The sequence below is a fragment of the Ambystoma mexicanum genome, chromosome 9, assembly GCF_040938575.1.
Source record: "Ambystoma mexicanum isolate Mex_15411 chromosome 9, UKY_AmexF1_1, whole genome shotgun sequence".
Taxonomy (NCBI): domain Eukaryota; kingdom Metazoa; phylum Chordata; class Amphibia; order Caudata; family Ambystomatidae; genus Ambystoma; species Ambystoma mexicanum.
The window spans coordinates 953411396-954375033 of NC_090931.1; the positions used below are offsets into that span (position 1 = coordinate 953411396).

The following is a 963638-nucleotide window of genomic DNA, read 5'->3' on the forward strand; positions in this document are numbered from 1 at the left end:
ATAGATCCTAAGAAGCTGGCCATTGCAGCAGACTTATGGGTGTCACATCGAGTGTCCCATAAGGACAAAACTCATCCTGGTAAGCAGGAGGAAGGGAAAAAGCCCAAAGATATGGAGGGTGGGGAATCTGCTAAATCTTCTTCCCATAAGGGCCACAAAAAGAAAAACAAGGGTAAGACACAAGAGAACTCACAGGGTAGTGGAGGTCAGCCTCCAAAACAGAACTCTGGTTACAATAAGCCTCCCTACGTAAACAGACCCACTGGGGCTTGTTTTTCTTGTGGAGCAACTGACCATGTGAAGGGGGATCCCCGTTGTAAGGTTAGACCTTTGGGGGTCCACTCCGCTAATCTGGCCTTCTCCTCCTACGAGGAAGAAGAGATTACAGGAGCATCCTTCTCCTCAGACTCATTTCCCAGCGGGATAGAGGCTGAGGTAGTTTTAGTGTCCCTGGGTTCCTGGGAGCCTAAAGTCGCAGAGGCTTATGCTAGGATTCCGGATAATACCAAGCACTACTTTAAAGACAGTGTGCTGATCAATGGAGTGGATACTCCAGCTCTTAGGGATAGTGGGTGCAGTCGCACTGTAGTGGATTCTACCTTGGTAGACTCAGAGGAAGTTGCCAGAGCTACTCTGATGCCCACTAAGTTGGCTGACGGCCCCCTCCGTATGTTTCCCGTGATCCCTGTAAATCTTACTTTAAATGGTACAGCAGTCAGGATTCCAGTGAGCATTCAGAGAAACGTCCCGGGAAAGGTCTTGTTGGGCAATGATCTCAGAGCTTTAGGGCTCGTAGGAGACACTGCCGAAAGACCCTACACACGGTCTCAAGCACGGGCAGCATTGGCCAAGTCCAATACGCCGCCCCAGCCAAAGGGGAAACCCAAGGCGAAAGGAGTCTACAAGTCAAGACGAGGGAAAGAGAATATTCCCCCGAGCTCGCCTACCACTGCGGTGGAGGAAGTTGGTCAATCGCCCGGGCCTGACGAGGAGGTGGCGATGCCTGAAGTATTCGACCCCAACGATCATCCTGAACTAAAAGACTTGTTAGTTGAAGGAGGTCCTGATAGGGACGAATTCAGTAAAGGCCAACGTGAGTGCCCATCTCTGGAAGGCCTAAGGAGACAGGCCTGCTCCCAGCTTGAGGGTGAACCTCCTGGGATGCATAGGATTTACCAGGAAGGTGGACTCCTGTATAGTGAGCCCACAGAGTCTACAGAAGGAGTCCATAGGAGGTTGGTGGTTCCCCTTGCTGTTAGGCCCTTCCTCCTGCAGTTGGCGCATGAAGTTCCCCTTGCTGGTCACCTCGGTATGAGGAAGACCAAGCAAAGGTTATCCATGCACTTCTACTGGCCCAAGATGGGGGAGCAAGTAGAAAGTCACTGCAGGAGTTGTGCCGCCTGCCAGTTGTCTGGTAAGGTTGGCGCGACAATCCAAGCTCCGTTGGTACCGCTCCCAGTTGTGGGGGTACCATTTGAAAGGGTAGGGATCGACATGGTTGGTCCCCTTGACCCGCAAACATCCTCAGGCAATAGGTTTATCCTGGTGCTGGTCGACCATGCAACCAGGTATCCTGAGGCCGTCCCATTTACAACTGTAACTGCCAAGCCAGTTGCAGAAGCTTTACTCGGCATGTTTACTAGGGTTGGCTTCCCTAAAGAAGTTGTGTCGGATCATGGCAGCAACTTTATGTCGAAGTATAGGCAGGCTATGTGGAAAGAATGTGGGGACACCTACAGGTTCTCTTCTGCATACCGCCCCCAGACCAATGGTCTGGGGGGGCGTTTCAGCAGGATGTTAAAGAGCATGATTGGGGCTCTGGAGGAGCCTCAGAGAAGGAAATGGGATCTTCTTGTTTCATGCTTACTGTTTGCCTACCGAGAGGTACCACAGGAGGGTGTTGGCTTCAGCCCCTTCGAACTTCTGTTCGGTCATCCCGTACGGGGACCCTTAGCCATCGTCAAAGAGGGATGGGAGATGCCCACTCCCCCTGTTGCTACCAATGTAGTTGATTATGTGCTAGGGCTCAGAAAAGGATGGTACTTCTGATGGGCTTGACTAGTGATAAATTGAAGGCAGGGCAAGCGCTGGTGAAACATTGGTACGACCAGAAAGCTTCCCTCATCAACTTTACACTTGGTCAGCAAGTCCTGATCATGAATCTCATAAGGCCTCGAGCTTTACAGGACAAATGGTCAGGCCCTTACCCAGTGGTGGAGCCCCTGGGTGAGGTTAACTATTCAGTGGACCTTGGAAGGCCTGGACAGGCTCCCAAAGTGTTTCACATGAATAGGCTGAAGGCTTTCGGCCCAAGCGTCGAAATCGCAGCACTGCTACTGGCTTCAGATGTTGAGGAAGAGGTGTCTGAACCTCTCCCCGAACTGTTCCCAAGCAGTCCTTCAGTTAGCTCTTTTGAGGGTGTCCGAGTGGCCCCTCACCAAAATGGACAAGGCTCAGTGGTTTACCTTGGACATGAAGTAGGTGGAGGGAGGAGACAGCCTCTATCCAGTAAGGTACAAGCAGTACAAGACTGGCCTACCCCCACTACGCAAACCCAAGTGAGAGCCTTTTTAGGACTCACGGGGTATTACCGCAATTTTGTGGCAGACTATGGCACCATAGCTGCTCCTCTGACTGCCCTCACAACTCCGAAGAAACCCAAGAAGGTAACTTGGACTGACGAGTGTGAGAAGGCCTTCAATGGCTTAAAAGACTCCTTGTGCCAGGCCCCTGTGCTCAGGGCCCCTGATTATCAGACCTTTTATCGTGCAGACGGATGCTTCTGACACTGGGATAGGAGCTGTACTATCACAAGTAGATGAGAAGGGTAAGGAACACCCTATCGGTTTTATTAGTCGCCAGCTTAAGGACAGAGAGCTCAGATGGTCCACGGTAGAGAAAGAATGTTTCTCTGTTGTGTGGGCCCTAAGGAAGCTGAGGCCCTACCTCTATGGGACCCACTTCACTGTGCAGACTGACCATAAGCCGTTAAAGTGGCTAATGAACATGAAGGGGGAGAATCCAAAGTTGCTTAGGTGGTCCATAAGTCTACAAGGCTTCGACTTCACTATTGAGCATAGGCCAGGTGTCCAACATAGCAATGCTGATGGGTTGTCCAGAATGTTTAACCGACCTGAACAAGAGACTCATCCAGGGGTGGATTAGTTCCCCCTGTCCATAGTCTGGGAGGGGCGAGTGTTAGGAAAGATTTCATGATTGCAGGTAATTTTCCTTCCATGTGGCAACCCCTAAACTTTTTGCTATTGTTTTTAACCTTGTTCTTGACTTTGCCAGAGAAGTACAGCCTTCTGCCGCACTTCTCTGGGCTTTCGCTCCTTTTCTTACGGGGAAACTGAAATGCCCTTAAGACAGTCAGTACCGGGGAACGCTGTTTCCCGTAGTTTCTTTTATCGTGTTGCGGCTTTAGTGCAACATGACACAAGAGGGCACTGTAAGCTAAGTTACAGCTCTCTTGGGTCTCTAGCCTTCTACAGACCCTAGATACTCTTTTAGGATGGTATTTGATCGGTGCAAGTCATTCAGGGACTCGAATGGTGGCAGCGATCGTTTTGTTTATTTTGAGCTCCTTTTGGCGTTCTGAGCACGTTTTTCGCACTGAACCCAAAATGGTGGCCTGGCTCCCAAAATGGCCAGACCACGAGGCTCCTTTGTCCTGTCCACTGACCGTCTTGCTCCCTTCACCTTCCCCGGGTCGGGCGACCCGGGGCCTTCCTTATTTGGGCATGTACTTTCCCGCGAAACGTGGTTGCTTTCGCGGGCTTCTACATGTCGTTTGTGTGCCTCCAGGGTGTGGGCTGGGATGTCTGGTCCCAATACACATCCTGGGTGCCAGAGAGTCTAGGGTGGTGTGAATGCCTGGGACCACCGTGGTCCGTGATTGGTCCACGTATGGTATGTGTGTTGATGAGCGGATCTCCCATTGGCTCCCCTCCGTTTTGGCGCGAAGGGAACCGTGGATAAGAGGGAGCTGGAAACACCACTGCCATGTCGATCTCCTGAGTTCTCACGAACGAAGGAATACAGGAGCCAAGTATCCTGCAACCAAGAGGCTGGACCGAGGAATCGCTGGTGACCCGCTGAAGGAATCCTCCTTTGCACTGCTGTCGTCCTGTGAAACCCTTTCCTCCTTGGATCGAACCAGAAGGCCTGTACTGGTGCTTCGACCTTTGGAATAGCAGGAACAGCTATTCCCGGCGACTTCATCATCTCCTGCCAAGTAAGCCTTCGGAAGTGTCTCTGGGCCATCCAGTTGACTGACCAGCTTACAAGGGAGTCCTGCTCTGTAACTGCCGCCAGGTTGTGCTGTATTTCGAGTCCTTGTCACTCTCCCACGCTTCGTACACTTGGCGTTCCCAAGTCTGAAGGGAGGAGTGTACATTTGGCTTGAATACACACGGCCGCTCCGTTGTCCTGCTGCGGCAACAAAACTGTGCTGGTTTCGTCGATTGGGACGTCTTTTTGCTCTACACGACTACGAGGCGTTCCCTGCTCTTCTGAACCTGCCAGCTGCTGAAACTAACGTGGAGAAGCCTGGGTCTGCTTGCTTCGGGGACCGGTGAGTAGTTTAGCTAGGATCTGGTCGCCCTCCTGCAGTATCCCATTGCTTTTCCCTGCTGTGTAAAAACAGCACCCTTTTGCCGTACTCGCGCTCTGCTTCTGCTCGCTGTGGAGGCTGCGCTTGAGTTGCGGAACCTGTTCTCCTTCTGCTGTGCACTAACCCGAACTGCCTGACTTCCTCCGAAGAGCTTCCCCTTTTGCCCGTTGGCACCGGCGTGGCAGGTACTTTGAGCACAAGGCTCCACTCTTCGCAGGGCTCGGACTTCCATCTAGTTAGGTGCCTCTAAAGGCGAACTGAGTCTAAAGCGTTATCGCACTGCCTGTTTTCCTTTCCTTTCAGGTGGACTACATATTTCATGCTTTAAACGCTTGCGACTGTGTATTTGTATATATATTGTGTTGATATGGTATGTGTTGGTTTAATATTGTGATATTGTGATTTTCTCGCTACGGTCATTGTTTTAAAGGCCTTAAAATAAATGTGTATCTATTTTTGATATAACAACTGTTTGGAGTAGTTTGTAAGCGCTCTTGCTTTGTGTGCTCATTGCGGGCTTTCAGTCACCCTCACCCCTCTCGAGACCTAGTCTTGACCGCCGCGATCGCTACCTTGATTGGTCTGGCTTGTCCAGAGGTTACCCTGTTCCAAGTAATTAGGTTGGCCTTCTGAACTTCTGCGCCACCAGGACAGAGTTCAGAAATCCGTCTTAACAGTCACAATGATTATTGTTTATCACTTTTGAGTTTGACTTCATGTTATTTTGTGGAATTTAAGACAGCCAAACAAACCTTGTATAATGTTGTTGTGTAGATTAGTGTGAGGGTCAGATCATTTTTGGACACTAGGTCATTTTTCTTCAGCCTTAGTTTGTTAGGCAGGGACATCCTTGTTAGGTTAGGGAAAGATAGTTGTTTGTCTCACCCCTTATTATTTTAATAAAATGGCAACTTGTGAGAAAACTATACCTTTGTGTCTGTCTCGTCATTTCTGACCCCTGACAATAGCTTGAGCTCATTTGTCTGAAATTTCACTTCTTTATTCACAAATGAAAAAGAATCGGGCTGGAGGGTTAGGAACCACCTCATTACTCTAGGGTATGCATCTTTGGCTCAGGATTACCATGTCAATGCAGTAGGGTCGATATATAGAGTAAATCTGTGGCTCATTAGGTAATACGTTCAATACTTGAATCATGAATGCCTGCTGTTAAAGGCAGCCCATGAGTGTTTGAATTAATTTGGATTCCAGCAGGCTGTTTTTACGAATGCACACGCTACTCTGTGGCTACAATGGTGCTGAACTACATGGCACCTGCATGCTGGTGTGTCAGTAGACCAGTCCCAGGCACGACAACACAAGCGTACCATATTTTTTCAGATGGAGCATTGGAAAGTGGGGTCTGTTAAGCAGCAATCACTTTCTGAGAGCGTCAGCATCATTTTGAATTAACACAAATCCAACAAGCTTGGGCTTGTACACCAACGCAGATGGCATTCTGTCACAGGGAAAGGCAGGGTGATGGAAAAATGGAGGACAAAAGAAATAGAGAAGTGGATAAAAGGAAACTGGATGAGAAAGCGGTGAGAAATGAGAGAAGGGAGAGGAAGAAGTGAGGGGGTGGGAAAAGTTTGGTTGAGAGAATGAAAGGTGGGCGTGCGAATGAAATTTGAGTGCGATACTTGTGAGCGACTGACAGAGTGGGAGCATGTTAGAGATAAACTGGGACAAGTGGATGGGGGGGCGGGGAGACCGGGAATGGACAAGGGGGGGGGGAGGGAGACCGGGGAATGGAAATGAGCAAGACCCTTATAGAGACAGAGGAGGCCAGAGTTAGACCTGAAGATGCTATCCACACTATGAGAGCTAGAGGTGACTGAAGGGCAGGGGAAGAGGTAACGGGATTTCTAAACTAGGGATTACTGCGAAATAAACCATCAGCATTATCCAAGGTGTGGTTCTTCAGAAATACAAGTCTGTTTTGCATCCCTTTTTAGACACTGCCAACTTTCCCTAAGTAGACTTGCATTTTTAACCAAAGGCATAGCTCTCAACCATTTGTGTTACAAAGGCGGGTGAAATCACCCAATTTTGTCTTTGGCGGGTGAGATGCCCATTGGAATGCATTGGCATGCAGGAGGCTTGGCGAGTGAGTCAACCCTTTACAGAGCGGGTGACACCCGGCGAAAACGTGTGAGTTGAGAGATATGCCAAAGGTACATACTTGCCAACTCTACCGATTTAGGCGGTAGGATACCGCTTTTTAAGCAGTCCTACCACCTACCGATTTATTAGCAACAAATACCGATTTAAGTCTTTCAAGGGCTCCCCGAGCTGGCGTAGCGGGAGAAGGCGCGGCATGCAGGCTTTTGATGTAAAAGGCCCCCACGGCGGCGGCCTAAATGCGCCCCTCCGCCGCGGGTGCCTTTGACAAAAGGCGCCATTAGCCCCCCACCACGCCAGCTAGGGGGAGTCTTTCAAAGGCTCCCCAGAGCTGGCCTGGTGGCAGAAGGCGTGGCAGGAGCCTCATTGTCATTGAATGCACCTGTGGCGGCGGGCTCATTCAATGACAATGGGCTGCTGACGCACCCTACTCCTATCATTACCTCTTCTCCTATTTTTGAAACTTTAAGATTCCTACAGATTTTTGGTCACAGAATGTTGGCATGTATGAAGGTATGATATTATTTTTTTACTTTCCCTGTTCCAAAATATCCCTGACTCAAATACAAGTCGGGAAGACTTCTCATTTTTATGTGCGTTTCAAATCTTGGCACATACTCTCTGAAAATGTTGCTCACTTTATTAGAAAAACCTAAGACGTGTTATTGGAGCCTGTCTCTTTAAGGAGAAAGAGACAGGAAGTCTGTGTGCTGGTTGTGCTGTAGTGCGGCTGAAAAGTTCTGTTGGGTACATATCTGCCGCCGAAGGCAGAGAAAAAAGAAGTTGGAGAAGTGAAGTCTGCCGGCTAGCGGGCCCCCAAAACATTACCAGCTCCTCTTGGGAAAGAAACCTCACGCTGTACGTGCCCCGGAGACCACGCCGGCGCACCCGTCCCCGCTGGACCGGGAACACGCGATAAGGGAGGTAAGCGAGCGATGGCTTTCCGCTGCCGCCTCGGCACACGTTGCAGAGGTTTGGAGACATACTTTCGCAGATGTTTTTGGAGAGTGTGTGGGAATGGGTGTGGCCTCGGGGTGTAACGGAAACGGCTCTGAGCTGTCAATCTCTGCGGGTGTGATAGAGCAGCAGGCGCACAGTGCCGCTTTAATCTTGGCTACGGGGATACACAGATTGCTCTGGCTGCAGCCATGGTCCACTAGAGACAGAAGACGTCTTAATGTTTGTTGGCGTTGTTGCACGAGGGTTTTTTTATGTTGCTATTTCAAAGTACAGGTTGTGATGTTGAGTTATGAAATGTGTGTGATTTGTTTACTAACGGTAAGTATAGAAACGCAGCTAGGCGTGCGATTAAAGAAAACGGTGCATAGCTTTTTAAACTATACCAGCATTTTTTTTCAACCCTGGCTACGTCCGTGGTTGTGTATGGGTGGTTGCCTCTCAACTCCCCAATCCTCCATTAAACGGTGCCACTTACTGCGTTTGCAGAATTGACTTCCACATGAAAGCCGGGACATGTCATCATCTTGAACATAAGTAATCAGAACCGCCTAGACTTTCACAATAAGTGGAGGAAAATCAGCACATTCTTTTGCGATCGCTGTTTCCTGTTGTTGTGTGGGTTTGTGAAACAGATCTCGCACATGGGTCAGAGGCGAGCAACCTATCCTGTCCTGTGTTATTCATTGCATTCTGACGCCTCGTTGTATTGTCCGTTGTAAATGGAATCCAACAATGTGTAAAGCACACTTGTAGCTGGATGTGAGAAACAACTGGCTTGTGGGTAGCTGGAGAGCCTTGGTCATACCTTCCATAACTGCATCATCCAATACGCATGATCCCACGGTAATATATGGGATACAATACCTCCTACTGTATGTTATAAGGATATTATTACAAGTCGCCACAGAGTTCTGTGACCATCTAGAGGAGCGGAGCAAGGCTGAGTTCCTTAATAAGGTCACAGAACTCCAAGGTATCCTCCAATATTATTTTTACATATGGTAGGGGTTATTTGCTCTTTATCATTTTTGGCCATCCACTGTTATATACCTGACCTTTCAATTATTGTAAGAGATCTTCCAGTTGCTCTTAGATGTATGTATTCAGTGTAAGAGCTCTTCCAGTTGCTCTTACATGTATTCAGTGTAAGGATCTTCCAGTTGCTCTTAGATGTATGTATTCAGTGTAAGAGCTCTTCCAGTTGCTCTTACATGTATTCAGTGTAAGGATCTCCCAGTTGCTCTTAGATGTATGTATTGAGTGTAAGAGATCCTCCAGTTGCTCTTACATGTATTCAGTGTAAGAGATCTTCCAGTTGCTCTTACATGTATTCAGTGTAAGGATCTTCCAGTTGCTCTTAGATGTATGTATTCAGTGTAAGAGATCCTCCAGTTGCTCTTACATGTATTCAGTGTAAGAGATCTTCCAGTTGCTCATACTTGTATTTCGTGCACAATCTGTTTTAAACAAAACGAATATGCAGCTTCTACTGTGTTGCAGAAAAATAGTTTAAGCAGTTAACTAAAATGTTTACGTTTTGTGCTTTTAAAATAAATAATGACAGAGATTCTTGCTCCCATGCGTTAAACTCCTTACAGAAGTTTGTGTCGGTTAACGTAAAGTGTCAGAGAAAGCGTTTTTTACAGGACAGGTCATTGTAAATCTCGTCACTGCTTTAATCAAGGCCTGCAGTGGCTACTGGAATCGGCTTCTCTGTGCTGGCTGAAACAACATGAATTGTGATGTCGCAGCGCCGCAGTAATAATTGATTACAGAGCGTTAGTGATGTCATTTTCTTATTACAGGTCCGTAGTGATGTCACAGTAACCTGTAATCAGATCATAATTTACAGGCGTTTATATAGGTATTGCAAGCTGCCATGTATTACAGAACACTGAGGTCTCAACTTTTCACATGTAAATTGGTTTGACCAGACGATCTTGTCTGTGGCATGAGACTTCCTATTATGCATGCTTCAAAGCTGTGATAACACCACGGTTGAAACATGCACAACCTGTTTACAGTATGAAACATTGAGGCATTTTATTTTGGCAGACATAAAAATATTTTCAAGTCTGGACCCAAACCAAAACTACTTGGAAGCCATTGCCCCAGGGGGAAAGGAGCAGCGAAAATGGAAGCCTCAACCCCAGCCTGACACTTTGTCCATTTAACCCAGCGGATCAAAGTAGCAAAGGAATCGCAGCAATATGGCTTCTTAGTGAAATAAATAGATCTATAGAGGAGGATTTCAAAACGGCCATAACCGATTCATACTGCTTCAGAGATGCAAGGACACATCATTTATGAAAAAGCCACACATTCAGTCACTGCGGAACCTGTTTTGGCTCGAGGGGACAAATGGAAACATAGGCCTACAGGTGAAAATACTCTGCCAGTTAAATCCAAAGCACAAATGTCCGAAACTCCATGAAAGTGACCAGCGACATCAGCATGCCCAATTTCCACGGCAAAGCTTATAGCGACAACTCAGCATTGCAAGGCAAGCGGCATACTAATGGATGTCCCCCCGCTGGAAACACTCTGCCTAATGCACATTGTGTAGAAATATCTGATCTGTAAAAGAATAGCAGTACAACAGGATGCTTTGGAGGCTAATTCTACTAAAACATGACTGCATGACTCCATTGCTCTCACACCAGCAGCCAATGGGCTTCCAGACAGAGCTGTAGGAAAGGACAGTACTAGCTGCTCATGATATCTTAATGAGCAGGGATGCTTTCTGCAAAACACACCTGGGTGCCCATCTTTCACCGAAATCAGCCAAGATATGAGTGCCAGACTCCCTGATACACCAGGCAGTCCTGTACTCATAGCCTCTCTGCCAGAATCCCTCAACAGTGAGGGTACCCATAAAAATGGACTTCAAATATTTTTTAAGTAGCTTTCAAGAACTTGTAAGAAGCCAGTGGGAATTTGGGAACAATAATACCAACTTTATAGGAAATTATGACACCCAAAACCCTTTTTGTATTCTTAAAAAATCTCATAGGTTTGATGTAGGATTAATGTAAGAACCTGACAAGCTCCCAAGAAGAAAATGAATAAGTAATTGTTGTATGATAGAAGTAATGGGTAGTCTCTGTCACATCTAATGTCATGGGGTAACACAATTAAGATGGTCAAAAGCGGGTAATCAACACCAAGCCTGTCCTCTGGTATTGGGTGTGTAGAAGAACACTGGGACTTATTACAAATAAAAGGACTCCATAATGTACTCTTGGACCCCATGTTTGGAAAATTGTGGTTGGATTATAGCCCAATGGGTTGAATCAGGGGTCCTGCAGGAGCATGTGGTCAATAGATTACCGATGGTAGTCAAAAGAGGAGTATGCGCCAAGCAAGAAGTAATGCTGTTTATTACAGCTTGGTGACCACAAATCAAACGGCACAGTGGAACAGAACTGGTTGATGAGAGGTGACAACACCGCCCACGACGGACAAAAAAATGTATACAGTGTTTGTGTGATTAGTAACAGTTCCACAATGCATTGAGTGATTGTGTGTTTCACGAAGCTAATTGGTTGAATCAGGTCAACCCCTTATAGCTAGACATAAGTTAGTCTGACATGATTGGAGCAAATAGTCTGATGTCCCCTGGTTTGTACCCTCCAATCGTGGCGCCACATATCCTACCACTACCCTGTAAATGAATGGTTGTTAGAACCTACGTAATTGTGCTGATCTCCAGCTCTTTATTAATCTGCCGTGGGCAGCACACAGAAAAATAACACGGGACACCCTGAGCTGGTGGGAAGGGAGACATTCACAGGGCATCCAACCAATGAGGGGCCTCGTAGACATCCTCGAAGACAGAGTACACTTGTTGCTTATCAGGGATACCAAAAATTACCCTCTGATTGGCACCTACTGGATCGCCCCTGCATTCCACATCCTTCTTCCCAGACCCACCTGCCAAGGGGTGATTTGAAACCGCTGGTTGTACTATGCATGTGTCTCCCTGAGCACTACATGGCAAATTTAATTTCACCAGTCTCCACAAGTAACCATGAGACTGGCTCGCCGACCCAGTATGTATCTGCTGGTTCTGTTCCCAGCGACTGCAGCCTACTGGGGACAGTCACCCTGAATACACCCCCATCCCACTGTCGTGGGGTGTTCGTACAGTTTTCTAATTGACCTGCTGTAGAGGGCCTGTGTAAAACGTCCCCATATATCCACCCACCTGTAGGGCTCCCCTTCCCCACGCTGTGCAGCAGCACCCCCACATGTTGTGTCCTCATATTTACCACGTGTTCCCCCTTGAACACCTCCACCCTGACCTCTCGGACTGTATACGTGTTCCAAGCACTTGTAATACACCCCTCACTGATACCCTGTCCCACCCTCGTGGGTGCCTTCTCCGGCCTGATTATTACTGCAACTGGTAAATGCCCCGCCCCACGACCCTCTGGACGACGCAGTATCAGCACCTTTATTGCAGGGTGGTCTCCAACTTTGTGTTGAGACAAAATGCAAATAAATCCAGTTGTTATGCACCCACATTTTAGTCCCAGAATGACTTTGCCAACTATGTTGAAATGTGCTCAAATGATCTATCCTTCGATGGATCATAAAATTGACTGTTTTTTGCAAAACTTTGAATAGCAAAGGGACCTACAAGAATATCTAAACACTTGCTATGCAGCCAGTATTCCTGATGAGCCCATTTCCCTCCATTTGAAACCGAACAACTTTTTTTCTTCTAAAGAGAAGCACACCTGCTCCACAGCACCGTAAGCAGGACGTTGGGGCTACTACCTGATTTGGGAAGGAGAGCTGGCGTGCGTAGTTATTTTGGGTAGCAATGTTTTTTGATGAAAGCAGTCCCTGTAAGCAACCATCTCTGACTCTGATTGGGAAGGATTATTATTATTATTGGGGTGTTTAGCATGTACCTTGCTTCAGAAAGCAACTGGGCGCTTTACAAATCGTGGGTGGAAGGACATGGGGATGGAGGTTGAGCTACCATGGAGCGGGGAACTACAAACGTGGGAGGGTGAGGGCGGGCTGGAACAAATATTTGTGTTGCCTGTCATTCGAACCATGCAAGTGACATTTCTGAATGTGAAACGCTTATCCGCAGCACCCACAATAGCATTGGCAGTTTGTTGTTGCAGTCAGCCATTTTGATTTCAAAGGACCTCAATATTCAGTGAAGTCATTGATATGAACCACTAAGTAATTTTCCGTCAATACTTTTCTATGGTTCTGCTGTATCAGCACAGGATTTGCTGTTCCTGGAGAAAGATATACTACAAGAGAGGTGGAGGATTTACAGGCAATGACCAAGGAAAGAACTGACTGTCGGAGTAGTGTTTTTATTTCTGACAAATTTCTTGCGTCTTTGTAAAAATAAATGCAAAGAAGGGTGGAGAATGCTTGCTTCCATGCCATGCAATCCCAGTATTGGAAACGGTTGCCTCTGTGCCAGGGAGTCATTTGATTGCCCTCTCCTGAATCAGTTCTGTGTTTAGGGTCCTGGCTCTCTGCACTGCTTTGGCCTCCCACATCACATAAAAAACCAAGGATATCCTGTCCTTCCTTTCCTCCACTCCCGCACTTGCCCTCCCGCACCTGCCCCCCCCCCTATCTCCCTTGGCTCCTCTCCTCCCACCCCCTCACTCAACTCCCTCCTGCCCATAGTACCGGATGAGGTTTCTAAAGTAGTCCCTTCTATGAAGGTCTCCTCCACTTGTGCTCCCCTGCTCCTCCAAAACCAATAAGGACAACATCTCCTCTCTTGCCCAGGCTCCTGCTGACTTCTGTAACCACTCCTTTGCCACTGGCTCTTTCCCTCTATCCCGCAAGCATTCCCTTGTGCATGCTCTTAAAAAGCCATCTGCTGACCCCTCCTGCCCGGCTAACTATCGCTCTAGTTCCACTACCCCCTTCCTGTTAAACTCTCAGAGAAGTTGGTCCTCTCCCACTGACCCCCAACACTGATCTTGTTGGTTGACTCCACGACCATCAATCTGGATTCCGGGCATCCAGAGGTAAGGAAACTGGTCACGGAACACCCGTGAAACCATGCTCGCAAATCTTGACTCCAACTCTCCTGCTGTTCTCATTCACCTTCCTCTACCTTTGACACAGCCAACAACTCCATCCTCATAAAACAACTCTGTGACACCCTCCGCATCACTGACTGGGCACTGAATTGGCTGATCTCTTTTCTCACTAACCACCCTTGCTTTTGGGCCCTTTCTCCTCCACCACTTCACTCCCTACCTGTGGGGTGCCCCAGGGCTCTATTCTATCACCACAGCTCTTCAATATCTATCTTGCCCCTCTTGCTCACCTGATTTCCTCCTTCTCTCCTCATTTCCAGTGTTATGCCGATGACACACAGCTTTCCTACAAACTTCCCTCTGCTACCTCCTCTTCCTCCTCTCTGATCCCTGACTGTCTGTCCACCATTCAGGCGTGGTGTGCAGCTAACGATCCCTGCCTTAGTGCCAGTAAGACAGAGATCCTTCTGATCGGAACACCTGAGCGTTCTTTTCCTCCTACCCTCTGGCCACCCTCTTTGTGCCCTCTTCCCAGACCATCTTGTGAGGCCAAAAACCTTGGTATCCTCTTCAATTACGCGTTCTCCTTCATCGCTTACATCATGGATCTTACTAAGAAGTCCCACTTGTAGCTCCACATCCTTAGAGGCATTTTCCCTTTCCTGACCTTCCCCCAGAATCTCAATGTCTCTAGGGCTCTGATCCTCTCCAAGCTGGACTACGGCAACAGCCTCTTTCTCAATCTCCCTCTTTCCTCCCGACGCCCCCTCCAGCTAATCCAGAATAGGACTGCAAGACTTTTCCTTGGCCTGAAGACCAAGGACCATATCTCTCAAGCCCTAAAATCTCTCCACTGGCTTCCGGTGGTTGCAAGGATCAAATTCAAGACCCTCTACATCATCCACAAGGCTGTTTTTGAGCCTGGGACTATGCTATCTCCAACTTTGTCTCCCTAGATACTTTCCTGCTAGATCACTATGCTCCTCTAACTCTAACTCCAACTCTTTGACTGTCAAACACTTCTCCAAGCAGAGAGTGTGGGGCAGTTCTCTCTCCTCGGCTGGCGCCTCCCTTTGGAACAGCCTCCATGGCCCTCTCAGACTTGAGCCGGACCTCCTGAAGTGCTGGAAATGTCTCAAAACCCTGCTGTTCTCTACCTCTTTCCCTTCCCTGCTAATCACCCAAACTGCTGTGCTGACTGGTGACCTGATCCTCATGAATCTCACAGGTTTCTGCAGGCCCTCTTCCCAGTCCCAGTCGATACCAGCAACCACCTAAACACCCCTGCAACCCCCGACAGCACTTCCCTTGCTAGCACTGTTGTTTTGGACCCAGGCGTAAAAAAAAACAGTCCTATCCTCATCTGGATACACTGAAGTTGTTCTCTAAAATGTATTTGTTCAATTTCCACTGACTGCTTCTTGCGACTACCGCCTGTTTGTTTTCAGCCGTCAATGAGTAGCTTCTGGGTATCGCGTTTCCTGTCTCGGGCACCATTTTCTCAAGCCTGACTTTTGAGGAATCTGTACTTTGCAAGCAGGGACTCACAGTGGCGCTTAATGCTATAAGGATGGATTGTGAAATTGCAGGGTGCAAACTTCTGTTGGCCAAAAAGCCTGGGCTGGTCGACGGTCACCCTTATGCTGTAGGGGCAGTTGACCTCATTAATGTACATTTTCCTGGCCTTGCAACCAAAAATAAAAGGAAAAAAATGAGGACAAAATATACAGACTTTGCTTGGTTTGCAATTACGAGGCACTTCTTGTACCAGTGGCTTAAAATACTTGCACGTCTTGCGATTTTGTCCAATGTTAGTAATGTACTACCGTGCGTCGCTGTCATATTAAAAAACAAAAGGCCAACATCACTAGTTAGTGGAACAGGGAAAACTAGGCTTCTTGGTACAGCTGGTCGGTTGGGCGAGATCATTATATATTCAGATCAAAAAGAATATGACTCTTTGTGACTAAATGTGGATGGGGACAGGAATAACCCCTTCCAAGGAATTTATAATACTTTGTCGCAGGTCACTGGATTGACGGTAAGCCAAAGTAAACTCGTCAAAAATCAAGATACAAGTATGTCAAAGACATAAGAAAGAAATCCAGGACAATGCGCCCTTTAAGGTTGTGAAAGTTGTATTTTTTTAATTTTCCAAAAAAGGAACATCCAATGTTTTAATATTCGCCCTTATAATGATTTGACACGTGTTTCGGCCCATGTGGCCTTTCTCAAAACAGGGCTAGTGCGGTCATACTGGTAATGTCAGACCACACCAAGGGTGAGTAGCTCCTCTTGCAATAGAGCTGGGGGTCGCGTAACTAAATACGTTGGGCCAAATCCCATTTTATATGTAGTCTTCTCAGCAAAGCTGCAATCACTCGCGTTGGCTTCGTACTAGCCCTGTTTTGAGAAAGGCCACATGGGCCGAAACACTTGTCAAATTATTATAAGGGCGAATGTTAAAACATTGGATGTTCCTTTTTTGGATATACTTGTATCATCACTAGTTAGTGTTTCCAGGAAGATTGGGAGATGGGACCAATATGAAATAGTAAGGATTATTTGCCCCGCCCAAAATAAGGTAAAAGTGTGCTTTGCGAGGAACATATAGGGGAAGGGAGAGAGGTGCAGTTAGTCAGGTGCTTTTAAGTGACGAAGAACTCTGCAGTCTAAAGTGCTAAAAAAAATAGAGACCCACTCGGACCACTTGACATTTGAAATATAAAAAGTTGAAAATGAGTTGCATCTGTAGCATCCTGTGGCTAAAAATAGCTGCCAGGCGCGTGTGTGCTGGGCTCGCTGGCTGCTCACTGCGTGGCGCTCGAGATGCTCGTCTCTGCTGACCGCAGCAGCCGTTTCCGCATTTTCGCCGGATGTACAGGATTCGGTGGAAATTAATTACCACAGGAGAAGAAATCTTGAAATACACGAAGTAATAACGGTTTTCAGGAAACCGTGGGGTGCATCAAAGATGGGCATTTCTTTGAACTTGAGTTAAAAAAAAATGGCTCGGAGCTTCGAATTTCAGACGTACAGGAGGAGAACACGAGGTTCTTCTCCCCAACCATATGGCTATCATTGGCTGCAGTCCACGGGTAGTGGACGTTCGAGCCTGGGCAGCTTTGTATTTTTATCCAAGTATATATGGAACGCTCAATGCATGTCATTTGCACACAAAAGCAGGTTGAACGAGTACCCCCAGTGACATGTACTTAGAAGTTGAAGTGAGCAATGAACTCACCGAATACACACTCTTGTTAATGGCCTATTATGGAATGCATTTTTAGGTCTGGTGTGGGAGAGCGTTAGCTCTCTGCTAGAGCCCTTGAAGAGGCATATTGGAGGCGGCTGTTGCTACTGAGAAGCTCCACGATGCAAGACAAGCGCGTTATATTGAAAGCTCAGTGGTAATCCATCATGACCCAGTGCAAACCAGCATTTGCAAAGCCAATAGATATGTCTTTTGCAGTTGTTAATTGCATTTTACCTTTTTAAAGGTTTGAATTTGAAAGAACAAACCTAGCTTTAAATACATGTAAGGTGAATGGCTGGGCATCACGTGACTATTCTAAAATGAGCTTTTACTCTCTGGTGGCTGATTAAATACTTCAAAAATGTTGATCTTCAGCTGAGGCATGAAGCCTGCAGTTTACACAGTCTCCTATAAAGGACCATAAGATGCTTTTGATCTCTGTAACACCCGCATGGCATCATCAACAATGTTAAAACACACCTTCATGTCCTCATGGCACAAGTTCATAAATGATGCACAACAGAATGGTGTAACCCCTAAAAATCTGGTTACCACATGGCCCAAAAGTAGGACTGTACTGCTCTGAAATAAAAAGTGGCAAACATGACGTATGCCGTCATTTCTATGTTGGCATATACTGCTTGATGACTGTTGTTTGGAGGAAGAGATGAATATTGTGCATACCAACACCCAGTACCAGTTTAGCAGCCAGGCAAAGTAGGTATCAACATGCATGCAAACATTCTGATTACAGCTGCTGTAAGGCAGATCTGCAAGTGGGAATGCTATACGCCCATTAACAGCTTCCAAACATTTGAGAAGCATCCATGCCTCCTCATTTACATCAGAAACCCGAGGCAGCTGCTCTACTCTGTCCTTGGCTGCAAGTTGTATGTCTCATGCATTACATCTCATTGTATACTTTCAGTATCCGGCCCCTTACAAACTTTCCATGCAGCTAGTTATTCTTAACTTTCTCTTACACCTTTTCCACCCCAACGGGAACCATTCTTCCCCTGTGAGAGAGGGGGGTAAAAGAGAGTAAGATCTACATTTATATGGAGTGGGAAAATAAGAAACAATAGTTTAAGTGATAGAGGGGGGCCAGAAAGGGGGTCTGTGACTGACTGGGAGACTGGGCCTGAGATAGTTTGACCTTTTCCAAAGGAGAGGGCTGCTGTCCCTGAGGGGAAGGGCTGTGGTGAATGGAACTTCAAAGAAGGGCTGGGCAAAGTAGAAGAACTGTGAAGGACAGAGCAGAAGGTGGCCTGTGTGCCGAGGGACTGTGATGAAGAACTGTGCTAAAGGGGGACTATGAAGGAGAAGGACTGGTCCAAAGGAGAAGGACTGAGAAAGGGGAAGCACTGTGCTGAACACAGACTGTCACGAAGGATGGTGATGCAGCAGGACTGTGATGCATGGGGAGGAATAATGTAGAGGTGTTATGAAGGAGAAAGACTGATGAAGAAGGACTGTGTTGGAGGACTGCAATGATAAAGAAGGACTGATGAATGAGAGGAAGTGTGACAAAGGAGTAGAACTAAAAACAAATAGTGATGAAGTAGGACTTGTGGAGTATTTTTATCCACGCCACTGTACCACACTGCACCCCTTTTCCAATGGGGAAAGGAAATTGCCAAAAATGGAGGCAATATCCCCTGTGCGCACTAAGTTTGCAAAATTGCACAGAATTCATAACCCATCAAAAAGAGCTGCACGCTCTGCCAAATACACCGGCAAAGTGGTGTAAAAGGGTCCGTTTCTCGAATGGATTGGGAACTAGCGAACTACTCTTTACGAAACGCGCATGTCCAGTTTCCAGGCAGCATCAGGTTTCTGGTTTTATCCTGAACGCTCGCATCCTGACTCACCTCTGCTACACGCCGAGTATCTTGCCGGCGTTCACCCACTTCCTGGAGGAGGTGGAGCTCTGCCACGGTCACGTGTGTTGTCACGTGACTTCTACCAACTTTAAAAAGCAGCCCCAGGCGCCCGAGCGGTGTGTTTATCCTGGACGCTCGCATCCTGACTCACATCTGCTACACGCCCAGTATCTTGCCGGCGTTCACCCACTTCCTGGAGGAGGTGGAGCTCTGCCACGGTCACGTGTGTTGTCACGTGACTTCTACCAACTTTAAAAAGCAGCCCCAGACACCCTCGCGGCGTTAAGCCCGACTGCGGAGTAAAGGGCACTGCATTTCACACGTAAAGAGCTGTTTGGCTGCTGTTCGGCTCTGGACGGCGCGGGTACCTGGAGAGGAATAGGCAAGTGTGCGGTAGGGTGTTGGGAAGCAACAGACGTTAAGTCACTTACTTACATCCTTCCGTGGCATACGTGGAAAGCCCCTCTCCCACCTAGCCTTAAAGCGGTGTGCCAACCACTCACGAACTCTCCCAGTGTGAGATGGCTTGTCCACCCCCGTCGGAAGATGACATAAGTCGCCGTCTGTGCAGCAGCAAACTGGCACTCGACACTGTTGACTCCCCAGAGTGCCAGGAGCACACGCTGTTAAATAAACACTCTCTGAAAACACAGAGAGCGCTGCCACGAGAGGGGCAACCACAAACTGGGAGTAATTCCTCCCCCGTACATCTCCCCTGCTCACACCCCTCACCTCCCGTGCCTTCTACGCAAATGAACTCACCCCTGTATAGGCATCGGGCCGACGTCAGGCCAAAGAAATTAGGCGGCTCCAAGAGTCCCTTTGTGGACCCCACGTATTTGGATGGTCCTTCGCTACCAGTTGCAGATCAAAGCGACAAAAGGGAAGGGGAGGCGAAGAACGGTGCAGTTTGGAAGGGGGTCCTCCCCCCCCCCCCCCTACTATCACACGGAGCCCTCTCAAAAATGCGGAGCACATAACGCCCGGTGGTCCAACCACTATGGCGAGTGATCTCCCGGCAGAGACTGTCGGAGTATGGGCGAGGCAAGAATCCATACGCCCTGATCTATCATCACGAAAATGCTCTCGAGACAGAAGAACCGCTGATCGACTTACAGAGCCAGGAGTGCGCTTTCACGCAGTCGTCCGGAAGTCGAATGCGGAGGGCGCCTCCAATCACCAAGTTATTCCAATTTACCAAGTTTCTACTACCGTCCAAATGCACCAATCACTGAAAAGTACACACTCACCTATTGGCTGTTCCAACCAGTCTAATCTACCTATCGCCAAGGCAATCCAAACTGAAAGTAGGGCAAACAGCTCAGACCTGGCTGAGAGCTCTGACCATGAAGCTGAAAAATCAGCAATGAGTGGCAGCCAATCAGATGACTCAGTATTTGAAGTACCCGAGGAGGAGCCAACTACACCCCAGGATGACTCGTTTTGCGAAAATTCAGACCAACACACCCCATCCGCAGCAGTTGAGGTGAAAACACTAGAGAAGGTCCCACAGCTCATGCAACAAATACAGGAACTACATAAAAGTGGCAGTGGAGGCCCCAGCCAACAGAACTTGGCCTCTCAGTACGAGATCCCTAAACCGTATGACCCACTTGTAAAATCTCCAGTACCACGCAGAACAGTTCCACCAAAGCAAAGAAAAACAGCAAAAGCAAGGTTGGAAAAGGCGCCAGGGAAAAAATCCCGCAAAGCCCCGGCACGAGTACAGGGTAGAATCAATCGCTTAGCAACTCCTCTGATATCATCATCCCTCAAAGACTATTTCATCCAACAGCACAAAAGGAAACACGAGATGGAGCCGGAACTTTCAGACGCTGAAATACTTGAGGCTATCACAGAATCCTCCCCAAAACTGAAATCTAGGAAAATCGAGGGCATCCCTCAAGGGTTCGCAAATAGCACCTCAGCGAACCTTGCCCCACCTATAGACAACGAGGAGAGCAGTGACTTAGAAAACATCTCGCCCCATCAAAGGACAAAGCAAAGTGCTAAAGAAACCTCCGCTCACCAAGCGATTGAGAGAGGTGAAGTGCATGAATCTCCAAAAGCATTACAGTCAGAGGAGGCTCTCTCAAAACCTCGGGATGATGGCCCACCCACTCCTAGTGAAAGAGAAGAGCAGACTTCATCTACCGCGAATGACCAATATGCTTGGATACACCCACACATTCTAGGAAATTCAGGGAGGCCACTAGGAGAAAGCAACTCAATGACTCTCGGTGCACCGCCACCAACAAAGCGAAGGACAACAGAAAGGCTGGTTCATCACATAATCGAGAGAGAGACAAAAACCCCCAAGGAATCGAGGCGCCTAAGCGAAATTCCAAGCATGACAGAGAAAGACACCCCCTCTAAAAATAAAGCTGATTTACTGTCAATAATGTCGGCGGTGACAATAGCCCTAAACCCCTTTTGCAAATTGTATGAGTCAATTCATGAAGCACTCAAGGACAATTCGTCTATGATAAGTACAATGAGTGAAAAACTAACCTTCATCGAAGGATATCTAACGGCCGTTGAGCGGAACTCAAATAGGATTGCCGCAAACCTTGAAGGGAAAATTGACTTACTGAGAGGCGAGTTAGAAGCAAAAAACAGCCGGACCACTTCCTCTCCTAAGGCTATACATGCAACAGAAAGTGGCAGCAGCATGGGTACCGCCCCCATTTTTAAAAAGTCAGTAAAAAAAACTGCACACCACGAACAGGAACAGGTCATAGCCGGACGGCTTACGACTAATCTAAAGCAAACAAAGGGGAAAAGCGTACTGGAAATGGACAAAAAAGCAAAGACCACTCAAAGGGAACTACCAGAATCACAGAAAAGCCGAGATGAGGGGAGCTTAAAACCTCAACCAAATAACGTCGTACAGCCAGAGAAACCTTCAACTATCTTGAGACCAGTTCTGATTTTCGATGTAAGTAGTGGGAATGAGTCCGATCAGGATCTATTGAACATCTCGCAACGCTCTGTCGGTGAAATGGCGAGGCCCTCAACATCGGAAAAAATCAGCTCACCAACGACAAGCTCGCAAAAACCCTCGTCGGAGAAATCGACCCCACAACCGAATAAGGTAACAAACATTAATGGGGGGGGGCGAAGGTCTCGTACTCATAGTTCACCGGCAAATTCACCAAGCATCGCCCTGGAGGCTTTAAAAACCCTTAACGAACAAGAAATACCAAGAACATGTAAACCAGACCAAGATACAAGCTGCGGGCCAAATCAACGGCAGCACCAGGAGAAAACTCGATTACAATCCCATAAATCGATGGGTAGTTACCGAAAGCCAAAGGAAAAGTTACGCGACTCAACACTCTTCAAATTAGAGCAAACCTCTGCAAAGGATACTTATCTAGTATTGAACCGAGGCACAGTCCTGAAATTGCTGCGAAAGATAAGCATGTTGCGGAATTTAAGATCAGCTGATCTTATACTTGTGGAACCATACCACCGGGACCACAGAGCCAAAGCCTACCTCCATGTGAAGAGTAAGGCAGCCTTCGATCTCTCCAGAGAAGTTGTAAAGGATCTCCATCGTATGGGCTTGAAAATAGAAAAACTTCGAATCCCAATGCCCTTACACCAAACCCACGAGAGAGAGAAAAATGGCGCGACCCTACATCATCCCGCAAAATACATTGCAGAAAAGACACCGTATAAACCCAAGTGGTCCTCAAAGACTAATGTAAGGGGAGAATTCAGGCCGTCTAACCATTATGAAAATAAAGAACATAGTAATTACAGGAACAGTCGACCCACAGATCCACCGAAAGCTCAAGGAATAAGTGACGAGAAGCAATACCAGGAAGAACTAGGCAAACAGACGAAAACAGTGCAGAACAAAGAGGGATCTCAATTGAAACCGTGGAAGTGGGTTCAAGACCTTATTGCCCGCCCCTCCAAAGCATAGCAATCACCATCGTGTTCCAACGCCACTATGGGACGGGAGGAAATGCCGCCCACTAAGCAAAAAGAACTACCCCTTCATATGGCATCGTGGAACACAAGAGGTCATCGCCATCTAATGACCGAAAGTGAGACTAACCTAGGAGCCTTCGATCTTATTTGCCTTCAAGAAACTTGGCTCCTGGGAAAACCGGCGTTAGACGGCTACGAAATTGAAGTTTCCCCAGCAACAAGGTCCTTACAGGGGCGACCATCGGCTGGCCTACTGACGGCAACCCGGGTAGGCTCAGGAATCTCGGGTATAAAGAAGATAGCTGAAGATTATGGCATGTTAACAACTCTAGTATCTTGGAATCACCGTCCCCGGGATCTAGCCATAGACGCTACATCAGAAGTAGCAATAATCAACCTATACTGGAACCCGGATAGAGTCTCCACTGAGGGCTTCTGTACGGAGATTGCGAATATCATCGATAAAATTACAATCGACCTAAAGGTCCCCCACGTAATAATATGCAGCGACTTGAATGCAAAATGTGTGACCGGCAAATACAAAGATGATAAGCCTTCCTATCCCGTGGCCGATGAAAGAGGTAAGGCGTGGTCAGAATTAATGAAATCACGTAAGCTGTACAATGTGGCAGAACTGGTGGAGCATAAATCCCAAATTCCAACATGGGAAAGGCCGGGTGCGGAGGCTACTCTCGATTACATTTTCATCACCGAAGTTTTGATCCCGTATCTGACGGACTTCACAGTATACCAGACACCAAAAAGTGACCACAATCTGCTGCAGATGTCCTGGGGCGGTCTTATGAAGGAAAGAAGGCACTACCTACCAGTGGTAAGCTCTAATATGCAGCAAAACCGACTTCGTCTCTCATCTAACAACGTGAGAGGGTTGGAAATCGCTCTAAAGCAAAAAGGGGGGGCCCTGCCGGAAAATCTAACAGAGGGAAGACCTGAATATGTATCGCTGCTTGTGCCCTACAAAACAAGTTTTGGAGGCAAGGTGAAAAACCCTCCAAATCATGTCCACACGTTCAACCAAGAGGTGGTGACAAAAAGACTGGAGCTGAGAAAGCAAAAAAAGAAAGCGATCAAGGCAGGGAAGAGGGAGGCATGGACTGAATACCGCACTGGTGAGAAGATTTACAAGGCTTGGCTAAAACATCATCGCCAAACACTGTACCAGAAGGATGCGGAAGCCATGCTGGTAATTGGGGCGACGAGAAAGACCAAAGATTTTTGGACATTGCTCAGAAATAGAAATTGCCAAAAAGTGCCACCACTCTCGAGTTCAGTATCTGAACAAAACTGGATCTCCCACTACTCAGACATACCGCGCACCAGGGGACTCGCCCCACCAGATTCAAAAAGGAGGGGAATACCCATGGATTGATTTAGCGAATCAGGAAAACATCTTAAGAACAATTGGCAAGTTAAAAACTTCAAGGGCACCGGGCCCGGATGGACTAACAAATGTGGATATTAAAAAGCATCCATCAGCATGGGCAAATGCAATCTCCGAACTCTTTACCCAATGCCAGACCCAGAGGCAAGTTCCAAAATCCTGGACAGAGGCAATTCTAGTCCCAGTATTTAAGCAAGGCGATAGAAACCAACCGGCTAACTACAGACCGATTGTACTTCTAGATATAATTGGTAAAATCTTTGCCTCGTTGCTGTTACAACACTTCAAGGACTGGGCCGCCATCTCCCCAGCCACGGACTGTTTCCAGACAGGATTCCAAAAAGGTACAGGAACGGCAATTAATCTTCTGATCCTGAGTATAATCAAGGCCAACGCAAAGAGAAGAGCTACTAAAGTTTACATGGCACTAATAGACCTCTCGCAGGCCTTCGATACAGTAGATCGTAATAAGCTATGGGCCAAACTGACAGCATGGAACTGTCCGCGACCAATTCTCGACCCCATCCCGGCGCTCCATACGGAAACATCGTTAAGGGTCCGTCTAAACCAGCAAGGGGCCCTCTCCGACATGATTTACACCAAACGGGGAGTCAAACAGGGATGCCCCCTGGCCCCGGCCCTGTTGATTGCATTTATTGGGGACTATCAAGAGTCTGAGAAAATGGTGCGAGCATTCCCTCCTAAAGTAGGAGGGGAGAAAGTGTCCAGGCTTTGGTATGCCGACGACCTGGTTCTACTGGACCAAACAGCAATCGGCCTTCAGCGCCAGTTGACCAACGTGGCGGCCTACATGAGCACGAACAATCTGCAAATCAACAAAACGAAAACCAAAATCCTGATACTCTCTAAATCAACAAAGAGCACAAAATCAACCTTCAATTGGACTTTGGGACAAACTAAAATCGAAGTCATAACCGAATATAAATATCTCGGAGTAATGCTTGATAACACGCTCCGTGAAAACTCACTCCAAAACTCACTCTGGTCGAAAGTGCGAAACCTAACTTCTCAAATGCGGGCAGTCGATGGGAAATTTGGAAAATTCTCGTGGTTCCCCGCCCTACAATTCTACAAAACTAAAGTAGTTCCAACCATTACTTATGGCATGGCGGCAAACCTCAATCTTCCGGATGAACTATGGCCGCGCCTAGAAGGCTTCATTTGGAAATCAGTATTAGGCTTGCCTAAGTCAGCTCCCCTTCCAGCAATCCGTCGAGATTTAGGTTTGCTATCTCTTGGAGCGGTGGTGACCATATCTGCAATGCAACTATACAGGAAAATCCTGCTCCAAAGCTCCCCCCCCCAATTTTCAAAATCGTGGCGGCTGAATTACAAGGACGGAACTGCAAAGCCTTGGTGAATTGGGAAAAAAAAATCAAGATCGCTATGGAGGCGGTAGTGTGTGATGAAGAAATACTAATTTCAAACCCATGCCGTGTCAAAACTAAGCTAGAGCAGCAAGACTGGATCTGTACAAACGAAAAAGCTCTTCTTTACAAATCACTAAAGCACCTACCCCCTTCGCACAATCGCCTAAAGGAACCCTTAAAGTACTGTGACAAGTTCCCGGAAAAAAATCTAAGACAAACTTTTATGCGGGCACGGCTGAACTTACTGCCTACTAGAGAAATTCTATCTAGTAGAGCGCTGTCCCCATCAGCGGAGTGCCGTCTATGTAGTGTGCCGGACAATCGAGAATCACTCCGACATCTGTTAATGATTTGTCCAGCATTATCCTATGAGAGACAATCCTACCTGACACCACTCTTCAACGAAGCCAAGATGTTGGATGAGGAAACCTCCTGGTCACGGCTGATAGCCGGGGACTCGGCTAAACGGTCCAGAACAGCCGCAAAATTTTCTTACTGTCTCTCTGCAAAGAGCTAATGGGCCTAATTGCAAGAGCCTCCACGTAGCCCCTGAGGAGGCACCCACGTTAAGCCCGCTCTCGAGTCTAGAGTAATGAAAGGAGTCCTCAGGAGTGGTGTCCTTAGGTAGTAAACAAACTGCGCAACAGGGAATGTGAACTTCGAAACATGTTTTGTAAAAACCTATGAGGTTATAAGCAAATAAAAAAAAAAAAAAAAGCAGGCCTCATTGCTGTTACCTGTCACTGGAAACAAGCCCACAGAATGGCTAAAATCTGAAAATGCCCCTAAATACAGTTTCCTAATCAAGAGCAACCTTCAAAGTGCTGTTTTGGCACTAAATTCAGTTATTTTCCCCAGTGAATTATTGAAGGGAGAGTGTGCTGGAATCATGGATCCTCAAGGCAGTCAGAGGAGTCCAGGCATCACAGCCTGAGAGCTGCCAAACGAAATTGGCTTTAAAACGTATCTTAAATGTATTTCTTTGTCCTGAAAAGTTGCAAAATCTACTATTTCAAGTATGTTGGTGAGGGGCTAATTCTGTTAAAATGGTTAAATCCTTCATAGTCTATACTTATATTTTATATGTGAAATGAAAAGAGTTTACTGTCACAGAGCCCAGTCTGAAGCCAATCCACATGTGAACTCTGATCTGACAGGGCCTGCCCTGGGAAAAATGACATCTCCTTTTGACACTCTCTTGAGAACAGGAAGACTAATGGCTGTTAACGGGTCGCGCATAATCCCAGCAAGCCACTCAATGGATTTGCCTTAGACATTCGTCTGCTGACTAATCAAAGAACAAAGGACATGCTGAGAATTGGCCTCTGCCAGGAGGAGCAGGAAATGGGGGAGGTTCTCAGTGAACTTCAAAGGACTGGTCACCTGTTCACTTTGGGAAGCAAGAGAAAACAAAACCTGGACCGGATCTTGAAGGGAAATTACTTGTTTTTGCCTAAAAACTTTGACATTTAACATGACAGCCAAAATAAGTAGACAAGTGAAAAGTGCAAACTTATAAGTCTGAACTCATGCTAGACAGTTGAAGAGGTGGTAGGAGTTTTTGCTGTATAAGGAACCAGAGATACACTAATACACTGATTGTGGCCATAGTATTAATTTTGCAAGCGTAAAATTGTATGTGCACAATCCACTGATCAGTGCCCAGAGGTGTATCGAATTAGAAATAATGAATCCAAAGTGTTCTGGGTAAAATGGATGAAAATCCATAAAATGACCAATACAGCTCTCACAAAGATGGAAATTGGATGCAAAGGTAGACAATCAAATCTGAAAACTATATGTCGAATTTTTTGAGGGTACATAGTGGAACACATGTATATTTGTGCAAAAGTATTCTTTGAGTAAAAATCCATGTTGGAGTTCCCAAATCCTGCCATAAAATGACAACTCTGTTTAACCTGCCAACCAAAATGAATCACACGCCTGTAGCCACTCACAGATAGGGAGGCGTGTTCTGAAGTTCTGCCCATGCCATAAAATGTATAATGAATAAATATAGGAAGGCACTACATATAGGGACTTCTCTACTCAACTCTACACTACACCCTTCTTCCAGAACCAATCCAGATGTCCATGCAGCACCTTTATTGCAGAACTTTTCACTTTGTAGCTGACTCCAGAATTCTTTGAGAGATCCAGATTTCTTTGCAGAATCCAGACTCTAGCATTGCAAATTATTGCTAGCCTGACCCAATTTTAAAAACAAAAAAATTCCAAACCTGAAGGGACTTCATTTGAATTCAGCTTGGCTGGCTACCATTAGGCTTACCCGCTGAAAACTTGTATCCGGCTATCTACCGCGTCCAGTCACCAGAAGTGGCTCTTCCATATCCAGTCTGATGTGCAGTCCAAATTTGACCAGAACCGCGCTGCTGACCCAAATCCCTCTAGAGGTGCCTGTTTGCCGGTGGACCTTCCCAATCCATGACGAGAACTGACGGTCCAAGTAATAAGTTATTCATTGTGTATTAATAGGAAGAACAGTGACCCATAATATATTTGCATTGTATGATCCCTATTTTAATCCTACCCCATTTCTAATTCAGAACCATCATCTTGCTAGAACTATTTTTGTGCTGATTTCTTTTCTCATCTGAAGAAGTAGAGTATCCATAGTGGGCGGTTTACGCTGATGACGTGACTGTAAGATCCTTCTGTGGCATTCTCATTTTCATAGTTCTAGTCTATTGTAATCAACCCATCTGTATTTTCAAAGTGCATGTGTTTTCCATTCTCGCGCCCATTTCACAAAAAAAACCTTTACTAAACACCTCCATAACTCCCTCAGTTTTCATGATAGAAAAGAAATTACAACTCCTACTTGTACCTTACATCCATAGCTATCCATAGAACCCAAATGTAAATCGGTGCGATTCTACCATTATCGCCAATATCGCACAAGGAAAAGTTTGCCGCGAATTACAATTCTGAAAGGTTTTTACACGTGTGAAATAGCTTTCAATTGTTTCTGACTTGGACTTTGAGATTTCAAATACTTTGGACTACATTATTGTTTGTGACTGTGTGTAACTGTTCAAAGCGGCTCCCACAGGAATTTACGACAATTTATTTTTGACCATATTTGGTGTTTTTGCCCAGTCAATTCTAAATACAGTTTAAAAGCCACGCTGACAGCTGAAAAGTCAATTCCGTTTTTCTCTTGTGTTTGAAGGGGGAAGGTGGGACTGATATTCTGTTTGATGCTATTCCTGACTACCTGCTCTCTCCTCACATCTATTTAATTGCCTATTGGGGGGTTGTGGGGTGTTGCAGGGGGAACCTTTAACCATAACCATCTGTCCAAACCAACACAAAAGTATTCTTTTCTCTGTTGCATTGTTTTTGTGCTCCTTCCTTGATTCATAGTGTATTAAAGATATGATTCTGTGTTCTGTCACCCCATTGGTGATTGTTGCTTACCTTTTTAAAATATACTGTGATTACATTTTAAATACATAAATAAATATGTACCTTTTGCAAACTAGCCTGATTCCTGGTTCAGTGTAACCGGTGGGGTGGGGGGGGGGTGGTCTCAGGAGATGGGTGTGATATGAGTGGCATATCATTCAGAATATTGAACTTGTAGATAAAAATTAATAAGGGTTTCAGTTGTGCAATACATGCTGGGCGAGACTTGGTTGTGTGCCGGATTGAAATCACTTACAGACTGTGATGAAGGAGAAGGTCTGTGATAAAAGGTCTGTGAAGTAGGACTAATGGGGAGAAGAAATGTGATGAAGGAGGACGACTGTGAAGGAATCTTCCAAAGGAGAAGGACTGTTATTGAAGGAGTTGTATATTAAGGGTACCTGGTGAGCCTTGATCATCGAGGCTAATCTTAACAAAACAAACCGTACCAGTAACCAAGGCTATTTATGTCACACCCAGAAAAATGCAAGTATTCAATCGGTATTTAGACTTTTCTATTTGTTCTATAACATATGTTTTTTTTATTCGTTCCAACCAACACATATTTTCTTAAAAACAATTCATCTATACACATTCAATGGCCTTTAATAGGGCCTTCATTCAGATTCCAAACAATAACTAGTCATTTCAATTTCAGACACAAAAGGACAATTGTATACAGTTGAGATCTATAGGTGACATACATCTCTCCTCTGAATGTAGCTTTATAAACCCTGACATCCATCATCCAGGGTAGATTCAATTTTTTATTTTTGTATAATACCTACCCTATCTTTGCAGTGTCAATGGTTGCTGTATTAGTAGTCAATACGGTATATTTTGGCCGTCTCATGAAGAAGAACTGTGGTTCTGCAACTACGTGGCCTTCATCAGGACGAGTTCAATTTTGGATACACAAATATTTGTTTTGGGTCTACAAGAGAAACAAATGTATGTGTATAATTAGTAAATGAGTGCGACATGTATATTCAAAGAGGACGGCTTAGTGTGTCAAAAGTAATTTAGCAAAACAACGTGGCATCCTACATTTTAGTAGTAGCCCAGCATCAATAGGCACTGCTGATGGCCCTCCTTGTATGGATGTAATCCAATCCTGTACGGACTGGCTGGAGCCTGTATTCAAATAAATATATATATATATATCTCCGTGTAAATATGGTTTAGAAAAAGTGCATAGTACTGTAGTGAAAAACGATATCTACAGGGGCTTACCTGCACTTCACTCGAAAAAAGCCTCAATGGAACTAATCTCTCTCATTCAGATTTGAGGGGGGAGGCAGAAATGTGTATCCCGTGTGTCCTATAAAGGACACAATGAAGGGTTAACTAGATTTTCTAAACCCCAAAAAGCTTGAAGGAGGACATTGTCACAGTCTTCTTTCACCACAGACATTTGGCACAGGGGAAGTGCTGCGCCAAAGGGCTATGACAAAGGAGCGGCACTGTGATGATTGAGTAGGACTTTAATGAAAGGTAAGGACTATGAAGAAGTAGGATTGCGATAAAGGAGTAGATCTCTGATAAGGGACTTTTACGGCAGAAGATGACTGTGCCGATAACGTGTGACTGATAACATGGTGTTAAAGGAGAAGTACTCGGATGAAGGGCAAAGAAAGACTTTGATGGAGGATTGTGATGAAGGACTGCGAGGAAGTGGAAGGACCAGGCTGAATGAGAAGATCCTCAGATGGATGGTCCTTCTTCATCCAGGACCATGAAAAAAGGATGGTCCTTCTTCATCCAGGACCATGAAAAAAGGACTACAATGAAAAAGAGAGACCATGATCAATAAGGAGTACAATGATAGAACTATCAAGGTCTGTCTTGAGGGGCCAAGAACAAGGCCTGTGGAAAAGGATTAGAAGAAAAGAACTGTGAGCTCAAGTGACACAAAATAACAATTTAGGATAAAGCCAATACATGCCCGTAACATTGCCAGTTGCCATGCCAGCCAAATATTCTGTTTCCCATTACACTTTTCCCCTACGCTCCTTTCTTTGTACGATTGTTTTTGTGACTTGATGGTGCTTTTGTGCCAATACAGTGGAATACCTCAAGCTTGGATGCATGCACACCAAGAAGAAAAAGGAGAATTGTATTATAATGTATCCATACAACAATCCAAAAGCCTGTATACAGAGAAATGCCTTAACAAATTCGGCTTTGCCAACTTTCAGCCAAAATTAAAAAGTTTTGCCCAATAATTTTACAAAGCCCAGATGTATCTGCTTTGCCAATGCTTGTTTAAACAGAGGTGTGCGATGTGACTTTTAATTGCTTTTCGTTCCTTGAAACACTGTTTGAAACTGGACCTGAGAACATCAGACAATGAACCATATTTCATTGAGCAGTTGTGTCCAGATTATTCCATCTCGAAGCATTGTACAATACGTGCCACTACGATGTCGGTCAGGCCATGGTGTGTAGCGAGGGCCACACACCTGACCAGGTACAGTTCAAATGGGAGTCGTTACTGAATGTTTAAAGCATTTTATTGTATAATGAGAAGTGAAACACTTCAAGCAACTCTTACCATTTTTAATAAATACAAGGTGTTTTTCCTTCTCTTAATGTGAGGAGGCTGTCTTTTGTGAGAAGGGGCACAAGTGTGGTCTCCATAGTGGTATGGCAGGGTTCTGTGACTCTTGGCTCTCCAGATTTTGTGGACTTCAACTTCCACAAGCTCTACCCATCGTAGTGAATGTTGAGTAATCATGAACGCTGTAGGACCTTTCCTTATGGTCACTGATATGCCCCCTTTTCAGCTTTTGCATGCGAGGGGAATCTGCATTGGGTATTGCTTGGAAAAGAACAGGAATCCTCTAGTGACGTAGTGCATTTGTGATGTATTTGCGATCGAGGCAGCCGGCCTTCTCGATTCCAAACCTAATTTAAGAAGCAGGCGGTTGCAGCAATTTTGTCACCAACAGCAGGTGGGACATGGAAGTTTAGAATTTTACTTGAAATTTTCATATCTCACATAAGTAAAAAGTTGCATCTCTCTTGTACCCCAATAAACCAGCTACGTCTGCCACTTGTTACAGGTCTGGCTGTAGAGCTTTGAGCCACTTGGAAATTTGATGTGTTGTCAGGCCCAGATAGCATAAGCTAGGGAATAGATTCCTTCATCCTGGCCTTGCATGCTCTTACTCTGTCCATTTTACACCTGCATTCTTCATTTGTTCTGACATGTTTCTACAAACTTTGATGTTGAATTCTGAAATGGGCGTAATGGCATACATTTTCTCTAAGGTAGAGGTTTGATACTGTCTTAATCGAGCCAAACGGCTCATTCAGTTGGCTTTGGTCACCTGTTGGAAACTTGTCAGGTCTAGCTCTCAGGGGTGGAGTGAGACAAACTAGGATATGGCAGTGATGAAAAGGAGTGTTCAGACTGATGTTTGAAAAAACGCCCCCACTCCCAAACATACCAACAATTGGGACACCTTCCACTCCATCGATTAAGACACCCTTACTACCAAAATAAAACTTGCATCGCCACCTTCGCATCATCAACTCCTGTCCCTCACATGGTAATATCCCATCTACACTCCAAACTGGACAAATCTCGCCCCTCCTCAAAAGAAACTCTCGACCCCATGCTCCCCAAAAACTATCAGCCCATTACTATCCTGCTAAACCTGGCCAGAATCATGACACACTTTGTCACTACCTAACTCCAACAACATATCGCCACAGACAACCACCTGAACGTCTTCCAATCCCTGGACAGAGCACAGAGACAGCTACACTGCACATCCTCAATGACCTCCTCAACATCACTGACAAAGGACACATGGGTGTGCTAAATATTATATATCCAATTGCCATGACGTTTTGGAGACCACATGAATTTCCACCATAACTTTAATTCAGAGCCCATCTTTAACAAGCAATTTATTGTGGCAATGGGACTCGTGTGAAACTAATTCTCAGATTAGGAGAGTACTTCTACATCATCTAAAGGACAAGTATAAAGGTTAGGATTTGTTGGGCAATACTTGGTTAAGCTTCCCAATCCAAAATGGAGATTTCATTTTATGAAATTTAGGTTTAATTTATTATTAACTAGAGAAGGTTTATGTATCTGTTAGGGAAAAGAGGTAGCCGCTGCATAATCTCGATGGTGCACAAAGGAAAGGGAAACCTTGAAACACCTGTGCTATACTGTCGTGTTTTACGTAATCTCCAACTCTTGCTCTTTAGTGGATTCATACATTATTTGAATTTTGTCTTGGTGGATAATTTATGGTCTAGAATGTGTGAAGGAAGCCAGACTTCACTGGCTTTAGATATGATTTATTACTTAAGCAGATACATTTTAATAAAAAAGATAATGCATCAGCCTTCAAACACGCTACCATCATCACGATCCTGAAGAAACCTTCTGCTAGCCCTCTTCTTGCCTCCAACTTCAGACCAATCTCCCTTCTTCCCTTCATCTCAAAGCTCCTTGAGCGCCTAGCCTACTCTCAACTCTCAGCTTTCGTCTCCTCTCACTCCCTCCTCCCCACCTCTCAATCTGGTTTCCCCCCTAAACACTCCACTGAGACTGCTCTCACCTATGTACTCTATTCTCTCCTCACCACTCACTACGCTAAGCAATCCTCAATTCTCATCCCCCTTGACCTCTCGGCAGCCTTTGCCAACGTAGATCACCCCTTTACTTCTTAGCACTCTGTCCTCCTTCTGCTTCAAAGGCTCTGTCCTCTCCTGGCCCTCCTCTTACCACTCCAACCGATCCTTTACTGTCTCCTGGGGCGGCCGCACCTCCTCCAACTTCCCCCTGAACTATAGCATTCCCCAGGGCTCCATACTCGGACCTTTCCTTTTCTCTCTCTATACCTCCCTTCTCGCACCCCGTCATCTCTTCTTTCGGCATCTCCCACCACTTCTACGCGAACAATACCAAAATCTTTCTCTCCTTCTCTTCCTTCACCTCTGACCTCCACCACACCCTCTCTTCCTGCCTTACGGCCATAAAAAATTGGATGTCATCCCATTTTCTTTCCCTCAACACTGACAAGACTGAAGTGCTTTTCTTCGCTCCCAACACTCTCACCTTCCCCTCCCCCCTTCATCCACTTTCCCCTTTCCAATCTCCACCCACACCCGCAACCTTGGTCCATATTGACTCCTCTCTCCTTCTCCAACCACATCTCCCTAACCTCGTGCATGTCGGCACCTCTTCAACATCCGTAAGATCCGCTCCTCCCTCACCTTTCACACTCCTAATCTCCTCCCTTATTTTCTCCCGTCTCTTCTACTGCTACTCTCTTCTCTTAGGACTCCCTGTCTCTCACCTGACTCCCCTAAAATCCATCTACCACTCCTCTATCCGCACTCTGTCTTCTTGGCCGTCAAGACTCTATCTCTTCCTCACTCTTTCAACTCGGATGGCTCCCCTTCCTCTCACAATTGAAATTCCAATTCCTCTGCCTTGTCTACAAATCTCTCCACAACTTCGCCCCCCTATCTTTCCTCCCTCCTCTCATTTTACTCTCCCTCCTGCTCTCCACCTTCTCACTGTACTCCCAGCCCCTTGTGCCTCCTCACGATTCCGCTCCTTCCAACTCTTGGCCCCCCTCCACTGAAACTCCCTACCTCTCTCTATTCACTCCACCCCTACCTACCCATCTTTCCGCTCCTCCCTGAAAGCCCTTCTTCTCCATTCCCCCCTGACTCTTCTTCCCTACCTCTCTTCCCCCCTCAGACCCCTTCCCCCTGCCCCTGATGACCCCAATTTGGATACTGTAACCACCTTAGTGCGTTGGAGGTCACCCGGGGTCCCCCCCTTCCCTCCTTCCCCCTCCCTCCCCTGTGTAAATTGTTCTAAATACTGTATCACTGGTTTGTTTCATGTTTGTAAATTATGCTTCATTCATTACTGTACCTGTTGTTGTTATTCTGTAAAGCGCTTTGGTGTAAAGCGCTATATAAACTCAATAAACATAATATTTTAATAACAGTTAAGTGTTTAATGAAGTAAATAATGGATATTTTATGATCTTGTATTTTATTTGTTATGTTATTGGTTTATTTGTAATGTATTAAGTATTTGATATGTTTCACCATATACATAGTTTTTATTGCATGGTCTGTGTAAGCCTTTGTTAAACCATGTACACAATAATATGAACAAACTTGCCATCTTACTTTCATGACCAACTCAAACCCATCACCCACACATACACCAGGCAAGCCAGCCATCTTCTACACACCCTGCAAACTAACATACACTCACAAACAATCATTTACCCAGTGGGCATGACACAGCCTACCTCTTCACATCCACACTCCACCCTCCATCTCCACTTTCAGAAAGAGCCTCAAAGCATACCTGCCCTCCTCCCACACATAACCCTGCCCTCCTCCCATGCTACCCACTTGTCTATCCTAGCCTGATAAGATGGCATTACTTCAGCAATTGATGCTACACTTGCCACATAATGGCAGTACCAGGGCCTTTAAGACTGTACCTAGTACAGGATAGCTATCGTACTATGTCATGTTTTCACAGTCGTCGTATGGGAGCACATTGGCATGTGAACTTCTACATCTTCTATATGTCGCATGTGAGTCTTTTGCAGGCATAAGATGTCGGTAATTGCTTATAAGAGTCTGTACTGATTTATGAAGGTAGTGCCTCGTAATGCCACTTCTGGTAATATCATGTGATGGCACTTCCTGTGATGTGTTCAAGTGTGTGATGTCACTTCCACTAACTTTGATTGTTTTTGGTGAACTGACGACCCTGAATTTATTTTCGTGTTGATGTTTTAAAAGGAGGTATATGACCTCTTTAATGGCAAAGTCCACAAATCAGCAAAGTATGGGGTGTCCCCAATTGTTTAAGTAATTTGGTTATTAAGTATGGCAAGGTTGAGGCATCCCAAAATACTTGTCAAGGTAACACACTTTTTTTTATCTGCCATTATGGGATGATTTTAGCTATGTGACATATGAGTATTATTCCCAACAGAATTTGGGTATAAACTATCAAAGTTGCTATAAGTAGAATTGTTGTCAGCTGATGACTGCATAACATTGAATCATTTTACAATGTTGGTTTCTCTTCTAACATATGGTAGCTGGGCATGGTTCGCTTAGAACTGAAATTGAAATTTTAATATCCCTGTCTGTCGTTTTTCTTCTCAGTATCAGGGGTCAAGTCCTAAAAATTAAAGTCGGGGGTCTCCTCAACAAATTCAATCGAATGTCACGTTGTCATAAATCAGCATATCAAGGTGAAATATGAACATTTCATTACATTTGCTTTCATTCATTGCAGAACCACCCAAATTGCACAGGACAAATGGCATTTGCCTTTCATAAAATCAACACACACACAAAACAAGGAGAGGATATTTTCTTCTAATAGCATTATTATTATTTTGTTTAATGTGATATAGTTTTTTAACAGCAACTTTACACATAAATTAACAGATTCATATAAACCTATTTCCAGAAATTATATATGATATATTAAGAATCCCAATAGTAATAAATTCATAAATCTATATAAATGCCACTTTCAATCCGACAAAAATGTAAAACATTAAGCAAACAAATACAAATAAGATAATAGATTTGTCTACCTTTCCTTGCATATAAAAAGCAGAATGTTGCAACTCATAGCTCAATTTACATTTCACAATAACCAATAGACCATTCATAGACAAGCAAGAGTAAACCAAATTGATGGTTCCCTTGACAAACAGTAAGTAAATGTTGTTGCTTCGATCAGTTATTGAAATACTGATTCACTGTATTATTAAGAATGTTCTCTGCATGCAACCACACTCTGTACAATGACAGATGAAGACTGGCATTAAGGGTATTTAAACATGAGTACCAAAACCTGCCATCCTTAATATAATCCAGGTTATGAACATATCTATCATAGTGTTTAATGTAGACAGGGACCATTTCTGTACATGCCGTTAGTATATGTCTGGCCGTTTCAGCTTGATTTTCAAAGATACAGTAAAAGCGTTTTTTTAGGTAATGAACGCTCAGAACCTGTTAACGCTAACCGAGGTCGATGATTAATGCGCATTAACAGTATGAATCGCCTTAGATTATCTGAGGGACATAGATTCAAATATTTCTGTGCCTTTCGGAAAGTATATAACCTGTATGTCACAAAGCTATAGCTCCTCAGATTCTCTAGATGAGCAAAGTTATTTTGCCAATCCCAGATATTCAGATGTTTGCCTAATTGATGTTTAAAGTGTTCAAAATCATCACCCCATTTCAGAGTCCAGTCTATTGCTTTAAATAGTAGGGCCATGTCTGCTGTCAGTTTAGTTTGCCTATTGCCCCTCATATCCTCCTCCTATACAAGGCAATAATGGGTTAGTAGAGATATTACAAATTATGATGAATAATTACACCCTCTTCTTTAACACCACAGATTTCAAGGATAAAATCCCCAGTTCCAGCCTTAGAATGGCCATAGGTATGCCCTGGGGGAGGCCCAGAAGTTTCCTCCAGAACTTCCCCTCTTATTATCTGTAGCCAATCAAGGTTCATATTAGTTAGTGACTGAAGTCCATAAGTTATCATTGGCACTAGACACTGAATGTACATCTCACGCGCCCCCCTGATCGAGTACCCACTCTGGGTGCGCGTGAATTGACAAATCATGGCCATTAACTGTGCAGCCTTTACTTTCCGGACTTGCTTACACACTTCGTAGTTACTCGTTGCCGACCCCCTGCTAAGACAGCAGGTAAGCATGCACCAACATGTGTTTACATCCTCTGTCCCCACAGGCCATCCCCAACCTCTTTGGTTTCCCTGCGTTGTTCCCTTGTGCCCCCCCCTTTTCCCGCACACAGGAGTCTGTCCTGATACATTCTGGTTTCACCATCGTCTTGTGGCCAATGCTGGATTTTACTTTTATGGACGTCACCCTTTCTCAACTCTCATGCTGGACTTCCTTTGCATCTTGTACTCATGGTGACCCTGAATCATGCTGTTCCCTTCTTCATCATGTATCCTGGCTTGCAAAATTATGTGTAACTACTGAATTCTGCAACTATATTCGCTCTCCCCTCTTGCTTCTCCACTCTCTCTGTTCTCTGCTCCCCTACCCTCTCCCTATTTCCTCCCCTGGACCTAGTATGGTAGCAACCTCGTCTGTCGATCCCCCAACCCCTTACTGTGCCCCCCCCTCCAGCACTATCTGAAACGTTGTCGGGCCTTGTACGATAGTCGCTTGTTTTGTTCCTCCCCTCCCTTTCTGCAACCCTCTCCCTCACCTTTTTTGTTTTTCTCCGGCTCTTCCAGAAATGTAGTCAGGCTTAGTACAGTAGTCGCCTGCCTGTTTCCATTTTCTTCCCACCCTCCCCAGCCCTTCCTTATCTATGGCTTAGCTCTTGCACTATCTGAAATGTCGTCCGGCTGAGTACAATAGTTAATTTCACATCCTTATGTTCATGGCCAGTAAGAATGTCATTGTATTTTCCCTTGTTCCCTCCCTTGCCTTGAAGCGCTTTGAAACACATTGTGTATAGGCGCTATATAAATAAACTATCATATCATACCCTTGTTATCAAATTCTATACCCAAGTATTTATACTAATGGGTATATTGGATCTCAATAGATTTTATATACATATTTGGGCGAGCAATCTTTCTGTGTGTACATTATTTCGGTCTCATGTTGATTAATAGTTAATTCATTTATCTTGGCATATTCCCACAACCGTTCTGCCGATCTTAGCAATCCGCTGAATGTGTGGTCAAAGATTACTAGATCGTCCGCATATGCCATTATCACACAATGACTTGAACCTATTTTAGGGGAACAATTATGTACATCCAAGATGTATTTGGGAATATCTGAGACAAACGGGTTGTATAGCAGGGGGACAGTGACACATCCCTGCTTTACACCTCTATTTTGCTTTATACGTCTTGTCAAAAAGCATCCTATGTTCAGTCTAAGTTGTACTGTGGTGTTGCTGTGAAGAATTTTCAAATAATACAATAGATCATCAGGGCAAGACATCTTTTCCAATTTATGCCACAACATGGTACGATTCACAATATCCAATACCGCCTTAAAATCTATATAGAGGGCGTAGAGAGGTGGACTATTAGGTTGCAACGCCTTTTCTCTTAGACTGTTCATTATTAATAGATTATGTGAGGTCGCGTATCCTGCTCTGAAACCACTCGATAATGTGTCGATAATAATACAGCCCACCTTAGCCTAGTCAAAGAAGCTAGTGAGACCCCTATCTTAAAGGAGCGCTTCTTAATGCAAGATCGCTTGTCGCCCAGGCCATTGACATAGCCGACATTATTATAGAAGGTAATCTGGATTTCCTTGCCATCACAGAAACATGGCTTCACAATGCAGCAGGCCCTCACTCATGCTAGCTATCCCGGATGGATATACTATAGTGAGACAAGACCGTGACGGTGCCCGAGGTGGTGGTATTGCCATAATTTCTAAAACTAATCTCTCCTTAAGATTGGCTCCTACCCACATGTCACAATCATGTGAAATCCTTTCTGCCAAATTCCAGATAAACAACTCACAATCTCTCACTATCTATTTAATGTATAGACCTCTTGGTCCTCTTGGCACCTTCGACGAAGATCTGCACAACCTACTCAAAAACAACCTTAAACTATCCTCCCAATTACTCCTATTAGGGGATTTTAACAAATTGGACGAAAACGCTTCTGATATAGCTAATATAATTAGCTCACTGGGAGTAAATGAACCTACCCACCAAAAAGGGAGAATCTTGGACTGGATAGCGGACTACAACTGTTCAGTTACCGTTTCATCCATCCTGCCTCTCTCATGGACAGATCACTCACTGGTGTCCTTCCACCTATCCACTAAAAGACCCACTTATCCAGCCCCCCCTCTAGCGCCACCGTGCATCACTAGCAATAAAAAAAGTATAACAGTTGAGAAAGTAATCCCTGCTATTCTCCCTACTCTTAATGCTCTGTTTGAAAATCTTGATCCTAGCACCGTAGTCCATGAATATAATAACATTATGCTCACCACTTTGGATAAAATTGCCCCCTTTAAATTAAGAGCTAGCAAACCAATAGCCCACCTAAACAAATGGTTTACGCCACAACTTAAAGACCTTCGGATTCTGAAGAGAAAGAGCAAAACTAATTGGAGACTTTGCCCCTCCAACGACAATAAAGCTAAGCTAACTTCTCTCCTCGCATTAATCAATGCCTCCTTTGCTACAGGCACCATCCCTGCCAATCCTAAACAATCTTGGGTGCTCCCTCTCCTCAGGAAACATACACTAGATCCCCTTATAATGACTAATTACCGTCCCATCACCACGGTTCCATTCTTACTCAAAATATTGGACAAAGCTGCCTATAATCAAATTCAACAGCACCTCGAACTGCACAAACTCCTAGGCAATAGACAATCTAGCTTCTGCCCACTACACGGAACGGAAATGGCCTTAATCGATTTAAAATCTCAAATAGATGAGCTGAGAGACAAAGGGAGGACAGTACTTCTGCTCTTACTTGATCTCTCAGCCGCATTTGATCTGGTTGATCATAGGGTCCTCTGCAGACACCTTGACTCAGCTGCCCACTTCTCCCAGGAGGCTATCAGATGGATTGAATCTTTCCTGAGCGAGAGAACAATGAGAGTTTTCGCCCCATTGACAGCTACTGACCTGACCCCTATTCTGTGCGGTGTTCCTTAGGGCTCTTGTGTCTCGCCAACACTCTACAATATTTTCACCAAGCTCTTGCTTGATTATCTGGACCTTCTGGGTGTCACCTACACAAACTATGCAGACGACACTCAGATTCTCCTCCCGCTTTTTGGGGATCCTAGTAAGGACACAGAGTTGGTGAACAAGGTATATCTTATCATCCAAGCATGGATGGCCACTCATGGCCTATGCTTGAACGATGATAATACTGAGTTGCTAATTCTGGGTTCACAGGCCAACATAAAAAAAACTAGGACAGGAGTTTGCCTCATTCAATATTGACGGGAATACCATCAAAGTCTCCAAGGAGGTAAAAACCCTTGGTTTCTATTTGGACTTCACACTGTCTTTTGACAAACCGATAAAAAGCCTAAACTCATCCACGGCTTACACCTGTAAGTTGCTAAGAGCAGGCAAACCTTTCCTCTCGGATGAGAGTTGTTTGATTCTGGCCAGAGCCTTAAAGGGATAGTTCAGTAAAAAAATGTATTTAAAAAATAGATAGGCAACATTAAAAAAAAAGTACTAGCACTTTTTTTTTTTAAACTTCCTATGTAAAATTTTGAGCTATTCAAGCTCAAAATTCGCAAAAGCAAGCACATGGGCGCATCCATTTTGTGATATGGATGCCCGCCTGTGCTGGCTTTTGCTTTTGAGGCACTAATGAAGGAAAAGCCAGCCAGCTGTAGGAAACAAAAGCTACCGCTGTGTGGCTTTTCCTTCATTGGTGCTGTACGCGGAGGACGAGGACCGGAGACCAGAGCAGGAAAGCTGCAGCTGAATCTCGGTAAGTGCTATTTTTTTTTTTTTTTTTAAATGAGCACTAGCTGTGTTTTTTTCTAAGTTTTCTGGGCTGGAGGAGCCCGGAAAATTTAGAAATAAAACCGCAGCTTTAAAAACATTGTATTTATGTTTGCGGTCGCTTTTAAAGCGACCGCAAACATAAATACAACGTTGTGTTTGAAAACGCTGCGGTTTTTCTTTCCAAGTTTCTCAGGCTCCTCCGGCTCAAAAGTAAAAGCCAAGGCAGGCAGAAACACAACGCGGTTGTGTTTACATGCCGCAGTGTTTCTGCCTACAGCTGATTTCCCATTTGGGGCTCTCGGGCTCCCCACAGGGGGCCCGGGAGACCCAAATGGGAAATGCTAAATGCTGCAGTGTTTCTGCCTAAATCTGAAACGTGCCTGTCAGTGGCTATCGAAACTATTTGCATTCCTCTGGATTTTTTTACTGGACTATCCCTTTAATACTCTTCAGAATCGACTATTGTAATGCCCTGTACAGTGGGGCCGATAAAACTACCACCCGGAAGCTCCAGATATTCCAAAATAATGCCTTAAGAGCAGCCCTAGGTACTAAGAAAAGAACTTGTATTTCATCCCTCAGACGCCAACACAAATGGCTATCTACAAGTAACAAAATTCAGCTTAAGACGCTGTCTCTGACTCGCAAAGCCCTTAACAATGCTGCCCCTAGTTACCTCTCAGATAAATTCCCAAAACTAATTTCTTCTAGACTAACTAGGGCTGTTAATACTAATTGTCTGACTATACCTAGATATAGGCTCACCACTATCGGTGGTAATGGCTTCCCTGTAAAGGCAGAGAAACTATGGAACACAATTCTCCAAGGCCTGCGTAGGGACCGACCTTTCCCATCCTTTAGGAAAAATGTTATCAAACACAATATCTCGACCGACCCATAGTCTCCTACCCCTTCAGGACTTTCACCCACTATCCCTACGTAACGGCATGTTACCATTGAATCACATGTGGTATCTGTTCCACCTGTGAGTCTAACTGCTACATGGTAGTGTAACATACTGTAATTTGTATGGTCTGAGGGCTCCACAGAGTGACTTATCCTTAATTTGCATATTTGTACATTATATATTTTTTGTAACTATATAGCTTCCATATTTGCACTTTGAACTGTACTCTGCATCTACTGTACCTTCTTTTACATTTGTATATATCTGTATACTGTATAACCATGTAAGCCTTGCATCTTCATATTGTTGCGTCCTATTACCTCTGGGTCTGGAGCGCGCAATAAGTGAATAAATAAATAAACAAACAAACACTCTAAAATCGATCAAGGATCCCAGTATTATCTAACCAAGATTGCAAGTTCTGTAGTAGTAATGAGGCAAACATTTTACCTTACCAATCAAGCATAGACAGAAGTCTGTAATTTCCAGGTTCGGTTATGTTCCCTTTTTTAAATACTGGGATCAATATCGCCGTTTGCCATGTAGCAGGAATTCTACCCTCCCTAAATATTTTGTCGATCAGAATTATTAATAGATTTGCCCAGAAATAGGGATTCTTTTTCATGACTATGTTGGATGAGCCATTAGGTCCCGGGGCTCTAGATGATTTAGGTTTACTGATCTTATTTATTAATTCACCACAGTAACTGTGAAATGCGGAAAGACGAATGTTTCTGAGAGGCAGGTAGGAGTCTCACTTTCAGTGCCATTACGGTTCTCAATGAATCTTACCCACTCTTGCGCACTTATAGGATTAATATGTGCGGTAATCCTGCTCCCCCGACCCGCACCCAGGAGTGCCCATATATTTTGAGTGTTTCTGGAGCATAATACCTTAACAGTATATTGCCAACTTTCAAGTTTTTTAGCTCCCTTCTGTAATTTTGACCAGAGGCGATATTTATTCTTTAGTTTCCTGATTTCACTATGGATATCCATCATTGATCTGCCACTTGCTCTGATTTTATGAATGTCCCTTCTAAGCTTACATTTAGTGTCCCGAATACATTTGTCAAACGCATAAGCTGTGCGAGAATCGCTAATCATTATGAGGGACCTAGAAGTGGCATGTTTACCAGAGAAGGTATTGATCCATTTTTCTATATCATCTAATGGCATAGAATTAAACAGACTTGAGTAGTTCATGTCCATACTTTGATTGCTTGTTCTGCTCTTAGAATATTCCTCTCAGACCATATTAATCTAGTAGTAGCATGGTTTGTTAATAGATTGCCTGTATTATTAATACTGGGGGCATGGTTAATACCTCCAATCATCAGGATTAATGCCTCATGGTCGCTGCAATCATTTACATGTATATTCTTATAATGTACTATCAATGCAACCCCACCACTGGTGAATATATAATCATGGGTACTCTGCGCTGTTCCTGCCTTCCAGGTATAATTACCCGGGTAGTCGCTGCGCGTGCGCCCATTTATTATTTCAAGGTTCCATCCTCCGAAAAAACTCAACAAACAATCTCTCTCTGGATCAGTAATACTGTGTTCCATATGACTATATGGTTGCAATAGCTCATTTGAGGTGGTACCACAGCCCCCTTTTAATATGGCAATTCAGGTCTCCTGCCACTAATATAAAGTTACTCTCAGTACCTCTCTTCCAGTGACCGATTAAGTCATGTAACAGTTCTTGAATTAGTTCTCTATGTAAAGCCCCTGGGGGATTATAAATATTCACCAATAACATTTTTCCCATGCCCCCTTCCCCAATACAGTAACTTCAACAGCCTTGATATACTCTTCTTTAGATGTAACAATTTGTCTGGGAGTTCTTCATTTCTCAACCCCTATTAGGAGACCCCCCTAAGGTCTCCCAAACTGACCCTTTACGGCGGGAGTGTGATATAACATATAACCATCGATCACAATGGGAGAGAGTAACCACGTTTCTTGAAGCAAAATTAAAGAATGGTTAGTAATGAGGGGTAAAGAACCAGACTTTGTAAGAGGATGTTTAAACCTATGTGTGTTCCACACCAATAACGAGCTGGCTCAAGGTTTATGCATCACTAACGGTAAGGCATCAGCTAGCCATTTGAGAGTGTTTTGAATGTCGCTCATTTGCAATTGTTTCCCTTCTGTCATAGTGGGTTTGTTATATTTGTTGGTTTTAGGGGGGTTGACTTTCACAGAGAACAGAGGATCTTCAGCCTCTGGGTCAACAGCCACACCCAGGCCCACTTGCGCCAGACTGGTCTCATGCGTGCGGATAAGTTGTGCTGAGGCTAGCACTTTACAGTGTAATGCCGTCACATTAGGGTTATTCCCTTTGAGAGGTTCCACAAATGCAAAATCTTCAGAAAGAATCACTCTAAGTTGGGGTATCTTATGTGGGCGGCATGAAAGAACTGCTGTCCTTGGCAGCCATTTACCTCTCGATTTCTGATTCAAGTTCTTTACTCTACAGAATTTATTTCCATCCTGAGTGGGGCCACCAGGGGTATCCGGGGATTCCGCTTCCAATACGGAATCCTCCCGCTCCCTAGCCTTGGGCTTCCAGTGTCAGTGCTGTCAGAAAGGTCAATGTCCTGGTTACTGCTGTTAACCAGTGAGATCTCGTTGGTCTTTTCAGTCTGCAAGGCACTTTTTAGTCTTAAAGGCTTTTTTCCCACACTTTTTTAGATAGAGGATTAGCAGTTTCCAGGCGCGGTCATACTAACGGCTTTTTATGCTGCAGCTTTTTTAGCCCTTCGTTGCTGCTTCCGAGGAAAAAAAAGCCACAGAGTTTTCATTAGATACCAGCGGCATCTCTTCAGTTAGAATAATTTCTGCATTTGCCAGTGCGACCTCTGAAGATTTATCAACTGGCTCCACATTGGCAGTAGTGAGCCCAGGATCAGGCAGGTTAAGTTGAAGTACAGTATTCACGTGGATTCTTCCACACAGCTTCAAAAGAATTTTGAAAGCAAATTGTAATAAGGATATAGACGCCTGGAGATCCGCTATTGCATCTGCATTAGACAAAGTAACTTCAGTTTGTGGACTCGCGTTCTTGGTAGCCGAATCCTCAATATTTATTTGAAGATTCGGGGACTCTGAAAGCCGCCCCGTGACTACTTCTGCAAACGGACTGTTTGCAGGGTGCAGAACCTGCGCCGCCACCGTCATTACTACTTTTTCCGGAAAGTTCATGTTATTTTCATTTTGTAACTCTCCTTTAGTAGTCGGTGGCGCCATCGAACGTTGGATTGAGAGACAAAGATCTAACAAGGAATTGTTATCAATGTCCTCATAATTTGTGGTGTCAACAAGATTAGTCTCGTTACTTACAGAGGTAGTTGCCTCCTCCAGCACTGTGTCTTCATCAGTAGGCAGGGTACGTTGGAATAATGCTGGTATGGTTCCTCGTTCATTCGGTCCCACTGTAGGAATCGTCGGCACACTGTCATTGCCAGGGACTGCACTGTCCTTTTTCGGCTTGCCTTTGTCCTTCCTCCAGTTGTAATTTGTTTTAACGGTTCTTGCTCTCGGGGGCATTTCGGGCAAGTTCAAATTGCAGCAAACAAGCCACCAACTAAAAAGGCGCCTCTCGCTGCAACTCTTTTCCTCCACCCGTCTCCTTAGACGTGATATTCTTTAATGCTCAAACTTATCGTGTGCAATACCACCGGTCGTGAGTAGATTCACAGGTCCACAGTTATTACACACAGCCGTATCAGACGGTAATATGTTGATGCAAGGGATGAAAGGAGAATGTTCTCCCGCGCGCTCCACAGCACACTAATCACACTTCTTACCGTGTGTTTGCTGCGATGGCAGATTTCTAGAGGATTGAGTCCCTTGGTAGACAAATGGAAGGGGAGTGGTCCTACCCTCGTCTGCCCGCGAGTGACCACGAAGGACCACTTCCTCACCACTTCGCCCCGCTAATAGTGGTTTTTGAAAACGTTAAAGGGTGTGCATGTTTTAAACTCCAATAACTAATACAAATGTTTTACCTGGAACTTGCGGTATCGAAATGGGACATTTCACCTTTAGTTGTTTGCTATTTTTCATGAGGTTGTGTAGTGTAGTGAAGTCTCCAACCTGCAAACCTGGGGACTGCACTTTGATCCCTGAGGTCGGATTTAATTCACAAATTCAAAAGGCACATTCAGTGTTTCTCGTTTTAGCTGGGGGGAGACTGAGTCCAGCCTCTGAATGAATTTGTTGCTAGGAACAATCGGCCACCGTAGGGTGTACAGAACATCTCGCAATTACTGTCCCCAAGGTGCACAAACACCAGCAGGCCCCCATGGTCACAATGGACGCATCCTCAACATCCGGGGTCTGCACACGTTGGTGCTCCAGTTGTTTTGGACAACTCCCATTCGCACTAACAAGTCCATGGGGCAGGATCATGGGAGTCCCAGTCCAAAGGATCTGGGGAGCTGCATGCTTCAAACCCTGCTCTGAATGCTTGTCTGGTTTCAAATTATTCAAACGCGCTAGGCCTACCATCTAAGCATTTGGCCTGCACACATCAACACAACCACTAAGTTGTCTTGCATTTTCTCGCCCTCCCCAATTACACACAAAAAAATCCAACCCCTTCTCAGTCAGATCTGACGGAGCGTCAAGGTACCGTGCAGATGGGGAGAATGGTGTGAAAGCCAAAACCTTAGAATGCTAGTACTGATGAGCTTCACCATAAATACCTGTTTTAGCTTTTTTATTTCTTTGGAATACACTTTTGTGTGAACTGATGGATCGTTGCCTTAATGCATTGGTTAATTTCTTTATATGTCTTCTGTTTCGGCCGTGCTGTCGCTGCAAAACCGCAAGGGACAATTTACAATCCATAGCTGGAGCCCAGGGTTGGACAGGGGTCCTGGGAACAAATGAAAAACTGCCCCACGGTTGCAAATGGGTTGTCTTCCTTTTGTGACAGACTGTTTGGATAGTACCAAGGGGCAGTTTTTTTAATTAAAATGTGGTGCAAATTGTGCAATTAAAGAATATTTACAATGGTCAAAACTACTCGCCGCATAGTGAAGTAACTCGTCAAACTGGCACACATTGGGCAAAAAAGTTACCCACTTTGACCCAAAAATAACTGGGCCACAAGCATTTTACGTTTTTGGTTCGGGCATTGCCCTATCGGACAGTCTGAGCCTGGTGGTGCAGTTGCCAAAAGATGACGGAAGACGAAAGGCAGAATTGGCTTTGGAAGCCAAGTCACCGCATTTATTAAGCATGTAACACTATTGTGATGCAATGATCAAACACTGCAAAAAGTGTGAAAACTTTAGGTTTAGCGCAGAAACCTCCTAATCCAGCCAAATGCAACTAACTTTACGGAATTAAAGTTGCGGGTCCTCCCGCACCCCTGAGCGTTCCTGGGCAACTTTGCGATTGCCCGCCCCGCGCCCCATGCATGCTAACAGGACCTGGACCTATCAGTGAGTGCCCCAAAGCCGACATCACCTACTGGCAGTGAGGCAGCAACAAAGACACATTTAATTGTGCAAAAGGACATGCACTGCAACAATTTTATAATTTGCTTCTGACTTCAGGATCAGTTTTCCAAAAATAATCTGAACGCACACGGTGGGGCAGGGGAGGGGCGATTGTGGGTTGGGGGCGGGGGAGCTGGGAACAAAGGGTGAACTCCATGTGGTGGTACCTCTGATGAAAGTATCAGAAGCTTTCCAAGAGTGCAAATTGGTAAAGGTGCATTGGTAACAAAGAGGGCGAGCTCCACAAGTGAGCAACTTTTATGACCCACTCCCTCTTCCCAGTGTGACAGTGACCTGACCGCACTGCACCACCGTTCACCAGAAATTACATCATTGCACTGTGCCTTGCTGGGAGGTTGCACCCAATTTATCATCCACCACAGAGCCTCACACTGCCCAGCCTTACTGCAGGCCTCAAAGTTTGCACTTGACACTAGCCATTGGTGAGTGGTAAATAGTGTGCTGTGTGCATGTGGAGAATTGAGGGAGAGAGTGACATTTTAGGCCTAGGCTTGCAAGCTGTCATTTTAACCCCTTCCGTACCTTATTGGCAGTACATGCAGGAACGAGAAACCACTCTGCGAAACGAAGGTAGACGGCAAAGAGACAGACTAATGGCTAACTCGGGGGCGGATGTAACCACACTGCCCCGGCCCTAATAGGGAGATGGTGGATTAGACAGATTTACAGTAACAAACACTAAGGAAAATAAAGCCCCAGTGTTCGGAGGGTCCAGTGTACATCTCTAGGAGGAAAAGCTAGTACAAGAGTAAACTTTGCTGAGAAGGGTCCCACAGCCTTGGACTGGGACACTAGGCTACGCCCCACTGCCACAGGCCAGATAGTGGCTCTGGAATGTAACAATGATGAACATGTTAAGCAAAATCCTTCAAAGCTTGTTTTCTGATTTGCTGACTTGTGGTAGACTATGTACAGCGCATACAGTTGAAGCCTGGGGCAATCCCAGTAAAGCACAAAGTTCCTGCCACAGCCCGGGGGTTGGCGGGTATGTGGGGGGGCACCTAAGGATCGGTTACAGGAAATGCTACAAGGTGGAAAAAGTAAACCGATTGAATCGTCGGAATGACTCAGTCCAGTGGTAATAACATTTTGTTTTTAAAACGCCGTTAAGTGCTTTGAGAATCTGCATCAACTTACTCTGCCTTTTCCAGGAAGTGGTTACTGACCGGAACCGTTTCCCCAGTACCAATGAGCTCATTCTGATGCTAAAGTCCTGGCCATGCCTGAAGATTGGGGCACACGACATCAGATACACCTACATAAACAATCTAGACCTCTGGCAGCATTTACCACCCCGACTGGAATATCCCACCTCCTCTGTGGCATCCGGCTTCCAAAAGGATGATGGGTTTGCTCTTTTGCACAGTGGCTAGCTTCTCATATTTTCAAGATCCTGGTGTGTGCTGCTGATAAGAAGACTTCTGAGCAGGCACTGCAGGAAGTGCTGACTAAATTGGAGAGCAGGCATCAAATTAAAACATGACAAATGTGTGTTTAAGGGCATTGAAGTGGCTGGCTATATTGGGTTACTCAATTATGTCGAAACAAATTAAGCCGAAACGGAACCTACTGCAGGCAGTTGTAGATGCATCTGCGCCCACAAATAAAGAACGACTCGGGTCGTTCCCTGGACTAGAGAAGATTGACCCACAGTAATCCGCAAAAACGGGAAATATGAGTCTGCTATTTAAGAAGGAGAATGACTTTGGATGGTTGTCAACATAACGGAAGAAGAGTTTTTTTTGGTTAATGTTAAAGGATATTTGTACCGTGCACTATCACCACCGGAGTGGTCCCCTGGCGCTCTGGCGGCTCTGAAAAGGGAAGGGGTGGGGGGGTGTTAGTGGGAATAAACTGGAAAAGTGCAAGAGAGCAGTGATGTGCTGTTGGCAGCTTCAGCCCGGTGGGTCCGTTGGCTGGGCTTGGGGTATTTTACGGTCCGTAGTCGTGTGCTTTTGTGCAAGTCTATGTGTGGTTTGTTTTGTTGTTGCAATTTAGTGAAGTTTGTGCGGATTGTGTTGTAGGCTTGTGGTTATGTTTGATTAGAGTTAGTGGATTGGTTAATTGGCATTGCTGTCCAATTATGTCTAGGTGTGATGCTTGCTATCATTCACTATTCCACCTGAGTGTGGCATTTGCTAATCTTCAATATCCTATCTAGATATGGGGCAGGCTAGTGATCAGGATTCCATCAAGTATGGCACTTGGTAACATTCACAGTTTGATTTAAGTGTGGCACATGCTAACATTCACATTTCTATCTAGATGTGATGCAGGCTAAAGTTAAGAATTCCATCTAGGTGTGGCACATGCTAACATTCATAATCCTATCTAGATGCGACTCAGGCTAATCTTCACAGTTCTCTCTCGGTGTGGCACTAGTTAACATTGGCAAGTATGTTAGTATGTAATGCAAGGCAACATTTACACTCCATGAATAGATTTAGCCAGGTGGTCATAAATCTCTCTGGTAGGCAGTGAAAAAGTCGAAAACATTATGTTGAAAGACATAATGTCGAAAAATAAAATGTTTTTTTGGGTTCCGCGAGTAACAAAAAGGGGTAAAACAAAAAAAATAAAAAGGGGGTTGGGGGAACCCCCCCATTCCGAACAAAAAGCAATAAAAAATAGATATTCAAACTTTTTGTTTTCAATGGGTTTTTTTTCGACATTATGACTTTCGACATAATGTCATTCGAATTTATCACTATAAACCGATCTCTCTAAGTATGAATGGTGTAAGTCTATGTCAGTCTACGTTATGGAAAGGTAAGGTAGAGTGGCAGGGGCTTTCCAGAGTAGAGTAATTGCTCTACACCCCACCCATGCCACACTTACAGTTTTTGTTGGTGTCTGTTGACTGCTGGCTTCATTGGCTTCCCCTGCGGACACCTCCAGACACATCTAGGGGCCGCCACTGTAGGAGCCGGCCTTTGCCTTGGGGCCCTTAGCTGCAGGGGCTGCCGGGCAGAGGGCAGAGGGCTGCCCTGGGGTGTCCCTTATGACCGCACAGAGCACCAATCGGGTCGCAGGTGATGCAAGGGTGGTGCGGGAGGCACAGGGAACCGGGAAGCAATGGGGCTGCTGCGGGAAGCAGGCGCTGAGTGCGCTTCACATGCTTTTTAAAGCACAAAATGTAATATGGTCAGCTCCTCTGCAGCGCTGGGGGCCTCAGGTTACTCACATCGCCGGGGGATTGACAAAATGGCGAGGGTGCGGTGAGCCAGCGAGGTCCTTTAGCCCCCCTGGTGGAGAAAAGAATTCTGGAAGCACCATGTCTTATACCATTTAACACCAAGTAGTGCATGCATACCACCACGGATACAAGTGCCTATGTCTTGGGCACTACCCTGATGCAAAGTCCAGGAGAGGTTGAGCACGTAGTCGCGTCCACATCCCAAGTGTTATCCATGTCAGAGAAACATTTTTCAACCATTGCAAAGAGGATGTTAGCTTGTGCCTGGGCAATTGAAGGCACGCCCCTCCATGCTTGCACCAGAAAAAATACAACCCGCTAGGGAAAAAGGCCCAAGACACCGCTTGCAAGGATAACAAGTATTTTCTACAAAATAGAAGTGCATCAGCAATTAACTCTCCTTCCGCCGAACGTTCTTAGTTCCGTAGGCATGTGCAGCGCATTATAAGCACAAACAACGTCACCAATGACGCAATTACATATAGTACAATTCTTCAATATGGATTGGAGGAGCCTTATACATGTAGGGCCTACTTCATATGGGATGCCAGCCCATTGGTAACAAGATACTGCACCTTAGTTTTAGGGTATAATTTGATGCCACAATGCACCTCGCTGCACAAATCACATGGCCCATTTCTGAAGGCGCAATAGCCTTGCCTTCTGATCGAGTGGTGTCAAAATTTTATGGTTGGTGGTCTGGGTTTGAATGGTACTGTGGCATGCGGGGGTCTCGGGGTAAAAGGATTGCAAAGCTGTATTTCTTATGTGGGGATCCTTGGGGGCAGGAGGGCCTGCTATCTTTTCAGTGGGATGGTACTGCCAACAGGCACGCTGCTCCCTTCTCATGACCTTGCAAGGCGCATTCTTCCTATTGCGTGAGGGCCTATAACTTCTTGGACAATGGAGGATTTAATGGATCTCAGAAACCTGGCCAGTGTAGGGGTGGTGACCGCGTCCATGCAAGGGATCTAATACTAACACAGATAATGCTGTTTGCCGTGCCTGGGCCTAACTTCTAAGAGGGCTACCATTCGCCAAGATGGCGTTCACACCCACATCTACCATATAGCTTGTACTGCATGCCCTATTGTGATCACGCACCCTCCTCTATGTGCAACCCCCTGCTCCCTGGATGTGCTCTCTTGGTGTTTATTTCTCATTCGGTCTCGCCTAAGGGGGTGGGGGAAGACTCTCCTCCTTCCTAACACAGTTGATTACTTATGGACATGTTTGGGGATACAGGTTCTGGCTAGTAATGAACCAGCCACCCTGCATCCTTCAGACTGTAGTGGAGGCCCTTGTGGTCTCACAGATTTATGGGGAAAATGCACTCCTGACAAGGCTCCCAGCAGCTAATTTGGTTCCCTTCAAAGCAGTCCACCACGCCGCAGATCATCTTATTACAGGTGTGTGGCCATTTGACCAAATCCCCCCCCCCCCCCCCCCTCCTCTTAAGCGAACTACAATGGCTTCCTCTCCAGGGCAGAATACTGTTCCAGACTGTATGCATCATCCACAAAGTAGTCACAAGTAGCACTCCAGCATACCTGATGACTAAGCTCCACACATCTGGTGCAGACGCTCCTCACACAGACAATTGACCAACCGTCTCGGATCACAACTTGTCCACAAAGAGAGCACCCGCAAACAATCCTTCTATTGTCATGCACCCACCCTCTGGAACTCGATCCCAGTATTGGCTTGGAATGTCGCCAACATTTCTCCAGTTTTGCAAATCTCTCAAAACATGGATTTTTCATCAACACCTGACCAAGGACTAATGCCAATGGATGCACAGACTGCAACTCAAAGTACTGCGCTACTGTTAAAGATGCCAGCCCAAACAGTGGTTAACCACAACCTGCACAGCACTTCACTGCTCTCGAAGCTAGGTCCACGCTTTAAACAATAAAATGAATACTAACAATAAGATATATAAACCGCACATTTATCTATTCAGCCCAGGTGGCAGCAGAAAGTCTACTTCTATACTTGACATGAGTGCTCCGAAGTTAAGAGTATACTTTCACTATTATACACCTTGCAGGTTGGAAGAATATGCAGGCAGGTTGTTTGTCCTGCATTCCCGTTCACTAAGTTCCTTCTAGATGAATGATAGGTGGCATCCATAGATGATATTGGGGAAGAAGAGTTCTATAGCATGTGTAAAGACTGAAGGGGGAGGGTAATCTGTATTTCTGCACCCTATACATTTTGGATAGAGGCACAGAACATCCCAGCCAAGTTTCTCTATATGGTAGCAATGGACAAGCAACTAAAGCTGAGACACAAGGGAGGTGATGCAGGCTGGTTTTTAAGTACAGTCAATTCCCCAGATTTAGAACTTTTGCAGCTCCCGGGGTCAAGGAGCACTATGCCAGGGTACCTCCTCTTCCGGGTGATACTCAGCAACCTGGCTTCCAGCAGTCACAAACACTGCTCCGGACCCTGGGTGACACAGATTAACTTCTTGGCTCCAAGAGGTTCAGGCATTCCTCTTCATGAAGATCCCTTCTTTGGCAGGCACACAGGACTCGCTTCCAGGGAACTTCGGGTGAAGAGCAGCAGTTGCATGATGTTCTTTTGTAGCTCGGTAAGAGGTAAACTATCTAGGTCCTCTCTGGTTCTGTCCTTGACACAGCACAGCAGTTTTCAGATTCTGTGAAGAGATGAAGCCGCAGACCTCTTCCTCCAGTTGCATTCCAAGATGCAAGCTTAAGATGACTTCAGCTTAATGTTTCTTATTACAGCTTCTGACAGGGAGGTAGTGTCATTTCCCCCCCACACCACCCTGTTATAATAAACACTCGCCCTTCACTCAGGCAGAGCCAGACTCAGCCAGCCAATTGCACACAAGTGTATTCATGCAGGCAGCAGCCAATCGAGCTCACAGACATTCCGGCTATTCACGAGAAACCAGACACCCACAACACAGAATGTGGATTGGAGGCTACTTCCAGCCTTTCAGTGCACCACACTGCATTCATTTCAGTTCCAGTCAGGGCTGTCTCAAGCATTGTGTCACACAATTAAAACCAGGCACTCTCAACACAGAATGCATATTGTCTACTCGCTCTATTCATTTAGGCTCCAACCCAAGGGGGTATCCACAACAAGCTGTTGGTGAGAAACCCGGTATGCTAGGATTGGGGTTTGCTAAGAGCTTACCCGTCCAGCTCTTAAGGGGCTAACAGCCCTTTCTCCAGAATGAACGGAAGACTCTGCCAAGGGCAAGTTAGAGCTGTCGTTTATTACAAAAACACGACGGGGACCATACAGGACAATCACAAATCTCCAGTAATTCTCAATTTCACAAGGCGTGCTTCTCAGTTTCGATACCAAATGACGTCATGGCCTGGCCTCCCCCAAACCTATCCCCTTTTCAGGTTGGGTGCTCGGAGTAATACACCCTATAGAGCACCTATAGGTGTCTTTGTTGATTGGCCTTTTCATGTCAGGTGGCTAGTCTACCCCTTCCCCATGAAACTCTTAATTACATTGTTACAGGGTCACAGACTTACATTGGCCCTTGTCCTCTGCCGCCCACCCCTGGATTTCTGCCTCCTAATTGGTTGGAACTGGTCTTCCCAGGCGTGGGACCCGATTTGGTTTTCAGCCCGCTGTGCACCTCACCACGGTGATGTGAAGTGACTGTGTCCCAAATGTATCTGGTAGTAACACCACCTTTGTCTGTGAGGGTGTGCTCCACATTGCAACATTTGTTTTACTTCTCGTCTGGGTTGCTGAGAATGGCTTGTCTTCCCACCATGCGTGAATGCCCATTGTCTAGTTCAGCTGCATCATGTGGTTGTGGACCACAAAATCGAGCTGTTTGGGTCTGCATTTATGAGGTTTTATTCTGTTTTCCTGCAGTTGGCCCCTTATCATTTGAAGCTTGGAATGCCCTTGTTTATCTCTGTCCTTGGCTGTGAACTCTGCCTTCGTGCAGCTTCACTCTGCTTCCCTTGTCTGGTGTCCTGCAGCTTGAGGCCTTCTGTGATTTTTCTTAGACTTATACTATGTTTTCTACACAATTATATTGTGCTATGTTTCCTATAGGTTAGTCGTATGTGGTCCTACCAGGCTCCATATATACTCCGGAGGTCCCATAGGGTTAATTGCTATAAGCATCTGCAAGCTTGCTCAGAATCTCTTGCCTTATGTTTAGTGTTACTGCACTTGGCTAATGAGAAAAATAATAAAAGCTTTGACAGTATGTATATGCATCTGTCCTCTATCTACAGAACTGTGTAACTATGTTCTTCGTGTATGCGAGTGTGTGTTTGTGTAAGCTGTGTATGGCTGCAAGTGTTCTTCGTGGCTAACGCAGCTACATCGTGGTGTCACTAGTGATGTCAGAACTGTGGATTCTTAACATTTTGATCGATGCAGTCCATCATGGTGTTCAGATCCATGATCACTGTTGAGTCACCTGTATCTGTGAGGACATGTATTGGATATGGTTGGAATGGCTGTCTGAAGGAATACCTCTCTGCATACGTGTAGGTCAATGGTGCACTTGGGATTTAGCGGAATAGTGAGTGACTTCGGGTGTTCTTGACTCTTTGTGCCGTCATGCTCACGGGGGTGAGGAGGGGTATTCCTGGGACCTTCACTTCAAAGCATCCCCTGGGAAGGCTCCAGCCAATCTGACAGGAGGCAGCCCCAGAGCCATATATGACTCTTCCACCCATCAACCATTCAGGAAAGGGAACAGAGACGGGGCTTCTCAGGACTTTGAGAAACAAGGGGGTAAGGCAAAGGAAACCAAGAGGCCACCAGTGACCATCTTGCCTTTGTGTAGGAACCATTGATTCCGATGGCAAGGCCTGGGTATCCCAAAAGTGGAGGATACGTAGAGCCACTGTTGCAGCAGCATGTAACTGCCACCAGCCCATAGCCTGGTCTGTGGGCAACACACATGTGCCCAAAAACATACACTAGGGGTACAGGGTTGTAACCTTACCAGTGTGTACCCTAAGGTCCCATGGGTACTGTTCACCAAGAACACAAAGAAGAGCTGCACTGCCAGGGGTCCAAACTGGACTCCAGTGCAGAAAATAAGCAGAACACATGGAATAAGGAAGTATAGGCTAAAGACGTGGAGGCCCTGTCCCTCCAATGCATTTCCAGCATCACACCATGAGTAAACGGACCTGGGCTAAAGAAATGGAGCTTGACACTACTCAGCTGGAGAAGTGGTTGACGTCAGGCTGGTCTGATGTAAAGATTATACTGGAAGGTTTATGACCATTGTGGAAGATGACGTCAGAGTTGCATGTGGAAAGCGGACTGCTGTTTTACATTGACAAAATTAAATCTCTGCAAAAACTTAGAGGTTATCGTGGAAAGGGCACTTTCGGGCCACTTTTTACAGACACAGCCTTCTCGCCCCTCGGGCCACTCGTCACATGCACATCTTGACACTCGCTCAACAATTAAAGCAACGTCCTCACACAAGCTCTCGACCGAATTGCCACTCATGAAATCACAAAAATCCTGAAGCCACCACCATGAACCATGGTTCAACAGATCCCTCCTCTCTAACAAGCAGGAAGCCAGATGCCTAGAACGATCCTGGCAAAGAAAAACATGACCCATCACCAGAACACCACTCATACACTGCCGCAATAAATACAAAACAGCCATACGCAATGCCAAAGCCACGCATTTCCTCCAAGAACACCAGTCTGATACCAATCATGCACAGAAACGATTCCACCTTGTCTAATCACTATCCAAACCACCATCCACACCCCAATGCACTGCAATATGCAACTCCCTCATGGACTCCAGAATACACATCAGGCAAGCCCTTCTCTGTGCACTCCTACTCCCACCCCCTGTTCCCAAACATTCCAACACATGGGACACCTTCCACTCTATCAAGACAGGCACCCGCATCACCCTTACTACCAGAAAAAGGCACACTTTCTAGATGATGCATGCCCACCTTAAACCACATTCAACTGTATTGCCACCCTCGCTCCTTACTGGCTCAACTGTATCAACTCATGTCTCTCACAAAGTACTATTCCCTCACCACTCAAATTGGACAAATCTCACCCCTCCTCAAAAGAATCTCTCAACCCCCAAACTCCCTGCAAATTACTATCCTGACATACATCTCCAGAATCGTGCAACCCTTTACCACTATGCAACTGCAACAACACATAACCACAAACCAACTACTCAACCCCTTCCAATCTGGCTTTTGACCTGGACAGATCAGAGACTGCTACACTTCACATCATTTTATGACCACCACAACATCACAGACAAAGAACACACTGCACTATGTGATGAATCCCATGAGATTATCACTAGCAAGCCAGTAGGGGATTCCTCTCTTGTGGCCGGGGAAAGGCAGCCACTACGTGATCTTGACCCTGGGGTTGATTTCATGTGGGAGGATCACAGGGAAAGAGACTCCTGCCAGGGTGCGGGGGGATCTCTTCATCTCAATTCCCCTATAATTCCCAAATTGACAATCGGTCATTATAAAATGGCACAGCTTAATGCTACACCCTCTTCTACGGCCTTTGGTACTACTTGGAATCCCAGCGGAGACGACTGGCTTCCAGAACAGTGTGTGGCAGGTGTGTAAAGCAGCAGAAGAGCAACGGAGCTGCCGTCGCTATTGCATACCGCCGCACAACTTACCTGAGGCATACAGTGATGTGGAAGAAAGCCGAATGGAAGCGGAAGCACCGCCATGAAGCCGGAAAGCCAGCAGGAGCCGCCACAGGGAACCAGTGATTTGGCAGAAAGGTAATGCTAACCCTGGGGTGCTCTGTGTATTAAGGCGGACACAAAACCCAATTTTTCAATACCAAACTTTTAACAAAACGAAGCAGAATCTCTTGGAAAATTAACTAGATAAAGAAAACGAAATGAAGCGGCAAAGCGGGATGTCCCCCCGCCCCCTCCTAAGGGAATTCGAGAGGTGGAACTTTGTAAACAACATTACCCACATCCAAGAGAATACCAAAAGGCTCTGGGTGAACTACCGGTGAAGGGAGCCTCCAGCCCATACTACCCACAGCCCAAAGGCTATGAGGAGTCCATATTAAAGCAATCACTGGGAAAAGTTCACAACCAGCAATACCATCAGCCAAGCGGTTGCCAACGACCCTTAAGAAAGCAACTGAAGTACAAATGCCCTTTTGAGAGATTTACTTTTGGAAAGCATATATCTCATCCTGCCAACAGCCAAGAGATTGTGAAGTTGTACCAAAGCTTTAGTCTGGAGAATGTTGTCAAGTTTGAAAGTTTGTTGTAGGAGTTTTCTTCCTGGCAGGTGAGTATAACAGGAAAGGGCTAATAGAGGTTAGTTCTGGGAGGTGAGTGGACCAGGGAAGAAGATGATGGTTTGATATCATTGTGGCAGAAATATATGTGAAAAGAACTTTTAATGTATGAAGAGAGTTCATGTACTTTATTGTTTTTTGACAAGTAGCAGACTCAATGAGACAAAATAGCTTTTTGCTTTCCTGACCAAAGTGTTCTATTTCAAGAAGAGGGGTTGAGAAAGATTGATGTGCTATCTTGACAAAGAAGTGGTTTAATTTGAGGAAAGTATTGAATGAACACAGAACAATTGTATTGGGTGGTTTTGGAACCTGTGTTTGGGAGAAAGTCAATCATCATTACAAGAATTATATTGTGGATTTATTTTGAATTATCAACCAAGTGTGATGGAAAAGACATTTGTTGTTTCTCCAAGAAGGACACTATGGTTAGAAAATACTTTTCTACTTTCCTTGAACAGAACTGTGTTGAAATAGAACTGTTATTTGAGTACTTCTGAATTGATCCAGGGGAAGGGAATATAACCCTGATCGCAAGGAGTGTTTTCAAGAATATTTAAGTTTTGAAACAGTTTTTTGTTGAACCAAATGCCGGCCATATTTTCCTTGTATGATTTGATTGTATGTATTGGTGTCAGGGCTTGAGGGCTTGAAGTATTTTGGACACTAGGTCCTCTTTCTTTAGTTTTTAGTTTGCTAGGTGGAGACTTCTCTGTTAGTTTAGGGAAAGTTAGGAGTTTATCAGAACTCTTTTTTACTTTGAATAAATGGCAAACTTTGAGAAAGCTTTACCTTTGTGTCCCTCTCGCATTTCTGACCCCTCACACTTTCTTGTACTCTCTGCAGCCTTCGACACCATCAACCACGCCATTCTACTCAACATCCTATCACACAGGATGAAACTCTCTGACACCGTCCTCGACTTGTTCACCTCCTTCTTTACTGACAGGACACAGTGGGCCTGATTCATGGAAGTGTTTCATAATGGCGCAATCCCATAGGAAAATGTTCCATGAATCAGGCCCAGTGTCTCCATGACCCCTTTTTCGACCCAACCCCCACGTTGATCAAGTAGGGAGCCACACAAAACTCCACCTTGTCTCCACTCTTCTTCAACCTATTTGTTGATTCCCCTGGACAGAACCGTAGCAAAAATAAGTTAATTTCCACCAATATACAGATGACACACAAATATACTTCCAAATCTCATCCTCCTTGCAACTCAACATCCTCAAAATCTGTCTCCAACTGGATGGCCACCCACGTCCTCAAGCACAACCCTCTAATAACTACTTATCTGCACCCCACTCCCTAAAGGCACAAACTCAAACTAATCCCCTGATCAAAGACCTCACCAGTGACAACCTGCACATATCCCTCTTCCCTTGGCCTCACCATCTCCCACAACCTTTCCTTCACTCGCATACCTTCTTTCACCAAAACATGCAATTTACAACTACACCTCCTACGTAAGACTTCTGCACTGCAGTCCAAGCACTAGTTCTCTCCAAGCTGTATTACAGCAATGCTTTCCTTACTGGACTCCTAGGCAGTAACCTTGCTCCTTCTTCAAGCCATACAAAATGCAGTAGCCAGGCTCATGCCCAGCTCCACTGGCTCCTCTTACCCAAATAATTGCCTTCAAAGGGCTGCATTGTTTTCAAAGCCATCCGCCACAAAACCCTATTTTACCTACACAACCACCTCAAACACATTACCCGAACTAACTCCAGACAAGCAAGCCAAGTTCTACTACATAGTCGAGTCTGTAAACTACTATGCACACAAAAACGAGCATTTACCTACTGGGTACCCAGGATACGGAACATCCTACCTCTTCACCGCTGCACTACATCCTCCATCACATCTTTCAGAAAGAGCCTCAAAAGATACCCCCATATTCCCCACACATAACCCCACCCCCCATCGCTCCTACTATCACTTATCTATTCTAACCTTTCTATCCTATCCTGAAAACCTGTTGTAACTTCTGTTTCACTTCACACCTTTTCAACCTTTGAGCCTTTTAAGGTGCTCTGATATGCTCTGGTAGGGCCAGTGCTGAACAGAAATTCTACTAAAGAAATATAGTGGCAACGACTGTAATTGTAGCACTCTGTGTTCTTCATGAGAGAATTTCTGCCCAAAGAGATAGTAACAGACAATGGGGTCCCAATCGCCTCAGCAGAGAGGGGGAGATTTCTGCAGTACCTCAGCGTAATACAGCCTTGGACCACCTCAAAGAAAATGGATTTGTCGAGAGAGCCAACAGGTTCATAGAGGGTTCAATCCAGTTAGCCACACTATGGGCTCATATGTGATAAACATGGAAACAATCACAGGCCACAGGATGGCTCCCAATGCTCTCTCAAGCATCTCTCCATTCCACGTTATGTGTAGTAGCAAGGCTGCTGCCACGTAAAAATACAGACATAGACAAAGAAGCTGTAGTGTGGTATGTCAAGAAGTCCATGGATAAGCAAAGAACTTAGTACAAGTAATGAAGAGTCATGACGAGGAAAGGTATTCATTAGGGTGACCCAGTAAAGAGAGGAATGCCATATAAAGACAGTGTCAGCACTACAGTAAACGTGATTGACAAAGGAACAAATCACATATGCACGCAAGATGGGCAAATGTGGAACTTGGGAAAGGTGGCATTAACTGTCGAGACTAATAAGGGATTCCATGCTGGGAAAGAAGATACTTAATGTGATACCTCAGAGCAGCTAAATGGAGGGTATGAACTCATGACAGACGCTGAGGAGCCATGGGTGTCTCTCTGAATAAATTTTCATGTCCTTGACATTTTAAGAGGGTGCCTCACAGGCACCTGAGCAAAAGACACATGGTTGTGAAATGCAAGCATCAAATTACTGTGCACTAACTCCTGTGCTGGTCACATGATTTTTCTTACTACCCATTGAGCTCTCGCTCAGATTTCCGCTCAGATTTAATGGATTCCAATCTCTCTGGGGTGCCCACGTCTAGCAAAATGCCTATAGTCAGTGATGTTAGCCTAGGGTTTTTCAATGCATAAGACGAATTAACTCGGAACCTCTGGGGTTGCATTAAGAGACTTGTGGTTGGAGCTAGCGGTCAACAACCCGTCGCACTTAGTCAAACTCTGCATAGGATACACTTCTCTTAACATACTTCAACCCGAGATTCAGTTGTTGCTTCTAGAATGACATGTGCAAATCTTTCTTACTGTAACACTCGCTGGGGTATGCCATAACTACTTCTAATGCGATGGAAACTCCGACCGTCCAAAAGGAAATGTTAACAATACCTTGTATAGCACTTTGCTACTTCCCAAAGCTAGGTCTGCACTTGATAAATACCCTAATATAATTAATAATTTTTAAACAATTATGCATAAACCAGTCAATGCGACATGCTAAAAAAGACTCACAAAACTTACATAGCCGACATCATGCTTATCCTAAGCAGATCAATGAGACAGAAAATTCCACAAAGACTATTTTGAACATATTAAAACAATTGTAGAAGTCTAACATGGCTAATAGGCTAGCTCAGTCTTCTAAAGCCTGGTGTGATGAATTGCAGGATTATGTTTTGAGAAAATTACAGCTGCTGTATCAGGTAGAAGGTGTCTATACACTCACATGCTTCTCTGAAAGGGAGCCCGTTCCCCGTTTCAGAACCGCCTCAATTACTCACTCCACGTCCCAGGGTCTGTAACCAAAGCGATGCTTCCAGAGACCGCTTTACAAGCATACAACTGACTACCAATCAAACTGTGAACCTCAAGAGCTTGGACATCACCCTTTGCCTTAATGTCCCGAGCCTGTGTTCAGAGCTGGATGTTCAGATGTACTACCACCACTGATTACAGATTTCTTGAACGGCTCCCTCCATGAGCGAACCTCCCCACTGTGTTACTTAAGCACCTCATTTGACCGCCTCCCTATTCTTCATCTACTAATGTAACACCATATGCTGTTCACCTTGATGATCTTGTATAACGCTGCCTTTCTTAAATTGCAGGCGATCATTGTAGAGCGCAAACTGCTTGCTGACTAGCAATCTGGGTGGAGACCTTCTATGTACAGGATCATTTGGGGGTTGGATGGGGTTTGGGTTGGGTGTCAGAAATGGCTATCCAATGGGTTGAATCCTTACTGTGGAACACACTCCCAAGAGCCAAACTAGATATTCATGAGATCAGTGTCCTCATGGTCACTTGTGGGGTTTCCCATGGCTCTTGCTGATCACTGCTATTGTTTAACACGTATGTCAAGTCGCTGCATGACCTTTTGTTACAGGAAGGTGTCTCCTTCCGCAACTATGCAGATGATGCATGGATAATCTTGATGCTTGCCAGGTACCCAGAGGAAAACTGAAGGCAAGTAACAGATCTTTTCAACATGGCAGATCCAGGGATGCTGCCATGTTGGTTCTCAAACAAATTGAGACTGAGTTGCTGCTACTTGCCTCTGTGAAGGCACTTCTGTCAGTCAAACAGAACTATGCCAACTCAATATCTCAGACAAACCTTGGGTATGATGACCTTTGACACCATGACTTCCTAAGCCTGCTTCAAGCTCTACTGTTATAACTCTTACTAACACCCCTCAAGTTCTGAGCAAATCTTGAAGTAACTTCCAAGGACTTTACTTGATCCACAAGACCCTTGATTGTTCTGAACAAGCTCTGCTTCTGTTCACCCATACAGAGCCGTATGCTCCGGTGATAAACATCTAGTTGCACCCTCCACTCACCCCCCATCCACCTCATTTCAAACTAGTCAGAGGCCTGGTCTTGTCATTCCTGTTATTGGCAGCCACATTTTGGAACACCCTGCCAGGTGATGTCTTTCTGATTCCTAAGCTGGTGGCATTCAGATGCAGAATTTAAAATACTACTGTTTTAAGCCTCTCACATGTCCTCACTTGCCTGCATTTGAGGGCCTGTTGCTTTTGTTAGTTCTATAGAAATGACATAAAATATTGGTGCTTGTCTACATATTCCTGTTTTTGTTGGTCCGCAACGCTTTTTAGTTGGGCTATTAGTCGGCACAGCCACCTATAAGCTGAAGCTATTGCATTAGAATACAGATAGGGAGCAGTGGCATGAGGAGAGGCAGAAAGCTTGTTGGTGTTGTTTTCCTACCCATTGACTGCTTATGGCCATTCCCACCAAGTTCCTGCCCCACCCCACACAAAACACATCCTCATGGGAATTCTTTAAGCTCGCTTTAATCAAGCATTACCAGCCCTACAGATAACGGGTGTGCTGGGCACTTTTACTCCCTCAAAATAGGAAAATGCTGCCAAAAAATAAAAATGGGGATTTCAACTACTCCCAACTAAAAAAATCCCTTGTTCCCCTTTCACCCACACAGGTCCATGGATATGTATAGATCCATACTGCTTGTAGTGCCACCGGAAGATACAAAAAATATTACTGCCTGATCAGAAGAAGTAGGAGAACCCTTAGTGCGAAACTAGTGTTTACTTGACTTGCAAGTGTATTCTTTGGTACAGCAGGCCGGGAGTGGTGAAGCACACGTGACCTCAGGCTAGGATGTTGTTGGGCCGCGCAGTCGCTACGTCCTAAAATGACAACGTGATTAGTGTGGCACAAGCGTGGCCTTCATTGCCTGCGCCGCTCTCCAGCTCCCTCCCTGGGCTGCTTTCAGGGTCTGGCAGACAGCTGGGCCCAGGAATTCATCCGATTTGTTCTGCCGACACGTCTCCCTTCCCCGCCGTAATAGGATCTGCAGAAATAATTGGAAGAGCTGGAAGGCATTAAAATATTCAGAATCTCGTGCGCACGCACACGCGAAGTGCATTCGAAGTGCCCTGCCTGTTTGGCTGCTCATACTGCTCTTCGTGGATTGACTCTTCCTGTGCCAGCCGTGGTTCACGCTGTATGCGCAAGACGAAGGTGTTTCCTTGCAATATTGGCGAAACGTGGAAACAAACATAAAAGTAACTTTCCATTCTTTTGCTGGAACTGGACTTTGTGCTTTGTATGTTACAAGTACTTGTTTCCGTGCTAACACACCTCCTACTTTTGTTTCTAGCCTCCCTCAAGTGTTTCCCACAACCCCGACCCTGCCCACCCACGCCCTGCAGCCTCTATAACAGCCTACGGCCTACGCGCGAGCACGTGAAGTGCGTTGGAAGTGCCTTGGCTGTTTGGCAGTTCAGCGAGGAGGCGACGGGCACGGGATTGGAGGCACAACACGTTAAAGTGAAGTACGTTAAGCTTGTGTCTTGACGTAAAGTTAACTCTTTACTTACTTATTGCTACTTAAACTGTCACTAGAGCTGCTGTGAAGTGTACGGGTGTACAACTCCCTGTGACTCTGTTTTGTTTACCAGGCTCTCTAGTCTTTAGCGACCATACTCGCTTATTGAACACAAAATTATGATCTAAGGTTTATTGTGCTGGAGTTGGGTCGAGTGTGTATATCCTTTTGTATTGGCTCAACTGTTGAGACAGGTTGTTGGTCTGATTAAAGAACGCATACGTAACTCTTCTGAACTGTAAGTAAATCCAGTAGTCAGTTTGACACGTGAATATACTGGTGAACGGCTCTTCTCAAAAAAACAGAATGGTGGGTAGTTTGCCTAGTGGCAAAAGCCTGATAGCGGGCCACCACCATATGGGACTAAATATAACTGCCCCCTTACAATCGCATGACTCTAGTATAGAGTTTGTTGGATCTACTTTGCATGTTTCTGCTTATGGTGAATGCGTAATACAAGCTGACACAGTCCCATACAGCCAACAATCCTTGGCAATTGAACCCAATGATGAGAGGATTTTACATACTACGGTTGCACAACTAGAAATGACACCATTGCACTTACCTTCTGATAGAAATCAATCTTTTGATCCGACTGAAGCATTTAATGTTCTGTCCGAGGGGGAGGTTGGGCAGCAAGTTCACACAAGAGAAATGGAAATGTTTGATAGCATGAATGATGTCTCCATTCTAGCCCCGACATTACATGGGAGAAACGTTGTAGAATTTCACTTGTGCCCTCTTCGCCAGTGGTCATCCTACCGTCTGAGGTGTAGAGAATTTCCCTGTATAACCTACATGGGGCTAAATTCACTGAGCTGGGGTTGTCTCATGATACAGATCTTGAGAAAAAGCAAGTGCGGCAATCAACAAGCTCCCCTACGAGCTTAACCCCGAGGCATAAATCCGGTAAAAGGATGTGACTCTGACTGACTATTCTGATTTTGAAGTAAGTGAACATAACGCCAAAAGCGCATCCAATAAAACAGTTGAACTGTCAAATGACAATCTGCTCCCGCAAGTGTTGGAAAATGAGTCAATTATGAAATTCCCAGTAGTGACATCACTGTTGAACCTATTGGATAAAGGCCACGAATTGACTCATGTACATCTAAACTCCATAAAAGACATGATGATAGGAATGTCTGAAAAAATACACAAGTTAGAGGGCTTTATGATGGCCTTCACCACTGGGCAAGCAGAGAAATGGAGTCTGATAGACGCAGGCTTGTTAAAAAGGATATTTCCAGATAAACCTGATGGCTCCAATAAAAGTACACAAACAATGGAAATAGAGAAAGGATCAGCTGAGAGCAGATCTTATCTATCTGCGATAACCGAAGGTGCAAATTACCCAGTTCCTTCTATGCCCTTTCAAACTGCTCCCATCATTGAGGTCATTCAGTCAAATGCATTGAAATTAGATGATATTCCTCGAGGCCTTAGATCCGTACACCATATGACAAAGGCGAGAAGTGATATGGGTAATGTATTGACTGAAAGGGAAAATTCTATGTTGGGAAGTTTGGGCTTGCACCCCAATAGTCCCTCACACCTAGTCAAAATCATAGAAACGGAACAGGAAAGCCAAGATGATTTGGTCGCTAATGATGAAGAGCAACAGATGTTTGGGGAAGAGGGGTCAGATATGCAGAAGGAAATTGGTGAATCACATGAGATGGACACTATTTTTTTTATTCACGAAAAATGAAGCGTGCACATGCGAAGGCATTGAAAAAAGAAAAACTAAACAACAAAAAAACAAGAAAAGGAGTGCAATTCAATTTGCACTGATAAAAAACATAAAAGAAAAGGGAAAAATATCCCAAAAAAAGAATTGATTAAACAACATCTCAAAAATGGTGACGTCTCAGGTAGTGATTTAGTAATTGACCTAACACAATTAAATGAAGAATCCAAAGTGGTTCTTAATCTTCCCCTCCCAAAACAGCCCGCTAAACAAAAAAATACAAATATGACTCTGAAGCCGACCGATACATCTTGCTCTGGTCCGGGAGATGCAGAAGTACTCGCAACACCAAAACAGGGGCGCCTGTCTGCTTTCTATCCTCTGGCTGCAAATAAGATTACGGGGGCAGCCTCCAAAGTGCTTAATAAGGCCACGGATGAATCTTTAGCCCCTCCGCAAACTACGCAAGCCGAGGACGTAGCTGATCATAATGCTATGGATCACTGCCTCGCAGGGAAGAAGGTGAAAGTAGAAAAAGGGGCAAAACTGCAACACCCTATAGAAATATCGACATTGCTGCCATCGGATTGCAAGTTAAAACCTGATTCAGTTAGAAAAGAATCAATAGCTGATTAAGATATCTCGATACTCAGAAATAAAGATAATGAGCACTCACCTAGAAATGATGGCATGCATGCGCAAAGAAGGGACTCTGAATTAGTTAAAGAAGACTGTTTCTTCTCTAGAGATGTGAGATATTTCTTGGGTTGGCGTAGTGACCCCAAGATAAATGGGCAACAAAGGCTGAATCGTTCCTTCCTGTTTAATGTATTCAAAGGCAGTCCACAGTTAAGAACATTGCATTGAGTTGGCATCGATTGGATAAGATTGGCCAATCATAATAACTTGCGTATGATATGTGCACCACAATCGGTCATCATACTAAAACTGCTTTGGGACCATGGGAGGATTTTGAATTACAGGGTCTGACTTTAGAAATATTTAGATCACTTGAGGAGGCGGATCAGTTTGTAGATTAACAGCTACACCAACCTGAGGTGAACCCCCCCCCCCCCAACGGAAATATAATTTATAAAGTCTGCAAACTGCAGACTTTATAAATTATATTTCCGCCCTGGTAGGGGCTGCATCTAATATCACATGGCTGGCCCCATTGATGACCACGATATTAGACCTCCAATCAAAAAATAAACAACCCTAGCCAGAGGATTGTTCTCTTATATGGTGGAATTGTTGTGGTATTAACAATTTTAGAGGATGTCTTGCAGATATTGACAGTCCTAAAAGTACTGCAATATACTTACTACAGGAGACCATGTGTATGACTAATGTAGTGGTAGAGGGATATTCAAGTTATTGTGTGCCTGCAGTCCAGGGATCAGCTGGCTGTCCTGCGGGAGGGCTTGTCACTTTAATAAGTAATGCCCATCAGCACGAGTCACACATAGTAAGAGCTGCAAATGGTCTTCTGATTGTTGAATACAAGCCTGAAAGCTCATTGTCTTTTTCTTATATATTGATAAATGTTTATTTTAATCCTGCGGAATCTATGGTTGATCTGATCTTTGACCAATTGGATCTGATTTTGGAAGATACGATGTCAAATAACCCTGATAATGTATTTATTATAGGGGTGATTTTAACTCGGTCTGCATGGACCAAAAAACTGTTACCGATTTTAAAATGGCATACGAACCAAGACCTATGCTAGAGGTTGTAAATGGAATTCTTATTTTTATAAAAGGAGCATCCACGTGTCGAATATAAAGACGGCATGCATGTCGGTACATGGACAAGAGGTAATGTTGCCTCTTATATTGATTATTTCTTTGTGTCATTGACCCATTTGGAAAATATCGATAAGGTGTTGGTCCATGAGACCCCTTTCAGTGATCATGCTCCTGTACAGATGATCCTATGACATAGGATTGAGCCGCTTTATGTCAATTCCCTTCTAACACTCATAGAAGTTGATTGAATGTATATCTCTGTTAGATGGCATCCGAGGTTATGCAGGGAGTTGACCTACCTGGTACATACAGATGTGCACTGAGTATATGAATATAGCACAAATGATCCAGATGCAAATCAGAGGGAGGAGTGGAACTCCAAGATAATAAGGAAACGCATTCTTACAAAACATTCAGTACCTTGAGATAACATAACGATATCCACGTTTTAATAAAAATATTGCTCACATTAAACGGGAAAGAAATCGTGCTTTGCGAGCCTTGGTGCGACTAAACCTTTTTACGCAGTTGAGTATGCCTAAATCGAACTTCAGATTTGTTTGAAATTTAGGAATCTGTTGAAATCTACTCACTACAGTTATAACCTGGAGGGTAATCAAAGGATGATAGGTTTAATAATTGAAAGAGATGCTCGCATCATATGGTCGTTATTAAACAATAAATGTTTCCTACAATCTCAGAGTTTAGCTAATTCAATCTCTGCTGAAGTGTGGGAAACTTAAATTTAAGATACCAGAGGTCTTTCGGAAAACTCAATCAGGTATCCGTGTCTTGTGTTGTAATGAGAAGATGTCCTTTTCCTTGGATGATATTATTCAAGCAATCCAGGTACTTAAACCATCGGACCGGATGGGCTTCCAGCATGTATATTAAAGGATGACCCTAAATTTTGGGCTGCTATTTTACAAACAAAATTCGAGTATATTTTAGCTACTAACAAGATACCGAAATCATGGCTAAATGCTATAATCATTCCCATTTTTAAAAAAGGGGACGCTAATAATCCGGCCAATAGCTTTAATGGATTCCTCAGAGAAGGTGTTTGCGATATTATTATTAAAACACATTCAAGAATATATTCAGGAACAGGACATCCTCTCAAAATATCAAACAGTTTCTCGTAAATTTATGGGGACCTCGCTAAATGCCATCATTAAAGCACATATCTCTGACAAATATAGAATGTATACCAGCGGCCCCATATATGCAGCAGTGCTAGATTTAACTAGCGCATTTGATTCCATAATTAGAGAACTGTTATGGATGAAAATGCTTAAATTGGAGTTTCCTCCAAGAATTGTGCAATTACATGCATTGCTGCATCATGACGCCACCGTTCAGGTTAGAGTCACCAAAGCTGGGGCTCTCACTTCTCCAATTGCCACTGGGACAGGAGTGAAGCAAGGGTGCAATCTTGCTGCGACCTTATTCAATCTATGGTGAAAGCTGGTGAGGTATGGTAAAATCACGTCACCGCCACGCAACTCACTCTATGCTGACATATATTTAATTCTCATGGAGCGCTCTTTGCCTTCCATGGGGAAATTTACAGATCAGATGAATAAAATCTTAAATATCAACTCCTCGATTGAAGAACTGCAGTTGGGCTTACCTAAGGTTAAGCGCAACTTGTATGATTTAGACTAGTCTAATACGCTTGACCGCAACAAAACATATAAATCATATGCTGATTATGTTTCAATTATGAGAAAAGGCGAGCTGCGTGCACCATATTTAACTCTATGCCCCTGCAATAAAATAAGAGCTATTTACATGCGTTTTAAATTAAATTTGTTTAAAACCTTGGAACGCATTTATAGCTGGCAACATGGTTTTGGGTGTGTGGGCAATAAGAAATGTCGGTTTTGTGTAAATATCACGCAACAAGAAACACTAAAACATCTAGTGCTCTACTGTCCTAGTTTTGAGAAAAGAAGAACAAAACTACTTGTAATTTATTACCCACAACCATCTGAAATGGCCAGAACTTGCTTTTGGGAAAGATGTCTAGCTGTAAATAGTGTATCCTTTATTGTGGCTCTATCACGTTTCCTATTTTGCATTGAAAAAAATTTAACACAAAAAAATGCCAATGCATATCACAGGATTTAATAAGGAGCCAAAAGGATAGAAAAATATAAAATCACTGCTGGCTAATGTTTATGATGAACTATGAGATGAAGTATGATTTCAATCTAATTGTAAACGGAGACTGAAGGTGGCGAAAACATTGATGTAGGTTGAATCTCTTGTTATGAACTATAACCTTTGATCATATTTGATTGAGGAACAATACGAAAAGTTGTATGATATCTGTATCTCATTGTTTTTATGAACATATGTTCATTCTGTGATACATATGTGATGACACTCTGATAGTATGTTTCTTCCAAATCACAACTAAATGACGAAAATTTCATATATATTGTTTTTTTTAAAAGAAATTGCTATTTTGTAAAAATGTGACAATTTACTGTGTAAAAGTTTGACAATTTATTTTTTGATATTTTGGACAAACTAAAAACAACTTTTAATTAAAAAAAAAAAGTAAGCCTGAGTCTGACTAGCTAGTTGCAAAGAAATAAATATGACAAAAACATTTCCATTTTCCAGTTAAAGCGCATTTTTATTAGCTTATAAAATACTTCCGTTGAGATGTGGACTTACTTTTTTACTCTCTAAAAATTCATTTAACTCCCTAAAAAATTATTTAACTTCCCAACTTCTAAAAATAGGGAGTAAAATACTCCCACTTCGAAATCTTACCTAGAGCACTGAGCCTTGCCATCAAACTTTGCGCTACAATTGCCTACCAGTGTTTTTTTTCAAAGCAGTCTTGGAGAGTTAATGACTTAATTGTAAATGCGCTACCGGTGTAAAAAAAAAGTCTTCACCAGGTCTGGCTTCAGCCGTTCTACTTATAATCACTATGAGTGTCCTTCAGTGAAGTGCTTTTAAAAACGAGCATTGGTAAAGCCAAAGGTTTTGGCTTGTGTGTAAGTTTTAGGCTTATGTCATGCACTGCTATTAGATGCCCAGGTACTCGCACCATTTTGCACCTGCTACCAGCAATGGCCAGTTAACTGCGTGCAGCTGTGCCTGGCAAGTGACTTTCCCATGCGTACACAAAAGCCAAAACGGTTGTCATTGCCAATGTTTGTTTTTATCCTCTGTTCCCTGTCCACTACATATCTGTGTATGCTTATTTTTTTAAGTGAAACCCTGTTTGCAGTGAAAAGGCCTCATCTTTTTATGTATTTATTTATTTGATTATAGTTAACTTTTACAATTTTTGTTATCACAATCCAACTCTATAAAATTCATACTTATTGAAATATTAATAAAATAATTTCATGATACAATCAATCACAAATCACAGATACTACAATGGTGTGCATCAACAGTGTCTTAATGAATTATCTCAAACAGCGTTTCCATTGGACTTTTGGCCGTTTGTGGGACATCGTCACCAGTTACAAATGCAAATTGATCACTTACCATTTACATAAAACCACTTGTCTTAAAATAATAAAAAGATAAAATGTGCGTTAAAAATCCTCTAAAATATACATTTGATATAGTAAAGTATGGGTGAGCTTCCTTCGTCAAAATACATGTTGTTCTCAATTTTCTTCTTATTGCATCTGGAGGCTTAACCTGCATTGCTCGCTCGGTGCTGTGCAACTGTGTAGATTTTCCAGTAGAGACCCAATACAGCATTGTATGGGCAGTGGTATGTCCAGACTCTTTTGACTGGGGTGGTGTAGAGACTGGAGCCTGGAGCCAAGGAACAAGGAGTGTTCAAAGTGCAGAAGAATCAGACATATTGCAATAGCTTGCAAGTGTAGAGGAAAGAAAGTGGCGGCATCGGTTCAGAGTGATGAACTCAGGAATGAGGCATCGTTGGAAGAAGAGGGTTGTCCAAGAAAGAAAACGCACTGAGTAATCAAGGTTGATGTAATGAAACAAGAGTGATGGCAGACTCTGGCTCAGACCTTACCATCTAATGCCTCGGCACATGCAAAAATATGGTCTGGAAGGACTGCTGGATGTCTGCACGACGAAACACAAGCCCGCAGTGTTTGGAGGTACCCACCATACATCCTTTGGAATATTATGGCCACAGTTGAATTCAAGGGGAGACTAACAAAGACCAAAGGCTGTTAGGCTGGGATGACCATGCCAAGTTACAGATCAGATTGGATCACAGTGTAGAGAGACAAGTGTTGTCCATCACCGCAGGAAGTGTGTTGGTGTAGAGATTACAAATTCCAAACCTATTCTCTGATAAACTAGGAAAAATTAAGAATTAAGTGCACACAATAAAGATGAAACAAGGAGCAATTCCGTAAAACACAAGGTGAGACATGTGTTGGCAACGGCAAGAAATGCGTTGCAAGCACAACTTGATTAAAATGCTAAAGGATGGAACTATAGAAACAGTTGAGTTATCCGAGTGGCTGAGCCTGGATGACGCACTTAAAAAAAACACTCAAATGAACTATGAATATGCATTGACTTTCGCAGTTTGAACCTTGAAGTAGTGGCAGACAGCTACCCAGCATAAATGAGTTGATCCTACTAATGAAAGAGGCCCAAGTCTTCTCCACGCTCGACATGAGAGATGCCTATCATCAAATTAATTTGCATAAAGAATTGACCACTGACGGCGTTCATAACCCCTTTTGGCACCTACCAATTCACTTGCTTGCCATTTGGCTGGTCCTCGGCCGTATCGGCTTTCCAGCGCAAGAAGGACTCTTTGCAACGAAACTTAGGGAATGTATCATACTTTCAAGACGATATCGTGATTTATGCTGAAGACCAGGAGACTCATGGCAGGGTGCTTTGGAAAGTGTTGACTAAACTACCGGAAGCAGGCGTCCGGCTGCACTTCTACAAATGTGTCATAAAAGGAGAGTAAGTGGAATACCTGGAGTACAAGATCTCCAGGGCCGAAAAGGAATTTGTTGCAGGCCATCGTGACCGCACCAGTGCCGGCCAACAAACAAGAGCTGAGATTGTTGAAAGGTCTGGCTGAATAGTATGCTAAATTTGTACCGAACTTCCCAGCGGCCACCGCCCCCATGAGGAAGCTACTAAAGAAAGGTGCTCAGTACCAGTGGGAAGAAGTGCAGCTAAAGGCGTTTGAAAAGGTTAAGGAGAGTATCACACATGCTCCCTGCTTGCAGCCGTTCAACCCTCAGTGGAAAACTATAATAACTACTGACACCAGCTTGTGTGGACTAGGGGCAACACTGACACAGAAGAATGGCGATGTGGAGCACACATCCAAAGCACTTTCCCAGACTGCAAAGAACTATTCAACAAAAGAGCAGGAAATGCTGGCGTGTGCCTGGGTGGTGGATTATTTCTGAGCATATGTGTGTGTGGCACAGAATTTCAATTGGTGACAGACCATAAACCCGGAGGCACACGAACATCCACTCCTCGCCTGTATTGCAGCTAAATTACAAGTATAAACCTATGAAAATGCTCACATTGCAGGGTGGAAAAATGCCCCAGTAAACTTCTTGTCCAGATTAGCAGAGTGAGGTGATACAACAAACAGTTCCCTCAAAGACGAGTGTATAGTGGCGTTGTTCGGAGATCTCAGAAGCAAGGAATTGCTCAAAATGAGCGAAAACTATTGGAAAGAGAAGTAGGCAAAGGATGGGACAATGAAAAACCTGACCGAATGGGTTAGAATTGGATGGCCGGACGAGAGGGCGAACCCTGAAGGCCTGCACCTTACTGGAAAGTAGCTGAGGAGATTTTCGAATACAAGGGCATGTTGATGAGAGGCGATCAAGCCATCCCACTGGTCGCGTGCAGGGCTCATGCAGGACACTTAGGGAGCAACATGACGAGGAGACTAGTGCGAGAGTCCTATTGGTGGCCCGGCTTGGACCAGCATATAAGGATAATGATGGAAAGATGTCCCGAGTGCCTCAACAGTGATTAAAAGGCTGAACTTGAGACAGGCCACATTGCACCCCACAAAGATGCCAGAAAGTGTGTGGCAAACACTGGGACTGGATTTTATAGGTCCACTGGAATTGATGCAGCCAGAACACAGACACGGAATTGTAGTAGTTGATTAGCTAAGTGGGTGGAAATAGAGTTTCTGCCTGACATCACGATGTCCACAGTCATTGGCATTCTTAAAGATTTTTTCTGAAGGGAAGGATTGCCCAAGGAACTAATCCCGGACAATGGAGTTCAACTCGTCTCCAGAGAGATGGAGATGGTCTTGAAAGACAATAACATACATCAGATAAAGGCAGCGTTGTATCATCCTCAGGCCAATGGGCTGGTGGAACGGACTAATAGGTTTATCAAAGGGGCAATGCAACTAGCTACGGCATCTGGGATGTATCCTTACAGCACAGTGAAGGAAGCCATTGCGGCCCATCGCCTGACCCCCAATGGTACCACCAATGTTTCCCCTGCTGAGAGGGCGCAGAGCAGCATCCAGCCTGGTTTTGCCCTGGTTGTCAAAAGTAAGGGTGAATGACAACATAGACATGGACAAACTAGTCTGGAGACTGAGGAGAGTCAAGTCCTGCATGAAACTCTAGAACGACGAAAGAAGAGCCACTCAGAACAATGCAGTACAGGAGGGTGATCTTGTTAAAAATAAAGCTGTCCCATAAAAACCCAGTAACAGGATCCAAGTTCAGCAGACCCCTCCGAGTGAGTCAAAGGGGGGACCAAACATGTTTGCACTCAAGATGGGAGAAGATGGAACATGGAACGAGTAGCACTGTTTGAAAGGGGGGGGGGCAAAGAATTGCATGACCCAGTAAATAGCAAGGGCACAAAGAGAAGTATACAGCAGTCAACGAGTCCATCAGTGAGGAATTGCAACTCCCAGGAGGCAAGAGGTCAAGGAACTCCAATGAGCATGAAGAGACTCGGAGAACAAGTCACAAGCTGCAAATCGGAATCGACCAAACATGCAGAGTAGTAGCAGAGCAGCAAGGAGTCCGGAATAATCTGCCCCCAGAGAAAGGAAAAGACCAGTATGATTTGCAGACTTTGCTTTGAAGTAGCACCATGCTGCCCAACAAAAGGAGGTATGTAGAGACCAGAGCCTCGCAAGAAGTCGTCAGTCCGACCTCTCGCGAGACTACAGAGCGAAAAGTGGCGCAGGCACACGGAGCTGTCATTCTGAGTGTGGGCTGTGCGCTAGCGACACTGCTGCCTCGGCGCTCCTCCCGAGAGACCACCACCCGGCTCCTCAGCATTACCCCCATCCTTGAAGACAATATCCTCCTGTTTATATGCACATATGCTTAATGATAACACAGTACTGTACCTATGTGGCTCAATATGCTGGTTGGCACAATAAATGTGTAATACCAAACCTGCTTGGCTCACAGTGATCATTGGGGGGGGCACAACAGGTGGCCCAAGTGGGGCACTGACTTATGCAGGGGTTGCATGAAGTACGAGTGCGCACAGATAATGATCATAGTTTAGATTAATGGGGTGGCCAAACAGATTCCAGAGCTAGCACGTGCCACCCCAGGCCACTCCCTGGACACGCCTCTCTGCATGGGCTCGCCATGATTTGTACGCCTCTGGAAGAATGTTTACTCCATTCTTCAGTGGAACTAGTGCATGTTGCCTGCTTAATGTTAACATTCATGTTTTAAAGGGTGCTTTATTATTTAAACTAAAATTATCAAGTCGCCTAAAAAATGGTGAATTTTTCCAGTATACCTTTGTGTAGAACAGTGTGTCTTTGCTTTCTTTCTCTGTGGTGTGTGCGACCAGCGTTTTGCGGCACCTTTTGAAAGTTAGAAAATTGACATTTGTGTAACACGTTTTTTATGTAGTGCTTGCTGACACAGACCTTTGCTCTTCTAACACTGAACTACACTCCAAGGGCCTGATTGTGTTAATATTTTGGGTTCAGGGGGCTGCGCCTGAGCACAGAAACGTTGCACAGAGTTCACAAAGATGATCTTCCTGTGGGCACAACAGATGCCCACATTCAGATGCAATTGCGCATAGTTTGGGGGCTGGGGGATTAAACAAATTGCAAAGTATAGCAAAAATTTTAAACTGGTTGCACTTTCCATGGCCAGAAAATAAACTCATTCTACTCCGCCCCTTTGGAGCAATCATGTTGGGGTGTGCATTGCATGACGGGGTAGTTGGTAACCTCTAAGTGCAGTTTTTTTTTTTACAGTGGGGGCTGCCCAGCCTCATTTGCGTATGTCCACAAACCCTCAGAAATGCTCATTTCATCTTCGTGAATAAGGCGATCTGCGTGCAGCAGCGACCTGTGCATCCTCTACTTTGTACTTGCATATTTTTTTTAGTTTTCTTTTTCTTTTGTTTATATATCCGGTCCATTTCTTTTTTTTTTCTGACGATATTGTCATCGCAAGTTTATAACCGGACTGAAACTGTGAGCGAAATTTACAGTAGGTGGCAAGTTTTGTCGTGTTCGCTCATTGAGCTAAAACAAGTGGCGGCATTTATTAGGTTTTTTAAAACGCTGCTGAGGAATGCGGTTCATAGAATTAATGATCGTGCTGTGCGCTGGGCTTTAGGTTGCACACACCTAGCTGCGAAGCAGCAGAAAGAACCCTGTGCAACAAGGGGATGCATTCATGAGGGCACATTAAATAGAGACACTGTTAAGCAGGGGTCAAAATGTCAAGTTGCAGGCCGCTAGCCCCCCCCCCTTCAGTTCACCACATGCACACAGCTCACAATGTATACTACTCGGCAAGTGTTCTTTTTTGTTCGCCAGTGGCGAGTGAAAAGCGTGAGGCCTGTCCTGTGTTCGGGGTACAGTTGGAAGAGCAGGGAGGGATACAGGTTAGGGGGGACAGGGCACTCTTTGCTCTTCATGGAAGTTACTTTGCCTTCGCATGATGTTGAATCCGGCGCTGGAGGTGACGGTAATTTATCAATAGATGCTGCCATTGAAAATCCTTTTGACTGACCCTTTTATAAAATTCGGGTCACTGGTCAGTATGGCTATTGAATTTGCATTATTGATTCTAAAAGTGAGCCTGTTGGGGGCCACTGTCGCTGACCCTGAAAATATAAGTTGAAACGTCCAGTGTGTCTGTAAGAAGCGTTGGTATAACCAAAATGCCTGCCTTTCTATATTGGACATCTTTAGTCTGCTAAACAGGAAGATACGTCGTGTGAACTGCGGGGGTAGTACGCATGTTACCAGTGCAGCATCTATGGTGGTGAGGGTTTAAGCATTTGAATGTAATATTACATGCCCAATTACCAATCGTGCCCTTGGTCTGACAGTGAAGTGTCATTAAAGAGTAATTAAAGTGGTTTGTCCGAGATACTACAATGTGGCTAAGTACGATTGTGGTCCGGCCAAGATCACACAGGTTCGTCAAGTGGGACTGCCAACAACCTAACACCTGCAAAACATCTGGCGGGGGTGGGAGGGGTTCAGTGACCCTTTGCCTTTTCCAAAACAAGGTAATGGGCAGCTTGTTGGTGTGAGATGGTCAGGTTTAAAAAAATAATAGTAATAAGCCCTACTGAGAGCATATACCCTATTTCAAAGGGTTTTCCTAATGTTGGGAGATGAGCAAATGTCTGTATCCAGGCTGAGAGACAATCTAGGGCTCTCAAAGAAGCGTGAGGTTAAAGGAGCGTAGAAGGATAATGGTTGGGAGTGGATGTCAATGGTTTTTGTTTTCTCAAAGCTGGAGGCCAGCCGAACATTCATTTACTCATCACCCCTATTAAACCGTACCTATTAGTGAACGGCCTCCTTGAACATTTCTCTTTTCATCAACTTCTGAAAGTTGAGGTAGTTTGGTTGGTTTGTCAATGTTAGGCACAAGGTATTGCAACATGTAGCGCTTTCCCACCAGAGCAGGGGTCTGCAACCTTTGGTTCTCCAGCTGTTTTGGACCACAACTCCAATCATCTTTAACCGCATAGCCACTAGCCAGATACCATGGGAATTGTAGCCTGGAACATCTGGAGAGCCAAAGGTTGCAGACCCCTGCCCTACAGTGTTTTCCCCAAATTCTTGTTGATTGAACTTCAGTTGGCAGAGAGTTTGCAGTTTGGAAGGTCTCTGGTTCCTAGACTTAGATATAGCTGCCGATGGGTGGTGGGAGGCAAAGGGGGAGTCTGATTCTAGTCTATGGCCATGCCCTTATTCCAGAATACCTTCTGCATGTTGCATGGGACTGTGATTGTAACTCTCGAGTTTACAGGGCACCAGTGCATGGTTTTATGAGAAGGTTTAATGTGGTCCTGCTTTTTCAAATTCTGAATCCTTCTGCATTCTCTGAAACATTTCTTTCTATTTCCTGTGTAGGCCAGGATATGCAGCATTGCAGTAGTTGCGCCGAGCCTTTTTGAGCGGTGTAGTTGGCTTCACTCAGAGATTTGAGGGTCAGGTACGAAGTTGGAAATGTGTTCCTTTTGACAACTTCATTGATCAGTACCACAAAACTAAGCTCCAAGTTAAAACTCACCTTCAGATATTTCACCCATGGTGTCAGTGTGGGTGTTCCCAGTGGAATGGGCCATTTAACGTGGATGTGCCACCATCTGTTTTGCTCATCAGAATCTGGCTTAGACCCATTAAGGCAGAGAAGACTTTCCCTCATTCAGTAAGAATAGGTTTTCCAAGCAATCTTAGAATACATATTTGCAAAATGTGGTGTTACTAAAGTTATGTAGAAAAGTTTCAATTCACGTCATAATTATGCTACTGTCTGAATTAACACGCCTATGCAAAATGAGTTCTCACTATGGAGACGCAAGGTGAATCAAGAACCCAAGCTGCATGACACACCTTTGTGTTTGTTTGGGTCTGTCAACGCCAGGGCACTCCGCAGGAAGGAGTCCAAGTAGAGATCGAAGTCTACTTGCAACATACTACATAGGCATCAAAACGGAATGCCCCTTGGAGTGGGAGGGGCAGAGGGGGAATCCAAACCATCCTCCTCGGGGCCAACCCCACATTGTATTTCTGGATGTCCAGGTTACTTGGCCGCCCAGCCTGCCATTCTTTCTTTCCACCCTTCTTGCGAGCAAAGTTTGTTTACTATGCAGAGCCCTACATATGAGGCAGGGTGCTAGTGCCGCACCTCTACCTGCCACCTTTGTGGCTTGGCTCTGTGTGATGTTAAACAGTAGAGCACCTCCAAAGCAAGGCCGCGGGGCAGCATGCATCTCCTGCGGCGCCTTGCAACATGATTAACCACCAAGGTGCAGGCTTGGGCTCTGTCTGTCTATATATCCATATCTGGACAGTAGCTTTGCTTGCTACTCGAGAAGTGCTGTTACCACCCGTCCCAACCCCCTACACTACCTTTCACCCCTAGCCATCTTCCCGCCCTGGTTCCCACCCGAGCATCATGGTTGCCACCTATGCTAAGACCCAATAACGCCGCCGGTGGATGAGTGTCCTCTCCAAGTCTCAGCCTGCAATTGCTTGTCCACTGATGTGGAATTTGGACTGTGTCTTTTCTGGCCTCCTTCCCCTCTTCCTAGCTCGGGTGCATCTCATTCATGAGCCTGTCCCTCACCCTCAGTGGGCCTTGTCTGGACTGAAAATCTGGAAAAGGCGGTCAGTGAGGGCTGGCGAGGGGTGGAAGGCTTGGCTATGAGGTCATGCTGAGGAGGAACCATGCCTCTCGCAAATCCAAGCTCTAGGGCTTCTGCAGATCTGAGCAGCAACGCATCTGACATCTTACGGAGGCTAGAAGGTCCACTCCCAATCACTTGCAAGCTGTCATAAAACGGCAAAAGATTGTCAGCTTGCAAACGGCTCCTCGCCAGCTTTATATGCGAGCCTTGCGGAGTCAAAGCTATTGGTGAGTTTATGCAGGGAGGGAGGGAGGGAGGGAGGGAGGGAGGGAGTGTGAGCAGGGTTTTTGGCGACGGGGTTCCTTTGCATTGATTGCATTTGCCCGCTAAGTATTTATTTATTTATTATTATTTGTATTTGTTTTGTTCGTGGCCGACCTTTACAAAATATTAACAATAGATAAAAGATATGCATTTGTTTGCAAAAGTCCAATCATAAAACGTTTTTGCCTGCTAAGTATGGGCTGCCATGACCAAGCTAACAAATTGTGAAGTGAAAAATTGTGCAAGTAGAAGAAATGGAATGTTCATTTCAAATGTACTCTGGCGTGAAAGGCACCCCCTATAAAGGAACAATAAAAAAACCATTCAAATTCATCAAAATAAAGTTAAATACGTACTCTTCAAGAATATGACCATACTCACCTGCAAAACTGTTAAAACAAATTAAACACACGTTTATTTTCATTACTAAATAAAACTAAGGTAATAGTATCAAGGTAACCTAGATCCATCAAAAGCCAAGAGGATCAAAAAGCTCCAGCCCCTCCACCCCCTTATTCTCAGAGAATGAATCCGATCTTGTTCTAATGCAATCCTCACACATCACTTGGAAGAGATGGGCAATGTGTACACATTCTCGTCCCTTTGAATCGGAAGCATTGTTCTTGCCCGAATAACCTCCTACAAGGGGCCAAATGACACAGCACGCGCCCCGTCTTCCGCCAGCATTGCATCCCACGTGCACCCACGTGAACCATTGCCTGCTTGGCTCCATTTACATGTCCCGCTTTTCAGCGGGAGCATTTTAAGTCTAAATTTCGTTATACGAGAATGCCCACATTTTATGCTTCAAAATTGGGCTTATCGATTGTGGATTTTCAAACCATGCCCCCGAGCTGAAGGTGGTACTTTTTTTTTTTTTTTAGCATAACCTAGCCGAGGAACATTTTTTGCCAGATGACTTTTGCACAAGTCATCCAAAATATGATGTGTTGAAGGGGCATGAGAATGAGTCACTGAGATGTTCGCCCGCCCCCCTCCGTGGTACTCCCTTAAAAATCGATAGATTATTATTTTTATTTTTGTTTTTTAACGTAGTTCCAATGGATTAGTCTTGGAAAAACCTCCAAATATCATCTCTCTATGTCACGGTTCCCACAGTATTGTAATAGTCATTTATACTGCACCTTTTGGAGGTGCTGAAGTGAAAGAACAGTAGAGTATCCCACCATAAAGAGGTAGGTGTGATAGAAAGCACTCGCCACACAATGAATGACCCAAATCTCTCTAGCAGAATAGGGATGACATGTTCAGGGTTCAGGCCATCATGTGCACCCTTACAGTGCATTCTGGGATTTGTAGTTTCTGCATGCCGCAGCATCAATGTCTATACCAAGGTTCACAAGTGTATATTCCTGTTCCAAGGCTTCCTATATAGTGCCACAGTGATTTGAGGCACATTTAGTGCTGTAAAGTGAATATTCATTAGCACAGTGTGGTGTGTGCAATGCTAAAAAAAAAAAAGCAACGTCAGGTTCAGGTTTTCGATTAAAAGAGAACTGTCAAGAGTGATAGTTGTAGTGATGAAAAGTATGTATTGTGGCTGCAATTATTGCAGTATACCACAGTGCATTCTGGGAGATGTGGTGTTTTTATGTTGTGTGCCAAATGACAAATATTGTTGATGAAGGCGTCTTGGGAGAAATTGCCTTCGCTCTCCAGTCCAGACTATAAAACGATCTGCTGGTCGTAGATCTAGATAGGAACACATGATTCTACTTATCCCAGAATTGTCTTTACATTACCCATTATACAAGGAACAGTGACCTCTGCAGCCCTCCCAGTCCTACACATTGGACCACCCACTCAAGCCTTCATTGGTTTTGGACTATGACGCGGAATCGGATGGCTGTCAAGCAGGTGACTCATTCAGAGAAGGCAGGGGGAGTGACCAGCCACTGGACAGGGCAATGGTTGGTTTCCTCCTCCTGTCATTACACCGTTCAATCATCCCACTTTACCTTAGGTACTTTTTAATCGAAGGAGAGACACTGAATACACCTTCACCCGGCTCCATGTGACTACTTTTGGCATCCCAGAACTTATTTCTTATTGGTTTTCTCTTTCTCAAATAAAAGTCTGTGGCTGACTTTAGCTCAGAAGGAGAACACCGACAATGCAGACATGCTGGTTCTACCTGGTTGTGTACCACTTATAAATGCAGCAGAGAGCTAATTTACGGGTGCATGAGTTTGCCAGTCAAGGCTCTACTTCAGGAAATATTCGATATTCATCTAACACATAGCCTATGAATGGCTAAATTCACCTCAGTGTTGACAACCAGTGTTCCAATAAGTAAACCAAGTCAATCATGGGCATTTTATCACCATAAGAAAAATAAAGGCGACAGTCTTAATCACTGAGTCCTAAGCCTAATAACATACATTCTGCAGTAGGCATACGATCAGGGAACAATCTTGGGTTATGCTACCATTGGACATGCGTGGGGGGACCACATTGTACTAAGTAACGACCCTTCTTTGACTCTCTATGTGATCCAATATAATCCATATTCGGTGCAGGATCCTTTTTTAAAAGATAGAGTAGATCAAATTGCTTCCGTGGCTGGACAAAACACGTGAGCATCGCTACCTAAGCTCTATGCAAGTCTGGATGGGAGGTAGGAATCTGGTTCCTGGAGGCCGGGAGATATTTCTGACTGGCTCAACTTTGTGACACAGTGCCCCCAGACAGCGTCTGTCATGACCCACAGAACGCGCCCCTTCTGAACTTCCTGGTCCTTATCGCGGCCGGGCTTGCATTCATTGTTTCTCCCAACATGGTGTCAGAATTGTACCAAAGGATCAACTGAAAAGGATACAATACTCAAAAGGATACAGGAGGTAGGGTCTTCCGGATCCCTGTTCACCCGACTTGATAGTCGTGAAGTCAACAAAGACCTTCCAAATGATACAACCCTCTGGCTGATAAAACAGGCAGAGCGATGGATCACTGGAAAGGGCGTGGGTAAGGTATAGTAATCCAGCCTAGGACAAATTAAAGTATCATGAATAACTGCTCCAACCTGAGTATGATGAATTAGATAATGACAGGAATGTTCACACTGACCTGTATCTCTGGGTAGAACAATCCAGAAGTCTCTTGATGGATTCGAAATGAAGAACAAAACGACAGGGAAGGGAAAATTAGTAAGGGAGACTTATCCCGAACGGAACGAGGCTCACGCTAGATACGGGTTGAATTCACCACAGGATAGCGTCCAAAGTTCAGTTCAAAGTCACTTCCAATGATCCTTGAAAGGCTTCCTTCCCACTTTAGGGATCAATCCTTCTGTTAATTCCACAGATGCAGGAGTTAGAAGAAAATAGCGTATGAAGACAACGTGCGCGTGTGGATTTACACGCGGGCAGGATTCGCGCAGCCTTGGCCAGCCGCACTTGAAGACGAAGAGCGCGTGTGGATTTTACACGCGGGCAGGATTCACGCAGCCTTGGCCAGCCGCGTGTGAAGACAACGTGCGCGTGTGGATTTACACGCGGGCAGGATTCGCGCAGCCTTGGCCAGCCGCACTTGAAGACGAAGAGCGCGTGTGGATTTTACACGCGGGCAGAATTCGCGCAGCCTGGGCCAGCCGCGTGTGAAGACAACGTGCGCGTGTGGATTTACACGCGGGCAGGATTCGCGCAGCCTTGGCCAGCCGCACTTGAAGACGAAGAGCGCGTGTGGAATGTACACGCGAGCAGGATTCACGCAGCCTGGGCCAGCCGCACTTGAAGACGAAGAGCGCGTGTGGAATATACACGCGAGCAGGATTCACGCAGCCTTGGCCAGCCGCGTGTGAAGACAAAGAGCGCGTGTGGATTTACACGCGGGCAGGATTCACGCAGCCTTGGCCAGCCGCAATTGAAGACAGAGAACGCGTGTGCATTATCACGCGAAGGGATAGATCCAGGAATCAGCGTGTGGCGGAACACACGCTATCGAAGGCCCAAAAGTAGCTGTAGGATTATGCCAGGAAGTAGATCAGAGGTTCAGCTACACAACGCCAATAGAGACGATCAGAAGCAGCGAGTGAAGTTTCTACGCTGCTTAAATACGTGATACCGTAGTTCACGTGACGAAGCAAAAGTCACGTGAAGTTAGCGACGTGAAAAGTGTAAACGTCGTTTTCCCGGTAACGTATCGAATAGCCTCCATTTGGAGTAGAACGGTCTCGCTGTCCTACGAGCGTAGCGACCAGCATGCATGACAGTGCCATCCCCCAAAGGGACAACCTCTCCCCTTCTTGTGTGAAAGCGCTTCAATAAAGCAGGAGCATGTATGTTGGAAAGAGGTTCCCAGGACCTATCTTCGGGACCATAGCCCTTCCAGTCCACCAGATAATATGGTCTACCAGAACGGAGTTTCATATCCAGTATGTCCTGTACCTCGTATTCATCAGACCCCCGCACAGAAATAGCAACAGGCCGTACAGGCAGTCTAGTAGAGTTAGAGAACGGCTTGATGAGCGAGACGTGGAATACAGGATGCACCCGCCATCGTTGTGGCAAAGCCAGACGTACAGCAGCAGGATTAAGAACATGGAGCACTTCATACGGACCGATGTATCTAGGCAACAATTTCTTTTTGCCTGGAATCCTTAAGTTCTTAGTGGATAGCCAGACTTTCATCCCAGCCTTATAGACAGGTGCGGATACCCTATGAGCATCGGCATAGAACTTGTCACGTCGTTTAGCCTGCTCCAATTGCTGCTTCACCTTTCTTTGTAATCTCTTCAGATCACGAAGAGTACGGCCTGCGGCAGGCGTGTCCAGGGATAGACCGGAATCCAGAGGTATTGATCGGGGGTGTTGTCCATAGAGAGCATAGAACGGTGAAGTGCCTATGGCACTATGATAAGAGTTGTTATAGGCAAATTCAGCCGCCGGCAGTACCGTGAGCCAATCCGATTGATATTGCAAACATAGACACCGCAGATATTGTTCCATAGTACAATTGACCCTTTCAGTCTGTCCGTCGGTTTGAGGATGATAAGCACTGGACATTCTATCATCAATTAGTAATGCAGATGTTAAAGCTCTCCAAAAGCGTGACGCAAACTGCGAGCCCCTGTCAGTAATGATTACTGACGGTAGACCAAAGAAACGAAATATATGTTGGATGAACAGTTCAGCCAGAACAGTAGCAGTTGGTAAACCAATACAAGGAATAAATAGGGCCAATTTAGTGAAATAATCCACTACGACCCATAGGGTATCATATCCCTGATTTGGGGGGAGTTCCACCACAAAGTCCATAGATATCATGTCCCATGGTTTGGTAGGGACAGGCAGGGATTGGAGTAAGCCCACTGGTTTACCAGGTGTATTTTTACATTGGATACATATAGAACAAGAAGATACGTAGTTTATAACGTCTTTTGCCATGGATGGCCACCAGCACCACCTTTTGAGCAGGTCCAGTGTTTTCTTCTGTCCAGGATGGGCTGCAATCAAGGAATCATGATTCCATTTGAGGGCTTTGTTCCGCATTGAAGGAGTTGGTAGATAAAGCACTCCTTGTGTGAATGGTAAACCGTTATGCACGTCCAGATTCATATCCTGGACTACTTGTGGATTGTTTTTTACCCACTCTTGTATTTCGGTTTTTAAGGATGGTTGAACCGAACAACTACAAATCACATGATCTGCCAACAGCTGGGTCTGTACTTGTTTTTCTTCCTGCGCCTCTTTACTCATACGGGACAAAGCGTCCGACTTAACATGTTCTCGGGCAGGACGATAGGTGACCTGGAAATCGTATTGGGCAAAAAAGACATGCCATCTGGCCTGACGGGCCGTAAGGCATTTCATGGATTTGAATGCTTGGAGGTTTCTATGGTCAGAGTACACCAACACCTGTTGTTTGGCCCCAAGAAGATGATGACGCCATTCTCGGAAGGCATCTTTGATAGCCAGTAGTTCCCGCTCAGTAACGGTGTAGTTCCGTTCATATGAGGTGAGTTTACGAGAGAAGAAAGCCACTGGGTGTTCCTCCTTGGTTTCCGTGCAAACTTGTGAGAGCACTGCGCCAATAGCGACACTGGATGCATCCGCTTCAACGACAAACTGGCGATCAGGATCCGGATGTTGAAGCACGGGTGCAGTGGTAAATGCTTCCTTCAGCTTTTCGAATGCTGCTTGGGCATGTTGGTTCCAACAGAAAGGTACTTTGGAACTAGTTAAAGCCGTCAAAGGAGTTACTGTTTTGGAAAAGGAATGGATAAATCTGCGATAGAAATTCGCAAAGCCCAAGAAAGACTGTAGTGACTTGACGTTATGTGGAATTGGCCAGTTCAAAACGGCCTTTACCTTGGAACGACTCATTCGAGCACCTAGATTGGTAATGTCGTAACCCAGGAATTCCACTTCCTGTGAATGAAAGACACATTTTTCGGCTTTCACATAAAGACGGTTCTCTCTAAGTCTTTGTAGGACTGTAGAAACATGTCTGACGTGTTCCGATAAAGATGATGAGTAGATCAAAATGTCGTCCAGATAGACAACCACAAATCGGTCCATTATGTCTCTGAATATGTCATTCATGAAGAATTGAAATGTGGCGGGAGCATTGCACAGACCAAAAGGCATCACCAGATATTCGTAAAGACCATACCGTGTCTTAAAAGCGGTCTTCCATTCGTCGCCTTCACGAATGCGAACCAAATTGTATGCACCTCGCAAGTCCAATTTGGTGAAGTAACTGGAAGTGCCTAACTGATCCAACAGAACGTTTATTAGTGGTAAGGGGTATTGGTTTTTGATGGTGATATCATTAAGTGCCCTGTAATCAATGCATGGTCTGAGGTCTCCCTCTTTCTTAGGCACAAAGAATAGAGGAGATGCAGCAGGAGATTGTGAGGGCCGTATAAAGCCCATTGCTAGCGCTTTGTCAATGTATTCTTTTAACACGACATCTTCTTTAGGTGTTAAAGAATAAACACGGCCTGTAGGAATTTTGGCACCAGGAATCAATTCGATAGGACAGTCGTACTGTCGATGAGGAGGTAATCGTTCTGCCTGGCCTTTATCAAAGACATCAGCATAATCAGCGTATTCGCATGGTATTATATTGTCGCATCGATGTACAACGCTGATAGCAGATTCCTCCACCATAGAGGCCAATATGTGTTGTTTATTTGACACCTCCTGACTGGTAAAGCAATGTTCATTGCAATGAGTCGAAGGATATTGGAGCGATCCCGAAACCCAGTCAACAGCAGGATTGTGAAGGGTTAACCATGCAAGACCAAGTATGATCTCGTACTGCGGAGTAGCAATAACATCGAAGATGATTTCTTCAGAATGGTTATTAGATAAAGTCATCTGAACCGGTGCCGTCTCCTGGGTTACCATACCAGAAACTAAAACAGATCCGTCCACGGTGTTCACCGTTTCAGGTCTTTTTTTGTTTACAAGGGGTAAGGAATGGTTCTTGGCATAGGTGATGTCTATATAATTGCTGGTGGCTCCAGAATCAACCATGGCCTTGGAAACCACTTCTCGCTCATCACAATGTAACGTCACCTGAACTATTACAGGTGCATGTTTAGGAATGGTACTGGAGTCCGATGAAACACTCGACATAGGGACTCCTGCTAATGTCGAGTTTTGGCGTTTCCCGCACGCTTGACGGGTTTTTTAGGACATGTTGCCAATAAATGCTCGGAAGAACCACAGTACATACATAAGTGGTTTTTTCTTCGGTTCTCCCGTTCTGCATTGGACAATCGGCCTCTCACGGCGCCTATTTGCATGGGTTCAGGGTCGTTAGAGACGACTGCTGGTGTCTCTGACCGCCCCGAGACTGGCATGAAGGGCTTTTTCTCTCCCTTTCGAGCATTCCTTCGGGCGTCGATTTGTAGAACCAAATCGAGCAGCTCTGGGAAACCCGTAGGAACCACAGGAACAGTAGATAAGGCGTCTTTCAGTTCTTCAGAAAGACCCTTGTAAAAAACAGCCGTTTTCTTGCTGTCAGGCCATTGGGTTTCCGCCGTCAGTTGATTGAACCGGGCAACGTAAGACATAAGGGGTTGGCTGCCCTGTTGTAGGTTAAGCTACTCTAGATCTGTGGCTTGAGTAGAGTAACGCATGTCAAAGACTTTACTCATAGCAGTCAAGAGATCGTCACAATCGTACAACAAAGGGCTATTAGTTTCCAACAAAGGGTTAGCCCAAGCAGCGGCTGTGCCCCCTAAATGGGAAAGCACGAAGGCTGCTTTTGTGGTTAGATCAGGAAAAGATGCAGGACGGCAAAGAAAATGGAGTCGGCACTGATTTACAAAGGTTCTGTAGGTTTTGGGATCACCCGTGAACCTTTCCGGAGGGGCCAAGGGAAACTGAGTGGGCATAACCACATTTATAGTTTCCTGTGGGGGTGCCGTAGTCCCAGATCCAGATGCAGTAGCCATCGGCGCCTGTGCTCCCTGAGGACTACCATGTAGGGCGTCTTGCATAACGTCCATACGGTGCCGTAACATGTCCTGTGCAGTAACCATTTCGTTTCTCAAATCGTTGATCAACTGTGTCAAAACAGTTAAAGGATCCGTACCCTCCATGGCTTCTGATTCTGTCAGAATTGTACCAAAGGATCAACTGAAAAGGATACAATACTCAAAAGGATACAGGAGGTAGGGTCTTCCGGATCCCTGTTCACCCGACTTGATAGTCGTGAAGTCAACAAAGACCTTCCAAATGATACAACCCTCTGGCTGATAAAACAGGCAGAGCGATGGATCACTGGAAAGGGCGTGGGTAAGGTATAGTAATCCAGCCTAGGACAAATTAAAGTATCATGAATAACTGCTCCAACCTGAGTATGATGAATTAGATAATGACAGGAATGTTCACACTGACCTGTATCTCTGGGTAGAACAATCCAGAAGTCTCTTGATGGATTCGAAATGAAGAACAAAACGACAGGGAAGGGAAAATTAGTAAGGGAGACTTATCCCGAACGGAACGAGGCTCACGCTAGATACGGGTTGAATTCACCACAGGATAGCGTCCAAAGTTCAGTTCAAAGTCACTTCCAATGATCCTTGAAAGGCTTCCTTCCCACTTTAGGGATCAATCCTTCTGTTAATTCCACAGATGCAGGAGTTAGAAGAAAATAGCGTATGAAGACAACGTGCGCGTGTGGATTTACACGCGGGCAGGATTCGCGCAGCCTTGGCCAGCCGCACTTGAAGACGAAGAGCGCGTGTGGATTTTACACGCGGGCAGGATTCACGCAGCCTTGGCCAGCCGCGTGTGAAGACAACGTGCGCGTGTGGATTTACACGCGGGCAGGATTCGCGCAGCCTTGGCCAGCCGCACTTGAAGACGAAGAGCGCGTGTGGATTTTACACGCGGGCAGAATTCGCGCAGCCTGGGCCAGCCGCGTGTGAAGACAACGTGCGCGTGTGGATTTACACACGGGCAGGATTCGCGCAGCCTTGGCCAGCCGCACTTGAAGACGAAGAGCGCGTGTGGAATGTACACGCGAGCAGGATTCACGCAGCCTGGGCCAGCCGCACTTGAAGACGAAGAGCGCGTGTGGAATATACACGCGAGCAGGATTCACGCAGCCTTGGCCAGCCGCGTGTGAAGACAAAGCGCGCGTGTGGATTTACACGCGGGCAGGATTCACGCAGCCTTGGCCAGCCGCAATTGAAGACAGAGAACGCGTGTGCATTATCACGCGAAGGGATAGATCCAGGAATCAGCGTGTGGCGGAACACACGCTATCGAAGGCCCAAAAGTAGCTGTAGGATTATGCCAGGAAGTAGATCAGAGGTTCAGCTACACAACGCCAATAGAGACGATCAGAAGCAGCGAGTGAAGTTTCTACGCTGCTTAAATACGTGATACCGTAGTTCACGTGACGAAGCAAAAGTCACGTGAAGTTAGCGACGTGAAAAGTGTAAACGTCGTTTTCCCGGTAACGTATCGAATAGCCTCCATTTGGAGTAGAACGGTCTCGCTGTCCTACGAGCGTAGCGACCAGCATGCATGACACATGGCCATATCACGTGACACGCCTCGCACCAGCCTTCATGGCGGATGTAGTACGTCCCATAAATGTGCCACGCCCCTGCGGCCCCGCGCGTCTCAACGCTATCAACAGGTAGTGACTAGACGTGTACTTCGCAGCTTGGCAAACCCTTCTGTTATCCAAGTTCCTGGACCCTTATCCCCACTCCTTCCACCCTCTCCTTTCCACCCTATTCCTGGAATCCACGTATCCTTGTGACCGCTTCTTCCTTCCTGGAAGTCCAGAACCCGCGAGTATCCTGGAACGCTGAATGCACGCTGGAGTCGGAAGAGACTCGTGCCGGCCTGTACAAAACCCGATCCGCCCGCAAGAAGAATCTATCCGTGGATCCCTGCAAGAAGCGATCTCAGGTGAGACGGGGGGGGGGAGATCCACAACAGCGTCACAAATACACTTAAAGCAGAACTTTTCTGTCCCCCACATACCCTGGTGGAAGCAGAAACCCGGTGTCCTAATGAATGAGGGGAACAGAGAGCAAACGGTTTCAAAGAAAAATTGCATTGAAATCCAAGATGGTGGCCTGAAAACATATGACCTCCCGTCCCAAGATCATGTGACTAGATGTCAGAAACTGAGAATTATGGGGAACGATGGGCAGCCAAAGAGGAGTTGAACAATGAGACCCAGGAAAGCAGGTTATGGGTCTCCCCATCAATGGTTTGAAGTAATGAGGCGTTGGAAGAGCCCCATCAGATGTGGGTTGGGGGAAAGTCGCATAACCCTGAAAGGCAAGGAAAAAAAGGTGATGGCTGCTGAAACCTTGAGGAAAAAAGTCCCCAGAAGTGTTCTGCACACTAGGCGTTCTGACATTGGTTAGCATGCATCCAGGTGGCAGACTGTACCATAGAACCTGTGTGTTTACAGGGGCTCTGAAGTCGGGATAGAAAATTCACAGTGAATTCTGGAGGACAGTCCCACATTGTTTACAAGAGTCTTTCAGGAAACTTGGCACAATCACAACACTATTTATAAAGACGTGTTCATTTGAAACACAAAATAAAATACCTGTTAATAGGAATTGTAACGGTCTATGTGAGCTTCTTCTCCTTACATTGAATGACCGGGAAGTCAAAGACCTATAGGACCCAGCCATCCATCTGGAGTTGGACTTTATGGCGCAACGCAAGACCTCTACGGCCTGAAGGAGAAGGTAGTGAGGGTGTTGAGGATGGCCGGCCAATGGATTAGATTCTCCCTTGGTGCAGGTCATCCTGTTTTCGTATGTTCGGCCTCTGCACAACTTGTTCAAAGAAGGGGCTATTTTTGGCATCTGCAAGAATGATGCACGATTTCTTATTGAACTTCCTGGCTGATACGACGATAACCTAGTGCATGAAATGTTATGGTGGATGTGGCACAACTGGCTCGCCTCAAATCACTGTAGAATCACATTTCTGCTGATCACTTCTTGATTAACCCGGCTGAACCGTCCATAGCAATACCTACCGATCCCTATAGCAAAGGTTGTCCACACTGTAGTTAACTGAGCTAAGACTCTAGGAATGATCTTAAATGCCACTTAAATACTCCTGCATGCGTTAAGGCCATAATCCGCTCATCAAACAATTATCTCAAGATGTTAAGCAAGCTTAGCCCTCTTTTTCCCCCAATGGGAATGGTGCTAACATGACCTGTGCTAGCATCAGGACTAATGTTGATCGTTTTACCCTACTATTCCTGGGCACATCTCAGAAAAATCCTTCAGTGTCATGGGTTTCTATTGAATAGGGGCGCTAGAAGTCGTTTTTAACACACATAGAAGAGTGGACAACTCTCCGGTATTGAAAGCACTTCACTGGCTACATCTTGTTACTACTATTCAAGCTCTTACTCTGATTCATGGACCTGCTCTTACATACTGAGGTCATCATTCTTAGGATAAGTGCATCATTTCCCTTTTGAGATTTTAGCAAGACTGGGCAATCACAACAACTCATAACGTAGCAGGTGTTTCTGTAGAGCCATGCATTGGGAAGCAGCTCTTTTAAAAATCTGGCAGCTAAACTGGAATAACGTTCTGGAAGTCACCTGCTCGACATTCAGAAGTTAAATGAATACGTTTTTTAAGCCTGCTCAAGGGCTGGGTTGCTGGCACTATAGAAGTGCAATAGATCGGAGTGAAGTGGCAACAAGCTCCAATTTTAGATACTTGCAGCTCAACTATCTCCCTAGACTAGTTAACTGCAAAGACAACTTTGCAAAAGGCATGGGACATGCCCGCCATTGTAGAGCCGAGGTTAGAGTCTTTGAATGTTTGATACAGCTGAGCTCAGATATCCAATGAACCCAACGCGAATGATACTAGGAACTTGGGAGCAGTGGCATGGATACTGAAGCCCCATAATCCCAGGCCCGGTGATTTACACAGTAGGTAGTCCCAAAGGGGACTACACAAACCTCTACATTATAACAATTAAGCACAGCAATGGTAAAACTTTGTCAAGCAAAGTGGGGTAAAAAAATGGTTAAACAATATAAAACAATCTGAACTTATTATTATTTTTAAATTATTTGTATTGGTTTATTCAAACCTTTAAAAAAGAATACAGTAACAACATTTCCCTCCCTCCTGTTCACATAGTCAAATCATAGTTCTGCAGTTAGCTCACAGTGCTCAATAGGTCCCACAGTCTCCTCCAACAAGTTTCTCTGATTTTAATATTTAATAACAATCTGAATTTAAGCAGTCCTAATCTAACAAAGTAAGTGTAAATTCCAGTGTTCCAAATATCCCCATGGAAAAGGAGGTCCTAAATGTTGGCGAAAGCCAGCAGGTAAGTACTTAAAAAGGAAAAAGCACACCCATCATCTAGTTTTCACCCACCACCCTCCAAAGTGTGTGTCTTGCGCTCCTGCTAGAGTCCCTTGTACCAGCGTACTCAGGAACACAATTGAGTTCTATGGTATAAATGTGTGTGTAGTAACCATTGTATGTGCAGAAACAATTGACTACCGTGACAAATGTGGGAATGGTAATAAACAGAATGAGCATCGTGTGTCCATTAGCAAATTCACACATATAGGAACACTTGTGCGTGTGCTTTCCAAATCTGTTCTTACACAGCAACTCAAAGAAGCCATGAATTCTGCAACTGGCCAATTAATACATCTGTAACCAGACTGGTGCAAAACCGTGTGACCAATAAGGAAGCACAGATTCACAGTCGCATGTTGCACTGTGTCGAGCAGAACAAAGGCACACCTTTGCTTTGGCTGAGCTCACACTACTCATGCCAGACTGCAGAGTGACACTGGTTACCAGCTTGCCGTAGTGCACTCGCATGCATAGAGGTGGTGTGTTATAATGCACACCGCTACTTACTGAGGCCTGCGGTAGGGAACAACCTTGGGCTGGTGTTTAGCTGTGCATCCTGCTCCCTTTTCAAAATGATTAAAATAAATATGAATGCATCACGTAGGGTTTTTTACTTGCCACTAATTGGGTGAAAGGCTCTCCACTACTATGGCCCGCTTGAGCACCCAAGTACATCACTCAACCACTTACCATCTAGTGCCATGCTTCGTTGGTTCTAGATATTGCAATCCAAATAAAACTTGGCTCTAATCTGAGGTGTACCCTCCTGATTATGGGCTCTCCCCATTCATCATCTGAAGCAAGAAACCTTGGAGTCATCTTCGACTCCTCTCTTTCCTTCATCCCTCACATTCAGGACCTTGCCAAGAAGTCCCACTTTCAACTCCACCTCCACAAAGGAATTTTTCCTTTCCTCACTTTCCCCCAGAAGCTCAATGTCTCTAGAGCTCTGGTTCTCTCTAGACTAGACTACTGTCCCCTTCTCTATGATCCCTCCAGCTAATCCAGAATTGGGCTGCAAGACTTATTCTTGGTCTCAAGCAGAGGGACCTAATCTTTCCATCCCTAAAAACTCTCCACTGGCTCCTGGTTGCTGCAAGGATCAAATTTCAATCCCTCTGCATCATCCACAAGGCTGTCTGGGCCAGCGACCATGCTATCTACAACTTGCTCTCACTAAATACTCTTCCCCCCTCGCCCCCCGATCTTTACGTTCCTCCGGCACCAACTCTGTGTGTGTTAAGCGCTTCACTAAACAGCGAGCTGGTGGCCGATATCCTCAGCAGGCTCCCTCCTATGGAACAGCCTCCCTCTTCCTCTTGAGCCGGATCTCCTCACATTCTCGGAAGCTCCTCATGGCCTCCCTTTTCACCTCCTCCTTCCCTTCCTCCCTACTCAGCTAATTCCCACAGTTGCTGTGATTGGTGAGCAGGGCCCATATGTGACCTCTGGGGTCTTGGCCTCCCACACCCAATCACCCACAGCCTCCACCCCTCTCAACACTTTGCCTTGGCACCCACGGGCCTATGCCACCACAGGCCTGCACTTATTTAATGGCGGCTGACCATACCCATAAGCACTTACAGCTGCTCAATCCCTAGCACTTCCCTCATGATACACCTAGGACCTGCCCCCCGCACCCCCATCCCTTCTCTCTCGCTGCACTTGCACTTTCTGAATGCACACAAGGCCTAGTAGGTTCGCCTCTTTCTTTCTTTGTTATATTTGATTTTCATTCCCATGTTTACTCCCGGCTGCCCTGTGGGTGCTTCGAAACACAATTTACTTAATGTTTAAGCGCCTTACAAATGCACAATAAGAGTCCTGCACTCCTGCTTATCAATAACCTTTTCACATTTGAGAATCATGCATTCTTACTTTGGCAACCATATTCCCTCCCACTCATCCCAATTGATTTCTTCTACGTTTTCGGTCATTCTGTTGTCTAGTTTCTCTTTCCTGTCACCTCCTCCCCTACCTTTCCATGACAGGGTCACAATATGCCACATTTCGGACAAGGCCAGGGCCTTAAGACCACTCTGGTGGTGATGGGCGCAGTATGAACATTGAATAACATAACGCAGAAGCTCAATGGGGTGAGTATATTGCAGATATCCCCCCTGGGATAGTGAGCACCTCTCTGCAGCTACCTTTCCATTGGCACTGCGCCCGATAGAATACAGTTGAGCTCCATGATACATTTAGTCCAACTGTACATGTAGCTCCTCCACCTCTTCCTTCTCATACCTTTTTGAGCATCTTATCTATCCTCTGCCCTCTTCCCAACGATCTACTCGACTTTGCTCCTCCCTACCACTACTGCATGTTCCATCATACTCTTCCTTTGCCTCTCTGATGGGCAAAGCATTTGGATTGAGAGTTTTATATTGCACATCTGGGATGAAACGAATCGTATCTAGGCACAGCTGTTACGGAACTGAATCAATGAAGCGTTACCAGATCTCTGAACTTGATATGTAGCCGTAAACCAGAGACCTTTTAACCTATTTAAAGAAATACATTTTTAGCTTTTTCAGATCAGGGAGGACTCTACTTTCTTGATCTCCAAGATTCCTTCTTTTAAACAATCTCCTGGATGTCGCAAAGACAGGCGTTGACGCAGGCTATCCCACTGAGTGGATGTCGAAATAACCAATAGAACCTACTACATGGTGTAACAGATGGTAGCTGGGGCAATGTCCTGGTTTTGTTAGATCTCTCAGCAGTATGTGACACTGCAGTCCATTATTGGGTATATTTGCATCTTTCCTAAGCAACTGTCAGCAGATTTGTTTCTCTAGCATCTTTCGCTGCCACAATAAGTGTGTTTGCAACGCTACTTTGCAAAGCTGATGAGGTTGGCCTATGAGTTTCTGAAAGGCCCATCTCTATTTGCAGTCCTTTTGATCTGCTCAGCCAGCAACTGGTGGAGCCGTTAGCCTGTTTTGGCTGCATGGCTCCAATACGTATACTCCCAAACCAAAACTGTTAGTGCTGCCAATGCTTATTCAGCTGTTGCCAGGTGGTAAGTACAATTGTGGCAGTGCCTGGCAAAGGCCTGTCCCGTGCCTGCACATTAGCTACTACTGTTGACTTTGTCAATGCTTGCTTCATTTGTTAGGTGGGGAAACAAATCTCCATTTTGGATGTTGTTGCAGCATGAACAATTATGTGGGGTTTTTCGGAATTGACGAAAAGGATGGCCCATAGTTTTCATGCTAATAAAAACACACAAATAGGCTGTTTGGAAATGTTTTGCTTCCTTTTGTATGCAAATCTAAGTGGCTTGGAAGCTAAATACTGACACGCTGTGTTGAATATGTGCCATTGTTGCTGAATAATGTTTTCTTCTTGGTGGGTACTGGGTTCAAATGGCAGGCTACAATTGATTTTGGCAGGATTTAGGGTATTTCGGTTTTGTGTCGTAGCTCGCTCGGTGTGGGTGGCTTTTTGAAGAGCTCCTGTTTAATCCTGAGGGCAGTTGTCACCTTGGATGAAAGAAGACTGCATCTTTCTACTGGTATGAATGAAAGCTGAGAGGTCACCCATAATTCTCTTGTCAAGCAAGACCGGTGAGTAGGTAATGCTTTGATCATTCTTCCTGGGTGCATTGAGGTTGCTAGGAAGCATTTGTTTTGATATGTGCTTATTTGATACCATAAGAATAGGAATTTGTGTGGGTATCGACCAGTGTAACTGAGCAATACAGTACTCTGCAACAGGTATTGAATGTACATTTAAAAAAAAAAATGTATGTCTGGAAGGGATTTAGAAAATGAAAGCATGTACCAAGAGCACCCTTTCCATGTAACACCGCCAACTATCCCTCCTCTTAGTTTCTCAGTTCTGTGTAGAATTCTGTTCTGCTGCAGTCGATGCATAGAGATATGTGCATGCACAGGGCAAACTTGGCCCTGATGGAAGTGCTAATTGGTTATCGGTTCATAACATGTTCAAAATATGATAATTGTTTTTCATGACATGCAAAGTGAGGTACAGGAAATTCAATGTGCCATCCTACTAACAGCTGAATTCATTTCATTACAGCCATAATTCCATCTTCATGGGTATGTGGTTATATACTCTCACCACGTGAGGAGTTGCTATGTTTGGCATTTGCAGGTCATTCAGGAAGGTGTTACATGATGTAAATATAATGTGAGTTGTTTTGTCCTTTGTATTGACAATTTGTAAGAACTGATCAATATTTATGACATTATGTTCAGATATTCATTGCATTGGGAAACAATTGAACATCCCGGAGGTTGATTTTCATCTTTGGGGATCTTGGATAGCACATATAAAATAGGTCTTGAGGATGCGTTTTACTGAGAGCAAATGCATTGTTTGCGGAGATGTGACCGCAGTCAATTCCTGGTATGGCAACATGAATGAGCTGTGGATTTCCTTGATGGGATCGTCTGCTAGTTTCTTGAACGTTGGGGTTTCTGATAATTGAGTCCAACTTTCATTGATGTAGTTTGGAGGTACCCGGAACTACCACTGCACATCATTTGTCTGTCCCTTTGGTGGTGATATTGGGATCATTTTAGAAGTGTAATTTCCTTCTGTGTCAGAGTAGATTTAAAACGTGTATTCCCAAAATCCAGTTTATTGAAGTGTTGTGGTACAAGTTCATGAATCTTTGCAATGTATGATGGTAGGAGTAAAGTAGATCTTTGCTTCGAATTCTTTGAAAACTGACCATGACGTGTCCATTTCATCAGTATTGGTAGAGTATTTGATTGTACAGAAAGATCGATGCGGCTCAATTTGGGTCCCAAATGCAGAATTAGTAGCAGGAACAAACGATTTACCAACGTTTAATAGTTCCTCTGCATGAGGAAGGTTTATCTTGGAAATATTGATCACTGGAGCTTGGAGTTCTGAGACTGTGTTGTTTTTGTGTTCCCCCTATCCCTCTCTCTGGGGGGCAGGGGGCTGTCTTGGTCTAAGTCTGACTCTTGTGCATTTTTCATGCTTTGCCATGCTAGTCTATGATCTTACATTTGTTTTTTCAAGATCGTATGTGCCATCAAAGTCTCTGACGTCTCCCCACTCTTAACATTCACAAATTCTACGTTCTAACACACACAAGGCATTCCAACAAAGCCACCCACACAACCCTCTCAAAAGACATCATGCCTCTGGAACACTACACCAAGCCCCTAATGATAACTGGTGTATCAACCACTTGTACTTGTTAAAAATAGGCAAATACTCTGAAAAAAGAAAAATGGGGAGTAAAAATACTCCCTATCAAAGTCACATCACGGCCCGTCCGCCTCCTTTCACAGTTTGGACCTATTGCACACATAGCCACAGGAAGAAACTCTAATGACCTCCCTTATCTTAAGAGGTAAAAGTGTCTCTTTTTAATGTTCATTAATAACCACGTGCAGAGAAATATTCCCCAAAAATGTGTTGTACAGTAAAAAAAAAAATGTTATTACTTGCTAATAAAATGTTCCCATAAGGGCCTTAAATATCATTTTACTCCCAACTTTTAAAAATGGGGAGTAAAAGACTCTCACTTCAAAATCTTATCTGGAGCACTGCCTACACCTATACAACCAACTTACATATGACCATTCTGGCCAATGCATCCTAGCACAATGGACACACAAGATTTCCCTTCCGACACAAATGCCTCTGTGCTCTTGATAAAAACAAATCTAGACACTGACCTGCCCGCAGAGCTCAGGGGGCTTCGGTCAGCACACATCAACACAACCGTGAAGCTGTCTTGCATTTCCTTCTCTGCCCACTCATCTAATACCATTCACCCCACTTCTTTCATACGTGGCAGATTACGTAGGGACCATGCAAATGGCAGGAGAGTGTGTTATAAATGACACTTATGTAACAAAGAAATGAATTGCACTCGGAGGGCCACTGGTGCTACATTTAACTTTATCACTGGATTATGTCGCTTTGATGGCTAGTGTACCAGAAAAGGTAGATTGATCCGATGTGTCGGAACGTGAGCTTCTGGACAACTGTTGACAATATTGTGTATGTTTCTTTTCAGTGGGCTCTTCCAGCCAAGAATAAACCCGATCAAATTTATTATCAAAAGTGTCCCTTTTGATATTCTGCAATAGTTTGTAAGACTTGTTCCAGCGCTTTATTCCAATCTGTAATATAGCTGAAAAGCAGCTCATGCTCTGCTTGTGTGCTATGTTGTAGACTTTGCCTTTGAATCCTGTGGAGCGAGCAATGTCACAAACTCAGTCTGTGGGTAAGCGCTGAGGAAGTACCTTCTGGCAGCAATCGCACCTTCTCATATCTTCTTGTTTGATTTGAGCCACTCATTCACGTGTTTTCAGTGTGCTTTAAACAGCTATCTTCTTTCTTTAGCATGCACAGACCATACATGTACTCTTATGCACCAGTGCTTAGTTTGCAAATAAATAGGTGCCAGGGGGCCAAATATTTTCTAGCAAACCTGTGCCATGTCAGGGCTGCTGCTCATGGTCCACTGCTGCCCCCCACAACGTCGGCATGCTTGGGGTTACAGCTGCAACTTCCACTGCATCATTGTGGGCAATGTGATGCCATGTTTGTTCATAGATTTTATATTGTGCAGTTCGGCCATTTCCATGGTGTGCGCGTTCAAAAATGTGAGACAGATACAAAGATAACGTTTTCTCAGGGTTTGCCATTTATTCAAAATAAAAAGGGGGGTTGATAAACGCCTCTCTTTCCCTAACCTAATAGCGAGCTCCCTGCCAAGCAAACTAAAACTAAAGAAAAATGAACTAGTCTCCAAAATATCTCTGGCCCTCACACTAATGCTCTACGATAAAATGATACAAGGCAATTATGACTGACTTTTTGTTAAACAAAACAGTTTTGTAATTCAAACTCAAATGTTCTTGAAAAGTTCTCCTTGCAACCAGGGCTGTATTCTTTTCTCCTGGATCAATTCAGGAATACTTAGTTTATGGTTCCGATTCAAAAAAAGTTCTGTTCAAAGAAATAGAAAAGCCGTTTTCAACCACTGTGTCTTTCTCAGAGATACCACACATGTCCTTTTCACCACAGTTGGTTGATAACGCAAAACAAGTCAATGGGCTTCATTACAAAGTTGCCAGAACTTTTTCCGGACCGGCATACTTTGCCGGTAAGGGCAGTGAACAACTGGCAGGCCTGACCAGCCGGTAGTTCAGGCCCCTATCGGCAGATAATTCACTGAAGCACCGGCACCGTTAACAAAGGTGCTGGTGCTTCAGGATTCCCGTTCCCATGGAGTCCTATAGGACTCCATGGGAATGGGAACTTACCGGCTTTCCACCGCCGCCTGTAATATACTGGTAATCCTGGGATATCGGGCAGCAGAAACAGTAAGCTGAGGTTTCTGTTAGGCGGTCTACCGGCAACCTCGTAGTGAAGCCCAATGCTTTCCCAATATCCCGCTTGAAAGGATGATTGATTTTCTCTCCAAAACACAGGTTCAAAACCAAATGCAATTGTTCTGTTATCATGTAACAGTTTTCTTCAAAGAAACTACTTCTTGTCCAAAGGAGCACTTCAATCTTTCTGAATACTTTTTCTTGAATAAAAAACATTTTTGCCAGGATAGCAAAAAGCAACTTGTCTCAGTGATGTTACCGCTTGTCAAACAAATTATACAGTACTTGAATTCTCTTAATTCAACCAATGGTCTTTCCACATATCTTTCTGCTATAAAGCAATCAAACCATCATCTTCTTTCCTGGTCCACTAGCCTGCCAAGACTAACCACTAAAAGCCCTTTCCTGGTATACTCGCCTGCTAGAAAGAAAACTTCTACAACTAACTTCAAACTTGATGGCAATATTGATTCCAAGGTTTTCCTCACCAATCTTTTAATATGGTGTCCCAATCTCTTGGCTATTGGCAATGTGAGATTTAAGCTTTTCCAAAAGTATATCTCTGAAAAGGGGCTTTATGCTTTGGTTGCTTTATTAAGGTTTTCTCACATCTTCTTGGCTGATGGTAATGCTGGTTATGAGCTTTCCTCAGTGGCTGTTTCGATAATGTATGCCGGTAGCCTCTTGGCGATGGTGTATTGCTCTCCTCTGAAAAGTGCACGGAACTACCATAAATCACCAATGCAATTATAGAGCAAATACTTCAACCCAAAAACAGACAGACACAATAACTCACAGCCATGCACGCTTTAGAAGATAATCAGCTCTTTACGGCTATTTATTCAAAGATTACAAGTACATAGAAATAACTCAGAAAACTAACATGGACATAAATCGCAGAAGAAGTAAAGAAGTCAAAGAAAGAATACATCACCGTGAGCGTATTATCATTCCTCATCTCGCCCATTTGCGGCTGGAAGACCCCGGGGACAGCCAGTACGAGAGTGCCACAGCTCACAGGAAGGCCAGACAGAGCGTCCTTCTCTGGCTGAAGTCTCACCTGACCCCTCCAGGTTTCCGCCTATATAGGCACTCCAAAAAAAGGAGTTAATTCTCGAACCTTCTGGAATTGCACCTGCGCAGTTGAGGAACAGCCGTCGGTTGCCAGCTGGGTCAATCGAGAGCTCCCCCCAAGGAACCAAGGAACGCAGGGCCTCCCTGCTCTAAAAACATGCTCCACGGAGAACAGTAGCAAGTCATAACAACTTTAGCTTTTCCCAGCAGAAATGGCCTTGACTGCATACCAAGTTTGAAAAAGCATGTTTGTCTCAGCACTGTGAATCTAACACTTCAGCAAAATGTGTGCAGCCTTTCACCGTGGAGTGAAGTAAATATCCAACATGGCTGCGAGCACTCCCAGAATGCATTGCGCCCGCGCCATTTTGAACTAAGCATAAATTGAGCAGAACAGGTGGGTAGTCTTGGTTCAATGTTTTTCCCAATGATAGTTCTTCAAAAGGCTTTTGACAGCCTCTTGGCTTGGGTTGTACTGGTTATAAACTCTACCCCCACTCTACCCTCTTGTAGCCCCTTATAAGGGAACTTTCTTGTTTGCCACTTAGCTTTGTTGTCTTTAACTATTCAGTATTCATTAAATAAGGATTTCTCGTTTTTTTCAGTTGCTCGGTATTCAAAATGATTGCTTTTTAACAGCTTTCATGTATGGGGTGCCCCAGGGTAAGTGTTCGCTCTCTGCCAACTCACCGGTTCTCTGCGGTGGCTCCCTCTTGCTGTTAGGCTTCATGGCAGTCCTTCAGAGTCTGTTCTGCTCTCTTCCGCAAGCCTCTGGAAAGTTGCAGTCGGTCACCGGGAGCGTTGGCAGCTCAGTTGACCTTCTGCGGCTTCGTCGGTCTGCCACACTTTGCTCTTGGAGCACATCTCCTCCTCAGCTGCGCTTCTTCCTAGTATGCCATTTTCTGTTATATGTACATTGCAGTTATGCTTGCTGTCACCTTTCGGGTGACTCCTGCTGGCAGGCTTCTCTCAGTGGCTGCCAATGCTCCTCGGATGGCTACAGCTTCTCCAGCTATGCCTCCCTCATGGCCCTTCACTGCTCCTTAGCTTTCTTCCTCTGCTTCACCTTCATTCTCTTCATCTCTCAGCTGGGCCTCATCTTGGGTTTTAGCTATGCCACTCAGGTGCTTTGAATGACAGCAACTAGGCCACACCTTTTGAATATTTACTATTCTGAGTCCTTATTGCCGCTGTGCTCCTCTTCCTCATCCCAGTACTTTTAGCATTATGGGAACTGAAGTCCATAGAAGAATGTGTAACATTACGTTTTTTCATGTTATTTTTCAGTAGGTTTGATTGTTCTATGAGCTGAGAGTTACTGGAGGAAAGGGAGATTGTGGGAAGTGTTTGAAATCCCACATTAGAGTAAACATTTCTCAATAAAGAAGAATTATGACAATTCAAGGTTTTCCTCTCTCATTCCTGAACCTTTGAGGCACCAACTTTGTTTTGTTTAGCTGACTTTTTAGAACAGGCTCTTTGGGCATTAATATTGGAACGATTGGTATATTGATAGCATGCCATTAAATATCTGGGAAGGATTTCATCTTCTTCCTCAGGCAAAGATGAAAACGGCGCCTCTCCTAGTGGGGTTATCACTTCCCCTTGATAGCTGGGGTGGGTTCCAAATATCATGTATCCAATGATGTCCGGAAGGTACTAATGGATAACTATGCAAAATGTGGTGCAGATTGGTGGAACGGTGTGGAAATGTATAAGGAACAAACTAACAGATTTTCTGTACATGCCAATACCTGCCAAGCCAAGCCCTGTGGTGGGAAATTCACTGAGATCAAGACAGTGGAAGAAAATACGTTTTTCATCAAGTGATGGGGATGATCTATGTAAAAGATGAGTGCAAAGTTTGAATGAAAAGCTGGAATGATTTGAAGGAGAAATAAACCCACAAAAGTAAAGGACATTTTAGAAAGGCAAAAAAGATTATGAAGGATGTATTTACACACTGGTATAGAAATGTGATCCCGACTATGGCAAACGGGCACGTAAAAACCCTCATTAACTCTATCTTACCACAAGACATTTTGTCAACTCTGATGTGAAAAAGTAAGGCTCGGACATGCAACAAGTTCATATTTCTTCATGGATATAAAACCAGCATCTCAGATTTTTAAGGGCACACCAAGAGTAAGAGGTCGAGCAAGAGAACCCTACAGGGCAACCACACAGAGGGACTCTACACCGCAGGGCAAGCATACTCGCTCTAGGAGAGGACAGACACATGAGACGAACAGTATCATGCGAAAAACACAATCCTGTGGTTCTTCACATTAAACATAAACATTTAGCACCAGAGGAAAAGGTATTACTTAAAAATGTATTCTTGTTGTGGTTACTAGAATTTACTTCTTAAAATGTATGCGGAAAAGAAGAGATGCAAAATATTATGCACCAAAACAAAGATGTGATATATTCAAGGCACCTCCAATATCTCAAGTACTCAACATCTTAACCGGCAATTATATTCCAGGTCTGATTGCCCTGAAAGAAGTGGAGTTACAAGAATGTGATAACACTAGCCCTACTGCACCTGTTCGAGAACTGTTCAGACCACGATGTCAAAAGAAAACCATCTCGAACCCAAATTGACCTTCCGTTCATCCTTATCTTGTGGACACATTGATACATTTTGATACATTTGAACAGAGATTACAGATTTGAGAGCTTTAGAAGACGCATTGTATGCTGACTATTTTCACTTTAAACAATGTTAAGCATTGGCTATTATGAGAGCTGATGCATGGAAACCCCACTGATTTGATTAAAAAAAAGAATATGATTTACTTCTTGACAGCTGTAAAATGTGGTTCTGTTAAATCAAGAAGAAAGGGGAATTACTTTTTCTCAGACCCCATTCTATTGTACCTATCATTTCAGCCCCAAATTCGCAAGGATCTGATTGATCCAATTGTCCGACCAATTGTATCATTGATCAGCTCTCTCCTCAATCCTACCTCACAATATGTTGGGTCTTATCTTCAACATTTTGTTTTTGGTCTTAATTGCTACATTACAGATAGAAGATATCCCTTAATTAAACTTGGAGATCTAATATGGGACAACTTGTTCATATTGATCACATTGGATGTGACCTTGCTTTACCCTAGAGTTACCCAGCCATCTTGTGCACAACCCCCTCTGTTTATTGCACTCTGATCATTATTACTAATGTATAGTTGATGACTTGTTAAATTCTCGCGCCCAATGTTTTGCTGTATGAACTTTGAAGTGTTCTGTTGCTCATGGGCTAGGGTTGTGCTTTAAAATATATAATGTAATAATAATAGTGCATGACATGAGATTGGCATGACTGGTTCTAAATACTTTCCTGACACAAATACATTTGGAAATGTTATTAGACATCCTGCTAATCTGTCTAACCTCCTATTTTCTCTGTCAGGATAATTAAAATAACCCAAAACAAGGGATGGCAATCGGGATCATCATTTGCATAAAAATGCAAACTTGCTTATGTAGTAGTGGGACAAAATTTGCATTGTGTAACCAATATGATAAATATTAGGACCATTTAGTAATCTGGTGTCGTTATATTGATGATGTACATAATATTTGAAAGGAAGTTGGGAGGTTTTGATGGAATATTTAAACATGCACAACAGTAACCCTCACAATCTGCACTTCGCACAACATCAGTGCACATGAACTTGAGTTTCTAGATATTGAACTAGTGATTCTATGTGGTAAATGTACTTCTCCAGCATTGGATCTTTAATCGATTCACATGCTCATGAATATTCCCCGTCAGGCTGGTAATCCTTGGTAATATGAAAAGAAGTTTAGCTTTAAAGCCTACAAACTGTTTGGTACTTGCGTAGACTATTGCTGTCACTTCGGGTCATGCTGCCCCACCAATGACAGCAGCCATCCATAGCTCCACTCTTGGAGGCCATCCTCGGATTTATAACTTACAGTCCTCGTTGTTTTGCTCCACTAATAATTTTTTTATCTATTTTTGCGATGATACTTAAACTTTTTTCTTCGCCATCCATCGTTTTTGTTGACTTCCAGTAGCAGGGATCCATTGCCAGTGAAGATCCGGACCATCGGAGGATCTCTCCCCTTCTTCTCCAGTTTGAGTCCATCTCCACGTGGCCATCATGGATGCTAGCAAGAGGAGCCATTTTAGGCCCTGCTCCAAGTTTCACCTCAAGAACATTTGTGGATGATCAATATGAAAAAATGCATTTATTGCCTGCACCCAGACCACAATGTGGCCAACCGCTCCATTTGCCAGTCCTTCTCATCTAAAACTCTGAAGGATTGTCATTGCAGGTTTGTGGTGTGCCTGGGGGAGGGTGCCAGGGCCTCTGACTCTGCCTTGGTCCGAAGTCATGCGTCTGTCATGGTTAGCAGGCCCGTACAATGGACTCCATATACAAAGAGGTTGCGTTCACATGAGGACAATTCCTTGGGGTAGAAACCCAAAAGAGGACATAAGTCACTAATTTTGACTAACCCCCTTTCAACATCGGTAGCTGCCCGATCTCAGGCTCCGTCTGCGTGGATGGCCCCTTCTGTGGCCACGTTGTCTATAACCACGACTACTAAACACTCATCCCGCTCTTCGGAGGAGAGACGTCCGTCAACATCCGTAATGATGACCCTGCTAACGAGCCACAGGCATACATCGTCGTTGATACCAGCTACTTCGTCCATGACATCAACAAAAGTCCTGTTGACGACTCTGATGATGACTCAAACATAATCTACCTCCTCGTTGATGACTGCTCATCCATGACTACTACCACAGTTACCAGAATTGCTCTGCCTCCGAGACCGGCGTCGGCACCATTGGCATCCACGGCACCGTTGTCACCTCCACAAGTGCCAGAGCTCTCCTTTTCCTAGGAATATAAGTGTGGACAAAGAGATGCCTCCAGCACTCTTTTCTACTGTAGCCTACAAAAGCCAGGCCAGCAGGGTCAGCTGGTACAGCACCACATGTCCAATTGATGCAAGGGGGTGTTTTCTCAGGAGATGAAGAGCCTTTGGAGGCTTTATGCTCTGAACATGAAGATATGGATGAAGAGCCAGACCCATTTCTGCCAGAGCCTTGCCAGCCAGTCTTACCACTTGTTCCATAAGCGGCTGTACCTGTAGTTCCAGTGGGCACACCATCAGCAGCAGGGATCTCTGATTAGATATTCTGTCCACTTTACAAATGTTGGTCACTGAATTGCAGCAGCGGCAACCTCCTATGCCCTGTCAAGGTGCCCCCCAATAGGAGTCATCCGCCCTTCACCTCACTTGACGATGTGGCTCTGCCACCCCACCCTCTCAGACACGAACTCCTCAGTTGTTTTCTGTCCTTGTGGCTACCCTCACAGATAATGGTCCAGAAACAGACACATCTCCAGACACGCATACTACTGAGTATGACGACATGGTACCAGCGGATGGGGAGCCCCTAGACATACCTTCAAGAGATTTGCCTTTGGACGAAATCGGGTCCTTTCATGCACTGTTTACATGTGCAGTTAAGCTTTTCGACCTAGTTCAAGAGAAACAATGGAAGGAAGGTTTCCTTTTTCAAAGGTGGGAAGCTGCCAGGAAATCGGTTGTCGCCATCCCTATGCTTGACATCTGGGTAGATGGGCTGCTGGTTATGAAAAATCCCTTATCGGCTTCTCCAAAGAAAAATCAGCTGGAAAAGGTTACAGATTCTGCACTTAAGTGTCTTCGCACTCAGCCAGGCTCTGACCCTGTGGTGTCCGCAGCTGCATGGAAAGGCCAACCAGCCCGTCCTCCCCTTGCATGGTTCCCGCAGTCCAGGAAAGCAAGCAACTGTGCACTTTAGGAAAGTGTGTAATCACTACAGCCCCTACAACCATTAAGGCAGCCAATTCCCTGGCTAATCTCTCCAGTTATGACAGGGAATTGTAATATAAGACGGGTCCCATTTTAGAATGTATGCCTGACCATAAGAGGGATGAGGCTCAAGCATCGCGACAGAAGGGGGAAGACTGCTTTGGATCATGCTGTCACTGTGGGCTGGACATGGCGGACACAGGTTTCTGCCAGATGGGCAACAGAGACGTGCTAAGGCGCCAATAGTGGTTGAAAGCCACAAACGTTTTCCCTGATGTGCAGTCTAAAGTAATAACCATGCCTTTTGAGTGGATCTCTTCAGGAAGAAGGTTGACGAGACTCTTCTAGCCTTCAAAACGGACACGAATACTGCTCGTTCCTTGGGTAGCCTGCAGCAAAGAAGGTAGTCCATACAGTCCCGTAAGAGTAGATTCTCCAAGACCTACAGAGACTTTCGACCTTCGTATTGTCAGCCGTCTTGAACCAACTCGCAGGATCTGTACAGAGGGAGGTTGCAGGCATATGGGGCTATGTAACGTGATGTAGTGCTGCCACCCATATACAAACGCCAAAATAATCCTGACTACACCAGGTCACTGGCCCCCACTTCAGCACCTCAGTGGTAGGCCTGTTATCGCAATTTATCAAACAGCGGCACTATATCACCACCGACAAATGGATGCTCAACATCGTTCAGCACAGTCACACGCTGGACAAATGGTTGGCCATACACTACCTCAACAATGTTGATGCTGTTGTGTGCTGCTTGCCTCTGTTCAGAGAAGCAATGCGGTTGTGAACTTTGGAGAACAACCTATCTCTGTCAGCAGCTCATCTGGCTGGCAAAGAGAACATGCTATCAGGTGTCTTAAACAGACATTCTTTGACCTCCCACAAGTGGGAGCTCTGCCAGGAAGTTCTAGTGGAGATTTATTTTCTCTCACTGGGGAACTTCTCCAGTGGATCTCTTCACTTCCAGTCTGAACAAGAAGTGCAAGAAGTTTTGCTCCAGATAATTTCTCCGACCGGGTGTTTTGGGGGACACCTTGATTGTCGAATTTGACTTTTACCTACTATGTGCGTTCCTGCTAATTCCTGTCATACCGCTGGCTCTCGGGAGGTTCGGGTCCATGATGACCTTAAATGCTCTGGGTTGGGTCTGGAAGACTTGGTGCTTGAAGTTGCTGGTTAGGGCCATTGCTACCGCAGAGACATGACTTGCTCCCTCAGAGACGGGTTCTGCACCTGAACAGCCACAGCCTGACCCTTCATGCATTGCTGCTGAAAGGTTGATGTATAAGGAATGGGATTTGTCGGAGGACATCCTTCATAGGAGGCCCGCCACCAAATCCATTTATGCCTGCAGTTGATGTACGTTTTCGGCTTGGTGCGAGGAGAGGTATATTTTTTGGGGGGTGGGGGAGGTTTACATTTGCAGAAGTGCACTCAACCCAGGGGGCATCGAGGCGCTGGTTACAGGAGATCAAGAAGACATTAGAGTTCAGTGGTGGGGAAGCAGGGGAAGGCCACTAGGTAAAGAGCCAAGTTTTGAGGTGTTTTCTGAAAGACCAGTATGACGGCTCAGAACGCAGGGGGAGCGGCATGGAATTCCAGAGCTTGGATGCAATGGCAGGGAAGCTGGACCCGCCTGCTCTAGAGCATCTAAATCTGGGTGTGATAAGATGAAAAAGGATTATGAAGAGCTATTTGGCCTTGTAGAGAGAGCCTTTTCACATTTTTGAGCGAGATAGCGAAGGGTAGACTGGGTGAAGGAGAGGGTGTTTAGGTGATGTGTTCATGAATGAGAAACCAGTGAACGTTTCTCCTGGTAGCTGAGATGTGCTCTGGTCTGGGGAGGTCTAGGGCAGCTTGTAGGGCGTTGTTCTGGATGACTAAGTTTATTGATGGCATGCTCTGAATTGCTGCAAAGAGAGCGTTGAAATAAAGTCTAGAGACTAACAGCTCGTGCGATGGTGAGGCAGCTGTTGGCAGAGAGAAAGGGTCTGCTTGCACTGATGAGTTTCGTAATGTGGGCAGCTGAGGATGCAATGGCCCTGATCTGTCACATTAATGCGAGGGTGGCATCCCGATATTCACAAAGTGTCTTCACTATTGGTGAGAAGTGGATAGAGATGTCATCAATCATGAAGGAGCGATACGCTGAGTCTAATTTGTTGATGAGGGGGATTGAAAGCCAAAAAGGAGTATTTCCATGTTATCATCTTTCAGGCCCAGTAAATGTGAAGCCATCTAGGTCTGGATAGTCTGATAAACTGAGCAGAGAGTAGCTGAGTCCTTAATGTAATCTCCTTTGAGGGGGGGGAAAGGATTTGTGTCATCTGCATAGTTTGTATAAGAGATGCTGCATAGTACAGGTGGTCGAAAATAGGTTTGGTGTAGGCTTTGTAGGGAGTGAGGGAGATGCAGGAGTGTTATGGTATGCCGCAGGATACTGGTGAAGAGTGGGGGATAAGGCATTTTCGGCCAAGACTCTTGTGGTCCTGTCCGCAAGGAACAAAGTGATCCATTGGTTGCTTTTGGCGATAAATTGACAGCAGTGGGGGGCTGCTGGCAGAGGATTTTGTGGCCGACCACATCGAAAGCTGCTGCATGGTGTAGTAGTAGTAGAAAGGCCAGTTTACTAGCATCATTGAAGTCATCTAGCTGGGTTTTCAGATTGCGTAGCACTGATTCCGTACCGTGGTCTGGGCAGAAGCCTGGCTGACGAGTGCCGACGATGTGGTTAAGCTCAAGGTAGTGTTAGATCTGGAGATAGGCTGCTCGGTCCAGTATCTTTATGATGAACGGAACAGTGATGATGGGTCAGTAGTTGGTAGGGATAGTGGCGTCTAGTGAGGGTTTTCTGCGCAGTCCTTAATGACTGAGGCTGGGCATAGATCGCCTTTACAGCGAGAGGGTTTGCAGCCTTTGGTGATGAGGGCCACATCTGACTCAGAAACGGGTGGATGCGAAAGGAGGAGGGGCAGGCAGTGGATGAGAAGGTGGGAAGGTGTGAACATGTTGTGGTGTGTTCCTGATGCATGCTTGTTTTAGCCGGATTTTGTTCTGTAGTGTGGCAATTTTATCCATGAGGGCAGCTTGGACATTAGTGCCCCAGGCCACATCTTTGATAAGGTTGGAAGGGGGTGTGGTGGGGGATTCAAGTTGCTGCATGATGACGAAGAGCTCAATGGTATTGGACTCGGCCTTGGACATTCTCGTGTTGTAGGTGGCAGTTTTGGCGTGGAGTGTAGCCTGTTTGTACTCTTTTGCTGTGATTCAGAAGAGGGTTTATTGGCATCTGAGGGAGCTTTCTGCCATGTAGCCGTGGCAGCCTGTTTCTTGGAGCAGAGGGCTCATTCACCTGGCGCTAAACACACATTCATATTGACACATGCACACAAGCAGTAACACATCCATACAGCCTCTTTTAATCATGAACATGACACCCACCAGACCACTTCACACAAGTTAGGGCCGGATTACAAGCTCCATGTAAAATAAGAAGTGTCTTCATCACGGTAGGACACTTTTCTTATTTTACATGGAGCTCAGAATCAGGCCCCGTCAGTCTAGAAATCTAATTTGAGACCGTAAACGCATTTTGGTGGCCGTGGGCCAACCGTCTCATGCACGATACGACAGAATATAGGTTTTCGATTTTTCTAATGAACAGCCATTTTGATGTAACAAGAATCGCCATTTTGTTTTCTAACCATGCTCATTGGTTTCTGTTCCTATTGCTTCACAGTATATTTTCCGCTTACACTGCTCGACTGTGGAACATTGTTGTCTGTATATGAAAAGGACAAGGCCACAGGGCCGAGGGGATAACAAGAGTTTCGCTGAAACACAAACGTAGGCAGCGCCAGGAAGAATGCCCGGCTCCCTCCTTAATGTAGCCTTGCAGCAGAGCTGCAGGGCATTTAATCATTTCACAGCTGCCAGCCAGTCTCGTTATATGGTAGAATATGTTAGAATAATACAGCTAAAGGCTTGAATTATGCTTTTATAACGGCCCCCCTTTCCGAGCCCGCTAGAGCATGTCGGCTCCCAGGACGCCAATAGCACCTGATAGATGGCAAGGTCTGGAATGCAACCCCCTCTGTATGTAGTTCTCTTCCAAGAACAGAGGCGCCATGTTGTATTCAATAACCGAAAGATGCCTGCGCACTCACAAATTGCAAATTGTTACTAGAATAGATGTTTGAAGGTGTCATAGTGGTCGGAGATGTCCATCATCACACCAAGTTCAAAGAAACCCAATGAAGGGGGGTGTTAACCATGTCATAGCTGATTGTTTGATATGCATTTTGTATATATGTAACTGATGTACGTAATTCGCTCTCTTGCATCCCTCGAGGTCTAGAGATGCACATCGCGGGGCATGAGACCTAGTTGGCCAACTGAGACTTTTGCTTTGCAATAAAACCCTAGCTTTGGGAATACAACCTCGTGTCTGGCGTCTCTATCGTGTGTGGTGACCCGCCTTGTTTCCATAGACGTCAGGGTCCCCTAGGGGCCCCTTTCAGCCCTCAATACAGATTCATAGAATTCACACAAGCAGCCACGCATCCATACCGCCTCTCTCGGTCATACACATGGCCCTCACCAGAACGCTTCATTCATGCAAATAAACAATCACTCACACAGGCATGCACACTTTAAACATTCAATCTCTCACACGCACGCACATACATTTTGTTTTTAGTTTCAAAACTTACCTGAGCGGGCCTCGGCTGTGATCTTTTCTCTTTGGCGTTATCCCTCTTCCCAATGTTATCATGTTGGGTGGGAGAGGGTCGGGGGTCAGAAGACGCTCTTACTGCCTATTCCTATTCAGCATTCTGACCCCGCCCACAGTCTGAAACAGGCAGGCAGAGGGAGGGGTGACGTCATTCAGGATGCCTCCAGGGCTGGATTCAGCACTGTGCATGAGGCATCTTGAAGGGCGATAGGACACTAGTGGTCTCCCTAATGCCTTTCACATAGCTTTACATGAGTGAAGGAGTGGGCGTTTTATTTTCTGGCCTTCACCCCTGTTAACTGCTGTGTAGAGCATAAGAGACACCAACAGTCTTTGCATTTGCAAAGAATTGAAAGGTTTTTAGATTGTTTGCAAATACTACATTTGCATTATTGTGGAACGAGTAGAAATCATTTGCTCTATAATGCTCTATAAATCTACAAATAATGGCCAGGGATACGTGGACAACGAGGCCAAGCTGCAGAAGATGACAGCGGCTATTGAACTGGCTCTGAAGAAGTAATGCATGGCCAAGGAAGGGCTGACATTTAAGCAAAGGCATTTTCATGACGCCGATTATATCAACGGCGGAAGTCGTAAATCCAGTGAGACTATGCGAGATACCATCGATAGGAAGTCTACAATAGAAAGCAATAAAGGTCGAACGAGAAATTCATTTTTTTATATTGGCCAGTTCCTGATTCATTGAAGATGTTTTGGCATCTTTAAAAGGACTCAACCCACATGCCGAGGAAGTAGCTACGCAAACCCTAACAAGATAACGACTTCAATTGCGAAGAACTATCTAACTTTTTTATGAGAATTTTAACCAACGTGACATGACTCCTAAAGAAGGTCCCCTAATAACTGTTGAGGACTGAAACATGTCGAGTTTGAAAGTCTAGCATTTGCAGACTTTTTCAGATGAGCACAAATTCATATTGATTAATAGAATACCATTGCATGTAAGATGTTCTCTACATTAAATTAACCTATTGTATATTTAGTCTTTAGAAAGGTTTTTTGTCACGAAGACTAATATTTATTTTTATGTATGTATTGTATTTCGAACGGATTGTGTCCTTCAACGTATTCCACATCTTTGACAGTAATTACCACAGCTGTGCTGCTTCGGAAAACTTTTTTGGCGTAGGCGTCCTGCTTCGATGACGTCGATATGCTGTCCCCCGAGGGCCTCCGTTGATGGTCGTCACCGGTTGCTATATCTAGGACGCACGACACCCGTAGCCTCAGTTCTGTTTTTTCAGCGAACGTGTTGCTTTGGAATCTCGACGCGCCTCGGTTCTTCTAACTTGATTCAATGATGTCTTTGTCTTCTTCTATCCCGAAGTCGGGCTTCAAAAAGTGTCGGGACTGCAGTTCCAAAATGTCCATTACGGACCCGCACAATGTTTGCCTCTGGTGCCTCTGTGAAAGCCATGCCACTGACGATTGCGATGACTGCCAGTCCCTGACTTCGAAGGCCTTGCGTTAGCGGAAGAGGAAGTTGTCGGTAGGTTGGGTTTCTAAAACCCGTAAGTCGAAATCTACTGGTCTTTCGACTGATTCGAGGGGCGACTCTCTGCATCGGCGTAATTCCAGGGAGTCTCGGTCTCGAAGTGGGTCCCACCATTCCTCTGCCTCTTCGAGGCATTCACGGAAGCGCTGTCCCACTAAACACTTGTCGCCGGCCAAATGGGATGCATTCCGCCAGTAGATGATGGTGATTTTCGAATCGCAAGCCACCGTTAGGTCTGCGCCTTCAAGAGAAGCCGGCAAGGAATGAGCTAGAGCCACCACTCGCACGCCTTTGGGCTCGGGCGGTCGGCGCGATCATCTGGAGCCGTCGAGGTCCTGATCGGACATGGGTGATCCCCATAGCCATGCCAGGCCCAGGTCCCGGTCCTCGACGCCGTCGAGACCGTCGGAGCCTGTGAGGCCTTCTAAGAAGGCACCGACGCCGTTGGCGACATGTCCGTCGAGGGACTCTGTTGAGGCTCCGACTTCGAAGAAGTCGTCGACGCCATTGGCACCGCGGCCGTCTAAGGACACGCTCGGGGCTCCGACCTCGAAGCCATTGTGGAAGTCGTCGGTGCCTCAGTCGACGCCGATTCCATCGGCGCCCTCGATGCCTTTTGAGGAGAATTTACAGGAGGTGCCCCGGAGGGCTGTGGAATCTCTGAGAAAGGCTCCCAGCAAGTCTGTGAGGCCTGTTTTTGTGCCCTACTCTTTTCCTCCTCCCAGGGTGGATTTGCTCCAACCCTTCGAGTATATTTCAGAGGTGGAGGAAGGGTCTGATGAGGAGGGGTTTGTGCCACCCGAGGTTCCTGATGACCTGTTGTCTGGTCATAGCCAACTGGAAGACCTTTGTCAATCCTTACATGACGCCAGTGATCTTGATACCTCTCCAGGGGTTGAGGTTGGCAGGCCTGAACCGCGTACCCATGCTGACTCCTCGTATAGGTGCCTCATGTCGAGGGTGACTGAGTATTTGGGGTGGTCTGCTCCATCTGCTGATTTTCTTCAGGATGATCTGACCGATATCCTGGATCAAGGTCCACCCACTGACCCGGTGTTGCCATTTCATATGGCGTTGCAAAGAAGGGTGGCGGCAGTGGCTTGGACTGCTCGAGAGAGTCTACCTGCAGTGAATAAGTCACTTCCGAAAAAATACCACCCAGCCAATGGTGACCCCTGCTACTTGTCAACGCACCCTACTCCGGAGAGTTTGGTGGTGCAGGCGGCTACGGCCCCAGCAAAGCAGGCTGCGTACCCTACTATCGACGACAAGATGACAAGCGCTTTGATGGTTGGACGAAGAAGGTATTTTCTTCTGGGGGTATGGCTTTAAAAGCGGCCAACTCTGTTTGTGCCCTGGCAAGATTCACTCACACTCTGTGGAATTGTGTATCGTTGGCGGCTGAGCATATTTCCGAAGGGGAGGAATGGAATGGTTTTCTAGCCCCCGTGCAAGACGGCAAGGATGCCATGTGTGAATCCGTTCAGTCGGGTCTGGACATGGCAGACTGTGTCAGCTGGTCCATGGCGGCGAGCACTGTGATACGCAGGTTTGCGTGGTTGCGTAAGTCGGGGTTTGCTCCAGATGTGCAATCCCGGCTCCTCAACATGCCCTTCGATGGTGTTCATCTTTTTTGGCAGCAAGGCTGACGAGAGCCTTGAGAGGTTGCAGACTGCCAAAGCTGCAGCGAAGTCTTTGAGCGCTGCAGTACGACAACCTCCGCCTTTTCGTCCTAGGGGACAGCAATGGAGGGGAGGTTCCTTTCAGTACTACTCTTCCTTTGGTAGATCAAGAGGAGCTGCCAGTCAAAGGGGCCACCGTAGAAGAACCAGAGGTGGAAAGCAAGGTACTCGAGGTGCCAAAGCCGCTCGGGCAGTTCCCTCTTTGCCATCAGGCACTGCTGCAGCTGCTTCCGTTCAGTCATGAGGCCATGTCCCATGGCTCGCCGGTTGGGGGCAGACTGGCGCAGCATCTTGGAGAACGGCGTGCCATTACTTCAGATGTGTGGGTTCTGGAGATCATAACCCACAGCTACTGTCTCCCCTTTCGGCAGAGGCCTCACGACAATCCACCGGGGAAGCTCTCTTTGATTCGTCCGGATTCTTTCCTTGCGCAGGAAATCGTATCCCTTCTGGAGAAAGGCGCCATAGAACTGGTGCCTGTAGCGGAGAGGAACAAGGGATGGCATTCCCCTTATTTATTGATCCCGAAAAAGACGGGGGATTGAGACCCACCATGGACTTGCGTGGGCTGAACAAGCTCCTCAGGAACGACCAGTTCAAGATGGTAACTCTTTCTCAAATCCTCCAGGCCCTTCAACTACAAGATTGGTTGGTGTCTCTAGACCTCAAGGATGCTTACTTTCATGTGCCGATTCATCCAAAGCACAGGAAGTACCTGAGGTTCGCAGTTGGCGACTCGCATTTTTAGTTTAGGGTTCTGCCGTTCGGATTGACCTCCGCCCCGAGGGTCTTCACCAAGCTGATGGTGGTGGTGGCAGCGTATCTCAGGAAAGGGGGGATTCACGTCTACCCCTATCTGGACGATTGGTTGATCAGGGCGTGTTCTCCCAAGCAAGCCCTGGATCATCTGTTCGTCACCTGCCACTCCCTTCACAAGCTGGGCTTCTCCCTCAATTTAAAGAAGTCCCACTTGATACCTACCAAGCGGCTCCAGTACATCGGAGCAGTGCTCGACACTTCCCTGTGGTTGTGTTTGCCTCCCCAGGTGAAGGCTCCTCACATTCTGCAGATGGTGGACAAATTTCAACGTACCTAGAGTCTCCCGGCGTTCAAGTTCTTGAGATTGCTCTGCCTCATGGTATCCTGCATATTCCTGGTTCCAGAGGCCAGGCTGCGGATGAGATCTCTGCAGTGGGCTCTCAAGATGCAGTGGTCACAGTTCTCCGGCAGGAAGTCGGATCCCGTTCAGATTCCGCCCTCGGTCACACAGGATCTTCTGTGGTGGGCCGTCAAAGGCAATTTGTCGAAGGGTGCTCCATTTCGGCAACCGTGGCCGGAGATAACGATCGTGACGGACGCATCCCTCACGGGTTGGGGAGCTCATGGCAATGAGTTGACAGCCAGCGGCCGTTGGTCTCTGTCGGAGTCCAGACTCCACATCAATCTGTTAGAGCTGCGGGCTGTCAGGCTAGCCCTGAAGGCTTTTCTGCCGTCTGTGCGGGGGAAGAATGTCCTGATTATGACGGACAATACAGTGGCCATGCACTACCTCAACAAAAGGGGGGGCAGGGTCACTCCCGTAGTGCAGGGAGGCAATGCAGCTCTTGTTCTGGGCCATTCAGCGGGAACTTTTGATCTCGGCAGTTCATCTGGCCGGACATGAAAACGTGGCGGCGGACGCTCTGAGCAGGCAGAGCACGGTCTCTCACGAGTGGGAGCTGGCTCAGGAAGTTCTGTTGGAGATCTTCGCCCTTTGGGGAACCCCCAAGTGGATCTCTTCGCCACCAGTATCAACCGGAAGTGCGAAAGATTCTGCTCGTGGGAATTTCCCCCAAGAGGAGCCTTAGGGGACGCGTTCGTAGTGGAGTTGTCCTTTCCACTGCTGTATGCGTTTCCTCCAGTCCCCGTCATTCCGCAGGTGTTGCGGAGGTTACGGAGGTTCGGTTCCCGGATGATCCTCATTGCTCCGGCATGGGCCAGGAGAGCGTTATACCTGGACCTTCGCGACCTGTCCATCTACCCTCCACGTCATCTTCCCTACAGAGACAATCTGCTCTCACGGGAGGGGGGGTCAGGTTCTCCATCCAGAGGTCAACTCCCTCAGCCTTTAAGCTTGGTATCTGAAAGGTTGAGGTACAAGGATTGGGACCTCCCCGAGGACGTGATGGAGGTGTTGCTTTCGGCCTGAAGGCCTGCAACGAAAACTCTGTACCGTTGCCATTGGAGAAAGTTCTGCGACTGGTGCAGAGTACAGAAGGTGGATCCTTTCCAATGTTCCATTCCTTTGGTTTTGTCTGTTTTGCTTTCTTTAGCCCACTAGGGCCTGCAAGTGGGTACCATTAAGGGTTACCTGGCGGCGCTGTCCATATTTAAGCGCTCGTCTGAGGAATGTTCTTATTTTAAAATCCCTTTTGATATCTGAGTTTCTAAAAGGGCTAACTAATGTGTTTCCACCGTCACCGTTCCAGGTGTCGGGATGGGATTTGAATTTGGTTTTCAAGTTCCTAATGGAAGCTCCATTTGAGCCCTTACGTTCTTGTCTGTTGTGACTATTGTCCTTTAAAACTGCATTTTTAGTTGTGGTTGTTTCCGCACGCAGAGTGAGTGAATTGCAGGCACTTTCCACCAAACCACCCTTCACTGTGTTCCATAAGGACAGGGTTGTCCTTAGGGCACGGCCTTCCTTTCTAGCGAAGGTTGTGTCTGAATTCCATCTGAGCCAGAAGGTAATTCTTCCGGCCTTCAATCCTCCTCCACATCCTGGGAAGGAAGAGAAGAGGCTCCATAGTTTGGACCCTACGAGAGCTTTGACTTTCTACTCTCACGGATGTCCCGGGTCAGAGTGGACGATCAGCTCTTTATTGGTTATGCTGGAAGGCGTTTAGGTCAGGCTGTTTCCAAGCAGACCTTATCTAGGTGGATCATTTTGACGATCTCCGAGTGTTACCGTTTGGCAGGAAAGGACCCTCCAGTAGGCTTACGGGCTCTTTCTACTAGCGGTATGGCTGCCTCCACTGCACTACAGAGGGGTGTTCCGATTCTCAATATTTGCGAAGCAGCCACATGAGCCTCTGTCCATACTTTTGTGAAACATTATTCCTTGGACTCTATCCATGGGCAGGATTTGGTCTTTGGTAAGGCAGTCCTCTATTCTGCAATTTGATTGGGCATTCTAAATTGATGCATTTGTAAATTCTTTTCCCACCTCCATACATTGGTACTGCTTTGGGAGTCTGTCAAAGATGTGGAATACTTCGGAGGACACAACCCCTTTGAAGAACAAGTTACTTATCTTACCTGGTAACGTTCTTTCGATGGGATGTTCCTCCGACGTATTCCACATCGTACCCTCCCTACCTGCCCCGCTACAGAATTTCTTATGCAATTGCAGCTTACGTTTCCGCAAGGCTTTCGGTAGTCATACTGGCAGGAGATTGGTGCCACACGTTCTGGGGGAAAAAACTACAACTGAGGCTACGGGCGTCGTGCGGCCTAGATATAACATCCAGTGATGTCGACCATCAGCGAAGGCCCTCGAGGGACAGCGTATCGACGTCATCGATGCAGGACACCTTCGCCGAAAAAGTTTTCCGAAGCAGCACAGCTGTGGTAATTACTGTCAAAGATGTGGAATACGTCGGAGAAACATCCCATCGAAAGAACATTACCAGGTAAGATAAGTAACTTGTTCTTTTGTACATTTATGTGTTTTTTTACCAATTGAATCTTAATAAAATTGTGAATTTATATTTGAGATAATCTTGTGGCCTAACTACTGATAGGTTCTATCTACCTCTATAATATTTTATTCACATGCACTCTATTACAGGTATAGACTTCATACATTAAGTAACTCATCATTTTCAGGTGGCCAGCTTTTGCCATCCAACAACAGTAGCTAGCACAATTTACTAGGCGTTTTTCATATGTTGGCATTGCACTTGCATCAGAACATTAGAATTCAGTGATTTTAATACAGCGTCATGTAGATGGGTCACTTCTAAGCCTTGTATTAATGTGCGTAATTAATACCCACTGATGGTAGTCTATTCATCGCACTGAGAAGGGCCTAGCCAGTGTCAGCATGGTTTCAAACTTATCACATGGCATTTTCGCATTCCCAAAACCAAAACCTAATTCTCTATACTTCTTCTCTTGTAACCTGCATATACCTGTATGTTTGAAAAAATGTAATTGAATACGTTTTTTATGCAACATGTAATGCGCCTAGATACCTCCGGGTTCAGAGCGCTTTATAAATCAATAAACAAATAGCATGTTGCACATGAGCTATCCGTCCGGCGTGCAACTATTTACCAGAAGTTAACATTATATGCCCAGGACTTGCATCATTAGGTAGCTATTGCCATCATATGCCTGGGTATTCTTGCTATTTTCTAGATATTGCAGTACTATACTCAGGTACTCTCTCAATATACCAGGTTTCCCCATTAGATGCTCGTGCACTCGCACCATTTGGCAGGTATTGTTATACATCATCAAGGTGCAGAACAAAGGGCGACATTACCGCTTCACCTCCTAGCCTACCTAATTCTCTGGTCTTCCCCTATAGCTTTTTGTAGTAACTTCAGGAAACTCTTTTTAACCTAACCTTACTTAATGTAGCTGGGAACTGCCTCCTTTTTCACCACTGCCTATTATTTTACATATGTTTTACACCAATCTTCCGCTAGAACGTTTTGAGTGGGCGATGTGTTCACCAACTGCAGAGAGCTCTTGGCTCTTGCTGCACTTTCAATTGAGCCAAAATTGATGGAAAATCGATCAGGCAGCAGCAATAGGTGCTCTTGCGGCAGCATCATCTAGGAGAGTGCCCTTCATTTAGACAGCAAACTAAACGATGAGCTTATAAAATGAAATCCTGTCTAAAATATTGTTTTATAGATTGTCTACCTATTCATTCCTCCTGGGTGTAATATTGTCTAGAAGCTCTCCTGCTTCCTGAGCATGCCTCAGCGGCAGCTCCCGCCCAGAGTGTTCCCCAGCCACCAAACCAAAGACAGACATGGAATTTAGTGGAAGCTCCCCCTCACTGACGCACACATGCACCCTGCCCCTCGCATCCACCACTGATGTCCACTAGTTGCGCCGAGAATGTGACGCAACAGTTGAGCCACGCCCCCACCGACTCCACCTGCTGAAATGTGGTGATTGAGCTATGCGGCAGTGACCCTCATGGCAGGACAGAGGCAGTCAGTCTGGTGTGCCCATGCCAAAATACTGCTGCCTGGCAAGCCCCTCCAGCAGATTGCCCAGATCTCCCCCACCCAGCGGCAGAGGTGTAGCCAGGATTGTCTAACTAGTGGGGCCTGAGGCTAATGTAGTTGGGCCCACTGCAGCGACATTAACATCTGTACATGCCCACACGGCACTGCTGAGTGGGCATTTACAGATTTTGGTTGGGTGATTGCCCACTCAGGCCCTACCTACCATGTCTGTGCCTCTGCCCAATGGTAGGTGCCCCCATGACGCCGCTATCTCTCTGAGTCACTCGCTCCCAAGCTGCTCCGAACAGCGGAATTGCAAAGAGCCAAGAACCCTGGGCCATACAGCGCCCGGGACCTGCTGTAATCTGCGCACACCATTGTGCTTGGAAATCCTGCCGTGCGACCCAAAAGCTCCTGCGCCGCCAGCTATTAGGGGCTCCAGATTATTTTCTCAGTTGTGTAGGCCCTGTCCCACTGCCCAAGCTCCCGGATTTGTCAGGCTGTGCCGCTCGCCCACATATATGGTCCCCGAGGACGTTCAACCCACAGCGCTTTGCAATCATACCAATGGTAAAAGACACTATACAAATGCCACATAACATATCTCCCGGGTGAAGGCCTGTACCCTTCCCCCACCGTCCACCCCCCTCAACCCCTGCCATCTACAGGTGGAGAGGGAACCAAAAGAGGCCCCGGAAATAATTGTCAAAGTGGCCCCATGTGACACAATTTCAGCAAACCCAACCCTTTACCTAGGAGAACATTGGGAAATAAAATAGATTGCCACAATAAAGGGGCCCAGGGTGCAGTGGCCTACCAGGAAATCTCCAGAGTTCCCTGTAGGCAGTCCACCCCTAACTTGAGTCCATAGCGCAGTGGTCTTCAAACTTTTTCGGCCTGAGCCCCCCTGAGCAAAATGTGGGCAGGCGGGGCCCCCCCAAAAATGCCAAATGGACAGTATGTATTGCGCGCTGTCACTGCAACCTACTCCCAGTATAGTCTAGTCCCTGGGCTCCCCCACCTGCTCCCATCACAGTCCCTGGGCTCCCTTATCCCACTTCTACCCAGTCCCTGGGCTCTCCCCACCCCATCACATATCCTGGGCTCTCCCCAACCTGCTCCCACCACTATCCCATGGTGCCCACCCATCCTGCTCCCACCACAGTCCCTGGGCTCCCCCATCCCGTTCCCAACACAGTGCCAGTGGCAGCTGATGAATTACTTAAGTGGAGCGGCATTACTATTTCCCCAAAAAGGCCATAGCGACGGAGCGCAGTGAGGGAGTCTGAACCAGTCAAGGGAGGTTTGGGGGTTTTTCCCATGTGAATTTATTTTTAAAATAATGGGTTAAAATGTTGCATTGTAGAGCATACTTTTAAAATAAAATGGGTAAATAGCCAAACAGTTTGCAATTGGTGTTGGGGGGCCAAGGGCGCAGGCATGACATTTTTTTTACTGGACATCAATGATAGATGTCCAGTAAAAAGATACCTTACCTGTCCCCTGGGCCCCACTGGGCCTAGCAAAATCAACAGGAGTATGTGTGTATGCAAGGCACTGGGGTGCCAAGGGAGAAAGCATGGTATTTTTGAGTGGACATCTGATATAAATCCAGTCAAAAATAACATCCCTGTCCCTTGGGCTCCACAGTGCCTCAGAAGGAGAGCTGATTTTGGCAGGTGGGTAAGGGGGATTGTGAAACAAAGGAGTTTAGGCATTTTTAAAATGTTTGTTGTACAACCCTCCTTCCCCCCTCTATCCACCACTTTCCAAAATCAGCTCAATGGACCAAAATAAACTAACACACACACATTCATACAGCAATCACACTATCATTCACACAAGCATCCATCACCATACACCCACTCATAACACAAGCATACACGCATCCATACACATGTTTAAATAAAAAAAAAGAACATAAACATACCTTCTGCTTTAGCCTGCATGTGGGTGCTGAAACGCCCTGCTCCAGAGTGCTCTCTGTCTGTGTGTGCGAGGAGGCGCAGGAGCACCCCCTCGCAAATACAGACATGCAGTGCCCCAGCCAGCATTCCCAATGAGCTATGCAATGCTGGCAAAGCAAAACGCCCCAGCCTTGCATGGCTAATGTGAGCATGTGCGGCTGGGAACTGAACTGAACTGTCGAAGGGAAATGATGTTTTCCTTTGACAGTTCAGCCAGCCCAGGAGCACTGCCTCAGCTGAGGGAGTGCTCATTGTTTCACTGGGCTGGCTCCTTAGCTCTTCCATAGTGGGCGAGAGGGCCACTGGGTGGCCGCCCCCTCGCCATTATGGATGAGTCGCCAGGCTCGGAATGGCCTATAGGGCAATTGGGCAATGCCTGTACCAAAAATGCAAAATCCTGGTGTAGGCCAGTCAAAAAGGGACACCTTTTTGGCCACTGTGGGCTAGTTTGAAGAGTTATTTCACTGTGCAGTTAGTAAGGTTGACCATTGTTGCTGAATAAATATTCTATAAATATCACAATTTACTTACATTTTAACATAAAGCACCCCCTTGCATACTATTCAAACAGTCTGTGACTAAAGGAGTGAATATCCATTTGTAACTGCGGGCCACTTTTTCATTGGTGCCTGAAACAGTTTCATGCTTCAGCTCGACCATGTGAGCTGCCCCTGCCCATTTTTTCCAATCTAAAAAGCCCCACAGTTTGAATACCGCTGGCCATAGTGTGTGACCCTTTGCACTTTTGGCGCTGAATTTGACATTTTTTTAATGTTATAGACTTAGAATACAATCTTCAGTTCCCTCGGCCTAAGCGATCAAACGTTCAGTACGTTTACATGAGCGATTTTAGCAGCAGTGCCGGCTTCCGCTATTTTGGGTTCTGGGGAAAAAGGAATGTTCTAGTCCCTTTTTGAAACTATTTATGGAAGCCACGAAGACGCATTCAGTGGCGAACAATGTTAAAGGCTCTATGGGAAACCAGTCCTCCTTTTTAATGACTGCAATGTTTCATCGCCCAAAGTTTGCCAAAATGTGTTGCCAAAACACTCATAAATTAAAACAAAATAATTGTTAACGCGTCCATCTGTTTTTTTTGTTTTTTTTTTATTCGCAACTGAATGAGTCCTCAAATATTGAGGCCTTGCGTGGTATGATGAGCGCTTCCACATTTAGTGAGTATGTCTAGTGCTGCATTGCCCCTCCCCTCCCCCCCACCCCCTCAGCCTCATAAGTGTTATGGTGCCGTGACTGGTAACAATACCACTGGTGGCAAGTGACACAATACCACCCATTCAAGAGAGGGAAATTAGATTACCACCACCAGCTCTAAAAGTGAAGTCCGTGATAAATGCAGTACCCCTGGCAGTCTCCATTACAATAAACAAGCCTGAAAATGCTGACAATTGCAACCTGACATGAACTGGCACTAAACATGGTAAAAACAAAACCAATATACCACTACAGGCAGTGTACATCGGGTGTGGTCAGCAAATCTTGGTCGCAGTTCCTCAGGGAATCTATCAATGTCCCTGGAATTCATGGATTTTATGGATGATGGCAAGTTATTAAATGCCGCAGAAACTTTAAACTCAGGCGGTATTTCTTCAAGTCCGAAATCATAAACATTTACAGCCTGATTCATGGAATTATTTGCGTGAAAAACGCAAATTTGCGCGTCTTTCTGCCGAAAATCCCTGTTTGAAGTATGGGGATTTTCAGGCAGAAAGGCGCGCAAATCTGTGTTTTCCACGCAAATAATTCCATGAATCAGGCTATTATTTTTTAGCTGTAATTACCACCCACGGCTGTTTCCCCTGGTGCTGACGGAATATTGCTGGCAGTATTGTTAAGTTTCAGCAGCGGTGCCGCCCGGTCCAGCACCTCTCTCGGCGGTAGTTTTTTTTTCTCTCATGGGGCATTTATATTTGAAATAACCCCGGTTGTTAAGAAACCAACTAAGTATGGTTTGTCGTCATATTGCAATATTGACAGAATTGGGGACATAGAAAGTACTGCACGTGATAAAACATTATTAATACTCACCCGTGCACTACTTTCTATGCAACCAATGGCGTGAGCATGAGAGGCGATCCCTACTACTAATTGGGAGGTAGTTCAAAAAGGGGAAGAAATACCAGACGTTTTCCCAGTTGGCAGCATACGCTTAAAGAGGCCCTCGGCTACGCATTAAATGCCTTCATTTGCACTCCTATGCTGTTTGCAATAGGCTCATTACTTTGGAACTGTTCGTCCTAACGCTCATTATTTGGAAACATGTTTTCTATGTGGTTTCCCTATGCATATTCTCCCTCCCCCCCAGGCCCCTCTTACGACAAAATTCATGTGCATTTCTGTAGCATTTGTATAGGCTTTTTATATTCAATGTTTGCAGAAGTGAGCATGTCTTAAACCAGGCTCCTGATTTTAATTTATACTTTTAAATTAAAAGTATATATCGCCTAGGCGGAAGTTAATATTCATGAACAAGTTGACAAGAGGAATCAAAGCAACAAATCGGTAGCATTATCACAAAGCAACCCTCCAAACCGCCCATGTGCTGGGCAGCAGCAACAGCCGCCATCCATGCCTGTGGCGTGCTCAACGAGGAGGGAGCGCAAACGATTAGAAGCCACATGTCTGCATACCCACATAAGGCTATTCTGAACCTGTAGGCATGGCACCCACATCCCTCTGCGCCACACCCATATGTCCACCACATACCAGCCTCGAGTCTAAGTCTAAGACCACAATTCCAATACATGCAATGTGTTCTTTGGCACCCACATCCAAGCAAAAGCAGCAAGAAGGGATGGCATAGTCCTGCACACTAACACCAGGAGGGAGAAACGATGTCCAACTCTGCACATGCAGTGTGTACCCAGCCATTGCAAAGGCACCCCTCCCTCCCCCGCTCATCTGTCAGTTTTACTTCCCCCTCTAGATATATACGGATAAAGCAGATTTATTTGCACGGTGCTGTATGCTTTGAAATATTTTAGCTTTATTCTGGGTTCTTGCTTGGCTTATGCTACTAACTGATTTCTGTCCTCTTGTGCCCGATAGATTAGAATTAGGCTGCCCCAGCAGAAACACATTATTACCTTTTTCATTCCAATTTTCCTACTTTCCCTTTGACCTGTACATCAACTAGTGTGCGGCCCACCTGAGCACCCCATAGAAGTATTGTGGCAGCACCCGGATCCACTCAAGGATCCATTTCGGCCAGTAGTGTGCAGTGGTATTGCGTCTGTAGCGATAGCAGGTATGCACTGTCTCTGGGCGCACCCCTTGCACTGAACAAATTACAAGAGCCAACCCATCTTGGATTCACCTTCATTACTGAGGAAGGTTATACAATTAAGAATTGGCCATCGGCCATGAAGATTTCCATATAAAAATGGAGAGCATGAGTAGTAGGTAGCACTGCAGAAAAAGAGTATCGGCTACCTTTCCCCCCTAAAAATAGGCAAATACTCCCAACAAATAAAAGTAGGGAGTACAAATACTCCCAATGCCAAAACTTCCTTGCGCCTAGAGGCCCCTGCGCCAAACTGGCTGCGTCTAACTGGGCACACCCAAACAGGACCTGCAGTGAAACGGTTGCGCCATAACGGCATGTGCCTCACTGACTGCGCCGAAATGTCCTGTCCCGTGCTCCAAGCCCCTTGTTTTATGGCCGGTCTCTTGGTGACTGTTGTGATACATCGCACAACCCCAACTAACCACATTTAAGCAGCACAGAAATGAGTGAAAAATGACCGGCTGCAAGAATAACATATGCCCAGGTACCTTCTGCGCCCATAGCTAAAATCAAAAGCTGGCACCCTTGAATATACACAAAGTACTGCTTAGCTTCAAAGTGAGAATGGTCTTATAACTTTGCCTCACTTATTAGGCACCATTGCCTCAGGGGGGGGGGCTAGCCTTTTCCTCACTTTGAAGCTAAGCAGGGTCAAACCTGGTTACTGCATGGATGGGAGACCCCGGTCACCAATGATGTTTCACCCTCGATGTAACTGTAGCTGTACAAATATCTCTTTTTTTTAAATTATGTATAAAAGATTGCAGGCTTTGAGAACAACCAGTGTTTTTAGTTAATGCACTGTGTGATTTACATATTTGCAGTGGATCACACAATTTGTTTAAGCAGCATTCTATAAGCCACTTGTTTTATGGTCATCTCTTGGTGACTGTTATCATATATCACACAACCCCAACTAACTGCATTTAAGCAGCACGTAAAATGGGAAAAAAATTACCAGCTGCAAAAGTAACATATGACCAGGTGCTTTTGCCCCGATAGCGAAAATCAAAAGCTGGCACCCATGAATATATGCACAGTAAGTGAACATATATCTTAAAGTGAAATATACAAATATAGTTCAATAGACCTACTCCTTAGATGAAAGTGCGCAAGTCAAAATAGCATTGGACTTTTAAAATAAAGTAATGGGCACCAGAAAAATAACCTGAGATAGGAAATGTTCCAATAAATATGCCGTTCCAATAAATATGCTGGCAAAGTATAAAAGGTGCTCACCTTTTGAACTCAGCAATCTGTCATGAAATATTCCCTGGAAAACTAAATCCCAATTTGAAACAAGTGTTTGTGGTCTTGTCAGTAAGCGTCTGCACTGGGAACATGACAACCTGAGTAAAATCCTGGTAGCTAAATACTTGAGGAAGCTTGCCAACCTCAAAAAAAAAAAGAAAGGGGGTTGCGTCCACCTCTGAAAAAAAGTTACGCTGTCCACCCACCTGTGTCCTTTACTGGTGTCCTGAAAAGCAGCCACAATCAAGGGAAAATAACTGCACCGGTGTCCAGGATTGCAAACTCTTGCCACATTGTGAACAAATACTCATGACTTACTTGCCCTCTCATAATTTTCCTGCCTCACCCCCATGTCTCGCTTTCAACAATACTCTGCTTTATAAAGCTACATTGAAAAGTACACCTACCATCGTGTCACTCCAATATATAAATCCTTATAAAACTGTTAGGCAAAAGGTGTGCAATTGTGTCATTATTCCCCCCATTTTAACAGTGAGACTAAACTACCTGAATGCAATTCAGCGAAAGGCAAAACAATGGTCTCCGAGTACAAAACCTTCGAGGTATGACAGTAGCACGGTTTAAAAAGAAATCTGGATGTTGTGTGTTATGAGATATTTAAAACTCAGAAAACACGTGGCATTTGGGACTGTGGACTGTCTCCCATTCATGCAGTAACCGGGCCCAACCCTGCTTAGTTTCAAAGCGAGGAAGGATCCAGCCGTAGGCCATGTTTCTCTAAGTGGTCTTGTAATTTGGGCACATTTATTATGCAACATGGACTTGGGGTGCCAACGCCTTCATCGCTTTGAAGCTAAGCAGGGTTTGTCTCAGTTACTGCTGGGATGGAAAACCCACTGTTGCTGTAACAATATCCATTTCTTTTTATTATTGACTTGGAGACTAAAAATACCAGAATGCAATTCAGAAAAAGGCAATAAATTGTTGAGTGCAAAACTTTCAAGCACTGACAGTAGCACAGTTTTAAAAAATAAAATAATTTGGATGCCCATACATGCAGTAAGTGGGGCTGACCTGCTTAGCTTCAAAGCAGGACTGACCCTGCTTAGCTTCGAAGTAAGGAAAAGGCCGGCCCGTTTCTCTAAGTGGTCTTGTAACTTTGGCTCATTTATCGGGCAACTTGGCCTGAGGAGGTGGGCCCCTTCCTCACTTTGAAGCTAAGCGGGGTCTGTCCTGGTTACAGCATGAATGGGGGACATGGTTGGCACTCACCATGGGCAGTGATTTTTCATCCCTGACGTCACTATAGCTGTAAAAATATCTTAAAAAAAACCCAAAAACTGTAAGCCGGCAAACTGAACTACACATACCCTCGACTATCCATAGTCCTTTTAAAGCATTGAATATAGCCACGAATATCAGCAAAACAGCCACAAAAATAAATGCTTGCCTGGCCCCCAGGCACTCACCAAGTGACCCCACTCACCTGTGCCAGCTCCCCCACTCCCCAGATGGCATCCTCGCCTACCCTGCCCTCTATTTTTGGGATAGGGGCATCCCCTTCTCCGTCAAATATTTAATTAACTACAGCACAGAATAACCCCAAACCATGCATGGATGTTACGCTCACCTGGCTCCCACAGAGGCGTCGATCTGGACTGGACTGCTGCGGTCTCCACCAAAGTGACACGGGGCAAAGATGACGGACTGGACTGGCCCACCTAGCTTCGTTTGCTTGGCCCGTAGGAATATTCTTCTGATGATTTGAAAAGATGAGCTATCCATCCGGCATTGAGCGCAGGGGGGGTAGATAACCAGTTGCTTCACTGGCTCGAAGGAATTGGTGAGTTCCAGGACAATATTGACTCCGATATTCCCGGCAAGACGCCGTAAGTATGTAGTTCGTAAGAGCTCAAATGCCTGACTTTCACTCTTGTCCGATTCCTTGCAGATTGACCCTACTGAAGAGTTCCGGTAATATTCTGGTAAGGATTTGTATTATCCAACACAGTTCGATAAAATAATGTCCATATGTAACTTGTTGCTTTCTCCCTTATTCAGGCGCTGAGAGAAAGTATGAATTCTCGGGGAATAATGCCTCCGGCGGTAAAATCAGTTAAGTCTTTTGTGGTGAGGAGGGTTCCCCTTGTTAGTCCCTTTGTTTCACCTTGCACCCTTAGGGGCCGGGGTTCGGCTAGAATGCAGTGGAAACTGCGCTGACCCGTGAAGAGGAATAGTACCCCCGGTGGTAAAATCAGGTAAGTCTATGGGGGGTATTCCTCTGTGTATTCCCTTGGCTCACCTTGCTGTTCTTGTCTTCTCCTTAGGTGCTGGAGTGTGGCGGGAACATGCAGGAGGATGCAGTGAAATGTGAAGATGCTGCGAAGGCCAGTGAGTTCAGCGCGGCGCATAAAATAACTTCTTTCTTCCAGCTCGAAGGCGCGATGGATCGGGAATTCAGGTAAGGATCAAAGGTATTCCTCTTGTTCTAACCTTTTCTCCTTCTTTCTCCCTTTTTCTAGGAGCTCCAAACTCGAGGCGGGCGTGGCAGAAGACTGGATGCAGACTTGCAGGCACGGTGAGCGTTACGCTGCTGGATGCAGAATAACGCGAAGCGTGTGCTGCTCTTCGGGCGTGGCCTTTAAATGGCCTCCAAAGTAGTTCCAGGTAAGTATTCCTCCCCAGCCCCACCAGAGTAAAAAATAGTCCCTAGGTAAAATAATAGTCCCTTCCAAGCCTCTTTTGGCTTGGAGCTCTTGCAGCATGGTCTGCATCAGGTAAGTTTGCAGCATGGTCTGCATCAGTTAAGTTTTAATCTGAGCCTGGCGCCTATGGTGCCAGGACTGACTCTCCATATGAGCCTGGCGCCATATGCACCCAAATAGCCCCTAGCAGGAGTTGTTGGGCTTGCTTGGGGTAACTTGATGCCTGCTTCCAGGGTTGCTGGACTTGGTCTGGGTCCCCGGGGGTAGGCATCATGACAATGGATCGCTAGTGAACCTTTCGTGCCGAGGTTCTTTTGGCCGTGGTACAAATCCATCTAACAGTTTGGGCTATGCGCTTTGCAAAAAATGTACCTTGTTTGTCTATGGGAAAATGAATGGGAAGTAGGCTGTACTTTTGGAAAAGAAATGTTTGGGGATGCTTAATAACTTTTTTATTATTTCAATGAGTCTTTACCAAACTTTGTAGTTCGTGGGAGTGGTCCACAGGTTTTTAATCACTTTTGAAATTTCGGCCAAAATCCATCACTCAAATCAAAATGTATTAAATTGAATTTTAAGGGGCTGCTATGGGTCCAACTCACCTTAACTATAGGCGATAGCTGCCCTATAATATATATGTATATTCACTGAAAAAACGTTAAAAGGACATCATGGTTACAAGTAAAACCGAAAAACCCTTGGAATTCACCAGTTATGGTAGGTTTAGCAACCATAACTCGCGCCACCTCCATGCACTGCTAAGATTAGCAACCATAATTTGCACCACTTCCGTGAACTGCTAAGACTAACACCCAGGACATCAAAGATGACATCACAAATGCCATTGATGACACAATGACGTCAAATATCTGGGCCACTTCATTTTGTTCAATTACATATCTAAGCCACGTGGTTTTGTTCAATGATGGAGACAATTTTAAAAATCAAAAGGTGTTGGATATATAGACATTAACCTTGTATGTTGTTAAGGCACTTTGCTTGGCATTTGGTCTCGGTTCATGGTGCACATACATGGGGAAAATAACCAAGCCTCAAACACACAATTCATTTTTGTACTTCACTATGAAGTCTAATGTCACCATCATTTTTTGGTGGTGGTTTTCTTTCCTCCTTACTAGAGGTTTCCCTGTATGTGCCTCAGATTTGTACGCATTGTATTGTTTATAGTAACACAAGTATATATTAAGTCTTGAATTATTAGCTATTTATTCCATCTTCACTCAAAGCTCACATAAGGCACCATTCATTATTTTACTATCCAAAATGACCCGATAAATAATATTGTACTTCTATAGTGCATGCTGCAGCCATTGCCGATGTGCATCTATTATAAGGTGCCTGAATTAACAACACTCCAATATCATGTTTTCTTCAGATGAGTACATTCTTTAGTACATTAAGTTGTACATGATGGGTCTCCCGATAACCCCTGACATCTTGTTGCTAACATTATGAACACCCCCTTTTAGAGACTTTTAATCAAAATAAATTTCATATGTGATGTCATATGTGATGTCATCAATGACATTTATGATGCCATCTTTGATGTTCTGAGTGTTAGTCTTAGCAATGTGCAGAGGTGGCGCGAGTTATGTTTGCTTAGCTTACCATAACTGGCGATTTCAAGGGTTTTTCGGTTTTACTTGTAATCATAACGTCCCTTTAACAACGTTTTGTCTGTAAGTGTCATAGGTTTCTATGAGTGAAAATGTTCCATGATGTTACATCACTGTTTATAAGTTCTTAATAATTCCTCTCAGCATATATGAAAGAACTGGAAACCTCCTTTAACAAACATATTTTTTGCAACGCATACTGATGTGTGTCGTTAAAAGCAGTGCATGCAAGTCATGGTTGAATTGTCTTGCACATGAGGCTCGACCATTACCCCAGCCCCACCAAACCACCCCCGTTATCCACTGCACCTACCCTGCATCCTAGTTCAGTGTTCACTATACACTCATAATGTGGCCAGTACTCATGGCTTGTATCCATGGTCAGTTTCCACAATCCATGCGGCATGGGCATTGGCCATGCCGCTTTCCCCAATAGGCAAATCAGAGTGGACTTGTGTCCTTGCCGAGGGCCAGGCCCACTGCTCAGGCAGCAAAGTTATTTCACTATTTTTTGACACTTTCTAAAAAGTAAAATGCAGAACAGATTTGCACTAGCATGCTTTCATATCCTTGCAGAGATGCTCCTCGCGCATGTTTGATGCAATCCCATCCAGCACTTCGCGCTGCAGCCACAAGCAGACATTTTTTTTCCTCATTCAAACCTGTGACTTCAGCCATGCCACATGCCCCAATATATAAATCGGAGTACACATTTGTCCTTGCCGATGGCCAGACCCACTGCCCAGGCAAGTTATATTACTATTTTTTGTTCTTAAAATTTGGACGCTTTAGAAAAAAGTAAACATAGGACAGATTTGCAAAACCATGCTTTGAGGTCCTTGCTGATGCTCCTCACGAATGTTTGCTGAAATCCCGTCAAGCACTTCGGGCTGTAGCCCCGAGCAGAATGTTTTTTCCCATTCAAACCTATTCCGATTTCGAAAAATGCTAACACATAGCCGGTCTCTGGTGGCCATGCCCACTTTAACCCCATTGCCGGTCCCTTGTGGTCATGTCCAGATTGTCCGTACCATGTCCTTTGGCCATGACGCGGACAATCTGGCTACTGTCCATGGCCACATGCTATACCTGAGTCACCAAAGGTATATTAGGATTTTGTGTACCTACATCATGACACGTTTAAAAAAAATAAAACACGGACACATTGGCAAAACCATACTTTCAGGTCCTTGCCAATGCTACTTGCACACAAGCTGCAAATCCGTCTGTTTTATTTTTTGAAGTGTCGCAATTTACGTACATAAAATAGACATATAACTTAACCCCCACTTGACAAAATTAATTCAGACTTTGCACATACATCTAACATTGGGTCTGCAATCGTTCTGCAAACTTGTGTACACATTTGTCAAGTGGCAACAAAGTTGTAAGCCATCTAAGACAAATTCCCACATAACTTTGCAAATCCATTCAATTCTGGGTCTAAAATCTTTTTGCAAACTTTTGTGCAGATCCGTCAAATGGCACCAATTTATAAGCCTTTCAAATATTTTGGGATTCTCCATCCACTTTTGCCTCCTCTTGGCAAAACAGCACCAAACTTTGCAGAACCATTCAGTGTCGGGTTTCATTAAGTGGCACTAAACTTACCAGCCATCCAAAAACTGCTTTTCACCAATCCTGTAATTCAGAAATAGGCTTGGATGTCCCAGAACATCGGAGATGTTTGCGAACATCGCAGGACTGCACCCGAACATCCAGACTGTTCGCGGACTTCGGCGATGAGAAAACGCCCGTTTTTTGGCTTCTTATGGCCATATCCCATCCTCATTAACCTTCGCCTCCCCAGAGACTGTTTCATTAGTTTGACAAGTGCAATGTTGTGTTTTTAATATGTTTTTACCGCAATGTTCACGGACAACTGGCGCTGTCCGTGAATTCAACATTGCGGGCGTTTCCCAAAAATATGACGCAGCTCACACTCTTCACCATCCAATCAGCAGACGCGTCCGATGTCCGCAGACCTTATGCTGTCCTCTGTGTCAATCAGAGGCCCGTCCGTGGACCGCACAGGGACATGAGTCTGTGGACCGAATATCGCACATTTATTTTGGACCTACTTTTGGGAAATTTAAAAAAAACTACTGGGCGGATTTACACCAAATTTACAAAAGCACGCTTTTGGGACCAATCCGCTGGTCCAGCTGCTTGGTGAAAATCCATTCACCGATTTTGGCTGTAGGCATGAGCAAAACATTTTTTCCATTGCGTCTATGGGAAAAACCACACATTTTGGCATCCCTCTATAACTTTGCCGGTCCTGGATGAAACCTCACCAAACTTCACAGAATCAATCTGACTGGGTCATATACCTTTTTGGCAACATTTTTGTGAGGATTATTCCGGGAGGAGCGAGGGGGTGTGTGTATGTATATGTATATATATGTGTATATATATATATATATATATATATATATATATATATATATATATATATATATATATATCCAGTGGAGGCAGTGCACAGTAGCGGATTGTTTTGCTTACACTCCACACACAAACCTTCCACAGATGACCATGACCGGCTAGCCATGAGCACATCATCACTAACCAAGCCATGCCTAAGCTCTCCTCCTTAGCCCTGTCACACTCTCCCACATCACTGCTTAACCAGACCCAAAGCACTGTAGTCTATCAGATCTTGGGCGCTTCCCTATGTATAACATACTTTTTCTCTGCCGCACCAATAGAAAGCAGATTGGCACTCGGCAACTGGTTACTTTCAACCTGCAAACCAAAAGATGGTGTGGAGCACGCCAAAATTAAATATATATAAATATGGTTTAGGATTATAGAGAGTGCGAGAGAGAATTACAACCCTGGCACTGGGTTTGGTATGACAAGAGCTAGTAGAAAGTGCCCATTGTCTGTGGGACACTCTCGTCTCCTGTCTTTTTGATAAAGATCCACACACTGGAACCTTTGCTTCACCACAGTTTCAATTAAAATTTAAATAATCACTTCCACTCTGTTTAACGCGTAGAGCTGACAAAAATCATCTTACTGGTTTGTGAAAGATGTGATACAAGTTCTTTTGTGTTTTTTGTCTTTAGTTTGTAACAGAAAAGAATATATCGATTCTCTTATGATAAAACTGTTTTTGGTGAAATTAAGGTCCCAGTGTGTGGATCTTTGTCGAAAATTCTGTATTCTGATTAAAGAATTGACTGGTACCCAGTAGCAAAAGGTGTGTGGGAGACGCAAGTGTCCCACAGATGGGGGGAGGTGCTAAACTGCACCCATCAACACCGCAGGTTTCTCATCTGCCTACCCCACTGATAAACCCCAACCCTCTCTTCCATCTGCGACTCACAAATGAACCACTGACACATTGATCACCCTTCTTCACTTGGATATCACAACTGCATTTAGCACCATCAAACATGAAATTCTCCTTGCAAGACTTGTAGATCTAGGAATGAAGGCAATCGTGCAATGATGAATGACTTCTTTTTCTTTCCCACAGGATAAAAACCATAAAAATGCCCGAAACCCCACCCTGACACCTACAGGGTACCACAAGGTTCCAGCCTAGCATCGCTACTCCTTCAGTACCAACAGACTCCCACTCTTGGAAATTATCAGCGACTCTTGGCTCACCTGCTCCAAATATGCAGATAGTATCCAAATTGTTTACAAAATAACACAAGCCTCAAATGAAAATGTACCACACCTCGGGCATTGTCTCATGAATGACAACCACCCGACTTAAACTGAACGCCTGATTTGCAGCCTATCCCACAAATGCTGCTTGGCTGTAAGATCTGGGATTCTGACCTACAGTTAAAACCTAGGATTTCTTGCTGGCCAGTCTTGCAGTCTGGAACCACAAGTTATAATTATAGTTGAAATGTGATTCTGTCATCTAAGATATTTTTTTCACAGCATGCCACATCTGCCATTCCCTCATAGAAACCTGGCAGTCATTGGCCTAGCACTCTAGAGACTTGATTATGCCTACAGCTGTTCCTGTAGCGAGGCCTCCTGGACTACCTCATGAGCCATCTTTGAAGAGTACAAAACTCATCAGCTAGACTCCTGCTGAGAATGGGAAGGCATCCATACCCTTTAGTGATTCCCAGTCCAACGCAGAATCCAGTTAAAGCTCATTTATATTGTCCACTATGCCACCCATTGCTGGGTTCCTGAAACTACTGCGATGAATTGCATCTTATACATTACTGTCAGACACTTCAATCCAGCAATGTGGCCGTAGTCCCAATCCTATGCTTCAAAGTGAAATGCAAAGCAACGGGGTGGGGATAGAAATGAATTTATGGAATGCTTTACCCTGGTGACACAGCAACTTGGATGACCATGTGACTTTAAGGACATTTCTAAAAACCTTGCTGTTCGTGTGCCCATCATTAAGCAAATGACCAGGCTTGGACCTACTCAAATTGATATCGCCCATTAATCCACTGCATCGGTCACAGGACACCAAGACTGTAGAGGAAAAGTATAACATGTGCGTCAGGGAAAGGTCTCAATGTAGTTGTTGTGACTGATATGCCCTAGACACACATGATATTCCAAGACCCCTCGTAAGGGACAGGACTAGTCTGGGTTCAGGACTTCTCGGACTGAATAATATCCTCATCGCTGGAAACCCTTCCAACTAACCTGCACATCAGTTCTTCTCCCCACATTACACTGCAAGCACCCCTCTCCATGCACACTGAAGCTGAACGGCAATTAGTACCCTTCACCGCCTCACACTAATTCTAGCAAACCAACCCTTTCTGAGCTGTCTGTGCACAACACTTCCACCACACAAACACTCCACAACTTCCAGACCCATCTGCTCTTCTTGCCGGTATTCTATGGTAGTGAGTCAAGCAGGGGACTGACACTTGAGAGTGGGGTGGGGTGTGTGTGTGTGTGTGTGTGTACGTACACACACCCTAAACGTTCTCGTCTCCAACCTTCCAGCACCCAGAAAATGTGTCCCTCTGTAAGGTGGACACCTGCCTCTTTCTCCTCCCACCCACTACCATGCCCCCGATTTCCAGAGCCATGCACCAAGAGGCTACCAACATGCTGGAATTCACCCTATATGAGACCACTTTACATTGTAGATCTTCCAACAGGCACGTGCATCCGCGCGCTCCATGCTGCTGCACCTGCCGTGTGTCTGCCTCTGCTGCAGCCCATCTGGTATCTGAAGTGACTGATCTAAACAGGCAGACCAATTATCCAAACTGGTTGATTCTTTTTAAAGAATGTTCTTGCTTAGGAAATGTCAGACATGGGATAAGGAGGTTCTCATGAAAGATGATAAACTCGGAAACTATTTGGCAAGTAGAATGCGTGCCGGTTCAGTTCTTGGGTGCGATGCAGTGCTGGGACATGAAAGGTTCAGGGGTCCTTCTGAGAAGCTGTGTTGTTGTACTGTCCAAAGCCAATTAAAAAGTATAGCAGTACTTCTGGTAAGTTCTGGCATTGTCCCAAGAAACGCTACCGGTAAATAATGGCATTATGCTGTTGAAAGCATAACAGACCTCTGATTACAGGCGTTAGCCCATTTAAAAGAATATGACGAGAGCCCTGATGGAAAGTGCAGGTACGGTCCTCACAAGAAATATTCCAGCCCTTCTGGCAAGTAATGGAACTGTAATCAAACTTATAGGACAACACTTTTGAGTATTGCAGGAAGGTACTTCTGGGTACATTTCCTTTAAATGTATATGTTTGCAGGGAACTTCAATTATTTTCCCATTAAACCACTGGCGGCCTAGTTAAGAAGTTCTGGCACTGGGCTATGAATTGTATAGCAGCCTCAATCAGAAGTGCTGCTACAGCACCTTTTGAAAGTACAGCAATCCTGCACCATTAAATGGTACCGTTGCCATGGTTACAAATGCTGACAGTGTTATATTAAAGACATGGTATCCCTGCTGAAAAATGCTTTTCCGTCCATTAAAAGTAGAGGTGTCCTGCTGGTAAGACCTGAGAACTACAGGGTTAATCGCAAATAAAATTTGACCACCCTGTTTAGAATACTGCTACTTTTCTATGAAAAGTATAGTGTCCCTACTCAGAATTTCCAAGGCGTATTTTACTTGTCCCTCATGAAAAAGGAATCTTCTGTCTTCCCAGGAATCCTTGAACCCTCTGCTGAGGCAATTGTGACCTGTTTGCTTTGTCAGTGCTTATTGTTTAATTGATATTGCAGATAATGCATTGCTTCCCAATCCTTTTGGAGGTTAGCAACACCGTCCACCTCAGCGTTACTAATCAATATTATGCAACGGGTGCTTTGGAACAAGATGCCAAGGTGTGCTGATCATTTCTCCTGTACAAAATATTCAGGGGGTAAAACATAGCTACCTACCCCCTTTTTTATTTTATTTTTTTACTAGGTATCCCATTATGTAAGTATGTGATATGAAAGCTTTGTCATGTTTCTCCATAGACATCCTGTAGCTCGGTTGCTGTTTCAATTCACACTTGACCAGATAGCAAGCAGTATTACACCCTTAAGAACGGACCGAGGTCAAAGAGGCCCACAATGCATCCATGAAGTCCAGGTTAACAAGTCGGAGTGTCTTCCAGCAATTGGCTGTGCAGGAAGCTGTTTTCCAAATATGGTGACATCATCGTTCCCTTGTATTTGCATAGTCCCAAAATTACCCTGCAAGATTGATCCAGAATCTGGAGGAACTTCACAGGGTCTCCAGCAATAGTGTGTTCCCCGATAGCCTAGTAGAATTCCCACCCAGAAAATCTGACACAACATATTCCAAATGTGTAAATAGTTCTGGAGTAAAATTTCTTGAACCTTATCAACATTTCATTAAAATAAATCTTCAAAAGAAACCTAAAATACAAAAGAACAATATTTCAAAGAGAATTTCTGAAATTCACGAATGCCAAATATCCAAAAGTTTCCTAGGTTGTCATCTGCCCTGATCAGGAATCATCGATTGGAATAGTTGGAATCCCCAAATGATCGCAGTCCAACCTCTCTAGCTGCCTCGTTGCAGGCCCCCATAAATTCTCTTCTGTAACCCTCAGCATTCTGTACTTGCAGTAGCATAACCTCCAATTAAATGTTTAGTTTTGCACAAGGTGCAAGTGTTCTAGTGTTGCTGCAGGTTGACATGCTTATTTTCCTTTTTGCAGGCACAATTCCAGTCTTCTGCCTGCACGTCAGAAACTTCCTTTTAAAGTAGCAATTCTCCATTATCTAAATTTAGGGGGAATAGCAATGGAAGTGATTTTAGACCAATCCCGTGTTAGAAGGGGCATTGCTCTTTCACGGTTTTGATCATAGTAGGGCAGCTCTGCAAGCTTAATTTACCCAACTTACCCTGTAAGGAAGTGTGGGTTCCCAGAGTTTTCGGGAAAAGTTGAGGTTGATCATCAAAACTAACAGTGGAGGGCGATAAGGATGGAATATTGAATTGGTTAGTGGGGTAGGTGAGTTGTTATAGAAATCTCAAATTAAGTAACTGTTGCACAGAGCCATCTAGTTGCAATTATTTTGACTTGCCTTAAGGTCAGAATGACTTCTGGATTTCTCTCGAAGCATTGTATTATCTCTACCTCTGTGATGGAGAGTATTCGATCCACTTCTCCCAACTAGGCAGTGCACTTAGGTGCCAATGCTCCTCACTTTGCACTATTGGTACTTCTTTGGGCCCCTGTCTCCCTTACACTCTTTGGGGTAAAATGAACCAGAGCTCCCATCAGATATAGCTCACTTGGGGAGGAGGGGAGGGATAGAAGATGGGGGGAAGAAAACAGTAAAAGCAAAGGGAGGGGATGAGAGTTTTAGTAGGAAAGCCAGCAGGCAGAGAGTAGGATAGGAGAATGAGGGTAGGAGTGGAGAGGTGAAAGAAAGGGGTCGGTAGCGTAGCTTCCAATATAAATTGGCTACATGTTCATTCAAATTTGACCAAAACCGTGTTTCACCAATGCGTGTATCAATGACCTCCTTCCCTGTATGTGTTGGATAATGCAATTGTGCCAGTGCTGGTTTCAATAGTGCTAGTAAAGGCATTTTCCGCGTATGAGTCTGACTCCGGAGCTTCAGCACTAAGGAGAGAGGAGCTGCGATCACACGTGTGATTTACACGTTTTTTGAAGACATGACATGAGTGTATGTTGGGCAAAGCACAATTTTGAATTTAGATGAGATGTACAGCCCTGAAGATAGTTTATAACCGAAATGCATTGGCACATGTACATAGAAAATCTAACCATTATATTTGTCTGGCCTCATGGAATGTGCAATCTAAATACTCAGTTTAATACACAAAGAGGAATGTGAATAAACCATTCCTACGAATAATTTAAACTCTTTTTGCAAGTGAATTATTTTTCAAATTATTTTTCAAACTATACAAGTACTTAACCATATACTTGTGCAGCCCTGACAGGGGCCAACTGAGACCACCAGTTTTAATAAGGTGGAGCCACCTTATTTTCTTCTTTGCATATTTTTTGGTCCTGATGCCATAGGACCTTCTCTCACTGGTAGCTCCAGGCTAAAACTATCATAGAAATTCGAAACACATTCCACTTAGAGTGTGAATATAAACAAATTAAGCAAACCATGTGGTGTCCACCTACTTCCTGCATTCAATAATGCTAGTGGCATGACCACTTTCCCAGTGTTGTTCTGTCGCCATAGGGCATCTGTTGGAGACATAGAACATCCTCTTTTTACCCATAGTTCCCTCTCCTCCTGTGGTGCAGCTCCATGCAGTTCCATAATCTGTGTTTCTGATATGCTGTTGTAACATTTCCTCACGCCTTTGGTTTCTCTTCCGATTCACACAATTTCTCAAAATACGCTGCACACTTCGCCTCATAATCTGCTGCTTCGTTCCCTTTTGAGATAGGATCTTCCCCTTTGGTGTGGGCCTGGCACTTCACCAGTGCCACGTCCCTTGGACATGCAATTACTTCAGTCAATTTGCCTAGCTGCACTGGGGTCGCATCTTCCCTCCTGAACATCCCCCTTAGCCATTGCACCAGTCCTGAATGTACTGTTGATGTGACGTAAGCACTGTCTGATAAATGGTCACTGTTTTTCTATGCTGTGTTCTAGTGGTAATATGAGAGCCACCAGTGCTGCTGCCTGTGCTGAGTAATGGGATGGTAATCGTGCACTCATGACCACCTCACTTGTCCTGTCCTCTTTCAGTCTCACTACTGCAGTTCCAGTCCTTATGATCCAGTCAGTCTGGTCAATAGTTGACGAACCGTCAATGTACAGCAGGTCTCCCCGCTGAAGTGAGTCTTCCTCTACCTTGTGTTTCTCACTGAACATCTGTTTTTTGTGCAGTCATGTGCATAGTCTCCTGGTTGGAGAATGTCTGCCAGGAATAATGCTGGATTTACTGTCTTGCATCGTACTATCTTCAGGCCTACATTGGATAGTATGACCTCATATCCTGATGCTCTCTGTGTAGTCAGTGTGCTCTTTGGCTTATGCAGTATCGCAAACAGGGCATGCTCTCCGTAAAGAGTGGTGGTGAACCCCTTTTGTTATTGCTGATGACTTTTCCACTGTGAAGGCTGCAGCTGCCAATGATTGTTTGCACAGATAATGTCCTCTCATCACTGGATCGAGCTGTCCACTGTCCACTGTAGTAAGCAATTGAGTCAGTACTACTTTCATCACTACACCGTCAGTACTACTTTCATCACTACACCGTCAGTGTGTTCTTGTAGTCTGGGGTCCCTAACTTTGGTGCTATGCCTATCTCTTGCTTAGTTCCTCAAAAGCATCATTCATCTCCGTGGTCCATGCCAGTGTCTTTGTTCTCTTCTGGGCCTCCTTCAATGCCGTCAATAGTGGTCTTGTGTATGTGCTGTAGTCAAAAACCCATGCTCTGCAGTAATTGCACAACCCCAAGAATTGTTGCATTTCTCTGACTGTTTTAGACTGGGGTGTGGTAAGTATTGCCTCTGTTCTTCTTGGGGGCAATGTGCCTGCCGTCCTTAGATATCAGCTGTCCAATGTAAAGCACCTCCTTCTGACAGTACGATGGTTTGGCCTTGTATACCGTGTACCCTTTGTCAGCTAACGCTGTCAGCATGTGCACTGAGTCCCTTCTGCACCCGTCTTCTACCTGACTGTAAAACTGTGCTTTCTGTCCCTATGTTGCCTAGATCCATCTGGATCACTCTGTTAAAGATAGATGATGACTCACAGTACCCCTTTGGCAAACGAGTATGTTTCCACTTCTGATTTTGGTACATAAAACTGGTTAATTCTTGTGAGTCTGGGTATAGTGGAACTGAAAAGAATGCATTCTTTAGATCAATCGCTGTGAAACAGGTGGCTTCCACTGGAATGCCACACAAAATTGTCACTAGATTTGCTGCTACTGGATACTCTTCTTCTACAATGTGGTTAAGAGGTCTTAACTCCTGAATGAAATGCCATGACCCCCTGTTGGCCTTGCGCTCGGGTACACTGCCATGTTGCATGGAGATTCTGACGGTACCAGAATGCCTCTCTCAATGAGGGCATTGATTGTTTCATAAATGCCCTCATCTGCCTCCTTGGTTAGGGGATACTGTTTACTCTTGGCAAAATTGCTCCTGGTTTCAATTTGCTCTTTACTACCCCTATGCTCTTTATGCACCGCACGTCATAAGGACTTGTGGTCCATAAGCTGTTTGGTTCCTTGGCCATACCCTCTTCCCATAATGTGGGCAGCGCCTCTAGCGCCATCTCCATTCTCTGTGGCACCTCTCTGTAATGAATCTGTAACCAGAAGGTTACTCATTACAAACATCTCCAGTTCCAGTCGTTCTTCTCCAAAAATGTCATCATCTGTCACTGTTGTTAGCCTGCACCTTTCCGCAACTGCAATAATTGCTCTCCATGTCCATGCCCTCCACGTGTCATTTGTTGCATGCACTGCAATCCAATCCTCTCTTGCCAATACTGCCTCTATCTCTATGGAAACTATTGTTCGCTCTGGCTCATCCAGTGGTGTCTCTGGCCTGAACAGATACTTGTTTGGTACTCTCCACACCTTTCCTGTAATGCCTGGCATCCATGCAACAGCAATGTCTGTCCCATATTGAAACATCTCGGGGTCCACTGGCACCCCTCTCTGTACCTTGTGTCCACAATATGCCTGGACCATCTGTTTTACATTCAACATGCGGATGGCTGGTGTTTAGCACACTATGCTCTTGTCTGTGAATGAAATGGTCATGTTTAATCTACTCATGATGTCTCGTCCCAAGATGTTTACAGGTGTCTGTCGAGAATAAAGTAAAGGTAGTGATAAGTCGTATATATAAGGAGATGTTATCAGTAAAAGGAACCACTTTCTGAGCCCCAGAGAATCCTTGAGTGTTCATGGCATCGCTTGACAGCGCAACTGTTCAGATAAAAAAGGCCTTACTATATGGGGTCCTGTATGTGCTTAGCTGTGTTTTCTATCAACTGTTGTTGTCATCTGCCTCGCTATACTGTTCTGTGTGTGTTATAAATACCAAATACAAATGTCCCTTCCCTAATGCATGAGCTAGTCGCCCCAATGTCAACAAGAAAGGAAAAAAAGTTTTGTCACCTATTGCCAATTGCCACCCCTATGTGAGGTTCCTCCACAGGGTTGGGTGTGATTGACAGGATGGGACACTTCAAGTTCATCTGTGGGCTGTCCTATTGAGGATACATTGATAACCCATTTCCTGTAAAGGGGTTGTTCCCTACCATGGTCCTCCCAGTCGTCTAGCTGGCATTGTTGCCATGTGTTCAGGTGTGTCATCCTCCTGTAATTGTGCTAGCTGTCCGTGTTCCCCCTGATCTGTGGTGCTTGCAAATACTGTGGTAGTGGTGCTGCCTTTGTGGTGCCTATGTCTCTATCTGTGCTGGTGCTTGTGTTTGTGCTTGTGGCATCTGCTGATACAGGCCTTGTATCTGCCCTTGTTGCAGTTGGTCCTGAGCATAATCTTTCTGCCCCCCTTGAAAATGCTGCTGCCCCTGATCGCCCCTCCCCCAATTCTGTGCTGCCCCTCTAAATCGGCAAGTTCTGGAAATGTGTCCTAGCTGCCCACAGGTCCAGCACTGCGGCGGTTCTATTCCTTGTCCTTGGAGACCCCCTGAAAAGGCCCCTGGGTTCGGTTGCATCTGTTGGCCATAGTTCCAAAATCCTCCTGGGAACCCCCCTTGATTGTGATGTGGCCCGAAGCCACGCCCGCTTTGAATCCTCCCCTTCCTCGGAATCCCTGCTGTAGGCTGCCCACCCCATGTATCCTCCCATGGGCGGTGCAAAAGGTTGTTTTTATTGGGACCGCTGCTGTTGTGCTGGTGCTTGTGGGGTGGGGCTGGGTATGACCGCCCCTTCCATTGCGTACTTTGATCGCTTCTTTTGCACTAGCTTGGCCTCATCTGCTTTTCTATCTTCTGCCTTTTGCTTAACCTTTTCCTGCCATAGTCTACAGTGGTGTACTATTGTGAGCTGTTTTATGGCCATCCCATTGCTTCCATCCCCACCAATCAGTGCTCCAGATAAGATTTTGAGGTGGGAGTGTTTTACTCCCCATTTTTAAACTTTGAGAGTAAATTTGATTTTACGAGACTAAAAATGACTTCTCCTTTGCAAGATAGTAAAATGTATGCGACATCCTGCCGACTTGTGCAAAAACTGTATGGAAATCATTACTATGCTGCAGCTTTCTGCATTGTGACAGAATACACCTTTCATTATTTCTCTAATGTCTGGCTATTTGATCTCCTGTATATATTAAAATGTTGAAAACACAAAAACCTAGCCAATTACACAGTAAAGCAACCCTGAATTGTATTGTGTGTTTGAGGTTCGATAGCAGAATTGTCTTTCGATGTTTAATGAAAGACCTCATTTCCTGGAGCTATTACTACCTGATGGTATGCCAATGTTATGATATAACAGTGCAGAGAGGCAAGGACTCCATGCTAAATTCTATACCTAATCTCGTGGTCAAATGGTTATTTATATGGTGCTTTTGGCAAAGCTTTGTACATCAAACATATTTATAACAATTATTACCAAACCGTGTTGGTACTCCTTTATCAACCTCGAAAGGATGAAAGGCTGAGTTGGCCTTGCCGGGATTTGAACCTGCAACCTACAGATCATGCACAGATTGCAGCAACGAGTACTCAACTGGCTGAACTATCTTATTGGCTAACATCCTTCAGAGGTCGGTTAACTGAGTATCGACTGAGGTATAATAATCACAGTACCTAGATGTTGGACGAACCATGTACATAAAGTTAAATACCTATCTGAATTATCACAGGGACAGGTTTTGCGGAGTTTCTATTTCAATTACATATGTAACTTTCATTTGTTGACTTTTGAATAGAGCTTGCTCTTCCTGGAGAGTCAGGTTTTGGATGTTATAATTTTAGTCTTGAAGATTTGAGAGGCTAGGACACCTGCGATTGGTGTAATGATGCTCACCCTTGAGCGAAGACTCTGCTGCCACTGGCCATTTATAATAATGTACCCCAGTGACTGCAAGGCTGAATGGATGTAAATTAGACCCCGCATAGTCATCATTTTGCACACTGTTTTTATAGTTGGAGTGTAAATTAAATTATAAGTGTAAAAATGATCTGCCTCTGCATGATTATGCACACAGCACCGGAACTCTGAAAAATACAATTGTGCAGCAGTGGTTTGCTTTCACTACAAACTATTAATTCTCAACTACATCTTAGTTTTCCATCTTATTAATTCTATAATCCTGAAATGCTAGGAAAATAAATATGCACAGTGCTTCTGTTTGTATCACACACACCACAGCAGAAGCGGAAAGGGAAGAAAACCATTGGTGTGCAGTTTCCTTTTTTGAAAGGCTTCAGAGAAATATATTTTTGTTTCAGAGGCTTTTATCCATGGCTTGAATTACATCATGTAGATAAAAATCAAAAGAAATGCTCTGGTTTCTGTCAAGTAACATGACCGTTGACTACCCTCTGATCTAAACTTGTGTTTAAATGTACACAGGAAAATAATAATAAACTGTTGTATTTACAATATTTTAATGCATAAAAAGGCCTTATCTGAAGGCCTGTCATCAATTTTTTTCAAACACTTTTGTACTGGCTCTGGTAAACCCTTCTGTATCGTCACCACTGGGACCCCTGCCTGCCATATGTCAGCAGCTGCGTCATCTAGTATCGAAACTAATAATCCCTTTACGTCACCCACTTCCAGTCTATGACCCGCTTTCAGTTTCCCCATAAATCAATTTCTCAGCTCCTGCGCTCAATGATGGTAACCTGCACTTCACTTTCTCATCATCTGTGTGTTTCCAAGGTACATACTGAGGTCTCCCCCCTCCCCTCTCTAGAAATGGCATCTGTGAGTATGCTGCCCTCTCTTCGGTACTGTCTAATTTGTATAGGCCCTATCTCATCTTCAATGTCTGTGAATATCTCTACTGGTTCTGGGGTAGGTACGTGTTTGCCTTAGTTATAAACCCCAGACAATCGTCCCCTTGAACATGCTAGCACTGTTTCTTCCCACATAACATCCTGGGAGATCTGTAAGTCTGTTGACCTATGCGTTATGTGTGGCGTGCTTGCTCTGCTTGTTCTTCTGCATCGTCCCCTCCTTCTCCCCATCTGGTCAGCCTACACTCCGATGATGCCCATTCGTCTGTCCCAGTGGAGTGGGGTCTGCTTTGCTCCCCCCTCTCGTCAACACTGTGCCCGCCGACCTTGTCAGATCCTGTGTCCATGTTACTACAAAAGTCATCTGCAAAACATAATCTCCTTGATAGCAAATCTGTGTTGGGTTTCATGCTAAGATCAATGTCTGATAGATTGTATTTGCTGTCTCCTGCCCAGGCCCCAGGCCTGTTCAACTGTCTGCTGCTGCACCCCTGCCTCGTGAATTTGTGCTATCTGGTTCTACTTGTCTTTTTCCTCACGTTTGTTCCTTTCCCCGTCCATTGCTACTTGTGTCTTTACCGCTCTTTTTGCTCGCTCATCTTCCTCCTTACGTGCTTGTTCTCCCGCTAGTCTGTCCAACTGCAACTTTCTCTGTTCCCTCTAGGCTAACTTGTGTTTTTCTTGCTCTATCTCCCTCCACCTCTCTGCCTTCTCTATATTTCTCTCCCTCATCTCCTTCTCTATTCTTTCTTCACGTTCCCTTTCCAAATGTTCTTTCCTCTTCCCTTCTATGCACCCTGACTTCGCACTCCAGCTTTTCCTCTCTTCTCCTCCCTCTGTCCTCACGTTCTAACCTCACTTCCCTGTCCTTCTCCCTTTTATCTTCCTCTTCCATTAGTTCTGCCCAGTCTGACGTGTCTCTGTCCCTCTTCAGGCTTTCTATTACCTCTGTTGTCCTTTCTGCCTCCCCAGTTGTTTTTCCCTTTAAGTTTTTGGAGTACCTGTGCTGCTATCCACTCTTTTGTGCTTATGCCCTCATATTCTTACTTTGCATGCTCTAGCCCCTCCACACTCGCTCCTGCATCAGCAGCTTGCTGCCCTGCACCTTTCGACTTGTCTTGTTTAGTGTATGGTGGTGGTTTGTATGTCGGATTTGAGTACCCCTCTGCTGCCATCAGTTCACTAATTGCGTACATCCCCTGTTCATCATCTGTGTCATCAGATACTACACTTGGAGGGTCTAGGGGATGTGCGGAAGGGTGAGACCCCTCTTCCTTCTCCTCATGCTGCCTTAGCATCCACTGATGCTTCGCCATTTCCCCCTCTCCCTCCTGAAACATGTGCCATAACTCAATTATAGCCATACGTTTCGTCAATTTCTTCCCCTTATAAGTGCCCTGTATGTGTGTTCATAGCATTTGCTGCACATCTTTGGAGAAACTGCCACAAGGCAGGCATGGTTTTGGTAATTTACCATCTGTACTTTTGGACCATTCTATGCTATATTTACAAATTTTCTTTTTTATAAGGTGGAAGTGTCTTACCCAAATGCTGAAGCGGAGTGACCCCCACTGTTCCCTTGATACATGGTAATAGCTCCTTTACCTGACCAAGTTCAGGCGCTCGATAATCTGCTGTTCCATTTTCTACGAGCCTCTCTGGCTCTGCATCTTACCAGGTGTGCTCCACGCACCGCCCCTCCTTCACAATCGCTGCCTCCTCAAGCACACCACCACAATCCTGCGCATGCGCTTTCCACGCACCACCACTGATTCACCTTGCCTGCCAATCCCAAATTCTCACACTAACTCCTCACTGTCTTAAAACTCTGTGTCCTATGTGCAAACCTAAGGGGGACGTTAACAACACAACCTAGGTAAATTGAATATTGCACGTGCACAGAATAGCCCATTGCCCCATATCCCACACAAAGCCCCCCCCCAACAACTGTCTTCCTGTTCTCCAGGCAGAGTATACCAAATTCTCTGGCGATCGAACTGCACCTGTTGTGTCACCTAATGTGTGAAACGCCTCTCTCCAGGGGACTTAACCAGTCAATTTACCTTCCACAATCTAGGATAGCTCCAGCTAACTCTGATGGGAATACCATCATCTATGACCCAAGCTAAAACGCCCAACCCACAGGAATACTTTATTCATAAACTCTCGTCATCCAAGCCCTCTAAGACCGAATGTGACCTAAACATAGAAAAGGGTACTAGACAATACTCTGAAAATACACGCTAATACTACACAATACCTCCCGGTACTCCACACCCTCCGTCACACCCACAATTGCTGTCAGACTGGATCAATACTTACGTTCTGTGCTGCACTGATGCTGCTCGGCTGCCGGCTTCCCCGTCAAGGCGCTCGCCTCCCTGTCTTGGTCTGCCTGGACAACTCGCTGATCTCGGGCGGGGTGTGGGATGATTTGCAAACGGCTCCCGACATCCTTTAAACAGGTACACGTTTCCCGTTCTCCTCGAAATACACGTGAGGGTCCGACAGCCTCTCAGGTTCAGCAGCGAAGTGGTCGGCTTAGTGCTGGGCTGGCGCAAGCAACCATCCTCTGGCTACCACCTTGTTGGGACAAAATCCGAGGTAGGTTTGAGGGCTGCTAGAAGTTCACGGACTTGCGGAAGGCCCAACACCTCCCCCCTCCCCCCAAAAGGAACGTAGACCCAGAAAGACAGAAAATCCTAGAACGTCTCAGCGATTTCTGGCTCGCTGGCCATTTTTGTGGGCACATTACATCATAAGGACATCACTACCTGGGCCCCTCTTAGAAAACCTATCACCATCTTGGATTGGGCGTTGAGTGATGGTCCCCCTATAACAGACCCTACATGTTAATTTACTGGCTCTCCCATGTCAGTTGTCCGGCCTGGCCCATCCCAATAATGCTAACATGAAACAATGTTGCAGTGTGAGGGTCTTATCATTGGTTCTCGCCCATTGCTACCCACCCCTAAGATACTGAACTGTGGTTGGCTAGAGCTGACGTCCCCAGTACTGGGATCCGAAATGATTCTCAGCTCGAGATGTTTCTTCTCATTACCGTAATAAGCACAATTATGTGTGTGCATTGTAACTGGTGTGCACCACCAAAGTCTATGAGAGTACCTGTTCACATCATGCAACACTCGTCTCTTGCTGTAACGACTTTGTTGCAATTTCTGTCTGTTGGCGTGTTGCAAGCTTCTCTTTCCCAGTGCTGGTTTCCATTCATTATCCAGCCTGTCGAGTCACGTGTTCAGAGGCCGTGTCTTGGGCTCCTGGAGCTCTGAATTACTCTGAATTATGTGCATTTATTTGTATTTATTGCAGCTGGTGTTACTGCCGTTCAGGGAATGGAATTTCATTTGTATCTTGGTGGCCTTGGCAGCCGGCTCTGCCCCACATGGTTGCTCTCCTGTTCAGTCTGAATTCAGCTTATTTTATCTCTTACAGAGATATTTGCGGCCTACTGTGATTCTCCCAAGCCATGGTATGGCTTCTACATATTCATGTTATTTTATAGTTCTCCATATGTTAGTAATACATTGGTTCTGTCCGGTCCCAAAGGTGCTCCTGCAGTTCCAGAAGGTTATTTGCATATAAGCATCTGCAAGCTTGCACAGGATCGCTTGATTCTTGCAGTTTCTGCTTTGCTGCGGTTAAGCTAATGACAAAAATGATAAAGCAAAGGTAGTATGTATATGTCCTCTAAATTATACAACTTTTCCGCATGTGTTCTTCATGCATTCGGGTGCGTGTTTTGTGTCCTGATGTGCGGATGGCACGTGCGTTTTGTGTCTAATGCTGCTATGTCGTAGTGTCTAATGATGTCAGTAGCATACCTTCTTGGCGCTTTAATTGATACTGTCAATTGAAGTCTCCTTAGTTGCAGTTTGAGGCTCCTCATCCACTCTAGGTAACGTTTTCACTGCTCCTGGGCTATAGGGTTGGCTGAGTGGTACCTCTTGACATACTTGTCTATTATAGGAGCACTAGGAATCGGTCCGAAATGGTATGGGCGATCGTGGTATCTGTGGTTCTTCTTCCGGGCCATGTGTTTTATGGGAGGGGGAGCAGGGGTAGGATTCAACCATCCCTCTTCAGTCGAATCACACCATCTGAACAAAATACCAAAAATAAGCATCAATGCATAATCATGATCCAGAGCTTTCATTTCTGACGAGAGGGCTGGCATCCGACCACCATCAAGCAGCAGCCACGATCAGCCGCACAACCAGAGAAACCCACAGAATTGAAAGGGAGGCTGCAGCGCCCATGCAGTGCAATGCTCCAGCCGTAAACCAATCCTGTCGAGAAGAGGGAGAACCCCAGAGAGAAGCTACATCTCTATGCGGACCACAGAAGGAACGCAAAGTGCTGCAGGCAAGACTTGGGAGCACATGCAATACCTTTGACAGTCCCTGGATCACGAGGGACAAAAGAAATGAATGTCAAACCATCTTCCCCGTTGTACTTCCCTCAGGGGCACCCAGAATCCGTCCCTGAAACACAAACATGAACAATTACCTTCTCTGCAATTTTTTTGTGGTGGATACGTGCAGAAAGTGGGCGGGACTTAATCCGCTGTTTGACTCATCTATTTCAACACGTCCCGGGTGGGGAAGACTGGGGATGTATGGCCAGGGATAGAAAACCAATGTCAGCAGAGAAGATGTGGGGAATAAAAAGATACAGCAGGAAGTAGCAAGTGTTGGTTATTAATGTGAGGTCAGAGGTGTAGGACGACCAAGAGACCAGCAGGAGGGTGGAAGAGCGACGGAGTGTGGAGTCGATATTTGGACAATGTGAGATATTGGCTCGAGAGTGAAAGTGCTACTGCTATGCGAGTGCATGTGTGTGCGTGTATTGGTGTGGTAAGTGAGGTTAGAAATATTAGTGTAAGGGGTGACTTTGAAGTGGATGGTACTGAGTGAAATGAGGGAGGAGTATTTTGGAGGGAGGAGCGAGTAGAAGTGTGGAGGCGTGAGTAGTCTTGGTCGAGGAGGAGGAGTAGTAGTAACAAAGGGCGGAAGGGAGACCTATAAAAAGTGAAAGACATGGGTGGACAGAGGAAGAGAGTAAGGCGGGAGGAGTGGAGTGGGAGCATAGAGAGAAAAACACAAGGATGAGAAGAGAGTAGTGTAAAAGAGAAGATTGAAACTTAGAAGGTGTCTGAAAGGCACAATACACCAAAATCACAATGGAACACAAACAGGTTAGAGTAGAGAAAGTTCATGAAATCCCTGAGGGAGTTAGTTCGAGAAGGCAAATCTACCTTTAATTCCTCATCCCCTTAGAGAAAATTAGACCGTAGTTGTCAACTTTCTGTGTATACTAAGCTGGGTCAGGGATGCCCGGGTCAGAGAGGCGGTGCTACACAAGTCAAGACAGAGGGGGACGGTTCTAGGCCCCCCAAAATAACAATAAAAACCCTTGCACCGCCTCTGAGATTTGGAGTGTTCCTTGTGCCATCTGTGTGGACTAACCATGAACATGCTAAAGGTTCCATGTGTTAATATCCCCGCAAAAATATCGCCATATTTTTGCTGTGATATTACGGCATGGAACCTGCGGGGGACACCCCAGCAACCCTCAGTTATTTTTAAAAGAGCGGGGGACACCCATGCAACCCCCGCTCCCAAAAAACCCAAAAATTATTGCCCCCCAAAAAATATCACCCATGGCCGCTCCAGACGATATTTTTGGTGGGGATAATATGTAGTGATACCCCTGCTAAGAGGAAAGCTGAGCTGCTGGTGTTTCCCACTCAGATGCTAGGGCAGGTTACCAAGGTAGGGGCTTGTACCTGAAGCCCATAACCCCATTTCCCCCCTCCCCCGCCCTCTGGTATGGCATTGAAAGCTAAAACCTGAATGAAAACCTCCTGAGTAGGTTACAACAAGGTATCTCGCTTTACATTATTCTCTGCAGGAGAATCTTTTTTTTTTTCATTTTGTATTGATTATGATTTTTTATTCCAGGTTTCTTCCAAAGTCTGAAGTAACTCGTTATAAATACATTGTACACTGCACAGGTCTGGCACCGACTCGAAACTCGACGCGCTCAATAACGGTGGTTCTCCCCTTAGCGCGCTCTCCCCAGAGAGCCACACAGCCCCTTACTAACTTGCTATCCTCGTGTGCTCGACGGCTGAGGGGTCTAAAATAAATGAAGTATATTCTTGGGGTTCAAATCTCAGAAAAGTGAATCCAAGGACACCGGAAGGAAGTACATTCAAAGCTGTTTCCTTAGTCCTGGGGAGAATAATTCCTGGGGGACCATGACACTTCATCTTAATATGCGCGCCGCGCTGTCGGCCCCCTTGTAAAGGGTCTTGCCCAGTGTTTGGCTTTTATTGATTTCTCTCGTTCATTATTTGACTGGCATTAACAGCGTGGCCTGGAGCCTCGGCAGAGGCACGCTGCCCTCATGATCGCAGAGAACAGTAACCCCACAGTTACACGGGCTTGCCTCACTCTGCAAACACTCTAGGGTTTTACTGGGTGCGTTCCCTCTCACATGACTCCCCCCTTCCCTAGCTTTTGTGTGCTTGCATTACAGCACGCAGTTATTAATATTCGCAACAAGCGACTCATTGAAATCGAGAGAGTGCATGCGTTCTTTTGTTCAGTGTACCCTTTTGTTAGTGGGGGCCTGGGGGATCCACTGAAACGTCATTTCTTGGGGTGGACGTCCGCAAGGTTTTGGAACAGACCCTTATGTTCTACCCATACTGGCCATAGCACTTAGAATGACCTTTTTTGGGTCCTTTTAATTTCTCAGAGAATGTCCTGCTTCCTTCTCAGACTTTGAATGAAACAAAACTAAAGTGGTTTTCATTCCCTTTCTTTCCTTCCTTTTAGACCGATATGTGAGACTCTGCATCTTCATTCCTGCTGTTTATTCCAGAGGAAGCAGTTTGCTGAATGACCCCACGCTGCATCCTGTTCGAGGTACGTGAGGGTACTGTTACATTTAAAAAAAAAAAAAAGGTTTGACTATCATTGTGTACAAGTGGCTTTCATTTTGGAAGGCGTGGAATGGCTCTTTTGAAGACCACAGATTTAATCCGAGAATAATGGCAATATACATTACACCACAGTGTAAATGGAGATCTTCTGGTTGAAGTTATTACACATGTTGCATGCGATCTGGCACAAGGAAGCACACGCAACAGGTGTAAGTGTAGAAGTGTCTGCAATGCAAACCTCGCTGCCAAGCAACACCGTGCTGTCAAGGAGGTGTGTGAGCACATACGTCGATTGGTGGGGGAGTTGTACAAAGGGGAAGCCTGTCACTCGCCAATCGACATACAAAGATGCGTTTCCTGGAAAGCAGCCTCTGCAGTTCCTTCCTTACCACAGGAGAGAAGGGGCAGATCTGTGTCTGGTCATTGTTCCAGAGTCTGGGAGTGCAGCATGGGAAGTGCTGAGTTCTGGGATTCCCTCTGGGAATCCCCATTCTCTGTTTTTCCTGGTGGTGTGGCGTCTGGTGTTACCTTGGCCACCCGAGAGGCCAGCAGAGGTAGAAGCTTTGTTTGCGACTCGACCTGAAGAGACGGCTATTGATTTTCAGGATAAATTGTATAGGTGGAACAAATCACCTGATTGGGAGGTTTGCAGTGGTGGGTTGGTCGGCAAAAACCAATGGCTTCTCACCTGCAGCTTTGATTGTGTTTTTTTGCAACAGTCTTGTAGATACCCCAGAGCTTTGATCTCATAAGTGGAGAGGCACTGGAGGACCCTGCTGTTGAGACACTAAAAGTGGCTGAGATTAGAGTAGGCCAAATATGCTCGGGCTGCAGGCACTGCAGTCATCTTTGGGAATTGAGACTGGAAGAGCAGCACCTCGTGTAGCTGGTCGTCGCAAGGCTGCACTCCACATATAGTCCTGTGGCACATAGAAAACTAGAGATAATGCAGATAATCCACGAGGTACGCAAAGAATGTCCAGCTACGAGCAGCTGCATAAAAGGATGAGATGCTGGAAATTGGAGGAGACATCGGATGGGATAGCGTGAGGGCCCTCGTGAGAGCAAAGCTCTTCTGCTATGCAAAGAATCTTCTGACTGGAAGATCAAAAGCATTGCAAGCATGGCATGACATGACAAGACTGGGAGACAGGGAAGCAGGACAAGGGAAGATCCTAACTTGGAAGTACCCAGGACTATCTAAAGCATGTCCAGAGACCAGAGTGGACCCCTATGTCATCATAGCCACCTGATTTAACAAATCACAAAATTGGGGCACAACTAGGACAACTGAAGTATTAGAATACACAGTCCAATTTAAAGGACAACGTGGCTGCAGCCAGAAGCGTGGCTTTTTTGCGAAATGCTGTGCAACAATGTAGAAGCACGAGTCACACCATAGGAAAGGTTGTGAAGAGCCCGGATAATCATTCCTGGTCCTGATGAAGGCCATTGGTAGCAATAGCGATATGAACTGCTATATGCCGAAACAGACGTGTTGACTGTTTATGAATATTTGTGTCCGCCACAGACAATGGACACTAAATCTTATGTTGAGTTCTACACAAATATTAAACCCTGTACAAAGGTGATGTATATTGTTAGTCACCAGACAGTCATTAAATGTGTCAACTTATGTGTAAAGTGATGTATATGCTTTTCTCATAGGGAATGTATTGGGCTTACTTACCTCTGGTGACGTTTTCGCCTATATGTAATGCACAATAATATATTTCTGTTATACGTGTCCAATTGTGTGTCTTCTTGTACAACTGGTGTCGCCCTGATTAATTGTTTATACAGAAAATGACTGGGAGAGGGAAACCTAAGAATATCACATAACGCGAACTCGCCCTCGCTCAGCTCTGTACTTGCGAGGACTTCACAAGGGTCATTTTAGCTGAAGCGAGGATCTGACTCACTAAGTAGGACTCAAAGTGAAAAGCTGGGACTTGTCTGTTAGTTTAAAGTACTTCAGAGAAACCAAGTTAGGCCCTCATAAGTTTTGAAAACACAAATTTGTGTTGGACAGTGATGTGGTCTAATGTTCTATTTTCCACTGTATGTGGATAAGTGGATTCTGGGGATGTATGTTAACTCCTATTTAATTTTTTACACATGCACTCAAAATGTTGGGAACACACAAAGAGAAAAGTCCAATGAATGTGAGAGAAATCAAATGAACAATGTGACAACATTTAATAGTTGATATTCACACAATATCGTATTCAAGACCAAGCCTAACAAAGAAATTCAAATTTAAAATGCACAACCGAGCATATGCTTGGACATTATTCGTCAGAGGCAACAACCAAAACAATGTGTGTTTGTCAGAGAAAACCAAGCCCAACCCGTGATGCCAAGAAGGCTAGTAAAAAGAAACCACAGCCATACACCGGAAAAGCAGTACATCAAAGCCCAAAAAGTAAACTAAAATAAAGTCCCTATTAGATTTTTACACCTTAAGCCACACTTGTGTGTTGCTCAATGCAAAATAGTTCTTCACGTTAAACCCAATGATCAAGTAGAATAGGGAACTAAAGTCGGAAGACTCTAGTTTCGGCTTTACATGCCCATGGTTACTTCAAGGGCCAAGCCTTCATCAGGGCAAGTATCGACTCAAAAAAAAAGAACAAGCTGGCATCTGATATCCATCTGGTCAAGTAAACAATTGGATATGGAGTATAACATTTATGAAAATGGGGCCGACACGATTATTTTTGATATGTGCATACCTAGCTGATCATTCATTGACTCGTTTATGAAACAACGTAGTTGAAGTGCAGCAGGATAAATCCAGAGGGCTGGAACCCCACTTCCCATCATGGACAATCTAAAAGCAAGTGCAGGTCACTCCTGAAGCAGATCCAGAGGTTTCAAAGGCACATATCAGTGGTGTAGATTTTCCATGATGTGAAGCGGGGTTCCAGCCTCACCAATCCCTGTCAACAAGTGCCAACCTCTAAAATGTTTCACCCCCGCTTCGGTGACCCTGCTAACTTTCTCCATGCCTGGCAAATACCTGGCTCTTCACCCACGCCTTGAGTCAAATATTAATTTTGCCACGTGCCATGACGCGTCTTGTGTATTTGCACCTTATAGATGACCAGGATAAAATAAAAAAAGACTGCGTATTTGTCAGCAGTGCGGTGGAGGGGCTGATAAGAGAGGAGAGTACCTTCATGTGGGTGGCTGTCGGTTTGATGTACTGTCTGCCTGCACCAGGAGGTGCACCCGAATTCCCCCTAACACATTTTCAAACGCACAGAATTAACCAAGTCAAAACCTGAAACTCCCACACAAATCCATTTGTCCGTAGACGACCAGGAGAGTGGGGAAACAAGTGCGAAATGGACATGTCCTTGCTGTTACAAAGAACCCCCCCCCCCCCCCCCAACTAAGGCAAAAAAAATAAAAATAATTATGCAACAAAAAAAAAATTAATTCCTGTAACAGCACCTCGATGCCCGCAGGCTGTGTGAGCGCTTTAAAATGCAAAATAAAAAAAATACAAAAATTTGGAGGATGAGGTGAGAAATGCCTGCGGTGCCAAATAGTGGCAAAGCTGGACAGAGCTCTCCTGATTGCTGCACCACCAACAGGCAGGTAACACGGGCAGAAGACCTGAGCGTCCCGTCGGCACTTCCATCACTTCCTATGCTTGCTAGACAGGAGCTCTATGTACAAGGCAGTAGAGTTCACACACTCAACAACATTGCAGGCAGTCATGAGGATTCTTAAAAAGGTGTTCACCGCACACATCACCTTGGAAACAATATGGTCCAACAGTGGGCTCCCATTTCATAGCCAAAAATGTCAAGTCTTCCCTGAGACAACTTGCCCAGGACGCAGGCTAATCACATCATACTGGCCAAGAGAAAATGGCGATGTTAAATGTTTTATGTGAACACACAACAAAACATTTAGTATTACACAGGAAAATGGGGCCAATCTCAGCTTAACATTCTAAAGATTCCACAGGGAGTAATTAAGCAATATTACACAGGCAGGGGGGCATTACTGGGCCAGGTAATATCCCAGGCCCGAGCCAAGCCTCCTCATTGGCTGGAAGGCTGGCACACCCCCATCACTGGGTACTAATAATGTATGACACCCCACTTTCCCACTAACATGGGTCTGGCAGAAGGGCTCATGAAGAGACCCATCTTGGGCATACTTCTAGCACATCTAGAGAGTACCCCGCTAGAATTGTATGATGCTGCTGACCCCTTCCAGCAGTTGGAAGTGAATTACAAAGAAAGGGAGCTCAGAAACGAGCAAGCCATAAAATGTTCTAGCATCTACAAAAATCTTATTAAAAAAAACACACCCTTGGACGAATTAGGTCTACCGTTTGGATCTCATCCTTTGACAATGGTGGCACCAAAGGGTCTGGTGATCACAGCCAGGGATGGCATTGCTCAGGCGAAGAGCAACAGGAACCGTTTTAAAGGACTTCAGGAACACCTGCTCTCTGAAGAGGAACCAGTTATTCATCCATGTTGAAGAGCTCATCTAAAACAAATGTTAGAAGCCAGCAGAAGCCAGGCTGAAGTGTCAGCCGAGGAAGACTTTAAGCTCAGAACAACTATCCAAACCTGCCGATACACTCTCCACAGCGCTGGTCCCTGAAATCTGCACAACCAGGCAGCAGCTGTTAACTATTCAAGGCTTACGAGCGTATCAGTAGTGTTTGTTATTGTTATTTTGGGGAGGGATTTTTTGGGTCGAGTTTAGATCAGAGATGCAATGCTGGTGTACGTACATGCTATCCACATCATGCAAAGAAAATAAAGACTGCTGGGTAACTGCTGTGGCGTGGTCCGGTTCATGATCCCATCAAGGGGGAACATGGACATCTATCTCGACCTGGGGCAGGAGACCTACCAAGCTTTTCAACACAGCCAGTCCTGCCCCTGTGGTGGGGAGCGTGTTGAGAGGGCCCTAGTCCTTGCCCCCTCCCACCCATGCCATGATTGTTGAAAGTGATATCCACTGTCGATCACCAAATGCCTGCAAACCCCTATTCTGGATAGAATTTCTTTTGTTTCATTGCAGGACTTCCAGTCCCTGAAGGCCATGCATCAACTGAAAGTCACTGCGCTGTGCAGAAGGAAACTGCCAGCATCTCAAGTGAATCGATAATAGAAGCAGAGAGTCAAACAGATAGTACCAACAACAAAAGGGGACTCAACCCACCTCTCAAATAGCAGCGCAGCAACTTTGCCCTGCACCAGAGAGATTAATGCAAGTGCTACGTGTGATACAGAGGGCTACTTGGGTGGGGGTGGGGGTTTGGAGCTTCAAAGTGTCGTGGCCCAACTCCAGAGGGACAATTAAACCTACATTGGCCTGAAGAGTCTAATGAACTGGGTAACCAATTGGTGGGGGAGGAAAGGTAAAGTAAGTTGGGGGTTTAAAACCTTGCGAGAGCCAGGAAAGGTGGGGGGATGTTCAGGCGAGGCAAGGGGACGTGGAGGCAGTCTGAGAGACCAGGTGGAGGAAGGACTGTGGAGCTCAGCACTGCAGAGATTGTGCTGGTGTTTTTTTGCAAGTGAGGTGTTGGCCGTGAGTGAGAGTGGTACCCGATTGGGAGAGTGAGGACGTGAATGAGTCATCTTTCAGAGTCTGGCAGTTACTGAAGCCATCCATGACACTGCACACAAGCAGTCACAGCGGGTTCACAAACCCTAACGGGTCAGTGATTTTATTCTGTTCCCCTTCTCACTTTGCCAACCATGTGTACTTCCAGATCCCACCTCAAGCCTTCATCCCAGTCCTATGTCGTAGACCTTTGTCAGTCTTTCTCTGTCATCAGTCTGTTTTCATGATTCCTCCTTCGTCCAGGTCCTTCATCACGGCCCTTCTGCATGGTCCTTCTCTTCCTTGACAGTCTGCCATCACCTCCATCCTTCTACATTCCTTCTCCTTGCTGCAATCCTTCAACACAGTCCTTGTCCTTCAACACAGCCCATCATAGTCCTCCTCCTTTGTCACAGCCCTTTTTCTTTGTTACTGACTTGGACGAAGGAGGAACATTACAATCGCCCATTCCCTTGCCTGCCCTCTATCACTTTATCCAATTTTTCTTCTTTCCCTCCTTCAAATGCCCCTCGTTTTCTCTGTCACTTTCTCCGCTGCTTGCTACCTATTTTTCTCAACATCATGCCTTTTTTGTGTAGCAAAAGCCCTTGCAGTACAATACAACGCAACACAATACAATGTCATAGAAATATACACTAAAATTATAATGGGTAGACTTCAGTCTATATAGTAAGACATAATCATACTTAGAGATGAGCAACAAACATTACAAAATCCATAAAGTAGTAGTAAAAAATAAGGTATTAAGCGTAACATTATTGAAATTCAGTTTCAAGGTTCTATACAATACATTTAGACACCAACAAACGTTTTTAAGTACACAGAAATAATAAAAACAGAATAACATTTTATGTAGACATGATCGATATCGGTAGTAACGTTAGACAAGGTATTCGCAATAAGTACAAATGTTCCTTTAAAACACTCCCTACATTCCTCTTTCTGTCACAGTGAGGCCTGCAGTTCTAGGGATCAAGGATCCTTCTTTTGTGTGTCTGCAGTGGGGTAGTGGCCCATTTTTTGCATCATCCGCTCTTCAGTGGATGCGCAGTATTCCATGAGCTCCTTGCATGCTTTAATATTGTTTGAACCAAGGAGGAATAGGAGCACCTTCCCTCTCCATCTGCCATAACATGGGCATAAATGTAAGAAGCAAACTATGGTCTGAGCACTCTTATTGCGCTCAGAACCTGACCTTAGGCACCTTCCCTACTTGGCAGTTGGGCAATGAAGAGGGAAGCATCACAATTTTAATAGATTCGCTTCCTGGCTAATTTTTTGTATACTTGAGGCCACATAAGTCTCCATCTCCATATGTCCTTATGTTTCAAATACCAGGAAAGCATGGGATTTTTTTCTGAGTTACCCAACATCACCTCCCTTCTAACATTCCAAACTCTTGATGGCGCTCACTCCCCACATCACCAATAAAACATAGAATAAAAGACACATCCCAGTAGGGAATGAGACCAAGAGATTGGTTTGAGAATCATCAAAGGTTTATATAAGATTCAGCATTCAGAGAACTCTGCTGCCCCGAGAGCGCTCTGGCAAACAATACAGAAACAATACATTTTAAAGGGTTACAGTGTCATCCGTGATGATTTCTATACAGTCTACAAGTTACATTTCCATCGGTTAGGGAAGGGGTGCAAGTGTAGCGCTGTAAGGTCCGGCTCCACGAGATTGGCTGATGACTTGGCGGGAGGTTGGACATCACGTGGTTCATCTGGACTGGTCCGTGTGAGGTGAAGGTTGGGTCAGGTCCGGAGAGGTGGCTGGTTCTGGCTAACTAATCTACACACTTATCCTAGACATACAATAAATAATGATCATTACTACACCTTTTAAAGTTTATGAGAGACCTATAAATTATACACGTATGTTTGCATTATCTCACTCTGGGTCATTGGCGAGATGAAGGATGTGGGGGTCTTGCCCCTTAGGTAACCTGTAGGGGTTGGATTGATAGCTGTGACGTCTGGTACATCACAGCTGGAGGGGGTGGAGTGACACATGTTAGCTTAGGACAGAATATACTGTGACAGGGGTCTGGTTTTATTGGGGGCACTCTAGGGTGGTCAGCAAGGAAGGGTCACCATTCTGTTACATCAAACGAATAGCTTTGGAGGGGCACAGGGTTGAACAGGCAGTCATTTTCCAACAGTGGGGGTGAGAGGTGCAAGAGCAGGTTTGTTGGGATTGATGAACTACAAGTCATGGTTCAGCCCGGTCACACACAGGACAGTGATCTCAGAGGAAGAATGAAATGAATATATTGTTTGTTTGCAACATCTTTAGGCATCCATGAGAAAGGGACTTGGGGAGGCAAAGACGCGTGAGGAAAAGGTTGGGGACTGTCGGTGCTTGCTGTGCACGGCACTGCTTGAGGGGAGAGAAGACTTTCCAATACCAGAATGTGGCCTAGTCCAAAGATGGAGCCGAGGGTACACAAAATGGAGTCCAAGTTTGTCTTGCAATAGCCCCTCGTATGCTTATGCTAGGGCCTTGTCCCTTGAGGCTGCAGAAGGGCATGGAAAGCGTCCATCCACTTGTGCAAGAGTTAGTAGTCCCTTTCGCGTAGAATGTATGGGGGGGGCTAAACTGACCCCCTCCTTCCTTATAGTCTCTCTCCGACTTCCCTAAAGAAATCTCTTTTCATTGTAGTTGGAGGGTCCCACAAGGTTCCGAAGTCTAATGAATACAATGCTTTCTTCGCCCAGGCCAGCCATGGTATCTTCATGTAATTAGCCAAGCCTCAAATGTTGTTCCATCTAGCCTCTGGGTTAACTCGTAGGCTAATCCAATATGCAATTGCTAGAAGGGCGATATGATCAGCGATGGGGCACACCCTTATCTCTTAATGCAGGGGAATTGTTTGAGTTCCCTTCGACAATTAAGGGAAGTGTATGATTTCTTTTTTTTAGCTACCGTCTCCATGGCACATGGTGCCCAACACCCTACATAGCCAAATGGACAGACTTCTGTTAATGGACATCACAAAATTATGTGCTTGAATTCTCCCAACCTCCGAACTGTGATGGCAGATTGCTTTAATCTATTCCTACTCCTTTCCCCGTGTGGCCACCCCCCTGTTTTATTATCAAAGCGGACGCCTATTTAGTCAAAGTGAGATACAAACTCAACCAAAACCTTTACAATGGAAGTTTGGAACAGTTGAGGAAATGTAGGTTGGCCATCACCATTGCCTTTGTTTTTCTCTAGTTAATCACCTGGTTTTTAGAATACAGAAATTACAAAAGTTGCCAGCAGTTTGTGAGGGACTAGAATATCGTCCATAAATAGCAGGTGCAGAATTACCTATCTTGCTCCCTCCTCTGACCACATCCAGTTGGTGACCAACCTGAAACGATTCTATTATTCAGGTACAGGTTAAATAGTACCGTTGTAGAACAACCATGTCTGACACCCATTTCTACAGAAAATTGGCTTGTCATTTCTCCATTCAGAGCACATGTGATTCCAACCACATTACAATTTGGAACCTCCTAGTATCTCCTTGTACCCTTCCCTCTAAAGTGACTTCTACAACACCCTATTCAGAGTCAAAGGCTGCTTTCACATCCACACACCTTTCTCTCTTTCCCTTCATCCCACTGAGGCGTGTGCTGCCGGTCCGGATGGAAATGGTGCAAGAGAAAGCTGCAAAATAATTAAAGGCTGAATTGAGAGTTCATAAGAGGGCTGGAAACGGAAAGCTACAAATCTGATATAGTGTATGGTTACACGTCCTGGTTCTGCTGAAATAGCCCACTCGCCCCCTCCAAAGCCTGCATATTGATCTGTGTGTGGCATATCTACAATTTGCAACTGGGGCCTCGCTTGGTTGAAAAGTTTGAGGTCTGTATGAAACTAGCTTGGTCATTAAATGTGCACATTGCAGGCAAGGACTGAGTAGAGCAGCTGCTTCGTTTGTCCCAGAAGTAGATGGTAAGGCATGAGAATGTATCATGAATGTCTGTATCCTCTTTTGATGTGGTGTATTAATTCTTTCTGGCCCTACAGTAAACGGATTATTACGGATTATACCATTATTTTGTGCATTGTTTACAGCCCAGGTAAATTGGATTTAAAGTTGTGTTGTAACATTGATGATTGCATGCTAGATGGTACAGAGATCAAAAGCATTTTGTGGGACTTTGCACCAGGCTCTGTAAGCTGCAGGTTTCATGACTCAGCTGCTGTGTTAGAATGTTAGAAGTATTTAATTAGCCAGCAGAGGCTAACCGCTCCCCTAATAATAGTTTGATGACGAACCGTACTTCAGCTTACATGTTCCTTGAGGTGTGCCTTTTCTCTTTGGGGGCCAATACAGATTCATTTCTATAAATGTATAATGTATTGAACAACTTCAAAAGCTAAAGCTAATTACTTTGCCAATGATGTTTAAAGATTTAATATAGTAGCTTTCTCAAGATTTCTTATACCACATGTGACGACGTCATCTGCCTGGTTCTGCGGATGGTCACGAGTGAGCTCCTAGGTGCTGGCTGCCTCTCCAAGCCAGTGGATGATGGATCCAGGGAATGGAATTGGGTGATTTGCAGTTCACTGTCTCTTCCCCAACCAAAGACACACTAAGCAGATGCATGATGGGGTTGGTTGGGGGGACTCTGGCCACCAGAATACTTCAAATCCACTTTTTGCGGGTTATGCTGGCTTGCGGACCTGCCTGTGATGTTCGTGGACCAGAAAACCAGAAAAACATCCGTGATCTGCTTGAGGAACACTGGAGTGGTCTGGGAACCAACCTGACCCAATTCCTTGGTGTACCATCCCTGTACCCTGAAGCTTAACTAGCTCAATGTTTGTGGCCTCATCCACTTGGTAGACTTCAGAAAGAGGATGGCAGGAAGTCTTGCTAAACTTTACTGAAAAACACCTTCCTGATGGCCTGGGCGAATAAAAGTAAAGAAGTTCCCAGACCAAAAAAGGATTGAAATGTCCCAAACAAAAAGAAAATCGGTGAATCACCCTCGGCCAATTGTTTTTGAAGAAATCACATAGAACCTCACAGAAAAGGTGGGTGAAGGAGACATTAAAATACAGGGAGGAAGACAGGGCTGAGGAAGAGCTTGGCCTCCTTAGCTGTAATAGAATGTGTTTGGAAGGCGAGGTCAGCCCTCCTTGGGAAGAGGAACAAGAAGGGGTCAAGGAGGTTATGGCCAGTTTAGAGCAGCAAGAAGAGTGACTTTATCTCGAGTACCTTTTAATCCTAGGAAGGCATCGCTCTCTGGCTGTGCCTGCTAGCTACCACTGACAACGCATCTGCCCACAACACCTGGTGCCTGAATTAGTCGAGGGGTGCAGGACACCAGAAAGCTTGTATCTGGAGCAGTCAAGAGAAGAGGGCTCTGGAACTCCATGAGCCTGCAACGTCGGGGAAATGGGAAGTCGAAGCAACTTCCTAAGGACTCAAAGGTCTTGAACATTGACCTCAAAGGCCTGTCGGCCTGATTAGATACACCTGTTGGGAGGGAGAGTTGTTTGGGAAGGCCATCCTCATATTTGTATTGTTTGTTGTGGGAATCCCCAATTCCATATGTTTTCTCCATTATTGTACCAAAACCTCTGTAATAAAGTGAAAAGACTTTTCTGCCTCCTTAATCTCCATTGTCCTACGTGACACAGATTTGGTCATTGAAAGCATTGATCTTCAGCACATTATAAATAATTGGAAGAAGACTCGTGGTACTGTTATGTTTATGTACGTTACGGCTCTCCAATGGAAAGGCATGACATGTTATAATAACAACAACAATTTGGTGTTTTATATACCGCTTCCCAAACGGACTGTTCCTAAGTGCTATAATGCTCCATGTTATTACATTTATTCACCTCTGAAGAATGTAAGGCTGAGTTGAATCGCCCATTGATTCAATTGCATGTCTCCCAGTATCGTCCCGCTCCAAGACATGCATGTTGCACTTGAATTATTAGTCCGTCTAAAACCCTGCAAAGTCATGGCATGACTGCTAGAGCATTTACACTTGATTATTGTATTTATTGATTGGACATTTGCATTGCGCCTATACAAACGTGTTTCAAGGCACCACAAGACAATGGAGTGGGGAGACAGAGGAGAAAAACAGTGATGATCCTATTAGGAGATTCGGGTTGTGCTGGTACAGTGAGATATAAGTGCAGTTATGAGGGTGCAGGTCAGGGAGGGTGGCAAGGGGAGGGGGGAGCAATGGGGGAGAAGAAGTGCAAGAAGGAGGGGGGCCCAGAGCCAGAGCTTGGCAAGTGCTGAGGTGGCCTGTGAGGTTAAATGGCAGTGGGAAGAGGGTAGGGGAAATGAGTGCAGGGAACGGGCAGACCAAATACAGGCTGGGCGTTGAAGGGGACCCAAGGGTAAGTACTGGTGGGGGTACTGTGTTGGACTGGGTGAGGAGGGCCTGGCTCCCCTAAGGGCACATTGGGGCCATGCACCAGTCACAGCGACAGGGGGATGGATGGATTAGCAGGGGAGGGGGAGTGGGAAGGAGGAGATGAAAAGGAAAGTCGTGAGGAGTTTCCAGAACTTTAGGAGATCCAGTTCAAATCTGAGAGGGGCAGGGATGCCGTTCCTGTGGGAGGTTCCTGCAGAGGAAAGAGATCTAACCCCCAAACTCTTCTTGGAGAAGCGTCTGATTAGCAGAGAGTTGGAGCCAAAGGACCAAAGGACTCTAGAAGGGAGGTATTTAGGAACAGACAGTTGGATGTAGCAGGGTGCCAGACCCCAGTAAGTCTTATGGATGATGCAGAGGGTCTTGAACTTTATCTTAGCAGCAACCGGGAGCCAGTGGAGAGATTTTAGGGCAGGAGAAATGTGGTCCGTGGGCTTGAGGCCAAGGATAATTCTTGCAGTCCTATTCTGGATTAGTTGGAGGCGAAGGGAGGAGAGAGGAAGATTGAGAAAGAGTCTGTTACAGTAGTCAAGCCTAAAGAGACATGGGGCTCTGGAGACATTGAGCTTCTGGGGAAAGGTTATGAAAGGGAGAATGCCTCTGAGGAGCTGGAGCAGAAAATTCGACTTCTTGGTAAGGTCTGTGGTGTAAGCGGAGAAGAAGAGAGGGGAGTTTTAAGATTACCACTAGGTTGTTTGCCTTACAAGGGGTGAGGGGAGGGAGCCCAAGGAGGGCGGCCATGGAGTAGGAGGGAAACGGGGAGCAGGGGTCCCAATGAGAAGGATCTCAGTCTTACTGGCATTAAGACAGAGATCATTTGCATAACACCAAGCCTGAATGGCTGTCAGGCAGTCAAGAATGAGAGTGGAAGAGGAGGAGGTAGCCGAAGTAAGCTTAAAGGATAGCAGTGTGTCATCAGCATAGCAATGGAAGTGAGGAGAGAAGGTAGAGATCAGGTGGGCCGGTGTCAGGTACTGTTAGGATACAGTGACATAATCTGAGACATTAGGTCTGGGGAAAATTAGTATAGAAAGGTTTTTGGAAGCTATTATGAGTTTAATTTTAAAACAGCCAATTTTGCCCTTAACATTCATTGCAGTCTATGGAGAATGCCCCAAGCCAAGATGGAGGTCCTCAGTCTAAGTTCTGATTGGCTGGTGATTGTTTATAGGGAAGACAATGAACATTCTAAACTGCCTTTCATCGTCTTTGCCCAGCTGAGAGGTCGCGTATTAAGATGCTCCTGCTTAACTTGTTCAGGGGTTTCAAGTTTCAAGCGGTCGAGCGGCTTATTTGGAAAAGCAAACAGGAATCTTGCGGAGATTCATTTTGGCACTGAACAGGAGTAAGAAGATTTCGAGTTATCCAAGAAAAAAGAAAGGTTTCAAAGACTCTCCACAAGATAAGTCCTTTTAAAACTCAAGACTCTTTCTATAATGTCATTGTAGAAGATTTAATCTGATTTTCAAGTTCATATGAAAAATATTTACTAAGAACTTTATTGCTGTCGCATGTTTGGCTTTGTTACGCTACGTTTTCTATCAAGCGCGTGGTTTTTCCGTTAACAGAAGCCTGCGCGTGAGAGACTTCGCTTGAGTATCTAGCGCGAGCTCTTTGGTGTCGCGTGATACTCTTGTGCGTGTGTTTTTTACCCGCGGTTGAACTTCAGCGCGTGTGCTCGCATATTGGATTAAGCGCGTGTGGATTTTTACCCGCGGTTTGTCGTCAGCGCGTGTGCTCGCATATTGGATTAAGCGCGTGTGGATTTTTACCCGCGGTTTGTCGTCAGCGCGTGTGCTCGCATATTGGACTAAGCGCGTGTGGATTTTTACCCGCGGTTTGTCGTCAGCGCGTGTGCTCGCATCTTGGACTAAGCGCGTGTGGATTTTTACCCGCGGTTTGTCGTCAGCGCGTGTGTTCGCATCCTGGACTAAGCGCGTGTGGATTTTTACCCGCGGTTGAACTTCAGCGCGTGTGCGTGCTTTCGTTTAATCGCGTGTGGATTTTTTCTGTGGTTTAATCTACAGCGCTTCAACGATCTTCACTCAGTTTGGATCCCTATGCGAGTTCAAGAGATTTCTACGTGAGATTTTTGACGCAAGTTTCAAGAACTGTTAATTTAAGTAAAAACACTCTAAAAAGAAATTTATAAGAAGAAATATAAATACTTTCCAGAAACACTAGAACTTCCATTTACTTTTAATGAACTTAAGACTTTGTTCAAGCTTCTTGAGTTTAAAGAAGATTACCTGCAAAGTTAATTTCACATTCATGGACCTACTAAGAAGGCTGAATGATCGTTGAGATTCAAGTCAACTAGTAAGGAAGTCTAGTCAGCTTATCACTTCTCTGGGCATATTGTAGAGAATTCCAGGTATGGTTTTTACTTTATTTGGTAAAGGATATTGATACTTAAGGTTAGTATAGTGCCTCATGAATAACAAGGTGTATTATATGTTTATGTTTTACCACAGGTGAAGAACCAGCTAGTCTTAGCTTCCAGCCTGGTGTTTGTTAATTTGTTCTTTCCCCCTTTCCCCTGGAAGTGAGGTAAACTGAGCAGTTTATAGTATCAGCTCAGAGTGCCACATTTTGGGTGGATTGTCGGGGGCTCAGCAGCTTCTGCAGACACCAGGATCTCAGCCTGACAGAATGAAAGGCCTATAAAAAAGAAAAAGTCTGCCCAAGCTGTATGAACCCCGACGAGACAGCCATGGAGGCGTTGGGAGAAATGGTTAGGGAAATTAGAGAAGAGTTACGGGTGGCTCATCGAGAATACTCAAATCTTAATAAAAGAATAGATGAGTTAAATTTAAAGGTAACACAAATACAAGAAAAGGAAGTTTCGGAAGGTGCAGGAAACCCACCTGAGCTAGTGAGAGTAGGGGAAGAACAAGAACCTAGACTTTCAAGGGAAGTGGTGGGTGGTTTAGGAACTTTAGTTATGCCTGTTCCTTTGGCTGCTCCTGAGCGTTTTTTGGGAGATCCGAGAAAGTTTCAAATTTTTCAGACTCAGTGCGAATTACATTTCTTAAGTCGTCCCGAGTTATTTTCAACGGATGCTTCCAAGGTCACATTTACATTATCTTATTTATCAGGAGAAGCATCTGCGTGGGGAAGTCTCTTGGTGAGTCAAAAGAGTTTGGCTTTGAATAATTATTCCCTGTTCCAGGCCGAATTTAAAAAGATGTTTGATAAGAGACAGGTATCTCTAGAGGTAGATGGAGAACTACTGGAGTTGCGTCAGGGAGGAAAGGAGTTGATTTCTTATATCACTCAATTTAGAACTTTAATTTTAGAGAGTAGATGGCCAGAGGAGAAGAGGGCTTCCTTATTTTATCGGGGCTTAAAAGATGAATTGAAAGATGCTTTGGCTGGTGTTTTGGAACGACCAACTACTTTAGATGCTCTAATTGATTTGGTGGTTCGGTTAGATTTTCGTTTAACCGAAAGACGTTTAGAGCGTAGACGTTCTCAGGGGGAAGTTAGGTTTCCAGGAAGAGTAGAGAGATCTAAGGTTGAGGTGGTGAACAGGGAAGTTAAGTCAAAGGGAAATGAGCTGCAGAGTCGGGTGAGAGGTCCGTTGTCAAAGGAAGAGAAGACAAGAAGAAGGGAGAATAATTTGTGCCTATACTGCGGTAGGAGTGGTCATTTCCTTGAAAACTGTCCTTTTACCTCCAAGAAGATCTTCAACTCTTCAGGCAGAGTACAACAAGTTGCTAACACGATACAGACAGCTGTTCCTCATATAACTGTGAACGTATCCTTAATGTTTGAAAAGAAAATCTTAGGTTCTGGGCCAATTATTATTGATTCAGGGGCTACAGGAAATTTTATGGACAGAGGATTGGCAAAGAGTTTAGGTGTTCCTTTAGTGGCTAAGAAAGAAGTTGAGCAGGTAAGGGCAGTTGATGGTACATCTCTTTCTTCAGGTCCAATCACTCATAATACAGAGGTACTTGAGATGGAGTTAACTGGAGGTCATAAGGAAACTATCTCTTTTGAATTAATTGATGCTCCAATCTTGAAAATAATCTTGGGTATGCCCTGGCTTACTCTGCATAATCCTAGAATTGATTGGAGTGCAAGAATTGTATCCCTAGAATCAACTTTTTGTAAGGAACATTGTTTCTTAGGGAAAAGTCATGGAGAGGAAGAAAGATTTGTGAATTCTGTTTCGTTTATCACTTGCAGAAAGAGGGGCAATAGGTTTTGATGTTGGAGCAGTAGTGGGTGAACTTCCTACTTGTTATCAAGATTTTTGGGATGTATTTGATGAAAAGGAAGCTGGAGAGTTGCCTCCTCATAGACTGTTTGACTGCAGGATAGATTTGGAGCCTGGAGCTATTTTACCTAGCAGTAGGGTTTATGCCCTGACAGAAAAAGAGAATGACTATTTGAAAGAATACTTAAAGGAAAATTTGGCTAAGGGTTTTATTCGGCACTCTCAATCGCCGGCTGCCTCACCATTGTTTTTTGTGCCAAAATCTGACGGTTCCCTCAGAACTTGTATAGATTATAGGGCGGTAAATAGAATGACAGTAAAAAATAGGTATCCGCTCCCTCTCATCTCTGAGATGTTAAATCAAATTCAAGGTGCCACCATTTTTTCTAAATTGGATTTAAGGGGGGCTTATCATCTGGTACGAGTTCAAGAGGGGGATGAGTGGAAGACGGCATTTAAGACCAGATTTGGCCTGTACGAGTACCAAGTGATGCCATTCGGTCTTTGCAATGCCCCAGCGGCTTTTCAATTTTTTATCGATGAGGTTCTTCGGGAATTTCTTGATATTTTTGTTATTGTTTATATTGACGATATTTTGATTTTTTCCCAAAGTTTGGAGAAACACAAAATTCACGTTCGACAGGTCTTGAGAAAATTGAGAGAGAATAATCTTTACGCTAAATTGGAGAAGAGTCAGTTCCATACGAATTCGGTGGAATTTTTAGGTTTTGTGATCACTCCTAGTGGTCTGGAAATTAATCCGAAAAAGGTGGAAGCGGTTCGTGATTGGCCTATTCCAACGAAGGTGAAGGAGATCCAGAGTTTTTTGGGATTTGCCAACTTTTACCGAAGATTCATTGAAGGCTTCTCCAGTTTGGTGACTCCAATTACTCGACTTTTGAAGAAAGGAGTTCCTTTTGTTTGGGACGTTAAGGCTAATGAGGCTTTTAAAGTATTGAAGGAGAAATTCATAACTACTCCTATCTTAATTCATCCTGATACTTCCAAGCCATTTTTTGTAGAGGCTGATGCTTCCAATGTGGCAATGGGAGCAGTGTTGTCGCAGAGGCATAATGTTACTGGACAATTGCATCCTGTGGCCTACTTTTCTCAGAGGTTCTCACCAGCGGAAGAAAATTATACCATTTCAGATCGCGAGCTTCTTGCTATCAAAGCAGCATTTGAAGAATGGCGACATTTTTTAAAAGGAGCACTTCACACTGTGACAGTATTAACCGATCACCGAAACTTACTCTTTTTGAAGACAGCAAGAACTCTGACACCTCGACAACTAAGGTGGTCTTTATTTTTTGCAGATTATGATTTTATAGTTACTTTTAAGCCAGGAAATCAAAATAAAAAAGCAGATGCTCTGTCACGACAATTTCCAGAAAGTGAAGTTAAGTCGGTTTGTGAGTCACTTCCTCTGATCGCTCCAGAACGTTTTGTTCTTGCTGGAATTGAGAAAGAAAACGAAATCTTTAAACAAGTACGAGAATCCATATCTGAGAGACAACTTGAACATTGGGTTCGTTTGGATCCAGCTCGCAAGATTAAAGATGGTTTACCTTATCTGGACGACAGACTCTATTTACCATCTATTGAACTTAGAGAAAAGATTTTGAAGGAATGTCACGATTCAGTTCTGGCAGGACATCCAGGATATCGAGAAACACTTGAGTTGGTCAGAAGACATTTTTGGTGGGAGAAAATTCGACAAGATACTCTTAATTTTGTTAAGACCTGTGAAGTTTGTGCTAGATCTAAGAACCTCATCGGAAAGCCTTCTGGGTTATTGGAACCGTTGCCCGTTCCACCGCGGCCTTGGTATTCAGTGTCTTTAGATTTCATCACGGATCTACCACTAGATAAGGGGTGTACATCAGTATTGGTTGTAGTGGATTTACTCACTAAAGAAGCACATTTCATTCCAATGAAGGGAGAGGTTACCGCTGATAGTTTAGCTCACAGTTTCTTACAAGAAGTAGTTAAACTGCATGGAATTCCCAGTCAGGTCATCTCAGACAGAGGGTCTTAATTTATTTCTAAATTTTGGAGAGCTTTCTGTAAGAGATTGGGAGTTGAGGTATGCCTATCATCCGGTTACCATCCCGAAACCAATGGGCAAGTGGAAAGGATAAATCAGGAGTTGGAGAAATATTTGAGGTGTTATCTGCAGACAGGGGAAGAATGGGTAGATATGTTGTGGGTGGCAGAATTTGCATATAACAACTGTAGTAAGGATGCCACCTCAATGTCTCCATTTTATTTGGGACGAGGTTTTCATCCTCGTTTTCTTAGTATAGAGATCGATTATGATGCTGAAAACCCGGAAGTGGAAAAGAGACTAGAGATCATGAAAAGAAATTTGGAGAAGGCAAAAGGGGTGTTGGTGGAGAGTAAACAGAAATATAAAAGATTTGCGGACCTTAAAAGAAAGACTAGTCCCCAGTATAGGGAGGGAGATTTGGTATGGTTATCAACCACATTTTTGAGAATTAAGGGAAGAAATAAGTTTTGCCCTCGTTTTGTAGGGCCGTTTGTGGTTGAAAGGGTGATAAATCCAGTGGCTGTTCGCCTTAGATTACCAAGACATATGAAAACTCATCCAACTTTTCATGTTAGCTTGTTGAAACCAGTGGTTAAAGGAACTAGATTGACACCTACTCCTTCACCAGTTGTATTTGAGGAAGATGATTCAGAAGAATTTGTAGTTAAGAAAATTCTGGACTCTAGAATAGTGAGAGGAAAGCTACAGTATCTCCTTGATTGGGAGGGTTTTGGTCCTGAAGAACGCACTTGGGAGAAAGCAAGTGATGTACATGCTCCTCATTTGGTTAAAAAATTCCATAAGAAATTTCCATTGAAAAAAGGCCCAGGGACTGGGCGTTAGAAGGGGGGTACTGTCAGGTACTGTTAGGATACAGTGACATAATCTGAGACATTAGGTCTGGGGAAAATTAGTATAGAAAGGTTTTTGGAAGCTATTATGAGTTTAATTTTAAAACAGCCAATTTTGCCCTTAACATTCATTGCAGTCTATGGAGAATGCCCCAAGCCAAGATGGAGGTCCTCAGTCTAAGTTCTGATTGGCTGGTGATTGTTTATAGGGAAGACAATGAACATTCTAAACTGCCTTTCATCGTCTTTGCCCAGCTGAGAGGTCGCGTATTAAGCTGCTCCTGCTTAACTTGTTCAGGGGTTTCAAGTTTCAAGCGGTCGAGCGGCTTATTTGGAAAAGCAAACAGGAATCTTGCGGAGATTCATTTTGGCACTGAACAGGAGTAAGAAGATTTCGAGTTATCCAAGAAAAAAGAAAGGTTTCAAAGACTCTCCACAAGATAAGTCCTTTTAAAACTCAAGACTCTTTCTATAATGTCATTGTAGAAGATTTAATCTGATTTTCAAGTTCATATGAAAAATATTTACTAAGAACTTTATTGCTGTCGCATGTTTGGCTTTGTTACGCTACGTTTTCTATCAAGCGCGTGGTTTTTCCGTTAACAGAAGCCTGCGCGTGAGAGACTTCGCTTGAGTATCTAGCGCGAGCTCTTTGGTGTCGCGTGATACTCTTGTGCGTGTGTTTTTTACCCGCGGTTGAACTTCAGCGCGTGTGCTCGCATATTGGATTAAGCGCGTGTGGATTTTTACCCGCGGTTTGTCGTCAGCGCGTGTGCTCGCATATTGGATTAAGCGCGTGTGGATATTTACCCGCGGTTTGTCGTCAGCGCGTGTGCTCGCATATTGGACTAAGCGCGTGTGGATTTTTACCCGCGGTTGAACTTCAGCGCGTGTGCGTGCTTTCGTTTAATCGCGTGTGGATTTTTTCTGTGGTTTAATCTACAGCGCTTCAACGATCTTCACTCAGTTTGGATCCCTATGCGAGTTCAAGAGATTTCTACGTGAGATTTTTGACGCAAGTTTCAAGAACTGTTAATTTAAGTAAAAACACTCTAAAAAGAAATTTATAAGAAGAAATATAAATACTTTCCAGAAACACTAGAACTTCCATTTACTTTTAATGAACTTAAGACTTTGTTCAAGCTTCTTGAGTTTAAAGAAGATTACCTGCAAAGTTAATTTCACATTCATGGACCTACTAAGAAGGCTGAATGATCGTTGAGATTCAAGTCAACTAGTAAGGAAGTCTAGTCAGCTTATCACTTCTCTGGGCATATTGTAGAGAAGTTCCAGGTATGGTTTTTACTTTATTTGGTAAAGGATATTGATACTTAAGGTTAGTATAGTGCCTCATGAATAACAAGGTGTATTATATGTTTATGTTTTACCACAGGTGAAGAACCAGCTAGTCTTAGCTTCCAGCCTGGTGTTTGTTAATTTGTCCCTTCCCCCTTTCCCCTGGAAGTGAGGTAAACTGAGCAGTTTATAGTATCAGCTCAGAGTGCCACATTTTGGGTGGATTGTCGGGGGCTCAGCAGCTTCTGCAGACACCAGGATCTCAGCCTGACAGCCGGAGGGGCAAGGTAAGTGTTGAAGAGCCACGGAAATAGGATAGAGCCCTGAGGGACGCCAAAGGTAGCAAGTGAAGTAGAGGAGAGGAAAGGGCCCAGTTGCATTTGCGATGGGCGGTTAGAAAGGACGGAGGTCAGCCAGGCTAGTGCCTGGTCCGCAATGCCAAGGGTGTCATGGATTTAATTTATGAGGTTGTCATGGTTGACCATATCAAAGGCAGAGGAAAGTTTGTGGAGGATCAGTACAGAGGGAGAGTTAGAATCCAGGTTTAAGAGCAGGTCTTCATGGGTGTCCAGGAGGGCAGTAGAAGAGAGGGGAGAACAGGATGTTTTGGATGCGAAGTGCGAAGCCAGTGGGGTGCAGAGGACCTGAGAGGGGAGGGGAGAGGAGATGAGGAGACTACTGTGTGATTGGCACGTTCCTTTCAGATTTTGAAGAGTTCAGCTGTGTTGTTGGCCCCGGAAATGCAGGCTTGGACATGGGCCATTTTCTTGGGATGGATGAAGAGCAATGGCGGCTCCTATGGATGGGCGCAGGGGCAACACCCCCCTTTTTTGCATGCTAGGTGAAAGATGTACATTTAGAATAAAAACTAACTTGCATCTTTCACCTAGCATGGTTTTCCAGCATTCTATTTATTTCTGTGTGTCAGAGAGTGGCAATGATCTTCATTATAAAAAACACAAGAGTGGTGGAGTAACGAAACAGCCTGGCACGGATACAGCCTGTGTGTGCAGGGGTGCGACTCTCATCAAGCAAACTTTCCCTCGATTTCTGCATAGAGCACGAAGTGCTCCACGCAGATGCCGTTGTCCTATAACCTTGGAGTGCGACGGGCCATAGTAGGTCTGGCCCCGCAGCCTCTGATAATACGTCGACAGCGTAACTTGTGCCCAAGACTGTGACTGACAGCACCCATGGGCAATCTGAGGGCAGGAACTTCAGTATATCATGAACACATTCAAAAGTCCATTGGCTGTTATTTTGAGTCATTGGAATTTGAATGCTGTACAGGCCTGGGTCTTTCACATCATCTGACTGCGCGTGCAGCAAGAAGACAATTTGAGCCAACATCTCTGGCCACTGAGGTATGTAAAAACAAGTGGGGTCCTGGGAGTCGCTCTGCCAGACATTAGTCCTGGTTACGAGAGCCTTACTCAGATTCTTTGGCTCGCTATATTTCACAGAGGAGAGATATCCAAAACAAATCAGTCTTTGCCCTGCCTTGAGGTAGTCCTGCACCGAAATGCTGGGCAATTCTCCTCTGAACAGCAACCCCAGACACGTGTTTCGGCCTGGTTGGACCTCATCAGTAGGGTGGAGCTGTGCCTCTCTAAGAATAATGAGCAAGGGGTCCATGTCTAGATTCCCCTCGTAATTTAGGGTGAGACCCAAAGTTACTTAAATTATGCAAAAAACAAGGGAGGTCCCGGTTACGAGAGCCAAAACACATCAGTCTTTGTCCTGCCGTGGGGCAGTCCAGCACTGAAATGCTAAGGTATGTAGCGTACTGACCTACTGATTGAGCCTCACTCAACACCTGAGGAAAAACATGCACTGCCTGTCTGTTTACTGCTTTTCAGACCATGATATGCAGGTTGATTTGGCTCCCCCAGGACTCACTCGGTGGTTAGTGAGGAAAGCCTGCTCCACTCTGTTGATCTAACTCTCTGGTTTGTTATTTGTTTGCTTTGAGGTGGGAGCATAATTTGACTTGTTTTAGAAGCAGGGTCAGCAGCGAGCACAATGTTAATTATTTACTTGTTTTTTCGCCCCTCTCCCTGTCTAGTGAAGTCCCTTAGATCTGCGCAGAGGTGAGCAGCAGCTTCTCTTCAAAGAATCTGCTCCACTAGAGAGGCATGGCTGGGAACCTTACGCACCTCACCCTTTCTGGGCTGATGTTATGTTTTAAAATTCATGTTTTGGTAAGACAAATTCAGATCAGCTGCTGTCCGGTCTGGTAGGTATTAAGGCGGGCGCATAATGGCTTATGCGCACCGTGCAATTTGTTAGGTCCGTTGCACTGATGCAGGCTGATGTATGAAGCATACATGTTAATGGAAAGGCTCATTTTCTGCACTGCTGCAGATCCTATTGATGGGACTCAGACTGTAGTAAGAAATAATTTGTTTTACATGAATAAGGCAGTTTTCAGCTGCTTCCGAAAAGCCAGATAGTTCTCGGTTTTGCGCAACTGCATGGGTAAGGCGTTCCATGCCCGCGCTCCCTGAACATGGAAGGCCCGACCACGGGCTCGTTTGACGCGGTGTGATTCCAGCAAGAAACCTTCAGATGGTCGCAGGTTTTCTTTTTTGGATGTCTATAGGCTGACCTATCTATATTTATCTATATCATACGAAACTTAGTCTGTAATTCACCTTTCTTGAATAAATCTTTCTTCAGTAGAGAAACCTGACTTTGTTTTAGTTGATTTGCAGCCATATTAATAAACCATCCTCCATACATAAACTCAAGGGGTGATTTCTCGCGTTTCCTGTTGGCGCTGCTGCTGCCGCTACCCCAGTTCAAAAAAATAGTAAGGGGGCTTCACCAAATATTGTGTCATGGGCCAGGACCTCACCACACCTTGTGACCGCCCTGGCTTAGGCTACAGCAGTGCTTTCCAAAAAAACAAGGAACTTGGAAAGAAGTGGCTGAGCTGAGTTCTTCTCTTTAAGCAAAACAAGTGCAAGAACACGTTCAACAGTTTTCAATCCGATGCTGCCACCATTCCACACAGCATAAAAAAAAATGCACACTGTTTTTGTGAGAAACAAAGGCAATCGAGGCCCTGCATTTTCTGATGTGCAAAAGGAAGTAGTTTGGACAGTTTCATTGGTTTGGACAGTAGGCCTTTGCATGTTTCATTACTTGGCAGGCATAATTGACACATGGGAAGGTGAAGAGAAAACCAGCTCTGCTGCTTCAAGATACGAAAAAGCACTAGGCAAACACAAGGGGCACTTGTGTAACAAAACCATTATAGATTTGGAAAAGTATAACTTCTTCTCCCGAAAGCAACTAAAAGGGAAGGAGTGGATAACTGTTGGCCAGCCTGGGATGGGGGTGAGGGGTCTAATGAGTGAAGTATTAGTATTACTATGAAGTAATATGATTAGAAAAATTATATACAAGGTGCATTCACCGGCTCCACAGCGTTTCTGCACGTAGTGAGAAGGACAGGCTTCTGTCCTTCTCACTACGTGCAGAAACGCTGTGGTTAATTGCAACTGCAACAATATAGTGGAGCCGGTGAATGCACCTTGTATATAATTTTTCTAATCGTATTACTCCATAGTTTCCTGGTTCAAGCACCAACAAGCCTGAAAAAAGAGCGTTGAAGCTCGAAACACGTGTCGGCTGGTTTTGGCTGTTTTTGATGAGCTTTAATGACCGTGTTTGTGTGCGCAATTAATGGTAGCAAACCCCTTCTTAACATAGATAAGGAAATGTTCACCAGTACACACTCTGGGAGAATGGAGGCGCTGCTCAAGGCACACAGTATGCCAAGAGGCTATGCGAAGAGCCCTCTCCACATTCCGGGTTAAGTTTCAGGGACATGTCTGTGGTGAGCAGGTTGTGTGTGTTGAGGGAAGGATTGGCTCTGCTTTCTTTAGATAAATCTGCACCCAGGGGAAGCATGCCCGGTCTTTTCTTTCTCAAACAATTGCTGAGACACAAGCCCTTAAATATTAATGACAAAGTATTCAGTGACTCCATTGGGCTGCTACATTTTTACAAGCACAAGATGAGTTTCATGAGTTGAGCAAAACTCAAGACACACTAAATTCGGTGAGGTGCCATAGGAATAAAGGAAGAGGTATACCTATAATTGAAAAGGTTGTGCTACAGCTGCATAATTGAGCCAATTGAACCAACAGAGTAGTTGGCCTCGATGGGAACAGTCCGCAAACCAACTCAATCAGGATATGTATGAACCTGAGGGTCTTAAACTCAAGCATTTGGGTCAGCCGCCATTCTTTGCCAAACATTAACCCATTGCTGGTAACATTGAAGCAAATGGGTCCCTTTTCCATTTAATACCTTTCTTTGGCAGATTAAATTCTGTGAACAGACTCGCCATTTGAAATCATTTATCACGCTGTTTTGGAAACTATAGAATCGCTGCATGCCAATGGGTCTGTCTTCCTGAGCGGTGTGAAGGCATCATGAAGTAGACACATTCAGCTGAATAAGATTTTGGTTATAATCTTTTATTAACTAAAAGGAGGTGTTTGAAAAAAGGCCTAACTTGCCCTATGCAGAGGTGGGATTTCCCTACCTGAATAAAACTAATGATAGTCTGTGTCAGGAAGTCCGAAGTAAATATCTGTCTGTGTCCAAAACCTATACTTGCCCTCACATCTAATTGTATACAATGTCTAGCGATGTTAGCACCACATAAGAAGTGTTCAAATAAAAGTTCAGAGCTTCGTCCAGCTCTTGGATGGAAAGAGGGCTTCCCTTCCCCAAGGTTCAAACAGTTCACTTTACAATAGAGGGGTTCCCTTCCCCAAGCTTTCAGGTCTGTCAATGTTCCAAAAACAACACAATTCCTTAGGATTTTCAATGTTCCAAAATAATACCGTTCCTTGGGACACTTCCCTGCTCTTCGGGCCTGGCTACTTTTCACCAGCTTACAACATTTAGTTGTCAGTTTCAATTTGCTCAGGTTTTCTTTTATTCAATTACCAAGTGGCTTTTCCGTAGGTCGGTGTATTTAGTCTAGGCGCAGTTGTTGGAACACACAGTGCACCAATTACAGGTCACGCAACCAACACACTTTAGTATCTGCTTCATAAGTATTTCGCCACCATCTCAGATTCACAATAACGTTTGACTCATTCTCCTTCCAAGTGCTCTTGAAGCATTATTGTTGCTTCTTTTATCACCATTCACTTGTTTAAAAGTTTCCGCTTGCAATAACCAACACAAGCTTCCTAGTACGCTCTCCTGCTAGGAAACATATTCACTGTTTCATGCCTTCTGCTGAAAACCTCTGATGACCTTTTGCCAGGTTTCTCTTTTATACAGGTTTTCTGCTTTCAACCATTCATGTCTTTCCGTAATGCACTATAATATCCACTTGAATCGTAGAAATGCTAACTTGACTCTTGACAATGCTTGTTTGACTCTTGAAAAACGTAAATCTCAAACATTCACTTATGCTTGCTTATTTGCCTCTCTTTGTTTACATTGCTTTTCGTGTTAGTTCATAATCAGTTTATTGGTTTTATCACAGTTCATTACTTCGTTGTAATTCAGTATTTGCACCAAATGTACTTATTTCAGGAAATGCACTTCATGTTTCTTGTATCCACTTGTCATACATGGTAATTAGCCCATTGAAACCTGTGTTGGTATGACCTGGGACTCCCTGCAGTCCTTGGCATGCTCTTGGTGTTGCTTGTCGTGTCCAACGTTGGAGTACTTGCGTCTCCGGGAAGCGTTCCTCCCGCAGCTTCGTGGACAGCTTCTGTCTTGACCGCCGGTCTGTCCAATGCACCTCTCTGCCTCTGTGATCCTGCAAGCTTCTTCTCTGCTGCAGTTCAATTGCACTGCTTCTCCGGCTCTCACCCGGCCTCTCCAGCTGCTTCTCCGGTTCAGAGGGAAGCTCCAGCTTCCTCCTGCAGAGCTTTCTCACACTGGCCTGCTTTCGACTTGGCTTCCTGCTGCGCTTGCTCTGCATCCCTCTTCGGCTTCACAGGGCTTATTGGGCTTTAGCTCCCACATGACTGCTCTCTCCTTCAGGTTCCTGCACTGGCCTTTAAATATACTGCCAGTTTGATTTGACATTTGGCATCTAGACTGCGCAGGGTGAGTGCTGCAGTCTGTTGTCAGTCTTAGTTTCATCTTCCTCGTCCCAGTACCAAAGTGGTGTTAGTGTGATTGAGTATTAATAAAGAGCGGATGTATAGCTCTGGTGTGTCTCTTCCTCATCCCATTATCTGACTGGTCTTTACTAGGAGATACTTTAGGTAATACATAGGGAAGGGATTGGTAATAACCTATAAGGGCCTGTGGGATATTAGGTTCCTTAGAAAAGGGAAATGGGGGGGGGATGCTGTGTCTCACCCAAGGGTGCCTCATCCACACTCCCCAAGATGATCCTCCCTCGCATATCCACCCCTAGGGTCAGGATCTGATGGTAACTGCCTTTCCCTGGCCACCTGGGAGCAGGATATTTTGGAGGAAGAAGTGAGGACGACCTCAGATTCCTCACAGCGGGAGTCTTTTAAAGGAATGGTTCGGTCAAAATTGTTTATTGCCCCTTCGGGTCGGCCATGTGTCGCTCGATTTTAGAAAAATTTCCTATGGACCTTACCCGAGTTTTCGTCCATTAAACGCACGCAAAAACAGGCACCAGGGAGCTGCCATTTTGTGATAATCCTATCATTTCCCCCATCGCCCTGGCTGACCTGCTTTTGCGGCACTAAATCATATTCCCCGCCCCTGAGCCTGACATTATCAAAACATTCATATTCCCCGACTCTCTCCGTGACGTTACTGTGCTGCGTAGGCAAACGCGCCCAGTCGTCTTCTATGCGACTTCACACAGAATCCGAAAACCAACACATATCAGCTCACAACACAGCGCGCCACAATTCGGAATATGAAACTGTACTTTAAAATCAAACGGCAACACAGTAAATTTGGTCAAGTACATTTATTTGACATTAAATGTTTATAGAATATTCTGCAATTGCCATATGAACTCCGAAAGTCATTTATTTTCTTTTATATCTATCCGCAAATCCTTAAAATGTTATTGTGAGTCACGCGCTGTTGCTTTATGGTACACAGGGTGTTGGTTTTCGTTCAAAGAGGCATTTTTGTCGCACGTTGAACCGCAAGGCTGTTCCATCAAGTAGACACTAGGCCAGCGTAAAGGTTGATATGTTGCTTCTAGCCGCTAGTACCGCGTAAGGGCATATGGGCCATTGGCGATTGTCCCATAAGATCATCAGAATGGTGCAGTTGTTTACATTAAGCTGCAGCTGGCGGCTGAAGAAACCGTCTGCCGGTGTCTGAAACTGGTGGCAGGGGCAAAAGGGAAGGATGTACCTATTTTGAAAACATAACATTTATAATTAGTCTCGCCAGCCGATCTTTATTAATATTATTCATTTTATTTATTACGGCCGAGCTGAAACTATTTGCTTTCAAGGATAGTGCAATGGAGTATGTTCGGCTCTAAAATCAATGTGAAAACTAACTAAATAAATCGAGGTTGGTACACAATGAGAAACGACTTTTTGTCTACATGCGTGTGGAATGTGGACCTGCATGCCCATGTGCCCGCTACAAGGACAATCCCACAAACCTTTTCAAAGCTCTTCATTCATTCATTCATTTATTCATGCATCCATTCATTAATTCTTCATTCCGGTATAAAAGCGTCTAAAGAGTTACTTACATTATATTTGCAATTTCCATTGTGTCTCTGCGTAATGCAGTCCGTAAATCCCACTGTGCTCTTGACGATTTTTCATATACTGAACTAACATGAAACTCGGTCTAGTTTAAGAATTTTCTGCCTTATCATCTCAAACGCTATTGCACCCCCCAAACCCCCTTCAAATGAAGTTCTTTCTGCATGGTCCCTGTCTCTCAAGGTCAAAAAACAATAGAACCTTATACTGCCAGTGCGAGTTGTGGGCCTCTTCAGGGCGCAAGCTGAAAATCAAAGCCGCTGACCTTCACTAGAAATTAGCATACATTCTTTCTTTGCAACATCCCATAGTAAAGCCATCTGTGAGAACTTGAAGTTTCGAATCCATCTAGTGCGCCTCAATGTGCAAATGCGAACTGGCTTCTCTCCCATCTGCAACGGCTCGCTTGGCGTGTTCTAAGGCCCCAATTTTGTCCTTGTTGTCTGCCAGCTTTGAAGCCCCAAAGAACCATAACTATTGACACTTTTAATTTTTTGGGGAAGGTCAGGTGAAAGTATAAAGTACCCGAGCAGTTGATTTGAAAGTGAGATTTATTGTTTGTTTGTTTTATTATTTGCAATACGCAAGCCTCCCCTCGGTTAACAGTGCCCAGCATTTATAAGAGATTGCGAAAATTAGTTACATCAACAAAAATATATTCATACACATATAGACAAGGTCAGCAATATGAGGTGAATAGAGAGAGAATTCAAAGATGACACCCAGGTAGTTCGGCATCCAGGATGGTGAAGGTAGGGGTTAGGGTTAGCATACTTTGTACGCACACTGTACAATAAAATTTATTTACAAAAAGACAATCGTATTACAGTTATTTAAACCGGGATTTGTACTTCACAACCAGCTCTCCTTTGGGTGGACATGGCACAGTGGCAATGTTGGGTGGCAATGGATCAGTGCTCTGCATAGAAACGTTCAAAATTCCATATCTGTGCTTCTCTAATACAGCAACAATAAGGCTTTTGACAAAGTCAAACTCTATTTCCTCATAGACTGGTTTGATCACCCATTGCTTACTTCTTTTTGAAAAGGCCTTAGTGTAGCGAGGCATCCTTACATTACCCTTAGTACTAGATTGTTCACGGCCGAGATTCTCGTTATGGGCCAAGACGGCAAGTAGAGTCCTATGTCTCATGCTCTGTATGCTGAAATGCAAGCGCTTTGGCCTGTACTTTAGGCACATATTGTGGAACACCTCCAAACCTCCTGTGTAACAGAATTCTGTCAGTCCCCTCAAATCTCTTGATAGAATTTTATCGAAAACAATCTTCTCAATGGCTTTGTGTGTCGGTGAAGATGGTTTCAACCACTTCTTCTTCCGTGCCTCCACTGGGGATAAAGGGCCATGTTCACATTGGTGGAAATGTAGGTTTTCTGACCAGCGGTGCACGTTGGTACCGTGGCGCATCAGTGACCGCCATTTTTCAAGTAGTATTTCCACTGACTCTTCACAAGTTTTGGAGCTCCACCAAAGATGGTTGCTAATAGACTGGTACCACTCTGAAATACTTTCCAAACCTTTTTTTTTCCCCTGCAGTCGAGATTTTCTTATTGATTGATTTAGCAAGATGCCATACGTCAAATTGATGTTTAATATGTGGGAACTGCTCTCTCATTGTCTTGGCAATTGAAACATGTCTGTCCGTGGCTATGAGGTCGATGTGTATTCCCCTCGATTGTAGATATTCCACTGATTTTATAAATCCTAGTTTCTCCATGGCCACTGAGGATGCACATTGTGTTACCTGCACGACCACCGAACTCACAATTTTCTTACTATTCATGTCCTGAAAGTGGTAGGTGCAGTACTTGGCAGAAAATCCAATGCTGTCGCACTGTCCATCGCCGGCTAGCCTGAATCGTTTGCCTTCGAATGTACTTGCTAGAGACAATTGTTCAATTTTCCAAGCATCACTAATGGCTGGAAACAGATAATCATGTTGGTATTTGTAGTACTGTGTTTTTTAAATGAAATGGAGTCCCACAAACTGAAAGAAAGACTCTAACTTTCTAAAACTGGAGCCACTAAAAAGTGATGCAGCTGCACACAGTAGATTGCCTGCTGGCAGTTTCCCCTGCATCGGTTGTGCAGACCATGAGAACGTATGATGTAATCTACAGGCGGCATGTATTGTGACGTTACTGCCTTGTTTTTGACGAGTCACATGAATCAATGGCTTCCCACATACTTTCCCTCTGATGGAATGCCCACATTTCAGCATACTTCTAATATCCATCAAACAACTGTCGAATACTATGTATTTGCCCTCTTTCATTAGACTGTCATCCTGCGTCAAAGTTGATTCGGCCTGTGACGTTGAGGACATATCACCACATTTGAAAGAAATATCGCTGCTATCAAGTTCTGATGCGTCGGTGAATGCTGCTGCTGGTTCATTCTCTGTCATTTCAATATCTGTTACTTCAACATTGATGGGAGAACACAACAATGTCGACAGCTTTATTGGTGGCAATTTTTTGGCGGGTGTAGATTGTGTGAATTGATATGCGACTACTTCAGAGCTATCTTCAATACTTCCAGTATCATGTTGTTGCGGTGGTGCGGTCGTACTGTAGCAATGGTCCAATAAAACTTAGCTGGATTCTCCGGATACATTCATTTCATGTTCTGGCCATTGGACATGAGCATCCCGAGTCTCAACACGCCGCGTCTGAATTAATAGTTCCTCCATAGCCTCCATAGTATAAAAGGTCTGGCAAGCAACATCTCTCATTTGCTTCACTGTCTGTGTAAGTATAGTTCGTAGACCCACGGGTAACTAGAGGACAGATTGGAAAAGGGATGTTCAGTTTAAAAGTATAGTACAATTGACTGGAAAAAAACATAAAATAGTCCCCAGCACAAAAAAATGTCTAAAGTTATGAACTGTTTGTAACTAACCTTATTTTGGTTTCTTTTCTTTACAACTTTTTTGACTCGACCTTCAACATCTGTACGCTGTTGCTCTGATACGTATCCGCATGTCTCCCCTTCCTCTTGCGCTGCAACGACTATATTTTCTGTACCCGCATAGACCGCACGGAATGAGGCTCCATCGACTCCCTGAAACATAGTATTTTCATTACTGTGTATCAAAATATGGTTAGCGTAAAACGCACGTGAGGATGAACACACATGTACATCTCAATAGCCAAACACGATTTAAACATTGTGTGGAACAATCAAAGGACAAGTATTCGAGCTCTGATGACCTAGTTCGATGGAGATGTCAGTATACATACCTCTGGCTCTACATGGACTGCCACGAATGATTGTATTGAAGAGGAGGCATCAGCAACTCCCTGAAACACAGTACTTGCGTTAGTATGGTTTTCAATATCGTAAACATAACACACACTTGGGGTCGACGGCACAGGTACATATAAAGAGATAACCACAAATGTTGCATTATCTAAAAGAATCAAGGAATATTTAAAAATGATCAGATTTAATCGACTTATTTCTCCGATTTCTTTAAATCTGCATCATCTAAATATGATCTTGTGATTGTAGTGGAAGCTCCATCATCTCCCTGAAACACAGTACTTGCGTTAATAGGGAAGAAAGTATAGCAAATGGAATCACGTTATATGATCACTCGCGATGGAGCTGTCAGTATCCATACCTCATGCTGCTGAAGAATATCTAGGGCTGTTGTCAATGTGGTGCGCACTTCCGAAAGCTGTTGCGCCGATTCGTATCCGCATGGTCCCGCTTCCACCGCAATTACTTGAATGTCAGGCTCCACATCAAGTGTGTGGATTGACGATTCAACAACAGCCTGAAACATAGTATTTGCATTAGTAAGGATTACAATATTGAAAACACAACACACGCTTGGGGTCGACCGCACAGGTACATATCAACGGCTAACCACAAATGAAACGTGGTGTAGAACAATCAAACGACAAGTGTTCCAGTCCTGATGACCACGGTCAGTTGAGCTGTCAGTATCCATACCTCGGGCTGCTGAAGAACATCTAGTGCTGTTGTCAATGTGGTGGACGCTTCAGCATCTCGCTGAAAGGCAGTACTTGCATTAGTATGGATAACACTAATTATAACTGAAAACAAACACCAGGGGACGACAACTAAGGTGTATATCAATTGGAAAGCACTAACCAAACAATTGGTAAAATAATCACACGATACATACAAACTATTACTTGACATGCATAAAGCAAGTCTGTAGCGGAATAGCCAAGTATGATTACCTGATAGGCGCTAGAAGTGGTTGATAACTGCGAGCACGTGATGGAAATAGAATGTTCTTGCTTCAGATTCAAGGGATAGTCAAGATTTTGTAAAGGTAAATTATTGTTTGATAATGAAATGCCAATATTTAAAATTGCCATGTAAGGAGACAGAATACTTGAGTAATGCGCAATATAGCACAGTTCCCTGTGCCCATATATAGATTTCGTTTGTGGGTTATGAAATCTAAAAATAATATATTGATAAATGTCATTATTCAAAAAGCTATACACTCATATCAATGTCGAAAGTATTACAAATTGGAAACAACACCTAAAATATCAATGAATCCATTCGGCTACCTACACACTACTGCAAGGCCTAAAGCTAAAAACGGACACTTGACTCACCAGTGGCGGATTGTGGATGAATAGAGTGGGAATAGCGTTTGCGAGCAATTTTCGTGTCGATCGCCGTTTGTTCTTCTTTGTTACCCAAAATGTGGTGTACATGTTCGAGGGAAAGTGCCGGCTGCAGATGCGGTATCGATCACCCCTCTTGTCCTCAAAGACTTGTTGGACTCTACTTTCCAGCTCATCCAGTGGATATCCGCAATGTCTGACCCATTCTCTTATTCGATCAACAGTTTTCGGGAATACATGCATTGTAGTGCCTTCAGATTTAGCATGGGTCTTCGAAGGGCAACCGCTAATCGAACAGGCAGGCATTGTTGAAAATTCTGAAAAGTAAATATCAAGATTATTATAAAACCTTGATGAATAAAAATGTCATAAAAAAGTAAATGAACCATACCATGCTCAATGCAAGGTTTGTTTTGGTCGCCGGAACTATACCAGTTCATCATGTGCGGCTTAGTATTTGCATAAGTTACAGAAATTTCTGTTTTGTCTTGCACGAAAAGGAACTATGCTTACATTATAGAATGGACCCCCGAAGGATGCAATTCCATGACAATTGACACAGATGAAAATAAATAGATCTATTGATAGCAGAACAATTGAAACTCAAGTCAATTACAATGAGACCAATGACCATAGCTCTATTGGATACTGTAATAGCAAATAGATTGAAATGTGAAAATGACCGAAATATGACTAGGATACATGGCCTTACCTTGACCAACAAACAGTTGGATTCAGCAGGCCAAGCAGTATGTTGCAGGAGAACAGGTAGATGGCCACAGGTTGCACACTGACGAGTTTGCTCGAAGCGGTCACAGATAGCACGGCGACAAGCAGATTAGCATAGATCTCAGTGCTTCTCAGGTAGAAGGTTCAGGAGTTGACTTGCAAAGCACAAAGATGCTCTCATGAGACATATCAAGTGGTTTATAAAGTATTAGAAACAGGGGTGTGTTTGTGAATGAATGACGTGTGTATGTCGTGGTATTATGTTTATTGCAGGGGGGCGGCCTGCCTCAGGGGAGGCCTGCCTGGAGACACGGGGTCTGAGGAGGCCATGTGAGCGATGGCCCCTGGGCGTGGGATACCTTTTGAAGTGTACATGCTGTTTGGCACCTTGGCTGTTTGCGCCTGTCGCAGCCCCCCATGCCAGCGCTCATCCCCGGGTGCGAACCGCCTTTGATAGAGGGGGTGGGATGGATGGGCCTGGGGCGTGCAGATAAGGCACAGGAAGACTGCTGTATGGAGACACACTTATGTGGATTGTAGGGGGGCGGCCTGCCTCAGGGGAGGCCTGCCTGGAGACACGGGGTCTGAGGAGGCCATGTGAGCAATGGCCCCTGGGCTTGGGATATCTTTTGAAGTGTACATGCTGCTTGGCACATTTTTGCACCCCCTTTCCACTCCATTTTGGTGACCAGGCCTCACTGCGATAGTACAGCGCGCAGAGGACATGGCCCACAGCCTCGTTCCCACTCTGACTGGAAAACTCCAGAGGTGTTTGTAACAGCTAATAAATGTAACACATCACTCTCTGAGATCACGGTCCTGCATGTGAACCGGCTTGAACCGTGCACATGGCTCGTTCATCTCCACAAACGTGTCCTTGCCCACGCACCCTCGCCAGTGTAAAGTAACTGCCATTCTGGCCCTGTGTCCCTGCAAGGTATTCTCTTCATGTGCCAGACCACTGACCACGCCATGATGGCCACCTAGCAGATCCCCAACTAACATTAGACCCCTACTGCAGTATATCATTGCCTATCAATAACAAATGCCACATATCAGAGATTCTTGTGAGCACAGACCCACACTTCAAACACTGTATTATAGTGGTCAAGACCCTTGACCTAAGGCCTGTATAATCCAATGTTCATTGATAGTATTGATATATGTGTGACTTTTATAGAGACATAACCGACTGAAAGACTTTGAACACGTGTTATTTAGTGCATGCATTATTGATAATATATTTGGTTAGCTTAGATAGTGACCACCCCGCTTCACAGCGACCTGAACTTCACCCATTCCGAGCACAGGTGTCGGACGTCCATCCTTGAATGGAGACACACTTGATTGATTTAAAAAATCAAAACAACCGTTGTTAAAATATATGTGGTGTTTTATTTTGTAGCTTATTTTGATGACACAAAAATACAAAAGTTTTCACATTGCACAGTTCAAGGTTGCAGCACAGCGAGAGGAAATCCCCTGTACTGACCGCTGTCACTCGGGAATGTTTCTCTTATGGCACGAACGGCACAGGCGGGTATCACTCTTCGAACGCGGTGTCCAAGCCTCCCGTGAAGCCACCATGTAAAGGAATGATAGGCCACCAGCCTGTACCACCTGGGAAAAGGAATGAAACAAACTGTTTTTAAATGACCAAGATAATTTTAATAAACGTTTGTTGTCAATGACAATTCTTGTAACTAATGGCATTCTGCTCGGACAAATGCAATCTAGACAATGCACACTATTGAACGACTTTCATGCGTTACAATGATATGTATATCTAATTTTGGATATAGTAGAACACCATGAAATAGTAGTGGCATCACAAGCAGAGTATACTTACTCGTTACTCGGATTACAAGGACGAACAGTTGCGCGAAGTTCGTGCATAAGCACCATCATTATCCTCAACACGGACCGTGTGAGGCAGGCTGCCCTGAAGTCTGACAGCTCGGTGATGCATTGCAGTCGTGGCTCGCCTTCCGAAATGTAGGCCACGCATCCCGAGTTTTCACAGCAGCAGCAGTTCTCCTCCTCGGTCAGCATTAGCTCGCACCGATTGCATGTGCACCAGGTGGAAACGCCATCCATGCGACTAGGTCCAGTGTCTTCATCCGTTGATTCGTCCTGCCAACTGCTGTCCGAAGCCCCATTGTTTTCACGTTTTTTCCTTTCCAGTAGTTCCTCCTCGGTATACTCGGGCTCGTACATGTAGGGCATTATTGTATCCATTGTGTGTTGCGCAAACTAAAATAATTGATAGCGGTGGTACTGGTATCTGTCCACACGGGCTACAAGCAACGAAGGTAGCTGACCAGAGCACAGAAACGAGTCACAGAACACTCAAAGTAACACAGAGAGAGGGATGGAATCGAAAATCTGCTGCTGTGTGTTGTGAAACGGTCTGTTTATACTTATTGAGGAAAGAGGCGTCCAGCCATTTCCATGGCGACACGTCATTAGCTGAAGCGCAGCGAATGTTGACACGAGACGTGCTTTGGCGTTGTGAAATGGGCGGTACGCGTCTGCTGATGACAGGCTCAGGGGCGGGGGATATGATTTAGTGCCGCAAAAGCAGTTCAGCCAGGGCGATGGGGGAAATGATAGGATTATCACAAAATGGCAGCTCCCTGGTGCCTGTTTTCGCGTGCGTTTAATGGACGAAAACCCGGGTAAGGTCCATAGGAAATTTTTCTAAAATCGAGCGACTTAGGCTTAAAAACACATGGCCGACCCGTAGGGGCAATAAAAATGTTTGACCGAACCATTCCTTTAACGACCGATGAAAGAGCTTGTCAGTGGTATCACACGGACATGTTTTTCTTTTCCAACATGACATTGACGTGTTCAAAGAAGCGATGAGGAACATGATGCCCACATCAAGGCAAAGGGTACAACTGAATAAATGCTGAACAAATGTGTTTTTAGAACTGATACATCTTTTGTGGAAAGTGAATTGAGCCATAAAATGCTAGGAATTGCTAGTCCCACTCACCAGGACCAACTGTGGTCCTTCTTCGGACTAGTTGCCTATTAAGCCACATTCATAATGAGATTATTCAGCAGGACAGAGTGTATGATGCCTCCACTGAAGAAAAGTATTTGTTATGAGTGGATGGAGAAGTGCCTGGAAGGACGTCTGGGTATGGAGAATGAAAAATGAGCTGCACCCACCATGCAAATGGTTTACACTTGTTAGAAGACCACAACTACTCTGGATGCTCGTGACAAAGGCCTGGGGGGTGTACTCACTCAGGTTCACTATGGCAGGAAGGCAATGTTTGCTTTTGCGTCCCATATCTTGAATGGTTACAGAGACACATTTCCACAGTCGAGATGGAAGTACTGGCAGCCCGCTGGTGTCACAACCTTTTAAAAATGTTAGTATGGGAGTTATTGGTGACTATATGCATAGATCAAAAACTGATTGTACATATGGTCAGTATGAAAAAGGCTGTCTATGGCATCACCATGCATCCACAGATAGATGGAATAAATTGTAGAGAACAACGCGAAGACTGCTAGTTCCGAGGAAGAAGAAACCTTGCTCTCCAGAAATGTATCTTTCATGGATTCACACGCTCTTGAATATTCTGTCATGCTGGGAATCCTCTGTAACATTGAAGCTGTTCACCTTTACATTTCTAAACTGCATTTTGGGTCATACTGCCCACAGCCAATTAGAAAGGTCCCATTAGCTACTCCCCTGGTTGCCATCTTCAAATTTCGGCCTGTGTGTTAAGTGTGGGAGTCCTTGAGAAATCGCTCTTCAGATATTTGACGATTTTGTCTATTTTTGATTTGTTTTTCCATAATATCTGGTTTGCTGCCGTGTTGCTTCCCGCCGACTGGAGTGAACATTCGGCCCATTCCATCGGCTCCGGGATTGCTGTATTTTTTCCATCCAATTTTGAGGACTTCAGAAGGTCGTGGACGACCTAACATACGCCTGTTCAAGGCATGTTCGACTTGTCACCTTAAGAACGTGTACATCCAGGATCTTCAGGGCAATGTCTGTACCCGGACAATGGCTTGAAGAACTGTACCATCTACATGTTGTTCTCATCCAAAACCTGCAAGGACCGCCACTGAAGGTTAGTGGCCTCGTTGGATGAAGTTACCAGGGCCTCTCACTCAGCCTCTGTCCTCAGTTATGCCTCTGCCAGGCACATAAGACCCCTAGAGAGCACTCTCTCATCAAAGAGGTTTCGGCCCCATCAAGAATCTTTCTGTAGGAAGTAGTCAGAAAAGGGACATGCATCACATGCTTGGGCTGCCTCCACATGTTCGTCTACGCCAGCGGTCACCGCGTTGACCACTACTGTACTGAGAATGTGTTTCAGTAGTTTCATCATCTAACCAGTCTTTGGAGAAGTGACACTCAAACAGAACTACAGTTCCTCTGTCTACGCCATCCTCGCCGACGACCAAATCGATGACCCCTTTGACGACTCATGGTTGGTCCAAGTCCTCTTAGTCAATAGTGACAACACCTGTCTTCGAGTCGACAACTCCATTGACCACCTCATCGACGACCAAATAATCATCTATGTCGAAATGCACTGAGGCTACTACCTAGTCATCTCGACCAATTTTGACACCAAGCGCGTCTTCTTGGCCACAACACCTTAGTTTCCTCTTTTCCAAAGGGAGTTGCTGTGGACAGGGTACGCCTTCCCCCTGGTCACAAAGGTTGGTTAATTCACAAAGGACTGTTTTGCACTTTTCCTCCTGTCAGATCTCCTGCCAGCTTGGGAACTCAACACGGTCCTTTTGAAGCTAATGGACCCTCCTTTCAAGCCTCTACACAGAACCTCCTTGAAGTTTCTCTCCAGGAAGACGGTGTTCTTAGTTGCCATCACTTCAGCCAGACGAGTGGGTGAACTACAAGCACTCTCCTGCAAGCCTCCTTACTTGACTTTCCATCAGTCTAAGTTGGTTCTTCGTACAAACACTTCCTTCATGCTGAAGGTCCCATCTGCGTTCCACCTTAATGAACCCTTTATTCTACCAGTGCTCTTTGGATCTCCTTTGTCTCCAGTGGAGCAATCCATACATTCCCTAGATGTTGCCCGAGCCCCAAAATTCTATGTGGTTCGCACTAAGGAATTTTGCAAGTCATCACAATTGTTTGTTGCCTTCGAACCCGTCGGCAAGGAGATCGTCCTTTCCAAGTCTTTCATTGCAAGATGGCAGATAGCGTGCATTTCCCACTGCCATCATCTGTCTAACGGGGGCATTCCAGGAAAACCAAGGGCGCACTCGACGAGAGCCAGGGCTTCTACTATGGCATTCCTGTAAGGTGTTGGCCTGCTCAACATCTGCAAGGCAGACATGTGGAGGTCTTTCCATACCTTCATATTTTTTTTTTTTATTGTTTAAAGTGCTTTTGGTTAATTAAAACCTTATACACTACAAAATTTTAACATTGACCATACATAGTTACATATTTCACATAGAAAATCATTAATAAACACATTTTAAAATTAATTCTTGTTTACAAACTAAATTCTAAAAAACACATTTACCAAATACCTCCCATTACACACTTCCAAATATAAAAGGCTGCCCCAATAAAAACCTAAATTTCTCCGTCATAAATAACTGACCAGAATTGGTCTGATTCAATTCTTTGCATGTCCCCTACTAAATTTGAGTACCCTTTAGTGTAGTATTCTTTTAAGTTTGAGCAAAGAGTTAAAATATGTCTTACTGTCTCCACCTCGATATTACAGTATCTACACAATCTTTCTGCACGAGGAATTTTTGTTCTTACCCCGATAATTTCATTACACGGGAGAATGTTCAACCGTAATTGTAATATGAATCTTCTCATAGCTTTATTTCCCGTGCTAAGCAGATACTGTCTTGGTGTAGCAGGCTTGAGGCCTTGGAGAGCATAAGAAGAATATCTAGACTTTTTGTATAAATAGGACTGATTGTCGCATAAATCCCAGATAAAAGCCTTATCTTTAAGGCTTTTCTTAATGTACATAATGTTATCTTTTCCCATATGTACATTATATCCTAGGACTTCTAGAAATGTTAATACTATTTTTTGTAAATTTAAAAAATAGGAATTCTTAAATCTGCCTTCACTTTTATTTTTACCTATAAGGTTGAGCATGTTACCTTCATCCCCATCCCCCAAAATTATTCTTAAATAAAGTTTGCAACATTCTATTTTCCATAGGGTCGAAAGGGATATTAGCCCCAATTCGCATCTTATCGCTTGTATTGGTACCGAATTTGGGAGTCCTAAAGCTGGTCTCCAAATCTTCCCTTCAAGTAGATGCAGTTTGCACAAATATTTGCTTTCTACAGTTTCCAATGCATACATAATTCCAGGAATAATACAACTTTTATATATCTCGAGTAGACCTTCGACAGAGTGACCTCCTTTACTGGTGATATATTTTCTTATAACTTTCCATTTCTTTACTATTTTAGAACTCACCGCCTCTTGGAAAAATTGTATGCAGGGATTGCTCAGAATAGGCATCCCCAAATAAGGGTAGGCCTCCACTACCTCCAGTTTAATCAAGTTTATCTGCCACCTAGAAATAAGCCTTTTCTTTTCAAGCCTGGTGGCTCCAAATACCATAACCTTAGTTTTATTTATATTGATACTTAGGTTATTCTTTTCGGAGTACAGTAATAGTCCATTCAACATTCTTTGCAACCCTACTGGAGTTTTATCCAAGAGGACGGTATCATCCGCATACATCAGGCCACAAATGGGTTTTCCCGCTACTATTGGTGGAAAGTTATTTATAGTCGAAAAACTTTCCCACATATCTGAGACATACAGATTGTATAATATGGGAGAGGTCACACATCCCTGCTTTAGACCGGTGTTAGTGGCAATCTCTGGAGATATCATCCCTCCTTTGCCCAAACAGATGGAAACCGTAGTTTCCCTATACATTTCCCTCAAAAAGTGCAAAATTTTGGGACAGATATTTTTCTCACTTAGTTTCTTCCACAACAACCCCCTATTGACACTATCAAAAGCTTTTGAATAATCTACAAAGCACACATACAGTTTTTCCCCCTTATCCTTTGCCCCTGCTATAATGTAATTCAGCATTGTTAGGTTATCAGTGGTACTGTACCCTTTCCGAAAGCCAGTTTGAAGAGTAGATAGAAGTCCCTTTTCCTCTATCCAAATGTTTAACCTCTCCACTAAAAGGGAGCAGAAGATCTTACAACTGCTGTCTGCCATAGCCAGCAGTCTATAATTATCAGGCAGTTTTCTATCTCCCTTTTTAAAAATAGGGACCACTATGGCTTTCCTCCAGCTATCCGGTATGCGGCCTGTCTCCCATATACCAGTAAACAGCTGGAGCAAAATCACTGCCCATTTCTTAGGATTTTGTTTTATGACAGCATTTGCAAGCCCATCCGGGCCTGGGGCACGTGAGGATTTCATTTTAGAAATCACTTTCAGAATATCTAGGATACCAAAGGGGATAATGTCTTGGTCATATGAGTTTATCCCATTGAAATTAGCAGACATGTCACTTGTCTTGAAATAGAGGTCAGTAATATAATGCTTCCATGCATCTTGGCTCACATTAGTATTTTCCCTACTATCCTCATCCATCAGATACTGTCTATATAGGTACCAAAATTTTTTTGAATCATGGCTTTTACATATCGTGTATAAACACCTCCAATTAGCATTGCTGGTGTTATACTTGTAATCCTTGATCCAATTTTTGTAATGAGTCTTTATGTTTTTAATTCTCTTACTTCTCTCTTCTTCATCCAAGTCACATGTCTGCTTAAGTTTACAAATCTCACCCAACATTTCTTTTTTTCTATCATAGATCATTTGATCATATTTATGGGAGTGATTTTTGCCCCTTATATTTTTCACAATAACCTTGCTGTTTAACCTCCGAATTATACCCAACAGATTAGTTATTGGATTAAGACCATTCAATGCAATATCCTGCCCTCAATGGGCAGCCGATCAAACAGCTCATTAAAGATGGTTAAATTTTTATCCGACCATGTAATCCTATTTCCGGATGCTGAGAATTGTATGTCCATCTCATTGCACACTTCCCAACATTTACTTTCCGGGCCCTTAGTAAATGTGCCCCTAATGGGTGTATGGTCACTCAGAGTGGTAGCAATATGTTCAAAGGAGATAGTGGATAGGCTTAATTGTTTACTTACAAACATATAGTCTAACCTATAACCTACCTTCCCATTAGTCCAAGTTGCCTTCATATGGTTCTACTGCACAGATAGGGATTCCAGGGAGGAGTCCTGAGTTGGCCAGGTAGTGCTTCGCAACCTGTTCGCGTGAGGCGAGTGTTCGAGAGGTGAGTTGGTTACTTCTGTTGAGCTGTGCCTCCGCCCATTTGGTTGTGTATATGTACTGCTGTGTAATCCTACTCAAGAACATGTGAATCCATGAGCAATCCATTGCTGGAGAAGGAGTCAGTCACTTACCTGTAAGTCCTGTTCTCCAGCATTGGTATTGTTTATGGATTCACCTGCAACCCTCCCTCCTACCCCTGGCTCTTCTTGGTTCTTACTGCCCACATTACATGCACTGCCAAATCTGAAGATGACCAGACGGGGAGGAGCTAAGGGCACCTGTCTAATTGGCTGTGGGCAGCATTACCCAAAATGACACTAAGAGTACTAAAGTGACAAGCAGTTTAAACGTTTTAATGCAAACTGATTTAATGTTACCAAGGATATACAGCCTGACAACTGGGAATATTCAAGAGCATGTGAATCCATGAAAGATACCAATGCTGGACAACAGGAGTTACAGGTAAGTAACGTATTCTTTACTGATTGTCTTATGAGATTTAAGATCCTGGAAAACGTATAAGAGTCTTAGAAAATCAAACCAAGTATGTGAAGAGAGTTAATGGTCAACCCAGGCATTGGGAAGGAGGACTGGGAGGTAGTGTGACAATGGGCCTCATTACGAGTTGGGCGCAAAGGGATACTGGGCACCGGTAAGGACACCGGTGCCGGTAATCCCTTTGCGCCCTATTCAGAGGTCCCTTTGCGGGTCCCGCTAAGGCCCCCTGGTTTTACCAGGCGGCCTTAGCGGGAGCCGCAAAGGGTCCAGGGAGCAAATAACGGTGCGCAAATTGCGATAACGTTATTTGCACCTTCCCCATTCCCATTGAGCCCTATAGGGGCTCAAATGGTAATGGGGAATGGTATTTTCAATGGGGACGTACCGGTCCGGCAAAGGTCCGACTAGACCGGTAAATCCCCATTGAATGAGGGCAGACTCGGTACCGTTATTGGAGGCAGCCATGGTGCTATTAGCTCCATGGCTACCTCCAATCTCGGAATGAGGCCCAATGTCTTATCCTTGGGAAAGGGGACAAACTTAGGGTAAGGTCTGATAGGCCATAGTGTTTCTCTGACTGATACGGATGAAGTGAGAGAATCCCTGCAGGTTCGGCCCTTACCTACTTGTGTAAGGTGGCCAGTGCCCTTGAATAAGATTGCACAGCAGCGAAAGGTAAAAAGGGGAGTGACCAGTCAGTGTGTGGGGGGTTGGCTTATTGGGCTAGGCATGCGATTAGCTTCTGGACGGGCACCAGTATTCTAAATAATTCAAAGTCAGGGTGGACTAGTGAATACTTTTAGTAGAAGGGCATTTCTATTTTCCCCAAATTAGGCAAAGGGTTTAGGGGCTCAGGCTTCTCCCCTTAGATTTTGTTAGATCATGGGATGGTATGCTGCATTTTACAACACCATTTTTGAGACAAATGGGGTGAAAAGCAATACAATTTACAATTGGTTCTGTAGGGTAAGAGATGAAAAAATCCAAGCTCACAGCGGTACACAAGGGCATTTTCCAACATGTTCTTGATGAAGTTGACCACAATATATACCAGCATTGCCACTGTAAACCACTTATGCCATGCCTCATAAATATTATAGTCTAGCAGTGCCACAGAAGATCACCTTCGTGATAAGGCATACATTTGAGCATTGCCACTGTAACTTACTTTGATGTCCTGCCCGCATTAAATGAGAGCATTGACACGATCCATCACTTTCATGATGCTGTCCATACAATGTATGACTGGCATTCCCATTGTATATCTTTTGTGATATTGTGCCTAAAATACATGCAAGCAATGACACTGTAAGCCACTTTCATGATCTTGTGCCCTTTATATATGCCTTCATTCCCACAATAACTCACTATGATGTCATGCCCACCACAAAATATGCAAGTCTTCCCATTGCAACCCACTTTCATGATGTTGCATGGCCATTATTTGCTGACTTTGCCACTGTAAGTCACTTCGTTGCTTGTTAGCCCCTTCAAGACACCACCACACACAAATGCACACATGCATGCATAATGTGCACATACGCACACACACCTAGCCGACACACTCATCCAGTCAGTCACACTCTTTGTGACAAGGTCATTGTCAAGAGAGGATGGGAAACACTCCCAGCCTGGTGTTGGAGGCTTACCACGGAGGAATCCAGAGCCAATCCTACCCGAGAGGGAGGCGCTGGCAGTTGGGAGGTCCCAGTTTCCTGTCCCCTCTCCACGGGTCAATCTATATATGTGAAGTACCAATTTGCATCACCCCATACCTCAGAACTCAAATGCTGGCCAAAATGTCTTTGTTTTCCATAGAAACCACGGACATGGGAAAAGACCTCTCCCAAGACAGAGAACAATCGGCCCCCTACTCTCGGGAGGATAGCTCGGGGGCAAAGTGCTTGCCTTGGAAGCAAAACGACAGAGCAGCACAGGTTCGATCCTTGGGTCCACACTTAGAAACCTCTGGGTATTAATCGCGTTATAAATAACCTATCATATCTATGCAAATCCATCTAAATACCCCTCTTCAGAGAGAGAGAGAGAGATAGCTAGCTGGAAGGAAGTGGAAGGCCCTGCTCACCTGTCAGGACTCCTATGCAAGTGGTCTACAGACCCGCCGGGGGAAGAGAAGCAACAGGAGGAGAAGCTGGCGCTCCAACGTGGCTGTTGGTGATGCTGTAGAACACACGCCAGCCTCTGCCTGCTCGGTAATGAGACCGGTTTGTGCCTCCTAGATGACCGGGGACATGCAGCAAAACCTCACTAGACAGAGTTTGGACTTACCTTTGGGGCCTCTAGGCACCCTTCACCTCACCCCCTCCGGAAACAGGAACTTGTACACTGTGCAACACGAACCTCATGCAGAGAAAGGGAACGGGGCATAAAGCGCTATGTGAAAACATTGCTGCATGTAGCACCTTCCCAGCAGGTAAGATGGGGCCAAATTGGCCAGGGGCACAGGACTAACCCGAGGATTGATAGGGTGTGAAAGGTGATCCCAGGAGCAGGAGGCCACGGGTTGTTCGGTGAGAAGGAAGAAGAGGCGGTGTACCAGGAGTCTGGAGGCAATTTTTGGAGTAGGTGAGCATTGGTTAGTGAATGCAGGGCATACTGTGTTGTGAGTGTGCCTGAAAGACTGGCAATTGTTAGGAGAGGGAGTGCAGGGTGTGAATGTGAAGTACTTGGATGAGTGAAAGGACGGTGTCCGAGTAGAAAGTGGGGTTGAGTAGTTGCAGTAGTGTGCCTTAGTAGTAGTGTAAAGGATGGAGTAGTAACTTCAAAGGGTAGAGGCAAGGCTTGGAATGGGTGAGACTTCGGGTGGACAAGAGGAAGATGATGCAGGGAGTAGAAGAGGAGGAGGAGGAGAAGGCAGCTGGAGTTGGAAGGAGGAGAGCGGTAAGAGCGAAACCTCTGAGAGGGAGTGGAGTGGAGTGGAGTGGTGGGAATAAGACAGAATCCGCAGTGTCTGTAAGGCACCACCCATTATTCTTTTTTTAGGCAATTAACAACTGGATTGACGTAGTGTCATTCTAGGAAGTCCCTGAATGAGGTTGGACCCATAATCACTGGCCTTTAGGTTTTCACCTCTAACATATGTAGGAACGTTGACCGTAGAGGACAATACTCAGTATAACATGGGGAGTAGAGGTGCCTAGGCAAAGGGAGGATTGGTGCTTTCTAGCTGAGAGGGACGTCCCTTGGGTCATGAGACATCATTAAATAAACACTCTTAAACCATCTGAGACTGAGTATTCCTTGATCCACCCTCGGTGACATCGTACATAAACACGTGCACACACACATTCCCTTGCTAATACTCCCACCCCTGCACAGACATTCATGCTCTCTCACACAGACAAACCTAGCATGACAATCAAAAAACGCATTCGTGTTTTAGTTTTTTACACACATACATTTACAAAACATGCCTTTCATGCATTTCTATGGGGCAGGCCAGGCAGCAGGAAGCGTCGCTTAGTAGCAATCCACAGAAGGAACACCTGGTGGTCCTGGGCCCTGATCTCCGATTGGTTGCCCAGCAGATCTCAACCGCACTCGCCTTTTCCTGCATGCATTTCTGTATGTAAGTACAATTAAAGCACATGGCCAGGGCAGCTCCAGCCAAATGGCAGCCCGGGGGGTGTAGGGGCGGGGGGGTGCACTGGCATGCATGGGGGGGGGAATGGAAGGACAGATACCTTCCAAAGCTCTTTCTCTGAGGCCAGTTAGGATCCCCCAATGAGAGGATAGGAGGAAAATGGGTGGGACGGGGAGAGGGCATAATCAGAAAGGAGTGAATGACGGGTGGAGACGCGCAGAGGGCTCAAGCAGGAGAGGATGTCCCGTGCCAAACAGAAGGGGTGATGGTGGAGTGAGGTTAAGTGGAGTCAGACCGCGGAAAGAATGGAGGAGAAAAGCAGAAAGACAAAAGAATACAAGCCTGGGAGGAGATCTGGCCAGATACTGAAGGGTTGCTGAAGAAAGGGAAAGAGAGAGGAAGTAAAGGTCAGATGAGGGGAGACTTGAGGGGACACAAACTAGAAAAATCCCAAGAGAAAAGAGCTTTGCGAGGTGGCAAGGAGGGAGACTTGGCAAGCCCAATTGGGAAAGTGGAAGGAAGGACTTTTTTGTTTTTGTTTTTGCTTGGCCCAGTGAGCATGCCCAGGCCACAATCCTTTATGCGCCGCTTGCACAGAAAGGCAGTATTTATGCTCGGCAAGAAAGCGAGGTTTGAGCCCATTGAGCACAGAAAGGCTTGAGTACATGTTGTTCGTGCGCTGTTGACGGCAGACACCAGTAAGCCCAAGAATGTGCCATTGCGATCGGTTAGCAGGCAGGACTGCATTCCATTAGACCCGGATAGCTAGCAAGGCCATACTCCACTGGAGCCTCTTGCCATGGAATGTCTAGACAGCAGCATTACTTCCTGGTCAGTACAGCAACACCTCATCGCATTATGTTCATTCGGGCCAGAATCACCGGGTTGATTCGGCTCAGTTTGTATAGACTGTCCAGAATGCACTGTGCCCAATTCGCAGAGCAATCCCGGATGTCTTATGCCAAATAGCCATTAGGCCAGTTACCAGTGCAATGTTTAACAAGAAGAAGAAGGTGTTCCCACCAGGAAAGAATATCAATCGACTACAGATGGAGTCTAAGCACTAGTTGCTTACCCACGAAAAGGGTTAAGCAAGCCCCCCATGTCACGAAAAGGGTTAAGCAAGCCCCCCATATCACGAAAAGGGTTAAGCAAGTCACCATATCACAAAAAGGGTTAAGCAAGCACCCCATATCGTGACAATGGTTAAGCAAGTACCCCATATCACTATCATGAAAAGGGTTAAGCAAGCCCCCATATCACGAAAGGGGTAAAGCAAGCACCCCATATCGCGTAAAAGGGTTAAGCAAGCCCCCCATATCACGAAAGGGGTTAAGCAAGCCCCCCATATCATGAAAAGGGTTAAGCAAGCACCCCATATTGTGAAAAGGGTTAAGCAAGCCCCCCATATCACTATCACAAAAAGGGTTAAGCAAGCACCCCATATCACGAAAAGGGTAAAGCAAGAACCCCATATCACGAAAAGGGTAAAGCAAGCCCCCCATATCTTGAAAAGGGTTAAGCAAGCCCCCCATATCTTGAAAAGGGTTAAGCAAGACCCCAAATCGTGAAAAGGGTTAAGCAAGCACCCCATATAACTATCACGAAAAGGGTTAAGCAAGCCCCCCCATATCGCGAAAAAGGGTTAAGCAAGCCCCCCATATCGCAAAAGGGGTAAACCAAGCACCCCATATCGCGAAAAAGGGTTAAGCAAGCACCCCATATCGCGAAAAGGGTTAAGCAAGCCCCCCTATATAGCGGAAAGGGTTAAGCAAGCAGCCCATGCATGAGCACTATGGAAATCTATCTTGAAGAACAATTCTCAGAAAATATTCAGTAAGTTACAGCAATTCATGAAATTGCTGTAATTTATTGCACATTTTTTTCTGGTGGGAACACCTTCTTGTTGTTGCTCACATTGGTCTTCCCCGGTTCCCAGCGGAGTCGGCGCTTGCGCTTTGGTTTGGACAGTCATTGCAAAGCAGGTTTCCTGAATGCCAAAGCAGCACAGCTTGGCCAGAACCCATTATTCTCTCGAAGGCCTTTTTCAGTTAGAATCAAATCTATTTTATTTTGATTTCTCAATTTCCATAAAAAGCAATAACATGTCATAATTTCTTTAAAACCATTGCAATAAAACTACAAAGATGTTGATGAAATGTTATTGTTTTTATGGAAATGGAGAAATCGGAATAAAATATGTGATTCAATTCGGCCCAACTATCACTGCAGAGGTACATGATTTGCTCTCCCTGCTCAGGCCAACTACTCCACCCATGGCAGGCTGCGTGGTCCATGGAACTATTGAGAAGCTGGTCACAGGAGAGTAATCTTGCTGCCCCTTACCCCCGCTCTCCCACTCTCACTGCCTTAGGCAGCAGGGCAGGCAGGCAAGCACAGCACACCGAGAGTTGGAACATTGAAGGACCCTTCGCATGATGCCCTTCACTTGCACTGCCGTCGCCAGCAAACTTCCTGCCATGCTTCGATTGATTGCAGAGCCAGGCCGGTTGATTGGGCTGGCAGAGTTGGGACACTGGAGCGAGGCCTCTATGTGCTCGCCATAGCTGGCAAAGCCATGAAAGCCATCCTTCCGTGCTGGTACAGCTAGATGGGAGGAGCAGGACACTGAAAGGGGCTTCCCTGCACTCCTCACCCACCGCTTAGTGCTGCCGCCCTGCTGCTCTTCACTACATCCTCAGTTAGAACGATGGGCACAGGCTGTGCGGAAGTGGCATGACATTGCACCCCATTGGAATATCTGCTTTCCTGCCTTTGACAATGGGGGTTCTAGGGAATTGAGCAGGACATGGCTCAAATGACATGGGCCAAAGGGATTGTAGAGGCTCTGCCCTTTTCCTGAGAAGACCATTGTGTCCCTACTCTCCCTCTGCATGTCACACCATTGGATGCTTTGCGGATCCTTTGCACGGCATCAGACAGATTTGTGAAATACGCTGCTTTGCCTCATGCCAGGCATAAGGATGCACCCAGCATGCAATCCTTCGGAGTTAACCAGCAAGTCCAGAAAAGAGTGAGGCATCGACGGCCTGCACAACCGATTAGCCTAACCTATCGAAAATTGCCACCCTTTGAGGTTTTCATGACGTTTGGTAGTAAAATCTGATGGGTAGCTGTTTCTTCTTCCTCTCTCTTCCATTGCTCAGTTTCCCTTCCTCCCCACCTCCAGCATTGTTCTCCGCATCACTACACTTGCAAGTAAAATCAGCATGACAAAGAGATGATTTGAGCCATTGTAGGAGAAAAGCTGGTGCACGAGGAGTATTCAGATACCTTGTGTGTGAAGAGGCTGTCAGGGCAATAATTGACTGGGCATGCTAACCGATCTCTAGCCGTACCCTGCTAAGCAAGTAGAATGCACAGTAGGGGTCATTTTGAGCAGTTTACAGCACTTCTTACAAGAACGGCGATACTTCTAATTTGGATGGTACCAGCAGTTTCTCTGCAGGGCTGCCATACCGTCAATGTGACATTACCAGGAGTTCTCGTCCGGGCATTTGGACTATTGTAATACTTGTTAGCATGACCTCTATATAGAATACCTGGTCTCCTCTGAAGGGCTTCAAGTCTTTTCTGCTTCGCTGCTAAGTCTCTCTTTTTTTTTGTTTTGAAAGATACTTTTTTGCAGGATTTAAGTCTACAACATATAGCACCTCCGGGTGAAAATGCAATGGCTAAATGGGTAGTGGGAAAGACGGATGTATACGATCTGCCAGCAAACATTTTGTTTGCGGGCAGACTGGCCCGCATTAATACGGCTCGGGCCCCCGTTTTGACCATTCATTGAAAACGGGGACCCAAGCAATTATTGTCCCCCCGCCTCCATTGTTAAGTGTGCACGGGACACCCCTGCTACTCCCTTTTGACCTATACACATGAACATGAGGAGCGGGGGACTCCCCTGCAACCTCCACACCTCATGTTCAGGTAACTAGGTCAAAAGGGAAAATGTTGAAAACGTACACCTATAATTAGGTCAAAAAGACCTAACGAACAAATAGAAACTATTAAATTAGGTAATTCCGGAAAGACTGGTATGAACAAAATAATATGCAAAGTATGAGACATCCCGTATTAGTGCTGGTAGTCCAAACAATCGAATATATATTTATATATATATATATATATATTCAGTGAACAAAACTTTGTTAAAGGGACATAACGGTTACAAGTAAAACAGCCAGACATTTGCTAGTTATGGTAATCTAAGTAACTATAACTCGCACCACCACCATGCATTGCTAAGACTAACACCCAAGACATCAAAAATGACATCACAAATAACATAATTGGCCCTGACCCGGACAATCTGGCTGCTGCCAATGGCCACAGGCTATAACTAAGTCACAAAAGGTATATCACTATTTAGTGTTCCTACATTATGATACTTTTCAAAATGTATGCTGCAAATCTGACAGTGTTTTATTTTTTGAACAAAATGCATGCACATAAAATAGTAATATAACTTAGCCCCCACTTGACAAAATCCATTCAGACTTTGCAAAGACATTCAACGTTGGGTCTGTAATCTATCTGAAAACCTTTGTGCAGATTTGTCAAATGGCAACAAAGTTATAAGCCATCTAAAAATGTTGAGACCCCCCTCTAACTTTGCCCCCTCTTGACAAAATCCAACAAAACCTTGGAAAAACATTCAATTCTGGATCTAAGTCTTTATGCAAACGTTTGTGCAGATTCGTCAAATGGCACAAAATTTAGAAGCCTTTCAAATATTTTGGCACCCCCCTCTAATTTTACCCCCTCTTGGCAAAACAGCACCAAACTTTGCATAACCATTCAGACTCAGGACTAACATTATATTGCAGTTTCATTGAGTGGCGCAAAAGTTATAAGCCATCCATAAACGGCTTTTCACCCACTGTGCTTTTCGTGGACATCGCAGAAGACAAATCACCCGATTTCTGGCTTTTTATGGCCATATCCCATCCCATCCTCATCACCACTCACTTCCCCACAGATAGTTTCATTTGTTTGACAAGTGCAATGATGTGTTTTTTAAGCAATTTTTACTGCGATGTCCCCGGACTACGGGTGCTGTCCAGGAATTCCAACATGGTGTCCGTTTCAAATGCTTTGACGCACCTCCCATTTTTTAACCGGCCAACAGTAGGTGCGTACAATGTTCACGAATGTCACGCTGCTCTCTGATTGGTCCGTAAATCAGTCTGCAGACCAGACACAGTTATCATAATTTTCTTTTACCTACTTTTTGGCCATTTTTAAAAAACAGATTTACACCAAATTTGCAAAAGCATGCTTTCGGACCAAGTCGCAGCTCCTCACGCAGGTTTGGTGCAAATCCGTTTCAGAGGTTTGGGTTGTAGGTGCTGTAAAGGAGGCATGGTATCAACAGTAAGAGAGACACTAGTGACCACAGTTCAAGGGTGTTTATTGAACTTAAAAAAGGGTGTGATAAACTCCTATTCTAACTCTACAGATGGCACTACGACCATCAAATAATAATAATGTAGTCCTAGTGGAGTCCGTCAAAATAAAAGGGCCTATACTAAAAAAAAAATAAAAATATTGCCAATCCTTACCTCTAAATACAAATAGCGTAGGGTAGTGTTCATGAAAAATAAAGAAGTGTTCACAAAATTATTTCAGGATGTTTAGGTCGTTGGCCTCCCTTCCTGACGTTTTCAGCACGGGACAATGCAGTTCACTCGAGCATAGCACACTCTCTGGCTTCTTCAGCACAAGGATATAGTTCAATTGCCAGCATCAGAGCCTTCTGTGCCCAGTCTCTTGATTCAGAGGGCCTGATGTACCAAAACAAACGAAAAGTTCTGGTCTTCTTACAAGTACTCAATTGAGGTGATTTACTCTTCACCCTGGATCCCCCTCTTTCGGGCTCAGATCTCCTTTTCCAATGTTCAGAGAATATTCTTTCTCGGGTGACTCACGGTTCACCCCCAGATCTCCCTTAGCTGGACACTAGGGGTGTCACGGTATTAGTTTTATGACGGTATGATAACCTTCTTGCCAAATGACGGTATATCATGGTTATCGCGGTATAGCAGGTGATGTTAACTAATCTTAACAAATATTTTCTAAAAGGTCATAAATTGTCAGATTTATCATCACAAACAAAATCCGGCACCCGGGGCCAGAATTGGGCTTTTCAACATACTTCCCACTGAAATGCCATCCCTTGCTTCCACCAAACACACGTGTGGAGAGGAGGAGGGGGGGGGGGGGAAGCCCTGCTGCGACTAGCAAAGCAAACTGAATAGCTTTTCTTAAGTGGTCATTTAGGCTTTTAGCTCCCCCACTGGCTACTGGTGAAGATGAACATGTTGCCATCTTGATAACCTGCATGCCACAGCTCAATGGAGGCTGATGGTAGTATACGCTTGTGTACACACTCACACTCACACTCACACTCGCACTCTCTCCCTCTCCCTTTAGTTTACTTGCGGGCCAAAAGGTGTTCAGTAATCACGGACATGTTACCCTTTGGTATGGCAGCAGGGAATACCCACAGAGATGAGTACATTTTACAGTGTAACTTATTATATGTAAATTCAATGATAGAACCAGGGAAATCCCCCATTGTCATATGTTTAGCAAACATTATCCATTATAAATATATAAACCCCAAAGCCGCCATCCCAAAGTAAACCCTTTTCCTTCTTAGCACTGTATTTATTCTTCCTATTGCTAACATATTGATTTTATGTCAGGCACGTGTGATTTATGGAATGGCATTAAAAACTGCTCCAACTGTAACTACTTGGCAGATGGCACATCCAACAGTGCAAGACCAAGACTGTGCAGCACTTGCTTACTGCAGCCTTTACAAATCAGATTGAAAAGCACACTTAACGGTATAAACGGTATACCGGTATACACAATGTGACGGTTATTATTATTCAATTAAGTGGTTCACGGTATCTTTAACGGTATACCGTTACATCCCTACTGGACACCGATCCTTCCTGTTACACAATTAGTCTCCCTCAGCCGGGCTCGGACCAATTTCAGTTTGTATTAACTATCGAAGTCTTTCGAATATGCACAGGGTTTAGCTTGACTCGTTGCAGGACCATTTTGTTTATTTCACAATTCCTTTTTACCGTCTTTCTCCTTGTATTAAACTGAAATCTTGGAACTGCTGCTTCCTTGTGTGCTTTGCCTTGCTCAGAGTGTTCTTTTGTGCTCCAACTTTTATCCATGTGGGCAAGTGTGATGGATGTCAGGTGTGTGTAATGATCAGTAATTGCCTGACTCTACCTGACTATTGTGTTGGGACATGTCAGTTATACAGCTTGGTTGTTAGTCTATTTTCTCTCACATTGAGCTGTTGGTGAGAAAGTGTTTGTGTCGGGAAAGGGGGGGTCCCCCCATTCAGGCGATCCTCCCGCACTGGTCCACACCCAAGAACTGGATCCAAAAGCGATGGCTGTGTCCAGGCCACCTGGATGACAGATCCCCGGGGACTAGTCAGACTCTCCAGCTTATAGCGATTTTGCGATCCCGCAAAATGCCGGGAAAACAGCCGTTTTGCGCAAAATGCTGCAAAAACGGCCGTTTTCTGCAAAATCAGCATCTTTTTAAAAAATATATATATATTTATTTTTTTAATTTAATCAGCAGAAATTTCTGTTTTAAAAAAATAATACTTAGGGTGCCAGGTTCTCAACTTTTTTTTACACAAGAAATGAAATGCGCTAACACATCTCATCACTTGCGCCCCAAAAAAGTGCTGCCCAATACACAAGGGACAAATGAATGGGCACATTTTAAATGCGCGCCCATTCAGATGGCCTTTTTCACCTCCTTGATCAAATAAAGTGGCGTTTCTGTCAATTTAAAAGTGCATCCCTCATTGATGTGGGGCTGCCACTACTTGACAGGGTCTTTCCTGACCCTGTCATGCATTTCTTTTAAGGTATGAACCGCTGCTGTGTCGCTTGCATTTCTGTTCCTCAAACAGGATAAAAATGCATTTTTTGGTCGCATTTTACAGCGCCAGGCACCTGGAGGACCTGTCCCTTTGAAAGGCACTGGGAGCTTGCAGAACACTGTCGGGAGAGCGATTCTATTCAAAGTACTGCCCATTTTGATGACAAAAATCTATTGAATGTTACAATTTGACCTATTTCTTCCAGTACTATTAGATCGATTTTTTATAAATACTGAACATGTGATGCCAGTATTTTGGTCTAGGGTGGTTGCAGAAGTGTTTTCCCCTTTTTCCTCAAAATTGGAGGTGGGGACAAAAAAAAAAGAAAATAACGAAAAAGGGATCCTGCGGAGTCGGATCCGACCTGCGTTAGAGGGACGGATCTGGCACCGTAGAGTTGCAGGGGAAGCAGCAGAGACCAAGCAGTTAAGTAGGGGAGGGGGTAGGTGGTGGTGAAAGGTACATTTTGGGTTGTTTGGCTGAAGTGCAAATCAATTCGCAGCGAAATTGACTACGGTCAATTCCGCCGCAAATAATTACACTTCGGTCAAACAACCCAGAACACCATTCAAGGCAGCTGGCCAGTGCACAATTTGTGCTACAGCTCAAGCCTGTGGAAATGCGCTGGTCACCTTTGCGAATAAGGTGACCTGCTCATTTGCAAAAATGGGTTGTCTAAAAATAAAATAGCATATCCTCCATTCTTTTTTTAAATGCCCCATTATTTGAGGAAATGGGTCAAAATCTACATTTAAAAAAAATTATAAAATGGTTACACTATGAGAGAGAGGGAGAGTGATGGGTGAGTTGTGAAGTGATAGGCAAGAAAGCAGAGGGAGAGCAGTGGGTCACAGGAGGAAGCGGTGCACAAGAGAGCAGAGGAAGCAGTGATGCGGTGGGCAAAAAATCTGAGCGCAAGTAGAGGTACAGAAAGTAGAGGGAGTGTGTGGTCAGTGAGCCAGAAAGCAGAGAGGAAGCGGTTGGCCAGAAAGAGGCAGTGAGCTGCAGATTGGGAAAAAGGATGAGGGAAGAGTGCAATAGAATGGGAGAAAGGATGCACGATGCAGAAGCAGCACAAAAGAATGTATTTATTTATTCAGATTTGTAGAGCGCACGTCAGCCCGTGTTACAGACAATGTCTTAGTTACGTAGGATTTACATATCATTACAATATTTACAATAGACATGTACACATTAGCAGAGCAGTATATTTACAAGGATTCCTGTAAGTTTCCTATTATTGTGCAAGGAATGAGGTTTTCAGTTTCCTGCGAAAAACAGAGTGAGAATGAAGGACTGTATATTGCGGGAGGAATTGTAGAGTGTAAGGTGTGAGTTGGGAGTATGATTTGGAGTGTGGCAGGGGCTGGGCAGTGCAAATTGTGACTTGACAGTGTGACATAGCACGTGAGTATTTGTATGACAGAGTGAGAGGTTAAGGAATGTAAGTTGTGATGGAGAGTTGGTGAGATGTGTGTTGGTGAGAGAGGTGTGTGGGTGTTTGGGGGATTGGAGAACATAGAAGGGGAATATTTTCAGCATTACAATTGATAATGATCAATTTAGTTAATACTATTAAAGAGGCTTGTACATTTAACGAGAAATGTAGCCAAATACAACACTGTTCTGCCAAGCCAGAGACATCTGGGACTCTTCCTATTAAATTAATACAAAAGATACCTTATAATGATACCCTGGCTCTCTTGTAGCCTTGCACTCTGCTTATTTCCTGCAATGTGGCAATCTTACACCCTCCAGCTAATACAAAATGTCCTGCAAAAATGCTGCAATAAATAAAGGTTTGTGACGCAAAATTTGCCATTTCATGCCGCAAAATTTGCCATTTCATGCTGCAAAATCCTGCAAAGTCTGACTAGTGGGTGAGACACCTTCAGGTTTCTTACAGCACGAGCAAAATTTTGTTTCTATTGTGTCTAAGGATTTCAAAAATGTTGGGACCCACCTACAACTTTGCCCCTCCTGGACGAAACCACACCAAACTTTGCGGGAGGCATATACTTATTTTGCAAAGTTTGGTGAGGATTCTTCCAGGGGGGGCAAAGTTAGAAGTCCCCCAAAAAATCCTCTTTCGGTTTTACTTCTAACCATGATGTCCCTTAAACAACGTTTTATATCTGAATTTCATAGGTTTTTATTAGTGCAACTTAACCACAACGTCCCTGAACCCGGAGGTCCTTTAAGAGGAGGTTACAATATCTGAGGTTGATGGGGATGCAGATCTTACTCATGCATCAATAATCTGACCGACTCAGGAAGTTGCCTAAAACACAACTGTTTTAGTTGCAATTTTCTAAAACAGGCAGTGCACGGACATCAACGGATGCTGCACAGAATTCTCTCTCAAGAATTCTCAAATATTTAATAAAAAAGCACAACTTTATACAAAAAATGTGTCATCACCGACTTCCTACTATGTGGCAAAATAGGAAAATCTACAGGGGTTTATGATAGGCTTAAAGAAATACTTTCTATAAGGGCTGGGATTGTGATTGGATCTCTAAGGTCAGGTGGACAGCTGTGCAAGTCATCTTCTGTGTCATACGAATACTCAACGTTCTATTGGATTCTCAAACTATAGGGCTCCTTGCTACGTGGCCCTCTACAATTGGTTGGCACGCTTGCACCCTTCTGGAATATTCCACTCGCTAGCAGCTTGCAAGCTGGTACACCCAGGTGCTGGAGGGGTGGCTTGGTCATGCCTCCCCTCCCAATTTGCCCAACATCCTCATCGTCATCATCAATCCTGTGGTCTGCCATTCAATTAGCTTCTTTGAACTCTGCCTTGCAAAGGATCACTTTGCCTGGGAATAAAAGGGAGTGAGAGCATGGCCTTATCTTCTGGTCTCGATGTAGCTCACCCCAATGTCTATTTCCAAATTGACCCTGTGATGGGAGACCATGTTTTGAGCTCTTTCGCTGCATTTAATACTATTGGATGAATAAAACCTGCCACTTGTAGTGTTTTTTCCATTACACCTTAAACACGTTCTTTGTGTCTCCTTGAGTAGATAACCAGGCCCTTGGCGGCCACGACTCTTGACACTGGGCCAGGCAAGACTTCTGTAATCTTCCTTCGCCACTAGTTGTTTTATTTTACTGCGCCACACATTTAGCCCCTCTATTCATGGTGTCCATGTTTGCTAAAATGTGTCATAGAACAACCAGAATCTATAAACACACACACATATATATATTTCTGAGGCTTGTGGAATCTGCTTAGATCACATGCTGTGCATAGGCCGACATCTAGTGGAAGCTGCGGAGTATTACAGTTTGTTTTTCAAAACTCGAAAATGGGCGTCGACACAGGGCGTGCCAGTAATACTATCCCTAGTGTGACGTCCACTGTACCCAAGATCCCTCACGCGTCTAGGATCCTCAGATTGTTTTTTTCCGCCATACTGGTCGGAAGCATTTTGCAGAGTCCCCTGGCCTTAGCCATACTTTTGCTAAAATATTAATTTATTTACATCCTTCCCCATCCCAACGTCGAACTTCGACACTTGACGCCGGCTGGAGAAGAAATCGACCGTCGGCTGCTGCACGACGGATTTGGGCCTCGGAAGGCCTCTGGCCTCGGCCCGGGCCTTGGAAGGCCTCTGGCCTCGGCCCTGCAAGTAGGGAGAGTGGGGGGTTATACATACTCTACACTCTTGGTATATAGGTACACCTTATACATTTCCTACACTTAACAGCCCGCTGCCTCAAGGTGCATATGGAGGGTACCCCTTTTCAATTCTGCCCCAAGTGCAATCGCAAATACCCTTGGGTCGACTGGCACGCCACGTGCAATCTCTGCTTGCCGAGGGACCACCCCAAAGCGAACTGCAGAGTGTGTAGTAGGTTTAAACCTAAGACACTTAAGGACCGTTCGAAGAAGCGTTGGGCCCACCACGCCAGGCAGGCGGCCATGGCAGCGGAGGGCGCCTTCAGCGACGGCAGCGACGCTGTACTTTCGGACGGCGAGGGCATTATGGCATCGATAGACAGCCGAGCGCAAGTCCCCGACCTCGGAAGGTCGTCCGGCAGGGCGGCTATGGGGAAGACCCCCGGCGACACAAGCGCTTCACACACCACACACACTAAACACACGAAGTCCAACCGAGACTCGACGACGTCGAGTTCTCGGAAAGAGGCACAAACAGAACGGTCCGATTCGGTGTCCTCTGGGCGTTCTCGATCGAGATCGCCGCATGACTCCAGGCAATCATCCACTCTTGCCAAGAGTGCCTCGCTCCCTAGGCTAACAGAAGTTCGATCGTCGGAGCACGAAGACGACTTCCACCCCCAGGCCGCGCTCCATGAGTCGGAGCCCGCAGTCAAAATCAGCGAGGCCCCACGCTCGAAGGACAGGGACCCTACCCCCGATCCTCGACGCCAGGCGACGAAAACCTCCGGAGCCACAAAAGGACAGGGAAAACATTTTTCCACTCACGGGGAGGGGGGAAAACAGCAGAAGAAGCAGCCTTTGCACTCTTCCACACCTGTGAAACACACCACTCCCCCTAAACAGACAAGACCAGGTCTGCTGATAGGTCTAAAACCAGCAAATCTACTCAAGATAAATCCCAGAGACTTGCTGAGAGAGTCATTCCCAGTTCCAAAAAATGGTCGAGTGAAGACATAGATAGGGTCATGTCAAGGATGTCTTCTTTGGCTGATTTTTACGATAAAAATCCAGACCATTTCCTTTCGTATGATCCACAAGGGGCGACACCCTCAGGCTCTAATGATCCTATCCCCCCGAGTAAGAAGCCCTGGTTTGAAACACCAATGAGGTCTACAGACCCCTTCGAGGTACAACCATACTCAAGAACATACTTACTGTATCAAGGAGAGGCTTCCTTTGGTGAGGACCAAGAATTTGGCATGGTAGAAGAGCAAACCGGGACGGGCTACTATGGGGATGATGAGGACCAAGAAGAGGAAGAGGAAGACCCTGAAACCTACAGAGTAGATTCCCCGGTAGAAAACGAAGCCCTGGTTACCGACTCCCCTGTCGATAACCAACCCCTCCTAAACGAGGTTCTCGCACGTGCACCAGAACATTTCCATATTGACACCCAAGGTGTCCAGGAGGAGAGGGACTTCGCAGAGGAGTTAGTGGGAGAAAGGAGGCCTGTTGCCCAGACCATCCCTATCCTTAAGTCCATTCAGCGAAGAATAGACCCGTCCCTGGTGAACCCGAACCTCACCAGAGCAGTCAATCCCAGGGTTGAAAAACTTTTCAGGGCAGCCGAGTCTGACCCTCTCTATATAAGAGGACATCTGAAGCCAGACTCCCTAGTTGTCACTAACACTCGTAAGAGGGCTGGAACACCCTTGTCATCGTCCGAAGCTCCTCCCGACAAGGAGAGCAAAAAACTATATGGGTTCGGCAGGAAAGTAGCCTCAATGTCCGCCTATCAAGCAAGGATTGCAAACTCCACCACCCTGTTGGCCAGTTACAACTGCCATCAGTGGGAAGAAGTCGCGGCACTCATAGCCTCTGCTCCTGAACCTTTAAAGGGCCAGTTAGCTCGGATTTCCGCAGAGGGTAGAGCCGTGTCTGGTTGCATTTTGAAAGCAACCTTTGACGCCGCGGACAACGCAGGCAGATTAATAGCAGAAGGCACTGTTATCAAGAGACATGCGTGGTTACGGCAGTCTGGTTTTAAGGCAGAAACCCAGGCATCATTGTTGGACAAACCGCTGGAAGCCGATCTGTTGTTTCGTAAGGTGGTCGAAGACGCACTGAAGAATGCCAAGGACGAATACGAGACACTCAAGTCCCTTGGCCAGTTAACCAATAAACCCCCTAACCAGAGAGGGAATAGTAATTTTCGTCGCCCACGCATTTCCAACTTCACCCAGGCTTGGGAAGGGATCACATCAGACAGATGGGTGCTGTCAACAGTATCCACAGGGTACTGTATAGAACTACTGCAGCGTCCCCGGAACCATCCTCCACGACAAAGAGTACACTCTTTAGAACATCAGAAGATTCTCCTCGAGGAGATCGCCATTCTGCTAGAAAAGGACGCGATAGAACTCGTCCCGGGACACCAGGTAAACAAGGGTATTTATTCAACTTACTTCCTCGTGCCAAAGAAAGATTTGACAATGTGCCTAGTATTGGATTTACGGCCTACCAACAAGTATGTCAAGCCCCAAAAGTTTTGTATGACTATGCTACAAGAGGTAATCCCCCTCCTAAAAAAGGGGTATTACATGGCAACCTTGGATATGAAAGATGCTTATTTTCATATTTCCATGTTCTCAGCGCACAGAAGGTACTTGCGCTTCAAGGTGGACAGTCAACACTACCCATTCAAGGTACTGCCCTTCGGGATAGCTTCAGCACCAAGGGTATTCACCAAGGTACTGGTGGTGGCGGCTGCACACCTACGCAGGGAGGCAATCCCGGTGTACCCTTATCTGGACGACTGGCTCATAACGGGGGAAACCCCAGTAATTTGCAGGACAAACATTCAAAGGACTATCGACCTCCTCCACGAGTTAGGCTTCTCAATCAACGAGAAAAAGTCAAGCCTGGTGCCAAGCACCTCCAAACAGTTCCTAGGAGCAATCCTAGATACTCAAGAGGGGTTGACCTTTCCTTCAGAGGAAAGAATTCGGAATATACTACTGCAAATTCCGCATTATCAGTCCGGTCACCAAATAACGGTACGCAAAGCAATGCGTTTACTGGGCATGATGGCGTCATGTATTTACCTGGTCCCCCACGCGCGCCTGCGCATGCGTCCCATGCAGGAATGGTTGGCGAAACAGTGGTCTCAGGCAAGTGGTCAGTGGGACGATCTAGTGGTCGTTTCGCCAACACTAGTACAAAGCCTTCACTGGTGGACAAGAGAGAATCTCGCACAGGGGAAACCCTTTTACGATCCCGAAGTACAGGCAGTAGTCACTACCGATGCATGTCTGACGGGGTGGGGAGCTCACCATCTCCACCACACAGCTCAGGGTCTCTGGTCTCCCTCAGTGGCCAAGAACCACATCAACCTGCTAGAGCTTCTGGCACTATTCAGAGCGCTTCAAGCGTTCGAGCCCCACCTACTAAACCTGTCAGTGCAAATCCGGACGGACAGCACAACAGCCATGTTCTACCTGAACAAGCAAGGAGGGACTCGTTCGCCAAATCTGTCCAAGCTTGCCCAGAAAATCTGGATATGGGCACTCAGACGGAACATCTTCCTGTCATCACAACATGTTCCAGGGGAGCTCAATTCCCTAGCGGATGGTCTGAGCAGAGACTCCCTCCCAGAGGAACACAAATGGGTTCCACACAGAGAGGTCCTAGAAGATATCTTCTCTCAGTGGGGTTTCCCCACTATAGATTTATTCGCCACAAGCGAAAACAGACAATGCCCAGGATTTGCATCCAGGTTCCCCCAACCAGACTCCCAGGGGAACGCCCTGTGGATGAACTGGTCAGGGATGTTTGCGTACGCTTTTCCACCAACTCCTCTCATCAGGAAAGTGGTGAACAAGATGAACAGAGAGTCGATGACGCTCGTCCTAGTTGCTCCCATGTGGGCAAGACAACCGTGGTTCCCACACCTACGCAGGATGGCGGTGTGCGAGCCCATCAAACTTCCAGCCTGGTACAACCTACTGTCCCAGCACCAAGGTCAAACAGTGCACCAGCAACCCAACTTAATGAACCTGGCAGCATGGCTCCTGAGGTCATAGAGTTTGGACATCTCAATTTACCACAGAGGTGTATGGACATCCTAAAGGAATCTAGGAAACCAAACACAAGGCACTGTTACTTTGACAAGTGGAAGAGGTTCGTTATCTGGTGCCAGAGTAGACAAATCAACCCTGTTGATTGCACTCCTTCCACTATTGTTATATACATGCTCCACCTGCTAGATGCAGGATTGGTTTTTAACTCACTGAAAGTACACCTGGCAGCCCTGTCGGCATACACCACTTCCCATAGCAAGGTCTCGTGGTGGAAAGTACCAGTAGTTAAAGCCTTCATGGAAGGAGTAAAGAGACTTCACCCTCCTATTTCAAACCCACCACCAGGGTGGGACCTTAATGTGGTGCTAGCCAAGCTCATGGGACCCCCTTTCAAGCCCATGCATAAAAGCAGTCTCAAACACCTGACGTATAAAACGGCCTTCTTAGTAGCTATTACTTCTATAAGAAGGGTCGGTGAAATTCAGGCTCTGTCAGTGCAGGATCCCTTCTTTACTGTCCATAAAGACAAACTGGTTTTACGCACACACCCTAGGTTCTCACCTAAGTTTATATCAAAATTCCATGTAAACCAGTCCATCGAGCTTCCGGCTTTCTTCCAGGACCCTCAAAACTCGGCTGAGGTGAAACTACACACCCTAGATGTGCGTAGGGCGGTCCTCTACTATGTAAATAAAACCAGACCGCTAAGAAAAACAGATCAACTGTTTGTCTACGTAGCTACAGGCAGAGAGGGGGATCGCGTCTCTAAAGGTGCCATCTCGAAGTGGATTATTAACTGTATCCAGCTGTGTTACTCACTTTCTGAAAGAACTCTGCCTTTCACGCCAATAGCCAACTCTACTAGAGGCATTGGGGCCACTCTGGCTTTCATTGCAAATGTACCCCTTGACACCATTTGCAAAGCAGCTACTTGGAGCTCTATTCAGACTTTTACTCAGCATTACTGCATTGACACCCATTCCAAGGCAGATACACAAGTGTGACAAGAGGTTCTAAGACACTTATTTGCTCATGACCCTTCTCACATCCCACCTCCTTCTTCAGGTACTGCTCACTAATCTATGCACAGCATGTGATCTAAGCAGATTCCACAAGCCTCAGAAGGGATACATTACTCACCGTAATCGTATTTCTGATGCTTGTATCTGCTTAGATTCACATGCGACCCACCCTTCCTCCCCTCTGAGAGAAGGCGCATGGTTGCTTGTAGTCTTACCTTTCTATCTATCTGCTTGGATTATCTGTACTCGCGCTACTCCTCATGCTACCTCATGTCAGAAAAAATACAATCTGAGGATCCTAGACGCGTGAGGGATCTTGGGTACAGTGGACGTCACACTAGGGATAGTATTACTGGCACGCCCTGTGTCGACGCCCATTTTTGAGTTTCGAAAAACAAACTGTAATACTCCGCAGCTTCCACTAGATGTCGGCCTATGCACAGCATGTGAATCTAAGCAGATACAAGCATCAGAAATACGATTACGGTGAGTAATGTTTTATTTATATATATATATATATATATATATATATATATATATATATATATTTAAAAAAAAAAAATTTGGCTGTACCACGTGCAGTCTATTCTATACGTATAGCCAGCCTTATTATTACTTGGTCTACTTGGGTTACTGCATCTGTACAATTATAAAACAGCTTTGCTTTTTCTTCAGTACTTCTCTGCACGTGCAATCTTCATTTTGCTCCCAAAATGTTGCTTGATTCTTTACTTTGCCATCAAATTCTATAAGGTCTATGTAATCTCTCTTCATTGGCATCTCTTCTGCGAGCGTCATTTCTGCTTAATGTGACATCACCAGTCTTCTCTTTCGTTTAATCTTCACACTTCTTCCGGAACTTCCTTCAGAAGACCGTCATTTCTTCGGGGATACATCATATATGGTTTTCTCAATGGATACCTTGTTTCGAAGACTCTTCGTAGTATAGTACCATTACTGGTGTTGCGCTTGTCGCAATTTCCGGCTGCCAACATATAAGCAGGGTGGGGGCGGGACTTCCAGTAGAGGTACTTGTCTCCTCCTCTACATGCCTTTATAAACGTTTGTTTCTGTGTGTATATATATATATATATATATAATTTTTTTAATAAAACATTATTGTAAAACATTTTATAAGTACAAATACATTGTAATATCATGTAATAACCTCATTACATCAAACAATTATTAAATTAATCCTATTCAAAAAACATAAAACAACAAATATGAAGGAGTGGAGATTACCACTACAAATTATTTCCGAAAGGGATTCGGACAATATAAATGAGGGGTCATGAAGCAAAGTATTAACATGCAACAGATGTAGGTTATTTAAAGCTGGACACATTACAATCCGATGTTTCAAACTTTCAATGTCATTTGCACAAAATCTACACATCACCTTTGTGATTTCTGATGTCTCATGTATAGAAATTCTTTCATTAGTCGGAAATAAATTAAACCTAAACTTCATAAAAGCCTTTCTATAACATGGACTGGGAAAAACGGACGGCGGTAGAATTCCCTGATACGATAGAGTATAGACTCGGGGATCTGTAACATGCGGCTCTCCAGATGTTTTGGATTTCAACCCCCATCAGATCTAGTCAGCATAGTGAATGGTAAGAGGGTCATGGGATTTGTAGTCCAAAATATCTGGAGAGCCAAAGGTTGTAGATCCCTGATGTAGGAGATTAACATATGATATGGTATTTATAATGTGCCTGTACACAAGTGTTTCTAGGCGCCATATCTAATGTGTCTGTCACCCTTTTCAACCTAGGGCCAAGAAAATGTTGTACAGCAGATCCATTTGTCCCCAGATATATTGCATTGCTATCTACCTCATATTAGCATCAATTTTCTATAGGAACCTTTTTGTATCAAAGTACCAAATCTTGTCCATGGTTTAAGGTTGACATTGAAAAGCTGTAACTTTTTATGAAGTACAAATCCAATGTTGCTAGGTAATTTCCAAGAAGTTACTATTGCTTTCCTGGTTGTGAAGAACAGTCTGTTTCCGCTTGGCCGATTTCAAGTGAAGGGATTCCATCTGCAAAGTGTAATAGCTATAGGCAATGTGCGCTATATTAAATGAAATGCACCTGTTTTTGTTATGAATTTCTTTTTGACTAGGACATCCCCATGTTATATGTGCTTATGCGATTATGTAGGCACATCATAGCGAATATTTTGGGCAAGTGGTAGCCCATTTTCAAATGTTTGAGAGTCGTGACGATCCTTTCTATTTTGGATTTTCCTATTCCTCTCAAAGAAAGAACTATAACTTATCATAACCCCTTAAGCAATTAAACCAGTAAGATTTAAATATATTTCTAGTTTTTCTGCCCATATATTTGCAAGAGTTAATTGCATGGTTGATTGTCCGGGTTTAAATATGTGACCTACCACTAGCTGCCCCTTAATGCTAACAGACTAGCCCAAGGCAGAAACATGTTCCCCTGTCTCCAAAGGGACCGTATGATTGCCTTTAAAGTCACTCCAGACTTTCCAAGTTTAGCTGCCCGCCTCCCAGAGTGTACCATCTGGGCAGTCTCATGGTAGCACCCAGCATCTAGCCATCTAGCAGTTCTAATCCTCTTGTGGGTGGAATGCCCTTGAACAGTAAGACATGTGTTGATTCTTTTCTGCATTATAATGTATCATTGATTCTGTTCATCACTTTCCTTCAGAATTCCATGAGAATCACTTAGAATAAACATAACAATTGTGTATGGAATTCATCTGCAAAGCACTACATCTGCCTTTTAATATTTGGGGAAAAATAGTCTCTCTTCAGAGGTTCTTGCTGGCTCCACAGGGTTGTAAATAATGACATACTTAATTGGCAGATTGTTTAGAAACCAAGTTAGGAGGCATTTTTTGTTGCTAAAAGTGGGTATTCTAAAATGTGGATGACGTGGGAAGCTTTATTTTAGATCAGATAACCATGACAAAGTTCCATACTCTTGCAGGAGTGAAAGAATACCTGAAATGGTACTCCGACGTCTATAGATATAGAGGATCACATTGTCCACACATAGATTTGCTGCCGTTTTTTCTCGTTCATGAACGTTCTTTTAATGCCTGTTGCCTAATTCTGCATGCAAGAGTTTCGATCACCAATAAATGCAGGAGAAACCACTTTTTTTCCTGGGGCGAGAGTACAACTGATGTGGGTGCAGAGAATGCCATTCAGGAATTGTGACGAATCTCAGGGAAACGCCTCCCCGTGAGTGTAGGAAGGTGAGCCCACTGCGCAAAACCCTCCCTAGGGGTTGAGGCAAGTGGGAACTCACCGGGAGAAACTCCCTACATCAAGGAATTTAATTGCATACATAGGACTACCTGATAAGCCTAAGAATGTCTTGGGCTGAAGGCAATGCAAGAATAAACCTAATGGCACGAGAAAAGGAAGATGCCTCTTTAATGCAAGATGCATATTTAACTGTGCCAAGGAGGAAGAGGAGAGAGGCACCTGCTGCGCAGGAGAAGCCCACTGACACTACGCCTGCAGGAGGCAAACTAGTCTCTGAGCCCATGGCTTGTGGAGTCGGAGAGAGCGAGAAGACGAGACGCTGGAGAACCAGCCTGTGCAGATGCAGGAAGAGTCTCGGGTCGACCGAGAGAGAAATAAGCAACTTACTGGCGTGTCGTGACCATGTGCTGGATGTTCTGGGAAGGACACCCCAAGAACAGCGCCAATACCACCCATGAAGAAAGCGGGGCTCGCTTCCAACCAGCAGCACCAGTGTAGAGCAGGATTCGGACATGGACCTGAGAACATGATGGCGAGAGAGAACAATCCCAACTGAAAGCCGAGCCCAACCACTGTGCCTGTGGGATATTGCAATCACTCCTAAAAAAATGTGTCCCAGTCACATGAATGAGAAAGCAGAGCTAAAGTTATGTGATGGCAGTTGGAGGCAAATACGAGTGACCGAGAGGGACAAGAGACTTTTTATATGAAGCTCTTGCCTCGTTCCAGTACAATGGATGAGTTATCAAATACAAAACAATGTCAAGTAAGAAGTGGAAAGCTTAGAAGAGAAGGGCTAAGTTCACACAATTGCTGTATGACCAATAAGCAACGAGATACTTAACCAAGAGGTGAAATGCCTTGAAGAGAGGTGCTTAATCAATATGGCTGGGATATAACCAGTCAGATCAGAGACATTCTGAGACTGAGGACTGATGATGATAGAAGCTTATGTCAGAATAATCCTGATCGTCACTCAATTCAGATTCTTCTGAACTGCTCGGAAGATTCTTGCCTCCTTTCTTTCTGAGAGTGTGCTGCTTTTTTCTGGAGAGATATGGCCTCCCTCGAATTGAAGCCACTATGCCGCCTTACCAAAGAGGCCGGCTAGGGACCCCTTCCTGAGGAAGCCAAAAGGAGGGAAAAGCTGTTGGCAGAACAACCTCTTTCATTGAATTTGTCCTTGTGTAGATCCAAGATGAAGAATGGCCACCAATGCTCTAGTGTCGAGGGCGAGGACCTCCTCACCAAGAGAAGGATACTTCACAGCATTAGAGCACGACGAGTAGAGATGGGTATAGGATCCACCTGACAAGAGCGTTAGCTTCCAGAACTGTGAGGACCGCAGGAAAGTAGGTCCAGTAAGCCTGGGTGGAGTGCTGTTGAAGGCAGGAAAGGTGGCCAGTAAGGGCTCTGGTGCAGACGAGCCACTCTGGCAACACTAAAGTGGTTCAATATGATCCGGGAGAAGAGAAAGCCCAGTCGGAGGAAAAGTGGCAGAGAGAAAAAGTTAAGGGCGGCTCACGCAAGACAGGAGCCGAGAGGGATAGCTCTCCGAGGATACGCTGAAAAGAAAGAGCAGAGCGGACAGGAGCCTAGAGGGGCAGAGCGGGGTGGCGGTATGATAGCTACTTCGGACCAAGTTTCTGGCTGCTAAAAAACATATGCGTGTGCATTGTAAACACTAAAGAACGGCTGTTGAGCCGATCGTATGAACATGGCTGAGAGCAGAGCGCCACCTTGGCCTGTCTCCAGTGTATTGTTGCAGTAAATGAATACATGTAAGCATTTGAAACTAAAAAGGGGGCCCGTGCTGCACTTTGATGAGGACCCTTTAATAACATGGACTTGGAGAGAAACTATAGAAAATAATGTATTTGATGTACAAATTAATAAACTGGTAGCCTGATAACTCAACTGCTGTGGATACCGTGATATTCAGATTCTATGAACGAATTACGTGCAAGTTCTCGAGCGGTGTGGCAATATTGTAGCCGCATTGTAGCACATTTTCCATTGCTTGGCAACGTTACTGGATGTATGTAAACACTGAAGAGGGGCTGTTGAGCCTGTCGGTTGCATGTTGCTGAAGACGGAGTGCTGTCTTGGCCTGTCTCCAGTGCAGTAGAATAACATGACTGTTGTTGCAGTGAGTGTGCACATATTAGCACTGTGAACTGGATAGAGGGGGGCCAATACTGTACTTAACGATGGCCCTTGTATAGCTTCAACTTGGAGAGAAACTATGGAGGACAAAATCTATTTTGTGGCCAAACAATAAACTGATAACCTAATATATGGGTACCATGACCCATGTGCATTGAGCCATGATGGTGGTAAGATGCACTGGCCCATTGGGGCTGCTTTTAAATGGATAGGAGCCAAGTACATTCTACTGCTGTTTCCACATTTTAATTACCAAATGCTAGGTGGAGCCGTTTAGGCCACCCCAAATAACCAATTATTGTGTGAAGGATTCTGACCAGCTGTGCTGAATGGGGAGTTCCACACCTCAGATAACAAGATTATCAGTGATTGGAGAGTCTCATTCACTAGAGGCACATTTCCAATATTTGGTGTTGGTTTAAGGATTAATAAAGTTCATGATCAGTATTTAACCCATCTCTGGTGGCCTGTAATTCATTTGATGGTATGTTTTGCAAAGCACAGAAATAGTTGTACAAAACAAACATTGTGGTGGGAACATATGTGATAAAATCCCAGGCTTTGCTCAGATCCAGATTTACCCCTCAACCAAAGCGTGTGATCTGAGGGAAATCATTTAATCTCAGTGACTCATCTGCCAAAATTGTGAGTCAGTTTATGTTGGGAAAAAATGTCTCACGCATAGTTTAATAGACCTTTCCCTTCTCCTGTTGACCTTAAGGGTTTTTATTACCAACACTTTGGGTACTTTTGAAAAAGAGAGCCTTACTCTGACAACACGCCATTAGGTATTCCGGCATCATGGGAATGTCACCTTACAAAGAAGATGGATACTATGTCTCTCCTAACTGAGTCATCTCATTCCCCTGTTGGCCTTCTGCTCCCAGATGATCCACCTGGCTCCTAACATCCCCAGGGTTAGGTAAGGTAACGACTGCCTTCCCCCGGCCACCTGGGAGGAGACTTTAGGCAGGGATTCAGTGAGGACTCTGCAGGATTCATCACATCCCTCTCTAGCCTGCTGGTCTCTATGGTCGCTCTGAGAGAAGCAGCTTTCTCTTCCCAGCAGCTCTCTCCAGTCAGCTGCTCCAAATCTCCTGGGCACAGATATGCACCCGCAACGACTAGAGTGTAGTCTCTGCTCCTGGCCTTCCTTGATCTGTATTCCTCTATTCATTTTCCGTGTTGCAGTTTACTGGTAGTTATGGGAATGCAAGTCCATTCTAGAATTTCTATAGGTAAAGGCTGGCTGGTGGTTATTTAACGGTAAGTAGATGACTTGTAGGTAGAAGGTGTTTTCCTTAATTTTAGAGTGTAAGTCAGAATTTGATGACTTGCATACAGCTCTCATTAGGTCTTCAGCATCTTTCCTAGGTGGATGAGGGGAGGTGTTAAAGTATGCCATTATGGCTTTAGGCAGGGATGGGGTATCCTCAAAAGAAGAAGGGGGATACCATGTCTCTTTTGATGGCGCCATGATATACTCCCGGAGGTTGACTACCCCATGTGATCCTCCTTTATATAGCCACCCGAGGATCAGGATTAGGTTGTGGCTGCTGTCCCCTGGCCACATGAGGAGAGGTCACCGCCGGGAAAGAAGTGATGACACCATCAGATTCATCACAGAAGGCAGAGACGCCGGAAGGCCGGTGCCGACAAAGACGACACAGTAAAGTAGGAGACTGGGACGGAAGGTCTGGGGTTGCTTGTGTTTCAGTGCAGAGGGGACCTGGCCTAGCAATTCAGGAAGTGCTGCTCCCATTGGTGCCAGTTCCTGACTGATTTGTATATGGCTAGACCCCTTTTGCAATGGCGCAGGCGAGCTAAAAAACAGTGGTGTGGACGGTTGCCCAGAGCAATGCCAGTGGTTCAGATTAATTTTAAACCTTACACCGATCACTGTTTTGGTTTTAGGCATATAAGGTACCAGGTTTGTCCAGGGTGGATGGAGGCGAGAGGAACCAAACCTGAGAGAAAGAAACTAACAAGAAGGTTTTAGTCATAGAAACCTGAGTATTAAATGTTGGCAAGAAGCACATATACAACCAAAGAGGTTAAGGAAACTTGAAAGCCAAAGGGGCCTGGAGAGTCCCCGAGAAACAAGTGTCTTGAAATGTCATCTTTGAGTCCGACTCCTTCTTCTGGTTCGCCACAGAACCTATTCTTTATTAAAGTCATTGTTTCTGGGGATTCAGTGATATTCATACCAACTGATTTAGTAATCTAATATTACCTTTAAGCCAGAGACCTTTCCAAAATAATTTTAAGTGGGCATCGCTACTGGAAGTGAAGAAAGGTCTTCTTGCATAAACAATATAATATTGTCTGCATATAATCTTTATTTATGGGCTGTCCAATGAGATCAAATCCCTTTAATCTCTAGATTATTACAAATGCATTGAGTCAATCGCACTAAATATTATGGCGGATAGTGAGCATCCTTGATGAGCGCCCCTATCTATCCTCACAGAGTTGGACCTTGGGTCCTTAATCTTTAATTTGATGTGCAGAATTTGAAAGTTAGATATTTATTTCAGGCTGAAATGCCTGCAATAATAAATGCCCTCATGGTGCTCCTCAATCATGTCCAGGTCATACTATTGAAAGCTTTGTTAGCACGAAGTGCCAAGATTCTGAAAACGTTGTACTGATTGCGATTCAAATAGCACCAGATCGATCACCCACCTAATATTGTCATAGGCTCTCCTGCCTGCTATAAATCCCATTTGGTCAGAATTTACCACAGAGGGCAAAACTGTCATCAAACTTTAGCGTCTCCATTAACAAGAGATATAAGGCGATAGAAGGTACATTCTTTGGTATCTCTTCCAGATTTCAATATAAGGGCAGAAGCAGATTCAGCCAGTGAATGTGTCACAGAGCGAGAGGCATAGATTGAATTATATAATACAGTAAGATTTGGCACAAGGATGGACAAAAGTCACAAGTTGGAAAATACATCCGGCCCTGGGATTTTACCCCCAGGAGGGACACAATTGCTTGCTCTACTTCTTTTAAAATGTGCGACTCAAGTCTGTCTGCTTGGGATAATTGCAGGATGGTAATATAAGAGTTCACTCTCATCCACCAGGACCGCAGCCAGAAATGTTTGATAAAAGCCTTCCATTATGGCTGTCCTTCTTTAATAGTCTATTATTCCACATCCTTTAAGACTTGCTTCATATAAAAGACAGACTTAGCAGAATTATCCGTTAAGTATGATTCCAGTTGAGTCCTTGCTAATTTAAGCTCCCTCAAACTCTTATGAGATTGCCTCTGTTTATGTTCTCTCTCCCCCAAATTAGCCTCATCTTCCAATGCCTAATTTCTCTTTCTCTGGATTTAACAGATGCCACCATTTTAGCTTATTATTACTCCTCTCTGAACTTCTTTTCCTGTGTCCCAAATGATGCCGGCATGTATATTTCCATTTCCATTTTCTCTAAAATAATTGTTCAAGGTATCTGCTGTGTGAAGCTTAGTCATGAGGTCACGTTGGAAGAAATCATTCAGATGCCATTGTTGATGGAAAGAGCTAGGTGGCTTGACAGTTATTAAATCTATGGGCTTGATCAGATAACACCATCTGACCAATCTCAACAAGGGTTTTGGCTATGAAGGTGGTAGGCACCAAAAATAAGTAAATTCTTGAGAAACCTTTGTGCACCGCAGAATAATGGTTGTAATACCTTTCCCCTTAATGGTACATCATCGAGATTTGTACCAGCAAGCAATCTTGAAGCATTTAGTCGATCACCTGGGAGTTTCTCCTATCAGCTTGAGATGGTGTAATGTGTATTCCAATTTAGGGACAAAAACACAATTAAAATCCCTAACTATTATTATTTTTGCCTCAAAGGGGCCAAACTTAGAAATCAATTCAGTAATAAAGCATTCCTGGCCTATGCCGGGCAGTCCGAGAGCCCACTCCACTAGATCGATCGCTGCAATGACGGCGTTCACTTCAGGTGTGCCCCTGCTCGACGTCTGCAGGCCTGCAACATGGAGGTCCACGCATACCTTCACAAAGTTCTACTGCGTCGACAGGGATTCCAGGGAGGAGTCCAGAGATTCGCCAGGCAGTGCTACGCAACATGTTCTCTTGAGGTGAGTCTGTTCCAGGGGTAAGTGCTAATTGCTTCTGTTGAGCCTTGCCACCTCCCCTGGTTTTGTAAAGTATACTGCTGTGTATTCGTTATTCATGAGCATGTCAATCCATGCCAGACCCCATGCTGGAGAAGGTTCGAGTTACGTACCTGTAACTATTGTTCTTCAGCATGGGCCTGGCATGGATTAACATGCAAACCCTCCCTCCAGTCCCTCTGCAGCTCTTCTTGGTTATACTGCCACATTACGTGCTTACCAAATCTGATGATGGCTGCCAGAGGCGAGGCTTAGGAGAGGACTGTCATTGGATGAGGGCAGTATGACCCAGAGGACAGTGATTGGTTAAGAGGAGAAATACAGTTTTAAAGTGAAAGTGAAACTGGTTTTCTTTTACCGATGATTCCCAGCTTGACTGGGAATATTCATGAGCATGTGAATCCACGCCAGACCCATGCTTGAGAACAATAGTTAGAGGTAAGAAACTTAACCTTTTTTGCTTATTAGGCAAATTGAGACCCTGAACATTCACAGGCGCTAATTAAGAAAGAAAAAAACATCCAAGTTATCTGCCATCATTAGAGGAAACATCATCCCATAGCCTGAGTAATCTCAACATTCGCTTTCCAAAGAACACTTTGGCAAGGTGTAACAGTAAATTGATAAAGTACTTTGCCACGCTAGTACCCTCTAAAAAGTAATAAGTTTAATACAATTCACAATAATAGAATGGAGGTATAATAAAAAATAATACAAGCAGGGCTCATATCAGCCATTTCCAAGGTTTGAGTCCCAAACCTCATCATGAGTACATAATCCCAGTGATCTTTGGCCCAAGCCCATCCGCAGTTGGATTTACTTCCTCTCCATCCTGGCCAACAATAATCTTGCCCCTCAACTCTTTAAAAGGCTCAATGCCATAGATTCTTATACAAAACAAAATCACAATGGAGGCAATCTATAAACCTGATATTTTTTTATTTGTATGTTTTACATGGAAACTGTAGGTAGACAGGACCTATGAACTTAACTTGGCATGTCTTATTCAATATCCAACATTAAAACCTATTTCGAATCTATCCTAAATAATTATCCATTTCCTGGCAGTCTCTGTGGGTTTCTCATTCCGACCCTCCAGTGTTTGCTTTAGCAGTCCTTTTGGGCTGTCTATTGCTCTGAGGATTTTTCTTTCTCAGTTGGTTTCCACCTGACGAGGTCGTCTTCTCACTGTTGATTGTTTCGTCATCTGAGTGCCATCTTCCCATCAAGTCTTCCACTTCTTCCAATGAGGGGAGTACATAGTGTTGATTTCTGTATTACAGGGGAAGCTCCATCTGTAGTTAACTTTGTGGTCACATAACCAAGATCTAACAATAATTCATTTTTTTTTCTTTGAGCGGTTGAGTTGCACTAGATATTTTAACATTAAGGTCTTTGCATATTGGTGCTTTATGATGCCAAGAGACCTAAATGCCAACATTGTCTCCTTTTTCACACATTCTGCCATACTGCCATGTCTCCAGTACAGCACACTACTATCAAACTGCTTATTAGCTTGCAAATCAAGAGCCAGCTACCTATTTTCACTACAGTATCCTTACGGAGTTTACCACTGAAAAGGCTATTAGTCCCAAATAACAAGGAGAGGTGGACATGCTATATTCTTTATCCTCCCTTCCACTCAGGGTGGTTTTTCCATTTTGCAGAACTGTTCTTGTTTTCAAGTGGCTGGTTTTCCGCCTACCATTCTTCTGTATTGCTCCTCACTACTGCTGGAACTTTATTTCCCGAAATTCCTTTAGTTATTCTGCCACTCATATTGCCAGGGTCAATTCTCTGCAGACTTGTTTTCTATTCAGGACTTTGTTGCCTTGATGGGGTGGACATTATGGTCTATGCATGCATGCTAGTTAGCCGTGAGGAAATGTCTACTTAGGCACACGGCCTGACTCTGTCCTCGCTAAGGTATCTTGGGTTCATTGGGATTAAGGGAGGAAGGTAATATTTGTTGCACCCTACTGTGAGGACCCTGATGATGTCATCACTCCTTTCCTGGTGGTAGCCTCTCCTCATGTGGCCAGGGGCGGCAGCTGATACTACGCGGGTGGCTATGCGAGGACAGACCACATGAGGCGAGGAGTCCCTCAGTGGGATGGACAGGCATCATCAGATGAGACATGGTATCCTTCTTTCCTTTTAGGGATATCCCCTCCATTCCCCATGCCTTAATGCCATATTGTGAGAAACTCCTTCATCCTGTAAAAGCTGCTGACAGAACTTATGGACACTTTATACATCTAGTAAAACATGTCCTGAGACGAGAAAGAGGACGACCATGGGAAAGCATGTGAACCATAATGCATAGTCTAGTGTTTGTCAGATTTGATTGGTCCAAGACACTTTGCAACGTGGAGGCGGGAGTTTGAATAAGCCACCACTGAAAGATGGAGAGACCTTGCTTTTCCAAGAGTCGGCTTGAAGACCGACGAGAAATGCAGGGTGCAGAGCAGACAGTGTACCAATCTGGGCGCGAGCCCCAAAGACAGGCGAATGGAGGCAGGGAGAGAGACAGCCGACCCAAGCACTCCTGGACAGTCAGGCAAACAAGGAAGCAGATTCAAGTCGTGGCTGCAGAGCACTGCCGGCGAGAGGTAGGTGAGGTGAGCTCCGGACCCGCTGCGTACGGAAGTAGTGCCAGTTGATTGCAGGATTGTCAGAAGAAGAAGCATGTCATGACAGGAACTGGAAGTCAGGACGGTTTTGTTCGGATGCAAGGAGTGATGTCGCTCTGTCCCACTGACTGGGGAAAGCTGCTGAGTCAGGAGATACTGAGGGGAGTACCCGAATGTGCACGAATGGAGTGAGAGAACGCATATGTTGTCAGTGAATCCAGCGAGGAGAAGGAGAAACTAAAATTGAGGCAAAAAGACCCTGAAAGAGTGAATTGGTTGCCAAGAGCGGGAAAGAGAGTAATCCTCATTATAATCAGTGTCATCTTCGTCATCACAAGTACTTTGCCATAAAGTCCGGCCAGGAGAGTATACTGGGCGAATTGCAGATCTCGGATGCACACCCATAAACAATTGAACAGGAGAAGCTGGCAGGATAAAATACAGAGACAATATAAGAATAGCAAAGGCTAACTATTTTAACAGGGAAATAGAAGCTGCAGCTAATTCTACGAGTAAATTATTCGAAATATTGAAAAATATAGAGAAACCTAAGATGCTCACTCCACCCTTCCTTCCATCCAAGGAAGACTGCGATGTGGCACAAGAAGCTTTTGCTGCGAAAATTGAAAAAGCAAGACAAAATCTAATTAAGGCTAGGAATGTGCTGAAACAGGAACACCGGTTAGCGGACAGTAAGTCAGAGGAACGACTGGAGAATTTCAATTTTTCTCCTATCACGTAGGGGAATTAGCTGAAGTCATGGGGCACATGAAACCCACGACGTGCGCAGAAAACGTATTACCCGCTCACATCATACTTGAAAATAAGGAACAGTTCGCACCTATTCTGGCGAGAATTATTAATGCCTCTTTCAAGGAGGCTACAGCACCTAAAGAAATAAAAAAGGTCACAATCACTCCACTGGTGAAAAAAGTGGGTTTTATCGTAAGGATCCAGCGAACCTCCGTCCCATCACAAATTCTAACTTTATACTTAAAATAATGGATAGAATTGCTACTCTGCAACTACAAGAATATGCAGAGCAACAGGAAGTATTACACCCACAACAATCAGGTTTCAGGGCTTCTCACAGCACTGAGACTGCAATGTTGGACCTCCAGAAGCACATGTTGGGGCTGATGGACAGAGGAAAAAAGGGATTTTGATGCTGCTGGATCTAAGTACAGCTTTCAATCTGGTCGATCATGAATTGTTGCCAAAGGCCCTGAGAGATAACGTGGGTTCTTCCAAAGTAGCACTAAGGTGGCTCATGTCCTTTCTCACCGACCGCCAAGCTAAAGTACATTGGGGGAATAATTTCTCTGACCCCATGGCAATAATATTCAGAGTCCCTCAAGGTGCGAGTGTCTCACCTATGTTGTTCAATATTTATATGCGTAGTCTGTGCGATATCCTGGTGAAAGCTAGAGTGTTTTCACGAATTATGCGGATGACACGCAGTTGGTCATTGAATTAAAAGGATCATATATTGAGGATAGTGAGAAGATCGCATCTGTCTATAGGGAAATAAATGAGTGGATGCAGAGGAACTGGATGTGCCTTAATGACATGAAAACAGAACTTATGTTATTTGGACACAGTAGCTCTCTCGACAAACTGGGAACTGAGTATGGGATTTCAGGATAAATGAAGCCAAAATTCAGGTATCAAACCAGCTACAAACCCTGGGAACGATGGTAAACTCTTCACTGAATGCGGAAGCACAGGTCAACTACCTACAAAAAAAACTCTGCTTACCATCTACGGCTAAGGAAGGCCATTAGCCCTTTCCTGGATGAAGGCTACATAGCCACAATAGGTAGGGCTATAGTGCTATCAAGACTGGATTATGACAATGCTCTTCTTGTTGGAGCAATGGCAAAAGACTTAGGGAGATGTCAGGTTTTAGAAAACAATGCCGTAAGGATCTTAAAAAAACTAAGAAGATCGCTACATTGGCTCAGAGTTGAGGAGAAAATTAAGTTCAAGACTTTGACACTCGTCCACAAGTGTCTTTTTGGCAAAGCTCCCAGCTACCTAAAAAAACGATTGTAACGGTACATTCCACAGAGAGGGCTAAAATCAGAAGGCAAAGGACTGCTTATAGGGCCTAAATATAAGCTGAAGAGAGGGCTGGGCAGATCATTTGTGGTGCTTGCGCCACAGCTGTGGAACAGTCTTCCCCAAGTCCTAAGATTGGAAGAAAATCACTTAAAATTTAGGAAAACCTTGAAAACTTTCTTGTTTAAGTGAATTACCTCTCACTTGTTTGACTATGCTACCATTGATGAGTTAGAATTGGTAGACACTGTGGCAGTGTAGCGATGTATCATTGTTTGTTGAATGGTTTTGTTTGTCAAAGCGCCCTAATGCCCTTGGGCTGCCGGCGCTATAGAAGCAGATATAACATAACATAACGTAGTATACCAGCTGTTTTGTGGGTCTGGGATGCGCACCAAAGTTGTGTAAAGGAACTCTGCAAAAGAAACTTGCAGGGGAGTATATCAGGTGTTTTGCGAGTCTGGGACCCGCACCTAAATTGTTATCTTGGAAATGGAATCCTAAGGAAGACCCATACCCTTAGGATTTGAATGGTATTGAATGTGGAAAAAGCCGGGGGAAAGGGAGTCATTTGGCCTGAAGTGAATTGCAACACAAGAGGAGGGAGTTATCCTTTTGGGAAATAAAGAACTTGGTTATTCTTTGAACATTTGTTTTGGTGGAGAGAATTCTGGGCAAAGTAGTCATTCCATTTGGAACTGCGAACATTATCCATTTGGAACCTTTGTTGCATTTATACCTTTTGTTGAACTTGAACAGTTGCACACTTTCTAAGCCAAAGACAATCCTCTTAACACCTTAGAGTTAGTTTTAGAATGTGAGTGCTTGAATAGGATTTCGGTCACATGACACTTTTGCTTTGGACATCTAGACACTTGACATACCCTTAGTTTTGCTTGAGGTAGTGAAATACCTCCTAGATTAGGGATAGTGAGGCATTTTCCAACCCCTTTACTATTTAATAAAAGTCTATAGCAATCACTTTGAGTTCTGTGTCCGTGTCTCAATCCTTGTTCCTCACACTAGCTTAGCCATTCGATTTCTCTTGCAGCCTGGGAGAGAGCGGTCTAGCATTTCCTATCACCACTGACTGTTCACCACTGTGGTTGTTTATCATCCCTGTGTTGCTTTGTTGAGAAAAAATTCTTGTTGCCTTCTTTGGAAAGCCTAAGTGGACCAATGAACAATCATCAGTGGACAACAGTAGGGAAAGGTGGGTACATCTTCTCAGGGATACATTTCCCAAAATGCCCTTAGGCATTTGTCAAAGATGAGCCTGGAACAAAGCCATCCGAAAAACCAAAGTGGGGCACAACTTGAGATCTTAAACCAGTAAGCAAAGTGAAGTTAGCCACACTGCTGGCTCCCAGACAGACCGACCTCAGCAGCCCATTACCTAAAGAAATTTGAATATGTGCTGGTTTCCAAGACTTAATACCCAACTCCAAAACCAGGTATAGGGGCTATAGATAGCTACGGGGACAGAGCGCTATATAAGTAATAAACAAAACAAAATAGAATGGGTGATGCATAGGAAGTGGAAGACTCTGTGGAAGTGCAGACACAACAGTACACTGAAAGTTATATACCATGGTGCAGGAGGAAAAGGCCCATTAATCAAAAAGGAGTTGAACCAGCATTTTCAGATGCTAATCACCTGCCTGTGTTTTACTATTAATTGATGTACTTGCACATCCTTGCCATCGCGCATATCCCTCAGAGGATACACTGATCTCCCTGCCTTGCACCCCCTTCACTGCTTCACTTACACCAACAGTCTGGATATATTATGTTTGTATTTCTCACCTCGGGAACCTTTAAACCCAACACTTCACTTTCACATCACTTCACATCTCCTTTCCAATGTCTGTATGTGTTGTTCTTGTATGCAAAGGCCTCTGGGATGAATGGCTAATATAATATTGGAACGGCTCAGTCATTACGATTCTGGGCCTATACCATTTTATTCTTTTTGGAATCTGTTCACAGTGAACCCCCTTGGTCAGAACAGGTGCAGTATGGACAGCATCGGTACAGATTTCCCTCAAACTCTCTAAATCGAGCACATGCAACAGTGGGCATAATTAACTTTTCTCTATTAAATGTTTTGAACCCAATAATTATATACTAAAAAAGAAATGCATAGTCCTAAGTTATAAATTACATAAATACAAAGCAATGGAGTTGCTTTGGTGAGTGCTTCCCATTTTCAACCAATATTCGGAGAACCCCAGCTCATTAAAGGTTCACCTATTATGGGACAGTTATGGAATCAGGCATGCATTCTTCAAACTCCTTGCATTTGCAACCACACTCTGTTATAATGGTATCTGTGCATTAGACTTGGAGATTTGGATCCATGATAGTAGAGATAGGCGCTGAATGAAGTCCCCAATGCTCTGAATCCACCCTAGTCCAGGTGTGAATAACTGCTGGCCTCCTCAGTACTTCTGGAGGTCCCAAAGAAAGGCATTTTATGCTCTTGTTAACTCGGTCTACCTGCAGAAGGCCACGATTTCAGCCCTGTAGACCACAGCTGAAACTAATTTAGCCCAATGCATGTCTAGGATTTATACTGGATTAGGTCACCATCCTCTTGGCAAAACTCAGTACCCCATTTGCTGCTTCCATAAGGGTAGTCAATGCTTTTCCTTCCTGCCTCTGCCAGGATACAGTTGCTTCTTTCAAGACCAGATCTTACCGGTCTTCTCCCTTTTTGGGTGGCTTGCAAGTGTAGACCCTGATTTCTTACCCTGCCAGGGGGTAAGCGTGTTCACCTCCCTCATCCCAGGCTTGGGACAGCCCCATGGCACCACACACCCCCACACCAGCAGGATGGGGAGCAGTGCTGCACCTGCAAATAAACATGATGCTTATTTATTTTTTTCATTTGTAGAGCAAACACAAGCGCGCAGGCATCTAGGCGCTATCAAGGAATCATATTGCATACAGTTACATCCAGAGAAAACAAGTTGCATTAGAATATAGAGAACATAGCATCCCAAGGGGATAAGTGTCACAGGATACAAGAGTTTAAGAAAACAGCCACATTTTGAAGGCGTTGCGGAAAGCCCGGAAATATTCCCCCACCCTCAGAGCATGGGGCAGAGTATTCTATTGTTTGGCTCCTGTTAAAATAGGTGATGAGATACTACCTTTGTTCTTACCTTCTCTACGCCCATGGGACAAAGACGCCAAGGTGGATATTTTTAGGGCTCGCAATGGTGATCACTATTTAGTTATAAAAACAAATAAAACTCAATTTCTGAATATTCACTTAACATTTCCTCATAACACTAACCTTCTCCTCTGTTCCCCTGGCGTGAGTTCTTTATAAGGGATCTCCCCCATATGCCCACTCTCCCTTACAGGGATCACAGAGGAACCCATAGGGTGGACTTGACGGAAATGTCCCCTAACCTCTATCTGGCACCACCATCTGTAGAGGAGTTGGAGGGGGGGGTGGAGTCAGTAAATGCCCTGACTACAGTGGGTGGTCGCATCTCTTCTGGCAGGCCTCTGCTTCCATCACCTGCCTCATGCTAGGGTACTGGAAGGGTGAAGAATGAGGAGATTGACACACAGGTGGCACGGTTGTTGGCATACACTTTCATTGTGCCAAAAATATGAGAAAACCTACCTCTCCCTAACTTTAATAGAGGTTTCTCTACCTCAACTAAAATATTAAGGGTTCAGTCCGAATGTCCATATAAATGAAGAGTCCGCTGTCCTGTGTCAAAATTCTATGTCTGTCCCTTACACATATAACTAAACTAATGAAGTAGTGGATCTTCTTGATCAAGAAGAATGGCTCCCTTCTTATGGATAATGGATCACAGTTCCAAGTCTTTGGTGGGATCTTTACCTGAGGGAATGACCCCTTCCCCAGGTCTCAATCCTTTTCCACGGCACAAAACAAAGTTCCAGGTTGAAATGTTAAAACGCAGTTAAGTTTTCAGTTCAAACTCAAACGGTAAAGTTCCAGTTCAAACATCAACATTCCTTATTGCTCATAGTTTCTTCACTATTTGGATCCTGGATAATGCCTCCCTTCTTTAGGTGTCTTGTTCTCAGTAGTTTCACACTACCAGGGGAATGACTCCCTTCCCCTTCCCCTGGCCTTCTCTCAGGCTTAAGTTGAAGTTCACAAAACCAGGGGGAATGTATCCTTTCAACTGCCCTTTTCTCACACTTTGTTTCAGAGTTCCGAACACCAGGAGAAATGACTTGCATCCTCTGGCCCTTCCTACCCTTTGTTTCACAGTTCACAGCACCAGGGGGAGTCGCTCCCTATACACCTTTTTCAGTATGGCAGACCTGGGTCACTCTCCTCCCAGGTACTTTCACGAAGATGTCTTATGCTATTCTCCCTTTGGAGTCATGGGTCCCAGACCCAAGCTTTCCTCTGGTTTCTGTTTGGCAGACCGGGTTCACACTTCTGCCAGGTACTGGCATGAAGAAGAAGAATTATGTTTGTTGTTTTTTGTGGGTGCGGGTCTCAGACCGGCATTGTTTTTCTTCTGGCAGTCTTAGCACACTACTTTGACAAGTACTGCCATGAGGAAGATGATTGGAGACAATCTTCCTTTTTGGTTGAAGGTCCTAGACCCTGTTCTCTATGCTTTCTTTGGCATAATTATTAGTGTCCTTTGATATACTGTGGCGACTTTCCATCTTTCCCCTGTATTGAGTAACATTTATTTTGTTCCCCTCCTGTTGCCTCTGCGACCCTTTTGCCCTCCCAACAACCATTCTGGTTACCCCTGTACCTTGAGGGTTGGACCTGGCATCTCCTGGCCGGTCTTGGGATCGTCTCCCTCTGTGTTTGGGTCTTGCGCGGCTTCCCTGGCCCTCTGAGGTGTTGTGGCAGCTCTGCAGTTGTTGGTCCCTTACAGGCGGCGTGTTGTTCTTCGACCACACTGTCGGACTCCTGCACTCGCCTGGACATCTGCTCTGCCCGCTTCTCACCTGGTCTATCCCTCTAGGAAAGCATGTGGACACCTCTCTCTCTGCGTCCTGGTCTTCCCACACCAAAATGCTGTCTCATTCTCCTTTCCTTCAGCGAGGGATTGACAGTTGGGGAAGCCCTTCCTTTGACTTTATTCAGAAGGGCCACTACAACTATAACACTCATTCACATTTCTCCAGATGCTCTTCAGTGCTCTGCACCTCCTCCTCCTCCTCTCGTTACATCTTAAGGAAGTCCTTGTTAGATCATCCCTACTCTTCCTTGTCTCAGTGAATGTTGGAAATTCAGTCTTACAGACATACATAGAGGTGGCTGATATAGAAGTATGGTTCATGTGGTAGGAGGATGTATAGGGTGCTAGGTGAGGGGTATCATACTGTGTTCTACTTGGATGGTCGTCCTTGTCCCCAGAGGGGGAGTCTCTCCCCATGAGATCCTCCCACTGTGTACCACCCCCAGGGAGACTGTTGGGTAAAAGCCTCACCACCTGGCTCATGGGAAGGAGCTCCCCCTTGGGGAGAAGAGACAACATCTAAGAATTTGTCACAGTACATAACATAAAATACTACCCCACACTGTATACATTCCCTACTTGATAACATGCACTATATATTATGTGACGAATCACGGGGTATTGTCACGGCTTCCATGGGGGAAGCCCCTTCCCCTGAGGCCAGGGCGGTGAGGCCGCTACCCGATATTCCCCCTGGGGGTGGTACTAAGCAGGTGAATTTCATGGGGAGGGAAACCCTCCACAGGACCAGTGACGATCACCTTGGGAGAACGTGGTATTCCGCTCCTTCACTTCTGTCCTCTCCTTCCTTTCACCCCACTCAGTACTCTGTGGCCCCCTCACACCTCTATCTACCTGTCTAGAGTTGAGGAAACCTAGTCCCAACCGAATACTGAGATGAAGAAGAGTGCTACTGAACTCTGTGATGATCATCAGTTCAGTACTGTGACGAGGACAAAGGTGGATCAATGAGGGATACCTATAGGAACCACAGTATAGTTGCTGGAGACAGCCTATAGTTACCCAAAGTACAAGTACTAGACCAATTGTCAAGCCTGCCCCGGAGGAACCAAGAGGGAAGTTTGCATGCTGCAGATGGAGAGACACAGGAAGAAGCTGTGGGCCAGGATGATGGTGGAATGCAGCCGTCGTCCCTAAGGGTGCTGCCAAGAAAGGGCAAGAAACCGAAAGGAAACCAAGTATGTGGAAGACTTGGGACGCCTCCTGGATGGAAGCCACGCTGCCCAACTCGCCGAAGCAGAGACGCGGACAACAGCTGGAGCTGAGACAAGAGTATCGGAAGGCTTCCCAGAGAGTCTGAGGAGCCCGAGCAGGATGCCACGCAGTAGGAACCTGGAAACAAGGTGCGGATGCTGCCCGAGTCCATGAGAGGGGCTGGGGCCCGAACGAGGGGAGCCGAAGGAGAGTCTAGGACCTGATACAAACTGATACTGATGATATATGGCTCAAGGATCCCAATAGAAATATAAGGACACAGACATATGCCACATCAATAGACACTTGGCAGGAGAGTAAACAAAATGTACTGGAAGGCCAATACAAAGGGGTTTGGGATCCAAGCGAACCACAGAAGTAAAGCCAAAATAAATGTGTTGTGCACCCGAAAGAAATACAAGGGCAAAGCCAACGTAAGAGGGTCTGGGACCCTGACAATATCAGAAATGGAGAATTAAAAGTTATGCTTGGCAGGAGCTAATATCCCAATAGGCATAAAGGGATAATGAATGAACTGTAAAAGCTGAAATGCACTTTATAAAATATCCTATGTGAACAGTGCCTGGCAGAAGAGTATACCAGGTCTGTTCAGTTGGACATTGAGTGAATCAGGGGTAGAGAACCTGCGAAAGCAACGGACCAGGATCTGGGCCCCTTATGAAGTAAGCGAGGCCCACAAAAGCAAAGGGTCTGGGACCCATACAAGAGTGAAGAAACAGATAAAGGGGCTGAGGTCCAGAGTAAGTAAGAGACCACCTAGAGGGATCTGGAACCCATGTGAACAAGAACAAGAAGTGAAAGAAGCTGAAACAAGTGGTTGAGGACCCATTGCCAAAGGAAGAGATATTTTCTAGGATTCTGAGTTCTTTCGTCAAGTCTGGTAGGATAGTGCACCAGACTTGGTGCTACAGGAAGAAACAAGGGGAAGAGATCCCCCTCGCCCCCTGATCCAAGGAAAATATGTTTTGTAATAAAAAGGTCTACAGTTAAGTCTGGCAGGATAGTGAACTAGACATAACACTATGCTTGGGAATTGAAGACAAGAACAAGGCGAAGATCCCCCTCCCTCCCTCCCTCCCCCGATACTTGGCAACTGTGTTTAGTCACTCATTGTGTTTTCACATCACAAACTGAACTTTGAACGTCTGTATCCAGAGCGAGAGAAGCCTCCCTCTGGATCCAGAAGACGCCTAGTTTTTCCTTAGTTTAGAGTAAGGGACATAAATGGGTCTGGACATGGGAGGACGGTGGACGATTTAGTTTACAAGATATCCTGAAAGAGCATTTAGTGTTTTTTTTTTAGGTAGAGCAACCCCTCATAGAAATAGGGCAAGATAGGTTTTTTTCCTTTGCTTTACCATTCTAAAAAAAGTCTTTGCCAACAAGCATACCACCACTGTGTCTGACTCATACTTCTCTACCCTTACAATTAATACCTATAAACAACAACATATGACCTAAATAAACATACGTATATATATGTATATGCACATTTAACTATACTACTAACAATTACACACAAACATATATATTTAAGTTGTGCTGCTTTTACGCAACAAAACCCTTGAAATTCAGCAGCTGTGCGAAGTCATGACCAGCTTAGCTGTGCACGCTCATGTTGATGTCCCCCATAATGCTATTTTGTGTGTCATTGTGAATCTATTTTCTTATAATATGCATGTGCTCATGGGCTTTGGAATGGGAATGAGCCGATTTAGGCTAGTCATAACTTCCCACATCTGCTGCATTTCAAAGGTTTTGTTGCGTTAAATCTGCGCAACGTAGCTGCACCTCAACTAAGGTTTGTTTAGTGAATTTCAAGGGTTTTGTTATACCATAGTTTTTTTTAAGGGAAACTGGCCATGGCCATTGTTCTCCCAATATGTTTCTTTTGGACCTACTAGGTGGCCATGGTCTTCGGCCGTGGTCCCTATACATGTCTTTTGGGCCCACCAGCCAGGTATTCACATCGTAAACTTGGATGGAGTTCATCTTCAGTGTTGTTTTTCTTGGTCCAGTGCGATTGGCTGGTCTCGCTAGTCGAGTTCTCTCTGGAACGAAAGTCTGAGCAGTGGGAGAGGGGCCTGGAGGAACAGGGGCTGATGTATGATTGTCTGTCATTGATGGAGTGCGGAGGGGGATGAAAATTTGTCAGTGTGCCACTGCAAATGCTGCCAGCATCCATTAGGGGTAGGAGTGGTGTTGTATTTGGGCCAGTTTTTATGTGCCAATCAACAGTATAGTTCGAGAGGGTTTCAAGAGAAGGAAGGGAAGAGCCAGGTTTTGAGGGCCTTTCTGAATGGCAAGTGACTGTCAATATTGCGGATGTGCAGGGGGAAGAGAGTTCCAGATGATCAGCACTTGGACAGAGGAGGTGGATCTGCCCAGTCTGGTGGAGTTGTAATGTGGGACAAATAGGAGAGATGCTGTGCCAGATCTGGGTGTCCTTGAGGGGTGGTAGCAAGTGACTTTGTCTTGAAGGAATTCCGGGCCGGAGTTGTGGATGGCTCGGTGAGTGATGCACATGGCGTTAAAGGTAGTGCATCGACCAATAGGGAGCCAACAGAAGACTCTTAGTGTAGGACTGATATGTTCTCTCGCAGGTAGGTTAATGAGCAGATGAGCTTCAGCGTTTTGAATTCTTCGCAGTTTCCTAAGCTGAAACGCTGGTGCGCCTAGGTAAAGGCAGTTTGCATAGTCTGAGCAGGAGATGATGGCTGAGAAACGGCGAGGATAGGTGAGGGATGGGAAGATACGCCTGAGGATGAAACCGGTTCTGAGTACAGAGTTGGGTGAGGGATAAATCTGTGTCCAGTGTGCATCTGAGGTTTTTCACTGATGTGAAGGTTGCCGGTGGTGGGTCTAGGGATTGAGGCCAGGTAATATGTTGAAGGAGCGCTGTTTTCCCACAGACTAGGATTCCCTTTTACCCAGTATTGAGGATGAGGTGGTTGGTCATCCATTAGTGAATATCCGAGAGGCATGATGACAGATCTGGACAGTGGGAGTCTGGCGATTTTGGGATTTCCAGGATGATTGGGGTGTCGTCTGTGTAGTTGTAGCAGGTGAGGTTGTGGGAACGGATGAGTGTGGGGAGTGGGTTTAGATAGTTGTTGAAGAGGAGGGGAGACAGGGATGCTCCCTGTGGGACCCTCTTTGTTACTGGTTGGTAGGTAGAGCTGAAAAGGTGGAGGAGTATGATTTGTGAGTGATTAGAGATGAAAGAGGAGATGTAACAGAGGGCAGTGTCTTAGATTTCTATTGAGTGTAGCCTGTCTAGGAGAATGGTGTGGTCGATGGTATCAAAGGCGGCAGAGAGGTCAAGGAGGATGAGTACAGCACAGCCTTCTGCATCCTCTGTTCTTTTTAGGTCGTCCCAGATGGACACTAGGGAGGACTCTGTTCCTTGGATCCAGATTGGGTAGCATCCAGGAGGTTGTTGGTTTCAGTGAAAAGGCATATCTGCTTGTATGCTGTACGGTCCATCAGTTTGGCCATGAAGCAGGTGTTGGAGATAGGCCAGTAGTTCTGGGGGAGGAGTGGGTCAAGTGTAGGTTTTTTGAGCAGGGCTTTTATGTAGGAGGTTTTTAAGCCTTCCGGGAAGGTTCCCGATGTTATGGAGTAGTTGAGGATTGAGCATGCGAAACTGCCTGCACAGGTTGAGGCTAGGATCTTTTTGAGGAGGGTGGATGCGCAGAGGTCCTCCGGGGAGCCTGATGGACGGCTTTGTGCTAGGAGCACAAGGAGCTCCTGATGTGAAATTGGAGACAAAGGTGAAGGTTTGTGTTGGGAGGGGGTTTGGGCGGGGGTGGGGCTGTGGATGGGTAGAGGGCAGGAGGGCATGTATTCCAGTTTAGACTTGATGGCGGAGTCTCTGTTGATATCGACGTTTGTGGAAGTATTCTGATAAGGTGTCACATAGAGATTGTGAGTGGGGTGGAGGCGGGTTAAAGAAGCCAGGAGAATTTAATTCAGAAATTATTCTATGCAGTTCCTTGCTTTTGTTGCGAGAGTTTACGATTCTGTTCCCATAGAATGCTTTCTCTGTTTTTCTGATTTCCAATATATATATGCTCTCGTTAGTCTTGCTAGGGCAGTTTTGTTCTGGGCAGTTGGATTGGTTCTCCAGGTCGGTTCCAGACAGTGCTTGAGAGTTGTTAGTAATTTGAGGTTGGCTGTGTTCCACTTGGGTGTAGGTCCTGATCTCTGAGTGACTTTTTGGGAGGTTAGGGGTGCTAGGGCGCTTGAGAGCCGAGGTCGAAGAGTTTGATGGGGGGAGCTTCGTGGAGGGAGAGTGAGGAGGGAGTTGGCGAGATCAGACTTTGTTCCAGAGTTGAATGGGAGGTGTGGAGGTCGGTGGTGATTGGCCGTGGGTCGTGTTTGTCAGTGGTATGGAAAAGATTGCTGAGTCATCGGTCCATGATAGGGGACGTGGAGGCAGTGTGGATATGAAGTTTGTGGTGCTGAAGATGGTAACGATGTGTGGCCTCCAGTGTGGGTTGGCGTGGATATGCATTGTCAGGTTGAAGGTTTCTTAGTTGTCTGTGAGAGAATGGATCATATGGTTTGAAGGTGAGTCAAACCAGATGTTGAAATCGCCTAGTATGGTAAGTGTTGGATGTAGATTGAGGTTAGTTGTCAGAGCATCGCATAGTTTGTCTGCACAGTTTTTATTGTAGCCAGGGGGTCTGTAAATGAGTAGGAATCTGTGCGAGGTGGAGGGTGAGAGTGGGGTCTTATCAGAAGCGATTCATAATCTGTTCTGGTGGCCGAGCTGTCCTTAATTAGTAGTGGGAATTTGTGTTTGTGTAGTATTGCAAGTCCTCCACCCCTTTGCGATCTGTCCCAAACATTAAGGTTGTAGCCGGTTGGAAAGGCATTGTGCACAATGGGCTTGTAATTGTCAGCAAACCAGGTCTCTGTGATGGAAAGGACGTCTGGGTTTTCTTCTGTGATCTGGTCCAAGATGTGGAATTTGTTTTTATAGACCAACCTGGCATTGATGAGGATGCAAGGGAATTGGCAGGGTATGTTTGCAAAAGCCGGACGGGTCGTGTTGGGGATTGTAGGAGGAGCAGTGTAGGAGTAGGAGTAGGAGTGGGGAAGAGTATTGGTGGAGGGTGTGGCCATGGGAGGTATTGGGAAAGATTTCCATTTATGGGTAATTTTCCCTCCAGTTGTGAACCCTCCAACTTGTTGCTTTTGTCTGACCATCTTAGCCTGACTTTTACCAGTGGAGCCCAGCCTTCTGCTGTACTACACTGGGCTTTTGCTCATCTTGTTATGGGGAAACTGACATACCCTTCAGACTGTCAGTACTGGGTGACTTTGTTTCCCTTAGTCTTTAACTTTGTTGCCATTTCTTGGCAACATTTTATCAGGCACAATGTACCTTGCAGTACAGTGTGCTGGTGTCTCTTTTTCATTTTCAAGGGCCTAGACACACTCGAAGGATTTTTGGTGGATGTACAAGTGTGTCCAGGACAGCAGTTACCTTCAAAGTATTGTTGACTCTTTTCATTGGTCTAAACCACATCTACTGTGTTTGGCCACGGACAGTGCTAGTGCCTAAAATGGCCATGCCACAAGGTCCTTTGTTCTGTCCTTTGGCCAATTTGTCCCTTTGCCTTCCCTAGACTTGGGAAATTCCTTATTTGGTCATGCAGACCCCCAGGCAAACCAAAGCTTTTCCAGGCTTCTGCATGCCTTGTGTGTGTGAGCGCCCAGGGTGTGGGCTGGAGCTGTCTAGTTCCAATACACATCCTGGGTGCCAGGATGTCTGGTGTGCTAGGATGACTTGGACCACTATGGTCTGTGATTGGTCCACGTCTGGAATGGTTGAACGTGAGCAGATCTCGTATTGGTTTCTCTTTGTTTGTGCGCAAAGGAGATTTCGGATCAGAGAAGGCACTCTAGACCTATTTCAGTTTGATATTCTGAGTTCACACTGAACTTAGTAAAGGAGCCAAGTATCCTCAAACGAAGAAACAGATCTGTGGAACTGCTGGTGACCAGCTGCAAGGTTTGGCACCCTGACCCCGCTGTTATTCAGTCGGAGCCCCAGTTTCACATCAATCACAGAAGGCCTGCAAGGGCGTTACGACCTGTTGGAGTAGTTGGACTAACTACTCTTGGCACCTCCTGCTTAACCTGCAAACAAGCCCATTCTAAAGTGTTCCTGGACCACCCAGTGAACTGACCAGCTAGTACAGGACCTTTGCCTTGGAACCCCTGTCTCGAATTTCAACCAGAGACTTGGGGAACGGTAAGCTCTTGGTAGAAGGCGCTCTCCGACCGAGTTTTGTACACCTAGCATTCCTAGGTCTGGAATTAGGAGAGTCCGCCTGAACCCAAGCCTATGCGGTACCCGTGTTGCCCCGCTGTGGTGACCATCTTTGTGGGTGCCTTGCTGCTGCGCCCCCCTGTGCCGTAAGACAAGCTGCAGTGGAATTGGCCCGATCCCTTCCCCAGAAGTGGAGAAATCGGCAATGCCCCGCCACGAACTGAGGTCCGCAAACGCTGCCTCTGAAAGCCAGAGAGACTGCTGAACCCGAACCTGCAAGCAAATTGGACTTGACTGGCGAAGTTTGGTCTGGACTGCGTTGAGGATCAGTGAGTACTTGCAACACTTACCGATGGCCCCTGGTGCATCCATAGACTTTTATGCACGATTGTCCCCCAAGGGCCACTCACCTTAGTAGGGATAGTCTGAACTATCAACCTATTCTCGGTTCCTGAAAATAGCTCTGCGCCCTTCTGAAGACCCTCCTTGAATACTGGTACTCCGTTCTTTATCACCTTACCCCCATTACCCCAGTCGACTTTGTGCTTTGAAACACTTGTGTATAAGTGCATAATAAATAATCGATCAATCAATCAATCTTCCTGCAACACTACAGCTCCTTGAAGAGACCCCTGGTGTACTTTAACGCACAATCGAGTGCTGCTACGCTGAAAGTACTTTTGAGCACAAGGCTCCACACTTCGTAGGGATTGGATTCCCTATTAAGTTAGGGTTGATACTCGTGAAGAATTGCCTAAAGTATATTTGCAACGTCTGACCCTCATCAGTTACAGGTTGTGGATCTTTACTTATTGAATATTCCTTTAGGCCAATAGTTACTGTATATGTGTTCCCTAGTATAGTGTTGTGTTAGTATTGTTAATATTGCTGTGGTTTCATCTGGTGTTTGAGTTAAAAGGCCTTAATAAACGTATGTGTATTTTTTATATATACACCTGACTGAGAGTAATTTATGCTTTCATTTACTGTGTGTGCTCATTGTGGACTTTCGATCACCCTCACCCCTCCTGAGACCCGGTCTTGACCGCTGCCAATGCTACCTTGATTGGTCTGGATTGTCCAGAATTTACCCTGTTCCAAGAAACTAGGCTCGCTTTTGAACCTCTGCCCACCAGGTCAGAGTTCAGAAATCCATCTTAACAGGAGGGCATTAGGGGATGAGGGCTGGTCAAGGTGGGTAGGGAGAAAGGGGAAGGGCTGGAAGGGTGTGGAGGGGTGGAGGTGGACTAGGGATGGGTGAAGAGGGGAATAGGGCTAGGATGGGGTTGGGGGCGGGGGCGAGGCTGGGCCCTATAGTGAGGTGGCAGGGTTTGGGATCTGGGTTGGAGAATGGGTGATGCTAAGTGGGGCCTAATATGGCCTGGTTCTAGGCCTTTCATTGGGTGAGAGTGGAGGTGGCTGTGGAGGTTGGGGTTTTGGCCAGAGCTGCTCTTGCTGCGCTAAGGGATGGGAAATGTGAGTTGGGGTGGGGTTGTTATGTTGTTTGGGAGAGGAGCGAGGAGAGGGTTCAGGTGAGTAGCTAGCGGGGATGGGAAGTTTGATTAACTGGGTCACTGGGTGGTGTGGTATGATCCAGGGGTCAGTGTTTTCGACTCCCGCTCTCCATCATGCCGCTCTCGATTGGGCAGAGCGAGATCTACGTGGAGGCTAAAGTAGGTGGGGGGTTGAACAAGCGAGGAGGAGAGGCATGTACTTTGGAGTTTTGGCTGCGAGACGAGGTGGAGGGTTGGGAAATTGGGCAGTGCATTGGCAGGGGTTGGGTTACGGTGTGGTGGATCTTGTCTGGCCTGCTGGGGCACCAGCATGCGGCTCTGATTTGGGCAGTGTGGCATGGATGGTATCCTGTGGGTAGGATGGATGCATCCTAAGTTGGGAGATCACACACGTATGGACGGTGCGGTTGGGGTCAGGTGTGGGAGTAGGGTGGTGGTTAGGCTGGTAAGTGGAGAACAGAAAAACCTAGATTTGGGAAACCTGAAAAGAGGGGCACACATCCAACTGGGGATGCCACAGTAGATGTAGACCCACATGGCCTTGGGACCCCTGCTTAGAGGGAGAAACGCCTAAATGTGGCACAACAGAAATTGCAGTAGCAACAGGTTTTGGGACCGAGTAGAGTTGTGTACGTCCAAATGGGCTACAACAGTAGAAGTATATTCATCTGGCCATAACACCTAGATTTGGGACACCTGGATGGGGGCTAGAAACATCTTAATGGGGGTACCACAGAAGACAATAAACGCCTTTCCACCTAGATTCGGGACAGCTGGATAGAGGGAGAGATGCCTTGCTTTGTGTACAACAGTAGACGGTAGACAAGTGGCCTAAATGCAAATTATGGTGAACTAAAACAATTTGCCTAAAAGTGTGAGATTTTGCTACCTGACCCAATTTGTCTGAATGCGAGATATGGCTGACTAACACAATCTAAAGAAAAGGGCTGTCTGGTGAAACAATCACCAGACCTGGTGATGCCAAAAGGGGGGTAGAAAATTCTACCATCAGGAATGTATAACATCTCACAATATGTATACATTTAGAATGTGAAACAATGAAATTCTGGAAAGCAAAAGTTCAGGGTAAAAATATCTTCCTTTTTATTCTTCTTTTGCTCTAATGAGAGTACAGGAGCCAACAGCGCCGATATATTTCGGACCACTGTCCATCATGAGGGTGATTTATACAAAATAAATGTAATACGTATGTTTTACCAAATTTTTTTTATCTCATTTTAAGATTCCGACATATGCTACCATATCTGTTAAACTGCAAACCACAAAACCATATAGGTACCTGTTGACCGATGGAAGATTCTGGGAGGGTCTATGTGTCTGAGCTGCAGTACATGGGGAACGTGGTGTACAACCTACAAGGGAGAGATGGGTGTTTGAGTGCTATGTGGTCTCTAACGCCGAATGTGCCAATTCCAAAAAGTATAAAGATATGAAAAAGGAGCTCAACCAGAACGGTGGAATTGAAGCGAGAAGAGTAAGTAAAGAAACAAAATTAAAGCTTACCATAAAGTCACAATGGTGTAAAGACGTAGGGTGGGCATAAGCCTGCAGGTTCAAGTTGCCACAACTGACCTGTTACTCGTAGGTTCTGAAAAAAATGTGTGTTTAAGTATGGTGGTCACTATAACATCGAGGCACATGGATGTTTGTGTGTGTGTGTATAGATATAGAGGAATGAAACCGTCACAAAAGAACACAAAATGAAAGCTTACCGCGCAATCACAATGGTGTGCATGCTCGGGAAGAGCATATGTTTGCTCGTTCAAAGTGCTACATAATGCTGACAGGCTCTGAAAAAATATGTGGTTTATAACTAAGTCAGGGGGTCGCTGTTACATCGAGGCAATTGGATGCTTAAGCACGTATAAAGAAAAATAAATGAAGCCGTACGAGATGTACACACACAGCATACCTGCTAGGTGTAACATGAGGCTTGTACAGTCATTGTGCTAGTAATTGCCATGAATCCCCCATGGGGCTTGCTTGTCCAGGACAGACAGTAGTCTGTGATCCTGCACAGTCACGGTCCGTATACGATGCGTGCTGAGTGTTGTCTCGTAGGCAAAACACTGGATGCAGAGCCAGCAGCGCTGCGTTCTGGCGACTAAGCTCAAGAGATTGTGGGTCACCATGAAAACCACACATGTCGTGAGAGGGTGTGTGTGTCGCTACGAAATGCGTTGGAGCGTAAAGCTCCGGATGCCGTGGTGATGTATGGCATTACAGTTGAAGCGTATAATGTACTAGCTGTTGCTATGGTGACATATGCGGCTCACGGTATAATGTTTAATGCGGTGTATGGCTGAAACCTGTGAGAAACAGGGTTATTGAACTCCGTAAACCAAGAGAAATTCAGATGAGGCAATAAGAATGCATGTAAAATATCTCTGTTGTGAATGCTGCTGGATTGGAAAAACCTGGGTTCTAATGCACGGTGCCTACTGATGCCACTGTGGTTAAGAATACGTTTCTGGCATTCAGCACATACAAACATGCAGATACAGATTTGGGAATGTTTAACTATGAGCGTGGATGACACGAACAAAATAAAAATTTACATTGTTATCTCAACACACAGCTGTATTTCTCCGAAGTACGCGACAGGCTTGTGCACACATTTTCAGGTCGTTATCGCGCAAAGCATGGGATATCAGAGGTTGGTGGACTAACCTACATTACTCTTGTAGAAAAGTGGGATAATCAAATAATGTTTCAGGTTCTGCATGAGTAGTAGGCCTGTCAGGAATGCAGCATCCTGATACTGTATGGAAGCGTTATACATACAATTCTGGTGATAATAAAATTAAACATAAGATTACACAGAAATGAAGAAATGAATATGTAAAAGTGCATTTGCTCAAGTGTTCTTTGCGACTGCTGTCTCGCTGTGGATTGCTGCCATACTTGCCAGGACTCGCATATCTAGTGCTGCATCAGGACTACCCACAGTGGTTGAAACACGTGACCGCTACTCACTGTGTATTCCCCAATAGGAGCAAGTGCTCTGGTCCCGCCTGTTTTTCCAGAACTCCATTTAATCATAACGCACGCGCATTTGCGTGCGCGCATTTGCAAAAGTGCATTTGCTCAAGTGTTCTTTGCGACTGCTGTCTCGCTGTGGATTGCTGCCCGTACTTGCCAGGACTCGCATATCCAGTGCTGCATCAGGACTGCCCACAGTGATTGAACCACGTGACCGCTACTCGCTGTGTATTCCCCAATAGTAGGGTGACCAGATTTAAAAAGTAAAAAACCGGGACAGGGCAACTAACATAAAAGTAGGACTAACTCTTGAAAGTTGCTGTCAAGGCACTACACTTCAGTATCAGTTGGAGGAGAAGGGGGTTTAAGTGTTACTGTTCAAAAATGTATCACAAACTAACACTATCTTAAGTTGTAAAAAGCAGCATTTTTTCTGTGCTATATTGTGCATTCATGCCTGTCAGCAATAAAGAGCAACTAGCAAAAACCGGGACCACTGCAGTTTCCAAAGGAAACATAATCTTGAGAAAGGGGGACAGAGCACTAAAAACCGGGACAGTCCCGGAAAAACCGGGGCGTCTGGTCACCCTACCCAATAGGAGCAAGCAGTACGGACTGTTGAATTTTGAAATTTTGGAACCTTGGAACTCCAACAGGAGCCTCCACAGAGTCTTACCTAGCAACGTAGCAACCATTTTTATTGCGTTTGTTTTCTTTTTTTGTTTTCAGCTTTGGTCCCTCCTGTTTTCCCAGAACTCCATTTAATCATAACGCACGCGCATTTGTAAAAGTGCATTTTCTCAAGTATTCTTTGCGACTGCTGTCTCGCTGTCTAGCTGGCGAGCGGGGGGCTGGGCAAGCAGGTTAAGTTGCGAGAGGGTAATTTTATTTTATTTTTTTCCTTTCTTCTTCCTTATTTTTTTTTACTTATTCCATTTCCTTGGGTTGTTTTATTATTTTCATTTTTGGTTAACTTGCTTAAATTAATTAGGTGACACCGTGTCAATTTCCAGCTGTTCGTTAAAAGTGGGAATGCCACCCAATACCGATTTTGAAAAAGGTATATCCACGAATTCCTACAATCATTTGAAAACGTCAATAGTAGGCATTAGTAAATTGCGTGGGCCAAGTAAAAAACATCAAAGGGCGATCTCCTTATCAGCTGATATGTTTTTTTTGTCGCCTGGATTCGCAACAGTCACCATCTAATTCTAGATTTCCAAATGGAAAAATCAATCCTATGATTGTAGACTCTTCGGAAAGCATTCCAATTGTCACAACGGCATGCTCAACACTCTCTAAAATGGTCTCAGTGCTGAATGAAGCATGCCCACATTCATCAGTTGAGATATCTGATTCCATTTTAGAAATTGCATGTCAGCATGGTAATATTCTATCTACACAACCTGAAAAGTGCCAAAATGATCGACCTCTTCAATCTATCCTGCAATGTTATTAAAATCGCCTCCCATCTGCTCAGTTGAATTGCAACATGCTTTACGTGTAGCCTATGACAAATTAACTGTAGCAGGTGAGATAGATGACGAGGCCATAGCATTTATGAACACTTCAAGTGCTAGAAGTCCGGAGCCTTCTGAGGTTCAATTCATCTGTTCCAACACCGGAGATCTTATCCAATTACAAGAAGGTTTCAACTCACCCCCTTCAAATATATTGAATAATGAAGTACCACCAGTGGAAAGACCAGATAAAATTACATCTGTGCATGAATTATCTAAATCGTCAATCTTATTCGAAAAATCTGATAACCATTAATTTAATAACTCATTGTCCTTCATAGCACCAACTCCAAGAAGACCTAGATTCAGTGATGCACCGGGCGATCAACAATCTCGGTTGCATAACTGTCAATCTCAGCGCTTCTCTTTTCCTGAAGCACCGGCGCTAAATAACACGCTATGCGCCATGAATACAGCCTTATTAACGATTGCCAAACTATATGAAACTCTAGACTCAACAATTACGAGGCAAACAAAATTGCTACTCAATGTTATGTCTGATAATGCGCAAACAAAAGCTATATGTCAACAACAAAGGCTACTACTGACCTAATTGACAACATATGCAGCTGAGAAATCTATTTATGTTCAAAATGTTAACATACCACTTGATCAAGGAACAAGTAAAACAAATATGAATGTTGAGTGTGCCATACAAAAAACTTCTGATGCAGATGTTGCACTAGAGGTTATTTCTCCCGTGATGTGATGTGGGTAAAACTACCAAAGTCTCAAGCTTGACAGAGCTAGAGATAACAGCACCTGAAATAGCCATTCCTAACCTCGTAGTTGATCTCGAGTCTCAAAAAAATCCTTTTAACATCTTTGCAAAGAAACAATCTACCCAAGCAAAGTATATGCTACTTTTGAAGGGTCCTTTGGTCCTTCGGAGGGATGACAACCAAACCCAAAAGGCCACTGAACCAACTAAATTAAGCCGAGAGCCAAGTGTGGCTCAAAGATTTACACAACCAGCCCACATAGGCACTAAATCAAATATTCATTTGAATAATCTGATAAATTGTCGCGTTCAACCATGTTCTGTGCTCAATACGATCTAAACCGAAGTTGTATATTGAATATTTTTTGAGATATTCCACATCTGGCTGACTTGTCCTCAACTGACATTGAATTAGTAGAATTTACAAATGACACGGATCTAACTCAAGCCAGACTATTTATAAAATCCGGACTCATTGCTAATTCTTTATGGCAAGCGAGAGTGGCCTTGTACAATTTGGGTTTCAGCCTCTCCGATGACACAACTTTTCATGATTCAAATAAATGTCAATACTCTGCTCCAATAATGAGAACATATGTAAATTCGGTACACCGCCAAGATCTTGACCTCGCTTTCAACGGGAAGCCTGAATGTTTGAATCAACGACTCAAATTCAAAAATTCATAACAACCCGAACATCAGGAGAGCATTAACCTAGTATCCTGGAACACGAGAAGTTACAGACCTTTTATAAATAATGGAAATAATAAGCTTTATATCTCTGATATTGTCGTGCTCCAGGAGACCTGGTTGACCACTATTCCGATATGGGATGCCTTCGATGTTCATACGATTCCTACGCTAAAGAATGAAAGGGAACGTCCCATGGCAAGCCTATTAAAAGCCATTAAAGAATCTAAAGGCTTTGTCATTGAGAGCTATGATCCTATTAGCCCCTACATACAGATGTTGAAATTAACAAAGAATGGATCCTCAATGGTTATCATAAATATATATTGGAGTCGATCACAGCTGGCTCCAAACATATTCTTTGAAAAGATAAATATGTTATTGGATTTAGTTGCATTGGACTTGACAAGTAATCACACAATCATCATGGGAGACTTAAATCTTCATCTAATTGCAAGTGCTACAGTTCTTTTTAACCCGTGTGAGTTACGATGGCTGAGTCTAATGAAATCCAGGAATTTTTCAATGTTAAATGGTTCCATTGTGGGAGATATTCTTGCAAGCACCACTTTGAATAGAGGTATTTTGGAAGCAACATTAGATTATATGTATTGTAATGTCAAGTCATTAAATCTAGCTCAAACACTATGCGTGGAACCAAATGCTCACAGCGATCATAAACAATTACATCTCCAATGGCTCTGGCCCAGGCAATACCATACTGTATACAAAAATTCAAACTTAGCAGCTATAAGCATAAATAATGCAGGTAATCTTATCAACTGGACAAACCGTAAGCTAATAAAGTTTGATCAACTGCTTGTAAAAGAATGTAGTAGGTATAACTTCTGCTATATACAAGCCATGCAAATATTTGTGCAAACGCGAACACGTACTGGACCTTATCATTATAAACATCTGCACACACTAGATATGGAGGTGAAACAGAAGAAAATAGAATTGAGACAAGGCATAAAAGCGTTAAGTGATGTTCCTTTAGAATTAATATTGAGACAAGTTAAAACCTTAAAACAAATTTACCATACATGGGTACGAGGAAGGAGATCACTTATGTATCAAAAGAATGGGGAAGATATGATGCATCAGATTATTCAAAAATCAACAGGAGGGATCTGGGCCTTACTCAATAATGCACTAGACAAATCACAAATGGCCATCCAAACTAATTCAATTCCAGAGAGAATCTGGCATAGTCACTTTAAATCAGTCTACTAATCTCCCTATCCAAATTGTCATATCAACTTTGACCTGATTCAGCTAGATCATAGGTTACCTTTTGATCTAGATGATATAAGGTTTTGTATTCAGAAGCTTAGTAATTCAAGAGCTGTGGCTCCAGATGGGTTACATAGTCGTACAATGAAGGAAAATACCAGTAAAAATCATGACGTACGCGGACGACACCATCCAGCTGGATAAGACACCCTCAGGCCTCCAAAATAGCTTATCACAACTAGACCAATACATGAAGCTCAACTCTCAATCAACACAAAGAAGATGAAAATCATGCAACTGAGCAGAATATCCAACAAAAAAGAAAAACAACAAAAAATGTACCTAAACGGCAATCAACAAGACGAAGTATCCACATTCAAATATCTGGGCATCTACTTTAAACCAATCCAAATCAGAAAAAGAATGGACAACAAAACTGGAAGAAAAGATCCAATCATTTGCAAGGCAAGGATGTGTGATCCAGCGAAAATACGGAAAATACTCACTCAAACCCGTAACAACATACTACAAGCAAAAAGCGATTCCAACAATAGTCTATGGAACAGAAGCAATGATGAATGCCACCGCTTATGACTGGACAAAAATAGAAGCCTGCTTCTGGCGCAAAATCTTGCAACTGCCGCTCTCCTTTCCTATGCCCAGGATCAGGCCCGAAATAGCAATCCAATCGATCGGCTCAATCGTCCTGTGGAAACACCTCGATCTATACCGCAAAGCTGCTGACGGACCAAAAACACCAGCCATTCAAATTCTAAGATCTCGCCCTGGAGCAATGAACAACGCTACACTAAACAAATGGAAAGACAACCTAGAACGATTGATGATAATCGAAGAAATTTCCCACGAAATGCTCAAGTTACATCCTCAACATGCAAAAGTAAAGCTGGTGAGAAACGATTGGATAAAAACAAAGAAAAAACAAAATACAGTCTGAACATACACTGCACAACAGACATACGAGCAATCAATGAATTTCCAGCCTATTTGACCATTTTACCGGACAACAAAATGTGTGCAATGTACCTGAAAGTTCGGATGAACATCATACCAACCAAATTTTACCTGGTAAAAACAAGACAAATCCACACAACATAGCACTTCTGCCGATTCTGCTTGGACAAACAGAAATCAGAAACATTATACCACCTCCTCATGGAGTGCGACAATCTCTCTCTGAACAAAGAACCAAATTCGGAGCTTACTACAAAATCGCAGAACAAACAATGGAAGCAAAAGGAAGATGGACGGCAATGCTCAACGGCAAATCAAACAAACTCATCTTTATGATATTTGGATTTCTACAAGAAATACTAAAACTAGACAAACAAACCACAAACTGAAAGAAAAACCTGCTAAATCGAGACAAATGAAAAGTTTAAAATGAAACTATAGCATTTTAAAAAAAAAAAAAAACATGAAGGAAAATCCTCAAGCCTGGGCCTCTATCCTATTTCAAATATTCAACCAAGTTATACAAACTGGCAAGGTTCCTATATCATGGAAGAAGTCCTATATCCTTCCGATTTTTTAAAAAAAGGCAACAGAATGGATCCCAAGTCATACCGACCTATAGATCTACTGGACTGTCCTGGTAAACTATTTGCTCCCCTTGTATTAGCCGAATTCAACAAATGGCTATCGAGCAAATGTTTGAGAGATCCTTTCCAGACAGGTTTGTTGCAAGGTCTTGGAACTGGTATTAACTTGATAACTTTACAAGCAATTATTTCACATGGGAAATGTCGGAATCAACCCTTGTTTGTTGCATTTGTTGACTTTAAAACCGCATTCGATTCCATACCTCGTGAACTTTTATTCAAAAAACTACTAGACAATAAATGTCCATGGAATATTTTGAAATGGATAGTCGAACTACATACTGGAACTTCAATTCAGATTCGCTTGAGCCAAGAAGGATTGTTAACAAACTCCATCTTAACTGATCGTGGTTTAAAGCAGGGTTGTCCATTGGCTTCAGCCCTATTTAACTATTTTATCGCAGATATTAATAACAGCTTTGAAGAAATGAATATTGACGCACCAAGGATTAGCGGACAACCCGTACATTTACTTATGTATGCAGATGATATGGTTTTACTATCAAGAACACCACAAGGCCTAAAATCTCTTTTGTTGGCGACACAACCAATCATCTTATTACAATCAATACAGATAAAACCCAGATTGTACAATTTGGGAATAATAATCAAAGGAATGTAAAATATAAGTGGATTCTACATAGCATCCCATTGCAAGTAGTATCAAGTTATAAATATTTAGGTGTCTCTATTAACAACTATCCACGAGATACACCCTATGAAGCTACACCCATTATACCCATTATATGATCACCGCTTTCCCCTCCCGTAACTGCAATTAGCCAGCCTCTCACGCTGCCCCTCAGGTCAGATCGACACCCAATGCACAGAGTACCATGCTTGCACATAACTCGTACACGCCTGTATCCCTGATTACCGGATCTGCAGCTTAAACACTCGTTTGCTGAACACTATTTGCCTTGTGACCTCTCGCAGGTTTCTCACGATCCATGGCACATGAACTGCTTTCCCATTACTGACCATTCACTGCACACTGCGAATACACAGCTGTTATGTGATATATGTGCCTAATGTAAACTTTTTGTACTGACCTCGCATTCTCAATTAACTGCCTGCACCTGCTGATACCCATTACAATCTAGCCAACCTGGTGTTAGCCATTGCTTCTAGATGACTTTAGATTAGCCATTGCTCCCTGTTAATTTGCGCCATAACTTCTTGCCGCGAGTGACGATTCTGCTCGTCGCGCTCCATAATTGTGCCTTTTTAAGATAACTACTTGGTCCGTTACCCATATCTGCCAACCTCGTATCAGCCAGATCAGCTGCAGTTCGTCCTGTACTAACAGCACATTTACACTGCTCCTTACTATGCCTAGCACAAGGTCATTGCTTCCACTATAATTGATATATACCTGCCTGCACTTCTTTGCATAGCCCGCTTTAACCTGCCTGCGATTTGTGTCACCCAGACAAGTGACTGGATATTAAATGCTTATATCTGACCTTTTTTACGGCCTGAATCTGCCTGGTTTTCGCAAATGCAACTTGCCCTATAGTGAACAATAAATGTATTATGTGCTGCCTTCTGACTTAGCCAACTGCAACATATGGATGCAACCCCTTACTCTCTGCCAACTTGCATTTAACGTAATGCACGTGTCGCTCTATGTATTGGTAGTCAACCTGATGTTTAAATGAATTAAGGTTAGACATTACATGTGCTAGTCTGCCCAACCTGTACTACGTGCTGCTAACTTGAATTTATGTACTGCCTGTGCCACTAGCCTCATGCCATCACCTAATGTTATCCACTGCATTCAGACATAGTACCCACTACACGCTCTGATTCCTCCATCCTTGCCCACAGGCTTAGCTTACTCCCACTATGTATTGGTGCCTGACCACACTCCTCCACCTATTATACGTTTACACTAGACGTTGGACAGGCCAGCCCCATCTACATACTAACCAACCCACAGACACTAGCACACCTAAATAAGATATTACCCACACCTTCCGGTCGACTACTATGGACACGGCCAACCCTTACTTGGATGACCCAGCACCCTGGATATGCCATTTTGCTACCAGGCCAATTCCTAATCAATAGTTTTACAAAGGTAGCGGGCGCCCCTCTCTCGCAAGAACAGACATGATAACCTGTTCAGTGGTTATTAACCACTTGAGAGTTCGCAGCCACTGCTTTTACTCACTGTGCCTTTCACAGATGGGAAATATCCATTTGCATATCAGTCTTTGTCCTGCCCAGGGGCAGTCCAGCACCGAAATACAATGGCAATTCCAATCTGAACGAGAGTACCACCAGCAACCCCATACACGTGTTTCACCCTTGTTGGGGATCATCAGTGAGGTGAAGCTGATGCCTCTCTAAGCACAGTGAGAGGGAGACCACGTCTGGTTGCCCCCAGGAGACCTAGGGTTACCAATCCCAGGTTCCTTAATTAATAGTTTTACAAAGGTAGCGGGCGCCCCTCTCTCGCAAGAACAGACATGATAACCTGTTCAGTGGTTATTAACCACTTGAGAGTTCGCAGCCACTGCTTTTACTCACTGTGCCTTTCACAGATGGGAAATATCCATTTGCATATCAGTCTTTGTCCTGCCCAGGGGCAGTCCAGCACCGAAATACAATGGCAATTCCAATCTGAACGAGAGTACCACCAGCAACCCCATACACGTGTTTCACCCTTGTTGGGGATCATCAGTGAGGTGAAGCTGATGCCTCTCTAAGCACAGTGAGAGGGAGACCACGTCTGGTTGCCCCCAGGAGACCTAGGGTTACCAATCCCAGGTTCCTTAAATAAGTGTTACAAAGGTAGCGGGCGCCCCTCTCTCGCAAGAACAGACATGATAACCTGTTCAGTGGTTATTAACCACTTGAGAGTTCGCAGCCACTGCTTTTACTCACTGTGCCTTTCACAGATGGGAAATATCCATTTGCATATCAGTCTTTGTCCTGCCCAGGGGCAGTCCAGCACCGAAATACAATGGCAATTCCAATCTGAACGAGAGTACCACCAGCAACCCCATACACGTGTTTCACCCTTGTTAACCCTAGGTCTCCTGGGGGCAACCAGACGTGGTCTCCCTCTCACTGTGCTTAGAGAGGCATCAGCTTCACCTCTCGTTCATTGGATTTCATTTCTATGCATGCTATATATAAATGGAAGATCTGTTGCTTATACAGGAAATTTTTCATGAATGAATATACCAATGGTTTATTGATATTAATTGCAAAATATATAAAAACATCTAATGACGAATATGCAAAATCATGGCGACATAGAGCCATGAAAATGTTGTTTCATGCTGACATATCGCTTGATATTTTGATAAATAACCCAGAAAAAGCTAATCGAAAGTTATATGAACTGGATTGGTGTCTAACGTGTGATTGTTGCATAACATATGTGAAATTTAAGCAAAATCCATTTTATTTGAAAAAAGTTTGGGGAAACAGCATCTTATCTATTACGATCACCTAGTCTGCAATATCGCTCAGATTTTTAGCGATTTAGGCTGAATTTATGTTACACCAAGGACTTAATGGTAAAATTAATCGGGTTAGACGATAGCGATACACTGTGCAGATTTTGTAAATTACAGCGTGAAACATTACAACATCTAGTAGTTAATTGTAAGGAACTACTGTCATTAAGATGTTTCTATTTTAAATGTCATATACAGCTGTGGGAGTGTCATGATGCCTACCCCCGGAGGACCAGGCCAGGCCCAGCACCCCCGGGAGCAGGCATCATGCCCCCGGGTAAAAGCCCAGCGGCCCCTTATAGGGGCTCTTTGGACTCTGTCCTGGCGCCGTTGGCGCCAGGCTCATATTGGACATCAGTCCTGGTGCCATAGGCGCCAGGCTCATAAAGGAAGGTTTTTTGTGCACTTACCTGATGCAGACCATGCTGCAAGATTCAGGCCTCCCTGAGACCTGAAAGGGACTATTTTTTCATTGGGACTATTTTGCCACTCGGGCGTGGCCAGGGAAGGACACTTACCTGTAACTACTTTGGGGGCTATTTAAGCCACGCCCAGACAGTAGCTCACGCTTCGCGTTGTTCTGCATCCAAGCAGCTGAATGCTAACCGTGTCTGCTCCTGCATCTGGTCTCCAGCCACGCCCGCCTCGATCCTGGAAAACCTGTAAGGAAAGAAGAGAAGAGAAAGGTGAAAACCAAGAATTTTATCAAACTTCTTACCCGCATCCGGAACCTTCACGCCAGCGTTCTTGAGAAAAGACTTTCATTTAAGAGCACTGCGTTGCTCGCTGCAGCGCCGCGCTTCACTCCCCTGTCCTCGGGAGTTCTTCTGGCTCCACCGCGACTGTCTGCACCGGTCGTCACATCTCTGCGCCTAGGGGAGAGAAGAAGAGACAAAAGGTGAGCAGAAGGAACATATGAGGAAAGCCTAATTTTCCGCCATAACACTTACCGGTCTACTGTTGGTGGATCATTCCTCATTTCGGGTCGGCGCCGCTACGTTGGCAGGTACCGCACCCCGGCCCCTATGGGGAAAGGACAAAAGACATTACTGGAGGATTATAAAGACATTAAGAGGGATCGCCCCCATCGCTAACTCACCTGAGTTTACCATCGGCAAGTCAATCCCTCAACGCATCGCCTTCATCTGCACCTGAAATAAAGGACAGATCACAGGTTAGGAAGGCAACATAAAAGGAGGGTCAACACTTGAACTTTTGTAATCTTCATACTTACGGCATTCCGCTCGGAAAAGTCAAGTGGATTTTGCCAGCGCCATTCTGAAAACCAGTGAAGTAAGTGGACAAACACGCGCCCCTGCACCAGAAGCAGGATGGAGAGTTCATCCTTTCAAACCATAAGGTGAGCTTCAACCGGGGATTTCGGAGGAAGTTAGAGAAGAACGAAGGGGGGAAGGGGAGCAAGCACACTATTCTGCAGACTGTTATCCCCTTTCTCATCTGCAGAAGGATATTCCTACGGGCCAGACAAGCAAGATTTAAGGGTCCTGTTCAGTCGGTGTTCCGAGTTCTGCGCATCACGCTCGAAGAGGCCACAGCAACCCAGACTAGACCAGCGCCTCCGTGGGAGTCAGGTGAGCGTTACAGGGAGGCCCTATTTCATACAGTATACAATTAGATACGCAGTCACAAATTTCTTACGTAAACTTGCCCTTAACAGCATTGTTGGTGGAGAAGTAATCAGATACAGATAATGTAAAAAAAAGTACGGATTTTAAAAACAGATTGAGAACAGTGACATATACTAATCAAGATGTATGTTGAATATTTTTAATGTTTTTTATCTTGTTATTTTGTATTTTTTTAAATCTTTTATGTAAATGAATGTTAATAACGAATTGTTTTGTAAAACATAATTATTTCATTCTTTGCGTTGAAAGGCTAACTTGTGTTGGCCAAACAACGGTAATAAAAAAAAAAAAGAATATTCTGTCGCAAAAGAGATTTGTGAAATAGGCAATATTGCAAGTTCTCTTATAGGCGTGCCGCCTAGTACAAAATGGCAAGGCAAAGATCCATTCTGTATTTTACCAATCATTTTTTGGGATTGACATGTGCTGATGTACCATGGAATTGTCCACTGTGTTGTACCAGGTGCAATCTTGAATAACTGTAAGTATTATCTAAAGTAACGTCAGATATCCTACTGAGTAATTGCAGTACTGTTGTGCCATGAGGACACAACCAGACCTTGATAGATTTGGAAGCTGCTGGGCAAACCTTGTTCCATTTTTCTGTTAGGTGTTAAGTCAGGTAAATGCTAAGGGTTCAACTCTTATTCAATGAACAATAGTTTATGTAATTGATTATAGAAAGCAGTGGAGATCTATCTCCTCATTCAGACTAACACAATCTATCTAAGTGCGAGATATGGCTGACTAACGCAGTCTACCTCGATGCGAGATATGGCTGACTAACACAGTCTACCTCGATGCGAGATATGGCTGACTAACAGTCTATCTAAATGCGGAATATGGTTACCATACAACTGTGGGCTGCAGGTATTGGACTATAAGCTAAAAGATAATAAGAATGGTGGGTCCGTTTAATTTGGTGCAGTATTGGCTGTGCCCCGTGCCCGTACCATACTTATCTTGTAAGTCGCTGCTAGTTGATGGCTGCAGGCTTCACAGGCTAACATGGGCCAACACGTTCTGGAGCTGCTTCTTCAGGAGCTGCCATTTGCCTTGGGCCCTTAGCTGAGGGGGCTGCACAGGCAGGGGGCTGCCCTAGAGACATGGCTTAAAGGGCCAAAGGACCCAATCAGGACACTGGGGAGGAAGGGTCTGGAGTGAAGTGAGGGACTAGGCGCAGGCCACAATGCGGCGAAACTATAGGAAATAAACAGTTGTACCACCAACAAAATATTTCGGACAGCACAGAAAAACTTTCTAGCTGCTTACCATAACTGAAGGAGGTTGGGCAAATGAGGCCTTCAGTGCAATCTGCACTCGGTTACACGGAGTGAAGGACAAGAAAAAAAGGGCCAAGGACCCAATCAGGACACAGGGCGGGCTGGGTGGTGGTTGCAGGGGACTTTGCCAAACATTTGGTTTTGAGTTTCATCCAAATCCACCCAGCTAGACAAAGATTATTAGAAATCGAATTTCAGTGAAAAAATGGCTGCTTTTTTATTTCAAAAAATCCTGTCGGCCTCTCTGCTGCAAAGCACCATGGGAGATAGAGCTATAATTTTGGGCACCCCCTTCTCCGTCAAATATTTTTAAATTTGCTGGGCACAATAACCCCAGACCCCTCTCGGAAATAGTCAACACTTCATGCCCAAGTTGTTTCTTACCTGGTTCAATTCCATCCAGCGTTTTGGCTGTGCGCTTGAGCAAATATTTGACTTCTGCTCTATGGGAAAATGAATGGGAACTAGGCTGAAACATTGTTTTTGTACTTTCTTAATAACTTTTTTTTTTTCAATGGATCTTTCCCAAAGTGTCCATTCCTGGGAGGGGGTGGGAGTACCTGGTCTATGAAGTTGCCCCCCCCCCCCGCCTGTGTCTTCATTCTGTTGGCGATGCCCCTTCACCACATGGGGAACCACATCACAAACCTCACTCCGCACTTCCATATAGATAATTTCAGATGCCCCGTTTTGGTGTCTGGGGTCTCCTATTGTCACCCTGACCCAGGGCCTTTTCTTCTCTTCTTGGGTGTCACCATTTCCTTGGGGGGTTGCAGGGGGGGCTGCCGGTCACCACCACGCATCGCAGCTTATAAATCCATCAAACAGCGTCCCCAATGCAATGAGGCTGCTGCTGCGCCTGATGTTCTCCCGACGTACACCACCCCCACTCTTCACAGTGCTTGTATTGCACAAGAGTGCAGGCCTGTCTGTCTTCCAGGAGCCCACGTTGGTGTGACCCAGTGGCCCCTCAGCTCCTCGTGGCCCCTTGCACTCCAGAGCAGCTCAGACCATACAGCCCCATCCCGCTGAACATGCAAGGCTGCACCCCCACATGCAGCCAGGTTTTTTCAAGTTTCCCAAATTTGTTGGACTGGTCGAGGCCACAGACCCCCAGGCAGGTACCACTTTCCACTGCTGTCCTCTTATTTTTTTATTTCAAAGGTTATCCTTTCCTCTTTCAATGGCTTCTTTAAGAATGTACAATCTCCCCTGCCTAGCCCACTCCTAGGCAGGGCAGTGCTGTTCTTTGTTCCTTTCTTCTTTCATTCCATTCATCCCCATGGTGGGCTGGATAATTCAGTCAAGGTAAGTCAGTAAGACACAAGCACAACACACAAACACTAAACAAAGTATTTTGTCTCCTACACCCTGGTGTATGTGCCTTTATTTCTTTATTTGCCTTAGAGGGCAATTATGTATCCCTGCTTAGCCCGGCCTAATTACAGCCACAGCTACACAGAGTAGGTCCGGATCCAGTTGCCAGGATTTTAAGATTAACACTTCTTCAAGCTCCAGCAAGGCTTGCTTGATTTGAGAGATGGTGACGGGAACCAATAGGAATCCTGAATCGTGCAGAGGAAACCCTACAAGCACAATGGATTGCATAGCATGAAAAACCACTGCAGAAAATAATTTCCTTTATATAGTATGCATAACAGGAATAACTCCAGTCACAGGAAGTCAGCGTAAAGTGTTCTCGCCACTCCTCCCTGGGAGAATGGACAGACAGAGAAGGTATATGGTTGTAGACACTTTGGGAGACGTGTGGCTTGTAGATGGAACACGTATTGAGAGAGGGGTGGGAATGAAAAGTCATTGTCTCCTGCACTAAAGACTGTTGTGCAATTCGTCTGTCTCTCCTGGGCTTGCCTTTCTTACTGTAACAGAACTTTGCCGATTAACGTTGAAGCAGATAGCCTTGCTCTTTAATGGAGGAGAAGCTCGTCCAGTTAGTGCCTTGAGTTGCCTGGAAGACCCACTTGGACCACTTCTGAAAAAGGAGCATGTGATGGCTCATCGCGCTGCCCTCCATCTTGAGTGGAAGAGCTGGTCCTAGCCCCCATAAGAGATGCTCAGCCGGAGAGTAGGTGCTAGTGAGAATGTTCCAGCCATCTTGTGGAGCAGCTGCAGAAGGCATCCTGTAGGAGGAGGTTGCCGCCCCAACGTTATGTCAGCAAGCTGGTGGCTCGGGGAGCCGCAGAACTGTCTTTACCTGAGGAGAAAGGGACAGCATGTGGCACCTGCGTGACACAAGGCACAGTGATGGCTCCATAGGACAGGCCTAGATAATAACAAAAAAAATGAAAACTTTTGCAGGCAGGTTAAAAGAGCCACCATACATGGGCTCCTCCCCATCTTGATAGTGGTACAAGCCCAACCTTTCTCTCACATGTACAGTATAGGAAGGAGTAGAGCCACGCCCAGGCACAAGCAGCGTAAACGTCACTCGGCCTGAAGTACAGTACAGTTACAAGCAGTGCACACTTACTTACTACAAAAACACACACACACTCTGACACTCCTTTCTTTCCCTCTTTTTTTTCTTTTCTTTTTTGCATTTTGTGATATAAGTTACGAGACTGGCACCCCACTGAGGAAGTGCCGACATTTCTCTGAGGGAAGCGTGTGATCTCACTAGGGGAACTTCTACATTTCACATAGTTTAGCGTGTGTGCGTCACTGAGGGGAGTTTCGTCATCTCACTCAGTATTGCATTTCCATCTCACTCAACGTAGCCTGTACATTATTAGAGGAACTGCATGCTTGTGTAAGCTGGATGTTCTCGGGTTCCTTAATTGCACCTGCACCACCATTGGGGATAGACGACTGGTGGTTAAAATTCCTGAGGGGACAAAGACACCCAATGGTTTTTGCGTTGATAAAATTCCTCAATGGAATACCTTTGGAGTGTTAGCACTGATGTCATGCTATAGACAGAGTCAAATATTGTGAACCCAGAAGTCTGTACAACAACGGGGTTGGTGAGAGGGGTTTAATAGCCTATTTGATTTTCTCATTTATGCTTTTCCTCTTTTTATTGGAAATGGGGGTGTTTAATTTCTTTGTGATTTTCTCCTTTTTTCGGTTTTAAATGTTTCTTCTTTTTTGTGATCTGTTGCATGTTGAAGTATTCTCGGCTATTTTAACTGTTGAATATGAGGATATGGATGGTTTCTCTATTTAATTTTATTTTAATTTTAATTTTTCAATTCTTAAAGGTTTGAAATAAACCAACAAAACAAAAAAGAATTAGCTGAATTTGTAGCTTACTGATAGGAACTTTTGAATTTCTAAGGTGAGTGCTTGAATGTCTCACTAAGGGACAATGTTGTTACCCTGGAGGGAGTTACTATGTCCTAATGAGGTGCTTGGGCATCTGCGAGGCAACGTGTACATCTCACTGGGTGGGCCTTTGCCAGCCAGTAATTGATGTGTGTGTGTGTGTGTGATGGTGATATTAAAAAAGACTTCATCTATGACAGTAGAGGGAGCACATGAATATCATATAACCGAGAAACATATCCTAAGCATTCATAGCATTCACATTGTGAGGAGTTGGAAATGAAAGCCGGACACAGACTTTTATTAACATATACAGGTTGGGAAATGCCTCTATGACCCTGCTCTATGAAGAATTTCCCTACCTAAAACCCAAAACAAAGGATTTGTCTATGTCAGGCTGTCATAAATCAAAGCCGTCCTTGTGTACAAATGTTCTATCCTGACACTCACACTATAAACCAAATAATAAAGGAAGAAGGGAAATGTCTTTAACCTGGTGTTTGAAAAAAGTATTCATAAAAGAAAATAGAACAGCCCCAACAGAAATGTAACAGAAAATTGGTTCCAGGGGGTGGTTCCCTTACCCTGGATTCTTCAATGGTATGTCAATGTTTCTTGGTCTACCAGTTGTTTGTGCCTTTTTCTTGGCCCACAACAATCCTGTTGGGAACAAGCTGCTTAGCCTCGTAATTTCTTCTTCAAAATGTTTCTTCTTAACTGAACACAAAATTCACAAAAATCCCTCCATTGGCTTCCTGTGGATGTGAGGAGTAAATTTAAAATCCTCTGCATTGTCCACAAGGCTTTCTGGGGCCTGGGGCCAAAATACCTTCAACTATTCCTCCGTAAATACCGCCCCACTCGAGCCCTTTGCTCCTCTACTTCGAACTCCCTCAGTGGTAGTCGTTTTACAAAGAAATGAGCTGTGGGTAGATCTTTCTTCTGCTCGTGCCTCCCTTTGGAACAGCCTCCCAGCCACTTTGAAACTTGAGGAAAACAATCTCCGGTTCTAGAAGCACCTCAAGTCCTTTCCCTTTGCCTCTGCCTTTGCCCCCTTTCTCCTGTGTTAATCTTTTTCTACTCTTGGCATCGTTTACCTGGCCACCCTCTGTCATTCGGCCATTGCAAAGCAGGAAGCAGTCCAAGGTGAGGTGTTCCCCAGGGCCATGCCCCAGATGCCACACAAATAGTGTTTAGCACTGTAAAAAGATGGTGATCTAGCGCGCTCGGCTCTCCACTCTTCTTCCCCATGTCCCCTTCCTTCCCCAGCCCAATCCCACCTCCCAACCCTCCCCTGCATCCTGATTACTACCCCCCCATATCATGAACCCTCCCAGGGCAGCCCTCGGCCCATCGCAGCCCCAGCCGCTAAGGGCCCCAAGGCCAAGGGCGGCTCATACAGTGGCGGCGCCAAGGTGCGTCAGCAGGTGTCCACAGGGGAAACCATTGAAGCCAGCAGTGAATAGACACCAACAAAAACTGTAAGTGTGGCATGGGTAGGGTGTAGAGCAATTACTCTAATCCAGAAAGCCCCCACCACTCTACCTTACCTTTCCATAATGTAGACTGCCATAGACTTACACCATGCATACTTAGAGAGATTTGGGACTACCAGCCTAAACCTATTCATGGCTGGACTGTAAATGTTGCCTTGCATTACATACTAACATACTTGCCAATGTTAACTAGTGCCACACCTAGAGAGAACAGTGAAGATTAGTGTAAAGACTTGGCGGGGGTGTCTTTACTCCTGCTCTCTATATGGCAGAGGAGAGGCACAGAGGACCGCAGCCAAGATTCTCTATAGGTTAGCGTGAAAGGGGCCTCTAGGGGTCCCTCGTGCTATGGAAACAAGGCAATAACCATACACGAAAAGATGCGCCATACACGAGGTTCAAATTCCCAATGCTAGGGTTTATTGCATGCAAGAATAGTCTCAATTGGTCAATTCTGGTCTCACGCCCCGCGACGTGAGTTTACTAGACCTCGAGGGACGCAAGAGAGCGAATTACGTACATCAGTTACATATATACAAAATGCATATCATACAATCAGCAATGTCATGTTTAACACCCCCTTTGGTTAGCGTCTTTGAACTTGGGATGATGGTGGACATTTCCGACGGGTATGACAATTATGACACTTTCGATGGCTATTCTAGTAACAATGTGCAATTTAGAAAGTGCGGAGGCATCTTTTAGTTGTTGAACAGAACACGGTGGTTCTGTTCTTGGAAGCAAGCTGCACACGGGGGAAGAGCCACATTCCATACTTTGCTATCTATGAGGTACTATTCGTGTCCTGGGAGCCGACACGCTCTAAAGGGTTTTGCGAAGGGGGCCGTAGGAAGAGCATAATTCAAGCCTTTAGCTGTTTCATTCTAACATATTCTACCATCGTACAAGACTGGCTGGCAGCTGTGAAGTGATTAAATGCCCTGCAGCTCTCTCCCAAGGCTACAGAGAGGGAGCATGGGCATTCCTTTCTGAGGAGTTTGAACAAACTCCTCAGTCCCGCGACCTTGTCCTTTCATATGCAGACAACAATGTTAACAGTTGAGCAGAGTAAGCAAAATTCGCAAGAATTGCAAGCTGCAAAGCAGTTTAGACAGAAAGCAATGAGCAATGGTTAACAAGCAAAATGGCGATTCTTGCTACGTTTAAAATGGCTGCTTGTTGGTCAAGCATAGCAGTCTATATTTCTAGAATTCGGTGCATAAAACGGTTGGCCTACGGCCATCAAGTTACGTCTGTCATTCAAATGAAGAGTATTCACTTTTCCAGATTGACAAGCGCTGGTCGAGCAATCGAGGCCTAGCTTCTCAGGAGGTGATGCGGGCTGGTTCTTGAGTACAGTGTAGTCCCCATGACCCCACAAAGGAATGTCCACACACTGTCATGTTAAAACAGTCTTTATTTAGTTAAGGTCAAGGTTATTTTCACAATCACAATAACTCACTTTGTGCTCAGTGAATCTACAATGGCAAATATATACAATTCTAAGTGGTACCACAATTATTATTAGTTTACATTAAAATGCATCAACTGTACTCTGGTTAAAAGTCACACAAATCAATTAATAGAGGTAACCAACAATAGACTTGGGAGGAAAGCAGTTGGTTAGAACAATTGGCAGAATACTGGCCTCTACCGTTAGACACAGTTCTGTGTGGAGATCCTCCCCTCCTGGGCAACCTGTTAAGTAAAGATATATCACACGATGAGTCCATATATTGTTCTAGAAGTCTTATTTCCTTCTAAGATAGTTCTACAACCCCAATGTACCTGGAATAGCAGAGTTTGTCATCAGGTCTGTGACGGATCCTTCTTGAGCAGCTCCCTTTAAGGCCGGAGCCACGGATCGTCGAGATCCCATGAGGAAAAAGGGGTGAACGACGACTGGGAGGTGGCAGCTTCATTCCTAGTGGTGCTCGGCGACGGCGGGGCATTGGCGTCCTGCAAGGAAGAGGCATGCGGGGCACCTCGATGACGATAGTTCAGGACCGCAAAGAGATTGTGAAGAACTGTGGCCCAGCAAGGGCGTAGAGTCGTCCGGCATCTCTATGGTCGTCGGGTGGTGGGAAACCCACCAGCGGATGCTCCTCGGTGCGTACGGGGCCTCGACTTTCTCCGGCGGGACAAAGCGGTCGACGGTGCAGGCGAGAGCGTCCTTGGATCAAATTGTACTTAGGCAAAGGGAGCACGGCGGCTCCGGTCGGCGATGGTTGTTGGTGACGGTGATGGACAACAGTGTCCGGGCACTTCTCCTTGTGATTCTGCAGCGGTCCCCGTCTCCGGTTGGCAGCCTGTCATAGGTCTGTCTACCAGAGAGCTTTGGCAAAGATCAGCTGGTGCACGATGGTCCCTCGTAGCTCGGGAAGAGGGCGCCTAACCAGGTCCTCTCTGGGTCAGTCCTTGGAGACACAGCAGGTTTCAGATCGTCGATGTAGACCAGCAGCAAGACTTCTCTTCCAGCAGGGCTTCAAGGTTAAGCTTCAGTTTCAACTCCAGTTTCTCTTCAGCTTCTGAACACGAATTTTAGCAGTGAGAGGCTCCTAGATATACTAGTTGATCTCCCATTCATTCTGCGGGTAACACTCGGGCATCCAACCGGTCAGAAGGGCATTCATGCAGGCAGGCAATCAGGTGCATAGGGCATTCAGGCCATTCACTTCTCTCCAGACACTCACAACAAGTTATGTGTATTGGGACAAGTACCCAGCCACTCAACACTCCATCCTGTTTTCATACCAGTTTCGGGCAAGGCTGTCTCAGTCATTGGACCTCATTACACGGTAGGCGGTGAGCCATGGCGCTATTAGCGCCATGGCTCATGCCGGTAAAATACCGGCACCGCCTTGGCGGAAAGGGGATTTACCGCCCCATTCCAAGGTTGGAGGGGCGGTAAATCCCCCTTCCGCCATTGCCCTTCCCCATTCCCATTTCTGCCCCATAGGGCTCTATGGGAATGGGGAAGGCGCTAATTACGGCACCGCAATTTTGCGGTGCCGTAATTAGCTCCGAGGTCCCTTAGCGGGTTGGTTTTTAACGCCTGCAAAAAGCAGGCGTTAAAGCACCAACCCGCTAAGGGACCTCGTAGTAAGGCGGTAATGGTTAACGGTCACCGTTACCATTAACGGTGGCCGTTAACCATTACCGCCATCCGTATAATGAGGCCCATTCTGTCAAACACCAGAAACTAGACATCCAGAACAAGAAGTGCATATTGGTCACACACTCCATTCACCCAGGTCCCACCTACAGGTGTACCCACAACATACGGTTGTTGGGAAGGCTCCAGCCAGGCTGGTCGGCACTTCACAACAACACCATATATGGAACTTCCACCCAACAGCCAGTCAGGGGAAAGGGACAGAGTCAGTGCTTCCCAGGACTTTGAGAAAACAAGGTAACAGGCAATAGAAAGCAAGAGGCCACAGGGGCCATCCTGTTTCCTATCAGGAATCGACTGATTCCAATGGCAGGGCGTGAGTATCCCAAAATGGAGGATACTCAGAGCACCTGTCAAATTCATCATGGAGCTGCCACTAGCCCATACCCTGCTCTGTGGACCACACACAGGTGCCCAAAAACATACACTAGGGGCACAGGGTTGCACTCCCACCCATGGGTGCCATCAGGGTATCCCATGGGTCTGTACACCAAACCAAAAAGAGGAAGAGCTGCATTGCCAGGAGTCCCACATGGACTCCTGGGCAGAAAACAATACAGAACACAAATGAAAAAGGACTACAGGACAAGGACATGGAGGCCCTGTCCCTCCAATGCATTTCCAACATCACAGTTAGCCTGCCTCACATTTAGACAGATGTAACGATGTTAGCATGTGCCACACTTAGATGAAATTCTCAACTTTAGCCTGTGCCACATCTAGATAGAAATGTGAATGTTAGCATGCGCTTCACTTAGATGGAATTCTGAACTTTAGCCTGCATCACATCTAGATAGAAATGTAAATGCTAGCATGCGCCACACTTAAATGGAACTGTGAATGGTAACAAGTGCCACACTAAGATGGAATCGTGATCACTAGCCTGCCTCACATCTAGACAGGATATTGAAGATTAGCAAGTGCCACACTCAGATGGAATAGTGAGTGATAGCAAGCATCACACCTAGACATAATTGCAAGAACAGCAATGCCAATTAGCCAATCCACTAACAATTTAACTCCTCTGCATACACCTCTCAAACTCTAACCAAACACAACCACAAGCCTAAAATGCAACAATCTGCACAAACTTCACTACACTGCACCAACAAAACAAACCCCACACAGACTTGCACAACAGCAGACGACGATTACCGACTGTATAACGCCATAAGCCCAGCCAACTGACCCACTGGGCTGAGGCTGCCAACAGCACATAACTGCTCTCTTTCACTTTTTCAGCTTATTCACACTAACTCACCCCCCCTTCCCTTTTTTCAGAGCCGCCAGAGCTCTAGGGGACCACTCCGGTGGTGATAGTGCATGGTACAAATATCCTTTAACATTATCATAACCCTCCTGCACTGCCACCAGGCCACCCCTTGCACTAGGGTTCTGTATCTGTGATATACCTTATCTGGCTAACTTTCACCTGCCACTTGCTGGCTGCACTACCACGGTTTATTGCTTTGATTCATTTATTTTAATATTTATTCTGCTTTGGTCCCAGAGGTCGTACCCCCCTGCCCCCCCTTTCCCCTGTATTCTTCTCCAACATCAGTGACTTTTGGTCTGGCAGTTCCTTTCTCACCAAACATGGTACTTTCTCTAGAGTTCTTGTAGATTCTGCCACTGCCTGGTATACTCCCCTGCCAGGACGCTTTATGCACTTTCGATTGCTTGGTATACTTTACCAGGACTTCTTAAAACTGCCTGGTAAGGTCCCTTGCCAGGATTTATTATATTCACAAGCAACAGTTCCTCTTTTACTTCCACAATCTTTATTCAACAAACAGTCTTTTCATGGGACTTTTTGTAGGTTTGCAATTGTTGGTATACTCCCGTGCCAGGGTTTACTATGCACTTCCAACTGCCTGTTACCCTCTCCTGCTATGACTTCTTATTTCCATACATATATAATAGTTTCTCTTTACCTCCAAAATTGCATATATCTTCCTTGGTTCGGTATATCTAGTTGTTTCAATGCTTGCTTTAACTTTTTCAAATACCTGCATTCCATGCACTCATATATTGTTGGTCATGTTTGTGCTCTGGCGTTTTGACTCTCAGATAATCTTCTTATTGTTTCTGTCTGTGCAGCTTTACAATGTTCTGACAGTGTTCGGCACTGTAACCGAAATGCCCTGGGGTCCGCACTTTGTTTGGGCTGACTCACTGGCTCTGTGTGGCGTCTTCAGTCCTGCCCGCACATACGCGGCGTATCTTTGCCGCCTGCTTTCCACTCTGGACTCTTTTGAGGTCTCTCTGGCTTCACTTTCCATTAGGCCCTGGTGAGGGTAACTCTGCTTCCTCCAGCTGCCAAACACCCAGGGATCTTCCTTCCTGTCGTTTCTGGCGTCTCTGCAGCACCTTCTGCTCGTGCAAAGTTACTTTCCCTCTCCACTGGCAAGCCTCTTTGCTCTGCCACACTGGCTCTTGCCTCTGGCTTCTGCACACCTCTGAGGGAGATGCAACGTCTTCTCCTGAACAGCTGCTGCCAATAGTTTGTTTCCATCTTTAAACCTGCATGCCCACCAAATGTAGAATTCCTAATACTGTGCCAATCAGCTTTGCAAAGACCCCGAGAGCTGTCCTTGGTTCACACAGTAAGAATTTGAACTGTAAGTGCCCCTCTCTGATTTCAAATCAGATGAACTTCTGATCCTATGAGCTGATCAGCTCATAGTAGTAGACATCTTGAAGGTTTCTTGACACCAGCCACTCTACCCTGTTAATAAAGGACAAGAGCCTTTGCACTGTTTCCATTATAAAATTATTTTTGCATGTGAACTTCTTTTTCAGGGCTTTGGGGTATAACACTACTCTGAACTTTCCTGAGGATTTCAGCAGCATAAATATTATGGAGTAGATTCCTCAGGATTCTTAGTTACTGGGAACTCATTTTTTCTTGCATTCTTTTCTAGAGTTTGTAGCTATCCTCTTGGCTTTGCTCTTTGTTGGTGTCACCACAAGCATGGGCTGGGTCACTTTAGATTTTTGCAGATTGGAAACGTATCTTGTTTCAAGAAATAAATATACATACACTTATTCGGATACAAATATATATGCTGCTTTTTTTAACCACATAAAACAATTTTTATAGGCGCATTCTTTAAAACTGCACTCAAATGACTCCAAATAATCCCACCACCTTGATTGTGCGTGACCCACCACCAATTGACTCAGCCACATACCAATCCTGGGAGCACAATGCCCAGTTGGTACTTTCCCACACTTCTCAGCATAAATGACACTTATAACCAGATGAGTATGTCACTACTCCATATTCCTTTGCTCAACATAAGATGTTTGTGTTCTACGGCCTACAAAGTGCTGAACATTCATCAGGAGCAAAACTGGTAGTCACACTGTACTGCACAGTCACTAGTCTCTCGTGGACATTAATTTTTCACCCAAGGCAAGGATTCTCTCCGACAGAACATGGTCCAAACTGCAAAGCAAAAAGCCAAAGAACGAATATATAACCATTAGTGATTTGCTCAACACTCACTTTTAGGAAAACAAACTCTCCAACGGTAGCACCACCGAGATGGCAAAAATTACCTCTATGGGTGATCAGGGATGTTAATATATGTTGCGCTCCACTGCGCGCCCCTTTGGCATAAACCCAGCACTTGCAGGAAATACAAAATGTGTACTCAAGCTCTCTCCGAAATATATATATTTTAAACAAATCACTTACACCATCATGACAACAAAGACTTTTTTTATGTTGCATTAATAACAAAGTCCCACTCAAGATCTTTAAATTTCTTGTGAACCTTTTCCTCCAGGGAATCCTTGAAAACCTTCTTCCCTTTGAAGGTTTTTAGAGCAAATGTTTGGCTGCAGCTTCTCCTGAGAACCCCATAAACTACTTGGATTTGGATCTAACATCTTCTTGATCCAAGTATTTCCTCTTGGTGATCACCAATCCTACTCTGAGTTGGAGGACAGAGAAGAAGACGTCAAAGGAGAGGTGTCTGAAGAAGAGGACAAAGATGATGAGGAGGATGAAGGAGATCTTCTCCACCTTTGACCACCATTTGTTCTTGCAATGCACGTTTAAGATCCTTTTTTACTTTTTCTGAAGGCGCATTAGAGTATCTTTTCTTATGAGGCTTGCCCTTCGGGCTCTTTCTCTTTGGGATTTCTTTCACAGTGGTCTGGGACTCCGTATTCACGCCGTGCTTGCGCTTCTCCCTCCTCATATTTAACAAGCTCTTCTCGATCCATGACCGCAAGATTACAACAATGTAACCCTTCTGTGTTCTGGAGAGGATTTGCATCCCATCCTGGGTACCTACGCGCAGCCCCTATCTTCACCCCTCCGCTAGATGTCTGCCAGTTCCCTTCACTAAAAGTTTACAAAGCTATCGCCCGCACCCCGTCCCATGCACATCCTCCACCCCCATCTATAGGAAGGGTCTTTGAGCTTTCTCCAGCCCCCCCCCTCTGCCAATACAGGGTACTTGGGTAAGACAAAGTGTTTTATCCACAGCTGCTACTCTTTTTTTTATCTTGCCCACCCTCAAAACTCTGGGATTGAATCTGGTGGCCCAGATGGTTGCTTTTGAATTTGAGCTGGCCCTTTAGCCCCCTGCTCATCTTTCTCCTCGATCCACCTTATCTTACTGCTGGTCTCGGAACTACTCTCCAGCCTCAGCCACAGGCAATGCTTTACCCGCCCCCGGTGAACGCTTCAGTGAGCTGTAGTGGAAGCTCCGACTACCGTTTGCCCCTTGCCCAGCAGTTGTCTCTCGTAGTTTCTTCATCCTGCTCCCTGCCATGCTGCACACCCGGATACTGCGAATGAAACCGGAACTGTTGCTCCCCAAAAGCCAGGCTGTAGGAAGATTTTTGGAACATCCTACATTTTTTAACTAGGGGATTGGGGGATTCTGAGGGTTGTGTATCTTCGGGAGGAGAGGAGAGGAGGCAGAACAAGAATTTGTAATGTGGTCTTCTTGGGAAGGCTGCATGGTGCCTCTTAGATAAGTATTGGGATGAGGAAAAGGGGCGGGGGTAATGCAGTGTTTTCCGGGTTGGGGGCTTCGTGTAACTACTGAACTATAGGACACGGTCTCGAATTCAAGATTTAGAGTACTCTTCGTTAGCTGACGAGTGCTGGAACCAACAAAAAAAAAACATAAAGAATTGCATTGAGGAAGTGAGCTGTCACATGCGCATTACAGGAAATGAGCTGCTGGGGACGGATTTAGAGGAACTGCACATCTTGGTGCTGACGAGCAGACTGAAAAAACAGGTTAGTATTATTTTAAACGGCTTTTTCTAAATTCCAAACCGGCCTCGTGTTTGCTCAAAGCTGTGCAAACGATGCGGGATTGTGTTTGTGTAAGATTTTGTTGTCGGTGAGACGGCTGTTCCTTGTTTCCCTGGGCCTGGCTCTCCCCACTAACCACAAGTTGCCAGGGTAGGGTCCATTCGTGGTGCCCGACGAGAGCCTCGGCAGCGCGGCTGCTTCGTGAAGCTCAAACGCGGCTCGCTGGAAGCTTCTACGCAGCCCGCGTGCTTTATGTGAAGCTTCTTTCCAGAGTTGGCCACTAGTTATTTGACGGAAGTAATGCACTCTCTAAGGGGTATTCGCAATCCCGGGAATGGGTACATGCTACCTGTGCGTTGAGCCTTCACGAAAAAGGGAACGCTGTGTGCAATCATGCGTGTTTTGGGGAATTTCACAGATAGGGTTTGGCTCTGCAGAATTATTCGTTATGTTTGTGAGCGAACGGTTCTTTTAAATCCTTGCTGCTCGAAATGCGCAGTTTAAAGCCTGTATTTTTCAACGGAACTCGTTTTGTTTTTTGAATTGCACGAGCACGGAAACCTAAACCCGTTTTGTGAGGGATTTTGGGGGGCTTTCTGTGTTTCCGTGCTATGGTGGTAAATAACCAAGATTCCTAAATCGCCACTCTTGCATATTGCCCCTTGACCCCTCTCCTAGTTGTCCAGTGCGCGGTTTCCTGCGAGCTTTCTCACTTGATGAGTTATTTCGATGGCTGCTGTTGCGAGACCAGTCTATAAACAGATAGGACCTCATTACACGGATGGCGGTAACCATGGCGCTAGTAGCGCCATGGTTGCCCTGGACTCCGGCATGGTGAATGGCGGAATTACCGCCCCATTCCAAGGTTGGCGGGGGCGGTAATTCCCCATTCCCCATTCACCATGGCCCTTCCCCATTCCTATTTGCGCCCCCATAGGGCTCAATGGGAAAGGAGCAAATAACGGTAGCGCAATTAGCGGTACCGTTATTTGCTCTGAAGTCCCTCAGCAGGTCCCGTCCTTAACATGTGGTCTGACCACACGTTAAGGACGGGACCCGCTGAGGGACCTCGTAGTAGGGCGGTAAGGGATTACCGGCACAGGTGCCCTTACCGCCATCTGTGTAATGAGGCCAAAGTATTGACGTTTGATGGCTCAACCCTTCTTAGGCCTTTCTGAGAGCTAGCCAGTGGTAAGTAGCTTTGCATGGCTGATAGTTTGTGAAGGATTTATAATTAGAAAAAGTACATGCGCTTATCCAAATAAGTGGATATAGAAATGCGACAATAAATGCTAGATTTGATCATGTTACTGGCTGGGGTACCTTCTGCTGTGTTGCCCTGTCAGGGTCTAATAAGTACACCGGCGGCTGCTCTGACGCTTGCTTCGTTGGTGTAATAAAGTCCAGCCCAAGTTCAGAGAAGGCACCAGCTCCACTGATCAGCGCGTCCACTTATTCCCGAGATCGATGACCTGTGAATGTGGAGGACAGAGCTAGCCAATCCGCATGAAACCCAAAAGCACTGCTTTGCTGTAGCGTTGCTAGTCCTGCTTTCATGATTCTTCCACCTTGAAAGGCCTCTGGACCGCCAGAGTAAAAGGCTAATCGCGTGACGGATTTCCATCTTGCAGGGGACAGCTCCCAGATGTGTTTACATTTTACGCGCATGGACTCTGCCATGAACGTCGGCTCTTCTGAACGTCTCACTTTCGAACAGTTGTCTGTGTTTTGCAAGTAGGTGTTAGGGGGCTTGTACCCAGATGGGCCCGCCGTCCACTTGGTTCATTATTTAACTTATTAGTATTCATGTACATGACACCCCCTTTACACTTGCTGGAAGGCATCAGCAGCTGGCATGCCAGCAGCATCTTAACCGCCCTGGTGTGTCACTTTAAAAAGTGCTCCCGCCAATTGTTCTCTAGAAAGTGTAAATGGGTTTTTGATTTCCAAATCTACTGCGAAAGAGGTAGCATTCCATTCATGAATGTGCCAGGAAGGTGCCCTTCAAAGGATTTATCGTTGGCATGAATGGAACCCACGTTTTTCCTAATGTTCACCTTTGCAAGTGCCGCTTACCGTGTTTAGAGTGTGCATTGTCTACGTGTGACGTAGGCCTTTGATAGGTGAGGACGGCGGTGCAGCGCACAGCAGAGAATATGCAAAGCCCCAGGTGTGCCTATTCCGAGGGCATGTGTGCAGAAGGACTGGTTATGGGTGGGGAGAAATTGTATGCAAAAACTGGCGGCACGCTCAAAACTCGTTTTCAGTGCCATGATATCATGGGCCCTCTATTGTTAGTATTGCTCCCTGAAAATGGAGGTGCCAAGAGCCATTTGTTTTCCGCGCAAAATGAAATTGGTATTGGACCCGTGTAGTAGCTAAATTGCAGTTCAGGTTGCTGAAAATGAGCAAATCGCTTTCCACGTTACACGTTATTACAGTTCTGCTTTGGCATTGTATAGCCTACAAGCGTGCCAAGAAGGTGATGTGGAGAAAGGGCAGAGGGGGCGGGGAGGGGGTCCCCGGGGACGCCCACCTCATCGACAACCCCCGGCACAAATGCAGATCTTTTTCGTGTTAAAAAAGCCCACTACTTGCAGAAGTGCATGGATTGCCGACCAGAGCAATCAGTGACACTACAGCAAGAGGCACAGAAGTGTATACAACCCTTCAAGTACCCGAACTATGACCAAGTTATGTAGCACATGGAATTTCATTCGCATGCTGCAGCAATGACAGGAATGCAGTTGTGCGGCCCGTCCTTCATGCACCCTTCATGAAACCGAGTAAAAAACGTGGGAACAGGTGTCTGAGGTTCGCATTGTGAGTCATGCAGCACACCAGGGCGCCGGCAGATGGGGGCCTCTTCATTCCTGGGCACAGCGGCCATAGTGAGGCAAAGGTTTTCCTATTATTTCACGAACCACTTCCTTTTTGTCATAAATTGAGTTTTTTGAGGAATTGCTTTTCTAAAAAAGCTATTTGGTAAGTTTTTGAAAACTTCAGAAATTCAGAAATCGTTTTTTAACAAATCGAATGCCTTTCCTTTTTTGTTACAGAGAAAAATTCGGGTGAAAAGGGTTCATTTGCAATTCACGAATTTTGTGACAAAAATACCCAATTTGTTTTTGTGCAAATTAAATTCACCCACATCTAACACGATCAACAGCACCGCATCCTGAGCTTGTTTTCTTAGTAATATTGAGAGTCATAATGCTATGGAACTCCCAGCATGCACCATGCTTGCAAATATTAGACTGCAAGATGTGTCGCCCCCAAGACCTTGAATTCAAGGCCCACGAGAACAGCTTTACCATAGCACTACTGTGCTGACGTGGAGACGTGTCATTACTACACTAGCATGCATTGGGGCCCAGGCATGCATTGGGGCCCCAGCATACAATGGGGCCCCATGTATATGTATATTGGACCCTGCAACATGACTGAGGTGATTACTGTTAACCAAGGGCAATGCAGTGCACTCCTAATTACATTTGTTTTGAATCCTTAAGGAATATATCTAAATATCTGGGTGCTTGGTGGGTGGTGGGGGGGGGCTGGGGGAGGCATTGAACACCTGTTCTGTCACGTGGCCAGAAAAATATCAAACAATAGAATACATCCCCAAAGATATGGAGACACTCGTCCCCTGCACACCTTTGTCCTGAAAATACAGGCAACCTTTCCAATTCAAGGTTCAATATTAATGTAAAACCAAGTTTCTCCATAAAGACACATTTTTTCACAACTTGTATTCATTCAAATACTCTTCTTTTAATTCTCAATCTCATGGGGATTTCCAACCCAAATCTTTGCGGGAGTGTTCTCCCTTCTTCAAGGGTTATCTACAACATCATTCAAAAACAATACTTTTACAATCTCATCAGAGTTTAAAGTCAAGAAAATAACATGCACTTGTATTGTGTCATTAAGAAACTATGGTCAGTATAGATTACCAGACAGGTCTATCCATGCCATTTTCTCTGTTGTGATCTTCAATAAATGCCTCTTATGTTGGGTAAAGTGATAGCATGCCTCATCAAATCGTTAAGCACCTCCATCACCCATTACTTCCCATTGGGAACCAACATATGTCCAATTGGTCCTCCTTAATTGAAAACTCTCTATCCTAAGGCTATACATAGTGTATATTCGTAGAAAGTATTGACATTTGGAGAAAGCAGGTAATGTTTTTTTACCTGAATACCAGTCCAGTAGTGAACAGGTTCAGTAGTGTGTATCTCTAGCCAAATTAAGAAGATGTAAAGAGAACATGAAAGAACAAAAGTGCAAGTGTTAGAACAGCACGAGGTCCGCATCTCAAACCCAATGTGTGCGGGACGCATAAAAAACAACGGAAGACACCTGTTCAGCTGATCCCTGGTCAACATAAAGTGTGGAAAAATGACATTAAAAAGTGAGTACGGATAGAAGTAAAGTTTTAACCGCCATCAGACCATCTCCTATGTTAAAAAACATACCCAAAGTATTCCACGGTTAGAAAAGTCAGCGTACTGTTGCTCGATCAACTCCAAGGAAGTGTAGAATATCTCTGTGGTAACTTAGTTTATTAACGTACTGTAGCTGGCTATTCTAATTCTATATGAAGCGTGTTGTCAGCTGACTGGACCAGCTAGGAAACGGAGAGAAAGGACGGAAAATGCTTGCCAGTGTCCCAAAGGGGATCTGCTCACAGCCCTGTTAGAATCACACTTAGTCATATAATACACTAGTGAAAATGTATGGATTGATGCAATATATCAAGTATTAATATCCAAAGAGATGTTAACGATAAAGTATTCCCAATATCCCGGAAGTTCATGTATCAAAAACATGAACAGAACTTATGCTCTTCTTGCCGTAATATGAATACTTCTGTGCTCGGAAGAGCAAACGAATGTGTCAATAAGTATTGCTGGGCAAGTCTCATATACAGATCGTGCCACATGTCTGCTAAATGCTATGTATGAATACATGGGAGAATCTAGTTCAACTCCTGCACAAGATAAAGGACAATAACTGATTAAATGTTTGTCTAAAAAGTTCCAGTCAGTGACGTTCTATATCCGCATACCATGTTCACATTATATAGTTCAAGAATCCAGTTAAATGTGCAATGGGACGTACATTAGAATGAAGCTGCTCGAACACAATAACCAACTGCGGATCTATAGGTACAATATCGCTCCACCAAATACTTTACAATCTGATTGCATAAAAATCTTTTCGACACATTTGTGGTATCTACTTATGGTACTCTGTTCCTTCCCAGTATTTATTATTTCATAACACCATATATTTTGTTAAGGGGAACATTCATACTCCATTTCATCAACACTAATGAGAAACCTGGTTAGGAGTACAGAATACAACAAAAGGATGAATCAAATATTCAAACCCTAAAAAATAAATTGTACGTAAAAAGTAATATCCAATAATTGCAGTCCATCACATTGTGTTACTAACATTCAGTCTGGAATTTTTCTCATAACTGATTGCCCCAACTCAGGTGGTACCAATACATGGGATATTCATAGGCAATTCTCTCCATTCCTACAGAAAGCAATTTGGACTAAAGTCTTCTTTCATACCCTTTGGGGTTATAGTATCAAGCTTATCTATCAAGTAGGCTTCCCTCTAAAGCTTTCTCGTCAGCATATCTCTGGCTCTTAGAGAGGTGTGTACCACTTCCATAACCATAAAAACACCTCTGCCACATTGAGTCCGTGCTCTGTGAAATGTTTGGCTACAGCAGATTTCAAATGCCATGTTCTTACATTAGACTTGTTCAATCCACTGTTCTCTTGCTTTTCGGGTGGTTTGACCAACGTACAACAGTCTGCATGGGCATTTAATTGCATAGATGACATTAGATGTGACACAGGTTGCATAGTCTCGCAGTTTAATCTTTTTCCCCGAATGTGGGTGCTGAATGTAATTCCCCTTTATTATGCTGTTGTAGCTGCCACAATTTAGACAGGGGAAGGTACCCTGTTCTTGTTTGCTCAGAAACATGCATTTCCTCTTAAAACACTCTGCTTTAATCAATTTATCTCTACAGTTGGTTCCTCTTTTGAAGGCCAACATAGGCCTTTTTAGGAAAGAGTTTCAAGAGCAGAGGGTTATTATGTAAATTGTTTCCATTCTTCTTCATAACTCATGTAATTTGAGTAATTTTTTGGGAAAATTTGGATTCATATAATAGGGGGATTTCTAAATCTTGTTTCTTGTTCTTTAACAGATCTTTCCTGTCCATCAATGAGGCCTTCGTTTTAGCTTTCACTGACTTCCTCCGGGTAACCTCTCTATTTGTACCTTTCAGTTAATTCATCGAATGTGTTTTCTAAATTTAATGGTTCATATAAAACACACTTAAGTCTGAGAAATTGATTGTATGGTAGGCTGTCAATCATTGATCTGGGGTGAAAGCTAGAATGATGTAGCATACTGTTCACATCTGTGTCTTTCCTGAACATCGCTGTCTCAAATCCTTTTCCTGTTAAAGTTATTCCTGCATCTAGAAAATGTATCGATGGGTTCCCAATTTCTAATGTGAAATTGATCTGGTCATGTATGGAGTTGGGAAACTCCCAAAATTCTTCAGTGGTGCCTATCCAGAACCGAAATACATTGTCTGTGCACCTTTCCCAGCACAGAGGTTTGTTTGCCCGAAATGTGGTTATTCAATATGTGGTTCATCTCTAGGTAAAACATAAAGGTGTTGGCATATGCTAGTGCCATTGATGAACCCATTGTGGTGCCTGTAGCTTGGAGATAGTAAGTAGATTCAAACCTTAAGTAAATATTGTAAAGAATAATATTCAATAGTTCCAATATAAATTTGTTTGTAGCAAAATCCACTGCACTGCTTCCAGTCCATCCCCATGTGGGATGGATGTGTATACGCTTTGGACATACATAATGAACAGAATGATTTCAGGTGGAACAAGGTAGAGCTGGTCAATGTAGTTTAAGGAATGGGTCTTATCTTTGGAATATGTTTCTGTATTTTTCACTTTTGGTTGTAGGACTCGGTACGCATATTGAGATAAAGGTTCAAAAAGGCTTTCCGTACTCGCCACAATGGGGTGGAATGATGGATTGGTTACAAGCTTATGGATTTTAGGGAGCACATAAAAAAGAATCTGTGTTCATGGGAATTTCTGAGTTAAAAATGCCCTTATTTTTTCAGATATCCATTCATTCCTGAGTGCTGTGTCCAATGTCTGTTCTATGATTTCTGCAATCACTTTTGTAGGATCTTGTTCCAACTTGACTTGTCGATTCTTCATTCAGTTGTCTTGGATTACTTTCCCTATACCCTATAGAATGACATATCCATTACCACTGGCGCTCCTACTTAGCCTGTTTTATGGCTACATCAGGGTCCCAAGACAGGTTACCAAGTGCCATAAATTGACTAGAAAATCTGCGTATATATACTTAGCATTTAGCAGACATGAGGTACAATCTGAATATGGTACTTGCACAGCAATATTTATAGAATCATTAGTTGGCTCCTACCAGCACCCAAGTATTCATATTATGGCAAGGAGACCATACATTCCATTCATGGTTTTGATACATGAACCTCCGGCAGTTTGGGGATACTTTATGTCTAACATCTCTTTGGATATTTATACTCGATATACTGCATTAATCCATACATTTCGGCTAGTCTTTTATGTAAAGAAGTGTGGTTTTAACATGTGCGAGACAGGCATGGTATCCAGTGAGACAAACTCAAGTATTAAAGTTTCAGAACCTTTATTTACTAAAATGCTGTGGTTGGGGCAATACCTAACTGCCCCCAACTCTACAGGGATGGTTCCCTCAACTGATGTTTCTAAGGGCCATCGATGTCTGAAAGCCCCAAACCAAAATTCATCTGTTTCTAAACCTATGCTTGCCGTCACTCTCTGATAAAATGTGGTAAGAAGTCCCATTAAAGGAAAAATAGTGATTCAAAAAGAAATATATGCCAAGGCTGGTTCCCGGTGGTCTTCTCACCAGGTGTGTCTTGGCTAATGTCACAAAAATGACCGGGCCCTAGCAATATTCTCAAATACTTTCAATATCTTTGGTTCCTTGGGATTCCCTTGCCCAAGCTTCAACTTGTCCAAGCTCAAACACAACAAAAGAAATCTAACACAGTTTCTCTTTCAACTTCTTGGGGGTTACCTTCCCCAAGCTTCAATTCTTTCAGTGTCAAAATTGTTAGGCCTCTTAGGGTTCCCTTCCCCAAGCTCAAGTCCCTCTTATTTCAGTCTTTCTGTGAAACACTACTGGCTTCCTTTTAGCCAAGGCAATGCTGGGGTTTCAAGTGTTTCTTCTTTATTACATGGGTCCCAGACCTCATTGGCTTTCTCGCATAACTTGGCTCTTCACTACAAGTCCCACAATGTCCCTCTTCCTATGGACACTAGTGGACTTTATGTTCACAAACTGATTATTTTCTCTCGCTTTCCTGCTTGGTGTCACTTTACACTCTATTCACTTGCTTTCTCTTTGCAATCTGTCACTTGCTTTTCGTTTCGTGCCGCTTTACAGTTTGTGCCTTTCTCTCGCTGTGCTGCAGTCAAACAAACACTCCCGAGTTTCTCTCTTATTGACTTTCACAAAACTCACAGGGCAGCATCGCATTGACATGCAGTGCGTTCAGGTTACACAGGGTTGAGGTCAGGGTCTCACCAACTGCCCCTCAGACGTCCTTGTGGCTGGCACATGTCCCAAGGGAACAAGCATTCCACTGAACGCCACCAGCCAGATGCAGGCAAACTCACTCCGGCTCCTTGGAGACATTGCTCCCTTCCCACGCTGCAGCCCCTCACAGACACTGGGCTAGCGTATCGGCACACTGTTCTCCGGCTCCTGCCACTCTCTGCAGCTTGACTTTTCTGGTCCAGACAGCACCCCCAGCTTGCTCTCTGCTACTGACAAACATTGGACTGAGAAGCGATCCCAAGCTGGACTTAACCACACAGCCTCCCTTCTGCTCTCCCAACTGCTGCTCTGCCTGCTCTCTCAGCAGTCTCCTTTTATACACCTGTGTTGTATCAATGGGATACAGGTGTGTGGTCAGTGCTAGGTTTGCCTGACCTTCAATACTTCAATTAACAGGACATGCCTTTCCTTCAGTACTGAAAATAGTCAAGTGGAGTTTGGTGTAAGTGATCATTATTAAATGCCTGACCATGCCTGGCTCTATAAGTGGAACAAATTGAGGAGTTTCTATAGTAGGTTGCCCTTTCCCCGTGTTGTTTCTATGGGTAATCCGCACTACTCTAGGCTTCCTCTTTTTCTTCCCAGTATTTGTTGGAAATTGGGTGGGGGAGATGAAATGGGATTACAAATATCCCATGAGGGCTGTGGAAGGGGTTTCTGATGGCAAATGGGATTCTAATGGCAAATGGGGAGAGGGTGAATACCATGTCTCTCCCTTGTGTATTCTTCTCTCAATCCCCCGTGACCCTCCACTCGGGTAATCCTCCCTCGCTTGTCCACCTCCAGGGTCGGGATCCAAAACAATGGCCCTTCCCTGGCCACCTGAACAGATGATCCCAGGAGAGTAGGTGTGAGAACGAAGTCGGGTTTCTCACACATGGCTGTGAGCAGATCCCCATTAGGTACACTCGCAAGCATTATTAGCCATCTGTTCTCTTTGTTTCCTAGCTGGTTCTGGTCATCTGGCAACACGCTTCACGTATTATTAGAAAAGCAGGCTACGGTCCTTTTATAAACCGCAAATTACTGCAGAGGCATTCTACACTTCCTTCGAGTTGATCCTGCAATGACACACCAACCTTTCTAATAGTGAAATACATTGGGTTTGTTTTTATAACATAGGACGAGATGGTCTGATGACAATTAAATCTTTCTTTCTATCCGTGCTCACTTTTTCTATCTCATTTTTCCACACTTTTATATTGTTAACCAGGCATCAGTTGAACAGTTATCTCCCCTTGTTTTTCATGAGTCACGCACACAGTGGGTGTGGGATTCGGACCTCATGCTGTTATACCATTTGCGCTTTTGTTCTTTCATGTTCTCTTTAGATATTCTTAATTTGGATAGTGATAAACTCAGGTAAACCATACCTGCTTTCTCTAATTGACGATACTTGATACGAATATACACTATGTGTGGTGTTAGGACAAATAGTTTTCAATTAAGATAGGAACACTTGAACACATGTTGGTTCACAATGGGAAGTAATGGCTGTTAGAGGATTGTGAATTGCAAGTGAGAGGGGCACTAATCAATGTATATAGATTCTGCAGGTACCCGAGGATTGTGCACATTGCATGGAGATGCTTGATTTGATGAGGCATAATATCACTTGACCCAATATTAGATCCATTTATTGAAGATCAAAACACATGAAATGACATGGATAGACATGTATGGACATCCATGGTAATCTATACTGATGGTCATTTCTTAATAACACAAATACAACTGAATGTTATTTTCTTGACCTTAACTTCTGATGATGAGATTGTAAAACTATTGTTTTTGAATGATGTTGTAGATAATCCCCGAAGAAGGCAATACGCTCCCGAAACTCGTCGGGTTGGTCGTACCCCATGAAATTGAAAATTAAAAGAAGATTTTTTGAAGAAATGCAAGTTGTGAAAAAATGTGTCTTCATGAAGAAATTAGTTTTTTGATTAATGAATGAAGTATATTGTATCTTGAATTTGAAACGTTGCCTGTAGTTTCAGGACAAAGGTGTACAGGGGACGGGAGTCTCAATGTCTTTGGAGACTTATTCTATTAGGTGATTACTGTTGAGTCAGATCTGTAATATGGCACCAGACGTCTAGTTCAGCTCAAACTCTCAATTGCATCTTGAAAGATGGGTATCAACCAAGTGTGTACACACTGGTCCTGGAGGACATCTCCCCAGCTACACATTTGCAGTCCTTCAAGATGCAGAGGGATAGAAGGATGTGTCCAAAACTTCCACAAGTGCACCACAGGCATGAAATACTCTAATCACAATCACCACCAATGGAAACGTACCAGGGGCATTGAGCCCAGCCTAGACCGAGATATTTCTGGTCACTTGAGTGCTCTATGCCACACATGCAAAATCAACGGCTGGGTGAACTCTGTATCAGACCCTGTAGGATGTGTCCAAGAGCATCAAGGACATAAAGTCTTAGAACCGTAGTGCACTCAAAGGGAACACATGTTCCAATTACCTTTTTGTGATTGCAATGCTTTGTTGTAATGCAAGCTAAATCAATGCTATAGAATGTGGCAAGTCAGCCCACTCAGGGAAGCAGTGTAAGGAATATACATACTTGTTATGTATTTCAGTCCCCAAATGACCAAACCTGCAAGCCCTTCACAGAGACAGAAGAATGCAGAGCATAGATTGTTGGCATCTAAAAGCCAAAATCACATTTCCTTGAAGTAGGAAAGCCATCCATATCAGTTGCACCTGGAGGAAAAATTGCAGAAAATGTTATGACATTGACTGATGTTGACAAAGGCTGCTGAATAAAGACACTAGAAAGAAAGCAGAACACGCAGACCAAATCATGGGTCCATGCATAGAAGCAAAGCCTGAACAAGCAGACCTAGCAAAGGAATAGTTGAGTGGGAGAGTTGGATGTAGACTTCGATAACCCGAACAGCTGTGATATCCAGAGTCTATCTGATGGAGAGTGAGAGGAGGTTGGAGAGCAATTATTGAGCGCCATGGAGAGATGAAAAAGTATGAAAAGCTGTTGAGATGAGACAGGCTGACTGGAGCCGATGAGAGAAAACATGCAAAGTGCCCAGAAAACTGCAAAGGAAGAAATGAGATCATAGGTGCTGCGGAGGGGGGACAAAGTCCAGTACCCTTGCAGATGGGGAATGTGAGTAGTAGCTAGGGTCAGTGCGAATGAGGTTTTCTGGGACCCATAGCCTTACGCCAGTGACTCATTGAAAGACAACATAATGAAAAACGTGAACCATCACTATAAGCTGGTTAATAGTCTTGTTCACCCGGCCAACTCTGGTAACGAATTGAGAGAATTAATCCATTCAGGGAAACAGTCTTATCAAAGAGTAAGAGACAAATGAGATTATCAGTGCTGATTTCTGCTGGAGGAAAAAAGGTTTCTCAAATACCAAGAGACATTGTTGAAGCAAAGACTTCCCAAATAGCAAACAATTGTGCTTAACAAATCTAAGGTAGGTTGACAAAGGTTTATCCATTGTAAAGTGTTAGTCTTCTGGTGAAGTATGCCATTTTAAAGTCCAAAGCAACATTTCTAATGGAAGTGCAGTCTTCTAAGACCTAAGGGTCATGCTGACGCTGATATCTACCATACCCTAATGCACGTTGGTAAAATAAGTCTTGTTAAATAACTATTGTTACTGGGAATACATTGTTGCCAAGGAACCCCTGTAAACTTGAAGAGGAATTATGATATTGTCCAATGGTATGTAAGGCTAAAACCAAAAAGATGGAGAGCCTTTCCCAACGTGGATTCTTCATGCAGGAACATCAAGTAGACCTGGGGATGTTGAAGTGGCCTTTTGTGTGTCAAGAAGAACAAAGGAAGTGATTGCAAAGATCACCATTAAAATCAAATGAAGTTCTCTTTTAGTATGCTTCTTAAGTTCAGGTCTGTTTATTGGAAGGGAATAAACACAGCTACTTTTTTTTAACTTGCTTGGAAGGCATAATTCTGCCATTTAAAACCATTGCATCAAGTTAGTTCTCTTAGCTACATATCATTGAAATTTCAAGGGTGATGGGACCAGTGTCCCTCTTTTTTTTGGGGTGGGTGGCGGGGGGGTCACTTAGTGCAGCGATTCGAGTCCAAGAACCTATCTTGCAGGGATGCATCACAGTAGGGCCATCTCATTGAGTCATCCTTCTGAGGTTGATGAAGTGTGTCCCATTAAATTGGGTAATCACAGCTATAACTACCTTGGTTAGAAGTGGTGGTGCGACTCTGGTAAGAAGAGCTATGTAGAAATATGACTGTTCATGTGTAATTTATTTGAGCTGAAAGTAATCAAGCACTTTAGTGCCAAGGATGTGGACAACCACATCCTCGGCAAACACTCACTGTTGTCGAGAACTTCAGCGACCTCCTTATGGCAGCAGCTACAGTTGCAAGTGCTGCATTTCAGTCCTTCTTTTGGCATGGTTAAAATGAACCGATTTCTGAGAATGTCCTTTCTGATGGATGTATCTTCCACGTATTGCTCATCTATGATATCCCTATCCCGGTGCTGGTGTTCTTCTGAAACCTTTCCGGCGCAGCTTTGCTTCGGCTCCGCCCGATGTGTCTATGCGCCCTACACTGGATAGGGCGTCTGAGCCAGTACATATTGAGGTGTTGCGCCCCGTGACTTCAGTTCCACCCTATTACCCTAGCAAGCTGATGGACCGTAGAACCGATGGTGTACTAGCTATCTGCCTTGGGGGTATGTAAGGAAATTAATGAAGACTCCATGCTAGGAACATCCATCAGAAAGAATATTACAGAGGGGTACCTAATTTGTTCTTCTAATGGATTCCTTCCTCCCATGGATTCCTCCTCTATGATAGATTCCCAAAGCATTTACGTAAATCTGGAGGAGGGAGGAAGCTAGGACATCACCTAGACTAGAAAACTGCACTACCAAAACGAGCATCCTGGCCCGCAAGGGAATCCAAGCAGCAATGCTTAGCGAGCGTGAACAGAGGCCCCATGTCGCAACCTGGCAGATGTCCAGGACAGGGACTCCCCTCTGCCGGGCAAAATTGACAGCCACCACTGGTAGAATGAGCCCTGAGACCCGCGGGCACATCCTTCCCAGCCAGATCATAGCATTCCGAGACGCAGAGAGTTTTCCACCTTGACATGGTCTGTTTGGTCACAGCCCGGCCAGCACGAGCCCCAGTGCAACCCACAAAACGCTAGTAATCTGTTTTAGCCTGTATCTTCTAAGAGATGTAGAATTTAAGGGCCCTCACCGGGTACAGCCCATAGAATAGTTTCTCTGCCTTGGAAGGGTGTGGCGGAGAAAAAAACACAGGAAGATGAATCTTCTCATAGAGATGAAAATCCAAGACCACTTTTCGGATGAAGGGAGGCCTTACTCTCAAAGTCACCTTCTCATTTAAAAAAAAAACAAATGGGGAGGTAAAACAGACCACACCTGAAACTCACTCACCCGTCTTGCAAAAGTGATGGTTACCAGGAAAATGACCTTAAGGGTGAGCAAACTAATAAAACGGGAATGAAGGGGCCCAAATGGAGCACCCATAAGGAATGCCAACACCAAATTTAGAACCCACGCCGGAACTACAAACTGTGGGGAGGAAACTGGTTCACAAACCCTGATGGAACTCCATAACAGTGGCGATTGTGAAGGAAGAGACCTGTTCCAGGAACCTCTTGAACACCAAAATAGCTGCGAGATACCCCTTGATACTACCAATCTGTATGCCTGCTTGGGCCAAAGAAAGCAGAAAATCCAACACAGGTGATATAGACAGGATAAAGCACCCTAACCCCTCTTCCGGCACCAAAATGTATACCACCTGCAGGCATAAATGGACTTCTTAGTGGGCCTCTGAGCTGAAAGGAGCTTGTTGTCCCACAAGTCCCACTCCCTGTATCTCTGCCTCTCAGTAACCAAGCATGAATGATCAGGCTGCTGAGGGTTGGGTTGAAGACCTGACTGTCCGATTCGGTGAGCAAGTCCACTCTCCTCAGAAAGCACCAGGGAGGGCAGGTGGACATGTCTAGCAACTCCAGATACCATGTCCTCTGTCCCAGTCCGGAGCACTCAGAATCAACGTGGTTCTGAACAGGCGCAATCTCCTGAGAACCAGCGGAATGACAGGGATTGGCGAGAAAGCATAAAGGAGGTCAAACGTCCACTCGACTGTCAGTGTGTCCCCCAGAGCTCCTTGCTGAGGAAATTCCCCAGAGCAGAACAACTCGCACTTCCTGTTCACACTGGAAGTGAAGAGGCCCCATTGAGGAGTCCCCCAAAAGGAGAAGATCTCACCCAGACCTTCCTTGCAGAGCTCCCACTCGTGGAGGCTGAGGTCTGACTGCTCAAGGGACCTGCTGTGACATTCTCTCCTCCAACCGGATGGGCAGCTGTCAGAAGGACGCTGTTCTCCTGAGCCTAGGACTAGAGTTACATTGCTTCTCTGCACAGAGACGAGGACCCCACACTGCCTTGTTTGTTGAGGTAGTGCATGGCCACTTTGTCCAGGTAGGGAAAGACCTGAATGCCCTCCCTCCTCAGGTGAGGCGCGACCACTGCTAGCAGCTTGGTGAAAATCCTGGGAGCTAAAGAAAGACTGAACGGCAGAACTGTGAGCTGGTAGTGATGTTGGCCCAGGTACTTCCTGTGCTTTCAATGGATCAACACATTTAAGTAGGCCCCTGAACATCTAGTGATACCAACCAGTCCTGCAGGTCAAGGGATTTCAGTTCTGAGCCAGTGTAACCATCTTGAACTTGTCCTTGTGCAGGAACAGGTCCAGCAGCCTCAGATCCAGAATGGGATGCCAGCCTCCATCCTTCAGCACCAGAAAATAGGTGGAGTACCACCCCATGCCCCATGCCTGATTCCGAGTGCGGTGCCAGCTTGATCGCGCTCGTTGAAACAAGCTGACAACCCTCATCCAGGACTATGGTGTCCGGAGACAGGGTGGTCATCTGGGGGTCATGGTCCGGGGGGCATTGTAGGACACCTGTGGGCACCTAGCTCATCAATTACAGTTAAACGGCTTTCTATTGATTGAGATTACAAACCCCACACTGCTCTCCACAGCGAAGAGAAACGACTAAACAAACACATGCACACGCATGAATGTTAAGTAAGCTAATCTGCTATTTTATTTTGAGAGAGAATATCTTTGATTGCACCACGTTCAGGGCGGCATGTCGCGAATTGATTTCTCAAACCCTGGGCCGGGTAAAAAGCATCAGTTACTGGGCCAGCTGAAAGAGGAAAATCTCCTTCTATGCCTGCTCAGAGACGATTTGTGCTCTCACTACTATATTTTACATGTGTGGGCATCAAGTATGTTTCCCTCCCTTCTCATAGCATTTATACCACCTTAATCGTAAAATCTGATGCTTTACGGGTGCAGCAATCGTTCTGTCAGCTCTTTGATGTATCCTAATGCACAGATAAAAATGTAGAGGCAAAAAAAACAATGCAGTGCTTCTGATAAGCTGTCCCAACAATACTCTATGTGCAAGTAATGTGCCAGAGATGGGCACAACCAACATCAATGTACAAAAATGAAGCGTTTTATTTACGTAAATCACCACCAAGTCCCTCATACAGTCTCGCCAAATAAGCATGAGTTCCAGAAGTATCATCAAAAACCAGCATTATAATAACCACAGCTCAAATCTTTACACGGGATCGAGTCTCAAATCACTTCCCTTTAGCAAAACCCTTGGTATCATCAGTTCACCCACTGAATACTCCCTATTTCCTGCTGTTCTAGAAGGAAAGGTATAAAACTTCTAAAGGTTCTCAAACCATTGTTCTAGCTTCTCAAACCAACCAAGTTGCATAATTCAATGAATCAACTTGTGCATCTAAAATATATGAAGCAAAGCCCAATGCCACCAGACCAGAAATGTACTCCGTTAAGTCAAGCAAATTCAATATTCAACCTCAACCCTGCTGGTCAAAACAGATGCAGTGGGACTCGACGGGTCACCTGATCCAAAGGCGCTAAAGCCGCCAGTGCCTTTGCAAAGATGTCTAGCATCTTAAGGCAAAACTCCTCCCATTCCTCCATGGTGGAGGATTGAGTGGGAAAAGGTACCTGTACCGGACGCTCCAGAGAATCTTTTTCCGAGGAAGAAGAGGAGTATCAGTACAAGGAATCACTCGGAGAGCGGGACCTCTTTTGATGCTGCATCTTTAACTTGTCTTTTTCCTTAAACAGCTCCTACCTGTCTTTGGAACGGCTCTCCGCGCCATGCAACCTTGAATATCACATAGCCCCACCCTTCGACCTTGTGGACGAATGTGAAGATTTTCGCCGACCCTTTGCTGCAGGGCCTTCGGGTGCATTGACTGGCACGACCCTCAAGCTACACACAGCTTGAATCCTGAGGTCTTCGATGGAACAGGCATAGCGCAGAAACCACAGAAAGAAATCTCAATGTTCATATTAAAGTCATTGATATTGATATTTTATTTGCATACACAAGTGTTTCAGAGTGTGACGAGGCAAGGGAGGGGAACAAGGGAGAACAAAAACAACGATTTTACTAGGCCTAGTGACATTGAGAATGCACAAGTGCAGGGGAGAGGGAAGGGGAAAGTGCAGGGGTGAGGGGAGAAATGGAAAAGTGCTGAACAAATGAATCAAACAACAAGTGGTAGTGCAGCCAGCAAGTGCTAGGTTTAGGGCTCGGACATGGGGTGTCTGAGAAGTGCAGAGAAAGAGGGTTGACTATAGGGTTACAGATACAGACCCAAGCGCAAGGGTTACCAGGAGGCAGTGCGGTGCGTGGCAGGGTGGGAAAGTACCTGGGCCCGAGATTGGAAGGTAACCAGGTGCACGATGCGGAAGCGGAACAGATCAGCAGACGCAAAGAGGAAGCTCTTAAGTTGGTTCTAAAACCGGAGATGGTTCTCCTCAAGTTTCAGGGTGGCAGGGAGGCTGTTCCAGAGGGAGGCCCCAGCTGAAGAGGGAGATCTACCCCAGCTTGTTTCTTTGAAAAACGACTGACCCAAAGGGAGTTGGAGGTGGAGGAGTGAAGAGCACGAGAAGGAATGTATTTACGGAGGGAGAGTTGAAGGTATTTTGGACCCAGGCCCCAGAAAGCCTTGTGGATAATGCAAAGGGTCTTGCAATCTTTGCAGCCACTGGAAGCCAGTACAGAGATTTCAGGGCTGGAGAGATACGATCCTAGGACTTGAGGCCAATGACAAGTCTCGCAGTCCTGTTCTGGATGTGTTGCAGAAGACGGAGAGTAGAAGCAGGTAGATTTAGAAAGTGGCTGTTGCAGTATTCCAACCTGGAGAGAACCAGGGCTCGAGAGACCGTGAGCTTCTGGGGGAAGGAGAGGAAAGGCAGCATACCTCGGAGGAGGTGCAGTTGGCAGTTTGACTTTTAGGGACATCAGAGGTGTGGGCAGAAAAAGAGAGCATGGAGTCGAAGATGAACCAAGGTTCTTGATCTGGCAACAGAGCACATTTGCTCTACTTGGAGAGGGGGCTGGGGGGAGTAGGATTTGGTATTTGGGAAGGGGTTAGATGTATTAAGGCAGGGGTATACCACGTTCCCTGAGAATAGTCATTCCGTAGGCCGGGGTATACCACGTTTCCTGAGAATAGTTATTCCCTATCCCACAGGGGGCTTCCTTCCCCATGTGATCCTTCCTCAGTGCACCACCCCCAGGGGAACGTTTGTACTGTGGACTCACCGCCCTGGCCCCTTGGGGAAAGGTAGCTCACTAGGGAAGAAGGGACGACATCACACTACCTAATAGACCTACAATGGAACAGCATAAGGAACCCTATGGGCGCAGCCCCAAATTAGCACATTAAACAGTTATGTATACACCTCAAACCACTCTGGCCATACGAATATCAACCCTTCAAAAATGGCAGCATATCCATACAACTTTTCTCCTCTGCCAAAAATCGACTTCTTTTAACCTTTTCAAATAAATTCCAATACCAGTTTAAAAACTGTTCTCCTAATCTAAAAAATGACCAAATCCAATACAAATGATTACATATAACGACTCAGACAAACGCAACTTAATAAAAAACTATAACTGAGAAGCACATTACTTTAAAGTAAGTACTTCTGACAAACAAACGCGGAACACATCAATCATGTAGTTTAAAGTCAATGCATCAAATAATCGTATGTGCCTTTTTCAAAGTAATTAGCTACCAAGCATTGTTGCAGCTACAAATTAGTCATATAAACCCTAATATGTCCCATTATGTTACTTTTACTTTCACCTATGATTTCATCTGTAACAAGCTACACATTTGTCCAGTCACAAACAGCATCATTCAAATAAGTCACCATAATTGGTTACAACGTTAAACAATATTATTTCAAAACATCACCAAAAGTCAGACCCTATCCACTGTAACTTGCGTATGCTCGGATCATTCACAAAATGCTATGCACAATTTAACAAAATAATATGTCAAGTCCCTACTTGGGACATTCTGAAACTATTCTGCATACACCAAGAAAACAGCATACAATGAATAGTATGCACAAAATAACCACCAGGCTAATTTGACAATACATTTCACACACGATTTACACATTTCTCTTTTCAAGAAATTAGAAAATAAGTGGAAATAAAATGTAAAAGAAAAGGTACAGTTACAAACTATAAAGTGTGCACGTCTATAAACATTGTGAATGCTATGTTAAGGTTTAACTTCTCTTTTAACATGAAAGCAACATTACCACTAAACATAACACATTAAAACCTTTCTTATAACCAACACTGCTGGACCCTTCACCCTCACAAATCTTAAGTAAAAAATAACATTAAACATTACAACAAACACCAACAACAGTACAATGTACATAGCAAGCATGCAATGCATTCCAAAACCACACAAAATTAACCAATTTATCAAAAGTTATACACACCATAAATGACATGTACCCAAAATATACATCCAAAATCACACCTTGTATTAAATAACCACAAGACATATGTATGATGTGACAGAGTCAGCATTGGAATAACTCTTGATGTTGAGGTCCTACATGCCCACTGGACAATGGCCGCAGGCATGGCTACCCGCACACATCCGAAATACAGCAAGGACTATGACAAATTCAGTCGTGCTGGTCACATTATTCTCTGCCTGCTTACACCAGACTATGCCTTAACACCTCTTAGATCAGTATGCAGCGAAGACCTATGACTAATTCTTGCATTCTGAACACATAGAGAGTCTCTAGCACTCACACCATCTCCTGTCTCAGCACCCATCCACATGCCAGACCTCATCGGTTGCTCTCTACCGGAGCCTGTACAGCCTTGTTAAGCCTTATTTGGCCAAATGCACACATGCATTCTAATCTTACTCTCTGACCTCCAACACTCTGGCCTTTGGTCCCAGAGGGCGTTCCCACCACCAGCGCATTGAGACTATAATAATAGTAAAAGGCTGTATATAAATGAGAACTAAAATACAATGCAATACAATTTAAGCACTGAATATTCATGAAATCATATTGCGGTCGTTCTGGCAGAGCCGCGAAGTAGTGCAGCATACTGATAGCATTCCTTAAGCAATGTCACAGCTGTGATGATTTTTTTCTTCTCCTTAAAGGTCATGAGGACAATTACCTCAGTCTCTTTCAACCAGACCCTGAACTTAAATCAAGTACAGATAAGTCACAGATGGGTAGAACAGTGGCTTATTAATGGCCATTAAGCTGCTTTGTTTCTTGTTGATGGACACCAATAAGACTTCCCTTTAGAAGGCAGAGGGATTGGGTACAAGGCAATGCAACCTAATAAGAGTATGACAATAAATGATGTGAAACCTGACTGATGTACCTGAAAAAGTAGAAAGTTAACCAATTACATGTGTGAAAACCCCACTGGGATGTTGACAATAAAAGCATAGTGTTGGGATAATTCTCCCAGGTATATAGATAGTGATGACTTCCTTAGATTGTAGTTTTTTTTGGTTTATACATTTGCATGCACTGCGATGCTGGGAAAAACCTGAAAGTTGGTTATTTCCAGCACAGCAGTCATCTGACCTCACAAAAGGTTTGACTTGCTTTTCCTCTGTGCATTTTCTTCTTTGGTCTAAAATACAATGCACACCTTGTCATTCATTCTATCAGCTTCCTTGAGGTGTCCTCACTGATCCCAAACAGCGAGCCAGAACAGTCAATTAACGAGTTCTCTACGAATATCTACAGCCTTTCACATTTGCCAACACCCCACAGGTGTGACCACTGCAATCTGCTCTTTGCTGGTATTTTATGGATTTGCTTTTAGTAAGCACAAGCAATGTTAGTTGACTCTTTCAGGGGGCTATAGAGGGAGGTGAGGAAAGAGATGTTGATCAAATATTTTGTTAATGGGACAACTGTCAATAGAGGATTTGAATAGGTTTTAATCAAACGTTTGACAACCGTTTGCAGGCCATTACAGAACTTGACAAGGTTGATCAGGGCAAATGGGTAGGGTTAAAAGCATTCCTTAGGGTAGACCATTGCGTGAGCCGTGTTTGCACACCAAATTTCTTGTGACTTCCTAGCCAGAGATATCACTTATTTTGGGTTGCTGACCGTACGCATTGTGGTTGGCTGTTATGGCACCATAGATTTTAGAGGTAGGCTGGAGCTCAGCCATGGAGGACTTTGTGGACTGATCAATGGCTTTTTAATTCAGTGCTCTGATGGGCAATCAGTGAATCATCTTCAGTGCTGGTGTGATCTGGTTTGAGGGTTTTGGACCCATGATGATGATGTGTGAGGATAGTCTAGTATTCTCAGGAGCTAAGAGATGGACTTGGCTGGGAGATCACCATGGATTATTGCTTTCATGTATGCGTGAGCGGAGGCCAGGTTGTCAGGGCCTTGTTCCAGGCGCAGGAGTGGCACGAACCAACCACCCCATCCGCAGTCTAGGTGCCTGCAAGTTACAACTTACACAGACCTCCGAGACCCCGGCGGGGAAAGGGGGTTAGGGAATCGTTGGTTGGACAGGAACTGGTTTCAGGGTAACCGGAAAGAGGGTGAGGAGAGGGCAGCTGGACAGGCAAGGGGAATGTGGGTAAACACAATGCTAACAAATAAACATGTTAATTGCACAATTACACATATTGCACGTTCATAAGACTCCCCCCTCTTATCAATTAGGTAAAGAAAACTAAAGAAAACCTATCTCTGGGTTTGAGTGCTGGCCTCCTGCCTGCGCACTCTCAGGTCCGGTATCCGGAGCAATTAAATGCGGCAAAGAGAGTTTTGAGTTATTACTTTGTGGGTGTTTCCTCACACACACAACACGATGCAATCAGTGGGTTAGTGACACTTCCCCATGCAGACCCACGTGACTCAGGCTGGGTGCGTATTAGTTTACATGCTCCATGAAACGAGTTTTACACCGTAATGCAGGCTAATGCCGCATGTGGCTCCGCTGTACTATTTATCCACGTGTTAAAAGGCACACGTAGCTTGAGTTGCGAATGTGCTGCTTAGCCGCACGTGGCGTGGAGCGACTTCAATACAAGTCACGCCGTATTGCAAGTCGCGGCTTCCTTAGAAGGCGTACATGGCTAATTATGCATGCTAATTATATGCACTGCTTGCGGGGTCGCTGCGCCTCTGAATTCCCCATGTGCGGTTTTCAATATGGGGATGAACGCTACTGCGTGCTGAACTTATCTTCTCGAGAGCAGGGGGACTCAAGAGTATGGGCGGTGCCCCCTGCATGTGCCCAGGTTCCTGTGGAGGGCTCCCTGCTGACTGTCTCCTCAGCGTGGCTTCACTATAGCAAGCGTGACTTTGCTGTAGCAGGCGCGGCTTCCCCAGCGTGTTCCCTGGCTCCCTTACGCTTGTGGTACTTATCTCTGGCTTGCGAGGGGCCTGGATGAAGGTTGGCTGGGGTGTGGCGCCTCGTCTGCATCCCCTTCCTCGGAGCTCCGGTTCACATGTCCACTTCACTCGGATGACCAAGCACAAGCCCCGTGCTTTTGCACGCGCGCGCATGCGCGAGCGTGCCCAACCCAACGTGGGTGAAGATTTGTAGTTCCTGGCCCAGGTCCCTCTGGGTAATGTAGTTTGCAGGTTCTTTTTCCTGCAGAGGGGGCACAAAAGGATTTTCTTTTGTAGGTGTCTTTTGTTGGTGTTTGTTTGTGGGCCATGTCTGTAGCCTGCACCAGACCCTTTGCTACACAAGCCTAAGGTCTGTTCCCTGACAGTACTCTTCCCCCTCCGCCCCCCCGCACAGAAGGCTCTGGGCTTAGGCTTATTCCGGTAATTTTGATGAAATGCTTTAATCAACCTGGGTGCATGCACATTGTGAGCCGGCTCCCAAGATCTGTCTTCGGGGCCATACCGTACCCAATCAATAAAATAGTACAAACCATTTTTGCGTTGCTGGGAATTTAGAATGGCCTTAACCTCATATTCCGGGTGTCCCTGAACCAGTATAGGGGGTGGCTTTTCAGTAGGGACAGTGGGAAGCGCGGGTTTCAATAAAGACAAATGGAAAGTTGGGTGAATCTTCATTTGTTTTGGCAAGGCTAGCTTCACTACCACTGGGTTAATCACTGCAGAGATGGTAAAAGGACCCAAAAAACGTGGTTGCAGCTTACGTGGACCAGACATTCGAATATTGCGTGTAGATAACCAAACGCGATCCCCCTGTTTTATATGGAGAGTTTTGTCTTCTTTTTAAATCAGAGTAATGCTTATATGACTGTTTTGCAGCGTCCAAATTCTTTTGCAGACCAGACCAGACTTGTTGAGCATAAATATGCTGCCCTCTTAGCGTGGGTAAATCCTCCAGGGACGGACTAGGAGCTATGGGCAAAACCCTAGGATGGAAGCCGTAAACCCCAAAAAATGGCGTATGTTTTGTGGAGCTATGAAGAGCATTATTGTATGCGATTTCTGCTAACCAGACATATTGCACCCAAGAGGTCTCAGTGTCTGTAGTATAGCAACGCAGGTACTGTTCCAAACCTTGGTTTAACCTTTCGGTTTGCCCATCAGTTTCTGGATGGTACCCCAAGGATAAACTTACTTCCATACCGATCAGTTGGCAAAAGGCGCGCCAAAAGCGAGAGGTAATCACTCGTGTTGGAAGGCCATGTAACCGCACTAATTTTTGTAAAAACAATTCTGCTAACTCCCCAGCTGTGGGTACACCCTTACATGGCACGAAGTGACCCATTTTCGTGAGAGAGTCAACCACTACTAGAATAGAAGTACATTTTTGGACAGGTGGTAAGTCCACAACTAAGTCCATAGTAATAGTGTGCCACGGAGTCGGGGGAGTCGGCAAGGGTTGTAACAACCCTGCTGGTTTTTGATGGCTGGACTTTTGTCTCCCACAAATGTTACATCTAGTCACGTATTGGCGTACATCCCGAAGCAATGTAGGCCACCAAAAGTGCCGAGCTACATTCCTCTGGGTTTTGGCTACACCTGGATGACCTGCAGTAGTAGCATCATGGCACCATTGCATAACTTCCTTTTGAAGTGCTTCCGTGGGCAAATATAACGCCTTAGCATAATAGGGGAGACCATTCACTAAAGAATGGTGTGATCCTTTAGCACACCAATCTTGTAAATCTTGCACAGTCATAGCTGCTTGTACATCTTCAAAAATATTAGCTCGTACCACTATCCCTATTTGTGGTGGAGGCACAATAGGCCGACTTTCTATTGCTCCCTTATCATTGGAATCAGGATATCGGGATAAAAATATCTGCTTTTTTATTATCAGTTCCTGCCCGGTAGGTAATGAGGAAATCATAATTGGCAAAGAATAATGCCCAACGTAATTGGCGCGGACTGAGTGTCTTAGCTGTTTTAATGAAATGCAGGTTCCGATGATCGGTTGTCACTGTATGACGAGCCCCCATGAGATAATGTCTCCATTCCTCGAAGGCCGCCTTCACTGCTAGTAACTCCCGATCAGCTATGGTATAATTGGCTTCTGCAGGAAGTCATTTTCGTGAGCAATAAGCTACGGGATGGAGTAGCCCTGATTGTAAATCCCGTTGTGAAAGGACTGCACCTATTGCGTAGCTGGAAGCATCTGTTTCCATTACGAAGGGCAAAGCCAAATCTGGGTGCTTTAACACCGGGGCAGATGTAAAGGCCCGTTTTAACTGCTGAAAGCCTTGTTCGGCGGACTCACTCCACACATAGGTTCGTCCTTTTTTGAGTAAAGAAGTGATAGGGGTCACCAACTCTGAGAAATTTCGGATAAACCGCCGGTAGAAATGAGCAAATCCTAGGAAGGATTGCACTTCCTTCACTGACTTGGGCGCTGGCCAGTCTAAGATTGCTTGTACCTTTCGCTGGTCCATCTGTACCCCTGACGGGGTTAGAAAATGCCCCAAAAATTCTACGGTAGTGCAATGAAATTCACATTTCTCCAGTTTAGCAAACAAACTGTGCTCTCGCAAATGCTGGAGTACTGCCTTGACGTGTTTTACATGTTCGTGTATATCTTGTGAATAGATCAAGATATCGGCAATGTACACGACCACGAAGATATCGAGATATTCACGCAGCACTTCATCCAAGAAGTGCTGAAAGGCAGCCGGGGCATTGCACAGACCAAAAGGCATCACCTGATACTCGTACAGGCCAAACTTAGTCCGAAACGCTGTTTTCCATTCGTCCCCAGCCCGTACTTGTACCAGATGATATGCCCCCCGGAGGTCCAATTTTGTGTAAATAGTTGCCATACGCACTTGATCCACTAGGACTGGGATTAACAGTAGAGGGTACCGATTCTTGATCGCGATACGGTTAATTCCACGATAATCAATGCACGTTCTTAGATCTCCGGTCTTCTTGGGTATGAAAAAGAGAGGCGAGGAGACCAGGGAATTTGAGTGTCTGATAAATCCGCTTCGCAGATTATTGTCAATATATTCCTTCAGATGTTTTGTTTCAGCTTCTGTAAGCGCATACACCCTACTACAGGGTAAGACTGCCCCAGGCTCTAAGTCGATTCGGCAGTCAAACGACCGATGAGGTGGCAGGGTTTCGGCAGCTTGTTTGCTGAACACATACCTGCATTCCACATACTCAGCGGGCAGAGCACTCAAGTCTGTAGGCTCTACTATGGCTATACACGGTTCTACTTCTGACTGTAGGCAGTGTTCAAGACAGAATTTCTATGGGAAACACACCTTGCTTCTTGACCATACTACTTCAGGAGTATGTTTGTAAAACCAAGGGAGACCCAAAATAATTCCAAATTGCGGTGCAGCTATCAGATCAAACTGGATATTTTCCAGATGGTTCTGCTGACAGCGCAATGTCACAACTTGTGTACTTTGGGTGATGGGCCCTGAGCATAACGTGGTGCCATCAACTGCCTTGATGGATTCTGGAGTTGGCTTTCTACACAAAGGTAGCCCCAGCTTGGTAGCATATGCAATATCAATAAAATTGCCTGTGGCCCCAGAGTCCAAGAGTAGCGTGACCCTGACCTCTTGATCCAGAAAACTCAACAATCCTGACAACGTAACATGCGGAGCATAATTGCTAAAACCAACAGCTGGGGTAATCTCCACCGCCTGGCTCGACTGTACCACCCCTACTACTGCCGAGCCAAGGCGTTTCCCTGCGACTTAGGCTTAGTAGGACACCCTTTTACAAAGTGACCCGTGGTCTCACAGTATAAACACAGCCCCTCTTTACGCCTGCGTTCTTTCTCCTGTTTGGTAAGTGGACCGCGAACTGACCCAATCTGCATAGGTTCATCTCCAGTTACCTTTTCCACAGAAGTTCCAGGACGGGAAGTTCCAAAGCGGTCTAACCTGGCTTTGGATCGTGAATCTCCGCGCCTTTTGTCTCCCCTACGTTCATCTTGCCTATGATCCAGTCTTAAGGCCAGATCAATCATTGTGGGGCAATCCTGAGGCTGCGGGTCTATTTGGGCTATGAGATCCTTTAGCTCGTAACCCCTGGTAAAAGAGGGACATTCGTTTCTCATGTGGCCACGCTGCTCCGCTACGAGTCTATTAGACTGAGTGACATATGTCACCAACTCTTTGCTACCTTGACGTAAGGTAAGCAACTCTCTGTCCTTGCACATGGCAGCTGCCTTTCGGTTGAATATTTTACCAAACTCTAAATGGAATTCATCCCAATCGTACAGGACCCCGTCATCCCTATGCACTAAGGGATTTGCCCAAGCTGCTGCGTCCCCAGTAAAGTAAGAAATTATGAAAGCGGTTCTGGCTTGAATGGTTCTGAATGCTGCTGGCTTAGTAAGAAAATGAAGCTGGCATTGGGTCATGAAGGTCTGGTATTTCTGAGGGTCGCCCGCATAACTTTCCAGTGGAGCTAAGAGTACTACGGGTTCAGGGGAAACCTGGACTTGTACAGGTGTAGGGCATAATGGCTCCGGAGGGAGGGGGGCTGCTTGAGCAGTTAAACCTTGCACTTGTGTGGCCAAAACTGCGTAATCTTGCCTGGTGGCAGCGAGCTCAGCCTGTAGGTCCTGCAGGACCTTAGTGAGTTCCTCCATGGCTGGTTGGCCCGAACCACCCGGGCGCCTGTTACACTTGGGCTTGGGCTTGTGCTTTTGTCAGGGCCTTGTTCCAGGCACAGGAATGGCACGAACCAACCACCCCCTCCGCAGTCTAGGTGCCTGCAAGTTACAACTTACACAGACCTCCGAGACCCCGGTGGGGAAAGAGGGTTAGGGAATCGTTGGTTGTACAGGAAATGGTTTCAGGATAACCGGAAAGAGGGTGAGGAGAGGGGAGCTGGACAGGCAAGAGGAATGTGGGTAAACACAATGCTAACAAATAAACATGTTCATTTCACAATTACACATATTGCACGTTCATAAGACTCCCCCCTCTTATCAATTAGGTAAAGAAAACTAAAGAAAACCTATCTCTGGGTTTGAGTGCTGGCCACCTGCCTGCGCACTTTCAGGTCCGGTATCCGGAGCAGTTAAATGCTGCAAAGAGTTTTTTGAGGTATTACCTGTGGGTGTTTCCTCACACACACAACACGATGCAATCAGGGGGTTAGTTAAACTTCCCCATGCAGACCCACGTGACTCAGGCTGGGTGCGTATTAGTTTACATGCCCCCTGAAACAAGTTTTACACCGTAATGCGGGCTAATGCCACACGTGTCTCCGCTGTACTATTTATCCACGTTTTAAAAGGCACACGTAGCTTGAGTTGCGAAAGTGCTGCTTAGCCGCACGTGGCGTGGAGCGACTTCAATACAAGTCACGCCGTATTGCAAGTCGTGGCTTCCTTAGAAGGCGCACATGGCTAATTATGCATGCTAATTATATGCACTGCTTGCAGGGTCGCTGCGCCTCTGAATTCCCCTTGTGCGGTTTTCAATATGGGGATGACCGCTACTGCGTGCTGAACTTATCTTCTCAAGAGCAGGGGGACTCAAGAGTATGGGCGGTGCCCCTGCGTGTGCCCAGGTTCCTGTGGAGGGCTCCCTGCTGACTGTCTCCTCGGCGCGACTTCACTATAGCAAGCGTGGTTTTGCTGTAGAAGGCGTGGCTTCCCCCGCGTGTCCCCTGGCTCCCCTACGCTTGCGGTACTTAGCTCTGGCTTGCGAGGGGCCTGGATGAAGGTTGGCTGGGGTGTGGCGCCTCGTCTGCTTCCCCTTCCTCGGAGCTCCGGTTCACACGTCCGCTTCACTCGGATGTCCAAGCACAAGCCCTGTGCTTTTGCACGTGCCCGCGCATGCGCGAGCGTGCCCCACCCAACGTGGGTGGAGATTTGTAGTTCCTGGCCCAGGTTCCTCTGGTTAATGTAGTTTGCAGGTTCTTTATCCTGCAGAGGGGGCACAAAAGCCTTCTGTAAGGCTGGATTCTTTTTTGTAGGTGTTTTTTGTTGGTGTTTGTTTGTTGGCCATGTCTGTAGCCTGCAACGGGCCCTTTGCTACACAAGCCTAAGGTCTGTTCCCTGACACAGGTAGGACTAGGGTGATGCCTTTTGGCATTGTTAGGAACTGTACAGTCCTAGGTATGCTTGGTACATGGTGAAAGGAAATATTAAAGGCATGGTCTAGTAAAAAATGTTATTGTCCCTACGGGTCGGCCATGTTTTTTTAAGCCTAAGTGGCTCGATTTTAGAAAACTTTCCTATGGACCTTACCTGAGTTTTCGTCCATTAAACGCACGCGAAAACAAGCACCAGGGATCCGCCATTTTCTGATAATCCTATCTTTTCCCCGATCGCCCTGGCTGACCTGCTTTTGCGGCACTAAATCAATTCCCCCGCCCCTGAGCCTGACATTATCAAAACATTCATATTCCCCGCCTCTCCCCGTGACGTTACTGTGCTGCGTAGGCAAACGAGCCCAGTCGTCTTCTGCGCGACTCCACACAGAACCCGGAAACCAACACAGATCAACTCACAACACAGCGCGCCACAATTCGGAATATGAAACTGTACTTTAAAATGAAACAGCAACACGGTACATTTGGTAAAGTACATTTATTTGACATTAAATGTTTAGAGAATATTCAGCAATTGCCATATGAACTCCGGAAGCCATTTATTTTCTTTCATCTGTATCCGCAATAATTGTTCCGTTTCATCTTGAGTCACGCGCTGTTCCTTTATGGTACACAGGGTGTTAATTTTCGTAAAAAGAATCACTTTGGAAGCACGGTGAACCGCAAGGCTGTTCCATCAACTAGGCATTAGTCCAGCCTAAAGGTTGTTATGTTGCTTCTAGCCACTAGTACAGAGTAAGGGCATGTGGGCCCTTGGTGATCGTCCCATAATATGGTGATCGTGCTGCAGTTGTTGACACAAAGCTGCAGGTGTCTGCTGAAGAATCCATCCGCCGGTGTCTCAAACAGATGGCAGTGGCAGAATGGGATCAAATACCTGTTATGAAAACAAAAAAATTATAATTAGTCTCGCAAGCCGAACTTCATTAATATTACTCATTTTATTTATTACGGCCGATCAGAAACTATTTGCTTGCAAGGATAGTTCAATGGAGTATGTTCGTCTCTAAAATCAATGCGAAAAGTCCAACACACAATGATAAACGACAGTTAGTCTACATGCGTGAGGAATGGTATGATATATGATATGGCATTTGTAACGCGCCTATACTCAAGTGTTTCTAGGCGTGACGAGGCAGGTGGGGAACAAGGGCAGACAGACAACGATCCTACTAGGCCAGGTGTCTTTCTGATCCCGCATGGGGAAGGGCTGTACATGGTTAGTTGAATACAAATTAAATAATAGGGCCAGCTGGTGGCAAGTGCAAGGTAAATGCCGGGAGAAGGGGCTGAAGGATACAGAGACAGTCCCGTAGTGCAGGTAGGCAGTGCAGGGAAAAGTGGCTGGGCCAAGGACTGAGATCGGTGAGACCAGTGGACCTGCATGCCCATGTGCCCACTACGAACAGTTTTACTTGCTTTTCCTAGCTCTTCATTCATTCATTTATTCATGCATCCATTCATTAAATCTTTATTCCGGTATAAAAGCGTGTAAAGATTTACTTACATTATATTTGAAATTTCCATTGTGTCTCTCCGTAATGCAGTCTGTAAAACGGACCGTGCTCTTGACAACGATTTTTCGTATACTGACCTAAAATGAAACTCGGTCTAGTTTCTGAATTTTCTGCCTTATCGTCTTACGTTATTGCGCACTCCCTTCAAATGTAGTTCTTTCGGCATGGTCCCTGTCTCAAGGTCAAAAAACAATAGACCCTTATACTTCCAGTGCGACTTGTGGGCCTCATCTGGGCGCTGTCCTTCGCATTCTTTATTTGCAACATCACGTAGTATAGGCATCTGTGAGAACTTGAAGTTTAGAATCCGTCTATGTAGTGCGCCTCAATGTGCAAATGCGAACTGGCTTCTCTCCCAAATGCCACGGCCCGCTTGGCGCATTCTAAGTGCCCCAATTTTGTCCCCGTTGTCTGCGAGCTTTGCAGCCCAAATTGAGACATTTAAGTTTTGGCGGAAGGTCAGGGAAAGTATAAAGTACCACAGGAGTTGAGTTAAAAGTGAGATTTATTGTTTGTTTGTTTGTTTGTTTGTTTTATTATTTGCAATACGCAAGCCTCCCCTCCGTTAACAGTGCGCAGCATTTACATTTACATGAGATGAGACATGAGAAAAATATATACATACACATATGTGAGGTGAATAGAGAGAATTCAAAGATGACACCCAGCTTGTTCGCCACCCATGATGGTGAAGGTAGGGGTTAGGTTTACAGGTACACTGTACAATAACATTTATTTACAAAAAGACAATCGTATTGTAATTATTTAAACCGGGATTTGTACTTCACAATCAGCTGTGTTTCGGGTGGGCATAGCACAGTCGCAATGTTCGGTGGCAATGGATCACTGCTCTGCACAGAAACGTCCAAAATTCCATATCTGTGCTTCTCTAACACAGCAACAATAAGGCCTTTCACAAAGTCAAACTGCATTTCATCATAGACTGGTTTGATCACCCATTGCTTACTTCGTTTTGAAAACACCTTAGTGTAGTGAGGCATCCTTACTTTACCCCTAGTCCTAGATTGTTCACGTCCGACATTGCTGTTATGGGCCAAGACCGCTAGTAGAGTGCGATGTTTCATGCCCCGAAAGCTAAAATGCAAGCGCTCTGGCCTGTACTTTAGGCACATATTGTGGAACACCTCCAAATCTCCTGTGTGACAGAATTCTGTCAGTCCTCTCAAATCTCTTGATAGAGTTTTGTCGAAAACAATCTTCTCAATGGCTTTGTGTGTCGGTGAAGATGGAATCAACCACTTCTTCTTCCGTGCCTCTTCTGGGGACAAAGGGCCATGTTCACATTGGTGGAAATGTTAATTTGCTGTCCAGCGGTGAACGTTGGTAAAGTGGTGCATCAGTGACCGCCATTTTTCAAGTAGTATTTCCACTGACCCCTCACAAGTTTTTGAGCTCCACCAAAGATGGTTGGTGATAGAATGTGACCACTGCAAAATACTTTCAAAACCTTTTTTTTTCCCCTGCAGTCGAGATTTTCTTATTGATTGATTTAGCAAGATGCCATACGTCAAATTGATGTTTAATATGTGGGAACTGCTCTCTCATTGTCTTGGCAATTGAAACGTGTCTATCCGTGGCTATGAGGTCGATGTGCATTCCTCTTGATTGTAGATATTCCACTGATTTTATAAAACCTAGTTTCTCCATGGCCACTGAGGATGTACATTGTGTTACCTGCACGACCACCGAACTCACAATTTTCTTACTATCCATGTCCTGAAAGTGGTAGGTGCAGTACTTGGCAGAAAATCCAGGGCTGTCGCACTGTCCATCGCCAGCTAGCCTGAATCGTTTGCCTTCGAATGTACTTGCTAGAGACAATTGTTCACTTTTCCAAGCATCACTAATGGCCGGAAACAGATAATCACGTTGGTATATGTAGTACAGCGCTTTAGAAATGAAATGGAGTCCCACAAACTGAAAGAAAGCCTCTAACTTTCTAAAACTGGAGCCACTAAAAAGTGATGCAGCTGCACACAGTAGATTGCCTGCTGGCAGTTTCCCCAGCATTGGTTGTGCAGACCATGAGAACCTATGATTTAATCTACAGGCGGCATTTATTTTGACGTTACTGCCTTTTATTTGACGAGTCACATTAATCAATGGCTTCCCACATACTTTCCCTCTAATGGAATGCACACATTTCAGCATACTTATAATTTCTATCAAAGAACTGTCGAATACAATGTATTTGCTCTCTTTCATTAGACTGTCATCCTGCGTCAACGTTGTTTCGGCCTGTGACGTTGTGGAGATTTCAACACATTGGAAAGTAATATCGCTGATATCAAGTTCTGATGCGTCTATGGATGCTGCGGCTGGTTCATTCTGTCATTTCGACATCTATTACTTCAACATTGATGGGAGAACACAACAATGTCAACAGGTTTTTGGGTGGCAAATTTTTGGCGGGTGTAGATTGTGTGAATTGATCTGCAACTACTTCAGAGCTATCTTCAATACATTCAATAACATCTTCTTGTGGTGGTGCGGTCGCACTGTAGCTATGGTCCAATGCAACTTTGCTGTAGTCTCCAAACACAAAACAGCCTGAACACGCCTCGCCTCAATTAATAGTTTCTCCATAGTGTACACGGTCTGGCAAGCCACATCTCTCATTCGCTTCACTGTCTGTGTGTGTATAGTTATGACATCCACGGGTAACTGGAGGAGAGATTGGAAAAGGGATGTTCAGTTTAAACACAAGATGGAGTGTAGTAGAATTGACTGGAAAAAAACATAAAATAGTCCCCAGCACAAACATTTTTTTAAAGTTATGAACTGTTTGAAACGAACCTTTTTTTTGTTTTTTTCTTTGCAACTTTTTTGACTCGACCTTCAACATCTGCACGCTGTAGCTCTGATTCGTTTCCGCATGTCCTCCCTTCCTCTTGCGCTGCAACGACTATATTTTCTGTATCCGCATAGACAGCACGGAATAAGGCTCCATCGTCTCCCTGAAACATAGTACATTCATTACTATGTATCAAAATATTGTTAGCATAAAACACACGTGAGGACGAACACACAGGTACATCTCAATAGCCAAACACGATTTAAACATTGTGTGCAACAATCAAACGACAAGTATTCGACCAGTGATACCTCTGGCTCTGCATGGACTGCCATGAATGGTTGTATTGGAGAGGTGGCATCCGCATCTCCCTGAAACACAGTACCTGCATTAGTATGCTTTTCAATATTGGAAACACAACACACACTTGGGGTCGACGGCACAGGTACATATAAAGAGATAACCGCAAATGATGCATTGTCCAAAAGAATCAAGGAAAATCCAAATATGATCACATTTCATCGATTTATTTCAACGATTCCTTTACATCTGCATCATCTAAATGAGATGTTGTGATTGTGGTGGAAGCTCTGTCGTCTCTCTGAAACACAGTACTTGGATTAGTATGGTTTTCAATATTGGAAACATAACATACACTTGGGGTCGAACGCACAGGTACATATAAAGAGATAACCGCAAATGATGCATTGTCCAAAAGAATCAAGGAAAATCTAAATATGATCACATTTCATCGACTTTTTTCAACAATTACTTTACATCTGCATCATCTAAATGAGATGTTGTGATTGTGGTGGAAGCTTCGTTGTCTCCCTGAAACACAGCACTTGCGTTAATAGGGAAGAAAGTATAGCAAATAGAATCACGTTATATGATCACGCATGATGGAGCTGTCATTATCCAGACCTCGTGCTGCTGAAGAATATCTATGGATGTTGCAAATGTAGTGCGCACTTCCGAAAGCTGTTGCCCCGATTCGTATACTTGAATGTCAGGCTCTGCATCAAGTGCAGGGGTTGACGCTCCATCAACTGCCTAAAACATAGTACTTGCATTAGTGAGGATTACAATTGTGAAAACATAACACACACCTGGGGTCGACAGCACAGGTACATATCAACGGCTAACCACGAATGAAACATTGTGTAGAACAATCAAACAACAAGAATTCCAGCTCTGATGATGACTCTCGATGGAGCTGTCAGTATCCATACCTCCTGCTGTTGAAGAACATCTAGAAATGTTGTAGATGTGGCGGACGCTTCAGCATCTCCCTGAAAGACAGTACTTGCATTAGTATGGATAACACTAATTAGAACTGAAAACAAACACCAGTGGACGATAACTAAGGTGTATATCAATTGGAAAGCAGTAACCAAACATTCGGTAAAGTAATTACACGATAGAATAAAACTATTACTTGACATGCATAAAACAAGTATGTAGCGGATTAGCCTAGTAAGATTACCTGATACGCGCTAGAAGTGGTTGATAACTGCGACCACGTCAAGGATGTAGAATGTTCTTGCTTCAGATTGAAGGGATAGTCAAGAAGTTGTAAAGGTCAATTAATGATTGATAATGAAATGCCAATATTAGAAATAGCCATGTAAGCCGACAGAATACTTGAAAAATGCTCAATACAGCACAGTTCCCTGTCCCCATATATATATATACATTGCGTTTGTGGGTTATGAAAAAAAACTATACACTCATATCAATATCGAAATTATTACAAGGGATAGAACACCTACAATATCAATTAATCCATTCGGCTACCTACACACTACCGCAAGGCCTAAAGCTAAATCCGGACACTTGACTCACCGGTGGCGGAATGTGGACGAATAGAGTGGGAATAGCGTTTTTGTGCAATTTCCGTGTCGTTTGCCGTTTATACTTCTTTGTTACCCAAGAAGTTGTGTAAATGTCCAAGGAAAAGTGCCGGCTGCAGATGCGATATCGATCACCCCTCTTGTCCTGTAAGACTTGTTGGACTCTACTTTCCAGCTCATCCAGTGGATATCCGCAATGTCTGACCCATTCTCTTATTCGATCAACAGTTTTCGGGAATACATGCATTGTAGTGCCTTCAGATTTCGCATGGGTCTTCGAAGGGCAACCGCTAATCGAACAGGCAGGCATTGTTGATAAATCTGAAAAGTAAATATCGACATTATTATACAATCTTCAAGAATAAAGATTTGATACAAAAGTAAATGATTCATACAATGATCAATGCAAGGTTTGTTTTGGTCGCAGGAACTATACCAGTTCATTATGTGCGGCTTACTATTTGCATAAGTTGCAGAAATGTATAAATGATGTGACTAAAAACTGAACATGTGACTCATCCCTTGGATGTCCTGTATTGCACGAGAAGGAAACATGCTTACATTATAGACTGGACCCCCGAAGGGTGCAATTCGATGACAATAGACACAGTTGAAAATAAATAGATCTATTGATAGCATAGCAATGGAAACTCAAGTCAATAGCAATGAGACCAATGAACCTAGCACTATTGTGTACTCAACTCGTAAATAGATAGAAATTTAAAAATCTGCGAAATATGACTAGGATACATGGCCTTACCTTGACCAACAAACAGTTGGATTCAGCAAGCAGAGCAGTATGTTGCAGGAGAATAGGTGGGTGGCCACGGGTAGCACACTGATGGGTTTGCTCTAAGCGGTCACAGAAGTTCACGGATAGCACGACGACGAGCAGATTAGCGTAGATCTCAGTGGTTGCCAGGTAACACGTTCAGGAGTTGACTTGCAAAGCACAAAGATGTTCTCATGAGACATATCAAGTGGTTTATAAAGTATTAGAAACAGGGGTGTGTTTGTGAATGAATGACGTATGTATGTCGTGGTCTTAGGGGGGGCGGCCTGCTTCAAGGGGAGGCCTGGCTGGAGACACGGGGTCTGAGGAGGCCATGTGACCGATGGCCCCTGGGCGTGGGACACCTTTTGAAGTGTACATGTAGTTTGGCACCTTGGCCGTTTGCGCCCGTCACAGCCCCCCATGCCAGCGCGCATCCACCGGCGCGAACCGCCTTTGATACAGGGGGGTGGGATGGATGGGCCTGGGGCGTGCAGATAAGGCACAAGAAGACTGCTGAATGGAGACACACTTATGTGGATTGCAGGGGGGCGGCCTGCCTCAGTGGAGGCCTGCCTGGAGACACAGGGTCTGAGGAGGCCATATGACCGATGGCCCCTGGGCGTGGGACACCTTTTGAAGTGTACATGTAGTTTGGCACCTTGGCCGTTTGCGCCTGTCACAGCCCCCCATGCCAGCGCGCATCCACCGGCGCGAACCGCCTTTGATACAGGGGGGTGGGATGGATGGGCCTGGGGCGTGCAGATAAGGCACAGGAAGACTGCTGAATGGAGACACACTTATGTGGATTGCAGGGGGGCGGCCTGCCTCAGGGGAGGCCTGCCTGGAGACACGGGGTCTGAGGAGATCATGTGAACAATGGCCCCTTGGCGTGGGACACCCTTTGAAGTGTACATGTAGTTTGGCACCTTGGCCTTTCGCGCCTCTGACAGCCCCCCATGCCAGCGTGCATCCACCGGCGCGAACCGCCTTTATATCAATATACAGTATATCGCCTTTATATCAATGATAGTATATCGTTGCTTATCAATAACAAATGCCACATACCGGAGATTCTTGTGAGCACAGACCCACACTTCAACCGGTGTATTATAGTGGTCAAGACCCTAAGGCCTGTATAATCCAATGGTAATTGTTAGTATAGATATATGTGTGACTTTTATAGAGACATAACCTACTGAAAGACTTTGAACAAGTGTTATTTAGTGCATGCATTATCGAGAATATGTTAAGTTAGCTTAGATAGATAGTGACCAGACCTTCACCCATTCGGAGCACAGATGTCTGACGTCCATCCTTGAATGGAGACACACTTGATTCATTTAAAAAATCGAGACAACCATTGTTAAAATATTTGTGGTGTTTTATTTTGTATCTTATTTTCATGACACAAAAATACAAGACTTTAAAGATTATATAGGTCAGGTTGCAGCACAGCGAGAGAAAATCCCCTGTACTGACCGCTGTCATTCGGGAACGTTTCTCTAATGGCACGAACGGCACAGGCGGGTATCACTCTTCGAACGCGGTGTCCAAGCCTCCCGTGAAGCCACCATGTAAAGGAACGATAGGCCACCAGCCTGTACCACCTGTGAAAAGGAATGAAACAAACTGTTTTTAAATGACCAAGATAAGTTTAATAAACGTTTGTTGTCAATGACAATTCTTGTAACTAATGGCATTTTACACAGACAAATGCTATCTAGACAATACACACTATTGAACGACTTACATGCGTTACAATGATGTAGATGTAATTTTGGATATAGTAGAAGAACATGAAATAGGAGTGGCATGACAAGCAGAGTATACTTACTCGTTACTCGGATTACGAGGACGAACAGTTGCTCGAAGTTCGTGCATAAGCACCATCATTATTCTCAACACGGCCCGTGTGAGGCAGGCTGCCCTGAAGTCTGGCAGCTCGGTGATGCTTTGCGGTCGTGGCTCGCCTTCCGAAATGTAGGCCAGGCATCCCGAGTATTCTCGGCAGCAGCTGTTCTCGTCCTCAGTTGGCATTAGCTTGCACCGATTGCATGTGCACCAGGTGGAGACGCCGTCCATTCGACTAGGCCCAGGCTCTTCATCTGTTGATTCATCCTGCCAACTGCCGTCCGAATCCCCATCGTTTTCGCGTGCTTCCCTTTCCAGTAGTTCCTCCTTGGTATACTCGGGCTCGTACATGTAGGGCATTATTGTAGCCATTGTGTGTTAAACAAACTAAAATAATTTATAGCGGTGGTACTGGTATCTGTTCACATGGGCTACAAGCGGCGAAGGTAGCTGACCAGAGCACTGAAACGAGTCACAGAATACTCAAAGTAACACAGAGAGAGGAATGGAATCGAAAATCTGCTGCTGTGTGTTGTAAAACGGTCTGTTTATACTTATTGAGGAAAGAGGCGTCCTGCCATTTCCATGGCGACACGTCATTAGCTGAAGCGCAGCGAATGTTGACACGAGACGTGCTCTGGCGTTGGGAAATGGGCGGTACGAGTCTGCTGATGACAGGCTCGGGGGCAGGGGAATTGATTTAGTGCTGCAAAAGCAGGTCAGCCAGGGCGATCGGGGAAAAGATAGGATTATCAGAAAATGGCGGCTCCCTGGTGCTTGTTTTCGCGTGCGTTTAATGGACGAAAACTCGGGTAAGGTCCATAGGAAAGTTTTCTAAAATCGAGCCACTTAGGCTTAAAAAAACATGGCCGACCCGTAGGGACAATAAAACATTTTACTAGACCATGCCTTTAACAGATCCTTTATTGAGGGTACAAATGACTGCCTGCTTTTGAAGGTAACATCCAGGCTCCCTAATTTTAGAGACCTGGCTGGAGGCAAACTCATCCAGAAGCTTCCAACTCAAGGGCAGTAAAGTGCAATTGTTCGTTCCATCATTACTTCTTTTGAGCTTGAGTGCATTTTGTTGCATTCCTAACTTGATTTGACAGGCAATAACTGACACTCTAATGACTCTCAAAATGGTTAGAGAACTTGATGAACTGTGGAGTGCCACCTTTCTATATGTCGTAACTGAAGTTTAAGATCTGTGTTTTTTCCAGTGGGGCCAAAGTAATATAGAGCATTGGCAAAGCAAATGGTTTTGGCTTTTTTGTGTGCATAAGATCGGCACTTGGCAAGCAATGCCATATTGGGCATCTACGTTAAAACATCGAAGTTTTTACTGCAAGGTCAAAAACCTCAAATCTAAAACAACGATTTTGTTCTATTTAAATACAGGGGGAGATCCCCCTCCCCCACATCCCTCCCTCTTAAATCTCCCACTTTAATAAATCACCACACCCAACCCCCAATCTCTTTTTTGGTGTAAATTAATTGTTTTAACTACAAGGCTTTCTACCTCGCAGTTATTGTCTTCAATGTTTTGTAGTGATACCTCATATTGGCACTAACTGGCCATAACTATATGAATGGTAGCAGCTGCAAAATGTTGTGTGTACATGGGCATATTTCAGTGCCTGCAAATGCATATGTAATACCGGTATCAGTCCATCACTGCGCATACATTTACTATGAATCCCAAAATTTCGAGTTTTGATATCCAAATTTCACCCCATATATATATTTCGGGGGAGGGGTGGGGTAAAATGTGTATTACATGTGGTAGGGGTTTGGAGGAGCCATGGGGGTCTCTCCCACATACGTATTGGGTAGAAAGGGGTGGGGGAGAAATTCAATATTTTGGTAATTCGCCATGAAATATTTGCAGCGATCACACAGATCCTGTAATACCCATACACAAGGCTAAACTGTTAGCTTTCCCAATGCTGGTTTTTAATGGGACTTCATTGGAGGAGAGACATGCTGCTTATGCATCTCCAATTAAGCCATTCATTCTCAAAAGGCTGCTTTGAAATAGCACTGAAAGGCACTTTGTGTGCAAGGTTTGATGTTCCTGCTTGAACATCAAAGCTAGTTCAAAATGAGTGGGCAGGACCATAGAGATTAGCTTTGCCATGGGCATAAATAATCAAATAAAACCTACAATCTGTGTGTCCCTTCTTCTATCCCTTCTCCCGCATAGCTGTATTCCTATTGTGATGAATCAGAGGTGATCATGCCAAGGGTCCTGGCGGGGGAAGGCAGATGCCTCTTGATTCTGACCCTGGAGGTGTTCTGCAGGAGGATCACATGGGAGGGGGCTCGGGTCAGGAGGATTGGGAGAACCCTCTAACCAACATCCCTTATGATCCCACAGTCTTAATGGCCTAGTGTAAAATTGAAGCTTTTAATGTTGAAATTAATGTAAACATTAGGGACTTCAAGTTCCATAATGCCCTAGGTACTGGGACGAGGAAGTGGGACTCAGAACTGTGGTGTGCGATCTAGTGGTTATAATGACCCAAACCTGAGCAGGACTTTTAAACATTTAAAACCCCCTCAGGCATGAGCCATTAAAAAGAAGCAGTGGAAGCAGCAGAGGCAGGTGAGCGAGACAGAGCTGGCACTGTAGTAGAAGCAGGACGCTGTGCTGTGTAAGCAGCAGAGGTCGGAAGACCTGTCATGTGCAGAGGACGTGCAGCGGGAAGTGGTACGAAAACTGGCTGTCCTGAGGGAGAGAGGTGCTCTACTGGTACTGCTTATGCCTCCGGTGCGTGGCATTCACTGGAGTGTGAGCGGAGCATTAAAGGCTCCAACTTCAGGAGATTTGAGCGAGGGAAATGTTACTAGAGCTTTCAGTCGTCTGTGCGAGTCTGACTAAAGAATAAGGAGCAGCGGGTCCATTGGAGGCTCATGGAAAGACTGATGAGTTGGCCTGTGTCAGGTAACCCTGGGGCGCTCCAAGACAGACCGGTGACTCCCGATAAAGATTTTGAATGCTCAACTATTGAATGGAATCCAATTAAGCGCAACTCGTATATTAAGAGAAATCGAGTTGAGAAACATTGAAGCCACCATTGTCAAAGTCAAAAGGGGATAACATTTAATCAGACTGTAAACAAATATTCAAACCACCTTTGCCAAAATCAAAAGCGAAGAATATTTAAACAGCGTGAATGTGCTTTAAAGGGAAGAGCACTTGTAGAATAAAATTGTAACCAGTATTGCAAAAGTCAAAGAAGGGCAATTGAGGAAAATAAATGACAGAAAAGAAGCCCTCCTTGAAACAGTTGTCAAGGCAGAGAGGAATATAATCTGTATTGCGTTTGGCAAATGAAACAGAGGGAGAGACATTGCCAATGTGTTGTGATTTATTTATCAAACAGTTTAGTTTACTTTTCCACATTGAGGATTGAAGTGTGGAACATTTAAAGCAGCCTCACCACAAAGCACTTGTAGTAGTGGTAGGAATTTTATCCTGGTAGGCAAGTAAACCAGGAAAGGGACTATTGGTGGTTAGTCCTGGTAGGTTAGTGGACCAGGAAGAAGATCAATGTGGTAAAAGGTTGTGGTGGCAAGAAAGTGGCAAGACCATTGACTGTGCTGTGATGAACTGTGGTAAAACCTTCCTGACAGAACTTTGTTGTTTATGAAGAAGAGATGTGGAAGTAGTTGTATTTTTGCGAAGAAGAGAAATGATATTGAAGCTTGACCGAAAGTACAAAGACAAAGGCCCTCATTACAAGGTTGCCGGTAGGTCGCCGGTAGCACAACCTTGGGTTACTGTTTCCGCCGCCCGATATTTTTGGGATGGAAATGAGTTTACCGTTGCTTCAGGCCCTTAACTACTGGCAGGTCAGGCCTTCCGGTAGTTCACATCCCCTACTGGCAGACTCAGAGTGACCCGGTCTGGGAAAGGTGCTGGTAACCGTTGTTACCGGCACTTTTTTCCAGACTGGCTCACTCCTACTGAGGGCCCATGCTGTTTTGTTATCAAGCAGGAACTGTGGAACTTTGACAAGTATTTTGAGTGACAAATTCTGTTTAACAATAAGACGGTTCACGGGCCAAGTGAAAGACTTACAGAGTGAAAAGAAATTTGCATTGTGTTTAAAGCAGAACTTGGCTATTGAAAGGAACTTTCTTGACTTTAACTTTTGCTTTGGAAATCCTGAATAAATCCTGGGTAGGGGGATCCGACCCTGGTTACAAGGATACATGTTTTCAAAGTTTGTTTTAAGTGTGAGGGACAGATTTAGAGTGTTTTCCTTCAGTCTTAGTTGGATAGGTAGGGAAATCCTTGTTGAATTAGGAAAAGTGAAGCGTTTTCCCACCTATATTTTTTAATAAAAAGCCTACTTGTGAAAAAACTCTGTCTACTTGTCTGCCTCGCATTTCTAACTCCTCAGACTGCAATAGTTTTGATCGGATAATCAAAACTAAAAAGGGATGGTGAAGAGTTGACTCCTGGGGTCTGTACATGTGATAAATCTGGCTTTTAGTAAGAAGGGGCACGGTTGACCTGATGGTTGCAGTAAGATATAAGTATCCTCAGAGCGCACATGCTTTGAGAGTCTGGCAAGAAAGGTAGCATAGTCTACTTAGCAGAAAGCCACTGATTGGTCAAAAAGTTCCATAGTGCTGGTACGGCACCTGTACCTTGGAGTGACAAACTCCTCACTGATGTTCAAGAGCGTTGATACGGACGGAATGCAGAGTAGAAATATTTGTGGATGGATTTTGTTGAAACTGGGCTGAGATTTGAGAATCAAGATGTCCGTCTAGAATGTTAAGGAATATAACTGGAGGCAGAAATTGGATGATAATCTGCTTAAATCACAGGATTGTTATCATACACTTTTTTCTAAGCACGGTGTCAGTGAAGAATCGTTTTATTTTCTCCTGAACTTCACCACTTCGCAGAGCTGCATTGATTAGGGTTATAATGAGTGGCATAGCTTTTGCGTGCAAGGTTTTGGTTGGCTCCAAGAAAGGTTTTAGATGGTGGATCAGCTTGCCTAACATCCTAAAATAGCAGAACATTTAGTGGATGAAGAAGGGTGGATGGTACTGCTTTTTCGGAACACAAGGACCGGCCTGTGATACTGTTGAAGTTGATGGATACAACTTTGTCATGGAAGCGGGAAAATATAGTGTCTCAGAAGTGTTGTAAGTGGATTAAGGTGCCCTAGATTGCAAAAGGAAGTGCCACTTCTTGAAAGATCCAGTAGAGTAGGAAGCCTGCGGGGGTCAAGGGCGAGAGTGTTCGTTCCATGCAGGATGTTTGGTGCATGCGGGGCGAGGTTGCAGGAACTTGCATAGAGCAAAAAGAACTCAGCAGGTTCTGTGGCACTTGATTATAGGAAACCATATTCTCCGTTAGGAGAGAGGACAAAGGGACACCACACACGAAAGGACTTCTCCAACGCCAGAGGAGGTAAGCAGACAGGCGGGGTGAGCTATACCTGCATTTTAAAGGCAGCAACCTCAATACATGCTGGGGCACTGGGTTTTGGGTGCATAACATAACTAAGTCTTGAAAATGATCTCCACTGACTGTGAAATGCTATTGAGTATCACTCAATTGCCCATTAAATAGTTATCAACCCAGCCTGACAACTCGCCCATCATGCCTCTGAATACGCCTTAATGTAAAATCCTAATTGTCAGGAGAACAATGTGTACTGCCTCCCCATTCCCAACATTGGGTGCAGAAAAGAACAAGCCTAGTAACTCTTTAAGATCAATGGGGGAGGGGCGCAAACGCTAATCAGCGAAATATACCAGTTTCTCGGCAACACCAATACACCTGTAGGTCGGGACCCCTGAGAGGTGGGGGGCAAAGCCACTGAGCAGGTCACCAAGGCCAATAAGCATGACCCAGACCCGAGCAACAGGGATACGGACTCTCTCTGCAGACTTGTACATCAGGACAGTGATGATACAGCTAAGGCTGTGACAAGGGACCGGGGAACTGTATAGCAAAATGCCCTTGGATGCCCAAATCTCCAGGCAAATGGTGCCTTAGTAGCCACCATGAGCACCATGACTTCTAATTCGATCACCTCATCCGCCTCTGGTCTGATCTTCAGCCAGTCTCCATTAGTCAATCTTGACATCTCGGGCACCCCTGTTGCCTCAGAAAAAGTAGCTACTGGTTTGGGGGAGGCTGAATTTCACTGATGGCTGACAATGGGGACAATGCCATCCCGACCAAAATGCAATACAACGAACCCCAGGTAAGGGCGGGATGGATGGGGCAAGACAACCAACACGTTGATGGCCGAGCCAACAGGGGTAAACGGCGGCTTTCAGCCCGACAACTTCTTCTGCTGCATCCCTCCCCAAGCCTCTGCCCCTCTCTCTGGACCAGAATCAGCATCCAACACGGACCAGGAAGGGATGGTTGATCCATGGGCACCCGCATGCAAATTCAATCTTGCTTTGTCTGAATTGGTGTCCATTAAAAAAGGGCAAAAAGGGGGTCTTAAATATTTTGCTGACTGTACTATTTGTTAACCCTGTCAGCTCACCTAACAATGTAAACAGCAAACTCAACCCTGTTAGCCTGGGGCCCACTGCAGTGAGAGCTGTAAAATGAAGTGTCCCATCTGAAAATGTGCCTCTGGCCCCTATAGCCCAAATGGGGCGAGTCTTCTCCTCGAGTACACAGAAGGCCTCTCTACTTGAATATTCGCAGACAACTGCCAGCAACGGAGAATGTGGCCCTAGCTAAATGCCACTATGGCAAAGTCACCTAGCGGAGTGGGCTATCTGCTATTGAATTATATTGCCAACTCCAGCAACAGGATAGTGCCTGGTAGGGGAGGGTCAATATATCTACATAGGATCCCAAAACTGCCCCCAAACTTTGATTAACCCATAAAAGCACTTGTGAATAAGTGTATTCACTGGATGCTGACTGTGCGGGGCTGCCTGTCCGTAACACGGGAGAAGATCTTAAGGTGTACCAGTTCAAATTGACTTTAGGGAGCCAAGGGTGGGGAAAAGTATATTGGATTTTGCCAGGAGATATCACTCCCCATCTCACACTGTGATTGAAGTTGGAGCGCACCCCGGGGGGAATATCAATGCCCACCCTGAAAATAACCCCAGCTGGCCTGTGCTCTCTGGCGCAGATGCAGTCCCACTGGGGAAAAGGACATTGGCCAATCAATCTTGGGCTAAACCACTGTGATGGTTGACCTGTTTTGCCTGGGCACAGGAATCACTAATGGAAGCGTGCTCCTCTGGGGACATAGGCAGGCCACAGGGCCACTGCATATGATTCACTCGAATGGGTGGAATGTTTAATTTGTTTTTGTTATTTTATTTGTGTCATGATGTTCTTTTAGGGCCTTAACTAAAGTTAATGATGATGATGTTGAGTAGAGTTCTTTTGTTGAATGTTCCATCTTACTAATATGGGACTGGAAGTCCTCTTGCTTATCAATAGTTTTTACTTTGGTCACTGTTGTGGATTCAGCTGGCGGTCAGGTCCTCATGTAGCTTGGTGCTTCTAAAACACTTTCACAACATTTGAAAGTCAGCTATTAACAGGGAATCACTTGTCTTCAGTGTTTTGCGAGATTTGTGTCTCTGCTAGCGAGGGTAGCCACCTAATTGAGGCTTGTGGTCACAGACGATTCTACATTAGACACAATAGGTTTTGGGATGTCGTTTGGTTGAACTAGTACAGATGGGGGGGTGGAATCTGTGTTGATGTCCTTGTGGTTTCTCGACAAGAGGAGGCTGAATTGGACTGCTTGGAAAATTCTCCTGAGATGGTAAAGGACATCAGTGTGTCACCAGACCAAAAGAGGGGAACTTGCTCTTGTAAAATGAGATTAGGGATCAATTAGAAGAAGCCAAAGCTGTGAGCCGCTCTGTGTTGGACCCAGCATTATTGGGTCACCAGTGAATGACCAGATCAAGTGAAGATATCAGACCATCTTAATATTGTAGCTTTTTTCTTTTTTTTAAGTAAAAAGGTTTTAGCTCAGTCTGCTTTGACTGAGAGTTGCAGTCTATACTAAATGGCTGAGTGAGTTCAGCTGCACAGGCGCTGATAGTTTGGAAGGTAACTAGTGGGTGGGTCTGTGCTTTGCTGTGGAATTATGGTAATGGTGTGTCCCCCTTGATGGATGTGCTTCTCTCCAGTGTTTAAGGAACAATTGCTTATTGTTGCTCATGTCAAAATGGTACTATATTTACTTTCATTGTTGAAAATGGCTGTTTTCTATTTGTTTGTTAAACCTATGGCAAGAAATAAAGAATACAGGAACTTGTCCTAGAGTGAGCTACTTGCTTGACAGTCCAGGTAGGAGGACGACAGAACTACCAACAGCCAGTTTATAAGTTTCAATGTTTTTTTAACATGCGTGTTCGTAGTCGGTTTTTAAAATAGGATGTTTACTAGATTTTGTCAGAAATGGTGTCATAGAAGAAAATGTCTCCCTTTTAGCGGCTTCAGTCTTGGACTTGCCCCTACATTATAGCCTTCTTAACCCTCTTGGTTAAAGGCTTTTGAGTCATATATTCCGAAAAGCACTTGGCTTGTGCTTCGTAGTCCATTTCACCACGGCTCTTGGCTTCCCAAGTTTTCTGACCCCTTTTTGTAGGGCCTTTGCCTTTATGGTGGTTTCCTTCACAGGTGCTGGTCCCTTTTTAAGGGACTTGGACTTCTCAGCCTATCTTGCAATGGCTTTTCTTATCCCTTGTCTCAATTGTATTTGGCTTCAGTTTTCTTAATACTTCTCTAGGGTCTTTGGGTTCAAAGCTTTCTTGGCCCTTCTCTCTAGTGCATAGGTTTTTGCCCTTCCTCTAGGGGTCACAGGTGCACAGTTTAGCCCCTTTTTAGCAGGCCCTGTGGGGTTCACCCATACCAGTTTTGGCCCCCCTTCTTCCAGGGCCTTCGTCTCACTAGCACAGGGTTTGCCACCCTACACCAGTGCCATATGCTCAGCAGTTCAGGGTTCACCCCTCTTCCTTTAGGACCTTGAGCTGCATTGGGGCCACCAGGGTTTGGCCCCTATTTCTCCTGGGAGTTGGGCTTATCAGAGCAGCAACAATCGGTGCATCCTTTGGGCGCTCGCCCCGTGTAGGGAGCTCTTTTTGCAGATCCTCCAGGGGTGTTTGCTTCCTACAACTTGTCCCCCAGACTCAACACTTGCTCTGACAGGGAAGTTTAAGAATTTCTTAATGGGGTCATGTTCTACATAGCCTCCACCCCCCCTATGGAATAGTGCTTTGCGAGATTAAGTTCCCAGCATAGCTTTGGGTGTGTGGTTTAGGGCAGAACAATGTATTGTATTTTAGAAGGGTATGAAGCCACTAGAAAATCTGTCAGCCAACTCCTTGGGGCCACACCAGGTAGTGGCTGGACTGCCCCAGTCTTCTAAAGCTCGCCTCCAGACCCTGGCAACATGTTGGGGAGTTGGTCCAATTTACCACAATGTCCATTTCAGTTTGTGTTTGCATAGTACAGAAAATAATAGAGAATGTTGTAAGTGATGCGCAGTGTGTGACTTTGTTGACCATGTGAGGGTGGGGTCTTTGAGTCTGACAGCCACACACATAGACTACCCCCAAAGGCTTGTCCATATACGCATACATGCCCTTCATCTCACCCCTCCACTGAGCTCTCCTTTTGCTCCAGTGACACAAATAAATTTCTGGGCTCAGCTACCCTAGGTGGAATGTGGGGCCCTTTGTGGATTACCTTGGCCTAGCTTGGGTTGTTTTCCCAAACACAGGGAAGAGTTGGGGTGGGCCCCCCCAGATCCTATCTGGGGTGGGCCCCCCCAGATCCTATCTGGGGTGGGCCCCCCCAGATCCTTTCTCAGATAGCTAAAGATAACCTCATTTATGTACAGATGAAAACTAAAACTCCGATGCAAACTGCACATAGGTGATCGAGCTGCACATAGAAGATGCAAGAATTCACATTTCTTCAGTCAGAGAAGGTTTATTCGGTACTAAACCATTAAAGCCAAAGTCCATCCTATAGCAGCCCCTATGGATAGTATTCCATCTGCTTTTATGTCTATAATCTATCCTTCTTTTGTACCATTTCTGGTCTCCTTTAACATTTGCCTCTCTACATCTACTTTTCCCACAACGTTCAAACATGCTATTATTATTCCTATTCCAAAAACAAACTTTAGCTAATCCTCTTGTTGTCTTAATTTCCGCCCTATTTCTCTTTTACCCTACTTATCTAAGCTTCTGGAGCGTCTCGTCTATTCTCAGATTTCTTCTTTTATTAATAACCCATCTCTTCTTCCATGCTTTCAATCTGGGTTTCGTCCTTGTCACTCTACTGAGACCGCTTTAATGCGTGTACTCAATTCTCTTCTGTCAGCTCGTCACTCTAAACACTCTTCTTTTCTTATTCTTCTTGATTTATCTGCTACTTTCGACACCGTTGATCACTATTTCCTCTTCGACTTTCTTTCCTCTTTTGGTTCTAGGGGTTCTGTTCTTTCATGATTTTCCTCTTATCTATCTAATAGAACCTTCTCAGTTTCGTGGGGTGGAAAGACCTCCTCACCGTTTCCTTTTGAGTGCGGCGTTCCCCAAGGTTTAGTCTTAGGTCTGTTTCTTTTCTCACTCTATACTTCTCTTCTTGCTCCTGTGATCCCCTCCTTTGGAATCTCTCATCACTTCTACGCTGATGATGCACTACTTCTTCTTCTATCATTCTCTTCTTTCACACCTGAAATCCACTCCACTGTTACTTCTCGTCTTTCAGCTATTAAATCTTGGATGGCTTTGCACTTCCTTGCTCTTAACGCTGGGAAAACCGAGGTCTTATTTTTCCCTGCCAATACATTCTCTTCACCACCCTCTATCTCCTTTCCATCATCAACTCTTTCTATTTACCACACTGTTTGTAATCTTGGTCTCTATCTTGGTTCTAATCTCTCCTTCACCTATCACACTTCTTTAACTTCCCGTTCTTGTCCTTTTCACTTGCACAACATTCGCAAAGTTTGTTCCTCTCTCACTTTTAATGCGACTAAATTGCTTATCTCTTCTCTTATTTTTTCTGGACTCTTTTACTGTGCTGTTACGCTTTTTGGCCTTCCTTCTTCTCGTCTTGCTCCTCTGAAATCTATTTATCATTCTTCTATTCGCGTACTTTGCTTTCTCTCTTACCGTGATTCCATTTCAACTTCACTTGCACCCCTGGGATGGTTGCCTTTTCAGTCCCAACTAAAATTTCATTTTCTTTGTCTGGTTTATAAATCCCTCTATGGGCTTGCTCCAGACTTTCTTGCGGCTCTGCTCTCCTTTTATACTCCTTCTCGCTCTCTTCGTTTTTCTTCTCTTTTTAAGTTGACTGTTCCTCGTCCACCCAGTGCCCAATCTCGTTTTCGAGAACTTCTTGCTCCTCTCTATTGGAGCCTTCTTCAGCTATCTCTTCTTTCTGTCACTGTTTATTCTACTTTCCGTGTCTCTTTGAAAAATCCCCTACTTCACTGTTCATGATTGTTTGCTCACTGACTTGATATTTGCATTATCTTATTTCGATAATTGTGTACTGTTGTTTTTATACTATGTACAGTGCTTTGGATAAAAGCGCTTTATAAAAATGAATAAAATACAAATATGTCTCTAAAATATTTGCTTGGGTGAGTCCTCTTTGTTGGCACGGCTATGGAATGCGGGCAGACTATTGACATATGTAGTGGGGGTGTGAGAGGGTGCAGGTTTTTTGGAATGACCTGCTGGGATGGATAACGGAGTGTCTCTGGAACGAACTCTGTTGCTTGTGCTGTTTGGCCTGGAGGAAATTGAGGGGGAATACCAGGGTTTACCTCAGCTGGCACACTGCTTATTATTGGCGGCTACGTGTGTTTGGCCATGCATTGGAAGGGATTAGCGCTACCTGGAAAAATGGAGAGGGTCTACACAGCTAACAATATTTATGCATGGAAAGGATTATGGTGCCCATCCATGGACAGTGCGTGGAAATGGAATGGAGTGAATTCCATACTCTGTTTATGCCCCCTTGAGGTTCTTTGCAGATAGGAACGGGGTGACATGTTGGTTGATGGGTGTAGCCCGGAAGGGGTGGGATTCAGCGTTTCTGTATTGTGAGTGGGACTCATAGAATGGTAACTAGCTGTTTCGCTTTGGGCATTTTGGTTGTCTCGCAAAGGTGAAGAATTCTTCTTTTATGTTCTGTATCCCACATATGTTTGCGGATGTTAAGCTGGGTGAGGAGGTTTTTTGTAGGCTATATCGAGAGGGTGGGGTCGGGGAAAAGATTAGAGTTGCAATTGTTTGACTGTATTGCATATTTTAATGAGGCATTGTTAGCTTCTTCTCATCTTGTATTGTGAGAAAATTAAACATTTGAATCATAAAAAAGGACATCGCCTCCACGCAACTTCTAAAATTGTACTTTAGAAAGTGTGGCCTCAGCCATCTTCTTCGTAGCATACTGTTAAATTTGCATATAATTAAAAAACGTCGAAGGTTTCCATCCAATCCCATCCCGCAAGGGCATTTCCTATTGATTTCCAGCTAGGGAGTTCTAGTGCCCACCAGAAGGACTTTTAGCCTAATCAGTATCGTTCTTCTACACTCGCGAGAGTTTAGCTTTGTAATACATTTTTAGGGGGCCCTCTCGCCCCATGAGTCACTATAGATGTTCAGGGACGGGAGCCTAAAAAATGCGCTTCTGGGTTTGTCCCAGTCTTCTTTTTCAGTGCACTTTAAAATCTGCTTTTTCCGTTGTGCTTTTGCTAATGCTCACAAGGTCACTAATTTGCGCAGGCCCCATTTTCCCTTGGAGCAAGCCGCTTAGAAAACTATGTGTGTTTATCTCAAATAGTGCCACTGGCCATTTCTTTCAGGGATTCTCTATATTGGGGTTCAGTGAAGACTACAGATAATGGAACCATTGAAGTCCCTTAAGACTTGCTCCCATCTGCTTAGCTACCGATTTTATATGTACGTTCCACCTCTCGTCATTCACTATCTTTGTTTTAGACCGATTTCATGAGAGATTGTGGTTCCTGAAGAAAGCATCTCCGCATAAAAGGCACTACTGCAGCCCGCAGGCAGTGAGCTCTATCAGGGCCATGTCGTTGGCATATAGCAGCTGACTATACAGAGCCTCGTTTAACTTTGCCAGCATAACTTTATAACTTCATGGATAGAGTTGTGTGGGTTAAAATCAGATAAAAACAGTGAGCATAGGAGTGGAGCTAACCGGCATCCCCGTCTAATTCCTTTTATTTGTGTTAATTTCTTCTGAATATTTCAGACTTCCATGCTTGAGATCTTAGATTAAGGCTAAACCGGGCTGCTGATACTACTGGACTTGTCGGTCGTGTTAGATCTTCTGGACTATGAAACAACCTTTAGACACAAAGTGCTGTTTGCTGGATCCACTCTTTTCTAACTAATCGAGGTTCCCACAGTGCGTTGGGACGATGCCACTTCAGATCCTGCCCCTATATCTTGTGGCATACAGCAGGGTGCATGTCTGTCGCCAGCCTTATTTAATATGTATATTTGGCCACTCTGTGATCTCTTAACCTAGGCATGAGTATACTTTACTAACTATGTTGATGACATGCAGTTTTTACTTGAGCTTGACGGAGTGTTCGAAATCGATACCACAAATCTTACTCAGATTTACAAAAGCATCAAACTCTTGATGTCCACCCATCGGATGTGTCTAAATAAGGGCAAGACAGAGCTCTTGATCTTTGGTTCACCTCAAGATCGAACCAAACTAGACCCCAGACATTCTAGCATCTACACTGAGGACGGCAACATCCCAACACATAAGCAAGTAAAAACTCTTGATGTCCACTTGGAATCTTCACTTGCTGCAAATACACATATTAACCAGGTGGTACTACCTTAGGCTGCTAAACACATTAAGCTTTTTTATCTCGGAAGAGAATTGTCACTATAGCCCAAACAATTATGTTGTCACGGCTCGATTACTGTAACACATTTTTAGCAGGTGCTAGCAAAGTCTGCTTTCATAGGGTCCAAGTTCTACAGAATTATGTTATCAGCACAGTGAAAGGTATTTCTCGTGGAGACCATGTTTCTAATATTGGGAAAGACATGCATTGGTTACCAGTGGCTACATGAATACAAGTGCGAGAGGCTGATGATGCCTGTCCACAAACAAAGGCCAACCAATGAGTCAGGCTTAAAAGGGAAGCTGACCCATTTGGGGTTGACACTTATCAGCATGTCCAGTCTGACCTGCTCCTCCATAAGAACGTTGTACCTGGGGAAGCTCCAATTGGTGAGTACCAGAATTTCATAACGGATGGTGATCATGTGGAACATTGCAGCCTCAGTATAAACTGGCAAGTACACCCCAAAAGGGTACTCACCGCCCCCTACGAATGTACCAGACATTTTTATATTTAAGCATGGGCTTGGGATACAGACTTGTAAAGACGTTCTGTCACGGTCAACTCCCCTGACAAGATCATCAGAAGATGCTAAAGGGGCCCTCCGCTCCTTAAAAGGACCTGACCCATGGAAACCTAGGACTAGGAATCACTACGGCTGGGGGTGCTCAGAGATTCCATTACAACAATGGGAAACATAAGGCATCAAAGCCTGTGCCCTCGCGGGACCGGGTCTCGGGGACCTAGATGACGCAGACTTACTGGAAAACTGGCATGAATTAGAAGAGTCTACTAACAAACTCTATGCCCAGAGCAGACCTGGACCCAACGTAATTACTGAGGAACCCTTAACCCGACTATCTTAGAATCAGGAAACCAATTTGGGTGGAGGTGACCAATAACCCAAATTCATTCGCTGCGGCCGTGGGAGTTAGGGGGACCACTGAACCCCTTCAATTAAGGTCTAGAATTGAGGGGACCAAAAAGCACTGATTGGAAACGCCCCTGGACAGGTCTACAGAAGGCCTGACAACGATGAACCCAGCTCCTCCAATGCCACCCATTGGCATACCAAATGGGGATTCCGGAGATGTTACGGAAATAAAGGAAACTCTGAATTTGGACAACGCACCTTTTACATGCCAACAGAGTTACTACACTGTCACTTGTGATGGCTCCTTTCACCAAACTTTACGAGGCAATCTGCGACCAGCTAAAAGACCAAAATACAATGATGGCGATGCTGCACTCAAAAATGGTCTTTGTTGAAGGCTTTATAATGGTGGTACAAGAGAAACTTGATGACAATAAAGAAGAGAAGACAATTTTTCTCCACCGGATACTGTACCCAGTAATTGAGGAGAAAACTAAGAGACTCAGGTCCAGTGAGCCAGGGGAAAATACTTCTGAAAGGCAGCGGTTAGAGGTCTCCTATACCAATCCTGGGCAGTAACTAGATCTGCTGATGGAAGCGTATGAACAAAGGGTGCAGAAGCCAAAGCAGGGTGTCTTGGGGCATATTTACAACAAACCCAGTGGCGTTGCCATTGAGGTATCATTGACGAGGTGGACAATGGAAGCGGCCTACATATACCAGAGACAACTTTAGGTGCCCTGAGAGACCTGGGACTGTTGACTGAGGAAAATAACTTGGAATCAGTGGAGGAGGTGGTAGAACTGACCGGGGGCACAGAATGGTAAGCTGGCCTTAAATCACAGCCCCTTGTCCTTGTTGAACCCACCCTCTCAAAAGTGCTGTTTGTAACACTTAAGAACCCAAAAAAGAGCCTAGGGGTTAATCCAGTGGCCACAAAAAATGAACAAATGACAAAATACAAGGTTGGCAGTCTTGCTACAAAAACAAAATCTAACAATGCAAGACAATTCCTCAAAAAACTAACCAAATCTGGCTGAAGATAATAAAGGGCAAGTTGGGGAAAACTACAAACCCATGAAAAGAAGCGTGATGAAAATGATGTAATCTCGTGCTCTGGGAAACTGATTAGCAAAACGATGGTAGAAGTGGAAATGAACGATCAACTCTTGGAGATGTCAGTTTACTCAGTAGAGGACGACAATGATGAACCCAACGAATCTCTATCCAGATACCCAGGCAATGAACAGGAAGATGAACACCTAAGTCTTTCGAATACCAAGGCTAAACCATTATTGGTTCAGGACAGTCCGCCTCCTTCTGATGGATTTAAAATTTTGAAGCAAAGGAGGATGAATTCTAAAACGGTGCCACATTCCCAGAATGGTGTGTATTGGGCAATAGGCCTGTGAAGACTCTTCCAACTTCCAGGAAACAGGATGGAGATTGAGCTTTGTCCTCAATGGGTGGAAGTGCCACCTGAGGTGGGGAAATAATATAGAGCGGAAGGATTGCTAAGGGAAAAAATGGTCCGGAGGACTTCGATTGGGTCCTTGGTGCTACGCTGGAAAGAACTAAACAATCCGATATTAAATAGAAGCAACATTCTTAAAGTTCTGCAGTGAGCCCTGAGCCTGCGATGGATAAAAGACGACCTAGCCCGGGTGGCATTTCCTACGGAACAGAGGCTGGACAAAGTCATACTGTATTTTAAAGATGAGCTAATTAGGGAAGCCACACTGGAGGAATCGTCTGCAATTTTGTCTCTGGGATATACCCTAAAGGGGGCTATCTGATTCAACAGAGCTAAAGCTACCCAGGGGCATGAAGCAAAATTATAACACTAGGAGAAAGGTAGAAACACCAACCAGACCTCTGGAAGAGAAGGTACCTCTGGGAGAAAAGAAAAGAATGGAAGGTGGAGGGGACTTCATACCCCTATGCATAATGGTGGGAAACTTTGACAAGACAGAAAGGGAAATAACATGTTGCAAAGACCTGCAAAGACCTGGAGTGTGAAACAGACAAGAATGGATCGTGGCAATGGTTGGCTGAAGCCCTCGTGCTCAAAAAGATAAGAGCTTAACCATTAATTTAACAAGGCTTAGCTATGTGGTCATTGGTGAGTTGGAACACCAGAGGCTTTAAACATCTTTTTGTAAAGCAAGAGATCATATGGGACAACCACGAAATTGTTTGCCTTCGTTGTTCTTCTCAACCCTGCCACGAAGGGAGATAAGGGAAGACCAGTTTCCGACCTCCTGACGTTGGTCAAAATTTGAGCTTTATATCAAATCGTGGAATTTAAGTCCATACATCCAAATGGCGAAGCTCAGATGCAACGTGCCAAGGTCAAACAAACCTGAGTGGCTGTTATTGTGTAACATCTCTTGGAATTCAGCAGGTATTGGAACCTCAGAACCTCAGACTTCGCTAAAGCCATTGTAGGCAAACTGAACACAATGGGGGATGATCTCGAAGAGCCTATGGTCATCATTTGTGGTGATTTCAACATGTCCATGACATCCGAAGTTGAGGAGTTCCAATTCCACCATTATTTTATCACATGGATTCATGGACAAAGGCCAACGTTGGATGGAAGAGTCATACCAACGAGACCTATATATATATATATGTATATATATATATATATATAATATATATATTAAACGGACAAACTGCGGGCAACATCCCAGCTCGTCGCAAGCGGTCTTGAGGCGACTCAAGGAAGGTGTTGAACTACGTCTTTGTTTCAGGGAATCTGCTGCAATGGATCTCGCCTTTGCAAATCAGCCAAGTAACTAGCAGTGACCACAACATAGTCAATGTATTGACTAACAGATAAAATCAGCCACCACAAGACAAATATGTATGCCCACTATCCATCATACACATTGACGCTGCAAAAATGAAAACACTGACAAACCAGATGAATACTCTAATCTCTGGTGAAAAAACGAGGATAATACCTGGAACTACTCCGAACCCTTTTCAGCCTTTTCAGCCTTTATCGAAACAAGACCTTTGGGTTCCAAAGCATCTGACAAATATAAACATTGCTACGACCATGACATAGTAGTGGAAAAACGTAGGCTGAGGCGAGACCTGGAGAGATAAAAAGGGCAAACAGCCTTGACTCCTTCATATTGATGAGATCTACAAGGCAACAGTACAAAAACTGGATAAAGGGAAGGAAAGCTAAACTGCTGCAGGAAGATCCTGAACTGATGATGCGGCACATATCAAGCAAGCAAGCAAGCAAATAGGCAAGATCTGGAAACATCTTAACGCCCTTGACACCCCCTCAGGATGCTATTCTAGGAAACTCAATTGTTGAGCAGGACAGGGTGCAACATTTTGGAATAGTCTTCAATTGGGACAAAGAGTTACTTTAGGAAGGGGGAACAAATCTTGCCCAGGAATGTTTTTTTCCAACTGAGGAAGAAGGCATTCTGGGAATTATCCTCAAAGCAAGTGGCTCAAGAGCTCCAGGTCTGGATGGGCTGACAAACGCTAACCTAAAAGAGGAACCAGAACTCTGGGCTAATTTTCTGGCAACTTTGTTTGACTGTCGAGCAAAAGAAGGTTCCTCTGTCCTAAGTCCTCCATAGTCGTCCCCATCTTTAAAAAGGGGGATAGAAAAGACCCTAGTAACTACTGCTACATAGTCCTTTCGGATGTTGATGGCAGGTCTTGGCTAAATTAGTGCTGGTGGGCCTGGAAAAATGGACTAAGGCCTTGGGATGGCTGGACCCCTGGCAGTCTGGCTTTTTCAAAGGTATGAACACGTCCTTTAACCAATTTGTGATCAACCTTTCAAAGAAACGCCAAAGGAAATCTAAAAGTAAACATTTTGTATATTTGGCGCAAGCTTTTGACACAGTCGACAGAATGAAATTATGGACCAAACTGTCAAAGTGGGGATGCCCGGGAGACCTGCTGGAGGCCATCGAAGACCTGCATGCTGATACAAACATTTGAATACGGCTCAACCAAAGGGGGGAGGTCCCTGTCAGCATCAGTACTAACCGGTAGAGGCCTCAAACAGGGTTGCCCACTTGCACCATGCCTGTTTAACTTGTTCCTTTCTGACCCTCCTGATGCTTTGAACAAAACTCAGTTTTTCACCGAACATTGAAGGGGTGAAGATTGATCATCTAGCCTACGCTGATGCTTTGGTCCTAATAGATCAAACCTACATAGGCCTACAAAGGCAACTTAAAGCCCTGGAAACAGTGCATCTTTGACAAAGGACTGAAAATAAACATGAAGAAATGCAAGATTCTGACCTTGTGGGAACCGAGGGGGGGGGAAGACAGGGAAAAAAAACTGGCACCTGGAAAACAAACGTCTGTGGGAAGTATCTTCAATTGTGTACTTGTGGGGTGGTGGGATTGTATAAACATAGCCCTAAGAGACTTCCCTCATGAATGTATGCGGAGGAACAAAATTAAATAATTAAACCTCTCCTTAAAAAACCTTCACTTGACCCCAACGTCCCAGGGAACTACAGACCCATTACCTCAGTTCCATTCCTATAACAAATCCTTGACAAAGCAGCCTACCTGCAAGTCCAAAAATTCATTGAGGATAACCGCCTTCTCGGCCGCCGGCAGTCTAGTTTCCGTCCAGGACACTGTACCAAAACTGCATTATCAGACCTAAAAAATCAAATGGATGACTTCCGCGGCAAACCTCTCCACTAAGGCATGTGCTTGGATCACCTCGTTTCTTTAAGACAGGGTTATGAAAGTTTTTTCTGACCCAGCCTGTGCCCACCCAAGTGACATAAAATGTGGAGTCCCACAAGTTTCCTGCATAGCGCCTACTCTCTATAACCTTTTCACAAGGCCACTGTTCAACATCCTGGGCGCCCTAGGCATCTCATACACTAACTATGCTAATGATATGCAGTTGCTTATCCCTCTTACTGATGTTTACAAGTCCGACATGAACACCCTCAATGACATATACTCAACCATCCAATCCTGGTTGGCAGAATACTGGTTATGTTTTAATAGTGAGAAAACCAAACTTCTGCTGATTGGATCTCTGGACACCCTGGGTAGATTGAACAAGCAATACAGTTCCTTCCTGATTGACAATATTCACATCAAGGTATCTCAAACCGTCAAGACCCTGGGTGTATTTCTGGATTCTAACCTCACCATGAACAGGCAGGTTAATGCCATTGTTTTTACCTCAGCATATCATTCCAAATTGCTTAATGCACCAAGGCCCTTTCTCTCAGAACAGAACTGTCTCACCATTGCAAGAGCAATAGTTGGCACCCGATTGGACTACTGTAATGCCCTTTTTGTATGGACCTCGGACAGTAATATGTCCAAGCTCCAAATAGTACAAAATAATGCACTTAGGGCTGCTACTGGGATTTCAAGAAAGGACCATTTTTCTGAGACCAGGAAACGGGTTCACTGACTTCCCGTCAAAGAGAGGATCATCTATAAGACCCTTATCCTTGCGCACAAATGTGTCCACAACTGGGCACCTACCTACCTACCTTGTGCAAAGGATATCCAAACCTATCTCTGCTAGATCCATGAGAACGGCCTACACCAATCTAATTGCTATCCCTAAAACACGTAGTGTTCGAGCAGGAGGCGCTAGCTTCCCCACCATGACGGCAACCCATTGGAACTCTCTAACCCCTCACATCAGGAGGATTGATTCACACCTAGCATTTCGTAAAGCAATAAAGACCAGGCTATTTGTATAACATAGTAATGAATGTTCTCGCTGTTGCTACGATAAGAGACATTAAAGCTGATAACACCCACATTTCTATGTTACGCTACCCAGTGTTAGTTGATTTGCACTTCTTTCTCTCAGCATTGCTTTACCGTATGAAATGTTTGTGTTAGCTTCCCAATGAAGTAATGAATTCCCTTTGTTCAGAATGCCTATGTGTGTAACCTTTAAGCAACAACCATGAACCAAGCCTTCTTAAATTGTACCAAAGACAATCATATGCAATAGCGCCTCGATGCCTCTGGGCTGTAGTGCGCTTTTTAAATGTAAATAAATAAAACGGATCCAAAGGAAATAGTGGACATTTTCCATCATACCAGCCCCAACATTCTATAAAGCAAAGGTAGTGCCCATAGTAATGTATGGAGCAGAAACATTCTCAGCTCTACCTTCAAAATCTGGGACCACCTTGAAAGCGCTTATTGGAAAAGCTTGTTGTTACTCCGAAAGTGTGTCCCTATGGCAGTAGTAAGGCCAGAGCTGGGCTTAATCTTGCTTCAAGCGCACGTCACCTGGAAAACTCTTGCGTTCCTACGCAAGGTTACAGCAACGGACTCGATAAGCGGATTTGGGACGCTGAGGAGGGCTCTACAGGGAGGGGGAGATTGCGGGCTGCAGGACTGGAAGAGTGTCTGCATGGGGGCTTTGGGCCTGATGATAGCAACAGAAGAGCAGTTATGACCAACCCAGACTCAGCGAAAACTAGGATCTGGTGACAGGATTGGATCCTGACGCTGGATAAAGCCAGTAAAGCAAAACTATGCCTCCAGGAGGGTGCAACAAGGGGCCCTTATAACGTGTTACCTAAATATCTTTTTTTTTAAATTTTATTAGTAGTTGATTTGGTCGCGATTAATCGAGACCTTTCAACTTTAAAAGCAAATGATAAAACATGTATGTACAATTTCACATCAGTTTACATAAATACAGTATATATACAGGATACAGATAAAAAAAAGAGATCAGGAATATTACACAATGTGCTTAAACATTGCCATGAGCTTTTGGCTTTGCATACATTGGTATTTTGAGTTGATACAGGTAATTTACCACAGCATATCTGACGGCCTTTCTATTGGTGTGGAGTAATAAGACCCATAAGTGCTTGGGGGTCAGGATCTCTTGAGTCAAAAATAGGGGTTTAAAATGAGTACAGCGAATTGATACTAGTCTATCACATTCAGTGCATAGATGCTGAAGCGTTTCTGGATGTTGTTCACAAAATCGGCAGGGCAAATTGCTGTTGATATTGTCCCTGCGATTCAACACTTCGTTGGTCAACCATAGATTCAGCCTAAATCTCAAGAAACCATTACGGTGACTCGGGTTGGGAGACCTCACCAGGTAGTCAGCCACTGTATTATAACTTTTGAGTTCAAATGGAAAAACCTCAAAGTTTTTATAGTTAGTACAGGCTAGACGTGTGTGAATCCAGTCGGCCTCCCAAATTTTTGATTTCGCTTTGTCTGGATTCTCTAGTAATAAGGCTGAATCTATCTGTGCTTTTTCTAGAATAGATTGGATTTTTTGCCGCCATGCTTTCGGAAAGGTGTCCATAGATCTTAGTAGGTAGATGGATATGATATTGGTTATCCCTATTGTGGCTTGATTTAGGAGGCATTTGCGGTATAAGGCACATAGATTCCACTTATAGATTGCATATAGTGAGATTAACCCCAACTCATATCTTACAAGTGGCAAAGGTTGTGAGGGTGGTAAATGCAAAATTTGTCTCCAAAACCGACCCTCCCTGATGGCCCAGTAGGTGTATGTCATAATGCAGCGGGTCTCGGCGCCACATAAAATGACTGGAACCACTTTTTGTTTGAAGTACGTGAGGATCGGTAAAAGAGAGAATTTACAGTATCTCGCCTTAATGACTTTGGCTTGTGAGATACACATTTGCAGTTTATGAAGCCCATTTTTATTATACTGATCAGGGGCACACAGATTGGAAATGACCATACCTAGATACACATAGTCATTAGTAACAATGATCTTACTTTTTTGAAGGGGCCAATATAGCTGAGATGTGCTTTGCCTCTTGGTGCCAAATTGAACGACATTTGTCTTAGCAATGTTAATTGTTATGCCATTTGCTTTTGTGTAGACGTCTAGGGAACCTAGTAGTTGACGTAAGCCTTTGGGGGTATGTGACATTAGGACCATATCATCAGCATAGAGTAGCCATTGAATCTGAACTCCCATGAGTCTAGGAGAATCAGATATTACTTTATTGAAACTTTGGTGAATGTCGGAGACAAAGAAATTAAACAGGGCTGAAGCTAATAAACAGCCCTGCTTCAGGCCTCTAGCTGTGACAATTGGTGGTGTTAAGAGGCCATCATTGGTGAGTTTCACTTGAATTGTGGTGCTGGTGTATAGTTGGATTATCCATTTCAAGATGTACCATGGACAGTTGACATCAAACAATTTTTTGTACAAGAGCTCTCTTGGCACTGCATCAAATGCCATTTGAAAGTCGATAAAGGCAAGGTACAGGGGCTATTTTCTTTGGTAGGCTCGTTGGATAAGACTTGATAAGGTGATGATGTTTATGCCAGTGCCTATCCCTTGTAGAAACCCCGTTTGGAATGGATCTCGTAAATTGCTATTCTCTAGCCATATGGTAAATTGTTTCAAGAGTAATCTGGCAAATAATTTGCCAGGACAGTCTAGTAGAGCAATTGGCCTATATGATTTAGGATTCTCGTGATTACCCTTTTTGTAAATTGGGAGAATGATAGATTTTTTCCAGGTTTCGGGAATGACACCAGAATTCAACACCTGATTGAAAATACGATGAAGGATATCTGCCCATTCATCAATGTGCTTTTTTAACATAGTGTTATGCAGCCCATCAGGGCCTACTGCCCGGGACGAGCTCAATTTCAAGATGCATGATTTGATGTCGTCAATATCAAAGGTGAATTCTTTTGTTACCACTGACAAACAGAGATTTAGATGGATGTCAGGAAAGGGGGAAAGATACAGTTTCTGAAAATACGACTGCCATGTCTCGGATGAGATTGAGTTTATTTGGGCTGCGTGTAGGGAAATGTCAGATGTACGATTGAGTAGGGCCCAGATGCCAGCTGTAGATTTTGTAATTAATTGTTGCAGCATTGTTTTCCCTTCTAATTCGTACAACTTGGCTCTTTTGATTTGGAGCCATTTTTTATACTTTCGTTTGGCTGTTCTTATTTCTTCAGCCATATTTGTTTTTTGTGAGTTCCGCAAATGTCGGATTTCTCGTCTCAAATCAGATTTGCGATAACGTATTTCCAGGTCATGGGAATGAGTGTGCCGCTGTTCATGTTGCCCATGGCTTGGAATAATTCGAGTGAATATCTGCATGGCAGCCGTATAATCTTTAACTATCAGATTACTCCGGTACATGGTCTCAAGGTGGCAATTAAGAATTCTCAATTTTTTTTTGTCCCAAGACAATCTATTTCTCCCATTATTCACGACAGCCCCACTTACATATGTGTTAAACCATTGTGTTGCTTGAGCATGGCCAATCTGTAATGACAGTTTAAGTTTATGATGATCACTTAAATGTGTGTTAAGAACTTCCAACTTTTGAACTGAAATAAAATTTTTAGCATTAATATAGATGTAATCAATTATAGCATATTGGGCACCTCTTTGCCAGGTTGGCTGGGCGGGGCAGTCACCCCTCACATTTCCATTTAACCTCACAAAGTTGCGTTCGGCCATAATAGATGACCATTTAATTTCATCTTTCGAGAAGGGCAAAAGCCCTTTTGAGATGAGATGTAGATTGAGATCGCCCAGTATAAGAATATGTGTTAAGGCCTTACCAGTTGCCAATCCATCTAAAATTTCTATAAGTTGCTGGAAAAATTCATCAGAGGTTAGTGTGTTACTACACCAATAGATATTGACGATTGCTATTCTGTGGCGGGTATTACTTAACTTTACTACCTGGAATGATCCGGAGGGAACCTTGCACATGGTTGCCTCTAGTCCACAGGTTTTTTTTTACTGCTAATATGAGCCCTCCTTTAGGTCTGCCGTGGGCGCCTTTTTCTGCGGGGGTGAAATGGATAGCATGCGAGTCCCAAATCGGGGACCGGACAAGCCACGTTTCCTGAAGGGCAACAATATCACTATCACATAAGTCCTTGCTTGGTATAGAATTCAAATGGCTATGACCTCGTGTGTTCCACGAGATTAAAGTTAGAAGCTTCATTTCATGGCATAGTTATGGTTGTCTTGTTTGATTCATCACATCTTGTTGCGAAGAGCCATTAGAGGATGATGTGAATATACGTGACAAGTGGCCCTGTAGTGTGACAGGACTAGGCATTGTTTCTTGAGATAATATGAACCCCAGGTCAAACAATGCCATTCTGGCCTGCCACAAGGTCTCAGCTACCAATCGAGATCGAATGTACAGGCGGGCAACAGACAGGTCCGCATGATTTATAAACTCGATCTGTTCAATATCCAGTGATAGGATAGCTGTGAGGGCTGGAATTTCTGCACAGATGTTAAGAATACTCGACCGATTCAGATCATAGGGTTTAAATGGGGCGTCTCGACATTTTATTATGAAATGATGATGAGTTAGGTCTTGTTTCGGTTTGGTCTGCGCCGTTCGATCTCTCGACAGCATTGATGGTCTGGCTGGAGAGCGGGCTCTTCTGTCTTGGTCGATGGCAACAATCGCCTTTGGTCCCTGTATAAGGGATTTAAGTGAAGGAAACCCTTTTTCAGCCAGTTCAGATGAATTCATCTCCTTTGATTGATGAATATAAGCTTCAATAGAGGCTTTGATCTCATCTCGTAGCTCCTGTCGAGAAACTGAAGTTTGATTGCAAATAGGGACAGGAGTGGAAAAAGAGGCTTGAGACTGATGTAAAACGTTTATCTGAGGATTAGGATTGGCATTACGCTTCAAGTATGCCTCTACTGAGGCTCTAATTTGTTCCTCCGTGTTTATCGGGAAGCTCTCTTCTCTTGGCAGGGCATTATGGGCATCTAGGCTCTGTACCGATTGGCCATTATGGGCATCTAGGCTCTGTACCGATTGGCCATTAGACTGTGGAGCCCGTCTGATGTCAGATTGTAAGGGGTGGGTCTTGGTCTGATCATCCACAGATATAAAGGGTACGGCGTCGCAGGACTCCCGAGTTAAAAACTGGGAGGACTTTGTCTTTGGCAGGGAGTTCAAGTATGGGTCAATGGATTTTTGTACTTGCAGCTGAATCTCCTTCGACATAAGAGCCTTCTGGAGATCAGGTGCTTGGAACACAGACTCCACTGGGGCTGTAACAGCAGCAATTAAGGAAATTGGGAGAATTCTATCAGGACTTCTTAGCTGAGGGTCTTGCTGTTTGCTGTTACATTCGACCATCTGCACCAGATCGTCCAATGGCTTGTGCGGAACAACCGGCACAGCTATAAGAGCCGCATCCGGGTTCGAGCAGCCATGATCAGAAATAGAAACAGTCGACTGATCGATTGGTAACTCCTCCTGATTTTTTCGTTTTTTTACTCAGTGTTGATTTTATGGCAGGAGTCTTGGGCTTGACGAATTGAACTTTCCTTCTTTTGATGGACCGTAATGTAGTGGGTTTGGCAGCAGTTGTACCAAAAACCTCAAACATATTCTTTTGCAGTAGTGGACAGGTGGATTGGTTTGTCTTCGAGCTTACGGCAGGGGCATGAACGTCCACATGGACTTGTGGCTCTGGTATAGAGGCAAGCACTGGCGTGGGAGCATTTGTACAGCCAGTGGATGGTATCATGACAGAACCTGCCGTTGCCTTAGTGGTACTGTCAAAGGAATTGACATTTTCGATCGTGGTAGGAAATAAATCAGTGGTCGGGATCGTAGACAAATTGAGTTGAATTGGCGCCCCTTCTATTTGTGAGGGCAGATTATTATCATGTGTCTGTGTGTAGGCTGCATAGGTGACTTTTGAGCTAAAAAGCTCTCGAGTCTGACTTAATAGATTGAGTTGTGGTACGATTTTTGAGTACTGGGAGAGTAACTGATTAAGACAGGAAGTCTGTTTGGAAACCTTTGCATCCAAGCTTTCGTACAGTTTTGCAATAGCTAATAGGGCTGTGTTCATTGCTGACAACGTATTGTTTAGGGCCGGAGCCTCAGGAAAAGAGTATCTCTCTCTAAGATTAGGGTTGAGAAAGAAATCAGAGACTCGGGGAACTTGATCAAAGCGTGGTTGTCTCGGAGTGGGTGCTATATAGGAATCAACTTCCTCTGTTAATTCAGGGGGACGAGACGGGTGTGTAACAGGCGAGCCCGTTGATTCAACCATTGCCGTGTTATCATGAGGCAACACAGGTGATGGGTTCTCACCATTTGCACCAAAATGGTTATTAATATCTCGTTCTAGCTGAATTAAGTCACCGGTATTTGAACATACATAAAAAACTTCTTCAGAGCGCTCCTCAGTCCGATTGGAGAGATTCATAAAATCAATATCCTCCTCCTCTAATTCCCCAATCACAGTCATATGAGTGTATGCTTGTCTCAGTTTGTGTTGGGCCAAAACTGAGCATTGAACAGGTTGGGGCATAGTGTCCCCCGGAAAGAGAGCTGGAGTTATTCGCAAATCGCCTGCAGCACAGGCTGCTATTATTGTGTTATCGGTGGGGGCATTACATGAGCTGGTTTCTCGAGGTGGAATATCAATAGCAGTTATGATCTCGGGTGTTTGGCCCCATAAGAACCGATTGAATTATTGGAGGCGGGGGGCCAGACTGACCCTCTATCTCAGACATGAGCCCCTCAGTTGGACATAGATGCATGTTATCAGAGACTGAATGTGAGCGTTGAGTTGTAGCACGTCCCACATATGGTAATAGGCTTGTGAGTCGTGGTTGAAAAAGAGATTTTTTCGTGGCACTTGCACGCCCCATTTCCATCACTTTTGACCTGGTCTCTGATATAGGCGGCATGCTGGTGGTTAACGTGTAGGGAATCATGCAATTGGCCACACAGTAAAACAATGACAACGAAAGAATATATAAATCAATAGTAAATAACAAGAAAAGTAATGAAGAGAAAGAGAGAAAAGAAAAAAAGAAAAAAATATATATATAATGATTATACCCTTAACTAGGACCTCGCGACCCGCGAACAGCAAACAGTACTTATAGTACTTGCCGAGTGCGCGCGCGGGTGCGCTATGACATGGACTAATAAGGGCCAAGCAAAGCAGGCTTGGTGGGGGGCGTGGTCGAGGGCGTAACAGTCCTTGAAGGGAAAAAAAAAGGGAGAAAGAAAACGGAAAACTGTATTAGGGGCCAGCCACGGTGGTTAGAAGTGACACACCAACACAAAGTACACAACGTGGGGGCTAATCAGAGGTGCACAACGTGCACAACAATGAGCTTCACGCACAGTCACCTTTGTTGCTGTTGTTTAACTCAGGCAGGTCGGGTGTTACATAAAAAGACGTCCTCCGTCCGAAAGCAAGGCAAGTCCACGAGTGAAGCAGCAGCTGTAGAAAAACGCTCCGACTTCCAGAGTTGAAACGCCTAAATATACAGACAGATACCTAAATATCTGTCAAGGTGCCCAAGTTATGCAATAAGAACAAAATGTATGAGATTCCGGCTGCACCTATGTCCAACTCAGGAGGTCTTGGCATCTAGAGACAAGGGGACACAGAGACCCACTGGCTGCAGACTATGTAAACTGAAGGAGGTAAGAGAATCCCTACCCCATCTGGTCCTATCCTGCAAAGCACTCACAATTTCAAGGACGTGAATACTGGCTGGTTTTTGAGGAAAGAAAGACATACACTGCAGATCACTGGTTGTCCTCTCTCCTGTCAGCAGAGAGAACCACATTAATCATCGCACGGATGATTTTCTTGCACGTGATTTTTAAAGAGATAAATACTTTAGCACAAAAGGTGGGGCAAAGCATATGAGCCAGCGACCTTAGAGGAACAAAGGACTAAGATGGCTCTGCTCGGGCCTTGTACTGTCCATTATTCAACTCGACGTATGTCATTTGTAAAGGAGTTACTTTTTTATTGCGTTGAAGTGGTGTAGATGGAAGGTTTACAACTTTCTAAATGAAAAGTAATGCTGGGGTGTAAATAAATAGAAAAATAAAAAACAGAATAAGAACTTTAGTGATGGTGGCTTTACAGCCACCCACCCACTAATGGATCCGTTTAGCTACGCCAGCTATGAAATCTGTCCATTTTCCTGTGTTTGGACAGATTACTGGGGGCATTTAACCAATGACGGTACATATTATTGTAATTGTATTTATTGAGGGCGGACCTAGCTTCAAGAAGCAACGGAGCGTTTTATAGAGGTATACATCAGTACAGGTGCATAAGGAGAGGTTTTCAGAGGTAAGGACAGAACAGATATACATCTGTGGGTGGGATACAGAGGGGCACAGAGGGAGGGGCACAGCTGTACCCGGTGGCGGGAAGTAGAGGGGCGGGCGGCGTTTAGGGAGTCAGGTGGCACGAGGGGCGATGTGATGGCCTAGGTGTGGAGGCGAGGGGCGATGTGATGGCCTAGGTGTGGAGGCGAGGGGCGATGGGATGGCCTAGGTGTGGAGGCGAGGGGTGATGGGATGGCCTAGGTGTGGAGGCGAGGGGCCTAGGTGTGGAGGCGAGGGGCGAATGGGATGGCCTAGGTGTGGAGGCGAGGGGCGAATGGGATGGCCTAGGTGTGGAGGGGAGGGGCGAATGGGATGGCCTAGGTGTGGAGGCGAGGGGCCTAGGTGTGGAGGCGAGGGGCGAGGGGCCTAGGTGTGGAGGCGAGGGGCGATGTGATGGCCTAGGTGTGGAGGCGAGGGGCGATGTGATGGCCTAGCTGTGGAGGCGAGGGGCGATGGGATGGCCTAGGTGTGGAGGCGAAGGGCGATGGGATGGCCTAGGTGTGGAGGCGAGGGGCGATGGGATGGCCTAGGTGTGGAGGCGAGGGGCGAATGGGATGGCCTAGGTGTGGAGGCGAGGGGCCTAGGTGTGGAGGCGAGGGGCGATGGGATGACCTAGGTGTGGAGGCGAGGGGCGATGGGATGACCCAGGTGTGGAGGCGAGGGGCGAAGGGATGGCCTTGGTGTGGAGGCGAGGGGCGATGGGATGGCCCAGGTGTGGAGGCTTGGAGCGATGTGATGGCCTAGGTGTTGATCGTTTCCAAGTGGCCCTGTGTATAATGTGTTGCACCTTCTGCCAGTTCTCTTTTAACTGGGCATACTGGCACTTGTAGTTTATTTTCATCATGAGTGTGGGCCCACAAGTTCCAGCATGCAAAGTGAAATACCACTACTGCCACAAAGTGATCTAGGCTCACTTGGCAGCTAAGGAATTAAAATTTGCCAACATATGCATGATATTTTCGTGTCTGTACAAAATCAAACTACTATGCAAACGGTAACCTGCATGTTTTCCAGACCTGAGCTGCACTGCCTTCTTGGCACGCTGCTGGTTAAGTGAGACTCAAATGACAGTGTTTTGCATATATGTGTTCAACAGCAGAAGGGCCTCGTGATCAGGGATACGTCCTGTCCTATCGGGAGCGGGCAGGGAACTGCACTGCCCGTATTGAGCGTTATGGGGGTGTAAATAATCCAGCAATATAAAGGCTTGTGGTGTGTGGCTTGATTCTGGGGCCAATTCTCTCTGCAAAGGTGGGGTGCATTATTAGTTGGAAAATGTGGGCCTGTGCCGATACTACTTTCCCAGAATATGTTTGAAACGCTGCATACCCAGAGTCCCTTTTCAGTTTCGGAGGTGGCCTGTCCCACATACAGGATTGTGGCTGCCGAGGCCAAAAAGTGTCATCTTTTGTGGGCGGGGGCTGGCGGTGTTTCCCGGCCGAATACTCGGGGTTGCAGAATCCCCTTCTATTGGCATGGCTGCGTTCATAGTGTACCAAGGAGGTGTTGCAAAAGAGGGGCATATAATGACGGGGCGCTACTTTTTATTAGCCGGGCAGATGGCTCGATCATAAGGCGCTCGACTATGAGACCTGCTATAGAGACCCCAATCGGTCTGACTCGCCCCTTCGTCCTGCCCAGGTTGACCAAATGAGCACCGCGAGCGGATGAGAGCGACACCACATATTGCAGCTCTTAGAAGCCGGCAGATCCAGAAGGAAACGCCAGATAAACCACGCAATTATTATTAAATTAAAGGTTAACGAAAGGGGTCAGACACAGCACGTAACCGTAGCGTGCACCTGTATTGAAGGCGTTTCCTGCTGCGAGGCTTTCTCATTGCTCCTATATTATGAAGGTGATCAGGAACGAGTACCCCGAGTGAGAGCTCATTTTGTACTAATTGCCAGAGTGAATATCTGTAACGCGAGTATCTCGTGAGAGTCCCCAGCAGTGGGCTCTGGCGTGTGGGCAGTGGCGCGGGGGGTGGCATTCTTCTTTGTCGACGTGTTTCATATTCGCTTTTGTGTGAACAGACACTGCGTTTATAGAAGATGACCGGAAACAGAATGCCATCAATTGGATTCGCAATTTCAAACTGTAGTTCCAAAATGTTTTTTTTTATCCGTTCATGTGGACGAAAAGCCCGTTTCTCAGCTGGGGGTTCTTGAACACAGGCCGCTCCCTCCACTCCTGTACAAATGCTGCTCTGCAGGGGACCACAGCTAGAGAATGTGGCTTCAAACTGACATGGTATTCTTGGGACATTCTGCCAACTGCGGAGGTGTGCCCTGCGTGCCCACTGGGTATCAACCCCTCTTTATTACCCACTCAATACCGAAAACGAGGGTGCTAACTCTGTGCTCAAACCAGAAAGGCTGCCATTAGTCCAGAATCTGAGAAGCATCAGGGGCGGCGCCAGGCATGGGCTTGGGAGGGCTGAAGCCCCCCCACCCCACTTTGACACAGCAGGCATCACTCTGCTGTTACGCCCAGCCCAGGCCTCAGACTGCTAGAACCTGTCCCATTTCTCACCTGGGAGAGCAGTGGAAATGCACCACTCTCCGAGGTGAGAAAACATGAGTGTTCTTACATGGGGAGGGCATGTTTCCTTATTTTGACTTGGCTTTTTATTTTACTGGTGTTTAGGTCAAAGGCAACATAAATATTTTTACATGGGGGGGGGATATAACATGATGAGTGCAACATAAGTGTTCTTATATAGGGGGATTTGTGTAATAATATGTTTATTTATATAGTGCTTTCGCCAAAGCGCTGGTCAGAGTACATATTTACATAAAACGTATCACCCAAACGAAGTTTGCACTAATTTAATGAGCTTTATTTATTTATTGCATTTGTTGACAGCGCCCAAACCCGTAAGCATCACGGCGCTGGTACAACTTGGTGAGCAGGGAAAACACAGTACAGTACAGAGTAAGAGAGAGGTAACCAGGTGCAAAAGCAACATAATGGTACAAGGTCCATAGAAAAGGGTATAGATCTGGGAGGTCACCTTGAAGTATGAAAGGCTGAGTTGGCCTTGCCAGGATTTGAACCTGCGAATCACACTCGGATTACAACAGCATGCGCTCAGCCTGCAGAGCTATCTTACTGGCTGGCCAGCAAGACTGTTTTCTTACTGTGGCATTGCAGTTAATTACTGGTGTAAAGGCCAAAGGCAACATGTGTATTCTTACATTGGGGTGGGGGCATTCGTGCAGCCTGCAAGGCAATGTTTATTTTACTATGGCATGCTATTTTTTACTGCCGTTGGGGAGAAAATACAACCTGGGGGATTTGTGTAGCCAGCCACAATGTTTTCTCACTGTGGCATGGCTTTTTTCACTGGTATTAAGGCAAAGCCAACAGGAGTATGTTCTTACATGGGGATACTGGCATGTATTGGCAGAGCCAGCATACACATGCTATGTTATAGTATCCTTACTGGCATTATGGACTAAGCAAACATGAGTATTTTCCAATGTGGGAATAGTGCCATATATAGGTGCACCAGAATGAACATGTGTGGATAAGAAAATGCTTTTTTACACTTGCAGAGTACTGGCATATAGTGGGCAAAGGCATTATGAAAATGTGTTTGAAAATGCTCCTGTAATTTATCACAGAATATGTACTGAAAAATGCACTATTTAAACCATTATTTAAAAACTTTTCTCAAGGGGACAACCCCGCCCCTTGATTGGTGCGTCGCCCTCCCTCACTACTCTGTCACTCCTGTGCATTTGGCTGGGGGCAGAACAAGTGCCCTTCCTTCTCCAGGCTCTTCTTAGTGTGGGCCCTACTACATTAGCTCCAGGCCGCACTTGTTACAGAATCATGGCTGCGCCTCTGGTGAGTTGGGGTGAAAGATGGATCGAATGGGCCAAAGGAATTTTAAATATCTACTCGGCCTCCTGGGGTAGGGGTGGGGATGGTAGGACGAGGAGGGTCGGGGGGGGGGATCTTAATCAGTAGCGCAATAGGTTTAATGTCATGTCTCACTATCAGTTTTCAAAACTGCTTCCTGCCCCCCCAAAATTTTGAGGCTGGCTCTGCCCCTGTGTGGCATGTGTTCCCCATCCTCCCTGCTTGCCTCCCTGGGGGACATTTGAAATAATCAGCCTCATCTATAAATGCCTCACTGGCACCCAGTGTCGGCCTTGGCGGCGGCAGCCCCCTGGGCGGTTGACGAAAAAGAGTGGTGCCCCCGCCACGCCCCCGTGGTCAATGCATGGGAGGAGGGGTGAGATTTGTTTTCTTAACTCCCCGCTCCGGCGCCTGAGCAGGAAGTTAATCACTGGAATAGGGCGCTCACGCCTATTCTAATGAAAACCACCTCGCTCCTGTGTCGAAGCAGGGAGGTAATCATCTCAAGGACGAGGTAGCAATACTTTGAGATGGATGGAGATGCAGAATATACTCCAATATCAATAAACGGATTGACTCAGGAAGTTGGCAAAGTACGTCTGTTTTAATATCAATTATCTAAAACGGGGAGTTACAACGAATATCAACGAACATCCGCTCAAACTTCTCACTCAACGAATTTCATAAAAAACACATTTATACTTAATAACGTGTCATCATTGACGTCAATCTACGTTACAAACTACAAAAACCTACTTGGAAAAGTGATTTGCTTAACGGGAACATCTAGGTATATGTTCCATGCTTGTTGGGAAGGTGATTGGGTCTCTACCATCAGGTGGGGCAACTAAGCCCTCCTCTAGTGCAAGTCACTACGAACATCATAAAATACACAACGTCCCATTGGTTACACAAACTATAGGGCTCTCTGTTACGTGTCCCTCTGCAATTGGTTGGCACCCTTGCGCCCGTCTGTACTATTCCACACACGCTTGCAGCACACAGGCTGGCACCCAGGTACTGGTGCGCTGGTCATAGCCATAGCTTCACATTTCATTAGCCTGTCGTCTATCATCACTCTTGCGGTCTGTCAGTCAATTAGCCCCTAGAACATTGGCCTTGGAAATGTTCTTTGCGCCTGAGAATAAAAGGGAATAGAGGCATACTGTGTCCCTTGGTTTCGATACAGCCCAACTCAGTATCTATTTTCATCCATTCGTGTGACTAGAGATCATGTTTCAGAGCTTTTCGGTATTTGAAATACTATTAAATGATGAACCTCTGATGTCTTCAATGTTCTCGCTCCTCACTTCAAACAGGAGTTTGTTCTTTTCACACGTTTTGTAGCTTCTGAACGAACATCCAAACTCACAGTGGCCTTGACTTTCTGGTGCTGGGCCAGCCAAGCCCTTCTTGAATCTACCTCCGGTATTAAGTCGTTTTCCAACTGCGCCACACTAAAAAAGCCTGTCTATTTACTGGGGCCAAACTCTGCTAATCGTGCATTGGTGGAACATCCATAGTCTATCCATTCCTATGTATGTACATTGGTACATTGCTGCAATCTATTCACTACAAAGCCAGCCTTTAAGAATACTTTGTCTACTTGCGTTACGGCGTCTGTACAATTGTAAAATTTCTTGGCGTTTTCTTCATTGTTTCTGTAGCATGAGCATCTTCATCTCGAGCCCGAAATGTTGTTCATATTTAAGCCTCCTCCTTAAATCTTCATAGAATGCTTCATATATTCTGCATCCTCTTGTCTCCTTTCTGGATACGTCAGCTCTGCTTCGCATGGCGTCATCAATCTTCTCTTTTGCCAGTTTTTCACACTTCTTCCGGGATTTCATTCAAATGGCCATCATATTGTCGGGAGTGCATGTATGGCTTTCTCAATGGGTATCTTACTTCCAGGATTCTTTTTGGTACAGGTACTCTCACTGGCGCTGCACTGCACACATCTCACACTCTGACTCCCAACATATAGGCATCATGAGGGCCGAACTTTGAGTGGGGGTACGTGGCTCCACCTCAACATTATTAAATGTGCCCTGCCACTGCGGGCGCATTTTAATAACAATAGGATGCCTGCCACACCTTCTCCCAGTAAGCCAGCTCAGGGGATCCCTTGAAAGAGTCCCCCGAGCTGGTGTGGCGGGGGCAAATGGTGCCCTGGGCAGTCGCACGGCTCGCCCAGCCCGCAGGCCGGCCCTGCTGGCATCCATGCATCCTGAGCAGACAGTCTGCACTGACCAACATCCAGGCCTGAACCCTACTGGTATAAAGAATTGACTCTGCAGTGGACCCAGCTCACGCTAGGGGGTGCTAGCGGGGCAGCTGGCATAGTGGGCTCCCCTCTGGCCACCTGATTCATTTCCGCCTCCACTCCTGGGAGGGGAGGCCGGAAACGGAAATGCCGGTCCCCCCAGGCCAGCTGAAACCAGCTTCAGGTCTGGGGGGGTTTCAAATGTCCCAGCCACTCCCCTAAGGGAAAGAGAGGGTCTCTTCTTTGGCACCCGGGATGTGAAACTACGATAATACTGCATCACACCCTTCCTAATTTGGGGATGGTTCTAAAATCCTTCCTCTCCCACCCTAAGAGGGGCTAGTCTCCACCCAGAAACCTGCTAGTCTCGGGGATTAGCCCTGAGGCTCCGGGTTTCCTACTCTTCTCCGGGTCCCCCAGGGAAGAGCGTGACACCACCGGCAATCCTGTGTAGTGAGTGGCAGCCAGTGACGAATGGCTGCCAAATGGCCCTTGAATCACGGGTGTGTCCTGCAACTCACAGCGAGGCTGCCTTTACACGGGAGAATCGGACCTCTGAAGAGCTCACTTGGTATAATCGTTTCAGCAACACTGCTACCCTGTTATGGCCCATCACGCTGGGAAGAGAATTAGGAAACTGGTGCAGTGCAGGTGAAAACCGGTCGATTTAAAAGGAAGCATGAAAACATTGTCAAACATTTCTACCAAGATTCGCCGCTACGAAGCATAAGATGTGCGTCTTGAGTTTTTTTGTTTTAACATTTTTTGCTGCATGACTCAAAGGCAGCAATCCCAAATTGTGGGATGACATGCGTTTCAGAGCAAGGATCTCTTGGTCACAGAAGTGTTTACAAACACATGGCAACGCCGAGAACAGCGTGAGCTGTGAAGTAGTCACTGCTTGGCTAAACGCAAAGGAAACGCGTCGTGAGCCAATCCATTCCGCTGCGTAATGTTTTAGGGTTCGCTGTAGATTCAAAATATAAAAGACTGGATGCCCCTGCACGGAAGTTGCACACATTACAATGCAATCCACACGATGGGGGATATGGACACAAGCACTCACGCTTCCCTGTCTCCAGTCAACGAGCATCACACATCAGGCACTCGCTAAACACTCCAACTCTTATCACCCTGCCCTGCCACTTCACCACAGCTCACTAGGCAGCCGGCAGGTGACGAGCGGCTGCTGCTTGCTGATCACCACCACCACCGCCCTGTTCACGTAAAGCCCACTGGCGTGGAGGCAACTGTAAAACATGTATTCTTGATTGGGCCCTAGGTATGGAACTGTCCTTGCTAAACTCCGACGATTATTGAGGTGCCCTATTTTGATTTTTCCGCTAGGTCACAGGATGGGGTTGCGGTGAAGCCCACACCTCCTTTGTTAGACATTTTGGGGGTTTATCCTGGATACCTTACGTTTTATTTGTTTTCTCAAAACAGTGGTTTTACCACACTTTTTGTTAAAAAGTAGAAAAAGTCTTTCTTTCGTGCAATTATTTATTTATTTATCCATTGTTTCACGTGGACTCAGTCCCAATTGTGGTCAGCCGACACGTGTTTCGACCGCCTAGGTCTTTATCGAGGTTGATACATAATTGCCAAGGTGCCACACATGTGCACGTGAAATGTGTAGGTGAGAATTGTGACATGGTGCGTGTGTTTCAATTCCAGGTGAGTGATATAATAAAAATGTGACAGAATTTGTTCCAGCATAGAAGGTAAGTAGATGAGTGCTCACAGCACATTGAAGATACATACACAACATCAATTCTGAACAGTTCCATAATAAAAAGTGGGGAGGCAAAAGAAGAGGAGGGATAGCACGGGCAAGAGAGCAAGGTGGTTAGATGGTTGGTTGCTGCAGTAACACGTATTTATACTGAAAGAATACAGTCTGGGATCTTACCAGGTGGTATGGAATAGATGCCCCAAGTGGAGTAGGGTGGTGATGAGCGATCAGTCCTTTGGATGATGGTTGGGCTTCAATTATGCCCTGTAACAGAAGGCACAACCAGGATTAGGTATGGTCTCTACCTGTGCAGTAATGAGGCTACTAATGCAAAATATCTGGTGCTTATGTGCCCAGTAGGGGGTAGTGGTATGGACTCGGGGAGCTATCCCCCGTACATTCTGGGTGGCAAAAACCTAGTACCTAAATTGGCAGTGGCAATTAAGTCTGGTGAGTGCTGCTAATAAGGTGTCCAAGGCTAGGCTTATAGCAGCTGTTAGAGACATAGTATAAAGAATAGCCACTGCTTTGAGAAAACAAATAAAACGTAAGGTATCCAGGATAAACCCACAAAACGTCCAACTGTAAAACATGGCCTGCCAACCTAACAGCTGCTGCTCTCTGCCCACTCACTGACCCATAAACCCACCTTTTCACTTCCAAAAGCCGAGGAGTCAAGAGGACAAACAAGCAAACAATGTAAAGGAAGACTCAGGAACACATATTGGGGCTATCCCCTACTCAGCTCCCTCCCCAGAGACGTAAAAACCATATTCATCTTGCCTTTATCTGAATGAATGCACAGACTCTCGTTATGGATTGCAAAACATACAGATCACTTCATTGGAGTCATCTCATGGTCGGTCCTAGCCTTGACCCGAGTGGCCCTGGTGTAAAACACCTTTCCGGGTTGGCCTTCGCCATTTCCAGGCTTCAAACAAACCAGTGAACCATCCCTTTGGTTTTAATATCCTTCCGGGGGACCCAGTCACTTGCGGTTGTAGTTGTTAGTGAGTAGTCAAGCCTGCCTCTGGTTTTAATTTTCTGCCAGGACAGTCACTCCCATGCACCTGTATGGAGCGTGACCCCCAGGGCACTGCAGTTGTGGAGGAGTCCCCCCCCCCCCTGTCCGTAAGGTTGTCGGTGCGGCAGCATCTGCAGCATGACCCCCCCAGACCCCCATGGCTATGACCGCCCTGTAACTCTGCCAGGCTTTGGTGGGGGCCCGTGACCCCCAATGCCACCACACCTGTTTTCCTACTCACTTTTGTTCATTTCTTCCCCACACCTCTCAGCTCTCGTATTCACCCTTGCCACTAATCATCTTCTGCTATTGAAGGGCACTAAAAACCAGCCGGGTAAGATTGCACCCTCCTTCTGATAGTGCACCCCTGCCCATCCCCTGCAAGCTGGTTTCGCCAAGCCTGGGAGGCGGGGAACGCCGTTCCGCCTCCATCAGGAGAGTGGAGGTGGTGCGGGAACAGAGGGGCAGCCTGCTCTCAGCTGTCCCTCTGGTGCCCCCTGCATGGGCAGTGCCATCTGCTTTGTCCTTGCTCTGCTTTCAGTAATGATCCCCCGCCCCCACCGAGAAATCTGTAAACCTCTTTCCCAACAGTTTGTCTTAGAGCTGCCAAGGCTGGTGTCAAAGTTCCACTTCGTAACTGAACTAGTGGTTGTAGGTTTCCTTGCAAGTTTATGCTTACCGGTACAGTTGCTTTTTAATTTGGGTTGTTTGGTGACAGCACCATCTATAACTCAACACAATTGCATTTGTGTACAACTATGGAGAGATGGCGTATTAGGAGGGACAAAAAGATTGTAGGTGTTTAGTGATATACTCACAAATTGAATGTCGATGGCCATGCTAATCCCAATGGCCATTCCCACCCAGCCCTACACCTCTCTGGCGGAAACGCCAGCTCATGGGAATTCTTTGAGCTCTCTTTGATCCAGCCTTACTATCAAACTGCACTCGAAGTCCCTTCTATTGTTTTCTAAGCAGTCTTCTGAGAGGTTGCTACTAGCGTAATAAAAAAGTCTTAACCAGGTCTGCGTTCAGTCACTCGATTTATAAGCACTATGTGTCCTTCACTGTACTCCAGTTAAAAAGAATCATTGGCAAAGCCAACAGTTTTGGCTTGTGTGTAAGTAGCACTCGTTTGAAAGGCACTGCTGTTAGATTCCCAGGTACTCGCACCATTTTGCACCTTTTACCATCAATGGCCAGTTAATACCACTGTGGCAGTGCCTGGCAAGTGCCTTTCCCATGCGTACATTAAAGCCCAAACTGTTGGCGTTGCCAATGCTTGTTTTTGTAACGACATTGCCCGTCTTTAATGTTAAACAAAACACAATAATATTATTATAACTAGTGTGTGTATATATATTTCTTTCAGGCACACAGGTGACAAATGGTCCTGATAGTTCTGATGACTGTGCGCAAAGTAGACTCTTGATTTGGCAATTCTAAGAAAGGCACATACAGCTGGTAAGAAAGATGTACCTACTGAATTTGTATGAAAGCTTCACATTTGTGTGAGCCCTAACCTGTTATTAGGCTCTTGCTCTAGCAATCCTATTTGTTGCATGTGTCAACCTATTGTAAAGCGTGTTTTTCAATGTATCATTTGTGTTTATTTCTGCACCTCAATCCACAGTAAGCATTCGTTCCATGAACATCATCAGATCTGCGCTGGCCTACTCAGTATTTTGTTAACTGATGCCTTGTTTTCCATTGTTTACATACTGTGATTTGCTAGATAGGGATGGGTTGGGGTCACCTGTATACTTGCATGAACTTGGTTTGGGCTTCCAACAACAAGACCCTTGCTGAAGCCCAGCGTGTTGACCTCCACCTACAGCGGTATGTGTGCAAGTAACATGGAGGTGACAGTCTGAATCCTGTCGCGCAGCACTATGACTTCAAGGTCAATACAATGGGCCTCATTCCGAGATTGGAGGCAGTCATGGCGCCATGACTGCCTCCAATAACGGTTCAGAGGTGGAGAAAAGGGCGAGGCTGTTTTGTGCTGTGCGGCTGTACGGCGGAGAGAATACCTGATTTACAAACATTACCTGCAGACACAAGGAAAGGCGAAGCGCCGCTCCAACTCGCATCAGTCTATTGGCAGGAGCCGATAGCAGTTGAAGCGGGCGGTGTGCTTCCCCATAACGGTTCCGACTCCGGTTTGGTGAGATGGGGACTTACCGGTCCATTCCGACCTTGAAGGGACCGGTAAGTCCCCACTTACCAAACCATTCCCCATTCCTGTTTGAGCCCCAATAGGGCTCAATGGGAATGGGGAGCGCGCAAATAATGGGCCGGCGTGTGCCAAGGCTGTTATTTGCGCCCTGGTCCCCTAACGGGACCCGTAAGGTACGTTTGCTCCGACCAAACGTACCTTACGGGTCCCGTGGGCGGACCTTGGAATAGGGCGCAAATGGATTACCGGCACTGGTGTCGTAATGAGGCCCAATGAGTACCACTGAATTCATTGAGATCACTCCTTTTATGCAACTTCTGTCTGAGGTGTGGTTTTTATTGGATGGTGTAATATGGCATTGTTGCAATTATGACTTGAGTGGCTACCAAGTAGATAATGCACAGTGCTGTGTCAAGTAACAGAGAAATAGAAACAGGCATTGTCAAGCGTGATGCTTATGCTTCCCCTGCATCTTCAAATACAGTAGAGTAGAACTCTGCCATAGCCTACAAAGTATGTTGCTAAGCAATTCATGGAAACATGTTTTTTCTCAGAAGACTGAGTAGTATATCTATGATCACTGCATAGCGGAGCACGGCATCTATGATCATTGCATAGCAAAGCGCGCCATCTATGATCACTGCATAGTGGAGCCCACCAGAACCCCCTATAGTGAAGTCCATTCAGATTTTCAGAATAATCAAAACATATTCATATAAACTCTACACGTTCTTTATATAGCCTGAGCTAAAACCCCACAACTGTATCCTTGCCTGCCCTCTAATCCCACCCTTCATAGCTAGGAGTATTTTAATTTTGCCTTTGAGATGGGCTCCTAGTGGCGTTCCCTAGTGCGACAGATTTCCCCTCGTGATATTTGGATTTACCTGCCATAGGTTATCGGGCCCTTCTGCTTCGCCTTTTCTAGGATTTTGGTCTTGTCACTGTAGTTATGGAACCGGGCTAGAACAGTCCTGGGGCCCTGTGAATCTTTGCCTCGTCAATCGAGTCATCCTTGAACACCAGCTTTGTAACTTCGTGAAGCGTTATTCTCAGGTCTTGTTCCGACTCCCCCTCCGTGTCCCTGATCCCGAAGAGTCTCGAGTTATTCCGCCTTTCTCGATTTTCCATATCATCCATCTTCAGACGTAATTCCTCTTCACGGCTCTCCATTTCCGATATCCGTTGCTCCATTTGTGTCTCTAGAGTATTCAGAGAGGTCTGGTTATTTTCGACTTCCTCTAGGCGCTCCTCCATCTTATGTATCCTCTGGGTAATCTTGTCCACTCTGCTTCCGATGTCCGCCCTCATGTTCCTTATTTCCTCCCATCAAAGCCGCCACGTCCTTTTTGGTTGCTGCCGACTCCTCTGAGGTTGAGGTCATTTTAATCTGATCTGGGGTCTCGGGGGCGGTGGCGTGGGTTGTATTTGTCGGTAGCCAGCGTCTGTCGTGCTTCCATGCACTTTGATCTGTTGTCGTGTTTGTGGCCCTCAATTCGCCCCCTCCGCCTGTGTTTTCCTTTGGGAGGTTACTGCCCTCTCGGATGTAGCTAATCCACCTACAGCCCTAGTCCTCCACAACCCTGTGGTGGGCACATGCCCTTATGATGGGGGCCCACACCACAGGGGTTAGGGTCGGGGGGAGGGCAGCAGACTATCTCCCTTTGCCGGATTCTTGCCCCCTTGGATTCCTGTTGGTGTCAACCTAAGTCTTGTCTTCAAAATCCTCTCTGGTACAGAGGTACTCTATCAGCAGGTGCATTCCTTCCCCATCTGAAATCTACAGTTTGTGGTTGGAGGGTGCACACTGTCTCTGGGACCCAGGAGGAGGGGATACTGTCATGATTCCTGCCCCTCATGTCCCCAGCCCTCCAAGATGTCAGGCTGGAGCCAGGCCAAGATCACCTACGTGGCCCTCAAGGGCCTCTCCATCCCTCAAAAGACCCACTTGGAGTCAGACTTGGCGCTTATGGCACCAGACTCACTCACTCCCATAGCATAACATTGGGGATTGGACTTGTAGTGCATTGATGGGGACAAGATGGATGCCCCCACATATTTTGGTTCCCAGAACTCCATGTGCGGTCTAGTCTTTTGGGTGTGGTTCAGCCCAGAGACACCTGGGATACCCAGAGACTATTTAAGCCACGCCCAGGCTGAGAAACATGCTGTGTGTTTTCTGCACCTGCAGCGTGACACTCGCCGTGTTCGAATCGGTCTCCAGTAGGCCTGCTTCTTTCTTCTGCGCTCAGCTCCTGCAAGAACAAGAACACCGTTAGGAACAGCCTTACCTTGCGGCGCTTCTGCCCATCATTCATCGCTTCTTCTGTTCTGCGGGCATCTTCGGCAGTGTCATTCCCATCCCGGCACGCCACTTCCTAATGAAAAGGGAAAAGAACAGAAAAAGGCATTAGTAAGCATTCAGCAAATCTTCGCTTATTTCTAAAGACTTTACAAGCTTCAAACGCTTACCTGAATCCCAGCCGCTCTGGGGGAGCTCTGTCTCCGGAACTTCTCATCCATCTGCAAGAGGGAAAAGACATTCCAGGTTAGCGTGGAAACATCTTGAGGCGCTGCATACCACGCTTACTCACCGCATTTCTTCTTCATAACCGGCATCCACGCTGAAAACGTTGCAGCACCTAAAGACACAGAAAAAGAACTCAGTTCAATACAAATCCGAGAGGGTTGCATCGCGTTCTCACTCACCTTCAGTGCTACTCATCGCAGCAGCACGTCGCCATCCCCGGACGCCGCACATCATCTAAGGAAGGAAAGGAACGAAGTTAGAGAACTGTTCAAAAGACTCATACTTACCTGTCGGACTCTTGCTAGTGAAGTAACTAGGCAGCAACAAGCCCGCATCAGTCAACGTGCCCCTGCGCTGAAAGCAGGACGGAGAGCACACTTTCCAAGAAAACAAGGCCCAGTCTCCAGTCGAGTAGACTCCAGGGAAGGGTTCAAGGTCATAAGAGGTCAGAACAGGCTGAGTGATGTCCCCGTGGATACCAGGTGAGCGTTACAGATACGCCCCAGCACTGGGGGCCCACCCCTCCCTCAGCCTACTGATCTCCTCTGCCCGATCTGGTGCAGGTATGTGTCCAGGCCTGCCGCTTGTGATACTTCGGGTGAATAGTGGGGTCCTTACCCCTATGCGTCCTTGGCGATCATTGGTCGGAGAAGCAGATCTGAAGATGGGAGCCAAGCGTAGGAGTGCCTGCACCTCAACTATGTCGTGGGCGATCAGTGGTTCATGAGGCAGTTTCAAAGATGGAGGACTCAGTACGGGAGCGCTCCCACCTCCGCACTCCCCTGTGGCCTGAAGCTGCCCGTGGCCCAGTAGTACACAGGTCTTTGTTTGCCGTCAATGCACTGTACAAGTGGGGAGTAGTTCTAGTGGGCCCCTGAGCGACTCTCAATGTAGTTCACTCCTCAATACTTGATGGGCCCTTCCCCCATATTCTTCTGCTTTGAGGGGTCTAGTTCCTATAGCCAGGCGTATTCAGTAGCTTCTACGTTGTTTTCAAACACTTGTGGGCCTCTGCTCAGTGGTCCTCGGTCCTCCTCCTCTCGAACCGGTGATTGCGAGGTATAATGTATTCTGTCCCTCCCTGCAGCCCTGCAGGCATGGACACTGTCTCTGGGCACATCGTGTTGCCCCACGTCTCCTTGTATGAAGGCACCTAGTTTCTGCGAGTCCCAAAGTGGATGCAGCCCATGGAGCATGGTCCTGCCCCCAGGGTTCCATGTCTTAAAATCGCAGCAAAAATGGCTGTGTATACAAAATATCGTGGCAAAAATGCAGTGGTTTTGCCGCCACAATCATGTAAAGGATGCGGGGGACACCCTCCCAACCCCCAGACCCATTATACCATTTAGGGGAGTGGGGGACACCCCCGCAGCCCCCGCTCCCATTAAATGGTATAATGGGGTGCATCTTTAACGTGGCAATTTCTTTTTTTTTTTTTTTACCAGCAGCATTTTTGCCACGATTTTATTACCTGATACCGTGCCCAGTCACACCTCGCAACACATCTCCCCATTACAACTTCATTAGTCACTGTGATTTCTGTTTCCTAGTGTGGGCCTGAATCCCCAGGGTGTTTCCGGACTTCATTGTCCGTGGCCATATTCTGCCAGCTTCCCCCATTGCTCCATGAGTGCTCCTCACCTCTGGTGCAACTGGAAGGGGACGGGGCTCCCCCCGTTGCCTGCTTTTTTTGCGGTGAATCCGCTTCTCCCAGCTCGGTCTTGTCCTGCGTGTCTCTCCTCACACAGGGTATACAGCCGACGAGAGCACTGCTGATTCAGGTTCTGCGCTGGGGACCCACAGGCACACGTGTCCCGGGGAGAGTTTGGGGCACCAACCCCTCTCCTCTACACCTTTGCTGACCACCCGGGTCACCTCACAGCCACGGCGGGTGCCTGCGGCGCCTCTCCTTTCTCCCACGCGGCTCCTCTGCAAACGGGAGCTTACACTTTCACTTTCGCTGCCGTGCACGGCAGCCGATTCCCCGCAGGTCCGGGGCCAATTTTCACCCTCTTTGGGCAGGGGGTGCCAGAAGGGTTCCTGCACCTCATTGAGTGCTCTGTCTAAGGCTGGGGAGTTCCAAGTGGTGGCTCATACCACTTTTAGGAACCGTGAGGCTGGAGAACTATCCAGAGGCTCCTCGCATCTGCGCACCCCTGGTGGCCTCCTCCCCTTTACCAATTTCTAATTCCAGAATGCGGCTCCTTCTATTACCATTAGTTTTTTTCTTCTGGACACTGTGTGCCTTCTTGAATTCCCATTTATTTCACATTATTTTGCTAACCTTTTCTCCATTCTAATATACACTGTGTGTCCCTGAAATTGGCCCTGAATTGAACAGGTTACTAAATGTGACGAGCACTGCACCTCTAAAGTCAGCACTTCCTGTGATAAGAAAAGTCTGGGGGTGCCAACCGCAAGTGGGATATGCCCACAAATATAACATGACTCATTTACCTGGGTTATACTAAACGCTCATCGTTTTGGATCACGTATTTATGCCATCTGGGTGGTGATCGTCTAGCACTCCATTTGGTACTGTGCTTACTTGTCTTCTATGTCTAATCATAACATTATTCCTAGATGCAAAGACATTTTCTATTTGTGTACCATTTGGCCTAGTACCCATATGCTCCAGTCTTAATAGCTCATGTAAAGAGGATAGAAGGAAGGAGGGAGAAAAATAGATAACAATTCACTATTAACACATTTTTCATATTTCTACATCTCGTTTCTTGAGCTTTCTCCATATCAACTGTAGCACTTGTTCTGCTATTCATCTTATGTTTGTTTGTAATGTTAGTGAATGAACTCACCTTTTATGGCTTGTTCCGATTTGGCAGACCTTTGTTAATCAGCAGTGAGGTGCTGTGCTTGTGTCTATTTTTTCGCAGGTCGGTCAGGGTGCACGCAAACATTACGATTTATGGGTTTCACAGCAGTTGGCGTAGTAAACTCAAGTGATCCTGGGCTCACACCATTTATGCAAGTGCTTCCTTGCATAGACTTTGTGGCTGCATTGTAGCTGAGGAGGTACCTCTATTGCTGCGCTTTGTTGATCAGTTGGGGCCCTTCTTTTTGTAATGCTGTTTATCTGCGAAGAAATTAACTTTGCACAGGTTGACATGTCCTTGAGATACACATCAAATTAATTTCCTAACAAGTTTGCACTGCGATGAGCATTTGACGCTGGTTGTGAAGGTACTGCTGGGGCAAACATTCTTCTGCCTGTCACCACCTCATGGGGTGTGGGTCGTGGTCCTTGCTGGGCTGATTTCGTAAGCTAAATAGGGTCCGCAGCAGGCAGTGCAGACATCTTCTTTGGTGTTGCAGAGTTTTTGATTTCTTATGCAGGTAGTTTCGCTACTATCCCGTTTGCTTGTGGGTGGTAGACTGTGCAACACTTGTGCCTAATTCCTATTAATCGAGTGACCGCTTGTAAGTGATTTCAATCTGGCACACACCCAAGTCTCGCCCAGCATGTAGTGCGCAAATGAAACCATTTTTATCTATAAGTTCAATAGTCTGAATGATATACCACTCATATCACACCCTTCTCCTGAGATCCACCCCACCGGTCACACTGAACCAGAAATCAGGCTAGTTTGCAAAGGTAAATATTTATTTATGTATTTAGAATTTAAATCACAATATATTTTAATAGGTAACAACCATCACCAATCGGGTGACAGAACACTGAATAATATCTTTAATGCACTAAGAATCAAGTAATGAGCACAAAAACAAATGCTGCAAAGAAAAGGATACTTTTGGGTTGGTTTGGAACAGATAGCACTGTGGTTAGGGGTTCCCGCTGCAACACCCCTCAACCCACCAATAGGCAATTTAAATAGATGTGAGGAGAGTGCAGGTACTCAGGAATAACACAGATCAAACAGAATATCACTCCCACCTTCCTCCTTTAAACACAAGAGAAAAACGGAATTGACTTTTCAACTGTCATAATGGCTTTGAAATTGGCTGAGAAAAACACCAAATGTGGTAAAAAAATGCTTAAATCATTATAAACTTCTACGGGAGCCGCTTTGAACAGATGCAAGCAAACAAAAGCAATGATTTAAGCAAAAGAAACCAATTTCTTCAAATAATTTAAATCTATTCACACGTGTAAACTTTTTAAAATGTCAGTTTGCGGCAAACTTTTCCTTATGCGATTATTGATATAATGGGTCAATCGCACGGTTTTGGGTTCTAGAGATAGCTAAGGATGTAAGGTCAAGTAGGAGTTGAAACTTCACTTCTATCTTAAAAATTGAGGGAGTAATGCAGGTTTTAGTGATAGGTGTTTTTCGAAAATAGGCGCAAAAAATGGAAACCAGAAATTCGGGTTTAAAAATGACAGATAGGTTTTCTTATACTATATTAAGGACTACAAAAAAGAGAATGCCACACAGGAATCAGTTATTCACGGCCAATCATAACTCTTCATGCGTGATACTCTAATTTCCGATTGGTTTGGGAATTACTTTTCTTAATCAAATCAATAAGGAGTTATGGTTTAGTAACACAGATAGGAGAAAAGTCAGCGCAAGGATAGTTCTAACAATACTATGGTTCTGAAATAAAGATGGGATGGGTTTGCGATTGGGATCATACAATGCAGATATATTATGGGTCACTGTTCTTCCTATTCATACTTACAGTCCTTTGTAATTAAATTGGACCGTCAGTTCTGGTCCTTGGATTGGGCAGGTCTACCGCCAAACAGGCACCTATGGAGGGATTTGGATCAGCGGCGCGGTTCTGGTCAAGTTTGGACTGCACCTCAGACTGGATTTTGAAGGGCCCCTTCTGGTTACTGGACACGGTAGATAGCCGGATGCAAGTTGTCAGTGGGCAAGCCTAATGGTAGCCAGCCAAGCTGAATTAAAATTAAGTCCCTTAAAGTTTGGGATTTTTACAATGGGGTCAGGCTAGCAATAATTTTGCAATGTGAGAATCTGGATTCTGCAAAGAAATCTGGATCTTTCAAAAGAATTCTGGAGTCAGCTACAAGTTGAAAAGTTCTGCAATAAAATGCTGCGCGGACATCTGGATGGGTTCTTGAAGCAGTGTGTTCTGGAAGCAATGTGTTCTGGAAGCAGTCCTTATTTGTAGTGCCCTTCTTATATTTATCCATTACACATTTTATGGCATGGGCAGAACTTCAAAACACCGCCCCCATGTCTGTGAGTGGCTACAGGCGTGCGCTTTGTTTTGGTTGGCAGCCTAAACAGAGCTGTCATCTTATGACAGGATTTAGGAACTCCCACCTGGATTTTTACCCAAAACATACTTTTGCACAAATGTGCATTTCTACCATTATGTACCCTCATAAAATTAGACACATTTGTCACATTTGATTGTCTACATTTACATTCAATTTCCATCTTTGTGAGTCATTCTATGGATTTTTATCAATTTTACGCATAACACTTTGGATTAATCATTTCTAATTCGATACACCTCTGGGCGCTGATCAGTGGATCGTGTACATACAATTTTAAGCTTGCAACATTAAGAGCTTTGCCACAATCAGTGTTTTAGTGTATCTTTAGTTCCTTATGTAGTAAGAACTTCTACCACATCTTCAACTGTCTATCATGAGTTCAGATTTAAAAGTTTGTATTTGTCACATGTCTACTTATTTTGGCGTCATGTTAAATGTCATAAAGTTCTGAGGCCAAAACAAGTAATTTCCACTAAAATTCCAGTCCAGGTTTTTTTTTCTTACTTCCAAAGTGAGCAGATGGCCAGTCCTTTGAAGTTCACTGAGAAACCTCCCCCACATCCTGCTCCTCCTTGCAGAGGCCAATTCTCAGCATGTCCTTTGTTCTTTGGTCAGCCAGCAGCCAAATGTCTAATGCAGCCCCATTGAGTGGCTTGCTCGGATTATGTGTGAACCATTAACAGCCATTAGCCTTCCTGTTCTCAAGGGAGTGTCCAACAGAGATGTCAGTTTTCCCAGGCCAGGCACTGTCAGATCAGAATTCACATGTGGATTGGCCCCAGATTGGGCTCTTGGACATTAAAGTATTTTCATTTCAAATATAAAATATAGCACAGTGTATGAAGGATTTAAACATTTTAAAAGAATTAGCCCTTCACCAACATGCTTGAAATAGTGGATTTAGAAATTTGTCAGGACAAAGAAAATAGATTTAAGCTCAGTTTTACAGCCAATTCCTTTAGGCAGCTGTCGGGCTGTGATGCCTGGATTCCTCTGACTGCCTGGAGGATCCATGATTCCAGCACACTTTCCTTACAATAATTCACTGGGGAAAATAACTGAATTTAGCGCCAAAACAGCACTTTGAAGATTGCCACTGATTAGGAAACTGTATTTAGGGCATTTTAGGATTTTAGCCATTCTGTGGGCTTGTTTCCAGTGACAGATGACAGCAGTGATGACAGATGACAGATGTCAGCAGCGATTCCTGCTTTTACACCACTTTGCTGGTGTATGTGGCAGTGTGCAGCTCTTTTGGTGGGTTATGAACTTTGCACAATTTTGCAGACTTAGTGCGCACCGGGGCTATTGCCTCCATTCTTGCCAATTTCCTTTCCCCATAGGCAAAGGGGTGGTGCAGTGTGGCGCAGTGGCGTGGATACAAATACTCCACACTCTGTCAGGAATTAATTCACAAAGTTGGGGCATTACCTGACCTTAATGCCTCAAAGATGCCCCATCTAGGGAACACTTCCCTAACTAAAAACATTACAGCAGATTTTGCATCTCCATAGACACAGGGCCCTGACTCTATCCAACGAGAGTATGGGCAAACTAACACTAGTAAATACCTGCAAGTGTTGCAATGCTTCACCATATCTATGCTGTCTATGTTGAGTTCCTTGAATGGCAATGTGGGGTGGGCAATATTCCCTTCAATGTCGGGGTGTGTATCTTGGATGAAACCTGTGACGTAGTACAGTTGGCCACAAATTTGGTGATGTGTTTGGCCAGACTTGGCACAAATGAGTCCTCGCTTATGCCACCAGCAATGTCCTGCTTAGGTGCATGTGTCGGTTAATGGGGCTGCTCTGGTGCAATGTTTAACATCTGTATGGGCATGACTACTTTACCTGTGCTGCTTTGTCTCCAAACAATCTTGGTGGGCGATAAGGAACACCCTCTTGTTTCCTATAAATATTTTCCCTCTGCTGGGGCTCTTTGTTGATGTTCAATTATATTCTCTTTTAATAACGCACTGTTTGCTTCTGGTAACCCTCTCTGTTGGGCTCCACTGCTCTTCCAGAAAGGGCATATAAGCTGTCTGTTTTGCAGCTGCATCCACAGCTGCATTTTCCATGACACTAAGTCTGATCATGTGGACTGCGCTGTGCACTTTACGATAGCTATAGTACTGGGCCTTTTCAGTGCTTAAATTAGTCTTGCTAACAGAATTACATGCTGGACTGGGGACCCATCTGCTCCTCTATATCCCCTTCTCTTCCATCTTGATAAACCTGCATGCACTGTAGATGTCATGTATGCAGAATCCGTTCATATGGTAACATCTTCGTATGCTGAGATTTCTAATGCTTCTATGAGTTCTGCTGCTTGTGCTGAATAATGTAAGGTCAATCTCTGCTGCATGACTATCTGGAACTCTTACTCTTGGTCCTTCACATATTTCACTACTGCTGCACCTGAGGGCCTTTGACCCACCTGAGTGCCTTTGACCACTTTACTGGTCTATGCTCGTTGACCCGTCTCCATAGAGTATTTCTACTGTTTTAAGGGGGTCTTCACTTATCCTGCTGAACTCATCTGATTCTCCCTCGTATACTGCACAATCATGGACTTTGTCTCCTGGTCTAACTGGCCTGGCAACGTAAGTTGCAGGGTTAACTGAGTGGCATCTTACTGTGGTGATGGCTAGATTTGTCAGAATCACCTCGTACCCACTTGCTCTGTGTGTTGCGTATGGACTTGTTTCTCTCAAGAATGGGAAAGGCTGCATGCTCAATGTACACTGTGTGCACACTCACAATGTGAGTGGACACCCCATGACAATTGTGGCAGACCTTTGCACTGTGAATGTGGCTGCTGCTAATGCTTGTTCACTTGGGAAGTGTCCTTGCATTACTGGGTGTAGGAGGCCACTATAGAATGCCAAAGGTTTGTGTTTCTGTGATGATCGTTGTGCCAGTACTGATGTCATTATTTGGCCATTTGTGAAAATAAGAAGAATTGCTTGTTGTAATCTGGTGTTGCTAGTACAGGTGCACTGCTGATTGCTATTTTGAGGTCTTTGAATCTTTCTGCCATTTCCTATGTACATACAATTGTACCCTTGATTTTCTGTGCTTCCTTAAGTGCCTGCAATAGGGATCTAACATTTGTTGAGTAATCAAACACCCATTGCGGCAATAATTGCACAATCCTAGTAAATGCTGCATCTTTCTTATTGTGTTTGGCTGTGGTATGTTTCTCACTGCTGTGGCTCTGTCGAGGCTTATCTTTCTTCCTGTTCCAGATAGGATCTGACCCAAGTATACCACTTTCTTCTGGCAGTACTGTAATTTGTCTCTGTCCACCTTGTATCCTTGTTCTGCTAATAGTGTCAGAAGATGCATCGTGTCTTTTTTCTGCACTGTTCGTCTGTGGTGCTGTATACTAGTAAGTCATCTACATACTGTAATAGTTTGCTATCCATGTTGATGTTACCCAAGTCCATCTGGAGTATTCTGTTAAAGACACTGGGGGACTCACAGTACCCCTGGCGCAGCCTAGTGTGTTGTAATCTCTTTCCATGATATGATAACGCTGTCAAGTATTGTGAGTCTGGGTATAACAGTATGGTGAAGAATGCATTTTTAAGGTCTACTACAGAGAAGTAGACTGCATTCGTGGGCATGTTGCATAGTATCGATGCAGGGTTTGGTGCTAGCAGATATTCTGCTTCTAGTCTTGGGAGGATAGCTCAGGGGCAACATGCTCGCCTTGGAACCAAGACGACACAGAGCAACACAGTTTTGATCCCCAGCTCATCCCTCGGAAACCTATGGGTATTAAGCACGTTATAAATAACCTTTCATATCACTGTCATTGAGGCTGTAGATCCTGGATAAATCTCCATGACACACCCCTTGCTTTCTTCAATGAGTACATAGCTGTGTTGCAGGGTGAGTCTGAAAACACGATAATGCATTGGTTAAGCAATGCTTTGATAGTGGCATAGATTCCCTCATCTGCTTTTTTGGACAATGGGTATTGCTTTACTCTGCAGAGTGTGGCACCTGGTTTGAGTAATGATTTTGACTGAACGTATCTATGCTGGTGAGTTGCCCTATCTCATGAGGGTTGCTTGTCCCGAGTCGACTAGGCCCTTGTGCTAAGTCCTTATTGGTGGCGGTGTTGCCGTCATTCCTGTCTGTGGGACTTCGCTGTGCTGTATGACCAAATGACAAGGTATGCCAGTTTCAAAGACTACTTCACCCACCTGTGTCTAAATTCGCAAATAGCTGTTCATCGGTAATGTCTTTCAATGGCAATGTGGGGTCTATCCATAGTACAGTTCTCCATTCCATCCCTTCATCATCTGTGCCTGTTACAATTATTGTATATTTCTTCATACTCACTGCATCAATGTGTAAGGTGAACATGGCTCCTGGGGCTTCATGTGGTACTGCTGGTGTGAAGAGGAATTCTGATGCCAGGTGAAATATCACGTTCTGCATTGCTGGTAACCAACCAATCAAAATGGTAACTAACTGCATATGCAAATAGTGCCTCATGCAATGGTAATGCTCGAATTGGGTTGGTGCTGCAAAGTGCTTGTATTACCGTGGCTACTCTTTTGTAATGCATGCCTGGTCTTGAACAGACAATTCCTTTGTCATTGAATGAAATGTTTATGTTGAGCTTTTTAAAGAGATCCCTCCCTAATAGGTCCACTGGTGTGTCAGTACTGTACAATAATGGCGCAACTATCTCTTGATTTCCTATTGTGAGGGGTAGATCTTCTGTTAAAAGAACCCTTACAATTGCCCAGGACAAGCCTCGAGTATCCATGCTGTTGTCCGTTAGTGGAAACCTTCCTTCCCTTATACAAGATCGGATGGCTCCTGTCTCTATCATGAAAGTAAACATTATCGTCCCTATTTACACCCCCACTTTGGGTTCCCTGTCTGTATTTGGAGTGATTGAGAGAACAGGACACATCAAGACTGACTGTGGGCTGTCCTATTGTGTATGGGCGTTGTTTCCTGAAGAGGGAAAGTGTTGTTGCTTAGAACACTGGCTCCAGAGTAGTGTGTACGTTTTCCCTGTGGTAGGGCATGGTACTGAAGTTGTCTGTTCTGGAGCTTGCTGTGCAATGTTCTGAACTGCATTTGGTGTAGGGTACTGTATGATTTTCCCTGTGTGGGAGCAAACATTTGTATGTTTTTACTACATTCTGGGGTTGGGCAGACACAGAGCTTACATTGGCATGGCGGCTGCAGCCTGCTGTGGGGCATAGAATCCTTACGGTATACCTTGTGCATAATATGGAGCTTGGGGTGATCCTGGGTGATATTGCATGGGGGTCTACTGTGACAATCCTTAGGCATGTGTCCCATCTTCCTGCATGACCAACACGCTCCCCCCATATCGTGGTCTTAATCCTCCAAATGCCCCCGTCCCTTCTGTTGATTGCCATGTGCTCTCTGGACCCCTCACCTGTCTTTTCTCTTGCTGTTGTCATGTGAATTTCCTTTGTCTGGTGATGGTCCCATCTGCTGTTGTATATCTGTGGGGTTTGTCACTACCGCTCCCTCCATACTAACTTTTACTAGCTTCTTCTGCACTAGTTAGGCTTTTGCTCGCTGCGCTTTTTCCTCTACAAAAATGCACTATATGTGCCTGTATTTCTCCCCATGCCTTTGCTTCCATGCCCACAATTCTGTCGCGCTCTGATTGTACTTCAGTGGGTAGGCCCTTCCTTAACATGTGGTAAAAGAATGGTATGTTTTGTTCCCACATTTCTCCTCTCTCTTGCCACATTTCCTGAATGGACTGAATATACAATGTAGGGTCTTCAGGTTTCTTTGTTCGTGCCATTATAGCACCTATATCAGGTCTGTCAGAGTACGCCCTTCTCAATGCATCCCATACAAGGGCTCAGTAGTTATTAAATGGTGCACCGTCATGTGCTTCACTCGCTAAATGCACGCCTTGGTAACATGCTCGCTCCCAAATTGTGTTTGTCTGATATCCTATTATGCTGGCTAACAAGCTCTTCAATTGCTAAGGTAGCCCCTGCTGTATGCTTTTCTACTGCACCAATCCATCTACTTGCACCTCCAGTAAGGGGTGGTTATATGTTGATCAAATTATCCTTGTCCATATGTGGCCATGGCGTGTCTGATGAACACACCTCCATTGCTTTCACAGTGGAAGCTTTTGGTCGCAGCACGCACTTTGATTTAATTTTTGCTGTCATTTGCAAGCACATGCCAGGGGTGCGCAGCCTGATGGGCAGCTGATGATTGTGACACGTTGAGTCACCCTGTCCACCACGCACATTCTAAGCCAGCTGTATGCCCTGACGATGCACCTCTAGTCCGAAATGCATAGGCTTTATAGCTTTTCGTCATTGGCCGCAGAATAGTGGTCAATATATTGAATACAACATTGTTTTGTCTCAACAAGAATCTCTAGTTATGTATTTATTTCAACCTAAGAATACTACAAGATTACTGACACCATGAACGTACATTGCTCTGGCTCTTTAGCTAGACTAATGGTGTGCAACCCACACCGCTGGCTTTGATTAGTCGAGGTCCACAATTCTGCCATTATCTTAAATGCCCCGTGCGTAGGCATTTTGCCAATGCACCCCTCACTTTGACATTAACCAGAATTACCAAGAAACTATTGAGAATACTGAACCCACCCATAGCGGTGCCCGCTCACACCTAGAATTTGTGTACATATTGTAACAGGTCCACTCCTTTCTGTACAAATGGGAACTGCCTTCGCCGCTTTTGGCTATGCTCTGATCTACCCCGCTTCTTCCCTCTAACCACTGTCACTGTTCTAGGACGTGGTCTCAATCACCCCCGCCCATGGAGTTCTTTCTTCCTGCTTCCCAATTCTCCTCACCTACACTCACTCTCACTTCCTGTTTCATCTTGTAAAAGCATATATGTATTTTGTGTTCTAATGTTGGTCTAAGCACGTACACTTTGAACCGCGCCACTGTGGTTTCCGAAAACACCATCTTGGCTGCTTTGCTCTCATTTTTGAGTTTTCATTCTGAACGTAGTGTAAACTCACAAAATCACCGCTTCGGACGGAAGCTTTGCTAAAACATGCCCCAGCACAGGAATGTTGAAACTACTGAACACATTGTTTGTTTTTTGTCTTAGAGCCTTGAAGTACTGACACAAACGTAGCTAGTCTGTAAATTAGGTGCCACCCTGTCTCCTTTTACTTCTTCTGCTTTTCCGCAGCTAATTGTGAATATGCATCCAGACAATTAAAGTGAAGCACAATTCACAGCATATGTTGTTCTGAAGGATCGAGCTACTAAGTAGAAATACAGACTGATCTTTTAGTCTAGCAATAACACAGATAAAGCGGTGTAAGGAATGTTAACTTGTGCTTAGGTACACAATATACTCCTACACCCCTCTCTGCTCTGCTTCCCAGACAGTAAATTGTCTGCGAAGTGACGTCCAGTATTCTAGCATGTGTTGCCATGGAAAAATGCCCACGTCTGTAGGTCTATAGGTCATGAGCCATCGTCACGTGATGAGCTAGCACAAACTCATCATGGTATTACAATGTGTATAAAATGCATCTACTCCCCCATGTTTTAGCTCACTTTTCCTATGTCTGTATACATGCATTGCAAAATGTAAGACCACTCGAGTGCGAATAAACTGTTTATATATTTGTTCCTCATGACTGGTGTGTCTTCATTTCTTTGCAGTAGCGTCATATTTTTGGAATATAAATCTGTCCCATAATTTGTACCCTGTCATTCTGGATCCTCAGTGGCTACTTTCCCATCCTTAATTACCATTTTATGCATTTTCAATAGTATCTCTCCTGCTGCCCACGTATCAGCATCTCCCGTTGGACATAGCACCTCCCTTCTCTGGTTCGCCCTTCGCAACTCTTCCTCTGCTTTATGTACTGCTGCTTCTAAATCTGCGCATTTTGTTTTCTTCTTTCACTATTACTGAATCTTGTCTGTCACAGAGTGTGCTCGCTCCTTTCATGGGGCTTGTGTCTGAGTATGCTGGTGGCTTATATTTAGGGTTTGTGCATCCTGCGGCTGACTTTAACGGGTAGTTGCCTACTAAGTGTGGGACTGCCAGTTGCGCAGGCGCTGAAATCAGTGCTGACTGGGAGCCTTGGCCTATGCTCGTCTGGAGCTTTGACTGCACAGGCATTGAAGACTGTGTCCATTTTGTGTTATCTGACAGGGGTGGGGCGGATATGCCCTCAACTTTCCCATTTCCTTTTGGGCTACTGGAATCTTCTTTATAGAGCTTCCAAAGCTCCAATATGCTCTGTCTCTTCTTTCATTTTTTGCCTTTGTATGTGGAGAGTAAATGGGTGTACATGCGTGCTATGTTTTTTATCATGGGTGCCCTCAGCTGGCCAGACTGTGAACATTTTTCCTTCTGTTACTACTGCCCATTCTTCATTGTACTTCCTAATTTGATCTCTTTAAGTGGGTAGTTCCCTACCGTGAGAAACCTGAAGGTGTCTCACCCGCTGGTCCCCAGGGATCTGTCATCCAGATGGCCAGGACACGGCCATCGCTTTTGGATCCAGTTCCTGGGGGTGGACCAGTGCGGGTGGATCACCTGGATGAGGGGTCTTCGGGGAGTGGGAGTGTCACACCAGACGGTGAGAGGTGGTATCCCTTTCCCTATAACACCTTTTCCTCAGGTTACTTAGAAACTCAACCCCCCCAACCCCTTTCCCAGGACAACCATTTTCTCACGGACAGCTCACCATGAGCAAAAACGGACTAACACCTGAGCCGTTTACCTGACATGTGCCAATACAATGGTCAGGCAATTAATGATCATTACACACACCTGACTTCCATCACACTTACCCACACAAATAAAAGGCGGAGCACAAAAGCACACTCTGAGCAAGGCAAAAAACACAAGGAAGCAGCAGTTCCAAGATTTCAGTTTAATACGAGGAGAAAGACGGCGAAACCAGATAGGGTTGGAAGGAGGGACGTGCCCTTGACCTCTTCAGACCGTTACTTTTGCGAACCTTGGAAAATAAGAAACCTAAGATCTGGGACAAAAGCTGAAGAAACCTGCATTGTGTGTCAGAGGTACGCGGGGCTCTCTTGCGTCGATAACCAAGGCAGGGAGGAACGGTTGCTGCTGTGGTACTGTCCTTGGCTCCTACACCAAAGCAGCGCCAGTAAAGACAGCACAGCCAGCGAGTCGGAGAGACTGATGCTAGATCAGCCTGTGTTTGAACCAAGGTTGCAAGCTGCAACATTGTATGAAGAAATCTAAAGTGAACAGTGTCTGAAAAGTGTTTAACGAGCCACACAAATATAATTGAAAGACAGAGGAGTTACTGAACTTTGGAGGCCAAGAAAGGTACCGTAGACAGAGTGGTCTGGTGCCACGTGGGTGCTCATGTGAAGGTCTCTGTAAGGTATCCAACTGGTTGGCAACTATGGAAGGATAATTTTGAGATCGAAGTGGCCTGCAGTGGATCAAGCTAAACCATGTGCACATTCGAAAGTCTTTGTTAGTTTAAAGCAGACTGAAATTGGTCTGAGCCCGCCCGGCTGAGAGAGACTAATTGTGTAAGAGGAAAGATCTGACCCCGGCTGAGGGGGATCTGGGGTGAATCGTGAGTCAAGCGAGAAAGAATATTCTCTGAACATTGTAAAAAAGGGGGGGGGGATCTGAGCCCAGAAGAGGGGGATCCTCAGTAACAATCATGATAAGAAGGATATGAGCCCGGCTGAGGGGATCCAGGCTGACTCGCATGAATAGTGCTTATGAGAGAAAAATAACTTTGTCTTTTGTTTTGGTACATCAGGCCCTCTGAATCAAGAGACTTTGAGTAAAGAGACTTGGCACAGAAGGCCCTGCTGGTAATGGAACTGTATGCTCGTGCCGAAGAAGCCAGAGTGTGTGCTGTGCTCGAGTGAACTGCCTTGCCCCGTGCTGAAAGCTTGGGGAAGGGAGGCCAACGGCCTAAACATTCTGACATAGCATTCTCTGAACACTTCTTTCTTTTTCATGAACATTATCCTACACTATTTGTATTTAGCTGTAAGGTTTGGCAATAGTTTTTGTTTTAGTATAGGCCATCTTTATTTTGACACGACACGACTAGGACAGTCTTTTCTATTATTTGATGGTCGTAGCTTGCTCCCATCTATAGATTTAGGGTTAGATGCGCGTTTATCACACCATTGGTGAAGTTCAATAAAAAACCCTGAACTGTGGTCACTTGTGTCTGTCTTACTGTTGATGCCATGCCTTACGTGCACTACACTGGTGCACTATTAGAGTGCTCATCTTTTGTTTCTTTCAATTAATAATAACCCCACTAAACTGTTTTCTTTTTTGTGTCACAGAGCAAAAATCAAAACACTTTGCGAGATTGTAATCTGGGGAATTCATGAGACACATTAATGCTTTCGACAATCCCACAAAGTCCCACCCTCCCTTGGCGCACTTTTACCCGTTGTGAAAGCTCAAAAAGGGACCTCCCAATACAAAATCAATACCGAGACAAAAACCACAATGCACGCTTGCACAAAAACCACAAAATTACCAAATCACACCTCCTTCCAGGATTCAATCTCCACCGCAATCTTATCCTGCACAAGATCTCATCACCATCCGTCTTTGATCAGTCATCAACACATGTAAAATATTTGCACAATGCAAATAAGAAACTTACAATTCTACAATGTTCTGCTATTGTCTGCCTCACCCCCCCAAACTATGGCAGAGGGTACGGCTCTCGCTCAGTACTGCAGGACCTCTAGCGATGCCCTCCCTTCTTTACTAAGGGATCTATACACTTCACTTAACAATCTTTGATCCCGGTGCTACAGCTCCTCGCTACAGGAGCCCTCTTCTCTTTCTGTTAAATAAGAATAAAGACAACTTGGCCAAACTAAATCATGTGACTCGCTGCATCATTCACTCTACTTCTTTATTTGTACTCTCTCGCTGTAGTTCTCGCATCAGGTGCACCGGCTTGCTGCAGTCATCTGAAGTCTTCCAGACTGCTTCTCCCACGCAACAGCTTGCATTCTAGGATGAACCTGGTGCGTCCAGACAGTCCTTCTGTTTTTTTTTTCAAAATACTGGCGCCTGCTACCTCCCTGTCCGGATGCTGCGCAGTCTTCTTTTCCCTCAAGGCAGACATTGCTTGTCCCCAAAGTGCGGCAGAGGAGGCCGCACATTTTTCAGAAGAACCTGGAGTCCCCGTTTACGGGCCACGACAAATGTATGGCAAGTCCCTTTTGCATTAATAAAAAGGAGTCCAAAGAGCCAAAAATACAATGCACAAGATATGGTTGTTATATGTATCTGGGACATGGCTATCGGAAAGTGGCAAACCTGACGTAGTCTGTCCTTAAACTCTGTGATTTGGTATCATTTTTTGTTGCTTTCTATGATATCACTACCGCAAACTAAACCCTGGCAAAGTGTTAGCCTTCCCCACCCCCCTTGCTTTAAGCAAATATTGCACGGCATCTGGCCTATGGCTCTGTAAATGTTGCAACTTGGGAATGTGTGCTTTTCAGTGAGCACAGCCTTCTGAGTCTGCGGTTATTTTCTGGCCATCCCAAATGGAGATGAGTGATAATTCAGTTCGTCAGAGGGGTCTGAAACCAGACTTGGTTAGGGTTGAGCAGGAAGTTGGATTCAGTGAAGAGGCAAAGCTGGGAGTATGCCGCGCGGTAAATAAGTTTGACTATGAAGCGGTTGTTGAAGATTGGTTGGCAATTAGCCGGAGGGAGGGGCTCAAGGGGGGTTGGGTTTGAGTAGGTTTGAGTAGGGATTTGACATTCAATGTCTCTGGATGCCCCTGGGAAAGTGCCTGAGGAGTTCATTATAGCTCTCGAGATGCTGCCTGCACAGGTTGAGTAGAGTATATTTTTTAGAAGGGAGGCGAGGCATAGATCTCCTAGGGAAACAGAAGGGTTGCTGCTAGCGAGTAGCTTCCGGAATTCTGAATGGGAGATGGTGGAGAAGGAAGAAAGGATAGGGTGGGCAGGGGTTTTGAGGTGGGAGTGTCAGGCAGGGGAGCAGTCAGGATGGGTGGGAGAGCTGCTAGTTTCGTGCTGATGGTGTGGTTTCATTCTATAGTGATTGCGTAAATGTGGTTGAAGAGGGCATCACAGAGTGCTTGGGAGATGGGGCAGCGGGTAATAGAGCAAAGAGGGGCCTTGAATTATCCAATGAGCGTGTGGAGTTCCTTATTGGAGGTAAAGGCATTGGTAATTTGGTTCCAGTAGAAGGATTTTTTTGGCTTTACTGATTTCTGCCCTGTAGGCCTTGATCTGGCTGCCATTGGTGGCTCTGTTTTGAGGTGGACGGTTTACCCGCAATTTGCAATCCAGGGAATGGTAAAGCGTTTTGAGGGATTTGAGGCAAAGGGTGAACAATCTAGTAGAAAGGCCTTGTTGGTAGAAGATCTGGAGGGGGTGAGTGGTTTGAGGGCATTTGAGAGCCATAGGTCAAAATTGCCAATGGAGGGCAGACATCCCTGCATAGGGAGACTGGATTGGGAAGGGAGTAGAGCAAGGAGTCGAGCAGGTCGGGGGTTACTATGACCATGGTCCAAAGTGGAACAATGGAAGATGGTCCAGTGCTGGCAAGGCGGAAGAGGGGGGTGGTGGTCGAAAGTGAGAAGAGGATGGCGGTGTGGTCGGGGGGTTTAGTGTCGATCAGTTAGGTGTAGCTGAAAATGATGTCTAAGGTATGTCCAGCGAGGTGTGTGGCGCCTGAGATCAGTTTAGTCATGTTGAAGATTTCCATGCTGTCGCTGAGTGGGAGAGTCGTGGGGTTTAGTGGGGCATCAAACCAAATGTTGAGGTCTTCTAGTAAGGTGAGGGAGGGGTGGGGGGACCAGGATGGTTGATAAGGAGTCACTGAGAGTATCTGTGAAATTTCTGTTATAGCCCGGGGGTCTGTAAAGAAGTAGGAAGCTGTGGGTGATGGTTGGAGTGATGAGGAATTTCACTAGTAGAGATTTGCAGTCTGCATTGCATGCTTGTACCTCCGAGTGTGAGACGTTGAGGTGAAGTTTGTGGAGGATGGCTATCCCTGCATGACCAGTGTGTAGCCCTGGGGGAATGCCTTGTGTGCAATTGGATGGAAATCATCAGAGAGCCAGGTTTCTGTGATGAGGATGTCTGGGTTTTCAGAGGAAATAAAGTAAAAAATGTGTTTGTTTTTGGCAACTAATCCGGCATTAAGGATGCAAGAGATAGGGTTAGGAGGGTGGGAGAGGTTGGCCCCCAAGGAGGGTGGTGGCGGAGTACTAGGCATGGCATTGTGTGCATGCAGGGATGGGTGGACTCCTGTGTGGAACCCTGCAGGGAGGGTCAGGAAGGGGAGGCAGGGATGGTGGAGGGAGGAAGTGAGTTTTGAATGGGAGAGGTGGAGAAGTTTATGGTGGTTGGTGGTTAACTTTTGAGAGGAAGGGTATGCCGGGAGCAATTTTTGAGAGTGCGTGTGGTCTAATATTCCCTAGGAAGGGGTCGGAAGTGGAGAGGGAGTGGAGTGGGGTGAGGAGAGTTGGAAGAGCGGCCCTTCGTAGGATGTGATGGGTCCAGGGAGAGAAACTGGGCTGGAGAGGGAGCAGTACGGTTGGTGATGTTGCAGTGGGAGGAGGAGGAAGAAATGAGGAAGGGGGCTAGGTGGAGCTGGTTGCTGGTGTTTAGAGGGCATTGGAGAGGTCTGTGTTGGATCAGTGCTGGGAAAGTTGGCAGGGGAAGTGAAGAGGGAGTATACTGGGTTGGGTGACAAGAGGGTGATAAGGATGGTGTAGGAGAGAGGTGCAGGCCGGGGTTTCATTGGGAGATGGTATGGTGAGGAGTGCAGGGATGGGAGCTGCTGCGAGTTGCAGATTCTGTGTTTTGATGGGTTCTTGGGAGCCAGTGGCGTATGTTTGAGGGTTGTTGGGGCAGCCGAGAGGTGTGGGTATTGGAGAGACTAGCCTGAGCATAAGTTAGGGATGGGAAGGATTTAGAGATAAGTGGGGTGAGACAAGGGTAGGGGGCACACAGGTGGGAGAGGTTGTGCTGTGAAGGATAGGAGACAGATCTGAGAGGGGTGTGTGGCCGGGGTGTGGGGGGCTTGGTGAGTGAAGGGGGAAGGTGTTGTGTGGGGTCCCCACAAGTACTGGCTGTGGGGGAGGTACATAGGGGTGGAGGGTAGGGAGGGGGTTTGTCAGGTTTCTGAAGCGCCAAAGTGCTCCTCTAGCCTTGGGGATGCTTGGCATGGTGGAAGGTTTGCTGTCTCTACTCTGGTGATTAGAATCACGCTTGGGGGGAGGGAGGGCTTGTCTCCCTGTCTGCCCACTCGGGTCAGCTAGAATGATAGAGGCGTCAGGATTAAGGTTGGGAGAGACTGGAGTATAGGCAATGGCTGTTTTAAATACAGGGGACTGCAGATTAAAGTATGGTACAATGGCTACACAAATGCAACTTGGTTCAATATAGTGTCTACAGATGGGTGTGTGTCTAGATTTAAATCAAAAGCTACGCTTTGATTGCAAGTAGGTTCAATACAGCATCTGCAAACAGGAGTGTAACTAAATTCAAAACATGTGCTATACTCAAAATACAACTAGATTCCCAAGAGTTGCTATACCCAAAATGCAGCTAAATTCAAAAGAATTGCTATACTCAAAATGCAACTATATTCCAAACATTTGCTGTACTCAAAATGCAGCTAGATACACATTTGCTGTACTCAAAATTTAGCTAAATTCAAAACAATTGCTATACTCAAAATGCAACTAGGATCTAAACATTTGTTAGGCTCCAAATGCAGCAAGATTCACAACATTTGCTGTATTGAAAATGCAGCTAAATTCAAAACAATTGCTATACTCAAAATGCAACTAGATTCCAAACAATTGCTATATTGAAAATGCAACTAGGTTCAAAACATTTGTTATACTCAAAATGCAGCGAGATTCACATTTGCTGTACTCAAAATGCAGCTAAAATCAAAACAATTGCTATACTCCAAATGTAACTAGATTCAAAACATTTGTTATAGTTCAGTGGATATATTCAAGATGTACCTGGAATGGATGCTGAGGCTGTCCTAAATATGCGGCTTGATTCAATATAATGTCACAAATACAAATAGAGTGTCTAATTGAATATAGTGGCTATACTCTGAATGCACCAACATATAGTAAAGTGGCTGTGTGCAAAGGTGCAGCTAATTAAGATACTGGGGCTATGCATGAGGAGCGTCCAAATTCGATATAGTGGCTGTGTTCAAAAGTTAAGAGCCATAGCAGAGTTCAAGGTCAGCTAATTCTATACAGTGGGGAACTCAAAATGCAGCTGACTGCCAGTTAGTGGAATTGCTAAAATATGCGGTGCAGTTTAAACATAGGGGATGTTATACAAAAACTGCCAAGATGATTAATTCAGGAGCCACTAATATAACATAGGCTGTGCACTCAGTGGTTGTATTTTTCTTTAGGGTTGCTGAAGATGGATTCTGTAGGCCTGGCTGGAGCGAACAGGCAAACGGGCAGTGGAGCGGTCTTGGCGAGCTGCCCCTTTGCCTTCGGCCCTTCCGTGTCTGCCCTGGCTGAGACTCAAAGGTAGAGACGTTCTGATCAAGTGACCATGAGGCGGACCAATTTGCTCAGTTTGGGTGGGTGGTGGGAGTGGGGAGGAGGGGGCTGGAAGGCAGAAGGGACTGCAAGATGCACCGGGGAGAGGCAGGACGGAGCAACATGGGTCAAAGTCCACCAAAAGGAGAGCGTTATCCTTGCAAGTGCTAGCCAATCGCGGATGCGAGGAAAAGTGGGCATGGAAGCCTAAAAGCACAGAGGAAAAATCTCTGGTCCCTTGGGGGAGTTCCAGTCACGTGACCGTGAGGCTAAGCCTCAAAAATGCCCTGAACAATGCTGCACCCACTTATCTCATGGACAGATTCCATAGGAGAACCTCTTCTAGACCCAGGAGACTGGCCAATTCCAATTGTCTCATCACCCCCAGATATAAGCTTTGGGGTTGGAGGTTGTAGTTTCTCGGTCAAAGCTGCCAAATTATGGAACTCACTGCCACACACCTTCAGGGAAGATCAACCCTACCTGAATTTCTGTCTCAAATACTTACATTGGCTTAAATCCTCTGATCACTAGCCCCCTCTATGGGAGGACCTGTCTGACGACACTGCTTTCATCTATTGTATATATTTGTATACATTGTTTATATTTCGGATCTATCGTATTGTAAAAACCTCATTATGCAATTATGTATATAGCTGACTTGTCTATTTCATGTAATTATTTTATTGTGTATGGAATCAATTTACTGTGTAACCAAGCTGTGCATATCCTGTTACTGCTGCGCCCTGATGCCCTCGGGTCTGGTGTGCATTAGAAATGAATAAACAAACCAATCTGCTCAGTCTGGGCGGGAGTGGGAAGGGAGGGACTTGGTGTATTGGAAGGCGAAAGGGACTGCAAGATGCACTGGTGTGAAATCTGAATGGGAAACAGGGAAAAGCTCACCAAGATGAGAATGTTATGCTTACCAGTGCTATCCGGTCACGGATGTAGGAAAAGTGGGCTTTGAATCCCGAAAACACAGAAGAAAACTCTGGTCCTTTGATGGAGTTCCGGTAACGTGACTGTGAGGCGGACCAATCGGCTCAGTCTGGGTGGGTGGTGGGAGTGGTGAGGGAGGCACTGTGGGATTGGAAGGCGAAAGGGACTGCGAGATGCATAGGGGGGAGCAGGTCCTCGCAAGTCTTATGAAGCTGCCTTTCGAGCCACTGGCTACAACCCACAATAAGTTTTTTAGGTGGATTCTGCCCTTTTTAGTGCCGATAACATCCTCCAGAAGGGTCTCAGAGCGGCAGGCTCTAGTGGTAGACCCTCCATACCCAAGATTCGCCAGGGACAATGTGATCTATCTACCAACCCACACTTCATACCCAGGATGCCTACAGAGTTTCACATGAACGCAACTATCCCGTTGCACGCCATTTTTCAGAATGCTAACACTCCAGCGGAGACAGCTTTACATTGCTTAGATGTCAAGAGGGCGTTAAAATACTACCTCAACCGAACAAAGTCCTTCAGAGCAAAAGACAACTCTCCATGGCGTTTGTTCCATCAAATAAAGGAAAGGCTATTACGAAGCGCGGTATTGCAAGATGGATCTCTTCTACGATCTCCTTCTGCCAAGCTAAGGCCAATAAACCGCTGCACCCTGCTCTTCTTCCGTCTGCGATGCATGGCTGTGACCTTGTTCTGTTCCATCATGTTTTATTTACTAGTTGTTTTCCTGTAGCCACAAGCTACTTGCACATTTGCTTACACTTTATCATTGGTTGGCGGTGGTGGATTGTTAGAGGGATTGGGTCTTGCGTAGATGGCATGCTTGGTGCAGAGTCCCAGCAGTCTCCAAATACCATTGTGCAGCCAGGGCCCTGCCAGGGCTCTTCTTCAGTCCTCCACTGGGAGCATCCGACAGAACTTTCACTGCTGCAGCAGAAAAACATGCGTGCGGGGAAGTGCCTGTGTGCCTGCTAAAACACGACAGCCAGCATCTGTGCGTTTGGAGTCAGGGGGGGGTGATTGGAAACGCTCTATCCACCACCCCTAGGGCCAAGCCATGAATTGGGGAGTGCTTAGGTGTAACGGGGAAGAGTTGCAGTGTGTCCTGGTTCCTCACTGTCTGCACTCAAATTCCTTTAATTGCAAAAAGGGACACCTTCAGTCTCCGTGATCGCTGGTGCATATTTAAGGAGAGGGTTGCTTTAACAACAAAAGGGACCTTAAGCACTGCTACCAGGGGCCACTGATTGCCGGGCTAGTCGCCCTCCTATTATCTGCACCTTGAGTGAAGGACAAGTGCATGCACAGCAGACAGCTGGGGTCTGGTGGCACCGCCACGGCCCTACAGGAGCAGGCGCCATTAGGGGCTGCCAGGCTCGTGGGCCGTGGCGACTCTGGTGATTGAGGAGGGTGTCGTGTCTTTGTGCTTGGGTGAAACCTTTTGAAGCCCCATCCCAGGCATGGTGCCCGACTCTCCTCCTAAAACAGTATTTGATAATGAGACCGGTGTCCGGCCATCAAAACCTTCTAGTGCATTCATGGGGGGATCCGTTAACACAATTTCACTTTCGACGGGTGTTGCAGAACGGGTGTTGCAGAAAGCATGTCAGAGAGTGAGGCGCCCTGCCTCCAGTTTCACTTGATTCTTTCTGCATAGGGGACACGACAGTGGCGGCAGGAGTGGGGCTCCCTCCACAGGCTTGGCCATTGGAAATCTGAATGTTACCAATGGTATGTCAGGCCAGAGTTACTTTTGCCTCATTAAGTATGTGCTACTTAAACTTCTCACTTTTTTCTTCCAGGGTTTGGGCCCATACGAAGAGTTGAATGGGTATGCGGGCATTCATTTATCGCGAGAGCAGTGGCAAGGCTTAAGGGCCCAGTTTGGCGGGAGAGATGCATTTATAATGGGTTTTCGTGTTACTGGTTGGGAGTGGAGGCCCTGTGTCTTCAGCATTTGCAGAGTATTTTACTGGGCAGTTCAAAAATGCCAGTCCCCACTGGCAGATGTATAAGTGCTACACGTGGGTGGCAATGAAATGGCACACTGGGGTAGGCGTCGAGTTAGCAAATTCCTTATAAATTAGTTCTCTTTTTTTGGCCCGTTGTTTTAAAGACACTATAATAGTGTGATCTAAGATGATTCCTAGGAAGTATTGGGGCAAAGGGATCCGCCCCGCGCCGATGAACACTTCTGTGAAAAAACGGAACATTGAGCTATCCAAATTCACTTGTTCCCAAAGGTTGCGCAATTTTAGGCATGGACTGTTGAGGCTCTCCTCCTCAAGGTTTTTCCACAGTGATGGGGTACATCTTCCAGAGGAAGGAATGGATGTGTTTATTCATGTTTTGCTGGGGGGGTATTCATATGTGCCTTTACCCTGGCATTAGAAGGGGGAGACTGTTGGCCAGTAGCCCACCAGCCCTGTGGCGTGGTTGACTGGGACCTGCACAATGTATATGGAGATATTAGGACCATGCCCAATTTTTGAGCTTACTATATGAACTATGTTGTGCTTCCCGGGTTGTGGGTGAGGGGTCCTCCCCCAACAAATAGGGCAACAAGAAGGTGTGGAAGGTTGGCCGACCCCTCAGGTTGCCCATCGGGGAGAAAGATGGATCTTGGTCTTGGGTCTACAACTGTCTGCTTGACATTTGACCATTCAATTCACCCCAGATCAGCTCGACGGGTGGGTCAGAAGGGACTGTTGGGGACATGGTCATGTTAACTTGTTTGAGACTGAGATATCAGTGGATGAGATCAAAAGAGCTATCAACAGATTGAATTTAGGAAAATCACCAGGACCTGATGGATTCCCAATGGAATTTTATAGGTTCTTACCAGACTCGGCCATTGCATTATTGAAAGACATGTACATGGCCTCTTTGGCGATTGGGCTACTACCGACCACCACGAGACATGCTATGATTTCGGTATTCCCAAAAAAAGTGAAAGATGATACGCTTGCTGCGAGCTATAGGCCGATTAGTCTCATTAATATAGACAATAAAATCCTGGCAAAGGTCTTAGCAATTAGACTGGAAGGTATCCTCCCTACATTGATCCACAAAAATCAATCGTGTTTCGTGAAAGGAAGGAAAACATCTAGTAACATTAGGAAGCTTTTCCATACGATTTCAAAGGCAACAGATCCATTGGATAATGCTGCAGTTGTTTCGTTAGATGCAGAAAAAGCATTCGATCGAGTAGACTGGGATTTCCTCTTTTCGGTCCTTCAAAAAATGGGTTTTGGCGAGACATTTAGGTCTTGGATTAGATTACTTTACACAGAACCAACAGCAGACGTCAATACAAACGGCTTACGCTCAGAACCGTTCAAGCTAAAAAGAGGGACGAGGCAAGGTTGTCCTCTATCCCCTCTGCTATTTGTTATTGCGATCAAACCCCTGGCTGCTGTACTTAGAGATCACCCGAATATAAAAGGATTATCATGCTGGGGTTTGCAACAAAAATTGTGGCCATTTGCAGATGACTTGCTACTAGTACTCAGGGAATTAGATCAGTCTTTGCCTACTCTCATGGAAATTTTGGCATTGTTTCACAAGTCCTCCGGATACAAAATAAATTGGACAAAATCGGAAGTGTTACCCCTGTTACCGTGCTGTAGTAAACGGTTTATAACCGATCTGGGATTTAGATGGTGCCCTGATAAAATGAAGTATCTGGGGATCTGGATTACTCCAAAAGTCAATGATCTGGTGAAGATAAACATGGATGAGGTCTGTTCAAACTTTAAAAATGATTTGGAACGCTGGGGCCTTTTAAATCTTTCATTATGGGGTAAGGTTAACGCTTTAAAAATGGTGTCGACCCCTAAGATCAACTATGTCCTCAGCATGACTCCGCTAAATATCGATAACAAATTTTGGAATGAGTTGTATAGGCTTATCCAAGGCTTCTTGTGGGATGGCAAACCCCCTAGATTGAAGTTGTGGAAGTTGCAATTACCTTTGGATAAAGGTGGAATGGGGGTGCCGAACTTTAAGGCCTATCATCTTGCCTACATGTGTGACTATTTGGTTAAATTCCTAACGCCGTCACCTGATGAGTGGGCTGTGGCGGAGACGAGCTATAATGGTCCTCTAACACCAAGGGCAATGTTGACTACAGAGTCTAGAACGAAATGTGTGAAAGATCGATTGACTGTTTGTCTGAGAAACTCATGGGACAAATTGAATAGATTGCTGAATGTGAATGCATTTAAAGATCCTGGGGCATCAATATGGATGAATCCTTCCATTAAATTGGGGAACAAAACTTTATTTTGGCCGGAATGGTTTTTGGAGGGAGTTAATTGGATTGAAGATCTCTTTAAGGAGGGAAAGTGGTTGAATATAAGAGAAATACAACAATATAGTATTGAAAATTTCAGAGCCTCAGAATACACGAAATTAAAAAATGCTATTGGAGAGATTGATGTGAAGGCTAGATTTAATCTGACTATAATCACAAGAGAGCAAAAGGATGGGGAAGGTGGTCTAGAAAGCCGAGTGTACAAAGTAATTGTGAACAAATATAAGGGAAATGACTTGTTGAGAGATGAATGGAGTCGCAGAATTGGATCTGAAATTACTGCGGAATCTTGGACGAGAATGAGTGAAAATGTTAAACTATGTTCCTTGGGATTGACTGAGAGGTCGAGACAAATTAAGATCCTTAATCGGGTTTATTGGACCCCCGAAAGGTTATGGAAGAGAGGTCTGAAAGATGATCCAGGTTGTTGGAATTGTGTTCATGAGAGTGGTACATTGGAACATATGTTGTGGGACTGCAGAAAGGTGCGAGAATTTTGGACAGAATTAGGGGAGATCTTCGAGAAGGTTTTGAATGAGAGGATTGAGCTTGATTTTCAAACACTGATCTTGGGTTGTGATGATAACTTGTTAGATCTAACACAATGCCAGAAGAAATGGTTATATAGAGGTGCCATGATTGGAAAAAAAATCATCTTAAGGAATTGGAGCACTGCTACTACCTTACACAAAGATGTTTGGTTTCATGAAATGCATAGTCTGGCTGATGTGGAAAAGTTTTTATACAAAAGACAAGAAAATGCTAATTAGTAAGATATGGGGGAGATTTCTTTCAATATACTGAAAATGACAATTGAATATGTTCGGATGTGAATTCTACGATTGAGGGGTGGGGTGGAATTTGTGTTCAGTGATTTGTAATCTTGTATATAGTTTATTTTTGTATCACCTTGATGTTTTTAATGTATTGTTGTATTGTTAAAATTGAAAATAAAATTTAAAAAAAAGAAAAAATGTAGCAATCAGCTGGGGTCCCCGTCAAGTTTTTTTGAAAAATGTAATGCGACCAGTTTACCTCCAAATGAATGCGTCTGACCAGTGCACAGTCATACCTTTAGTTTATTGGTTATTTGCAAGGCGCCATTAGAGGTTAAAAAGACAGCAGTGGGTGGAACCATCATGTAAAGACGAAGAACCTGTGGCTCTCCCAGCTTTTTTGTAGCAGCAACTCCCTTGTTCCTCATTAACTATGCCGAATAGTGCTGATGGGTGTTGTAGTCCAAAACATCTGGCGAGCCAAAGGTTGCAGACCCAACGCCACCCTCCCGGGGAGCGCTTTGAAGACTGCTAAAGGTGCTCGAAGGTAGCTGAAAGGATCCCAGCGAGCAGCTAGCACTAAAGTCTGACTACTGGTGTAGTTTATAAGCATGCAGGTGGTGGAAGCGATATCACTTAGCAGACAGCTGCAGTTGGAACCAAGCAAGCCAGCACGTGAGTGTCGAGATGTGGTGGTATGTGGCATGGGGGTGGGGAGGGCAATGAGCAAGGCACATCAATCTAATATACATTACAAGTCTTCAGTTGACTGGAATACAGTGCACGGGTTGGTGTAACGCCGGTACGTAGGGTGCGTGACAGCTCACTCCCAAAGGAGTGGAGGAGTCAGTGAGCTCCTAAACACATTGGGCGCGCGCGACCTAACACTAGTTGCGGGGTGTCATGTGTGCGAGCGGGTAGCCATCTGGGGGTATTGGTGCCTGCGGCAGTCTGAGGCCCATTGCAGTGCACTCCAGTTTGACTGCTAATGAATGGAAATGGACACGCGTGTTTATATGAAATCGAGGAGTAACATACGCGAGACTCTGTCCGTTTTAGATGTTCACGTTTTTTGGGTGCTTGGGTCTGCAAAAAGTGTATATGTTTTCATACTGGAACTGACCCGAGTTCCTCATTTTCACCGTGAGAAACAGCACGTTTTGAGGTTTTCGCAGGGGTGCTGTTTTTGTGAGCAACTTTACAAACCACCAAAGCCGCACTTGTCAAATGTGGAGAAAGGCTCCGCGAACGGTTGGTTGTGCGCATCCATTTGGCAACACAACCTGTAAACAAAGTAGACATAATTTCCAAAGCCCTTCCCGTAGTCTTTTTTTATTTTTTATTTATTTGATTGTTGGCACCCCAGTGTTGCCAGAAAGGCAGGGAACGGCATGTTGTCCTCGCATTTCATCTCGAGTCCACGAGTGCTTCGCACGTTAGTTGCCAGGCAGTGAGTGCGAAGAGTTCCTTATTTACAAGCCCGCGGCACGCGGATAAAGCGGCGAGCCATGATGTCCTTGTATGGTAAGCAGCGGGCAGGCCAATGCCTGGCTGCTTTCCCTGCAAGGCTTCCATTGACTTTTGCTCCGTTGCTGGTTGTCGATGAGGTATTTTGGCAGCCTGGCTACAGCGCATGCTTAAAAGTATACACGGCCGTTTATATTCCCAGGGCGGAGCTGCATGAACAGGGCTTGATCTCATCATTGGCTTCCCATATTTTTCTCTGCACATAAAGCACAATTTTACAAATGTGCCTTACTTCAAAACCCGCGGCAGTTGGATTTTTGCGCGGTCAAAGCTGTATTCGGAGTGCGACATATAGTGCATGCATTTTCTGTGGCATTTAGGAAACCGCTATTTAGTTTACTTGATTTTGCCACGAATTCCTCCAAAATTATTCCTTGATAGTGTTTCATTTGTGAAGAACAATCGGAGTTCTAGAATGGAATCTTAAGGCATATTTGAGTGTGTGCCTCGGCTGGCCATTGCACCAGTGGGTGCATCTTTTGGTGGATGTTACAGAATGCCGGAATAGCCAGAGTTTTTATTTTTAAGTAGCACATTGATGCAGGCAGCACTGTCTCTGAAAGTGATCTCCGCTAATTAAGCACTCACCCCTTTTTCATAATTCTGAATGCTAAAACGCGCAGTGTACGCACGTGCCTCTGCTGAGCCTGTCTACTGACACCTCTCAGCAGCTGCCTTGTAGTTTGGCAACATTGCAGCCACGCGGGGATGTTCATTCCTTCCTGCCAGCAACTTTCAGTGGCGGCTGGTGCATTTTTTCATTGGAGGGGCGAACATGTTCCACGAATGGGAGCAACGGAGAGAAAATCAAGCAGACAGCATTTTTTTGGGGGGAGTGGGATTGCAGGGTTCAGGAAAAGTGTTCTAAAATAATGCATTAAAAGTGTGCTAAAATTGACCCAAGATACCCCCACTGATGAGGCCCAACAAGGCTGAAACATGTTTGGGGATGCTTGTGGTCCCGTGCAGAAGGGATGTGACCAATCAGTTAAGGCTGGACTGCCCCTTTTGGGGTGGGACCAAGCCTGATTTGCATATGGTCTTTCCCCTTCTGTAATGGCTTGGCAGGCGAAGAATGATGGTCTGGGGGGCATCACGGTGGTCCTGGGGGCCGGGTCTGTTTACTTGAGACCTGCCACATTTTTGGGGGTGATGGGATGCTAGAAAGTAAGAGGAGGGGAGTTTTCGGAAGCATGCTGTAGTGTATGTATGGAAGGTAGCACAGCAGGTTAAGGCCAGCCCAAGATTTGGTCTAGCGTAAACCTGGGCAATAGTAACACCAGTTATTAAGGAGCTTAACAGCAGGAGGAATCCAGCATACAGTGCTATGTGGAATTATTAGGTTTTGAGGTAGCAAGGCATTCTGTCAGGTGCAATGGCACTTTTTAAAAGCATTTTAAGGTGCAGATTTGGAGGTGAGGGTCCCCTTTGATCGTTAGACCTCGTAGAGTATAATGCTATGCTTTGTGGCCTGGACGTTTCTGAACACTAAACTGCCACGTCCATAAGCTCATAGTGCCATAGAGTGTCTCGAAACGTATTTCCACATAAAATGTGCTTTCCCCACCATATCCTATCTTAGTGCTTGGAAGTGACCTTAAGGCGGCATAAGGCACTGTACTTGAAACCTAAATAACCTAACAAGGAAGAGGTGAGGGGGACAACGTGAACACCATGCATTCTGTGGACCACTCCCCAGGCACTGGCACACGTGGCACCCTGCCCCAGCGCTGGCCAACTGTGCCAATCTACCTGTCCTCCGAACATGGAAGGTGGGCTTCACCCTGGGCCAATCGAACATGACAGGGCATGCAGCAAAGGGGTTTGATGCACAGCCCCGGGTCTGTTGGCCCGGTGCCCTCAGCACCAGCCAGACGCAGGCCAGGGCCTTGCCACACGCCAAGAAATTTATAAAAAATAGCATGCAGGGAATTAGCAATTTCAGGTTTCCTGAAATGACTCAAACAATACAAAAATATCAATAATTAATAAATCACCAACAAAAATACCTTTCCTAGGCGCTTTTCCCCTGAAATATATAATGTGGCTTCTAGAAAGATGGAGCAATGCCAAAGCATGCCAGTGAGCGCAATAAATGCAGAAAGTGAAAAACATTTTTGCCAGACCTGGGCAGTATGCAAATGAAGCATAGTTGGAAGTGGATGGAAGGGGGCCGTTAGTTTTTTTTCTGACAGTCAGGGTACTTTCACGTTATGGTTTTCTGATAAATGTAGGCACAGGCTCATCTCTACAGCCTAACATTTGAAACATATTTCGGTAGCACTGTTTCGAAAGCTTCAGTGCTGCCCTTGTCACAGCGTCCTAGGCTCCCCTGCCAGCTTCCCATAAGGCCTGATATCCATTCAAGCCCCCAGTTTCTGCCCGCCAGTTCACGCACGCATTACACTTGCACACTCCTAAGTGTACATATACTCTACACTGCAGTCATTCACATGCACAAACTTCCACACGAGCATGACCATTCAGACACAAAACTCCTCGCATGCTCACACTCCCTTATTTATACTTCCATCACAAGTTCTTAGTTCCTACTATTACCTCATCCGATCCGCCTCAGCGCAGAGGAGTCTTTCTGTCACCAATCACTGAACCGGATGGCCCACCCTCAAGCTTCACACACATGGAGGAACCACCAGACTGGATAAAACTGCTGCCACTCACGTAGACCGCGCTGTTTGCGCAAATTTGGAGAGACACAGGGCTGGACCTCCAACGCCCCGCTGGTCTTTCAATGCTCATACCTACGACATCTGCGTAAGCCTTTCAATCTCTATGCACAAAGCAATTGCGAAGTGAAGGTCGCGCCCCTGCACACCCCTACCGCCAGTATTTTCGAGGCAGCAATGATTAACAACATGCTACATGTGCCCACCCTGTGTCTTCTGCAAAAGCACCACTGTGCTTTAGCTAAGTGGAATTTCAAATATGTGCATTTTCTAAACAAATCGTACATCTTGTCATCTACGCAAGCAAAAAGGGAGGGCACCGCCCCTGCGCCCATTCATACCAGCTGCCACTGGCATCTTTTGTTACCAAAGGTCCATCAGCCATGATCTGCTTTTAGCCATTGGTAGTCCTGCATCTACATTGAATTGTATACTTGTGAGACCCATGATCTGATGGAAGATTATACATCGTAATGTAAGCCTTGTCTGGATATGACATGGGGCGGGGGGTCTCTGGGACTCTGAAATCATATTGACATTTTATTATTGGCTTGGTGTATTGCGACCTTCCTCTTCAAGGCCTCCTGCATGTTCTTTGTCTGGGACTGAGTTTCACCCAAAACAAACCTTTTCTGCACAGGCCCCAGCAACAGCCTTTGTCTTCCCTGGCAAAGGGTTTCCATCTTCCAGGAAGACGGGAACTGGCCACAGGGGGGCAGGAAGAGGTTCTGTGCTTCAAAGGCCAGGCCTTGAGTCAAAGGCACTCCGACCAGGGTGGTAATTAACAGAGACTTTGATGTAGGCAGGCCAAGGAAAGAGTAAGAGTACCGAGGAGAGAGGCATCAGTTCACAGTTGGGCCCCCCTTCTGGGTATTTCTCAATTTTCCCCAAATTCATGAAACCGGAAGCTTTTGAAACAGCGGTTTGGATTGGACTGCATGCAGAAGGTGAGAAGGGAACTAATCTGCTATTAAAGATTACATAAATGAGGTGGGGGTGGATCCCGTTAGTTGGTTAGTGTTTGGACACTTGAAAATTGATTCATCGGGCACCTGGATGAGAGAACTCTCTGCTCCAAAGTCCTCACCATTGGAGTGAAGGCCAAGATTTTCCAGGAAGAGGCAAGCTCTTCTTCCTAACTCCACCACAGAATGGTGATCAGTAGCTGTAGAAGGCCTAATGCAGCTGAGGCCACTGGTACCCCGTAACCTGCTCACTGGGGGTGATGGAACCCTAAAAGTGCCATCTGAGTCCTTCGTGGTTGGGAAGTGGAGATACATGAATTGCCTTGCCATTAGAGATCCTGGATGGATCCCCCTGCCCCACAGCGATTAGAAGTCTCTGGGCCCTGCTCTCCAGCTTTAATCCATTTTCGAGTTGGTTCAAGATGATCTTCGAGCAGCCTTTGACACTCGCCACTTTTTCAATCTATTCTCGAGTAGCTGACTTTACCCATCAACTGTGTGTGCTCCCATGTTTTTGATCCAAACACCATTGATGTACGGCATTGCATCGTGGGACCCTTTGGAGCTGACTCGACTGATTTGTGTCACTGACACAACCCATTGCCGGTCTGGTCTCTTCATCCAAACTTGAGCTGATCACCACTACAGGGCTGCACTGCATTGTTGTAACGTCTCAAGCTGACTTGATGGTCTTGACCCCTGCGATCCAGTGCAAATCACTGACTCAAAACATCTCCACACTGACTGGATCCATTCCAGGAGCCTAGAAGCCTGGCTCTGCACTGTTGGGTCCATGAACAAGCAATAAAATTGTATTTTAAATGGTTCTGCCCTCCTGGCCTGCCTTAAAGAACCCTAGTGGCATGTAAGACTCCACTCTCTACCTTCCTCTACCTTCATTAAAGGCATCTTCAGTAACTTGACATTGCAGCTGTGCACCCCCTTGCTCACCCCCAGAGTGCCCCTTTATAGCCAAATCTACAATCTGTGTTTTCCCTTACAGGGGTGTGTCATTTTATTCTCTAGTTGTGTGTATTTTCTAGTTTAAAGTACCCTATTTGTATAGAACTTTGGTTGGACATACTTTTATTTTGATAGCTCAGTACTATTGGTATTTGGGTTTCTTTTGTACCAGCTCACATCCCTCATGGAAGAGTATAATCCACCCTTGGCCTGCACTACCCTAAGAGGTGAATGAGGGATACATGTCGCACTGTGCGTGTTTCACCTTTAGGATTTGGGATCACTGCTCTCTATACATAGATTTATTTATACACAAAACTCCAAATATCTCATACTCAACTAAAAAAATCTTTGTTTATAATCCCACTTGAAATAATATATTGAGGCCTGGGCTCTGCAGCCCTCAGCTCTCCTGATGTTTTGGACTACTACTCCAATGATCCCTCGCCCTTGAATAGGCTGCCTTGGTCTGATGGGAGTTGTAGTCGAAAAAATCTGGAGAGCCCACGGTTGCAATGCAAAGTTAAAGGTTTTGCTGAAGCTTGTTATCAGCTTCATTGTTATTGACATTAAGATGCAAAGATCATTAATGACGTTTAATATTTATTTATTTTTACATTTGTATCGCACACTAAACCCAAGGGCATCCAGTTGCATTTAAGGTTACAGACATGGTGATAGACAGTCGTGAGAGAACAGTCTCATCGGTCTTAAGGATAGTGCCCTGGTAACTTTCCTAGCTAGGTAGGTTGGGGCCGTGTTAGAGAGGCATTTGTGAGTGATAGACATGCCTTGAAGAAATTCCATTACTGGTTGGGGAGCCGGTGCGCTTTTCTCCTAGCCATGGTGATGTGTTTGTGCCTAGGAATGTTCAGCACAGAACGAAGAGCATTGTTTTGGATTACTTGCAGTTTGTGAATGTTTCACTTTGTCGTGCCAGAGAATAAGACGTTTACAGTAGCCTCGAGCCTATGACAGCTCTGGCGATGGCAATGCGGCTGTCGTCTGACAAAAAAGGGTCTACAGGCATTGAGTTTAATGGTGTGGGCTGCTTATTGGGAGATGGCGTTGACTTGCTGTGTGAGCGATAGGGGGGCGTCTAGGTGGACGGCTAGTGTTTTCACTGACTGGGATACTTTAGGTGGCCAACGGCTGCAAAGTGGAATGTCAGTCACCTAAAGTAGTGAACTACTGTGTATGCTGAAGACCCATTACTGTCAATGTCCTGCCTTGATCTGATGGGGGAGAAAAAACTCAGGAAAAGAAATGCATTCACTACAGAACACCGCATTCTGGTAAATCATGACAATTCTGCTGAAAGTGAAAGAGGTTTGTGTGGCGAGGTGTGTGTGCCGGTTGCTGGCCAGGATGGCCCACCGAGGTGAGTTTTATCACCATTAGCACCTGATTGAATTTTGGATAGCCAGTACACGCAAACTGGTTTACCGACATTATTAAATAAAAAAGATGGCCATAATTACTTGAAGAGTTGCTTTACTGTTTTTAATGGTGGCCCCATTAATGAGAGTAAGCAAGACTTTAGGCAATTGCCTTTTTAATTAATTTAATGACCTACAAAGTGATGTTTTGGGTCAGAAGGACACAGACTAGGATTTTCCATTTGTATGGTACTCTTTAAAGTAAGGAGAAGAAAACTCCTAACCTTCCCTAATCTACAGGGTTTCCCCTACCTAACCTAAACGAACGAGGGTGCTTGTCAGTTGTCAGTATGTCCAAAAGGAAGATCTGTTCACTGTCCAAAACTAATCTGACCTGACCCTACAAAAGCCAATTGAGAAAAAGCAGAATGACTCCCTTCTCCTGTGATCTGATTTTGCATCAAGTTCAGTTTGATATAGTAATCATAGGTACTTCTTGGTGACTACTTTTATTAAGTCCTGTAGTTCAGAGATGTAGTTCAGAGATTGGGCTCTTACAAGTGTTCCCTTTTGATTCTTCTCTCCTGTGATCCTGTTTGATTTTATTCCTCTTTTTCCTTGGGACAATTTAGCTTTTCCCTTATTAACCAAACTTATGACTTCCTCTTTAATGTCCAGTCTTCTACTTCACTAGGATTACTGAACTGTTCAAATAACAACGTTCTTTCATTCTATTAGAATCTGTCGTTTGTGACAAGTAGGAATGTTCCAATTATAACTCTCGCTTTTCTGAAGCACTTTACCCACTTGAGTCTTTCTGGGACTAATAGGAGTGTCCAGTAATGATTAACACTTTTCTTCAATATTTGGTTTGTACTGAGACCAATTTGAGTGTTCCAGTAATGATTCTCACTCTTCTCCACTATTTTGTCTTTACTGGGATGAGTGTGCATCATACAGTAATGATTCTCACTCTTCTTTTGTACCTTCAATACTTGTTCCTCATTGAGACATGTATGAGTGCTCCCTTCGTTGCTTTCGGATTCCCTCCCGGGTATCCTCCTCTCCCCGTTACCTTTTTTCCCTGGGGATTGCATCACCAGGCTTGAAGTTGGGACAGGAGCTTCTTCTGTGATGGTCAGGTTGGCTTTTCAGTTCTCTGTTTCTTCTTCTTTCTGCATGCTCCGCAGTGCGCTCTGATAAGTGGTGTTGGCTTAGTTCATGTACTCCCAATTCCATTGACTCTTGGTCATGCCACCACTTCTTTCTGCATTGAGCTTGGACCTTCCAGTCCTTCGACTTCTCTTGCTTTGCATTGCCATCGGTGGGGACGTGCACGCCAGCTCCCTTCCAAGCTCTGAAGCTGTGCTTCCCTGTCTGCTTCAGCTTCAATCGCCCGCTGATTTGCAACTCCCGGGGGCTTCTCTCTCAGGTCTGCTCTCAGATTTATGACGCGGTCATGTGACTTCCTCGGCTTAATGTGATAGTCCTTCTTCGTTCTACTTGTGGTCTATATTACCCAAGTGGTGTACTTTGTCTCAGTTGCACAGTAGTATTATTTTTTCAGGTTTACTCACAGGTTCTTTGTAACCATAACAAATGTCCGCTTGTTATCCATATTTTCTTCTAGAAAATGTTGTTACCAATGGATTATCGGTAAGATTGTTAGGGAGTGCCTCCTCGGAAAGGGAGTCCTTGACCCCAAGGGGCGTCCCTCCTGCGGGGTGGAGGGGTCCCACTTGCCTCTAGGCCTAGCAAGGGTATCTCGTAGCGTGCTCATATCCCTAGCCTCACAGGGAAAGGCTCCCACCTTGTGGAAAAGTGACTGAATCCCGCAATTCGTCACAGTGGGTTTGGGGGTTGGTGCCGAGTTGGCTTACAAAGGAGCATCCAGAGAGATTGTCCATCTTCCAGCTCACAATTCAGGTTTGTACCGGTAAATACAGCCCATGTTTCAAGTCTTCTGAATGGTTAGATCTCCAAAATCAGGTGCTTCTAAGAAAAAAGTATCTCAAAACATAGTCATCACAGTTCCATGACCTTATAAAGTCGCTCAGCCTGTAGCTTGATGCCTCTTTTTGATAAAGGAGCTCCTCGGCGACTTGAATTATCTTCATAACATGCAGTTGACAGTGTTTACCCATATTTCATATAGTTCCCCTTTTTAACACGTGAGTAGGAGCCAGATACAAAATCGAGAAGCAGTCACAAATAATACAGACAAAGCGCATTGTTTTACCATTATGTCTTCCAATTTTCTCATTATAATAATCATCCTTCCTCAAAGCCCTCTGAAAGCATGTCCCTCAACTACTTGTTCAAAAAGCTGTCCATGGTTGCCCACACCCTCATAAACTCGGTCAGTATTACTTTACAATATTGATGGATCATTCGTTCAGTATAGAAAGTTTAATCTTTCCTGTATCCTCTGATCTGCCGTGGGCAGGCTAAGATCCAACCATGTCCTGCCGATGACTGATCTTGTAACATTGTTACAGCAATAAGTAGAAAATGTAAATTCTGTAATCCCAGTTGCGTCAATCCTCAAAATAATTAATTGAAGAGTAAGTTGTTGCCGATATGCATATTCATTTTGCAGTCTCCCAATGCTTCCTAACACTGGGAGAAGTAAATAGCAGGTATCGTATTTTCTTACATTTGGGACAGTGTGATTTGCTATGTATACAACCGCTATGCGTTGCAAACAAAATATTGCAATAGTGTTCCATTGGCTGGCATCAAAATGATGGGCATATATGTTGAGACCATTGTTCTTTGACTTTGTTGTCCCAATGATTTAGAAAGGTGGTGCTATTTTGGTTGCATAATAGTTGGCAATTGATTTTAATCAACCTATTCTTTCTGTGCTTAATATAGGATCCAGTAACAAACCATCTCTCAAATGTGAACAGTAGGACTGGACAAAAGTGATCGCTAGAACCGCAAATCACCTGAATTACACGTGATTGAACCAGGTTAAAATTTGGACAAAAGGTGTGTCCAAAGTTCAGCCACATGGCTTAAGGCAGACATGTGGTTGGAGCTCCTTTTCAGTGATAAGCAGGAGGGTGTTGATTGAGAAAGGCTTAGGAAAAGTAGGGAAGGGGGAATGAACTGAACTGGATTGGAGTTAGAGTAGATGAATAGGAAGAAGGGTATGGCAGGTAATGAGTGACTGGAGACTCAATGGGTTAGATTTTGGTAGGTTTTGTTTACAAAGCACTATGTTACGGCTTCAGTAATTTGAAGTGGGCAAACAACTCAAGTGCAATCTGGTGTGAGTTTAGGGAGGGGGAGATACTGTGGGAGATGGCATCTTAAGTGACTGTGAGACACACATGCATGGGGCACTTGATTTTGTGTTACACATCCATATGTATGGCGAAAATAGCAGTTGTTGGTGGCCGTAGGAGAAATCCAGGCATTCTGCGTCTAAGTGATTGCAAGAGACATATGTGGCACAATAAATACAAACTGTGTCTAGCTTGTGCTCCTCACTGGGGAAAGGTAGTAGGAACAGGGACGCCCTGAGGGCAGCTTGTGAGATGTCACACTTGCATAATTTTGGTGGGAGGAAGCAGCAGAGATTCAGGAAGATGGTTGTTTTATCGGTCAGTGTTCATTGCTTGAAGTGAGTGGATGAGAAGCATGCCATTGGATAATACATGGGAGGGGATGCAGGAGGCGTCCATGATCCCTGAAAGCAGCTTGGCTTGGGGAAGAGGCATGACTCTGTACAGGCCCGACTTGCCGGGTGGACTAGCACCCACCTACAGAGTTTCACGGAAGCACCGGCACCGTTATTACCTGTGCCAGTGTTTCCGTGGTCCCCATCCCATACAGTCCTATGGGACTCTATAGGAATAGGGATCAACATTTTACCGGCACCTGACTTTCTGGCTGCCGGGATTGGAATACCCCGGTGTTACCGGCAAGTCAGGCACCAGTAACTGTTTACTGACGACTACCTGCCGGTTTTACCGGCACTGTTACCGCTGCACCCGTAATGAGGCCCAATGCCCTTGCTGCCTTTTGAATTGGCAAAACAGTGCATGGCCCCTGCTTTGCGTATGCCATTGATATTGGTGAAAGGAAAGGGTCGCTGTGGTCCAGAAGATAATCTTAACATTTCAGCTTGGCTTACCATGCCAAAAATGCACTGCACTAACTGCTAACTGGAAGTGTGCTGCAAGTTTCCACTGCCCATCTGAAGACCTCAGTGGCCAACAGTTGCAACGCTACTTTGCACGTGTTAGACAGGAAACTTGAGCAGTGCAAGCCCATCACATATTACTACAACACTCAAAGCAAAGCTCTAGATTTTATATAGTGTAAACCGAATGCATGCTCTGTGCTAGCAACCTTTTCAAAGAGACCACCAAGCGTGTCATCTTCATATTGCATCACATGGGCCGGATAGGGTAACGAGAGAAAAGTATGAAAGTGAAAAAGGCTTTCTACATCCACCCCTACAATTCCACTGTTTAACTGAGCTTAATCTACACAGTATAAGCGGCTTAGTAGTGATTAAAGGTTGCTCTACTGGGCTACGCTTTGGAGCACGCCTGCATTAACCAAATATAGGGATGCAGTTAAAGATCTCTTGTCAAAAGAAAGAGGGACACACTCCCCATCATTTTTGCACATCAGGAAACTCACGACTACTTTGAGTTATCCAGAATTGTGGTCAAACCCAGAGTATAACTATAAAACAATGAAATCTTTAAGTTTAAATACCAACATTATGAGGATGAGGTGCTGGTTGCCAAAATGCAAAGGTCAGCAACGCAAAGCCTCTATTGGAATAAAAGGTCTATTCTGACATATGAAAAATATCTGGATATTTTGAACCTAAACCTTTTTAGACTCCTTCAGATTTTGTACCCTTCCTCTAGCAGGACACCTGCACCACATGTACAATAACAATTTCAACAGATGTTTTTGTTGTACGTTTCAACGAGAAAGTGAAACTCACTTCTTTTTAATCTGTCCTCTTGATCTTAAACTCCGGAGACTATATCTGAAACACACCAGTTTCTTACCTACACCATTACATTGACCGAGCAAGCTATGCTTTTTTGGCCTAAATTTTAGAGCGTGTATAAAAAAGATCAAAAGTTCTGAAGTTACATCTTTGAGGATCCATGTAAGTGCAGTTCTGATGCTTTTTACCAGGACTTCGCGTGCTATTTATGAATTAATGTATTATGGACTAATCTAATGTTTTATGAATTGTGATTTCATTCTTCTGTTGTTATCTGTGATGTAATGCTGATATGGTAAAATAAAAGAACAAACACAATATACATTTCAACCCCATAATGGGCAGTTTTGTTTAATGTAGTATCAAATCTAGACCTGTTACCCATGATCATGGCACCAGGCCAAAATTGTCCCCAGCTATAAAAAGGAGTAGAAAACAACAAGGAAATGATCGCCAATTTCTTTGTTGGACTTGGCTGATCAGATTTACGGCTGGGTCCTGTGAAGGCATCATGAAGTAGACACAGAGAACAAGTTCAAGTTTGTTTCACAAACGTTGTATTAACTTAAAAGGCAGATTGGAGTAAGGCCTAACTTGCCCTATGCTAAGGTGGGATTTCCCTACCTAAATAAGGATAGTGTGTGTGAGGAAGTCCAAATCAAATGACTGCCTCCAAAACCTATTCTTGCCCTCACAACTAATTGTATACTAATTGTATTAATTGTATGCAATGTGTAGGGATGTCAGCATCAAAATTAGTATTCAAAATGGTATTGCCAAATGTGATCGAATCAAATCGATAGAATGGTACATTTGAACGAATTCGCCCAGTACCATTCGATCGATTTTATTCGATCAAGTTGGGTTAAAAAACTGAACATTGGTATTTTTAGCGGTTGGTGTTTGCGGGGGTGTCCCCCCTGCTTCTTGAAGATACTCATATAGTGCAATTCCTTGAAATCTATTGGCTGTGGCCAATACTTGGTTTCTCATATCATACCCATCTTGCTATTCTCTTAACTTTGACATTACTTGTGCCTCAGATAATATAGTTTGTGATATGTGCCAAATTCACCAACTTTCTTTCACTCCACTCAATATTCACGAGGGCTCAAAACTTGCTTTCACTCTGTTCAGTATTCAAAAGTACTTATACTTACTACTCTGATTTTTTTTTTGGTATTATAAAGTACTTGTTTGTTATTCAAAACACCTGGTTCGAATATTCGCCTGCCTGCCCAGTGGTTGCTCTTCTTTGCACACTCACAGGTCGGAGCTTACGAAGTTGTGAGGTCCTCCGCCGCCACAGGTTCTCGCTTTCCCGTGTAGTGTCTTGCTTCTTCTCCCAGCGGCTCTGCATTGCGTTGCTCCCCCAGCGATGCTCGAGCTGCAGATCAGGATACTTGCGACTGCTTCGCTCGGTCATGCCAGTCTCCCTCTCGCGGTCCTCCTGGCCTCCAGCGTCCCTCAGCTTTGCTTCCAGCTGCACAAATTCTGCATCTTTGCATGGGTATTGGGTGCTCCGCCTGCCACACCGCTCATCCAGAGTGGCTTTCCCAGCCTCTGTTTCTGCCTCCACTTCTGTAATGATTCCTGATTTTAAAGTTCCTGCCATCATGATTGGACCAACAAGGACTAGACCGCTCACTACTGAAGTGGTAGTCCTGCCTTGCTCTTGCGGTCATCCTTCTCGTCTCAGTACTCAGTTGAGGTCTATATGTGTGTGCATTATTAAAATGAGGATGTGTTGCTCTAGTTGGTCTCTTCTTCATCCGAGTAGAGTATTGTTGTTTCTTTGGGTGTGTTTTAGGGGAAGAACAGGGAAAAGGCTGACAATAGCCTATGCAGGCTTGTGGCATGGAGGGTTCATTATGAAAAGGAAATGGGGGGGATACCATGTCTCACCTAAGGACGTCCTCGCCCCTCTTCCCAAGTTCCCTGCACCCTGGTGATCCTCCTTCGCACATCCACCACCAGAGTCAGGACCAAAAGCGATGGCTTTTCCCTGGCCACCTGAGAGGAGGATACAGGGGGAAAAGAAGTGAGTACGCCCTCAGGATCCTCAGTCCTCTTACAACATCTTGATGATGACAGGCTACTTGAGAATAATATTAAAACATATCTTCAGGCAGGCTTCCCATAGGGACTTGGCATTCTTGGGCAGAGCTCCAGACTGTTCCTTTTGGTGCACAAATATGGAACATTAATAAAGTTAAATCTTCATTTTGCATTTGTGGATAGGAAGATGGCCAAGAGTACGGTTTGAGGAAAGTCTACCGGCCTCAAACATATCACTGACGCTAATATAGCATTGCATCTGATGTAAGATCTGGTCCAGCAGAGGAACATACATGTGCCTTTTCAGTAGGTAATAAGGTACGGAAGGGCCTTGTATTAGCCTCTTCTGCTGTTCTTTGCGTATGTCAATGATATTGCAACTACAATCGCAGTACGTCCAGCTGATGCTTAACATTTAAATGTTGAGGACATGTTTGCATTTATGATGTGATTACGTGGCACACATTTATAGTTCAACAGGGAGCAGCTGAAGGAATGCCTAAAAAGGTCAGGGTTTGAGCAGTTCAAAAAGTTAGCTGATCTGGTTTGCTGCAGTGCACAGGAGATGGAGGAAACAAAAAAGTGTAGCGGTTAGTACTCCTCTGCACTTGCACGTTCTGAACACTCACAAAGGCACAGTAGGTTTGTCCCCCCTTCCCTTTACTCTCATTATTTGTTTTTACTATTAATGCAATTATTTATCCTTGCTGTAATTCATTGTCTACCTCCCCCAGCCCCCACCCTGTTTGCCCTGTGGGCACTTTGAAACAGCTTTGCTAATTGTATAAGGGCCTCATAAGTGACCAGTAAATAAATAAATTAGTAACTCCATTGGCTTCCTTGGGACCCCCTAAGGGAGTGGTATCTCTCTGTATCTCTCTCTCTCTCTCACTCTGTCTCTATCCTCTCACCCCCCCCTCCTTTGGAGCAGCACTGCAGTCTGTCAACCAAGTCTGATCCTCGCACCAGTGTAGTAGCCGTTGCACGGCACCCCCCCAAAAGATGTAAAGTGAAACTCCATTTGTTCCTGTTGAGAATGATTGGCGTGCCAATGAAAACTTTTAATCCTGCTGTCTAATTTGTAGCAAATAACAGTTAATTGCAATAAAAATATACATAAAGCATTACCAGCTAACTTCTGTTTTATAAGTTATATTTATTTAGAGTAGGTTTTCATGATTTATATGGTCACACAAGTGGCAGGTTTTGAAACCTTTTATTGCACAATAAAGAGCACCAAAACCTGCATCTTGTGAGATTTGTGAAAGTGGACTGAAAGGGCTTTGAGCTTTTTTTTGCACGTGATTTGCACGGAAATGTAGTCTTTGCATGTAATTTGATTCCTGTATCTTCTACTTCTGAGTGAATGTTTTGGGGAGCTAAAGTAGATGGTTGGGTATCATTCGTGTTTTCCATATATTTCAGTCTGGTGAGTCACTTGCAGACCTCCGAGCCAGTGGTCTCTAGCACAGCTGCTTGTTTAGAGGTAAATAATGCACTGGCTAGAATGTGATATTCAGTTGTTGGTCTCAAACGTAATGATATTTCGAGGGGATTGGGTCCTCCGACGTATTCCATATCTATGACAGTAATCACCACAGCTGTGCTGCTTCGGAAAATCTTTCGGCGTCTGCGTACTGCGTCGATGACGTCGATACGCCGCCATCCAGGACCTCCTCCGACGACCGACGTCACCGGATGTTATAAGTAGGACGCACGACTCCCGTAGCCTCAGTTCCGTTTTTTCCATGAACGTGTTCGCTTCGGAGATCTTGGCACATCTCGACTCTTTGGAGTTTCTGTTCTTTCTCGGTTCTTCGAACCTGTTCGTATTGTGAAGTATATTCTTCGTGAAGATGTCTACCTCTTCTTCCACCCCGCGTCCGGGCTTCAAGAAGTGTGGGGACATCGGGTCAAAGATGTCGGTGATGGACTTGCACGAAGCTTGCCTCTGGTGCCTCGGGGAGGCCCACGACACGGATGATTGTGTCGACTGCCAGTCGCTTACGTCCAAGGCCTTGCGGGAACGTAAGAAGAAGCTGTTGGTCGGTACGGTGTCCAAGCCCCAGAAGGCACGGTCCACTGGGCTTTTGGCGGACGATTCAAGGGGCGACTCTGCATCGTAGTCGTAAGTCTAGGGGGTCTCGGTCCCGGAGTGGGTCCCGCCACTCCTCTGCCTCTTCGAGGCACTCCCGGAAGCGCTGTCATCGGTCGCCTTCCCCGTCCTCTTCCGAGGACTCCGCCTGTCGGCGGGTTTCTTATCCCACCAAGCGATCCTCTCCGGAGGAGTGGGCTTCCTTCGGGAAGACAATGTTGGCGATTCTTGAATCGCAGGGCTCCGGTCCGTCCGCGCCTCCGAGAGGGGTCGGTCGTAACCGTACTGGAGACACCGCTCGTACACCTTCGGGCTCGGGTGGTCGGCACGATTCCCGGGAGTGGTCCTGCTCGGAAAAGGGGAATCGTTCCAGTCATGCCTGTTCCAGGTCCCGGTCCTCGACGCTCTTGAGCCTGTGTGCACCTGTGAAGTCTTCGAAGAAGACGTTGACACCGGTGGTGCCGAGGCTGTCGACGGACTCTCTCGAGGCTCCGCCTCCGAGGAAGTCGTCGATGCCATCGGCACCCAGGCTGTCGAAGGACACGTTCAGGGCTCTGCCCTCGAGGCCTGTGTCGATGTTGTCGGCGCCACGCTCGACATCGACGCTGATTCACTCGACGTTGACGCTGTTTCACTCGATGCCCTCGACTCCTTTCGAGGCTGTGGTGTCAGAGGTACCCCGTGGCACGGGGGAACCCCCTGGAAAGGCTCTGGCCAAGGCAAAACATGTCTTTCTCCCCTATTCCATGCCCACTTTCCAGCCTATGGATTATATTTCCGAGGTGGAAGAGGGTTCTGAAGATGGGTTGGTTCCGGACATGGTACCAGATGAGATTCTTTCTGGTCATAGCCAGATTGAGGACTTGCGTCAGTTACTGCATGACGCCGGTGGTCTGGACACCTCTCCGGAGGTGGAGTTCTGTAGGCCTGAGCCTGGCACCCATGCTGAGTCATCGTACCGGTGCCTTATGTTGAGGGTCACCGACTACTTGGGGTGGTCGGCGCCCCTCGTTGATTGTGTGCAGGATGACCTTACAGATATCCTCGATCAAGGTCCACTCACTGACCCGGTACTGCCATTCCATATGGCTCTCCAAAGAAGGGTGGCAGCGGCTTGGACTGCTCCGGAGAGTCCTGCGGCAGTAGGCAAGTCTTTGCCGCGAAAATACCACCCAGCCAGTAGTGCCCCTTGCTACTTGACCACGCACCCCACTCCGGAGAGTTTGGTGATGCAGGCGGCTACGGCCCCAGCTAAGCAGGCGTCGTATCCTACCATCCCTCCTCATAGGGACGACAAGCGTTTTGAGGGCTTGGCGAAGAAAGTGTTTTCTTCAGGGGGTATGGCGCTTCAGGCAGCCAACTCCGTATGTGCCTTGTCTCGTTTCACGCACACTCTGTGGAACTGTATTGCCTTAGCAGCTGAACATATTCCCGAAGGGGACGAACGGAATGTTTTTCTTGCTATGGTCCAGGATGGCAAGGATGCCATGTGTGAGGCCGTTCAGTCGGGTTTAGACATGGCAGATTGTGTCAGCCGGTCCTTGGCGGTGAGCACCGTAATATGCAGGTTTGCGTGGTTGCGAATGTAGGGGTTTGCTCCTGATGTGCAAGCCTGGCTCCTCAACATGCCCTTTGATGGTGTCCATCTTTTTGGCAGCAAGGCTGACTAGAGCCTTGAGAGGTTGCAGACCTCAAAAGCTGCAGTGAAGTCGTTGGGAACGCTGCAGTTCGCCAACCTCCACCTTTTCGTCCTAGGGGACAGCAATGGAGGGGAGGTTCCTTTCGTTATTACTCATCCTTTGGTAAAGCGAGAGGAGCTGCCAGTCAAAGAGGCCACCGTAGGAGTGCCAGTGGTGGAAAACAAGGTACTCGAGGTGCCAAGGCCGCTCGGGCTGTTGCCTCTTTGCCCTCAGGCAACGCCGCAGCCGCTTCAGCTCAGTCATGAGGCCATATCAATGGTTTGCCAGTTGGGGGAAGGCTGGCGCAGCATCTTGCAGAGTGGCGTGCCATTACTTCAGATGTGTGGGTTCTGGAGATCATAACCCACGGCTACTGTCTTCCTTTCCGGCAGAGGCCTCAAGGCAATCCACTGGAGAATATCTCTTTGAAGAGTCCGGATCCGCTCCTTGCGCAGGAAATTCAATTCCTGCTGGAGAAAGGCGCCATAGAACTGGTGCCTGTAGCGGAGAGGAACAAGGGATGGTATTCCCCTTATTTTTTGATTTCCAAGAAAGACGGGGGATTGAGACCCATCATGGACTTGCGCGGTTTGAAAAAACTCCTCAGGAAGGACAATTTCAAGATGGTTACTCTCTCAAGTCCTCCAGGCCCTTCAACTTCAGGACTGGTTGGTGTCTCTCGACCTCAAGGACGTTTATTTTCATGTGCCGATACATCCAAAGAACAAGAAGTACCTGAGGTTGCGGTTGGCGACTTGCACTTTGAGTTTCGGGTCCTGCTGTTCGGATTGACCTCCGCCCCGAGGGTCTTCACCAAGCTCATGGTGGTGGTGGCAGCGCATCTCAGGAAAGGGGGGGATTCACGTCTACCCCTACCTGGACGATTGGTTGATCAGGGCGTGCTCTCCCGAGCGCGCCCTGATCATCTGTCAGTCACCTGCCACTCCCTCCACAAGCTGGGCTTCTCCCTCAACTTAAAGAAGTCCCATTTGACACCAACTCAGAGGCTCCATTACATCGGAGCTGTGCTCGACACGTCCTTGGGGCAGTGTTTTCCTTCCCAGTTGAGGGCTCATCACATTCAGCAGATGGTGCACAAGTTTCAGCTTGCCCAGAGTCTTCCCAGCGTTCGAGTTCTTGAGATTGCTCGGCCTCAAGGCATCCTGCATTATTCTGGTGCCAGAGGCCAGGTTGCGGATTAGATCTTTGCAAAGGGCACTGAAGCTCCAGTGGTCTCAGTCCTACGGCAGGTTGTCGGACCCTGTTCAGGTGCCGTCCTCGGTCGCCCAGGACCTTCTGTGGTGGGCCGTCGAAGTCAATCTGATGAAGGGGGCTCCTGGCCGGAGGTGACGATCGTGACGGACGCATCCCTCACGGGATGGGGAGCTCATGCCAACGAGTTGACAGTCAGCGGTCGTTGGTCTGTGTCGGAGTCCAGACTCCATATCAATCTGTTGGAGCTGAGGGCCGTCAGGCTAGCCCTGAAGGCTTTTCTGCCGACTATGCGAGGGAAGAATGTCCTGATCCTGACGGACAACACAGTGGCCATGCACTACCTCAACAAAAAGTGGGGGGCAGGGTTACTTCCTCTGTGCAGGGAGGCGATGCAACTCTGGTTCTGGGCAATCCAGCAGGAAGTTTCGATCTCAGCAGTTCATCTGGCCGGAGATGAAAACGAGACGGTGGACACTCTGAGCAGGCAAAGTGCGATCTCTCACATGTGGGAGTTGGCTCAGGAGATTCTCCTGGAGATCTTCGCCCTTTGGGGGACCCCTCAAGTGGATCTCTTTGCCTCCAGTGTCAACCGGAAGTGCGAGAGGTTCTGCTTGCGGGAATTTCCTCCAAAAGGAGCCTTAGGAGATGCGTTCGTGGTGGAGTGGTCATTCCCACTTCTGTACGCGTTTCCTCCAGTCCCCGTCATCCCGCAAGTACTGCGGAGGTTACAGAGGTTCGGTTCCTGGATGATCCTCATTGCTCCGGCATGGGCCCGGAGGACATGGTACCCGGAGGACATGGTACCCGGACCTTCTCGACTTGTCCATCTGCCCTCCACATCGTCTTCCCTACCGAGACGATCTGCTCTCACGGGAGTGGGTTCAGGGTCTCCATCCAGAGGTCAGATCCCTCAACCTTCACGCTTGGTTTCTGAAAGGTTGAGGTATAAGGATTGGGACCTCCCTGAAGATGTGATGGATGTGTTGCTCTCGGCCAGACAGCCCGCAACAAAGTCCCTGTACCGTTGCCGTTGGCGTAAATTCTGCGACTGGTGCAGGGTTAAGAATGTGGATCCTTTTGCATGCGAGATTCCCATGGTTCTGTCCTTTTTGCTTTCTTTGGCCCACAGGGGCTTGCAAATGGGTACCGTTAAAGGTTACCTGGCAGTGCTGTCCATATTTAAGCGCTCGTCTGAAGAGTGTTCCTATTTTAAAATTCCTTTAATTTCTCAGTTTCTGAAAGGGCTCACTAATGTGTTCCCTCAGTCACCTTTCCAGGTGCCCGGTTGGGATTTGAACCTTGTTCTCAAGTTTCTGATGTGTGCTCCGTTTGAGCTTTTGCATTCATGCCCTTTGAGATTGTTAACTCTTAAAACTGTATTTTTGGTTGCGGTCACTTCCGCTCGCAGAGTGAGTTACAGGCACTTTCAGTTAAGCGACCCTTCACTGTGTTTCATAAGGACAGGGTTGCCCTTAGAGTTCGTCCTTCCTTTCTTACGAAGGTGGTGTCAGAATATCATTTAGGCCAGAAGGTTGTTCTTCTGGCGCTTTATCCTCCTCCACATCCTGGTAAGGAAGAGGAGAGGCTCCATAGGCTTGATCGTAGGAGAGCGTTAAGCTTTTATATCGCATGTCCCGGGTCAGAGTGGATGATCAACTCTTTATTGGTTACGCTGGAAAGCGTTTGGGACAAGCTGTGACGAAGCAGACTTTGTCTCGATGGATTATCTTGGCAATTTCTGAATGTTACCGCTGGGCGGGTATGGACCCTCGGATAGGCTTGCAGGCCCATTCTACCAGGGGTATGGCTGCCTCTACTGCCCTGCAGAGGGGTGTTCCTATTCGTAACATCTGGGATGTAGCCACCTGGGCTTCGGTCCATACTTTTGTACGTCACTACTCCCTCGATTGTATCCGTGGGCAGGATCTGGCTTTTGGCAAGGCGGTCCTTTACTCTGCAATTTGATTGGGTATTCTAAATTTCTATCTTCTAAATTCTTTTTCCCACCTCCTTACATTGGTACTGCTTTGGGAGTCTGTCATAGATATGGAATACGTCGGAGGATCCAATCCCCTCGAAGAACAAGTTACTCTCTTACCTGGTAACATTCTTTCGATGGGATGGTCCGACGACGTATTCCATATCGCTCTGCCTTCCCCGCTACGGAATTTCTTATGCGATTGCAGCTTACGTTTCCGCAAGGCTTTGTGTGGCCAGGCTGGCAGAAGACTGGTGCCGCACGTTCTGGGAAAAAAATACAACTGAGGCTACTGGCATTGTGCGTCCTACTTATAACATCCGGTGACGTCGGCCGACGGAAGAGGTCCTCGAGGGCGGCGTATCCACGTCATCGACGCAGGACGCAGACACCAAAATATTTTCCGAAGCAGCACAGCTGTGGTGATTACTGTCATAGATATGGAATACGTCGTTGGACCATCCCATCGAAAGAACGTTACCGGGTAAGAGAGTAACTTGTTCATTTGCACTATTCCTTATTGAAGGACTACACAGTCTCGGTGTAAAGCACAGAGAGCGGGTGCGATGGGGATCCCTTGGGAGGTCCCTCTCTTCATTGCAAAGGGTTCTGGTGGGGCCTAGTTGACACATACGGCAGCAATACTCCTAAGATATTTAGATAGCGAAGGAAAGTCAAATATATGCTCAACGTCCCACAAAGCTTACCACCGGATCCTGGGAGCGGCTACACTACATCTAAAAGCATTCTAGCCACTGGTTCCATGACCGTCTAGCTGCTCAGGACTTGTCCGTCCATTTTCTGGCCTAGCGGATGACATGGTCTGTGGACGCCTGCACTGTACAAGTGTTGTGAAGGTAGACGATGTTCATATTTTATGTTGAGATCACTGGGTCTAGGAAGTTGAATGATCAAATAATGTTAGTGTTATGACAAGTAAATTATTGTATTGCTTTTCTGTTTTATTGTATTATTAACCATATGTAGTTTGAAAGATTGACCAGGTTCTTCCAAATGCACTAATAATAATAAAAAAATAAAATTAAAATAATTAGAACGGTGAAAGCCCAGGCATAATCTAACAGTATCACTGCTACATTTGTGGCGCTCGGGCTTGGACTTGCCTGTAGAGCAAGTGTTGACGTGCAGGCCCAACCTGCTACAGTGGGACATTTTATTTTGGTAAAAGTGGGCCACTTTTTGGTGCCACAGTCGGACAGTTTGATGAGTTACTTGTACATCTGTTCGTTTTCATTCAGTGTTACCGAACACATATTCTTTTAAAAAGAACAATTTGCAATACATTTTTTTTTAATCAAAAAACACCTTCTTGGGTACTGCTCAAACTGTTACAAAGGGAATGATTTCCATTTGTGACTCTGGGCGACTTTTTCACTGGTGCACGAGCCACGTGAATACCCCAGTCCAACCCCCGGTGGTGGGTTGTGTTTTACCCTGCTGTGAAGCTGTGCGGTAGGAGTGTTCGTTCTGCCCGCTCTACTCTTGTCACATTGCACCTGATTTTGTCAGATTACAAGGTGGTTGTGGCCTGGCTGATGATGTACACTTTACTCAGCCCGGTGAGAAGTCTCCTCCCAGCTCAGTTTGTGGGCAGTTACAGCCCGTTTGTACTGCGTGTCGTTTGTAGGTGGGTTGACATGTCATGACTTTCAGCCTGTTGTGACCCATTTCTCACCTGGGTGGGGGGGGGCGGACAGCGTAATGTTAGTAAAGTTGTGTAATAAGGGAGGGCTGTTTGAGCGAAAGTTGGTGGTAAAAGGTGACATGGGAGGAATTCAACAGTTGGTGCAGACAGTTGAGTCCACCATCCAGGGAGTTGGTGACTGGAACCAAAATAGAGCAGATGGTTTCTGGTAAGGGGCTACTGAAGATGTGCCAAACTAAGGGCATTTCCTTAGGAAACCTCTAGCGCCCCCTCACCCAGGAGTGGAGGAGGAGTCTCAATACACAATGTCTCCCTGGATCTCAGCTGTGTGGCTTTCACTTTCTCTGGTGTGAATATCAAGAGGGAGCACACTTGGGGTTTAGCACACCTGTAGCCCCTGACCAATTTCTTGCACCTGTTTGCTGAAAATATGGAGTGGACAGACTGACTGGCGGAGGTGACTGTGTGGTGAATGACTACAGTGCCTTTGATTCGCTGTACACCCTTTAGTCAGCCTATGAAGGATGTCGATACACCGAAACATGGACAGATGGAGCTAATTTCTGTGTTTTACACAAAACGTTTTCGCTGGTGCCATTGTGAGTCTTAGCTACGTGTTGTCCAGGGCACGCTTCCAATGTTATGGAGGGCAGGTCAGAGAAATGGCAAAACAGTGAATACCTTTTCAGGTGCCCTTTGGGTAGTGCCTTGCCGATGCTGCCAAGTGCTTGATAAATACTGGAGTCTTTAATAAGCCTATGTTTGGTGCTGTTGGCATTCTCCCCTTTTAGCTGTATGAAAAATTTAGTTCTTCATGACCCTCTTTAATGGCATGTAAATATGCTAAGGTGTATCTGTTTTGCACATGTATTAAAGCCTGCGCGTTTGGTATTAATTATATGACATCACTTACACACAACCCGTTACTCCCATTCACCAGTGTTTTCATATATATCTGATGATTTTATTGCACCGTTTTTGAGTTGCGTTGAGGTTCCTACCAGTCCAAAGTTGTAGTTGGAGACGTATCAAGATGGAACCTAATATGTCACAGCAACTCTGCGTGTAAGTGGCACGTCAAACATCATTCTCATGCGACTCTGGTGATGTGGCCCTCCCCCATTTCTTGTTGCCAGCAGGTTCGAGTAGAAAAACAAGGCAAGTGGTCACATGGGTAAATGCAACAATTATTCAATTGCTAATTGATTCAGATAGGTGTGGAGGGAAAAGAGGCTCAGTCAGGTAAACAAGTATAACATCATATTTTTTTATTTATCAAAAACATAATAGAATTTTTTTTTAAATCCATTCACACAGTAACATCATAAAATCCATATAAATGCATGTCAACATTGAAAAAGTCTAGAAAAATATATGTAAAAGCAACCTATCAGACACTGCTGGATGTAATTCATGTCCATCTATATTTCATGAGCAGTATACACTAATCAATATGAAGGTCCTATCAAAAAAGTGCTAAGTGCCTACCACAAGTACGTAATCACTAAGTATCTTCAAAAACTTAGTTTGGACGACAACATCAGTCCAGTTCGATCATAAGAACTGATAGTCGTATTCGTCAGGGCACACAATTGGAGTGACATCTAATATTGGAGAGCCCCCGACATTGGATTGCACACACGCCAACCGTGTCCCCCCACGGTGCCATAAGCAGATACTGTATAAATGTTCAGCTGGTGTGTGCTGCTGATTTGACGGTTATGCACTTGTGTGTAAATTACCTGCACTCAAACCATAACCCGCACATATGCTGTAGCAGTGCTCTTCTGCAGTGATGACTGTACTACCAGAGCCGTGTGGATGGATGGCTGTTGGGTAAGCGGACCACTATCCTAGTGATGACATGTTATTAAAACAATTTCGATCGACAGTCGACCGTGGCTAATGACTGAAGCCATGGCTACTAACCTCTGCCCTAGGCTCCCGCAAGGCTTTGGCATGGAGGTACAATGAGGCCTATGTGAGCACCCGCCACGCCATCAGCCATACCCGTGGACCCTTGAAGAGCAGGTCTCAGTGCCTTCCTGTCTCTGGCAGTGAACCACCTTCCAAAGAATGTCGCACTGTCCTGCTGTGCTGCCATGTAACATACAGTGTGACACTGCCACCCTCGTGCAGTGAAGATCTAGAAAATGAGGAAGAAAAATAAAAGTGAGGAAGAAAAAATCGAAGAAGCAGCATGCGCTGGCAATATCGTGCTTGAAATGAGGGACTTGCAGCACGGAAAGAGGTAGTTAGCATGTTTTTTTTTTAATTCAAGTATCCCCTTAGATGTGTTGCAAGTGTGACTTAAAAAAAGCACCACTGGTGTACATGTAACTTCTGTCAACAAAACAAAGATTTTCACCATCGGAAGTAAACTTACAGATGTTTTGGCATATGCATTAAAGCACCCTTTTTTGGCAGGTGTAGCAGTTTGCTGTTTTAAAGCTAGTTCAAGCATGGGCACGGACGTGTGCGTTTTTCTACAGTTTAGGGCATGAGTGCATGCGTTCGGCCGCGCAGTACCTCACTTAGATGAGCTGGAAAGAGCAGCTCCCGCGCGCTGTCTAGTGCAGCGACGCCGCGTGGGCCTGCGCTTATCCTCGGGCAGGCTGAGGTGGCAGCGCACGTGTCACGTGTTACTTTGAGTTATGTGTGTGTGTGTGTGAATCCCCTTGCTGCGCTCTCCCACGCCCCTCAGATATAGGGTATGATTCACAGAGCGTTTTCCTAGGGGATTCCCAGTTTATGCAAACGATGCACGTTGAACCTGTGCGCATGCAGCACCCCCACCAGAGGCCTTTCTAGTTTTATGCACGCGCGGATGGTCCTAAATCCCTAAACTTGCGATTAAGCCGGAATTTCTAACCTTAAGTCGGTTTAACGCAAATTGACTTGCTCCCAATGGAAAGAATGCAATTAATTGTTTTGCACATACTTCTGCTCACATAGCAAAATAGTAGACATCCTGAATTCTACATGCAGATAACATACAGAATAACTATAGAAACGATATGTTTATGAAAACCGTATTTTACTTTAGGTAAAATTCGATGCACCTGAAATAAAAACTTAAAATAAAAATGTAGTACTATCTTATGGCGTTTTTAGAAGACCGATATTGTGCACCATACAAATAAATCACTTTGCCTCTGCTGCTTCAGAAGGGAAAGCCCCTCCCACCTTGAACTGGTGCAGCAGTTCTTGAGGGTAGTGGCAGCCCCCAGGGAAATGTTCATAACCCCGTTGCCCTGTGGGTGCTTTCAAAATCTCTCTGCACTTGCATGGTCTGAATGCTCACAAGGCCTAGTAGGACAGCCTCTTTCTGTCTTCATTGTTATTACATTCCTTTCATTCCCATGTTCCCTCCCCGTTGCCCTGTGGGAGCTTTGAAACATGTATGAGCGCCTTACAAATGCAGAATAAATAAATAAATAAATGTTCATCTAACTCTGTGCAGAAGAGATGAACCAATACCCAGTGGGTTCCTTTTCCGATAGTGTGTTGTCAAAGGATATGCCCAATTAGTTCACACATGTAGTATGCATCTGCCCTGCCCCTAAGCTGCCATTGTTCTGCTGTTTAAGCTGTCCAGAGGGTCATAGCCAGAGTCGTGGTGCATGGATGAAAGGCGCATAGGTTCGTATAGGAGTGTCGTGTTCTGCGAGTGATTTAGCAATATGCAGTTTCTCCCACTGCCATCTGGAAAATTGGAGAAAAGGGCAGTCTTGCGGACAAGTGCTCCCCTTATCAGATACAAATCTGAAATCTCTGAGGTGAAGCACTCGTGGAAACTGGAAGCGCCAAATGCCTGCCCCACTATTGCTGGCCGGCCTAATCATTCGCGCACTCAGGCATGCTTCCTGAGGTTACTCCATCATACTTCCATTTTCCTCACTCATCAAGAAGTCCTCAGTCACATTCTGTCAGCATTTCACTTAGCCATCTTGGTTGCAATCTCGGTCATGCGCACTCAACCACGTACTCCTATTAACTCCGTGACAGACGCATTAAAAAAACGGTCAATCTCTGTCATGGCCAGCCCACACTCACTAAACCACCTAGTCATTCGCTTGCAAACCTCTGTAACAATCCAAACACGGTATCCTGTCCTTGTGAGCCCGCCCCCTAGCTGGGCCCCTCTTAGGGGATGGAGAAATGAAAGCACCTGGTACGTAAGCGAGGGGAGCGGTCTAAGGCAAGGCAGTCTGCGGCCCGTCTCTTCAGGTGTCATGTGCTCCATTTCGCAGGAACGAAATGTTGCGAGATGGAGAGAGGAAGTGGCAAACCCCCGCTGAGAGGACGCGGAGGCCTGGAGATCTTCCCTCACGAGGGTTTTGATGTTATTACACCAATTTGCAAGTTCATAATTTCCCAACTGCAGTCAAGAGGGAGCGACTGAATTAACCGTTTAGATAATTATATAAGCAGTATTTGTTTTGATTACAAATATCTTTTTACACTTCTTAAAAGGCCATTCTGCTTTAATACAAGATTCCCAAAAAGCTCACTCAAATTTAGTATTCAGTTTCATGATTTTACTCGTGCCATTTTGATATGCAAGGTAAAAGGGCGTCCATTCTTATCAATGTACAGGTTTTTTTCGACCAAATCCATATCCGCTCACGATGGCCTGAATGGTTTATAGTCATAATGTCGACAAAAAAATGTCGACAGACAAAAATGTCGAAAAAATAATGTCGAAAATAATAATGTCGACATTCTATACTTTTAATGTAAAAAGTCATAATGTCGAAAAAAAAATGTCGACATTTTTTTTTCGACAATATGACTATAAACCCTTAACACTATCAACACCTCACCCAACACCCTCCTGCAACCCCCCCACACCCCACACCACCACCCTCCCACCCCTCATATGCAACACATTCTAATTATTTATATATTTATTTATTTATTTTTTCAATAAATAAATAACCAACAAAAAGTATCATTTACTATGGGGGGGTCCCCCCCCAACCCCCCCTCACCCAACACCCCCCTGCCACCCCACCACACCCCCTAACCACCCTCTCACCCCTCATACTCAACACAATCTAATTATTTATTTATTTATTTATTTTTTCAATAAATAAATAACCAAAAAGAGTCTAATTTACTATGGGGGGGTCCCCCCCCAACCCCCCCTCACCCAACACCCCCCTGACACCCCCCCACACCCCCCCCAACCACCCTCATTCCCAACACATAGTAATTATATATTTATTTATTTATTATTCAATAAATAAATAAACAAATAAATAAAAAGAATATCATTTACTATGGGGATGTCCCCCCAACCCCTCTCACCCAATACCCCCTGCCACCCCCCACCCCTCATACTCAACACATACAACACAACAATAAATATATATTTATTTATTTATACAACATTTCGAAAAAATGTCGACATTAATGTAAAATGTCGACATTTTTGTATGTCGACATTATTGATTTTCGACATTAATTTGTCGACATTTTGACTGTCGACATTATTGATGTCGACATTATGACTGCACACCGGCCTGAATATGTTCGTTAGGAGTGAGTTTATGGAAAGCATGATGGATCTCCTCATGTAAAGTAAATAGCCTTTTCATGGTGCTGGTTCCTACTGCTGTGGTCTCCCAGCTCCAAGGCTTGTCCACGCTTTCGTGCATTGTTACCGCTGAGGTATCTAGACAGAGGCGTAGAGAGTGTAGGGCCTGAGTGGGCAAGGCCCACCCAAAATCTGTAAATTCCCACTCGGGAGCGCTGTGTGGGGATTTACAGATGTTAATGGCACTGCAGTGGCCCCCGCTACCTTGGCTTCAGGCCCCACTTGTTGGACACTCCTGGCTACGCCTCTGTATCTAGACCATTATCTAAGGTGGAGAAGAGTGAAATAAGAGGGCAAATGGGGTGCCGCTACTAGGAAAACGGAACCTAACCTCTGGTATAGGGTAGGCAGGCACATTGGGGGGATGCTTCTTTAAGCGTGTGTGTATTTGGGCTCAAGTTGTGTGGGGGTGTGGACGAGCAACTCATTACTATGGCACACAATGCTAGGGGCATAGCTGGGTGGCAGACTCTGGGTACTCCGGAAACCAAGTACCTTTGGTAAACGTTTCACGTAAGACAGGCTTGAGATTTGCGCAAGCATTCCTGCGAAGAATAAAGGCTTCTTTGGGGATCGGAACTAATCTCTCCCTCATATTACATCCCCAGTATATTAATCCTGCATCCAGCAGATGCATTATGGCATGTTTCCCCCATTTGAAGTTTTCATCACTCCCATTCAGTATCCATTTCAAAACAGTCTTCATTTTCATTATTCAAATCACAATACATTTCTAGAGCCTAAAGGAATGCATGATTCAATCCTATAGTACAGCTTTCAAGTACATGTTGTGACATGGTCACCAATTCGTCACCTCCTGGGGAGGACTGGTGACCATGGGGAGACCCCGGCTCTGTGATGACAGAGGATAACCCCTCACATCCCTTATGTGACTCCTAGATCTTTAACATTGTGGGGAATAGTCATGTGGCCCAGCGAGATGTTTCTTTTTTTTTAGTGAAGGCAACTCTTAATTCATACATCACAATAAAGGTCTAGACCATAGGAGAGTGATACATCAAAGACAAAGTCCTTGGCTCAAGTATGCAAACACAGACTGTAAAGGCACCATTGTTCGTGAGAAAGTCCTCTCATGGTTCTGCGTTGGGGTTGGGAGCCGGTAAAAGGCACACGCGGCAGCACAAGTCCTGCAGCGGTCATGTAATGGAACTTGCAGCAAAACCCAGGACTTCACAACTGTCACACAAAGTGCTTGTGAGAGGACTCCTCCATCGCAGGGATGCCTGATTACAAAATGGGGGCCAGCCTTTTAAGTTCTGAACACGGCATGGGTCACTAAACGATTTTGCACATAAGATGATCGTTCAGACCTGTTCACACATCTTAAAAAAGCATTAAAATATGGGGAGGTGGTGGACACAGTTAACGGGGATCAATAGTGGTCATATCGGGGAAATAGATCCATGAATCAAGGGACTCAGTGGTTAAATCTAGTGGTTGCAACCCATATAAAAGGAGACAGAAATATTGAGGTGCTCTTGGAGCTAGGATGTGGGGTGGGTCGGAAGAAGGAGACACACTTGGTGTTTATTAAAATAATAAAGATCAGGTATATCTTTCCCTACTACTAGTGGGGTATCACTGCCTCTATAAATATCTTAAGGTGCTTGTCAGTCGTCAGGAAGTCCCAAATGAATGTGTCCACAGTCCAAAACTAATTCTAACTGACTATACCACTATTTTAACTAACTAAAATAATTCTAGGAGAATCTTTTCCCTCGCCCGGTATTCTCTTATGACAATGTCTCTTACTGCATAGTTCTCTTCAGTAAGATATCTTCAAATAGTCTCTTGCCACCTTCTGGTCAAGATCTTGTAACTCTTTTACAATGTTCTTGGGTTTTGTCTCCCCTTTTGGGACAGTTGTTCCACGGTCCTTTCTATCACTCTTTCTTATACTTTGATCCAGGCTTCTATGTTTTTGTGACTCTTGTAGCCTCGGCCGTCTGAGGTTGGTTATCCTTTGTAATGATTGGACCATCCCCCTCTCCTGGAGTTCTGCAGTTTGGTTATTTCTCCTCTTACCTGGCTCACTTAATTTCACTTCCCATTCATATTTATAAACTTCTCTCTGGTTACCTCCACTCTTTATTTCTTAAACCATGGGGTACTTTCCCCTCTTCCCAGGGTGTTTGTGCCTAGTTCTTAATACCTTCTCTTTCAGGCTTATTTGTTATTCTTTTCATGACATTAACACAGTTCCACTTTAATGGGTTTATACTTGAAATCGCCTCAATTTCACGGGGACGAGTTTCTCCTGCTACATAACGATGCCCTGACGGCCTCCTGTTCTCCCCCTTACCTCTGTATCTGCAGGGGAACACTGTCGGGCACAACGCTTGCTCTAGTTCTTTTCCTCTGTTCCGGTTCTCATGCTTATCCTTGTTGTCAGTGTCCCGCACTCAGTCCTCTCTCTTGTTGTGACCAGGTCTGGATGCAGGTCGTAGGGCATCTCGTTGATTAACCCGCTTCATGGTTTCACCACTGTTTGACAGGGGCACGGCCCACCACCAAGTCATCATGATCACATCACCACCAGGATAAGCATTTCCCTCTCCCCGGCTTCTCACTGTTCCGAAACGCTTAACTTCCATTGTTTATCTCTGATGCTCATGGCTACTCTGAAAGCTGAGGGCTCTGAGGCTCTGCTCGGCTCTGCCTCCTCCAGGTGTCACCTCGTCAGGGGCTTTCCTGCTTATGCTCTTCCCTCTCTCTGTGCTTCATCTCTCCTCTGCATGCTCTCCTTTTCCAGCCTACTTGTCTCAGTTAGTGTACGTCTCTCCTTAAAGAGACCGATCCTCCACCATGTGCATAATGAGATATTTTAGATTGGTCTTCAGCCAAGTCCCTGGATATTAGAATGTTCTTCATATCTGATAGTGTCATATATGCCGCTCTGGTGGATGGTCTAGGGAGTTCCTCACAGGAACGAGAGTCCTTTTTCCCTAAGGGGGAGTCCCGCCCAGTGAGGTCCCATTTGCCCAGACCCCTACGGAGGTTCTTGTGGAGCGGGCTCACCTCCATAGCCTCAAAGTGGAGGCTCTCCCTTGGGGAGAAAGGACAAATACCCTCAATTCATGACAGATGGCATTGCAGAATGAGGTCATTCAGAGCAAATAGTGAGAGAGAGTGAAGGAGGTTGTCTGAGCCTACATTAGAATAGGCCAATGAGTTAGAGGCAGGTGTAACCTGAGGTCGCTAAGGCAATTGCGACATGTTGTGAAAGAGGCATGGTTTAGGGGAGGAGTGAGCATTAGTAACCTTCTGCAAACCTGTGTCCAAAGTCTGGCAGGAGCCGGCCTTAACTGAGAGCTGAGAGAACCGCCATCTGGGGGCATTGCCCAGATTGTGGTGGAAACATCAAGACCAACATCACAGCTGAGGAAGCTTGCTGTACAGTTTCTAGGACACAGCAAGTGAGGCTTCTATGCTACCTGCAATTACCCAGTATCAGATGGTATACTTACCAAGAGCAATTCGATCTCTAGGGCGAGAGGGAAATATGCTACCAGTCTTGCCCAAGGAGCTGCTTCCAGGGGGAAATGGAAAGACCGGTGTGGTCTTTCCAAGAAAAACTAAGACCAGCCCCAAGGACACCATTAATGACACCGACCCAATGCCTCAACAAGAAGGACACGAACCTGGATAAAGAAGTGTGCTCGGGCAGTCTAAGCCTCACTGTGACTGTGAGTGACCAATTGAACTCCATCTTGGGTAGGTGCTCAAGACCACTTTTGTTAGACACTAAATTCGTATAGCTTGGGTGTTCACTAGACTTTGCTTTCTCCCATTTCCTTATCACAGTACACGTTAGAAGCACCCTCCTGTTTTGTTTCCTATAGGCCTCCATCCAACCCAGAATTCTGAGCATTGAAAATAAAAGGTGTGAGACATATCACACCAGTGTCGCGTGTTTACTGTACTACCTACCTTCGGTGACAATGACTTACATTTGCAACAGAATGTAAAATCCCATTAACCGCATAGAAACATTAGTGAACATTAAGACACGTTGTAGTTTACATAATGTCAGTCCAATGGCAGCGGTGCCCTCAACATAATTGCAATGGAGTTTATAATCTATGCAAACAAAACAGTAACTTATCTCCTCTTTGATTTGGAGCTACTTGCTTGAGCACATTTGTAAGCATGCATTTTAAAAGTATCTCATTAATAAGCAAACTTCCCAGTTAGAAGAAATCTGTATGGTTTAAGCTCGGCAACGTTGCTGTTTTATTATGGAAATAACATGCATGTCCATGAAAAGGTAACAAGAAATTGCTGCAAGGGAACTATTTGAGCTTCTGTAAAAAAAATGTTTGGCCACAATTGCACATGAGCCATCTGTACTCTGGACACATGCACACATTATACTTCTTTGCAGAAAAAAAGAAAGGGCGGTTTAACCATAATTGGTACTTTAAGAGGGCACCGAAAGAGACCTATAATAAGGATGTTCACGTTTTGTGAGTTTAGTTTGTTCGAGCTTTGGTTTACTGTATTCTCAGTTTGTGACATGGAAAGATTAAGGCAACTGCTGTCACATAGCCTACAAATAACCGCAGGATGGTTACCTTTCTTCGTCACCTATGATGCTTCATGTCATACCATGACCGACCTTTGTTCCCGTCTGGCACTGTTATGGTATGCAGGAGGAATGCCTACCAAGCGGCAATCTATGGGTAACTGACTGCACCCACTTCACTAGGATCCTAGTACCCTTGTCCAAGGGGGAATGCAGAGTTGCCTTGTGTAACAATATGCCAGGGATCTCTGCTTCCACTTTGAGAGGCCAGCTGCACCAACCCAACTCCTGGTTAAGCCAAAACTATTGCATTGTAGGAAAGCTCAGATGTGGTTTGGTCATTTACCCACCCATTGACTGCCCATGGCCATGCTAAAACCTCTGGTCATTTCAACCCACTACCTGCCCCAAACACATCCTCCTGCGATCACGTGGAGCCTGCTCTATCAAGCAGTAATCTTAAACATTGGCCAGCCAGTCTTATTTCTAAGCAGTTTGGTGAGAGTTGATAGCTTAACTATAGCTGCATGTGTGCTACTTGTATAACAAGTGTGCTTTCAACCACTTAATTTAGATCTGTCCACAATTTTTGGCTTGTTTATCGGGATTAGGCATTTGCTAACCATTGCCATCATATGCCCAGGTAATTGCACCGTTTTTCTGGTGTTGCAAGGCAGTGCCATTATGAAGAGTGCCTGGTAAATGCATATCCCAGGCTACACAAACGCAGCAGTGCTCGAATTATCACGCTATACATTTATTTTTATTTAAGCATACATATAGCCTTTATAAAAAGGCTTCATACGTATAATTATATTTACAAACAACCACCCAAATCAGAAGGATTACATTCTCCCATATAATTTGCATGTTTAAACTACCTGATTCATTAGTCTATCTTGACAGGTAATGCCTCCATATTTTCTCAAGACTGATGCCATCCTTTACGAGATGTCTTACTGTTTCTGAAACGGGTCACCGCACAGGCGACGGTTGCCGTCTTGTCTTGGGATGCCAATCCGAGCCTAGGGTAGGCGTGGCATTACATTGAATAGCCATATACCTCCTCGCAGTATGGCTATCTGGCTAAGCCTTGAGGTAGGCAGGTATCACGACCCAGATAATGCTCAATGAAATTACCACTGTTTGATTTCTCCACTAAATCAACAATGCTTTCTTCTCTCTCAAAATTGCAGAGCCTTTTAAAAAAGAAACATTGTCTTAAAATGATTGGTTTGGTCATGATCTCAGGTTCCAAACATTCTGGGAAAATGTCAGTACTGCTCAGAGAGTTACCTCATATAGGTCTGTCTTGTGCTTTATATGCCACCCAACGTCATTGCAGTAAGGTACACAGTACTGGTTCTTGAGTTTTCTATACAGTTTCTGCCTCTTTTGAAAAAAGTATAGTACTACAACCAGTCCGGTTACTCTCAAGCTTTATATATTCAATTGACAGTGTTGGTGAACTACTGGTCAATTTCCGAATTATTTTTGCCTATAATTTATAAATGTTTTCATATACTTTCCACCCCATATTTCTGCTCCATATTTCATTATGGACCTAACTTATGTAAAATACAGGGTTGGAATGGTCTGACAGCAACTGATGAGGTAAGTGTGGTGTTGGCGGGGAGTACAGACATGACTGTACTCCAGTAGAACCCCACCACTCTTACTACCTAATATAATATCATATGCCTTCGTGCATTTAGCCTAATTGTGTAAGGTAGCCTTACCTTGCTTTTAGCCCATTTGTGTTACACATATTTAGCATTTAGTCTAATTGTATATGGTTTATTCCAAAAACTGCGCTACCCCCTAGTTATCTCACCGAACGGCTGAGCAATGCTCTTATTCTTTGATAGTATTTTAGTACACAGTTATACAAAGAAACAATGCTCAGCAGCTTCTTGGTACATACTCTTTTTACCATGCCACTTGCACGTGTTTTGGCCTATACATAAAGGTCTTCTTCAGGGCTCGTATACCATTAACCATAGACCATATAAAAACAATAATGGCACAACGAAAAGGGCATAATAGCCTACTTGTGTAAGGTATCCTTACCTTGCTTTTTAGCCCATCTCTGCTAGTCAGCCATTTCTTGCACTTAGCCTAATTGTGTAAGGTAGCCTAACCTTCCTGTTAGCCCATTTGTTAGTCAGCCAGATCTTCCATTTAGCCTAATTGTTCAAAGTACTTGGATGGAACCCAGGATGTAGACATTATCGTTTGTACAGCTAACCCATTTTCTCCTCCCGCACGCGGAAGGCACAGACTCGTTCCACACACCCTGCACTCACATAGAACACAAACACCATTGCAAAACACCTCTGCCATAAGAATGAAGCTGCACACACGCATAATAGCAACTCTCCCAAATGTGGACCCCGGGCTCTACGAGGGCGTTGAACCAACAGCGCGTTGGGACAATATATATGGTGAAAGGTTGGTCTACATTTTTGGTCTGCCTTTGACGGAGCTTGGCCCACTGCACTGGAACACAAAGGGAATTCCTTCCTTTGCGTGGGACAGTCCCCATGAAAATCATGTAATCCCCTTTCTTGAATGAACTGGTTCACTGAGTATTGCAGAAGACCAGTTCTAAAAAAGTGAAGGTCCTGCCCTTCACTGCAAACGCTGCTGAGTGGCCATTGCAGCAGAAGAAACACTTTTTTAATGCGCCCTTATACTATCAGACCCAATAATGAAAGCAATATGAAAGTTCAGTCATTATTCTTCCTTTTGGATTCATGGTTACCGGGAGTGAGAGTAGCACCATTCCTAAAAAAAAAAAAAAAGAAAAACGTCACCATATTCTTGCTTACATAAGAATATTAAGTGTTGCCCCCTCTGGAATCAGCCCTTTCTCTGTTTATCCACATACACAGAATTAATGTGCAGCCTGGCTGACTGTCATCGCTATTGCCACAAGGCTCCTAAAATGACAGAAAGCATATTATTCAAGACCCATTTATATTGAATTACCCTAGAATCGATCAGTTTTTCATCCTCACATTGCTTTGAGCCACTCCAGAGTGGAGATCCTATTGGCTGTTATAAAGGTTATGCCCGAAGTATCTTCTCGTTAAGGCAAGTACAACCCCACCTAGGCCCATCATAATAGGATCGCTCAGGGGCAACGTGCTCCCCTTGGAAGCAAGGCGACACCGAGCACCACAGGTTCAATCCCTGGATCCGCACTTAGAAACCTCTGGGTATTAAGCACCTTATAAATAACCCATCATATCATATCATTATTACAGTTGTGCCTCACGTAGTTTTCAAGTATTTATCTGACAATACTGGCTCCGAATACTTTCTCAAATAAAGCTCCTGACATTTTCAAAATCAGACTTTTGGTATTGCCCCAATATTAGTCTTGGTATGTTCCACAAATGTGTAGCCCATATTTGAACATGAATATTGCTGCAATCCAGCCCTGGGTATTGCTCCACTTTGGTTAAGCATTATGCCATATTGAAGTAGAGTACCATCCCAATTATGCTCTATTTACTCCCCCAATCAGGCTCTTGTTATTGTACAAATAAGGCTTTAGGTGTAGCCCATATCAGGCCCTAGATTTTTCTTTAATCTAGGTCTGGTTATTGTCCCAGGTGGGTTCTGTGCATTACCTTATTCAAGTGTGTTGGACAAAGCTGGTTCTATATATTGCTTTAAATGAGCTCTGTGTATTGCCCCAATCACATGAACAGCTTTGCCCCAATTGTGCCCAGACCAAAGTCATAATTATGTCGATTGTATGCTATGTAAATGGGAAAAGGACGCCCCTTTTCTCTAGCCTGTCATGGCTAAGGCTTTTAATGGACAACTCAAATTCAGTCTTAAGAGCCTTTATTAAACTACAAAACTCTGGGGTTAGATTGATCTGTAGTACTTTTGGCGGAATTTAAGAACACAAGCAAATCTGGTCTCTCTGAGGAACCAAGTACCAGCCTTTCTTGCTACCCCTTAAGTATCGTCCAGAGATGATCAAAGAAAGTAACTCACCATCCTTTGGGTTTTTAGTGCACCCATCACAACTTTCTTGGCTCTTGAAATTGGCTTTTTTAGATGTTGTCAAGATGTCCTTGCCCTCATATCACTGATCTAACACCACTCCCTCCCCAGGTTTTCTATTCACAGGGTCTCGTAACAGTGGTCCTCCGGGCTAGCGTTGCTTTGCATTTCAAAAGCATTCCACGTTGTCTCAAAGCCAATCGTCTTTGGTTGGTGTCTATTTATTGATTTCTGCCTACATATCAACAGGGTTTATGTTGATATTGGGAATATAATTTCCTTCACTTGACTACTAATAGGACTACTAATAGCTGTGTTAACATTACCAGGCACGGGAGTCTCTTTGGGCGTGGGATAATTTTGGTCCTGGGAGTGCAGGGTCCATTACATGCTAATTTATTAGGGCCAAGGATTTCCCCTTTTATCTCCCCATGTACCGGTGAATCTCCTTTTAGGACTCCTCGGAGGGCCTTTGGCATGAGTCCCCCTCAACATAATGTATGGGTAGCTGACCATTCAAAATCCCCATCCCATGTCTCAGCGGCCCAGGGTACCTTGGCAGGGCCAGGCTTTTAAGGTTCCTGGAATCTGGGTTCACACAGAGTCTCATGCTCTGCTGTGCAACTTGTTGGATTCTCAATGTACAACCTCCAGGACCTTCATTATGGAGCGGATGGTGGCACACGGCCCCCCTGGGTCACCCCAGTCCCGTCCCTTAGCCTCCAACAAGGGACCTCCTCACAAACCCCACTTAGATATTACTTTACATTTGTTGAGCAATAAGGGAATAAGGATGATCATGCATGACTACTGCCTTTCCCTGCACTGCTCCTTCATTCAGAGGCACCTCAGTGGTTTAAGAGAGAGCAAAGGGTCCCAACATATCCAGAAGGAGGGGATAGGGTCACCCAGAGTCTCATGGTGGGATTTTAGTACAGTTGGTTTGAGCATAATCTCGGAGAAAGGAGTACTTTAGCATGTGGAGAGGTGAAAGTGGTGAAGCAGAGAGGGGCCTGAGTAATGGTATCTATGCATGGCGCACAGTCATGGCCTCCTTTTTGACTCTTTCCCTCAGATCACGTCTATTGCCCAATCTTGTCTGTTTCCCCTCTATAATATTAAGAAGATTCAGCCTCTTCCAACCTTTCTTTCCACTAAGCTTCTTCTGTAAACTATCATTCTTTCTCGTCTTAGCTATTGTTGTTCATTATATATTGGTCTTCCTAACTGTCATTCTTCCTTTCGGCCATTAGAATTCTTTTTAACCTTCCTTCATCTTCATTTGCTCCCAATTCACCTGCGGTTAGAGTTCCATTTTATTAGTTCAGTCTTTAAGAGCATTCTCTCCCCGGCCCCACCTTATTTTTCCACCTTATTTTTGTTCCTTGGCCTCTTTGTACCACCGTGTCAGTGAGCCTCGATCTTCCTCGGTTTCCTCTTTCTGTTCCTCACCCTCCTTGTGCTGCTTCCCATTTCCGTTCTTTCCAACTCCTTGCCCCCACCAGCCCCCTGTCTTTGGAATGCTCTCCCTCTGAGTATTCGTTCCTTCCCCTCTCTTAACCAATTTAAGAAATGATTTAAGTCCCATTTGCTTGAGTCTGTGTCGACCTAACATATGTCTGGAACTGAAGTTTGCTCTCTGAGCTGAGCTGTTACCTGGTCTTTGCCTTATTCCTCTTTTCCATTTTTATACCGTCTTTTTATTATGTCCATCACTTTGGATAAAAGCGCTATCAAAGCTTTGTAAAATAAATAAATATGTGATGCATAATAACTTGCATGCTGCAGTATCTGTCTTTTCTGTCTCTGACAAACTTCCTGAATTAAATGACATGTCATGTATTCTTGCAAAGCATACCTCTACCATTTTATCTGCCTTTTTGTGCATTGTTAAGGATTTCAATCAGGCAACGCACACCTTAGTCTCGGCCTAGTATGCAGCGCGCAATTGAAATGCTCATGTTTTCATGTTAGATTCAATATTGAGATGTTACACCACTCATATCACACACCCTTTTCAAATACCCTGGTTACAATGAACCATGAACCAGGCTGGTTGATAAAATGTAATATATATTTATTTTACAATTCAAAAGAAATCATACCATTTTTAATATGGGGCAGTAATCACCAATGGGGTGATAATAACAATAGGAACGTAAGAAATGCACTTAGCTTAACCCTCTATTGACACATCTAATACACCAGAGAATAGGAGCACTTTTTGATTTTAGGTAAAATAGCACTTGAGTTAGAATTTCCCCCTGCAAGGTTTCCTCAACCCACAAATAATCAATTCTACGTGGATAAACAGAAGCAGTAGGTAATCAGGAATGACAAATGGAAAACAGAATTGAAATCTGACCTTCCCTCCCCAAACAAGAGAGAAAAACGGATTTTAAACCCTGGCAATGCTAAAAATGACACTCGGAAATGAATGAATAAAATAATGAATGTGTGCAAAAACTTTGAACCACACTACAGCAACCATGTAGAAGTACAAACAATTACAGGCAATGTTTAACCAAGAGCATACAGTTAAAATTAAGTGGCAGGTTTAAAACAGATTGCAGCAAATGACACGTTGGAAATTTAGCGGGTTCTGTGTTGGGGTGTAGCTATAGATCATAGGTACAATATGGAAGTGAAATTAGGTCTGTAGCTGGTAAATTGGATGAGTTATGCAAGATCTAGAAAGGTGTGTTCTGAGTAAAATGGAGCGGTTAAAAAGGAAAGGAAATCAGTTTTGGCAAGAACAATTTTACTATACACTAGAGCATTCAACCTAGACTACCAAAGAGGGACACAGTAAGCTCTAGGGTTGATTTGCGAATTCAACCCTAGCTCCCCAGCGCCCGCCCTGGCGGAACCAGTCTGATCACTCGAAACAGGATTAATAGCTTAAGATTTCACAAGACAAAATTACTGCAGAGATGGCGCTAGCACTCGAAATCAATGGCAGGCTTGCAAGAATGATTCTGACGGTATCACAAGTTATCAGGGTAAGGATAGGATGACTTGAAGAGGAGACGAGAATAAAGATAAGATAGGTTATGGGTTTAGGTGGGTGGCAATTGATACTCGCAGTCCACCTTTTAGTTTTTGGATTTTGGACAGTCAGCATTCTGGTCACCACACGGATCTGGCCTAACAAAGGACAGCCAGACAAAATCAGCAGGGCATGATCAGCTGGGCAGGGACTAGTTACCGGGTAGCACTTCTGGACTGGCAATTCTGGTCACTGAATAATATAGGTCATCAGGGTAGCAGGATGGCAGCAGCATGTAGTGAGTGGCAGCAAGCCAAGCTGGATCAGGATGCCAAAGGTACAACAGTTTTCCCCTTGTTAATGAGAATTTTAGTGGTTTTCAGAATTTGAGGCCTTGCTGGAGCAGGATCAGCAATGCTTGGGGTTTTGCAGTGGACCCTGGAGTAAGGTCAGCAATGTTTTGGCCTTGTAGTTGGGATCTGGAGTCTGGAAGATGAAACGGGAACAGGAACGCAGCGCAGGAAATCAGGAAGAGTGTGTGTGTGTGAGAGTCTTGTCAGGGACCCTTATTTATAATGCCTAGTGACATCATCCAAGTATAAGACTGGGGCAGGCTTCACTAAACACACCCCTAACAAGGATTGGACAAGGGTGCTAGTCTACGCCTCGCTCTCAGCTGGTTGGATTTCCAAGAGAATGATGTCAGGTTTATGAGGTAAGTTTTACAATGTCCAAAAACTCCCACATGTACTTTACTTAAAATCCGATTTTGCCAAAGACATAGATTTATACACTTGCAATCTCTTGGCAAATTATACACACAGGTTACATATCATGTGCAGCACAGATCAGTCCAATCCTCTGCTCTGTGGGACATTGTTTCGCCTTTCTGTTACATTTTGATAACTTTAAACATGAAAGATTTGGCATAAAATTCCGTAACCTTATACACAGATGTGCATTAACCCCAGGGATCTATATAACAAAATGTTATGTTTGCAACATTAATACTTTCCTGGTAATATGTCATATTTTGTAACTTCTGTTCCCCATGCGGCAATGAGTTCTACCAAGTTTTAAAAGAAAGCCCATCAAATTATATTTGAAACTGCAAACTTTTAACATTTTTAATAATTCTTGCTGCAGAAATAAAAGTCTTTAAAGTTTCTTTATAAAATAGTCTTTGTGAACAAATGGCAGTTCCTTTGACCTTGTTGGGTAATTTTTTTTCTTTAACTTAAACTGCTGCCAACTGTCATTTCCTTCAAGGCAAAGTGGGGGTTTCTCATCTTAATTGAAGATTTTATTCCCCCTTACACTTGACAGGTTAGTGTCCCAGGACTTCTATTGTTTCAGTCTGAAGCACAGACGAATGTCTTATGAGCGTGTGAACTTTCTTTGTCCTGACACATTCAAAGTTTTTCAAGCTGGCAATTTTCACTTAAGTGTCCTGGAAGTTTATGGTGTGTCTCCCTTCCTTTGGGAAGTTTCATGGCTGGCAACTGGAATGACTGGTTTTTCTGAGAGTTTGCAAATCCAGCCCATGTGTTTTAAACTCTTTAATTTCTTACTTTGGGTGCTGAATTAAAACAAACCTGTGAAAGAAGATAGCCTATGTGTATATTATCACCACTAACATAATCCCTTTACTTTGCTAAGTAAGCAGGCTTTCGTTAACAATTACTTTTTAAACAGGCCATTTATTTTCCTTCAGTCGGCAAAGCCCATTTTTCCACATGTGTTAAAAACTACTAGCATTTCTTTCTTTAAATTCGGGTTGTCAGCTCTCTCAGATGCCCACACTGTCTTTGCAGCTGGAGTCATTTCCTTGAATGCAGGAGTTTTATCTTAAGCATAGATACATTTACACGTGACCTGGTTCAGAGAGTTAAAGTCTCTTTGAACTGTGAGCCTGGATACTTTTTGGAAAGAAATAAACGCATGTTTCCATGCAAATGAAAGTGAAGTTGCTTATTGATTTCTCTCAGAGTTGGTTTGACTGGGTCTGTCACTCAGGAATTATGTCTGCTTTTGGTGAAGCACAGTGAAATATCCTGGGCATGACACAACCTTTTTAATAACAGTGGTTTCAAAATGAACAGGTGGAATTAGCGTCAAAGCAGCATTTTTAAATGGTGAGAATGTTTCATTTTGAAGGGGATTTTTGGCTTTTGCAGCAATGCAGTGCTGCTTTTCCACTTGATTCCATTTATAGGTTTCAGAACGCACTGGCATACCTTTTCAGTGTGTCCCCTTGTTCCATTTGCCTGAAGTGTGCTAGGCAGGATGGTGCAGCCATCTTTTTGTTGTGGCCAAAACGCAGTTTTGATGTCCTGGTGCGCACAGGAGCCTGCGCAGCCAGGTTGCTGTTTCTTGTGCAAATGCAGCTTGGTGATGGGTTAAAAAACGGTTTAGTGGGTCAATATATCCCACAGCATGGCTTTGTGCAAAGAGGGGGTTTGAGCATTAGTGGAGTAACACAGGGAGGCCGATGCAAACTTGAAGTGTCTATGTGGTTTGTGACTTTGACACTTGGGTGCTCCCTTCTGGATAAAATACATGCCTAATATTTATTAGATGACAATGCTGGGACACCGAGTTAGCTACTGACTTAGGGGGTGTTTGATGCATCTGAACGTGTAGTGGTCTATGCAGTGAGCTATATTAATACTACTATGTCAAGGTTAACTTGGTATACCTAGGCATGAAACGGTTGTGTGCATAGTGGTCGGCGTGTGTACTATAAATGTTGCTAGAAGATGGAGAGGTGAGTTGGTTATCGGAGGGCACTCCAGCCAATCGGAATGGTCAATACATTCTGTTCGCCTCATTGGATGAAGGGCTTGGCATTCTGGCCATCGGGACATGGTGAATTAACAGGTTTTTGATTGGCTGATAACTCTCCATGCCTATTGGCCAGATGTTTCAGCTCCCCTAATTGAGTAGACATCCATGCAGTTGAGTGTACTTATGGTGGGGGTTGATGTGACTCCCCAATCTGCCATTCCATTCGTCCTTATGCTTTTCTGTTTCTTTGCCTATAACTATTTGGAAGTGTGTGAGGGAGAGGCAGCGTAGCTCGTGTGGGTTCCCTAATTGGAGCTCTCAGTGCTGGTTTTGGGTGAATGGACAAATACCACTAGTCATCTGTCTCTGAATCCTTGCTCATGCCTAATCCTCATCCTATAAGGAGCGCAAGTGCTGAGACTTCTTTATTGTGTCTAACTTTGGCCAGATGGTCCGTGACTCAGGGCTTTTCCACCATTAGGAAAAGCATCACAGCTTGTCAAAAGCATCACAAGCCTATTCTCAAGTACAGCCAAGCTGGTGGTGGGTAAGGGCTTCTAGGGGCTCTCCTGTTTCAGGTAGTCATTGTTACCCTGCACCCCAGTTTTTGCTTGCTTGAGTCTTAGCTTTAGAATCATTTGTCCCTCTCTGTCGATAGGCCCTCAGCCTGTGCTACCATTCATGGGGGTTTTGCCCACCACCTCCAAGTCCTGTTACAGCCCATGTGTCCCGACCTTGAGTGCATTTTTGAGGACAGTGCCTCCAATCATATGCAAGTGAGTCAGTGAGAGTGCAGCCATTTTCCTCCAACATCCTCCCAAGGATGTATCTGGGGCATCTATCCATTTCTGAGGTATGCGCCTGCTAGCTGGCATAAGTGCCCATGACGGGAATGCCTTTCTGTACCTTTGCTAAAGGTTTTTGAAAATGTACAAATATTTAAAGCATATTGAATTCTAAAATAACTGGACCTCAAAATAGAGGTACAGAAATGCTTACTGATCCTTGTTTAATTCTCTAAGAAGTATTTCTCCTAGATTTATCCAGCCATAGATGCTAGCTAAATTCTTCATTTTCTGGCTCTGCATTTAAGCAACCACTTGTACATGCTGTATGAACAGTGTCACATAATGCAGTGTATGGAACATTTCCAAAGGCCGCGAGTCTATTTTATTCAGGTAAATAAAATGCAATGAGCATCCTTCTTTGTGCTCATTCCAGGAGATAATATTGCAGAGATCACATACTTAGGCTTTGTCTTGAGAAAAGCGACAGCATTTCAGTTGTTGGCACAGATATTAGTATTCCATGCTTGCTTCTGTTCAAAGAAAAATTTGATTATTATAACATTTGAGTCCAACGAAAATTTTTCCTTCTAACACACAGATTTAATGCAAACCTATTAGTTGATAAGCACTCCTTCCATGTATCGCTCATCGAAGTGGAGATTCAGGCTTGATTTCGTGGCACCAATGCCCGAGATCTACTGTCAGCAGTTGTATCTATTGGCGAAATGCTTTCAAACAGACAGGCAATGCCGTGTTCATAGTGGGAGCGGGTTGTTAGCCTGTTTATAACCGGTTTCTAAAAGGTGAACATTTTCTAACAGGAAAACGCAATGCTTCTTCTGGAAAGCCTCTTTGGATTGATTGGCTATTTTTCAGTGCCAGCATGCTATCTGCTAAGCCCTGCCAGTGCGCCATTCCCATGCAACTGGTATTGGCGGGCATTGCTTCCTACCACGAAGAAGGGTCTCAAACCGCTGAGCACTAATCTTTGTACATTTCCTCAGATAAGTTGGGTTGCCCTGTCTGTTGCCTAATTCACTCACTGGAAGCTTTAGCACAACTTTGCAGCCCATTCTCATGGGCACTAATAGTGACTGGCCACCCTGAAGGATCCACTTCTCTCTTGTGCTGCCCCAGGCCATTGTTTGCAGCTCCTTCCCAGCAAGCATTGGGTTTAATATATCAACTACTTAATCATCACTTTGTGAAGTACACCACAAAGGCACTGCCCCAGCCATCAATATACCCTTTGTATAGTTTCACAAAATAAATGGCAAGTCTTGCTTGAAAAATGCAAAGATAAACTTTGCCTCGTCCATCCACGTGACCGGTGCAAGAGTGTCATAGTGTGTGCACATATTCCTTCACCCCCATGGACCATTGCTTTAGATTCTTGCCATTCTATTGAAATAGGATTGGGGGTGTACGGGCCGACCCTGAAGCTCATGCAATCGGAGGCCACTGTATTCTCTAATTGAGCTGAAAGTTGAAAGGAGATGATCACCTGGTGGCACCTCTGCAAGGCCATCGAAGCCCAAGGAAGCATCACTCTGTGCTTCGGCTGAGGCGGTCTTCTTCATGAATTTGGTATAAGGCTTCTGGTAAAAGGCAAAGTATAATGATGCCAAAAGGTATTGCAGCACCCAGGGAGGTCTGTACAGCAGTGTGTATTTATATTGTTTTATTGTATTTAAAGTTACTGTCTGGTTTACATATAACCTCCAGCACCGGTACACATACAATCAAATGATTATAGCTGTCATGAATTAAATAATCTAAATAATCAATATGCAATCACTTGAACATTTCCAATAGAACATTGTGAAATATACACATACCAGCATTCATCAATATCAGAAAACAAATCACGGTACAATCTTTTTAAATTGATCATATGTACGTATTCCCTGCAACGGAGAAGAATACCCATCTTTCACTCGTACATCATTCCTAAAAATGTCCTAAAAACGTGCTTGTTATAAATCTAGGTTTATTTTTAAAAGCATCTTCTTTTCTTGATCAAAGCATCAGAACATTAAATAGCGCAGTTCTTTAATTTTCTAAACTGCTTACATCTTTACAAAAACGACACGTGCTCTTAGATATGTTTTTTGTCCTTGATCAAATCACTTCCTAAGTTTCCTGCAAATTAAAAGGGAAAATGCATACATTTCCCCTAAAAAGATTATCAGGAAGCCTATTAATGCTATTGTATTTAGGGGGAAATGACATGTCTTCTTTAGCTTCATTCAGTTTTCATAACTTACAAAAATAAATATTCCAATATCAAAGAGCAGCTTTATTTCTTTGATATAAAGTGCCCAGATCACCTCAGTTAACGCCCTATTCTCACCGCATTTAGCACCTGTAAAAACCTTATTTTAAGGTTTTATATAATAAAAGTTGCTTAGGTTAACTCACAGACAATATTTTCTTATATGATATAAAAGCTCACCTTTTTTAGCAGTCTTTTTTATTAGAAAAACATGCCTTTCTGATTGTTCTCATGGATAGCCCAAATTCTAGCTGAATCATAGCCACAGGGCCAACACTGATGGAGATTCAGTTTGTTTTCCGATACCTTGACTGAACTCTTTCATGTGATTTGGGCAGCTGTCAATGCATTTTCCAGGCTAAAAAGCGTTATGTGGGAAATGTTCGTTTTAAAAGCTAGAATAATTGGCCTAAACGTGAATCCACCATATTTCATATTAAAACCATTTGTAGCTGCTAAAATAGGTCTCAGCTTAGTAATGTGTCTAGCCAAACATACTCAAGAACTACTTCTATTGAGTCTAAACCTATTTTTTATATAAAGTGCTTATTACGCAGTTATTTACGGTTAAAAATCGTAATTTTAGTATGTTTATCTCAAGCATATTCTCAATGGGATAAGCTAGAACTGCAGTAAGTGATAGTTGTAACTGATAGTGTTTCTCCAGACCTTGATCCAGTGCTCTCAGGCAGTCACATTATTTCAGGTTCTGCTGCTAGCTGTGTCCAAGGTGGTTTCGTTGGTGCACTCAGTTTGCAGTTTGGCAACCGCTTCTATCTAGGATGTGGCCCCAGTCGGTGCTCATGTGAGGGTTTAAAGTGCCCTATTGGGTTACCATGGAGAAGCTCGTCTGGTCTCTTTCCCTCTTTGCACCTATTTAGTTTTATACTGTCCTTCCTCTCTCCAGACATGCTTGTGTTGTCTCTTTCTTCAGCCCATCTTTCTTCTGTCTGTGAATCAACAGGATCTTTTGGGTCTCCCTATCTCTTCTTTCTAAGTAGTGGGTCTCAACTTCATCTCTTTAAGGGTCTAAGCCTCTCCTCTTCTATAGACTCGCACTGCCATCACTCAGAAAGTAACTGCCTGCTCCCTCTCTGTGCTTCCAACTCTCCCTTTTCTCTCTAGGTATTGCCTGTATTTCAATTCCACACTTCCTTCTAAATTCGCATCGTTTCCTTACTTTTACTTTTTAAATGTCTCTCCTCCTTCGATATATTTCACTTTTCTTTCCCCCAGATGGTAGCACTTGTTCAATCTTGCAGATGGTTTCCCTCTGCCTCTCTTCTGATTTCTTCTGCTATTTGTCCTCAATATCGCTCTCCAAACTGTTATCTGCTGCAGCCTTTTACCCAACTATATCTTCTTCTGTTCTCATTTCTCCCCTTCTTGTATTACTGGCTGTCGTTCTTTACCCTTCATGTGTCTCTCACGGGTGGTATCCTCTGTCTCTGTTCCAAAATGTTTTCTCTGTTTTCCTGACTTTCACTCACCATCTGGGTTCAACGTAATAGCTTTCTTCCTGGCGAAATCAATTCCTTTCCCCCCTCCTCAAACTCCAATAAACATTGCTTTACAGATTACACTTCTGTATCTTTCTGCACACACCTATATACCTATTTCCAAAAGACTTTCTCTGTCCTTAACCTCAAATTGTTTTTCAGGCAGGGAAATCTCTCTCCTTTTGAAACTGAAAGGTAGGTGGGATGGGGTTCCATAATGTGTCTTTCGTGGTTCACACTCCACAGGAAAGAATGGTCCAATGTATCGAGTTTTAGAGAAACTCTACTGTACATCCCTAAAATGTTTTGTGAACCAGACATCATGCATTAAACTGAACTCCGAGTTTCACAGGCAGTCATTGAAGACTGTGAAGAGAGGAGATGCAAGGTCTCGCGGGCTCAGCTTACAGTGCATGCAGGCTGCCAGATAGTGTTCGGGCTGGAGCAAATGAATGGTATAGTCTGCAAGATCTGTGTAACCGACATTATAGTAAACAATCCTGCAACATACCAAGGTGTTTACTCAGATCATTTGAGTACTACACGTAAACGTTGCCCATCAGCCTCAGCTGATAGAAACGGTTACATGTCTTTATACCGAAATATTTTATAAAGAATGAACATATATCGAATATTTTATAATGAAAAATCTCATAGATAATGCACTTTTTTTGATTTGTTGGGCCCCCAAACCACAGTTTCCCACCCCTAAAAACCTACCCCAACCATTTCCCCAAAATATGTAACCCTTTACACTTCCCCTAATTGCATTCTCTATAAAAAAAGTTGTTATAAAATATTCAATGTATGTTCATTCTTTATAAAATATTTGATATAATGACTGCATACCAATAGAAACCAATTGCGCCACAGAGGAAATTGGTGCTGATGATGAAAAAGAATTATCAATACGGCAGTAAGTCCTCTGACCTTTTGTTCAAAGAGCAGTTTGCTAGCAGAATCTCAATTGTATTACCATTCCAGATGGCGTAAACTCACCAAATGGCCTCACGTTTGAAAGTTGTGAACATTTTGCGCTGTCACTACTGTAGTTACTCGGCATGGAAGTATAAATGGGGTGTGCAAGGACACGTTCCTGGTTGGGTCCAATCATTTTAAAATTATGGATTCCAAATGGTTTCTATTTGCGTATTTTGCACTAATGCATAAGTCAGGGTATGGACTGTACACGTGGGACGCCGACCAGCCGAACACGGCTTTGATGTACTTACATCATGTAATATTAATAAATATTATTGAATCGCAGACAGTTCATGAATCTTCAGGTGGTTACAGAGACATTGAGAATGTATACCATGACTTATGCATTAGAGCCAAATACACAAACAGAAACCTAACCAGGAACGTGTCCTTGCACACCCCATTTATACTTCCATGCATTTATATCCAATCAAAACGGACTTGATAAAGACCTTCATGATCGAAACACGTGTTGGCTGAACAGAGTAGTCATTTCAGAATGAATAAATATGGAAATATAGAGATTGCTTCTCTTTGTGCAATATATATTGGATTCAGAGACTAGAAGCTTACATTATAGCAACAATATCATTGAGTAAAAACATACCTGATGGTCAGTGCGTGACAATACAGTAGACCATCTGTACAAACAGACTTCATATTGTGATTTGGGCACAGCCACACTTTTAGTGAACTCACTTTGTGGCCAATACTATCAATAGCACACCCAGGTGTGTGTAGAATTGCGCTCTTAGCCCCTCTGTATGGATTACACTATTGTAGTTACTGTCACTACTTTAGCAATGTATTGAATTGATGGCTCATGTGTCACCATCATAGGTGGAACATTGGCACCCATAAGATCAATCAAGAATCTGGTCTGCCAGAGGAGACATTTTAAAGGTTAAACAGCACTGACATTGCTGAGCCTTGTGGTACACCACATGCCAAATGGATTTTGTGGGGTTCATGTACCCCTTTCCTACAGTCTGCAATTCATCATCAATATATGAGTCAAGCAATCCCAGTACTGTGACACACAGGCCTTACTGAGACAGACGATCCAAGAGTAACTTAAGGTTAGTTGTGTCAAAGGCTGCAGAGAGGTCCAGCGGGACCAATGCTGTGCCCTCCCACCTCTGCATCAGTGAGTTCCGAGATACACAACCGTACTCACGAGTTCATACTTCCTACCCAAAGCTGGAGGGAAGCCAGCTTATTGGTGATGTAGAATGCCATCTTCTGCAAACATATGTATTTGGGACGTAACCACTTTCTGAAGTAGCTTCCCGAGGTGAGGCAATTATGAAATCAGTCGAAAGTTAGAGGGAGTGCTTTGGCCCAGCAAAGATTGTTTTAACAATGGTGTTGCTCTACTTTCTTTAGTTTGTTGGGGGCATGGCCCTGTGCCTTGGATGAGTCTGCTGCGTGTGAAACGGCCAATGATTTCCCATTTTTAGCTGAAATGAGATTGTGGGGCTATCCACAAGCATTTGCCCCCTAAGAAAAATGTCTTCCATTGATCATCTGTTAACAGTGTGAACTTTGTCATGGTAGCAGTCTCTTTATCCTTTTTTAAAATTGTTTTTAATTAAAGACCATTATTTGTCAGATTCCAACATAAGGAACTGGCACCAGCTCATCTCGGGGAATTTGTGCACAGTTAAATTGGCCCGGATACAAAAGCCTGCCCATGGAAACAAAAATGGCCATACATCTCACATCAAGCATCATAATATTTCAGATAAAAAAAGCATCCATTTAATTTGGCACAGTCTCTTCACAGAAATTGTCCAAGTGGCTGCACCACATCGCACCTGCAGTATCTCATCTACGTTCCAGTCTCCCACAGTTGTCAGTAGGGTTACATCCGGTTTGTTCCCCTGTGCATTTAATCAGGAATTGTCTTATGTAACCCCAGATTGATGGGGAGTACACAACCCCTCTGCCCATCTCCTAATATCTAGTCCTCAGCCCACAGCTTCCATTATACTATATCAGGTAATATTCCCGTCAGCCTGTGATGCCTGGGTGAGGGGGCAAATGTTAACCCCTTTTTCCATCATCTGTTTGCCCTTTCCAAGGGCCTCTGCATTGTGACCAATTGAGCCATGTCTCTGTGCCAGGTTTCTAAATGAGGGGCAGCTGCCCTAACTCCAGTTCTGTGTGATTAATGGTGTGTACATTAACAGCCCCAAATGTTATCAGTTTTCCTTTCATTTGATCCTTTTTCCTGACTGCTAATACATAAAAAAAACGATCTTAACGGGGCAGAATGCATCTGTGCCCAGCTGGTCCCTGTTTGGGGAGCATGAAATGACTCCTGTGAAGTGGCTTAAATGGAATCTCTTTAAACCTTGCATTCTGGGAAACCCAAACTTAACGTGAGAAAATACCCACTTTCCATTTTAGTTTAGTGAACTTTACATATAGGTCCTGTTCCCATTTTCCTGCATCTCCTCAGTCATGAGAAACCAGTGGGGTTACATATTATAATTATATAATTGACCGTAATTCGACCCTGTGTTGCTATGCGTTGTCTTGCTTCCAAGACAAACGCGTTGCTCTTGAGCTATACTCCTGGCCCAAATATTGATACCACATCCCTATTTGTTTTCTTAGGCTCCTAGCAGAAGGGGCAAATAGCGTCATTATGAGTTTGTCTGCAGTCATTCTGCAAAATTACTGCCAGACAAAATAGTTTGCCATTAATCCGTTTTTGGCCTGTTTCATGTGCTCCTGTGGAGGGTTTGTGAGTTGTTTGCAATTTTTTTGACTAGTTTGTGCTATTCTGTTGGGTTTCTCTTGTATTTCTTCCCAGCCCGTTTTTCAGAGCTGTCCTGCATCTAGACTGTGCATTCCCTGGATTGTAGTCCTTTGTTTGTTTCTGGCTTTCTTCCTGTCCCCACTCTCCCCCTTGCAATTGGTTGGAACAGTCAGGTGTGTCTCTGCCTTTGTTCCTGGCAGCCATTTCCACCTGCCTTCTGGACTGTTTCCATTTCTCTGCCGCACCTGTGACCTCTCCCCAGCCCCATGTCCCTGATTGGCTGTTTCCCTCCAGGATGTAGGCTCTTAAACCACACCCCTAGGGCAGCCCACTGCCCATGCAGCCCCTTTGACGAAGGGCCCCAAGGCCAAGGGCAGCTCCCAAAGAAGCATTTCCAGACTGTGTTTGCCCATGTTGGCCTGAGAAGCCAGTAGCCAGCCGTCAACCAGCAGCGACCGACAAGGTAAGTGTGGTCTGGGTGGGGAGTCCTGCCTCTTATTACCTATGCAACATAAGCATACCAAAGTCAGCCAGCTAGTAAACAATACCCCTTCACTGCTGTGTAACAAACGCTCAGTGGTGTTATTCACTGTTGTATCCCATACCTAGGCGTTCTCCATCTATTCACATACTTCGAATCTAGGTGTTTGCACTTCTGCTGTGCCTCCAATTTATGCATTCACATTCTGTCCTGGTGAAGTTTAGCCATGCGTCACTCTCAGATAGAAGAATTTTGAAGACTAGCATTGTATCACATCCAGACAACTGTAATACTAGCTTGCGTCACATCTATACAGAATTGTGAAGATTGGCATTGCGTCACATCCAGATAACTGTAATACTAGCTTGTGTCACATCTAGACAGAATTGTGAAGATTAACATTGTATCACATCCAGACAACTGTAATACTAACTTGTGTCACATCTAGACAGAATTGTGAAGATTAACTTTGTGTCACATCCAGACTGTAATACTAGCTTGCGTCACATCTATACAGAATTGTGAAGATTGGCATTGCGTCACATCCAGATAACTGTAATACTAGCTTGTGTCACATCTAGACAGAATTGTGAAGATTAACATTGTGTCACATCCAGACAACTGTAATACTAGCTTGTGTCACATCTAGATAGAATTGTGAAGATTAGCATTGCGTCACATCCAGACACTGTAATACTAGCTTGTGTCACATCTAGACAGAATTGTGAAGATTAGCATTGCGTCACATCCAGACAACTGTAATACTAGCTTGCATCCCATCTAGACAGAATTGTGAAAACGAGCATTGCGTCACACCTAGACAACTATAACACTAGCTTGCATCACAGCTAGACAGAATGTGAAGATTAGGTCGGAATATACTGACCAGCAATCACTGTCCCCCATTAGGCTGTGTGATCCTATCATATCTCCTCTCTCCAATAGCATTTAACCTGACTGTGCCAGATAGCCATGCTTCGTATTCAGCCTGATTGTGCCAGATAGCCATACCTCATATCTAGCCTGATTTTTGTAAGTGTGTGCCAGGCAAGTCTCCGACTTTCACTACAGAGAGACCACAAATAACAAGACCATGCCGTCCATATTGGACAAAGAAAAAGAACGCTACATCAAAGCATACACTACGTATACCTTACACCACATTTGTGGACACAGGCCGCAGGCACGGCCATCCATCCATGCACAATAGAATGCAGCTATGGCTATGCCATTCCAGTCTAGCAGCGCACATAGCCGTCCACACTGAAACACCTGCATACCTCAACACCTCTGCCACTAGCATACAGCGACTACCAACGACAATAAAATTCGGTATAGCTGAGCACACATCGAATCTTCAGCAATAGCACTTAATCCTAAACCACCAACAGCGCCCACCCACGTGCCTGACCTCTAGGCTGCTTACTGGAGCCTAGCCTGCCACCTAAATCCTAAACCGGCGAAAATGCACACAAGCATCTCTTAATCTAAACTCTTAGAACCTCCTACACATTGACTGCATTCTAACCACAAAGCACATTGAGGCCATACAACTGGGGAAAGAGTGCTATATAAATAACGAATACAATAATAATAATAATAATAATAATAATAATAATAATAATAAGTTAGATTATTGTGATATAATCCAACATTTGGACTTTACACAACCTAAAATTCTTAATATACAAAATACAGAAAGTAAAAATACAAATGTGCAAACATACAGAGAAATAATACAGATAAAAGTATACAGATAAAAATACAGTTCTGTGCGACACAACAACATAACAGTGTATCACACTCCATCATATAGTTCTGTGGTGCTATGCCCTTACAGGCACTTGATGTATATTTAAATCAGCGAACCAGTGCAGCAATAAAAATAGAAATATATCATTTAAATGTAACTAAAATGGATTAGTGTATAAAGTGCAGCTGGACATTTCAATTCCACTGCCAAGTACATTCTACTTCCAAGTACTACCAGATACATCAGGCAATTGAATTCAAATCGTGGTTCAAATTCATAGAGAAATGAAGAAAGAGGCTCGCGAGATGCAATACAATTACTGTCATTCGGTCTTGCAGAATTACTGCCTTTTTACGGGTGATGGCAACGCAGTGTAAATCCCTTTTTTGAAACCGTACGACTCCATTGTGATATTCTTTTATCAGATTTAGCGCGATATTTGGCTTGAAAATGGAGGTTTTACCTTCGGCTTCTTGCTGGAGGTAAATCATCCACTTCCAGGTCAAAACCTGAGTTCAGCAGTTCAGCAAAAGTGGTGGTAAAATGTCATTGTCAGTAAAGGAATTGCAGTCACTTTTTGTTACCACACCACTGACGTTGTAATGAGGCCCATCGTCTGTGTCGTATGGTCCAACAAATGCTTGGTCCAGCAATTGCGTGCCAGCCATCACATGCAATGTCAGAGAAATTGGACAAACAGCGCTGAATATGAAGGAGCTGACCTAGACGCCGCCATAACACTGGAAATTCCTTTTGCTAAGCTTGTCTTGCAGTATCGACTACGGAAAAAATACTTATCATCATAGAAACTCATGAGTAATATTTCTTGGCTGGTAGTGCAATTGCATTGTGGTAGTGCACAATGACCTTTGCTAGTTATATTATTTACATAACATATGGAACCCCCAGGTGCATCCTCCCATGGATCCTACTCCGTACGTATCGGTGCTGGCATCTTTCTTCTACATTCACGTACATATTCCAACAAACATTGCAGAGCATTTGAACCCTCCCTCCGCCCCAATGTTGGACCAACACCTCATCGGTTGAGTTGGTTTGTCCCCTCACCCGTTCAACAGCATACAGTAATTTTGCTGCTGAGTTGTAGCACTCAATGTCTGTTACTCCCAGACCATCCACTGATCGTCTGGCAGATTGACGCACTAGGCACACTCTTGTTACATCATATTCTATTACCATGCATATTTATTTGCCCAGATTACCACTGCAGCATTTTCAAAGCAATGAATCCTTGTTTGAGGCATATTGTCAACCCGCCAGAGGTGACCAGATCAAAGCCAGCTTGGACGAATAGCATGAGATGGGGTGAATTAAGAGGGAGCAGGGAGGGAGTGAGAAAGGAGTTTGCCGACACAGGGAGGCAATTGGGCAGGGCTGAATGCATGTATTAGTATGGAAGCATGTTTGTTCATCAGGGATGAAGTATCTTGTAGAGAGTGGCGAGACTGAAGAGTATGTGTTAAGCTAATATCTGCACTGGAATTAATCAGTTTTGGAGTAGTATGAGATGGCAATCTTGGTAGCTTTTCTTTTCTTATCAACTTTGAGAGTAGTTTGTTCATTTCCTTGAAGTGTCGGAATGGGATGGATTGTGCACATACAGCAGGTGAGGAAGTAGGACTGTTTTTTTCCCCAGCGCCATCTGCTCGATTGACGTAGGGAGCCTATTCCAGAATTCTATAGACTTCTTTATCCCTGCCCTTTTATTATGCAGGTCACATTGTAGTAGGTCTCCCCGCTCCTCCAGAGTGACATATCTGTATCCCCAAATATGTAAAATGGTTACAGGACTATTGTGCTTGTCAATCTAATGTTGGCTGCTTCCTGGACAGATTCACTGGGAAATGGTGATATTTAGCGAAATGTATCCATGCCCCGTTCTTATCCAGATATTTGTAATAAAAAACCGGGGGATGTGTCTTCTATGTTACGTAGGTAAGAAAGGATGTTGTCCACAGATAATTTTTTCTAAGGGATGTCAGCCCCTGCCTTTGGAATTTCTTGCTTATTTTACATCCCATCAACTCTATAGCAAACAGAAGTGTCGAGAGGTAGGACACCTAATGCACACAGTAGTGCACTTCATTCCAGGGAGTACTTGTTCCCAGTCCTGATTCATGCTGTTTCTCTAGTGTAAACTAACCTTAACCTTTTGGTCAGTGTTGTCTCATAACCAAATCTTTGTAACATCTGGAATAAATACTGCCAACTGAAGCAGTTAAATGTTTTTTCTGCATTGAGTCTTACCTCTGCCAGTGGATTCTGTGAAAGCGGATTATGGTCCAATGCTACAAATGAACTACTAAGAGACATTGAAGGGATTCGGGGTGGTATGAAGTTGTACTGATCGGAATGGACCAAGCACAATGTCACCCTCTCGACCCGTCTTGCTATAACATTGCTCAGGATTTTAATATCCATGTTCAACAAAGACAACGATCTGTAATGATGTGGGAAATGCGTTGAGCAAAACCAAAAGGTGATGGCTGGAAGGTTTTGAATTCATCATAACTGCAGGCACAGCTCCGGGCAACCCTCCAGACCAATGTTGTTCAGCCTGCCAAGCCATTACCGAATGGAAAATGCCATATGCAAATCAGGCTTGGTCTCACGCCAAAAGAATGTTGTAGTCACCCTGAGTGGAACGGGTGTGCCCAGTGTGAAGGCATCACGAGCCAGACACAGACAACAGATTCAAGTTTTCTTAACCAAGTTATATTCAATATAAAAGGCGAGGTGGATGAATCCCTAACTTGCCCTATGCAAAGGTGTGATTGCCTTACGTAAACAATACTAAGGATAGTCTACATCAGGAGGTCAAAAGTAAAACATCTGTTTGTGTCCACAACCTATACTTGCCCTCACAACTAACTGTATACAATGTGTAGGGATGCCAGCATCAAAAAGGAATAGTGTTCCAAGTAAAGTTCAGAGCTTCTTCTAGCTCTCTGGCTTGGAATTAGCTGTACTTCCCCCAAGTTCAAGGTAGGTCATCAAATACAGGAGGTTCCCTTCCTCAAGGCTTCAACCCTTCCAACTTTCAAAACATCACTTGACTTTAATATCACAACAAGGTCTTTGCACAATGCAAGCTTCTTTGTATGTGTTTTCAGTGGCCTTTCCATTCATTTTCACCCGGTCTAGGTGCAGTTGTCAGACCACAGGGTCCACCCATTACAGGTCATGCAACCGGTACCCTTCATTGACTGCTTTCCTTTGACACCAGTCCACTTCTTCTCCTCAGCAATGAGTTTGCCTCAGTCACATGTGTCACTCTCCTGAAAATGCTTGTTTATACAGTTCTTTGTATCAGTGTTGTATTCCTCATATCCTGCATTCAACTCCTTGTGCTCTCTTGGCTTTACTAGCACCTGTTTCACTTAATGCAGTTCATTATTTCCATGTGGTTCAAAACTCTCCTTTCAGTAAAGTTCACAATCTTTCTTTCACTCTTTTCAATATGCCATACTTGCTTTCAATTCGTTCGGTACTCCAAAATGCCCTGCTTTCAATTTTTTCCGTATTCAAAATGTGCTTTAACTTGCTTTCATTTTGTTTGGTATCCAAAATGGTTTGCTTAACTTCCATTCGGTATTCAACATATGCTTTAACATGCTTTTTTCATTCAGCATCACTGCCAATATGCCAATCTGTTGTTCCCTCTCTCTGGTTTCACTCACTGGTCGGTCTTACGACTCCTTGTGAGACCTTCTGCCTCCACGGGTTCCTGTTTCTCAGCACGGTCACTTGTGTCTTCTGCCGGTGGTGGTCTTTTGATTTGTGCACACCCAGCAATGCTTCCACAGTAAAGCAGGATACATAGGACCGCTTCTCTCGGTCTTGCCGGCCTCCTTCTCACGGCTTGCCACCGGCCTCCAGCTTCTTCTGCCACCGCTTCCTGCTGCATACACTCTGCACTGCTTCACGGGCCTCCAGCTCTCCTTCTGGCACACCAGAGAGGTCTCCCTGCACAAAGCTGACTGTGGTCCTGCAGCTGATCATGCTTCCACAACTGGCTCGAGTTGTGTCGGCCTTCAAGCTTTTAAAGCTCCTGCCTCCATTTCCAATACAAAATGGACTAGACGGCTCACCAGAAAAGCGGTAGTCCTGGAGACCACCAGGGGGCGCCTGATACTGGTCTAGCTCTCTGTTGCTCTGTCTGGGCCGCCCGAATCATGCAAAATCCTGGCAAAACCCTGAGGTGCACTTAACCCAAAATAGGAAAATTGGGTAGGCGAACGCACCTGCGCCCACCCGCATGAAAACCTGACAAACTCTGGCTCCAGAAAATGGCTGCCGGGTCCAAGTAGAGACCGAGGAACCCGCGGTGCCTGAGAACTGCTGCCCCACAACACCCCAGCACAAGGCCAGCATAAGCGGTCCCCCCTCCCCGGCGCCCGCAGTGTGCGATGTGAGCGAGCTGCGGGGTGATCGGCTCGGGCGGGGCCCACACCCACCACTCAAACAACGTTGGGACCTGCGGCCAGGCCGGCAATGTGGCCCCTGTCTTCTCCCCCCTCTCCCGCCCCAGCGTCCACCAGCACATAACCACTGTGAGAGGGGACCCCCTCCCCGACGCCCGCCGTGTGCGCTGTATGTGAGCGGCTGGGCGTTCGGGTCAAAGGTGGTGTTACGCTCACCTGGTATCCACGGGGACGCCACTTAGCCAGTTGGTCGTTGGTGCCCTTCTCAATGATTCCCATGTGTGGTTCTCGGTGTCGATGGGATTCCGCCTGGTTGTTGGAATTGGTGGGCTCTCCGTCCTGCTCTCTGGGCAGGGGCACGTTGTCTTTTGTGGACGCGGGCAGGCCAGTTACTTCACTGACTGCGGCCCTTGTAGTGTCTTTCAGGTAGGTCTTATTGCGATTGATGGCTTCGTTATTCTTGCATGCCTTTTCTCTGTTCTAAATGTCTCTTTTTATCTCCCTAGGAGCGCGGAGTGTCCGCTTGGAGAACTGGGTAGGCTGGTTCTCACCGGTAGATGATGCGGTAAGGAGGCGCTTTGCGTAGCGCAGTGATGTCTTGTCCTCACTGACCTGTGCTTTTCTCTTTTTCGTAGGTCGCGGTGAGTTCCCAGCGCAGATGGAGTTCCGGAGCTATGCCAGCCATAAAGCAACCAATCAGGTAAGTCTTTAAGCGCTTTGTGGTTGTAATGTCTCCACTACCTCCTTTAATGATGTCTTTCTCCTTTTCTTTACTTTACTTTACTTTAATACATTTGTATAGCGCAGCCATAAACCCTAAGGCGAGAGGGCGCTACAAGACATTATACAACAAATAACAAATAATAAGGTACAGGAAGCAAAACCATAACAGAGATGAGAGTTTACAACTGTCTAAGGGTCACCTAGTTAAATAAATAGGTCTTTCGACTCTTCTTAAACAATTCCAGGGAATCAATTTATCTCATCTTTAACGGAAGAGCATTCCAAACTCTAGGACCAAAGAAAACAAAGGCTGATTTAGCTGCCCTAACGGTGTGACATGTTGGTTCAAACAGAAAGTGCTGGTTGTTTGACCTTAATATTTGTGCATTGTTTTTAGTGGATATCAGCTGCTGTAGATATCCAGGCATATTTCCAGATCTGCACTTATGTATAATAGTCAAGGTTCGGAATAGAGATCTAGAAGCCACTGGTAACCGATGTAGCTCACGTCTTGCCAATGTGACATGATCTCTATATTTAAGATTCATAACAGCTCTAATAGCCCCGTTTTGGCATACCTGCAATCTATTGCTATCAGACTTATTGATACCCATGAGTAAGTTAGAGCAATAGTCTATTTTAAAGCCGACTATTGCTCTCGCAATAGTCTCCGCACTCTCTTGTGAGATCAGTGGCCTTAAATATGCTAACAATTTAATGTAATATGCACATGAGGATACAAGACTGCTGACATGTTGTTTCATGGTCATGTGTTGATCGAAAGTTACTCCAAGGGTTTTCACCTTTTTTAATGGTTTGATGGATTCTCCTCCCAGCTGGAAGTTCTCATACTTTGGCCCCATTTTGTTAATAGTATGAGGTGATCCTATAACAAGTAGTTCCATTTTTGATTTGTTCAATTCTAGTTTATTATGGACCATCCAGGCCTCAATAAGAGTAAAAACCTGTAAATGGCCAATTCATCTTCCCTATGACAACCAGTAAGCGGGATGACACATTGCGTGTCATCCGCATAATTGGTAAAAATGATATTCTCATCATCGAGCATTGCAAACAAGGGGGCTGTGAATATGTTGTAGAAACATGGGGATGTACAAGCACCCTGTGGAACACCACGTGTTGTTACAATAGGTTCCGATTCCGCATTGCCACAAAAGACTCTACTGTCTCGGATATTAAGGAATGATAATACCCATTTGCAGGCCAGGGGTGAGAAATTAGCCACTTCACACAACCTGGTGGCCATGATATCATGGTCCACCAGGTCGAAGGCCGCAGAGAGGTCGAGCAACATGAGCCAGGATGCTTCCTTATTATCCATACGGGCCATCAATTTGGAATTAAGTTCTAGTAGCGCAGTCTCAGTACCGTATCCAACCCAGAATCCAGGCTGATGGTCATTTAAGATAGTATAGGCCTTTAAATGTTGCTACACGGTCGAGGATCTTAAGCAGGTACGCTGTGTTAGTAATGGGTCTATAGTTATTTGGCATGTCAACTGAAAGCCCTGGTTTTGTTAGGATTGGCATAACCCATGATTGCTTAAGTTCCTGAGGAACAGTACCGTATTTACAAACTGACGGATAGATGAGATTAGTGAGGGGGCGCAGGTCTTGATTATCATGGTAGTATGGATGTCATTCTTATGTCCTTCCATCCGGGCGGTCAACTCCTCCAACAGAGCTGCCCAGGAGCTGCGAGCAGTGAAGGATGATGAATGCAGGTAAGATTCTGCTGATAACGATGTTCTTGGTTTTTCTGCAGGTCCGGAATTTGCCATGCTCGTGAGAAAGCTGGACACGGTGAGCGTCACATTGCTAGAAGCAAAGTAACCTCGTAGCCTGTTGTCTTGTTCGGGTATGGTTTAAATAGCCACTGTAAAGTAGTCCAGGTAAAGTAGTCCCTAGGCCACCACACCCAAAACACTAGACCGCATAGCTTGGTTCTAGGAATCAAGCTATGTAGATGCCTCCATGTTGGCTGAAAGCCTAAATAAAGTAGTTCCTCAAGCAGATGTCTTTCCTTACTTATGAGCCTGGCGCCAAAGGCGCCAGGACTGGCCCTAAGAGGGCCTGAGGAGTGGATGCCAGGTCTTATTAGCGATCCAAGCTCTGATTCCACCTGGCCAATGGGCTTGCAGTGGGGATCAGGGCTGAGGGTCGTGACAGGAGGCCCCACAGATATGCCCGCAGGAAGCGGCGGGGTATCGAGTCCTACAAAAGCCCAAGGCCCATCCGCCACTTGTGGTTGGGTCCCCCACGGAGCGGCAGGGGCCCAACCCAACAATCATCACCATGGGGGTGCCATAAGCCTGCACATTTAAGCACCCAAAAACTGGGCCACTAAGACTGCTGGGACCCCAGCAAGTGACTGGGTGAAGAAAGGCCCAGCCACTTGATAGCGGGGGAAAACTCCTTGTGGAACAAGCCTGGGGACATGGTACACCCGCGGGCAGCAATAAAGGCGGACACAACACCGAGGGACAGCGGCCATCCCAGGGACCACTTGGGTGGCATCCAGGAGATATAGGCACAGAACCTGCGACACACACCACGCAGATCTGGGGCCAATAAATGAACCCTGTCCTGGAACCACCCTCAACAAGGGATCCAGGACATTAAAAAAAACAGCATTGCTAATAAACCATCGGCTGATACACCAACATACCAAACCGCGACAAAGGTGCATACCCCATGCAGGAAAACCCCCCAGACGCAAGTGAAGGAAGGAGACCGCGCTACAGAGAAGATCTGAGAAATAAAGACTCACAATCCCTGGGGACGACCGGGTGTGGGAAACAACGAAGGTACTAACCATGGGCAAAGATCTGCCCCGCAGACGTGCAACGCAGAATAAGATGGACAAATACACAACTTGCACACCAGCAAGGCTCCCCGGACCAGCAAATGAGGGTGCGGAGGAGGACATGGGTGGCGACACGGACCTGGCGTTTTCACTCAGACGTTATGGCAGCGATAAACAACTCCCGGACCTCGGTGGAGGCAGAAATTGATGGCCTGACTGCTGAAGTGTCATTCATGAGACAGGATCTGAGGAACCTAACCTCCAGGGTAGGAGAAGCAGAACAAAGGATATCAGAATCGGAGGACACGGTTAAGAACCTGGGGGACCGACTGGAACAAGTGGAAAAGAAAATCACCCACTTGGAACACAGAGCCGAGGACAGCGAGGCAAGATCCCACCGCAACAACCTCTGCATTCTCTGCCTGCCCGAGAAAGAAGAGGGACCCTCCATGGAACTCTTCCTGGAAGACTGCTTAACAGATCTGATGGCCCCTAAGAAACTCTCAAAGTTCTTTTCAGTTGAAAGGGCGCATAGGGTCCCGACAGGCAGACCACTTCCTGGGGTCCCCCTGCGCACAGTGATCGCCAAACTTATGAACTATAGAGACCGAGACACAGTCCTCCAGATGGCGAGGGCAACGGGCCCAATTACTTACAATGGTAACCGGATCGGCTTCTTCCCCGACTACACGAGGGAAGTCCCGAAGTCACGGCAATCGTATGACTCGGTTAAGAAGAAGCTGACAACCCTGAATATCAAATACGCATTATTTTTCCCGGCAACCTTCACAGTTTACCACAAAGGGGTGGTCCAGGTGTTCCACAACCCCTGGAAAACCTGGGACTGGCTCGAAACACAGGTTCCCTCGGACCCACACCCTGCCAGCCCAAGAAAAGACACACCCTGAGGAAGCGACAAAGGCACCCGCCACCACCCCCCCCCCGAGCAGTCGACACCACCACGTGGGACAGACGAGATGCATGCGACACTGGCCAAAAGCGGGCCCACTTGAGAACCCAGACAAACAAAACAAAGTCCATAGGAATCAAGGAGCAACTTTGAAGTCGGGCGGCCCGGGCGGAGAGGAACCTAAAGAAGCGCGCCCCCCCTCCACCTGAGTGCAGAGTGGCTACAGACTGCACGAGTTGGGACACTTGGTCCTCCTGACCACCCACAGTATTTAGTTCATGGTTCGGTTGGTTTGGGTGACAGGTACTTCAAGTTGGGGGGGGGAGTGCAGGGTGAGGGGAGTTTAGGAGTTTCAGTTACTAAAGGAAACTGCTCATGGACAGTAAACAGTAAACACACCAGTGATCTGCGACATGCCACATCGGAAATATCCGTGCTGCAGAAGTATAGCAAATGAGCATACCACTCCTAGGGACCCAAGCATGTCCACTCATACTCAAACCAAGCCGCCTCAAGTTTATTGTTCAACGTTTCAAGGTTTGTAAGCGTAGCACACCATAATGTAAATACAGCGAGAGGGACCGCGAAGGGGCACCAGAGCCCAGAACAGAACAACACACTGCAAGTGACAAAGACATGGAAGTCGCATCACATCCTTCGCCACCATCACACAGGAGGGCACACACAGACTTAGCCAAAACAAGACAGATCTCCCTATTGACCTGGAATGTGAACGGTCTGGGGTCAAGTATAAAACGGAAATTGGTGCTTCAATATATCAACAGGCATTCCCCGGACGTTGCATTTTTCACTTAAACCCACCTCATGGGTACTACCAGCGGCTTCTTCAGGAAATCCAACTACCCACACACATACATGGCAGGGCTCTCTAGAGGCTCCAGAGGAGTCATGATCCTCCTACACAAGCGGGTCCCATTTAAGATCAATAGATATCAGACCCTCAGGGCAGGTTTGTGGTAGTGCTCGGAGAGATGGGCGGAGATACCTGGGGCCTCATCGCAGTGTACGCACCTCCCAAGCTTACGGCGGAACTCCTCACCGAGCTCCAACCCATTATGCTGATGGAACAGGCGGACGCATGGGCAATCGGAGGAGACTTTAATGAGGTCATGGACATTGGAAAAGGACAGAACGCACAGAGGTAACATGACTGCAGAGACCCAGACCAAGACCAAGCTGTCAACCTTTGCGGATGCAATGGGAATATTGGACACGTGGCGGACAATCCACACATCAGAGAAAGGCTACTTGTTCTACTCCAACGCGCCTAGAACCCTCTCCAGACCGGACTACATCTTCACCCCAAGGAACATGATCCATCGACTAACAGCTGCAGAATTCCTGGCGAGGGGGATCTCGGATCACTCCCCCCTACTGATCAAACTCAAGGGGAAACACCAGAAGCAAGACCCCACCTGGTGTCTTAAGCGCCTACTATCTGGGAATACCGGAAATAATGAAAGGTCTCACGGTCAAAACGTCAGAATACTTCGACCTAAAAGTAGCGGAGGTCGCCTGTTCAACCGTGCAGTGGGAAGCATACAAAGCTGTTCTGCGAGGGGAGGCGATTCCCTTGGTATCTGCACACAGAAAAAAGCATAATGAGGCAATCATAGAAGCGGAGACCCAAGTAACCCGACGAGAGGAGCAACTGTTGGAAGAGGGAACCCAAGAGGCACAGGATGTCCCAACGACAGCTCAGACAATCGTAAAGGACCGGGCGTTGTCCAGGGCCTGAACTGAAAGGGGGGACAAGGCCGGCAAGACCCTGGCCTGGCTATAATGACAAGAACAAAGTAAGGGTCAAGTACTAGCCATTCAAACCCAAGAAGGGGAAACTCTAATGGGCGATTCCGAGATTGCGGAGGCCTTCGCAGATTATTACGAACTATACTCTCCACCAGCAGAGGACCCCATACCAAGCGCTCCACGCTTCTTTGAACAGATTGAGATCCCCCAACTCTCCAGATCACAACTAGACGTCGAAATTACGGAAGAGAAAATCGGGGAAGCCCTATCACAGCTACAATTGGGGAAGACCCCAGGCCCCAACAGCTTCCCGGTAGAAATCTGGTAGCGATTAGGTGAAACCACAACGAAACACATGCATAGCATGTTCCTCCGCAGCAGAGAGCAGGGCTATCTCCCCCCAGACCTCAGGAAAACAATTATCGTGGTCATCCCCAAAGTAGGGAAACCCCCAGAACACTGTGCTTCGTACAGGCAAATTTCATTAATTAATGGGGAAGCCAAAATACTCGCTAGAGGGTATCCAGTTAATATCGCGAAAAAAAAAATGAGAATGACAAAAATGTCAAAAATTTTACTAAAATGTTTTTTTCTAATTGATTATTTTTTAAATTACATGTTTTTTTTGTGTTTCGCGAGTAAAAAAAAAAAGGGTTACAAAAAAAGGGGTTTAGGGGGGATTTAGGGGTGAACCCCCCCCATTTCAAACAAAAAATAACACAAAAAAGACATTCGAAATTGTTTTCGGTAACATTTTTTCGACATTTTTGCATTCGAAATTATGTAATTTAAAATAATAACTATAAACCTCGCTAGAGTTCTGGCCAACGGGCTGCTCGGGTGATCGAATCTCTGGTCTACCCAGACCAATGCGGCTTTATGCCTGACAAATCCACAAGAATGAATCTCTGCAGGGTCCGGGTGGCCTTAGATAGAGCGGCAGAGATCCCAGAACCGCTCGGCCTCCTTGCGGTTGACTTTGAAAAGGCCTTTGACTCGGTAGGATGGGAGGCCCTATGGGACATAATGCAACACATGAGATTTGGGCACTACTATATGTCGTGGACAAAAATTCTATACACCCTCCCCGTAGCATCTGTGCGGGTCAACAGGAAATCATCGAGGACATGCCTGCTGGGTCGCGGGACCAGACAGGGCTGCCCCTTCTCGCCTCTACTATTCCTTCTCGCCATCGAGCCCCTAGCAATCAGACTATGCACAGACAAAAGATGGACGGGGTTCGCCTGGCCCACGGGAGGTGAGGAGCGCGTCTCACTATATGCGGACAATCTCTTGATCTACCTGAGCAAACCAGTAACCTCCTGCCCGACGGTAACCAAGACCCTGGAGGAGTACCAACACTTCATGGGCCTCTGGGTAAATGCACAGAAAATGATATGTTTCCCAGTTCAAGGGGGAGAAGAAGCGAACCTATGCCCAATAATGAATAAATTTGAAAAAGACGTTTCTCACTGGCAAACCCTCCCTCTCTCACTGTTGGGTAGGGCCGCACTATTTAAAATGTTGGCGCTCCTGCGATTTCTATATGTCCTACTAAACGCCCAACTCCCAATCCCGGCTGCCACATTCAGTGACATTGACAAGTCCCCACGCACGTTGTTATGGGGCGGGAAACAAGCCCTGCATTGCCCTCAAAACACTTTGTCGATCGGTGTGGGAGGGAGGCATAGGATTGCCCGACATCCGCATATACTACTGGGCCGCACAAACAGGTGTGGCAAATGACTGGCTACATGGGGATCCAACGCTCCCACACATTCAGATCGAAACAATAGACACTGGCCTTCCAACTCTCTACAAATATTATACGACAACAAAGAAAACCTGAAGGGGGTCCCCAGGATATCACTGACACATTAGCTGGGAGAACAAAACCGACCCTGATCCAGCCCCTATGCCACAATGCACACCTTCCTGAAATCCTGCGAATGGGCCACTTTGATACCTGGGAGAGGAAAGGGATATCTACACTGGCGGACATAATCCACGAGGGCCAACTGAGAGAATGTGATACACTGAATGCAATACATGGACTAAGGCCTATGGACCACTTCAGATATCTCCAACTCACACACGCCATCAACACCCAATTCCAGGACCTCACCGACATACCCGCATGCTCCCCCCCTAGAAACAAACACCCTTCCACACCGAATCTCCTCCAAGGTCACGTCCACGCTCTACCAGGTGATAAACTCCTTCGGTCGGCTCTGGTGAACTCACACACCTCCGAGGGAAATTGGAGCAAGACCTGGGGACATTGGAAACAGAAGAATGGGTGGAGGCAATGATGTCCCCACGCGAGATCGTAATGGATGCAAAAATCAGACTGATACAACTCAGGATCCTGCATAGATCGTACTACGCCAGAACACAAACATCCAGATTGGGGGAAGACAACGATGCAACCTGCCTCCGCTGCAAGAGGGCAGAGGGCACCTTTTACCATATGGTCTGGGAATGTGGGGTATTGCAAGAATTTTGGAGAGTGTGCCTGTCACGCCTCTCCAGAGTGCTGGGAGTCCCAATCCCGCACGACCCCAAACTCATCCTACTGGGAATAGCAGTAGAAACGGACCTCACTAAATACGAAAGGACATTTCTAAGTGTGGCATTGGGGCTGGGAAAGAGACTAACGGCAAGAACCTGGGTCTCTGCGGACAGAATAGGTATCGACCGATGGTACTATGAAATGGACAGGGGCTCCTCCATATATAGACGCATCTACACGGCAAGGGGGTGCCTCCGGATGTTCCTCAAGATATGGGGGAAGTGGTAGGAACATCCGGAGGCACCCCCTTGCCGTGTATAAAATCAGGAACCGAGAAGAGCCTGGTCACGCCCTGCACTGCCACACGACAGAACACGCCTTCCCCCCTCCCCCTTCGAAGGACTTACCATCAACTGTAATGTCAAGTGTTATGCTCTCGCTGTTAACTCACTTTACTGTGATTATAATCTGTATATGTGCTGTTTTCTCTTGTTGAAAATAATTTTAAAAATTAATAATAATAAAGATAAGCGGTAGTCCTGTTTTGCTCTTGTTGTTGTCCTTCTTGTGCCAGTACTTAGTTGGTGCTGATATTTGTTTGTTTTTATTAAAATGAGGATCTGTTGGTCTAGTTGTCTTCTTCTTCATCCCACTACCATATTGATGCAATTTGGGGGTTACTTTAGTGGAATGATAGGAAAAAGGCTGACCAAAGCCTATGAAGGCTTGAGGAATGGAGGGTCCATGGTGAAAGGGAAATGTGGAATAGCATGTCTCACCTAAGGATGCCCTCTCCCCATGCCCCAAGTCTCCTCCAACCAGGTGATGCTCCCTTGCATATCCACCCTCAGGGTCAGGATCCAAAAGCGATGGCCTTTCCCTGGCCACCCGAGAGAAGGATACTGGTGTGAAAGAAGTAAGGACGCCCTCTGGTTCCTTACACCAGACATGGATCCCATGTCTGCTGAGACTAAACACTCAAGCTACACCTCACTGATGAGCCCCAGCAAAGTAGAAACATGTCTGGGGATGCTTGTGGTCTTGTGCAGAAGGGATGTGGCCAAGCAGTTCGGGGTGGACTGCCCCTTTTGGGGTGGGACCCATCCTGATTTGCATATGGTATTTCCCCTTTTGTAATGGCTGGGAAGGTGAAGAACGAGGGTCTGGAGGGTTGCCCAGAGCAATGCCGCAGGTTAAGATTAATTCAAAGTTTTTCAGCTATCACCTCTTTTGTTGTGCTCTGGGAAAGGATTTGTCCATTTCTGGTTTAGGCAGGACCATACATATGTCTTGTCTCATTGCATGTGACAAGATACCTGATGATTGGGCCTCCAGGAACACCTCTGATTAGACCAGGGCAAGTAAGATTGATTAAGCCTCCAAAAGTTCATGGGGTGCCTCATTATTTCAGAGTAATGCTTTTCTTACCCTGGGTATCGTTGCTATATACCCCCACTTATTTACAGCTCTAGACTCCTAGATGACCCCATATGCCTGTTCCCCATCCTTGATATTCTCAAAGAGTTCCCCAATCTTCCCTTTTAGCGAGTTTTGGATTGCCAGATCGCCTAACACCACTGCATTCCTTCTCCAATCCCGGATGGGGGTTCTCTGCTCTCATACAGCCAATACAAAAACACACAGCGAATTCTCTGAAAGAACATTTTCCTAATATCCATGCCCCACTACCAGTGTGCGAGCCACATTATTGGCCAATACCATGTATACATGAAAAATGATCTTTCAAACTAGGGATTAAAATAAATAATCCATCCAAGGGGAATGGCAGACTTGTCCTATAGCTTGCAAATCATATTCCCTCAGCAAACCCTGAAGCATCCATGCCCCAAGTGAACGAGCCACAGTTGCCGGGCCCATTCTCCAGTTCCTGCAAAAAGAGGGAGAGCATTACTTAAGAGTCTGGCTCTGTCCCCCTCAGGCAGCTGTTCCCTTCTCCAGCCCATATTTGGCCAAATGCTTCCATGTCCTCATGGAAGCCCCGCTATACCCGCTCCACCTCACGTCCAAGCCAGTCACCTGAGAGCCAACCCATAGAGAGTAGGAGGCATAAGGTTAAACACAGAGCACCGGCTTCCTGCCTCCACCCGAGGCAACAGTGCCATGTATACACTCAAGCCTGGTGTGCATAGAGGTCCAGTGTGTTAATTATTTCACTTATCTGCCTCTTGCTGGAGAGCTTCTGATCTTGTCTGGGGCTAGGAATCTGCGGTCTCCAGTGTGTTTCACCACTGATGCTCACCAATGGGTTCCATATTAGGGTGGTATTTTTAAATGCACAATTCAGTTCTTAGAAATTAACATTCAGCCAATTTTGTCTCATTTATTCTACTTTGCCTTCTGCACAGTATATCGCCTGCTAAATTAAAGTTTGTATCAGGATTAAAGATTGATTAGTTTACTGCAGACTAGTGCCAAGGGGATTCTCATCCTACTGCTTCGGATGCTGGCGACGTCCCCAGTATCTTTATTCAATACAGGGGAGAGTAAAATCATCTGAAAGACAGTTCATATGCTGCCATGTCTGTTCAAAAGGGTCATGATTTTCTGATAAAAAAGAAAGGCAGAGAATTTCAGCGATCCAGGAAAACTGGAATTGAGCCAACTATGGCCAATGGGGTTTTAATTCATTTAAGAGGTTACAACTTTATTTGGATGGACAAGACACCTTTTCTTTTCAATCAGAGACGAGATCTGGTTAATTATTGCAGCTCATACTGTCCATTTGGAGCCTGTCCTTAGGGTATTGTCCGCCAACCCGCACACACATACATACTCCAATATCGGATACAAACATGTGCACAGAGGGATGCGCATGCATGCATGTCCACACAGACACACGCACAGCCGCTCAGACAACCCATTGCATTCAATCATGAATACATACACAGGCATTTCTTTTGTATTACTTACCTGCCAACACATAAGTTGACATGAAACTATTTCTCACTGCAGAACACGTCAATGTGAGTTATTTAGGCATGCAGCATCTGTGATGCAGGAGATGTGGTGCTCTATGTTCAGTTACCCAAATCACACAGGTCCTTTGCCTGGAAGGATGACTTGGGACTGAATGTATCAGTTGGTATTGATGGGATGGAACTAAATGTTACTTTAGGCAGAGTGTATGCAAATGCATTCAATATTTGCTCACAATGTGGTATTCTTGCTGAATTATCTCCATGCAATTAATATGACAAGTGACTTTAGAGCCTGACTAGTAGCATACAATTTGAAATGTTGTGCACCGATAGTTGCATCATTTATAGATTGTAAACATGTGACTTGGTGCAATAGATGGAGGAAATGGGATTCTCATGCATTAGGTAAAATACCTTTGCCACCCTGGGAAATGCCCATTATAATTAACAGAGAGCTGCACTTGACAATGGTGGTGGTTTGGTGTAAAATATGCTTACGTACTTTACTTTCTTTGTATTTGAGTTTTTTAACCGGTTTCTGCTAGAAAGCAAAGTGATGTGGACTACATGGGGAATTGGTCTAAGCTTTTCTCATGCTGACATTCCGTTTGGTCTATATACTTGAGGGCAAGAGTGTCCGATGCCCTGCCAGTCAACTTCCTCGTTTAGCCCAAAAATAGAGCTTTTGAAGAAGGGAAGCTTCAGTTTTTCTCCACTATTACTGACACCAAATCCTACAGAGACAATTTGTCGCATACTGTTTATATCATGGTTCCATGCCACAAACTATGCAACCAAAGGGGAAGTAAGCTTTCTATTCGAGACGCAAATGCATTTCTCACACTTTCCGGTTATTGTGTAAATTACTTCTGTGGAATTACAATTGGTGAATGTATTTTGCAATCAAGTCCTTAAATTCATTTCCAATTCAGTGGTCCATTGTGCTATGCATGCTCCACAAGGAGAATGTACTCTGACTGGTTCTGGTCACCCGAGATTTGTCTCCTGCAGTTCCCTAGATAAACCAGTACTCTTATGAACCAAATGTTCTCCAAGGTTTGTTATCTTTTTAAAACATTTTTAAAAACCTGCACTTATGCTTTAGTATTGTAATTTTCACTCACATTCACTATCACTTAATTTTTTTAAATGATTTTCCTGATCTTAATAGACAGATACATCTATGCGGTAATAGGAGATATATTGAAAATAGCCTGCGGCAGAGGATTTGATGCTAGACCGTGCTAAAAATGGAAACTAAAATTGTACTGTCTCGGGTGTTCTCGGGGGTGCTCGTACTGGAATGTTGCATATTATCGTTTGAATTTATATTAAGCCTTTGCAAACTAATAGCATGCAAGGTAATTGCGTGAAACAAGTCAGCTTTTTGTGTTTCCCATCCAAAATTGGCGGAGTTGCTTTTTTATGAAGCAGCATTTAATTCAGATGCCAAATAAACAAGAGAATTTCTGACATCATTTTGTTGGCTCCCAGCAAGTTATTAATTTGGACAGACTTGGAATAATTTGAGTGGAAAAAATGAATGTAATATATTCAGTATCCCAGGGTATGTACCTGCAAGGTTGTACAATATAATATGATGTATATCTAAATATATATTTTCTGAGTTTTGTAAATCTGCTTAGGTTCACATGCTTTGCAGAGGCCACCATCTAGTCACTGGTGCAGAGTGTTACCTCTAGTTTGATTTTTAATTCGGAAAGGGACGTCGAAAGGGGGTTTCCTGTCAAACTATACCTATCCTACGTTTACAGGCACCGATGATCCTTCATAAGTCGACATCCTCAGATTGTGTTTTTTTCTTCCACCATTAGGTTGGACGCAAAAACGCATAGTACTATTTAATTGAGCTTGCCACAGCCGAGTTTTGTCTAAATATTTTAAGGCCCTAGAAAAGTTATTCCCGCCAGCATCGAGTCAAGAGGCAAAACTGAAATGATGCGTTGTTGGACCTCTACAGCACCACGCTAAAAGGCTCACAGTAGGGAGAGTGGGATGGTTATGAGTTTGAATATTTCCACGTGGCATTATACAAGGTGTACATTAGTTTTCAAAAATTGATTAGCAGATTTTGCTAATTAAAATGTTTTTGATTTAGCAGATGAACTAATTTGATTAGCAATTTTGTACTAATATTGAATGTCACCAGAATTAGTTGTACCACAAGATATAGAATTAGCAAGAATGCAGAAATGATTTCTGTGTGACTCTGAAGTATAACATCAGTGCAATATCTGTAAAATGTAAAGGTTCGCTGCATGAATGTGGCCAAACAAATAAAGCTCTAAAAGCATTTTTCAGTTCAAGGATGTGTGGCTGGGTCATGCAGTCAGTGTTGCAGCACAGTGTTGCGTCCTTCATATTATTAACAAGGCGTCAATTAAAGACTTAGTGTGTGCATGCAATTTTTATTTTATTAGGTGTGGCGGGCATAAGGTATAACTGGCACGTTACCAGATATGGGGTGCGTAAGTGGTCAGAGAAGGCATGAATTCTCAAAAAGGATGAACTTGAAAAGGCAAGAAGGCATTAAATGGTTTGGAGGCATTAAGAGACAGGACATTAAATAGAATGCAGCCATGGAGACAAAGGAGGTTTGGCAAGCATTGGAATAGTGTCTTAAAGGTATTCAAAGGGTATGATGCTTGTCTGGCAAAAGGAATGCAGTAACGTAATGGGTCATTGAAGGCGGAATAAAATAATAAAATATAGTGAGAGAATAACATGGAGACCAATATCATTTGTTTGCTCAAATTAGAGGGAGGTTAATGCAGAAATGTCATGTTTAATTAGGAGTGATAGGATTTCTGCCAAACTCGTAATAGTAATTAAAAGGACATATAACCAGAAAACCCCCTATTCCCATGCCTAGAAATCGTGCAGACTGGAACTCTGTTCTCTCCAAAGGTATCTTAAAAAATGTCTTTGGTGAGAGCAGTTAGCCATGTCTAGTCTCGCTGCTAAGAGGAAATTAATGCCTACTCATACCTAGCACTTGGGTAGTTACCTCCACAGTTCCATATCTGGTCCTGCAACCTGGCGTCCTTAATGTGCTCTTATTCTCAGAATCTGTAGGTTTGTCGCTCACACTTTCCTTCCCACTAGCCCACTCCTCACCTGATGATTCTGTGTGGGTCTTTACGGATTCGTCTGATGAGCTTTCCGGCTTTTCCCTCCAGGCTGTCTTTGTCATTGTTTTGAAGATCTTATTCTTCTGTTTGACGAAATAGGAGCGAGCTCCCCCGGAGGCCACCTTGCCTATAAGCAATTAACCCGGCAGCGGGGAACTCCGGGGAGCCCACCCCAAACCAGGGAAAAGCCTTGCCGAAAAACCCTGGAAGATTGTGTAGCTGTAGCTGGCAGGAAGTTGTTGGTGTGTGTCCGTACTTCAATAACCAGCATGCACTGGTAAGTGTTCTTTGTGAATAGGTATAACGGTCCAGTGCGGAACAGCACAAACAGCACAGTACTCCAAAGAACTTGGACAACGAAGAGTTCCCAGCAAAAAGGCGTCCGATGGCAGATAAGACGCTGAAGCAGGTGTGAGTATTAGAAGGCAGCGCAGAGCGCGTAAAGCAGCGGAAGCAGATAACAGACAGGAAAGCGGAACATACGGGAGTAGGAAACCTCGAACAGCGGTAACGGAAAGGCACGGGCAGACTAACAGGTAAGGAAGGCACAGGAAACACAGAGTAACCACTGGAGGCAGAGCACAAGCGAGGTGTGCTCACGTCGGCAGCAAGAAAGTTGCAACGCACAGGTGTTCTCCATTTTCCGGTACTTGTAGGCAGTACAACAGAAAGACTAGACCGCACCTTGCAGTTACTCGGAGTCTAGTCCTTCTTCCATATCGCCCATCTGCTCCATACTTTCCAAGGGCGATATATGACCGTATGACCCCTTCTCAGCGGTCCTCCTCCCGGTTTACCCGGGTGTAGTCGATGAAACCTTCCGATGAGTCGGGCTACAGAGATGTGACTGACCGGTTCCCATGAACTTTCTGATCTTGGGTATCCTTTCCATAATACTAGATACTGTAAGGTGCCTTTCTTGTATCTTGAATCCAATAATCTGGATACTTCATACTCCTTCTATGTTTCAATGGGTAGGTTACCGGTTCCTCTCTTCCTTCTTTTTCGAGGATCTTCCACATATTCCTTTAGTAAAGAGGTGTGAAACACTGGATGTATCCTTTGGAGTTTTGCAGGAAGAGCCAATCGAAAGGCAACTGGATTGATCTTGGCAGTAATCTTGAAAGGTCCGATAAAACGGGGAGAAAACTTTCCTTGATGTACCCATCTGGGCAAAAACTTGGTAGATAACCATACCTTGGTACCAATGTCCCATTGTGGATTGGGTCTTCGCTTAAGATCAGCCCACTTCTTGTTCTCTATACGGGAGGTTTCAAGATTAGACTTGGTGCTTTTGTGAAGAGACTGAAGGGTGTCCAAAAGATGGTCCACAGAGGGAATGTTAGTAGACACTGGACCAAACAGAGGAATGTGTCTGGGATGAACACCGTAGGTACAGAAAAAAGGACTCGTGCCTGTCGATGAATGTCTTGTATTATTATAAGAGAATTCTGCCATGGGAAGTAGATGAAACCAATCATTTTGCTCCTGATTACAAAAGCACCTAATGTATTGTTCCAATGTTCCATTAAGACGTTCAGTCTGCCCATTGCTCTCAGGGTGGAATCCTGATGACAGTGATCTTTTTATACCCAGGGTCTTGCACAAGGCAGTCCAAAACTTCGAAGTGAATTGTGAGCCTCTATCCGAGACTATGGATTGCGGAAGACCATGTAACCTAACCACGTCTTTCAGAAACACCTCCGCAGTGATACTTGCTGTCGGTAGACCTTTCAATGGTGAAAAATGCGCTAGTTTACTGAATGAATCCACAGTGACCATTATGGCCGTAAGTCCATTGGAAAATGGAAGGTCTACAATAAAGTCTGTGGAAATGTGTTGCCACGGCCCATCTGGTAGAACGTCCTGTTGAAGTAAGCCTAATGGCTTACAATAAGCATATTTATTCTGAGCACATATGGGACAAGTTGCCACATATTCTTTGATGTCTTTTTTCATGGTAGGCCACCAAAACTGTCTAGACACCAATTCCATGGTGGCAAGTCGACCCTTGTGTCCTGCTGATGGGATGTCGTGACACCAAGCCATGGCCTGTTCTTGTAGATCCTGAGTGGGTAAGAATAAAGCATTTTTCATAAACGCCAGATTTCCTTTTTTGGGTCATTCCATAGTCTATCTTTCTGTTATTCTCTTGGGCTTCTTGTACTTGTTGAAGGAACGTGTTAACCACATTGATGAACTTTTTCCCTGCTAGAAGAATTTCTGGACCTTGATATCCTCCACAGTCACTCCCTTGACTGCGGGAAAGGGCATCTGCTAATGAGTTATCCTTTCCTGGTAAATAGGTGATTACAAAATCAAATTGAGAAAAAAAATAGGCCCATCTGGCATGTCTGGAATTTCGGCATTCCATTTTCTGTAACACCTTTAAATTCTGGTGATCTGTACGAACTTGGAAAGGACAAACTGCTCCTTGTAATAAGTGTCTCCACTCCTCGCAGGCCTGTCTTATGGCCAGAAGTTCTCTTTCCAGCACTGAGTAATTTCGTTCACTGGGACTAAGGGTTCTGGAATAATAAGCTATAGGATGTTCCAACCCGTCTTCTTTCTTTTGTAACAAAGCAGCTCCTATCGCTCCTCCTGAAGCATCGGTCTCCACAATAAATGGTAAGGATTGGTCCGGTTGTCTCAGGATAGGTGCTGTCACAAATGCTTCCTTAAGCCTTTGAAATGCCAGATCCGTCTTCTGGTCCCAGAGAAACTTGACTCCCTTTTTAAGGAGATTAGTAATAGGAAGGATGATGTCTGAAAAGTTTGGTATAAACTTGCGATAAAAGTTTGCAAGTCCCAAAAACCTTTGTATATCCTTAAATGAATTGGGTGTGGACCACTGTGTTATAGCTTGAGTTTTGGCTGGATCCATCTGTACCCGATCTTCGGAGAGGATGAATCCTAAGTAGGGTACTGTAGTAACTTCAAAAACACATTTTTCAGGTTTGGCCAATAGACTATTGTGTCTTAATCTGTGGAGAACTTCTTTGACGTGTTGACGATGTTCGGTCAGAGTGTTTGAGAATATGAGAATGTCGTCCAAATAAACCACAACAGAGGAATACAACATGTCTGCAAATATCTTGTCCATGAAGCGTTGAAACTGGGACGGTGCATTTACCAAACCAAAGGGCATAACCCTGTACTCGTAGTGTCCCAGGGGAGTCCTGAAAGCTGTCTTCCATTCGTCCCCTTCACGAATAGGAAGTAGGTGATAAGCTCCTCGAAGATCTAATTTGGTAAAGAGATGTGCTCCTTGGACTGCCTCAATAATGTCTTTCATTAAGGGCATAGGATACCTGTCTCGTATAGTCAGACTGTTCAATCCCCGGTAATCTATGCAGGGTCTTAGTTCTGTGGTTCCTTTTTTAGAGATAAAAAAAGAGATGCCCCTGCTGACGATGAGGATTCCCGTATGAGGCCATTTTGTAGGTTGATTGACAGGTATTCCCTCAATGCCTCCTTTTCAGGTAAAGATAAAGGGAACATCCTTCCAAAGGGTACTTCAGCCTCCGGAATTAGTTCGATCTTGCAGTCTTCTTTTCGATGAGGAGGAAGATTCCTCGGCTGGGTGTCTAAGAACACGTCCTCATATTCCAGGTACTGGATGGGAATTGCATTGACACTGAGGACGGTATCTTGTATTGTTGGAAGCACACAGGACAAAGCGGGTTCATTAGTCAAACACTGTTGAGCACAATACGTGGATCTGAACTCTACTGTGTTAAGTTGCCAGTCGATTGCCGGGTTGTGTTTTCTGAGCCATGGTATGCCTAATATGACTGGAAAATGAGCTGCTCGAATGAGATCGAAAGATAGGTACTCAGAATGATTTGACACTCTGACCCGTAATTCCTGTGTTTCCTGACAAATGGGTCCGGAAGTCAAAGGTGTGCCATCCACGCCTTCTACTGGAATCAGTTTGATCTTAGGACGTCGAGGCAGGTGGTGTTCATTAGCCCACTTATCATCTACGAAGTTACCAGCAGCTCCACAGTCCAGCATAGCTAAACATTCAATAGGTTTAGTAGAGTGCCAGTCTAACGTAATCTTAACCACCATCAGTGCGTTATTGCTGATCAAAGCTGGCTGAGCATTAGCACAGGGATGCATAGATGTCTCCCCTTCCTTATCCCTGTTCAAGGTTGGGGTCTTTCTTTTCCCTGCTTTCTGGGAGGGACTTCTGGGCAATTTCGCAACAAATGTGTGTTGGACCCACAATACATGCAAAGTCCAAGATCCTTGCGTCTCTTCCGTTCGTTGGCTGTAAGTGGTCCTCTCGCAGTTCCTATCTGCATTGGTTCTTCGTGTTGAACCCTTTCAGGTACTGAGGGTAGGCTAGTGAAAGGTACTAAAGACCGGGGCTTCCTCTTCTCAGCTTTCCTTTCCGACATGCGGAATTCTTTCTGTAATACCAATGACACGAGTTCCTGAAATGAAGCAGGTCTGGCTACTCTGGCCAGTTCGTCCTTTATGTCTTCATGCAGACCCCGACGGAAAATTGCCTGCTGTGCCGTTTCTGGCCAACCTGCTTCACTTGCCACCTTCTGAAAACAGGTAACATATGTCTGTATGTCTGAGTTTCCTTGACGTATGTCTAATAGGTTTTCAAAGGTGGAGAATAAGACTTCAGGCCTCTCGAATCTTTCTTTGAAACGTGTTACAAAGGCACCATAGTTATTTAACGCTGGGTCTGAGTTTGTCACTAGTGGGGTGGCCCAGGCTTGGGCATTACCAGCTAAGTTCGAAATTAGAAAACCCACTTTTGTTCGATCCAACTCGTATGTCTTGGGCCGAAAAGTATAGTGTATTGTGCAGGCATCCAGAAACTCCTTCAATTTCCTGGGGTTTCCCTCATATTTACCGCAAGGTAGGGATAAAGGAGGTAGTTCTCCTCTGTAATCATCTCTCTGTTGCCTCAATGCGGCATTATCAGTTTTTTAGGGTTTGTACTTCAACCCTCAGAGCTTGTATGGCGTTAACCATCTCCTGATACTGTTCAAGACTAGCCATCTTTTCTAGGCGTTGCAATCTCTCAGAATCTGTAGGTTTGTCGCTCACACTTTCCTTCCCACTAGCCCACTCCTCACCTGATGATTCTGTGTGGGTCTTTACGGATTCGTCTGATGAGCTTTCCGGCTTTTCCCTCCAGGCTGTCTTTGTCGTTGTCTTGAAGATCTTATTCTTCCGTTTGACGAAATAGGAGCGAGCTCCCCCGGAGGCCACCTTGCCTATAAGCAATTAACCCGGCAGCGGGGAACTCCGGGGAGCCCACCCCAAACCAGGGAAAAGCCTTGCCGAAAAACCCTGGAAGATTGTGTAGCTGTAGCTGGCAGGAAGTTGTTGGTGTGTGTCCGTACTTCAATAACCAGCATGCACTGGTAAGTGTTCTTTGTGAATAGGTATAACGGTCCAGTGCGGAACAGCACAAACAGCACAGTACTCCAAAGAACTTGGACAACGAAGAGTTCCCAGCAAAAAGGCGTCCGATGGCAGATAAGACGCTGAAGCAGGTGTGAGTATTAGAAGGCAGCGCAGAGCGCGTAAAGCAGCGGAAGCAGATAACAGACAGGAAAGCGGAACATACGGGAGTAGGAAACCGCGAACAGCGGTAACGGAAAGACACGGGCAGACTAACAGGTAAGGAAGGCACAGGAAACACAGAGTAACCACTGGAGGCAGAGCACAAGCGAGGTGTGCTCACGTCGGCAGCAAGAAAGTTGCAACACACAGGTGTTCTCCATTTTCCGGTACTTGTAGGCAGTACAACAGAAAGACTAGACCGCACCTTGCAGTTACTCGGAGTCTAGTCCTTCTTCCATATCGCCCATCTGCTCCATACTTTCCAAGGGCGATATATGACACTTATTTAATGACCTGTGAAAATCACTAGTGTATGCATTGTTACCAATGGCATCGCTAGGGGGGTAGTGCCCCACCCCCCTCTGAAATTCTGTGCCCCCTCTTGTGCCCCCCTTCCTAAGGTGAGCAGTGACCATGTTCCCTGTTCGTGGTGTTATTTGTGACACTCACTGAGGCCAATGTCTGCCTATCACATGGCAATACTCCTTTTGTCTCAAAGCTAGTAGTGATCGAGCAGCTTGCAGCCCCTCCCATCAGACTGTAGCCACAAAACTGCTTATGATGGCCAATAGTCACTGAATAGTTTTGTGTCTGCATTCTGATGGGGAGGGGAGGTGCAGTGGGGTGTGGGTAGTTCTGGTGTGCACAAAAGCCCATCTACAGGAGTGCTTGTGACGTCACACATTCATAGGCGGCCCCCTACTTTTGTCTGTGCCCCCCCTACTTTTTTCTTTGGCCCCCTCTGTGCCCCTCCTAAATTTGATTCCTGGCGACGACACTGAGTGTTACCCAGTCTAAACAAAATAATAAAGCAGCCTGCTGCTCATAGAAGGCCTCTTCTACGAGCAGCACACTGCGTTATTACGGCGGGTGCTGGGTGTAAGTGACTAATTATAATATGTCTCCCACCCGTTCGGGCAAAAGGTCTTCTGCTATCAGCAGGCTGCGTTATTATGGCGGGTGCTGGTGTTAGCAAGTGGCTGAGAATAATATTTCTCCCGGCCAACGGGCGGCAGAAATATTATCAGCCACTTACACCCAGCACCCAACATTCCAAATCAGAAGGGCCCAGCTCCCCCACCCAAACCTCCCTAGCACTCAGTGACTCCCTCGGCCTCCTTACCTCTACAAAGTTGAAGCCAGAGTGTGAGAGTGGGGCAGAGATTCTCCTCTCACATCGGGATGACACCGCATCCGGGCTGGGCTCATAACATTGATACAATGTTTTGAGCCCAGCCCAGGTGCTTCTGCCTCACCTGCAGTGGACTCTGTGCACAGAGGCAGGCAGAATAAAGGCACAATCTTTTTTTGTTGTGGAAATCATATTGCAGGAACTGCGACATGATTGTTAAATTATTATTATTATTATTATTAAAATATACAGCCAACCAGCTTTATTATATCGCAAATAGCGATGCAACACTGCTTATTTTATGCTTTGTTATAAGAGAATGCCTCTAAATCTGCATACCTTAAAATGTAACAGGTTGCTCGATTGTTTTGTCTTGCATGGAGAATTCCCCTTTTATGTTTTGCCCATCCTTTAGCACAAATATATATTGGAAGAACACACCATGTGTGCAGTAGTTGCCTTCCAAGGGATCACAATGAGTCTCGGTGTTGAACGTGTCGGATTTTCAAAGCAAGGAAATTGAAAGAACGTCAAACATCACTCTGGAAGCATATGCCATTCTGCCAGAAAATTCTTAGGGCGAGGCTTCCACTACTGCAGCAGATTTCAAGGCTGAACAACCGAGAATTGGTTTCCAGAGTGCTACCAGGGAGCATTACTCAGAGGGAACATGAGGTGTTTATTTGCAGCCATCCCCCATCTATGTAAAGCACCTGCCAAGTAGTGCTGGGGAGATTCCATCGGAGAAAGAAAGTACAACAACAGGCACACTAGGTTGCAAGTTAGACACATCTGCTGCATGTAAGATGAGAATCGCAGATGCCACTGCTTTCTTAGCAAGGTATAATAGAGCCTGAAGAGGGATGGGGAATGCTACCCCTCCCCCTTCCACGAAATTCATGACGCGAAAGAAAGCCAGGAAACACTGCGATCACCCATTCTATTTTGGAAAGATTCCCAATGGACCCATGGTAGACAAGTATGTCGAGAGGTAGCCCCTCAGCCAGCCATACAGACCCAGAGATGTCCAGATATATTCCTGTGTGGATGAAAAGCCGCAGGGCATGATCAAAGACACCTACATTGACAGTCTCGATTAAAGCGCCAAGAAACCATTTTAGTGACGTTGTTAGGGACACCATGACATAGTAGCGTTCGACATGAAGCACACGTGCCATCCGCTCATCGGGACATAAACATGCACTCGAACATATGAAGAACACGAGCGTAAAGTTCTATAGTTCGAGAACAGATATATATATATATATACATACTGTCATTGCTTTTATTATTTTGACACTAGCCAATACAGCAACGCAGAAACCGCAAGAAGCAAGAGATCCTGAGCACAGCTTGCAGATGCTTACATGCAAATAACCCTATGGAACTGCAGGAGCACCCTTGGGACCTGACAGAACGAAGTGTGACTAACCTATGGAGAATGTAGTATAGCATGGACACTGTAGAAACCGCATTACCATGGTTCAGGAAAATTACAGTGGCCCACAGGCCTCTCAGCAAGAGCCGAGCTCAGCTGGAATCGGGCTGGACAGAGAACAAGACGTGTGGGACAGGACCCGCTGCCAAGGCCACAAGATACGGATAACATTCCAATCTCTAAACAACAAAGGCACCAGCTGTAGTAAATACGAATAGAATCCTCATAATTCAGAGCTGCACAGCTCAAATTCGTGGTCTCTGGACACGTGACCCGGCCGAAGCAGACAATGGACAGTGACCAGCGGTGGGAAAAAGAGGCGGTCTCAGGCTACCAGACAGAAGACTGCAACAAATATGCTACAATATGAGACAGGTTTTGTACCGAGCAAAAGAGCACTCTCATAGACTAAGCTGGTACACACATGTTACAATGCAGACCACATAGTCATTCTTATCTTGAATCGGTAAACCAAGATCTGAGAATCTTTGCAGATACCAGGCCTGGGAGCATCCGCTCTAGCCAACCACAGTTCAGTATCCTAGGGGTGGGTAGCAATGGACAGGAACCAATGGTAAAACCCCCACACTGCAACATTGTTATAGATAGCAACTTGGGGATGGACCAGGCCAGCCACCTGACATGCAAGGGCCAGTAGAATAACACGTATAGTTTCCACTCTAGGTGGTAAATGACTCAATACCCAATCCAGTGGTCCGAATTTTTTTAGAGAAGGACTCAGGCTGTGACATCACTCTGACGTAATTAGGGTACAAAACCGGCCTGCGAGTTGTGGAAGAGCGAGATGTGCTGGGATATTTCCTGTTCCGGTGCTGATCCCTGTTGGTTTTTGTTGTAATAAACCACAGTTAGAATTTGCCATTGACCGAGTCCTGCGTTTGTCCTGGGGAAGGTATTGGGCCTTCCGAGAGTCCGCAAACCACTAGTGGCTCTCTGGCATACATGGGAGTATGTCCCCACCAAGCCAAGTTGGACGATGGTGACAGATTCATTAAAGAAGTCCCACTGGTACTAAAAACTACAATGGCAAAGGTGATTTAAAAAAAAAAGTAAGCAGTTGGCAAATCCTGCAACTAAAAGTTCACTCGACTCAGGCAAAACAGCCGACCGATTAGTCGCATGCGACACAGTAATAAAGACTTGCATGGTTGCGAGGGACAGGTTTTAAACCTGAGACGCAGCAAAGCCTTCTGAAAAAAACAGTAGAAGACTATTGCCTTTTTGGTAAGGCTGTAGATCAGGCACTAGAGAAGGCAAAGAAAGAGCAGATGTTTAAAATCCTGGGGAAAATTACAGGCAGAATCTATCAACATAGATGATCCCCTGCCAATTAGAGTTCTTTTCAAGGCCGTCCCTTCAGTTACAATTCAGGTCAATGAAGCTGCTACACCTACCCGTCTGGTGATATGTGATTCCCCAGCTAAGCATTCATAGAGCTGCACCAGATCATGCAGTCGAGGCCAGGGCCCTACAAGGTCAGTCGAGGCTGCAAAACAATGACTCCACTTGGTAGTTAGGGGAGCAAATGACCGCCTATGCCCACGCATGGGATGGGATTACATTGGACAAGCAGTCAGGGATGGTTACTGCATGGAGCTGTTATTCAAACCACAGAATCTTCCACCAAAAAACTAAAGAATGCCACGCAAACATCTGGTTTTGCTCCAAGAAGAAACACTCCTCTTGGATAGAGCAATCAAACAAGTACCTAAAACACAGGAAAACAAAGGTGTTTACTCTCTGTGCTTCCCAGTTCCCAAAACAAAAGACAAGACAAAGTGGCAATTGGACCTATGACCATCAAACAAATATGTCAAATCACAAACATTCAGAATGACTACCCTTGGATGGTCATCCCACTGCTAAACAGGGAAGATGACATGTCAACCTTGCATATCAAAGATGCATACAAGGGATGTGCGTTTTAGGAGGCACTTTTCTGCGCTCTCCCCTGTTACCAGCCAGTCATACAGATAAAGGTTCTCTGGAATGCCCTTGCATCGCAGATGTGCGGCAAGTACTTTTGTAAATACAAAAGATGCTGAGGCAATTCCAAAAGGGAGAACCTTGAATTGGAAATGTTTGTCTATTTTGAAACAAAGCTATTTTCAATGACTTGGAAACATTGATTCATTGAAAATACCGTGTTTCAAAATAGACAAACATTTCCAATTCTCTTTTGGGTGTTACTCCCCCTTGGTTTACTCTCCTGCAAAGTGGGTAACTGTCTTTGATTTTGTTTTTGGGTCTCAGGCCCTCTCTTAAGCTTCCCCAGACCTCGAAATACTTCTGGTAAATCAACGTACCTGCTCTCTCCTTCTTGAACAGTACCAGTGTTTCCCCAGTCACTGTGTTGCTCGCTGAGGCTCCAACAGCTTTTTGGAACAAGGCAGATTCTGCAGCGCTTCGGGCAGCACTTTTCCTCTCCCGGCTGCACGTCCTGCGCTGCAAGTGGTTCACCGCAGTAGCCTCAAGGTAATTACCTGCACCAACGCACTTAGTCCTTCGAGCTTTGACATTCGTTGGCCTTTCCTCTACTTCACTCCATGGCTTCCCATTCGGCTTCACTCTGCCCACTTTGTGCAGGCAACCCGCTGTGCCCTCTCAGAGCCTGTTCTCTCGTTGCTCATTCTTGGGAGGCTTGCCTTGCTCAGGCTTCTCTCTCTTTGCTGTTTGAGAGCGGAGTTTCTTTTACACTCTTGCGCCGGCCAGCTGCCACCATTTTGGAAATTGACATCTCAGAATAAACTAGACATCTCACTTCATTGCTTTGAAGTGTTCTTCCTCGCCCCAGTACTACCTTTCCCCCTGAAGCGGGATGCTTAAAGTCTTTGTATATTTGATGTTTGTCAAGGGTATTAAGATGGTAAACCTTACAACAGAGTATATTAGTTCTCGGTACAACGGGGGAGGGGAGACTATGTATTGGAGAAGGTGCTGGGGGTTATCAAGGTGGATGAATGCCCCATTCCCTGAGAATAATCCTCCCTCGATGCAGCACCCCAGGGGGATTATTGTACTGTGGACGCCACGTCCTGACCACATGGGAAAAGTCTCGCCCTAAGGAAGAAGGGACGACATATTCACATTCGTCACACGAGCTTAAGCATAGACCTAGAAAAGGAACATGAGTGGGACTACACACCAAGGTACTCAACAGATTTTGAAGACATGGGAGCAGCCAACAGTAGACCTGTTCGCAATAGCAGAAACTGCAAAATACCAGCGCCTCACTTCCAGGTACTCGGAACACGGGTCCACATGCAATGCACTATGAATGAGCAGGTCCAGAATATTTGTGTATGCTTTTCCTGCCGCTCCACTGCTGCGCAAGGTGATCCACAAACTTCACTAGGAACACCTAACATTCATTCTCATTGCATCAATGTGGGCGATGCAGCCATGGTAATCACACCTGTTGAACATATTGGTGTATCCTCCTATAAAATTAACATCCACCTGCTGCCTGTTGTTGTTATAACAACCTGAAATGCTTAGTTGTCTGGTGTACTCACACAAATCATTTCTTGCACAACAACAGATATTGTTACACACCTGCTTCACTTACTTGATTCAGAGTTTGTCTACATTTCATTAAAAGTGCATTTAGCAGCATTGGCAGCGTACATATCATTACAACACAAAATATTGTGGAGGAAAGTACCTGTAGGTAAAACGATCATGGAGTAAAGCGTATTTCCTCGCAAGTGGCACATCCACCTCTGGGGTGGGATCTAAATACAGTGCTCCGCAAAATAATGGTTCCAGGTTTCAAGCTAAAGAATAAAGCATGCTTAAAAGAATTAACGCATGAAGTTGCTTTCCTTATTGCAGTCACATCAATGAGGAGAATAAGTGAACTATAGGCTCTCTCAAGCTAAGAACATTTTGTCGCTATACAAAATCCTAAAACTAATGTTAATATCACAAACCCTGGTTCTCCTCTAAATACATTACCAGGTGATCCTCTTTCTGTGGCTTGCATCTGTTTACAATGAAATGCACCCACCCATACTCTCCATTTGGGAGCAAAGGCTTGGCACACAATATATATACTCATGCAGTATACATACCAATCATACCAGAAACCAAACGATCAGATGTTGATGTGTGGTACCTGCACACATAATGGGGATAGTGGCACAGGGACACCCCTGTTGACGCCCTTTTTTCAAATTCGAAAACAAAAACAAGATGTAGCAACCCCTAGATCTTTGCCTATGCAAAGTATGTCATTCTAAGTAGATACAAATTCGCAGGAAGACAATTACTGGGTAAGTAATGTTTGTCATAAGAGTGTGGGAGCCCTTCTACGGAGGACAAAAACCGGTCAAATACCCTGTTTCTATTGAGAATGAACATGGGTCAACTACCCTAGTCTATGGAATTTCTTTCACTGTGCTTGGACAGGGACAGCTTCACCTTACTGAGGAGGCCCAACAAGGGCAAAACACATGTCTGGGGTTGCTGTTGATACTCTGGTTCAGAGGACAATTGCCTAGCGGTTCGGTGCTGAATTGCCCCAGACTGATTTGCAAATGGATAGTTCCCCTCTGTGAAAGGTACAATGAGCTAAAGTGAGTTGGAAACCTCCCATAGAACAGGTTATTTGAACTGTGTTTGTTCTAAGTAGACGGGCTCCCGCAATTTTTTTACAATATTGTATAATAATATAAGTTCAGTATTTTCATGTGGCACACTACAGCCATTCATTTGTTGTGTACCTTTATGATTTCATATACATTACTCTGCACTGTTTAGAAAAGAAGTAATTTTGTTTTTGGATTTTTTTGTATTTATCACCATAGTAAATCCAATAGATAAAAAGTGGCTTACGCCACCGTTCCATATGCATGACATAATCCTGCTCATTGGATACTTTATATTTCCTTAGATAGTGTTTTTGAAAATGGAAATTAGCTATTGCAAAATGTACAGACGTCTGCAAAAAAGAGTGCACAAGATCAATTTGGTGCTTTTGAGTGGTAAATTAGCTTTAATTGAAATATGTGTTAGACATGGATCTGTTGCACAAGACTGTGCGGTAAGATAACACCTACAATGACCTTGACTGTCCATTAATCTAAACCATATTGTTTCTTTTTCAGAAATTAAGCCATAGATAACTGTTGTCGGTGCTGTAAATATTGAAGTCTACTCCTGATAAAGGTCAGATTTGTTTTTCCTTTGAATTTTACTACCACTGAAGTGCTGGAACATGTATTTACATTCAAAGTATTTTAAAAAAAAAGTTCAATGACATGATGGGGTAGAGAAATCTATTGAGTGGAAGGCTAGCCAGGAAATGGGACATTTAGGGCATTTTATAGTGTCTGATTTCATGACTGTCTAAGCATTTATTGCAGAATTAGGTTTTACATTTTAAGTTGCATATGTTAAGTGAAACCTAGACCCTATCGGGCAAGGGCTACACAGTTTGTTTTAAGAGTTGAGGTGTTTCAGCAGATAGCAAATACCAAAGCAATGCATTCTGTTCAAGCCCGTGAAAATCACCTTGGGTTGTATCCAAAATCCTACCAGCAATAAATGCAAATCAGTTATTGAGTGTTTTGTGTATAAAGGGCAACAGGTATGTCCGAGCATGTTTGCACCAGCTGACTCTTTTGTGTGAATTCCTGCAGAATGTATCTTTGTAAGTGTATTCTTTTGAATTGTTTTGAAACAAATATGTTGTAATGACTACTCTTGGCCTGAGGAGTTTCCACCCCATTGAAAAGTAATAAAACCTGTCTTTACCTGCAGTCGCAGCCTGAATATTTGATCTACAGTCAAAAACAGACAGCTACATTGCCTAGTTCTCGCCCATGCCAAAGGTGAGGCACTATTGATTGATGGGTCTGTACCAATCATACGCTCCCTTAGTCTTTCCTCAGTGCCTAAATTCATGACATTTGTTTCCCTGGGTGCAATACCAACCACGTTTTGGATATGTAAAGGACCTGTTGAGTCAGTCACTAAATCGATGATGGAGAATGACCTGTTGGATAATGGGTTCTAAATCTGGGTTGCAACAACATGGATGATGTAAGAAACCCAATAAGTGGCTGGTGTCTTGCATCAGTTTTATATAAATGGCAGAGGAAACAAATACAACTACTTTATGGTAATGTACATGGTGACCTACTATGCCCTACTGTGACTTATTGTGACCTACTGTGACCTTTCAAAGGTTACCCAAACAGGATATTGAACACTTCGAAAAGATTCAATACATTTCAGTAATGTGCGTGATTAATTTGGTCAAATTCTTCTTGCATACTGCAGCTTCGAAGTGATTTAGTCTCAATAGCATGCTATGCAACAGTGCTTATGCGCAACTTATAACACAGACAACACGTATTGTGGTCAAGAGTCCTTTGTAATTTTTTAAACAAGAAAACTCCTATTGTTTTGCATTTTTGTCGTTCAAATCTTTACATAAATTGAAAACAAGGAATATTTAGTGAAACCAAGTTCCCAAATGAGAAGTTTGTAACAGTATAGGTCACTTCACCTGATTGTTCCCCCATTTCCTCTTTGGTCAGTTCATTTTAGTAAAGAACACTGTTTTCATTCTTACTTAAAACTCATGTTGCGTTTAATCTTCAGTTGTTGAAGAGTTATTGTGATCTTTCCTTTGATTTCTCAAAGCTTTCAAATATTGATCTAGTTTAAGTACAAAACAAAGGGGGGTCTGGGAATCTCTCTATCAGCACGAACACAGCCCAATCACTTGTTCTTGGGTGGATAACCCCTTGGGGAGACTCTACCAAGTCTTTAGTTCACTGTCCCTTTCACAGAGAAGAAACTTCGCTGCATATCAGTCTTGGTCCTGCTCAGGGGCAGTCTAGCACCGAAATGCTAGGCAATTCTCCTCTGAACAAGAGTACCAACAGCAACCCCATACACGTGTTTCAGCCTTGTTGGGCATCATCAATGAGGTGAAGATGTGCCTCTCTAAGAACAGTGAGCAAGGGGTCCATATCTGGATCACCTTGGTAACTTAGGGTGAGACCCAAAGTTAATTTATGCAAAAGTCTAAGTACAACCTCATTTTTTCTGAAGCATTATGTTAAGGAAATATTTCCTTCAAGCCAACTTTAAGAAATCAAAGGACAGACCATATGATTCTTTAAGAAAGGGCAAGTGCACCTGAAATGCATAGATTAATAACAATACATGACTACATTGCTTTCTGTCGTGGAATTAAATATGTAGGAGAAGGAGAAAGGATTTCCATCTTTATAGTCCAGGTTTGATCTGCTGTTCTGGAATGATTACATTTACCAGTACCCAATCATGCAGCACTTTCCGGATAATGCCTTCAGCCTCCTCCTTACCCAATTTAATGTTTATGGTTAGTGCATTCGAAGACTTATACTCATGCTCGTTCCCTCTCCAACACCTGAGACCATCCTAGTATGGCTTGGTGTGGTGGAGTTTATTTGTCTCACTTCTCTTTTGTCTCCGACACACATTCAGCACACTTCCAACCCATGGCTCCTACACTTCTGCCAATGGGCTATGTATTACCAAATTGCAGAGTTTTCCTTAGTAGGGAGTTAACGTATGAATATCTGGCCTGGTTAGCACCCACAACCAATGAGACTCTTGAGCAAATCTTAAGGCCATTTCACATCCATATCTCAACTTTAAATACATTTGACCAACACATTGTTCTTTTAACAAATCCCTGTAAAGGAAGACTTTAAACGAGGATAGTTTTTGATATGTCACCATTCCTAGATTTCCATGACCAAGACTCCCAATATTCATGCATCCCTGTAACCACAACCACTCCCCCTCCTGTTGATTTTTCATTGCAACTCCAGTCTGTCTTTTTCCCCATCACTACTCCTCCATCACCTCTATCTTTTCCCCTCTTCCGCTTTCATCCCTCAGCCCACGGTCTGGTTTACGCTATAGGTGTGGTCACAGTTCGCTGACACACAGACAAGATTTAAGAGCACTGTAATGGTGACTTGAGCAGAATAAAATCTAGGTAACATCACAAGTAAAGGGTACACGTTTTTAAAATTCCAATTGGAACACATAACTTTATGAAAGTGAAACGATTGTCGGAAGCGGCCATGAGTTCTGAGACTGAGAGCGTTCTACAGTATGCTGCTACTTGACAATCCACCTACAAGCACGTCGAGAGGTCCATTCCTCTAGCCCTGATTTGAGAGCCCAGAGTCTTGAGCAGAGAGTGTAGAGCGCAGAGAGGAGAGGAGCGGAGCAGAGACTATAGCACTGCCACACCGGTATACACCGCTATACACTGGTACACCACTGCGCGGTGAGAGGGGTTGCGGTTCAGTTGGCCATAACAACTGGGAACTAGCCCAGTGCAGAGTGAAGTACTAGCTCGAGCGTGGGGTCTATCTGGAAAGAAGAAGGTAGGCGGGTCGGACTGGATAGCACTGCACGGACTTTGCGCTTGAATTCCATCCAACTTCTTTTCTCTTATAGAAGCACTACCCCCCATCTAATCACCCTTCCGTCCAACCCACATTATTATATTAATAGGTGCAATTTTAAAGGGGATTTAATTGCACTTGGAACTGTGTTGGTATTCGCTGATATCCGGGTGGAGTGGATGTTGCGCTACACCTCCCATGCTACGTCTAAACGTTCATTTCGAAAAGGAGGTTTTGACACACCCTAAACTCACTCCAATTTATTTGGGATAAAGCGGAACAAGCTATTGTTGTTTATTAAAGTTCACACATAATTACTGCCTGGAAGGAATTTAAGTGTTTAAATACCTAAACTTGTCATTAGTGCAAAGCACAGGGTCATTAATAGGTGGTGGGTGGCCTGCACTAGCCATTGTGGTAGAGTTAATGGACATGGTGATAGAGACCTTTAGAAGCTAGCATACTGAGTTCCCTGGGGGCATTATTATTTTGGCAAGTGATTTTAATGTTGACTGTGGTCCAATAATCCAAAGTAAAGAAGGAATGGGCATGAAAAGCCAGATGGAGTCCCAGATTAAGGAATGGAGAGGGGCCTTGGCCGAGTTTGACCTTAGTCCTTCAATTCCTAGACAAGGGGAAAAGTTAACCATCTGGTACAATGATCTGTATAGCAGCCGTATAGATTTTACTTTACCAACACTAAATTAGCTAGATACAACCCAGAGCTTGAAATAAGGCCCATGAAGGCCAGCGACCATGCAATGCTTATGATGTCCTACAATGAGGGCAAATTTAAACCTAGAGACAGATTGGTTTGTAACCCTATGGTGAATCTGCTGTGGAACGGGCTTTGTTGGGCCGTGGGTAGTATTGAAAAATTCAACACCTTACTTGGAAAATGCGGTTTGAAAGAAGCACACATCGTCAATTATTTTAAGGGTAATCCAAGTAAGCTCCAAGCGCCAATCGCTATTGGGACCAATGGAGCCGAGGCACAAACTCATTAAAAAAAAAAACACATTCCCAATTCGGGCCGTTGCTTTGATCGGAAGAAAGTGTTAAATACGGATATCCACAGAATAAATTTGGGTGGCAGATTGACTCGAGGGAGGAAATAGAAATGACGGCCTGGAACAGAGCAAGGTACAAGACCTGGCTGAAGGGGCACAGATTCTCAGTGATTGATGCAGGCTGGAAATTCATACATCGATTAATAAGGATAAATGATTCAAAGAATATTCTAGCACTACTTAAGAGCACAGGGCACAAGTAACCAGGCTAAAGAGATTGTAGGTATATCTGAGGCACAATGGGACCAACACATAGGCAGGGTCTTTGTGGAGGGGGGATGAATCCGATTTCGGTCCAGAATTAAAGTCCATCTGTAATACGCTGACTAGCAGGTGCATAGAAGAGGCGGATCTCATATCCAGCATAGTTCAATCTAACACTTCTGGTGGTACTGGCCTGATGGTTTATGCAACCTGGTGCCAAAAGGGGACCCCTCATTATGGGCTCCTCTTCTTCGACAACTATATCACCAGATTTGTGAAACGGGTTGCATTCCAGGTTGATGGAAGGCTTCAGTCTTTATTCATGTTTTCAAGAAAGGACCACGTAACGTGCCTACTAACTACAGACTTCTGGCAATGTTGGACTGCAGTTATTTGCAAATGTATCGTTGGAGCTTGGTTCCGCTTCGGTTGAGGAAAGAGGCCTGCTAAATTACCAGCAGACGGGCTTTAGGAAGGGTTGTGCGACCACCCACTCTATTTGGACCCTGCTCACACTGATTTCTGACACTTGCGTTATCCAGGGACGACTCTGTATCTCTGTTGGTCTACTCAGCAGCTTTTGATAGTGTAATAAGATCCAAGCTGTGGGAAATGCTTTCTTGCTGGGGTATTGACCCGTCACTTCTATATTTCATCAGTGCCTTGTACATCGAAACTCAGGTTAGAGTGAGACTGTCACAAGAGGGGGACCTGTTGAGGCCTTTTCCTATGAATCAGGGACTGAACCAGGGCTGCCCATTAGCACCCCTGCTGTACACCCTGTACACATCAGAATTGCCCCGGCCTTGAAGACAGCTAGGAACCACCCATCTATCATACGCGGATGATACAGTGATACTGGTTCTCTACACCAATTGGCCACCAGCGCTACTTACATGCTCTCCATTTCTATGCCAATAACATTGGTCTTTGTCCGAATGCGGTCAAGACTAAAATAATGGTTTGCGGGAAAGGAACCCATGCACTCCATCATTTAAATGGTGGCTGGGTGGAGTTAGTTTAGAACAGGTTGGGGAATACTAATATTTGGGTATTTCTATCAGGCCCACTATGCCGCCACTATACCTAGCGAAGGGAACAACACACAAGGCCTGGTTTAAGTGGGTCTCATTGAGAAAAATCATTGATGCGCATTGAGGCCGCTCCATTGATGCAAAAATTATGTTAGGAAATTCCAGTGGGTTAAAAACACTGCAGCAAGGCTCCTTCTTGCCCTTGGCCCCAGGGCACACATCACACCCAACCTCCATGTCCCTAACTGGCTGCCGATTGGGGGACAATCCACCTTCAAGGCTATGTGCATCACCCACCGAGCTGTGCACAACAGAGGTCCAGAATATCTACAACACAAGCTCACACCATACAGGCCCATCAGAAGCCTGAGACCTAGCACAGCTCTCCTCCGTGCCAGCCCAGTCGCTAAATCGAACAAAACAGAAGATCTTCCTTCTCCCTCCAGGCTCCCAACATCTGGAACTCTATTCTTTAGAACATCCACCGCTTAGAGGGTCATCTCGTTTTCTGGAAGGCACTCAAGATCTCGCTCATCACTTTGGCATCTTGTTAAGGATTTCAATCAGGCGACACATTCCTTGGTCTCAGCCTAGGGTATAGCGCTCAATTGATATGCCTTTCTCCTTATTTTATGTGGATTCAATTTGAGATGGAACACTTCTCGTCTCACACCCCCTCTTTCAAATACGCCGGGTCTCAATGGACCAGGAACCAGGCCGGTTGATGAAAATACAATATTTGATTTTATTTTTACAATTCAAATGAAATCATAAACTTTTTTAATAAGGGGCAGCAATCGCCAACGAGGCGATAATTACAGTGAAAATGAAATCAATGCACTTGGTTAACCTTCTCCTAGGACATTTACACAGCACACGTGAATAGGAGCACTTTTTTTGGGTTAGAATAGATGGCACCCAAGTTAAGGTTTCCCCCTGCAATGTTCCCTCAACCCACAATTAATACAATTATGAGTGGATTGAAAGGAGCAGCAGGTAGTCAGGAATAAGAGGCAGAAAACCGAATCCAAATCCGGCCTTCCCTCACAAAATTACCAAAGGCCTAAAATAACACTTGAATTTTACAAATAATTAACGAATGTGTGGTTAAATTATAATATACATATGTTTTATCACAATAGCTTGCATGTTATATGACTGGCAATCACAAGGCAATGGATCAGCAAAAGGCATACAATTAGAAAATGAGTGAAAAGTTTAGAGCATGTTTCAGCCAAATGACACGTTGGAAAGTTGCAATTTTCTCAGTTCCCGCTTTAAATTACCCAAACAGTTTTTAATAAAAACGGGTGAAATACTCTGATTTAGAGTGTGGTTTTGCTGGTATATAGATATATATTGCAGGTAAAATATAGAGTTGAAAATAGGTCTCTAGCTGGTGAATTGAGAAAGATTTAGAAGGTAGAGGGGTTAGTCTTTAGGAAAATAGAGCAGTTAAAGTGAAAACTTCGGTTTTAGAAGAAGGGAAAATGTTACACTACATTATCTAGGCTATATTGTTCAGGAGGAACACAGTAAGCTCCAAGGTTGATTTGCGAGGTCAACCTTATCCCCCCAGTGCTCAACCCCAACAATAAAATATATGGAAATTTGTTTGATTACTCCAAATATAACTAAGGGCTTATACTTTACACCAGACAAAATTGAAAAGAGATGGCGCTAGCACTTAAAATTAAAGACCGGATGCAAGGATAATTCTACAGTTTCAACAAGTTATCGGGGTAAGATATGATTGCTTAGAGAGTGGGATAAGGGCAAAGGCAAGGCAAGATAGGCTGTGTATTTCTAAGGGGTAGGCATTATACTCACAGTCCACTATTTTTGAGATTTTTAGACGATCAACAGGGTCTGGTCACCACATGGCTGGCGCGCCTGGCAAATGTAAGCTGGGCAATTTGGTTCACTGGATGGTAATTGTCCTGGCAAAGGACATCTGAATGGGAGGATTGCAGTGGGCATGCAGGTAGTGGGCAGCATGCCAGCCTAATTTCAGGATTCAAAAGGTACCACAGCTTTCCCCTTTTTAATGGGAGATTAGTTGGTTGATTCTGGATCAATGGCCTTGCTGGAGTAGGAATCAGCTATGCTGGGGTTTGCAGTGGAATCTGGAATCGGCAGGGTGAATGTAGATCAGGAACACCAGCACAGGAAATTCAGGAAGAGTGTCTGCCTAGAGTCTTGTCAGGGACTCTTGTTTATAATGCCTAGTGAAATCATCAAAGTATATGGCTGGGCATGCTTAACTAAGCACACCTCTAACAGACTGGATTGGTCAGGGGTGCTAGTCCCCGTCTCGCTCTCAACTGGTTGGATTTCAAGGCAGAATGTCAGATTTATGATGTGAGTTTTACAATGTTCAAAAACCTCCCACAGTTACTTTAGCTAAAATCTGATTTTGCCACAAATGGTACATTTATACAGTTGAAGTCTCTTAGCAATTTACATGAACAGGTTACCTATATTATGCAGACCGTTGCAGTCCAACCATGCAATCTGTGAGACATTGTTTCGACCTTCTGAAACGTTTTGGTAATTTTGAGTATGAAGGATTCGGCCTAAAATTCTGTAACTTTATACACATGTGTCGATTATCATAAGGGAGGTAAGTATTGAAATTTACAATGGTATCATGGACACTTTCCTTATAATCCCAAATTCATTGCAATTTCTGTCCCCAAGGTGTCAGTGACTTCTACAATGTCTCAAATTATAAACCACAGAATCACACTGAAACTGCAAAGTTTTGCATTTTCATCAACTCTTGCTGCAGAGATAAGTCTTTACATTTTTATTAATAAATAGTCTTTGGAGGCAAATGTTCAATCTGTTACCCATGTGTGGGCCTGCCTTCCAAGGCGACCCCTCCTTCAGGGGAAGGGTCATCATGTAGATTCCCTTGAAGCTTCCTGTAGAAACCACGAGGCAGTGTGACTTTCTTTTCCACATGTCCTTGCCCTGGAAGTTCCATTGTCGGAAGGCTCAGCTCAGACCAGATTCTGTCCAACCTAGTAATTATCACAGGGGTGTTAGTATCTACTGAGAGTTGATGGTGGTTCCCTTCCTTGGGGGAAGCCTTAGCTCTGCCAACTGGAATAACCTGTTTAGGAAGCTTGAAATCTAGCCAAGTCAGTTTAAACCCTTTATTTTATTTTATTTGGTCCTGAATTAAAAAGAAAACAAGCCTGTTGAATAGACAGCCCATATGTGGTTCCCAGCAACCAACCCCTTCTCATTGTTAGGCACAGACAAGCTTTCATTCAACATTTTACTTTTCTTTAAAACAGGAATGTTTTGTCTTTAGTTTGCAAAGCCCATTTTACAGATGTGGTGCAAGCTGCTAGCACTTTGCTTCTTAAATTCGGTTTTGACTTTCCCCCTGGATTCCCACACTGTTTTGCAACCATAGTTATTTTCTTGTGGGCAGTAGTTTATATGAAGTACAGATGCACTGAAATTGACATAGCTCAGATAGCTGGAGTTTCTTTGAACAACTGATCCTTGATGCTTTGTAAAAAATGAACACATTTCCCGTGCTGTTGTTGATTTTTCTCAGCTTTGGTTTGACAGAGCCTGTCATTCAGAGGTCATGCTTGGTTTTACTGAAGCACAATGGGGATATGAATGGGCACGGGAGGGCCTTATTAATCACAGTAGTTTGAGGAAGAACAGATGAAAAATAGCATCAGAGCAGCATCAATTTTAAAGGTGAAATGCTTCCTTTTTCAATGGGGACTTTGGGCTTTCAGCAAAGCAGTACTGCCTTTTCACTCTATTCCTTTTGTACACGTGAGAATACACTGGCAAGCTCTCTTTGTGTCCCCTAGTTCATCCTACCCAATATGTGCTTGACAAGATGGTGCCGGCATCTTTTTGTTGCTGCACAACGCAGTTTTGAGGCCATGGTGTTCACTGGAACCAGCGCAAATATTTTGCTGTTTCTGCTGAAGCGCAGCTTGGTTTTGGAGAAATTCTGTTCAATGGGTCAATGTAGCCCACAATCTTGAGTAACCTAGTCCACCTCCGAGTGAACGATCACCCTCAGTCAGGGAAGGGGGAGCATCAATGAGCACTTGAAGAAACGAGTCCGGGCTCAGCTGGCATGGAAACGACACAATCCGCATACTCTTTTCACAACTAGATAGCAGCCTGGATTCTCAGGTATGTATAGTACTCCATCTCAATGGAACATAGTTGTGTCCTTCCTGGGGCTTGGCCACCCACTGGCATACATCTGCACTAATTCACTACCGACTTCATAACATACATCACCTTCTCTATCAGAATGAATTCCACAAAATAAAGTGGACGAGCAGGACACACAATCAGTCTTCTTGCCTCCCCTTCTCTCCTGACAGTCTTTCACAGCACCCATCCACTAGCCAGATCTCCATAGGTTGCAACCAGGGACCTAGCCGCCCCTTTCTACCTTGGTACTGGCTAAAATGCACAAACGTATTCTAAAATCCATCAATTCTCATACCTCGGACTTTGGTCCGCCAAGGGCATTCACCCACAGCGCTTTGAGGCCATACCAATAGCAATAGGTGCTATACAAATTCCATATAACATAACACAACTCAGAGCACAGGGAATGTGTTCTGTGGTGTAACTTTGTTTGCTTGATAAGTGGAGTTGACAGTCTCTCCCCTTCCCACTTATTTTCTTCTTGCTATTTCCTGTCTTTAAAGGGAAAGTGGGGGTTATCTAAAACAGAACTATTGCTTTGCATTGCTGGGAGGCTAAGAAAAATGATCCATGCTGAGTGTCATCAGTGCACAAACTTTACAACACTACTTAAAATTAACATCAAGAAAACATGGATACCAGGATGTTTAGAACATATGTATTTCTTTATTTGATATGTTATATCCGTAATTCATTTTTCTGAAGGCTTAACATCAACTACTGTAACCCATTTTAGGATGGTTAATTTCCCAGAAGCCTATCTGCAATCTCTGTATTCCTTCGTAGGTTTTGCAGTCTGAGGCGTGTCATTATCCTAGGCACTTCTTGCTAATCTCACATATTCGGGTCATTCCATATTTACAAGTAATCCTCTTGAAAACATGGTCAGCCATTTTTAAGAAGGATTGACTTAAGATTTAAATTGGTATCTAATATCAAGAGCTTAATTTTCTCTAGACTGCCCTTCATTTGGGTGACAAACTTAAGGCGTGACGTTTTTAGATGTAGTTGAGTATCTTTGGCATATTGATACATTTGAATGCCACATTCTGCTACCAGATGACCCGAAGCATTCTCCTATATAGTTTGCCTAGTACTAGGATAAATATGGACCCCCTGAGGCTTGTGGTATTGCACAGGCCAGGGAGGAGACTAATTCCATCTGGGCAACAACCTGAAATGTGCCAGATAAAAAGATTGAAATGAAAAAAATACTAGTGCCCCACCGCCAACCCCGCCCACCCCGACTATAAAGTATTAAAGACAGCCTCAGGGTTCAACATATCGAATGCTGCTGAGAAGTCATGAAACATGAGTAATAAGTAGCAACTATCATCGGTAGCCCTGCTGATATCATTCACTACCTGAAGAGTGATAATCTCAGACTAATAAGCACAAAGAAGGTGCTATTTTTTTAGGGGCCTGCAACTGTAAATAAACAACCTTCTCTAGTAACATTACTGGGAATCGCAAAGTAGTAATATGCTTATAATTGCTTAAATACCTGAATGTAAGAAGGCTGCTTTAAGTAAAAGTGAAATTAGAAGCGTCATTTAGAACTCAAAGTAGAAGGGATTGTGACAGAATGTCATCTGGTGAGGGCGGAATAGCCTGAGCTTATTCAAATTGTAATACTAAATTATGTAATTCTGTTGCTGAAAGGGTGGCTTTCTAATCGGGTCCCCCTTTCGTAAATGCTTGATGCCAAAATTATAGTGCAGCCATGTGACTGCTGAAACCAGTCTATTGTCATCTACATCACCAGTGGTACAGAACAGAGTGAAAGGTCACATATGCATTCCTGACAGCTACTTGGACAGAAAGTTCATGCAGGCAGAAGTGGCTTTTTAACTATCCTCACCTCTGATCTAAATTGTAATGTTGGCACATACATCTGTACTTTTAAGCCATGCCTGGGTTGGCATAGCGGTGCTAGAATCACAGTTATTAAGCCACAGCATTTTGCTATCGCACTAGTGTCAGCTCTATGAGGCGGATCCAGTTATTGCAGGCCCGGTGTTGTTGAGTATCTGGTCGAACAATGGGCAGGATGCTGCCTTTTGATTCTCCTCCAGCATGGTTAACATCCTCCCTCAGAGCATGGGAACCACACCTAGGATGTCTCCTGAGAATCAACACCTCAGAGGCTGTACTGACATAACAAAGCCACTTTTACAGCAGGGAGTCCCTATGAAGTCTGCAGGCATGGGAAGGAGCTGGAGTTAAAGTAGCCAGAAAAAAAGAGGTGGGCCAATGAGAGAAGGGTCCCCCATCTTGATTTCTGTTAAGGCCCTCTTCTGTTTCCTGCCCCCTCCTTTTCCTGCAGGCAAGGACTCCGAGTGTCATATCATATGGTAAAAGGCACGTGCTACTACAACAGGGATTGGACCCTTTACAGCAGGCTTGCTTTCAGCCAATCCCTGTGTACATTTACCTTTATAAATGGAGAGGTCACTCCCTCATTCTTTGATTCATCTTTGGATTATTGAAGCACAAGAAGAATTAACTGGACTTCTTTTGGGAGCGCACTCCATTCCAAATCTTCCGCTTTTAGGGTAAGGATGGAAGGCATCAGTGAGCTCTGTTCCCTAACTATCTCTAGGGAACAGCGGGTTTGACTTGCTGCTGGATCAAGACCTCTTTATTGGCTGTACAGGAACCAGGCTTCTGTTCACTGGGGGTGAGGAATCCCCTGTTGGTGTCAGCCAAGCTCCTGCAGAACAGCCTCCCTTTTCCTGGAGCCCCTGATTGAGACTCCCAGCAACCCAGAAGAAGCTGGAATCCTGTTTCACCACCTCGAGAAGTCCTTGAGCTGGATGGACCTTACTTGCCACCTTCAAGCCACCAAAGGATCTGCAGTGCTGCTTTCGGCACTATAAGCACATTTTGCTACCCTTGCTGCACCTTGGACCAACTAAATGTCTGCTCGACCCAGTGTAGCTGTTCGACTCGTCTCTACCCGATTGTGGCCTTGACATTGTGGGAGCAACTGATGCGAGTGCTGACTCGACTACTGGAATACATTAAACTTGCCAACGACTCAACCCAGCAGAGCCATTGTCTTGCTGCCGACTCATCCTTTGCTTTGAACCAATTGAAAGCCATTGTCTCGACCCATCGAGAACCCTGCATCTTAGAACCAACTCGACGCAGACCACCTCAACATTGGCTCAACTGCAGCTAAAGTGTCGAGATGCTCGGCTTGACGCTGTCAGGTCTCCCCCAAAGACAATAGTAAAAGTACTGTGAAGAGGACCTTTACTCCTGGTCCACTTTTGGGACGGTTGTGACTTTCAAACCCCCTTCTCTACCGTTTTCCTTTAAGAACATATTTTTGAAGATTGATATTGTTTCCCAGTCTGATTGTCTGATCACCCCTGCTCGTCTACCCAGTGTGCCCTTTCTCAAGTTCCGAATTTGCTGTGATTCTTTGTATGGGTGGGTTTTTGACCTGTTTTTTTTCTAATTGATTGCTCACATTTTATTGTCTGCTTAAAGGTCCTTATTATGATAGAACCTTGATTGACCGTTATTTTATTTTGGACCCATATTACTGAAGTTGTTTGGATTGCTACTGTTATCCGGTCACACCCCTCCTGAAGATCTAGCCTGCGCTATCAAAGGTGATATACATCTCGTGCTGTGCCTGTTTCACCTTTTTCATTGGCATCACTCCTGGTTTAGTAGTAGTGTGGTGCTGAATAAGCTGTTCTGACACTACTCATCCCTGTACTCCACCAGAGCAGTAGCTAAAACATCAAAAGATATGTTGTTTAAAAATTGCATTGGGATAGTGTCATTGGTGGGTTTAAGAGAAACCAAAATTGAAGTCCATTCTGGCCTTGACACAGGAGGATTATCTTCCCCAAGAGCACCTATCGGAACAATTTGAACGTCTCGACATTGGCTCGACTACATCTAAAGCGCAGAGATGAACCTTTATAATAATTTGTCTATGTGGCGCCAACAAGCCAGCCATCTGAAACTGCTCCTTTGAGTAGTTGTATTTCCCCCCGCCTTTCCCACTCACGGGTAAACATGCTCCCAGCAGAAAGGTATATGATGAATTCATCCCGGGGATCTAGGAATCCGGGAGTAGCCTCCCTTTAAGCAAGAAGAGACATTTGGGAGAGTGTGCCCATCCCACCACTGTGGTAGCAGTGTCCAGATAGAATAACCCACAGGGACTAGACCAACTCTTTTGGAGGATAAATCTACTATAGGTCCTGAGAACTATCGGTGCTTGTAATTGGTGACCAGTCCTGCTAGCCTTGTTCTGGGTCATGCGCCTGCTCTCTTTCTCGGTCTCCTTCTTCCACCCACTCTCTTATTTCCACTCTTTCTCACTATTTCGTTTCCCCTTCCAGTCACTCGGTCTCTGAACCTGGACCAATCTCTGACACTTTAACTTCTGTGTTTGCCACTTGTTTATCCAGTTAAACATATTCTATATGTTCAATGAGTGTATGTCTGGTGCCCAGGTTCAGTACCCTGGTGATAATGTGTATGTGTAACCCGAAGTGTGAAAAATCAAGTGCCAAGAGGAGGGATGCGTCTCAATCTCTGACTCGAGAGGGGGAAAGGGGAGGGTTAAATCCTTGATACCCACTAACACTGTTCCTGTAAGTAGTGGTAGGGTGAATACCTCTGAGAAGTATATGTATGTGTTTAAACTAGATATGCACCATATAATAGTTGTTTCTTATAGGGTTAACTGGTCTGTTATGCGAATCATTTACAGTTGAATACAAGGTGCTTAAATGTTATGGCCTACAGAATTACTAGGTTAGGTGCTTGAAATGTTTAGGGATGTCCAATAGGAATCTATCGATATTTATCAACCGTTTGGTTTGATCCACTTGTTCCACCAAAGAATGCCCCCACGCCCTCCAGTGTCAAGTGTTGGCAACCAAGGGATTGTCAAGTTGTTGGCAACCAAGGGATTGTGCAATGTTGTCCGAGTAGAATACAGTAGTTTGGAAGTCTGAGGGAGATAGTAAGCGAGAAAGAGTGTAACCTCCTTTGCTCCCTAGGGTGACTATTCATTACAGCAAAGCTGTTTCTTGGACTTAAGCAATGTTGGCTATTTCTAGGTCATGTCCCCCTGCACTGCCAGTACTTTCCTCATATTGAGGCAGAGCCTGGAAGCTCGCAGAGTGGCCTTGCATTTCAGGTCCTCCCAGACTGTTTGTGAATCCAGATTGGCTGATCTGACTGCTTCAAGCCAGGGTGCACGAGTGCAAGCCTCTTGCAGTTCCAGGACACACTCTGAGTCAGGGTGGCACCACCCTTAGTAGCAGACACATCGATCAGAGATGGCTGAATGGCTAGGCAACAGTAGCCACAGTAGCCACAAGTGATATTTGCAAGTCAGTTCTGATAAGAGACATTGGGGCCTCATTACAACTGTGCCGGTCCGGTAGCAGCAGTGCCGGTAAGCCTACCGGCACTGTTACTGGACCGGCACATTACAACTCTGCGGACGGGTACCATCCCGCCCGCTAGGGTCAGATCTGGCAGACAGAATGGCACCTGCCCACAGAGTTACACGGAAGCACTGGCACAGTTATTAACGGTGCCAGCGCTTCTGTGGTCCCCATTCCCATTGAGTCCTATTGGACTCAATGGGAATGGGGATTTACACTTTACCCGTGCCTGACTTCCTGAAACGCCGGGGTTGTAATCCCCTGGTGTTACCGGCAAGCCAGGTGTCAGTAAATCTTGCAAAACTTGTAATGAGGCTCATTGTCCTCGCTGTGCATTATTTTGTCGCTATGTGAAGTGCAGCAAATGAGTAGCTTTAGCATGTTCGGAACCATCTGCTTAATAACACCAATGGTGTATGGTGGCCTCTGGATGGGATGCTAGCTGTCTGACTGGCCTCACAACAGTACCTTTGTAATAAGCAAGACACAGTCTTAGCCAAAGTAGTTACTAGTAATCTGTGATGGCTTGAATGGAATTTCATGCTTCCACGTGGAGAATAACTTCCACCATCCCACTCACTGGAGGTGGGCCCGTACTGTATTTTGGGGCAGCTGTGTACATAAAATATATAATTTGACACAACAGTGCTGTATTTAGGCAGCTCTTCAGGCCACTCTTTTGCTTGGGACAGAATGCCGGCTCCCCTTCTTTGTTGAGCAATTTCATTTTCATCTGGGGCAGTCTTGACCAATCTTTCTTCCAGGACCCCCTTCCTTGGGCCAGGCATACATTCCAACTCACTTGTGATTTACAATTAAAACGCCTATCTTGCTGTCTCACTCACTCACTCACTCACTCACTCACTCACTCACTCACTCACTCACTCACTCACTCACTCACAATGTAACCTGTAAATCTCCCTGAAAACATCTCACTGCAAGGAAGTCCTCTTTCTCTAGCACTTTTGTGCAGGTGTGAGCCCGCCTTACTGCTGGAGTATGCTCGGAAGAGAGCAACGTGAGGTAGGCGCTTGTTTGATTGATGTGTAGGCAATATGCACTCACGGGTACAGATATGGGCTAACATGGCCCTTCATCCTTTTAAGGCCGCTAAATAGAGTCCTATTAAATAGGATAATAACGATAATTAATGACACTTAGAAGTAGGAACAATCCAGCATTATTACCCAAATAAATACATTGCATCATATTTCCATTTGGACATTTAGACTATAGATTATTTTCTGTGTGATTTGCTATATCCGCTGGCCAGTAATGTTTTAATGGATAATATTTGTAAAGTGATCTGCACTCTTTGGTTTATAGTTCTTGGTCTAGGAATAATTAAAGAATACATACATTTTTTTTTTTTTTTAATTTAGTATTTCTAATCTGGCTTTAAACCACAACGAGCAGCCAAAAGCAATGCACAGAATCATGATATGCAATACATTGAGCATAACTTTAACCAACCAGATTAAACAGGCCACCAAAGACCAAGTCAAAATAATCTTAGATGAGCAGAACTATTGCATGTTTACATTGAGTAATAATTTGTGCCTGTAATGGTTAATTCATGTTCCTCAGTGGAAATAAAATCGCCTATGTACAAGTGTACGAAGCAAAGCCCGAAGGTCTGTGAATGGCAGGCCTTTTTCATAGTTGTTCTCATCTGGCGTGAAGACAGAGAGAACAGTGAAAGAAAATCCCCAGCAGTGATTAATTTGCGAAGTTCCCTTTTTCAGAAACTTTTGTGACAGGATGGTGAGATCACAGTGGTTAAAAACAGCGCTTTTATTGTGCTTTGGACTAAAATTTACAGACAAAATGTTTCCTTTCAAAGTGGATGCCTCATGAATTTTAGATCATTTTAAGGTGGAAAAATATGCGTGGCAATTAGAAGTCCCTCTGAGAACAAACTCTGAATAATTTCAGAAAGCGAGTTTCTCAAAAATAAATTGAGTAGCCGTGGTTCCCGAGATGGACATAGCTTCTTTTTATAGAAACTTGTAGGAATAGCAACGTTCTGTTGCAGAGCTTTATTTTATATTAAGCCAGTATTTTTGTTGTCACTGGTGTCTTGTGAGGATCTTTAAACTCGGCTTCTTGGCTTCAGTAGCAGTCACTGACTGATGAAGTACCTCAGTGTTCCTTGTCCCACCTGAGAGGTAGCAGATCAAATGTAACCATTAAACGTACTCATAGGTCACGTCCCCCTTCCTCCATCCTTGTGGGCATTCCCTCAACATGGGAATGATACTGGAACCTTTGGCAGCGAAAAATTGTGCTTCGCCTTTAAATTTAGTACAGAGCGTGAGGGGCGGGCCTGGACATGGGAACGCCCCGAAACCCCACCCTACGGAACCTCACCCCAGTCCCCATTTCCTGACAGCCATGTGCATAAAGATTTTCAGCCTTCTGCGTGCTCCCTGTTCTTTGTTTTTTATCTTCTTTGCCTCCCTTCGGTACCCTGCCTCCCACAGCACATGCCAGTTTCAGGAAGCTTCACGAGATGCGCATCCTGCGATCACTCTATCCTGGCCTTGGACCACCATGCACTCTGTCTTGAGTGCCTGGGGCCCGAGCACCGCTTGCAGCTCCCGGTCACCGAGCCTTGAAGAATCGGCTTTCCCGCTGGAGGGAGATCTTCCATTCTTATCCTCCTGGTCATCTTAAAAGAGTTTATCACTAGGAGCCCACATCAAGACAAGGCAGGCCCTTTGTTTAGCGAGGCCCCTCAGCACAGACACTCCTTCCCAGGAGTTTCCACTTTGAAGGGGACCTTGAATTCTGCTTCTGACAGGCCTGGGGCTGTTAAGGCTACTGGCTCCCAAGCCGAGGGGCCCGGCAGCTCTTGAGGGCCTTCCACAGACGGATGATCCAGATAGTCTTCCTCTTCTGCACTGGGCTGCAAAGGGTCGTCTGGTTCTGCCCCAAGGAGTCCATTCAAGGTTGTGGTGCAGGGCGACTCGACTAACAGCCTGCGGCCTGATGGCTCTGAGCCTACCGGAGCCATCTGAGGTCGATGCTCTTGCTTCAGAGTCCAGGGCCAAGGAGCGCGCTTACATGTCTGAGCCAGCATGTGGAGCAGGGGCCTGCGTGCCCTCCCAGGGTGTGACACCAGTCCCAAAGATGGTGGACAAGCACATGATAGAGCCTGCGAGGCTGGTGGCCATCTTGGATCTGAATTTGAGGCCTCTACCGGGTGCCTTTCCCACAGAGTGGGCCCTGCAAGAAGGTTCCAGTCCTTTTCCCTCTGGAAGTTGCAGCGGGCCCTACGGTACAAGCGGATGGTCTCCGCAGGGTTACATCTACCCGGCTCAGCCTTACGGTCGCACACCCCAGGATCCTAGACGCTTTGATCAGGAAAGGAGGCCTCGCATGACTAAGGGCCGTGCTCCTCGCAATCCAGCAGCATGAAAATATCGCTTCTTCAAGCACTTCCTCCTCATCATGCGCTCTCCCCAGATGATGGGGCTCCTCAAGGGCATTGTCAAGGAGGTGATCCCACAGGTCAGGCCTCCCAGGCCTCCGCCACTGGGCCCTTCTCTGGTGCCCCGGCCTGTGCCGCAGCCTGTTCCTCCTCCGGTCCAGGCCCAAATGGTGCTCCTCTTCCTGTATCACCAATGCCTCCTCCCCCTCAGTCTCTTGTTGATTCCCAGCTGCCTTTGGGTGTGGATCAGGAGGAACCCCCATTCCCCCGGCTCCTGTGTCCCAGGACCCAGACTCCCTTCTGTCAGGAAAAAGGGGGGAGGGGGCGGAGACGGCGATGACGGCGCATAGGACGAAGAGCCTTTGGCTTCAGTAAAGGTATTTCATGACCCATCTTCAGGGTCTTGACCGTCTTTCTGGTTCGGTGCCCCATGATCCGCTCGGGCTTTCCGGTCCAGAAAGATGTCCTGTCGGTAACTAGAAAGGTCTGGGAGAATCCCAGGACTATCGCCCAGATGTACAAGAAGTTGGACGGCCAGTTTAGGCTTTTGTATGGGGAACCAGTCCTCATGGCCTCCCACCCTTAGCCTCACTCTTCTGTGGTGGCGGCAGCTTCCTTGTATTCCAAGCAATCGTTCTCTGCAGGGGCCGTCTCTAGTTGTCTTTCCAAGGAGGACAAGGCCTGAGTCTTTTGGCAAGAATTGTTCTATTAACGCTGGGCTGCACTTGCAACTGGCCAACGGTGATGCAATCCTAGCCGCGGCGAACCACAAGCTGTGGCGAGAGATCGGGGAGTTCCTGCCCGATCTCCCCCCAGAGAGACGGACCCCCTTCAAGGCCATCCTGGTTGAAGCCTTTGCATTTGCGCAGGACCTCATGGAGTCTTCAGTTTCCCATATCAACAAAGCCAGCAGAGGGCCTGTGTGTGGGGGTCGAGATGAGGTGGACGGCGTGGATGCATGCCATTAAATTCTCCTCAGACATGCAGGAGAGGATCCTGGATCTTCCCTTTGAGGGGACGGACCTTTTTCACTCGTCCATGGATGATGTGCTGAAGAAAACTAAGACCTCCCTTCAAACCTCTAAGTCCTTGGTCATCCTGACCAAACCAGGGCAGAAGTCCTTCCCTGAAACCCAGGGCAGGACCGACTTAAAACCCTGTTCCTTAAGCAGCTTCAAGGGGTTTAGGGACCAGGGTGCACCGCGACCCGATAGGTCACCCAGTGACCACAGGAGGAAGCATCAGAGGATATTGTTCAGGTTTTTCCGCTCCCCTTCCTCCACCCCTGCCTCAGATGCCAAAAAGCAATGATGTAACTGCCAGGGAACAGAGCTTGTCTGTGGTGGCTGGCTGGCTCTTTTCACAGACAGCTGGAAACACTGTTTCAAGACTCTGTTGGTTATTTTGATAGTCTCCACAGGCTTCAGTCTTCCTCTTCCTTTTCCCCTACCTTCCTCTCCTCCCCTGCTTTAGATAGGATCCCCGGCTCTTTTATGGGAGATTGTCTCTCTTTTGGACATGCATGTGGTGGAACCGGCTCCTCAGTCAGACAGGGGCTTCGGCTTCTACTCCAGGATTGTTTTGGTACCAAAGAACAACCAGGCTGGCCTGAGAGTAGTCCTGGACCTGTCAGTACTCAACCTGTCTTTACCACTCTAATGCTTCAAGATGATCACCCCGGCACACACAGTGGAGTCTCTATGGGCAGGGGACTGGATGTGTTCTCTAGACCTCAAGGATGCGTATCTTCACATACCCATCTACCAGCCACATTGGACATTTCTGGTGGTTCACGGTTGTGATGCACCAATTCCAGTTCAGGGTGCTGCCATTCAGTCTCAATTCGGGCCCTTGTATGTTCACAGAGCTGATGAATGCAGTGGCGGGTCTCCTCCTGGAGAGCCATCACTTGTAGCCCTACTTTGACTACTGGCTGGTGTGGGCCAGCTCTCCCGAGGGGCGGTGCACTCCTACCAATGACTGGCGGACATTCTTCACCAGCTGGGGTACCCCCGCCGCCAGCAGAATTCGCAGCTGACTCCCACTCAGGACCTGGTGTTCCTTGGAGTTCACTGGGAAACAGCAGTTCAGAGGGTGTTCCCCACATCCGGGAGGCTCCTGTCCCTTCGCAAGACATTAGGTCACTTTCTGGCCAAATCGTCCACTTTGGCATGGTGACTCCAACACCTTCTGATGGCGTTGTGTGTGCTCACAGTTCGAAATGACCCGCCTCAAGATGACACAGCTCCAGCTCCACCTGGTGGCCAACTGCGACCAGGAAACAGGGTCACATTCAGACAGCCTTCCTATCCGCCTCTACCTCCTCCTGGATCTTCAATGGTTGCTGTTGGACTGCAATGTGGCAGTGGGGGCTCACTTCACAGCGCCAGAGCCCATTGTGGTGGTGGCGATAGACTACTCCCTCTCGGTCTGGGGGGGCTACTCTGGAGGGCTACTGAATTCATGACACATGGTCCAGGACGGATGCCCTCTTGCACATCAATCTGCTTGAGCTCAGGGCAGTGTAACTGGCTGTCAGGTCGTTTCTACCAGTCATCAAGGACAATGTGGTTGTGGTTGGCACCGACATTTCCACGGCAATGTTCTACTTGAACAAGCAGGGTGGCACCCGTTTCCACCTCCTGTGCGTTGTGGTGGTGTCAATTTGGGAATGGGCCCTCTCTGAGGGGATTTGGATCTCCTCCGTCCACCTCTTGGGAGACAACAATGCCAAAGCGGATCAGCTCAGCCACCTGGGGTTCAACACCAACTGTTTGTTACCCCTGTTCCAGAGATGGGGTTTTCCGGATCTGGACTTATTTACATCTCCTCTGAATTCCAAGTGTCCCATGTATGCATCATGGGTAGGACTGGGTCAGGGATCTCTGGGGTCGTGTTCCAGCTCTGCTGGCACAGCCGCATGTGCTATGCTTTTCCTCTTCCATTTCTCCAGCGGACTCTCTGCAAATTCCGAGCCTCGGTGGGCTGTAGCCTCATCCTAATTGCCCCCATTGGCAGTTTAGGGTCTGGTTCTTGGATATGCTGCAGTTGTGCTCCCAGGGCCCCTCCATCTTCTGATACCCAGCAGGGTCTTCCTGGCGCAGCAGGGCAGGTTAGTGGAGCACCCAGACCCAGCCACGCTGGCCCTAGCAGCCTGGTTCCTGACCAGCTGAGACTCAACCACATCCAGTTTTGGGACGACAACTGGGGCATCATAAAGGAGGCCAGAAGGCCGCTCATCGATCTCCGTACAAGAGCAAGTGGACTCGCTTCTGTCAATGGGTGTGAGGGATTCGACCAGCTGCATGGGAATAGTGCGCTCGTCTGTTTTTTCTTGTGTGATTATTTAAAAAAATGAATGATGGGAGAACAACCTTTCGAAAATATGTGGGGTCGTTCCCGCACATATTTTCCACGCTCACCGCACATCAGAAAAATAGTCATGTACTCTGGGAGGACACAGCTTACCAGCACCGCCCTCCCCTGTCATGTGTAACTGACACCTGACAGCCTTGGGTACATCAAAAGCCTTTGTCCGTGGGCAGTCTGATTAGAATTTCAAGGCCCTATGCATTTGCATCTCCATTGTTAAACCTTGCTGCTGTTGGCGAATACTGAAGAATGTTAATTAGCAGGCCTCAGGGAAGGCCTGGGTGCAGGAAGTGACAATGCAGACCAGACGCCAACAGCTCTTTGTAATGCAATATGTCGACCTCGTACTAACACCACTCCTTAGTATGAAAGGGCAGTGAATGTCCTGTCTGGAACCACTCCTTTCAGAGCAGGGAAGTATGTGAATTGTAGGAGGCGAAAGTCTGCCTGCAACCCCCTACTTCAAATGAGGCCCATGTTGTGATCAAGTGCTGCATAGGGCTCAGTTAATTCGGGCGACACTTTGATGTACAGCAGACAGGAGGATGGGTGGGACTTAGAAGTATATGTTGTCATCCTTCCCCTGCCTGTTGCCAATCGCCCTGGTTCTGACCTGAAGCATCACTGAAGATTGTTGGTGGAGACTCAGGATTGGCTCACTTAAATTAGGCTTGGCCTACACCAATCCGTGGGCCCCGTTTGGCTTTAAAAGAGGGCTGAGCCCCTCACTGAGGGATCCTCTGAAGACTTTGCAAGGAGTAAGAAGGACTCATTTGAACCTGAGCTGAAGGTACACTCTACCTTACATCTTCCGCCAGTGAATGAAGGCCAGGAGTTTCAACAGGGAAGCAAGATCCCTCCCCTGAACCTCTCCCAGGGAATAGAGGGAGATACCAGACACAGAGAACCTGTTCAGCAGCTTCAGAACTGGTACCCAGCCAGCACACAGAGTGCCCTGTTGGGTTCTGACAGCAAGCTTCCTAGGTTGAGAAGTGCCGGAAAGTCTCTGGACAAAAGACAAGGCCATTGCCTGCAAACACCCTCCTTAGCTTTGGGCCATCCGCCTTGAAAGGACATTAGCCCTGCGAAGAAGCTAAAACGAGTGCCACACAAGCATCCTTCAGCGTCCATCTTTTAAGGATATTTTCGACACAGTCGGTCCTTGAACCGCATCTGGCTGCACCGCTGACTGTTGTCACGCCACAGTCACCAGAGCTGTCAGAGATGACTGGACCAGCATTCCAGATCCGCCAATCAGCACTGAGACAACGATTCTTGGCCTGAGCTGCTGCACCGGACAGCCTGCAGACATTCTTCCAACCTGACTTGCCGAACTGCCTGCAGCCTGGTACCCGCAGCTGTCTCCTGCCACTAACGCTGTCTCACGGGCTGCAAAGCGCCCTGGAACTGCCTCGACGCTGTCGAGCACCAATAACTTCTTCAACACCAGGCACATTGTGGTTCTGCCCCCCTGGTCCTTCTCCCAAAGCCCCTCGAGACAGTTACGACCCTTTGGCGCTTTAGTGCTGAAACCAAATAATCTTGAACATTAAGACTGATTGCTTTACCAACTACCCTCCTGTCATTATCCAGAGTACATCCCTTTCCTTTGTGAAACTGTCTGTCCTCTGTGTTCCTTTACAGTGGGGATTGTAATTGTATTGTGCTAGAACTGTCTTTTGTAGTAACAATAAAGTAGATATTTTTATATAACCTTGACTGGACAGTCCCTTTTATCATTGGTTAATAATTGTATTTTCACTGTGTTGCAACTAGCCAACGATCCGCAACCTTTTGCACAGATAAGCCTGCCGTTCCGTCCACATTACCAAAATTGGACAAGGAGGCCTTATAATGTACTTGCATTCCAATCTGTTTGGATCCCTTCTGGTGTACTAGAGGTGTGGGGTTGATTGATGGTTTAGAAACCGATATTCATCCCTCGACCACTGCTGGCCCCAGAAGTTGATTTGTCACACTGGGCTCACGACAAGAGGCTGGACCACCTCAGTTGCTCCCTGGATGACATGCTGGCTTTTTCCGCACATCTGGCTTGTTCTGTCATTCAGGTTGATACCTGCAGCACTTATTTGGTGGCCATTGGGGCCTACGAAAATTCCCCAGAGCCTGTTTTTTGAAAGGCCAACCGAGTGGTTAAGGCACACCTCAATGGGTTGTCCAGCCTCTTTCCTCCGGTCCATAGGGCACATCCGGTGTGGGACCTCAATGTGGTTCTTGCGGCCTTGGAACGCAAGCCCATCACGCCGATGATCTCGGACATCAGGTTGGTGGCGCTCACTTCGGGGTGCAGGGTCAGCGAGCAACAGACTCAGCGTGCTAACTCTTCACCACTTTTCATCATGGCAAGGTCATCGTGCACACTCATCCAAATATCTTGCACAAGGGGTCTCAACATTCCATTTAAATCGGGAGATTTGCCTGCCGGTGTTCTTTCCGAACCTGCAGTCGGAGGCTGAAAAAGCTTTGCATTCCTCAGATCTCAAGTTCTATCTCTCCCGGATGAAACCCTTCAGGAAGTCTGTCGCTTTGTTAATCACCTTTGGGGGTCGTCTCCCGGCACCCAGGCTTCCAAAGCTTCTATTGCCCGTTTGATGGTCCTGTCCTTTTTGAGGCGTACACAGCCATGGGTATGCCAGTTCCCACAGGGATCCTTGCCCATGGGGTCAGAGCAAAGGCTGTGGTGGTCGCCTTTCAGAGACCTGCGTCTTGGGGTGTCATCAGCAGGGCGTCTATTTGGGCTACTCCGTCTGTGTTATGTAAGCACTATTCCCCGGATTACAGCTGCAGACGGGATGCAGAGTTCGGGCAGGCGGTTCTGAGAAACCTTTTTGCTTCTTCTTAAGTATGAGGCAGGTTGTCACAGCTCCACCCAATGATCTTGTTAGATGGAATCACCCACAAGGATGGATGAAAGGGGACGGGACCTATGAGTAATTAAAGTTACTCACTGTGGTGACTAGAGTACTCAGTCCTTAGTCCCCTTTCCTCCGTATGTCCCACCCACCTTTCCCCGCTTGTATACCAGGGGCTAAAATATTCAGCATAGCCAGGTATTAAAGCGTCAGTTGTGTTAAAAGGGGACTGAAGTAAGGTGCTGTAGAGCGGGGTCTCTGGAGCATTTCCACGCCCGGGGTCTTACCCCTGCACGCTGTGCTAAACTTAAAGGGGAAATTCAATTTTTCGGCTGCCAAAGGTTCCGCTACCATCCCCCAAGGATGGAGGAAAGGGAACTAAGGACTATGAGTACTCGAGTAACTTTAATTTCTATGTCCGAGTAGGGCCTGCTACCAAATGATTAAATAACATTTGGTAATTTCTGCTTCACCAAGACTATGTGGAAACAAAGGTGTCACTAGAGGGAGTTAAAGGTGTTATAGCCCCGGGTCTTTTGGTTGTAGGCCGGACAGAAGCTCAGTGGCTACAACCAAAAGGCAAGCTAGGCCCGAGTACCGACAGTCCCGACATTAGCGTAGCCTGGATCATTTCCAGACCTAGCAACACCCCTTCAAAAAGTCTTTCCATTAGAAGTCTTTGGTAGACAGGAGGATTTTGTAGAAGCCAAAAAGGAGATCCATGTTTATCAACAAGTGACGGGTTTTGGGATCCTTTATTGTGTGCCCGGGGTTATGTGCCATTTCCCCAACTCCTAATAAGTCATTCGTGTCCAGTGTGTCAGAATTAGTGCCACCTGTATGGTGGACAATACTTTGGAGCATAAATCCATCTCTAAGCTTGGGAGAGGTTGAAGAGCCCTGCAGAGGCTGCTGGCACTAGCAGAGGGCATATTGCTTCCATCATGAGAGCTGTTGATGTAGTGGCTACTGCCTGCACCTAGCATAATCCCAAAAACAGCAGCACAACCTTTGCTTGTGGGAGACTGCAAACAAATGGTGAGGTAGGCGGTAAGATGGACACAGGAGCTGTCCCAGGTGCAGCAGTAGTTGGCGGATGCTAGAATGTATTGAAGGGAAAAATGGCTGTTCCAGCTCCACTGAACCTGTAAAACATGGCTACTGAAACACAAAGAGGGCAGGTAACCAGGCATACTCATGAAAAGGTGACTGATCTAGAAGGAGGATTTGAATAGTAATGGAGGGTAGTACTTAATATTACCCAAGGGGGCTAGCCAGCATTAGTTGAAGATGTCATAGGTTTGCTTGGTCTCAGTCATTGGACAGCAGTCATAGGTCTACTCAAAAATACTTTATTTTAGAGAACGTTATAATCCATAAAACCTGCACATACAGAAAAATCCAGTACAATTCCTGTGAACCTGGGTCTAACCTCTCGCCCTGGCTTTTCAACCAATACCTGGCAACTCTTGCCCACTGCATTGCCATTTTCTGCTCAAATCTACAGTGCTACGCTGACGACACTCAACTCATTTTCAGGCTGCTCTCTGCCACCTCCTCTCCCTCTCTCATCTCTGATCCTTTCTCCTCACTCTCTGGCCGGCCTCCCTTGGCCCTCCTTCTACCCCCACCTGTGAGGCTAAGAACCTCGGGGTCATCTTTGACTCCACCCTTTCCTTCTCCGCCCACATCTCTGAGGTCTCTAAAAAGTCAAATTTTCGACTGCACCTCCTCAGAGGTACTGTGCCTTTCCTCTCCTTCCCCCAGAAGCTCATGGTATCTCAAGCTCTGGGCCTCTCTAGCTTGGACTATTGTAACAGCCTCTATCTAAATCTACCTGCCTCTACTCTCCGCCCTCTGCAACTAATCCAGAACAGGACTGCGATCCTTGTCCTTGGCCTCAAGCCCTGGGATCGTATCTCTCCAGCTCTGAAATCTCTCCACTGGCTCCTAGTGGATGCAATGATTAAATTCAAGACCCTCTGCATTGTCCACAAGGCTTTCTGGGGCCTGGGTCCAAAATAACTTCAGCTATCCCTCCGCAAATACCTCCCCTCTCGAACTCTTCGCTCCTCTACCTCCAACTCTCTCAGGGTCAGTCGTTTTTCTAAGAAACGAGCTGTGGGTAGATCTCTGTCTTCGGCTGGGGCCTCCCTCTAGAACAGCCTCCCTGCCACTCTAAAACTTGAGAAGAACCATCTCCGGTCCCGGAAGCACCTCAAGACCTTCCTCTTTTCTTCTGCCTTTGCTCCCCCTCTCCCCTGCTGATCTGTTCTCTCTTGGCACCGTGCACCTGGCCACCCTCTGTCTTTCGGGCCCAGGTACCTGCTCACCCTGCCACCCTCCCGCACTGCCTCCATGCCACCCCTTGCACTGGGGTCTGTATCTGTACCCATACAGCCCCCCCTTTTTCTTCCTGCACTTATCAGACCTACCCTGTCTGCTGCCTTAAACCTAGCACTTGCAAATTGCTGGCTGCATTACCACTGTTTGTTGCCTTTATTATTTATTTATTGTTATTTATCTTTCTCCTCTGCTTCGCACTTTCCACCTCAACCCCCTTCCATGCACCTTTCCCCTCCCCCCTCTCCCATGCACTTGCGCGTTCTCAATGTCACTGGGCCTAGTAAGATCGCTGTTTTGTTCTCCCCTGTTCCCCTCCCCTCCCTTGCCTTGCCTCGCTCTGAAACACTTGTGTACGAGCGCGATAGAAATAAAATATCAATCAATCAACCTACCTCGAATTGTCATAGCTGAAGGGTGCTCATATTTTAAATAAATAAGCCCAAAACCTATACAGGTTTGTTTAAAAAAAAAAAAAAAAAAAACTTTCCTGGAGGTACTTACAATATGTCGTACACATATGGCTATCACTGTTCCAATGAGGTTTTCATAGAGTTTAATTCTGCAACCAAAAAGAGCTAAATTGTCTGGCTCCCTGCCCAGTCAGAGAGCGACATTAGGTAGGGGTAGCGACTCTTGTTCTGAAATGGAAGACACCCCATTTCTCTCTATAGTACTTATGGGAAGTACCTACAGGGCTTCTTGTTACCTTCTCACCGTAGTATCAATCTAAAGTTTTTTTTTAAATGTATTTGAAACTTTTATTCAGCGCTGGCCCTATCCAGAGGGTCTTGGGGCACTTTCAAAATTTCATAAGGTAGGAGGTGATAAAGAAGTTTCAATGTTTTCAGAACAGGATAGGAAGATTATGTAAACCAAGGCAGTAGCAAAGTTAAAAGATTAAATGGATATCTGCTCCACACATTCCTTTGCTTAAGCTTATTTTTTAATAACCAGTATTTAGCAGGTGTTTATGTAGTGTGATTTAAACACGGCCATCTTACACTACTCGCTCCCATTCTTATTGATGAAAGCAATCTTTACTATACTAAACATGTTTGAGGATGTTATGGGGATGTTAAATCAGATATTCATGCCAATTGATGTTAATTCTGTCATGGAATGTTATAACTAGTTATGTTTGTGGGGTTACCATTATACACTGCTTCCAGTCTCAGCATCTGCATCATTTAACATCTTTGTTTGACAATATAGACAGCAATAAAGCCACAAGTTTGTGTCCAGTGGAATTGGATAAAAAGGTAGACAAGTTTCTAAACACACCGAGTAAACTTCTGCCGGCCTTAAGAAGGGATTTTCAAACCTTTGTCTAATGCTTGGCGGTGTTGCCGCCAAACATCAGACTGTTGAGTTGCTACTTCCTTCATCTTTGGCTTGCAAATATCAGGCGTCAAGCCCACTGAAAACCCCTAAAGTGTGCAGAAAATCTACAATTTCCACACTTGGCCTGATGGGCTAATGCTACCTGTTGCATAATGTGAGGTCACCAGGAAAGTGATTAGGCATATCTTGGTCCTGTGCATTCACATTTCCTTGGTATCATGTAACATGTAGTCACAGTGCCTGTTCAAAATTGCTGTGCCTGTTTCATCCTTCCTATTAAGACTGCATTATCCACATATCTTGTGGTGGGGAGATGGGAACAGGGTGGTGATTCTCTCCCAACTGACGCAGGACTTTGACAAGGTCATATCCTTGCATCCCTTTTGTTTTATCTGTCGTAAATGATCTGGCTCTAGCCATCTCTCATATGGATGTTGGTGCACCTTGACTCCTCGTGGAATATTATCATTTGCAGACAATGGACGTCTGATGCCTATGTATATTTATGGCCATTTGCAAATACTTTACATGTCTAATACCAATCAGTGATCTAAAAGGATCCAAGGGAGACCTTTTAAATGGCCTATTATGTGACTAAATATTAGTCGATAAATATAGATCTTGAAGGGACGCCAATCACTTGTAGTGTTTATTTTTTCTATTTGGGGATAAGGATATGTAAGAAGGGCTCATGGACCTCCCAACCATTCCACAATTAACTTGTTCTTCAAAGGAGTGCACAGGCCACCCTCATGTGATGGCTGCGTTGGGGGTTGGGTTTCATTGGGTTTCATTGCCATCAGTGGATGTTTTTAGGCACAGGACAGTGGGTATATTCCAATCTGGTCCTGCTGAGGCATCTGGCACATCATTTATTTTAACACTGGTCTTTACCCAAAAGCACCCCTACCATATCCCTGATTGGAGCTACTAGTCTTGGGCATACATTATGAAGCATGGCTAGAATCTGTATTACACTGGCACAGGCTCTGGAACACCCATGAATTAGGGTATTATAAAGGAGTACTCCTGAATGCGATCAACTTCTCAGGTAGACGTCTATGGACATGGTGTAAATATGTTAGACTGATGTTGGCAATACTCAACCTGGGAAAATGTCCTACATCCATTGAAAAGATCTTGCTTCCCTTGTGAAGGAGTAAGCACAGCAGTATATTATCTTGAAAGGGCAGAACTGCCTAATGATAGTTTACTGAATAAGGGGTTAGATGGTGAACACCACCCAAGGGGTAACAATTCACATTTTCACTATGCCCCAAAACTGCCAGTCCCCACTCCACTTGCAGCCTCAACAAACAGTTATGAATCAGACAGCACCACAACCCCATTTTTAACATGTGGACCTTAATACGTCTCTCCTTCACCATATCAGTTTTCAGGCACTCACTAGCTATACAGAAATGCTTTTTGGAGCTACTGGGGTAGACTTCTGGGAGGAATAAAAGGCATTCTGGCTCCTGCCCTCAACGGCTGAACAATTCTGTGTTTGTGCTTGAGTTTTGACAAAATACTCAGACTGTGAACTGGCATGCTAGGCAAAGCCTCTGTGCGTTTTCCATATCTGAGACAGCCCTTCCTCTGAACCAAAACTTCAAGCATCCCATAAACATTAGCCCCTTGCCTTAGTAGTCCCCAGACTTCTTCCTTCATATATGTTGATTCTCAGATACTGTTTGCACACAGTGTAAAATGTATCAATTTGAAAGAGAAATGGGCAAGAGAAAGTGACAGGGAGCAGGAACGATAGACCGAGAGAGGGATTGATAGTGGGAAAGTTAAAAAATGAAATAGGAGCCAACTGTAGAGTCCAGTGGTAGGTGAGCGGGGAAGAGACCAGGTTGTTTCACATTCTTAGGCCTTTTTCCTGCTTTGCTTCTAATGCATGTTATGTTTTTATGCCTTACATCACTTGCTGTGCCATGATATGTTTCACTGTGTGGCTTCACTTTTGTCTGCGCCCCTCACCATCCTTCCCATCAAGGTCTCTACTGACTACTCCCCACGCTAACATGCACAGATTCTATGTTCCCACATACAGTACTGTAGTGAATTGGCCATTCTGTTATGTGGGAAAGTGATTCACTAAGGAACTGGCCTTGGCTGGCCGCAGCCCCTGTGGGCCTCCCAGACGGTGGCTGATGAAGGATCCCGCAAGCTCGCTGTCACAGATGCAGTAATATCCTCCTAAAACCATGTTGTGGGATTATGACTTTAAAGACTGTATCTCTCAGGAAGCCTTATTAAAGGTGCCGGTTACCTGGGAACTGGAGCTGTTCACTCCATGCATGAATAATTAAGACGACACTTTCCAGGAGAGCTTTCAAAGGATACCCACTGATCAGGCACCAGTGCAATTGTTAAACATTGCAAGTAACAGTGAATTCTGCGAACACACGACCTTTGCAAACAAGCAAGGGACAAGAAGCTCTGCTTGCCTGACGGAGCGAGAAACCGGAGGGACACGTACATTGTGCCAAGATGTTTACAATGCCCAGATTCCCTGGTAGCACAGGACAAGCGTAGAACTCCAGAGTTGTGCTGCAGAAAACACTAATTTCCAAGATGTTGCCACGCACCAGAAACCCTTCTAAAAGCTAGCAGACCCTCATTGCAGGTACTCAAGCTAATTTAATGATTTACAAATTCAGGAGCCAGTCTGATAAAATAATAAACATTATTAGAGGCTCCCAGAGGAACAGCCAACCATAGTTTAACTTTCAAATAAAAATAGGGAATAACCTATTGGAGCTAGAGGTGGGAGCACTGTGCCAGCTTAGTAACTATACAAAGTATCTGTGAAGAAAGCAGAAAGAGGGTGAATCCCATAGCAGACAGATATGTCTGCTCATGCTCCCCTGATGCAAAGGGAGAATCCTGGTGGCCAAGCCCAGAGGATGAGGGCTACCTGGAAGAAAGCATAGAAGATGATTCAAGAAGCCAAGCCAGCACTGGTTCGGTACTAGAGACAGTGGAAGGAGTGAGCAGCCACAGTGCTTGGGAAGCACTTGCTCGACCTTGAGGGAATTGGAGGGGCTACGCCTGGGGCTATCCATTGACGGCCCCAAGGGAACTGAACGCAATATCTCACCCATGGCAGGAAGTGTCATGATATAGGCTGCATGACAAGGACGCTGATGGGGTGGGTGGTGGGGGATACCCTCTCTTCAAGTGTGAAGGTCAAGGAAAGACATGTTATGAATCCTAAGAAAGCAGGCTCCAGGGACCTGTTGGAAAAACCTGACCAGTCTGAGGTGCATAAGCAACCTGGTATAGGTTTTATGAATTATGAGGTCCAAGAGGGGAACTATTGAGATTCCAGATAAAGGTTAGGTTTGAGTCAAAGATTTGTTGGGAAACTGAAATCCCATAAAACTAAGAAGAGCCAGTAACTAGAATTATGAAGCCTTGGGAAAGGTACAGGGTTAAAGCAGAAAGGCATGCAAGTGAGACCAGACTAACAAGAGCCTTTCCAGAAGATTTGTTTTTTTTCTGTTAGAAAAGGGATGGACTTTTGAAGAGTAGATTAAGGCTTTGCTTTGGGACACACTTTAGCACATTTGTGCTACTAGCTTAGGGTAACCGGGTGGCTAAGGACTTATAAAGGACTTATAAAAACCATGTGTTGGATGTTGTCTCCTTTTGAGACTTTGTTTTATAAAGTAGGGTACCCTAAGAAGATACAGGGGCTTATTAGAAAAGGTTAAGGAACGTTAAAAGGAGAAACCCTGAAGGTATTCGACACCACTAAGAAAACATCCCTTTTCTTTTTTTTAATCCTAAAACTGTGTTGCTTAGGGAAAACCCTTACTAGTTTCAGCGCAAACTCTAGAACCAATGTTTTCCCAACCCATATACTGACAAAAAAGTTATGTTACAAGTCAACCAGTCTCACTTTTACCATTGCTCAGGGAGCAACAATGTGCGTAGCAGGGGGTTATATGGGAAATAATGCACCGCATGGGTTTTGGCCACCAATTACTCTTACGTCCCGTCCCCTTTCCTGCATACTGTATGGGCGTCCCTTCCAAGGGACAGGAGACGGAACCTTTTTCACCATAAAAACCTTCTTCCCCCCTTAAATTTAGAGGAGCGTGGGTGCGCGACCCTTGGAGCATGCGCTGCCCTGACTCCGTCCGCCGGCGTCACACCTCTGTCCCCTTTTCCGCATCGACGGGAACAGGCCGAATTCACCAGCGCTCCTGGGTTTGGCTTCGGCCATGTAATTCCATGTGCGGATACTTCTTCTCTTTGTCTTTTTTGTCATTCAGGTACTCGGTCCTCAGGCGTCACGCTCCTCCCTGGCGCATGTCGACCTCTACAGGGTTCAGCAGGGGTCCATCCTGCAACAGGCTCTTCCCAACTTCAGACCACCACGCCCTCTGCCTACGTTGCCTTGGCCCAGACCACGGTTGGCAATCATGTTCGGCATGTGACTCGCTGTCCTCGAAGGCACTGAAGAACAGACTAGCCAGGTGGATGGAGCTCTTCCAGAAGTCTCCTCCAGAAGATCTCAAGAACTTCTTGAAACATCGTCCCAGGTCCAAGGTAGGGCTGATATTTTCCAGCGCACCCCACAAGGGAGACTCCTTCCCAGGGACTTTCCCGCGCAGGAGCGATCGGTCCGGTCCTTCCACCGGCACGTGCACTGAGGCTGCTTCAGCTACTGGCCTTCGGGGCGAGGAGTCCTCAGATCCTCCCGGGCACAGTGTCGAGGGACCGGAAGGTTCTTCCTCAGATCCTCCCGGGCACAGTGTCGAGGGACCGGAAGGTTCTTGTACCGGGTCTACTCCCGAGGGGCTACGCCCTCTTACCGGCACAATGGCCGAGGGGCTACGCCCTAACACTGGCAAGCCGTCCGAGGGGTTACACCGTAGTACCGGCAATATGTCTGAGGGGATGCCTATACGCAGCTCTACCGACCCCCGGGTTAAGGGTGGCACACCTACCGGGCCGAGACCCAAGGAGCAGGGCAGGTCTCATGATCCACACGCGAGAGTCTTGGATGAGGCCGGACCCAGCGGGCTGGGCAACACGTCGCAAGCATGTGGCAGGCAGCTCGACAAAATGGTCGCCACGCCAGACAGGCACACCCATCCGACGCCATTCCACTAGTTCGGCAAAGATCGAGTGTCAAGGTGGGACTGGTCGCAATGAGGTACGTGGCCTAAAGTCTACCCTTCATAAGCGCAGGGCATCTTTCCCATTCGTCCATAAGGACTGGGTACGCAGCGCCTCCAGCAGTCCCCTGCTACCCTGTCGGTACCCCCTGCCACCCTCTCCGGCCAGCGAGGAGAGGCTCTTCGATAAATTCCTCGGCCTCATGAGGTCTCCTCAGATGGGGTTTATCATCAAGGATGCAGTCAGGGAAGTCATCCCAGCAATGCTAGTGGCACCACAGACTCCTCCATCAGGCTCCCAGACCCCGGTGCAGCCGCCTCCTCCAGCTCCACAGCCAACTGTGCAACCTCCGCCGCCTCCTCAGCCTCTGGCTGCGGACTCAGTACCCCAGCCTCCGGCGCCATCTACTCCCCCTCCACAAGATCCCCCAGATCTGCAGGACACAGACGAGGAGGATCCGGACGCCATCCTCAGCCAGGGCCTTCCACAAACGTCTTGCTGGCCTGGCGGAGTACCTAGGCCTCCCTCAACCTGAGGTCGAACAGCCGGCAGAGGGGTTTCTTGCCGAAGTCCTCACAAGACGCCCTCTGCCAACACAGGGATTACACTGCAAACTGATGTAGTCTCCCTGGCCAAGAAGGGTTGGCTCAAGCCCCACTCGGTCTAGCCGGTCAGCCAACGCCTGGATGCCAAGTACAGGCAGATGGAGGGGGACACACTCTTGCTCTCGACCCATCCTCAGCCACACTCCTCGGTGATCGCTGCGGCATCACTTTACGCCAAGCCTCAGTCGTCCTCAGCCCCCTCCTCTGCAGTGCTGCTAGGCAAGGAGGTGAAGATCTTGGAGGCCTACGGCAAGACGATCTGTTCCAACGCCTCCCTGCACCTGCGTCAGGCCAACGCAGATGCCATGCTGGCTGCCGCCAACCAACGGTTATGGAGGGAAATTGCGGCTTTCCTCCCAGAACTCCCCTCCCAATGCCAATCACGCTTCAAGGCGGGGCTAGCGGAGGCCAAGCACGTGGCGCATGACCTCATGGAATCCACAGTGGCTCATATCGATACCTCGAGCCAAGCCATCTGCATTTGCCACGGACTTGAGGCGCACAGCCTGGCTCCGGGCTACAAATTTCAACCCGGACGTCCAGGAGCGCATTCTATATCTACCGTTCGAGGGTGGGGGGGACCTCTACCACTCCTCTACGGATGAAGAGCTGGACAAAAAGAAGAACGGCTCACAAACGGCAAAGTCTTTGTCCATTGTTACAAAGTCCAAACCAAAATCTTACACCCAATCTCAGCAACGCTCAGATAAGGGTCGTACATATGGAGGGTTCTGCAGCTTCCAGGAACGCAGATCGAGGCAGCCGGACCGCTCGCCGTCTCAAAGCCGGCGCAAACAACAAAAAGGGGGGGGGGGTAAGGGCTTTTTTCAGTCCCCCTCCTCAGCCTCAGCCTCCGAGGGAAAAAGGCATGACACGCCCCTTCAGGTCCACGTGTCTCCAGTGTGGGGCAGGCTTGCTCTCCATGCACATTTCTAGCGCCAGAATTTCGTGGACCCCTGGATCCTATCCATAGTATCCACGGGGTACCGCCTACCCATCCCAGCCTCTCCTCCCTCCTCCCCTCTACTCCCACAGGTTGCGACAGCAACTCTTTTGGCAAAGATCTGGTCGCTCGTAGAGAGCCATGCAGTGGAGGAAGATCCAGCCTCCCAGCGAGGTTTTGGCTTCTACGCCAGGATTTTCACCATTCGAAAGAAGAACCAGGCGGGCCTGAGAGTTGTGCTAGACCTTTTTACCCTCAACCTCTCCTTATCCCTGCAAAAATTCTAGATGGTTATACCAGCTTTTATAGCGGAGACATTGGACAAGGGAGACTGGATGTGCTCCCTAGACCTGAAGGCCACGTACCTACACGTCCCGATTTGGCAGCCCCATCATTCTTTTCTACGGTTCAGGATCATGGGCTACCATTTCCAATACAAGGTCCTCCCGTTTGGCTTCAACTTGGCCCCCAGTGTTTTACCAGACTCATGAATGCAGTGGTGGCCCTCCTCAGGGAGCAGGGCCTCCACATCTATCCCTATCTCTATGACTGGCTTGTCAGGGCTACATCTCCAGAGGCGGTTCACCTCTCCCCCCATGCCCTTATGAGCACACTGCATGACCTGGCCTTCTCGCTCAACCTCAAGAAGCCACAGCTGCTCCCTATGCAGACTCTGACATTCATGGGACTCATTTGGGACACGTGCTCCGAGAAGGTCTTCCCATTGGAAGACATGATCTCGGCCATCAAGAGGGCTACTGCCCACTTCCTCAGCAGAGAGGTGACCTTGACTTGGTGGTATCAACAGCTCCTGGGTCTATTAGCGGCGGTCTGCTATCCGTCCCGCACACGAGACGAAGGATGAGAAGGATTCAGCTGCACTTCGCGGCCTCATGGATTCAGGAACGGGGCTCTCAATCTGAAATGATCAACATTCCTCCATCTCTCCACCCGGACCTATCTTGGTGGTCCAGGGACTGCAACCCACAGACGGGCAAGCCCTACCGGCTGCTTTCTCCGCATGCCACCATCACCACAGACTCCTCGCTTGAGGGCTGGGGAGCCACCCTGGACGATCTCTCAGTTCATGGCACCTGGACTTGACATGAGCGGGAATACCACATCAACTGATTGGAGCTCAACGCCATCTGGCTAGCGCTCAGAGCATTCCTACCACTCCTCAAGGGCAAGGTTGTCCTAATCCAGACAGGCAACCTGAGCAGCATGTACTACGTCAACAAGCGGGGAGGCACCAGATCCCCTCCTCTGTGCAAACTGGCGATCAGCATGTGGGCATGGGCCTTGGAAAACGAGATTTACCTCTCGGCAGTCCACCTCCCGGGGGAATCCAACCTGGAGGCGGACAGACTCAGCAGGCTGGGAGCGGACAATTACGAGTGGCAGCTAAACAACCTTGTTACTCAGGAGATCTTGAACAGGTGGGGTCCCCCCCAAGTGGATCTCTTTGCCACCTGGCACAACAAGAAGTGCCCCAGTTCGCATCCTGTCAGGGTCAGGGCCCCGGCTCTCTGGCCGACGCATTTCACCTCCAGTGGACCGGCATGAGGGCCTACGCCTTTCCACCCACTTCCCTGATCCACAAGGTACTTTGCAAGATCAAGGAGTCACACCGGCTCTGCATCATTCTGATTGCTCCATGGTGGCCGGCCAGACCATGGTTTTCGGAGCTCCTCAGCCTCTCAGCGATGCCCGATACACCTCCCGACGGGCCCAGCACATCTTCTGGCGCAGCAGGGGGGGCAGGATCATCCACCCCGCGCCAGGGGAAACTAGCTCTCACAGCGTGGTACCTGAGCAGGGAACGCTTTCGGCACCCTAGACTCTCACAGGCCAATCTGGATATCATACAGGGCGCCATGAGCAAAGCCACCAGGGCCCAGTACAAGAGCAAATGGACCAGGTTCTGCCTCTGGGCAGACTCCAAGGGAATAGACCCTTTGGCCTGCAATTTGGACGACGTGCTATCTTTTTCGGTGCACCTCGCTCATTTCGGCGTACAGGTCGACACCTGCCGTACCTACTTCGCAGCCATTGGGGCTTACAGAAACTCAGAGGAGGGCATTTGTTCCTCATCCAACCCTATTGTCAAACACCTGAACGGTTTTGCAAGGCTCTACCCGCCCGTCAAGAGACCGCACCCAGTGTGGGACATGAATATAGTCTTGGGCGCCCTGGCGCACAAACCATTCAAGCCAATGGCGTCCGTGGACATTATGCTGGTCACCATCAAGACGGCCTTACTAGTCGGTCTTACCTCGGCTCGCAGAGTTAGCGAGATTCAGGCGCTGGTCGCCTCTTAACCAAATACCACCTTTCACAGGGACAAGGTAGTCATGCGGACGCACCTGGTATTTTTGCCCAAGGTTTCTTCTGCGTTTTACTTGAACGAGGAAATAGTCCTTCCGACGTTCTTTCCAGATCCCAAGGACGAAGCACAGAGTGTGCTGCACTGCCTGGATGTTGGGCGAGCCCTGAAATTCTACTTGTACAGGACCAATGGCTTCCGCAAGTCGGACGCCCTGTTCGTCACTTTCAGCAGCTTAAGGCCAGGATATCAGGCCTCGAAAGCTTCCATTTCCCGCTGGATGGTCGCGGCCATCAAAGAAGCGTACGAGGGCCAGCACAAGCCACTCCCGGCCATCATGAATGCCCATGCAGTCAGGGCCAAGACAACGGCCATCGTATTCCAGCGCTATGTCCCTTGGCTGGTCATAAGCAGAGCAGCCACTTGGGCCCCTCCCTTGGCTTTTTGCAAGCACTACTGTTTGGATGCCGGCTCTAGATGTGTTGCGGCTTTCAAACAGGCGGTTCGCAGGAATTTTTTTGCTTAAGGAGTGTCTCCTCTCCACCCTGGGTCTACAATCAGTTGTAATTGCCCTTAGTGACTAACGTACCCTTAGTCCATAGTCCCTGTTCTCCAGCATGGGGTCTGGCATGGATTCACATGCTCATGAATATTCCCCGTCGTCAGGCTGGGAATCCTCGGTAAAGAAAAAAAACCAGTATCAGTTTCGTTTCTGATCTGTCTTTCGTAGTAATAACCAATCACTGGTCTCTGCGTCATACTGACCACAGCCAATGACTGCCCTCTACCTAAGCACCGCCTCTGGCAGCCATCTTCAGATTTTTACCGCACATTCATGTGTTGGGATCCTCGTGCTATTGCTCTCGAGCGTTAGTGCTATTTTTTCACGTTTTTTCTCAAAAACTTCGTTTTTTTCGGTCAAAAGAGCCTCAAGCTCCACCGACTCTCCATCCGATCAACGGGGACCCGTGTCGGATTCGTCTGCGCCCCTCAAGGGTGAAGATTTCGTCGAGCTACGCTTTTGGAGGACTCCAGAAGTTTCTCAGGCCCGGACATGGCCCAGGAGAAGGGAAGCTCGACGCCCGGAAAGCTGTTCAGGATCTGCCCTGGATGCCAGCTGCAGAACGTCTTTAAGGAGGACGAACACTCCTTTTGTCTCTACTGCTTACATGAGGACAAGACGCACGTGGAGAAGGACTGTGCGTTTTGCTGCAACATGTCGGAGCGGACCATGAAGGACCGCCATCAACGTCTCGCCAACTGGCTGGAAGGGAAGAGCCCGTCAGGCGAGAAGAAGAGGAAGAAATCCGAGCGGTCTTCTAAGACCTTTGAGGACGCCCCGGCGACGGGGTCCAACACAAGGCCAAGCACCGCGAGTCCGCTGGCACCGGGAGCGCCGAACGGTCGGGCTCTACGGGCGCCAGGCAGGGCGCACCCTCCCCGGCACCTTCAGCCACGAGCCAACGCTCTGGGTCGGGTAAGAGGAAGGGCGAGCACCCGGTGAAGCTCCTGGAGAGGCCCCGGTCGAGCTCGAAGGCCCCATCGGAGGGGAAGCGAGGCAGTGTCCCCCCCCCTCAAGGATAAGGCGGTGAGCGCACCTAAGGTGGTGTAACGCTCACCTGATTCCCGTAGAGGCGCCGGTCTTGACTGGGCGTATACCTTATCTTCAAAGGTGATGTGTAACACACGGCTGGCTCTTTGGGCTGGACCTCTGTGCACTGTATGTCTGGTTTGAAGGGTAAGATGTCTGCAGATAGAAAATGTGGGATTAATGAACTGGGTTATTGAATGTCTCTCTCTTCTTCCCTTTCTCTTCTCCTGTAGAACCCCAAAGGTTAACGCTCTCACCTTAGGTAAGTGAACGCCGTGCTCTCCATCTGCCTCGAGGCAGGGTGCTGTAACCAGTTTCTTCACTGGATAAGGGGAGCAGGCCTCTTGACTTCAGAGGACTGCTGTCCGTCGTTTACTGCACGAACGGTAAGTTTCGAGTAATTCTAATGTCTTTAAAGTCTTTAGTAATGATGTCTCTTGTTTTGCAGGGTTCCGGCGATGACGGATGGCGGGCTGAAGTGAGTTGAAGATGGAGCCCGTGTGATGAATAGAAGCGCCTGGAAGCACGTAAGTAAGCGCTTGTTGCCTGCTTCACGATGCGCTCTAACTGTCTTTTTATTTTGCAGGTACAAGTTCGGGGCGGCTGCAGGGTGCCGGAATACCCACTGGGTTGGATGTGGAAAGGAGTAATGGCACGTGAGTATTAAAGTTCCCCAATGTCTTTAAACGCACCTTGTTTTGTCTTTCAGATGCGGGATGCAGCGCCGAAGGCCTCCGGAGCGTGCGAAGAGTTGGTAAGCTTTTGTCTTTCAGATGCCGGAATGCAGTGTGAAGACCTCCGGAGCGCACGAAGAGTAGGTAAGCCTTTGTCTTTCAGATGCCGGAATGCAGCGCGAGGCGTTGGTGACAGCTGATGGACCAGGTAAGTGAAGAGCTGTCACTGAAGACCGTAATGCTAACCTGTTCTTTCTTGTCTTTATAGGTGTTGCTGAAGACTGGATTCAGAATGGTAAACCTTTTTCCTTAGGCCCAGGATCAGATGCAGAAGACACGATGAGCGTTCTGCTGCTGAGGATGCAGAATAACGCAAAGCAAGATTCATCCATCGGGTGTGGTTTAAATAGCCTCCTGTAGTGCTTAGGTGTCTCCTTCCAAAGCCACGCCTAAGAAAAGAGTTCCTGCTTTCCAGAAGAGTTCCAGTGTTCTGAATCTAGGGAGTGGCTCCTGCCCCACCCAACAGGAAAAGTAGTTCCAAACAGAAGAGGATCAGAGACTCAACTGGCAGGCAAGTAAGCAGCATGGTCTGCTGCAGGTAAGTCCACCCAAGCATTATGAGCCCGGCGCTTCCAGCGCTGGGACTGGGCATATTTATGAGCCTGGTGCCACTGGCGCCAGGACTGGGTCCAAAAGGTCCCAATTGGGACTGGTTGGCACTTGGAACCTGGGTTATGGATCTGCTTCCAAGGGAGTTGGGAAAACCCTGACCTTTTGGAAGCAGAGATCATGACAGTACCCCCCCTCAAGGCCCCTCCCAAACCGGGCTTCTCCGGGGGTTTTGGCTTGTCAGGAAATGTTCGGTGAAATCTTTTGATTAGGCGAGGAGCGTGGACATATTCAGCAGGTTCCCAGGATCTCTCTTGGGGGCCGTAGCCTTTCCAGTCAATTAGGTAGAATAGTTTAGATTTGGAGATCTTGGAGTCCAGAATGCTTTTGACTTCAAACTCGAGTTCTCCATCAACTAGGATAGGTTTTGGAGATTTGGTTAGTCGGGTTTGAGGTTGCACGGGTTTTAATAGAGAGACGTGGAAGACCGGATGTATCTTCATGTGCGGGGGCAAGTCCAACTTGACCGCTACTGGGTTTACTATGGTAGTGATGGAATAGGGACCAAGGTATCTTGGGTTGAATGTGCGTGGCCCTTTTAGAGGTAGATATTTGGTGGATAACCAGACTTGATCCCCTACTTGATATTGAGGGGCTTCCTTCCGATGTTGATCTGCTCCTTTCTTGTATTGTTCTTTAGCCCTTTGAAGGAGAGAAACAGCTTCCTTAAAGGCTTGGGTGATTGTAGAATGCAGGTAGTCTACTGCTGGTGTTTCAAGATCTTAGAGGGGATCCAACTCTGAGGTTCGAGGGTGACTGCCGTACAAAAGAAAAAACGGGGTTTTCCCAGTTCCCGAATGGACAGAGTTATTGTAGGCATATTCGGCTATCCAAAGGATGTCTTTCCAAGTTTTTTCAGTTTGTTGCAGCATGCAGCGTAAATACTGTTCCAGAGTTTGATTGGTCCTCTCGGTTTGTCCGTCGGTCTGAGGGCGGTGACTGGTCGATAGTCTCACATCAATTTGAGCCGACCGACAGCAACTTCGCCAAAAATGAGAAATAAATTGACTACCTCGATCCGAAATTAGAACTGAAGGAAAACCGTGCAGTCGGACGATGTTTTCGAGAAATTCTCGGGCCAGAGTTGCTGCTGTTGGCAAGCCTTTGAGTGGAATGAAATGCGCCATCTTGGAGAATAAGTCCACGATTACTAGAATCGTATTGTATCCGGAGCATGGAGGTAGATCGGTGATGAAGTCCATAGAAAGCGTATGCCAAGGGCGAGGTGGGATGTCAATAGGGCGTAAGAGGCCTGCTGGTCTTTCCTTTTGACTCTTGTTTTGGGCGCATACTCCACAGGACATTATAAAGTCTCTGATATCTTTTTTCCAAGACGGCCACCAGAAGTAGCGCTTGATCTTTTCTGAGGTCTTGGCTATACCGGGATGTCCTTCCATTAAAGAATCGTGATAACAAGAGATTACTTTTTTCTGTAAATCTGTGCTGGGTAGGTATAATCGTTCTTGGAAATACAATAAGTTGTCCTTTACTGCAAAGTCCTTTCCCTGCAGATGCCAATTCTGTATGTCTGCTGGAGTTACAAGTTGCCTGGCTTTATCCTTAACTTCCTCTATGGATTCTGTGGCGATTACACCCAGAATTCTTTGTTCGGGAATGATTGGTACAGGTTTAGGGTTGATCAAGTGTTCTTCCACTCCCATCCGAGAAAGGGCATCAGCTTTACCGTTTTTTGTACCAGGTCGATAGGTAATTATGAAGTCAAACTCGGCAAAGAATAATGCCCAACGGAGTTGTCTAGAGGATTGGGCTTTTGCGGTTTTCAAATATTGCAGGTTTCGGTGATCCGTAATCACAGTAACGGTGTGTCGGGCCCCCAGCAGATAATGCCGCCAAGCCTTAAAGGCAGACTTGATAGCCAGAAGTTCCTTGTCAGTAATCGTGTAATTGATTTCAGGAGGCGAGAATTTGCGGGACCAAAATGCCACGGGATGCAACTGATTGGTTACCGGGTCCTTTTGTGATAGAACTGCCCCCATGGCAAGGCTTGAAGCATCAGTTTCCACGATGTAGGGGAGTTCGGGGCGAGGGTGTTTTAAGATTGGTGCAGAGATAAATTTAGTCTTCAAATCCTGGAAAGCTTGTTCCGCCTCGGTAGACCATTCAAAACGTTTGTTTTTCTTTAACAAGGCAGTGATGGGCTGGACTATTCGAGAGAATTCGGGGATAAACCTGCGGTAAAAGTTAGCGAAGCCTAACATGCTTTGCACACCTTTTACGGAGGATGGTGATGGCCATTTGAGAACTGCATCGACCTTCTTTGAATCCATACGCACTCCGCCAGGTGATAATATGAATCCCAAGAATTCAACTTCAGTCACGTTGAAAACACATTTTTCGAACTTAGCGAAAAGTTTGTGTTGACGCAATCTTTCGAGGACCATTTTCACGTGTTTCCGATGTTCAGATTCCGATGAAGAATAAACGAGGATGTCGTCAATGTAAACAACAACACACACATCTATGAGCTCTCTGAGGACATCGTTCATAAAATATTGAAAGGCGGCCGGGGCATTACAAAGTCCGAAGGGCATGACCTGATATTCAAATAGCCCATACTTGGTGCGGAAGGCCGTCTTCCATTCATCGCCCTCTTTTACTCGTACCAAGTGGTAAGCTCCTCTAAGATCCAGCTTTGTATATATGCATGCTTTTCTGACTTGGTCCAGGAGTTCAGGGATCAAAGGTAACGGATATCTATTCTTAACGGTGATCTGGTTCAGGGAGCGATAATCTATACAAGTTCTAAGGTCTCCTTCCTTTTTTGGAACGAAGAACAAAGCTGAAGAAGCAGGGGACTTGGAAGGACGAATAAACCCATTTGCCAGGTATTGATCCAGGTATTGTCGAAGGTGAAGGTTCTCAGGCTCGGTGAGGGCATAAATTCTACGACAAGGAGGAGTAGATCCAGGTATCAGGTCGATCTGGCAGTCATAAGACCTATGAGGAGGTAGAGAGTTAGCCTGATCCTTCCGGAAAACATCTTGGTATTCTAGGTATTCGGGAGGTAACTGGGGAGTCTCTGAAGAAATTGCTGCCAGTGCAACACCAGGTGGAGGGTGACAAGTAGAGACACATTCTGGAAACTGGACCGTTCTTGCTCGCCAATCGATCAGAGGATTGTGTTTCTCTAACCAAGGTATTCCTAGAATAATCTGAAACTGAGGGGCCTTGATCACATCGAACACGATCTTCTCATGGTGTCCATCTTGACTTACTAGCGTCACTTCTTGAGTGGTATGCGTTACTGGCCCGGAGGCTATCTCCGTACCATCCACCGTAGTAATGACGTCCTTTACAGCCTTGGGACAAAGAGTTAGATTCATCCTCAAAACCATTTCATGATCCACATAATTGCCGATGGCACCGCTGTCGACGTAAGCTTCAATTGCATGTAATCGATCCGGATTATCAGGGCTAATGAGGACCATAGGTATCACAAAATGCGAGGTCACGGAACTGGTTTTCACGCTCGGCAAGAGGACCTCTATTCTTGTCGGGCGAGGTCGTTTCCCTGCTCAGAGTTTGTAACTTTGGTAACTGCAGCTCCTACTGCCTTCTTGGCAGGTTTCACCGGACAGAAGTGCCCTGAGTTTCCGCAATAGAGGCATAATTGCAACTGTTTTCTCCTTTCCCGCTCCTTTTGTGTTAGAGGACCTTTCAGACCCCCTTTTTGCATAGGTTCCCCGGAGTCTACTCCTTTGGAAGGAGTTGGCGGTTTGGAAAATACTCGAGCATCAAACTTGGAACAATCGGCCTTCCTGTTCTGCAGTCTGTGATCTATTTGAACGACTAAGTCTATATAGTCCGAACAATCTTGTGGGGGATTCACTACTTGGGCTAACACATCTTTGAGCTCTCCGCGTAGACCTCTATAAAACAGCGTAATCCTTTTGTCCTCAGGCCAGTGAGTTTCCACTATCAGTCTGTTGAAAGACGCAATATAAGCCAAAAGGTCTTGATTACCTTGTCGCAACGAAAGAAGCTCATTGTCCAAGGCCTGCCCCTGTGAATGTCTTGCGAACAGTTTTTCCATACTGAGCTGAAAAGCTTGAAAATCATGGAGGACCGGATCATCTTGATTTACTAGAGGGATCGTCCAGTCTGCCGCATTGCCACTAAGGTACCAAAGCTACTTTAGCTTGATCAGTTGGAAAGGCTGCTGGCCGGCATAAGAAATGCAACCGGCACTGATTGATAAATACTGCAAACCTCTTTGGGTCACCAGAATATCGTTCGGGCGGAGCCAGAGGTACATTCCCAGGTAGGTTGATCTGCACTGGATTCATAGAGGATGTAGAAGGAAGATTTCCCCCAGATGCGGGTAACGGGGTCTGTCCGGCTTGTGACTGTAGCAATTGTCTAGCGAGATCATCTGTTCGCTCCTTGGAAATAATCAGTTCCCTTCTTAGAGCGTTCGTTTCCTGACGGGCTGCATGCACTTCTGCCCTTAGTTCCCCAAGTAACTGGGCTAGCTGGTCGGAATCCAAGGTTTCCATAGCGCCTGGACGGGAGTTTTGTGGTAGGCTTTGCGTTCTGTAACGCTCACCTGATTCCCGTAGAGGCGCCGGTCTTGACTGGGCGTATACCTTATCTTCAAAGGTGATGTGTAACACACGGCTGGCTCTTTGGGCTGGACCTCTGTGCACTGTATGTCTGGTTTGAAGGGTAAGATGTCTGCAGATAGAAAATGTGGGATTAATGAACTGGGTTATTGAATGTCTCTCTCTTCTTCCCTTTCTCTTCTCCTGTAGAACCCCAAAGGTTAACGCTCTCACCTTAGGTAAGTGAACGCCGTGCTCTCCATCTGCCTCGAGGCAGGGTGCTGTAACCAGTTTCTTCACTGGATAAGGGGAGCAGGCCTCTTGACTTCAGAGGACTGCTGTCCGTCGTTTACTGCACGAACGGTAAGTTTCGAGTAATTCTAATGTCTTTAAAGTCTTTAGTTATGATGTCTCTTGTTTTGCAGGGTTCCGGCGATGGCGGATGGCGGGCTGAAGTGAGTTGAAGATGGAGCCCGTGTGATGAATAGAAGCGCCTGGAAGCACGTAAGTAAGCGCTTGTTGCCTGCTTCACGATGCGCTCTAACTGTCTTTTTATTTTGCAGGTACAAGTTCGGGGCGGCTGCAGGGTGCCGGAATACCCACTGGGTTAGATGTGGAAAGGAGTAATGGCACGTGAGTATTAAAGTTCCCCAATGTCTTTAAACGCACCTTGTTTTGTCTTTCAGATGCGGGATGCAGCGCCGAAGGCCTCCGGAGCGTGCGAAGAGTTGGTAAGCTTTTGTCTTTCAGATGCCGGAATGCAGTGTGAAGACCTCCGGAGCGCACGAAGAGTAGGTAAGCCTTTGTCTTTCAGATGCCGGAATGCAGCGCGAGGCGTTGGTGACAGGCGATGGACCAGGTAAGTGAAGAGCTGTCACTGAAGACCGTAATGCTAACCTGTTCTTTCTTGTCTTTATAGGTGTTGCTGAAGACTGCATTCAGAATGGTAAGCCTTTTTCCTTGGGCCCAGGATCAGATGCAGAAGACACGATGAGCGTTCTGCTGCTGAGGATGCAGAATAACGCAAAGCAAGATTCATCCATCGGGTGTGGTTTGAATAGCCTCCTGTAGTGCTTAGGTGTCTCCTTCCACAGCCACGCCTAAGAAAAGAGTTCCTGCTTTCCAGAAGAGTTCCAGTGTTCTGAATCTAGGGAGTGGCTCCTGCCCCACCCAACAGGAAAAGTAGTTCCAAACAGAAGAGGATCAGAGACTCAACTGGCAGGCAAGTAAGCAGCATGGTCTGCTGCAGGTAAGTCCACCCAAGCATTATGAGCCCGGCGCTTCCAGCGCTGGGACTGGGCATATTTATGAGCCTGGTGCCACTGGCGCCAGGACTGGGTCCAAAAGGTCCCAATTGGGACTGGTTGGCACTCGGAACCTGGGTTATGGATCTGCTTCCAAGGGAGTTGGGAAAACCCTGACCTTTTGGAAGCAGAGATCATGACAGGTGGTGAAGGCCTTAATCCATCCGGCCAAGCCCTCTATCGATACTGTCGCGGCGGCCCTGGCTCAGCCTGTGGAGTCTCCCTGCCACCTCGGAGGGAGTCCTCTTTTGTGCCCATCGATAGGACCCCCGTGAAACCCCCGGCGGGGAAGAAAAAGGGGGGGCAGGGCGTCGTCGTAGATTCGGCCTCAACCTCAGAGGAAGAGCTGATTGAGGTCTTAAGCCACGGCCTTGGCGTGGAAGAAGACCGGCCCGTCGGGATGGATCCCGACGCAGGTGACGACGACATCGTCGAGGGTGCCGACGGGGCCCCTGATCGCCCGTCGGATTCCCCTCTGCCAGTGCCGCAAGACAACTCGGCGGCCATTTTGTTGGCTATACAGTCCTTATGTTCAGAGATAAGGACGAGACTACCGTTGCCGACGGAGGAACCTCTCCCGTCGGGGGATCCTGAACTGGGACCTTCTGGTGCTCCCCCGCCCAAGAAAAGGAGGATTCACCCTCCACCTCCTTTTCAGCCGTCGCGCCCCGTCCAGCCCTCCTCCCCGTCCACCCGAGGGGATGATACAGGGACTGACACGGCAGCGACGGGTACGGACGACGAGGTATACGACGAGGATCTACCGTCGTCACCTCCCACCAGGGCTTCTCCGCCCGACGAGATTGGATCGTTCCACTCCATGATCGCCAGGGCATCCGAGCTTTTCCAACTCTGCCCTGAGGAGAAGAAAAAGGAGAAGAAAAAGGAAGGATTCCTTTATCAACGGCGCGAGGCCAAGAGGAAGACGGTCCTCGCGGTGCCTCTACTGGATGACATTTGGGATGAGGGCCTCGCCCTCCTCAAGAACCCTTCCACGACACCAGCTAGAAGAGACCGGTACGAGAAGAAGTACCGGGTCCCGGACGCGGCCCCCCGCAGCCTACCCCGGACTCCGTCATCTCTGCGGCGGCCAGGAAGAAAGCGGGGGGGGGGGTGCGGCCTCCACATCGACTTCCCCACCGGACGGCGAGGGAAAGAAATTGGACGCTATGGGACGCAGGGTCATCTCGTCTGCAGCGACGACGATTAAAGCGGCCAACGCCTTGGCTATCGTGGCCCGCTACGACAGGGAGCTATGGTACAAACTGGCTCCCCTGCTGGACTTCCTACCGGACGACAAGAGGGCGGATGCCCTGGAGATCCTACAGGAAGGCGAGGTGGCGTCGGACCACGCCATCACTATTGCGACGGACATCGCTGACACTGGGTTTCGCCAGTTGGGCAACAGCGTGTGCCTTAGGCGGCGTGGATGGCTCAAGGCTACGGACTTCCGTCAAGACGTACAGACCAGAGTCCTGGACATGCCGTTCGATGGGAACAACCTGTTTGGGAAAACAGTGGACGATTCCCTTCAGGCCATTAAAGCGGACACTGAGACGGCCCGGGCCCTTGGGGTTCTGCAGCAACGATGGACGCCCTTTCGGAGCAGCGGAGGCAAGGGCGCCTCCAAAGGTTCCGGCGGCGGTTTCTCCACCTACCGTCAAGCGGCCCGCTCGTCGTCTCAGGAGGCCTACAGAGGACGAGGCAGGTCTGGCGGACCCTGCCGTCGTCGCCAAGGAGGTCAAGGCGGCAAAGCCTCGTCGAAACAGGATTGAACCGGCCGTGGGGTCGGGCCCCCACCGAAGCACCCCGGTGGGAGGCCGGCTGGCGAGCTTCGTCAGCTTGTGGGAGTCCATCTCCACCGACCGTTGGGTGCTGGACGCCTTAGCCCGGGGCCACGCGCTCGAGTTTCAAAGAAGGTGCCCGCGCGTCCCCCCCGTGGCCAGGAAAGAGCTTCACGTCCCTCAGCTTCTCCTGGAGGTAAAGGCGATGCTCAGGAAGGGCGTCATCGAACTCGTCCCAAAGAGGCTTCAGGGCTCCGGAGTTTACTCGAGATACTTCCTCGTGAAGAAGAAGACGGGAGGATGGCGCTCCATCCTAGACCTGCGACGTCTGAACAAGTTCATCAAGGCGCAGAAGTTCCGGATGGTCACCCTCCAGCACGTCCTGGGGCAGCTGGAGGAAGGAGACTTCCTGTCGTCGTTGGATTTGAAGGATGCCTACTTCCATATTCCCATCCTAAAGGGGCACCGAAAATTCCTCAGGTTTGTGGTCCAAGGGCGTCACTACCAGTTAAAAGCCCTTCCCTTCGGACTACGGTCGGCACCCAGGGTATTGCCCAAGTGCCTTGCAACGGTGGCAGCGCAGCTGCTCCGCGAGGGGATCCACGTCTACCCCTACCTGGACGACTGGCTCATCCGAGCCAAGACGAGGTAGCTCGCCGTGGAGCACACGGCAAGGACCGTCCAACTTCTCACGGACCTGGGATTCTCCGTGAACTACGCCAAGTCCCACCTGGTACCCGCGCAAAACGCACTGTTTCTGGGAGCGAAGCTCGACACAGTGTCCCTTCTGGCCTCCCCGTCGGAGGAAAGGACCAGGTCCATCCGGGGCAAGGTACAGCGGATGTTGGTTTCCGACGCGGCCAAGGTGAGGTCCATCAAGTCCCTCCTCGGAATGATGTCTTCTTGCATCTACCTCATTCCCATGTGCAGGCTCCGGATGCGCCCGTTGCAGGAGTTCCTGGACGCGCGCTGGATCCAATCGACGGGCGGCTTCGAGGAGAGGATCACACTCGACGAGAGTTTCCTCCGAGCGGTCCGGTGGTGGGGCAACCGCGCGCATCTGACGGCGGGCATGGACTTCCAGACCCCAGACCACCAGGAGACAGTGACCACGGATGCCTCCCTGGAAGGGTGGGGAGCGCACACCGAAAATCTGCACGCGAGAGGCCTTTGGCTCCCGACGGAGAAGTCCCTCCATATCAACGTCCTGGAGCTCCGTGCAGTGTTCTGGGCCCTCAGGTCCTTCCTTTCGTCCCTCAAGGGCAAGGTGGTGAGGATCTTCACCAACAAAACCACCACCATGTTTTACATCAGGAAACAGGGCGGAACCAGGACTCCAGCGCTGTCCAAGGAGGCGAAGGACCTGTGGCATTGGGCCGTCGCCCAAAGGATGTTTCTGGTGCCGTTTCATCTGGCAGGGATAAAAAACACCATCGCCGACTCACTCAGCAGGGAGCTGCGCTCGTGCCACGAGTGGGAACTACGGCAGGATCTAGTGGATCGCCTCTTCCGAAGGTGGGGCACACCCCAGATCGACCTGTTCGCGACGGCGACGAACTCCAAGTGCCGGAGGTTCGCCAGCAGGTTTCCCCAGGCGAGGAGCATGGCCGATGCCTTCTCGTTCCCCTGGGAGGGCCTGTTCCTCTACGCGTTCCCTCCTTTGCCACTGCTAATCCGGCTCGTCAACCAGCTCAAGAGGTCACGGTGCAGGATGATCCTCGTCGCACCTGCGTGGCCGAGGCAGATATGGTTCCCGGACCTTCTGGACTTGTCAGCGTCCCCGCCAATCAAGCTGCCGGTGGACGCGGATCTACTCTCCAGGGAAGGAGGCGCCATCCTCCACCACGACCCGAAATCGCTGAACTTGCAGGCCTGGCTCCTGCAGCGCTACAGTTTGGAGGATACGACATACCGGTCGACTGCAGAGAGGTTCTTGCAAAGGCCAGGGCGTCCTCGACTCTTAAATGCTACGGACACAAATGGAAGAGGTTCTCTGTCTGGTGCCACGCACAGAAGATTAACCCTCTACGGATTACGGCTCCCCAGGTACTGCCGTACCTGCTGACGCTGGCCAAAGCTGGACTGGCACACGCGTCCATCAAGATTCATCTTGCTGCGATCTCCCGATACACCAGAACCACGGGCCGGACGTCCTTGTGGTCTCATCGTCTGGTGAAAGAGTTCATGAAGGGACTGTTCAGATCGTTCCCGCCGGTGAAGGCGCCGGCCCCGGCGTGGGAGCTCAATGTGGTGCTGACCAAGCTCATGGGACCTCCGTTCGAGCCTCTGCACTCGGCCCCGTTGAAGTTTCTGTCGTGGAAAACAGCGTTTCTTGTGGCCATCACCTCTGCACGACGGGTGGGAGAGATCCAGGCCCTTTCCTGCAAGGCCCCGTACTTGACTTTTCACGACACAAGGGTAGTGCTCAGGACGCACCCCTCCTTCATGCCCAAGGTACCGTCGGACTTCCATCTCAACGAACCCTTGGTGTTGCCTGTGTTCTTCCCGTCGCCTTCGTCGCCGGCTGAGAGGACTTTGCACTCGCTGGATGTGGCTAGAGCGCTGAAGTTCTACGTGGACCGCACGAAGTGTTTTCGGAAGACGTCACAACTCTTTGTGAACTTTGGACCTGTCAATCAGGGGAAGGCTCTCTCGAAGGCTTCCATTTCCAGATGGCTCTCCGGCTGTATCATGTACTGTCATCGGTTGGCAAACCGACCGCTGCCTGGCCGTCCGAGAGCCCATTCCACCAGAGCGATCGCAGCTACCACGGCGTTCCTTTCTGGTGTGCCCCTGCTGGACATATGCAGGGCTGCTACGTGGAGGTCGACGCACACCTTCACGAAATTCTACTGCGTCCATCGGGATTCCAGGGAGGAGTCCAGTGTCGGCCAAGCAGTGCTGCGCAACCTGTTCGCCTGAGGTGAGTCTGGTGAGGAGGTAAGATTGCTTGATGTTGAGTTTGATGTAATGCTTAATGTTGAGCCTTTGCCACCTCCCGTGGTTGTGCATGTGTGTACTGCTATGTATTCTTTATTCATGAGCATGTGAATCCATGCCAGACCACATGCTGGAGAAGGAACAAGTTACTTACCTGTAACTGTTGTTCTCCAGCATGGGTCTGGCATGGATTCACATGCGAACCCTCCCGCCTACCCCTCTGCGGCTCTTCACTTGGTCATACTGCCACTTCACGTGCTTCCAAATCTGAAGATGGCTGCCAGAGGCGGTGCTTAGGTAGAGGGCAGTCATTGGCTGTGGTCAGTATGACGCAGAGACCAGTGATTGGTTATTACTACGAAAGACAGATCAGAAACGAAACTGATACTGTTTTTTTTTCTTTACCGAGGATTCCCAGCCTGACGACGGAGAATATTCATGAGCATGTGAATCCATGCCAGACCCATGCTGGAGAACAACAGTTACAGGTAAGTAACTTGTTCCTTCCACCATACGTCCCACCACCCTCCCACCTAATAATACTGGTGCCATTAGGCAATGGTAAATCTATTGTCGACGCGTCAGTGGGGACTGGTGTGTGGCGCCGGAGGGTGGAGTCAGGGCAGCGTATGCTCACTGGCCTGTGCCCCCGCGCGCCTCTAAATTTAAAGGGGAAGAAGGGTTTTTTGGTGAAAAAGGTTCCATCTCCCGTCCCTTGGAAGGTACGCCAATACAGTAAGGGGACTATGAACTAAGAGTACGTTAGTCACTGCGGTGAGTAACTTATTATGACCTGGGTAAAACTCCTTTATAGTCACTCGAGGGCGAGGACCAGGGTCAAAAGTTGGCATTCGGACCCCTTTGTCTTGGGGAGGGGTACAAGGCATGGTGCCCCCTGTTAGCCATGATCTTCGCAATCGCTGTAGAACCCCTTGCATTACTGCTGAGGGAGACAGAGTCACGGGAGGGCTTTTGATGGTCGGACATACGGGAGGACAAGGTTTCACTGTACACAGATTATTTGTTGATCTATTTAAAGGATCCAGTTAACTCCTGACCCACAGTCACACATCTGCTAGAGAGGTATGGAGCCTTCAGCGGATTACGCGTCAATTGGTCCAAATCTATATTATTCCAGATGGGGAATGCGAATGACACAATACCAGTAAACTGTCCATACCGTGTTGAAACGAGGCAATTCAGGTACCTGGGCATACAGATCACGAAAAGCCTCACGGACTACATACCTGTGAACCTACACCCCATCACAATGAGATTCTTCGAGGACACTCGTCACTGGGTCTTGTTACCGCTAACCCAACTGGACAGAGTAGCCCTTTTCAAAATGATTGCCCTTCCCCGATTCCTGTACGTTCTACAAAATGCCCCACTACACATCCCAAGGCATGAATTCCAGAAAATCGATTGCACCCTCCGGAAACTGTTATGGTGTGGTGGTCACCTGCGTATAGCACTTACCACGCTCCAAAGGACCATCTGGGAGGGAGGCATCGGATTGCCCAGACTACAAACCTACTACTGAATGTCATGCTGCATGGGGATGCAACACTGCCACATATCAGAGCGATAAACACCATTAACAGAATGCCCCCTATTGAACTCTTGTATCGTGACCTGGGTCGAGGGGCCTCCCCATCCATGCTGTCGCATCTGTCACAAATTTGGGTAGAGGCACACAAATACATGGAATGGGACATGAAGCTGACACCCATACAACTGCTGTGGAACAATAGATACCTCCCAGAAATAAATAAGATTCCCAGATGGCCCGCCTGGGTGGCAGATGGGATAGCGAGGTTCGGGGATGTTGTACGAGAGGGCAAGATGGTTACATTTGAAACTGCGTTCCGGTTTCTCTTTCCCGCTAGCAGAGCAGTACCACTACACTCAAATGAAACATGCATTACAAACCTACCTCCCGGACATAAGCAACATGCCCGAATACACCCCGGTGGAATGCAACGTAGTCTCTGAACAGATCAAACACAAGGTCACCTCAACCATGTACAATGCGATCACCTATTTTGCCACAAAGGAATTAGCTAGCCTGAAAGCCAAATGGGAGCGGGATATGGGAATGTTACAATCAGAGGACTAGATTGCTGTGATGATGTACCCTCGTGAGGTAGCCATATCGTCCGGATTTAGGCTTGTCCAGTTTAAGATATTACACCGTACCTACTACCCGAGAGTGGCACTCTTGCGCTGGGGTAAGGCCTCAGACTCAAAATGTTTGCGTTGTAGGCGCGAGGAAGGTACCTTCTTCCACATTTTATGGGAATGTGACCGCATACAACAGTATTGGCAAGCGTGTTGTGATGAGTTAATCAGGGTTAATGTTAAAGGACATTTGTACCGCGCACTATCACCACCGGAGTGGTCCTCGGGCGCTCTCATGGGTAAAGCGATACCAAGAGAGCCAAAACAGCTGTTGTTGGTGGGGGTAGACGATGAAAGCGATCTGGCACGATAGGAGAAGTTGTTTCTGTCGACTGCCGTGGCAGTACTTAGGAGGAATATTGCACAGCTATATGGATCGGAGGTGACACCCAGTTTTGATCAATGGATTACGGACATATGCGCCGCAATGGAGCACCGAGTGTACACCGCAAGGGGCTGCCCCGATAAAGCACACAAAATCTGGCAGAAATGGGAAGACTCCCTCTGACTGGTTTACTACCTAGTGAAACACCTACACCCCTGGAAAGCGTGTGGAACATGTAAATGTCATTGAAATGCTATCTAACATTGCTAGTGATTTTGATTTTGTGACCCTTTTGTTGATGTTCATGGTGCGGGGGGGGGGGGGTTTGGGGTGTTTTCATAACATTTATTAGTAGATGTAATTTTTATCTGTGTGTGAAAAACCAATAAAAAATGTTTGATAATAAAAACAATGTGCATAGCTACTAAGCCACCCACAAATGGCAATTCTGAAAGACATCAAATATGAAAACACTGCACTTCTACAACAAACGTAGGTAGTTCTGTACCAGCCAGTCCATGCTAGCACCATGATACACAACACTCCTCTCTGTACACAAATGCCCCTATGCTCTTCATACAGGCTACCTACCAACAAACCCACATACAGAGGCCGTGGTACTTCCTGCCTGCGCGCATCAATGCAACAGCAAAACTTATATGAGTCTATGATACCCCTTACACCATGCACAGGTTTGTTGGTAGATACTCCAGCTACTACTCCTTAGTACTCTCTCCTCCTTTGGCTCTCCTCTTACCTCTCCAATCGTTCCTACACTGTCTCCTGGGGCGACTGCACCTCCTCCAACATCCCCTTGGACTATGGTGTTCCCCAAGGCTCTATACTCCGCCCTTTCCTTTTCTCCCTTTATACCTCCCTTCTCGCCTCCGTTATCTCTTCTTTCGGCTTTTTCCACCACTTCTACGCTGATGACACCCAACTCTTCCTCTTCTTCTCCTCCTTCACTCCTGATCTCCACCACTCCTTATCTTCCTTATCTTAAAAACTGGATGTCTTCTCACTTTCTCTCTTAATACCGACAAGACGGAAGACCTTTTCTTTCCTTCTAACACACTATGCCCTATTCCTCACTCAATCAACTTTCCCCCTTCTACTCTCCCCATCTCTACCCACACTCGCAATCTCGGTCTCCACTTTGACTCCTCTCTTTCCTTCTCCCACCACATTTCTCTCTCCTCTCGAGCCTGCTGACATCACCTTTACAACATTCGTAAAATCCGATCCTCCCTCACCTTCCACGCTTCTAAACTCTTAATCTCCTCTCTCATCTTCTCCCGTCTCTTCTATTGCTCCTCTCTCCTCTTTGGTCTCCCGGCCTCTCATCTGACCCCCCTCGAATCCATCTACCACTCCTCTATCCGTACTCTCTGTCTCCAAGGTCCTTGCGACTCTATTTCCTCCTCACTCTCCCTCCTTGGCTGGCTTCCCTTCCTCTCCCAACTCAAGTTTCAATTCCACTGTCTGGCATTCAAATCTCTCCGTGACCTTGCCCCCATACCTCTCCTCTCTCCTTTCATTCTACACTCCTTCCCGCTCTCTCCGCTCCGCCGATCATTTCCTACTTGTCGTACCCCATGCCCCATGCGCCTCTTCTTGTTTCCGCTCCTTTCAGCTCTTGGCCCCCCTACACTGGAACTCCTTACCTCTCTCCATCCGCTCCATTCCCATCTCCTACTCCTTCCGCTCTGCATTGAAAGCCTTCCTTCTCCACTCCCCCCTTGACTTCCTTCCTTCTCTCTCCTCAAAAGCCCCCCCACCCCTTCTTACCTCCCACTTCCCCGTGCTCCTCTCACCGTGGTACCTAAATCAGACAATGATTTAAATCCCTCTCCCGACTACCTCCACTCCCTTCCTCCTCACCCTTCCCTTGCTTCCCCCATCTAAGGAAACTGTTTTAAGCACTGTTACACTGGTTTGTATCATGATTAATAATTAATAATATGGGTACACTTTCCCCACAAATCACTTTTTTGCCCACAAGCCATGTCACACTTTTGCCCACAAGCCAACATGTGTTTCGACCTTGTTTTGGTCCTTTTCAAGGCTGGGCTACAATACTGAAAAATAAAATATATAATATCTATGCACAAGATTGCCTGATTATGGTGAGTACTAAATGCCCCTACATTGGGTTTATATTAATCGCTTGCTTAGGCACTGGTTATGGTGAGTGCCAGGTACTCCTTCGTTTGGTTCAGATTATGTGCTTCATTAAGTAACATTTACATTAATTATTCCGTTACTAGCGCTTCTCAATTATTTTCATTGCCTTGGCTTTTCAGGCAGGCGATTTGTAGCCACATTATCTGGACCTAACAAAGGAGTACCTGGCAGTCACCACAACCAGTGCCTAAGCAAGCGATTAATATAAACCCAATGTAGGGGCATAGATATCATATATTTTTTATTAGTACTCAGCGGAGGCGTGGCTTTGTCCTCCCAGCCAATGGGGAGGCTCCGAGCAGGGGCATTACCATATGATAATCCCATGGCTCTGGGCCTTCTCATGGCTGGAGGCCTCCATCTCCCCTGCCGGGGAACAAGGTGAGTGCCCCATCCCCTGTGTCCTCCAAACCCCTTGCCACAGATTTCCCTCACCTCCCACCCCCGCCCCACTTACCTACTCCTTTCTCTTCCTTTTTCGGGACCGATGTTCAGGGAACATTTCTGTTCCCGGTGTGTCCTCTCACGATCTGCGATGCACCGCCCTTGAAAGGAAAAAGGCACTACGTGTAGTCCCGTCTCCCGTTCCATGGTGGCCAGTATCTTTGTTAACTTTTTTAAACTATTTTAAATGGCCGTTCTAAAAAGGGAGAGTGGACTTTGTCTGTGTTTTTTTTTTTCTTCAGTTGCGAGACGCCTGATTGTCTCGCAACTGAAAAAACACACTATTAGTACCGCTGTCTTATGGGCCGGGGTACTAATAGCAATAAGCACCTAGTCAGGGGGTGTGGGGCCTGGCTTTTTGCTTAAGTATTGTAGCACAGCCATGTCGAAACACGCGTTTGCTTGTGGGCAAAAGTGTGACTTGGCTTGTGGGCAAAAAGGTGATTTGTGGGGAAAGTGTACCCACGTTAGTCATCTGATTTATGGGCAAGAGTGGGGTTTGTAGCAAAGGTCTACCCACGTCTCGGACTTGTGAATTGTTCATATATATATTGTAGCAATTCGATATCAGGACCACGTTACAATAGGATACATGTTTGTGCAGACATATATACCTTTGTGATTAAAACAAACTTAATTACTTATACTTTCTGCTCTGTGGTTCAATTGCACTATTTAGAGCAGTGACAACAATTGAATTAGTACTTGGCGCATCTACCAACAAACCTGAGCTTGGTGTAAGGTGCATCATAGACTTCTGTTTAATTTAGTATGGGCTTTGGGCCAGCCTGATTAGACCCACCCAAGCAGCGGTTTTACTTACACTGCATTTCTTCCGTGCTCAGCTCAAACTGGGTATAGCCCATCTCATTCTTGTTGGCAACCGCAAAGCTATCCTGCAATTTTCCTCTTCCCACTAACCTCTTCCATTAACCTCTTTCAGAGTGCCTAAAGAATATGCATTTGCAGCAGAGCATGTAATAAATTCCATTAGTACCCAGCACCATTTTCTTTCATCTGCCGCAGACGGCAGTTGATCTAAACGCGGGTGTTACCTGCCCGACAATCCCTTTCCTCATGTCGTTCAGCGTGCTGCGTCCTCTGCATTCCTTCCTCCACAGTTTGCATTCATGGCATGCGCCATCAGTTTCCTGACGCACCAGCAATTTACTTTATACCTGGGATACTAATAACAATAAACCCCTCGCCAGAGGGACATTACTGCATCCGGTAATGCCCCGTGGCCTTCATTTATGGAAGCCGGGGCATTAACTGACATGGTACTGCCCCCCGGCGTATTGCTATTAGTATCCTGGGTGCACTTCCTGAGATACTAATAGTGCAAGTGAGGTTGGCCGGCTTACCTTCGGTCATGGTGTTCGCTAAGTGGCGCCATATTGAGAAGATGGCTGCCGTGTTGAGAGACTAGACTGGTTACTTTGTTAGCAAACGGCGGCCATTTTGGGAGAGTTGAAAACACTATTAATGGTATTGATAGCCAGTGTGCCCATAATGAGGTCGGATCGAGTAACGGAAGTCTGACGTGTGAGGCCACGAAGTGATTACAATGTAAATTGCCAATGCATCGAGAAAATTATGTTGCATGCTCTGGAATTCAAACTGATGAGGAAGGAATGCAAAGGAATCGGCACCCTGAAAAACATGAGAAGGGATTATTGGTCGGGTAACACCTGCATTTAGACCAGTCGCAGTCATCGGTAGACAAAAGAAATGGTGCCGGGGTACTGAATGTATATATATAATGACAGAAGTCAGTAAGGAATGCCTCTAAACTGTCTGTAGTACAAAGTACCTACAAGTCCACAGTAAATGTCCATGGAAAAATCGTCCTGGTGTAGGAGGCCTCCGAGGTCTTTAAAAATTGTAGAACAAGAAGACCCTCGGTGCTTCATAGAAAGGAGGCTAAAACCATGTTTGAAAGCATTGTAGTAAATGTTCAGATACCTCCATTTTATTATACAATCGGATATACTCAGCCCTCAAGAGAAAAGTTGTCATGCTTTATGATGCAGTGATGTCTTTATTGAGCATAATTGGGCAAAATGTAAACAAAGCATGGACGTGTTAAGTCTGCAAACCTTTACACTTTCTTTCCCTTTTGCAAATGCACAGGAAATAGCCTTGGAGCACTCACTAAATGATTCCTGAACAGCAGATATGGTACTGCTGCAGGGGAACCACGTCAATTGCCTGTTGTACCCTCTCTAGATTCTTCAAGAAACACCAACATGGCAAAGAATCCTCCATTAGCTGGCACTTGGGTTTGAATTTTCCAATTCTGTGATTTAAGAGCAGTGACTCATTGCTAGAGTTTGAGGCTTGGGATAGACTTAGATGAGGCATGCAATCCTTTCTGATCCTGTTGTATAACCCACCCACACGAGTGAACATTAAGGGTCTGATTGATTTGAAATCCACCAACCCTCCATGTTTACCATCACTGAAGCTAGTTTCATGAGGGATCCATCAAACCTAACTTCCAACACCACATTGACTGTTTTCCAAAAAACAGCAGCGAAGATGAAATCTTTGGGTTCATTCACTCCTCTCCGAACACTAGATCACTGCTGTGCCCCCCTTTTGCCACGGACCTATGGCCTGGTTTTTAACCTACACCACCATCAACACCATTTTCTTGATTTACAACCCCTTGAGTTGGCTACCCTGTAAATCCTCCTTTGACTTTCTCCATCGGCTATTTAACAGCTCAAACGTGCTGTTTATTAGCAATGTCTCAAAGTAGTTTAATGCCAACACTGAAGCTGCACCCATAGCTCTTACGTCTGATCTCGCAGCACCCTGATCACCCCACGTCCTCTGCTTGCCCATAGACTCAACCTCCTACCTCCTCAACTGGATTTACAACTACAAAGCCCCCTCAACCATGCCTCAATAAAACGCCTCAATAAAACACCTCAATTGGTTTGATTACTTGTTAGTTTCTTGCACTAGTTATAGATGCACACCACACTGCGACAACACAACCAAACTGACCTGCAACATCAACCCCATCCAATTCTCCTGATGGTGTCAGTGTAGTGTCTTACACATTTCTCCTCCTTACCACCTTGGAACAAAAAATGTAGACCTACAACCGCAGACTTTCAAACTGACCAGAGACAAATGACACACTAAAGTAATGTATTCAAGAGAATTCATTGAGCACGTTTGCATGCACCTTACAGAGTGTCCTGTCCTATAAATGGACAATCCACAAAGCATATTCAGAAGCACCATAGTGTAACTCAATAGTGAGGCGTTTAGACACAGTTCAAAAAGTGCCATAATCTGTATTCTTCCGAAGCTGCCCTTATGCTATATCCCCACAAATTGCCAGCGTTTGATTTGGTCACATCTAGGATCCCTACCAATGTTTGCACATTGCACCTTACACACCAGTTGGCATATGTTGCAGGTTTTCCATGAAAATTAAAAGTATTCACACCATTATCTAGGATGTAATTGGTCCCATACGGTCCAAACCATTACCACAGATAGCCCACCCCCTCCTTTCCCACCTCCTTTTGATTTCTCATTACCCACGCTACTTAGCTCGTCAGTAGCATATGATCCACTCCCTGTACTCGAAATCTATACTCTGCCAATTTCTTCAAGTCTGTCACTTGAAACCTTGCCTCAGAAATAAAAAGTATCTTTAATCACTCACCATCACCTTCCTCCCAACCAATTCAAACAAACATTGGGCGGTTCTTTCACGAACAATTCTCTACCAATACCCCACAGATTTGAGACTGTCCACTCAATATACATCTTGTTGTTTATAGCCATACCGCTGCTCATTTGTAGCCACGTCATTTGTAAAATATCCTGTTTTGAACCTTCTCCTCTGCAGCACGGCTTTTTCTCTCTTGGGTTTCCTGCTTTGAAATCACTGCTCTGCACACCTAGCAACTCTTGTACACCTTTATTTCTCAACTACCTTTGACACAATAGAACACACTATCCTGTTCCAGATACTAGAAGAGGAATTCTAGCTCAGAGCCCTAACAATGAACTGTGATATGCTGAGGGAATCTGTCCTGTGTCACAAGGGAGACCATGATCAGAAATCAGACCATGACTTAATTTACAAAAAGTACACTTTTTCCAAGGGCAATAACGCACGGGCCTAACAAATAAAATGGGCAAGGGCTATAGACTACCAACTCAACTCTTCGGTTCAGTTTACTTGTCGAAGGGTCCTGAACTCAGTTTAGGAGGGTATGCTGTCCTCGGTCTTGCTCCCTTTCAACTAGGCCTGCTTAACCGACTTAAGCCAGGCTTAAGGATCTTCCCACATCCTTCTTCCTTTGCCAGTCTTGGGCATAAGGGTTTCTCGCACCCTTCATTATTCCCCATGTCTCGTGATTCAGTATTTCGTTTGGTTACCGATCCTCAGGTGCCCTCACAGGCAGTGGGGTGTCACTTTCAAACTCAGAACAAATCTGTAGGTGCCTTCCTATGTCCATTACGTAGGTTCAAGGAGCCTGGCCTAATCTCGCCCTTCCCAGTATCCCACAAAGGGTTCTCTTATTTCCAAGACGGAGAGTTTCCTCTACTGGATGCCTCTTTTATTTGGTACTGGTCCACTTCATCACTGTTCTACACTCTTGATTCCCCCTCCCACCATTAATTCAACCCCTTGGATTAAGGGTCCTCCATCCTACTCCTTGCCTTGGCCCCAACTGGCCTCCCGTACCTCTTACTTGTCGTCCACTACCACCTCTTCCTGATATTCACTACCCTCCTCCTTCTTTCACCATCTTGTCCTGATGTTCACCGACATTGTCCTAATTATCTATTTATTTTCTACTGCATCCTCCTGGTGTTTATCAACCTCCTCTTTATCTTTCTCTCGCGCTCTCCTAATGTTCACTTACTTCCTCCTCAATTTAAATTTGCCAACATCCTCAATCCTTTCTGCCACCTTGTTTTCCCCCAGTAGTTTCCAACTTCCTCTTCAATCTTCTGCTTCTTCACAATCTCCTCCTCGTCTCCAAATCCCTCAACCTCTTTTCCAGTCTCCTCCCTCCTTCCAGGCATTTTCTTCTCCCAAATGTCTCTAAACTCTCTCCAGCAACTTCTTCTTCAAACACGCACACTGCCTGACTCCCACTGTGCCTACTCCGTGTCAGGGTCTGCACTTCTAAGAGCATATTGGTGATGGACTGGAACAGGCTGAGGTCAGTTGATTTACCTGGGCTCACTAATGGACTGGGAAGGGGGACCAAGTCTTAAATAGCCGGTCTGACATCCTGGATTTCGTGTATATTTTTTCTGCAATATTTGAAAATGTTAGCAAGTGTGGAGGTAAGCTCTTCTTCTGTGTTTGCCCCACTCATGAATTGATTGCTGTCAGCATTATCAGAGCAGTCTGCAGTGTTACACAAACTCGCTTTGCAGGAGTTTTCTGTAAACTCCTGATGCATATGTGAGCCTGGGTAAGTTCACAAAAGGCCCTGATGTCTCAGCCGGCTCCACCGAGTGACAATGATTTCTTGACTAGCAGTTTCTTAGCTTTTCTGTGACCATTAGGGTCCTGGTGTCTTAAAGCGTCAGGGACACTAGTATGGTGCTTTATAAAAACTGTGAGAGCATTTTATTGTTGTCCCATGGCTACTTGTAAGGGGTGAGCTGCTTACCTTTCTTGAAGGCCACTGTCATTGATATTTCTATGACTGCCCCCTGCCTTATGGAGGAGTGGCGGCGACCAGGGAATGCTCCCATACTGCCCGGTCCCACTGTTCTCTAGTCTGGGGGCGGTATCAGGCCACCTTGATCACTCAATAGATGTCACCATAATCAAGCAGGAGACTTTGTTGCATATCTTCCCCTCTTCTCTGTGCCACCTGTCTGGTTGTGACCGATGAGTGGGAGAAACACTTGTTATCCGTGGACAGGTCTATCCTTCAAAATCCCAAGGTCTCCCCATGGTCCATGGGGGTTCCCTGCATCAACTGATCAGTCCTTCGGATGAGCTGAATTTTCTATCCCCTCCTCTACCCAAAACCATTTGTCAACCTGATGAGAGGGTACCAGGATTACCTCTTCCAGTAGTCCTGGCAGGACAGCCATTTCAGCAATATGAGGTTGCCCTTTGACAATGGACTCTAGGCTGGCCTTCAGATGCATCCATTGGGGTCATGGGGTGTAAGTGATGGGGACAAGTCATTGGCATTGACTTTTTCTGCAAGGATCAGTTCAGAGCAATGCCTGCCTCCTGAATCCTGGATAGCCCTGGACTTCTAGCCCTCTATGGTGATGGCCAAGTAGTAGGTTCTAACCAGTTTACCCTAGGCTAAGGTTTCAGCTTCATAGTTGAACCGTGTGCACTGATATTCTGGTTCTAGCCACTAGTTCTGATTGGCTGCTTTGGTATCTTCTGCAACAGAGTAGCGTGTGACTATTGGCTCGGTGGCTGTAGGGTGGAACAGGAGTGAGGTAAATGAATGGGTTTTCCAAAAGTGTAGCCTCTTTCGACTGGATGCTAGGCTACTGTTGGTGCGGATTTCTTCGGCTCCATATCGGTGGTATGCTTTGCTTATCAGGGTTGCCAGGAGTCCGGACTGAGCTCCAAAACCTTCTGGTGCTCAGGATTTACTGAGATTCACCATTTCCCTCCATGTTGGCTCTAAACCTGGTTTCCTTGTTGGAGCTTCCAGGCATTCTGGCCTCCGCTGTTGGACCAACTGCACTCCCATGGCTGTCTGGATCGCCAACTCCAGGATAGGCTTGTCTAGCTGCTAGACTGGCTGATTTAGGCAGAGAGGTGGAGAATACACCAGTTGTTCCAGGATGAATTCTTATTTTACCTCACTGACATTTTTTTTCTCAATTATTAGTATACACAAAAGAAGGTGTGAACACAGTTGTCTATATCTACAGGGCTAACAAAGCAAGAAACATGTATTACCAAATATACTTATTGATACACATATTTATTTAATTTTAACACTCATAAAATGATCACATTACATAAAATTCATAGTCAAACACACAATATATAAAACATGTAAAAGCCTGTACTTGACAAAACACATGGAAATCCCATAATGTGGGTTGATTTTTGGTAATTTTTACTTGACTCCGTGTGGAACTCCACACTGGAGTAATTTCTCTTTTCTCTGAATGCTATTAGTGTATTTTCAAACCCAACTTGTACAAGTTTCTGTCCTCAAAACACAGACAAATGTGGGACATTCATCAGGGGTAAAATGGTATGTGCTTTTCAAAGATGATGGTATTTCCTTCGTATCACTTTCTTGCAGCCAAAAAACTTCTAAAAATAGGGAATCCTTATAGAGTGTGGTAAATAATTCCACAATCAGACACCAAATAAATTGGTATTGGTAGGCGCGATTTCCAAGTCGTTAAGGAAGATCATTAAAAAACGTCCTCTCAAGTTAGAGCCTGCAGAAGGTCAGTACTCATGTATGAGGTACAAATCCGTCTTGAAAGGTGGTGTTTGAAGTGGCTCGTAAGGAGTTCTCTTGTTCAGAAAAATGCTCCTCGCTAAAATCAGGGGTCCATTTTTTTCTCAAACCACTTCTTTGTCAAGAAGTTGATGCTGTTTGATGTCTGCCAGGGTGTTCCTTCAGGAAGCACTTTGACATCATATAACTTGTGCATATGATATTCGGTATTGTGGCCTAACCCTTCCAGAATTCCACACCCAGTGCTATTTTATATACAATCTGGCCATCCACATTCAACGTCTGGTTGGTGGCCTGCTTATCCCGGACAACAAGGAGACGATATAATCGAGGCACCTGGTTTTCTTGCTCTGGGCGGCATCTGTAATCTGTTTAAAATGTTGACAGAACACCCCGGGATCCTTACTGTGGAAGTAAATGTGCATTAGGGAGAGACAGGTGGTACCATTGTCCAGACTTTTATTTTCCCCTGCATTGCAGGTTGGTCTGTGACCAACTTTTTCAGGTTGCTGGTTAGACTTGGTACTGCACTTTCCGCTTTGGTTCCTGCTGGATTCTTCTCGCTTGCATGCTGTGTCTCTTTGCCTATACTAGTCAGTATTCTTAGCTGCAGGAAACTGAAATGTCCAGAGATATTTAACGCAGACAGTTGTTTTAAAAAAAAAAACAGAAAAGTCAGCCCTTCCTTCTGCTCTAATACTAGAGAGAGGACTGAGCTGCCGCTGAGGAACAGCAATTTCTCATGCAGTAGTGTCTAAGCTTTTCTCAAACCACTTGGCATCCTGGTCTCTTCAAGAGTATGCCATTAAGAGAGAGCTTCATGGAAATGAGCAAACGCTTGCCACGAAGGTCGCAGAACTGTGTGCTAAGTCAGATTCAGAACTCGGAAACCGAGGCTTTGTTTTAAGGGTTTCATTTTTATAAACTTCACTTAATCATTCCCTTACTCTACACGCTCCAGCCCTATTCCATAAAAGAAAGTCCAAAGATTGCTCATCTTGATGTCTGTAAATTAACAAAGTTCTCTGTCCAGAATCCTACTCTAACCTAACCACTTTGCCTAGCTTCAAAAAGAAAACAACAAAAGAAACAAATACTTTGGCGACCTGTTACTCTGGAAGGGGTGGCTGCTGTCTTCTAACCCCAAACCTGTCCATTTTTGGTAAAGGCCTTTACCCACAGTTCAAGTTCAAGATAAACAGTTCTTGGTCTGCTGGTATGCTATCAAGGTGTACCAACCCATGTCTCTGTCTCCTTCAACTTTGGGATTCTTTCAGCCTTTCTTCCTCCCCACTCTGTGTTCTCTGTCTTTCCCCTCCCTAGCGGTCTTCTCCTTCTCACTTCCCACTCTTGGGTGTTCTCTGGCTCACCCCACTCTGGGGGCTCTTCTTCCTCTCACTCCCCACTCTGGGGGCTCTTCTTCCTCTCACTCCCCACTCTGGGGGATCTTCTTCCTCTCTGAAACACTTGTGTATGAGTGCAATAGAAATTAAATATCAATCAATCAATCAATCACTCCCAACTCTGGGGGATCTTCTTCCTCTCACTGCCCACTCTTGGGCTCTTCTTGCTGTCACTCCCCACTCTGTGGTGTTCTCCTGCTCTCCGCACTCGGGCTCTTCTTGCTTTCACTCCCCACTCTCGGGTGCTCTCATGCTCTCCCCACACCGGGGCTCTTCAAGTTTCTCTCCCCAGAGGGGCTTTTTTTCCTTCTTCCTCCCCACTCTGGGGCTCTTCTTCTCTTTCTCACTCCCCTCTTCTGGGCTGTTCTTCATCTTTCCTCAATGTGGGCTTTTTTATGTCTTCCTCTCTCCTTTGCCAGCCTTTCTCTCCACTGGAGCCACTGCATATCTGAGTGTCTCAAGCGGTGTTGCTTGCCTGTTCTTGGTTGGTGGGCAGCTGCTCACACGTTTCTTCTGCCGGGTTCTGCATCGGTCTCCCGGGGTTTGACTCTTTCATCCTGGATAGTTGGTTGGCACAGAGTTACTTATGCGACTTTTCTGGTGGGCTCCACATTGACCTTCAGAGACTCTACTTTCTGGTTCCTGCAGCTTGGTGAGGGCAGAGTCGGTTATACGACTTGAGGGTGTAAAGCTTAGCAGACTCACCTCTGTGAGGAATCTGATGATGTCATCACTCCTTTCCCAGTGGTAGCCTCTCCTCATGTGGCATGGGGACGGCAGCTGCTACCTGATCCTGACCCTGGGGCTGGCAATTTCAGGGAGGATCAGATGAGAGGAGGTAACCCTCAGTGAGAAGGACGGACCTCATCAGATTAGACATGGTATCCCTCTTTACCTTTTAGGGATATCCCCTCCATTCCTCATGCCTTGATGGCATACTGTAAAAATCTGCTTCAACAACTCGCAAAGCTTGCTGACAATATCCTTCCATATTCTATAGCAAGCAGAATGACAAAGACTGAGACGAGAAAGAAGACTGCCCAAATGAAGATTACCAGATTGAATCAAAAGGAGTAGCCTAGTGTTTGGGGGAAGCTGATTGGTTCTGAGCACCTCCCTTCCTGGAAGCTGGAGGTTAAAAATAGAAAGCTAAAAGCACATAGAGATCTCCTTCAGGTACCAACTCAAAAGAAGGAGCCAGGCGTGACAAGCTGAGCGGCAGCAGTGTACCGGAAGAAGGTTGTGTCCCAACTGGAGACTGTATCGCAAGACCTCTTGAGTGGTGGTGGTGAGAGAGGAAGCCAACCGGGTCACTCCGACACAGCCGAGTGAGCCAGGAAGCAGAAGGGACTTGAGTCTGTGACCAGAGAAGTCCGTCAGGAAGGAGAAGAGAAGCCGGCAAGCAGGCTTTGTGCCGCGCCTGTAGCCAGCGGAGCTGCCAGAGAGAGAGAGACGCTGCAGGAATGGAAAGCTGAGTCAGGCTTTGTTCCGGAGAGCGGGGACGTTCAGTTCTGCTGTCGGTGGGTAGTCTCCTGTGTACCGCTGAAGCAGCCAGGAGTACCAGAACGGGAGTGGCAGCGAAAAGAGATCAAAAATAATACCAGTTATCTCATGGTGGAGGGGCTGGAAAGCCAGAGCTGAAATTCAGAGACTGAAAAGAGTGAACTAATTGGCCATAGTGGGGGAGCAAGAGACTCGTAGTTACATTCATCTTCACGGTCACTTGAGGAGAATTGAAAACAAGTGACATTCTGAAGTCTGAAAAAGAAAGGAACATGGGGAAGATACATGCCCCCTTCTCCTTATTATTGATGCACAATGAAACACAGAGAACCTGGCAGGAGGATATACCAGGTGGTTTGCGGGTCTGAGACCTGCACCCATGATGTATGAAAGAAACAGATCAGAGAACCTGGCAGCAGAGTATACCAGGTGTATTATAAGTCTTGCCCCCAAACTAAAGTTGTGGTGTTTTGAGAGAATAATTCCAAGAAAGATTCATACCCTTAGGATTGTGAATTGTATTGAATGTGGAAATGACCTGGTGAAAGGAGTTATTTCCCCTGAAGTGTATTGCAATACCAAAAGGATCCTCTTCAGCTATAAAGAACTTGGTTATTCTTCACACATTTGTTTTGGCGGAGAGAATCCTGGGGAAGGGAGTAATTCCCTTTGGAACTGTGAACATAATCCATTTGGAACTTTTGTTGGAGTTCTAGATTTTGGTGAAGTTGAACATGTGTGTGCTTTCTAAGGGAAAGACAATACCCTTCACAGCTTAGAGTTCGTTTTAGAATGCAAGTGCTAGGATAGGATTTCAGACTCGCAACATTTTTGCTTTGGACATATTGACACTTGACAGACCCTTATTTTTTGGTTGAGATAGGGAAATACCTCTTCGATTAGGGATAGTTGGCATTTTCCAACCCCTTTATTGTTTAATAAATGTTTATACCAATCACCATGAGTCCTCTGTGTCCGTGTCTCATTCCTGGCTCCTCACACCTCCGTAATCCCAAAGGGTGTGGCTCCCCCTTGTGGAGCAGTAACTCTCTCCCTAGACTCGTCACAGCTGCTGGTAGTGTGTGAGTTGTTGACTTTTCTTGAGGAGTGCTCTTGTAATTGCTGAGCACCACACACCGTTCCCCGTCTTGTTGAGGGTACCAAGTGTGGGTGACCAGCGAATCCTCGCGAGAGCATCCCCAGGCCCATCATTTTCTAGCTTGGAGAGGTACCTGGCCCTTTGGTCACCCGCTGAGATGTCCCATAATGAGGCATGGACTTTGACACACCTGTTGACCCCCACGTTGCCCTAATATGCCCTGCCGATGGCCACACAAATCTGAGCCAGTGCACACTTTACAGCTCAGTATTATGAGGGTAAAGGGTAATCCTTCATATGTTGTTAAAGTCTCTAATAGCAGTGAGTTGATTATCTAAACATGAATATAAACAGGTTTCCCTAAATGACACAGAATCCATTACAGCGCAAAACCTGTGTGGACTTGCTTGCACAACCCAGCTGTGAATAAAAGAATGTCCTTAGTGTGAGGGGGTGCCAACGCAGGGTCATATGTCCTTAAAGTTTTTTATTTTCACAAACCTTGCACAGCCCGGTTTTTTGCACTGGCTTCACATACCTCTTCTTTGGCACACATCTCTCAGGGCTGTGCAAGAGGCGCGCCCTACAGGACAGCAAACCTCTAGAAATGCTATCCGGTTCCCACACACTACATTCACTTTCAGTAGAGTTTGCCGAGCTGGTATTACATCTTTGCCTCACTTCCCTGGGCAAACAGCAGAAAAGAGAAGACTTTGGGGCTGATTCTCAAATCCTTTTTTGAGGCAAATCACTTGTACCAAAAATCGTGCTTTGAAATAAACTGTGGGCATCAGAGATGCCCACAATCTGATTCCCTTTTTCATCCCATTGTGCAAATCAGGGGGTGGGGGCACATGTCTGCTCATTTTAAAGCACATCCCGAAATCACAGATGAGATACACTTTAAAATGTGCAGAAAAATAAGACAGCCCCTGTGCTTGCACCTTAATAGGGATATGACTGCTTTTTAAGAGAGGGCCTGTCACAATAAAATGCCCTCCTAGCACTAACGTGGGTGCTTGGGATCCTGTAATACATACATATGTCAGTAGTAGCACACGCCCCACACTATTGTATTTAAGCGGGCTAGCCAGTGCATCGTTTGCTCTGCAGCACAACTCCCAAGAAATGTGCAAGTCACCTTTTGAGAATACGGAGACCTGCGCATTTCCCAAAATTCGGCATTTAAAGCTGTGCATGCTCTGCACTGTTTTTACATAGCCCATATTTTGAGAATTGGCCACTCTGCTCTTTGTTGGCTGAAGCATTGGAAATATCTAGTATCAAACCTCACTTTCCGAAGCCTCGTGACTAATGACTGAAAACTGCAAAAACACAGACCATGTGATTTTTTTTTTTAAAGTAAATTGTCACGCAGAATTATTATTAATTTAAGGAAATATTGTTAGTCTAACAAAGTTGGCAACATAATTTAGTTACCCAACTTTACAATCTGTAAATACAACTAAAAGAAAAAGTGACATGGTTACTGACTGGAGTGTGTGCTTGAGGCTAGTCCACACCATCGGTATTGGACCACAGAAGCCAGGCAGCCTGGGACCTGCACTGGAAGAATGGGATGTACAGGAAAGGGAAGTGGAAACATTGGAACATCATTGCCTGTTGTAATAAAACATCAAATGTAACTAGTAAAGAAGGCATGGAAAGCTGGCACATGTATGTTAGTACCGTTTCAGTATCACGAGCAATTCTGCACGTGCAGTTCGCCGTTCTGCAGGAAATGTGTTCTGTGTTCCCATAACTAATGTGTGTCCTAGAAATGTGCCAGTGCGTTAGGAACTAAAGCAACACATGCAAGCTGGGGCCTGTTCATAAGTCCAGTATTTGTACTTCTCAAGTTGTATTAAAATGCTGCCGATGAGAACGTTGATCACCTTAAAGTGATGGTTAACATTAGCATAATAGAACAAAAAAGAACAGATAAGCGGAAAGCGAAAAGCACGTAGAATGCTTCCCAAGGTCTAACAAAGGCCTGTTGAAATTAAAACTAGCATGCTAACAAGTGTATTGATAGCAGCAGCGCGTGCACATGAGTGAGAAAACTAAGTGAAAATCTAGCCCCTTGTTAACATTGGGGCTACGAAGTCCGCGAATGCACCCGTTACCTGTGTGTTTTTACTTTGGGTTTTCAGACTGGCGGCCAGAGGGTTAATATTTTCCTTTACCTTGTAACACAGCGACATCGTGGTTATGGCTGTATGGTCGGAGGAGGTACCTGTGGTGTATTAAGTTTCTTTGTGGTGGGCAGTGCAGTACCCTGTGACATCTGGTGTCTTGGGAGGGAGTAGTCTGACTGACAGGTGTATTGGCCCATAAGAGTGGGGAAATGTCACTTCTGGCAGGACTCGATTGTGTGAGGGGATGTGAGAAGAAGGGTAAAGGTAAAGGTGTTTTTTTAATAGGCTGCCCCACGGACAATGCCCCCTGGACTAGTTACGCTGCCCCCTGGACTAGTTACGCTGCCCCATGGACAGTGCCTTCTGGACTCGTTTTTTTGGTATTTTCAAATGCTAGAGGCCCACTCCTCCATTAGCCATGGGAGGGACAGCCTTCCATGTGCAACTACTGGCACTCCCCTTCATTGAATATGGGGGGGCCTTAAAGAGGTGGAGCGTCTCTGCATCAGGCAGGGTGCAGCCCCTGGCATGCTTTGGACACTATATGCTCAGTGGTGTCGACACATTGCCGATGACTGACAGAAAGGACCACTTAAGTAGACATTAGACAGGGAGGCATGATTAAATTGAGCAGACTGCAAGGAGGTTCTATCAAACCCCACTGTGTTTTAAGGTGAAATCCGTGGTGTCATTAGTGCGGATGGCACCTACCCAAGCGGGATCATATCACCTCAGCCAGGAGAAAGGGCCACTGGCTACCACTTCGTGAGAGGATCCTGTTCGAAACACTATCAATCACTCACAGGGTCTGTTCAATGAGGCCCCTCCCTACCTCTCACAGAAGATATCCAAAGTGATCTCTCTCAGACCAAAGAGAACAAATGATGTCCACCGACTCGTTCAGGCCAAATTTAAAAGGGCCAAAGCAGGTGGCTCGAGCTTCCCAACCATTGCAGTCAAACAGTGGAACCCACTCTCCCCCGCCATGCGTTCCAAACCCTCCTACTGGACCTTCTGGAAATCTTTAAAAACGTTAATATTTTCATGAATACTGTGCCTGCAACCTTATACATTGCCTGCCTGCACCTGCTTTGTGTCATTGAAGAGTAACTGGTTATGTAACAGTGCTTCGAAGACCCTAGGGGTATATGTCCTGCTAAGTCAGTGCCATTGCCTTATCTGCAGCATACTCCACCAAACTACTGAATGCAGAAAAACCGTTCCTTTCTAAAGCAAGCTGCCTCGCTGTAGCTAGAGCCGTCATATGCACTAGGTTGGATTACTGCAATGTCCTATTTGCTGGCACATCCTTGAAAAACCTTAAACTCCAAGTCAACCAAAATAATGCTCTCCGGACAGCTCTCAGCATCCCAAAACGGGGAACACATCACAAGAGCAAGAAAAGAAGTCCATTGGCTGCCCATCAGAGAGAGGGTCCTGTTAAAAACATTAACCATTACTCATCAGTGCCCCGCTAACTCAGCCCTGTCTTATCTCTCCCAGAAAATAAGTAGAGCCCACTCCTCCAGGCCCACTAGAACTCTACACCTGCAGATTACTGCTTCCCAAAGTCAAACATCCCTTTTATAGTGGCCAAACATTGGAACTCGCTGCCCCCTTCCCTCAGAGATGAACCTTCCCATGAAGCCTTCAGCAAAGCACTCAAAACATGACTGTTCAAATAAGACTACTCTGTATTGTGTACTACCTCATGTCAACTGCAACTGTACGTTTACGCCATGTAATATATGCTTAAGATTTCTGTAACAGCGCCACGATGCCCTTGGCTGTGCTTTATAAATGAATACAATAAATAAATAAATAAATAAAGACCTTTTGCGCTCTTTTAGACCAATTTCCAATTGTCTTTTCTAAGACGAGTGCAACATTTCTTCCACTATATCCCCACCCCAGCCGGGCAAACAATACATCTAAAACCTTACTGGGTCCCAAAGGGAAGGAGGAAAATTATCGATGCCAAACTGCATGAGATGCTCAAGGCCAATATCATTGAGCAGTCAGAGTTCGTGGTTGTCACCCATTGTGCTGGTAGCCGAACTAGACACGTCGTGGAGATTTTGCATAGATTTTAGGAAATTAAATTCCATCTCAACGTTTGATAATTACCCTATGGCCAGAATTACCAAGCTCCCTGAGAAGTTAGAATCGTCAAAATACATAACCACGCTGGACCTAACCAAAGGTTATTGGAAGTTGCCCCTTAACCCCCATCAGGCTCTTTTAGTTTAAGGTGCTACCTTTTGGGCTACACGTTGCTCCTGCCACATTCCAGCGATTGAAGGCTAAAATCCTAACGCTGTATTCTAGCTTCTCTGGAGCCTATTTAGATGACGTACATAGTAAGGCCTGGCCCGAGCACATGCACCATCTCTATGTGATCGCAAGAGCCCTCCGGAGAGCAGGTTTAACAGCCAACCCAAAAAATAGTCACTTGGCCCAGTCGGATGTAAAATATCTGGGCTATTTTGTGGGACATGGGTTGGTTAAACCCTCGACAGAAAAGGTCAAAGCAGTACAGCTTGTGTTAAACTTACCTGACAGAATTGTCTTCAACCAACTGATAAACCAGCACTCCGGACAACCATTGCCATATTTTGTTTTCCTGCCTACCTAGTGTTACACTTTCTTGCTTCAGTCACTTGACACTTTACTGTCGCCATGTTCAGTGCTTGTACTTGTAATGTGAGCAAAATATTTGTCCATCAGCAACCCCCCCCCCAATTACGCCCTCACCACCCTGCAATGTTTATAGCGCCTGTCCACAACTACCTCTGCAATACAATGCCCAAATCTAACCTGTGCCTAGCTATGTGGTTTGTCCCACAGGGCATTGTTGGTTTTCTCAGAGAGCCCGCATTGCCACCCACAGTCTTCTGTACAAATAGTGCATCTGGTACGATTCTCCTCCTTGTCATTAAAAAAAACCGAGTTACAATTATGTCTTAGTTTGCGTCTGCACAACCGACTTGGGAGCATAATCAATACAACACACTCACAATTTATTCCTGACATTGCAGCTAATACTGTGTGTCCAATTAAGCAGTTGGTTTCACTTTGCCTGTTTCGGGGGCTCACCCTCCACCCCCTAGTGTAGTGCTGTAAAGTAAAACAAACCAATACACTCACTAGGGTCTGTCGCTAATGTGATCCTTGTAGACACAAACCTCTTACTGATTTACATGGAAGTGCCTCTTAATTCCTACCTACACTTCACGGAAGACCACGTTTCCGAAAATAACATCAAACATGCGTCGTTCAGCCGGATTAGTGCAGGCAAAATGAACATTAGAAGCTGCACAATACAGAAGCAGGTGATAGACAAACTGGGAAGGAAAAGAAGGAGCTCTAACTAAATTCCTTGTTGTTTCAGTGCATGAGTGCCTGACCAATGACACATGGGAGACAGACTATGGAGGTTCCCACTCTCCTTACACACAAACATGAATTACAAACAAATGTGAACGTTTGTAGCTGTGTGGGAGTGGCCGGAGCATACAATGATTCCGTATGGGAATTCAGGGCGAGCATATAGGCCCTTTAAGGTATTCACTTTCAAATGCAGATGTGGGGACAATTTCCCTCTGCAACAATTTATCGTATGACCCTTCTGCACAGAAGTGTTTTAATGATTTCTAGAGTTGGACCACGTTACTCTGTAACTGAATGTTGCTTTTCGCTGTAATTTTTAACCACACTGGATCGGATTTTCCCATTATTAATGTCAGATTTATGGCCTCAGCCTATCTGTACATCTTTGCGTTGCTGGTACCACGTGGTAGTTGCAGCAGGGACAGAGCAGTGCTGGCTGTCAGAGTTATAGCCTCTCAATTGTATTGTTTTTCTGCTGACTGGGCGCAAAAGGGAATAACCTTTGAATGTTGCCACAGCAAAGGTTTGACATGGGGGGGTGTTTGCATATATATATATGTATTTGTATGTCTTTTTTTAATCTGCTCTCATCAAGTAATTAGATTGATTACCTCTTGTGAACTAAATTGGGGGACTATGGCAACATTTTTAACGACTTCTGTCTGTTTCAAAAAGGTTCCAATATTTCCTAATTATGTTTTGGATTTTGCATGTGATGAGTCCGTTCCTTTTCTGCTCAAACTAAAAAGCTTTTGATAGGTTTCCCATATTCCACCCTTACCCTCAAGCCTACTCCCTTAATCCCTCCAGACATTGAAACACAGCTCTTTCCCCCTGGCACTTCTCCCATCCCTCTCCCCCCTGCACTTGCACAATCTGAATGACCCAAGGCCTAGTAAGATCGTTTGTTTCATCCTCCCTATGTCTCCCTACCTTGTCTTGTCGCGCAAAGAAACCCTTGTGTACAGGCGTGTTATGAATTACTCATATCATATCCTAATAACCGCTTATCCGGATGTACTCCGAATCACTTCAAGCTAGAATGACTGCATATCATTTTAACTGCAACCCAAAATACTCTAATCCTCCGAAAGAGAAATAATAACTGCACAATAGGAGATGGAATCTTTGGGCCAATGCACCCATTGCATTCTTTTGATCCCCACACCTCAGTCTGCATTGCGTTTTTCTTCAGTGAGGACTATTAACCCCCAAATCACTTCCAATAATCAACTCTTCCTGCCAACTTCCTCCCCAATTGCTGTAATCACCCCTTCTGTATGAGCTGCATTAAATAATGCATGTCTTTTTTTTCTTCTTCCTTTCCGCAATATATGCACCTCCTTATATTCGAGCCTAGCCCTCTGCTGCAAAAATGCACCCTGTGCTTGCTTGCATGTGGATATTATCCTTTCTGGATCCCTCGCTCCGGCATGAGCAATCCAGAACGCAAACCTCTCCAGTCCTATGGCCCTGAGAGTATTAATATTGTGCTTCTGAAGCCAATCCATGCGTTTTCAACCATTACCAACTAGTAAATATGTCTGGTATGCAATTATCAAAGACTTGAAGATTTGTTTGTCATGCATACTACACCGTCTTTAAATCACCACAATACCTTTGTCCTAATAGCCTCAAAACCATTGGCTGTACCGTCGTTTTCCAGTTTACACTGATAGCCCCCTCATTATTTCTGGTGATAACAGTAATGTTCTCACTGCTGAGATCTGAACGGTAGCTGTAACAAGGAGTATTGTTTTCCTCACCTTTCACTCTGCGATTTGAACCCTAGGTCGGTTTAAGATTTTCACCTTACCATTTTTCCCTCGCCTTTTTTTCTGTTTTCATTGTTTAATGTTGCTTCCCCACTTATTTCCCATGATCACAACTGCATTCATTTAGTTACATTTTGTTCCTCTCTTCAGCTGCTGTCGAGTTCCTGCTTTCACCTGGCAGCATCTACTCATTTTATGTTTGACTTAATTCTGCTCTGCTCCTCGTCTGCCCCAAAACTGGTTGAGAACCTCACTAAAGGTTGCTGGGTCCTACTGTGTGTTCTTTCCGTTCTCGGAATGCAACAGCTGCTCCACTCTTTTCATCTCTTATCTGATGTTCCCCACCATGGCAGTGGCTACTCATTCAAATCCCATTTGTTTGCCTTTTTGACGTGTGTGTGTGTGTGTGTGTGTGTGTGTATATATATATATATATTTGTTTATTTTTTTTTATTTCTGAGGTTGGTGGATCTGCTTTGATTCCATGCTATGCATAGGCCGACATATAGTGGTAGCCACGAGTATTACATTTTGTGTTTTCGAAACTCGAAAAGGGACTTTGACACGGCATGCCAGTAATACTATCCCTAGTGTGACGTCTAATGTACCCATGGTCCTTCACGCTTCGAGGTCCCTCAGAGTGTTTTCTTCCACCGTCATAGTCGGATGCAAGTTGCAGAATTACTTCTTCTGGGTAACACCATTACTTATACAAAGTTTAAAGTTTAGACTTTCTGTACTTTCAACGATGGTACACCGCAGGATCTTCAGCAACAGCTTTCGTGGACAAGACCATTCATCGACGGCAATGACTCCGTCTCGACAGACTGTGTCTGTGGCCTACCTAGGCCCCAACGGGCCTCGACCCTGCACACTAGTGAGCGTGGGGCAGGTCATAATTCATCTAATCAAGTCTTGTTCCAAGTAAATCATAAAGACTATCATAAAGACTGTAGAGGGGCTAGTCTTCCCATCAAACGAGAGAGTACAAAACATACTGCTGCAAATACTTCAGTATCTAGTCGGTCGCCAAATAACTGTACGCAAAGCAATGCGTTTGCTCGGGATGATGGCTTCATGCATTTACCTGGTTCCACACGCAGGGCTTCGCATGCGCCCAATGCAAGAGTGGTTAGCGAAAACAGTGGTCTCAGGCAAGTGGTCAGTGGGACGATCTAGTGGTTGTTCCGCTAACCCTACTTCAAGCGCTACGCTGGCGGACAAAGGAAAATCTGTTAAAGGAAAAACCATTTCACAACCCTAGAGTGCAGGCGATTGTTAGAACAGATGCATCGCTCTCTGGATGGGGAGCCCATTTCCTCCACCACACAGCGCATGGCCTGTGGACACACTGCCCAGAATCACATAAACCTTTTGAAGCTTCTAGCAGTGCTACAGCCCTACAGGCATTTCAAGTGCATCTAACAGATCAAACAGTGCAAGTCCTGACAGAAAACACCACTGCCACGTTTTACATAAACAAGCAGGGAGGCACACACTCTCCAAGTTTGTCCAGGCTAGCCCAAAAAATTTGGAAGTGGGCACTTAAGCGGAACATGTTCCTAGTGTCTCAACAGGTTCCAGGGGAACTCAATTCTCTAGCAGACTCACTAAGCAGAGATCCCCTACCCAAAGAGCATGAGTGGCAACTCAGCAGAGACATTTTAAATGATATTGTTTCCCTCTGGGGCTATCCTCCTTTGCACTTGTTCGCCACAAGCCTAAACACACAGTGCCCAGACTTCGCATCCAGGTTTCCTCAACCCAAATCCAAGGGGAACATTCTGTGGATAAGCTGGTCAGGGAAATTTGTTTATGCTTTTCCCCCAACACCACTCCTGAGCAGGATAGTACACAAGATGCACCAGGAACAAGTAACTCTAATCCTGGTTGCTCCTATGTGGGTGGGCGAGACAACCTTGGTTTCTGCATCTGTGCAAACTGGCGATGTGCGATCCAATAAAGCTCAGGTGCCCCTTCAACATGCTCACCAAACACGGGGGGGATAATGTTACATGCACATTCTCAATGTATGAACTTGGCAGCTTGGCTCCTTAAATTATAGAGTTTGCTCATTTAAAACGACATCAAACGTGTATGGAAATCCTCAAAGAGGCACGTAAAGCAAACACCAGACACTTACTTTAAGAAATGGAAAAGAGTTGTATAATGGTGCCAGTCAGAAAATGTAAACCCTATTGAATGTACACCATCACAAATTCTTCATTACAAGTTCCACTTACTAGACTCTGGCCTAGTATTCAACTCCATCAAAGTTCACCTAGCGGCTCTATCCGCTTACACCACTTCTCAAAATAAGGTGTCCTGGTGTAAAGTCCCTGTTAAGGCGTTCATGGAGGGAGTAAAAAGGCTTTACCTCCCCATTTTAAAACTGCCTCCAGGGTAGGATCACAATGTAACACCCACAAAGCTCATGGGTCCTCCCTTTTGAGCCTATGCACAAATCCAGTCTTTAACACCTAACATACAAAACAGCTTTTCTGGTGGTCATGGCCTCCATAGGAAGAGTCAGTGAACTACAAGCTTTGTCAGTGCAAGACCCTTTCTTTATCTACAAAGACAAGTTGGTACTAAGAACACACCTTAGGTTTACACTTAAGTTCATTTCCAAGTTTCATGTTAACCAATCCATTGAACTAACCGCTTTTTTTCAAAAACCCTCAAATTCAGCCAAGAAAAACCTCCATGCACTAGATGTAAGGAGGGCGGTTCTTTACTATGTAAACAAGACAAAACTGCTAAGAAAAACAAACCAACTGTCTCCATAGTACCTGGCAGGGAAGGTGATCACGTTTTAAAGAACGCCATCTCCAGATGGTTAGTGAAATGCATACAGCTCTGCTACTCTCTATCAAGCAAAACTCTGCTTTTCACACCAAGAGCTCACTCTACCAGGGGCGCAGGAGGTACTTTGGGCTTTATTGTAAACGTCCCACTGGACTCCATTTGCAAAGCAGTTACATGGAATTCCATACATATTTTTACTCAGCATTACACACAATCTAAAGCAGATTCAGAGGTGGGACAAGCAGTGCTAAAACATCTATTTGCCGCTGTACCTTCTCACAACCCACCACCTTCTCCAGATACTGCTTGCTAATCTATGCATAGCATTTGATGTAATCAGATCCACAAGCCTCAGAAGGGATACATTACTCACCATAATCATATTTCTGAGGCTTGTGAAATCTGCTTAGATCACATGCTGTGCATAGGCCGACATCTAGTGAAAGCTGCAGAGTATTACAGTTTGTTTTTCGAAACTCGAAAATGGGCACCGACACAGGGCGTGCCAGTAATACTATCCCTAGTGTGACGTCCACTGTACCCAAGATCCCTCACGCGTCTAGGATCCTCAGATTGTTTTTTTCCGCCATACTGGTCGGAAGCATTTTGCGGAGTCCCCTGGCCTTAGCCATACTTTTGCTAAAAATTTAAAAGATTAATCTATTGACATCCTTCCCCACCCCAACGTCGAACTTCGACACTCGACGCCGGCTGGAGAAGAAATTGACCGTCGGCTGCTGCACGACGGATTTGGGCCTCGGAAGGCCGCTGGCCTCGGCCCGGGCCTTGGAAGGCCTCTGGCCTCGGCCCTGCAAGTAGGGAGAGTGGGGGGTGGTACATACTCTACACTCTTGGTATATAGGTACACCTTATACATTTCCTACACTTAACTGCCCGCTGCCTCAAGGTGCGTATGGAGGGTACCCCTTTTCAATTCTGCCCCAAGTGCAATCGCAAATACCCTTGGGTCGACAGGCACGCCACGTGCAATCTCTGCTTGCCGAGGGACCACCCCGAAGCGAACTGCAGAGCGTGTAGTAGGTTTAAACCTAAGACACTTAAGGACCGTTCGACGAAGCGTTGGGCCCACCACGCCAGGCAGGCGGCCATGGCAGCGGAGGGCGCCTTCAGCGATGGCAGCGACGCCGTACTTTCGGACGGCGAGGGCATTACGGCGTCGAAAGACAGCCGAGCGCAGGTCCCCGACCTCGGAAGGTCGTCCGGCAGGGCGGCTATGAGGAAGACCCCCGGCGACACAAGCGCTTCACATACTACACACACTAAACACACTAAGTCCAACCGAGACTCGACGACGTCGAGTTCTCGGAAAGAGGGACAAACAGAACGGTCCGATTCGGTGTCCTCTGGGCGCTCTCAATCAAGATCGCCGCATGACTCCAGGCAATCATCCACTCTTGCCAAGAGTGCCTCGCTCCCTAGGCTAACAGAAGTTCGATCGTCGGAAGACGAAGACGACTTCCACCCCCAGGCCGCGCTCCAGGAGTCGGAGCCCGCAGTTAAAGCCAGCGAGGCCCCACGCTCGAAGGACAGGGACACCACCCCCGATCCTCGACGCCAGGCGTCGAAAAACTCCGGAGCCACTAAAGGACAGGGAAAACATTTTTCCACGCACGGGGAGGGGGAAAAACAGCAGAAGAAACTACCTGTACATTCGTCCACACCTGTGAAACACTCCACTCCCCCTTAACAGACATACAAAACCAGGTCTGCTGATAGGTCTCCAACCAGCAAAGCTACTCAAGATAAATCCCATAGACTTGCTGATAGTCATTCTCAGTTCCAAAAAATGGTCCAGTGAAGACATGTCAAGAATGTCTTCTTTGGCTGATTTTTATGATAAAAATCCAGAACATTTCCTCTCGTATGATCCACAAGGGGCCACACCCTCAGGCTCCACTGATCCTATCCCCCCTGAGTAAAAAGCCCTGGTTTGAAACTCCGATGAGGTCAGAACCCTTCGAGGTACAGCCTTATGCAAGACCATACTCACGGTATCAAGGAGAGGCTTCCTTTGGTGAGGACCAAGAATTTGGTATGATAGAAGAGCAAACCGGGACGGGCTACTATGGGGATGATGAGGACCAGGAAGAAGAAGAGGAGGACCCTGAAACATACAGAGTAGATTCCCCGGTAGAGAACGAAGCCCCGGTTACCGACTCCCCGGTCGATAACCAACCCCTCCTAAATGAGGTTCTCGCTCGCGCAGCAGAACATTTCCACATTGACACCCATGGTGTCCAGGAGGAAAGGGACTTCGCAGAAGAGTTAGTGGGAGAAAGGAGGCCTGTTGCCCAGACCATCCCTATCCTTAAGTCCATTCAGCGGAGAATAGATCCGTCCCTGGTGAACTCGAACCTCATCAGAGCAGTCAATCCCAGGGATGAAAAACTTTTCAGGGCGGCCCAGTCTGACCCTCTCTATATAAGAGGACATCTAAAGCCAGACTCCCTAGTTGTCACCAACACTGGTAAGAGGGCTGGAACACCCTTGTCATCGTCCGAAGCTCCTCCCGACAAGGAGAGCAAAAAACTATACGGTTTCGGCAGGAAAGTAGCCTCAACGTCCCCCTATCAAGCAAGGATTGCTAACTCCACCATCCTGTTGGCCAGCTACAACTGCCATCAGTGGGAAGAAGTCGCGGCACTCATAGCCTCTGCTCCTGAACCTTTAAAGGGCCAGTTAGCTCGGATTTCCGCAGAGGGTAGAGCCGTGTCTGGTTGCATTTTGAAAGCAATCTTCGACGCCGCGAACAACGCAGGCAGATTGATAGCGGAGGGCACTGTTATCAAAAGACATGCGTGGTGACGGCAGTCTGGTTTTAAGGTAGAAACCCAGGCATCATTGTTGGACAAACCGGTGGAAACCGATCTGTTGTTTGGTAAGGCGTTCGAAGACGCACTGAAAAATGCCAAGGACGAATACGAAACACTCAAGTCCCTTGGCCAGTTAACCAATAAACCCCCTAATCAGAGAGGGAATAGTAATTTTCGTCGCCCACGCGGCCAAAATTCCCAGAGAGGATCTAACTATTCCCAGGGGCAGGGTACACAGTGGAACAACAACCAACAGTCTACCCAGGGTTACGGCAGGGGTAATAGGAGAGGTCGTGGTAAAGGCAGAGGCAGCCCCAGCAAAGGAGGCGGCACGCCTCCACCAAAGCAGTGACACTCAGTTCAGGGTCCCTTCTCACGCAACCCCAGTAGGGGGACGCATTTCCAACTTCACCCAGGCTTGGAAAGGGATCACATCAGACAGATGGGTGCTGTCAACAGTATCCACAGGATATTGTATAGAGCTACTGCAGCGTCCCCGGAACCATCCTCCACAACAAAGAGTACACTCCTTAGAACATCAGAAGATTCTCCTCGAGGAGATCGCCATTCTGCTAGAAAAGGACGCGATAGAACTCGTCCCGGGACACCAGGTAAACAAGGGTATTTATTCAACTTACTTCCTTGTGCCAAAGAAAGATTTGACAATGCGCCCAGTATTGGATTTACGGCCTGCCAACAAGTATGTCAAGCCCCAAAAATGTTGTATGACCACGCTACAAGAGGTAATCCCCCTCCTAAAAAAGGGGGATTACATGGCAACCTTGGATATGAAAGATGCTTATTTTCATATTTCCATGTTCCCAGCGCACAGAAAGTACTTGCGCTTCAAGGTGGACAGTCGACACTACCAATTCATGGTACTGCCCTTCGGGATAGCTTCAGCACCAAGGGTATTCACCAAGGTACTGGCGGTGGCGGCTGCACACCTACGCAGGGAGACAATCCCAGTGTACCCTTATCTGGACGACTGGCTCATAACGGGGGAAACCCCAGGAATTTGCAGGACAAACATTCAAAGGACTATCGACCTCCTCCACGAGTTAGGCTTCTCAATCAACGAGAAAAAGTCAAGCCTGGTGCCAAGCACCTCAAAACAATTCCTAGGAGCAATCCTAGATACCCAAGAGGGGTTGACCTTTCCTTCAGAAGAAAGAATTCAGAATATTCTACTGCAAATTCCGCATTATCAGTCCGGTCAACAAATAACGGTACGCAAAGCAATGCGTTTACTGGGCATGATGGCGTCATGTATTTACCTGGTGCCCCACGCGCGCCTGCGCATGCGTCCCATGCAGGAATGGTTGGCGAAACAGTGGTCTCAGGCAAGTGGTCAGTGGGACGATCTAGTGGTCGTTTCGCCAACACTGGTACAAAGCCTTCACTGGTGGACAAGAGAGAATCTCGCACAGGGGAAACCCTTTTACGATCCCGAAGTAAGGGCAGTAGTCACTACAGATGCATGTCTGACGGGGTGGGGAGGTCACCATCTCCACCACACAGATCAGGGTCTCTGGTCTCACTCAGTGGCCAAGAACCACATCAACCTGCTAGAGCTTCTGGCAGTATTCAGAGCGCTTCAGGCATTCAAGCCCCACCTACTAAACCTGTCAGTGCAAATCCGGACGGACAGCACAACAGCCATGTTCTACCTGAACAAGCAAGGAGGGACTCGCTCGCCAAATCTGTCCAAGCTTGCCCAGAAAATCTGGATACGGGCACTCAGACGGAACATCTTCCTGTCATCACAACATGTTCCAGGGGAGCTCAATTCCCTAGCGGATGCTTTGAGCAGAGACTCCCTCCCAGAGGAACACGAATGGGTTCTACACAGAGAGGTCGTAGAAGATATCTTCTCTCAGTGGGGTTTCCCCACTATAGACTTATTCGCCACAAGCGAAAACAGACAATGCCCAGGATTTGCATCCAGGTTCCCCCAACCAGACTCCCAGGGGAACACCCTGTGGATGAACTGGTCAGGGATGTTTGCGTACGCTTTTCCACCAACTCCTCTCATCAGGAAAGTGGTGAACAAGATGAACAGAGAGTCGATGACGCTCGTCCTAGTTGCTCCCATGTGGGCAAGACAACCGTGGTTCCCACACCTACACAGGATGGCGGTGTGCGAGCCCCTCAAACTTCCAGCCTGGTACAACCTACTGTCCCAGCACCAAGGTCAAACAGTGCACCAGCAACCCAACTCAATGAACCTGGCAGCATGGCTCCTGAGGTCATACAGTTTGGACATCTCAATTTGCCACAGAGGTGTATGGACATCCTAAAGGAATCTAGGAAACCAAACACAAGGCACTGTTACTTTGACAAGTGGAAGAGGTTCGTTATCTGGTGCCAGAGTAGACAAATCAACCCGGTTGATTGCACTCCTTCCACTATTGTTACATACATGCTCCACCTGCTAGATGCAGGATTGGTTTTTAACTGACTGAAAGTACACCTGGCAGCCCTGTCGGCTTACACCACTTCCCATAGCACGGTTTTGTGGTGGAAAGTACCAGTAGTTAAAGCCTTCATGGAAGGAGTAAAGAGACTTCACCCTCCTATTTCAAACCCACCACCAGGGCGGGACCTTAATGTGGTGCTAGCCAAGTTCATGGGCCCCCCTTTCGAACCCATGCATAAAAGCAGTCTCAAACACCTGACTTATAAAACGGCCTTCTTAGTAGCTATTACTTCTATAAGAAGGGTCAGTGAAATTCAGGCTCTGTCAGTGCAGGATCCCTTCTTTACTGTCCATAAAGACAAACTGGTTTTACGCACACACCCTAGGTTCTCACCTAAATTTATATCAAAATTCCATGTAAACCAGTCCATCGAGCTTCCGGCTTTCTTCCAGGACCCGCAAAGCTCGGCTGAGGTGAAACTACACACCCTAGATGTGCGTAGGGCGGTCCTCTACTACGTAAATAAAACCAGACCGCTAAGAAAAACAGATCAACTGTTTGTCTCCGTAGCTACAGGCAGAGAGGGGGATCGCGTCTCTAAAGGTGCCATCTCGAAGTGGATTATTAACTGTATCCAGTTGTGTTACTCACTCTCTGAAAGAACTCTGCCTTTCACGCCAAGAGCCCACTCTACTAGAGGCATTGGGGCCACTCTGGCTTTCATTGCAAATGTACCCCTTGACACCATTTGCAAAGCAGCTACTTGGAGCTCTATTCACACTTTTACTCAGCATTACTGCATTGACACCCATTCCAAGGCAGATACACAAGTGGGACAAGCGGTTCTAAGACACTTATTTGCTCATGACCCAATCTCACATCCCACCTCCTTCTTCAGGTACTGCTCGCTAATCTATGCACAGCATGTGATCTAAGCAGATTCCACAAGCCTCAGAAGGGATACATTACTCACCGTAATCGTATTTCTGATGCTTGTATCTGCTTAGATTCACATGCTGTGCACAGGCCGACATCTAGTGGAAGCTGCAGAGTATTACAGTTTGTTTTTCGAAACCAAACCTTCTGTAACCAATCAAAGTTGGTAGGCCCTTGTTTTTGTTACCATTTCCGGGCCACCACTAACCACGCTGCCATAAGTAGTAAAATAAAATTATGCTTCAGCTTTTTGGAGAGTGCCTGCTGTTTTGGATCCTTGTTGAAGGCCAGTTTGCAGAGCTCTGCAGGTTTTCTTTCCAGATAGCTTTGGCTTGTCTTTTCTGAGAGCAAAGTTGTTAGAGTTTGGTGGTCTGTGGGTTTTTCTGGGAAGGACTGGGGCTACTGAGTCTATGGCTTTGGTTAAGGTGCTGGTGTAGATCTGTTAGTTTTTTAGGGCCATTTGAGGCTAGGTTTTCCAGAGCCAGGGGTGCGAGGTAGGGGGAGATAGATTCTTTGGAGATTTATTTAGAGCTTCTGGACCAGGTGGGAGGCAGTGTTGATGGGGTGGGTGGAGCGTGTTTAATGAGGGGAAGGTAAAGGAAAGGACATGGTGGTCCGTCAAAGGGCAGGGATTGTTTGAGGTGATGGTAATTTGGCTATTCAGGTCACCTATCCAGAGCAGGGTTCTTCCTTTGATATGTGTAGGGGATGTGATGCAGTGTTTGAATCCTAGGTCTGAGTTGTGTTATATTGTCTAGATATGTTTGTGTGTGTCCTTGTTTTGTGTTGTATTTTCTCTTTTATATATTTCAATGGGCTAGCTATATTTGATGATTCTTTGTTATATGACTTCATAGTGAAGAATGAATTTATTTATGTTTTTGCTTAGTAGGAAGAATCATTTGATTTGATTAAGATCTAACACACTGGCTTTAATTGATGATTGTGTTGTGTTTAATATTTTGAAATGACAGAGTTCCAAAAAAAAGAAAACAACTAATATTTAGTTTCTAGCATGTTTGGGCAAATAGTTTAAGCATATAATTAAAATGCATCTAAAAACCGTTTCACATTTTAAAATAAGTAATACAATGCTGATAGGTTTTGCACTGCAGTATTAAACTCCAGCAGTGTACAAGAGAAACATACAAAAAATAAACAGTTCCTAGCAACTTAATCGCTGTAAAGTGTCCCATAAGTCTATTTTGCGAGAAAGGAATATGAAAAGTCAGTGACCGCTTTAAGTGCTGTGCAGTAACAGCTGTAATTCTACTCGGCACCTAGGGGTTGGGGGGCAGCCAATCAGGTACCGCTGATCGCGAGCTGAAACCTCTGATCTCAGCCCGCATTCCACAGAACCGGCAGGTGTAACGCTCACCTGGTATCCACGGGGGCGCCACACGATACTGGATGGAGGTCTAAGCGCTATCCCGGACCCCTCTCTGCTTGGTTATGTGCCAGACGTTGGGTAGTGCCTATAACAGGAGAATGGAGGGTTAAGATACTGGTTCTGTGATGGGTGGACTCCCACCTCTCTCTGGTCCAAATCCCCCTCCCCTGGGGTTATTGCTCACCTTAGGTTTTTGTGCGTTGAACTCTCCGTCCTGCGTCTCTGTGTAGGGGCGGGTGGTTGGTGCAGGCGTTCCGTGGACCTAGTTGTTTCACTGGTCCGTGTGCCCTTATGTCGGGTACAGACCGGCTGTGACTCGCACTCTGCTTGCTGTATTCCAGGTCAGTTATAATGTCTTTTCCGTCTTTATTCTGTCTCTTTAGTTCCCTCCGTTTTCTCTGTCTTCCCCCCTCGTCTTGCTCCACTACACTGTTCCCTAATAATGTCTCTTTTTGTTTTCACAGGGATGGTTGCGATCTCAGAGTTGCCGCCAATTGGCTGTTCATTGGTGTTAATTGCTAACCTGTGTTCTCTTCTCTTCTTTGTACAGGTTGCAGTGATGTTCCGGAGTGATGAGCGATCGAAGTGCTGCTTGCCCAGGTAAGTGCTTTGTTAATGCTGACCTTCTTCCTTCTCCCTTTCAGGTTGCGGTGAAACCCTGAGATGGGCGAGGTAAGCAAAGCGCAGGATGGATTCAAGGCTGGTTACTTCACAGGTAAGTGTTCTTGCTCGCTAATGCTGTTCTTGTTCTTCCAGGTTATTAATGGAATCCGGATCTAGGGCTTCAGGATCGGGCCACCGGAGAAGCAGATGAGCAGGTGCTGGACACGGTGAGCATTACACTGCAGTAGTGCAGATTAACGCAAAGCGTGTTCTGCTGTTTGGGTGTGGGCCAAGTAGTTCCATGCTGAGCCATACCCAAAACACTAGACCGCATGGCTTGGTTCTAAAGAACTGAGCTGTGTAATAGGCCTCCATGTTGGATTAAGGTCCAAAACTGGTATTGCTTTATTCCTGATAATGAGCCAGGACTGACTCCATGTATGTTTCTGATTGAGTTTTAAGGCCGATGAGAAGGGCTTTAGCCCCACTGCTGCCAGGGGGCTGTTATACCTGAAGGGGTCAGGAGCATGGATCGTGACACAGGCTGCCTCTGCCATCTTGTCCCCACCCTTCTTTCCCTTTAAAAAAAAATATCTTTTCAACCCCCGTCCCTAGCCCAACCTACCTGATTGTTGCGGCAGTGGCACCTGCCGCCGCAACCGATTTCCTTCCTTCCGTATGGAGCCCCGACTTCCACAACCATGTCGGCCATCTTTGAAAAGTGTTTTCATTCATTGAACGGGACGCGCTCTGTGTCACTACTTTGGGTGACCCGGGGTGCTAATAGCATTAGTAACCCAGTGTGCTAATATCGTTATTAACGCGTTCCATTTACAGGTGGTAAATGTCCCAGTGCTCTTGCTTCGCCCTGACCATTAACCCGGCCTGGCAGACCATTTACCCCGGTATAGCCCGCTGGCTTCTTGTCGGTCATTCCAATAGGGTGGGGGTTAGGGGGGTGTTGACTAGGGAGAATGCGTCACAAATGCTTAATTTGTCCTGGTCCAAGCATCAGGCATTGATGTCACAGCCCAATTGTAATAAGTTATTACAGCCATAAGGGTGATGTCATTTTCTATTAACCGGCAAATAATGAAATCCCAACTAGTCCGCAATCAAAAAATCAGTGACAGGCCTTTATGCTGATAATTGCTGGCTGCAATCTAAGTCTGCAGCTTCAGGGCAGTGCCTGATTCTAATTATCCAGATCTCTCGTTAATTAATCTCGCTTCTCTTTAGACCATTAACCCACGTTCAAGGCATTTAAGATACAGTATTGCCCACAACTATGGACAGTAATGCATAAGTAATTCACAAATAACAATAAAAGGTGAATACTCTTTAATTTAATGTAGTAATCATATAATAACATAAACAGGTAAAGAGTAGTGGGGCGAGCATTCAATTGTTTAATTGGTTACTCATTTTCAAAACTGCCATACATTGTTTTTAATTCACTGTTGATTAGATTTAATTTCAAGAGCAAATGTTATCAATGTGAAAGGCATGATAGGATGACAGGCTAAAAGCACTTCAACGCCATAACCTATGGCAGTAGACGCTAAACAAATGCAAGATAACATAAAGACATACTGCATCACTTTGACACTGTGCCATGGGTCCACCATCAGGCACCCAGGGCAACTTCAGCAGTGTGACCTATGACGTGGAATACCAACCCTGACAATCTAATATATTCCAATTAGATGGTCCCAATGACTTCAATCCATTTCATAGACCAACTTGATGAATGGGAAGCAATTTACAAAATAGGACTAACGCCCAAACTTAAAGTCCCCAAATTAATGATGTTGAGAGTATACTGACATTCATTTACTGATTTTTTAAATTGCAAGTCTGTAAAGAGATAGAACAGCAAAATTAATCACCCTTTCACCGTAAGTACTCTCAGCTTTTATTAGAAGTGGCTTAGCCAATTTATGTGAAACATTTAAAGACTGATGTACCCCCTTAAACAAATGGATGGGTGCATATCTACTTAAGCTGAACCTCAAAACTGAAATGATTACTATTTACCCTTGTTTTGCTTACTTACCCATTGCGATTAGATTTCAGCTACATCAGGCTGTGCTCTTTGGGTCCTATACCTAAGGGCACAAAATCAGCAAAGGACCTGGAGGGTACACCTGACCAGGTCTTGTTATTAGATCCTCAGATTAACCAAGTGGCAATGAAAGCTGGCTTTTACCACTTTAAGATAATGTTTTCCATCCTCATAGTACCCAGGGGGTTACACCTCAAGTACTGCCCTACTTGATTACTCAAATGCCATCTACCTGGGCACCCCTACTTTCCTTCTAAGAAAACTTGAACAAGTGAAAAATGCAGCTGCCCATCTACTCCAGTGAGGGAACACGTCTCCCCAGAAACTGGATCACAGCATTGGCTTTCAGTGGGGAAGCTTCTCTACTTCAAAGCCGAGTGCATGGCGCACAGGGCTTTGTTTGCTCCTGGGCTATCATTACTTGCATCTCATCTTTTGATTTAGCAGCCTAGCAGACTCCTAAGATAGGCTGCTGATAACTTAGTGAGGGTCCCACGCATCAATAATAGCGAATCTGGTGGTCGAGCCTTTTCTTACATGGTACCAACATTGTAGAATAGTTTTCCAGCGATCATTGGACCTATTTAGGAGAGCTTCTATTTTAGGAAACAGTTAAAGACATGTCTTTGTTGAGGCCTCTCCATTTATTGTCACATAGCCAAGGGCCCATTTGTGGTGAAAACGGAGCTCTGCAAATCTCAATAACACAATGGGTAAGCTATAAAATACTTTATAACAAAGGGACGCTACAATTCTTTAAGCACCTCCACAATCTGTAAATGTTCAGTTTTCACTTTGCAGTGCGTTTATTGACAGTTGCCTCATATGCTGCCAGTCTCTGTGCATTTATGGTTTTAATCAATGCATGCATAATATTATGTTAATCTCATAGAGTGTACTCATTGAGTGCACTCGAGCTAGTGAGTGGCCTTTAATGACATTGTGCTATTGGTCACTTTTGTTTTGGTTTACAAACACCAGGGATGAGCTTGGAGCCTAATCTCAAATTTTACTATGCTACATTGCAGGGAACAAAAGCCCGGATTTCGATATAAATCTCTGCAACAATTGCCTAACACATCATTCTATTCACAATCATTTTATTGTTTTGGCAAAAAAACTGTGGTTCATTCAAAACATATCAAAATATGTAACCCGTTGAAGCAATTAAAGTAATTTTTTGGACATAAACATCTAAATATACAAAGCAAACCCACATCGGTTACTGCCATTTTACAATTCAACTTCCTGCATATAAATCTGGTTACAAAATGCCAAGGACTTTCAAGTTCATCAACTGTCCAATCGCATTTCCTTAGAAAAATGCTAGAAATATTAACAGACTAATTTCTCTGTGCCACTGAACCTCATTAGTTCTTGATTGATCCTACTATGGGTCACTTGGGGTCTTCCCAGTTCTAGCCTGACATGTTTAATTTCTCTTTGCATTGGGGAACTTCTTCAAGAGGCAACTAGGCCATTTTCTTCTAAATTGGTGAATGTACGAAAGAGATCCAAACAAGATATGGGATCAATTATTGGCAATGCCTGAGACCTATATTGATTATATCCCCTCTGCTATTTAACGTTTATGGCCGCTCTTTGTTGGATATTTTCTCTGAATTTGCTCTGCATTACAATTCATATGTCGACGATACACGAATCGACATCCGGCTAAAAGAACCTGTGGAAGCAATGTACAGAGTGCTATCTTGTGCCAGTAAAATAAAAAGTTGGATGCTGGATAACAAACTCCAACTAAATCCATCAAAAACTGAGATCATAATATTTGGGTGTAAGAAAAAACTGTCTAACATCACAGAGTGTGTCTCCTGTCCAGTACTTTTAGACGTCCCAACATCATTTTCATCGAAGGTAAAAAAAAACCTTGGATGCATTTGGCAGGCACATTTAAACTGCACTTTGCAGGTAAGCGAAATTGTGAAAGCTGTCTTCATCCTAAATTGTTGAAACCTTTGTTCTGTAGCACCTTGAAGCATCTGTTGTGCTAGATAGAATTACCAGTAAAATACTTCACGCTCCATAACCGAACAGACTCAAAGGAGATGGTCAAATACTGCTTTAATCTCAAGAAGCAAAGCATGGCTAATAAAAACTTCCATTCTACTCACGCAAGATCACACTATCTTTTCGATCATTTGTAGTTTATTTAATGCTAGATGTGTCAGCTATGATGTCATCCTATGTGGCAAACTGAAAAAACCTATAAAGAGGTGGGATTGGATTAAGGGATCATTTCTAATTATAAAAAATGTGCATGTGAGTCTCTCATCGGTGGTCTCTTATCTGTAAGACACACCCTGAGCTACGTTTACTCACGTAGAGCAAGGCCCTCCTCATAGTAGAAAATGTGGCAGTGGAATAATATTTTGCAACATTGTAAGTAAAAGTGCATGGCAGTGGCCGGCTATATTATTTGGTTGGCAACTCAAATCCAACCTTGGACATTCGGCTTGTTAGCAGCACAAACATAGAAATGAAACCCAAGTAGTTGAAGATACGTCAGCTCTTCCTTTGTTTCCTAATTAGGCCACCCTCTCATCGGTAGGCCTCATGAAAGTGTCTTCTGTTTGAAGACTGACCTTGCCAGTCTGTACTGTCTCGGGACATTCAAGCCCTTGTTTGCAAACTCTGTCATATGTTGCAAGACCATGAATTTGTTAATTTCAACAGTGCATTTAACATTTTTTGATTCAATTATGCTCAGTCCAATTGCTCCTCTTGGCCTTTAGAGACTTGCTCACTCAATCCCATATTGACTTTATGCCTTTTGAATTATCCAATATTTGGCATCAGTAAATGTTCTTGTTCCTCCTAATATTTGGGAAATATGTATTTGCGTATGGTCTGCTCGTAGATTCCCTTCATGCTTTTCCTTCATCTCTCGAAATAGCATCCTTGATTCAAAGCCAATGTACTCCCCTATTTTGCAAGGATAAAACAGCTTCTTCATCTTTCCACGTTAAAACTCTGCGCTTTTATTTTGAGGTAGTTAGGTTGATTAACATGAGCCGCTGTCCTCCTTGTTCTGATGGTAGTCCTAAATGTTGAATATATACCTCTCATAAGCAAGGTTCTATGTATTCTTTCTAGCTTACATTTCCGGGTATTTATAGTTATTGAACAGTGAACATTTCATTCTTTGTAAATACTGCATCATGGAGTACATGTTGCTCTTAGTATTCCAATTACATCATCATTCTTCCGTATTTTCATATCGTTTCAACATATAGGTTCATATATCTTCTTTCTGACATTCTTTTGTTGCTATTAGATTTTGTTTAACGTACATCCATGTTGCGCACCATTTTGTTCATTTCTGCCTTTTGAGAACTCGGCCAGGGATATCCTTCTGGATAGGTTTCCTCCATTGTTTCAACATGAGGATATCTTCTGAATGGCTGCCTGAGTGCATATCGTTTTTCATATAGTGGACGAGGTATGTACATATTGCATAAACTTGTGCATGGGTTTCCAATTGTGGCTCCTCGTCTGTCATTCCAATAGGGTGAGGGTGAGAGGGCGTTGACTAAGGAAAATGCGTCCACTTGCTCCTCCACACCTTTACTACCAATTACTTCAGATAAAGATCGCTCAATGGTAGTCGGTGCATTAGTCAACTCTAGGTTGGACTACTGCAAAGCTTTGCTCATGGGAATTCCAAAGGGCCAAATATAGAGTTTGTAGGTTGCTCAAAGCGCAGTCATTAGGCTTGTCTATTCATTGCCTAGACGCTCAGCTATCTCTCCATTTTGGAGGAATCTCCACAGTATACTGGTACAGCAGAGGTTCCTTTCAAGACTCTCTGCCTAATATTCAAATTCATTCAACGGTCTGCCCTTACATATCTTTCCTCAAAGATTGTCAGCTGCCGTCCAGACCGTTGTCTTCGATCCTCAGGACAACATCTTTTGGTGGTTCCACTTTCAAGATTTGTCTTGTGGGGTGATAGACACTTTACTTGTGCAGGCCCTCGAACTTGGAACTCGGAGCCACGTGATCTTAGGAAAATCGATTCCCTCTGTGAATTTAGGAAAAAGCTGAAGACCTTTCTCTTCAAATAGTTGTCTAACCGTTTTTTTTTCTACTCTCATTACTATGCCACCTGCGCCCAGATGCAATTCTTTGCTCGTTCCTATGGATCTGCGTGGTACAAATATAAAAATCATTAACTTTTTGTTAAATTTTTACAAACGTCCGGATATGTATATTTAATTACCTTACCTTGGTATTCATCCTACATAACTTGATCAGTGGAAATGGGACATAAATTCCTGCCCATCGCCCTCATCAGGTTGCAGTACCCATAGTATTGCACAGGCCTTTACTGGCTCTGGGTTTTCTTGTAAACACACAAAATACCTTAGCCAAGTTTTTTACACAGAAAGGCTTCTTAAGGCGATGTTTCAGCAAAATAAAGGATGACGCTATGTGACCTACACATTTCACATTGATGATGCGTCACTCGATACTCAACTTTTGCACTTGACTGGAGGACAAAATATACTTATTGCTGCAGACCTGCGTCAGCAGCTCGACATGAATAGGGTCAACTTAAAGGCTCTGTGCATATGTTTGTTGGGTTTCTTTTGTTTTGGATTATTGAAAATCAATTTAAAAAGTCACACTAAAGTTAGAGTACCATAATTTTCTGAATTGATGTTATGCAGTAAAATGTTTCTGACTGCTATAGCTTTACTCTTGCATTTCTTGCAACATGTCCCTCCCCCATAATGGCTGCCAGAAAGCAAAATGTATGGGGTACAGTGTTCTAGAGGACCTGGTGTATCTGCTTTATACAGAAGGCAGGTAATTTCCCTTCTCCCTCTAGAAAGCCAAGGATCTGTTATGTTATACTAGATATGTGTAGTCAACATCTGTTGCTGATAGTGTCACAAATTGCAGGTGGCTTGTCCGTAGCTTGTAAGAAGAGCCTCTAGGTGTGTTGATATAAGAGTGTATGATTGGAAGGATTAATATGTACATTATGTCAGTTGTTGGGTGTCAGGGGTATAGCAATGCTTAGATTGTTGGATTGTTATACTGTAGTTATGTTCCTACCGTTGCATGGAAGTGTAGAGTGTGAAATATGTTAGTTATGTGAAAAAAATACACTTTATCGGGCTATCAGTCCAATTGGTCACATTGTGTGACTATTGTGTGACTGCACGAAACTGCTATCTAGTTGAGCACCTCCAGTGCTGGTGAGATATGGGCCCAAGGGCCTCGATGGAGCAGGAGCTTAGATGTATAGTTCTGGGCACTGTGGTTACCAGAGCCGGTATGCCAGGGTGCCAGATAAGTGCCATTGGTGTAGTCTAGGTGCCCGAGTGTCCATGTCTGTGAGACACCCAGGAAGGGGGAAATGTTGTCCCAGTACCCCCGAGACCATGAAATTAGGACGTGACCCTTGATTTCATTTGACGAGCCAGAGTGAGTGATCAGTCTAAAATGCTGCCTAGATCTTTGACCTCCTTGGATGGTTAGCTTGGGGGTAGCTGCTGCTTTGTTATAACAGGGCCACAATCATTAATACCTCACCCAGTAATGGCTGCCACATTGGGCAGATTACGGAGCGAAGAAAACGAGCCTCGTAATAAGATTGATGACCTGCCTTTTCCAAGTTTCAAGAACTGCAAGATAAAATCATTGTTGTATCTCTTGATGTCCACTTCCTTTGGTAGATGAAGTATTTCCTGCCTCCAGTTGAGCAGGCCAGCAATGTGGTTCAGGGCATCTCACTGACCTTCTCCCTTGCTGCCAGCCCCGTGGCAGGTGGTTCAGTGTTGTCGTAGAATGGCGGCCATGTGAAGCAGGTTTCCACTAACTTCAAAGGCGTGTTTCTCCTCACCAGGACCAGCAATTTATTTTAGAAGTCCTAGGTGGATCTGGTGTGGGGGAAGAAGAACATACAATCTAACCACCCCTGTCGGCGACTGCCATTTTAAAACCGCTTAAACATCATCACGTTGGTTGTTCTTTGTTGGCAGTGTTTAATCATTTGAGCTGGCTGCTGGGTCTTTCCGTTGCAGGTGAGTTATGGTAGGCTCAGCTAACTGAAAGCTGTATTAGTTCCATTTCTCTCTTCAGGTTTTTACACGAAGGAAAGAATGATGCAGCGTGAAGAAAGGGTGTTTTAGAGAAGTATTCTCCTTTTGTACAGAACACCCATGCGCCTGCATCTGTTAAGTGGCCTGCTTCTCAAACCTCAGTGGGTAGCTGCAGCTGTACAAAGAGTGCGCAAAAGAAACCGGATGACTGTGGCTTTGCAGTGAGCATTGATCTTCCTGTTGACTCTTTTTACAGGAAGTGGAAGAACAAAGCGTCATGTGTCCTCATTCTCTGGTCCAGTGGGTTTCAGATTTGGGGAATCTACTTTTTGTAGAGGATTACTCTTGGCACTTCTAATTTATCTTACGCCTTCGTGAATTCTGAGTAGCCAGCAGCAAGTGTATATTAAAAGCTATCGTTCATGATGTGCAATGTGAAGTTTTCATCATATTGCAACATTGTTGCTGTGAAGTAAGTTGTGAGCGGAAGTCTAGCATTTCAGCGTTAACGGTTCCTTTTCCTTAGATCATTGCTACATTCTTTTTTTAATTGAGAATGGGATTTTGATTGACTAAGCATAGCATGCATTGCAGTAGGGGAGACACATGCATAAGCAAATACAGCAACAGTGTTTTAAATGCAAGCGAATGGATGGGCTATACTGGGTGCCACAAGTAGTAGGGTTTAGGACCCTGGTGGCCCAGGCATAATGGGCAGTGGAGGGGTGCTGCTCCATTACGTACATGCATCCATCTACTGCTTGTCGTGGAAAGCGTTTCCCATGAAGGGGAACACCTCTGCATGACTTGTCACCTTGTGCTTGCAGGTGCAGAGGCCCTTATGTCAGATCCACGTAGGGGCCTCCAGAGGTCTCTTTCCTTGCATGCACAAGGTGGCGCCATTGAGCCTTGGCTGTTGGAGCCCACAAGGGTGTCTGGTTTGGATTCTCCACTTATACATTCAGGGTTTCCAAATCGAGCTCTTACAGCCCCCTATGGGACACCTGGAGGTAGGCCTCAGGGAGGGAAGTTGTCAATCAACTTGCCCATTCCCTGTTTCCACGCTAGCTTAAAGGCGCCGAGCCACTGGAGGACTCTAGCAGCGGAGCCAGGTAGAGAAAAACCAACTTAGTTTTAAAAAGATTTTTTTAAAGAGTTTTTTGTGTATGCAGGGTTAGTTTGGGAGCACTGAGAGCAACAGCCGGAAGAACTGTGGCACTAACTGATTTTATAGGGCACATGATTTTCTTTGTGTGGAACCAGCTGGATGTTGGGCTGCTTTGCCATATGCGGTTGGCGTGCTTCAATGTTTTCTTTGAGCACAAGTTTCATGAAAGGGGTGGTCGAGCAGCTATATATTATTTACAGGCCTCATGTTTATTTAGGTGAATGAGGCAAGAGGAGGGGGGACAGCGAAAACATGTATAGTTGACAGACCCCCTATTGTCTTTGCGCAAAAGCGACAAAAAGGCAGTGTGGCAGTACAGGGATGTATGGTTGGCAAGCTTCATGTTTTCTTTCAGCACAAGTGGCATGAAAGGTGGAGGAGTACCATAGGCCTCTATTTGTGAGGCTGGACCCAAGGGTATTTTGGGCAATAACCGAGTGAGGGATATTGTGGCCATTTATTTTTCAGGGGCTGTGTTATTTCTGTTGCGCACAGGCAGCCAGAAATGCGCTTTACAGTGGCAGAGGTGGCATATATTATTAGGAACAGGCCCAATGAAAGGTTTAAAGGTTTTATAGTGGCAATGCTGGCCTGTATTTTTGAGACACGCTTTGTCATGACTAGCTTTGGTCATAACCAGCACGAGAGGGGCACAGTGCTGCCATATATTGATACGACATGCCTCGTATTTTTCTGTAGGCGCAGCCAGCATTTCTTTTTGTACATTCTTTTTATTTTTGTTGGCAGAGGTTTACAACAGAAACACACACATGCTAGAGCAGCAAGATATGCATCAGATACATAAGTATAGTACAATAAGCCAAATATATAATTGCATAATATGTGGGAAAGGGGTAGGGTAAAGAGGTGCAGAGTGATCAAACGTTTGCAATCGGGGGGAAGACAAGCTACTCTCGGATGTCCTCTCCTCCTGACCATTGAGGTAGCTGTTAAATGCAGTCCATATGTTCTTGGGGCAGGAGTGAATAGGGAGTGTTAAGAGGTACTCTTCTTCACAGTTTCGGGACCATGTAAGCAGGCTCAACCATTTTTGGAATGTCGGGGGAGAAGGGTTCTTTCAGCTTTGAAGTATACACTTCCTAACCACCATGCAGCTGATATTGAGGAATTTGGCCATGCGCTTGACATCTTCGGCTTCCCAAACCCCAAATAGAATCCTCATTGGGTCAGGATATATTGTGGTGCCTATTACCTCAGCTAGTGTCTCCATAATTTTCCCCCAGAAGTCCAGAACATGTGTAGATGGTCAGCACCCTCAACCCTAAAGCGGGGACAGGACTGTGTGGCGGTATGGGAAAACTTAGAGATCCTGTAGGGGGTGTAGTACAACCTGTTCAATAGCTTGTACTGCATGGTCCGGTAGCGGAAGTTAAGGGAAACCTTTTGAGTGTGCGAGCACATCTTCTCCATAAATGGTCAGGGATCGACTGACCCAGTTCCTCCGCCAACTCCTCGCGTGCCCCGAGAACCAGGGTTGGGGCAGCGGCTTGTGCCAACTTGTATAAAGAGGAGACAACACCTCGTGCACCGCCCAAATTGGCAATGTATGCAACTACTGGGGTGTCAGGGGCTCAGCGGGAAAGGAGGGCCGTGCAGCACAAAATGCAGCTCAGAGCCTGTAGTAGTGTAGTGTCTCCAAGGCGGACCCGGAATGGCCCGGTTTCCATGTTTGAGGGTCAATGAACCTGCCTTCGGAGTACAAATCTGATAATGCCTGGTAGCCTAGGGTTCCCCAGTGCCGGGTTAGGGCAGTGTCATGTGTGGGCTCCAGTCCAGGGAAGGTCCACACAGGGAGCCATTTATAATATATAGGGGATTCCCCAGTTTGATGTACCAATCATTTCCAGGCGCGCAAGGTGGTACCGAGTGGGTCAATGGGAGAGTCGGCTAAGTAGTGCTGATGTAGTATAAGGGACTTTATGTTAACACCGGCCGCTGCTAAGATTTCTAATTTAACGTGTGGGCGAACCGGAGAGCCGGGGTACCAGTGGGTGGCATGTTGGGCCTGAGCTGCAGTCCAGTAAAGAATTAGATCGGGAGCAGTAAACCCCCCGTGTTTGTATTGGAGCGCCATATCGGACCATTTCTTGCGCACTGCGCCAGAGTGCCACAGGAACTGTGCGCATGATTTATGTAATCTTGTGAAGTATTTCTCCCCAGGCCATATGGGCACGTTACTGAAAGTATAGAGCAACTTGGGAAGTAGGACCATCTTGACAAGGGAGAGCCTTCCGGCCAGTGACAGAGGGAGGGGGTGCCAGCATGTTATTTTTGTTTCAGCTAGCTGTGCTATGGCCAGGTAGTTATCTGTAATCAGGGTGGATTTGGTTAGAGACACCTGGACTCCTAGGTATTTGATTCCCCCGGGGGACCAGCGGAGAAAGTATTCAGTAGCGGGCTGTTGAGTGGAGGCAGTGAGCAGGAAAACCTTGGATTTGTAGTAATTAATTGTAAAGCCTGAGTGAGTGCATATGCGCGTGATATCTCTTAATATGGGGTTAAGGTGGGTGGCAGGGTCCCTAATGTATAGTAACACGTCATCTGCATAGAGGGAAATGATTTTGGGAGTGTCTTTCAGCCTTATCCCTCTGTGAGAATGGTGTGCTCGCGTGTGGTCCGCCATTGGCCCTATTACTAGAGTAAAGAGGATCGGGGAGAACGGGCAGCCCTGATGGGTGCCCCTACATAGAGTGAACAAATTGGATGCAAGTGAGTTGACCTGGACTCTGGCAACTGGGGAGGTATATAGTAGTTTCATGTATCCGATTATGTTGGGTCCAAAGCTCATCGTCTCCAACACCAGCCACATGTACTTCCAGGACACCATATCGAAAACTTTCTGGGCTTCCAGCGTGACCGCAACAGCGTGTGCGTTATGGTCGATACGGGACATCACGTTAAATAGCCGCCTGATGTTATGAGAGGTGGATCTCCCCGCTACAAAGCCTGCCTGGTCTTCATGGACCAGATGCGTCATAAGCGGGTGGAAACAGTTTGCTATCACCTTGGCAAAAATCTTAGTGTCAAGATTTATGAGGGAAAGTGGTCTGTATGAGCCGCAGTCGTCGTCGGGCTTGCCAGGCTTCAATAGTACTGTGATGACGGCTTCACACAAAGACGGAGGGAGAATGGATGTGCGTAGCGACTCGTCCCAGACTTCTAACAGTTTGGGGGCTAATATAGCTATATATTCCTGATAGAATTCTGCTGTAAGTCCATCAGGACCCGGTGCTTTACCCTTAGGCAGGTCCAAGATTGCCTTAACTATTTCGTCAAGGGCTATGGGGGATTCAAGCTGGTCTCTGGTGGAGGAGGAGATGCAAGTTGTGGGTATTTGATCAAGCAGGTCCCGCGTTTGTTGTTCAGTATGTTCGGGGGGGGTTGAGAGTATAAGGTTGTGGAAAATTTTGTGAAAGTGTCCAGTATCTGGTGTTCTGACCACAGTGGGATACCCTGATCATGCTTAATAGAGGAGATATGGGCCTGCCCCCACTCCCTTTTTATAAGAGTTGCCAGTGTTTTCCTGGCTCTATCACCCTCGCCATATTTACGAGCAGCTTGGGGCCAGCTAAAGTAGTTTACCTCTCTGGTTTCAAGTGTATTGTATGTCTGGAGTTCAGCGGTAATTAGGTCAAGTTTGGCGGGGTCCGCGGCGGTTGAGCACTCCAGTTCCAACTTACGTAGTTTGGTTTCAGATCGCTCAAGAGCGCCCCTAATCGTTTCACACCCGCCTCCATGGAAATGGACATCACCCTGATAAATGCCTTGAAGCTTTCCCACCTAACGCAGACAGAGGTGGCTTGGGGGGTGTTGTGCTCAAAGAAGTACTCGATGTCAGCTAGTATGTCCGCTCTGAACACGATATCCTCAAGGGCAGAGAATTTAAAAAGCCAGGTGCTGAATGTCGGGACGATCGTTCCCAGTTCAATTGACATGGTAATCGGGGCATGGTCAGAAAGTGTGCGAGTTCGAATTTGCGCCCCCTCCATCCGACCCATCAGCTCCCTAGACACCAAGAAGAAATAAATTCTGGAGGAACTATCGTGGACTGTGGAATAATAGGTATACTCGCGGCGCAAGGGGTGCAGCGTCCTCCAGACGTCATGAATGTTGAGTGTCGCACTATAACTGAGGAGCCTCAGTGCGGCCCCTAGTTAGGGGCCGGACGGCGGTACCGGTCCTGTCCAGGCCAGTGTCCAATATTAGATTCATGTCTTCACCCTATATAATCTGAACTCCCACATAGCCCAGCAGTATGGCAACCACGGCGTCCACGAACTCGGGGGTGTCAATGTTGGGGCCATAGGAATTTACAAGGAGATATTCTCTATTTACTATGGTGCAGTGTAGTATCACATACCTTCCATCAGGATCGGTATAATTTTTGTGTAATGTGAATTTGATGGATTTGTGGATCAAAGTCAATACGCCACTGGCTTGAGTGGAATAGGAGGTAAAGTATCTGTTGGGGCCCCATAATGGTGCCATGCTTTCCGCCAGGCAGCCAGGGGAGTGTGTTTATTGGAGCAGCAATATTTTACAGCCATGTCTATTGGCGTAGGACATAATCTTACGAGCCTTGGTATGGTTGCTCAGACCCCGGACGTTGCAGGACATTATGGTAGTGGGTATTTCACTTGATTAGGGTACATCTCAGTTCAGGCGCCGTGGCTTGCATCTGCATTTTGTGCAAACTCTTTTTAATCTCTACATCACGGTGCCCTCCGTCAGTCCACCTCTGCCTTTTCCAATATAACATCCCAGAACTACCACTCCCCCGCCCTCGCCACCCATTGATAACCAGCAGCGCCCGTTCCCACCCTTTCCCACCCACGTCCAACATCCCACAAAATCCAGGTGCCAGCAGGTCGATCCCAACATGGACCAGCCACACTTTTGGCCCAACCGCTCAAATATTCCAACATGAGTTTGCAACTGCTGCCATGCGAGCAAAATGAGAATGAGCGTTGAGGTACCACAAGGGTACGTGAGATCAGCTTCACAGGTTTGTTGATCATATTGTATCCCTTGGAATGCATATGGGCCGGCGGGTGAAGGTGTCCCACCGTAATGTGTCGCCCAGTAGCTGAGCCGGATATCGCAGAGCGGCTACAGAGGCGAAGTGTGCAGTACCACAGGGCGGGTGACAAAGACAGAAGTCGTTGGTTCATTGAAGACCCAGAAAGGGATGATAGGAGGCGGATCAGTCATTATCCAGGTCCATGTGGTTCCCAGGAGGGTCGTTGAGTGGTATCTGTGCATCTATGAACTTTACTGCCTCCTCGGGGGCTGTGAAGAAATACAATTTCCCTCTGAATGTGAGCTTCAAGCGTGCCGGGAACAGCAATGCATAGGGGATGTTACATTCTCGTAGCATTTTCTTGACTCCAAGGAAGTGGCGCCGTTCCTGCTGCACCCCCACAGAGAAGTCAGGGAAGATCCTGATTGTCTGGGAGCCCAGGCGCAGCTCCCTTTTTTCACGAGACAAGCGTAGGATAAGGTCTCTGTCACCGGGAGCAGGGCGCGCTGATAGGGCTCTGTGGGCCCGCTCCACCGTGAAGTGAGGGGAGAGAGCAGGATTATCAAGCAGCTCTTTGAGCATGTTCTCCACAGCTAACTCCATGCAGCCCTTGAGGGCATTTTCAGGAACCCCGATTATGCATATGTTGTTCCTACGGGATCTCGGTTCCAGGTCGTCACATTTGGCCTTAACCGCTTGCATGTCCCGGCTAAGGGTGGTGACAGTGTCCTGAGGGTATGTATGTTATCCTCGTTGGCACTTATTCGGGTTTCCGCCTCCGTGATTCTAGTGCCGGCATGGTCTAGTTGGGCCTTGAGCGACGCCACATTAGCATTGATATCATCAAGTTTTTCATGAAAATAAGCGAAGTTCTTTGTCATAGATTCATGTATCATTGCGAGACCAGGCGCTGGGATAGGCGAGGGTGAGGCTGGGGCATCATGATTAGAAGATGTGTGGCCTTGGTCGGATTCAGGGGTTGCTTTGGTGAACTTATCTATGGCTCCTGTCTTGCTGGCGCCCCGGGATTTACCAGGCATAACAATACAGGTGGATCTGAGGCGTTTGCTTCTAGCAAAAGCCTGTGTATTGCAGTGGCGTAAGCACGCAGGTAGGGCCCAGCGGGTATATTGGGGTCCCGGTGAGAGTAAAGCACGTAGCGCTGTGGAGATGCACCTGCTTCTTGGTGGTGGGGTGAGTTGGTGTGCTGATGGATCACCTACCCTAGAAAGGAGTAGATGTTCCAATTTTGAGTTGCGAGGTATGCAGTGGCTCAACGCTTAGGTGGTGGTGATGGTGGTGAGAGACAGCAGGGGGGTAGCATGGGCAGACCCGGCTCCACCACTCATTTGACCGGGTGGCGCTATGATGGCAAACGCCCCGTGGGGAGCCGCGTATGATGGAGCAATGTTCGAGGCTGTTCGAGGCTGCGGTCAGCAGAGTGACGGTCAGTCCCCCAGGGCCGGAGTCCACCCCAGTGGGTGAGAAGGGGCCCGGCACAATCACCCAGGCCCCCGCACCGCGGCCCGGGATGGGAGCAGCAGTTAATAGACGTGCCTTGTCCAGTAGGGGATCAGCACACACCGCGGGGCGGCGCAGTCCGCTGGATCCGCGGGCCCCGGCGGCGGAGGCCACGGAAGGCAGCCCAGGGCAGCTCCACGCACACTGGGGTGCCGTGAGGTGCAGGATGCTTTTTGGGGTGGAGGGCCACCAGAGCTCCTCTCCGGCAAGTGTAGACATACAAGCAGGCGTCCTCAGATGGGGCACCGATACAGGGTGCGTAACGTGGGTCAAGCAGCAGCAGAGGTTCAGGGCGGTGCGCTATGGCGGGTGGCCGCTCACGTAGACTGTAAGGAGGGCAGCGGCTGGTCTCACCCGCGAGGTAGCGCGGGGTAGGCCGCACCCTAGGCCGCGCAGCAGGGGTCCGTAACTCAGGCACCAGGCACAGATTTTGACCAGAACTGCAGGTGTGTGGGGAGGAGAGCGCCGGTAATCAGCTGGTAAGGCGATGGCTGGGGATACAGCTAAATGGGCGCCGATATTTGCGGATGAAAGCAGGCTGTCGCGGAGCTCACAGGCTAAGCAGCCATTTTCTGGGCTGCTCAACAGTGCCTCCCAGCCAGCATGAAATTTCAGTGCAAAAATCTCTTGTCTACTGTTAGTGAATTTGCATCCAAGATTTAATTTATTCCAAAACTTAACTGATTCTTAATTGTTTGGCTTTTCGCCCACTTTTTCTGAAATGTGTGCACCATTTCAACTTAATTTGTTGGTGTAATGATGAGTCAGGAAGGCAGGGTAACAAAAAAATGTAAATCCTTTAATTCAGTCTTCTGCTCCTTCTTGTGTAGGGTTGCACCTTCAAATTCCTCCAGTTCCTCCAGACCAGAGCGTCTCTGGTGTGGCTCTCTCTCCTTCAGTTCAGCTGTTCTGAAAGAAAGTGGACAAAACACACACAGTTCTTTGTCAGTTTCACCCTTAAATAGGGGCCAGTGACTTGTTAAACAATCAGAAGTTACTTTGTTGCCACATCTATAAATATCCCCATAAGCCCCGCCCCCTTCCTCTCTGCTCGTGCATTGCCATGATGTTTTCTCCCCTGTTCTGTTTGCCTGCCCTGGTTTTTTGCCAGACTGATTTTCAGGTGAGACCCTTGTTTTCATGCAAGAGCGGGGAGCGGGTATCGTAATGTTTGTATCCCGGGCGACCGTTTCTAAGTGTTCTCCATTGCTGATGAACGGACACCATGCATTTTGTTCCTGTTCCCGTTCCTAGGCCCTTTGGTTGGGCTTGGCAATGTTTGCCCTGCTATCAGCCAGAAATAATGTCCGCCCCTTGCTTCCGCCACGGCAGGAACAAAAGACCCTGCCGCTGCATTGGTCTGTCTCGCAGCTGACCTCCACGTTGGGCGCATCCGACTCGCGGTCACCCGTTGATCCTGCTACGTCGGGAGTCAAAGGCTGCTCTGTATGTGCCTCGCGGCTGGCCCCCACGTCGGGCGCATCCGACCCGCGGCCGCCCGTTGATCTTGCCACGTCGGGAGTAAAAGGCCGTTCTGCACCTTCACGTTCACAAACCCTCCCCGAAGAATCGAGCCGTTCGGGTCGATCAACACATCTGGATAAGTAATCAGGGACTACTTGGAAAGCAGCGGGTTTATGAAGGGTCTTGAAACAAAAAGCTTGTAGGGTTAGAAACCACTGCAGAACACGTTGATTTGAATCTTTTTGAACTGCCAGCCTTTGTAAGGACGCGTGGTCTGTAAAGACCTCGAATGTTCGTCCCAGTAGATAATATTTTAGAGTCTCCACTGCCCACTTAATTGCAAGGAATTCTTTTTCAACTGTTGAATAAGCCACCTCATGTGCTAAGAGCTTCCGACTTATAAAGGCAATAGGATATAGGTTCTCCTCATCCCCCTGTGATAGTACCGCTCCCAGTCCTGAACCGGAGGCATCTGTCTGTAAGAAGAACTCCTCCTTGAAATTGGGACACCGGAGAACAGGTAGTGTTGAAATGGCTTGTTTTAACTGTTGGAAGGCTTGAAGAGCCTTAGGGTCGGAGTGAATATCCTGTTTGTAGGTGGCTTTCAGGGCTTCTGTCAAGGGAGTTGCAACTGAAGAAAACATAGGAATAAACCTCCTGTAATAACCTACAAACCCCAAAAAGGCTCTTATTTGTTTGCGATTACTCGGCATAGGGAGCCTTAGGATGGCATCAACTTTGTCCAACTGGGGTCTGATTTTCCCTTCTCCCACTAGATATCCTAAATATCTAGTGTGTTGTGCCCCTATTGTCTTCTTCGGGTTGATTTTTAACCCTGCAGTATTTAGTTCTGTTATCACTTTCTGAAGGTGTATGAGATGGGCTTTCCAACATTTACTAAACACTATAATATTGTCCAAGTAAGCCGAACAATATTCCCCATGGGGGGCTAATATCTGATTCATTAGTGATTGAAATGTAGCTGGGGCTCCATGTAGCCCGAAAGGCAATATCGTAAACTGGTACAACTCCGATGGTGTTGTGAAGGCTGTTTTGACCTTGTCTTCATGTCTTAAAGGAATTTGCCAGTAACCTTTGGTAAGGTCTATTGTAGTCAAATAATGTGCAGCCCCTAACTTTTCTAGTAACTCGTCTATTAGAGGCATAGGGTAGGCTTGGTATGTTGATATGCCGTTTAGTTTCCTGTAGTCCATACAAAACCGAGTGGAGCCGTCCGGTTTTGGTACTAGTACGATTGGAGACGACCAGTGGCTTGTGGATGGTTCAATGATTCCAAATTTCAACATTTCTTCTACTTCCCGCTGGACTGCATCTCTTTTGCTTTCGGGTAATCTATATGGTCTTACTCTCACAAATGTATTAGGCATGGTCTCTATCTTATGTTCTATCAGGTTGGTTCTGCCAGGTACGAAGGAAAACACATTCCTTAATGGCGTAATTGCCTCCATTAGGTCTTTCTTCTTCTCCTCTGTTAACGCAGATCCCCATTGAACCGACTGAAGTGCAGTTGGTTCTGTTTCACTGTTGATATGGGCTATGTATATGGTCTGGACTCCCAGGTCTAATTTTCTTGTTCTTTCCACTCTTTTAGGAGATTTATGTGGTAGTTCTTTGACTTCTCTTTTCTGGCTGGCTGCTCTATCAGGTAGTTGACTGGCCCTAATACATCCAATACTGTATACGGGCCTCACCATTGGGCCAACATTTTATTGTAGGAGGTAGGTAACAACACTAATACTTTATCCCCTTTTTGTAAAGACCTTAACTGGGTATTGCGGTTCTAATATTTCTCTTGGGTTGTTTGGGCTCTGCCCAGGTTTTCTTGGGCCAATTCCCTTAGTTTTGTTAAATTTTCTCGTAGTTCTAAAACATACTCGGTAAGTGTAGACGATTGGGGAGTGTCTCTTAATACCATAAGTACCCAGGGTAGCACTCTATCCCAGTTTGCTCCTGATGGTTCAGTGATCTTCTTTAACATCTGTTTAATGGTCTTATTATTCTGTTCTACCAGGCCATCCGTTTGAGGATGGTAAACCGATGTTCGAAGTTGCCTTATATTCAGTTGTTTACATACACTCTGCATGAACCCAGAGACAAGATTTTTTCCCTGGTCTGTGATTATTTCAGCTGGTAGACCCACCCGCACAAAGAAAGGGACCAAGATGTTGCATACGTTAGTGGCACTAGTGCCACTCATTGGAAAGGCTTCAGGGTACCTTGTGACATAGTCCACAATGGCCAAGATTTACATATGACCGTGGCTGTTAAGTCCCAGGGGTCCCACAATATCCATCCCAATCCTGAAAAAGGGCTCTTTTATCAGAGGCATTGGTTGCAACAGGGCCTTAGGAGGTATCCGGGGGATTAGTCTTCTGACATACCTCAAATTCTTCACAGTATCGCCCCACATCCCTAAAGACTCCTGGCCAGTAGAACCTTTTTAACAATTTCTCTTGGGTTTTTTCCCTGGCCAGATGACCACCTGTTGTTTTGTCGTGGGCTAGTTTTATTAGTCTTTCTGAAACTTAGGGGTACTAACAATTGTTCAACTTCGGTAGCTGATTGGCCTTTAGTTACTCGATACATTAAACCCCTTGAAGTCTTTAACCATGGATACGTTGCTCCTTTCTCGGGGAAAGCGATGGATTGTTCCCATGCCACCTTCAAGGTAGGGTCCGTCCTTAACTCACTACGGTATGTAGTGTGCTTGTCCTCTGGCAACCAGTCTATCAATCCTGTATACTTGGTTCGTTCAATCCACTGTCTTTTTCCTTTTCTAACTTCATTCCTGCTTTTCGTGTGTCGGGTTATTGGGGTACCCCTTAAGTCTATTTGTGAAAATGGCGGCCAGATCTGTCCCTAACAACACTGGGGTGGGTAAATGAGGCATGATGGCGACCTTCATCTTAGATTCAACTCTTTTACCTCTATAACAACCTCTTCCGAGGGGTATGACTTAGTATCCCCATGAAAACATATGACAGGTATTGTAGAAATCGTCCCACCTCCTGTCCCACTTACTTCTGGTCGGACTGCCATCTGTTCACTTCCGCTATCAAGCAGGGCTTGCCGAGTTGTTCCGTTCACTCTCCCGTCTAGGAAGTACGGATCTCGGCTTCGCCGGAATTCTTTCCCTTCAATGAACTCGATTTCCATTGGTTCAGCTGGCTTGGATTTCCTGGGGCAGAACCTTGCAATGTGTCCCCAGTCTCCACAATCGAAACACTGCGGTTGTCTGTTTATGTTGGGCCAGATTACAGTCTTTGGATCCCCTCTAGGGGTTCTTTATTCTGCCGTTCCAGGTCCCTTCATGATCGTTGTTCTGGGTAACTCGGCGTAACTTCCCCTGGTTGTATCTGCCTTCTGAAAGGCAGAAGCGATGTCTATAGCTTTGGCCATTGTGGGTCCATGGTGTTGTCTTTCCCACCGTTGCATGGGTGGCGGAAGAGCCTCAGTAAACTGCTCCAGTTTTATTTTATCCACCACATCCTGAACACCACTACTGGCTGGCTTTAACCACTTTTCAGTTATGTCTTAGATGTGGTAATACAACTGCCTGGGGGTTTCCCCGGGCTCCATTTTGGTCTCCCTTAGTCTGATTCGGTAGGCTTCCTCGTCCATGCCCATCCGTTCGAGTATTGTTTTTTTAATCTCGGTATACGAAGTATCCCCGGCAGGGTTGGCTGCCTGGTAAGCACCTTGCATGCTTCCGGTCAGCAAAGGAGCTATGAAGTGGGCCCACTTCTAAACTGGCCATTGAGCATTTCGAGCAACCCTTTCAAAGTTAGTGAAAAAATAGCATGGGTCCTGACCAGGTTGGAATTTTTGTAGGACCGCCGTAGGGGCCATAGGGTTTCCTCGGGCCACAACCGCCTCCGTCACCTTTTGTTGAGCTTCTTGGCTAGCGACTTGTAATTGTAAAGCTTGCTGCAGAGTTTGGCGATCAGTTTGAGCCTGGTGAGATTGCACTTGTATTGCCTGTTGAAGTTGTTGTTGACCTTCCGCCAGAGCTTTTATTATGGCCTCCATGGCGTGCTGCCTTATATCCCACCGCTGCCACCAAATTTGTAATGATGAGGCAGGAAGGAAGGGTAACAAAAAAAAATAAAATCCTTTCTTCAGGTGAACAGGAAAAAAAAGAACACTTTAATTCAGTCTTCTGCTCCTTCTTGGGTAGGTTTGCACCTTCAAATTCCTCCAGTTAATCTTCATAGGCTCAGAGCGTCTCTGGTGTGGCTCTCTCTCCTTCAGTTTGGCTGTTCTGAAAGAAAGTGGACAAAACACACTCAGTCCTTTGTCAGTTTCACACTTAAATAAGGGCCAGAGACTTGTTAACCAATAAGAAGTGACTTTGTTGCCACATCTATAAATATCCCCATAAACCCCGCCCCCTTCCTCTCTGCTCGTGCATTGCCATGATGTTTTCTCCCCTGTTCCGTTTGCCTGCCCTGGTTTGTTGCCGGACTGATTTTCAGGTGAGACCCTCATTTCCATGCAAGAGCGGGGAGCGGGTATCGTAATGTTTGTATCCCGGCTTCATTGCTGAAGAAACAGACTTGCACCTGCCTGACGGAGAAAGCTCATTAAAGTCTATAGAATTTCATCCGGACAGTGGCAGACACATAGATAGCCCAGAATGGCTTAACATGTGTGTTTTTAGCATGTCAGAGTGTACCAATTTACAATTGTAAGTCCGGTAAAAGATATGTACCCATCCTAACCCACCCTAACAAAGAAACTGTGAGTTCCAGAGTGCGATGATAGTATTGGGCAACCCACAGTAGGAATACCCACAACAGTCCCTTGTGTTTTACATAGTATACAAAAATGTGCCACCTCCCAGGAAGTACAGAACCAACCATTTTGTAGGTGCCCTTAGTTATAAAGCAGTCTCAAAGAAAACCAGAAACATTACATTTTGTTACTGAATACACCATATTTTTTGACTGCCCGCTGTTTCTCTTTCTTTCCAAATACTTCTACCTGCGTTCTTTCCTCACCCGTTTCCTTGCTTGCTTCATGTGTCCTTTGTCTTGCCACTTGGCGCTGAAACAAGTGTCCATCTATGAGAGGGTGCTGGCATCATCCATAGATTGAAAAGGGAGAGTGCCTTAGAGTTGGACCATCATTCCCTGTATATACACTACTAGAGGTGTGGGGTCAGAGCAGGAGGTGTGGGGTCAGAGCAGGAGGCCTATAGACCTTTTCTTTTTCTTTTTTTGTAATATACTTTGTTTTTTCATCAAAATGAATCATGGTAAAACAAATACAGAGATGAATCAAAAGAAAACACTAGAAGCATAAACTGACATCAAATCAACATTTCAGGTAAAATGAAAAAAAATAAGTAGGGTGGAGAGAGAGGGATGAACATGTTAAACAAATAAATCATAAAATGTGTCCCAAAATGTCATACCTGTCGTGCTGTCAATTGGTTTGGAAAGTAGTAATAGTAACACTATATGGGATGGTTCCTCTTTTTTGTTTCTGGGGGTTGATCTATTGTAGGGACAATATCATATGTACACACAACAAGCATAAATCAACTACCCCTTTCTCAATCCGCCTTCTTCCGACTTTTAGGGGTAGTATTTTGTCTCTTTCATGTGAATCATAGAAAGTGACGGACACAACAAGGTAAAACTAATGTTAAATCATACACATTTTAGTCAATCAAACTGTCTAAAGATTTTAAAACAATTGAAGAGCAAACAAAAGCCCACAGTAATTTTCAATAATTTTCTGTATAAACTTTACAGATACGTCTACATATGTTCATATGTTTCGGCCTGATGACTATATATATATATATATATATATATATATATATATATATATATATATATTTTTTTTTCGGAGGCATGTGGAATCTGCTTCGATCACGTGCTATCCATAGGCCAACATCTAGTGGAAGCTGCAGAGTATTACAGTTGTTGTAAGGGACGTCGACAGGGTGTGCCAGTAATACTATCCCTAGTGTGATGTCAACTGTACCCATGGTCCTTCACATGTCGAAGTCCCTCAGATTGCTTTGTTTCTGACATCAGGTAGCATGAAGTATAGCGTGAGTCCAGGTGTATCAAAGTAGATATGTATCAGATAAAGCTCATATAAACATCCATGTGCCTTCTCTCCAGGGGGAGGAAGGGTGGGTGCATGTGAATAAGCAGATACAAGCATCAGAAATATAATTACGTTGAGTAATGTATCCCTTCTGAAGCTTGTGGAATCTGCTTAGATCACATGCTATGCATAGATTAGCAAGCAGTGTGAGGAGAAGGTGGTGGGTTGTGAGAAGGTCCAGCGGTAAATAGATGTTTTAGAACCACTTGTTCCACCAGTGTATCTGCTTTGGAATGAGTGTCAATGCAGTAGTGCTGAGTGAAGGTGTGTACTTAGCTCCATGTAGCTGCTTTGCAAATGGTGTCTAGCGGGACATTTGCTGTAAAGGCCAAAGTAGCTCCTCTACCCCTTGTGGCGTGAGCACTTGGTGTGAAAGGCAGGATCTTGCTTCATAATGAGTAACAGAGCTGTATGCATCTGACTATCCACCTGGAGATGGCATTTTTGGAAATGCGTTCTCCTTCGCTGCCTGTTGGTACGGAGACAAACAGATGGTCTGTTTACCTAAGCGGTCTCATCTTGTTTACATAGTAAAGGACCGCCCTCCTTTTATCTAGTGTATGGAGTTTCTTCTCAGCTGAGCTTGTTGGATCTGGAAGCTCAATGGCTTGGATCACGTGAAGTTTGGAAATTAGGTGAAAATTTAGGGTGTTTACGTAAAACCAATTTGTCCTTGTGTATGACAAAGAAAGGGTCCTACACTGACAGTGCTTGCAGTTCACTAACTCTTCTTATGGAAGTAATAGCCACTAAGAAGGCAGTTTTATATGTCAGGTTTTTAAGACTTGACTTATGCATACGCTCAAAGGGGGTCCCATGAGTTTTGAGAGTACTACATTTTAACAAAATCTGGTCCAGAAAATGATATGTATTTAATCTCCATTGCCTCTTCCCTGTCAGGCCTACCAACGATTTAGCTATTGCTAGCTCAACGTGATCAGTAATCACAATATACTGCCAATATCTGCACTTCACACATCTCCACAAATCCCTCTACTAACCAGAAAAAATACATTTGTGATGAGGTCCCATGCGGAATTGAATGGAAAGTGAACTGGAGATTTTCTACCTTAATGTCAGTAAGAACGAGATCCTCTGCAATGGGACACCAGATCCCTCCTTTCCTCTCTTTCTGCCTGCCCACTATGGATCCTCTTCTTGCTCTGTCCTGTGAGGCTAAGAACATTGGTCTCATCTTCGACTCCACCCTCTCCTTTTCTCCTCGCATCTCATCTTTAAGAAGTCAAACTATCAGCTGCACCTCCTCAGAGGTATTCTTCATTTTCTCACTTACCCCCAGAAGTTCACGGTCTCCAGAGCTCTGGTCCTCTCTAGGCTGCACTATTGCAACTACCTCTTTCTAAATCTTCCTGGCTCTACTCTTCGACCTTTACAACTTAGCCACACCAGGACTGCAAAACTTGTCCTTAACCTCAAGCCCAGGGATCGTATCTTTCCAGCTCTGAAATGTGTTCACTGGCTTCCCGTGGCTGCAAGGATCACGTTCAAAACCCTCTGCATCGTCCACAAGGCTTTTTGGGGCCTGGGACCGCTCTACCTCCAACTTTCTCTTCCAAAACCTCTTCCTTCTCAAACTCTGCGCTCATCCACCTCCAACTCTGAGGGTTAGACGCTTCTCCAAGCGGAGAGTTGGGGCAGATCTATCTTCTCAGCTGGGGCCTCCCTCTGCAACAGCCTCCCTGCCTCTCTCAAACTTGAGTAGAACCACCTCCGGTTCAGGAAGCAACTCAAGACCTTCCTTTTTGCTTCTGCTTTCTCTCTTCCTCTCTCCTGCTGATGCACTTGACTGCTCCGCGCACTGGTCACCCTCTAAACTAGGGCCCAGGCTCGTGCATGTCCAGTTACCCTCGCACTGCCTCTGGGATCCCCAGCACTTAAGGGTCTGTATCTGCAGCCCTACAGTCCCTTCTCTCTGCACTTATGAGCCACCTGCTGGCTTCACTTGTGAGGTAACTGCACTTCTCTCTTCCCCTCCCCCATGGCACTTCCCCCCCTTCCCTCTTCTATGCACTTGCACGATCTGAATGACACAAGGCCTAGCAAGATCTTTATTTTGTCCTCCCTCTGCTTCCCCCACCTTGTCTTGTCGCGTCTAGAAACACTTGTGTACAGGCGTTTTATAAATGCCACATCATGTATCATGTCATATTATACTTTCTGTGTACCTGGTGCAAATCACGCCAGATGTAAATCCCATGTATCCATAAGTTCTACAGGACCATTCCTAGCTTTGATTTCAGCATAAGAGTTGCCTGCACTCGACTTGTCCAACATCACATCCACAGTTGAGTTAACGTCACCTCCAAGTATCACTTCGTATCACCCATGCTAGCTAGTACATCCTCAATTGTTTTGAAAAGTTCTGTCTGCTGCGCCACATTTGGCGCATAAACATTCAAAAGCACCAAGCATCTATTCCACACATGTATCTAAATTGCAACGGATCTACCTTCCAAATCCACTTGCATCCTGTCAATTGTATATCTTAAGTCTCTCATAAGCAAAATGGCAATCCCCCCCTGGAATTACTAACAAAAGTGCTAGAAACCTCTTTCACATATGTTCATTTCAGAATATAATCCACCCGCTCCAACTTTAAATTAATTTCCTGCAAGAAGAATATATTTGGTTGTTTTCTGTTTAAAAAAAAGTAAGGACTTTGTTACGTTTAACAGGACTATTAACACCATTCACATTCCAATTTAAAAAACACAAGCAATTTGTCATTTCATCAACCCAGAAACCAAAAGCATTGTCACCTAAGCCACACATCAGTGAGCCTACAGTGCATAAAACCAGGCAGGTTATGTAAGTACATATGAGGATGCATAGGAACTTTCATTGTGGCCCTTACTGGATTTGGGGGCACCAACGTGAAAAGAGGAAAGGGAAAGCAAGGTAGAAGAAAATAAAACTAAAAGAAAAACACACACAGAATGGAGCAAGGAATACAAATGGCAGGACAGTAAACAGCAGCTGTGCTATGCCACATCATTATTGGCAGGGGAAGGATAAAACAATTCAATTGAAAACAGTGAACAAAATAGAGGATCTTGCAGGGTTCAACCTCTGACACTCACAGCTATTATTAAACTAAAAAGGAAACTAAAACCTAGTAGCCTCACAGCCCTAGTCCATCCCAGAGCGTATCACCCTGTCAAGTTTGAGGCGTAACCTAATGGCTATGCAGAGTTTCCACAATACACGTTAATAGGGCACATTCAAAAACATATCACAACTTCAGGCATTCAAACAAAGAAAAAACAGAGAAGGGTTTGGTAACAGCACAGAGAAGAGTGCTATCATAAACCCAAACATTCCCCATATGTCTCTGCTCCATGGACCAAGTCCCAAATCCTTGCAGGAGTGTAGGGTCTCCAGCGACCCACATTGTCAATGAGCAATATATGGGCAAGTCACTTTTGGGAGAAGCAGTAAGATCCAGCAGACGGTTGCTGAGCAGTAAATGAACCACAAAGTAATCACAAGTCTTTTCCCATACAAAAATACAGAGTCCAGGAATCGTGCTGGGCACATTCAGCAACAGCCAGTACGGTGAGCACAGTGTCATATCGACCACAAATTGAAGCAGGCAAGCCTACACATAAGAAAAAACAAACAGGTCCTTGGATTTGAGGCATGCCACCGGCAAGCATTTGCTCATTCTCCATTGAAAATCGGCCAACCGCATAGAAAGTTGCCGTAGGTTAAGGTAACTGTAAACAGCATAATCCACAAGATAGCAAGACACATGCCTACCAGACGTAGACACATATACTTCAGGGTTCCAGCACTTACTGTAAATAGTGTCTGTGCTATTAAATGCATATCGAGCGTTTGCGTTGACCCAACCCAGCACGTACGGATAGTCGTAGCCACATCAGGGAGGAGGCATCCGGTTGTACCCTGGAGGATCGATTAAGCAGGGAAAGTAGAAACTGAAACTTCTAGTGGCACTACAGCCTGCAGAGGCACATATACGCAGAGCAGGAGAGACTGCACGCCTACAAATCCATCAGCAGTGTTGGCCCTGTATTCTGATGGGGCCACATTCAGCTCAACATCCAGGGCGCATAGCGTCAAAATAGATTAGAAAAAAGGACCAAGCATGCACCATGCACATGTTATTATTTGATATTACCAGGAACACCACAATGTCAACGGAAAACATAAACAAAGATACTCACTGCCATTTTCAATACATAGCAAGTTTTAAAATGAAGTGAAAAATGTCAGCCAACTTATTCATGGAACAGTTCAAAGACATTGACTGATAGTATGAAAATGAGCTAATGCGTGGACCTCGTTGGGTGTGCACATTTAGTAGCCACGGGTTGGAGGTTATCCAAACAGGAGTGAGCATTTAAGTGGTCTGTGAATGAGTGAGTAACCCCATCCACAACACTTTATAAATTATTGGATTGACCATATAAGAGGAACAATGTTTCTCCCTTGCCAAATGCTTTGAGTCCATAAATAACTTCCTCTGTGTGACAACATCTCTACTGTAGTCTTTGAAGACCATGATTTTACAGTGCTCACCCCATTTCAGTTCATTAAGCTCTTTAGCTTTCCTCATCAGTAATTCTTTTACTGGGAATCTCAAAAGCTTGACAAGGAAAGCACAGGGAGGCTGACCAATTGCAGGTTTTGGGGCTAAAGTGTGATGGTCTCTCTCAATTTCCAGTGATTTTCCTGGAGGGGGATCTAAAATGTTCTGAAGCATTATCTGCAGAAAATCCATGGGATGACCATTTTCCACTCCATCAGGAAAGCCTATTATCCTAATGTTCGATCTCCTAGAGTAATTATCCTGCTTGGAGATCGATCTAGGAGCAGCATCCAAGAGCTCAGTCAGGTGTGATGCTTTCTTCTCTGGGGCTTGAAGTTGGTCTTCAGAACTAGAGACCCTCGCTTCCAAATCCTCTGTACGTTTCTTCACCAGAGCCTGTTCCTTTTTCATTTCCAATACCGTTTACTTGATCTTTTCAATAAATAACACAACTCTATCCATGATTTCAGTCAGGTAATCTTCAGCACGGGAGGCAACCCAACCTCTTTTTTCCCTGATTCTCCTAGATGGCTGGGGGTCTCTCTCTGAGACCTCAATAACCCCTTCATCATACCCCAATCTGGATCTTCTTGAGGTTGGTGGGAGGGAGAGGGTGTAAATTAAATTGATAAGAAACAAAAGTTGTGTAACAGAAATGTCTGGTTTCAAACAATGTATTACATTTGTGGAAAACGTTCTATATGTTAATGTGTATGAACACACCACATGGATGCATCTTGATGATAAATGTACGCAACACAGGGACTCCTAAAATTCACAATTTGTTTGTTATAAAAGATACTTTACAATTGTAACGGTTTTCTATTTTATTAGTGGCAAGACCCTAAAATACTATGAAAAGACGTGCATGCATAATGGCTCTCTCCTACAGCATTTACAGACACAAAGCACAACCAAATTTGAACAGAAACAAACCCTTCCTTATCTCACTGTGTTGCTTTGTGCACTGAGCCATTTAAAAGCTACAGAGAAAAAAAGATTTTCAGATGATGCTTAATGCATTGCAATATCATCCGTGTAGATAAGAATCAAAGAATGCTTTCTGGTTTCTATGCAGTCACCTGCTATTTGCTCTCAACTGGTGCATAAATGATACACACAGAAAGGTAAAAAGTGCCCTATTTGCAAGATTCTAATGTGTAAAAAGGCCTTATACAAGACTTATCTGGAGGCCTACACACACATACATAAAATATACATCCATTCATTCATCCGTGCATAATGCCGCATACACATCCTCATTCACTTGCACATTCATGCAGCATTTAGACAAGAACGCATACATAAAATCAAACACGCTCATTCACACGCATCTTCAGAAACCCCCCCCCCTTTGCACGCACACATACATAGAAACAAATTAACATTAATTTCACACTTCACTTAACTGCTCGCCCCCTAAACACTCGGCAACACAGGAACACGACTGGATGGCCCATCTGCTCTACAGAACATGCTAACTGACAAGGCAGGACTCTCCTGTCAACGCATTCTGCATTAGCACAATAGTGAGAGACGGCAGGGCCAGACATTCTAATGCGCAGTATTACCTGGAGCATATCAAGTGCTGGACTGGATTACTACAATAACTGATTTCAGGCCCAAATAACCAGACAGACTCAAAGAATATGGCAAACCACTGCTTTATCATCAATTCTATAAAGTAGAGAAACCTGGCAAGCATAACCAATCGCAGCTCACACACTCTCAAATACATTTCTGTTACACAAAGGCTTTATACCTCAATATACGTCAGCTATGACATCATCCTACGTAGCAAGTAATAAAAACCTATGGAGCGGAGGCATAGGTTAAGGGAACATATATACCTATAGCTTATTCAGGTGTTAGTTTCATCATCGGTTATTGATATTGATATTTTATTTCTATCACGCTCATACACAAGTGTTTCAGAATGCGACAAGGCAAGGGAGGGGAAACGGGAGGAGAAAACAACGATCTTAATAGGCCCAGTGATATTGAGAATGCGCAGGTGCATGGGAGAGGGGGAGGGGAAAAGTGCATGGAAGGGGGGAGAAGTGGAAAGTGCACAGAAAAGGAGAAACAAATACATAATAATAAATAAATAAAAAAGGCAACAAACAGTGGTAGTGCAGCCAGCAATTGGCAAGTGCTGGGTTTAAGGCAGCAGACAGGTTAGCTCTGACAAGTGCAGGAAGAAAAAAGGGGGGACTGTATGGGTACAGATACAGACGCTAGTGCAAGTGGTGGCCCGGAGGCAGTGCGGAAGGGTGAGCAGGTACCTGGCCCCGGAGGACAGAGGGTGCACAGGAGCATGGTGCCAAGAGAAATCAGATCAGCAGGGGAGAGGGGGAGCGAAGGCAGAAGCAAAGAGGAAGGTCTGGAGGTGCGTCCGGAGATGGTTCTCCTCAAGATTGAGTGGCAGAGAGGCTGTTCCCCATGGAGGGCCCAGCAGAAGAGAGAGATCTACCCCCAGCTCATTTCTTTGAAAAACGACTGACCCTGAGGCAGTTAGAGGTGGAGGAGTGAAGAGCTCGAGAGGGGAGGTATTTGCGGAGAGATAGCTGAAGGTATTTTGGACCCAGGTCCCAGAAAGCCTTGTAGACAATGCAGAAGGTTTTGAATGTAATCCTTGCATCCACTGGGAGCCGATGGAGAGATTTCAGAGCTGGAGAGATACAATCCCAGGGCTTGAGGCCAAGGACAAGTCTTGCAGTCCAGTTCTGGATTAGTTGCAGAGGGCGGAGAGTAGAGGCAGGTAGATTTAGAAAGAGGAAGTTCAAATAGTCCAACCTAGAGAGAACCGGAGCTTGGGAGACCATGAGCTTCTGGAGGAAGGAGAGGAAAGGCAGAGTACCTCTGAGGAGGTGCAGTAAGAAGTTTGACTTTTTAGAGACATCAGAGATGTGGGCGGAAAAGGAAAGTGTGGGGTCAAAGATGACCACAAGGTTCTTAGCCTTGCAGGTGGGAGTAGGAGGGGGCTGAGGGAGGCTGGCCAGAGAGTAAGGGGAAAGGATGGTGAAGGTGTGCCGATGAGGAGGATCTTTGTCTTGCTGGCATTCAGACAAAGATCATTGGCGGCACACCAATCTTGAATGGCAGTTAAGCAACCCGAGATGAGCGAGGGAGAGGAGGTGGCCGAGGTCAGCCTGAAAATGTGTTGTCGTCAGTGTAGCACTGGAAATTTGAGCAGAAAATGGCAATGCAGTGGGCGAGAGTTGCCAAGTATTGGTTGAAAAGACAGGGCGAGAGGTTAGTCCCCTGGGGAACACCACCGGTAGAGAGGAAGATGGATGATAGGAAGGACCCAAGTTGGACCTAGGTGGGTCGATCATAGAGGAAAGAGGTCAGCCAGGCCAGAGCCTGATCAGTGATACCCAGGTTATCACGGAGATGGTTGAGCAGGATGGTATGGTTGAACGTGTCGAAGGCAGAAGAGGGATCAAGGAGGATGAGGACAGAGGGAATGTTAGTCAGGGTTGGAGAGCAGATCTTCACAGATGTTCAGAAGAGCAGTTTCCGTGCTTCTGGCAGCTCTGAAGGCAGACTGGTGGTCATGGAGACAACCAACAGAATTGGAATGAAGGTTAATCTGAGAGATGGCCAACTTTTCCAGGAGTTTGTCCAGAAAGGGAGTAATCGAAATTGGGTGATAGTTAGCCAAATAAGAAGGATCAGCTGTGCGTTTCTTGAGAAGAGGTTGCACAAGGGAGTGCTTCAGATGGGAAGGATATGATCCTGAGGCAAAGAAGTGGTTGCAAAAATCAGCAAGGGTCGGAGCAAGGGTGTCAATGTGGTCCTTGATGGTTTTAGAGGAACAGGGATGAACCTGTTTTGATGAGGCTTTCATAGATAGGACTTGTCTAGCCACCTCATCAGGGGAGAAAAGAGGAAAGGACATAAAGGAGGGTGGGGGGGGTGGCTGAAGGAGGGTCAGCAAGCACAGATGGAGAGGGGAGAGGGGAGAGGAGGGGGAGGGGGAGGGGTAGAGAGGGTGGACAGGATGTCCTGGGTTTGTGAGATAAAGTGAGAGGCAAGGGCATTGCAAAGAGCCTGGGAGGCAACAGAGGGGTAGAGACTGCAGCAGGGTTGGCCAGCTCCTTGCAGATTTTAAAGAGTTTGGCCAAATTGTTAGATGCCGCAGAGACACAAGCTTGAATGTGGACTCTCTTCTTGGTGAGGACAGAGAGTCGGTATTGCCTTTGGAGCAAGTGACAGGCCAGTTTGTCAGAGGATGAACAAGAAGCCCTCCATTTCCTCTCAGCCGCTCTACACTTATGTTTAAGTGTAGCTAGGTCGGAGTCATACCAGGAATTGCACTTGGCTTTGGACTTCAAATGGATCCTCATGACAGGGGCAAGAGCATTAAGAGTATCAGAAATTGAAGAGTAGGACAGGATGTCAGACAGCCAGAGGTGGAGAGGGGGGGGGGAAGAGGGTGGCGGAGAAATCATCAAATGAGACACGCTTCATGGGCTGGATGTCCAAGAAGGTAGGTGGCAGTGTTGGGGTAGGCTTAGCTTGGGGGAAGAGAGGGAGAGATGAGAGGAGGGAGTGATCGCTCCAGGAGAGAGTATTGGTCAGAGGGATGGAGAGAGGGAGGTCAGAGGAGATCAAGACATTGAGTGTGTGCCCTGCAGAGTGAGTTGGGCCAGAGGGGAGGATGGATAGGGAGAGGGTGTTGCAGAGGTCACGGAAGAGTACAGAGGAGGAACAAGGAGAGTCTAAACGGATATTGAAGTCACCAAGGAGGAGTTGAGTGGTAGAGACCAGGTGGGAGGAGGAGAGGTCCGCCGACTCAGAGAAATTAGGTGATTTGACCAGGAGGCCGGTAGATGGTAGCCACAGTAAGAGAATGGGTAGGAGAGAGTGAGCCTACAGAAAAGGCATAAAGAGGAGTAGGTCTGAGTGGGAATGATAGAGGCAGGAATCCACTCAGGAAAGATCAGGGCTAAACCTGGAGGATCTGGGTGCATAGAGGATCTTGTAGCCATCAGGGACGAGAGTGTCAAAGCTTGTGACAGAGCTGGCCGTGAACCATCTCTCAGTAAGGACAAGGACATCAAGGTCTAGTTCAAGAAGTTGGCAGATGTCAGAGGAGTGTTTGGCGGCAGAGAGAGAGTTGAGAGTGGCAATATGAAGAAGGTTGCCAGCCTTAAAGACCTTCCGGCAGGGGTACAGATCAGAGGTTCGCCCTGCGGAGGAGAAAGCGCCCTAGGAGGGGTAGAGGAGGAGGAGAGAGAGGGCAAGGTAGCCAAGGGGGGAGAGGAGGGGACAGCAGGAGATGAGGAAATTGATGAGACGAGGGAAGCACCTATCAAAGAGGAGATTATTGACCTGAGGGCCTTGGACCATGACCGTGCCATTAAGGTAGACATTAATGATGACTTAAGAGGAGTCGAAGGAAGCCATGAGAACTTCCCAGCGAGTACCACCATTAATGGGAGAGGAGGATATAGGACAGAGCACAGAGATCATATGAAGAGTCTATAGATCTGGCAAAGGAACGACAAAGAGGATGTTGGTGAGGGCCTGTCTGGAGGAAGTATTGGAGTAGATGTTGGCGATAGGAAGACCAGGATTAGAGGCCAAGATATCCTTTCTGAACTTCTTCCTACCAGAGTTAGTGAGAAGGGAAGGATAGTCAATGGAGAAGCAGTTGGAAAAGATAAGTGAAACAGAAAGCGCCATGAGGTGGAAGTGTGGAAAGGATGGAGAAACTGGGTGGGCTAAGGCACGTAAGTGTGGGTCAAAAGAGAGTGGTGAGGTCACTGGGCTGGCAAGTTACAGAGAAGCAACAGTATACAATCAAAATACTGAGAATTTAGCAAATACAGCAAGATTTTACTTTCTAGCAAAAACAGCAACATTTGACTTTCCAGCAAAAAGCAAAAACAGCAAGATTTGACTTTCCAGCAAAAAGCAAAAACAGCAAGTTTGACTTTCTAGGAAAAAGTAAAAACAGCAAGATTTGACTTTCCAATCAGGGATTCAAATGTTGGCAAAGGGTTTTAAGAAGCACTGCATATCAGGATGACAACATGGGAGTAACAAACAGAAAGAACAGTGATAGTCAAAGGTGGTAAGATTGAGTCCAGAAGGAGGGAACTAACCCATAGTTCTGGAGGGGACAATGTCAAGGCAGTCCGGATTTCCTAGAGGAGGGAGGTGGCAGCCTCATTGTGGTTAAGGAGCAGGGAGTACCCCAATTAGCATTCCGGAAGCAGACCGGGAGCAGACAGAGGCCTTAGAAGTGGGCCTTTGCTAAGAGGGCCGGCTAAAGCCTGCCAGTCCCTGGTTGGATGGAAGAAAACACTCAGCAACCAATGGGAGTTCTGTACATGGGAGTTCTGTACAGGGAGAGGTAGTTCAGCCAGCCGGCCTACACAACAAAGAAAATCATGGTGGTCATCTTGGAAGGGCCAAAAATCTGTCAAATAAGCAGGCAATAGTGGGAAACTCATGACTTCTAAATAGCAAGGCAGCGTCTGGTATCGCTCAAAAAAAGGTAGCACGATGAAAATGCCCAATAAAACAGTGCTTCTCCACCAAATTTTAAGCAAATTTAGTTTTTCTTCTTTTTATTTCAATTTTACATTTTTCAAGTTCAGTAATTCCCCTGGAGGTGCAGTAATGCACAGAAAGTGCACCTACCTAATGGAGGGGTCAGCGGCCAGGCACAAACTCCACATGTGCAGGAAACAGATGGCCAGGAGGGTGGAAACAGGACCTCACTCTCAGTGAAAAGCAGATGAAAGAAAAGTTGAACTCATTATCAAGTATGCATGCCTGGGACAACCTCCAACTATGTATAATACAGATAATAGCAGAATAAAAGCAGCGGTTTGGCTTCTGCAACAATGTATAGTCTCATCACATAGGCCCTCATGATTGGTTGGCACTCTCTTCCAACCTTGGACATTCGGGTCGTTGGCAGCATGTAAGCAAAATGAAAGCGAGGTGTGGGGAGCAACGTCCGACAACTGCCCCAACAATTGACAGAAGCATAGTTATTGCTTCTGTCAAGGTTCCATTTTCGCCATCAGGGGCAGGAGTGTATGTACAGCAAGAATGCCTGATCTTCGCGCACACGCTTCCTTCCATTGCTCTAATTAAGTCCTGGATATACCTGTTCTGGAGGGCCATGAGTCTGATTGCCCTCAATTCTTCTCTAATCGCATTAAGTCCTTTCATGGATGTATTGATTGTTTGCAGCAGCTCCCATCTGGTGATTTGAAACCACTTGGCGTTGACTGCCGTTTGAATTCATGGCATGAATATAGCTGTAAATATCACCGCTGTGCTACTGAATAATTTTTGCTCATCTGGAATGTTGTGATAGGCTTCTATCGATTTTGCCAAAAAATAGTTCTCTCTTCTGTCGGGTGAGGTTGAGCGACCTCTTCTTCCTTTGGTGTGCATCTGTTTTTGGAAAGCTGTCTGTGTGGAGATCACTTTTGGGAATCACCAATGCAGGAACGTGTATTACCATTATAGAACATATTCCTCCCCAATTTTTAGGTAGCTGCATATAAGCTTTGGATCAGGCCTAATAGTGGTCCATTAGCACGGCAGTTCCTACATTCATTCCTGGTACATCAATAATTTGCTTGCATCCTTTATTTTCTCTAACTGTGTTCAGACCCCTGTTTCTGAAACTCTGCTGCATTCTTCACTGGTAGTATAGACACAGGTCCTGCTTCATTTTCAACCGATGTTAATAATTTTGAATACTTGGTCCATTCCTTTTGGCTTTCATCATTCACTATTTGTACTGGTGCTGTCATCAATAAGGGTGCACTGCATGCTAACATTCCTTCTTCCCATCCTCTACTGGTGGCAACTCGTCCATATACCAATAGCTGAGGTCTCTCCCAGCATCCTGACAATCATGGTGCTTTCCATGTGTCTGCACAACCCAGTTTCTTTTGTTCAAAAATCCTCATCTTTTCTCCATTTATACCACTGAATGAATATAGTATCATTCTACTTTTCCAACCTGTGCTTTTTCCATTTTCTGCATTTGAATGTGTGCAGTAGGGACCCCAGCCGGCCCATAGGACTGGGGGATTCCCGAACAGCACTTTAAGATGAGTAGCAGCACCCTCGAGATGGATGGGATGCAGATTAATACTCTCACAACAAAATGACAACTCAATAGTTTGGCAAATGGGAGTCCGTTTAATGACGAGTACAAAAAACGGGGAGTTTATGAATAACTGACGTGTAACGCTTAAAACTTTGGCATGTGATTCTATTGGTTCTAGAAAGGTAACTTTAATATAGGTGCTATATTTGTATACGGTAACGAAGTGAGGGGATTGGATAAACAATGTCAGGTGGGGCATCTAAGCCCTTCCTTCAAAATGGCTACTGTAGACGTCACTAAACCTACGACGTCTCATTGGTTCTACTAACTATAGGACCCTAGATTACTTGGTCCACTATGATTGAGTTGGCATCAACCCCACTCCTACTTTTCCACTTGCTTAGCAGTGTGCAGAATAGCCGGCCAGGTGCAGGGAGTTTGTCTGCACCCCAAGCCTCCCTCCATTTATTGCAACAATCAATCGTCACTTCAGTGGTCATGTGTCAATTATTTATTTGTATTTTGGCCTTGAGTCTGCTTCTTGGTCTGGGAAAGTTAAGGCGTCTGGGCATGGCAAGACTCCATGCGTGGGTGTGAAAGTTTCATCCCTTCTGCTTGCTCGGTCTGGGGATTTCGACACCGTGAAATTGTCTTATTCTTCATGCAATTCGTGTATTTGATTCAGTTCTGTCAGCAATCTGCCATCTGTGGCTTATCTTGACATTTCTGAATAGGATACTCTGTTCTTCTCCTCATTAATTGTATCCACTGTGGGTCTATTTCAGCCAATACGACCTTGGCTTCCTGGCATGGTTGTCTTCGTGAGTTTTTTTCTGTCTTTAATTCTCGATTAGCTTGCTGTGAAGCTCTCCTCTTGAGACCTTTAGTAACCTTTGGTCGATTCTGCTCTTGTGCATAGTGGAGGTGTACGTATATAAAGTGCTCCTTTTGAGGTAGATATGTATAGGTGGAGCTTGGCACAATCTATCTTACTACTAAGCATAAGCAAGCCTCACGATTTCTGTGTTTCTTGCGGTTCCTTGCATATGTACATGTTTAAACTAACTTAATATCTTCATTGCGCATGTGGCATAATTTCTGACATGTTTGAGATTGATTATTTCACTTTGGCTCAGGATATCACTTATCCATGGTGTTTCTTCTCTTTTCATCCTTCTGAGGTTGTTATATCATCTATATATGTGTCAGTCCGGGTTCTTTTGACGTCACCATTCGTCTTCTTTTAGTATCTTCTTGGCTTCTTCAGGTATTGCATTTTGATAATCATCATTCTGTCTCATTTGTCCGTATGGTTTTCTCAATGGGTACCTCACTGTCCAGGTTTTCTTAGGTGTCGGTACTTCAATAGGTGCTGTCAGTCTGATAGGTACTGGACAGAGCCCCACTGCGGCTCCCTGCTGGTTTATTTGCTCATCATACGTCACATATTACGGCATGAACGTTCCTGGTACTTGAAAATGGGCGGTTGAAGTGCGAATCATGCTTGGTACCTCCTCTACACTCCCCCCTCTGGCCGATTCATCGACCACTTTCACTTCCTCCTTGGTATCCACCTTTCCTGCATCCTCTGGATCCACTTTTACTTCATCCTCTGGATCCACGCGTAGAGGTTTGAAGAAATATTTCTTTGGGGTCCATATCTTTGACGCCCTTCAAGCTTCCTGCTGGTCTTACGGGCTCATCTTTGTTCCACGTCATTAGTTGACATTGTCCACTTGGACTACAATAGATCCATTTTCCCACATCATTTCTATGTTTCCTTGGATATCGAAACATTGTTCCTTCTGGTGCACAGATGCTAGCTTTCACAAAGTCTCTCTTATTTCTTCATCAGTCAGGTCCTTGGGCTTCCATCCTGGTTTGATATCAATCATGGCTTTTTTTGAAGTTTTATGGCACTGGGAGATTATTATCTTGATAACACAGAATCCAAGCAATAAATAAATAATAGATTGTCTTTTTGCTCTGGAAACACTTCTCTTTGCTGTATATGAAAATGTCAGCATAAGGTGATAAGTTCAGCAAGTCTTTTAGTGTGTGTGTTCAAAATAAACAACCTCCCAGTCAATGCCTCTTATGTGTTTCACTCCAGATGACATTTTGCTTCTCTGCCAGCATAAACAAGAGTGAAATGTCTGGCAACGGTTTCTCGATCTGTCCCTCGGCGGAAAATGTACAATCTTCTCCGGAAATTCTGATGATGATTAGAAAGTTCAACCTGCATCACAATACCATGCAGGAGCATGCTCACCATAAGTGAGTTCAAATAATGCTCCTGTTTGAAAAGAGTCTGGATACTGTATTTTCTTCCAATTTGTGTGTCCTCGATCAAAATTTGGCATATCCTTTTCTCATCAAGGCGTCAGTGTGCCTCAGACGAAAGTTCAAAGTCAATAACCTATGTTGTGGCTTCGACATGCAATTTTCTTCTTCACTCTGCAACTCGGATGCACAGTGTCCGTGTTTTATGTCCCTATCCTCTTCTTTTCACAGAGGAAATGTCCAAATTTAAGCCACAACTTGCACAAAAGTTCTTTGTCTTTGTTTTGCTGGTCATGCGTCCTTCTTCCTCATCATGGATCTCGTGTGCACGTGCTGTGGTTCTTCCCAGTCGTCTGTAGTCTTTATATGTTCGGGTGCCGGCAGTGGGCCTTCTTCGATGTATGGCTTGATGTCACCCAGGAATATCCAAGCTCTTCTTCCCTGTAGCTTGACTGCAGAGGGAGTGATGTCCTCCACTCTGAATGGTCCGTTGAACCTTGGCTCGTCCCACTTTTTTCTCATGTGGTTTTTCACCAGGACCGTGTCCCCAGGGGAAACTTGTGGAACAGTTAAACCTTGAATTTGGTCTGTTCTAGTATCTCCTCTGTGTTCTGTGCTGCCCTGCACCCTTTGTGTCATCGCTGCAACTGTCCTGAAATTACAGTAAGACAAGATGTCATGCAATTCAAGTAATTTTGCATTTCAGATCCTAAAACTTCTCCTGTTGGCAGAGCATCACATCTAGCTCTATCTCGGGGTGTCAGTGGCGTGTGCATCCTTCTGCCTGTTATTTCGTGCAGCGTAAGGTGGTGGTCAGAACCAGGTTGGTTTCTGAGCACATACAGTGCCAATGGAAGGCAGTTTAGCCATCCCTTCTTTAGAGTAAGCTTCAACTTGGCTATCCTTTCCTTTAACAAGCCGTTGAGCTTCTTGCATACCTCATTACCTTGAGGATGATACACCGAAGAGAACTTGTGCTTTATACCAAGCAGCAAGCTGATCTGTTCAAAGACTGCGTAAACAAAGTGAAGCCCATTGTCGGATCTCATGACCTCATACACTCCCCATCTCGGAAATACCTCTCTCACCAGAAATTTGGCCGCACAGGTAGAGTCTGGGTGTGTACATGTGCCTGCTTCTATCCATCTAGAGAATGGACACACCACAACAATTGGGTACCTGTACCGATTACATAATTGAATCCTATCGACATAATGGACATGCAAGTGCTGAAAAGGTCCATTGGGCCTTGGGATGACTCCTATAATTACTCGTAGTGTGTGCCCAGCTGTGAACTGTTGGCAGATTATACAGTTCACCATAAAAAATGCAACGTGCTCTGCCAAGTTCGGTATAAACCAGTCTTCAGCAATCATTGCTGCTAGATTCTCTCTTGTCATGTGCGCTGGATAATGCAACTGTTCCAGTGCTATCTTCAATAGGGCTATAGACATCACTGGTTTACCAGTGCTGTCTTGTTGCCACAAGCTCTCAGAGGGGTTTAAAGAACACCCTTGCCGCATTCCAAAGATTTTTCTCCTCCTGTGGTGCCTCCCCTTGGAGTTCTATTAATTGGGCTTTCTCCACGTTACTGTACCACGTTACTGTAACTGTCAGGTTCACTTTGTGCAACAATCATTCTCCCATGCACATCAGTTATTTCCACATCCATTATAACTTCATCTTTGTCGACACACGCTTGGCTTCTGTGTCTGCTGCTTGATTTCAGAGTGAGCTAAAATCTGTCCCTTTTGTGTGGGCGGCGCATTTCACGACCGCTATGCCCACTGGGATTGTTTAATCAGCCTATCCAATAGGGCTGCGTGCTGCACTGGTGTGCCATCCGCTCGGAGATAGCCCCTACTTTTCCAGCGCGCTAAGCCTGCGTGCACTGTTGATGTCACAATGGCGGAGTCACTGTACACTGTCACTTCCTGGTCTGTGTGATTTTTGAGTGCGAGTATCAACACCAATAATTCTGCAGCCTGTGCTGAATAATGAGGTGGTAATTGTGCACTAATAAGTACTCAAAACTCTCCATTTGCCATGTGCTTCATCACAGCGGTGCCTGTATATCTTTGCCCATCATTTTGATCGATTCTCGAAGAACCGTCAAGGAAGACAATTTCCCCTTCTGCCAATGCATTTTGTTTCACTCTGGGAATCTCAAAATAGAATTCTTCATAATTCACGCAGTCATGGATCAGCTCTCCTTCAGTGACTGGTTCTGCTATAAACATAGCTGGGTTCACTATTTTACATCGAATTGTTGAATTGTTTTAATCGATGGATTCGATATGATAACTTCATATGCAGAAGCTCTCTGGGATGTCAGTGTGCCTTTTGGTTTCTCTAGAATGGCAAATAATGCGTGCTAGATAAACAACGTCATCGAGCATCCCATCACAATGGTTGTAGCCTTCTCTATGGCGAATGCTGCGGCAGCTAAACTTTGTTTGCATGGGAAGAGACCCCTCATCACTGGGTCCAAATTCCCACTGTAGTATGCCAGGGGCTTGTACCCCAATCTGGTTCTCTGTGTGAGTACTGCTGTCATAACACTGCCATTCGTGTGTGAAAACAGGTAGAATTCTTCTGCATAATTGGGAATTTCTAGGACTGGTGCCGTGCAAATGGCCCTTTTTAGTATGATAAATCCTTCGTCCATGGTTTCAGTCCATTTAATTTTTTCTTTCACCCCTGGGCCTTCTTCAGGGCTTGTAACAAGGGCTTGGTATAAGAGCTGTAGTCAAAGACCCATGCCCTGACATAATTGCATAATCCTAGAAAGCTCTGCATCTGTTTTTATCGTGTGTGGCTTGACTGTGTTTAATATGGCTTCAGCCCTTTCAGGGGTAACCCTTTTCCCCTCATGTGATATCAGCTGGCCTATGTACAGCACTTCTTGTTGACAGTATTGTAACTTCTCTTTGTCAACTTTATATCCTTTCTCAGCCAATACAGTCAAAAGCTGAATAGAAAATTGAAGGAGACTCACGGTACCCTTGAGGTCACCTTGTGCTTTTCAGACACATTCTTCTGAACGTGAATGACGTCAAATCTTGTGAGTCCTTGTGCAATGGGATTGAGAAACATGCATTTTTCAAGTCAATCACTGTGAAATATTTTGCCTCAACGGTTATATTACATAGGATTGTGGACGGGTTAGGGACTAGAGGGAACTCGGCCTCTACAATATCATTTATTGGCCTTAAATCCTGGATTAAATGCCAAGACCCCCCCTTTGATTCTTTGATAGGGTACATCGCGGTATTGCATGACAACCCTGACGTCACTAAGATGCCCTGCTCCATCATAGCAGAAATTGTCTTGAAAATCCCTTCATCTGCTTCTCTAGACATGGGACATTGTCGTGCTTTTGGTAAAATTGCTCCTGGTTTCAGTTTAATCCTTACTTCTACTCTTTTCAACAAGCCTACGTCATAAGGGCCTGTGGTCCACACTGAGACAGGCACCTGGGCCATGTCGTCATCAAAATATTCAGGACGTTTTTGTGCCAGCATCATTCTCTCGGGCACTTCTCTTTTGATCATGTTCACCCAGTGAATGAGATTAACTTCAACTGTTGTTTCATCTACACCTGTTTGTTCGTCAAACAGATTGTCATTGGTGACATCAGTCAATCTATATTCTTCCTCTATGGTGATTACTGTGCACCATTGTATGCCTTCGTCATCACAACCATTGATCAAAGCCATTTTCCCTCGCACTATGGCTGTGTGTATTGTCAAGGGAAATACTTGTCCCTTTTCCTCATGCATAGGTATTCTTGGCCCAAATAAAAACTCACCTGGGGTTCTCATGGTTTTGACTGCCAGGCCTGGTAGCCTCCATACTCACTCCATACGTGAATATTTCTGGTTCCAATGGAACAGCCCTCATAGCTGATTGTCCTGCGAATGCTCTAATTATTTCGCATACGTTCAAATAATGCATTCCTGGAGTCGAACATACTATGCTCTTCTCCGTGAACGGGATTGTTATGTTTAACTTCGTCATTAGGTCTCGTCCCAATATATTTACTGGGGTTTGCCTTGAATATAGCAGTGGCACATTCATGTCACATTCTCCTATAGAGACTGGAAGTTCTTTTGTAAAAGGAACACAACGTGTTGCTCCTGTGAAGCCCTGAGTATTTATGGCATCGCTGGACAAGGAAAACTTGCCTTCACGTATACACGAGTGTGTTGCACCTGTGTCAACTAAGAAGAAATATTCTTTATCACCTATAATGACATCTACCCTTGGTTCCTCGTGAGGTTCTGGTGTCACTGATAGGATAGAACACATCAGGTTTCCCAGTGAGCTGTCCTAGTCCATATATAACTTTGTCCCATGCTGAGTGAATGGACTTCCTCCATTACCATTGTTATTTCTCATTCCAGAATTCAGTACCTGCCCTGTACTTGTTATCTGTGACAGTTGCACTGGCGACTGTTGAGACTGCCCTTGCGGAAAATTTGTCATATTCTGAGGTTGCAACTTTGCTGTGCTCCCGGCGTTTGCTGTTGCACCGTGTGATTTTGTGCAACTCCATTTCTACTCTGCTGTAAAAACATAGGTGGATTCACCATTCCTACTCTTGTTCCTTGGTCATTTTGCACCATGCCTTGACTTCTGCATGTGTGTGCTAGATGCCCTGTCATACCACACATCCAACATATTGGCGGTGGTCTGATTATTTGCTCATTTGACATACCCTGATTGCCATTTTGCATGTTTTGAAAACCTCCCTGATTACCTTGAAAACCTCCCTCATTACTCTGGAAACGTCTTCCTCGAAAGCCTCTCCCTCTGGGGTAAAACCCATTACTGCCCTTATTAACCTGCTGTTGAGTATTTGCCTGCTGTATGTTCGATCGTCTGTGCTAGTTATCATTGCCCCTTCAATGGCATATTTTGACAGTTATTTTCAGCACTAATTTTGCCTCTTCAGCTTTTCGTGCAGCCTCTTGTTTGCGATTCTTCTTTTGCAGTATCCTGCAAAAGTGAGCTATGGTCAACTGTATTTCAGACCACGGTTTGGCCTTGATTCCAACTAATTTCTTGAGCTGCTTCTGTACTTGATCGGGCAGCCCTTGGCATAATATATGGTAAAACTCGGGTATAGATTTCCCCCAAGATTCCCGTGTTTCCAACACCCATGCGTCCTGGAAATTCTGAATGTAAAGCAAAGGATCCTCTAACTCCTTCATTTTACGTGTCATTATAGCTCCCATGTCAAAAGTATCCGGGTATAGCAATCATAATGCTTTCCATACCACGGCTCTGCAATTGTTAAATGGAGCTCCATCGTGCGCAGTATTAACTGTAGTCACGCCAGAATAACCTAGTCGTGTCCACACATCATCAGCTCTATCACCATGTATGGCGATTAAACGACCTTTGATGTCCCCGATAGCTAACGCGTTCCCTCCCGTCATTTTTTCTAGCTCATGTATCCACTTTCCAGCTCCCGAAATCAACATTGGAAGCTTATTTTTCAGATTTTCTCAATCGATGTGTGGCCAGGGTATATACTGTGGCCTCGTTCCTCCTTTTTCGAGCAACGGGAATTGTAACACATGGCACACCTTTTCCTCCCTCATCATTTTTCTATCCACTGCAAAGGTAATATTCCTGCTGTGCCGTCTACCTGGCAATGTCCTTAGTCTGCTCACATAGGGCGGTGGAGACACCCCCCCTCTGACCGTAAAATACTCCTTCGTGTCAGTCTGATTGTGTGGCTGACTCTGATGCCTTAGGTGCAGACTCGCTAGAATTTGACCATCTTATTCCCTTTGCTCCAAAGAAGCACTTTTCGCGTCTTTCCCATCTTTCTTTTCTTCATATTCCTCTCTTTCTGCGTCTGATATCGTCTGTGCCCAACTCATGTAACTCCTCATCTTCCTCATTCCTATTTAGTGTCAACCTCTCTAGGGACAGCTCTCTATTTCCGCTACTTCTGGAGGCGTCCTCAGTGTCATACAACTGAGTGCTCTCAAGACGTTTGTCCTCTCCACTCCCTTGGGGTACCTGTTGTAGCCCCATGTCATCATATATTCTATCGATCGTTTCTCCGATTGCTTCTGGTGTCGAAGTCATCTTCGATATTTGCCCTAGACGTGCCTGGTACTGAATCGTACTCAGGAAAGAATTCTTCTATGTCCTCCCAGTCTACCACTGGATCAGGTTTCTTAACCTCTGTCTTCGCTTAGGTTCTATGTCGTCATCGAACTCTGCGCTTCTCCAGCATGGGGTCTGGCATGGATTCACATGCTCATGAATATTCCCCGTCGTCAGGCTGGGAATCCTCGGTAAAGAAAAAATCAGCATCAGTTTCGTTTCTGATCTGTCTTTCGTAGTAGTAACCAATCACTGATCTCTGCGTCATACTGACCACAGCCAATGACTTCCTAAGCCCCGCCTCTGGCAGCCATCTTCAGATTTTTACCGCACGTTCAAGTGTTGGGATCCTCGTGCTATTGCTCTCGAGCGTTAGTGCTATTTTTCACGTTTTTTCTCAGAAACATTTCTCTTTTTTCAGTCAAAAGAGCCTCAAGCTCCACCGTTTCTTCATCCGATCAACGGGGACCCATGTCGGATTCGTCTACGCCCCTCAAGGGTGAAGATTTTGTCGAGCCACGCTTTTGGAGGACTCCAGAAGTTTCTCAGGCCCATCTCGGACATGGCCCAGGAGAAGGGAAGCTCGACGCCCGGAAAGCTGTTCAGGGTCTGCCCTGGATGCCAGCTTCAGAATGTCTTTAAGGAGGACGAACACTCCCTTTGCCTTTACTGCCTACATGAGGCAAGACGCACGTGGAGAAGGACTGTGCGTTTTGTGGCAATATGTCGGAGCAGACCATGAAGGACCGCCATCAACGTCTCGCCAACTGGCTGGAAGGAAAGAGCCCGTCAGGCAAGAAGAAGAAGAAGAAGTCCGAGCGGTCTTCTAAGACCTTTGAGGGCGCCCCGGCGACGGGGGTCCAACAGAAAGCCAAGCACCGCGAGTCCGCTGGCACCGGGAGCGCCGAACGGTCGGGCTCTACGGGCGCCAGGCAGGGCGCATCCTCCCCGGCGCCATCAACCACGAGCCAACGCTCTGGCTCGGGTAAGAGGAAGGCCGAGCACCCGGCGAAACTCCTGGGGAGACTCCGGTCGTGCCCTAAGGCCCCATCGGAGGGGGAGTGAGGTGGTGACCCTCCCCCCAAGGAGAAGGCGGTGAGCGCACCTAAGGTGGTGAAAGCCTTGATCCATCCGGCCAAGGCCTCTATCGAGACAGTCGTGGCGGCCCTGGCTCAGCCTGTGGAGGCTACACCAGTGGTGGCGACCCCGGGGCCCAGAATCTCCCTGCCACCGCGGAGGGAGTCCTCTTTCATGCCCATCGACAGGACCCCCATGAAACCTCCGACGGAAAAGAAAAAGGGGGGGCAGGAGGTCGTCGTGGACTCGGCCTCAACCTCTGAGGAGGAGCTGATCGAAGTCTTAGGCCACGGCTCTGGCGTGGAAGAAGGCCATCCTGTCAGGAGGGACCCCGACGTGGAAGACGACGAGGGCGTCGAGGATGCCGACGGGGCTCCTGATCGCCCGTCGGATCTCCCTCAACCAGTGCCGCAAGACAACTCGGCGGCCATTTTGTTGGCTATACAGTCCTTATGCTCGAAGATAAGGACGAGACTGCCGTTACCACCAACGGAGGAACCGCTCCCGACGGGGGACCCGGAGCCAGGCCCTTCTGGGAGCCCTCCCCCTAAGAGAAGGATTCATCCTCCACCTCCTTTTCAGCAATCGCGCCCTGTTCAGCCCTCCTCCCCGTCCATGACACGTGGGGATGATACGGGGACTGACACGGCCGCGACGGGTACAGACGACGAGGTTTACGACGAGGATCTCCCGTCGTCACCTCCTACCCGGGCTTCCCCGCCCGACGAGATTGGATCGTTTCACTCCATGATCGCCAGGGCATCCGAGCTTTTCCAGCTCTGCCCAGAAGAGAAGAAGAAGGGAGGTTTCCTTTATCAACGGCGCGAGATCAAGAGGAAGACCGTCTGTACCTCTACTAGACGATATTTGGGATGAGGGCCTCGCCCTCCTCAAGAACCCATCCACGACGCCGGCTAGAAGGGATCGGTACGAGAAGAAGTACCGGGTCCCGGACGTGGCCCCCTTGTGCCTTCGGGCACAGCCGACCCCGGACTCGGTCGTCTCCGCGGCGGCCAGGAAGAAAGCAGGGGGGGGCGCGGCCTCTACGTCAACCTCCCCACCGGACGGCGAGGGAAAGAAATTAGACACGATGGGACGCAGAGTCATCTCGTCGGCAGCGACGACGATTAAGGCGGCCAACGCCTTGGCTATCGTAGCCCGCTACGACAGGGAGTTGTGGTACAAACTGGCCCCCCTGCTGGACTTCCTACCAGACGACAAGAGGGCGGAAGCCCTAGAGATCTTGCAGGAAGGAGAGGTGGCATCGGACCACGCCATTACGATTGCGACGGACATCGCTGACACTGGATTTCGCCAGTTGGGCAACGGCGTGTGCCTTAGGCGGCGTGGATGGCTCAAGGCTACTGACTTCCGTCAGGACGTGCAGACCAGAGTCTTGGACATGCCGTTCGACGGAAACAACCTGTTTGGGAAAACAGTGGACGATTCCCTTCAAGCCATCAAGGCAGACATGGAGACGGCCCAGGCTCTTGGGGTTCTCCAGCAACGGCGGCCACCCTTTCAGAGCGGCGGAGGCAAACAGGGTGCCTCCAAAGGTTCCAGCGGCGGATTTTCCACCTACCGTCAAGCGGCCTGTTCGTCGTCACAGGAAGCTTACAGGGGACGAGGCAAGTCAGGCGGACCCCGCCGTCGTCGCCAAGGAGGACAAGGCGGCAAAGCCTCGTCGAAGCAGGACTGAACCGGCCGTGGGGTCGGGCCCCCACCGAAGCACCCCGGTGGGAGCCGGCTGGCGAGCTTCGTCAGCGTGTGGGAGTCCATCTCCACCGACCGTTGGGTGCTGGGCGCCCTAGCTCAGGGTCACGCGCTCGAGTTTCTAAAGAGGTGCCCGCGCGTCCCCCCTGTGGCCAGGAAAGAACATCACGTCCCTCAACTTCTCTTGGAGGTAAAGGCGATGCTCAAGAAGGGCGCCATCGAGCTTGTCCCAAAGAGGCTTCGGGGCTCCGGAGTTTACTCAAGATACTTCCTCGTGAAGAAGAAGACGGGAGGATGGCGTCCCATCCTGGACCTACGACGACTGAACAAATTCATCAAGGCACAGAAGTTCCGGATGGTCACCCTCCAACACGTCCTGGGTCAACTGGAGGAGGGCGATTTCCTGTCGTCGTTGGATTTGGAGGATGCCTACTTCCATATTCCCATCCTAAAGGGACACCGAAAGTTTCTCAGGTTCGTGGTCCAAGGGCGTCACTACCAGTTCAGAGCCCTTCCCTTCGGATTGAGGTCGGCACCCAGGGTGTTCACCAAGTGCCTCGCACCGGTGGCGGCGCAGCTGCGCCGAGAAGGGATCCACGTCTACCCCTACCTGGACGACTGGCTCATCCGAGCAAAGACGAAGGAGCTCGCTGTGGAGCACACGGCAAGGACCGTCCAACTACTCACGGACCTGGGATTCTCCATAAACTACGCCAAGTCCCACCTGGTGCCCGCGCAAGACGCACTGTTTCTGGGAGCGAAGCTCGACACAGTGTCGCTTCTGGCCTCTCCTTCGGAGGAAAGGACGAGGGCCATCTTGGGCAAGGTGCAGCAGATGCTGGTTGCGGACGCGGCCAGGGTGAGGTCCATCAAGTCCCTCCTCGGAATGATGTCTTCTTGCATTTATCTCATCCGCCTGTGCAGGCTCCGGATGCGCCCGTTGCAGGAGTTCCTGGACGCGCGCTGGATCCAGACGACGGGCAGCTTCGAGGAGAGGATCACACTCGACGAGAGTTTCCGACGAGCGATCCGGTGGTGGGGCACCCGCACGCATCTGACGGCGGGCATGGACTTCCAGACCCCCGGCCACCAGGAGACAGTGACCACGGATGCCTCCCTGGAAGGGTGGGGAGCGCACACCGAAAATCTGCACGCGAGAGGCCTTTGGCTTCCGACGGAGAAGTCCCTCCATATCAACGTCCTGGAGCTCCGTGCAGTGTTTTGGGCCCTCAGGTCCTTTCTTCCGTCCCTCAAGGGCAAGGTGGTGAGGATCTTCACCGACAACACCACCACCATGTTCTACATCAGGAAGCAGGGCGGTACCAGATACCCAGCCCTGTCCAAGGAGGCGCAGGATCTGTGGCATTGGGCCATCGCCCAAGGGATGTTTCTGGTGTCGTTTCATCTGGCAGGGATAAAAAACACCATCGCCGACTCGCTCAGCAGAGAGCTGCGCTCGTGCCACGAGTGGGAACTACGACAGGATCTAGTGGACCGCCTCTTCCGACGGTGGGGCACACCCCAGATCGATCTGTTCGCGACGGCGACGAACTCCAAGTGCCGGAGGTTCGCCAGCAGGTTTCCCCAGCCGAGGAGCATGGGCGATGCTTTCTCGTTCCCCTGGGAGGGCCTGTTTCTATACGTGTTCCCTCCATTGCCATTGCTGATCCGGCTCATCAACCAGCTCAAGAGGTCACGGTGCAGGATGATCCTCGTCACACCCGCGTGGCCGAGGCAGATATGGTTCCCGGACCTTCTGGACTTGTCAGCGTCCCCGTCAATCAAGCTGCCAGTGGACGCAGATCTTCTCTCCAGGGAAGGAGGTGCAATCCTCCATCACGACCCGAAGTCGCTGAACTTGCAGGCCTGGCTCCTGCAGCGTTAGAGTTTGGAGGATACGACATACCGGCCGACTGCAGAGAGGTTCTTGCAAAGGCCAGGGCGTCCTCAACTCTTAAATGCTATGGACACAAATGGAAGAGGTTCTCTGTCTGGTGCCACGCACAGAAGATTAACCCTCTACGGATTACGGCTCCCCAGGTACTGCCGTACCTTCTGACGCTGGCCAAGGCTGGACTGGCGCACGCGTCCATCAAGATTCATCTTGCTGTGATCTCCCGATACACCGGAACCACGGGGCGGACGTCTTTGTGGTTTCATCGTCTGGTGAAAGAATTCATGAAGGGACTGTTCAGATCGTTCCCGCCGGTGAAGGCTCCGGCCCCGGCGTGGGAGCTCAACGTGGTGCTGACCAAGCTCATGGGACCTCCGTTCGAGCCTCTGCACTCGGCTCCGTTGAAGTTCTTGTCGTGGAAAACAGTGTTTCTAGTGGCCATCACCTCCGCACGAAGAGTGGGAGAGATCCAGGCCCTTTCCTGCAAGCCCCCGTACTTGACTTTTCACGACACGAGGGTAGTGCTCAGGACGCACCCCTCCTTCATGCCCAAGGTGCCGTCGGACTTCCACCTCAACGAACCCTTGGTGTTGCCTGTTTTCTTCCCGTCGCCTTCGTCGCCGGCCGAAAGGACTTTGCACTCGCTGGATGTGGCTAGAGCGCTGAAGTTTTTCGTGGACCGCACAAAGTGTTTTCTGAAGACGTCACAACTTTTTGTGAACTTTGGACCTGTCAATCGGGGGAAGGCTCTCTCAAAGGCCTCCATTTCCAGATGGCTCTCCGGCTGTATCATGTACTGTCATTGGTTGGCAAACCGACTGCTGCCTGGCCATCCGAGAGCCCATTCCACCAGAGCGATCGCAGCTACCACGGCGTTCCTATCTGTTGTGCCCTTGCTGGACATCTGCAGGGCTGCTACGTGGAGGTCGACGCACACCTTCACAAAATTCTACTGTGTCGATCGGGATTCCAGGGAGGAGTCCAGGGTCGGCCAAGCAGTGCTGCGCAATCTGTTCGCCTAAGGTGAGCCTGGTGAGGAGGTAAGAATTGCTTAATGTTGAGTTTGATGTAATGCTTAATGTTGAGCCTTTGCCACCTCCCGTGGTTGTGCATGTGTGTACTGCTATGTATTCTTTATTCATGAGCATGTGAATCCATGCCAGACCCCATGCTGGAGAAGGAATAAGTTACTTACCTGTAACTGTTGTTCTCCAGCATGGGTCTGGCATGGATTCACATGCGAACCCTCCCGCCTACCCCTCTGCGGCTCTTCACTTGGTCATACTGCCACTTCACGTGCTACCAAATCTGAAGATGGCTGCCAGAGGCGGGGCTTAGGTAGAGGGCAGTCATTGGCTGTGGTCAGTATGACGCAGAGATCAGTGATTGGTTACTACTACGAAAGACAGATCAGAAACGAAACTGATACTGATTTTTTCTTTACCGAGGGGGAATATTCATGAGCATGTGAATCCATGCCAGACCCATGCTGGAGAACAACAGTTACAGGTAAGTAACTTGTTCCTTCCTCTCTGACCACATCGTCTTCCTGTTTCTTCACATCTCTACATTCATTTGCCCTTGTATTTCCTTATCCCTTTGTCTCTTTATTCTCTTCTCCCTTATTTTTTGTTCTTCTTCCTCTATTCTTCGTTGTTCTTGCCTGTCCTGATCATTAGCTGCTCTTGGCTCAAGATCGCGTTTCCTTTCTTGCTCTTCGCGATACAGCTGCTCACGTCTGTCTATCTTTTTTCCTGATTCTTTCGTCTCTCAATCCCTCTTCCTTTTCGTTTTCTTTCCGTTTTGAATCGTCTGACTCTCCCTTTTGTCTCACTTCTTCAATGCCTGTACCATCGAGTTTCAATAAAATCTGACCGCCCATCCATTCGTTTTGTGTGAATGCCATCTCATCAGTTCTGTCCTCATCTCCTTTCCATCTCTTTCCCTCTCTACTCGTATCTAGAGATGTACTTGCTTGTGCTTGATCTCCTTTTTCTTTCTCACGTTTCTCCTTGTCCCTCGGGACTTTGGAAGTGATATCTCTGTCTTTGTCTTGGTTTTCGTCACTACTTTGCGTAGGTGACTGATATGCCGGGTTGCCAAATCCTGTGGCTGCTTTAAGTTCACTCAACGGATATAATCCTTCGTCTTTACTGGCTTTGCTTTTTGTTTCAGACGGGGCGGGTGACGCCAAAGGCATTTCACCCCCCTCTGTGCATATGTTACGTATCCAATCTAACGGCGGCTCCTCCTCCTCCTCCTTATCCTCTTGGTACATTTTCCAAAGCTCTAAACTACCTAGGCGTTTATCTAACTTTTTGCCAGTGTACGTGGCGTGCCAATATGTCGTCACGTGTTGCAGGACCGTTTTAGATAGCGAACCACCCTAGGGAATGGCATAAACATTTTGGAGGTGGTTCCTTTAACCCATTCTGCACTGTACTTCTTCAGCTTAGGTGCATGTTTTGGCAACTGTTTGCACAAGTGTACTAACGGTGTAATGTCTTCCATGCTTAAATGTATTTATCTTCTCCTCATACAACACTTTGTTACGTTTTACGTTTCTTAAACAAAAGCAACAATATGAGCGAGCACCAATCGTCGCAAGCTCCAATCCCTTTTTTTTCACACAATTTTCATGCTATTTCCCCCAAAAATGTTGTTACCTCATGACATCAGCAAAAAAAACAAAAAAAAAAAACACAACAGACTAGACAGACCCTGGCCGGCTACATGAATCTCATGCCCCTATCATTATTCCAACATGGAACTTAAGCCCATTTCCTTCAGATCGCCTGTTTCATCGATTCTGTTCTCCTATGTCGTCCTATTCTTTCACAACTTTAAATGCAGGCTTCTTCTAGCGCTATATTAAAGCCTAGGTATTTGGGCGTATCCTCTCTGTTTGGGTATCCTCCTGGTATCCTCTCTCTAGCTCCGGTATCCTCCATGCTTGGGTATCTTCCCGGTATCCTCTATGCTCGGGTATCTCGAGTCAATATTTCTTTCCCCTTACATATACATTATACTCTTACTCTGATGTTATTTTTGTCCGATCTCCCTCGTTACCTTCCCTTACTTGTTATAAGGCAAGCAACTGTTTGCCAAAATATTTAGTCTTTTTCATTCTACGTTCGCATTTTCTTTCCTCCCTGGATGCTCAGGATCACTGCCTTTTAGTTACCGCCTCTCCTTGCCGTTCGTCCAGTCAGCTGCTCCTAGAAGTGGGAAGGGGTTCGTGGGAGAAAGCACAGGTTCCTTCAGACCTCAACCTGCAGGGTTTACACTTTAGACTATCCACGGGTAGCCTCTCGGTCTACCTAGCCGGATGGCAAAGGACTTGTGATATTGCCGAGGACCTAGAGTTACTCATGTCGACTGTCAATGGTGTCTTATTTAATCGATTCTAATCGAACCATCCTCTCCGCTACCAAGTGTGCAGTAGGGACCCCAGCCGGCCCATAGGACTGGGGATTTCCCAAACAGCACTTTAAGATGATTAGCAGCACCCTTGAGATGGATGGGGGTGCAGATTAATACTCTCGCATCAAATCAATAATGACAACTCGATAGTTTGGCAAAGGGAATCAGTTTAATGACAATTACAAAAAACAGTGAGTCTATGAATATTAGGAATCGCTTGATCTGTCTTCTCGCTTCAACTCAAGTTAATTTCATAAAAAACCTATCATTTATACTAAAAACTCATCATCACTGACGTGTAATGCTTAAAACTTTGGCATGCAATTCTGTTGGTTCTAGGAAGGTAACTTTAATATAGGTGCTGTACCTGTATACGGTAATGAAGTGAGGGGATTGGATAAACAATGTCAGGTGGGGCATCTAAGTCCTTCCTTCAAAATGGCTACTGTAGACGTCACTAAAAGTACGACGTCTCATTGGTTCTACTAACTATAGGGCCCTGGATTACTTGGTCCACTATGATTGTGTTGGTATCAACCCCACTCATACTTTCCACTTGCTTAGCAGCATGCAGAATTGCTGGCCAGGTGCAGGGAGTTCATCTGCACCCCAGCCTCCCTCCATTTATTGGAACAATCAGTTATAACTTCAGTGTTCATGTGTTAATTATTTCTTTGTATTTTGGCCTTGAGTCTGCTTCTTGGTCTGGGAAAGTTAAGGCATCTTGACCTTTCTGAATAGGATACTCTGTTCTTGTCCTCATTAATTGTATCCACTGTGGGTCTATTTCAGCTGATACAACCTTGGCTTGCTGGCATGGTTGTCTTCGTTTGAGGTTCTTTCTGTCTTTAATTCTCGATTTGCTTCTTGCGAAGCTCTCCTCTTGAGACCTTTAGTAACCTTTGGTCGATTTTGCTCTTGTGCATAGTGGAAGTATATTTATACAAATTGCTCCTTTTGAGGTAGATATTTAAGGTGGCGCTTGCCGCAATCTATCTTACTACTAAGCATAAGCAAGCCTCACGATTTCTGTGCTTCTTTCGGTTCCTTGCATATGTGTACGTTTAAACTAACTTAATATCTTCATTGCGCATGTGGCATAATTTCTGACATCTTTGACATCGATTATTTCACTTTGGCTCAGGATATCACTTTTCCATGGTGTTTCTTCTCTTTTCATCATTATCAGGTCGTTATATCTTCTATATATGAGTCAGTCCGGGTTCTTATGGCGTCACTATTCGTCTTCTTTTAGTATCTTCTTGGCTTCTTCAGGTATTGCATTTTGACAATCATCATTCTGTCTCATTTGTCGGTATAGTTTTCTCAATGGGTACCTCACTGTCCAGGTTTTCTTAGGTGTTGGTACTACAATAGGTACTGTCAGTCTGATAGGTACTGGACAGAGCCCCACTGCAGCTCTCTGCTGGTTTATTTGCTCATCATACGTCACATATTTCGGCATGAACGTTCCTGCTACTTCAAAATGGGCGGTTGGAGTGCGAATCGTGCTTGGTACCTCCTCTACAAATGTTAGAATCTTGATATGGGAACGTTCTTTTCGACATCTATTGTAGGGTTGCCCATCTTCCATCAAATTGTCCTCTTGTTGTGCATACTGCTAGATGGCTGAGACACTTTGCATCATGTATAGGTATTTCTCTTGCAATGAATGTTCTGGCTGCGCTCATGGCATAAGGGATGAGAGAACATACATAGCAGCTTTCATCTGATGTTCCCCTCCCCACGCCGAATAATCAAGATATGATTTTTATATCCTCGTGATCTTCCTGGGCATCTCTCTTAAGTCGAAAAATTTGTTGGGAAATATCAAGGAATATATCACTTGTGATTTTGTTAGGGATAGAAATAGATGTCTCAATGCTAAACAGTCCATCTGTATCATAAAACATCATTTGTCGAAATGTTATAAGAATGAGAAAGTAAAGATAGCAGATTATTCAAAATGTAACTGCAAGGAGTATTGCAAGAATATCCATGTGTCGAATTATATTCTGTACAGTAGATGGTCTTCTTGCTAGCAGTGTGCATCTTATATAATGGAAGATTCCTATTCTCTTTAATTCAATTGTTTAGTATGTCACTTTTATAAACCACACTTTTATAACAAAAATTGTAATGTTATTGCAATGATGATCCTGCAAATAATAGGACTGTTTTAAGGATTTCTAAAAAATGTGACAATATTAATGTGTCGTCTCACTAGAGCTGGATAAGATCAAGGTTTGTATATGAAAACAGCATGCAGAAATGGGTGTAACGTTTCAGGCAACATAGTATTGTGTGCAGTCTTTGTGTAATTCTGTGTCTACAAGGTTTGGTTGTTTCACTTTAAACTTCGGAATAGTTCATAGTTTAAATTGTGTTTACTTCATCTGTTCTTGGTTTTGGCTCTTAGTAGCCGATCTCGTCTGCATTTGCGGAACTTCTTCTCTTGCTTCACTGTCACTGGGTGCAGGAGGGGTAAGGGTCTCTCCTTTGTAAAGTTTTACATCATTTAAGTCCAGCAAAACCTTTCTTCCTTTGAGTTTTACAGCAGTAAGAGTGACCCTCCCCCCTACTAGGTACGGTTCCTCAAAGCAGGGCTTATTTCAAGTGCAGATGAAACTCATTACAAGCACTTGGTCCCCAGGGTATAAACTAGATTGCTTCAGCAATTCTATAGGATCAGCTGTTTGGCTGTCTTCATCAATCTTCATCGACCCTTCCCTCTGATTTTTGACCTGTTGTGAAATAAAAGAAACACTAGCGGTCATATTTTCAAATAATCGTGCATCTTATCCCCTAATGTTTTTGCTACACTATGGACATCAGTTTTTATTTGAGTGGGAGGAGCAGGGGCTGCTCTCATAAGGCGTCCAGTCACCAACTCATGAGGAGTTAGGTGGTGATCTGAGCCAGGCTGGTTTCTCAGGGCTAACGGAGCAAGGTTTACTAGGCAATGTAGCCACCCCTTCTTCGAAGTCATTTTGATGTTAGCTATCCTTTCTTTAAGGAGTCTGTTTAGCCTCTCATAGATACCATTCGCCTGTGGGTAATAGGCATACGAAAACTTGTGTTTTATGCCTACTAGAAGAGGTATCTGTTCGAACAATTAATTCACAAAATGCGGCCCATTACCAGATCGAAAACACTTTGCGCACGCACCCTATTTAGGAAACACCTTGCGTACGAGAAACTTGGCAGCACATGTGGCATTGGCGTGCGTGCATGGACCTGCCTCAATACATCTGGAAAAGGGACATACTACCACTAACATGTATCTGTAGCCATTACATTTTTGTAACATATCCACATACTCTATATGTAGATGCTGACAAGGGCCATTGGGTCTGGGGATTGCTCCTCTCACTGTTTGCAAGCTGTTCCCGGCAGTGAATGTCTGGCAAACAATGCAGTTCACAATAAACTGTGCAATGTGTCTAACAAATTTGGTGAAAACCAGTGTTATGCAATCACGGTAGCAGGATTCTCTCTAGTTGTATGCGCAGGATAGTGAAGCTGATCCAGCATCACTTTCAATAATGCTAGAGGCATAACTGGCTTTCCTGTGCTATCTTGTCTCCATATAGCCTCTGTGGGGGATAAAGAGCATTCCCATCTCTTCCATAAATCCTGCTCTTCCTGTGGAGCTTGACTTTGCAGCTCAATTAACTGTACAATGGATAACATATTAAAATGTTCTTTTATCAGCATGCAACATTCTGACATTAGCTTAACATCTTCTACTTATGCTGCTCTTTTGGCTTCAACATCTGCGGCTTCGTTATCATGAGAAATCATGTCTTCCCTTTAAGTATGGGCTGCGCATTTCACCACAGCGCTAGCCAATGAGAGCTTCAGTACCTTAATGGGTTTGTCCAATAGCGATGCATGTTGCACTGGTGTGCCGTCAGCATGGAGAAAACCCCTCCTTTTCCAAAGTGACAATCCTGCGTGTCCGGCTGGCGTCACATAGGTGGAGTCAGAGTGCACTGTCACTTCCTTATCCGCATATCCCTGGAGTGCAGCAATAAGCGCCACTAATCCTGCAACCTGTGCTGAGCAATGTGAAGGCAGTCCTGCATGTGTCACTACTTAAAATTCACCATCACGTCTTTACTTCACTACTGCTGATCCAGTATGTCTTTCTCCTGTTTGATCAATTCTCAAAGAACCGACAATTCATAGAATTTCCCCCTTCAGAGAGCTTTTTCTCTAGCATGGGGAATATCATCATAGAAATAGGTAAACGTTGTGCAGTCATGTACATAGTCTTCATTCCCTACTCATTCTGCTATAAATGAGTAGGGAATGAACTACATATCCTCTATGAAGGGGAACTCACATATCTGAGACCAGACGTAAATTACGCTGGCTCCCTGTCGAGCATAGAATATCCCTGAAAACACTGGCCCTTATACACAAAGCCAGGGCTAAACTTGCGCCAGCATACCTTACTAACCAACTTACACCCCACACCTCTTCAAGACCACTCAGAGCAGCACAAACTAACACTATGACCATGCCGAGATTCAAACTTCATAACTCGGGTGGAGCTAGCTTCCCTGTACAAGCTTCCAAATTATGGAACACTATCCCCGTGCCTTTGAGAGCAGAATCCTCATTTAACCTGTTCAAACACAACACGAAGTGCTGGCTTCACAATCTGGACTCTACGACAGCCTAACCTCCTGAACCCAGCACGTTAGACTATTGCCGGCACACTCTGCATTTAATGTATAGTTGTGCGCACTAGAAATACTATTTTTGTACCTATCTGTAACTGTAACGTAACCATTGTTGACTGCTTTAAATTGTAACTGTAACCAGATCTGACTTACGCGCCCATATGCCCCCGGGCCTGGCTGCGCTTTATAAATAAAATAAATACAAATACAAATAAATGTTGCTGAATTCACTGCTCTACATCTAACAATTCTGATTGCTGGATTTTAAATAATTTATTTGAATACGCAAAGGGCATCAGGGTACAATGTGCTTCTGTGTTTCTCTAAAATGGCGAACAGGGAATGCTTGACAAATAACGGAATTGAACATCCAATTTTAATACTTGCAGCTTTTTCAATTGCGAAAGCAGCAGTAGCTAACACATGTTTGCAAAGGAAATGCCCTTTCATTACCGGGTCTAAAATCCCACTATAGTAGGCTAATGGTTTATGTCCATGTTCTAATGTTGTCTTCTGCATAGGAAATGCTGTCATCACTTCTCTATTTGAATGTGAGAATAAGTAAAACTCCTCATTCTAGTCCGTAATCCCTAACACAGGCTTTACAAATCGGCATTTTACATTTTCTGAATCCTTCAGTAATCTTATCTGTCCATGTTATTTTACTTTTACCTATCTGTACTTCCTTGAGTGCTTGTAAAAGTGGTTCAATATATGAACTGTAATCAAAACCCAGGCTCTGCAATAATTACATAGGCCTATAAATTGTTGCATTTCTCGTACTCAGGTGTTGGAGTTTTCATGATCACTTCCGCTCTCTCGGGTGTCACCTTTCTCCCCTCTTGAGAGATTAACTGTCTTATGTACAGGACCTCTTCATGGGAATATTGTAATTGCTTTGCCTACCTTGTATCCTTTCTCTGCTAGTACTGTCATTAACTGGACTGAGTCTTCTCTACATCTTTCCTCTGTCTCACTGAACAATATTAAGTCACCTATGTACTGAATTCTTGTGCTCTCAAGTTGTACATTACCTAGGTGCATCTGAAAAACCTGATTAAAAATTGTTGGACACTCACAGTAATCTAGTATGTTTCAATTGATGATTTCTATAAGAAAACAAAGTCAGACTTTGTGAATCTTCATGAAGGGGAGTTGAAAAGAAAGTGTTTTCAAATCTGACTGTAAAATATTTGGTTTTAGCTGCGATGTTACATAATATCGTAGCTGGATTTGGAGCCAGCAGAAACTCTGCTTCAACAATATTGTTTAGAGGGTGTAGATCATGAATACATCTCCACGACCCCCGTGTTGCTTTCTTTACCCTTTATGCAGTTGTGTTACATGGGGATTCTGATTGTACCAATATTCCCTGCTGTATTAAAGCGGAAATAGTTTCAAATATGCATTCATCTGCTTCTCTGGACATAGAGTACTGTTTTTCTCTTGGCAAAATTGCTCCTGGTTTGAGTTTCATTTTAACTGCTCCTGCTCCACTCAATAAACACAGGTCATATAGACTGCTGGTCTATAAGATGCTTGGTACCTTTTTCACCAATGCTATTGTCTGTGCTATCTCCCTATTTTCAACTTTTATCCAATAAGTGAGATTTATGAAAAATACGAATACATCATCTGAATAATCATCTCTGAACAATTCTTTCTCTGTCCGGTCTGTATTCTTTGTTGAGGGCTATTACTGCTCTCCGTTCTCTTCCCTCATCTCTCCCATGAACAACCACCCTTTCCTGTCTTACCACTGCTGCTTCTGTTAGTTCTATGGGAATAACCTGTCCTTCCTCGTCATCCATAGGTAATTCTGGCTTAAACATACATTTGTCAGGCATTCTCAACAATTTACCTACCAGTCTAGGAAGCCATGCCTGCAAAATATTTACTCCATGCAAAAATACTTTGGGGTCTAAAGGAACCCCCTGTAATGCATTTTGACCTGTAAATGCTAATATGAGTGGAACACACTATCCTTTTATCATTAAAAGATATTGTTATGTTTAGTTTTTTCATCAAATCATGTCCTTATATAACTGGTGTCTGCCGAGAATGCAATGGTGGCATAGACACATTATGTTCTCCTATGGAAAGTGGTAATTCGCCAGTAAAAGGAAACACATTTGTAGCCCCCAGAGAATCCCTGCGCATTCATTGCGATCCTAGACATTGGGTACTTTCCCTCTTGAACACAGGAAGAACGAGTTGCTCCTGTGTCTACAAGGAACAAAAATATCTTACCTCTTACCGTTACCATGACCCTTGGTTTCTCTTGTGGGTCTGGTATCACAGATTGTACTGAACACATCAAGTCGCTTTGTGGGCTCTCCTATTGTGGGCATAAATTCATCCCTGTACTTGTAAAAGTGTTTCCTCCCGCTACTGTCACACCCCCTATCCTAGGTGTGGGAAAGCTGTGTCTTTTTACCCACTCAGCATGATATTTCCTAATCCTGTGTGTATCTCGTTAATGTTTTACACAAGTGTAGAAGGGGAGTGTCACCCATAGTAATAAGTCATTTTTAACTGTCCATTACCTACTGTTTTTTTAATATTTTGTATTTCCTTTGATTAAGTACACCACAACAATCAATTCGGGCAAGCACCATTAATCGCCACTCATTTCTAAAAATTCTTTAAATAATTTTCAAGCTTACACAATAATATCCACTTTATTTCTTTATTTATGGTTCTATCAGTTCTTACTATCCTGCTTTTATTATTGACAACCTAAAAATCTTATTTTACTCTTTTTTTCAACTATTGTCCTCCTATGATTGCCACCAATCTCTTCTTTTTTTAGGGTCTAATAACCAGTCGAATGTATTACTATCATTCTATAGTTTCAGCCTACAAGCTATATTATCACATCTAATACCAAAACACGTCAACTTTTTACACAATATTTTAACAACTCCAAACAAAAAAAATGCACAACAATTTCTATGATCGTCCGTCTTACTTTCTCTAGTAAAAATATCTCATCTCTATTTTACTCCATTTCTTTGGCCTAGCCGCAGGACTCCCTTAAGTATACTTGGTTCTGGAGTTTGATGCAGTTCCTTCGATTTTCCTTTAGATTAGGAAACAAGGCATCTCTCCTTAATCAAATCCCATTTCGTTCCCCACTATATATACATGCAATATGGACCCTCCTCTTTTTATTCGCCACTTTTGATCTTCCTACTTATGTCCCTTTGTTCAGCTAGAGCCGTTCGGTATCGGCTCTTCCCCAATCGATTACTTAGCCTTCAGTCCGTGGGGTGCCGGTAGGGACTGGACAGGAATTTCTTCAAAGGGGTACCTGCAGGCTGTCTCATCTTACACATGTTTTACTCTGCTCTCCACAGGAAACTCTGCAGTCTTTCGGCTGATGGTGGAAGACGTCAAGAATCCGAGGGTCTGGATCTTGAGCCATCCGCATCGCTACCAATATGTGCACTAACACCTGGAGCGTATCAAGTTCTGGACAGGATAACCGCAATAACTGATTTCAGACCCAAATAACCAGACCGACTCAAAGTATATGGCAAAACACTACTTTATTATCAATTCAATGAAGTAGGGAAATTTGGCAAGCAAATCGCAGCCCACGCACTCTCGATTACACAAAAGCTTTATACTTCAATATACTTCACCTATGATATCATTGTTACGCTCACCTGGTATCCACGGGGACGCCACCCAGCCAGTTGGTCGTTGGTGCCCTTCCCAATGATTCCCTGGTGTGGTCTCGGTGTCGATGGGATTCCGCCTGGAAATGAAGACTATATTAGGACTGGGCGACCAAGGTAAGTTTTCCCCCACCTCCCTTGTGTTTCCAGCCCCTCCAGGTTCTCTTCTCACCTGGTTGTCGGAATCGGTGGGCTCTCCGTCCTGCTCTCTGGGCAGGGGCGCGTTGTTTTATGTGGGCGCTGGCAGTCCAGTTACTTCACTGACTGCTGCCCTTGTGGTGTCTTCCAGGTAGGTCTTATTGCGATTGATGGCGTCGTAATTCTTGCATGCCTTTTCTCTGTTCTAAATGTCTCTTTTTTATCTCCCTAGGAGTGCAGAGTGTCCAATTGGAGAACTGGATATGCTGGTTCTCACCGGGAGATGATGGCACGCTATAGCGCTATGATGCGGTAAGGAGGCACTTTGAATAGCACAGCGATGTCTTGTCCTCACTGACCTGTGCTTTTCTCTTTTCGTAGGTCGCGGTGAGTTCCCAGCGCAGATGGAGTTCCGGAGCTATGCCGGCCGAAAAGCAACCAACCAAGTATGTCTTTAAGCGCTTTGTGGGTGTAATGTCTCCACTACCTCCTTTAATGATGTCATTCTCCTTTTCTCAGGTCCTTCGATCCGGGCGGTGAACTCCACCAACAGAGCTGCCCAGGAGCTGCGAGCAGTGAAGGATGATGAATGCAGGTAAGAGATTCTGCTGCTAACGATGTTCTTGGTTTTTCTGCAGGTCTGGAATTCACCAGACTCGTGAAAAAGCTGGACACGGTGAGCGTCACGTTGCTAGAAGCAAAGTAATGTGAAGCGTGTTGTCTTGTTCGGGTGTGGTTTAAATAGCCACTGTAAAGTAGTCCAGGTAAAGTAGTCCCTAGGCTACCACACCCAAAACACTAGAACGCATAGCTTGGTTCCAGGAACCAAGCTATGTGGATGCCTCCATGTTGGCTGAAAGCCTAAATAAAGTAGTTCTTCAAGCAGATGTCTTTCCTTACTGATGAGCCTGGCGCCAAAGGCGCCAGGACTGGCCCCAAGAGGGCCTGAGAAGTGGATGCCAGTCCTTATTAGTGATCCGAGCCCTGATTCCACCTGGCCAATGGGCTTGCCAGTGGGGATCAGGGCTGAGGGTCGTGACAATCATCCTACATGGCAAATAATAAAAACCTATCGGGCGGAGGGATAGGTTAAGGGAACATACATACCTATAGCTTATTCAGGTGTTAGTAACATAATTGGCTGCTCTTTATCGAGGAGGCACGCCTGGAACAACCTCTAACTACGTACAATACAGATAATAGCAGAATAACAGAAGCGGATTGGCTTCTGCAACAAGGTATAGTCCATCATCACATAGGCCCTCATGATTGGTTGGCACTCTCTTCCGACTTTGGGCATTCAGCTCGTTAGCAGCACGTAAGCAAAACAAAACCCAGGTGCGGAGAGCAACTTCGGACAGCTGCCCACTTGGCCAATTAGCCTACCATCTCTCATTAGTTAGGCCCTAAGGCAAGGCCTCTTCTCTGTAGTTGACCTTGCTGACTGTTCTCATCTTCTGAACTTTAAATGGAGTGAAGGTACATTGCTATCTTCGTGTATAGCGTTATGAATTGGCCTTGTTTTCTGGTCTTGCTCCACATGTGAGGAGACCATGATTTTGTCCATCTTATCCTCCTGTTTAGTGCTATTTGATTAAATTATACTGGGTGCGGTTCCGCATCTTTGATTGTCCAATATTTGGCACTCCCAAATGTTTACTCCTTTGCTTAATCTAACAGAAATATACCCTACGTACATGGCTTATCCTCTTCGACTTGTTTCGTGCCTTGTAGTTAATTTTTGCTTGGGCATCCTGTGACCCTGAGCCAAACAAATATTCTTTGTTCTTGCAAATATCTGTATTCCAGTGCCTGTTGGCTCTGCAGCATCGGTCTCTCTCCTTGGGGCTTTTAGCTTACTATAATATGAAATCGAAGTCCATCTTCTCATCATGGCTGCTTTACTGGCGTTATATTTCATACGTTTAGCAAGCTTCTATAAGCCTCATCTACTTTTGCGTTTCAGCGCATATACTGCATTTCTTCTCACTCATCTTCTCAGTATATTTGATTTTGTTGCATTTGCATGCATGTTCACTTCGTTACTTTGGTCACATCTTCATTATTTAAGTATTCATATGTAGTTTCAGTGCGTCCTCGTCTCTTCTCCTCGTGTCACTTTACACTTTTTAGACTTATAGTTCTTCTATGTTCAGTGGTGTCTGCAGATTTCTTTCTACCACATCAGTTCAGTTTTCTGAGCGCATAACATCTTTCATATCTCTGATGCAGTATTGGGATGATACCAGGTGTCATGCACAGTGCTTTCTTGCTGCTCTTCCAATATGACGGAGGTGAAGGGGTGGGCTACATAAGTGACATGTAGGTGAAGGGGTGGGCTACATAAGCGACATGTAAATCTGCTTCCCTACACTATGCCACAGTGGCCTCTCACGATTAGGCGCTACGTATTTTAAATTGTTCTTTCTTTTTGGGTTAGTGAAGGAGCCGCCACTGTACTTTAATTCAAGGAAGGGTTTGGTTATTGTTGAAAACAAATTCTAATTTGTCATTTTTATTGTAACAAACATCAGATAAATATGTATTAGGAAATGTCATTTGTTAAAATGGAGATAAAGTGGTTACATTTTTTTAATGAATTAATTATTGAGCTTTTATACTGTGCCAAATCCCCAACATAATGGTCTGAAAGCACTTGATATGCTATGCTAGTTTATTTATACAACGCGTTTCAACATGCTTCAAGGCAAGGGAGGGAACAAGGGAAAATACAATGACATTCTTATAGGCCATGAACTGTAAGGATGTGTAATTAACTATCATACTCGGCCTGACAACATTCAGGTAGTGCAAGAGCTAAGACATGGATGAGGATGGGAAGGGCAGAGTGGGAAGGGAATGGAAACAGGCAGGCGACTACCATACTAGGCCTGACAACATTTCTGGTAGAGCCGGAGAAAAGAAAAGGTGAGGGAGAGGGGTGCAGAAAGGGAGGGGAGGAACAAAACAAGCGACATCATACTAGGCCTGACAACATTTCAGATAGTGCTGGAGGAGGGGTGGGAGGAAAAAACAAGTAAGGGGTGGGGGAGGGGAGACAGACGAGGTTGCTATCATACTAGGTCCGGGGACAATTCTGATAGAGTAAGTACATAGAAGAAAGTAAGGATTTAGGGTGTATTGTGTCCCTGCCCTGGGATCCCAAGACCTTAACTTTCTGGAGTAAAATGAAAATAGGGGAAGGGAAATGCGATGGAAAACACAGGGAGAGAAAAGCTTGATTGACCAGGGTTGTCAATTAGCTAGAACCTTTCTCTTACAAGGTCTTGAGACGTGAGCTAGCAAGGATACATAGTTCAGAATATGTGTGTTTATGTAGAAGAGCTTTGGAGTGAAAGCGTAAGAGGAGAGTTGGGGGAGAAAGAGGATAGTGAGGTGTTAACTAAAGAAACATGCACTGCGGGGGGCGGGGGTTAAGCGAGAGGGGAAAACATGGAGTCCTTGTTATGTCATTCCAGCACTAAAATATTAATGTAATAGTTTAAAACGATGTTGTTGGAATCAACAAAAAAAGAAATGTGCACTTTTGATGCACTATAAGCACAGTTAACTGATCCTATAATATATTTCAGTCTGGTGGAGATGCGCTTTGTTTGAGTTGCCAGACAGAGCAAAGTCCTGGTCTTTACTCCCACACCACATCCTAATGCAGTAATGCAGTGTGGTGTTTGCAGTTGGTAAAAAACTAGATCTAGATCAAGTACTGATTAAATCTACTTATCCAGTTATGGGAACACCGTCCGTTAGCTGTTGTTGAATGCCCGGGTGACATATTTGTTCAACTATAGTATCATACCGCTCGCCCTGTTCAAATGAAATGAAATGAAATTACTATTTTATTTAGGCTCATTCCAGTGAAATGCATACACAATTAAATGACTCAAGAAGTGATTAAGTATTGGACATGCTATAAGAGATGGTTATTCTTTTGGGTAGTGAATGACTTCAATCACAATAAAAATGACGGAATGAAAATGCTATAATGCAGAATAAGAACACAGCTTTACAACAAATTTCAAAGCCAGCCACCTATTTGGTGGTGAAGCACTATTCAGAAGGTCAATAGAGTGCAATGTCTCAGTGGTACTAAGAATGGGATAGGGGTCTCTTAAAGCAGTGGTCCATCCAGCAGTGACTAAGGAAACTGACAGATGCTTGTCAAAGAGTTCCAATTTACTGGCTCACAGCGTGGCATCTCAAAAGTGAAATCCCTAACTATTTGGTTCGATTTCAAGACTCCAGAATTACACAAATGAATCTTCCTGTCTACCTGCACCCAAATGTACTTTTACTAAAGTGAGTGCCAGTGCTGTGAGTGCTATTGTACTGTTTGTTTACATCCGAGCTCCCCTTTCCTCCAAGAAGAAAATGGGAAACTCAAAAGCATTTTGGGCAAATTTCACCCAACCCTGGCTCTACTGGTTGGTGCTTCAATTGGACATTTGTGAAGGTTGGATGGTTTCCAATCCCTGTCGTGGTCCTTAAGAAGAGATCACATATAAATTGGGTTTTCGCTGGCTCGGAAAAACCTACTGTACCGATAGTTAGCTATTAAAATGGCTTTTCCTGTGACGTGTCACAGATTAAGTGCCCCCCTTCCTCTGGGAAATTGTATCATTACTTCAAATTCACCAGTTACTTGTTTTGGGGTTTATTAAAGTTTCTTAACAATACAAAATGTACTATGAAGAATAGTCTGCTTGCACATTTAATTTTTTTAAATCTTTCTATTTAATTCTGAGTTTAATAAAATAGTTTATCTGTGTCTTTTGCGTACACGGATCTCAACATGTATTGAGGCAATACTGTGGAATCATCTTAAATGAACATCAGTAGATTCAAGTGCTTTCACATTTGAGGACTGCCTGTCCACACTCAGTTACACTTTTCATCTCACATAAATGCAGATCACAAGTGCATGCCGTTTGCTTTCTCCAAGTAGGACTGGCATCACTGGCCTTACACATGTGTCATGTAATGAGGCAATTGTGCACCCTCAGCATATTGAAAGCCTTCGGTCAATGTGTAAGGCAGGATCCTCCAGTTCATCAAAATGTGGGTGCTTTCACAACCAAGTTGGCCAAAAGAGGGCTTGAAACAAAGCTAAAGTTCACAGTAGGTTTATTCTTTACACCAAAAGAACATTTGAGGTTACAGAAGGTCAGCATTCATGACTTATACTATCCTTATTTGGACTGCAGCCCTTGGTCCTTCCCTCCCTAAGTGGCGCTGCCTTTTTAGCAGCCGTCACTCCACAGTATCTGGGAGGCTGGACCCTCAGGGCTGTTCGTGCCTGTGCTTTGGCTGCATCTTTTTCCTGGATCCTTCTCTTGAGCCACTCCTCCTCCTTCATGATTGTTCCCCTCTTCCTGTGTTCTGATCTTTCAGTACCTTGTCTCCTAACCTCTTCTGTCCCCCCTCCTTTCTTCCCTTCCCTTCCCTTTCTGTCTCCTCTTCCTCCTATCTGCTCTGCCTCACTCTAAGCTCCCCCTCCTTAGTTCTGCACTGCTCGATTCTTTCTACAACCTCCGGTCCTCTTGGCCTCCTCGCCTCCTCCACTCCTCTTACCTCCACCTCCTCTCCCTCTTTCCTCACTCCTTCTCTCTCCCCTGTTCTTGTCTTTCCACCACCTCTTCTAATGTATCATCTTCAGTGCTCTTCCTCCTTTGTGAGAGATTCAAGGACAGATTGACACTGTATGTCGGAAAACCATGCTGTGATCGAACATCTGGCATTACCCAGCTGTTACTGTTTAGTGCAAAGAAAACACTGAGAGCCTGTCGCTGGGGAATCTCTGCTCGCCACTATACAGATGGAGCAGTGCAAGCATGTAAAGTTCATTTACAGTGTTCTGACAACTGCTAATGCAGACACTATCACTAAACAAGGGGGAGGCCTCAGGGTCCGCCATTCACTTATTTTCTGATTCTGCTAGGACGATTAACTCAACAATAAGCCCAAGGACAATGCACTGCTGTATGCTTCTCTGCCTGTCCTCAGAATGGTGCACCAAGGCTTTAAGTTTTGGGAAAGGTAATCCAGCAATTAATGAGAATGAGGAATGCAAACATGAGGCTAGAGGGGGCATAAAAAACAAGGTGGAAGGTGGAAAGAGTCCTGACCAATCCCACAGCCCGCAGGTTGACAACGAAATAGCCTAACCAATCCCGCACATTATTAAGTGATCTAGATCCTGCCAAACCCTATAAAAAGGGACCTAAAAAAATAATGTTGTACATTCGGTCCAGCGATCTAGTGAGAAGGCGCTGTAGTTGGAGATCCAGAAAGGAAACCCCAAAGCCTGCAGCGCACTGCTACTCGGCTTCTGGGTGGAGGATGGGGGATCCCAGACCCAGGAAGAAGGAAGAACACAATAGCCTGCTGGAAGGCTATACTGTAGACCCTGACCAGGGTCAGGATGAAGGATCAGTCCCTGGTATAAGCTTTCTGGGAATTATAAGAACAATTATAATTCTTTCCAGGATTTTAGCACGAGACAGAAAGGAATAATCGGCCCCCTGGCTGGTTGGTTATAATATTCTCGGCATAACCAAAGCCTTGGAGCCTTGGAGAATATAACTGCTGGTAACAGCAAAAGTAAAACCCTAGAAGAGGGGGCACACAATTCCTAATGGTAAGATATTACTAAGGGGCAGAGAGAGTATGAAACTCCTGCTCGTAGGCGTTTGTAATACCAAGAAGCATAGGAAAGGGACCCCAAGTTTAGCGGGCGACGATGATTGGACCATGCAGGAACTATAGAGAATGTGCTGGACAGTATATCCCTTGGACTGACTAGGACTATAGCAATGTTGTGAGCTGGGATCTATACCCCTTGGACATTCTGCAATACGTTTTGTCCTTTAGAATAGGCCCAGCACTTGATTTCTGCCCTCCAGCCTGACATGATATTTTGAGTTAATCCCTACTTGGTTCTAGGAAGACCCTCAGGCTTTCACCCAACCCTAACCTGGTATCTTCAGTCCACAATAAAGGTGTGGATCTGCATGATGCGAGTGATCCATTGATCTTTCTTCTTAACCCACATTTCAGTTGATCTCCGGGGGTTCCTGTGTATGAGGAGAACGCTTCCTAGAATTCCCTCAACCTGGGCCCCTGCAGACAAATGGTAGCGTACAAGAAGAGAGGTCAATGCAGGCCTCCAAAAGAAAAGCATGAAAAAAGTGTTTCAAAAGTTTGATGCAAAAGAAATCCCATCTACTTTTTGGGTTTCCCACAGAATATGAAAGTTGTGATCTTTGCCTCTTCGACTGGGAATATGTGTGCTTTATGTTAACTGCACACAAACTACTTCAGAGTAACGACACATGGGTGCAAACTGATATTTTAGGTGTCCTTTCTGCCATGTGCTCGGAAATGTCTTCTGAATTAACTCGGCGATACTTTGTTAAACAGAAACATGTTGGGAAAACAAGCACTTGCAGCATCAAAGTATGTTACACAGATGTCCCATGTGTTTTTATGTTAGCTCACTCATTAGTAGCTTTATGGGGCATCCATTTACTGAAATTATGAGAAATCAACCCAAATTCCATCCCACCCACACTTTCCATGTTACTTAAACCAAAATGTACACTCTTAAAAAAATAATGAGAACATTGTTTTTTTAACCTTTGATGCAAGAGAAAGCGTATGTTCCTTATTTCAAACCCGCATTCAAACCCTATTTTGTGAACATGGAGGCACTGCTACATTTAGTGTAAAAATAACAATTTAGAGACTCTGCCCTTTAACATATGTTCTGTATCGAGTGTGACAAATTAACTAGTGAAGGGCAGGAAAAAGGGTTCTGGATTTGTAAAGTGGCACCTGAAGGAGATATGATATAGGTTATTTATAACACGCTTAATACCCAGAGGTTACTAAGCGAGGACCCGGGGATCGAACCTGTGTTGCTCCGTGTCGACTGGATTCCAAGGCGAACACATGCCCCTTGAGCTATCCTCCCGAGACAGTTTTAGATTATCACGATCAGCAGTAGCGGGTTGTATGTCATCAATATATGTATCCACCTCCCCTTCCTCCTCACCTGTCTCTTCCGATGAGATTTCGCGCTGGTGTAACTTCTTTTTTGACTTCTTCTTTTTACTGAAGAGAAACAGTCTTCCGCGGTAAGAAGCCACCCTGATTCCCTGCCAAACAGGGAAGCCGGGGATCCCTCTCCCGCAGAGACCAAGTGAAGAGGAAAAAAAGCAGCCGCTTAAAAAAACCCTCTACGGTGTTGCAGCGGAGCAAATGTAAATCTTGAATAGTCCCGAGTCGGTTGGTGGATGGCCCGGATCTTATGACATGGAAGTCCTGGACGGGAAGTGGAAGGCAGTTCTCAGGTGAGTTGGACGTAGTGGAGTCTGTAGCAGAAGAGGGTTCTCCGGCAAGTAGAACGTAGAAGGATTCTCGTGAAGGCAGGCAAAAAGTGGACTTCCGGAAACCGCAAGCCGATAAAACAGGCATGCGAAAAGAAAGAAGGAAACAAGGACAGGAGAAGAGAGGAAGGAACGGAAGGCAAAAGAAAAAACAAGGCAGAAAGAAAAGTAAGGGAGAGTCAACGGAAGCAAAGAAAAGAGGGAGCAGACGAGTAGCGAAATACTCAGGGACCAGGGAAAAACTAGAAGGGCAGAAAGAGGGAATGGAGTAAACTAGAAGGCAAGGCAAGGCAAAGGAGAGCGATATGGAGCACAGCAACAGAGCAAAAGCGAAAGTTGCAACGCGCCGATCCGGAAATGAGGGTGGGTCTAAATACGGAATACAGACAGACCGGGCAAAAGACTAGACCGTGAACCAGGAAGTGAGGAACCAAAACGGAACAATCTAATGGCGCCGCCAGCGCCAAGCGTTCCAAAGCCGCCAGCGGCCCCTGCGAGCCGGCCGCGTGACATAGATACCCGAGAAACTCTGCTTCCCCTCCCAAACGTACTCTGTAAGGAAAATGTTGTGTTCACTATAGGTTTAGACATAGACTTGAATGAAGACATCCTAGATACAGATGCGACATTCATGGAGATTTCAGAATGCTTCAGTAGACCTCGGAACTGCGCAGCGTTTTGCAAGCCCGATTCCCACTAGTGGGCCGATCGTGTGCAGACTTACTCGTACCAAAGTTCACATGCATCACACTTCTAGGACACTAGATAAAGCAGCGAGACATTTGCACATGCATACAACCAGTTCTTAGGTTAACACACATTAGGGAAGTACCAGGAAGTGGACACCTAGTGATGGTGTTTTCAACATCAGACTTCGTTATTATATTAAAAGGGTTGGATAAAGGCCTCTCTATACCTATCCTGAAGAGAGTTTCTATACCTAGGAAACTAAAACTAAAGGTCAGTCTGTGTCTCGTTGTCAAAATTATATACACGGTTCTTCTGTCCAAACATACTAATCTGACCCTCACACTAGAAATTAATTAAAGGTATAAGGGAAGTGGCTCTGATGTAGGTTTGGTAACAAAATGTTTAAAAACAAGTAGTTAAATCCAACAAAACCAATTCTTGGATCAAGAGGGTGGTTTCCTTCCTCCGGATGTCTCAGGTAGGATGGCAAAAGTGTCTCTTTCAAACAATAACACCTTAAAGAGGTTCCATGTGAAAATGTTGCTGTGAAAAAGTCACCAGGGAGGTGTATTTTTTTCCTGACCCCTAAAATTCTTTCCCAAAATATTCTACGAGGGGTATACTTATATAATATTACCTCCAATCCTAGAATATTTGGGGCAAGTGATTGATTGTCTTGCGAGTGCATTTTTAGGAAAATGATGCCACATGGCAGCCATTTTCATAGCGACATTATCACTGGATATGCTTAAAAGATAGCAAAAGTGTCTCTTTCAAATGACCACTTGTTTGGTTCAATATACCTGATTCAGGATGTTTCAACACAAACAAAATGTCCCACGCCATTTAGCCCTTTCAAGGTTACGTGGCACTGAGTTCACAAATCAAAGGTCTTATTCACAATAAGATGTTACATGTAGGGTTCTCTTATAAATCTCTTTGATATTTTAGCGGACTATCGGATGTATTTGTTCCTCAGGTCCTGTGGGCTCTTTAGGTCTCTGCTTATATCCCTTTGCCAGTTTTTTTTTAATGTTACCACGAAAAAGAGTGTTTGTTCAAATTCACAGCTTCCACTTGTCTGTTTGCTTAGTCTTTGATTCCCTTGTTTTGCCATGCGTTCTGCAAAAGTAAGTACATTTCTTTCTATGACTTCAGTGGACTTCCTGGTATACTCCCCTGTCAGGAATCCTTTAGTAGGGTTATCATATCCCCTGGTATAGTCTCCTGCCAGTTATCTTCCCACAATGTCACCATGCTTATTTAACTTCAACTTGCCTGCTGCTTGGACTGCCAGGGCGTCTTTTCATTTGGTTCTTACAGATTACCTGGTATACTCTCCTGCCAGGTATCTGCACAGAATGTCTTATTCCTCTACGTGTTTCAAACAGATTGCCTGCTGTACTCGCCTGCAAGGAATACCTTTCTGAGGCTTGTACGTCCCTTCATATGCTTCTTTGCCAGGTGTCTTCTCCCCAATCGCTCACTGCCTATGTGGTTACTTCACCAGGGCTTCTTTTAATGTTATCACTATCTTTCAATATAAAAGAGTTGTATTCCTTCACTGTCTATACTTTCATGGCTTGAGCTACTACTTGTTCCAACTTTCCCAACATTGATATCTCATATATGGAGACTGCTGTGTCTTCTGTGGCATTGTGGGTGTGTTTTGTGTCTATGCTGTAAAATCCCAACCGAGGGGTACCAGAGACGGTCATTGAATCAAGGAAGGACTTGCGAGCAGCCAAGAAAGTTTACTGGGTAGCTTTAAGGAGCATAACAAACTAGTCTGCTGGGACTATATTGCTGGAAATGTGTTGGCTGAGTGGGGAATAGGACCTGGACATTAGGTCCTCCTTGAACGTTGTCTTTCATCCTTACACTGATAGCCTGTGAGATTCTACACTGAAGCTTACTTCCCCCTTGGCCCCTGGGCCTTCATCTAATGCACCTTGTAATCCTTGTTTACCTATTGCTTTGTGAGTCCTCACTGGAACACAGTGTTGAAGGAGCCTTAAAGCAGAGGTGTTAGAAAATAATACTTGATTAGCAAATATTATTTTGTAACGTGCACAAAATTTCAGCCAACTAAGGTTTTGAAATATATTTAGTGTATTGTAGAATTTCACTGCACTACTAATGGAAGCCTAGACATTTAACCTCTCTAAGTTTTCCTTCCTTGTGTCGTTTCCCAGTAGGAAATCTCTAGATACCATGCCGTTTGCCATTTATTTTTGTAATTTTAATTGTATTATTGTTTTCTTGGAGGTCTAGACATTTAACCTCTCCAAATTCTCCTTCCTTATGTCCTTTTCCAATAAAATATATCTAGATACCATGCCGTTTGCTATTTCTATTTTTTGTACTTTTCACTTATTTAATGTATTCTTCAAAGAAATTAATAACATTTATGCAGGTATCACAAATAAATTGTCATATGAAGAATTGAAGAGCCCCTAAATCTCTGCAACTTATATTGCCACAACTAGCAAACTGATAGGCTCTTGTGGAGTCGTTACCAGCCCGACAAAGCCTTTCCCCGAGGCTCATTCAATGTTCGAATGGCCACCATGGAAAAAGAGAATGGACTACATGTAGTCCCTTCTGCCCGTTCCATGGCGGCCATCTTCTTTGTTTACTTTTTTTCACTTTTTAATGGCTGCCATGGAAAAGGAGAAGGGACTTGTTTCGCTCAGGCCTGTAACTTTGGGCACTGGGGGCATGACCTGAAGCAGTAATGGCTCCCCGCTTTGGTCTTATTGCTAAAATAAGCCCTAGTGGAGAGGTGGAATATATGATCTTGCTTCACCGGGAGATCAAATAGAAACAACATTGGTCTGATTAACTCTTAATCCCATCTAGATTCCTTACCCACAAGAAGGCCTCTGCCCAGTAGGTGTGAACAAATGTACACTACCAGCACAAATGCCAGTAAGAAACTCTACTGCACAGTCTGTTTAGCATGTATCGCTGATTGCTGGATATGTTTTGACTAACCTACTCGGAGGAAGTTGCCATCTTTGGAGTAGTAGGATTTTGTGCAACTTGAATGTGTTAGTTATAGAGGATTTAAAAACGTTCTCACATACTGAGGTCCATAAATGTTCCTTAAAAGTAAACCCAAAGTCCCTTTTCCACTTGCACTGGTCCAGGAACCTGCACATCAATTAGTATTCTATATGCATTTTTAAATTAATCTACTATTTCTATCATGCTGATCCAAAACCAACTCAAACCCTGTGAGATCTTTAGAAGTATTCTGTCTCCATTTGTATTGGGGAAAGGTCCTCCTTCAACCGCAAAAGGAGAAGCGGTGATGCCTTGACTATTGATAGCATCTGTTCCAATGTGGTAATAAGTGCAAAGTTTCCTTCTTTCCACCACCGATCCACGTTTGCTAGGTCTGCCTTAAACCCACTTTGGAATCAAATTTCATCCTGCAATGAGAAGAGGGACTTACATTACAAAAAACAGTGAGTGTCGAGTCCTGTGGGAAGCACAGAGTATCTATGATCCCTTCAAACTCTCCAATAGCAACCCCAAGATAGGGTGGTTGTGCACCGTCCTGATAACCACCATTTGGGGGACACACAGCCACTCCCCAAACGTAATTTGACGAATCGTATTTTCAATAGCCTACCATTGTCTGGAAGGTGCAGTCTTCAAATGGTCAGGTAATACTTGGAGCTGGGCTATCCTTTAATAACACTGTCTGAAAAATGAACCCATCCTCCTGAATCAATATCAGTTGAATTTGGTTTAAAAAATTACCTTTTGTACATTGCAATACAATAAATATAAATACCCAGATAAAATTATAATGCCATTAATAGAAACTCTGGCTCTACAACTTGGGGCTATACATGTGCCTATTTCATTAACACCTTCACATTTGGATATGGCAGGAGATTGTTAAACAGGATAATGGATTTGTGTTCCTTTGTTATTAATTCTCTCCACAAATTGCAGGGAGACCTGATGTCGTCGGTAGCAGATTGGCCTAAATATAGTGCCTCCAACCCAGGACACATACTAAATGCTTAATTAACTGTGTACTGCTATCAGAGCCACGCAATCTACAAGTTCTCTTCAATCAGTAGCCTACAAAATTAGAATAATATTGAATTTTAAATGTATAAATAATCTGTTCTTTTTATTGTTACAATGCTTCCAATACCGATTGCCAAGCAGTTGTTTCTGGGCGTGAAACTCTCCTTCCTCTGATTTATTTGCAATGACAAATGCCCAGAAATTGCGTATGGTTGATATGCAATTCTGGGATGTTTGCACCCTAAAGAAATCTGAGTTTCATTCCCAGAAAAAAACTACATTGGCAGTATCGTAAAAAGAACAGGGTTAGTAGGGAGCACATTATTTTTAGGGCGGTCTTTCTACCCACGCATGATACCCCAAGAGCATTTCATCTTTGTTGATATGAACATATCACCTTCCAGTCGCAAAATAAAGAGGTCATTTATCTGATATAGGGAAAGAGAGACCTCAAAAAACCCGAACACCCAAGCATTATCGGTTGAAATTCTGTACGGCAGGGCTGCCAAATTACCTGTCAACTAACTCGGTTTGGGTACACTATGAAGAAGTCAGAGTTGATTGTGTAACGCGGCATATCACCACAGAGCTTAAGTATGGATAACAGGGCTGCGGCTGGTGTCAAGTAATTTGTCAGATGAAGTAAGACATCTTCAAATAAGTCTAACATACATTCTGTAGAGCCACATGAATGCCTTCCATCTCCTTGTTGCTCCTGATTAGTGACGCCAATAGCTCAATCCCCAGATTGGTTCTTGGTGGCATGCATCCTACTATTTGTTACATCATAGCTTACCCTCTGGTTATGCTTGTGAATTTACCAGCATGTTTAACCTGCCTTCTCTTTTCTGATCCTTATGTGGGCCCATAATTCATATCTCATTCCACTGTAAATAACATATTGTACACAAGCTGTACAAAAGGCTTACCACATGTCTTTTAAACATTTAGATTTGAAATTTCACTACATGTTGTTCTGACATTTGGTCACTTTATGTTGCCGGTATGATTCATTCATAGCACTTCACCAAATTGTAGCCGCATCATCTCAAATCTATTCATGGCGTTGTGCAGCTGCAGTTCCTGGGTCCTGAATAAGGCTTGGCCCTATGTTTGGGCTAGACGAGACTTGAGTTCACCATTTGTTTATTCACCAAAAATCGGTTTATGCTAAAAACTATGAAACAACAAGTTTCAAAGTGATTTTAATGAAGATTACAGTTTTCATAGTTGATGTACAATTTTCCCGTGTGTGTATACCTATGCTCCATATAGCTTCACAGGGAGGTGTTTGTTTTATGTATGTTGTCTATTTGTTTAAACAGATGCATGTTTGAGATTAAGATGTACTATCTTGTGTGTAAATATGTGCTGTTTCATGTATGTTTGACCAAACAGTGTTTTTTCCGTATAACATTTTTTTTGTATTAGGCATTTTTGATCAATGCGTTTTTGTGCTTGGTTGTTCTTTTTCTGATATTAGGTCAGTACTATCGTATGAATCACTTTGTGATTGAACACTGTAATATTGATGCTTTTTATACTAGTGCTGTAGGGACGTTTTCTTGGTTTTCAGTCACCTGGGCCAACAGGGTTGGCCTAAGGGGACATCCTTTACGTGCGCCCACACCCAAAGGGAGGGATTGAGATGACTGTATTTACACTGACAGTTGCCATAGATGCCGAATATACCCCATCAATCCAATGGAGCCAATCGAGCCTGAATCAAACAACTGCAATGTCTCATGGAAAAATATCCAGCTGCCCCAATCAAAAGCCTTCTCCTTCTCAAGGGAGATCAGGACTGAGTCAGAATGCAAATGTTGGGCTGAGTGATCCAATTTTAGAGTGTTCCTATGTTATCTGCTCCCAGGCAGCCCTTAGGGATTTAACTTGATGTGTGTATCAAATGCTTTAGGCAATGGTCCAGCCTATATTCTTTCACTCTAATCAGGATGTTGGCATCAGTGTTCAATAAAGAGATGGGCCTGGATGGGGCAGAGCCACTGTGATTCGTTCCTCTTTGTGAAAAAATAAAATCATGACTTCTAGGAAGGAGCAAGGGATAGGGTACCCCTCAAGAATCATGTTTAATTGTTTCCATCCTTTACGGAGCAGTATTTTCTGTGACATTTTCTAAAAGTGGACAGTGAAGCTGTCTGGGCATGGAGACTTCCCGTAGTAAATATTCTTCATTTCTAATTTCCCCTCGCAAATCAGTGATTGGGATTTCCAAAGTGATCGGATCCCTTTTGGGTGGGTTTAGGCAATCGTTAAATAGGATGAAACAAAACCACAATCCCATGAGCCCCTACATTATCCCCCGATATTCCCCCTTATACATAACACCCAGCGATCCATCCTTTTCCGCCGTGCTAACATAGTACTTTTCCCCTTCCTCATAATATTGTTTTTTAGCTGAACCTTTTATAAACCTGACCAATCAGCTGGGAATGAAGGTCACTCTTCACCATTTGAGCCGTATTCATGAACTCTATGAAAATGCTGCCAAAATCCCCCAGCCCTGCCTCCAGACAGGGGAGCTCCTTTCCATGGTATTTTCCCCCATTACTTCCTCACACTTCCTTCTGGACCATTATGTACGTATACTCCCCTCATTCGCCTCAAAATGATGTTCCGTTTCTTCCCCCAAAATATCCTTCAACGGCTGGTCCCAAGCAAGGTATCACAACAATGCAATTTGCCCATTCCTCACCTGGAAGTTGGAATATTCAGAGAAAGTAACATCATATCATGGTCTATCATCCCTGGTGGTCGGAAGGCCTTGTAAATATTACTGACTATCAAGATATGACCAACTGGGACCAACATTTATGTGGCTGAGGATAGAATGTGTACGCCCTCTGCTGTAGAATAAATGTCATTCAAGCGTCAAACATGCCAGAGACATTTAATAACAATTGAAATAAAGCTGTACAATGCTCCCCGGATGGCCTACATTCAAAATCAGGGAAAACCTATTCAAATAAGGATCTATCAACCAGTTAAAATCCCCTGCAAGTATCCACAGGCCCTTGGATCTTGAGGAAAACCCTCTACAAGAACTATCTGCATTGCTCTGGTAATAAAGCAAGCACAAAGTTTCTAGGACACCTTAAGCTTAACACTCCATCATGAACCGTCTCCCTCGGAAAGCTCTCTTGACAACTGACGTGTTCCAGTCCTCTTTGTCATTAACAAGACCATCCCGCTGTCTTAGCTGCACAGGAGGTTCCAAAGAATAAGCTAATGCCTTGGCTTTTATCAACCCTTTTTTCCAGTCTTCTGTATTGAGTCTCCTGAATAAACTTCATATCCAGGCAATTTCTCTTAAGCTCCTGTGCCACCACAGAGCGCTTTTGCAGAGTGTCCAATGATCATTCCCTTTGTCCTGCAGTCAACTTGGCCATATTCTTTCAGAGAACCAAAGGACATCAAAATAGATCCCATGTTGCAAATTACCCTGCACTTTCTGCATTGTGATGCTTTGTTCCTCGTCGCTCCACATCCCCCCCACCAAGTCTACACACTAAAGAAGCCAACAAGACTAAAGTCCCTGGCCTGCAACCTCTTGCTGTGCCTTCCCAAAACCCCTACTACCATCTCTGAGCCTGCCAGCACCTGAAATCAGTTTTGAAAGCTTATATCAAGGTGTACATCTCATAATTGGGACATTCTCAACCCCAGTCAGGGGCAGCCAGCAAGGTTGAATGAATACTCATGGAGTGAGATTATAGTCTAGCCCAAACTCCTATCCTAAGAGAAAACCCCAGGTGAAAACCTGGATGGCTAGGAAAGCAAAGACCTTTCCAACCACTGAACCCACTTCAAAGAAGTGTTAAAACTCTAAATTGCCCCCCACTTCCTTCCATGAAAGCATGTGACCCCTTCTTTGAAGCCGATATTTGACCAAATGTGTAAAAGAGAATCTTAACATTTTAGTTAAACCACTTGAAATATTACAAATGAGAACTACTTTAGGCAGAAAAGCGACCTCGTCATATGCATCCTACAAGTACCAGAGGCCACGTAGAAGACCCCCAAATTGAATGTGCTTCAAAGAGCCTGTATAGTCTGAATAAAAACCTTTCAGTTACAAAAATCAGTTATGAAAGATTATTTATGTCTTCTTTACAGGTCAGACAGTCTGTTCAGTTATTTATATGTTCTCAAACCCTCTGATCCTGTCCTTTCCAGGTTCCAGAGCAGACGACGTCCGTAAGCACCGATCTGCCTCTTCTTGTTCTTCCCTTCTGTCACCAGCCAGTGTCTCCGTCATGTGTTGATTTCATCAGGGCTGCTCAGGGAGCAGGATTCATTGCCAGTATGAAAAATCAAAGCGAAAGCGTAAACCCATATGTAATTCGTACCCTTCTGAGCAAAGTGGTAAGAGACTGGCTGAGGTGTTTCCTGGCAACCGCTTATGAGAATAGAGCTTTGAAAATTCCTTTATGTCACTTGTATTCCAGTCATTCTTAAACACTTATCTTATTTCAAATGTGAATTTTGTCTACAAAATAACAACTCCTGTTATGCATTGACCATTCAGGAGTTTTTCCTTTCCATGTGCTCTGTCCGAAACCAGTTTCAGGCCACCTACATCTTAAGCCAAGGGATTCACAGTGTCCTTGTCAGTCTGTTCAACCTGTGCTTGAGCCTCTCCTTTCTCGAACAAGAAAAGTGAGTTTCCACCATCTCTATTAATTTTCAGCTTTCTGTTTCAAGACTGGCCAATCTGATAAGAGCTTATTATATTCCACTGCCTCCAGCCGGTCCCCCATTTTTGTCACCTGGGGCTTGAACACTGAAATTGATGACTGAGGCTTGGACCTCAAACTGCGAGGTCAGCTAGCCACTGGTATTTCTGTAGCTTTTTCTGCCAAGACACCTGGGGAGGCCACTTGACACATGGGGCCTCATCACGACTTGGGCGGTAACGCCGGCGGTATTAGCCCTACCGCCGAACTCCCCGGCGCTAATAGCGCCGGATCACCAGTTCGGCGGTAAAGTAAATCCCCATTCCCCATTGAGCCCATTCGAGAATGCCCGCCGGCGCTAATAGTGCAAATCTTCGGCGGATTTCCTCCCAGCTCAGAGCTGGGGCGAAATCCGCCGAAGTCCTGATTTGGCGGACGCTTAAATCCGGCGGTAATAGCGCTACCGCCGGATTTAAGGGTTACCGCCCAAGTCGTGATGAGGCCCATGGTGTCTACCACTGCAAGATCAGTGGGACATCAGAGGGTACCCTCCTCACCTAAGGTCCGGCTTCTTGGCACTCTGCTGGAATCAGTACTGATATGAGGGTGATGGAATTTCAGCTTTCCAGTTGCAGATGGCACCTCTGCTGACAATGGGTATTATAGCTCAACAAATCTTGTGTTTGTGTCCATGTAGGTGTCTGTGTTTTTGTGTGTGTATGTGTGTGTGTCCCTTTCCCCTCAGTGTTCGGCTGGAGAGGCAGCACAGTTCACGCATGCAGGCCTATACCAAAATAAATTAGGAAATCCTCACAGTTGCATCCCTTTCCTTTCACCCAGAGCTCTGCTTCCAGTCAGTGCCTTGTGGTTTATGATCTTAGAGGAGTCTCTATATCACTGATCCAAATGGCTGCAAGTAGTGGTCTCAACTGCACATTGTCTGCCATTAGATGGGCCCTCTGCTCGATTAATCACCTGATAGTATTGCCGGTGAGCTGTTACAAATAGATGGGAAGCCAGCTAGCTCATCCAGGAGCACCGCTGAAGAGGAGCTCAAGGGTTCACCAGCAAACCGCCCAGGTCCAAGCGGCTGTTCTCTGTCTGGGGGCTGGTATGCATTTATCAAAGAACTAAGCCCATAATGTTTGGTGCCTTAGCCCATAATGTGTGGTGCTACGCAGAGTTTGGGCCTGAGTGGCCATTAAAGCTCCGCCCCTAGCGTTCACTCATTTCCTGTTGGTCTGCCCAGTTCTCTGCAACAAAGTGCCCCTTCAGGGCTCATTAGGATGTACTCTACACATTCTTTATAACATAACTTCTTGCTCCAGATTTCCCATCTTTAGAGAGACCTCAGGTAACAACTGAAGAGTGTCTCTTCACGTTTCTTCCATTTGTGAAGGGAAAACATTTCAAACTCCTAAAACCTTACAAATTATTTATATGAATGGAAAGGTAGGGTAAGTTTCTACTTTTACACAGAAAGATGATGGAAATTCGGGTCTAAGCCAGGGGTGGTGTTAGGTCTGGAAAAGATCAGGGGCTAAGCTATTGTTGGGACTTGCAGGACTCTGGGCTAGCTATAGCCTTTTGGTTGTAGCCCCTGAGCTTTTATCTTGGGCTACAACCAGAAGACCCAGGGCTATAGCCCCCTCAGCCCGCACCTAGCAATGCCTCTGGTCTAGCCTGTGTCAGATGTCTGCTGGGAGCCTGAAAGCAATGCATCTGGTTCATTTGAATATCCTGGGCAGATTGAGTGTGATTTCTCTTTAGTGGGAATATTATCTGGGGAAGAGTCAAGAAATCCGACAGTTCAGTATGTGATGGTTCAGGGAATTGCCTCCGTACGGAACGCCAGCAAGTGCAACAATAATACTTTGGGATTGGTAGCTTCTGCATGCGTTTCTGAAGATTGCACTCATTCCATAGATCTCAAGGAATCATTCATTCATAATTTTATCAATTCTGATTGGAGAAAGAGATAGAGTGTAGATGTTCTGGCTTGAGTTTCTTAATGGTCTGATTGCATAATTCTCAAGAGGTTGGCAACTAGATGTTCACCTAAGCCTCTATCTCCTACTCGGTGTAATCTTAACACAATAATTAATTGCTTGATGGTTTTTCTGTTTTCTACGGATAGATTTCTTTTGTTTGAAATTACTTTCTTTGAAGACAATTTTCTTGGTAGTAATCGCATAAAACGAGAGATTTAGGTTGTGCATACACACCACACCCTATTAGCAACATCGCTAGCCAGGACAATTTTGTGATGTGGGTGAAACCTTACTTCTTACCTAGGGTTTCTGCAGAATTCTACCTAGCCTAATGGGTGCAGTTGCCAGTGTGTTTTCCCCTCAACAATCTCTAGATAAATTATTTCATGTAAAAGGCATGATATAACTACTCACTAAAGTGTTCGATTCCCACCTAGAGGAAATTCTGGCTTTTCCTGAAGAGCGTGCACGTTCAATTATACTTTACAAGCAGACATTTGCGCATCTTTGCATATGTTTTGTAAGCATTACTGTTTGGTTTCCGATTGCTGGCGAGTTTTGACTTTCACGTCTGCTATTTGAAAAGTAGTCTAAATGGGCTCTCCTGAGGTCACTTGCTATTTATGTGAGCTCCTTTGTAGTCATGGGGGTTCTTGTTCTTGGTGTTTGTAGCCCTGATGAGGGACCCCATGCCCTCCTGTGCTTTTCCTCGATCCTCTATACTCTCTCTGCCAGCACACATTGTAATATCTTATTTCGGACCTGCTACCTTTGTAGTTTTATGCTGGTTTACATTATAATTTCTATCATATGCTAAAATATGGCATGTATGCACAGTGTGGTTGTGCTAATCTACACCATACAATCTCTGATAAGCTGTGTCCAGCTCTGCCAAGCTGTGGTTTCTTAGGTTTGGTGTGATACGGGATACAGAGATTCCATCGCAGGTTATTCCATCGAGGGAGAATTTGTTGAATTTGTTCCACTGCGTTTCACTGCAGATGCTTGTTGAGGGGTGGGTTAGGGTGATAGTAAAGGTAGGGGGCTATTGGTGCCCCCCACATACATTTGCGGTAAAATGTCCTATTAAAAATAATCTGAGGAAATCGCATAAAACCGCCTGCTACATTGTCATGTTAAGGCATCTCATGTAAAGCTGTTGCACATGTTAAGCACTCCTGATTTGTTAGGATCCTTGTGTTTTCTTCCCAAAAGCATATTTTCCCAGAAATGTTGACATAATTTTGTGCTTTTTAATTCCCAATTACCTTTTTGCTTTTATGGGGGTGTTCCTCCCCACACACCCGTCTTGGACACCCTCTTCCGCCATCTCTGCATCTCCAGCTAACCCTCTTCCGCCCTTGTGATTTTCCTTTTTAACTCTCTCTTCCTAATGTCAATATTTTAACCAAATTGGATTTTCCTGTTTTAATGGGGGTTTGCTATATTTCTTTTATATGTTTTTGCATTTTAATTCCTCTGCCCACCTCCTTCATTTTTTGGTCATGCTTGTTTTGTTATACTAGCTTTTTGTCATGTTTTATTACCTCACATTTTGTTAAGTCTTTTTACTTTAATGTCCTGTTCAGTGCATGGCAGTAAGTGATTTAAAGCAGATCAACTGTGACATGTAGCTCTCCACAATATAAACAAATACATAATACGTGTAATCAGCTCTCAGTTTGGGAAAAGAGCGGTACTCCAAAGTAGGCCTGCAAATATAAGCTGCTAAGTATACTCCAGACCCTTCTTTGACTTAAGATCCCCTTGCTCCACTCATTGAACAGGACAGGGTAACATCATTTCATGTCAGGAAGGGTAGACGAGGCTGGATTCTACAGATTAAGTCCCAGAACATCCCTGCCACCATCCAAGAGAATTTCTGTGTACCACACCACTGTAGCCATCTTGATGACGCGCCTTGCAGGCCCCAAGAACTAAAAGCCTGCCTACTTAAGGGTGAGCCATAGTTTAAAGGGCTCTGAGATTTGGCCGAATTTCACTGGTCAAATCCCGTTTGGCCAGATTTCTTTTTTACCACATTTTTTTACTGCAAAATGTGGTTGGGGATCCCGGTAATCCCCTCACCTACTCCCTCAACACCCCTTTACCAGTCCTTAACCCCCAACCCAATTTCAAAATGTTAAAAATTGGGGTAAAATCACATTTCACCAATTTTTTATTTGAAAAAAGTGGTGATTCCCATTCAAAGCCCACCCTCAGGTAAGAGTGCCCATAGTACATTTCAGCTTTCCTTTCCATAGGACCTGACCATTGAGGGCAGAGGTCTTAAGTAGAAGGGATTTGCTCTCCTGTTCCCTTTTGCATTGTTTCAATGCACCCATGCTTACAATGAAACCCAGGCATTACTGAAGGCCTCCAAGCCTGTCCAGCTCTAACCCAAAGACAAGCTCCTAGCAGTAGAATATTTCACTCAAATGGGGTGCCAGACTAAATCCGGCCCATCCCTCTCTTCTTGCCCCACTTGCTTCTACCCACATTCACCTCTCACACACTTGACTTTGCTGCCTGGCTTCACCCTTCCAGAACTATTGTGATAGAAATTAAACATACTCCAGGGCAATAAAAGCGGACACACTTCAAGGGTCCACTTCTATACATCTCGAGTCTCTCATACACCCACACGCTCATTTTGGTAATGTCCATTTATCTCTATGAAATTGCTCACAAGTAAATATTCCCTTCTCCTACCTCAGAAGGTACCCTCCTAATTTCTGTAATCCTTATCTATGATCTACTTTGGCTGGATCAACATGCGCCCATGCTATCACACTGTCCGTCTCTCTTTAACCTGCCCTAATTCTGTTTAAACCACCCTGTTTGTTTTTGCACCCAAACGCAAACATACTTCACCTGTTGACTTGTCTTGAATCCCTGTTTGCTTTGTCCTTCCCCCTGACCTTTTCGCTACTCCCCTTCTTTGTTCCATTCCTCCACAGACTACAGTCTGGATACCTTGGGTGAGGACACAATATGTTAACTTTGACAAGTCTTAGATCTTTTAAACCTCTACATTTGGTGCATTATGAAATATTTCATGCATGTCCTAACAGTCATGCCACATAGGTATGTTTGTATGGCAGCATTTGACCTGGGGAGCCAAAGGTAACTCCTGGCAGGTGTTGGTGGTAAGCTAACTGGGCTCTTATAGGCCACAGGCAGGAGCTGAGCAGCTCCCAGGAATGTCCCTCTTTGTCTGGGTGTTGTGCCCTTGCTCTGTCCCTCACTCCCTCCCCCCCAACAGCGCTCTCACTGAAACCACCTTCTTTTGACCTATACTTCAGATTGGTAATTGTCCCTAGAGCATTAACCGCATGATCTTGATTGGGGTTACCTACCTCACACAGGCCTGTATGTAGATTGTCTCTCATTGAATGGGTGATGGAGCAGTTTCCAAAACAGACATCAGAGTTGCCCCAAAAAAGCTTATTAAACAATTTTTACAGAATCGACCCTAACATTTGCCTCATATGCTCTGGCAAGCCCATATGGATGTAACACCAACGTTTCAACCAACCCACTTCTACAATTCACTATTTAAAGGGAACCGTGGTTTCGGGTAAAATATCTCAGCATGGGACAAAGTTGTTGTATTGGAAAAAGAATCTATGCTATGTTCTATTTTTCCTATGGTTGCTTACGGAGACTTGTTACATTTTCCATACCAACCACCATATGGATTTCCTTAAAATATAGAACTCATGAAAAAATAATATCCCCATTTAATTTGGTTGAATCTAGTCACTTGAAGGATTAAGGATTCTTGGCGGCTTTTTCCGTGACTATGCGCTTCTCAGGGAAAGTCAGTGTCTACTTTCTGTTCTGCGCTGTTTAACATTCCGTGATATTCATCAGTCGGAACGTGCAGCAGATCTTGCTCGGTATCTGTTTCTCAGTTGAAATATATTCGGTTGTCATGTAATGTTAATCATTACACAGTGTTGCGTTAAGTCCTGTCAGTGGTAATCTCCAGCCTTCTTACAGGATTAGTGTTAATAAATACAATACAACACAGTTGATGCACGCTTTTGAAGTTAGTCTGATACTTACCCAACCACCCTTTAGAGCAGGGTTGTCCAACCTTTTTGAATATGGGGCCGAAGCATTTGCTTTTTGTCACCCAGTGGGCCGGCGAGCCAAAAGTCAACAACCTCACCCAAAGCAGTATATTAAAAAGCGATATTGTGTGACCTTTGACACAAGCATCACAGGCAATGATGCGCCATGCAGTCCCAAAGATAGCTTTTGGTGTCAGGGGCAGTGAGTATCTAAGGGAGCCCCTCCATCAAATGATCCAAGGTCAGTTGCTTGTGATTTTTTTCAGTGTGTGTTTTCATATTTTCCTGAAATAGTGGGGGCGACCGAGCGTAGAGAGGGAGCTATAAGGATGTAGGGAGGGTTTGGGGGGGCGTTCCCCCTACAAGAATATTTTTTCAAATATGGGGTCGAAATGGTGCATTTTACAGCAGAAAAGGTGACCAAAAAGCCATAAGTTTACAATCAGTTCTAAAGGGGAACATGAAAATTCCATGTCACCAACAGCAGACTAGAACATTTTAAAACACAACACATTTTAATGATCTATGTGTCCACAGTGTAAAACAGCACTGTCACTGATGTAACACATTGTCATGCTGGTTGTGCTCAAAATATGCCTTTGTAGCAACATGTCTATCCTGGCTGTTCCCAATTTAGGCCAGCATTGTCCTGTACAAAACATGATTGATGCTGCCTGATCTCTATTATACACATTCATTACTTCTGTATTAATGATTGATGCCGCCTGTGCAGTGTGCCTAATACATATGCCAGCTTATCTCTGTAATATACATTCATTACTTCTGTGTTAATAATTGATGCTGCCTGTGCATTGTGCCCAGTACACATGCCATCTTATCTCTAAAACAAGTTCATTACTTCTGTGTTAATGATTGATGCTGCCTGTGCAGTGTGCCTAATACATATGGCACTTTATCTACTGTAATACATTCATTACTTCTGTGTTAATGAAAGAAGAATAATCCAATTCAACAGATAAAATGTGGAAAAGCGATCACCCAAAGGTGAACCTAATTGAAGAAACTCAATGTGAGCACAATCTTAAAGTATGAAGAACTAGACATGGCTGGGTGCCCTCCTCTCCCAGCTCCAAGGGGCGGCCGGTGCGCCGGATCACTCCAGCCGAGCTGAGGGCCATGTTGTAGGAACCGGGTAGGGAATTGACCTCATGGTGTCTGCTGTAAAGCCCAGTGTCTTGGACCTGGTGGGCTACGGTGTTATGCGCTCTGAAAATTCACTCCCCAGCCGGCCTTCCTCCAACAGGGGCACGGACACCTCCCAAGGGCCGTCTTGCCTAATCCAGATTAGCACTTGTCAGTTGCAAAAACAAAAACTAGATAGAGCCCCAGGCATTTTACCTGCTGTGCTGCTTTTCTGAGTATGGATGGCATGATTGTGTTGCCTAGCCATTTTGGCAAAGAATTAATTCCCACATGCGGTAAAATCATGTGGAAAATCATTCCTTTTGTGAACAATTTGAACAGTACCCAAGGGGGAGGTTTTTGTCAAAATGTGGTGCAATTTGTACCCTCCCTCCCCAGGTGGAATGTTCAAACTTTAAGGCGGCCTGCGCTGCTTTTGAGCCTCCGAGATACTGCTGGCCAGATACTTGTGTTTCGGTGTATCTGGCCAGCAGTATCTCGGAGGCTCAAAAGCACTGCATGCCACAAACCTATGTCGGAAAATATAGCAGGCAGTACTTCCCACTACTGGAGGTAAGGAGAACTAGGCCTCGGTGTGCACCGCACGTGGCACTGTGAACCGGGGCTGGGCTGAGCTGCTGGCTCACGCAGGCTCTGCCCTGGGCTCGGCAACGCAGATGTGTGATGGTGGCACGGTGTGCCTGTCACTCCACCCACACACATTACGTGATTATGATTTCTATTGGCTGAGAAACAGCCAATGGAAATCGTGTTACCGTGCAAGACATGTATTTATTGTATTTATTTCCACTACTACGACATGCCTCGCATGGTAACAGTACGATTCCTACCGTGAAACTGCAGCCACAACACTCGCTGCATATAAAATACATGCAAAATGTACAAAAGTAACCCTAATGCTTTGTCTGTGCTCTTGGGCTTCGAGGGCCACTTAAAAGGGCTTGGAGGGCCGCATTGTGGCCCTCAGGCCGCATGTTGGACAACCCTGCTTTAGAGCATGCGAAAATAGAGAAAATATTACACCCTTAGGACAACTCTCTTTTAGAGAGAGCATGTTGCTTATAGGTGCTCGTCTGCGGTTTCTATCCTCCATTTGGATAAAACTTGTAAGCAACGTCTACAACTTAGTATGTCCAAATTCACCCTGCTGCCCTTTCAATAGGCTAAATAGAACATGCAGATCATTTCTAGAAGAGCCCAGGCCAAAAGGGATCCATTCTCACACACCGCTATAGCAATCCCCATAAATCCCCAGCAGGCCTTAGAAATATCTTTCAGTTTTAAGCTAGGCTTGGTTAAACCTTTTGACCGCCGAGGGGTGCACTGTGGGTCTGCGTCTGCTCTGTTTGGTGACGTTGGTAGACATGACTCTGGACGTGATGTGATATGGGTGGAAGTACATTGAGCTAGCCGTGACCCATGACCTTGGTTCCTTTTTTCCGGTGCTCATATATTGCCTTTGAATGCCACTGCTTCTGTCTTTTTTTTACTAATGTTTCCCCCACAGGCCTTGGTATTTCATTCTTGTGAAGACTGTGGGAAGCCTGTCTCTGTATCTGACTCACGGCAGCGCTGTTTGGAAGGGTTCATAACACATATGACTGTGGAACCTGCCAGTTAATGCACCCAAAGGGTATAGGGGGAGGGGCTAGTCGCAAAGGCCCTACTGTTCTCCACATGAGTGGGAAACCCCCCACCAAGCCCCAAGCTCCTTTTTAGTCTTCTGACTCTAAAATAAAAGTCCTGGTCCACGGAGAAGTCCAGTAGATCCCTTTCACTGAGTAACTCTCTGCTGGGTGCTGCTCTTCATATAATCCCAGTCACACCTTTCCTAGGGATTTGGCCCATGGCTCTGATGCGTAACCACCTAGATTGTTGAAGCTACCTTTCCCCAACAGCGTCTCCACACCCAAGAATCAGTAGGAATTCCGCACAAGATGTTGGACCTCTTTGCCAAGGCCCTTGCAGTTGTGGCTTAAGCGCTGGACCCCACTAGACCCTACAGCGCACACGCAGGAGGCTTTGGGTGTGAATCTTATTTTACTCCTGTGCCCCACAGCTCTACCTTACTAGAAACTAGCACATGCCTGAAGAGTAGGATAGCCCGAATAAAGATTTGAGTACCTGTCCAAATTTGGCTAGGTCGCTGATAAAGGTGACATTACCCCTTTTGGGTTAGAGTCCCTCGATAAAGGTGAAGTGGGTGAGCTCAGAGAAGAATCCTACCAACTCATTTTGAGTCTGGCCAGCTTGATTCTGACCTTCGGGGATGCCGGTGACCTCAATACATTCCTGGAATTGAACTTCATGCAGGCCTTGGCTTATGGCTTGCCACAAATCTGCATGCTGTTGCAATAGCTGTAGAATATATTAAGATCAATCGCTGCTTGGTTTCCAAGGTATTTAATGATTTGACTGATAGACACCCTGGGGTAGGATCCTTTACTGGAGAACATTTAACATTGCTATTTTAGATTGACTGTGGCCAGTGCAAAAACATTGGGGAAAAAAAGCACTTCATGCACCTTCGGTCCCAGCTTTTCTATTCAACAATCCTACTCCTGAAAAACTGGTGGCGTGCATGTCAGCTGCAGGGACAGAAACTGTGACTTATCCTACTTGCATCCAGATATTAGATGGAATTGTGAATGTTAGCATGTCCACTCCTTGATGGAATTGTGAATGTTAGCACGTCCACTCCTTGATGGAATTGTGAATGTTAGCATGTTCTTAGATGGAATTGTGAATGTTAGCATGTCCACTCCTTGATGGAATTGTGAATGTTAGCATGTCCACTCCTTGATGGAATTGTGAATGTTAGCATGTTCTTAGATGGAATTGTGAATGTTAGCATGTCCACTCCTTGATGGAATTGTGAATGTTAGCATGTCCACTCCTTGATGGAATTGTGAATGTTAGCATGTTCTTAGATGGAATTGTGAATGTTAGCATGTCCACTCCTTGATGGAATTGTGAATGTTAGCATGTTCTTAGATGGAATTGTGAATGTTAGCATGTCCACTCCTTGATGGAATTGTGAATGTTAGCATGTCCACTCCTTGATGGAATTGTGAATGATAGCATGTTCTTAGATGGAATTGTGAATGTTAGCATGTCCACTCTTAGATGGAATTGTGAATGTTAGCATTTAGAAGTACGCCAGATAGCCCTCTGAGAAAGATACACTAGAATTTGCATTTAGAAGCTGTCCCCAATTAGCCTCTCTGTGAAAGTTGAATTTAAAATTGTTCCCACTTGCATTTAGAAGTGTACTCAGTTGCATTCAGAGGCTGCGCCCGATAGCCTCTCTGTGAAAGTTGAATTTAGATCTGTCACCACCCGCATTAGAACTGTTCCCACCTCCATCTAGAAGTGTACCCAATTGCAGTTGAAGTTGCGCCGGATAGCCTCTCTGAGAAAGTTGAATTAGAATTGTTCCCTCTTGCATGTAGAAGTGTACCCAATTGCATTTAGAAGCTGCACCCAATAGCCTCTCTGAGAAAGTCGAATTTAGAACTGTCCTCACCTGCATTAGAATTGTACCCAATTGCATTTAGAAGCTGCGCCCAATAGCCTTTCTGCGAAAGTTGAATTTAAATCCGTTACCACCCGCATTAGAACTGCTCCCACCTGCTCCTGGAAGTGTATCCAATTAGAGTTGGAAGTTGCGCCGGTTAGCCTCTGTGAGAAAGTTGATTTAGAACTGTTCTCTCTTACATGTAGAAATGTACCCAACGGCATTTAGAAGTGTACCCAATTGCATTCAGAAGCTGCACCCAATAGCCTCTCTGTGAAAGCTGAAATTTAGAACTGTTCCCACTTGCATTTAGAAGTGTACCCAGTTGCACCTGAAAGTTTGCACCCAATAGCCTCTCTGTGAAAGTTGAATAAAGAACTGTTCCCACTCGCAACTAGAACTGTACCCCGCACCTCCTCAGAGAAAGTTGAATTAGAATTGTACCCTCTTGCAATTAGAAGTGTATCCAACAGCATTTTAGAAATATACCCAATTGCATTTAGAAGCTGCACCCAATAGCCTATCTGATAGCTGATTGTAAAACGGTTCCCACCTTAATTTAGAAGTGTACCCAATTGCATCTTAGAAGTGTACCCAGTTACACTTGAAAGTTGCACCCAATAGCCTCTCTGTGAAAGTTGAATTCAGAACTGTTCCCAGCAGCGTTTAGAAGTGTACGAGGGTGTGAACTAGACGATGATAATGACTGAACGAATGTGTGGAGCGGACGAATATGAGGAACGGACGAATTTGTACAACAGACGATGCTTAATATGCTTTGGAATGAAGGAAACACTTGAAAACATACATCATACCACACCCCACGCTTACTCTCCCTCTTACACCACCACTCATCTAGAACACAGAGATACTATGACACCATTCGGTATAACTGTTCTCATATCCACATCTCCCTCTTACTCCACATCACTCTAAGTAATCATTGCTGGATTCACACCCCCCAGCCAGGCGTTCTCCTCAGGCCTAACGCAGCCACACTCGTTCTGGGTAAAACCGACCAGAGCAAACACATACTCCTGACCTCTCAACCACCACACGTACAACTAAGAAGCAGCTACCACTCGATTTCCGCACCAGCTGCACACATACCTAGTGCGCACACGCACTTTTGGACTCCCTCTACTCTCTATACTGACCTGAACTTCGGTTCCCAAGGGCGTTCAACCTACCAGCGCCTTCAGACCATACCAATGGTATATAAGGCGCTATATAAATGCAAAATAACAATAACAACAATAACAATAACAATATGAAGAATAAGAAACTGGGCCCCCTGGGCATAAATCGATTTGCCTCTGTCAGTTTGGCACTGTGGACAGTTAATGCCTCTTGTACTCTTACCAGTTATTCCCATACTTTATGGAATGTTTCAAGGAAAAACCTCTTTCCCTTGACATGATGTTTTACAGAGCTGATTGTTGGTATGGAACCTGCCAGCCAAATTGTGCAGGCGGGTATAAATACAGAAGAAACTGTGACTTTGCTTTATGGACTCTCACCTTGTAATCAACCAACATTACTGGAAGTGCACCTTGTGGTTTGGGCCTGATGTGCAGGCCATGCTCTTGGGCATGCCCTTCAAAGAGACCAATGTTACACCCACCAGGGAAGAGGGGGAGGCACATTTCTGCCTCCAATGTCCCCACATCTACCACTGCTTCGATGCTCCTTTCGATTTGACCTTCAGCCTCTATCCTCCGGATGGTAAATGCTTTCTTTGTTTGCCTCGGGTGGATGAGTACCACCTCTGACCCCTGGGGCTTACATGTAATTTATCACGGCTACAGTCTCCCTTTCCTCCAACATGCCTTGGACAAGAGCCAACATCCTGCCCTGCCCGTGACCAGATTCTTCTCTGCTGGAAGTCATTTTGCATCTCCCAGCAAAGTTTGCAATACAACATTTGGCCACTTTGGAGAGCTAGAAGGGATGCTGAAGAAGGATTGTGGACTACGACCCATACTTGAACCTGAACAAGGACAAGTTCAAGATGCTCACCCTTGCCCAGATGCTTCATTCTCTGGATATCTAAGACAGGGTGTCCCTTGACCTACAGGGAACCTACATTCATGTGCCAATCTGTCTGAAGCACAGAAAGTACTTGAGGTTTGTGTTTGGCAAAACCTACTTACTAGTTTGCGGTCCAGCCCTTAAACCGGTCATTGGCCCGCTAGGTTTTTTTACCAAGCTGTTGGCTGTGGTGACTGATTTTCTGAGGAAGGAACTTATTCACATCTTTCCCTACCTGGGGAGGAGCTGGTGCCAATCCACCTGTACAACACTTGTCTGCTGCACAGCTTGGGTTTTTTCCTCAAATTAAAAAAATCCTAGACGACCTCTTCAGAGGCATTTGCCAATTGGGGTTGTTCTACAAACTTGGCTGAGCAGAGCCTTTCTATCCTAGGACCGTGTCAACAACATTGGCAAGATGCTTTACATCACCACAACAAAAGAGGTGGTGTCTGGTTGCTCCCTTTCTGCAAAGAGACAATGCAAGTGTGGTCGCAGGCATTCGTCAGTCTCCCACGAGTAGGTGCTGTTTCAGAAATTTCTGGGGGATAGGTTCTACTTTTGGGAGACCCCGAAGTTGGACCTCTTCATCTTGTGTCAACCCAAAGTGCTAGTTGTTCTGGTCCAAGGAATTTCCCATAAAGGGGTTCTGGGAGATGCATTGATTGTCGGGTGGAATTATAATCTCTTCTGTGCATTCCCCTGATTCCTGTCATCTTACTGGTACAGTGGGGGTTTGCCTAAACTATTCTCTTAATTGGTCCACACTCTAGCAAAGGACTTGGTGCCCAAAATCTCTTGGCATTGTCCATCTGTCCTTCCTGATACCTCCCGGTCAGAGTGGGATGCCCTCCCAGTTAAAAGGAAGGGTTCTCCATCAAATCCTGAGCAGTCTCAGTGTAACGCTCACCTGATTCCCGCAGAGGCGCCGGTCTTGACTGGGTGAATGCCGTATCTTCAAAGGTGATGTGTAACACACGGTTGGCTCTTTGGGCTGGACCTCTGTGCACTGTATGTCTGACTTGAAGAGTAAGATGTCTGCAGATAGAAAATATGGGATTAATGAACTGGGGTTATTGGGTGCCTCTCTCCTCTTCCCTTTCTCTTCTCCTGTAGAACCCCAAAGGTTAACGCCCTCACCTTAGGTAAGTGAACGCCGAGCTCTCCATCTGCCTCGGGGCAGGGTGCCGTAACCAGTTTCTTCACTGGATAAGGGTGCAGGCCTCTTGACCTCAGAGGACTGCTGTCCGTCGTTAACTGCACGATAAGTTCTGGGCACTTCAAATGTCTTAAAAGTCTTTTGTAATGATATCTCTTGTTTTGCAGGGTTCCGGCGATGGCGGATGGCGGGCTGATGAGAGTTGAGGATCGAACCCGCGTGAGGAATAGAAGCGCCTGGAAGCACGTAAGTAAGCGCTTGTAGCCTGCTTCACGATGCGCACTAACTGTCCCTTTTATCTTGCAGGTACAAGTTCGGAGCTTTAGAGAAGCTGAAGGGTGCTGGAATACCCACTGGATTCGGCGTGGGAAGGAGTAATGGCACGTGAGTAATAAAGTTGCCCAATGTCTTTAAACGCACCTTCTTTTGTCTTTCAGATGCGGGATGCAGCGCCGAAGGCCTCCGGAGCGTGGGAAGAGCTGGTAAGCTTTTGTCTTTCAGATGCCGGAATGCAGTGCGAAGACCTCCGGAGCATGCGAAGAGTAGGTAAGCCTTTGTCTTTCAGATGCCGGAATGCAGCGCGAGGCGTTGGTGACAGCCGATGGACCAGGTAAGAGATGCCCTGCCACTGAAGACCGTAGTGCTAACCTGTTCTTTCTTTGTCTTTACAGGTGCTGCTGAAGACTGGATTCCAGGATGGTAAGCCTTTGTTCCCTTAGGCCCAGGATCAGAAGCAGAAGACACGATGAGCGTTCTGCTGCAGAGAATGCAGAATAACACAAAGCAAGATTCATCCATCGGGTGTGGTTTAAATAGCCTCCTGTAGTGCTTAGGTGTCTCCTTCCACAGCCACGCCTAGGTAAGAAAAGAGTTCCTGCTTTCCAGAAGAGTTCCAGTGTTCTGAACCTAGGAAATGGCTCCTGCCCCACCCAACAGGAAAAGTAGTCCCAAACAGAAGAGGATCAGGGGTTCAACTGGCAGGTAAGTAAGCAGCATGGTCTGCTGCAGGTAAGTCCACCCAAGCATTATGAGCCCGGCGCTTCAAGCGCTGGGACTGGGCATCTTTATGAGCCTGGTGCCACTGGCGCCAGGACAGGGTCCAAAAGGTCCCAATTGGGACTGGCTGGCACTCGGAACCGGGGTTAAGGGTCTGCTTCCAAGGGAGTCGGGCAAGTCCTGATCTTTTGGAAGCAGAGATCATGACAGTACCCCCCCTCAAGGCCCCTCCCAAACCGGGCTTCTCTGGGGGTTTGGGCTTGTTAGGAAATGTTCGATGAAATCTTTTGATTAGACGAGGCGCGTGGACATATTCTGCAGGTTCCCAGGATCTTTCTTGGGGACCGTAGCCTTTCCAGTCAATCAGGTAAAATAGTTTAGATTTGGAGATCTTGGAATCCAGGATGCTTTTGACTTCAAACTCGAGTTCTCCATCAACTAGAATAGGTTTTGGAGATGTAGTTAGTCGGGTTTGAGGTTGCACGGGTTTTAATAGAGAGACGTGGAAGACCGGATGTATCTTCATGTGAGGGGGCAAGTCCAACTTGACCGCTACTGGATTTACTATGGTAGTGATGGAATAGGGACCAAGGTATCTTGGGTTGAATGTGCGTGGTCCTTTTAGAGGTAGATATTTGGTGGATAACCAGACTTGATCTCCTACTTGATATTGGGGGGCTTCCTTCCGATGTTGGTCTGCTCCTTTCTTGTATTGTTCTTTAGCCCTTTGAAGGTGAGAAACGGCTTCCTTAAAGGCTTGGGTGATTGTAGAATGCAGGTGGTCTACTGCTGGTGTTCCAAGATCTTGGAGTGGATCCAACTCCGAGGTTCGAGGGTGACTACCGTATAAAAGAAAAAACGGGGTCTTCCCAGTTCCCGAGTGGACAGAGTTATTGTAGGCATATTCGGCTATCCAAAGGATATCTTTCCAAGTTTTTTCAGTTTGTTGTAGCATGCAGCGCACATACTGTTCCAGAGTTTGATTGGTCCTCTCGGTTTGTCCGTCGGTTTGAGGGTGGTGGCTGGTCGAAAGTCTCACATCAATTTGAGCCGACCGACAGCAACTTCGCCAAAAATGAGAAATAAATTGACTACCTCGATCCGAAATTAGAACTGAAGGAAAACCGTGCAGTCGGACGATGTTTTCGAGAAATTCTCGGGCCAGAGTTGCTGCTGTTGGTAAGCCTTTGAGTGGAATGAAATGCGCCATCTTGGAGAATAGGTCCACGATTACTAGGATCGTATTGTATCCGGAGCATGGAGGTAGATCGGTGATGAAGTCCATAGAAAGCGTATGCCAAGGGCGAGGCGGGATGTCAATAGGGCGTAAGAGGCCGGCTGGTTTTTCCTTTTGACTCTTGTTTTGGGCGCATACTCCACAGGACATTATAAAGTCTCTGATATCTTTTTTCCAAGACGGCCACCAGAAGTAGCGCTTGATCTTTTCCGAGGTCTTGGTCATACCGGGATGTCCTTCCATTAAAGAATCGTGATAACAAGAGATTACCTTTTTCTGTAAATCTGTGCTGGGCAGGTATAACCGTTCTTGGAAATATAATAGGTTGTCCTTCACCGTAAAGTCCTTTCCCTGCAGATGCCAATTCTGTATGTCTGCTGGAGTTACCAGTAGCCTGGCTTTATCCTTAACTTCCTCTATGGATTGTGTGGCGATTACACCTAGAATTCTTTGTTCGGGAATGATAGGTACAGGTTTAGGATTGATCAAATGTTCTTCCACTCCCATCCGAGAAAGGGCATCAGCTTTACCGTTTTTTGTACCAGGTCGATAGGTAATTATGAAGTCAAACTCGGCAAAGAATAGTGCCCAACGGAGTTGCCTAGAGGATTGAGCTTTTGCGGTTTTCAAATATTGCAGGTTTCGGTGATCTGTAATCACAGTAACGGTGTGTCGGGCCCCCAGAAGATAATGCCGCCAAGCCTTAAAGGCGGACTTGATAGCTAGAAGTTCCTTATCAGTAATAGTGTAATTGATTTCAGGAGGCGAGAATTTGCGGGACCAAAATGCCACGGGATGCAACTGATTGGTTACTGGGTCCTTTTGTGATAGAACTGCCCCCATGGCAAGGCTCGAAGCATCAGTTTCAACGATGTAGGGGAGTTCTGGGCGAGGATGTTTTAAGATCGGTGCAGAGATAAATCTAGTCTTCAAATTCTGGAAAGCTTGTTCCGCCTCGGTAGACCATTCAAAACGTTTGTTTTTCTTTAACAAGGCGGTGATGGGCTGGACTATTCGAGAGAATTCGGGGATAAACCTGCGGTAAAAGTTAGCGAAGCCTAACATGCTTTGAACACCTTTTACGGAGGATGGCGATGGCCATTTGAGAATTGCATCGACCTTCTTTGAATCCATACGCACTCCGCTAGGTGATAATATGAATCCCAAGAATTCAACTTCAGTCACGTTGAAAACACATTTTTCCAACTTAGCGAAAAGTTTGTGTTGACGCAATCTCTCGAGGACCATTTTCACGTGTTTCCGATGTTCAGTTTCCGATGAAGAATAAACGAGGATGTCGTCAATGTAAACAACAACACACACATCTATGAGCTCTCTGAGGACATCGTTCATAAAATATTGAAAGGCGGCCGGGGCATTGCAAAGTCCGAAGGGCATGACCTGATATTCAAATAGCCCATACTTGGTGCGGAAGGCCGTCTTCCATTCATCGCCCTCTTTTACTCGTACCAAGTGGTAGGCTCCTCTAAGATCCAGCTTTGTATATATGCATGCTTTTCTGACTTGGTCCAGGAGTTCAGGGATCAAAGGGATCAAAGGTAACGGATATCTATTCTTAACGGTGATCTGGTTCAGGGCGCGATAATCTATACAAGTTCTAAGGTCCCCTTCTTTTTTTGGAACGAAAAACAAAGCTGAGGAAGCAGGGGACTTGGAAGGACGAATAAACCCATTCGCTAGGTATTGATCCAGGTATTGTCGGAGGTGAAGATTCTCAGGCTCGGTGAGGGCATAAATTCTACTACAAGGAGGAGTAGATCCAGGTATCAGGTCTATCTGGCAGTCATAAGACCTATGAGGAGGTAGAGAGTTAGCCTGATCCTTCCGGAAAACATCTTGGAATTCTAGGTATTCAGGAGGTAACTGGGGAGCCTCCGAGGAAATTGCTGCCAGTGCAACACCAGGTCGAGGGTGACAAGTAGAGACACATTCTGGAAACTGAACCGTTCTTGCTCGCCAATCGATCTGAGGAGGATTGTGCTTCTCTAACCAAGGAATTCCTAGAATAATCTGGAACTGAGGGGCCTTGATCACATCGAACACGATCTTCTCATGGTGTCCATCTTGACTTACTAGCGTCACTTCTTGGGTGGTATGCGTTACTGGTCCGGAGGCTATCTCCGTACCATCCACCGTAGTAATGACGTCCTTTACAGCCTTTGGACAAAGAGTCAGATTCATCCTCAAAACCATTTCATGATCCACATAATTGCCGATGGCACCGCTGTCGACGTAAGCTTCAATCGCATGTAATCGATCCGGATGTTCAGGGCTAATGAGGACCATAGGTATCACAAAATGCGAGGTCACTGAACTGGTTTTAACGCTCGGCAAGAGGACCTCTATTCTTGTCGGGCGAGGTCGTTTCCCTGCTCAGAGTTTGTGACCCTGGTAACTGCAGCTCCTACTGCCTTCTTGGCTGGTTTCACCGGACAGTCTCGAAGAAAGTGCCCTGAGTTTCCGCAATAGAGGCATAATTGCAGCTGTTTTCTCCTTTCCCGCTCCTTTTGTGTTAGTGGTCCTTTCAGGCCCCCTATTTGCATGGGTTCCCCGGAGTCTACTCCTTTGGTAGGAGTTGGTGGTTTGGAAAATACTCGAGCATCAAACTTGGAACGATCGGCCTTCCTGTTCTGCAGTCTGTGGTCAATTTGAACGACTAAGTCAATATAGTCCGAACAGTCTTGCGGGGGATTCACTACTTGGGCTAACACATCTTTGAGCTCTCCACGTAGACCTCTATAAAACAGCGTAATCCTTTTGTCCTCAGGCCATCGAGTTTCCACTATCAGTCTGTTGAAAGACGCAATATAAGCCAAAAGGTCTTGATTACCCTGTCGCAATGAAAGGAGCTCATTGTCCAAGGCCTGCCCCTGTGAATGTCTTGCAAACAGTTTTTCCATACTGAGCTGAAAAGCTTGAAAATCATGGAGAACCGGATCATCTTGATTAACTAGAGGGATCGACCAGTCTGCCGCATTGCCACTAAGGTACGAAAGCACGAAAGCTACCTTAGCTTGATCAGTTGGAAAGGCTGCTGGCCGGCATAAGAAGTGCAACCGGCACTGATTAATAAATACTGCAAACCTCTTTGGGTCACCAGAAAATCGTTCGGGCGGAGCCAGAGGTACATTCCCAGGTAGGTTGATCTGCACTGGGTTCGTAGAGGATGTTGAAGGAAGATTTGCCCATGATGCGGGTAACGGAGTTTGTCCGGCTTGTGACTGTAGCAATTGTCTAGCGAGATCGTCTGTTCGCTCCTTGGAAATAATCAGTTCCCTTCTTAGAGCATTTGTTTCCTGACGGGCTGCATGCACTTCTGCTCTTAGTTCCCCAAGTAACTGGGCTAGCTGGTCGGTATCCGAGGTTTCCATAGCGCCTGGGTGGGAGTTTTGCGGTAGGCTTTGTGTTCTGTAACGCTCACCTGATTCCCGCAGAGGCGCCGGTCTTGACTGGGTGAATGCCGTATCTTCAAAGGTGATGTGTAACACACGGTTGGCTCTTTGGGCTGGACCTCTGTGCACTGTATGTCTGACTTGAAGAGTAAGATGTCTGCAGATAGAAAATATGGGATTAATGAACTGGGGTTATTGGGTGCCTCTCTCCTCTTCCCTTTCTCTTCTCCTGTAGAACCCCAAAGGTTAACGCCCTCACCTTAGGTAAGTGAACGCCGAGCTCTCCATCTGCCTCGGGGCAGGGTGCCGTAACCAGTTTCTTCACTGGATAAGGGTGCAGGCCTCTTGACCTCAGAGGACTGCTGTCCGTCGTTAACTGCACGAACGGTAAGTTCTGGGCACTTCAAATGTCTTAAAAGTCTTTTGTAATGATATCTCTTGTTTTGCAGGGTTCCGGCGATGGCGGATGGCGGGCTGATGAGAGTTGAGGATCGAACCCGCGTGAGGAATAGAAGCGCCTGGAAGCACGTAAGTAAGCGCTTGTAGCCTGCTTCACGATGCGCACTAACTGTCCCTTTTATCTTGCAGGTACAAGTTCGGAGCTTTAGAGAAGCTGAAGGGTGCTGGAATACCCACTGGATTCGGCGTGGGAAGGAGTAATGGCACGTGAGTAATAAAGTTGCCCAATGTCTTTAAACGCACCTTCTTTTGTCTTTCAGATGCGGGATGCAGCGCCGAAGGCCTCCGGAGCGTGCGAAGAGCTGGTAAGCTTTTGTCTTTCAGATGCCGGAATGCAGTGCGAAGACCTCCGGAGCATGCGAAGAGTAGGTAAGCCTTTGTCTTTCAGATGCCGGAATGCAGCGCGAGGCGTTGGTGACAGCCGATGGACCAGGTAAGAGATGCGCTGCCACTGAAGACAGTAGTGCTAACCTGTTCTTTCTTTGTCTTTACAGGTGCTGCTGAAGACTGGATTCCAGGATGGTAAGCCTTTGTTCCCTTAGGCCCAGGATCAGAAGCAGAAGACACGATGAGCGTTCTGCTGCAGAGAATGCAGAATAACACAAAGCAAGATTCATCCATCGGGTGTGGTTTAAATAGCCTCCTGTAGTGCTTAGGTGTCTCCTTCCACAGCCACGCCTAGGTAAGAAAAGAGTTCCTGCTTTCCAGAAGAGTTCCAGTGTTCTGAACCTAGGGAGTGGCTCCTGCCCCACCCAACAGGAAAAGTAGTCCCAAACAGAAGAGGATCAGGGGTTCAACTGGCAGGTAAGTAAGCAGCATGGTCTGCTGCAGGTAAGTCCACCCAAGCATTATGAGCCCGGCGCTTCCAGCGCTGGGACTGGGCATCTTTATGAGCCTGGTGCCACTGGGGCCAGGACAGGGTCCAAAAGGTCCCAATTGGGACTGGCTGGCACTCGGAACCGGGGTTATGGGTCTGCTTCCAAGGGAGTCGGGCAAGTCCTGATCTTTTGGAAGCAGAGATCATGACACTCAGACTCCATTCTAGGCTTTTGAGGAGTGGAAATCTTCTGGTGCCCTGAATGTGCTGCTTTTGGGCAGTAGGCCAGCTATAAAGTCGATCTATTCCTGCAGATAAATTCTTGGGCTAGTGCCGTGGGGAGGGGTTTGATCACATGAGTTGCCCATTCTCTTCCATTATTGACATTCTGTTTCCCAAAAGAGCCTTCAGGTTGGCACTGTTACACAGTACCAGTGTTTTGCTCTTTACGTTGGCTTCTGTAAGGGACCCCCACTGTTTGCAGTTTTTGAGAGAGTTAACTAATCCTTTGTCACCACACTAGTTTGTTTTTCCTACATGGGATTTGAATCTTGTTTTGTGATTTATTTATTTTTTTGGTTTCCAATGCTTTCAAAAGATGGGTGAGTGAATTCCAAGCTGTTTGTCTGTTTGTTTACCTTGTCTTCTCCAGGGAAAAGGTGACCACGGGTGAGATCTTCCTTCCCATGGTAGTTTGAGGAATTTGGCTTTCTCCGGAGATCCATCTTCTGTCATCTTCCCTTCTCCTCATCCATTTAAAATGGAAGCAAGTTGCCACCTTCGAGACCTCAAAGAGCTCTTTACATCCTCAGATGAGGGAAACCCAAATTGGTCAAGCTTGGGGTGGCAAGGGCTGCACCAAAAAGACCCCGTTGAGTTGGATTGTCTTCTGCATTTCTTGATGCTATGATCAGGTCGGCGAGAAATTACAGACAGTTCTTTGAGTTAATTCAGCTAATGGCCTGGGGCCTGCCTCTGCTTTATAGAAGGATGTCTCTGCTTTAGAATCTTTCGGTGGCTGTTTGGGCATCATTACAAATGTTTGCTAAGCACCATTGCCTAGATTCCTTATCAGGTCAAGACACCCACTTGGTCGTGCAGTACTCCATGGTTTCCTGGTGTTGGTGATGTCCCTCGCTCTTCTCGCTCCTCCAGGTTTCGTACTTCTTTGGAAGTTTTTCCAAGATGAGAAACCTGTGGATGGAAAGAATCCTTTAGAAAAACTAATTGGTTACCTTTGGGAAAGCAGGAATGTTCTTTTTGATCACGCAGTCATTCTTTCTGCAGATTTCTCCTCACTCTCCCAACCTACCCTAATATACCCAGCAGTGAGTGCTGATTTTCGTATTTCCAGATATAATGTACCCCTTCTTATCACTATTAAGTAGCCAGTGATGTTATTCCTCGTTCTAATCTTATATACTCTACCGGGGTATGTTGAGGAAGAAATAATGCTAGGAGCCAGATTTTGCCCTCTAATTTCTTCAGCCAATCGAAATGGCTGAGTATGGAGGCTTACATCTGATATAAAATAGAGGATACAATACTGTGGGTACAAGCCAGGATAAGAACTTTAAGTGTATATTCAGCTGTTTTAGCAGTGAAATCCCTTATGGTGGTCATTAATTAAATTGCAGTTGACTTGAGTATGCCCATGTATATACATTTCTTCACCTGTTCAATTAAAGTATCTACTAATGGCCATATTGTATCCTTTTGAAGATTTGGCACTGTTCACCTTAACTAGATTCTTTAGGGAATACTGAAAAATGGCAGCTAAAGATCTGTTTAAGATGACTGACCTTTGTGACATCATTATAACCGATCAACCTCTGGGGCACCAGTGGCCCAGGGATGAATATCAGTTTCTAAACCATCAATCAGCCCACACCTCTAGTACACGAGAAGAGATCTGAACAGATTGGAAACACAAGTCAATTATAAACCTCCTTGTCCAATTTTGGTAATGTGGACGGAATAGCAGCCTTATTTCTTCAAGGTTGTGGATCGTTGGTTAGTTGCAACACAGCAAAAATACAATTATTACCCAATGATGCAAGGGACTGTCCAGTCAAGGTTGTATATACACATCTACTGTATTAATTTCACAACAGACAGTTCTAGAACACTACAAAATACAACCCACCCTGTATAGGAATGCAGAGGACAGACTGTTTCAAAGAAGAAAAAGGAATGCACTCTGGATACTGACTTGGAGGGTACTCGGTATAGTAATTAATCACAATAGTTCAAGGATACTTGGTTTCAACACAATGGGAGCAATGGGTCGTAAAATATCACTAGGGGCCTTCGGAGAAGGATGAGGGGGACAGAACTACAATGTACCTTGTGCTCTAAGAGTTCTTGGTGCTCGATAGCATCAAGTCGGTTTCATGGTGCTTCTGCAACAGAGTTCAAGATGGGAGACAGCTGTGGGTCTCAGGCGGCAGGTAGTTCGGCTTGCGAAGCCGGACGGACAGCTGCAGGCTGGCCTACACGGCGGCTCAGGGTCAGGAATCGTTGTCTCAGTGCTGGACGGTGGTTTTGAAGCAGTGGTCGAGGCGTCTTGGATGGCTATAGCAACCGCAGCGTAACGACAGTCAGCGGCGCAGTCGGTTGCAGCTCGAGGGGCTCGACTGGTTCAAAACCAGTGGTTGAAGTGAGCGGGAGCGGTCGGGAGCGGTGCTCCTCTACTTTTTTAAATCAAGTTTTACCGTTCCTATACTTTTATTTTAAAAAGAAACCATTCCGGAATGGTTTCGGTTTAAAATAAAAGTGTAGGAAGAAGTTTAAACTTGCACTTTCACTGCAAAGCAATGCACTTTTCCTTAACAGCATGTGCATGTGTTTGGGGGCCGTGGTGATGGGGTTTGTGGGGAGTAGGGGGAAGGCCAGCAAGGAACATAGTTCCACTGCTTCTTTTTATACACTTCGACCACTGTTCAAAAATGTCCTTTAAGGCCGAAGTCGGTAGATGCTTGTCGATGCACTCCTCCTAGCTTATGCACTGGACTTGTGCCATCCTTTGTGACGACCCAAAGCTGAGCAGAGTGTTGCAGGCAGCTGCCTTGTCCTTGGTTTGGTTCAGAGACTCTCTGCAACTTCCCACCTAGGAAGCTTGCTGAAGAGCCTAGCAGGGCACGTTGTGTGCTGGCTAGGTACCAGTCCTGGAGCTGCTGGAGGGTCTTCTGGATTCAGTATCTCCCTCTGTTCCCTGGTAGATGTTTAGGAGAGGGATCTTGCGTCCCTCTTGGAGGTCTTCACCTTACTTCACTGGCGGAAGATGCAAGGCAGACTGTACCTTCAGCCAGAGTCCAATGATACATTCTTGCTACTCTTTGCAAAGTCTTCAGATGATCTGTCCAAAAGAGGGGCTTGCCCCTCTTTTAAAGCCAAATTGACCACAGGGATTGGTGTAGGCTAAGCCTACCATAATTGACCAATCCTGGGTCCCCACCAACAATCTCCTGCATGCATGAGGTCATAACTAGAGTACTTTGCAACAAAAAAGGTAAAGAGGTGAAAACATGTAATACCAAGATCCCACCCATCTTCCTGACTGTTGTGGATCAACGGGTCACTCTGGTCAATGAAGGTCGCTGTTATCCCTTGAAGCTGCAGCGAGAACAGAATTCCAGGAGCTGTCAATCCACATACTTGTACCTTCTGAATAGGGTCTCCCTGTGGGGATGTCTACTGTAATACACGCATTCCCAGACATGACATTTCACTGTCAAATAATACTGAGGGCGGGAGCTGGATTGAGGTTGACACTATGAATCTGAAAGGTTATTGGAGTTTCCTCTCTCCTTTGTTAGCCTCTGCGGCCATGCCCCATGTGGGCCTGTTTGAAGTATACTCTATTAGTATGTTAACTGTGTTAATCGCTGCCATCATCTACGGAGATAAACAAAAGTACAGGGCCGATCCATGGAGCCTTTGTTACTTAATTAGGAAGGTTTTGCCCTCCACCTTCTGAGATGACATGGTGTACTCTTGTCTGTCATATCCCAACTAAATATGACAGGGGGGACTGCGCATGTAGGCGGTGTCCACCCAGCGTACACCGGTCTAGGTGTATGTCTTGTGGTGAGCAAAGGGAAATGTGTGCGGATTAGACCCAAACATTTTCCGGAGGTTGATCTACCGTCATTCAATTTCATATAAAATGTCCAAAAATGCTAGGCAAGCGCACATCCACCGTGCAGATGGTCGAATTCCTCAGTCATCTGCAGAGGCCATCCAAGGAAACTGTGTGCTGATGGTTTTTGAGGGGAAGTTAATGGAAAGTAGCACTTCTGACATACCCTCAATGTAAAGCTTGACCAGCAATGGGGCAAGTACACATCCTTTTTTTTAGGCTTTGTTGTAGGTATTGCATAGTATGTATCTTTTGTGTAAAGAGCACTAAGCTGTCACTCTAACTTTCACACTGTATAATTGTATAAACATGTTGAACGTGCTTGGAGGAATTCCTCATTTGCCTCAGTTTACCCCACAGTAGAGACCGATTTCACTCTTTTACACTCCAAGGAGAAATTTAGAAAAGCCACATATAGTGCCGTCCTACTTCTATGATGGGACTTTCTGACCAGTAGGTTTAACATACGCATATTGTGAGTCGTGGAGGATCCCTTGTGTAACCCTGTTTGAAACAGGCCTAGAAGCCTTCTTTTCTTAATATCCAGCATTCCAGTTCTTGAAATTACTGTAGTATAAATCTTGCTTGGAACATCCAGCATGGCCAGAAATCGATAATTAGCGCTATCAAGGCGATCTCCAGTTTTTTCTAAACTGGGGTCATTAAAGAATCCTTCCACGACTGCAGTATAACGTTGCTTTTGTTTATTTCATGAAACAGCTGCATTTTCTGCAAATATTCTGCATATATGACAATGTTGCTGGGTCTTTCTTTAATACTATGTTCACAAGGCCGTCCAAGGCATGGGCACAGGCACTTTTTTAATCTGATGATGATATTGAAACCTCATCCTCTTTAAAGTTCTACTTTTTTGTCCAGTTTGGAGGTGTGTTACCTGATACTGGATGCCATTAAGAGGGGGCCAAGATAGCATCTGAGTAGTGTGCAGTCAGTAGGGCAGTGGTATGGTTCTGGTGGAAGATGATCCAGGGGTTGGGCGACTATTCTGAAACTTGGGCAGGATGAATTGATTGACTTTGCGGAGAGGAGCTCAAACTGGTAGAATGCGGTTTGAGTCTTTTGGGGAATGTGCATTTTGAATGAGTGGGCAAAATTAACTGTAAAGCCAAGAGAATGTTCACTAAGTGAGAGTTCTGGTGTTACTCTGTTGAACTTCATTTCCGTCAGCCAGTTCTTGATTTGGCTATGCTTGGTGAGGTTTCTTAGGAGAATGAATTCAGCCTTTTTTGAGTTGAGCTTCAGGTAGGTGATTGACATCCAAGCTTGGAAGGGAGATAAACAGTGTGTTATATTGTTAATGCAATTGATCTTTAGGTAAACCTACATACCATCCGCATATTGGTAAATCTTGACTTTTTTGTTTGGGCTCAATACTCGAATTTAAAGTTGTCAAGTAGCTGTTTGCAAGTTGAAAATCTTAATTTGATATTGAAAAATATGTGACAGGCTTGCCAGTGCAATTGCTGGTTACCATAAGCCGCCAGATTTGGGTATGAATATACAGCGCTGCTGTGTGTGTTACTTGTGGTGTTGTCAAGTTCTGTTGGAACCACAGAGTTTGGTTTTTGGAGGCCCTTTTCCTCCTCAGTATCTCTGGCTCCCAATCCAATAACTCCAAATGACTAATACTTGGTCTGTCCGCATTGGTGATTTTCCCTCAATGGCTCCACTTATGAGTCAAACATGTTTTACTTGCCAATTGCTCACAAACATTTGGCATTACAACATGTTATGTCTCTCCTTGGGATAAAAGCTGCTAACCCCCTTGCACTTATCACCTTGTCTTGCACTTGCACGGTAGGATTGCCACAAGGCCAATATAACAATTTTCCTTTCTTTGTTGTTCTTATGATTTCCTATGTCTCCCTCCCACCCCCCATCTTTTCTTGTGGCACCTGGAAACACCTGTGTATAGGCGCCATACAAATGTCCAATAAATAGGATAACCCAATGGCCAAATGAATAGATTTTGCCAATGACACTGAAAAGCTACAGAAAGAAGTTATGCCTCTACAATCCTATTTGTAAGAGTATGATTATGCCATTAAGCCGCACAACTTTAGGTCTGGCTGGAGAGTTTTCTCTCTTGCAGACCTAATGCATAGACATCTCATATGAGCCCCTCTGATTAGCAGAATGATAGAGTATTAAGTCCATGTGATTGGTCTACTCTCTATCTCGGCTCTTTCTTGGTTTGAAATATTTCAGTGTCTGCATCCTAAATCAAAAAGTGCCTCCAGTGAGGAAGACCGAGAACAGTAATTACTTTTGCTTATGGGGCTTGACCGAATCCTGTCACTCAATACTTCCATCTCCATCGATGCCCAGTTCGGTGATTGAGTCCTTTCCAGCTTTCCACTTTGCTGCTTAGTGCAATTTAACAACCTCATGGTAGTTCCTCGGGTAGGGTAAATTAAACCCCCCTTTATCTAGTGACAGGCACATCATAACAGCACTTATTTACTTATTTGATACCTTTTCCTTACTTATTTGATACCTTTTCCTTTCCTCACAGCTTGCTTTTTTCTGCAGTGTTTATATATTTTTTTTACCATTATTGGCCAGCAGTGCGAAGGAGTGACCCCCCAACCTGTACAGCACTTGTGGAAGAAATATTTTAGAGCTGTTCAACTTGCCCCCCAAAGATAGGTGCAGAGCATCCTAGCGGTCCACTGTCGCGCGGAAGGCAGCAGTCAGTGGATCCGTGTCAGTCTTTACGATCCCTTTTGATTCTCTGGGGAAAACAAAATTCTACTTTTTTGAAATTGCCCAGATCCCACTTTGTCAGCCACTCTTGTAGATGACACTGAAAGCATATTCTAGAGCGGGTAAGAACCTCGCTTTTAGAATGGTTGATTTTTATAACCCGATGCTGTCAAACTTTGTCCCACAGAGTGGTAGGAGGGTGATTTCCAGGTACATAGTGAGTGTAACCACATCATCGGCATAGAGCCCGACTTTGTGATCTTTCTCACCTTACATCTGTAAACTGTGTCTACCAGAGGTTCCAGAGCCGTTTGAAAAGTAAAGACAAGAAGACAGCCCTGTCTTGTCCCACGTTACTAGTGGCAATATGGTGAGCAGGATAGGTGTGCTTGTACACTGGCCTCTGGTGCCGCATATCCTTAATCATTGTGATGAACCTCTTGTCGATTTTATATTTGGATAATGCTCAAATACAAAGTTCCATCTTACTAAATCGAAGGCCTTTTCAGTGTCGAGAGCAGTGCTCCAGATAAGCTTTTTAAGTTGAGTATTGTACTTCCTATTTTATAAAGTTAGGATCAAAATTTTTTTGTAGGGGGTAAAACATGTATTCCCATTCCCAATGGGTGTATTTTTCATAAGGAAGTAAACATGTTTTAACTATAAAACAAATGTATTTATAATACATATTTCTTTTCACCTAGTTATGTTATTCATACACAAAGATTGATTTTTAATGTTTTGTATCAGGCAGTAATAATAGAGGTTTGTTCCTATGGTACTGCTTGTACTACTGATCCAAACACATCCATGGAGGTGTGTGGGTGAAAGCAGAGAAAGAAACTCCTATGTGTCGGTTTTCCATTTTTTATCGGGGGTATTTTTACTCCCCATTTTTCTTTTTGGGGAGTATTTGCCACTTTTTAGGGAGTAAAAGTGCCTGATACACCTTTTATCTGTAGGGCTGGTTGAGAGGATAGCGAACGTAAGAGAAATATTGTGTCCTGTGAGCCCCTGAAAGTCAATCAGCAACCATATAGTATGAATCCCTCTTTCCCTTTAAGGAAAACCATTTGTTATCTGTGGATCAAATTTCTCATCACCACACTCAATCTAGTTAAAAGAACCGTGCATACAGCTTAGCATCTATGTTCATAAGGGAAATCCGGTGATCGCTTGAGCAGTCATATTCATGTATACCACCTTTGTGTATCACTGTAATCACAGCCTCTATTTGGGATGCAACCAAGAGCCCCTTTTCTGAATTTTCTTTGATCACCTCCAGGAGTAAACCCAGCAGTGACCCACTGAAGTGTTTCAGAAATTGCACAGAGAGGCCGTCCAGCCATGGGATGTTGCCATTTGGCATATCGTTAAGTGTGGTTTCCAATTGCTATAATCGAAATGTTGCTTTTTATTCTGCTGCATGTTCAGTATTCAGTCTTGGCATGGGAACTTTATCCTAGAACTGTCCTATTGCACCCACCTGGCGCAGATTTTTCTTTCATATGTACAGATACCTTACATAAATGTAACTATCAGTCCCTCCAATGTGCAGATGCTGGCAACCTGTTTTGCGTTGGCATCGTAGCTCTGCTCTCCTAATATACTTCTTAATCACTTCGTATTTCAGTGTCAGGAATGCCCTTAAGTTTGAGTCGCTTGGATCATGCTGATGGGTGCCAGTCAGCAATCTAAGCCTTTCTCAGCATCGTTTTGCTGCCTTTCTTTTCCCTCCTTCATGGCTGAGTATGAGAGATCTTTTCCCCCTAAGGTGTGCCTTCGGTTAGTCCCGCACGATTGCTGTTTATTCCATTGAGCCCCTCTTGATGGCCAAATTGTCAACAATAGCTTCTTCAGTCACAGACGCAAAGATTTTATTTCTCAGCCGGCCATGATTGAATCTGTGCTCATTCTGCCCACAATGCTTTTCACCGTCCCAGATCTCTAGTCCCGGTAGCTCACGATCTGATATAAAATTCTCGCCCACGCTGCTTGCATGGCCGCCAAAGCTGGAGACTTTGCTATGCAAATCGAGAATTCAGTCTATCTGTGAAAAACTTTTGTGTGCAGCCAGGAAATAGATTTTCCTCGGATGGTACAAAGGCCATGATCCTAGGGCATTTTATTAGTGGAATCCATTGTACTTGACACCTGCCTCCTGTGGATTTGTCCCTAATATGATCCAGTGGCGCATTAAAGTCTCCAGCAATTGTAATATTCTCACAATGAATATAGACTAGGTAAAATCACTCAAGAACACCAGATCCTCTGTATCGGGTGCATATATGCTTGCCGAGGAATAAGTTGTCTCATCTATATTTTTACCTTTACCTCATTCACCCTATGTCATATCTTTATATTCTATTCAAATGTTTCAAATTATGTGATAATGATGGGGCTGCTCCCTGTGAGATTACCAGTATGCGAGTTGCACTCTATAGGCCCTACCAACGTGTTCCCATCTTTTCAGTCTCCTCCAGCATAAGAGATGTTTCTTTTTTTTTTTGTCTGTTTTTTTCATAGGTAAAACAATTCTTTCCTTAACTTGATATATTTTTCAGTCCATTAACCTTCCAGGAGGGGAATGCAAGATGTCTTCCTTTCGCTTGGTGTTCCCTCCGCGTCTAGCAACTTGTAGCCTTCTGGATCGGGTCATGTCCCCTATGGGTTCATATGGGAAAGCCCTTGACTTCCTTACTGATGGCAAAATGACACCAGAACCCAGTAGCATAGTCTTTATTTCAGTTCAAGATCCTTAAGGAAATGTTTCCCCTTCTTGATGCTTCTCCTTGGTTCATGCTGTCAGGTTTTAGAGTAGGAACTATACCTTTATAACTGTATTTCATTTAACACAACTTTCACAGTATAGCACAACATATATTACCCATGTGAAATGCAATATTGAAAAATGCAAACCATATATAAAATAGGTTGTTACAAAAACATTATAAAATGCATGTGCGCTCCAAAAAGTTCTGCTCTATCTTTGGAGTTAGGCGTGCATAATGGTTTCCAGTGATGACCAGGTTTACTCTGGCCTTTAATTATAAATGGGTTTTCCTCTGTGAATTCCATGCTAGCCAGAGAGGAGTGGCTGCTGTTAACTGCACAGATCAGATTATATGATGCAATTGCTGCTGGAAGAACTCTGCTTTGCACTGCGAAAAAGAGAATTTAACCATTTCCACCTCCGAGTTTTGAATAACGAGTAAATTAAGAGAACCTTAGTAATTGCCACGCTCTGTCGCACTTCTATGGACATAACTGATTCTGTTCATTCACCCACTGACCCTCATAGACAGCAAAAGGTGAAATAACAAGTCTTAGTTGTAAGTAGAGGCTTCATCATTACTTTAGGACGCAGTTCAACAAAGTAGCGTCCCTTCAAACTGAGGGCCATGGAGCCTCATTGCGTAAGCAGCATTGTCCCGCCACAACCCAGTCCCAAGATATTCTCAAATGTTTATCACTTTCTGAGTCTCCTCTAATACACTCAGAATAACTCCAGAACCCACTAACACCCAGGAATGTGTTTATGTATTACTGTTCTATGTGATTATAATTGCAACACCACATGCCCACATTTGTGCACATACATTGGAGCAGCAATATTTAATGAAATCTAATTTCAACATTTGCAAGAGTTAGCCCAACGTAGGGGGCAACATATGGAACTTTGGTACAGTATTCCCGTAGCGTGGGGACAGGTGCCTTAACTAACTTACACTAATGTTGCTTTATTTCATAATAATGCCTACTCGCTCCTAACCTTTTGGCATCCCGACGTAAAAGATTAAAAGGCTGGTGTAGATGAATATCTGCTGTTGGAAGAGCAAATGTTCCAATTGTTGATTTTAGTTTGATATTGGTGTGCCTCACTCTGACTTTCAACTATTTTTGTAATTGGTTAAGTTAAATTCTATAGCCTGTAAAAGTGTTTCTGAAGTGCCTTCCTTGTGCTTGCCAAACGCACTGCATCATGAACAAAAAGAGCGAGTCGAGGATATCTTGACTCGCTACTCATGAGTTTTAGGTTCAAATTAGAAAACCGATTCATCACAAATTAAAAACATTGGCCCGACAGATCTACAGAGCTCAGGGACTCGTTGTGCAACCTCCTCTGTCTCGATTTAAGAAGGCCACATTATGGTTCCTTTAGAAAGCAACACATGTGCCTGCTTGCCCGGTCACTGACAAAAACGGGAAATACACTCTGTCACCCGAACTATGGCTTTTCACCACCAGCCTAAACCTTTCTGCACACAAAGCCTTCTAATCTGGTCCACAGTCCATTGCAGCAAAGTTTAACCAACATATCTGAACTCCCCATTGAATATCCTCCAATAGCATAATACACATCTTGTATCGGTGGACCCCCAGAGGAAATTCCTGGCACTGACCATAAGAAAAATGGAGAACCACTTGATGTAGACATGCCTGCTTATTACCACTGTAGACTCTCAAATCGTATTGCTCTCAATATAGCAGTAATGCCACAAGTTTAGGCACTGTCCAAGTAATATACAAAATCAATGTTGCTATTCACAGTATTTAACAATTGTGTATGCTTTCAAATTCAATACATCTCAAAATGTTTACATTTTCTATTAAAAAAAAGACCCTCTAAATTGACCTGAAGTGGTGTTGCTGTATAATGGAATGATATTTTATTTTAACCATAAGCACCCGTTCCACTGGCTGGAATGGGTGGTAATGGCTGTGCAGTTTCCATCAGCTTTTCTTTTTTTTTTAAAAAATCATTTTATTTATCATTTTGAGAATAAAACATACAAGAGAAAAGTTACATGTACATATCCATTACACCAGAGATACGCATTGAATTTGTATAATACTTATAATAACAATTGACTAAACCTAACTAAACTTAAATCCAAAATTTTAAAACCAAAACACACTAGCAAAAATCCCTATCTTATAGTAGAAAACCAAACATCTCAAGACAAAAGACAATACAACACCAACAAATACAACACACAACATCGAGTACGAAAATAATGACCTCCATCTATCCCAGTCAAAAAATGAAGCATGCAATCAGTAATTCATTGAAGGAACCCCAAGTTCTAAGGTAATGCTCCTCCCTCTTCTGTTTCGCTAACATAATTCGTAATCAGACAAAGTACGGCCATTCATCCACAACCGGCTTTTTCCTTGACTTCCTAACTTTTAATATTTGTTTACTCGCTACCACTAATACCCTATTAATCCATCCCGTTCTCACAGTGTCCATGTGCTCTCTCTCTCTACTCAACAATAATATCGTTGAGTAAGGTGTTTGCGGTAGCGAGTCCCCTATCAGAATATCTAAATTGTTCAAAACATCCCTCCAAAAGATGGAAACCCTTGAGCATGACCAAAGCATATGAAGCAGGGAGCCCCCACTAAGACCACATCCCCAACAGAGATCATTATCCAACAATCCTAGCTTGGCCATTCGAGTAGGGGTCCAATACAATCTACATAAAATTCTCTGTCTAACATACCTCAACCCTAAATCCAATTTGGACTGCACCCCTATACCAAGCAGACTTTCCCATTCCCCAGCAGGAATATCCATTCCCAGTTCCTCTACCCAATCCCGGAGCAATTTTTCCCTTGACTCAACATGCGAGTCATTCAACGGCATAAGTCTCATGTATGTTGACACTGCGCATGGAAGAGAACGCATAACATCACAAACCATAGGCCTCTCCCTCATTGGTTCCCTTAACATTCTCTGTCGTTCAATTGAAAGGGAAGTCAAGTCTCTATATCGTGCACGTTCCCTATCCCCAAGCCGAAGGAATCTCTGAGGCGTTCAAAAGATATCATATGATCACCCTCCCATACATCACCTATTCTAAAAATGCCCTTATTGATCCAACTTTGCCAACACAGAGTCTTGCTTGCTATTTGTAATCCCTCATTATGCCACAAGGAGGCATCGCAATGCACCCAGAGGTTTTCCCCTGTAGCCATCATAAAAGTTTGTAAGGCCCCCCTAGCTGCACTCTAGGTAGGTAATTTCACAGTAGAATTCAGCAACTTGGACATCGAGTACATGTCACGTAGAGCACAAGGCTAAAACTGCATACTCTCAATGATATGTCAATAAGGCACATCACTATCCGTGTCAGAAAAATAGAACACTAACTTATTTAGAACAAACCCAGCACAATAATTCATTAAATTTGGATATCCGAAACCCCCTTTCTTCACAGACCACATAAAAATGTACCTAGGAATCTTGGGTCTATTTCCCACCCCCCAAAGGAACTCCTGGAAGACTTTGTCAATACTACCAATGATCTTCTTAGTGAACTTCAACGGAATAGATTGGATAATGTAAAGTACCTTTGGTAAGAGAACCATCTTGATGGCATTTATTTTCACCCAAAGCCCCAGTGGTTAACGACTCCATTTTAATACATCCCTCCGTATCTTTTCCAAGTTTTTCGAGACATTAAACTCCACCATTTTCCTCAGGTCACTAACCAGGTATATTTCTAAATATTTCATAGTTCCTGTGTCCCACTGACAATCCCACGAACCCATATCCCCCCTTGGTAGAGAAACATCTATAAGAAAGACAACTGTTTTTTCCCAGTTGACCTTCTGTCCAGACAATAACCCCACCTCATTGAACATACGTATTAACTTTTCACTCCCTTCCCGTGAATTGGTCAAAACAATGGTCATATCATCCGCATAACCCAAGATTTTAATTCCACTGTGACCGAATTCTAAACCATGTAGACTATGCTCCTGTTTTATGTATGCAATCAATGGCTCAATCGCAAGATAAAAAAGGTATGGCGACAAAGGACAACCTTGCCTACTACCCCTTGACAAGAAAAATGGAGCAGACAAAACGCATTTAACCCAAACTCTAGCACAGATAGATGAATTAAGTATTTTTATAACTCTTTCAAAAAAATATCCCCAAAACCCATCTTTCTAAGTGTATAATCTAGGAAGGACCAAATTACAAGGTCAAGGTCAAAGGCCTTCTCCGCATTCACAAAAATTAGGAGTGCATTCTGAATCTTTTTCTTCGGAAGTCCCATTATATCTATTAATGTCCTGACATGACCATACCCATATCTGCCCCGCATAAAGCCAACCTGAGAGCGGCTAATCAGATCACCAATGCACCTATCCAGCCGGTTAGTCAAAATTCTAGTGAACATTTTTAGATCAACATTTAACAACGATATTGGTCTATAGTTTTCGCATTTTTTATGGTCTTTACCCGGCTTCAGCATCACCACAATACAGGCCTCCTTCATCGTAGGACACGCCATCAGCTTTTCTATCTTTGCTTCAGAACTGAATACGAGAGGGTTGCTGAATACTCCGTATCACAGCGTGGTTTTCATCTTTACCGCAGGAAAGACTAATGGTCTGCATGACTACTCCTAGCCCTGCATTTCCACCCCAGCAGATGTTTGTTTAAGAGATAACTCCGCCAAAAAGCTTCTCTTACTGGGCATCTGTGCTGAGAACTAGGTGGCTACACAATGCTTATTTGCTCTCACAGCAATGGTACCCACGACCCAGAAACAGAATAGCAAACCTGCCCAGTGTCCCTTATAAATGATGGCATCTGAAAATTGCTGAGTGCGAAGCACCGTTGAAAGAGCTGGAGCCTCAATTTTAAAAGTGAATTCCAGAAAAAAAAGATGTGGTGAAATCACTTGCTATTAATTATGTGAATTATTGAAAGAACATTTACTGGGCACCTTACCGCTAACATGTTTTCTACTCTGATCCCTCCGGTATATTTAGGAAGTATTTCACAGAGTAGTAAATGTTTGTGAGCTGTATTCCCACATATGAAAATCTGCATCACATCACTTGAATATTAACTATTGTATCAAAAATGTAATGCAAATTTAGGGAAGGGAAGCCGCATTCAGTGATTTACTGTTGGGATATGGGCAAACTGCCCAGAGCAATGCCAATAGGAGATGAATTCAAAAGTAAAGAAGGATTTACTCTAAAACAAGTACCTCAGTCACTCGGAGATCCGTGAGAGGGGCAATATAGTAAGATGGGGAAGGAGTCAAATGATGGGTGAGCAATAGAGGCTCCTAATTGAAGATGATGGGTATTGTAGTATAGGCATGCACAGTTCATGTTTCTTACCTGATATAGTGTTCTTCTTTAATGTTCAATATAAGGATTATGGACCTTTTGGAGTGGACGGAAACTCGATTGGTAGTCCCCTAGTAAGCAGTGTGTCTCCCAGTGTGACCAAAGTTGGAATGTGGCAACTCTTTTCTGTGTTCAGGTCTGATATGGGCCTGTGATGTGACGGGATTTGAGGCATAGTGCTTTACTTGTTTAGGTAAAGAGTAACACTTGTTTGTCTGAGCGCTGCAGGGACGACTTTAGTTGACAGTGCAGTACTAGTGAACTGAGTGGTGATCGAGCTGTGGCATAAAGTCTGAGATTAAGCCCCTCTGTGCTGCAGATGTCCATTTCAGAGAACTGTTTTTTAAAAGCGACGATGAAAACGGATGTCAATTGGAAGAAGTTATTATGGTATCAAAGCTCAGGATGTTGTTCTGAAATACTGGAATTGAAGGTAAAATGGCTTCATGAATTCCCTGAGATTCATTACAAAAAAAAGCCATGAAGCTCTTACAGAGATCGTGAGATGGAACAGGGACTGACTGAGCATTCTGCAAGTCCCCCTTTTCCTGTATACACTAAAGCGTTCATTGGTGAACTTGTCTTCTTCAGAGAGCCCTTATCACTGAGCTTTGTTTGCATATATACCTAGGTGTGGATCCAGCTATTATATTGGTGAGCATGGTGTGTCACTTCCTTGTTTGTGAGCCTAAAGAATGGCTACCTGGTTCAGAATGTGAGCAACTGCTTTCCCGTTGGGTAACAACCCCATTAATTCGGTGCTTGGAAGGCATACAAAATTAATTTGGCCAGATTACGCTTTGGTTCATGGAATGATGTAGTGAGCATGCGTTGGATATCAGGTTGAATTTGTAGTCTTAACTTATTTTCAGTGGAGAGGTTGATGAGCAAGTGTTCATTCTCGGAGAGCAGCAAACAGTGAGTTAGAATTCTGGGATCAAAGACACAAGGTGCTTGAACAAGTGCATTCCCCAATAGGCCTGGTCCTGTGCTATCCTCCGTTTCTGAACGGAGGATAGCACTGGGCAACGCGCTGGTCTTGGAAGCAAGAACCCACAGAGCAACAGAGGTCGAATCCCGGATCCACGCTTAGAAACTGAACTCGGGTACGGTATTTGGCACGTTATAAAAAAAAGAAAAAAAGACCAGGTGGTCCATATCTGCGATTATTCCCTGTGCTTGTGAAATGGTTGGTTCTTCAGCCAGAAGTTGAAATCACACATGGGATAAGCCTGATTTGCAGTGGTGTGGTTGTGTTGGGCTAGCTGAATCATGGTTGCTCTGAAGGTTGCATGAAATTCTTTAGTGGTTACTAAAGACAGCGTAGACAAAGGAAGAAGCTGGGCTTGTGGCACGTTTGGTTAGACGATATTCAAAGTTTTAAAATGATGGGCCTTTGATTTCCATGCAGGATAGGTTTCATATACGACAACCATGTCAACCGCATTTAAAACTGTCTCAGTTACTGCATAGGAATTTGTAATGAACTGTTCGGTTTCTCCAATGTTAGAGGCTATTGAGTCCTGAAAGCAGGTGTTGTGGAGAGCCATTAGGTGGGAGGAGATGTTGTGATCAGGTGGCCAGGGTGGAGGCTGTAGATTTTGACAGTTGTATTTGGTTTAGTAATGAACATGTTTGATGCTCGTGTTTGAGCATATTAGGAAGGAGACTTGGATAGAAATATGGTAAGCCTGTACTGGGCTACTTTTAGAGAGCTCATTTGATGGATTCATAGGCTTGACTGTGAGTGAATTTAATTGTGCATACCTACAGTCAAAGAAATTGAGTTTCATGGATTTCCCTGTATTGTGAATTTGCATGTACACACGTGGCCATGTTGCCCATGCTCTGTAAATTAGGATGTGTTCATCAATGAAAACCTTTGAACACATGCTTTAATTACAGAGCATGGGCCACATGTGAACAGCTATAGACACCATTGTGAAGACCACATTTATTCTGCATTTACTGGTGTATAGATATGTAAAGGTGCAGAAGAAGGACTCCGACACAGTTGACATGATAGGGGCCAAAGACTTTTATTGAAGAATAAAGCAAAAGAAAAACCATTTCCCTATTCCTAAAAGGGGTTCCCCTGCCTCAACTAAAGATTTAAGGCAACTGTCAGGATATCTATTAAAGTAAGTGTCCACCGTCCTGTGTCAAGAAAATGAATAAAGCAGTACTGTTCTGGCCCCAGGAGAATGTCTTCCTTCTCTTGGATTATGGTCAAAGTTCCACACAATATTTCCTTGGTGGGCTAGGAGAATGCCTCCCTTCTCCTGGTATTCAGTCTCACAAATAGCCCGGCAGAGAGACTCTCTTACCCACGTCACAAAGGGTACACAGTCATTTTACCGAAAACAAAACAGAGTGGTACATTTCATTGAAGTACATAACACTGAAAAACACTGAAAATATTAATTAAATATATATGTGGTAGTGGGGTAAGGGGTTAAAATGAGTCGGGATGGGGTTGGGGTGGTGTTATAAGGGTGGAAAATAGGGGCTTATGGGGGAACCCCCCCTAAATTTAAATCAAATATGGTGTTTTTCGGTATTATGGCTGCAATGAAATGTACCACTCTATATTTTGGGACGGTCAAATCACATATAACCGTCACAAAGTTCAAAACAATATAGCCTGGGCAAATGACTTCCTTGCCCAGGCCACAATGTTTTAAACAATATTTACTTTCTCAGTGGGCGGGGAGAATGCCTCCATTCTCCTGGCATTTGTTCTCAGTCTCAAAAAGCCTGGGGGAACGACCCCATTCCCCAGGTTTTTTGGACCTTCGTCCTAGTCTGAGTTGCCAGGAGAAGAACTCCCATCACCTGGTAATTACAAAGCAACCTCTTACAACCGGGTGGAATGTCTACCTTCCTCTTGTCGGCGTCTACTTTAGTTTGGCCCACTTGGTTGCCAAGTACTGCCACGAGGAAGATTACTTGTATGATTCTCTTGGGTTGAGTCTATGACCCCTGTTTCTCTCCCCTTCTCTTTATGTCCCTTGGGCTGCCTCACTTGCCAAGTACTGGCACAAGGATGATGGTTCTGCATGTTAGGTCCGTACAGGGTTTTGGCCTCCTGTTCCTTCCAGCTTCTACCTGTCTCCATGCCTCTCCTATTACCTTGTCTGTTCCCGGGATGCGCGACTGGTTGCTTCTGGGGTCTCTCTGTCCTGCTCCATATTCTGTGCGGGCATCTCCACGACTTCATCTCGTGGATCTCTAGCCCGGTCCTTGGACCGATGGTATGGCCACTGCCTCTTGCATTTGTGACACCGTCTGGCTGTCCTCGGGCAAAACATTCCTGTTGTCCTCTTGTCTCTGGGAGCGGACTGCTCTCGGCTCCATCCTGGCCTTCTCTGTGTCTCCTTCGTGCTTCCGAGGCTTCACAGTCTCACATCCTGGTTGGCTGTGTCTCCCCGACAGGCAATCCCTCTTCAGTTTTTATAGCAAAAATGGTACCACACCTCAGTCTACACTGCTGCAGTTCCTTCTTGATATTGCTCTTCATTGTTCCTGTGTCCCACCTCATCCTTGTATTTGGATTACCTATGTTTTTCATGCACTTCTTTGTCTCAGTACATTTGAGGGCCTCGGGGTAGTCTACTTTACAACAATATAATTTACTTTATAAACCGTTGAACCATACTTTAAAAGTTGTATCATACTGTCTACAAAGAGGTCTGCAGAAGGAGGAGAGGCTAGAGTGTGCGGGGGTTTAATTTTCTTATCAGGATACCTTATCTATACCCTAGATGGCTGCCGTCCTCCACAGGGAGGGAGTCCCTCCACATGAGATTCTCTCTCATTATACCAACCCCAAGGGGGCTATTGGGTAGCAACCTCAGAGATTAGATATACTCTACCACATCCAAAGACACAGGATGTTTTTGTTTGTCTCAGTTAAATCCCTGATGAAGGATCACCTGTTCAGAAATATATTGGGTGTTGCTCTGTCTGCCTCTGTTCTAATTGTTCTGACAGGATGGATTATTTAGGTTTTATTAAAAACGAAATAATCTATTTTTTTAAATGTTTCAACACAAATGTAAGCATTGTAGTGGGGTTTATTCACCAAGGGTTACACCCAGTACAAAGAAGGAATATCTTGGCTTAGTCTTATCACAGTATATTTTCCACATAGTACAAATGTGGACACTGGTGTGTTCCTAATACTTTGTGCAAACAAATTTGAAAACAATTCTCATATTCATAAGTGTTCATGGTGCCCACTATACAAATTGGTTTTTGATATCACAGAATTCCTTGGCCATTAATTACTACTGTCAATGGCTGCTATAAGTACAGCTGCCATTGATGCTGTAATTATAACATCCATTGATATTGTATCCCTCCTGATGCTTGTTTGCATGATGGCTTTAATACAAGGTTCATATACATTTTATGTAAATTTACTACTTACTCAGCATCAAATTCAACACATACTTGCCGTCAACATTGTCTTTTGTGCAAAAGCTGTTTATTTATGATGGTTACAGCCGTGCAAGCAGGGAAATTGGAGGCTTCTACTCATGTCAAATTAAGGAGGCTGATAACTCCTCAAGGCAACTATATTTGATTGTACATGATCTATGTCACTGTACCACTATTTCCTTTAAAGTCAAAACCCGCACAGGAATTCTATGACAAACTTGGTAATGTTTGTATGGCCAAGATCACCTCCCTTACAGAAAAGATGGAAATACATGAACATTAATATCAAAATATCCTGGTCCAATTTGATTACCAGTATAAAAGCTTGCAATTGGGTTTCTCCCTTTTTTGCCCACTCAGCTGTTACAGATTTCTGTTACTGCTGAAGCATCAGGATATCCCCAAGACCCTTGTCCAGAAGTTATTAAAAACACTGCTACCTTTTTTTTTTGGTGACCAATCTACGCCACATTATTAATGCATCTCTGACTTTGGGGATATTCCGGTCAGAGCAGCAATAAAAAACAACCAAGAAAAAACAGCGGGCACACGTTTAATAAAGAGACTGATTCTCTTTCGCTTTGTGGCTCAACATTTCAAGCTCATATTACAAAGTCCCTATCTTGCAAAGCTTCTGGAACTAGTTGTTAATAATCCACTTCAATATTTTGCTGAAGCTATGGGACCCCTCAAATTACCATAAAGCATGATTACGTCCCGACATGGGGGCTGTATCTGTTCTTGTAACCGTGCTGGATGATCTGCATAGAGTGGCTAACTGATGGAAAAGAAACCAGGGTACTGATCTTATGATGTCTTCCAACTGCCTTTGATACCATTAAATATCAGTTACGCTTTACCCTCCTCCTCATCCAGATCGGTGTCTTGGTGTGGCCCTCAGGTGATTAAGATATTATCTCACAGACAATATCTGTCAGTGGCTCATCCCTCTTTTGAGTCTTCCCATCTTCTTCTGTTTTGTCCACCATGGCTCAACCCTGTCTCCATTAATATTCAATTTGTATGGGGCTCTCTTAACTCGGGCCATGGTGTCTTCTGGCCTCCGGTTTTACGTCTAGGCAGAAAGCCAGATACTTCTGATTGGATGGGTACCTAACTGTTGTGTCAGCCAACTTCTACTACACCTAAAGCATAATGGGAGCAAGACTTATGTCCTGACACTGCTCATCTAGATAGGTACTTATCCACAATATTCCGGCTGGTGTGAATGGGCTTTGTGGACACTGTAAGAAATTGTGTTTCTCTTCTACCTACCGCACAAATCGCACTGTAGTTTCGATCTGCATTGTTCCAGCTTCACCTCCTTAGATGAGTCATGCTCTTCATTATTTTATTTTCCCGCATAAGGTATTCTTATTAAGAGCTTTGTTTTGTCAAAGCTAGTTTACACCAGTGCCCTTTTTTTAGGTTTTTCCATCAGCTTCAGCATGTACACAATTCTATAGCCCACATCCTAATGAAGCAGTGACAATTTGGTCTGGTTCTCCCTCCATTTTGACTAAACCATCTTGGAGGTCAAACTGCTTTTACATCAGGCACCTCCTCTATCGAACTACTTGCTTAGGGGGTCTCCACCAAACATCAGATCTTATTGTATCCAGAATTTTTTTAAAAACATTTGCTTTTTCCCATAGACTAGTTATTTTCCACTCATTAAACTGTGTTGCTCTGCCTCTATTGTGCCATGATGCCCATGCTGTGATGGTTGTGCTTTAGATGTATACAACACATAGAAAGAAATATATATAGTAAGGGAATGGGGGAACATGTTTTGTTATGAAAACATTTAAACCTGCATCATTCACTTCAAATTTTGGAACACATAAATACCCACCCACACACCAGCTCCTTTCCAGTCTTTTAGTTATTGATACAGTAATTTAGATGACAACAATAGTGTCTCTTTATTGCTGTTTACCGTCTGAAGAATTCCCATTTTATTGTGTACTGAGGTCAAGATGGCTAAACAAAAATTACTTTAAAAGGGATGTCCTTGACATTAACCTAAAAATACCTTGATATAATTGCTTCATCAAATTTTCTACAAAAATTGAGAAGAGGGCTATTATGTCCTGGCTAGAAATACATTTCAGCATTCACTTTGGCTGGCACTAATGGCAAATGGATAATGATATTCCCCATGTTCTCGGCTTAATCTGGGCATGTCTGCTGGCCATTGTCCAGCAAGGGAAACCTCTTCTTCTCCGTCGCTCCCTATTGTCATTTGCAGTTGTTGTTCAGTTATAAGTGAGGCGGGGGAAAGCTGCCTGGAGCTGAAGGTCTTCGGTACATCCCCATCAGTCTCCTGGAAAAGGGAATATATATTTATTGCAGTGCTCATCCCTGGTTTTCAGAAATTCACCAATTGTAATAGATCACTCAGATTCTCAAAAGTCAGTGGAGAAATTATGTAAGATGCCTTTGCTGCTTTTTGTAAGTCTCACGATACCGAGAAGTAACTAGAACCCCGGGCTTAGCTTACAATCTCTGGGGGACAAGGCATTTTGAAAAGTTTTACCAATGGCCTTGGTGTTTTCTAGAACTTGCTGCTTCTTTCCTGCATGGAAACCCCTCTGTGTAATGGACAATATATAGTTTGAGTACCACTTCAGTGACAGTGGTATTTTGTTTTCAATTGGAATGCTTCTCTGGTGCCTTTTTTGACATTTTTGCTTGACGTGCATTTGATGTGAGAAGTCTCAAATCTTTTGTATGATGCAGCATCAGCACCTGGACAGCACAGGAGTTGCTCTGAGAGACCCCCTGTGACATATTTATTGACATTAGTACACGTGTGTCATACTGTGATTAACCAAGGCGACAAGACATGAAATCCAGTAGAAGGTACACATTCGACTCCTGGGTCACTGTGCTACAGTATTATTTCCTTCCTTACCTATCCTACTTTAGCTTTTTGCAATTTTTAAAGTAGTGCCCTTGAGAAACAACAGTCTTCTCTAATACATTGTTTTAATTGAACAATACACACATCTGGGGCAGTTAGACTTGAACCTGCTGCGCTGGTCACTGCTTTTAGAAGAGGAGTTGGATATACAGTTGAAAGTATCTGCTGCAAGTGATTGTGCGAAAAAGGATCTAAAGGATTAAATTTGCAAGAATTTAAGCAAAACACGATCACACTGCACAGATATGTTGACTGTTAAAGAGATCTATTTAATCGACCAAAAGAAAAACAGCCGACACTTGTTATGACCTCACGATTTTCTACCAAGGTATGTTCAAACACGATAACATATTCACAATGCAATAGTTAACACAGAGACACAAAAATGATGACCACCATGGATAAACCATTATGAATGACAATAATAAAATGGAGGTGAAAATCCCACGATATAATTGAACAATATTGATCCAAGATAAGACACAATATAAAACAAAAACAAAACAAAACTGGGATACAAAAACAACGTGGATCCAGACAGAAGAGTACAAGGAAAGAAAATCACACTGAAAAACACATTAGACCAATTGAAATAAACCATTTGAAAAAATGAAGTGCCTAATAGCTGCAAATAGTTTCACATCTGAGCCATTGCCGCGCCCAAGAGTGACCACGCATAAACATGCCTGGAGGAGGTGCCCCTGCAACCACATAATAACCAAAAGTACCTATATACTGTATACCTATATGAAAGATAGCTAATAAAATGGAGTTGTGTAAAATCTGTTTCATCTAGCATGCATGGTAGAGTGAACAATTCCAAGCAATAACCGATTATGTATCCCTGCATGCCTACCAATGTGGATCATTAGCCCATACTTATCTGTCTAGCGTTGAGTTAAAGTGGCGGAATAAGTGCCTGTTGGCTCAATAGAGGACCTGTCAAGAGGAACTATACTTAAATAACTCTGGTCTGAAACCAACTGGTGCTTAAAGAAAAAGGGGCGGTGGCAGTTTACCCGTTCGGAACCCTATCCCCAAACTGATGCAATGTAAACCAGACATACCCGCTAATCAACTCTGAATGGAAAGGACAGTATGTCGTCCTTGAGAAAAATTACATTCTGAAAAACAATTTAAGAATTGTTGTTGAATGGATGACCCGCCCAGTGAGAGTAAAAAGCCCCCCCATCACCAGCTCAGGCACCTAAATGTGTTATAGAAAAGGCTTACAGAGCCCCCAGTGGGGTAAATACGGATTATGAGACTGAAATATAAAAATATAGGAACAAGGATTATGTATGTTCGTGCCACGTTGGGCATAATGTCAGCACAATTAATTGGCTTAAAAATGGGCCGCGCTTACCTGTAGTAGTCAAATTTGTGGCATAACTCCTAGACCTTCAAGGTTCTGTGCGATCGTCTTGGATTATAATCCTGAACGTAGCGCGTTACCGGAAGTCTTTAACAGTGTAATTCCAGGCGCCATCTTGGAATAGAACCAGCTCTGCTCTAAAGTAACACAACAGCATGTACTAGAACAGTAAAAAGGCACCTGCTATTGCCATCAACATATATTCTTAAACCGTTGTTATCCAGCCTGTTAAGGCAACACTGCCCACCCTTGGCGCTATTAAAAGAAAGTTGCAAGGCAACCCAGATCCAAATAAGTCCCCCAACTCGTAAGCACGTAAGTCGTGCAAGTTACATATCTAATCCACTCCTGTGAGGAGTGAGGGGCAGAGGCCCAAAACTCATTAAATGACCCACACAGGTGCATATAAAGTACATCATTGAGATCATGAAAACAGGCCCGCCGGCCCTGTTTAGATTGACAATAAATAGTGGCGATACAATCGCTTGAAGATGATTGGTATCTTAATGCGCATTAACTTGCAAATTATTGAAACTCTAAAGTAATAAACACAATGGTCAGAAGATATGTACCAAGTAGGTTCCATTGAGGAGAGTTCCCTGGTAAGGATGGACCAGTTGGTGCTAAGAGAATACATGAGGGATTGGTCTGTAACAACAAAAGGGTAAAGTTCATTCATTATAACAACCTAGGAGGGTGTTAACCCTATGTTGGGGCTCGCTAGCATTGGCTCAGATGCTCCGTATTATGGATACGCTCTTTTTGAGCACACCTTTTACATATGTGTATTTGCTCTCCATTTGTAAAGGTCCTTTATTTGTAACTGTAACACTACTTTGGAAGTCCTAGACCTGGATATGGGGCAGTAGCACATGCTCTAGATTGGGTTACCAGATGACTCCATGTCATCTGGAACACCATGCTCCAATGCTTGTCTTTCATTTCCCCAACTATTTGTTCTGGGGCTTGTAGTTTTGGGTCCATTCAATGAAATAAGGAGGACTTAAGTAAAACTAAAGTAAAGGCAAAGCCTTGGAATGTTATAGGATATCTCTTGTGACATGGACTCATTCAGAAACCTTAACGGGTCACTCTTGTGGTCAGTGGGGCAAAAGAAGCAAAAGGGCAAGTCTTGCGCCTTAGGATTGATAGAAATAGCAAAGAGAATTAGGTGGAGCCTACATGTCGGTTTAAGGGCCTAAAAATGATTTCAACCCTAGTAATAAAGAAAGGATCCCGATATTTACATTACCACTGGGAGAATCTTTTTCAATCTTTTGTCCTGCTTTTCGGAAAACAATAAACAGTGCAGTGGAAAAAGGCACATTTTATGATGGCCATGTTGCAGGCGGGTAATCCACCCTAGCTCTTTAGAATAGGCAATATTCTGGAGTCAGAAGGGCATTGTTACAATCATATACAGGGAGGTTTTTACTAAAAGGTTAGTTCTATAGGCACGTACTTCAGTATATTTAAAAGCAATCACAAATCCACTGTATGCTGTTCAGTCCTTTTGACACATTGTTTATGCAAAAATGATTAACTCGTTTGTGAACTTTAATTTATCTAAACTGCTTTGGGTTTGCAATGGATTACTGAGCTCTTAGTTGGTAGGTGATCCCTTATTGGGAAATGGTAAGATTGGATGTATTACTTTATTTGAACTTTGATAATAGTTATTGGCTGGCTGTAAAGTTCCCTTACTTGTATCGCCTAGATTGTTACAGAGTATCATTAAAATTTTTGGGATTTTATGAAAGTTATTGGAAGATTTGGAAATTCCAGTTTTGTCGGAGACGTGGGTGAGCGGAACTCTGATTCAGGGTGACATTGCCAAGAGCAGGGAGCCATTTAGCTCCTGGTTATAGCCAAGAGGAGCCTTGTTCGGTTTAAACCAATAGCTACCAATAGCAACTTTTGACTCCCCAGGCATGTACTGCCATACAAACATAGTTATGTAATATTAACTGTGTAGGTTTGTGAATGTGTATAAAGGAGAATGACACACCTAAAATACATCTACAGCATATGTGATAATATATAAATGGATACAAAGTTACAGTTTGCATCTTATGCACCAGTTAGATTTGCTGTGCACTGTGTGCTAGCTCCTGGTCCCCCAGACGTAGCTCCTGCCCAACGTGGGGATGCCCGATACCTAGGAACTGCTTTCTGCTCCTGGCCAACAAAGCCTCATTTTGATCCTTCCTTATTCAGAGTAGGTTTGTATCTCTTAAACCAGCAGCTGCTCTGCAATGTAAACAGATAGAAGGTGGCGTTTAGCACAGTTTCTCAGGTGTGAAGTTGGAGGTCCTTGGAATTCCTTGAGCTTTCATTATGCCCACTTTGTTTCAGCCGGTTACCTGAGTCCACTGAGCAAACTGGTTGCACCATGCAGGCCTCTGTCGTGGTCAATGTTTTTCTGAAGCCTAATTGTTCTTATAAATAGCCAGATTACGCCAGCGGATTACCACAGGTATTCCTGCAATCTCCACCTGATTGTTCCTTCATTGTCACTGGAAATCTCAAATTGCAATGACATTCCCTCAATAGAATGACTCTGTTGATCTCGCCCATTGGCTTAGTTCTGGTATATCAATGAATATGTTTAATGTGTTTAATGGTTAATGAACGCCAGGGGCATATGGGACTAACCAGCAGCTCCCTCATAGTGCCTTGGAAGTAGACCATGCCCAAAAGACTTCCTCTCCATAGAAAAAGACCACTTTGGTGTTCCTTACGTTTCAGAGCCAATGGCCAGATGGTAATTGGTGATTATTGCGTACTTTGGAATTGAGAATTAAAGAGAGATCCCTGGGAAGGAATTTACTTTAGGTACCTATGAAAGTGTGACTTATACGATTATCAAATGCAATAATTGTTTGCCATTTGAAATGAGGTATGAATTTCTTCAGTGCATTAAAACATTGAAGAAAATAAGGAGGGTGATGTTCATAAGGAATTTTGGAGGGTAAGCACTAATTTCAATTTTAATAGGTTCACCCATGATCGAGCGGCAGATGAACTTTTCTTAAGAGGAAGAGGTGCTTTCGGTCTTCATGGCTCCTGTAAGAAGCCAAGAGGCATAATTGAGCCCCCTTGTGCGAAAGGGCAGGCTCCTCTGATCAAGAAGTGCATTCAGTAGTAACTGAACAGTCAAAAAGAAATGGCAAAGTTTGCTCCGAAACATGGTATTGCAGGAATGCACTTGCTGAGTGAACCTTACCTCAGAGCCCAAAGTGCTATCAGGCGAATTTCTAGATAATGACATTTAATGTCATTTCATACTGGGTTTACGTATTGGCTCGAATCATCAAAACCTTGCAGCCATTGGAGCAGGGAGGAAAATAAAGAGGCAGTTGTATAAAAGAGATCTTTTGCTGTTTTTCAGACTTAAAACATGCATGTTTTTGGGAGTGTAGCTTGCATTGTCTACTCTCCTGCCTTGAATCCTGAAATGATAAAAGATTGGCTGGGGCATCTTTTAGTATTTGATATTACTGGAGCATGGCTGGCAATTAATAGGCATCAGTGTAAATGTAGTTGCTCATTGTTTGTTTGTTTGTTTGTTTTATTCACTTTTTATGCGCGCCAGACCCAGGGGTAACAGGGCGCAGTGGCAAGGAAATACGAAACTTACAGGTTACATCATGGCAAAATGTACATTAAAATTGCATTGGGTTAGACAGATCAGGCATACAGTAATTACAGCAAGTATGCAGGTTCAAGGGGGTCAAGATGCTCGTAGGAAGTAGGAGCCCCCGGTCAGCAAAGGTCAGTCGAGGTGAGGAGTTGAATAACTTTTTTCCTGAAGCAACGGTAGGGCATGTCTGCTCTCAGGTCTTGTGGTAGAGAATTCCAAGTTTTAGCCGCCTTTACTGGGAAACTGTTTCCTCCGATAGTGTTCAGTCTAAAGTTCGGTATTGTCAAACAGTTGAAGTTACCAGCTCTGGTGGGTCTGGAAGATGTTCTCCTATGGAGTTTGTCAGACAAGTAACTAGGGGCAGAGTTATTGAGGGCTTTGTGGGTCAAGGATAGCATCTTGAGTTTTATTTTGTTCTCTGTAGACAGCCAGTTGTGATGTCGTCTGGTGGACGAGATATGGGACTGTTTGTTAATGCCTAGTGCCGCTCTCAAGGCATTATTTTGTAATGTTTGTAGTCTCTGGGTTATTTTTTTATTAGCTCCAGAGTATAGGGCATTACAATAATCTACTCTGGAAAGAATTAAGGCTCTGGCCAGGATTAGACAACTCTTGTTGGAGAGGAAAGGTTTACTGGCTCTAATCAGTTTGCACGTGTAGGCCGTGGAGGAGGCAAGGGATTTTAGCTGTTTGTCAAAAGATAGGGTAGAATCAAGATAGAATCCCAGGGTTTTAACATCCTTGGATACTTGGATGATGTTCCCGTCTATGTTGAAGGAGGCAAATTCCTGTCCTAGTTTTTTGATATTGGCTCGGGTACCTAAGATGATCAACTCTGTCTTATCATCGTTTAGACAAAGGCCGTGAGTGGCCATCCATGCCTGGATGATAAGGTATACCTTGTTCACCAATTCCGTGTCCTTAGCATGATCCCCAGAAAGCGGGAGGAGGATCTGTGTATCATCTGCGTAGTTAGTATAGGTGATACCAAGATGATCCAGATCGTCGAACAATGGCTTGGTGAAAATGTTGTATAGAGTTGGGGATACGCAGGAGCCCTGAGGGACACCACACGAGATCGGGGTGGGATCTGCCTCCGTGGAGGGAGAGAAGACTCGCATCGTTCTCTCGCTCAGGAAAGACTTGATCCATCCAATAGCTTCTGCCGAGAAATGAGCGGCGGAGTCCAGGTGGCTACAGAGGACTCTGTGATCCACCAAATCAAAGGCCGGTGAGAGGTCTAGGAGTAGTAGGAGTACTGTTCTCCCTTTGTCTCTTAGCTCATCGATTTGGGACTTCAAGTCTATAAGGGCAGTTTCTGTTCCGTGTAGGGGTCGGAAGCCCGATTGTCTTTCTCCTAATAGGTTGTGTAGTTCCAGGTGCCTTTGAATTTGGATATAGGCAGCTTTATCCAGAATCTTGAGGAGAAACGGTACCGTCGTGATAGGGCGGTAGTTAGTAGGGATGAGAGGGTCTAATGTCTGCTTCTTTAGGAGAGGGAGAACCCAGGACTGTTTAAGGTTGGCCGGGATCGTACCTGAAGCGAAGGAAGCGTTGATCAGTTTAGCAATAAAGGGGGATAATTCTCTGGCAGCGTCTTTTATCAGCTGTGCTGGGCAGATGTCACCTTTACAGTTTGAAGGTTTAAGCGACAGGATAACTTTTTCTACTTCCAGGGTGGTCATTTTGGAGAAGTGGAAGGTGTTACTATGCCCCAATGAGTTCTTGGTATGAGGCGGATCCTGAATTTTGAGTGCATTTTTTTTTTGCTTGATTTTATTTTGGAGTGTGATGATTTTATTGGTAAGGGCTTGCTGGATATCCGTACACCAAGGTTTGTCCTTGGTGCAGGTGTCCTGAATGGCAATGGGGGACTCAAGTTCCTTTAGAATCGAGAAGAGCTCTTTCATACTGGAGTTGGATTTCGCTATGCGGTCATCATATGAATTACGTTTTGCCTGGCAGACTTCTTTTTTATACAGTGAGGAGAGAGTGGAACGTTTGGCTTTGTTGTCCGCTGATGGGCAAAGCCTCCAAGCGGTTTCACTCTTTCTTTTTAAGATACGTAAATCTTTTAACTGTGGAGTAAACCATTTGTTTAGATGAGCTTTCGGCTTACTCGGTCTAAGCTTGAGAGGGGCCACTTTGTCTAAGGTAGTGAGCATGATGGAGTTAAATTCTTGCACTAGGATACTGGGGTTTAGGTTCTCTGATAGCGCATTAAGGGTTGGTAATATAGCTGGGATTACTTTCTCTAGGGTGATGCATTTTTTATTTCTTGTTAAGCAAGAAGGTGCTGGTGGGGGGGCCGTGGGGTTGGGTCTGGCGGTAACTAAATTAAAGGACACCAGGGAATGGTCTGTCCAGGGTAGGGGCATTATAGATGAGATAGTCGTTGTACAGTTACAGTCAGCTATCCAGTCCAAGGTTCTTCCCTTCAGATGCGTAGGCTTATCAACTCTTTGAGTTAAGCCGAGTGAGTGAATGGAATTGGCTACCAGTGTAGCATTAGTATCTGTAGTATCATGGAGGCCTAAGTTAAAGTCCCCAAGAAGGATCGATTGAGAGCAAGGTTTAAGGTTATTTGTAAGTAAGATGTGGAGGTCATCTTCGAAAGTGCCTAATGGACCAGGAGGTCTATATAGGAGGTGGATGATAAGGGTTTGGTTATTATTTAGTTGGAGTTTAGCCGATAGCGTCTCACAAGAATGAATCGATTGGGTGGGTACTAGTCTAAGAGAGAGGCTTATTTTAGAGATTATCGCAATGCCGCCACCTCTAGCTCCTACTCGGTCGTGTCTAGCTATCGTATAGCTATCAGAGATGGCTAGCATGAGCGCTGGTCCTGCTGCATTATGTAGCCAGGTCTCAGTGACAGCGAGAAAATCAAGGTTGCCTTCTATTATTATGTCGGCAATGTCTAGGGCATGGGCAACAAGCGATCTCACGTTGAGGAGTGCTCCCACAATAGTTGGGGTTTTAGTGACCTCTGTGGCTTGAAGAGGTGGGGTAGTGGACATATTAGGTGTGTTTAAGATATTGCATTGAGTTGGAATAGGTTGTAAAGGTTGTCCGGTATAACACGGTTTGCCAGTTTGCTTGAGGTTGGTTTTGATGTTGCTAGAGGGCAGGGATCTGCGGGTGGGTTCATGCAATTTCGAGAGTCTAGCACGGAGTCTTAAGTTCCTACAGGGAGTGTCGCATGGGTGCGATATCACAAGGGGCTCATGACTCGAGCATACATAGGAGTCAGGAAGGTTAGTGTTGGGGTGTACTGTGGGCTTAAGAGGTGGCAAGGAGTTACATGCGTTGGAATTCGGCATGGTGAGTAGTTGTAGGATAGTCCTCAGTAAGGTTGTGTAAATAGCTGGTAGATACATAATTGTATGGAGGTAACCTGTCTAAGGTACCACGTTAGTAATTACAGACTAGGCAGTACAGGCAATCAATGGCTCAATGATGCAATACTCAGGTGTGACAGGCTAGGCAGTACAAGCAGTCAATGGCTCAGGATGCAATACTCAGGTGTGACAGGCTAGGCAGTGCAGGCAATTAATGGCTCAAGGAGGCAATACTCAGGTGTGACAGGCTAGGCAGTGCAGGCAATTAATGGCTCAAGGAGGCAATACTCAGGTGTGACAGGCTAGGCAGTGCAGGCAATCAATGGCTCAAGGAGGCAATACTCAGGTGTGACAGGCTAGGCAGTGCAGGCAATCAATGGCTCAAGGAGGCAATACTCAGGTGTGACAGGCTAGGCAGTGCAGGCAATCAATGACTCAGAGAGGCATTGCTCAAACATAGTTGACTATGGAGGTCCACAAACAGACAGTGCATGCACTCATGATTCAAGAAGGCATTGCTTAGGTCTGGATAGTTCAGGGCGTGCAAATGCAGGCATTCGGAATCAGGGGCATTACTCACATGCAGATCGGTTGTGTGGTGGATAGTGGATGGTGGATAGATGGCTGCAGTGACCAAAGTATTAAGGGCCAGTGGCAACTTGACTGGGCAGCTTGGAAACGTTAGGTGCACTTATTAAACAGGTAGTGGTCTTACCCGATAGTCTAAGTCACTGGTAGGCACTCGGGAGTGGACCTGTGGAAGCAGGACCTTCATGCTGGTGCTTTCGTTAATGGGCCAGGGGGACTGGCAGAGGCAGAATCGGCACGAAACAGGCACCCAACAGGCCTTAGAATGGCCTTCGAGCTGGCCGCCGGCGTAATCCGCCTGCCGGCGGATCCAGCTGATGAAATTGAGGCTCAGCCTCGGTTTCACGCCGCGCTGCGCCCGGCATGGGCGAGTCAGGCGCCGTGTGGGGACAGGGTCAGGCAGGCCCTGTCCGAGTTGCCCGCTCGGCGCGTGGATCCTCTGCTGGGCTGGGGGGGCTCCTGCCCTCGCCCCACGATGAAGAAGGGTGGAGTGGGGGGTTTGCAGGCACCCAACAGGCCTTAGAATGGCCTTCGAGCTGGCCGCCGGCGTAATCCGCCTGCCGGCGGATCCAGCTGATGAAATTGAGGCTCAGCCTCGGTTTCACGCCGCGCTGCGCCCGGCATGGGCGAGTCAGGCGCCGTGTGGGGACAGGGTCAGGCAGGCCCTGTCCGAGTTGCCCGCTCGGCGCGTGGATCCTCTGCTGGGCTGGGGGTGCTGGGGGGGGCTCCTGCCCTCGCCCCACGATGAAGAAGGGTGGAGTGGGGGGTTTGCAGGCACCCAACAGGCCTTAGAATGGCCTTCGAGCTGGCCGCCGAACAGAAATGTGTGTTTGGTTGTTTAGGCAAAGCCACTACAATGTGGCATGTTAAAACTTAATTTGCCACCCACTTCAGTCAAGCAATCATCTCTCTAGCGGCCCTTGCCACTCGGCAACAGAGCATTTTGGATGATTGTCTCTCCCTAAAAGGTAGGCTCTTGGCGGTCATCCCAGCTAAATCCTTTGACGGAGACTGGAATAAAGTGGACTCCATCGAGTCATACTTGAAGAACACTGCTATCCGTAAACGGCTCGCAGTGAGAGACTTGCAGTCCACCTAATGTGCCCACCAACAAGAACCACATTCAAAGGACATCACTATCTTACCTTTTCGATTCAACTGCCACTGATTGATTTTATTTCGGTTGTGTGGCAACAACATATACCACTGACATCTCCTGGATTGTGTTCACATCTAGACAATTTAGTCCACAGTAGCATTTTGGGGTTGGTGGCATTTCTTCATGCTTTGAAATCATTCACGGTTTCTGATCTTGTCTGACAGGACACTTGGGATGTTAGGGCAACATGGAGTCATCAAGTGCAGTACACCTCACTGAATGCCTAAATGTGGACCCAGCCAGGCAAAGCATCCAGTATAATATTTACATGAATGGACCACAAAAAGTAGACCCAATATTCTACACTAATGAAAGTGAACCTCTTTGAAATAAGGCACTACTACTTAAATTTTAGGTACTTGTACCACCCTCTATTAGATGCTTTCTTTGTTGGACTGTTAGTGTATATGGTTCTTCCTCTAACAGACTTATAGAAAGTTGAAAACCATCATTTGGAATCTGCCTGGCAGAATGATTTGGATGGATTTTTTTGGGTCCTGTACGAGTGTGATATTTTGCAAATTGGCCGAATTTGTCAAAACACCGGTCTGATAGCGCTCCTTAGAATGGCATGGTAAAAAAACAAACGCCATACTATGCCTTTTTACTGACACAGGCGAAGTGCTGCCAGTTAGACCTGTGCTGTAAAGTGCCGCCATCTTAGAGTAACGTGGGACAGGATCTTGTGCCTTCCCCACCCTCAGTGGTTGCACTTAAAGGCTTCTTTTCTGAAGCTCCAGCCTACAGCCATGTGCACCTATCAAACGATTACGTTGTAATGATACCCATTGCAAGACATAATTTATTAGGCCACAGTGCAGCAGGTAGTGCTTTCGGTTCTCTCACCGAGCAGTGCCGGTGAGTATGATCACCCTCCAATGCTCAGTTATTGCTATTTGGCTTTTCATTTTTAGGTTCATTTTCCTGAATATTCTTGCAGAGTGTAAGTACTAAAATTGTGGCTGGGGCCCTCCGAGTCATTCCCAAGAAGCAGTTGTTTTTCTCGGTCAGTCCGCACTGCAAAATAACACTGAAACTGCCTGCTCTATTGGTGACATTTCTGTATGGGATATCTATGCAGATAGCGATTTCAGGATATGCAATTGTTTACGTTCATGTACTGACGAGTGCTATTCTGTCAGATGTGTTGGTACACGAACAATAGTTTACAAATCAGAATATTGTCACAAAGTGTGTGGTCGCATCGGACGTTGCAAACTTGAGGAAGGTCTGCGATTAGCAACAATTCTTACCTTGACACCATAAGAGTGCATGCCGAGGGTCTCCTGGTGCGTTTTGGCGAGCGCGGAGCCTTTATGTTGGCACACTGGACGTCTTTGCGCATGCGCAACGACCCATGCGCGTGGCCCTGTTTTCATACTGCGTGGGTATGGAATCTTTGCATGTGTGAAGTCAAGGGTCTCTGCAGCCAGCTCCAAATATCCCGTGTTCATCTGTGGAATTAAACAAATATATGAACTCACACGTGTTTTTTTTCTTTCTCTTCACAGGTAGTGAAAGCAAAATAGAAGGACTCGTTTGAAGATCATGCCTGTTCCACCTCCCCCACCACCACCTCCTCCCCCACCCACATTTTCACAGGTACTGTATGGAGTAATATATTTTGCATGAAGAAAAGTTTAATAAAAAAAACCTCACTTTGTGATTGATTTGGAATTGTCCCATTTCTGATCGTCAGTTTTTAAGAATGTTGTCAACCTGTTTTCTTCTACAGGTGTTTACTTGATGACTTGTGTGGATTGTCTTTTAAATGCAACAGTTGCTCTTGACTCTTAATTGTGATGTGATCTAGAAAGAAGGGTATTTTAGAATACAGTTTTAGGGAGATTGTTATGTCTGCTATTTTTTCCCATCCAAGCACGTCTCTCTGGCCATCAGAGCCCCAGTGCCTGTTTGTGTTGTGGCATGACTTCCACTGTGAGCAAGCTTTACATTGCCCATGATGTATGCTGCTACGTGTTGTAGGTTTGTCTTATATGTATATCTCATTGTTTTGCTTAACTCTCTTCTGATGCCAGTTGTTTCTGCCCCTGCTCTCACTGATTCTCTAGGACTGGGGCATGTGCCTGTCCTGATTTCCTCTGATTCTTGGAGGATTCGAGAATCCACCCTCCACTCCTGCTGTGATCTCTCCAGTTTGTGCCTGCAAATGGCATTCCTACCCACCATCTGACATTGACACATTTTTTACATGTGTGACAGGCGGGTGCCAGGACAGTTGCAAATAAATGTGCCACAGAATTCTCTGCGGAAGCAGTGTTACGCTCATTTGCAGTAATCAATACCTTCGATAAGAGTGTCACAATTGTAAAAAATACATTGACAAACGAATTAAAATCTTTAAAAAAAATCTTTATTTTACTTTGCACAAGTACAACGCATAGACAAACATTACAGCACTGTGAGGTCTTGCAATTGATTAGTGCAGAAAGGTTTACTTTGTATAACAAACTTAAACCCCCCCGCCCCATCTTCCCACCTCCCTTCCCCCACCCCTGGCAGATGGAAAGGCAGAAAACTCTGTGGCACCTTCAAGGTACCGGATTTCCTGGGAGGGCCATCCTCTGGGGGTTACTGATCCCTTGCACCACCATCCGCTTGGGGCCAATTGCAACCTCCTTCAGTGGCGAGGTGTGTACTCCATACCTTCACCCATCTGTACTCTTGGTCGCCACTGCGGTCTGGTCATCCAAGGGTTGAGAAAGGGAGCCCACTACATTTCCCTAGCAGGGTGCCGTTAAAGCTTTTAAAAATGAATATTATGCAATTAACTTCACTATATAAAATACTCAAAAAGGTACTTTAGGTTAGTGTTTTAATAACACTTCGAATACATTGATAGCATTCGGAACATAAATTGTTTAACAATCAATTGCTCAGGAAATGTATGTATGCAACCTAGCGCAGGAGACACAAATTCATCAGGCAATACTTACAATTCTAATCTAAAGAGTTGCAGGCATATAACAAAACTTTGGAAAAATCTACTCAGTTTTAGGTGTTGCTGTATTTAAAATGCAGCCCCAAATATTGTCTGCCCAATATCAAATGTATATTGTTCTAGATATGGATCAAAGCTTCTGTGCCAGCACAGGATGAATTATCTTACATTTATTTCTGTATATTGAGGACTATGGCTATTATTGAAAAATTGAGCCTTCTAGGAATACTATTATTTTTACTTTCTTTTTTGCAAGAGTAATAAACAGTAAATCTGCAAAATAAAACTACAAGTTCTAGAGTCTTTTCTTAAAGGAACATGCCACAAACCCGATGTTATAACCTTGTGCTGGCGCAGAAGCTTCACTCGGAATCTAGAACAAATCACTTACAAATGTGACAAATGATAAAAATCAATTAGCATTATGCAAATATAAACACAAATCACGATTCCATTCACTTTTAGAGGTCTGCAATAACACATTCTGGCAAAATCTTCAACGCCTTTTGTGAATACCCTTCTTCAGGAGGTTTCGACCCCTTAACTTCTAGATTGATTTATAGAAACATATAAAGTATGAAATATACAGTTACTGAATAGCCTCATCGGATAATTTCTAACTTCGATATTAAATGCTTTTTAATGTACTACAAACCTGCGTTTTGGACATGCTAACCTATTTAAAAATATTAATGGTGCATTGTAGTATTCAGAGAATCAGGACAATCCTGAATGGTAAATCTTCTTAAGTACTTAGTTGAAAATGGGAGAAAGATGGTAATGTGCAAGGTAATGATCCCAACTATTAGTGTCTCAAAACTGATAGTCGTAGGAGTTAATATTCTACTCTAGAACCCTACAATATAAAGGCAGACTAGAGAAAATTCTTCCTCTCACTCTGGGGGGATGGACGGCCTGAAACTGGATAATTTTCAGCAAAAAGACTTCACGTGAGTATCGCTAAAAGAACAACACTGTCTCTCAATCGTTCCAATCTCAGCATATTTCCATGCACCTTTTCCATATAGAAACAAACCCAAAATGTACCTTAATGCAACCGCTAGTAAAGTGGTGTTCTTCTTCAAGTGGAATGAAACTGATTAAAGGTGCCTTTCTCTCTTATAAAGGATAGCCCAGTTTTCCTGGTGTGCCAGGATTCAGCTGCCGTGGCAGCCTTCAACCTTTTGTCAATATTGGGCCACTGGCTCTTGTGGCCCTCTTCAGACACGTTGACACCTGCAGAGTATGGTTATACACTCCTCTTCCTGTACTACAACTATCCTTTGACATCGGATCCATGCAGCTCAGAGGTACACAGTCAGACTCTCTAAAAAACCCTTGAAACACATGAGTCCGAACACAGTCCCTTCAGTCTCAGACACAAGTCGAATGGGCTAAATGTTCACCCTCTTAGGTATGAGTACCTGTTCACCAAAAATACTTTTGTCAAGAGTATTTGTCATTGGGGGCCGTCATTACTGTATGTCCATAGGTCCCAACTAGTAAAGCAGGTTACTGCTAGCAGGAAACAGTGAATCAGTAAGCAATGGGTGGCACCATCACTGCCTATTAAAGGTTTGAATTACTCTCACCTTTCTCAGGTAGAAGTGATTGGGTATCAGTAACACTTGTTCCACTCACGGGTCAGGCTCGCGCTCCCTCTTCTCTTTGCACAAACAGCAGCTCAGGTTTCAAGTCATGTGCCCCAGAGTGCACCCTGGATTCGGGTGCAGCCTCATGTGTGGTCCCAAGAGGCATGGTCAACTTACTACTCCCAGATCTAGTCTCTCCCACAGTGGTGGTCTGCTCAATGGGGTGGAAATATCAATGCCGGAGCCCTAGACTATCTTCCTGTGGGGCTCTCCACATGCAAATTATATTACATGTTCACTTAAAACACTACTCTAAGATGGCAGTACTCTACAATGCACGTTCAACTGACAGCACTTCCTCCTTCTCAGTAAAAGAGGTCAACACAACACGTGCAGAAATATTAGAATTCTTACATTAAACAAGTTACTCTGAGATGGCAGCACTTTCCAGTGCAAGTCCAACTGACAGAACGTTGTCTGTTTTAGTAAAGAAGCATATCATAGCATTGTTTTTCTTACCATGCCAATCTGAGGACCGCTATCAGACCAGTGTTTTGACTAGTTTTGACAAATTCTGCAAAATATCATATAATACTCTTACAAGAACACATGCACCTCATTATTATGTTACTGAGACTTTTATACAAACAACGAGCCTCTCCAAGTTGCTGACACTGAGTGCTACCGTTGCTGGCACTCTGTCTTTCATGCCAGTGAAGGAGGTTAGCATAAAATGTGTAACCAACGTTCCCGCTCTCGTTACAAAGCAAACCAGAGCGTCGGGTATCAGACCACTACGCCATACCTTGAACAGGGTAAGCTAGGCTATCCAAACTATTTTTTAGGAAACATTACCCAAAAATCGTGAAGATACTTCAATTGACTAGACTATACCATAGTGTATAGGCATCTATACCCAACTAGTTTTAGAAACCAACAAAATGACCATCCATTTTTAACTAATGGAATCCCCATTTATTTACACAGGCAATCGGGTGCTATTCATAAGGTAATACATTATATTTCAGTGTTAGCCCTATGTGCTAGCAGGACCATTAGAGGGGTACAATTGCCGTTTCATATTGACATTTACCGTTCTGTTTCCAGATAACAAAGTGGTTTTGTTATGATACTATTTTATCATACTATCCGTGCTATTTGTAGTCCTTGATTTCACATTAATGATGAACTAATAGCATTGAAAGTCCCATGCACTATTCTTGGTGAGCATAAAAACAATCAGTCTTTTTGATGATTCATTATATTTGAGAGAAGTGGATGTAGCCGTGTACTATACGAATTGCTTTCCTGCTTTATTTACATTGATTTAAAGAGCTTTGAGAAAGATCGCATTGGGCCATAATACGGCTGCTAGGGTGAAGCGTATGTCGGGGCATAGAAAGAGGTTTTGCTCATTGCAGAGGTCAATGCACAAAAGAATGTCTTCAAATGTATGACAAGGGGATTACTTTCATTGTTTAGTGGAATCTAAATTTAATTTATTCAGAACATGAGTTAATTGATTGGCTGTAAGGTTAACGGATATTAGAGACGTAATCGGCACAGGGGTTTGCTCAACGTTTTTGCATGCAGGGAAGTCCTCAGCACAATGTTTGTGGGTTCTGGACTTGTCGCCAACTAAATCGTTTTCCATACTGATGTACAGTGAAGTATGTCACACCCTGGTCCTCCAACACTAGTGCATGGCGCAAGCCACAGTCTGACCACGCTTTGCTGCATCTTGGGCTACAAAGCAATGGGGCAATCAAGTGGCGTCACTGTAACATACGATCACTACACCCTAAGCCTGATGGGGTCAAATTTCATCTCAACAGTGTCTTCACGATGCAGCCTCTTCCTTGTGAGTTTCTAGGAGCTACCGGTTTACTTCAAAAAGTGACAGGTTGCAGGGTCAATGCCCTCTTGAGTTGCACGACTGCATATCGCTTAATTATCACCACCACCCATTCAATATGAATGTTTTAGTGCCTGAGGAGTTCTTCGCAATTGCTACAGTGCCTCAACCTTCCCAGTTAGGGTGGGTGGAGGCAGATGGTGATACAGTAGTCATTACGAAACTCCAATATATACAACTATAAAACTTTGACACTTAAAGAACCCAGGCTGCATCTTCAGTTAGCTTTACTTTCTACATTCTTGTTCTACAGTTAAAACTAATCGGCTTGCTTCCTTTCAAGTCTTATTCTTCCCCCCCCCCCGCGCCCCCTGCTGAAATTGAACAACCCTCTTCCAGCAAAACACTTTTGGTGAGACCAGTACAAATACTTGAGACATGGCAAACATTTTTGTCCATCCAAAAAAATGCTTTGTGTGTCTGTGGGAATGAATGAATGAATGAAGGAGGTTGGTTGGCCTGGGATCTTTGAGTGAGGACAAGTGATGGCAGCGTTGATACTGTCAGGGGATGGTAAGGGCTTGCACAGCTGCATTCTGATTGCTGTGGGTGATCGACACCAGCCTAGCGTGAGGGATACACATTATGGGGTCACTTCACTCTTGACTACACTTCTTTCTTCTTCTTCCCTGCTCTTTCCTTTTCTCTTTGATTCATTTTGCCTGTTATCATTTTATTTGATGTGGGGTTAGCCGGAATCACTGAGCTAGAGGCTTCATGGGCAGCTGTCTCTCCTCTTTCCCTCTTACCTTGCCTTTTCCGACCAATCAGTTGTCATCTGACCTATTGGTGAGCCATATCCTCTCCATTGGCTCGTGTCTGAGCTAAGCCCCAACCGACATGCCCTCGGGAGGTTCCCCAGAATAATTAGACCTAACCTCTCTGAAGGTTGGCTTGGAAAGCATAGAGTGGGGTTCCCTCTACTCCTAGTAGAGAGGGTGCACTGGGTACTCCCAAAATCCTGCCTTCAAAGGTAGTCCATGTGTCTTACCTCCGAGTCATAAGGATTAGTTGATATCTTAGTTTCTTTTAGTCTCACTGCTTGAAAAACTGCCTTTTAATTAACATTTGGTCACCACATGTTTTTTCTCAAAACCTTGAGTTGCGCAGCATCTAGTCTGCTGGGCTGTTGCTGGGGAAAGTGGATCCAGTTAGGAACTGCAAAATGGAAGCCATGTGGAACATTGGAAAATGGGTTACTACATGTAAGGAAGGCATGGTGTCAAACAATAAGACAGAGACAAGTGATCACAGTTCAAGGGTGTTTATTGAACTTCAACTAGGTTTAAAAAACACCTATTTAATCCTAAATCTAAAGAGGGGAGCAAGCAGCGACCATCAAATAATAATAAGTCCTAGTGGTGTCTTGTCAAAATAAAATGGCCTATACTAATAAACCTATTACTAGTCCTTACTTCTAAATACAAATAGTGTCGGAAACAATGTAATGCAAAAGGAAAGTGTTCAAGAAATGATTTCCAGGATATTCAAGCCGTTGGCTTCCCTTCCCCATGTTTTCAGCACAGGACAAAGCTGCACACTCGAGATAAGCACACGCTGCCATCTCTAGCAAGAGGATGCAGTTCAAGACTTCAACATCAGGGCCTTCTGTGCCAAAGTCTTTGTAATTCAAAGTCTCTTATTTCAGAGGGCCTGATGCAACACGACAAAACATAAACGTTCCCTTCCTCTCAGGATTTTCAATTATACAACTTCTCGGGTGATTCACTGTTCACCCCAGGCCCCCCTCCGCCAGGCTCAGGCCCACTTAAACACAAAATCTTCAATTGCTCTCCCTTTGCCGGGCTCAGACCAGACTCATGTATTTTTCCAAACTTTCTCTATTTCATCAAAATGTAAGACTTTTGACTGTGTGCAGGATTTTTATTGACCCGTCGCAGGACCACTTAGATTCACATTTATTCGTTCACTTTCAAATTATCTTCCTCTGCCTGGCTCAGGTCAAACTCTACTTTCGTCACTCCTCAGCTGGATACCTTACAAAGACCTTTGAGCACCCACGCAGTGCCAGACCACTCAGTCAAAGGTATTGTAGGTTGCTTTAAAGTTCAATCACTCATCATCAGTTTACTTCACTTGCGTCTCTTATCACACGCGTTTTAACAATGTTCGTTCCAGCGCTTGCCATACAATGTTGCTGCTTGGAACCTTGGACTCAACACAGACCGGTCTTGTATTGGTCTCCCCAACTCACCGGCTTTGTTGCTTTCACTGAAGCTGCTTTGTTCTTGGCGCCAAGGACGGTACCACGGTGGCTGGTGATTCTCCCCACCTTGATTATTGACACAGGAGGCCCCGGGTATCTCTGACAAACAATTCAGGATTCTTCAGCCTGGTTTCCTGGTCTTATGCTTTCTCTTGAGGTTCCCTGTCGAAAAGGTCAACGGAATTTCCCTCCTTGTGATCCCCTTCAATTTTGCTGCCTTTCCTCTCTTGCTCTCTTCCTCTCTTGCTCAGCTGCCATCTCGAAACTGCTGTTTCCTTGTGTGCTTTGCCTTGCTCCGATCTCGTGCTCCGCCTTTTATCCATGTGGGGAAGTGTAATGGAAGTCAGGTGTGAGTGATTGTCGATAATTGCCTGACCTTGCCTGACCATAGTATTGGGACATGTCAGGTATTGGGACATGTCAGGTACACAGCTCGGGTGTTAGTCTGTTTTTCCTTAGAGCAGCCTGTCAGTGAGAAAGTGTTTGTGTTGTAAAAGGGGGTCAGGGGATTAGAGTTCCTAAATATCCTACAGGGTAGGATGGGGTAAAAGTGTTACAGGGAAGGGCATACGGGGTGGTCTCACCATACGGTGTCCAACTCCCCAAAGACCACTCACTGAGGTGATCCTCCCGCACTGGTCCACCCCCAGGAACAGGATCCAAAAAGCAATGACCGTGTCGTGACCACCTGGATGACAGATCCCCGCGGACTAGTGAGTGAGACACCTTCCAGTTTCTCAAACTATACCACTCTAAACTGACCCTGTTTTAAGTTCCAAACCTGCACAACACACATTTCGAGGGGATTGGGTCCTCCGACGTATTCCATATCTATGACTGTAATCAGCACAGCTGTGCTGCTTCGGAACATTTTTGGCGTCTGCGTCCTGCGTCAATGACGTCGATACGCTGTCCTCGAGGGCCTCCGTCGAGCCGACGTCACCGGATATTATAAGTAGGACGCATGACGCACGTAGCCTCAGTTCCGTTTTTTCCGTGAATGAGTTCTGTTCTTTCGGTTCTTCGAACCTGTTTGTTGTGAAGATTTCCATGATGTCTTCGTCTTCATACACCCCGCGGCCGTGTTTTAAGAAGTGTCGTGACTGTGGGTCCAAGATGTCGTTGACAGGTTCGCACAACGCCTGTCTCTGGTGCCTCGGGGAGGACCACGACATGGATGACTGTGTAGACTGCCAGTCGCTTACACAAAGGCCTTGCGGGAGCGTAAGAAGAAGCTTTCTGTAGGTAAGGTGGCCAAGCCCCGGAAGTCGAGATCCACTGGGCTTTCGACGGACGATTCGAGGGGCGGCTCTCCGCATCGTCAGCGTAAGTCTCCGTGCTAGAGATGCTACTCGCACGCCTTCGGGCTCGAGCGGTCGTCTCGATCACCAGGCACCTTCAAGGTCCCGGTCGGACAAGGATGGTCGCTCTAGACATGCCTGTTCCAGGTCCCGGCCCTCGAGAACGTCGGAGCCTGTGAGGTCTTCGAAGTAGACCTCGGCGCAGAGGTCGTCGAGGGACTCTCTCGAGGTTCTGCCTCCGAGGAAGCCGTCGATGCCATTGGCGCCCAGGCTGTCGAAGGACACACTCGGGACTCTGCCCTCGAAGACTGTGTCGAAGCCGTCGGCTCCACGCTCAACGTCGATGCCGATTCCATCGACGCCCTCAACGCCTCTCGAAGCTGCTTTGTCGGAGGTACCCCGTGGCACGGTGGAACCCCCTAGAAAGGCTCTGGCCAAGGCTAAAAATGTCTTTGTCCCTTTTTCTGTGCCCTCATTCCAGCCTCTGAATTATATTTTTGAATTGGATGAGGGGTCTGAGGAAGGTATGGTTCCTGAGGAGGTACCTGATGATATTTTGTCTGGTCATAGCCAGATTGAAGACCTGCGTCAGTCGTTGCACGACGCCAGTGGTCTGGACACCTCACCGGAGGTGGAGTTCTGTAGGCCTGAGCCTGGCACTCATGCCGAGTCCTCGTACCTTATGCCGAGGGTCACGGAATACTTGGGGTGGTCAGCGCCACCAGTGGATTTTCTGCAGGATGACCTGACGGATATCCTCGACCAAGGTCCGCTAACTGACCCGGTACTGCCCTTCCATATGGCCTTGCAGAGAAGGGTGGCAAAACAAAAGAGTTGATAGCTGGAAGGTTTAGAATAAATCTTGACCTCTGGCATTGCTCTGGGCAACCCTCCAGACCATCGTTCTTCGCCTGCCAAGCCATTACAAAAGGGGAAAAACCATATGCAAATCAGGCTTGGTCCCACCCCCAAAGGGGTAGTCCAGCCCGAACTGCTAGGTCACATCCCTTTTGCACGAGACCACAAGCATCCCCAGACATGTTTCAGCCTTGTTGGGCGTCATCAGTGAGGAGTAGCTTGGGTCTCTAGGCCCAGCAGGCAAGGGACCCACGTCTGGGCATACCCTTCCCACTCGGGGTGACAATAGCAAAACAAAAGAGAAGGGTGCCAGCAGCTTGGACTGCTCCGGAGAGTCTCCCGGCAGTGAGCAAGTCATTGCCGCCAAAATACCGCCCAGTCAGTAGCGACCCCTGCTACTTGACCATGCACCCCACTCCGGAGAGTTTGGTGGTGCAGGCGGCTACGGCCCCAGCAAAGCAGGCGTCGTACCCTACCATCCCTCCTGATAGGGACGACAAGCGTTTTGATGGCTGGGCGAAGAAAGTGTTTTCTTCAGGGGGTATGGCTTTACAGGCAGCCAACTCCGTGTGTGCCTTGTCACGTTTCACACACACTCTGTGGAACTGTATTTCGTTAGCGGCTGAACATATTCCCGAAGGGGAGGAACGGGATGGTTTTCTTGCTATTGTGCAGGATGGCAAGGATGCCATGTGTGAGTCCATTCAGTCGAGTTTGGACATGGCAGATTGTGTCAGCCGGTCCATGGCGACGAGCACCGTAATACGCAGGTTTGCGTGGTTGCGGAAGTCGGGGTTTGCTCCGGCTGTGCAAGCCTGGCTCCTCAACATGCCCTTTGATGGTGAACATCTTTTTGGCAGCAAGGCTGACGAGAGCCTTGAGAGGTTGCAGACCTCCAAAGCTGCAGCGAAGTAGTTGAGCGCTGCAGTTCGCCAACCTCCGCCTTTTCGTCCTAGGGGACAGCAATGAAGGGGAGGTTCCTTTCGATATTACTCATCTTTTGGTAAATCGAGAGGAGCTGCAAGTCAAAGGGGCCACCGTAGGAGTGCCAGAGGTGGAAAACAGGGTACTCGAGGTGCCAAAGACGCTCAGGCAGTTGCCTCTTTGCCCTCAGGCACTGCCGCAGCCGCTTCAGCTCAGTCATGAGGCCATGTCCCATGGTTCGCCGGCTGGGGGAAGGCTGGTGCTGCATCTTGTAGAGTGGCATGCCATTACTTCAGATGTGTGGGTTCTAGAGATCATAGCCCACGACTACTGTCTTCCTTTCCGGCAGAGGCCTCATGACAATCCACCAGGGAATCTCTCTTTGAAGAGTCTGGATCCGCTCCTTGCACAGGAAATTCAATCCCTTCTGGAGAATGGCACTATAGAACTGGTGCTTGTAGCGGAGAGGAACAAGGGATGGTATTCCCTTTATTTTTTTATTTCAAAGAAAGACGGGGGATTGAGACCCATCATGGACTTGCATGGTTTGAACAAGCTCCTCAGGAAGGACAAGTTGAAGATGGTTACTCTTTCTCAAGTCCTCCAGGCCCGACCTCAAGGACGCTTACTTTCATGTGCCGATCCATCCCCAGCACAAGAAGTACCTGAGGTTCGCAGTTGGCGACTCGCACTTTGATTCAGGTCCTGTCGTTCGGATTGAACTCCGCCCCGAGGGTCTTCACCAAGCTCATGGTGGTGGTGGCAGCGTATCTCAGGAAAGGGGGGATTCACTTCTACCCCTATCTGGACGATTGGTTGATCAGGGCGCGCTCACTCGAGCAAGTCCTGGATCATCTGTCCGTCACCTGCCACTCCCTTCACAAGCTGGGCTTCTCCCTCAACTTAAAGAAGTCCCACTTGACAACAACTCATCGGCTCCAGTACATCGGAGCAGTGCTCGACACATTGCTGGGGCAGTGTTTTCCTCCCCAGGTGAGGGCTCATCACATTCAGCAGAGGGTGCACAAGTTTCAGCATGCCCAGAGTCTCCCGGCGTTCCAGTTCTTAAGGTTGCTCGGCCTCATGGCATCCTGCATTCTTCTGGTGCCAGAGGCCAGGTTGCAGATGAGATCTCTGCAATGGGCTCTCAAGATGCAGTGGTCACAGTCCTCCGGCAGGATGTCGGACCCCGTTCAGGTGCCGCCCTCGGTCGCCCAGGACCTTCTGTGGTGGGCTGTCAATGGCAATCTGATGAGGGGGCTCCATTTTGGCTATCCTGGCCGGAGGTGACGATCTTGACGGACCCATCCCTCACGGGATGGGGAGCTCATGCCAACGAGTTGACAGTCAGCGGTCGTTGGTCTCTGTCGGAGTCCAGACTCCACATAAATCTGTTGGAGCTGAGGGCCGTCAGGCTTGCCCTGAAGGCTCTTCTGCCGACTGTGCGAGGAAAGAATGTCCTGATTCTGACAGAGAACACAGTGGCCATGCACTACCTCAACAAAAGGGGGGGTGCAGGATCACTTCCTCTGTTCAGGGAGGCGATACAGCTATGGTTCTGGGCCATCCAGCAGGAAATTTCGATCTCAGCAGTTCATCTGGCCGGAGACGAAAACGAGACGGCAGACGCTCTGAACAGGCAGAGCACGATCGCTCACGAGTGGGAGCTGGCTCAGGAGATTCTCCTGGAGATCTTCGCCCTTTGGGGGAACCCACAAGTAGATCTGTTCCCCTCCAGTGTCAACCGGAGTGCGAAAGGTTCTGCTCGCAGGAATTTCCTCCTAAAGGAGCCTTAGGAGATGTGTTCGTGGTGGAGTGGTCCTTCCCACTACTGTACGCGTTTCCTCCAGTCCCCGTCATCCCGCAAGTGCTACGGAGGTTACGGAGGTTTGGTTCTCGGATGATCCTCATTGCTCCGGGATGGGCCCGGAGAACGTGGTACCCGGACCTTCTCGACTTCTCCATCTGCCCTCCACGTCGTCTTCCCTACCGAGACACAATGCTCTCACAGGAGGGGGGTCAGGTTCTCCATCCAGAGGTCAGATCCCTCAACCTTCACGCTTGGCTTCTGAAAGGTTGAGGTATAAGGATTGGGACCCACTGAAGACGTGATGGAGGTGTTGCTTTCAGCCAGACGACGTGATGGAGGTGTTGCTTTCCATCAGACGGCCTGCAACCAAGTCCCTGTACCGTTGCCGTTGAAGAAAGTTCTGCGACTGGTGCAGGGTTAAGAATGTGGATCCTTTTTCATGTGACATTCCTTTGGTTGTGTCTTTTTTGCTTTCGTTAGCCCACAAGGGCCTGCAAGTGGGTACCATTAAAGGTTACCTGGCGGCGCTGTCCATATTTAAGCGCTCGTCGGAGGAGTGTTCCTATTTCAAAATTCCTTTAATTTCTCAGTTTCTCAAAGGGCTTACTAATGTGTTTTTCCGCCATCACCTTTCCAGGTGCCTGGTTGGGATTTGAACCTTGTTCTAAAATTCCTAATGGGTGCTCCATTTGAGCCTTTACATTCTTGTCCTCTGAGACTGTTAACCCTTAAAACTGTATTTTTAGTTGCGGTCACTTCCGCTCGCAGAGTGAGTGAGTTGCAGGCACTTTCAGTTAAGCCACCCTTCACTGTGTTTCAGAAGGACAGGGTTGTCCTTAGAGTTTGTCCTTCTTTTCTTCCGAAAGTTGTCTCGGAATTTCATTTATGCAAGAAGGTCATTCGGCCGGCATTTTATCCTCGTCCGCATCCTGGTAAGGAAGAGGAGAGGCTCCATAGGTTGGATCCTAGGAGAGCTTTAAGTTTCTACATTTCACTCATGTCCCGGGTCAGAGTGGATGACCAGCTCTTTATAGGTGACACTGGAAGGCGTTTGGGACAAGCTGTTACTAAGCAGACTTTGTCTAGATGGATTATCTTGGCAATTTCTGAATGTTACCGCTTGGCTGGTAGGGACCCTCCAGTTGTTTTACGGGCCCATTCTACTAGGGGTATGGCTGCCTCTATTGCCCTGCAGAGGGGCGTTCCTATTCGAAACATCTGTGAAGCAGCCACTTGGGCTTCGGTCCATACTTTTGTACGACACTACTCCCTAGATTCCATCCATGGGCAGGATCTGGCCTTTGGCAAGGCGGTCCTTTACTCTGCAACTTGATTGAACATTCTAAATTTCTATATTCTAAATTCTTTTTCCCTCCTCCATGCGTTGGTACTGCTTTGGGAGTCTGTCATAGATATGGAATACGTCGGAGGACCCCATCCCCTCGATAGAACAAGTTACTCTCTTACCTGGTAACGTTCTTTCAATGGGATGGTCCGACAACGTATTCCATATCACTCCCTCCCTACCTGTCCCGCTACAGAATTTCTTATGCGATTGCAGCTTACGTTTCCGCAAGGCTTTCTGTGGTCATACTGGCAGTAGTTTGGTGCCACACGTTCTGGAGGAAAAAACTACAGCTGAGGCTACGGGTGTCATGCGTCCTACTTATAGGCTCGACGAAGACCCTCGAGGACAGCGTATCGACGTCATCTACGCAGGACACAGACGCCGAAAATTTTCCGAAGCAGCACAGCTGTGGTGATTAGTGTCATAGATATGGAATACGTCGTCGGACCATCCCATCGAAAGAACGTTACCAGGTAAGAGAGTAACTTGTTCATCTACACCAGACCATGTTGAAACATGCATCTCGGTAGTTCGCAAGGTGGAGCTATGCCAGTTCCACCTGTAGCCTCCCCCACAGACACACATCCGCATGATTAGCAGCTGTTCAAAAGCCTATATTAAATCAAGAGTTTAATGGGGATAGATTGATTATATATATATTTCTGAGGCTTGTGGAATCTGCTTAGATCACATGCTGTGCATAGGCCGACATCTAGTGGAAGCTGCGGAGTATTACAGTTTGTTTTTCGAAGTCGAAAAATGGGCGTCGACACAGGGCGTGCCAGTAATACTATCCCTAGTGTGACGTCCCCTGTACCCATGATCCCTCACGCGTCTAGGATCCCCAGATTGTTTTTTTCCGCCATTCTGGTCGGAAGCACTTCATCGGAGTTCCCTGGCTTTGCCATATTTTCACTCTAAACTAATTCTAATTTGCCCCGTTTGGCCAACCTTTCGTCGATCAACATCTCGACGCCGAACCGGGGAGGAGATCAACGTCGAATACCCGACGGATTGGGCCTTGAGGCTTCCGGCTCGGCTCGGGCCTGGGCCGCTGGCCTCGGCCCTACAAGTAGGGAGAGTGGGGGTGGTACACTTCCACACTCGACACCTTATTACCTACACACACTTGCCCGCTGCCCACAGGCGCGTATGGAGGGTACGCCCTTTCAGTTTTGCCCCAAGTGTAATAAGAAATACCCTTGGGTAGATAAGCACGCTACGTGCAACCTTTGCCTACCCAGAGACCACCCCGAGACGGGTTGCAGGGCCTGTAGCAGGTTTAAGGCAAAAACTCTTAAGGACCGCTCCACCAAGCGTTGGGCCCACCACGCCAAGCTAGCAGCTATGGAGGCGGAGGGTACCTTCAGCGACGGCAGCGACGCCGAACTTTCGGACGGCGAGGGCACCAAGGCGTCGAAGGACAGCCGAACGCACGTCCCCGGCCTCGGAAGGTCGTCCGTCCCGGCGACTATGGGGAAGTCCCCCGGCGACAAAAGCGTTACACATACACACGCTAAACACAAAAAATCCACCCGAGATTCGACGTCGTCGAAACCTCGGAAAGAGGCACAGAAGGAGCGGTCCGAAAGGACGTCCTCTGGGCGGTCCCGGTCGAGGTCGCCGCACGACGTCAGGCAAGCCTCCACACTTGCACAGAGTGCCTCGACCATTAATATCCCGGAAGATCAATCGTCCGGAGACGAACACGACTTCCACCCCCAGACTGCACCCCAGGAAAAGGGTACATCACTTGGGAGTAAAGAGGGGCCAGTTTCGAAGGCTAGTTCGAAAGACAGGGATTCCACCTCCGATCCTCGACGCCAGGCGTCGAAAGATAAGGGAAAGGGGAAACACACTTCCACCCACGGGGAAGGGGGTAAACAGCAAAGGAAACAACCCTTGCAGTCCTCCACTACAAAAGAACTGACCAAGTCTTCTCAGGGCCAATCCATAGAAAGTCCCAGCAAGGTCACCCCAAGCTCAAAACTCTGGTCATGCGAGGACATTGACAGAGTAATGTCAAGGATGTCTTCCTTGGCGAATTTTTTCGAAAGACACCCTGAACAACTCCTAGCTTTAAACCCTCAGGAAGATTCTCCCTCAGGGTCAAGGGACCCTATCCCCTCAAATAAAAGACCCCGGGTCGAGACACCATTTAGGCCTTTAGACCCCATCGAGGTCCAACCCTATTCTTACCTCTTCCCTACAGACCAAGGAAACTCTTCCCTTATAGAAGGTCAGGAAATTGACACGCCAGAAGATCCTGCAGGATCAGATTATTACGGCGAAGACGAAGACGAGGATGAGCCAGAAAATAGCCCAGATATTTTCAGAATGGACTCACCAGTCGAAAGGGAAGCCCCAGTGTCTGACTCCCCAATAGATAATCAGCCCCTCCTGAATGAACTGCTCTTTCGGGCAGCTAACCACTTCCACATAGACACACAAGGTGTCCAGGAAGAAAGGGACTTTGCGGAAGAACTAATAGGGGAAAGGAAGCCAGTAGCCCAGACCATTCCCATCCTAAAATCTGTTCAACGCAGAATAGCGCCATCCCTTGTCAACCCAAACCTGACAAGACCTGTAAATCCGAGAGTGGAAAAGCTGTTTAAAGCAGCCCAGTCTGACCCCCTATATATTAGAGGTCAACTTAAGCCAGACTCTCTAGTAGTAACCAACACCCGCAAAAGAGCTGGTACACCATTATCTTCCTCTGAGGCTCCCCCCGACAAAGAAAGTAAAAAACTTTATGGTTTTGGCAGGAAAGTAGCTTCCACGGCAGCCTACCAAGCCAGAATCGCGAATTCCACCACACTGTTGGCTAGCTACAACTGTCACCAGTGGGAAGAAGTGGCAGCACTAATAGACTCTGCTCCCGAACCCCTTAAAAGCCAGCTAGCTCGCATTTGTGCGGAAGGAAGGAACGTGTCAGGCTGCACTGTAAAAGCAACTCTGGACGCCGCTGACAATGCGGGTAGACTTATAGCAGAGGGGACTGTCATCAAAAGGCATGCTTGGTTGAGGCAGTCGGGATTCAAAGCAGAAACACAAGCTGCGCTCTTAGACAAACCAGTGGAAAGTGATCTCCTGTTTGGGAAGGCAGTCGAGGACGCTCTAAAAAACGCTAAGGAAGAATTCGACACCCTCAAATCCCTTGGCCAGTTAACTACCAAACCACCTAACCAAAGAGGGAATGGCAATTTTCGTCGCCCCCGCGGCCAAAATTCCAATAGAGGAAATAGCTACTCCCACACCCAGGGTACACAGTGGAACACCAGCTCACAACAGTCTACCCAGGCATATGGTAGGGGTAGTAAAAGAGGACGTGGTAGAGGCAGAGGCAGCCCCAGTAAAGGAGGAGGCACGCCTCCACCAAAGCAGTGACGCTCAGTTCAGGGTCCCTTCCCATGCAACCCCAGTAGGGGGACGAATATCAAGTTTCACCCAGGCATGGGAAGGGATAACATCCGACAGATGGGTGCTGTCAACAGTATCCAATGGGTACTGCATAGAACTACTGCAACGTCCCCTAAACCATCCTCCAAGACAAAAAGTCCACTCTTTACAACATCAGAAAATCCTCCTCGAGGAGATCGCCATTCTGCTAGAAAAGGACGCGATAGAACTCGTCCCGGGACACCAGGTAAACAAGGGTATCTATTCAACTTACTTCCTTGTGCCAAAGAAAGATTTAACAATGCGCCCAGTTTTAGACTTACGGCCTGCCAACAAGTATGTCAAGCCCCAAAAATTCCGTATGACCACACTACAAGAGGTAATCCCACTCCTAAAAAAGGGGGATTACATGGCAACCTTGGATATGAAAGATGCCTATTTTCATATTTCCATGCTCCCGGCGCACAGAAAATACTTGCGCTTCAAGGTGGACAGTCGCCACTACCAATTCAAGGTACTGCCCTTCGGGATAGCTTCTGCACCAAGGGTATTCACCAAGGTACTGGCGGTGGCAGCTGCACACCTACGCAGGGAGGCAATCCCAGTGTACCCTTATCTGGACGACTGGCTCATAACGGGGGAAACCCCAGGAATCTGCAGGTCAAACATTCAGAGGACCATCGACCTCCTCCACGAATTAGGCTTCTCCATCAACGAGAAAAAGTCAAGTCTGGTGCCAAGCACCTCAAAACAGTTTCTAGGAGCTATCCTAGATACTCAGAAAGGATTGACCTTCCCTTCGGAAGAAAGAATTCGGAACATACTTCTGCAAATTCCGCATTATCAGTCAGGTCAACAGATAACAGTACGCAAAGCTATGCGGTTACTCGGCATGATGGCGTCATGCATTTACCTGGTCCCCCACGCGCGTCTGCGCATGCGTCCCATGCAGGAATGGTTGGCGAAACAGTGGTCTCAGGCAAGTGGTCAGTGGGACGATCTAGTGGTCGTTTCGCCAACACTTGTACAGAACCTACACTGGTGGACAAGAGAGAATCTCGCAAAGGGGAAACCCTTTTACGATCCCGAAGTACAGGCAGTGGTAACTACAGATGCATGCCTGACGGGGTGGGGAGCTCACCATCTCCACCACACAGCTCAGGGTCTCTGGTCTCACTCAGTAGCCAAGAACCACATCAATCTGCTAGAGCTTCTGGCAGTATTCCGAGCGCTGCAGGCGTTCGAGCCCCATCTACTAAACTTGTCGGTGCAGATCAGGACGGACAGCACGACAGCCATGTTCTATCTGAACAAGCAAGGAGGGACTCGTTCGCCAAATCTGTCCAAGCTTGCCCAGAAAATATGGAGATGGGCACTCAGACGGAACATCTTCCTGTCATCGCAACATGTTCCAGGGGAGCTCAATTCCCTAGCGGATGCTCTAAGCAGAGACTCCCTCCCAGAAGAACACGAATGGGTCCTTCACAGAGACGTAGTAGAAGATCTCTTCTCTCAGTGGGGTTTCCCCACTATAGACCTATTCGCCACAAGCGAAAACAAACAATGCCCAGGATTTGCATCCAGGTTCCCACAACCGGACTCCCAGGGGAATGCCCTGTGGATGAACTGGTCAGGGATGTTTGCGTACGCTTTCCCACCAACTCCTCTCATCAGGAAGGTGGTGTACAAGATGAACAAGGAATCGATGACGCTCATCCTAGTTGCTCCCATGTGGGCGAGACAACCATGGTTTCCACACCTACGCAGGATGGCGGTATGCGAGCCCATCAGACTCCCAGCCTGGTACAACCTTCTGTCCCAGCAACAAGGTCAAACAGTGCATCAGGAACCCAACTCTATGAACCTAGCAGCATGGCTCCTGAAGTCATAGAGTTTGGACATCTCAAATTACCACAGAGGTGTATGGACATTCTAAAAGAGTCTAGGAAACCAAATACAAGGCACTGTTACTTTGACAAGTGGAAAAGATTCGTTATCTGGTGCCAGAGTAAACAAATCAACCCGGTTGATTGCACTCCTTCCAACGTTGTAACATACATGCTCCACCTGCTGGATGCAGGGTTGGTTTTTAACTCTCTGAAAGTACACCTGGCAGCCCTCTCAGCCTACACCACATCCCATAACAAGGTTTCGTGGTGGAAAGTACCAGTGGTTAAAGCCTTCATGGAAGGAGTAAAGAGACTTCACCCTCCTATCTCGAACCCACCGCCAGGATGGGATCTCAATGTGGTGCTATCTAAGCTCATGGGGCCCCCCTTCGAACCCATGCATAAAAGTAGTCTCAAACACCTGACTTATAAAACGGCCTTCTTAGTAGCCATTACCTCCATAAGAAGGGTCAGTGAAATTCAGGCTCTGTCAGTGCAAGATCCTTTCTTTACTATCCACAAGGACAAACTGGTTTTACGCACACACCCTAGATTCTCACCAAAATTCATATCCAAGTTCCATGTAAACCAGTCCATCGAGCTTCCGGCTTTCTTCCAAAACCCACAAAGCTCAGCTGAGGTGAAACTACACACCCTAGATGTGCGTAGGGCGGTCTTATACTATGTAAATAAAACCAGACCGCTAAGGAAAACAGATCAACTGTTTGTCTCCGTAGCTACAGGCAGAGAGGGGGATCGCGTCTCTAAGGGCGCTATCTCAAAGTGGATTATCAACTGTATACAGCTGTGTTACTCTCTTTCTGAAAAAACTCTGCCTTTTACGCCAAGGGCCCACTCTACCAGAGGCATTGGGGCCACTCTGGCTTTCATTGCAAATTTTCCCCTTGACACCATTTGCAAAGCAGCTACTTGGAGCTCTATTCACACTTTTACTCAGCATTACTGCATTGACACTCATTCCAAGGCAGATACACAAGTGGGACAAGCGGTTCTAAGACACCTGTTTGCTCATGACCCTTCTCACATCCCACCTCCTTCTTCTGGTACTGCTCGCTAATCTATGCACAGCATGTGATCTAAGCAGATTCCACAAGCCTCAGAAGGGATACATTACTCACCGTAATCGTATTTCTGATGCTTGTATCTGCTTAGATTCACATGCGACCCAATCTTCCTCCCCTCCGAGAGAAGGCGCATGGTTGCTTGTAGTCTTACCTTTCTGTCTATCTGCTTGGACTATCTGTACTCACGCTACTCCTCATGCTACCTCATGTCAGGAAAAACACAATCTGGGGATCCTAGACGCGTGAGGGATCATGGGTACAGGGGACGTCACACTAGGGATAGTATTACTGGCACGCCCTGTGTCGACGCCCATTTTTCGACTTCGAAAAACAAACTGTAATACTCCGCAGCTTCCACTAGATGTCGGCCTATGCACAGCATGTGAATCTAAGCAGATACAAGCATCAGAAATACGATTACGGTGAGTAATGTATCCCATATATAGATATATAGATATATAGATATATATAGATTGAAGCCTTCTGAAAGTGTACTAAAATGGCTCATCCATCAAAGAACCATTTTCATGTCCTGTGTGCTGTATAAAAGTTGACCATTAAAAATATCAATTGTTTTCAATTGCACCGCTCTCTGTTGTGATTTAGAGGGACATAGTTCTGCTAATCTGTGTTGCAGGGTGCCTGGTCCAATTATGATTTAAAATCAGAATTGATAGGGTAGCTTTTCTTTAAAGGTTTAGCGATAATAAAATACAAATTTTGACAGAAGACTGACCCAAGCCTACACTAGGAGTGACCCTGGGATCTTTGGAAATGAAATCGTTGGACATCAAAAAGAAATCCGTTCTGGAGCATTTTTATGTATTTTATTGTTTAAAGTGCGTACCTAGCTCAAGAGGAGCGAAGCGCTGTACAGGGTGTGGGTAGCTAGTGTTTGGGATGCATCTTTTAACAGTAGCAAGATTTGCGACGTTCGAGAATTGTGGGGGCACTCCAGGCCAATACCAGCATCAAGTTCCAGCGGTTGGGTGTATGACAAGAGGATTGCTTCCAGGTCCTCTCTTTGCGGAAGAGTTGTGATTCAAGTCGGTTGCTCACTTTGCTGCGCAAGGAGCTTGTACCGAAAGATCTGTGGAGAGATTTGTGGTTGGTGAGATGTCCTGGCTTACGTTTTTTGTGCCACTATTTCCTTAGGGCTTTGAATGCGCATTTGTTGGAGGCTATTTCGGAAGTGTAACAAGGAGCGGATGGTTTGGTCTTAGTGTGGCTGGTTTTATGTGGGGTATGAGTGTCTGCCAGTTTCAAAGCAGAGTTTCTGAATAATTCTAGGAGGACCAAGGCATCCACTGTGGTGGAGAAGTCTGCAAAGTTTGCTTCTAGCTCATTGACCGGCAAGGTTTTGAATGAGCAGCATGGAGTGAAGGGGTGTTTAGCCTGACCTTTGATTTTCGTGGTCGAGTCTGTGATTGATAGTGGGATGGCGGCATCATCATACCAGTTGAGTGGGATAGGGTCTGCACAGATGATTGGGCAGGATGATGTAGACTGAGTCTAGTCTGCTGCCTTTGTTGTGCGTGGGGAGAGCACAATTTACTTAAGTTCGAAGTAGCCGGTCAGTGTGAAAAGCGTGCTTCAAGTGTGGATGTCAGCATGAGACGGGGGGAGGAGTGTTAAAATCTCAGAGAAAGACATTATTAGTGTGTGCATGCTAATTGGGCAGCAGAGTAAGTTGAAGATGTCAGCAATTAAAAAGGTGGTCTGTAGATGAGGTGGCAAGTTATGGATTTCTTGTGAGATAAAGGAAACAAGCTGGCAAGTGATTCAAGGGAGAGGGGATGATGGAGCATGGTGAATCGCTCCTGTGGATGAATGCCACGCCACCTCCTGCCCTTCCTGACTGGTTGTTATGTTGGATGCAGTAGCCTGAGACTAGGCGTACGTTGAAAACATGGGGTTTGAATGGGGGAAACAATGTTTAGATGATGAAGAGGTTGTCAAGGTTGTTGTAAAATATGAATTCTGCGATCTTTGTGGCATGAGCGACTGCTGAACCAGCATTGGTCAGCATAAGGTTTGTGCATATGGTCTGTGGGTGTTGGACGGGGTCAAGGTCGATATTGATGAGGTTTGTTAGGGTACCTTGCAGAGGCTAACCAGGTCGCTTGGCCCTTTGCAACCTAGGGAGAGTGGCCATAGGCTGTGGACGGAGAAGACACTTGGTGATGTATTTTGGTAGTAATAGTAGTCGCAACTACTTTGTTGGAATGCAGGTGAGCGAGTCTGGCCCTTGGCCCTATCGGGCCCAAACAAGCATAACTAGGCGAGGTCCTTGTATGCAAAAGCACCTGGAGTGTTCCAAGTGCCGAATGTTGTTACCACTATAATCTCTGACCCAAATAACCCGACTGACTCAAGAATATGGCAAAGTGTGTGAGAGTGAGTGAGCTACAATGTGTTTGTTCACCAGGTTTCCCTACTTTATTGAACTGATAATAAAGTAACATTTTGCCATATTCTTGAGTCAGTCTGGTTATTTGGGCCAGAGATTATAGTGGTAACCACCATCTATTGCGGTATCCCTCAAGGATCGTGCGTATTGCCAATGCTCTATAACATATTCACGAAGCTCCTATTCGACCGTCCCGACAACCTGGGTGTCACATACACAAATTATGCTGACGATACTCAGGTTCTCATTACGCTGTCTGATGTTTCGAAGAGGATTCCAAATTGATTAATGACTTATACTTGGAGATCCAGGCGTGGATGGCAGACCACAGTTTATGTCTCAATGACGAGAAAACTGAGCTCTTGCTCGTCGGATCCCAACCACGACTAAACAAACTAGACCCTCGATATGCATCCATCAACATTGATGGAAACTTGATCAAAGTAGCTTTAGACAGGACGCCCACTGGCTCTCAGTACGAGACAGAATCGCCCTCATATCACTTGTCATCACCCATAAGTGCCTATCAAACACTGCTTCCAAGTATTTGGCAGTTAAATTCAACAAACGCCAATCAGCTTGACCATTCAGAGCCATGTACTCGCATTGCCTTACCATTCCCAAATTCAACCTAAAAAAAGCGGGTGGTACAAGCTTCCCGGTCCTAGCTGCCAAACAGTGGAATGCTTTACCCCCTAACCTTAGAATGGAACCATCGTTCTGAACTTTTTAGAGCCAAAATCAAGACCTGGCTCGCTAACAAGAACTGCTAAATGTCTGACTAATTCGCTCTAACCATCGCTTGCTTATTCTCTCACTGTATTTCACTTTGTACTGTACTTCACTTTGCTTCGCTTAGCAACTCTGCGACCATCATGTAACCCTGGTCACTCGAACTTATTGTTATTGTCATTGTTCCGTATACTATGAAAATGCATGTAACTTGTTAAACTCGATTTTAAGTCTCTAGCGCCCAGTTACCTCAGGGTTCGGCGCGCAATTTAAATAAAGAAGCTAAACTAAACTAAACGTGTGAGGAAACCATGATTTTGTCCATTCTGTCCTTTTATTTAGCGCTATTTCATTCAATTATATTGGGTGCTATTAATCCTCTTGGGCTCTGGAGACTTGGTTGCTCCATCCTTCATATGCTTTCTGCATCTTCGATTGTACAATACTTGGCACTCGCAAATGTTCACTCCTTTACTTAATCTAAGAGAAATGCGTCCTACGTACATGGCTCATCCCCTTCGACTCCTTTCATGCCTCGCAGTTGCTTCTCGTGGCAGCATCCTTGATTCTGAGTCAAACAAATACCATTTGCTCTGTATGGATCTGTATTCCAGCGTCTTTCAAAACTGCAGCCTTGGTTTTCCTTCTCGAGACTTCTCGTTTACTATTATACAATGCCGACGTCCATTTTTGCAACATGGCTGCTTTACCTGTGTTATATTTTCTTCTTCAGCAAGCTTCCACATTGTCTTATCTACCTTGCGTTTCTGCGTAAACACACCTTGTACGTCTCTTTTTACTTACCTTCTTAGTATATATGGGTTTCCTCATATTTGCATGTATGTTTACTTTGCTACTTCGTTCTTTAAATGTTCATACATTGGTTTCAGTGCATGTATCTTCTCTTCTTCATGACGTCACTTCACATCTGTCAGACTTCACTTATAGGTCTTCTATTTTCAGTGGTGTCTGCAGGCGTACATCTACCGCCTCAGTTTGAGGGTACATTTGGTACGATTGTCTGAGCGCATAACGTCTCTCATACCTTTGATATGGTACTGGGATAATGCAAGGTGTCAAACACAGTGCTTTCTTTCTGTTCCTCCAGTAAGACGTAGGTGAGCTCTAAGTATGATGTGTACATCTGCTTCTCTACACTTGTCTCCGTCCATACTTTGCGAAGGACCCCTAAGGAGGACTGGTGAAATAGGTGGTGGTGAATCAGCTTAGTTATAGGGCCTGGTCACATGACCAGCAGGCTCTACAATGATGTCTGCCTGGAGCTTGCCTGGAGTCTGTAAGTAGCTGCCTGGAAGGTGTGAAAACTGGTGGTGGGTGAGGCAACTGAGTGACCAGCAGCCTCCTCAATGCACTTCTATATTTCTTAAAGAAACGTGTTTATCCCAACTTTCCATGTTTACCCCCCCCCCCTTCCATCTTTAGCATAATGCATAATTCAAGCAGCCTCCAAATGTGCACTTCGCAATGGATGATAATTGACACTTGGCGAGTAAGAAGTGATGTGCTGTGTACATCTGGAGAACGGAGGGAGCTGGTGAATTTTTATGCCGGGGTAGTAGCTTGCAACTTGAACTTTCTGCGCTTGCTTCAGGTACCTCATGCATTCGACTTGACCTTTGACTAACTTGAGGTTTAGCTTACAGTTTGGTATTCTGCAGAGACATCTAGTCTGGTTCCATAAGGCCACATTAAAATTAGACAAAGCCTACGCAGACGTAAAGGCATTGAAAGGATGAAGATTGAATATATTAGGGTTATAAAAACAGCAAGCATTAAAAACGTTGCATTTTTAACCGCGGAATAGCACCAGTCACACTTTCCGGGTTCTTACAGTCAAATTCTTCTGAATCAGAATAATCAAACCTAATTACACACTGCATAAAAACATAGTTACATCAATACATAGGATGTCTGAACACATGTAAAAGCTGTGAGGTGGATCTTTTGGGTCACATAAAACGGTGCTATTGACGTGTACATCAGACACAGGTTGCTTTTGGTCCGTTCAGCTCAAGAAGAAATCTTTATTTTCACAGCATTGCAGGAAACCAAGAACTCCATGAAGCAGAAATGAGTCAGCCCCCTCCCTCAGAAGTCTAAAAGCTTGTTTATCTTTTATTGTCATGTAGGTTTTAATATACAAATTAACAAGGGGATCCTGGGAGTCCATCTGCCAGAAGTTAGTCCTGGACAAAGACTGATATGTTTGGGATATTTCTCCTCTGTGAAAGATAGTGAGCTAAAGACTCTGGGTAAGTCTCTCGTAACCAGGACTAATGTCTGGCAGAGGGACTCTCGGGACCCCCCTTGTTAATTTGGTTTTAATATACAGACAGTGGACACTTTAAGAAAGCTTCATTAATTCAATTGACTGCGTTGTATTCTATTCAGCCCTAGGTACCCAGGGCCAAATGCGCAGTTAGTAGATGGTTAAGCTGGCAGCTGGGTGAGTTGAGTAAATCAATGGCCTTTAAGCTATTCCTCGCAACTAGAAAAGTGGGGAGGCATTCAGTTATGCTTCACCCTTAGTTTCATGGCGTGAACAAGTCTGCATTTTAATTCATTGTAAAAACATTATACATATCACACACCTTACTGTGCAGAACAGGGGTTAGTAAGTGTACTTAAATTACATAAATACTTGCTTTTAATTGCAAGTTTCAACAGGGAGTATGAACATCTTCTTATTTTGTCTTTTGCTTTCAGGTTTTGAGGCAGATTTCTTTATCCATGCATATTTCTCTACTCATTGATAATGCTCTGTTTTCCCCAACTCTTATTCTATCGTTTACACACAACTTCCCTGGAGATCAATTATTTCTCCATATCTCTGTTTCATGAACAAAAGCAAAACATAAATTTGGATATGAAATAAATGTCGACACAAGCGATTCGGCCCTTTTTTTCTGAAATCTGTGTATCCCCCCCCAGTCTTTTTTTAGTTTGTTACTGGGCCATGGTAGGGACTATGGTTGATTTTGTATTTCTCGAACCAAATCATTCCAACCCTTCGACTACTTCATTGAGTCTCTAAAACATTGAAAGGTAAAAATCAGTAGGAGATGCCTTTATGGTTATAACCTCTTTATTTAGGTTCTCAGAGGTAAAATACTGACCTTATTTTCTTTTGAGGGAGCTCTTGACTTTTTTTCTTTTTCACCTTGAATCATTTTTCACATTACTGGTGAAATCTGCGAGAAAAATATACATCCCAATATGTTTTCTCTTTGGTGCCCATTGTTGAAGGGTGCAGATGCTTCTAATGCCTAATTGTCAAATAAAAGCACATCTCTTACCTGGATCAGACGGGTAAAATAAAAACCAACCCAGGATGTGCTTTTATTTCTGTTCTATTTCCCATCCACAGAAAGGAGCCATACTTTCTCTGATCTACTGTTCTATTGTTTAATTGTTTAATTTGTTATCACTTGTGTATAGGCACCATACAAATGTCAAATAAAATATCGATGCTAATGAATCCTGTTGCACACTTAAGCTCATTTTACCCCACAAGGCCTTTCTTTGTAACATGCTTGCATCATATTGTTCCCCTTATTAATTACCTTTATCCCCCACCTGCATTTAGTGAAGATCTGAGGCACAGTGTTTCTCAAGGCTCCTCATCCTCAACACAGTTTGAATGATCTTATCCAACTCAAGCAAAATGTAATTTATTCCATAAGGGTTTTGTGTGTTACATTGGCATATACCATAATGTATTCTACTGTGGGCCTCCCCCTCCTCCACCCCCCCCCTTAACCAACAACCCACTTTCTCAGGTACTGCTGCTAGGTCCTTCTACCGCCTACATAAATATATTCATAGATAATGATGTATATATGTATAAACTGCATTCTGAATCTGTTGCTTGCAGGGCACGAATTTCACTGCAGTCTACGTCAAATTATGATATTTCTCCCAGTGGTCTCTGGGAGGAATTTAATGGCATTCTCCACTCCAAGGCTCTCTAGTATCAGAATAGATTTGTTCATCTGTTTGGCATAGTGCAGAGCTCTGGTAGCAGGTGGGCAAACACTGGAGCCTAGACATGTCAGCTGCAGGCATTTGAGGCATTTGTCCGTAGCTGACGTCAGATGCTGGCGGGGTAGCCATGGCCTGCACTCTTATCAGCAGCATATACCAGTAATATACCAGCATCCATAGTCTGAGAATGGTTTGACTTTGGTTAAGGTAGCTGAGACATCCCGAGAAACAAGCAGAGATGGGCATTGAGAGGTCGGAAGAGATGGTAAATTCAGGGAAGGCAGTGAGGTGCAGGGCCTCTGAACCCCAAACACCATGGCACTATGTTGGCCGTCGAGGCATGTCTACTTCGAGGGAGTAGAGCTAGGCTGCCTTTAGTCTCCTTGAGAAACATCTGGTGGCCCTTTTGTTATCCACCTTATCACAAGTTCATCTTTTTTCACCTTGCCCTCACTGTCCTGTACACAGTCCCAAATTAACTAAATACATGCTTGTGAAATCCCAATCTGATTGGAACCTAAATGTGTCTCTGGAAAAGGATTCCACCTGCCAACCTCTTCTTGGGGACATCAATAACTGAATGCTATGCAATTTGCTTAAGATAAACATTTTCCCTCATTGCCGACCCCTCTGTATTCAAAACCTGGGATGATCTTGATTTCCGAGCCCTTGCTCTCCAGTGCGACAAAGGACCAGTCTGTGATATCAGAATCGTGCCCTTGTGGAAGGCTAGATGACCACCAGGGATCAGACGGGCCATTTCTTTTACCAGGAAAGGTGAACTCTTATCCTGTGCTTTTGTATGAGAACCTTGCTCATTAAAGGACCAACACCTAACCTCCTTTTTATCGTGTTCCTCAGAGGGATTTTGGAAGATTTCACCTTGAAAGGGAAAGTCCTCCTGCACCTAGACCCTGCCACATCAGCACCCTTGTTTTGGTTCTAGTCTTGGGGAACACACACAAACAGATGCATGCCACATGGTTGTTCACACACAAACCAAGTAAAATACTGTCGGCAGGATTTACCACGTACTGGTGGCTTTCTTTTCTTCAACACTCGGGTCAGTGCTCTGCAAACCTTTTAGACTTGTGGCAAACTTGAAGATACCTTATATTTCCGCGACACTCACTACTACAGGTTACTGTCATGTATGTACCCAGTTATTGTTAAACAAATATTTGTTTAAGCTTAGAAAGATGCACAGAAAATATAAGAATGTTACATTACAGTTTCTTTTAATGAGATACCTGCACTGCTGTGTGCTCCATAATGGAAAGCGCTGCCCTTAGTTCTTGGCCCACCCTGAGCATTCTTGCACTTCTGTCTTCAATAGATAACGTCACACAGATATGCTGTGGATAATGGTAGCAAAACTGCAATAACCTCATCAGAATCTTAATTTATTTGAAGCCAAAAAAAACATTGTTACATTGTGTTGGGAAGGAAGGGAACCCGTCCCACCACCTTTAGGGTGAGACGAGCCCCATTGGAAGAACTATACTAGAGCAGCGGGTATGGGGGTGCCCTAAAGGTCCCCACACGATCATAATATATTACGCAATTTAGGCGTTTAGACATGGTGCGCACACATAAGCAGGTGCCATTTTATAGATATTAAGTAACCATAGTCGAAGCATAGGGCCTGCATGGCCATGCAGTATTTAGTGGGTTGAACACAGGCCGCGAGCTCCAAGGGAAAATCTGAATAGGCCCAAGCAACAATGAGAGGCCCATGCTGCCAACCTCCACAGAAACCCTTCTTTGTTGTAAAGTTGCCAGTGTGTTTGTTCTAGAAGGAATGTGCCCTGCAAACCCACACGACAGTCCTGGGTGCCTTAGTGTATGCGTTATCACAAGCAGGCCAGAGCAGGCCTCCCACTCCCACCCAGCCAACTACGAGTTATAGCCCCTACAGCTGCCCTAGTCCCGAGACCCCTGAATTCCAAGATACTGGTTGACCCCAAACCACTGACCATAAACCAATCAACCACGAAAGATCTAAGAGCATGGTTGTCACACCTTTATTTCCTAATGGCATGATTTGTAATGCGAGGTACAGGGAGGGATACATTATAGTCCAAAAGCGAGGGTGGAAGCTGAGAGACGTGATCAGGGAGGAGTGAAGTATTTGTCGGTTAGTGTGACCCTGAGGCTCCCCATGTGCCAGTCTTAGAGCATGCCAGGTGCACTGCATGATGATAGAGTAACAATATTCACAAATGTAGCCAATTGCTTTTTTGGCCTTGATTCCCTGGAGACAATGAGCCCAGCAGACCCCACGTGATGAAAGTTGGACAGACTGGGCTGGGACCAATGGCCTGGCATTCACTAGGGCGCAGACCGACCATGTACAGGGTCGCACAAACCAGCCACGTGGGTTTCCACTATATACAGTGACGTGCTCTATGACGCTGCGTCTCCTTTTAAGATTTTGCTTGTACCCTTTCTTGCCAGAATGTTCCATGGCAGCAGAGTTCTTTGCTGTGCACCTATTTTTTGTAGAAATAAAACTTATCCTTGCAAGAGTTTCTTGGGCCTTTTCCCTAGCAGGTTGTATTTTTTTTCTGGTGTGAGCGTTTAGGGGCGTGCCTTCAATTGCTTAAAGTCAAATGTAACATTAGATTGTCTCTGAGGTTGACCATCGACTCTCGCACCTGAAGGGTGAAGGGGAAAATAGTTTATGGAGGTTTCAGCAGGCTTTGCCGATGCGCTGTGCATGCAATCGTAACAAACAGTAAATGTTTCCTTAAAATAATGCACCTTTTTTAAAATCATAATCAAATGGTTGTCAGTCACTTGGAAATGCTTATATTTGTGCACCTTCTGTATCCTGTCAAATGTCCAAAGTGATCCACACTTTACTTCCCCCAAAAACAACCTCAACTTGGTATAAACCCATTTATTCGTCCAAGCGGGTTAGTAAGTTTTCATTGGGGCATTTCATCCTGTAGTTTTATTCAATGAATTGGCAAAGCCCTGTCATGTAAGCCAGCTCAAAACAAAACAGTGGTTGTTCCTAACAAGTCAGTTAGGAACTCCCGTCCCCTGCACACTATCTACTGTCTGAACATCAGACCAAACGTTCAAATGGGTAGTCAATAATTCATATAAACCACTTGGTATAGTTTCAAACATAAGCAACCATTTGATATGTGAGGTTGTTATAAGAAAAACAATTTTTTCAATTTTTCAGCAAAACATAGTATTTTATTATACAAATGAAAAGCCCAACGCGTTTCGAGTTACAAACTCTTCTTCAGGGGCAATGTAACAATTCTTCTAATTTCTAAAGAGTAAAGATAGAAAAGAACACATCTTAGTATATCATTTCTAACTTCATTTCAATAATCATCAGGTATTTCATTACAAATGAACACATTTTTTAGAGGAGATGAACTAAGCTCCTCTTCTAATCTGAGGAGGTCTCCCCTACTGTAGTGCATCCTCAGGATAAATATGATAATTACTCAATTTTTAGATACGCCGAACGGTCTTCATTACAACAGAATAATAAGTGAATTTAGCACAGTGCTAACAACAGGAGGTTGTAATCATTAAAAGAAATCATACCACTCAATCCAACCAAAAGAGTCTAGGGAGAATACTGTCAAATGGTCTCGGTCACTTACCCCAACGGGTGGGTGTCTAGATTGAGATAAAGGACTAAAGGTGCAAATATTCATCAAGTAAATGATTCCTTAGGACATTACGTCCGTTAGTGGAAAAATACCTAATCGGTAACAAAAAAATAAATATAATCAGAATAAAGTGCTCAACCTAGGTATAAAAGTAGAATGCAAGAAAGTAAGTCTGCACTTACATTCAAAATGGTGTCCCACTGGAAATCCGTAGTACAGAGAAGGGTTCCTAACAGCACAAAGCTGCAAGTAAAGATAGAAAAAGATAGAAAAAGAGTGTGAGTTCTATCACTATTACTCATTAAGTTGGCCAATAGTCAAAACAAAGATCCTCAAATACTTACAATATTCGCCTTAGTCCAGGTAATGTAGGAGCCATGGAAGCGCACATCTCGCCATTGGAAGATGTGTTGTTCCCATGTAAGCCCTTCATTAATACCCGAAGGCGTAATGGGGTGCATGCGCAGCAGCAAGCGATTGCATGCGCATGCGTCCGAAGATAGAAAATCACGCCGTCATAGAGCTGACGCCATACGTGAGCATGCGCGTAAGCGTTAGAGTAGGATAAACAAGATGCTATGAAGTGGTGTCAGACTTGTCGAATCATCGCGTATGCGTGAAAGGGTGTATAGTAAAGGTAGCACCGTCATCGTTATGACACCACCTGCGTGGAAGCGTGATGGCGTCAGTCAATTAGTAAACAAAGAACTTCTCTTGAGTATAAGGAGTGAATGTAAGGCTGTGGACTAATAACTATGAAAAAATAGATAACAATGGATGTAAACAAAAACGAAAATAGATATAGATAGTAAACCGAGCCAAAAAAAGGCAAGGTAAATAGAAAGAGTGGTTAAAACAAAGAAGTGAAATAGTCATACGTTTCTAATGGGAATGTAAGTCCTAAATGTCGAGATCTACATAGTACTTTAAATATCCTGACCACCTTGGGACGTACAGTCTTTTATAGCGGCATGATCCAACATAAATAGAATAAAACAAATAATAAGACATCATCATATCTTAATCAAGGACAATAAATCAAGGGGTACATTATAAAAACGGGCCCAGACGGTAGTCTTCGTTCATCCCCAGGGGAGAGAGGGAGTCAAGGCAGTGAATCCAAAAAAGTTACCGCCTCTGGGGAGTGGATGTATAACTTCCAATATTACAAATCGCATTTGTGCTACTGTGTGCTGGTGATCTCTGAAGTGTCTGTATACTGGTGATTTGATAATTTTTGTGCGGATATTGGACTTATGTTCTGTCCATCTTTCTTTTGGTTTCCTGGTGGATTTACCAACATAGTATTTGCCACATGGACAGCGTAACACATATACTACATTTTTAGAATCACATGTAGAATATTGTTTCAGAGGTATCTTTTTGCCATTGTTACCATGTCGGATGTGATCGCCTTTAATCACATTTGAACAGTGTTGGCAATTAAGGCATGGAAAAGTCCCATTTTTAGTTTTGCACAGAACAGTTTGATTGGAAGGTTTGCGTTTTTCTGTCTTGATCAGTTTATCGCAAAAGTTTCTGCCCCTCTTGTACACCAGCATTGGTGATCCCGGAAAAAGGTGGTTCAGTTGTGGGTCTGTTTTAATGATCTCCCAGTTTTTGTGTTTTGTGTCCTCTTAATTTGAAAACTTTGTCTAGAGTATTTCAATGAGTGGATTAAGTTAGTTTTCATCGTTTTTGCTCTTGGATCCAGGAGGTCCTCCCGGCTCTGTAGTTCTGTTCTAAGTATGGCTTTGTCAATCAGGTCTCCAGGGAAACATCTGTCTATGAATCTCGATTTCATGATAGTATATTCCTCCTCCAGTTTGACTGCTTCTGAAGTAATTCTTTTAACTCTGAGAAGTTGACTATAAGGTAAATTTTCTTTTAGATGGAAACTTTGAAAATGGAGACTGCTATTAACATCTGTCGGTTTCCTGTATATTTGTGTCTTTAGACCTTCATTGATGATTTCAATGGTAACATCTAAAAAAATGACTGATGGTTTGCCAATGTCCATCGTCAACTTGATTCTGTCGTTGCACTTGTTGAGATATTCCCAGAATTTCAGAAGTTCTTCTTCGGTTCCCTTCCATATGCCAAAGATATCATCAATGTATCTAAATCAGCTCTTAATTTTGTCTTTCCAAATAGCATTGTCAAGGACATAAGTATGTGAAAAAAAATACATAAATATATTAGCATATGAGGGTGCTACTGATGACCCCATCGATGTTCCTGAGGTTTGCAAGGAAAATTGTCCATTGAATATGAAGTAATTGTTAAAGAGAATGATGTTAATAAGTTCTATAGCAAAAACTTTGTGGACTTTGACTTCATGTTTTAGTAGGAACCATTAGAGAGCATTAATTGCCTGGTTGTGAGGAATCGAGGTATAAAGACTAGTTACATCCATTGTAAATAGTATAAGGTTAGGTTCCCCCAAATTCAAGTTTTTAATATTCTGTAGAAAATGAGTTGTGTCCTTTGGGTAGGTTTCTGTTTTTTTAATTAGAGGTTGCAGTGATGGGTCCAGGTGCCAAAGGATGGAAAATGCTTTCTGTACCCGCGACGATTGGCCTCAACGGTGGGTCCATTATATTCTTATGAATTTTGGGGAGTCCATAGAACACCGGTGTTACTGGATTGTTGTTAATCAAAAATTTGCTTATGTTCTCGGATATCCAATCCGCATTCTCGGCTTTTTCAATGGTTTTTTTGATAGTGTCCTTGATATTAATAATAGGGTCACTGTCAAGTTTGAGGTAAGTATTTTGTTCCGATAATAGTTTCAGGCAACCTTCGTTGTAAAATGAGGTGTCCATAATGACGAGAGCACCTCCTTTATCTGCTTTTTTGATAGTTATGCTATTATTATCCTCAGCCAGATCTTTAATAATTTTCAACTGGTGTTTTTTGATATTTTGTTTACTTAAGGTAGTGTATTTTAAGCATTTAAGTGCTCTCGTAGTCTTCGTTTTGAACAGGTTTATCAGAGGGTGATTGATTTGCGGATGAAAGGGACTTTTGTCTTTCATTTCAAGATATGTGTTTTTTTGCTCCTCTTAATGTAAGCCAGCTCAGCCAACCCTATAGTTTTCTTATCATGAATTATCAGGAACGCTGCAAGTTTGTTACAGAGCTTGAACATTCTTGATAAAGTATTTTTGAGAATTGCTAGTGTAACCCCGTGGAAAGTATTTGACAAGGATGCTCAGCTCACATTCCTCCTTCCAGAAATTACTTGTCTTTTCTGGTTGCTTGCCCAAGTATGTTCTTTTATGGAGCCCCTCTTCAAGAAGGCGCAAACCCGCTATTAACTCAAAACCGCGTGTAAACAAAAGCAATTTTCCTTTTTTTTCTGCATGCTAATTCTCAGACCTAGAAACCTGCCCCTTCATAGTCTTGTCAGAAAGTGCGTGTGCTTAACTCCTTAACTGCTTCAGGTCCCATAATAAGTCGTACTATGTTTTTGCACACAATGGCACTTTCCAAAACGAGGTCACTGAAAACATTTGTGGGGCAGATGCAGTTTTGTAGTGTTGCTTCTCTGGAAACCGAAGGACAACCAAAGGTATCTGCGCTTGAGTCAGACAATGGCTTGTTCAAAGCACTTGGACATTAATGTCAAATGACTTTATTTTGTCTAGTTTTGTCCTGCTGTCTATCTATGCAAGCTGTGGAATGTTGATGCATGAGGGTGAGAGTGATATGATATGATATGACATGATTGGTTATTTATAACGCGCTTAATACCCAGAGGTTCTAAGCGCGGGCCCTGGGATCAACCTGTGTTGCTCCCTGTCGCCTTGCTTCCAATCTGAGCATGTTACTGCTAAGCTATCCTCCAGAGACAATGTTCTGAGAGTTGCAGTTCCTGAGCTGGGCGGGGAGGGAGGCGAGGGTGAGCATGCCTGGTGGCTGCACTCCATGAGAATATATATAACCTGACCAGCGAGTATAAAACAAAACGCATCATGTCCCAAACAATAAAAAACGAAAACACAACAAAATGAAAAATTAACAAAACTCCCTTACAAACAACCAATTATAATTTGGTTACAAGATCCCAATTGGGAAGGGGCAATTTAAAAATGATTTGCACAAGAGCAGAGCGCAGTTAGGTTTGGATTCGTGAGGCAGAAATTGGAAGCCAAAACGGGGTGTGCGTGTGGGTGCCGGCAAAGAGGGGCATTTAGGTCCACCTTAACGGAAGGTGTCCATCAAAGACATGCATTCAAGTTAAGAAGCATTGAGATATGGGAGCAAACCCTATAGATCCTAACAGACAAATATTGCACAACATGTCCCTTCAGCATAAATATGAAATGGTACGGCATAACAACGGTGTACATACCAAACCTACCTATCTATCTATCTATCTATCTATCTATCTGCATTCTTGTATTGCGCCACTAACCCGTAGGCCTCGGGGCGCACACAGAAGGAAAAGGGAAGGCAGACAACAGAAAACAGTATCAAACAGGAAAAGCAAAGAAACAGAGAGACTAGGGAAACCCAAACCTCACAAAGACCAGCAGAATGAGGAGATATAGCGGAAACTGATTTCAATGCCGAGAGAACTGTACTGAAAGAAACAGATGAGTCCTATCCTTTGTCAAACAGGAAGGTCTTCAGTTGCTTTTTGAAAATATGCAGAGACTCACTATTACAAGATATTTAGGGAGTACATTCCAGAGAGCCGGGGCCCAAGAATCAAAGCTAATACCCCCAAATCTTTTCAGAATAGATGGAGGTTGAACCAAGACTGTATTGCTACTTGAGCGCAGAGAACGGGTGACTGGTTTCTTTTTTATCCTAGTAGTAAGGTAAGATGGAGCTTGACCATTTAGGCATTTAAACACAGTGGTTAAGCCTTTATGGTGTAAGCACTGTTTCACTGGCAGCCAGTGAAGGCTGCGCCTGGCGTCGGAGACGTGCATGTTTCGCTTAAGGCCCATTACAGCACATACTGCATTATTCTGTATAATCTGCAGAGTTTTAATGTTGGCCTGGGAGGTACCCATCATCAGGCTATTACAATAATCCAGCTTGCAGTTTACAATTGCAGCTGCGATCAATGCAAGGTTCTCTTTAGACAGATAAGGACGAATCTGCCATAAAAGCTGAATATAATAGTGACAAGAGGATTTGAGGTAGTTGGCCTGACGAGTGAAGGATAGCTGCGGGTCAAAATAGACTCCTAAGGTTTTTACGGATTTAGATACAGAAATAATATGTTGACCAATCAAAAAGTTGTCATATTTTGTGTCAAGTTTCTTCAGTTTCTTCTGGGTACCTAAAATCAACAGCTCAGTTTTTGCATTGTTGAGGGCTAGAGAGTTTAACGCCATCCACTTCTGAATTTCAGCAAAGATAGAGTTGATGTACTCTACATCTTTTAGATACTCACCAGTGAGTTTAATAACAACCTGCGTGTCGTCAGCGTAATTGGCAAAATAAATGCCCAGGGCTGACAGAAGAGCACAGAGAAGACGAGAGTAAATGTTGAAGAGTAGAGGCGAAAGACATGAGCCCTGTGGAACACCACATCATAGTAGGGAAGCCATGGAGTGAGCATTATCCTTAGTAACTCTCATATTCCGTGGACCCAAGAAAGATTTGAACCAGGCAGAGGCTTCAGGGGAACATTTGCCAATTATGATGAGTCTATCCGCCAGTAGTTGATGATCGAATAAATCGAACGCGACGGATAGATCTAGTAATAACAACGGGGCAGTATGACCTTTGTCAATAAGACCAACAATGTAAGATTTTAAATCTAACAGTGCAGTCTCAGTCCCATGATTGGGGCGAAACCCAGATTGTTGTGAGGCTAGGATGTCCTGTTCCTCGACAAAGGTTTGGTATTGGCAGTTCGCAGGAGAGCCAAAGAGAGCATAGCATTCCAAACCTAGGCGCGCGTAGCATTCCAAACCTAGGCGCGCGTAGCATTCCAAACCTAGGCGCGCGTAGCATTCCAAACCTAGGCGCGCGTAGCATTCCAAACCTAGGCGCGCGTAGCATTCCAAACCTAGGCGCGCGTAGCATTCCAAACCTAGGAGGGTGTAGCATACCAAATCTAGGAGAGCATAGCGTTCCAAACCTAGGAGAGCGTAGCATTTCAAAGCAGGGCTGAGCATAGCGAAGACAGTGGGGCAGCGCCACATGGCATACAGGCAGGAGGTTTTTTATAACAAACAAATAATAATGTCATCCAGCATAACCGCACTGCAAAGGTAGCATTTTCTCAATATGACATTGGCCTGTATGAAACACACACGCACTCTCCATACATTCTGCTTCAACATTTAAATTCTGCTTCCCTGGAAAGTGACTAGCAAGATGTGCAAATGGAAAGCTGATTTTGACGACAAACAATAGATGACTCGATTCATTGCCTCTGGAACTGGCGAACTCGTAAGTGTCGTGCCTTTCTGTGGTGCCCAGATCTGAGGACTCGTGAAACATTCCTAACTAGGTACACATGTTCAGTTAAACCGAGCACTGCAAATTATTGTATCTACTTAGTAAGCCGCAGAGGCTGTCTAATGAGCAATGCTCCTGTAATGCACACAGTGACCTGCTTGTGGGCTTACAGTCCCTCAGCGCGGTCTGTTACAAATACACAACCGGCAGCCCGTCAGATGCAACATCATCATCTTCATTCAATACTGCGACTGCCCTGCCAACAGGAAACCCACGTGACGCGTTTCCTGCCAGGCAGATGATGAACATGAAAAGGGCCGCAGAGCCCTGTGAACAACTAAAACATTGCAGCTCTATATTTACCAACGGCGCCCATTTCGTTAGGATTACTTTTATACAGGATTTTGCCTTTAGAAAACCCCACTTTGCATTCTCGGACTGTTAGGCCCATGCGTATACAGGAAGCCAGAAACTGCACGTGGCAGCGTGCGATGGGCTGCTGTCTCAGCAGCAAGCACTGACTAGAAGTGACCTTGCCGACACAGGGGCCAGGGTCATCTACTGTATGGAGGTCTCTTTAGAGCTGCGCATGTGGTAAATGTATGGGTTCATGTGCAGGACAATCGCCTCACATCCCTGCAAAGACTCTAGTGGTCGCCATTTTATGACGGCATTTACGACATTGCACCCTAAATTGCTCCAAATTCCTCGTGTTACTTCCTCATTCATTATCTGTATGTTGAAGCCTGCTAAATTGGCCGTGAGTATAGATTATGCCCTGCGCATATTCACACATGAACACATAATCCCACCAAAAAATGTGAAGGTCTGTTTATCTTGGGCTGAAACACCTTGATCACGGAGAAGGTTTATTTTGTATCCCACTTCAGAGTGGGTGTTCTTTCCCATTTCTGTACTTGCCATAATACAACATAATTGCAAGTGTTGCCAAATATGTTGCTAAGCACTTTTATTCCATGGACTTTGTCTCCATCTACTGGTGTATGTGGAGTGTAGAGCTTTGCAGGCCAATGTAAAGAGGCAATATGCATGTCTAAACTCGTATAATGGCCAGCACATCCAAGACAATGGGCACGTAAAATAGAGTGTGGGTGTGGATTATCACCCTTCATCCAAAAATTCCAGCAAAGAAACTCTTACATTTACTGTTCTGCCAACAGCAGCTTTAAAAATGAATCTGTAAACAAAAGTAAGCCACATTTGAAGATGGCTCCTAAGTGATGTTTTGCTCTTCCTTGTAGTACTTCATTTGCTGTCTGAAAATGGCTCGTGCTCAATCCCAGTGCGACCCTGGGTGCACTCCAATTCAGATGCGAGATTACGCAGATGGACAATGCTTGGCATTTCTCTTTCTCCGTGGCCATTACGTATATTGTGTTGCTGAATGCAGGGATCGAAATTCGGATTTGTTGACCAGGAGCAAAACAACTGCTCCTGGGTATCGGGCATTACCAGTTAGGCAGGAGCTACCTCTTGAGAACCAGGACCTAGTACATAGTGTGCAGCAAATCTAACTTTGTGCCGGATGCAAACTCTTAACTTTTTGTCCATTTTATACTATCCATTGTGCTCTAACTGTCCCTTAAGTGTGCTTTATTCTCCTTTATATATATTCCCAAATATGCACAGTTAATATTGCATAGCTAGGTTTGTATGACACCACTTAACACAGGAGTCAAAATAGCTCCTGGTAGCTGTTGGTTTCAAGCAAACCAGGCTCCCGTTGGCTATAACCAGGAGCTAAATAGCTCCCAGGTCCAGGCAATTGAAAACATTCTGAATGTTTCCGTTTTAAAATAGTTTCTCTGTTGCCTCTGGTCAGTTCTGACCCTAGATAGACTCATTGAGTGATGTAGACAACGTTTACAGTGCAGCACTGGAAACTCATGTCTCTAGGCGCGGCCTGGACATGGTCAGCTGGTTGGCTTCTATGCATACATCATTGGAGACCCTCTCTGCGTATGTAGGGGGACTTTTCTTGTCACTCAATGGCTAAACAAGTGAATGTTGACTAAATTTCGTTGCATAGTAAAAAAAAAAAAACTATTTACCAAACAGTTTTTTTCCCCAAAAATCTGTAAAAATACAAAATCGTTCTGACAAAAACTAATTGTGAAATCAAACAATTATTGCAGGAACAAATAAAATGACATTACTCAAAACCACTGAATCTGCAATGACAATTGAGCAAGCAGCCGAGCAACTCTGCAAGAATCACAGCGCCAGAGATCGATGGATGATAGCAAAGCCTTGACCCTCGTGTGTTGATTATTCCAGTGGTGGGGGCATGTCCAGCAGAGCGCCAGCCTAGGTCCGGCTACAGCGTATTTTTATAAGTGTGTATTATGTGTCCGGTGGCAGACTTTTGGGGCTTTTCTGCAAATGCAATCCTGCAATGTGGGGACTGGAGATTTTTGTAATTGGATGGGTGTAAATAGGTTTGCCTAAAGAATGTGGGGGTGACCAAGCGTAGCGAGTCGCCCGAACTAACCAAGGAGGGTCGCTGGGGTGGCGGGGATTACTGGGTTAAAATGGCGCATTATCTCCATGTCCCTCTATTTCTTGTCTCAGTCCATTACTATGTAATGAAGTGAGCGTATCATCCAGTATTCTATAGCATAGCGTTTTTCTTCATTTTTTTTCTCCTCTTTTTCCTTTTCCGTACCCTCAGTGTAAAGGTAGCACCCTACCTCCACAACTCCTTCCTGTTTGGTTGCGTCACAGCCTCTCGTTGCATTTGCCCGACTGGGACCTGCGGTGTAGAGTTTCCTCTATATGAAAGGCTCCTGTTGGCTACTGCTGGGCTGGGGCAGATGGTGGAGAACTAACAGCCTGGAGCGCTGAGGTGTAAGGAGCAGGGACCCCGAGCTGGGTAATCTGGGGCCGTAGAGCATGCCAGACATGTCTTGCTGGGCGGGTGGATCTGGGGGCTGGACAAGGGCGATGAAAGGTGTCTGGGCAACATGCAGAGGAGGAGGCTATCTCTTCTTGTCTCCTGCGAAGACGTATGCTGATGTGGGGCCAAGCAGGTAAGCGGAGGCATGGCAAAAAAGGGGACAGCAGGTAAGCCTCCTTAGTGTGTGTTTTCTGGCGGACACATGGCCGCTCTGGGGTATTAAATGTGTCAGACACGGGTTCTCACAAAAGGAGCAGGAAACGCTGGGAAACTGTGAGTGAATCCAGTAGATCTTCACTTGACGCTCATAAAACGGAGGCAGCACTCCAGGAAGAAACATACGTGTTATTACATTGCTAGACTGGCAAATATTCAATGTAGGCCAGTAACAATTGCTGCCATGATTTCTGACCCTCTTTGTGCCCAGTACTCGGTTAAAGGGAGGGCACGATAAAGAGTCAGTCAGCATTGAAGGCAGAGAGAAGGGAAACCCGCGAAGCCAGAGAAATGCGGGAACTTCCTCCTGGAGATGTTTTAGGAAGACAAAGAATGTACACCAGTCGTGGTGAACCGCCCTATCGCTGAGTCTGTGGAATGCTCATAGCCCTGCTGGACCAGGAGCCGGAATCGCACTGCCCAGAAGTGCAAAACAGAACACCCGCCGCCGAAAAGCCATTTAATCAGCATACCTAGACACCGGCACCCGAGTCCCACAGGAATCCCAGCGGAAGAGAGCAAGTTCCACCCAACACGCAACACCCAAAAGGAACAGAAGAGGTGGTGCTGCTAGGGCCAAACTTCCAAATTCTCCTGAGGAGCACCACCCAAGGAACAGCGGTGTACGCAGTGGCTCCAGAGAACTCAGAGATAGGAGGTGATGTCAAAAGAATCCGGAAGGTGTGGTCAGAGCCCAGAGCCCAGCGACCCCAAGACGCAGTGAGAGAAATCAAACCCCAACGTGGGGTGAGACATCCTAAACCCAAGAATCCAAGGTGGGGTGAGTGAACCAAGACCCCACGGTGGGTTTAGGAGACACCAGACCTCAAGGCGGGGTGAATGGAACAGAAAACCAAGGTGGGGCAAAGAGCAAGAACTCCCTAGCAGGAGAGAACACCAGGGTCTGTCTTTGGGAAAGAGTACAAGGCAAACATTCAGAGTGGGGGGAACACAGGCTAGACATCCCCACCTGAGAACAAAGACAGGAGACGTTTTATTGGACTGAATTGAACAGTACAGACAAGAGAAGGTTGCTTAGCAATTCAGCCTACTTACTTAGACCGTACACAGGGACTGGGAGCCCCTATTGATAGTGTCACACCAAGGTGGGGGGATCAGAAGCCAACCACCAGTCAGGGCCGGTCTTAGACCAGGTTGCACCCCAGGCGGGAAGCATCGTTGGCACCCCCCATTCTCCCCAAAAAATGACAACAACATTGAATGTTACAAATGTTCTTAATAGGGCACTCAATAAAGAACCAGATGGGATTGTAATTCAAAATGCATACATACGATACTAGGCGACAGTCTTAGAATGTTACTTCTATTATGTGCCCAAAAAGTAACTTTTCTTGACTTTTTGACATTGCATATTCGAAGCATAAGCACACATTTCTAAAAATTTGACATGAGAACATTTGCTTAAGTGCCTAAGTTGCAGACTGGTCTCAACTGCCAGCTACACTGCAAAGTGTGTGATCCTGGACACGTGATTTTATAGTACTGTGATATATCTGTCAAAATTTGAAGAGCCTAGAAGTTATTCATTTCATACTGTACCATACATGGCAACATTATCCATTCTATTAGGGAGATGCTAGCCCAGTCCTGGATTTAAGTTTGCATTCTGGGAGCTGTAGTCCTGGATTTATAGTGGGGAAATCCAGAACGACAAGTCCCAGAATGCAAAGTTAAATGCAGGACTGCCCTATCATCCCTTGACTGGAATAGATATGTTGGCCTGCATGGTGTACGCTATTATAAAAAGGCTCCTTCGTGGTATTTGTTTCATTTATACGTCAGCTTTTTAGAGTACCAACTTTGGTTGGGTGATACTGTATATGTTCTATGTAAAGTGTTTTGAAAGCTCTATATAAACTCCCCTACCGAACACTCTGCGCTCGTACAAGGTATAGTCAACCAATTATAAAATAGAGGCGCCCACACTGTAGATTGGTGACCACTCTACTCAAGCAGGCCTGGCTGAAGATGTGTGGGGGGCCATTACAACATGATGGTTGCAGGCCCCCTGCTTACAGTGAAAACAGTCTGCAGCACCCGTGGGTTGCATACATTACAATGGCAACAAAGGTAAGGTTAATAAAAGTTAATAGCCACCCATTATCACAAGATGGTCAGCCACCAATGAGCTTAAACATGAAATGCCCAGTGAAGAGCTCTAAACATCTTCTTTGTCAAGAAATAACTGATGTAGAGGAACCAGTGTTGGAAGGCACTGAGGTGATAACACTACTGTATAATCCTGTGGGAAGAGAAAGTGCAGTTTTAGAAATTAATATATTGAAAGACTGCTGACTGGCAACCTGGGGGCAGTTGCTGGGGGCCCCCTGTCGCTCAAGACACATTTAATTTGATTAAGTTGAAAAGCCCTGACGCCGTGCCTATACTTGAGTACAGTGGGCTTCGATAGGTACGAAGTCCTTCAGCCTTTATTCACCACCCATGTTAACTACAGTTCACCACCGTCTTTTGCAGTGATCTTAAAAGCTTCATATCTAGAGCAGTGGCATGACCCAGAGGCCAGTCTCTTGTCCTGAGAGTTCAGAACTCACCTACCTGAAATAAATCTCGGCACAGATGTAGGTGCTTTCACGTGGGGGCGGGGGGTTGACTCACTCACCTGCAGGATGCCGCTGGGGGCCCATTTACCTGCTGTTCTAGTGAAAATCTACATTGGGCATTTCTATCACGCCACTGGAATATGATTTCAAAATGACCATTTTACATAAATTACATGCATGGGATATATATCTCTGATGAGGAAGACATTAAAAGTGCTGCTCTTCTGCTCCACGTCCTCGTCCCGCTGTGGGGGATAGCATTACAGCACCTAGATAATATGACACTGCTTGTGACACCTCCTCCTGAGTCCTGCCCTGACTGGACCTGCTGCTCCTGTGCCTTGGTCTTGATCCTCCAAGCGTGATGGCGATTAATCTCTTTTGCCGGACAGCAGGGACTGGACACTCTAAAGTATGAGCTGATGGAAAAGCACAGCCAGCTGAACAATCACCCCCTGACTGGAGTGCATGCGCTGCGGAGGAGGCACGTGCGGTCAGACTTGTACGGGCACGAAGGACTGACAAGCAACAAATGTTGCTTTTCACTATGATCCAAAAACTGCCATGCAGACCCCAGGTGCACTGCTAGCCTGGCTTTTCCCACTGAGTCTGCTTTCGATTAGCACTTTGTTTTTTTGTATGTAGGTAGTGACGTAGTGTACTTAACTTTAGCACAATAAAATGAAATGATGCAGCACTGAAGCATCAAGTATCATGAATGATGGTGGCGTTGGAGCCCTTTTGGAGGAGTTGGACAGGCGCCCCCTAGAGCCTAGCACATCAGGCAGCCGCCTGCACAGCCTGATGCAAAGACTGGCCCTGCCACCAGTCCTTTGCTCAGGGCCAAGGCTGTAGTTGAATGTATGTGTTTCTTTATCGTGGCAGGGACAGAACTCCAGTAAGCATAGTATTCTTGATGGAGGACTTTCTTGTTTGTTACAGACATTTGGGCAAGCACACTTTTATAGTTTTCTTTGTAGAGTAATTTCAAGAACCTTAGAGTTTGGGACATCTGATGAATTGTCATTTGGCAAGAGTGTGAAAGCCCTGGCTTTTTTTATTTGTATTAAATAATGAAATGATGCGGGTAAATCCATCTCTGAAAAGGGTAATCTGCTAATCAGATTCCCGTTTCATAAACTCCATGCCATAAGCATTGTGTTTACTTGTGCCTTAGTGCATCAGGATCCTGGTTTGCAATGCCTGCTCTACCAGTGACACAGAGCAGGTTCACACAACTGCAGTGACACCCAAGTCTCTGCAGTGCAGGGAATGAATTCAAAACATGTACCTATGTTCCAAAAACGACATAATCCTGAAGATATTGTTCTGATGGCGCAACTGTAAATATAAGGCATTCCTGAGTTAGGGTATGGGCGCCAGCATCTTTCAGATTTATCCCAGTCACATTAAATTGATTTCAAACATGTGACAGCTCTGCGGCCCAGATCAGCTGTGCAAGAATTATGTGTATTCCTCCCTGACGAGGCCCACCACTGTCCACAGACAGGGCTAGCATTGGGGTATTGCTTCTCTTTGTTCCTTTGTAAAGGGCAGGTAACACCCTTTCACCCCGGACAGCCACTCCACAGGGCGCTGGCCTGGGACTAGAAACCAAGAGGCACACCCATTCATAGAGAGCCAGGCCTTGCACCAAGGAGCTGCATTTTTAAAGTCCTTTGATCCTATTGAGAGAAGGGCGGGAGGGAGACGTAGTTAAGATGAGCCATAGAGGGATCTGCCCAGTTTTTGGAGTGTTCTGCCATTTGATTGTCTCCGTCTCTATTTCCTGCCCCCTCCACTTCATCTGGAGCAAAGCACTTAGGATGTGACATCATTAGGGCAAAGCCCACTCATTTCAAGAGCAGGAATTGGTCCCCAAAAGCAGGCTAGCTTTAGTCCAATCACCTGGGGACGTTTGCTTATAAAAGAAGGGGTCTCCCACCACTTCTCTGAATCATCTGGATTCATCTTGAACCATCCTGAACCCTGCTGAGAGAGCAGTCCTCTCTAAAGTCCTCGAGCTGGGAGGTGGGGTCAGGTGTTCCAAGGTAGAGTCCAGCCCTGTCCCCTAACCATCCCCAGGGACATGATTTGCTGCTGGAACAGGACCTGTTTCTCTGCCAGCCACAGTGGTGCGCAAAACCTCAATGTTGAAGGACCCCTGCATTTGTGTGCCAGCCTCCCATGTGTTGAGAGCATGAGAAAATGACTCATGTTGTCCCTAAGGCCCTAGATTGTGACTCGCGGCACCCCAAGCACCAAAACAGCTGGGATCCTAGTATTCTTCACCATTGATTTGCTTGGAGCGTGTTTCAAGAACTGTTCAGCACATTTGAACCAGCAGGACCCTGCGTTGCTGCCTTTTACTCTCTCTCAATATACGCACAGCATCTAGAAGGTTGGTTCAGTCCTGCTGAAACACCAAGAACTGCAAAGATGGCACCATTGGCTGCTGACTGCCCCTTTGCTCCATTTGTGGGCCCTAGAGACTGGTTAGGTCACTTTGAACCGTTTTTGCTCACACGTCCATATCACTTTTCAAGAACATTGTTGCATTTGCTTGCCTTTTACCCCTGATTCGGTATCAGAGTGATACTGCAAACCTGCAGGGGATTTTTCATGATCAAACGAGGAGCAGAAAAGATGCAAGGTGAAGTGCAGATTCCTAGAAAAAATATGTAGCACCTTGCCCGGAAAAAGGGGATGGCAAGGTGCAATGGCTGTAGGATTTAATTAATCTTTCATAACGCCTTTAATACCAGATACCAGTCTCTAAGCGATGGACTGGGATTCAAACCTCTGTTACTCTGCGCTGTCAGGCTTTCAAGACAGACGTATATTGCAGCTGGGCTATCCTCCCAGCCCTCGTGAAAAGCACTTTGTTGGCAGTGAAAGACCTTGGATTTGGGGTGGGGGATATGATGAATTTTCCAATAAGGCTGTAGTCTCGAATTTGCCGTCTCGAATTTGCAATCTCTCTTGTTACTTGCTTACTAAGGGTGTCGGTGGAATTTCCTTACTTGTACTACAGCTAAATGATTGGACATGGTCCAAAAAAGCCATGCTTTAGTCATCCATATTTAAAGGTTTTCCTTGTCACCAGTGTTATGATGAAAATAACACTAATACAATTAAGGAAGGTTTTATTTAACATTAGTTACCTTGAGAAGTACATTAAATATTAAACCCACCCAACTAATAGCCCTTAATAGAAAATACCCTTCTGACCTTCCAACTATCCTGCAAATAGTGCTCAGCCAGGAGATTCTAAATGACGGCATTGCGTTCTGCAGGTTGAACACAATAAATAGGCCCTCATTACAAGCTGGGCGCAAAGGGATACCGGGCACCGGTAATGACACCGGTGCCGGTAATCCCTTTGCGCCCTACTACGAGGTTCCTTTACGGGTCCCTCCCCTAACGCCTGGTTGTACCAGGCGTGAAGTACGGGACCCGCAAAGGGATACCGGGGTCAATAACGGTACCTATGGGGGCTCAAATGGGAATGGGAATGGCATTTCAAATGGGGATTTACCGGTCCCGCAAAGGGTGGAATGGACCGGTAAGTCCCCATACCACTACATCGGTGGCCGTACCGGTATTGGTTCTAGTCATGGCGCTAATAGCGCCATGACTAGCACCAACCTCAGAATGAGGGCCATAGTATGTGGAACAAGAATGGCTAATGTGCCAAATCATGAGTATTCGTCCCTTCCCTCCAAAGGGGAGCCACACATGTTGAGGCTAGGTAGGTGCGCCCACTCCGCAAGACCCTCCCTAGGGGTCCCACTTAGGGGACAAGGACTCCCATTCCCATGGGGAACTCCCTAGGCCAACAACCATATCTGTATATATGGGACTTCCTTCCTTGAAGAAGACTGTGTCATCCTTCTATGTTCCTCCAGGCAATGGTGGATCAAACAAAGGCAAAGAGAGTATCTCTTTAAAAAAAGACTTGTATTTAACTGACACCAGTGGATCACAAGAGGAGAGAGAGTACTGTACCCTGGGGAAGCCTCCTGATGTAAGCATGCCTTGGAGAGGCAGAACAGGAGGAAGCTGCATAGGCCGCAGCAATTGGAAAGCTGCAGAAAGACAGCCCGAGACGCTGGAGAACCGGCAACGAAGACAACAGGAGAACCATGGTTGCTGCAGGGAGAGAAAGCCTGTCTGACGTGGTGCCGGGACCATAGTCCTACCATGGTGCTCCAGGCGCATGGTGAACAGCTCCAAGACCATTACTGCAGGGAGTGCTAACGGCTCCCAGCTGCCGGCATCCGTGGAATCTAACCTCTTGCTGATACATCGAGAACGAGACATGCAAACCGGAGCCAGAGAAGTCAGAAAACCAAACCGAATACCCGAGCAAGTGGCAAGTGTTAGGGAGAATTCTCTCTTTAGGCTGAATTTCCTAACCTAGTGAGTCCCACGGCAGCTTTTCTGGATTTCTGGAGTTTGTTTTTTTTCTCCTGCCAAGAGTGAGACTCTATTTCTCCCACTCTTGGACATGATTTATGGTGTTCCGTTAATGTGTTTTATAGGCTATGGGGTCCTTTACTCCATAGGGTCTCATGTATTTTTACTATGTGTGTTACACAGCACCCTCCATGCAGTGACACAGGGGTGTCATAGTGACACCCCACCATAGACTCCATACCCTGGGACTGACTACTGTCTCCCAGGGCATGTAAAGTCACCATTGGCTTTACTAGTGCCAAATTATTAACAGAAACCAGTACAAACCATCATATTGTGGACGTACTGGTCGGGGCAATTCGATTGCCGCAGGGTTTGTTAGTCGAGGGGGCACGTCTCCGTCCCCCCTGATCGAGTTTTGGCTGGTGGCAGTGGATACTACTTTTTATATTCAACCGCGAATATATCCCTATGGGATTTTCCCATTGTTCGAGGCTACCAACTTTAATTATTTAATTCTCATAGCCTCAAACATACCACCGGTTTATTTAATTAATTTTTTGCCAGGACTCAATTCTAAAATGGCGTTTGTGTTCTCTTCTGTGACTCCAACCCAAGTCGAGCCCTTTGTTCCACATTTTGGCGGGCTTCTCCACAGAAGCCTCCAAAAGTGGTGCCACTCTGTCTGGGTACCACAGAGGGTGTGGGAGGGGGTTTAGGCACCCTGGACTGAGTTACTCAAGTCGCACTCTTGTGTGATTGGCCCAAGTGGTGAGCCACTTAGCATGTTTGATTGACAGCTAGGCTGAGTGAATGGGGGTGTGCTGCATAAAAGCAGAGCTTTGGGGACTGGAACTTCAGAAGTCGCCACAGGACCTGAGAATCCGACGAGGGAGAAGCTGAGCCGACCTACCATGACGACACCACCGGTGGAGCCCTGCGGAACCGACTCACCACTTCCCGACGACAGAGATGATCTCCCGGCTGGAGAGGCTTCTTCCCCTGACTGGTAGGCACAACCAGTTTACTTTCTTCTCTTCGCACCCCAGACCGGCCTGTGGTCGAATTGCCCGTGCCAAGCACCCCGGCAACCGGATAGCCACTTACCACTGGACCGCGAATTAAGGGACCGCTCCTTTTACCTGAGAAACTCCGCGGCTGGTTTCTTCCCTGGCAGTGCAACGGACTCCTGTCTTCCTCCCCGACGAGATCTTCTCTTCCCCCGGACGAAGCACCAACTTGCATCCGCTGCCAGGAACAACTGCTCCCGCTGGAGTATTCTCACCACTTTAAGGTACCGTGTCCGCCAGGCCTCCCTTTCTAAAGATTGCTACAAGGTAATAATAATCCCTTAACCTTCTGGACTGGGCTGGCCGCCTTGACCCTCTAACTGGTCCCTTTCTTTGGTCCAACTCCTTTCTGAATCTTTTCAAGACTTTTGTGCACTTCAACCGTGTGACCTTGGACACATTTCTTTCTGATCCTCTGAAAGTGGATCCGGCCCTCTGAACTCTAACTTCACGGTTTTACTTTGCCTTCCTCTCTTGTTGTGTTCTTGTGAAAGTGTTGGAATCTGTTTCAAATTATACTCTGCTTTTCTCTCCCTTTTTAAAACGAATTATTAGAGTGCCATCTGCGTTAAGCGCTCACCGCTGTCTGAAAATAAGTGGGGCTTTACTTAAGACTAGTCTAATATTCTTTTAAGGTAGTGTATATCTTTTAGTGACCGTGTTTTTGAACTGCTTAAAGGCATGGTCTAGTAAAAAAGTTTATTTAAAAAATAGATAGGCAACATAAAAAAAAATACTAGCATTCTCTTTTTTAAAACTTCCTATGTAAAATTTTGAGCTATTCAAGCTCAAAATTCGCAAAAGCAAGCACATGGGCGCATCCATTTTGTGAAATGGATGCCCTCCTGTGCTGGCTTTTGCGGCACTAATGAAGCAAAAGCCAGCCAGCTGTAGTAAACAAAAGCTACCGCTGGGTGGCTTTCCCTTCATTAGTGCTGTACGTGGAGGACGGGGACCGGAGACCAGAGCAGGAAAGCTGCAGCTGAATCTCGGTAAGTGCTATTTATTTTTTTTTTAAAATAAGCACTAGCTGCAGTTTTTTTTCTAAGTTTTCCGGGCTGGAGGAGCCCGGAAAACTTAGAAATAAAACTGCAGCTTTAAAAACGTTGTATTTATGTTTGCGGTCGCTTTTGAAGCGACCGCAAACATAAAGCAACGTTATTGTGTTGGAAAATGCTGCGGTTTTTCTTTCCAAGTTTCTCAGGCTCCTCCGGCTCGGAGGAGCCTGAGAAACTCGGAAAAAAAAACGCAGCATTTTCCAACACAACCGCGTTGTGTTTCTGCCTGAATCTGCTTTCCCATTTGGGGCTCTCGGGCTCCTTGAGCCCGAGAGCCCCAAATGGGAAAGCAGATTCAGGCAGAAACAACGCAGCATTTAGCATTTCCCATTTGGGGCTCTCCGAGAGCCCCAAATGGGAAATCAGCTGTAGGCAGAAACACTATGTGGCATGTAAACACAACTGCGTTGTGTTTCTGCCTGCTGTGGCTTTCACTTTGGGTCTCCGGTGCTCCGTTGGGAGCACCGGAGACCCAAAGTGAAAGCCACAGCAGGCAGAAACACAACGCGGTTGTGTTGGAAAACGCTGCGGTTTTTCTTTCCGAGTTTCTCAGGCTCCTCCAAGCCGGAGGAGCCTGAGAAACTTGGAAAGAAAAACCGCAGCGTTTTCCAACACAATCACGTTGTATTTATGTTTGCGGTCGCTTCAAAAGCGACCGCAAACATAAATACAACGTTTTTAAAGCTGTGGTTTTATTTCTAAATTTTCCAGGCTCCTCCAGCCCGTAAAACTTAGAAAAAAAAACGCAGCTAGTGCTTATTTTAAAAAAAAAATAAATAGCACTTACCGAGATTCAGCTGCAGCTTTCCTGCTCTGGTCTCCGGTCCCCGTCCTCTGCATACAGCACTAATGAAGGGAAAGCCACCCAGCGGTAGCTTTTGTTTACTACAGCTGGCTGGCTTTTCCTTCATTAGTGCCGCAAAAGCAAAAGCCAGCACAGGAGGGCATCCATTTCACAAAATGGATGCGCCCATGTGCTTGCTTTTGCGAATTTTGAGCTTGAATAGCTCAAAACTTTACATAGGAAGTTTTAAAAAAGAGAATGCTAGTATTTTTTTTTTTATGTTGCCTATCTATTTTTTAAATAACATTTTTTACTGGACCATGCCTTTAACATAAGTGCCTTTGGGTTTTACTAGATGCGGTTTTAAATAAATAATTATATCTCTTTTACCCCAAGCTCTGGTCAGTGTTTACTTGTTCTATTGTGTTCTTTTGACCTATTGTGAATACTCTGTATACTGCCTAACTCTTCTTGAGGGAAGTCTGACTGCTCAGCCACAGCTACCAAGTGAATCTGTGTGGTACAGACTGCTACCAAGTGGGTTTACTGCCAAACACCCGTAGTCCTAAATCTTTTGCAGTGGTCCCAGAGGGAACTGCACAGGTTTCTGCCTAACAGCAAGCACCACAACGTCATATTAGAAAAAGGATACAAAAGCCTAAGAAATGTCAAATCTTAAGTGAGAGACATAAACTTACCGGCAGGAGTGTGAGAGAATATATCAAGGAGAAACATTTTAAGTAACGCATTTCTAACCAGAGACAGTTGTGCATTTGATTATACAAGGTAACCAAAGAAGAATACAAGAAACGTATTTCTACCCAGTCATTTTTATATTAAGCATGCAAGGAACACAATAAAAATCCGATGAAAAAACCATAAGAAAGAAAACACGCATAAAGGGAAATGACCAGGAGATGATAGTAGTTGTAGGGTCAGATAGTTAGGTTTGGACTTCCTGACAACACACAAGCACCTTGAGTTTCTTTAGTCAGGCAGGGAAAACTCCATAGAAATAAGAAAAGAGAGGCCTTTATTATTTTTTTTATTGCATATTAGTTTAATACAAAAACTTTTGCAGGGAATCCTCCGTACCTTAAAAAAAGAATCCTTCAGTGTTCCCAAATGTAACACCCCCCCTCAATCCTCCAGAGTCCAGAGAATTAAACAATTCCCTTAAAAATGTAACTGCTGCGATAGTCCGGGCTGTCTTCTTGCCTATCAGAAGCAAGGACCACCAGTACGCTGCAGATAACATCACCTAGCCTTCCAGCAATCGCTCAAAATGTCTTGTCCTAATCAAAGTTAGAGCCTTGCATCTTGTAAACAAGTGAGGAAGGTTTTCGACAGAACGTGTGACCTTGCAGAATCTGCAACACAGTGAAATTGAGCCCGTCACAGCTCTCGATGACAAAACCTCCATTGTTTTAAACAGGTTGAATCTGATTCTCGTAAATTGAGTCTTGTAGTCGGCGCCCGAAAATGTACTCAGATAATCTGGTATATTGCCCCAACATCTTGTTGTTTCGCAAGGTCATGGAAGAGTTTGTATTTTTTTTATTTATTTATTTCATCATTTGTGGTTATCCAATCTAAAGTCCATAACTTCTTATTGACCTTCCCCGGGCTACGACAAAGATCCTCCACTGAGGCGCCTAACTATCCCAAGGTAGCTCTACAGTCAGCTCCTCAACTCACCAGAGCGCTCCTATCATCTTTCAGCAACTCTGCTCTTATAATTATCAAGATTGGGGCCAAATTCTCAGTCATGCATTTTTCAAAGAAGTTCCGAAATTTCCACTCAGCCACCACTTTCAATGAACCTAAGCTCAATTCACATCCAACTACCTGTATTGGTATTGATCTTGGTAGATCCAGAACCCGTTTCCAGAAGATCCCCCTCCAGGAGAACCCCATGTTTTTTAGGGAACCAGAGCAAAGCCTCTGCTCCGTAAGTCAGCACCAGGACCACCTTTGCTTTGTGCATCTCCAAAATGGGTAAAGGCGAGTACCGACAGTACCTACGTTTCACAATTAAGGCCTGGTTTGCAAGACAATCGCTTTCCCCTTTAGGGAAATCAGAGTGTGCATTTCTACAACACTACTGGAAATGTGAACCCCTAAGTACTTGAAGGAGTCCACAATGTCGATCTCCTCAGCCCCCGGGGCCCATCTGAAGGGTTGTTTCCTCGAGGCGCTTCCCTTTTTTATTGTTAAGATCTTCGTCCTCTCAATGTTAATTTGGAGATTGTTTTCCAATGCATATTCGTTCAGGGTGTTTATTTGTCTTTGTAATCCTATAGCTAATTGATCTAGGGGCACTAGATCATCTGCATACAGTAGACTAGACACCTTTACTCCAGCCAATGTAGGAGGAAATCATCAGTTTTTTTCCATAAAGCTGTCAATGTCAGAAATGTATAGATTGAATAACGGTGGGACCAGAGTACACCCCTGTTTGACTCCTCTCCTGGTTGGAATTTCCTCACTTAGCCACCCATTAGCATTCAGGCACACTCTGATGTTAGTGTGGATATGAAGGGACCTTGAATGTTACTTCTATTATGTGCCCAAAAAGTAACTTTTCTTGACTTTTTGACATTGCATATTCGAAGCATAAGCACACATTTCTAAAAATTTGACATGAGAACATTTGCTTAAGTGCCTAAGTTGCAGACTGGTCTCAACTGCCAGCTACACTGCAAAGTGTGTGATCCTGGACACGTGATTTTATAGTACTGTGATATATCTGTCAAAATTTGAAGAGCCTAGAAGTTATTCATTTCATACTGTACCATACATGGCAACATTATCCATTCTATTAGGGAGATGCTAGCCCAGTCCTGGATTTAAGTTTGCATTCTGGGAGCTGTAGTCCTGGATTTATAGTGGGGAAATCCAGAACGACAAGTCCCAGAATGCAAAGTTAAATGCAGGACTGCCCTATCATCCCTTGACTGGAATAGATATGTTGGCCTGCATGGTGTACGCTATTATAAAAAGGCTCCTTCGTGGTATTTGTTTCATTTATACGTCAGCTTTTTAGAGTACCAACTTTGGTTGGGTGATACTGTATATGTTCTATGTAAAGTGTTTTGAAAGCTCTATATAAACTCCCCTACCGAACACTCTGCGCTCGTACAAGGTATAGTCAACCAATTATAAAATAGAGGCGCCCACACTGTAGATTGGTGACCACTCTACTCAAGCAGGCCTGGCTGAAGATGTGTGGGGGGGCCATTACAACATGATGGTTGCAGGCCCCCTGCTTACAGTGAAAACAGTCTGCAGCACCCGTGGGTTGCATACATTACAATGGCAACAAAGGTAAGGTTAATAAAAGTTAATAGCCACCCATTATCACAAGATGGTCAGCCACCAATGAGCTTAAACATGAAATGCCCAGTGAAGAGCTCTAAACATCTTCTTTGTCAAGAAATAACTGATGTAGAGGAACCAGTGTTGGAAGGCACTGAGGTGATAACACTACTGTATATCCTGTGGGAAGAGAAAGTGCAGTTTTAGAAATTAATATATTGAAAGACTGCTGACTGGCAACCTGGGGGCAGTTGCTGGGGGCCCCCTGTCGCTCAAGACACATTTAATTTGATTAAGTTGAAAAGCCCTGACGCCGTGCCTATACTTGAGTACAGTGGGCTTCGATAGGTACGAAGTCCTTCAGCCTTTATTCACCACCCATGTTAACTACAGTTCACCACCGTCTTTTGCAGTGATCTTAAAAGCTTCATATCTAGAGCAGTGGCATGACCCAGAGGCCAGTCTCTTGTCCTGAGAGTTCAGAACTCACCTACCTGAAATAAATCTCGGCACAGATGTAGGTGCTTTCACGTGGGGGCGGGGGGTTGACTCACTCACCTGCAGGATGCCGCTGGGGGCCCATTTACCTGCTGTTCTAGTGAAAATCTACATTGGGCATTTCTATCACGCCACTGGAATATGATTTCAAAATGACCATTTTACATAAATTACATGCATGGGATATATATCTCTGATGAGGAAGACATTAAAAGTGCTGCTCTTCTGCTCCACGTCCTCGTCCCGCTGTGGGGGATAGCATTACAGCACCTAGATAATATGACACTGCTTGTGACACCTCCTCCTGAGTCCTGCCCTGACTGGACCTGCTGCTCCTGTGCCTTGGTCTTGATCCTCCAAGCGTGATGGCGATTAATCTCTTTTGCCGGATAGCAGGGACTGGACACTCTAAAGTATGAGCTGATGGAAAAGCACAGCCAGCTGAACAATCACCCCCTGACTGGAGTGCATGCGCTGCGGAGGAGGCACGTGCGGTCAGACTTGTACGGGCACGAAGGACTGACAAGCAACAAATGTTGCTTTTCACTATGATCCAAAAACTGCCATGCAGACCCCAGGTGCACTGCTAGCCTGGCTTTTCCCACTGAGTCTGCTTTCGATTAGCACTTTGTTTTTTTGTATGTAGGTAGTGACGTAGTGTACTTAACTTTAGCACAATAAAATGAAATGATGCAGCACTGAAGCATCAAGTATCATGAATGATGGTGGCGTTGGAGCCCTTTTGGAGGAGTTGGACAGGCGCCCCCTAGAGCCTAGCACATCAGGCAGCCGCCTGCACAGCCTGATGCAAAGACTGGCCCTGCCACCAGTCCTTTGCTCAGGGCCAAGGCTGTAGTTGAATGTATGTGTTTCTTTATCGTGGCAGGGACAGAACTCCAGTAAGCATAGTATTCTTGATGGAGGACTTTCTTGTTTGTTACAGACATTTGGGCAAGCACACTTTTATAGTTTTCTTTGTAGAGTAATTTCAAGAACCTTAGAGTTTGGGACATCTGATGAATTGTCATTTGGCAAGAGTGTGAAAGCCCTGGCTTTTTTTATTTGTATTAAATAATGAAATGATGCGGGTAAATCCATCTCTGAAAAGGGTAATCTGCTAATCAGATTCCCGTTTCATAAACTCCATGCCATAAGCATTGTGTTTACTTGTGCCTTAGTGCATCAGGATCCTGGTTTGCAATGCCTGCTCTACCAGTGACACAGAGCAGGTTCACACAACTGCAGTGACACCCAAGTCTCTGCAGTGCAGGGAATGAATTCAAAACATGTACCTATGTTCCAAAAACGACATAATCCTGAAGATATTGTTCTGATGGCGCAACTGTAAATATAAGGCATTCCTGAGTTAGGGTATGGGCGCCAGCATCTTTCAGATTTATCCCAGTCACATTAAATTGATTTCAAACATGTGACAGCTCTGCGGCCCAGATCAGCTGTGCAAGAATTATGTGTATTCCTCCCTGACGAGGCCCACCACTGTCCACAGACAGGGCTAGCATTGGGGTATTGCTTCTCTTTGTTCCTTTGTAAAGGGCAGGTAACACCCTTTCACCCCGGACAGCCACTCCACAGGGCGCTGGCCTGGGACTAGAAACCAAGAGGCACACCCATTCATAGAGAGCCAGGCCTTGCACCAAGGAGCTGCATTTTTAAAGTCCTTTGATCCTATTGAGAGAAGGGCGGGAGGGAGACGTAGTTAAGATGAGCCATAGAGGGATCTGCCCAGTTTTTGGAGTGTTCTGCCATTTGATTGTCTCCGTCTCTATTTCCTGCCCCCTCCACTTCATCTGGAGCAAAGCACTTAGGATGTGACATCATTAGGGCAAAGCCCACTCATTTCAAGAGCAGGAATTGGTCCCCAAAAGCAGGCTAGCTTTAGTCCAATCACCTGGGGACGTTTGCTTATAAAAGAAGGGGTCTCCCACCACTTCTCTGAATCATCTGGATTCATCTTGAGCCATCCTGAACCCTGCTGAGAGAGCAGTCCTCTCTAAAGTCCTCGAGCTGGGAGTTGGGGTCAGGTGTTCCAAGGTAGAGTCCAGCCCTGTCCCCTAACCATCCCCAGGGACATGATTTGCTGCTGGAACAGGACCTGTTTCTCTGCCAGCCACAGTGGTGCGCAAAACCTCAATGTTGAAGGACCCCTGCATTTGTGTGCCAGCCTCCCATGTGTTGAGAGCATGAGAAAATGACTCATGTTGTCCCTAAGGCCCTAGATTGTGACTCGCGGCACCCCAAGCACCAAAACAGCTGGGATCCTAGTATTCTTCACCATTGATTTGCTTGGAGCGTGTTTCAAGAACTGTTCAGCACATTTGAACCAGCAGGACCCTGCGTTGCTGCCTTTTACTCTCTCTCAATATACGCACAGCATCTAGAAGGTTGGTTCAGTCCTGCTGAAACACCAAGAACTGCAAAGATGGCACCATTGGCTGCTGACTGCCCCTTTGCTCCATTTGTGGGCCCTAGAGACTGGTTAGGTCACTTTGAACCGTTTTTGCTCACACGTCCATATCACTTTTCAAGAACATTGTTGCATTTGCTTGCCTTTTACCCCTGATTCGGTATCAGAGTGATACTGCAAACCTGCAGGGGATTTTTCATGATCAAACGAGGAGCAGAAAAGATGCAAGGTGAAGTGCAGATTCCTAGAAAAAATATGTAGCACCTTGCCCGGAAAAAGGGGATGGCAAGGTGCAATGGCTGTAGGATTTAATTAATCTTTCATAACGCCTTTAATACCAGATACCAGTCTCTAAGCGATGGACTGGGATTCAAACCTCTGTTACTCTGCGCTGTCAGGCTTTCAAGACAGACGTATATTGCAGCTGGGCTATCCTCCCAGCCCTCGTGAAAAGCACTTTGTTGGCAGTGAAAGACCTTGGATTTGGGGTGGGGGATATGATGAATTTTCCAATAAGGCTGTAGTCTCGAATTTGCCGTCTCGAATTTGCAATCTCTCTTGTTACTTGCTTACTAAGGGTGTCGGTGGAATTTCCTTACTTGTACTACAGCTAAATGATTGGACATGGTCCAAAAAAGCCATGCTTTAGTCATCCATATTTAAAGGTTTTCCTTGTCACCAGTGTTATGATGAAAATAACACTAATACAATTAAGGAAGGTTTTATTTAACATTAGTTACCTTGAGAAGTACATTAAATATTAAACCCACCCAACTAATAGCCCTTAATAGAAAATACCCTTCTGACCTTCCAACTATCCTGCAAATAGTGCTCAGCCAGGAGATTCTAAATGACGGCATTGCGTTCTGCAGGTTGAACACAATAAATAGGCCCTCATTACAAGCTGGGCGCAAAGGGATACCGGGCACCGGTAATGACACCGGTGCCGGTAATCCCTTTGCGCCCTACTACGAGGTTCCTTTACGGGTCCCTCCCCTAACGCCTGGTTGTACCAGGCGTGAAGTACGGGACCCGCAAAGGGATACCGGGGTCAATAACGGTACCTATGGGGGCTCAAATGGGAATGGGAATGGCATTTCAAATGGGGATTTACCGGTCCCACAAAGGGTGGAATGGACCGGTAAGTCCCCATACCACTACATCGGTGGCCGTACCGGTATTGGTTCTAGTCATGGCGCTAATAGCGCCATGACTAGCACCAACCTCAGAATGAGGGCCATAGTATGTGGAACAAGAATGGCTAATGTGCCAAATCATGAGTATTCGTCCCTTCCCTCCAAAGGGGAGCCACACATGTTGAGGCTAGGTAGGTGCGCCCACTCCGCAAGACCCTCCCTAGGGGTCCCACTTAGGGGACAAGGACTCCCATTCCCATGGGGAACTCCCTAGGCCAACAACCATATCTGTATATATGGGACTTCCTTCCTTGAAGAAGACTGTGTCATCCTTCTATGTTCCTCCAGGCAATGGTGGATCAAACAAAGGCAAAGAGAGTATCTCTTTAAAAAAAGACTTGTATTTAACTGACACCAGTGGATCACAAGAGGAGAGAGAGTACTGTACCCTGGGGAAGCCTCCTGATGTAAGCATGCCTTGGAGAGGCAGAACAGGAGGAAGCTGCATAGGCCGCAGCAATTGGAAAGCTGCAGAAAGACAGCCCGAGACGCTGGAGAACCGGCAACGAAGACAACAGGAGAACCATGGTTGCTGCAGGGAGAGAAAGCCTGTCTGACATGGTGCCGGGACCATAGTCCTACCATGGTGCTCCAGGCGCATGGTGAACAGCTCCAAGACCATTACTGCAGGGAGTGCTAACGGCTCCCAGCTGCCGGCATCCGTGGAATCTAACCTCTTGCTGATACATCGAGAACGAGACATGCAAACCGGAGCCAGAGAAGTCAGAAAACCAAACCGAATACCCGAGCAAGTGGCAAGTGTTAGGGAGAATTCTCTCTTTAGGCTGAATTTCCTAACCTAGTGAGTCCCAAGGCAGCTTTTCTGGATTTCTGGAGTTTGTTTTTTTTCTCCTGCCAAGAGTGAGACTCTATTTCTCCCACTCTTGGACATGATTTATGGTGTTCCTTTGACTGTTAATGTGTTTTATAGGCTATGGGGTCCTTTACTCCATAGGGTCTCATGTATTTTTACTATGTGTGTTACACAGCACCCTCCATGCAGTGACACAGGGGTGTCATAGTGACACCCCACCATAGACTCCATACCCTGGGACTGACTACTGTCTCCCAGGGCATGTAAAGTCACCATTGGCTTTACTAGTGCCAAATTATTAACAGAAACCAGTACAAACCATCATATTGTGGATGTACTGGTCGGGGCAATTCGATTGCCGCAGGGTTTGTTAGTCGAGGGGGCACGTCTCCGTCCCCCCTGATCGAGTTTTGGCTGGTGGCAGTGGATACTACTTTTTATATTCAACCGCGAATATATCCCTATGGGATTTTCCCATTGTTCGAGGCTACCAACTTTAATTATTTAATTCTCATAGCCTCAAACATACCACCGGTTTATTTAATTAATTTTTTGCCAGGACTCAATTCTAAAATGGCGTTTGTGTTCTCTTCTGTGACTCCAACCCAAGTCGAGCCCTTTGTTCCACATTTTGGCGGGCTTCTCCACAGAAGCCTCCAAAAGTGGTGCCACTCTGTCTGGGTACCACAGAGGGTGTGGGAGGGGGTTTAGGCACCCTGGACTGAGTTACTCAAGTCGCACTCTTGTGTGATTGGCCCAAGTGGTGAGCCACTTAGCATGTTTGATTGACAGCTAGGCTGAGTGAATGGGGGTGTGCTGCATAAAAGCAGAGCTTTGGGGACTGGAACTTCAGAAGTCGCCACAGGACCTGAGAATCCGACGAGGGAGAAGCTGAGCCGACCTACCATGACGACACCACCGGTGGAGCCCTGCGGAACCGACTCACCACTTCCCGACGACAGAGATGATCTCCCGGCTGGAGAGGCTTCTTCCCCTGACTGGTAGGCACAACCAGTTTACTTTCTTCTCTTCGCACCCCAGACCGGCCTGTGGTCGAATTGCCCGTGCCAAGCACCCCGGCAACCGGATAGCCACTTACCACTGGACCGCGAATTAAGGGACCGCTCCTTTTACCTGAGAAACTCCGCGGCTGGTTTCTTCCCTGGCAGTGCAACGGACTCCTGTCTTCCTCCCCGACGAGATCTTCTCTTCCCCCGGACGAAGCACCAACTTGCATCCGCTGCCAGGAACAACTGCTCCCGCTGGAGTATTCTCACCACTTTAAGGTACCGTGTCCGCCAGGCCTCCCTTTCTAAAGATTGCTACAAGGTAATAATAATCCCTTAACCTTCTGGACTGGGCTGGCCGCCTTGACCCTCTAACTGGTCCCTTTCTTTGGTCCAACTCCTTTCTGAATCTTTTCAAGACTTTTGTGCACTTCAACCGTGTGACCTTGGACACATTTCTTTCTGATCCTCTGAAAGTGGATCCGGCCCTCTGAACTCTAACTTCACGGTTTTACTTTGCCTTCCTCTCTTGTTGTGTTCTTGTGAAAGTGTTGGAATCTGTTTCAAATTATACTCTGCTTTTCTCTCCCTTTTTAAAACGAATTATTAGAGTGCCATCTGCGTTAAGCGCTCACCGCTGTCTGAAAATAAGTGGGGCTTTACTTAAGACTTGTCTAATATTCTTTTAAGGTAGTGTATATCTTTTAGTGACCGTGTTTTTGAACTGCTTAAAGGCATGGTCTAGTAAAAAAGTTTATTTAAAAAATAGATAGGCAACATAAAAAAAAATACTAGCATTCTCTTTTTTAAAACTTCCTATGTAAAATTTTGAGCTATTCAAGCTCAAAATTCGCAAAAGCAAGCACATGGGCGCATCCATTTTGTGAAATGGATGCCCTCCTGTGCTGGCTTTTGCGGCACTAATGAAGCAAAAGCCAGCCAGTTGTAGTAAACAAAAGCTACCGCTGGGTGGCTTTCCCTTCATTAGTGCTGTACGTGGAGGACGGGGACCGGAGACCAGAGCAGGAAAGCTGCAGCTGAATCTCGGTAAGTGCTATTTATTTTTTTTTAAAAATAAGCACTAGCTGCAGTTTTTTTTCTAAGTTTTCCGGGCTGGAGGAGCCCGGAAAACTTAGAAATAAAACTGCAGCTCTAAAAACGTTGTATTTATGTTTGCGGTCGCTTTTGAAGCAACCGCAAACATAAAGCAACGTTATTGTGTTGGAAAATGCTGCGGTTTTTCTTTCCAAGTTTCTCAGGCTCCTCCGGCTCGGAGGAGCCTGAGAAACTCGGAAAAAAAAACGCAGCATTTTCCAACACAACCGCGTTGTGTTTCTGCCTGAATCTGCTTTCCCATTTGGGGCTCTCGGGCTCCTGGAGCCCGAGAGCCCCAAATGGGAAAGCAGATTCAGGCAGAAACAACGCAGCATTTAGCATTTCCCATTTGGGGCTCTCCGAGAGCCCCAAATGGGAAATCAGCTGTAGGCAGAAACACTATGTGGCATGTAAACACAACTGCGTTGTGTTTCTGCCTGCTGTGGCTTTCACTTTGGGTCTCCGGTGCTCCGTTGGGAGCACCGGAGACGCAAAGTGAAAGCCACAGCAGGCAGAAACACAACGCAGTTGTGTTGGAAAACGCTGCGGTTTTTCTTTCCGAGTTTCTCAGGCTCCTCCAAGCCGGAGGAGCCTGAGAAACTTGGAAAGAAAAACCGCAGCGTTTTCCAACACAATCACGTTGTATTTATGTTTGCGGTCGCTTCAAAAGCGACCGCAAACATAAATACAACGTTTTTAAAGCTGCGGTTTTATTTCTAAATTTTCCAGGCTCCTCCAGCCCGTAAAACTTAGAAAAAAAAACGCAGCTAGTGCTTATTTTTTAAAAAAAATAAATAGCACTTACCGAGATTCAGCTGCAGCTTTCCTGCTCTGGTCTCCGGTCCCCGTCCTCTGCATACAGCACTAATGAAGGGAAAGCCACCCAGCGGTAGCTTTTGTTTACTACAGCTGGCTGGCTTTTCCTTCATTAGTGCCGCAAAAGCAAAAGCCAGCACAGGAGGGCATCCATTTCACAAAATGGATGCGCCCATGTGCTTGCTTTTGCGAATTTTGAGCTTGAATAGCTCAAAATTTTACATAGGAAGTTTTAAAAAAGAGAATGCTAGTATTTTTTTTTTTATGTTGCCTATCTATTTTTTAAATAACATTTTTTACTGGACCATGCCTTTAACATAAGTGCCTTTGGGTTTTACTAGATGCGGTTTTAAATAAATAATTATATCTCTTTTAACCCAAGCTCTGGTCAGTGTTTACTTGTTCTATTGTGTTCTTTTGACCTATTGTGAATACTCTGTATACTGCCTAACTCTTCTTGAGGGAAGTCTGACTGCTCAGCCACAGCTACCAAGTGAATCTGTGTGGTACAGACTGCTACCAAGTGGGTTTACTGCCAAACACCCGTAGTCCTAAATCTTTTGCAGTGGTCCCAGAGGGAACTGCACAGGTTTCTGCCTAACAGCAAGCACCACAACGTCATATTAGAAAAAGGATACAAAAGCCTAAGAAATGTCAAATCTTAAATGAGAGACATAAACTTACCGGCAGGAGTGTGAGAGAATATATCAAGGAGAAACATTTTAAGTAACGCATTTCTAACCAGAGACAGTTGTGCATTTGATTATACAAGGTAACCAAAGAAGAATACAAGAAACGTATTTCTACCCAGTCATTTTTATATTAAGCATGCAAGGAACACAATAAAAATCCGATGAAAAAACCATAAGAAAGAAAATACGCATAAAGGGAAATGACCAGGAGATGATAGTAGTTGTAGGGTCAGATAGTTAGGTTTGGACTTCCTGACAACACACAAGCACCTTGAGTTTCTTTAGTCAGGCAGGGAAAACTCCATAGAAATAAGAAAAGAGAGGCCTTTATTATTTTTTTTATTGCATATTAGTTTAATACAAAAACTTTTGCAGGGAATCCTCCGTACCTTAAAAAAAGAATCCTTCAGTGTTCCCAAATGTAACACCCCCCCTCAATCCTCCAGAGTCCAGAGAATTAAACAATTCCCTTAAAAATGTAACTGCTGCGATAGTCCGGGCTGTCTTCTTGCCTATCAGAAGCAAGGACCACCAGTACGCTGCAGATAACATCACCTAGCCTTCCAGCAATCGCTCAAAATGTCTTGTCCTAATCAAAGTTAGAGCCTTGCATCTTGTAAACAAGTGAGGAAGGTTTTCGACAGAACGTGTGACCTTGCAGAATCTGCAACACAGTGAAATTGAGCCCGTCACAGCTCTCGATGACAAAACCTCCATTGTTTTAAACAGGTTGAATCTGATTCTCGTAAATTGAGTCTTGTAGTCGGCGCCCGAAAATGTACTCAGATAATCTGGTATATTGCCCCAACATCTTGTTGTTTCGCAAGGTCATGGAAGAGTTTGTATTTTTTGTATTTATTTATTTCATCATTTGTGGTTATCCAATCTAAAGTCCATAACTTCTTATTGACCTTCCCCGGGCTACGACAAAGATCCTCCACTGAGGCGCCTAACTATCCCAAGGTAGCTCTACAGTCAGCTCCTCAACTCACCAGAGCGCTCCTATCATCTTTCAGCAACTCTGCTCTTATAATTACCAAGATTGGGGCCAAATTCTCAGTCATGCATTTTTCAAAGAAGTTCCGAAATTTCCACTCAGCCACCACTTTCAATGAACCTAAGCTCAATTCACATCCAACTACCTGTATTGGTATTGATCTTGGTAGATCCAGAACCCGTTTCCAGAAGATCCCCCTCCAGGAGAACCCCATGTTTTTTAGGGAACCAGAGCAAAGCCTCTGCTCCGTAAGTCAGCACCAGGACCACCTTTGCTTTGTGCATCTCCAAAATGGGTAAAGGCGAGTACCGACAGTACCTACGTTTCACAATTAAGGCCTGGTTTGCAAGACAATCGCTTTCCCCTTTAGGGAAATCAGAGTGTGCATTTCTACAACACTACTGGAAATGTGAACCCCTAAGTACTTGAAGGAGTCCACAATGTCGATCTCCTCAGCCCCCGGGGCCCTTCTGAAGGGTTGTTTCCTCGAGGCGCTTCCCTTTTTTATTGTTAAGATCTTCGTCCTCTCAATGTTAATTTGGAGATTGTTTTCCAATGCATATTCGTTCAGGGTGTTTATTTGTCTTTGTAATCCTATAGCTAATTGATCTAGGGGCACTAGATCATCTGCATACAGTAGACTAGACACCTTTACTCCAGCCAATGTAGGAGGAAATCATCAGTTTTTTTCCATAAAGCTGTCAATGTCAGAAATGTATAGATTGAATAACGGTGGGACCAGAGTACACCCCTGTTTGACTCCTCTCCTGGTTGGAATTTCCTCACTTAGCCACCCATTAGCATTCAGGCACACTCTGATGTTAGTGTGGATATGAAGGGACCTTAGCTGGGCCACAAGATCTTCCGGGCACCCCCAGTCAGCCAGTTTATTCCACAGGTGGTCGCTGGAAATAGCAGGCAGTACTTCCAGGTTGTCCACAATGTCAATCAGATCCCTAGAGTCAAAAACGTAGTCAATGACTGATGTTTGCAGACCCCGTTCCCAGGTGGGATGACAACACCCAGCTATTTCAAAGTGGCCGAAACGCCACTATGAACGTCTATGGTCTAGGAAACCTACAACCTTTAACACCCAAACACGTTCCATACTATTAACAGTGACGCCAACCCAGGATTAGTCACGAAATGCTCTGGATACGATGAATAATGAAGTGACAAAATGAACGATGAACTATTATTTGTTATGTTGTTTGGAATTGTCCTCATTGTTTTCCACTCAGATGTACTAATGTTGTCTTACACTGTGTTTATGCACAAATGTTGATCTATTCACTGTACTCTGTCACAAAAAGATCGCACCCTGAGCAATATCCAATGAGATGCTATACATATCTACTTAGAAAAAGAAATTAAATAAGGCCAATTGAAAACTGCCTCAATAAGGACCACAATTGCTATCTACTCCTTTTCAAATAAGCAGATTGTCGATCTATGAAGGTAAACGGGGATTTAAATACCTCATAATGACTAGGCTTACAACCATGCAGGATTGATGTATGTTGAATCTACCACAGGCAGGACACCTTTTGTTATTGTATTTATGCAGTTCCACAAAACTGATATCCACTATCATTTGGCTGACGTCCAGAGGCCCCTGAGTAAATCGGGATTTCATCTTAAACGCAACTCAGGGTATTCCCTTCCCCCTCCACGGAGTAAGTGGATAGATTTAGAAGTGTGTTTAATGTCTCAACATCCGAATCGGCCTCTCACTTATTTGTGTTTTTTTTCAGCAGCCATCTTTGGCTCAGCTTTTCTGAGGGCTTTTGTTTTTTTTCTTTTCTTGTAACGGTCTCCCCGGTTGAGGGAGAAAAAAACATTCTCAAAAAGCTTTGGGAATCTTTTGACTTGACCATTGGGATTTAACAATGAGGGTTATGTAGGGTCGGCCTCAGTTGGCTTCTCTTCCGTTTCCTGGCGTAAAGCAGAACGGGTTTTATTGATGTACCTTCTATGTTTGGGTTTAGAGCTAGAGCTTCTATATTTGGTAATACCACCCTTTCCCGCGCTGACACCCCAAGCACAGCACCTTTCTTGAGCTACATGTCTGTTGGAGCTTCTGTCATAGATATAGTGGCACCCTGAGCATCAAACACCACAATATGACATGGCTCCACTGCCTGGGCCAAACCATCTGCTGATGATGTTCTGACCGGCCCCTTTCTATTTTGGTCAGACCCCCAAGTATACAGGGTGGTGTTTTGGGCCCTTTAGATCTGTCTTCTTTGCACAAGTCGTTGTGACCGCCCCCTTCACCTGTTTGCCTCTCTGCTGTGATCTATCCTTCAATAAAAATCATCTTGGAGTATAGCATTTCCAGCAAAAGGGTTTGGTTTTTTAGTGTGCCATGTAGTGACTCATATGACTTCATGAAGGGAGCAATTGCAATAGTCACTACTGACATTTGGCTGAAGGGCTCTTGGCCCAATTTTCTTGGTTGGCCACTCTTTCCATCGGGATCTAGGGGTCTCATATTCAGCTGCCAGATAGTTTACATTCTGTGCGGGCCCCCGATGCAGAAGGGGGAAGGATGATTTGCTGGTTTTGGGGCTAATCCCATTTCCGGAGCTCTTGCACTTGAGGAGTCATGCACACAGAATCCTTGATGGCTGCTTCCTGAGGTATACTCTGCTGAAACGCCTTGCAAGCCAGCATTTAACTCAAACTGGAACTCGCAGGACGATGTGTTGAGCTGTTTTACAGACCCACTTGAGGCAAAGTCGTGTTCTTCCCCCTCGGCTACATTAAAGGCCATCTAAGGTGTCATAAATGAATTCAGCTTTGGTCGTTTTTGTGCTGGGGTTCTCCCCTAGTCTGTCGGTCATCAGCAGGATGGAGATTAGTCATTAATTCTTGAAACCCCACTCCCACTGTACCCTCGAAGAGTTCCCCATCGGTGAGTTCCACCTCCCTGAAACCTGGGTGGCTTTGCCCACACAATGTGTTATGGACCAGAGCCAGCCTTGAAGAGATTTTTCCAAGACACATGAAGATGTAGAAGATGCGGAAGAACCAGCCACGCCGGCTTTGGAGCCTTTAGCACCCTTGCATCTCCATTTCACCAGAACAGGGAGCATCTGCGACCCCGCTGGTTTCCCCAAATGGTTTTTCTGCATGTTTGACTTTAACTTTTTTGCAGTTGGATCCATAATGGAGGCTATTTCCACCAGAGTGCATGGGGTCAGGATATGGACCAACATTGTAAACGGTGAAGATTTAGCATCATTTGCGCTCTTATACATGGAGCCCCCCCTGGCCTTGCCGCTCTTTTGCCACCTGGAGTAAACCTGTCAACCCATCAGCCAGAGCTGTCCGGCCTGTTGTCCCCAAAGTTGGAATTACGGCATTTCCCCCTGTTGCCTGGAAGCTGGATTTATCATGTTCTTCAAGGAGGCCATCGTGGGACCACAGAATGGAACTCACAGGGCTCATCTATTTCTGCCATACGGCCGCCCGGATCAGTTCTCGCAGCAGGGCTTGAAGTTATGTTACCGGCGTAGATGCCGTCGGCACACATCCCAACCACCTCCATTTCTGATGCAAAATCATCACAAACACTACGATGCATACAAGCATCCATGGCTGCCCCACTAATCCGGCATTGTCCAGCCGTTGGTTCCAGCCGGGCTGAGTTCACCACAAGAGTGGTCAAACAGAGTTCCGGGACTATTTCGGGTAGGGCAATAACACTACCTGATTCTTCACCCGCCATTGTCTGCGGGTGGAGAGGAGTTGATAGAGCAGGAGAGGGAGCTAAAATCTCGGAGCAAGATGGTGGGCCAACCAATGAGGGGTGGAAATCACAAGTCTTACCCGTCAATTCTTCAAGGGCCAGGGCTTCTTCTGGTTCTATGGCAACGACAGGAGTATGAAGAGAGCAGCTGCTCCGTAGCTTTTGGGGCCGCTCTGTCGTGTCTAGCAGGTCACCTGCATCTCACTTTGCTGATTTCCGTGCCATTGTACAATCCGTCTGTCACGTCCCAGCCTGAGCTCAGGTTCTCAGCTGCAGACGGCTGACTGGCGAGTGACAGGACTCGGCTTGGGACTCTGCGCCTTATTGGGTGTAATATAGAAATCCTTAAAGGTGCAGGCATGTGCAGTCTGACGTGCTGGCAAATGAAGAACAGTCTTTCCCCACAGCAAGAATGCCAATTACACTCTGCGGCACAAAGCTGAAGTCAGCAGTTTCCGATCACAGCCCAGCACTTGTAAGATGTTTGTATGCACGAGCACGCAGGTAGCTTCTGTTGAATGGGGTGAACGAGTAGCAACGATAATACTTCAAAAGAGAAGTCAAAGAGACACACTTTTCACCGTAATTCCACAGTGATTGCTGGAGCAGATGTCATCAGAGAGGAAGCCATAGATGTTTAGCTGGTTTTCCACAAGCCTCGGAATTATGGGGTGCAGGTTCTTCTGTATCCTGACTGTCTTTAGGCAAGTTCTGTCTGGGTCTGTGAGGGTCATAACGACATAACCCCAAGACCCAGGCAAGAAAGAAATCCCATTGAAGTCCTCAGTGTTTCCGAATGTTATCTTTGTCAGAGAGAGTGAGTGAGAGAAAAACAATGTGGCCCTGTATTTATTTTTAGACATGATGTAGCCTCACTTGCACAATGCCACGCTTCTAGTCATCAATATGTTTTTGTTACTTTGGTAGAGGTGATTATTCATTTTGGAGTGGCTCCTCTAAGGGTGTACAAATAGGAGACCGACCGACACAGAGGTGGCATGCTTTTGGTTGTAGCCTTTTGTTTGTGCGAAAATAAAAGAGAAGACCCTGTCTGACCCGAATTCTGGGAGGGGTTTCCCTACCTCAACTAAATACGATGGAATCTGTCATGGTGTCCATCTAAAGCAAAGAGTCCACCGTCCTGTCTCTGAAAACCTATTTCAAACCCTTACACTATAAGCTCAACTAAGTAAAAGGGGTGGTCTTCTTGGCCCAGAAGAATGGCTTCCTTCTTCTTCTGGATGATAGCCAAAAGTTCACTTCTGGATGATGCAAATGAAATGTTCTTCTCAAAGGATACAAATCAAAAAGTCTCAAAAAAGGTTCCTTGGATTGAGGCTCCAGCAAGGCACATAGAACGAAAGTCTTGTATCTTCACAGTATTAGGGGGATGACTTCTTCCCCCTGCCCTTTCGCAGGTTTTTCTGTTGTTTTCCCAATGCCAGGACAAGTGTCTATCTTCTCCTAGTCTTTATCAAACTCTTCACAATGCCAAGAGAACGACTCCTACCTCTTGGCGCATTTCACAAACACCGGGGGTGAGGGGGTATGTGTCCCATCCCCAAACCTTTATCAAGCTCTTACTTTTTCAAACAAATGACTCCCTTCTCTTGTAGCCTTCCACAATGTTCACAAACACCAGGGGCTATGTCTTCCTTCCCCTGGCTTTTCTCATAATGCCCACCGTGTTCACAGTCCACATGGTTCACTATCCTGCCAGGTACTGCGACTATGACAATGATTTTGGAGGCAGTTCATTATTGGATGTGCATCACAATCCCTTCTTAGTTCTTCTTGGTTCTCAATAATTATACCCGGTTCACTATCCTGCCAGGTATTCTTTTTTGTCTGTCCTAGTGTGTATTGGTTTCTTTCTCTCAGGTCCCAGACCCATTTGGTTTCTTTCTCTCAGGTCCCAGACCTGTTTGGTTTCTTTCTCTCGGGTCCTAGACCCCTTTGATTTCTTTCTCTTGGGTCCTAGACGTCTTTGGTTTCTTTGTCCTGGGTGCCAAACCCTTTTGGTCTTGGTTTCTTTTCTCTTGATCGTGGGCTAGGCATCCCTGGTCTCCCGGTCTGCCAGGGACTCCCAGGAAGAAGATGGCTATGGATGCCACACCGTATTGGATGCAGGGCCCAGACCCTTGTCCCACTGCGGTATGTTCCCTCGGGGTTCCCAGCAAGTCTCCCAACCCTGCTCTGCTTGTTCATCAGTCTCCCTTGGCTGCTTTTTGGTCTCTTGCCCTGGTTCAGATACCTCCTCCACTGTCTGAGCTCTGTTACAGCTGTGCAGTGGCTTCCTCCTTTCGTGTGCCGTGTCACAGGAGGACCACGCTCTCCGGCTCTCTCGACCAGCTGGTACTTCGTCCTCCTGCTTCCAGACACAGCCTGGCCATGGCGAAGCTCTCTGGAACATCTTTGCCAACGGGTAAGCGTCCTGTCCTTGACTGCTTCGTTCGGCTCGTGACCATGGGCTCCGCATCTCCTGGTTCATCCCGGGAGAATCTCTCTCTCTCTGTTTGAATTTCCCTCTTCTATTTCAGCTGTGCCTTTGCCAATAGGAAGTCTGTCAACACTAGACTGCTCAGTATGGGTTATAGAGGTGCTCTTTATGCTTATCCACTTCCTCCTTGTCCCATTACTGATCTTGAGGACTCCCACTGAGTTAGTTGGTCTCTTCCACGTCTCAGTACATAAGGGAGATAGGTCCCTTGAGGGACCCACACTCTTCCTCGTCCCAGTACTTCCTACCTTACTGGTTTTAAGGAAACAAATAAGAACACTAAGGATGGTGTTTGCAGGGGGTTGGTGAGGAAGGTGGGTTAAGGTAAGGTGGGCCATGGGGATACTGTGTTCTCCCCAGGTTGCCACAAATCCCATAAGGGGCTGCCCTCCCTATGAGATCCACCTGCTGAGTATAAACCCTGTGCCTTTCATCCCAACATTTGACCGGCTACCAACAGCTAGCACAATGCCCCTCTTCATGATCTATTGCCGTATCCTGCATTACAAGATCTACAGACATCCAATTAAAACCCTGAGCTCAAAACCAATGGGAATTTGTCAGCACAAGACCGCTGATTCCCAGTAATCAGCCAGACCCCACCCCATCCCTACTACAACCGCATTGTATGCTGTTATTGTATCGCTGTACCCACTGCCAAAACTGCATTGATATGATGTGGCATTTATAATGCGCCTATACACAAGTGTTTCAAGGCGCGACGAGGCAAGGGGGGGGGGCAAAGGGAGGACAGACAACGATCCTACTAGGCCAGGTGTCATTCAGATCGCGCAAGTGTATGCGAAGGGGGGAAAGGAAAAGTGCGCGGGGAGAGGGGAAAGTGCAGTACATGGGGAAGGGAGATGGGGAAAGTGGAATAAATAAGATAAATAAAACGGCCAGCTGGTGGTAAATGCAAGGAAGTGCAGACATAAGTGCTGGTAGGGAGACTGTAGGGATACAGAAAAACGGTCCCCAGGTGCAGGGGTTGCCAGGGAGGCAGTGCAGGTTGGCAATTGATGGGGCCTGGCCCAGAGATCAGAAAGGGTGGCCAGGTAACCAGTGCAATTTCAGTCAAGAATTCAGCAGGGGAGATGAGGAGAGAAAGCAGAAGCAAAGAGGAAGGTTTTGAGGTACTTCCGGAACCGCAGATGGTTCTCAAGTTTCAGGGAGACAGGAAGGCTGTTCCAGAGGGAGGCCCCTGCTGAAGAGAATGATCTGCCACCAACTGGTTGCTTGGAAAAGCGACTGACCCTGAGGGAGTTGGAGGAGGATGAGCGAAGAGCTCGAGAAGGAAGATATTTAGGAAGAGAGAGTTGAAGGTATTGCGGCCACCGACCCCAGAAGGCCTTGTGTACACTGCAGAGGGTTTTGAACTTAATCCTCGCAGCCACTAGGAGCCAGTGCAGAGATTTCAGTCCTGGAGAGATACGATCCCTAGACTTGAGGCCAAGGACAAGTCTCGCAGTCCTGTTCTGGATAAGTTGCGGAGAGTGGAGGCAGGCAGATTTAGATGTAGTGCAAGTGGTATTGTATTGCAAGCATGCGTGAATGAGTGTTTAGAAGAGGAAGTGTAGGAAGTTAATGTGAAGTGTTTCTGTGGGAGCGAAATTAGGGTGTTTGAGTAAAAGGTGGGGTGGAGTAGTAATCTGGAGGAGGGAGTATTAGTGGAGAGAGTGAGTTATAGAGTGGAGGAAGGAGTAGTAGTGAGGAAGCGGTAGTAGCAGGGTGGAGGAAGGAGTAGCAGTGTCGTGGTAAAGTAATTACATCAAAGGATGGAATCGAGACCTAGAAGGAGTGAGAGACTTTGGAGGAAGACACACGGATAAGTACAAGAGGACAGTGGAGTCCGAAGGAGGAGAGTAGTAAGAGAAGAACTTCTCAAAGTGAAAGGAAGAGGAGTATGTGGCCATGACAGAAAGAGGAACGAATTGGGTAGCCTTTAGCTTAATAACGACTGGGCGGTACAGGACCAGTCTAGGAAGTCTCAGAAGGCGATTTTCCAAATAAGGTCCTTCTCTCTAGTACAAGTAAAAACTCATACAGTAGGGGGAAACCTGTGATAAATGCTGATCTGGGGAGTAGGGCCGTTTGGTGTAGAGAGGATTGGCACTTTTTAAATGAGGAGAGAGACAGGCACTGAAGAATCATACAGACTTGGAGGATTTGTATTGAGCCTTCTGTGACGAATTTAAAAACAAAACATTATACAGTCCCGCCCTAACCCCCCAACTCACTTAGTTACTTACACACAATCTCATTGTCACCTACTAATTTGCTCCCTCAATTTCATAATGAATTCACAGATCTGTGTGCTGTCTGATATTGAATGACAAATGATTTACTAAAGCAAGTTCCTATGCAGTACTTTATGGAAAGTTACCTTTTCTTAAAGACAATGGGCCTCATTACGACCCAGGCGGTAAGGGGTTTACGGCGCCGTAAACAGCGCCGACCCTTACCGCCTGAGTACGAGGTCCCTTAGCGCCATGGCGAATTTAACACCTGCTTTTAGCAGGTGTTAAAATCCATGGCGCTAAGGGACCATGGAGTTAATTACGCCACCGTAATTTACGGTGGCGTAATTAACGCCTTCCCCACTCCCATTATGCCCTATGGGGCAAAAATGGGAATGGGGAAGGGTAAATGGGGATTGGGGACTTACCGCCCCGCCAAGGTCCGAATGGGGCGGTAAGTCCGCCAACCACCATGGCGTAAACATAGTTTACGCCATGGTGGTAAAGTCACGGCCCAGGCGGTAACTTACCGCCTGGGTCGTGATGAGGCCCAATAGCATGGAACACTTGATCTTTTCTTAAAGACACTAGCAATGTCCTGACTCAAACAACCTACAGCGGCAGAAAAAGCAAGTGTGGTGTGGACGGGGAGCACAGCCATTTCTGTACTCCAGTAAAACCAAACCACTCTTATCACCTAATATCATATACCTACCTGCATCCTGGCCTATTTGTGTAAGTTAGCCATATGCTCCCTGTTGCACCCCGAGATCGGCAGTGATATGATATTTTATTTGTATCGCTCTCGTACACAAGTGTTTCAGAGCGTGACAAGGCAAGGGAGGGGAACAAGGGGAAACAAAAACAACAATCTTACTAGGCCCAGTTACATTGAGAATGCGCAAGTGCATGGGAGAAGGAAAGGAGAAAAGTGCATGGAAGGGGGAGAAGTGGAAATTGTGGAGCAAAGAAAATAAAATAAATAATAAAGACAACAAACAGTGGTAGTGCAGCCAGCACGGCAAGTGCTGGGATGAGACTGGGTATGTCTGTTAAGTGCAGGAACAAAAAGGGGGGAGGGCTGTATGGTTACAGATACAGACCCCAGTGCAGGGATTGCCTGGAGGCAGTGCGAGTGGGTGGCAGGGTGAGCAGGTACCTTGTGCAGAGGGTTTTGAATGTAATCCTTGCATCCACAGGGAGCCAATGGAGAAATGGTGAGGCTGTAGAGATACAATCCCAGGGCTTGAGGTCAAGGACAAGTCTTGCAGTCCTGTTCTGGATGAGTTGTAAAGGGTGGAGAATAAAGGCAGGTAGATTTAGAAAGAGGCTTTTACAATAGGCCAGCCTAGAGAGGACCAGGGCTCTGGAGACAGTGAGCTTCTGGGGGAAGGAGAGGAAATGAAGAATACCTCTCAGGAGGTGCAGCTGGTATTGGTGCTCTACTCTATATGCCTGCTAATCGACTGAATTTCCTCCTCGTTTATAACACCCTCGCGCCCACTGTTTGACTCACCAGCTCTCCACTGATAATCATCTTTGATTATGTCCACCCACCTTGCCACTAGGCATGAAGTCTCGCCTCCACATTAGTAGCAATTGCATGCCCTCCACTCACTGCCCAACACGCATACCTAAATGAACACTGTGTGACCACTGCATGCCGCCTGTATTGCTGCCTTCTAATCCTAATTAACAATCGTATTGTGCCTACCTTAGTGGCTAACTGTATGACTCTATCATTGCTTTTTGAATGCACTAGTGGCACACTGCGTCACATTTGTATGCTGTCTCCACTTGACCGCAGTATGATAATTGTACCTGCTTTCATTACTGTTATTGAACTGACTACTGTATCGTGATTGCCCTAGTGGCAAATTGTTTGACTCCATATTTTGTTGGTATTTTGCTTGCATTAGTGTCACACTGCCTCACAACTGTACTCGCTTCCTTTATGACCCGAAGTAACAATTGCACCTCGCAGGCCCACTGCTTATTAGCACCATATAGCCCTTGAAGCCACACACTCTATCACATATAGAGAGAATACCAGACAAATGTATCTCAAACCTAGTAGGATAGTAGGCACAACGATGGGTATGCTGACAAAACTGATATTAGCAACCATGAACGCCCAACAGCTACCCCACTCTCATATCAAACCTATCACAGCCACAGACCCACTCACCACATCCAAAGCAAGGCTCTCTTACCCACTAGACCTCACCCCTTGCTCTAGAGGAAATTTAGAACTAGAATCAGGCCTATACTGTCCAAGACATCATCCATTACCATGTCCAACCCCATTCCTACCGAACATACCACCATTCACACCCACGCCCACCACCACATCCATAACACCCACCACTACACCTCTATCATAGATTATGCCAAGCCAGACTCTCTACTAGAACACCTAGCACCTCATATACACCAAGGTCCATCTGCACCAAGCCCATACTAGGTACCATGAGAAAAAAAAAAGACTATCCTCCTGGACCGTCCGCAATAACAACACTACACAACACACAAATAACAATCAATGACATGCATCATAACACCAATTTCCGTATAACCGCAAAGCCAAGCAGACCATCCTATGCCAAACACAACCGGAAAATTGGAAGACCCCAGTCGATCGTTCTGCCACCACAAGCGCACTCCCCAACACCAAAAATACCCAAACCCACCATTAATTTGAACACACCGCCATTAAAGGTGCATTGATCAATGTAAGATCATTAGATTCACATGCCATTAACATACATTACATCATCCTTGAATATGAACTCGATTTCATAGTCCTAACAGAAACCTGGCTACATTCAGCATCGGGCCCATTACTTACCATAGCCATTCCAACAGACTACATGATACTCAGAACAGATCACAAAGACACCACAGGTGGAGGAGTTGCCATCATATGCAGATGCTCCCTCCAGTTTAGAGAATGAAAAACAGAAACTTTACCAGGATACGAACTTCTAGCTATCAAATTAACTACCGACCCTAAAACCACTATCAACTTTCTTAGCCTATAGCCTATAGCCTATAGCCTATAGAACCCCTAGTTCCACCAAATACATTCTTCTAGGAGATGTCAATGAAAGATTCAACGATACCTCCGACCTAAAGGCCACCGCCATCCACACCGCCATCCACAATGCATTCGTAGAAATGCAATTTTCACAAATCGTCACTGCCCCAACTCATGCTAAAGGTCGAATCCTAGATTGGATCTGGCACTGAATACCACAGTACTGATTGACGAAATCGTAGAGATTTCATGGACAGACCACTTACTTATCGGAATACCACACCCACCACAACACCCCCATCCCAGTACTTGCAAGAAACTCCAAGAAACCCACCAACCCCACTGCTGGACAAACTGCTCTATGCGCATCCCATAGACGATTCCAACCCAGACAACATATCACATTACCATTGCTGCCTCAAAACCGCTGTAGATGAACTAGCACCTCTCAAACTTAAAACCCCCAAGCTCAAACGTAATAACATCTGGTTTAACGACCACCTTATCGAACTCAGAAGAAAAAAAGAGCACAAGAACATCTCCACAGGATAAACCCTAACCAAGAGTCCAAAACACAATTGGAACTCAAATCCAAAGCTTATAAAGCAGAAGTATTCACTCAGAAAGCTAAATCCCTCAACTTACGTATTACGTATCACCAATGCCACCTCAAACAGTAAAGAATTATTCTACATCATCAGAGAATTAGAAACCCCTAGCCCACCCCGCCTAGTCAATGTAAACAAAGATTGGTGCACCACCATCCAGGATGCCTTAACATCCAAGATAAACACACTCCAAAACAAAATAAACTCACACAGAAAACTCTTAGTATAAACCACCGAGCCAGTCCCATCAACACTAGATCACAATGCCACTAACTTGCCAGAATTTCAGTTCAAACCAGTGACCTCAGATTCCGTACTTAAAACAATAGCTGCACTCAAACCTTTAAACTGTAAAGGAGATAGCTTTTCATCCAAACTAGTCAAAAACTGCGATCCCATACTAGCTCCTTTCATCACCAAATTTGTCAATGCCTCTTTCAAGACTAACACTGTCCCGACTAACATCAAAGAAGCCTGGGTCACACCACTTCTCAAAAAGCCATCACTAGATCCGACCATCCCCACGAACTATAGACCCACTACCATAGGACCCTTCCTCCTTCAAAATAATAGACAAAATCGCTTACACGCAAGTCCAATCTCACCTCGAAAATAGCCAACTATTAGGAGAAAGACAATCAGGATTCCGTCCTAGACACACTACAGAGACTGCCTAACTGGACTTCAATAAACAGATGGACGCCATTAGAGACTCAGGCAAACTCTGCATCTTACTACCTTTAGACCTTTCTGCGGCCTTCGGTTTAGTAGATTATAATAAAATGTGTCTCACGCTTACCAATAACTACCACTTTTGCATAAGAGGCCACTGCGTGGATCAAATCATTCTTGGCAGACCGCACCTCGAGAGTAGCAATAGGTGATGTTACAGCAGACCCATCACAGTCCAACTGGGAGTCCCACAGGGTTACTGCCTATCCCCAACACTCGACAACGGATATACAAAATTACTCTTTTCAGCACTCGATGCCATGGGTGTTAAATATACCAACTTCGCAGATGACACACAAATACTCATCCCGATCTCAGGTCACCTTGAACTGGACGCTATTACTATCAATAAAATCTACTCCATTATCCAGTATTGGATGGCAACCAGTAGCCTCTGCCTAAATGGAGAAAAGACAAAGATTATCATATTAGGCTCCCCAGATCGACTAAGTAAACTTCACCGACAATACTCAGCCATAATCATTGATGGCACTCCAATCAATATTTCCAAACAAGTCAAAACATTAGGGGTCAATCTAGACTCCAGCCTCACGATGTGCAAACACATATGCGCACTCTCCTCATCCACAGCACACACAGCTAAGCTCATAGCACTTAGCAGACCGTTCCTCACACCCCAAAATTGCACCACTCTTGCCATAGCCCTCATTTTGGCAAAATTTGAGTATTGCAACATACTTCTTCTTGGACCTCCAAAAGAAACCTGAACAAAATGCAATTGATTCAGAACAAAGCCTTCCGAGCAGCACTAGGCATAAAAGAAAAGAGACCATATTACCCTCCACCGAAGAGAATCACACTGGCTACCCATACAAGCCAGGATCCTACACAAAACCATCACCATAACACACAAATGCCTAGCAGGCTCAGCACCAAGTTACCTCAACCAATGCCTCACCCGCAAAGTCTCCTCAAGAACACTTAGATCAAACACAGACACACTTCTATGCATCCCACGCTTAAAAAATGTAAGAACAGGAAACTCTAGCTTCCCAGTGGCTGCCCCAATAATCTGGAACTCATCAATGAGGTATCCCTCCCCAAATTCAAGAAAATCCTCAAAACATTGGTATTAAATTCTAACTAGCCCGCCACCTCCAGCATAACTACCAACCTCTCAAAGTAAATACCTAGTGTCTTCTATACCCCTCTGTGTAGAGATAAAACCATGTAAATGTATTTTGTGTTACAGTAATTACTGATTGTATGTTCACAAAGATTCCAACATGTAAAACGAAGTACGAAGTATTCTTGTAACCTACTAAGTATTCTTGTCACCTACGCCGTGATACCCGAGGGTCGGGTGTATAACGAAATGCAATAAATAAATTAAATAAAATATTAGAAGAACACTGTAAAGGTGGTCAGAGTGAGATAGACACCAAGGAGCCAGACCCTCGGAGAGGAAAGGGAAGGTTTTTTCATAGCAATCCATGTTCCCGGAAGAGACATGAAATGGAGATGTGTCAATGCAATGGGTATTTGTACTTGGTAGATAACCTTACAGATTAGGAAGCCTTGTACTGGATCTGTTGATTCACACAATGGATTGTTGGCTTTGCTTATGGAGCTCTGAGCAAAGACTTACAATGAAGAGTGCTAGCCAAGAATGTACCAACGGATAAAATAGCATTTCCATATCACATTTCCATGCCATAAACAGATAACATTTTGCTATTTGGCTTTTCGGAATTATATTATGTTATTATATCTGTGGACATTATTGAAGCTGATGACACCATCATATTGCTTACTGAAATGTTTTTTCTAATTATTGTGTTTTTTTTTTACAATTTATAAAATAAACCATTTTAGAATGTAAAAATGGCTTTCGATGCAAAAATCTCTGCAACTGTAAGCAGACTTACGTGAGTTTTTAGAAGGCTGGCCCATGACATAACATCATTTCCAACAAATATGTACCATCTAGAAGCCTCACTCTCTAAGGCAGTGCAGCAGGTTGATTACTGCAAACATTGTCTATCTTCAGTAAAAGGGTGGTAAACCGCCCTGTGACGTTGGTTATTTGGGACTAGCTACAGAGTTAAATAGAAATCATGTCATATGCATCCTGGCGATATGCCAGAATCGCTCTCTGAAGACACTCAACTGAAACATTGACTGATTACCAATTTCTCTGCCCTTTCAGTAGCAGACACAAGCGCTCGCTTAGCTGAGACCAGAGGGATAGAGCGAGGGACTGAGGCAGTGATGCTTTAACAGATCATCTCCGGGTTGGTGTTTTTGATGGCTCAGTATCTTGGAAACGGGAACATTAAAATGTTGCATGGCAAGGGCATTGTTCACTGCTTTTGCCCCTTGAAGTGGCATAATAGCGATGGGGAGGGTGTCCTCCTGACATTGGTTAGGGTGGTGGTGTGGAAGGGGCTTTTGTTTAGGACATGGTGCAAGATTTGGGACATGTGTAAAGGCTTTTTACTTGTGTATCTCCAGGGGTTAATGATATTTGTAAAATGATATAAAGTGTTTTGTCATGATTTCCATCATAGACTGCATGCCACAGCCTAACCCTCCCCACCACCCACAGGTGGTCTAAATTTCCACCTGAGGCTGTGCCAGGTTTTGCAGCAGATTATAGTGGTGTAATGAAGCAAGACTTTGGAGAAAGTTGAGTCACTGTGCTTTGTGAAAGAAAAACTACTACCCCTGAGCACCTGACAGGCTTACTATTGTACAGCAATATTGTTGTGGGTCTACCTCTACAGTATTTATGTACTTGTTCGTATTACCCTTGTATGTATGATAAACAGGACATGCTATCAACATTTTCCTAACCATTTATCACTAAACCAGCAAGTATTTGCACTTACAATACAGTGGGCCTCATTACGGGTCCAGCGGTAACCGTGCAGGTGATACTGGCTGGTTGCCGCCGGACCTGTAATATTTTACCAGCACCTGACTTCCCGGCGCCACCGGCTCATTACGAGTCCGGCTGCCCGGGAAGTCAGCCGCCAGCAAATTGTAAGTCTCCATTCCCATAACAATCCTATTGGACTCTATGGGAGTGGGTACACATAAGCACCAGCACCGTTGCTCCCGTGAAGATTTTCCCTCTGTGGCCACTGCGCCCGGCAGGGTCAGACCTGTTGTTTGCCGGTCTGGAAACAAGGGTGTCGGTGAGCGTTCCCTTGTTACCGGACCAGCAAACTTAGAATGAGGCCCAGTGTCTTTAAATGCATAAATAGAAACACATTAAGACTCCTCTGACTCTCTTGTATAGCATGTCTGTATATTTATTCTTTTGTAGAGATAATTTATTAGTATTCAAATATAGTCAAACAATATAAGGTTTCCCAATATTAGCAATAAAGTAATTGAGTAGATGACCTGCATCATACTTTCTATTCACTTGTAAAACGCTACAACTACCAACAATAAATTAATAATGTGCTTAGCTGGTTTGGCCCAGTAAAACTTAAAATTCCAATCAGCATCTGCTGCTTCTTCTCAGTGCATGAGTTAGCATTTTTTCTTTGCATAACATCACATTTCAGTATATTGGTTTTCTTAGTGTTTTAGTTGCTTGGATTTGTTTGAACTAAATCATTTAACAGCGACTATTTTACAATGCACTAAGCTGTGCTATGCATGAGAATGTAAATGATTTTCTAAACGCTTTTTAAAAAACACCTCTTGGGTTTAATAAATAGGCGTTATGTGTATTGAATTGTTGCACTCTCCATTACTGTATTTTCATTATGAAGCAATGGAATAACAGATTTGTTGCTATGCATGGTCATTTTGGCAGAACACAAATAATTGTTTGACAAAATGACTTTAAAACATGTACAAGTTAGAAATGAACCCTTTTCGTAATTTCACTATTGCTGTGCTTTCTGCATGACATTTTGTTTTGTTTGAACGCACATCGCTTTTAGAGCTTTAAGTGCCCTGTCTTGAGAATTGCAGTGAACACAGTGTATAACCTTAACATGTGTTCTGAAAGCTTAAAAACATTTCTGTATATTGTTCTTGTCCTTGAAAAGAGAAAGTGGCAAAGCCATTCATTATGACTGCACATATGTGAAACGAATCCCTGTCCAATTCAATAGCAATGTCCCAGGCATATGTGGCTGCCTTGGGTTCAGAGCTGTTCAAATCATAGATATATTTCTGACTGATTTGATTTTCTACCCTGAATTATGGATTATTAAAAAAAGGTGGTTTTCAATGTGTCTGTTTTTTATTGTAATGTGACCGGTATATTTGTAAATACCATGTACCTTTACTTTGCAGGCTAATATAGAAAAACCTTCCCTGAACAGAAATGAACAGGCAGGAAGAAATGCCCTTTTAACGGATATTCATAAAGGCAGAAAGCTCAAGAAAACTGTTACTGTTGATAAAAGTGTACCACTTATCGAAAGTGAGTAGTGTATTCTTTTAATTTTCCACATGGCACTTTTAGGTTTCCTTTTCATATAACATTCTTAAATCTGTTGCACAAATATCAACAAAAAGTAAACGTGTGAACACTGTCCTAATAGGCTGTTGAATGGAGTCAACCTTTTAGAAATGGGTACTTTAGATTTGTCATTGTTGAGTCTTACTGGGACAGCAATCGGGACAACTGAACCAAGTGTACTGTGTGCCACTGGTCTGCATTCCACGTACATTTAAGCTGCTGGCACATTGCTGGAAATCCACTATTCTGTATTCACCATGCACCTTCCCATGATCAATGCATAATGCTTGCAGGCTCCAGCTGCACATGTTTCTATGAGGAACAATGATGTTGCGATGGCCACTGATAAGTGCTCTGACTTTTTCTTGGATTCAAGTTAGAGAAAGGTTTTGTGGCTTGATATTCACTATCTGGGTATGCAGCTGTGCATACATGAGAGAATTGAAAAGGGGAAACGATCCCCTTTTCTCCAGAATTAAAGTAAATGCTAATGGGGCGCATTGTGGGGCCACAATACCTTGCAGACACAATAAAGTTTGATTTATATTTTTAGGTTTTTACATACTACGTACAGTGCAACTTGTAAAAAAAAGCATCAGAAAGCTACTGTGATAAAGCGAGCAGAGGGGGAAAGATAGGCCATGTAATGCTCCAGTAGAGCAGGTGCATTTACAGCTTGCAGAGATGAGAGTGAGAAAAATCAAAGGGTAAAGAGTACATTACCTCATTTGACACAAACAATGTTGCTTTTCATAAACATGACAGCATCCAACATGGAATCTGGGGACTGGCCCTTTTTACGAACCAGGAATGAGACTCAGAGGACTCATAGTGATTGCTTTAAACTTTTATTTAAACAAAGGGTTAGGAAAGCCTCACTGTCCCTATTCTGGGCGGTATTAACCTATTCAAACCAAACGTAAGGGTCGGTCGTGTGTCCAGGTGTCCAAAGCAAAAATGTCCTGTGTTTGAAATCTTATCCTAGCCCTTGCATTCTAGAAATGAACTCGAAGGCAATCTCTAAATTCCCCTGGCACTTGTCTACCTGGCCTCCATTTTCACTTGCCTAGCCCAGGGGGCCCCCTTCCCCCTCCTTTCTCCTCTCTTTGGAACACTTGTGTATAGGTGCATTATAAATGCCATATCATATCTCTTCCCCTAGCAATTGCGCCCTCACCACTTCTACCTTCACTTTCTTTTACCTATTTAGCATGAGCGCATTCCGTTCTGACCAGCTCTTCCCCCGACTCCCCTGCACTTCTTGGTACTTTACTTGCACAATCCGAATGCCACAAGAGCTAGTAGGACTTTTTTTTGTTTTTCTTCTTCCCTATTTCTCTCCTCCGCCCTTTGTCTTGTTGCGCCTTGAAACACTGTTTTTGCTGTATAGGCGTATTATAAATACCCAATAAATAAAGAGGTGAAGGATATGTCTTTGTACTCTTACGTCCAGTCCCCTTTCCTCCATACTGCACGGGCGTCCCTTCCAAGGGACGGGAGACAAAACCTTTTTCACCAGAAAAAACCTTGTTCCCTTTAAATTTAGAGGTGAGTGGGGGTGCGGCCCTGGGAGCATGCTCTGCCCTGACTCCGCCCTCCGGCACTACACCTCAGTCCCCTTTTCTGCATCGAAGCGAACAGGCCAAATTCACCAGCGCTCCTGGATTTGGCTTTGGCCATGTAATTCCACGTGCAGATGCTTCTTCTCTTTGTTTTTTTATCATTCAGGTACTCGGTCTTCAGGCGTCACGATCCTCCCCGGCGCATGTCGACTTCCACAGGGTTCAGCAGGTGTCCATCCTGCAACGGGCTCTTCCCAACTTCAGACCCACATGCCCTCTACCTACTTTGCCTTGGCCCAGACCACGGTTGGCAAGCTTGTACAGCGCGTGACGCCCTGTCATCGAAATCGCCGAAGAACAGACTAGCCAGGTGGAGGGAGCTCTTCCAGAAGTCGCCTCCAGAGGACCTAAAGAACTTCGTGAAACACCGAGCTAGGCCCAAGGTAGGGCCCCTATTCTCCATCGCACACCACAAAGCAAATTCCTTCCCAAGGACTCTCGCCTTTGCGAGGGACCGTTCAGGCCCTTGTACCAGCACGTGCACCAAGGCTGCTGCATCTATCGGCCTTCTGTCAGAGGGATCCTTGGATCCTCCCAGTGGCAGTGTTGAGGGACCGGAAGGTTCTTGTACCAGATTGTCATCTCTGCCCTTGTACGGGCAATATGGCTGAGCGTCTACGCCCTAGTACCGGCAATACGTCCAAGGGGGCGCCTAAGCACAGCTCTTCCAACCCCCGGGTTGAGGGTATCACACCTACCGGCTCTAGGCCCGAGGAGCAGGGTCGGCCTCGTGATACACACGCAAGAGTCTTGGAGGAGGCTGGGCCCAGCGAGCCGAGCAACACGTTGCAAGCACGTGGCAGGCAGCGCGACAAGATGGCCGCTGCGCCAGACAGAGGCACCCCCGCCCCCCAACGCCATTCCATGAGTTTGGCGAAGAACGAGTGTCAAGGTGGGACTGGCCTCAACCAGGTACGTGGCCTACAGCCTATCCTTCTTATGCAGAGGGCAGTTTTCCACTGCGTCCATACGGGCAGGGTATGCAGCGGCTCCCGGTTACCTCGTCCGTACCCCCAACCACCTCTCTGGCCTCCTGAAGAGGGGTTCTTATACCGGCACCACAAGCTCCTCTACCAGCACCCCCGGTCCCGGTGCAGCCGCTGCCTCTGGCTCCTCAGGCGGTTCCGTACCAGCCTCTGCCTCCTCCTCAGCCTCCGGCCACAGTCACTGTACCCTAGCCACCGGCTCCAGCTACTCCTCCACCTCCACAGGATCCTCCTGATCCACAGGATACAGATGAGGAGGAGGATCCGGACACGCCCTCATCAGCCAGGGCTGGCGGAATACCTGTGCCTACTCCACATGTGGCTGAGCAGCCGGCATAAGGGGTTCTGGCGGAAGTCCTTACACGATGCCCCTCTGCCAAAACGGGGATTCCACGGCAAACCGATGTAGTCTCCCTGGCCGAGAAGGGTTGGCTCAAGCCCCACTGGGTCCAGCCGGTCAATCGACGCCTGGACGTCAAGTACAGGCAATGCAGGGGATACACTCTTGCTATCGGCCCATCCTAAGCCACACTCCTTGGTGATCGCTGCGGCATCACTATAGTCCAAGCCTCAGTCGTTCTCAGCCTCCTCCTCATTGACGCTGATAGGCAAGGAGGAGAAGATCTTTAAGGCGTATGGGAAGAAGCTGCATTCCAACGCGTTCTTGCATCTTCATCAGGATAACGCCAATGCCATCCTGGCTGCCGCTAACCAAAGGTTATAGCGGGAGATTGCGGACTTCCTCCCGGAACTCCTTACACAGAGCGAATCACATTTTAAGGTGGGGCTGGCTGAGGCCAAGCTGGTGACGCAGGACCTCATGGATTCCACCGTGGCCCATATTGACACCTCTGGCCGCCTGGCTCCAGGCAATTAAGTTCAACCCGGACATCCAGGAATGCATATAAGATCTACTGTTCGAGGGGGGGGAGGGGTGTTCTTCCACTCCTCCACGGACGAAGGACAAGAAGAAAAACTGCTCACAAACAGCCAAGTCTTTATCCATCTTGGCAATGACCACGCCCAAGTCATACACCCAGTCACAGCAGCGCTCCGACAGGGGGCGTACTTACGGAGGGTTCTGCGGCTTCCAGGAACAGAGATTCAGGCAGCCTGACCACTCGCCGTCTCGGAACCGGTGCAAGCAACAAAAAGGGGGGGAAGTAGGTTCTTTTTCCAGTCCCCTCCTCTGCAACAGCCTCCGGAGGAAAGAAGGCATGACACGTCCCTCTGGGTCCACGTGTCTGCAGTGGGGGGGCAGGCTTGCTCTTCATGCACATTTCTGGCGCCAGAATTTCACGGATCCCTGGATCCTCTCTGTAGTATCCACGGGGCACCGCCTCCCTATCCGAGCCTCTCCGCCCTCCTCCCCTACACTCCCTGAAGTTGGGACAGCAACTCTTCTGGCGGAGATCAGATCGCTTGTAGAGAGCCAGTCAGTGGAGGAAGTCCCAGCCTCCCAGCGAGGCTTGGGCTTTTTCTCCAGGTTTTTCACCATCCAGAAGAAGAACCAGGCGTGCCTGAGAGTTGTGCTGGACCTTTCCACCCTCAACCTCTCCTTACCCCTGCAAAAATTCAAGATGGTTACACCAGCTTTTATAGCGGAGACATTGGGCAAGTCCCGATTTGGCAGCCCCATCGTTCTTGCCTATGGTTCAGGATCATGGGCTACTATTTTCAATACAAGGTCCTTCCTTTTGGCCTCTAATCGGCCCCCCGGGTCTTTACCAGGCTCATGAATACGGTGGCTGCCCTCCTCAGAGCGCAGGGCCTCCACATCTATCCATACCTCGACGACTGGCTCGTCAGGGCTACATCTCCAGAAGCGGTTCACCACTCCTCCCATGCCCTTATGAACATGCTGCACAATCTGGGCTTCACACTCAATCTCAAGAAGTCGCAGCTGCAGCCCACGCAGACTCTGACATTCTTGGGCCTCATCTGGGATACGTGCTCTGAGAAGGTATTTCTGTCGGAGGACAAGAACTCGGCCATCAAGAGGGCCACCGCCCACTTCCTCAGCAGAGAGGTGACCTCGGCTTGGTGGTGCCAGCATCTCGTGGGTCTCTTGGCTGTGGTCCTATTAGCCGTCCCACACACGAGACTGAGGATGAGGAGGTTACAGCTGCACTTCGCGGCCTCATGGAACCAGGAGCATGGCTCTCAATCCGAGAGGATCAACGTTCCTCCATCTCTACACCCGGACCTAACATGGTGGTCCAGGGACTGCAACCTACGACGGGCAAGCCCTTTTGGCCTCCCACTCCGCAGGCCACCATCACCACAGACTCCTCGCTCGAGTGCTGGGGAGCCACCCTGGATGGTTTCTCAGTCCACGGCACCTTGACTCAACAGGAGCAGGAATACCACATCAATTGGTTAGAGTTGAACGCCATCTGGTTAGCGCTCAGAGCATTCCTACAGCTTCTCAGGGGCAAGGTTGTACTCATCCAGGCAGACAACTCGTCCAACATGTACTACGTCAACAAGCCGGGAGACACCAGAACACCAGAGGAGGCTCTGTGCAGACTGGCAATCAGCGGCAATCCACCTCCCGAGGGAAGCTAACCTGGAGGCAGACAGGCTCAGCAGGTTGGGAGCAAACAATTACGAGTGGCAGCTAAACAACCTCATCATTCAGGAGATCATCTATAGGTGAGGTCATCCCCAGGTGGATCTCTTTGCCACCTGGCACAACAAGAAGTGCTCTCAGTTTGCCTCCTGGCAGGGACAGGGCCAAGGCTCCCTGGGTGACGCATTTCGGATTCAGTGGAACGGCATGGGGGCTTACACCTTCCCGCCCACTCCGCTGATTCACAGTGATTTGCAAGATCAAGGAATCTCGCCAGCTCAATATCTTTCTAATAGCTCCATCGTGGCCGGCCAGGCCATGGTTTTCGGAGCTGCTCAGCCTCTCGGAGATACCTCCAATTCACCTCCCGACGGGCCCAGCTCATCTTCTGGCGCAGCAGGGGGGCAAGGTCATCCACCCCGTGCCACAGAAACTAGCCCTCACAGCGTGGTACTTGAGCAGGTAACTTTGCGGCACCTCAGCCACTCCCAGGCTAATCTGGAAATCATACAGGGCGCAAGGAGCAAGGCTACCAGGGCCCAATATGGACCAGATTCTGCCACTGGGCAGATTCCAAGGAAATCGACCCCCCTGGCATGCACTTTGGATGACATGCTCTCCTTTTCGGCGCCCACTCGGGTGTGCAGGTGGACACCTGCCGTACATACCTCACAGCCATCGGGGCTTACAGGAATTCGGAGGAGGGGTTCTTCCTCTCCTCCTCCAACCCTATCGTCAAGAAACATTTGACGGGACTCGCAAGGCTCTACCCGCCCGTCAAGAGGCCGCACCCAGTGTGGGACCTCAACATAGGCTTGGGCACTCTGGCGCACAAGCCTTTCGAGCCAATGGCATCCGCGGACATCAGGCTGGTCACCATAAAGACTGCCTTGCTGGTTGGCCTCACCTCGGCTTGCAGAGCCAGCGAAATCCAGGCGCTGGTCGCCTCAGAACCATATACCACATTTCACAGGGACAAAGTAGTCCTACGGACACACCCGGCTTTTCTGCCCAAGGTGCCATCAGCTTTCCACTTGAACGAGGAAATAGTCCTTCATACGTTTTTTGCCGATTCCAAGGACGAAGCACAGAGTTCTGCACTGGCTGGATGTCAGGTGTGCCCTGAAATTTTACTTGGGCAGGACCAAGGGCTTCCGCAAGTCGGATGCCCTATTTGTCACTTTTGGAGGTTCAAAACCAGGCTACCAGGCCTCCAAGGCCTCCATATCCTGCTGGATGGTCACGGCCATCAAGGAAGCGTACGAGGGCAAGCACAAGCCGCTTCCGGCCAACATGCACGCCCACACAGTCGGGGCCAAAGCAACGGCCATCGCATTCCAGCGCAATGTCCCTTGGCAAGTTGTAAGCGGGACGGCCACTTGGGCCACTCCCTCGGCTTTCTGCAATCATTACTGTTTGGATGCCGACTCAAGATCAGATGCGACTTTTGGACAGGCGGTTCTCAGGACTAAGAGTACATTAGTCACTACGTTGAGTAACTTATAATATCTTTAAGGTGCACAAAATGTCCAAGTTCAACAAAAAGTTATAACTCCAACCAAAGTAGATAATGTTAACAGTTAACAATGACTCTCTTCCTCTGGTTTCTTCATAGCAAAACAAACGTTCAAAGAAACAACTCCTTAGTATCCCAAAAGAATAACTTCCTATTCTTGGCGTCACAATTCACTCCAGGAGAAATGGCTCCTTTCTCCAGGCTTTTTATGACATTCATTATTACTCCAATCCTAAAGGCATGGGCCTTCTTTGGGATTTTCAATAACAACTTAAGTTCGGGTGATCATGGTTTGTTTTCCACTCGTGAAATGTTTCTCACTCTCTCCATCCAGACCTTTATGGTTTAAGTGCTCGGCTACTGCTGCTGCTTGTCAGGTTGGTGTCTTCGGACAGCCTTGCGCTCTCTGACCTCACATTGCCTGCTCTCTGACCTCACGTTGCCTGATCTCCTGGTTCTCCGGCCTACAGGGAATAGCAGATCCCGTTCAGGCAGCACTTCTCTGGCCTTGCGTTCTGCGCCCATGCTTGCCTGCAGCAGAGCTCTTGCCGGGCCTTCTCTCCATCTGACAGTGGCCACCTGCTCCTGTCAGTTTCTCTCTCCCTTCCTACAGCTGTCGGGGTTTTAAATGTCCTGCCAACTAGTGCTTCCTTCCAATGACTAGAGCGGAGCGTTGGTTTCCGTGCTCTAGTGATCCTTATTACCTAATTCTTCTTCCTCGTCCCAGTATTCCCAGAGGCTTCATATACATAGGTTTGAAAATGAGTTCTTGTCATTCCATTGATTACAGGATGTTGAAGGATCCTCTTGCTCGTCTCAGTCTTTGTCTTTCTATCGATTACAGAATTTTGAAAGATGCCATCAGCAAGTCTTGCGGGTTATTGAAGGAGGTTTCACAATAGGCTATTGAGGCATGAGGAAGGGAGGGGACATCACTAAAAGGGAAAGAAGGATTCCATGTCTCATCTGATGCCTCTTCCCTTACCGAGGATTACATTCTCTCATGTAATCCTGCCTCGTATAGCCACCCCCAGGGTCAGGATCAGGATCAGGTAGAGGCTGCCGTCCCCTGGCCACATGAAGAGAGGCCACCCCCGGGAAAGTAGTGACTACATCATCAGATTGATCACACCATTTAGCCATTCCCGCTTGATATTAGACTTTCCAATTATTTAGAGGTTTTCACCTCTGAAACTGGAGTGACATGCCCCTTAATGCTGTCATTGCAAAGGTCATTAATGGCCATAGAGGGATAGAGGGCTGACCCCAGCCTCACACCCATATGTGGGTTGGTTAGCCAGTGTATGTCTATAAGTCTGGAACACGCCCGATACCTCTGGTTGGAAGGGCTGGCTTCAGGTCCCTGCTGAATGCAGCCAGTCTCTCCCCCCTGCACTCAAATTTGTACTGTCAATGATTTGGGGGCAGGTAAATGCAGGCACAGGATACATGCTAAGCTACACTTTGCACTTTGTGTCCTGCACTCAAGGGCCTATATATCTCCTCCCTTATCTCTCAAAGCTACTTGAGCTCCTCGTTCTGCTCACTCTATCATTCCTCGTTTTCAATCTGGTTTTCGTCCATCTCACTCTACTGAATCTGCTCTTTCGGTGTGCAATTCTCTCTTTATGGCACAGTATGTAAAGCAATCTTCTCTCTTAATATTACTTGATTTGTCTGCTGCCTTCGATACTGTTGACCACGATCTAGTCCTGTCTTCTCTTTCCTCTTTTGATTTTTCTGGTTCTGTTCTTGCTTGGTTTTGTTCTTACCTTTCTGATTGTTCCTATTCAGTGTCTTGGGCTGGTAATTCCTCTGAGTCTACCGCTCTTCTTTGTGGTGTCCCCCAGTGTGCTGTCATTGGCCCTTCGTTATTCTCTCTCTATACCTTGCCTCTTGTGTCTTTTAATTGGCTCTTTCGAATTGTCTCACCATTTTTATGCTGACGACACCCAACTCTTTTTCTTTCTTTCTTTCTTTCTTTCTTTCTTTCTTTCTTTCTTTCTTTCTTTCTTTCTTTCTTTCTTTCTTTCTTTCTTTCTTTCTTTCTTTCTTTCTTTCTTTCTTTCTTTCTTTCTTTCTTTCTCTCTTTCTCTCTTTCTCTCTTTCTCTCTTTCTCTCTTTCTCTCTTTCTCTCTTTCTCTCTTTCTTTCTTTCTTTCTCTTCCATCCTCCATCCATGACACTTAATCATCCTACCTGTTGGCGATTGAATCTTGATGGCTGATCACATCTCAGTTCTCTTTTTTCCTGCTAATACTATCCCCCCCTCCTCTTCCCTCTGCTTCAATTTCTTTTCCCCTGCTCTGCTACCTATTACTTCCTCCGCTCGGAATTTGCGTCTCTATCTGGACTCTGATCTCTCATTTGCACATCACCTATCTCTACTTTTACTTTCCCTGTCAGTTTCACCTCTTTAATGTTCGTAATGCACACCTGTTTCTTACTTTCCATGCGGCTAAAGTTTTGATTTCTTTAAATCTTTTATCGCCTATTCTATTGCTTGTGTAATCTCTTTGGTCATCCTGCCTCTGAATTGGCTCCACTTAAATCTATTTTCAATTCTTCTGTTCGTCTTCTGCATCTTCTTTCTTCATGTGATTCTGTTTCTTCCTCACGATATTCTCTTGGATGGCTATCTTTTCACGCTCCGTTGAAATTCAACTTTCTCTGTATGGTTTTTAAATCTCTTCATAATCTGGCTCATTCTTATCCTCTTTGTTCTCCTTTTATGTTCCGTCTCAACCATTTCAATCTCAACATCTTTACTTACTCGTAGTTCCTCATTCTACATGTGCTCAATCCCGCTTTTGTTCTTTTTCTCTTTGAGCGCACTTCTTCCTCTTCGCTCCTTATCCACTTACTCTTTTTCATACTCCCCTCAAATCCCATCTTTTGAAATATAAGAATTATATTTTAACGTTTTAATTGTACTCTGTTGGATGTGACATGTTCAGCGCTTTAGCGTAAAGTGCTCTATAAATAAAAAAACAAATACAAATAAATTAGCACAGATGTTTCTAAACTCCACTGCACTCTTTGATGCTTTCTTTCACAGATTAGAATGACCTTCCAGCCTTTCTACAAACTGTTAGGGCAAGGTTCTCTCTGCTTTCTTATTCAGTGCAATAAAAACAAATCTATAGAAGATTGTATTTTTCTCCCTCCAAAAATAGAAATCTCATATTTTGAGTGAACTGAGTCATGATGGAACCTCATAACTCCACTTTATATATTTGTAAGTATTTTTTGAATGGGTGAAATATTTTATTGTAATATATAATGCAACATAAAATACACGTTGCCCTTATAAATCCAGCCACTGTAAATCCACCTTGCTGCCCTCAACAAAGTGCAAATTTCCTCTTAGTTAAAGGGTTAGGGCCCTGAAGACTCTCCTCTTCTGAAGACCTTTTTACTTTAATGTATGTTTTCCTCCACCTGCCTATGCTCCGCACCAAGATGCCTCCGGGTGTACGTGCGCTCTACAAGACTATATAACATAACATTAAAAAAAATAACAGGATCAACTGCTTAGCGAGGAGCTGGAAAATAGTGAGACGAGGTTAAGTGTGAAAGAGAGGGAGCGAGCTAGAGCAAAGGGAAAACAAGTTGGTAGAGGAATTATTGGGAGAAGCAGATAAGTGGAAAACCATTCAGAAGGTGATAGAGGAGGTGATGGGGAAACGTAAAGGAGAAACTTGCCAGAATGTCAAGGAGATGAAATAGGAGGCAAGAGAAGGAAGTGGAGAGGTGTGGTCCCGCAAGGTAATCCAAAGAAAAATGCAAAAGTAGTCAAAAAAGGAGTGTACAAGCACCAAGGAAAGAAACCAGTTTCATTAATAGCTGGGAGAAGAATAAAAACAGCTCAGTGCAACTGAACTTAAACAACATTTCTCGAATTGCTACTACCGGGTTACTCATTTTAAAGCAGAATTAACAATTTTTACATTACTACAATTGCAACCATTGTTACCATTCTGACATGATGATTGGCTGCTTGTCATTAATCCCCTAAAGAACCCTTTTCAGTAAATGATCCAATTGGAGGTTTCCCTATTCCCACCCTTAAGAACTACCCCCCCTCATTGACAACCTACTCTGCTGGGCTGCACAGAACCTGACACACTGATTGGCTGGCATCCTAATAACGCTAAGTGATAAAAAATGATCGATGCTAATTGGACCACTATGTTGGAGACAGCGCAGGCAGTAGCATCCCACCAAAACCGACCAATATTATGTGTGGTAATGAGCCAAAGCAAAACTATGTTTCAGCCCTTGCAGCACATCATCCTTTTCTCCCTATTGCATCCCCTCGCCCAATGCGCCGAGTGGTTGAAGTGGCCAGGAGAGGTTAGCAGAGGCACTTCTCTACTTTTTAAAAGAATTAATTTTACCGTTAGTATACTTTTATTTTAAAAATGAACCTTTCCGGAATGGTTGTGTTTTAAATAAAAGTGTAGGAATACGTTGAAACTTGTACTGAAACAGCAGGCTTGTTTTTTTGGGGTTTTCTTGTGTTCGCCTGACTGGGGATTTAACCCGATTTAAACCTGGGTCCTGCTGGATGAGATCCAACCTATGCTTTCTTAGAACTGCTGGGTTGCTGTTATTTTGTCAGTGGCCTGCTTGGGACAAAGCCCGTCTGCAAGCTCCATCATAGCTCAGCTCACACATTAATCACAATTTTTCTTTTGCATTTAAGCAGTTAAAGGTGAAAATGGTGCAGGCACAGTTGTACCTGGAGCTAATGGGTAGGTGGGAGGGGTGACTTTAATCTTTAGGATGCCCCTTAAGAGGTGCGAATGATGGTAGATTTGAAAAGGGAGGGTGACTGGCCACCAGGGGGCGCACAGACAAACATGCTCTCTGTGTAAGCTCCGCTGCTACGGCCCCACAAAGTGGATTGAGTTTGAGTCCCCACTTGTGGACCCCACTGCGGATGAAAATCGAGTGACTGCTGTGGGAAGATTCCCCCCCCCCCTCTCTGTGGAAGAAATCCTGGAGAAAATCAGGTATCGGGCCAGGAATCCCCACGAAAATATCATCACAACTAGGGCCTGTCGGACCGGATAAGTGAAACCGAAACTGCGCAGGCACACGTGCGCTCACGGAGACCGATGGCTCCTCAAGAAGCAACACACTGGTGCGGTTACGAGCAGTAGGGGAACTGGAGAAAACTCCAGCGACCAAGCGGACTGAAGAGGTGGGTGTCTCTTGCTGCGAGGCAACCGATCCTCTGTTGTTCGCGACCAGCGCCTTCGCTAAAGGACCGCCGTGAGGCCGGCCCCAGCCGCCCACTGTTCCGCTGAGATCTGCGGTACGAACCACAGGGCGCAACCGTGCAGCGGGAATGGCTGGAGGCCCCCCTCTAGAAGAGGATCAGAGGTAGCGGCCCACGTGAGGCCCCCGGTACGCCCACAAACTCCCCTACTCCCCCAGCAGCTCGAATGATGCAGAGCACATCCCCGTGGAACACACAGCGGTCTTGTGGACAAGGAGCCCAAAACAGCATAAGGCCGTGAGTCGAACAAACAGACTCCCTTGCCATTAAACCCCAACGGCTCTGCAGAGCTCTATGTGCAACTACCCGAACGCTCCCACATCATTTCTTGATGCGCAGCACATACGGAGGGGAATTTAAACTCACCACGGCTGCACAATGAAGTTATATTCACGCAATGCCATCTATGCGGGCAGAGCAGAGTGAGGGGTGAGTAAGGGGATAGCCTCATAATTTCAAAAGAGGGTCAGGCCCCTCAAAATACGTTCAGTGGTAAACCATACTGAATTCAACTACAGCTGCCCCCAACCCAATTGCATGAAGAGAGGGGAAACCTGTGTGCCCTGATAGCGTCATACCTTGGAGCCCCAGCAGACCTCAGCCAAACCCACCACCTGGAGACTAGCGCTCTGAACACCCCCTCACAGCAGGTGAAGTGAAGATACTGCACAGCGACCCCCACCCAGTGCGATCCTCCGGACAGAACTAGAAGAGTACCCACCTCAGGGACTATAGCAACATTGCCCCTTTCTTCCTCAAAGTGGTCAACAAACTAAAGACGCTCAAACCCTGATATAAATACAACAGGAGTGGATCCGGCAAAGCCCCAACATCGCAACCAGATCCCGGAATTATTCTGAAGACATCCTCCTATACATTTAAGCAACGTGACTCCACGGTTCGACTCTTCTTTGAGTAAGTGGTAAAGGGATCAACCCAAAACACCATACAAAAGGTTAAAGAAGAAAGGGCTGCGCAGGAAAGCTAGACACTACGCCAACACACTAAGGAGACATTAATGAACCAGCCCTGTCGCAGACCATTTATATATAGAACGGAATACCCATGAAAAGCAACACTGTTGTGTCTCAGAAAAGGGCGAAATTAAGTGCTTAATCCCTCAGAGCTCAAGGACCCACAGTGCTATCACATCAAAACCTCCATCAAACGTACTGTCCCACTCGCCCTTACTGGGACCACCACGCTACCCCCCAAGGCTACATGAGCGTGAGGCAAAAATTTGCCCCATTTGCTTACACCTCCACGCGTACCCGGACTGGCGACCCCAATATGGCAGCCACAGATAACACCGGAAACGAATCAGCGGCCACGAAAGGGGACATTGCAGCCCTGTTGGGAGAAATCGAGAACATGTGGGGCAAAATAGACAAAATTGCACAATGGCTAGATAACATGGAAGAAAGGCTTGACGGAGTGGAGAACAACCAAGCATCCATAGATACTCTGAAAGCACAGCTCGATCATAGGATAACAGAATCAGAGTAACGAGAAGATGACTTCAAGCTCAAGATGGATGACTTGGAAAACCGAGAAAGACGGAACAATCTACACATTTTTGGGATTCCGGAATGAGAATGAGAAACTGAAAGCGATCTTAGGAAAACACTTCATGACATTATTAAGCTCTTGGTCGCGGACGTTGCAATAAATGAACCCAAAACAGAACGGACCCCCCGGGTGGACCAAGATCTGCCCTCGCCCGATTTAATCGCTTTCAAGACAAGGCCAGAGTGCTCAAAAAAACTAGAGGCAGTGGGCAATTACTCTAGGAGGTGCTCAAATCTCAATATGTCAAGACCTATCCTCCATGACACTAGCTCTCAGGCAGATGTACGGATCTCTCACAAAACGGCTGAAAGAAAAGAATGTTCGATACGGGTGGGGCTACCCCTTCTCCCTCTCCTTTGAATATGAGGGAACCAAGATAAGATTGAGATCGGAAAAAGAAATCAAGGCGTGCCTCTCTGAGCTAATTGGGCCCCGGGAAGAAAAAGGCAATCGAGAAGAGTCGAGACGATAACACCAAGGATGGCGCATTCAGGGCCCCAGGAGAAAGCAGGTGAAAGGCTCGAGAAAGTACCAGAGAGGTAATGTCTTCTCGGAGGGGGACAACTGAACATTCTCGAACTTGGTATGACGGAACCTATTCCACTGTATAGAATGTGACCTGATTAGGCAGCCACGTTAGGAACTACAGTATGGTCACGACATGAACACTGGGGGGGGACACAAGAGGGGCTCAATTGAGATTGAGGTATCACATTAGGTCAAGGGGCGTAAAGTAACGACCCCCACAGGTGGTTCGATGCAGGACTGGTGCTATAAACCGTGCTCGATCGAACACCACCAGCTGGGAAAGGGAAGGGAAGGGAGGGGCAGGAGGGAGAGCAGAAAAAGGTACGGGGTTGAAGCAGCATTTTGGTTCAAAGCGCTAGATATAGTGTGAAATTCAATGGGCAAACAAACTACTGGTCATGGAACACAAGCTATCTCCCCATAAAAACAATCAATGGCATTGACTGCTGATGGGATTCCCTCAGGGTAGGGACACTCAATGTAAAAGGACTTAACTCACCAACTAAGAGATCACTGGTAGCCAGAGAATTCCGTAGGGCCAAAATGGATGTTCTCCTATTACAGAAGATAAAATAAGCCAAGGGTGAGGAGTGGCAAATCCTCGGGAAACGTGTGGGGATGGAGTTCTGGGGATCTGGACCACTTAGGAAAGGAGGTGTGGGAATCCTTGTTAGAAGTGGTGTAGAATTTGTGGTGGGCAAGACTTGGTCCGATGTAGAAGGGCGCGCCCTACTGGTAACAGGCAATATTGGAAAAGTGAATGTCACGATTGCCACAATCTACTCCCCCAATACAGGACAGGCTAGATTTCTTGTTAAAACTATCCCTAAAATACTGCTAGAGGCCTCAGGCCATATCATCCTAGGTGGGGACTTCAATCAGTGGGCGGACCCAGCCAAAGATTGCAAACCTGGTAATCGAGAAGCCAGACTAGTGGTGACTGTATAGAACTGGCGGAGATGATGGATACATATGGAATGAGAGATGTGTGGAGAAATATGCATTCAAATGACAGAGGCTGCACCTTCTACTCTAGCCCACACAACACATTTACTCAAATCGACTATGTATATCTATCCAAAGATCTCGCCGACACCACAACACACTCGGAGATAGTCCCAATTACATGGTCAGACCATGATATGGTGTTAGCAGATATCCGGTGGGAGAATTTACCAATCATGGGAGGAAAATGGCGGTGTAATGAGGGTCTCTGGAAGGATGCAGTCTTCAAGACAGAAATGGAGACCGAGATTGATGAATACCTCAAAATAAATAATAACGGTGAGGTATCCAAGCAAGTAGTCTGGGAAGCGGGGAAAGCCATTTGGTGAGGTATCTTAATATGGGAAGGGTCCTGCAAGAAGAGGGAGCGAAAGATTATTGAACACAGGCTCAGAACCGAAATCTGTCAGCTGGAGGGGGACATTAGGAGGAATGCAGGGATTGATCCCGATAAAATGAATGAAGCAAAAAGGAAAAGGGAGGAACTGAAACTGTTAGAACACGAGCAGATAGTGCGCAAGATAGTGCGCAAGCTTCGACTCCTGAAACAGAAATTTTATGAAAAAGGAGACAAAGCTGACGCATTGCTGGCCGCCAGACTTGGAGAACAGAGAGCTGAGCGAAAAGTATTAGAAATAATCAAGGACAACCCTGACCCAACCAGCACTCCCCCCACCATCCCAGAATGCTTTAATTTCTACGAGGCCCTATACACCTCGGAAACAAACTCTGACCAATCAGATACAGAGACTTATCTGTCCTCGATCAATATGCCCAAGTTATCAGGCCCGGACTCAGAGCTGCTAGAATCCCCTATATCCGAACAAGAAGTCCAAGATGCAATAAAGAGGCTAACAGTGGCCAAATCCCCGGGTGAAGACGGCTACACGGCTGGATTTTATAAATCCTTCAGTGCACAACTAACGCCATTCATGGCAGAGCTCTTTAACGAGATATTAGAGACAGGGAAAGCCCCACACTCCTTCACCCGCGCATTGATCACGGTAATTCCCAAAGACAGAAGAGACCCCAAAAAATGTGGATCATACGCCCCATCTCCCTACTCAACTTAGATGCAAAAATGTACACCAGAGTTCTGGCCGCTAGATTAGAGACACTAATGCCCCAACTTATACATCTCGATCAGGTTGGATTCATACTGGGGAGACAGGGAGCAGACACAATGCGTAAAACACTCCACCTTATTCATATATCCTATACTATGCCGGATGATCCTGCCCTCCTTTCAATCGATGCAGAGAAAGCTTTTAATAGGGTAGAGTGGGAATTCTTGAGCAGTCCTACGTAAGGTGGGTATAGGCCCAAGGATCAGAAAGGGAATACGGACGGTGTACACGTCCCCCAAAGCATCCATATTTGTGAATGGAGAATACTCCAGATGGTTCAAATTAGAACGCGGAACCCGACCGGGATGCCCTCTCTCCGCAATTCTTTTTGAATTTTTCTGTGAACCCCTGGCACAGACAATGAGGGCCGACCCCATGATAGAAGGTATTCGGCTGGGAGCGATGGAATACAAGGTGGCCCTTTACACCGACGGTATACTCTTGCATATAATCAATCATCCATTCCCGAGCCCTCCACCTACTAGAAGACTATGGTCAACTCTCTGGGTTTAAGGTGAACAAAACTATTAGACTCTAGGACAGAGATGAAGGGCCTGATATATACAATGTATACCTGTTGATAGGTAGATGGGACAGCGATCTAGGTGAACATATAAGCCCAGATATGTGGGGAAGAATGTGTAAAGCGGCATCACAAACATCCATATCAAGCCAATACAAATTACACGCCATCAAACTATTACATAGATGACAGTACAACCCCCCCAGGCTTTCCAAAATGTTCCAAACCGCCAACCCAAGATGCTGGCGGGAGTGTGGGGAGATCGCCGACTATTGGCACATGTGGTGGGGTTGGTCCCGAATAAAAGTATTTTGGGAAGAGGTGCTGGGCTGGATTAAAGACATAGACGGTAGCCATAGGGTGGCCGACCCTCCTACCCTCCCCCCTTATTATTTGGCCTTGAGGAAAGGAAAATGAAGATGAATGGAGCAGGATTAAGGGTCTGGTCCGCCAGTTATTGCTAGCTGCTCGTGCCATACTTGTAACAAAATGGGAATCCAAAACGGTTCAGAGTAAAAATGAATGGATCAATGATAACAGCATCTCTACACGGAAGATCCTCACAATGCAAGGCTCTATGGATGGACTTTACAAATAAACATTTTTCAGGCAACCCAAAGTGCCAATCTGACTGATGCTCAGGGTTGTAACGTAATCAATGTGAACTAAGGGGTTGTGAATCAAGGCAATGGAGGCTTGCCCAACAGGAAATCCCCTTAACCATAAAACTGTGACCACCTATTTACACACACAGAGTCCTTAGGATGTTTGCTCGACCCACAGGGGGGAGGAGGGAGGGTGAAGGGAAAGTCATGTTGAACTGTTGCAGCTCAAGGATGGATGTATGTATAAGATGTTTGAAAAGATGATAATGTTTAAAAGCTCCGATCTCGCTCTGTAACCATGAGTTTGTATTTTTTTCTTATGTAATGCAACTTGAAATGAACAAAATTCAATAAAACCAAATTTAAAACAAAAAGAAAGGGGATGGTGAGTAAAGCTGCATTCTGGGGAGGACAATCAATAAAGGTAATGGGGGGTTGTATAAAATGCAGTGGTAGGATGGAATGGAGGAAAGGCGGGACCTAGTAATGGGATTTGTATTGCACATGGGAAGGGGCGTGCCGATGGGGTTTGCAGCGAGTGGGGGCGGGCTAGCAGGGAACATAGCTCCACTACTTCTTTTCGAACACTTCCACCACTGCCTGCACCTGCTTGCTCTGTACCTCTTGTGTTGATACATGTGGCCAGTTTCGGGCCCAACATTCGAGTTATCTTCTCACGATGGACAACTGCATGAAAAAAACATGTGCGTGGCGCTGCTGCTAGAAATTAGTTCTCTATTTTTCGTACTACCACACACTTTTATTCCTATTCAAAATGCCCTGCTGGTCAATGGGGCCACTGTTGCTTCCCTTCTAATGCAATATTTTGGCATTGCCATGATTCAAACCCCCTTGTGTATCGTACTGTCCTTCACGATCACTGTGTATTCATTAGTTTATCATCTGGGAAGGCACCTGCTCTCTGCAGAGCAACTTCATTCCCTTGAGAAACTATTCCCTTGCAACAATTAATTGGACCCCGTTTGGCATCTCTTTACATTCTGACCGTCACTCCATGAGCTCCTCCGCGCAGCAGTGAAAATAAAATTCAATTGAACAGATACTGCGACTTTTAGCTAAATCGTGAGAGACTGCAATTTTCAACACTAATCGGCCCAACTGTGGCCATCCACTTGCTCCCTGCAGCAACAAAAAATGCTACTTAATACAATTCAACCTACATAATAAAACCAAGCCCCCCCACCTGCCCTTTAACCTACCAATATAGGTGTACTGTTGCAACTTCCCTCTGTCCACAGCTATATGCATATTCTTATTACCAGGTGACCACTGCATCACTACCCGGGCCTAAACACTTTCTAAAATACTTTTTGTAGTTTGTCGGTGCGCCCCCCTGTGGAGTGCTGGATCTGCACCTTTACAAGAGGCTGTGGAATATTAAAAAGGAAGGAGGAGGCGCTAGAAGGTAGTGAAGAAAAGAAGTAAAGTAACATCAAAGGAGTAGAGAGGAAGGGGGAAGAGACTGGTCTGGCAAAGGAGTGGCGTAGTATTGTGGAGGATTTGGGATATCTTATATAGTGAGACTGTTGGTGGGTGTAACAAGCATATGGTGTAGTGGCAAGGGTGTAAGCAGAAGCAAGCGTTGTTCAGGGAAGAGATCGTTAGATACAAGCTTGATGCAAGACAGCACGGAGGAGAGGTAGTTTGGGTTGGAGAGTCAGTGACCCAACGCGGATTGTGTGAAGTTGCAAGAGTCCCTGAAGGAACACCAGAGACCTTCTAGGTGGTTTCCTGTGGCTCCAGTCCTAGGCAAGGCCAGCTCCAAGGTACATCTGACTTCACAACAACCAACCGCCTCCTGTGGAGCCTTGAAACCCAGGAGGAGGAGGAGGCCTCCCCACCTCATGCAAGCTGTACAAGACTGTTGCTAAGGAAGCCTATGAGTTCTAGAGACTGACATTTTGCTGAGACCGACAGGGTGTGATCGAGTCTTAGACGTTGCAAGAGGAATCATGAGTCACATTTAATTGGATATTTTCTTTTGCTTAAATCAACCTGTACATATCTCCACACTGTTTTATTTTTATAATTCAAATCCCTAGGAAGAACTTGAATTAATGAAAGCTGAGAGAACCTTTGCTTAGGACTTTTTTTTAACCTTTGGGACAGTCATTGGGCCTTATTCCGAGGTTTGCGGTAACCCGCCAGTGCCACTGGCGGGTTGCTGTCGACCCGGTAACACTGAATCTGCCACCTGACTTCCCAGTGCCACTGGGACATTAAAAGTCCCAGCGACGCGGGAATTCAGGCGGCAGACTCAGTAACTCACCATTCCCGTGGGGAGACTGAAGCGGAAGCCTGTGCTTCCGTGAAAACTCAGCCTGCAGGGGCCATTGCGCCCGCCAGGTCTGACCCTGCCAGGCACAGCAGCCCCTACAGACAGACTTGTAGTGCCAGTAAGCTTACCGGCACCCTTCTTTCCGGACCGGCACACTTGAATGAGGCCCATTTTCTGTATGGCCTGTGTTTGAGCTCACTGCCCTAATCGCAATACTCACATGTGGATATTCATATAGCAAAGCCAAATATCCAGTCCAATATTGGAAGGGTTTATCATGGGGTGATGATACACCCTGTTTTGCAAGGGTTGTTATGTTTAGTTGGGTGGCCGGGTCTAGTAAACTGTGCATGTAGTTCCTGTCTGTCATTTCCAACTTGGCTTATGGAATCTGAACTTAGAGCAATGGTGTGCACGCTACCCACAAGATCTGTGGATGTGATCAAGTTAGTTTCTGGTAGACTGTTGACCAGGTGGGGGGCCGGAAGAAATGGTGGTCGATATTGATGACCTTTATGGTGTTCAAACAATTACATTGCAGCATCTGATGTAGGGAAGGGTTGCCAAGGGGCATTGCAGCATCAATTCATGCTAGTGCCAGAATAATAATGTTCAAGCTTGTTGTTATTTTCTCAAAATAAATTCAGATTAGACAACGGCTTGTTATGCCCTCACTTTTACTTAACAGCGTGTTCTGTTTTCTGCATTTGCTTCTCTTTCTAAATATTGGTTGCAGTAATGTATGGATGTTTACCATTTTTAGTGCAACGTACCCTAGCTCTTTGCGTCATTGGTTTGTGCTCTGCATTGCCTAATTTGTAAAAACAAACAGTAGTGTTGGTTCATCCCACCCTCGCCCCCCGCAACAGCCCCTCACCCACTGCTGCTTTCCAGAGTATCCACATGTTTGGTTTACAGCTCTAACTCTCACCGGCTAGTAGGGAGTGATGGGTGCACCACCCATGGTAGATGTGCAATTTCAGCCTTTCATCCTCCTTATTGTCATCTAATTCTACACTTGGCAAGTGGAACATTATGATCATCTTTTCACAGAAAATAAAGCAAAAGTGCTTTCTTGCTGTAGTAATGTGTTAGACAAATTCAGACAAAATCATGAATGAACTAATGCGTTTGCCAGATAAACACTGCAGAAAGATCATGTTGTATGAGGTGCACTTATCACTGCCACTCTCCTCAGCAGTGACCTTTTCTCGTGCCTTGCCCCCAGTGGTGCTGCGGGCCAGCTGGTGACTGCCCTGCTGGGTGCCCTCTTCTCTGCTAATAGCACTGGCAACTGTATGGCATCAACCACACTTGTATCTCCACGTGTTTAAGACTCAGAGAGTTGATGGACTAGCATGCTGGCACACCACATTATGGTTGATGTACCAGAAGAGAAAGGGGTAGTGCCCACTTTACCCTGACCCTGCAGGTGTCTGCTGGGGTCCCCTGCGTGCAGAGACACAGCAGCACTAGAGCCATGAATTCCTCATGCCAACCATACCGCTGACGCCAGCACATATGTATGTGCATGCCCCCTACCCGCTGAACTAATTAGATAGGTGGACACATGCCTGGCTCCAGGCCACACCCTTGCCATCCACCCTGCTGCAGCACTGGGGTTGGTTATTTCAGTATCCATGCCAATGTCATGCACACTGACTGGAGCAGTACGTAGGCATGGACTGCATGAGTGCTCAATACTGTGACCTTCCAGCTGATGGTTAGTGATGAAAATCGGAAAGCAGTAGAAACAGCAGTGCCGGCGTGGCTCATCAGCCTATGAATAAGAATGAACAAGTGCAGGATGCAGAGCCACCTAACCTGTGCAGCAGACAGACTAGAGCTGCTTGTTGTGAGACGACAGCTGAGAGATCAAATAATATTTGCCAAAACTCCACATCCTAAACAAAGTGAGTCAGAGACAATAAGTTGCAATGCTCAGAAATCTGTCCCAGGGTTTAGCGCAGGCAAACACCCCAAAGAATGCATCCCTGGTGATCTACCGTCTGACCAATAAGAGCTGTCACTTTTACTTGCGATCTGGCTTAACTAGGCCAGACGAACACAGAGCTGTGTACAGCATAGTAAGCCCAACCGCGTCCCTGCTACATGAAGGCATGTAGAGAAACTGAAATGAAGAGATGCAATATTGCTTCTGAAACTGTTTGTTTCGTACATCCTTCGGCACAGAACTGCTTCAGAAACTGCAGAATGTCATTTGCTGTTGAATGTAAAAACTTGGCCTAGCCATGACTTGTGATTGTTTGCTAATGCATATCTTGATGTGGAAGAACGAAATGATCCCAGGTTATGTCATCAATGCTGTGTATTATACCCTCATGCGTGCGGCTATCATGGTGGCTATGCCAGAGATGTAGTATTCTGGACACGTTGATGTCCGTGGATCAAGGAGACATGTATTCTAGTCTCAGTTTCTGTACTTAACCAAAATAAATGTGTCTTTGTGGGCAAATCACTTGGTATTCCTGCCACTTCTTACGTGTATTTTTGCCATATTCTGCTGCCCCACGCATATGGTTCCAACCCTCTTTATCACAACCTGTTTTCTGTGATCTTGTCTCATGTGGACAACACACCATACAGCTGAACTCACAACACCACATGTTTGAGATGCGACTAGTACAATAAAAATACTCTGTCAAGTACTCTGTTGACATTGGAGCGACGACTACACTGTATCAAATTATTAAAATCAAATATGATTATTTGTCTACCTTACAAATACTGCCTATTCTGTCTTCTGCGGTTTTGCAGTTGATATACTGATGTACATATATTTCCTAATTGAAGCTGTTCAATTTTTTTGACAGAGCCCAAAGGACCAATAGGTGGTGGTGGTGGTGGCGGTGGAGGAGGAGGAGGCGGCGGGGGCAGCAGCGGAGGGGGTGGCGGCGGCGGAGGTTTTGGTGGTGGCGGTGGAGGAGGACCTGGTTTGGGAGGATTATTCCAGGGAGGAATGCCAAAGCTTAAATCAGCCGGAAACCGAGCAACTGGTAAGGAAATAAGTTGGTCCTTAAGAATGTATGCATTGATTTTGGGTTTCGCATCCATTAGGATATTAGTTTTCAACTTGCTATTATAACAGAATATTTCAATTCGATCCCTACATTAGTTCAACAAGAACTGGGGTTTTCATGTCCCAAATGCACGTGAAACTTTTCCACATTTTTGTGTGGTATCATGACATTTTCTTTCCAAACCATTCATCAGTGGCATATTGGCGATTAGCAATTTACGATCCGCAAGTATGAAAATTACCCTGCAAAATGTACCCTCAAATTGACTTCTGTGGAACACCTAATTGGATTGATTTCTGGAGGTCTGTCATTGTTCAAATGCAGCAACATTCTGTCTGAAAGTAAACGCGGGGACATGTTGAGTCACTGCGCTACACAGTAGACCATATAACTCTCGAATTCCAAGTAAAGAATTACATTTTTGATTATATTATTTGCCTAATGTCGTGGTGATATAAGGTATTTTAGAGAGGAGACGGCCTTGGCTTAACAATTTCCGACTTACAGGCTCTCATTCGGAGTATGGTGGTCCGGAAATAAGGGTGCCGGTAGCAACGTACCGGCACCCTTTCCAGACCGCCATACTGCAACGATGCAAGTAGTGGCCACGGGTCGCCCGGCAGGCCTGACCTGCCGGGTTTTCAGGCCCCTACTGGCATGGTTGTCACAGAAGCACCGTTAGCAAAGGTGCTGATGCTTCCATGTCCCAATTTCCATGGAGTTGATGGGGATTTACCGTTGCCACCGCCACTGATGGCACCGGTATATCGGGCGGCAGTGCGGCTGTTACGAGGGTTGCCAGAAACCCCATAATGAGGGCCACAGTCATTATAAAAAGTTTTGCAATGCCTGGTACCTTGCCTCTGTTTAGGCGCATATTCTAAGAAGAATATAGATTGACGACAAACGACCATGTCGGAAACCTTTGTAGATTATTGTATTGTGACAAGCTGGTACGGATGTAAACCCTTGTTGAGAAGCCAAAATTGTTGTTGTTTAGACCACAGAGAGTGATATCGCTGTGGGGCTCTCTGTCCTGCGGACTGGACCCTTGGAGCCATTCTGCGTCCCTCTGGCCTGCTTCCCCAGCCAGTGCAGGCGTTCACCTCCGTATGGATAACGTAGCCTGCTCCTTCTACCTGCTACTACTACTGTACCATCTTCTAGGTTAACCTCAGGTTGCTGCTACCACTAGCCCCCTGTTGCCTGCATCTCTTGATTGTCAATCCTACCCCTTCATCGCTCAGTGTCTGCTTCAATGCTATGCCCTTTTTTTAATACTAACACAATTTATGCAGTTTCCCCTCTTACTCTGTAAAGCATACCAAAGGTAGGCCAAAGAAAATACCCCTAAAAGATTAAAAACAGTATTTTTCAATAAAACATAGCATTTCAGATTCTTATTGTTTTGACCTCTGCTGGATTATCAAAGCTAGAATGTGTTTCAAACATTGTAGTTACATTTTTGGTAAGCTTTTTTTATGTTGCCTTTTTGTAGATTTCTTCCTCCTCTTTTTACTCCGTTTTAGGGGTGAAAAGAGTTCCTGAAATGGAAGACAGCCAAGTTAAACACTAGCTTTGCAAAATGTATTTGCACCCAGGAAAGGGCACTCAGCCAATCAGGTGGATGGAAACACGGTCGAGAATGAACAGTGTACTGCCCGCTTTTTTCCAGCCACCCGAGGCACTTCCCGTGTGCCACCATTTTCTTTAAGTGCTGCAGTGCCTTGGCCCCCACCCGCTCCCCAACCCCACTGCCGCCCCACCCTGCAGGTCATCCCCTAAATGCCCCCACACCAGTTCTGGCTCCACGCTCCTTCCTGTCTCTGCCTCTGCCACAGAAATAGAAAAGGACTTGGTCCATTTTCAATTTTCTATGACGGTGTCCATCCCTTTTTTTTCCCTGGGAGATTGGGCTCATGTAAAAGGTATAGAACCCACCCCGCCCCCCTAAAACTACTCCCGCCGTGGACTGAGTATTGCATGCGAATAGTTATCACCCCCTTGCCCGGAGGGTGTATGAGGCCCTGGTTTGGGACTGCTTAGGCTTGGACTGGCGGGCCCTGTATTCCACTGATGTGGGTGTGATTGCTATATTAAAATACAATAAATGGATTAATTTTTGACGAGGCAAACCAACCGAATTTGAGCAAATGAAGAGGGGAATGTCATATTTTATATTTGAAAGTAATGTGTCCCGCATTAATGCTGTGGATTTAACTCTCTTCTTATCCATCTCTAGTGGAATTGGTCTCGAGCCTGTTTGAAACTTCCAGCTGTGCTCGGGGTTTACAGCTCTTCAACACCACCTTTTAAGCCAAAACTATTGCACGCAGACACATTCGGATGGGATGGAAGATGAGATGTAAGGCAAGAGACTCAGCCTGTGGGTGTGGTTTGGCTTTTTACCCACCCAATGACAGCTCATGGAATGCTGATCACTACGACCATTCCCACCCAAAGCACACGCTCCTGGGATCTCTTTAATATTGCTATATCATGCAATGACATTAATCTTGCTCTTTTATGGGGCTTCAATTGTTCTCTCCAAGCAGCCTCCTGCAAGGTAATGGCTTAATTGCAGCTGTAAAGTATTCACTCCTAGTACAACAAAAATGTCTTCGGCCACCTGATTTTTTTTTTTTAGCGCTTTCTATGCCCTCCCCTCAGTTTCTTGCTTTAAATTCCTGATAAAATCACGCATTTCGCAAAACTAACATTTGTGTCTCCTTTATAGGCACTGCCCTGTAGAGAGGTCTCACCCTAAGTTACCAGGGCGACCCAGCTGTGGACCCCTTGCTCACTGTTCTTAGAGAGGCACAGCTTCACCTCACTGATGATGCCCAACAAGGCTGAAACATGTGTATGGGGTTGCTGTTGGTACTCTTGTTCAGAGGAGAATTGCCTAGCATTTCGGTGCTGGACTGCCCCAGGGCAGGACAAAGACTGATATGCAGGGAAATGTCTTCTCTGTGAAAGGGACAGTGAGATAAAGACTTGGTAGAGTCTCTCCCAGGGGTTATTCCCCCAAGAACAGGTAATTGGGCTGTGTTTGTGCTGGTAGAGAGATTCTCAAACCCCCCTTTGTTTTGCATAAATTAACCTAGGGTCTCACCCTAAGTTACCAGGGCGATCCAGACGTGGACCCCTTGCTCACTGTTCTTAGAGAGGCACAGCTTCACCTCACTGATGATGCCCAACAAGGCTGAAACACGTGTCTGGGGATGCTGTTGGTACTCTTGTTCACAGGAGAATTGCCTAGCATTTCGGTGCTGGACTGCCCCTGGGCAGGACAAAGACTGATATGCAGGGAAAAGTCTTCTCTGTGAAAGGAACAGTGAGCTAAAGACTTGGTAGAGTCTCTCCCAGGGGTTATTCACCCAAGAACAGGTCATTGGGCTGTGTTCGTGCTGGTAGAGAGATTCTCAGAGCCCCCTTTGTTTTGCATATATAGTAAAGGTCCTCTGGACGAACAATACCTAAATGTTCATCACATTCAATATCTCGCATGTTCCCATCTGATATACTGCCCACCTGGTCATGGCACGCTGTTTCACTCACATCTAACAGGTGTGACTTGTGTCTTATTAACAACATATAAATCACAAACTTCACTTGGAAATGTCGACATCAGAATTGACAATTTAGTTTAAGTTGCTTTTCATTTAATGGAGAACCTAAAGGCCTTTTCTTAGTACAGCGATGCAGGGAACTACCCACAAAGAAACAGTGCACACTATTTAATCTACTCTGCAAAGGGTCCCTTTACCTTCCTTGACCCTTTGCCTTGTACCTGGACAGACCGTATGGCACTTTAATTTAAGCTGGCACAAAAGGTTCAAGTTCATCCTGTGCAGCACCGTGTCTTAAATTACAAAAGTGGCTGAAGACCATGAAGGATCCACAGGAGACCATGTAAGTTCCAGCAATACGTATTTATTGCCATCAAGGAGGTTCTCTTTTCCAGATTAACTGACAAACTGTACACTCGCGTAGCCTTTTATACCCTCCTTAGATGGAACCCTGAATGATGCCATGTTTCCCTGGAAACTCATAACATGTTATGCTATTACTGGAAATAAACATAGCAACCAGATAACAAATGAACAGATGAAATATGTACATGGCAAACCTTTTTACAATTACCGGTATATGAAAGCCTTATGGTTTATGCATAAGCCACAATGACAGTTATACACCCGCTTTAATATTCTGTAACAGCGGCATGGAAGCGCTTTTCAGCAGGCACTTTCTTGGATAAGCTGCTGTTAAACGACCCTCGTCTGGAGAGGACAGTGGATCCCTGAAATGTCTCGAAAAACGTACCGATTGGTTGACCACCACCCTGGACGCTGCGGCCCGTTTCAGAATTACTCATTTAAATCAAATACAAAATCCTAACCAGGAATTCTTCTGTCCACAACTCAACACGATACAAAACAAAAAAAAGTAATTCTTGACCTACAGCCTACCTGGGGGTGGAGCTCTCGGGAAGATGGACGCTTCTGTTCCACGAGGCTTACTTGCAAAAGCAAAACCTTTTTAATGCAGGCAAAGAAGCCTGTTACCAGGAATATTTGCTGACCGTGCCCTGACTCGAAAAGAAAGCTTTACTGCCTCGGTACCATGCTTTGCAGAACTGCAGCGGTAAACAGTTTGACTGCTGCAATCGTTGTGTCCCATTTCTCCGCCCTTCACAGATGAAGAATTAGAATTCAGTCAGGCACTGGTAAACACTGCTTCACCAGCAAATCAGTGAACCTGGGATTTAAACAACTTGCTAAGTACCTGTGGATTTCAAGTTGCACTCAGTACTCGTCTTCTTTAAAATGTTCTATGCATGTATTCTTGTTCTCCAATTTCAGTTCCATTTCAGATCTACTTTTTGGCAGATACTTAATACCAGTCACCCCGCACTTACAGGAGTCTGTAGAGATGGATCCATCTACTGGAGCCAGTGCAGGCCCACCTCTGCCCTTTACACTGCCCTCCGACTCTGGTCACTAGCGCACTAGATGCCCTCATGGTACTAAAGGCAGACAGCGCTGAGGCCTTGATACTTCTGGATCTGCTGGCAGTCTTCATCCGCGTCAGCCATTCTATTTTACTGACGCACCTATACAGCTTCTCTGTCCAAGGTCTAACTTTATGTCGCATGAAATCATATCTACATGGTAGACAACAAAGGGTCACTCTCTTCCCTTAGAAGTCCCAGGCCTGGCAGCCCAACAGGGTTTTTCACTGACACCCTTAATATTAAACATGTGCTTGTCCCGTCTAATCAGATTAGCCCATTGTTTAGGGACAGAAATGTATCATTTGGTGTGTGCAAAGTTGTGGGGCGTTGCTTTTGCACACTTCGTGAATTTTATAATAAATGGTGCTCTTTAATTACCTCTACTAACAGCTATACTGAAAATCAAAGTCCACTTACTTATACCCTTGGAACCCAGAAAGTGAGTTCAGAGAAATATTCCTGCAAAACACTATTTGACAAGCAAATTACTTCCAGGTCAAACAGCGATAGAGACGAGCATGCCATGTACTGTTTTTTTCTCTCATGACTTACTGGGAAATGTTTTGCCTGCATCCTCGTATCTGGAATCATCTGGATGCAACCTTTGGTATTCTATGAACACTGCTTTTTCAGACTCAATCAAAGGCTATTATCAATTACATTTATTATAACTAATTAGTTCATTTTTGGTTAACTTTTAAAAAAGATATTGGATTGGAAGAAAATGTACAAATGGGTACACATATGGTTGCATGTTTTCTTTTCCACTAAATGTGTTTGCAAATGTGGATATGCTTATCTGCACAACTATATTTTTGTGAACTTATGCCGCAGTGATACATAACAGGATATTGTATCCAATAGATGAATTGTGCAGGCAAATGGATTTGTTGTTGGCATGGTCATAAAAAAATTGCTAACTTTGCAATTTGGTGAAGTTGCGAAGTTCGGAACTTAACTCACATGCGCTGGCTGGCAAAAATGAGCACACCCATAATAACAACACTGGCAATACACAGCTGATCTTAAAAGTTCTACCTAATGATGAGACGGCAAATCTGTGGTTTGGCAGCTTTGTTGGCACTCATTCACTTGATGAGTAGGAACAGTCTAGAAATGTAGCCCACTAACACTGGGCTCCCTCTATCAACTAGCCTCTGGACACCAAGCCAAAAACAGCGGTGTGATTGTCCAAACTCATCAACACAGTAAAGAACCTGAGTGCACTCTTCGATAACTCAGTCTCCGTGTTCTCAAATGACCAATGTCGTTAGACAGGACTTTTTGCAATCTGGGGTTGTAAAAAAGAATCTTTACTTCTCTATTCTTCACAGCAAGAGGGCACACAGGGGTAGCCTAAGTACACTTGCACCTTGATGACACAAAAACCTGCCACCTCCCCACCCCACGAGCTGTAGGGTCCCTGCAAGGTGAGAGAAACTCCTTAGTACCTGGCAGAAGAGCGACACAACTAAATTGGGATGTTGCTTCAGGAAAACATGTGCGTTTGATAAGCAGGTGAAAAACACCAGTGACCCCAAGACTGACAGGTATGCACACTGGAAAGGAGAAAGATGCATCAACCCGCCAGCACAATATCAGGGACAGAAAGTGCAACAAGTGGTGTTCCAATGGCAGATTCACAAAGATCTAGGCTAACAGTGGACCCTCCACGGACCGATGCCAATGTTATAATGGATTTATAAACTCTGCCCTGGTGGACAGGTATTTAGGAGACCGCCCTTGTTAGATGAACAGGGGACACGTCTGGGGAAATAGCCAGACCGATTCATTGTAGCTCAGGAGGTCAAGGCTACATAGCGGGAGGAGTGAAGGTGATCAGGGGTCTCCAATTATCACACAGTGAAATACCAAAAATTACAGGTAGACGGTTGTTCACAAAAAAACACTATTTATGATATGCCCAATAACAACACAATGGATAATGTAATGCAATAGTAAAAACCCACACAAGCAGCACACTATGTAATATATACACTCACTGCAGTCAGTGCGAGAAAGTTAATAACTTCACCAATACCTGTAAGGAATAGGGTGAATAACATTTAAAGCACCAGCAGTCTTCAGAGATGGCAACCCCAACTTTATAAGTCCAGATGGATCGAGACTTGTACTCAACTGTGTGTAAAAGTGGACGGTTGTGCGCAAAGTTCACAAGTATTTCTTAGTGAGTACGAAAGAAAAAGGGTAAGAATTCTAAAAGCGTGATATGGGTTCTAAGAGTCAGAGGATCTGCTACAATGAACAAAGCGGTTGCTGACTTTTGGAGGGCTTGAGGAAGCAAATACTACCCAAGCCAACAGGAAGGCCAAAAATAACCTATGTGTAAATGCGTTTGGATGAACAAAGGGCCACTGGTAAGTGACTTCACTATCCACTGCCCTTAGCTCGGTTTTGGTCCAGACTTGGCAGGTCTAGAGTTGGTCGTCAGAGGTACAATTTCCTGCACTCTGTTTGGCTTCCAGAAGCACAGGCACTGCGATTGCGAATACAGGTCCGGTATGGGACAGGAGCTGTAACTCTTGATTCAGATGAAGAACGACATAAACACTGATGGAGCCGGTCTCTGGGCACTAGAAGGAACATGGGGAAAACTGCCATCAGCCACCGTCACTGTTGCACAGCGATGCAGGGGCGCCCAACTACTGCTGTATGATGCAGCCTCCTATCTCTCAGCCAAAAAGTGCTGGGATGACGAAATTCAGTAGATTAGTGCTTTGTTGGATAAGCTGTCTCGGGTCGAAACTCGAAACAGTGACACTCTGGCATGGCAATCTAAGATTGAGCTGGACAGTCCACTGGATGGCCTACGGACACTTCAGAAGAGGCTCACTTGCAGGGTTGCCAGGAGACGTTAAGAGTGATTGGTCCAAACACTCCAAGGGCACGAAGCACCTTCACAGGTCTTCTGAGATCAGGTGCAAAGCAGGGCTCCACCGGGACAACAATGGGATTCGGGTGCCAGCCCTCTTTAAGTGTGTCTCAGGATTGTCCTTTGCTCTTCTCGGCTCCTCAGGATACTTGGTTCCTTTTCCAGATTGGTTCTGATTGGTTGCTGATCTGCTGGCATGAATGCAGGGCCCCCTCCTCATATCCCCAGTTAGGAAAGTGCTCGCACCCAGCCCACCAATGGCAAGATCTGCCCCATGCATGCACACCAGCTGTGGTCCAATCGGGGACCACTGGGGTTATCATGCTCTCATGCACACCAGACTCCTTGGCACCAGTAGTGTGGATTGGGACCCGACAGTCCCAGCCCACTTCCTATGTACCTACACGTGACCTGCAAGGGCCTGTGAAGGAGCAGCTTTTGTGGGCAACTACATGCCCAGATATGGAAATCTCAGCCCAGGAAAGGCAGGGGGAAAGCCAAAGGACAAAATGGCCAAAGAAACAGACAAAAGACCTTGTGGCACAGCCATGTTAGACACCAGCCACAGTCAAGAGCCAAACGCGGTAAGGCTCGGTAAAAAGTTACACAAATACACAAAAAAGCTACTGCTGCCACCAGTCTTTTCCAAGGCACATTGTGCAAACACCACAAATTCCCTAGAGGGTGTTTTGGGTCATATAACACAATGGCCCCATTGCGCTGTACTTTAAGGTGCTTTGCTCAGTGATAAAATGTTACCAACAAATGGCAACAAAGTCAAAAGACTAAGAAAAACAAAGTTTCTCCGTACTGACAGCCTCAAGGGTGTGTCAGTTTCCCCATAACAATGAGCGAAAGCCCAGTGGAGTGCAGCTGAAGGCTGTGCTCCACTCTAAAATGTCTGGTCAGGATACAGAAACTAATGCAAAACGTTTGTGGTGTCCATGGACTATGGAGGAAAATTTGCTTCTAGTGAAATATTTTCTAACACCCAGCACCTGCCTCTCGAATTCATAGGAGATTTTCTGAGGACTCTTGAATGTACATTTTTGAAGAAAGGGAGTCAGCATCTAGTGAGGCACTCTTTGGCCCTGGTACTTTAACACCAGCAGTTTCAAGATTACAAGTCAAAGGTAAATCCTCCCTGAAGTCAAGAGTTTTATTTTCAGTATCCTCTCTTGTTTGTCTGTCTATGATCATTGATCTACATCTTAAGGTACATTGTGCGTAGCAAGGGAACTTTACACAGTCATTCTTACTGTGTGCATAGCCCTCTATCACCCTGCAAGCCGGTCATCGTGGCGGCAGTCTGACTAAGCCCTGTGCACATGTACAAGCAGGGTACTGGAAAGGAATTAAGGGCTTCCACCTGCTAGCTTACTCAGTGTTGGCACAGTCAGTGTTTGAAGATTTTCTGCCTGTTCACCACAATACACAATTCTGAATTCCTGGTGTGGCAGCAAACAGGGACTCACTCACTGAATAACATGCAAGAGCCTTCCTCTATCAGCAAACACATTGATGTTCATACTGCAAGGTATTTGTTTGTTATATAGACACTATGCATCTTCAGACTCTTAGTGGGGCAGAGCATCACCCACCTTCTCAAGACTCTGACCCTGTGTTTAAACTCAGGACTTGCAGGGTGTTTAGTGCTGGGGAATGACTTCTTTAATTTTAATAGGTAGAGCCTAGGGCACTTATTTTAAATTTAATGTGGAACGAGTGTGTGAAACAGGATGGATTGTGGTGTACTGAAGACTTTCCCAAAATTTAATCAGGAGCATTCATGGTATGAGGCCCTGTACAGCAGAAGGTTTAAAAGGGGCAAACCTGCAAAACAGATTAGGTGAGTGTATTGTGATGAAGGATAACAGACCAGAGGGGAGTCTAATAAGAAGTTCAACACCTTTATTAGCTAGCCCACAATGGGTGTGTAGGACCCCTACAGAGTCTAGGAAAATCACACTAGAAATGATATAGGATTCTATACTGAGGGTGTCAGGATGAGTAACCCGGTGTGTCCCAAGAGCCTAGCAATAGGGACATTAATTTTACCCATGATTACATAACTAATGCAAAGTCTCAGGAATAGAGCGGCTAGCACACTGCTTTGTTCACACTTGAGGTCTCGACGGTTTGCTAGCCTCGTGACATGTTCATTCCAAGGGATATAGCATCCTGCTTGCTTCTTGGTAATGTCCTGCCATCAAGTATCCCTTCCATTTATGGCTTTTATCAGGCATAGATATTCTCATGCTACAGCCATGGTCTCTCTCCTGGCACAGTAGCAATACCCTTTTACACTCTCCTACCAGCAAATATGTCTTCCAACGTTCTAGATTTTGGGAGACTGTGATATTGTTACCCCCAGCCGCATGTCACCCTCCTGGGCCCTGTCTCCCTCCTCCTTGCTCTGCTCTTTGCCAGGGTCCGAGGTGTAGCCTTAAGAAATCTCTTTGGTCTCTTTCTCTCTTGCCTTGGTCTGGTATCAGCCACTGTCTGACATCTACCCTGAGAAGACTCTTTAGTCGCTTTCATCTTTGGTCTCAGACAGGGTCTGAGATATAGCCCTCAGTAAGTTCTTGGGCTCCTCTTTCACTCTAGTCCAAGGGTCTATGTTCTTTGGCTCTCCAGCTGTTTAGGACTAAGTCTCCCTTAGTCATAGGCAGCATAGTCAATGGGGAGGGGGTCATGGTAGTTGCAGTACAAAACATCTGGAGAACCGCAAGTTGCAGACCCCTGCTTTAGTCAGCCAATGTCTCAGGAAAATAGATATTTACAAGCTGTTTCTTCTCTCTCTTCCCCTTCTCGGGCAGGTCCACAGCACCCAGAAACCCTCCGATAGTTTTAGTTTGGTCTCTTCCGGTGACTTGGTTATAGTTTCCAGCAGGCTTCTGGGTCCCTCGAGACATTAATGATGCTGATACAGATAATGATCAAGACAAAGCTTATGTTCCATCAAATTCCAGTCGGGATCAAACATTGCTGTTGTAAGACAGTAATAGTGAGGAGTCAAAAAAGAATGACGCCAGAGATCCAGAGGCTAGGGCCCTGTCCCTTGGCAGGTGATGTGGGTGCTGCACAGTTGGCGAGGAACCTGCTTTCTACTTGGGAAGTAGGTAATATTGTTTCTGATGTTCGTTAATCTGCTTAGAATCACATGCTGTGCATAGTCCGACATCCAGTGGTCACTGTGGAGTATTGCAGTTTTTGTTCCGGAAGTCGAAAATGGAATGTCGAGATAGGCGTGTCTGTAATACTATCCCTATAGTGACGTGTAGTGTGCCCAAAATCCCTCACGCGTCGAGGTCCCTCAGATTGTTTTTTTCCACCCAGAATACTGATCACCTTATGCGGAGCTCGTAAGAGACATTGCCATTACCATTTATTCGACCCTTGGTCGTTTTGTCGGTTATCGTTAATCCAAACGCCCGCAGCCCTCTTTCGATGGCTAAGCAACTTCCCAGCAGAGTCAAGATCTTCGACAGCTGTGGTTTCGACGGAGACGATCCTATCGGTGCTGCCGAGCACGTGGCCTGGCCTTGCGGGCCTACACAGTACGGAGAGTGGGGGTTGTTGTGGACATTTCTTTTTTCTTCTAGAATGCCTTTCTCTCCCCCCCCCCCCCTTTCTTTCGGGGTAGTTATCACTTATTATTACATCCTCAGCTATGGAGAGGGCTCCTTTTAGATTTTGCCCTCATTGTAACGGCAAATTCACGTGGAAGGATAAGCATAAGCGGTGTAACCGCTGCTTACTCCTCGACCACAATGAGGCCGGCTGTGCGGCCTGTAAACTCCTTCATCCAAAAACTTTAAAGGACCGCAGGGTCAAGAGGTGGGCAGCCTATGCTATGTTGAAGGCTGATTCCTCACCCGCCGCCGAATGTGACGAGGGGGATGGTGATAACGCTACCTCCGTATCGGAGGTTGTCGACCTCTCTAAGGAGCGCTCCCGCTCCTCTGCGTCTCTCCCCGGCCCCGAAAGGTTCAGCTCACACCCTACTTAAGGAGATGTACACCCCGCGGACACACATGAAAAAGTGAAAACTAACCACACAACCCACGGCCCTTCCTCGACTAAGTCGAAGAAAGCCCCAGCGCCAACGGGGACGCCGAATCTACCGGCAGCCTCAGCCGACCGTAAGGGTTGCCAGCCCTCCCTGCAGCCGCATGCGCAACTAGCGACTGGGCTGTCCGCTACTAAGGGCGCTACCACCAAAATGTCAGACGAAACGCCTCGTAAGGGAGCGACCATCAGCGAAAAGGTTCTGGCACCGCCGAAAACCGTTCACGACCAGCCCTCGACGGACAAAATAGTCATCGAAAGCTTGGCTAGGATAGTCTCCACTGATGCTCAAAGACGGATGGCGTAAGAGTCGCCGACACCCGCTCACAAGGCCAGAGAGACGCCGAAACCTACAGAAGGTACACCGGAACTCTTTCCCCCCCCCCACCCCTCTGTCGGAGGGAAGACCTAAAAATACATCCTCAGTGTCAGGCCCACGAGAAGGGTTCTCAGAGGGTGACGGGGGTATATCCTCCACGCTATGGGAGAGATCTTGACGCCTAGAGGCGGAGGAGCACACCTTCCCGCCACTAGACCGTTGAGGGTTATCCCAGTGGACTATGGAAAGATTTCAATTGTGTATGGACAAACTAGATGGGTTTAGGTCCACCTCAGAACACGTTGCACCAAAAAAGCCAAGAGATATACTCCAGGAAGACCCTAGGGCCAAATATCCAAGACTCTTTGACCCACTTGAAGAGGAAATGATACATATGACCTCACTGAAGAGGACCCACATTTTCACGAAGATGAAGAGTTCCTAAATACTGAGGATCTACAAGACCCTGTAGGGGACTTTGAAGAAGACCCAGACATATGTGGACCACAGCCCTGGCATTTTCCAGGGGCGTCAACAGACCCTGACGTTTTAGATCTGTCCTCTCCTCAGACCACACCGGTCAGAAACCCGTCACCTGTGGATGACCAACCCACTTTCAATTTATTGCTATGCAAGGCGGCAGCACATTTTGAAATTGACACAGGGAAAATTACTCCAGAAGTAGACTTTGTGGAGAAAATAATTAAGGAAAAACCACCTACAAGCCAGGCCATACCCCTTCTTGCCTCAGTCAAGAGACGCTTCGTTCCATCTTTATCCACACCTTTATTGGTTAGAGGTGTCAACCCAAGAATTGAGAAACTTTTTAGCCCCTCACCGTCGGATCCCTTATATATTAGGGGACATTGCATACCTGATTCCTTGGTAGTAACCGCCACGAGGAAAAGGGCGGGGGTTCCGCTATCTACTAGCGAAGCACCCCCAGACAAGGAGGGGAAGAAGCTTTATGCCTTGAGAAAAAGGATTACATCCTCGGCAGCTTTCTCCACGCGGATTGCCACCAACAATACTTTGTTGGCAAGCTACGCTGATACCCAATGGGGAATGTTGCGTGAAGGCCTACAAGAAGCTCCTGAGCCCTTACAAACCCGTTTGTTAGCCATTGTGACAGAAGGTTCTCAGGTAAACCAAAGCATCATTAAGAACACGCTAGGTGCTGCGGAGACGGCTGGCCGGTCACTAGTCCAGGGGGTACTTCTTAAGCGTCATGTTTGGCTCAGGTACTCCGATTTCAAGCCAGAAACCCAGGCGTCCCTCATCAACAAACCCCTGAAAGATTCAAACTTGTTTGGTAAGGCGGTTGACGAGGCACTGGAGACAGCTAAGAAGGAATTTGATACTCTAAAGACTCTGGACCAAATCACAAGACCTCCTAATAAGTGAGGTTACGGCAACAGGCACTTTTTTTCGTGGCCAATGACAAAACCAACAACAACAATAACAATACGCCTCAGCAGGCCACTGGTCCTCCACTCAGGGAACCAGTGGACATTATGCACAGAGAGGACAATGTCGTGGCAAGGGAAAAGGTCAGGGCCCCACTCCCAAAGGCTCCCCGGCTGCCAACACCAAATGACCCGAAAGTTCAGGTCCCCTCTCATGCATCTCTGGTCGGGTGCCGGTTAACATCATTCCTACAAGCATGGGAGGGAATTACCACAGACCGCTGGGTACTGTCAACAATAGCCCATGGTTACTGCATCGAATTCAGTCTGTCCCCTACATTCAGACCCCCAAGGGGAAGACGCCTATCACCGGAACACCTCTCCATCCTTCTTCAGGAAGTCGAACTGCTACTGGAAAAAGGAGCAATAGAGGGTGTGCCTCTATCACAGCTAAAGGAGGGTATTTATTCAGTGTACTTCCTTGTACCCAAAAAGGATTTAACCATGCGCCCTGTACTAGATCTGCGGCCAGCGAACAAATTCGTAAAACCTCAAAATTTCGTGTGGTGACTTTGCAGGAGGTAATTCCCCTGCTCACACAGGGGGATTACATGGCAACACTGGAAATGAAAGATGCATACTTTTATATTTCAATGTTGCCAGCACACAGAAAATACCTCAGGTTCATGATAGAAGGCAAACACTATCAGTTCAAAGTGCTACCCTTCGGCATAGCTTCAGCGCCAAGGATATTCACAAAGGTACTGTCAGTGGCAGCGGCTCACCTGCGCAGGTTGTCCATTCCAGTCTGCCCTTACCTCGACGACTGGCTCATAACAGGGGATTCTTACGAAACATGCTTCTCAAATACCCAAAAGACTGTAGACCTTTTGTTCCGCCCGGGCTTCTCCATCAACGAGAAGAAGTCCAGTCTAGACCCCAGCCAAGTCAAGCAATCCCTAGGGGCTCTAATTCGAACAAAGGACGGCCTCGTCTTCCCCTCCAACAAGAGGGTCCAAAATATGCTGTTTCATATCCCTCAATATGTAGCCGGTCGAAAGGTGACGGTACGCAAAGCCATGCGATTGCTAGGAATGATGGCGTCGTGTATTTGGTACCTCACGCGTGCCTGCGCATGCGCCCAATGCAAGAGTGGCTCAACAGCCAGTGGTGTCAGGCCAGCAGACAATGAGACGATCTAGTGGTGGTCTCGCAGGCCTTGGTTCTCTCGCTACGATGGTGGTCGAAGGAAAACCTTGTATTGGGGAAACCATTTGCTACCCCCGCAGTGGAAGCCACTCTAACCACAGACGCATCCCTCACAGGATGGGGGGCTCACCTATTCCATCAGACTGCACACAGAGTTTGGACTCCGCGTGTGGCGTCCAAACACATAAACTTGCTGGAACCCCTGGCGGTCTTCAAAGCACTGAAAGCTTTCCAGACACACCTACAAGGGAAAACAGTGCTGGTCCTCACAGACAGCACCACAGCCATCTACTACCTGAACAAGCAATGGGGCACTCGCTCTCCAGGACTTTCCAAGCTGTCCCAGAACATCTGGAAGTGGGCTCTCAAACACAACATGTTCCTGTTATCTCAACATGTACCAGGGGAACTCAATCTTCTGGCAGACGAACTCAGAGTACGAATGGCGATTACAAGAACACAGGATGGCGGAGAACCATGGCGCTATTAGCGCCATGGTTCATGCCGGTAAAATATCGGCACCGCCTTGGCGGAAAGGGGAATTACCGCCCCATTCCAAGGTTGGCGGGGCGGTAATTCCCCCTTCCACCATTGCCCTTCCCCATTCCCATTTTTGCCCCATAGGGCTCAATGGAAATGGGGAAGGCGCTAATTACGGTACCGCAAATTGCGGTACCGTAATTAGCTCCCTGGGTCCCTTTGCGGGTTGGTTTTTAACGCCTGCAAAAAGCAGGCGTTAAATCACCCAACCCGCAAAGGGACCTCGTAGTAAGGCAGTAAGGATTTACTGGTACCGGTATTTTACCGGTACCGGTAAATCCTTACCGCCATCCGTGTAATGAGGCCCATTGTCTACAACTTTTTCGCAGAATGGGGCTTCCCAGAGATCGACCTGTTTGCAACTCTGGAGAACACCCAATGCCAAGATTACGCCTCCAGATACCCCCAGAACTGCTCCAAGGGGAACGGTCTCTGGATAACATGGTCGGGGAAATTTGTCTATGCTTTTCCCCCCGACTCCCCTTCTCAACAAGATAGTGCACAAGATGCACCAGGAACCAGTCACCATGATACTGGTGGCCCCCATGTGGGCCCGGAAACCCTGGTTCGCTCATCTGATGGAAATGTCACTGTCTCCTCCGGTGAAACTACCCTGCCCGTACAACATGCTGTCACAGGACAGGGGCCGAACGCTGCATCCATGACCACAGACCCTGAACTTGGCAGCCTGGCTCCTGAGGTCATAGAATTTGGACATTTGCAGCTCCCACAGAGAAGCATGGGCATTCTCAGAGAGGCAAGGAAACCAAACACTCGTTACTGCTACTCTAGCAAGTGGAAATAGTTTGTCATCTGGTGTAAATCAAAGAGCATCAACCCTGTTGACTGCTCTCCCACACAAATTGTTCTTTACCTGACTCACTTGTTGGACTCAGGATTAGTCTTTAATTCCATTAAAGTTCACCTAGCTACACTCTCCACATACACTACGTCTCAACATAAGGTGTCATGGTGGAAAGTTCCATTTATTAAAGCCTTCATGGAGGGAGTGAAAAGAATTCACCCTCCTATATCTAACCCAGCTCCCGGATGGGACCTGAATGTTGTACTAGCCAGGCTAATGGGCTCCCCCTTCAAACCCATGCATAAAGCAACCCTTAAGAATCTCACTCTTAAAACTGCTTTCTTGATAGCTATCACCTCCATTAGGAGAGTGAGTGAACTACAAGCACTCTCTATACTAGATCCCTTTGTAACAGTTCACAAAGATAAGGTTGTTCTACGCACACACCCTAGGTTTGCACAGAGTTCATTTCAAAATTCCATGTCAACCAGTCTATAGAACTACCAACGTTCTTTCAAAACCCATTAAACTTGGGAGAAAAAAGCCTGCACACACTTGATGTGCGCATAGCGGTCATGTTTTATATGGAAAGAACTAGACCACTGAGAAAGACTAATCAGTTCTTTGTCTCGGTGGCGGCAGGAAGAGAAGGAGATGCAGTTTCCAAATCCACTATATCTAGATGGATTGTCCAATGCATCACTCTCTGTTACACTCTTGCTAAGAGAGAACTGCCCTTCAAGACGAGAGCACATTATACTCGAGGCACTGGGGCATTCATAGCATTCACTGCAAATGTTCCCCTTGAGTCCATTTTCAAGGCGGAAACCTGGAGTTCTATACACACCTTTACAAAACACTATTGTCTAGATGCCCATTCTAGATCTGATTCCCAGGTGGGACAAGCAGTACTTAGACATCTTTTCTCTACTGTTCGTTCTCACAACCCACCTCCAACTCCGGGTACTGCTCGCTAGTCTATGCACAGCATGTGATTCCAAGCAGATTAACAAACATCGGAAGACCTGCATTACTTACCGTAAAAGCATTTCTGATGGTTGTATCTGCTTAGATTCACATGCGCCCACCCTTCCTCTCCGCTCGGATGGAAGGAACATAGACGTCTTATTACTTTCTCTCTTTTCTGTACTCACTCACGTAGTCATAAGGCTCCCTCATGGCAGAAAAAATACAAACAGAGGGACCTCGACACGTGAGGGATTTTGGGTACTCTACACGTCATTATAGGGATAGTATTACAGACACGCCTATGTCGACGTCCCGTTTTTGACTTTCGAAAAACAAGATGCAATACTATGCAGTGACCACTGGATGTCGGACTATGCGCAGCATGTGAATCTAAGCAGATGCAACCATCAGAAATGCTTTTACGGTAAGTAATGCATGTCGTACCTGCTATCTTCCTGCGTAGACCCACGTTTCATAGTAAAAGTGGCAGTGTTTCATCTGCATGTTTTGGGAGAGAAGGGGACACAGCAAGCATTTCAAGCATTTCAAGGAGGAGACACTGAGCAAATGTGCAAGGATGCTCTTTTGCAACACCTGCAGCATCAATTGGAGAAGGAGATCTGGCTGCAGGAAGAACACCAACCAGCCCAAATGTTGCCAGCTACAGCAGGCATGTCAAGCTCATGAAGGATGGTAGTATCAACGGGCAGGATATTGCAGACACCTGTTAAAAGCTTTGCGAGCAGTTTGGGTGCAACAGAATCAATGGGACACCTTCCTTTGTGACATGGGTATCTTGAATACTGACAGGTGATCAGGAAGAGACAGTGGAATATCGGCCACACAGTAGCTTGATGCCTATCTATTGGACCCTTCATGCTTGGGAAAGAGGATGCCCAGTATTAGTAGCTAGTGGTCCACCTGGCCAGTTGTTCTTGATGTTACAGTTGAATCGCTAATATGCCTCATCGCAAGAGTGCACTGTGAGAGAAATGTTAGTGCAGCCATGGCTATTGTCACTAGCCACAAGCCTAGCAGTGCTGCACATTGAACAACTGACATTTACAAAAATGAACAAGAATTTCACGGTTAAACACTATGCAAGTTCATCTACCCACTGCCAACACACCAGCTCGGATGATGACGACAATGATTTGTTAACTGATACATGTCAGGCACTAAAAAGTGGAGCTGGGTTGTTTTGCAGTGTGTGCGGTTGGGAAACAGATAGGTATAGCACTAGTGACTTTGACTGAGAGGCCCTGACCAGTTGCTGCCTTACATATTCCGGTGTGTTGACTATTATGCGAATAATGTTCACAAATCCTGATCACACACTTTGTTTTCATGTTCTTCCAAAGGGTAGGGCATCCTTCATGAGTAATGTTTTCACACAGGGCACAGCTACCCTTTAAGGTTCTCAGGGTTTTTTTATAGGACATAGCCACTGTGAGAACCCTGAAGGTGTCTCACCCCCAGGGATCTGTCATCCGGGAGGCCAGGACACGCCCATCACTTTTGGATCCAGCCTCTTGGTGTGGACTAGTGCAGGAGGATCACCTGGATGAGGGGCCCTCAGGGAGTGGAAGTGGGACATTGACGGTTGAGATGTGGTATCCCCTTCCTAATGACACCTTTTCACCATCCTACCTAAGTAGGATACCTAGGAACTCAACCATCCCCTGCCCCTTTTCTGACACAAACACTTTTTCGTGACTGTCTATCAAGACAGAAAACAGACTACCACCCGAGCTGTATACCTGACATGTTCCAACACAAGGGTCACGCAGAGTCAGGCAATTACTGACAATTACAAACACCTGACTTCCATCACACTTCCCCACACGGATAAAAGGCAGAGCACAAAAGCACACACCGAGTGAGGAAAAACACCCAAGGAAGCAGCAGATCCGAGGAGAAAGGTGGCGAGACCAGAAAGGGTTGCAAGGAGGGAATTGCCATTGGCCTTTTTATCAAGAGAGGGAAACCGTTAATTTCAAGAATCCTCAAGGATAACAAACATAAGAATGGGAACTAACGCTGAAGAAAGGTGCATTGTGTGTCGAAGGTACACGGGGCTCTCCCGCATCAATAGCTGTGGCGGGTAAGAGAGATTGACGCTGTGGTACTGTTATTGGCTCCTACAACAAAGCCACTTCAGTAAAGTCGGAGGAGACGGATAGCAGACCGACTCTGTTAGACCCAAGGTGGCAGGCGACAACGTTGTACGAAAAAACGTCTAAAGAACAAAGTATAAGGCGTATCTGATGAGCAACACAAATTAAATTGAATATCTGACGAGTGAGTGAACTTTTGGGAGTGGTTCGGCACTGTGGTTGCTCATTCGAATGTCGCAATTCGGTATCCATCTGAGAGTGAAAAAAGGTTATGAACTGTAAATGCAAAAGCCAAGTGTGAACTCAACGGAGGGATGCTGAAATTGTAAAGTATAAAGTCGAAGTGGTCCTGCAACAGGTCAAGCCAAATCCTGTGCACATGCGAAAGTCTTTGTTAGCAAAAGTGAATTGAGATTGGTCCAAGCCCAGCTGAGAAAGACTAATCACCAAAGGGGATTGGAGTCCGACGGCGGGGGATTCGGGTTGAACCGTGAGTCACCTGAGAGAAGATCGTGATGAAAATGGGATCTGAACCCGGCTTAGGGGGATCCAAGGGTAAAGAACTTGTAAAGGAACTTTTCGTTTGAATACTTCTGAAGGCAATTTTCATTTGTTTGATGCATCAGGCCCTCTGAGTCAGGAGACATTTGGTTACCTAAGACATGAACATAGAAGACCCTGATACTGATATTGGAACTGTGTCCTTGTGCCGAAGAAGCCCAAGAGTGTACTATGCTCGAGTGAACTGCCTTGGCCCATGCTGAAAACGTGGGGAAGGGCGATCCACTCTCTGAACATCCCAACTTATTTTTCGTGAACATTATCGCACACTATTTGTGAATTAACAGTAAGGATTGGTACGTTTTTTTAGTATAGGCCCTTTTATTTTTACAAGACACTACCAGGACTGCGTTATTATTATTTGATGGTTGTAGCGTGCTCCCATCTTAGATTTAGGTTTAGATAGACGTTTATCACACCCTTGTTAAAGGTTCAATAAACACCCTTGAACTGTGGTCACTTGTGTCTGTCTTGCTTCGATTCCATGCCCTCCTTACACCACCCACTGAGGTTCTCAGGTTTCTTTCACAGGTCACAGACACCCGTTCAGAGTCTGGTGTTTTCACATGGCACAGACACCCACTGATGATCTCTGTTGTTTTCACAGGGCATACCCAGCCCATTATGGTTCCTGGTTTCTTCCTCCACAGAGCACAATCCCCCATTAAGGTTTTCAGGTTTTTTCACTAGGCACAGCCACCCACTAAAGTTCTCAAGCTCTCCCTTGGAGCATTTCATTAATTTCTTTTGCTTTCCCATAGTCTGCTGCTACTCTTGCATGTGTGGGAGTCCACTGTATGACCTGTATGACCAGTCCCTCTCCAATGACTGCCTTTTTCCTCCAACCCCTGCACAATGCCTTGCAGGGGGGAAGGAAGGGTGGTGGAGCACCAAATGTCATCTCAAGTTACCTGACACCCATCTACAGTCTAGTTACCCACAGGTAGCAGACTCTCTGCAATATAGACTGTAGTTCCCACCATGCCATATGACGTAGTGAAATGGAGGGGCTGGGAATCCCCCATGCTAAGTGGAACAGACAGGCCAGGAAATCCCACGCCCAATAACTGAAGACTCAGTGATTGAAAGGCCTATTTTATTAACTATTATCATAAAACAGGAACAGCAGTAAACACTAGACGCATTCACGCTCTCAAGGATGTCGAACATCAGCTTATAATAAAAAAAAGTCATTGCCTTTACAAAAACCAACACGAATGTGCGATTGGTCAAGGGAGTTATCTGCATATAGTTTGTATACTGGTCAGTGTTTTCATTGGCTATAAAACTTTGGTGGTCCCGCCTTGGACCACCCCTAAAGCAATAAGGTAAACAATACGCCATCGTCCTAATAGTTAATTGGCTCCGGCAACAATTGCAAGACCCCGTTATCGGAGAGCAACGATTGATTGGTACTTGCGTCCCCAATCTTTTGGCAGGTCATCAGCAAAACATAGTGGTAGTGGGAGAGGCACCAAGAAGCCGCTTCTTCCAATTAACTGAACTTTGAACTTTGGCATTTCTGTTCTGAGAACTTTTAGGGAGTTGAGTCAGGTGAATATCTATGTCTGGCGCTAATTAATGGACACTGTTCTCCAATCGTGAGTCACGTGTGGGGAGACCACATTTTGAATTATTTTGCCCAGCTTTTACCATGAATTTAACTCTTAATATGGGTGCTATTACCCTCGTCGGCCTCTTTTAAGCTTTTAATTATCCGGCACCTGGCATTCAAAGGTTGTTTGTTCTTTTACTTAATCTAAGAGAAATATGTCCTACGCTTTGGAATGGTTATCTTCTGTTCTACTTTATGGCTGGCCAACCCACCCTTTTCAGCAATAACTTTGGGAGGGGGCCTCGTAGCCCCTATCAGGTCTGTGCATATCTGTGTTTCAGCTAATTCAGGAAACTGAATTTCTCTGCAGCTTTCAGACATCAGTGAATTCTCCACTCTAGCGTGGCAGAGCCATCCATTTTCTCTAAAATGGCAGCTCATTCCTGTTGTACTTCTTTATTCGTCTGGCGTTCCAGCGAACATTCTTCATGTCTAAATGCAAGTTTGACCTAGTGTCCGTGTATCTTCATGTCTCAGTGTCAGTATAGCAGTGAGGTGCCATGCTCTTGTCATGTTGAGGTACAACATTTTCATGTCTTCTTGAGCTTGCAAATTCATCTCTTCTTCGATAGTTCCAGTATATGTTTGGTAGGGGTGTCTTAGTAATTTCTCTTGTACTTGCAATATTTAGGTAGGGAAGGGGCTGACCCCATGAATGACATACTCTTCTTGTTCCTATGGTATGGGCGCAGGGACGGGCCAGACGTGATGAATGATGTATTTATCTGCCTATTGACACACAGTGTTCTGGCCAAAGGATCATGCTGCCAGTGACACGCCCCCCTCCCCCCTCCTCCAACCATGTATGGGGTCGCCATCGGCAGAAAGGTCTGGCTGGGCAGCTGTGGGAATTTAGGAATGGCTTGATATATGTCGCTGCTAACTTGCCCTGGGATGTGCTAGGACTCTTCTACTCAGCACTCCTGGAGGGGTTGGTGGTGGCTGCATGCATGCAAGAAGCCTCCAAGGACACATCCACCTGGCACAGCCGCCTGTGCCACCAGCACACATTGTTTCTCCTAGTCCTCACCCCTAATGCATGGCCCTGCTTGCTCCTTCCCTTCTGTCACCACTTGACCCACCTCCCACAGCCCTCTTTACCTACACACACACACATACCGCCCCCCCCCACGCTCCCTCAGCTGGCTCCCTCCTATGGAACAGCCTCCCCCTGCGCCTTGAGTTGGATCTTTTTTAATTCCCAAAGCACCTTAAGACTATCCACTTTACCTCCTCCTTCCCTCCCCTGCTAATCCCACAGTTGTTGCGATTGGTGTCCTGGGCCCTTATGCATCCTCAGGGCCCTGACCTCCCGCACCCAATCGGCCCAGCTCCTGTCTATCTGCACTTGCACCATGTTGGTTCACACTTACACCCCTTGCGCCTCAAGGCCCTCAACCTTCAACATTCCCTGCCTTCTACCTTGCTGCACTTGCATGTTCTGAATACTCAAAAGGCAGAGTAGGTTTGTCCTGTTTTCCTCTACCCCCTCCCCCACTGCTCTTATATATTGGGTTTTTAATGCATTTCCCACTCCTGCTCCCTCCCTTGCCCTGTGGGCATTTTTAAAACTGTATTTTCTAACAAGCGAACAATAAATGCATAAATAAGTGAAAGTGGAAGATGGAAGTGACCATAAAATAATTAAGAAATTATTACATCAATTGCATGTTTCTCTTTGAATGCTTAAGAAGCTAGCCTATTAAAAACCCTATTAAAAACCAAGGTGTTTCTGAGTTCATCTCTATGCATCTATGTGGTTTTGTTGTATCAACCTCATTGAATTCTCTGCTGAATTCTCTGCTGTGTAGATCCACGTGCCACTATCCCTGGCTTTCAACCTCTCACATCCTGCCGGAATGTTCCCACTGTTTTGTGACCCCCCCTCTCCGATGTCCCACTCTAATGGGGCTGTCCTCCCTCCACATACCCACTAAAGTTATTTCGCCCCTTGCAGCACTCCTGCTCCACAGACATACTCTTGTGAGCTTCTCTGCTCACTCCGTTTCCACTTCCCTCCTTGTGCCCTTTTTACCAATCCCCTATCATGTGCCCCATTGGACCCATTGGAACAGCCTGCTCACTTTCTCGCGTGTCACCCTCGCCTGAAACAACCACCTCCTGCTGCCCCTCCTCCCTCATTCACAACTCCTTATACTGACAAACAACACAAGCAATTGGTTTCAAGCACTTTTATTTAGTGCTGTGTCAGGTTTCTTTGAAATTTAAATTTTTATTTTCACAGTAAGCAAACATAAATAAATGAACAGCAGTCCATGAAATTCACACATATCAACCAAGTGAAAGCAAAGTAATCAATTCGCCATAAACAATCCAAACATATAAACATCAAAAATAGAACAAGAAGGAAGAAAGGAAAAAAAGAAAAGGAAGAAAGAGAATAAGAGCGTAGGAGTAGAAGACATAAACCAAAAATTTCAATGCAAAATACTATACCTCAGACAAAAGGGCATTACAAAAACCATCACACAAACTATAGGTATTATACAGATTATGAGTGTTCAAGGGTAAGTACATAATACCCCAGATCAAAGATCAGGTTTATCCATATGCATCAAGAAAGCAGCTCCAAATGTCCCAAAATTTTTCAATGTCACCAGTGAGTTTGTAAATGGCTTTTTCATATGTTGAAACAGTAAGTAGCTCCTCCACCCAGTCATCAATGTTAAATGAAGTACTTGATTTCCATGACCTCAATATGAATTTTTTAGCAACCATGCATGCACGAAGCAACCAAACTCTCTTACCAAAGTCAATTTCCTCCAGAGAAGAGTCATCGCCCAAAATCAGTAATGAAGCATTCATGGGGATTGTGACATCTAAAACCAGACTCAACCTCTCCCGAACCTTATCCCAGAATTGCAGGTTTCTTGAGTGCATCTTTGGGTGCCTCGGTCCGACCTCACATTATGACAAGTTGTACATATGCATCCTGTTGTAGGGAAAGCTATACTATGCCCTGCACTCTTGCCCCAAAACCTGGGGACCCTTCGGTATAATTGTATTTTTTTTCATCCCAGCAGTCTGCGCCTTTGAAGGTGGGGGTGTCAACAAAAAGACTATACATTATACAACATGTTGGCCATCGGTTGGGGCTATACCACCCCCATAATAAAGCCAATAATCTTTGTATTATTGAAGCTATATTTAGCCATACAAAGGGCAGCTCACATTGGAGATAATTGTTTATACTCTACTAGTCCAGCTCTGAGTACATCTTTTCAACCCTGTTTCGCAGTTGAACACTGATCTCATGCTAATAATGAGTTTTATAATCCACCATGATAGTTAATTTTGTACATTAATCTATTTTTATTAATTCATTTCTTTATTATTAGACATATGTGGCACTTTCATCAAAGTGCTGCATAAAATTAAAAGAACAGCACACATTTAATTAGGAATTCACAGGGTTGATTGAGAGAAACACCTGATCAACTAGCAAGGGGTGGGTGGATGAAAGCAGATGGAATTTTTGGAGGAATTGAAAGGCAGCCAGGGAAGGGAATAAGCTTACAAACAGGAAGAAAAAGCCAGACATTCAAAAGCAAGTGCAGGAATGGGCGGAGGATAAGGGCAAATGCGGTACAGGGGGGCAATGATCCGGGGGGAAGCGGGACAAGAGTGTGATTGGGAAGTGAAGATGGTAAGAGAAGAAAGATATTAGGAAGATCGTGAACTCATTTGACAACATAGATTGGTAAAATAGGCAGGAAAGCACAGCCAGTGTGGAGTAGAGCGATTAGGGAGAAGTGAGTGCACAGAGGCAGAGTTGCAAAAGAAGGCAGATTGCAAGTTTTGAGTAGATTGCAAAGTAGAGATCGCAAAGACATGGAGAAAAAGACAGCGAGGTATCGAAGACTGCACCAAGGTTGCAAGCCGTGCAACAGAGGGAGAGTGGGGGGAGGAAACAAGATTGTAGACGGAGAAGCATATGCAAAAGAGTCGAAAAGAAGAATTTTGGTATTTACCTATACATACACAGTTATTTTCGAGAGAAAGTTTGGAATGCGCTTCTTCTTGTTTGCAATTTTTCAACAAGATCCCTTGTGAAAAGAGTTAATTCAGATTTGTCCACCCGTGGGGTTTTAAGAGCATTTAATTTAAAGTTATTTTTTGAGAATGGAGAGCATTGGCTTGACATATCTCTGAAGTATTAAAAGTTCCTCCATTATAGAGTGGAAGAGGAGGGCCTGAGTAGTACAATATTTGAGTGGATGGCATCCTTCCTATTAGCCAAGACAGATCACATAACTTCTGTTAGGTCCAGGCATGATCGCTTGTGGTGTTAACACAAGAATCCAGAATCCTCCTTATATCGTCTACATTGTGCCATTCATGATAATCATCTATGAACACAACCTGACATGCAACGACTCCACAAATGACACCCCAATAATTTCTGAGACTAAAGGGTACAATCAGGACACACAAAAGGAGATCTACCACAGAAACAGATGATTGGACCGCATGAAACAGGTTCAAACTAAACCCCAAATTTTTGTATTTGTATTGAACCTACTAACATGCAAAACCAAGGCTGAAATTCTCAAAGCCATCCCCTGGAACCTTGAAAAGGGGTACCTGTCGCAGACATAAACAGTAGTCAAGAACTTTGGAATCTTGATGTACCATCTAGCATTGGAACATCAAATCAAAATCCTGCCGCGAAAATACTGCTTCTTCCTCAAAGCAAATGGGTGTATAATGCCATTCCACAACTTCCTATGAAGGAAGCTGGCCAACAACAACCTGGTTGCCCTCAAATGTAGATATGCAAACAGCTTCCTCTTGGGACTTCTCAAATTGCTTTGCGACGACTACTGCTACTGGATTGCCTGGTAATACGAAGGCCATAAATCAACCACCTGCACACCTGGACCTAACATATGAAACTAGCTAAGAGAACCCGAACAGACCAAAAGCAGGAAACATTCCCAGCTGAGAGTGCTTGAAGGGCTACACTGCTGAATGCACCAACCAAGGCAAACACTGTTCTGTCATCACTAAAAGTACTGCACTAACCAAGATGTCACCCACCAAAGCTTCTCACTTACACGCCTCACACTCACTCACTCACTACTAGGCAGCAGTATCCCACCATCCTGTCCTCACTCACTGTTACCCTCACTGGAAACACAGCACCCCTACGACACGCTGCAATAGGGTGTACGATGTTTGTGTGGAGATCTACTTTCCTCTGCTGCTTCTTTTTGGGGTAGCCTCTGTAAGATCTTCGGGGATTTCTGTCACACCACACAATACACCCGATGTCGCTTACTGTGCCTTGTGCCAATGCATGTAATGAATTAATGTACTATCACCTGCTGCACACTTATATGCCAAGTCACGCTCTTCTACAGTGAACTGGTGTTAGGGTATGGACTCTGACCCAAGACTGGTTATTGACTTGTGTTTGTGATCTTTGCTGTGCTTTGAAAGGATGTATATGGTTTGGCCGTGGCACAATTGTTCACGGCCGAATTGACTTTGGTCAATTCGGCCGCAAAGCCAATTTTGCCGCCGCCAAACCTGGACAAACTGAAACCCCCTATAAGCTCCCCCACCCACCCCCTACATAACTTTTCGGCGTCTGCTCATCTTCTGGCCCTGCGGCGTCGGATCCGTCCCTCCTACGCAGGTCGGATCCAACGCTGCACAGTGCACTATTCTTTTTTTTTTTCCCATCCCCGCCTCAAAACCTCTGGAAGCTGGGCAACCCTGCTACCCCCAAAGGCCATCACTACCAAACATGGGAAGCGGGGGACACCCCCGCAACTCTGCTCCCCATGTTTGGCAGTGATTACCCAAATTGATTGTTTCCAATTGAATGGTACTGGCCGAATTCGGCCAAATTTACCATACCGTCAATTGGAATCGATCAATTTGGGTAATAGCCTTTGAAAGGCTTGCAACTGTAGTGTGCGTCTAACGGCCACTTCTCACCCTCCCACCATCCATTTCCAGAAAATAAGCCTCACCCAAAACAAGAAAATGTCCACATTTCTATTACCTACCCATGCCACCATACTCGGGTGGATAGCTCAGGGGCAACACGCTTGCCTTGGAAGCAAGACAATGCGAAGCAACACGGGTTTGATCCACGGGTCCGCGCTTAGAAACCTCTGGGTATTAAGCGTGTCATAAATAACCAGTTATCATTATAATAATCATGCCACTTCATGAACCTGCACACAGACAATGGACTCCGACTGCTGAGCACCAAATACCCAGCAAAACCCGAATGCATATCACACAAATCATGCAGTGGTAAAACACGGCCTGCCTCATACAGTCGGTCCAATTGCAGCCTCTTATCTGATCCTATTAGCAATAATCCCAACTGTTTACTTGCAAAACCTAAAGTGCTAGGAAGCACTGCAAAGGGCAGGAAGACCCAGCAACAGAACACCATCCAACCTCACATACACTTTCCCCTTTGGGAAAATCAAAATTTCCAGTTGGTATTTGATCAGAGGAATCCGCCTGAGCGATCAGAAAATAATTTGCAAAAGCTGGGCCTTTATTGGACATTACATTTCTATCCAGTTCATATATTGTTGAGCAATCGGATGGTATTTTTATTTCGATACTGATATTTCATGTTAGGTTTTCCAAAGGACCAGTGGTTCTCCAAAACATAGTAAATAAAAGTCTTCTTTCCATCAAAGATCCGATTCAACCTCATTTGAGGTATCGGGTTGCGCTGCTGAAATATTTCTTTTTTTAAATGTGTCTGGGAGTTTCAGGTTTTGCAGTTTCTGAAAATGTATACCAACATGAAACAACTGCATTATCTAAAAAAAAAAAAAAAGTAAAAGTCTGTAAGTAATCCTTTGCATTGCATTGACCAGTTGACAATACCTGTGAACGGTGCAACCTTTATACGGTCCTGGAGTTTGAACAAAGTGAACATAAACACCTTATACCAAAGATTTGCAAAGGAAAGGGCCAGACTTCAAAATTTGTGTCCAGTGTTAACATGGATTCATTTGGAACCCTATTTTAAAAATGCATGACAAAATAGGGATTGTTTATGTTTTTGTAGTTTGCTAAAAGAAAATAAACTTCAACAAAATTAACATCAAGTTTGCATCAATGGTGGTTACATTCTTAACACCTGTGTAATTATACGTATAGGTTAAACGGGTTTCTAGAGTTGTATGTGATATTAAACTTAGCAAATATGCCTTTATTTTTAAGATTCAGGAGGAAACCGACCACCAGTGCTTCCACCAGGAGGAAAATCAACAACGGCTAGGCCATTTCTACCTCCAAGCAACACACCCAGAGGTCCATTCCCATCATTCGGGCCACGAAGCAATGTTCAGGAGCCACAGAGAAACAGGATGCCACCACCAAGACCTGACATTTGCACAAAAATGGAATTCGGTCCTCCTCCTGTTCCCAACACACCAAGGCCTGTCCCATCACCTCTGCAAAGCAAAGGCCCTTTACCAGCTCCAGGAGTTAGTCGTCAAACCAGTTTGGGGTCTGCCCCACCAGCATTGCCACCAAGCAGAAATCCTGGCTTTGGTGGACAGGCTCGTCAGACATCCCCATCAAGCCCTTCGGTTGCATTCTTGAATAGACCACCTCCTCCCCCATCAGGAGGAAGAGCCATGGATGATAGGCCTCCGCCCCTTCCAGCAGGGAATAGACCATCACTTACCAGAGATGTTCCTCCACCACCACCTCAAAACAATAAGCCTCCTGTTCCTTGCACACCACGGCCTTTGCCTCTCACTCAAGGACCCCCTCCGCCACCTCCAAGCAGGCCTGGTGCACCTCCGGTACCTCCTGTTCCAAGTCCAAATGATGAAATGCCTCGGCTGCCCCAGCGAAACATGTCTTTGACTGGATTATCACCAAGTGCTGCACCAGCGACAACCCGTTCAGCTCCTCTTCCTCCAACTGTAAATGAGAGGCCACCCCCACCAGTCCGCGATCCACCCGGAAGATCAGGTATGACTTTTTATTTATAGAATCATTACATTTCACTTCAAGAATACAAAATGTTTTTACCAAATCATTTTCTATAATTTCAAGAAATTGAATGTGTGCCAATGAGTTTAAGTCTTGTTACAATAAAAATTATTTTTAATTAGGTAGCTTGTGAAACAATGTGTGGCATGAAACTGACACTAGTTATTTCTTTTATTTTTATTTTTTATTTGTTATTGTGCATTTAGTCACATACAAAAGAAAAGGACTTTTTACACATTACATCATATTTTTGAAATATAAAAAATTGAGAATAATAAAAATAATTACACGAAAACAAAATCATTTGCAATTAAGCAGGAGGAATTGATAAAGCGAATATAAGAAACAGTCTCATTATGTAACGGGGAATTTAAGAATAGATGCAAACTAAAATTGGTCAACACAAATTTAAAAGGCAACCATATAACTCAAGTTTAGAAAGACCGACTCATGACACGACATCAACATTTCAAAGCATTTGTCATAAATTAATCTTAATTAAATTCAACTCATTTAGAGGTTTTAAAAATGTAAATTGACAGTGCAATTTCTTTTCCAGTAGATAGCCTTTGGCAAAAATGTTGTGTGGAAATACGTGAGATGTCGTGGACAATGTTTGCAAAATGTGTTTGCCTCACAGCTAATGTGGCGGGACAGACTACCAATAAATGTTTCAAATCTTGCTTGAGGCCTTCTCCACATACATTACAGGTTCCAGCGGAAGAGTCTAGTTTGTTCCATATACAGTTCGTCTCATTGGTCTTTATAAAGTTTAGACGAAACCGTAACAGCTCTTGTCGCCAAGATGGATTTGGAAATCTCCTAATATATGCGAGAACATATGAACATGGCTTTTCACACAAGAGAAATGATTGGGTACTTTTTAGGTTGGTTAGAGATAATCTGGTTTTAATCCAATCATGTCTCATCAATGGTAGATTAGCTTTATCAGGATTCTCTATTACAATCTGTTGTGTACAATCACATTGTGCAAGCATAGTTTCTTCATCTTCACAAAGGGCAGATAGAAAGGAATTGGAACCTCTGTTAGTAAGGTCATGAAGGTCTGGATAAAACGACTGGTCCAAGGGAACAAGAATTGATCTATAAACTGATGACACTTTCCAACAATAGTGAGAAAATAGAGAATGTAGATCCAGTTCATATCTTATATGACAGACAGGTAGCGACTGGGGAAGAGTTAGTTTGCTTCCACAAGCAAGCTTCTAGGTGGTCCCAATTAACTTTGCGTGCGCAAGGAGTGCATTCCATTCCATACAAGAGAGATGGAATAATTTTTCTCTTGTATAGTTTTATTAATGGCATCAGTGAAAAACAACACGATTGTAACAATTTGTTCAATTGACACACATATTGATGTGTTTTACATTTGAATTCTGATGTTCGGGCATATAATGATGTAGTTGCTCTCAGAGTGAAACCTAGGTATTTCACTTTGTTGACTATTTAAATTTCTTGTTTGTCGACTTTCCATGAAGATTTTATTTTCCTGTTTAGCGAAGATCCACAGATAATGATGTTGGATTTAGCCGGGTATATTATCAAATCATTCATCTTGGATAGGCTTCCAATGCTGTCATAAGATGGGTTAGCCCTATTGGGGTGTTGTCAATGAGGGCTAAATCATCAGCATATGCCAACATAGGAATTTTAGATTTCCCAATTACAGGCAAAGCAAAAGTATGTTTTACTAGATTCAGGGCACGATCAGCGAGGTATAGTTTAAATAAAAGCGCTGCTAATATGCACCCTTGTCTAACACCAGTGTTCACAGGCATGGTGGAAGAAAGATCGCCCAGTAAGTTCATTCTGACCTGCATAGAAGTTTGCTCATGGAGAGCAATAATGATTTTCAATAGGCCCAGTGGAATATTCCAAGAATGCAATTTTTCTCACAATTTGGTTTATTGACTAAGTCAAAGGCCTTTGACAGATCAAGATTGTTGAGAGCCCTTTGCAGAATCCTACTTGATCTTTAGATAAGATCTGATGGTTGTCTGCCCATTTTACCAGATCCTGGAGAACCAGGCGTGTAAAGAGTCACAATCCATAAGGACGATGAGTCGATAATTAACCGGATCGAGTTTATCGCCTTTTTTATGTATGGGAATAAGTATGGCTCTTTTCCAAGACATGGGCATTTTTTTAGTTTCTATTTTATTGAAGTGGGTGGAAAAAATGGTGACCTAAGTCAAATGGTCAGATCTAAACATTTTGTTGGTTAGACCGTTTGGTCCAGCTGCTTGTGACTTTGAGGATGACAAAATTAGACTTCCGATATCACTTTCTTCTATATGTAATATCCATTCTGTGTTGTTGTTTATTGAGGAATCAGAAGGCATATACATTGTCTGTTGTTAATTGAAGTATGCTTCCCATATGGCGGCAGGCAAAATATTTCTTTGACCAACAGTTTGGGAAGATTGTTGGTTATTTATTAACACCCAAAGGTTTTTTGTTTGTGATGGTATAAGTTTTTCTATTATGTTTTGCCCATTTTTAATATGTCGCAATTTTCTATGTCCTCGTGAACAGTGTTTGTAAGCGTTTTGCAATTTGTACTTTTCAGCAATGAAAAGTGAGGGTTTGAAATGCAGAGCTTTTAGGTCACAAATGGTTTTTTTGGGATGCTTTTTGTGCAAATGAGTTGTTTCATCAAAAGTATTTGAGTGAGATTTTCTGGGAATTTTTTTTTAGATTAAAGGGGATTTAACTCCCATATAAATTCTATGAAGCTGCCAGGGCAGCTGAGCCTTTCGAACTGCATGTCCGACCCATGGTTAACTAGATGTTGAAGTTTTGTGTTTAGTATATGTCCTCTATTCTGGAAGCACAAAATGTGAGTTCCAGGTGTGTTAGTCAAGACCCGATAATCATATTTGTTCACAGTTCCATGCTTTTCTATGTGAAACGAAACCTGGAGTGAGTTGTGATCACTTTGGGTGAGGGGAACAACTTTAAATCTCTGACATATATGAAACAAGCCTGATGATACTGTGATGTAATCTATCGTGGACGAACTTTTAACATTAGTCCAAGTTATTTCTTTTAAGTTGTGCATTGCTATTCTACTTTTATTCACACCATGTGTATTTGAATGTAGGACACCTCATCCCCTATGGTATTTTGCATATGCGCCCCTCATTTTGGATCATTAACATGTCCAGTAAATGCTGCACGGACCCAATGTCACATGCACTAGCCCACACAGAGGGAAACCTAGAGGAAAAGCAAATGTGCACACATCAAGCAACCAGGAGGGCGAGTGATGCACATGGGGTATGTAGGCCGTGGACATCGATCATCACGCTGAATAGTGGCAGAAAGAGCAGCGGTATATTGGCCAGCAAGAAGAGATCCAGGGAGGTGTGGGGGCCACATTGGGGTAGCAGACAGGACATAACGGGGAGACTGTGTACACTAGAGGAGGAATCGGGGAGAGCTGGGCCATTGCCAGCAGGTGGCAGAGGAGTGGGCCATGGTTGAGGGTCCTGGAAGACTCGGGGATTTGTTTTTAGGCTGTGTGATACATTGGGGACTCAAAAGGGGTCAGAATGGCAAAAACGTGTTCTTAGTTCAAGAGGTGTTCAAAAAGGTGTTATCCAAAGGTCTCTCCAGGTTTCTTCCCACTGTCACTCAGTCGCCCCATTGAATGATGTCTTCGTGGGAGAGTGGCCTTCCCTGGGAGGCCGCTGGGCTGATGGCAGTGCCAAGATTTACAGGTATTTTTGTTTCAGCTCCAGGACCTTCTCGAGCAGGTTCCAAGGCATCCCTTAGAGGTGTGGTAGGCCACACACGTTGCCGGAGGGCTGTTTGGGGTCTGGAACCTAGCACTGCCATAGGGCTCTAAACCGATGACCCCTATGCCGGTCTTACTCCCTTCCTCACTGGAACTCTCCTGACAGTGGGGGCCTGTTGCTTGGCCTTACCTCTATCCCTTGAACTGACTGTCACCCGAAATCCTTGATGTTCCATAGTATGATTGTTGTCTGGTGCACCCGCTATTCCTCCAAGGAACATCCCTAGATTTGCCCTCTCATCTTGCACCCTATCTCCTCCAGCCCCCCTTGCCCCTGCCTTCCTTCCCTCAGGCGGTTTTCTATATTTACCTTGCTTCATCACGCCCTCCACCCTCTCTTGATTTGCCTCCTTCTGCACCTCCTACTCCTCCTGCACCTTCTGCTTCTGCTCTCGCTGCTCCCAGGTAGCACGCGCATGTTCTCCCTGTGTGGGGGTTTAGCGCTTCCTTCGCTCCCCGGTGCCCGGCTTTCAGTAAGGACTTGCATTTTCCTTATTCAGAGATTGGCTCGGCCTCCAGGTCTTCACGCACCTTGGCGTGTTTAATCTAACTTTACTGGCTTTCATTTCAACGCAGACAGGTATGCGCAACATATAGCTTTAACATCATATACTGTCGAATATAATAATAACTTCACCATTTCCAATAATTGCGGCAGAGCAAGGGCCATTAATTCATGTGACATACTTTGCATTTCTCAGAACACCTTATTTGAATGAACCGTATAGACTGTGTCAATGTACTTCCTCCCACATAATGGGCTCTGTGTGATTCAGCGTTCAATGTGCATGAACCAACCGTGTACTGCGCCTCAATGCCTCCCAATAAGCAGGTCACGTGCCAACAGGTCAAAGTTTGCGATGAAGAGTCCAGCTATACCCCAGTGTACATTGCATTGCGATCTTCAGCAGCTGCATGTTTAATTAATGACGTACTTTATTTATAGCACTCGACTGGCGTGGATGCCACGCTGTATTTAACAGAGTAGTTCAGTTCAGCTGGAGAAAAAAACGCCTGTAAACGTAATGCTGACTCACTTACACATTACCTTTATAGGTGCTGAATGAATATTTGTTTTAAACTGTATTTATAATACTCGCTTGTAAACGTGATAGGAAGCAGTTGATGCTTAATGTAATATTTTCTGAGTTTTCTTAAGGGTGCAGCGGCTTCTGAATGGGAAAGCACCGCAGACATGACTATTGTTTAAAGGGGTGGGCTGCTGCGGCCTACGACTGGTCGGCTCGGACATAACACACGCCTGCGCGAGGCTCTCAGCCTTGCTCCATGCACGGCATTGGTGACACGACATGGTTTGAGGACTACTAGACACCGTTTTACATGCGTATAGTGGTGCGACCCAGCTGGAGCGCATGGAATGGAAGGGTTCATGTCATATGGTTTGGTAGGCGGAGACGGGCACCCTGGAAATGTGGCTCTGTGTTGCAGTGGGCATCTGTGTGTGGATGCAGGATGGTGATGTCACATGGAACCTGGAGTGTTGGCGTGACTGGGTTCTATGGGTTCCTACAGTGACAGTTGGAGTTGCTGTGCTGGCTGGGGTGGATGTCCCAGTATTATCATCTGACTTACCTGTGCTCACAGTCAGGAATAAACTTACCTGTAACTTACTCCTGACTCCAGCGTAGTGTTAGCCTGAGAACCCCATTACTTTACTCTGCTTGTTTTTTAAGCATGGTTAAAGGATGTTCTGTTAGAAAGTATGCTATTCAAATGTAAATACATTTTCAGGTTTATGTAACTGTCAAAAACTCTAGAAAAAGTGACTGAATTTGGACTTGGGTGTGCCATTTGTTGAGGGCAGGAATACTTGTCTGCTTCTCCACAACTGTAAAGAAATAAAGTGACTCTGTAAACCGCTGCCATCGAGAACATAACACAGGTTGTTGTGTTGCTCCTACAGCGTATAACGATGACACATACTTGTGGTTTAGTATAAATTCAGTGAGATAATCTTACGCATGTCCAAATATAGCCTTTAGATAAAGGCAGAAGAGCAGACAGTGTATAGTTCGATTTGTAAGAGCCCGATTCTCAAGTTGGTGGTAATTACCGAAAATGTCGCAAAAAGGGCTAACAATATTTTCAGTAATTACACCCTATTCTGAAGGTGGCGCAATCTTCTGAAGTCGGAATGATTGCGCCACTTTAGGAATATTTGTGCCGGTTGCAAGGAAGGGCTGGAAACCGACCTAGCAATCGGCACACTCGTTAACTGACTTTGCATGGTTATTCTTGTGGCACTCCTCCGATCGCTTGAAATTGGCGCTGAACTACGGTACACAATTGGTGCCGTTCGGAGGAGTGCCACAAGAAGCAGTTGTTTGTTTGTGACAGGTGGGTCTGATATATTATTTGTGTGTATGCTGCCATACTTGCCAACTTGTGTGACCAAAAAGATGTAGGATTTTTCAAGTTTCAAAAACAATACTTTGCATAAGAATTACATCACAGGTAAATACAAAACATACATTGTTGGCACCACTAGAGCATTCTAAAATACACAACCCAATCAAACAGCACAACATGGAAAGATGTTCAAATGCAGAAAAATGCTTTAAAAGATGTAAAAACGCATGCTGCCACAACCATCACTCTGAACTTGCAGGGCTCCAGGGAGCACGTGCTTTTGTTTTGATCTCGGCAGCAGTTTCGTTAAACAACGATTTCCTTGTTATTTAATGAAAGTGCTGCCGAGAATCTTCATCCGCCTGTTTCGAATGGAAACAGGCGGATAACAACGAAAGCACTGTCGTGCTTTGCGATGATGCCCAGGCCCACTTCAGAATAGCAGTGGTGCCTGGGCGTCAAGAAATGGTGCAGTGAAGCGTGCTATTTAGCATGTTCACTGCGCCATGATGAGAAACGGGCCCTAAGTGTATTTGCAAAGCACAATGACATCGTTTGCTGATTATAGAAACTGCTTTGGTAGTCGCCATAAAGTTAGGTGAGCAACTAGAAAACAATAGTAGGCGATGTTAAGTAATTCACAACCCTGGAAGTATATGAGAAGAGCGAAGAAATTGATGGAGAAATTAAAGCATTTAAGGGAAACACGCTAGCGGAAAAATAAAAAAGGATATCAGTAACTACAAGCACGAGACGGCATTCCCATATTCAGCGGAAGACTTTTCTCTTGAACAAAAGACCCAATTTGCATTTACCAACACATGCAGAGGAAGGTTCAGCGACACAACATTTAGCTCGGCCAGCTCCAATGCTGCAGGACCTTCCTATAGGGAAGCACCCGCACATCGACAACAGTACCAGAGAGGCAATAGACGCTCTCGCTGTCAATTTCAGGGTCGGCAATGTTTTTTAGGACAAGGCAGGGGGCAGAACCAAGACTGGGAAGACAAGGGCTACAAAACCCTCAGGATTGGAGCAAATTGGTGGTTAACATTTCTAATCGCCCCCTTGATTCCACGGAACAAAGTGTACTTTAGAAAAGATTAGGGTTTGTATCTATCAGTAACCATAGCCCCTTCCACTTTAGATATACATTCAATGGATTTATGCGCAAAATCAGACTTCAAATAATTTCTGAAAACCAACCTTTTGATAGTGGCAACAATGTCAGCAGACTGAGACTTCACTCCACTTTCAGTGCCCCCCCCCCCCCGTTAGATCACAGGAGTCGGTGGTCATCGAAAACAAGGTACTTAAAGATTTGGAAAAATTAAAAAATACTCATCAAAGCGTATCCCAGAACCTGACACATAGGGAGAAAGAAGCACTCAGTCGTATTAGCTCCTAAGAGGACATCATAATCAAATGTGCCAACAAGGGTGGCTCCATTGTTATCATTGATGCAGCTAAATAGGTCAATGAATGCCAAAGATTACTCAATGACAATACCGGCTACAACACCCCCCCATCTGACCCCACTGTTGACCTAGCCAAAACCATAAAAGAGGCAATAGGTGTGGCTTAACTTGACGGTCCGATAAACAGGAAAAGGATTTTTTCTCTCCCACCACACCCTTCACACCTGTCTTTTATACCTCACCCAAAATACACAAAAATGTGCACCCATCTCCCCCGGCAGACCAATTGTTTCTGGCATTGGATCACTACTCGAACCTCCTATCGAAATATGCTGACATTTCTTTAAGACCATTTATCCCTAAAATGAAATCATACATTGAAGACACGACCCAAATGATTAACTGGGCAGAGAGTCTTCAAATTGACACACAGGACTTTTTCCTGGTGATTATGGACATTGAGTCACTTTACACTAACATACTCTCACGTCCCGTCCCCTTTCCTCCATACTGCACGAGAGACAGAACCTTTTTCACCAGAAAAAACCTTCTTCCCCTTTAAATTTAGAAGCGCGTGGGGGTGCGGCCCTGGGAGCATGCGCTGCCCTGACTCCGCCCTCTGGCGCCACACCTCAGTCGCCTTTTAGGCGTCAACGGGAATGGGCTGAATTCACCAGCACTCCTGGGTTTGGCTTCGGCCATGTAATTCTGCATGCGGATCCTTTTTCTCTTCTCATCTTTTTATCCTTCAGGTACTCGGTCCTCTGGCATCACGCTCCTCATCGGCGCATGTCGACTTCTACAGGGTTCAGCAGGTGTCCATCCTGCGATGGGCCCTTTCCAACTTCAGACCACCACGCCCTCTGCCTATGTTGCCTTGGCCCAAACCACGGCTGGCAAGCTTGTACTGTGTGCAACACGCTTTCCTTGAGGTTTCTGAAGAACAGACTTGCCAGGTGGAGGGAGCTCTTCCAGAGATCGTCTCCAGAGGACCTGTAGGACTTCATCGATCCAGCCCCAAGTTAGGGCCACTCTTTTTCCAGCGCACCCCGCAAGGGAGACTCCTTTCCAGGGACTCACCCGCGCGGGAGGAACTGCTCAGGTTCTCATACCAGCACGAGTACCCAGGCTAGGTCAGCTACGGGCCGGCAGGCCAAGGGGTCAGTGGATCCTCCCAGCAACATGTCGGAGGGGGCGCCTATACGAAGCTCTACCGGCAGATCTGCCGAGGGCGAAATGCCTTCCAGGTCTCGGCCTGAGGAGCACACTCAAGAGCCCTGGACGAGGCTGGGCCCAGTGAGCCAAGCAACCTGATGCAGGCACGTGGAAAGCAGCTCAACAAGATGGCCGCCGTGCCAGACATTACAGACACCTGCCCGATACCGCACCAAGGAAGGGAGCAGGTGGAGGAACGAGTGTCAAGGTGGGACTGATGTCAACCAGGTATGTGGCCTAAAGCCTATCCTTCATTTGCGCAGGGCAGGTTCTCTCTGTGTTCATATGAGCAGGGCCCGCTACACCGTCCATATCACCTACCACCCCTGCGGCCTGTGAGGACAGATTTTTTTAAAGGTTCCTCAGGCTCATGAAATCTCCTCGGATGAGGTGTCATCCTCAGGGACGCCATCAGGGATGTGCTGCCACCAGTGGCTGCAGTGCCGCAGGCCCCAGTAAAGGCGCTCCTGGCCCCTGCGCAGCCTCTGCCACACTCCAGCCATACAAGCGATAGTGCAGGTTCTTCCGTACCAGCCTCCACTGCCGCCTTAGTCTCCGGTCTATACACCTCAGCTCACGGCTCCCAGCACCCCTCCACCGGTGCCGGAACAACCAAACCCCCAGGTGGACATGGATGAGGAGGAGGACCTCAACACACCGTCGGCAGCCAAGGCCTTCCACAAACTTCTTGCAGGGCTGGCAGAGTACTTGGGCCTTCCTCAACCCTAGGTCAAGCAACCATTAGAGGAGGTCCTCGCTGATGTCCTCGGGCTACGTCCACAGCAAAAATGGGGATCCCAAGGCAGAAGGGCATTGGGGCCAACATATATACTTGTGCCTCGACGACTGGCTCATCAGGGCTTCATCTTCATCAGCACTTCCCATGCTCTTATGAACACACTGCACGATCTGGGATTTTTCGCTCAACCTCAAGAAGTCTCAGCTGCAGCCCACGCAGAGTCTGACCTTCTTGGGTCTCATCTGGGACACGTGCTCTGAGAGAGAGTTTTTCCCTTGGAGGAGATGATCACGGCCATCAAGAAGGCCACTGCGCACTTCCTTAGCACAGAAGTGACATTGGCCTGTGGTACCAACACCTACTGTGCCTCATGGCAGTGGTCCTACTGGCCGTCACCACACGAGACTCAGGATGAGGAGGATACAGCTGCCCTTTGCAGCATCATGGAACCGGGAGCGGTGCTCTCAGGTGGAGATGATCATCATTCCTCCTTCTCTTCACAGGGACCTCACATGGTAGTTCAGGGACTTCAACCTGCGGACTGGCAAGCCTTTTTTGGCAACCTACCCCACAGGTCACCATCACTACGGACTCCTCTCTCGAGGGATGGGGGGCCACCTTGGACAACCACTACGTCCATGGCATCTGGACCAGGCAGGAGCAGGCATACCACATCAATTGACTGGAACTAAAGGCCATCTAGCTAGCGCTCAGAGCCTTCCTTCCGGTTATCGAGGGCAAGGTCGTCCTCATTCAGACAGACAACTCAAACAGCATGTTCTATGTCAACAAGCAGCGGTGTACCCGGTCCCCTCCACTGTGCAGGTTGCCTGTCAGCATGTGGGAATGGGCCCTGGAGAACAACATCTACCTCACGGCTATCCACCTTCTGGGGGAATCCAACCTGGAGGCGGACAGGCTCAGCAGACTGGGAGCAGACAATTACGAGTGGCAATTGAATGACCTTGTGCTGCAGGAGATCAGCAGATGGGGACACCCCGAGGTGGACCTCTTTGCCACCAAGGGCAACAGGAAGTGCCAACAGTTTGCCTCCTGGCAGGGACAGGGTCCCAGCTCCCTGGGCGACGCATTTCAGATTCAGTGGAAAGGCATGACAGCATACGCCTTCCCGCCCACAACGTTGATACACAGGGTGATATGCAAGATCAAGGAGTCTCGAGACCTCAGCGTCATTCTAATAGCTCCATGGTGGCAAGCCAGGCCATGGTTCTCGGAGCTGCTCAGCCTCTCGGAGAGACCTCCCTTCCGACAGGCCCAGCACATCTTCTGGCACAGCAGGGGGGCAGGGTCATCCACCCTGTGCCACAGAGACTAGCCCTCACAACGTGGTTCCTGAGCAAATCACGCTAGTGCACCTCAGCCTTTCTCAGACTAATCTAGAGATCATACAGGGGGTTAGGAGCAAAGCTACCAGAACCCAGTATAAGAGCAAGTGGGCCAGGTTATTCCACTGGGAAGACTAAGGATATCCACCCGCTTGCATGTTCATTGGACGATGTGCTCTCCTTCTCGGCGCACCTCGCTCACTCAGGCGTACAGGTAGACACTTGCTACATGTACTTGGCAGCCATTGGGGCCTACAGGAAGTCAGAGGCAGAGGTCTTCTCCTATGCCAAGCCGATTGTCAAGAAGCATTTGGCAGGACTCGCCAGACTCTACCCGCCCTTTATGGGGTTGCCACACCGTGTGTGGGCCCTAAACATAGTTTTGGGGGCCCTGGCGCACAAACCATTAGAACCAATGGCATCTGCGGACATCAGGCTGGTCACCAACCATCAAGACGGCATTGCTAGTTGGCCTCACCTCGGCTCGCAGAGTCAGCAAACTTCAGGTGCTGGTTGCCTCAGAGCCCTATACTACATTTCACAAGGATAAAGTAGTCCTGCAGACACACCCAGCATTCCTGCCCAGGTGCGCTCCGCCTTCCATCTGAACGAGGAAATAGTGCTGCCTATGTTTTTTGCTGAGCCTAAGGACGAGGCACCGAGAGTTCTGCACTGCCTCGATGTCAGGCGTGCCCTGAAATAAAACTTGGATAGGACCAAGGGCTTCCACAAGTCGGGCGAATTGTTTGTCACCTTCGGTGGATCAAAACCAGGGTATCAGGCCTCCAAGGCCTCCATATCCCACTGGATGGTCTCGGCCATCAAAGAAGCTTTCGAGGGACAGCATAAGCCACTGCCGGCCAACATGCACGCCTACACGGTCAGAGCGAAGGTGACGGCCATCGCATTTCAGCGGCTTGTCCCCTGGCAAGTCATAAGCAGGGTGGCCACATGGGCCACCCCTTTGGCTTTCTGCAAGCACTACTGTTTGGACGCTGGCTCTAGATCAGACGCGGCTTTTGGACAGGCAGTTCTTAGAAACCTGTTTGCTTAAGCCACCCTAAGGCTACACTCAGTTGTAATCGCCCATGCAGTATGGAGGAAAGGGGAGGGAACGTAAGAGTAATTATAAGTTACTCAACGTAGTGACTAACATACTCTTAGTCTTTAGTCCCCTTTCCTCCATACGTCCCACTATCCTCCCCCCTAATAAAACTGGTGTCATTAGGCAATGTTAATCTATTGTCGACGCGTCTATGGGGACAGAGGTGTGGCGCCCGAGGGCAGAGTCAGGGCAGAGCATGCTCCCAGGGCTGCACCCCCTGCGCGCCTCTAAATTTAAAGGGGAAGAAGGTTTTTTCTGGTGAAAAAGGTTCCGTCTCGCGTCCCTAGGAAAGGACGCCCATGCAGTATGGAGGAAAGGGGACTAGGGTGAGTAATTTATAAGTTCCCAAATTAAAGGATCTATGGATTGTCTCAGAAACCCTGGATCAGGAACCCTCCCTCCCCCCCGGCGAGGCATCTAAGGAATTGATAGTTTGGTGTACAAAAATGACCCTATTAAAGAATATTTTCCAGTAAAACAGACGGTTATACCATCGAACAGGAGGAACTGCCAATGTCGCCACAATGGCACCCAACATTACCAGTGTATATGTTGAGAGATTCGAAATAACGTACATGTTTGACATATCTAATCCAGCTCTATACAACTGGAAATTATAGATTGATAATGTTTTCTTTCTAAGGACTGGGCCAAAAGATAACCTTGAAGAATTCATCAGTTGGGTGAATACTCTAGACCACAACTTAAGGTTTATTGTGACCTTTGATATCATAGAATTACAATTTGTAGATATCACCATGTTCAAAAGTGCACCTGGACTTGGTGTATGTCCTTTTAAAAACCCTATTGACTGGAATTCACTCCTGAGATATGACTCATTCCACCTGGTCAGCCTGAGAAACGAATTTACCATGTGGTCAATTTCTGCGTCTTAAAATAAACAGCACCTATACCCAAAATTGAAGGAAGGAATGTCCAAAACTCTTTACTAAATGTATAAACCGTCGCTACCCAGCAAGACTAGTAGAACGGGGTAATAAAAGAGCGTACAACAGGGAAGCCATTTTAGCTGAACAAACCAAAGAAAAGAAGAGCGACAAGCCTGTGTTTGTTACTACTTTCTCTACAATTAAATACATCATTAAACGACATTGGCGTATCCTGCACAGTGGTAACAGCAATATGCCCATTCCAATGTTCACGTTTAAAAAGAGCGCAGCCAGCCGGGACAGGATCATTCGTAGTGACATCACACAAATGTCCTGAACCCCTATTCTTTCCACTAGAACACTTGTGGGCCTTCCACCGCTGGTCGGGCATGCCCTATGCGGCAATTGCTCTGCCTGTAGGTTTACAGAAAGAAGCATACATATGGACCTTTGGAGAAAACGGACATGAAAACAACCAATCTTTACCAATTGTAACACTACTAAGGTAGTGTACGCCATCTTTTGCCCATTTAACCTTTTGTACATAGGCAAGACCATAAGAAAAGTGAAAAGGTGTGACCATAGTAGTTGTTTCTACAGCTCCCTTGGTGAATATACCCGAGAGAGACACTGAAGATGATTTGAAATGGACCGTAATTAAAAAGATCATACACCATGTTAAGAGCAGAGAGATTCTTAAACAACTTGAGAAGAAGAGTACTTTACTTACAAAGTTATCTGATGGGACTAAATAAGGGTATGGAATAGGGCGCCCTCCACCATATGGGATTACCACCCCCTTCTTCATGTTTGCACACCTGTGCATTTATTCTCACTTGGCGGGGCTACTAACTAAGGGTGCATTTATCGCTTCCCCCAATGCATTACACGCAGTTCCTGTCTTTTATCACGACATAGGGTTCGCACTAAGGGCCTTATTTAAGAGCATGGTACACGACAGTACTCTTAAGGCACATGAGCGTACTTGACATCCCTACTATGCATTTGATTGCTCAGCTTAACCTACTCTATTATCATTTCATCTAGTCTTGATAACACCTGTGGCCCCACCGGGCCTGCAGAGGGCCATGCAGCGGTTTGCACAGACACGGCAGGTCATGTCATCATTCACGTCATCACATTCCAGCTTTTGGTTGCGACTTTTTTTTTCTACAACAGTGAACTACCCATTAGGTACACTGTTCATCAGACACGCTCCGACTATACATGAAGTGTATTTATTCCAACGTTGGACGACGGCCGGCGCTGTTTTGGCAAACTTTTGCAGGTGTTTTTCTTTGGCCATACCTAGGATCAGTAAGAACTTGTGATCCAGATGCGATAGGACGACGCCTTTTTAACTTTCAGGTACTTTTCCCTCCAGATGCTCTTCTAGTTACCCCACACACGGGGTCGCTATCTCACTTGACATGTGTACTGCCCCCGTTTTGTGCAACAGATGTTACTTATTTCATCAAAATGGATTGCAGTAAATGCTGCACGCGTGATCTTCTAACTTCATCCAGCAGAGGTCAGTAGATTATCAATGTTCTTTAACCAGCTTTCGTTTTCTAAAATCTTCCCATTTTATAATCTCTGTTTAACACGGAGTTCGTAATTCACGCTTTATTTATTTGAATTTTTGACATTAATAAAGCGCACAAACAGCCCGGAGGCATCGTGGCGCCGTTACAAAAATACATACTTAGTTACATGAGAGAACAGGAACAATGGTGAACAAGAAAAGGGAGAGGACATGAGAGTATATTGACAGTGGACCGAGATGAGTGAACCTGTTAACAATGAGATAACACCGAATTAGAGCAATGGTAGCACACCTTGATGCAACTGTTACACCAGGGCAAGGAGGGGAGAATCTGTAAAGATGGGGGCTGGGCAAGAGTTAGTGTATACGTAGTGAGATTCATTAAAAAGCAGGGTCTTTAATATTTTCCGAAATGCCAAGTGCGAGGACTCGGAACTGAGTGGGTTAGGAAGGGCATTCCATAATTTAGGGGCAATGTGGGGGAATCGGATGCCGCCCGCTTTGGCCCTCTTTATCGAAGGGATAAGCAGCTGGTTGGCATGACAAGCTCTCTTGGGACGCGAGGAAGTGGCTCTGACAATTTTCTCTGACAGGTAAGTGGGGGGAGGCTGTGAACGACAGGCATTTATGTGTCAGGGTAAGCGTCTTGAGGATAATCCGTTCTTTGACGGGGAAGTGCCAGTGGGCTGCTCGCCTGGCATGTGAAATTGTGGTCTCTTTTGGGGATATTTAATGCTGTTCTGAGAGCGTTGTTTTGAACGACTTGAAGTCTATTCAGGCTTATTTAATTCAGACGTTGCCCTAGACCGGGGTCCTTGCATTAAATGAAGGAGGCCCTCTATGAGCTACTCCTAATCTGCCTGAATAACACAGGTTCAAGATAGACACACCCACAATTGTATCACGACAGGCAGGATGCAAATATAGCATCATCTTCCGTCATTCAATTATTTGTTTCATAGAGAACAACACTCTTCTCACCACTTTTTACAAATACCTTCTACTTCTTTTTCTTTTTTACTTCATAGCTCTCATCCCTGCACGGTAGCCCTTTTATGAATTTCCTACATTGCCTACAAGTAATGAAACATGTCGGCTTGTTGACGATAGACACTGTGGGAACTTTGTTTGTTGCTCTTTATGTTGTGCAAGTCATGTGCCAGGATCGCTTTTTATCCCTTGCACCTAAAGATTAGCCAACACTTTTGATTTAAGCTATTTCTGACAACTCTAGAAGTGCTCATTTACCTGAGTGCACTGTGTTCATCTATTGTCAATTTGTTGGGGCGGTGGTCATGGGGATGGCCTTTTGTTGGGGGGGTTCATGGGGATGGCCTTTTGTTGGAGACTATGGGGTGGTCATGGGAATCTGAAATAAACAAGAAATTGCAGGCATAGTTCAAATCTGAGGCAAAAGGTTTCTGGTTATTAAATATTTAGATAAGTAGCTGTCGCTGTTTTGCCCTTATTATTGTGTCTGCCCAATATCCATTGCAAAGTTAAAGGTTCGTGGCGTCAAATCACTGCGCCAGCTTAAGTATTTTTGATCGTTATCAACGTGGGTTAATAGCTTGACTGGCTTGTAACAAAAAAATCCAGATTACAATGTAATATATTGGTTAGAGCTTTAATGATATTTTACATGTAATTCATCAAATGTAAGACCGTGTCCTCTAAATCCTTTTTGTCTCCTCAAATTGGTTATCTTCTCTCTTTGGTTTCTTAGATATATCAGGTTGGTTCACTGTCTCCTTAATTATCCTCTCTTGGTTGTCCTCTAATCGTTTTTTGCATGTGATTCATCAAATTGGTATCAAGCCCTCTAATGTTTTCCCTCTCTTTATTTTCCTAGATTCAGAAGGTTAGTACAAAGTCCTCTTAGTTGTCCTCTACACGTGTTTCACCACTGATATCCGGTGACTCATCAGGAGGAATTATATATTCATCTAATTAGAGAAGTAGCGAGTATCAATTGTTAGACCATTGTTGCGTCTGAAAATAAATAAAAAAAAGCAATTGCAAGACCAGTAAGTAAGTATTTGTACACTAAGTTATCTCTATGGTGTTTTAATAGAAGAGATGTCAACTCACCCACAAGGGTTTCTGAGACACATGTGCCTTGACAGGTGTAGGGATTCTCCTGGTCAGGTGGAATACCCTAAATGGGAAAGTAATAATGAATCTCAGATCTAATATGAAATTTAATGAGCTTCTTGAGAAAGGATCTGTTATTCTAGAGCTTTGTTAATGCGTTGTTATGGCCATAAATGTGAAAAAGGTTAGTAATGTAACTTACCTAAAAAAGTATAGTGTCACTGGATTAAATTGTCCAGTTTTCTGCAAGTCGAGCAGTGATCCCGGCGAATGCAGCGTTCTAAAATGGCCGGCAAATTTAAATAGTCATGTGTGACATCATCGCGCATGCATCACAAGCGCAATGATGTCGTCAGTAAACGTCCAGCCGCCATGTCAGAGTAATGCTGTGTAAACGGCGAATTAAAGAAATCAAAGGTTTTCCCACCAAATATACTAATGTACAAAAAGCATTAAACATCGCACATTGATGTTGGTAAGTTTTAAAATGTAGTGTTGTTTGATGTCATAAGTTGACACCTGTTGAGTAGTTAATTATTTCAATTTCGTTACTGAATGAACTATTGATGTGTAATATCACAAATTATGTAAGCAGTGTCAATACTTTCTTAATTCAATAGAATAAAGTAAAATAAGGAGAAGTTTAGTGGTTTTTTAATTTTATTTATTTATTTATTTGTAATGCGCCGGTAACTCGCGGGTTTCGGGGCGCAGAGACATGGACATGAAGACAAACAGAAATGTGACGAGACAGTTCCTAATGAAATCAGGATTAGTCGGTCAGGGATGGCAGGGTCAATTAAAGAGATGCGTTTTCACTAACTTACGGAAGCGTAAGTAATTAGGTTCTTTCCTTATGTGGACTGGTAGGTTGTTCCAGATGCCTGCTGTAATGACTGGGAAAGATTTTCCTAGTCCAGACCTACGTTTGTGTGGCATCACTGCGATCCTGTTTTGATCCGTGGATCTTGAGGCGGGTCTTGGAACATAAGGACGTACTTTTGATTTTAGATAGCCTGGTGCCTTCCCGTGTATGCATCTGTGGGCTATTGTAAGCGCCTTGAAGTGGGTTCTACTCTCCACTTTGAGCCAGTGTAATTCCTTCCTGGAGTTACTGATGTGGTCTGATTTAGATTTGCCTTTGATTATTCTAACTGCGTTATTTTGGATAATCTGGATCGCCTGTATGCTTTTTTTGTTGGCTCCTAGCATAAGTGCGTTCCCATAATCTAATCTGGAGAGGGCAGTTGCTCTGGCCACAGTGGCACAGTTGTTCTCTGAAAGGTACGGTCTAATGGCTCTGAGGAGTCTCAAGTAATAGTTGCATGTTTTTTTTTTATGTACTGAGTTTGGGCTTCTGCTCCTAGGGATGCTTCCATCATCATGCCCAGGGTTTTTACCTTTTCAAGTACTTTGATGTTGACGTCTTTGATCTTAAAGTTTGCGTAGTCATGGGGCAGTGTGTTTCTGGCTTGGGTGGATCCAAAGACCATCAGCTCTGTTTTGCTTCCATTCAAACACATCCAGTTGGAATCCATCCATTGTTCTATGATGTTATATATTCTGATTAGATTGTCGTTGTCAGTTTTATGGTCCCCGCTAAGTTCTAGTAGCATCTGCGTATCATCCGCATAGTTGGTGAAGAATATATCTGCACGATCTAGAATATAGCATAGGTATCCAATATAGAGGTTGAACAGCAGTGGGGACATGCTGGCTCCCTGGGGAACCCCACAGAGGATCTCCCTTTCCATGGAGAATTTGTCTCCCCAGTGTACTCGAGATGTCCTGTTTCTTAGAAAAAAGACATTATCCATGTTTTTGCCGCTTGTGAGCAGTTTGCCGTTTTGCCTAGAGCTACTTCGAGCAGATTATGATCTAGTAAATCGAAGGCGGCACTGAGGTCTAACAAGATGAGAAGTCCCGTTTATCCCTTGTCTAAGATGCTGAGCATCTTTGTCTGTAAATCCAGCATAGCTGATTCTGTGCTATAAGATGGTCTGAACCCAGATTGTTGTGGGTGTAGTGCATCGGAGGCCTCAATGTGTGCCTGTAATTGTGCGGTGGCTACTTTGTCCATGATCTTAAGCAGGAAGTTACAGTTGGTTATTGGCCTAAGGTTGCTTGGGTCTCTTGGATCCAAGCCAGGTTTTTTTATTAATGGCGTAACTGTGACTTTTTTTATGGCCTGGGGGACTAGTTGGTCCTTGAAGGAAGTGTTGACGATTTTAGCAAGTGTAGGGGCGAAGATGTCTGGGTTTTCTATAATTATTTTGGCGGGTAGGATGTTTTCCGCGCATGAAGTAGCTTTCATAGAGACGTGTTTTTTTCATCTCTTCTTTAGTGATGTACGAGAAGTGAAAGGGTTCTATGTTCTCGAGAGGTTTTTCTGTTGGCATTTTGATGATATAAGGTTTGTTTAGTTGTGCTTTTGTGATTTTGTCTCTAGCCTTTTCTAGTTTCTCAAAAAATGCCTTTTGGGTGTTGTCGCATTCCTGTTGTGAAGGTGAGAAAGGTGGCGAAATGGCAGGTGGTTTGTCTAAGGACTTCAAGATATTAAAAAGTTTACTTGAGGCATTTTCTGCTGCCATAATTTGTTCGTTAAAATACTGTTCTTAGCCTCTATTATTTCTTTCTTGTATTTTGATTCAATAGTTTTCCATTTTTCCCTATTTTCAGGAGTAGGATTTTTTTTCCAGTTGTTTTCCAGTTTTCTTTTGGTTCCCTTAAGCACGGATAGTTCTTTGGAGAACCATTCTTGCAATTTGCTTTTGGTTCTAAATGTTTTAGTCTGTAAGGGTGCATTTTGCTCTACTAACATTTTGAGATAGTCTAAGAGGGTAGACATCATAATATCGCATGAGTCCTCTTCTTTGGTACTAGTGGTGAAGTCTTTTATGCAGGATTCGAGTTCTTTCTTGATGTTTTTAAAGTTCCTTTGCATAACTTTTTTAGGGGGATTGGGATTTTTTTCTTTGGGCATGGGGAGAGAGACCTGAAATGAGACACTGAAATGGTCTGACCAAATACAAGGTTTGGTTAGGTAGTCGTGTGTTTCGAGGTTATTGGTGATTATCCAATCCAATTGATGACCATTTTTCATGGTGTGGTCTATGTTTAGTAGTGAACTTTCTAGATTGATGGCGTTTTTGTCAGCCTGGTTGCCGTACCATCTATTAAGATCTCCGACCGCTAGTGTGGCGCAGTTTGGTCCTTTGAGGAGGTTTAGGAGATGGGTAAACTTATCATTGAATTCCGGGGTGGGAGATGGTGGTCGATAGACTACCAGTAGGTTGAGGCAATTATTTTCAGTGGGCATGTGCTTGAGGTGAATCATTTCGCATCCACCGCGTGAGGATTTGCCTTGGAAGAGAGCAATAGAGCTTTTAGCGATAACTGCGACGACTCCTCCTTTACCGGTTTCCCTGTTGGTACAGTAGATTACATACCCATCAGGGACAGCAATGTCGCAAGTAGGGCCTATGGGATCAGTGAGCCAGGTTTCAGTGATACAAAAGATGTCAATGTTCTCCTCAATGATCCTATCATGGATACATTGGGCGTGTTTATTGAGTGATCGTGTATTGAGTAGACAGATTTTTAAATCAGTGATACTTTTTGTAGTGGTAGGTGTAGCTGACAACTGAGTGGCTAGAGGTTTGTTTTTTAATGTTGTCTTTTGATTGCAAGTTCCTCTTTGTTACTGTTTTGTTTTTTGTCCTTGATAAGCCGGGTGGCTATCGTGGCTTTGTTTAAGCAGAAAAGTTTTTGTTGCTCAAGGAGCAGGGTGTTCAAAGGAAGGAGGCCCATTTTGGCCTGGTTTCAAAGCGAGGAAATGTATGCCTCAGTGTTTCCCGGCAGCGTTTTCTGCACCAGACGACGTTCCCCTAAGAGGGGTGGTGATACTTCTGGGGATTGTAGTCCCTGTATGCCTGCTAGCCAATAGCAGTGGCTAATGCAGGAGTTTATGGCGTGTTCCCTGTCAAAAGGTGAAGGTCTTTGTGCACCGCGAAGTGGCTGCAGTTACCAAAAGTTACACAAGATCTCAGGGGTAAGGAGTAGCTGGGCATTCCTGCCGTGTCTGGGACCCCGCAGGTAAGTACTTTCTATGCCATTACCCTAATTGTCTTAAATCCAAGGCTCCTGTTACTGCTGCTCATATAATGGAGCTGGTAATTCAGGTATTGCTTCAAGTGGCCCCAGCACCCCTCTCCTTCTCTGTGTACCAGGCCAGGTAGAGCTAATGTCTTTTGCCAGCGCTTGTGGGAGTACGTTTGGAGGAGGAGGAAGGGTAGCGCAGCAAGCCTTGGCGGGTTGAATCTGACTGAGGGCTTTTCACCTCTTCTCCCTTCCTCCAGCTGCTTTCAAACGTGTAGGGCTTCGCTTTTACTTTACAGTTTTGGAAGATCTGCGGTTCCTTTTGTTGTGCCCTGTTTTATGAGCTGCTGCGGACTACAGTGGGTCCCTTGCTCTGGGCTGCTGAAGTTGTAATGGTGGGAGGGATGGGGGAATGGGCTGCTTTTCCTTGTGGCGGCGGTGGGGGGGGGGTGTCTGCAGGCCTTTTATGCACGTTCACGCTATCGGCTGCCCCCCACCTCCTCACCTGTTGCTGGCGGCGGTCGCACTGTGGAGCAACCGTGAGAGTTCTCCTTTAACCCGGCGCGTGCGTCAGCGGAGGGGGCCAACAGCCGCGCTCTGCAGGGGCAGCTTCTGTCCTCCACCACGCTGCGCCGCTCAAGAAGCTATGTCCCGTCGCCATTCCCCTGCGGGCTGCTTCGCAAGGGGGGGGTCCTCTTTGCTTGTGGAACGGCTCCACCGCTCTCCATTGCTGCGAGGGATCTCCTCCTCATTGCCACGTTTCGCTCTTCTTGCGATGACAGCGTGACCGCCTGGGGTGTAGTTCTCGGCGGGGAAGGTGCACCAGAGTCCATCCGTTTTGTCCCTCTGTCACTGTGTGTTTGCACTCCCACGAGGGTCGTCCCGATCACTTGTCCTTTCCTTGTCCTCCGATCCCGGTCTTTTATTTCAAATATACTACTCCTGCTTGGGCCGGGGAGATCGTATCTTCTTCATTAAACATGTGGGTCCCCTTTTTCCCAACTTGCCTCCTCTTCTGCTTTGCGTTTCTGGCCCGATCAGAGGGGATCATCCACAAGCAGGTCGAATGCCCATGTAGTTTTGTTTCTGCACTGCGCACCGTGTTCAATGGTACGTGATGTTTTACTTTCAGTTTCTCCAAGGCGCGTCGCATTCCGGACCGGGAACTTACATTTGGTTTTACACTCTGATGCCCGCTCAGATTTACATCAGAATTTTTACCACCTGTGCAGTGGATCTTCATGAGTAATTGCCCCAAACATCTTCCAGAGGGGGGGTCTCAAAGTGGGGGCCCAAAGCTCATTTGAGGTCCATTCGGCACAAGCACACATGGATCAGGTCTCCATCCATGCGCCCCCTGGTGAACTCAGCAATTGTGTTCACCAAAAAAAAAGTGTTGAGGTGTGCATTTAGGTAAAACGCTCATTTGTGTTACATATTGACTAGGGTTAGTTATTGAATGAGATGTATATCATCAATTTGTGTTTACATGATGTATTGGGAATAGATATGATATCATATCATAGAAAGTTGTAACATTCGTTCTCCTGATTTAGGCCAGTGAAACCAGTGTCCTTCGTGTTTATCTACTTGGCTTCTTTCTGGCAGAGGAGCTGCTTTCCGTTTCATCCTCTTGGGAGTTTGTCCATTTTATCCAACCCCAGGCATTTGAGAAATTATGGTTTGGCTTTGGGATGCTCTTCAATGAAATGTTCCGCTATTGGCTATCTAATGTCTTTATTCTTGATGCTTCTGAAATGCTCCAATATCCTGATCTTTTATTTTCGTACAATTTCTTTTGCAAAGGCATGGAATGCCATATATAACATGGTCTGTGTTGCAGTTGATAAACTGATAGATGTTCTGCTTGGTGCCATTGGGTAGGTGAATACTTGTCTGACAATTCATCACATTGGGACAGATTTTACAATGCCCATATTTGTGGTTACATTTTTTTGGCGGTAAATTCCACATACGTTCCAGAGTATTTGATCTTCCACTTGGTCTCGTAACTAGGACTGAATTGGCTTTTAATGGCTTTAGCATTCCGATAGGTGATGGATGGCTTTGGGTCAATATAATTGTTGAGATATTCATCAAGTTGCAAAATATTATTTTTTTTTTTCAAAAATGTTCTAATGGTAAACACACTTGAACTGTAGGTGGTACTTAATCTGACTTTGTTTGCAGTGGTACTGGATTTGGGGTCTTTGTTTCTCAAATGTTCCAGTCTCTCCTGAAGTTTGGCTCTTTTTCTTGGCCTTGCATAGTATTTAGTTGTGATATCCTCTCTTCAAACTTCATATGTTTATAGTGTTTGTGTGGTTAAAATTCAGATTCTTCACTACAATTTCTCTTAATTCTTAAGATTTCACCATATGGGATGTTGTATATGATGTGCCTGGGTGATTACTTTGAGCATGTAGATTACTGTTCCCTGCTTTCGGTTTTTGATACAACGTTGTCTGTATTGTGTTGAAGTTGACATAGATCTCCAGATTCAGAAAACATATTCTCTCAATGCTCTTGTTCATAGTTAGTTTGATGTTATAATCATTGGTATTTAGTTTACATAATGTATAAGGAGTCATGGGGCATAGTGTTGGGTTGGGGCGGGAGTCATGGGGCATAGTGTTGGGTTGGGGCGGGAGTCATGGGTCATAGTGTTTGCTTGGGGGGTGTGAGTCATGGGGCATAGTGTTGGGTGGGGTGGGGTGGGTGTCATGGGGCATGGTGTTTGGTTGGGGTGGGTGTGGGAGTCATGGGGCATAGTGTTTGCTTGGGGGTGTGAGTCATGGGGCATAGTGTTTGCTTGGGGGTGGAGGCCTTTTGTTGAGGGACTGGGGGGTCATGGGGATGGCCTTTTGTTGGGGGATGTGGGCTTGTTTGGTTGCAGGGTGGCAGTCATGGGGCATACTGTTTGGTTGGAGGCTAGGTGTCTGGGGGGGTCTAGGGCCATTTCGTTGGTGGGGGAATAGGGTTAGTATCGGGGCCATGCAATTGCTGAGGTTTGGGGAGGTATGGGGGTGTCCGGGGCCATGCTATTGCTGGTGGATGGAAGGCAATAGGTGGACCAGGGCCATGCTCTTTGGTGGGGGTTTGGAGGATATAAGGGACCAGGGCCATGCCATTGCTGGGGGGTGTGAGGGCATAGGTGTGACTAGGGCCATGCAGCTTGGTGGGTGGACATGGGAAATGCGGTTTAGTAGTGGAGCATGCAGTTTGTTGGGGGCCTCAAGGGACATGAGATATGCCATTTGGTGGGTGGGGGATTAGAGCAGGACCATGGCCATGCAGTTTGGTGGGGGTGGGGGAGAATAAGAGAAACCAGGTCCATGCCATTGATGGGTTATGGGGGGGGCAGGGCCTTTTGCTGGCGGTGGGGGTCATGGGGCATAGTGTTTGTTTGAGGGGTGGGAGTCATGGGGGATATTGTTTGGTTGGGGTCATAGGGCATAGTGTTTGGTTGGGGTGGGGATCATGGGGCATAGTGTTTGGTTTGGGGTGGGGTTCATGGACATAGTGTTTGGTTGCAGGGTGGGGTCATGGGGAATAGTGTTCGGTTGGGGCTAGGGGACTTAGGGTCTAGGGCCATGTCATTGGTGGGGGGAATAGGGTGGGGGTCAGGGCCATAGCATTGCTGGGATTTGGGGGATATGGAGGTTCAGGGCCATGCCATTGGTGGTGGGTGGGTGGGGCTCAGGACCATGCTCTTTGTTGGGGTTTGGGAGGATATAAGGGACCTGGGCTATGCAATTGGTGGGGGGTGGGAGGGCATAGGGGGTACTAGGGCCATGCAGTTTGGCGGGAGGACACTGGACACGCGGTTTGTTGGTGGGGCATGCAGTTTGGTGGGGGGCCTTAAGGGAAATGGGCTATGCCATTTAGTGGTTGGGGTATTAGAGCAGGACCATGGACATGCAGTCTGGTGGAGGTGGGTAGAATAAGGGAAACCAGGTCTATGCCATTGATGGGAAATGGGGGGTGGGACCAGGGCCATGCATTGAATAACAATTGGGGATTAAAAAGTCTCCTGCCTCACACTGCCCTCCCGCCAACCATCCCCTCCCCCCACCCCAAAGCCATTTACTATTGGTCCCTCTGTAGGCAGAATGTAGGGTACATTCAGACCTCGGCCAAAATCAGTTCTGCACCCCTGGTCTAGATTGACCGACTACTACTCTCTCTCTGAACAGTAAGGGAAATGTTGAACACTGCCTCAAGTGTTGCAAATGATTAGACAAATATTGTCAGTATGAAGAGGGAGACATGAATGTGGCCCTCGTCTTGACCTCAGAGAAATGAAAGATGTACATCGTTCCTGGCCCCTTCCTCCCCATCACTGAGGTACCACAGATGCGATACACCTTATTCACTCAGACAGCCAATCGGACCCTATCCTGATTAATGGTGGCACCCGTTGGGATGTCCTCTTGGCCTCCTTTCACTCCTCTAAGGCCATCATTAATGTCTACTCTAATGGGACTGTCTTGGTCCATGGCCCTCAGGCCAACCTTCACCTCTTTGATAGACGCTTCCCACGCCTCATCAACTTCCTTTCCTCTCCTGTTGTCCCCCCTCCTCTGTCCTCGGCTACCTTGCCTCCACCCTCCCTCCCTGCCCCCTCTCTTGCTCCTTCCTCACCTCCGCAGGGCGTACCTCTGATCTGTACCCCTCCCCGGAAGTCCTTCAAGGTTGGCAACCTTCTCCAAATAGCCACTCTAAACTCTCGCTCCGCCGTCAAACATTCCTCTGATATCTGTCGCCTTTTTGAGGAACTGGACCTTGATGTCCTTGGTCCCACTGAGACATGGTTCTCGGCCAGCTCTGTCACCAGCTTTGACACACTCCTACCTGACGGTTACAAGATCCTCTACGTGCCCAGGCCCAACTGTGCTGGGGGGGTGTTGCCCTTATCTTCCCTGAGTGGATTCCTGCCACTGTCACTCCTACGCAGAGCTACTCCTCTTTTGAATGCCTTGTCTGACGACTCTTTCTCTCCTAGCCATTCCCTTACCGTGGCTACTATCTATCGGCCACCCGGTCAAATTTCCTTCTTCCTCTCTGAATGGGCAGACCTCTCCTCCTCACTTCTGTCCTCAACCACTCAACTACTCTTTCTTGGAGACTTCAACATCCACCTGGATGCCTCCTGTCCCCCCTCTGGACGCTTTTGCGACCTCTGCGACTCTCTCTCTCTATTCTCCCGTCTGGCCCGACTCATTCTGCAGGGCACACTCTTGATGCTCTGATCTCTTTTGACATTCCCCTCTGTCCCTCTCTCCACTCCTCTCTCCTGGAGTGATCACTTTCTCCTATCCTCCCACCCCACCTTCCCTACCCCTCAGGCAAAGCCACCTTCATCACTGCCACCCTCCTTCTCGGTCATCCGACCCATGAAGCGCGTGTCGGTTGAGGCTTTCGCCGCCACCTACTCGCCCCCCCCTGCCCCCTTTCGGCTAACTCCCACCCTGACACAGCCCTCTCTACTCTGCTATATCTGATACTCTTGATATCATTGCCCCTGTCATGAGAATCCGCCTGAAGCCCAAAGCCAAATGTAACTCCTGGTATGACTCGGATCTCGTCACCCTAAAACGCAAGTGCAGGGTGGCAGAGAGGAAATGGCGTGCTTCATGTTCATCCTCTAACAAACTGGCCTGCCGCCTGCTCCAAAGGCAATACCGGCTCTCCGTTCCCACCAAGAAGAGAGCCCTTATCCAAGCCTGCATCTCTGCGGCATCTAACAATTCGGCCGAACTCTTTAAAATCTGCAAGGAGCTGGCCAACCCTGCTGCAGTCTCTACCTCTCCTGTCCCCTCCCAGGCCCTCTGCACAGCACTGGCCTCTCACTTCATTTCAAAGACTCAGGACATCCTGTCCTCGATCTCCTCCTATCACCTCCCCCCCTCTATTCCCTGCTCTTCCTCTGGCCCATCTGCAGCCACCCCTCCTTCTCTGCCCTTCCCATTTTTTCTGCTGATGAGGTTTCCAGACAAGTCCGATCTATGAAAGTCTCGTCAAAACAAGTTCACCCCTGTTCCTCCAAAACTATCAAGGACCACATTGACTCCCTGGCTCTTGCCCTGGCTGACTTCTGCAATCACTCCTTCGCCTCCGGAGTCTTCCCATCCCCCCTTAAGCACTCCCTTGTGCACGCTCTTCTTAAGAAACCCTCTTCCGACCCCTCCTGCCCGGCTAACTATCACCCAATCTCTATCACTCCCTTCCTGGGCAAGCTCCTGGAGAAACTGGCCATCTCCCAGCTTAATCTCCATGCTGAATCTGTTGGTAGTCTTCATGACCATCAGTCTGGCTTCAGAGCTGCCAGAAGCACGGAAACTGCTCTCCTGAACATCTGTGAGGACCTGCTCTCGAACCTTGACTCTAACACTCCGTATGTTCTCATTTTGCTCGATCTCTTCTGCCTTTGATACTGTCAACCATGCCATCCTGCTCAACCGTCTCCGTGATAACCTGGGTATCACTGGTCAGGCTCTGGCGTGGCTGACCTCCTTCCTCTCCAATCGACCCTCCCAGGTTCAACTGGGGTCCTTCCTCTCTGACATCTTTTTCTCTACCTGTGGTGTCGCCCAGGGATCTAACCTCTCTCCTTGGCTGTTCAACCAGTATCTGGCACTCCTTGCCCACCGCATCGCCGCTCTCTGCCCCAACTTTCAGTGCTATGCGGATGATACCCAGCTCATTTTCAGGCTACCCTCGGCCTCCTCTTCTCCTTCCCTCATCTCTGACTGTCTCTCTGCTATCCAGGAATGGTGTGCCGCCAATGACCTCTGCCTTAATGCCAGTAAGACTGAGATTCTACTCATCGGCACACCCACTCCCTCCTTCCCTGCAGCTCTATGGCCGGCCTCTCTTGGCCCTCTTCCTGCTCCTACCTGCAAGGCAAAAAACCTCAGGGTCATCTTCGACTCCACACTCTCCTTCTCTCCTCACATATCTGACGTCTCCAAGAAGTCACACTACCAGCTGCACCTCCTCAGAGGTATCCTTCCCTTCCTCTCATTCCCCCAGAAGCTCACTGTCTCCAGAGCCCTGGTTCTCTCGAAGCTGGACTACTGCAACAGCCTCTATCTAAATCTGCCTGCTTCTACTCTCCGCCCTCTGCAACTCATCCAGAACAGGACTGCGAGACTTGTCCTTGGCCTCAAGCCCAGGGACCGTATCTCTCCAGGACTGAAATCGCTACACTGGCTCCCAGGGGCTGCAAGGATTAAGTTCAAAACCCTCTGCATTGTCCACAAGGCCTTCTGGGGTCTGGGGCCAGAATACCTGCAACTCTCTCTTCCTAAATATCTTCCTTTTCTAGCACTTCGCTCATCCGCCTCCAACTCCCTCAGGGTCAGCCGCTTCTCCAAGCAACGAGTTGGGGGTAGATCTCTCTCTGCAGCAGGGGTCTCCCCCTGCAACAGCCTTCCTGCCTTCCAGAAACTTGAGGAGAACCATCTCCGGTTCCGGAAGGACCTCAAAACCTTCCTCTTTGCTTCTGCTTTCTCTCCCCCTCTCCCCTGCTAATTACTGAAACTGCACTGAATCTGCAACTGGGTTACTCACCGTTCTCGGTCCTTGGCCCAGCCACTCTCCCCTGCACTGCCTCCCTGGCAACCCCTGCACTGCGGGACTGTCTCTGTATCCCTACAGCCCCCCTTCCCAACACTTGTCTGCACTTACCTTGCACTTGCCACCAGAAGGCCCTTATTATTTATCTTGTATTCTACCAACCCTGTACTGCACTTTCCCCTCTCCCTTTCCCCCTTGCACTTTTTCCCTTCCCCTCCACCCTTGCACTTGCGTGATCTGAATGACACCTGGCCTAGTAGGATCGTTGTCTGTCTCCCCTTGTTCCCCCTCCCTGCCTCGTCGCGCCTTGAAACACTTGTGTATAGGCGCGTTACAAATGCCATATCATATCATGGCATTGAAAAGATACGTTTGCAGTTGTTGGAGCAAGTAGACTGACCGTAACCATGCAGAAGGATTATGACATCACGACTAAGACTATGACGTAGATGTGTTAGACATGAAGCACATATGCATTCCTGCATAAAGCTATGCAGACACTTCGATTAAGTTACTTTTAGACATGAAGAACATGCTTATGACCCACTTAGACAGAGGATGGGCCCACCTTTGCTATGCTGTAACCGCAATTTGCACTAGAATACATTTGAAGTGCTTGCTGGCGTTAAATGCAACTAACATGAGCGTCCATGTAAATAAAGATGGAAGCCACGGTTGCATTGAATTGAATAGAAGGCCCTGATAGGGCTCGAGAATAATGAGTGAGGCCTGCCACACTGACAGTGCACCTATTGTACACTGCCTTGCCAAGGGCACTGGGAGAGAGAAAGTTTCCCATTAGCAGAAGAGATAGGACTCCTCCATGTGTAAAAGCCGGAAATCCTCATAAATGCAAGCAAGAACATTACGTTTGTGGTCCCTACACACGTGATTTGAACCTGGAAGACAAAGCCTATTCATTCGAGCCAGACAGAGACCGTTGCTCCCATCCAACTGAAGACAAGATGATACAAAAGTAATACCAGGCTCAAAGCTTAATGTTCTGTCTCAAGGTCTAGAGGATTGAAGATGGTAACTTGTTGGGTACAAGCAGCACCTTTGGGGCTGTTCCCACCACCTTGAATAGTTGCTCATAGGCTCGTAACTTTCCAAAGCGCCATGGCTGAGAAGAGCCATGTTGACCAATCCCTATCCACCTTCCACACTAGCTCCCACTTTGTTGCAAGGCCCAATGGTAGTGGGTTTACCTGACATGCGTGTAGTTGTAACATTTAGGAGGTGGTCACAGGAGGAGCCACCAGATACAGTTTAGCCAATAAGGTTACTAACCCATATATATTCATTATGTAGCCTACCTCACTAACCAATCCCATGTTACCTTAGATGTTTGCAATGTATCATTTATTTTGTGACGTCACGTCACCTTAAAAGTCCATGACAAGCCTTTAATCAAAGAGAAAGTATTGGAGAATTGTGTGTTGTCCATAACTTGATCCCTGTTTCGAAAGCTTTCAATAAACAGTAAGATTTGTCATATTTATGTGCTTTTCAGTTTTTGAGTGCGAGTGATTTCCCCTGGCCCAGTTTCTCTTGCTTGTAATTGGGGAATTTAACAATCCCTCGCCTTACTTCAGGTGGTAGTAGAGGACAGTCGCCTAAACTACCGGCGAATACTGTTTTTTTCCCATTGCGTGCCCGAATGGAATGCGTCGTGACCCGCGAGGTTCGGACGACTGGCCACGTCTGGAAACTGAGACGGTCACCTGGAGCCCCTTTGGTGAAATTCCTGCTCACTCCCTATGGGACACTGAGCAAATCGGAAGGCAGGGTGGCAGATATTGAGAGTGACAGTGTCCGTGGTCTTCTGCAGATTCATGGCGTGTGAGTCCAACAATTTGACAAATATTGGAGGTACAATTGTTGTGTTAGTTTGTTTTTGCGCTATTTAGGAGAGATTCCCTGTTTCCAGGCGTTAGCTAGGTACGGATGACAAGATGATTCCCTGTGGCTAGGCGCTAGTTTAGGTTGCGGAAGGTGGTGCGTTATTGAATTTTACAGAAAAAATAAAAAAGGTTACCTATGCTGCAGTGTAGAAGAAGGACCACACCCCTGAGAGGACATTTTTAAGAGATGGATTCCCCTGTCAATGAAAAAGCAGGATGACTGCCGTATTTGTGGTGTATTTGTGTTGTGGTGTTTTTGTGTATTGTGGGGTTTAAGAGTGCGCTCAAATACTCAAATTGTTTCACATGCATAGTGGTTGGTGACGTCACAAATCGGTTATTTGGACATTACCCAGTTAATGTCTTGCAGCAGAGCAAAATGGTGATGAAGCTTTAGAAAACGAGATAGCTCGGGTACCATTTGGGTGGGGCTCGGAGACCACCTGGAGAGTTGTGGCTTGGCCTTTTAAGGTGGAGATTGGAGATTGGGGCATGGGCGGTGTGTGGAACATGCCCTTGTTGGTGAGCTTGAGAGACTGGTAGGACAGACTGGAAGTTGTTCTGTTTTGGAGAAGTTGGTTAATTGTGAACAGCAATTGCAAAACTGAAATTGGCATTGCTCGAAGTGTGCAAAAAATCCCGATTTGAGGTCAAGTAAGTATCAGCAGTCAGAGAGTGACGTGCCACCATGGGGGGATACACCCTAAAAAAAAAAGTCAAGTCCTTTCCGTGGTATCAGGACAAGGTACGCACGTATAGCTCGGATTGGACTCGCGATACAAAGGGCAAAATGGCAAGCCATGGCCCCGGAAAGGCAGTCTTTTCGAAATCTGTGCAGCAACACATGACCATGTAGTTACATGCTGTGTATAAGGGACATAAGTTGAGCAACAGGTTAGCACTAATGGAGTTATGGAAGATGTTTGAGGACAAGGAAGAGGACCCACCCAAGAATGAGTGGATGCTCAGTCAGCATGATGAGGGGGGCAAAGCGTCCACGGCACCTCCTCCTCAAACTGCCGACCCACTGACAGGAGGCCATGGATTTTACAAAAGCAGCATCAGGGTTCTCTAACTGGTTTATGCACCTCCTGCGTATAATAGCAAAGATGCACTTGGCGACACTAAGCCAGCGAATAAGAAAACCGGCTCTATGGTTGATGAACGCAAGCAGTGCAGTGATCTGGAAGCAACGTTGACGGGGGGGGGAAGATGGAATTACTCAGGGACGTAAAGGGGACGATGAGGTGACAGTTCCACCGAATGAGTGGGTGGGAAGACAGGTATTGCTTAAACTAGACAGAAGGAGTGTAACAGGCCCCAGAGACCTATATGAGGAAGCTAAGAAACAAAGGGAAAAGGAGAAGGGGGGAGCGGACAGAGGTTATGGAAGAGGTGATGGAGAAGAGAAAAAGAGGAGAAGAAGGACAGGAACAGTTGAGAAAGGAGGCTGAGAAAGTACCAGAGAAGGAGAGAGAGGAAAGGGAAAAGAGGAGAAGACAGGAAGAAATAGAGGAAAATGTGATGAGGAAGGCTTAGGAAGAAAAGGAAAGGCAGTTGCAATTGAGGAGAGAGAAGAGGAAAATGGAGGTTGAGAGAATTGTCAAAGAACATTGACACAGAGGAAGACGAGAGAGACAAAAGACAGGAGCGGGAGAGAGAGAACTAGAGACAGACCTTTAGGAGGTAGCGGATATAATGATGGGGCCCATACTTTCAGATGACGACGAAGTAGTGGGAATACGGAGGAGGATTGGGATACTTACTGGACAGAGCAGTGAAGAGACAGCAGGGGAAATATGTTGAGGTGACTGAACTTTGAGGGCGAGGGGAACGAAGGCAGCGAAAAGTTTAGGGTCGATGGGGGCAGATGAGGAACTAGGGGACAGCTGCGACGAAGAAGGGGGGAAGCTGCGACAGCCCTCCGAGGGGGGGCACTATGGGAAAAAGAGGAAGATACAGAAAGGGGAAGGAGAGAACCTAAGGGCCGCCTTAAGCGCTCTAGAGGCAGATTGCATAGCACAGACGAAGTTACCCCTTATGCGCAGAGGTTGAGAGCATTACCAGGATGAAAAAGAACTAGCATGACGGGAGCATTTACAGGTGTGGGGCTGACGATTTCTACTGCTAGAAAAGGGTGGCGGGTGACCACAATTTGTACTGTGGCAAAAGATGGACAAGGATCATTTGAGGTGAAAGTTGTCATTGTTGACTGCAGGACGAGGGAAATGGATTTATAAACTAGAAAGGTTGACAGCAGGAACGACATTAGCAGTAGGGAACATGAAGAGCTTACTCTCCCCCATTCTTGGGGAAGTAGCTGACAATGTTTGGAAATGGGCAGGATATCCCGGAGTTACAGTGCATAACACAGGGCACGATGTAACGCCGTTTAATAACTGTTTATTTGATCAAATACCTGGGGTTACCGGAGCAGGTGCAGAAGCAATTGAAAAAATGTGTGGGGATGGAGGCAAAGCCGTGGTCAGAAATTCCGGGTCAGAAATTCCGTTGACCATAGTACATTATTGTTGGCTAATGCAGGAGAACGCGAGAAAGAAACGCAAGGAAAGAAAGCAGGAAGAAGTGAAGTAAGTTCAGAAAAAAATTTCAAAGTATATAATGAAAGGGGCGATGCTGACAAGCGGAGAGGGATTGGTTAGTCAGAATGTGCAGAATCAGCAGGAAGAGGAAACACTAATCACTGGCTGCGGGGAAGGTGAGGCGTGCCCAGGGGGAGAGGAGCAGGTTACCCAGTGCAGCAGGGTGGAGACGGGTTTAACGGGGGACAGCTCAGAACTATGGGAATCCCATCAGTGTTGGTTTTGCGAAAAGATAAGCCGTGTGTAGAAGCAGGGGGGAAATGCAACAGAATGGGGGGGCGACATAACCACTGACATCCAATATTGAGCAACCCGACTATTATGCCCAAAATCACACGCAGATGCAGACATATGCGCTGCAAATAGCGCAAGCACAACACACATCGGCCCAGTCACAACAGCCAATGACATATACACTGCAGGCGCAGATGTACACACAGCCACCCAAGCACCGACGCAGCAGTACGCTGTGGCCACGAGACACACAGATTCCACAATGCAGACTCCCACACAGAGACTAGGGGGAGTGACTGTACTGGGAGGGAATCCCTTTACAGGGATGACTTTATACCCACAATAGAATAGCCCACAGCCTGACTTGATGTGATCAGTCCTATCTGTTACATCCGACCAGAATGAGAAACCATGTGTACGGGTAACCATAGGTGACACGACTTTCTCTTTTCCTGTAGATACAGGTGTGACTAGATCCTGTATCAGGGAAGGGAGATGCCCAATGTCAGGCATTGCCATACATGCTCAAGCTTCCTCTGGGGCTACAGATTTGATTCTGTTTACTGACGAACTGAACTGCAGATCTCCATTGGGGAGCATGACCTTACCATGCCCTGTTATATTCTCGCCAGACACCAGTCAACATAATGGGAAATGACATGATGAGTAAACTTAACGTGTCCGCTTCATTCACTGAGCAAGGGATAGTGTGTTCTACCCCAGGAATCCACTATATGAATGCTCAAGAATGCATGTATGCATTTTGCAGTCTGTCTGTACAGAGGGGGTGCCCGTAGATCCGGAGCAATTTCATTATGGGATGGAAGTGCTGTTAGCATGGCTTCCAGGGATACAAGGCAAACTACTTTGCTTGCCAAACAAGGTTTTGTTTACACCAGAAATTCCCTTAGACGAGGAAGAAGGACAGGTGTTGCCACTAGAATTGGAGGCAGTTAAAATAAGGGACAAAAGAGTAGTTATACACAGGACTGATGATCCAGATAGTGCTTGAAATGCAGTAATAGCAGTGGGTGAAGGACACAGAGTAACTGACCTGACAGACGAAGAACTGTTTTGGGATGACTATTCAGACATTGAGACCGTGTTTTTTATGAGCAGTACTTACTGGGTGAGAATTTATTACAGGGAAGTACTACAGAGGATGGCCCTGTTGAAAAAGGCACCATCGCTATTTCTTGAGGAAGACCTGGTGCAAGTACCAAACATACCTTGGACCAGTCCATATGATGTTTGCCTGTTGAAAGGGGTAGGAGCTGTTAAAATGAAGCTGAAACCAGCAGTGATACTGCAGAGGGCAAAGCAATACCCTGTGTCTAGGGAGGTAGACAAAGGTGTTTTTGAGACAATTTCCACACTAGTGCAGCAGGGAATTTTAGTACTATCCGAATCTCAATGTAACACGACTGTGTACCCGATGAAAACTGTAACGGGATTGTGACGTTTTATTCAGGATTTGCATCCTTTCGACAATATTATCGAAGCAGAGTTTCCTTTAGTTCCCAATGCAGTGACAATACTATGCAGTATTCCGCCAGAAGCAACTAATTTCATGGTGATAGACTAGAAGAATGCCTTCTTCTCTATCCCACTCCATGAAGAATCACAGGATTTGACTTTCTATATAGAAATAAAAAGTGGAAGCAAATGATACTTCCACAAGGGTACTGTAAATCCCCTTCTATAGACATTAGGGTCCTTCAAATGGACCTGGGGAACGTACATTTAGACAGCACGGTTATTAAATACGTGGATGACATTTTAATATGCAGCAGGTCAGAGGAACAGTGTCCGAAAGATTCAATGCGGCTGTTGACAGTCTTGGCAGAAAAAGGGTACAAGGTGGACAAGGAAAAATTATAGTATTGCCTGAGAGATGTCCTATATATTGGACAGTTGATTTCTCAAGAGAGGAGAAAGGTCATCCATGAAAGGGCAGAGGTGATTTTCAGGACGCCAGTGTCAAAGACTGTGAGAGAAATGCAGCAATTCTTAGGTCTTTGAAATTATTGCAGGGCCTGGGTATTTGATGACATCAGGTACACTAGGCCTCTTTTAAATGGGCTCAAGGAGGCTCAGAAGGGGGACAGCAATCTAACATTGACAGGTGAGATGACAGAAGCATTTGGCAAACTAAAAGGGGCAATATGCACACCCCCAGTTCTAGGAATCCCTGATTACAGAGCAGAATTGTATATGTTTTTGCACCCAAATGGAGTAGTGATGATGGCAATGCTCACACAGAAGACTATCTTAGGGCACAAACCAATAGCTTACTACAGTGGGCATTTAGATCCAGTGTTGAGAGGTCATTATGCTTGCGAAAAAGCATTGGCTGCTGCTTCCTTTGCAGTAGAGAAATCAGCAAATGTCACGATGTGCTTTAGCATCACTCAGTACCTGGAGCATGCCCTTTTCGCCATTCTCGAAAAACCTAAGAGAACATTGACCACACAGAGAGCATCCAAATTCAAGGTGATTATCTCGAATACAGCAATAAAAGCAATAAGGTGCAGGTCTGTAAACCCAGGGACATTTATAGCAGAACCACTGGAAGAGGGGGACTATATACACCCCGTACACAGAATATTATGCCGACATTCCTAGAGCAAGTGAAAATCCCCTCGGGGAGGTGAGGTACTCTTTATTGACAGGGCCTCAACTATTGACCAGATGACACAGGAACGACATACTGGGATGGCAGTCGTAAGGTTCATTTTCAGCGCAAGAAGCAGAATTGGTAGCACTTATAATAGCATTAGAAGAACATGAGGGCGCTGAGATCACAGTGTACTCTGACTCTGTCTATGTAACATCAACAGTACATGCAGGCCTGTCCCAATGGTAAAGTCAGGCAAGTTTAGACTTTGAGAAGTGGCTATCAGCCCAAGAAAGGCGAGAGATCCTTACATGTAATTTAGAATTGTATTGAAGTCAGCAGAAACATTTCTATCTTTTTAAAAGCAGGGACATTTTTAACCTAGTGGGGGGAAGGAAGCAAAGTGTTCAATATGATTTTAGAAATTATTGCTTGTGTGAACCTTAATCCATAATTCCGCTGTGATTTCGGGCAGAGTGCAACTCCTGTGAAGTCATTCACGGACTCCACTTCCCAGAATCACGAGCGCAGGACGCGCTGGTAGCACGTCATCCACTTCTGACAGAGCCCTTAACTGGCTCGCGTCAGCGCAAAGCACTGATGCGAAGCCTGTCCAGGCCTGTTTGCGGCCTGGATTCACGAGCAGTGAGAAACGCTGTTGGTGGAGGGCGCGGGCAGGGTAATTTTACCGAGGTAAGACCCAGAATATGGACAGGGGGAAAACTAAAGTAAGCTACACTGCTACACAGTTAAAATCTTGGTCAACTATACTTGAGAAGCTTAAATAAAATTTGAGAGCATGGATTGGGAAAAGGTGCCCAGATGACACGGGAGGAGGAGGACATTATTATAAAAGTGGCCTCAATGAATGCACGCTCAGCAGTGGCACGCGCTGTGGAGGTGGGAGAACTAATTCAAGAGCTGGAGCTCATGTATTTGACAGAAACCTGGTTCACGGAAGGGTCCCAAACAGTATTTCATAAGTTGGTACCTGAGAACTATATCATACATATTATTAATAGAAAGGACAGGAGAGGAGGGAGCATTGCAATAATCTATAAATCATCTATGAATATCTCACACTTGGAGAGATTGGACTGGAATGATAATACTCAGTTTGGGGAATTCTCAATCTTTTTGTCCCATACTCGAGCAATAAAGGTGCTGCTGGGCTATAGACCACCCGGACCTTTACAGAATTTTTTGGAAACATTAGATGCTCACTCCACCTTAATGGGGAGTAAACACAAAGATTTATTATGTATAGGGGACAGGAACATAGGTTTGGAGAGTGACAACACCCACCCCAACTCAGGCACCCTGATGGAACTTCTGGATAACCACGAGCTAGAGGTCATCACCAGGGAATCCTCCCATAATAAGGGCCATTGCCTAGATCTCTTAGCAGTAAGAGGAGGAGCTGCACAATTTCGTGAGGCTATCCCACTACTGTGGTCAGACCACTGTTTGCAACTATTTGAAATTAGGGGAATAGAACTACCAAAAGGGAAACGACGGGAGGACATGTCAGTATGGAGTCGGAAGGCGATGGATCTGGAAAAAATCCCTGGGGAGGAAGTAGAGAACTGATTGGCAAACCTAGACTCTGAGCTCCCTTGTGAGGAGTTTTTTAGCAAGGGATCAGACATCTTAAATGAGATCTGTGACAAGTATGCACCGCTAAAACTAAAAGTCACAAAAAATGTAAAACTTGGTTTGGACCAGCATTTGGGTCTAATGCGTAAACAGGTACGCTAGGCCAATAGGCTATGGAGGGTTTCCAAACTGTATAGAGATGCAGAGAAGGCGAGAGTCTGCTTAAAAGAATATGAAACAGCCCTGTTTGTGGCAAAAAACATGTCTTCAAAGAGAAATTAAACAGGCAGGAAACCAAGCCAGGGCACTATTTGACATAGTGGCAAGGTTTAGGAATCCAAAATGTATGGCAGCACCCTCTGCCGACACCCAGGAACAAGCTAATAAATTCAACAGCTTCTTTGAACAAAAAATTGTGGATATCCAAAACAGCATCACTGACGTGAGGAGTGCTGAAAATTGGGAAGAACTCCAAGAAGAGACAGAAGTGGAAGAAAATCGGGGAGATAATGAGAGCTTGGGCTTTCAAACTATTGAGAAGGAAATAGTGCGAGCCTTAATACCCCAATTAAAACCCACAAAGGATGTGGCATTTCATATGCCAGCATGAACTGGCATACGTCTGGCAGCAAATCTTACTCCGTTTATAACTACCTTCATAAACAAATCTCTAATGGAGGTTTATGTCCCAAGCACCCTAAAGGGAGCGCTGGTGAAACCCCTATTAAAGAAACAGAACTCAGACCCCACGGTTTGAAAAAATGATTGTCCAGTTGCCAATTTATGGTGGCCGACTAAAATCCTAGAAAAAGTGGTCTGTAACCAATTCCAGCAGTTTGTAGATAATAAAGGTCTCCTGGACGAAAACCAATCAGAGTTTCGCCCAACCACGGAACTGAGACCGCTCTACTGGCGATCCAGGAAGATCTACTGGAAGCTGCAGATAGGGGAGTCTCATCAATATTGTTGATGCTGGACCTATCTGCTGCGTTTGATACGATTGACCATAAGATCATCCTCCAACGTATTGGAAAAATTGGGAGAGCTTCGAAAGTAGTGGTGGACTGGTTTGGCTCTTTTCTGCAGGATAGAACCCAGCAGGTGACACTAGGAGCCGTCCTCTCAGAGCTAATATGGTTGAGATGCAAAGTACCTCAGGGCTCAGCGCTCTCACCATTGATTTTTAATCTCTATATCCACCCACTATTTGATATATTGAGGAAACGCAGACTAAGATTCCACTCCTACGCTGACGATACGCAGATTTACGTAGAGACGGAAAACCTGTCCGAGGCATTTGAAAGGATCGAACTGTGCATGCGAGACATTAAAAAATGTATGGCATGTAACCAGCTGCAGCTCAATGCAGCCAAAACAGAAGTAATACTATTCGGACCTGAGAAAAGAAGGAGAGGTGAAGAACAAAATACAACACTGCAGATTCTGGGTGAAGAAATTACGTTCTCAAAGAAAGTGAGAAACCTAGGGTGCATATGGCAGGAAAACCTGGCCAGTGAAGCCCAGGTAGGGGCCAAAGTAAAAGCTGTGTACTACTCCCTGCGCATGCTTAGAAAGTTACTCCCCTTCGTAGCAACTGAAAACCTCATTGTGGTCGTAGGGGCATTGACAAACTCCCATCTTGACTACTGTAAAAGTCTGATGACAGGGATCCCAGTGAAACAAATGATGAGACTCCAGATGAGACTCCAGAGGGCCCAGAATGCGGCAGTTAGGCTAATTGCCCATCTCAGGAAAAGGGGCCGCATTTCAGCATCACAGAGAGGTCTCCATTGGCTTATGGTGGAGGACCGAGTTAAGTTCAAGGTGGCGTGCCTTATGTGTAAATGCTTCTATGAACTTGCACCAAAATATCTGAGTGCCAGAATCCACCATTATCAGCCAACCAGAGCTCTCCGGTCTGGAGACAAACTTCTGATGGACATTCCTCGGTTATGGAACCAGTTACCAACGGCCATACGGTCATGTCCATCGCTAGAAGGTTTTAGAAAGGAACTAAAAACCTTCCTATTTAAGGGATCCAAAGAGGTAGGGGCGAGAACAGCGTCTGACAGTTAAAGGTTGAATTATAGTTGACATCTGTGCCCAAATGCAGTTTAGTCTGCCTGGTGCGCACAAGAAATACCCAAATTCAAAATCAAATTAAAGGAGGGTCTTTCAAAGTGCTTACTGTACGCCAGTACAGCACACACCCCTATTGGGCAGGCTCATAGATGCGCTGCAGCTTCCATCAGCCATTGCGGTAGTGAAGTGCCAAGCCCACACAAGGAGGGAGGACGTGGTCTCCCACGACAATGAAGCTAGCAGATGCAGAAGCAAATCTAGCAGCCTATTTTTCGAGACTCCACCTAAAAAAAAAGGCAGGCGAGCGCTCAGCATGAAATTGCGAGAAGGGTATAGTTCATTGCCCATTACCCAAATAATAGAATGACAAGGACAGGCACCAACAGAGGAGAATAAATTGTGGATGAGGAAGGGGGTGTTTGATGTCCCCCAGAGATGTGATGTGGATGCAGGAGAGCACCTGAAAGCCGATTATTCCCTTTACACCATTGCAAGTAACCCTCACGTAGCGCCCTTACTTGACCCATTTTAGTAAAGATGTTCTTGCAGCACATATAGCAGTTCTGTCCTAACTTGGCAGGGCATATTGGCGCCTTTATGAATAATTTAATTATTTGTCAGAAGTTTACTGCGGGACACATTTTGCGTGTAGTAAGATAAGCAATACCACACCCTAATGGGCCCTTTCAACACCTCCACATAGGTTATGTGGATATGATTAAAAATTGCAATGGCTACAGGTATATGCTTGTAGTGGTGTGCCCATTTTCTCGCTGGATCGAAGCTGGTCCATGCTCACACCCCGATACCCTATGTGTGGCAAAATTCCTTGTCGGGGTGGTTTTTCCATGGTGGGGAGTGTGCAAGGTCCTACGATTAGACAATGGACTGCACTTTGTAAATGAACTGTTTGAGCATATTACAGCCCGGCTAGGGATTAAGCATACATTTTCCTACACTTATCACCCGCAGGCGAATGGGATTTGTGAATGCTTCAATTGCTTGCTCAAGGAGAAAATTGCAAAAATAAAAGATATTGAAAAAGGGATAGCCTCATTGCCTGCTCATAGCATTATTCGCATTGCGCAATAAGCCAGAATCTGACCACCATTTAACTCCTCATGAGGTGGTGACAGGACAACGCATGTGCCTCCCACTTGCTCCTCCCACTAGAGCACTGACGGACACCCCTAATGTTTCTACTGTTCTTGGTAATGAGACGTATGAATTTCTTGCTTCGATGATGGCTAGTGCTTCTTTTGTCTCAACAGCTGAAGTTGCGGAGGGGGAGGTCAAAGAAGGATGGTGAAGATAACTCACCAGTAGAACTACCTGAACTGCTCAAAGGCCCTCTTCTTTACCCAGGGAATCCAGTACTGTTGAGAGGTTTCAATAGAGCGTGACACAAGCCACGCTTTGAGGGTCATTTCACTGTAGAGCAAGCAACAGATAAGGCTGTAAAATTAATAGGAAAGAAAGCGTGGAATTATCTGAGAGATGTCAAGCCCTGCCAAGGTGAGACCCCCCTTATCCCAACATGTAGATGATGCATCGTAAGAAGAGGAACAGCGACCAATTCAAATATGTTCAAGCACCAGAGCTAGGCAAGAGCATACAGAAAGCTAGATTAGGCACACTGTCTTTTCCTTACACTAGGTAATCATTGCACGTGTGTGAACTGAGTTTCAACGAGTAATTTTACACTTGCGCGATCACAGAAAAGCACTTTACAAACTCATAGCAACAAAGAGCAAATGATACCAGAAAAAGGTTTTTGTTTATGATTTTCTCATCTACGTAGCACACAGTTATCAAATTCTGACAAAAGGTTACGTGCCTATTATTGCCTTGCTCAGGAATCCTAAAATCCAATTCATATTTGAAAGAATCTTTATTGCTGCACTAGCACAGTATTATCTCAGAAGAGCCTGACTGTCTCAGCAATTGTGATATCAAAGGTTATGAGTTTTGGTAAACGTTTATGCCGAGTTTGTGGACAAGGCCAGGAGCATTCACGTATGCAACACATGGACACTGCAGCGAGAAGTATTGTGCTGACATTTTTTGCATTCTTCTGTCTCTACCTCTTTGCACTGCACAAAGGTGCCTTATATTACACATACACTGAGGTATATAGGTTTCTGAGGCTTGTGGAATCTGCTTAGATCACATGCTGTGCATAGGCCGACATCTAGTGGAAGCTGCAGAGTATTGCAGTTTGTTTTTCGAAACTCGAAAATGGGCGTCGACACAGGGCGTGCCAGTAATACTATCCCTAGTGTGACGTCCACTGTACCCAAGATCCCTCACGCGTCTAGGATCCTCAGATTGTTTTTTTCCGCCATACTGGTCAGAAGCATTTTGCGGAGTCCCCTGGCCTTAGCCATACTTTTGCTAAAAATTTAAAATAATAATCTATTGACATCCTTCCCCACCCCAACATCGAACTTTGTCACTCGACGCCGGCTGGAGAAGAAATCAACCGTCGGCTGCTGCACGACGGATTTGGGCCTCGGAAGGCCTCTGGCCTCGGCCCGGGCCTTGGAAGGCCTCTGGCCTCGGCCCTGCAAGTAGGGAGAGTGGGGGGTTGTACATACTCTACACTCTTGGTATATAGGTACACCTTATACATTTCCTACACTTAACAGCCCACTGCCTCAAGTTGCGTATGGAGGGTACCCCTTTTCAATTCTGCCCCAAGTGCAATCGCAAATACCCTTGGGTCGACAGGCACGCCACGTGCAATCTCTGCTTGCCGAGGGACCACCCCGAAGCGAACTGCAGAGCGTGTAGTAGGTTTAAACCTAAGACACTTAAGGACCGTTCGACGAAGCGTTGGGCCCACCACGCCAGGCAGACGGCCATGGCAGCGGAGGGCGTGTTCAGCGACGGCAGCGACGCCGTACTTCGGACGGCGAGGGCATTACGGCGTCGAAAGACAGCCGAGCGCAGGTCCCCGACCTCGGAAGGTCGTCCGGCAGGGCGGCTATGGGGAAGACCCCCGGCGACACAAGCGCTTCACATACTACACACACTAAACACACTAAGTCCAACCGAGACTCGACGACGTCGAGTTCTCGGAAAGAGGCACAAACAGAATGGTCCGATTCGGTGTCCTCTGGGCGCTCTCGATCAAGATCGCCGCATGACTCTAGGCAATCATCCACTCTTGCTAAGAGTGCCTCGCTCCCTAGGCTAACAGAAGTTTGATCGTCGGAAGACGAAGACGACTTCCACCCCCAGGCCGCGCTCCAGGAGTCGGAGCCCGCAGTTAAAATCAGCGAGGCCCCACGCTCGAAGGACAGGGACACCACCCCCGATCCTCGACGCCAGGCGTCGAAAACCTCCGGAGCCACTAAAGGACAGGGAAAACATTTTTCCACTCACGGGGAGGGGGGAAAAAAACAGCAGAAGAAACAACCTTTGCACTCTTCCACACCTGTGAAACACACCACTCCCCCTAAACAGACAGACAAAACCAGGTTTGCTGATATGTCTAAAACCAGCATAGCTACTCAAGATAAATCCCATAGACTTGCTGAGAGAGTCATACCCAGTCCCAAAAAATGGTCCAGTGAAGACATAGATAGGGTCATGTCAAGAATGTCTTCTTTGGCTGATTTTTATGATAAAAATCCAGAACATTTCCTCTCATATGATCCACAAGGGGCGACACCCTCAGGCTCTAATGATCCTATCCCCCCGAGTAAAAAGCCCCGGTTTGAAAAAAGGTACTACCTTACTCAAGACCATACTCACTGTATCAAGGAGAGGCTTCCTTTGGTGAGGACCAAGAATTTGGCATGGTAGAAGAGCAAAACGGGATGGGCTACTATGGGGATGATGAGGACGAGGAAGAGGAGGACCCGGAAACATACAGAGTAGATTCCCCGGTAGAGAACGAAGCCCCGGTTACCGACTCCCCGGTCGATAACCAACCCCTCCTAAACGAGGTTCTCGCACGCGCAGCAGAACATTTCCACATTGACACCCACGGTGTCCAGGAGGAGAGGGACTTCACAGAAGAGTTAGTGGGAGAAAGGAGGCCTGTTGCCCAGACCATCCCTATCCTTAAGTCCATTCAGCGGAGAATAGATCCGTCCTTGGTGAACCCGAACCTCACCAGAGCAGTCAATCCCAGGGTTGAAAAACTTTTCAGGGCGGCCCAGTCTGACCCTCTCTATATAAGAGGACATCTGAAGCCAGACTCCCTAGTTGTCACCAACACTCGTAAGAGGGCTGGAACACCCTTGTCATCGTCCGAAGCTCCTCCGACAAGGAGAGCAAAAAACTAAACGGTTTTGGCAGGAAAGTAGCCTCAACGTCCGCCTATCAAGGAAGGATTGCAAACTCCACCACCCTGTTGGCCAGCTACAACTGCCATCAGTGGGAAGAAGTCGCGGCACTCATAGCCTCTGCTCCTGAACCTTTAAAGGGCCAGTTAGCTCGGATTTCCGCAGAGGGTAGAGCCGTGTCTGGTTGCATTTTGAAAGCAACCTTCGACACCGCGGACAACGCAGGCAGATTGATAGCGGAAGGCACTGTTATCAAAAGACATGCGTGGTTACGGCAGTCTGGTTTTAAGGCAGAAACCCAGGCATCATTGTTGGACAAACCGGTGGAAACAGATCTGTTGTTTGGTAAGGCGGTCGAAGACGCACTGAAGAATGCCAAGGACGAATACGAAACACTCAAGTCCCTTGGCCAGTTAACCAATAAACCCCCTAACCAGAGAGGGAATAGTAATTTTCGTCGCCCACGCGGCAAAAATTCCCAGAGAGGATCTAACTATTCCCAGGGGCAGGGTACACAGTGGAACAACAACCAACAGTCTACCCAGGGTTACGGCAGGGGTAATAGGAGAGGTTGTGGTAAAGGCAGAGGCAGCCCCAACAAGGGAGGCGGCACGCCTCCACCAAAGCAGTGACGCTCAGTTCAGGGTCCCTTCTCATGCAACCCCAGTAGGGGGACGCATTTCCAACTTCACCCAGGCTTGGGAAGGGATCACATCAGACAGATGGGTGCTGTCAACAGTATCCACAGGATATTGTATAGAACTACTGCAGCGTCCCCGGAACCATCCTCCACGACAAAGAGTACACTCTTTAGAACATCAGAAGATTCTCCTGGAGGAGATCGCCATTCTGCTAGAAAAGGACGCGATAGAACTCGTCCCGGGACACCAGGTAAACAAGGGTATTTATTCAACTTACTTCCTTGTGCCAAAGAAAGATTTGACAATGCGCCCAGTATTGGACTTACGGCCTGCCAACAAGTATGTCACGCCCCAAAAATTTCGTATGACCACGCTACAACAGGTAATCCCCCTCCTAAAAAAGGGGGATTACATGGCAACCTTGGATATGAAAGATGCTTATTTTCATATTTCCATGTTTCCAGCGCACAGAAAGTATTTGTGCTTCAAGGTGGACAGTCGACACTCCCAATTCAAGGTACTGCCCTTCGGAATAGCTTCAGCACCACGGGTATTCAACAAGGTACTGGCGGTGGCGGCTGCACACCTACGCAGGGAGGCAATCCCAGTGTACCCTTATCTGGACGACTGGCTCATAACGGGGGAAACCCCAGGAATTTGCAGGACAAACATTCAAAGGACTATCGACCTCCTCCACGAGTTAGGCTTCTCAATCAACGAGAAAAAGTCAAGCCTAGTGCCAAGCAGCTCAAAACAATTCCTAGGAGCAATCCTAGATACCCAAGAGGGGTTGACCTTTCCTTCAGAAGAAAGAATTCGGAATATACTACTACAAATTCCGCATTATCAGTCCGGTCATCAAATAACGGTACGCAAAGCAATGCGTTTACTGGGCATAATGGCGTCATGTATTTACCTGGTCCCCCACGCGCGCCTGCGCATGCGTCCCATGCAGGAATGGTTGGCGAAACAGTGGTCTCAGGCAAGTGGTCAGTGGGACGATCTAGTGGTCGTTTCGCCAACACTGGTACAAAGCCTTCATTGGTGGACAAGATAGAATCTCGCACAGGGGAAACCCTTTTACGATCCCGAAGTACAGGCAATAGTCACTACAGATGCATGCCTGACGGGGTGGGGAGCTCACCATCTCCACCACCCAGCTCAGGGTCTCTGGTCTCACTCAGTGGCCAAGAACCACATCAACCTGCTAGAGCTTCTGGCAGTATTCAGAGCGCTTCAGGCGTTCGAACCCCACCTACTAAACCTGTCAGTGCAAATCCGGACGGACAGCACAACAGCCTTGTTCTACCTGAACAAGCAAGGAGGGACTCGCTCGCCAAATCTGTCCAAGCTTGCCCAGAAAATCTGGATATGGGCACTCAGACGGAACATCTTCCTGTCATCACAACATGTTCCAGGGGAGCTCAATTCCCTAGCGGATGCTCTGAGCAGAGACTCCCTCCCAGAGGAACACGAATGGGTTCTACACAGAGAGGTCGTAGAAGATATCTTCTCTCAGTGGGGTTTCCCCACTATAGACTTATTCGCCACAAGCGAAAACAGACAATGCCCAGGATTTGCATCCAGGTTCCCCCAACCAGACTCCCAGGGGAACGCCCTGTGGATGAACTGGTATGGGATGTTTGCGTACGCTTTTCCACCAACTCCTCTTATCAGGAAAGTGGTGAACAAGATGAACAGAGAGTCGATGACGCTCGTCCTAGTTGCTCCCATGTGGGCAAGACAACTGTGGTTCCGACACCTTCGCAGGATGGCGGTGTGCGAGCCCATCAAACTTCCAGCCTGGTACAACCTACTGTCCCAGCACCAAGGTCAAACAGTGCACCAGCAACCCAACTCAATGAACCTGGCAGCATGGCTCCTGGGGTCATAGAGTTTGGACATCTCAATTTGCCACAGAGGTGTATGGACATCCTAAAGGAATCTAGGAAACCAAACACAAGGCACTGTTACTTTGACAAGTGGAAGAGGTTCGTTATCTGGTGCCAGAGTAGACAAATCAACCCGGTTGATTGCACTCCTTCCACTATTGTTACATACATGCTCCACCTGCTAGATGCAGGATTGGTTTTTAACTCACTGAAAGTACACCTGGCAGCCCTGTCGGCTTACACCACTTCCCATAGCAAGGTTTCATGGTGGAAAGTACCAGTAGTTAAAGCCTTCATGGAAGGAGTAAAGAGACTTCACCCTCCTATTTCAAACCCACCACCAGGGTGGGACCTTAATGTGGTGCTAGCCAAGCTCATGGGCCCCCCTTTCGAACCCATGCATAAAAGCAGTCTCAAACACCTGACTTATCAAACGGCCTTCTTAGTAGCTATTACTTCTATAAGAAGGGTCAGTCAAATTCAGGCTCTGTCAGTGCAGGATCCTTTCTTTACTGTCCATAATGACAAACTGGTTTTACACACACACACCCTAGGTTCTCACCTAAATTTATATCAAAATTCCATGTAAACCAGTCCATCGAGCTTCCGTCTTTCTTCCAGGACCCGCAAGGCTCGGCTGAGGTGAAACTACACACCCTAGATGTGCGTAGGGCGGTCCTCTACTATGTAAATAAAACCAGACCGCTAACTGTTTGTCTCCGTAGCTACAGGCAGAGAGGGGGATCGCGTCTCTAAAGGTGCCATCTCGAAGTGGATTATTAACTGTATCCAGTTGTGTTACTCACTCTCTGAAAGAACTCTGCCTTTCACGCCAAGAGCCCACTCTACTAGAGGCATTGGGGCCACTCTGGCTTTCATTGCAAATGTACCCCTTGACACCATTTGCAAAGCAGCTACTTGAAGCTCTATTCACACTTTTACTCAGCATTTCTGCATTGACACCCATTCCCAGGCAGATACACAAGTGGGACAAGCAGTTCTAAGACACTTATTTGCTCATGACCCTTCTCACATCCCACCTCCTTCTTCATGTACTGCTCGCTAATCTATGCACATCATGTGATCTAAGCAGATTCCACAAGCCTCAGAAGGGATACATTACTCACCGTAATCGTATTTCTGATGCTTGTATCTGCTTAGATTCACATGCGACCCACCCTTCCTCCCCTCTGAGAGAAGGCGCATGATTGCTTGTAGTCTTACCTTTCTGTCTATCTGCTTGGATTATCTGTACTCACGCTACTCCTCATGCTACCTCATGTCAGACAAAATACAATCTGAGGATCCTAGACGCGTGAGGGATCTTGGGTACAGTGGACGTCACACTAGGGATAGTATTACTGGCACGTCCTGTGTCGACGCCCATTTTCGAGTTTCGAAAAACAAACTGTAATACTCCGCAGCTTCCACTAGATGTCGGCCTATGCACAGCATGTGAATCTAAGCAGAAACAAGCATCAGAAATACGATTACGGTGAGTAATGTATCCCATATGGTAACACAAGCCCTATTCCCGTTGTCACCAAAGCTATACATGAGCTGATCACTAGTGCTGCCTGAGAAATAAAAAGACTCAGGTGAAGCACAAATACGGACTTTGAACATGTGAATGCTTATTTAGCTGAATCAGCCCAAGTCACTAATGTGTGGTACCAGCACATGACTAAGACAGGAAGAGAGACCACAAAGGAGAGCTGCTATGTGTGCTCTCTCATCCCCTATGCCATGAGTGCCTCCAGAACATTCATAGCCACAGAGACTCCAGCAGCCAGAGCACAATGCTTTATTCACCTTGCACTCTGCATCACAACAGGCCAAGTTCAGCTCTTATACAATCTTCAAACGACATCCAAATCATTCCTGATGGCACCACTACTTCCTCTTCATTGGGCATCGAAGAACTTTAATTTTAATGCAGTCAATTAAATGAAGAAAGTCTATGTGCACTTCAGTTAAATTGCACCAAAAAATCTTGCAAAGGAGCGAAAAAAAAGTTGCTTGTGCTCCCTCTCTCCCTCCTATTGCTGAGGTGATATCCAACAATAAAAATGAGGCATTACTGCCTACAGGCACCGATTGCCATACTACCGGCACCTCTTTGCTACAGGCAAATCTTAATTCATGTTTTCCCTCAGTGGAGAACAAAAAAACCTCTAGCAACCTCAATTTCTACAAAAGCAAGCACTTCTCTGATTGCCCCTGAGTCCACGTTTGCACAGGTGATGATTCATCAAGCCTCTTCCTCCTTGGCTCCTTCTGCATTGAATACTTTGTCTATGCACAATCTTGCATCTCCTGTATCAACCCCACGCATAACCTCTCAAATATCCAACTCTCCCAAGGTGATGATTAATTCTAACTGTTCTCCTTCTTTAGAATCTTCCTCATCTCCTGTTTCACCACTAGTGGTGTCCTGCACCAATCATGGTGAAGCAAAGAAGGCGGCCCCTACACCTCCCCTTACACCTCCCTTTTCCACCGCATGTATAATTGATAGGGAGATTTGTTCTTTCAATGAAATTCCTGAGGAAACTCAGACTATGATCGGATGGTCAAGTAATTCTCAAATAAATGGACGAGTGTCTATCAATCGTTCATTTTTGATGAATGCTCTTTATAAAATTCCTGCCTTACGCAGTTTGGTTTTCCAGGATGTTGAATGGATAAAGCTCCCCCCGATCAACAACAACAGGATGTTGTGTAAGGTTTTATCACCAATCATTGCAAAAGTCATCTGGGAACACAATGTGGATCTTGTTTTTCTGGGGCTTGAATTGCAAGCCTTTCCTTCACTTGAAAAGGCGATGCAATTCCTTGAATTTTATCCTCCATCGCCACCCAAAATCAATGCTACAGCTGACAACGTCTCATCCTTTTCTTTAGAAAATGAAAACATTCTCTCAAACTTAGCTCTGTTGACATCCGCTTTTTTTTTTACAAGAAACAATGCAATGTTATGATTTTCAATTTGATGGATTTACTGCTGTACACAATGGTGCTTTTCTTCCCCCGGCTGGTCGCCCCAGTGGGGGACTCACATTGTTACTCAACAATAAGCTTCTCTTTACGATAATTCAAACTATTACCATCCAACTGTGTCTAGCCACTATTATTGATATTAATCTCTGTGAAGACAAAAATTATGCTAGTCTCATTATATTGGAATCCTAAATCTCTCTGCTTAGATTATGCTCTTCATATTCTGAATGTCATGCTGGTGGACGCGTTTTGCATCTACCCAGACATCATGATCATCATTTGTGGTGATTTTAATGCATTCTTATATGAACCTTTGAACCCTGCTTCACTTAACATGTCATCCCATCACTTTAAGAACGCCCGTGCAAATGGTAAAAGATGGGTGCAATTTCTCTCACACTGGGATCTTGTTGTACTTCAACCTCATTGTCAAGCATCCTTTTTTACATGGCAGAGGGGTAACTTTCATTCGTCCATTGATTATATAGTTGTATCTAACCATCTCTCAGGTTTGTCCTCTCCTATTAACACGAATTTCCATTCATATGGAGACCATGCTATACTTTCAACTACTTTGTCTGTGGAATCAGTGTCTTTTGATAGATCCCAAATTCTAACTTTAATCCACAGTGATCGCCATCTTCTTTCAATTAGATGGAACACTTTGACTTGCCGCCAAATAACCTTTTTGGTAAATCGTGATTGGTGGCCCCTTGCCAGGTATGATGATCGCAATTCTCAGACCATATTAGCCTGGAATCTTAACATGATAAAATCACACTTAATTACCATTGCAAACTCCTCGGCAAAACACCAAAATGCAAGTAATGCTGATAGTCTTTTAGCATACCGCTTCGGCAAACTCAAGCATGAAAGAAACACAGCATTAAGAACTCGAAAAAAACAACTCGCCTCTATGGGTAGTATTAGCTACATAGGTGCTAAAAAAGATCTATTAAGGAACCACAAAAACAGAATAAAGGCTGTGCGTCTTTCTCATCATTTAACTGTGAATCAAAATATGGTGAGACTAATCTGCAATAAAAATATCAGGGACATATGGAAAATTCTTAGGGGTGCTAACAATTATATTCAACCCTCTTTTGAAACCGCCCTAGATGGTAACTCTTGGGCTGTCTTCTTTAAACAAAAATATCTTTTACCAAGTTGCTTTAAAGAAGTTGATATTAAGGTGTTACTTTCACAGATTCCTTTGCTTTGTCCTTGGTCTCTAGAAGATGTCCTCTTTGCTATATCTAAATTGAAAAGCTCAAAATGTGCAGGCCCTGATGGTCTCCCACCCTGTGTCATCAAAGATGACCCGCTATTCTGGGCTGCTACACTTCTAAGGATTTTCCAATCTATCTTTGTCGCAAAAAGGCTTCCAGCCTCATGGACTTCTTCCATTATTATCCCCTTACATAAGAAAGGGCCGCTAAACAATCCTTTAAATTTTAGGCCCATAGCATTGATTGATGTTGCAGCTAAGGTGTTCGCATTACTTCTTTTACAAGATGTTGAAAAACATATTGTAGAAAATCGCATATTAAATAAAGTACAGACAGGTTTCAGAAAAAATCTGGGAACCCAATTAAATGCAACTATTTTAGCTCATCTTACTGCGGGGGTACATAATTCCCTTACTGGGCCCATCTTTATCGCTTCTCTAGACCTGTCGTCCGCATTTGATTGCGTTATTCGCAGTAAACTCTGGGGAAAAAATGTTAAAACTAAAATTCCCGACTCCTCTAGTTGCACTTATAGCTATGCTGCACCACGAGACCTCCTTCAGAGTGCGAATTTCCAACAATGGCCTACTGATTGAGGCTATCCCTACATCAATTGGTGTGAAACAAGGTTGTAACCTCGCGGCAGTACTTTTCAACCTCTACCTGTCGGATATTGAAGATCTCTGGGATTCTCCATTGATTAACGCGGTTCGACTTGGCAAGCTTAAACTCTCGTGGCTAGCATATGCGGACGATGTGCTACTTTTTGATAGCACACACTCAGGTCTCCAGAAAAAACTCGAAATATTCTATCAATTCTGTGTAGCAAACAACCTCACAATAAATTTTGCTAAATCCAACATCCTAGTTCTATCCTCTAAGAAAAAGGTGCGCAAATTTTGTTGGCATATCAATCGAAATCTTATACAAATTGTTGACCAAACTATTTATCTTGGTTACACTCTCGCCAACAATTCCTCTGCTTCCTTTTGGCATAAAGCTTTACGTGGAAAAATCATACCCTTGCAGAATCAAATGAAAATAATTTTTCGAAAATATTGTAGGTTTTCCTTGGTACCTTTGCTGGAATTCTATTCCAAGAAAGTGGAAGCAATTATTTTATATGGTCTTGATATTTGCCTCTTAGATCTATCCACTTTTTTGAATAAACTTCAAGCAAAATTATGGAAGGCTACTTTGGGATTACCTGCATATCTTCCCAATGCTATCCTTCGGCACGAATTAGGCCTTAATTCGCTGTCTGCACGGTATAATTGGCGTATTCTCAAAATCTTTGCCAAGATGAATTTTCCAATTGAAAATTCACTATATGAAGACCTCTATTTCATGTTACATACTTTACACCCAAGGTCGATAAAGAATTTTCAAAAGCGTATATACTCGATTCTTTCCGGAATAAATGTCGCCCCTCAAGATCTAGAGCATCAATTAATCACTGCACATAAACGTCTTTTTTGGAATGATTGGGCAAATACCTGTGATCAAATCGCATCTTATTCTTCATTCTCTGAATATGCTTCCTTTAGACACAATCAAGTTCCACGCCTACCCTATCTTTTGCTATGCCCGAGTGCGGAAATTCGAATGCAATATATGCGCTTCCGTTTAGATCTTTCTCATACTAACGTACGCACACAACATTGGGTAAAAGATGCTAAGAGCGTGGCAAATACTTTGTGCAGATTCTGCAAAGATATGAATATCCCTGAAACCTTAAAACATCTATTTCTTATATGTCCTTTCTTTGAAACAGCTAGAATGTCTAACTTCTATGCTTTCACCAACACACATTCACAAGTCGGGAGAGAATTGATATGGTCTCGCTGCATGTGGGGATCTTGTAATTCCATCACTCTGGCAACTGTTCGACTAGTGAAAATTATTGATTTAGCCTTAAATTTGTTTAATGTGACTTAAAGTTTATAAGTCGATATATTTACTTTTCATTCTAATTCACATGCTATAACTTCTATGTTAGTGAATTTTGTAATCAAATCGAATTCATTATTTTTTCTGTTTTATTTTTTTTTAACATTTAACATTTGTAACTATGAAAGTTTTTGTATATAATGTTGTAAAGTAATGAATTGCATAAGAATTGTATTGATATTTTGTAAAGATGTGTTTGCATCAAAAACAAAATTTTAAATAAAAAAAAAAGATGACTGAGAGCTGTCAGACTGATGAACCTCCAAAACAGATAAGTCTTCAATCTCCTCACAGCTATGGAGGTGGGCGTGTGCACAAAGATAGAGCCATCATGCTGCACATACGTGCCCACCCCCACGATGGTGAAAATGGAACACTCACAGAAGCCATCATGCAATTATCAGACTCACATGCCAAGTTGGAAGAGATAACAAGCCCAATAGAGGAAGATGAAGGTTAGCTGACATATATCTTTTCCTTGATACCATCATGGATGGCTAATGGGCTCAAAGTTCTCGTAGCTGCCTTAGTGCTAGTACTACTGGCCTTCTGTGTCATTAGGGTAGCTAGAACCAAGTGCAAGAAGACTACTGGGAAGACAATGAGGATGACAATATTTTTGAATGTAGAGACAAAGGCAGACGAAGAGATAGTGCCTCATTACACTGTAGGCGGTGGACCAAGGTGCTATTAGCTATTAGCACCTTGGTCCATGCCGGTAAATTACCAGCACCGCCTTGGAGGAAAGGGGAATTACTGCCCTATTCCAAGGTTGGCGGGGCAGTAATTCACCCTTCCTCCATTGCCCTTCCCCATTCCCATTTAGCACCCTGGTCCCTTTGCGGGTCCCTACTTTAACGGCTGGTCTACACCAGCCGCTAATGTCGGGTCCCGCAAAGGGACCTCGTAATAAGGCGTTAAGGGTTAACGGTCACCGGTACCATTACCAGTGACCGTTAACCCTTACCGCCTTCCGTGTAATGAGGCCCATAGACTTTTGAAGTGCTACAGTCTCACTTGAAGCAATGTCCCCTTTTTCCTCCAGGCATAAGGTTCTCATTTCCCCCAGATCCACGCAACTACATGGGACGATGGGTATGGTGCAAGCCCTAAGGAGACTGCTGCTACATGACCTGGAGTTTGGATGAACAAGTGAAGTATCATGGTCACCTGGAAGGAGTGCCGAAAGTATGGATCCCAACGCCATATGTTAACAGGGAGAACATCAAGGAAGTGTGGTCGATAAACCGACCAGAGGGCGGATTCAAGAGGGGGACATGAATGTGGCCCTCGTTGCACCGGTCCCGCCATCGTCTTGACGTCACAAACATCGTTCCTGGCCCCTTCTTCCCCATCACTGATGTACTGCAGATGTGAGAAACATTATTCACTCAGACACCCATTAGACCCTATCCTGATGACATTGTTGAAGAGATACGTTTGCAGCCGATGGAGCAACAGGACTGACTGTAACCATGCAGAAGGTTGATGATGTCATGACTAAGGCTATGGCAAAAAAGTGTGAACCACAGGCTACCTCCTGCTCCTGTTTATTTTATGACTAATAATAGTCAGATCTACGCAAAACACATACCACAGGAGTACCAATTATCACTCCATGTAAATGGACCATTTCACATAAGAATCAAACCTGTTACCTATTCAAATGACATGTTTAATAAAAAAAAATCATAAATATTCAGGTTGCCTAGAAACATTATTTCATAAAACATATAACATTTTGTTTATGCTTAATTTATTGCGACAGCCTATCTAAGGAATCTGTATTAAACGGTTTCATGAATGGTTTGCACAAAATGCCTTCATATGTTCTTATCTAGATTAAGTGAGACCTGTTGTAGCAAAATGGTGATGCAATATTGTAATACGTTAGACTGATCTCATTATTGATGACGTCAAGTTGCACAAGATATTTGAGTCCAGTTTCTGGTCCTGTTTTACTGCTCGGGAACCTCTGGACATGCTAACTCTCATACCTCTGTGTTGTATATATATCACAGCAACGACTCGGTACAACAGTTGTGAATAATCGGGTCCACTAACATGGAAACAATATACAACAAGCCAAACTGACCAAGGATATTAACTTCTGTGGAAAGGTGGGTTACTATTGAAGAGTACAGTGTCACTTGAAAGATCTCTTAAATTGACACTTTCAGCAGAACAGTCCTGATGGGGTGCTTGGGATCTCCGAGATTCCTGCAGTTCACAGAGCACACAGTTGCTATGCTGCAAGGATCAAACAGGGTGCAGGGTGACAGCCTTGCCTGATGTATCTGAGCAATAGGAAGTGGTTAATCAAGCACCTGAAATGCATACACCAGAGTTACCTAAATGTAGCATAGTAGGGTGTATTTTCTGAGGATGTGATGCGATCATCAGTGCATGAACTTTACTCACACAATTGATTGAAGATATAGGTGTGCATTTCTGGGGTAGGTTTGAATAGTTGGTTTTAGTATTAGAGGTCCTAGTGCTTCTGAAAAGTAAGGTTTTGTAGGTTTGCCTTGCATGTTGCAGATGTTCATACAGCTTAATCCAACATGAGCTCAGTTCTGGGCCTAGAAAATGGAAACATCCAGCACAATTCCCTGGCCCCATGTAGTTGCCCTTGGTCGGAGAGCACTGGGATGCATATCTGATGCTTGTCTGTGTAATATCATTGCATGTGATCGTCTTACATCAAGAGGTCTACTCTCACAGCAAAGAACCCATTTTAGGAGCTTCACAAGAAGCCTGGCATACATTTATTAGTACCCTATGGGTATGCCGCAGATAATGCCTTATTCAGATTCAATTTGAGGGAATGTGGCTACTGAAATTGGTGCTCGTCGCCAAAATATATACAGCACAGCGCACTGATTATGACTTCTTTATTAAAACTCTGGGTGGGTGGCCACATTGCAGCACTGGCTCTTGGGAATTACCTTATATTCCCTGCATAGGGTATCATCAGAGATCCTATTAAGCCCACTGAAGCTGTAAGAACAAAAGATCCTGTTCCTTGGAGCTCATCAAGTCCATTAAGAAGAACATCGTAGAGGTGTAAACATTTGGATTTTGAAGGGAAAGAGGTATTGATTGACTCCTACAAAAGGCTGTTTTTAAGTATTAATATGGTTCAGATCAGACGAAATAATTTTGACGTAGAATTAAGAGTGTACATATTCTGTGCATTAATGCATAAGAAAATATTAAATGCAAGGTGCACAGGCCTGAACGTCATGTTGATTTGTTTGAACACACAATTATTGGAAAACACTTCAGGATCCAACTTACATGCAAGCATTCACAGTAGTGGCCGTTGGATACATGATGAACCATTAGGTGGATAAATAACAGATTATGGACCTCATCACGAGTTGGGCTGTATTCCCGGCTGTAATACCGCCGACTGTAATAGCCCTAGCACCGACCGGTCCGGTGGTATTACCACCGGATCATGGGTTGGGCCTTAACGGTAAATCCCCATTCCTGATTGGGTCCATTGGATCCAATGGGGAATTTTCGGTACTAATACTGCGGGCTTATACAGCCGGCTGTAATACCGCCAAAAACAGGGATTTTCACCTCCAGAAAAAAGCTGGAGGTAAAACCACCAATTTAGCACCCAACTCGTGGTAGGGCCAGCCCTTAAATGTGGCAGTAATACCCTTACCACCGCATTTAAGGGCTAGAGCCCAACTCGTGATGAGGCCCTAAGTGCCTTTGAGCTGGAACAAGCTTGCACTTCACAATTTCGAATACTGATAGGGCTGACTCAGCCCCTCAATTCTTCTGAGGTCAATGATTTGAGTATTGTTACTTTTGGTAATAATGGCCATTGTAGAGCTTCAAAGCGAGAGGAAATAGGCATGAAGCATTATTGTTTTTTTTAAATGCATTCCTGCGATAGAAAAAGCGACAATGAACTTGAGAAACCAACAGCAGGTCCAACTTGGTGAGAACAAAAAACTCTTTACTCCGTTTCATTTTAACTAATTCCAACGCCCAAGTTTCAATGCCAGAGACAACATTGCTCATTTTGCTGCAGGGCCGATCAAGACATTAGGTCCCAGACACTATGTCTATAACTAAGACTGTCTTAGTTATAATGCTAGAGTTGTATAGCTAGTCAATATTCCATATAAAATACAGACCAAAGTCAGTAAAGTAACGTAATTCCTCAAAATCAAGGAAGGGGTTTGTTCCATTTGTGTAATTTTCATAGTTGCTGACTAAAGGAAAATAGAGAACATTTATTCAATCAATTAATGTCGAGTTGGGCCAAGACTCTGAAACTTCCTGTGCACTACCAGTCTCTTTTGATGACAATTGTGTGCTCCGAGTGGTCCAGGCGCAAGTGGGCATTCAGAATTTGGTTACCTTATGACACTCAGAATCTCTATTCCACAGCATGTGACCTAGATGCGATCCGATGCATGCTTCTCTCAGCGGAACACCTTGCCCTCTTTCTATCTCTCTTGGCTTGACAAAAGTATTCTTCAAAAGTATCAACAATTTTTTTTCCAGTAGTAGATCTTTACCAGAGAACGGACGGGTAAGATCACTGCGACCAGGTTGACTTAGGAAACTTTGAAAGCCTTCATGGATTTTCTCAACAAGTACAACCCGGTTTGGCATGAATGTGAAGTGGGAGTGTATTCTGCAGACCACGGACATAAATAGAAACATATCTAGAAGTGGACACTTTCAGAGGCAGACGGAGATCGATTGAAGCCAGGGCATCCCTGCACTATAGTGGGCAATCCTGTCCCAGAGGCATGGCAGAGTGGTGCCAGGAAATCACCTGCACATAGGACAAAAGTTCCTGGAGTCTACTATTGCCATTTTAGGAAGCCAGAGAAGAGGAAAGATGAATTTCTGTTGATTCTACCAAAATATGTACTAGTTGATCAGCCATGCTGGGCCGAGCGATATGGAGCTATCTAAGACGGTAGAGGGCAGGCCAGCACACAGGCAACCCGCGTGAGCAAGTTGGATGTTAACTCGAAACCATACAAAGTCCAGTTCCCAATGGCAGTGTTTTATATGCGGGTCAATCTATGTTTTAATTTGAAAACAGAAACGTTTTTGTAATAATTATTTCTTTGCACCTAGTTATTCATGCACATAAAAAGATACAGGTTTACTTCTTCCCCACCAGGCAGTAACGGTAGTAGTTTCTTCCTGTGGTGCTATGTGCACTACTCGTCCAAACACATCCATCGACATTTGTGGATTAATGCTATTTTTTGTTGGGAGTATTTTTACTCCCTATTTTTATTTTGTGGTAGTTTTTGCCTATTTTTAGGGAGTAAAAGTGGCCGATGCACCCCTCATCTGTAGACCTGTGTGGGATGATGTTTGTGGGCAGTGGACTTCAGGATGTGACAAGGACCCAGACACAGGACATCCATTTTAGCCCCGTAAAAAGTCAGGTGATTGTATAGATCAGAAATACTCAGGATAAATGTGTGCAAATACTTTGGAGGCCTTGCGGGATGTTGATGGATTGGGTGCTGTGATTAGGGCACCGTGATGACATTCCCTGTTTTAACTCTTTAGTCAATTTCAGATAGAAAAGAGCAGAACCACCTATCAATTGCCTCAGGAGCCCCAGTTACTTAATCTAAACAGACAATTCAACACAGAGGGAATGAAACCGTGTCTAGGATCAAAAAGGGACAAGGACTTCTTTACTAAGTCATCATATAGTGCTATAAAGGAGCAATGCCTTCTCCATACCTTGTTTTGGATGGCTGGAAGCTGGGACACCACAACCCTGTCCCATATTTTGAAGGTCTTTGATAGAAGGCACTGAGCAAACCGTTCAGGCCAGAAGATCGTCCAACAGGGATATAGTAGTAAATAATATGCTTACAGGAGAATTCTTGAGAGGCTAAAACAAGGGCACTGAAAGCAGGGAATAACTTGCCAAGATATATTTTAATAAGCTGCTACGATACACTGCCCACTCTTCCCGATAAACTATCATCTAAAATTGGATTAACAGACTAGTGTAAACTGTGGGGTTGTTTCCAGCAAAGGCCAGTGCTGGGTTCAAAGTTCAACATGTCATTTGCTCTTTGACACCTTGTAGATAGAATTATAGATCAAACAGAGATACTGATCTTTCTTTCTGTTCCCATTTATAAGTAAATATCCTACTTCGCGTCTGAAACAGTTAACATCCCTTCCCTGTTAGATGTTAGTCTTCCTTCCTAATTCGCTCCTTCCTTCCATCTCCTCTCCCTGATTGCTTCCTGCCCTCCTCTTCCTACCTCCCTGTGTCTTCATGCAAACATTCCCTTCTGTGAAAACTTTGTTCCACAATCCTCTGCAGAGCCTGCTGACTTGCCACTGTACTCAAGCCCTGTCTGCTGTTCTCTGGTTCAAGCATGCATTCATACGTCTTCTAATTCGGAGATCTGTGGTCCGTTCCACTCTGCTTCTGGCTCTGTTCAGTCTCCCTTTTTCTTCCCCTAGGATCAAGAGAGAGGAGCAGATTGCTCAGTAGCATTTTTTCAAACCGTCTCCATACTTCAATTAGAAGACAGGGAGTGGATTTCCCCTTTGTCTTGTTAAACCCGACCGGTGGTGCCTGACCTTGTGTTGTAATGGTAGCTGAGGTTCAGTTTAAATGTATTGATTTATAGATGGACCAATGTTCCCGCATGGTTACAATGACTTGCGTTGCAGCGTAGTCAGTATTCTGCTGCATTGTGGACTGCCGAGGCCTTGGTATCCCTCTTCCTTGTGCATCTGCTGCCCATAAACAAAAGCTAGAAATGACTAAAAATCCTCTGTCGGTGAATCTAAAGATATGGAACATTCCAACCTTTGCTGCTGCATATCTTTGTGAGGGTTGTATGACTGTGTACATGTTCACAATATATTCCCAGACAGTGATTATATTTGTCAGAGACTGATAGATGTGGTTGATAATTTTCTTTATGAGGCAGCTACTGTACTACTGTATGGTTTCTTCGATCCCTGAAGGAGTTTTTAACCTTTTCCCCCAGGGCTCCTCTGCAGGCCCATATTGGTATATATTATTTAAACTGAAGGTTTCCATATACACACTTTCCTTCTCAGGGATTTCATCTACCGTGAAGGGAACTCAGTCGGACATGCCCCAAGATGGACACTCGTGGGGGATTTGGTTTATTTTAATATAAAAGATATGCATTAATTCTCGGTTTAAATTGTATTACTTGTAATGCTTAAGGAAAGCATAACTTAAGAATCAGGCTTCCACCATTTGGCATGGATGTGTCTCTTAGTAACAGGATTTTGAAAGGGAATTGCAAGTTCCATGCGATTCCTTTATTTGATGGTGTGCCAGAATCCATACAGAGCTTTGTTGGTCTTCCTATTAAGGATTGCGTTGTTCTGATGTACGGGAATTCCCCCTTCCCTCACGCTTGGTTTGAGACCGGCTTTATTGAAGCGAGTGTGGCATTTGATTGAGATTTGGCACTGTGAGGCACCACCACCTATCAGGGTTTAGTCGATACAATGATTTCTGAAACTGATTGAATGATGTCATGACAGTGTCAAGTTATCTTCTACTTTGACTGAAACCCTTATAGTGATTGTGATGTTAATCTTCTTGATTTTGTGGCAGGTGTTTTTGATACGATTTTATGCCATTGTACATGCATTCTGCCAAATAGACAATTCAATGTAATTTGAATAAGAGCCAATGCTCAAATTGCTCTGGCAGACCAGCATGATGACTCGACGGGTCTATGCGTTAACCATCCTCCCAGGAAGGTATCTATTAAAATCTGTTGATGAAGGTGGGGAACAAAAGGAGCCTGGTGTTGGAGTAAGCAAATGGTACTCAAACGCAGTGTCTCTGGTGCTTTTTGTCCTATAGACAACCTTCCATTTCTCATTTTTTGTTAATTTAGTGTTGGTTATAAATTAACTTCAAATTTAATTTAAAACACTATAGCCAAATAAACACCTAAATATAAAAATGTAATACATTTCATAATCAAAGTGCGCTAGGTTAAAATTCCTTCCATTACTTCAATTTATTGATTAAACACAACATAGATAAAGAATTACATTAGTTTCATTATATGGGTACACTGGTGTAAACAACTTTCATTCGTTTAACTAGTTAATTTAGTTGAATATTAGCATTTTGACTTGAACACTGAGTTCAAATGGATTTAGGAATAGAACTAATAGAATAGGGTACATTTTCTTTTCTGTGACAGATCCAATTCAATTTCATCGCACAAATGTATTAAGGCCAAAATGAGCTAGAGCTGCATTCCTGTCAAACAACGTATCCAAAATTGTTTCGTTTTTATCACTGTCAAATGATGCACAAGCCTGCATAAATATTAAGTGTATAAAGATTCAGCTCTTTTGCAACTTGCTAAAACTTGCCAAATCATCTCCAAAATTAGGAATTTGCAAAGTCGTTGAGCCCTCTTTGGTTTAAGTATAGCCATTCTAGGACCTTGGACAAGCTTCCATTAAAAATGGTCACCCATCTTTCCCAACTCAGACTTTCAATACAGTGATTTCCACTGGGCACTCCATATTCCGTAAGAGATCATGCCCATTTGGGAAGAGCACATCTACTCAGACATCACAACATTTTTAAACAGCTGAAGCACAGTCTTTCACCATGGCAGAATGTGACTCAACTTTCGCAAGAGCTGGCAACAGGAGTCTGCATACGTGGTTTAAAATGTCAGAGCTAATTTTCTTCTCCTTTTCGCATGGACCAGAAGCCTACATGTACGTCAGCAAAGAGGTTCTCCTTTTCCATTGTGATAAGTCTTCTGCATAACCACACACCAAAGGTGCAATTTCCTTTAGAGTTAAGGAATGTAGATCTCAAAAGGGTCACCCCAGAATGTGTTTGAAATGTGGAGGTTTCAATAGCAGAATTCTATCCACATCGATTGATCTGCAGGCACAGAGTGGTCTGAATTTTCTGTAATGTGGCAATGGTTCTTTAACTCTTCATGACACATTTTGGAATTAAAAGTAAGTTTTATGTTTAATCAACGTATGCTTACACAGATCCAGTGACTATTTTCCGAATCGGAGGGCCAGAATTTCTCATTCAGAATTTGCTTTTTAAGCCTTTGCTCATGATTCTTGGAGTCCTGAGACTAAAGTCCACATGGGGTTCTGAGTTTGTCAGCACAGTGCTGTATCAGTTGATCTAATGTTATTCTCGTTTAATCGAATTGACCAGCTTGCAAAGGAAGCTTAACATTTTATAAACTGAAAATTACATCTTTCTGTTTTTAATTTCTCAGGACCCCTACCTCCGCCACCACCACCTGCAATTAACAGAAATGGTAGTGTCACACGCCCCTCACCCATGCCTCCATTCCCTTCAAGAGGTGGAATGGAACCCACACGCAGCGGACCGAGGCCACCTCTTCCACCTGAGAGACCAGGCACAGGGTCCCTCCCTCCTCCACTGCCGCCATCAATACCTCCGTCAATTAGAAATGGCTACAAGGAATCCAGCGAAGGTGAGAAACGTGCTGAAGATTGGAAGGTGCTGAAATGTAAATTCCATGAAAAAATGTACATCAAAATATGCTTCTTTTGTAATTCTGAAGGCATTCATGGTGGCATACATTTCGAACGTTATCAGTGGTAGGCCCATTTGTTCTCTGTAGAGTTAATTGTCCAATTCGGGTAGCCAGAAAGTTACAAATTGCTTTTAGTCAGTGTCAATGCTATAGTGTATTAATGGTGATATTGTCTTATTTTATTTTCCCATCTCTAAAATTGGTTTTGTATTGTATTTTAAATTTTATTTCCAATGATTGGATTGTTCTACGGTTTGTCTCGGGCAACTAAAATGGATTAAAAGTTTTCTTTTGAGTCTAAAGAGTGAGTCTAAAAAGTGTATGTATTAATGAGTTGAATGAGTGACTACGATTAATGTCTCCTGTTCTTTGGTGTGATCCAAAATTGAACCACGCATCAGGACTGGTATTAGTTTTGAAGAACATAGTTGTTGTCGAAATGTATTATAACAATTTCTAGCCAATCCAACTAATCGATTGGTGGATGCCTTCTAATTACTGGTCAGGCAGAAGCTCCTTCGTTGGACTTAACACACTACAAAACCTTGGTCTGGCATTTTTTTAATCTAATGATTTTTTTAATCATTAGAAAAGTACTCACAATCAATGTGGCTCAGGTTTTAACCTCTTGTCACAATACTACCTTGGTGGGTAATCAACCATTATCTGTGTTTAGGTGCACCAATCGAGCCTGCATACGTTTCTTTAACTCCATTGCTCAGTCTAATCGGAGTAGTTCATGAAAGGCAGGCAAGGTACAGGCCACAAAATGAGTGACTTTTGTAACACCTAGAAAAATATGGTGTAAACGTTTCTTGTTTCCAGAATGGAACGCCATTGTGTTTCTGCACCATTACACTGGAGACCCGACATTCACTATTGAGTGGTGAAGTCCACTCACATTTTGAGTTGTAATTTTCAAATCCATTTAATGATATATCTTTTTGAGCCATCTTTAGAACAAGCTCAGATTACCCTCATGTTTGTATAGTTACATTCAGATTTTGACTGACAGCTGTTCTATGCTACAAGGACAGGTTGGACTAATTATTGAACATCAGATGTTCTATGGGTCTCAGTTTCTAGTCTTAATCGACTGTAACCTATTTGGTAAGGGCCGTTTCACAGTCAGCTGTTTTATTGTTGTCATGAGGATAAATCCCTAAATGACCGGCTCCACTGTGGGGATGGTTAGATTTTTTGACATATTAGCAGAGCTATCAGACTGGATTTACTTAAGCAGAACTGTAGATGTAAGCACTGTTTTTACCAATATCCTCTGTGTTTTCTCAGAATAAACCAACATCTTTAACAACTGTGTTCTGGCTGTGCCTGTAAAAGATTAAAATACAAGCATTACGGGTTATGATTCAGGGCAGCAGGTTTTTTTTCTGTGCAGCAGATACGGGTGTCGTCAGGTTGCCCTTGGATCAGAATGCCATGGACATCAACATAAATCACATGTGGGCACTTGCTGCAGAGGTAACCACAGTGCATTTTGACAATAAACATCCATAACTTGGGAGACCGTATTGGGCATTCCTTTTTTTTTCGAACAGTATATTGGATCCGAATGGAAAAGCTTGGTTGAACAGACATGGAAATGATCAGCTTTAAGGTACGTTCTGAGAGCAGTCGGATGACGTGTGTCAGGGCGTTGCATTGATTGAAGGCTTCCATGAAGAATGAGCAGGCTCCATACATGGCTGTTTTGAAGCTGGATGACATTGGTATTCTTCTAACAGAGGAACACAGCAATTTGGTTGGTTAGAGAATGTTGATTCTCTTTTCCAAATGGAAGGTTTGCATTAGTTAATAAACATTACATTCTGGCATCTCTTCCTCTACCCAGTTCCCACCTGACACTCAGCGCTACTCTTCTTCAGATAGAAACATCGGCATCATCTATGACCCTTCGCACACCTTCACTACTTTCATGTACAAAACTGGAACTGCAGCTCGCCTCAACCTCCTAAATATTTGGAAAATCGGGTACCTCATTCCTTTCAAAACCGCCAAGCATCTCTTGACCACTCTTGTCTTCTCTAAACTGGACTACTGTGCCAGTATCTTTTTTGGTGTCCCCAATTATGCATTCTGTCCTCTCGACAAGACCATTAACTTTGCTACCAGGACTCTCTTTGAACACCCTCACTTCACACCTACTTCCTCGTACCATCACCAGTCTGGATGGCTGATGATGCAAAACAAGGCCAGATTTACATTTCTTCTCCTGGATCACAAACCTATTCATGGTAAGGCATCACTGTATCTATTCTCCACTCTCCAACTCTGCAAGCATTTTTGGGCCTATTCGCCCTCTTTGTGCTTCCTCTCGCTTCCACTCTTTCTCTCTTCTTGCTCTACTTGCACGTCATTCTCTTTCCCCAGACATCCGAGAAACAGTCCACACAGAAACGCTAACATTGATCCCCTCACCTCTAACCTGCCTCTCTCTCTCACTTCCTCTACCACCATTCTAGCACTTCACCCATCATGGTTATGTACAGAGCACATCTAGCCGTACCGCCTACCTGCACTAAAAATGTCCAATGTTGGTTGTCCTTAATCTATGTATGTCAATTTATGTATAGTCCCCGGTGATTGTTCCATTTACTCCCCTTCACCTGGTCAGAATGTCCCTCAAACTCACCCCATTGTAAGAAGCTTACTGCTTCCCGTCAAATCTGATTTCTTATACATTGTACGTTCTTTTGTGATCAAATGTGCATGGTTCCTCGTGTATATAAATAGATAAATCAAAGCACATATATTATCACAGTTCAGAAATTTCATGAGGACAGCAATTGGTGGATCCATCTTGGTAAATTAGCAGAAAGGGTCAAGCACTGGTGACTCTGCTTAAGATGCGGTTGAGATGGGTCCTATGGTCATTCAACTATTCAGTTCTACTTTTGATGACCTCTCTGATGATAAACCAGGCGACTAGGAATTTCACCTTATTAGTAAGGGTTGTTAACATTTAATGAGTTGTATATCTTTGATGCCTTCAGATTTCATGATGGTGGCTAATTCCAGGTATATCTAAGCTTTGTTGTGTACTGCCCAAATGTGTTGCTTCGACCGCACCACTGTTAGAATGTGGTGTTTTACAATGAGGCGGAGGGCAATGAATCATAGGGGTCACTGCAGTGCAGGCGGTCCAAGGGGGTCTCTGTGTCTATCTTTCCTGTTTTGGATTGTGAAAGTGTACTTTATACACGTGGTGTACAAGTATGGGCATTGAGTTCAGGCATACACTGGAAATACCAAAGAATGCTTCTTTCTCCAGCATGGGGTCTGGCATGACTTCACATGCTCATGAATATTCCGCGTCGTCAGGCTGGGAATCCTTGGTAAAGAAAAATCAGTATCAGTTTCGTTTCTGATCTGTCTTTCGTAGTAGTAACCAATCCCTGATCTCTGCGTCATACTGACCACAGCCAATGACTGCCGTCTCCCTAAGCCCCGCCTCTGGCAGCCATCTTCAGATTTTTACCGCACGTTCAAGTGTTGGGATCCTCGTGCTATTGCTCTCGAGCTGTAGTGCTTTTTTCACACTTTTTCCTAGGAAAATTTTCTCTTTTTCGGTCAAAAGAGCCTCAAGCTCCACCGTTTCTTTATCCGATCAACGGGGACCCGTGTCGGATTCTTCTACGCCCCTCAATGGTGAAGATTTCGTCGAGCCATGCTTTTGGAGGACTCCAGAAGTTTCTCAGGCCCATCTCTATCATGGCCTAGGAGAAGGGAAGCTCAACGCCCAGAAAGCTGTTCAGGGTCTGCCCTGGATGCCAGCTTCAGAATGTCTTTAAGGAGGACGAACACTCCCTTTGCCTCTACTGCCTGCATGAGGACAAGACGCACATGGAGAAGGACTGTGCGTTTTGCGGCAATATGTCGGAGCGGACCATGAAGGACCGCCATCTGCGTCTCGCCAACTGGCTGGAAGGGAAGAGCCCGTCAAGCGAGAAGAAGAAGAAGAAGTCCGAGCGGTCTTCTAAGACCTTTGAGGGCGCCCTGGCGACGGGGGTCCAACAGAAGGCCAAGCACCGCGAGTCCGCTGGCACCGGGAGCGCCGAACGGTCGGGCTCTACAGGCGCCAGGCAGGGCGCATCCTCCCCGGCGCCATCAACCACGAGCCAGCGCTCTGGCTCGGGTAAGAGGAAGGCCGAGCACCCGGCGAAGCTCCTGGAGAGACCCCGATCGATCTCGAAGGCCCCATCGGAGGGGGAGCGAGGCGGTGACCCTCCCCCCCAGGAGAAGGCGGTGAGCGCACCTAAGGTGGTGAAAGCCTTGATCCACCCGGCCAAGGCCTCTATCGAGATAGTCGCGGCGGCCCTGGCTCAGCCTGTGGAGGCTACACCAGTGGTGGCAACCTCGGGGCCCAGAATCTCCCTGCCACCGCGGAGGGAGTCCTCTTTCATGCCCATCGACAGGATCCCCGTGAAACCTCCGACGGAGAAGAAAAAGGGGGGGCAGGAGGTCGTCGTGGATTCGGCCTCAACCTCTGAGGAGGAGCTGATCGAAGTCTTAAGCCATGGCGTTTGCGTGGAAGAAGATCAGCCCGTCGGGAGGGACCCCGACATAGGAGACGACGTGAACGTCGAGGGTGCCGACGGGGCTCCTGACCGCCCGTCGGAATCCCCTCAACTAGTGCCGCAAGACAACTCGGCAGCCATTTTGTTGGCTATACAGTCCTTATGCTCGGAGATAAGGACGAGATTGCCGTTACCACCAACGGAGGAACCGCTCCCGATGGGGGACCCGGAGCCAGGCCCTTCTGGGAGCCCTCCTCTTCAGAGAAGAAGGATTCATCCTCCACCTCCTTTTCAACCATCGCGCCCTGCTCAGCCCTCCTCCCCGTCCACGACCCGTGGGGATGATACGGGGACTGACACGGCCGCGACGGGTACAGACGACGAGGTTTACGACGAGGATCTCCCGTCGTCACCTCCTCCCCAGGCTTCCCCGCCCAACGAGATTGGATCATTTCACGCCATGATCGCCAGGGCATCCGAGCTTTTCCAGCTCTGCCCGGAAGAGAAGAAGAAGGAAGGTTTCCTTTATCAACGGCACGAGATCAAGAGGAAGACGGTCCTCGCTGTACCTCTACTGGACGATATCTGGGATGAGGGTCTCGCCCTCCTCAAGAACCCATCCACAACGCCGGCGAGAAGGATTGGTATGAGAAGAAGTACCGGGTCCCGGACGCGGCCCCCTTGTGCCTTCGGGCACAGCCGACCCCGGACTCGGTCGTCTCCGCGGCGGCCAGGAAGAAAGCGGGGGGGCCTCGGCCTCTACGTCAACCTTCCCGCCGGACGGCGAGGGAAAGAAATTGGACACGATGGGACATAGTCATCTCATCGGCAGCGACGACGATTAAGGCTGCCAACGCCTTGGCTATCGTAGCCCGCTACGACAGAGAGTTGTGGTACAAACTCGCCCCCCTGCTGGACTTCTTACCAGACGACAAGAGGGCGGAGGCCCTAGAGATCTTGCAGGAGGGAGAAGTGGCGTCGGACCACGCCATTACGATAGCGACGGACATCGCTGACACTAGATTTCGCCAGTTGGGCAACGGCGTGTTCCTTAGGCGGCGTGGATGTCTCAAGGCAAATGACTTCCGTCAGGACGTGCAGACCAGAGTCTTGACCATGCCGTTCGACCGGAGCAACCTGTTTGGGAAAACAGTGGACGATTCCCTACAAGCCATCAAGATGGACACGGAGACGGCCCGGGCTATTGGTGTTCTCCAGCAACGACGGCCGCCCTTTTGGAGCGGCGGAGGCAAACAGGGTGCCTCCAAAGGTTCCGGCGGCGGATTTTCCACCTATCGTCAAGCGGCCCGTTCGTCGTCGCAGGAAGCCTACAGGGGACGAGGCAAGTCGGGCGGACCCTGCCGTCGTCGCCAAGGAGGACAAGGCGGCAAAGCCTCGTCGAAGCAGGACTGAACCGGCCGTGGGGTCGGGCCCCCACCGAAGCACCCCGGTGGGAAGCCAGCTGGCGAGCTTCGTCAGCGTGTGGGAGTCCATCTCCACTGACCGTTGGGTGCTGGACGCCCTGGCCCAGGGTCACGCGCTCGAGTTTCTAAAGTGTCCGCGCGTCCCCCCCGTGGCCAGGAAGGAACATCACGTCCCTCAACTTCTCTTGGAGGTAAAGGCGATGCTCAAGAAAGGCGCCATCGAGCTCGTCCCAAAGAGGCTTCGGGACTCCGGCGTTTACTCAAGATACTTCCTCGTGAAGAAGAAGACGGGAGGATGGCGTCCCATCCTGGACCTACGACGACTGAACAAATTCATCAAGGCACAGAAGTTCCGGATGGTCACCCTCCAGCACGTCCTGGGTCAACTGGAGGAGGGCGATTTCCTGTCGTCGTCGGATTTGGAGGATACCTACTTCCATATCCCCATCCTAAAGGGACACCGAAAGTTTCTCAGATTCGTGGTCCAAGGGCGTCAGTACCAGTTCAGAGCCCTTCCCTTCGGATTGAGGTCGGCACCCAGGGTGTTCACCAAGTGCCTCGCACCGGTGGTGGCGCGGCTGCGCCTGGAGGGGATCCACGTCTACCCCTACCTGGACGACTGGCTCATCCGAGCAAAGACGGAGCTCGCCGCGGAGCACACAGCAAGGACCGTCCAACTACTCACGAACCTGGGGATTCTCCATAAACTATGCCAAGTCCCACCTGGTGCCCGCGCAAGACGCACTGTTTCTGGGAGCGAAGCTCGACACAGTGTCGCTTCTGGCCTCTCCGTAGGAGGAAAGGACGAGGGCCATCTTGGGCAAGGTGCAGCGGATGCTGGTTGCGGACACGGCCAGGGTGAGGTCCATCAAGTCCCTCCTCGGAATGATGTCTTCTTGCATTTATCTCATCCGCCTGTGCAGGCTTTGGATGCGCCCGTTACAGGAGTTCTTGGACGCTTGCGGGATCCAGAAGACGGGCAGCTTCGAGGACAGGATCACACTCGACGAGAGCTTCCGACGAGAGATCCGGTGGTGGGGCACCCGCGCGCATCTGACGGCGGGCATGGACTTCCAGACCCCGGGCCACCAGAAGACAGTGACCACGGATGCCTCCCTGGAAGGGTGGGGAGTGCACACCGAAAACCTGCACGCGAGGGGTCTTTGGCTGCCGGCGGAGAAGTCCCTCCATATCAACGTCCTGGAAGTGCAGTGTTTTGGGCCCTCAGGTCCTTTCTTCCGTCCCTCAAGGGCAAGGTGGTGAGGATCTTCACCGACAACACCACCACCATGTTCTACATCAGGAAGCAGGGCGGTACCAGATCCCCAGCCCTGTCCAAGGAGGCACAGGATCTGTGGCATTGGACCGTCGCCCAAGGGATGTTTCTGGTGCCGTTTCATCTGGCAGGAATAAATAAAATACCATCGCCGACTTGCTCAGCAGAGAGCTGCGCTCGTGCCACGAGTGGGAACTACGACAGGATCTAGTGGACCGCCTCTTCCGACGGTGATCGATCTGTTCGCGACGGCGACGAACTCCAAGTGCCAGCAGGACGTCATTTCGCGGAAGAGCCAGAGAGTCCAGGGCCCAACAGGAGCCAACTGTAATCACAGGAATACATGCTTTTTGTCTTTTTGTCCGACCAGGACCCCACAGGGGGCACAGGAACACACCACATAGCCTTGAAAATGACCTACGGGTCGAAACACGTGTCGGCTGACCACATGGGGACACAAGAGCCACAACTGTACCCATAAGAGGTGTTTTCAACCTAACAAGACCAAATAAACAAACCCTCTTGCAACAGAGCATAAAAACGTAAAACAACTGTGTGGAAAATTTACTTTCTTGAAATTAACAGATGCAAGGTATCCAGGTAAACCCCCCTTTCTCTCAACCAATAAGTTGTGGGCTACACCCCAACACTAACCTGTGACCTTGTCACCAATACTAAACAAACAGAAAGGATTCTTAATACTAGAGTTTAGCAAAGTTGGTTCCGCCTCTGGGCCCCACATTCTCCTTTTCATTCTTATAAAGTTAAGCTAGAAATGTGGCACACAGGTGCAGAGACCCCGGCCAGGCAGATCATCCCCAGGATTTGTAACTGAGACCGCCATATGGCATGGGAGCCACCGACCTTGAGGGGACATGCCAAGTAGCCTTCGGGCATATCTGCCTGGACAAAAACTACATGACATGAACTGCTGTGTGCAGGAATTCATTCTGTGGGCAGGTCAGTTTGGGGACCAGCAGGCAAAAGGGCATCGGACCAGCAGAAGGGTTCTAGGCACAATCACTGTAATATTACTCTCCTGGATGCTGATGGAGGTAATGCAGGCAGAGAGAGACGGTATCAGGCCAAGGAAAGGCAGCTCTTCATAAGCTTCATGTAAGAGGAACCAGATAAGTGTGTCTAGTGGGAATTAGAAATCCCCCACTCAGGAGGTCTGCTGAAGCAGCATATACCTTTTATCTAGAGAAGTAAGGTTCTCCTGCAATAAAAGTAAATTGCGGCTGACCATCTGGCAGCAGAGGAACCCCTTTGGACCAGAGCTTGCAGGTCACAAACCTACAGTGGAACGTAGAGAAACAAGGCCGACGTGAGGTGTTACTGGGTTCCAAAGGCTCTTCGGCTTATGTCATCCATGCAGTGAGAGGCTGGAGTTTGGTGAAATGTTATACCTGGGGTTCCAGAATGTGGTGGAAGACTAATTGCTGTCCACAGTGTGCACATGCTGCGGACAAGTTCCCGTAAACAGCAGCGCTCTTGGCCGTTGGGACCCCAGGTGTGTCATTAACCAACATTGAAGAAAATGAAAAGGGCAGTTGTGAATTTATCATTTGAAGAAATGTGTGGCAGCTGAGGGACAATAATGGGAGATGACCAGGATGATCATGTAAGGAAAATGACCCTGGCAGCAAATGGTGCCAAAATCAAATAATACATTGGATGAACCAAAATGGGTGCCTTATCTTCAAAGGATGGACGCAGCAGAATAGAGGATTTCGACACCAGGTGACCGTGTGGCTGCACTCGAAGAAAGTCTGCCTAAATTAATCAAAAACGTGAACTTTGTACGATAGTCTGGATGATTATGAATAGACAGAAGATATAAAATTAACATCTTTGGGGTATCCGAAAGAGCAAAAAAAAAATACAAAACAATTTAGGCTTAAATTCTTTAAAGGCATAATACAAGCAGAGACGATCAGACTGATGTGAAATTACTAAGAAGCCATTTTGAACTTCAGACTGACTCTTAGCCATTGTGGCCTCCGAGTGAGGTTCATAAGAGTCAGCTTTAATAGAACTGGAAATGGCGAGAATTCAAATAAAATGGAGGGGCTGTCACCTGATTTGTTTCTACTTGGACTTGGAATTCATGGGAAGCATAACTTGAAGCCGAAACAGCAGCAATATAAGGTGTGCTGTTCTTGTGGTTTGCCACTTGCATTGGTGTGAGGTAGATGGAAAAGTAAGCGTCCGACATGGGGACAATGACAGAAATAAATAACAGTTGTGGTTTCTTAAAATATAAAGTATAAGATTATAAATAGAGTTCAACAACTTTATTAAGTAAAAGGTTTGCCAGGTGGTTCAAAAAGCTAATCCGGTCCTCTTGAATAGTCACAGTTCATTTTGTCTCCCTTAAGTCTAGTCAGAACATCAATTTCAGGATTGAACAATCTTTCATTAGTTTTATCATTTGGAATTAGGAATTTTGACTTCAGGTTCCAGCATGCAGCGCGTCTCCTTTTAATCACTTCCAGTTTATGCTAAGAGCTATGTCTTGAGGTTCCAGCAGGCATCCTTTCTCTTGTCCATCACTTCAACCAGTTTTTCCTTTGGATCCACCGGTTTTCCCCTCGGATGTCCTCTCCCTGCTCTGTGGCATTCATCATGGTGTTCCCTCTCTACAATTCAAACCTTTCTTCAGCCTAGGTTCCACCTGCCTCTGCCTCTTTAGCTCTCGGTGTGCTCACTAGCATGCACTTCCCAAACAGGAAATCCTCTGATGGATCTGTAATGTCACATTGTATTGCACTGCTTGTCTCTCACTCTTAACCACTCTCAGCATTGTCCTACTCTCCCGCCTTTATGATGTGATTCTCGTCTTGTTCTCGGCAACGATTATGGGTGCCGTCTCCAACAACCACCGCCCCCCACTGCTAGCCTTGCCTTTGTGGGCTCTCCATTACTTTTCCCTTGTCTGATCCACTTCAGCTGTGTCGGATCCTACTTAGCTGGAAGAGGCATGGTCTTCCCTGTACACCTTGTCACCCGACAGACAAGCATGCAATACTTTGAAAATACCACAAATGTTCTTCTGGACTAAACACGTGCCTCAACAGTGTGAGTGTACAACAAGCGAAGACTTAAAAAGAGAAAATTATAAATAGAATCAAGAAGCAACAATATTCCTTAGATCAGAGCCATCTTTCATGAAAGACTACATGGGTTGCACACAACATTTGGTCGTTAATGGAGACTGGACCTAACACAATGCACTTCACAATGTCAGTAACACAGACCTAATCAATATCGCATCCTTACCATGAACCACAACTCTTATTTTGAAACATCCTATCTAGGGTAACATTTCAGACTGTTCTCTTCTCCTCTTCCTCCTCCCCATGACCATATGTTGCTCTGGTTTGGGTAATTTTCTTGAATCCACTAGCGTGCCAGGTTTGCTCTTGCAACTTCAGCAAAAGTTGTTTTGCGATTTCCCTTGGCTGGACCTTGATCATCCAAACTAGCTAACCAAGCAATCATACTAGTCTTTTCAAGAACTCTTGACTCTGCTTCCCTTGTCGCAGTCTGTCATCAACAGCTTGAAAGAGAGTTGTTGCCAAGTTACTTCTGCCACGGCCTTGTTAGTGTTCTGCAGATTAACACTTCTGAGGTGGCGCCTGGTTGTGAGGTGACTCTTACAGGTGTGCAGTGGAGTATCTTTACTGAAAATGTTGGGGGCGGGGGACATGACATCTAAATGAAAAGGGCCCCTGCCAAATGAGCGGGACAAAATGGGGTGACACAAAAGTAAGGGGGGCAAACACTGTTGCCCCCTGCAAATTACGCCCATGTACAGGTGACTGCCATAGTTATCCCTGAGCCCTTGGGGCCTAGTGAGACCTTGTTTGATTCCTGAAGAGATTAGCTTGCCTAGGCCTACCCCACAGCAAACACTTGGACGGTTCCAAGAAACCTGCATGCAAAGGTTCAAATTTGTGTCTGTCCTTACCTAGCACCTTGGGGTTGCTGTCCATGCAAAAACATTCCTGACCCTCCGAGGAACCACATGGAAATAAGTAATGTTGCATCCTGTGGTGCTTACTGCCTCTTAGGTACATAGCTTTTACCAACATGATTGGGAGCTACAAGTTACTACATAAGAAAGAAACTCTTTAGCCAATTTGTTTGCAATGGTATTTCATAAGAAGGTAAATATTAACTCCTCTAATCTTTGGCTAGTGCTTCAAAGATTTGGTCCAAAATGAAGAGACTTGGGGAGAAAATTCATCTTTACACATAATTGAAAGAATGAGGACTCCAGCATTAAGTAGAAATTGAGCTTTATTTGAAGTACAGCAGTTGCAGACCCCTAGCACTTCCTTCCTCCAGGCTGGGACAACAACTGCTCAAGAACCCATTTCAAGCCCAAACATTCTACACAACAACACTAAGCTTATAAACATTTCACCCAGAACCATAGGACATCAGAGTGGAATACTCTGATAACTATCTACATAAGAATCATGGCAATACTAACAACTATTTACATGAACAACATGAGCAGCATCATATCTCCCTCGCTTATCACACACAACCTCTCCTCACAATGACAATTCTATTTTTATTCCACACCTGTCCTCCACTCACTCTTATGGCACCCTTCATTACCGCAACCACATGCACATGATTGGAATGTAACAGATCACCTTTCCTCTTTATCACAGCTTTTCTGATCTTCACATAATCACTGCACTGCACTCTGAGAAATCAATTTCCTCCATAATATTTGTAATTCTTCACTACACTTTTCACTCCAGATGAATTCTTCACCTTTTTTAAGCAATTTCCTCATTTCAGTAACCCTTTCAGAATATTTTTTATGAATTCTGGATAAACATCTAACATTCCTAAAAAGGAGCGCAATTCTCCTTTTGACTTCGGTTCCACCACATCTTTAATTGCATTTACCATGGGCAGTCTTGGGTCTTATGCCTTGGACCAAAATCTCATGGCCTAGAAATTCCACCTCATCAACTCAAAAACATGTTTATCCTTCCTCAATGCCATTCCTCTACTTCCAGGAATTACTAGCACCTTTTCTTACCTTTCATCATGTACTTTTACACTACCCCCAGATACCAAAATGTCATCTTGGAAACTGAAAACACCTTCAATTTTATGGAATAATGTATCCATTATCTTCTGGAAAACAGATGAAGCAGATACAAGTCCAAATGGCATTCTCCTAAACTGGAAGACACCTTCATGCGTGATGAAGGCCGTCAGCTTTCTACAGTTCTCCTCTAGCTCCACCTGATAGGCTGAAACCATATCAAGCTTCGAAAAAAACATACCCTGACCCACCATGCCCAGCATCTCGCCCATATTTGGCAATGGATGTCTATCCACCAGTACAGACCTGTTAACGTCTCGTAAATCCACACATAGACGCAGATCACCAGATGGTTTCTTCACAATCATTAACAGACGTCCAATCCACGCCCCACGCTCTTTCAATTATCCCCATGCTCAACAATTGTTGTAATTCACTCTTCACATCCTCCCTGAAGGCCAAAGGCACAGGTCTTAATTTTTCACAAACATGCACACACTTCTTTTTAAGTACAATCTGACGTTGCATCCATTTCTACTTCATGCTGAAGTCATTGTTCTTTCATTGGCGACAAGGAAACGTAATCAGACGCCCGGCACATGAGAAGCTTATTAGCTGCTCCCCATTGTGCGTAGCAGCATCCAACATGGGATTGCCAAGCCGCTATGCCTGTCTGGCATGTGCAGCGGCCGACGTGCCATTAGGAGAAGCCGCACCACCCAGCATTGACGACCGTGCTGGGTGGAGCGGCTTCTCCCAATGTCACGCCAGACATGCGGAGCAGATTGGCAATCCCATCCTCGTCGCCAATGAAAGAACGATGACTCCAGCATCAAGTAGAAATGGAGCTTTATTTGAAGTACAGCAGGTAAAGACCCCCAGCACCTCCTTCCTCCAGGCTGGGACAGCAACTGCTCAAGAACCCATTTCAAGCCCAAACATTCTACACAACAACACTAAGCTTATAAACATTCCACCCAGAGTCATAGTACATCAGAGTGGAATACTCTGATAACTATCTACATAAGAATCATGGCAATACTAACAACTATTTACATGAACAACATGAGCAACAACATAACAATAATCACATAGAATAGCCTCATTGATTCTGGATTGAAATTGTTTGTGGTCAGAGCTCCCGATTGATTCTTTGCATTCATTTTGCTGTGACTTTTTCAATTGAACAGAAGATTGATTTCCCTTCAAGCAAATTCCTCTGGTGGGGCAACTTTGATGCATTTACTACTGCATTGCTTTAAGTGGTATCTTACATTACCTCACCATGGCCTGCTAGCCACCAGCCTCGGCGTGCAGTCTAGCTGCAAAACGTGAACCAAGCAAGGTCTTTTTGCTTCGCTGCCATTGCACATGGCCAGGCCCCACACTGCTGGAAGGAAGTGCAACCGGTGGAATATTATCAAGCTTTCCTTTTTTGATGAGGACCAGCAAAATGTGAGCTTCGTTTATGCTTTGAATGAATCCATGTTAATGAACAGGTAAAACGCCACATGATCAGAGTCAATTCTCACTGCTTTAAGATCCTCTGGTGGTCTCTTAAGTGGTTATGTCTAGGGGCTTGTGAAATATGATGTTGGAGAATGGGGAACAAGGCATTGCATGGCTAGCCCATTAGATGTGTTAAAGGACATTCAGATACTTTCTGCAAGTTGTAAAAGTAGGGCATGATTTGGACTGGTTTGTGGAACCCAGGAGCATGCCTTTTCAATGATTTCATGTCACTTTACTGTCAGAAGGTGAGACGTTTCAAAGATGCATGCTTCATAGTACCTGGAAACAAATCCACTGTTTACCGTGTCTGACCTGTCCACATGCTGCGTGACGCTGATCCATGTCATTTTACAGAGAAGTGTGTGTTTTCTCTGCAGATGATTGGGAAAACAGATTCTCCTTCCATTCTGTGTCGGACTTTCCGCCTCCAGAGCCATTTGTGCAGCTGAACAAAAGTTACCCCAGTAAATTGACGCGGACTGAAAACAGAGGTGAGTTGTAAATGTTCCATTTTCCACTGAAGTTGTTAAGAACCAAATATAGCTTAGATAAATGTACTGTTTGGGTCCTAGTAGATCAGGAGTACAGCTTGTACATAAAAGGACGCAAATGATCATAGGATGGTATGAAAACATGAATGGGTTCATTCAGAGTGGTTTCCTGCCTCTGACCCCTTTTCAGTTACAAAGGTAATTCAAAAGTTAGTTACAGTTAATGAGAAATGAGTCTCGGCGTGTGGCACTGGAGGTACCCTGCTATTGCTTGCTAAAGTGAGCTAGTCCCATGCCTGGTATTGAGATGTAACGTCATCTACTGTAAGAAGCTTTGTGCTAAGAAACAATTTGGCCATCCATCCCCAACCGACTGCGACCTACCACATATGCTGGTTTTTACTTATTTTTAAATGAGAGCATACACATTTTTATTAGTTGTAAGCTGCTCTTTAGTCTGTACTTTTATGTCTTGGTTTTAGACATTTTGGTATCACCTCCAACTGGGTCACTAATTGAAAGATCCTCTCAGGGCCAATCCTGTTTCTTCCCCAGAACCGGATTTCCTCCACTGCTCTGTAGCTTCATGTAATAATATGAGATGATTGCGTCGCTCTATTTCAGGTTCTTCCTGCATCAAAGCACTGGAATACTTATTATCCAGATGTCATAACCTTACTGGGATTCGATCCTGTGACTGCAGGCTGCATACATATATGATAGACGAGTGTTAACTAGCTGAGCAGTCTTACCAACTAAATATAATTCTCCACCTTCGTTTGCCCTGGCTATCGCACTGTATGTACAGTACTCCACTGCCTCTTGATCATAGGTCTAAAATGTGAAAATACAGCAAATTAAAATAAAATGTAAAAAGTGTTTATTCGTATTGAAATATAAATGTGAAACATTAAGAATGGTGATGGTTAAACCAACCTCCCAACCTATATTAAAAGGTATTTAGATGTAAAACGGTTGTAATGGGCATGCCCCACAAAGGGTGCGGATGGAAGAAGTAAAGGGCAAGCAGCCCATCGGCCCAGGAGGGCAAGTAGATAAAATATGCCTCACTTAGCTCTCGATTGTGATAAACCAACAGACACTTTAATTGATCTCACCAAGTTAAATCTTTTTCCATAGATGAGTTAACATGTTACAGGGCTCTAAAGGCACATTTTCTTTCAAAATGTTTTAGTAGAAAACAAAACATTTCACATAAATGTTCACAACCAAGTAGACTGCAGTGTTTCCCCAGGCACATCTCTTCAAATGACATCTAAAACTTAGAAAAGTGCTCAAGCTGTAAATAGACATATTTTGAAAGCTTAAAGTATGTTTGGGTATTCTCTGATCATATTAAAATACTCTACAGAATACTTCTTAATGATTTTGTTTCTAAGTATATATTTGTTTAAAGTTATTTTTCTGAAGCATGGACTCAAATGGGTGGAGCACTTGCCTTGGGGCAATTAGTTTGGTGTAACTTGTGGTAGCTGCATCTTTTATTGGCGTTGTGTTGCAGGCATGGCTCTGGCTACTAAGGTAAGGGCACCTCAGGGAAGGTATCGGGGAACTCTGTCAGTGGGGAGGAGACATTGATCCTAGTGTGGTTAGGAGCTGGGGGTAGGTACGGTTGGGGGTGCAGTAGCAAAGGCTGTGGGAGGGCAAGGTTGTATAAAATGCAAGAGGCTTATTGATATTTTATTTGTACCGCGCTCGTACACAAGTGTTTATGAATGCCAAGTTGAGAGAGGGTGGGAAATACTACAATCAGGTGCTCCTGCTGGGTTTTGTCATCTCTTTCAATTTAATGAAGATAGTTATTTACAGTTATTCCATCATCTGAACCAAGGGGAAGGTTACTTAGCTTGTACGGCAGTGGCAGCAAAAATGTATTTAAATGAGTCCAACAAAATTATACTCACATATATTTCGTTTATTTACAGTAAATAAGCAAAATACCTGCGAGTATAATTAGATACATTTTACTCTCAACCTCAAGAAAGGGTGATTATAATAATCCCACTCAAAAATCGTCTGTCCCTACTTATAAGTCTTTAGTAGGATAAAGCGCTGGGGCTGAGACTGGCTTGGGGGCACCGAGAGGCACCTCCTACGTAGGTGACAGACGTTGGTCCAGCTGCGCAAAGTTACATTCTGGTCTAGTGGATTACACAAAGCAAGTTTCCCTCAAGTAGTAGCAGATTTGGCCGATGAGGTCCTGAGCACTGCAGTGGGTTTGATTATTCTCCTTGCTCGAGTGTAGTAGAACCTCTTTAGAAATAAGCTGATGCAAGTAGAATACAAAACAAGGAATGCAGTTTGACTGGACAGTTGCTTCTAGTCAGTTCTCTGCTGAGTGCATTAAGTCCTTGGCATAGTTGCTGGGGTGGAAGCTGTCCAGCAAAAAACATTTGTTCTTTAAATATTCCCATTCACCTTCTGCAAGACGCCATGACAAGATTACTGCTTCTACTGTCCTCAAGATAAAATGTCCTACTCTGGAGAGGGCGCTAGAGAGCCCAACCAAGATGGCGGCTCCTCTGTGAGCTGCGGCAGAACTCCCTAAAATCCTGAAAAATCGCTAGCCTGTAGTGTGAAACCTGACCGACACGGGACAGAATCAGCCTCCTAAAGCCCTAACACTCGTAGCGCATCATTTGCGGAGATGCTGGGTGCTTCTCTGGCGGGGAACCGAATGTGGCAGTGCCCGGCGGGGGAAGGGCCCTGCCGCCAACTGCAGCCCTGCATCGGCCTCCAGACAAACTGCTCACTGGGGGAGAGGCGGCTGTGAGCGACCGTGACCGGAGGCCCTGCAGAGCGGGCTCCCCCCCTCCAGGTAGTTGGTGAAAGGCATGGGGCTGACTGAAACCATCCTGACCAGCGCCGCCCGAGAACGGGGGCACTTACCATCGCCGCTCCTCAGGCCCATACTGTGCATCACATCCTGCACACCGCTGAAGTCACTCACCGAGCTGCAGACCCCATTCTCCCGCCTGGAGCCTGGGAACCCCGGTGAGACTGGCCACTACCATCACCAGCGGCAGAGTCGACAGGCACCCCCCGATTACATAACCAACACAAGACCTGGCCTCGGGGGATCAAAAGCTAAGGAGCACCAGCCGCCCGCGAGGATGCTATAGATGGGAGCGGAGGGGGCAGAGGCTCCCCAGAAGGACCTCCCAGGCACATAACGAGAGTGGGCTCGCTGGAGTGCACCGGGAGATACGGGTGCGAGGAACTGGCCGATCGGGGTGCCCACTCTCACCCCCCCACATGGGACATTAACACAGGGACGGCTTGAGACACAGGAGGCCGAGACCACAGAGCCCCGAGGCTTTCCTGAGCAAGGCCTGCCAAACACACGCAGCTTAGCAAGAACCGCGGTACAACACCATCCTGATGGCATAACAGACGCAATCACCCACCAACACGCAGTGAACGATCAGGCCAACGGGACGGACACCCAATCTGCCCACGGACGCAGGGGCCATCACCCAGCAGAGCATATCCCATCAGCGCTGCCACCTTCACATACCGGGAGTCACGCCCTGACTGGCTCATCCCACGGCGAAGGCGCCCAGTAGGAGTCAACAGACAGTAGACAAGGTAGGAACAGGCGTTTGGTGCCGGTTTAACCCCTGGCCCTCTCGGGCCCCCTCCCTTGCCTCCTCCCTGCCTACCATACCACGCAGCTCCTCAGAAAACCGACGACCCTTGGCCCCTCTCTCAGCTGGGCCTCCACAACGATACCCCTCCAAGTTGACTTGCAAGAGCGCGGACAGTCGAGGAGACGGGTGTCCCCACCGGCAATGTAACTGAGACCAACAAACGCCCCGCACCCGGCCACTGGTTGCCTCGGCCTTGTCTCCCCCAAGGCACAAACCGCAGCAAGACACTCCGCTGAACAGCTCTGACGTGCCCATGCAGCCGATGCAGGCGTGGGGACCCCGACCGGCACAAATGTCTGCCCCGTTACGATCCCTGGCATCCCATTTGCCTCACAGACCTACCTCTGCTGCCAAGATCACGCAACAAACTTATCAGACCGACCTGTAGAAGCCGCAATATACAACAGTGGTTCCATCACAGACTGCAGCCCAACCAGGCAAGGACTGCCACATGGATTGAAGCGAACATTAGAGGTACTACCCTCTCAGCGGCAGAGCCCCCCAACCCGCATAGACCTCGTGCCTCAACAACGGACTTCTGACACATTTACTCTCCTAGAAAGAGGTCACTCACTGAAGGATCTCTGTCCTTGAACGCCCACTTGGACCAAACTCCAGCCACAGTCACAGCATAACAGTGGCCAGTCGGGCTAGAGCAACATCAAGCACCAGCCCACTATCACGACTCGCGGCTTCACTGTAAAGAGCTTGCCTGAGAGGGCAGCACCGATCCAGGCAACCCACCGACCGAAGCTCTACCAATCAGGCCCCAAATAACAGCGAAACCCACCCCTGGACAGTGACACCAGTCGCCGTGAACTGCACTCTCCCACCAGCTAAAACCTGATTGCCATAACTAGACTCAACAATCACGGTGCAAGCAGTTGACAGCCCATAAGCACCAAAATCCACCGACAGTGTGCGGCAGCGGCCCCCCTTCACCTCCTCTGGAGCTGCACCCTACAACAGGATTGCCACCCGGCAGCCGCCCTCCAGATCCCTGGGACCCCGACAACCATCAGCTTTGGCACGTAGGCCCTAGTGCTTTGGCTATACACAGACCTTAAACTAATCAAGAGACCCTAACTATACCCAAAGCGACACCGGTGCACTAGGAACACACCCAAGACCACAGAAGACAACTGTCACCAACACCATCCCCAAGCTCAGGCCTCACTAACCGGCCGAACTCCTTGACGTGCTTTCAAGACCACTCTCATGCCCCAAAGGCCTCAATTGACCGGGCCCCCCAACCAACCTATAAGTGGTTCAGAATGGGCAAATCCGACAAATCCCAGAGAAAATGTTACTTTGAACCAGACGCCGTGGTTAGAACCCCTAAGTCAGGTACTCAACCAGAATCCCCTGCGTCCATGATGGAATAAGATGAAGAACCATCCCAAGCCATGGATATTCTGGAGATCCTCCTTGAATTGAAAGCCGGCATAGGCAATTTAGACTGCAAACTCGATGCACTCTCATCAAAAGTCGACCAGCTACAACACCGCCTGGACAAACACAGGGACAGACTTGACTCGGTGGAACAGAGGTTCTCCGATCTCGACGACAACACAGCTTCGCTAACAGCCAGAGTAACGACCCTGGAAAACCAGATGAAAGCGGTCACTGCTAAAAACGACCTCGAAGGGCGATCACGGCGCAATAACATCAAGGTGGTGGGGGTGAGAGAGAGGCAGATCCCGGTGAAAATGGAGGAGTTTGTTGAGAATATATGCAAAGAACTATTCAGAGCCCCTGCACTCTCGCAGCTATTTGTAGTAGAAAGGGCCCATAGAGTTCCGACCAGTCGAACTGTCCTGGGGGCCGCCCCACGCCCGATCATTGCAAGACTACTTAACTTTAAATACCGTGACACAATCCTACGTCTGGCCAGAGACAAGGGTGAACTTCAATTTGATGGCGACATTCAATTCTATCCTGATTTTTCACCAGCGGTCCAGGCTCTGCGGAGATCCTTTAATGGGAGTAAAACGTCGACTACAAGACAACCAAATGCTCTACTCAATGCTGTTCCCAGCAAAGCAACGCATCCAACACGACGGGAAAACCCAATTTTTCAACTCACCAGAGGAAGCAAATACCTTCCTAGATGGGCTTGGCTGCAGACCTTCTGACAATAATCCAAGACCACCCAGGAGATATTGAGCCAGAAGAAACTCACTGTGACACTGCAACTCGTCCGAATACAACTGATAACTTATCATTCACTGACTCGCACTTAGGCTGTACAACAACGTGAATCTAAAGGGAGCTACTGACCTTGGATTGGCACTAGCGCCCCAAGCTCAGCACTTTTTATCAGCGGGTTAGGGAGGAGGGTTTCTTTGACGGGCAGGTTGGGGGTTGCCCGTGAGAGGGTGGAAAGGGAAAATGCCTGGCACCGTTCCTCACAGAAAGTGGGACGACTCTCCAGGGACCAGAAGCAGTTTGGGAAATGCACCAGTTATGGATCCACCCGCCACTGACCAACCCCGCGGTCATCTTGTGAACCTGACCCACGTCAGTCAAGACGAAGGTCATCTGCACACAGACATCATGGGAACGCTACACCGACAGCTAAATCCACTGAGAGAGGCATGTAGATCTGACGCAAGTATAATTGCCACACACCACGTTCAAGCTAGCAACTTGGAACATCAGGGGAGGCAACAGCCTGACTAAAGCACGGAAGGTATCCCAATACCTCCAGAGGCACAAAATTTATGTAGCCTTTATCCAAGAGACACATCCTCTCCCGACCTCCGAGAACCGCTGGGGTCAAGACTGGGACTGTCACAGATACTTCTCTTCATACTCCTCTTATGCCAGAGGGGTGGCCATACTAATAAATAAAAGATCAAAGTTCAAGCTGCTATCGACAGATAAAGACAATGAAGGCAGAGCACTCCTGTTACAGGGGATCCTGGAAGGTAATGAAATTGTCTTTGTGAACTCCTATGGGCCGAACACAGACAGGCGAACAATTTCGACTGGGTAATGACACACTTAGAGGGAGGGGAATCAGCTACAATCGTATGGGGTGGGCACCTGAACACAACATTAGATCCCCAAAGAGATAAATCACATGCACCTGCCGCCCTTCCTAACAAAGCAAGCCTCCAAATTCACAATCTGCAGAGCCTACGACCTAGTGGATGTATGGAGGCACAGTCACTGGGAGTCTCGAGAATACACTTTTCATTCTAGGGTCCACAACACAAGCTCACGGCTCGACTACCTACTGGTGTCAAAACATAGCCACCTCCAGTGGGGTCTGTGCCAAATCTTCCCAAGAACACTTTCGGACCACTCCCCAGTCACTCTTGAATGTACCCCTACAGACAACAGGAGGGGCAGAACTCACTGGAGATTCAAACCAGGATCTCAGCAGGACCAGGTGTTCGCCGATGAACTCTGTACTGAGATTGTCTCCTTCCTAGAGATCAACCAGGGCTCGTTCTCGTCAGTGGGAATCCTTTGGGAATCACTGAAGTGCTATATTAGAGGGGTATGCATGACTAAAGAAAACGGGATATTGAAATTAATCAGATGAGAACTCGCCGCCAGCGAAATGCAAGTGAAGGTGCTTGAACGCGCATGCACAGTCTCAAATGACCCTCGCTCCCTTGCCTCCCTCAAAAAGGAACTAGACAAGTTTGGGTCCCTTGCAGAACGAGAAACAAGATTCCTGTCGCAAGGTCATTGCATCCACAAATAAGGAGAGGGCCAAAAACCCAGGGCCCTCATTGCAAGGTTGATAGCAGCAGACAGAAAACCAACACAAGTAGATCAGGTCAGTGATTAGCAGGGCACCCTAGTATACACCGAAGAGGAAATAGCAGAATCCTTCTGCGCCTTCTACCAGGACACACTAGTTCAAAACATACTACCAGCCCAGAATCCCTCCTCCATTACCTAGAGGACATTGAGCTCTACTGGGTAAACGATGAGCTAAGGGAACCTCTGAACAAACCAATCATACTAGAGGAGATCCTTCAGGCAATAAAAGAACTGCCTAACACCAAAGCCCCCGGCCCCGACGGGTTAATAGGAGAATTTTATAAAGCATTTGCCCCACTCCTAGTACCAATCCTATTACAAGTTTTTGAAGAAGCACTAGTAAAGGGAACCCTTCCCCTGACTCTCCGAGGCGAATGTGATCCTCATCCCTAAAACGGGAAAACCCCCACAGGAATGTGCCTTGTACAGACCAATTTCACTAATCAATCTTGATAATAAGATACTCTCAAAGGTTCTCACTGCTAGGCTGCTCCCTCTGATGCCCGGGTTGGTGCTCGGTGACCAAGCAGGCTTTATACCTGGCCACAGTACAACATTTGGTATCAGACGAATCTTTGGTGTCATAGAGGCTCTGGATCCGTCATCTCAGGCTGTAGCAGTTCTACTCTATGCAGAAAAGGCCTTTGACTCTGTCGAGTGGCCTTTCCTCTTCGCAGTCCTGAAGCGGATGGGCCTTTGAGACCACTTCCTCAGACTAGTCTCCCTCCTTTATAATCACCCCCTGTCGAACATCATTTTGGGGAGAACAAAATCGGCAAGCATAGAACTACAAAGAGAGACCAGACAGGGATGCCCTCTGTTGTCCCTATTGTTCGCTCAGGTGTTGGAGCCTCTAGCATCCGGCCTTCAGTCCCATCAACTAGACAAAGACCTCTCCCTCGGCCCCCACAGACTAATAATCTCCTTGTATGCTGACGACATGGCCCTTTTCATCCGCGACCCTGCAGAGAATCTAAACCCAGTCATGCAGGAAGTTGTCAAATTCGGTACCCTCTCAGGCTTAAAAATTAACCACGCTGAATCTGACATATTCCCCCTAACCCCTGATACCAGAGAATTTGTAGACGACTATGGGTTCAGATGGGAACACTGGAAAGTCAGATATCTGGGAATCATGATGTCCAGGGCCCACCAAGACCTCTTCCATGACAATTCCGAGAAGGCAACGGAGGGACTATGAGACAAAATAATCAGGTGGAAACTCTGCTCACAGTGTGGGGCCGCGTCTCCCTTGTAAAAATGGTGATCCTGGTCAAAATTCTTTATCTGTTAACGAACAACCCTCTTTTACTGCCAGAAAGATTCCTGCAACGTCTGCGGAGCCTAATTTGTGAACTGATCTGGGCCGGCAAGCCCGCGGGATTGGCGTACACGACACTTATCAAACTAGTTGTAAAAGGAGGCCTATCGCTCCCTGACCTAGAGCACTACTATTGGGCCGCCCAGGCCCAATTACTCAGCTACTGGTACACCACACATTTTATCAGACCCCATGTCCAGATCGAGCGAGCCCTGGTGGCCCCCAACTTACTCAGAGCAGCCCTCATAGGCCATATGCAGGTACCACACACAACGCTAAATGTAGTTCTTTCCACCTATGCAGTCTGGAAGAAAATCATGCAAAAGTCTAACGTCCCGGTCAGGTTCTCCCCTCTTGTCCCAGCAACATTCATCCCAGGTATTCCACTGACCGCGGAAAAGGTAAACCTCCAATGGGCCGATAAATTACAGATCAGCACATTAAACAACCTATTCGTCGGGGGAGTCTTCCTAACACCCCAAATTGCATGGGACCGAGGGGCAACACTGCCTTAGATTCCTTCCTATACTTCCGTCTCCGCCACACACTCCAATCATTCTTCCCCTCATTTCCGCTGCAACCACCCACATGGCAACTACTACATGGGGTAATCCAATATCGGGTGAGGGAAGGCTGGTCTCTGCAATCTATAAGACTCTCTTGTCTGATAAAACTCCCCTACCAACAGCCCCGAGAACAAGATGGGAAAGGGCCTTGGGAGTCACAATCCCAGACGAAGACTGGGTTTACATCCTAGCACAGACCCAGAAGGTGCCCCTGAACACTTGCTACAAACAGATACACTTCAACTACCTGCACCAGCTTTACCACACCCCAGTGAAACTCCACAAACAACGTCCGACAATGTTAGCGTCATGTGAACGTTGCAACGCACCGGTGGCGGATTTCATCCACCTCGCCTGGGAATGCCCATCCATAAACCAATTTTGGACCCTAGTACTGGAGAGGACATCTGCAATGTCCTCGAACCCAACCCTATGGTCACGTTACTGGGTCTAAGAACCTACCGTCCTCGGTGCGGAGGCTGGCTGGACTATTACTGGTGCTGGCGCGCAGAAGGGTCGCAATGTCATGGGGGCGAGGACACCCCCTTCCCAGCAAGTCTGACTACAAGACATAACCCTCTGCCAGGATACTGACTTGGACTTTATTAAGACTTTACCCCTTCACGCAAGACCCCCGGACATCTGGGGTCCTTACATTGCCTACTTACTGTCTGCCCCGGACATTGTTTCACTGCACAGCCCACCCCCATAATCGATATCCTACAGGTCTTTGTGCTCACTCGGATGATGTCTGCAGAGAACATTGCGTGAACTTCTATGACTGCACTATATCCTTTCACAATTCACCGGGGGAGGCGGGGGGTCTCATGGCGCAATGTTGATACTTGTTTGTTCTGTTTTTGAAAACCCAAACAAGTTCTTTGTCCTCTTAGTTTCCTGGTCAACAGGTTAAGCTGTTGATATAGGGATTTTAGAAGCTTGCAGAACGACCTAGTGATCGCCAGATGCTTTTCCTGTTATGCTGATTTGTGGCACTCTTGACTTCAGAGCAGCTGCAAGTTTTTGGAAATGCTGCAACCCACCACCTGTGCAAACAAGTCTGTCTTATTCGGGATATCTTCTTGGCCCGGTGACGAATCCAGGGAATTTGTCCCTTCTCTCCAAAGGGGGAGCCATCACCCTTGGGATAAGGGAGGTGAGCCTCCCCCCCTCTAGCGGACAGAGCAAGCAGGATCTCACTGGGGGAGACCCACCCCGTGGAGGACTAGAAGTCCCCAATTATGGTTTCTATTTATCCTCCCTTATCTGAAAAGTCCCATTTGTTTGTTAGCTATATGGGAGCAAAAAAGGACAAAAGTATACAAGTTCCTTTAGACATGGTTGCTATGATTTTGGACCCCTTAATGAGAATGACGGTGTCTGACTCACAGAAACAGGAGGTTGCCTGATCTTGCTACAGCCGGGAGTTTAAACGACTTATGAAAGCAACCGAGAGAGAGAGAGAGAGAGAGAGAGAGAGAGAAGGAAGTCCCATGGACTGAGCACCAGGAAGGAACATTGCACTGGAGGGGGGGAGTCTGGAGACTGCCCTATGCAGACGGCATACAGAACTGAGGAGCTCCTGGAATTGCATGACGCTGCTTTCTCCTTCGCAGGCCCCAGTCAGGGTGAGAGCAAAAGAGCCCCAAGCAGAGGGAAGAAAGAATTGACCACATGCCGGGGAGGAAGAGGAAGTGCCCCAAGTAGGGGTGAGATGCAAGGAGCCCATGCAGGGGGAAGAGGGAAAGAACCCCAAAGCCAGAAAAAGAGGGAAAGAACCTGAAGCTGTGGAGGCAGACAAAGATCTACAAGTCAGAGGAAGAGAGAAGTAACCCCAAGCCAAGAAGGAAGAGAAAGAACCTCAAGTCGGGATGAGAGCAAAAAAGAGGACCATGCAGGGGAAGAGAGAGGTGAGAGTGAAAGTACCCCAAGCAGAGGTAGAAGCCCAGAGGCCCCAAGAGGGGATGAGAAATACTACAACCCAAAAATGGATAAGAAATATTATATCCTACGTGAGGGCGAGAATAACCATAGCCTATGGTGAAACACCAGGAAACAAAATCCAAGACTGGGAGAGAAGTACTAAGCTGAAACAATGAGCTATAAACACAAGCACATGGCTTGTAAGAATGCTGAGTAGAAACATTGTTTTCAGAAGGAACTTTGAACTGTGTAGCTGAAAAGACATCAGAGACACAATTAGGTGCAGGTCAGAAACCAGCTAAGATTCTATATGAATGAGAGGAAATCTTTTCACAGACTGGCTCCGATAGCATTTATGTTACGCCTGTTTTTTTAGTCATAGGGACAGACTTAGGTTAGACTAGGCCTACGATAGAGGACTGATTTTCATTTTAAGACATCCTGACAAGCACCTTCTTTTTATTACTATCTGATGTAGACTAGAGCAAAGATCTCCATAACTGTAAGCAAATGATAGACCTTGTTTTCTGTTATAATAAAGGAACCTTCAGAGTCATGACCTCTTGTCCGCCTCCTGATTCTGACTTACCACAGCTCTGGCATTGATACTACCTTTAGACTATTATTCCCCCACATTCTCAATCTAGCAAATCTTCAGTCAGAACTAAGTTAAATATCTCGTTGCCGACCCCAATGCTGTCAGGAAGAGAACCCTGAGGGTCCTGCAGAACATCAAGCACTGGCTTAGTCTTAATCCAGAAAGCTTGCACCTAGGCTGGAAGGAGCTAAAGGACGGGTTTGGTGCATGTTGGTGCATGCAGGGAGGAGTGAGGTTACACGTCTGTGACTCTGGAACAGTGACAGCTGCAAAGCGAAAGCCTAACCATTCTCTGTGAGGTTGAGAAAGCCGCCATAAGAGACATTTGTGATGTTTTGTAGGGGACAAGACATCCCCTTTTTTGTTTTGTGATATCTTTAGGTAAGAGCCAGTTTATATTTTATTTTATTGGGTATTTTGAATGTGCCTATACACAAGTGTTTCAAGGTGCAACAAGACCAGGGCGGGCAAGGATGACAAAATGAAAACGGTCCTACTAGGCCTTGTGACATTTGGATTGTGCAAGTGCAGTAACAAGAAGTTCACGGGAGAGGGCGGGGGGGGGGAGGAGTGCCGGTCAGGGCGGAAGGGGCTGTGAGAATGCAAGTGCCAGGGGAGGCCAGGTGGACAGAGCCAGGGGTATGCAGAGAGTGCAGGGGAAGGAAGGTCCACGAGCTAAGGGCGAGGTAAGGAGCCGGAAGGGCTCAGGGGTGCAGGCCCAGCCAGTATAGTGCATGAAGAGGGGGCCCAGAAGGCAAGTGCAGGATGGGGGGGGTCGGGCCCAGAAGGCAAGTGCAGGAAGGGGGGGTTGGAGGGAGGGGAGACCAAGTGCAGGGGTAGACTGGAAGCGGGGGACCGGGTGCCCTGTAGGAATCTGAAGGAACCAGGCAGCCAGTCAAGAGGCAGAAGGGGGAATAACGGGGGAGGGGGCGAGAGAAGGAGGAAGAGAATGGGAAGGTCTAGAGGAGCTTCCGGAACTTAAGGAGATCCGGCTCAAGTCTGAGAGGGGCAGGGAGGCCGTTCCGGAGAGAGATTTACCCCCCACTCTATGCTTGGAAAAGCGTCTGATCTGCAGAGAGTTGGTGCTAGAGGACCGAAGGGCTCTAGCAAGAAGGTATTAAGGGAGATGGAGTTGGATATAGCAGGATGCCGATGGACTTGAACTTGATCCTCACAGCAACTGGGAGCCAGTGGATTGATTTTAGGGCTGGAGAGATGCAGTCCCTGCGCTTGAGGCCAAGGATAAGTCTTGCAGTCCTATTCTGGATTAGTTGAAGGGGGCGAAGGGAGGAGCTAGGCAGATTGAGGAAGAGGCTGTTGCAGTAGTCCAGCCTGGAGAGGACCAGAGCTCTGGAGACATTGAGTTTCTGGGGAAAGGGGAGGAAAGTGAGAATGCCTCCCATGGGGTGCAGCTGAAAGTGGGGCTTCTTGGTAAGGTCTGTGATGTGAAGAGAGAAGGAGAGAGAGGAGTGGAAGACGACACCAAGATTTCTTGCATCACAGGAGGGCAAGGGGACGGGGCCCATGGAGGGCGGCAGAGAGTGGGAGCGAAGGAGGGAGCAGGGGTCCCAATGAGAAGGATCTCTGTTTTACTGCCATTAAGGCAGAGATCATTAGCAGTGCACCATGCCTGAATAGCAGACAGGCAGTCATGAATGAGAGAAGAAGAGGCAGAGGAGGGAAGCTTGATGGAGAGATGTGTGTCATCTGCATATCACTGGAAGTTGGGAGAGAAGGTGGAGATCAGATGGTCTAAAGGGGCAAGGATGTTGAAAAGCCAAGGTGAGAGGATAGAGCCCTGACTGACACTGCATGTGGAGAGCTAGATGGAGGAGAGGAAAGGGCCCAGTTGAACCTGGTAAGGTCAGTCAGAGAAGAAGGTCAACCATTCCAAAGTCAGGTCCATGATGCCAAGGGTATCGCAGAGCCGATTTATAAGGGTGGCTTAATTGACTGTATCAAAGGCAGAGGAAAGGTCAAGAAGGATGAGAACGGAAGGAGAGTTGGAATTGAGATTAGAGGGCAAGTCTTCACAGGTGTTCAGGAGTGCAGTTTCCGTGCCTTTGGCAGCTCTGAAGCCAGGCTGGCGGTCATGGAGACAACCAACATATTCAGTGTGGTGGATAAGCTGGGAGATCGCCAAGTGTTTGCCAAGGAAGGGGTACTGGTGATGGGGCGGTAGTTAGCCAGATGGAAAGGGTCGCAGAAGGCTTTTTGGGGAAAGGGTGCACAAGGGAGTGCTTGAGAAGTGACGGGAAGGATTCAGTGGCAAAGGAGCGATTGCAGAAATCAGCCAAGGCTGGAGCAAGGGAGACAGTGTTGTCCTTGATAGTTCTCGAGGAGCAGGGGAGCACCTGTTTGCATGAGACTTTCATAGAGCGGACTTGTCTAGAAACCTCATTAGGTGAAATGGGAAGGAAAGAGGAAAGTAGGAGGGAGGGGGAAGGGCCAAGGGATGCCTGAGAGCGGGTGAGGGAAAAGGGTGTGGTGTAGAGGAGAGAGAGGACAGGATGTCCTGAGTTTTAGTAATGAAATGAGAGGCCAGAGAAGTGCAGTGGGCCAAGGAAGGGAGGCGAGAAAAGGTGACTGTAGTAGGATTGGCGAGTTCCTTGCAGATTTTGAAAAGTGCTGCTGCGTCAGTGGCCCCAGAGGTGCGGGCTTGGATAAAGGTCCTCTTCTTTGAGCAGATGAAAAATCTGTATTGCATTTGGAGCAAGCGGCAGGCCAGTTTGTCAGAGGATGTGCTAGAAGCCTGCCACTTCCACTCAGCTGCCTTGCACTTGCGTTTCAGAGAGTACGGGTCGGAGTCATACCACGAGTTGCGCTTGTAGGCAGGTTTCATGCGGATCCTCATGACAGGGGCAAGGATGCCCAGAGTGTTTCAGCTTGAGAGTTGAAGGTTAGCAAGGACTTTGTCAGAGTGAGAGTCTGTGGCAGGAGAAGGGGGTGGGAGTGGTGGTGAAGGTGGCAGCAAAAGCAGCAACGGACAGTCGCTTCATCGGTCGAATGATGGAGGAGTTTGGCAGTGCAGGCCGGGGCTTAGCCGGGGGACCCAGGAGGTCCAGGTGAGAGGACAGGAGAGCATGATTAGACCAGGAGAGAGGAGTAATGAGAGGGTTGGAGATGGGGATGTCTGCAGAGATGAGCCCATCCATGGTGTGTCCGGCTGTGTGCATCAGACCGGAGGGAAGAATGGGGAGGGAAAGGGAGTCACAGAGGTTGCGGGACAGTCCGGAGGACGCATCATGGGAGTTGAGATTAATATTGAAGTCTCCAAGGAGCAGAAGCTTGGAGGTGGAGGCCAGGAGAGAAGTGAGGTCAGCCCACTCTGAGAGGAAGAGGGAGACCTGGACAGGGGGCCTTTAGATTGTGTCAAAGGTCAGAGAGGGAACACGAGAAACACCACGCAGACGAGGTTTTTGAAAGAGGAGTAGGCCTGAGTGGGTATGATAATAGCAGGTACCCACTCAGCAAAAGTCAGGGCCACTCCGCACCCAGACTGGTTAGGCCTGGGCTTATAGAGGATCTTGTAACCGTCAGGGAGGAGAGTGTCAAAACTCGTGACAGAGCTAGCAGTGAACCACATCTCGGTGAGAGCGAGGACCTCTAAGTCAAGGTCTTCACGGAGGTGGCAGATGTCAGAGGAATGTTTGATGGCAAAGTCAGAGTTGAGGATAGCTAAGCGGAGCAGGTTTCCACTTTTGAAGGTCTTCTGAGGAGGGTTACAGGAGTGTGGTACACCCATCTCAGGTGGCAGAGGGAGCTAGAGCAACCCGTGTATAGCATCTGTAATAAACATCTTAAACGTCAAGCACCTGGTCGTAGCCTGCTTATTGGTTGCAAGTGTCTAATCTGTGACACATTGCCCCTTCAAGCTTTCCCACCATTACCTTTCCCCCCACCTCATTTTTGCTTTATGCACTGAAACATTTTACCTATATTGGACGTGTTACAAAATACCAAATACATAAAATATGCTTACAAGAAAAACACTGTTGCTGGCATTTGGCCCAATCCTTCAGATTAAGGCCTTTTTTGAGAAAAACCTTCTTTCAAGTATTCTGCCTTTGTATTTATTTATTGAGAGGGCAATGTATCAATCTATTGTGGCCAGAAACGGTGCATAAGAAACAGCCCTATTGATGGCAAAGCTGTGGCAGGAGCCTTGCAAAAGCGGGAATGTTAATGAGAGACTGGCCAGGCGATGCCAGTGAGCACGTGATACGGAAAGCAGGGGCAGAACACATGACAGACAGTAGACCTGGGAAGGTACCAGAACTATAACGTGATGGGGTCTAGAGACGGGATGGTTATGGTGGGAGTGTGACTGGGCAGGGGATTAAGTGCTCCTTCAAAGCTTGCTTCAGTGTAAAGCTAAATGAGTTGTTAATGGTGTTTTTGACATGGGACAAGAGCATTTCAGCGGTGGGGGCAAGGAGAGTGAGGGAGCCAAAGCAAGAACATGGGCAGGGTGGGCGGGAAACCGAGGGATTGTGGAGGGTGTTGGAGCAGAGACTGCATTGAGGAGACTAGTGCGACATTTTTTCAGTCGGGTGAAAGGCGGGGGCAAGGCCATAGATGGATTTAAAAACAGAAGTAGGAATTTGAAGGGTATTGATTTTTCATCGTGAGCGACTGAGCATGGAGCAATGGTGGGAGTGTGAAAAGAACAGGGTAGATTAGGGGGGGTGTATAGTGAAAGCGAGTGTTTTGTCAAGTGAGGAGGAGGCGGCCATTGAGCAGGGCAGCGCAGTAGTGTGCATGACGGAGTAGACATGTTGGCAAGAGTGTTTTGGCAGAGTGGTAGGTGAGGAGAGGGGGATTTTCCCTGATATGAAGCAGGCTAATCCTAGCAGCAGTAATAAAGTGGTTTAGATTAGGGCCATTGTGAAAGAGGTCCCCTAGGTTGTGTGCCTTGGAGGATTGGTAAAGCAGTTCCGGGGAAAAGAGAAAGTAGATGAAAGGGGTAAGGGGGTCATTGGAGGCTGTGAAGGAGAGGAGTTTTGTCTTGGAGGAGGATGCGTGAGAAAACGAAGTGCCATTCACTTGCTTATTGTTTTAGTCTTAATAGTGTGTATATCCTATGCAACTGGATCTTCTCACAACGCTAATATAAACAGCTCTGTGTCTTTATGAAAAGGTTTACCAAGAACCTCCAACGTAAACCCCTCCACACCAGTTCTAAAAATCATCAAACCTTGCTAACGTGCTGATGTGAACGCAGATTAATTATATTGGCTTGCCTTTTCTCCACACTTACAATATTAACTTGTGGCATTAAAGGGGTACCCCTTGCATCATAGTTGTGTGTATTGCCTCCATCTTTTCCTTTACAGTATCTTCCATTGCCTTACTGGTTTGTGGGTTCTAACTACCCGCTACCACTTCCAGTGCTGTTTTTCTTCTAATACTGTGAACAGATGAGCTATCCTTTAATCATATGTACATTTATTTGCCAACCTGTACATACCTGCCTATTTCTAGTTTGTGCTCTCCTAGATTCGCCCTATTTGTGTTGATGATTGCATACTCTTCCTGGTATATAATAAAATCTTCCATTGCATGTGAGTGTGTCTGAGCGGTCAGCCAGTATTGTTGACCACAAACCAACCGTGCTGTATTTCCAGTGTCGCATATTGCATTGAATTCTGCTTTTATCTGCAATCGTTTGGTTTTGAGGTGGCGGTAGATGTCGCCTCTGCGCCGTAGCAGCGTTGCCAGCGCTTCTCTCCCCCGGGGTGCCTGGCTGGGCCTGTCCAAGCACTGTAGTATCATACGTCCCTGTTTTATTTAGCTGTACACACTTGACATGTTCTGCGCAAGCTGCTGAATTGTTACCTGAAAGAAATGTGTGCCTGTTCCTCCTTATCTTACAGGTGGCTCTGGCAGGAAAGAACGAGGAGCCCCTCCGCTGCCACCCGTACCCAGGTGAAATGGGTGCCGCTGATGCCGCGCTGGATCCCTGCAGCTTCTTACATGTCTGTGTTAAAAACAACTTGCTCTGTCGAAGTTGATCAAGTCCACCACCTCTGCTTTAACCATTACATGTCATGTGTTTTTTTCCATTATTTCTCTACATGAATTCATTCAATGTCAGTTGTTCACATGTCTTTTGGTTTATTTGGCTGTACTGTAAACGCCACCTGCATAGCGCTTTCATGGCCATTTCCAATTACAGTAAACAGATCATTTGCAAATGGACTGGTCTGCTGTGGCCACCAGGAATATTTAAGCCAATAACATATTCTTGTGGCAGTTTTTAAGAAGGACTAGGTAAGCCAAAGACACATATTTGGGAGTCACTAGTACTAACGTAACTGCTTCTTTCCCATGTGCAAAAGCGACTGCGGGATGTGCAGGGATAGGTACATTTACTGTAACTCAATGCAGTCCCTGCTGTTCGTTTACCTGTAAGATTTGCTGATTTCCAAAGGGCTAATGACGCCGGTTTTTAAAAGGATGTAGGAATATTTATGTGTTGACAATCATTTCTGCTGTGCAGAAAAAATCTCATTGACAAAGTGCCTTTTGGCATCATGCAACATTAGAACATGGAAGGTGTGTGTGTGTGTTTGTGTGTGTGTGCGCGCGCATGCGCCTCTTATGTTGGCATGTTAGTTCACCGTACAACAGTGCATGGTACGGCAACGTGAAACATGTATGTTTGTGCCTTTCATGTTGCCATGGCGTTGCACCATGCAACACAGAAATGTGTGCCTCTTGTGTTCCAATGGTATTGCACAGTATGTGCCTTTTGTATTGACATGCCGTTGCGCCATGCGACACAGAAATGTATGCCTCCTGTGTTGAAATGGTATTGCGAATTGTTTAGGCCTCGCTTAGGCATGACATTGCAGCATGCAACAATGAAACGTGTGCCTCTTGTGTTGCTACGGTATTGCACCATGTGCGTGCCTCTTGTCTTCATCATTCAAAATAGGCATGTGTGCTTCTTCTGTTGGCAGGTGATATAGTTTGCTTGTTCTGCTGGTATGGCCTGTGTTTTTATACCGTGCAAATGAATACAATGTATGTGCTTTTGTGTTAGTGTGGTACTACACCATTCAGGTGTAGGCCTCTTGTTTTGCTATGCCATTGCACCAAATAATGTGCCCGTGTGCCTCTCATCTTGGTATGCGGTTACACACCGCAACATGAGCGTGTGTGCCTCCTGTGTTTGCATGGTATTGCATGCGCCCGATGGAATGCAAACCATGCGAATCGCATCAAGTGTCAGCGAGAAACTGCTTTTATGCTTTGCTCTTGCATTGCTTTTCATGCTTCCTTCAAAGCCATGCAAATTCGTGTTTATTTACTGTATCCGTTTCTCCCTAAGGCCATATGCATGCATGCACTTAGCGGGATTAGTATAGAGCTACCGTTTTATATCTTGTACTGTAGACATTTCTGCCTTTCATTATACTATCCGATTACCCAGTCTCTCTCCGATGGTATTCCCTAAACAAGACTGAAATGCAGCCTGAGTGTATGAAGTCTCATTGTGTTTGAACAAAAGTGGTACAATATGAGTGTCGGATGCAAACTGCTAGAAAGCGTTTGAATATTGCATAGAAATGCTTTGGTAGCACACACATATAGTTCATATAGTTCTGCTGCGGCAGATTCGCTGTAAGTATGGTCCACTTTGCCCAATGTTTTTGCCACATGAATCTGCATGTACGCTCTGTGTACCACATACAGGGAGCAAAAAGCAGCTGCCCAATTGCACGTCATGACTTGGGGAGAGAGCGTTTTTGCTTCTGATCCTACAGAGACCTTGCTTTTTGGCCTCCGTGTAGTGTTTGGTGTTTCGAGCATTCCACACTAGAGAAGTACTTTGCAGTACATCTAGCTTCATCAGGACCCTTCCTCAATAGTTGGCTTGGACGGGTTGTTATCACACAGAAGGTGCTTAATGGCATATGAAGTAAATGAAGTAAATCCGCATTTTAACATGAAATGCATTATTTGTATTTACGTGTGCAGTTAAATTTTCTAAAATATAAAAAATGCAATGCTTCTTTTTAACGTTCATTTTTATATCAAAAATAAATCTTTATAATGTGAAACATTTGTCCAGACATCGTCATTTACTCTGTGTCAAAAAATGGCAAATCATTGATCCATATTTGTTATTGAAATTTTTCTACTGTGGACAAAAATACAGAATTTCCTATCAGAAAGTAAAATCAAGATTTTGTTACACATTTCATCTTTACTTGTGGAACAATAAGCACAACAAAACAAACATTAACCATCTTTAAATTCATTGAAATCATTGAACCAAGAAAGCATTAAAAAACGAGTAGCCTAGGAGCCAGAATGAAGACTCACTTTTGATAATTGCTGAGGCTGTATTCAGTCCTCTTTCTTTGTTCCCAGTAAACCATGTAGAACAGGACGCATTGTAGCCCATAATAATAAATTATCAACATCATTATCAAAACGGTACGCCCTCTGGGAAAGCGGCACATTGTGGTGTATGCCCCACAAGGGCTGCAGCGGTGGCCCCTTCTTTAATAGCAAATGCTTCCCTGTTAGCTCATTCACATGGTGGCATGACCTTGCAAATGAAGGCTCCTTATTGACTAAAACCAGCCTTCGACAGGCCTAGGGTGCTTAACAAATCACTATAAAGTACATAAATGATGCTGTCCATGTCCACACACTTTATTAGGAAATCATGTGAATGGGCAATCTGGTCCTGTGGCTTTTGCTGTGCATGTGGGTCACATAAAAATAGGCGCACTTGCTGAGTGCTCTTCCAAGTTGCATTCTGGGAGACGAAAAGGAGGGTTTCATGGCTTCACTGCAGGGCCCCTTCAGAATACAATCTGGGTGCAGTTATGCTGGCACTAACAGCATATCAGCCACCACTCTTTCAGTATTGGAATGTGGGTACCATTGCCGAAATATCACACATAGCAATGGATGAGCCCTCCACACTATGAAATTTACTGAGCGGCAGCCGTGCTCCGGGCCAGCTTGTTTTTTGTTTTCGAGTACAAGAGCACACCAGTGGTTGGTTAATCCACCCCCAGGTGGAACATCAAACCTTGACGGCAACCCCTTATCTGAGGTGGGAGCTGAGACGTCCTTGTAGATCAGGATGATGCAGTTACATTATACATCTGTAAAGCAGGTAATGTGAACGAGAACATTGGAAGGGCACTTGGATGAATGATGTTGCCTCCCAAGGATTTTAGTTCATAGCTCAAAATCACAATTTTATTTCACGACTGGAGTCTTTAATTTCGCATGATCTACCAGTTTAAAATGCAAGGCTTTAAAAGTATAATCTATATATCAAAATGCTGATCTAAGGATGCCTTCTAGTCTTGGCCCAGCCAGAGAAGCTTTATAGGAGGTAGCAATTACAAATGTATGAAATCCTGCATGTTCTAAGAGCAAATCCAGCGCTTTTACAGTAGTCTGGGACATTCTAGATTGAGATTAAACCTGCATCTAGTCTACAGATATATACACTTATCCTCAATCAACAATTTTCATGGTTTGCGAATCAAATTAATGATCACTGCAACCAGACATGGAGCAGATTTTAGGTAACATTCTACACAAATGTAATGTTTTCTTAATATTCATAAAATGTATGGGACAAAATATTTGTTGGAATTGCGGGGAATTGTTTCTCCCAAAGAGGATATTTCAAATTATCTCATTTTTATAAAAAGAAATGCTGTATGCACTTTGTTCCTTATTAAATTGCATAACAAATCAGGAACAGTATCGACAAACTTATTTGAAGAAACTAAATTTTAAAAAACAGATATGTAAATTTGGTGCTATGTATTTGTTTAACTTTGCATTCCCCTTTGTTTCATGCTCTCCTTTTTTAAATTTAATTTTACCTTATGAAGGTATTTCTCCTATTGACCCTGATGAAGCACACAATATAAAGTCAGGTCAGTAAACATCTATAATGCAAACCATGTTTTGGTCACTTTCTATATTTTTACTTGTGTCTTAAAGATATAGATTACCTCACATTACTATACCGTGAGATCAGATTGATGTTATGACCATAATATTTTCAGTTGGCAACAAACAAAAAGTATTTAATGAAAGTTCTTTATGAAGAAAAAATAAACTGGTTTGACATGAATTGATTACTTATTTGATGTATATGTTGTTGGATTTTATTTTTTAGAGATTTCCAAATCCACCAAGGTGGCATCCCCTAATTTAACACCCCCTGTACACAGCCATACCCTAAAATTCTGGGACAAGAAACTGACTGTATTTGGACTGAATATTCTGTTTTATTCAAAGATGATCCCCTAACCTTATGCTGGGGAAGTCACCAACAATGTTATACAATTAACAGTCAGCGTGTGTGCAGAAAAATATAACAGGCCTGTAATGATCTGGCTAGTTAACAAAACACACATACATCTATTTGTATAAATTAAAGCTATAAATGCATGTCCAGATCTAATTACAATTTATTTTCAAGTGGCTGCACATTGGTTTCCCTATGTCTTCAAGATTTCCATCAACAATCTGCAGTTCAATATACTTTTGATTTTGTTGAATGACCGATATGTTAATGGGTAAGAGGTTTATCTCATTTTGTTCTGTCAAGCGAGCCTCAAGCTCCACTGTTTCTACTTCCGATCAACGGAAGTAGATCGGACTACCTCGTGGACATGGCCCAGGAGAAAGGAAGCTCGACACCCGGATCCAAGCTGTTTAGGAACTGCCCTGGATGCGGATTACAGAATGTGTTCAAGGAGGACGAGCATTTGAGATGCCTCTACTGCCTTCACGGAGACAAAACGCACGTGGAGAAGGGCTGTGCGTTTTGCATGAACATGACGGATCGGACTATGAGGGATCGTCGGACCCGTCTCTCCAACTGGCTGGAAGGAAAGAGCCCAGCAGGTCAGAAGAAGAAGAAGTCCGAGCGGTCTTCTAAGTCCTGTGAGGGCGCTCCGGCAATGGGGGCCCAACAGCAGGCAAAGCACCGCAAGTCCTTGGGCACTGGGAGCACCGAACGGCTGGGCTCCTCAGCTGCCAGGCAGGGCGCACCTTCACTGGCACCATCAACCACGAGCCAACGCTCTGGCTCGGGGATGAGAAAGTCTCAGGACCCGGCTAAGCTTCTGGAGAGGCCCTGGTCGATCTCGAAGGAACTAGCCGAGGGGGAGCGAGGCGGTGACCCTGCCCCCCCAAGGTGAAGGCCTCAAGCGCAAAGGTGGTGAAGGCCTTGATTCACCCGGCTAAGGCCTCTATCGAGGTAGTCGCAACGGCCCTGGCAAAGCCTGTGGAGGCTACCCCAGTGGAGGCGACCTCGCGGCCCAGAGTTTCCCTGCCACCGCGGAGGGACTCCTCTTTTCAGCCCATCGAGAAGACCCCCGTGAAGACCCCAGTGGAAAAGGAGGGGGGGCCGGTGGCCATTACGGACACGGACACAGCCTCCGAGAAGGAGCTGGTGGAAGTCGTGGAGGGCCCCAACAGGAAGTTTGAGGAGGCCCTGTCCCACGGGAGGAATCCCGACGAGAAGGACGAAAAAAGTGACGGTGCCACTGACGAGGCTCCCGTGGAGCCATCGCGCCCGCCGCAACCCGAGCCACAGAACAAATCGGTGGCCATTTTGATGGCAATCCAAACCTTATGCACGGAGATAAGGACGAGATTGCCCCTACCCCCAACGGAAGACCCAGCAGAACCGGGCCCGTCGGGAAGCCATCCAAACAAGAGGAGGAGAGTTCATCCACCCCCGCCCTCACAGCCTTCTCAGCCGTTGTCTCATTCCCTTATCCCTGGGGATGACACGGGAACAGATACAGCCACAACAGGGACGGATGACGACGGTGGTGACGACGGGACGGACCTCCCATCATCATCACCACCTCCTCGGGCCTCCCCGCCGACGAAATTGGGTCCTTCCGCGCCATGATTGCCAGGGCATCCAAGATTTTCCAGCTCTGCACCGAAGAACAGAAGAAGGAATTATTCCTTTACCAACGGCGCAAGGCCAAAAGGAAGACGGTCCTCGCGGTGCCGTTGCTGGATGACATCTGGGACGAGGGACTTGCCCTTCTGAAGAACCCATCCACTACACCTGCCAAGAGGGACCGGTACGAGAAGAAGTACCGGGTCCCCGATGCCGCCCCTTTGTGCCTTAGGGCACAACCGACCCGGGATTCGGTCGTCTCGGCGGCAGCCAAGAAGAAAGCGGGGGTGGGGGGGATTGGCCTCAACTTCAACTTCCCCACCGGACGGCGAGGGAAAGAAACTGGATGCCATGGGACGACAAGTCATATCGTCAGCGGCTACGACGATTAAGGCGGCCAACACCCTAGCGATTGTGGACCGCTATGACAGGGAGGTGTGGTACAAGATCTCCCCCCTGTTGGACTTCCTACCGGACGACAAGAGGGCAGAGGCCCTGGCGATCCTACAGGAAGGTGAGGTGGCGTCAGACCACGCCATAACGGTAGCCACAGACATTGCCGACACCGGTTTCTGCCAGTTGGGCAACAGCGTTTGCCTTCGACGGCGGGGGTGGCTCAAGGCGACGGATTTCCGCCAAGACGTGCAAGCAAGGTTTTGGACATGCCCTTCGACCGGAACAATCTATTTGGGAAGACAGTGGATGAGTCTTTGCAGGCCATCAAGAGTTCTGCAGCAACGACGGCCACTCTTTCGGAACTCCGGAAGCAGACCGGGTGCCTCCAAGGGATCCGGCGGCGGCTCATCGACGTACCGCCAGGCGGCCCGCTCCTTGTCGCAGGAGGCCTACAGGGGACGCGGCAAGTCAGGAGGATCTCTTCATCGTCGCCAAGGTGGCAAGGCCGCCTCCAAGCAGGACTGAACCGGCCATAGCGTCGGGCCCCCCACCTGAGCACCCCGGTGGAAGGCCGGCTGGTGAAGTTCGTCAGCGTGTGGGAGTCCATCTCCACCGTCCGTTGGGTGCTGGATGCCCTGGCCCACGGGCACACTCTCGAATTTCTAAAGAAGTGCCCCCACATTCCTCCCGTGGCCAGGAAGGAAAACCACATCCCTCAACTGCTGTTAGAGGTAACAGCGATGCTCAAGAAAGGAGCCATCGAGCTCGTCCCAAAGAGGCTCTGGGGCTCCGGAATATACTGAAGATACTTCCCCGTCAGAAAGAAAACAGGAGGCTGGCGTCCCATCCTGGACCTGCGTCGACTAAACAAATACATCAAGGCACAGAAGTTCCGGATGGTCACCCTCCAGCACGTGCTGGGCCAGCTGGAGGAAGGTGACTTCCTTTCGTTGTTGGATTTGCAGGATGCGTACTTTCATATCCCCATTCTGAAAGGACACCGAAAGTTTCTCAGGTTCATAGTCCAAGGACGGCACTACCAGTTCAAGGCCCTCCCATTCGGATTGAAGTCGACGCCCAGGGTATTCACCAAGTGCCTGCACCAGTGGCGGCGCGGCTGCGCCTGCAGGGGATCCACGTCTACCCCTACCTGGACGATTGCTTATCCGAGCAAGAACAAGGGAACTCGCCGTCGAACACACAGCGAAGACCGTCCGGCTGCTCACGGACCTGGGATTCTCCATCAACTTTCCCAAATCCCACCTGGTTCCGTCGCAGGTCGCACTATTTCTGGGAGCCAAGCTCGATACAGTAGAGCGATTGGCCTCGCCGTCGGAGGAAAGGACGAAGGCCATTCTGGGCAAGGTGCAGCGTCTGCTGGCCATGGACGTGGCCAGGGTGAGGTCCATCAAGTCCCTTCTCGGGATGATGTCCTCATGCATCTATCTGGTGCGCCTGTGTAGGCTTCAGAAGCGTCCTCTACAGGAGTTCCTCGACGCCCGTTGGATGCAAGAGGCGGGCAGTTTCGAGGACAAGATCTCGCTCAACAAGGTCTTCCGCCAAGTAATTCGGTGGTGGGGCACCCGTGCGCATCTCGCGGCGGGCACAGACTTTCAGACCCCAGCATACCAGGTGACGTGACGACGGATGCCTCCCTGGAGTGGTGGGGAGCGCAAACCGGAGATCTTCATGTGAGAGGCCTTTGGCTCCCGAAGGAAAGGCCGCTCCACATCAACATACTGGAGCTCCAAGCAGTGTTCTGGGCCCTCAGGTCGTTTCTTCCGTCCCTCAAGGGCAAGGTGGTGAGGATCTTCACCGACAACACCACCACGATGTTCTACATCCGGATCAGGGAGGAACCAGATCCCCAGCCTTATCCAAGGAAGCCCAGGATCTGTGGCATTGGGCCGTTGCCCAGGGGATGTTTCTGTTACCCTTTCATCTAGCAGGGATAAAAAACACCATCGCCGACTCACACAGCAGGGAGCTGCGCTCGTGCCATGAGTGGGAACTACGACAGGATCAAGTGGATCGACTCTTCCAGCGATGGGGCAAACCCCAGATCGACCTGTTCGCGACGGCGACAAACTCCAAGTGCCAGAGGTTTGCCAGCATGTTTCCCCAGCCGAGGAGCATGGATGATGCTTTCTCGTTCCCCTGGGACGGCCTTTTCCTGTATGCGTTCCCTCCGTTGCCGCTGCTGCTCCGACTCATCAGCCAACTCAAGAGGTCCCGGTGCAGGATGATCCTCGTCACACCGGCGTGGCCGAGACAGATCTGGTTTCCGGACCTTCTGGACTTGTCAGCGTCCCCACCATTGAAACTGCCGACAGACGCAGATCTTCTCTCCAGAGAAGGAGGCGCCATCCTTCATCACGATCCAGAGTCGCTGAACTTGCAGGCCTGGCTCCTGCAGCACTAGAGTTTGGAGGGTACGATATCCCGGCGGACTGCAAGGAGGTTCTTGCAAAGGCCAGGGCGTCCTCAACTCTCAAGTGCTACGGACACAAGTGGAAGAGGTTCTCTGTCTGGTGCCATGCACAGAAGATTAACCCTCTATGGATTACGGCCCCTCAAGTGCTACCGTACCTACTGTCGCTAGCCAAGGCAGAACTAGTGCATGCTTCCATCAAGAAACACCTGGCAGCGATTTCCCGATACACCAGAACTACAGGACGGCCATCCCTGTGGTCTCATCGCCTGGTGAATTTATGGAATTTATGAAAGGACTGTTCCGATCTTTCCCGCCGGTGAAGGCGTTGGAGCTCAACGTGGTGCTGACCAGGCTCATGGGGGCACCATTCAAGCCTCTGCATTCGGCACCGTTGAAGTTCCTGTCGTGGAATACAGCATTTCTTGTGGCCATCATCTCCGCACGACGAGTGGGAGAGATTCAGGCCCTGTCCTGCAAGCCTCCATACCTGACTTTTCACGAGACGAGGGTGGGGCTCAGGACGCACCCCTCCTTTATGCCCAAGGTGCTGTCGGACTTCCATCTCAATGAGCCCTTGGTGTTACCAGTTTTCTTCCCGTCGCCTTCGTCGCCGGCCGAGAGGACTTTGCACTCGCTGGATGTAGCTAGAGCGCTGAAGTTCTACGTGGACCCGCCCATCAAGAAACCACACCCAATGGGACCTCAATGCAGTGTTTGGTGCCCTGACGGACAAACCTTTCGAACCAATGGCGTCCGCGGACATCAGGCTGGTCACCATTAAACAGCTCTCTTGATGGGTCTTACATCCGCACGTAGAGTTAGCGAAATCCAGGCACTGGTGGCTTTAGAACCGTACACTACTTTTCACAGAGATGAAAAGCGGTCTCTTCTTTCCATCTAAATGAGAAGATAGTCTTACCTACTTTCTTTGCGGTCCTAAGGACGAATCTCAGAGTGTCCTGCACTGTCTGGATGTCAGGCGCGCACTGAAATTGTATCTGGACAGAACCAAGAGCTTCTGCAAGTCGGATGCTCTATTTGTCTCCTTCGGGGGGGGGGGTCAAGGCCGGGTTATCGGGCTTCCAAGGCCTCTATAGCAAGGTGGATGGTTTCCGCCATCAAGGAGGCCTATGAGGTGCAGCACAAACCGCTTCCATCGAACATGCATGCCCACACTGTCAGATTCAAGGCCACAGCGGTCGCATTCCAGAGACATGTCCTGTGCCAGGTCATTAGCAGGGTGTCCACATGGTCTACTCCTTTGGCCTTCTGCAAGCACTACTGTCTCGAGGTCAGATGCAGCTTTCGGACAGACAGTATTTAAGGAACTTTTTTTCTTGAGGTTCACCTCTACACCCTGGGGCTACATTCAGTTGTAATCGCCCATGCAGTATGGAGGAAAGGTGACGGGACGTAGGAGTAATTATAAGTTACTCACTGTAGTGACCAACGTACTTCTAGTCCATAGTCCCCTTTCCTCCATACGTCCCGCCATCCCCCCCTAATAAAACTGATGTCATTAGGCAATGGTAATATTGTCGACGCATCAATGAGAACTGACGAGTGGCACAGGTGGGCGGAGTCGGGAGTGCATGCTCCCAGCGACGCGCCCCCTGCTTGCCTCTAAATTTAAAGGTGTTTTCTGGTGAAAAAGGTTCCGTCTCCCATCCCTAGAGGAAAGGGGACTACGGACTAGGAGTACGTTAGTCACTACGGTGAATAACTCATCATTTCTGGGTGTCGGCCCTTGTGGTGTTCCCTGGGTGATGGGCTATAGTTATACCCCATCCCTGGTCTGCTCCTGCATTCTCTTGAAAAATGCCACCACTTTCCACAGTTCCAACATTGTGTAAGCCCCATTCCTCCACCTCTCGGCCCCATTCCTCCAAAACCCCCTCCCCTTGCTCCTCGGAACCCACCTCTTCCTCGTTGCTGTCCTCCTTATTGCCAGTATGGGCCAGGGTACTGTGGACCCCCACCCACTGCCCTTGCACTCCTTCTGACCAAACTGCAGCTATTCTAGTGTTTGAGAACTCTTGGGCATTTCCTGCCACCTCCGTCTGCACTGGCATGGACACTGACGCCTTCACGGCAATTTTAGCTAATTTGTTTTGTACTAGTTTCGCTTGCTCCGCTTGCCGCCTCGAGGCCGTTTCCTTGTTGCGCTCTTTTATCCTCTTACAATGGTGTATTATTATGCTCCTGTATTTTGGCCCACCCCTTCACCTCGATGTCCACGATTTTCTGTAGTGCTTTTTGCACCTCTTTGGGCAGGCCCTTCTTAACAATAAAGTAGAAAAAACGGTATTGACTGGTCCCACGAGTCTCCACTCTCCTGAACTTTAGGAATAAACTGAGAGGGGTCTTCGTCATCGCTCATAGTATATTGTATTATCCATTGTAGGTCAAGTGTGTCAGGGAACACTCACCGCAGCGCATCCCTTACCTGTACCCGAATCTTGTTAAACGATGCTCCATCGTGTGCATCGTTTCCCAAATTCACTCCCAAATATCCTGCTTTTACCCACACATCCCCAGCCTGGTCTCCAATAGTCACTACCAATAAACTTTTCATATATCGCCGACCGCCAGGGGGACCCCGGCTGTCCGTTTTTCGAATGCTTAAATCCACTTGCCTGCACCCGCAGTGAGGGGCAGGAGTGCCTTTATCAATTAATTTTTATCCATCTGCACCTATGGCACATACTGCGGCCTGCCGGGCCCCTTATGTATAAAGGCCATCTGCTTCTTTGCCCTACCCACGTCAATCCTTTTTCCACTTACTTTTTTCTTTGCTACTGCCATCCGGCCAAACATGCTCACTTACCATCCTACAAACTTTCCAACCAGGGAGTATGTTCAGGTGCTTGCTCTGGCTCCTCTTCCTCATCCTCGAATGAATCAATTGTACTCCACCCATCTTCCTCTCCGTCCCTTCGAGATCTCAAATTCTCATAGCCTAAGCTGTCCGCCCCTTCTCCTTCCTTCTCTATATGCATGTTCTTTATGGCTGTGGTATCTATTCTGAACAAAAAGACTCATTTTTTCCATCTATCCAATACTTGATCTGCTGGTTTGTCAGTCTTCACTTCACTCTGTGCTGCCTGCAATCTGGTCAATGTATACAAACTTGGGGAGCTTTTTCTAACTGCACTCTTAGACCTCTGCGACTATTATCCTTAAATAGCAGCTTAAACGTGTCGCAATGATGTGTGTAGAAAACGAAGACCCAGAGTTCCCCCACTTCGTTTGTTGGAAGTGAAACTAGAAAATTCCACACACATCCATTACTGCGCCACAAGAAATATTATTCGAGACCAGTTTAGTATGATTTTTTTATATAAAGCATTGTTTCGTATGCTTTTTTATTTTTGGTTGTAGCCCATGTTGATGACAAGTGTTTCGGCACTCATTTGCCTTTCTCAAATCTGGGCAATAACTTTCAATAACTTTCTATACAGAAATAATAATATCCACATTCATCAAGAAAAACCAATTTACATGATAATTTAAAAGAAAAATAAAAACACTAAAATTAATAATTTTCAATGACATTATTTTGAAACATATCATAATGCAAAGCAAAAATACCACATAACATAGTATTGTCCAGTTGCAGGGTTGATACATACGTAATAGTTTAGTATTCCGAAGGAGATGGAAGGAGAGAGAAACAGAAGTGTGTGAGGGGGGGTAATAAAATGAAAGGAAAAAGAAATAATAAATAGCATGAGAGGAGAGAAAAACAACAAAATAGAACAGTGGAGTTAGTGCTATTTGTCTTCTAAGGTTCCATTCGTCTATTAGGTGCAAGTGTTAGTTAAAATGGAGCTTACCAATACCAATCTTTGGTGTTCATGATCTCACTAATAACGTGTGTAGAGCATAAGGAGTCCCGTCAGACTCATGGACGATGTACGTCCTAGTCGGATAAAGAAAGATAGTATTGGGAATAGATTAGTTCCCTTATCTTGCGCTCACAACATTGCTTTTTTCCTATAGATAGAAATTTGAAACTAGGCGATAAATGCATTTGCTTTGTTTTACGATTCTATATAAAATAGAATGCAACATTGAATTAAATCTAGTCTTTTCGTTTCATTTTACTATATATTCTACATGCCTAATGCATCTTGAAAGAAAAATAGGGGCCTGCTATGGCCGCCTCCTTCTTTCACACATAAACCCTTGTGCTTCCTAACAGCGGTTCATTTCATAATTAACTTGTCATTCAAGAAACAATGCGGCCCGTTCTGACCGTCTCGTCTTTTTTTGCGGACCCAATCCGGATAGGAAATGGCAATGGGTGGTCTCATGCTCTGTTAGGGCTTACCTGCAAAGTCACAGTACCGGCATCAAGCGTTGTGTCCTACTAGGCGTCCACCTCATTCGAAATGGGGAGTATGTATTCTGTTGCTAAGGCAATCCCGTTTGTCCTACTTCGCTTTCCATATTCTTCCTGCCGTCCGCCATACTTTGGGATACTTTGACTTTACAGATCTGTATCGCGTTGTTTTCAAAGTTCCATTCTCATTTTCTAATGCATTTATACAGACACATTTTTTCCTATTTCAGTTTAGAAAACGGGTGCTCTTGTTTTTGCACGTGTGGAAATAAAACATATTTTGGTTTTTATATAGCGATGTCACGTATGTCTAATTCTCACAAAGCATCATGGGAACTGTAGTTCCTACTGTATTCAAGAAATATTTGAGTCAATCTATTAGCTATGTATGTATTGTTTTTGGATATTGCGGTTTGAACATGTGTTTTTCAAACAGGTACTCCTGTTCTCACTTATGTGGAAATAAAACATATCTTTTGTTTTAATATATAGCAATATCATGTGTGTCTGATTCTCGCAAAGCCTTATGGGAGCTGTGGTTCCTATTGTGTTCAAGAAATTTAAGTCAATCAATTGGATATATATGTGTTGGTTTTACATTTGGTTGCCAAATATAAGTTGAAAGTTACCATTTTTCTTCCGAACATTCCTGATATCATGGAAATCTAAACAATTATCAGACTTCATGTGAGGAGTAGATACATAAAATAATTGCCTATATATAGACACAATAATGACATATGATTCAATAGTTACATTAGTTGTGAGGATACATAAAATATATCAAATGCATGTCAAAATATCATATATATAGTCATATTGCGACATGGGTCCATTTTGGTGCACACAATTTTTTCTTACAAAAAACTGGACATCTCATTGTCTGTGTTTAAACCTGTTTCAATACATCTAAAATACTTGATTAATTTCGCTTCTTCTTGTCTCAATCTGAGTTCTTGATTTCCACCTCGGCATCCCAAGGACACCTTTCTTAGACCAATGAATTTAATGTCTGATGATGTCTCTGCCAGTGTTCCGCCAATGGTAGATTTTTGTCTTGACTTCCAATCACTGCCAAATGCTCACAAATTCTCGTGCGTGCTTCCTATGTAGATTTTGCTGCAAGTGCATATAATCGCATAGATCACGTACTTTGTACGGCAGTTAATCTGCTCACGTATTTTCATTTTGATGCCATCTTTGTTCTCAAAATGGTCAGTCATGGAAACCGCATGCCTACACATGGTGCATGTTCCACATTTTCTGAACCCTAATTTGGGTTGTAACCAGTTCTCTTTTGTTTCCTCCTTATCGTCAGGTAATAGTGATGGGCTAAGGCTCAGTTTTAATGTTCTCGCCCGTCGATACACTATCGAAGGGTAATCTTGTATTTGTGGTCCAATATGTGGGTCCAATTTAAGCAGGCCCCAGTGTCGTCTGAGGATTTGTTTCATCAACTGGTTATTAGTACAGAAGGTGGTAATAAATTGTACCTCCTTGCCTTGAACTGGTTTGTTACATTGTGTGAGTGTTTGAAGTCTTGTCATTTGATGCGCTTTTTATAAGCGGTTTTGATGCTTGTTCTCGGATAGCCCCTAGCTTTGAATCTAGTAGACAGGATTTCACATTCCTTCTCAAAGTCTGTTTGTTCACAGCAGTTCCTTCTAGCTCTAATATATTCGCCCTTGGGAATGTTACGAATAACAGGTGCATAATGACAGCTGGTGGCTTGTAATGTAGAATTTACCTCTGTGCTCTTGCGAAATGTTCGAGTCTGCAGACTGTTGCCTGATACATAGATTGTTAAGTCTAAAAAGTTAATTTCAGTATTACTATGTTCTCCTGTAAACTCAATACCCAAATCATTGGCATTTATTTCCTGTCGAAAAAGCTCTAATTGTTGTGGTGTTCCTTGCCATATTAGAAAAACGTTGTCAATGTACCTGGTCCATTTTACAACATGTTGGCTGTATGTCTCGGTTGTGTAAATCCTAAGATCTTCAAACATGCCCATTATTAGGTTCGCTAGGGCCGGTGCATATTTTACTCCCATAGCTACACCACGTTTTTATTTGCAATCTGGTCAATCCTGTTCATGCCGATGCCAATTCTCTAGGTCTCTTTTATTGATATCAGCATGTGCTGGACATTCGGAGGTGAAGCATTTGGTAATGGTGGGGCTGCCACTGTGGTGGACACATAAGTTGGGTTAGTATAGCCTACAGCAGGGCGGGCTGTCAATGGATATATTCCCCTGCGTTCCGCTGGTGCCCGCCCTCCTTTCCTGGACAGTCACCCCAGCTATCATTTTGCACTCCTCCTTCCTCAGAATCCTCTGTATCTTTGAACATTTTCCAGAGTTCTAATATTTCTGTCCTCTTTTGCAACTGTTTCCCATTATATTTGGCTGTCAGAAATATGGACATGTGTTCCAGAATACCCTTGTTATGGGAGCCCTGTTCTGGCCATGAGCGGGGCATTCCCCCCCTCTTTTTTCTACTACCCATTGCTTTTGATACTTCTCGATTCTGTCACGATATAGTGGCAGGGCTTATACATATACTCTATGGGTGTTTCCCCTCCCATTATAATGGTATTTGTACCTTACTGCCTTTAAGACTTTGCTAGTGCCTGCGCATGCTGCCGCTGCCCATAAAAATCTTTTTCTTCCCACACACTGTGAGAAACCTGAGGGTATTCTACCAAGTAGACCTCAGAAATCCCTTATTCAGGTGGCCAGGGAAGGGCTGGCGCTCTCAGATCCCAACCCTGGGGGTGGCCGAGCGAGGGAGGATCACCTGGATAGGGGAGCCCGGGAGTATGTTCGGGGGAAACTGCCCTACGTGAGACAGGGTATCTGAAAAGTATGACGCTGAGACCTTGTAGGAATGAACAGCCAGGCTTTATTCATAATAAGATCAGCATATAAAAGACCCCCAACCTCCTCTCTCAGCCACATAAGCCAACTGTCTCTCTTCAACTACAAACATTCCCATAAAGAAAATCTTGACAGCATTCCATTGCAACATTCCAAGCATCTTTACAGTCTGCCAGGGAAGCTATTCACAAATGTATCATACCAAAGAAAAGAATGAGATCTTTGAAGCTTTTATAGGCTGTGCCAACCCGACCTCCCTTTCACCAAATAAACCTCCTTTGCCAAACTCCAACAACCTCTCTGCATATGGTAAATCTATTAGGAACCCGAATACTCGTGATCATTCTTCTCCATGACCCTAAGATTATTCTTTCCCGAACACCCAGTCTATGTTCACAAAACACTACCGTTTCCACAGTCCCCCCTGTTCACAACAATAATCCCGGTCAATCCTGTGTATTTCACAAACCCTACCAAATACATCCTTTTAATTTTACCAACCCTCCCAGTACAAGGGTTATGATTCCCTACAACACCCTTTCCCTGTCCTGCCAGGTAGGACATTCAGAAATAACCCCCCTTATCCCTTTCCGACATGAACACTTTTGCACACCACAGACAACGGACTAACACTAGAACCGTTCTCCTGACAAGTCTCAATGCCAGGGTCAGGCAAAGTGAGGCAATTGACGAGAGTCGCACACACCCGACGGTCCTTTACTTTACCCACAGGGTTAAAAGGTGGAGCACAAGAGCACAGGAGAAGCAAGGCCGACCGCACGATGTGAGCGCTAACTCAGCACAGCAGTTCAAGAGGAGGAGAAAGATGGCGCATACCGATAGGTGACAAGGAGAGAAGCGACCTTGCCTTTTCTGATCAAGGCCCGTGAAACCTCAGGAGAATTAATTGAAAGACTGTGAACAATAGCCAGCGTGTGTTGCAGCAGATGCCAACGGTACCCTCCTCTGCTGATAAACAAGCCAGGGAGAGATGCTTGTCTCTGTGGTACCAACTTTGACCCCAAAGAGAAGGCAAGCCAAGCAGTTCATCACAGCCAGTGAGTCGAGGGGAGAGTCGATAAGAAACTGAACTATGTTGAACGAAAAGTAGCAATCAGCTAATTGAACTGTGAAAGCATAAAGAGCTATTGATGCTAGAAGGGGGAAAACTAGCAACAAAGGAGTCCGGCACCACGTGGGTGCTTACTCAGGAAACTCTGAGCGGTTACCCGATTGATTGAAACTGCCATAACCAGAAGGCCTTGGGAAAAGGCAAAAAAAGGGCGAAAGTGGTCCTACAGGTGTCTTGTAAAATTCTCTGTACAGTCGACAGATAATTGTGAAGTTAAGGGAAGTGAATCCTGCATCGTAACAATTGAATGAGAAAGGCACGATTGATAAAGTTGCCAAGAGTGAACCGGCAGAGGGTTGCTGACAAAAAAAGGGGGGAAGCCTGAAGTCCCTATGAACAGTGTGTTGACAGGAGTGAACCCGACCGATGAATGTACACAGTGAACTTTTTAGCAAAGGTTGGCAAGAGTGAACCCGGCAGAGGGTTGCTGACAAAAAAAGGGGGGAAGCCTGAAGTCCCTATGAACAGTGTGTTGACAGGAGTGAACCCGACCGATGAATGTACACAGTGAACTTTTTAGCAAAGGTTGGCAAGAGTGAACCCGGCAGAGGGATGCTGACAAAAAGAGGCGAAGCCTGAAGAACTATTTAAAAAGACATTAAGATTCATGAATGCAAGAAAAGCCATAGTGAACCTGAAAGAGGGAGGCTGACGTCTGAGAGGGGTCTGAGCCCAAAAGAGGGAGATCCAAGGGTGAAAGTCATCACCCAAAGCCCAGTGAGAAAGGAACTGTTTATTTGGTTTGTTGAATACGATTCATGTGGGGTCTGCGCCCGGAAGAAAGGAACCCAGTGGTGAAGCCACCCCCCAACGTATATGTGGAACAGAACTTTGTTTGTTGAATACATCAGGCCCCCAAAGGCAAGAGACTTTTATTGAAAAGAGACTTAACCATCAAAGAACCTGATAGCTGGTACGGAACTGTCGGCTCGTGCCGGGAAAGCTTGAGTGTGTGCTGTGCTCAGGAGATCCACCTTGTCCCATGCTCTAAACATGTGGAAGGGAGACCCCTGTCAATCATATCCTGACTCATTATTTGTGAGCACTTCTTTCTTTATTGAAAACCCTATTCCACACGATTTCTGTAATTAGTTGTAAGTTTATAGAAGGTGCCAAGCCCTCCACCCTCAACTGTTTATCGATAACATGATAGGCAGAACAAATGGTTCTATTATTGCAGAAGTTGGGATTATAGTACCTTTATTTAAGGTAAAATGTACACCTGGCACTGTGCACATTTGGGTTAAAATGACCTTGGAAGTGAAGGGTGCTTTAAGTATCACACACATACCATAAGTGTATAAAGATATATCATGAATAAGGGATACAAAGCGAGAGATGCTTAAATAAAGAAATAATAGCTCTCTGAAGAATTAATACAGTGTAAAACAGAGATATATTTCAAAATGGATAACTCAAGTACAAAATGGTGTCCACTTCTAAGACAAGTGTGAGAGACTATGACCCATGGCAAGAGTTTTCAGACGAGCAACAGAGGCTGATACATTAGAGATGGTCTTTGGCAGCATCTCGCGGTGGGATAATTGGGTTGTTAGATTAAAAATGAAACTTGGCATGAAAAGCAGACAAAATGAATGATGGAGCCAGATAAAAGCAAAGGAAACTTGGATACATTTATCTATGTTGTTAATGAGAAGGGCATAATGTGCTTCATGCAGAGCATTTGAGAGACTAGCTGTATTATTTGGCATCATATAATAGAGTTTATTTCTTTACATTATAAGGCACTAACTAACTTGGCAGGACCTCAAAAATCAGATAAGGAGTAAACATTGATGTGATGAAGGTGGTTTTGGCAGAAGTTGAGAACTGTCATAAATGTGTCTAGCCAAGTCTAAAATAAGCTTATCGGTTTTATGCGTCAGAGAAAAGTGTGGATGCCAGCTATGCTAATGTTGGCTTGGTGTACACCAAATAAGCCATCCAATTATATTAAAGTGATGTTTTTTTCTCTGACTAAGAGGACCTATCAGAAGCATACTCTGACCAAGGGAGTCATTTGCATAAGGATGTTGCATCATCCAAATAGCCTATATAAGCACGTTGAAGGTAAAATGTGTTCGTTTTTTCCAGAGTGTCTTGTAACTACAACTTATAAAGACTGCTGAGAAAACTCTGTGGTGCCTGATTTTCTCCTGTCTCTGAGACGTGTTCATAGATGCCAGATGCTTGATGGGATGTGAAGGGGACCCCCAGTTCATGTGGCGCCCAAACGTGGGGCCCTACAGTCTTTCATAAGATTCAGGGACAAGGACCCAGGCTTCATGGTGATGTGCTGGCATACAGGGGCAGATGCCTGAAAAAGATGAGGTGAGCGACAAAACTGCAGTATGGTCTAATTTCTGTCATCTGCTTATGACCACCAGCATGGCACACCTGGCATCTGTGAATTATGGTATGTATTATGAGAGACGGCGGCAACAGAAAATGAATGCGACATGATTATGTACATATTAAGGGGATTGTGATCATTTGGAGTAACAGAAAATATTGTGTGAAGATAGAGATGGTGCCTAGAGACCTGGCTCAAGGGAGTTTCAGAAGGAGACATTTCATACTCCAGTGGGAATAGAGCAGAAATATATAACGTGCAAACAGATTTGCATAAGGTGAAGTCTCAAACCCTGTATAGGGTATTTAAATAGAGGCGAGGGAGAAAAACGTGTGATCAGTGTTTTATTAAACATGTAATGTCGACTAGTCTGTGTGTTGTTTGTGAAGTAGAAATATTGAAGCGGGGAAAAAATTGTTAAGTCATTGAGAAAAGTTGAGGAGCAATAGTGATTGAGCATATGAAAGTGATTGGCGCCAATCAAGAGAATAGATAGGCTATTCAAATTAGAGGCTTGAGCAGCGATTGATGGGGCGTGCTCATATTTGTTATTTTCAAAATGTTAAAAGCGATGATTTAAGTTTAATAAAAGGAGGCTTTATTTAATTATTTGTTAAAAATAGGCAGCCAATTATGACTCTTCTCTACCCCGTTTAAACAAGCAATTGAAATTGAGTAAAAGGTTAAAGAGAAGTACAAATTCTATACTCACAAAGATAAAGCTCTTGTCAGATTGTCAAACTTTGAACGGTAGAAATCCGAGTAGCAAAACACACAAACGTAGGATGCTTAAGATGAACAGTGGGAGGTTTTGCAAGCACTTTTTCTGATTAGGAAAGTGCGCAGTTGAAAGCATTCCTTAAAAGATGGGTTGTGAGCTAAACCGACAAGTGATTTCATTTTTTGTTTGAACAAATGAAGACGGTTTGTACATGGCATGCTCTAAAATTAACAGAAGATAGAAATGTATTCATTTAAAAAAAAGGTATAATGTGCATAGTTGATAGAATACACGCATATTATGCAGAGTATGATTTATGTTTCAAAACCGCCTTTGAAGTTAGCCAAGGCTCCTTCTCAAAGCTAGAGATATGGACTGACACGGAGCCAGGAAGTGATTAATAGTTGCAGGAAACCAAGGCTGCGTGCATTTGAAAACATGAGATAGCCCTGCGAGTTAGAGCGGCTATGGATCAGTTTTGCCTTTTGTTTTTCTTGGAACAAGTAGTGATTTATTTGTGCAGCATATTTTTTGTACAAAGGTTGTAAGTGATCCAGGGCAGACTTACTCCCTTATGGAAATATAGGCTTGAACCAGAACTCATTGAATTGATTTTCATTTTTTAGGGATTTTTGTGATGCACCCATGTAATGCTTGTGATTTTTTAAAAAAAATATTTTATTGATTTTTGAGACAAACACAAAGAAAAGGAAACTTACAATACCTTTCTACAATCGTATGTCCTGATCGTGGTCATATTAGTAACAGTCACGTGCATAATCACATTAATAAATCGCATTAGTTGCATAAATATCATGTGTCAATGCACACCCACACTTCCGTAGAGCACAAAAGATCTGTAGTTCGCTCCCTCCTCCATTTTCCTCATATCATATTGGCCTTTGTAGGACAGCCTTTTGCTGTGTATATTCGGTGCTCTATGGCCGCACAAACGTCCATATCGGCAGCCCACTGAGCCGGGGTCGGGCACTCCGGGCGCCCCATTTTTGAGCTATGTTACATTTCATCAAACGCGCAGCCGTGGATAAGAATAGTCCTTCCCATTTCTTCAGTGTTCTCATGGGGGATACCCAACAGCAGTGTTTTCGGGTCTAGTGATATGGTACGGACAAGGATCTCAGACAGTTTATCACAGCATTTACTCCAAAAGGTTTTGATTCGGGGGCATTCCCACAGGATGTGCATGAAGGTACCTTCCTCTTCTCGGCATCGTAGGCAGTTTTGGTTTGGGGCACGTTTCCAACCATACAATACAGTTCTGGGAGAATAGATTCAGTGAAGTATCTTGAGTTGAATCAAGCAGATCTGGAGGAGATTGCGATCTCACGTGGGTGCATCAGCACCAATAGCCAACCCTCTGGTTCTATAACTCCTACGTCTGCTTCCCATTTAGCTTTTAGATTGGCCAGTTCTGGGGTGGCAAAGGCTGACATGCCATTGTACAGGATGGAGGTGATTTTGGTGGGGATGCACTCAGTGAGTAGATTACGCTCTAGAGGTGTGCACTCTGGCACATTAGTATCTGCTGGTAAATGTTTCCTCAGAGCATGAGTCAGTTGCATGTAATGGTACTGCTCAGAATTCGGGACCTGAGCAGCACTGTAAGAAGCGGTTGGCAAGTGTGAATGTATAAACCAAGCTTACACTAGCCATACATCTCCACACCCCACTAGGAATTATAATTGTTTCTTTCGTTCCTTGGTTTTCCTTGGAATGTACACAGGTGGACTCCCATAAATAAAACAGGGTGAAAACTAAATAACTTTATAATATTTTTCTGCCTATAAGGATAGAATTCATGTCCTGTGATATTTAGAATTGTTTTGTTTAAATGTAAAGTCTTTTTTTCAGTGGTTTGTCCTTTTGAATTGTTTAATTTTTTGTATATTTTCTTTACTTTACCTGTTTCCAATTATTATTGTTTTTTTACGGTGCATGATTTATTCTGATGCCGTTAACATGATTATAATATGTTATGTATTCAAAATTGAACCTGCTTCCAGATAATATTTTGTTAAATGACATTGAGGCTCATGCACAAAAGATTGCTTTATGTTTTTCATTAAAATAATGAGAAATACTAATTTTTGTATGATCAAGATTCTGCATTGTGTCAAATGTATATCTTCAAAGCAATGATCTTCTGATAACATTAATGACATAATTATATGCAAAGAAGAGGTTAAACACGCATAACTTAGGAGCAATAGATTTAGTCTGTGGTAACCCTTGCTTAAAACAGTTTAACACACAAACTGAGGTTAGAGAAAATAAGGTGAGCATCAGTAATGGATATACCACATCACCATTACTTTATTCCCTGTGGGGACACAATTTTGTGATTTTTGTTGCATTCTTTCTCCAGTCTCCCACAGAGTAGGGGTTTCACCCTTCAGTATATATACAGAATTCGGGAGTTGGCATTTTTGCTTTAAGGTTTCAAACTGGGCTAAGCTGCCTTCGGCAAGGATGTCACCTACTTTAGTGATCCCTGCCTCCGTCCAGTTGGGCCATGACCTGAAATTCAGCAAGATTACTATTGTGCTATAGGGGTTGCATTGTGGTCACCTTGTTCCCCCACCGACGAAGATAAGTGCCTGTTTCCACACCACAACGATATGCGCCGCTATTGTTTGCGTGGGAGGCCTAATAAGGGGCTGGGAGATCAAATGAAGTGGTTCGGTATTGTGAATGCTTGTGATTTTTGAGTAAGGAAGCTCAGCTGTAGGACCAAATGACAAACGCCAGTTGATGAAATTGACAATTGAGTAGGTTTTGAGAACACAATTTTTTCATGGTATTTGTGCATGTTGGAATAGTTAAACCCCTGGTTGTTTAGTTAAGCAAATATGTATATATTTTGAAACATTGTTTCGCAAAGGAAACTATATGTGACTAAACCATATTGTGAGTTTACTGTTTTATATTAGAAATTGCAGTTATTGCACATATGTGAACTTGGGTGGTCCCATTAGGTCACTGTTTAAAGTCAGGCAAGTCACTTCCCATTTTAAAGGGTTTGTTAGTTATTTTGGAATTAATACTAGATATTTTCTCTGTTAAGCACACGCTAGATCACAACTGATTTGTTAATTTCATTTTAAGCAAAATAGGCATTTCTTATTGGTGACACATGGGACATTTCGAAAGAGCATATATCATAAAGCATGCTTGGGCCAATCGCACAGATGAGAAAAACGTAATGGAAAGAAACTATTTAAAAAGAAAAATCTAGACACATTAATGGAAAATAATTGGGGAAAAAAGGCAAGGTGCTTCACTAAAAAGTTTCAGTGCCCTTCCAAAAGGAAGCGTAGATGCACACATTTTATTTTGATAGAATTTGAAACACAAGGCTAGGAAGTATGTCAGCAGAAGGAAATGGGAAAGTGATTAAAGAAGGAGAAAAGGAGAATGAGAAAGGGACACAAAATTATTAGGAGAGCAAAAATAAGACAGGGATTGCAAATTAAAGCACAGGAGAGTGCTTTAAGTAACCAGAACAGTGAGAATCTTGGTAATTAAGGACAGAGAGAGGAGAAATGGGATAGGCACCCCAATACAATACAGAGTCATAAGGATATTAAACATGCAGAGTCCAGCATATGCACGAAAGCCACAGCGAATTAGACAAGCTTCAAGGGGGGGGGTGTGGGGGACAGCATTTCCCTCACTGCTCAGCATAGGTGCATTAAAAAATTAAAAATATACCTAAGATCACACAATTTGTGAAATATATTGCCGGGAATAAAAATGGAATTATGAGTTCAAATTACATTCAAATTACATTACAAAGCAGATTAATACAATAGTACCAGATTAAGCACAGTGAATATTTATGGCGAATAGCAAGAATTAAGGAGATAAAACACCTTTTTGCAGCAACAATGTTACAAGTGCATGTATTTATGCAAACATTTGTATTTAGAATGGGGAAGCAGTAAGTAATGAGAGGAAGTACTCTCAAATGCACCAAGGCTAAGGTTACACACAATTTAGATTAAAAAAGCATGATATATTTAACTGTTGTATTGAGGAGAGATCTCAGTAAATAACTAAGGAGGTAACATGCACTAGTTTAGGGATTAGTTATAAAGACACACAAGAAATCACACTAGTATTTTTAAGGCCTGAACATATAAAGGAGTGTTCCACTAGCACACACCCTGATTAATATTATTTTCAAGAATAAGGAGTGTATTATTTAGATTTAGGGTTTGTTTAAATGGAAGATATTAATGAATAAGTACAAGCAGGCTGGGAGCTGACAAGGAAAAGTAAGGAAGGTTTGGCACAATTATTGAGCACGATATGGATTACTATTATGCATGATGAATTGATTTATTGGGAGAAGTAGAAAGAAGTAGAATTTGGATAGATAATTAGGTCAGTGGCCCTGACATGATATGCTTATAAGGAGAGGGGGAGTGACACACACAGGCACACAAACACGTGCACACATACACATGCACACGCATGCACACACACGCGTACACACACAGAGGCAGACACATGCACACATACACACACACAAACAATCTTGTGGAAGTACAGGCAATCAATGGATTGCAGGCTCAATTCACATGAAAGCACATATAGCTAGTCAGAAAAGGAATTCAATACTGCAGTGAGAACACACACATATAGGCTGCTTTCGCTGTGCTTTAGCAATACCAGTTAGGAACATTACGTCTTGCTGAAATACGATATAAGAGTAGTTGGATTTCTGGAGACTATAAATGGAAGAGAGATAGGGATACCTTGAATTTACAGGCTCAGGAAGAGACAGGAAGGGTCCACACTATAAAGCTCCATATAAGAGTTGTAAGGATTCCTACTGGCAAGGCCAAGTAGGAGAGTGCATATCAAATTCCCAGAAGAGGTGACAAAAAGAGAAGACAATACACCCACTAAGAAAGTGGAGGAAAAATGTACATAGGGGAACAAAATAAAAGTACACACATGTAAGGGATTATAATATGTAAAATATAACACTGTGTGTTGTGTTTAGGCTAATTAATATAAGATAACAATAAAAAGTTAAACTAAAAGCGCTGAAGCAAATAGTACCTAACCAAAAGATTGACATCAATCCAGGGGTGAAAAAAATAAATAAGTAAATAACGAATTATGAATGAATGGATATTAAACCAAAAAAAACACAAGTTGATAGAAGGTGTAAATAAAGGAACAAAAAATTACTTTGTGAGACAAGGGTGATGGAGGAAGGTGAGGATAAGATATTCAGATTTTCGAACAATGAACAGCAATGGATGGTGCTTGTTTAAATTGATCAGTGTAGTATATATATAATGTGATTAATGAAAGGCCAAGAAGTTATGGATGGCCAAGATTGATCTAACAGTATGAAAGAACTTTTAGTAGAATTGCACAAAAGAACACGAGAGTAAGTAACAAGAACATTGTTTATATGAAAATGTTGATTTATGTATTACAGATTAAAATAAGTTGTCATTTTTAGAGTACTAGAGGTATGTCTATATGGCCTTAGTGGAGTATGGCAATGTAATGAAGAAATCTTATGACAAAAGTAAGTACTAGTGGACAAGTAGAAAAAGAAAAGTTAAGTACCAGTTGACACAGTAAGTGTGTGAATAACCTTATAAGAAGACCCAGGTGAGTATAGAAAAAAGGTAGTAAGGGATACAGTCTTTTTAAATAGATAGCATTTTTCCCAAGAAAGATGTAAGCAGGTATGAGCATATAATAGTATATATATGCGAGTATGGCCATATCTAATCAAGAGAATGAAGAAGATTTTTGAATAAAAGGTTGATTGACATTTTTTGTAATCCTGGCAATAAAGAAATGTCAAATATGTACATTTGGAAAATGCATGAAACTAAGGATAGGCAAAAATGTGTATGCCTATATGCCAAACTTACATGCACTTAATAGTACCAGTGCTCGTTTCTAAATACCATAGAGGTAGGTAAGATTAGTGTAGGAAGGGCAACAGAAAATGTTAATTATGCCTCAACAGAATAAATACAGCAAAGAAAGAAGAGCCCCCGGTCCCACGCCATCAGGAAGAGGACTTCAAAAGTACAGAGAACATTTTCAGCATAGCAGAAGAGATTACAAAACAGGCCTGTCACTACATTAATGACAATTCAAAAGAGACTAAAAGTGCACCATCATTTTATTTTTCAGTAAAATCAAGCCTGCATTTTATTGCACTAATGCTACCAAGAGATGACCTCAGCAACATCATGTTAAAGGAAAAACAGAGGTCTATTTTAAGGAAATAACTAATTGCTTTGCCAGTTTATCATGACTTTGCCTCCATTTTGTTTTCTACAGGGAGCAAGAAACCACATCAGCAACAGGCACGGCAAGAAGAAAAAAAGAGAGCGGCTGAAGACCACATCCTTTTTTTAAAAAAAATGTGTTGCATTTGTCATGTTGTTTGTTTTGTCTTTTATTGTTTTTATCATAAAGGAGGAGAACATGAAAACGCCACTGATATAAAGAATGACACAACCACAGAGAAAATGTTTCCTTTGTCACTTAGAAAATAAGCCCAGGAAAAAATGGGGCAATACAAAAAAATGTATGTGCTTTATGGTCTCATGTCATAGACACACCCAAGTATCAGCCAGTATATATGAAGCATAGGCAACACTAAGATATGCAGGAAAGGGAGAATGAAGCAGCCATTATATTATATTAGAAAAAAAGAGAAAATTCAGTAGTAATTGTTTTTAGGAGGTTAGGAGTGCTTAAAGGAAAAGGACACAGTTATGATAAGGTTTAGGTTTGAGGAGGCAGTACTGATGATAAAAATGTACCTATTCTTCAAGAAACCCATCCAGTTTTTATATTACAGATGGATGGTAGGCACCTGCACTTCTGGTGATTTGACGGCAACCGATCCTGCGAGCAGGACGAAAAACCCATATTGTCGTGAAGAGGGTTTTGAGGGACCCAGCCAGATGCCCAGTTGCAACTAAAATTGAAAACCTTTCTTTGTGATACTCCCCATCCTTCTGTTGCCCAGGAACAATCTACTGCCCCCCCCCCCCAATGGACTATTTAATGCAAATCGGAAGATTGAGATTTTGATGTCCTCTGCGGTCACAAAATAGTGAATCCAAAAAAGACTGACCTATGAATTAAAGGGCTCTTGAACCTGCTGCAAAGCAGCCCAAAAGACAAAATAATGTATGGCCTGAATTGAGAAAGTCATTGGACTTGGAATAAGGAGAATAAAGAATTGGGTGGAAGATGTGCAGATGGAAGACGAATACGATGAAGACAAAACTAAATGTGCATGGGGAGAGGGCAGGGCCAAGGAAGTGTCGTGGGGTGGGAGGAAGAAGAAAGAAGAAAGGAAGACTAAAATGTATATGAACATTAATAAAAAGTTGCATGTGGAAGGAACAGTAGAAAATGGGCTGGTGGGTTCCCTCAAGGAATGATCAAAGATTCTAAATGATCTCTCCCGATGTGGCTGAAATCACTTGTTGTGCATGTTATTTTAATATTTAATTGGGTAACAGGGGTGGGAACAAGACGGGAGCAAACAGTTATTGTTTGGGGATATGTACGTACAAAGATTAAAAGAGGGCGAGACATATGCCACAGTCTTTTGACAGAAAAGAGATGCATATATATCTTAGATTAGGAAAATACAATATGGTTGAAGACACTGTTGATTCTTTAGAAGTGTCCTTTATGATACCTCTCATGTTGAAATTGAATATTACATTGAGGGGGTGACTGAAATAGGTATGCATAGATACACTACATATGGGGGAGGATGGACATTGAATATTAAACACTGGTCAATCATCGACCAGAGGGGGGAGAATGTATAGGAGGTGCCAACCCCTCCCCCATCAACTGTGTATAGGTTAACATGATAGGCAGATCCAATGGTTCTGTTATTGCAGAAATCAGGATTATAGTGCCTTTCTTTAATGTAAAAGGTACATATGGCACTGCACACATTTGGGTTAGAATGACCCAGGAAGTGAAGGGTGCTTTAAGTATCAAACACATACCATAAGTGTGTAAAGATGTATCATAAATAAGGGATACAAAGTGAGAGATGTTTAAATAAAGAAATAATAGCTCTCTGAAGAATTAATACAGTGTTGGACAAAGATATATTTCAAAATGGATAACTCAAGTACTGACTCATGCCAAGGGTTTTCTGACAAGCAACAGAGGCGGATACATTAGAGATAGTCTTTGGCAGCACTTTGCAGTGGGATAATTGGGTTGTTAGATTAAACATGAGACTTGGCAGGAGAAGCTGACAAGATTAATGATGAAGCCAGATAAAGGCAAGGGAAACTTGGATACATTTATCTATGTTGTTGATGAGAAGGGCATAATGTGCTCATGCAGACCATTTGAGAGACTAGCTGTATTATTTGGCATCATATAATACAGTTTATCTATTTCTTTACAGTATAAGGCACTAACTAACTTGGCAGGACCTTGAGAATAAGATAAGGAGTAAACTTTGATGTGATGAAGGTGGTTTTGGCAGAGGTTGAGAACTGTCATAAATGTGTCTAGCCAAGTCTAAAATAAGCTCATCAGTTTTGTGCGTCAGAGAGAAGTGTGGATGCAAACTATGCTAATGTGGGCTTGGTGTATACCAGATAAGCCATCCAATTATTTTAAAGTGATGTTTTTTCTCTGACTAAGCGGACCTATCAGAAGCATACTCTGACCAAAGGAGTCATTTGCATAAGGATGTTGCATCATCCAAATAGCCTACATAAGCAGGTTGAAGGCAAAATATTTTAGAGTTTTTTTCCAGAGTGTGTCTTGTAACTCCAACTAATAAAGACTGCTGAAAAAAACCCTGGGCGCCTGATTTTCTCCTGTCTCTGAGAAGTGTTCATAGATGCCAGATGCTTGATGGGATGGGGAGAGGACCCCCAGTTCATAAGGATTTGGCAATAGTTTTTTTTAGTATAGGCCTTTTTATTTAACAAGACGCCACAAGGACTGCCTTATTTTTCATTTGATGGTTGAAGCTTGCTCCCATCTACGATTTAGGTTGGGCGATTTTCCACTCTGCATTTACAGTTTAATTAACATCCTTGAACTGTGATCACTTGTGTCTGTCTTTACTGTTGCCACCATGAGTTCCTTACAGCACCCATGGTCACACTCAACGCACACTTCTACTTACATAGCGCCCCTCCTTGGGCCTCCACCCTACACAATAAAAACACGAATGAACAAAACAAGATAAACTAACAAGCTAAAATAAAAACAGCAAATGTTCCCGAGCACACTAATTATGCAGGGCTCCTACTTGATTCCTTTTTCCTCCGTTACACAATATAAGTGGTACCACCTTCTCCCTTCACTCAGGAAGGCTCCCTAACATTCCATTTTCTTTTCCTTAATATTCTCCTCAAAAAATGTATCATAATATCAAATAAAACAAACCACACCCACACCAACAACCTCACTTTCCGCATACTCACAACTTTCACACTTTCCCATATACTCGTCCCCTACTTGCTATCACTTGCAAGGGTATACTCACATGTGCATGTTCACGCAAACTCCATCATGGGGTCCCAATAAGACCAGCCTGCGCTCTCCTCGGAGCTGCGCCCGCTCCAAAGACCAGGCAGGAATTGTGCAAAGACGGCTCCTGTGAAACAACTCGAGAATACGCATTTTTGGGACTGGTCACTGTAGGTGGGCACGGACCCTCCGCCGAAGCAGCCTGCAAGCCTCCGCAGGCATGAACAGCACTGGGATCACACCAGGGTCACCAAATGAAGGCACGCCCTGAAATGCTTACACCAGAAAAAATACAACCCGCTAAGGAAAAAGGCCCAATATGCTCTTGCAAGTGAAACAAGTAGTTATTTCTGCAAAGATAGGTGCATCAGCAAAGAACTCTGCTGCCATGGAAAGTTCTGCCTAAAAGTATACAAGCAGAATCTTATAAGGAGACAGAGCATCATAGGTGACATCATAGTATACAGTTTAAACCTGTGTGGCTGGTTGGTGTGACTCTATAAATAGTCGGCCTGCTCGATGGGGGATGCCAGGTCATTGGTCCCAGCCCAGCCCAGTTCATCCGTCTTCCATCACGTGGGTTCTGCTGGGCTCATCGTCTCCAAGGAACCAAGGCCGGAGACGAAATTAGCTACATTTGTGAACAATGCTACTCTATCATTATACAGTGCACCTGTCAGGCTTGAGGACTGGCACAAGGGGAGTCTTGAGGTCACACCAACCCACACATAGTTCACTCATTCCCGATCGCTTCATGAGCTTCCAAGGCTTATAGCCTCACTTTTGAACTATAATGTATCCCTCCCTGTAACTCGCACTACAAACCATGTCATTATAAAATAAAGGTGGAACGACCATACTCTCAGATCTTTTGGTTGATTTGTTTATGGTTGGTGCTCTGGGGTCAACTGGTATCTTGGAGTTCAGAGTCTTGGGACTAGGGCAGTTGTAAGGCCTATAACTCGTAGTTAGGTGGATGTGGGGTTGGAAGCCTGCTTCAGTCTGAGATGCCCAGTACGGTCCCGTGGCGGGGCACATTCTTTTTAGTACAAACATATTGGCGACAACCTTAAAATAAAGAAGGTTTTCTGCCGAAGTCGGCGGCGTGGGCCTCTCAGCAGTGTGTAGGCCTATCCAGATTTCCCCCTCAGGCTCACGGCCTGTGTCTAACACACTAAATACTGCATGGCCATGAAGGTCCTGTGCTTTGATTATGGCTACTAATATCTACATAAATGGCGTTCACTTGTTTACGTGCACTAAGTCTAAATCGCATACAAATTATGACCGTGTGGGGACATTTAGTACACCCCCTTCACCCTGGTTTATTATAGTTCTTTCAATGGGGCTCGTCTCACCTTAAAGCGCCTAAGGGGGTGGGATGGGCTTGCTCCCTTCCCAACACTATTTTTCTTTTTATAGTAGCTTACAATGTATAGGGAAATTCCCCATCTATTGGCTTTAGGTTTCACTTGCCCCGAGAGTTCTCGAGTGATATGCGCAGTAGGACTTCTGAGACAGCACTTTTAGGAGCCCTCATGATGACTGGGTGCAGGACACAGAGTCGCCATTTTCAGATTCCGCCAGCGTATACCGGTTAGACCAATAGAACCTTATTCTTGTCCGGAAGTGTGTCAGGGGCAGCAGCCCTACGCTCCTCACCTGAGGAGGTGGACATTGGATATCGTCAGACCAGAGCGGCCAACCCGGAAGCAGAGGATCACATGATGAAGAGCGATGGGATGGAAACTGAAGACAGATTATGGGAATAAACAAGAAGGGTTATTGTTATGTCTCAGAGGGTGGGAGACGTCAGACAGACATTATGTATTTTATGAGTGGCCAGAGCATGGGGAGAAATGAGGGGAAGGCAAATTGAAGGAGGGTTGGGTTAGTTTGGGTGGTGGGCTAATTCTCGATAAAACTATGGAGTCCTTTTGTTCTTGATACTCGAACAGCTCTTTTTGTGAGCACCTGACAACCGACTCCCAACAAGTTGAAGGGCACTTACTAAGCCTTGTGGTCCACTATCCCCGCCCTATCTAGAACAATACATTTTTTTATTTCTAGGGAGTCATCCCTTATTTGTGTCCATGTCTAAGAGCTGACACCTGATTAATCCATTCTGGGTGAAATATGGTGGCAATGACGGGATTCCAGTGGTGGTGTTCTCAGGCGAGGAGCGTAGGCCTCCACCTCTATTATAGTTTCCAGTATAGATGAAGATGAAGGATCCTTTGAACAGATCAGTCCGTTAGAATTGAGCTGACACCCTTGTCCTAGTGACCTGGGACTAACCTAATGCTGGGAGTCAGCACTTTCTAGTGCATTTGCGTAGTCTGATGTGGTACCAACAGGTGTTACCCAAAGCCAATAAGAACAGTGTTCCCTGAGATTACAAGGAAAAATAATAAACATTAAGAGCATATGGAATGGTGTCCTGTCAATGTGAAAACGATTTCTGTTTCTCACTGGTACCACCCACTCCCTTTCCCATACTTCGGTCATTATTATTATTTCTCTTTTTCGATCATTCTTGCTTGGCTAGGGGTCTGCGTCCTTCCACACCATACAAGCCAGTCTCATCTGAATGAACGGAATGATACATTTCCTGGTGGTTATGTTCATTAAAGGCTCCTGAGGAATACAACAGAACAGGCAAGCAATCTCACCATACAGCATGCTAACAGCATCATCCAAATTGTTGAGGCTACCTTTTGTAGTTCTTTAGGAACGGAAACCTACCTGGTGTTTACTTATTAGACAGTTCTGTGTTTATACTACATAACCCAAATACAGCAGGACCACAATAGGTTGGTGGTTCTAAAGATTTGGGCTATCCAAATGGGCCTTTTTCAAAATATAGACAATAGGACCTGTTATATAGCTAGAGGGGGAGAAGTCCTTTTTCAAAGAAGTATTAAGGGGATGGACATGGAACAGCAATGATGTTCAAAAAGAGAGCATTGAAGGAGGACAAAATGTGTCCTAAGCTGGAATAGAGCAGGAGACAAGAAGGGTCTTGAGCAAAGAGAATTTAGTAATATCAGGTATTTGTTGATCTAGCTATTAATACAGCCTAATCATATACAACTTTAATGGAGTGTGTTATTGATACAGGGAGCAAATGATTAAAGCAATGTTTAATTCTGTCAAAAAGTGAGCATATCTCAGTAGAAACATTTATCATCCAATTTTGGGCAAACCCTGCAAATTAGTTTTGGCCTCACTGGAGTGGATGCCAGTATTGTTTAGCCTGGCCAAATAACCTTTTAAAGGATAACAATTGAGGTATAAACCAAGTGGAGGGATATGGGCCATAAGGGATGCTTAGGCACTGCCCCTCTAATGTTTGGGACCCTGCAGGTTCAGCTAAGGGATATGGTACTTTATTTGAATTATTGAGTGAGCACCTTTCACTCAGTGCATAGTTTAAATGTATTCTTTGCATTGGTGAAGAATCTAAAAATATTTAGCTTATTTGAAATGCAAAAACTGGTGTCCCTAATGTCCTGCATAATATTCTGCCTGAGCCAGGGATGAGGAGATCTGCTGCCCCAGTCCTGATGCATGTGCAGCACTGTGCATAGCATTGTGGAGATTTGGAGTCCTGTGGCATGTTCTCATGGCCTTCATTGTTCTCAATGGGCACTGGAAAATCCTACCATTGAGCATAATTAAGGCTTATTCACCACTCCCTCTCCCTACTTGTCTCAGGCCAGGAGTGGTGTCCGAATTCTTCAAAGACACAACGTGTTGAGGTTGCAATCCATTAACTACCTCTGGATTTAACCAAGGACATGGATTGACAATGAAATCTTTTATTTGTAGTTTTTGTGAAGAGATTTTATTCAGAATTGACTGTTATGAAAAATGACTAATATTGTAATATTGTATAATGTATTGCATGTGTAGTACATTGGTAGGAATGAAAAGCAGACTTGTAGTTATTGATGTGGTGAATGACTAATAGATCATTAAGTTAATGAACGATTAATTAATTTATATTGTTGAGCAAACCAGTTTGATGGTTGAAACGCATTTCTTTTTAACTTCAGAACATTTGGGAAATATTAGAATCAATGGATTCATCTTCTTAATAAGCTTTACGTTAATATTGATATTGTTTGAAAAGAGAATATCTCTGTAAGGACTTGTGGGGTATTCCCCCAAGCTGTTTGAGTGGATGGAGTATTTTCACAAATGAGAGGACTCTGCAATAAAAAGTTATCTAAATCATTTACATATGTAGATTTTAAAATATGTAGTTTGGGTGGCAGTGTAACTGGGCCAAATCTGACTCAAACCTATGACACTGTGGAGGATAGAGGCCCCTTAAAGTGGGACGGAATTGATCCTAAGACAGTTGAAGGCATGGCACTTATTTTGTGGAATGTTGCAGGGTTGGTAGTTGGGCGTTCCTCAATTTCTATACTCTCCCCATGTGCCAGTCTGTTCTTGTGCAGTACCAAATTGCATCACCCAATGCCCATGACCTCCAAATGCTGGCTGAGTTCTCTCTGACTACAAATCTGGAAGGAGAGCACCCACGAGGCAGAAAACCAGCAGCACCCCACACAGAGACTCCAGAACACTGCAGCAGAGAAAGAAGACCGAATCGGAGAACCAGCTATCCCATCAGAAAACATATGCGAGCGGGGTGAAATAGCAGCGTGGAATGTGAAGCAACAGAGACAGGATCCCAAGCTCCTACTTGGCAGTCACTGAAGCCGCCTACTGCACACCAGCCTCAGCCTACCCAGATCACCAGGGACTTGAAAAAGAGCGGCAGGCGCTCCTTCAGACTGAACTTACCTTAAAGGAAACTGCGCCTCAGTTCCATAACACTAACACTTTGCAGTACAGGCCAGCATTCCTGCAGCACGACTGCAGCACATGGACAAAAGGGACAGGGCTTAACAGACATTTTGAAATATTCTGTAACTCTGCTCCCTTCCGGGCGATGATAATGGCGCCAGATTGGCCAATCTGAGAATACCAATCAGTGAATAGGGAGGAGGTTAAGAGAGGCCTCAAGAAACTGGACATTGTGGGTTGTTCGGGTGAGGTTAGAGGAGGTTAAGGTGGCAGACAAAGAGACCGGGAGGAGGGAGGAGTATGGAGTGGATTGTGGAGGTGATTTGTTTAGGAGCAGGTAAGTGCAAGTGGTAATGTGTTGTGGATGTGCTTGAAGTGTGTTTAGAAGAGAAACTGTAAGGTGTGAGTGAAAGGAGAGTGTTTGAATAGAATGTGTGGTGGAATAGTAGAAGGGAGTAGTAGTGTGGATGAGGGAGTCGTAGAATGGAGGAGTGCATATTAGTGAGACAGAGTGAATAATAGTGGGCAAGAGGGAGTCCTAGTAGTGTGCAGGAAGTAGTAGTAGGGTGGAGGAGGAAGTGTTGTGGAGAATGTAATGGCATTAACAGGTAAAGGAGAGACCTAAAAGGAGTGAAAGGTTTCAAAGAGTTAGGAGGAAGACACAGGGAGTTGAAGAGGAGGATGGTGTAGTTTAAAGAATAGTAAAAGGAAAACATCAGGAAGTGAGAGGGAGAGGAGTATGTGGACGTGATAGATAGGTGAGCAAATCAGACCAAGTGTCTGTGAGGCACATTCTAATACCCCTTTTTAGATTAGTAACCACCGGATAGTGTAGGGGCGGGCAGTCTAGGAAATTCGTCAGGGAGGTTAGATAGATAAGGCATTTTGCCTTTAGGTCCTCACCTGTAATACAAGTAAGAACTTAGCCAGTAAGATGTACCCTTGGTAAATACTAAACTGGGTAGTAGGGCTGCCTACTGAGGATTGGTACTTTTTAGATGAGAGCAGGATGGCACCAGGGCACCAAAACATCAAATTCAAAACCATTGAACTGTTGCTGAGACTTAGAGCATTTCTTGAGCCATCTGTGGCACATGGTGACATTGTAGGATTCTATAGACCACAATACAAAGGTCACCCACTGATATCCAAATATTAAGGGTAGTGAGACTGACAAGCATGGCCTGAGCCCCCACAAGAGTAACACTAGAAGCAGCAGGTGTGATGGATATGGTAAGAAGTCGCCATTCCTCCAAAGGCAAAGCCATGGTTCGGACTGGTTTATGAGTGGAGATACCGGAGGGAACCAATGGAAGAATCACCCCAAAATCTGGGTTGGCCTGCAAGTATTCCAGCGAGGTCAGAACAGGAGTTATTGTCCGAGATTCCTGTGGAGAAGTAAAGGTAAACCTGTTGAACCGGAACATCACTTATATTGTGAGACCGGGCCAACACATAGCACAACTCAAACATGCAGAGATTCTGGCGCCAGACATCAGGGAGTCAGAGATGCTGGAACCCATTGAAAGAGCCAAACCACGGTTTGGCAAAACGATGGAGGCGCACAAAGAAAGAGCCCAGTTCTGAGGACTCCGCAACTTTGCTCTGTTTAATTCACCAAAGCCAAGAGAATGCATCTGCTTCAAGAGCAGGCTCAGAAGAACTTGGTATCAGAAGCTGAGAGCTGAATTCTGAAAACACTGCGCTTTAGCAACAAGAATGGACTCTTGTATCAAGTCGATGTTATTCCAAGATGAGAAGGCATGAGCTAGTGTCGCTGAAGCAATTTCCAAAGGCTGTTTTAGAAATGGCACACTCCAACCCGGCATCTTAAAGGTTCTCATACCTTTCTTAACTCGAGTAGGTTTCCCAGGTAAAATCCTCATGGATCAGGGGAGCAGTGTCAAAACCGATAGATGAAATGATGATGCTGATGAACGTCAAGACCCTCTGGACGGCCATTTACCACCTGCAGGTTGACGGCCGAGTGGAGCAGTTTAATCAAACTTTAAAACGCATCTTTAGGAAGCTGGTCTCTTAAGATGGATAGAAATTGAATGAGCTTTGTATGCAGTCCAAAAAACACCAGTCAACCACATGCTTCACACTGTTTGACTTGGTCTATGGCAGGAACCCCCATGTACTGTACATCATGTGGGAGAATGGGACCCAAGAGCTGACAGATTAGCAACAATCTGATGATGGAAAAACCATATAGTGCATGAGAAGGTGCACCAACTGGTCAGAACCCACCTGCAAGATGCCCAGGCTGAACAGGAAAAAGGGTACAACAAAGAAGCCAGACTATGCACCTTTCAAGTTGGAGATAAGGTAAAGATCTTGCTCCCAACCAGGCGAAAACAAACTACTAGCAAGTCGGCATGGCCCCTATGAAGTTACGGAAGTGGTCTCCCCCCCTGCCCGCTCCCCCCCACTCGACCTACAAGGTCTAGCAACCGAACCAACGGAAACCATCCCAGCTGTAACCTATCAATAAACTAAAAAGATGGAAAGAAAAAAGTAACCAACAGCTGCTACTGTTACATCTGAGCAGCACAAGGGGGACACCCTTGCCTATGGAAGTCCATGGGGTAATCATGTCAGTGGGGATTTTTATGACTGAGCAACAAATGTTGGCCCAGTTGATTGTTGACTATGCAGATGTTTTCTCTCCGAAGTCTGACCCAGTTGATTGATGACTATGCAGATGTTTTCTCCCTGAAGCCTGGACGAGTGCAGGGTGTAGTCCACAAGATCCAAACACCTCCTGGAAAAGTTGTACAGCTCAAGCCCTATAGACTACCTGAGGCCAGAAAGCAAATAATCTTTCAGGAGTGGAAAACATGCTCGACTCAGAAGTCATTCAGAAGTATATATATATAGCGAGTGATCCTCACCTGTCGTCCTCGTCCCAAAGCCTGACAGCACATGGCAATTTTGCATCAACATCTGCCGGCTAAATGAAATCTCCAGGTTTGATCCTTATCCCATACCACGGATAAATGAGTTGCTGGACACTTTGGACAAGGAACAATTTAATTCAGCACCCCACTTGAGAAAGGGCTAAGGGCAATTAGCCCTGAATGTAGAGTCAAAACCAAAGACCACCTTTTCCACCCCCAAGAGTCTGTTTCAGTTCACCATCTTTTCCTTTGTTCTCCATGCCGCCAAAACAACATTCCATAGACTGAAGGATCGAGTCCTGGCCCCATGCTGTTCCTTTGCTGGGGCATACCTCAAATATATTGGCATCCATATTCCCAGCTGGAGAGAGCATCTAAACTATCTGACAGCTGTCTGTGAACAATTCTGAAAATCCAACTTAACCGGCAACCCAACCTTGCCAAGTCCATTGTAAAATACCTAGACTTCCATGTTAAAAATAAATGGACAGGTCTTGCCTCAAAAGGTCATGGTTGAAGTCCAAAAATACCCTCAACTGCTCATAACCAAGGACATAAGAGCTTTTCCTGGGTTTGTCGGCTACTATCAACGGTTCATGCTGAACCTCTCGGAGAAGACTGGACCATTAACCAACCACTTGCCCAGTGGAACAAGACTGCCCAAGCTGCCTTTATCCAACCTAAAGAAGCCCTGTACAAAAGCCCAGTAATGAACATGGCAGACTTCTTAGTTTTTTTCACTGAGAAACAGTTTGTAAAAAATCAATCTCTTAGTGCAATTATAGTGCTTGGCAATCAAATTGTAAGATCACTCTGCAGTACTATCTTACAGGCTGGCAATTCAAATTAGTGACAGATCATCCCCTCCCCTTAGTTTGAATGGAACGGAAAGGAATAAGGATACACATCCTTGTTTCTAGAGCTGGTTCTGAGCCCTACAGCCATATTCTGTTGAAGTGGATCACCTGGCTGGGCCCAAACAGGCCAACATTGGTACCCAGTGGTATTACTGAATAGGTAATAAGGAAAAACAATTTTACCTAACACAAAATACTGAATTATTTAGTAAAAATATGTATGGGGTGGAGTAAAGGATTAAAACGGATGGGGAGGGCTTTGGGGTACGGTTATAAACCTAGGAAAACGGGTGGCTTGGGGGAACCCCCCAAAATAAATAACAAAATGAAAATTCAGTATTTTTATTTGGTACGTTAAAGTTTTTGTTATTGCACTTTTCGTTAAAATTACACGGAACCGCCAAAGTTGACTTCCTTTCCCGCTATCCCCAGTCAGTTATTGGACAGGGAGAGGGGGGGAGAACTCAGAGGAAAGGTTGAAGTTGTGTGACAAGGTCAGAACCTTAACTTTGTCAAGAGGGGACGGGGACACCTCTCAGCCTGTGGCCCACTAGAGAGGTATCTAGAGCCAGTCATATCCCAGAGGAGGACGTTAGCAGTTGGGAGGGCCCAAATCCTGTTCCCTCACCATGTGCCAGTATGTTTATGTGCAGTGTCAAATTGCAACACCCCATGCCTATAACTGCAAATACTGGCTGCGTTTTCTCTTCTCATTCTAGAAAAACAACAAATCCAGAAAAATAAATCTACAAGGAGAACACTCAATAGGCAGAGACCAAGCAGTACTCCATGCAGAGAACCCAGAAAACACTTCAGCGGTAACAGTACATAGACAGAGACCCAGATTTCCCATTAGAAAACCTAGACGAGCAGGGTGCAAACCGCCTTTGAGAGGGGGACTCAATAGAGGCCAGGTCCCAAGCTCCTATCCAACAGTCACTGAGGCCACTTATTGCACGACAGCCTCAGTCTGCCCGATGGGGATGGCAGGACAAGACCCCTGGACCACCACAGACTTCAAAAAGAGCGGCAGCTGTTCCAAATGTCTATGCTTATCTTGAGCATTTTGAAACATTCTGTAACTCTGACCCCTCCCTGGGGTGGGGAAGATGGGGCTAGATTGGCCAAAATCAGAGAACCAATCAACCCATGAACACTTTGCAGCATGGGCTTCCATTCCTGCAGCACAGCGACCCGTGCAGAAAAATGGGGCTGGGCTTAACCCGCATTTTGAAACATTCCGTAACTCTGACCACTGCCGGGTGGGGAAGATGGGGCCAGATTGGCCAAAATCAGAGAACTAATCAAAGAGTAGGGAGAGGGTTAAGAGAGGCAGAAGGAAATAACAAGATGTGGGTTGTTCAGCGGAGTACGAGAAGGTGGAGATGGCAGACCAAGAAAACAGCAGGTGGAACAATGGTGGAGTGGATTGTGGAGGTGAATTTGCTGCTGGTAAGGCATTGGTTAGGTAGTGCAAGTGGTATTGTATTGCAAGCATGCGTGAATGAGTGTTTAGAAGAGGAAGTGTAGGAAGTTAATGTGAAGTGTTTCTGTGAGAGCGAAATTAGGGTGTTTGAGTAAAAGGTGGGGTGGAGTAGTAATCTGGAGGAGGGAGTATTAGTGGAGAGAGTGAGTTATAGAGTGGAGGAAGGAGTAGTAGTGAGGAAGCGGTAGTAGCAGGGTGGAGGAAGGAGTAGCAGTGTCGTGGTAAAGTAATTACATCAAAGGATGGAATCGAGACCTAGAAGGAGTGAGAGACTTTGGAGGAAGACACAGGGATAAGTACAAGAGGACAGTGGAGTCCGAAGGAGGAGAGTAGTAAGAGAAGAACTTCTCAAAGTGAAAGGAAGAGGAGTATGTGGCCATGACAGAAAGCGGAACGAATTGGGTAGCCTTTAGCTTAGTAACGACTGGGCAGTGCAGGGCCAGTCTAGGAAGTCTCAGAAGGCAGTTTTCCAAATAAGGTGGTTCTCCCTTTAGGTCCTGACCTTAAGGTCCTTCTCTCTAGTACAAGTAAAAACTCATACAGTAGGGGGAAACATGTGATAAATGCTGATCTGGGGAGTAGGGCCGTTTGGTGTACAGAGAATTGGCACTTTTTAAATGAGGAGAGAGACAGCCTGGTGGCACTGAAGAATCATACAGACTTGGAGGATTTGTATTGAGCCTTCTGTGACGAATTTAAAAACAAAACATTATACAGTCCCGCCCTAACCCCCCAACTCACTTGGTTACTTACACACAATCTCATTGTCACCTACTAATTTGCTCCCTCAATTTCATAATGAATTCACAGATCTGTGTGCTGTCTGATATTGAATGACAAATGATTTACTAAAGCAAGTTCCTATGCAGTACTTTATGGAAAGTTACCTTTTCTTAAAGACAATAGCATGGAACACTTGATCTTTTCTTAAAGACACTAGCAATGTCCTGACTCAAACAACCTACAGCGGCAGAAAAAGCAAGTGTGGTGTGGACGGGGAGCACAGCCATTTCTGTACTCCAGTAAAACCAAACCACTCTTATCACCTAATATCATATACCTACCTGCATCCTGGCCTATTTGTGTAAGTTAGCCATATACTCCCTGTTGCACCCCGAGATTGGCAGTGATATGATATTTTATTTGTATCGCTCTCGTACACAAGTGTTTCAGAGCGTGACAAGGCAAGGGAGGGGAACAAGGGGAAACAAAAACAACAATCTTACTAGGCCCAGTTACATTGAGAATGCGCAAGTGCATGGGAGAAGGAAAGGAGAAAAGTGCATGGAAGGGGGAGAAGTGGAAATTGTGGAGCAAAGAAAACAAAATAAATAATAAAGACAACAAACAGTGGTAGTGCAGCCAGCACGGCAAGTGCTGGGATGAGACTGGGTATGTCTGTTAAGTGCAGGAACAAAAAGGGGGGAGGGCTGTATGGTTACAGATACAGACCCCAGTGCAGGGATTGCCTGGAGGCAGTGTGAGTGGGTGGCAGGGTGAGCAGGTACCTTGTGCAGAGGGTTTTGAATGTAATCCTTGCATCCACAGGGAGCCAATGGAGAAATGGTGAGGCTGTAGAGATACAATCCCAGGGCTTGAGGTCAAGGACAAGTCTTGCAGTCCTGTTCTGGATGAGTTGTAAAGGGTGGAGAATAAAGGCAGGTAGATTTAGAAAGAGGCTGTTACAATAGTCCAACTTAGAGAGAACCAGGGCTCGAGAGACAGTGGGCTTCTGGGGGAAGGAGAGGAAAGGCAGAGTACCTCTGAGGAGGTGCAGTAGGAAGTTTGACTTTTTAGAGGCATCTGAGATGTGGGCAGAGAAGGAAAGCATGCAATGAATGATTACCCCAAGGTTCTTAGCCTCACAGGTGGGGGTAGGAGGATGGCCAAGGGAGGCCGGCCAGAGAGTGAGGGGAAAGGAGGGTGAAGGTGTGCCGATTAGGAGGATCTCTGTCTTGCTGGCATTCAGGCAGAGATCATTGGTGGCACACCAACACTAAATGTCAGTTAAGCAATCCGAGATGAGAGGAGGTGGCTGAGAGAAGCCTGAAAATGAGTTGTGTTGTCAGCAAAGCACTGGAATTTGGAGTAGAAAATGGGAATGAAGTGGGCGAGAGTTGGCAGGTATTGGTTGAACAGCCAGGGCGAGAGGTTAGACCCATGGCAAACACCAGGGAGATAGATGAAAGGAAGGACCCAAGTTGGACCTTGGAGGGTCAATTGGAGAGGAAAGAGGTTAAATGTGTCGTATTTACACTCTACTGGACTCTGCCCACAGCCATGCTCCGAGATAGGCCTACTGCTCCACTCAGAAACAGGTATTAGGTTATATCTCTATCTTTATGGTGTTGGCCCCTGCCTCCAGCTGCCCTCAGGTCTAAGCATTGTGTAACATTGTTATCATGTTGGGGTCTGTTCCGTGAGATGGATTGTTGGCGGTAGGAAATGTGTTACACTTCGGTCAATTGTTGTGGACATGAAAGGTAGCGCACTTGGATGGGTCACTGGGGACAGGAAACATATAGCACTTAGATGGAGTGTTGGGGTAGGAAATACAGCACACTTGGGTGAATTGTTAGGAGTAGGAAATATGTTGCACTTAGATGGATTTTTGGGTGTATGAAATGTGTTATATTTAGATGGATTGTTGGGGGTAGGAAATGTATCGCACTTGGATGGATTGTTGGGATTGTTGGGAGTAGGAAATGCATCATACCTAGATGGATTGTTGGGGGTAGGAAAGGTGTCACACTCAAATGGATTGATGGGGTAGGAGATGTATTACACTTAGATGGTTTGTGAGGGATACGAAGTGTGTTAAACTTAGATGGATTGCTGGGGGTAGGAAAGGTGTCGCAATCAGATGGATTTTTAGGGGATGGGGATTGTATGGCACTTGGATGGTTCTTGGGGTGGGAAATGTGACCGCACTTGGGTGGATTTTGTGGGGTGGGCAATGACATTGCACTTAGAAGACTGCACATGTAGGTCAACACATGTTACACCTGGAGCAAACGGTGTAAATTATCATATGCTCTGCACTTGAATATCTAAAGACTAACACATGCCTTGCACTTAGAAGAGATTTGTAGGTCAGCACTCATTTCCGCTCAGAATCATGTGTAGGTTAGCAGATTCTACTGCTGTGAGAAGAACTGTGAAGGTCAGTTCTTGTTTTACTCTTTGAGGCAATTGTGTGGGTTAACACTTGCACACCGAGTAGAATTTCGGGTATACCTTGCACTTGTTTGTACCTGAAGAACTTGTGAAGGCTAGCAATCGGGAGGCACCAAATAAACTGTGGGTTAACAGCTTTATTTCACTTTGAATTAATTAGGTAGTTTGACTTAGGCATTAGACACAAAGAACTGTGAAGGTTAACACTTGCACTGCTCTGGAAGAATTATGAAGGTCAGCACACGCATTGCATTAGAAGAATCAGTGTAGATTTAATTGTCACATTTCACCTGAACAACTGTTAAGGCTTGCACTTGTATCGCACTTGGAAGAGCGGTATTAGATGGTTTGGAGGGTGGCCAGTGCCTTGCATTAGGCTGACCCGTGAGTGGACATTCGCACTGCGCCTATAATGTTAGCTTGCCTTTATGCTCAAGATCTATGTTGGTAACCTTCATTTGCACTTGTAGATCCTAAGTCAGCATTGGTATCCTGATATCACAGTTAGTACCACTCACAGAACTTGGAAGATATTTATTAAGACTTTCAAGGTAGCCTCTCTATGGCGCCTTCAGAATCCTATAGCTTAGATCCCATGGAAGCCTGCTTGTCATGCCTAGAAGATGTACTAGGGCAGCCAGCGTATTGCGCTTGGAAGACTTGAGGGTAGCCTCTCCATAGTGCCTCGAAGAGTCTACAAGGGTAGCTGGTTTTTTGTCCCACAGGAGATCTGATGACATAGCAACCTCAAAGATAAGCTCCTTCTGAGCTCCAGGTACGTATAAACGCACCACTTCAGTGGACATCTGCCACAGGCTTGGCTATCCATCCACACACATTAGAATGCAGCTATGACCTATGACAAAACTCGGTCTAGCTAGACACCTAATGTTTTTAAAACGCCTTACTCCAGACTTGCCTCAACACCTCTGCCTTTGGAATACTGCGACAATCTATGACAAAATGTCAGTCTAGCTGGGTGCATTACTAGTCTCTTGCACTCGCACACACTCGTGACCCCTCTGAGCACCCACCCACATGCCTGTCTCTTGGGTTGCTTACTGGAGCCTGACCAGCCCATATAATGCCTAATCTTGGCCCTACGCACACATGCATTCTAAACCTCAGAATTTCCCATACTCTGGACTGCGGTCCCAGAGGGCCTACGCGCCACAAGTGTGTTGAGTCAGTACTAAAAGGTGCTATATAAATGACAATTACAATAAATGTAATTGAGAAGATGCAATTCGATTCCAACAAGGACAGTTTAGTTACCCTTAATATCAAATTAATCAATACTAACATACCATTATAGGAAGCAATAGTGGTAGACACTGGGGCTCTAAATTATAATGTGAAACCAGATGAAGTACCAACCGAATATATTATACAATGTCTGCAAATCGCCCTTTAAAAAAACTATTTTGTGTAGAAGAATCAATTTAATTTACAAATTAGTGGCACAGCGATGGCACCATCTTTGCACCTTGTCTGGCCAACATATACATGGAAACAGTTATTTACAGTTCTAAAAACCGTTTCAAATAATATCTTTTCCATGAGTGGCTCAAAAAGCAACACCAAATCTTCGATTCACTATGAAGCAGGGGAAAACATATTTACCATTTCTTGACCTTATCATTGTTATTGAACACAATAAATTCTGGTCCACTTTATACTGAAAACCCACTGATCATAAAACATTGTTGATGTGTACTAGTCATCACCCTCAATCATTGCATGATAATTTATCTCATGGGCAATTTCTACAAAGTTAAAGCAATGATCAAAGAAAGGAAGACTACATCAGAGAATCCAAAGTTCTTTCCCAACGTCTCAGACACAGGGGCTATCCTAGGGGCCTATTCAAACAAGCCAGCCAGGGATCCCTCAACAGAGACCGCAGTGATATACTGAATGTATCAACTAAAAACATGAAAATGTTCCAAGTCTTTGGGCCCTGACAGAACTTAAAAACAGTCATCCATGTAGCACTTGTGCACCTTGCCGCTTCACTAAGTGTACCTTAATTTCTTTTAGGAACAACGGAGCACATTCTAGTCTCAACAATCTCGATTCTGAGGTGGGGTGTTCTGATAGCCACTTAGCCACATATTATAGTTGACTAGCTAGGTAATAGATCTCTTATTTTGTCAGTTTTATACCCCCTTTATCATGCGTATTCTGCAACTTCCAAAGGGCGATTCTGTTCCTAGTCCCGTGCCATAGAAATTCCCTGCATATGCTCTGTAGCTTAATAAAGAATCGCCTCAGTATCAGGTATGGTATGTTTCCGAAAAAATGTAATAGTCTTGGCAATACCACCATCTTCAGCAGCGCCCCTCTTCCCATCATTGCCAAGGGGAGCTTAGACCAGAACCTCATACTATTTTCAATTTTCTGTACCGCTTTCTCAGTGTTATGCTGGTGTTCTGCCTCTACCTTGTGATAAATGTCTACCCCTAGGTATCTGAACGTGTTTGACTCCCATGGTATTTGTAAGACTGGTAATTGATTGCGTGGGACTCCCGCATACCTGCCTAGTGGGAATATGCATGATTTTCTGGGGTTCACCGCTATTCCAGATATCGATGCAAATCGCTCCATCACCTCCAAGATATACTGGAGATTTTCTTCAGGGTATCGTAAGTACAGCAGCATGTTGTCTGTGTATATCGAAATTAAATGTGGCTCCCCTTTTATTCCAATCCCTATTACCTCATACTGCTGCCTCAGGTATATTGCCAGGGGCTCCAGTTCTAAGATATACAGCATCGGAGACCACGGGCATCCTGTTGCAAAGCTATGTTATATATAATAGAGCTGTGATTTTTGCACTGTTGTCCTCAAGATAGCCTTATTCATGTGTTGCTTAGCCTCAATCACATTTAAGTCACCCACAATTCAGTACACCTTCATTTTCTAAAACTTTCACAGATATTATAAATGTATTAGATTTACTTTATTTGCTTAGAGAATGTTGCCTATTGTGAAGGCATCATGAAGTAGACACAGGCAACAGAAATGTAGTTGGGGATACAAACTTGTATTTAACGTAAAAAGGGTTGGAAAAAGGCCTATCTTGCCCTATGCTGAAGTGGGATTTCCCAACCTGAAGGAAACTAAGGTTAGTCTGTGCCAGGATGTCCAAAGAAAACAAATGTTTATTGTTTCGTCTTTACCGTTTCTTGCTTGGCCACTTCTCATTTATTGCCACTTCATACACTTCAATGGCTCATGCCAATCTTTGGTTTCTCAAAGCACATAGCCTCAAATGGCTCTTGCCAATACCGTTTCACACAGTTCCCAATGGTTTGTGCCAATGCTTGTTTTCTTTAATCACACAGTTTCAGAATGGCTCTTGCCAGTGCTTGTTTTCTTTAATCACAGTTTCAGAATGGCTCTTGCCAGTGCTTGTTCTCTTAGACTACACAGTTTTGCAATGGCTCTTGTCAATGATTGTTCAATTAGGTGAGGCAATTCCTTTATAACCTTATTTTCAGCAAAATGGCTTTAATTCATATCCATATTCAAAAGCACTTGCTTTCACTCTCAACACAGGTTAATTTTATCATCTTCTTGGCTTTCAATAACACTATTGTAGTGTCAGCAACATCAGTAAAACAACTTTAACCCTTGAATAGCTTTGGCAATGCTAGTTGACACCTTCCACATTGGTAACTTGAGCATTACTCTCCCAACCTCTCCTTAGACAACACATAATGTTCCCTTGGCTTTTATGCAATAAGCGTACAACTCTCTCCTTCCTTTTACTTCCCAACAATGCTGGCATTAAAGATTCAGTCTTATTGTAAAGGAACAGTTTGCTTTCAAGCTGTCTTTCTACAGCAAAGCCATTTAACAATGTGTTGCACTAAATTGCTGTTCAAGTGTGAGTTCCTTTTCTCTTGCGAACATGTTCAACAGTATCTCATTTACTTGCGTTCGCGTGCAAGACCACTCAGGTCCCGATTCTTAACTTGGCGCAGTGAACGTGCTAAAGAGCACGATTCACTGCGCCAAATCAGGACGCTCATGCTCCACCACTATTCTCAAGTGGGCCTGGGCATCCTCGTAGTGCACGACAGTGCGCCTTCAGCATTGTGCCTGTTTTTGGCTTAACAGGTGCAATCCTGAAATCTCTGCAGAATTTTTGTAAAATAACGACATATTCGTTATTTTACAAAACAGCTGCCGGAAACACAGGTGTATATGAATACTTTAATATACAACAAAGTAGGCAGCTTCAAGGTTGCAGGATACAACGTTGAAGCTGCTTACTTTGCATATGAAAGTGTACATATACAACCGTGTGGAATATATAAACGCTTTCATATACACCAAAGTAAGCAGCTTCAACGTTGTATCCTGCAACGTTGAAGTTGCTTACCTGCACTGCAACAAGGCTTCTTTTGGCACTCCTCCAGAATAACGGCACCAAAATGGTGCTGTATATGTTTGCCACTTAGCGCACATATCAAACTGGAGGAGTGCCACAAGAATACCAGTCTAAAGAGGCAGGTAACGAATGTGGCGGTTGCTAGGTTGGTTTCCAACCCATCCTAGCAACCGCCACATGTATTCCTAAAGCGGCGCATTCCTACCGACTTCGGAAGAATGAGCCACCTTCAGAATAGGTTTTTATCGCTTTTAATTACTTTTTCGGTACTTAACACCATTTGAGAATCGGGCCCTCAGTGTTTCTTATGTCAGTGAAACTCACTGGTGGTTGCGCTTGCATTTCAGGTATACGCAAACCTTCCTGCACTCTCCTTCCGTCTTCACAGGGTCTTCAACCTGCCACGTGGCCACTCTGGCGTTCCCGCAATGCCCACAGGTAATGAGCACTCTTTGTGGGGATCAATGGGATGGCTCTCTTTAGCCCAGCTTCCCACTGCACCGACTCTGAATAACGGAGCTTGCGCTCCAGCACCACTCATGGGACCTGCATCAACCAGCAAAGGGGTCAGAGTCTCAGCGCGCCTTTTGTCACAGAACGGTTTCTCAGCGCTCCCTCTTCGCCAGCCAGTTCCTTGCTAGCTTCTTCCTCCTACTCTCTGCTTTAGGTGGCAAAGCCTTTTATATCCGTTAGGAGTGTTAAGTAACCTCAGGTGTGGGTCACTAATTCCAGTTGCCTAACTGGCCAAAGCTATTAGGTGGACTTGCCTGGTTGTTCCACCTCCATATCTCTTTAGTCCTCTTCTTCGTCTCAGTACCAGTGTGGTGTGTATATGTATGAATGCCTAACGGGAAATGGGGGTCTTCTGACGTACAATACCCTGCAAACGTCTGGGGGATTGATGGAACATCTTGAAAGGGAAATGGGGTATAGCGCGTCTCACCCAAGGGTGCCTCATCCCCACTCTCAAGTCTCCTCCTCCCAGGTGATCCTCCCTCGCATATCCACCCCCAGGGTCAGGATCCAAAAGCCATGAGTTTTCCCTGCCCCCTGGGAGGAGGATATATGGGGAAAAGAAGTGAGGACGCCCTCCGATTCCTCACAATAACTACATTATTCAGTCTGTCAAGGAGGCCAACATGGTTACCGTTGTAATTTGCACATAAGGTGACCATCATTCACGTGACTACGTGACCCGTTCCTTAATTTATTAGTGGCACTCCCAACATGGCACCCACGTATATGCTTGTGGACGCCTAATCGTATAACCGCTGTCTTCATTGCCACTTATACAGATTAATCGACCGATAGACAAGCTTTCACCTTTTATTGAACATCTAATACAGAGTTATAATGTGACTATTTTTATCATAGGAAACATTTCACTGTCCCTACAAGAAGATTGAATTGCTTAACCCGACACCATGAGCAGTTTCGTCACATGTATGCAAAGATGCACATTGTTGGGACATTTACATCACTTTAAGAGCTACTCCTCTCATTTAATAAGTACATCATTTTTTTCTTTGACATTGTACTATGTGTAGGTGTATTTATTATTTTGATATTTTGCTTACAGTCTATCATTTAACAAAGGTGAACAGGCAATACTCTGGAGTTATTCTTTAAACGAGAGGGCCTTTGATCATGCGGGTATTCATATTCCTTGAGACATTCTCTTCAGAAGGTGTGTTGTATGCCAGTTTTAACTTGGTCTGTATTATTTTTTCAGATTTTTGTTAGTATACTTAATTGTTTTTCAAATGTTTGTTCAGGACTAGATTGCAATCCTGTGTGTTTGCGCCAGAATCTGTCTTTTTTTAAGAAACAGGTTCTATCTATATCTTCTCTCTCATTGTGTTTTGTTTTGTGGTTAAGAAATAATCCTATAGATGACCTATGAACTTTTGTGCATAAGGAAGATAACGTGCGGCAAGCAATCCAGCAATTTTGGTGGTCAAAACCTGTCATGTTAGACGGATTCTGTTTTAATTTTGTCAAAATAAATGTGAATATTATTTTTTATGATTTTGAGGTTGTATTTCCCCACTTGTTCTACATTTGTTATTACTATTTCAATGCACAATAATAAAAATGAATGGAACTTTTTATACAGGGGTGATTGGTTCTCCTGTGTGTAAGTGATATGAGTGTTGTACAAAGGTTTTTTTTCTTTTGTTGTTGGTGCCTCTGCTTATTAATTAATTGGTTAACAATTGATTAATCCTGTAACTTTGCTCAACTTTATTGTGAAGTGTTTATGATTTAACAATTTTTTAATAAAAATGTCTTTGTTTAATTGTTCACACATCATTACTCCCTATTGCCAAGTTTCTACAAATTTGCACTATTTTGGCACAAACGAGATTATTTTGTGGTTACATTTGTTGTGAACGTTAGTTTAGGGGCCCCTTCTTAGTCCTTAACAGGAACAGCCCAATGGTTCCCACTTAAGGGCACCCTTTTGATTCACAAACCATTCCCAGATCCAGCCTGTATAAAGTCACGCCATCAACAAATGCATGCGGGATAAACACATGGTATGCATATTTGAGAAGGGCACGGCTGGCCTAGTGAAATAACTTAATTCCTGGAAATGTCATCGTTAGACAGAATTCATACATTTCAAATATGTCATAAGTTTGATCTCTCCTACACTTACATCATTAGTAGAACTTTTTATATATGTTTCCTCAGTTAAGGCCCCTTTGGCGAACCAGTGATCTGAGCCAATGCTTATTTTGGGGAATCTATCAGCTGAAAAGGGTTTCACAGTTGAGTCTGTATGCTGTGATGAATACTGTGGAGTCATCACTAAACGCCAGCTTGAAGTCTCCTCCCATGTGGCCAGGGAAAGGCAGCCGCTACCTGAGCCTAACTCTTGGGTGGTATCAGGGGGAAGGATCACATGAGAGGATAAGGCTGTCAAGGGGAAGGCATGACTCCACTATTAGAGACATGGTATTGATCTTCCTCTGAGGATGAAATGAAGTAATTCCCGGATATTTAATGGCATACTATCAATGTACCAATCCCGCTTATGTGAAATTGCAGATTCTTTCCACAATCTCAAGCTCATCTTAGTTTAGTAACACTCAGTATGTACAACAATTTGATGTCATTAGAAATAAAATAGAAAAACTTAATGTTACACATTTTTCCTGGGACTTCAATACCCACAATGCTAAAAGCTCTGGGATGAACAAGAGGAGCTTAGAGGCAATGAGGACTCAGAATGGTGAATACTCAAAGATGCGGTCTGTTGATTGCCAATTCAAGCACCAGAATGGGATATTTAAACCCTGAGATGAAACCCAGCTGAGGAATGAGTAGAATGATGGTTATGGTGAAGGTGAAGCAGAGGAAGGTGGTTGTGGCACAGTTGATGGCGATGCAGGAAGCGTAGCTGGATAAGCTATCATCATCCAAGGTGCAGAGGCAGCCGAGGAGAAAAGCCTGCTTGCAGGAGCCACCCCGACAAGGGAAAACAAGGAAGACTGCACGGTATATGCAGCACAAGAAAGTGTACTAAAAGCAAGCCAAGGGGAGAAGAGAGGCTTTCCGAATGGCATGCGGCAGATGGGCATTGCAGCGGAAGGTCAACAGGGTGGTTGTCGCTACCGAAGACCGCTGCATCACTCACCAGAGACTTGCAGAGGTGAGGAAGAAAGCTAACCGGAAGCAAGAGGACCACCGCAAAGCCAAAGAGCCACCTGAAGCCAATGCATAGTAACAGAGAGCTGGCAGAGAGGTAATGCTAACACCAGGACGCTTGATTCTCTAAGACTGTTACAGAAACCGAGTTTTGAATACCTAACTATTGATAAAACAAAGCAAAACTTATTTGATGGATATCAAACAGTTAAAGAAGATGAAATAAATTGGCAAAGAGGAAAGTTTCCTCATAGGGGAATACAAGAGGGGAAAGTTTGTGAACAGCATTACCCAAAGTCAAGAGCTGTCAAACGACTTTGGGTAGAATGCCAGTGAAGAAAGCCTCAAACCAACATTACCTACAACCAAGAGGCTATGAGAAATATGTGTTAAAAATAACTCTGGGAAAAGTTCACAACCAGCATTTCTATCAGCCAAGAAGTTGTGAAAAACCCTTATGAAAGCAACTGAAGTATAAAAAATCCTTTTGAGAGATATACTTTTGAGCAAACATATATCTCACCCTTTCTACAGCCAAGAGATTGGTAACCATACCAAAGGATTGGTGTGTAGAATATCGGAACCATTCATGCTATAATGTTTGCAGTTAGTTGTAGGCGATTTCTTCCTAGTAGGCCAGTATTCCAGGAGAGGCCTTAAAGTAATTGATCCTGGGAAGCGAGTTAACCAGGAAAGATGATGATGGTTTGCTATAATTGTGGCAGAGATATATGTGGGAAGACCTTTTGTTGAATGAAGAGAATGTATGTACTTTGCCATTTACTGAAAAGCAGTAAAATCAACAAAGACAAGTTGCTTTTTTGGCTATCCTAACAAAACGTTTTATTTTATGAAGTATTGAAAAAGAGTGTTGTGCTACCATGACAAGAAGTTTTTTTTTTGAAGAAAGTGTCCTATGATTACAGAAAAATTGCATTTTGTTTTGGAGCATGTGTTTAGGGGGGGAGGGGAAGTTAATCTTCCCTTGCAAGAGGGAGATTGTGCAAGATATTGAGCTGTTGGGACTGTCAACCATC

General features: G+C 45.5%; 1 protein-coding gene across 9 annotated transcripts; it reads left to right on the top strand.

Annotated features, from left to right (window-relative positions):
* The first annotated feature begins 7446 nt into the window (after positions 1 to 7446).
* WIPF1 (WAS/WASL interacting protein family member 1) lies at positions 7447 to 913657 on the top strand. 9 transcript variants are annotated; one of them, XM_069616149.1, is made up of 12 exons: positions 7447 to 7663; positions 152548 to 152637; positions 348729 to 348820; positions 465193 to 465253; positions 465848 to 465918; positions 685120 to 685210; positions 765189 to 765318; positions 787830 to 788012; positions 816783 to 817544; positions 879127 to 879348; positions 893616 to 893729; positions 911465 to 913657. In XM_069616149.1, exons 6-12 carry the CDS (start codon positions 685157 to 685159, stop codon positions 911518 to 911520), a joined length of 1521 nt encoding a protein of 506 aa, XP_069472250.1. In that variant the 5' UTR covers positions 7447 to 7663; positions 152548 to 152637; positions 348729 to 348820; positions 465193 to 465253; positions 465848 to 465918; positions 685120 to 685156; the 3' UTR covers positions 911521 to 913657. The 9 variants fall into 9 exon arrangements, with proteins under 9 accessions (XP_069472250.1, XP_069472254.1, XP_069472248.1 ...); XM_069616153.1 differs by lacking the exon at positions 348729 to 348820; XM_069616147.1 differs by lacking the exon at positions 465848 to 465918 and having other exon boundaries at positions 7448 to 7663.
* The last annotated feature ends 49981 nt before the right edge of the window (positions 913658 to 963638 follow it).

Coding starts and splice junctions, on each gene's coding strand:
- WIPF1 (XM_069616149.1), top strand. CDS start 685,157: ATGCCTGTTCCACCTCCCCCACCACCACCTCCTCCCCCACCCACATTT. Junction 765,319..787,829: donor AAGTGTACCACTTATCGAAA/GTGAGTAGTGTA, acceptor TTTTTTTGACAG/AGCCCAAAGGACCAATAGGT. Junction 879,349..893,615: donor CTACAAGGAATCCAGCGAAG/GTGAGAAACGTG, acceptor TTTTCTCTGCAG/ATGATTGGGAAAACAGATTC.